The sequence below is a fragment of the Euleptes europaea genome, chromosome 12 (genome assembly GCF_029931775.1).
Source record: "Euleptes europaea isolate rEulEur1 chromosome 12, rEulEur1.hap1, whole genome shotgun sequence".
Lineage (NCBI taxonomy): Eukaryota > Metazoa > Chordata > Lepidosauria > Squamata > Sphaerodactylidae > Euleptes > Euleptes europaea.
Genome location: NC_079323.1, coordinates 29,572,669 through 30,726,101, shown reverse-complemented (window position 1 = coordinate 30,726,101; position 1,153,433 = coordinate 29,572,669). Strand labels below are relative to the sequence as shown.

General features: G+C 43.5%; 2 protein-coding genes, 2 non-coding genes and 1 pseudogene across 5 annotated transcripts; 3 read left to right on the top strand and 2 right to left on the bottom strand.

Moving 5' to 3' along the window:
* Positions 1-104,856: 104,856 nt before the first annotated feature.
* Positions 104,857-186,215, top strand: GAP43 (growth associated protein 43). Its single transcript, XM_056858522.1, has 3 exons — positions 104,857-104,955; positions 142,078-142,690; positions 185,464-186,215. Exons 1-3 carry the CDS (start codon positions 104,926-104,928, stop codon positions 185,550-185,552), a joined length of 732 nt encoding a protein of 243 aa, XP_056714500.1. The 5' UTR covers positions 104,857-104,925; the 3' UTR covers positions 185,553-186,215.
* On the top strand, positions 145,130-145,201 carry LOC130485699 (U2 spliceosomal RNA; annotated as a pseudogene).
* Positions 186,216-216,102: 29,887 nt separating the features above from the next.
* Positions 216,103-794,270, bottom strand: LSAMP (limbic system associated membrane protein). 2 transcript variants are annotated; one of them, XM_056858454.1, is made up of 8 exons: positions 794,107-794,270; positions 513,163-513,395; positions 427,874-427,999; positions 272,244-272,378; positions 264,667-264,787; positions 262,669-262,817; positions 252,366-252,401; positions 216,103-216,549 (listed from the first exon to the last, which is right to left on the bottom strand). In XM_056858454.1, the coding sequence occupies exons 1-8, from the start codon at positions 794,259-794,261 to the stop codon at positions 216,452-216,454; spliced, it is 1,053 nt and encodes a 350-aa protein (XP_056714432.1). In that variant the 5' UTR covers positions 794,262-794,270; the 3' UTR covers positions 216,103-216,451. The 2 variants fall into 2 exon arrangements, with proteins under 2 accessions (XP_056714432.1, XP_056714433.1); XM_056858455.1 differs by lacking the exon at positions 252,366-252,401.
* Positions 775,010-775,081, top strand: TRNAL-GAG (transfer RNA leucine (anticodon GAG)). Its single transcript has one exon. It is a non-coding gene; the product is annotated as a tRNA-Leu (tRNA).
* A 268,139-nt stretch (positions 794,271-1,062,409) lies between the features above and the next one.
* On the bottom strand, positions 1,062,410-1,062,481 carry TRNAG-GCC (transfer RNA glycine (anticodon GCC)). The gene has a single exon. It is a non-coding gene; the product is annotated as a tRNA-Gly (tRNA).
* Positions 1,062,482-1,153,433: the final 90,952 nt, after the last annotated feature.

The window sequence follows — 1,153,433 nt, the reverse complement described above, 5'->3', positions numbered from 1 at the left end:
TGTGTTGTAACCTTATTAAAGGTGGTAGGTAGTATAGGTAGACTATAGCTATCAAAGGATTATTAAAACCTGAGAACAGACATCTGATATCCAGCAAGGCAAGTCTGCAGCCACTAGAGGGTATAATATTAATGATGATTTTGTAAGAAATTGTTTAAGGAGAGATCTAATCATATTTTGGTTTTTTAAGAGTTAGGTTACAAACATAACATGACAGAGTTATTGTTATGTTCCAATAGGTATCCCAAAGGATGTGAACTATAAGTTCACTGGGGTATAAATACCATCATTAAAGGTAAAGGTAAAGGTCGCCTGTGCAAGCACCAGGTCATTCCTGACCCATGGGGTGACGTCACATCCTGACGTTTACTAGGCAGACTTTGTTATGAGGTGGTTTGCCAATGCCTTCCCCAGTCATCTTCCCTTTACCCCCAGCATCATTATACATCATCAAATACATCATTAGTGATGCTTTAATTTCAAAAGTTAGGGATGATAACGGAATGATGAAGGCAATGGAGAAGTAGGTGGTGGCCTGACTTGAAAAAAATGTAAACTATTCCTTATAAAATAGAAGTAAAATTATTTTGGAATTTTATTGAATGCATTATCACCCATTACAGCTGATCATCTTCAAAATGAAAAAAAAAACTCAAGGCATTGGGCTATATAAAGGAACTTAAGTAAGAAGGATCATAATTATATGTTGTGAACCTGAAAATTAAGAAGGCCATGCAGTTATTTATATATACAAAATAATCTTGTGTGTTACAGGAATGATAGATATGAACTGAATTTGTTAAGGAAAGTAAAGAAAATTCTAATATGTGGAGTTGGGTTAATATGGAAAAACTGAGCAAGACAAACAAGTAAGGAAACACAACTCCAGAAAATGTAGGTGGCCAAATTTGCAGATGACACCAAATGATTTAGGGTGGTAAATAGACTGTGAAGAGCTCTAAAAGGATCTCTTCAAACTGGAGGAATAGGCATTAAAATGGCTCAATCTTAAAATAGCCTTCCTCCAATCTAAGGAGACTTCCTCCAAATTAAGTGGTTCTTCCATTGGAGTAAGCCACTTAAATTGGAGGAAGTCTCCTTAGGCTGGAGGAAGGCTATCTTAAGATTGGTTGGATCCACCCTACTTCCTATTTATCGTGAGAAGTCTGGTCCAGGCATGAGCACAGCAGTCTCCTCCTTGCTTCTATGTGAAGAGGCAGCCACCAGTGAGGAGGTTGTAGTGGCTGCTGTAATCACACCTAGACCATCCTCTTTGCATTGAGGAGCTGGGAGCCATGACACAGTTGCAAGAGCTGCTGTCATCTTCCTTCAGCAGCTGCTATCTCAGTGCTCCACATTCAGGCATTACATTTGACCTGGCAGAATTACAAAGTTGGGACAAAAATAATGTGTCACATGATGTGAGCTGGAAGTGACACATCACATGAAAGTGTGCCTTTTCCCAGGTCCATTGAACTTCCTTAACTGTATCGTAAAGAACTATCACAAATCAGACACCGCAGATGTGATTAAGATCCAGGTCCTTTGGAGAGGGACATGTCTTATTTTTAATCAATAACATGGGCCAGTTTTAAAAATTTGAAGAGGGTGAAAATCACCTGTGTTCATTCCTAGAATTGTATATTCTGTCAGTATCCAGATTTCTTATGGAAATTCTAGGGGGAAAACCAATCAATTGGCACAGAAAAGCAACATTCAGATTTAAAGATCCTGTATCCAATCATGCACTCATGGAAGGCACACAGAGCTTTCCATGTTGCTTTGTTTTGGCAGCCCTTTCAAATACCTGGAAAGATCATTCATGTGGTGGCAGAAACACACAGGACAGCCATGAGGGTTGGGTCATGTGGTGGTGAGGAAAGAGAAGAGGGTTAAATCAGTTCCTTTTCTCATCAGCAGAGCTATGTTTACAGAAGACTGATTTCACCTCTTTCTCTTTTCTCACTGCAGCAGTTCAACCCATGCAGTTATACCTCTGTGTAGGTTCCATAACCACAGGAACAACCTTCCCAGAACTTGGAAGAAGCTACAAGGAAGGAGAGGAGCTCAGGAAAATCAGCTTTCAGAGTACACATGGTTGGACACAAGCCACTATGCAATGGATTGCACCTATTCCAACTATAATATTCAGGCTTACCTGTTCTCTTTAGCATTCACCTTGATTTCGTCAAGAAAAAAGTACTGATGGACTCAAGACTCATCAATGGTAATCTTGAAAGGCCAGACTTCAAAACAATAGCCCAACAAACATCTGGCTCAAATATGACAGCAAAACACATATGGCTATGAAACATTTATGAAAAGCAACTTAATGAAAACCACAGAAGCTTCAAGGCACAATCCAGCCAGCATCACATTCTGTAACACCCCATGGATTTCAGAGGGTGTGTAAATCTCTCCCGTTGCACTCAGTAGGATTGACAGTCACCACATGCTCACACTGTGCAATATGGGGAAGAAGCCATTTTTCTACACACAGCATATCAAGACAACTAGTCAGAAGAATGAACTGTAGACATTTTAAGGAATCTCTGCTCAGAAACCCCGAAAGCCACGAGTCAGGTGACTATGGTAAGCTCACTGAACTCCTACAAAATACTTCAGTTCATCATGACGCAACTCATTACTGAGGGAAACCACCAGGCTGCAGCAAGACTCATGTCTACCTCTAGCACTCGCTTGCTGTGCACTCCTTGCTGTGCTTTCTTTGTCTCTTTATGTAACCTTATGGACTGTTACTTTGTTTTTGGACCTTATGGCTATGCTATGGACTTCAGTATGAATTAATTGAAGACATCTTTAAAAGCCACAAGATCACTTTGAAATTAGGGCCACAGCAATGGTGGAAAGGGCATGGTCATAGACTGGCCCTTTAGTAAGCCTGTATATTATACTCTGAATGGGTCCAATCCACTGCATACTAGCTTGTGTCCAGCCATGTGTACTCTGAATGCTGATTTTCCTGAGACCCTGGAGAGCTGCTGCCGGTCTGTGTAGACAATACTGACTTTGATAGACCAAGGGTCTGATTCAGTATAAGGCAGCTTCATGTGTTCATGGATCTGCATGTGGACATTAGTTAATGAAATAACTAAACAAAAAGCCATTTTCGTTATCATCAATACTGTAATGCATTTGATTGTAACAATTGTGACTATGGATAACCTTCAGAAATCTCTGGGATGTTTTTTGGTGCCTTGACGTTTTCTTCCAATAGTTGTCAGCAGAAGGGGCAGCGAGGGGAGAGAGTGGCTCAATAGATAATTTAAATGATGGGTTCCTTCCGACCAGAAGAGTAAGCTGATGTCCCTGCTGAAGAGGATTGTAGTGAAAGGTCATTCTGTGTACAGCATTTTGCTAATCATTACCATTTCAGGGCTTTAGGAAAGGATTCTTGCTTCTGTATAAGTTAGCAGTGAGACATCACAAAATCACAAAATCTCACAAGGTTGGAAGACACCACAAGGGCCATCCAGTCCAACTAGGGTTGCCAACTGCCAGGTAGTAGCAGGAGATCTCCTGCTATTACAACTCATCTCCAGCCGATAGAGATCAGTTCACCTGGAGAAAATGGCTGCTTTGGCAATTGGACTCTATGGCATTGAAATCCCTCCCCCCCACAAACCCCGCCCTCCTTAGACTCCACCCCTAAAAAACCCCACCGGTTGCCAAGAGGGACATGGCAATCCTAAGTCCAACCCCCTGCCATGCAGGATCCCACAATCAAAGCACTCTCGACAGATGGCCATGCAACCTCTGCTTAAAGACCTCCAAAGACGGGGACTCCCCCCCTCCGAGGCAAGGCATTATTCCACCCTCGAACCGCCCTCACCGTCAGAAAGTTCTTCCTAATGTTTAGGTGGAATCACTTTTCTCTTAGTTTAATTCCATTACTCCGTGTCCTAGTCTCTGAAGCAACAGAGAACAAGCTAGTTCCCTCATTAACATGGAATCCCTTCAAATATTTAAACATGGCTATCATGTCACCCCTTAACCTTCTCTTCTCCAGACTAAACAAACCCAACTCTCCTCATAAGGCATAGATTCCAGACCTTTGACCATTCTGGTCACCCTCCTTTGGACACGCTCCTACTTGTCAACATCCTTCTTAAATTGTGGAGCCCAAAACTGGACACAGTATTCCAAGTGAGGTCTGACCAGTGCAGAATACAGTGGTAGTATTACTTCCCTTGATCTAGAAACAATATTTTTTTTGATGCAGCCCAGAATTGCATTGGCCTTCTTAGCCACCATATCACACTGTTGACTCATATTCAGTTTGTGGTCCACTAAGTTTGTCTACCAGTGAAGGTACTTTCTATGGAAGATTGTGTGTCCGCTTTATGGATTCTTCTGTCATATAATTTGCTTTTATTAATTGCAGGATGGTGTAGTAAGCTGTGTGTCCTTATTTAAATAGTGTTTTATTTTCCCTTCCTCATTAAGAACCAGTTTGAGTATACAAGACAAAAATGAATGGGGGTAATTGCAAAAGTAATGATGAGAGAGATCCTACAGAAAAGCTCAGGACAGAGCAGGGGGAGGAGATTTTCCCTGCCTTCCCTTTCTCCCAGTAGCTTACTCTTGATAGCAGAATCATAGAAACAAAGAGTTGGAAGGGATCTCCAGGGTCACCTAGTCCAACCCCCTGCACAATGCAGGAAATTTACAACTACCCCTGTCTCCAGACCCAGTTATCCCTGCTCCATGCCCAGAAGATGGCAAAAACAATCTGAAGATTTTGGTTTATCTGAGTTTTGTTGCTGTTATTGATGACGTTTTCCCATTTCTTTTACATACTCTGCCATTGATGGGGGGAAAATGGAAACTATATTAACTTTAATGAGGAAAGTTTGTCAACAGGCAATATAAACTGGTGCTTTCTTCGCTTGGGAGAAATGAAATTGAAACGGGGAAAACTGAATAAAACCAGATAGCTTTTGTTAACCCAGTCTCACTCCAAAGTATTTTAATGGAAGAAATTGCCAGAGAAGAACCAAATTTGCCTTTATGGGATGGCATTCTAGAGCCTTAGTCTCCAGTCCATGGGCCATGCTTTCCCCTGTGCCAGTAAAAGTGGGACTCTTAATGCCGCTGTAGATGTTTTTTACTTGGAAACAAACAGATTAATTTTGAACCTCATGGCTCTATTTTGGGGAATTCCCAAAACGAAAAAAAAGTATTGATTACAAAACCCACTTTTAGTACTAAGAATTTTACCACAAAGAATATTATTCATGGTGTTTATTCTAATAAATGATTAATTTTCAAATCCCCAAATATGTAAACATACTGTCTTACAACATGGCCTCTCCCATGCACCATATATTTCCCTGTATCTAGCAAATGTCTACAGTGTAAGCAACATTTTGTTCCTAATGTTGCTTATACTATCAGTATTTTGTGTTTTCCTGTAGTTTTGACTACAGGAATTGTCAGTATACTTTAAACTGGAGGGATTTTTCCAGAAAACATCTCAAAGAGCAGGCATACTCTTAACATTGAGGAAGCTTGTAGATAATAATCCCACAACCCATGTCCTGGTTCCCAGTTTTACACAGCCTAATCCAACTCCACCAGTAATATGTAATTCAATGGAGCAGATCAGACGGAAACAATGACATAAATTAGTTAGGGCAATATTAGCTCATGTACAGTGCTGAAGCTTACTTCATTGAAGACACAATGAGCAGGAGAGCCATGTATAATATGCATATTTCTATTTATTCAATCATGGTATAATTAATATGTTGCAGATTGATACCAGGATGTGGCTGGGGGACATGTTGTTCTTCCTCTGTTACACCATGTGCACAATTTCCAGAATGAGACTAGAACTGGCAGTTCTTGTAATGTTTTGGAGATGATCTCCAGCTAATTGAGATCCCAGTTTCCTCTTATTATGGTCCAGCAATGAAAATGTTTCCTCACAAATGCATGTGCTGCCAAAAAGGGAAGACAGCTTAGAGCGTATTGCCCCATGTAAATGCGTGGTAGTTTGTCCAGACCTTGGCAAAAGTCCATCGGTAGTATTTCTGTGCATGTTTATCTTCAACAACTTGCAAGCAGTTGAGGTTTGATTTAGCACCATCTGTGTATGTAGTTCCCTATCCTCAGGTGACACATCAAATTACAGATGGTTTAAAAAAAATCAAATGAGGGAAAAATGTTTGTCCTATTCCTACTACAGTTTCTGAAAAGGAGCCATGGCTTAGCCCTTGCATGCGTTTCATTTTAAAATTCTGGAGGTACTGAAAATTGTAAAACACTCATGGTAAGCCATCTGGATTACTCAAGAGCCTTTGTAATACAACAGTTGCAGCCACAGTCCAATGTAGAGGTAAGCACAACAAACTAACTGCATTCCTAAGGAGAGTTAAAAAGGTAAAGGTCCCCTGTACAAGCACCAGGTCATTCCTGACCCATGGGGTGACATCACATCCCAACGTTTACTAGGCAGACTTTGTTTACAGGGTGGTTTGCCAGTGCCTTCCCCAATCATCTTCCCTTTACCCCCAGCAAGCTGGGTACTCATTTGACCGACCTCGGAAGGATGGAAGGCTGAGTCAACCTTGAGCCTGCTACCTGAAACTGTCTTCTGTTGGGATCAAACTCAGGTCGTGAGCAGAGCTTGGACTGCAGTACTGCAGCTTACCACTCTGCGCCACGGGGCTCCTTGAAATGAATGGGCTTAGACTGGAGTAACTCTCCTTAGGAATGCACCGTAGGCCCACTCTGTCAACCTCAAAATTATGCTAACCTCTCATGGATGCCGAGACCTCTTCCTTGTTATGAAAACCTTATATTTTGTTGTTCTTCATTTTTTTAACTCTCCCTGAGTATTCCTACCAGTTCTTACTACCAGCTCCAGTGAATGTCCGCCAGTACTTTAGAGCTTTTGGATTACATAGCAGTGTTAGACAAGTGCTGAAAGGGGAGAAAGCTACACGTGCATGGTCTAATTCATTTTTTAAAGGCTGATAATACTTCCAGGGGCATTATCAACAATTACTAGAATAATGCAATAACTCATATCATGAAGATCGGAAGCTTGACCGGAAGACGGCATTATATCCCATGCTTATACATAGGATTCTTGGGCATGCCAACTGCTTGTGGGCAGTTGGGAGGCTTTGGCTTGTAAAATCTCTAGTATGTTGGGCACAGACTTTCTAGGAAAGTCTTCAAGCTACATCAAGAAGCCATTGTACCCTTAGAAGATACCCTTCCCACATTCTAGGTTGGATCCGGCTGGAAAAACAGCAGTTTCACTGGCAGAATGACTCTTCCACTGATGGAGGAATAGAAGGTGATTTTCACCAATTCCCCCTTCCATCTGCAGACCCTCACTTTGCCAACAGTATTATTGCGGGTTCTTTGTCCCTCAGGAGCAGTATTTTGTTGGGCTAAATGGGCTAAAGTAAGGATGGGGAAGTGGAAAGTCCCATTCTGCCAACTTTACTGCACTGGTGGTAGTTTGAAGCCAGCCCTGTGTTCCCAGCATGTACTCAGTACACCACAATGTAGTCACTGAACTTCAGCATGGAGAACAAAATCTTAGTTCGGAAACCTGGAAGCTGTCTACCCATCTGTAGACCTTTGCTACATTTCAAAAGGTTATTATGTTCTTAAAATGCAAGGTAGGAGGTGGCTAGCAAAAGCCAAAGTCATGCTCTGATTCAAATCTGGGTAACCGAGAACGTCATCCGAATTTTAAATAAATGCAGAAAACAGATCTCTCTCATTGGGGGTCTCCCATATCCCAAATTTGCTATCATGCACTGAATTGTAAAACTCCATCAGGCTAATACATCAGGACTGAAATATTGTATGATTATTTTTAATGTTTTGTATTTTATACCTGATTTGGGGATAATAGTTTTTTTTTATTTTAATTTACTAATTGGATGCTGAAGGTTGGTTTTTATATGCCGATTTTCTCTACCTTTTAGGGAGAATCAAACAGGCTTGCAATCTCCTTCCCTTCCTCTCCCCACAACTGACACCTCGTGAGGTAGGTGGGGTTGAGAGAACTCTAAGAGAACTGTGACCAGCCCAAGGCCACCCAGCTGGCTTCATGTGCAGGAGAGGGGAAAACTAATCCAGTTCACTAGATTAGAGTCCAAAGCTCTTAACCACTATACCACGAATCTAGACATGAGAAAAGTTCAGCACTCCTTTTTAAAACACTGTCCCCTAGGGCTGTTGAAAAAAAAATTCGGTATAGTTCAGATTCGGCAGAATTCGGCCCGTCTCGATTCGGGATATGCTGAAGTCCGAACTCCCACGATTCAGGGGAAAATTCGGCCGAATAAAGTCATTAAAAAGGCACTCACACCTTTCTGCGGCTCCAGGGGGGCATTTTTGGGGGTAGAGGTCTCAAACTTTCAGGGTAGCTTGAGGGGACGCTTCTTGCAAGAACCCCCAAGTTTTGTAAAGATTGGGTCAGGGGGTCCCAAGGTATGGGGCCTGGAAGAGGTTGCCCCCCCCAAATCGCCCACAGTGACGATTTGCCGCTTGGATTTGCCGCTCTCTAGATGCATAGGATCGGCTGATCCCATTCATCCCAATAGGGAAAAGGGGGGACCCATATCTCTGGACCCCCTGATCCCATCTTTACAAAACTTGGGGGTTCTTGCAAGAAGCCTCATCTGAAGCTACACTGAAAGTTTGGGGGCTGCACCCCCAAAAATGCGCCCCCTGCAGCCACGGAAAGGAGCGAATGTGCACACGCCCCCCCCACAGGGATTTCTCTCTCACACAAACAGATACTCTCTCTTTCTCTCCCCGGGCCACGCAGCAGCTGGGCTCACGTGCTCAATCGCGACTGATTGGCCAGAAAAAGACCCTGCTTGGCCACCGATTGGCCGCGGCAGAATGCTGCTTACTAACTGACAGTTATGCTGCTGTGCCGAACCCCAAATTTGCTGAATTTATTCGCCAAACACCCCAAACTCGCCGAATTCGGATCCCTGGTTTCCAGCCTTTTTTGAGTTCAGTTCCATCCGAACTAAAAACCGCTGAATCGGGGGAAATTCAGCTGTTTTTCGGTTCGGGCCGAACCGAATCGACAGCCCTACTGTCCCCCCCAACCCGAAATATAATTTTTGCCATCCTGTGGCTACTCTCATGTTGCTTCTAACAATGTCTGGTTAGAGCACATCTCATGGTTGCCTGCCACACTAGCACAAATGACATCATTTGGGGGTGTTGCTAACATCATATATGACTTTTGATCCATCCTTCTCTGAAGTGACACCTCAGTTGTGGAAGTCCTGCTTGTCGAAGTCCTGGTTGGTTTTCTCTTTGAAGATGTATTGCTTGCATAGGCTGGATTCTTTTTCGGTGTTAGACTGATGAATTTTATCTGCTGGTTTTCTATCTTCATCTAGTAGATATTATTAGCTCGTACTTCACTTCTGCTGTAATTAAAAACTACTTCTATTGTTGTTTGTTTTATAAGTTGTGAATTACTTGATTCATTTGTAGTTGTTGCCTACATATTTCATTCCTGCGCTTCATTTCAGCTGCGTTAGAGCTATACGGTGATACAGAAATGATTTAAATAAATAAATAAAAATGATGGGGGCAGAGATTGCATTTATAACCCGAGGCAGTGTGGGAGCAGGTTTGGAATGTTGCCAACCATGCCTTTAAGCTTAAAGCTGACTTACTGAGTCAGACCATTGGTCAATCCATCAATATCAGTATTATCTACTCTAATGGGCAGTATCTCTCCAGGGTCTAAGGAGAAGGTCTTTCACATCACTTGCTGCGTGATCCTTTTAACTGGAGATTCCAGGGACTGAACTTGGGACCTTCTGCATACGTAGCAGATTTTCTACCACTGATCAATGGCCTGTTGCTATCTGAGCCATCTCTTTGTGAGTCCGTGATTTTTGAGATGTTCTATACTAGTACCTGAAAGTGGTTGGTCTCTTGTATAATTAACGGATACATTTAACTTCTATCTTTTTGAATAAAGTATTTCCAACATTAAGTTTAGAATATGACTAGATTAGACCCAGATGAGATCCCTCACTGTATTGCTCAATATTGTACTGGACTGGCAACTTTCTAAGGCATTTTGAATAAATAGGTGCTATTTGCCACCATGCTTCAGCAGCTCATGTGCTCACGATGGGGTAGAGATCAGTGACAGAATAGCCAGTTCTGCATCTGGTATATCCTAATGTGCCAGTGGCCATCTCTTTGCCAGAAGATGGATGTTTGCACTCAGAGTACCTCTCCAGAGAGCTAATGGCCGACATGGCGTTATTACCAGCTTGCAATGAGCTCCATTTTTTTATGATGGTAATTTGTTACACCGGTTTGCCACATACCCGCTGCTTCCTTGTTAATCCAATAATCTATATGAGAAAAGTAATTTTACATTCCTCCTTCCCATCTGCTGCCCATCACCCAATCTATATCTTAACTATCAGTGATTTATTAATGGCATCTGCATTAAGCACATCTCCGCTTCACTGGCGTCCCCTCCTACCCCTCCCTCCCTTTCAGACATGCTCCTTGGCTAGGTTTAGAGAGCATTATCAGCAAGGAGATAAAAAAACAACAGTGAAATCAAATGTGCTCCTGTGATTCATTCAGATAATTCACAGACAGGAAGTGGAGCGGAGGGGGGAGGGAATCTACTAGCCTGTCTGGAGAACAGTGCCCCCTAAACACTATACGAAACCTCTCCCGCTCACTACATAGCCAATTATTATTGCCAACTAAGGCTGCTTTAATTAATGTTAAAACGGAAGCATATCATTCTAATGTTAGAGGTGGGTTTTGTTCTTCCGCCTCAAGAGAAAATCTACCCACTGTAAAGAAGAATACCAAGAAAACAATTTAGTGCATGAGTAATCAAAAGAACCATGGAGGAAGCTGCCTATTTAGAGGGCTATTGAATGAGGAGTCACCAAACCTCAAGTGTTCTAGATTTTCTAAAGCATCACCTCTTGGGGAACCTAGGGAGCAATTCTAAGCACCTCTACTCAGAAGTAAGTCCTATGTTATTTAGTTGGGCTTATTCCCAGGAAAGGGTCCTTAGGTTTGCAATCCTAGTGAACCTGCTCTTAGCAAGTCACAGTAATAAATTAGGAAAACGGATGTAGCTTTGATAGGAAAGAAATGAAAACTGTTTTACGAAGACTGATGCAATAGTTTAAGAATCATGTCTGTGAAAAGAAGGAAGCTAAGTGGGATCAGTACTTGGAACGGAGACCTCCAAGGTAGATCTCTGCAGAGGAAGGCAATGGCAATCCACCTCTGCCAATCACTTGCCTTGAAAACCTCACCATGGGTCACTATAAGTCAGCTGAGACTTGATGGTATTTTACACCCCTACACACACACACACACACACACACACACACACACACACACACACACATATGAGCTGTATTCCATACAGCTTGGGCTTCAGAAACAAATGCAACTAATTCCTTTGTCTTAATTTTTTCATACCTATTCTGTGGGGACGTGCTCTGCACTGAGTTGACATTTTCATTAACCCCTGCCACCATACTACACAATCTCTTTCATGATTAAGGATTTCAGACCCCATCAAGTGTTTGTTTGTGTGTGTGTGTGTATTGGCCTCTCGTGTTCATCACTTAACATAGATCTGTACTGAACTTCGTTTGTAATTTTATTACCCGTTCTTCTAGTTGGGAGAAATTATTTTGGAGCTCTTCACAGTCTGCTTGGATCTTCATTGTCCTAAACAGTCACCTTTGCCGTCTCATGTGCATGTCTTTATCGTTTGTACCAGGCATAGATTTTGGAAGCACTTTATCAATAATACGTATTTATGAGCATATTCTTTAATCGTAGCTCCAGTCCTGGGGTGCAAAACCTGTTCTTTGCTAGCTTACGTGCCCAAGCATCATACAGTAGACTCTGTATCTTAGCAGTGTACATTGTACAAAGGCTGTTCAGCATCCACACAGACTCAAGCCTCTCTCATTGCATTCCTTGGAATGATGGCATAGGAAAAGTTCCATTTTAAAAGTCAGCATTTCATTGGCTGAAAGGAGGAGCTTGACTGGTGCCTGGTATCTGATGGGTAGGGGGGAGGACTTATGATGGATGGCCTGTCCTAACTGGGAATACCACACTATGTGAGAGAGCTCATTTGGCATATCTTGCAGAAGAAAGATTTCATTAATGGCTTCTAAGGAAACACAAGTGGAATTCAAGAGAGTAATTTGTGCACAAAATTGCCAGGGAAGAGACGGGATAACCTCTTGACATTTGTGCTTTTGTCAACCTCTCCAGGTACATTTTAAAAAAAATATGGAGAATGATATGAACTCACAAGCAGTCTTTCATTTGAACCCTGCTTGAGTTTTCTTCAGAAAAAAAATGTAGAAAAGGAGCGTTTTGCCAGTGGAAAAACTGAGCAATAGTTCATCATGTTAAAGATGAAACAATCTAGCCTAGTCTCTAGCAGTTCTGGCTTAATGAATTATCAGTGACATTTTTTTAATGTATGTTTTATATAATATCTCTACCTTATTAATTATTGAAAATTATTACTGCTTATTATTTTTTAGTTTTTTTAGTTTTTAAGATTAACCATTTGTGCCTTTCTATTCTACGGTTGGTATATTGAGTAATGAATATGAATTATTCCATTTTTCATTGAGTATTAATTGGATGTTCTTCTCTCTTGCCCTTTATTCTTTTATAAATCTCCCTTTCCAAAGAGAATCCCAATAATTTGTTTCTCTCCTCTTGATCTCATGGTCTTATCAACATTTCTTTACAAAACATGCTAACTCTTCCAGATCTACCCATCTAAATGCACGGGGTGTGTGTGTGTCTTATGTGAAGTGTAAAGTTATGATCATTTCATATGGCCCTCAGATTAAATTTGTGATATTGCACATCACTAAATACAGCAAAAGTAATACATGGGTGATGTCATTTCCCCCCTGTGTTTTAGATGCAGAGGTAAGAAGTGTTCTTCAAACCGCACCTCTCTGAACTACATGGAGTGACTTGAGCTGTGATGTAATTCTACGCTGCTGAAGTACATGTGTGAATACCATAGTTATGTGGCAAGGCCAGTTGTGGGGATTTTTCCCAACTAGTCTTTGCCTGACAAAGAGGAAATATAACAATCTGGCAGGAAAGACTCGTGTAATCACTTCTACTCTTCATGGCCTGAGAGCTGCGTGACTACCATATGAACCTATGCACCAACCTTCTTGTAGTGTTTTTTCAGAAGTTAGCATGCTCCTTTACTACCCACTTGAGAGCTTTTCCTGTTATTGATTCCACCTTTCAGAATGGACTTCTCCATCACTCCTGGCTTTCAGAAGGCATGCGAGGCCAAAGTATTTGACAGACCATTTGCTAAAGGTTTGAGTTTTGATGGTTTTTGAGGACTTTATTTTTGTAGGCAAATCCTGTTGGTGTATTCAATTGTATGTTGTTAGACCTTGTTTGACTTATACAACCAGCAACTGGATGTGCAACTGCTTTGCTCAAAAGCAGAGGGAAGGGTGGCAGCCCTTTATCACACTGTTCTCTTTGATCACCTAGACATTATTGAAACAAAGAGATTTAGCAGTGAGGATGCCCTGGAGCCAGATTTGTGCTTCATTATCCATCAGCTGTGGGATAAGCTTCCTTAAGAATGAACCAGCAGTAGTTAGAGGTGTCTTTCGCTGCCCACTGTATTAATCAAGTTGGGTTAGAAGGTGAAGTGCTGACCAGTCACTTCTGTGGGTAAAATTTAGGAATGAATGGATTTACCCTGTTCTGTACTTTATTGTTCTCAAATTTCTATCAAGTAGTTTAACAAGAATTTCTAATATGAATTCTGGAATCGGAGCAAGCCAAGTCTGTCAAAGCTTCCAGTACCTTTTATTTATTTGCATGTTTCTCCTCCCACATCAACAATATGCAGAGGCACATTGATAAAACATTGCAAAAAGAGCAGTATTGAACACATGAAGCTGACTTATACTGAATCAGACCCTTGGTCCATCAAAATCAGTATTGGTTCTTTCAGTGTCATGAACATAAAAGAACATGAAAGATACTGCAGACTTGGCCAACCTGAGAAATCAGCAGTGGCTGAATATGGACTGACCCAAACAGGACACAGGGTCTTATTCCAAGACACTGAAAGACTGGACAATTCTACCAACTATTTTGTCAGATTGCACAGAGAAGCCATTGAAATTCATAAACATCAGCACAACTTTAACAGAAAAGAAGAGAGTTTAAGAATGAATAAGGCTTGGCTTCCTGTCATGAAAACCTCCAGACTAACAAAGACTACAGTCCACAATAGCCATGGATTCCACATGTTAACAGATCACTTCAGGATACAATGGTTCCATATTAACATACCACACCCTCATTAGCACATTATCTTGATACTTACAGGACAATGATTAGCACGTTACCTTTGATACTTTTTGCAGGACAATGACTCAGCTCAAACCCAACCCCTTTCTGACTATATATTACTCTCCTACACACTTGACACTGAGAGACACTGTCCTTCAGTGTTACTCCTCTGAAGATGCCTGCCACAGCTGCTGGTGAAACGTCAGGAAAGAATACCAAGACCACGGTCACACAGCCCGGATAACCTACAAGAACCAATGAACTCTGATCGTGAAAGCCTTCGACAATAAAATCAGTATTGTCTACTCAGACTGGCAGTGGCTCTCCAGGGTCTCAGGAAGAAGCCTTTCACATCACCTACTCACCTAGTTCTTTAACTGGAGATGCCGGGGATTGATCCTGGGACTTTCTGCATGCTAAGCAGATGCTCTACCACTGAGCCACAGCCCCTCCCCATATTGATGGACCATACATACGAGTACATCAAGGTTCTTTTTGTGTGGTGTTTTACAAATGTGTACATGCATGCAGTTGTGTGCATTGTTAAAATACTGACCAAAAAAGAATCTTAATTCAACCATATCTATACAAGGATACCAAGTCGGGGATTTTTGGTCTGTTTATTTCAACATGCATATGTGTATTGTTAACACAGGGAGGGGGAGATGCAAATGAATTGAAGGTACTGATACCCTCCATGCAGCAGATCCTGCCAAGATTCAGAGCTCAGCAGCTGCATCCTCCTATCCCAGATTTCTGCTCAAACCCACCTTCCACTTCAGGAGACCCATGGATATTGTGGGGTTTGGAATGTGAATGGATCCAATAGGAGATTCCCAGTTCTGAGCAGCTGCAAGAGTGAGGTGGGAAGGCCACTCTAGTGAAATTTTCTCCAACTGTGTTTAGGTTGATTTTTTTTTAAATTAGAAACTGCTGAAACAATATCTTCTTCTTCTTAAATATATGATAGGTCCTGAAGCACAACTTGCATAATACGCATGATGGTTAAAATATGTGCAGACAAGTCAATCTGACAAAAATACAATAACAAATGTAGGACTTCACCTGGAGACAGGGGACTGGGTTTTACCAGTGATTGTAGAACTGGCTTTGTTTATTATTCGGATGTTATTCATTCACTTTTCTATAGCACTTAATATAAGGCCAGTCCAGATCCCTTTCAGACTAGTGTCTAGAATCTATTTGAAAATGGGTCGGGACTAGAAAACATGGAATTCCAGTTTTATTTTGGAATTTTGTGGCAACTGGAGAAAAATGTGCTTGCTGCCACTTGTATCTCTCAGAGAAGGAAGCATATATGGCATTTCTTTGCTTTGCCAAGAAGATGAGACCACCATCAATAACTGTTTTGTCGACAATGGAATCTTCAGACACCCCATGTTACTTTGTGTTATCCTGCCTCAGCAACTGATTAGCATGCTGCTTTTTTTATTCTCCAATATGCCTTTTCCCAAGACCCCTCTCAGCACTTTATTATATCTCATGATCTCATTGGATCACGATCCCTCTCTCACATTAGCATTAGTCATTTAGCAGAAACACTGAGTGCAGTTTGAATAATCCTAGTAATCATTTCCCCCTGTCCTGCTCATATGTCATTCCTCTTCCCTCCCCAACTCTAATTCTCTCTGTCCTTCATACACACAAAAACACACTATAAAGGATGCATACTATTATGATTCTCCCATTGGACCATTACCATCTGCTGCCTCTTGTACCTGGATTTTGTGTAACTGTAAATTTCTTTTACTTCCTGAGGTATTCAGTGTGCCATTAAAGTTATCAGAGTGCCATTGACACCATTGAGTTTTTCACTTCCTTGGTATGGGACATTCAAATTGCCCTAACATGATGGTTTTGGGATTAGAATCATAGAATCGGAAGGGACCACCAGGGTCATCTAGTCCAACCCCCTTCACAATGCAGGAAATTCAAAACTACCTTTCCCCCACACCCCCAGTGACCCCTACTCCATGCCCAGAAGATGGCCAAGTTGCCCTCCCTCTCATAATCTGCTTAAGGTCATAGAATCAGCATTGCTAACAGATGGCCATCTAACCTCTTCTTAAAAACCTCCAGGGAAGGAGAGCTTACCACCTCCCGAGGAAGCCTGTTCTACTGAGGAACCGCTCGAACTGTTAGAAAATTCTTCCTAATGTCTAGACGGAAACTCTTTTGATTTAATTTCAACCCATTGGTTCTGGTCCAACTTTCTGGGGCAACAGAAAATAACTCGGCACCGTCCTCTATATGACAGCCCTTCGAGTACTTGAAGATGGTTATCATATCCCCTCTCAGTCGTCTCCTCTTCAGGCTAAACATACCCAACTCCTTCAACCTTTCCTCATAGCACTTGGTCTCCAGACCTCTCACCATCTTTGTTGCCCTCCTCTGGTCATTAATATCCTTTTCTCAGATAGGATACTTGGTATCTTTTGTAGTTGTATGGAAGTCAGAAAATCAAGAAGCACTCTCCCTATTACTGCATCGTTTTGCCTCAGAATATCAAGTTGCCTCAGAATATCAAGCCATTTAAAAATAGTTATTTTTGTTTCTTGTAATGTTTTGCAAATATCCAAACAAATTACTTGAAAGCATTCCCCCCCCCATTGGTTCATAATTAATTAAGCCTGTGTTGAGAAAGATGGAAATGAATGCAAAAGAACCTTTAGCCTGGACTTCACATTGTGTATAAGGCAGAGTTAGGGCCAAACTACACATTTGGGTTTTTAACAAGTTAGGTTTGGGTTCCTTGGAGCCAACTCGGGTTCCCCACAGCCACATAGCACTGCAGTGAATGGCTTAAAAAAAATAAGGGAGAGGCCAAACAAACTCAGAACGCCACCACAGGCAGAGGAAAGGCTCCTGCCTCCTCCCCAAGCCATTTTTCAGTGCAGGAATAGTGCTGGGAGTGGGAGTTATTTCTCCATTTTTGCTGCCCTATGTGCAGTATTCTGTGAATGGGAAGCAGCAAAAATGGGGAAATAACTCCACCCAGTGCTGTTTCTGCACAAGAAAGTGACTGGAGTGGGGAGGCAGATGCCCTTCCTCCTCCCATGGTGACATCCCAAACCTGTTTGGGCTCTCCTTTATTTTTCAAAAGCCATTCCCTGCAGCTGCTGTGTGGCTGCGGGGAACCTGAGTTGGGTCCGAGAAACCCGGATCCAACTTCTTCAAAATCCACGTGTGCGGTTTGGCCCTTATAAAACAAATACATTGAAAAAGGGTACACTGGGAATGATACTAGCAACTGGATTAAAGCATAGGAGGCTAGATTTACATTAAACACAGAAAATGTAAGAAGAGCAGCTTCTCACAGAGATCATCATGACACCTTTTTTGGCATAGGTTTTTAAGGAAAGAATGAATAAGCAGTTGATAGTGAATACTTCAGATATGATAGCCAGTTTGGGGGATCTAAGGTGGATGTATATATTCAGTGATCTATGGTACCCTTTCAGCCTGTGCCGGCGTAGGCCAAGGGCTGGGCGGTGCCCGCAGTCCTCAGACGTGCGGGGGTTATCTAGCCCCTTTCGGAGCAGGCAACGAAGATTCTGTTATCTCTCAAGGTCAGTATCCAGAGGCGTTGTCAAAACAGGCAAGAGTCAATGGCCGGAAAGATCAATCATAGCAGTAGCAAGAAGGCAAGGAAATTGCACGGTTGCTTCCGCAAAGTGAAAGTGTGCCTGCACTGCCTTTATCAGTCAGTGTACTTCCAAGCTAGGCTTCATCCTGCAACGACTCAGCACCAGTTCTCTGTCTGCTTAGGCTTTCCAGGTGAGCACTCCTTCGCCTACCCTGCAAAACTATATGCTGGCGAGTCCTGATATGCCTATCAGGTTCAGGTGAGCTTGGAGGGCTGCCATTCTCAGCTTCCACTGCAGGGGTTGGGGGACGAGTAGCTTCTGTCTGCCGTTGTTCCATCTCTCTGCCTAGCTGTGGTTCCTGCTGAGTTGTTTCAGGCTCCTGTACTACTGACTGCAATGGAGGTACTGAAGGCCCAGAGACAACCTGTTCCTCCACTTCAGCTTCAGAGTCCTCTGGGTCCTCAGCTCCGAAGGCAGGGCCCATGACACAGCCTTATAATTCTGTTATTCTAGCTGTGCTTATCATTGAAAGGCTGCTAGTGTGATGGAGTTCCACAGTCATGCAATGCCGCTGATCTTGATTGAACAGCAAGAAGCAGGAAACCTAGTGATGGCTGAGGATTCCCTCTTTTCACATCTTGCCAAACCCCAGAAACCGTGCAACTGGAGAACCTGAATACAGCTGAGCATGCATTATATTCTGACAGCTGAATAAATATATGTTTTGCCTTTATCTCTCACAAGTCTTACCTCTTATTTTCTTGGCTTATCTGTCACATTACACCATTGTAATTTTCTTTGGTCGCTTTGGTTCATGTTCATTGTCCTCTAGCTGTTTCAATAACTGTCAAATGGGCTGGAAGAAATGCAGCAGAAAGATGTCACACTGTGCTGCATCCTTCTTCCATAACCCAATACAATAGCATACTCGTTTATCAGAAATGTCAAGATCTGTAACTCCCAGTCCTACAAATTTCGCTGTACATTGACCATGGGAACACATTGGTGGAACCAAGAAAAAAAGAATTCATATTCTCCTTCCGTTTCCTGAATCTTTTGGGAGAGCCGATTATTTAAATGTTCCATATCCAAGTAGCACATGAACACATGTGTCATGTGTATACGAAGAATTAAAAGCTGTATTCTGAACACAGAACAGATGATCTGCCAGTTTCCTTGCGTGAGACTTTGACCACAATTGTCTCATTTTTAAAAATGTGCACACTTAGCAGCAGCAGGTTTCAAGGGATGAGTAAATGGAACTTACCTCAAACACCCAGTGCTCTGCCATTCTCCAAGACTTGCCAGTAATCAGATCAGAGATGTGATCTCCTCCATATCCCTGGGGCAATGATAAAGGATAGTGCTTACTCGTCTCCCCCTCCTCAACATGAACCCACTTTTCCTTTCCCTGATGTTGGTGCCTCGGTACTTGCTGACCCCTTTAAAGCAATGTGGCTACCCTTTCCACCTCTTCTCAAATAGAATTGTAAATTGGAAGATGTCTTGGAGGGAGGCAAATCATCCATTTCTTGTCTGTATCCCTGCTCTCTCTCCTGAGACCTCAAGGAAATACAGCTGAGCCAGCCTTTTATTTACAAGCACCTCTGATCAGATTTAACTCCATGGTTAATAAGGGTTTGGTCAGTTGGTCCCATCTGCTCTGTTTGATCATGATGGGGCAGCTACAAGAAAAATGCAAGTTGATCAGCATAACTACTACACTTACTGCCTCCATTTTCACCTATCTGTCGATGAGAAGCAATGACTGTTCCAATTGTTTCAACAGTAGGATCTCAGGGCAAACATGAATAAAACAACCTAATAATTTCAGAGCAGAAGGCATTTCAGGAGAACTTGTGAAATACTCAAGATTGTGATGGTAAGAATAATTCTATGCTAATAGAGAGAACACTCTCGTGTTTTTAAAAAACATCACGTATGTTAATAAAAGTACTGCTTTGCATATATTTTGAGATTTTCATCATTTTTAAAAAGACAAGGATGTTTTCAGAACATAACCTCGAATTATTCTGTAGGAATCTGACGAACACGAGCATAAACCTCAGAGAGTCCCATGTGCTCATATCACTGCTTGGAATGGCTGATTCCCCATGACTGTGCAAGGTTGTCGGGTCAGAGGAAGAAGGTCAGATCATGTCATAGATAATTGAAGAATATACAAATGAAAGAAGAACTTTTGGCCTTTTTTGGTATGGCTTCTATTAGGGTTTGATCTCCTCATTTATTTATTTATTTTCCTCTTCTCGCTCCTTGTTTGCCCTTTGCCCTTCTCAGAAGCAAACTCCTGCCTTTTCCAATCCCATGGGGTGAGGTCTCAAAAGAAGGATGCCCCTCAACAAAGTCTATGCCTGACCTCTTCCTTTTGTGGCAATCACATTGATTTGCACACTCATATTACATTTCGGCAGCTTTGGCCTTAATTGCTGCTTTCAGGACCACAACACACAGAAACCCAAATATGCCCATTTACACATGCTTAGTTTCACTGGACACAGATTCTGGTTTCTAAAACCTTCTGTTTGCCTTAAATAAAAATGGGTCAAACTATATATGGAATGGAAAATCATGGAAATCTGGATTTATGAATAATCTTTTATGTGCTTTAACCACTATTTGAAGGTAGAACATTGCATAAGTAGGCAATTCCTAATGGGTGGAACCAAATTATTTTATTTATTTCATTTATAGCCTACCTTTCTTGCTGAGACTCAAGATGGATTACAAAGTTTTAAAAAACAATTCAGTCATGCAGCAAGGACTGCCAATAAACAATGCAATAGGACTCAAATACCAACAAAAACTGCCTAATTTGCGACCAGTGCCATAATGCAGAAAGTGGGCTGCAATGGTAGAAGACAAAATAGTAAAAGGAAAGTGGTACATATGATAAACATCACCATAGACTACCATCCTATACTCTGATGTGTGAAAGCTACAACTCCCCTTGGGCTTTGGAAAATACTTGTGTGAAGTATTACCAATCCAAACAGATCAGCCATTAACATATAAACACCAAATGATAAGATTTTTTGAAAAATAGACTGCATTTATGACTGGTTACTGGTTTACAACTGGAATGACTGCTTTTCTCTCTCTTTATTTAAACAGTTGGCTGTAGAGAGGTACACAGTGATGACAGCTTTCTGTCTGTGGGGTGGGGGAAAATACAAATCCATTTTATTTTATTTACTTCATTTATTGCCCACCATGGCAAAAATGTGCATGCAAGAAATGCTGCCAAGTGCACCGTACTGTTATGTTTGAATACATTAGAAAAGCAATCTGCTGAACATGCTCATTTTGCTCATGGATAGCCCATCAAAAATCAGCATCTTGCTCATGACTCTTCTTCTTCTTCCTCCTCCTCCTCCTCCTATTCTTCTTCTTCTTCCTCTTCTTCTTCTCCTCCTCCTCCGCCTCCTCCACATTCTATATAAAGTTTGTGAGTTATTTATTGTAGTTCTAACCTACCCCTTCTCCAAAAAGCCCAGGACAATGTACGGGTCAATGTTTGCTGCCCTCCCTCCCTTTTATCTTCGTAATAATCTTGTGACATAGGTTAGGATGAGAGAGTGATTGAGAGAGGGGATTTAAGGTCAGATCTCCTAGTCAATACTCTAACGAACCACTGCCCCCTGCACTGAAACTGCTCCTGAGGTAGCAGTGCTCGAGACAGGTGAGTGGGCGAGGGGGAGAGGGAGCCTCTGCCACCCCTCTCCACTGCTGCACCCAGGGAGGGAGATGGGCAGTCAGGTGGGGAGGAGGGCAGCCAAGCAAATTCCCCGTCTCGGTAGTTGAGGGGAGGGTGGAGTGGCAAGCTGCCTGACAAGAGGTTGACCAGCAGGGGGGGATGAGATTCCCCCACGGCTCCCCACTTGTTCCTTATAATACTGTTATGTTAGGGGAGGGGCTGTGGCTCAATGGTACAGCATCTACTTGGCATGCAGAAGGTTCCAGGTTCAATCCCCGGCGTCGCCAGCTAAAAGGACCAGTAAGCAATATGAAAGACTTCTACCTGAGACCCTGGAGAGCCACTGTCAGTCTGCATGGACAAAACTGACTTTGAGGGACCAATGGTCTGATTCAGAATAAAGCATGTACTTCATGTGTTCTTGATGTCTCTCCATAACATCTCAGAAGCAAGGAATGCACACATCATCTGCTAGTGCTGTGTTGAATATTTACATGTTTGGCTGCTGGGCTGGAAAACAAAACAATTCACTGAGAAAGATCACCCTTTTTTGAGAAACCAATTTTCATGTCAACATTTTTTGGTCTCCATTTAATGCAACACTTCCCATGGTAGGGTCAGTTTTCCATCCACTGCTGACATCTAATCATGAAAATCATCTGTCCAAGAACTAACATGAGTGTATGCAATGTAACAAGGCTAGAAGTAGGAAACGTGACGTCGCATGGTGGTGCATTACTTCATTACGTCAATAAATGCAATCCAGTGGGTCTATGCAGCCAATGGTAAGATGCAGTAAATGTTGTTTGCTGATGTTTTATGTCATTATGAGCACCAGCACATAAATCCTGTGGGTTGAGGCAGCAAATGGTGCACTGTTTGCCCTGCCGTGTTGTACTGTCATTATGTAATAACATCATTGATGTGTTGCCCATATTATTCAAAATGCAGGCACACACAGATGAACAGTTCAGTCTGACTGCTGAACAAATCCCCAAATTTGGATGACAGGATGAGTACATTTGGTTCAGATCTAATAGTATTTCACCAGTCAGCATTTCAAATGGAGCTGTGAATGAGGGTGCATATTGCAGCATGCCGAAACTGTGAAGCCTGATGAATATATGCTTCTCACATAATTGAACCATGTTCCTTTCCCTTTCAGCGTGCCTCACTGTTAGTGAAACCTTACAATATACTCTAGATTCTTTCCACTCTCTTCCATGACTGCTTTGACTGCTTATTATCTCTGCCCATGGGAACAGTCTGTGCATGATATTATGCGAGGGGATTATTATTTTTTTCTTTCTCTGTGCATTTCCCTCCCATTTTGTTCACTAAAGGGTTTTGAAAGTGAAGCAGAAATCATTTTTTCAGTATTTGACTTTATACCTAAACGGGGATCTTATGGGTATTTTACAGCTTCGTGAATAGTCCTGTAGTAAAGAAATGGGATTTGTAGCTGAAGTCACTGTAAGTTTAACAGCATGGTAATATACATTGCTTTCAACCAGTCGGAGAGTTTCATTGGCTGGAGTGGAGATGTGTATTGAGCTGATGCCTTTTTAACAGCCAAATTATCCTGGCACTGTTGTTGCCTTGTTTGTACCAATCTAGCTCAAACTAGGGATTGCTCTAGAGGCAAGGAAGGGAAAGAGGTGACAGCAACATTTGTAGAAGAAGTCAGCTTTTATACTCCATTTTTCTCTGCCTTTAAGGAGTCTCAAAGCAGCTTACAAATGCCTTCCTTTCCCCTCCCCACAACAGACATCTTGCAAGGTAGGTGGGGCTGAGAGAGTTCGGAGAGAACTGTGACTAGCCCAAGGTCACCCAGCAGGCTTCATGTGTAGGAGTGGGGAAACAAACCCAGTTCACCAGATTAGAGTCTGCTGCTCTTAAACGCTACACCATGCTGTAAATATGCAGAAGCCTGTAGGGCGATATTATATCAGTCAACTGACTAGATCAGAGGGGTTCAAGACTCCCAGAGCCCCTGATAAGGGAGAGAGATGAACAAGTTGCCCTGCAGATTTTCCAAGAAGCAGTACCAATCTTATCAGTCATCTTTCATATTTTTTTGCCCTGCCCTTTCTCCAAGAAGCTCAAGGCTGGATACATTAGTCTTGCCTCTTCCTTGCAATCCTCGCAACAGCCCTATGAGGTAGGTTAGATTGAGAGAAAATGGCTGGCCCAAGGTCACTCAGTGAGCTTCACCACTGAATGGGGATTTGAACCCAGGTCCTGGTAGCCCTAGACTAACACCCTCACCAATACAGGCTTTCATCTTTGTTTCAAGCTACTCTACACTGCTTTAAAGGCCTTCAGCTACCATCAGACTGAGCAATGCCAAGAATTAGTGCTTGTGTGTGTTAGTTTCAATTACAGTTAAGAGTAAAGCTTTGTAAGGTGGTTGCAAAATTTCTAGAGAAAGGGAAGCCATTTAGAAAGCGTGGCCCTGTCAGCACTAATGTGAACTCTGAACAAAGTGCACAAATGGCTGTGTTTTTATGTAGCCATGTTGTATGGGCTTGATACCTTTTTGGTAGTGATGCAGACTTATAAGAAGTGTAGTGAGCAGGATGCATAGAGGTGTGTGTGTGCATGTGCTGCAGTGCACTTAGTTACCATGAGTGATGAACACAAGTCAGATAGAAAGATGCTCCTCTGTGTCATGCAAATCCTGCACTTGGTATATGTTGGTACTCCTACTCCCTCTCCAAGCAGCTTTCCAGTGTGTTGTAGTGGTTAAGAGCGGTGGTTTGGAGCGGTGGACTCTGATCTGGAGAACCAGGTTTGATTCCCCACTCCTCCACATGAGCTGCGGATACTAATCTGGTGAACTGGGTTGGTTTCCCCACATGAAGCCAGCTGGGTGACCTTGGGCTAGACACTTTCAGCCCCACTTACCTCACAGGGTGTCTGTTGTGGGGAGGGGAAGGGAAGCTGGTTTGATTCTTCCTTAAGTGGTAGAGAAAGTCGGCATATAAAAACCAACTCTTCTTCTTCCTCCTCCCTGTTTTTACGTTCCTCTAGGACACCTTCACGTCATCTGCAGAACGACCTCCTCTGTTTCACACCGGCTTTCCTTGCCTGCAGCTTTGAAGGGAAAATTAACACAGGCAAAAACACAAACCACAAAGGTGTTGAACCGAACCTGGGAAGGTCTGCCACAGAAGAAGCTGCAAGGTGTCTGAACCTGCCAAGGCTGTCTCGGGAGGAGGGGAGCGGGGTGGGACAGTATTGAGCATTGGCGCCACAGTGCCAGGAGGGAATTGCACACACTTTAATTAGGAGACGCCTTTGGCATCTCATCGGAGACTCGGAGGGCTGGGGGAGCATGGAGCATTTCTTGTGAGGAAAGGAAGCGACGAACTTAGTCTGTCTGGGTAGCATACCTGCTTATGCCCTGTCTGTATTCCATAGAAATAGAACTGTACTCAGAGCAAAGCTTTCTTGAGGGATGGAGGAGGAAGGAAAGCGAGGACAGTGACTTTTCTGTGGGTTCAGATCTGGTATAGGCATAGCTGTTGAAATCCACCTTCTCCTTGGAATTTCATACTAATATGTGGGAGGTACTCTATTGAACCCGTGGAACAGGGATATAGCCTTAGATCTAATGCTACTGTTCCATCGCCTTCTGCCTTACATGAATCCAGTGTTGTTATGAACACACAGAGACACTTTTCCCCGTTTCCCATTATGTGCCTCAGCTGAGTGCGCCTGTTTGCCTGCCTGTTGGTTTTCCCATGAGACTAAAAAGCTGAGGTGTTTGATAAAGAGAAGGTTCTTTGAAAATCTTTCTTTTTGCTCTGCAGATGGGGTCACCAAACCCTTTATGGCCTGGTTCATACACTTGCCAAGGTACCATCTTCATCACTCCTCCTGACATGGACCAATTTACAGGTTACAAAGCCCTCGTGTTTGTTGTGTGATGACATGAGTAATTTAAATCAGGCATCCAGTGGGAGTTTTTGTGCCTCCTATACTAGCCTTTTTCTCCCCATGGCCAAGGTGCAAAGGCAGGAGGAGCAGCTGCAGCCTTCCCCTTTGCATGGTTTCCCTCCCTCCTTTTCCCCTCCCCACCCCTGAAAGTGCTGTTATTGGCTCCATTTGTGAAATCACATTACTCACATGGTTGCACATCACTTTTACAATGCAGCCAATAACAGTTTCACAGGAACTATCAAGGAAGAGAAAACAGCACAGAGGGTAAGGCTGCAGCCACTTTGGTCTCTGTGCCCCAGTTGTGAGGAGAAAAAGGGCAGTATGAACCTAGGAGGCACAAAACTCCCAAAGTCCTTGTGCCATCCCTCAACAAACACCAGGGCTCGGTAATGTGTAAATTGGGCCAAATTCAACAAACACATACCATAATGTGTAGCCATTAAAATCTTGGATGCTGAATGAAAGCTGGTAACCAGACATGTACAAGTACTATCGTTAGTAGTAATGACTGTATTGCTGAAAGGTCTGTTAACTGTATAAGCGATGGTTCCGGGTTAGCTGGGAGCCTCATTTGCCGGCCGGACCGGGAGAAATGAAAGTCAAGCGGGCGGAGGCCCGTGTGAGGACGGGAAGGTGGAAGCACGAGGCTGCCTCGTGCTGGGGCCATGTGAGCCAGGAGGCTCCGTTTAGGGTGCGTGTGGGTTGGGCTTGGGGCGGGGGCTCGGAGGCAGAGGTGCGCACTCTGATCCTCCCCCCCTTCCCTGGCAAGCAGAGCGCCGGGGCGGAGGCTCAGTCCGTCGTTGGCTTTGTCCCACCCATCCCACTTTAAGTTCCAGATAATGGTGGTTCCTTCGTCACAGCTTAGGTGGTCGGGCATGAGAGCAGGAATCAGTTTGCTGGGGAAAGTGGCTTGCATGCCCCTTTCCTCAGGACAGGGGACCCCAAAAAGGGGTTTGGGGGTAAGAGGCAAAATAGGTTAGGACCAGATTGATGGTCAGGTAGCCTATTCTCTAAGTGGTGTGGGGAAGACGAGTGGTGAACGTTCTGGTCTTTTCCCCATATAGCACCGTCCCTTCCCCGCTGTGGGTGGGTTAATACATCCTGCCGCATTGGGGTTGGCTGATGTATCTGATTCTGCCCCCATGCTGTGCCAAAGCTATTGTAGCTGTTGCCATTAAGCTGTGGCCGCTTATTTTCCAAATAAAGTTAATTCATTCTCATTCCAAAAGTTATAGTATCAATGTTTATAAATGTTAATAAAAGTTTAAAGGTTAATAATGGTGTCTTAGTAATTTTGACTGAAGGGTTCTCCAGACTGGTCCTGGGTTGGCAATAAAGATGATGATTATCCTGATATTGTAACATGTCAAATGTATGCTGTGTATGGAGGCTAACACTTATATAAGCACAGCCCATGCCATTTTCCTCCCCTTCTTGGAGGAGTTGACTATGATGTGCAGGTTTACAGGCCTCTGTCACATTCATTAAGTTAGGGTTGTATCCACACATTGTTAGTTATACCACTATTATTGACTTTTAGCATTCATTTGCAACTGGATTTTCCTGTGTGGATCAGACAATCCAGGGAGTGAATTATTGGTATAGCTGCACAACGATAATATATTTCCCAGCAATGTGCTGCTGATGCAGCCCATGTACAGAATCAAGGGCAGAGGCCTTTGTCTACTTCGGCACGTGAAGAGGATTGCTGGCCAGGTAAGTGCCTGAACTGATCCTGGGTATCAGCTCACATGGAAACGAATCAGTGGTTGGAGCCAGTCTTGATGATCCTTCAGCCCTTGCTGAGTCCAAGTTAAAAAATAGTTGCCAACCCCATTCAGCTCCCTGTCTAGCACTGGTAAATCAGGCATTTCTTAGAGTGAGCTGGAAGAAATTGTACTTAAACCACCTTTCATGTCATGGCAGTTAGAGAGGCACTGTATCTCACTCTCCAGCTACCTTCTTAATTGAAAATCAGATCTCATCAAGCTTCTAGTCAGAATGCTCACCATCCTTTGCATCATTTCCCAACTCCCCTGTGGTCCAAAATCGTAGCTTCAGCACATTCACAGAATGCTTTCCTCTCCTACTAGAATCCCAAGTAGTAAAAAAAAGGAAAAGCCATTAGTAAAGGATAATGATGCTTATGGTCTCACATATCTGTGCAGGTTAACTCATGTGGTGGCTTGTGCACAGATGTGTAGGATTTGCCACTGGATTGTCCAACTTTTTATAACTTTGGCATCACCAGAGAAGCGGACTCTCATTTTGATTAAGGATGCTTGAACACCTGCCAGTTTGGCGCATGTGTCCTTTGCGAGTTGTGAACAGGGAGACGATTTTGCGATAACCATTTGTCTGATCTTCGAGCATGACTATTTGGCAGGTTGCTTCATGCTGTTCCTTCCTAACACTGAAACACAGCACAACTGACTTTTTGCACATGCTCACACAGCTGGATTAACTTCTGTTCCCCCCTCATAGCTGCACCACTGCTCCCCTGAGCAGGGAAGTGTTTAAATAAAAAATCAATACATCAATCAGAAATCATATAAATCAATCAAAAATAAGCACTGTTTTAAAGCGAAATCCTCCTCTTATGTGTCTGCATTAAGTAGTTATTAGCATATGAAGGGAAAGGGGAGAAGGAAGAGCAGCAAGAAGGAGAGGTAGACTTATTGGGGAAAGAGGGGCAGGTGGGTTGGGGGGATCAACATTATCCAAAGGGGTTCATGTAACTAGAATTCTCAGTTTTAGGAATTATGCAGTCTTGATGGCATGGCAAGTATCTATTTTGACTGTTCTCCAACAGGAGGTAAATTAATAGGCATTCTGTGAAGTCAGGTTCCATAGATATTTCTCCACCATAAGGAGTCTCAAAGCGGCTTACAATCATCTTCCCTTCCCCTCCCCACAACAAGCACCTTGTGAGGTAGGTGGGCTGAGAGAGTTCGGAAAGAACTATGACTGGCCCAAGATCACCTAGCAGGCTTCATGTGGAGGAGTGGGGGATAAAACCTGGTTCTCCAGATTAAAGTCCGTCACTCTTAACCACTACACCACAGTGGAATTTTGTTTCTTTATTCCTTTTTCTAATAACCCTGTACAATGTGGTGTGAAGCGACCACAGTGATGTTCCCAGCAATATTTCATCTTTATTTTCTGTTCCCAATCCTAAAAGGTACTGGCTTTAAAAGAATGCTTTTGTCTGGAATATATAGATTATATTTTAATCTGTACATGATAATTTACAAGTAAAGGCTAACATTTTCTGAGCAGGGGTCAAATCCATGCACTGTTGAAATGTTGGCAATAAGCAACCTGCCTCTTTTTAAAAAATCACCAACACCAACACATTTTAAGGACTTGTACTCCTCAACGCGAGGTCTCATTTGATGCTCTGAGATAACAGATCGAAAGCACATTATTGCATCTCTCTGAGGACTATTGTGCCTTTGATGCGGAAATTAAAAATCACAATGGCCTAAAAGGGTATCTTCAGGCAGTCAGCATGCAATAAAGTAGGGGTTGTTAGAGGTGTCTTTTCTATTGTTCCTTTTGCTGCAGTAAATGAAGAGGACATCTAGTCCAGACCCCTCGTGCGAAGCAGGACCACCCACCCACCTGATCTCTACGCAGGTCAGCTCATGAAATTTAGGCCATAACGTGCCACCTATAGAGAGAATGTCAAGGTGGCTGGTGACTTATTGGGACTGATTTCTGTTGATATAAAACATTTATTCATGAAATCCAGCTAATTCTTTATTGCCTCAAAAAGAGAAGGCACCAGTTTTCGTCTTTATAAACAACAATATTGGTTACAAATATAAATATGTTTCAGCCACTACAAATAGATAGTGGCCTCATCATAGAACACAGAGGAAGGTGCCAAATACTGAGTCAAACCATTGGTCTGTCAAGGTCAGTATTGTCTTCTCTGACTGGCAGCAGCTACCCAGAATATCAGGCAGAGAGCCTTCTTATTACCTGCTACCTGATCCTTTTAAAAGGAGATGCCAGGGACTGAACCTTCTGCAAGCAAAGTAGATTCCCTGCCAACTGAGCCATAGCTCCCATTTTGTAGTTCAAATACACAGTCTCCCATGCATAACTAGTAACTTCAAAATGTGGCCAGGGATCTGCATTTGCATTCACACCCTGCACTGTCACACACAATGCTTTGCATCTGGATGGATAGCAACGCTTGGATGTAGGTTGGATGTATAACGCCCAGTCTGCATAGATGTTACCCAATTCAGCAAGGAAAACTTCATGTGGGAGCCTGCTTGTGGAATCCTGGTGGAACACTTCTACTGTTTGAAAGGTTATAGACTGATGTAATGACTCCAAGCCCCCAAATCTCTATTTGGTCCCTGTGCATGTTCGAAGAACACACTAACAGTGACCTTGTAGTAGTTAAGCACATGTGGGTCTGATTGGTGCCTGGATGGGAGACTAACTAAACTGGGAACTTCATTCATTCCACTATGAACTCATTGGAAGGAACTCAATGGAAGCAACTCTTCTCCCCCAAAAAATGGCAGATTGTCTTTGGACTCAAAAGGGAATGAGGTTTCATTACCTCAGAGGGATATGGGAGAATTTTGTGATTCTTAAGAGCTAAATTAGATGAGATGTTGGAGTTTGGTAATCAGATCTTGCTTCCTTTCTATTTTATCGCAAAAGCATTTCTCTCTCCCTCTCATGGACAACCATACCCTATGGGGCAGCCAGAGAAATTTTCCAGGAACCCACACTGGGGTGTGTGCGGAGTGGACAGCCAGTAGGGGTGAAAGTAGGGGTGGTAGCAAATACAGTAAGTCTAAACAGAAACTTAGGGCTGTTTATCTTAGAAAGGTGGCGGCTAAGGGGAGACATGATAGAGGTCTATAAAATTATGCATGGTTTGGAGAGAGTGGACAGGGAGAAGTTTTTCTCCCTCTCCCATAATACTAGGATGCGAGGTCATCTGTTGAAGCTAGAGGGTGATAGATTCAAAACAGATAAAAGGAAGTATTTTTTCACACAACACATAGTTAAATTGTGGAACTCCCTGCCCCAAAATGTGGTGATGGGTTCCAACTTGGAAGGCTTTAAGAGGGGAGTGGACATTTTCATGGAGGAGAGGGCTATCCATGGCTACTAGCCATGATGAATACCTATTCTCTCCAGAATCAGAGGAGCATGCCTATTATATTAGGTGCTATGGAACACAGGCAGGAGGGTGCTGCTGTAGTTTTCTTGTTTGTGGGCTTCCTAGAAGCACCTGATTGGCCACTGTGTGAACAGATGGCTGGACTTGATGGGCCTTGGTCTGATCCAGCAGGGCCTTTCTTATGTTCATAAACTACTATAGGGACATGCATTGTGAAAATTGGGCTCTTTATTCTTACTCAGAACGGGTTGGATGGGAATAAAGGAGTGTGAGGGGGCCCATCCTTGACTTTTGTCCAGGATCCCAGGATCCCAAAGACTGCCCCTGCTTGCTCTCTCTGTATGTGTGCACGTATGTCCACTCCAGCACCAGCTCTTAAAAACCTTTCCCTCTGTGCCATTCTCCCCATTTCCTCCCTGAAGCTATTCAATACAAGAGCAAACAGGAACCTCTATATTTCTCCTATTGTGATAAACAGCAGCTTCAAAGAAAACCACTTAAATTGAAAAATAGTATATGTGGACAATGTTAGCTTCCCCTTGTTTTGGTCATGATCAAATTCAGGTCACTCTGCAGCTGCTTTTAAAATAAATTTTGAAAAGTGGGAGACTGAATCATGACTTACAGCAACTTTTCTAGTTCGGCCCTCATCAGACCTCTTTTGAGTTCCCTCTGAATTCCTTATAAGAAGGAACTTCCACAGTCATCTTGAATTTTAGTTGTAGTGAAATTCAAAGGAAACTCTTTTCCTGTGTGTATTCCCCCAAGATAGTGTACAAGTTTTCTTTTTTTGGGGTGGGGGGTGGGGGGGAAGACGAAGAGATCAGATAGAAGTAGTCAGCATTACAGAATGCTTGCCTACATGTAAGCCTCTGTAGGCTAGGGTCATTGATGGCTGAATCACACCTGAACACACACAAAGCTCCCTTATACTGAATCAGATCATTGGTCCATCAAGGTCATGTATTGTCTACTCAGGTTGGGAGTGGCTCTCCAGGGTCTTAGGTGGAGGTCTTTCATATCACCAGCCATCTGATCTTTTTGGCTGGAGATACTGGGGATTTGTGAGGACCCCAATCCCTCCTCCAGCCAAGACCCCTTTGACAATAGGGTTCTCATCTCATTTTGGGCTTAGTTGTTTTAATAGGCACCCCCTTTTACTGTCTAAATTATAGGGGATCTGAAACTTGGGGAGTCTCATAAAGGCACTTGGGTTCAGCCATGACATTGGACATTTCCAGGAATGAAGAAGAAGAGAAGAAGAAGAGTTGGTTTTTTATATGCCGACTTTCTTTACCGCTTAAGGGAGACTCAAACCGGCTTACAATCACCTTCCCTTCCCCTCCCCACAACAGCACCCTATAAGGTAGGTGAGGCTGAGAGAGTGTGACTTGCCCAAGGTCACCCAGCTGGCTTCATGTGGAGGAGTGGGGAAACCAACCCGATTCACCAGATTAGTGACCGTCGCTCATGTGGAGGAGTGGGGAATCAAACCCGGTTCTCCATATCAGAGTCCACCACTCCAAACCACCACTCTTAACCACTACACCACGCTGGCTCTCAAGAGGGTGTTGCTGTAAGGAAAGAAGAACAAGTGCAATCTCCCCCAGTTCTCAATAACAAAAGTCTGTTAACACTGGAACCATCACTCAATATTCTGACATACCCCAGAGGTGTCTGCCCAGCTCAAGCAGTTAGTCATTTCATTAACCAAACCAACTCCTCTGTCTTGTTTTTTTACTCAATCAAGAAGGGCATTCAAGTCATTAATTTGCCCTCCATCCTGTTTCAGGGGTTATTTTGCCTTACCCAAACTTCTGTGTCCATGCAGATTGGGCTCACTTCAACCTAATTAATGTTAACCCTGTTGCCTCATCCAGGCTCACAACCTTGCACAATTGACATTAAACGCTCAATGGTCTTACATTGAAATGATGTTATTGTAGTCAAACTCTGTGTGAATTTCGGTTCTACACATAGACTTTTTTTTTGCATGCATGATAAAACCATAGATACAGGTCACAATCTGGCACAAAGCTAAGTGTGCTGAAATTCCATTTATGTAAAGGTGTTTGCCTAAATCTGGGTCAGTTTGTAACTATAGTAAATAATACTTCTAATAACAGCTATATCAGGTCGCAGAAGATAAAGAGAACCAATTTATTGCTGTGTGACTTTTCATAGACAAATGCCTACTGATGTCCTAGCAAAGTAATTACTGCATTTTCACTCAAGCACAGCCTGGGGGTGAATTTTAAGACATGTTGGAAGCAGAACTGGCTAATCAGCTTTACTGACTGACAGTTTAAGGCACCAAAATAAATAAGGAAGAGTCCTTAATTTATTCAAACTAGTTGATTCGTCTTTACTTACTGACATCAACCAGAAACTGGACTTTTTATTCTGTAATAATCTCATCTTGTGCTGCAGTTTCACTGAACAATTGTTCCGAGGTAAAGTATCTGCAAATCATTGTCAAGCTTTGCTCTGGCCAAATATTTGGAAAAAAATGCCTTGGGGAATTTCCCCTCTACCACCTATGCATGGCATCCATTGTATATGCACATACCTTTTTGTGGGAACTGAAATAAATGTGCATGTTAATAACACCCAACAAAACTGATTTCCAGTGAATATTTGGTGAAGTAAAGAGATCTTGATAGTATAAATCGCAAGGCCTACTGTTGTCAGGAGACCCCAGAATGCAGTTTTGAAAGGCAGTAGATTTTATTACTCAGGGAAGAAGGATACGCCCTTTTTTCTGTCCCCAATTCCCTTTTTTTCATTAGCCTCTGGATGCCAACCTCTGAATAACTCCTAAAGTAAAGAGCACATCAATATTGCAGGAGTTTCCAATACTAAAAGCTGATAAAGTTTATTGCACTTATAAAATAAATAGAAGGAAATGCTTTGGGTTTCCTATTTATAGACCTCCAGGGAGGTCTCAGGTATGATTTATTGCTTCAATTTTTACAATGTTATTCTCTAACTTACACACTCTTGTGCAGATACATACAAACTTCTATATATCTTTTTTCTCCCACACTCTATTACCTTTTCCTTTTTGCCTTCATAGTCGATGTGGTTCTCTCCCACAAACACAACCATCATTTGCATCTTAATACCTTTTCCAGTCTATAAGTTTGTCATCTTCCAAAGTATACAGTGACCTCATCGCTCACTGAAGTCAGCAAATCTTGAGAGCGCTCAAGCAGACATGGAAAGTACTCAGTGATACTTCATTCAAAGGTAAAGATTTGCTAACGTTTTCCTTGGTCAGTCAATCAATTCATCATCCTTGTCCTTTGAGTCCTTCCATTGGTTCTACCTGATGCATTATGCAGAAATGGAATTTTGTGTCCAATTTCGGGGTTGTGCACAACTATGCCCTGTCCTTCATCTCTGATCATAACTTCTGTGGTGCTATCAGTCATGCAAGACTTGATCTTCCTCCATTTTCTATTTTCACATCTTGTCAACCTACTGTCCCCTTCATTGTTTTGAACCAACAGCTTTTGTTGAGTCTTCCTTCGTCATTCACAACAAATAAATCCTTTCCTTTTATTTCAGGCTCATCTGACCAGAGGTCTTGAGCACAATGTGCATAGGATAAAATACTTTTAACATTATAGATTATTAAAATGTACAACAGAAGTGACTTTAAATTCTTAAAATGCTTGAAAGACATTAAAATTAAAATCACAATAACCAAAAATTGAGTTACTTTATAAGCAAAACAGTAACTACAATAATAATAATAATAATATCACTAATTAACAATAGTTTAACCTTGTTGTGCCTTTAAGGAAACTACTGTTCAGATATTTCATGACACATTTGGTTATTTCTGGGTCAACATCACCCAGCAGAAATGGGACCACCCAACAGTCAGCAGAAAGATGATGTCTTGATAAAATAGATCACAGAATAACAGAAGGTGATCCGTTGTCACAATTGCCCCTGATGCACAGACACATAGCCTATCTGGAAATGGGATTTATCAAACCGACCGCTCAGTTCAGCTGTTGGAAGGACATTCAGCCTGGCGAGCATAAAAACTCGCCAATGGCTGGGAGTTGTGAGGAATTTTAAATATGAAGGGAGGGTGGTAGGTGGAGAAATTCCTAGAGCAGCAGTGGAGCACACTCGCCTTGCCCTACTCAGTGTACTCACTCGATCAAGGTCTGCTAAATAAATAAATACAAGCAAATATCAATTTTTTTTGTTCTGAAACACTAAATTGTGGGATTTGTATTATCTGCTAATTATTGTATGTAACAGGTGACAAATGTCAGGGGTGGTGGTGGTATAGCCATGTTAGCTTTCTGCAGTGAAAAAAAATACCAAGGAGTTTTGTAGCAGCTTAAAGGCTCTTCACACACTATAGCATAAGCTATTGTACAGCACAGTGTACTTTGTCATATGCACTAATAATAGATATACATCACTGCCAACAAGAATACTAATTTGAAAAATCCAGGATTATCTTGCCTTGGGAGAAAATGCAAGGGATATGAGGAAGGAGTATAGCGGTGCATATTAAAAATATTATTTTTTTCTCTCGGTGGGTGAAATGCCTGAAAATTTCAGCAAGCATTATTTCAGGAAGGAGAGGAAGCTGATGATATACCATCCTGGGGGCAATTGACATATTATTTCTAGGGATGCTTGAACGCCTGCATGTTTGGCTCATGTCTTGTGTGCCAGTGGTGCACAAGGAGGCAATTTTTCAATGGAGTGCTCATCTGTTTGTCATCCGGTTCATGGATGTTTGGCAGGTTGCTTCACTGCATTTCTTCTTACTAGTGCACTACAGCACAATCAGCCTTTCGCACATGTACGTTCTCACACAACCCAGTTGAATTCTGCTACTCCACTTGGCCTGCAATTATTTAAATCAATCAATCAACAAACATATAAATCAGTCATAAATAAATTCTGTATTTTAAAAATGTAAAAGTAGAAAACAAAGCAGAATCCAACACTGTTGGAACATTTGGGCTAGGAGAGTGAAGTGAAGCAGGAGAGCAACTCATAGAATTTTGTGAAGATTGCAAGTTGCTCACTGTGAACACATGTTTCAGACAACCAAACAGATGATTATATACATGGACGTCACATGATGGCCAGCACAAAAATCAAATAAATTATGTAAACAGAAGAAGAAGATGGAGAAGCTGTATTCTCTCTGCTAAAACTAGACCAGAAGCTGCTTGTGGTACAGAACCAATTGGCAATATCAAAAATTTGAATAAAGCTGAAGAAAAACACCAAAACATTCGTAGTGCCAAAACACAATCTAAACAACATTCCTGAAGAGTTCAAAGACTATGTAAAGAACAGATTTGAATTACAAACAAGGAAGAATGTGCAGCCAAAAGTCCTGCAGCCGAAAGAAACGAAAAGCCTTGATGGAACTCTTAAAATTGCTAATGATAGATGAAAAGCAACAGTAAAAGGTGACAGCAATAGAACTAGATGTCTAAATGCAGCATTACAGTGATTTCTATGCAGACAAAGAGAACTATTATAATAACCAGTGTAAAGAAATAGAAAAGAACAACAACAAAAAAGGAAGAACAGGAAATCTATTCCACAAGATTCAAGAAATCAAAGGGAAATTTAAAGCTCGGTTAGGCATATAAGTGGGTTCTAGACCAAATCAAGCCTGAACTCTTCCTAGAAGTGGCTAAACTGAGGCTATTGTACTTTGGTCACATTATGAGAAAACAAGAGTCACTGGAAAAGACAATAATGCTAGGAAAAGTAGAAAGCAGCAGGAAAAGAGGAACACCCAACACGAGATGGATTGACTTAATAAAAGAAGCCACGACCCTCAGTTTGCAAGACCTGGGCAAGGCTGTTAATTATAGGATGTTTTGAAGGTCATTGATTCATAGGGTCGTTATATGTTGGAGGTGACTTGATGGCATTGAACACACACACACACACACACACATTTTTTTAAAAAATCCTACCATTTGGTGTTCACCTAAATACTCCTTAGTAACCTTTCAGCTTTTCACGCTTGCATAGTTTTGAAATAAAAATTATGCAAACCTGTTCAGAAGGCTTTTGAGCTGCTTTATATGAAACTGAACAGACCAATTGATTGATTCACATCTGGTCATCAGTCGAACAAGGGAAGTTCAATTGTTGAACATGTTCAACGTAAAATTTGCAGCATACTAATTATTTCAAAGTAATTTGGAAGCTAGCCATAAAATATGAAGTAGTAATAGTCCTCAAGTTTCAAGAAACAGCAATAGAGGCTTGGACAGGGTATCAAATCAGGTGGAAGACACCCACTCAATCCGCCTTGCCTTATGTGGATTATATTATTCACTTGCAGCTCCCTGGAAATGTGCCATGGGGAAACAGCTAGGGGTGTGCTTATTGATATGCAGAACTGAAAGTAGTCTCCGTTTAAACAAACCCAAAAAGCTGAAATATGAAAAAAGGTGGATATTTTTGGCTTTTTTCTAGCTTTTCAGCTCCTCCCACCCGGCATCATGGACCCTTTCTCTTTAACTTTTAAAGGGAATAGTTCCATGTTAGTCAATGGGGGGGATATTTTTCAAGGTAGAGGCTCCAAATTTTCAGTGTAGCTGCTGGTGCATCTTTTTACAAGAACCCCCAAGTTTGATTAAATTTGGGTCTGGGGGTCCAATTTTATGGGCATTCATTTTTCCTCCATTTGGGGGCCCATAAAATTTGACTCCCTGACCCAATTTTCACCAAACGTGGGGGTTCATTTAAAGAGAGTCACCTGCAGCTATGCTGCAAATTTGGTGCCTCTACCTTGAAAAATAGCTCCCCCAGAGCTCTGAAAAGAATCTTCATGGACTAACATTGAGCCATCCCCTTTAACTTTTAAAGGGAACAGCTACATTATACCCCATGGAGACTCTTTCCAGGGCTCTGGGGGTGGGACTGTTTTTTAAGGTAAAAACATCAAATTTTCCAAGTAGCTGCTAGTGCCTCTCCTTACAAGAAGTCCCAAGTTGGGTTAAGTTTGGGTTAGGGGGTCCAGTTTTATGAGGTCCCATTTTTCTTCCATTGGAAACAATGGAGGATGGATGGGGGCACCCTCTTTGGAGGCCCATAAAATTGAACCCCCTCATCCAATCTTCACCAAACTCGGTGGTTCTTCTAAGGAGAGTCACCTAAAGCTACACTGAAAATTTGGTGCTTCCACCTTAAGAACAGCCCCCTCCTGAGCCCCAGAAAGTTTCCCCATAAGGTACAATTAACCCCAAAATTTCTGGATATGTGAAAAAAGCTGGGGGAAAACCATATCGGTATGGGGATTTGGCTTTTTTCAGATTTTCTGAAAAAAATTGGGTCTGTTAAACTTGAATCTGAAAAATACTGGGGGGAAATTGGCACACAACCCTAGAAACAACTACCATGCCACCTTGGCTTTTCATTGTCTTCTGTATTTGTAAGCCCATCAAGCTACATTCTCTTAACTCCTTCCTCTTTCTTCATGCTTACATATACAAAAAACCCAGATGTATCGAGTAGAGGCATCCTCATCTGTGGATGTATATGTTGCTGTCAGTTGGATAGAAGCAGAATTGCTTAGTTCTAGCAGTACAGTTTCTAATTTGCTAATTAATGTGAAAGCCCACGACAATTTCTGAAGAGACTCACTCCTGTTTATCTGGCAGAAATTCGTACAATGACTTCTGTTATTTCTTCACTCTGCCTGTATTACCTTCTGGCCTGTTCACTGAGCACCAAGAATTATATATATGTGAGCTTACAGCAGACATTCTGTCTTCCCTCCAGTTTTGCAGAAAATCCAGCTGTCAATTAAAATTATATCTGGGTATTAGTTCATTCGATATTACTGATTTCTTGTTTTCAATAATGGCACTGGATGTATATGTGCATTTTTATTCCATTTGCACTGCATCATGGTTTTGTAGTCTGAAGTCTACATAAGCAGTTCTTGCATAAGATTTTTATGCATGTAAGAAGTCTGAACAAGTGATTCTTTTTTTTGACAGTAAAAAGAAAGTGTTTATTAAAATTTTAAGTGACAATAGATTTATATATATATATATACACACACATGAATATTGACACATGGTGTCAACTTCGTCCAAGAGTTAAAGTATTTATTTCATAAAGTATGGAGTTTATAAAGTATGGAGTTCCAAAGTTTTGGCTCCACATCTGATAAGGTACTTTCTTGGGTTGCTACCTATCCAGCCTCAGATGGGGCAGGCACCTGAAACAGGGCCTCTGAAGATGACCTGAGTGGATGGGTAGGTTTATATGTGAGTAGGCAGTCCTTTAGATATGCTGGCCCCAGGCCACACAGGGCATTAAAGGTTAATGCTAGCACATTGAATTGGGCCTGGAAGCAAATTGGGAGCCAGTGTAGATGGAACAAGCTTGGAGTCATACGGTCCCTACCATCCACTTCAGTCAACATTCTGACCACAGCATTCAGTACCAACTGTAGCGTCAGGACAATCTTCAAGGGCAGTCCCACATAAAGCACATTGCAACCATCTAATTTAGGTGTTACCTGGGCATGCACCACAGTGGCAAGAACTTTCCTGCCCAGGAAGGACCGAAGCTAGTGAAAGGCACCCCTGGCCACCACTGCTATCTGTTTATCTAACAGGAGGCCCAGGTCCAGTAACACCCCCAAAGCTACGAACCTGCTCCTTTAGGGGGCGTGTAACCCTATCCAGAACATAAGATACCCCATTTTCTACGCCAGCCATTTCCCCCACCAGTAGCACCTCTGTTTTATTATGATTACGTTTCAGCTTGTTAGTCCTCATCCATCCCCAAACTGCCTCAAGGCATTTGTCCACAGTTTCGTCCCTGGGATCTGCTGGAAGTGTGTCAAATGCGTATAACATACCTGTTTAAGGGCGAAAACGCATGGTTGCTTTAGCTTCCTTTATTCCCTGCTTCAGCCAGGATTCAGCCAGGATTGAACGCATGTGTTTCACCGAACATGTGTTCGATCCTGGCTGAAACAGGGACTAAAGGAGGCTAAAGCGACCATGCATTTTCGCCCTAAATAAAAGTGCCTTGTCTGAAGGTCCTAATTTTTTACTTGTCATTGCAGGGGGCCATTCAGTAATAATTATTGCTTACTTGGTAGGTGGTAGATTAAAGATTAAGAATCACTGCTGTTGACTGTAATAAAAAATTAAGATGACTTGTCACAAAAAGGTTGAAATACAAGACACTGCTTGATGGTGTGGTACCAGTGTTTACAATACTGTGAGAATTCAAATGGATCAATACGTGATCATTTTTGTTTATTTTCCTTAAATAGGTCATTTGGACCTGGATGTAAGGGGATTCGAAGATTTCTCATTCCCTCTTGCACCCTCCTGTTGTGGGAGATTCTACAGGCAAAGGTGTACGAGATAACCCCCAGCAGGAGAACATGTAAATCACTTCAGAGCCCTACCAGATACTTGTTGTTACAGAAACTACAGCCAGTGTAATTTCCCTGCCTTTCCTCTTTGGGTAGGGAAGTGTCTGCCTGACAGGGCTTCAGTTCTTTCTGTCAGAAGCTGTGGCCCTGAGGCTGGCTTTCTGACCTCGCCACAGTTGGAAGGAACACCAAGCCGCTGCTCAGCTCATGCTAAATGCTCTCATGCAGGAAGAGAGAATATTCCAGGGTCTTAGGATGTGCAGTTAAGGGGAAAACTGCACTTGTCTATACTGTGTGTCTATACTATAATGAGCAAAGGCTGAGGGATTGCAGTGAGAAGGAAGCTGACATCCCAGCGGTGTATAGAATTCAAGAGTTATACAACGATGTTAACACTTGATAGTCCTGGCAATGTTTCCCTCCTACATTTGATATTCCTCATTCTTTTGTGAGATCAGCTTCCACTAATTTGAAACATCACTTACAGGTTCCTCAGATAAATTCATTTCTTCTCTTGGCAGTCTACTAGTTCGAGCTCTGTGTTTGTTAAAAGAAAAGTATTTCTCTCTCTCTGTGGAATCACTTTAATAAAATCTCTCTCATCCATGGGATGCTGCATTTTGAGACACAGAGAGAAGGGCTGCATGTGTTGTAGTGTGTGTGCATGTGTGTATGTGTGTGGGGGGGTGTTTCCTAGGAATATTTGTCAGTGATAATAATCCTGATCCGTTCTGATGATATTACATCTTGAATTATACTCATGAGAAAATGGGATTTGATTTTGAAAATCCTGCTGCACAAACGGGCAAGAAGACCCAGAAGGGAAGACTATTGGAGGGGGCGGGGAAGATGATGGTGTAGAAAGGCACTGAAGCCAGCCTCTCTTCCTTTCTCAGGTTTGCAAGCGCTGGCAAGCTGTGTAGATACAGAACTGATAATGATGTGCGACGGGGGCCAAGTATAAACTGTGGGGATGCTGTGCACAGAGAACAGCTCTTCAATTCTACCAGCTGAAACACTGCCAATCTCCTTCTTGCCTCCAAGTATGTTCGCAACAACAAAAAGAGATAAAGTTCAGAGTCTCATTTCATCTCAATGGGGATTTTATTACTAAAGTGCCAAGGATAAGAAAAGACCAATTTGTAGTTTTATTGATTTGAGTAAAGGTCAGGGGCAGATGCGTAGGTCAGAGCGTTTCCTCTAAATAGGCATGGGACCAATGCAGTACTCCAGCTACTTTCTACTATGGAAAATTACAGTGGGAGGCAGGGTGTAGGAGGAAAAAGCATTACGAGGTTGTTCAAATGAGGAAAGGATCAGGATTGTTTGGGATTTGGGGTTAGAAATCTAATGAAGATGCTGAGCAAAATTATATTAAAATTGGAGACCATGTGGCTTTAGTAGGGGGAAGGGTTGAGACAAAGTTGGGGGAAGGGTTGGAAGCACAGCATCTGCAGCCTTACTCAATGCCTCAGGCATATCAGGGTACAGATAAAGTAGCTATGTATGATCTGGCGACCACAACAGCCCTTGTTCACTCAGTTAACACAACAGCATGGCATTTTCATAGCACTAGGGATGGGCCTTGGCTCAGTGGTAGAGCATCTGCTTCACATGTTGAAGGGCCAAAATTCGGTCCCTGGGACAGTGGTTAGAGTGTTGGGAGACCCAGGCTTGAATTTCCCACTCTGCCATGTGAGCCTACTGGGTGACCTTGGGCTAGTTATATACTTTCAGCCTCATTACCTCAGAGGGTGGTTGTGAGGACAGAATGGAGGAGAGGGGACCAATGTAAGCCACTTTGGATCCCATTGGGGAGAAAGGTGGGATATAAATGAAGTGAAATAAATTAATGACAAGGATCACGTAGTAAGTGATGTAAATGACCTTTACCAGGAGAGCCGCTGCCAGATCCAGCAGAGCAGATAACACTATCCTTGATAGACCAATGGTCTGACTCAGTATGAGGTAACTTCATATAGGAGTACAGAGTGTTATACAATGTCAGCAAATGACTCTAGTTATATTCTTAGTTCTGTCAGGAAAAAGAGGCTCTTACTATGGCTATCTCTTTTAATCAGCCATACTTTGTGCAGATCAATTACATGCATCTTCTTATAAAGATAATCTGTGTTCTTGGCAATCTTGTTTTCACATTGAATCCCATACATAATAATAATGTTTTAAATGTGGGTGTGACACTGAAAAATAATGGAAGAATGGTAAGAAATATATCTAATATGGGGAGAAGATTTGCAAACTCTTGAGCTGTTTCTGGAGTTGGGTCAAATGTAAGTGTTGCGTATGAGAAATATATGTGAATTGCATTTCTCATATCTTCAAATCCTTTTTACAGATGAGTAAAACAGCCATGTCTTGCTATCCCAGATATTGACCCTTAGTCATCATAAAGCAAATTGTGCTCACTTCCTAGAAGGAGTAAGTCTAAAGAAAAAAAGAAAGGGAGTCCTTTCTCCAGTATGCTATGAATTTCTATAGAGAACATAATAGGTTACCGTAAATATCTATATCACAACATCTATAGCAACTGTATCCCTCTTGGGTTATTTATGGGTCTTTTGGCTACATTTACAGTTTCTGTTTTGTTTACTAATATCTGTTACTAATATTTCAGAACTCATGAAATATTGTATTACATTTCAGAGACTTAGGTAAATCTTGGAAATAATTCAGTCTGCAACACAGTTCAGTATAGTAAGTCTCCAGATTTTGGGGTTGGAGCTAGGGCTGTCGATTCGGTTCATCCTAAACTGAAAAACAGCCGAATTTTCCCCGATTCGGCGGTTTCTACTTCAGATAGAACCGAAGTAAAAAAAGGTGGGAAAACGATGAGCTGAACTCAGTGAGTTCGGGCGGATGCCGAATAAATTCATGCAAATTCGGTGCCCCCGAAGGAGCATTCTTCCGCGGCCAATCGGTGGCCAAGCTGGGTCTTCTTCTGGCCAATCAGTTGCGGGCCGGGTGAGTGCGTGAGCCCGGCCACTGCGCGGCCCGGAGAGAGAAAGAAAGAGCGTCTGTGTGTGTGTGAGAGAGAGATCCCCGTGGGGGGTGTGCACATTTTTTTTGTCGGCTTGTCTTTCAGTCAGACCCCCGGGCCGGGGTAATGGTACGGCCCAACTGCCGAGGCAGCCAGACCCCCGGGCCGGGGTAATGGTATGGCCCAACTGCCGAGACCCTTCTTGCAAGAACCCCCCATCTTGCAAGACCCCATATCTCGGGACCCCCTGACCCAATCTTTACAAAACTTGGGTGTTCTTGCAAGAAGGGTCTCAGCAGTTGGGCAGTACCATTACCTTGGCCCGGGGATCTGGCTGCCTCGGCAGTTGGGAGAAGGCCATTGTGGTTGCCTTGGCAGTTGGGCTGTACCATTACCCCGGCCCTGGGGTCTGGTTGCCTCAGCAGTTGGGCCTTACCATTACCCCGGCCCAGAGGTCTGGTTGTCTCGGCAGTTGGGCCGTACCATTACCCCGGCCTGGGTAATGGTGATAATACCCAATACTAGGAGCCCAACTCAAGACACAGTCACTTCAAGAGTTCAAACACTGTGCAAATTATTTCACTTAATCTAGGAGGCTAAGGGCCAAGGAACAGAGTGAGTGAGAGCATTTGTCATGCCCTCCCCCGTGGCTGCGTCTGAGGCCTCGGATGCAGAACAGGAGCAGTTGGCCATCCCATCGGCAGCTGACCCTCCTGGGAATGCGGCTAATGAGCCTTCTGAACCAGATGCTGAATTAAAGGGGCCATCAGACGCTTCTACGTCCAGCCAGGCCAAGGAATTCCAGTCTCCCTTCGAGGCCCAACTGTTAGAGCCAGCCAGAGACTCGGAAGAAGAATCCTCCCCCCCGGTTCACCAAAGACAGAAACTCCGAACTCTGCTGAGTGAAAGAAGACATTCGGCACAGCTGCAGGGCCGGAGAGGCATTTCAGCTGTAGAGAATGACAGTGAGTGATGACAGGACCAACCTCACTCTGATAGCTGGCCAGATTTAAGGAGCAGCGAAGATCAGCCTTGGCGTGGAAGCAACTTACTGAATTCCAGTTTCAGCCAAGCGCCACACTGTTTGCTATCTTGTTTGAGAACGATCTTGGACTGTTTAAAGATGATGCATACAGCCTTGCCTGTGACCCAGACCTTGGACTGATTAACGACGACTCTTGTTGCCTAGCCTGTGATACGTAAGAGACCCCGGGCTGATTTCTGGACTGCTTCTTAGACTTTGCCTTACCCCTGCTGACCCCAGTTGTTCTGTGCAGCCACCAGGCTGCAGAAGCCTTGGCTTCTGTACCCTTCACCACTTCCTGCCATGCCTGCTCTCATCTCCCTCTGCACCGTGCTGCAGTAGCAGCCTCGCCAGCTTGCCTGGCCAGTACAGAGTTAGGGATGGCTACCAATTCAGGTCTAACTGATGGTCCGATTCCCAACACTGACATTCTTGAAACACATGTAATCTAGAAAAGAAACTTGGAAGAGGCATGTCTTATTGTTGTCCAAAGTCAGGTAGAGCGGAAGAAACACATAATGTGCATCAATGCAGGAATCTTCTGCAGCAACATTTAAATTTTTTTTTCAAATGAAGGAGCACTTGGGAGATGTACGGGCATTCCAGGCAATGGTGGACAAGTTCCAGAGTTCCCCCAAGAAGGAAATGGGAAGAGGAGTGGGCATGGGAAAGTGCAAAGGGGGGTGTTGGAAGGAAGGGGAGTTGACCCGAGTGCTGAAACACGCACCAGCAAGTACTCAGAATTGCTGTGATTCTTTATTTACTCTCAGGACAAAACTGGGATTGAAAAACCAGGGGAAGTTTCACAATGGAACTAGTCGGACCCACAGGCTGGAGATGATCATGCATTATGACAACGGAGATTCGTGACATTCGTGGGAGAACTGCAAGACAAAACAGCCATGTGTTAACTTATCACCCTGTGTCTTCTCTGAATTCCTTATCACAGCCTGAAAAGGATTCTCAGGGCTTTTAGTTCTTTATCTCTGGTGCTGAACAGAATGTTATCTCTGATTGTCATTCCACTGTATGAAAATTCAGTTTGTTTGCCAGCTTTCTCCGTTTTCAGATTTTAGGGATTTCTCGAGCATCACTTGGAAGTGGCACCACTTCCGGGTTCTTACAGTTTCTCCACTGCATAAGCAGGCAAATGAGCCTGAAGCCACTGGCCAGCTGGCCAGAGTGGTAGCACTCAGCTTGGGAATGCCCCTGGTGCCTACTGCCCTCTGGCACCCTAGGCAATAGCTTAGGGCTGTCTAGGGGGTGGGCTGCCACTGAGACAAACAGCAAACAGTTTCATAAACAGTATTCATAATCACTTACTCCCAAACTGTGTTGCTCGCCCTTTATTTAATTAAGTTGGAAATAATTAAGTTCACCCCATCTTCTTAAGCCTTACTCTTCTTATTTAAAAAAGTGATCCAAAAGTTCTTTAGTTTTATTTCTGCAGATGAATTATATGTTTATTAAAAATGCTCGCAAAGGCAGCGCAGCAATTATGGTTGCTTTGTTTTTCTTTAATCACACATTTGAATATTCTGTTGTTTGTATCATATGCAATATCTGTGATTGGTCCCTGGAAAAGGATAGGGGGAGCTAAATTACCAATAGAACTGAGAACATTTGCAAACAGATGAGGAGTGGTAAAATTGGCTCTTAAAGATTTACATTTCTCAGGAGCATTGCACTTTGAGATAATTAGTGATTTTTTCATATCAGTATATGAATGCCTGGAAATCACAAATGTGTGAATCACTCTGTCAAAGTCATGAATTTCCTGATCAGCCAAAGGCAAGAGTGTCATCTACAGCAGCTCAGTAGCAGTTTGTCTGACAAGGACCAATCAGGAGACTTCTATCAATTTGAGTTCAGACCTTCGGTCAAAATGGTGGTCTTAGAGGACAGAGTCTAACAATGGCAATTTTCACAAAAACTGTGTGAATACAAGCTTCAGTGTCTGAATGTGTATTTCCGATATGCATATTGCATCTATTACATTATCAAGTGCTTTAGCAAGAGGCATTGATTGAGGGCATTTGCATTTATTTAGTATAGTAAAAGCATATCACAAGCAGAACAAATAGAATGCAAGAGGTTTCTATGGAGCTGACAGCTATAATGCCTGACATTTTTCAGCTGAGACACTTTTGAGATGTGTCTGCCTAATGGCCATGCCTATTAGATTGCATGAAATCTTATAATTAACTAATGGCACTGAGTGGTAGACATTTGCAGAGTGACATCAGGCAGCAGCAACAAAGGCAATATCCAAGTTTCTGTGCATTAGGGGATGATCCAGTGGTCAAATTCTGGGAAATCACAATACAAGACTAGAGTGATTCAGAAAGCTGTGGGAGGATGGAGCAGCAGCTTTTGGCAGGAGCAAGAAGTGACTCCCAATATTCCCACAGTCCTCAATGTCTGATATTCAGGGGCTAGTTTAATTTTGCTCCACGAAATTAGCCCTACTGCTGACTGCTTCCGTTTAAGGTAAATAATGTTGTTCATTAGTTCAGGAGGAGGGAGAAGCAATAGCTTACAAAGGAAATAAAATAGAAAACTTAAAGGTCTCTTGGCTGCTCTTTTGCCCTGAGAGTGGTTTGCCATTGCCTGCTTCTGTAGAGCAACACTGGATTTCCTTGGTGGTCTCCCATCCAATTCTACAACATTCGCAGACAATCCTACAAGCCATCAGGAAATCTACAAGGAATTTTCTAGCATTGTAGCAGCTGCAAAGGTGAATTTTAATAACAGATTTTTACAGTTCTGTAAGATGGAGACAACCCTGTGTTTTCTTACTTCTCCAGATAAAATCAAATTTGACGAACTTGATCTTTCCTGCCTACACTGATTAAATTTAGAAAATATGGAAATGGAGCTAATAGAATTTCAAGAAAGCTCTACCTGGAAAAATAAATTCTATGACCTGCGTGAAACACTTGAGAAGATAGAAGGGATGACAAAGGAGAGCACAGTTAATTCTGAAAATGAAATCATTAAAGTGTGGAATTCTCTGCCAAATAATTTTAAGTCAATGAAAGCACTTGGGATTGCTTGCCTTACTTTGTTTGGATTATCTTATGCTTGTGAGCAGCTGTTTTCAGCTTTGAATTATATCAAATCTGACACCAGAAACAGGCTAACAGATGACATGAGTGCTGCATGTGTTGCTCTCAAACTTACAAAGTATGAGCCAAGGGTAGACAAATTATTAGCATGCACACAACAGCAAAAATCACATTAATTGTTCAAAAAATTTGACGATGTCCTCAAAGATGTCACAAAAATGGTGAATTACATAATGGCTCGTGCTCTGAATTGTCGACAGTTTTAAGCACTTCTTGAGGAGGTTCAGGCACAGTATAATTGTTTACTTATGTACAATAATGTCCGGTGGCTGAGCAGAGGATGAGTCCTGGAGAGATGCATGCCAAATGCAAACTTTTACCTTTCAATAAAAAGATGTTTGTATCATTGAAAGCTCTGTTATTGTGTTTTTCTTTTAACGCAAAATATGTGAATGTATAAGTTGTTTTTTCTAAACTAAATCCTCAGTATTCAGGTTAAATTGCCGTATTGGCACTTGGCGATAAATAAGTGGGTTTTGGGTTGCAGTTTGGGCACTCGGTCTCTAAAAGGTTCGCCATCACTGCCCTATAGCATCAATAATCCATTGCATTTGAACATCTGAAAAGCTATTGCTGCAGAAATGGGCTATCTGTACAAGTCTTAACAGATTTTTTTATTGGACTAAAATGGGCTGTGTAGAATGGCTCTGAAAGCCAGAAATTCTCTGTCAAATTTCTGGCCTCTGCTTAATCCAAGGAAAAACATTTAGGGGTGTAGGTGTTGTCTCGTTAAATACAAAACCTGGATTGGGAAGCAAAAAGTCAGGGAACCAAAGCACTTTGGTGCCTAAAAGCCATGAAGGGCTGTGGCACACCAACAAGTAGGGTTACCCGCTCCGGGTTGGAAAATACTTGGAGATTTTGGGGGTGGACCCTGAGGAAGGTGGAGTTTGGAGAGAGGAGGGACTTCAATGCCACAGAGTCCAATTCCCAAAGCAACCATTTTCTCCAGGAAAACTGATTTCTATCACCTGGAGATCATTTGTAATTGCCGGAGATCTCCAGCCACCACCTGGAGGTTGGCAACCCTACCAGCAAGTATACTGGAATTTAATCAAAAGAGGGATACAAACAAATTTACTGCTAAGTAGCTCTTTACAGTAAGGGGCATGGATTGGATTTGTGTTAACAATGTATAACCTCTCCGAAGGCAAAAGTAAATGCATCTATCAGTGAAGACAGAAAAGATTGCTCAGTAATGAAGATGGTTGGACGAAAATTTATTTCCTTTATCTGCTACATTATCTGCTACTTAATAGGCTCTCCTGATATCTAACTCACTATAGGTGCTAATGTCTTGCATCCTGTAACAGATGTTAATCTGCTATATCTCTCTAACTTCCTACTGTATCTGCTTATTTAACCTGCTCTACGTTTTCCATTTTGCCTAACTAGAAACCATTGGGAGAGTGTCTCTGATCTGAGTTTACTGATTACAATCTAGACTGGATCATATTTTGAATCATTCTCTCCCCACCTTTCTTTTTTTTCTTTTTTTAAAAAAAACGGATGTACACCTCACACATCTGATGAAGTGAGCTCTGATTTATGAAACTTCTTTCTGGAATATGTTTTTTTAGTCTTTAAGGTGCCACTGGACTCTTGTTTCATTCTGGGACTACCGACAAACATGGCTACCCACATGTAATTAGCTAGATCTGTTAGGGACAAAAGTCAGTGTGATACAGGAGCCAGTGTGGTGCAGTGGCAGAGGTGATAGGATTGGACAAAAGAAGACCTGACGTTGAATAGTCACTCAGTTATGACTGATCCTATCTCTCGTACTACTTCACAGGCTTGTTGAGAAGATAAATTGGGGGAAGGTTGCAGGAAAAAAACACAAATACATTCTGAACTCTGTGGAGAAGGGTAGGTAAAAATACATTGGGCGAAAACGCACGGTCGCTTTAGCCTCCTTTATTCCCTGTTTCAGCCAGGATTCAGCCAGGATCGAACACATGTGTTTTCGCCGAATGTGCATTCGATCATGGCTGATTCCTGGCTGAAACGGAATAAACGACCATGCGTTTTTGACCATTGTCTGGGTGGGTGTCCATTTTCATCTGAAGCTCATCTGATCTGAGGTCCCAGTCTGTAACTCTAACCACTACATCACACTGCCTTTGTTAGGCTGGCAGCTGCTGAATACTAGCAAGCAGCTAGGCCTGGGTAAGTCAAGCAATTCAGGTGGTATCATTTCCTGGTGGTATCTACCAGGCGTGGCTGCAATGAGTCCTCCCATAAAAGCCAAAAGAGCCCTCTCCCCTGCCTTTTTTCTGACAGAAACCAAGCAGATATGAAGCCTGCAATGCTGGCCAAACTGTTGTGGTTGCCTAGCAACAGCCCTGAGGGCCACTGAGGGCTATAGGAGCTCCATTTATCATTTTTGTTTTTAAACTGCCCAATGTATTTTTTTAGATTTCAGATTTTTCTGCAAACCTGAGGCAGTTTTCAGTTTTGCCAAAAGAGCCGTCTTATCTGTTCACCTCTTCAGTCTCATATACAAGTGGGAACCTGCAAAGACTTGCTGGAGGCATCTCATGTCCCCTTCCCCCACTATTTCTTCTTTCCCTTTCCTGAAAACCCCCACAGCCTCTCCCCTTTTCCTACTTCCTTCCCAAAGCCAACCTACTTTTGTCTGACCCTCTGTCTTTGGCTTTCCCTCCCCCACACCACAGCGTCTGCCTAGGAAAACGATGGCTTTTAATTCATGGCTGTTTCCCTCGCGGTCACCCCTCCAACGACTTTGGGTCTTTGTTTTGATTATGCATGCCATTTCCGACCGTCAGAGGTTGTCTCGCTCTTCCCCTGCGCTTCCCTGTGATTTGCCCATGTTTCCAAATTTGAAATAAAGCAGTTCCCTGAAAAACCAGGCAAAACGCGGGGAAACGCAGGGGGAGAGTGAGGTGACCTCTGACAGTCAGAAGTGGCATGCATAATCAAAAGAAAGACCCAAAGTTGTCAGAGGGGTGACTGGGAGGGAAACAGCCATGCATAAAAGGCCTGTGTCCCAGTTGTGTAGTGCTGGCCACTGGGCCAGGCCCACTTGCATGGTAGGGAACCCTCAAGGACTTATGGGGGGTATCTCACTTTCCTCTGTATCAGCCTCCCTGTGCTATTTCCTCTTTCCCTCCTTCTGGTGACCCCTATATTGTCTCCTCTTTGCCTGCCACATTCTCTCCTTCTTAGCCATTCACCAACCTACCTTTTCTCTGCCTCCCATTTTCAGCTATATTTATTATTTATTTACTTCATTTATACTCCACCTTTTTCTACAATGGGGACCAAAGCAGCTTACACTGTTATCCTCGCCTCATTTTTATACTCACAACACCCTTGTGAAGTAGGTTAGGCTGAAATTATATGACTGGCCCCCAAAACACCCAGTGAGCTTCCACAGCAAGATGGGGATTTGAACCTGGGTCTTGTAGACCCTACTCTGAAGCTCTAACCACTGCACCACACTGGCTTTCATAAGGTGGCTGATGCTTACAAGCAGCCAGGCCTCGTTGGATCATGAAAGCCAAACAGCTCTCAAAAAGATGAACAGCCCTGGAAAGGGCCCTGCCCCTCCCCCTGCCTTTTACTCACAGAAACCAAGCCTAGAATGCTATAGTTGCATAACAACAGCCGCTGAGGGAATCCGTTTTTTAAAGCTACAGGTGCTCCTTTTTATCATTTTGGGTTTTTTAAACCCTCACTGTAATTTTAAATAGTTCACATTTTTTCCTGCAAACCTGGGCCTCTTTTCAGGTTTGTAGAAAGATCTGTCTTGCCTGTTCCCAGCGCCAGTCACCGGATTCAAATATCCGCAGATTTGGCTGGCTTCACTATTAGTATACTGATGATGAGAATATTGCATTGCTTTTTAAATTTTGTAATTAGCCTGGAGATAGGTGGACTATAAATACATGTATTTATAAACAAATAAGAAAAAGGAGACAGTCCAATTATTACAACATTATCATCACAGAATTTAGCTCAACATTCTCAGATTATGAGTTGGACACCCAAACTGGGTTGTGACTCTCACAAGTGGGATGCAAGGCCAGGAGGGAGGAGGTGGGGAAAAGGGTGCTTGGAGAAGAGGCTCTTGGAAACCCGATGGGAAATCTCTGGTTGCTTCTGTGTAATGTGTGAAACGGTCATATTAATAAAGGTTCAACTTGAAAAATAAAATATAAACTTCTTCAACGTTGACTGATATGGCGTTCTTGCCTTTTATATTGAAAAAGGGGTGGGGAAGTAGTATGGTGCTACTTTGAAAGTGAGTCCTGAAAACAAGAATAATGAGTTTAGAGTGCATCCCACTTCAAAGAGCTTGAAACCACTCATTCCTGAAAGGGGGGCAGTTGGGCAGCAGCCAGGAGCGGCGCAGTCACTTTTCTTCCACAGAAGCTTCCTGAGAGCTGCAAGAAAAATATCCGTAATTTTTAAATGGAAAAAAGGGAAAATGCCCCCATTGGGTTTAGCAAGGCTATGTTTCCAAAAACGGTAGCATAGCCACACCGCAGCTTGAGAGGGTGTTCCTGGGGCGAAAGGAGCTTGGAAGCTGACCTTGGAACGATCCGGGAATGCCCCCCCTCCCACCGGTGTAGGCTTTCCCTTCTGGGAATTCCCTGACAGCGTGGCTAAGCTGGCAGTGGGAGCTGGTGCAGCTCCATGGCTCAAGGATGCTGGAGTGTTTGCCCCTTTGCTGGCATACCTATACCAGCGTGGGGTCACACTGACTCCTAAGCTGATTCCCCTCTCCCCATTCAGCATTGCAGCCTTAGTCTACGTGCAGGTGACGACAAAGCCATATGTTGGATAACTGGAACATTTGTATTGGACTTGAGGTGAGTTCTTAGCAGCCAGGTACTCAGCATTCCCACTTCTACAATACCCTCTTTTGGAAAGTGAACTTTAGAGAGAGTACTGAAGGCCACACTAGATGTTAAGAGTGGAGAAGGGTTAATCACCTGGCATTATGGCCTCAACATGAATCCAACATGGCTATTCTTAAACTTTTGAAAAAGAATGCACAAGATCCTTGTCACTTATCTCCTTGGGCACATCTAATCGGACCCTAACCCTGAGTAGCCACTTTGCTCTCCATGGGCAATGAAAGGAAATATGCCTTAAACTGCAAACAGCTTGATTGGGCGGGGAATGGCAATATCGTGACTATTAAAGAGCTGGCTTTTTTTGTAACTGTTTCAGGACCAGAAACCCATGGAGGAAGCCCTCAAAATAGTGCAGAGGTGGGACCAAATGCATCCCAAAGGAGGTGTGGGTGGCCAGGTCACTAGGATGGCACGAAAGGCACTCAGAGCTTTAGCATGGGGGTGGGAAGAGCACTGAGGCCACGGAGAGGTTGTCTACTGTGCTGTACTGGATAGACCAAATCCGGCACAAGGCTGGGTAGAACTGCACAGCATACACTGAATATGAAAAATGGCTGGCGTATCTTTGACAGCAGTGCCCTAGAAGGAGATCCCATGAAACGAATAAGGGTGAGAGAAACTGTGTGCAAGGTGAATATCAAAACTCTTTTGGTCAGGAGACAAAAGGGCCTCCACCCTTTCCCTGAAGAACGGTTGGGTGCCGCTCAGCCACTCCTTTATTTCCCTTGTGCACCAACCTTTCATCTTTAACTTCAGCAGTGTCTCTGCAGGGGTAGCAAACAGCTCCTCTTCTGCAAGGTCTCCTGCCCTTTCGCTGCTGCGGCTGCTGCCTCACTGCCAATGACTTTTATCTGTGATTTCTTGGCATCCTCAGCACAGCAGCCAGCTGCTTGGGTTATGGTTTCCATGGCGATTCTTGCATGATGTAAAGGTGCTGCTGGTGGAAGCTGTGGGAGGAAGCCATGAGAGGTGGGAAGTGCTCTCTGCATGTGAATGAAGAGAAGTGGGTGAGGGTTGAGAAGGAGGAGATAAGGAAAGAGAGACGGAGAAGGAGGCTCTGGAAGCTCTCTGAGTGCTTTGTCAGAAATACTACCTCTTATTTAGGCCCCGCACATCCAAGAATAAAATCCAAGGAGGAGGAGGAGGAAGAGCTTTTACACATTTAAATACACACGGCACATCTTATTGCAGGGTGTCATGATAACCAGATTATATCTGGATGCTTCAAGTCTTCTCTAACCTGATTACAGATAATATCCTTGTCTCTGAGCCCAAATTGCAAATGTGTGAAACAAGATCAGGCAAACGTCAGAGGGCACCATGAAGTATTTGAGCTTGTAACCATTTCAGATACATCATCATCATCATAATTATAGTATTATTATTGTTGTTGCTGTTACCACATACAAGTGGTAATAAAGTAATGTTAAATGAAACCATGCCCCAACATAGGGGAAACAACACAGACAGCAGCAAGGGTAACAGGAAATAATGAGCACAAATGCTGCTATATGTTGTTGTTGATGCTGGCACAATAAAAGGGTAGGGTTGCCAGGTCCCTCTTTGCCACTGGTGGGAGATTTTTGGGGCGGAGCCTGAGGAGGGTGGGGTTTGGGGAGGGGAGGGACTTCAATGCCATTTGACAATGCAGGCCAATGATCTTTCTCGGCTGGAGATCAGTTGTAATAGCAGATCTCCAGCTAGTACCTGGAGGTTAAAAAGGTAAAGGTCCCCTGTGCAAGCACCGGGTCATTTCTGACCCATGGGGTGATGTCACATCCCGATGTTTACTAGGCAGACTTTGTTTACGGGGTGGTTTGCCGGTGCCTTCCCCAGTCATCTTCCCTTTACCCCCAGCAAGCTGGGTACTCATTTTACCAATCTCGGAAGGTTGGAAGGCTGAGTCAACCTTGAGCCGGCTACCTGAAACCGACTTCTGTCGGGATCGAACTCAGGTCATGAGCAGAGCTTTTGACTGCAGTACTGCAGTTTACCACTCTGCGGCACAGGGCTCCTGGAAGTTGGCAACCCTAATAAATGGACATGGTGCTTTTGGGTGGATAAGACCACAGATCCTTGCTCTGAGGCATTTACAATCTAAATTTTGAATGTGGGAGATAGCAAAGGGGGAGAAGGCAGAGGCAGGGAATAAAAGGGGGGAAAGAATATGCGCTCATTTCAAACACAGGTACATAGGCTCCATTTCAGAAAGGAAGTAGTGGTTGTTGTTTTTTTAAAACAAAAAAGTTCATGGAAGAAGGAGGTTTTGAGGAACAATTTGAAAAAATATGAGAGATGTGGAATCATGAACATGTACAGTTCTGGGTATAAAAAGCAGCAAAGGAGAAAGGGCGATGTCGGAGGGAGCAGAAAATTTTCAGATAACTGTGAACAGTGGAAACAGAGGTGCAAAGGTCATAGCAAGGATGTATCAGGTATTGACAGTGAAGAGATAAGGTGAAGGTCATTGAAGCCTTGAAGCTAAAAAAAAGGAGTTTTTGCTGGATCTGGGAGCAGGCAGGAAGCCCATGTAGGAATTTCAGGAGAGCTGTCAAATGGCCAAAGCAACAATGGAGTGGAATGGTTTTGGCAGCAGACTGTGAGATAGAGATGAGAAAGCCAAAGTATGACAGCGGAAGACCAGAGAGGAAGAGGTTGTAGTAGTCAAGACACAAGATGACCAGAGCATGAACTCCCTTTTTTTTTTGGTGGGGAGAGGGTAGAGAGGAAGGGCCAAACTTGTTCAGTGCTCTAAAGGGAGAAGTGACATAACCTAGCAACAGACTGGATATGAGGAGCCAAAGAGAGATAAATGAAAAATAAAGCCAAGGCTTTGTAGCTGTTTTACAGGGTGGATAGTGAATTGTTGATGGATATGGAGAGCTTATGAAGAAAGGAAAGCTTGGAAAGCAAGATGGGAAGGTGGGTCTAGGAAGAATGTTCAAGTGTAGAACACCTCTGTGTACCTATGAGTATCAACTGTATCATCTGTATGTACCTATGAGATGTCCAACTGGGCATAAAATTGGGCATTGTGAATAAGGCTGAATGCCAGTTGCATTTTTGTGGGGTTTGCATCATCACTGCAAATTAAAACATTTTGGAACTCCACCTATTTTTGATTTTTTAAACAATTCTGACTATTCTTAATCCTTATTCAAATTGCCTACATCCCTTGATCTTACCTGTTCCACTTTGTGGTATCTGTCCTGGCTCTAGATAGACTGCTGCAGCATAACCTGTCCATATCTAACTCTGTCACTCTGGTGATACCCTGAGCTTTGTGATGCAAGAGAGTAACTGTGCAAATCAACAAATACTTTTGTTGTAATTTCTAGGACTCAGACTGGAACTATTTTTAGTAATACCAGAATGAAGAAAAGCAATCTAGAGTCCAAAAAAATTCAACACAATACCAAAATATTCACCAGAATGATGAATAAGAGGTTGTCACAATAAAGATGAAAAGCTATGGAAGCAAGATCAAAGGTAGCTCCTGCCCCTTCATGAAGTGAACATCATGACTTCAATCAGACATCAGAGCTATGACATTTAAGGGCAAGAGGAGATAGCACTGAGACACAAAGCAGAGACTGGGAAGAGAGCAAGGAAGCTAGATTCAAGGATGAGAGAAACATGGCAAGAACTCAGTTACTATTACACAACAGAGAAACACCTAAAACCTAAGTAGAAACTACCAGGCTCATGGTTGATTACAGAGGCAAACAGGAGACTGACAATGCATCCCTAAGCAGTGTTATATCCTTCTAAACCCATTGACTTCAAGGTTGTAGCTTCTGTGAAACCTGGAACTAAAATGGAGATGTCCTCAGCTGTTCAGGTTATGAGTCACACTGGGTATGGACTCCAACAACACAAGTTGTAATTTAGCAGCTGGTCCCAGAGACAGGGACCAATACTTGTCGAATTTTATATACTTATAAACACAACTCTTTCTCTCATCTCTATTTCAGGTTTAATCTGAACCTGGAAGCGTAAGAAAATACAATCAGAGCAGTAGGAGCCTGTTATGTAGCACTAAGATCGTACCCATCTGCAGTGACTTAATTTATTTTAGGTACAGCCCAAAAAGTATCTTGTATGTGCATTGGAGTGCATGGATTTTTGAATCCAAGTATTGAACTTCAGTGCAGGCATACTAAAACTAATGGAGAGCAACATGGTTATTGGGGATATTAACAGTTATCGTCTTTTGCACACAAACCAGAGCCGATAAACAAAACCCCTTTCCAATGAAAACTCTACAGAGGATAGGGTAGATCTGGGGGGCAATCATACCTGCTGGTTGCCATTCTCCTTACATTACCCAAAGGCCTAAACACAGCCTATATGGCACAAGCTGTACACATGCAGGAAGTGTACATATAATCTCTTTTTTCACTGTCAAATCACAGCTGATTTATGGTGACGCCATAGGGTGTTCAAGGCAAGAGACATTCAAAGTAGTTTGCCATCGCCTGCCTCCACGTCATGACCCCGGTATTCCCTGGAGGTCTCCCATCCAAATACTAGCCAGGGCTGACCCTGCTTAGCTTCTGAGATCTGACGAGATCAGGCTAGCCTGGGGCATACAAGTCAGGATACACACAAGCTAACCTTGCAGAAGTGCAGGGTCAGTATTGCACAGTATATGCAAGTGCAAGTAGGCCCACTTTGAATGGAATGGGTATTGATATCCTCTTTTGAGCTTCTAGAGCCTTCTATCAGCCATGCTCTAGAAATCTCTCATCTGGATTATTGTACTGCTCTCTGTGTAGAAGCTTCCGATACAGAGTGCGGCACCCCCATACTTATGCTTAGGCCGGGGAGAGTGGGGTAGAAATGTAACAAAATAAATAAATAAAGGTGTGAATTCTCAAAAACACATGAAGCTGCCTTATACGGAGTCAGCAGCCCCTCACTCTGTCAAGCACTGTATCATCTACTCTGACTGGCTGCGACTCTGCAGGGTTCCAGGTGCAGTTCTTTTACATCAACTACTACCTGATCTGTTTGAACTCCAGATGGTAGGGACTGAACCTGGGATCTTTTACATGAAAAATTCTACCACTGAGATATGGTCTCTCCCATATGAATCATATTTCCCTTGTTTTGTAAGATCGTTATTGAGTGTTTATTCTATTAAAATTATTATTTATCACCTATCTACAAACATGTGTCCAAGGTAGTTCATAACAGTATGAATTCAACTGCTAAACCAATCAATAAAAGAAAATACAAAAAACAACCAATACTGATCTCTACAGCCCTACAAGGTTTGGGTCCTACCGACTGATGTGAATGTCATCCCCTATGAACCTTTCAAGGCTTGCCAGGTTCCCACTTGTGGTGCATGTGGGGGGATCTTCTGCTACTACTCAGGTAGGCAGCAGGAGAAAATTAGTGTGAAAATGGGGGTGACAGGCAGAATTTGTACATGCTGATGTCACTCCCTGTGACCCAGAAGTGACATCAGCACATTGCTGGGGGCACTCTACATAGGGTTGCCAGGTCCCTCTTTGCCACTGGTGGGAGGTTTTGGGGTGGAGCCTGAGGAGGGTGGGGTTTGGGGAGGGGAGGGACTTCAATGCCCTAGAATCCGATTACCAAAGCGGCCATTTTCTCCAGGTGAACTGATCTCTATTGCCTGGAGATCAGTTGTAATAGCAAGAGATCGCCAGCTATTACGTGGAGGTTGGCAACCCTAACTCTACAGCATCCCCAATGATGCACTGATGTCACTTCTGGGAGCATGGGAAGTGATGCCAGTGCATCATTTGTGATGTCATTATCTCACCAGCAAGACCCCTACCTGCCAAGTCTCCCAGCAGTTGCCAGCCTTGTGCCAGCAACCCTAAACCTTTCAGATCTTCTGGTGAGGTCCCTGCTCTGTTGCTCTAAGCTGCCTTGAATTTATACTTTAGAGAGAGGCAGAAAAGAAATATAATAATAATTACAATTGTTGAACATGAAAAGTTGGATGAAGACCAATGGCTCTTCTTTGTGAGCCTGGATAAATTTGACCTCAACTGTGTGCCTTCTTAGCTGTTTAAGGACACAAATGAACACACATGCAACACACACACACACTGGCTCATCTTTCTTTTGAATGGGTCTAAATTACTCAATTGCTCATTTCCTGTCTATGTGGATAATTTATTTGGTCACAACAAACACTGTAATTTGAAGCGCAGTATACATCGTATCAAAACTGATCAATCAATCATTGATCAGTTTCTGTTTAGGAAACATAGTGAAAAAATCATTTCAGAGTAAAATTGATTAATTTTGAGAGCAATTAAATGTAAGGGATGGGCTTTACTGTGTGCCGGCTTCAGTGGCTGCCTTATTTATTCTGAGTAGCAAGGAGCAACATAAGCACACAAAATCTTCTATATATGATCTGACCTAGAGTGTCTCATTCGTTAAAACACAGATACGAACTTCTCTGGAGAGAAGGGGGTGGGAAATAGAGAGAGACTCAAAGAGAGAGCATTAGAAGGAAGGAAAGCATACAGTATTGTGACAGTGCTTCAGAGAGGTCTTTTCTGAGAAGCTGTAGTACATCAGCTTAACTCCCCATCAATTTTAGAACTGCCTGGATTTCTATTCAAAGGTGGAGAAAGTCTTCTAGGTGATCATTTCACTAGGTGATCTATCTAGGTTAGAAATCTTCATCAGATATATGAAAGCCTAAACAAGACAAAGTGCACAGAAAATCTTCAGTATGTAAACCAATAGTAAAAACTGGTTGTTGTTTGAGAAACTTTTTGAGCTGTTGTTGAAAGCAAGGTTTGATCCCCCAAGGAAGTATTTTGACACGAAGCGCGTGGGGATCATCAAATAAATACTGTTTACATATTGAAGATGTTTTATGCACCTTCTGTTTCGTCTTGTTTTCACCTTTTCTGGTGCAGCAGCCCGTCTGTGCAGCTCTTCAATATGAAAGCCTAGACAGATGACAGCTACCTCTGAGCGGCTGGGCATTTTGTGGGAAAGACCCACTGACAGAATGCAGGCACATGTACTACGACACACACTCACACACCCAAAAAGCAGTTTGGAGTGGGTAATTGTGAACTGAAAAACAACACGAGGAAAAAGTTAAACAGCCTGTCTTCCTTTGGTTCAGGTGAAACCTGTCCATGCTGCTTTGGGTAGTAGGAAAAAATATAGAGAAAAGCATCGTGGAACCCCGTGGTAATCGGAACCTGCACTGAGAAGCTCCAGATGGTGGACAGCCCATGCTGATTGACTATTTCAGGAAAACTTGTCTGATTCATCCTATCTCACAGCATGCCAGATCTTTTCTGTTGACTGCCCATTTGTCTGACTAAAACTGCACTGTAAATGAAAGTGAAATGACTAGGTCAAGATTGATTTTGATTTCCAATTCTGTAACGGCTCATGAAAAAGAGAGTATTAGTTCAGCTAAGTGCAGGTTGCATGTTTTAAACATGTTCTTTTACACATGCATGCTCAATCATTGAGGCAGATCATGTTCCTGATAGGAGAATGCAGTTTTTGACAGACCATCAGATTGAGTGCACCCTATAATATTTTGCTATGCCTGAGTGACAGATCAGGTAGAAGAGCCTAGACACATAAGGCTGGCACAAATTCATATTACATAGTTCTCCATCCCTAAACTGAAGAAAGAGGTAATGCCCAACATTACCATTCTTGAGTCATATGCCATTGCTCCTCCCAAGTATGTCACTCAGGCCAAGCCTATAGGATAGACTCATTCACAGTAACCAGACACCAAACTCATAGCATGATGAAATCAGATATCATAATTGGTTCTACCTTATCCAGAGAGTGCAGTGCAGGCACATTTTTTGCTTACCCACAAAAGCCACCAAGAGTAAACACACCAGACACACATAATGGGGACTAGAACTATTATGTATGCATAGGTTACACAGGAGGCTGGAGACAGAGTTCCAACAGCAACCGCTTTACTCAGTAAAAAGGGAAGAGGAAGAACTAAGCTAACTGCAAAACACCCCAACTTATATACCGTATTTTTCGCTCCATAGGACGCACCGCTCCATAAGACGCACCTAGTTTTTAGAGGAGGAAAACAAGAAAAAATCTTGTTTTCCTCCTCTAAAAACGCGGGCAGGGAGCGGGCGCGCGGGCGCGCCAAGCGCTCAGAGTGGGCGGGGAGGAGGCGGGCGGGCGCTCCAAGAGCTCAGAGCAGCTGGGAGGAGCCGGGCGGGAGAGGCGCGCCAAGCGCTCAGAGCGGGCGGGGAGGAGGCGAGCAAGCGCACAGAGCGGGCTGGGCGGGCGCACAGAGCCGGCTGGGCGCGCTGGAACGGCGCGAGGCAGCTTTCCCCGGCTGCCTCCCAGCGCGCCCAGCCGGCTCTGTGCGCACATTCGCTCTATAAGACGCACCCACATTTCCCCTCACTTTTGAGAAGGAAAAAAGTGCGTCTTATGGAGCGAAAAATACGGTAGTTCCCAACCACCCGGAGCCACCACCCCTAGTCCGTGGTTGAACGGCCAAAGCCCACCGTCCAATAGGAAGAACAGACAATGGAGCCTGGAGCAGAGCCTCAAGCTCAACACAGTTCAGCACAGCTGAGTTCAACAGCAGCAGTTCAATAGTTCAGCATAGTCCTTGCACCAACTAAATACATTACAGGAATTGTACCTGCTGACCCTGCTCCTGGATGTTTTTGCGTAAAACCAAATGACTGCAGTGCGGGTAATGCATGCAAGTGGGAATTCTGCAAAAACCAATAATACAAAACCAGTGTAGGGCTTGCAGGCTATATATGCAGATGTTTGGGAAAGGGCCAGCAGGTGTGATTCCACTTCTCTATCTATATGTAGAGCTTTTTAATGCCCAAACAGAGTTCAAAATCATTTCCTTCAAAAGTCACTCATGAGTGCTTATTCTGGAGCACGTCCACCAAGGGACAGGCTGCCAAAAATGCAAGCATCTCTGTGCTTTCTTCCCTTTTATACCATAAGGTCTAGGAGCACTCAAGACACGAGGCAACATCATCAGATTGTCATTGATTGCTTGCAGAAATCTCACAACAAGATGACACTGCATCAAGTGAAAAATACTCCTGGATGTTACGGCAAGGAGAAGAGAGACTCATCGCATGAGAACCATTTTTAACAGCAACCTGGTGGCCAAGCTCTTCATGAATATAGAATAATGTTGCATATTCTAATATGGGGCAGGACGTTAACATGATTTAGCACTTCTTCTGGGGCTTCTGACACAATGTATGAAGAAGAACTTGAGAGGTGGATCTGTGGTACAAAGGCCCATGATAATTGGACAAAATGCCCAGTTCACTGAAGGTTAGTGTTAGTTGACATTCTGGAAATAGCTCATGCAGTATCTGTAAATAGAAAGAAATTCCTGGTGAGGACAAGAAGGAAGTCCACCACTTGCTTCACAGAGAGGTGGTAGCTTCATCTTCTTCTTTCCCAGGTTGTTTTGTTGTGCAATCTGTTTTCTTTACAACATTACTTCCAACACCGAATGGCTTCTATTTGCTTCTTTACCTATTGAGATCACAGTGGATTATATCAGTTATAAACATAAAATAAGTCCTTTATGGACCTACATCTGAATAGCCTGATCAGTGGAACTGAAGGGCTTGGTTAAGTCAGATTAATATCTGAAATGCTAAGGTGTATCCAAGGCAAATAGCGCATAAATTCCCATAGGAGTTGTTACTACTGCAGGTGTGCCTCTTCACAGAATTTTAATATACTGAAACAGATGCCTCATTCTTGTCTAACAGATATTGGCTTGGTTCTTGTAAGTTATGTGTAACCGTGTAACCGTGGTATTGGTATTTTCTTTCCTGACGTTTCGTCAGCAGCTGTGGCAGGCATCTTCAGAGGAGTAACACTGAAGGACAGTGTCTCTCAGTGTCAAGTGTGTAGGAAGAGTAATATATAGTCAGAAGGGGGTTGGGTTTGAGCTGAGTCATTGTCCTGCAAAGTATTAAAGGTAATGTGCAAATCATTGTCCTGTAAGTATCAAGATAATGTGCTAATGAGGGTGTGGTATGTTAATGTGGAACCATTGTATCCTGAAGTGATCTGTTAACATGTGGAATCCAAAGCTAATCCGCATGGTTATTGTGGACTGTAGTCTTTGTTAATCTGGAGATTTTCAGGACAGGAAGCCAAGCCTTATTCATTCTTAAACTCTCTTCTTTCGTGTTAAAGTTGTGCTGATGTTTATGAATTTCAATGGCTTCTCTGTGCAATCTGACAAAATAGTTGGTAGAATTGTCCAGTATTTCAGTGTCTTGGAATAAGACCCTGTGTCCTGTTTGGGTCAGTCCATGTTCAGCCACTGCTGATTTCTCAGGTTGGCCAAGTCTGCAGTATCTGCACTATCTCTCAGAACTCTCTCAGCCCACACGGAGGCAAGCAATGGCAAACCACCTTCCAACATCTCTTGCCTTGAAAACCCTATGGGGTTGCCATAAGTCAGCTGTGACTTGACAGCACTTTCCACCACCACCATTATGTTCAGGGAAACCACATCATTATCTCCTAGAATTCACTTTCAAGAATGTAAACAGAGGGTCCCTCTATGTCGAAGGCAATGACTGGAAACACATCAGCAGCTGGTTGATATACCTCTATAAAGAGAAGCTTATGCTGTTCCTCCTGCCTCGCTTTAAGTACTTTCTCAAGAAGGTCAAGAGTTAGTGTCTTCAGTCAGTCAGTCAGTCAGTCAGTCAGTCAGTCAGTTTATTGAAATGGTCCATGACCAGTCAAAATATCCGTCACATGTACAGAAGATAAAAATATTAAGTTTAGGCGGAATATAAAGTAATCCAAAACACGTAAACAGCTAAGAATAAATTATAAACATTATATAGGTCTTATACATGATTGGCCAATTAAAATCCATGCATAATTTACACTGTGATAAAAAAGTCTCAATGTTTAGCAGACTGCGGGGAACCTGGTTTGTGAGTGACTTACGTTTGGTAATTGCAATGAACAAATTTTTTGCTACCGAACGTGAAACCCCCATATTCTTGTCTTCCAACAGACATCTCAAGAAAAAGCTCTCAGACCGGTGTAAGGAATTTCCGGCTAAGGTAAAACGCTGTAATAAAGGTTCGATTAACCATTTTCTCTCAGCAACATACAAAGCACAGTAAAATAAAACATGAGGGACTGTCTCTACAGAATCCTTTGAGCAGGGACAAAGTCTCATAGACCGGGGAGTTCGTTGGAATCTACCGTAAAGTAACGAGGAGGGAAAGGCATCAATTCTTGCCCTTGAAAGTGTCTTCAGATTCTGCAAAAACCAACAAAAATGTTCATATAAAGATGACCAAAACTAGCTTCAGTCTTAATATTTCAGATAGATCAGGTGGTGGATTGGACTTCCTGTCAGACAAAGGGTATTGGGAAAGGAGAAAGAAGATCTTTAAATTATGTATTAAAATTTAAGGTAACAGAGATACTCAGTCTCTTTTCCTTTCCTTGTTTCTGTTCCATTTTTCTCTCCAATTACCCTGCCCCAAAGACACCCCTGCAACTTGCCTTTCTCCATCTGTTCTCCTTAATTCTGCACCTTCCTTCTGCACATCTCAGCTAATCTCTCAGTCCGTAATAAATAAGGGTTGCATGCAACAGAATTTCTCATGATATTAAAGGGCAGCTTGTTGCCTTTCATACTGAACCTTGCTGCTGACCTTGATTTTCACAGTAGGGGAGTTATGCAGAATGATAGATGTGGCTGCCACCACCTAGCGGGGTGGGGTGGGAAATCTTGTGGCTTACAAGGAGACATTTAGATTGTCACCAGCAGTAACAGTAAGGGACAGTGTGTAGCTCCCATCATCGCTGCCATCCGCACGCCACTTTCACTTGGCACCCAGCCTGCTTTTAATGGAATGTGACCCACATTTGGGAATGAGCTCATCTGTAATCCACTTAAATCGGGTTATATGAGCAAGACTCTGATGCCTAAAGCTGCTATCATTCCCCCCCCCCCAGTATTGTAGTTGGAAGGAGGAAATCTGATGTGTTGTCACTTACCACATTTTCTTGCTCCTTGGGAAAAGAAGATGTGGAGCTTCAAAATAATCTCTGAAGAAGAACTTTAGTTTAGAACTATCTAGCATTTTGTGCATGATTGTCTTTTGTAGCAATTAAATGACATTTTGTTTTCAATTAGGTACAAATGGTCAAGAGTAGAATATCAAGGAATTTTCATGACATCAATTATCAGTTAACACTTGGTGATGAGTATGCTTTGGAGTGGTCGTGGAATAATATTTCACCAGACTTCATTTCTGTTCACACAGATTTTTTTTTGGATTATTGATATTTTGGCTATGGCTGGCTATGGTGATGGATTCTACACCACCTTGAATACTAACATGGGCGGGAGAGGAAGCATGGTAGAAATGTTTTACATAAAATTGTATAAGTACTGACTCGTAAGAACATAGCAAGAGCCCTGATGGATCAGGCCAGTGGCCCATCTAGTCCATCATCTTCTTTTACACAATGGCTAGCCAGTTACTCCAGAATGCCAACAACAGAGCATAGAGGAAGAGGCCTTCCTCTGATGTTGCCTCCTGGCATTGGTGTTCAGTGGTTTACTGCCTCCAAATGTGGAGTTCCCTTTAGTCACCATGGCTAGTAGCCAGTAGGGTTGTGCAAACAAACAAACAAACAAAAAAAAAACGTACATTTTGGGTTTGGGTTTATTGGCCTGATTTTTTTTTGGTAAACCCAGAATAAGCTGGATACCCATACAGGTAAATTTGTATTTTAGTGTTTTTTCTGGGTTTACCAAACTTTTTGGGCCCATTATAGTCTATGGGGATATTTTCTGAAGCTCCTGTAGAGGCATTTTTGGAGTTAGAGTCCCCATATTTGCCACGTAGCTGCAAGGGACTCTCCTTAGGCGGACAGTAAAGTTTGGTGAACGTTGGGACAGGGGATCAATTTTATGGGCCCACAAAGGGGTCACGCCCCATCATCCAGGCATTTGTGAGCTGAGCTGTCCATCAGTTTTCAGGTTCAGAAGTTCAGCATTGCCGAGGACTGGCAGAAAGAGCTGATTGGCAGGCTGGCACCTCAAAATCTGGGGGCTCCCTTCGTATCTGGGGTGCATAGCATGATGTCCATGCAAATTAGCTTCTACACTGAGGTAAAAGGCTTAAATGCAAGAAAAATAAGGTATGGAAAACCTTTCCTTTGGTGGCAAATGACATCCTGTGAACAGTCCTTTATTGTAGTCATCAAAAATCTGACTTCAAGAGATAGTCACAGCATGGGGAAATGAAGCCTCTATTTGGGGCGACCTTCAGTTTCAGAGCAGGTTTTTTTTTGGAGGGGGGGTGATATCGGAGCCAGCTGAAATCATGACTAAGACAACTCTTGTGAAGGAGATTGCTCATCCGCGTGGGTGAGGAGTCTTCTTCAAAAGCCCAATGAGTAGCTGTAGAAGTGGTCGTTTTTTAGTTGGAGGGTATATCACTCCGGATGGGACTGCTGAGCCCAGTCTTTTAAACAACCCTTATGCTTGATCCAAATTAACCCACTGAATGGTGATGGACAGATGGTTGTGTGGTTGGTTGGTCAGACCATGTTGGCTTTGATTACACAATCCCTTGGGGCCCTAACAAAACCAGTAAAAAAAGATAGAAAAATGGGAGAAAGCACTGAGCTGTGCATCTGAGCAAAGGCGAATAGCCGAACCTGAAAAAGCCGAATAATTATTTGGTTTTTCCGGGAATCACCTATTCGGCTTGGGGCAGATCCCCAGGTTTTGGCGTTTGGTAAACCTGAAACCCAAAAATTACTGAAACGGCTAATTTGGATTTATTTTTGGTTCGGGTATGCACAACCCTAGTTGCCAGTGATAGACCTATTCTCCATGAATATGTTTAATCCCTTTTGAAAGCCGCTATGCCTGTGACTATCACTACATTTTCTGTTAGCGAATTCCACATTTTAACCACTCACTGAATAAAGAAGTATTTCCTTTAGTCACTGAGTTCTAGTATTTTGCGAGAGGGAGAAAAAGTTATCTCTGACCACTCTTTCTACCCCATACATAATTTTATAAACTTCTATCATGTTTTCCCCTTAGTCATTTGTTTTATAAACTGAAAAATGCCAGACCCTCTTTTGTATTTTTTTCCAGCTCTGCAATGCCCTTTTTGAGATATGGTGACCATCACTTCACATAGTATTCCAAATGAAGACATACTATATATCTATACAGGGGCTTTGGCTGTCTTATTTTCAATCCCTTTCCTAATAATCCTTAGCATACCTTTTGCATTTTCAATCCCTTTCCTAATAATCCTTAGCATACATTTTGCATTTTGAAGTACTGCAGCACATTGGATTGACATTTTCATTGATTTATCCACTACCCGAAAGTCTCTTTCCCTCTCACTCTCAGCAAGTTCAGATCCCATTAGCATGTACTTAAAGTTGGGATTTATTCTTCCAATGTGCATCACCTTAAACCTATATTGAACTTCATTTGCCACATTGTTACCCACTCACTCAATCTGTGGAGATCCTCCTGAGCTCTTAATAGTCATGCTCAGTTATCATTGTCCTGAATAATTTTCTGCCGTATGCAAACTTGGCCACTACAATGCTAACCCTCAGTTACAGTTCATTAATGCACAAATTAATAGCACTTGCCCCAATATTGATCCTTGTGGGATCCCACTGCTTACTTCCCTCTGAGAGAACTGCCTATTTATTTCTACTATCTGCTTCCTTTAATTTAACCAATTTTTAACCCTTAAGAGGATCTGTTCTTTTATCTCATGAAACCTAAGCTTACTCAGGAGTCTTGGGTGAAGTACCTTGTCAAAAACCTTTTGAAATTGCAAGTATCTATGTATCTATGTCTACTGGATCACTGCTATCTATATGTTTGTTCACTTTTTCAAGGAACTCCAAAAAGTTAATGAGCTAGAACTTCCCTTTGAAGAAGCCATGCTGCCTCAGCCAGTTGGGTTCTTTTGCTCTGTGTGTGACTGGATGTTGGGACTGTTATATACACGGCCTGATTCAGATTCTGAAATGAGAAGATCCTTTACAGCACAGGAAATAGATGAGAACCTTATGTTGCAACTTGATATATTTTTATGCCATGCATTGGTGGGCATTTTGTGTAGCAGCAGACAAACAGACATATATCCCTTATTCTAAGTGGAGGGGGAAGTTTTCAGCAAATTTGTGGATGATTTCCAAAGCAGTGAACAGGATGAAATCCATTCCATAAATAAAATAGGTAACAGTGGTATCATGAGCTATATAGATGAAGTAAGGCAATGTAAACCCACTTTCTTCTAGAATATTAGGAGTGGTTTCCTTCTTCCCAATCTATGAACACTTAAACTTGGAGGTAAAAAGCCTTACACAAAAGGGCTCTTCTAAAAACTATTACTGTGGAGTCTTTGTACAAATATGTGCTTTTCTTCCTCATTTATCCTCGCCATCCCTCAATAAACACTGATTCCCTACATGTGGAAAAATATACACATCATCAGAATTCCCGCCCTGAAGCAGACCTTATTGCTATAAAGTGTGGAGATATAAATGTTGACTAAGTTGATTGAGGTTTTCTGCCAACGTCTGCATTTGGTTAGACATTCATCAGCATTTTACCCCTGACTGGATCTGTAAAGTCAGCATGCAGTCAAACCTAGGGTTTATTTGGCCATTCCCAGAGGTGAGTCGGTGCAGCTACAGGTGCTGAATGAGTTTCCTGACAACTAGCACAGCATCCCCCCAATTGCTCAATGCCACGATCCAAGCCCAGCCACCAAACAAAGCCAAGAGCCACACATTTCATTCTGGAAATACCAGGGTGAGTTTCATGTAGATGAGTCAAAACCTGCTTTCTCAGTTTCCCAGGCACTATTATTTTACTTCCCCACATGAAGCACCCCTCATGAAATCCCAATTCCAATCACCTTTGAAAAATCCTGTGGAAAAGTCTATTGGTTAAATTCCTCTTATTGGTTGTTCAACTCTCATATTTTCATAGCACAAATGTGGTTTATTACTTGGCTCCTATATCTATTAAACATGCTGCTCTAGAATGTGATGGAAGGTATTAGTTTGTTTTTTTGAAAACATATTACAGCCATCAGAGATGGCGTTAGATGGAAGGTCAAAAACTTTGCAAACGACTGGTATCCACCATTCTAAGTTAGACTTAAAGTCTTTGGTAGGAGTGCCATCTTTTCCAGATGTTTTATTGTTTGATAACAAGGCTATCAACTCTTTTACATCCATACCTGAGACAGGGGGTCATAAATCAGAGTTAAGAGTGTCAAGACGTTGAGGTCCCTCAATTTCTTGGATTGTATTATTTCTTTTGAGTTCAGGCCTAGAAGCCTAAGAATTCTGCATTGTTGGGATTTTAGACCAGCAAAATAAGTTTCCTTTTGAAAACTGCTTCTGTAGAGGGAGTAAGGTAAGCCTCAGCTGGTGCTCGGTAAAGCCTTCTCTCCCCTTTCTGGAATGCAAGGCCGTGCATTGCCATAGTAACAGATCGGTCAGCCATCATGACAATGTCCAGGTGCAGGTAGTTCTGTAAGCTTCCTGACCTGAACACCTCTTAGTGAGTCAGCATTTCTGACCAAGCGATTAATTACCAGCTAATTGCTTTCGTTTTCTCAATTGGCTTCTATGAGCTCATCCTTTTGAGAAAACGGATATAAGGACAAACCAGCTCTAAGCAAACTATGCACACTTTGGGGTACAGCTGGAGAGCTGTGCTGGCGGCATCACAACCCATTTGATTTTGGCCCTTGAGGGGGAATCTCTGGTCAAGCTGACCTGCTTGGAGAAAACTTTGGACAACCTTTTGAAACTTTTGAATGCTGGAAGCATCTTTGGAACTTGGTAACTATAAATCTGATGCAAGAAACCTTTGCCAATCCTTTTGAACCAAAAGGCTTTTGAATGTACTAGTTAGCTATGCTAAATAGTTTATTATTTTCTTGCTTGAAACTTCATGAACCTTTTCTTTCCTGTAAACCAGCCTGAATCTTATAATAAATTGTTAGCCTTTAAATGGATTGTGTCTTTTGATTTTGGGATTCCAAGCCTAAATTCTAAGTGCCTTGTTTGAGTGTAAAAACCACCTACCAAAAGCACCTAAGACATTTTAGGAGTGTAATCTTTCCCTGGCAGGCCTCTACCTTGCAGGGTAAGCGTTGCACTTAACCTTTGAAGCTTGGCAGGGGTTACTCTGGACCCCGTGCCTGGAGGCTTAACTTTTGGTCCAGAGTTGGTGGCAGCTACTGATTAAACTTGGGGTGAAAGCCTGGAGTTTAATGTTTTGTCCCTTTTGGGAAACTTTTGACCAAACTAAAGCAGCTCCAGCTGGTGGAGGCTGGTTGGAGCTCTTTGACAAAGAGAATCGCTAGAAGGTTTCAAACAAGGCCCCCGAAGAGCCATGCTGACCTGGAATATAGATAGAAAAAGTTGTTCCTACTTTGAATTAGAAACATCAGATAATAACAAATTATTGCACTAAGGCAGCTCTTATTAATTACCTTTGTGAACTTATTTGTTGTTTTTTAATTATAAAGTCAAGTCTATGCATGACTATAAAGACCTCTGACTGATGATCTTTTCTAATTAATTTGTTTAATTTATTTAATCAAAACTATAACAAAGAGCTCTAATTCAAAGTATGCTTCCTTAATATGTGCAGTGATTTTTTTAAATTACCTTTTTACATTACTTTTTTTTTACATTAGCAGGAAATGATGCAACAAGCAGTATGTGTGCTTCCACATAATTCTCGAAGAAATTCATGCAAAAATCTCCATTCCACCTTTCCAACTGTAGACATGTAAGAGAAATGGTTTTTACAAAAAAAATATTAGTCAAACAAAGCTATTATCGGAGAACAAATGAAATCGCTGGGACTGGTGAGAATGAAACATTGTTGCAATGTTTATAATTTACAGTAGCTCACTAGGATCAATTACCTCAAAGTTTTACCTGGTAGATTTCTGGAGAGAAAACAATTAAATGGCTGCCCTTGCATCACAAAGCACTGATATCATTGACTTTCTGATTTCTGGAGCTATAGCAGTGTGCTATTTATATTGCTGAGAAAATAAGAATCTCTCTCAGGCAGCTTGTTCAACCTCTGTTCACCAGAACAAAGGCAAACTGAACAATACTTAGGTAAGAGTTACTTAGAAAGCAAGAAGATGTTCTTCAATCGGTGTACAATTAATCAATGTAGAAGAACAGATTCCCCACTTTTTTCTGCACAAGGATGATTGAGTTCACTGAAATCAGAATATGTCAGAGTTCTCCCCTACTCTAATTTTTAGAGGGGAAGTAGCTTTCTCTGTGAATAATCAAGGCACCATAGGAAAGGAGTGGAGAAAGACCTACACTTCTAATATTTACATGGACAAAGAATTCAAGAATGGACATTTCTGTCTTCCTCTTTATGTCTATGAGTGAGAACACTTATTAGACAATAGTTTTTCTCCTGCCTTCTACTTCCGCATTGTCTGTATTGCCTTCCAATTTTTATTATCTTAGAGAATATTTATAGGAACAAAACTGCTTGAACGCTAACTGTAGTTCACGGGCCCCCAACCTGGTTGAACTCACTTTTGGAATTTTCAGAACAGGTAAATGGGTGCTACAACAAAATTGCTGTCATGAGACTGGGTCCAATCACAAAATGTTGAGAGGTTCTAAGCCAAGCATCCTTGTATAAGGAAGGCAGTTGTTTTCAAAAAGGATGTCTACTGAGATCTTTGGAAACACCTTCTAACTCCAAGAAAGAGGAGGAAAGCCAGAATTGACTCTGAGCTTAAGAAACAAATGGGCACCAGGAAAATATCACTGGTTGCTATGGTGCCCACAAGCACAAGGTTGGAGACCACCACTCCATAGAGCCTACATCTACCAGAATGAATAACGATCTAATTTTAGAGCTAAAAACGTTTTTTCCTGCAGTGAATATATATTTACTCTCAAACAAACAATATACATATTCCAAATATTTCTGTTCAGCTTCAGGTAAGGGAGAATTCATGTTGTTTCTTTTTTGTAGTTATGATAACAAAAAAGGAGAGAACAGTTACATGAAAATCAAACAGAAAGCATAAGGAAATGGATAAGAGCGTGGATGAAAATATGTAATATGGCCCCGTCACAGTGATAAGAAGCTTCCCTTGAATACTCAATGCAAAAACCTCCATAGGTCAATCTCATTAGAGATAACAATGGAGGAGCTAAAGGTATCCAGCTGGAAATCCACCTAGAATGTGGATCTTTGTGCATCAGTGATGAAAAATAAGTTCTGGAGATAGGTGAGAGAGATGGTGCTGATATTGGAACACATGCAAAATATTTCAGCCGTAATATCTGTTTGTCTAACTTTAATACACATACCTGCCTTTGGGCATGAAGATACATTTGCTTTTTGTAGGATATGTCTGAATGGCCAAAGTCTGGATACTGGTATGAAGAGTCATTACAACCATCTGAATGTAGATACTGTGATAAGTTGCCAACTTCCAAAGGTTACAGAAATCATCTGGAGAAAATCTTTGTACGGCAAACGTTCTGCTGGGAATTCTTCCGTGAGCAGAAATGAAGGCGATAACTTAAATTGTACAACTACTGTGCTTGGTCATTAGCGACATTGGTACAACCACAATGCATTTATTCAAATGCTTTGATGCATTGCAGTGAAGTGGCAGAATCACTTCTTTAGTCATTCTTTCTTTTAAAGCAATTTTTGGGACATCTCCTGGTTCCTTTGCAGATAATCTTCTGATATCATACTTTCAAGTGTTTCAGGAAATAGAACAAAAAAAGGCACTTTCTAAATTTAGGTTGCTTTCCACTGATTTAGCTAGACACTTCAAAAGGAAGTGACCAGATACTTCTCTCATCATTCTTCATGAGCAGGAAGAAATTATGTCACGTGGATCCAGGAAGCATAAAGAAAAATATAATAAACCAGGGATTTGCAAGAGATATGTCCTATTTCAGAGCAGATGTCTTAAACTGTAATTGTTCACACTATATTAATGTAGATTGTGACAATCCTAGAGCAACAGCTGTAAAGATGTTTTACCCTCTCTTTTTTGACTGTGTTTAAGCTCCTAGATATATTTGCACAGGAGTGAAGTAAGACCATAAGAAGAGCTTGCTGGATCAGACCAGCAGTTCATCTACTTCACCACACTGTTTCACATAGTGAAATGCTGAGGATGCTGAGGCCCTTACCTAATGCTGCCTCCCAGCACTGGTATTCACAGGTTTCCTGCCTCTGGAGGATCCCTTCAGTCACCATGGCTAGTAGCCATTGACAAACCTCTCTTCCATGAATCTAACTCCCTTTTAAAGCTATCTAGGCCAGGGTGTTTCCATTCCTTTTATTTTTCACACTGCAGTTCCCACAAGCATCCTCAACTGGGTAGCTGATTTTGATTTTCTGAGGACAGCCAGCATGGTGTAGTGGTTAAGAGCGGTGGACTTTAGTCTGGAGAACTGGGTTTGATTCCTCACTCCTCCACATGAGTGGTGGATTCTAATCTGGTGAACTGGGTTGGTTTTCCCACTCCTACGCATGAAGCCAGCTGGGTGACCTTGGGCTAGTTATAGTTCTCTCTGAACTCTCTCAGCCACACCTACCTCACAAGGTGTCTGTTGTGGGAAGAGGAAGGGAAGGAGATTGTAAACTGGCTTGATTCTTCTTAAAAGATAGAGAAAGTTGGCATATAAAAACCAACTCTTATTATTGTTGTTGTTGTTGTCACAGATGCATGGATGGATGGACAGATGCCTCCTTTTGTTATTTTAGTTGACTGACTAGTTGAGACTAAGTAGAGTATGTTTTAAAATTCCCAGTCCCTAACTCTTTTTACTAACCTATAATCAAACTGAAAATGGTAAAGGTAAAGGTAGTTCCCTGTGCAAGCACCGGGTCATTACTGACCCATAGAGTTACATCACATCACATTTACTATGGGTAGCCATGTTAGTCTGTTTGCAGTAGTAGAAAAGAGCAAGAGTCCATTTACTAGGCAGACTATGCTTATGGGGGCCTTTGGTTTGCCATTGCCTTCCACAGTCATCTACATTTTACACCCAGCAAGCTAGGTACTCATTTTACTAGCCTCGGAAGGATGGCAGGCTGAGTCAACCTTGAGCCGGCTACCTGAAATTGACTTGTCGGCATCGAACTCAGGTCATGAGCAGAGCTTTGACTGCAGTACTTCAGCTTACCACTCTGTGCCACAGGGCTACAAACCTATTTTTTTTTTACTTACAAAATGTATATCCTGCCTTTCTGCCCTAATCAGAACCACTAAAATTAAAAACATTCATAATAAAAACACATCTTAAAAACAATTAAAATCAAACAAAATCACATTGTTAAAACACATTAAACTTCCTTGTTGTCTACAATACATTCTTAACTCATAATTCTTCATTGTTTATTATAAAAATGTTGTCTGAAGAATACATAACTGTCCCCTTTTCCCTGTTTCTTACAGTGCCATTTGAAGCATAGTTATAACCTTCTACGTCCATTGAAATCAATGAGCTCAGAAAGGTGTATATGGTTAGGATGGCACTGTCAAGGAGGTAGAATGTTGTTTAGACAGAGGAGGAATACTGAAAGAACCAACATTAATGCTCCCCTTCAAAATAAGAATGTTCAAGAGCATTCATAAGGAGAGAACTGCAAGTTTTGTTACTGGGTATGGATATAGGTATGGGAGATATGTCCATGAAGATGAATTTCTTATAAATGGCAGTTACAGATTACAACGATAACAATGGAGGAACAGAGAAAATTGTTAAAAGAACAGGAAATAAGAAAAGGAAAAGAATGTCTTCAATGACTGTTTGCTCCAGTCCAGAATACTACCTGGAAACATTAGCTCTATTTGTATGCTTGTATAATTAGCTCTTGACATTTAAAAACACAGAGGAGTGAAGTGCCTTAAAGTCCATTAGCTGCAGAGTTCAGGCATATAGAAATGCCAAACTGAGATCTTCCAGTCTTCAGTAGTTAACAAGGTGGCCATAACTCTGTGCTGTGACATGAAGTAGTAAAATCTAAAAAAAACTTCAAAATTAAGAAACACATGTTACTTTGAAATACAGTAAATGTCAGTATAAAGAATCCATGCATATTTTGTGACAGGACCATGAAATGAAATCATATACTTTTCCAAATAATGGCTTATTTAAATGTTTTAATGTTATCTATCATGTGAGATCATTGAATAGCTTATGGGACTATCCACTTATTCCTCTGTTCTTTTTCCTACTAGTGCTTTTTTTTACTACCCACAAATAATTTTTAATTGGCTAACCTAGAGCTATTTGTAACACCTTACAACACCTGTAACTGGTGACGTGTAAGTGAAATACAGTAGGGTCTGATACCCGGCTGGTAATGCTGTTTGTGTGATAAATGTGGAGGCATGTGGCCCTACTGATGTGTACAATATATCACACGAAAAAGGTGCATGTAGGACCAACTTGCCTGATTCTTCCCCCTAAAACAGGTGGAATAGCTCTTAAATCAGCATTATGCAACATATACCTTCATATGGATCAGCCACCTTACACCTCACTAAATATGACCTGGTTAAGTGGGATCTGCTCCTCTACTTTGTAAGGAAAATCCCTGGCCTGGCTAAGATATAAACCTAGCCTGTGTTATTTCTGTGAACTATCTTGTCTCCTTATGACATGTAGTCATCACTTATGTACATAAATGCAGTCAGGTGACGACAAATTTATGATGACCTCAGCAAGGGGCTTTCAAGGCAAGTGAAAAACATAGGTGGTTTGCCATTGCCTTCTGCTGCAGGTTCTTTTTTTTGGTAGTCTCCTATCCAAGCACTGACCCTGCTTAGCGTCAGAGATCTCACAAGAGCAGGCTATACCATGCCTCTTCCATAGTCATCACTTAGAAGATGATAATTCATATAAAAGGAAAGGGAAATTACAACACTATCTTCAAATGGCACCAGCCTACAGATTAGCATTCAGAATTGCTTATGTGTGTCAATTTTGCCTTAAGAAGAGATGGGACCCAACCATATACATTTTTCTCCTTTGCATTTTCTGGAGTAAAACAGAGCTTATTATATATCTCACAGAAAATAGCAGTATAACTGTGCATTATTATCTCCTTATATATTCTGATGCATCATTTAAATGTTTGACAATGGTAACAATAAATCCTGCATTTCATTTGAGTCTCTTGCTATTTCTCATCTGATAAATACTTGTTAACAGCACACTTCAAGGTAGTTTTAATACGAAGCTTAAAACTGTTACTTAACATATGTTCTGCTTCTACAGAGATTGTTTTTTACCCTTCCATTTCTGAATACTAAAGCATGCTGATGAACTCTGTACACTCACAACTGGATTCACATGGATAAAATACACACTGTGTTAAGTACCTCTAAAGGGTATAACCATAAATATGTACTCCATTGTTCTTGCTTCCCCTTCTTACACTGACAAATCAAAAATAGAAATGGAGATACGGAGGGTTTTTGTCAATAACTAGGCTACAGTACAGAAGTGTCTATTGTTATGCTCACAACAGGTACCATTTAAAGAATTTGATTTGTCTCCTCCTTTTATGTTTGTTTAATGGAAACTGAGCCTGAGCTTGCTAAAGTGATCATCCCATGGCACAATTGTGGACATAAACAATCCACAACAATTGAACTTGGAGAACAAAGTGTTATTTGCCATGACAGGGATCCCTAAAGTGAAGGTTTTAAGCAGAAATCAATTATGCAGTGGCAGAAAGAAAGGGGAAAAAAGAGATGTGCATGAAGGTGTGTTCCACAACTGTTTCTACTTGAAGAATGAAATCTGATGGTCCATTTTTATAGGACGTGTTAGAATTTGGTCCAAGCTGTCTTGTACAGCAAGTGTCAATATTGTCATTTCTGCTAGAGACAGTTTTTGGAACTGCTACTGATTGGATATTGAATAGTTTCTTGGGGATACAACATGGATGTTCAAAACATGTCAGGAAGTCCATTTGTTAATCTCCCAATTGGCTTTATCTTTTCTCCATCCTACTGCAGTGTGTCTGAATGGGCATTTCTTGAAAACTCCAATAAAATCGCCAGACAGTAGTCATTCTATTCTTCTTTCCCAGAAATCAGGTTATGTGAATATTTTGTGGGTGTGTTTGAGATTTGTATGCAGTTGTTGCTGTTGTTGCTATTCTGTTTGGCAAATGAATAGAAAGGCTATCAATTAAGTAACTTAATAAATACGAAAAATCCTTTAGAAATGTAATCTTTGCTCCCATATGCAAAGCATACTCTGTTAGTAACTGGCTGGAATGCATTCCTTCCTACAAATAAGTATACCTACGTATACCCATGGCATATATGCATACAAACACACGGTACTCCAGAGGATTCCCAATGCCTAGCTTTGATGGCTGGTTCTTTCTTTTTAACAGCTATGTGGCAGAAAGACATCTGACAGGGGCAGCTTCTCTCCTGTCACAGCAGCACATCTCCACCGTCCAGTGTGTGATGTCAAGCTTTTCCTTCTCTGGAAAATGTTACAGATTACAGAAGCTTTATTTGGTTCAGGAACTGGCCATCTTGCATCAACAATATTTTCAGAGTTTAATAGCATTGGTTCTGAATGTTTCTGGTTACGCGATTGTAGACGACGCTAGAAGTATAGCTGTACACAAATATAGCCATTATGTTATATTCTCCCACAAGAAGGCTGTATCATTCCACAGAATGTGTACCACAGAGTTGTTCAGGAGGGCATTTTATGATAAAGGGGAAAGGATTGTAGTTTATTGCACTGTTAATTGTAGGTATTTTCCTGTTTTACTGTATTGTTTTCTTATTTGTGTAATCCCATTTTTGCATTGTTTATGGCATGTCCCATACTGTGTTTATGGCATTGCTTGAAAATGTTGTAATCTGCCTGAGTCTCAGAAAGAAAGGCAGACTATAAATAAAGTGAGCAACTAAATAAAATGAATATGGTACATCTGTGTGAAATTTCTATGGCTTGTATGCTAAATGCCCTATCTGTTGATGATCGCCACTTCTGCACAAGGAAGAGAGAGTAACATTTTGCTGATTCCCGCTTTTCACAGTATTCCCCTCCCACTTTGACCCCCGTGATGTTCCTGAGGATCCACTGACACAAGAGGGCACAATCTCAGGGGCCCCAAACGCTGCACTAGGAGATAGAAAAGTCACTATTTATGCAGCCTTTGTTGCCTATGCTGCAAAGGATCCAAGCCTATATATTTTTTTTCAGGTGGGTCGCTGTGTTGGTCTGTGGTAGAAGAACAAGATCTGAGCTCTATAGCACCTTGATGATCAACAAGATTTCCAAGGTATAAGCTTTTGAAAGTCAAGGAGTACAAGAAGAAGTATTCGATAAAGGGGGTTCAGTGGGGGTCGACGCCACATTGTGGGATGGTGCTAGAAAGCAGCTCCCTCCATCCCTCAGGGGTCTGGGTCAAACTCTTGAGCTCGGCCCTTTCGGACGAACCACCACCAACACACCTGTCACCCCGCAGACATGGTTCCTTTGTTGTGTAAAAACAGCTCATAGGGAAGCTGTGGCTCAGTGGTAGAGCCTCTGCTTGGAGTGCAGAAGGTCCCAGGTTCAATCCCCAGCATCTCCAGTTCAAGAGACTAGGCAAGTAGGTGATGTGAAAGACCCCTGCCTGAGACCCTGGAGAGCCGCTGCTGGTCTGAGTAGACAATACTGACTTTGATGGACTAAGAGTCTCATTCAGTAGACGGCAGCTTCATGTGTACATGTGTTCATGTGATTCTTGAAAGCTTATACCCTGAAAATCTTGTTGGTCTTTAAGGTGCTACTGGACTTGAAGTCTACTTATATGTATGTGGGAGATGACTGCATAGTATGCTAAAAAGGGTACAACTCACATGAAAAAGACCACTGTAGTGGGGGATATAGACATGTGCTTGTGTCATGAGAGAAGTGTGAATTAGGCTGGATTAAGTAACTTTGACAGTTAATGCATTTGACAGTTAAAGCAGAAAGGTCAAGATAAGATTACATTTAGTGAGATCTGCAGGGCTATAAGAAGGAGAGTTTTAAAATGCTTTCGAGTTACACTTCTAAAAGGCTTTCATACAAGGGATATTTATAGTCATTGATATTTATAGACATAAATATATACTAGCTGCACTGACTGAGTTTATAATTCTATCAGCCAGCAATTAGAAGATTCAATTTGTATCACTTTATGAATTGAAACCTGTACTTCTTGACCCACTGGATTAAAACCTAACTGTTGTAAGGACGCTTTCTCACTAATGGACATTCTTCTCTTTTCCTGGCACTATATAAACAGTCTGCATTTGCTTATTGTACGGCACTGTTGGTACACTAAACACAGCGACTGTAAGGGCCCATTCCTGAAAAATGGGCCCAAAGCCCTTAGGAGGCCGACTACAGCCTCCGCCGGCGCAGGGGCTCACACCACCGGTGCTCGGTAGACGCACACTGGTGTTAGTGGCCCCAGCGCCGTTGTGCAGGGCCAGGCACCGCTCCCCGACCGTTGCCGCCGATCACTGGCCTCCTGCCACTTGCACAGGCTGCGGCGGCACCCCGGAAGGTGTTCTGGCACCCCGGGAGGCGTTCCCGGGCCGTTCCAGCGCCGGACGCGGGGCAGGCCTGACATTAGTTGGCCTCCTGAGCACTTTCGGCTCGGGAATGCCCCTTTTTATTTTTGTAAAATAAAACCCTATGAGGGTTGCACGGGTTTTTGGCGCCAGGCAACGCCGCCAGATTGCCTCCTAACCCCAGCGGTGGCATTCCTTTCAGGAATGCCCTGTAAGAACCTGATGCAAACCAGTTCAAAAGGCAATCACAGATGTCTGGCACAAATCATACAGACTGGGGGATTGACTTGCATCTGATCAACACCTTTGTTCATGGCAAAATGTGCAGCACCCCTACCATGAAATCTCTCCCATTGCTGTTTCTCAGCAAGTGGTATTCATTTTCAGACCACCTCTGATGTTTCTTTTAGGCAGCAGAATTGATAGGATAAGCCTTGATAAATATATCCTGTGTGAATTTGTCTGATACCTTTTTTAAAAGTCAGCAATGCTAGTGGTCACCACTGCATCCTGTGGTAGTTAATTCCACAAATTAATCATCCATTATGTGAAGAAATACTTCCTTCCTCTGTCCTGAATCTATTATTCAGCAATTTAATATAGTGATAGTAAGTTCAAATATTATGGGAGAGGTGGAAAATAATTTCTATACACTTCCTCCATACATAGATTTATAAACCTTTATCACACCTTCACTTATTAGCCTAGATTCAAGTTCAGTAGTATCTTAGAGACTAGCAAGATTTTCAGGGTATGAGCTTTTGACACCATCGCCATCATCCTTCCTTTATTGACAGTCAAAGCTTCCTTTGCTCTGATAAAGCGAGCCTTGACTCTTGAAAGCTCATACTCCAAAAATCTTGTTGGTATCTAAGGTGCTACTAGACTTGAATCTAGCTGTTCTACTGCAGACCAATATGGCTACCCACTGAAAAAATCCCACAGGGAAGACCCAACCTATTGCTCTGATAGCAAACGGGCCTGCCCAAACCTCCCGGACTGGACCTGGCAGCCGGCTATGCAGGCACTTGACTACTGTGCTGGCCGTGCGCCCACCCCAAACGATACAGGACGGTTGCTGCGCGCTCCGTTGTAACGGACTCGGCCGCTCCTGCGAGCGCCGTGCAGCTAGCAGCTAGGAAGCAGATGCAGGGGCAGCCTCCGGTGGACCTGAGAGAAGCCATGTTCCTGTATAACCTCTGTTCCAGCCGCAGCCATGTTATGAGAAGCAGACAGACACATAGTCAGTGCCAAACACCCCCCCTCTTGCAACATCCACAGCTTAATGGGCCGTCAACAGCGATCCTGATATCAAGATGAGTCGTTCCTCCTGCTATGCAGCAGCGATCCCAGGATGTTTGCATAGATCACACCCTTTGTTCCAAAATGCTAATCTGGTCAGCAGAGAATTTCCAGTTCCTCATGGGTTGCAAAAGCCATCGGAATCAGAATAGATTTCCAAATTCTCACTACCCCACCCCGGTAGCCACAGCTTAATCCTTTTGTCACCTTTTGTCACCTGGGAACCTAGGAGGGGTGAAACCCCTCTCCCAGCCCCCAGAAAAACAGTATATCTGGGGTGCCCCCAGCCCATTATGTCACCTTAGGTCTTTCCTGGCACCTTTGCCGTTACTCTGTTTGTTTGGTTTTGCACAGTCTTACCTCGCTCCCTCCTGCCTTGCTGGACAAGTCTACGGGAACCCCTGCCCCCATCTCGGCTTTAACTTTCAATCTGTCTTAGTCTACTTGAACTTGGACAACACCTCGTCTGGAAGGTAAATATACTCCCACCAACGACCTCCTGCAACGTTGGCATCTGTGCTTGTACTACTCTCTTTGAATATTCCTAGGCTTCTCTGTATGTGTGTATGCATCATTGATTTGAATGAGAAAGACATAAACACTATTTAATTCGGAATCCTGTGTCTGTCTTTATTCAAGGTCTCATTAAACGGATTCTGGTATAGCTGAGTGCGACCCCGCTTTATAAATACATAGTTACCGATTGCTCAGCTAATTTCCCCATATTGACGGAGCAATTCGGCTAACAGCTCATTTTGAGTACTCTTTTCAAACTCCATGGTACTTTCTTGATATGAAATAATCAGAACTGTAAGCAATAATTCAGTAATAAATCACCAATGTAGCCATGCTGTAAATTTATATAAAAGCATTACAATGCAGGCTATTATATCAGTTTTCTGATTAACCTGGGGAAGGGGCTGTCAACACGGGCGTGAGATGTCTCTAGTATGTTCCTGTTACTCTATGCTGATGCCCTATCTTCAGAGAAAATTAGTGTGTGTGTGTGTGTGTGGGAGGGGCTATACAGCTTTAAGGAAAAAGAGAACCCACCAAAAATGGTTGGGAGGGGCTGTGGCTCAGTGGTAGAGCCTCTGCTTGGCATGCAGAAGGTCCCAGGTTCAATCCCCGGCATCTCCAGTTAAAGGGACTAGGCAAGTAGGTGATGAATAAAGACCTTGCTGAATAAAGACCTTGCATTCATGGCTCATTACCAATGCTGATTTCTCCACACCCATCTCTCCCCTGGACATCACAGACTCTTCTGCATACCACACCTAATCCCATCATGCCTGCTATTCACATTTACATACTGTTAACATTTACATACTAATTCTTGTCTGAATTCACTCTCCTCTACTTAAAGACAGATGGATTCACATTCTAGCTGTATCTGAAGAAGTGAGCTGTGGCTCACGAAAGCTCATACCCTACCAGAAAATATTTTTGTTAGTCTTTAAGGTGCTACTGGACTCTTGCCCTTTTCTACTACTGCAGACAGACTAACACGGCTACCCACTGTGAATCACCTCCACTTAATCACTTGCCTTGAAAGCCCCTTGCTGGGATCACCATAGGTCCACTATGACTTGATGGCACTTTACACACACATACACAAGGAAAGTGAGCATAGCAATATCATTAGACTATATGAAAAAACCAATCACATCCACCAATCAGAGTAGCATCCCACTGATACCATGGCTTGCGTTCTAATGGCTTGTTTGTTTAATATTGCGGCTTTTAATTGTAAGCCACCTTGAGCAGGACTGTGGAGAGGCAGCATAGAAATATTCTAACTAAAGACATAAACAAATGGCGGTCATGTACAAAAGAATCCAATTCACACTGCAATGCTGGCACACCTCCATGATATTACCATGTATCATACACAGGGTGGGCATCAGCATACCCTGAGGTGAGGCCGCTGCCAGGTTCCGGGGCTTCTGGCAGCGGCCACTGCCTCCTCTGCTTCCCAGCCACCCTTCCCCCACCTGCTTGCTTCCATGCTTCCAGTTGTACAAAATGCCCAGCAACGTCAAGGAACAGGCATGTGTGTGATGCAGGCATTTGTAAATGCAGATGGTGAGAGGGATTGTCAGGGGGTGGGGGAAGGATGCACAGGCATGTGGGCCAGCGGTGGAAAGGGAGGCATGAGGGGGGCTGGTAGTAGGCAGAGGAGAGAAGGTGGGACTTGGGCACTCACTGCTCTGGGACCCCCAAAATCTGGAACCAGCCCTGATCATACACATACAAAACTGATCATGGAAGACAGAACCATATTACAGCACTGAGGGTATGTTGGAATTCAAACCACCATCAGGGCAGTGTGACAGAGCAGGTGTCAAGGGGGCAGCAATCGTTTCTGGCTCTGCGTTGCATTCAGTGAGAATATTTTAGCTATCTGTTTGTACAGGTGCTACATTGCATCACCATTGGTGGTGGGACTAAGATCTGAGAAAGCTAACAATATCTACCAAACCCCTCTCCTCCTGACCACACTTCCAAAGTTGTCCAAATGTTGCCCCTATGCCAAGCAAAGCTATGCTGGCCTTATAATTGTGTAATTTCCTGGCAATGTTATTATGGAGCCACTCAAGTATTCAGAGAATGGATCACCATGGCCAGATGATCATGCTTGTCAAGGAACAGCTCTAGCTGGTTATGTCAGTTGAACCTGATAAAAGGTACTACATGTCATGGAGGAGACCTGAGTCTCCAATCATAGGCCTGAATCCAGCAATATCCCCAAATTATGAACCTGTTATTTCAGGGAGAGTGCAGCCTTTTCCAAGGCAGGTTGACACCTCACTCTTGAAGCAGCTGTGTCATTGACAAACAGGAATTCAGTGCACTGATCTTAAGCTTATTGACCTTCATCCTTATTGACCTCCCAACCCGCCCTGAGCCCGGGGAGCTAGAAATAATAAATAAATCCATCATGTTACCAACTGCAGGCATCTGTTCAGGACATCCACAGACTCACCTGACTCAGTTGTTAAGCAGACGTAGAGCTGGGTGTTATCTGTATATTGGTGGTGTGTGTGTGTGTGTGTGTGTGTGTGTTAAGTGCCATCAAGTTGCTTCCGACTCATGGCGACCCTATGAATGAAAGTCCTCCAAAATGTCCTATCTTTGACAGCCTTGCTCAGATCTTGCAAATTGAAGGCTGTGGCTTCCTTTATTGAGTCAATCCATCTCTTGTTGGGTCTTCCTCTTTTCCTGCTACCCTCAACTTTTCCTAGCATGACTATCTTTTCCAGTGACTCTTGTCGTCTCATGACGTGACCAAAATACGATAGCCTCAGTTTAGTCATTTTAGCTTCTACGGTCAGTTCAGGCTTGATTTGATCTATAACCCACTGATTTGTTTTTTGGGCAGTCCACGGAATCCGTAACACTCTCCTCCAACACCACATTTCAAAGGAATCTATTTTCTTCCTATCAGCTTTCTTCACTGTCCAGCTTTCACACCCATACATAGTAATAGGGAATACGACGGTGGTACACTCTCCAAATCCCCTGATTATCTCTCCCACTAGTTTCATGTAGATGTTAAACAACATGGGGGACAATATGGGTCCCTGCAGGACCCCATAGCATAAATGCCATGGGGCTGATCACCAGTCCCCCAACACCATCTTCTGGAATTTGCTGGTAAGAGCAGAGCCACTGAAGCACTGTGCGATCCTAGTCCCAACCCAGCTAGCTGCTCCAAAAGGATATCATGGTTAATGGTACTGAAAGCACCTGAGAGGTCCAGGAGAATCAACAGGGATGAACTCCCCTAATCAAAATATCTATTTCCTTTTACAGAATTGGAAATGCGGAAGAGGCCATCAGAGTTCCTGAGGCCTCAGTCAAATGTGTTGCTTCTTTGGTGGATGAAGCCCTTTCTGTGGGAAAATATGTACATAAATTATAGAATCATAGAGTTGGAAGGGACAACCATGGTCACTTAGTCCAACCCCCTGCACAATGCAGGAAATTCACAACTACTTCCCCCCCACACACCCCAGTGACCTCTACTCCATGCCCAGAAGATGGCCAAGATGCCCTCCCTCTCAGGATCTGCCTAAGGTCATAGAATCAGCATTACTGACAGATGGCCATCTAGCCTCTGCTTAAAAACTTCCAGGTAGGGCTGTCAATTCGGTTCGGTCCGAACTGAAAATCAACCGAATTTCCCCTGATTCGGTGATTTTCTGTTCGGACGGATCCGAACTCAAAACTGGCGGGCAACCGGGGGGGCCGAATTCAGCAAGTTCAGGAGTTCGCGAATAAATTCGGCAAATTCGGCCCCCCTTCAGGGGAGCCCGCTGAAAGGCGCGGGCTGCCCTTTAAACTGATCTGAGCCTCCCAGCTGGGAAGCGCAGGTCAGTTTAAAGGGCAGCCCGCCCCCCTTCAGCGGGCTCCGCTGGAGAGGCGCGGGCTGTCATTTAAACTCATTTGTGCCTCCCGGCCGGGAGGCCCAGATGAGTTCAGCGGGCTCCGCTGAAGGGGGGCGGGCTGCCCTTTAAACTCATCTGAGCCTCCCAGCTGGGAGGCGCAGATGAGTTTAAAGGGCAGCCGGCCCCCCTTCAGCGGGCTCCGCTGGAGAGGCGCGGGCTGCCCTTTAAACTGACCTGCGCCTCCCAGCTGGGAGGCTCAGATCAGTTTAAAGGGCAGCCCGAGCCTCTCCAGCGGAGCCCGCTGAAGGGGGGCGGGCTGCCTTTTAAACTGATCTGCGCCTCCCAGCTGGGAGGCTCAGATCAGTTTAAAGGGCCCCCGCGCGCCTTCAGGGAATCCCTCTGAAGGCGCGCTGGGGCCGAATTTTCCCCCGAACTCCGGATCCCCCCGAATTACCGGGGATCCGATGTGGGGGAGTTCGGACTTCGACACGTACCGAACCCACAAGGGTCAAATTCGGCCGAATCCGAACTGTACCGAATTTTTTTTTTTTTGACAGCCCTACTTCCAGGGAAGGAAAGCTCACCACCTCCCGAAGAAGCCTGTTCTACTGAGGAACCGCTCTGTTATAAAGTTCTTCCAAATGTTTAGATGGAAACTCTTTTCATCTAATTTCAACCGGTTGGTTCTGGTCTGACCTTCTGGGGCAACAGAAAACAACTCAGCACCATCCTCTATATGACAGCCCTTCAAGTACTTGAAGACGGTTATCATATCCCCTCTCTCAGTCGTCTCCTCTCCAGGCTAAAAATATCCAGTTCCTTCAACCTTTCCTCATAGGACTTGGTGTCCAGACCCCTCAAATACTGTGGAAGAGGATTTGTACATTGGTATGATCAAATGTACCCTCCTAATAAAACCTATTCTGTGTGATTTACATAGCCACATACCTTTATGTATCCTATGCCTACCCACCTTCTTAACACAAGCAGATCTCTAATTCTGCCTGAGAAAAACCTCCTCCCGCTTTTACCACCCTCTCCTCAATTCAGGAAAGTTTTGTTTTCACTGATGTCTCGCGTTTGTGCCTTGGCAGACAGAGAATGGCAGGAAGATAGTGACGTGAGCAGACAGAATAACCAGGGAATAATACAGAACTGGTTGAGAATCTGTAATTAGAAACCCAATTTCCGTTTCCTTCCCAGGCACTTAAAAAAAATCCCTTTCAGGGGTTTCTTGAATGCTTCAAAATGGAATGTCATTGAGATTTTGCATCTCCTGTTTCCTAGGCAACAGGTTGGTGATGCTTCACCTAGAAATATGCTGGGTCTCCGTGGAGATGCTGGCGTGGGTGTGCTATGGCAATCACAATGGGCACATAGCTTTGCCAGTCCCTCTTCTCTGAATGCATTAGAGGAGAAATAAGAAGTGATTTTTTTTTTAAGCTAGATAGGTGTTAATTAATTTGATTTATTCTCATCATGCTTACCATCAAGACACTGGGTCTTCAGGTCTCAGACCTCAACAATTACATCAGTGCATAATAATAATGATAATACTTGGTACTTATAGAGTGCTTTAGCATATTTGAAACCCTTCACATAATATCAGTAATTCTCACAGTGGCCCTGTAAAGCAGATCAATATTCTTACCCCTTTTTGGGTGGGTGGGCTGAGACTGAGGTGCATTGGATAGACCTGGGCCATCTAGGGAGATTATGGCAGGCAGGAATCTTGAACTGGGAATTCCTGGTTCTTCATTGTACCATGCAAACTTTCCACACAGTAACACAACCAAATTTTGATGGCATAGGTTACTTCAATAAGAGGTTTCAAGAAGGCAAGACTAAAGCTTCAATATAGTTGGCACTTCCCACATCATGTGCACATTAAAAAACAACAACCAGTAGATCCAGGATTTAGCAGTGGAGCTTGTTTCAGATGTGAGAAGTAAGTCTTAGAACATCTAGGGGATTTCCTACAGTGACACTAATGCCAAGACATCATTCCCAAGACATCAACCATAGATTATTGGAATCATAGATTATGCCCAGCATTTTGTCTTCAGTCTTATCTTCAGTCTTATCTGAATTCAGATTCAAGCCACATATCGCATGCCAGAAATGTAGGTTTCCCTGTAAACATGCAGACCATCCTCACTTTGTTCTTCTTCTCACGGAGAGAAACGTTTAAGCAAGAATGACAAATATCAGCAGAACAATTTGAATGGGTCACTTTAGCAAAACAGCCCACAATGGAAGGCTCACAAAATATGATTTTGGTTATTCCCCATAAAGGTTTATCTTTTTTTTTTTTTTTAACTTGCTCTGGTTTATTTATTTTCATTCTCTTTCTTTAGGTACAAGACACATATAACATGCTTTTGATGGTGCTGATTCCACAATAATGCTCAAAAGTGACGGTATTTTTTAGAAGAAAAAAAAACCTTGTCACTCTAGGTGTTACATGTTTACATTTGGGCTGGATCTGTGATTCTGGGACCTTCAGCCCTGTTTACTTCGGTTTGCAGTGCTGGTGAGCACCAAATAATGGTAGCATCTAGGAGTTTTCTTCATACGTTTCCTAAGCAACAGTTTCTTTAGTTGTTGGATGGACCTGGTTAGTGTCATTCAGTACTTTGACAGAGTGATCCATTCATAGAGCGATCCATCATAACGTATTATATTCATCTCTGTGTTGTGTTGATCATATTCAAGGTGCTGGCTTTTATACATTGTACCTCAATAGCTTAAACTTAATATACTTACCCTACAAAAATAAGGCCTATGAATCATACCTTTTGCATGCTAGCATCGAACTGTAAGGATACGATAACCTCTATCTTTCTTTATATGCATTTATATATAAATGTATATCTGTCTGTCAACCCAACATGGCTTTTGAAAGCCTCTAACATTCCAAATAGCAAAATACAACTGCAAAACCAGAAAACATTAAAATGATATGTGTAAAGCAAAAGTAAATCATGTGTACACAGAAACATCAAAGTGCCTTATACTAAATCAGTGGGAGGTGATTTATCAAAGTGAGTATTGTCTACTCTGACTGGCAGCAGTTCTCCTGGGTCTCACCTCCTACCTGGCCCTTTTAACAGATTTTAGGACATTTTGCATGCAAAGCAAATGTTCTACCATATCACACACACACAAAGAATAAAATAGCTACTAGGTCATTTGCCTTACAGCTCCCAAACAATCATTTTCTGTCCTGGGTCTTTGAAATGCTAGGCCCTTTCTGATCCACTTCCTTCCCAGCCCAATGTTGCAAATCTTTTTAAATCCATCATTTTGCGCCAACCTCCTGATCATCCCTAAAAAACCCAACACGCTATAAAATAATGAGTTGGCCTGCCATGAATACACTGGTGAATGAAAATCTTGTTTGTTCGATTAAGGCAAAACAAGCTTATGCTCGGCTGTAAAAATGGTCCCCAGAGGCAAGCATCATAAATTAAGCACAAATCATGAACTATGATGTACAAACAACACACACACACACCAGTCTTTATGCAGTGAGGAAGCTCTAGCCAGTTTCATTTCATCACCAACCAAGATATCTTATGCCACAATGATAATTTCAATCTAATATTTATAAGGCACGGTTTGCATTGCAGGGCACTAATGATTCAGTAATTTGCCCTTTCAGATAAATATTGTGCAAATATTTCCACAACTGTTCTTTTGCCTTCTCACAGCCTTCTTCAACATCTCTTTCATTTCTTGCTTAAGACTTTGGAAACACTCTATTCTGGAAGGCACAGCGGACATCATCTGATCTAGAAGAAGAAGAAGAAGAAGAAGAAGAAGAGTTGGTTTTTATATGCCGACTTTCTCTACCAGTTAAGGGAGACTCAAACCGGCTTACAATCACCTTCCCTTCCCCTCCCCACAACAGACACCCTGTGAGGCAGGTGGGGGCTGAGAGAGCTCTAAGAGACTAGTCCAAGGTCACCCAGCTGGCTTCATGTGTAGGAATGGGGAAACAAATCCAGTACATCAGATTAGCCTCCGCCGCTCATGTGGAGGAGTGGGGAATCAAACCTGGTTCTCCAGATCAGACTCCACTGCTCCAAACCACTGCTCTTAACCACTACACCCTGCAGCTGCCCTCTAGAATGAGATGCAGTAAAGCACGGAAGATACCAACCAGGGACATGAGAGAGCTGGGAAGGAAATTTCATTTTCTTTTTAGTGGGAGAAGATTTGGAACAGCTGGGGAGATGTAGTGGAATGACAAGCAGCATCCTTAGATTTGATAAAAGGAAAATGAGAAAGTCCTTTGGCTATGCAGTTAGGGTTGTAGGCCCTCTTTGGCCACAGGGCATTGGGGAGGAGAGGATTGCCAGCTTCAGATTTGGGGATGAAGCCTGGGGAGGACAGGGACCTCAGTGGGTTGCAATGCCATAGAGTCCACCCTCAGAAGCATCCATTTTCTCCAGGGGAAAAGATCTTTGTAGTCTGGAGATGAGCTGTATTTCCAGCGGATCCCCAGGTCCCACCTGGCATTCCTATATACAGTGCCCGCTGCAAGGAAAGGGATGTGATCCATAGTTCCTCTACACCACAGAATGTTTAACTTTTAGAGAATATTATCCACAGAAGTTCCTTTTACTCTGAAATATTAAAAGAAAATGAGAAGCAAGTAGGAAGAACTTCCTGTCAATGAAGGAGAGAAGCCCAAGAAGTCAAATCCTTAATTCGAAGGAAGGGAAAATATGACTGACTGTACTGTGCAAGAAAGCTGTCAAAGGAAAATTAAATGATGAGCTTGCTTAGGAGATGCACAGTTTCTGAACAAGCCCAGAGATCTGTAGATATGAAAGCAACAACTCTCCAAGGAAGATATCGGAGGCCAAGGACTGTGCTTTTCAATGCTCAGACAGCTTAGTATACATTCTGTGGGATGGGATCAAGGTTGTTTTCTTGTCTGATGGAAAAAGATACACAAAGTAAAGGAGCTTTTTAAAGACTGACACTCCCCATTGCTAACTCTGTGAGATCCTGACAGGTGACACTATCACTCCAGACTTGACATAATAGCAGGGTCCACTGCTGAAGAGCAGCAGTGAGCACTGAGGAATTGGTTGGGAAGACATTACTTTAAGCCATTCAGAAGGAATAAGGGCAGACTAGCATTGTGATGGAGAAGACTGGAAAAGGCTGCACTATGAGAGAGAGTATGAGTAATGACACCACTTGCCAATTAAGGTCCTACTTGCTGCGTAGTCACTACATCAGATGAGAATAGGAAGCCCCAGAAAGCAAGTCATTTACTGTAATGGGACCCATAATGTTGAACCTCCTTCTGGAAACTCTTCCTAATTTCCAGAAAGAAGGCAAAGCATTTCTTTATCAGATAGAATTTTAATTGTCAACTTCTGTTTGGGTCATGGTTTTTTTTTGTCTGTTTGTTTGGGGGAGCAGATTGAACGGTGTTTTTAAATTTGTTTTTGTTTTATATGTTTGACAGTGCTAATATTGTTCAAAATCTTACAAAGGCAGCAAAAAATATCTTAATCAAATGTATAATTTATGAGGTGATTAGGCAGCAGTTAATTTATATTACATTTTAAAAGTATTAAAATATGTTTCTTCCCCTCACCCTTTGCCTTAGATTGTACTTGATGAAAATGCATTTAATACATATAAATATTTTTATATGGGCCAACGTTTAAGGGGCTTAAACGTTACTTAAAAAACAACAACACCTGACGTGGGTTTTTCGTATTGAAATTATGTTTAAAGGCCCTGGAAATAAATAAATGTTTTTATCACTTATCTCAGAGCTGCTCATGATTATTTTGTAAAAGAAACATCTGATAAAACAGATTTTCTTTCTGCATTATGTTTCCCCTATCATGTCACTTAATTGAGAAAGAATGGAATTGAAGGACAAAGATCCTCAATATCTTGACAATTAAATATGATAATATGATGCAATGTGCAAACTCTGAGGACTCAGGTATCTTTTGGTATCTTTCAGCATTCAATGCAAATTCATACATTTATCTTCCTTTGGTTCAGGCTTCTATATACTGTAGTTGCCCCATGTTTTCTGGTGAGGCCCCTTGCCATACCAGGACACCAGAAGCACACATATTCCTCTTTCCTAAATTCTCCAGAATTTCAGAGAATTTGGAGGATTCTCTCATGTCTCTCTGAGCTTTGGAGACTGCCAACATTTCTGCTTATTATGAAGTTGAATGTGATATGATACCAAACATTCATCCTCCCCAGAGATCTGTAGCATGCTTAAATTACTTGAGGCAGGGGAGGTCTCTCATCTTCACTGAGCTTTGTGGAACTAGTGTTACAGGGCAAACCTAAGCAGAGTTACATCCTTCTAAACCCAATGAGTTCAATGTATTTAGAAAGATGTAACTCTGTTTAGGATGATATTATTACTGCTTCTGCCAGCTCCATAACCCCGTATGGCATGAATCTGCCCAACCCGTTCTCTGAGCCTTCTCTGGGACAGAGATGGGGTAGGTCTTTTATATTTTCTGGGCTTTAGAGCAGCACATTACTTATTAAGTGGTATCAGTAGAAAGTTTTTCCCTGGATGTTACCATGAGATAGAGATTAATTGTATTCCAGATTATGACTTGGTTTGGCACATTTTCAGAATATACCAGTGAATGCTAATAATCATATTTAGATGTCTGTCTACATTGATTAGAATTTTCAGAATTCACAATGTTGTGTAGTATTGTCAACATTCAGCAAAATTTGGACATTCATTGGAATATAATGCACAGAGATATAAAATAGTGATGGGGTTCCAAATGAAATGTTGAAAAATATTAAATGATTATAAAGGTCTGGTCATCTCTTTCTGAAGCTTAGAGCCTTGTACCTCTATCACATTGAAATTTAGAGTCTTATGAAAAATAAAAGACCTCTGGCGGTTTTAAAGGATTAACAAATACATTACATGTTGTTATCCAATCTTTTCATGCTTACTGAATATTTTGAGTTTGGGGTGAGTTGTACTGAATTTCTTAATTCAATATAAAATAGAACTAGGATGCTTCTGCCAGAATTTGAGTTTATTATTAAAATGACACAATAATGCTATCACAATAATTTGCTTTTCCTCTGACCTAATTTAATTTGATTACAAAATACAAGATCAGAAGGAGAAACCCAGCGATTGAGCAGCTGCAAGCACAATATAAAGAACTACTGAGATGTGGACAGGTTTTCCCCCTCTAGTCCTTTATCTACCATCCCTCCCCCATGCACCTGTCTTATATATGTCACACAACAGCGGAATGAAAGAAACAGATTAAAGGACTAGATGGGGCTGGACTAGATGACACTGGAGGTATCTTCCAACTCTATGTTTCTATGATTCTATGAACAGAGTAGGTGAATAGATAGAAGTTGTACTTGAAAATATATATACAAGGAGAAATCTCCAGGTTGAGTCCATTTGGCAGCAGTTCCCAGGCAATAGTCTTTCTCTGTTTTGCTAGGGACTGAGTTTCAGACCTTGTGGAGAAATGCAAATCACCTTGGGTTACATTGCACACACAGTTTTGGGGCTACAAAACTACCAGATTCATTCCAGGAAGTTTCTCTATCAGTACAAGGACTGGAACCAGGAGGGCAGTTTATCGCTTTCAAGCACTCCCAGCCCACTGAATGCTCTCACAAGCACCCAGCGCATACACAAATGTTTCTAGCCAGCACAGAAAGATCAAGGGGACATCTAACACCCTGGTAGGGATGTGACATCTAGAAGGTGACAGAGATTTGAGGATGCCAAAGGCTAGATTACATGTCTTCTTGGGAAGGACAGGAAGAGAAGAACTGACCCTCAGTGGGTGGGCAGAGACATGAGGGGAATGAGGTCCATTTTTCAGGGTCCTTTTTGGGGTGATTTCATCTGGGAATAACTTAGAGGAAGGAGCTCTAGCACCTGGGCTCCATCTTGATGGCCACCATTACCATGTGAAGCTAACAAAGGGGCAGGTAGCCTGGACAAAGACTCAAGGTAATGGATGACGTAGCATGCTGTAACTTTAAGAGTAAAGCACCCGCACTAGAATAACAACAGTCAGGGTATGTTCAGCCAAGGGACAGAGAATTGTATAAATGCACCTTCACTTTATAACCTTGCTTGATCCCCTGCTGTGGACATTTTTAAAAAATTAATTTCTTATTATTTTGAATGCTGGAAGTTTGTTCTCCATAACAATGATAAGCCCCACATGAACACTAGGGTTGCCAGGTCCCTCTTTGCCACCAGCGGGAGGTTTCTGGGGCAGAGCCTGAGGAGGGCGGGGTTTGGGGAGGGGAGGGACTTCAATGCCATAGAGTCCAGTTGCCAAAGCGGCCATTTCCTCCAGGCGATCTGATCTCTATCGGCTGGAGGTCAGTTGTAATAGTAGGAAATCTCCAACTAGTACCTGGAGGTTGGCAACCCTAGTGAACACACTACTAAAAAGGCGCCAGGGGAAGGGAGCTGGTGGGCCAATAGACTGCTAGATCTTACTGGACAAGTGCAGTAAGCCGTCTCTCCAAAAGCTAGCCAGAGCGAAAGCAGGAGAGGCAGGAACTAGGCGGAGCCTGCAAACAGCGATGTGGATGGAGTGCTGGCCTTTCTAGTGGGAAACACTCTAATCAACCACATGGCAGGAGCATAAATACCCAGAGGGAAGTAAGGAACACCCTGGGAAGTTGGGTGGGCTCAAGAGAGCGGTGTCCCTCTTAGTGGGGACTCTAATCAATCAGCTGGTGGTAGTATAAATACACAGAGAGAAGCAAGGAACAGCTCCGAGATTCAGGTGGGCTCAGGAGAGCAGTGCACCATTGGGTGGAGACCAGTGATGGCCACTGAGTGTCGCGACCTCTCAGAGTGCCTCAAGTGGAATGGTGCTCACAGATCAGCGGGACGTTCTGTGACAGACCTTACAGATGCAACACTGGCACTCCACCACCGAGCTATGGCTGCCTGTCCTTCTCATTTTAAAGCTTCCGCATCTGATGCACAGCATCTTTGTTGTATCATTAAATTAGCATTTCTTTTTATTACTGTGTGATCTTGAATGCAGACGATCCTACTGTCATACAAATGTACAAAGGAACTCCTCTGGGAACAATTACTGGAATTCTCCTCTAGAAATGGCTGTAGAGCTATTAGAAGAATAAAGTAAAAAAAACCATTTGAGAGGCTGCTTTAATTCCTAAGTTGCTTCCTTAGCTAAAACAGAAAAAAAAATCTGAATATAACATCCTCTCAAAAGAACAGAACTGTGACAAGTGTGATGACTTTTGAACTGGTTGTTTTATTGTTAAAAGGTATTGAAATTATGTCAGTGCCCTTGAAAACCCAATTTTTTGTCTTTCAAATGTAATGAAAGAACAAGAAACATGGGCTTTGTTTAGCAAAACCAAAGGGGAGGTGGAAGGGTTAAATATTTTCTCTCCTTCCTGCACCACCTCTACCAGAATTGTGTCACAATTTACATTTTATATATTGACAGGAATCTGTAATCTTCAGCCAGTCTGCTTGTGTCTTGAAATTATCTGATGAAGTTTTTAAAAATGACACATTCCCTTTGAGCAAGACTGTGGGACCTTCAAGAGCCCAATCACATAATTTAGAATATAAATACTTTAACTCTGCACTGATTAAATCATTCATTGTTATAATAACTCTATGCAATATGTTTTTTGTTATAATAACTCTATGAGATATAATCTCTCTATGGGATAGCCAAATGGTATTATAAACAATCAGGTGATGGAATAACAGACATTGTCTCTTGAGAAAAACAAAAAAAAAGCGATATGACTTATTAATTACTATTACAACACCTTTGAAGAAGAAGACGGAGAAGAGTAGGTTTTTATGCCCTGCTTTTCTCTACCTTGAGGATTCTCAAAGCGGCTTATAATTACATTCCCTTCCTTTCCCCACAACAGGCACCTTGTGAGGTAGGTGGGACTGAGACAGTTCTGAGAGAACTGTGACTGGCCCAAGGTTGCCCAGCAGGCTTCATGTGGAGCAATGGGGAATCAAACTGGGTTCTGCAGATTAGAGCCCGCTGCTCTTAACCACTACACCATGCTGGCTCTCACAAAAAAGACAGGGTCCTGCCTCAAAGCATTTATAATGTGAGATTCAGCAGAAGAGAAATAAGCATATGCTGAGTCAGCCCACTGGCTCATTGAGTTAAGTGTTACCTACTCAGAATTCAAAGACTCTCTAGGACAGTGGTACTCACTCTGTAGTTTGTGGAGAGCCATATTTGCAATTACAATCAGCAAAGAGCCACATGAACTAATGTGCGCCCTGTGTGCCACCCCAACAAAGACACAGACACAATAACATAAGATGGTTTTAATTCCATTTTTGCATATCAGGGAGACTCACAGCTTATCCATTCCCCAACCCCTCTGGTGGCAGCTGTTTTCAGGTGAGAACCACCTGCCAACTATCAGCTTCACCAGACAATAGCCCCTCTTCTGGAGAGAAGTTGGAAGCAGTGATAAGCGGGGAAAGCATTTTTGTTCATTTGAGTTATAGATGTCATATGTCTGGGGACAGAAGTGCTATGAAAGAAAATAGATTTGGAGAAGAGATTTGAAGAAAGTAGAAGAGGTGACATGACACAGTTGTTTGAGAGAAGCATTTTAAAGTTTACACAAAGCTATACATTTTACGGAACATTATGCTCATCAAATAACAACCTTCTGGAGATCCCCAGCCCAAGAGACATCTAGCTGTCCTCAACCAGGACTAGAGCTTTTTCGTCTCTGGCCTGGTGGAACTGTCTGTCAACTGAGAACTGGGTAGGGTTGCCAACCTCCAGGTACTAGCTGGAGATCTCCTGCTATTATAACTGATCTCCAGCTGAGAGAGATCAGTTCACCTGGAGGAAATGGCCGCTTTGGAAATTGGCCTCTATGGCATTGAAGTCCCTCCCTTCCCCAAACAACGCCCTCCTCAAGCTCCGCCCCAAAACCTGCCGCCGGTGGCGAAGAAGGACCTGGCAACCCTAGACCCAGGTCCTGCGGGACTTAGCTCAGTTCCGCGGGGCCTGTAAGAAAGAGATGTTCCACCAGGCCTATGGTTGACCAGCCTCCTTGCACTCTCTGTGCCATCTGCCTATATCTCACATTCTCTGTATTGATCAATCTCCACCTTTCCATCTGGCTATGACGCCCCAATACCAAGATCAAAGGAGTAGTCGTATTATTTTATTTAATTTTGAATTGTTAAAATGTACTATTGATTTTAATGTTACTTATTTATTGTGTGATGTTGTATTTTAACTGATGTAAGCCACCATGGCGCAGAGTGGTAAGCTGCAGTACTGCAGTCCAAAGCTCTGCTCACGACCTGAGTTCGATCCCTACAGAAGTTGGTTTCAGGCAGCCGGCTCAAGGTTGACTCAGCCATCCATCCTTCCGAGGTCGGTCAAATGAGTACCCAGCTTGCTGGGGGTAAAGGGAAGATGACTGGGGAAGGCACTGGCAAACCACCCCACAAACAAAGTCTGCCTAGAAAATGTTGGGATGTGACATCACCCCATGTGTCAAGAATGACCCGGTGCTTGCACAGGGGACCTTTACCTTTTTAAGCCACCTTAAGCCTGACTTTGGTTGGGAAAGGACAACTTAAAAAGCTAATAAATAATAACAACAATAGTATTGAGTAAATCAGTAATTTCATTTGTCCATCCTGAATCTATTGCCCAACTTCATTGGCTGTCCCCAAATTCTAGTATTATGGGAGAAATAGAAAATGTCATTGGTACCTCCTTTCTTCACCACATGAATAATTTTATAGATGTCTGCCATGTGTTCTCTTGGACATTTCTCCCCTCTTTTTCTGTCCCCCCCCCGCTCCAGACTCTTTAGCTTCTCCTCATTGGAAATGTGCTCCACCCTCTTTATCATCTTGGTTGGTCCTTAGGCAGGAGGAGCTTCCTTTAGCCTTAGATAAATGTCACTGTATTTACAAAGGCTGCTATGTTTGTAGTGCTTATATCTCTGTTATGCATATAGTTGTCAGGTGATAAATGATAAAATATGTTACTTTGAAACGCAAACTATCTCGGATATTTTTCTTGAAGCAATTTCATAGATGCTTGACAAGCCACAAGGGACGCTGTCATTTCTTGACTTGAACCATTCCCAAATCTCTACTTGGGAGAAAGTAGGAAAGAGATTTTGCTGAGTCACACCAGGGAGGCCCCTTGTTCTCCCCTGTGTTTTATAACTTTGTGGAGGAGTATAATTGTGCACAGAGTGGAAGGAAAGATAAGTTAATCCGATTAATGGGACACAGTTGGGCAACACCTGGAATACCAGATAATGTTTTCTTGATGAAAAAAAAATGAAGACAGCTTGTGGATCTTAATGGAGTATTTTACAGAAAAATCCTAAACCCCAGACTCCAGAGTACAGTGATGAAATGGCAAGTCAATGTTCTATGTTCTCTCAGCAAAGAACAAATATTTTCAAAAAGAATCAACTCTATGAAGCTGAGAGCACAGCAATTGGACTGGAATCCATAGAGACATTGCTCACAACCACCAATCATGAAGCACCATGGTGCCAGAGCCCCCATTCCAGCCACATATGCAAGCAATCATCCAACACACACCTTTTTGGAATTGTCCTTCTGCCACTTACCCACATAACACAACAAAGGAAGGAGCAAAGGAAGCCCATCATCCTCAACTGTATGAGGACTGTGGTGTGGTGTAATGGTTAGGCATGTTGCACTAGTATCTGGGAGACCCACATTACAATTTCCACTCATATCATGGAAGCTCACTGGGTGACCTTGAGCCAGAAACACTCTCTCAGCCTAACCAACCTCCCAGAGTTGTTGTTGTGAGGATAAAATGGAGGCAAGTCGAGCAATGTTCCCAATGCGTTGAAAGATGGGGTGGTGGTGGTAAAAAATAATTAAATAAATAAAGTGTGCTCAGTAGAAGACCTGAAACTAGTACTCTCCTGGGAGCTCCATAGATGGCAGCTTAAATCTCCTCTGGAAATTACATCCCCCTTTGAGAGGTGGGCATACAGGGAAGGAAGCCTGGACAGCCCAGCCGTATCAACCAGACACCTCCATGGCTCACTTGAAAGAGAAAACTTCCACAGAAAGTCCAGGGCCACTCCTACATAAGGTTTCAAGTCACAGTGGGGGGGAAATCATGCCCCAAGAAGGAGCTTTATAGAAGGCAAAACAAACCCAGGAGCTGGGACACTAACAAGAGAACGTACAGCAAAACGGTCTAGATGGCATTCCTATAATCTCCTCACTAGGGGGAAATGTTCATGGAATAAACAGGAGTTTCCCTGAGACAGATGCTGGGGAAAAGGCAAAACTTACTTTTGTCCAGTAACAAGCCTATCAGAAGCAAAAGAGGAAAAGGAGGCATGACCAGTACATACACCATCCTCACATACGCCATAGCATTCCTCTTACCACACAGCCCCCTAGGAATATAGGAATAATATACATTATGGAGGGATCTGGATTCCTTCATTGTCTATGGTATGAAAACCAGTCACACCTGGGGCATGAATGACTGCAGAGAAAGGCAGAGAACAACACAGGCTTAGCATGCCTGAAGGAGGGTTGCCAGCACTCAGCCAGCAACCCCTTGGAGACTGGTCGGTGTTGGACTGACCTTAATGGTGGTTCTGCAATGCCCACAATCAGCTGCATAGCTGGAAGGGACATCACAGCATTGTGGGATGCCATGTAGCCCCCCACCCCCATTTTCTCCTTGCTGTTCCACCGAGTGCTGGTCGGGACCGGGAAGTGCTGGCAGGGGTTCTCCCACCAGTAGCGGCCAAATGGCAACCCTAGCCTGAAGTTCCTGGTTGAAGCATGTGGTTGGTTACCAGACAGCCCTTCAAAGACTCCCAAGCACAATTGAGGCATCAAATGAACGATGCTGCCAGTTGTCCTGCTAGAGCAAGGCTCTTGTGCCGTTGAAAGCTGCACTGTCAGATAATATAGCAGACTCACTGGCAGAGCTGTCCCTATTACTGCATGTTCATAACAGGAGAAGCAGTGCTGATTAAACAACTATCTGTTAAGCAGCTTGCTATGATGCAGGAACCAAGCTAGAAAACAGAGTGGGCAGTCACATAACAGAACAAGTAGAGGCATAGTGGTGATGGCATCTTGGCTTATATTGTAGGTTCAGCAGGTGGTTGACACTACACTGTAAATGATGTCCATCCTGGCCTCTACTCTTTTTGGAATTGTGCCTGCAAGAAACCAAGAGAGACACTAGGACAAAGATGTTCTACAGTAGTAACAAAACTTCATGTGGGCCCAGAACACTCTGATGTGAGCTATGGACTTAAGAGTAGGGTTGCCAGGTCCCTCTTCACCATCGGCGGGAGGTTTTTGGGGAGGAGCCAGAGGAGGGTGAGGTTTGGGAGGGGAGGAACTTCAATGCCATAGAGTCCAGTTGACAAAGCGGCCATTTTCTCCAGGTGAACTGATTTCTATTGGGTGGAGATCAGTTGTAATAGCAGGAGATCTCCAGATGGTAACTGGAGGTTGGCAACCCTCCTTAAGAGACTGGTACCACCCAGATGCTCTTTCGGTTCCTGTACCTCTGTTTCAGTTCCTGTATCCTTGGTGGTCACCCCTTTGTAGGATTCACTAGCTGGGGGACATAATGTGGCCATTGTCATATTAAGGCAACTGCATAAGAAATCCGTCTGCAGTTTTTGTGGTGCTCCCTGGGACTCTGATCCTGCGAGGCCAAAGGGCCATGATTACTTTGCCAGCAGTAGCAATGGCTGGAGCAGCTGTCAGTCACTCACAAATGTGGTTGTTTTGCCCATTTGTATGTGGGACTACAGTAGCATGACATTACATATGGCCATAAATAAGAGGGGTGCAAGTACACTCCCAGAAACAGTACCTGGGCCATAAAATTCATAATGGAGAAAAAATTCTGGAGGCCTCACTTCAAAAAGGATGTGGACCTTTTTGAATCGAGCGGGTGCAGAAGAGAGCGACAAGGATGATCAGGGGCCTGGAGACCAAGCCGTACAAGGAAAGGCTGAGGGAGTTGGGGATGTTTAGTCTGGAGAACAGGAGGCTGAGGGGGTACATGATTGCTCTTTTTAAGCATTTGAAAGGTTGTCACTTAGAGGAGGGTAGGGAGCTGTTCCTGTTGGCAGCAGAGGATAGGACTTGCCATAAATTGCGGGAGGAAAGGTACTGGCTGGATATTAGGAAAACATTTTTTACAGTAAGAGTTGTTCAACAGTGGAATCAGCTACCTAGGAAGGTGGTGAGCTCCTCCTCACCGGCAGTCTTTAAGCAGAGGCTGGACAAGCATTTGTCAGGTATGCTCTAAGCTGATCCTGCATTAAGCAGGGGGTTGGACTAGATGGCCTGCACGGCCCCCTCCAGCTCTATGATTCTAATTAAAAATTTCACCTTAGTTAAAAAACAACAACTCTTCTAGCCTTGCCCAGACCAGATCTCAGAGAGAAACAAGCAGATACTGCAGAAGAGGCAGGCGCTTGAGAAGTAGCTTTCTGTTCCTTCAATAACTAGCACCAAGCTCAGAAGAGCCAGTGAGTTGCTCTGCTGTCCTTCGGCCTTAACTTCTGCCAGCAGCTCCATCCTAGTTCCACAAATAGATCAGGTCTGGGCAAGGAATAGAGTCCAGGCTGTTTCCATTTAGCCTTGCTGAAGCCACGAGCTCAGCAGTGCCCATTCTTGCTAGTCTCCCTTGCCCAGGTGGGTATGAGCTTGAAACATTTTCTTAGTGGCTTTTCACATGACCTTCTGTGTAACATATATTCATTGCAATGAAGGGGGGTGATTTTAGTCCACATGAAAAGCCTACCTCACATTGAACACTGATTAAACATAGTCACAAAAAGAAGAAGACGTCTGGTAAAATGGATGTAGATGAAACAACAGACCTAATGAAACATTATGAGGTTAACAGATTTCATGTTGTTACATTTTCATGGAATTGCTGTAAAGCAGATGCAGCAATGCTGAGAAGGACTGTATTGTGACTGATAAACTTGGGGCTTTTAACACCAAAGAACTTGGTAAGGATGAAGGGAACATGTTAGAGTAAGAATCAGAGCAGTGAAAGTTCAGGTATGTTTACAATTGCAGATATGGAATCATGTAGAAATGTACCCAGAAGATAAACCGTGATGAGTTTGTACCAGAATTTACGTCATTCAGCAAATGTATTATCTTTTTTTTATTTCTAATGTTACCCTTTAATCTATTAAAAAACCCCCACAGATTTCATAAAAACTCTAATGAAAGTATATGCTTATGGACTATTATATTTGTCATAAAAAGGTTGCCGTTTCTGCTTGTGCTCTTCAGTCATCTCATAGTGTAGCAAATTTATTATCTTAACCCATGTCGTAAAAATCACTAAAAGGGAAACATACAGGTGTTTAACAAGACTACAGCTGGCAGACGCATTCAGTCACCCATTTGAACTAGATGTACAAGACCAATGTCATCTGTGTCATGTGAAAGGAGGTTCAAGTTAGCTGAACTCTTTAAGTCATGTCTGCGTTCAACATATCTCAGGCCTGATTTTGCTAGCAATTGAAAGACACCGTGTAGAGCACTAGACTTCAGCTAAGTATGCATTTGCAAACATGAAAGCCCGGAGAAGAAGGGAAAGGGCATTCTAGCTTGTAATTTAATATAGTGATGGCTAAACTAAAATTTTGCAAAAACAATAATATTTCTATACATTGGAGGGGGGGAAGCCCCACGGAGGAGCAAGGAATGAGCCATTTTCTCCTTTTGCCTTCCCGCCCCCATGAAGACTTCTTCATTCTGCTTCTGCAGTTCCCCTGCATCAGAGGAACCACATTTCAGGGGCTTTTTGAGCTGCAGTTGGAGGGCGAGGTAAGGAAGGTCTGCCACACTGACAGAAATCCCCAACCATCAGTCAGAATGTTCTGCAGGATCCAAACCATTGTCATTATTTCCACAGTAATTTTTAGGGGTGGTGGGAAGTGCCATCAAGTCACAGCTGACTTATGACGACCCTTTAGGGTTTTCAAGACAAGAGACATTCAGAGGTGGTTTTTTATTGCCTGCCTCCATGTAGGCTGAGAGAGTTCTGGGAGAACTGTGACTGGCCCATTTCTCCAGAAACAAACATTAACAATGCGGTCCTAAGCAGAGTAACACCCATCTGGGTCACCATAAGTCGACTGTGAGTTGGTGGCCCCCCAAAAACAAAATGGTCAACAACCATTTTTTATTTTATTTATTTTTGTTTATTTTTCTCCTGCCACCGCTCACAGTGGCAGCAGAAAATGGCAACGGCGGGCAAGGTATCCCCTGCTCCCATTAGGGGGCTGGGCATGGTGGGAAGGTGCAAGGGAGTTTTTGTTTTTCACTTACACTGATTTCAATGGGAATTTGTATACCTCTTTAGGGTTTTTTTTCTGGTGTACTAGTTCACTGGCAGTGGGGATGGTATGTGGTCTGAGGTCCTAGAATCCCAACTAAACCACACTCCTCCCCAGCCTGCTCCCAGAGCTACCCATTTCTGGGTTCGCTGCACTGCTGCTAGATTTATGCCACCTTAGTATCAATGAGCACTGTGCTAGCATATCTCCAGATATGTTTGCTTATCTCCATGTTACGCCAGCATAGTTGCTATCCTTGGCACTTTACAGACCAGCCTTACAGACTTGTGTTGTTAATCAAACAGTGTGCTTTCCCCCTTTATTTAAAAACCAGTGGCAGAAATGTCAAGACTTAGGAAATAAGGGACTTGAAGACAGGAAATGCTGAAATGTTTAAAACTTTTAAATATACTGTATCAATTATTATTTTAGAAACTGATGTTCATTGGCAGGAGGTAGTAAGGATACAAATGGGAAAAGACTATAAACAGAAATTAAAATAGAAAACAAGAGAATTTTTGCTTTTGTAACTTGTAGGGGTGAATTTGATCCTTGGAGTTTATCTATGCCAACTTATACCAGCTTTATACTAAATAACCATCTTGGTTCCCCCTATTGAAAAAAGAGGTTATGGGAATTGTAGTTTTGTTAAAGCGGTGAGCATTCTACTTGAGTTCCCTAACACCCTTCCAAAGACTACCGTTCCCAGTGTTTTATAAATGAGTATGGCTTTCAGACCAGCCTAAGCATAGTTACACCTTTCTAAGCCCATTGACTTCAATGGGCTCAAAAGGATATAACTGATTAGGAAAGCACTGTTAAGTTTAATTGTATAGTGTAGATGCATTCTCTGATTAAAGCAGCTGGCCACAATCCAAAAGATTGTTAAGCATGCTTTAACTCATTGATTTCAAAGATCTTAAATTACTTCAACTGTATATTGGACTCTAGTTACAGCTGGAGTTAACCATCTTCAATTCACAGGTGACATGGTGTCCAATTCAGTTAAGAAGGATGGAGTAGGTAAATGAGACAATCTTGATGATGAATACTGATGAATTATTGGATGAGTTCCATTTCAGTAATTCTGTAGTGGCTCAGATCCTGGTGTTTCCTGGCTGCCTACCTCCATGAATTTTCACATTTTCAGACTCTTAGTCACTCTGCAAAAATTCTCAGAAGTCACACATAGGTGTGCATGGTGATCATTCTTCTGTATGTCTCACTGATAATTGTACACAGCATGTGTAGTAAATATTTCCATGGATGCTTGCATGTAGATTCCTGTGTACAGACAGATGCGTAGGTGTATACCCACAAGCTTCTCAATATGCAAACATTGGCCCATTTAGTTTTACACAAATATTTTTTGGCGAGGAATATTTGTGGTGGGGGGAACAAATGATTTTAAATGTGTATGCAATATTATTGCCCATCAGCTTTATAAGAACACCATGAGTTTTGCTCGCAATGTACTTTTTGCATATGCCCATGGGGGAGGGGAGACAGCAGCAGACATTTCTTTCTCCCCTCTCTCAAGACCGCTGTTGGGTTTCACTCGGCAAGTTAGCCATTTCCAGCGGCTGGCATCACATGCGCTCCTTGTGCGCCTTCAGAACCCACCAACTTGCTTTCTTCACATAAATCTCTGCTGAGGTGGTCGGGTGCTTTCTCCTTTCTTTCACCGCTCTGGTGGGAAAAAAAGAAAAAAAACAAGAAACAGCAAAAACCAAACTAAGTCCGTTGACGCATGAGAGGTTTTGCCTTGTATTTGCCGCTCTCTAGATCCACATTTCCTCCATCCAAATTCTTAAAACTCAAAAATGAGCCCCCAGGCCGAGTTGTGAGAATCCAGAGGAGGAAAATGTGCATGTAGAGAGCAGCAAACCCAAGGCAGAAACCTCCCCTGCCTAAATGGCCTCAAAGAAACACAGCTGCTTTCTGACTAACCCTCCCTTGCCCCCACCCCTGACCAATCTGCGGCGTGTGTGTCCCCCTGCAATCTCTGTACAGTGGGAAAGTCGCCGGGTAATTGGGTCCAGATTGGATACGTTTAAATATTCATGAGGCTGGCCGAGGACGGCGAGGGGGGGGGGTTGCCTCCGTAGTGGTGGGGAGGCAAAAGTCCCTCCCCTCTCCAAACTCCAAATAGTGATGAATAGGCTAATCGTATGTAAATCATATGTAATCACATGTAGGGGTTCCCTGAGACATGACTCTTATTTCAAGGGTCCAAAGGGAGGGAAACGCTGGTCTAGAGCTATCCTCCATCCCATAGTGCCCTCTCCGCTACATCTAATGCAGCAGGAGCTGGCCACCCCCATCACCCACTTCTTTCTACTCTGACCAGCCCTCCCTTGCCCCCCACCCCTGAACAATCTGCGGCGTGTGTGTGTGTGTGTGTGTGTGTGTGTCCCCGCAATCTCTGTACAGTGGGAAAGTCGCCGGGGTAATTGGGTCCAGATTGGATGCGCTTAAATATTCATGAGGCTGGCCGAGGGGGTGGTTGCCTCCGTAGTGGTGGGGAGGCAGGGGGGCGGGGAAGGGACTCGTCCCTGGGAGCTGCCAGTGAGCAATTCTGGGAAAGGGAGAGGGGGCGCCTGGGGGATGAGGGATCGCGGCGGACCTGCCAGTCGCTGCTGACTGCCCTGGCGTGGGGGTGGGCGTGTGGCGTGGCGCGGGGTGGGGTGTGCGCGCGCCAGCGAGAGAGAGAGAGAGAGAGAGAGAGAGGGAGGGGAGGGAGCGGAGAGGGTGGGGGGAGAGATAAGAGAGAGGGAGAGAGAGGAGGGGGGAAAAAGGAGAGAGGAGAAGGAAGGAAGGGACGACAAGGAAGAAAGGGACTGTACAACCATGCTGTGCTGTATGAGAAGAACAAAACAGGTAGAGGCGGCGATTTGATACTTTTCTTTCCGCCGAGGCATTCCTGGGCTCCTGGATGGGGCTGGGGGGCGTTGAGGGAGAGATGTGCAGGGGGCGGGCGGAGGCTTTCCGCCCCTTTGAAGCCGGGGTGTCTTTCGCAATTGTTGTGTGTGTGTGAAGCATCTTGAAAGCTCGCATCGCACCCATTCCCTGAATGCGGGATTTTTTTTGGGGGGGGGGGCGGGTTGCCTGTAGAGTCTGGTTGGGGAAGCCTGAGAAAGAGGGGTGGGGGATGCCCTCTCCCTTTCAGGCAGACCCCTCTGGGCGGGGGACCTGTAGGAAGATGCGTTGGATAGGGTTTTCTGCCTTGGATCTGGAGGGTGTGGATGGGAAGAGGAGGAGGGCGAGGCAGGCTCAGATGTGTGGTTCTGTGGGGAGAGGAGCTATGCTTTCTGTATGTCCCCCCCCCCCATAGACTGAGCGACGCTAGACCGACATAAGGATGTTTTCTGTCTGTGGTTTCTTGCTTTGATCGAGATTGAAGCGCATGGGCTTCCCGACGGCTGGGATGATGGGCGATATTTCCTTCTCTTTAGTGCAACTTGAAGGCATCGATCATTTTCTTGTCTTTTCTTTTAAGGGGTGACAGGGGCAGTTAATGGGATGGAAAATAAATTAGCTACTAAGGGAGATGGGGTGGGTGGGGGCATGGGGGTTCCCTCTTCAGTAATCCCTTCCCTACCAGGGGCACTTGGACAACTGAGCACCAGCTGGTGAAGAGACAGAGGACCACGCCTCTGTTAGCTGTGAGCTCCGATGGGGTGGGAGAGCTGAGAACAGCATGAACTTGGTGGAAAACCAGTTAATATCTTATCGTCTCATATGGGTTTGGGATTTCCCCCCCCCCCCATAACAGTGAGCATGGAGAGGTGGAAAAGACACCTCATTTCCAGCTATTAGGGAAAAAGACGAGAAATATAGAAATGAACAAGATAGCCTCCTGCCCCTCCCCCCATCACACCTTCATGTTAAACTGATTCCCTTGGAGAGCATTGCAGATCCTTCTTGGTGGTTTATCTGATTTCTTCTGGATTTACTCCAGATGTATTCAAGCCAGGGCAAGATTTTGGCCTTTGAAGTCTATAAAAGGTTTCTGGATATGTGTAGGTTGAATACCTGTTTTCAATGCAAACTACATAGATTGCTTGCAATGCAGATGGATGCCTGCTTCCTTCCAGTGTATATATCCCAGCAAACCAGCATGCAGAATTCTTAAAAATCAACTCTGCTGAGAGCTGCAGTGGTTTCACCAGTTCCTTTAGGATACTGTAGTGTTTAATACCGACATGTAAAAGGCATTTTGTGAGCAATGTTGTTCCTAAGCTAAGAGATGGTGGTGTAGACTGCAAAGGGTGGGGTTGAGGAATGGGAACCCCCCCCCAGTTGCCTTAGCATTTCTTTTCACCTAGTGCATGTTTTAGATGTTCCCCCATTTCTGATACACTGACTATCAAAACCTGAAGGGAGGGAGACCTGGAACATGTTGCAGCCAGCAGAGCACATTTGGTTGGCATATGTGAGATAAAAAGGGAGGGAGGGAATGAGGAGAAAAGCAGACAGAAAAGCAAAAATAAAAATAAAAAGAACAACATAGCAGCAAGTGGAAAGGGCTTAGTAAATTTTTCAAACAAGGTAGCAGACTCTGGAGACATATGAAATGATAGGCTGTGGGAGCCATTTTCACCAGCTGAGCTGCAGAACACATGGCCAGAACCCTGCCCACTTCACTCCTTACAAGCTTATATCATTTTCTGTTGTTACCTTTTCCCAGTTTTGATGTGTGCATTTATAAACTGTTGGCAGATAGATCCTTAAAAAGCCATGCACTGGCTTGGTCACCGGCCACACCCCTTTCCACACCCGTGTGGCTAAATCTTCATAGACTCAGGCATACATCCGGCATATACCCCTGTGGGTACATTATCAGAGAATCAAGCCTACAGCCAGCAATTCTGCACATTTAAATATCCACTTCTGTACACAGTTTGATGCACATACTTTCTCAGACACAAAGAGACACACCCATACACATATGTACTCCTTCATATCCAGCCATATACATATTCATTCATGCAATCCTAACTGCGTACGGGTGCACACTTGTGCAAAGCTGTATCAAGACACACCCACACCTCTATACATCCCCATTCAGGCTCTTGCATTTGTAAAGCATTCGCACACATGCACAAATTACACTTACAAGATAATACTGGTACATAAAAAAAGTTTGGAAACCAGACCCAGCACTATTTCTTACAAGCTTTTACTGGGAAAAGAAAGGGGAATCTTCCCTGCTTGCATTCTCCTCCTTATCCTTACAACCATAATAGTAGCAGGGCTAACAAATGACCATGATCTGAAGAGGGTGTTTCAAAAATATAGGCAGGTTTTCTCATTACCTGGGCAGTTCCTCTTTGTATTTTTGCCTGCAGAAGAACAAATAGCAGAAATTCTGGAGTCTAATGTTTTAGGTAATATGTATGTGTGCGTCTCCTTTGGTCATGTGTTCATGTGTCTCTCTGCATCCAAAGTCATATACATGGCATCCTAGAAGGATGGATAATGAAAAACATGAAACTTATTAATGGTAAAAGCATAAATGTCTTTTTACCATGCAGTTCTCCCCCCCATCTGCAAATATGTGTTTAAATTGCATCTATAAATGCAATTTCAATGCATGAAATAAAATGTAATACTCTGCTGGCCTTGCTGAAGAGCAACCCAGATTTTTGACACCTCTGTAGCCATTAAAATTCATCATTAAAATGCTGACAATATGCCAAGTGAAAAGTAAAAGCCGAACTTTGGGAACATTTTGGACATCCAACCCCTGTACTTTGTGCTTGGAAATCTACTCTAGACATATCTCATAAAAGAATAGCTATGCAACTCCTGTATTGCACATTACATTGGAACAGATAGTATGTGTGTGTATGTGAGATAGAGTGTTCTAGGTTTGCCCACTTGTAGGAGAGATGATCCTATTCTCAGTCTGGGATCTCCTGATTAAATGCACTATTGCTGGAGAGAAAGAGAGGTTTTGAACCCTGCCACACCCATGAAATCAAAAGAAGGGGAGGAGGTGGAGAAAGAGAGCCTGCATTTCTTTCCTCCTCCACACGAGCAGCATAGATAAGCAGAATTGTATCTATAGAGATGCTATTTAATGCAAGTGGAGAGGAAAGCAAGTGTTAGGGGACCATTCTGGCAATTACCAGCCAGATAGTGCCCTGCCTTTTAACACCAGGAGGCAGAAAGGTGGAGAGGAAAATGGAAAGAAAGAGAAGAGTAAGCACTGTTTGATGATACTTTATTGCTTCTGGGTATCTCAGTCCTCATTGGAAAATATCTTAATTATGCTATATAATGCAGAGACTGCAAACTTGCACAGTGTTTTTATATCTTTAAAAGCTGGGGCAGGGAGGGGAGGGAGCAGGAGTGGAAATATTTTCCTTCTTGTGGGAAAAAAAAGCATCTGAGTCTGATTTCCTCACAATAAAGTCAGCTGAGCTGTATCAATTGGCACCAGCTGTGATCACACCCGAGTTTGTCTTTTAAGGGTGACATGTCATGTGGCTTTTTCAAAACTTTGAATTTCAGCCCAAGACTGTCTGTGGTTCAAGGTTTTTGAGGGCTTTGCACTCCTTGGATACTGTCTGCACAGATTTCTCTTCAATCAAGTCTCTACAGCAGGGAAATGTCCACTTTCAGCTCTTGCCTCACCATTTTTTCCATAAATCACTTAGCGTAACCCACCTCCCCATTGTATATATAAGCTTCCCAAGAGGCTTAACTGAAAGCAGTTCTTCCATAAAAGCAAACAGAACCATAATGGTTAGTGGAAGATGCCATTTTCTGTTAGCCAGCGAAACTTTCTTATCAGTTTTGAAAATTGCAGGGGGGGAGAGGGAGCATCCTCAAAGTGTTGAGGGATTCTCGGGAAACTAGAATCAAAAGCAGGTGTGACATTTCCTCAGCTGAGGAAGTATTTGTGAGTGCACAAGAAGCAGTCTTTCAACTGAGGAGAATGGAAGGTTTTCCTCTGCCAGTGTAAGGTTTTTCAGAACTGAGAAGTCCCCCTTGCTCTTCTTTAGAGTGAAAATATGGGCCAATACCGCACAAAGAGAATGTGTACAAACTGAGGCTACCCTCCCATCACCATGTAAAGATGCAACGGTGATGTGATTGCCTTTGGGACAGTGATCACAGAGGATGAGCTCAGTGTACATTCTCTTGGCTGCATCTTATATTGTCAGGTCATCTTTCCCACCCACACCAGATTTGTGGAACATGACGACTTCTGTCATCTTCGTTGGCTGTGACAGTCACAGTTTTTCCCATAATCTTTGCTGCAGGAGACAGGACTACAGTGGTTAAACACCACTGGTCACACACTTTCAGGCTGTCTACACATTCTGTGTGCTGAAGGGTGTGGATGACCCGAAGACTCTTCCTTGTCCATTCTTTAAAACAAAAATGTGTGTATATAAATTATTGTTGTTTTCAATCCAGCAGCGGGCTTGTGTGGTAACCAGCAGGTACCATGTGTTTCACATTGTGCAGATGTTTGCAGCCTGGGTACTTTCCCTGCCCCATGGTGTGATGTTTATACACAAATAAGGGGTTTGTTTTTGTACCACACCATGGAGGCATAAATTATCAAAAGGTGGATTCCCCTCCACCCAGCCTCCCTTGATCTGTGAATTTATCACCTGCAGGCTCCCATGCTGCTATGGGATAGTTTGTGTCAGCAGATAGTGATGAATGGGTTCACATTCCTTCAGGGTGGACAGTTTTTCAAACCAGGCATTTGCATATCTGCCTGACTCCTGATAATGGAGGCCTAATTTTCAGAACTGGAGTAACTCTCAGATACATTGATTGTGTGTATGGAGAGATAGGAAGAGTAGAGATATGTTGTGTTTTCTTTGAAGTTACTTGGCACTGTAGAGTTCTGACATAAGGGCCTTTCAATGCTTTGGAGGAAAAAAGAGAGAGAATTCTTTAATATAAGAAATGTCTCTTAAATAAGGCAAGAAGGCAGAGAATTTGTTCATACCTTATTTCTGAAGCCATCCCATCACATGGGTCACTTGGTTTGCAGGATTACTTCCCAAGAGAGTACCATTGTCCCTGTGGAAACTGGCACAACTATTTCTGGGCAACCAAGATGACCCATAGTATGTGGTACTTCCTTATCTTACTGCTATAATGTGACTCCCAACAATGTAGGATCAATTTTGTGGGCGCAGCCAGTGTGTGAAGTGAGCCTAACAGTGCAATCCTAAACAGAGCTACATCGTTCCAAGCACATTGACTTGAATGCACTCAGAGGGATGTAATTCTGTTTGGGATTGCACTTTAACCAGCTTACTGTGGCATGACTTCCCAAGGGTAACAATCAGAGGAAGCAGACTGTAGCCATATTTGGAGGACCATCAAAGCATGAATAGTAAAACAGTTGCTGGAGCTCTGAATTAGATATCTCACGACCTGAATTCTTTGTGTGAAAGCCATGTTTTACAGTAGTGTTTGGTAAACAACTTAAAGAGGTACAGAGAAATGCAACGGAAGAATATGAGCCTTTTTCCATATAAGGAGAAAAAGCTGGAGAGTTTTCAGACTAGGTCATAGTGAATCTCCCTGAGTCAAGATGCTATAAGAAAGCAAAGCAAAATGACTAAATTTTTTTTTTTTTAAAACTAGTATGGAACATTCAGAATTTCTTCATCTGGTCGATACGGTGCACAGAAGTAAAAAGAATCTGAAAAATGCCACTTATCATCCACCTGAACTTTAACTAAGGGCTCCTTGAGCGGTATACCTACCTGTTCACATGGGAGACATTTCTCCATAGTGCTATCTCCTGTTGGTTGAGGCATGTGTGTATATACTACAGCAGTGTGAGTTAGGATTGCCATCTTCCAGGTACTAGCTGGAGATTGCTATTACAACTGACCTCCAGCCAATAGAGATCAGTTCACCTGGAGAAAAGGGCCGCCTTGGCCATTGGACTCTATGGTATTGAAGTCCCTCCCCTTCCCATACCCGGCCCTCCTTAGGGGCCCTCTGCCCCAAGAACCTCCCTCTGGTGGCAAAGAGGGACCCCGCAACCTTAGTGTGAGTGGGCCTGAAATGTGAGTCTGTTCTATCTGATTGCTTCCTTCAAGATGAGGAATATAGTGATCAGGGTAGGAAAGGCACACTTCACTGGTCAGTGTGTTTACAGGATTTGCACACATGTTGTAGCCGTATGGTATAGTGCTACAGGGAAGCTGCCACAGAGCTATGTAGATGTATGTGTTTCTGATTTTCCCCCCCAGCAAAAAAAAAAAAAGTTCACCCAGCAATACATAATGTTTTTCACAGTTTAGGTAGAAGAAGAAAAAGGTTAGGAGCTGGGCCATAAGGACAAGAAGGGAGACTTCAAAGAAAGTCGAGATTTAAAGTTGCCCAAATACTAATCAGAGTTGCCAGTTACCAGAAAGTAGAAATAATCTGCACTGGCCCACAGTGGTAGAGGCTAGCAAGTTGGCTTCCCTCCCCTTTAGGCTCTGAATCTCTCTGTGGAGTCCTGCCTTAACCTTCTGGAATCCATGATGATAATTGCATATATATTGGTGTGTGGTGTTAGTTAAACAGAGTAGGAAACAGTTTTGTAGTTTCACATAATTCTAGAAGTGGAAGGCACATGATTCCTTTGCTACAGGTTTTCAACAAGCAGTTCTTTTGTGATTGTGTCATTCCCACATAGCCCACAGTCACATGAGATTGTACCACAGGAAACCAGCTGCCATGCTATTGCTGTATATAGGAGTCGCCAAGTCTTATTTGCTTGTTTATTTATTTATACATATATACTTACATACAGTACATTTCTCCCCAATGGGGATCCACAATTGCTTACAACGTTCTCCCCTTCTCCTTTTTATCCCCACAACAATCCTTTGAAGCCCGTTCAGCTGAGAGAGTGTGACTGGCCCGAAGTTATCCAAAGATAGGGTTGCCAACCTCCAGGTACTATCTGGAGATCTCCTGCTATTACAACTGATCTCCAGCCGATAGAGATCAGTTCCCCTGGAGGAAATGGCCGCTTTGGCAATTGGACTCTATGGCATTGAAGTCCCTCCCCAAACCCCGTCCTCCTCAGGCTCCGCCCCAAAAACCTCCGCCGGTGGTGAAGAGGGACCTGGCAACCCCATCTAAAAAGCATCTACGACATAGTGGGGATTTGTACTTGGTCCTCCTAGATCCTAACCTTGACACTCTAACCATTTTGTCATACTGGCTCTCAGTATAACTGGTTGGTGGGTTTCATTGCCATTGGATATAATTGCTGATCATATTCCTGAATTCACAAAGGACTAGCTACGTTTGTGCAAGTTTGGAATGTCGGTGGCTTATAGAATGAAGATAGACAGAATATCTGTCTTGTCCCTGAGGGAGTTCATAAACCTCTCTTTACCTAGAAAACTCTGTTTCCACTTTTAGACTGCACTTTAAGTAGGCTGAATAGAGGACAGTCAACTAGATGAATCATTTGTAATCACTAGAGGTGAAATTAGTATCAGAGAGCCAGATCAACATTTACCTCCTCTTGGCTTCCAACTGAGAACATCTCTTCCTGCATGCTGCTATCTGTGTCAATGAGTACTACCTCTCATTGGTAGTACATTCACATGGGCATCCTGAGTTTTAATTTGCTTCAAATTTATATAACTGTTTTTGAATTTTCAGGTGAAATGTCAGAAATGTTTCTACAGTGGGTCTTTTGTGAAGGGGGAAAAGCCCACAATTTTGCTACCTAGTAATTTACTAAAACATTAATTACTGCATATAATAAACTGTCTGACAAGTGGCATCTTTGCAAGGTACAGGAGGAGGAATAGGCAGAGTTGAGTCCTAGTCCTGTATGGGACCTAATAGGAGGGGGCTTTTCACTCCGTAGCATCTCTGTTGATGGGGCTTGGTACCCTTCTCTGCTCGAGAACTTCCTGCCAGCTGTTTGCAAGGCAATTTTCCACTTTGTTAGACTTTGTCTTTGTAGACAGTTTCTCTCCTTCCTCTTGCCATTATGCAGACAATTCATCCTTTTCATTCATGGTAATGCAACATCCCTGTGGGGAAGCACACCCATTTGCTTATGTGGAAAAATAACATTAGGAAAATATTGATTTAACTGTCTTTAGTGCAATAAAGGTTTTGTTCTTTTTGAATAAGTGAATAGCACCATCTCCTCCTGCTCTTCATTTCCTCCTGCGTGCCCATCTGTTCTGCTTCCTATTTTTTTTCCCTTGTATATGATTCACTGTTTTAGATGATTTATCCCTCTGGGTAGTCTATGCCCATACTTCTTAGTCATTTGGTCCTTGTCTTCATCGGTCCTGTTTTCTTCTGTTTCTCATGTGGCTTGCCTCTGAAATGACATACATAGATCAAATTTTGTCATAGTGTCTTGGATGATTTTTTTCCCTAGCTTGTATAAATTTGTGCCCACAAGCTTGGAGGAATAATTTATGTCATCTGTAGGTGACACTAGGACCATCAGGAATCATTCTGGGGTAGGGCGTGGCTCAGTGATAGAGAATATAACTTGAATGTAGAAGGCCCCAGGTTCAGTCCCTGACATCTCCAGTTTAAAAGGATCAGGTAGGAGGTAATGTCGAAGGTCTCTTCCTCAGAGTCTGGAGAGTCGCTGCCAGGCAGAGTAGACAATACTGACCTTGACAGACAAATGGTTTTGACTCAGTAAAGGCTTCTCTGTGTGTGTACATTTACATGTATAAAGAGTTGCCAGTCCCTTGGTGGGGGCAAGTGATCCTCTGCCCCAGCTTTCATTTCCTGCTGTTGCAGGAGAAAAATGGCCGTTTGGTCTATGGCAATGACATCACTTTTGGGAAAACTTGGAAGTGACATCATACCTCTCTTGGAATCACCTAGAAAAAATGGCTGTTGGGCCTATGATATGACATCACTTCTGGGAAAATCTCCGAAGTGATGCCATGCCTCTTTAAAAATTGCCAGAAACTCTGTGGTAAAACCTAGATAGGGCTGACATTACTTCCAGAGTTCCCCCTCCCTCCAGGTTTCCTGCTGTTTGCCAGGTCAGGCCTGGTAACCTTCCATGTATACAAAAGGGGAATGCCTTAGCTTCAGTGCTTGTTTGTTGGCTCTCAACGCAACTGGTGCCCATTGAGTGAAATAGAATGTTGACTAGATAGACTACTGGTCTGATGCAGCAGGGCTCTTGTGTTATGACCAAGCCCCAAGAGGTTAGAAATAGTTCAGGTAGCCGGCTCAAGGTTGACTCAGCCTTCCATCCTTCCAAGGTAGGTAAAATGAGTACCCAGCTTGCTGGGGGTAAAGGAAAGATGACTGGGAAAGGCACCGGCAAACCACCCCGTAAACAAAGTCTGCCTAGTAAACGTCGGGATGTGACGTCACCCCATGGGTCAGGAATGACCTGGTGCTTGCACAGGGGACCTTTACGTTTTTACCTTTAGGAGTGACTAGCTGGATCTGGATGAAGACAGAAGAATGACTATCTACAAATGGACAACCATGTTTTATGGATCCACGTAGACCATTATTCTGGGCCTGACCAGGTCACAAGTACATTGTAATGGCAATAGCTGTCCAGTGATATTAATCATCAGCATCTGCTAATAAGAGAGAACGTGGTCATCTCTAAATATGGTAGTTGCAGTATGCGTATTATGGCTTGTACCATCAATTGACCTCTTCTCCATGTACTTATTTTATCTTTTAAAGCAATAATGTCCCTTGAAAATGAGTTCCATAGGTTAATTATATGCCGAACAAAGAAGTGATTTCTTTTGTTTGACTTACATTTGCTGCAGATGGCCTTGGACCTTTTTTATTTTGAAATTATTGTTCCTTATTTACTCTCCTCACACCAATCATGTTTTTCTAAAACCTCTGCCTTGCCCTCTCTCAGTCATCATTTTTCAAGTCCTCCACATTTCTTTGATCATTTTCTTGCATTTTTAATATCTTCTTCAGTGCGACAATAATTTTTTTTCTGAGATGGGGTGAGCAGGAGTACACCTAGTACTCAAAATGTGGATATCGAACTGCATCGTCTTATTTTTCATTTCATTTCTTAATAATTATGTTACAAAGTATTTTCTACTATCTCTTTATGGACTGCACTAACATCAGTCAAACTGGTTATCTGTAGACATTTCAGAGTCAGTGAATGCTCTTAAGCCATCCTTGTATTGTCTGGATGTGACTTTTGGTGCAACTGGCTCCTGATCATTGATGCCTTCCAGATTGACCCTGATCCCTGCTGTCCCCGCTGCCCCTTTATTTTTGGAGGGTGTTTTTTCTCTTCTAGTCTGTGCATCCAGCAGGCCAGTGATGTTCTGATATGGTTCAGTCCTGGGAGGATGAAGCTACATCATTTTTTAAAAACAAACAAACATTGGTTAATATAATTGGTCGCATCCTGAAAACATAAGAACTGCCTTGCTGGAGCAAAGGGCATATTGTACTGTGTTCTATTTCCAAGCAGATGCCCTTGGGAAGCTAGGCAATATAGCACAAGATAGAGAACCTTTGGTATTGGGTCCTGCTCATTTTGATGGCTGTTTGACTCCCCACAGCAAACCTGCCATATGTCTTGAGTTTATTGGACAATCAGAGTAGACTTGCCCTGACCTGGATGGCCCAGGCTAGCCTGATCTCGTCAGATCTCAGAAGCTAAGCAGGGTCAGCCCTGGTTAGTATTTGGATGGGAGACCACCAAGGAATACCAGGCTTCTGTGCAGAGGAAGGCACTGGCAAACCACCTCTCTGTTAGTCTCTTGCCATGAAAACCCCAAAAAGGGGTCGCCATAAGTCAGCTGCGACTTGACAGCACTTTACACACACACACACAGAGTAGACTTAGGTCATTTATGCATGTCCGCTTTAACCTCCTTTATTCCCTGTTTCAGATAGGATCAAATTTTTCAGTATGCACGCTATCTAGGGTTGTCAAGTGCCCTGTGGTGGCGGGTAAAATCCCGCCAATCCACCGGGCCAGCCAGCGATGGCCGGCGGGCACTGCAGGCATGCACCCGCACATGCGTCACTTTCGATTTGTGTTGCCAATTCTCAAACCAAGGAAACACAAAATGGGAGAGGGAACCTTGAGTGGGCCACCTGTGGTAACACATATATTTCCATTACCAAGTGGAAACTCTAGAATGCTGTATTGCTCTGTTTGGGAGCTTTCCAGGAATAAACCCGAAAGTGACGCACACACTCTGGGAATCTCGGAGAAAACTGTGGAAACCATAGAGTTCTGCCCAAGGTTATTTGAGCATCCACGTCGCTTCTGGGTAAACCCAGAAGTGACGTAGGCATGTTGTGTGGCGTGCGCGTTGCGGGCATGTTGCGTGGGGTGCGCATTGCGTCAGGTGCACGTGTGCACTGCGCTCTACAGCCATAGCCCCAGAAAGCTCCCGCCGGTGGAGCTACGGGGCCTGGCAAGCCTAATGCTATCTCATTCCTTGGAAGCTCAACGCTGTTTTGATGCAAAACGAACCCGGCTTTTCCCATTACTCTTCTGGCCCTAATTAAACTGTTGATCCTGGCTCATTCTGGAGTCACAGAGCGTGCATATTGCATTAGGGGGAAACACAGAAGATTGGCTTCTCTCACAGCCAGTCACAAAGCAGTGTGTAAAGAGGCGGGGATTCAAGTGCTTCCTGCTACCTCGTAGCTCTTTATGAGCAAAAGAAAGGCTTTTTAAAAATGAGGCTTGGATTTCTCCCCCCTTCTTTCTGATTGCTCCATTTTTTGTTTTTTGTTCTTATAAAAGGCTTTTTTATGCGGCAGTTGGGTTTGGGGGGAAGGAAATCTTCTCTCACAGTAAGCCAATTACAGAGCAGCATTTAAAGGGGTGGGACTTGATTTGAGCTTGGGAGACTGCTTTTCTTTATTCCTGGTTCGATTAGCACACAGTTTCGTCCCTGATCATTCAAGCCAATGCATACAGTTTCCCCCAGCCCGGGTTACTTTAATTTGCAATGAACCCAGGTCCAAGCAGGGAGATCCAGCCTGTGCATAAGAAGAAGAGTTGGTTTTTATATGCCGACTTTCTCTACCAGTTAAGGGAGACTCAAACCGGCTTACAATCACCTTCCCTTCCCCTCCCCACAACAGACACCCTGTGAGGTAGGTGAAGCTGAGAGAGTGTGACTTGCTCAAGGTCACCCAGCTGGCTTCGTGTGTAGGAGCGGGGAAACAAATCCAGTTCACCAGATTAGCCTCCGCTGCTCATGTGGAGTGGGGAATCAAACCCGGTTCTCCAGATCAGACTCCACCGCTCCAAACCACCGCTCTTAACCACTACACCATGCTGGCTCCCTTAGAAGTCATATTGGCCCCCTTAGAAGTCATAAAAGACCTTAGAAGACATATTGACTCTTCAGTCATAATTGTCACATCTTGGCTATGCTTATAGCTCATTGTATTAAAAACTGTGAAAGCTACATGGAACTACAAGTTAGCTTTTGTATACCTTTCAAAGTTTCTGACCTTTCCTCTGCCTCTGCAAACACGACCTTAGCTGATCTGAAGAGCCTAGCAAATTGTATTGTAAATGGACTGGGACTCTCCAGCACTGATGTCTGTGGGGGCGACAAAGTTCCTAACATGATTAAGGCAGCTGGGAGCCATAATGGGATGTCAGACAATGGTATGGGCTTTCCTCATTCAACCCAAGCCTCATATGAAAACAAATCACATTACTTGCCCAGCTCCTTAGGCCTCCAGGGTGACCTGGGACCATGGAATCTTGTTCCCCATGTCATTCCCCCACAATTGTAGTGGCCTAGGAGGAGCCCCGTTAAGCAGAGTGGTAAGCTGCAGTACTGCAGTCAAAGCTCTGCTCACAACCTGAGTTTAATCCCAACAGAAGTCGGTTTCAGGCAGCCGGCTCAAGACTGACTCAGCCTTTCATCCTTCCAAGGTCTGAAAAATGAGTACCCAGCCTGCTGGGGGCAAAGTGTAGACAACTGGGGAAGCACCCCGTAAACATAGTCTGCCTAGTAAACATCGTGATGTGACGTCAGTAATGACCCGGTGCTTGGGTCAGTAATTACCCGGTGCTTGCACAGGGGACTACCTTTGCCTTTTAGGAGGATTGCATTCTTCTCTTGAATTTTGACTTTCAGGCTGTATAGCTGAAGTGTCCTGAGAACAGAAGACCGGCCTTCCCTATACTCCTGGAAAGCTCCCAAACAGAGCAATAGAGCATTCTAGAGTTTCCACTTGGTAATGGAAATATATGTGTTACCACAGGTGGCCCACTCAAGGTTCCCTCTCCCATTTTGTGTTTCCTGGGTCTGAGAATTGGCAACACAAATCGAATCTAAGGCCATTACACTCTGCTATTTGTTATCATCAGCTGATAATCAAGGGACGCTAATATATATTATAGCACTCATAATGGAAAAAATTAGTCTCCATTCAATTGAAGCAAATTGAAAGTAGTGAAAATTGTTATTGTCTGCAGTGCTCCCTGTATTTATTAATATTTATTTGCTTATATTTATAGCCCCGCCCTAATTAATTTGGCATTTGGACAAAATCATCTCTCTACAGTGTGCATTCATCCACTCGCATTTCTAGCATTCTGAGCTGCTTGGCTGTCCCATAATTAATTTGGCATTTGGACAAAATCATCTTTCTACAGTGTGCATTCATCCACTCGCATTTCTAGCATTCTGAGCTGCTTGGCTGTCCCATAGTCTTAACTGTTCAGAAAGGCTTTGGTCCTTAAAGTTCACTAAGAGAAGAAGCTGTTGTGATTCCTTGTGTCTAGGGGTAAGGGTAAACCAGAGAGAGAAAAGGAGAGGCACAGATCTTCCTTTGACCAAAGTATGAATTCTCTGATTGGCCCCTACTATAGTAGGGAACATCTTCTAGTAGTTAGCCTGGGCGTGATTGTACTTTACCAGTCATAGACAGAGATGTGGTCTTAACTGAGTCTTTTGAGCACATAATTTATATTAACAGAAGACACAAAGCAGGGGCTATTCATGCATCACCCAACTTGCTGCTACTGTGGTCTCCAAGAAATTGCATGTGAACAGTCTGAATCTAAATATTGTCAAAGGCTTTCACGGTCAGAGTTCATTGGTTCTTGTAGGTTATCCGGGTTGTGTAACCGTGGTCTTGGAATTTTCTTTCCTGACGTTTCGCCAGCAACTGTGGCAGGCATCTTCAGAGTAGTAACACTGAAGGACAGTGTCTGCCAGGAAAGAAAATTCCAAGACCACAGTTACACAACCCAGTCTGAATCTAAATTGAGAATCCCCCCCTACAGAAAACCAAGTTACTCCAATGATATTAAACAGGGATTGCTTATACAATAAGGGATAACAAACACTTGTTTCAGGATTGTTAGCATTCCTCCACCCAAGATACACAAAGAAACTTAGAATATTTGCTAAGATCCCTTTTCTCAGGAGACTGTGTGTTGGGAGTAAATTCTGAAATTGTTTCTGTTTACTTGACATGCAGATTTTTCTGTGCCTAATCACAAATTCTGAAAGAGATGCAGGGATACCTACAACACACCACTATTTAAATGCCTAAGCAAATAAAAAAATGATTGGGGCTTGTTGCATTGAGTAGGGCTGCCAGCCTCTTGCTATGGCAAGATGCTTCTAGCCAATTTCCTCTGGTGCCTGCTTCCTCTTCAAGTGGCAGCGGGAGAAAAGTATTTTAAAAACCTGCTGATGTTGTCCGCCCTGGTACGTCACTTCTGGGTCCAACCTGGAAGTGACAATGAGTAGCTGTAGGAGTTGCTGGAAACTCAGACAATGAGTTTACCATGGAGGAGATTCTGAAGATTCCTAGAGATATCCACTGTCACTTCTGGGTTGTACCCAGAAGTAACACAGTGATGTTGGTGACATTGCTGATGTCACCCTCCCATATTCCCACCCCTAGCCTTCCCATTTGCTGCCAGGCTTGGCCTGGCAACCCACTGGGTTGTTGTACAATGGTAAAAAGAGGATGTTTCTCGAAAGCTCATCATACAACATGTCATTTGGTTACGTCTAGAGGTATGATCTTGACAAAATGAAAAGTCCTTATAATCAAGCACTGTGCCAACTTAATATTCCTTATTTGTTACCATTATTTCAAAGGACAATATTACCTCTTCCACCAAATATTACTTTCTAAATTTTGTTGTGTTGGCCTAATGCCTATTACACATTTTCCCTATCTTAATCTGCCATCATACGGTGTATCCATACAGAGGGAAGGAAAATTAATGATTTCTTCATATTACTGCTGCCCTGATGAGTATCTGGTGTTATGTCTTAAGGATTTGTTTGGCATTTGTTGGGCACTTAGTGAAGGGAGCTTCGCAGACAACATACCACCATGATAGAAATGTCACCTTGTCTGTGAAGGCCCCACTCCCCAAAAAAGGCCTTTTAGAGGTCTTAATTGTCTACCAGTCTCTTCAGCATCTTTGTCATGTTATTGGGTAGGCTGTGCAGTCAGACATGGAGACTACCAGAATTTTTCTAAGCATATGAATCATCCTGATCCAGATGCTGGATCATTGCTGACATTTACTTTTTTAAAAGTTGTTTTAAAGCTGGAACTACATATTAAATGTATGGGTGCAACAGAAAATGGCAATTACCAGATTCCTTATTGTGACAAAGAAGGATGATAGTGGAAGATAAACACAGGGTGTCTCTACACACTTAAAATCAGCTTCCTATCTGAATAGTTCCAGTAACAAATAGTACATATAAGCCTTCCTTGCTCTACTGAAAGGAACTATTCTGATCACAGTGGGGTTTACAATTATTGGAACAAGGAGTTATTAATTATATCAATAGCCAGCAATTGCTATACACTTCTTGGTTGGGGCGGCAATTTCAGGAGTATTCCATCCCCTCTCTATTTATCCTTTACAATGACCCTTTGGTTAGAGTGGAAGGAACACAATAAAATCTGGGCTGAATTAAGACATGTCGAATCCCTAAATCATGTCAGGTATAAGAGGCCACATAGCATTACTCCTGATAGTAATTTTATGTAAGTAGAGGCCCCTCATAATCTGAAGGCTTAAGATGTAGTTTACTTAGTTTGTAGCTCTAAAGTAGACAAATACTAGTTTTGTTCATTACAAATCTGTTTCTGAAATGAGTGGACTCCAGTGACATATTATCACTCCTCCCATAATAGGTAAAGAGGGTAGCAAGCAAGCAGATGGGCTGGCTACCAAAGCAGTCAGAGGGTAGAACTGGGTCCATACAGAAAAGGTAGGTGTGGGTGTGACACCCTTGAGGAATGCAGGAACATTTTGGATTTTTTAAAGTTAAATCCTTGCTCCCTCCCAAGCCCACAAAAACTTGCAGAGGCTACTGGCAGCCCTCATGTTCTTACTAATGTTGGCAGGGAAGATCAGTCTGCAGGTACAAACCTTTACCCAACCAGGGCTGGAAACTGGGTCAAAGCCAGGGGCCTAAATGTGGGAATGTGAGGATGTGCATCCCTCAGCACAAACCCTTTGAGTCTTCCACCTATATGATTCTTTTTCTTGGAGAGAGCTTCCATGGGAGTGGAAGGACTTGGCATTGGAGGGCATGCTCCCTCTAAAGCCAGTCCTCTTTCCCTCCTCCGGCTTTCCCTCTTTAGTCCAGCACAAGAGTTCATCATGGTGTCAGAGGACAAAGGGCAGAAGAAGCAAGCTTCACTCCTCTTTTGGCCCCAATACCATTACACAGGATTGAGTGCCTTAATATCTTGGATGGATGAGGCTCACCACATTCAGCCTCTCTGACAAGCCCCAGAATTCCTTTGGGTTTGAAGAATTAACACCAATCTCACAGGCACTCTAGGACCCTCAAAGCTACCACTGGGCTGGACAGCTACCACCGCAACCCCTCTGCTTGGCTGGGGAAGTGTTCAGCTTGAGTAGAAGGGGCTCCTGTGGATCATTGTGGGGGGTAGAGTTCATGGATAGTTGCTGTGAACTCTGAGACTTCCACCATCACAGCCTTGTGCCAGACACTTTCTGGCTGAACTAGAGGAAATGCAGCAGCAATAGCTATGTTTGACCTGCTGCATAGAATGGAACCTGTGGAAAATTATCACAGCCCCTCTGCTAGATTCAGGCACTTTTGGGCCAGAGCTGATGAACTGCAACTTCAGCCGTTGTCCGGGAGCCAAATCCAAAGAATCAAACCCTTGGACACGTCATGCAGCCTCCTCTGCTTGAGCTGGCTGCTTCCCTGCTGAACAAAAGGTCTGAAACAGCAGCTTTGTTTTGGCCTTCCCACTCTTTTTTCCATTTTGCAAATTTTATGATTTCCTCCACTTGGGAAAGGGCTGTAGCTCAATGGTAGAAAAAGAGTTGGTTTTTATATGTCGACTTTCTCTACCACTTAAGAATAATCAAACCGGCTTACAATCACCTTCCCTTCCCCTCCCCACAACAGACACCCTGTGAGGTAGGTGGGGCTGAGAGTGTGTGACTAGCCCAAGATCATTCAGCTGGCTTCATGTGGAGAAGTGAGGATACAAAGCCAGTTCACCAGATTAGCCTCCGCCGCTCATGTGGAGGAGTGGGGACTCAAACCCGGTTCTCCACATCAGAGTCCGCCTCCTTGACATGCAGAAGTTCCTAGTTCAATCCCTGGAGTCTCTAATTAAAGGATCAGTTAGGAGGTGATGTGAAATACCTCTGCCGGAGACCTTGGACAGCTGCTGCCAGTCAGATCTTTTTGACCTTGATAGACCTAGGGTCTGTTTCAGTACAAGGCAGCATCATGTGTCCTTATTCCTAGAAAGCCTACATATCCTATAATAGTCATCTTTTTTTCTTTTCTTTTTTTTGTAAACCATGACATATACGTAGAGGCAGAACCCGAATATTTCACACAAATTCGCCCATTTTATCTCTAAACACCTCTTAAATTTGTGAAGCAAGTGAGGAAGAACAAGGCTGGGTAGTTGGCATCTGTCTTTTTGTCATGAGCTGGAACAAACCTCAGAGTACAGACTGCTTAAACATTGTGGTACGGATCCATCTGTAGTAATGAATCTGTTGTTTTCAGAATACCCCAATGAATGCTTCAGTCTACCTAAAGTCAGTAATCCAACAAAATTTGATTGCATATCTGCCAACATTTCAAAGTAGGTACACTCTCTCACACATGCTTTAAATTATTTGAGAATGAAGCCTGACAAGTGGGTGGCATAGCCCAACCCCAAAAATGTTTCTTAAAGCTTCCCTAAAGGATATGAGAATCTTATCGTAGAAATGTACCCCTCCCATACCCGTAGAAGCATATTTTTAAACATTTAGATAACATGTGCAAATTGAGCTACCATATAAGGCGGATTTGTCCTGATTCAATCCTCTGTATACACTAGCAAATTTATTGGATATATTATTTAAGAAAGAAATATTGTATACTACCACCCAAATAACCCTCCTCCTCATTTTTCAGATAAGTGAAAACTTTAGCACTCTCCCAAAACTCTGTTAAGTAGATATATTCAACAGGACATAGCTGAAAGATGGGTTATATCTTCACCATTATCATCAAAGCATTTTACAAGTTTTTAGTATTGATCAAAGTAGAAAAGGGCAATAAAGACAGCATGCTAAGACAACATTTCAGTACACATTAAAACCATATAAATTGGAGCATTATTTTGCTCTTTTAAAGTTTGCTGTGTGATTTTTTTGGTAAACATCCTCCATTGGATGGCTGTTTTTATGATTTGCTTCTGTTTCCTAGTAACTAATCCAAATACATTTCCTGTATCTTTAAAAGCGGTCTATCTTGTCACACTGCCGAAGAGCAATTACTTCCCATTTTCTCTGATGGAAAATCTCCATCATCTTGATTCTTCAAAGCTTGCCAATCATTATTGTTCCTAATTCCCTTGTGTACATTTTGATTTGGGACCAAAGGACTTTGTGCTTTCTCCTTATAGAGCCTTTCACCCTGCTTTTGATTGAGAGGTAGAAAACTCATATGTGGGAGTTGTATTTGGTTCTTGGACTAGCATTTGATATATAAATGTGGGAAGCTGGCATGTGTATGAGATGCCAAGAAAGCTGTCACAAAAGGAAAAGTGGAGTGGAGAACTCTGTTTACCTCTCATAGGCAAACCTGAATACAAGCAACTTTTCCATCTCTCACCTCTTTTCTGAAATGATATTTTTCATGGTTTTCATTTCTGTTCTTTGATTTTTATTTTTGTTCTTGATGATTTAAAAAAATATATATCCAAATGCAAAGGATCTGCTGATACAGGAGATTTTATGGAATTTCCTGCATTTACTACTACCAATTAACATTGCTGCTGGTAACAATTTCACAATTTGTTTCTTCTCTGGCCATATGTTCCCCACTTCCTGTTGCCTTTTAATACACTACTCTGTTTATTTTGAACAACATGGCTAATTACTCTTGTTGTAAGCGTCATGTGTCTTATTAGCCCTTTATGCTGGGGTGATCATTCATTTCTGTACAGCAAGGGTGGCTTCAGTAATCAAAACTAGATCACTGAAAAAAGATTAAGAAAAGGTGGGGAGAGCCACAATTAAACTGGCACAGAGACATAAATCCTAACTGAGGATATGAGAATCATGGCTACATGAAGATATGCAATAAACAGAACCTAGAAAAATGTTCAGTATCTTCCTAGGACATAACCTGAAGAGCCTTAATGGATGAGACCAAAGGTCCATCTAGTCCAGCATCCTGTTTCCAACAATTACAAGAAGACAGGTGATTCTGGGAAGCCTCACAAAATGCTGCTGGTTGTCTTCTCCCTTGCATCCTGTACTCAGAGGTACCCAATGTCTGAACACTGAGCTTACATTCATCTATCATGGCTGATAGTGATTGCCAGGCATATCTTCCATGAATGTGTCTAATTACCTGTCTCTATAAATGGGTCTGTTTTGATAGTGGATTCCATCCATTAATTGTGTGAAGAATTACTGTCCTTCCAATCAGTTCCACAGAGTGACCCTAAAACTGAGGGGAAAAAATCTTTCTATCCACTTTCTACAATGCATAGAATGCATAATTTTGTAAATCTTTATCATATTCCTTTTGGCTGTCTTTCCTCCCTAAACTCCCTAAACTAAAAAGCCCCATGAGCTTTCCTCATTTGGCTCGAACTTTTCTGCACCATTTCCAGTTCCACAATTATCCTCTTTGAGTCGGAGTAACCAGTATACAGAAACCTGAATAGGCCAACCTAGCCTGAGCTCCATGGTTAGTACTTGAATGGGAGACTACCAAGGAAGACCAGGCTTGCTATGCAGAGGAGGGCAATGACAAACCACCTCTGTTCATCTCTTGCCTGGATATGGTTGCCAACCTCCAGGTACTAGCTGGACATCTCCTGCTATTACAACTGATCTACAGCCAGTAGAGATCAGTTCTCCTGGATAAAATGGCTGCTTTGGCAATTGGACACTATGGCATTGAAGTTCCTCCCCTCCCTAAACCTTGCCCTCCTCAGGCTCCACCCTAGAAATCTCCCGCTGGTTGCGAAGAGGGACCTGGCAACCCTATGCCTAGACCATCCAATGGATGGAGTCATTTGTGCCTTGTCAGTACATTCTTTTTAACCAGTACACAGTACCGGTAATCTAAATACTGCTGTATGATACCATTATATTAAAATATATTAGAATTCAGGGCTCTCTTGTTTTCAGTCTCTTTGCTTATAACTCCTGATATGGAGCATAGCTCCCTTAATACGGCAACACACAGGGGATGATTTTATTAAATATTCACCATTACTTGAAGATCCTTTTCTTAGCTAGTCACTGCCATTCAGAACTCAGCAGTGACTATGTGAAGTTAGGATTCCTTTACCTCATGCTCAAAGATTTACACTTGCTTACACCAAACCTCATTTGCTATTCTGTTACCCATTCACTCAGTCTGGAGAGATGTTTTTTAGGATACTTTGCACTATGTTTCAGGTTTCATCATCTTAAATAGTTTGATGTTGCCCACAAACTTGGCTACAGCTGCTCACTGTTGACTCCAGATAATTTGTATTTAAATTTGCTTTCTGTTCTTTAATGAGTTACTGATTTATAACAGGACCTCTCCTCTTATCCCAAGGATGCTCCGCTGTCTAATAGTCCAACCACATCCCTGGCTGGTTTCCCACTTGCAATGTATTGAAAGAAATATTTATTGAAGAAGAGAGAAAGAGAAACCTACAACCCACAGGGAGGCAATATAAACCAGATGATGCAAACAGGTGTCTGGAATTAGAGATGGTACATTAAGAATTAAAGCCATGAAGAAATGTTGAATTAATGCCATTAAAGACAAATTTTAAATAAGGAATTCCCTCACTGACTCACCTCCCATATTCCAAGAGTGCTCTGCACTTGCCAACATCTGCTGATCCCAATGGTGGTTGGAGGGAGCTACTTGGCTGCTGTGATTACTGCTTTGTGCTAGAGCTGCTATACTGGCCTGATACTGCACTGTGGGCACTCATGGATAGGGTTGCCAGATCTCCACCACAGGTGGGAGGTTTTTGGGATGGAGCCTGAGGAGGCGGGGTTTGGGGAGGAGAGGGACTTCAAGAGTCCAATTGCCAAAGCGGTCATTGTCTCCAGGTGAACTGATATCTGTTGGCTGGAGATCAGTTGTAATAGCAGGAACCCTCTAGCTAGTATCTGGAACTTGGCAACCCTACTCATGGAGCATCTACTGTGCTTGTGAGGGCTTTGGTGCATTTTTTTTTCCTGCCCAAAGCTCTTTGTCTATTAACATCTGCATGACAGGCAGAAATTTAATAGTTGCACTTTCCCCAGCATGAAATAGTTCTAAATGCATGTGTATCATGGTTTCTGACATGTGAAAAAATGGATATCTTTAAATGCACTTTTGCACCTGGTTTCTAAATAGAGGGCCTAGCAGAAAGGTTGACTTACAGTCATGTTTCAATACTCTTATGCTTTATAACGCCTAAGGCTATCCAGTAGGTTTTATAGATAAGCAGGGTTTTGAACCTGATTGTGTCCCTTATCCAGTGTCAGCACACTAGACCCAGCCAAGCTAATGAAGTGAATTTCTAGAGGCTCCTCTGTTGAAAGTTATGAAGAGGTTGAGTAAGCGTTAAGGGATGAATGAGATATATTAATGGATTTTCTAAAGAGAGAGTACTTTAAATCAGATAATCCATGAAGTTTGTTCCAGATGTTCAGTGGACTCAGTTGCCTTTTACTGTACTATTGACTGAACTGGACCTTAGGCAGAGCTCTGTCTTCTTTTCGCAGAAGGAAATTAAAATTTCTGGAAATACTGTTTGCTGCTGTTTTGATGGGGTATGTAAACCATCAAGAATGGGCCAGTGATATAACTTCAGTCATATAGTAGCGTCACCTGGCACCCAAACTCTGTATCGTCTGCTAGTAGAAATTTGAGATAAAGATGGTCTTATATTCAGCCCTGTTCACACTAATGGCATCTGCACATGACATCAAGTGCTACAATTTTTTATTTATTTTTTTATTTTTAAATTTTTGTGACCTTCAAACAGAAAAGAAATAAAAATATAAGAATGGTGGCGAGTCTACAGATAAGCATCTATAAAAGGTTTCCAAATATCTAAAAAAAGTCCATGTGCAATGTTCATGTACATTCCATACATTCAAAAGTTGATAAGGTTGTAAAGTCCTCAATCCATTGGATTATGGGAGGTGGACATTTATCTCTCCATTGTTGTAATATAAGTCTTATAGCAACAGTAAGAACATGGAAGGCCTGTTTTCATTGACCGTAAATTTTGGCTGTTGAGAATCTTAAACTACAACCAAATGTAAGAAGTCTGTTTAGTCAATTTGCTGTAACAGCAACATTTCCTATAGAATCTATACAGTTTACTGATAAACACACCCATCATGTCCTAAACCACAGTATAGGTGGTCTCTCTCTTTTGCCTACATATATTGGTTGTTGCTGGACCTAGGCCAATCAGCATCTAACAGATGCGTTCTGGAGATGAAGATATGGTCAAATGACTTGAGGTGAAATCTGGAGGGGAAGCCATGGAATCTGGAGCGGAAGGCAGGGGCACCCCAAAGTCTGTAGTCAGAGATGAAGCGTGAGGCTGGAATATTGTGTAAAATGGCGAGGTCCCTAGTTCAAGCTGCAACTTAACACTTTTCTTCACAAGTCTTTTGGTAAGTATAGGCAGGCCCCAGGATTTTTTAAGAGGCTATTGAGTCTCAGTGATGAGCAAGAGTCATCATCCCATTTTTAAGGTGTTGCAGCTAGAATATAATGGATAGCACCAGAGGCTGACTGGCTGACAAATGCAAGACCCAAAGTCCATTGGGGATGGTCAGGGTGCCATTGTCCCTTTGTACAGGGTACCCAGAAAGGTGACAGTGTAAATTCTTGTGCTGACTGTCCAGCACTGAGCAAGAGAACTCATTCTCCTTCTCCAAGTCCTGTGTGCATTCTGGAAGTCTTGGTAGAGAGAGGGGGATGTTCTCATTTTATGTGGGGTTTCCAAGAAAGTAACAGGCACATACAAGAGACTTGCATTGTTCTGGAGTTCCTGGGTGCCCAACAACATGCATGATTGTATTTTCCAGGAATCCACTGGGAAGCATAAAGACGTGCACTTGAAGGGGTGGGAAGAAAGAGATGACCACTTGGTTCAGAGATGAGTGGATGATTGCTAGGAGTAATTGTGGAAGCAGTCCTTCATTTTACATGACGTATTTTCTGCACTCACCCTCGGCTGAAGTCTTGCCAAAATTGAGAAGTCATCCTTTCTGGTAGAGTCCATTCGTCTTCTCACCTCCACGCTTCCTACCTCCAGCCGTGCCAATATCGGCTGTGCAACTCACAATTTCTGCTTACTTGTACTATGTGTCTGGGAACTTGGTAAAATGGACCACATTGAGGGGCACACTGGGACATTAGACTACCCCAGGAACAAACTGAGCCAAGAGTTTTTGGCAGATCTGGAGGGGCTGCTCTTCTTGAACACAGTCTGTGAGAGCATGGGGTGTTGTCCTCTTGTTGTTTGGGTCTGAGCCAAGTGATCGTACTACTGGGCTAAGACCTGGGAGATAGTGCAGAAGGCAGTGGGTGAGCCTATAGCCATCAGCACTGCCACCAGCTGGGTCTGAACAAGGAACCCCTGTAACTTTGCCAGCAGAGCTGGAGCTTGCCTTTCATCTGGCCACAGATACCCATCAGGGCAGCAACCCAGCAGTTTCTTCAGCCTTGTCTTTGCACTGACCAGAACTAGCTGTGTCCCAACTATGTTCTCATACTCTGGCTGGCCTCCTTTCCCATGAAACTCTGAGGGCTTGCCTCCAAAGGACATGTTCAGATTTTACGTGTGCTTATTTCAATACAGTTGAAGCCAGATGTTTTACCATCAGGAATGTTGGTTCTTTCTGGGTTTGGGAGCATATGTTTTGCCCCAGTGCTCTCCTGCCCCTATTCCACCCCCCCATGAATGAATTGACTATGAACTGTGCTTCACTATGTCTGTGCCACTCTATTAATGCATTCTAGATCCTATCCACACACAATCTGACTTGTCAGCCTTCTGATATATGATAACTAAAGAATTTAAAAATATTTTTCATAGCAAATGCTGAAAATTAAGGCTGTCGTACTTTGGACATATGAGAAGACAAGAGTCACTGGAAAAGACAATCATGCTAGGAAAAGTTGAAGGCAGCAGGAAAAGAGGAAGACCAAAAAAGAGATGGATTGACTCTATATAGGAAGCCACAGCCTTCAATTTGCAAGATCTGAGCAAGGCTGTCAAAGATAGGACATTTTGGAGGTCTTTCATTCATAGGGTCGCGATGAGTCGGAAGCGACTTGACCGCACTTAACACACACACACAAGTGAACAAAGAATACATTTGGCACTTTTTGAAACAAACAAAATAGTAATACGTTAAACAGTACCCTGTTCTGTATTTCTCCTGTTTTCTGATATCAGATTATGACAAAATGTTTTATTCTAGGTTTAAATAAATGTTCTCTTGCCCTGATTTTGGGTCATATCCACTGTGGATGATTTCAAACACATTTTGTGACATGAAAGGAACAAGACAAAAGCCTCTGTGTTTTGTTCTCCGTGGTGTACGCTGCCTCTTCCTTCTCCACAGCACAGCTAAAGGCCACAGATACACCTCCTGGCTGGCTGGGCAGGTTGGTCCTTCAGACTATTGTCTGGACTGGAATGGAGAAAGGAAGGAAGCTTTCCCTGAAGCAGCCACATATTAACACATCAGCATCCAAATCAATATTCTCCTTGACAAGGCTAATTCCACAGAGGCATACTGCCGCCAGCCATGCTAGAAGGGAAAACCCTGCCAGTCTGGGGAAAATGCTGATGTGGAGGGTCCCTGGGACCAGGGCAGTGCCGGGACCACTAAAGGCTGGGGCTCAGGAATCATTGTCAAGGCGCATTGTGTGCAAGGAAAGAGAAGAGCTGCGCCTTGAATTACAGAATAAATGGCCTTTTCTGGATAGGCAGATTTGTATAAGGTTCCCTGTTAAACTCTCCCTCTGTTTCAGCATCCCTTTTCTCTGCACGGCTCTGTCTCTCCATCCATTAGGCAGTCTGTCTCTTTTGCTATCTCTTTCCATTTTGCCTTTTGGGCTTTCATTCCCTCCCCCCCACCCTTCTTTAGATCCTCCCCTACCCCTCCTTGTCCTTTCGTTCTTTACCTTTTGACTTCTTGACTCCAGCTTCGCTTGGGGGTGGCTTCCGAAGGAAGGGGGGTAGAAGGGCGTGGCCCCCGCTTGCCACTTTCCCTGCAGGAAAAGGGAAACTTCTCCTTGCAAACCGTGGCGACGGCAGCGGCTGCTGCAGAGCCAGGAGGGAGGAACCAGCTGCACTGGCTGAACCCAGCAGCTAGCTGTTTCCCAGCCGCTGGGAATTCATCCGCCTCCCCTTTCTCTAATTGCTTGGGATGTTTGTTTGATTTTAACAAACCCGTAAACACCACCTCAGAAGTTAATTGCTCCTATTTCCAGAGACACAAATAAATAAAAAAGAAATAACACACAAAATAGATGCTTTGCTGCGCTCAGCACCCTTCTGTTCATTAGACTAAGTGAACTCAGAGCAGTCGCAGAGGCAGCTCTTTGCCTGCAAGGCAAATCAGAGTTTGAGGTTAAAGCATCTTGATAAGAGACCGTGGGGGCCTGATCCTCTTCTCTTGGATTCTTGGCTCCAGATTCCTACTTAGGTAAGCATCCGGCAAAAATCATTGCTTTTATCATGCTAACCGCTCAGATTTTCTGCGTTCCAGACAGTAAACCTTCAAATGATATCATCAAAAAGTTCAAAAATCTGCTATCCAAATAAACTGATGCAGATATCTATGTTTGCAAACATGTAATTGTCTTGGTGATGAGAGAATCACTCACTGAGACAATGCAGGCGTAAACAGGAGGGAAAGAAAGAGAGGGAATGCACAAAGCACAATAGGAAGCCATGCCAAAGCCAGATGCCTCTGAGATAGCCAGGCTGAAATTCACTGAATATCTGGAATATTTACTCATCTCCAAATTACATTATAAACTATCGGAGTGGCAGGCATTCTGCTTAATGCTGCAATCTGATTGTGCTAGTGGGAAATGGAGCAGGTCACTGATGGCTCTTTTTGACTTTTTGAATATTCTCTGACCATAGTTAACAACAACCACTGTGGTGTAAAGGAATCCTGCTACTTGCTGCAGAAAGGTTCAGAGGGAAGCGCTCTCTTCTAACCTGGTGCCTTCACACCATTTAGCTGGGTTAAGCAGAACTGGTCTCAGTGCTAAATTGCTTCCTCACATCAGAAGGCGTGAAAGGGTTTTTCCCCCCCTCCTGCCTGGTGTGACCACGTTCTGCTACTTCAATAGATGCCCTTGGCAAAATATCTCTTCTATTTTTCAGTCATTATATCTCAGCAGTCTGTGGTTTTAGGCATTAGCCTTTTCCTTCTGTCCTTACATTCGGGCTACCGAAGGAGTATGGGAGAATCTATGGGTTCAAAACTCTTAGTAGTTTTAGGCAAATATTCTTACCCCAGGCCAGTTGTGGAATATATTCAGTTTCATATGTGTGTATCTGAGTAGACAGAATGATGAGAAGGACAAATGGGTGGCTGGCATATCTTCCACCCTGCCTGTCAGGAGAGGTAATTCCAGCATTTGTCAGGTAGAGGGGCTTCATCCAGATGGCAGAAGAAAAAGAGGCACTGGAGCAGAAAGCCCACCCCCTCAGGAAACCAACCAACCAAAATACACAAAACGAGAGGGAAAGGAGACCACAAACTGGTGCTAAGAAATGAACATTCATTATGATATGCAGGATGCCAGCTGCATTTTGAAAATGGCCTTCTTTGGAGCCAAAAGGGCCTTGCTCTGTCTTACTCTGAGAACAGCAGCCAAAATCATTAACTCTGAGAATGTTCCATCTGTCCAGATGGCACCTTCTTTTCTCAACTGTTCTCAACAGGAATTGGGAATGGCATGGCAGCTCCTTCAGTTACTTTGCCTGTGCTGAGACTGTTCTGCCCCAGGCATGCAAACGTTTGTAAACTGCATATTGTATTTATTGTATAACTGACCTCTGCCTGAGAGGATATGTTTCATTTGCCATTTAGCAGTGTGAGGTTTTCTCTTATTTTTTTACCGCTTTTGCCCTGGTTCTAGAACAAGAACCAGCGTGGTGTAGTGGTTAAGAGCGGTGGTTTGGAGTGGTGAACTCTGATCTGGAGAACCCACTCTTCCACATGAGCGGCGGAGGCTAATCTGGTGAACCATGTTGGTTTCCCCACTCCTACACATGAAGCCAGCTGGGTGACCTTGGGCTAGTCACACTCTCTCAGCTCCACCTATCTCACAGGGTGTCTGTTGTTGGGAGGGGAAGGGAAGGTGATTGTAAGCTGTTTTGATTCTTCATTAAGTGGTAGAGAAAGTCAGCCTATAAAAACAACTCTTCTTCTTCTGAAGATTGTCTGTTGATTCTGTACCCTGCCTATAAGTGTGTTAGTGCCACTGTCTGGTGCTTTTATGCAGTACATCCACATCTTAATAGTCAGTTTTTCTGTCTTTCCATATCACTCATTGCAGTGTACACAGATTTTATGTCTCAAGCCACTGAGCTACAACATGTGCCCTTCTCCTGTACCATCCCATGGGGGGAGGTCTAGGGCAAGCTCCAGATAGTGCCCATCATTCATCCTGAATGATGGCACCTATTCCCATACTGCCTGGTGAGATGGTGCACAGACCATAGAGGCACCACTTGCCTCTTCAGCCCCTTCTCAACCTGGCATCTCCTCTTATGTCACCCCAGCCAGGTGCACAATGGGCTGCAGAGGCAGCGGCAAACACCTAAGAGGAAATGACATCAGCAAGCTATTCCTGTTGCTTCTTCTCAAGTCCCTACCCTTGGCCAATTTGACACTCTAGGCATCTGAAAGGCTTGCTTGGCCGGAATGGACCGGCCATGTTCAAGTGATTTTCACCAAGAGCTGTTATTCCTGTGTTGGTTTTCAAAGCATTTGTAATCACTTTCCAAACAATGAGCAAGACATGGGAAGTTGTGGCTAAAACCAAGGCAGGGGTGGCAGTTCTGCTATGCTGCCTGCATTCCTTGGCCTGTGTGCTGATGGTGCAACTCTGCCTGCTTTTTTCCACTCACCAAATCGTTCTCTGGGCTTGCTGTTTAATGCTGACTGCGTTCTGGAGGTACCGAGTGTCTGCTTCTGTCTGCTCTGAAAGTGACAGATTTGCCTGTAAAACTGGAATCCTCTCTTGTAGCAGTCTGAAATTTGTCATGGGGTTGTCTTTGGGAAAGGAGTATAACCCCTGTGAATGTCATCACAATTGGACGAGAAACAAAGAAAGTTAACAACTACGAAAGTGTTTCCTGTTCAAACCCATTGAAAATGAACGGACGCACAAACAAATCAGAAGGAAAGACATTTTGGAAACAAAAACCCAATTTGTAGAGCCCTCGTTGAAAATGACATAGTGGGTGATTGCTTCACTGTTCTCTCTGTGGTTGGAAAAAAGGGTGCCCAGCCTGAACTTGTACTTCTACTCCTCCCTCCAGGGGGTGAGGTTAGCACTTCTTCAATGTTGCAGAAGGGATAATTCTATCCCAATCATTGCTGGGACATTAGTAGGGTTGCCAGGTCCCTCTTTACAACGGGTGGGAGCTTTTTGGGGTGGAGCCTGAGGAGGGCGGGGTTTAGGGAGGGGAGGGACTTCAATGCCATTTAGCAATTGTCATTTTCTCCAGGTGAACTCTATCGGCTGGAGATTAATTGTAATAGCAGGAGATCTCCTGCTACTACCTGGAGGTTGGCAACCCTAGACATTAGGTGTCATTGTGTGTTTAGTGTTACCATACTTAACCAAAAGGAGGACAGCTCTGAATGTAAGGTGATCTTCCCAAAACGAGATATACACCCACTTTTTAAATTATCACACATAACTAGCTTGTATGTGAATGTAAGATGTCCCCTTTTTGCTTGATGGAAAAAAAGAGTCTTCCTTTCATGTAAATAGAGTTGTTTGTGGGGGAAATGGCGCTGTTTGCTTTGCTGTCTCTATCTGTAGTTCCTGCTACTGAAGCACATTGGCTCTGCACTAGCCACAAAAAGAAGGGAGACCATGCTCTACTGCCCTATCCATACATAATGCAACACAATGCAGAGGATGGAAGTCGGCTTCACGGCTTCACTCGCTGTGATGTAAAGTGGACGGTGAGGTACACCTGGAAACAGATAATTTTGATCAAAGAATCAAGTGGAGCCAAATTATGAGAAACAATTCATGAATTGAACTGACTGCTGAAGTTAGTGGGTATAAATACCTTCCTTTTGGCAGAGGTACCTGGAAGTGGGCTAGGAGGCAGCTGCTTCCTCCCACTATAGGATAGATAGGACTCTAGGGAACCTACAAGATGATGGCATCTTTGTTCTGAAAAAAGTTAGATCAATGGTGAGCTTCTCTCTCAGGGCTCAGAAATGGAATTACAGAATTAACCATCTTAGTATTTCAAACTCCTAAAATCATATAATAATATTAAAGTTGCAAGAGTCTTCTTAAAATGTCTTTTTTAAAAGAGCTCTCAAATAAATTATAATTTTTAAACAAAAGCTCATTATTTTGTAAACCTGACTTAAATGATTTCTGAGTTTAGCAGTCCCCTGCTGTACCAAACTGGCCATTTATATAACATAGTTGTGCCCCATTTCTTATGAATCATTGCTCTATTTTCATGCAGAGCAGGACCAACTTTTCCTGAATTAGCACATGCAACTTATTGAGGCCAGCAATGATAATATAAATTCCATAGAACTCCAAAGGACCAGCAGAATTCTCTGGGGAAATTATTTGGGAGAATGTGTGGGGCGCTGGGAAGCTTGAACTTATTAGGCACCAGTCTTCATTTCTTCAGTTAGTTCTCCTAATCTTTGGGAACTTACCCAATTCATCTCTCTTCCAGGGGTGGCTAGGTGGGCATCATGACCGGTAACCCAGAAGCAGTGTACTGCGCCGGTTGCTGATATCATCAAGTTATGCAAGGTGGTGCTGGTGAATAAACAATTGCCTCCATATTAGGGTTGCCAGCCTCCAGGTGTGACCTGGAATTCTCCCAGAATTACAATTCCTCTCCAGTCTACAGAAATTAGTTCCACTGGAGAAAGGGCAGCTTTGTAGGGTGGATTCTATGGCATCACATCCCTGCTTAGATCCCTCCCCTCCTCAAACTCCACCTTCTCCAGGCTTTCCACATAAATGTTCAGTAATTTCCCAGCCTGAAGTTTATTACTGACCTAGAGCTAGAGTGCAGTAGCTCCTTAGAGACCAACAAGTTGTTTATGGTATAGGTTTCCAAGCATCAAAGCTGCCTTCACAGAGAGGTTTGACTTTCGAAAGCTTATACTATGAAACCTTCTTGGTCTCTAAAACGCTACTGAACTTGAATCGGCTCTTCTTCTGCAGACCAAAATGGCTACCCTCTGAAACCATTACTCCCCTAGTTCACCCCCACCCAAATAAAATCTACAAGTAAGGGACCACTGAGCTTCTTCCACTTTGGTCTCTACTCAGTAGCAGCAGCTAATTCCTACTTATAGCTGCTCCTAATCAGCTTCCAGTAGTATTGGTTAGAATTCTATTTATATTTGACTAGTTGAGTTTGACCTGCATGGCCCAGGCTAGCCCAGTCTTGTCAGATCTTGGAAGCTAAGTAGGGTTGACCCTGGTTAGTACTTGGATGGGAGACCACCAAGGAATTCCAGGAGTTGCTACACAGAGGCAGGCCAGTAGCAATCCACCTCTGTTATGTTGATCTCTTGCCTTGAAAACCTACAGGGTTTCCATAACTCAGCTGCAACTTGATAGTACTTTCCACCATGAGTCGAGTTAGAATGTGGATGTGCAATGGACTGTTACCAAGAGGAAGACCAATATGTATAGATAGATGAAAAGGGGAGAGCCAGGATGGTGTAGTGGTTAAACTAGGATCTGGGAGACCCAGGTTCTAATCCCTATTTCACAATGGAAGCTCATTGGATGATCTTAGGGCAGTCACACACAGGGAGTTACCTTACAGGGAGAGGAGAACAAAGGAGGAGAGAAGAATGATGTGAGTTACTTTGGATCCCCATTGGAGAGAAAGATGATGATGATAAAAAATAAAATGGCATTTGCTCATATGTAAAGGGCCTGGACAGAGCTTGAGTTCTGTATAAGGTTTGTTTGGAAAGAGTTAAATCAGTTTAGTGCTTGAAAGTGGCTTATTTTTTAACAACATAGAGGTTGTCAGTACAGACTGCAGATCAGTTTTATCCAGTCTTAAAAGATATTCTCTGATAAACCTTTGTTCTTTGCTTTGAATTCACTAGAAGGCGACAAAGAGAAAGGTCATATTACATGAGAATAAATGAGGGGAAAAGGGCACAGGGGGATTTTGGCAACAAGCAACCAAATGTATTTGGCCAAATGTTTTTAAGGGGGTAAGAAGCGTTTGGAACTGGAGTTTCTGACAATATGAAAAAATGAGAGTGGATTTACACCATCAGTGTGGAGAAATCATGGGTGACATGTATTCAAGTGGAGAGCCAAAAGCCTGCCAAACATCAAACCAGCTAAAAGGGAGGATAGCATTCCCATGAAGATCTATACATGGAGCCGCTACATAGGATGCTGGGGAATGAACATGGCCTTAAGATTTTGCTGTGTTTCTCCAGATGAATCACAGCATGAATTAGGGCAGCTTTGACATTGTGGTGGCTCCTAGTGGACACCCAGCCATTTCCTGATCTCACAGGATGTGACGGCACAGGAAGTCTTGGGTACGGCATTTGGCTAGTGGGTCAAACGAATTCCCTCAGAAAAGGACAACTTTGCTGAATATATAAAAAGCTAACAGTGAAGGATTGCTTCCGGTCAGCAGTTTATGTACATTCACATAAAGTCAGTGTAATGAAATGTAATGAAAATACTGGATTTGCGCAACCTATTGTAAAGGGTATTGAGTCATTATGGACTCACGCTTTTTCATTTCTCATTTTCAAGAAAGTATATTTGCAAATAATTATAAGCTTTAGGATCTTCTACACATCCGGATGTTTCCTGAGTTTTTAATAAACAAAATTCATTTGTACCCTGACTTCTCTCCAATGGGCACCCAAAGCAGTGTTCCCTTCTCCTCCATTTTAACCTTTGCATTGAATTAAACAGTAGTCAGTGGCAAGTCTTTAAGGTGCTGAAGGATGTCTGTTTACTTTTGCTGCAACAGACCAATGCAGCTACCCCTTTGGAATTACTGATAGAAGTCACTAAAGCTATTCTCAGAAAATCATTATGTACTTCATTGACACTCTGCCTGTCTCCCCTATGGGGACCGAATGTGACTCACAACATTCTCCCATTTCATCCTCATTAGGTTAGGCTGAGTGTGTGACTGGCCCAAGGTCACACAGCCAGCTTCCATGGTAGAGTGGGGATTCAACCCTGGTAATCTCAGATGTACTACTACCGCACTGACTTTTGTGGGAGGCTAAATCTCATTCTGCTCCTCCCCTTGCTGCCTGCTCTGGTTCTCTTTGTCCTTTGGCTTCTGGTTCCCCCTTCCCTTGACTCTGGCTCACTTTTTGCCCCTTGCCATCTTGCCTCTGTCAGTTCAGCATTCTTTAGGGTGGCCAACCTCCAGGTACTAGCTGGAGATCTCCTGCTATTACAACTGATCTCCAGCCGATGGAGATCAGTTCACCTGGTGAAAATGGCCGCTTGGGCCATTGGACTCTATGGCATTGAAGTCCCTCCCCTCCCCAAACCCCACCCTCCTCAGGCTCTGCCCCAAAAACCTCCCACTGGTGGTGAAGAGGGAGCTGGCAACCCTAGCGTGCTTCCTTTGTCTCCTTCCAGTGGACACCACTGCAGTCAGCTCTTGTGGATGTGTTTGGGTTGCAATTGTAGCCTCAATTGCTGCCCAAATGTCAGCACTATTTTTGTTGCAATATCTACACATGTGCAGATGTTGCAGTCAATCTGGGTTTTTATAATCTCCAAACTTTTTTTTTAGTGAGCTTTTTCTGAAAACCTGGAAGTTTGCCTGGACTTCTAGAACCATAAATATTACTTGTGGCTGGCCTTGTTGCGCCGATTTGCCTATCTGCACTGGGCCAGCCCTTGGCTGGTAGCTCTAAGGATATGAAATATAATCATGAATGCAGTGTGATCCTAAGCATTTTCACTCAGACGCAACGCCCCCACCCCCCCGCACATTCATTGGAGCTTATTTTCCCGTAACTGTAGAGTTGCAGCCTTAGGCTACAAAAAGAATGAAAAAACATCCTTTTGATCTAAACCCCCTTTGAAGTAAAATTATCTTAGAAACAAGACCTGCAAAATAACAAACAAGAATCAACATTGATAAAAATGCTGCCATCATAATGATGATGTAAGGAAAGATCAGAGCTTTTTCTGCATGGGGATCTTTCCCTGTGTGGCACATCATGCCCTCACTTTATCTGACAGTTTCCACGTGATGCTTGAAGCTCCCCGGGGCTTTCCCTTTTAAGTTGGACTTAAAGGGTAAACAGCGCACTGATTGCAGGCAGAAGCTTTGTGTGAAAGCTCTGCCTGCAGCCAGTCAAGGAGGGGCGAAGCTTAGCTCCGCCTTCAGACTGGCAATGTGCCCTTCCTGCATTCCTCCCATTTTAGCCCTTTAACAGGGTGTTTTAAAAAGCAACTCAGCTGAGGTTCAGTTGTGAACCATGACTCAGTTGTTTGGAGTGGGGGGGGGGGCTGGTAAGATTGTTATCTGGTCAGTCCTTCTGCACCAATGCGATGAGTAGAAAGGAAGTGAGCAGGAGTGGTGCCAGCAGTGAGTGGCATGTGGACAGGATATGTGAATGCCATCACTGTGTCCCTCAATGCCACTCTCTACTGCTTGCACAATCCAGGTACTGTGGCACTTAAATTTTTTATTGCAGTGCCTGGTTTTGGATTTTTAAATTTTTTTTTACAAACAGTTTTAGACCGTAGCCATGTTGGTCTGCAGCAGAACAGATAGATTTGGGTCTGGTAGCACCTTAGACCCCAACAAGAGTTTCAGGGTGTAAGCTTTTGAGAATAAGGTTGCCAGCTCTGGGTAGGGAAATACCTGGAGATTTTGGGTGTGATACCTGAGGAGGGTGGGGTTTGGGGAGGGGAGGGACTTCAATGGGGTATAATTCCATAGAGGCTACCATTCAAAGTGACCATTTTCTCCAGGGGAACTGATCTCTGTAGTCTGTAGATCAGCTGTAATCCCAGGAGATCTCCAGCCACCACCCTATCTGAGAGTCAAAGCTCCCTTCAAAACACCTGTCTGAAGAAGGGAGCTTTAAGACTCGGAAGCTTACACCCTGGAACTCTTGTTGTCTCTAAGTGCCACAGGACTCAAATCTAACAGTTTTTACAAATGCAAACCCTTCATAAACTATAGTCTCTTCACTTGGCTGCTGCTGCTCCCAAAAGCTCTTGTACTCCTCCCTAGCCATAACTGGAGGGACTTCGCTACCTTTGAAAATATCTACCCCATCCTGAATGTTAGGGATAAAGTAGATAATCATGGAATGAAAAGGCATAATGTAACATTTGTTGTTGCACTATAGTACCTAAAAGCTTGATTCAGAGCTCCAGCCAGTGAAATTTGCCTTGACTCGTCACCCTTATGGCAATCTCATTAAAACCTAAGCATCCTTTGGCTGAATTTTTAATGGCCAGGTTTTTGATGTTTTGTTAATTTTAATTATTTTTATAATATTTTCATTTGTGAGCTGCATAGAGCAGATCTCTGGAAAGGTAGCATATACATTTTCTAAGTAAATAACGCACAAAACATCTCTGAAAATAGTGGGCACAATCCAGCCAAAGTTAAATGCCTTTCAAAAAACCCATTGCTTGTAATGTGCCTACTTCTTCCACTGAAATCAACAAGTGTGAAAAGTATTTATCTCTGGCACCAACCTCCTCTAACCACCCCAGAAGCTTAGTATTAAGCATCTATGAAGGGTAGTGCTGCACTTTTGAATATGAATTTTTGAGGCAGAAACTTTCACATAAGCCACCAGTAAGAAAACTTTGTTTTGTTTTGTCAAGTGGCTTCCAACTTATGGTAACTCTATGAATTAATGACCTCTACAATGTCCTATTGTTAACAAAATCCTCCTGAAATGTTAGTATGAGAGAGAATAAAATGTGCCTCTATATCTTTGTGGAAGACTCATACACTGCCAAACTACTAGAAGTAAATGTGTGTCATAACACTTCCCACATTATGTTTCAACTGGATTTCTGGTGGGGTAGTGAGATGCAAAAACACTTCTTTGTGGTCTAAATCTAATGGATAAAGCAGCCAACAATTCAAAGGATTTGGGGATAACTCAGGGCTGCTCACATGCTCAGTGGCTGCACACTACAGGCCCAAGATTTATGCCTGCTCAAGACGTGATCTGCAAGCATGTGATGCCTCTCATATACACCTTGCTTATGGACATTGATTGTCCTGATTGAACCCTGAAACACTGGATAGGTGTATCTGCAGTGGTTGCTGAGAGCCTTTGCTGTTAATGTATGGAAAGAGGCAACGTAAGCCTGTAGCTCCTAGGACTTCCGGGTCAGAGACGAACGGCGGCGGTAAGCGCGATCAGCGCTCCAGTGGAGGGCTAAGGGGGGGGAATCCAACTCTCCCCCCCCCTGTTTCGGGAAGCACCCCTCGGTGGAAGAGGGGGTGCGGAGAAGGCGGCTGCAGGCGCGCCGTCTTAGTAGCTGTCCTTACCGAAAAATCGGCGGGGACAGCTCGGACGTGCTGTAGCTGAGATTCACTGTGTATTCCTGACCGGAATGCTTGCGCCAGGCTTAGGGTTGCATGGCCAAAAAAAGGGGGCGTTCCCGAGCCGTACGGGCTCAGGAGGCCACCTAATGGCAGCCCTGGCCCCCTGCCGGCTCCGTGACGCCCTGGGAATGCCTCCCAGGACGTCGCCACAGCCTTTGCCGGTGTCTGGATGCCAGCGGCAAGCTCTGTCGGCGTTTGGGCCCGGCTCTACCGTGGCCGGTAACCGGTGGCCGGCCCTGCACGCCAGCACTGAGGCCACAAACATCGGCGTGCACTACCCGGACGCCAAAGCTGTGGGCCCTTGCACTGGTGTAGGCCTTCGCCAGCCTCCAAAGGCCTTTGGTGCAGGCTGCCAGCGCATCTCAGGAATGTGCTGTCAATAGCATTGTTTGTATGTAATTGAATATATATGTATATATTCAATATGGAGTGGAAGTAACATGTTGGACTTGTATAGTTCAAAATAGCATGTTTGCATACTTGTGAATGCTGATCAGCTACATCTAAAAATGAAAAAGAATGCCCGATTTAGTTTCTGGATGCTCACATGTTCTATAAAATACTTGCCTAGTCACCCTAGCTAGCTTTCACTGGATGTTTTCTAGCCCAAGAGATTACTAATTAATTTTTCTCCCTTCTTGTTTTTCTCAACAGGTTGAAAAAAATGATGACATTGACCAAAAGATCGAACAAGATGGCATCAAACCAGAAGATAAAGCTCACAAGGCAGCCACCAAAATTCAGGCTAGCTTCCGTGGACACATAACAAGGAAAAAGCTTAAGGGGGAGAAGAAGGGAGATGCCCAAACTATTGATGGTGAAGCTGGCGAGAAGAAGGAAGAAGTCCTCGCTAATGGTGTGGCCGATGGCAAAGCTGCTATTAAAGACGTGGCTCCGTCTGAGAAGGCCCAGCCTGCAGAAGGCAACAAAGAGGGAGGCACCCCAGCAGAGGAAAAGCACGGGGAAGCCACAGCTGACACTGGTTCAGAACAACCTGCCCCAAAAGCCACAACTCCCGCTGCCCCGTCAGAGGAAAAACCCTCCCCTGCTGCCACTGAAACGGAAAGTGCCACTAAAGCTTCCACTGATAATTCACCATCCTCGAAGGCTGATGAAACCCCAGTCAAGGAGGAACCTAAACAAGCCGATGTGCCTGCCACTGTCACCACTGCCGTTAGCCCCACTGCTGCAGAGGATGCTACTGCCAAGGCAACAGCGCAACCCCAAACAGACACAGCAGAGAGTAGCCAAACCGAAGAGAAGACAGGTATGCTAGCCACACGAAGGAAAGCTGACCTCGTGCTAGAACTAGTGTGGCGAGGTGGTCTAGTATGGTCATGATTACTACATTAGGAACTGTTTATGGGAATAGGGTTGATCCTCGTTACCTCTTATCACTCTCTGTCTCCAGCTAATTCCCCCCAATTTAAGTGGAGACTGCCTGCTCAGGGTTAACAAAGGTGGGAATAATTTTCAGCACAGGCACACAGCAGGCAGCCATCTGTCCTCAGTGGGGCATTTGGGTCAGCGTCTGGATACAATTTCCATAGGTTTGCAGTGGGAAGAGATGTTTCCCACACCATGATACACTTCTTCACTATCCCTCCCCACCCAAACCCTACCACATTTTTATCAAGATACAGGGAAGATATTATGCTCTGTTTCACTCAAAATGCAAAGTTTATTTTGAGACACAGAGAGAGAGAGAGACTCAAAATATTACTTTTTTCTTTGTCCAGAGAATTTATTAAAAAGCCTGTCCACCTGTTGTGTGTCAAAATACATCCCTAAACGGCAGATTACTAGCTGGGGAATGGAGCTGTCCATGAGAATACAGAGGCTGGCTTTAGACAACTGCATAACCTGTGGGGGGAGGGAAATGCCATACAGTGTGGCACGGTGGTGGTATGGAGGTCAATTGGACTTTTACCATAAAAAGGCAGTTTGGTGAGATAGTAGGTTTTAGTGTGCGGTAACATGAAAAAGGAAATAAATAATTAAAACAACCACGGGAAGTCTTAGGAAGAATCTGCAGCAAACCCTAAAACTGGTAGTAGTTATTCACCCTCCCCAGGGAACCCAGAGAACTGTTGCCTGTGTGGTGTGGTGGTGCTGCAGGCATCTTTAAAATACAATACTTCAGAACAATTTTTTTTTTTTACAATGTGGAAAGGCAGGAGAGCCATGACAGTCAAATTGGTATAAAACCGTTACAGAGTTGTCGTATAGATAGCGCTAAGACTTGTTGAAGGCTTTCACGGTCAGAGTTCATTGGTTCTTGTAGGTTATCTGGGCTGTGTAACCGTGGTCTTGGTATTTTCTTTCCTGACGTTTCGCCAGCAGCTGTGGCAGGCATCTTCACATTATTAGCACATTATCTTGATACTTACAGGACAATGATTAGCACATTACCTTTGATACTTTTTGCAGGACAATGATTCAGCTCAACCCAACCCTTTTCTGACTATATATTACTCTTCCTACACACTTGGCACTGAGAGACACTTTCCTTCAGTGTTACTCCTCTGAAGATGCCTGCCACAGCTGCTGGCGAAACGTCAGGAAAGAAAATACCAAGACCATGGTTACACAGCCCGGATTACCTACAAGAATCAAAGCACTAAGACTGTTCAGCATATGATAGAAGTAGGCTTTTCTTTTATAAATATCTGTTTGACCTGGATTTGGGTGTGGGAGAAGAATCACTCATATCAGAAAGCAATAATCCAGCACTAAAAGATCAAGTAGGGAAGAGCAGCCAAACTAAAAATCTATTTATTCTCCTTGGGTCATGCTGTTTCTTGGCTTAACTCCAAATGACTTGAATGGAGACCAGCCAAAGATGACTTCAAGTCACAGTCTCTGCCAAATGGATCTGTAAATCTCATGAGAAAGCTGTGTCTCCTTTACCCTAAAACTACTAATCAAGAACTTAGAGTGGGATGAGCCAAATACGCAAGGACATATAGGTTGTATGATATATCATGTATAAATACATAAGCTCCATTATTCTAGTTGTCAAGAGTTATTTATTTTGAGCAGACTTTTCCTGGTGTGTGCAAGAGAAGGCAAGGGAGAAAAGATGCTTGGGGCATTTGCAATAGAAAGACATGTCAAAACTGGCTGAAAAACCCATTCATCCCCTCAAAGTCCCATTTAGCTCAGTGGAAGTATTCCAGACCATATGGATGGTAGAACGTGGCCTATAAAGAGACATTGAGTTCAGGTTGCCCATCCCAACTATGTCAAGTCTTACATGACACTGCTGATTTCTCATTGCTGCAAGTGGCCAAAACAGGCATGTTCTGCAGTAATTACATTACATCCTATAAAAGGCTGCCCTGATATGTGCCTGCCTGTATAAGACTATATAAAAGCTCACTAGCATGAACCATATAATGGTATATTAAAGTCACTCGCTGCATAGTGACCAAAAGCCTTGAGAATGGTTATTTTTTTCCTGAAGTGAAACTTAAAAGCAAACTTGGAGAGTCTTACTTAGGTAAAATATCTCTTCCAAGAGACAATTCTGTTACTGAAATGTCTCAGGCAAGCTTTGTGTAGCTCCACTGAGCTCTCTGTATTATTCAGCAATCTCCTCCTGCACTGCAAATGCTTTGAACCTTATACATGTCAGTCTGAGAAGATCAGGCGCCAGTTCCCATAGCTGACTCAGCTGATTAACGCTACTATGCATCTTGCATTTATCGCTTCTCGGCCTTTTGGCTAAGATCAAGTGTAGTATCTAATATATGCCAACATTTTTCAACGAACATTCAGGATGAAATGAGATGCCTTTTTTTACCCTGGTAAAGCTGGAGGAAGAACAGTACAAAAAGTGGCAGGACGGATTAAAACATAAATTTTTTGTAGAATAATAATGGGAAATTGATTAAGCAGATCAGCCTATTAGTAGAAAAAACACTTTATGTGCCTGAATAAGAAGTGGAGCTAGAAACCTGCCATGGCCTCATGGCTGGAAATCTAGATCCCTATGCTCATTTATCCACATCTGGCTAGTGAAGAATGGGTTAACTTACTGAAGCTCTCTTCCACACAATTCCATAAAGCTTGTTTCCATCCCATTCTAGTTTTCAACTGGTGGCAGCTGTCAGTGTTTCCTTTGCTTTCCTCCACACAACCTACCTCATTTTCCCTTTCCATGACTGAGTCCTCTTCATTGTATGTGGGTACAGTCTGCTCCTCAAAAAATTGCTTTGCAAGTGGTTGAAGTTTCCTTTGTTAGTTACAAGGGGTGGTGGAAGATGGATACATTTACAGGATTGATGGTTCTAGGTTCTTTCAGGACCCACAGGCTGACACTTTCTTACCGCAGTGTTCCATAGTAATCATTAAATTGGTAGAACTGTTGTAATCATTACAATAAATGACCCCCCACAAAAAAACTTACATCATTATAAAACAGGAGAATATTTAAATAGCACTAGTTCGTTGTGACCATGAGAATGACAACCATGAGGAGAAAACAAAAAGTCTGTGAGAAGAAGAGGCCATTCCGTTGTACTCTGAACAAGTGAATGTATATCACAAGGGAAGTGGCTGTGGCTAAGTGCTACAGAACTTTCTTTGCATGCCGAAGGTCCAGAGATCAAGCCCTTTCATGTCTAACTAATTAATTTTACATAGCAATGTGTTGGGAAACATCTTTCTTTGTCTGAGATTCTGGTGAGCCCCTACCACTCACTGTAGACAATATTGAGCAATAGATGGTCCTTATATTGAGCGACAAACTCCTTCTTATATGTTCAGCTGTCGCAACTTCATAAAGAGAGGGAAAGTACCCTTATCAGGAAGGACACTGATTTGGAATCTGAATGGTAGAATTGGGTTTTCCTGGGAATTTCCCATTGTAGAAAAGTTTAAGTCTTACTTTAAAATGATGGATATTATTTCAGTGAGCAAAGTATGGCCCAAGAACTGATGATGGAAGGCTTCCAGAAAAATAAATAAATACAATTGGCTACCAGCCAGTATCACTGATTGGCTAATTTCCGAGGCATACTTGGCTCCTGCAAAGAGTAAATGCAGGTCAGCCTTCACTTCTGCTGTGCTGTACACCGGAGTTACCATATATTTTATTGTAGTTATTGCCTCAGTCTTTTAATCCAAGGACATGATCTCATGGGTGACATTGACAGTGCATGAGATCAGTGTTTGGGAGAATCATTGTGTCATCTGAGAAAGGAATGGAATGAAGGGACTATCCTCTGCAGTGGCTGCTGGTTTTTTTTGGTGAAGATGATATGAGACAGAATTTGGGTTTGTGCATTCTCTTCAGTTTTTACATTTTTTATTTTAAAATGGATACTTTATTCTTGTAGACAACTAGAAATGAAACCATTCTCTACTATACTGAGAACAAAAATGCATAAGAGTTCGAAAACTCCACTGGAATGGATATGGAAAGTGTGTTACACATTCCCACATCAATGGGAATACTACCCAATGTGTGTGTGTAAAGTGCTGTCAAGTCGCAGCCGACTTATGGCGACCCCTTTTGGGGGGTTTTCATGGCAAGAGACTAACAGAGGTGGTTTGCCAGTGCCTTCTTCTGCACAGCAACCCTGGCATTCCTTGGTGGTCTCCCATCCAAATACTAACCAGGGCTGATCCTGCTTAGCTTCTGAGATCTGACGAGATCAGGCTAGCCTGGGCCATCCAGGTCAGGACCCAATAGCTGTCCATAAAAGACATGAACATATATATTGCATCTGTTTTTGGTATGCTAATGGTATCCATTTCAAACTTATAGCCGATATGCTTGAATTTCTATGAAGACCTGCAAAACTGGGTTGATCTGAGACCATTGTGAAAATGGGGGGGGGGGAGATGGACATCATGAACAATACAAAATTGCCTTAGGCAAGACATTCCTGTAGTCATACTCTGCTGGATAGATACTACATTAGTACTAACATTGGTGTAACACAGTTTAAAACCTGAGCATTTTCACTAGCAAACAATAGCTGTAGAAACAAAAGTTAATGTATCCAACTGACATTTTTCACACCATCCTTTGCAAAGATGCTACCACCCGCTGATCATGATTGTGTTCATATATGACAGCCAAACACATCAGTATACAGTGAAGACCAGATGATCTCTTGATCTGCTGGATATAATCTGACCTGGCACATGTATATCTTCCATACATAGTGCACGAGCAGGCAGGCAATAGTACAGCCATGCATCTCAGTGCTCCATGCAGATAGGGATCTGAATCTCCCCGACAGCACAAAGACATGTTATTTTGCCAGAAAACAGTCGCAACCAAACAGGGGATGATGGAGCACCATTCCAATCAATTTACCCACCCTTTCAGTAGAAAGGAGAAATGGCATTGACTCCCCAAATGAAGGGTTCTAGACCAGCTATAGAAATAATGCTTCTTAAAAAAGTAAACATTAATTAGCATACTCCAAGCAAAAGAGAAACAAGGGATTTGCAAAGGAGAGAGCCTCCTGCTCTAGGAGAAGCAGAACCCGCAGCAGGAAATGCACAGGGGCTGCCTGACAGTTTAGAGAGAAAGAACACTACAGTGAAAATGGCAGGTTTGAATCCCACCATGGGAAGATGTCGAAGCTTGACTTTTTATCATTCTGTCAGCCATAGTAATTCTACACTGTAACTCCTTAACTAATCTGACATACACAGGAGAGCACAAAAAATAGACTCACGGGTGTTTGTAGTATCCCAGGGGTCCAGCTCATGAGCCCTTTCTCTTCATCTGTCCTCCCAGTCCTATGCATGGTACCTAATGAGCACAACCACATATAAACCGGGACCCATGTGTGATTGTAGACCAGTGGAAAAATACAGGCTTAATATACAAGCCATCCCTAGGGGTATGCATTTGGTAAAGCTCAACTATGGGGGGAAATTGCTTTTTAAACTGTAGCTGGTAATCACAATCCCGAAAAAGCCGAAAAATTCAGATTTTTTCCAGGATCATTTCGAGATCGCCTACTTCAGCACATATGTGCTCAACTCCGAGATGCTTTAAAGTTTAACTCCCGCCATCCTTCTGCTACAGTTTAGCCTATAGGGAATTTTTCAGGGGCTCTGGGAGGGCCTGTTTTAAGGTAGAAACACCAAATTTTTAGCATAGCTCCTGGTGGCTCTCCTTAGAAGAACCTCCCAAGTTTGGTAAAGATTGGATCAGAGTGTCCAATCTTAAGGGCCCCCACTTTTCCTTCATTGGAAACAATGGACTCGGAGGATGTATGGGGGCTCCCTCTTCCTCACCACATCAAGCCAACATCAATACTTGATTTCCTATCATATCAGGAATAACTGAGTGGGAGTAGGAGAGGAAGACTCAGGCAGGCATTGAGTTGTGGAGACTTCCTCCCCTTATACATGCAAGATCATGTCTAAGATATCCAGCCCTGATGGGATATTCTGGTGGGGGTACCCATTGCTCCTGACGAGGTGTGTGTGCGCCATCGGGAAGAGAGTTGAGTTGATCATCCATGGGGTTTTTTCTACTTGCTAACCATCGGAACAGACATGAACTGAAACAGGAACAGTTTTTATCGAACAAGGTAAGTTGTGGAGTGATTCCTGCTAATAACACATAATAACAGGAGTACCATTTGTTTCAGTTACATGATAAATGCCAGCTTTCCCCATCAATGCACACTTGCTGCTTATTGCTGCATCTATTACACAACTATATTGCATACACCCTAGAAAGGCACAGGAGATCAGACAGCAAGCCTTTAGAGGCACAGTTAACTTCCCATTCATTGTTGTGGTTGCTTTGTGCTTTGCTGGCCTCTATAGTGAGGGATATCCTTGCCTCTATGAGTGAGTGAGCAATGACTAAAGAAATAGCTCAAGCAGGCGGTACTTGTAATTGGTGTTTTGTCTGAGTAATTGACAATGGGTGCCACCAGCTTAGTGCTCGTCCAAACAGTGATTGTGTCCATGGCTGCTTACATTTGATGATTCACCTGTTGTGGGTGATAATATGATTGTTAGAGTAGGGGACCCACAAGTACGTGCAGAGACCATCTAATTTTCCATTTCCCCTCTATTTCCTCTTTTTTCTTCCCTAAAAGCCTCCATAGTCTTTCCCCTTTTCCTGCTTCTTTCTCTCCTTCCAACCCACCAGCTATACTACCTTTATCTTCCCCCCTGTATTTAGCTTTTCTTCTATCTTTCTTCCTGGCAAACCTACCTGGAAAAATTATGTTGCTATGTGTCTGCTGCAGCACTGTATCCAGTTGTGTGGTGGGGAACCCACAAGGACTTCTGGTGGGGGATCTCACCCTGTATCTACCTTCTAACACTATTTCCTCTCTCCTTTTTCATGGAAGCTCTGATATTCTCACCTTCCCCTGTTTTTTTCTCTCCTTCCCACCAAACAACCATCCTGCCTTTTATCTGCCCCTCATCTTCAGCTATGTTTACTATCTATTTACTTCATTTAAACCCCATCTCCACAATGGGGGCCCAAAGCAACTTACATAATTCTCCTTTCATCCATTTCATCCTCACAACAACCTTGTTAGGTAGGGTTAGACTGAGAATGTGTGAGTGGCCCAAGGTAACTCAGTGACCACCATGGCAGAATAAACTTGTGTCTCCCAGTTTCTAGTCCGAAACTCTAACCACTACACCACATTGATTTGTGTGGGGTGGCTGCTCTTGAACAGTACTGAGCATCTGAGCCTGGGTCAGTTATGGAACTCAAGTGGTATCAAGCCACCTGGTGGTTGCTGGTTGGCCTGGCTCTGAAGAGTCCTTCCTTGAAGGCCAAACCAGCCTTGGAGAGGGCCTGCCCCCTTTCCCCACCTTTTACTGACAGAAACCAAGTGTTCGACTGGCAATATTGTTGTGGAAGCCTAGGATAGCCACAGAGGGCATTTGTTTCTTAAACTTACAGGTGCTGCTTCTATTGTTGGGGGGGTTGTCCCCCCCAGTGTTTTTATTTCTTTAGATTTCATATTTTCCTCCAAATCAGGGGTATTTTTCAGTTTTCTAGAAAAATCTGTCTCTTTGTGGTTCCATTCTCTGGATTTAAGTATCCACATATGTGGCCATGTTGAGAATTAGATACATTGATGACCATTGCGTCTGAGTTCATTTGTACCTGTTGTGAGCAAATTCAGTATTCATTTCTGTTTCATTTGCATTTATCCCAAGATCTGTGCACAGATTTATATTAAGAGAGCAAACACTGGCTCCCTGAGTCAGCAGTGAGTAGAATAACTGTAATATGTCATCTAGATATGCACTGAATTTTCTTTTTCAGTAGCTCTCTAGAATTGGCTGAATGTGCAGCAACATTTTAAATCAATGTAGCATAAATCTTGTCTTGTTGAAATCTGGTTTGATTAAATATTTGTTTATTAATTCATTAAACATCTTTATATCCTACCTTTCCACCCCAAGACTGAAGGTGTCTTACAATATACCAGAGCAAAAAGCACAGTAAAATACGTCACATGTAGAATATGCAAGACAATTGCAGTTAGGGCCACCATGATACCAATTGGCAGAAACTCACTGTAAATGCCATAAGAGCCATATAAAGGGTTGGATCCAGACTAAATTGTCTATGTCCACTGATTCCCCCTCATATTATTGCAAAGTGGTGTTTATGGAGATCAGAGGGCTGCTGTGGGAGGGGAGAGGCAGGCAAATTCCATTTTGCTGATAGAAAATTTAGTCTGGATCCAACCTACAGATAGAGCTCAAACATGTCATGTAACTCTCTTATTCTACATAAAGAGGCTGTCACTTTCATACTTCTAGGTCAGCTCAGTCGTTTTAGGTAAAATGACTAAACTGAGGCTATCATATTTTGGTCACATTATGAGAAGGCAGGAGTCACTAGAAAAGATGGTCATGCTAGGAAAAGTTGAGAGCAGCAGGAAAAGAGGAAGATCCAACAAGAGATGGATTGACTCAATAAAGGAAGCCACAGCCCTCAATTTACAAGACCTGAGCAAGGCTGTCAAAGATAGGACATTTTTGAGGACATTGATTCATATGGTCACCATGAGTCGGAAGCGACTTGACGGCACTTAACACACACACACAGGTCAGCTCACACTTATTGTGAACAACTCACTGTTTACTTTCCGACTAGCTTGTGAGGTCAAACAGACCAAGCACCGTGTAATGCTAAAAACAGTGAACTGTTCTCGCTCCTGCATACTTGGTCAACAGCTTGACCAATATCTAGGTAGACATTATTTTAGAATTTCCTCATGAAAACATGAATCTTAATTGCAAACCCATGGGGGATGCCAGCTTCAAGCACTTAAGCAACTACAAGACACATTTTTATATCAGCTGTAGCATACCTACACTGTGTTGTGTTGTTTTAGTTGGTCTTAATAAATGCACCATATTTTCCTGAAAGGAAGATGATCCTGAATATAAGACAGCCCCCTAAAAAAAGGTTATACATATACTGTCATGTATATGAAGATTTAAGATGGACCTCCTCTTTTTCTTGGTGGAACATGTGCTGTTACATTGTTGTTGGCTGATCGAACATAATAAATGTCGCTGTTGTTGGCACATGAGGGGGAAACTAGTCTTCCTTTTAGGTAAATATGGCATTACATGATCTTTGATTTTGGATTTTAATATGGACCAACAACACAATCCTAAGGCCGCGCCACCTCCTGAGCAGCTTTCTGGCCCTGCACCGCAAGCCAAAAATGTAATTTATTGAAAACTCCATGAAACTTCTCCATTCAGTTTCACAGGGCTGCACCACCACTTTTTCAGGCACAAGTTTGCGCTGGCAAAAGAGGGAATTCTTGGGGTGAAAGGGCTCAGGGAACTGACTAAAGTCAGCCCCTCCCCTGGGAACACCCCCTTTGGCACCGGCACGAGCCCTTGTGCCAGGGAAATGCTGTCGTGTTGGCTGTGCTGGCTCCTGTGCCTCACACTGCCGTGCTGCTCCCCAGTACCGGCATAAGTGGCCCTGCAGCAGCATAAGTGCCCATTTGGACAGCACGCCACCATAGGGGTTACACTGCCTCCAAACCCCTTTCGTCCCCCCTTCAGGATTGCACTACAAGACTACTATCTATTTCTTTTGTATACTACAGCTATCTCCTCTAAGATTGATTGGCTTGATCCAAATTGTCAGGAGCAAGGGAGTCTTGGAACTCCTTAAAGCAAAGTGGGAATTAGCTGGCTCTTGGTATGACTCTTCCTTCTGCCTTTACTAAAGAAGATCTGAAAAGCATTTCCTGCATTGGTTTTCAGCTCCTGCATCCTAAGCTGTGCCCTGCGCTGTTCCAGGTCCTGAAACTGGTTTGGCTCCTGGCTGAATAGTCATACTGTAAGGACAGCTAGATCTCTTCCAAGGAAGGAGAGAGGATAACTGATTGCTCATGTAATTGCTCAAAAGCTGACTTATCCTTTAATATGTATGTTCTTTGTAAAGCTGCTTTTCCCTTGAATATAATAAATCAACAAAACTAGATCAATTTACCTCTTCTAAATGGTTTGTTGCTTGGTTAACCTGTTGAGATGGCCCTTTCCATTGTCTCCTCCACTGTCACTCCTACTTTGTGGAATGGGCTCCCTTAGGAGATGAGAGGGATGCCATCTTCAGAAATTTTTCGGAGGTGCTGCAAGGCCATTTAATTTCCAGGGATTTTAATGAATTATGAACTTCAGGTATCTCTGGAGTGTGGAGGGGGTTATTTGGGGGATTTATTGTGTTGCTTTTATAACAAATTTTTAAATTATGATTTATCAGCTACCTTGAGCCATGAGGAAATATTTAAATAAATAAATACATGGGGGGAGTCTGAAGAACTTGTAAAGTTGCAAATCGGCAATGTAGGCAAAGCTCTCGAAACTGAACTAACTAGTACTGCATATATTATTGAAAAAACTTTGTTGTTTAACAGATAGAGACATTTTCTGAGTTATAGTGTATTTTGATATTAACAACACAACTAAAGTAATTGGTGCTGTTCTGATTCCTGAATCCTGGTGGTACAGGGTGAAGACAAATCTCCAAAGGCTTCCTAGTTCCATAACAGAGGTATATGTTTGGTTATGAATAGTGAACAAGGTTTAGAATCCGTATATAAAGCAGGAAATTCAAACAATTGTTTTATTGTCTTGTAAGGGGATCTATATGAGAGAACTGAAAAAGAATACTCCCATATAACTCAAGCAAGCCAGCGGTGCCACATGATTTAAGGGACATAAAATCCCCCTGAGGTTGCTAGCCAATCTGACCTCAAATTTCTGATCCAGTTCTGTAGACCAAAGCTTGCTAAACTGTGGGTCGCAACCCCATATGGGGTCACATAACTGAATGTGGGGGTCGCAAAAAAATTGGCAAAAATAAACAAGCACATCCATCTCATTAGTATGCAAATGTTCTTTTGTCTTTAATGAATGGTAAAATTATATGTATACCAAATAATTGATTTAAAATAAATTTCTTTATGATTTATTATCAGTAAATGTTTAATTTGTATACCTATTTTATATACCTATATACCTGGGGTCCCGTAAAAATTTATCGGGCGAAAAGGGGTTGCGAGTGGAAAAAGTTTAAGAAGCCCTGCTGTAGACTGTAAGGCAGCATAGTTTTGTACCTTCTTCCATTTTTCTCCATCTACTAAAAGAAACTTTCAGAATACTTTTAGGAAATATGTAGAGAACTTGGATTTGGGTGTAATCACCACAGTGTGCAATCTTTTGGTAGTCTGAATCTGCACACTTTAAAGAATGTTTGGTACTTTGTGATTACACCAGTGCCTATCTCAGATAGTTCCTCTGTAAGCCATTTTGGGGGTGGGGCAGGATTCTTTGGTGCAGTTTCACTGAAAGCCAGTGAATGCAGTATAACCAGAGCAGCAATAATTGAGACCTAAAATTTATATTTCCCAGAAATGTCAAGAATCCGGTTGGCTTTTTTGGATCAAAGCAGAGGTGATATAACCTGAATGATCGAAGACTTGGTCAAAGGGGGAGGGAAGAACAGGCCTCGTATTTTCTATCTCCACAAGGGAAAGATATGACTAAAAATGGTCACTCCAAGTAAAACTCCACTTTACCTATTTTTTTTTAGTTTCATATTCTGTGAAATCATCATAACTCCCCTATTTGTGTCCAGTAACAAGACTGCCATTTAAGTGTCCTCATGTGCCTGTGCTAGTTACCCAGGTAGGAGACACCTGGCAACACTGAGCTAAGGCAAACTGCATGCTGATATAAACTGAGCCATGTGGCTCTTAAAGGCGCAGAATTAACTTTTTGGAACAGATGCTGGCAATGTGAAGCAGAAGTGGTAGCAAATTGTTCAGAATTGACTGCCCATTGTGTGCAGTATACCAATGGCTATGTTGTGTGCAGCAGTTACAGAATCCCTTAATACCAGGATCTAATAGGCTGAACATTTCAAATGAACACCATGAGCTCCTATAGTGTCTGTTGGGATTTTGTGCTCAAAGGAGCAAATCCAAGAGAATGGTCAAGGCTATGCAGTCTGTACTTCATAATGAGAGTTTCATAACTGCAGCATATTTCAAGGCAGAAAACTCCACAACAGGACATTCCTCAAGTACATAGTTTGGAGGACATTGATCTCTTTAAGTATTTGAAGGGCTGTCACTTAGAGGAGGGCAGGGAGCTGTTCCTGTTGGCAGCAGAGGAGAGGACTCACAATAATGGGTTTAAATTGCAGACGAAGAGGTACCGGCTGGATATTAGGAAAAAAGTTTTTACAGTAACAGTTGTTTGACAGTGGAATCAGCTACCTAGGGAGGTGGTAAGCTCCCCCTCACTGGCAGTCTTTAAGCAGAGGCTGGACAAGCACTTGTCAGGGATGCTGTAGGCTAGTCCTGCATTAAGCAGGGGTTGGACTAGATGGCCTATATGGCCCCTTCCAACTCTGTGATTCTATGATTCTGTGACATTCAGGCAGACTAAAAACATCTGGTTTGTGCATCATTCCACAAATACTTTATTTCTGAAAATAACTGCAATCCTAAGCAGAGGTAAACCCTTTGAAGCCCATTCACTTTACAAAACCAACCAACAACCCAAAGAGTGGCTGATGATTCTACCAAACATTTGCCAGAGCTCCATAACTTTTGAAATGATTATGTCATCCACAATGGGCCAGTGTAAAGGGGCAATCGTAAACATTGGGGTTTGTATAATAAAACAGAAATCAAGTGGCATCTTTCAGACTAACCAAGTTTGTTCCATCCTAAACTTTCTGTTCTTCTGGTGCATATGAAATGAAAATTTCACACACAAAAATTACACAAACCAAAATTTCTGGGAGAAAAATGGGGAAAGGGGAGGAAATTTTGTGGCAGAGGGAGAGAGAAGCCAGGTGTAAATCATTCAGGCGTGAGTCTCTGGTTGTTACACTTAAGGGACAATGAGAGGTCACAGTTTCCAGCATCCCATGGGGTTCAATTACAGATGGATAAGGCTAGTATGCTAAATACTGAAGCTGTGGATGCATTATTTACACTAATTCTAAGGACTGGTTTATTAACTAAGGGTTTATTTTTTGTTTTTTTAAAATAAAAATGAGATGCTGTGTACACTATTCAATTAATAGGAAATTTACACTAACTTAGAAAACTCAAGAATGTTCTCAGTACGTGGTAGCCTATATTGTCTCAATCTATAACAGGAACAGCTGAAGATAGGTGGTATCTGATAAGAACTCTCCAGGTAGAAGAATTCCAGTGGTGTAACTGTGAGATATAAACTTTATATGGAAACTATAAAGAAGACGAAAACTAAGGAATGAAAGAAGACAGGGGGGCTGTTCTGTGAATACTATCATGAATACTGTTGAAAGCCATGCAAATATTTCTCTTCCCCTTGCAAAATAAGATTTACATGGTTAATTTTTGGAGAAAAACATGGTGTTATTTCTGTCTGCCTTCCCCTTGTTTCTTTTAAATTATGCATGTAAAAATGTTTTGGCTCAAAGTACAGAGAACAGGCTTCTTAGTTCTAATGAACCATCTTGCCTAATGTTCCATGTGCAAGAGGCCGGATGGTGTTAGGCACTTCACAGAAAATGGCTATGGCTATGAAGTTACCCAAGCCATTCTGCAGTTCATGTTGCGTGAGAGACACACTCAGCACTGTGCCTACAAAGAAATACCAAAAGAACACTCTTTCATTTCTTATACCATGCTTAAAGTAAATGTATGCAACAGTCTGAGCAGTATACCTGCCAAGTGTACTCCAGCATGGTAGATGCACATGCAAAGCCACCGTAAGGAACTTTGCACAAGAGAGGGGGGAAAGAGTGAACTCCTTTAAGGTAGTGCTAAACTAGTGCTAGCCACATTAGGACAAATATTACAGTATTCTACCCCATACACAACGGGATGGGGGTGGTCAGCTTTGGAAGAGGAGGAAGAGCAATGCTTAGTCTCATGTTTTGTGTGCATGTAAATAATGTAGGTACATTTTGGTACAGGAGAAAGTTACTGCGCAAACTTGGGGGGGAGTAAATAGTGAGAAACAGTTATGAAATAGCAGAAGCAATGCTAATCGGAGGTGGAGGGGACCCTTACTTGGGCTTTTTAATTTAAGAGGACTAGATAAATGCTAAAGGGAGCTCTTTCTCTCTAGACACAAGGGAAATCCATAGGAAAATGTGTTCTAAAAATTCAGTTCCACATGTAGAAACACAAGGGGTAGGGGATGAAGAAAGACTGTGCCCTGGCCACAATTGATATTAGGATATTAGGCTATAGGTACCCACAATAGAACAGGACTTACAGCCGCCACAGGCCCCCAGCCAAAGATTCTCTTTGCCACAATCACCTAGAGCCAGCCTAGACATCATATACCAGTAAATCACATTATTTGTACAACTCCATGGATTCTCAGGGTGACCATCACTCCTAAAATGTTGTCCCCTAATCAACCCTTCCTCAATTCAGTATTCAGTAGAAGCAGTTGCTGTGAAAGGAGGGGATGCTAGTCAGCAATAGCTGGGGTTGCCAGGTCCCTCTTCGCCATCGGCAGGAGGTTTTGGGGGTGGAGCCTGAGGAGGGTGGGGTGTGGGGAGGGGAGGGACTTCAATGCCATAGAGTCCAATTGCCAAAGCGGCCATTTTTTCCAGGTGAACCGATCTGTATCAGCTGGAGATCAGTTGTAATAGTAGGAGATCTTCTGCTATTACGTGGAGGTTGGCAACCCTAGCAATAGCCATCTGCATAGTTTGTACTCAGAAGTTACAGTTTTTCTACAATCAGCATAAAGGCTTTACAATGGTGCAAATGCTAATCTATTGTTACAAAACTAAGCTGGTAGACCGTTAAGGGGGAACAGACTTGCTAATTGTTCATGGAAATGGTACGTTAGGTGTGTGATTAGAGTATGTTTAGCTCCTCCCACTTGCTGCTGGGTAAAATAAGAGTTGTGCTCATGGTTTGGCCAGGGCATATCAAGGAAAAGGCAATGGTTGTATCTTATGGGTACTGAGCTGTTAAAGAGACTGAAGGGGTTTTTCTGTGACTAAGATTGCCAACAGGACTGGTAAAACTTGTCCTGTCTCTTTTAACAGAGACTTCTTAATATACGGAAATGAGCAGGTGAAACTTGTCATTGCATGGAGGTAAATAGTATCATCTGGTAAACAACATCCTTTTAAACTTCTCTTAAAGGGACAGGGCATTTTTGGCAACCCTAACTGTGATTTGGCAGCCCTGTTCAGGAAAAAATGTACCACAGAGAGTAGGGATAGATTTGATTAATTACCCTCATCTTGAAATAGTTTTTGTAGAGTCCAAGCTAACATTTTACATTACTTTCATACAGAATGGTTACATTACTTGTCAGTGGTCAACTTTTTTTCCCAGCAGGACTTCTGTGCCATTTAAGAGATTCAGCAGATTTATTATAAAGAATTAGACAATAGATACAAAGAGAGCAACAATGATAATAAAGAGACAGAGGAGGGGAGAGGGAAAGTCAAAGATATATATGTTAGTTATGATAAGAAAAAGTTTTGTATACTGTTTAATTTGTTAATGGATATTTGTAAGTGAATATGAACAAATTTGGAAAAAAATATATTAAAAAAAGAGATTCAGCAGATGAAGCTTTTTACATGATAAGAAGACTTCCACCTGCAGATTTTCCATTTTCCATGCAGCTGTGAAAGACACTGTAGCCTTGCAAGAAAAATAAGCAAAGTGACAATCTTATTAAAAAAGAAACCATAAAACTTTTCAGTAACATCTGTATGGAAGGCTTGCCACCAGAGCCTCTTTGGATATACTTCTTTTCCCCCACCAGCTCTTAGTTGGCCAGAACTAATTACATGCACCTGTTAGCATGACTCAGGAGTAATTACTATAAAGTTTTCACACCTGAGCTTCTATGACTCAGCACAGGAGCTCTGAATTCCCTCACTGGGCTTTGGGGCATAGCAATTAATATCTTCTGCAAGTGAATGTGTAAGACCATGCAATATTAGCAAATGACAGTATTAAGTAAAGTCAATGAAGTTAAGAGTAAGACCATGGTAAGTATTACCATTGTGCCACACTATACATGGATTTGTTTACAGAGCTTAATCTTTGTCCAGGTTCAATGCTGAAACCAATTGTTCACCTCAGGCTGCTTCTATACAATACAAGGTATAACAAGAGGCAAGTTTATAATGTGAGAACAATACCTTTGTCTCATCACTATCAAGTAATCTAATTTGCACATCTAAGAGGAGTCACAGGACATAACTTGTGATCATGCAATGTAAGCTCCATTGTAAGTTGAGTTACCAAGTCACAACTTGGTAATGTACAATGTATCTTTCAATCCCTGGATGAATGAAGAAAAAGATTCAACAGCCGTGGCTTCGCCCACTCTTTCCTTCATCAGTCCTGTTACTCATCATCTCCTTCTCCACTTCTGTACCCTTCCAGAAATTTTGTTAGTCTTTAAGGGGCTACTGGACTCTGCTGAATCTGTAGCTGAAAAAATGCCACTGGCACAAACAGTGGTCTGCATCTATCCCTTGTCCTCTATCCCCTATAAGGTTTAGACTGGAAGAACTTTCCATTAAGAGGTGAGCTTTTCTATCTGCTCTGCCCTACCCCTTTGAATAATCATATATTAATGTTCACATCAATATGTACGCATAACACAATTCCTAGACTGTCTTACTATCTAAATAATCTTATAACTATCTTATGGATAGTTAGACAGTCTAGGTGTTATGTTATATGTACATACTGGTGTGAACATTAATATATGATTATTTCTTGGAGCCAGTGTGCTGTTATTTTGTATAGCAATTTTGTGGTTTCAGCATAGGTTTTTGTTGTTTTCGATAACTGCCCTAGCCCTTGCCTGTTCAATCACTTGGAGGGAGCTGTAGTCCCAGATAAAGAGACTAGGCAGTAGGTGATGTGAAAGACCTCTACCTGAGACCCTGGAGAGCTGCTGCCGGTCTGAGTAGACAATACTAACTTTGATGGGCCAAGTATAAGGCAGCTTCATGTATTCAGGTTTGTGTGTGTGTGTGAAGAGCAGCCTCACTGTCTGTGCACTGATTATATCAGAAATATACATCAGAAACTGTTTTCAAATGTACATACATTATTGGAGCAATAACACCAGTGGTCATCTTGTTCATTGTCTGGTCAGGATAGTAGGTTGGATCCAGACTAAATTGGCAGTTTTCATTGATTACTCCTTCCTACTACTCACCTCATTCCTCAGCACGCACGCACACAGCCATGTGCTCAGGAACAGCATTTCACGGAGATCAGCAGCTGCAGTGGGAGGGGGAGGAAAGAAAGTTATGTTCCACTGATGGAAAATGTAGTCTAGATCCCCACCTTTGGTTTTAAAAATAAGCTATTAATTAAAACACAGTTATTTCTTATTGCTTTTCAATAGGTTTTAACATTAGTTTTTGGTGAATGGATGCTCACATCACAAACCCTTTTACCATCACCTCGGCTAACTGTCTTAACAGTGACGTTGCAGCTTTCACAAGCGACCAGGATTTCAGTGTTTGTTTGCATTTACTGGATGAGCAAATAAAGGAATGGCTGAATGAGAAGATGGGAGATCTGTGATGGGACCACCAGTGGGGTGTAGTAATTAAGAGCGGTGGACTTTTATCTGGTGAACTTTGTTTTCCCCACTCCTCCACATGAAGCCAGCTGGGTGACCTTGGGCTGGTCACAGTTCTTTCTGAACTATCTCAGCCTCTCCTACCTCACAAGGTGTCTGTTGTGGGGAGAGGAAGGGAAGGAGATGGTAAGTCGGTTTGATTCTCCTTAAAAGGTAGAGAAAGTCGGCATATAAAAACCAAGTCTTCTTCTTCTTTTGATTCTTAAATGCTGGTAGTGTTCTTGGGAGGGTTATGTTTGGATTGGGAGGCACAGGGCTGGGCAGTTTTTTCAAAGCCTTTTCTTCTTGTGCTGTTTTCCCAAACTGCCACTTCCCAGTCACTGTTTTAAGGAGGAATTTTACAGGTATCTGAACTAAGTCCTGAGTGGCTGTATGAGTATATTTGAAAATGGATCTCTCATAATCACCTCTGGTTTGGCCTTAACAGCAGATCTAATTCTTAAAGTATGTCACTTTTCTTTAAGGTACTCCCACACAGCATAAAGTGGCAAAAGAAAACATATTTACGCTTTCATTTTCACACTGTGTTTTATGGCAAAAGATAAATTGCCCTGAGAAAAAGAGATGAAGTAACTGATTTTTTTTTTTAAAAGCTCAGGAATTCTGTTATCCTCCTACCAATTGCTGCTAATTGGGTCAAGAAAGATCCTCATTGTATTACAGGACATGCCCTCATAATACCAAGACATTTACCAAGAAATCTGTAGACATGCTAACAAACTTTATTTTTATTTGATTTATTTACAAAATGTGTATCTCCTTTCTGCCCTTACAAGGGCCACTAATGCAGCTAAGAATTTAAAACATACATGATAAAATTATATTTTAAGCCATTAAAATAACCCCCCAAAGCACACATCATTAGAAAAATTAAACATATATGAAACATAAAAACTGCAATTAAAACATTGTTTAGCTAGTAGGGATCACTGACGGAATGCCAAACGAAACAAAAAAAAAATCTCCATCTGCTGGCAGAAGATGGCAACAGAAGGGGACAGATGGATCTCACTGGGGAGAGTTCCAGAGATTTGGTGCCACAACTGAGAAGGCCCTCTCCTGGGTTCCCACTTACCTAATCTCAGAAGGTGTGGGTACCTGATGCAGGGCCTCCAAAGACGACCGTAGTGGTCAGGCAGGTTCATAAAAGAGTAGGAGGTTCTTCAGGTACCTTGGTCCCAAACCATATAGGGTTTTGAAGGTCAAGAGCAGAACCTTGAATTGTGCCTGGAAACAAATTGGGAGCAAGTATAGATGGGCAACCCACTCCAATCACTGTCCTGGTGGGAGCATTCTGTATCAACTGAAGTTTCCAAACACTTCTCAAAGGAAGCCCCACATACAGCACATTGCAGTAATCTATTGTAGAGGTAGCCAGGACGTGCACTGCAGTGGCCAGATCTTTTCTGCCCAGGAAAAAGCCACAGCTGGCTTACCAGTCAAAACTGGTAAAAAGAGCTCCTTGCATGAACATCTTTGCTTTTGTGTGCGGAGCTCGTGCACTCCGATGCAAGGCACAGCTCAGCCTCTCTCTTCCCAGAGTGGAGCTGCTGGTTGGCTGTGGCTTCTCCTGAAGTCTTTTCCAGCTGGTAGGTCTTGGCTGGAGATGCCTTGCCGTGCCAGGAACAACATGACCCACTCATGAGTCAGTTGGCAGTACTGGCTGTGAAAGTCTGGAAGCTCCTTTCAAGCTGCTGATAGGCCTATCAGCTGGGGCAGTGATAGATTCCAGACTCACCTCCTCAGTTGTACATGTGGGTGGGAAGCTCTACCACATTCCTTCCAGTCCCACTTCCCCACCTAGAATGAAAAGTGGTATTTCAAAACAGCACTATAGGAAGCAGCATCATAGGAGGTATTTATATATTTGTAGTGTTGTTGTTTTTTTGTCTTACTGCTTTTATGCTTCTAATATTCTCCTTGTCAATTTAACATTTGTTTTGCTTTGCTGTTGATAATCTTTAGGCAAGACTTCCATTTTTAAAGGGAGATTTCTTGCTTTTTATGTCTTCTTTGACTTTGCTTGATAAACATGTTGGCGTCCTTTGATATTCGGGTTGGGAAATACCAGCATGGTGTACTGGTTAAGAGCGGTGGTTTGGAGCGGTGGACTCTGATCTGGAGAACCGGGTTTGATTCTCCACTCCTCTACATGAGCAGCAGAGGCTAATCTGGTGAACTGGATTTCTTTTCCCACTCCTCCACGTGAAGCCAGCTGGGTGGCCTTGGGCAAGTCACTCTCACTCAGCCTCACCCACCTCACAGGGTGTCTGTTGTGAGGAGTGGAAGGGAAGGTGATTGTAAGTTGGTTTGAGTCTCCCTTGAGTGGTAGAGAAAGTCGGCATATAAAAACCAACTTTTCTTCTTCTACCTGTTCTAATCTGTACTATACACGAAACTTTCATTATTGTGGATTTAAATAATTTCCTGAAGGGATCTGATATTGCCAAATCTTTCACCTTTTGTTTGATTAATGCCTTCTTTTTTTAGAAGTTTCCTCTTCTAAACTCCAGCATGGTCATGTTGGACTTTTTGTGCAGCCTTGCATTCATGTAAATGCTGCACTGTGTCTTTTGGTGCAACAACACTTACATTGTACTCCAGGTCCTGAGAACTATTTAGGACCAAATCCAGATTATCCCCCTTTCTAATCCCTCCATGACCAAGTGCTCCAAGTCTCAATCATTTCTGGCATCTAGGAGTTTTATCTCTTCACCCAAACACATATTTACTGAATCAATATGAGAGTAGTTATGTCAGTTATTATCACACAGCTTTTCCCCACTGATTACCTTCCTTATGCCTTTTCATTTTAGGATCAGCTTCAAAGAGAAGCAGACAGTATTACTTCCCCATATTCAGGCCTAGTATTTCCACCCATAGAGATTCTATGGTGAAGCCTATTTCTTTATAATGTTTTCTTATTTATTGGACGTTGTGCTTTGCTTCTCCAAGTGCCCTTTCCCCCCAATGTCCCTTCTCTTTTCCGGATAACTGTAATGGCACACCCTCATTTTCAAGTTTCAACCTGTCCCAAGATTATCTAGACCAGTTAACTTCTCATTACTTCTGCATCAGTTATCTGAAATTGGCAAGGCACTTATACACATGTGGGCAGTTGTTTACATGCTACACATGTCACATGTTAGAGCCAGCATGGTGTAGTGGTCAGGAGGAGTACAATCTGGAGAACTGGGTTTGATTCCCTGCTCCTCCACATGAGCAGCAGACTCTAATCTGGGGAACCGGGTTGGTTTCCCTACACATGAAGCCTGCTGGGTGACCTTGGGCTAATCACAGTTATCTCCGAACTCTCTCAGCCTCACCTATCTCTCAAGGTATCTGTTGTGGGGAGAGGAAGGGAAGGTGGTTATAAGCCAGTTTGAGTCTCCGTAAAGGTTGAGAAAATCGAGGTATACAAACCAGTTCTTCTCTAAATGAGTTGGAGACAACCGATGTTTCTTCTGGTGAAAAATAAACTTCCTGAAACTTATTTTACAGTGCAACCCTAGGCAGAGAGTTGCATGCTTGGTGTCAATGAATTTAGAAGCATGTAGTTCTATACAGGATTGCACTGTCAGTCCTATTGTAAATTGTACATACTTAAATGGACTTGCTCCTGATTTACACTGAGGTGAAAGGAGGCACATCCCACTACTATATAACCCTGCATGGTGGTCTCTGTACCATTTGGGTGTGTGCATAACATTGCTTGGTTGGCTTGTTGGCATGTTGTGCAATCTGTTAACCAACAGCTTTGAAGTACGAGTTATCATGGCTGCAAGAATTGTAATAGCTAAAGTTTGGAAGCAAGTGAATAAACCTTCAATTCGTGACTGGAGAGGGAAACTATGGATGTATATGAGGATGGCCAAATTAACAGAATTCCTACATAGAAAAGATATGGAAGAATTCAAAAAAACTTGGGCAAAGGCCATCACATATTGGGACAAACTGGCAAAAATGGATTTTACTATTTTAGTTAGTGAGTTATAGAAACAAATGTATTTACTTTTATATTATTATTAATAACAACTTTTAAAACTATTTAGACACTTCTGCGGAAGTCAGGTGAAGGGTCACTTTTTAAGGTGGGTGGAGGGTCAAAAGGGTATTTTGGCTTTGTTGAACTTTATAACTTTGTATAATTATAATTGATACTTTTTTGTGTTTTCTTTTTATTTTTTGTTATTATTGTATTTGTTTGTTTCGTTTTATATTATAAAAATAAAAAATATATAAAAAAAGAAGTACGAGTTATCATGAAGTTCATGAATCAGATGTTCCTGTGCAACCTTATGAGATAGCTATTGAGTCAGGGAATAGCAACAGTGCCCTCTGCTGTTTGGCACACCAAACAATGGCGGCAACTGGGCTTTACTACACATGTGGGCTCATTTGATAATTAAGGAGCGGCAACCAATTGCTGTATCCATTCAGACATTCTAGAGCTCTCATGCCAAGACTGAATGTGTTAGTCAAGTAATTGAATTTTTATGTACAGAGCCTGTGTGCTAATTAAAATAAGGCAGCAATGGAAAGACTGCTGCCGCTTATGGCTATTTGTTTGGCACACTATTCAGACAAATTCAGGGTATGGAAATTCCCTCCTGTAAATTATAAATTTTGAGATGTAGGGTTTTTTTTCTTGATATATACAGTTCACCCAGGTTTTAATTAAGCTCAGAATTATTTATGGTCAGGCTTGTCAGCTAGTTCTGCAGTAAGGACTTTGGTGCCAGGTGTCTCTACTGCTTATGTTACTTTGAGAAATTAGAGCTAGTGCCGTGCTAGGTTTCTCCCACATTAAACTTTAATTTACAACAACATAAAAATCTGGATCCAGGAAGCTCCCATTCAGGGTTTCCGAGTGAATGAGAGAGGCCAATCGCGTAGCTCTGTGCATAAGCTGTGTTTGTGTAGATGATCAGAAGAGAATGGTAAGACAAAAGATAATGAGCTGTATTAAAGATGTATTGCTAATGTTTACCAAATAAAATTAAGTACCCTTATATAATTGGTAAGGAAAACAAGCATTAGAAGTTCCCCACTTCATTTGTTTTTTTACAATAATTCACTTCATAGATTTGCAAGGTTGGAAGGGACCATATAATCTAACCCCTTGCTCAATGCAGAAAATTGGAGGCTGCAGCATCCCAGACAGATGGTTCTCCAGCCTCTGTTTGAAGGGCCTTTTGTACATAGCTGCTTCACTCGCCGTCACCCCTCTGACGACTTCGGGTCTTTGTTTTGATTATGCATGCCGTTTCCCACCAACAGAGGTTACCTCGCTCTCCCCCGGTGTTTCCCCGAATTTTGCCAGCGTTTTTAAATTTGAGATAAAACAGGTTCCCTGAAAACCCAGGCAAAGCGTGGAAAAATGCAGGGGGAGAGCCAGGCGACCTCTGACGGTGGGAAACGGCATGGGTAATCAAAACGAAGACCCGAAGTCAGAGGGGTGACTGTGAGGGAAACAGCCATTCATAAAAGGCCAAGACCTTCAGCAAGGTGAAGCCCACCCTGTTCCTTAGGGAACTGGTTCATCATCGGTATTTCCCTATGATGGGAAATAGCATGCGGGGGGGGGGGGGAGGTAACTCCCCAAACCAGCATATCTCACACCTGTTTTTAAGGAAAGTTGAAGACAATGAGACAACCCCATCACTGAACTCTCATATCTTGGCTCATCTGATCTTAGGTTTTTCTGTTTGTCTCTCTTTCATGAGTGTTACTGTTGTAGCAAAATGGAAAAAACTGGTTGTGTTGCAGTTTGCGGGAGGAGCCAGGAATTAGGCCAGGACATTAGGCCACTCTCTTTTTCTCTTCTCTTGGTCCTGAGCAGAGCAAGAGAAAGCAGGGGCTAAGAGAGCTCTGTAAACAAGTTATTCAAATAAAGTTGAGAGTTTGTCCAAAGACAGAAGAGCTTTTTATGAAGATAGAAAGAACCTATTTGGTGTGGGAGGGGGGACAATTTACAATGCACACAAATATTTGAAAGAGGATGCCATGGCAGAAACTGCATGATGTGTGGGGGGTGGGGGGAGGTAAGTGTGCCATTTGCCTGTGTTCCCCCGTCCCCCAAAATAGTGCTTGTGGTTACAGTGGTACAAGTTTAAAATGTTTCTCTTGTCTGCCTCTGTGGCCATTGGGGTGATTGGCAATTAATGCCAACAGGAAAAGTCCCAGTGGGGCGATGGCCTGAGGGGGCCATCCTGTGCTGGGGCCACCTGGCCCTAGGGTTGCCAACCTCCAGGTGGCAGCTGGCGATCTCCCGCTATTACAACTGATCTCCAGGCGACAAAGATCAGTTCACCTGGAGAAAATGGCCACTTTGGCAATTGGACTCTATTGAATTGAAGTCTCTGCCCTCTCTAAACCCTGCCCTCCTCAGGCTTCACCCCCAAAATCTCTAGGTATTTCCCACCCCAGACCTAGCAACCCTACCTGGCCCCAAGTAAGGGGCAGTCTGATCCCTGTGTGGGGTGGGTGTGAGTCACTATGAGCTGGCACCTTCAGCCCCCCACACACCATGGAGAAGGAGGGGCCTAACTGAGCACTGCATAGCAAAGAAATACAGAGTTGATTGGGCAGGTTCTTTCTCCCTCCCTCCTTCCCCCTCCTCCCTCTCTCCCTCCTTTGGGGGGAATGAGGCCCTTTTCTAGGGCCATTTTTTCCCTTCTAGTCTACCTCTGGTGGTAGTGCTGCTGACCATTGGGGTATGTGCATATGTGCAAGTACAGCATTTGCCATTGTTTCTGCCTTCCCCATCTGGAACACTGCCGGCTCTGTTTTAGGGTGTGCTCAAAAATATTGTTTGCCCCGCCGCTGAGCAGGTGCAGCAAGGGAGAGAAGAGTAAGAAAACAGGGTCACTGTGCTCATATGGAATCAGCTGCATGCCCCCCATCTAATGACTGATTATTAACACCACTTTGGAAAGACACAATCCTCCTGGGTGACAACTTATATTTGTAACTGTGCTGATTTGTAAATGTCCCTGTTGGTTACAGAGCTGCAGAGTCATTCTCTTCTCCCTTTCCTCCTTTCTTTTGACTTTAGTCTAGTCAGACACCAGAATCATCAGATCCAAAGGCTCACAAAGGTTATCAATTTTCATTAATTGTTCAATTCAGTCTCTATGTAATAACTAACGTCCAGAATGAGATGTTTTTAGTTCAGGTTTTGTTCAGTTAAAATATGAATACATATCCCTATGAGACAGAAGTCACAGGAGATGGTCAGTGAACTGTGCAGGCCCTGAAGGCTCCACTATGAAGCCAATCCTCTCTCTATGTTCTGTGGGGCTTACCCTGAAATAAATGTGTGTAACTTTGCAGTCCCAGAATCTTTCAGCATGATCCTAAAAAATGCTAATTTGGAAATAAGTGCCACCCAGTTTGAATGGTCTGGAACCCACATAGTCTAGGTGTAAACAATTATTATTTTCTTATTGCTGTGGTTGTGATTTCATCTTTGATGAGATACTCTAGAATTGTTGCATTTGTTGTCACCTAGGTCATTTCTCCACAAGGCAGGTTAAGAAATACCTAGTGGTTGCATCCGTGGCTCAGTTCAGATGTCACATGAAGCCACATGGTTTTATTGGACCAATTATGACTAGTGTGGTCATCTGAATGGGGGGGTCATTATGCTAACTATGGTGCATCAAGCAGGGATCTGAAACTGTGAATTGGATCCAGTGATGTTTAAGCAGAAAGCAAAATGCACTTAGTGCAGCTTTGTTTGCTGCAGCAACACATAGTACTTTAATATGTTTTTAATAACATGCATATGGAACAATGGAATGTACAACAGATGGTTTACACGATTTCATTTCATTTGGTTTTGAAATTGTATCTGAAGCAATACCTTATGTTATGACTTGCACATCGGGAAAAGATACAGTAGATCACATGAAGCTGCCCCGCACTGAATCAGACCCCCGGTCCATCAAAGTCTACACTGTCCACTCAAACCTGCAGTGGCTCTCCAGGGTCTCATGCCAGCCTTTTGAGGCATTTGGAAGCAGAAACAGGTATCAGGGGATGTTTCTTGGGCTGGTTTAATTTCTTCAACATGGACTGGACTCAAAGGGTTGCTGTTGGGGACCAGCTGTCTTAAATGTGGGAACTGTCTTTGGGAGTTCCACAGGGTACATTTTATTCAATCTCTGCGTAAACCCTTTAGAAGAAATCATTCGTATCTTTGGAGCTGGATGTCATTAATATGCTGATGACACCCAGCTCTTTGTGTGTGGGAGGGCATGGCTCAGTGGTAGAGCATCTGCTTGCCATGCAAAAGGTCCCAGGTTCAATCCCTGGCATCTCTAGTTAAAGGGACTAAGCAAGTAGGTGATGTGAAAGACTCCTGCCTGAGACCCGGGAGAGCCGCTGCCAGTCTGAGTAGACAGTACTGACTTCGATGGACCAAGGGTCTGATTCAGTATAAGGCAGCTTCATGTGTTTATGTGTTCATCTCTGTGTTAAGTGCCGTCAAGTTGCTTCCGACCTATGGCAACTCTAATAATTAATGACCTCCAAATAGGGTTGCCAACCTCCATGTGGTGGCTGGAGATCTTCTACTGTTACAACTGGTCTCCAGACGACAGAGATCTGTTCACCTGGAGAAAATGAACACTTTGGAAGGTGGACTCGATGGAATTATACCCCATTGAAGTCCCTCCCTTCCCCCAACCCTGCTCTCCTCAGGCTCCACCCCCAAAATCTCCAGGTATTTCCCAACCTAGAGCTGGCAAACCTACCTCCAAAATATCCTATCATTAACAGCCTAGCTCAGGCCTTGAAGGCAGTGGCTTCCTTGATTGAATCAATCCATATCATGTTGGGTGTTCCTCTTTTCCTGCTGCCTTCAACTTTTGCTAGCATTATTGTCTTTTTCTGTGACTGTTGTCTTCTCATAATGTGACCAAAGCTTTATATCTCACAATCCAAATCCCCTGATAATGCAGTAGAGGTCCTGACCCAATGCCCGACTGCTGTGGTTAAATTGCTGAATGTGAACAAACTGAACCTGAACCCAGACATGACAGAAGTGATGCTGGTTAGGACTGCAGAGATATTGAAAGACAATTTGCTGCCCATTTTTGATAGGGTTCAGCTGACTCTTGCTGACTCAGTTAAGGGTCCAGAGATTATACTGGATTCAACATTGCTGTTGGAGAAACAAGTTAATGCAAAAACAAACAAACAAATTACTTTCTTCCAACTGAGTCTAGTCCAGAAGATGGCCCCCTACTTTGAGATGGCCTATCTGGCTACTTGAATCCACACCATGGTAATATTGCGATTAGACCACTGTAATGCACTCTACAGAAGTCTCCCCTTGAAGTCAACTCAGAAATTCTAGTCGGTACAGAATGCCACAGCTAGGTTATTATCAGGAGCTAAGCAGAGAAGGCATATTACTCTCACTCTGCTGTCACTCCTTTACCTGCCCAGCAGTTACCAGACTCAATTCAAGATATTGTCTATATAAAGCTCTTCATAGCCTTCGTTCCTCATATCTGTGGGGCTGCCTCCCTCACTATACTCTGCCTTGATAACTTCACACATTGGAGCAGGGCCTTCTGCAGTTTCCACCCGGCAATCGAGCAAAATCAAGTACTGCCCATGCATGTGTATTCTCTGTTGTGGCCCCTATCTTGTGGAATGGTTTGCTGAGAAGGTTAGGAAGGCTCCCACCATCCTGGCATTTCACATACTAGGCAAAACTGTATTATTCAGGAGGGCATTTTTACTCAGGTAATTAGGGATGTATTGTAATGAAACATTTCAGAAATATGCTTTGATAAAGGTATGGGGGGGGGCTGATCTGGATGGGCTAGCCTGATCTCAACGGATCTCAGATGCTAAGGAGGGTTGGTCCTGGTTGGTACTTGGATGGGAGACCACCAAAGAATACCAGGGTTGTTATACAGAGGAAGGCAATGGCAAACCACCTCTGTTTTTCTCTTGCCTTGAAAACCCTACCGGGTTGCCTTAAGTCAGCTGAAACTTGATGGGACTTTACACAAAAAGGTATAAGGACTATTGCTGTAAGTATGTAATTTCTGCATTGTATAATGTGTCATTGTGTAATGCTTAACGTTTATTTCAGCTTCATTTTTCTCTATTTTTAGATTTCTGCTTATTGTCAGATTTCTGAAATCCAAACCTTATTGCTTTGTTATTGGATAGCCCATCCTGTTGACTATTGGCTGGAGAGCAGTTGTAATAGCAGGAGGTCTCCAGCTACTATCTGGAGGTTGGCAACCCGAGCTAAGGGTGATCTTTGCCTTTCTATCCCAAACAGCAAACTCCAGTCTGATTCACAAAAGATGAAACAGAACAATCCTTCCTGAACTATACCATTCCAGGCTGCATTTGACTCACAATCTCTATAAAAAGTAGGGATCTCAAGCATCCATCTTGCTACCTTAACTGCTTACACCGCACTCTCAAAGCACCTTCCAGAATACTCCAAAGGGCTGGGGAAAAATGATCTGTGCAGAGCACAACCACATTGGGTAGCAATAGCTTTTTGAAACTCATGTAAAGCATCTCCTTACCAGCTGCCAGATGTCATCCCACAGCTGGAAACATATCCAGGCCTACATAGTCCAGCTGTTCAATGTGCAAAATACTTCACAGCTGTGGTGGTTAGAAATCCATACTTGGCAGCCAAAATCATGCAGGTGCTTCTACTGAAGGAGTTTCTATTCCCCATCCCCAACCTCCAAGGCATATATAAGAGAAAGGTTATTCTGAATCAGATATCCTTCTCAGTAGAGTTCACATCTCCTGTGTGCTGTTTTCGACACTCTCGGTTACATAGTAAGCCAACTATTGTGAGTCACTTACCGTGCAATTTTATGTATTCAGTATCGAATCCCACTTTATTCCGTAGGATTTAATCCCAGATGAGTGTGCATAAAGTGATAGAACTCCCCCCGGATCACTGGATTAGGAAAAAAAGGTGTTGTTGATACAGGACGATCACAGTATCCTGTTTTTAAGGTTGTGCATTACTAGCATATGGCATTAGATGGGAACTGTGCAAGTTGCTAGCAACATTTACAAACAGTACAAAAATGTGCTGGTGTACACATGGCCAAGCCAAGCCACACCTCAAGACTGCATTAGAACAGCATTCAAACTAGAATTCACATGCTTGGGGAACAAAGCTTGATTTTTTAATTTGTTTTTGTTTTTTACAATTACTTCATTGAAGAATGGTGGTGTCCCCCCCGCCCAAACCCACATTGGGACTTTTCAGTATTTTGTTCCATTTTGCTCCCCCTCCGTTCCTTTTATGAATATGGAAAATTACTGGTTATCAGTTCTTTTGCCTTTATACCAAAATACCTTTATGTCTTCAAGTCGGTTAGTTAGCTTCATCCTGTACACAAAAACAGAAACCTTTTGTGGAGGTCTGGAAAAATATTTTTAAACCTTTACTAAAACAAAACAAAACAAAAAACTAGGTTTTTTGTTTTGTTTTGTTTTAGTAAAGGTTTAAAAATATTTTTCCAGACCTCCACAAAAGGTTTCTGTTTTTGTGTACAGGATGAAGCTAACTAACCGACTTGAAGACATAAAGGTATTTTGGTATAAAGGCAAAAGAACTGATAACCAGTAATTTTCCATATTCATAAAAGGAACGGAGGGGGAGCAAAATGGAACAAAATACTGAAAAGTCCCAATGTGGGTTTGGGCGGGGGGGACACCACCATTCTTCAATGAAGTAATTGTAAAAAACAAAAACAAATTAAAAAATCAAGCTTTGTTCCCCAAGCATGTGAATTCTAGTTTGAATGCTGTTCTAATGCAGTCTTGAGGTGTGGCTTGGCTTGGCCATGTGTACACCAGCACATTTTTGTACTGTTTGTAAATGTTGCTAGCAACTTGCACAGTTCCCATCTAATGCCATATGCTAGTAATGCACAACCTTAAAAACAGGATACTGTGATCGTCCTGTATCAACAGCACCTTTTTTTCCTAATCCAGTGATCCGGGGGGAGTTCTATCACTTTATGCACACTCATCTGGGATTAAATCCTACGGAATAAAGTGGGATTCGATACTGAATACATAAAATTGCACGGTAAGTGACTCACAATAGTTGGTTTACTATGTAACCGAGAGTTACTATGTAACCGAGAGTGTCGAAAACAGCACACAGGATATCTGATTCAGAATAACCTTTCTCTTATATATGCTCAATTGGTCAGACTGAGGCTAACAGCCCAATCCAGAAAGGGGGGACAGATGTGTGGTGTCTGGGAGGCAAAAAGAGACAATCAAAAATGAAAAAAAAAAACGGAAAGGGGGGAAATCCCCCATTGCCTACCACAGGGCTGCGCCACTGGAAAAGGTGGTGCAGCCCTGCTGCTGCTCAAGGGGGCATTCCTGGGGCAAAAGGGCTATGAAAGCTGCCTAAAGGGAAATCCCTACTGGCAAGGCTGTGCTGGCGGCAGTGCCTGGCGGCGTCCAGACATCAGCGTGTTTGCGCCCACACCAGCGTAGGTGCCACCTTTTTCATGATAAAGTGGCACCTACGCTGGCATGGGGTCACACCGGCTCCAAAGGCCCCTCAGCTCCCCTTCAGGAATGGGCTGTTAGGCAAAAGCCATCCAACTGATATGAATACTCTTGTTATTTTTTTTCTTTTTCATGGAATGATCCTAGCCATTCATACTTTTATAGAATCCACTTATGTTTATTATTTCATTTGCTTATATACTGTCTTAATAAAACATCTTATTAGTCTACATAAATATATGAACTTGCCATGGGAACCTGGCTGATAAGCTACATCATTGTAGGAGACTCTGCATCGTAGGCTCCTCCCATCAGAGATAAGAAGAGTGGTTACCAAAAACAAGGTCTTTTCTGTTGTGGCTTCTTGATTATGGAATTCACTCCTCATAAATCTGTGCCTGGCACCAAATTCAGCAACCATGCAATGCCAGGTCAAGACCATCCTGTTTCCACAGGCATTTTGGAAGTGTTTTATAGCAATTTATTGGGTGTTCTTTTTTTTACCATCTTATTATCTCTATCCACTCTCTCAATGATCTGTTTAGATTGAAGAGCTGTGCTGGTGTATGACTGTTTTTAATAAAGATTGATTGATTGAGCTGTTTAAATTTATTGATGGCTCCATCTTTAACATTTTAACTTGTAGTTGCTGGTATTTTACTGTGCAGTCCTAAGCAGAGTTATACCCTTCTAAACATTGAATTCAGTGAACTTAGAAGGGTGGACTTAAAAATCCTATTAAGGATTTAAGTCAATCAGCTTAGAAGGGTGTAATGTTTAGGATTGCACTATAACTCTCACTTTTAGTTTTGTTTTGCTATTTTATTAATTTTATTGTGAATTTTATGGGGGTTTGGTAATTTTTATGTTTGGAAGTCACATTGGAAATTTTTTTTTCTCTGCTGGATAAAATATATTAAACAAATAAAAGAAGGAATGCAAGACAGAAGGAAGAAAGCATGGAAGAAAGGAGGACAAAAGTATTTAAAACTGACTGACTCTGGCTTTCCCCAGAAAACGAATGCAATTGTAATGGGGTTAAACTTTAAAAGTTTTGCACATTGTAAGTGGAAATGGACTGGTACGCAAGCTAAGCAAGGTTCCTCAGTGCTGATTCTTTTTTTAGTCAATGGTGTTTTTTATGCTCGAAGAATACCCACAGCTTTGGTCAACAGCAAGATTTGCTGGAAGGAAAACTCAGAGAATGTTGAGAATGCTGGAAGGAAAACTCAGCGAATGCAGTCATCTTGTTTGTGGCTTCCTAGAGACACCTGGTTGGCCTCTGTGCGAACAGACTGCTGGACTCGATGGACCTTGGTCTGATCCAGCAGGGCCTTTCTTATGTTCTTAATGAGATTAAATACTCATTCTGCCACAAACTACCACCATATTCACCATAGTGAAGGGCACCCCACCCTCTCACACACTCCTCTTTCCTCTACATTGACAACTGGTAGACCAGCTGGTACTGTTTAAAGGAGGCAATACCGTGGTCTTCCTAACTTTGAATCTTGTGTGGAAGTGGACTTGTACAGGACACCTGAAAGATTCAGTCGGCCCATGCTGCCCTTCTTCATCCCATCCCACAGTACTGCATGTTCTCACTTAACAGCTGACTTCACTAAAACAAGTGCACTGATGAAATACCCCGTCAGGATGTTAGAAGTGTTGCCAGCTAAGCAGTGTGTCATTTTTCTCAGAAGTTGGAGTGCCAGTAGAGAAGGAGAGAGGGGCATCCATCAGGGGGGGGGGGCTCTTCCCTCAGAACAGCACTCAATGCACCTGACAGTCTGCCGTCCCCTCCCTGGGGTGTTCCTTTCCATACAATTAAGGTGTCTGTGATGATGGAGGAAGCTCTGATGTACTGAATGAGCACTCAGGGGGAGAGAGGATGGGGGAGGGAAACAGCAGGAATGAGCAGCGAGGCATGTCCCAGATGTCCGCTCAAATCCCAGAGCTGCCTCTGTAGCGGAAGGCGGCTGTGGAGAGAAATGGGTGGCTCTGGCTTTCCCCTGTTACCAGTAAGTAAACACAGTTGTAATAGGGTTACGCCTTCGTATTCACAAAGAGCATCTCAATTTCTCTCCCTCCCCCCCCCCAATTTCTCTGGAGAGACATTACCGCTCTTGCCCATCAGCCAAAGTTGGAGTGTTTCCATGGCAACCAGGCAGCTGGTGTCTAGACGCCGAGAGATGCCTTGCAATGGAGCAGAGATTCTAGCTCCCCTTAACAACCTCTTGCATATGAAAGCTCACTCCCTTGGTTGCCTCCCTCATGGCACATGATGGCCATTTATTCATGGAAGGTTTTGCATTGGATTTGTCACTCTATAGATGCACATTTCCCCCATCTGAATTCTCAAAACTCTGCATGGCGGCTTATTGTTGAGTTTTGAGAATATGGATGGGGGGAAATTGAATCTAAAGAGTGGCAAATCCAATGCAAAACCTTCCATGAATAAATGGCTGATGTGTGTGTGTGTGGGGGGGAGCCTTTCCACAGGCTGTAGGTAGATGAAAGCAGGGAGAAGAAGCCCAAACTGAGCTTCCATCTATTCATGAAGAAGGTTGGAGCAGGAGCTTGCCTAGGTGGATTTGTAGAGCGCATAACTGGGTCAGAAAACAGCAAGCATCTCTTGGGACCAGTACAATGAACTGCCCCACCCACATAGTCCATTAATTGGAAGGAAAGATGCACTTGAAAGGCGCATTTTAACAGGAGGAAAATGAAGCATCTTGGCTAGCACGCATGTTTTAGTACACACGCTTACCATCATTTGCATTACTTCATTATAAAATGTTGGGTACCTAAACTGCTATTAGTCAACAAGATACATTTACTCTGTGGTAAACCAACTGTATAATTCAATTTGTTACCTTCAAATTTGGGAGAAAAGCAAATCGTGAATTTGTCACAAGTTCTCCCAAGTTTGGGAGAAAAAATGGTTCCAACCATGATTAATGCATGCTTCTCTTTAAAAATAGTTTTAAATATATCTTTGCAATGAGAAGAGCTAGAATTCTCAGGTTTGTGACAGGAACCTACAAATAATATTTGCCTGTTTTTACTGTGCTGGTCTATGACCGTAACAATAAAACTAACTAACTTTGCCTGTTTTTGCATTGGAAGTGCAATGATATATGGAGTCATATGCATTCCAAATGCTTGCCCAATGAAGCACGTATGGTGACAATATTTGAGGTGTCTGTTGGGTAGAGGCAAACAGTCCCAACAATGGCTTATGTTCATTGGCAATAATGAATGGCTATTCATAGACAGCATCATGGAATTTCTTCACCCCAACCACAATGGCCAGAGCCTCCATATTGATCTGGGAATAATTCTATTATGTTTGAGTCATTTTGTTGATTCAACTGCAATTCAGGTCAGCCCCAAAACCATACAGAAAAGCATCATGTGTGAGAATTAGAGGCTTTTGTTCATCATAATGAACAGTACACTCTCAAATGACAACATTAGACACCTAGAGTACTGTTCAGTTTTGGGCACCACAATTTAAGAAAGATGTAGACTATCTGGACCGTGTCCAGAGGAGGGCAACAAAGATGGTGAGGGGTCTGGAGACCAAGTCCGATGAAGAAAGGTTGAAGGAGCTGGGTATGTTTAGCCTGAAGAGGAGAAGGTTGAAGGAGTTGGGTATGTTTAGCCTGAAGAGGAGAAGACTGAGAGGGGATATGATAACCATCTTCAAGTACTTGAAGGGCTGTCATGATGGTGCCGAGTTTTCTGTTACCCCAGAAGGTCGGACCAGAACCAATGTGTTAAAATTAAATCAAAAGAGTTTTCATCTAGACATTAGGAAGAATTTTCTAACAATTAGAGTGGTTCCTCAGTGGAACCGGCTTCCTTGGGAGATGGTAAGTGCTCCTTCCCTGGAGGTTTTTAAGAAGAGGCTAGAAGGCCATCTGTCAGCAATGCTGATTCTATGACCTTAGGCAATTCATGAGAAGGAGGGCATTTTGGCCATCATTAGTGTTTGGCTTTTGTGGCCCTTTCTTGTATGCCCAAGGTAGTGCCAATCACCATTTGGCATCAGGAAGCAATTTTCCTCCAGGCCAGATTAGCCAGGGATCCTGGAGGGTTGTTGTTTTTTTGGCCATCTTCTGGGTGTGGAGTAGGGGGGTCACTGGGGGTGTGGGAGGGAGGTAGTTGTGAATTTCCTGCAATGTGCAGGGGTTGGACTAGATGTTCTTGGTGATCCCTTCCAACTCTATGATTCTACTGATGTTTTGGTGTGTGTACACACACACACAAACATACACACAGAGAATGTGTTGCAGCTGCTTTGCAGGTACAAAGTTAACATCATTTCTGCTATACTCCTGAAAGTGGCTAGTTTCACCATTTCTGCTATACTCCTGAAAGTGGCTAGTTTCACCTTCACCTGGCTCACTCAGTATGTTCCATCTGGTTACAAAAGCAGCCCTGTGCATCTCTAAACTAGCATGGCCATCATTTGTGGGGCTGTCCATGAATTTAAACAGCACTGGAGGCACTTGTTTGGGTCTCTGGGTCTCTGATTCTGCACAGCAACTGTTAGGTTTGGGAGGGGTGCTGTTGTGCTGCATCATATAAATAGACACAGGTTGTGTATCAGATTTCTGGTCAGCTGGCCTCACAGCAAGGTGGACGTCTTGTCAAATGCACTTGGTGGGTGGCTTGCGGCTGCTTCCTTGATGGACAGTGCTTCTTCCTGTGCATTTTGAAATGGGAGCAGCTTTTTATTTTCAAACAGGGACTTCTGCAGGGCTTCATCATTCAAACCACAGAACAAGTAATTATGCAACATCTTCAGGTTTGGGGAATTGCACTGCTGTGCCAGGTGCTGTAATTCAGCAAGATACATAGAAAGACTTTATGATGGGCCCTGGTTATATTTGTAGAAGGCATTATGTTTTTCTATCATTTCTTATATCAATCTTAGTATTTCACAGAATGGGCAAAACAGAAATGTATGGGAAGGCATGTTTATAATAGGGATTAGTACTGTAGTATGTAGGAATGGCTTGAAAGGATGCTTTTATAAGAGAACAGGATGGTAGTCTATCATAATGCTTATTGTGTGTATCACTTTCCATCTTTACAATACACTTTCTGCATTAATGTGTCATGGCTTAGGCAGTTTTGTTTGCTTCAATACATCTAATACTCAGTGTGGCCACACCTGTGGATGCCTAAATCTGGAGAAACTTGATAAAAGCTCCAGGTTTGCAGAAAAACCTGAAATCTTAAAAAAAAAAAAAATCTAAACTCCCCCCCCCCCATAACAGAAGCAGCACCTATAACTTTCAGAATGGATTCCCTCGATGGCTGTTAGGAAACCACAGCAGCGCGCCATTCAAGCTTTGGTTTATGTCAGTAAAAAGCAGGAAGAGAATGCAAGGCCCTTTCCAGAACTGCTTTGGCCTTTCAAGGAAGACTCATCAGGGCCAGGGCCACCAGCAACTACCAGGAGATTTGTTGTGACCTGAATTGCGAGTCACCCAGGACAGGTTGCTTGCTACCGATCAACAGTTTCAGATTAGGATCTGGGAGATCCAGGTTTGGGTTCCCTCTCTGCCATGGAAACTCATTGGGTGACCCTGGACCAGTCACGGACTCTAACCTACCTCTTAGGATTGTGAGGATAAAATGGAGGAGGGGACAATAATGTAAGTCACTTTGGGTACTCATTGTGGAGAATGGTGGGGCATAAACAAAATTAACAAATAATAAATATACCTGAAGATAGGGGGCAGATAAAAAGTAGGCTGGTTTTGTGGGTGGGAAGGAGAGAAGGAATCATAGAAAGGTGAGGGTATGGGACCTGCCAGGAAGAAGGAAAGAGGAAATAGTGTGAGGAGAGGGATACAGGAGAAAGTGAAGCCCCCTCAAATCTTCAAGGGTTTCCCACTGCAAAACTGGGTCTTGGCCAGACTGGAGAGTAGCACTGCACAACATGGTTGTGCTGGGGAGAACCTGCCAGGGAAAGGCAAGGAAAAAAAGCTAAAGAATAGGGGGCCAGATAAAGGTAGGTTGGCAGATAGATGGGAAGGAGAGAAGGAAGCAGGAAATCAGGAGAGGCTATGGGGGGTTTCTTGGAAGGAATAGAGGAAATAGTGGGGTAGCGAAAACAAGATGCTCCCTGGAAGTCGTTGCAGGTCCCCTTGTTTGGTTTTTTTCTAATTCTATAACAATTACATTGTTTATTGGATGTCTTATGCTGTCTGATTGAATTGTTTTCTATATTTTGTAAAAAAGGATTTTGTAAGATAGTCACGATATCTCCATAAGGACTGTTATCAAATTTAGCTGGTGTGAGCAGAGGCTAGGCTAGGTCAAAGGTGGTTGCCACACAGACACTGAATAATATTTATTTATTTACTTCATTTATACCCCATCTTTCTCCCCAATGGGGACCCAAAGTGTCCTACATCATTCTTCTGTCCTCCATTATATCTTCACAACAATCCTGTAAGGTAGGTTAAATATTTCCTGTGGGGATCTGAAATGCTATTGACTGCTAAGTAAGCTCCAGTCTAGCTGAATAATTTTCACACTTGCTGGGGCACGCAGGTTAAATTCTTCACCACTGAGTAGCCTTATGTCTCAGGTTTGGTTCACTGAACTAAAGTACTCTGAAGTGATTTCCAATGAAGCCCAAGACACTGCTTAGGTCAAGCTCTTGTACCTTGTGTATTTTCTAGTCCACAAAGAATTTTTCTATGTGCTTCAGAAGGCTCCCATACTTTTCACCAGAGTTACATATTAAGAAGAGCAGAGACAGTCTGGTCATTAAGTCTGTCTTAGGGGAAAGACCCGGAGGGATGAGGGCTTGGAGGGCTGCCCCCATGCTGAGGCTTTCCTGATGTCGGAGCAGTAGGGTTACCAGGTGGTGGCTGGAGATTTCCCGCTATTACAACTGATCTGCAGGTGACAGAGATCAGTTCACCTGGAGAAAATGGCTGCTTTGGCTATTGGACTCTATGTCATTGAAGTCCCTCCCCTCTCCAAACCCTCCCCTCCACAGGCTCCACCCCCAAAATTTCCAAGTATTTCTAGGGTTGCCTACCTCCAGGTGGTGGCTGGAGATCTTCCGCTATTACAATTGATCTCCAGGCGACAGAGATCAGTTCACCTGGAGAAAACGGCCCCTTTGGCAATTGAACCCATGGCATTGAAATCCCTCTCCTCTCCAAACCCTGACCTCCTCAGCCTTCACCCCCTAAATCTCCTGGTATTTCCCAACCCAGAGCTGGCAACCCTATGGAGCAGCCCACACAAAGCAGGTGGGCATCACCACTGCCATGACCTGGTGGACCCTGCCAAGCTGGCGAGAGCTGCTGCCACAGGCCACTGGTCCCTGTGTTGCAGGAGCCAATGGCCCCGATCTATGTGAGGCAGATGCAATCTGCCTGCCCTGCTTTTCAGGAGCCAGCAGCGCCATGCTGTGCAAGGAAGACATGAGCTGCCAGCACAAGCTGGTGGCCTCTGCCTTGCAGAAGCCAGTGGGAGCTTCTTCCATTGCAACCTGGCTGCTCCCTCTTAGCACCATGAGGATGGGAGCAAGCTGGGCAGAAGCTGTAGCAGCCTGTCCCTTCCTTCCCCCTTCTGTTGGGGTGTGTGTGTGAACCCTAGTCTTCCTATTCCCTGTTCCATTAGGAGTGAGGCTCTTTCCAGGGCCGTTTTTGCCTCCCAGTCTGCCCTGATGACAAGGAAGCCACAGAAAAGGTACATAACCATCTGGTAACTTTATTATAACTGTAAAAGGAACATTGGGAGGGAACCTTGACCCGAATTGCCTGCTAGTAGGATCCAAACTGAACTGGAAGTGGAAAATGAAACTTCTGTTCCTAAGAAGCTGAATTCTAGCAGCTTCTAGTACATAGCAAGCTAGTAGGACTAATCTGCTACAAACTATATTTTCATCTTTTTACACCAAAGTATTTCCTGTTTGCCCTTCAGATTCGGTAACGGCAGCTTTTACATCAAAACAAGATGTGCTTGTATGAGAATTAATCAGTGACTGTAGTCCACGGCTCTGGTGCCCCCGAATGCAGGGCGACCATGTTCAAAATCATATCTAGATCCTAGATTGGGTATACAGTGAATCATAAGAATAACACTCTTACCAAAGCAGATTTAGATTGGTCACAATGAAAAGAATAGGACCACTTGGCGAAAAAAAGAGAAAAGAATTGGTGCAGAATTTGTTAAGTAGAAAAACTTGCGCATGAATTAGGGTTGCTGACCCCCAGGTGGTGGCTGGAGATCTTTCGCTATTACAACTGATCTCCAGGTGATAGAAATCAGTTCCCGTGGAGAAAATGGCTGCTTAGGCAACTGGACTCTATGGCATTGAAGTCCCTCCCCTCTCGAAACCCTGCCCGCCTCAGACTCCACCCCCCAAAACTCCAGATATTTCCCAACCCAGACCTGGCAACCCTAGCATGAATAGATTTTGAGGACCAGAATACCCGAAATAATGTTTCTGCCCCCTTCCTTGCTAAGCTGAAGCTCTGCTCCAGGTGTACTGTTCTGAGACATGAAGTCTCTAGTGGTGAAGAGTAAGTCTTTTTCTAAAGTGCTCTGCCTGGGAAGACTTGCTTGGTCACTTCACTAAGCTCATTGAGGAAGGCCATAAAAACTCTTCCTATTATTCCATCTGGGGAGTTGCGCTGTTGCTACTAAGGCTGTCGATTCGGCAAATTCCTGGTTGAGCACCCTCCTCTATACGACAGCCCTTCAGGGCTCTTATATAGAGGAGGGTGCCGAACCAGAAATTTGCCGAATTTGCTGAATCGACAGCCTTAGTTGCTACTTCTCTGATTTGCTATATCACATTTTTTTTTTAATTTTGGTAATGATTACTTTGATGTCTGCTGCTTTTTGGAGTTGTATGTGTTTTACTTGTGAGTTATGTTAGCTACCCAGGGGCCTTTTGGGCTGAGGTCAGAGCAGATGGTAAATGTTTTCTAGTAGGAATAAATATTAAAGAGAGACCTGTTTTATCTTGCTCCAGAGGGTGGTTTTGGCCATCATTCTTTCTCTTGTGATAGGTTATCTTTGCTAGTACCTCTGACCTTGGTGCAGCCTTGTTAAATGAATGCTCACCTAATGCTTAAAGTGTGGAATACATCACTTTTCTACCCAATGGGAACCCAAAATGGCTTATAACATTTGTCTCCTCCTTCATTCTTATCCTCATAACAACACTGAGAGATAAGGTTAGGCTGAGAGGGAGAGAGAGAGAGAGAGAGTAGCTGGCAAGTCACCCAGTGAGCTTCCATGGAAGAGTGGAGATTCAAGCTTGCACCTTCCAGATCCTAGTCCAACACTTTGTCCTCTATACCACACTGGCTGTGAGCAGAATTTAGATTATGTTTGGAAAATGCAGTCGTATCACTTGATCCTAAACACATATGCTCGTGATACTGTGTGTGTAAAGTGCTATCAAGTTGCAGCTGCAGGTTTTCAAGGCAAGTGATTAAGCAGAGGTGGTTTGCCATTGCCTTCCCCTGCAAAGTCCTCCTTGGTGGTCTCCCATCCCTGCTTGGCTACCCAGATCTGACAAGATAGAGCTGTATTATACCATTCTACATCCCATTCATGATTTTACACAAGCCTAAACATTGTTAGAAATAAAAAGTTAAAAACACACATTTACAGAATGTTTCACACTCCAAAAGGCCATGCAGAAATAAATGCTGTGCTATACTGTCTTAAGTGACTCTAATACAATGAGATACCACAAAGGTCAAGGTGGATATACGCCAGTCAAATGGCTGATGCGATGAATGTCAGGGGAACTAGATGGTTGTTTTTGAGTGAGCACTGTCAGCTATAAATATGAGAACCGTGAAGGACTAATCTCCTGGGGCTGTTGTAAAGAATCTGGAGAGCTGATATGATTTATTTTTACTGGCACTGTGGTTGATCATTTAAAGATCCCACAAAAGTACCAACAAAAACAACAAGCCCACAAAAATAAAGCCCAAAGCCACCAACCACAAGAAAAGATCAGTGGCAATGTGCTGTTGTCTGCTCCAGTTTAATTAATCTTGGCAAGTCAAAGGGAGCTCGGCCAATCCCAAGAGACGGCTTTTACTCGGAAATCCACTCAACCTAATTTCACCAATGTAGGGCAGGAGAAGGACTTGGAGCAGAGCCTACAAGCCATTAGTACACAGCGTAGGTGAAGGCAGCTGGGAATGCTCTCCTCTCTCAGAACTGCTACCCCTCCTGCTTCCCTCTGCTTTATAGCAATCAGGGTTGTATTTATTCATAATATTCATTCATTTACTGATAAAACCTGTATGTGTACCATCCTTGGCCTTTCAAGGAAACACATAGTGAAGTTGGTGTTTGTAGAGAAAGGGGTTGTTGATTATGTTTTAACTACATCTGTATTTTGATGCAGAGGATTTCTCATTGATTTCAAGAATAAAGAAGAACATTGGTGCTAGAAATAGGGTTGCCAACTCTGGCTTGGGAAATTCCTGGAGATTTGTGGGTGGAGCCTGAGGAGGACAGAGTTTGGGGGAAAGGGAACTCAGTGGGTGTGTGAGTCCATAGAATTGACCCTCCAAAACTGCCATTTCCTCCAGGGGAACTGGTATCTGTCAGTTGTAATTCTAGGGGAACTCCAGGCCCCAACTAGAGGATGGCAGTCCTAGCCAGAACGTCCCAGCACGAGAAACATAAAAACATACAGCTGGAAGGTACCTCAAGGATCATCTAGTCCAACCCACTGCACAATGCAGGAAATAAAGAGCTACCTCCTGCCCACTGCCCCTGTGACCACTGCTCTATGCTCAGAGGAAGGCAAAACGCCTCCAGCATCCTTGGGCCAATCTGGCCTGGAGGAAAATTCCTTCCTGACCCTGAAGTGGCAATTGGCATTACTCTGGGTGCACAAGAAAGTGCCATAAGAGCTGAGCACTGGCTCATCCCTCCTTGCCCTCCCTCTATGGTTGCCAATCTCCAGGTGGTGCCTGGAAATTTCCTGATATTACAACTGATCTCCAGCCAATAGAGATCAGTTCACCTGGAGAAAATGGCTGCTTTGGCAATTGGGCTCTATGGCATTGAAGTCCCTCCCCTCCCCAAACCCCGCCCCCTCAGGCTCCGCCCCCAAACTCCTGCCCATGGCGAAGAGGGACCTGGCAATCCTACCTCCCTCTTATGATTTGCCTAAATTCATAGTGAGTCATAGAATCAGCATTACTGTCCGATGGCCATCTAGCCTCTGCTTAAAAACCTCCAAAGAAGGAGAGCCCATCACCTCCTGAGGAAGCCTGTTCTGCCAAGGAACTGCTCTAACTAGATCCTAATTTACTCTAGAGGGGAATAAACGTCTTTTCATCAGTCAAGGAGGGTCTTTGGTTTAGTTGGCATGTAAGAGTCAACCAACATTTTTGACCTTGCTAGAAACTGGGAATGTATAAGGAAACAGAAGTGGGTCTTCCAATTATTTGTATTTTACTGTGCTCACAGGAGAGGAAGCAAGTCTGATGGGAATATGTGGCCAGCCATCTTGTAATTCATTCAAACTTATTCCACAGCCACCAATTGGGAATCACCATTATTAGGCTATTATTTGAAATCCTGTAGGCCAGTACCATCTCTTTATAATATATTGCTTACAATATAGAATTCCTGTGGGTTTTGAACTAAAACACAAGGAATGTAGTTGATTAAAATTCCTATATTCCAGGTGACCTAGCATGAATGAATTCAACAAACAAAAAGGAAAGAATTTCCCAAAGGATATTATATTACATTAATAGAGCTGTACATTGAAGCAAAACAAGAAATAACCCTTTGCAGAGACATGATAAGAATATATCAGGGCTTCTTGGACTGATTTCATATATCTTTGCTCTTCTGACTGGATTCTTGTTTAACCCAGACCACATTCTGGTGTGTGTTACCTCAACTGTGCCAGTTGTTCCTTCCCCCACTAGATAATGCCAGAGTTAGTCATTCAATTTTAGTATGTAGTGTATCTAGTGCTTTTTGCCACATTTCCCCACATCCGCACACATCAGACATGCTAGTATACAGTTTAATTGTGTTTAGTGAACTCATTTATTCTTTGCCCCATATTCACAATTGTACTAAATTCCATTAGGATCCCTATGTCCAAAAGCTGGCGAGGCACAGACTGGTGGGCTCAGGAAGTAGGAGGAGAGCACCATGCTAAGTTCCCAAGATGAAGAAAAGCAACACATTTTTGGAGCCTAGAAACAGGAGCCAGGCACTTTGTGATTGTAATATGGTCATCCCGCTCTCCTAATGAAACTAGACTTGTTCCGTGCATGCCCTTAACGGCTGTGTGTTTGTGCCTCTTAGATGCTGTAGAAGAAACCAAACCTTCTGAAAGTGCCCAGCAGGAAGAAGCAAAAGAAGATGAGAGCAAGGCGGACCAAGAAAATGCCTGAACACTAAGAAATGACTCCCCGTTGCCCCTCCCTCCCTCCTCTTCCCCGTACCTTCCCTCCCTTCCTTGTTCCCATCTGACCTGCTCCCACTCACACCTGTGAGTCTGTCTGTCCCCTTTGTCCTCTCCTCCCTCCCAGAACCCTTTTTCTCTCTGTGTGGCAAACATTTAAAGAAAAAAAAAAAGCAGGAAAAATCCCAGTCAAACAGTGTGGCTTAAACATTTTGTTTCTTGGTGTTGTTATGGCGAGTTTTTTGGTAATGATGATCCAATCATTTTGGGAAAATTCTTGCACTGTATCAGAATTCTTTGGTCTGCGCGTGCGTGTGTTTGTCTGCCCGCCACGAATGCGCGCTCTCTCTTTCTCTCTCTTTCCCTCTCTCTCTCTCTGTTCCAAGTGTGTGTGCAATGTTACGTTCATCTGAGGAGTCCAAACCCATTGAGTGAGTTAAGAAAAAGAAAAGAACAAACATTTTTTCTTTTCTCCCTTTTTCAATGTGATGATGGAATGAACTAAAGGAGACAAACAAACAAAGAAAAACAGAATGAAAATACAACCCCAGTTTGTTTTAAAAAATAAAGCAAATGTGCCAATTAGCGTTACTTGTGACTCCTGGCTCCTTTTTCAAACTGAAGAATGATAATAAAGGAGAATAATTATAATGATATCATTGTGATTGATTTCTGTAACACTTCAGAGTCCATCAAGGTCTGTGTGTTGCATATAAAGATGGAAGAGGGTGGTTATGTTCTGAATTTCAGCCAAGTGCCAATTGTCATGTGGCACTTTTGAATCTGAAGCCCATCCTTATGTCTGCAGTTGTTTTGTTATAGGACTGGTCACAGTAGTGCTATTTTCCCGTGCATTTGCAAAACCCAAAATCTTACTATATGTAGAACGATAAAAAATACTTCATTCCAGTGCTGCCATTTGTACATCCCAGTATACATGTTTTATGCACAAATCTGATCATCTTCCATCTATGAAAACTGAAGACATCCAGGAAGGCATGGCATAACCAAACTTGGCTAGAGTCTTATTTCTCAAATTCTCCTGCTGCAGTTAATATTTGGTAATCACATCTTCTTTTCAGTGGTAAGAGAATAACTGTGCAATGCTAACCACATTAAGGAAGAAGTTAAGTTCTCCAATATTTTAGTGGTACTTACCTAAGTGGTATTTTAGGGTCTTTACTTGCAGGTGAGTATGTTGAAGATTGCAGCATAACTGGGTACAGATTTGGGGACAACTAGGATTTTGCAAACCAACTGATCATTCGAAACAGAAACTGCTGAAAAGCCTGGCACTATGGCCAACAGAATAATCAGAGGAATTTCTATATTATAGCTTCACAGTTTAGTCCTCTATAAAATAGCTAGACTGTCATCGCAGAAAGTTGTCCTTTCCCACCCTTGATTATAAGATTTTCCATTTTATTTACAGTTTGTTAATTAATATATATGTTTCTTTTACTTTAACCAACCATTCCTCTATCTTTGGAGTTGTTTTTTGTTTCCAATGTCTGGCAAAAGTTATTCTGGCAGCAGTTATCATGTGTAACCCCATACATCATTTATCTTTAGTTAGGTTAGGGGCTAAATTTAACAAAAGTATCTTAGGTTTACATGGAATATCAATCTCCATTCCAACAGACAGATATTTCACGATTTCAGTCCAGAACGTTATAGCTCTTTCACACTTCCACCACATATGAATGAAGTCTGCTTGTTTTTTATCGCTGTAGGAAAATCAGTCTTATCCAGAAAGGTGTTCAGTATTTCTTGAAACAGCTCGAGGCTAGGTATTGAAAAATATGCCTTTGAAGCGCTACCTTCCTGTTTTCTGTCTGAGCTGTATAATGTAAGCCTACAGGATTTCTCATCTTGTGGTTGCCAGGAGTTTGACACAAATGTCAAGGGATAGATAGTTCTACAGCTTCCTTGCAGTTTCCCTGTACATTTTCTCTAAAGGTGGAATAAGCAAAGGATTGCTGTTACACAGCAGATTTTACTGATGACCTTCACACCAATATAAATATTGTGCTGATCTCCCTCTCCTAATCCTTAGCTGACCTGGCCTTATTATTTATGACTGCAGGTTCAAAATATATAACCATCAATTTATCGCTGGCCGCTTTGGCAGGGCCCTGTGGGCATCAACTTCTTCCATTGGGTCAACTACTGATTTTACGAGTTGCCATCTTTGATTCTACTTTCAATTTTCAGCCCTTAATGTGTCCCAGTCTTGACAAGAACCTCATCATAAGTGATTTGGAAAACAGAAAAAATGTGAAATAAAGGATTTGGGGAGACAGCCTACAATATGCATCAAAATTGTTTTAACTTTTATATTTGTAACCTGGGTCTCCCTATACTGTGTCTGACATTGAAAGAGTATTTGGCTTAGGCTTTTATGGTAGCTCTTAAAATGAAATTACAATGGACAAAGGATGAATGAAGGGATGGAAACATCCATTCAACACTATGCTACTATTTAAAAAATAATATCTTTGGAAGCTGACAAATACTATAGCAGCTACTGTCTCCCCTTCCCGTAGCTATACAGCACCCTCCACTGACAGCATGATGTATATCATGAAAAGAGAGGAACATTTTGCTTGGGCAATTGGGATGGCAAGAAGAAAGCAACACAAAGGGTTAGTGAACAAACAGTTGGGCAAAGCTGTGGACCTATATGGAACAATATCCTGGCTCAGCTCAGGTAATAGCACATTCTCAATTCTAACAGAAACACATGACTTCTACAGTAAGCAACTGATGAAAAATGACCGCTGTGAATGGGCGAAAATGCATGGTCGCTTTGTGTGTGTAAAGTGCCATCAAGTTGCAGCTGACTTATGGTGACCCCTTTTGGGGTTTTCATGGCAAAAGACTAACAGAGGTGGTTTGCCAGTGCCTGCACAGCAACCCTGGTATTCCTTGGTGGTCTCCCATCCAAATACTAACCAGCGCCGACCCTGCTTAGCTTCTGAGATCTGATGAGATCAGGCTAGCCTGGGCCATCCAGGTCAGGGCATGGTCACTTTAGCCTCCTTTATTCCCTTTTTCAGCCAGGATTCAGCCAGGATCGAACGCATGTGTTCCGCCGAACATGCGTTCGATCCTGGCTGAATCCTGGCTGAAACAGGGAATAAAGGAGGCTAAAGCGACTATGCGTTTTCGCCCATAGATTTCTTGCTGTATCCCAGTTATGCACTGGTTAGCTTTAGTTCAGAAGTGAAGGATTTTACATTCCCACCTTAATCCTCTTTGCTGGTGCTAGTGGACTGTCCAATTTCTATCTGCATAAAGTATCTGATGACTACTGTTTTAAAATCCTAGAACTGCCTGTTTTACTGGGACCAAAACCATTCGTTTGAGAAAGCTACCCACCCACATACCGGTATCTAGCTGAAGATCACCAGTGTCCCTGAACAATGACTCCGTGCAGCATTTTACACTTTCTCTGGTGTTCAGTCTGACTAGGAGGGCCAGCCTTCTTCATCTGATGAGACCTGACAGGCACTATAGCCCAGGGCAGGTATAGCTGTCTGGGTCTGCTGTTCTCTTTATTAGTTGTGAGAGCAAACAGTTTAATTGTATTACTGGAAAACCGTTTTTAAGGCCCCTTCTGTAAAAGAGCTCTTAAGATGCTCATAAATCCTCCAAGCGGCGCCCTTTCACTGCCCTGATTAATGTCACCAGATCATCTGGCAGCCTTTTTTTTAAAAAAAACCCTGGCTTCTAAGAAGGCCTGGAAACAAGAGCTTTGGTGCCCTAGTAACATTGTACAAAATCACACTTGATATGAAAGGAGAGAGAACAACTAGGGTACAACACCCAAAACAAGGCTGTAGGTAACTGTTAAAGGTTACCTTTGAATGGGTTGCTAGAGAAAGGACTCGGAGTACCAAAAAAAGAAAAAGAAAAGAGGCAGGGGAGAGGCACTGCAAAAGGCGTATTTCTTTGCAAGCAGTGGGCGTGTGTTGAATGAGTATGGTAGGCTGACATAGACATGACACCTGTAATTCAAACTGACTACATGAATTTGACAAAGAGAGGCACTGTTTATCCCACTCCTATTTTAGAAAATAATTAGAGACTTGGATTTTATCTGAGCTATACACTTGGTCTAGACGAGGGGTGAGGGAGACTTAGGATGGAACGATGTTTTGCCTCCACTGTGTGTATTCAAAATAGAGTTATCTAGGGCTAGGAAGACTCAATCTCTAGCAGAAAAGTGGTGGGCAGGAGGAAGATGCTTAACCTTTGCCACTTAACTCTAATGCTTACCCTCAGCTTCCTCCAGTCTAGGTTTCCGGTCCACATCTGTGACTGAAGTATCAGACTGGCAGAGCAATCCTCAAGGGGGGGGGGAAATGCCCTTAGGAGCCAGCGTTTGCGCTGGCTAAACTGGCACTAACGCCGGCACAGGGCCAGTTACACCAGTGTCAGGGACAGCTCAGCAGTGCCATGCTCGAGCACCAGTGGTGCCTTGCTGGCAGTGTTTCTCTGGTGCAAGGGCTGACGCCGACACCAAAGGGAGCGTTCACAGAGGCGGGTCTGACTTTAGTCAACTCCTTAGCATGGTGTAGTGGTTAAGAGTGGTGGTTTGGAGCGGTGGACTCTGATTCGGAGAACTGGGTTTGACTCCCCATTCCTCCACATGAGCGGCGGAGGCTAATCTGGTGAACTGGATTTGTTTCCCCACTCCTACACATGAAGCCAGCTGGGTGACCTTGGGCAAGTTACAGCCCCGTTACAGCTCTCTCAGCCCCACCTGCCTCACAGGGTGTCTGTTGTGAGGAGGGGAAGGGAAGGTGATTGAAAGCTGGTTTGATTCTCCCTTAAGTGGTAGAGAAAGTTGGCATATAAAAACCAACTCCTCCTCCTCCTCCTTCTTCCCCCCCCCCCCTCACCCTAGGAATACCACCTTTTGCAGCTATGAACTTGCACCTGCAAAAACCATGGTGCAGCTCCATGTAACTCAATGGGGCCGTTACACAGGTTTTTTGGGGGAAAAACATTCCCCCCTTCTACACTGGGCTACCAAGCTGCTCAGGAGGCCGCCCCCCCCTTTCAGGATATTGCTATAAGCATCATCCTAAGGGAAAAGTATGTCTGCAGAGTGGGTGAATGAAGGAAAACACCACCTCTCACCTTTGACTGGATAATTCTGATGTTCTGGGATATTCATGACTATTCTAACAAATCCCCTGCCATGGAAGCTTGCTTGGTGACCTTGGGCCAGTCACACACTCCCTGCCTAACATATCTCACAGGGTTGTTGTGAGGCGAAAAGGGAAATGAGGAGAACGATGTAAGCTGCTTTGGGTCCTCACTGGGGAGAAAGACGGGGTAAAAGAGCAAATAGATAGATAGATAGATAGATAGATAGATAGATAGATAGATAGATAGATAGATAGATAGATAGATAGATAGACAGATAAAGACCTGCTACAGAGGTGGTGTAAAATAGTTTAGTATAATAACCACAGTGGACTTCAGATAATAACTTGAATATTTTATTTATTTAAGTTATTTACATTCCGTCTTTCTCACTGAGACTCCACACGGATTACACAGTGTAAGTCAGTGCAATCAATAGGATGAGACATCTAATAAGTGATGTAGTAGGACCAGAATTACAGAAATCTGAAACAAAAGTATTAGAGATGGTTTGTTAAACAATGCAGGAAGTTGGATTACATAAGGAGAAAACAATGTTGTGGGATTAAAACAATACATCACACAGTACTTTTCTCCACTGTCCTGTTCCCTTTACCAAAGCATCTTCCTGAACCATTCTGTTATAGCCCCATTATCTTTATAAAAAATGCCCTCCTGAACAATTCTGTTTTACATAGATGGCAGCATGACAGAAGCGTGGGAGCCCTTTTCATTCCAAGTTGTTTTACAGGCTTGCTGTCTGAATGATCTTCCCTCTTCTCTCAAACATTGTAGTCATATGATGGGGCCCAGAAGCTTTCAAAACAGGTCCTTTATCAACTGGCATTGCTTTGGAATACTCACACTGGCTCAAAAACTAACACGGGCCTTCATACGGCAACCTGACTTTAACACATAGCTAGAAGATTTTGGTTATCGCTGGTGTTCAGATCTGTAGTTTTCAAATGTAATTTCCCACTCTGAAATGGGATGGGAGAGAAATAAAAAAGGGCTGCTGGGCAAATGGCATGACGACACTTCCAAGGAAAATCCAGAAATGACGTCACGCCTCTCCAGGAATTGCCATAATGGCATGTGGTCACTTCCAGGTTTTCCCAGAAGCAACATCACACCATCCCCACCAGCTGCCACCTATGTCCCTGCCCACCAATGTCCCTAGGGCTGCCAACTTCCAGGTACTAGCTGGAGATCTCCTGCTACTACAACTGATCTGCAGCCAATAGAGATCAGTTCACCTGGAGAAAATGGCCCCTTTGGCAATTGGACTCTATGGCCATGAAGTCCCTCCCCTCCCCAAACCCCACCCTCCTCAGGCTCTGACCCAAAAACCTCCTGCTGGTGGCGAAGAGGGACCTGGCAATCCTGGGTGTCCCACAGATTGCCAGGCCATGCATGGCAACCCTACATCTACTAGATGTTCCTGTTTTATGTGTTTAGAAGTGAATAGACTCCAGCATAGGCAATTAACGAGTAGATTGATAATATGTGCTCGTTGTTTTAGTTAACACAGCTGTGTGAATCTCAGTGTAGTCATGTGGCTTCCATAGGGCTGCCATCTCCAGGTGGGGCCAGGAGATCACCTGGAATTACAAGTGTTCTCCAGGCTTCGGTGATCGGTTCCCCTGGAGAAAATGGCTGCTTTGGAGGGGGACGACTCTACGGCGGCTCATCCTTGCTGTGGTCTCTCCCATCCCATCACTGTTTGCCAAGCAGTAAACTACGTCGTGTAAGAAAGTGCAGCATTTATTTTAAAAGCTTCATCGCCCCAAACATCATTATCAAGCTCTTATTTAAGTTTTAAAAATGTATAAATTACTAGTGGATAGTCCCAAGGTTATTCTAAATAGTTTAACCCTCATCAGTTTAGTTTTCTTGAGAAAGACTGCAACAGAATAAACAAAGAACCTGAGGGTTTATATTATAAAAAAACACCACTCCTCTTCGTTTGTCTACAAAACTATTAATACTAGAGTAACTTGGAGAAAACAGCGCCATCTAGTGAATAATCAACAAACCTGCTCTAAGATTTTGGAGGCCATCTTCAACCCTGCTGAAGATGAAACCAGCCTCTGTTTCGCTACCAAAAATAATACAAATTGCAGGAAACACAGCCGGTCTTCTGCATTTATAACTTAGCGCAGCACACACTATATATCTTGAAAGCTTGCATACTTCTAAACAAAGAGCAGCTGATCTTGTTAAAAAACAACCACAACCACAATCCCTTATTTATTCTGTGCATAAACTGTGTGCAAATAATAAGCTGATTTTGCTGGCATGAAAGTTAGGAACGCTGGTTGCCCTTTGGAAGATTAATTCAAATGCCTCTTAACAGCTGTACACTAGAGGAACATTTTGAAGATCCAAATCACATTTGTCAAAAGAAATGGCTCACCTGTAGGGTTGCCAGGTCCTTCTTCGCTACCGGCAGGATATTTTGGGGGCGGAGCTTGAGGAGGGCGGGGTTTGGGAAGGGACTTCAATGCCATAGAGTCCAATTGCCAAAGCGGCCATTTTCTCCGGGTGAACTGATCTCTATCGGCTGGAGATCAGTTGTAATAGCAGGACATCGCCAGCTAGTACCTGGAGGTTGGCAACTTTACTCACCTGTGTTACCAAATACTTTCAGATATTAAATTGAAGGCACTTTACTCACCCCACCATTTTGCTTTTATTCTGCTTGGCATAAACAAGCAAATATAAATGATAAAGCAAGTCGAAGGGAAATAGTGAGGGGATCAGTGTTCGGGCACAGGTTCCCTTGTCTGCCAAAAGGTCCTTCACTATATTTGCAACCAACAAGCAATTACAGCCATTTATGTTTTTGTCTTCATCCAGCACAAATTTTAGATCAGAGTTGATTCCATGTTCTCCATCTCCAGGGTCTGCCCCTAAAAGCTCTCTGGGGTACCCTAAATACACCCGCTTGTGTAATCAGCCACTGGTTATACAAACAGGAGTGGAGATAAAAAATAATGCAATGGCTGCATCTCAAGGCCACGAGCCAGCAAAAATAAACCATAAAGTCTTGTTGACATCAGTGGGGCTAGATAATCATGGCTGAATTCCGTTTCATTGTTTCCAAGGGGACTGACCTGCAACTAACTCTTTGCTCGATTATACCCTAACTCTTCACAGTAGAACTTGGAGCATTTATCAATTCAATTTGTAGATTAGATTTGTAAATATTTATACTTATTCATTTAGATATTTATACCCAGGTTTGCTCCCCAATGAAGACCCAAAGCAGCTTACAACACAGTTCTTTGCAACTAAAGCCCTGTGAGGAAGGTTAAGCAAGAGAGAGAAGGAGTCATTGGACCATGGACAACTAGCGAGCTTCCATGATCGTTTATGCATGGGTACTTTCACTCACGTTCACACACCCCTCCGTCAGACTCGGTTGTTCCTTGGAGTTATGCATTAGTTTCCCCTCCATTACTGATGACCTCGCTGCAAGGCTCACAAATCCAGGACCTTCCTGTTCCTCTGTTAACCCGATTCTTCCCTCTCCCCTGAGCTCAGCACAGGTGAAATCTCCATGCATAAGGCAAAGTGTGGGACCCGGAAGCTTGGTTTCTCTCACACCAAGCAGACAGCTAATTACAAAGCAGCATGTCAAGCGGCAGGGATTCAAATACTTCCTGCTTCCTCTGAGTTCTCTCTGAGCAGAAGGCTTTCAAAAACAAGGCTTTGGTTTCCCCCCTCGTTCCTTTCAAATAGTTCGGTTTTTTATTTTTGTCCTTAAAATGCTTTTTTTATGTGGCAATTGGGTTTCCCCGGGGTGGGGGGAGGAATGTTTTTCTCACTACAGCCAATTACGAAGCAGCATTTCAAGGGGCGGGGATTCAAATGCTTCCTGATTTGAGCTTGGGGGCTACTGGAGCAGAGACTCCCAACAGGAAAGTGTGGGTCCAGCGAGCCACGAACCTCAGGTAGAACACCCATATATAAACAACCCTTGACAGAGTGGGGATTTAAACTTGGGTTGTTTAGATTCTTGTCTCACAATCTAATGTGTATTGGCTCTGCTTGAGCACGATCCTTAACAAACTTCTTGTGGTGGAAAGTGCCATCAAGTCACAGCTGACTTATGGTGACCCTGTAGGGTTTTCCAGGCAAGAGAGGTTTGGAGGTGGTTTGCCATTGCCTGCCTCCACATGGGCTGAGAGAGTTCTGAGAGAACTGTGACCTGCCCATGGTCACCCAGCAGTCTTCATGTGAAGAGGTGGGTAATTGAACTCGGTTCTCAAGGTTAGAGTCCGCTGCTCTTAACCACCACACCGTGCTGGCTTTCAGATCAGACTTCTTAGGAACACTTTAAACTGCATGTTACACACAGTTGTGTGTTCCTTTTGGGTTGGTTCTACTAAGAGGCCAATTGAAGCAGTGGAACTTTTTACCCGGGAAAGGATTGGACCCTAGCTGCTCTTCTTAATGCATGAAAAGGATTTTCAGCAGATCAGACGCTGTTAAGGAATCCAGGCTGCTTGGCGCTTCAAACCAGCACTTTGAATTGCACCACTAACAAAATGGAATGGGGACTGTTGCAGCTTGTTAAATACTGGTCCTTTTGGCTCACTCTTTACTTACAAGGGGACCGAGAAATTCTGAACTAGCTGAGGTTTCTAAGTTCACTTCCCAACTGGAAGACATTATATAGTCTAGCCTGAAGGCTATCAAATGGTGTAACACAGACTAGGGTTGCCACCAGCGGGGGATAGGGGGCAGGGTGGAAATTACTGGAAATTTTGGGACAGAGCTTGGGGGCCCCCAGTGGGGTGAAATGCCCTAGAGTCCACCCTCCAAAGCATTCATTTTCTCCAGGGTAACTGATCTTTGGAGATGAGCTGTAATTCTGGGAGATCGCCAGGACCCACCTGGAGTAGGGTTGCCGGGTCCCTCTTTGCCAACGGTGCAAGGTTTTTGGGACAGAGCCTGAGGAGGACGGGGTTTGGGGAGGGGCATCAATGCCGTAGAGTCCAATTGCCAAAGCGGCCATTATCTCCAGGTGAACTGATCTCTATCGGCTGGAGATCAGTTGTAATAGCAGGAGATCTCCAGCTAGTACCTGGAGGTTGGCAACCCTAACCTGGAGGCTGGCATCCCCTATCACATACGCCCCTCCCCCTTCTCCCAAGATGCTTAGTCAGCATATTAGTTTCACATATCAAGGCAGAAAAACAGAAAATGTGTAGACTGGTGGAGGTTCATTTGATGTCACTGGTAAGCATATCAGTGTGTGAGTATGTGTATGTATTTTGGAAAAGAAGCTTGGTTTGCTAATGCAGAGGGCGGACTGGTCTATTCAGTCATTAGGCAGCAGCTTGGGCTGTTTGCAGACTTAGCCTCTGTGGTCCTTCTTGGTGGAGAGGCCATTAATAAGGCTTTCTAGCCTGTCACTTCATGCTGAATCCTTTGAAAGCGATGCCCCTGTGGGCCCATTAGAGGGAGGAACTCTGTCTGCTAAAACATAAGAGTCTGGCAAGGGGCTGCCTACTTGCTTGTCATAAAGCTACTTCCCTAGCTCTTCTTCACTGACTATCTGGGAAAAGGCATCCTGGTAAAGCTGGGTGGGAGGATATTTTGTGGCAGACAGTGGGGGAGGGCAACAAGAGCCCCGCATTGAGCAGTGAGGAAAGGGGAGAGAAAGCTCATTCTTGGTGTGGGGAATGCTGTTTTAATTTTCCTGGGAGGCGGGAGAGAATGCAGCTTGAATTAAGGACTGCGATTCAAATGGAATGCCCTAACAAAGAGGATGGATGACATTTACAGCCCATTCCTGAGCTGAGGCGTATGGGGACAGCGGGGAAGAGGCGCAGCGGCACCTCCTCCTAAGCCGTTTCCCCAACGCCGTTAAACAAAAAAAAAGCCGTTTTGCGGCTTTTTTTTTGTTTAACTGGGCTTTTCACCCCATTGAAAACAGTGAGGCTGCGCCTGCTAAATAGCAGGCGCAGCAATGCTGTTCCGGCTGCCGGCGCAAGTGGCTGAAAGTGGTGAGGAAGCCGACCAAGCAGCAGCTTCTCCCCCCGGCCTGCCCCCGGCCCGCATCCCTGCTCCGGCGTGGCCTCTCCACACCATTGCCGGCACCATGGAGAGGCCGCGCTGGCGGAGGGGGGAGATGTGGTCCCGCAGCACTCGGCTGCCACTGGGACTGGCCTCGCTGCTGGCGTGAATGCGTGTAAACGCGTGATTACACGCATTTATGCCAGCGGCAAGGTCACGCCGCCTCCTATCAACTTTCAGCCCTATTCTCAGGAATGAACTGTTAGGCTCAAATCAATGTCAGGAAAAGTTTCTGGGTGAATGAATAGAGAAAGCAATTTGCTACGTGGCACAGAATGGCAAGCTGCAGTACTGCAGTCAAAGCTCTGCTCACGACCAAGTTCGATCCCAACAGAAGTCAGTTTCAGGTAGCTGGCTCAAGGTTGACTCTGCCGTCCATCCTTCTAAGGTTGGTAAAATGAGCCCCCAGCTTGCTGGGGGTAAAATGTAGACGACTGGGGAAGACAATGGCAAACCACCCCGTAAACATAGTCTGCCTAGTAAACATTGTGATATGATGTCACCCTATGGGTCAGTAATGACCTGGTGCTTGCACAGGGGAATACCTTTACCTTTAACGTAACACAATGTGCCTATAATCATTCTATAAGCCAACTTTTCGCCCTGTGCTGAGGAATTTTTATCTATGTCTACTCAAAACTCTAGGGCAACAGAGGAGTCATAAAATTCTCCTCATCCCTTGCCAGAGCAATATACATACAAGGTTTGCAAATGGGATACTTACATCTTGTGATAACTCAGTAAGAAGCCAGTTGGAAAATGTCCTCCGAACTGAAATTTCAGAAATGGATGGAGTTTTAGTAAAGGGGAGCTATTTTAGATTTTTAACAAAGTTCCCATGTGTGCTTACCTCGGAGAAGGATTCATTGAACTGTGTAGCACTTATTTTGAAGAAACTGTACAGGATTATGCTGCAGAACAGTGAATATGTCGAATGTTCGCAAATTCATCAACATCTTGAATTCTAGGTCAGTTATCAGTACAAAGAACTGAGTGTGGTAGAATTCTGGCAATCCATTGGCTGATGTCTTATCGTTCGCTGTCCTGACATTTTCTTAACTCCACTGGAGCTTGTCTAATCATCCAGCCTCCAACTCCATTTATATGGGATTTTATGGAGACTTTTGCCTTTGAAATATTCATGGGGCTTTAGTGGTGTGGTTCATGCTCCCCCCTCCCCCTGTCTTAATAGCATGTCTGAGATTGGAAGAGAAGAAACTCTGCTGGCAGCTGGCTGAACGGGAGGTTCTCTACCCTGCGCTTGCTGATTCAACCCCCCAGAACTGACAGGAGCCCAGTAAAGGGGGCTGAAATGGCGTAAGGGAAGCGTGTGTCTGAATATTTTCCACCAATTACCAGATTAAACCCATGTAAAAGAGTGGTTTGCCATAGTGCAACAGCAAGTAAACACTTTATGTAAGCCGCTTGCATGAGATGCATGTTCTAATAGTGTCTGTTGCCCATTATAATACAGTTTTGAAAATCCGACCTCTAAAATGGCATGCTTCCAGTCATTTAGAAAGTATGTGCTGTGTTTATGGTAAATTCTCTGCACATGGACTATTTTGGTTGGTGTCACAAACACTGAAGTGCGCAATGTTGTAATTTTTCAGGTTGGAAAGAGAACATGTATTTATTCCCCAGCTAGATGTTTTTGGAAGACACACCCCAGTCTTAAGTACAACTTTAGTGCCTCATCACTGCTCTTAGGGTTGCCAACCTACCAGGTAGTAGCTGGATATCACCTGCTATTACAACTGATCTCCAGCCGATAGAGATCAGTTCACCTGGAGAAAATGGCCGCTTGGGAAATTGGACTCTATGGCATTGAAGTCCATCCCCTCCCCAAACTCCGCCCTCCTCAGGCTCTGCCCCAAAAACCTCTCACTGGTGGCGAAGAGGGACCTGGCAACCCTAACAGCTCTACGCAGGTCTGAGGACTGTCATGAGAATAAAACGAAACAAGAACATTGGTCTGTTTTGTGTGTTGGAAAATGTCACCTATGTAAACTACGTGCACCCACTTTTTCCTTGGAAAGTAAGATCTGTGAACATGTCTTACGTGGTGTGTGTCTGTGCTGATCTCCTGTTATATCCTCCCACTTTGTGTAATCATCAGAAAACAACAGTTTGTTCCTTTAAAAAAGTTCAGATTGCATACATAAGAAATAACAGCTGTATGTTATTTTAAACGTATGCTTGAGCTGGAAAGTTTCATTGTGCTTCTTGAACACACACACCTAGGGGGGAGAATGTTTGTGCAAGAGGTTGTTCTAAAATTTGCAGTATATTCATGGAAATCATTATTGACATGCCCCAAATCATCCTAATTAGCAGGTATTCATTGCCACCCACGTGCTCTGCCAACGCAGCTCTGCACAGCATGACAGTGAATGAATCTGCAGGTTTTCAGCCTGTTGCTATTGAACTCGGATAATCAAACATTCACAGCCTATATTTCCCCCCAAAAAAGGAGTAGACTTTTAAAGAGGAGGAATCTTGACAATAGAAATGAAGGAGGATGGCTGTAGGAGTATGGACATCAACTGCATCCTCAGATTCCCTCTCTGAGCAGCAGCAGTGTCTGGAAATCCAGATGCCTTTGTCTCCAACAAGGATAGAAACCACATTTATACAAAACACTGAGAATTGATTGCACGCTCTTTCCAAAATCCAAGTTATTATGTAAGTAGTCACTGGCAGGGCCAGTTCCAAGATTTGGGGGCCCTTGAGTGGAGAGTGTCTAGGACACCCTGCCTTCCTCTTCCCATCGCTGTGTATGATCCCGTCCCATCCAAACCTTCTCCAGCAGTGCTGGACAGCATGTGCAACCAGAAGCATGGGTAGTGGAGCGCTACCAAGCAAGTGTTGGGGGAAGTGCATACAGGGGTGGTTGGTAGCAGTGGGCCTTCCACCAAAAGTCCTGGATCCCAGCAGCTGGAGACTGCAGAATGTACTCATACTGGCCCTGGTCCTTTGTGAGTTGCAGATGTGGAAATCAAATGAAGGATGCTATGATTTCAGTTTGCTGTATCGATGCATCCCAAAAGGCAGTTCTGAAATTAATGTACCAGAGAAATACGTGTATTGGGCTCTGAATATCATCCTGGTTTACTTTTTGCTTATCGTAGTCAAGGCTGTTTGATCACCTGCTGGGTTGACTCATGTCCTATTCATGATAATGTAAACATTAAACACTGTATGGCTGTATCCTAACAGATCAAATGTGTGTGTGTGGAGATTACTGTGGACCCACAATTACTTACTGCTTTGACACAGTACTGACACACGTCATAATGCTTGTCATCCCCTTCAATTGTTGAAAGACACATTTTTAAAAAGAAAATAATAACCTTTGACATTTTGAGATGAGACTTACTACTTGTGTGTCTCTGTGTACCCTACAGCATAACTCAGTGTTGATTCTTGGCTGCTGAACTTTCCAGATTCAAATCAATTCCAGATTCAAATCAATTTGTGCATGTGAACATTTTCATTAGCTTAACGGGAACTACAGTTCCTCTTCAGTACCAACCTGATTTTTTTAAGAAGCAGCAGCGTTGGTTTTTATACCGCATTTTTCTCTACCAAAAGGAGTCTCAAAGCTGCTTGCACTCACCTTCTCTCCTTCCCCACAACAGGCACCTTGTGAGGTAGGTGAGGCTGAGAGAGTTCTGAGAAAACTTTGACTAGCCCAAGGTCATCCAGTAGTCTGCACGTGGAGGAGTGGGGAATCCAATCTGGTTCTCCAGATTAGAGGTTGCCACTTATGTGGAGGAGTGGGGAATCAAACCCAGTCCTTCTAGAGTCCGCTGTTCCAAACCACTACACCTCGCTGGCTCTCAAAAACTTTCTTACCACTAACAGCTGCAACTCAGGCTTTGTTGCCATATACTATTCCTGATATACATTGCTGACATTGAAAACTAAAAGGAAAGGAAGCCAAATTGTCCTGATCAGAGATAAATTTGTGCATGAGTGTTCTTACACTGCTTTATGGGAATCGTAGTAATATTGATGGGAATGACTACTTCTTTTCCTGGACAACTTCTTACATCATGACAAAGAGCACAAAAACACTGGACAACGATAACGAGCCACTCCACCAAAGGGAATCTATTCATGTGAAAATCAGGAATTCAGTCAAGGTAAGCTGAGCTGGTGATTTCACATTGGGGGGGGGGGCTCAGTGGTAGGGCATCTGTTTGGCATGCAGAAGGTCCCAGGTTCAATCCCTGGCATCTCCAGTTAGAGAGTCTGGCAGTAGGTGATGTGAAAGGCCTCATGGGGGCTTTTAATTTCTTTAAAATCATCAGTTCAATAACATTATATCAATATAACATTATACCAGTATGTGTACCAGTTCTCTGAATTCCCAGCTTTAATTAAAAATAAAAGTAAGTATCTATCCCCTTCCATTGTAGAGCTATAAAGGAAAAGGCATAGCTCCACAACTGAAGGAGCTGGATATTTATTTTAAAAAGAAAAGAAGAAAGCTGGGAATTCAGGCATCCTGGAACAGATATTGCTGTACTGTTATATTGATATAACACTATTCAATCGATTATTTCTTTTAAAAACTAAATGTCTCCTGGGCCAAGGGAGGAAATAGCTGCTGTGACCGCCAACTCTTACAGGAGTCCAGGAGCCCACCAGCCCACACACCATTTGCTGCCTCCAGTGCCGGTGGAAGGGAGAATCCTCCAGCAGGGACAATGCTAGCTTGGTAAGACCAAAGCAGGTTTGATCCTTTACCTTTTAAAATTTAAAGGATCATGAGTGGCGGCCAAGTCTATCTGACCATCAGCGGTTAGTAGGCATCTTTCGTCCTAAGAGAAGAGAGACATCAACTACCAGCTGTTTCCTGGCCTGGCCTGGCTTCCTCTCTCCTTCCTTCCCCACTCCTGCACCTCCCTGATGAATTATTATTGTTATTGTTATTGTTATTGGAGTGTTTTGAGTCATTTGGAGTGTTCCTTAGCCAGCATGAAATAGTGAATTCTGGGTATAATTTCAGCATGGGTATACTAAATGCACATCCCTACAGTGGGTTGGATCCAGACTGAACTGGCAATTTCTACTGAGTCCCCCTTTCTGCTCTGGAGCCCCCCTACCCCCACCCCACATAATTCTTCTGAGTCCCCTATCCTCCAGGAGCAGCATTTTGTGCTGATCAGTGTGCTGCAGTGGGAAGAGGGAACAGGAAATTTAATCTGGGAAATTTAATCTGGATCCAACCCAATGGCAATGCACAGGATTTTAAATCATGAACTATTTCTTTGCCTTCCCCCATCCCTTCTTTTCAGTTCCAAAATATACATAGGATGTATGGTGTAGCCTTATTTAGTTAGCTCATTATCAGAGATGTGACAGACAGAAGTGAATATGAGAAGGAAGGAAATCAGTAAGTACAAATGCAATGAACGTGTAGGCAGGAATGGGTTTCTTGGGCGATAAAGTATCATTGCTTTGGAATTAATCTCCTGAGCTTTCCCTGCCCTCTTGTTCTAACTCAGTGCCTCCTGAAATGCATTTCCATTTGTCTGTATTGTGTTAATTTCCCTTCCTCTGTCTCATCCCAGTGATCATTAGGGTCATAAAGTGCCCCCTCTGTATTCTTCCCTGTGGCACTCTCCTTGCTATGTCTTGATTTGTTAACTCGGCTATCATTCATCTGAAATCAGAGACTGGGACTTTGACCTGGCTCTGTGTGTCTAAGTGATCCAGTGTGCCAGGAGGGCAAGGTGGGGAGTAATTGCAGGGCACCCAGGTCCTGACCTCTGGTTAATGTCCATTCCAAACATTTGCATCCCAACCGGTTCCAGCTATCCACGTTTTGAAAAGTGATGTCAATCAACTAGGATGCTCAAGACTCCCTCGAGTTGGCATGCCGCTTCATGTGTTCTGTAGTGGTATACGACGATAGAATCCAGGTACAAGGCACACACAAAGATGTACATAACTCAACTGACTTTGCCGCACAATAACAGGCAGCCAAATCTACAAACAGAACCTTTTGAAAAGCTTTATGTAGGTGAAATGAAAACGATACCTCTGGTGGTCTATTCATAGGGCGAAAATGCATGGTCGCTTTAGGCCAATTATGCATGCTCACTTTACCCTTCTTTATTCCCCGTTTCAGCCAGGATCAAAGCAACCTGGGTTGGGGAAAACTGTATGCATTGGCTTGAATAATCAGGGAATAAACTGTGTGCAAATCGGAGGCATGAATACAGAAAAGCAGTCTCCCAAGTTCAAATCAAGTCCCACCCCTTTAATTGTGATTGGCTCACCTCGTGAGAGAACATATCCTTCCCCCCAGTCCCAACTGCCGCATAAAAAAGCATTTTAAGAACAAAAAACAAAACAAAAAATGGAGCCATTTGAAAGGGGGGGGTGCGAAATTCAAGCCTTGTTTTAAAAAAGCCTTTCTTTCTCCCAGAAAGAGCTCCCAGGAAGCAGGAAGCACTTAAATCCCTGCCTCTTTACACACTTCTTCTTGATTGGCTGTGAGAGAAGCCAGTCTTTGCTGCTTCCCCTGTATGGCTATCAGCAAACAGAACATGCTATGAGCTAGGAAAGACCGTTTGACTGGGGCAAGAAGAGGAATGGGAAAAGCCGAGTTCGTTTAAGGTCGAAACGGGGTTGAGCCAAAAAGGAATGCGGTAACATGCATTTTCAAAAACTTGATCTGGGCTGAAACAGGGCATGAAGGAGGCTAAACTGACCATGCATAACCGACCTTAGCCTCCTTTATTCCCTGATTCAGCCAGGATCGAACCCATGTTCAGCGAATCAGGGAATAAAGTAAGCTAAAGTGACCATGCATTTTCGCCCATAGGTTCAGTTGACAGTGTAGTTATCCAGCGATGAACACGCATGTGTGAAGTAGCCCTAAGAGTTATTAGACCTGTATATTTTGGAGACAGTAAGATTTCCCCACCCCTTTCCATTTGTCTCTGTTAAGGGACACAGTGAGAAAAGGAGCAGGCAGACGATAAAGTAAAATCATATTTTTCTAACATACTGTGGATTGGAAACTGACATAAGGTTGAGAAATACTGCAGAAAGGTGTGATTTTTTTTTTTTTTTGCAAATGGTTGTGATGGATATTAATAATCTACCACGTTATCCTGTGGGCTCACAGAAGACGCAGCACTACATTCCTTCCTGGCATTTAGAACTACAGAAGAGTATCCAGTTTTATGTCATCGCAGCAACAGAAAGATTGATTCCATTTGGGGGTGAAATGGGGACTTGATGGATTAGTTTCACACAGTGGACGTAGTCTAGAGACAGGAACATCTCATTGCCCAGAGAGAAACAGGATTTAAATACTTGTATGAACAATTTATGCCAATGGTAATGGGATTTGGGGGTGCCATTTTTTGGACTGTGACCATACAGTGCCTGGCTTCCCTCTCTTTAAAAACAAATAAAGTGAAACATAATCAAACAAGATATGAAGCCAAGAGTTCTCTTTAGTATACGACAGAAAGGCCCGTGGATTTATTTATTTATTGGGAGACTTCAGTGCATAAGATTTTCATTCCTAGGGTTTCCAGGTCCCTCTTCACCACCGGCGGGAGGTTTTTAGGGCAGAGCCAGAGGAAGGCGGAGTTTGGGGAGGGGAGGGACTTCAATGCCATTGAGTCCAATGGCCAAAGCGGCCATTTTCTCCTGGTGAACTAATCTCTATCGGCTGGAGATCAGTTGTAATAGCAGGAGATCTCCAGCCGCTACCTGGAGGTTGACAACCCTATTCATTCCTATGTCATATGAGCCATCTCATATGCCACACGAATCCATCATTTGTCCCCCACACCTGTGCTGATTTGACTCTAGAGCCCCTGTCCTGACCTCATTTACTTATTTTGCCATGCATATTCAGGCCTATATAGTGTAAATAGAGAGAGCCGGCATGGTGTGGTGGTGAATGAGCGGTGGACTCTAATCTGGAGAACTGGGTTTGATTCCCCACTCCTCTGCATGAAGCCTGCTGGGTGACCTCGGGCCAAGCCCAGTTCGCTCAGAACTCTCTCAGCCCATGTGGAGGCAGACAATGACAAACCACCTCCGAACATCTCTTGCCTTGAAAACCCTTCGGGGTTGCCATGAGTCAGCTGTGACTTGACGGCAAAATCACACACACATAGTGTAAATAATGGCCACTGCATGCAAATGCAGGCCATACAGAATTTGACATGGCTGAAGGACCCTGTGGCGAAGAGTGGTAAGCTGCAGTACTGCAGTCCAAGCTCTGCTCACGACCTGAGTTCGATGCCAACGGAAGTTGGTTTCAGGTAGCCGGCTCAACGTTGACTCAGCCTTCCATCCTTCCGAGGTCGGTAAAATGAGTACCCAGCTTGCTGGGGGTAAAGGGAAGATGACTGGGGAAGGCACTGGCAAACCACCCCACAAACAAAGTCTGCCTAGTAAATGTGCCGTCACCTCATGGGTCAGGAATGACCTGGCACTTGCACAGGGGACCTTTACCTTTAGTCCAGGGCTGGCATTTATATACACTTTTGCAAATCCTGATGTGCTAGGGTCAGTTAATCTGTTCCTACTTTCCTCCCAGGGTAATTCAGTTCAAACCTTAAAGAAGAAGAAGAGTTGGTTTTTATATGCCGACTTTCTCTACCACTTAAGGCAGAATCAAACTGGCTTACAATCCCCTGGCTTCCCTTCCCCTTGCTGCAACAGACACCCTGTAAGGTAGGTGGGGCTGAGAGAACTCTAAGGGAGCCATGACTGGCCCAAGGTCACCCAGCTGGCTTCATGTGTAGGAGTGGGGAAACCAACTCAGTTCACCAGATTAGCGTCCGCTGCTCATGTGGAAGAATGGGGAATCGAACCCGGTTCTCCAGATCAGAGTCCACCGCTCCAAACCACCGCTCTTAACCACTACACAACACTGGCTTAAAGGATGGAGGCATGACAAGCCTCCAGCTTTCGGCATATTATTCTGTCTTGCTTAGGCCTGCAACTGAAAAAAGGAAAGAATGGGACCCTGGAAGCTGATCTAGGAATCTGTCCACGTAGATCTCAGCACCTCCATGACACTGTGCAGCTTGCATGATATAGATGATCTTGGCAGAGTCATCTTGTCCATTAAAGAAAAGGCAAAACACATCCCTTTATTTCTGCAAATATTTTATCTTGGCTGCATGGCTGCATCACACATTTGGGGCACTTATTTTTTTAAAAAATTCAATATGCCCTTTTTGGGAACTAAACACAACAATTGTTGCTTATTATATGTATGTTATAATTGCTAGATATCATGTGCAGATTGTGATTCCCAGTAGGCTTGACTAACCACCATGTTCCCCATTCAAAACTCAAAGATGCCCCTTCACCCAATATTTTCCCGTTGTCTTTCTTTCTTTCCTCTGGAACATCCAAAGCAACCACTACTGGTGATTGAAATCAGAATGATGGGTGCTGTGTAGTTGAGTTGCGCCTAGCAATAAGATCGTCATTTTCTGTAGGTGGAAGCATCTCCGGATTGGGTCCAACATCTGCCAGTTTCCAACAGTTGCTGCGTGTGTTTTGGGAGGGAGGTCTCTGGTGCTGTGGGAAGTAGCTTTTGCTCCCCCTTCCTTTTGGCCTTGAGGCCACATTTTAGCCAATCCAGCACTGCACTGGATACCTTCATGCCCACCGTGAATGGCAGAATGATTCGAGCTTATAAAACCGTTCTGGAGTTTGGATACAATGAAAACATAATGGAGCGGCTCCACTCAACCTTGTGTGTTTCTGGGTTCTTGGCTTTCTTTGAGAAGACTTGGGGTGGGGGAGGGGGTTCTTCCTGTGCCCAACGATTGGCCAATAATCCCACTTATTGTTGCTGTTTGCAGCCCATTTTCTTGAGTTACTTGGACCTGTTGGTTCTGCATAGGATGTTTTATGCAGTACTTTCTACATGTGTTCTGTGTAGATTGGCTTGTGGGACACTGGCAGGTGAATCCTTCCTTTGGCAGAGCCTAGCGTTTTGTTCCCTTCTGAGTTTATGGTTTGGTTTGGTAGTTTCGCTGCAGTCTGACGAGAATAAGGCTTCATGACATTGCTACAGGAGAGGGTTCAGGGACAAATCCTAGCAGCCACAATTCTAATCAATAAAAACAGTTTAGACAATGCACCGATTTACCATCCCCTTTCCCTCCCCCCGTCATTTTGTGATGCATCCCAAGGATGTAGACAGGACAAGAAACGAAGACTCGGCTCTTCCTTTTCATGTTTATTTCATTTTTGTTTTTTGTGGATTTTTGTTGTTTTTTTAGACCACAGAAGAGCAGAGCATTCATAGATGTAAATAAACAGAGACACAAAAAACAGAAGTTAAATACACTGAGAAAAGAAAAAAAGGAAACAAAAAAGCTTTTTGTCATTTTTTTTTTTTTACACACACACACTGCGCTTTAAAAATTTTCTTCCACAGAGCTAGTTTTTGAAAAAACCGACAAGGAAAAAAAAATAGAATGGCCACGTTCTCATTTCGTTAAAGAGAAGTTCAGATCATGTCTACGGTGCTGGGGAAAAATATATATAAAGATATAGATATATATATATTTATATGTATATAACACTGTTAATGAGGAGAATTCTATCTGCCCAGCAGTGCAGCAAGAAGAGACTGGATATCCTCTCAAAGACCCGGAAGAAAAATTTGGCTGCAGCTGGGGAAATCCAAAGGCCGGGGAACTGTGGGAGACAACGTGGCCCTCCTCTCCCCCCACCCCCTTGTTCTGCATAACCCTTTTCTTGTTAGCAGGAGCGTACCACAAGTCACAAAGCGTATGACTTTTAATTATACATTTAGTTTTAAAAGCACGTCGAGCAAGTATGTGTCAAGTTGTGGGTGTGGTGCGGGACAGGGAAAGGGGAGTGGGGTATAAAAGGGATAATTTAGGAAGCCGGTAGACGACTTTGTGGTGGCATTTATGTCTGTTTGTGTGTGTTTTTTTTTATATATATATATATCCATGTGACCAAAATGAGGATCGAATGAGATGCCCCCAGAGAAGGAAAACGCTCCCATTGGAGAGACTTTCTGTGAAAGGTAGGTGATCATGCTTCAAGTGTAGCATTATGCTTCATGTACACACATATAATCCATTGAGGTACAAGGAATTTTAAAAAGCTACCAAAGGTAGAGAACCCATAGCAATAAGTGTCTTCATAGACACCCCCCCCCCGACTCTCACACAAGTCTTTGGTCACTTTCACAAGAGACACTTCTAAAAAAAATAAATACCTTTTTTTGAATTTCCCACATTTCCATGACAAAACCACATTGAGCCACATTTGGAATGTTTCGATGTAGAACGGTTTTGTGCATTTATTTTTACAGATGCATTTCCAAGGGAAATTTATTTTTACAGCTACATTTGAATTTTAAATGGCTGTTTGTTGCAACGCACACCATATCATCAGATTTGGGGGGGGGCATGCATTCTCAATGTCACTTGTGAAAGCTCCCTGTGTGGTACTTAAAAGTATGGTACATAGTTAAGATATTCAATGTCAAGTGGAGGAATTAAGAAAAAAGGTTCTGCATTGCCAACAGGGTCACCAGCTTCCAGGTGGTGGGTGGAGATCTCCCGCTATGACAACTGATTTCCAGGGGACAGAGATCAGTTCACCTGGAGAAAATGGCGGCTTTGGAAGGTGGACTCTATGGCATTATACCTCATTGAAGTCCCGCCCATCCCCAAACCAAGCCCTCCTCAGGTTCCACCCCCAAAATCTCCGGGTATTTCCTAACCCAGAGCTGGGAACCCTAGTTGCCAAGGTCTTGACTTTATACAAAACTGGTTTCTGAGCCTTGGTCTGAATCTAATCATTCCTAGGCCTTACTTGGTCCTCTCCACTGGCTAAAATATTCTCAAGGTAGGGAGGCAGATGCATCTCAGTAATTTCATTAATTTACTAAGCTTAACATATACAGCAGTAACTGAGTAATTAGAGATACCACACATTCCCATCAAAATCTCTGTGTCCTCGGTAGATTTGGATCTTTAAATGGGCAGCTATTTGCAGCCTGTCTGTGGTACACATTCCTCCTTTGCAAAAGGCAAACTTTTCTGGTCTGAGAATAGAAGGTACATTGATATGAACACAACAACATGGGTACTATTCTATTCAAATTCTTCCCCTTCACTTGCAATGATTACAGTCTTGCATAGTTATTTCTCCCCTTTTAAACAGCCAGATACTTCACCAATATTGTATGCTCTGGGCTCACCACACCTTCCTTCCTGATCATTCTGAGAAGGTCTTGTGAAGAACTCCTTTCCATGACTCAAGAATGGAATAACAGGTTCCCCTTCAATAGGGAAACAGAAAGTATCCTTCTCTTACATCCTGCACTGAGCACCCTCGAAATTTACTTCCACAGAACATTTTTTAAGCTGTTTGTTTGTTGTAATCTCAAGAGGAATGAAGATGTCAACTGTGGATCACTGGGTTTTGGACTGATAAAGTGGATTGTACTTGCATGTGTATAGAAGAAATTACTTTCTGTCCATTCATCCAGATTTTTTTCATGAGAAGATGTAAAGAAATTACATGGAGGCCTCCTTTGGTGTGGCTGACAGCAAAGGTAGTTCAGCCTGTTCTTTTAATTAAATGTCCATCAATCTCCTGAAACAGCTGGTACAGCTGAAATGCTATCTGTAGGCTTGAAATGATCTTTATGGGAAAAAATGCCGAATGAAAGGCATAATCTTAACATCACTAACCAAACTCCTTTTCCCTTCGCTGGAGTCATGAGGACTGTACCCTTGGCTTTCAAAAATGGTGTCATTTAATAGGATCAAATATGCACACAATGTGTTCACATCATGCTTCTACTTCTGATCTATGGACCCCAAAGCTGTGTGCAGAAAAACAAGCTGTTAAGGTACATAGAGACTCCTCACACCTACCTCCCCAGTAATTTACAGGCATATGTAGCAGAAAAACAAGCTGTTAAGGTACATAGAGACTCCTCACACCTACCTCCCCAGTAATTTACAGGCATATGTAGCCATACCATTTACTGCACAGCAAGACACATACAAATGATGATGCAATGCAGTCATGTCTAGAGTTTATATGTTCCAAGGTTGGAGTGGGGCCGAGGCTCAGTGGTACAGCCTCTGCTTGGCATGCAGAAGGTGCCAGGTTCAATCCCTGGCATATCCAGTTAAAAGGATCAGTTAGGAGGTGATGTGAAAGACCTCTGCCTGAGACCCTGGAGAGCTACTGCCAGTCTGAGTAGACAATGCTGATTTTGATAGACCGATGGTTTGATTCAGTGTAAGGCAGCTTCATGTGTTTATGAAAGTATGTGGCTTTCTCCATGCCCTCTTGGTACCCTGTGTAAGAGGGATGCCTTTCCCTCCCCTCCAGCCCCAAGTCATTTGAAAAAGGTTATAAATCTGCTAGCAAGTAAGGGGTCATCTTCAGATCTAAGTGTTTCTTCCCCTGCATGTACATTACTGGACATTTCATGTCACTCTCATATATTTACAAACTTGTAGAAGAAATACAATTTTTTTTGTATTTTTGTTTTTATAACACTAAATGTTAAACTTCCATCAATCAAACACGATTACACCTACAGTCTTGAGGAACTGGTGTCCTGTTCTGAATCACCACTCAGGCACGGTGACAGGCTGAAGCTTTTTAGGGCTGTGAGGGGAAAAGGGAAACGGGAAGACAAAGACAGCATGAGAGGAAAGAGTGGAACTACTATAAGAAACACCTTCACATGAATATCCCCAGAGGGTACCATAAAGTCACTCATTCATTTTGACTCCAGGGACATCTTAAGAAGGTCCTAAGCCAACTCTGAGACTTACTGGCCTCAGTGATAAACAAAATGTTCAACAGCCAGTGAGAACTGAGGGCAGTCAACACCTCTCAGGAAGCACAAAGACAACATCAGACTCTGTAGAGTGTGGCAGAAAACGACATGATTATTCGTCCAAACCAAGTACTACCCATAGTTCTCTTATTAAACCAACATTGCTAAAAACTTTAAAAAAATGTAGCTCACATGCAATATTAAAGTGCCTCAGTATACCTCCCCATTATACAGAGGAGAAGCTTGGGCATAGAATAAAGAGTCGACAAAGGTCCCATCATGAGTCAGTGGCAGAGGATCGGGGAAATTTGATTCACAACCATTAAGTCTGACACAGTTTTGTCCTGTTTCCTGCTTCAGCCCATCTTGTCCTCTCTAAGAAAAAACCCTGTTTTTGACAATTTTTTTGTTATTTTACAAGCGTACTTTAAAAAACATAATTTTTGACTCTTCTTTCTTCCAAAAAACACATTGCTCTCAGTAGCACAGTGTTTATCAGCAGCCCTACAGTAACAAAACATGGCATTCAGTCCAACACTTTAAAACGACTCTATTACTGCAATGCTAAAGAGTACAAATGACGTTGGCAAAGAACAATGTTAGTGATGGGACTGACTGCATGAGAGGGAAAAGATGAACGTAGTTTTAGCTCCTTTCCTGACATATCAAAAATGCTACTGAATATGGATGCTTACATCCTGAAAGACTCAGCCCAAATCTGTGAGGCATGAATGCTCAGAAGAATAACCAAGGGAGAAACTTGACTTTGTTCCCACAGAAGATGTATGGCTTATGGTGGTCACCAAGTCACATACAGACATAAAGGTCATTCACTCATCATGGTTTTCAGTCAGTACTTTCATGTTTTTCTTTATGCAGATACCTGGTGGAAGTATTGATGTACTATCTAGTTGTCACTGAACAGTGATTCTTTCACTGCGGTGTACTTAGTGTTTACTTCTATAGTAGCTGGCCAGTCCTGGAAACCTCCCAGTTTTAAGCTGCTTTTCACTTCTACCTTTTTAGATGGAACTTCTCTCCAGTGATGGCTCCTACTCCATTTTGGGGTGCTCTTTGATGTCATTGAATTGGGGAGGGGGAAAGAGTTGCCTTCGCCTGCTCACTTACCAGCTCACTCTGCCTGAGGTTGGCCTCGGGTTGTTGAGTCCACCAAGATTAAGGGCTGAGAATCTTATGCAGAGTCCACGAATCTCTCTAGCACTAATTGCTTTTGGGCCTCATAATTCTACTCTGTAATTATTAGGTTGCTTTATGCCTAGGGGGTCTTATACTCCTTTGAGTTTTATACCTAGGAAAAAAGAGCTGTTCCCCTGAGAGCCTATTTACACATCAAGAGGGGGAAATTCCCATAGAGTTTTTGCCAGGTAAAATGATCATGAATATAAATTTCATGTTTCAATATTCTGGAAAATACTAATGGTAACATGGTCTTACTGCATAGGGCTCTTTCAGAAGGTCACTTTACAATGTTCAAAGTGAAGGGGAAAAGTGATCTCACAGCAACTTTTCCATCTCCAATATGATCATATGAATTAGCTACTAGGGATGAGGAAGTGGAATTTGTAACTCAGGGCCAGTATCAAGTTCCAGTAGCTAACAAATACACACATGCTCACATCTCTTCTCTCACACACATACACATTCTCTCAGTCTTGTTGGGTAATGTTCAGACAACACTCCTCCTCAAACTGGCGTCCCTTCAAATTTCTAGACACAATCCCAAAATGCACATAGAATTTTATCTTAGGGCAGTTAAGGGATGATGCATCTGATGCAAAGTGATATGAACAAGATAGTCCTCAGGGGAAGGAAGGGAAGGCACATATCTCTTGGTGAGGCCAGGATTGTCCTGGACTCCTATGTGGAGGAGCCAATCAAGGATAAGGCAAGAAAATAGCCTTTGAAGTTCAACATGCTTTCCATCTCTCCTGAGAGGACCAAGATGAGGAAGAAAGGCAAGTGGAAAAGGAGGAGGTTTTATAGGGGTATTTTAAACTTTTTTTCTCATGGCAGTTGCCTTTTTTGTGAATGGTACCCCTCACACAAAAAGGGTAAGAACCTGAAAGTATTGATCCTTTCGTTACAAATGAACCCTGCGTTTTTGAGAGGCACCTAACAGATGGGAAGAAAAGGCAGAAATGCTTAACCATCTAGGAGAGTAAGATTGTGATCCCCACAGAGTCTCTTAATTGGTGACTACCGAAAAGAGGCTCTGGCCCTAACCTAGCCAGGATGGAAATTGTGACAGACCCGAAACAAAAAGAGAAGTTGCCCTCCATCCTGCCCTCCATTCGAGGAACAGCTGAGCTCCAGCACAAATGTAAGCAGAGTCACACCCTTCTTCAGTCCCTTTAAGTCGATGGGTTTAAAAGGGTAAAACTCTGCTTAGGATTGCACTATTCCTCCATTTATGTTTCTAGTTTAAGATATGAGGAAGACAAAATGATAGGAGCTCAACATCTTAACACTGACATGTTTGAGCAGAACGAGATTTGGGAGGTATATCCATTTCAGATCTCAGATCAAGGTTTGGGAGATCAACAGCCTTTTATGCTCTTATCAAGGCACACAATGTTTGTGTATGGGAAATATTTTGTAGATTTCTCTCTTTTATCCCTTAACACTCCAGCAGAACTCACATTGTGGCATCCCACAGAGTTGCACATCCTCTCCTCCCTGTAGTCTTTCACACCCCGTTGCTTCTCAGTGCTGCTTGCCTGCCTCTATAGAATACTGTCTAACAGTCAATTGTAAGCCCTGGGAGGATGGCACAGGGAAGCCTGGCTAGTTGCTTAATTGACTGCCCACGTCTGTTCAAAACTGCAGACTTCGGCAGAAATAAATCGCCAGAGCAGCAGAAATGGGATGCTGCCGTGATGTTGATCAAGGTGAGAGCCAGCTTGCTGTGGGCAGGCATGCAGCTGCAGAGAGCGCTTCGCAAAAGGGATGATCCTCATTAGAGCAAAAGGAAGGGTTTAATGCACACACATACACAGACACACTTTGTTCCTGCATTTCCAGGCATGAAATCATCCCTTTGGCTAATGTGGGTAGCGTATTACAGGAAAGCCCCGCCCACCTACCACTTCTACTATCCAAAGGCAGATTTCCATTGTAAATTTGGAAGGGATGAGAAGGGGATTTTTGCTGATTAGCTGTTCAGTGGAATGAAAGCCACCAATACAGTGCCAGCCAGTTTAGGCACGGATGTTCCTTAGTGGCCCCTTCACATAGCATCCTTTGCAGATGAGGTTCCAACAGTTCCCTGAGGAGAACATAGTAGACATGCCAATCCAAGTGTCATTTTCTGAACCCATGCAATTTAATTGCACTTGTGAATTTAGCCAAGTTGGTAGCAAAATTCTGGTATTAATTTTTTTTAACCATTTAAAAACCCCACTTGTCCCTGAAGGGCTCAAGGCAGAGTCATCTCTGGAACTGACACAGTCATCAAGTCACATTAGATGTATCTGGCTTCTCTTCTCACTGTAGTATTATAGCAGGAAAAGTTCTGCCTTGTTTCTTAAAACAGAGGCAGACATTGAGGACTTTTTGGTTGGTAACACTAATTTATTCCACTTGCCCTATCTAAGATTTTCAGTATTACATAAGGGAGTTAAATTAACACATTTAGATTCACATGTACAATTTTTGTGTGTGTAATAAACCAGGTTGCTTCAGTTGGCCACAGACTCGTTTAGTGACCTATCCTAAAACAAATTTAACTTTCCCCTCGTTTTCATCTTGGTATGATCGTGTGTCAAATCATAGTCTTGTACTTGGATTCCACCCACAACAGGACTGCTAACAGCAAAACATACTAAGAAAAGTTAACACTGTGAAACAGATAAGTGAGATACCACTGTATTCATGACACTTCCTTTAGTATAATCATAAGAGGGTTTCCAACCCCTCTTCCCTGTTATGAACTGCAAGGTGTTAGGTACCGAGAGACTGAAAAAAAGCCATCTCCTTATCAAAGGACGAAAAGTACTGTTCCTTTGGAAAACTAGTTAGGCTCAGGGGTCAGAGTGGTCAGAGTGGATCCCAGTCAGCACAAATGGAGAAAGATCCTTCATATAAGGATGCACCTTGGTGCTGTCCTTTGGCACTATTTGCTCCTCCAGCTGTGCCCGATAAAACTATCCTATCAAGGCTAAGGTTCTCCTACCAGAAGTGGACCCTGTGCATTACTGTTCAAGCACAGAAAACATGCTCACCATGCAAGTGAAGAAAAGCTAGATGGTTTCAGAATCGAGAGACACCAACTAAGATATGAGCAGCCAAGCTATTATATACTGTAAGTTCACCTAGCTGAACCTCATCGTTTGTGGCGCAGAATTCTGATCTGGCCCATCTTCAGACCATGGTGGACTCCTTTCTGGAATTTTCCTTTGTTCCCCAGGGAAACCCCTATTTGCTAACATGCTCCAGCCCATCCTTACACAAAAGTATACCCTGACGATACCCTGGGTCTCCTGGACTTTATTCTGAGCTTCCTGGATTCTATTTAATCCCTACTTCCTTCAGAGTCTTGACTCCAGAGCGACTCTGTTCCCTGCACAGAATCTGCCTGGCCCTTGCTGAGTCATTCCTGCAGATCTTGCCATTACTTTGTCCAAGAGGCTGAGTGTTAAGCGGAATGGGTCTGGACGATGAGCGCTTCCGCTAAGGAATGCTCACTAACAATTTGGGCAAACCACCAGGAGTAACAGCTGCAGTCTCTTTCTGAGATCAGTTTCATTCTAAGCTGCAGTGCCCACCCCCCAGGCACTCACAGAACCCCCTTTAGGCTTCACTATCACCCTACATTCTGACTGGTTTGATGTTCTACTTGGACACGGGCAAATTGAGTACTGGGGACAATGTATGTGTTCCACCTGCATGATATCCAGTTGAAGTGGGTTGGGGAACAGGAGAAGGCTTCTCAAAAGAGGGCTTCCAAGAAGAAGGAATAGTAGTAGTAGTCATGGCAAAATCGTGCCAGGGGAACTATTGTTCATCTCCTCCTCTTCCTGCTTTCACATCCAAGCACCTCTCAACCTCATGTACAATGCAAGACATTATCTACAGCATAATTAGCTTATGTACACAGGAACTGTTCCCTTTACATGCGTTTGAGACACTCACACACATACGCACAAGAGAAAAAGAGATAGAGGGAGAGGAAAGGCTTGGCAAGAACAAGAGGGTAGGTGAGTTAAATTGGTATCTTTTAGCCAAATCAAAGTATTATGGGCCAACAGCATCAAGGGCTATAAGGGAGCAGTGGAGTTTCTTCATGGGACACCAGTATGCTGGAGAGATCTGCATCACTGTTTGCCAGAAATCGGAAAAGGCGAAGTATCCTTCTAAGACCAAGCCAATCAAAAGGTTGTGGCTACCGACACCAAAGCAAAGGCTGTCTCGTTCAATGAGGGAATGAGGAGAAGAAAAGTGATTTCACTGTTGATATTTCTTTTTACAGCATCTCAGCATCCTTGGCAGGCTCCAGCGTCTGTAGAGTGATCCGTCTGGCCTTCCGTACTCCTAGGTGATCGGTGACTTGACAGTTTGTGATAATAAATGTTGTTGGTTCTTCTTTGTTGCAAATTTCCCCCTTTTGTTGCGCCTCACGCAAAAGTTGTGAACGAAACTGTCCTTTCCCCCTTCTCTCTCTTGCTCTGTCTCCTGTATGACACATTTTTGTTTGTTTGTTTTGCTTTGTGTGTTGTTCTTGTTGTTGCTGGGTTTTTTAATTTTTTCCCTTTATTAAAATTTGGATGTTATTAACATTTGCTGAGGAGGCAGAGCAGGGATGCCGCCAACAGCCACAGTGGTACGGCCAGACACATTGATCCACTGCCTGCAATCCCTGTACCGGGTCCTATGGGATGAGAGAAGGAAGAAAAAGAAAAGCAGAGAGAAAATTTACATACATGAAGTGGGAGCATACAGAGAAATAACCATACTCCTTAACAGCATTTTCCCTTGTACATCTTGTGCCTCCACAAGGCGAAGTTCCCCCTGGAGATGTCTGGATTACAGAATGGTACTTCATGTGTTGTGCAGTTCTTTATTGTTTTTTTTTAACTCCATCATACCACCATATAACAAAAGTTTGACCATGACAGATTGAGCCTGCTTTTTGCCTGCCTACCTATCTACCAGTCACATATTGCCCTTCCAAGGGCTCTTCTGCACTCTCATTTTCATCGCTTGTGTGCCCCTATTGCTTCAGATTTTTTTCTTTTCTGTTAGGCTTACCAGGTCCCCCCTCTCCTCTGGTGGGAGGTTTTTGGGGTGGAGGTAAGGTGAAATTGCGCGCACACCCACGCGGCCGCAATCACGGCATTTCAGGTTTACACCCGGAAGTGCTGCATTGCAAGGGGCCTTTACCACTCAAACTGGGAGTTTGAGTGGTAAAAGGCCCATTATGATGCGGCACTTCCAGGTGTAAAATGCATCTCAAGGGGCTGTTTACAATGTGCATGCATGCGTTGCCCGCCAACCCTCAGCTGGTCGGCAGGCAGCCGGGTGGATTGGCAGGGATCTGTCCGTCAACACTTGGCAATCCAATTTTCTGCACATTTTTTGCTCTCTCTGGTGGTTTCTTTGATATTATATCACTGCATCTCCGGCATATTTCCCTGCTGGGCAACCCACATATACCTTAACAAAAAAGCAATAATGTATTGTACATTTTCGATCGAATGGTTTAACACTTTCCTTGATAGAAATCACTCCACATTGCAATGTGATTAGATCCAGTGTGTGTGTAGGGGAAGTACAGGCATCCATATTAAACCTGTCCTTTCCCACTTCCACACTTATAGTTCAGGGCAGAGGTGGGTGATTTCTATCAGGAAAACAGCACAGGGAAAAGTGTTACCCACCAACTCCAGCTCTGCAGCACTGATCTATATTGGATGGCTGCTTTTCACCAATGGAATGCACACAGAGGAGGTAATCGTGAACCACCAGCATACTTTAGCTATAACTTATTCTGTCTGAGTAACACAGAAAAGGTTGCTCACTTTCCAGCTGCATTGATTTCAATGAAGGGGGAAAACACCTGCTTAAATACCTTTAACTGAAATCAGAAAAACTTTGAAATTATTAACTTTGGCTGGAGAGTGCCTCTATTCAACCACCGTACTCACTAGAATTACCTGCTGGTTTAAGGCCTGATTAATTTTTTTAATGCATAACATAGAGGACGTTTTTGCAGTGATTCGGTGAAGGTTCTGAGGCTAGGAGAGTTTCACATTTGTAGATCAACCGACCAACGTGTATAAGGTAGTCTTTCACTACGAAGGATCTAAATTGTTTCCAGGTTTTGCGGTCCAAATTTATACAGCCCATAGAATAATCATAGTTTGGTGTTAATACTACACACCTCACTAACCAAGAGAGTGAACTATCTGTTAAATGAGAGTGTTTGGATGGAGTATTCTCCGACTGACAGCAGGACCCAAGGGGATGGGATGGCACAGAAAGGAGAATCTTTTGACATGATCATTTGGGTATAATGAGAAGATGTATGATGGTTCATCTGTTATGTTCTGGTGCTCTTCAGAGAATTCCAGCACAATCCTTAGCAGAGTTACACCCTTCTAAGCCCATTTCCTTCAATGGACTTAAAAAGGTAAAGGTCCCCCGTGCAAGCACCAGGTCATTCCTGACCCATGTCACATCCCGACGTTTACTAGACAGATTTTTGTTTACGGAGTGGTTTGCCAGTGCCTTCCCCAGTTGTCTTCCCTTTACCCCTAGCAAGCTGGGTACTCTTTTTACCAACCTCGGAAGGATGGAAGGCTGAGTCGACCTCGAGCCGGCTACCTGAAACCGACTTCTGTTGGGATCGAACTCAGGTCGTGAGCAGAGCTTTTGACTGCAGTACTGCAGCTTACCACTCTTAGTCAATGGACTTAGAAGGGTCTAATTGCCCAGGACTTGTATTCCTCTGCCCTGATTACAGTCACGCATCATGCAAAGGCTGACTATATCATTTCCCCCCTACGTTTGCATATTGTCTTTGTGAGCACTTTGCTCTTATCTAGGTGGGCATATTTCTGCTGCTAGCAATCTCCATTCATTCATTTCTTTGATGACCTTATATGCATCCTCAACCATTGATGTGCAACTGATGCACAAATGATATTGAAAAAAGTGGGGGTGGGATTCGGAGCAAAAAAAAAGGTGTGTTAAAGAAAGGTTGTGGGTTCGATTCACATTGGGTGGGGAAAAAAAATTGACTTTGGGCATTCTGGAGCCGAAGCAGCAGGCATGATAAATTCAATAGCATCCTTAGTAAGACCATGGAGAAGCTTCCAGCCTGTTCTTCTTTATCCCTGGTCCTTATTCCTCGCCAGAGAGCCCTGCCAGGAAAAAAACAGCACTAGCTCTGCGTGACCTGTCTTTTCATCCCCCCCCCTCCCCACGGACGCAGCATGGTCCACCTGTTTCCTCTCCCTCCGCGTGGTGGCCCTTGAATGCCGCGGCTCGTTATAGTTCTGCAGGTTGAAGAGCGTCTGCCTACAGCTAGACTCTGGCTCCTTGGGGGCTGATTCATCACAGCACTCTAATCAATAAAACATGGAACCAATCAGCAAATGCCTGCAGTCCCAGGAGTGGCTACGTAATTATTTATTTGGTAATTGGGAGGGGCAGCGATTTCAGCGTAGCGTTTATGGCCCTGCAGCGCAAAGCCTATGGAGAGGAGCAACAGGAATGCCAGAAAAGCTTTGATTTTCACAAGGGTGGGGAATGGCAGGAGCTCACCGCTGCAGCAACAAATAATACAGAGTCGCCACAGGAATGTTAAGTGCGAACACGATGGATGCCCTTTCACTCAGCCTCTGGTTTAAAAGCTCTCCTGGCTTGCAGCAATCTCTAGGCAGAAGTTCTGTTTAGGTAGTGGCAGCTTCCAGCCAACCATGCATTCTGCGTTCTGTGAATATGGTAGAACCCCTTCTTTCAAAACTACCTAGCTGGATGGGGAAATGCAAATGGGTGCTGTAGACTTCCCTTCCCCAATCCAGTTGTCAGAGCTATGCACACACAGCCCTGGCTGGACAAATGATAATGATAACGAGTGGATCAGGTATGTGGGAGAGGGGCTAGGGGGCTGGGTTGGCATGATCAGATTTGGACCAAGGGCACAGGATATGCAATTCTTTTCAATCCCTTTTAGAATAAAACTAAGTAAATTGCACCCCATTTTACACACACTTCCAATAACTCATATACCATGTGAATAAAGCTGTACAGTATATGTAGGGGCAGAGCCTGAGGAGGGCAGAGTTTGGGGAGGGGAGGGACTTCAATGCCATAGAGTCCAATTTCCAAAGCGGCCATTTTCTCCAGGTAGGGTTGCCAACTTCCAGGTAATGGAAATCAAACTGCAAAAACTAGTGCCCAAGATAGGAGGTCATGCAGAAAAACGGCACTTATGGCAAAAAAGCACAGAACTACTAAAGGCTTAACCGTGAAATTCAATATAATATAAACACATACATGCAAACAACAAAATTGACAACAATGTCCATTGAAGACATAAATGAATAGATAAAGTCCAAGAATGCCAAGAATAAGATAGGTTTCCGGTATTTATTCCTATTTTGCGTTAGGACTCAATACCAGAAACCTATCTTATTCTTGGCATTCTTGGACTTTATCTATTCCTTTATGTCTTCAATGGACATTGTTGTCAATTTTTGTGCTTGCATGTATATGTTTATATTGAATGTCATGGTTAAGCCTTTAGTAGTTCTGTGCTTTTTTTGCCATAAGTGCCGTTTTTCTGCATAACCTCCAGGTAATAGCTGGAGATCTCCTGCTGTTACAACTGATCACCAGCAGATACAGATGGGTTCACCTGGAGAAAATGGCCGCTTTTGTAATTGGACTCTATGGTATTGAAGTCCCTCCCCTCCCCAAACCCCACCCTCTTCAGGCTCCACCCAAAAAACCTCCTGCCGGTGGCGAAGAGGGACCTGGCAACCCTATCTCCAGGTGAACTGAGCTCTATCAGTTGGAGATCAGTTGTAATAGCAGGAGATCTCCAGCTAGTATCTGGAGGTTGGCAACCCTAAGTAGATGACTGGAGACTACTGCATAAGTATATTACTGGAGATTTCAGAGAGGCGGCCATATTTTATGCAGCTGAAACATTAAAGCAGTTTTTCCTGTCTTAAACATTAAGGTTGTTGCGCCATAAGCTTCCATGAGATAAAACCTACTTTATCGGATGAAGGATTAATTTTGACTTCCCTACCTATTCCAAGGACTCAGGACAAATTGTATCCCACCCCACCCCCAATTGTCCCTTAATTGTAGCTGTACACAGGAGGTCAGACTGAGATGTAATCTTTACACAGAATCATCCTACCTCTCCCCTGTACCTTTGCTGCCACTGTATGAATGGAAATGTGAGTAGGCAGGCCAAAGAGGGAAGGCAGGGGAAGTTACGATAGATGGGAGGGGAATGGGTAAGTGGTCAGCTGAAGAGAAAATGGGGCAGGCAGGTGAGGGGGAGGAAAGGAAACGCTGGGTGAATAGGGAGAGTTGGAAGTTGGGAGGAAGGAGGGAAAGCTCAGTCATTCATAGGAGAAAGCAGGGTGCATCAGGGGTGAAGGAATGGAGTTCTATTATTTACGTATTTAAAATATTTCTATGCTGTCTTTCCACCCTATTCAGGGTTCTCAAGGTTAGGGCTGTTGAAAAATTTTTTTTGGTATAGTTCGGATTTGGCCGAATTCAGCCCGTCTGGATTCGGGATATGCCGAAGTCCGAACTCCCCCGCTTCGGGTCCGTGCAATTCGGCGCGAATTCAAAGTAGGGAAAAAAAATCGGCCGAATAAAGCCATTAAAAACACAACCGCGCCTTTCCGCGGCTCTGGGGGGCATTTTGGGGGGTAGAGGTCCCAAACTTTCAGTGAAGCTTCAAAGGACCCTTCTTGCAAGTCCCCCTAAGTTTTGTAAAGATTGGGTCAGGGGGGGCTGAGATATGGGCCCCGAAAGGGGTCCCCCCACCCTTAATGTGCATGTCTGAGCAGAGCTTGCCGCCCATGCACAAAGCTCCCAGCCCCGACAAACAGCTGAGCTGTGGGGAGCAAGGGCGGGGCAGGTGCAAAGATGTTTGCAAAGCAACACAACTGCAAAGCAACACAACTGCAAAGCAACACAACCATGCAAAGCAACACATTTGCAACCATGCAAAGCAACACCTGACACCTGGGAGTTTGCAAACCATGGAAAGGGACAGAGGCAGCTAGCTATGCATAATGAGCAGGAGGGGGTGGAATTTCCCCTTTTGCATCGGACTCGAGTCACCATTTGAAAACCAGTTTTGAGCCAGCATCAAAATAGACCTAACCGATCTTATGATGGACACACAACTGAAGCCTCCCCTCAAACCAGGGAGAGAGAGACTCTAGGGGGCACACACACCAGGCAGAATGGGCAAAAGCCCCCTTTGGCTTCCTCCCCCACCCACAGAAACTGCTCCCTCCCCACATACACACAGACTCTGCTTCCCCCCCCACACACACACACAGGAGAAAAATTATAGATTAAAGCCCCCAAAGGGGTCTTACTGTGGCTGTCTTCTGTTCCATCAGGAGGGGCTGGGAGGACTGGGTAATCCAATACGATTCTATTTAAGCACGGGAGGTTTTGCCTTGGATTTGCCGCTCTGGAGATGCATACAGGATCGGGTGATCCATTCATCCCAATAGGAATAAGGGAAAAGCCCATATCTCGGGACCCCCTGACCCAATGTTTACAAAACTTGGGGGGTCTCTTAAGAAGGCTCGCCTGAAGCTATGCTGAAAGTTTGGGGGCTGCACCCCCAAAAATGCGCCCCCTGCAGCCACAGAAAGAGAAAAGGGGGGAGCCCATATTTCTGCCCCCACTGAACCCATCTTTACAAAACTTGGGGGGTCTCTTAAGAAGGCTCGTCTAAAGCTGCCCTAAAAGTTTGGGGTCTCTACCCCCAAAAATGCGCCCCCTGCAGCCATGGAAAGGAGCGAATGCACCCCCACGAGGATTTCTCTCTCTTTCTCTCCCTGGCCGGGCCGCGCAGCAGCTGATTCCTCCAGTACTCAATGCTGACTGATTGGCCAGAAAAAGACCCAGCTTGGCCACCGATTGGCCGGGGGAGAATGCTGCTTACTGACAGTTATGCTGCTGCGCTCCGAATTTGCTGAATTTATTCGTGAACTCCCGAACTCGCTGAATTCGGCTCCCCCATTTTCCCGCCATTTTTGAGTTCGGTTTGTCCCGAACTAAAAACCGCCGAATCAGGAGAAATTCGGCTGTTTTTCGGTTTGGGCCGAACCGAATCGACAGCCCTACTCAAGGTGGCAGACATGGTGGCGGGGTTCTCAAGGTGGCAGATAAACACACATGAGCAGGGAAGAAAAAGGAGAGGTTGTTTTTTTTATCCTGCTTTTCTCTACCTTTAAGGAGTCTCAAAGCAGCTTACAATTGCCTCCCCTTCCCTCCCTCCCCCACAACAGACACCTTGTGAGGTAGGTGGGGCTGAGATAGTTCTGAGAGGACTGTGACTAGCCCAAGATCACCCAGCAGGCTTCATGTGGAGGAGCAGGGAATCATACCTGGTTCTCCAGATTAGAGTCCACCACTCTTAACCACTATACCATGCTGGCTCTCAGAAGAGCTAATAAGAGTTTGTGGGGGGATATCGAATGAAACCAAAGAGTGTTCACCCGCTGGTGGAAGACAACAATAAAAGGAGACTGACGAACCTCCCCGGGGAAGGAGTTCCAAAGTTTTGGTGCCATGACCAATTAGGCCTTTTCTAGCATTGTCCCCCATCTAGCCTCAGATGGCTGGGGCACCTGAAGCAGGGACTCTGAATATGACTGGAGTGGCTGGGTCGTTGATATGGGAGAATCCTTGCAGTTCTCTCTCTTGTTTTATATAACTTCCAAATGCTATCCCATGACTGGAAGCTAAGGAGCCAATAGCTCCTTTCATTAATTAACTGATTGATTGATTAATATAATGCTGCCAAAATCTATGTCAATAACAACCTAGATCCTACGTTACACTTTAGCATATGTTTACAGCACTATATTGTTACGTTTTGTATTGATAGACTTAGGCATTGAGTGCCAAAGGAGCAATTGTACAGGATCGCTCTGAAGGAACGCTGAGCACCTACTGGTCAATTTCATCTAAAAACGCAATCATATGCGACTGATGAAAGCGTCTTGAAAAGGGTTAACAACCAGACTTCCCTTTTCGTGTTCTGCAAATGTGCTGATATTGATCATGATCCTCTGCATTTCACTACAGGAGTGCTGTGAACAATTGCCATTTAAGATTCTATGGGCTTTATCGTTGATGACATGCTCCTTATGGTATATCCATCACGTTGGATGTTGCTTTGTATTTAAACCCTAAACATTGGCTCATTTTGTTAATAATTCCTAGTCATGGTTGGTTCATGTTATTGTTGAGCTGTTTGGGTCCTTTGGCTTTATTAATAGAGTCTACCTTTTGTACTACCATTCATTTGGCCACTCTGCTGTTTGTATTTTTTTGCTTATCCTACATATTTTTTGTTTTTTTAATTAAAATCTATAGAGTGGCAGAACCCATGGTGGAACTTGTCCATCTACCTTCAGAAGTTAATATAGAATTACATGTCTGTTTTTACCAACATTCTACTATTTATAGTGTTATTGAAAAGCAGCCGCCAGGCCACTTTTTGCTGATATGTTATGTGAAAACACGTGGATAAAAATAGACAACCATGTTTCTCATATGCCTCTCTCTGCATGATAGCATGCAACATGGCCTTTAGTCTCCAGATTTCAGTGTGCCCATTTCCCTCTCTTTGGTTTTTTTTTAATTTAAAATTTATACACCGCTTTTCATTTGTGTCTCAAGGTAGCCACCCTACAAATACACATTTAAAACCATACACAGTGCAATAAAACCCCAAAGACACCCCACTAAATTTCTACATATGACAACCTGTTAAAAGCACTAGCACATAAAATTGCTGAGGTGGCAACTCTGCATCTGGGCTCTACCACTTCAGACTTCAGGTGGAGGTCCCGACAAGATGGCCAAGAATAGACTAATGCCATTTGCAACCTCAATAGAAGCACCATATCCAAGTCACTGGAAATAATAGTTCCCTTCTGTTCCACACTAGTCAGACCTCATCTGGAGTGCTCTGTCCATTTCTGGGTAGTGCACTTTAAGAAGGATGCAATGGGTTTAGAGGAAGGCAATGACAATGGCCAAGGATCTGAAAAACAAGGAAAAGTTGAAGAAACCGAATATTTCAGAAGAAGAATTGGTGGGGGGGAGGTTGGGGAGGGACATGACAGCCCTGTGCAGATACCTGAAGGGCTGTCACATGAAAGAAGACAAAAATGTCTTCTCTGAAGCTCCAGAGGTAAAAGGTAAAGGTAGTCCCCTGTGCAAGTATCGGGTCATTCCTGACCCATGGGGTGACGTCACATCCCAACGTTTACTAGGCAGACTATGTTTACGGGGTGCTTTGCCATTGCCTTCCCCAGTCGTCTTCCCTTAACCCTCAGCAAGCTGGGTACTCATTATACCGACCTCGGAAGGATGGAAGGCTGAGTCAGCCTTGAGCCAGCTACCTGGAACCAACTTCTGTTGGGATTGAACTCAGATTATGAGCAGAGCTTGGACTGCAGTACTGCAATTTACCACTCTGTGCCACAGGGTTCCAGAGGGCAAGACTAGATATGATGGGTTTGAGACTCAGGAGAGAACATTTTAGTTGAACATTAGGACAACTTCCTAATCATAAGCACACTTCAGTGATTAATCCAATTACTTAAGAGAGGGAAGGATCTCCCTCGCTACCTGCCCTTTAAGTGGAGGCTGAATAACCATCTGTTGGATGTGCTTTAAGTTTGAACTAGATGGCACAATTCAAAGCGCTGGTTCTTGCAGAGACATTGGCTAGGAGAAAAGAGCCAAGAATGGAGACAGAGAATAAAGAACGTGTAGGGGAGTGGGGCCTGGGGTTAAGAAAAGAAAGAGATATGCACAGGAAGATTCATTTTTACTTTTCTAGGACTTGATTTGGCAGGGGGACTAGGAAGGAAGGGAAAAGCGAAGTTGAGTGCTAGACCTGTGGGTTAAGATGGAGAAGGAAAGAGTTGATCTGGAAGTTAGGATCATGCAGGAAAAGAAGATGGGCAACCAAAACACTATGGTGGGACGCCTGAAGTTCCATTGAGCCACCAGGGTCAGTATTTGTCTTCTGTGAGCAACAGAGGCAATAGAGGGGGGTCACCCAAAGAACCTTTTTCCTTTAGCAGGAGATTTCAGGGATTTAACATGGAGCATTCTGCAGGCAAAGCATGTGCCATATCCTTGAGCCTCTGCAGTTCCCATTGGATTCACTGATGGTAGTGTGATGTGTGCAGATGCTTGTGTAGATTTCTGCAGACAGAATACTGGCTACAGAATAGCCAATAGCGAACAGGATGTAAGACAGAATATTGACTACCGGCATTTGTTTTATACTATTAGTGATATTTATGAAGTGAAGAGTGAGATATGGTCAGTGTGTGAGATCACAAAGAGGATGTTGCAGACTTTGGTGCCACCTGCTGTTCACTGTTCCCCATTGCAGCAACTCCAATAAGAGTAGGGGGAAATCCAGTCGACATTATAAGACGGATGTTGAGATGGGACACAAATACTTGCTGCAGCTTTTGCCTTTCCTAGATGTGATGTGAAGAAGTTATGGACAGATTCACTTCCTGGCCTCCAGACCTTTATGAAGCATAGATCGTCCCTGTGTCTGCTAATGCCAACAACCAAGCCCTCCCGTTAGTTTGTTCTAACCCACTTCTGCCCAAACATAAAGCACACCAAATTTCTCCATAGCCTAACAGGCCAGCCTAGCCTGATCTCATTAGATCTTGGAAGCTAATCAGGATTGCCCACAGTTCGTATTTGGATGGGAGACCACCAGGAAGACTGGGGTTACTATGCTAAGGGAGGCAATGGTTAAACCACCTCTGCTCATCTCTTGCCTTGAAAGCCCCATTGCCCTGGGATCACCGTGACTCAGTTGTGACTCGATGGCACACAATTATTAGTTTCCTCATTCATCTCTGGCAATTCCCTTCCAAGACTGCCTGGCTGCAATCCCACTTTAAGACATTTCATATGACAAATACTGGTTTAAAGGTATTTATATTTTGCTGAATGAACACTTCAGAAAGAAAGTATTTGACAAAATCAAAAAATACAACTAGGAAGGAAAGGCTGAAGACAGTAACTGGGCATATTTAATTTAATGAATGTGCCAATATTTATTTACTTTAATTATATGACATCTTTCTCCTCAATGGGGACCCAAGGCAGATCCCCACTGTTCCCCGCTCCTCCATTTTATCCTCACAACAACGTTGAGGTAGGCTAGGCTGAGATAGATAGATAGATAGATAGATAGATAGATAGATAGATAGATAGATAGATAGATAGATAGATAGATAGATGATCTTTATTACGGTCAATGACCAGCACATGTTAGGCTGAGAAGATTAGACTGGCCCAAGGTCATCATCCAGTGGACTTCCATGGCACAATGGTGATTTGAACCATGGTCTCTCAGATTCTATTCGGGCGCTCTAACCACTACACAACATTGTCTGTCTCTCAATATAAGACAGGGATGTTAAGTAAACATTAGGAAAGACGGCATAACGTGCATGTCCTAAACAAATGAAAAAGACGAGGAGATTGTAGAAATAAAAATCCAGTTTCATTTCAATGGAAAACTGAGAATTGGTGCCATGGCTTAGTGGTCACATGTAAAAGACAGAGTGGCAGCTAAAGATGAAACTAGATCTGATGGTGACTGACCCATTTGTTTAAACTCAGACCTGACCAAGCCATGCAGTAAGCTTGTGTGGTTTTTTCAGAGATGCTAAGCCCTCCCTGCATCTCCTGCTTACCCCCCAGATTTTTTTTTCTGCTGCTGAGCCGTGATACCAGAAGCCTGGGTGGGGGGGAACCCTATATATTATGGAGAATGAGCTATGATTGGGTAACCAACAGATGTGAGGGGGGCACTTAAGCACTCCTTTCCATGTGCTCCTTTCACTTCACTAACTGAAACATTACCATTTTATGCATGATGGCAGCAGACCCTGGTTTAAGTAAATGGAACTGCTGCGACTGTGTTCCCCAATTCAAAGAGGGAAGCCCCTGTTCAGATCTTTCCTGCTTACTATCAACACAATCTTGAGCAGAGTTACACCCTTTTAAGTCCATTTGACTGAGAAGTGTAAATCTGTATAAGATTGCATTGTACATAACCTCAGGCAAGCCATTCTCTGTCTCAATCCCCACACTCATCTGCGATAGGGAAAAACCCTAGCGGAATTGTTTATGGAATTAACACAGATATGGCTTATAAGATCAGAAGGAGGGCCCCAGTGGATCAGACCAGTGGTCTATCTAGTACAGCATCCTGCATCACAAAATGGCCAGGTAGTTGCACCGGAGGCCAACAAATTAGACCCAGAGCCCAGATAAGCCCAGCCACTGGTGGAAGCAGGATGCTCACGTAAGGTTGCCAACCTCCAGGTACCAGCTGGAGATCTCCTGCTATTACAACTTATCTCCAGCCGATAGAGATCAGTTCGCCTGGAGAAAATGGCCGCTTTGGCAATTGGACTCTATAGCATTGAAGCCCCTCCCCAAACCCCGCCCTCCTCAGGCTCCAACCCAAAAACCTCCCACCAATGGCAAAGAGGGACCTGGCAACCCTATGCTCACGGTAGACTCTTATGTGTGAACACCTGTTACACATTTCTCAGTATTTCATTTGTTTGCAGAAACCCGAGCACCGCATCCCAAATGCAACATGCGTCACAATTTGTAAAATGAAAGGCATGAATTCAAGGTTAAGAAAACAAAGCAAAATCTCCCATCTCATATTAGCGGCAAATTCACCTTAAAAAAAATTCCTGACATAAGAAGTCTGGCAAAGGCAAGAACAGATCCGTAAGTGAGAATGAAGCAAAATGCCAACAGGAAGAAGCTACAATTCTCCAGAGGCAGCGGGGTGTTGATTAGGGAATCTGCAGGCAGAAAGTACGAGGCACTAGACAAAATGTCTTGCAAACAGAAACAGTTTTGTTTTTCAAAGAAGTGGAGGAGGAAAGTGGCCTGCGAAAAGTGTTAGTAGTTTGGCTCTTAAAGCTGATTTATATTTGCCTACATACAACACTTGGGGTGAAGATGATGATTTGTACAATATTGGGAGTGGCTTATTTCCGTTTCTTAAAAAGCACATAGCCTATGCTGAGTAAATCAGTGTTACTTTAATCGCCTTTCTTCCAATCTTCCTGCATAATTGGCTAGCTGCTGCCATCTAGCGGCACAGCTGTGCTAGGACTTCGTGGTTTAAAGAAATACATTCTCTTTTACCACTAGGTGGTATATTAACGCAAACAAGGAAGGAATGTATTGGCAATTAAGTGCTAATATGCTAATAGTTTCACCAGGTAGAGAGGATGGTGATCTCTTAGCCCGTTAGGATTCTCTGTCTCTATAATCTAATTAACAAATGTCACTTCTTTGCAATGCCATTTAATTCCCTTTAAATAGCTGGCCTTTTCTCTTGCTCATTCTCAAAGCCTCATTCGTATGACTTCCCAAAACTGCCCTTGTTTTCATTTCAGTCTGATGCTTCCATGAGCTCAGACTGAATGTGTGCATAGTGCTCTAGAATGGTTTCCCAGCATTGCCTGTTGTAAGCAACCTAGGCGTGTGGTGTTACTGCCAGCAGTAAACACCATAAAACAGAACAGCAGCTGCATCAGGCACACACTGGCAGCATTCTGGCATCATGCACAAATCACAGTTTCATGTGACATCCAAATGCTTTAATGGCCTGAAGAATCTTGCATACAGACAGGGATTCTAGACCAGTCTTCAAACGTGGTTTAGAAGCAACAGTCCAGGACTTATCTGGGGCTACATTTTTGGCCTGGGGCCAGGAGCAAGCAGAGTGAGGTCTTCTCACTGGCCCCAAGCCAGAAGTATGGGGCTTGGGGGGTGGAGTCCCTGCAGCAGCCTGGGCCAGCCAATCACCTCTTTCCTGGGCTGGCCAGGGAGGGGGAAGAGCTCCAGGCAGAAGTGGAGTTTAGAGGTTCCACTCTGGTCCGCTTTAGCTAGGCTGCTGCTGGGGTCTTACCCCCAGTTGACTCCAGCTCTCCCTCTCACCCACCCTCAGATCTCGGTTGTTATGGGTTGCATTTTAGTCTGCTTTGTTGTTGTTTTTCACTGCATTTTTGTCACAGCTTGGTTGGGTAGTTTGGGCACTGGGACTAGGGTTGCCAGCTCCAGGTTGGCAAATACCTGGAGATTTTGTGGGTGGAGCCTGGGGTGGCTGGAGTTTGGGGAGGGGAGGGACTTCAGTGGGGCGTAATGCCATACAGTCCACCTTCCACAGCGGCCATTTTCTCCAGGTGAACTAATCTCTGTTGCCTGGAGGTCAGCTGTAATCCCTGGAGATCTTCAGCCACCACCTGGAGGTTGGCAACCCTAATTGGGATGGATCCATGGAGGGGGAGGCTGTGCCTGTGCGCCCACCTCTCCCGTTTAGGGGACTGCCTTAAAGGATCTTGTGGGTAGAGGCATTCAACGGCATGCCCAGCTTGGGGGATGTTGGCTGGCTCTCACCACCAGGTAGCCAGGGAACCAAGCACTGGCTTGTGCCCATGTGGATCACGGGTCTTGCCAATCCACAGTTTCCCCCCAAGAGGCAGGCTGGGGGGACAGGATAATATTGGGCAGCGGGCAGGTCACCCGATGCAGGATCCGTACCCATGATGCACCAACGCTCCTGCAATTGTATTCAAGAAAAGCTGAGGCCTGTTTTTCCCCAGCTTGTGTTGCTGTTCTTCCTCCTTGTCCTCTCTCCCTCCCTCACCCCTGAATCTGCAATCCTGGTTTGTAGGAAGTCTTTCGACTCAGTGGGTCGGTTCAGAAGAGAGTGATCATGATTTCTGTGACAATATTCAATGAACTTCAACTGTATTGAATATTCAATGTCTTCAACTGTAGCAATCAGACGGAAGCCAATCACTGAATACGTTTGGATCAGCATCAAATGGACCAAATGCCTGTCAAATGGGTTTGCACCAGGTGTTTGCAAAACCGCACATGCACAAAAATGCTGTGAATCCAACCAGATCAGTAGTTTTAACTGTCATTAAGGACTACTTTGATGACCACTGAAGGGCTTTTTAAAAAACAAATGCAGCATTTATTTACAATTGATTTATAAGATTGGTGACTTACTTTGTCGACTATTTAAACAATTGCCTTCTGAGAGGAACAACAGCATGGCAAGGTAGAACCATTCAGCTGTGAGAACTCGTATGTGCAAAACACACACTTGTGCTGCACCGGAGAACAACGACATCTCAACCCTTGATTATTGAAAGGGTTTTCCCATTGATCTCATCCACCCATGGATGCAACTTGATTCTTGTTCTTATGGGTTGTTTATGCGTAGGTACTTTCACTCATGTTCACCCCCGATCTGTCTTGGTTGTTCCTTGGAGATATGCATGCATTTCCCCTCCATTAGAGATGTCCTCACTGCTAGCCCTCACAAATCCTGGACCTTCCCGTTCCTCTGTTAATCCGATTCTTTCCTCTCCCCTGAGCTCAGCCCAGGTGAAATCTCTGTGCAAAAGGCAAAGTGTGGGACACGCAAGCTTCGTTTGGCTCACAGCCAATTACAAAGCAGCATGTTCACAGGCGGGGATTCAAATGCTTCCTGGGAGCTCTTTCTGAGCAGAAGAAAGGCTTTTTAAAATCGAGGCTTGGATTTCTCCTCCTCCTTCTTTTCAAATTACTCCGTTTTTTGTTTTATGTTCTTAAAATGCTTTTTTATGTGGCAATTGGTTTGGGGGGGGAGAACTTTTCTCTCACTGCAGCCAATTACGAAGCAGCAATTCAAGGGGCGGGAATTCAAATATTTCCTAATTTGTGCCTTGAGATTGCTGGTGCATCGACTCCCAACAGGAAAGCGTGGGTCCAGCAAGCAACAAACCTCAGGTAAAACTCCCATGCATAAACGACCATGGTTATTATGGGAACCTGCACATTCCTAAGGCCTTGTTCCAATCACATGAGGTCAAGAAATTGTGAGGGACCAAGAAATGCTATGAATGAAGGACCCATGTGCCGCTTTTTCTTTATTGACGGAGTTCAATCTCACAGAGGAGGTATTTATCTGAGGACCCTGAATTGGGTGGAAAGGAAGCATAGGAATGTTTTAATTAGTTAATTAATTAATTGTCGAAATCCAGTGGTCTGAGAGAATGAAACAGGAGTTTGATGAGGAAATGAGAATGTCAGAGTAAGCCTCTGCCTTTAGTGCCAAGGAAGACTGAGAAAACTCAGGAGATCTGGGCCTCGTGGTGGTTGTAAGCCAAAAGATACTCCTGGCTACTGTGTTGCCTGGCACAGCTGAATGACGGGGCAGGCATATGGAAAGGGAAAACAGCTATCGAAGCAGAAGCAACAGTGCAAAATGAAGGGATACATTTAGTCCCCTTTCCTCTCTGCTTGTGGCCTGGACAGCCTGAGGTTTTTATACTTGGCAGCTCCTTAGAGGGAAATCGTTTTTCTAGTCTATTGTCTCTCTTTTTTTTGGTCAGAATTTCTGGAGATGAAATCTTTATTATCAGCGAGGCTTAAAAGGGAGGGATACTGTTAATTCCATTTTCAAGGTCATACTTTCAAAGTTATTAATTTTTTTTCCAAGGCTCGCTGCTCAGTTCCAAGGCTTTAGGGATTTGCAGCCGGTACTTAGTTGGTTACACTTCAGGATCTCCCCCCCCCCTTTGTCTCATGGCTTCAGGGGAAAAAAAAACACCTTTGATTTTGTTGCAGAGGCTCATAGCATAGGTGTACCATGTTGTCAATGTAAGTTAACAATGCTGTTTATTTCTAAGAAAGTAATTTTCACAGGGCTTCTGCCAGCACTTTTAAAATTAGAGTAATGGCTGAGGCTGTTCTGGGCAAACAAGAAATAGCTTCCTTCAGGTTGTACAGATTCTGAACTGATTGTTGCAGAAACAACTTGCAACTATGCTATGGTAGCACGATACCTAAAAACTGAGGCTGGTTCCACAAGAGCCATTCTGCAGCCTTCACGATTGTTCACTCAGTTTTTATGGAACTGCTAGATAATGCTGTGGTTAACTTGTTGCATTTCAGTACTTTCTGTGCTGCTTTAAAGACATAATTTGTTGCACTATTCTACTTAAAATGGAACTGATGTGCCACACTGTCCTGTGTAGTCTGTCAACATGCTATTGAGGCTTTTAAACTCACACATTTTTGAGGATGCTCAAATAGCCGCCAGTTCAGCCAACATCCTGTTCACCAGTCATGAACAAGAAGCCAATATTTCAGCGATCAGTTTGACTGTTTGTCAACCAGTTTGTGACTATTTAACAGGCTGCTTCACTGCATTCCTTCCTAAAAGTGCTGTGCAACACAACTGGCTTTATCTATAGCCATAAACACCATTTCCCCTTCTGTGCCACTGGAAGGCTTTTTTTGCAAATGGGCAATTGCTATTGTGATGTCACATTCTAACAATATGTTGCCATGATTGTTGAAATCCCAGCTTTCATTTTTTTAAAAAGTAATTCCAGCCCCTTCCATTGTGGAGTTATAAGGGGAAAGGTGTAGGTTAGAGATTTACTTTTTTTTAAAATGAAAGCTGAGACTTTGGCAATAGTGGCAATGCATCAGTAGCATCTTGGATCACAATAGCACCTTCAGACGTTTTCCAGTGGCATGGCAGGGGAGAAAATGCAGGAGAAATGGTGGGTCATTTTATGGATGCAGCCATGGATCATTAAATAAGTCATAAATAAATGCTGTTCTTTTTTTCTTTTTTTTAAAACACACCCTACCCTTCAAAGTTCATCTAAATAATTCTTAGGTAATGGTTGTTAATCTGCTTAGATAAGCAGCACTTTGCACATGAACAATTTTGAAGAAGCCTAATGCAAAACTGCTTGGCAGGCATTCATGTCATTGACTGCCAGTTGACAAGACAGGGTGATCAGCTCACATTTGATCATCTAATTTGAACACGTTAAATTTGACTGTTCAACACAAAATTTCACAGCATCCCTATACATTTCATAAATAAATGCATTAAATAATACTATATGCCCATAAATGGCTGCTACATTGCTGCTTCAATTAACGTTAAATGTAATGGGCCTCAGCAATATGGGTGGTGGATTTTAACCACATTTTCCAGCGGAAAAGGGAAGGAATGGTTTTTGCCAACCCCCCTCCCAACGTAGGCTCTCACTTCACCTCCCATGCTATTCCCTGGGGGAGCATTGACATCACTAGAGCCTTATTTCAGGGAGCACAGTAGGATGTGGTGAGATTGGTTAGGTAGGAAAATCTGCTCATGAGATAACGGCTTTGCTCACACTAGATAAGATCCAATGCATGATTACTTCCAAGGCCAACATTCGCTTGTCCTGGTACAAACAAATACTGATCTGAGAAATAATCAAGGTTTCTATGCTCAATAATCAAGGTCTCTATGCTCAAGGTCTCCCTCAATGATCTCTATGCTGAAGGTTTAGCAGCCATGTCACTCCCACACTGCTGAAGCTAGTACATGCATCAGTATGGTAGTGGAAAGCGCCATAAAGTCACAGTTCACTTATGATAATTCCATATGGTTTTCAAGGCAAGAGACATTCAGAGTTGGTTTGCCATTGCCTGCCTCAGTGTAGCAACCCTGGGCTTCCTTGGTGGTCTCCCATCCAAGTACTAACCAGCGTCAACCCTGCTTAGCTTCAGAGATCTGATGAGATCGGGCTAGCTTGTGCCATCCAGGTCAGGCCATGCATCAGTATAGGCTTGTGTTTATCGAAATTGGTACATAGTGTCTGAATTATTCATGCAAGAGAATGAAGTGGTCAAATGGAGTGCACCACATTAGACTACAAGGTGGAGGATCACATTTTTGAATAGTCCCATATATATTTTTAAAAAACCTCCCACAAATAGAAAACCAACTCAGCAAAAAAAAGGACATGTGAACTTTCTCCCTGCTGTGCTAATTTTCTATTTGTATGGAGTTTTTTTTTTAATGCAACCAAGCATTTAGAACTGGAATCCACTACCAGTAGGCGGCAATTATGCAGTCTGTTCTACCACCTCTGTGTAGATTTTTTAGCCTCAAGAGAAAATGTGGGCACTCTTGCTCAGAGAAAAACACTGGAAGAATTCCAAATAGAGTCAGATTTTAGACTAGACCATCCACAGTTCTATTGCAGGATATTGCACAGCCCTAGTTTCTCTATGCCTTTTCCAAACAGGTTCCCTATACTTTATTCCATTAATCTAAAGGTTCAAGGTTCTGGTGCTTATCTTCAAAGCCCTAAATGGTCTTATTGGTGGTCCCTGGCCCCTGGGCTGTCCAACTGTCCTCAACCAGGGCCAGGGCCTTTTCGGCTCTGGTCCCAGCCTGGTGGAACTCTCTGTTGAATGAGACCCGGGCCCTGAGGGACCTAACTCAGTTGCGCAGGGCCTTTAAGTCGGAGATGTTCTGCCATGGAATATGGACAAGGCAGCAACGGTTAATTGTTCAGCTTGGCCTCCCTTAGCCCTCATCCCTATTTCCACTCCTTGAAGGATGTTACCACCTTAGATCGTTGGTCCTGTGCCTACAACTGTGATGGGCTCTCCTCACCTGAGGAATTATTTGTTACGGTAAGTGAAATTAGGTGTCCTTCTGTACATTGTATGTTTTAACCCTATCGTTTTAATCACTGTATGGTATATACTGTTGGAAGCCGAACTTGGGTTGGGAAGGGACAGGGTATAAATTGAATGAAATAAATAAAATGAATAATAAACAAAGGAATGTTTAGCCTACAGGATTAGGAAGAACACAAATTTCTTCCAAATTTCACCCAAGAGTGAGGGGTGGAGGGAATAAAACCAACCAACCCTAGAAATCCACTCTCAATGGCACAACACTGACATCCCACTGGTAGAAGTAAACAACTGGAGATATAGGTAGTCCATTAAAGCGTCCTGCACCAGGCAAAGACTACGATGTGTTCCTGCTAATTAGTTATCCAATGGCCCACACAGAGAGACTGACAGAGCGTACTTCTGTTTTTCTCTTTTGTGATTGCCGCTGCATCTCCCCATCACACTGTGTTTCGGTTACTTGACCTATTGTGGGTGGCATTCTGTAAGTTTCTTTTGATGAAAATTGTCTCGGTGCCGCTTCTCTCTTGCATTAAGTTCCCAGTGCCTTCGCTCAAAGAAGCATGACAAAGCTTTAAGACTGATGAAATCCCTCCACTCTGCACTGTGCCTCTTCCTTGAGTAGGAGGACATTTTCAAGCAGCGGTGAGACTGCTTTAACGTCTCTCAAGGGTAAGGCAGGGCTCACTGTGACTTCAGGATAAGTAATCTCAAAGTGAAGTGTTTCCTCACCGAAGACGTTTAACACACATTTCTCTAGTGCTCTGAAATACTGAGCTCAGTGAACTCTATAACCTTGCTATTAAGGACTGGCATACAGTGAAACCGTACATGAGCTCCAACTTTGGTGTTAGTTTTTCTCTCGCTCTCGCTCTAGATGGTTCAAAAACTTTTAATAAGTTAGTAGCAACTCAGGGCAAAAGAAGACACAATGTGGAAGATACAGGAGGGGAACAGAACTCTTTTATACTTCAAAACATTTTGATTGGGGAAACGTGGCTGGGGATGGTTAATTCTTTCCTCTTGCACCATTTTCTTGTTTGAAATGTCTTTTTCTGAAGCTCCTTTTCAATTGAGGATGACACAGGGAGGCAAAACAGAAAAAAATTGGCAAAATGGTTTCAAACTTCTCTACTTCCATTGGCGTTTGTGGGCTAGGGTTGCCAGCTCTGGGTTGAGAAGCACCTGGAGATTGGGGGGGGGGGTGGAGCCAGAGAAGGGCATGGTTTGGGAGGGGAGGGACTTCGATGCCATAGAGTCCAATTGCCAAAGCAGCCATTTTCTCCAGGTGAACTGATTTCTATCGGCTGGAGGTCAGTTGTAATAGCAGGAGATCTCCAGCTAGTACCTGGAGGTTGGCAACCCTATGGTGGGACCTGGAGAGAGAGCACTCAATGGCCTCCAACTCCCTACTGTGGTCCTCCCCAAACCCCATAGTGTGGCAACCCCCCTCCAGGGGACTCACCTCTGGATGCAAGGAAGCACCACTCCTCAATCATGCTTCCCTCTGCATGCCTGCTTGCCTCTCTCCATCACTCACAGTGAATTCCTATGAATTCTTGAAACTGCTGAGCCTCACTTCTGACTAAACATGTAGAGGAACGTGCTGTTGCTTGCCCCGTGCCTGCCTGCCTGCCTCTCCTGTCCACTTGCCTGTCCAGCTGGTGAATCACCTCCTTGTCCCAAGTCATCCACATGACTGCTTACTAGCCCAGCCGTTCACTCATTCTTTGAGATGTGGCGCCACCAAGCCCTACTTGCGACCACTGCTCACTCAGCACTCCTGCTCACTTGCTCAGGCGGCGGCAGCAGCAGTAGCGGACCTTGCAGGGAGCTGTGGGCCCTGGATGCCACTCCACTACAAGGGATGCAGATACTGGCTTGGGCTATGTGAAAGTAGCTCTGCAGGGTAGGGTTGCCAACTTCCAGGTAGTCTGGCAGTATCTGTATGTAGTAAGCACCTCCGATCTTTTGGAGAAAGGCTGATGAAGCCTCTAGTGGCGAAAACGCGCATAACAATCTGGAAAGCGTTCCTATTTCCCTTTCTGGCTGTGAAGACTTCGGTTGAAGCCATTTCAACTCTATCTATAGCCTCTTTGGCAAATTGAAAGATGTTACTGCAAAGTGAACTTTCACTCTTTGAATTGTATTATCTTGTGAACAGAAGCACGACTCTTTGGCTTTGTACATAGTGAATTATATGTGTTTGTGTTGTCGTCACCTTCAACTGTATGTAGTCACTTTGGTGGTATTCACTATTGTCACCTTGTCTTGTCATGTTAATATAATTTTTTTGCAATTGTTCTTTGAGCCTTGTGCTATTTTTTTGCCAGACCATACTGTTATAGCATAGGTGCTTTTTTTCTCCCCAACTTCCAGGTAGTGGCTGGAGAGCTCCTGTTATTACAATTCATCCCCAGGCGACAGAGATCAGTTCCCCTGGAGAAAATGGCCACTTTGGAAAATTGGACTCTATGGCATTGAAGTCCCTCCCCTCTCCAAGCCCCGCCCTCAGACTCCACCCCCAAAATCTCCAGGAATTTCCCAACCCAGAGCTGGCAACCCTACTGCAGTGCCTTATAACCTGAAGTCTGGCTGAAAGGACTACTTACGAGCACACAAAAGAAAACAATGATTCAATTTATTTGAAAATCCAGTCCTAGTTACAGAACTGAGTCATTTGGAAAATGTATTATAGAAGACCTGGCTTCAAATGTATGGGTCTAATCTGTTAAGGGATTTTATCCTACTTTAATTGATAAAATGATGCACAAGTCGCTTCATACCTACACATGTATGGGCAAAACTATATATTTTAAGAAATACGAGTCTGCTGCAGAAAATACAGTCCCACCCTTCTCCCCCAATGTGTAGCTTACATCGTGTCCAAGTATTTCCTGTTCTCAAGCCACCCTATAGACTACCATGGGCAGCTGTAGGGAAATGATGTGTGACCAGAGTGATGTGAAAACGCAAATAGAGATGGAGTACATGTTACAGACAGATCACGATGGGTAGCCATGTTAATGTCAATAGCAGTAGAAAAGAGCAAGAGTCCAGTTAGGGTTGCCAGGTCCCTCTTCGCCACTGGCAGGAGGTTTTTGGGGTGGAGCCTGAGGAGGGCGGGGTCTGGGGAGGGGATGGACTTCGATGCCAGAGTCCAATTGCCAAAGTGGCCATTTTCTCCAGTTGAACTGATCTCTATCGGCTGGAGATCAGTTGTAATAGCAGGCGATCTCCAGCTGATACCTGGAGGTTGGCAACCCTAAGTCCAGTAGCACCTTAAACCCTAACAAAATTTCTGGCAGGTTATGAGCTTTCGTGGAGCTCTTACATTAAGTGAGCTGTGGCTCATGAAAGCTCATACACCATGCCAGAAATTTCGTTAGTCTTTAAGGTGCTACTGGACTCTTGCTCTTTTTTTAATGTTACAGACAGGATTGGCAACTCTGGCTTGCGAAATCCCTGGAGATTTGGGAGATGGGTTCTAGGGAAGCTTGGGAAGAGGAGGCAGCTGAGTGGGGTGTGTGATGCCACAGCATCTGCCCTCCATACCTGCCGTTTCCTCCAGTGGAGTTGATCTTTCAATGCTGGAAATCAGCTGTAGTCCTGGGGAAACTCCAGACTCCACCTGGAAGTCAGCAACTCTAGACAGAGCAGGAAGAAGGAGGCAGGGCTACCTCCTACAGCAGCAGCCCTGTGCTCCTTCTAATACACAGTTGTACCTTCTACCTGTAAAAGCTCCTCCTCCTGCCCTATATTTTCCTATTTGAGGCCATGCACCCTACCTTTCCATAAGCAGAGGAGAATATCATTGGTGGTGTTAGAAAGTCCCCCTTATCTTTTGCTCCCAGGGAAGCCCATGTATTTGGAACCCATCACAAACAAACAAACAAACCAATAATAAAGCCCTCTGCTTTTGCTCCAGACCAATTTGTTTAGAAAGGACTTCTTCCTTCTTGCTGTTTTTGTTGCTAGCAAGCCTGCTCAGACAGCAGTATTAATCATGCAAGTGTAGCCATGTGGAATATGCTTTATCAATGAGAAGGCAGGTACCGAACGGCAACCAGTTCACCAATGGACTCAGCCCAGTGCCTGGGTCGAGAAGATAAACTGGATATTTCCAGAATGACTTTACCATCCCAGGTTAGTGAATGGAAACACTGTTTGTCTGGGAAAATAACCAAACGGGAAGGCAATTTGTTAGGCAAATTCCTTGATGGTCTGTGAGGTGTAGAAATGGCAGAAGTGAAGGTGGTTGCTCTTTGGCTGCTATTGTCTTGGAGAGGATTTTTTTTTTTAATTCAAGGATTTTTTTAAAAAAGAAAAAGGACAGCTGTTTTCCCCCTTCCCACCTATTGCCATATCTTTCCATTTCATTTTAGCATTTCATAACAGAGCTACATGTGGGAACCCACAAGAACTTGCGGGAGGCCTCTCATTTCCCCTTCCGGCTATTTCCTCTTTCCCCTTCCTGAATGCCCCCATAGTCTCTCCCTTTTTCCTGCTTCCTTCTCTCCTTCTAGACTTGCCAACCTCCAGGTGGAGCTTGGAGATCTCCTGGAATCACAACAGATTTCCCAGCTATAGAGATCAGTTCCCCCTTAGGGTGGCCAGCTGTGTGTGTGTGTGTGTGTGTAAAGTAGGGCTGTCAAAAAAAAAATTCGGTACAGTTCGGATTCGGCCGAATTTGACCCTTGTGGGTTCGGTACGGGCCGAAGTCCGAACTCCCCCGCTTCGGATCCCCGGTAATTCGGGGGGATCCGGAGTTCGGGGGAAAATTCGGCCCCAGCGCGCCTTCAGAGGGATTCCCTGAAGGCGCGCGGGGGCCCTTTAAACTGATCTGAGCCTCCCAGCTGGGAGGCTCAGATCAGTTTAAAGGGCAGCCCGCCCCCCTTCAGCGGGCTCCGCTGAAGAGGCTCGGGCTGCCCTTTAAACTGATCTGAGCCTCCCAGCTGGGAGGTGCAGGTCAGTTTAAAGGGCAGCCCGCGCCTCTCCAGCGGAGCCCGCTGAAGGGGGGCGGGCTGCCCTTTAAACTGACCTGCGCCTCCCAGCTGGGAGGCTCAGATCAGTTTAAAGGGCAGCCCGCGCCTTTCAGCGGGCTCCCCTGAAGGGGGGCCGAATTTGCCGAATTTATTCGCGAACTCCCGAACTCGCTGAATTCGCCCCCCCCCGGTTGCCCGCCAGTTTTGAGTTCGGATCCGTCCGAACAGAAAATCACCGAATCAGGGGAAATTCGGTTGATTTTCAGTTCGGACCGAACCGAATTGACAGCCCTAGTGTAAAGTGCTGTCAAGTCGCAGCCGACTTATGGCGACCCCTTTTGGGGTTTTCATGGCAAGAGACTAACAGAGGTGGTTTGCCAGTGCCTTCCTCTGCACAGCAACCCTGGTATTCCTTGGTGGTCTCCCATCCAAATACTAACCAGGGCTGACCCTGCCTAGCTTCTGAGATCTGACGAGATCAGGCTAGCCTGGGCCATCCAGATCAGGGCAGGTGGCCAGCTACACGTTGGGAAATTCCTGGAGATTTGGAAGTGGAGCCTTGGAAGGCAATGGGGGAGGGAAGCAACCTCAATAGGGTATAATGCCATAGAGTCTCCCCTCCAAAGGAGCCATTTTCTCCAGAGGAACTGATCTCTGTTAATTGTAATTCCGGGTGATCTCCACCCCCCACCTTGAGGTTGGCAAACTTAGTTACCCTAGAATAAATGGCTGCTTTAGGGGTGTGGAGTCTATGGCATTATAACCCTCAGAGGTCCCTCCCCCCTCAAACCCCACCCTCTCCATGCTCTACCCCCAAATCTCTAGGTATTTCAGTTCTTGTAGGTTATCCGGGCTGTGTGACCGTGGTCTTGGTATTTTCTTTCCTGCCAGCAGCTGTGGCAGGCATCTTCAGAGGACTAACACTGAACGACAGTGTCTCTCAGTGTCAAAGTGTGTTGGAAGAGTAATATATATAGTCAGAAGGGAGTTGGATTTGAGCTGAGTCATTGTCCTGCAATGTGTCCTCTAGGTATTTCCTTACATAGAGTTGGCAACCCTATCTCCTCCTCACCACTCAACTGCCAAACTACCTTTATCTGCCCCTCTTTCCCTTTCCTGGCAGCCTATATCTAGGAAAACTATGGCCCAGTTGTGTGGTTCTGGCTACTGGGCCAGGCCCACATGCATTGTAGGGAACCCTCAAGGAATTGTGAGGTGATACCTCACTTTCCTCTATATCAGGGGTGGGGAACCTTTTTTTTGCCAAGGGCCATTTCGATATTTATAATATCATTCGGGGGCCGCACAAAATTATCAGCTTAAAAATTAGAGCACTATATTTAATTAATTAAACTTGAATTTAATTAAACATAGAATGGCCACAATGCAGACCTTCTCATATCAAAAGATATACATGCATACAAATCCAATAACCATACACTAACATCCTATATGTGCAAATCTAAATGTCCTATACAAGGTTTGTACTGCAATGAAACAATCCATATGAAGTCCCAATGTGGCTGCAGCCTAAGATTGAGACCATTTCAATATGCACACAGTGTCAAGTCCAAAGATTTTTCCATCGGGTCAAGCAGGGGGGGAAGGGGGGAGATGGCAGCATGAGTTTCGGGTGCCCCAGCAGGGTTGTGGCCAGGGGATCGCCCCGCCACATGGGTCACAGGCGAGCTGGGAGGGGAAGGAAGGTTCGGGGATGGCATGGCCAGAGAGCCTGCTTTACCTGTTGGCCTCGGGGGAGAGTGAGGGGTTCAAGCCGCGGCGCGGTCAGCGTGTAGGCCAGCGATGGGGGAGGCGGCGGCACGCGCTTCAGGCGCCTCAGCAAATTCAGGCCGTGGTGCGGCCAGTGCGCAACTGGCGAGGGGGGAGGCGGCGGCAGGCGCTTCGGGCGCCCCAGCAAATTCAGGCCGGGGCGCAGCCAGCGCGCAACGGGCGAGGGGGGAGATGGCAGCAGGCGCTTCGGTCAGCCCAGCAAATTCAGGCCGTGGTGCGGCCAGCATGCAACCGGTGAGGGGGAGGCGGCGGCACGCGCTTCGGGCGCCCCAGCAAATTCAGGCCAGGGCGCGGCCAGCGCGCAACTGGAGAGGGGGGAGACGGCGGCAGGCGCTTGGGGCAGCCCAGCAAATTCAGGCCGGGGCACGGCCAGCGCGCAACCAGCGAGGGGGGAGGAGGCGGCACGCGCTTTGGGCGCCCCAGCAAATTCAAGCCGCAGTTTGGGATTGCGGCCGGGGGATTGCCCCGCCGCACGGGTCACAGGCGAGCTTGGAGAGGGAGGAAGGATCAAGGACTGCATGGCCGGAGAGCCCGCGAGAGTGGGGGGGGGGTGCATAGGAGTCCACTGAGCTGGTGGAGGGGCGCAGTGCGGCCAGTGGCAGGCCGGCAAGGGGGGAGATGGCGGCACGAGGTTCGGGCGCCCCAGGACCTTCAGGCAGTTGGGCTGCCGAGAGAACCAGCCCGGCCAGGCACATGTTTTGTCTGTCTCTCTAGGAACAGGAAGCAGGGAACAGGAAGCGGGGAGACTTGAGAGAAACTCCCCCGTCTTGAGTTTTGTGCGCCTGCGCTCCCGCCTGCCAGCAAAACCGAAGTGCCGAGCGGAGGGCCTGGCTAGCAACAGCTATCTCCCTAGAGCTCCCGGCCTTGGCAGGCGGGCCGCGTAAAATGATCTCGCGGGCCGGAGGTTCCCCACCCCTGCTCTATATCACCCTCCCTGTACTATTTCTCTTTCTCTCCCCCAGCAACCCTCATATCCTCTGCCCTTTCTCTACTTCATTCTGTCCTTCTCAGCCTTTCACCAACCTACTTTTTTCTGCCTCCCAACTTCAGCTATATTTATTTTATTTATTTACTTCATTTATGTCCCACCTTTCTCCAGCATGCTGTAGTGGTTAAGAGTTGTGGTTTGGAGTGGTGGACTCTAATCTGGAGAACTGGGTTTGATTCCCCACTCCTCCACATGAGCGGCGGATGCTAATCTCATGAACTGGGCTAGTTTCCCCACTCCTACACATGAAGCCAGCTGGGTGACCTTGGACTAGTCACAGCTCTGTTAGAGCTCTCTCAGCCCCACCTACCTCACAGGATGTCTGTTGTGGGGAGGGGAAGGGAAGGTGATTGTAAGTCGCTTTGAGTCTCCCTTAAGTGGTAAAGAAAGTTGACATATAAAAACCAACTATTCTTCACAGTGAGTACTGAAGCAGCTTACATCATTCTCCTCTCCTCCTTTTTATCTGCACAATACCCCTGTGAGGTAGGTTAGGCTGAAAGTATGTGACTGGTCCAAAATAACCCAGTGACCTTCCGCAGCAAGATGGGCATTCAAACTTGGGTCTCCCAGACCCTACTGTGAAGCTCTAACTGCTATATCACACTGGCTTTCATAGGGTAGCTGCTGTTGAACAGTAGCAAGCAGCCAGGCCTAGTTGAGTCATGGAAGTTGGGTGGTATTAAGTCACCCAGAGGTTGCTTCCAGGCCTAGGGATGTCAGTCTCCAGGTGATATCTGGAGATCTACCAGAATTACAACTGAACTCCAGACGACAGAGATCTGCTCCCTTTAAGAAAACAGCTGCTTTATAGGGTGGACTCTATGGCATTGTACTCTGCTGATACCTCTTACCTCCCCAAACCATTCCCTCCTCAGACACTACCACAGAATTTCTAGGAATGTCCCATCCTGGAGCTGAAAACCCTAGGCAGGCCTGGTCCTAATGATTCCTCCTTCAAAGGCCAAAACAGGCCTGGAAAGGGACACCCCCCGCCCCCGTCTTTTACTGATAGAACCAAGCCTTGGAATGCTGTGGTTGCCTAGCAACAGCCACTGAGGGAATCTGTTGTTTAAAGTGACATGCACTCCTTTTATCATTTTGGGCTTTTTTTAGATTTCACATTTTTCTGCAAACCTGGGGCTCTTTTCAAGTTTGTCTTGCCTGTTCACAGCTCCAGTCACCAGATTTAATTATCCAAAGATTTGGCCAACTTCGGTGCTAGAATATAAAATGATTATGTGAAAGGGAACACAGTGAGGAGAGAGGAGAGAGAAAGAAAGAGAAGTTGGCTCTTTGAGAAACTTCTTGATTCTGTTTATTTAGGTATTTATCTAGAAGAAGAAGAAGAAGAATTCAGTTCAAACCTTAATTCAGTTCAAACCTTAAAGAAGAAGAGTTGGTTTTTATATGCCGACTTTCTCTACCACTTAAGGCAGAATCAAACTGGCTTACAATCACCTTTCCCTTCCCCTCCCCACAACAGACACCCTGTGAGGTGGGTGAGGCTGAGAGAGCTGTGACTTGCCCAAGGTCACCCAGCTGGCTTCGTGTGTAGGAGTGGGGAAACAAATCTAGTTCACCAGATCAGCCTCTGCCACTCATGTGGAGGAGTGGGGAATCAAACCCGGTTCTCCAGATCAGACTCCACTGCTCCAAACCACCGCTCTTAACCACTACACCACGCTGGCTCTCCCAAACTGAATGTTCCTTTCCAATGTGGAGTATATGTGGAGGGTGTCTCTCTATATATATACTACTTAAGGATTTGTGCAAATTTATGGACATCGTCCCTGACGTGGATAGCCCAGGCTGGCCTGATCTCATCAGTTCTTCCAAGCTAAGCAGGGTTGACCCTAATTGGTATTTGGATGGGAGATGACGAAAAATGTCCAGGGTCCCTAAAAAGAGGCAGGCAATGGCAAACCACCTCTGTTGGTTTATTGCCTTGAAAACCCAATGGGATCGCCATAAGTCAGCTGTGACTTGATCGTAAAAAAATTGACATTAAGTACTTTACGTTGATTAATATCATTTATTTGTATGTGTGTGGGGAGATTACTGCACTCAGTCAACAATGTCTTGTCATCTGGGTGGTACTGAGCTCACCTTGCTCTGCCTGGGATTATCCTGTGTCATCATTTTAAGTGCCCGATGAGACGGGTTACACCAAAGCTCCTTGGAAGAAGAACAGGAAAGAAATTGTGCGACAGCCTACAGAATAGACTTTGACTGGCAGAAGATAGCCCAGTGAGCTTCATTTCTGAATGGGTTTACTCAGTCAAAGTCCAGACATGCTCCATCCATTACACCACACCGGCTTGCCGATGTGACAAAGATGTATTTTGTGTGGGCAAGCCTATAAATGAAAAAACATAAATGGGCATGTCATTTTTTAGGGCAGTGATTAGACTGTCATACCAGCACTATAGAGACCCAGGTTCAAATCTCCACTCTGATATGAAGTTCAGAAGGGTACTTTGGGTCAGTGACTGACCCTCAACCTAATTTACCATACAGGGTTTTTGAGAGAATAAAACACAGGAGGAAAGAATCTTGTATATTATCCTGAGTCCTTTGAGGGTGGTTTGTTTAACTGACTTATAGATTCCACCCAAACCTTTGATACCCACTGGTGAATCAGATTTTAATATATCCTCTATATATTTCAGCTAATCTGTAGTTTATCAAAATCTGCCAGGCCTGGACATTCTCAAAGGCCTTTATGGTCTAGATTACTCTGTAGGTCTTTAGAGAGCTTTTCTTGTCACTCTGCTGGACTCATTCTCCCTCCTTCCTTATGGCAACACCCTGCTCACAATGCCTGGGTCACCTGAGTCCTTCACCACAAGCAAAAATTACAGACTATTTACTGCTGGTGCACAGATACTCAGAAACTAGATATCATTAGAAATAGGAGAAATGACACCCAGGATTTAATGGCCAAATATGTGCTTTACTCCCTAATCTTATCTATATCTACAGACATATACAGAATGTCTCTCATTCTACATTTGTGAACAGAGTTCTGCTTGTGTAAATCAGCACAAATGAACCATCTGCCACGAGCAAAGAATTTGTGTATGTGTGTATCTGTGTGCGGGTGGCAGGGAGGTCATGACACATAGCATAATTGTTGGCCAGGTGAAACATGTATTCGGGAAAAAATGGGTTTAAGGTAGTAAAGAGTTATAAGCTGTACAAAGAAAGGATGAGCTAAACCAAGAGACTTTTTATAGTGTCAATCCTGCTGCTCGCTGGTTCCTCCTGTTTCTTTGCACTTTCTGGAAGCTACACAAATGTTCCGTTGCACTTTAGCTGGGACAGCATAATACTAATATGTACCACAGAGTACATTTCAGGGTGCATTTTGGAATCAGGAGGAAGGAAATTGCCCTTCTATGCATGGAATTAATATGGGATCCAACCCTGTGACTTGATTTCCAGCCAGTGAAGTGTGTAGATGCATACAGTGGTATACGTCTTGGCCCCACTGCATATGACGGATGCATCTGGGCAAGATACACTGTGCATCAATATGTAACAGAATGGTCCTTCTTCATCCATTAATTTTTCCATCTCCTTTTTGGGTTGAGTTTACTGAGTCCAAAATGTCTGAACCAAACTTGTAAACTGTTCTTTAAATTCTTCTGCTTTTAAACAAAGTGCTATGGAAAATTTGCCATAACAAGACAATGGTTACCAGCATGTCCCCCTGGGTTTTCATTTACTATCAATTTTCTTCTTTAGATGTCTTTAGACATAGTGGAAATACCACGTTTGTTTTCATGGCCAAATATGTGCTTTACTCCCTAGATTCGTCTATACCTACAGACATATATGGAATGTCTTTCACTGTATTATGCTTATGAGCAGTTTTATAAACTGACTCTAAATATGCCTTTTGAGACCTAGCACTTTTCAAAGGAAAAGCAGTACATCTGACATGTAATTTGGTCCTTTCATGAGATATCCTGTTTCCTGCAGACACAAAGTCAACTGTGAATAGTTCAACTGTTGAAGAAACAAAGGAAAAGCAGGCTGGAACAAGTGGTTCCATTCACAGAGGTAGGCTTGACCAACAGAAATCCTTGTTAAGAATGCAACATCATTAAAAAGAGTGCTCATCTTTCTGGACTACTGGCTCCAAATGATCAATCACACTTTGTCCCAATCTCCCCACCAGTCCCTTCCCCCCAGTGAAGGTGTTAGTACAAGCTATGATGACTATATCTAAGAGAAGACTAGCTACAATCTACAGTCAATGCAGGGTCATTCTCCAATCAGTGTCTTCTTTATGGAAAGGAAACTATTATTCTCCCCCTCCCCATCTACCACCTTCATTTACTTGGACTCACTCATTTTGTCTATATGTCTCATTCAGGAAAACAGTGATTATCTCATTTTAAATGCAGTCCTACCACAATTCTGCTGCTGCCTCTATAGAAATGAAAGGGGGCCTAAGTAGCTACTGACCTTCATCTGTAAGCCAGAGGTCCATTCTGTATGCTAGGGACAGAGGAGACTATGTCAGGGACAGATGCCAGGGACAGAAAGGTTAGTCAGTGTGGATGAACTCTCAAAGGGTCGGTAGGACTACAGTAAGTAAATGGGACGTCATTCAAGAGCAGAGCTGGCTTTCATTGCAATAGAAAAGAGCAAGAGTCCAGTCGCCCCTTAAGGACTAACAGCATTTCTGGCAGGGTATGAGCTTTTGTGAGTCACAGCTCACTTCTTCAGATATAAATAGCTTTGATTGGTTGGTTGAACCTAGTTAATTCTTTGATAGTGATATGTAGTATTTATTAAAGTATGACACCTGTCTCTTGGCCCCAGTGCAATGCAGGTTTAAAACATGCCCTGCCATCACTGCAGGTGCATGTACCTGGGGCATTTGGGGATAATTCAAAGCTATTTGTGCTCATTCAGTCCTTACAAGGTTAACAGTGCTTTTACATGGAACACACTCACCCATACTCATTGGCCCCTTAAGGCCTGGGGCCTCCTTGTTTGGGGCGATGCCTTCCCAGGACTCAGAAACCGGAATGTTAGAAATCTCATGTAGAAGTACCCTAAATCTTATAGCCCATGGGGAAAACACAAAGGAAGCAATTCTAAGAAGGTCAACTCAGAAATAAGTCTCATTTTATCCAATGGAATTTATTCCTGTGAAAGTGTTCTTAGGCAGACTCTAAGGAACCCCTTAACACTGCGATCTACAAAACTCTCAGTAACCTTATTACTAGGGCTGTGCATATTGGGTTACCAAACCGAAAATAAACCCGAAAAAAGGCATTTCGGCTTCTTCCAGATTTATTTTCGGCCAAATATTGAAACACAGAATCAAGCCTAAGCTGGACAGCTAATCACCGACAAAGCTGAATAGGTATGCGGCTTTTTTCGGCTTTTGCTTTCCCAAGGCTTTTTGCTGTGGGATTTTTTTTTTAAGGAACTCGGGGGGGGATTTTTTGAGGTAGAGTTTTACAATGGTTTCCTATGGAGAATGGGGGCAACCCCTTCGGGGACCCATAAAATTGGACCACCTGTCCAAAACTTTACCAAACTTTGGGGTTCATGCAAGGAGAGTCCCTTGCAGCTACCATGAAAATTTTGTAACTCTACCTCAAAAAATGCCCCCACATGAGCTTTGAAAAAAATTTCTATAGAATATAATGGGCCCGAATTTGCCAAAATACCCATTTACTGGTATAGGTATTCAGCTTATTTCGGGGTTTCTCTAAAAAAAATTGGGTCCATTTAACCTGAATGCGAAATTAATTGAAAAAATGCATAGCTCTATTTATTGCTATAAAAACATTTTCCATGGCTAATACTGTGACCTCAGTAGCAAGCACCCCAAGGAAACATAGTGATGGCATATTTTTGTTAGTCTTTAAGGTGCTACTGGACTCTTGCCCTTTTCTAATAGTGATGGCATGTACATATTATTTTAACTAGAGTTGCTAGCAGGCCTGGAGAAAAATGTCCTGTTCCTTTAACAGAGGCTTAATGTGTCGAAGTGGAAAGTTGAAGCTTTATATGGCACAGAGGTAAATAATAACACCTGGTAAATGACATCCCATTAAGCCTCTGTTACAGAGAGCGAATATTTTTCTCCAGGTCTGTTGGCAATTCTAATTTTAACATCTCAATAGCCCATCTTTTTTTAGCTCCGGTGCCCTTATTATGTTAACTTTTTAATGGTGACACTGGAATATAATAAAGAAGAACGTATTTTGGGAATAATACACTGAGGATATTGAGCCCCGTGGTGCAGAATGGTAAACTGCAGTCCAAGCTCTGCTCACGACCTGAGTTCAATCCCAATGGAAGTTTGCTTCAGGTAGCCAGCTCAAGGTTGACTCAGCCTTCCATCCTTCCGAGGTCGGTAAAATGAGTACCCAGCTTGCTGGGGGTAAAGGGAAGATGACTGGGGAAGGCACTGGCAAACCACCCCATAAACAAAGTCTTCCTAGCAAACATTGGGTTGTGACTTCACCCCATGGGTCAGGAATGACCTGGTGGTTGCACAGGGGACTACCTTTACCTTTTTTACACTGAGGATACTGGCCTTTAATAGCAAGTAAACCAGAAATTCTCAGAAATGATGTCATGGTTTTAATATCCAGGCAGTTCACTAATAAACTTTTCTGTAATTCCTCAGTGGTTAGAATCTGTAGATTCATATTTTAGAGAAGTAAACAACAAACCTTTCACCACAGGCCTTAGAGATCAAGGATTACACAACCAGGATTTCAGAGAATGCCACTGATGGCTGTGAATAGAAACCATGTCTATGCAGTTAAAGGATATGGTAAAATTTTTCCCCAAGGCTCTATCAAAGGTGAATTGCAAAGGCAGAGCAAACAGTTAGTAAAGCACCAATACCTGTGCTAATTGTCCATGGCAAAGAAACTGCTGGAAGCATTTGGCACAGCAATAAGGTTTGACATATTAAAATGGCGTTTTTGCTCAGTGAATTCCTCGCAGTCGCTCTGGATGCACTGAAGGAAGGCTGGGATGCAGCTTCACAAATATGTGACTCAAAATCATGGAAAATTAACCAAAGGATGGAATACTTCACAGTCCATATCCTACTGACAGGTTATAAATATCAGACGAAGAACCAAGCAAACCATGGGCAGAGAGGCCAAAGTTCTACATTTGTAGATGCAAATATATTTCTTGGCACTATTGTTGATAGTTTGAGCAACCAGTAAAGAAATCTTCACTTAGTATGTTCCAGTCCATGGAAAGTTATTCATGATTTCGCCTGATTGAAACCAAATGGTCTTCAGTTACAGTGTCATCCTAAACAGATTGACACCCTCCTGTCCACTGAAGCACATAGGATGGCACTCTTAAGGCTCATCTACTTGTCCCATCAGTTTCAATGGAAGTGAAGCACAAATAATTTTCCCTGGACATTTGCATATTTGCTGTATAATTTATCTGGAAAAAACCAAACACCGATCCATGACACATTTGTTTAAATTTACATTTCCTTACATGTGGTGGATTTTTTAAAAAAGAGACATGAGCTATGAATTTCAGTGTAAACCTTTGTCTTGAATAAAACTACAATTCAAATGTTGTTTATTTGATTTTTATCCCACTTTATCTCATGAGCTCAATAAATAATTTAGAACTGCCAAACTTAAACCCAAAGCAACCCTTTAAAATGTTATTTTGTATCTGTGTACATTTTCATTTCTACTTCATATGATAATCATCTTTAATTGGATTTATTTTTCTAATTCTAGTCTCCCAACGGCCTACTTTATTGCCTTCCTTGAATGTTATTTGCCAATAACTGCTCAGGGTTTATTTTATTAGTAGCTTGATTTTGCATGTGCTTTCCTTTAATTGTATTTGTTGATTTGCCTTCATTTTAACCAGTTGTAGCCTCTGGTTGAAACCACATTTCAGCCTTTTAGAGGCTTTGTTATTAAAGCAAGTGAGCATCTTTGGAACAAACACCTGGAAACCCGGAACCAATATTTGATTCTGAATCAGCTGTGTTACATCAGTGATCAATTTCTATCACTGAGCCATATTTCCAAAACCAACCAGTGGTAATGGAAGAAAAAATGCAAAATGATACCTGGAAGCGTAAAATAGCGTAAAAAAAGTCTTCATACAATCTTTAGATCACTTCCTGCTTTAAGTAGACCAACATTTATGGATTCCTCTGCAAGGGGATATAGGCCCTAATTGTCTTGCTTAATAAGTCATTTTTGTCACTGTGTTGTATGCTAGTATTTGTCTTTGGTATCAGCTTGTTCTGTTGACCATTGAATCCCCAAATCAAGGCTGTACTGTATATGAAAACACATTCCCCTTCATATTAAACTTGTTGCATTGGAAGCACTCCAATATTAAAATAACCCACAAGTGGGAGTTCTGTGTTATCCTTTCAAAAAGCACAATGTTCTAGCACATGTGCTACAGGGAAGTTAAATAAACAGCTCAGCTGTTGGAGTCACCAAGGTCGACTGCTTTGAGATTAGTGACCTTTACTCTGAATTTTCTGGTATGGACAAGTGGAGAGATTGTACATCTTCATACAGCATATACTGATAAAATACTGTGATCTCTCTGCATTGTCTGCAGCTTGCAATGGTCATGATTAGAAAGAGATCTTCTTAGCTGTGTAGGGAGCCACTGTGCAATTCACATGGGACTCCCAACGGTCTATCATTCAAGGCAAGCCCTGGTTAGCTTCAGTAGCCCCATGCCAATCACTTGGCCCATGTCAGGCTGATTTAGAAGCTGTTTCCCTGATGCATTCATCTTTCCCTATAGAACTGTTAGATGAAGGAGGCAAGAAGAAAAGAAGAGCCCAGAATGCTCTGAGTTACTTCAGACTGAAGATGACATGCTGCTAAAACCAGTGGTTTGAGAAACAATTCAGTTTGTCAGCACTGGAGTGGGTAAATAAGGACCAAAACAATCAGAAGGTAGATGTGTGTGTGGGGGGGGGGTCGGTGTGGGGGGGTCTTCTTTTTAAACTGTGTCTAAACTGTTTTCTCTTCCCTGGTTCATCTTACTTATTAAATTGATGGAGAATGACCCAGCTCAAAAAAGCTACCGTGACATAAAGCATATACTGACCTGAAAAAGGATTGGGGAGTGTGGGCAATATTTTCTCTAAGGAGTGAGAAAAAGAACAGAACAAGACAATAAGCAACATGCAATTGTTACATCCACAAGCAGCTGTTACAAACCTGAAGGGTCTCCCGACCTGAAATTGCTTTGATTCTAAAGAATGTTTTTTTTTAATCCCAGTGCAGCTAAGTGGGTGAAGCCACATATTGGAACGGGGAGGTGAAGAACCATCTGGAGGAGTCACAGCTGAATAAACAGCATACAGAATGTAAAGGGAAACACACAGCCTGCAGTAGACTGACTGTGCTTGAAGAGCATGACCCAGCTTCCAAGTACCAACATATCAATATCTTCCTGTCTAGTGTTTGGCTGTTTCTTTTGCCCGGTTTGTTTTCCAATGGAATTTGCATTACACATTGATGCTGATGTTGAGCTGGAACCAGCAAACAAAATTTGACATGCTTTTACATACAATCTGAATGCCCCCCCTCCCAAAAATGCCCCCCCCATCATAGCCTTCTTTGTAAAAAGTGAATTTTCTGGAACTCTAACAAGTTGTAATGTTTGCTGAAGGTTAAGAAGCGCAAAGGACTCACTTTTAAATCTTGTTGCCATACGACACTATTAAGCAATATTGTATTTTTGTAGTTCTTGTAGCAGGAACTCCTAAAACAACAGGGGCTTTCAAAACAGTAACCAATGTATATTTTACTCACCACTTTGCAGCTGTTTCCATTTAACTTCCATAGTAGGAAAGAATTTAGTTAGGCTGCAAACTTCCAAAAAAGTACAGCTGAAGTGTTAGTTATATGAATGCCATACCGATGTACAATTCCAGGATGGCTTGACATCCCTTCTCACAAGTTAGCTGGAAGCACTTAACTTTCAATGCCCCATTATTACAGACAAGGAAACTGGGGTAAGGAGAAAGGGTATGCAGGTTAAAAATGATCATTTGTCTCATATTGGGAAGATGGGAAGGGCATGCTGCTTATCATAATAATTAAATATCGGGAATACTGTTATCATATCAGAAAGCCAGAGAGCTGAGACTTGGTGCCTAAAATGTTAAAGGACATTATTTTCTTTTGGGGATAGACCTGGCTTCTGGACTGGGGAGGCCATTCTCTTTGATGCTATTTCCCTAACAAATAATATCAGAACCGAGAATCATGTCAGAGAGTGAGAGAGCAGTGATGTCATATATTGCTGACCTGACCCAATACTCTAAATATCAGGCATCCTATTGGGTCAGCAATATCCAGCTGCACACCTCTAGTAGGGAGAGAATTCAACAAAAATTTCAGAGAGAATGCAGGATGACAGCAGTCTGGATTCTCAAGCAGCTTGCTTCCTTCCATGTGCCATAATTCTGAATGATATGTCAGTTTAACTGTAGGGTTACCAACTTTGGCTTGGAAAATTTCCTGGAGTTTGGGGGCAGTGCCTGAGGAGGTTGAGGAGCAAAACAAGGATCAGATGCCCTAATTTTCACCTTCTGAAGCTGCTATTTCCTCCAGAGGAACTCCAGGCCCCAACTCGAGAGGTATATAAAGACTTGGTACATATATCTGATATTAACACCATAAACTTAAGTAAATGTGTATGTACTACATTAGAAACCACAGGCTGCATTCAGGTGTCATGACACAAACCTCCAATCAGTTTGGTTGCTGTACCAGCACATGCCTGTGACTCCTTCCAGCTGACTCCTCTTCTAGCACTTGATCTTCTCGCACTCCTCTTCTAGCACTGGATCAAGTTCCAGTTCACCAGAACATCCGAGGAGGGAGATGGGAGGTGTGAGAGGTCACCTAAGCACAACCACACACTAGGCTCATGCTCGACTGGAGTTTAACTGTTGCTTGTTTCAACAGAACCCTAAAGTCTAAAAAGTAACTTTGCTTGCAGATTTAATATATGTCAGATCCCCGAGCTGAGCATGTGGGACCTGCATGAAACTCATCACAGGTTAAAACATTTCTCAGCAGATCTTTCAGGGCACCAGTCAATCATTATTTGCTTATACACATCTTCAGCCGCCAACTGTGCTACACTCCTTAACTTAGAGCACTCCATGCTTTTATAACCTGACTTGTCGGAAACCCTGCAAACCAATCAGGATGCAGCAGGTCAAGTACATCCCTGTGAGTAATGACAGTTCTTCTTGCACTAACTGCCTTAATGGGAGTGTTTGAAGTCACAGCAGGCACTAGAAGATATTGTCTCCTTGCTTTGGAAAAATCCACAGCTAGGCTAGAACTTAGTGTTTATAAAGCAATGGGGGCCTATTGTTCCAAGAAAACAGTCAGCCGCAGTGACAGGACCTCCTTGTTATTTAGTGCGCTTAAATAACTTAAGCCCATTACCTTTCTCTCGCACAGTTGGTGAGGCACTTCTTCGCAAGCAGTTATGCTAAAGCATTCTGGCCTCATTACCACATTGCTTTGTATGAAACTGCAGTACCTGCTCCCTGCCTGCTGCGCAACACCCTTCTTATTCCACCCCATTTCTGCCCTATTAGTTCTACCTTGTCTCGTTACTCTCCTTGATACTATAGCTCTGTGTGAAACATTTTAAGGCAGGCATGGAATGAAAAGGAGGCGAGCCACAGGTCTGCCTAACGTCCCATTCGTTGCATCCTTAGTCCCCACGTTACAACTGCTTCCAAGTCAAGTCTTCTTTAAATTCTTCCCTGTGGCCTCTGTCCCTACAAGGGCAATATGCAGCATGAGAACTGGGAATTTTTTCTCCACAACATCATTGGAGGTTGAAGCTGGAGGATAAGAGACAATGGCTTTTTTGCCACAAGTGGTACTGCAGATAATGTTGCTCAGTCCACCCAATGGTCTGTTTCATACGAGTGACTTGCCAAGTAAAGCTGCTCTGTAGATTGATTTAAGGAGCATGCACCAGGACGTTGATTTCTTCTATGCTGGCTATTTATGGCATTTATATAGCATCTCTAGTCAAGAAAGGCTTTTGAAAGGGATCTTAAAACAGTGTTTTTTAACTTTTCTAGACCAGGACCCACTGAGCGTTAGGACCCAGTGATCTACAAGCATGCAATGGGAAGTCATGTGACAGGAAGAGGCAAGATAGGACCTTTTTGGTGTCAAAGCCAAGACTGTAGGCAAAAGACCAAAAGAGCCCAGGGCAGGAAACAGAAGCCAAACCCAGGAGGTATACTGTAGTGAGGCAAAAGACAAGGATCAGAGCTATGGAGGAATCTTCTTCACCATGGTGTGACCTCACCTCTCTATTTTGCTGTTTCCTCTCTGTATAGCATCCTTGCTGTCTACTCATGGGCATCAGTAGCAGGTTCTTCCCAAAGGCAGCCCAAAATGGTGGATCTAGAGGGGATTGCAACCCAGCAGGGAGGGTTACTCTTATGTGTTGAAGATCACTGCCTTAAACAGTTGCATTTAAAATCAAACAAGCCTAGTCTGGAATGGACATCATTCGCTCACTTGGTTTTTATGGAAGTTCTTGCTAAGGTGTTGTATTCTAGTATTTGGGCACATGTGTGTATTTTTTTGGATCTGGTTTGTGGTGACTTTTCATTTACTTTAAAATGTAGCTGCAGTACCAGTTTCTCCGTTGTGCTATTGGGGCTCATCAGGGGTACTGATAATTTTGCTTCTCATCTTGTTCTTTAGCTACTTCTGGTTCTGAACTAATGGCTTTCAGTTATTTTCTGTTCACTTACTATGGCTGCAGCATTACACATTTTTCCTTTTCTTTTTGCAGCCAAAGTACTTTCTCCTTAATTGCCTTTTTATTTCTGCAATTGTCCTTTTATAAAATTATGGTCATGAAAAATAAAAGAAAAACATTAATGAACAATTGCTTTAGCTATAATAAAAACACACACTAATTAAAGCATAAATGTCAACTCCCACCCCAGAAAAGAAAGGACATTTCAGCAATTTGCAATCACGAGGAACAAGAAATAGCTAGCCAAGCTGAGAAGCAAAAGCTGGTATAAAACTCCACTGAATTGTCTTCCTCAAAAGAAAACAAATTATAAAGATTGCCCTGGATTTCTTGCTTGTTTTGAATATTAGTGACAGACGCAACATTGTAGGATTCTGTACCGTATCAGAAAGTATTTAGCCATAAGAAAAAAATCTTACCAAAAAAAAAAAAAAAAAAAAGAATGGTCAGAAATCTTCTGCATCCATACTCAGGATTTTTTAAATTCCCAAATATCTGTTGTATTCTCCATTTTTCTGTTCTATAGTAGGGATTTGTGAAATTCATACTTGCTGGTCTCCCCTCCCAGTGTCCTGACCCCCCCTCCTCGGGCTGGACTCAGGAGCAGATTTCTCAGATGATGACCAGGGAGGACCAGAGAGCATTCTGGGAGAAGACCAGGAGACTCAGGGGACACCCAACACCACTCCAGATCAAGGGCTTCTTCCAGACCCATTGCCCCTGCATCCTGAGGCCTCAATCGAAGGACCTAACCCATCCAGGGCAGCCAGGCCAATGTCTTGTAGGGCCATTTCCTGGACAACCAGGCCCACAAGTTCTCCCCCTACCTGGTGGAAGCAACAGAAGAGGTGGGCTCATGGGGAAGCAAAGCAATGATTAAGAAGCGCCAGGCTGGCAGCCTGCACCCCAGCTACTAAGACACATCACTGCCTAACTGGACGTAGTGCTTTGCAGGACCAGAGCTCAACCAAGTCCTGGCCAGATGAAGCCCAGGAACAGGTGGGGCTTCTTGCCCTCCTTAAGCCCTGGGCTAAGAAGGGGGCCTTGTTGTTTCCGCCACTTTGTATGGCTAGCTTGCTTCAGGGATTACACAACTTCAGGGATTACACAACTAAAGATGTTATAGCCTAATACTTTATAACATTCATATTTTATACAGGTGAGACAGTGAAGCCAGGTTTTAACATATAAGAAGTAAAGAAATTTACAGGGAGCTTCACTGTACTAGAAGGTAATCTGACTTTGGGGTTGTATAAATGAATCTGTTTAAAAATAATTTTTGACCTTATGTACATAGAGAATATACTAACGATTCCTCCTCCCTGCTTTCCTTTTTCTAGGGCTTTTAGATATTTCTTACTGCCCATTATGATATGATTATATTATTAGGATGTGTGATAAGTTATAATTTTATACTGACCACTGAGGAAGGCCTTTCCAGGCCGAAACGCGTCTGGTCCTTTTTGGATCTCATATTGGTCAATGAAAGAATGTACATCGCAGTTGTTCATGTTTGTATTTAGTGAATGTGTAAGTTTTTGTCTCTACTAAGAGTTTTATGCTTTTAATCTATATGTGCACCTTATTAAAATGTATATATTTGTAATTTTAGCACTTTTCAGCTCAACCTCTTTGGTTTGTAATCAGCATTTTGGTTGAGTTCCATCAGGTCCCCCCCTTTTTGGGTGTTTTTTCTGCTTCCATGCTACCCATGACTGAACCAAGTCCCTGAATCTGCTTCAAGCCATTGCTATCTGAGTGAGAAACACGCCCCCCCATCACAATTGATTGCACGATTATTATGGGTTAGTCCGTTTCAAGATTCAGTGGAAATGCTCTATGTTCTCCCCGAACGCCCCCCAGATCTCTATCCATTGATACCACTAAAGAGAACAAAATTTGATCAATTAACCTACTACTGGTCATCAAATGACTAACAGAATTATATATATTAACCACACACGTTTGCGGCCAAGGCTTTACAAGGTGACAGAAATCTGTCTAAAGCAAATGCTCTCTTTCAAGTTGCATTTAGAGGAGCTGCCTCCGATGCGGTGATCACTATGTTTCTATAGTGATGATAGCATTTGGGTATTTCTGATCGATTTCGGAGCATTGTCCACCTCCTACAGTTTGTTATTACTCCTGTTGCTATATGTTCTGTCTCTTTTCCCTCTCCTGCCTAGCTCAGTTTCATTCCTGGGGATAAATCCTCCTGTCCTAAAAGACACTAGGAATTTCAGGTATAAATCTCAGTGGAAGCCAGACACTTTCAGCTGCTTTGGGCCTGGCTGCTTATGTATAAAAGTGTCCATAGTCTTAGAGCGTCATGGACTATTAAGGCCCACCTCTGCCCTTTTCACAACACATCTGGGATCACTGGTCACTTGTTTTGTTCCTTTCCTAAACTGTATTTTCAACCAATCTGCAGGACCGAATAAGCCCCGCTTCCTCCTTTTCTCTCTCTTTTCCTTACTTGCTATGGGCAAAGCCACAAACATTTCATTTTGTCCTTATTCTGCAGTTTCAATCTCAGCCACTGTCATTTTTCAACCACCACAGAACCTTCTGGCATTGGCACTCCATCTGCCTCTCAAAGGGGAGGATAGCTTTGAACAAATTTGTTCTCTATTAAAAAGCATTAAAAAAAAGTTTCCTCCGATGCCTCAATCCTTTTGATTCCAGAAAAGAAAACCACTCGAAGTGTGTGTGTGTGTGTGGGGGGGGGGGGGGGGGTTCGCATCTCGTGCTCTGGTCTGTTCTTGGATGTGAAGCCAAGTAGGCTTGGAGGGGCGTTTCAGACTGCCATGTGCTTCTTTATGCTTCTTTCGAAAGCTAATGATGGCCAATTATAAACTACCAGACTTCAAATTACAGAGTTCTTTAACCCAGGACTGATAAGTTTCTTTTGGTCTCCTTGGCTATTTGGATAATCTGCTCAGTTCTTCCACCTTATCTGAAAGTTGAGAAGTGTTCATCTATAATCATAAGGGGCTGCCACTTTATTTTTTTCCACAGATATTCCCATTATGTACCTAGTTAATTGGATGTTGGTGTTAAGAAAAATTAAAGACCTCTTCATATTTTTATTTTTAGAGCGGGTAAGCATATTACGCTGGTAGGGCTGCCAGCCTCTAGGTGGTAGCTGGAGATCTCTTGGGATTATAACTGAACTCCAGGTGACAGAGATCAGTTCACCTGGAGAAAATGGCCACTTTGAAAGGTGGACTCTATGGCATTATACTCCATTGAAGTCCCTCCCCTCCCCAAACCCTGCCCTCCTCAGGTTCCACCCTCAAAAACTCCAAGTTTTTCCCAACCTGGAGCTGGCAACCCTATACACTGGCATGAAGTAAGCAGGGAATGCAGATTCCTTATGCTTCCTCTTCATTGTCACCATGTCCAGGGCAGATATTTTTGAGTTTCTCCTAGTGGGAAATGTTCTAACTGGCCCAGTATTGGGAGCCTGAGTACCTCCTTAATTACAGAGAATGGAGATGTGGGAGAGGAAATTGGGACTACTTGAACCAGCAGAATAAGAACTGGGCTGAGCATCCGCCCCTCACCTTTTTGCAGGTATTAGGAGACGGGGGTTGGCCCTTGGTTGGCCATGCTGCCAGATCCAGCACCAACCCAGGACATCCTTATGGCTTGCTACATGCTTCAAGGGTATACCAGGGACCTTTCTACATTTTTTATTTTTGTGTGCACCCTTCATTTGGATGGGAGCATAGCAGGGTGAAAAAAAATTAAATACCTAAATAAACAAACTTTCCAATGCAAAGAAAAGCAATCACAAGGCACTTGGTTTCCTGCTCTGCTCACATCCCCAAGTTGCTCTCAGTGGCACAGCTTTTATTGGCTCTGAATAGCAGGCATCATTATGAGTACAGTAGGCTTTCATACTTTGTCTATCCCAGGGCAGTGATCTCTACAGGCCCCAGTGGACTACATGTAGAGTTGCCAGCTCCAAGTTGGTAAATGCCTGGAGATTTTTAGGGCAGAGCCAGAGGAGGGCGGGGTTTGGGGAGGGGAGGGACTTCAATGCTATAGAGTCCAATTGCCAAAGCTGCCATTTTCTCCAGATGAATTGATCTCTGTCAGCTGGAGATCAGTTGTAATAGCAAGAGCTCTCCAGCTAGTACCTGGAGGTTGGCAACCCTTACTACATCCATGCACACTCCAAGTGGTTTTATTTGCAGTTTCTTGTTCAACAGCTGCCTGTGACAATCTCCCATACCCCTGTTAGAACTCCCTCAAGTTTAGAGCATAGCTTACACTGCGGTAAGAGGAACAATAGAATAGGAAACATTGAACAAATCCAGAAATGGTCACACTACTGTTTAGATGGGCCACAATAAAACAATTATACCCTGGCCAAAATCTAAAATTTTTAAAATGTAAAATGGAGTACTCAGTGACACTGAAGACCACACAATACCACAAAATACAAACAGATTCCTATATATGTCTCTTTATCCCTCAGGTATCCCTCTATCTGCCACTGGTTTTCTGTATAAAATTGGGCTTGTTCCTCTCAAGGTTCTTACTTCAGCTTATCCACTTGTACAACTATATTGACAACATTCATCCGTCTCCTAGTCATTTACGAGTTTTATATTCTTCACTTGCTGTAGCTTCTGAGATCATCAGAGATGGTGGGTAGTAGACTCATTCAAACTATAAGTGTTGCTAAATTTGACCTCAGGGATATTTCATTTCAATAAAGACCTTATAATGAAACTACTGCTAGAAAAAGAAATATTCCCTATATATTCCCAAGAGAAATTACAGATTGCTCTAGCGTTCAAATTTTATTATAGAGAAGAAAACCTTGAATATAAAGATCTGGTCTGAAGGTCTGATGGGGAAGCGTAGAAATTCTTGTTTTTAAAAGGTGCTGTTTAGATAAGGAATTTAGTTGAGAAAGGTGCTGTTTAGTTAAGCAATTTCAAAATCAGTTTAATCAAAGAATGTAGAGAAGGGCATTTTCAGAAAATATTTAAAAAGCTTGCAAAGTCTAGCAAATGGAAAAATTTTTGGCTGGTTTCTCAGCCTCATTATTTCCCCCCAAAAGTTATGTTGGAAGATACACACTTGAACCTAATGGGATACTATGCCATTTGTTAGCGTTTTCAGTCTGATCTCTAATCAGCTAGCCGCCCTTTCTGCAAAACAAATTAACACTCGGATTTAAGACTATTTATTATCTTTCTATAGAACAGATTTATTTTAAATGTGCAATGACGCAAAGCTAGACCGAGGGCCACTTCAAACACCGTAAGCTGCCTTGAGAGTTGTATGCCGAAAGGTTGGAGTATAAATTCCCTAAAGGAAATAAAGGACTACATTTCCTACTCAGATAACCATTTTTTGGTGGAGAAAAATACAATCAGCTATAGTTAGCACAGGCTTCCTGCCTTTTTCATTTGCGTTATATTTAGCACTATCTCTTTCCACAGCCCCTGCAACATGCTAGGTCCTTTCAAATCCTTGCAAGCCTTTTTACTCATTCTGTTTTGGGTCTCAGTCCCCTCTGCTTTCTCCCCTCTTCACCCCTTCCTCTCTTTGCCTCGGTTTTTATTTCTTTCTTAACATTTGCAAAGCTACATCGTACCGAATGACCAACCACCACACCCCCCTTTAATGTCTTGGCTGCCTCAGAACAGTTTCAGTATCAATATTCTGTTTTAAAATAGTGATGATTTTTTCCCATCCTCTTGAACCCCTGCTTCTTTGAAGAACAAGGGCAGAGCAAAACACTGGTCATTTATGCAGGGGAAATTTGCGTTTGGTTTGCTGCACAGTTTTCTGCTCCGAATTCTCAAACATCATATGCATGAGAGCCCCCCTGCTGCAATTCCAGGAGTACCTTGTGATTACTTAGGCATCCCCAGTTGATCACGGAGTTTCTGAGTCCCTCCCCCTGAAAACGCAGCCTTGTTGCACTTTACCTGGAGGGGGCGGGTCAGCTCTTAAAGGGGCTGGGTGTGCTTTTGCTGGGCGTTCCTCCCCACCTTTCTTCAACAGCTCCCTTTTGGAAGCTGCCTTCCAACCTTTGCAGCCTCTCTTCGGTGTCTTCCTGCACATTTCATGATGGTTTAACTCCCTCTTTTGTGCTTTGCTTTGAGGGAAGAGGTTGGATGGGAGGGACAGACACGTGGGAGGGAGAAGCCAAAATGGGCGTGGGGAGAGAAACCCGAAGTTAAGAGATATGGATGGAAATGGGGCGAATTCGTGTCGCTCTTCCCTCGAAGCAGTATTTAAATTTGTTCTAAAACAGGATCCTAGAACTGTGGGGGAAGAACGAGGCCACAGCGAAGTCACATCTGAAGGTTGGTAAAATCATGAATAATGCAAAGGAAGCCTCGAAGCAGTTTAGCAGGGACTGAAAAGTAAATACCCCTGCATAAATGGCCACTTTGTTCTGTCACGGTTTAGGTTTGGCTTCAAAGTATAAGCATACATGTGCCTTGTGTAATGTCGGTGACTTGTAGACACCGAGTGCCGGGCCCTAACCACCTCCAGGACATATTGCATACATTTCTGTGAAACCGACTTGCTGCAACCCTTTCTCCTTTGTCATACTTACTGTAAAGAAATAGGCTAGCATTTGTGATTCCCAGTTTGTTGGTAGCCACGCAAGTGTAGTTGCCGTAATGTTCCTCAGTGACATTGGCCACCGTCAGGTAGGACTGGCTCCCTGTGCTTCTGATCTCCAGGCCATTGGCATTATTTATCCTGAGGAACCAAGGAAAATAATTGACAGGTACCGGGACAACGTGAAATGACTCACTTTTTCCAATAAGAGAGGAAGACGGGAAAACACAGATTGGGAGGCAGATCGACAGAGATGGTGTGAGCAGGGATCCAAGACGTACAGGAAATAAGAAAAAAATATGACCGTAATAAAAACGACAAAGAAAGGGAGAAAACAAGAGACTATGTGCATAATAATAAACATGATTATTTAGCCTGATTTTTTATTTCCTTTCTGGTACTTTGTTATCTAAATTAGATTGCAAGCCCATTGGGCAGGACCTTTCGTTTTATGCGTTTTGCACAGTGCTGAGCTTTTTTAGGAGCTTCACAAATAATAAATATTATGATTAAATTAGAATGGAGACAATAAAAGCTGTGATGAAAGAAAAAAAATGACAGAGAAGGCAAACAAGAAATTAAAAAAAAAAACGAGACGGTGTGGGGGGGAAGCTTCACCATGGAGTCAGTATGTTTCTTGCATGGGGATGTACTTGACTGAGGTTCAGCCTGGATGCCTGCCTAGGAGATGTCTATTTGACCTCTGACTCTGGACATATCTTGCACGGAACGATACATTCTGTCTCTTCAGTGTGTTTTCTTTGCAAAGTAGGGCTGGTAAAACACCATTTCCTGCAGAAAAGTGGTAGGCAGCAGCAGCGCATTGAACACTTCTGTGTGACCCACTCATTTCCCTTTATACATTTCCCCCCTCATACATCACAAACCTGTGATTCTGTTGCAAAAAGCTACCAACGGGCAGGAGTCCGAGGGGGGAAAGCAAAAGATGAAAGAAGGACTAATTTTCCTATGTTCTCCTGCATTCACACATGAAGCTGCCTTATCCTGAGGCCAAGCCACTGCTCTTCCAAAGTATATATTGTCTAGTTTGATTGGCAGTGGCTCTCCAGGGCATCAAGTAGAGGTATTTCACATCACTTTCTACCTGACACTTTTTAAAAAAAAATTGTGATGATGAGGGTTGAACCTAGGACCTTCTGCATGCAAAGCAGATTCTGTAGCCCTGAGCCACAGCCCACATTTCTGCATAGAAATGGAGCACTCCTGTATTCACTCTGGAAAGAAGATCTGGTCCCTGGATTCTTATAATAATCAGTTCTACCCTTCTATAGAAGAAAGGGTTCAGTGAACGAACAGTAGATCCAAAATACCTTAAGAACATAAGAACATCAGAAAAGCCATGCTGGATCAAACCAAGGTCCATCAAGTACAGACGTCTGTTCACACAGTGGCCAACCAGGTGCCTCTAGGAAGCCCACAAACAAGACAACTGCAGCAGCATTATCCTGCCTGTGTTCCAAAGCACCTAATATCATAGGCATGCTCATCTGATCCTGGAGAGAATAGGTATGCATCATGACTACTATCCATTTTGACTAGTAGCCATGGATAGCCCTCTCCTCCATGAACATGTCCACCCCCCTCTTAAAGCCTTCCAAGTTGGCAACCAGCACCACATCCTGGGGCAGGGAGTTCCACAATTTAACTATGGATTGTACCAGTGCTCAGTTCTACATGACATAACCAAACATAAAGCTCTTGAAATAAGCACCACTAGGGGCGGTATGAATTTGGTTTTGAAAAATCACTGATATTGACAAAATAGGAAGCCCTCGTCAAAGGAGGGGCGGAGTCTATGAGCACCACATTTGTGAACGAAACAAAACTGGGACACTGAAAGCAAGCATTTTTCCTTTTTTTAGTGCAAGATGCAGAACAATAATCTTTTTAAAAAAGAGAGAGCAAGGGGCTCAGGGGTTTTTAGGAGACATCAAAGGCAGCTGAAAAAAAAGATGTTAAATATAATTACCTGGTGTCATCTCTATACCACTCAAAATCAGGCGTAGGCACAGCAGAGGCTGCACACTTGAGTGAAACTTGTCGCCCTGTAGCAGATTCATTGCTCTTGGATTCCGTAATGGTGGGAGGGTCTGCGTGAGAGAAACACTCACTCATGTTACTGCCGTCCACACATTAAAAAGGAAGGTGTCTATTTGCAGCTAGGTTGGGGAGGGGGTAAAGATGCCATTTACAGCGCTAAGCTAATTAGAGGTACACCCTTCTGGGCCCATTGGCTTCAATGGACCTAGAGGGGTATAACTCTGCTTAAGATGGAACCGTGAGTGTGGTAGATATCAAGGCTTATCTGGATTTTAATATAAAATGGAAAGGCTCCTTTGTATGGAAGAAGGTTGTCAAGAAATGCCAATGGTGAAAAGAGAAAATTAGCATCTGTGAACCACCAACTCACTCTTAAAATACCGTTTTTAACTCGTTATTTCTACTTTCTGCATTGCTGAAATCAGGAAACTGGGTAAGACATGACATAACGCAGAGAACATATGTGCAAGAAATGCTTGGAAGAAAATGGTCAAACATTTCAGTAGCTTCCTGACTTTTTTTTTTTTAACATTTAGAGGACAGGATTCATATTATTTTACACAAATAAACAATAAATTCTAGTACCTATCTTGCAGTTCACAGGATACCTTACTGCTCAAATATGCTTATTCCCATACTAGCAGCAGGCTGAACATAGCTGGAACTGACCAGACTGGACAAAGCAGCACATCCAGCAAAACCTCAGAAGGAAACCTTCCATGCTGTTCTCAATCACCACCCAAGTGACAGCATGAACGCATGAAGCATGAACACATGAAGCATGAACACATGAAGCTGCTTTACATTGAATCAGACCCTTGGTCCATTGAGGTCAGTTCTGTCTACTCAGACTGCCAGCGGCTCTCCAGGGTTTTAAGTAGAGGTGATTCACATCAACTACCACCTGATCGTTTAACTGGAGATGTGGGGTGATTTAGACCACTAGTTTGAGTGGTAAAGGGTCACTGCGGCTCCTTGCAAGGTGGCACGCACACGCGCACGCACACGCGATCTCAATAGAGACCTCCCGCCGAAGGTGAGTGGGGACCTGGCAACCCTCCTCTATCCCCAAAATATCCCGGTATTTCCCAACCTGGAGCTGGCAACTACAACCAGTTCACAGAGTGTTATGAAGGAAAAGTATAAAGCAACTGCGGAAACACTGGGAGGAAGCTGGAGAGAGGAAGGTTGATGAGATGGGTCACTTCCTTGCCCTTCCTGGGACTGCAACTGAACATGGGTTAGTGGTGTGGTATACCAAACCTTTTCTCAACAGTCATCCTTGCCATCCTGACAACTGGAACCCACAGGTCTTTGATGGAGAGCACTTGTCACATCACACAAATGCTAATGCAGAAAACCTCCAGGCACCTTTATACCACTGAACTTCTGGTCTACCACCAAAGTGATAAAATAGGTGTCCAAAGGCATAGAAAGCCTCTCATGAAGACATGGCTTAAGACAGCATTTGGGTGATTTCCCTCTTCCAGCTATCAATAGTAATGTTGGCATTTATGTACATATTTGACAATTTAGGGCCCCATGGGTGCCCTGGCTTTAGAGAGTTAGCAGAAATAAACACTTTTATGAATTGAAGAGGAAAAGGAGTAATACGCTGGGAGAAAAGGCCACATTTATGCAACTTTCTCTGTGTACTGACATTTGCATAATGGTAAGGGGAATATAATGCGACCTATCCAAGAAGTAATATTGTATTTCAAAAACTGGACCTTGCTATAAAACATTCACTTAAAAACGAGAGTTAAAGATAAATAAGGCAAACAGAAGAGGAAAGGGAGTAATCTACTTGGAGAAAAGGTCACATTTATACAACTTTATTTCTCTGTATACTCATATTTTCATAATGGTAAGGGGTATATAATGTGACCATTCCAAGTAGTAAATATTGTATTTAAAAAATCGGACCTCTGTATAAAATATTCACTTAAAAACGAGAGTTATAAGATAAATAAGGCAAACACAAGGAGAGGTTGTTTTTTTTAAGCCTCCCTGTGTGAATGTTCTTTCCTTTGGCAGTAAATCTCTTTGCCATCTGCAGCGAGACAAACCATTTCCGCTCCATTGGACCCAACACATGAGATGAGTCATGAAAAGAACAAATACCTTTCTACAGACCTGAAAGCTACACCACCAGGCCTAGTGATAGCTTTGTATTCCTGCTCCCTGCCAAGGCACTGGCTCACTCACTTCGAGCTGCATTCTTCATGTTAGCCACACTTCATGCCACATTAAGAGAGAATTTCTAGACAGGCCCATGGCCAGATCCTTTGGCTGTAATTCTCATTGGTCATCTTTCTATCTAAGAAACTCCAGGCCAAGTACAGGCACTTAAAATCAGTAATTCCCCTCCAGTGAGAAGATACTGCAGTCAAAGTTGCAGCAGCCTGACTTTGTCTGAAGAGGCCTATCTATCTCTGAACCAGTTATTTATCTAGCTGTTATTTCCCCCACACAGTGTTTCGAGGAGGAAGAAAGGATAGAAGAACAAAACCCTATTTACTTGAATGGAAGATAAATAGGGTTGCCAGGTCCCTCTTCGCTACTGGCAGGAGGTTTTTGGGGCAGAGCCTGAGGAGGGTTGGGTTTGGGGAGGGACTTCAATGCCATAGAGTCCAGTTGCCAAAGCAGCCATTTTCTCCAGGTGAACTGATCTCTGTTGGCTGGAGATCAGTTATAATAGCAGAAGATCTCCAGCTAGTATCTGGAGGTTGGCAACCCTAAAGATAAACCTGATAGGGTTGCCAATTCTGGGTTAAGAAATACCTGGAGATTTGGGGTGAAGCCTGGGGAGGGTGAGGTTTGGAGAAGAACCTCAGCAGAGTACAGTGCCACAGAGGCCACCCTCCAAAGCAGCTGCCTTCATTAGTGGAACTGACTTCTGTAAGCTGGGGATCAGTTGTAATTCCAGGAGATCTCCATGTTCTACCTGGACATTGACAACCCTAATAAGAAAGGTCATATACAAAAATTACTGTGCCTTGTACAGGAATTTAAGATGCCCCTGTTTTTCTTGAAGGTATATAGGGGAAAAAAATAAGACTTCCTTTCAAGAAAATAAACAAGCTGGGGGACCTGCAAGGACATGTGGGGGGGTTCTCCTTTCCCCTTTCCCCATTATTTTCTCTGTCTCTTCTCTGAAAGTAGGGTTGCCAACCTCCAGGTACTAGCTGGAGATCTCCAGCCTATAGAGATCAGTTCCCCTGGAGAAAATGGTGGCTCTGGCAATTGGACTCTATGGCATTGAAGTCCCTCCCCTCATTGAAGTCCCTCCCCTCCCCTCCTCAGTCTCCACTCCCAAAATCTCCAAGTATTTCCCAACCCGGAGCTATCTGAAAGCCTCTATAAACTCTCCCCTTTTCTTGATTCTTTCTCTCCTTACCACCAACCAGCCAACCTATGTTCTTCAGCTTTCCCTTCTTCCCTCCTGCTGGCAGCCTTTCTCTGGGAAAATTCGGCACAGTTCCATATGGTGGTCCAGTTGTATGTGGAAATAACATTGCCACCCATTGCCACCCATCCCGTTGTTCAGCTAGAATGCTATAGCTTTGTCTTTGATTGCTCTCTCTCTTGTTCAGTATTTTCACTCTGTCACCACATCACATTTTTTTATGTCTACAATTCTCTGAAAAGGCGTCTTCATCACGACTTCCTTGGTGTAAACAATGGTTCATTTTCCAGTTATCTCTTGCCTTGACCACTACACCCTGCTCTACTCTGGCCTACAGCTGTCACACTTCACTTTCTGCCTCCAAAATAATTAATGTCACTTGGACCATGAAATGTCTTTCCTTTAATCCCTAGACCGGTTTCCTCTCCTCTCCTGGATCCCTCAGAAAAGGTTTGTCCTCACCTTCAAAACCTTCTATGGCTTTGCACTCTTTATCTCTCTCTCTGGTTCACTATACTGATACTTCCTTTTGTCTGTGGCTTTTGTTTCTCCAGCTCCATTATCCTCTGTCACCTTCAAGTCTTCCTGAACAGCTCTGTCCTCTGGTCCTCATCAATCCACTTCCGTAGAACTCCCTCCTTTATGATTCTGCTACTCCCTGTTCCTTCAAATATCTCCTCAAAATGCACCTCTTCCATGAAGCTATTGGCAAATGACCTATTAATTTTCAGTCTCAGTTGAAATTGCTTAACCTCATATAACTGAACACATAATCTCCCACTGTCCCTTTTACCTACATCTTGTAAAATACAATGATATATAAATAGGGTTGCCAACTCCAGGTAGGAAAATGCCTGGAGATATTGGAGTGGAGCCTGAGGAGGGCAGGGTTTGCGGAAAGGAGAGACTTCAATGGGGTATAATGCCATAGAATCCACCTTGCAAAGTGGCCCATTTTGTCCAGGTGAAGTGATCTCTGTTGCCAGGAGATCAGTTGCAATAGTGGGAGATCTCCAGCCACTGCCTGGAGGTTGGCAACCCATAAACAATAAAAGCAAAACATGAATAAGAATAGGAGAAAGTCAAGACTGGATAAAGACACAAGTGCCAACAACTGAAAGCAGGAACTCAAGTGTAGGAATGCTCCCGTGTTCGTCCAGAGGAGACACCCCCATTTTGTTCCTGTCATTCTCAGCTGTTGTCCTCTTTTGGGCCACGGCAGCCTTCCTTGTCAACATGTGGCAAATATGTGACTAAAAGCCGATAGTGACAATAAATGCAGATTTATAAGCCACAGAGAATTCTGATTTCTGCAGCCACCAATTGTTACTCTTTGAATCAGGCCCAAGATTTAAAAAGAATGGATACACACCTAAAGTGGCTGTCAAAGCTCATAACTTTTACAAGACTCATCACTCAAATCCAGTAAGTTGTGTCTGTGCTTACACACACACAAACGCACAAAAAGGTCCCTCATGGAAAAATCAAGAATGAGCTAAGGTATACTGCTCAACCTATTATGCAAATATTATGGGATCTAGCAGTTTTGATCTTGGGAATAAGGCTGTACTCCCTGTGGCTTTCATCTCACCTACAATGGAAGGGTAAATATGTTTTGCCTACACACAGGTTGGGCTTTTAAAGAATGGTCTCATTAGGCAGAGGCCATTTAAAGGGAAAGGGCACTTCATCTCTCAAACCACTGGCAAAACCAGGACCATTAGGAGAAAATGGGGCATATATTTGCATAGAGATGTGATCATTCAGAAGACTGCAATCACAATTACAATTTTTTGTGCCTTTATTTTAACAAAATTAGCTGCTATCCCATATGGGAAAATAGCACTGATTGCATTAAAACAATGCAAACGCCATTCAAGAATGTTCCACTATAATGATTCAGTGAAGTGCCATTTTCTTGTGTAGATAAAGATCCAGACTTTTAATTGGACAGAGCCATGCTCGCAGATATAAACTGCAGCTAGTTAAGCAAGGCACCTGTCGCTGGAATGTTGAAAAATGGGATTTGGGACTGAAGACAGTACCAAGATGCTTGCTTCACTGCGTCCTATATGGACATCCATCGTGCGGCAGGGGCTGGGTAACTTGCATGTTTCGTTTTGCACATGAGGAAGAAGATATTCCAAAAATGGTGGTGACAGAAATTACTGGCAGGTTAATACCATTCTAAAGCAATGGGATGTGCTAAGAGAGAAACTAACTCCAGATATTTCCCCAATGATTCCTTTTTAAGGAATCTCTTAGCTGAGAACCCAGAATTCCAATTACCACATAGAATAAAGATAGATAAACAGAATGAACGTAATTATTGGATTAGAAATAATAATTTAGAACCTTTATGTAAAATTATAGATAAAAAGACATTAATATTACATTTTTAGAATATTTTTTTAAAAAAATATTGGAATAACCTAAAAGAAAATGACATATCTGAAATTAGAGATAAATCAGAGTTTGAGAAGCTGATGTTACAAGAAAAAACTTCAACTTCAAAAATATTTACAATTATACTTAAAGATAAATTAAATCAAACAACGGGATATCGGGATAAATGGAACACTTACTTAGACAGAGTGTTAAGTGACCAAGAATGGGAACACATTTTCACAAAGGGATTAGATTTTACAGTCAGTATGCAAATGAGAGAAAATCTAATAAAGATGGTATATATGTGGTTTATAACCCCACTTAAGTAAAATCCATAAATCAGAAAACGACAGCTGTTGGTACTGTGATAGAAAACAAGCAGATTTTATACACATGTGGTGGAAATGTGAGAGAGCTGTATCATTTTGGTCTGAAATAGTGAAATGTCTAACGAATGGAGGTTGATATTCCATGAAAACCCGAGATATTCTTGTTAAATCTCGTACCTAATCTAGCTAAAGATCAACTTTGTATGGCGTTACATATGATAACTGTGCCTATAACAACCTTTGCCAGACACTGGAAACAAAAATCAACTCCAAAGGTAGAGGAATGGCTGGTTAAAGTTAAAGAAATATATGTTTTAATTAAGCTAACAGCATATCAGAAAAACAGAGATGCAATAAGATTGGATGCGGTATGGTCACATACAATAAGTAAAATAGAGAATTTCATAAATAAGGGCGGGAAAGAAGAATGCGTTGTGCTCAGTCAGGACGTAATGATGAATATGAAAACAGAAATAAGCTGTAGCATGGGAGACTTTATCTTATTTTATTATGTGTGTGTACACACACACACTATATATATATATATATATATATATATATATATATATATATATATATATATATAGTGTGTGTGTGTATATATATGTATGTATGTATGTGTATGTGTGTGTGTGTGTATATATATATATATATAGTATTTTAAATTACAAAGACTCAGTAATTCTGCTTTTTTTAGTTGTTATTGTCATTGTTTTTTTTCTTTCTAATAAAATTTTAAAAAAAATTACTGGCAGGATAGCCAACATTTATTTTATTTTTTAAATGAACATCTTGATTTTTGTGAGATCCTTGGCCTTGCTCAGTCTGTCATAGATTGGTAAGTGAAGCCTACTAAGGCTGCTGCTAACTTTAGCAAAAGACATGCCTCATATAGTCAAGGATGACGTGAGGTTTGTCTATTTATTTAGTGGATTAATTGCTTTACAACCTGTACCTACTCCTGTTGTAACCTTAACGTAAACACAGTTTCCCATTTCACAGCTAAGGAACTGAAATGATGGGCTAGATCCTGGGAAACCATTTTGCTAACATTGGTGCTTTTCTTTATCTCAGGGTGCCTTCCCCTGATGCAAGAGGAAGAATCTCTTGCGTCAGAGTGTGGCTCTTCCACCCATAAGATGCAGCCCAATGAGATGGCCACAAAGCAAGCTCATGGCTCACCAGAGATTGCATATCAGATTGTCCAATCTTTGCCCACCATGCTGGCTTTTTAAAGAAAACAACAGGCAAATCAGTCATCAAACCTGTTCTCAATCAGCAATGATGGGTTTTTGCTTTCTTGCTAATACTATGGGTATAATTGGGGGGGGGACTAAGCTTTCCTTTCCCCCTTGCTGATCTCGTAAGAAAGATACTCACAATTCACAGTGACTCGGACTTGTTTGACATCTGCTGTGGCAACTTCATTTGCCGCTTTGCACTCGTACTTGCCCGATTGCTCTCGCGTTATTCCCAGGATCTCCAAGAACTCTTCATCACCTTCAAATTCTCTAGCTAGGAGGAGATAAAGATACAATCCAGTTAGTTGTGTGCAAAAAAACCAATTCAGTTGGTTCAGATGACGTTGCATTGCGCAGCATGTCTGAGCGTTTGTGCATGGAGAAGCTGTAAAACAAAGAGTTCTGTAGAATAGTTGATGGTCTCAATAACTAGGACAGATGAGTGACACAGAGCCTTTTCTTCACGTTACGTGTGAAGGATATAGTTCAAGCATAATACATATAATTACCTCAATAGGCCAGTGTGGCAATAAAATAAGCAGAGGGCCCTTCATATAGTGTTGGGTTTCCCCTCCTGAACTGGTTTCCTTTTAGAAAGAGCATGAAAGATTTCTGATGGCTTTGTAATAATCTATTTACAGATGTGGAGACTGACCAGACTTTTAAGTGCGAGAGCAGACAGAACGAGTGTCTGTTGTTGTCAAGCCCAACCAAGAAGTAACTGCTGCATGTAACTGTGGCACAACATCTGACATTACGGCTTGCAAACAGGAGTAACATAATATGTGCACAAGTCTTGCATTTGGACACATACAGGCTGTGTTATATTTACAAAGACAGCTTTCTGGTACAAAATGGGGCCAGCCAATATTTTTTGAAGAGAATTAACATGCCTAACGCTAAGAGTTTTCTTCAGGAGAGTAATTTTTATCAGAAGACAGACCAGTTCTCTGGACCTACGAATTATATTGCAAGTTCTGAGAGAGTCGTGGCTGTATAAAAATATGCTCAAATTCTATGATAAAATGTGGTGTTTGGATTTGGCGTATCTACTTTCCATGTCATTTGCACTAAGCTACAGGCTTAGAGAGCTACAAGACGGGGACTTGTGAGGGCTTGTGGGAGACAAGGTCCATCCTTCCTTTGGTTTGCTTTCAAACCTGTTATCTTGTCTCCACTTGACAGTATTCCTTCTGCTCCTATTCCACTCCAGTCTTTCCTGTTACCCAAGTCATCCATCATCCCAATCGTTTTTTGTCCCTATGCCCTTTCCCAACTACCTGCCCAGTTTTTCCTTTGCCTAGCCACTTGCTTCACCCACTTTTCCCTCATCAGCTTTCCTTCCCCCCACACACACTTTTTCTTGTCATAGACCTTTTTTGGTAGTAGAGTACCAAGGGTCCCTCAAGTGGTTTTTGCTCATGATGTCTGTGCATGTGCAGATGTCCCTTTGAATGATGGTTTTTAGTCCCTCCCTTAAAAAAAAAAAACTTTAGTCCCTCCCTTAAAAAAAAAAAAACCTGCCCCACAAACTAGGTTTTTTTTTTTGCAGGTTTGCAGAGGGAGTGATACTTGGATATATGATGTACATGTATGGGGCAAGATGTATATGTGGCCCAAATGTCTTCAAAGTTTCCTTTGCAGCTGCTTCCACCACTGAATGAGGCCATCAATTTCAGATTAAAAATAAGCCTGCTCATTCAACAATGTGAGCAGAAACAAAAAAGGACATTAAAAAGATCTACAAAATGTGTCCTACAAAAGTCATAAAGCAAAGGTAGTTGTCCCACATCATTAAAAAAAAAAAAAAAAAAAAAAGGCCACACTAACAACCTTGCATTTCTTGGTTTTGCACAGCAAACTTCTGTCCACTTGATGCAGCAATTTCAGTAAGACAAATCTAGATCTCCATATGTGGCTGTAGCCAAAAACAGAGATTTAGATGCTTCCTATTCAATGAATGCAGGCATTAGCAGACAATGCCTCAATGGTAGTATCAGCAATACCCATCCTTAAAAGCTTCTGTTCCCCTTGGATTCCCTACAGTGGTGCTGCTGTCTCTGAAATTTCTATTCAATTTATTGGCATGGGTGTTCTGTGGCATACGAGCCAAAAACCATTAGCCAGCTCAAACTAGCAGAGTGTAGCAGAGGATGAATGAATGGTCCTAGCCAAAAGGGGGATTTTGAAAATGACTAATCTTTGACCAGAATATTGTCATTTCTATCAGGCAATTTAAAACAACAACCTCAAAATCAATGAGAACAGTTCTGAACAGTGCCCGTTTATAGCAAAAGGGTCCTTTTCATTTTTGAGGTGGGCAACAGCAGCCAAAAACCCGAAGAAATATTTCTGGATTTGAAGGGTCCTCAAAGCACATCGTCTGATCTTCTTCCAAACCAGTGATGGATTATATATTGGCTGGCATTTCCATTTCCAAGAGCTGCCAGGATTGATGCAAAGAAAAAACAAACAGGCATCTGGATATTGCCTCCACTTTGTGGCGGCAGAGTAGTTTACTATGCAAAGGGATAAAGTCACTGTCCAAGTATAGTGTAGGAATTACTGTGATGAATTGCTGGAGAAATCATGAAAAAGGAGTTCTCTGGTAAGACAGGCAGAATCCTTCAGCTGGTACTCTGAGGGTGGCTTCAGACATCTGTAGTGGGAAGAGCAAGTGGGCTGCGTTTCCTCTTCCGTCACTTGTTTTGCATGTCCAAGCTGAGCAAGTGCATCTCTCTGCATGGTGAGATCTGTATGCAGCGCATGAGACATCACAGTGGAAAGATGTGCACGCTTAGCTTTGGATGCCTTAGCTTTGGATGCTAGAAAGCAAATGTGGGAAGAGAAGTGCCCAAAGCCTTTCATTATATATATATCAAAGCCCTGTGGTAGCTCCAGATTCAAAGTAAACACCGGGAATGAGTGAATGGCTACTGGGGAAATGTAATAAACAACAGAACAATGGCCTCTGTGTACTTTTGAGAGCTTCACATGCTGTATCATAGTAATCATGTCAAGTATTTCACATGAAGAAGAAGAATTGGTTTTTATATGCCGAACTTTCTCCACCACTTAAGGGAGACTCAAACCGGCTTACAATCACCTTCCCTTCCCCTCCCCACAACAGACACCCTGTGAGGTAGGTGGGACTGAGAGAGCTCTAACAGAGCTGTAACTTGTCCAAGGTCACCCAGCTGGCTTCGTGTTTAGGAGTGGGAAAACAAATCCAGTTCACCAGATTAGCCTCCGCCGCTCATGTGGAGGAGTGGGGAATCAAACTCAGTTCTCCAGATCAGACTCCACCACTCCAAACCACTGCTCTTAAGCACTACACCACGCTGCCACATTAACTCAGTAATCCCTCAGCAACCCTATAACGTAGGTCCCTGAGCACAACTGAGATGGGATAGCTTACCCAAGGTTTTGAGTTCAAAAGAGATGCAATATTTGAACTGGGGATTTGCTGGTGCAAAGGTTAGAGCCCATTCCTGAAGGGAGGGGCGAAGCTCCTTAGGAGCCAGCATGACCTCGCACTGGCATAGGTGCCACCTTATCACAGAATAAGGTGGCACTTATGCCGGCATGGGGGCAAACATGCCAGTGTCCGGGAACCGCTGCCCCCTGCTGCCAGCGCAGCCGTGCCAGCAGGGCTTTCCCAGAAGGGAAAGCCCACATGGGCAAGGGGAGACATTCCAAGCCCTTTTGCCCTGGAAACACCCCCTTGAGTGGTTGCAGGGCTGGGCCACCTTTTTCGGTGGTGCAGCCTTGCTGCTTGCTATGGGGCATTCCCCCCCTTTTAATATTAAATGTTTTAAAAAGGGCTTTTTTGCCTCTGCAGCATCTGGGAAGCCTCAGAGGTGGCGGCACGGCTGCACCCCGCCCGGCCACCATAGATCCACCCCACCTTCGGAAACGGGCCGCCCGTCTATTATGGTTCAATCCTATGCAGATTTATTCCAGTCTAAGTCCATGAATTTTGGCTGGGGTGAGTAACTCTGCATATGATTGCAGTGTTAGCCATCATATGACTCTAGCTTTCTAGCTTATTCACTTTCTTTGTAATCATACTATTCGTACTAGGGTTCATTCAAGCTAAAACACATTCTAGCTCCCACAGCGGCTGTTGAAATGCATAGATGCCCAAGAGGATCTTGCAACAACAATACTCCCCATTGTGTCAAATATAAAGGAAAGCACCTGTGAGCGTGATTCCTTGCCTTTCACGAAGCCACTTGCTATCTTGGATTCTCAGTGGTGTAGACATTCCCAGACAATGGTGTGATCGCGATTGCTAGAAAGGTCATCTTCCCATCTCCCGAGCCACTGAACACCCACTCCCACAGAAAAAGAACATCAGGCACGCACAGACACATGACACATTCTCCCACCACTGTTCTCCAAAACAGAATTTCATAGCTCTGTCCAGGCCTTCCTGTACCATATTCAGTTCTGGGATTTGGGAATCATTAGAACAGGGTTTGAGGGGGGGGGGGTGTTCTTAGGCCTCAATGATTCATGTAGTGCTGACTTTGATTCCCTCGAGTGCTGCTGCTTGTTGTTCCTACCATACTTCTATTTCTAAAGCGCTTGCCGTGTGTCCTGAGTTGTACAAACATAGAATTTAAAACTGTGCTTCAAAGTGGTTCAAAAGCTAAGACGGAAAGGGTAGGCAGTCAGAAGAAGAGGGACGTGGGGAGAGATTGGAAGTAAAATACATTTATAATTTTAGTAAACCAGCATTTATTCAGGGGGCGACAGCTTTGATCTATACTCTGAATACCGTCATGAACAAACAATTCAGACTGAGCCCTTTTTTCAGCAATGTCTGCTAACAGCAGAATTATTTTTTATTTTGAAATTCGCCAAAGTGTGGTGCCATATCACAGTAATAAGGAACAAACAGTCACAGTTGGGCATTGTACCTAGACTTCTTCGCAGAGATTCAGTGTTATTTGCACCAATTCTCTTCAGAAGGCAGATAACGTGGCTCTTGCTAGCTCCTCTCTAAACGTCTAAAAGTGGTCGGAGGCTATCTTTGAGGAAGAGGGAAATGAATGGTAAGAAGAACAGAGTCTGTCTGCAGGGAGGCATTAAATTGTCAAGCTCAGGAAAAAGAACCAGCAGGGAGTTTGTTTGTTGCTATCTGTTTTATAGCAGCAAAGGGAGATGGAAGAAGGTGGACATTTTGGACAATTCCCAGAGAAAGTCTCTTAGGTTTACATTATTTTACAAGCAAGTTGGGAGTACCAGCTGCTTGCTGGCATTCTCCATTGTTACAGCTCAAGATGGCTTCCCCACTGTGCATTCTCCAAATGTTTTCTTAGTTTAGTTTTATGTCTCCCAAGTGATGGGTGTTCCTTCACCATAGTCCTAAGGCAAGACAGTCCAGCATACAAATACAGCTGACCTTTACAAAATTGACCTTTTCTTCGTGACATCTCATAAATCCTGGTTATACCACTTTGCCAGTCCCTCTCACTTTGGGGATTATACTCTTCAGAGACTCCTAGATTGATAGCGATCACAGGCGCCCTTGGGTGTTGCAAAGTCAAGCCATACTTTTGCCATCTTGGTCAGCATAAAGCATCTTGCTGTGGAGGCTGAAGAAACACAGCAGCGAGGTGTTGGGCTGAACGATTAACAGCACAATGCTATGCAGAGTTACACCATTCTAAGTCAATGGAAGTCAATGGGCTTAGGGTTTAGAAGGGTGTAAAACTCTGTTTAGGATTGCTCTGTAAATCTACCATTTGAGCAAGAGTGCCAGGTGACTGCACTTGGTGGTAACTTTCAACAGAAAGGATGAAAACTACATGATAATCTGGTGGTGAAAAGTGCCATCAAACCATCAAAAGTGCCATCAAGCTAAAGTCAGCCCCTTAGGGTCATTGTCTGCCTCTGCATAGCAACCCTGGGCTTTCTCAGTTGTCTCCTGTCCAAGTGCTAACCAGGGTCAACCCTGTTTAACTTCTGATCTCTGATGAGATCAGGCTAGCGTGGGCCATCCAGGACAGGGTGCATATTAATGTAGGTGCAATTAAACAATATCCCACTTGAAGTAGTCCATACTGAGGGCACATTCAGAGGGCATTTATTTTGGAGAATGTATTTGAGGCACTGCAGTACACATACTGGTCCTCTAGCAGTATCCCACACTGCTAGGGTTACCAACTCCATGCTGGGAAATTTCTGGGGATCTGGCAACAGAGCCTGGGGAGGCTCTGAGATCAGCTGTAATTCTGGGAGAATTCCAAACCCCATCTGTCAGTTGGCAACTCTGAAGATGATCCGCCTTAAAGGAAGGTTATATACAAAACATTATGTATGTACATATGTAACTTGTATGGGGATTTAAGATATCCCTCTCTTTTTCTCAAAGGCATACGTGCAGAAAAAAACCAAGTCTTGCTTTCAAGCAAATAGAGTAAATAGATGGCAACGCTGTGTGTGTGTGTTAAGTGTCGTTAAGTCACATCCATCTCATGGTGACTCTATGAAACAATGACCTCCAAAACATCCTATCTTTAACAGCCTTGCTCAGGTCTTGCAAATTGAGGGCTGTGGCTTCCTTTATAGAGTCAATCCATCTCTTTTTGGGTCTTCCTCTTTTCCTGCTGCCCTCAACTTTTCCTAGCATGACTGTCTTTTACAGTGACTCTTGTCTTCTCATAATGGGACAAAAGTACAATAGCGTCCATTTAGTCATTTTAGCTTCTGGGGTCAGTTCAGGCTTGATTTGATCGATAACTAGGGTTGCCAACTGCCAGGTAGTAGCAGGAGATCTCCTGCTAATTCAACTGATCTCCAGCCGATAGAGATCAGATCACCTGGAGAAAAATGGCCGCTTTGGCAATTGAACTCTATGGCATTGAAGTCCCTCCCCTCCCCAAACCTCGCCCTCTTCAGGCTCTGCCCCCAAAATCTCCCGCCGGTTGATAAGAGGAACCTGGCAACCCTATCTATAACCCACTGATTTGGTTTTTTGGCCATCCAGGGTATCTGTAACACTCTCCTCCAACACCACATTTCAAAGGAATCTACTTTCTTCCTATCAGCTTTCTTCATTGTCCAGCTTTCACACCCATACATAGTAATAGGGAATATGATGGCATGAATTAACTTGATCTTGGTTGCCGGTGACACATCCTTACAACTTAAGAATCTTTTCTAGCTCCTTCATGGCTGCCCTTCCCAGTCTCAATCTCCTTTTGATTTCTTGGCTGCAGTCTCCCTTTTGGTTGATGATGGAGGCAAGGAATAGAAAGTCTTGAACAGTTTCAGTTTCCTCATTGTCAACATTAAAGTTCAGTAATTCTCCTGTAGTCATTACTTTTGTCTTCTTGATGTTCGGCTGTAGTCCTGCTTTGGCACTTTCTCCTTTGACTTTTCAGCAGTAATCGTTTCAAGTCTTCACTATTTTCTGCCAGTAATGTAGTATCATCGGCATATCTCAAATTGTTAATTTTCCTCCCCCCAATTTTCACCCCACCTTCATCTAAATCTAATCCAGCTTTCCTAATGATATGTTCTGTAGGGCTGTCGATTCAGTTCGCCCCGAACTGAAAAACAGCCGAATTTCCCCCGATTCGGCGGTTTTTCGGTTCAGATTGAACCAAACTCAAAAAAGGGGGGGGAAAACAGGGAACCGAATTTGGCGAGTTCAGGATGTTCCCGAATAAATTCGGTGAATTCGGGCCCTTTAAACAGAAGGCGCGCGGGGGGCCCTTTAAATAGATCTGTGCCTCCCGGCTTGACAACCCACAGCCCCTCTTCCCGGGAGTCCCGGGAAGAGGGCCGGGTTTTTTTTTTTTTAGAGCCCTCTGCCCTGCCTGTGCAGACAGCGCAGAGGGGCTTGCCAACCCATCCCCCCTCTCCCCGGGAATCCCGGGAAGAGGGGCGGGGGTCTTTAAACCCCTCTGCCCTGCCTGCGCAGACAGCGCAGAGGGGCTTGACAACCCATCCCCCCTCTTCCCGGGAGTCCCGGGAAGTGGGGCGGGGGTCTTTAAACCCCTCTGCCCCCCCACGCAGATCTATTCCAACCCCCCCCCGCGCGCCTTCAGGGGACTCCCCTGAAGGCGCGCGGGGGAGCGTGGAATAGATATGTGCCTCCCGGCCGGCACAAATCTGTTCTACCTCCCCCCCCCCCCCGCGCCTTCAGGGAAGCCCCCTGAAGGCGCGCGGGGGGCCCGAATTTTCCCCTGAACTCCGGATCTCGCCCGAATTTCAGGGATCCGAAGCGGGGGAGTTCGGACTTCAGCAGTGCCCAAATCAAAACGGGCTGAATTTTGCCGAATCCGAACTATACCGAATTTTGTGGCAATCCTACCACACAGTTAATAAGATTCAGCAAAGGACCAAGAAAGTCACTACATGAGAATCCTGAGAGAAAAGGTAACTGTTTTTTTTACCAGCAATATATAATGCATTCCAGTTTGTGGATTACAGTTTGAACTCTGTCCTCGTCACATGCCCTGGAAGTCAAATATGCATAGTATATACATACACACTTCACTTTCTTATGTCACTTGGAGCCTTTCTTAATACACACAAAAACACAAACAACTTGCACTTTTTTAACAGACACATCCACTTCGTCGAAAGACTCAAAAATATCTGCAAATACTTCCACAGAGAAGAGCTGCACAATTCACAGTAACACGCAGTCTTGAACCAGTCTATTTGCATAGTTCCCTGCACTTTTCCTTAAGAGCCAACTCACAAGCGCCATGTGGGTCAGCTACATTCTTTTCTGCAATGTTTAAAGAATATTTTGATATCTGAAAACACTTAGAATACATACCATTAGCCAGTGCTCTGGATTTATATTGACTGCTTTAGACACACAACTGCTCCAGGGTGGAAACATGTGAACCTATCCTTTGCTTTAACATGTGAGGCATCACTGAATCTAAGATATTATACATGCACATAAATAAATGCCCTAGTGAATGTGCCCAGTGACGGAAAATGTGATATTAATGCATGCTTTTTATCACTTATGCCTGTCCCTACAAGGTACTGATCTTTCAAAGTGCTAAGTAAACACAGCTTGTTATCAAAGTAATCCCTTAACTTCAAATTAAAGATGAGCAATCTACAGGTAGTATCCTTATCTGCAGGTAATGATAAGAGAATCGACCACAGATAGAAGAGCCATTTCATGTTCACTTCAATCAAATGCGTCAAGGAGACATATAACCATGCCCCCTCCCCTCACACCTACAAACACAATGCTCCCCTCTTTTTCACACACATGATGCTTTTCTCAGGCACACTGCTCTTCCTTTCTCTCTCTTTCTTATACACAGATGTAATGCCCTCTCTCTCACGTACAGTCGTACACTATGCTTTGTCCTGTCTGCTTGTTGTGTACTTAAACTAAGATAAAGTTCAGCCGCACCTAATGATACGGTTATGTATGAAAAAGAGGGGGGAAATAGCAGAATTCCCGCTGCTTTGTTTGTTTTCTTCAAAATCCTTTTGTAGATGTGGGGCCAAGGGCTCTGGGACCATGATGGGCACCCTCTGCCTAAAACGCGATGCAAAGGGATGAAAAGATTGCCAATCCAAAGATGCTATTTGAAGTTTGCTGCGGCAGCCAACAATGCTGCATAGAGGGTGCTTTTTTTTGTTTTGTTTTGTTCTCTCTGCACTTTTCATGTACAGTCTAAGGTCTTGCTCACCTAACTCTGTTCTCAGCTCGCCACCTTGCATTCCCCGAGATGCTACTTCAGAACAACAAAAATAGCAAAGGGACTCTTTGACATCATTTTCTTGTTTTACCTCCAGCTGGGGATTTCCCCCTCCCACATTTGCATTCTTTGAAGCTTTCGCTGATCAGTCTTTTCTTCTTCACCCACCACAGATTTCCAGGAGCTTGGCATTTTTAAAAAATCTGTCCCTCAGTTGAAGAGACTTGTTTTATATTACAGGGGATGGGGAATCTGCATGTGAGGGAGAGATCAGTAGAGAGTGGCAGATGGTAAATGAACAAAAGGGTGGAACATGCTGGAAGGTAACAGGGAGCTGGGAAACTGGGAAACAAGGAAGGAGGCTGGGAAGCTAGGAAACAAGAGGGGAATCAGGGAAGCCAGAAAAAAACAAAACAAAGAAAGGTGGAGGTAACAGACTGGAGGAAAGAAGAAACAAGGGCAAGTTGCTGGGTGCCATAGCATAGTTACACCTCTGCTTATGGTGAAATACAAGAGTAACAAAAACATGGGCTTTTATGTATCCTCAGTTTCCTCACATCTAACTTCCTGTTTCTTCGGGAAGGGGTCAGTTCTGCATGTGTTTTGTTCCCTCTGATGGTCGATTTGACATCACAAAGCGTTAAATGAAGCGTTTCTCCCTGTAGTTTAAATCAGCAGCTTTTTTGTGCTTGATAAAAACTGGTGTTACATCGAATTGACCACTAGAGGGACCAAAACGCAGGCAGAACTGAATCCCCCCCTCAAGAAATAGATGCCAGGAAACGGAGAATGCATAAAAAGCCCCCTGACCCACTACTTGAGCTAAGCAGATTCAGTTTTGTCTCTCCTTAACATACACCCACAACAAACAAGCAGGGATGACATATGGATTTTTGGTCCCACAACCAAATGAATTCATTGAGCCATGCTATGGAGAAGCTACCTCCCACCTTCCTCCCCCCGCCCACACACACACTGTGAGGAACTGCCACCACCATTGCCCAACTCCCCCTGCATTACTTGAGCTGTGGCTTGTCGTGGTGCCACACCTCCCAACAAGAGCAGACTAGGACTCAACAACAAGCCTGGAAAATAGGGTTGTCATGTACTCACCCACAGCTCCGTTGCTTGCCACTGCTCTGGTGACCGGCAGAAGAAAAATAAAGCAAAAAAAGCTCTTGGTGCAATGGCATCACATCACTTCCAGGGGAAAAAAAACAGAAGTGATACCGTGCCACTCTAGGAACCACTGGAAACTCTATGGTAAAACCACACATGACCTGTACACCAGTTTTGGCCCTCAGGTGCTTCCTGATGGTTGTTCCCCCACTCAGGGTGGCCCATATGGGCCTGGGGATCTTCTGGAATTACAACCGATCTCCAGACTACAGTGATCAGTTCCCTTGAGGAAATGACAGCTTTGGAGAGTGGACTCTAATGCAATATACCTAGGGTTGCCATCCTCCAGGTACTTAACAATAGATACGTGTGCTGTAATAAACACTAGTTAAGTAAAACCACAGCACCTAGCTCAAGGAAAATAATGTTTACTATGTGGTAAGTAATTCAAGGTACAGTCAAATCAAAAATCAAAAATTATTCTGGATATATTTGATTTTTGATTTGACTGTACCTTGAATTACTTACCACATAGTAAACATTATTTTCCTTGAGCTAGGTGCTGTGGTTTTACTTAACCTCCAGGTACTAGCTGGAGATCTCCTGCTATTACAACTGATCTCTAGCCAACAGAGATCAGTTCACCTGAAGAAAATGGCTGCTTTGGCAATTGGACTCTATGGCATTGAAATCTCTCCCTTCCCCAAACCCCACCCTCCTCAGGCTCCACCCCAAAAACCTCCCGCCAATGGCGAAGAGGGAACTAGCAACCCTAATATACCACACTGAGTTTCCTCCCCTCCCCAAACTCTGCCCTCCCTAGACTTTAAGTCCACCCAACCCAGGGTTGGCAACTGTAGTGTCCCACCTGGTGTTGACCAAAGCACAGATGTTTTCCATTATAATCCCCACATTGAGGAATGGACTCTCTGAAGAGTGGAATGGATTTTCCCTTCTTGGAGAGCTTCAGGACTTGTTTGTTGGCCTGGGCTTTCTATAGGGTATGAACAACAGGCATCTTTTTTTGGGGGGGGGATGTGTGGGGGGTATTTGTTTTCAAGCTGTAATGCTTTAATAGCTACTTGTAAGCCATCTTGAGCCAAAGGAAAAGGTGTGTAGGAATATTTTAATCAACAAATAAACAAACCTTCAGGTAGAAGCCAGTTCCAGGACTCATCCATAGCCAATACTATATAGGTAGGATTAGGATGGAGATAGATGAGGTTTTGCAGATTTTACAGGGTGTATGTGTATGTCATGTGCATCCATTCAATGGTGCAGAAATACAGATGTATGTGTAAAGTGCAGCTGACTTATGGTGACTCAGCAAGGGGCTTTCAAGGCAAGTGAGAAGCAGAGGTGGCTTGCCATTACCTTCCTCTGCAGAATCTTCCTTGGTGGTCTCCTTTCCAAGTATCAATACTGCTTAGCTTCCAAGGTCCTATGAAATCGGGCTATACCATGCTGCCTTCCCTCCTGGTTATACAGATAAGTTGTACATATGCTAGGCCCAGTTGGGCAACCAGACCTGGTAGGGTGGGGACATGAGGGGAGAGCAGATGTCAGCAACAGCATGATGTCACTTGCTGGGAAACCCAAGAGTGACAACATGCTTGTCCAGGAATCACCAGAAATTCTATAGTAAAACCATAGAGTTTTCATCAAAGAAGGAGAAGAGTTGGTTTTTATATGCCAATTTTCTCTATGTTTTTAAAGGAGAATCAAACCTGCTTATAATCTCTTTCCTATCCTCTTCCCACAACAGACACCTTGTGAGGTAGGTGAGGCTGAGAGAGCTCTATGAGAACTGTGACTAGCCCAAGGTCACCCAGCTGGCTTCATGTGCAGAACTGGGGAAACCAACTTGGTTCACCAGATTAGAGTCTGCCACTCATGCGGAGGAGTGGAAAATCAAACCCGGTTCTCTAGATTAGAGTCTACCACTCTTAACCACTATACCATGCTGGCTCTCCTAGAGAATCCTAGAGATGACTGATATCTTTTCTGGGTTTCTCAGAACTGATGTCACCCTGTCACAAGTGGTGATTATATATATATTATATATATATTTCTCCTGCCATCCATTGAGTGCTGCAGGGCACATGGCAAGCTATTATATAGCTTGATATGCCAAAGAAGATTGTACTTAGATGTGATATATCTAGATACAAAGAGATAGTTGAGAAGGCCTAGTAGAAGGCCTATTTATCAAACAAAGATTCATGACTGGGTTTGAGAAGACAGTTTTTAAGGCCAAAATACCAATATTTTATATTTCAGCATTTTTATTATTTTTATTTCAATACTGTAATGTGATCTGGTCCTTCAGGAACAGAGTGGGGTACAAATCCCAATTCACAAATGAAAGGAAAACAGTTTCCAAGAAGAATCAATTGCCCTGGGCAAAAGATGAAGCAGGGCGAAATTGTCACTGTCCTATTGAAGCAATAAAACAGCAGGGTATGTGTAGTGTAAGCCATCCTTGTTCCACCCATGCTACTGGAGTTTTAGTCCTTACAAGCCCTTTTCAAAATGTAAAATTTGATCAAGGAAGGGATTTTGAAGGGGGAAGATCACACCCACTCTCTCTCTTCTCATCCTCCACATGCTGATCTCCTACATACCTACAAACTGTACCGCAGAGCCAATCATTGCACCAAAGACTGTGGTTGTAGTCATGCTCCTCTTCCCTGGGAGGGGCTGTGGCTCAGTGGTAGAGCATCTGCTTGGCATGCAGAAGGTCCCAGGTTCAATCCCGGCATCTCCAGTTAAAGGGACAAGGCAAGTAGGTGATGGGAAAGACCTCTGCCTGAGACCCTGGAGAGCTGCTGCCAATCTGAGTAGACAATACTGACTTTGATGGACCAAGGGTCTGATTAAGTATAAGGCAGCTTCATGTGTTCATGTGCTCCACATGTTGATTCTACCTGCTTCTTGAAGGTCTGAAAGGAGCTGCGTTAAACCAGCCAGGAATCAGAGAATTTAGGTCTGCCAAGAGAATCCAATCTAGATGTGAGACAAAACCCCAGCACATTTCTTGCTGCTCATTCAAGACTCCTATTTATTGGCTACCATACCAGTTTCCCTACACCTACAGCAGCTGACCCCAAGTTTTAAGACCTGGATTCCAGGCTTCCTGTGCAACAGTTTCTAGCTGGCCATCTCTGCATTCTGTTCAGTTTATTACATTGGTCAAAGGAATTTATAAATGTACCCAAGGCTCTGAGTTAATTCAAAGAGATCTAAAATGGGAAGTATGGACAGCTTTTTCTTGTGTGCTTTGAAACTTCTTAGAATTAAAATACTCAATTCAGGTAAAGAATCAGATGTTTCCCCCCACTCCTAAAGTTATGGAAACTGGCCTTGTTTTGAGAGATTGTTATTGAGGCTTATCGGTTTCTTAGTTCTGCTAAGCTCCATAGCGCCCCCTCTTGGTGAAACCACCACTTGCTAAGTAGGATGGGAATGCAGCAGGTGTTCCCTTTTAAAGGAGGAGGGAAGGGAATCAATTGGTGTTTGTCACTGGCTGTGTTCAGCACAATAGTGAAGCAGAGCCTAAGAGTTGCTTGGGGCAGAGGGTTTTATTGTTTGCCGTGCAAGCACTTGAAAGGCAATTAAAGCCGAACAGCCAGCCAGCCTTCCTATTCTCCTGTGACTCTAGGAACAAAACGTTTGCTCTTGCTGAACCTTATCCATATGCCATAGCACGAGGAATGCAGATAGGAACAAGGTTTAGAAAATGAGATGGAGAAGAGATGAAGCCCATGGGGAGAACCACCTTCCCTCTTTAATTGTCAATAGATGAATGAACGTTATGTGCCAGGAACGTAGGCTGGCAACAAGCTCCGACATGTGTCCCTTTTAGTAGTTTTAAAGTTTGAAAAACTTTTTTTTTTAATGTAGAGGGAGGAAAACACACTAAAGCTCCCATTAAGTCATGCAAGAATGTCCATGGGTGGGTCGATCTGGATCCCAACAGCATGGTGGCCCTTAATGGACAGCGACTTACACTGTATAATAAAGCACACAAAGGTTGTTTATGCATGGGGGTTTTACCTGAGGTTCGTTGCTTGCTGGACCCACACTTTTCTGTTGCGGATTCACCAGCAGTCTCCAAGCTCAAACCAACAAGCATTTGAGTCCCCACCCCTTGAAACACTGTTTTGTGATTGGCTGTAGTGCTTACTGTGAGAGAAACAGCCAGTTCCCCTCTCCCCCTCTCCCGTGGAAACTCAAGTGTCGTGTTAAAAAGCATTTTAAAAACAAAAACAAAATGGAGATTGCTAAAAGGAATGGGGGGGGGAGGGAAAACCCAAGCCTCGTTTCTAAAATCCTTTCTCGTGTGAGTCTGCTCAGAAAGAACTCTGAGAAAGCAGGAAGCATTTGAATCCCCGATCCTAGACACGCTGCAGTGCTTTCTGTGAGAGTAATGTCGTCGTCGTCCCCCCCCCCCACACACACACACAAGCTTCCGTGTCCCATGCTTTGGCTTTTGCATAGAGATTTCAACCAGGCTTAACGTAGGAGAGTTTGAAGAATTGGAATTTCACAGCAACGGGAAGAACCGGGAAAGGCAAGGGCTGGGCGTGCCATCTCTAATGGACGGGAAACTCATGCATAACTCCAAGGAGCAACCGAGTCAGACCGGGGGTGAACGTGAAAGTACTCATGCATAAACGACCAAAGACACTGAAAGATGAAGTTAGCAATATATTGATACAGATATAGATATGTGATTTTTCCCCCTTTTAACAATGTGCTTTTTAACTTTGAGGTAGAGGCAGCAGCAGCCAATTTTTTGTAGTGGGGGAGAACTGTGAGAAAACAGCATATAACTGCATATGCAGCCAAATGTTTCCACCATTGGACACACCCAAACTGTTTGGATGCAGATAAATGGTCCACTGGATGTTTGGCTCCTGTGTTCACTGTGCACGAGTAGGACACAAGCTGAACTGGTGTGTAGCTGAGCACCCCCTGCTCCCCAAAAGAAATCCACAAGCTTGTGAAAGAAAGAAAAAATGAGGGCATTGAGGGGAAGGTCTGTGGCTTAACATTAGAGCATGAACTATGCATGCAGAAATTCCCCTGGCCAGTTCCCCCTGGCACCTCTACATAAAGGGATCAGGCCATGCGAAAGACCTCTGACTGAGACCATGGAGAGCTGCTAACAGTCACAGTAGATAATACCACCCTTGATAGCCCAATGGTCTCCCTTAGCCTAAGGCAGCTTCATGTGTTCATTTATGTGACACCTGTTACATCCAAAGAAATGTTTGCAGTTTTTTAAACCTGTCACTATTTGTCTGGCGAGGCAACATTTTACATTTAGATTTGATGAGGAAACTGTGGATTGCAACATTTGATAGTCTCCCCAGTTGAATACACTGCTGTTCAGAAAAAGTGCGCAGGTCCAAGATGGAGCAAAAAAGCAAAACAATGGCGGGGGGGGGGACTAGGGAGGGGGCTTTCTGCAGAGCTGAATACCCGAGCATTTGAGAAGAAAGCAAGAGAGCGCAAGAAGAAAATTATAAAGCGAAAGGTGATGCTGAGCATACTAGCAGGCTGATTAAGAGAAATAAATGGGAGAAAGAGAGTAAAGGCGATAAAAAGGAGCAATGGAAAAAAAATAGAAGTCCAGGGAGAGATAAAGCAAAGAGAAGTGAAGCAGGGAAAATAAATCAAATAAGTGATTCCAAAGACTGACAGAGAAAAAAAAGTTGTGCCTAGAGAGACTCGTGTGTCTCTACTGAGCAGATAAACACCCTGTTCTGCCATGCACTACTTATCAGCGTTGTTGAATACACAAACCAGTGGCATCCCAGAAGAACTGTTCAAAATATTTTTGCTCACACCAGTATTCTCCTTGTAAGTCGGAGAGTTGGGATTTTGTTCGGGGCTTTGTCAGTATGTGCCCAGGAGAGGCGGAGAATTTGTTACAATACCTTTGCTGGGCCATACCTGGGGGAGCAGTGGGATTTATGGAAGTGCCTTTGTTGCATGGTCCCCGTGAGGGTATGGCAATGCTGTACACTGTACACAGACCAAGTCAGATGAATGCACCAGTAGCGCAAAGCGAGCACTGCTGAGCATGCCATCTTCCTCCCTATTATGGCATCATTTCCCATCGGGAAATGTAGAAACTATGGCAGAGGCAAAAAAATAAAGAGCTGAAAAGGAGACAAGGAGTGGACTTAGCCTCGCTTAAGCATGTCCCTTTGGTAATGAAGAACGTTGGGGGGGGGGAATCCCAATTGTTTATGGATGTAGAAGCTAATATGAACATCCGTAGACACAGGCCAGCAATAAAAGAAACAACTGAGGCTTTTGGTACTGACATTACAACAAATGCCTACATGACTGGTTCTCCTCCATCTGGCACGGAAGGGGATTCAGATAACTCAGAGCCATTTATAAGTAAAGCATGAAATCTTGAAAGCAGAGGAGACAGGTACAGAGAGGGTTCAGTATCCATTCCCCAATGCTGCTGCTTCACTCAGAATTATCCCCTCCCCTCACACCACATGCAGGCAAGTGCCAAGAAGATTCAGTGTGGTCGGTGTTTGACGACTCTGAAGATCCTTTGTATAGTCCTTTATTCAATCAAGGCCTTATTTCAGAAATGGTAGAGAAAGGGGAAGGGAAGTCGGTCAGGGCAGAGTGGGAGTGAAGGGATAGGGATGCCAACCTCCAGGTGGTTAGCAAAAACAAAACAAAGGCACCTCCGTGCCTATACCTTGGTGGTTTGGAAATTAGCACGGGTAAAAGGTACACAAATGCACAGAGCCAGCTAGCAAAATGCAAATATTAATAGGTGCTAGAAAAGAGAGACAAACAGTGTGAAGCAAATATTCCTAACAACTGTGACTAAACAATTTACAATATATACATGGAATTAGTAATATTACAGGCAAAAAAGTCCTCTTCTTAAATATTTCAAAGATGATCCATTCCAATGGCATAAGTTATTCTCAGGTATAAATCCAACAGGTATAGATCCAAAATTTATAGATCAAAAGATGGGGGACGGCCGTTTCACCTTGGTTTCTTCAGCCCCACATTATCTCATCCATACAATGGTAATTCAAAGCCTAGCAAAGTCCATAAAGGTTCAATATTGAGCCACAGCAATGTCCACAAGTTCCCAAATGGGATACTAATGAAGTCCCTCCCCTCCCCAAAGCCTGCCCTCCTCAGGCTCCACCCCCAAAATCTCCACTTATTTCCCAACCTGGAGCTGGCAACCCTATACCCCACTGAAGTCCTTGTCCTCTCCAGGCTCTATCCCCCAGTCTCCAGGAGCTTCTTAACCTGGATCTGGAAACTCTACCCCACCCCAACTCCTGATGGTAAGACAAGAAGGGATCTGGCCACCCTAGGAATAGGGTTGCCAGGTCCTTCTTGGCAACTGGTGGGAGGTTTTAGGGGCAGAGCGTGAGGAGAGCGGGGTTTGGGGAGGGGAGGGACTTCAATGCCATGGAGTCCAATTGCCAAAGTGGCCATTTTCTCCAGGTGAATTGATCTCTTTCGGCTGGAGATCAGTTGTAATAGCAGGAGATCTCCAGCTAGTACCTGGAGGTTGGCGACCCTACCTAGGAAGGGAAGATAAGCCTGTGTGGGTAACTTTTTCCAGCTTTCCCCGTGATTGTTCAGATGAGAGAAAAGAGACAGGATAGCCTCGGGAGAAGCAGCCTTTACTGCCATGTGACTAATGGTACCATAAGACCGAGGACACTAGAGAAAACAACACAGTAATTCTCTTACTCCCTGTTCTGCAGCCTACGGAGGGAGGGAAGGAGGCACTTTCAGTCCCTGAAATCAGGCATGCTTGGAAGGTGGGTGGAGATGCTGCCAGCAGGCCAGGAGGCCAGTGGGCCAAAGCTTAATAGGAAAACAGCAGTGATTTGTCTCCACCACGATTTATGTTTCAAGCACATGACAGGCTGTCAGTGGAAGAGAGAACTGCTAAATTTACTGCCTTCCAGATCCCTGCCACAGTCATACACTTGACAAGTCACTTCATTTAAAGAGGCTGTGTTTGACGGGGCCTCCCTCCCCGTGCCTGATTCTTAAACACAAAACAACAAACATGCATCCAGGGTGGTTTTTAATACAAGGTCTCCGGGGCTCAGCTAATCTTTGTGTGAGTGTCTGAGGGTCATTTGCTAAGACCTTTCTGTACAACGATTCACTTCAGGGTCCTGCAATTGTAGTTTCTGGATCGAGGGTGCAAATGGGAGAGTCAGATAATCGGGAGCCATTTATAAGTAAAGCATGAAATCCGGATAGCAGAGAAGGCAGGTACAGAGAAGCTTTGCTGGGGAGGGTGGGATATAAGATTAATAAAATAAATAAAATAATAAACATGACAGGGCAATTTTTAAGAAACTGTGACTGGGTGTCCATTACCAATCTGTAATGCCCCACCTTTCCCTAGATATACGCCACCTGGGGTTGCCAGGTCCCTCTTCGCCACTGGCGGGAGGTTTTTGGGGCGGAGCCTGAGGAGGGTGGGGTTTGGGGAGGGGAGGGACTTCAATGCCATAGAGTCCAATTGCCAAAGCGGCCATTTTCTCCAGGTGAACTGATCTCTATCAGTTGGAGATCAATTGTAATAGCAAGAGAGCTCCAGTTAGTACCTGGAGGTTGGCAACCACAATGCCACTGTGAGTTCAAACTTCTTCTGTGCATGCAAAGAGTCTCCTCTATCAGGTCTATGTGGAGTAAGCGCCCCCTCACAAGAAAGAAAAAGTACAATTTAAGGAGTCTCGTATCAATTGTTACTCTACTGACCACTGGATTCATTTTTTCCTCTTGCCATCATTTATCCAAGATCCCAGCAGAAGCAGTATTTGGATTGGCAAATCCATCATGTAAATCCTTGGGCTATGTACATGTGTATGTTGTGGGTCCTGCATGTAGCCACTTCAGCACACCTGTATATTTTTTTTCTGTCCCTGTGATGGTTTTTTGGACACACCATTCCTCCTGTACTTCAGTGAATAATCACAACCATACCCATCCCAATTCATGGATCATGTTCACCAACTGCAAAAGTCCCCACGAATAAACCATTCTTCTGGTCTCCTCCACCAGCTGTGCCTCATTTTAGCACACACTCTCCCTAGGCGGTCCAACACTCTGCTCGTCAAATGCATATGCGCAAGAGTCATCAGCAATCACAAGTCCTGGGTGCAGAGAGAAAAACCGCTATCTGGAGGTTTGTTTCATTTAGGCATCTGATGCTCTAAGGTAATTTATTTGATGAAATGTATCCTTTATGGCTATCTGATCTCAGTGAATAACGAAAAAGGCTGTCAGGACTCATGCCTCAGAGCATCGTTTCTGCACTAGCTACCTCTTTGCTCCTTCTTCACATCATGGGATGTAGCATGGTATGATTTTTGGTGCTATGTTTTCAGACTTTTCTCTGGTGCTAATGGTATTCTCTGCTAGTGAGCAGGTCCCCTGAAGAGGTGGCAGAAAATATTCTAAATAAACACTACAAAGATGATGCTTGGTGAATAGGGCCTGCCCGGGGAGTGGGGAAGGGGGATTAATAACAGCTTTCCTTTCTTATCCTAACTGTGTCTCTCGCCTTTTCATTAAAATGTTCAACAACTTATCCACACCCCACAACTGTACCTTCAAATATCTAGGTCACATTATGGCATGAATGGGGGCATGCGTGCTGATGTCAGACATGTACTAAATGCTCTTGAGGAGAAAGGAAAATGGTGTTGAAGATCAGCTCAAACCTAGGGAAAAAGTTTGGTCTGCATGTCAACCCTCTCCCTCATCTATTTTTGCAGATGTTGGTGTGCTGGCAAACAAGGGGGTGGGGAAGAGATGGGGGCTGTGCTAGGATTCATCATGCATGATTCATCCAGATAGCAGTCCGTCAGGGAGCTCCATATCAATCCTAGGAATAGTATTATTAAGCCTTTGGCTGATGAAGCTACCTTCGTAGCGAAAACGCTGGAATACGTCCGGAGCCGCGTTACCACCATCGGTTTCTCCGTCGCCTGAAGATACATTGTAATTGTAATTGACTAGAATATAACTTCATGTCCTACATGAACTTTTCGGCACACAATATCAGCTCCCTGTAGCTGATTCTTCTTTCTTTTTTGTTACGTTGTTACTTCCCAGCTTTGTAACCTCGGTTGCTTAGGCTTGTTACATAGCTTTGACTTGTTGTATATAAGCTTCATTGTAATATAGTTACAGCTGCGGCTGTTTTTCTGTTTGCTATCCATTGTCTCTTTCATTTTTGCCTGCTACTGTTTGATTGCACCAACCTCCAGGTGGTGGCTGGAGATCTCCCAGAATTACAACTGATCTTCAGGTGACAGTGATCAGTTCACCTGGAGATAATGGCTGCTTTGGAAGGTGGACTCTATGGCATTATACCCCATTGAAGTCCCCCCCCTTTCACAATTCCCATAAGGCTCTGCTCCCCGAATAATCGAACTTGTGAGTGGGTTTTGAGTTTTCCTTTCCCCGGTTTGCTTCTGTACTTGGAATTTTGGCACTTTTAAAAATTTGTCGTCGTCCCCCCCTCCAATTTGCCTTTGTGTGGGCCTGTCAAGTGTTTCTCTGTTTTCTTCTCTTTTGTGTACTTTTGTAGGAGGGGATTTACTGTGTGGGCAGCCCTCTCTTTTTCAGGTATCAGGGTGTACTCTGCCAGCTTTTAACCTTTCCTTTTAATCTTTAAACGAACATAGGAAGGATAGCATGGTATTTTTCCCTATAGAAGCAATGGAGACAGTGAGAGGGGCCACCTTCTTCAGGGATCTGTCAGTCTAGAACTAGGGTTGTGCCTATCGATAAACCTGAACCGAAAATAAACCCGAAATTAGCCGTTTCAGCAATATTTGAGTTTTGGTTTTACTGAATGCCAAAACCTGGGGATCTCCCTGAAGCCGAATAGGCAATTCCTGAAAAAGCCAAATAAATATTCGGCTTTTTCGGGTTCAGCTATTCTCCTGTGCTCAGATGCCCGGCTCTGTGCTTTCTCCCATTTTTCTATCTTTTTTGGACTGGTTTTTGTTAGGTATATTGAGATAGCTCTTGAGATAGCTGTCGTGTAATTGGAGCCAACTTGGTCTGACCAACCATTTAGTGGATTGATATGGATCAAGCATAAGTTTTTTTTTTAAACGACGGGGCTCACCAAGTCCTGTCCGGAGGGATATACCCTCCCACTAAAAAGAACTGGCTTCAACAGCTGCTCACACCAACAGGCTTCCGAAGGAGACACCCTCACCCGCATGAATGAGCAATCTCCTTCAGACAGCCCCTGTGGTCGAGATTTCAGCTGGCTCTGATATCACTCCCCCCCTTAAAACCTGCTCTGAAACCGAAGGTCGCCCCAAGTAGAGGCTTTGTTTCCCTGCATTGTGACTATCTCTTGAAATAAGATTTTTGATGATCACAATAAAGGACTGTTCACAGGAAGTCATTTGCCACCAAAATAAATGTTTTCTGTGCCTTATTTTTCTTGCATTTAATCCGTTTTCTTCAGTTTGGAAGCTAATTTGCATGGACATCATGCTATGTGCTCCAGATACGAAGGCAGCCCCCAGACTTTGAGGCCCCAGCCTGCCAATCAGCTCTTTCCACCAGTTATCGGCAACACTGAACTTCTCAACCTGAAAACCGGTTGACAGCTTGGCTCGCAAGTGCCTAGAGGATGGGGGCAACCCTTTTGCAGGCCGATAAAACTGGACCCCCTGTCCCAAAGTTCACCAAACTTCATTGACCACCTAAGGAGCGTCCCTTGGAGCCACCCTGCAAATTTGGGCACTCTACTTCCAAAAATGCCCCCACAGGAGCTTCAAAAAAATCCCCAGAGTATAATTGATCTTAATTTTTTGGTAAACCTGGTAATAAGCTGAATACTGATATTTATCGGTATGGGTATTCGGCTTATTCCGGGTTTACTGAAAAAAAATGGGCCCAATAAACCCGAACCCAAAATTTACTGATTTCTTTTTTGCACAACCATATCTAGAAACCTTTGTACAATTCCTGTGATTTTTTTTTTTTTTTTACTGTAGTGGAAGGATTAGTTTTAGTGCAAGATTGGTACCATTAGTTTTTTTTAAAATCCGCCCTAGAATCCTGGATTTATTATCTCATAGGAAATAATAACCCCGAAGTTTTGGAATTTAAAAAACAAAATCTAGAATGGAGTTCCAGCGCACTAACAAGACACCTGAAAATCGGAGACTAAGGGAAAATTGCCCTCCCAATTCAGGATCCAGATTTTTCCCCCTGTTGCATGCTGCTAAAATTCACTTCATACATGCTCGAGGACATTTTCTATATTTTGCTGATTCTATGGATGGGCCTGGTTCTAAAAGGTTCTGCAGCTAAGCCTTGGCACAAACTGATACTTAAATGGTCAGTTTAGTCATCTCTTTGGTCCTTCCAGCCCACATGGTAGCTTTCTTTCCTTGTCTTCCAGGTTTCCAGAAGACCTGTACCTCTTTATTTTCAGCATGTGTAAGTTCTTGATGGTGAAGTAAAGCACATTTCACATTTCTTCTTTACCATTTCATTCATGCCCCAGCACTGAAAACTGATCCTATGCCTAAGTACAGATGGACCCTATCTTTTTGCTTCCTTTCTCCCCCAAAATGTGAGGATATCTTTTTCTTGAAAAGCAAACATCAACTACACAGGAGGAAGCCAATTTGGTTCTGGGCCACAGCTCAGGTGGAGAAAAGTTAACCTTTCCCCTTCACACACCATTTCCCCAAATTAAATAACCACCCTGTAGCTGCTATTTGTCCCACAGGGGAAACATACTCATACCCCCATGGAGCTTAACAATTTTAAAAAGGAATCATTTAGACCAGTGTTGTCGAACTCATTTGTTACGTGGACCGGATATGACATAAATGCCATTTTGTCGGGCTGGGCCATGCCTTGCCAGCCCGGGTGGCTTGCGGGCCGGATAAGAGCTCCCCAGGGCCTGGATCCGGCACGTGGGCCATGTTAGACCCTGGCTTCTTTATTTGCAGTTCAGATAGTTATATGATCTTCTAACCCATGGCCACCTTCAGCCAGAATACTGGGCAACGTGGACTGTGGTTGTGATGACTCAGGGTGCAACTAGACAAGACGGGCACCCCCAAGTTCATTCCAGGGACACACCACCATTGCGGGGGACCAATTCTGGTTGGAACCACCGCGCCACAGGGGGTAGGAGGGAATCCTCCTCCCCCCATGCTGTTTTCTGACCTGAAATCGTGCTGGAGGGTGTTAGTGCAATGCAGGGTAAAGTTATTCCTGGGTGGGAGCTCAATCTCTAACATGGTGGTGCGTCCCTGGGGAAAACCTGAGGATACCCATTTCATCTAGTTTGGCCTTCATTACTCTTCTTTTCTATGGTGTTTCCAGAGAAGATTCTTGCAGTAGGTGAACCACAGAATGGACTTAGACAGTATTCCCACTGTTGCTATTTTGACATTTCCAGAATAGGAAATAGAAGACAGAGGCTAGATGGCCAACTGACAGCAGTGCTGGTTATGTGAACTTAGGCAGATCATGAGAAGGAGGGCAGGAAAGGATGAATCAGTGCTTGGCTCTTGTGGCCCTTTCTTACATGCTCAGGTTAATGCCGACTGCCACTTTGGGGTCAGGAAGGAATTTTCCTCCAGCCTAGATTGACCAGGGACCCTGGAGGTTTTTTGCCTTCCTCTGGGCATAGAGCAGGGTGACTAGAGAGTTGGGAGAAGGCCGTTGTGAATTTCACTCATTGTGCAGGTTGGACTAGATGATCCTTGATGTACCTTCCAGCTCTATGTTTTTATAAGGTCCATACAGAATCCTCCAGTGCAATAGTTTCCTCTTCAGTGGGAATAACTCCCCTTCTTCCTGCTGGCGGCTGCAATGAGTGGCAGTAGCCAGAATTTCAGATGTGTCTTTGTGTTCTAACATTTGACCAGAAAGTCAAGGCTGTTGCAGTTAAACACTTCTTTTATTGGGAAAGTGGCCTAAATTACAACTCTCAGCTGCACGTCAAACACCAAAATGAGTAAAAACCACTGCTCCCCTTCCCCCAATCCCTTATTTTCTTATTTCTGAGTTGCTGTCAAAACTGCTGGCCTTGTGCTTCAGGGGAGTCCAAAATCCAAATGGGATGCTGGGTTTGATTAAAAACAACTTTCTGGCTTAGAGGTTATGCCAATATCCTGGTGGGATTTTATGCCATAAATCTCAGCAGTTTGTAGCTTCACACAGAGGCGGAGAGGGAGGTATTATATATATTAAAAGTGGCAAATTTACCAACAGTTTATATCTTTTCCTTTACTTTGTAGAGTAGTTTCTCAGGCATTTTTAAAAAATAAATAAATGCAGCCTTGCTTATATGGGGAGCCAGGGGAAGGAGTGAGTGAGAAAGATAAGAGCATGAAACAGAGTAGGAAACTCGAAGAAGGAAAAGGAAAACAATGCAAAAGTAAGAAAAGAGGGGGGAACAAAAGAGAAAGAAAGCATGAAATGGAGAGGGAATAGAAAGAAAGAAAACGATGAAGAAAGCAAGCCAAGAAAGTAGGCCACAAGAGACGGAGAAAGACGTCAGCACAAACAGCAGTGCTGGTAGGAAATAAACACAATAATAAGTAAACATAGCTGGGTCCTGATCCTTCCAAATTTCTCAGTATGAAAAGTACACTGCGTGTAGCAACTCTGGGCAATGAAAAGTAACTCTCACGGAGTTTATTGGGGCTTGTTTCCAAGTAAATGTGCAGAGGACACTTAATGGGGCATAAGCCCCATTTAACTCAGTAGGACTTCAGCGTAATCAACTCACAGGATGGGGGTGAATGGCTACAATCGTAAGCATGCTCTCAGCCTGATCCGAATCATGTTTTCTTGGTTCGTTGATTTCAGCAGTCCTCACTGAACTGTAGCAGTGTGGCAGTGGTCCTCACTATATAGGGTATCTGCAATATCCCAGCCACTTTCAGGCCTATTCAACTGCTTCCCAGCCATGGAATGGTGGGAACTGTTGATCCATAAAAGGGCTAAGGATCTCTAACAAAATAATCACCATCCTCATAGTTAGGGCTGTTGATTCGGTTCGGCCCGAACTGAAAATCAGCCGAATTTCCCTTGATTTGGTGGTTTTTAGTTCGGGAGGAACCGAACTCAAAACTGGCGGGCAACCAGGGGGGCCGAATTCAGCGAGTTCGGGAGTTCGGGAGTTCGCGAATAAATCCGGCAAATTCGGGGCCGTCAGTAAGCAGCATAACCGTCAGTAAGCAGCATTCTCCTCCCCCGGCCAATCGGTGGCCAAGCTGGGTCTTCTTCTGGCCAATCAGTCAGGATTGAGTACTGGAGGAATCAGCTGATGTGCGGCCCGGCCAGGGAGAGAGAGAGAGAGAGAGAGCGAAATCCTCGTGTGTGTGTGGGGTGTGTGCTTGTGCACATTTGCTCCTTTCTGTGGCTGCAGGGGGCGTATTTTTTGGGGTACAGACAAAACTTTCAGTGGAGCTTCAGATGAAGCTTCTTAAGATACCCCCCAAGTTTTGTAAACATTGGGTCAGGGGGTCCCGAGATATGGGCTCCCCCTTTTTCTTTCCATGGCTGCAGGGGGTGCATTTTTTGGGGTACAGACCCCAAACTTTCAGTGGCGCTTCAGATGAAGCTTCTTAAGATACCCCCCAAGTTTTGTAAACATTGGGTCAGGGGGTCTTGAGATATGGGCTCTCCCCCTTTTCCCTCCCCCCTTTTCCATTTATGTGGCTGCAGGGGACGCTTTTTTGGGGATATAGCCCCCAAACTTTCAGCATAGCTTCAGACAATTATTCTTAAGATACCACCCACGTTTTGTAAAGATGGGTTCAGTGGGGGCAGAAATATCGCCTCCCCCCCTTTTCTCTTTCCGTGGCTGCAGGGAGCGCATTTTTTGGGGTGCAGATCCCAAACTTTGAGCGGAGTTTCAGACCAGTGTTCTTAAGAGACCACCCAAGTTTTGTGAACATTGGGTCAGGGGGTCCCGAGATATGGGCTTTCCCCTTTCCCCTTTTCCCTATTGGGATGAATGGATCAGCCGATCCTGTGTGCATCTTCTCCAGAGCAAAACGTCCCGTGCCTAATTGGAATCATCTTGGATTACAAGTCCTCCCCAGCCCCTCCTGATGGAACAGAAGACAGCCACAGTAAGACCCCTTTGGGGGCTTTAATCTATAATTTTTCTCCTGTGTATGTGTGAGTGTGTGGGGGGGGAAAGCAGAGTCTGTGTGTGTGTGGGGAGGGAGCAGTTTCTGTGGGTGGGGGGGAAGCCAAAGGGGGCTTTCGTCGGTTCTGCCTGGGGTGTGTGTTCCCCCTCGAGTCTCTCGCTCCCTGGTTTGAAAGGGGAGTTTCAGTTGTGTGTCTTCTGGTTTTCCCTGTTGCAAAGGTGTTGTTTTACAAGGTTGTGTTGCTTTTCAAACTGTTGTCGGGGCTGGGAGCTTTGTGAGTGGGCGGCAAGCTCTGCTGAGAGATGCACATTAAGGATGGGGGGGACCCCTTTCAGGGCCCATATCTCAGCCCCCCCTGACCCAATCTTTACAAAACTTGGGGAGTCTTTCAATAAACGTCCTTTGAAGCTCTGCTGAAAGTTTGGGACCTCTAACCCAAAAATGTCCCCCCTAGAGCCGCGGAAAGGCGCGATTGTGTTTTTAATGGCTTTATTCGGCCGAATTTTTTTTCCGAACTTTGAATTCCCGCCGAATTGAACGGATCCGAAGTGGGGGAGTTCGGACTTCGGCATATCCCGAATCTAAATGGGCCGAATTCGGCTGAATCCGAACTATACCGAATTTTTTTAAATTCAACAGCCCTACTCATAGAATCATAGAGCTGGAAGGGACCACCAGGGCCATCAAGTCCAACCCCCTGCACAATGCAGGAATTTCACAACTACCTCCCCCCTCCACACCCCTAGTGACCAGAAAATGGCCAAGATGCCCTCCCTCTCATCATCTGCCTAAGGTCACAGAATCAGCATTGCTGACAGATGACCATCTAACCTCTTCTTAAAAACCTCCAGGGAAGGAGAGCTTACCACCTCATGAAGTTATAATGCCCAGGTTTGGGGGAAGTGTGAGTTCAACTAGACTCAAATCAGTTTAATTTGTTGCGTAACAGCGCAATCCTATACCCCATTCCAAACTCTTCACTGGACTTCAGTAGACAGCACTACAAATGTATTTCTGGGTAGGTTTCAGTGGGATTTGCTTCCAAGGAAAGAGAAATTGTACTGTTGATAGGGTTGCCAACTCTGGTTTGGAAAATTCCTGGAGATTTGGGGGGGGGTTCTTGGGGAGGGTGGGGGCAGGGAGCTCAAGGGGATGAGATGCCCTACAGCAGGGGTGTCAAACATAAGGCCCGAGGGCCGGATCTGGCCCCTTGGGAGCTCTTATCCAGCCCACAAGCCAGCTGAGGCAGCCACTGCCCCCACTTCAAACTGGGCTGGCGAAGCAGGCCCAGCCCGACCAAGTGACAGTTATGTCATATCCAGCCCTCGTAACAATTGAGTTCGACACCCCTGCTCTACAGTTTGCCCTCCAAAGATGTCACTTCCTTCAGGGAAACTGATCTTTGGAAGTCAGTGGTAATTCCAGGAATTAAGGTTGGCAACTCTAGTTTCTGGGGTAATCCTTTAATAAGGATTAAGACTTATTGATGGAAGATTTAAAAGCTGTTTAGGTTTAAACTGCTACCGAGATATAACCTCATCAAAACTAATGCACATGACAATGAGTCGGGGAGTTATGCTGGAGAAAGGATGTTTAACTCCTTGCCCCATGCTATTTTCTTGTCCTAAATCCCCCCCCTCCAAAAAATCCCCCAAAGGGACCCAAGCTTTAGCTGCAGGACAGGGATTTGGCTCAAGGAAGCGACATGGCAGAAAGGGTTAAATGGCGCCTTCCTCCCTGTGCAGCTGCCTTGCCCTGATTCATGGCTACTCTGCAGCTTTTAATAAAAAAGTGGATGATATCATCTTGGATATCTCCTGCATTCCTGCCTTTTTCTGCCCCAACTTCCACAAAACAAGAACATCATCAATCTACTTTTATGGCTTTTCCCCATGTAAAGAATTGCTACTGTCCTGGAACTGATTTGTCTTGGAATTAGAAAGAGGACGCAAAGAAGATCTAATACTTGATTTCACCTGTTCTTGAACAACGTTTGAGAATTCTTGGACTGATTTTTTTTGAGAGACGGAGGAAGAGAGGAGATCAGCAGACACCCAGCCCTGAAATAGCATCCCAGCACAGCAGGAATCCCACCATCCTAGCTTTCCATCCATCCCTGTCTAAACTCCCATGCCTTCCTCTTAAGTTTTGCCTTCCAGGCTCTTGCTGAGTAGAAGTCTTGGTTCTCACAGAGGTGACAGAATGACTGTCAGGACGCCCGAGACAGATAGGATCACAGTGGGGGAGCTCTACAATTGGCCTGTTGTTGGCCTGTTTGCAGTTCCACTGCTCACACTCACAAATCTGTTCTGGCAGGTAAAGGCAAGTGTATAAACTCTCCCACGTCAAGCTGTCATGCAGTTGAGCAGGGCCAGCCAATAAGTAAGAAGAAGGGCCTCTGGCACTGTAGGAATCTGCTTGCGTTGGGAATTGCAACTAACCCAAACAGCATGGGGCAATGGGTTACGAATTAAACACAAAACAACACCTGAGACTCCTATCCTGTGCTTTAGACCCAAGGTACCTAACCATTCTTCCCCCCTGAGGTCTCTGAATGTGTCAGTGAGTGGTAAGTTTTCTTTAAGAGTCACATCATATGTACATATGACATCGAAGAGAACAATCCTCCTGATCCTTCTGAACCACTTCTTTAGAAAGTTGAAGATTCTTTACAAAGTTGAAGATCTTTACAAATTTGAAGATGTTTTTGTCACTCCTGTAGCACGCCTTTTGGGCTCACTTTTCTGCATGTTTGCCTGGTGCCACAAGCTACGCTGATACCCGTGGGCCATAACCACAGGATTTGCTGAGCTTTGAACACAGGTGTATTGCCTTTAGTTGATCCATGCAGCTGTTTGGTGACATACTCTGTGCTTCCCATAATACTTCCAGAAAAAGGCATTGGCTGTTTGGCAGATCTAGAGCAAAAAACCAGAATTTTGCGGTTGAACTTCTTACATAACCAAATTAGTGCTGAACACTGAAATCCTACTATCAGAAGCAAAATTCCAATCTTCCAGCAGCAATCTATTGTTTTATACATTAGGATAAATGTGTTTGCTTTAAAGTACGGCATGAACATTTACAACAGGGATGTATGTATGTATGGATGGATGGATATGGATTAAGATTAGAGGAACTGCATGGTTCCCTATAGGCAATGCCACTGGAGTGGGGGGATGCTCACCCACAGAACAGCTCTGACCATGCTTTGTGCACCTCAACCTGACAGAAGTAGAGTGTAATTCCCTGCCATACTGCTTGTATTAAGCAAAGTGTGGTAAATGCTTTATGAGCAAATATTTGCCTCCAATTTATCCATTCTCTCTCTCTCTCTCTCTCTCTCTCTCTCTCTCTCTCCCCCCCCCCCGTTCTAAACTTTTAGTTCTTTTGTCTGAATTGAGAAGGAAATGGGGCATCTTGTAGGTTTACCTTTAATAATTGAATGATGAAAATTCAACAGGAAAAGCTTTTTTCCCATCGTAGAGATGCAATGATGTTTCCATCATTGTAATTTTCCTGTTGAATTTTCCTACGGAAGGTACAAGAAACTCAGCAGAACTCCCACTTTCTTCTTTTCCCTAAGTGGAAGTGCAGTGAGTTTTTGGACTTCCATCCTCACTTCTATTTTATGGCTTCTGGATTTCCGCTTAAATTTGAATTCAAAAAATTCAAGTTGCCACATTCCAGCTCTATGATATGATTTGATAAAAAAGGCACATGGTTGGTGTAATCTCTGTCCATCAATGAAACAAACCATGCAGTTTGACAATTGTGGTATAAATATGGGTGGAGCAGTCCTGTTTGTGAGAATGCTTCTCTTCTGGATGAATGAGTGGGAATAACGATGTGATACCTTTGAGCTTACTGCTTTTCCAGTATTCTCTACTAATCAGATTTACTCAACATGAGATGTACTTTTCAGCACTGTCAGGCTGAAGACAAATGTTAACACTCAAAATTTCAGCCCCATCTTCTCTCTCTCACTTCCCCTGCATAATAGATTGTCCTCCTCATATCATTTATGTTGGATGTTTCTCCTTTTCACATCATATGTTGCTTCTCTTGGGAAATAAGGAAAGAGGACGTTCACTGAAGGGAACTGGATCTTTCCCCACCTTCCTCTTCCTGCTAATTCTCCTGAAACTTCTGACGATGAAGACACTCAAAAGCAAAATGACCTGGAGGACTTGTGCCAGCGGATGAAAAAAAGACAGTCCCTCATAGAAGATTTCATAGAATCATAGAGTTGGAAGGGACCACCAGAGTCATCTAGTCCAACCCCCTGCACAATGCAGGAAATTCACAACTACCTCCCCCCCACACATCCCAGTGACCCCTACTCCATGCACAGAAGATGGCCAAGATGGCCTCCCTCTCATGATCTGCCTAAGGTCATAGAATCAGCATTGCTGACAGATGGCCATCTAGCATCTGCTTAAAAAGTTTCAGGGAAGGAGCGATTACCACCTCCTGAAGAAGCCTGTTCCACTGAGGAGCTTCTCTAACTGTTAGAAAGTTCTTCCTGATGTTTAGACGGAGACTCTTTTGATTTAATTTCAACCCACTGGTTCTGGTCCAACCTTCTGGGGCAACAGAAAACAACTCTGCACCATCCTCTATATGACAGCCCTTCAAGTACTTGAAGAATCAGAGAATCAGCACTGCTGACAGATAGCCCTCTGTGTGTGTGTGTGTGTGTGTGTGTGTGTGTGTGTGTTAAGTGCCGTCAAGTCGCTTCCGACTCATGGCCATCTAGCCGCTGCTTAACAACTTCCAGGGAAGGAGAGCTCGCTACCTCCTGAGGAAGCCTGTTCCACTAAGAAACCGCTCTAGCTGTTAGAAAGTTCTGTAGTTTTCTGACCCATGGCACGTTCTGCTTGCAAGCCTCTCCCGAACTGTGGAGAAGAGTTTTGGGGAAACCGGCACACTACTTGAAGAAGGGAAAGGTGGGGAAAGATCTTTTCCGCCTGTACCCTGTGTGAACTCTTTTGGTGGACCCAATCCACTTATTTTAGAAACTCAATGCACATGTTGCACACAGCGCAATAACAATAAGAAACCGTTTTGGGGCACCATAAAGATTAACAGATCTACAGGTATTCATGGGTAAACTTATTACACTGTAGTATGAGTCCATAATTTATATGGTTGACATAAGTCAGAAGTGACCTGACGGCACTTTCTCTCTCTCTCTCTCTCTCTCTCTCTCTCTCTCTCTCTCTCTCTCTCACACACACACACACACACACACACACACACACACACACACACGAGTCCATACGGTCTACCAACCGTTGGCGAGAACTGCAGAGTACTGTGGCATAAGTGGTGGACTTCCTCCAGTCAACAGAGGAAAGAAGAATCTGCCGTTTTTCCAGGGACACCAGCCATGTCCCCAGGTTTTTACTACAGGGAGCTGCTAGGCAGATATGCACTCGTGTGAGTGCTTTGAAAGGCAATGGTATTACTTTACTCATCCTTATACTGGAGTTTTTCATCAGAGCTAGACTGAGATGAATAGCTGAGCACTTCTCCAAAAGAAACATGGCCCAAGGCATTTCTTTGGCTTGTACAAAAGCGCTGACCGTGTACCTGTACATTACACAACTCTCTGGGTCCCTTCAGCAGGGAAAAGCAATTAAACAAAATCACACATATACTTTCAACATCAGAAAGAAAAGAGAGACACATGTAGACCCCAGCTGTTTCAATTTAAGAAGCCAGCAATTGTATTTCAAAGGGAGTGTGCAAGTTTTGCCCTTCGACTGAGTTATTAACCAGAATTCACAATAAATCTTTCTCCAATCATAACGCCGCTTTATTCATGTCTAAATTGAGCCAAAAGATTAAATTGTAACCCTCCCACCCCCACTAATATGACATCCTGAACATCTAAGGCTGAAATCCTTTGCACACTTTCTTGGGAGAAAACACCCCTGAACATGGCGGTGCGTTTAACTGAGAAAGCATAGGATGCAAGATTTTTTTCTTTTAAAAAAATTAATACCATGCCCTTCTGCCTTTATCAGGGCCACCAAGGTGGCTAACAGATCAAGAGCACACATAATAAAACCACATCTTGAAAACCAATAAAACTCATCGTTAATACAAAGCACATTGTTAAAAGCAAAAACACATTGTTAAAACAATTAAAACCAGAGCTAAAACACACACACAAAACATACAAACAACAATTAAGACATTGGGCAGGAAGGCGGGATCCTTAAGGGAATGCCAAATGAAACAAAAGAGTCTTCACCTGCTGGCAGAAAAAAGCAACAGAAGGAGACAGACAAATCTCCCTGAAGAGACAGTTCTAGAGTTTTGGTGCCACGGCTGAGAAGTCTCTCTCCTGGGTTGCCGCCCATTTAATCTCAGAAGGTGGGGAGCACCCAAATCAGGACCTCAGAAGATGACCGCAGTGGTAATAGAATCATAGAGTTGGAAGGGACCACCAGGGTCATATAGTCCAACCTCCTGCACAATGCAGGAAATTCCAAACTACCTCCCCCATCCCCAGGTAAGGTCATAAGGGAGTAAGCAATCCTTTAGGTATACTGGTCCCAATCCACATAGGGCTTTAAAGGTCAACACCAGCACCTTGAATTGTGCCCAGTAACAAACTGGCAGCCAGTGTCGATTGGCCAAGACTACAGTGCTATGGTCCCTATGACCTAACTCCAACCAACCCCCTGGCTGTAGCATTCTGCCCCAACTGAAGTTTCCAAACATTTTTCAAGAGTGGCAGTAATCTAACCTAGATGTAACCAGGGCATGCACCCCAGCGGCCTGATCTTTTCTGCTCCACCATCACATGCTTTCTTTTCTCTTCCCCTCACTATCTTTCATATAGGCTGTGCCCAGACAGCAGCTCTCCAAGCTCACAGATGGACACTTCACTGCACAAACAGGAGACAAGGAGCATCTCAATCAAAAAAACACCACAACAACAGAGGATCTCTCCTGCATTCAGTGGAGCGAGTTGACAACTCATAATGTAAAGACTGCACGGGCCTTGCAATCATCCCCAAAAACTGCTTTAAGTGGCAGGCCAAAATGTCTAGTATGGTATAATTGTGCAAGGGGTACTGGAAGCACTAAAACAAACAAACAAACAAACATATAAATAAATAAGACCCCAGTTTATGCAGTAGCCATGTGGAAGTGTTATTTTTTTTTTAATTGCTTCCCCCCACAAAGGACCTGAAGTGGCTTAAAACACTATTCCCTCCACCCCCATTTTATCTTCCCAGTGACAACCTGTCACATAGACTAGCAGGTGGCTGTTCCAAGGTCACCCAGAAAACTTCCATGGCCGGGTGGGGATTTGCACTTGGCTCTCCACCGTGGTGTAGTGGTTAAGAGCAGTGGACTCTAATCTGGTGAACTGGGTTAGTTTCCCCACTCCTCCACATGAAGCCAGCTGGGTGGCCTTGGGCTAGTCACAGTTCTCTTAGAACTCTCTCGGCCTCACCTACTTCACAAGGTGTCTGTTGTTGGGAGAGGAAGGGAAGGCGATTGTAAGCCAGTTTGGTTCTCCTTTTAAAAGGTAGAGAAAATGGGCATATTAAAACCAACTCTTCTTCTTCCAAGATCCTAATCTGATACTCTAAGGACGCCGCCATGTTGGACTTTATTCTGCTTTTAAAAAATATACACTGTTGTTCTCTTTCATCTGTTCTTTATCTTTCCATTCTCTCTCTTACCTATTTCCTTCCACCACAGTAGAACACCCTGTCTTTTTATTAAGCTTTAACTCACTTGAAATATTTTTGTTTTGTTTTTTAAAAAACAAGCTTGATTAGGACGCTGGGAACTGAAGGAGAAGTTGACATCTCACCTGGTGTATAATTTGCTGTTCATCAAAATCACCCTGCAAACAGTGCTGTAACATCTAAGTGTCACCAACATAGAGGCATACAGGGAAAATAAAAGATATGCTAGATCCCTTGAGCAAAGGGAAAATATGTGTGAGTAAAGTGCCAGCAAGCGCAGCTGATTTATGACGACCCTTTATGGAGTTTTCAAGACAAGAGACTAACAGAGGTGGTTTGCCAGTGCCTTCCTCTGCACAGCAACCATGGTATTCCCTGGTGGTCTCCCATCTAAATACTAACCAGGGCCAACCCTGCCTAGCTTCCAAGATCTGACGAGATTGGGCTATACTATGCTGCCTTCCCTCCCTAAAAGGAAAATTCAAGAACACAATTTTCAAACCACTTGGGACCAATAGTTTATCACCTTGGTATACCCTATTCAGCTTGGTGAAACTCATGCCTGATGACGTGAATTAGTACTGCACGGCTCGTATCTTGGCATCTCTTGGGTTGTGGTCCTAAGCATATCAATTTGAATGACAATCACATCATTCACAGTGTAAATTTAACTGTAAACACAAACATGGTAAGGGTTAGGCTGTCAGTCTTCCTTCTTTTTTTTTATTGGCTATATGCCATGACTGCTGTTATATTTAAGAAATTGACAGCTATAGACAATCATTCAAATCCTGGTGGGCCTCAACAAATGCTAGTGATGGTGATTTCAGCACTTTTGCATTCCCCAGGGACCTAGTTGGTATCCCACTCGGCACTGTGGCAAGGGCAGCACCAAGGAAGAAGTCAGGATTAAACCAGGAAGCCAACATTGATACATTATATGAAACTACAGTTAAGAGTAACATGGTTAATATACCAACTTCAAACTACAGTTTTAGACTCTGGTTTGACAACCCTAGTTGACCATAATTAGTGGACATTGGGATGATCTCACTCACAATAGTTAGTATAAGTAAACTGCAGTTTTCTGTGGCCCTGACTTAGATAGCCCAGGCTAGCCTGATCCCGTCAGATCTCAGAAGCTAAGCAGGATTGATGCTGGCAAGTATTTGGATGGGAGACCTCCAAGGAATACCAGGGTTGTGACGCAAAGGCAGGCTAATGGCAAACCACATCTGCACGTCTCTTGCCTTGAAAACCCCTCCAGGGGTTGCCATAAGTCAGATAAGACTTGATGGGGAAAAAAGTTTTCTGAAACATCTATACCAAATCTGTGATAGTGACTCATTATTTTAAAAAGGAGTTGACTTTCCTTTTCACATCAGAAGTAAGCTTTTAAAACTATTCTCTCTGCTGCCTCATGTTATTATCTCCTGTTCTCTGCCATCAGGCAGAATGGCATATGGTAAGAATGGTTAGTTCTAACTCACCATAATTGTTATTGTAAGGAACATTTTCTCATTAAACATTTATAAATAGCACTTGCTTTCTTGATTTACTAATATCGTAGAGGGGGGGGAATTGCCAGATTTGGGCAAAGTGCTTCTTTCCTGCTTTAAAACCCTTTAATTCAGCAGTTGTGAACTGATGGCATGGAAAGAAAACCTTACTCCAACTGGAACCGGGCTGTCAACACCCTTGCTAGCAAAAACACCATGTGAGACTTGTCAGGGAGTGCCAGCCGCACTTCGTTACATTCCAGAAACAAATGGATGTGGGGGGAAAAACACTGAAATGTGTTCACATAAGATAAATTATTTATCTTGGATTTATGGGTTTCATTGTCAACTTAGCTCTCAGATACATTGGCATATTTTATACGCTGACAGACTGCTTCAAACTAAAGAGGTTGGCTTTTCCTCCCTCGCCCCCCAATCCCTTCTATAAACATTTACCTTAATAGGATGGAAATGACATGGAAGAACAGCAGTAGAATTAAATTCTAACAGTTCACCAAAGCACCCAAGAGACGTGCTGCTTCGTAAGGAAATTCATTTGCTTTACAGAGGTGGGTTATTTATTATTATTGTTTAACCAGTCATGATATAAGAATAAATAACTGTCCTGGTGGATCAAGCCAAGCCCTCCCCAAACCACAATCTAATATACATAAAAGACACTAATTTTGTGCTTGGCGTTTTCATTCAGTTATCTTAGTTTTATTAGCTTTTTATATAACTTTTTTGAGTTAATAAAACTAAATCTGCTTTCTCATATCTACTATTTCTAGGGTCCCTAATTTGCTAGATATGCTCTTTCCCCCTACTGTACTGTCTTTTTGGTACCATTTGTCTAATGGCTCTGTATAATTTCTAAAACATGGTTCCCCGTGGCCACTGACCTTTTCTGGCGCCCACCAAGTGTTTTTTGGAAATGGATGGGGCCGGGTAGGGCTTTTGCCCAGCAAGGCTTCTGATTGGCTATTGGAGATCTGATTGGCCATGCAGATTTTTTTAAAATGTTGCTTTGGCAGCAGCTGCCACCACAGCACAAGGATCTCCCCTGTGTTACTGGAGAAGCTGTGGCAATCATTTTGTGGCTGGTTCCACCTCCTGCGGCAGCCATTTTATGACAGCCATTTTATTGCTGCACCCACCATGTGTGTGTGTTAAGTGCTGTCAAGTCGCTTCTGACTCATGGCGGCCCTATGAATCAATGTCCTCCAAAACATCCTATCTTTAACAGCCTTGCTCAGGTCTTGCAAACTGAGGGCTGTGGCTTCCTTTATAGTGTCAATCCATCTCTTGTTGGGTCTACCTCTTTTCCTGCTGCCCTCAACTTTTCCTAGCATGACTGTCTTTTCCAGTGACTCTTTGTCTTCTTATAATGTGACCAAAGTATGTTAGCCTCAGTTTAGTCACCCACCATGCCATGTCAGAATTCCAAAAGTGCCCGCAGGCTCAAAAAGGTTGGACCCCTGTTCTAGAAGAACATTTAGTGGACACAAGTGGTCTCAAGCAGTTTACTACCTTCTGGTATATTTCTGCTTCATTACTTTCACTGTCTATCTCTTGGTTTTCCAGATTTAGCACTGCTTTAACTAGAAGTAGTGGTCCAATTTCCAAGCCCAACTTGATGGACCATTTAAGGCTAACCACCATTGATAGATCTCCCCTGTGAATTTGTTCAGTCTTTTTTAAATCTGATGGCTATCACTACATATATGGAGATGCTACTGCCTTATTCCAAGGTAACACACTGGTCCATCAAGATCTATATTGTCTGCTCAGATTGGCAGTGGTTTTCCAGTGTCTCAGGCAGAGGCCTTTCACATCACCTAGAAGCTGATCCTTTTAACTTTTAAGATCTGCCTCTCAAGCTTTGCCCTCTGTGACCCCCCCCCCTTCAGTGGTGAGGTGGGTGACTAGAGAAAGGGAATTATCTGTATTGGCACCTTCCCTTTGGAACACCCTCCCCCTTGAGGCTCACCTGTCCCCTACTTTACTTTCTTTAGGCAGCAGGCTAAATATATCTTTCTGAACAGGCTTTTAATTAGGTTTTTTTTTTAATCTTATCGGCTTTTTAATGGTCTGCTTCTGCTTTATGGACAGTTTTTATGCTGCTTTATGTACGATGGCTTGTGTTTTAAAATTGAGGTTTTAAACTATAAGCTGCCTCAAGCAGGACTCTGAAGAGGCTGCATAGAAATATTCTAAATAAATAAACTAGTGATGCTAAGTACTGAACCTGGGTCCTTTTGCATGCAGAGCAGATGCTGTGCACCAGGCACTTCATCTACACTATGCCTTGCACTAAGGGAGAAGCTAAGAGGTAACTGTCTTGTGCCTGGATTATGTTATCTACATTTCTATGAATGTACACATATGGAAATGGAGAGGCCCAGCACAGAGAGATATTGTGCATGGACAACATATACCATGTAGAGAAAAGCTGACATCCCAACAAAAGCCTTTCCGGGTCACCCCTAGTTTGCATTACAGACAGTCCCGATTCTATGAAATTCACCAGCCTGCACAAGTCCACCAGTGGAAGCTACTCAACTGAAAGTTTCCACCTTACTTCTTTTCTCTACATTAATAAAAAAACATTTTTTGCCGTTAAGTCACATCTGACTTATGGCGACCCCTGGTGGGGTTTTCAAGGCAAGAGACGTTCAAAGGTGGTTTGCCATTGTCTCCATGTCACGACTCTGGTATTCCTTGGAGGTTTCCCATCTAAATACTTGCCAGCATTGACCCTGCTTAGCTTCTGAGATCTGACGAGATCAGTCTAGCCTGGGTTATCCTGATCAGGGCTGTATTGTTGATACTGGCATTTAAACGTGTGGCATTTCATATATCTCATCCCTAACTTTAGCCATGTGTGATACATACATTACTTGTTGTAAATTGTTTTAATACTTCAGTGTGCAAAATTTAAGCAACCAAAACAAATTCTCTTTTTATACAAGGGCTGCAGAAAAGGTTTTCTCCCTGTCCCTCACCAGTAAAGAGTATTCATCTTTCTGCTTTGATTGCTGTTTGCCACATCACAGCTTAAGAAACGAGCTCAGAGGTGAGAGGGCCGTTGAGTCGCTTTGTTCTGAAATAAGAAATCGTAGTTTGAAATAAGGGACAATGGGGCAACCCAGAGTTGAAGGGAAAGCCTATGCGGTTTTAGAGACTAGCAATCCTTTCTTGTGAATGAAGCTGTGTGTTCAAATAGCAAATAAAAATAAACCCTCAGGTCAACAAAGGAAGAGTGGACTTCAGCTCATCCCTCTACAAAGTCATTGTGCATTTACTTTTATTGGTGTACATCCAATATTAGCATATGAATCTGCTGAAAAAGCAGCTCCTTTTAAGGGCAGGCAAAGATTTCACTCAATCTTGACAAGAGCATCTGCCTCTCTGTTCTCTAATTCCAGTGAACATCCAAGCCTCAGAAACACAGTTGAACAAAATTTAATGCATATCCAGGATCTGCTCTTACCTAAGTGAAAATAGGGGGAACATGTGCAATCTGAAATTTTGATGGAGGCAGGGGCTGTCTGAAATACAGCTCACCTAGTTGCTCTTGGGGGGTAGAGGGAATGGTTTTAAGCCCATTTTTAATCAGAGTCTGAAGATGATCATTCCTTAAATTTCTGGGTCAATAATAAAGACTTAAACATTCCAAAGTAGATGTAAACTCAATATGGCATCAAAAAACATCATGTCACATCATACCGACGCAACTTAGCACGGAGAACACAGCTCACTAGGCTTCTGTTGACGTGTGCCAAATGCTTCTCTCTCTCTCACAGGCACAGATTTTACCACTACAGGCAGGGCAGACAGGAGGTGCATTAAGCCTCTGGTGGCAACTGCCACACATGGCTGCGCTCTGCTCAACAAACAGTGCGAACCATCCAACTGCCTGTGCCTGATCAAATGCAAACCAGTGCATACATGTCTCTCTGAAAGCAACCTGGTGACCCAGGTCTTCCCAACCTGGCTGACCAGCATCATTATAGGGTTGCCAGCTCTAGGTTGGGAATTACCGGAAGATTTTGGGGGTGGAGCCTGAGGAGGGTGGGGTTTGGAGAGGGGAGGGTCTTCAATGCCATAGAGCCCAATGGCCAAAGTGGCCATTTTCTCAGGGTGAACTGACCTCCATCTGCTGGAGATCAGTTGTAATAGCAGGAGATATCCAGCTACTACCTGGAGGTTGGCAACCCTAGTTCTACAGGGTTTTTCTGTATGAAGAAGGATAAAGTCCTCTGATCTCTCATCTGCAGTTTGGTGGAACAGTGATGCATAGGCTTTTTGGCCTCCGTGAAAACTAGCCCTAAATATTTCATTACACGAAGCTTTTCCCATCCCAAACACACGAGAAGCTGCAACAGGCTGAATTTTCCTTTTGGTGCTGATCACAATCCATATTCATTACTTGATAGCAGCAGCCATGACTGTGTGAAGGAGCCATCACAAGGTAGACAGGTTAGACAAAGCTTTCAAGTATTCTCCAAGCATTTGCACATGGAATCAGTTTACACATTCAGTTGCAAGCCACTGAAGCAATCGCTGTCCTCACAATGAAACCCACCAGGCCACAGATACTTTACTCACAAATCTTTTCTGCATTTAAACATTACAAAGAAAAGCCTTTTCAGTAACTCTGTTTGCAGCTGGCTGTCATGAATCTCAAAGGTTCTTCAAGATCTTTTCATTGCTTTCATGACAAGTAAATGTAGGTGACAAAAGGCGGAGGGAGGGAGCGAGAGAGGAAGAGGAGAAATGTACCCAGAAAGAGTTAACACTCTGCTAGGCTCCAGTAGAATGGGCTTTATATATAACTTGCCACACATTTTTACAAGTCTCAATCTACTGTCACATTCTGAAATTATTATTGCTGACTGCCGAGATAATTGTGCATTAATATAGGTTTTTGTCCTTGAGAAAATCAGGTTGCCTCCCCTCTACCGTCTCCCAGGATAGCTGCATTGCTGTTGAAATTCTTTCTATGCTTTCTCGGGGATACAAAGACCCGCTCTTAGTGGAAACACACAAACACACCCGACCCATCAACCTGGACTTTGTTCACATGGGCATGTTAATTAAATTATTAACTACTGAGCACGTTTCACAGGATCCCTTATGGGGGCTGAGCGAGAAAGCAGCAACAACCAGCTAGGAGGCTGAACAAATTGGTTAGGTGACAACCCCGACATTACATTTATTCTTTATTTGAAATATTTACAAGCCTATCTTCCTTCCAAGCATCTTACAACCAAGGCACATGGGGTGGATCCTTGTTTACCTGTTCTTGCTGTTATTCCTCACTTTGGATCTCAAACTTTGGAAAATTTTAGGGTCAAACTAAATCAGGAGATTTGTGCAAATGGGGATGTATTTTTTTATTTGGAAGGCTTCTATGCTACCTCTCTGGGGAACCAGTCCGAGGTGGTTTACAAAATAAAAGATTTTATATATTTAAAAATAAAATAAATACGTAACAGCGGACTGAAAATGCTAACAGAATCTATACTTGGAAGGGCAAACTCAGATCAGGTCTGCAGGAGGAAACATTGGGGAGTACTCCCCCCTCATTTGTTTTTGCTGCTTGAACCCAACAACCTATATACTACTAGTCCTATACAGGAAAAAACACAAATAAGTCTAAATAAATAAAGTACATAAGTGTGTAGATGTGGATGGGAGAGAGGGAGGTTAGATCTCCCGGAATAACAACTGATTTCCAGACTACAGAGGTCAGTTTCCCCAGAGGGGAGGCTGCTTTGGAGGGTGGACTGTGAGGCATTATACCCCACTGAGGCCCCATCTCTCGCCAAACTCCACCTTTCCCAGGCCCCATTCCCAAATCTCCAGGAATTTCCCATATTGGAGTTGGCAACCCTACAGAGAGAGACCATTTCAATTGGTGAAACCACATGAGCAAAATTCCCTCTCCTCTCTTTGGCTCTGACCTAAACTGGGGCCTAGTGCTATTTCTGTCATCCAGTCATGACTTACCCAGCATCTTATCTACTTTGACCGTTCAACATCATCTTGTCCAAGATTCAGAACAACTTTTCAATAAACACAGCTCTAGTGAATGTATATATCTTCAATGTACCTATGACTACAAACCCATTCAATATCTCCATAAAGGGACCATTATGCACGGTTGATGTAAAGGAGCAGTTGTAGCTCAGTGGTTGAGCTTGTGCCTTGTATGCAGACAATCCCAGATTCAATCCTGGGCTTCTGCATTTAAACTACCAGACAATACGAAAGACTCCTCCCCGATTTCAAATTTTACATAAGTTTTAGACATGACCGAATCTGGGGTTCAGAACAACCTTACAATAAAAATGACGGCTTTAGTGAATATCTGTCTTGATGAATAATTTGATGAATATCTCTCTGTCTTTTATGGCCATGAAGAGCAAAACACTTTCCTCTTTCTACAACACAATGAAAATGATGCAAAGAACTGCAGAATGCCATAAAACTAGAACAAACTTTCAGCCATAAGACTTGACTATCATAATACTATAAGCCCTGGAAACAGTCAGAACATGTCTAGGGGGTTGAATAAGCCGCAGATCTATATCCAAATGTGCTTGCTAACAGTTTTGAAAAGGATCACAAGAATTTAGTATACATACCAGTTTATGTGACATTTATAAGCAGAAGCTCAATAATCTGGCCAGCTTTGTTTCACTGGTAGAAGATATCTATCAATTCCCTGGTGAGAGTTTATTCCTCAGAGCTTATGCATTTTATTGAATGTACTCTTCTCCACGCAGATCAATAGCTCATTGCTGCATATGGAACTTCTTTTAAAGGCATTCATTATTAAATTATCCACAGTAAAGCCAGGATATCCCCAAGTGCTGTTCACAATATTTTACTTCTTGAGTAAATTGAGACAGAAGCCTCAAGGTTTTTTGTTTTGTTTTAAAGAATTACCTTGCAAAATAGCTTTGATTTCACTGCATCGGTTTCTAACATTTCTTTGTATTGAATATGCTTACTAAAGCCTGCCTTACTAATCACCACTTGTTGAAAAATAAGAACGCACCCTACATTCACTTAATCGGCAATGAGCTGAAAAACAGAAAGATCTGTAAAAAGTACTTTATTTAAAAGATTTTTAAATGATTTTTAGCACAGCGGCAGCCTGTTCTCCCATGCCATGTAAACTAGGTGGAGTCAGCATTGTTCCCCAGATCTACTATGTATTTGTTTTATTTTAAATATTTACATTCTGAGGTGGCTGACACAGAGAATCATTAAAATAAATATTAGGAGAGAGAGAGAGAGACAGAGTATAAAACATAAACAATTTAAGCAACCACACGCAATAAAAACAGACAGGATCATTCATACCATAAAACCAAGCAATAAAAATCTACAACCAGTAATATTAAAAACGAAACAATAAAACGAGGGGTGGGGAGAGCTAAATATTAATGAGTGGAATGTGCACAAATACAAAATCAGCAAAGTGCCAAGGATTTTTTAAAAACTTAACACACAAAGCACCTGGGAAATTGCTGAGAGAGCGAGCAAAATTGAGGAGTCACTATAGAAGAACTATTGAGTCTGACCATCAGCTACCTTGCCTCTGAAGGCATATATACATACTGTGGGACCTCTGTCAGAGATATTTACAAGATGGACAGGTTTGTAGGGGAGCAGGAATATCCTAGTCTCAGACCATTTAGGGCTTTAAAAACAAGAACCAGAACTTTGAATTGTTCTCAGAAACTAATTGGTTGGAACTGTAGATTCTTTTAAAACCTTTGTTTATGACTAGCCTGCCATAACCTTACTGCTTCATTTTACATCAACTGAAGCTTCTGAAAGTCTTCAGAGGTAGTCCCAAATATGTATCGTTTATAGGTAACTGGTGCTTTAATTTGCAGGGACAACCACTTAAAATATTCACTTAGTAGCAGTTGTGGCAATCTGCCACAGGCTAGCTTTCACGAGTCTTCTACTGTTTTCAGCGGGTCTTATCCATAAGACCTTCAGAAAGTACTGAGGCCAACTGGGCATCTGCTACCCTTATTTATGTTACGTTGATCAGCACGGCACAATTTCAGTAAGTGCCTAAGTTAAGTGACATAATTCTAATTAAATTCCCATAATTCTCTGTCTGATCAATCACCTCTTAATTCTTTTGAAAAGTTTTGTTAGGACCAACTTGTTTTAAACAATTTCACCCACACAAACGTTTTAAAAAATGTTAAATAATGACTTTTCAACCAGCCACATATTGCCTCTTGTGAGATGGGTTATTGGGGGAAGGGGTAGGATTTTCTAATTTAGATGTTATTACTTTGCATCCATCACTCCCTGCAAAAAATATTGTACCATTTGGAACAGAGTTGTTGTATATACTGATGCTGCACAAGACTGAATAAAATCTTTCTCATACTCCTACACTGGTATTGACTTTCTAGGGGCTAACCAAGAAAAAAAGCCCATTAGAGCCCAACAAAATGACGTGGGTACTCAGAATGATATGTTTTGGGTACACAAGACCAACTTGAAGCATCTGATGAACCTGACTTAATCAACACCTATATTGGGTGATGTATCTTCTGAGGCCTAGCCACTAACTCTTAGTCTACCCAGTTACATGCTATTTATTTGTTAAAAATATAAATTATTATTTCTATCTCAAACATTTTATCCAGAAATGCCTACAGTTTTTCTGCCACAACTTGCTCAATTACCATGCCCCCAAATAGGACACTGGACAGTGGTTGATAATCGCCCACATCTCTCTAGGTTTGCCAGGTCCCCCTGGCAACTGGTGGGGGACAGGGGGTAGGGTTGCCAGATCCAGGTTGGGAAACTCCTGGAGATTTGGGGACAGAGACTGGAGAAGGACAGGGACCTGGGGTACAATGCCATACAATCCACGATCCACAGCATCCATTTTCTCCAGGGGAACTGAACTACGTAGTCTGGAGATGAGCTGTAATTCCGGGGGATCCTCAGGTCCAATCTGGAGGCTGGCATCCCTATATCCCTCTGATCCAAAGATGGCTTCTTAAGAAGGGGTCTAATCATAGCTTTCCAGCTGTGAAGGAAATAGACCTTGAAAGAAGAACAGATTAATAATCTTCCCAACGTAAGTTTTCACTTCCTCCTGGTATGATTTTAATAGCCAAGATGGGCAAGGATCCATGACCACAAGCACTTTGTCAACTAGGGGTGTGTGTTTGACTTTGCTGAACCAAAAAAATCCGAAAAATATCTTTTAGGCATTTTCAGCTTCTTTTCAGCTGAAAAAAATTGACCTCTTTAAACAGAAGCCCCAAAAAGCCGAATCCGGAAAAGTCACTGATGCTTCCACTACAGGATCGGCCCTCAAACAGGCACCTGAATCAGATGAGCAAAATTGTCAGAGCTAATCTTCAAGTCAGAGTCAAGCTCTAAACCTCACCAAATAGTTTCGGTGGATGAGATTCACCTGATGCAATCGTAGTGGAAAAGAACGCCTCTTTTTTTGCTATCACAGTCAACTAACTCACAGCTCTTCAAATGGACTCCGCAGAGTGTTCTGTTTGATTCAGCTGGCGTTTTCTCCTAAGAGTGCTCAAGCTGTCTCACCAAATTCAATAAAGAGCAGGAGCTAGCCTAGTTTCTCTGCAGAATAGAGTGAGGAGCATTTCGTTTCTTGGATGGTGCCAACCAAGAATCCGTGGAAGGGAGTTCCATAAGCGGAGGCAGGGTAGGGCACCAACAAAGAGAAGGAAGAAGACAGAAAGGGATAAGGGGAGTTTCTGTTTTGTTGTCGGCACCAGAGCAGAAGAGTGGTGAGCATCCATCATAGTGTTTTCATTTTTTAAAGTCCCGGTAGAAACTGACGAGGAGTTTCCCCAAGAACTGCACAGGAAAAGAAAGCTAGAGAAAGGGGAACCACAGTAAACCATTGGATCAGAAATGCTTTGGACAGTACCACATCTGAATTTGCAGATGCTTTGGAAAGCAGAAGCTGCTCCCTTAAAGGTGTCTTTAAAGGGAAAATGGCCAAATGAGGTATGAAGGTTCAAATTGCTTGTGGGGAGGGAGGAGAAGAGGGAGGAGCTATGCAGGGACAATACGTTTGCTACAACCAATTGCTTGGTTACAAAAAGCCACCTGCACCATTTCAGCCAGACTTTGATATTTGTGATGGTGTTGCTGCTTCTGAAATAGTATATATGTTGGATCAAGGATGTGAATTGTTGTTAATCCAGAAAGAAACCCTGAACCAGAGCTGCTGTTTCCTGAGCAGCTCCCCTTCTTCTCCCTACAGTTTAATTACGTTCTTCTTTCACTTCAAATGCTTCCTCTTTCTAATTCAGCAACTGTGTCATCCTTTAGCTTTGCTCTTCCCATGGCGATATTCTTTTATCCTAATCCTGCCCTGTTGCTTCTCATTTAGGGATGCAGGCTTAACACAGTGGGCAAGGGCATGGCAGAGAGTGTCTTGAGAAATGGAAAGGGGAGGAGGGCAGGCCAGCTGCTGGACCTGGAAGAGCAAAAGGGCAGAAATGCCACCACGAGGCTGTGGCAAGCTGGAGCAAAGATGGGCGTACTGCAAACCCAAGCACACACAAACACACTAAACGGTAGTGATGGTATGTGTATGAGACGGAATCCCAGCATGTTTAGAATGAAATTTAAAATTATAAATCCTGTCAAATGGACACGTGTGGGGTATTATGGGGTTGTATGCAAGTCTAGTGGCAGAGTCAGCATCTGGGGAGACACCCCCTCAAACTGGGTATGAATAAACACGTTTAGAATAATCCATAAATTACTCATGAACCTTCCCATTGATTCAGAACTGAAGGAGCTTTTTGGGGAGCGTAAATTATGCATTTTAGTACAGGACAACAAAAAGCACAGTTCTGCAACTTTCTTAATACCACAAGGACTTATGAAATTGTGAAATCTGCCTTTTTTCTTCTCTAGTGCACTGCACATCTCCCTATAGAGTCCATGTTATTGTTACATACTTACAATAAGCAGGTCATGTGATTAAATAAGAAGGGCATGTGATTGGGGGGGTAAGGGAATGGGGGCAGCGACAATGAACGATGGACACTTCAAACAACCAGTGCCAGCCGAAGCCAACTGAGGTAAATGGGCTTAAAAGTCTGTAACTTGGCACTGTTTAGCTATTACATCAACAAGAGTCTGTATTTTGATTTAGGTGTGGTACAATTGCATTTATTACAGGGGACTGGGGAACAGCCAACATTTGAGAACCAGTGCTGAAATCTGGATAAATGGGAATGGTATTGTTGTGAGGTCACAATGATGCAGGGCCACTTAATTATCCAGTGAATCTGTGCATCGGGACTTAACAGAAGTTCTTTCAATTTCCATACACACTTTATATTCCTGTCTCAGCACCTGAGGCATTTGCTGCAGCCTACACAATTCACAGGAAGCCAACGATATGACATAGTTAGTGTGTGCTTGGAGACAAAGACAATGCCCAGCAAATAGAATGAGAGAAGCGGCAGAGAGGAAGAAGGAAAGAGAGAAAAGAAGGCAGGCGGGCAATGAAGGGACAGTTCACACTAATGTGCTGAAGAAACAGAAAGCTTCGTAGATAAAGGAATAGTAGTTCGTTCGGTACTACGTATTGCAGGAAGAGGGCGTTCTTCCCTCGCATGAAAACTCAAGGGCACCAGCTGATACTTCTGTTAAGTGTTTCTCCTCTGCAAGCCAGTAGATAAAAACCCAGCCCGTTGCTGTATCGGGATTGAGGCTTGTACAACATTTCCTGATTTAGCTGCTACCCCTTCCCTGCAGGGGCTAAGCAAAGAAGGGAGGCAGAGGGATGGGGTGGGGGAGCGGAAAAGGGGAGCCCTGAGCTGGAAAGCAAACTCATTTGAAATGGTAAATGCTGTTTGTTTCCAGCACACTAAGAGGCAAGAGAACAATCATCTCAGAAGGAGAAGGAGACTTGTTTTGTCTGCTATTTAATTGGCCGCTACAAGGCAGTCATGGGCTTGGCGCGAAAGGCTCGTGTGAATAGAAAGGTCCCACCACGTTGGTGGTTGACAACTCTGTCTCAACCATGGGGAGCATACCGGATGAAGGCAAGACCCTGCTGAGGATGTTTGTGTGCAATACTCGTCATGCTGGGCTGGCTGAAATAACCATCCTTCTGCCTAAAGGCTGACCAAGAGGAAGACCTGAGTGGATTAACCTTTCCTCAGAGTGCTGGTCCATCAAAGACAGTGAAGCTAATCCAGGCACACCCTAGCAATGTTCACAGTGCATAGGACAACTAAGAGCAGAAAATACTATTCACTCTCAGAAGTTGTGCATGTTCTTGCTGATCTCCAAAATTTTTAGTTTAGTTGCAAATGCAGACAATGGGGTACCACCCTAAGCATTTATGCTATTGATATAAACTTTCAAACTCTCCCTCAAAGCACAAAGACTTTCTCTCAGTTCTGCTTCCCTCCTGGTCCTGTTTGCCTGTAGATAAGAACAGATTCACAAGGTCATCTTTAGACAGCGTGGGCCTGTTGGCTGAGCATACCTACACTGAGTTTTGGTCTTGGCAAATGTCATATGACTGGTTCCTCTTGCCCCAAACACCACTCAGAATCTGCCAACTCAGAAACTGTCTTATTGCACCTTTAATTGTAAGCTCTTTGGTTTCTGAACAGGTATACATGCATGAGTTTAACCTGTGGCATGAGATTAAAGATATATTATATACATGTGAGCCCTGTTCACAAGTAACAATGAATGTGCATGCAATCCATGTACAGTGTACATGTGAGTTTTCATTGTATATGTGTACACAGGCACAGCTCAATGTCTGATTCACATTTGTCTAGGTACCACTTCCTGGTTTCACTTGTAAAATGGATGTGGGGTTGGCCTTTTCTTATAAACAGATATACTCAGGCATATGCAGGATGTATAAATGCTCACTGTAACATATGAACAGGGCTTTATTGTCCCTGAATTCCATGACCTTTCTTAGTATTTTTTGGCTCACCCTGAGTTGAGTGTGTGTGTGACGAAGATTCTGTATGAAATTTGCTGGAGGAATGGATTTGAGTTGATCTCAGCAGGGCTTCACTGCTGAGCTGAGCACGGATGTCATTGAATAGACTCCTGGTTGGGTCTCTGGTGGAAGAGAGAGGCACAGGGAACACATATTGGCTGTGAGACTTCCCACAGCTTTGGACCGTCTCAGAATTTACACCACAGAATGTTTGCAAAGTTAAGTCTGAATGTTACATCTCACTAATCTTGCCCTGGATCAGTCTAGAAACTGAGCGATTTAGGGTCAATTCAAACATTCACTGACAGAAGCAGTGCAGGCTGATCCAGGGTAATTGTGCTGGTCTCTACCACTTGGAGGACTGATTGGGGATTTCTGACAGTGCCCTGTAGGCGAAAGAAGCATTCTTGTAAATGCAAGCTCTTTAAAAGCTTCCTGTGGCAAAATCTCACCAAGGCAGCAGGCTGTACAGGATGAAAGCGGATCCACCTGTTGCTTTTCCCTCCCTCCTCCCCCTCCAGGGCTGTCAGACTCATTGCACTGAAACATGAGGGCCTCTGACTGAAATAAAAATTGAGGATGCAGCAGGGGGCTGACAGGCAGGTGGAAGGGGGGAAAAAACCACAGATGTGAAGGCAATGGGGTGTGAGGGCTGCGTTTGACCTGCAATATATCTAACAACAAAAATCAATCCACCTACTGTAGCAATCTATTCTGTCATTCTCCCACTTCCCACCCATGGTCGGCCTCACCGCCGTGCTGGCTTGTTGTTGCCTTGACCAGTCTGTCTCTCTCTCTCCCCCTCTCTCTCAGCCTCTCTTATCTGCTTCTCCATCCCCCCAGCTCTGGGTTTGTCCTACTTTTATCAGTCCCTCCACCCCTCAACTGTATCTTGCCCTCCATCTTTCAATTGTACCTGCCTCCCTCTTGTATTGATCCATTCCTCCATCTCTTTGCATTGATCCGTTCCCCCTATCCTTCTCCCACAGTGGTTCGCTACCCTTGCAGCCGGTCCACGGTGACTATCTGGTTTGTCTGCCTGCCTACGTCCTCTCCCCCCTCCAGTTCTCCCCCGCCCCACATCAATATGTGTGAGTAATAATGAGCTGCCAGCCCTGTTTCGGAGGCCTCGTGAAGGCAGGAGCTGCCCTATGCCTGAGATGTGCTCTCGCTTTCTCACCTTGCCAGCTGGGGCCTCGTTTATCTGTGGATGCGGATGCTTTTAGTGTGTATTATTAAGAAGGCTGAGAAACCAATCATCCTGCAAAAGGCAAGGCGGAGAAACCATTAGGAACACAAGGGCACTTCGCTAATGATTACCTGAGACTTGCCCAGGGCTGGCAGCCGGGAAGTGGGTTGATGATTGCGTCCCAAGGCCCCTCAGTGTCTTACATGAGGATTTTTCGAATACTTCCCTGCTTCTGGACTTTTACAGGAAAATAAAACATTAAGTCAATGGCTCAACTAAGACACTTAAAAAAAACCCATGTTCAGTAGACTTTGCGAAGCTGAAATTCTTCAGCACCCATTGCCAGGTCTCATATCCTCTTGAGCGGCCCTACCCCCTCTTGATTATTATTACATTGGTCTGTTGTATCTCCTTGGCTGCAGGTCTTATCTGCATGAAATGTTTTTGAGGGGCCCCTCTTTATTGTTTTTGGAGGAGCTCTGTGGTGCAGAGTGGTAAGCTGCAGTACTGCAGTCCAAGCTCTGCTCGCAACCTGAGTTCGATCCCGATGGAAGTCGGTTTCAGGTAGCTGGCTCAAGGTTGACTCAGCCTTCCATCCTTCCGAGGTCGGTAAAATGAGCACCCAGCTTGCTGGGGGTAAAGGGAAGATGACTGGGGAAGGCACTGGCAAACCACCCCATAAACAAAGTCTGCCTAGTAAACGTTGGGATGTGACGTCACCCCATGGGTCAGGAATGACCTGGTGCTTGCACAGGGGACCTTTACCTTTATCTTACTCTTTATTGTTTACTCCCAGGTGTGCATTTTATCCTTATTATGCACTGGCCTGTAACCATCAATACTGGAAACTAGAGTGTATGTTAATTGCAGGCAGCTGTGGGCCAACCCAGTCCACGGATTGGCAACAATGACGCAGGGTCCTCCTTTGCTGCTCTCTTCTCACTGATATGGAGGGTTACCAACCTCCAGGTACTAGCTTGAGATCTCCTGCTATTACAACTGACCTCCAGCCGATAGAGATCAGTTCCCCTGGAGAAAATGGCTGCTTTGGCAACTGGACTCTATGGCATTGAAGTCCCTCCCCTCCCCAAATCCTGCCCTCCTCAAGCTCCGCCACCAAAATCTCCAGGTATTTCCCAACCTGGCACTGGCATCCTTACTGATATGCATGTTATTTCTCCAGCTTCAAATGACAACAGCCAGAACAAGAGCACAAGGTGGGCCCAGGTATCATAGGACATATTGATGGGTACAGATGATCATACAACACTTGTTAGTGTACCATATGTACATGGAACTACTTAGTATAAATGTTATCTAGTCCCTTACACACACACACTTCATTTACATTATATGGGGAAAGCATATGGGTTCCAACTACACGGTAGCTATATTCACATACATTCCTGACCGCAATAGGGATGGGGCTCATTCTGTGTTCATGTTTGTATGCATATGAGACAGAGAGACAGAGAGAAAGACAGAGAGAGAGAGAGAGAGAGAGAGAGAGAGAGAATGATCAGGGCCTCTATTTCATCCTTTCAAAGATCTCAAAAAGAGTATTCTGCCTGCATATGTCAGACTTCAGCTGTTTCTACCAATGGAATTTTCCAGAACTCTGGGCACAAGTTGCAAAAGCGAGTGGAATTTTACTTCACCTCAGGTACAGATATATGGTAAATGTCACAAAATGGTTGTCTGTATCCACCCATTTTGTCACTCAATGAGTGATGGACAAGCTTGTCTGCTCAGTTTGGAATTGGGTTTCTAAAAGAGCCAAGGGGTTATACTAGATCCAGCATTGTTGGAAATGCTTTCCTCCCGTTCAGTCTAGCCTGGAAAATTGGCCCCATACCTTAATACGGCTGATTTGGCCACCTGGATCCACATCATGGTAACATTGAGACTAGACTACTGTAATGCACTCATCACAGGCCTCTTCTCCAAGTCAATTTGGAGACTCCAGTAGGTACAGAATGCCACAGTTTAGTTATTATCAGGAGCTAGGCAGGACGTGCATATTACCCCCATTGCAGAATCACTCTATTGGTGGTCCATCAGTTACTAGCTCAATTCAAGGTTTTGGCTATCAGCTGCAAAGCCCTTCATGGCCTTTGTTTCTCATATATGTGGGACCCCCACTCCCCTATGCTCTGCCATGACAGCTTCTCTTATCTGAGCAAGGCCTTCTGCAGGTGCCAACTTGTAAAATGGACGAAATCAACACTGCCCTTACACATATTTCCGTCTTATTTAATGGCCTGCATTACAAAGTTAGGAAGGCTTCTGTTTTCCTGGCATTCCGCAAACTATACAAAGCTAGGTTGCTCAGGAGGGCTTTTATGAACAGGCAATAAGGCTGTACTGTAATTTAACAGTTCAGAAAGTTGTGCTGGTAAAGGGATAGGGACTGGGGACTATACTACTGTGATCTATCGGTTCATAAGTCTGCTCTTACTATGCCATTCCTGTACAGTTTAACCAGTCGTGTTTAAATGCTTGTCCTTTGTTATCAGGAATGGTAGCCATGTTAGTCTGTAGCAGTAGAAAAGAGCAAGAGTCCAGTAGCACCTTAAAGACTAACAACATTCCTGGCAAGGTATGAGCTTTCGTGAGTCACAGCTCAGTTCTTCAGATACGCTTCTTCAGATACACTTACCGTAACTGAAGAAGTGAGCTGTGACTCACGAAGAGCCACTGAAGTTCATTTATCAACAGTGAAATCTTATGTACACTTACATGGGAGTAAGCCCCACAGAATATCATGGGGCTTGCTTCTGAGTACACCTGATTAGGATTGTGCTGCATGTCAGGTTGATACAATTTTCAGCGGCATCACTGCTCTCAATGTAATCTATATCAAATTACCCTTGTTTTATTCCCCAGCCCTACATCTATTTGGGCAACTCTCTCTGTATCTCATTTTACAAAACTTCTATACCATTACACCACAATTATTTAGAGCATCTTCAAAGTATCTTTGACTTACCTTGCACATCAGCTGCACTAATTTACATTTTCTGTGATGAATATGACCTAAATTCCCACTGGGAGCTCAGGAGTTAATATTTCAGCATGACTAGGCAACTGCTTAGAGATTAAGCTTTCAAAACAGCTTTGAATTCTCCTGTTAAAATTTGCTTGAAATATCATGACAAGCTTTATTTATCTTATTAAGTACACTACATTAACCTTGCAAATATGGTAATATGGACAAAAGTGCTTTCTTGACAAATTTCTAGAATAGGAAATTAACTACATTCATTAAAGTATCCTTAATTATTGGTGATTCCTAGAAATGCTCTGAAAAGTAAATACTCCTCTCCACATGGGACAAAAGCAGAGGCACCTGTGTATGGAACGCTTTGTCTGGTACTGTTGCTGAGCAATGCATTCACATTCCAAAACACATCCAGAGAAAGTACATGTCGCCATGTTGAATAGGAGCAGGTTGCAAAAAGGACTAACCAAAGGGCAATGTACATGGACACACAACTATGGTTCTAGGACATAAGACAGTCATAACTGTGCCAGTTTGAATACAAAATTATTTTAACTCCAAAACGTTATTCTTTAAATCCAGGCCTGATCTTAAGGGACATGAGAGGCCCATGCTCAGCCCCTTTGGGTGACTAGGGTTGCCACCCTCCAGGTACTACCTGGAGATCTCCTGCTATTACAATGATCTCCAGCTGATAGAGATCAGTTCACCTGGAGAAAATGGCCACTTTGGCAATTGGGCTCTATGGCATTGAAGTTCCTTCCCTCCCTCAATCTCACCTTCCTCAGGCTCCACCCCCCAAACCTTCTGCCGGTAGTGAAGAGGGACCTGGCAGCCCTAAGGGGGACTCCATAGCCAGGGTTTCCAGCTGGTCAGTTTTCCACTGACATGACCAACTCTTTTCCCTATCAGCCCATTATCAAATGAGAACTCTTCCTTATAATGTAAAGAATAGGAGAAATAGGCTTCATTAATTCCTTTCTTAAGTATTGCTTCCTTCATGTGTAGGCTTGCCAGGTTCCCCTTCACTACTGGTGGGAGCTTCATTGTGGTGGGGCTGGGGTGTGTGCGATTGGCACAGTAACATCACTTCCGGGGTAAACCCAGAAGTGACAGGGGTGCTCTAGCACAGTCCTCCAAAACCTCTATGGAAACCATAGAGGTTTTGGAGGAATGTGCTACACTGTCCCTGTCACTTCCAGGCTTACCCTGGAAGTAACATTAATTGCCCCCTTTTTCAGCTGGCCTGCTTCTGTCCGCTGGCCAACTGAGGGGCGGAGGGGAAGCCCCCTTAATTGGCGAGCAATTGCCCACCATTGCCTGATATCTGGCAACCCTATTCATGAGGTCAGATTGGAGGGGAGAGGGTGGGCTGTGCTTTGGTGGAAGAGCCTCTGTTTTGCCTGCAGAAGGTCACAGGTTCAGTTCCCCGCACCTCCAGTTAAAAGGACTGGGCAGTTGGTGATGAGAGCGGCTGCCCGTCTGAGTAGACAATACTGACCTTGATGGAGTGATGATCTGATTCATTATAAAGCAGCTTCATGTGTGAGATTCTCCTTCAATCTCATCCTAAGTGATCCATGTCACTCTGATCTTGAGGAACACCTGTGGTGACAGCTGGTGAAAATTACAGTCTTTGTTCCTGCTGCTGACTCAGATTTTCCTCACTCCCTTACCCTCCCTCCTACCTTATCTTTGCAGCAACTATTTGGTGATTGAGCCTTGTTCCTGGGTGAGCAGTCTTTGCCTCTTGTCAAATCCGTGGTTTTAAGAGTTGGCAACCCTATCCATAAGCCTTTGCAGAAATTCTAAGATATGACAGAATTATCCTATACAGAGTTAGTCCGGTCTAAGACTGTTTCAATGGACTTGCAGTGGTGTAACTCTGCATAGGTTTGCATTGTGAATGTGTTTTTGGGGGAGGGGGAATGGGATTGTACATGGCAGCAAACAGTGTACATTTGAATACAATCTATGTGCATACAGATCCCCCTACACACAACTGGGAACTCTGTCTTCACACAGAATTCTGGATGGCATGTATGTTATAATGAATGTCCACAGTGTCAGTCCTGCTCTCTCTATTAAGGTTGCCAGGTCCCTCTTCGCAACTGGTGGGAGATTTTGGGGGCGGAGCCTAAAGAGGGCAGGGTTGGGGGAGGGGAGGGACTTCAATGCCATAGAGTTCAATTGCCAAAGAGGCCATTTTTCTCCAGGTGATCTGACCTCTATCGGCTGGAGATCAGTTGAATTAGCAGGAGATCTCCTGCTACTACCTGGCAGTTGGCAACCCTACTGTCTATCCACTTAGAACAACTAAAAAATTATCTTCTGTTTTTCTTTACACATAAAGAATGCTGCATAGAAATGTAACCACACTGTACTTGAAGATGGGTTCCCATAGGTTTTACTGAGAAATTTCACCATATGGGCAGAAATCCTTATATCTTTCTGAGGCTACTTGTTCTTATAAAGGTGCCCAAATGCAATAAAAAAGACAATCAATTGAAACACTAATTTTAAATCACCAAAATATGTTAGTTTTGGGGCTGCTTTATCACACGGCCACACATGCACAATAACTAGTAGCCATACAAAAGTTACATGGATTACTCAAATTCCAGTGAGTTCTCCTTATAAAAGGTGATCAGGTTACACAAACCCCCATTAACTGTCTTCTTTCCTGTCTAATTCTTAAATCTCCTGCAGTGAAAATCTCCTGCAGGATCCTGTTTCTCATGCTGGGGGGGGGGGAGGTGCACCCTAAACTAGACCAATGCTCTGTAGCATTATGGAGAGTGAGTGAGCCATGAAATCCAGGCTTTAAAAGGAATCAAGTCTGAGGAGCTAGACTGTAACACTCTTGGCACTGACAAACGGGAGCATCTTGGACATCTTCTGGTCACTGGGGTTGTGGGGGGGGAGGTAGTTGTGAATTTCCTGCATTGTGCAGGGGGTTGGACTTGATGACCCTGGTGGACCCTTCAAACTCTATGATTCTATGATTGTACCCTACAGCAAGAATCCAGCACTTGGTGGGACAGAGGATTATTCTGAAGTAATCAAAATCTATTTGTTCATTCTGTCCTGTATGGGTACAATCTTGTTTAATTGCTATGACAACTACAATATTCATAAAAACAACCATCTGGAGATATAATACTGCTATTTCTGAGATGCACTGATGTGGAAAGAGCAATAACACATATCGTTTAAAACATTATAAATAAGCCGACCATTAAAACAAATTCCTACTTCTCTCTGACTATAAATTAAAATTGCAGGATGGAATTGCACAATCAAAGAAGTCTGTGTGTAACCCACCATCACGCTTGGTGCCTAGAGAGGTGTCTGTCCAGAGGCAGCCTTTAGCTCAATATCTCTGCCATACAGAACCCTCACTGGTGCGTAAAGCCCATTCACTAGCTGTTTTGTCCAGCAATGTTCCGGGTTATCTCCTTTCACCTTGCTTGTTGACTGGTATTTTGCCTTCTGGCACAGCATGAATTACATTTCCAACCCTTGCACACTATATGAGTTGGGGTACCTACAAGAATGAGATGTGGCTAAATGAACGAGCTGTCATCCGGGAGCTCCCCACTTCAAATTTCCCTTGCACACACTAACAGCATAGGGTTGCCAACTTCTAGGTAGTAGCTGGAGATCTCCCACTATTACAACTGATCTCCAGCTGATAGAGATCAGTTCACCCGGAGAAAATGGCCACTTTGGGAACTGGACTCTATGGCATTGAAGTCCCTCCCCTCCCCAAACCACGCCCTCCTCAGGCTCCACCCCCAAACCTCCCGCCAGTGGCGAAGAGGGACCTGGCAAGCCTGTAACAGCAGAACCCAAAAAAGAGCTGCACCCTTCTAAGCTTATTGACTTCAGTGGGCTAAGAAGAGTGTAACTTCTGCTTAGTATTGCACTGTAGGTAATCTCCAGCCAGGCACTTACTCTCTCAGTCCTCCTCTGCAAAATGATGGAAAATACTGGCTTGCCTTGTTGCAAGAAAGTAATGTATGTGAAGCAATTGGAACACTGAACATATTATATAAAATCTAAGTATTATTGTTTATAGTATAAATTGTATTCATAATATCTATACACCATTTTGTGATATCAAACTGTCTCTAGCTGCAAAGGCAACATTTAGTTCAGGTTCACAAGCCCTTGAATTGACCTGCAACCAACAATTTTGGCACAATTTATCACTTCAGCATTGCTATATGTGGAACAAAACTGCAAAGCAATACAGCTTGTTAAGATTTTGCGGTTTGTTCTTACCTAGCTGATCTCTACACAGCCTTAAGACCTTTTATTGTATTAGTCAATTCTTAAGATGGGAGATACCCATTAGGCCAATGTATTTTTTATCCTAAAACTGATAAAATCATCTCAGCCAAGCTGTACAAGATCTTATCACATGCCACAGTGGGAGAGGTGTCAAAGAGGGCTCGACAGAATAGCATCAAACAGTATAGTGTTGTATACAGACCACATAAATACTTGATGTTATGCAGTAGGGTACTATATCCAGCAGGGCTGTCTTAGATCAGGGTAGTATATTCTGAACACTCACTGTAGAGATCTTAAAGAAAGACCTTTGAAAAAACTCTTGGGGTTATTTCAAAAGTGCTTACACAAACTACTGCACATGACGGCAGCTATACACCACAGCAGCTCCAGCCTACTTTATATGGCATATGAAATCATAGAGGAAAATGAAATTTTGTAGCTATATGCAACCATAGGATGTAAAAGAAGTGGGACTTCCGGGTCGGAGGGGAAACCCCGCGAACCGCGCGACAGCTCGCGTGACGGCTTGAAGCGGCCGGGGGCTAGGAAAACGGCCCCCAACCATCTGGCAAGCGGCACCCCTCGGCGTAAGAGGGGATGCTCGATCGGGCGCCGGCTGGCTGCCTGTCATTAAAGCGATCGCCGCCAAGAAATCGGCGCGGGTCGCTCTGACGGGTGCAGCTGAGAAGCGGGCGCCATCTTTACAAGCAGCCGGGAAATGCGAAGGAGAATCTCCGATTTAAACAGCATGTTTTTAATTTACAACGTTATAATCACTAAAGACAAAACTGAGGTGTCTCACAGTTCACTGTAATAGAGCAAAGCATCTGAAGTGACTATAACTTCATTAACTGTTTCTGAAAGTAACTTGGCTTTTTGCCAACCTTCTAACATCTGTGACGCAGTTTAAAAAAATTTTCAGCCAGTGAGTGAAATATCAGCGTACTCAAATACAGAAAAACAACTGGCATGAAACATTAATATTAATTAAGTTCACATGAGACTTTTCTCTCTGAGGTCAAGTTGGAACTGAAAAGTTTTTTATCTTTAACTAATATCCCAAAAGTGATTATTTAAACAAGAAACATTACCCCCCCCTCTCTGTGGATTAGAAACGTATTGTTTTTCAGCCTCCCAGGATCAATGGGAGAAAAAAAAGAGAAGCACGCCAGGGAATTCCTCAAAGATTCTAAACACCTCCAAGTGCAGCAAATATCTCAACAACACAGAGCTTCTGTTTCCAACATAACAACAATATCAGCCATCTCACCTTCTGCAGGCACATCTGTTGCTGCAAAGATGCCACCCAAAGCAAAACCAGAAGTGACACTCAACTCCTTGCATGAACTTCTAACTAAGACATATCAGGAGGTCGCAGAAATGAAGCAGGAACTGAGTCAAAATACAGCTGCAATCTCCCAAAACTCAAAGACCATAGCACAAAATACAGTGGCAATAACAGCTTTGCAAGATTCAATCACCTCTATGAATGTGAGACAAGACAAGATGGAGACTAAGCTTTTAAAAACTGTACAGGAGAACAAGGATCACAAAAAGAGGATGGATACTGTGGAAATGTCACTGGAAGCATCCCATGAGAGAGATGAAAAACAAGAGGATCAAATGGCAATGACTGAAGATAATTTGGTAATTCAATCTGGGACTTGCTAAGGGTGAAGGTACACATGAACTTTCCCCCAGGCAACTAAGCCTTTTCCAGAATATTAAAAAAAATAAATCTGGATTGACACACTTCAGAATCAAGCACTCCCAAAAGCTTTGGTAAATACATCTGATAAACAGGTAAATATGTGTTTGCTCTTCCATCCTAGATGAAGGCTAGGGTTCTACAGAATAACTAACAGGAAGCAGAGCAAAGCCTGACAATAAGGAAGAAACAACATTATTCCTTATATCTTATATACAAATGTCAGAGCACACATTCACACTGCTGCTGAGTGGGTCTTGACATGCCTGAACTTTTTGTCTTTAATGTACACCAAAGGCCAGGGGGTGGACTGACCATTTAACTTACAGGGAAATGTCCTGGTGGACCACTTTTCAAGGTGCCCATTGAAGAGCAGGAGATGGCCAAGACCCAACAACTCTGCCCAAGCCTCTGGGGCCCCAACCCCTCATCAACCATGGCAGTTTGGGTCAGCTCACCATTTGTCTCCTCCTGCACTGCTTCCAGTTTGAGGGGTGGTGCAGTTGGTGAGTTGATGCCCATTGCTGGACCCACCGAGCTGAGTGGTCCTGAAGTCCTGGCTTGCAGAACAGCAAGGGCCACTAGGTCTTACTAACCCCAGGGCTATTTTCACTTCCCAATCTGCTCCTAGCAAAGATTTTCATTTATGGCATGTTACAAGGCAATACTTTAGTCAAAGAACAGCGTGAGAATTGGAAAGCCTATATTCACAATGGTCAAATTTGACTGCATACATCTAAGAAGGTATAATGAAATAAGCTTCTTGCTCCAAATAATTGGATACGATGTATTTTTAATATGTTCATTACCCATACAGTGTTATAGGATTTTTTTTGTACTCTACTTTCAGAACTATTGTACTGAAATGAAGATTCTAAATTTTTAAGTAAGCAAATGAGTATGCTGATAGCTAGAAGAATGCCATTTTGCCAAGATTTCATTCTCATATGCTCTGTATGTGCGCGGGGATTCTCGGAGATTAACATTTGAAGCAGCGAAGTGCAATGACTGGGAAGGACCCTCCTGCCAGTGCAGTGGTGCCATCTGTATAGGCTGGCGAAGGAAAGGAGGTGTTCATTGATACCAAAATAAAAAAATAAAAAGCCAACCAGGAAAAGCAACAATGGTTGTCCACTAAGAATGTGTGAGAGACATAAGTAGGATACATGAAACTGACACCCAAACACGAAGTGCCACCATTTTATTCTAAGGGTGCATCCACTTCAGGTATTTTTCCTAGGATAGTTTCACCATGCCAAAAGAAGGACCACAGCCTTGCTCTCAGAGTATATTCATATAGGCTCTCTCATGAGACTAGGGGCGAAAATGCACGGTCGCTTTAGCCTCCTTTATTCCCTGTTTCAGCCAGGATTCAGCCAGGATCAAACTCACGCGTTTCACCGAACGTGTGTTCGATCTTGGCTGAATCCTGGCTGAAACAGGGAATAAAGGAGGCTAAAGGGACCGTGCGTTTTAGCCCTAGGAATGCTGCAAAAAGCAGATTCCTAATTGCTCATAAGGCTTTCTCTGATGTTTGGCCGAATGAGTGGATCTCGGGGTTTAGGACCATCAGATTCAACCCCCCCCCTCTCCGTACATGCTTTAGTATGTATGCATGTCCCTTGGTAGTTGCAAGTAGTGATGTTTAGAAATGAAGTGGCATATATACAGGCATTTGCAAACTAGCTGTAAAAGTAGTCAGGTGACAACTAAAGAGCAGTTGACAGACTATATAGAAACAAGAGCCAGCATGGTACAGTGGTCAGACCGTCGGACTAAGATCTGGGAAACCCAGGTTTGAATCTTTGCCATGGGAGCTTGCTGGGTGACCGTTGCCCAGTCACTTTCTCTCAGTCTAACCTACTCCACAGGGTTGTTATTGTGAGGATGAAGTGGAAGAGAGCAGAATGATGTAAGCCACTCTGGGTTCCCATTAGTGAAAAAGGCAGGGTATAAATAAAAAACAAAAATATTACTAGATATACAGATAACACAGATAATGACTTGAAATTCATGCTGAGGAAGGGATATCTGAGTGCTATACATTAATATGTGAAATAGATTTTTATTTGGTCATTTTGACTGAACTTTTTCCTTTTACAGTTGGCTAACCGAGAACCCTTCGTATTGTTCAGCAGGAGGCTCAGGAGGCCTCTGGTGGATCCTGAATCTCTAGTTACTTCTTGTAACCATAATTGTGACTTCTAGGACACAATAGCTATGTACTTGGAGATGATGCTATCTTGTTGTTTTAGAAACGGTGCTCTGTTAGTGATCATGGTAAGTTAATGTGAATCTTTATCATGTATCTCTTTCATGGTGGGACATTTAAAGTTCCCCACTCATTCTGCTATCTAAACATCCATTTGTGTACCTTCAAATGAAGCACAAGTACTGCTATTGTTGTTGAAAGAACAAATACATTTTTAAAGCATTTATATATTTCTACTAATGCCCTACGGGAATGAATTTGACTAGCCAAAGGAAGGCAGAGAGGTTGGAATCCGGGAAGATTAGAAAGCGCTCTTCTTGGAACTAAAGAATTGACTCTTCAATTTAAAGGTGGGGGGGGGGTGCAGAAGACCTCTTAAAGAAAACCTGCATAATATAGTCATCATTACCAAGAACAAGGGGGGAAAGAGCGTGACAGGAGCTGCAGCGTGAGCTTGGGGGAGAAATTAAAGAAAAAAGAAGAGGGGAAAGAATTTGATGAATAAAATATTAAGATCATCCATTTTTTATGCCAAAGCATGGAACATTCTGGCCTGCTGTTTCCTTTTGGTTTAACGTGTTAACTGGTGCGGTTTCCCTGTGAGAGCCCTCAGCTTGCAATAATTGTGCCAGGCACTTCATTGCATGCAAGAGCTTGTTGGCTAGTTAAGGCTAGTGAACAGGAGAGGGCAGGAGGGAACAAACCCTCAGTGGCCTCGAATCATTAGGCGGGGGGGAAAACACATGAACAAAAAGTTAGACAAAGTAGATGGGAAAAGTGACTCCCAAGTAAAGAGATGCAAAAGTAATTGTGCCAGGCACTTCATTGCATGCGAGAGCTTGTTGGCTAGTTAAGGCAAGCGAACAGGAGAGGGCAGGAGGGAACAAACCCTCAGCGGCCTCGAGAGGCAGAATCATTAGGCAGAAAAAAAACACACACAAAGAAAAAGTTAGACAAAGTAGACAGAGAAAGTGACTCCCAGGTACAGAGATGCAATAGTAAGGGACAGCAAGAAACGCTGTGGATGGTAAATATGTATGTTCTGTGTGACTATAAGGCATTCCTGATAGACACAGACAATAGGAAGTAGATCAGAGATGACCCACAATACACAGGAAAGGCTGTGGTCTCGATTACCTATTTCTTTCGGATCTTTGCTCCAGGTTCTTGGAAATAATTTCACACCCCTGCCATTACTATTACTAGTTGATAGCTACAGTGCCACCCTTCTAAGCTCATTAATGGATTTAGAAGGGTATAATTCTGCTTAGTATGGGACTGTTATGTAGTTGTTTTTCTCCCGTTAGGATACCCAGTATATACCTAACCTGAGCTGCCTTTCATTTGTTTCATCTGTTGTCCTCGTTCCCTTCCCTTGAGTGCCCATACAGAGGTATCTGAGCACAGAGTGACACATGACATTCCATATAAATTTCTCTCGTCTTCCAGTTTTGATAAAAAAGACAACGCTATAAATCCTGAGTGACACCTAACATTGGCCGATGTAAAGTGTGTGTGTGAATATTTTAGTCTTACTCAATGGGAATGGCGGCCTGTTGTCAGATGAAACCTGGGCAGGGACCAAGAAAATCAATCCATCATCTCTCCTGCACCTCCCATTGTCGGAATGGCAGTGCTTGCTAACCATACGCTTCAACTATGACCTGTGAATTGGATCAAAGACTGACGATCATGCCATATAGTATAAAGACTTTTCATCAGGTCTGCAAAAGAGTTCACTTCTTATTTAAAATGGTTGAGGACATGCATTTTCATCAAGCCATTCCCCTTATGACAAACATGGCCACTTTTTAAAGCGATATTGAAAAGGTTAAACTAAAGTAAAAGGAGGGGTTAGGGAGGCGCGATTGGGGGCAGAGATCAGCGTCATCTACGTGATGATGTCACCTCCAGTTTGTCAGGGCAGCCCCAACTGGGGTGCCAGAGAAAAAAAGCAGCCCCAGATGACCACCTGAACGAGGGAAGCAATGAAAGTAAAACAGGCTGTCAAGTGGCGTCCCGTCCTCCTGCCTTGCGCCGAACAGCTGATTGGGAAAAACAGCTGATGAGCGGTTTGGACATAAATGTTGCTTGGTCGGCAGGGTTCCAGGTCCCTCTTCGCCACTGGCGGGAGGTTTTGGGGGCAGAGCCTGAGGAGGACAGGGTTTGGCGAGGGAGGGCCTTCAATGCCATACAGTCCAATTGCCAAAGCGGCCATTTTCTCCAGGTGAACTGATCTCTGTTGGCTGGAGATCAGTTGTAATAGTGGGCGTTCTCCTGCCACCACCTGGAGGTTGGCAACTCTATGGTCAGGCCGGGCCATGCCTTGCCAGCCCAGATTTTGAAGGGGGTGGTGGCGGCCTCACAAGGTGGATATGAACTCTCAAGGGGCTGAATCCAGCCCATAGGCCCTATGTTTGACACTCCTTCTCTAAAGTTTCAAGCTACAATCCTTTGCTAGTCCCTGTATCTAAGAGAGGCCACTTTTTACCAGGATTAGTTCTGTTCTGACCTTACAGATCCCTGTCTTTGGCTCAGGGAGGCACAGCTGCCCTTAAGTTTCCAGTGGAACTGCAGGTGTGAATGATGCATGGTGAAAAGGTAAAAACCCGTGTAGAGAGCTTTTGGAAGAGGCTGGCAGAGCCTCCTTCTTCAGAGGTCACTGAGTAAAGCAGATCAGGTTGGAATATCCTGCATTTTCAGAGGAAGCAGCTTCTACTGAGTCTGTGCATACTGTAGCATCTAAAATTACACTTCAGTTTTACTAATATAAAGACAACTATGTGGGGTTTTTTTTAAATTACACCTTACAAAAGACCCATTTGTTCCAGTTAATGCTGGAGAGAGGATCTGAATTACTTCCGTCTTTTATATTTTTCAAAGAGAGTCTTGCCATTGTTTCTCCATCCCAGTGCAACCTGACATCCTTTTTACACCTAGCATGGCTTAACTTAATTAAGTCTGCATAACACTTCCTGTGCTCCATCTGAAGGTGATTGAAATCTGCAGACAGAAAAGCTTTTCGATCGCGCACAACATCTCTCTCCTCCCTATTCCTTTTTGTTTTACTTGACACCCAGCTTAACTGAGAGTTCTATAGAAGTCAAAAGCGTGCTGTTAAGTCATGAAATTTTGGTGGGTCCTAATAAGAGACTTTGCCCTACTGCTGTTTTTGGATTTTTGCTATACACCTGAAATCTCTCAGTACTGAAACACAGTTTCCTCTTCCTTTTAAACCTTAATGGCCTTTGCATTGTGCTCATATCAGGAGTTATCGCAAGGCCCAGAAGATAACCAACATAATGTTAATTATATAGTTACCATTCATGACTTCTTAATAAGCTCTTCATATGCAACTGATTTAGCAAAAGCAAATCTATCTGTGAGCCATAAGCTCCCAAGCAAATGAAACAGCAAGTTGGAGGCTCTCACGTAACAGGGTCTCCCGAGGGGCAGTCAAGATCTGATAGTAGTAATTGTCAGAAGGTGTGCAGCATGCTCCCTTTCTCATGTTGCAATGGAAGAGGCTTCCCACAGCTAAGGAACGACACTTTGACAACAGCAGATATTTGATGGTTGGTAAAGGTACACAACAGACTGAAGGGGGGGAGGGAATGAATGCAGCTGAACATTTCAATATTACTGAAAAAACTTCAGTTCCAATTTAATCTTAGACCTGGTGATGGATGTATTAGAAAAATGTAGATTTATAAGACTAGATAAAGATTAAATGAGCTTGGAAAATGAGTGGTTAATACACACCATAACAGTAACACAAACACAAAAAGAGATATAGATAAGTTAGCCAACTAAATTGTTCCTTGATTGGCACGTTTTTTTTCTTAATTAATCGCTTTTGACTGACAAGCTAAGAAAGATTTATTTGTCCCAAACCTTGAGCTACTAGAAAACTGAAGACACAAGAGTTCATAAGAATCTAGTAATTAAGAGATGGAGGACTTTACACATCAAGACAAGAAGGGATGTTGAAACCACTGCTGGTCCGTTAATCGACACAGTCTGGATTCTACAAAGCTCACAGCAATATCAAACATTCAAAGGAATGGCTACCCAAAACCAAAGAGAGCCTGTGATTAGAACACTGCATAATTATTATACTTGAAGAATATGAATATTCAGTTTCATTAACCAGAAAAGCACTGGACACCTTGTTAGCAGCAAAAGGAAAAAACAAAGCTTAGAGTCTTGGTCTTTTATCTATCCCGCACATGAAGCACCAATGAGTAATGAGATTGTCAACTCCCTGGGGGCAGGGTCATCTATGCTGATAGGGTAATATTAATAACTAATGACCTGCCTTAATATACACATTTAAAAACAGACTAGGACACACTGATGAGGAAATCTCACAGCCACACTTTGAACCCTTTTACAAGTGGGCACAATGGTCTCGATTGTTAGCACAGTCCAAGACGTCACAGTAATTTCCTTACCAACCTTCATTACAACATTCACATTGCCAGTGGGAGCTTTAAATCTCTAAACTGGGATGGTGTTTTTTCTAAAGCCTGTCAGGACTTTAAAGAAAAGCCAGTTGCTTCCGTGACTCTTTTCACCTTGTAGTCCCTTGCTGCAGAAGGAATGCATAATCCCCCTTGAGGATGCCTACGATAACTAGTCTAGTGGCAATTTTGCTTTGGGGATGGGAAATAGAATTCTGTGAAAGAGCTGCTGAGCTCTCTTCTGCATGTGGCCCCTGAAGAATACCCTCTGGCATTTTGCAGAAGAAAATACCCTTGCCTCTTCTAACATCCAGGGCCAAAACGTCTCTGAGACCAGTACGAAGTTGTCATGCCTCCCATGCCATACATATAATCTCATGAATCATGAACCTTTCTTTTAAAAAACCAATTTTATTTCTGACGTGACATCAAGGGATAATGGCAACTGACTTGCAGCCCCCAACTCATGTCCTGTCTGGCAAAATATCCCTCCTTCCCAATTTCCCTCCTTCCCAATTTCGAGCTCTGATCAATCTGCCTAAGCAATCAGGTCCACCCTTATAAAATACTGAAAACTTTCCCCACCTGCTGGAGGCTGCATTAATTTACATCACAATGACTAATGATGCAAGTGATTTTAAAACAGAGTAAGGAAAGTGACCAGTATTTTTTTAAAGACAAGAATAATTAACTGAATGTTAAATCTCACAATGGGTCTGGTGGTACCAATACAGTAACCACAACTCACATTCAGTAGGGTTGCCAATAGCAGGAGATTTCCTGCTATTACAAATAATCTGGCCGCTTTGGCAATTAGACTCTATGGCATTGAAGTCCCTCCCCCTCCCCAAACCCCACCCTCCTCAGGCTCTACCCTAAGAACCTCCTGCCGGTTGCGAAGAGAGACCTAGAAACCCTACATATTCAGTAATAGTATGTATCTTGATATGAGGTTAAGGTGTTTCTGTGTGTGCATCAACATGCATACATTTTCATGAACATGCATTAAAGTTACATCCACCCAACAATCAGATGTGCACCATAATCCTAAATATGTTCAGTAGCTTTTTTCCTCTAATTAGCTGTTTAGGATTGCAGCAATTACTTCTACAGACTGGGGAGAGGTTGTTAGAATCAGGAAAACTGCAATGCACATCTCTCCAAAATGAAAAAATCAGGGCCATGTTTTACCATGGACATATTCCAGAAAAAAATACAGACTGTCCCTGATATTTAGAGACAATTGGAACATATGTGAAGGCAAGATAAATTGCCTCAATGAAAGAGATTGTTTCAACTGTCCCCCTAAGAGCTAACATCATACCTTATGGACTTCTTTAGCTGCAGCCCTCTTTCCTTCAAGGCCAGATACACAGGCAACCTTCATATATAAAGTTATAGCCCTGTCCGTCAAAGAGTTCTGAACCCCCCTCCTCTCTCTACCAGCCCCAGGGAGAGTATATTGAATATGACTCCTCGAAACACATAACCACTTTCCCCATAAATTAAGTCCTTATCTTTTGTTTTTTAGAGTAAATAGCCTCCATTTTTAATGCTACCATAATATACAGACATTCCCAGAAACTAGGTTTGCACCCAGATCTGAACTGTCTGAAAGTACTCTTAATTGGCCACTGCACTGCAATACCAGTCAATTTCTGTCATACTGGATGGGTTAGTAAGAGATCATTTATATGTACTGCAAGCGTGGTAAGATACATAGCAGCAAATGATTCCCAGATATAGCAAGCCTGTGCAAAATGCCCTGTAAGTGCAGCATCTAACAAACATCATTTGTCATTCATATTGTTCTCCCCATACAGAATTAGATATCATTGATTTAGGATTTATTACATTATATCATTTCTCTGTAAAGACTACACGCAAATCAAGTGTGCTTTGTGAACACATTCAACCAGTAAAGGACTCTGCCTGCATAAAGAAGAGTGATCACTTCATGGCACTTTAGGGTTGCCAGGTCCCTCTTCACCAGCTGCAGGAGGTTTTGGGGGCAGAGCCCGAGGAGGATGGGGTTTGGGGAGGGGCGGCACTTCAATGCCATGGAGTCCAATTGCCAAATCGGCCATTTTTTCCAGGTGAAGTGATCTCTATTGGCTGGAGATCCATTGTAATAGCAGGAGATCTCCAGCTAATACTGGGAGGTTGGCAATCCTATGGCTCGTGCGCGCGCGCGCACACACACACACATATATAAATTGTTTGGCTTAGATCCCTATTTCTGGAATCTTTTCAAGTTCCTCAACTATCAGAACACGGTTTTATCACAGGGGACAGTGGCCAAGATGTACAAAAAATTACAGCCTTTACTAGCCTGCCCATATTGAGAAGGATCATATCTGTATTATAACAGCAAATTCCAGGAAATAGATCTGTAGAACGAGAGAGGAATCAGGGATTACAAAGGAATAGCAAGCACTCTCACATATTTCATGCTTCCTCAGCTTTCAGTCACAGTATATGAGGCCTTCTACAATAGATCAAAAAATTAGAAAGCCTGCAGGTGATTAAAGAAGCCTCATCGCTTACTCCCATCCTTCAACCCAGCAGCAAGCAGATGCCACTGCTTCTCCAGGCAGTCGACGGTCTAGCTGCCTCAGCCTAGCCAGGAACAGTGTGGGATGAATTTATTTATGTGGGATGCAGTGAAGAGTTCTGTGTTTTTCCCCAAGTTATCTCCACCTCCAGTTTAAACTAACACTGACTTCCCCCGCCACTAGGGTTGCCAACCTCCAGGAGGTAGCTGGAGATCTCCCGATATCACAACTGATTTCCAGGTGACAGAGATCAATACACATGGAGAAAGTGGCTGCTTTGGTAGGTTGTCGCTATGGGATTATACCCCACTGAAGTCCCTCCCCTCCCCCCAACCCCACCCTCCTCAGGCTCCACCCCCAAAATCTCCAGTTATTTCCCAACCTGGTGCTTGCACAACAGGGACAAAGAAGTGTGGCACAACAGGGACAAAGAAAAAAGGGCAAGTGGCCAATGATGAACTACATGAGAGTTCCATGTTGGAGGTGGGGCTTGGAAATTCTTCAGGATTAGAACCTGCACTGGGGCTGGGCCTTCTCAGGCCCCCTGGAACACTGGGCAGTAACACTTTTTTACTTCCATTCTCTAGTGGTGTATAGGGTTGCCAACCTCCAGGTGGTGGATGGAGGTCTCCTGCTATTACAACTAATCTCCAGGCAACAGTGATCAGTTCACCTGGAGAAAATGGCCGCTTTGTAAGGTTGTCTCTTTGGCGTTTCCCCCATCGAAGCCCCTCCCCTCCTCAAACCCCACCCTCCTCAGGCTCCACCCCCTTAGTGATGCATTTAATGGGTATGAAAAAAACCCTTTATGCCTCTAACAGTGGACTTCAACACCACCTTTTAACTTCCCCAAACTAGATTTTCCAGGCTTGCGCTGATCTGTGTGACCCTTCCTTGCTATGGAAAACTGGCAACAAAAACAGAAGAAATAACCCAGACATCTCAGAACCGAGACTGAGAGAAGTGAAAGAAAGAAGTAAACAGCCTAGTAAACTCTATTTAGTCTCTCTCGCTCTTGCTCCCTTTTCATAGGAACCCTCTCTTTCTTCTTCCCCTGTTCAGCTGCTGCTGTCCTGCTTCAAGTGAATTGCTTTCTCTCTCCTCTCAAAGAAAAGAGCTTGCCCCCCCTCCCCCAGCAAGAATGCAGATGATAATTTGGCATTGTCCAGGACCATTATGCTGTCAGCTCTCAAAAGAAAATAGGCCTTGTAAAAATCCTGTAGTCAGACAAAGCTGAGCGAGCACTTCACGAAGGCTTGTACTTCAGCCTGCTAATAACCTTTCCTGAACAATGGCAAACATGGAAATCTCCACCGCCGAACATGAGAAACCTGTGCAAACTTCACCTCCACTTAATCACAACTCTTGTTCCAACTTCAGCTCTTCACAGAATGGGATGAAATTCCTCATCTAGCTACTTCCTTGGTATCTAAACCGATAGCGGCAAATAGAGGTGTCTGCTTCAACAAGACAGTCCTTGGGCTGGCAAAATATTGCCTTGGTCCAAGAGATAAAGACACTTTTTGTTTGCTGGAATCGGCCCTTTGTTTGAGGGTAGGGTCTGGGGGGGGGAAACTCCTCTGGGAGGGCATAAGAAAAAAAGATATTTCTTATGAATTCCTGGTGCTGTAACATGGTATTATACATAGAGATATGCCAGGTAACGATTTTTAAAATCTTAATTGCTATATTTGAACTGGGAGAGCCTCATGCTTTTTCTATCCGAGGGGGGAGCATTTTGTTGTAGGGCAGACCTCACAATGTAGCAGTTAAAGTAACATTCCACACATGGAGTGTGTTTATTGACATGCCTAAAAAGGAGAGCAAAGCCTTCAAAATAATGTCCCCACTCCTTTTCTCTATGAAAAGAACCAATGCAGTGCATTCTGGTCTTGACAACTGACGAAAAGAAGATTTATTGTTGAATATTTGGGAGGGAGCGTTTCTACCTCATATCGATAGCAGAAGTACTTAGGATTTCATTCACTTTCATGAGGAAGGCTGAGGCAGGAGGAGGCAACAGTGTTCCTCCCACGCTTAGGCAGCTCATCTATTGGCCCATTATTTATGATTGGAGAGCTTTGCTTCAACCCAGAAGTCAGTGGTATGGTATCAAGTGGCAACATCGACCTGCTACCTAAGTAATGATTGCACTCAGCATGAACATGTACAGAGCAAGTCCTTGGTGAGAAAGAGGAACTCATGCAGGGATGAGGCCTGTCTCTAGACAAACTGGCTCCTCTCACATAGCCTGTGTCTCCTTGAAGTAGGGTTGCTAGGTCCCCCCCTCACCACCAGCAGGAGCTTCTTGGAGGTGGGGCTGCGGGTAGTTTACCCTGGAAGCACCAGCATCATGCAGGATGCTCTAGCACTGTCCTCCAAAAACTTAATGGAAACCAAAGAGCTTTGGGGGGAGAATCCTAGATCATTCCCACCATAACTGGGCAAATGGGAAGCCTACCTTGAAGGTAACATATAGCATTCACTGAAGAATGTTATAATTCAACACTATCATGTGTCCCACTTCTACAATTGCGAATGTAAGAGATGTTGTCTCCCTTCAGATATTTGAGGTGTTAACACAGAAAATGTGGCCCCATTGGCAGCCAGTGGTATTCTTATCCACTTGCAGCCCATTCCTGAGCTGAAAGGGCAAAAGACCATAGGAGGCGAGGAAGGGTCTGAGCTGGTGTCCGGGCCTCCTGTGCCGGCACCTGAGCCACTTACACCGCCCAGAGTGGCATGGACGCCAGTGTTGAGACGTGCATGCCATCCTCTCGGTGCTGCTGTGGCAGCACGGCCCAGAGATGGCGGCACAGCTTCGCACTGGCATCCTGACAGCGCACTTCCATGTGCCGTCCTATGGGGAGGGGGGCGTTCCCAGGCTGTTCCAAGGGAGGAACTGCTTTTAGGCGGCTTCCTAAGCCCTTTCAACCCAGGAACGCCCCCTTTGCCTTTACCTCGAATACGCCACCTTTTTAGGTGGTGCATCCCAGTGGAACCCAATAGAGCGGTTCCACAGGCCTCAAAGGTAAGGGAGGGATTTTGCCTTCATGGGGGGGGGGGCGCTGCCTCTAGACACCAGTGCAGCCCATTCCCTCAGGAACGGTGCAGCCCATTCCTTCCCTATGCTTTCATATTATTGCTATTCAGATGTGGTGGGAGAGATACCGTCACCAGCGAACTCGCAGCATTTCTGATTTGTGCTGGCTGGTGCCTCATGCTAGACAACCATCTCTTATCTTTCAAATTGCAATGAGAACTGAATAACTGCCAATGAAAAATTATCTTGCAATAAATTTCTTCGTGCTCCAGGCAACAATCCTGTGCCCAGTTACCCATGAGTAAGATGACTAAATATAGCGAGACTTCCAAGTAAATGTGCATACAAGCAGACTTCCTAGGGCCACAGATAAAGATGTAAAATTTGTGGAAATTTTGACCCAACGGAAAAGAACATTTCCCCCCATTTTTCCTCCTGGGAAAAATGTAAATTTGGGGGTGGGGAATGAAATATATGCAATGTTTCTTTCCTATCAAACCAAAACTACTTTGACTGATTGAACAACATAAAATGCATCATTTATAACTCAGTTAGCATATAAAATGGTATTATTTGGGCACAAAGTCTCACAGAGTCACAATATGTAAAACTGCCAGCATGTTTAGAGATTGGGAAAAATGGAAAAACATTGGAAAAACTGAGAAAATTCTCAGACTTTCATGCTGTACATTGCTTTCTTAGACAATATTTCATAGGTTTTTCTCAGTATTCCTTGAAATTTCCATTGGAAATAGTTTAGATGGTGCACTTGAAAGTGAAAAGGCAAAATTCAAAGCGCTCACTATATATAAAATATACAAGAGGTAAAAACGACAACACAGGATTAACAAACACCCAGGAAGCAGAGAGTTTTAAGGAATGTTCTGCATGCTGTGTTGATACCTGTCTAATCCACTTCAAACAGAGGAGAATGCAAAATATGATTTTTAGAAATAAATATTTTAATCCATGTATTATTTTCAAAAGGGAACAACAGAAAGGAATGCAGGGTGAGGCCAAGTTCCCAGCACCCGAGTTCCCTGGAGATCGTGTATGAGTCTCACTACCACAACGACTGTTCCTTTCTCTTCACTTTGTTATCCCTAGCCAGAAGAAGAAGAAGAGTTGTTTTTTATATGCCGATTTTCTCTACCTTTTAAGGCGAATCAAACCGGTTTGTAATCTCCTTCCCTTCCTCTCCCCACAACAGACACCCTGTGAAGTAGGTGAGGCTGAGGGAGCTCAAAGAGAAGTGAGACTAGACCGAGGTCACCCAGCTGGCTTCATGTCTAGGAGTGGGGAAACCAACCCAGTTCACCAGATTAGCGTCCACAGCTCATGTGGAGGAGTGGGGAATCAAACCCGGTTCTCCAGATCAGAGTCCACCACTCTTAACAACTACACCACGCTGGCAATCCTGCAGATGGCAGGGGAAAAAAAATCTGTTGGCTGTGATGGCGTAATGTTACTTATAGGAGAAACCTGGAAGTAATCAGCAACCATGTAGCAGCACCACCAGGAGACAGATTTATCTCAAGGACTGTTGGGTTACTGACCCATATTGGTATTGGAAGCACCAGCTACTCTGTCCAGCCCTTGCCCTGTGCATGAGGATCCTCTCCCTAGGGTTCTGCTTTCGGCTCCTTCCTGGGCAGGGTAAGGTCAGTTGCTCAGCTTCATCCTCCCCTGTTCCTGTAGCACTATAAGAACTGCCAGGGAAAGGACTGAGACCTTTCCTTCCTTTTATTACGAAGAGACAATTAAGTGGTAGGGTGACAGAGAATGTTTTCAGTTGCAATTTATGGATTTTTTTGGGTATGTAAATTGCTTTGAGTAATGCAAAGCATAGTAAGATATTGGAATAAATAATAACAACAGTTTGGAAGAACAGGCAAAGTTAAGTTCATTAAGTGACAGACAATTCAGAAGCAGACTTTTACTGCATTAGGTCCTTTGGAATGAATGAGCACTAAAGATTTTACAACAGGAATATAATATACAGGTTGAGCAGGCAGAAAACACATTTAAGCGTAAGCAGGAAGTGTGGGTTTGGGACTTACTCCGAGCCCTGTTTTCCGGCTCCATGCTTGGGGGGTGGGCTGGAGGAGTTTGGGGAGGGGGCAAGGCAGCTTATGCCAGCTAGATGGTGGTGTGGCTGGTCAGCCCCAGCCAGCCTGTGTGCCTACTTTACCCATGCTGCAGATCCCAATAAGGGATTTTGGGGGAGGCCTTACGGGGAGATGCCCAGATTGGGGGTTGTCAGGGCGGCCTCCCTCCAAGTGGCAGGGGAATCACTCAGTGGCTCAAGTCCAAGTGGTGTCTAGCCTTCTCCACACACACACACACCCATTTGGCACTGGGTCAGCAACTAGTAACCCTGATACAGCACTGGCACTCCCAAAGTCTTCTACCAGCCAGCCTAAAATCCTATAATTTCTTTCTCTGTCTGCTCAAAACACTTCCTTTTCATGGCTCTTAACCCACATCCTAGGAAACGAATCATCCTAAGAGCAAAAAAATCAGTGGTCTTGATTGCCCATTAATTTAATTTAAAAATTGTTGATCATCATCCAAGCCATGCCACAGTGATCAGGAAGTCATGTATACCATGGCAGCATGGCAACAGTACCATCTAGGGTTGTCATATCCTGCCTCATATGGCACTGCCCACTGGCACTCGAGTGGATGGGGGTGGGGGAATCTTCTTGCTGTGATAGCATAATGTTACTTCTTGGGAATAACCTGGAAATGACATCATGGGTCTCTAGGAATTGCTGGAAGCTCTGTGGTAAAACTGCTGGTGCCTAGAGAGGCGTGACATCACTTCCAGGGTTTTCCTGAAAGTGACATCATGCCATTGCTGATACCCCCCCCCCCAATCTCCACCCCTCTGGTCTCCTGCTGTCAACCCTACTACCCATTATCAGGCTAGGACTAATTATAGAGTGCAACAGCCTTTTTACAGCTGCATGAAGACATAAATTCACTAGATTCACTAGAAATTCACTAGATGCAACTTGTCTAGCATTAACATCTCTTGGTTTTTTTTTTAAGTTACCTGCAGTTTTTCTGCCTTGCAGGTCATCTGTTAAATGCAAGAATCCAAGCAGAAAAAAAATGCTCTAGCCTGACTCCTAACTGTGTGAACAAAAGGACTGTTCAAGTGCTTTACAAGATAATGATAATTTATTACACTTTTAAAAATACACACACACATCATGAATTAGGGGATCCGGCAAGACAGCTTTACTTTCTACCTCAGTCCCACGGAATATTAACTGAACTGAGATAACTCAACTGAATATTAACTCAACAGCCAGAGCAATCCTAAAGAGTTACACCTATTCAAGCCCACTGAAGTCAATAGCCTTAGAAAGGAGCACCTCAGTTTAGGATGGCACTGAGATGTTCCAGTTTAGGATGGCACTGAGAGAAGACTGCCATTTTTTTCTACTCTTGTTTCTGCTGTTAAGCAGAGTCTTGCAACCAGAATGTTAGCAGGAAAAGCCTGCTAAGACAGGAAGAACCTGTAAGACAGGAAGAACCTTCACCTGCTACATTTCTGCCTATCAATGCTGCTGTGAAAGACATTACCTGTACGACAGGAAGAACCTTCACATGCTACATTTCTGCCTATCATGCTGCTGTGAAAACTACTAGTAAATACCCCATAAAAAGGGTCACCTGGACAAGAGACAAAGAGGCTTTTCGATACTAGCTCTACCTTGAAATTAATTTGAATTTCTATTGCAGGACCAGAAAAGCCAAACAGAACCCATTTTCTTATTAGGATTCTCTGCCATCTTGCTCCACCTAGTGGGAAAGGGAGTCTTTAAAGCAGCCCAGAGCACAGTATACACAAGATACTGAGCACGTGGAAAATCACCTGGGTAAGATCTTCCTATTCACCAGCTGTCACATTTAAATCAGGACAAAGTTCAACATTCTGATTAGTATCCAGACTGGCTTTCACAAAGGGAAAAATAAGAGAGATTAAAAAGATTTGCTGAAAGTTTTCTAGTTTCATTGTGATTTATCTTGGGAGACAGCAGCAAACAGGATGCAAACTTTATTTAGGGAGCAATCTTAAGCAGGTCTCCTAGGGTTGCCAGGTCCCTCTTCACCACCGGTGGGAGGTTTTGGAGGTGGAGCCTGAGGAGGGCAGGGTTTGGGGAGGAGAGCGACTTCAATGTCATAGAGTCCAATTGCCAAAGCAGCCATTATCTACAGGTGAACTGATCTCTATCGGCTGGAGATCAGTTGTAATAGCAAGAGATCTCCAGCTACTACCTAAAGGTTGGTAACCCTAAGGTCTCCTCAAAAATAAGTCTCATGTTATTAAGTATGGCTTATTTCCAGGAAGGTGTCCTTAGGTCTCAACCCTTAGACATGTATATACATTCTTATCCACTGGATGCCATCTCTTTAAACAAGCCAAAGGGTATTCACTAATAACGTTGCTGTAAGTTTGTCAGCCTCCAGGTGGGGCTTGGAGATCTCCCAGAATTACAACTGATATCCAGGGAAATCAGTTCCCCTGGAGAAAATGGCTGCTTTGAAAAGTGAATTATATGGCATTATATCCTGCAGAGGTCCTTCTCCTCCCCAAACACCACCCTCTTGAAGGTTCTACCCCCAAATCTCCAGAAATTTACCAACATTGAGCAAGCAACCCTAGCTGTGAGGAAGCCTGGGCATTGTAAAAGGATTCAATAGATTCTTTAAAAAGAATTGTATTTCCAAGGTTATTTCAGGGAAAACATGACAATTTACACCCACTTTTTTTAAAAAAAGGTTTGTATATAGCATCAATGCATCTAGAAAGAGACTCAAGAAACCTAGGTTCACTGTCGCAATGTTGCTGATGGCATATGAGCACACACAAAATTCTCTTGCAGGGAATTTTAGCAGCTGGAATGAGCATCTCCGGTCCAGCAGTGGGTTATAGAGTGGGTCGCAGGGAATATTCTAATCCCTGCCACTGAGTGCTGCTGAAGTGGGGGGGGGGCAGTTCCTTGACTAGCAGGATCAGAAGGCAATGATGGAGTTTCTGGAGCATGGGTGCAGTACCATGTAGCAGTGACCCGAGTTGCTCCATTGCTTCCTCTAGAGAGACCTCCTACCTTCCCTTTCCATTGCCCACCAGCCCACTAAGGACCGGCAGGGACAAAATATTCAAAACACCATCACTTCTGGTCTTGCCATGGAGGTTTGTCTGAATCCTAGAGGACTGGATTGATGTCACACCAGTGACATGATGTCACTTCTGGGTATTCACTGGAAGTGATGTCATGCCGTTGTTGCAATGTCACACCCTTGTCTGTACATCCTCCCTGTCCTGCTGCTAAATGGCTGGCCCCTAGCTCCCCCCAACACCCACCAGTAAGGATGCTGCTTTTCTCTCCCCTTTCAGTGGTACTGAGTAGTAAGGGTTGGGATATCCCCTGCAATCCATCCATGAACCAATTCTTGCTCAGTTCTCCGAAAGAAAATCTCAGCATGAACAAGTGTCCCTTCAATCTAGAAATGTGAAAATGATAATAAAGTGCAAAGTATTTTTAAATAGCTAAGTAACCACAACAGGTTGCATGCATTTATCATCAAGAAGAATAGATTCCAGATCAGAGGATGTGATTCCAAGCAGATATAAACCTCAGCACCTATCATGTTGTTAATTAAACACTGTCATCAAAAAAGTACATTTAGAATTTCGTGCAAAAGCAGTTACCATTCAAGATGTCAATTAGTACTTAGGGTCTAACTCATTGCTTTTCCCCAGCTGTTAAAGAGAATGCCTAAAAGTAAGCACAGCCTCACCCAGAAGCAGGCAGATTGGCCTGAAGAGTAGAATGAGTTGCACCAATTTAAATCAGATGAGGATCTGGCTTGATTTATTAGACTTCGAAATCTCATAGGTTTCATCTACATCCTTTTGTGTGACTGCATGTCTGTGCGCAGTTTATATGTGTGTGTATGTGTGTGTGAATACAGACAGACTGCACAGACATATGGTTTATTGGAATTTTATGGGTTGCAAAATCTGTGATAACGGGAGGAAATCTATCATCTGGTTAGAATATACATCTGCAACAAGAATACTAGCAAAGAGATTGGAACAGATAATCTGCAAGGAAAAGGTATATTATTGATAAAGGTAAAGGTCCCCTGTGCAAGTATCTGGTCATTCTTGACTCATGGGTTGATGTCACATCCCAACATTTTCTAGGCAGACTTTGTTTATGGGGTGGTTTGCCAGTGCCTTCCCCAGTTATCTTCCCTTTACCCCCAGCAAGCTGGGTACTCATTTTACTGACCTCGGAAGGATGGAAGGCTGAGTCAACCTTGAGTTGGCTACCTGAAACCAACTTCCGTTGGGATCGAACTCAGGTCGTGAGCAAAGCTTTGGACTGCAATACTGCAGCTTACCACTCTGCGCCATGGGGCTCCTTTATTATATTATTATATTATTGGGAAAATGTTCTGTCCCTTTAACATAGGTTTAGTGAGATGTGATGTCATGTGCCTCTATTAAAGGGACAGCACATATTTTCTCAGGTCTGTTTCACCACTCCATCCTATCATTGTCTCTCAATCCAAATATGAAGAGTTAGGCAAAGTCAAGTTTGCAGATGATAGCAAGTTATTTAGGGTGGTTAAAACAAAAATGGACTGTGAAGAGCTCCAAAAAGATCTCTCCAAATTGGAGAAGTGGGCCTTAAAATGGCAAATGTGATTCAATATTAGCAAGTGTAAAGTGATGCCCATTGGGGCATAAAATTCCAACTTCACATATACACTGATGTGATCTGTGCTGGCAGTGACAGATCAAGAAAGAGATCTTGGGGTGGTAGTGGATAGCTTGCTGAAGATGTCAACCCAGTGTGCGGCTGCTGTGAAAAAGGCAAATTCCATGCTGGCCATAATTAGAAAAGGAATAGAAAATAAAAGTGCTGCTATCATACTGCCATTGTACAAATATATGGTGAGTTCTTCTGCTTTTAATAGATGCATGGAAGGTAGAAATTCAACAGGTGACATTGGTATCCTTTTCACAGCATCTCCATACTGGAAAAAAACATATATGCCTGTCATACAGGCAACATTGCTAGCCTGTTAAAGTCACATCAGAAGAATGTGATAAACATAAATGTAATGTCATAACATAAGAACATAAGAAAAGCCATGCTGGATTAGATCAAGGCCCATCAAGTCCAGTAGTCGGTTCACACAGTGGCCAACCAGGTGCCTCTACGAAGCCCACAAGCAAGACGACTGCAGCAGCATTATCCTGCCTGTGTTCCACAGTACCTAATGTAATAGGCATGCTCCTCTGATCCTGGAGAGAATAGGTATGCATCGTGACTAGTATTCATTTTGACTAGTAGCCATGGATAGCCCTATCCTCCTTGAACATGTTCACTCCCCTCTTAAAGCCTTTCAAGTTGGCAGCCATCACCACATCCTGGGGCAGGGAATTCTACAATTTAACTATGTGTAGTGTGTGTATATATATACACACACCCTACTTCCCACCTAGTTCTACATAACTTCACAGTTACTACTTGCAGCACTTTCCCATATTCTATACCTGGTTGCCACCTTGCTGATAAGCAGTGTTGCAGTGGGTAGGTGGCCCACAGTTATGCTGAATCCAAAGATACCCAGCCATTGCCACTCCAAAGCAATGCCCCTAGTAAGAAGTCTCATATTTATAGATATCACCACTAGAGTTGTCAAGTGCCAGGTGGTGGTGGGCAAACCCCTGCCAATCCACCTGGCTGCCCGCCGACCAACTGAAGGTCGGCGGGCAATGCCTGCATGCGCGCCTGCCCGAGGCGCCATGGCACTTCTGGTTGTAAACTGGAAGCGCTGCATCGCAAGGGGCCATTTACCACTCAAACTCCCAGTTTGAGTGGTAAAGGAAGGGCCTGTTGTGATGCAGCACTTCCAGGTATAAACCAGAAGTGCCGCGATCACGTCGGCGTGGCCGCACACGTGTGCGATCTCACTCACCATCCGAAAAGCTTCCCACCGGAGCAGAGGAGGGACCTGGTAAGCCTAGCTAAAGATAAGAACTCCAACCCAGGACTTGTGCATAATCACTCAGGTCATAGCGCCAATTTGCAATGCTCTGCCTCCTTTACCCAGCCTATAGAGATGTGGTGAAAACAATGTCCTGGAACAAAGACTTCTGCCCCCCCCCCCAATACCATAAACAAACTATAGGAGCCCTTTCTTTTCCTTCCAGCAGGACTTGCAATAAGGGGAGGAGGTTTTTGCAGGTATGTGTGGGCATGAGGATGTGTGGATGCAGAGAAAAGGCAACTTGACAGATATATCTCTTAGGTGCTACGCCACACACATTCTTCTCTCCCTCTTGAAGCTGCATAATACTAAAAGAGACCAGCAGTCTATCAAGGTTAGTATTGTCTGTTCCAGCTGGCAGCACCTCTCCAGGGTCTCAGGTAGAAGTCTTTCACATCTATCTGATCCTTTTAGCTGGAGAGGCCGGGGACTGAACCTGGGACCTTCTGCACACAAAGCAGATGATCGACCCCTGAGCCACAGCCCTTCTGCACATAGACACGTAGCTACACAAATTCCAGTACATTTCCCTAGCTTTGACTTCATCACATTGAGCAATCACTACTGCAAAGTTGAAAAAACTTTGTTCACTCACTGTATGATATAAGGAAAAATACCACATTTGTGTCTTCCTAACATCCAAAGAAAATTCTCCCATTAACTGTCAGTTTAGGTGCCCTTTAGATTTATCTATGAGAAGCTTCCACATGGCTGGAACAATGCTTAAATAACCAAACTATGTGAGTAGGGGCCAATCACGTGAGCTTTTCCTGATTTTACTTTTTAGAAAGCGAGATTAGTTAAATAAAGTGCTCCAAGTGGGACACAACTTTTTTCTCCTCCTCTTCTTACTTGTCAGTCTGAAAATTGAAGAGGGTTATGCCATTTAATAGAGGGCATATATTTCCTTATCTTCATTTTGCACAAAAAAAGTCTCAACTCTCTGGCATTTAAAATATCCTACATAGTACAAAGTTAATAACCATCCAGGATGGCATATGATGGTCTTTTCCACTTTCCAAGTCCCATTCAAGAGGATCAAGCAGTAAAGTTTAACCTTGTTTCAAACTTCATCACCCGTCAGAGCTTAGAGAGTTCTTTCACAATCCCATGTCTTAATGTGATGCCTGATTGTAAGGATCCAAGACAATGGAGAAGTCTAGTAGCTGAGCAGCTGTGCAGGAAGGATGAAGTAATGGTGGAGCAAAGACACACCAGGTGGTCAGTAGTGCCTCACCGTACCTTGGGAGGAGCTGACTATAGTTGTCTACACACTTGTGAAATGCTTGGTATTCTGTTGTCATCCAGCATCCAAAAAACAAATCTACATCCACATCCCTGCTCGTACAAGGACTCAACCAGTAACCCTAAGAATGTGCGGCTGTCCTTGACAACAGCCAGGGATTTTCTGGACACCCAGGATGTGGTGATGGCTGCCAGCTTGGAGGGCTTTAAGAGGGGAGTGGACATATTCAGGGAGGAGAGGGGCATTCATGGCTGTTAGTTAGAATGGATATTAGTCATGCTGCATACCTATTCTCTCTAGTATCAGAAGAGCATGCCTATTATTTTGGGTGCGGTGGAACACAGGCAGGATGGTGCTGCTGCACTCGTCTTGTTAGTGGCTTCCTAGAGGCACCTGGTTGGCCACTGTGTGAACCGACTGCTGGACTTGATGGGCCTTGGTCTGATCCAGCAGGGCCTTTCTTATGTTCTTATGGCTCCGGCCTGGTGGAATGCTCTGCCTGGTAACATCAGGGCCCTGCGGGACCTAAAAGAGTTCCGCAAGGCCTGTAAAACAGAGCTTTTCCACCAGGCCTACAACTGAGGACAGCAGCTGATATAATCTTTACTGGCCTCCCCCCACCCACCCACTTTCCCTCCCTTCTGAATATGGGAACGATATAGATTGAAGGGGTGCCACCTATACTGCGCTTACAGTATATTTGGGAATTAGTGTGCCATCATGTGTGTGTGTGGGGGGGGGGGGGGTGTTAGAATTTTATTGTTTGATTTTACTAATGATTTTATGTATCATCGAATGTTATTCTATTTTTTTAAATGATGTTACCCGCCCTGAGCTGACTTGCTGGGGAGGGAGGGCTACAAGTCTGAAAATAAACAAACAAATACATCTTTATGCTAAAGTTATTGAGCACTATATATTATCTTATGTCCTAAGGCTGGTGCAAGAATGCATTTAGCCACCTTTGGGACAATTCAGTATGCATTTAAAGATAGTTCTTGATACTCTCCTTCTTGGAAGTTCTAACAGTTTGGGGTGTACCAATGAAATGCTAAATAAATTGTCCTTGTTGCTTGCAAAAGCTATTTTGCGAACTTTAAAATATAATTACTCATAGACGTTGATTTGTCCTGTGGAGACTGGCATTTACTTTTAGATACTGGTTTTTATCCTACCACTCTGCTCAGTGGAATGCAGAACCTTCCTCCAGTGAAAGCACCTTCCATGGGCATAAAAACCTCTTCCTGCAAAGGAAAAGCCTCTTCCCAAAGGAAGATTCTTTTCACCAGCAGGGAGCTGAGTGGACTGGCAGAACATCATTTTGCAGTTACTTTGAAACCCCCAGCCTTCCATAATTGTCCTAATTGCCTTGGAATTAAAATAAAGGCTTAGGTGATGACCACCTAACCACAAGTCACATCAAAAGACGGGAGACTTCGTTTAGATCTGGGCAGTTTAAGCAACTAATGAGACATGTTCTCATGGTAACACTACAGTTCTTACAGTAACAAAACTATTTGGAGACCCATGAAATCTTTAAGCTCAGCATGTAAATTGAGAATACGGCCATCCATATGCAGGAAGACTCCTTCTGATCTTTAATTACAGCCAACTCATGGTGTCATATGCTGAAGGCGCAGATATCTCAACATTTTTTCTACAATTTCCCCCACTTTGCATTAGGCATTCAGTAAAGATTATTATTACCACAAAATGTGCTCTTTCAAAAATCATGTTGCTCGTATATCGTCCACCCTATGATCACTAACTGCCTTGGGAAAAAAACTTTTAAAAATGAAGCTTGATATGATATTTACATGACAAGCCTCATTTTGTCACAGATGGCACGACAGTAGTGACGTACAGTGGATTGTTCCCTTTACTAATCAAAATCCTCTTATCCAGTAAAACCGAGGGATGGTACAAATTTTGCAGCAAATATGTTTGACAGTCAAACATACCATGTTCAGCTGTGGCAATCAGACACAAGCCAATCATGGGGTCTATTCAATTCGGCACTGAGTGACTCGAATACCTGCCATGCAGGTTTGCATAAGGGTTGTGCACATGAAAATGCTGCTGATCCAGATTGACAGCCATTGGCTTAGATTAGCATTGAACAGTACTTTTTTTTTAAAGGCATTTGTTTATTACTGATTGATATGATTTGCAACTGATTTATCTGTCTATATAAACAATTGCCTGCTGAGCAAAGAAATGGTGCAGAAGGATGGGCGGGGGGGACAGAATTCCATTGGGCTACGTAAGAACTCACATGTGTAAAACTGTGTGCTGTATTGTACTGCTGAAGTTGAAGCAACCGTCTGAACAGCCATGAATGGGTCAATGAACAGATACATAGTTCATCGAAAAATCAACTCTGTGTTTGTGACTGGCAAACTGGATATGAGCCAATCTGGTCTGAGTACCCCTCGTAAAATTTGGCTGCAGTCTTTCTTCCCTCCACACTTACAAAATAGCTGCTCTGAGGGAGAGAGCACGGATATAAAAATGATAAATAAAAATGGCATTTGCAGCTAGTGACCTCTTCTTAATCTGGGTTGGCACCTCTCCTCCTGCCACAACCTTAATTCCAGAAGATAATTTTAACTGTTTATTCATTGTTTTCATTCCCCATTCTGAACCTTCAAAGCAAAGAGACCAGCTAGGCCTAGGTCTTTCTTTTGTGGGAAAAGTCCTACTTCTACTTCCTCTACCAGTGTCTACAGCCCAAATGGAGAAAACCCAGTTCTCTATATGGTTCCTGAGGGCCATTTTGAATTGGACTCTTGTTCATTCTCTTGTAGGGATTCAAGAATGTACAGTGGTAACTTTGGGCAAAGGTCTGTTAGGATGTTGACATTGCCCCAGGTATAAGGAAATTTTTAAAGAAATTAGCAAAGTTTGTGAAGTAATTTATATTTGGCTAGAAAGTTTTAAAGAACTGGATGAAGTAGTGAACTGGATTTCTGCCCCCACTCCTGAGGTACTTTATATTTGGCTGGAAAGTTCCCTATACCTGTGTATATTGTTGTTTCTGAGGTAGCTGGGACTCATGAGATGTGGCCAGAGATATTGTCGAAGGCTTTGACGGTCAGAGTTCATTGGTTCTTGTAGGTTATCTGGGCTGTGTAACCGTGATCTTGGTATTTTCTTTCCTGACGTTTCGCCAGCAGCTGTGGCAGGCATCTTCAGAGGAGTAACACTGAAGGTTTCTGAGACACTGTCCTTCAGTGTTACTCCTCTGAAGATGCCTGCCACAGCTGCTGGCGAAACGTCAGGAAAGAAAATACCAAGACCATGTGGCCAGAGACTCTGATTGAAAGGAGGAAGTATCTGGCCAAATCAAGACAAGGGGGGAGGGGGCAGCTGGATGACTAAGGAGAGATCCTACCTATGGACACCACATAGGTGGATGTAGACATAGTAAACTAAGCCACACACCGTTGGAGAACTGAAAGCACTGCCCACTACCCAGCCAAGCACATAGCCACAGAAATGCTTGTTGGAAAGATCTGATCTGGGTGGGCTTGGGGGCACTTGAAAAGAGGTGCCCTCCTAAAGTCCACTAAACTAGCTAAAGAGGTCCAGGTCTATCACAAGAGATAGTGAGCTAGACACTCCCTGTCCCCTCTTAATTTACGCACGGATTGTGCTCCCTTTACCACCAATAGACCATGATGATTCAAATATTGATATAAATACTCTTACCTCATTTCTGTTTATTTGCATACTGCAAAAGTTATGTTTTTTATTATTGATAGTATTGAAATAAACATTTGATGGATGAGTGTTCAGTCATTCATGCTGTGTTACCAATAACTAACTCGTACATGATGTTGCTCTTGAGGTTTGTTTATTCAGTTTATTTTAGTGGGCATTTATTGCCACATTGGTACCAAAGAATGAGAGACATAAATACAAATGGTACCACAGACTGTGGTAGATGTAGAAGCAGCATGGACTTGTTCGTGCGTATGATATGGGATTGTCCAATCATCTAGGGTTTCCGGACAGAAGTCTGTGTACAAATAAAATTAATAGTAGAATACTGGGATTCATTGGTTTCAGTGGAAATGGCTCTAAATTTTTAGATAAAAATGCCTCATTAGGATATGTCCCAACTGTATGGAATGTTAATATTGGGCATAAACATTGGGTTGTATAAGCAATACTGGTCAAAAAGCGGATATTGCAGTTTGGAAAAGCAAGCATTCTCTATCTATATACAGCAAGCAGAATATGTAACTATTTTAGCTACCTCTGAATTAGGATATTATCACAGGCTATTGTGGCTGACATGTATTCAGAGTTTTGGACTACTTATACAGAAACATTCGTATGGTTAGTTTTCATAACTCAAGAACACAAATACAATATGTGTAACAATCTGAAGTTATGTAAGATCGTTTTGTGTTCTCGGTATTTTATATTATTTTATTAATTTAGTTTAATATATTATTTTCTTACTTTATTTTTGTTTGAGCTGTTCTAGTACTGTAAAAATATTTTAGTATTTTAAAAAATAAAGGAAAGCAAGCAAGCAGGAGTATTACTACGCAATCCTAATGGGAGGCGCGAAAGGGGATAGTGTGACTCTGCCACCAGCAATAGTGCCACTTGTGCCAGCTAAGTGGGTAGTAACGCTGGTGGTGGGGCACTTATGTGGAGAGACCAGTGAGGTGCCATTGTTAAGAGCGGTGGTTTGGAGCAGTGGACTGATCTGGAGAACCGGGTTTGATTCCCCCACTCCTCCACGTGAGCGGCGGAGGCTAATCTGGTGAACTGGATTCCTGCCCCCACTCCTACACATGAAACCAGAAGGGTGACTGCTAGTCACACTCTCTTAGCCTCACCTGCTTCACAGGGTGTCTGTTGTGGGGAGGGGAAAGGAAGGTGATTGTAAACCGGTTTGGTTCTTCCTTAAATGGTAGAGAAAGGCGGCATATAAAAACCAACTCTTCCTCTTCTTCTACTTATGCCTGCACGAGCTACGTATGCCGGTGAAGCATTGCAGGCAGCATTTCGCTGGTGCAAGGCTTTGTGCCTGAATGAAAGGGGTGTTCCATTTCGGCCCAGGATTGCCCCTTTTTTCCAGGCACCAAGTTACACTTGCAAAAAGGCAAGCATAGCCCCGTGAAACTCAATGGAGGAGTTTCATGGGGCTTGGGGGGATTTCATTTTAGCTTCTGCACAGCTGTAAGCCTCTCAGGAGGCGGCTCAGCTATTCTGTCCCTGAGCCTATCGTAAGTACCCCCCCGTTAGAATTGGACTGTCCAATTAAACTAAGACAGCCATCTTTACCCAACATCTCAAAGCATGGAATGGCTGAATCTATTTAATTCCCCAAATGTACTTAAATACCAAATCTGTACATTTTTCTTTTTCTTTGTTTGAACTTACTCTGTATCATATGAACTATATGTTAAAGGAAATAAAAAAATAGAAATAAAAATAGTGAATCTGATAGATTCTTATGAATCTCTTTGCATTGGTCTTTCTTGGGTTTCTAAGCCAACTAGAGATAAGAACATAAGAACATAAGAACATGTGGTCTCAATGCTCTGCAAAGAGTAGGTTTATGTGGGACAATGTTCAATCCACATATGTGATTGTCACGAATGATAAGGGGTTAGAATCATAGAATCATACTTAATTTATATTATAAAAACCAATAAAATTTTCAAAAAAAAAAAAAAGAATCATAGAATCATACTTCCACACATGTTGAATAATGCACTTTCAATCCGGTTTCAATGCACTTTGAAGCTGGATTTTACTGTGCGGAATGGCAAAATCAACTTGCAAACTGTCGTTAAAGTGCATTGAAAGTGGATTGAAGGTGTATTATCCAGCATGTGCCGAAGTGAGAGTCCAACCCCCTGCACAGTGCCGGAAATTCACAACTACCTCCCCCCCACACCCCCAGTGTCCCATACTTCATGCCCAGAAGGTTATAGCTCAGTGGCAGAGTATCAGGTTTGCATGTCAAAGGTCCCATGGTCAGTCCCTGAAACCTCCTGTTGACAGGACTCGGAGATTAGTTGTTGGGAAAGACCTTTTGCAGGAGTACGTGAATTGCACTGCCTAGGGAGGATCAGGGAAAATATAACATGTAGTTAAGACGTATGAAGAAACAAAGTTGGCTACATATGAAAAGGCCTTAGAAGATTTTTCTGTTGTACTGCGATAAAAATCAAGCAGACTTTATACATATGTGGTGGAAGTGTGAGAGAGCTATAACGTTCTGGACTGAAATAGTGAAATACCTATCCGTTGGACTAGAGATTGACATCCCATGTAAACCTGAGATACTCTTGTTAAATTTAGTTCCAAACCTAACTAAAGATAAACAATGTATGGGGTTACACATGATAACTGCTGCTAGAATGAGTTTTGCCAGACACTGGAAACAAAAAACGATTCCAAAGATAGAGGAATGGTTGGTTAAAGTTAAAGAAATATATGTTTTAATTAAGTTAACAACGCATCAGAAAAATGGTGATACAATAAAATGGAAAATCTTATAATTAAGGGTGAGAAAGGACAATGGGCAGTGATGATAGTCTAGTTATTTTACAAAGGCCTAAACCGTGTATTCGAAGTGGTAGTATGAATGAGGATATTGGAATAAGTTGTAATATAGAAATTCTGTTAAATGTTTAAGTTTACACATATTTTAAATTATGAAGATTGTTGTATGTTTTTTGATGTTGTTTATTTAAAAACAAGAAGAAAATTTTTCCGTTAAAGTCAGGTTTTATGTCTAGTTTTAATGTGGTTCCCAACCAGAAATGAAGTCTTATGAGCTTTCTGTCATTTTTTGTATCACCTTGTAGCAAAGCATCTTGTATGACTGCTATAATGAATTTTTACCAATAATGACTTATCACTGCCTGATATTGTCACTATGAGTTTAATGATTAAACCAGAATGGTTTATTAAAATCTGGAAAATGAGTTTAATGATTGAGCTAACATATTATGTACACGCTCAAAGCATTTTGAATTTCAGGGTGAATCAATTCTATGAACGCTGATCTGTATTTCTAATGTACTGGAACTCTGAATTCCAAGATGGAATCTGCTTACATGTATTCTTTGGTATGTTATAACTGATAATATAAAATTGATTTATAAAATTGATTTGTTTTAGAAGAGCTTTTATTCTTTATTCAGCAAAGATTATATTTTGTTCAAAAAGAAAAGAACATATAGATGACCGGAGCTGCCAGTTGCAAACCATGAAAAAGAAAACCTTGTAAACCTTCAACTGTCGTGTGAAAGCCATGAATTCCAATAGAATTTTTTTAAAGCTGTTCACATGAAAATTAGGTTTTGGCCATTTCTGCAGCTACCAAGCTATAAAAAAGAAAACAGAGGAACTCCTGCAGAAAGGGAAGGAGACGCTTAGAGAAACAATGTTAATTAGAACCTTTGCATATAGACACAAAGCAAAACAATTTTCTTTAAACCTTCAGAGCCATTAAACTATTTCTTTTTTTAAGCCATCATCATTAAATTTGTCTATCCTCTTCTAAATCCATCTCAATCAGTGCTGGCAATTTCCTCTAAATTAATACACCAAACCACCCTCCTGCTGAGGGAAACGGTTTTGCTTTGCAGATAGGCTGTGCTGCAGAATGCATAAAGATAGCTGCAGTCTCACCCCATCTTTAACATGGTTCTGATGGAAGACTGCATTCATTGGAACAAAAATATTTTTCACCACCTCAGAAGTAACAAAAACACCAGCGTTACTCTTTGTTATTTGGGTAGTACAATAACCAACAACTCCCCCATATCTAGGTTGCCTTTACCTTCTGAAAATAGCAGTGGACCACTAAAACATTTGGGACCCATCAACAGATTATGTCAACCTGGTGAGTAGGAGTGTGTTCTATAAACGTTCATTATTGTTTCAGATCCGGATTGACAGTAGGGCACCTGCTTCGTTATCCTGAATTTTCAGGGTGTTCGGCCTGGTTCAGGATTCCTATTTAGGGGTTGGGTTTTTTTGTACCAAATTTTTCCGGGTTCCAGAAGAGCTGTTTGGCAGTGCCTGGTCTATAGAGCAGGTTGCCCATAGGAAATAATAGCCCATCCACCATTTTCTTGCAATTGAGCCAAGCTCTGCCTCTCTGCTTGTCCCGCCAAGCCTTGTGGGGCTTGAGGAGCTGGCTGGCTGGCCTGCCCACTATTTTTGGCAGTCAGGGCTGGCTCTGCTGCTTCTGATTGGTGGGGACTAGAGATGGAGGGGAAATACTGAAATGCGGCCCTGGAGCCACTAAAGAAATGATATAGTTGAGTCCAGGGCCCAGCCAGTTCAGTCCTCTTTCATTTTAAATCTTAAAGGGGCAAGGGGGTGACTATAAGCTGTCAACTCACCTGTAAAGCAGTTCTGGTCCCTTTAAATTTTAAACGGTTATTATTTGCTATGAGATTAGACTTGGCCCCAGTGTATAATAGGAAATAATAACTATTTAAATTGTAAAGGGACCAGGCACCATCAAACTGCTGTTCCCAAGCCAGCTTCCTCTTTTCTCTCTCCCCAGCCCAACACCTGAAACACTCCCAATATTCTAAGAAATTAATTACTGTTATTCCTGGAATTTGGGGAGTGTTTTGAATCGCTTCAGGTACACTATAACTAACTTGAAAAAGTGATTTTCAGGTTTATTGTTGGCTTGGGTCTACCTGAATGCACACCCCTATTTGTGAGTGTGTAATAAAACATCCAGCAACTGTTGTTATGGAAAATGCAACCAGAAAGCTAATGAGAGTTCATTGCCAAGTCAGAGATTAGAACTTGTGCCACTCTTGAACAAAAACAAAAATCTGTGAGCCATTTTGCCTCACCTATAGTTGCAAATGTGTCTTGTTGGCTTCTTTAGGGAGACCCCCTGGAAACTGCTGCAACAGACCTAAATTCGCTCACCTATACCTTAGTCATTTATCTTGAAAGGGATCCCACAATGCCCTATTCACACAAAGTGGGATGCGGACAGGCATGTACATTAGCCTGAACTCCTTGGAGGAAAGGCAGGAGAAAAATATGATACAGATAGAACCTTAGGATCTGTTCCAGTTCTTGATTTACTTAGGGGGAGGGGTCTGGTTTCATGCAAAAATAGGGTAGATTTGGTAGTGCTACATGTACATTTCAAACAATATTCCGCATTGATAGAGCCACAACTTTCAACTGAAATTTGTTTAATAATGACATTTAGGGGCCTTATTAGGTCAATGAAGAAAAAGAAAACAAACAATCTGAAAGAATAGTTTATGATGAGGAAATGCTGTAGACCAGTACGTTGTAGCTACTCCTTACTCAATGGAATCACAAAGTAATGCTCATGATGCTGTCCATTAGACCAGTGGTCTTCAGCCTTTCCAGCCCTGGGACCCACCAAGCTGCAAGCACATGATATCGGAGTTACATGACAAGAAGAGGGGGAGTCAGAGCTATGGCTGCGTCAGCATCAAGACCTGTAAGCAGCTGACCCAGAAGGGCAGGGAAATAGAAAATACATGCTGAGCATCAAAAGGTACACCACACTGAGGAACAAGCCGAGGTAAGAGGCACAGGAGGATCCTACCCTCTGCTAAGTACCCATGTCTTCATGTCTTCATGTTTTATTGGTCTCTCAGCATGCAAGGGAAAACAGGAGCTGTGCCACCCTTGCTGTCCATGCATGCGCAGTAGCAAGAAGTCCTTCGAAAATGCAGCCAAAAATATGGTGGCGTTCTAGGGTCTCAGGATTCAGCATGTGGGGTTCTGTGACTTACTAGGCAGTCCTGACCCATGGGAAGAAGACTGCATGAGGAAAATCACCCTGTTGCAGAAATAAATGCTAAGCTTCTCCTGAAGGAGGAATTTTACCCAATGCACAAGAAGCTACCACATGCAAACTGTTGCCCAGTACTTCCTGAGCTTCCTTTTCCCATTCTAACATCTCATTGTGATAAACTTGCCAATTAGGGCTGATTATCAAGTGTATGTTGTTTTCTGTTGTGTACAATCGCACCCCACTTGACTGTCAACTAAAGTCACCCAAAACTTTCAACATTTTTGTTCAACATAGAACTCTATGGATTCCTTCACCTTCCTTTTTTCTAAGAGTTAGCTACATTGGCCTTGGTCTGATCCAGCAGGGCCTTTCTTATGTACATTGTGTTAAATTCACGACCTTGAATGACTTTGACATTTTCATTCACAAACCTTGATGGAAATATTGGTGTTCCAAGCACCAACCTCTCATCTTAGCTAAACAAAACCATCTCACGAATAGACAGGAGGAGGAGGACCGAAGGAGCCATTCTCATCGAACACAGTTAAGCTCATCATAAATTAATGTCTTTTGTTCTCCAGAAAATTAATCACGGAATCCTTTTTGTTGTTGTTGTTGTTTTTCAGGGCTTGCTGTTTACTCTGTTAGGAATAATTCAGACACCCCTGAACACAGTAGGCAGGCAAAACTATTAGGAGGGGGTCTTGATTCACAGCAGCTAGTTATGCCACAGCGCTGACAAAGCCACAGCTCAGTCAGAATGATCCCCTCATGCAATTCACAGATCACAGCCTGCCTGAACTTCTGTCTCCTGCTCCTGTTCTACTCAATCCTATCACGCCTCCAAACCATTACTCACCTGTGACTGTCACAGTAAATCTGTGCCCCAGCGTACGGTGAAGGACAGCCAGGATGACACCGTTTCTTAAGCAAAGAAACATTAGCTGTAGTACAGTTCTTGGTTTTACCGTAGGAATACTTAAGCCTGCTCTGTTCGCCGACATGTTCAATTCCAGAGCTGTGTAGTCAGCAGGAAGATACCTGGCTGATTTACAGCTTGCTTGGCCTGCCAGCTCTTAACAGCACTAAGATAAATACTGCAGGCAACAGCTAAAGGATGGCAGCAACTATCACAAGCTGTTTGTAGCAGATGCACAAGGTTTGTATTGCTTCGGTTCTACCACTAGTAAAGAATATTTGAAGCCATGTGTTGTATCCTATTCTGGGGCCCTATGGCTTTCTGATCAGACAGAATTCAAATTCAGAGATAAGCTCAGACCTCACCTCTTTAAGTCTCCATGACTTCAATGGCCCCCTGCCCACTTATGTTCTGTTCAGGCTCTGAGATTGTGCAGAATGTAAGAAAAACCAGCCCTGACAAGGATGGCCCAGGCTTGCCTGACCTTGTCAGATCTCAGAAGCTAAGAAGGGTTGGCCCTGGTTAGTATTTGGATGGGAGGCCACCAAGGAATTCTAGGGTTGCTATGCAGTTGGGCAATGGCAAACCACCTCTCCTAGCCTTTTGCCTTGAAAACCCTATGGAATCACTGTAAGTTGGCTGCGATTTGATGGCACTTTACACATATGCACTAGAAGAACCATAGAATTATAGAGTTGGAAAGGGGCCATGCAGGCCATCTAGTCCAAACCCCTGCTCAATGCAGGATCAGCCTAATGCCTGACAAGTGTTTGTCCAGCTGCTGCCTAAACACTGCCAGTGAGGGGGGGGGGGCTCACCACCAGCCTAGGTACCCGATTCCACTGTTGAACAACTCTTACTGTAAAAAAATTCCCCCTAATATATAGCCGGTACCTTTCCACCATTGTGGAGTACCCTATCCTCTGCTGCCAACAAGAACAGCTCCCTGGATGACATCATGAGTCCACCTACACACTTGATCTTAGCCAAAAGTCCACCTAGCCATGTATCCTCTGTCCCACCACAACCAGCTAGATGCTTCTGGGAAAGCCATATTAAGCATGAAGGAAACAGCCTTCCTGTACTGTTGCCAGCCTGGTATTCAGTGACATACTGTTTCTGAACTTGGAGGTACCATTTAGCCATCATGGCTGAAGTTGATAGACCTAGCCTACAAAACAGTGGTAAAAGATCTTGCTATGGTGGTGCATGCCCTGGTAATATCTAGATTACTGCAATGTGCTCTACGTGGGGCTGCCCTTGAAAACTGTCTGGAAGCTACAGTTGGTACACAATGCTGCTGCCAGAGTGTTGACTAGAGTGGGTTGTAGGGGCCATATCACTCCAGTCTTGTTCGATCTACACTGGCTCCTAGTTTGCTTCCGGGGGCACTTCATGGTGCTGCTATTGACCCTTAAAGCCTTATATAGCTTGAGGCCAGCATACCCTAAGGACTGCCTACTCCAATATGAACATACCTGACCATCCATACATCTTTGGAGGCCCTGCTTTGGGTACTCCTGCCTTCTGATATTAGATGGATGACAACCTGAGAAAGGGCCTTCTCAGTAATGCAACTCTGGAACTCCCTCCCTGAGATTTGTCCATCTCCCTCTACTGTTGTCTTCTTCAGTGGGTGAAGACCTTTTGTTTTGTTTTGATTGACATTGCCTTACTAACTCTTATTAGCCCTCCTCTTTGTTTCCGTGTTTATATGAGTTCGTGTTTCTATGTTTTATATAAATAAGATGCTGTTTTAATGTTTTAAATGCTTTAATGTTTGCTGCCTTGGGTCCCCTGAGTTGGCTGGAAAAGCGGCAAAGAAAATTTTAAATAAATAAAATATTATATTTGAAAGGTCTATTCCTCTTGAAAGCAATTTAAACTAGTAGCCATCTCCCAAAGATGTGGTGAAAGTTCTCCTTGCAATTTTTGAGCTTTGAAAAGGGAGAGAAGGAGTGCACAAGATTTTGTGAAACAAGGCCCCCACTCATTTTTTGCTGCTACTGCTGCCTATTCACCTGGGCCTGGTGGTAATGCAGATCATGCTCCCACAAGATGCCAGAGTGGGACATGAAGCGTTATTGCCTCAGATACCATCACACAGCCAAAATCCACTGGCTACAGCAAGTAATCAGCAAACCAATTCATGGTGAAGTGAAGAAGCAACATCTGGATCTTTTTTAAAAATTAAAAAGGCACCCAGCAACATGGGGGAGTGTGATTGCTGCTGGCAATAACTTGGAAAATAATTCATCTCTGACTGCGACTGTTCATAGCCAAAATTGTCATCAACAATGGCATTTGCAAACTGGATGTTGTTGGCTCTCCAGAGTTACTGGTTGGCCACTGTGTGAGACAGGAGGCTGGACCAGATGGACCACTGGTCTGGTCCAGCAAGGCTCTTCTTATGTTCCTATGTTTGTCAGTCTATGTGCCTAATAATTCTATCTTTGATTACAGTTTCCACTAATTTGCTTTGTGATGTCCTTCTCGAGACATCATGACCAAAACTGTACACAGTATTCCAAATGAGGCTGCACCATCAATCTATTCAGGGGCCGTTTTCTTTTTCAGTCCCTTTCCTAATAATCCTTAACATAGTTTGCCTTTTTCACTGCTGCAGCACACTGGCTTGAAACTTTCATTGACCTATCTACTACGACCCCAAGATCTTTTCCCCTTTCAGTCTTAGCAAATTCAGACCCCTTTAGCATATACTTGAAGTTGAGATTTTTTGTCCCAGTGTGCATCACCTTACACTCACAAACACTGAACTTCATTTGCCACATTGTCACCACTCACCCTATTTGTGGAGATCCTCCTGGACCTCTTCACAGTTATCCTTGGTTTTCACCATCCTGAATAATTGTGTGTCATCTACAGACATGACTCATCTCTAGTTCCAGATCAAAGTCTGCTGAGGGAAAATCAGCATGGCTTCTGCGAAAGGAAATTCTGCCTTACCAACCTTTGGGAGTTCTCTGAGAAAGTGAACAAGCAGGTAGATAACACTGACCCGGTTGACATTATATACTTGGTTTTCAATACACTTTTGACAATGTACCTTACCAAAGACTGTTGCATAAACTTAGTAGTCATTGGATAAGAGGAAGGTTTTGAAGTTGTATATTAATTTGCCTACCATCTCAGTTTTGTATGGGAAGAATTCCGTTTTCTTTTTTTAGATTTCTTTTTTTTTTTTTTTTTTTTTTTTTGCAGTCTGGCAAAGTGTGCTGGCAAAGAATACCATACCAGGGAGCTGAATTGCATAGACTTTGGTATAATTCATGAATAAGCCCCGAATGATTTTGTTTCAGGAGACTGCTCCAAGGATATTCATATATTCAGTACTTTTCCATGTAACAGATTTTTGTTTACTCTTGGGAATTACATGGAATCTGAAATTAACTGAACTGGAACTGTATGCCAATGCTCACTCCCAATTTGGTGAAAATCTACTTCACATTATCCATCTATATCAGGGGTGGGGAACCTTTTTTTCGCCAAGGGCCATTTGGATATTTATAACATCATTTGCGGGCCATATGAAATTATCAACTTAAAAATTAGCTGACCAAGCCCCAAGCAGGCAGCTGCCCCAAATTACCCTCCCATGCGGGAAAGCAGGCAGGCATCCAACCAGTGGCACACTCGCCCACCTGGTGGCACAGGATGGTCTGTTGCACCAGCCGGGCATAGCCATCCAGCCACACGCCGGAGTTGCTCCTGCCCCGCATGGTCAGGGCCGGATTCTACAGCCGGCTCCTGCTACCTCCACCTGCAGGGGTGAAATGAGGACACACTGGCTAAGAACTCCCCCCCCCCCGCACATTCTGGCCCTGCCCCCTTTAACCCCTCCGTTGTTGCCACTTCCGCCCCCAGCTCTCTTTTAGTACAGAGGGAATACATTTCTCCACGGCCCGGGTGGGAAATGGTTAACACAGTTTCTTGGGTGGTCCTAGCAGTTCCATAGCCAATGACTCTTCTGCAAGGGGGGGAAAAGGTTCCTTTTCTCAGCAAAACAAACTCACACCTGCCTTGAATAGAGGTTATTCCTGTCTGCTGGAGGGGGGCAGATCGCCAGTCTTAGATCCTTCTGAGCTAGAGATCTGCCAGGACCCACGAAGGGCCAGACCAAATGATTTCGTGGGCCTTATATGGTCCCCGGGCCTGACGCTCCCCACCTCTGGTCTATATCCAAAGAACTGATTTTTTAGAATGGGATAATAAACTGGATTTTCTTTTCATACTGAATATCCTTTTGGGGGGGGGCTAGTGTGATTCCAGCTTCGTTTTGAATATATTTTTGTCATTTTTCTTGCTCAATACTTGTCATTCATCTCCCACATATTAAGTCAGTGATGATCATTTTCTCAAACACGCAGCAGGGCAAGAAAATCTTTCAAGCAAGGAAAGAAAATATTGCCATTTTTATTGTAAAAAAGTACTTTGTGGTTAAAACAGAATATGTATTTTATCAGAAGGTCCAGATTTTATGTGCTGTAAAAATGTGGATGTGTCATAGCTGTGGCTGACACTCGTCAGAGAAAAAAATGTACAGAGTGCATGTGGCACACAGGACTATTGTTAGAACCTGAAGGCAAGGTGACCATTAAAAGAAATTGTTCTGCTTCAAAGGTCTCCTGGAACAACGCTGTCTCTCTTGGTGTCCTGTCTCTCCAGCAGCTTTCGATGTCATGGTGAGTCTTTGATTCTTGACTCTTTTAATTCTCACACTGTGACTCACTCAACTTAAAGAAAACTCTCAGCGTTTTCTCTCCCCCCCACCCCCAAAGGCACTGAGCTCATTGTGCAGAGATTAAAATGTTTTGCTGCTAGTGTTTTTTTGTTGCTGTTTTTCCATCCTCCCAATATTAGGGATGGCTGTATTGTAGTCACATCCAACGAAATCCTGTGCAGTGCTTTTCTCTTGTATTAATGTTATTCCTGTGCTACATGGTCTTTCTACACAATTATTTGGTCTTCATGCATTCACAGTCTTGTGGGAAAATTGAAGCAAATGGCAATTCAAAAGCAGTGGATATCTTCTTGGGTACATGTGGATGGCCCAGTCTAGCCCGATCTTGCCAGATCTTAGAAGCTAAGCAGGGTTGGCCCTGGTTAGTACTTGGCTGGGAGATCACCAAGGAAGTCCAGGGTTGCTATGCAGAGGGAAGGCATTAGCAAACCACCTCTGCTTGTCTCCTGCCTTTGAAACCCTATGGGGTCATCATAAATTGGCTGCAGCTTGACAACATTTTCCACCACCACTTCTGGATGTATTAAAGTTCAGTGTTAACACTGGATGAACAATATAGTTTTAAGTCTTCATACGTGTGGAAATGAGTAACATCAAGTCACACAGCATGTTTCCACAGGCAAGAACGATGTCTGAATTCGGAGGACACAGCAAATGGTAAAACACTTTTCTCTGATCTAAGTTTTTTATTCAATATATATTTTCATTATTTATGGTATGTGGAATGTGAACTTGTTGGAAGAAGGGAAAATGACCAAATCTTTCCCACAACCACCAAGAGGAGATCAGCTATCTCCTAGGCAAATTAGCTCCTACCAAGATAATCACTGTCTTTATCTGGGATTAAGCAATCACCTAGCTCACTCCCTTCTAGGTTTTTTTTTAAAAGGCACTACAGTACTAAAGTGTGCTGATTTGGGGGCTATTATTTGGTGTGCAGGGGAGATGTATGACAATAAAAGAGCTCCCAGTGGGTTGCACTTTTGGAGAGGTAAATTCAAAGGATAGGGAACCTACAGCACAGTCCTATACAGAGTTACACCCTTCTAAATCCATTGAAGTCAATGGGTTTAGAAGGGTGTAATTCAGTTTGGGATTGCACTGATAGTGTTATCACACTGAAATGATCTTAAAAACCTCCCAGTTAGCAATCAAAATGCAGGCTAGAAGAGGCCTGAGAATTTGATCAAGGCTAGCTTTCACCCATCCAGACCTCTGAACAACAACCTAGTGCCGTATCTGTATTTTTCCTGTGCATCTGAATATTATGTACAAAAGCAGATCTTTTACCTGCATTGGGGCACTTCTATCACCCCCACCCTCCTTTATCAGCCCTCTTCACTTAAGGCAAGAGTGACTAAAAAACCTGCCAGGTCCCTTCACAAGAAGCTTATGAAATCTTCACAGTGTTAATTTTGTCATATTTATTGTCTTCACTTGATGAGTTCAAACAAATGAAGAAGTGGGTGAGTAACTGAGGGGGGAAATCAACAACTTAAAGTGATGGCTTAGAAGCAAGATGTGCTGCGTTACAACAACGTGAAGGACTGTTTTCATTTTGCAGATGAGCAAAAATCATGATGTGTCAACAATAACAAAAGGATTTATTATGGCCTGGGCAAGGTTTGATAAAGGGCATGGTCTAGAAATGGCATAGTATATGAACACATCTGTTATAAAGTCCTCTGCAATCTTAAGATTAAAAGAGCAAGTCTACATGTTAGACATCTGTTGAAAACACCTTGACTGCCTCCCTGCTCCATGATCAACCGCAATGTGATCACAACCACTCAACCACAAGCTCCAATAACCCAGCATTTACTGGTCGGCGTAAACTGGGGTTTCAAACTAAGTTTTGTAATAATAAAAACAATTACATGCTGTCAAGTTGCAACCCGTTCAGTTTAATTCTCTAGAATGGCAATCCTTCATGGGGTTTTTAATGCAAGAGATGAGCAGAGGCGATTTGCCATTGCAGTCCTCTGCAGAGCAACCCCGGTCTTCCTTTGTAGTCTCCCACTCAAGAGAGCCATCATGGTATAGTGGTTAACAGCAGTGGTTTGGAGCAGTGGAGTCTTATCTGGAGAACCAGGTTTGATTTCCCACTCCTCCACATGAGTGGGGGATGCTAATCTGGTGAACTGGATTAGTTCCCCCTCTCCCACACATGAAGCCAGCTGGGCGACCTTGGGCTAGTCACAGCTCTTAGAGTTCTCTCAGCCCCACCTACCTAACAGGGTGTCTGTTGTGGGGAGGGGAAGGTGATTGTAAGCTTAAGTGGTAGAGAAAGTTGGCATATAAAAACTAACTCTTCTTCTTCTTCTTAGTAATCATGGCCGACCCAGCTTAGCTTCCAAGCTCTGACCAGTTTAGCTTTGTTAATCACAGTTTCACCTAAGTTTGGCTTGTTGTGACATGTAAATTGACAAGCCAATTTGTTATGTAGTGTTGCTCCTTGGATTTATTTGAACCCAGACATGGGAGATAGTCCTTCCTAATGGGAGGTATAAAAAAGGCAAGATGGTGAAAATGCATTTCAAATTCTTTTACCTCAATTTTCTTTAAAAAGGGGTGGAGTTGAAAGAAAGCTGCTTGAAATTGGAGTTCAAAGACAATGGTACAAGTACAAACATAGAAGTAAAGTTAACAAGCAAAACTGGACAAGTACAGATAGTCAAAGGTATTGCTTCTACGTACTCTCAAAGGGTCTCCTCAGAGGGCAGGTGTCTCCCTGACATTCACAGGATAGATGTCATTGCCATAAAGTCCTGAACTGCTAACAAATGTATGACCATCCCTAAGGTCAAGGAAGTATATTGTGGAGCTCTACAGAAGCTGTTGTTGTTATTTCGCCTATTCACAGCTCTTTGCTCACAGAAGAACACCATTTGGAGCCATTGAAAAGGATTAAGAATAAGGGGTCAATTGCAAGGCGTGAATCAGATGGTCTTGAGAACGAATGAGTCACCTTATGTGCTCTTCTTAGAGGAAAATCTAAGGACTTATGTAACTATAGCAGAACATTGGTAAAGTTAACATGACCAAGGTGTTCTTTTAGTGAAAAAAATACTTTCTTTGCAGCCTTCAGTTGCTGTGTTCAGCCTTGTTTTTCAGTAGCTCAGGAAGAACATCAGAGGGACCCGAAACTTGGTGATACAAGAACTTTTGCAAAATAGTATCTTCCCACTTGGGACACTTTTATTTGGATCAATTCAAACGAGATCTTCAGCTACATTAAGGGCCTTCTAAAGCGCAGAAGAACTACAGATGCAGATGGTGCCCTGGGTCTGTCTGTCTGTCTGTCTGTCTGTCTGTCTCTCCCTCTCTCCCTCTCCCTCTCCCTCTCCCTCTCTCTCTCTCTCTCTCTCTCCCTCTCCCTCTCCCTCTCCCTCTCTCTCTCTCTCTCTCTCTCTCACACACACACACACTCACACACACACACACACACACACACACAAATGAACTCACACACATTGCACTGCTGGAGAGTTAAAACCCTAACTACCCCAATACCCCAAGAGCAAAATTCAGTTGATTTCTCTAGAATTGATTAATGCCTCGGGTGCTTTTATTTTACAAGGGTAAAGCCTGTCTTTGGGGACATTATTTACTAATGTTCTGGCCACAGTGTCCTAAAAAGGGGGGGTGACCTGAAGAGCCACTTTGCTATGCTTTTTAACCAAAAAAGGACAAACATGGAAGGATTTCACCCCAGAACACAGGTAATTGTGTGCTTAAAAATATAAATTGTGGTTGTAGTCATACATTTGAAAATGTGTTAAATATTGCAGGGGAGAGGGTTTTGCTTGGGGAATTCTTTAGTGTAAATCACCCCATCTGAACGCCAAGTGCCAACCCTGCACGAGTCATCAGTTCTTGGTGGTTGTCAAGATGCAATGGGACTTTGTCCCTTTCTTTGTCAGAGAGCCCCCACTTAGTCTGAGAAGCTAACAAGATCCATTGATTACAAAGAAGAGTGAACAGACCAAGACATGACAGATACCAGCAAGCCACATATCTCCTTTTAGAACCACCCATCTTTGCCCAGAGAGCACATACCCCAAAGAGCCACTTACATGCCTGAAATTTTACTCCTGGATTCCATTCATGCTGTCACCAAACATACAAACACAGTGATATCTCCAATACGGTAAGTTGACTAGCATGCTGAGACGGCAATGCAGATATTGCACTGGAATTCTTCCTTCTAGGCTTGGATTGTGTGCCAGATTAAATACCCCTGATTTTAGCTTTCCACCCATTACTGGTCATTGGCCTCAATCATTCAGGGTAGGGTTGCCAACATCCAGGTACTAGCTGGAGATCTCCTGCTATTACAACTGATTTCCAGCCAACAGAGATAGTTTCCCCTGGAGAAAATGGCTGCTTGGGAAATTGGACTCTATGGCATTGAAGTCCCTCCCCTCCCCAAACCCCACCCTCCTCAGGTTCTGCCCTCAAAACCTCCTGCCAGTAGAGAAGAGGGACCTGACAACCCTAGGGTAGGGGCAGTTCTGCCTCCTGGGGCATTCTGCAGGAGGCTCCTTTTTCTCCTGGAATGTCTCCCTGGCATCTGGTATATCTCCAATATTGAGATACAAATATTTAGAATGGGGAAAAAAGTCTTCAATGTTAGCTGATGTGAGATTCTTGCATTTTATGCTGGGGAGAGAAAATTATTTTGCATGTAAGTCCTAAAAGGTAAAGTAAATTTAGAAGCAGGTCCCGCTTCAAAAAAGTTTGAAATGGACTGCACTAATGTAAAACTGAATCTGACCTCTTGACTTCTGAATTCTTTGAAAAGTGTTTGAATGTATTTTGGGTTCTATATGAAAGAAATCAATAACATAAAAGCCATAAAGCCTAGAAAGGAATGCCAGAATGCAGCATTAGAAGTGTACCTTTCACTAAGTTTATTTTTCCAAAACAAGTATCTCTGGAACATTTTCTCCTATCATTGGTTTACGGACAATTATTGGTCAAAATACAGATATCTGGCATTTATTTTGCCCTAATGGGGTTAAGGAAAGTCAGCTGGAGGATGCACTTTTGGTTGTGAAAATGGTGTTAAGTCCTCCTTTCCTCCTTTCCAGCTGATTTGATTCTCTCTTAAGTGGGAGAGAAAAGTTGGCGTATAAAAACCAACTCTTCTTCTTCCTACTCTTCCTACCCTCTGCCAAGCTTTTATCTGTTGTGGTTAAAGTGTCAGACTAGGATCTGGGAAACCCAGGTTCCAGTCCCCACTCTGCCAATGGAAACTTGCTGGGTGAACTTGGGCCAGTCACACCCTCAGCCTCGACCCTGGCAAGTATTTGGATGGAAGACCTCCAAAGAATACCAGGGGCCTGACGCAGAGGCAGCAATGGCAAACCACCTCTGAACATCTCTTGCCTTGAAAAACCTACGGGGTTGCCGTAAGTCAGCTGTGACTTGACAGCCCTCCCCCCAAAAGGCACAGAACGTGAATCTTGCCCAGCTGATAGTCGCAGTGTACCGTTTCTGACCTGGCCACATTGATTTCTGGTTAAGCCGAGTGAGGTGCAGTATCAATGCCTGCCCCCTATGGGGCGTTCCTGGACTTCCAACTACCTTATGCTGATTTTAAGTTTATTTTGTTGCTTTTTATTATTGGAACCGTTTTAGTGTTGTGTTAACGTGCTATGGTATGGCTACTTATTTTTAAAGAATATTAATACTTTATTACTTCTGGTCTAAATTTTATCTTTTTATTGTATTGTATTGTACTGGGAGTTGTTTCAAAAGACAATTTTAATACATCGATAACAATATCAACTGCATGGAGTAAACTGATAAGACTTGAACTTATTCTGCCCAAAATTGGTTTTGTTCATGCCTGGGACAGCACAAACTGAAGTGTTTGTTCAAGTGTTTATATGTAAAGGGATTTTGTATATGGTTCTTATGGTTTTTTTCCCTATTGAAGATACAGTAATTTTCAAAAATCCATCTTCACTGGCATTGTAACTCCTGTTGACCCCATGGTTTTTGGTGTTAACTTATAAGCATATTACATATCTAGATACTGCCTTTCATCTATTCTATGACACTGCTGGTAATTATTAACATACAATGAATACTTATTTGCTGCCAACTACATGCTATCAATTCTCATTGGTTGTTTGCTCAAGAGCATGAAGGTCACGGAATTGTTTTGTGTTCAGTCAATATTTTCCCATGTGCTCCTGCTGCCCTGTTTTTTGGAAAGATTTATCTCATTGAAAACCAAATCCTTATATCAGAATGCCAACCGTGAGCCTAGCTAGCAGCAACTAGATGTGTTCGTCTCTTTGCCTTGGAACTCATATTAGCATTCCCATCCTTCTTAAAGCCCACAAGATCTTATTAAATAAACATTGTGGGATATAAAAAGCAGAGTCAATGGACAATGAATACAATTATTATGAAAGTTGGGCAAATACGGCAAAGCAATGCCTGAATTTTTGAGCAAATTTGGTTTTGTCCCTCTCCTAATCCATTCCACAAATTTTCTCAGATGTTTCCTGGCAGGAATATCCCTGGAAAGTGTACAAAAGAGTGCTTCGGGATTTGTGTGTCTTGACTTCAAAATGGATTCCTAAAAACTATGTTAATTCAAAAAGAACTCAGTGTATGACCATGTGACCAATCCAGCAGTGCAGTCCTATGCAGAGTTATGCCCAATGGACTCTGCATAGGACTGCACTAGAAATCAGTTAAATTAAGATAGTTTCAGAGGGAAGCCATGCTGGTCTGCAGTAGAACAGCTAGATCCGAGTCCAATAGCACCTTAGAGACCAGCAAGACTTTGGGGGTGTCAGCTTTTGAGAGTCAAAGCTCCCTTTGTCAGAGATCGCCATTCCAACACATATCTGATGATGGGAGCTTTTCCTCTCAAAAGCTTTTACCCCCCAAATATTATTGGTCTCCAAGGTGCTACTGGGCTCAGTTCAATGAGTAATGTATCATGAATTATCAGCAGAAAACATTTCACTAAATTTCAAATAAAGACCAAGTGCCAAAAGGACTCATCACCATTTCCAAGCAGAAAATTGATACCAACTTTCTCATTTAGAAAATACTTTTCTAGTTTGATTTGTAATCATTATACTTACTTTGGTTTTTTTTTTTCCAAAATGTATTCCTTAATGCTAAATTAAATTATATACTTTTTATTTGCGAAGTCATGGAAAGTCATGCAAAGGGAAGTTATGGAAAGGGAAGCATCCAGAGATCACTCCTGTGGCTACAGAGGAAAGGGAATGTTCCCTCACAGAATTTGTTTTCTGAATTTGTTTTGCCTTCTGAAATATGGATGCCTTTAGAAGGAGAGATGCTTTATCTGTCAGCCCAGGCTCAAATGCTATTACAGCATTTACAAGCTATGCTTTCCTATCCAGTATTTTTTCTTCATAACCATTTTGGAATGAGCAATTGGAATCCTCCTTGCTGAAGAATTTTCTCACTAAAGTACCCATTTGGGCAGGAAAATGGCAATACTAGGGACAGAAGAGAACTGAGACTTACCTAGGTTATCCACTGCCATAACTCTGCTCTATGAATACTATGCTTCTGCTGTCATTTTCACTCTACAGTACCAGATTCCACAGAAGTCTACAGACACCAAGAAACCACTTGAAAGACATTTTGGTGACTATCATAGTTTTGGGATGAGGGGACTGAGGAACAGCAGGGTCAAACAACTAACTGAAATAAAAAGATTTAGAGAATATGAAAACAGGGATTGAAAAGTTAATCCTGCATCTCAAAGAAAAGACGCGTCAACATCTTTGAGTTATGGAATAAGTACCATTATATGTACTGCTGCTTTGTAGAAACACCTTCAGTGGCAAGCTGTTTCTGTTGGAGGAAATTAGCTACATTTCATAAACTGCTATTCCACAACTTTTTTTCCTATTTCGCCTAAGGGGGAAACAAATTATGGAGAGAAACTTAACCACTTTTCTTTTCTTTCTTTCTTTTTTTTGGAAAGGGATAAAAATACAAAGCCAGAAAATCCAGATGATCTCATAATTGGTTATTGATGAGTGCCCCAGGCAGCCGTGATTGTCCAGATAGAAAATTCTCTTTATAGCACAAGATGTCTGCATTGATCTGCTCTACCAACATAGAGAAACATCATTCCAACATAGGGCCTAGGAAAACAGGTAATTACCCAGACAACACTGGGCAAGGAAGCTACTGATACACCAGGTTGACGGAATGCACAACTCAATTGTTTCTTTTATATATCAAGATGAGTTAGAAATTATAACACCCATTCTATCCTTCTTGTTCATGAGACCATATGACAACTACCTCATGGCATGGTAAGGTCTCACCTCAGGTTAAACATTTTGTTTATAAGAAGAAAACAAAACTGCTAAAAAGAGCAAATTTATAGCTGAAAGGGATTTTGTAGCAGTGGAGAGCCAGAAGCCATCAGGAGCTCAGTGTCTCAAAACCTCTTTCTTCATGCTCCTCTGAAGAACTTAATGGAAGGTGGTGGCCTCTTTTCTTTCTCCTCAGAGTGTTCCATCTTGTCTCCTTTTTTATTTTTCACTTTCGGCATTCATGTCTCTCTATGCTATTGTGTGTTTATTTCTCTAAGTTTGAAGGTTGCTCTATGTATTACGTTTGTTAACAGTTAAGTGCAAAGGGTTTTACTTGTACCTGCTTTATGTCAGGCAGGTACAAATGTTTATGTGAGGCAGAAATATACATTGAACATATACACTGAACAACTAGAATTGACCTGCCCTGCTTACATAGAAAGACCTGTGATTGCTGGCGATGCAATGTGTGAAGCATCTCTGAGTGATGGTTCCCACCTTATCATAGAGAATACTAGTGTATATTATCTGTATTATAATGGTTATAAATATGAAGTATAAGAAGGGTGATGTATTGAATTCCCTGCTAAAAACTGTAGGAAAGCATCATTGTATGGATATCATGGTGTCTAAAAGTAACGTGTAGATCTGACTTTAGATCTAGTTTACCAGCCTTTACCTGTAAACCATCAAGAACCATGAAATTCCACAGCCCATGGTTCTATAAGGAATGCAGGATTAGGGAAAAAACGCATACAAATTAAACACCAAAGATTCAGGAAATGCCATAATCTTCTATCACTTTGGGATCTTCTCCAATCAAAAAAATAAAATAAAATCATGATCTGTAGGAAGAAATGTGAAGCAATTTATAATGGGTGGAGCACTTTAATAAATGTCTCAAGGACTACTAATTCCCCAAAACTTTGGCATTAATTTCCTCCTCCCAGTGCATTGACAAATTAATCACTTTCTGTATGCTTCCAACGATGTGGGAATAATATTTCTCGGCATTATGTGCCTCCAGTGGTCGAGTGAACTTTGCTCTGGAACAGCCTGAGAATTTACCATTTTGGCCAGAAATAATAAGTTAAGGAAATCATCGGGGATGAAAACAGGTAGAGCACCTGGATTGGATCTAGTTTCACTCCAGTTTTTCCTGGTAAATCTTGACTGGTGGTGCGATATATTAGCACCCATCTTTACTGTAATCAACCAGACATGTCTAATCCCAAATATATGGCAAAGGGCAATATTTGTCCCTATCCATAAGAAAGGGGACAAAAATGACCTGAGTAACTATTGGCCTATTAGTCTACTGTCTGTATTGGGGAAAATATATGCCTCTGTCCTATTATGTCACTCGATTAGATTTCCCCAGAGAACATTATTGGTCCAGAGCAGGCAGGCTTCATTAAAGGACCATCAACTGTTATGTTACTATAGCACCTGGTTAAGAAATATAGGGCCATTAGAAGGCCTTTATGTGGCCTTGGAAGATCTGCAAACAGCCTTTGATTCAGCCCAAGGAAGCACCTATGGGAAAAACTAGGGCAGACCACATTCGATTGGAGACTCTTGTGGCTACTGCAAAGGCTCTATGAACTCTCGGCTGCCCAGGTTCGCTGTAGTTCTGAAGGGCACCTGTCCGATTCCTTTTCTTTGCAGAAGGGAGTAGGACAGGGATGTCTGTTGGCTCCCATTTTGTTCAATCTTTATATCCACAACAAGGCCCTTAGACTAAATAACCAACAGTTCCATCCTCCTGTATTGGCACAAACTCCTATTTCAATCCTACTGTATTCTGATGGCACATGGTCACTTTCTAGAACTCCAGTGGGTCTACGCCAACTTCTGAGTTCCTTCGCAGATAACTGCTGCTCAGAAAGCCTGATTATTAACTACTGTAAATCTAAAGTGATGCAGTTTTCTAGGTCCTCATGTCAACAGAGATATCTTTGGCATGTTAACGGTAATCCTATTGAACAGGTCACCCAGTTCAAATATCCTGGGGTTTATTTTCAGTCCAATATGCGCTGGACAACCCATATTAGTAATGCACGGACCAAAGCACTTACTGCCATAAAGGCAATAATCTGTTTTTTCTATTCTAAAGATGGTCAATACATCCCTGCTATCACTGTATTTAAAAGCAAAGTAGGATCACAGTTCTTGTACGGTGCATCTTTGTGGGTTGAAGCTTCTGGAGAATCTACTGATTTCCTTTTGAACTATTTTCTCTGTAAAATTACCAGTGCTCATAATTGTATTGCCGGAGTTTCATTGCATGCTGAACTGGGTCTTAGCTCCCTTGAAGCTCGGATTTGGGCCACAGCCATTAGATTCCGGGTTAAGGTTTATTTCTCCAAAAAGTCGAATGGATACTTACATCTACTTCAAGCTGATTCCTATCAGAGCTCATGGAGTAAACTGGTTGAACGCCGTATCCAGTTTTTAGGAATAACAATTTCTGATTGAAAAGATTGTGAGCTGCTTGCAAAAACTAGATTTTAGAAGTACTACAATAAGAGCACGTAGAGTATGTTTACCTTTATACATAGGTTTAAATCTGCCGCAGTTTCTTCCCATGTATTTCAATTTCCTGACAGTCTCACAATACAGACGACTATTCATGTTGGCTAGGTTAAATGCTATTCCATCAGGGGAGCTAATGGGTCATTTAAATAAGGTACCATACTCTGAATGAGGATGTCAGTGTAGTTCTGGCCGAATAGATACTCTTCAGCATTCTTTATTCAGTTGAGCCCTGCTCAATGAGGCTAGAAACACATGGATAAAACCTTTTATCCAGGGCCCTGTGTGCAAATTGGATAATCTGAGGGTCCTTTTAGCAGGGGTGGATTTTAGTACTACATTGGCAGTTGCCAAATTTCCTTCCCTGTCAATTAAAATTAAAAAAAAAATAATTCTTTTATTGGTTATCTAGATATCTATTTATATACAAATATAAAAATATATAGTTCCTTTTTCTTCAGTTTCAGTGTGACACTGTTCAAGGCCAAACTGGCTACATGAGCAGTATCAAAGTAAATAAGATCTAGTTTAGTCACCATGATTTATACCTTCACCAGGAAAGACATGAAGAGTAAGTGCCTGGTAATTTTGGGACCTTTTGGCCACGTCAGGAGGGAGGGAAGGCGGGAGAGAAGGCCACGCCAGGAGGGAGGGAAGGCAGGAGGGGAGGCGTGGAGAGCGCGGCTGCTCCTTCCAGCCAGGACAGGAGGCGGACCGGAGCCTCAACGGCACAGCTGCCCAAGCGGAGAGATGGAGCCTGCCGGAGGAGGAGGAGAAGAGTCCAGGTGCGGCTCCTAGAGAAGATGTAGCCAAGGCTGAAGAAGCCCTCTAGCGGCGGGCAAAAACGTTTAAATTTAATTCAGAAAACGTTCCTTGAACCACTCCCTTTTCTGGCGGTGAAGACTTCTCTATGAAGCCAAGTCTACTTACCTTAGCCGTCAAGGCAAGAAGAAGATACCATTTTCATTTGCACTATTCAGCTTATGAACTTTGATTAGAACTTTGCTAAAAGATTGTGAAAAAGAATACTTTGTTGTCTATTTGTATATATTGTTTTGTTTACACTTTTGGGTGTTAGTACACAATCACATGTTTTGTATAATATAGTGCTTTGATATTGAATTGTATTGAGCTTTGTGATGTTCATTCTCGCTAGTACCTGGAGGTTGGCAACCTTACTCCCCGAGTAGTTGCCAGGTCCCTCTTTGCCACCAGCGGGAGGTTTTTGGGGTGGAGACTGAGGAGGGCAAGGTTTGGGAGGGGACTTCAATGCCATAGAGTCCAATTGCCAAAACATTTTCTCCAGGTGAACTGATCTCTATTGGCTGGCGATCAGTTGTAATAGTAGTAGATCTCCAGCTAGTACCTGGAGGGTTGGCAACCCTATCTCCAAGCTCCCACCAGTTGCCAGGCATAATCCTAGTTATGATCACTGTTGCATTTTGATTTGTTCAACTTGGTTGTTGTGAGAAAATGCTGAGAATAAAATGAACGAAGGAATACTAATTTGGGAAGTAATGCTGAGGTTTATCCTCTTTGGAACGGGGACTGTTAATTTGTCTGTCACATCATTTTACACACCCAACTAAGGCCCTGTCAGCAGCTCCTGTGGCCAGTATTCTGACTGGGCGAGAAGAGGGGTTGAGAGGTACACGTTATCTCTGAAAGCAGGAGGCACATGACACGATAGGACTAGCAATAATATTGATTTGAAACCTGTACAAGCCCCAGGAGCCTGACCTGAGTCAGCAGTGCCAGCTGCCTGCAATTTAGGTGCCTCAGTCTGGTTGTAGAACTTGTAGCTAGGGATGAGTGAACATTCCCTATTTCATTTCCTCAACACACACACACACACACATTTATTTATATTTTTGCTAACGGTTTCAGTACTCCACTTTCTGATCTTGATTTGATAGTGTACTTTGTATTATATTTGCATGTTGCATGGTTTTTGCATAGGGTTGCCAGGTCCCTTGTGGCAACCGGCGGGAGGTTTTTGGGGCGGAATCCAAGGAAGGTGGGGTTTGGGGAGGGGCTTCAATGCCATAGAGTCCAATTGCCAAAGCGGCCATTTTCTCCAGGGGAACTGATCTCTATCGGCTGGAGATCAGTTGGAATAGCAGGAGATTACCAGCTATTACCTGGAGGTTGGCAACCCTATTTTTGCACGCAATGCGTATGGTATCTGTAAGTATAAACATGTCATTTTTATGTATAATATATGTATAGTGATGATTTATTGGCACTCAAATAGTGTTGGAAGTCTGTACATTTTACACATTTTGGGTAATGAAACAGAAAATAAAAGAAACAGGTTTGATTCAGATAAGGGAGAAGCAAAATTGAAATGAGGATTTCTGAATCAAAATAGCAGGGGTAAGAATTTCAAAATCATATCCAGTTATACCAGTTCAGTTGAGTATCAATATCTGATCTGTAGACCTATAGATTGATATGAGTATAGTCAAATGAAAAGTCATTTTCTTCTCTCTGTGTTCACTGGTTTCTTTTGAAAAAATCTCCTCCAATTCCTCCTTGGTGAATTCCACCTTCTCCATTACCCCATTCCTCCTCTGCCTTCTGCTTCTCCCTCTTCATTTTCCCCTGTGCATTTTTTGCTTTCTTTATGGTACTACAGGTAATGGGTGTATCTATATTGCTTTTTTGCCCTTACTCCTCACTTTCCCCTCTTCTCTCTACCCTTTTCTTTTTATGTGAGTCAGGCTTGTCATTCCCTGCATATTTCACTGATGCTGCTGCATTTTTTTTTTTTTAAACCGCATCCCCTTTTGGCTGCTTAGCTGGCTGTCAATTCTCCTGGCTTTGCTTCACGCGGCCAGTTCCTCATTATCTCTGCTCAATGTCTCAACCTGTCATTTGCAACTAAGGTTATTGTTATTATTTTCCACTCCAGGAAAACAGCATCAACAAAGTCCTCTGGACAGTGGGAAGAAAAACGGTAGGGGTTCAAAGGGCGAAATGGAAGGGGCAACCAGGGAAGAAGCATCCGCATTTCACCACAGACCAGGTTGAAAAAAAAATGAGAACTGTATAGGAAAGGATATAAAACTATGGCACCCTTGTTAAATTCCTCACAGGCACAGCATGAAAGATTCTCAGTGCTCCAGATCAAGACTAACTTTAGAGGAACACGTCTCCCTCGGCTTCCTGACATTTTTGGTCTGGCAGAAATTCCTTTCAATTAATACCCTCGTGGAAGAATCCCATTACCATGCCAGAAATCTTGCATGCAGGAGGTGGTTGAGAGAACAATGAGAGAAACAAGTAAATGGCGGCTTGAAAATACAACAGAGTCAGAAAATTAAGGGACGATGATGTCACAGCTTCCAAATTGGTGAGCGTAGGATTTCGGTGGGGTTCCTTTGATAGCCTCCCGCACTGATTTCCAGGAACAGACATGTCTCTTTGAAATTAAAAGGGAAGCTGTGGCTTTTAGTACAAAGGGGTTCAATTCGCAATGCCAGTTGAGTAAGAGGCGGAATAAGTGCCATCTCTGTAAATGGGATGTTAGGAGGAATACATTTACGATTTTTCCAAGAGGCTTGAATCAGTGGCATTACTCTCTATGACAGTGATGGCGAACCTTTTACAGACTGAGTGCCCAAACTGCAACCCCAAACCCACTTATTTATTGCAAAGTGCCAACACTTTGTGCAGGAAAGGAAGTGGGAGCTTTGAACTGCTCCGCGTGGCAGCGCAGCGCTGTTCAAAGCCCCTGCCACCCAGCTAGGCGGCGGGGAGTGCAGGGAGGGGGTGGGGGTTTTGAACCACTCAGCGCAGCAGCGCGGCGTGGTTCGGCGTGGTGCAAAGCCCCAGTCGCCCAGCTGGGCGGCAGGGAGTGCAGCAAAGGGGGCGGGAGCTTTGAACCGCTCCGCATGGCAGCGCGACGCGGTTCAAAGCCCCCGCTGCCCAGCTGGGCGGCGGGGAGTGCAGGGAAGGGGGCGGGAGCCGCGTGTACCAGCAGAGAGGGCTACGCGTGCCGGAGTCGGCACGCGTGCCATAGGTTCGCCAACACGGCTCTATGAGCTTCCGAATATTTCGTTCTTTCTTAATTGCTTTTAGGATAGTACAAGTGGGGTATCACAAGGAATTCTCAGGGGATTTCATTTTCCTGTCCCCCACCACTCCCTCTTTCCCTTCACTACAGGTCCCCATAGCTTCACCAGTTTTTGCTTCCTCCGCCCTTTCCCACTAGGGTTGCCAGGTCCCTCTTCACCACCGGCGGGAGGTTTGGGGGCGGAGCCTGAGGAAGGCAGGGTTTGGGGAGGGGAGGGACTTCAATGCCATAGAGTCCAATTGCCAAATCAGCCATGAAATGTTGGGAGCAGCTGATAATCAGTTAAATGGGCGGGGGGACAAGCGAGAGAAGGGAAATAGGCCGGGTCAAGGCTCAACTGTTATAGAATCCTGGAGGGTGAGTTTTCTGGCTGAGAATTCCCAACTATCTGCTCCCATTTCCCTGCAACTCCTAACAGGTCCCCATCAGGTGACTGGATAGGGCTGCCAGCTCCAGATTGGGAAATACCTGGACATTTTGGGGACAGAGCCTGAAGAGGGTGGGGTTTGGAGAGGGGAGGGACTTCAATGCCATAGAGTCCAATTGCCAAATCAGCCATTTTCTCCAGGTGAACTGATCTCTATTGGCTGCAGATCAGTTGTAATAGCAGGATATCTCCAGCTACTGCCAGGAGGTTGGCAACCCTACTTGTGGGGTGGTCAGTTAAGGTGCTGAAAAAAAATAGGATCAGTATAAAGAATAGGTTTGCCAACTATGGATTGGGAAATTCCTGGAGATTTGAGAATGGAATTTGAGGAGGGCAGGGTTTGTGGAGAGGAGGGACCTCAGGGGAAAAATGCCACCCTCCAAGCAGCTGTTTTCTTCAGGGGGAGTGTTCTCTGTAGCCAGGAGATCAGCTTTGCAATCTTAAACTGAGTTACATTATTCTACGTCTATTGCACGGCTTTGACCTTCCTATCATATGATCAGCCTGTGAGGATGGATTCACACTAAATGGCTCACTGTTGAACATTGCCAGTTTAAATTTTCTAAAGGGCTAATCCAGTTCCTAGTTAATCAACAAATAAATATGTAGGATCATATTATATAGATACTATAAATAATAACCAGGCCACTGACACACAAGGTGATTTTTCTACTTACTCAGGCATGCAGAAATATATGACTTTATGGAGGAATCAAAAGAAAAGAAATTAGAAACCTAAACGGCCAGTAGTGTCTGGGAGGCTCCATGTTTGAATCCCCATTCTGCCGTGGAAGCTTGCTGGGTGACTTTGGGCCAGTCACACACTCTCAGCCTAACCTCCGTCACAGGGTTGTTGTGAGAATAAAGTGGAAAAGATGAGAAGGATGTAAGCCACTTTGGGTCCCCATTTGGTAGAGAGGTGGGATATAACTGAAATAAATAAATGGTAAGTACTGAGTATGCTTCGGGAGGCATGAAATGTTGGGAGCAGCTGATAATCAGTTAAATGGGGGGGGGGGAACAAGCGAGAGAAGGGAAATAGGCCGGGTCAAGGCTCAACTGTTATAGAATCCTGGAGGGTGAGTTTTCTGGCTGAGAATTCCCAACTATCTGCTCCCATTTCCCTGCAACTCCTAACAGGTCCCCATCAGGTGACTGGATAGGGCTGCCAGCTCCGGATTGGGAAATACCTGGACATTTTGGGGACAGAGCCTGAAGAGGGTGGAGTTTGGAGAGGGGAGGGACTTCAATGCCATAGAGTCCAATTGCCAAAGCGGCCATTTTCTCCAGGTGAACTGATCTCTATCGGCTGGAGATCAGTTGTAATGGCAGGAGATCAACTAGTACCTGGAGGTTGGCAACCCTACTGATACCCACATGAACTGACCACCCCACAAGTAGGGTTTCCAACCTCCAGGCGCTTCAGACACAAAAATCACCTGCGCTGTACAGTTTAGCAGATAAATAAGAACCAGCACACAGCTCAAATTTGCAAAAAGTATCAAACAATATATTCAATTATACACAATACAGTGACTACAACAGTGAGGTGCAAGCAAGAAAAAACAGCATACAAAAAAGTACAAGGACAACAAACACAAAAACAGGGATTGACAATGTCTCCAAAAACCTCCAGGTACTGGCTGGTGAACGTCTGCTATTACGACTGATCTCCAGACAATAGAGATCAGTTCACCTGGGGAAAATGGCTGCTTTGGCAATTGGACTCTATGGAATTGAAGTCCTTCCCCTCCCCAAACCTTGCCTTACTCAGGCTCCACCCTGGTGGTGAAGAGGGACCTCCAACCCTCCCCACAAGGTACCTTTTTGTTTTATTTGAGAAAATATAATATTAAACTTCATATAGTATTTCACATGCTCCGGTAAATTAAAGCATTTTCTCAAATTTTTATGGATTCTATTATTTTAATATTGCCCTAAAAACTTTCCTGTAATATTAGAAATGCTTTGTTTAAAAATCCAGGTGCACCAATTGTATCAGAGTCCAGACTAAACACGCCAGCTGCATTGTGGTTAAGAGCAGCAAACCCATGAGGATTTTTTAAAAGTTGCTGCAGCCTTTCAGACTTTTCAAAATTAATGAGAACAATAACCTTATTCCCATCACATTTCAGCTGAAAGACATTGCTCAGTGCCAAAAAACTCAGCAAGTTTAAAGGAAATTACAATTCATAGGTGAAACTTTGGTAAGCGCTATAAAACCATTATAAAAGAAATTAGGTTAACCTTTTGACCTATCATGGATTCCCAAGCATTTTGATGAGACTCCATAACTTTTCAGTAAGAAAAAAAAAACAGTGTATGAATGAGTTGAGTATGTGTAATTCAATATACTTTGGCAAAGCCAGACTTGTATTAGTGAATAAATGAAAAGACTTCTAGCAGGAAGCAAAAAATTCATGCATGCCAAAATGCAACATTAGAAATTCCATTGGGCTACATCCCTTTTTTCTGATGCCCATTTTTATAACTTGAACATTTAAAATTCTATATTCTTTGCTTACTAGTCAAGTATAAAATATTATTCTATACTTCAGCAAATATTTTAAAATAACAATAATGCTTTTGCAAATTTAGGCATTTTGAATTTCAAATTAAAACAACAAAACATATACAACCTACACAAAACTAATAACCTATCAACAAGTGTATAAACAATATTAACCAACATTTTCTCTGCTAAGAATGCCTAAATAGATGTGTGTTGCCAATTTCAGAAATAATATTTTTTCAGAAAGGCATAGATTTTTGGCAGTTCCAACATATATAAATAGAAGCAGCTTTATAACAGCCATCTCTTCAGCATCTAACTTCTGTATTTCAATAGATTTTTCTAAAGTTGTGTTGAGTGAAGTAGCAAGAATGAATTACAATTATGAAATAATTTTATAATTATTTTCTTTTGAATTGATACACTGAGATGAAGTAGGAACATTTGCAAATATTTTTGAGCCGGCGTGAATGCCCCCCATGCCAGCATAAGTGCCTCTTATCCCAGGATAAATGGGCACTTACGTCAGCACGGGGTCATGCTGGCTCCTATGCCGATTCGACCCCCCTTTCAGGATTGTGCCAATTTGCCCACCCCCCCTTCAGGATTGTGCTCAAAATCTCACATGCAATTTATATCAAGTGTGCACCATTTTCAATATCGTGAAACTTCCACGATGCCAGATTTGATCAACATTGTGTCGGGCAGAGCAACCTGGGGGAGGGGGGTAGATCTGCAGTGGCTGGGAGCGGCGCAGCCACGCCGCCTCTTCAGAGGCTTCCCAGCTGCCGAAAAGAAATGTAAACCCTGTAAATAATTTTTAAAATAGGAAAATGTCCCCAATGACTACAGTGAGGCTGCGCCACCAAAGAAGGTGGTGGAGCAATGTCGCTGTGCGAGGGGGCATTTCCAGAGCGAAAAGGGTTAGGAAGCTGCCTAAAGGCAGGATGCTGGTGCGGGGACTTGCGTCACTGCAATGCTGCCAGGAGGCAGCACCGGTGCCCGAGACCCAAACCACTGTGTCATGTCCTGTCACCGGTGTGGATGCCACCTGTGATGGCATAAGTGGGAGGTAACGCCATCTTCCAAGGAGCTTCAGCACCCCCCTCAGGATTGCAGCCTCAGTCTCAATAAAACTTCCTGATTATACCTGAGGGATAACACACCTGCTTGACCCTGGGCTTAATCAGCAACATGGCTTTGTTTTCCAAGCTCAGTTGCAAGCTGAAGCCGGTGGTGACCGCCAATGATTCAGCAATCCAGCCAATGGGCAAAAAAGCCTTTCTTTCTCTTTCTCCTGGCCTCCCCTTCCAGTGTTCCTCAGATGCTGTTTTTGCAGCACCTACAATGAGCATGGGGCATCCAGGGAAATACATTTCACAAGGTGTCTAATGAGCGAAGCATCATGTGAATTTTTCATAGCACAGCCCCTCATCCCCCGCCTCTTGTTCTGCTAATAACAATCTTCTGGTGGTCGCCGGCCCAGAGTGTCCAGCTGGCCTCAACCAGGGCCAGGGCTTTCTCTGCCCTGGCCCCTGCCTGGTGGAATGCCTTTCTGGTGAGATCAGGGCCCTGTGGGACTTAAGGGAATTCTGCAGGGCCTGCAAGACTGAGCTATTCCGCCAGGCCTATGGCTGAGGTCAGCTAAGGCTTTTACTATAAACACTATAAACACTGGCCTACCAACCCCCCCTTTTTTCTATTTATTTGTTAGTTATTGGGGGGTGGTGCTGATTGATTATTTTACAGCAGTTTTATGTCACATCAAGCATACCAAATGAGACTGATATTTCATAGCTTGAATTTATGGGGCAAATTAAGAACGCTTTTAAATGATTGAGATACGTTTTAGATAAGTTGTGTGCTGCCCTGAGCCCAGCTTTGCCGGGGAGGGCAGGATATAAATTTAATAAAATAAATACATTTTTGGGGGGTTGCAGGCTGTCATGGGAGAGGAAGATAAGAAAATTGCACTCCATGAGTACATATCCTTCCATTGTTTCAATACTCTATGGAATATAAGCCATAATTTGGGGTTTTTTAAATAACATATTAGTTTAGAAACTTATTTATAATCTCTTCACTCTGGGTTTTTTGTTTGTTTATTCTGGATCCCTTCACATACATAAGGGAATTTTTTCTATTATCTAAGTAAAGTACCTTGCCAATGGCAACTTTTACTGCCTTTCTCAAAAAAAACTTGATTAAGTAAACTATTTTTAGTATCAAATATTTTCATTAAGTTGAATTTTCTATTGTAAGCTATTTCTGATTTATGACAAAGTATTAAAAATGTAAGCAATTTATTTGATTATTTCCAAGGGTATTTCCATCTTGAATTGCCTTCGGAACATGAGTTCTAGCCTGAGCCAGAAAACTGAGCACTGTGCGTAGTGGATGCAGATATAGCTATATCACAATGCTCAGATAAGCCCACTGAACATTTTGGACCTTTCTGTTCATATGGATACCGATATACCTCTATAGACACTAATCATGTTGCTACATTTCCCAATAGCGTTGCCAACTCTGAGCTGGGAAATTACTGGAGATTTTTGGAGGCGGAGTCTGGGGAGGGTTGGGTTTGGGGAGGAAAGAGCCCTCATTGGGGTATAATGCCATAGAGGTTGCCCTCCGAAGCAGCCATTTGCTCCAGTGGAACTGATCTCTGTAGTCTGTAGATCAGTTATAATTCTGGGAACTGATCTCTGTAGTGTGGGGATCAGCTGTAATTCCAGGAGATGTCTAGGCATCACCTGGAGGTTGGCAATGCTAGTCCCAACAAATACTGTATCAGGATTATTCAATTTAAGGGAGAGCTATCAACCAATGTTATAGTATAGCCAAGAGGCAACAGTCTATCACCTTGATGGAATAAAAGGCAATAGCCTATCATAAAAGTGCCTAGGTTCTAGTTAGTCAGTGATACTTGAAATTACAGCTTTATTGAAATCCTTAGTCTGTTGTCAAATTCACTGAGTGTTCCATGGCACTTACTGTTTTCATTCTGAAGTAATGACCATTCCATTGTCTTGTAATTGCTATATTCCCTTTTGTACTTAACAAACTTTTTTGGAGTGCTAAACTGCTAAAAAAACACCTTAAATTTTTCCAGATTAAAAAACTAAGTGAATTAAGAGGTTATGTGCCTTGAAGAATCCAAACGCTGGGATGTGATGTGACACCACATTAAAATTCATGTACATTCAAGTGAAAAAGAAATGAGAATAACCTGTGAAAACATACAGGGAACCAAGCAAAATCAGGCTCTGCATTAGATTTTTCCCCCTTTGAAAATATGTTGCTCTGGACCAGACAAATGGAATTAGTAAGAAAATTTCCCCTGTTGAGAAATTTACCTTTCCATGGTGGATTCATACTGGGAACACTTTTAAATATTAAGCACACTAGAGCAATTATAACTAATTCACACACAAAGCCTTAATCAGGCATTTAAAAAAGAGTAAATGTGTACCCTACATCGTATTTGCAAACAGTGGAGAAAATTGTTATAGACAAACCTTGATTGCCAACCCTTTTCTTTAAAACAAAAAGTGGCATGGTAAGTGGATTTATTTCCTGGATTACTTTCAGCTGACTAGCATGTCACTCAACCAAAGGTTGATGAAAGGAATTCAATCAGTTTTTGCATAGAGTCATACAGTTGGAAGGGGCCATACAGGCCATTTAGTCCAACCCCCTGCTCCATGCAAGATCAGTCAAGATTATCCCTGATAAGTGTTTGTCCAGCTGCTGCTTAAAGACAGCCACTGGGGGGGAGCTCACCATCTCCCTAGGTAACCAATTCCACTGTTGAACAACTCTTACTGTAAATCCCCCCCCCCCCAATATCCAGCCGGAACCTTTCCACCCACAATTTAAACCCATTATTGCAAGTCCTATCCTCTGCTGCCAACAGGAACAGCTCCCTGCCCTCCCCTAAGTGACAGCCCTTAAGATATTTAAAGAGAGCAATCATGTCCCCCCTCTACCTCCTCTTCTCCAGACTAAACATTCCCAAGTCCCTCAGCCTTTCTTCGTAGTGCTTGGACCCCAGGCCCCTGACCATCCTCGTCACTCTCCTCTGCACCCCCTCCATTCTGTCCACATCCTTTTTGAAGTGAGGCTTCTTCTTACTGTACACAATGCTGTACACAATACTCCAGGTGTGGCCTGACCAATGCAGTGTACAGCAGGACTATGATATCTTGTGATGTTGATGTTATGCCTCTGTTGATACACCCCAAGATCGCATTAGCCTCTTTTGTCACTGCATCACACTGGCTGCTCATATTTAATTTACGGTCCACCTGTACCCCACAAGATCCTGTTCACACATACTGCTACCCAGAAGTGTATCCCCCATCCAGTATGTGTGTTCCTCATTTTTGTTATCCAGATGCAGAATTTGGCACTTATCCTCGTTGATTTGCATCTTGTTCACATCCACCCACTTTTCCAGTGTGTTCAGATGTTTAATTCTATCTCTACCTTCTGATGTATTCACTGTTCCTCCCAAACTGGTGTCACCTGCAAACTTAATGAGTAGTCCCTCCACCCCCTTGTCCAGATAATTTATAGAGATATTAATACTGGGCCTAGAATTGAGTCCTGTGGCACTCCACTGGACACATCCCTCCATTCAAATGAAATGCCACTTACAACTACTCTTTGAGTGCAGTTCTCCAACCAGTTCCCTATCCACCTAACTACCTTTAGAACACCACACCCACTCAGGTTGTCCCATGCTTATACACCATGATTTGCCGACTTCTTGATTGGCTGAGTGATGGCATCTGGGAGGGCACGAATCCAACTTAATGCAAAGATGGAATGGGGTAAAATCAGGAATTGCAAAGAAGAGGAAAACATAAAATGAGAGAAGATGAGAAGCCATCCAAAGAATATACACTGTTCCACATATTCAAGAAGCAGGGCTGTCGAGAGCTCCCAGAGAAAGACTCCCACGCCCCCAGGCACCTACCAGTTCCAAACCAAAAAGCTTATTGTTTCCAGGGGGCTCTATGGCAGTGATGGCGAACCTTTTAGAGACCGAGTGCCCAAACTGCAACCAAAAACCCACTTATTTATCGCCGAGTGCCAATGCGGCAATTTAACCTGAATACCACCCCCAGAGGGGGCCCAGAGGGAGAGGCTAGGGTTGCCAAGTTCCTCTTCGCCATGAGTGGGAGGTTTTTGGGGTGGCGCCTGAGGAGGGCGGGGTTTGGGGAAGGACTTCAGTGCCATAGAGTCCAATTGCCAAAGTGGCAATTTTTTCCAGGGGAACTGATCTCTATTGGTTGGAGATCACCTGTAATAGCAGATCTCCAGCTAGTACCTGGAGATTGGCAACTAGTTCCTTAGTGTTTTCTCTCTACATATCAAGACAAATGGAAAGGTGTTTGGAGGATAGCTTGTGGGCACTTCAAAGGTGGAATAGGACTGTACGCCCCTCCGCCCGCACAGACCCAGAGGGTGCCGGAGAAGCCGCTGGAGGGAAAGAAGGAAGGAAGGAAGGAAAGAAGGGAAGGGAGGGGGAAAAGGAAGGAAGGGAGGGAGAGAAAGAAAAAGAGAGAGAAAGGGAGAAAGAAATGGAGCAAGGGAGAGAAAGAAAAGGACAGAGGGAGACAGAAAAAAAAGAGGCAATTTATGCATGGGAGGTTTTGCCTTGGATTTGCCACTCGGTGGGGCGCGGCGGCAGGCTTGTGAGAGGCGAGCAGGGTGGGGCAGAGGGCGCCTCCTTCGCACCCACCGACCAGCCATGCCCCTCCGCCCGCACAGGCCCAGAGGGCGCCGGAGAAGCCGCCGGCCATGCCGAGTGTGAGCGCTCTGCTTCTGTTCCCCGCTCTCCCACCCGCCTGGCTGGCCGCGCACGCTCCAGCGGCGGCAATGGCGGCAGCTTCTGTGGGAGAGTCCGGGGGCCACCGCCAATCATGTCGGAGGTTCCCCACCCCTGGGCTACAGCCTCCCCCATCCGGGGTGGGGCAGAGCCGGAAAGACCAGTGGCTTGGAGGAACCGTGCGTGCCGGCAGAAAGGGCTACGCGTGCCGGAAGTGGCACCCGTGCCATAGGTTCGCCAACACGGCTCTATGGAGTCTACAGAACCCTTGGTTTTGTCTGTCTACCCCCCTTTCTTGGCAATTCTACCAAGGAGTTAGGGATAATGAAAACACCACTGCATCTCTAAGGACATTTCAGTGTAAAATAAAACCTGGGAATTTGGCCTGACTCAAAAGCATGTCCAACAAATACCTGGAAACAGAAATGTGGGAGGAGGGCCTCTCTGCAGTCTAGGAAACCTACAACCCCCTTAAGACTTTTCACAATTCAGGACTGCTTCCTTTTCTAACCAGGTTTTAAAACTGACCCCAGGTGAATGACATGGTGTTCCAGATAAAAGAAAACGAAAAAGAGAGAGGTGGAGAACCTTACAAAAAAAGGAACTGACCTCTGTCTTTGGATTTAACCACCCTGTATCTGGTTGAAGAAAAAAGTCTGTGCGTTTTGGCTGTACTTCATAAGTGCCTGTTCCTTTTGTCATTGTGATTACCTCTAGCCTGGATTGGCAAAGTAGGGACCAGAATTTTGCACACATGCACAAAAAAGTATGGATTGCTGCTGGCTCTTATGCTTCATTTGTCTGCATAATTACAGAGGGAATAATTACAGGGTTACGGACTGATTAGTGATATGCATTCGGGTTCAGCTCACTTTGTTTCTTATGATTTTTGCTTGAATTATTTAATATAGTTATGCTGTGTTGTTTGTGCATTCAGGTGACATTTACATTGGTTTTAATGAGGCACATGTTCTCAACAAGCCAACTGGAATAACTGTAGTCTTGGTGACCGTAGCTTTCACAGGAAGGATCATCCCCCTCCAACTTCAGACAGATAGGGGCAAGGGTTTCCATTTCAAAGGCCATTGAAGTTCTCCCTTGCAGTGCAGTTACAGAAAAGGGGATAATTTTTTAATCACCCTTTTGAGAATAATGAACAGGGTGAACCTGAGCTAGTTGTTTTCTGAATGTGCATTTCTGACACAAACTACTGTAGGCAAAATGAAGAGTATTATTGGCCGTGTTCGCAAAAAACACAAGCTTTCATACCTCTTCTGTTCTTCCTTCAACAAGCACACCAAGCCTTAACACCTCTTCATTTCTTATTAAAGGTGGATAAAGCAAAGGTATGTGCTCTTCTGTGGACTGCCAAAAAAACAAATCAGTGGGTTATAGATCAAATCAAGCCTGAACTGACCCTAGAAACTAAAATGACTAAGCTGAGGCTATCGTATTTTGGTCACGTCATGAGATGACAAGAGTCACTGGAAAAGACAGTCATGCTAGGAAAAGTTTGAGGGCAGCAGGAAAAGAGGCAGACCCAACAAGAGGTGGATTGACTCCATAAAGGAAGCCACAGCCTTCAATTTGCAAGATCTGAGCAAGGCTGTCAAAGATAGGACATTTTGGAGGACTTTCATTCATAGGGTCACCATGAGTCGGAAGCGACTTGACGGCACTTAACACACACATGTGCTCTTCCTAAAGAGGATTAGGCTCTCCAGTTCCACAAATGTCCCTTCAGGACACTCTCAGCTCAACCCCCACTTAAAGAAAGGGCTTCTGGCCACCTGCCAAAGGTGTCTACTCCTATTTCTATACAAGAAGGAGAGTTGGTTTTAAAGAGTCTACCTTTAAAGAGTCTCAGAGCTGGAGAACTGGATTTGGTTCTCCACTCCTCAAAATGAAGCCTGCTGGGTGACCTTGGGCTAGTCACGATTCTCTCTGAACTTGCTCAGTCCCACCTACCTCACAAGGTGTCTGCTCTCCAGATTAGAGTCCACCGCTCTTAACCATTACACCATGGTGGCTCTCAAAATAATTCAGCCTTCAGGACAACCAACCTTGCTTCTTCAAGTGCAAGTGTACCATGAAGACACAAAGAGCTTGTAAGATTTTATGGGATGGTATGAAAAGTTCAGTGATGGGGCACATGTTCTTCATAACTAAGGCCCTTGGTTTGATCCCCTTCATTTGCAGTTAAGTGCTACCTGTATCTCTGCCTGAGATTGCAAAGAGCTGCTGCAGGTTGGAGTAGATGGACCTGGACTGAATGGATCAATTCTCTAATTCAGTATAAGGCAGCTTCATATATTCATATTGGGGGGGGGGGAAGTAAGGGAACTCTGTGATAATGTCACTAAATTTGATTTGGGAAAGCACAGTCAGGAAATTGACTAAAGACATAAAATGTAACCACTGTACTGAAGATAAGAAAGTGGGTCTGGATTAGGGTTGCCAGCTCTGGGTTGGGAAATACCTGGAGATTTTGGGGGCGGAGCCTGAGGAGGGCAGGGTTTGGGGAGGGGAGGGACTTCAATGCCATAGAGTCCATTGGCCAAAGCAGCCATTTTCTCCAGGTGAACTGATCTCTATCGGCTGGAGATCAGTTGTAATAGCAGGAGATCTCCAGCTAGTACCTAGAGGATGGCAAACCTAGTCTGGATGGAAGACTGCCTAGGTTATAATGTGATTAATAAACAGTTGTGTTTTAACAGTTCAGGAACACATACTCTGGAATTCCTTACCCCCTTCTCACCATTTATTCATTCACTAATCCTAAATAGCATTTAGAGAAGTACTACAAAACAGATGTAAATGTGTGGCAATGAAGTTCCCATCTATGGAAAGATGGTCTATCCTTGAGAATGCTTCTTGCGCCGATTAAGAACAAATACCTAGAAGGAATGGTTGATTTGAGGTTTTTTTTTGTGAGAATAAAACTGGAGAAGAGAACTCTGTATAGATTGTCCCGAGCTATTTGGAAGAAAGGCAGGGTAAACATGTGATAAGGGGTCAACTGTTTTTGTGAAGCGTGAAGGGTACACTACGTGAGATATAGCAGTTCCTTGGTCAAGATTTTCTGATTGTCTGTTCTTCAAAATCCAAAGCAGTTGCAGGAGAGCCTTCTCCAGATTTTCAATATGGTCTTAAAAGGGAAAGAGGAAATCAAAATTAAAAGAAGCCCTGCTCTAGTGCCATTTACCCACAGCTCCTTTGATTTTTTTTTTTTTTTAAATTAGAGGACATGGGAGAACCTGATTCAGGACCCATGACATGCCATCTTCGGCCCTGAATAATACAACTTCTGCTTTTTAAACATCCTGGCATCTTTTCTTCCTTGACATAGCAAGCAGCCCAGAGATGAAAATACCCTCGTACTCAAGCCGTATTTTTCATAATTATGCATCTTCAGGGCTTCATAACGACCAATTTAATCACTTTTGCTGTTTAGAGGGCCATAACAGCCAATCACGATAATGGCTTTGGTATTTGGTAGGAACCATTTAATGCCCAAGAGCTCTTGTTCTGAGCCACTTGATGCCACTTAAGTTTGATAGACAGCCTCTCATTAGTACAAGTTGCAAAACCTCCTGCACAAAGCTCATTCCTTTAAAACAAACTCCATTCATTGATCCCAGAAACCTCTGAGGAAATCATTAGCCTAGCATGTGTGCATGTGATCAACAGCCAATCAGGGCTTGATTCCCACTGATATCCCATGCATTTATTTTCTATCGTCACATCAGTTTACTTCTGATAAACGTTTCTTGGAATTCAGAGGGGGAAAACACCTCCTCATCTGGTTTCTGACTCCATTCAGAGAGCCACTGTGGTGTAGTGGTTAAGAGGGTCGGACTAGTATCTGGGAGACCCAGGTTCAAATCCTTACTCATGCCATGGAAGCTTGCTGGATGACCTTGGGCCAGTCATACTCTCTCAGCCTAGCCTATCTCACAGGGCTGTTGGGAGGATAAAATGGTAGAGAGGAAAATGATATAAGCTGCTCTGGGTCCCCATTGGGGAGAAAGGTGGGGTATAAATGAATAAAAAAAAACCTAATAAATAAAAATAATAATTTGTATATTACACACTATATCCTTCTTATAAAATATTATTTGAAATATTCCACACTGACAGTTTTCCCTCATTGCCTAAGCACTCAAGTATGCTTTGAACTAGCATAACGGGAGCCATATTATCTGCCCCCTCCTTCCCAAGGTGAATATGAGTTCTAATATTTTTGCTATCTGCTTTGAGGAGTGAGAAGCACCAAAACATTTATGATAAATAAATATATGTAGATAAGCTTGTGAATACCAGTAATTATAATGCTGAGCAGTTGTATAATACCCCAGAGTTTTTGAAGTAAAGCACATACACGGTCTCAGTAATTCTAACAACAGTCTGGTAAAAGAGATCAGTATTGTTTTATTTGAATTATAGTTGGGTAACTAAGGTGAAACTTTGTTTTCACAAAATGTTGAGTGAGTTCTGAGGCAACATGAAACTCCAAACTCCCTAGATCACCAGTCAGCTGCTATACTATACCCACTATTTTATCTTAACCACTGCCTTTTTTCCTATCTGCTTTTAGGGTCGTTTGGTTATATTTGTTTTTTTGTTTTGAATTCTCAGTTTTCACTGTGATATATGAATAATTTTGAACCAGTTTAGTTTTATTAGGCTATTATTCATTTTGAACTTTGTAGGAAGCGGTGTCTGGATTAAAAAAACATTTTAAGCATGTTTTGAATAAGCTAAACCTATTTATTATTTGAAACCTATTTATCATTTGGGATTTGTTTCTGCAGTTGTAAACAACTGGTATTGTAGTGTTTCTGAAGTGGTGGTCAGCTTTGCAAGGGCACTCCAGGAGGGACTACGTGTCCTCTGAAGAACAGCTTACAGTTCTATATGCCCAGTTAGGGTCACCAACCTCCAGGTGGTGGCATGAGATCTCCTGCTAGTACAACTGATCTCCAGGCGATAGAGATCGTTTCACCTGGAGAAAATGGCCACTTTGGAAGGTGGACTCTAGGGCATTATAACTCACTGAAGTCCCTTCCCTCCCCAAATTCTGCCATCCTCAGGTCCCATCCCCAAAAATCTCCAGGTATTTCCCAACCAGGAGCTACCAACCCTATGCCCAGTAGCCCTGTAGCTGGAATCAGAGTGCTAGGTTAGATGTTCTTTAGTCAGATCCAGAAAGGTAGCTGTGTAGTCTCAGGTGTACATGCCATTTTGGTATGTGCTAGGTAGTAGTTAACCACAAACCAAAGCACAACATCACAAAGTATGTCTTGTAGTGGCTAAGGGGCTGAACAGATCCATGTCCATTCAGCTATGAAGCCTAGCAGATGCCCTGGGTCCAGTCATTCTCTCTCGGTGTATCCTACCTCACACAGTTACTATGAGAGTAAAATGGGAGAGGGCCTTCTATGTAGCCCTGAGCTACTCAGTGGAAGGCAGGTTAAGAGTGTGATAAGATAATGTGCAAATAACTTTGAGGAGCAGCATGCCATGTTAAAAGCCATTGCTCATGCCTTGGCTGTAGCCTCCACTTAAAAAAAAAAAAAATCTGACTCTTGAGGATGAAGCCTTGATTGTTTCTCAAAGAATAGAATAAAAGAGAACATTATTCAAAAAGCTATATGATCTGCATTATCACACCTTACCTTAATGCAACATCAGGTGGAGAATTTGATACTTTAGACGTTTGCCTGGCTCTGTTAGCCTCCAAAACCTTAGCAACAACTTAAAATGGAAGCACATTCTTTTGTTCCTGTCCCTCGATAAATTAACACGCTTGGGGGAGGGGGGAAGAGAAATTCTTTTGCCTGATAATTAAGAAGTGCCTTTGATGTCAGCTGCTCACTAATCTTCCCCCCTCCCCATCCCTTAATTCCCTTTGCCTGCTTCAGCTGGCTGTCTCCTTATCCGGGTTGCTTGCATGTTTCAGCAAAGCATGTTCATGTCACCTGCTGCGTCTCTCTAGCTGTGATCTGCCTACTCTCCTTTTCTGAATTTCAAGCACTGGAGCCTGGTGTTGGTCTTTTTCCCCCCTGTAAAAATGGGTGTAGCCATAATACATAAGATGCCCCAAATCCAAGTTGGGACCTCTGTTCAAACCGACAATCGAGCTGTTCTTATCTCCACATATTTCCAAAGGTTACAGAAGGTCAAAATAACAAGGTTTTGATTCAATTCAATTAAAATAAAAGTATGTGGTTTTAGGATGTGTGTGGGACAGGGTTGGCAGGTCCCTCTTCGCAACCGGCAGGAGATTTTGGGGGCGGAGCCTGAAGAGGCGAGGTTTGGGGAGGGGAGGGACTTCAATGCCAAAGAGTTCAATTGCCAAAACAGCTATTTTTCTCCAGGTGATCAGATCTCTATCGGCTGGAGATCAGTTGAATTAGCAGGAGATCTCCTGCTACTACCTGGCAGTTCATAACCCTAGTGTGGGAGTTTTGTTAATCAGTGTCATCAGCCACTACACTCCCACCTAGGGTTGCCAACCTCCAGGTACTGGCTGAAGATCTGCTATTACAACTGATCTCCAGCCGATAAGAGACCAGTTCCCCTGGAGAAAATGGCTGCTTGGCCCATTGGACCCTATGGCATTGAGGTCCCTTCCCTCCCCAAACCCCACTCTCCTCAGGCTCCTCCCCTAAAACCTCCCGCTGGTGGCGAAGAGGGACCTGGCAACCCTACTCCAACCATCATGATGAAACTAGACACACAATATAGAGCTGAGAGGGGTTTCTTACCTCCCCCCCTCAGTGGTTTCATTGCTCCTGCGCATGCACCACCAAGAGGAGACCATAATGATCATAAAACCTTAGACACTTCAGGCAATTATGTGCTTCCATTTCATATTATCTGTCTCCATGCTGTGACTATTTTAATAGATCCCTGAAAACTAAGTACTAGTGTTTAGATATGGGATTTTATTGATATATTTTATTTTGAGGACTTTTCGATTGTCTGATATTGTTTTATTACAATTTATGTAGCTCTTGGTTAGATGTTCTACTTTTGGTCAAATGACCGTAAAATAAAGATTGATTGATTGAACAACCAGTGGAAACCCCTTCCAGAATGTTGCTTATTTTAAAAAGTGAGCAAATCATCATTACGAGTATATGGGATGCATGAGGGAAAACAGACCTTGTGACCAGGGTAAGGGCCACTTTTCAAACAAACGTGTTATTTTTGAAGATCGCAGGACCCCTGTTTTGTTTTGTTTTCTTTCTTGGCTACCCTGATCAGCTGCAGATATCATTTTCCTGTCTTTTCGGTTGTTTCAGACCTGGATCTTTTGCACCCCATCCACTCAGAGTCAGATGTAATAGTTTTAGTCCTCTAGCTTTAATGATAATATATACTGAATCTCATTACCTTGCTAGTAATGTAAAGATTTGGTTTTGCTATAATTGGTTTTTTGTAGTTTTTTTGCTATAATTGTACCTATAGTTATGTCCTCTACCTAGATATCTGTGTAACCAATCATATTGGAAAAGGGCTGTTTCAAAGAATTCTGAACTCTGTCCTGGGCCCTGTGTTGTTCAACATCCTTATAAATGGTTTGGATGAAGGAACAGAGGGGATGCTTATTAAATTTGCAGTTGGTACTAAATTGGGAGGGATAGCAAATATAGTAGAAGACAGAGCCAGGATACAGGATTATCTTGACAGGCTAGAGAACTAGGCTAAAACTAATAAAATGCATTTCAACGGAGATAAATGTAAAGTTCTGCATTTAGGTAGGAAAAATCAAATGCATAATTACAGGATGGGGGAGACTTGTCTTAGTAGTAGTGTGTGCAAAAAGGATCTTGGGGTCTTAGTAGACCAAACACTGAATATGAGTCAGCAGTGTGACACGGTAGCTAAAAAGGCAAATGCAATCTTGGGCTGTATCAACAGAAGTATAGTGTCCAGATCACAAGAAGTGATGGTATCTCTTTACTCTGCTCTAGTTAGACCTCACCTAGAGTATTGTGTTCAGTTTTGGGCACCACAATTTAAGAAAGATGTAGACAAGCTGGAACATGTCTAGAGGAGGGCAACAAAGATGGTGTGGGGCCTGGAGACCAAGTCCTATGAGGAAAAGTTGAAGGAGCTTGGTATGTTTAGCCTGAAGAGGAGAAGACTGAGGGGGGATATGATAACCATCTTCAATTACTTGAAGAACTGTCATATAGAGGATGGTGCCAAGTTGTTTTCTGTTACCCCAGAAGGTTTGCTACCTCCGGGAAGGTTGTTAACGTACATCCCTAGAGTGTAAAAAACTTTATAAATGCAACTGAGGAAGGAGGCATGAAACAGGATCACATTGGAAGCTTGTATGTGGTAACACAACCAAACCCAGAGATAGTCAGTTCCACGATTAGACCTGGCACTGGAACAAACAGCTGGACCCTGAAAATGGCACAGGATAGAAGGGAGGAAAGGCTGAAGCTCCTTCTGCCACTGTGCCATATTCTGCAGCTGATTTGGCCTCCTGCAACCATTTTAAGGCAAGTCCCAGTCAGACATGTAACAGGAGTCTCTTGTAATGAGGGCCCTAGGTGTCCTGGGAGATCCCTGAATTCCCTTCCCACTTACAGAGCTCAAGTACTTTTTGAAAGCCTGACCTGTGCCTTTAATCAATATATGGAAGCTTGGCTTTCCCCTCTGTTGTAAGAGACAGCAGGAAGCCTCCTGGAGATTTAAACACAGGTGATGCACCTATTTGCCTTAGGGCATGTGTCTTCTGAGTCCTATAGCTGAAGAATGAAAGAGTGTGGGAGCAAATTAAAGGGTTGTTTTAATGTTTTACAGTATTGTAGAAAGTGCAAATCTCTTTATTAAATCAAGAAGTTCTTAATATTGTCGAAGGCTTTCACGGTCAGAGTTCATTCGTTCTTGTAGATTATCCGGGCTGTGTGACCGTGGTCTTGGTATTTTCTTTCCTGATGTTTCGCCAGCAGCTGTGGCAGGCATCTTCAGAGGAGTAACACTGAAGGACTCCTCTGAAGATGCCTGCCACAGCTGCTGGCGAAACATCAGGAAAGAAAATACCAAGACCACGGTCACACAGCCCGGATAACCTACAAGAACCAAGAAGTTCTTGTTTGTACAGTATGATCTTATGCACATTTACTCAGAAGTAAGCTCTACTGTATTAAATGTAGCTTACTCTCAAGTATGGGGTTATAGTTTACTAAACCTAGTTTAGAGAGCCAGTGTGGTGTACTGGTCAAGAGTGGCAGACTCCAATCTGGAGATCCAGTTTTGATTCTCCACTCCTCCACATGAAGCCTGCTGGGTGACCTTGGGCCGGTCATGGTTCTCTCAGAACTCTCTCAGCCCACTCAGAGGCAGGCAATGCCAAACCACCTCCACACATCTCTTGAAAACCCTATGGGGTTGCCTAAGTTAGCTGTGACTTGACTGCGCGCGCGCACACACACACACACCTAGTTTACAGGCAGACTATGTTCTGGGCAAGTTGGAAGGCTAGACTTCTTTTCTTATTTTTCCTCCAACTTGCTGGGAGGCTCTACCTGCCAACCTCTGAATGTACTCCTTTTAATTCTCTCCTCTGTCACCACAGTAGGGTGAAGGGGCTGGGATGATATAGTGCCAATGGTGCAACATAATTTCCAGCAAAACCCCAGAAGTGACATCATCAAGCAGCAAAAAATGCCCATAAAGTCTGGCTGTTTTTCCTGCCGCCATTCCCACAAGTCTGGCCAGGACAAGTGGGCAGACACGTGGAGCCGGCAGCAGGCCCTAGGATTATCACATCATGCTGTTCTCCCTTCATATTCCATCCCAAGCAGCTGCTGTGTTAGAATGTGTATCCAGCACTAGATCTGTCTCAATACAGCACTCGGCATATACCTCTCTAGATAAGGCTAAGGGGATGTTCTGAAATCATCCACAGGCATTGGGATAAAGCTTTGTTATCAGCTCATGCATCTGCCTTACCCGCCTCTCTTTGGCTCCTGTCCCAGGATGAAAACTCAGGACAAGAAATTGATTTTGTGAAATGCCCAGAAAAAACAAGTCTTGAAAAGGGACAAGTCCTGCCTCCGGGACGCTTTTACCTTTCCTGACTTGCCTCCCATGACTCTCATCAATAGCAGAATAATTGAAATCACTCATGATCAATAGATTCGCCTTTCCAAGGTCTCCATTACCTGAACTAACAATAGCTGGAGTGTACTTATCCACATCACTGCGGTCAAACCTCCCTTTTATCACTCTTACGACTTCTCCCTAGTTCAAATGAAAGAGGCAAACCTGTGAAGAGAGCATACCCATTCAGATAGGTGACAGGATAAAATGCTCCTCCATATAACAAAAAAAAAAAAATCTCCCCACGTCAAAAATTAAGTATCAGGAACAAGGGCTCTAGCCTAGCCTTTTCCCTAATGCAGTGGTTCCCAAAGTGGGCAGTACCACCCCTGGGAGGAGGTGGGATTACCTAGGCGGGCACTAAGAGGCAAGGGGCAGCGGGGGGGGGGCATAGAGGTGGGTTGTGTTGTTTACTAATTTACAATAGATCAAGCTATGGCACTATGCTATCAGAATTTTTTTCCAGACTTTGAAGAGCTGGTACCACTGGATCAAGTTCATCAGTTTTGTTGAATAAATTTCAACTAAAAAGTTTTAATTTGATTTTGAAAAGATGTACAATTGTTACTGTTTTGAAATTTTATTATTATCTTTTTAGTGAGTCATGCAAACCTCTATTTTGAATAATGCCTTTTATAGGATAGTATAGGGGGCGCTGGGGTTGAGTTTGTGGAACCAAGGGGGCGGTGGCCCGAAAGGTTTGGGAAACACTGCCCTAACGTGTGGAGGATTTTTTTTTTTTTTGTAGGGAGGCATCATCGGTCATGTGAGCAGCCACTTGCATTCGGAATGGGTACAGACCAGGCACAAATGTACCTCCTCAGTAGGAGGCAGTCTTTTAGAATAGCAGGACTCATGCTAGTTCTAGAGTTGAACTGCACCCAAAGAAGCAGTGGTTCTTGCTGGGTTTTGGAGAAACTGTGGGGAATCTAGCAGAGAGTAAAGAGAGTCCTCTAATTTTTTTTTAAAACCATGCTGAGTTTGAGAAAGGGTGAAATAACGAAGTATCCCCCTGCTCTTATCAGTACATTTGATCAATGAAAATCAATAATGAAAACAAAGGACACCCTCTCCAAATAAAACCTCAGTCCTGAAATACTAATAAAAACTTCGTCATAAATCCTGGAGAATAAAGGATGGGAAAAATGAAATGGGAGGAGGAGGAGAAGAAATGAGAGGCCATCACGTATAATCACTCTCAATCCTTTCTTTAAATCTCACCTCTCCAGTGAGTAGAAATTTACTGTTCTCCAGGGTCATTCGCTCTTACCACTGTCAGTGAAGAAGAACAATATTGATGTACTTTTATGTTGTGAATAAAGTAAACTTTGACAAAACGTGTCCCAGGCTCTGGCTGGAAGGTTCATGAAACAACAGTCAAGTAGGTATGCCTGGATGGGACACCACAAGGAAGTCCTGAATTAGCCCCCTTGCAGAAGGACCCAAGTTCAATCTCTGGCATTTCCAGTTAAAGAATCTGGCAGTAGGGGATGTGAAAGACCTCTGCCTGAGACCCTGGAGAGCTGTTGCCAGTCTGAGTAGACAATACTACACTTAATGGACCAAGGGTCTGATTCAGTATAAGGCAGCTTCAAGTGGAAGGAGACAAGGCAGGATGTAAATGTTTGTTTTAAATGGACATATGTCACTTACACAGAGTCAGAACAGTGGCCCACATAGCTCACTGTTATCTACTCCTTGGGTTGCCAGCCTTGTTGAACTTGTGGGCACCTCAGGAATTTCAAAATCAGATAATGGAAGTCACAACAAAATGGCTGTCATGGGGACACTAGGCGGTTCCACAAAATGCTCATAGGTTCCAAGCAATTTATTTATTCTAAAAATTGCATTCCACCTTTCCACCCAAGGCAGCAAACTGTTAAAAAGAAGAGTGAATAAGGAACCAACAGATGAAACAGAAAAGTCTTTACTTGCTGGCGGAACACAATGGTAGGGGAGGGGAACAGACTTGTCTCCTTGGGGAGGGAAACTCCATAGTTTTGGTGCCATGACCGAGAAGGCCCTGTCTTGGATTGCCACCTGGCTAGCCTCAGACAATACACTCTTTCCAAATGGGTGCTCCCTGCAGAAACAAAGGTGATGCCTCCTGGATTTTTATAAAGTATCCACAGGCAACGTATTGGGGACCACTGGTTCACTCTGATTGTCAGTGGCTCTACTACTGAGATGTGGTAGAGATTTTAGGGACTGGAACTAAATCCATTTGTATGCAACAATACTAAGTGCTCTACCACTGAGCAGGCACTTCTTCTGCAGCCTTCCCAGACACGTCATCTGCAGCCTAACTGACTTGCTTGACTCGTTTCACTCTATCACCTGCACAAGTACCTTTTGCCCGCACTACCCACCTTCTGTATGTGATGCACAGAGTTGTTGTGATATTGATTTCTCCTACTTTTTGACATGGACAGCTACATCAGATTTTCACACATTATAACTAGGGTTGCCAATCTCCGGGTACTAACTAGAGATCTCCTGCTATTACAACTAATCTCCAGCCGATAGAGATCAGTTCACCTGGAGAAAATGGCCGCTTTGGCCATTGGACTCTATGGCACTGAAGTCCCTCCCCTCCCCAAACCCCGCCCTCCTCTGGCTCTGCCCCAAAAACCACCTGCCGGTGGCGAAGAGGGACCTGCCAACCCTAATTATAACACAAAACTATTTTTGTATGTATAATATGTTTACATTCTATGCTTTCTAGGTGTGACCTCTTGAATTGTTTGCACATTTGGGGTCTGCAGATACTCATTTCTTCAGCCTGTCTTGAGGAACTATTTCTGAACAAGCTAGAATAGTTGAGTCATGTTTTTGCCCCATGAAAAATGGTTGTGCAAATGAGCCCTGAACCAGGCAGGTAATGAAGGTGTTCTGACCAAGGTCTTGGCAACAGAAACGAAAGTGGAGTTCATGTCTCCAGGCTCCTACTTCCTGCTCCTATGTGACAAATAAAGTTCTATTTCTCATTAGTTTCATATACTAGACTGTAGCATCATGGAATGAGGGCATATTTAAGAGCACTGTTTACAGGGGGGATTGGGAAGACTGTGAGTCATAAATCAGAACACTGCCACAGTGCTCCAATAGGAAGGGAATTAATCTTTCCGTCCTTCCCCTCTTTCTCTGCACCTCAGAGACTTCAGAGTCCAGCTCAATTATTTCTGAATCCTGTATGTGTTCAACAAAAAGAGTCTCCCACTAGCATGTTTCCTAGCCAGCCCTGGATCTAGTAGGCAAACGCCAAGCTGCTTTACAACTGAGTGTGGCAGATAGTGATGGATAGTGACTGGAGGAACCAGAGGCTGGCAAGCTTTTAGGGGTGCTCGTGACACTTGCCAGGTACCTTTAGGAAGACATTCAGTATGGCACCTACCAGGACAAAGCTGTCACAGCCTTGCCTGGCCCCCAGGAAGGAAAAAAAATACAAGGCAAGAATCAGCCCCTGCTTTGATACAGGGAGAACTAATCAGAGACTCAGGAGGAGGAAAATGAAATAAAAATGAAATGAAATAAAAAAAGATCTCTTTTTCTTCTTTTTTTAAAATGTGCCCGGAGCTGCTACCCTAAACTTTCTCTTCTTATTACTACAGCTCATCTTCCCTCTTCCTGCTGTGAAAGAAAAGCCTGCTAGGTTGAAGTAAAAGAAAGTACGTGTTAATACTATGAAAAATGCAACCTCTTTGCTTCTGTAAGAAATTGAAATATGCTTAAATTGAAGCTGTTAGCTACTGTGAAGCTGTGTTTTCCTTTTTTTTTAATTTGCACCCTTCTCCTTTATACAGCAGGATATTAAAACTGAATGTTTTTATGTGCTATATAACAAACCTTGGCCATAACAGAGAATACTGACTCAGAATCCCTTTCCTTGAACACACACACACACACACACACACACACACACACACACACACACAAACTTAAGGGGTTACTCCTTGCCATGGATAATTTATGAGCCCTTAGAATTGCTACGGCTAGCAAGAAGAAGGAGATGCCATCTTAACCACAGCAGTGTAAAGAATCCCTCACCAGAGCACATCTCTCAGTTTATTATGGAAAAATACTCTTTGCAGAACTCTATCCTGTATGCTGAAATAATTCCAGATCAGCGTGGGAGTATCTAGTGCCAGGGTATTTTTCGCACTAGTATAGGGAGTCCTCCTGGACAGGATTTCATGGCTAGAGAGCCCTTCAATCTGCATGTAGTGGGAGGAGGAGAAAGTATTCAGGGGAGGTATCGAAAGCAGGAGAGGACGAGTAATTGCTTGAGCAGGAGGCCTCAGCATTCTCAGAGCACAGAGGTGAGAAAATTAATCTGGAAAGAAGCATGGGAGTATACTCAGCATTAGCTAGCCTCTATCTGAAGTCTAAAGTCTTTCACTGTAAATATGATTTTGGGGAGTAATTACTAGATCTGCTTGCTTTCTGCATTTTTTTAATCTCCTCTAAGACCCTACAATACAACTTGATATGATAAACTTGATATGATAAAATCCCAGTACAGATGGTGCATAACATCCCCCAGGAGAGCTCATCCTCAAGGATTCAGCAGTTCATTTGGAAACTGATCAGTGAATATCTGGATGTCTGACTCTTATTTAAAAAAAAAAACCTCTTGGAGGCATCATTCCTTCCAGTTATATCAATACAACAATAGTTATGAAACTAGCTCTTAAAAACAGATGGTCACAGAGATAAAGTTATATGTTTGGCTCAACTCCCCCCCCCCCCGTTTCTATAGCTTTAGCGTAAAAATATCTGTTTCTCATCTCAAAATAACATAGCACATATAAGAAATTCATACATGTTTTGCATACCCTTGCTCAACTTGCATGCTGTGTCTTAAACCTAATATTTCATTTTTGTTCTTTCATAATCTGTGTATGATGAACAAGAGAGGGTATATATATGGAAAGATAACCAGAGACTAGGGTTTTCAATCTCCAGGTGGGGCCTGGAGATCTCCTAGAATTACAATTGGTCTCCAGACTACAAAGATCAGTTCCCCTGGAGAAAATAGCTGCTTTGGAGGATGGACTCCATGTAGGGTTGCCATACCCTGTGGGCATGGGATCCCATGCTTTGGGCTCCCTTCCCCGGTGCCATTCAGCTGCCCGGGGGACGAGTCTTACTAGCGTCGAACTGAGGCCTTGTGCCCATGTCATTGTTGACACGTTGACGTCACTTTTGGCGCTCACCGGAAGTGATGTTATCACATAGCTGATGACATGGGGAGGCTCTGTTATTTGGGCAGAAACTCTACGGTAAAAACAGCTTCCACCATGGAGTTTTTCCCAAATACCAGCGCATCCCCACACTGTCTACAATGTGATGACATCCTGAGCTCACTGGAAGTTACGTTGACACGAAGCTCATAATGTGGGAGCTAGGCCTCAGTTCAACACTGGCAAATTCCCTCACTGACCAACCCACGCTCTTCCTCCAGTTGCCAGGACTACCTGGCAACCCTAACTCCACATCATTATACCCTGTTAAGGTTCCTCTGCTCCCCAAAGCCAGCCCTCCCCAGGCTCCACCCCAAAATCTCCAGGAATTTCCCAACTTGGAGATGGCAACCTTACCAGAGACCATGAGAAAGAGGTAGAGATATAGGATGCATGAACTCAGTCACTCCTTAACACAAAAGCCTTTTGCACGTACCTCTTAAGTTCTTAATTCTTAAATCTTTAACCAAGATGGCTAGAGGTTTTTTTTTTTACATAATAGTAAAAAAAAAAAAAAAAAAGAATTCATATCAGGTACCCTAGACTATATGAAACTTTTTATTGTGCATCATATCTATATACGCTTCCCCATGAAATGCTGTATAAACTATAAAAGTTGTGCCTGTAAAAAGTGGAACAACTGGGATTTTATGTCCTTTGAACAGGGAAATATACTGTTTGTTTCCAAATAGTGCATTTCTCATGATCAGAGACCATAAATTCCCAGAAACGGTATATACAAAACAAGCATGCAAGTTTTTCCCCCATTACACAATCCTGAAAGCAACGGGCTTAACTTTACATCATGGAGGGCCAACAGTTCAGTGGTAGCATAGATGACTTACATGTCTCGGGCATTTATATGTCCTTAGCATTTCCAGATACAGGATCTAAGGTAGCAGTTGTTGGTAAAGATTTCTCTGCCTGAAATACTGGAAAGAGTACACCGTGCTAGGCAAAATGGGCCAGTGGTCTGACTAGGGTTGCCAACTGCCAGGTAGTTGCAACTAACAAACAGCACGAGGCTCACTAATATAAAGCACGTCGCTTTTACTGACTACAATAACAACTTAAACAATGAACAAATAACAAATGAACAAATAAACTGAGTCCCAACGGGACGAAATCACCCAAGTCCAAGGTGGTAAGTCTGTGGTAATGGAGGTTGCGTCCCTTTGGGACTCAGTTTATTTGTTCATTTTTTATTTGTTTATTGTTTAAGTTGTTATTGTAGTCAGTAAAAGCAACGTGCTTTATATTAGTGAGCCTCATGCTGTTTGTTAGTTGCAATTACGTAGTTTTCCAGCATAGATTTGTTGTCTTCCCAGATTATCTATAACTATGGCTCAAAAACTTTCTTTATTCAGTTATACAAGTTCTGAGAAAGATAGAATATTCAAAATGTTACCAAAGAGACAGACCAGTACTAAAGTACAAAATAAAGACATGTCCAAAGTGTGCAATGCCATGAAAAAAAGTATTAGAGCGGAGTCCCACACTGTAACTTTATCTGAATATATAGATAATGACATAATTCCCAGGGGACTAAGAGTACAGAAACCGCCAGCTCTATACAAGAATGATAAATAATTTAACGAAAAATGGATGTCTATCCTTAACAAATGTTCCGTGGATTTAATGACTCTAGTGATTGAACGTTCCCTTAAGGAACTAGAAACCTCTAGAGAAGAAGCCGAGAAATTTAAGAATGAAGTCTACCTTATCTGAGGAGGTATTTGAAGCCCAAAATAATCAACTTGAAACTGACTTAGCCAAGTATGCATCAGACATTGAGGCGTATAAGAACAGGAAATTTTTAAGGGATCAGGAGGATTATTCCCGCAATAAGGTATACTTTTGGCATGGTCAGGGTAATACAAGGTGTGGTTTTAAAGACAGAGGTACAGATAGAGGTTCTGATTCCGAAGCTTCTTCTGTTGAGCGGGGTAATTCGAGCATATCCAGCGGAGGTTCCTATGGCTCCTCTTATCACCTTCGTCCTGCCCAACAGGATTTTTCTGACGCCCCCCCCCCACAACCAGAGGGCCCCCCGTCGGAAACAACAAGCACCAATTTAATAGTGAATTTATCATCAAAAGTACTTTCCTCAGAGGAAGAACGCATTTTAAATTTAGGTTTAGGCTTTGTACTGACTCCAAGGTACTCAGCCTTTCAAGCTAGAGTCGATCTGTTTAAATTCTTCAGAACAATTACATTGAAAGAATTTTTCCGTGGACAGTCTAGTGCCATACGCAACTTCCAACCCAAGTCAACATTTGTCCCCAAGAATCCCAGCCGTTTCATTAACACTTATCAATCGCTGGTACTTAGAGACATAGATAAACTTGAAAAACGTAGAGCATGGAAACACACTAGCAAATCTAATTTATCACAGACTGAAATAGCCGTAATTAAATCCCTCGCAGATGATCCCTCCATTACGGTGAAACCCGCGGATAAAGGTGGGGCTATCGTCACTCTGGACTCTGTTCAGTATGAACAAGAGAATCAAAGACAGCTCTCAAACGCCAAATATTACAAGAGAATTCAATGTGATCCCACTCATCGGGTTTCTAATATAATCAAAGCAGCATTGTATGAGGAATTAGCTTTAAACTATATTGACAAAGGTACATTTGATTTTTTGTTGAAAAGATTTCCCCAAGTTCCTATTTTCTATTCCCTTCCCAAGATTCATAAAACCCTCATCAATCCTCCCGGGAGACCAATCATTTCAGCCATAGGTAGCTTACTGGAACAGATCTCTAAATATATTGAACATTTTCTCCAACCAATGAGCAAGTTGACCCCATCTTACATTAAGGACACGGGTGATTTCATACATAAAGTAGAGCAATTAAACATTCCTGCCAAAGCAGTTTTTGCTTCCCTTGATGTGCCGGCATTGTATATCAACATCCCATTAGAGGAAGCCAGAAGCATTATTAAAGACAGACTCGATTCCAGAATAGATTTGCATCCACCCACGCATGTTTTGATAAGTCTCGTTGACATTCTGTTTGAGCATAACTTCTTTAGGTATAAAGATGACTTTTTTGTACAAGTGCAAGGAGTTGCTATGGGCGCGGCTTGTGCCCCGTCCATAGCCAATCTCTATATGATTTTTTTTTGAGGAATCATTCTTACTTAACAGTTCGTTCTTCTAATCTCATGTTCTTACTTATTTTAGATTTATTGATGATCTTTTTCTTTTGATTGACTCTGCCGCTTCTTTCCAAGAATTAATAATATGGATCAACACATTGGATACTCATCTCAACTTTACGGGTCATTGCGATCCAAATTCTATTGCATTCCTGGATGTAACGGTCTTTAGGACCACGGGGAACACCATTGCAGTAAAACCATACTACAAACCAACAGATGTGGGAGCCGGTTTACATTTTGGCTCACATCACCTTTACATCTGAAATTGAATCTTCCATTTAGCCAATTTTTAAGGCTGAAACGAAATTCTACCTTTGACAAGTATTACACCTCTGCCTCGTGTAACATAGAGCAGAAGTTAAACAATAGAGGTTTTAGTCACCAGGTGATTCAGAGAGTAAAGAAGAGGGCTGCCGAGAAAGTTAGGAAAGATCTTTTTGCGCAAAATAAAGGCAGCACTGCTTTAAGCCCCAGGATCTATTCTTCCTTAGAATATAACCATCTGACTGAGGACATTAAGAGAATTGTCAAACGTCATTGGCACTTACTCCGGGATGTTCCTGGTTGCCAACAGTTGCCACTTTTTGGCTTAAGAAAAACTACCTCTTTCAGCAATTATTTGATTAAAACAGATCATCCACAAAGGAAGCCTGCTACCTCTGCTATAGGACATCACAGATGTGGTGCATGCTCCGTCTGCGCACTTAGCTTGCCGGTTAAGGAAATTTGCTCTACTGCTTTCAATTTCAAATATCAGCTAAAATTTTTTAGTAATTGTTTATCATCCAATGTCGTTTATGCCCCTTCCTGTCCATGTTCATTACTTTATATCGGTTCAACATCCAGACAATTAAAATTAAGGATCGGTGAGAATAGAGTGCGCGTCTGCGCAAAAATATTGGATGCCCCTTTAACAGGGCATTTTTTTGGAGAAAGAACATTCCGCTGATGACATCAGGTTCTTTGTCTTGTGGAAATACAAACAACAACCATATCAATTACAAGATATAAACAAAATACTTCACAGACATGAAATGAAAATATTTTTATTCAAAACACTGGCCCCTGCTGGCCTGAACAATGAATTTGATCTGGCGTGCTTCCTGTAACTTTAAGACCAAGATAATTTCACACAGCTGGTCTTTGGTTACCACTTGCATTTAACTAGCAGATGTACAATTGGCAGATAACCTCTCTAGGATTGAGAACCCGTATGGGTCATGAACACGTGCAGTGGTAAGAGATAATATTCTGGTTATTATGATCATTATTTTTATTATCATATATTGTGATAAGTATTGTATATATGAATGTGTATGTTATTGCAGAGGCTTGCATGCCCAATAATACATACATTGAGGAGACTGACTGAAGAAGCAATTTGCGAAACGACCGTCAATCTAGAGGGGTCGTCTCCCTTTCCTTTTGTCTTCTGGTTCCGTTGGCGCCTCCGCAAGTGCTGCGCAAGTTTGCCTTGATTTTTCGTTTGGGGGGAAGCAACCCATATTGTTTGGATTTACAAGTGTGTGGGGTGACGCAACCTCCATCTAAAGGACTTACCATTTTGGATCACGAGGTGACGCAACCTCCATTACCACGGACTTACCACCTTGGACTTGGGTGATTTCGTCCCATTGGGACTCAGTTTATTTGTTCATTTGTTATTTGTTTATTGTTTAAGTTGTTATTGTAGTCAGTAAAAGCAACGTGCTTTATATTAGTGAACCTCGTGCTGTTTGTTAGTTGCAATTACGTAGTTTTCCAGCATAGGTTTAACTGCCAGGTAGTAGCAGGAGATCTCCTGCTAATTCAACTGATCTGCAGCCAATAGAGATCAGATCACCTGGAGAAAAATGGCCGCTTTGGCCATTGGACTCTATGGCGTTGAAGTCCTACCCCTCCCCAAACCCCGCCCTCCTCAGGCTCCGCCCCAAAAATCTCCCGCTGGTGGCAAAGAGGGACCTGGCAACCCTAGGTCTGACCCTGTATAAGAATACTTTGTACGAATATTGTGGGGCACAGGATGTTTTAAGATTCACGCAGATTATTCAAATTTCATCAGGCACCAAAAGCAGCTGATCAGACTCAAGATCACTGAAGAAAAGGTTGAGATAACTCTTATTAGGTTTGAAAGACAGAAGGCTAAGGGACATGACTGAATGGCCAGTAAAGAAAGTATTTAAGTAAGTCTAAGGCCATTTATACATGGGAGGTTTTGCCTTGGATTTTCCGCTCTCTAGATGCACAGTTCCCCATCCAAATTCTCAAAGCTCTGCGTGGGGGCTTATTTTTGAGTTTTGAGAATGTGGATGGGAAAAACGTGCATCTAGAGAGTGGCAAATCTAAGACAAAACCTCCCAATGCATAAATGGTCTAACTCTACAATAGCCCATGGCATTGTGTGCTTTCATGTAAATGGAAACAAATGTGTTACAGAAGTTACTATACAAAAAATAAGGATGCCACTAGAAACATTTTAATGAAATCATGAATAAATTAATTCCTAGGGTTGCCAACCTCTGGTTGGGGCCTGGAGATCTCCCAAAATTACAACTCATCTCCAGCCTACAGAGATGTAGGGTTGCTGGGCCCCCGCCAGGAGCAGGAAATCCCCTGCTCTGGGACTCCACCTCCTGACCTAGCTAATCTACTCTGGGCCACACAGTTATGTCTAGAAACCTTGTTCAGGAACAAAAATGAATTAAAAGGATCTAGAGTCTTTATCCATAATCATCATACCCAAATTCAAAACTGGTTTTTTGGTTCAAATTCTAATAGTGGAGAACTCACTTCCATCCCATAAAAGATTATTAAGAAACACACCCTCATCAGAGCATATCTCCAGTGGACTTAAAACAATCTTTTGGCATTCTCCTGAGCATCAAGCATAACTTTATGCTAGAAGGAATGGAAAAGGCAATTTAAATAGCCACCAGCATTTGAGGAAAGGCAGTATTATTTTTTGCACTGTTGCAAAGAGCACAGACACACGTCAGAAAGACACACGTCCCTATATCAACTGAGTAACAGACGAGTGCATTGCACTTTATTGGTTTTTCTCTATAGTTACTGCCAAATTTTTGCCTAAATTAAAATCAGAGGAGAATTTAGGGTCTCTTGCTCTGACAACACATCACCAGTAATTTCAACAAAAGTCAATTTCTTTCATAAATGTAATTCTTTATAGATGTGGATTGTACATCAATGCTAATTTTGGAGAGGGAAAATTAAGTATTTAGAAAAGCCTAACACTAGTTTGGAGTGGATAAAAAAAAGTTAAAGAATTGGTGGAAAGAATGATCGCCCTCCTTTCAGCAGCAAAAGAAAAAGCAATAACGCTTCCTGCCAGCTTCATCCCAGTGAGATGCCTAATCAAAGTGTCATCCTGAGTTTTGTACGGGCCAGACCTCAAATGGTGCGCCAAACTCAAACGAGATAAGTAGAACAGAATTCTTTTCTTGCAGAAGAGGGACCATTTCCCTTTGCTTTTGGAGACGAATCATGACCTGCCAAAATCTATCCTATAGCCTGGCCTGAGTAGGAAGGGTGTTCTTCCATGTTAGAACAGACTCTGATGTTTCTTCGATTTAATTCCAAATGGAATGAAGGAGGAAAAAAATGCTGTGAACAAAACATCAAGCAAACCTACAGTCACCGTGACCTCTCTCCAGAACATTAAGCTCCTTGCGATGCTGACTGTACCAAAGCAAAGCACAAACATTTCACACATCTCTTTTTACCAAATCTTTTGTGTTAAAATGTAGGTTTCCTTGATGGCTACCAATCTCCAGGCAGGACCTGGAGTTCTCCTAGAACTACAACTGGTCTTCAGAATACAGAAATCGGTTCTCCTGGAGGAAATGGCATCTACTAAGGGTGGACTCTATGGCAACATGTCCCCGCCCGATCTCCCTCCCCTCCCTAAAGTTCTCTCCAGCCACCCTCCCAAGTCTCCAGGAATTTCCCAAGCCAGAGTTGGCAATCCTAATTTCCTTCTAGATTTATAGTGACATAAAGAAACTAAGAACGTTCTGGAGTTCCTTCTCCATTAAACCTTCTTCCACTTTCTGCAGAACTATCTACACTTTCACCACCCTTGAGATAAACTGGTTACTTTCCAAATGGCAAGGTTTGCTGCTGCCGTCATAAAGCTAAAGATGACAATGAAGCACGCTGATCTAAGCATGGCTGACCTGCACATCAACTACTCCACTCTGAGTCATTAGCCATTTGGATTGTAAAATGGTTTTATTTTGAGATATTTTAAATTATCATTACATATTTGAGTTTTTCCTATGAAAATGTGTGGTAATTTCCTTTTTATCTTGATGGAAGCATCGTTGCTATGGCTTGTTCACTGATGCAAACAGACTGACTTTCACCACCACTGCAAACACTTTCTCATCCCAAACATGCAAACACAGGGATGGTTTGGGTATCACCACATCAGAAGAACACGCGCTCTTCCCTGTGGCAGCATTTCATTCAGAAATAGTAACGTGCAAACACATTATAACGTGCCTATTTACCAAAGTGTGTGTGATGTCTAACAACCAGCACCAATGGCTTCTTGGGAAGCACAGAGCTTATTTATTTATGTAGAATAATGCACACATTTGAGAAAATGCACACAGAGTAACACCTGATTTGTTTAAAATATTATGCAACCCACCCCTCCAGCCACCCAACTCTTACCCTGACTTTATTTTATTTAATTAAAACATTTTCATGCTGCCTTTCCACCCGACTTGAAGTCCCCAAGGCAGCAAATAATCAAAAACATTTTTTAAAAAATAAACACGTATGTATAAAAGAGTGAACAATTAAACCAAACACATCGAAACTTAGTGATGGTACACCAGACAAATCAGAGAAGTCTTCACCCAGTGGTGGAAGACAATGATAGAGAGGCACAGATGAATCTTCCTGTAGAGGGAATTCCATAATTTTGGGCTTGAATTGGATTTGGAAGCAAATTGGGAGCCAGTGTAGGTGGAACAAGACTGGAGTGATATGGTCCCTGTGACCCACTCCAGTCAACATTCTGGCCACATCTCTCTGAACCCATTGTAGCCTCTGTACACTTTTCAAAGAAAGTATCCCAGACAGCACAGTGCTGTGATCTAATCTAGATGGAAACAGGGCATGCACCACAGTGACAAGATCTTTCTTGCCCAGGAAAGGCACTCCTGGTCACCACCACCACTTGCTTATCCAACAGGAAGCCTGGGTCCATTAGCATCCCCAAGCTATGAATCTGCTCCTTTAGGGGGGTACAACTCCATCCAGCTCAAGAAACACCTCAATTTCTGGGTTAATCCTTCTACCCACCAGTAGCACCTCCACTTTGTCAGGATTACGTGATGTTATGTTAGTCACTTACAGACTCCTTTTACCCCAGGAACTCCCCTTCTTGCTGCGGCATTGCTAAGCCACAAAAATAGTTGGCATAGCCCCATTAAGTGCTATAGGGGATATCTCTAGCTGACGTGTATCCCCACCCCCCAGAATGGGCTGTGTTTTAATGTTTCTGCTTCTGCATGAAATGACCTAAGGAAAGAGATTTTCATCAAAAATATTGAACCTGGCCTACACTCCAATAAGAATATTGCCAATGCTGTGTAGGGTCACACAGACAATTCTGCATATTGTCATGGAGAGTTTATTACCATCAGTGTAGCGAATGCTCAAATATGACCCTTAATTCTCTTAGGCAGAACACTTTGATTTGCCAGGCTTTACTTTTTTCAAGCAACCAGATACACCCTCTGCTCTACATGCTTTATATATAGCCTTTCTGTTCTTTTAAAAACAATCCAATGAACCAGCAGTCTTGGACATAAGCAGTCTCTCCATTTCCATCCTCACATAAAAATCACTGCTGCCAGAAATTTAGCCACAGCCAAAGTAATACCAGGATTGGTATCAGCTAGCAGGGAATACATAGAAACAAGGGGGGAATCGGAAACTTGCCACTGGCTGTATCTCAAAGGAGCTACCAACACATAGTCAAATAAAACATGAGATATAGTTTCAATCATCCCAGACCCACATGCACATAATCTGTCTGAGTGGGACAGTTCTCAGAATCTACCCACCAAAACAGCAGAGGGGAAAGCATTTAGCCTGACCAAAAGAAAAGCCCTCTGATATGAGCCCTACCAAGAGCTGACTGACAGTCTAATGCCTTCAGTGCTCTGTCTAAAGGACAGTCTAGCAGCCTGTGGACCAACAGACAAGAGGAATGAAAGGGACAGCCCTAAAAAGGGAAGTTTAGATTCCAGATTGGAACACCAATGTGAAACATAAAGATCTGACCATATGAGAGAAGTAAAACTACTAAGATCCTCAGAAAACAAGACCTTCAAATAAAAGTGAAACGTTGGCTTCTAAGCTTGACATTCCACTGATTCCAAGCCCAGTTCCAATTGGAAAACCACAGAGGCAACACAACGAGGAACTCCACAAAAAGCTGACCAATAGAGCTATCAACCCCAGTGATCCAAGGCCACCCCACATATAAACTGAGACAGCACTTCACCCCTAAAGACTTGAATTGCAGCAGAAACATACTGAGCCCCAGCAGAGAGGAGGGGGGAGTGACAAACAGCCACTGAAGAACTGGACACTGAAAGAAGAGTACACTCTTTGAGAGCTTTCCATGAGACAGAAGCTTGAAAAAGAATACCAGGATGAAACTGGGACATCTGCTCAATTGGCTGATTATGCAACTTCCAGGTCAGTTGTTTGGGCTGAAAGATCTCAGAAAGACCAGAACTTTAGATTTTTCATAATTTATTACCAAGCCTTCTCCAGTGCAATAATTCTGAAATATCATTAGCAATCTACACAGACCCACCGGTGACTTGCATAGATAGATTATGTTATCTGCATAAAGTAACAAGGGGACCTGACTGGTAGCTAGAACAGGGGCATGGGAATCCACTGCTTCTAAGATCCCTGCAAGATCATTAATATAGAGATTTACTAGGAAAGTAGCCAACAAGGTAACCCTGCATTACTGCCCTGGACAGTCAGTTTTCCCCTGAAGACCACAATGAAAACAAGCAGTGTGCTTATTATAGAATTGGTGAATTCAACTGCAAAAGTCTGTGATTGATGGAAGATGCATAAAGGTTGACCCACAGATGTTCTCTAGATATAGAGCCAAATGTGGCTTTTAAGTTTATCGTGGCTAAACAAAGCACACCCTTTGGGTGGGCTATATGCTTCCAGGTAGAGAAGAATCAAGCAACGATTCAGCCAATACCCTCTTCAGAATCCAGCCTGCTCTCCCCAAAACACCCCCAGTCTGCAGCCATGAAACCAGTTTCAAGCATAAATGACATGTAAAGTTCCCCAACAGAGGAAAGCAAGGTAATGGGGCTGTGCTTCATATATACCGTGCATGTGAGCTTTTCACATTAATTACTCATGCTGCTGAGGGTGCATGTCTGAATTCCGGCATTTATCTGAGCATACAATACATTCATTAGCACATTTTCTCACATCATTTTTAAATCTAATCAGTGAGCATGGTGACTTTGTGACAATGTATAACTATACAAGCAGGTTTTTACCACGTCCAGTTGCCTCATACAGAAGCAGCCCTCTGTGTACAGGTAAAGGACCCCAGCACGAGAAGTGCTTGGATAAGTGACAAAACTGAGACATGCCAGAGCATTCATCTCACTACACCTAGTAATTCATCTCACTACACCTAGTAATTCAAGAAAGCACTTGGGGAGCTAATTAGGGTAAACGCTGAACATGTGTCAGCGCAGTCCTTAGAAACAAAAAGTAGAGGACTTGTTAGGGTAATGTGAGAGAGCTGTAGTGCCCACATGTGCAAATTGGAAATAAAGGTGCTAGCTAATATGTGAAGGAACACCATCTGTTACACTGTATTCACGCTTCACCTTTCAGAAAAAGGCAAGTCTCATAGAACAGGTACACGGTTTAGCAATAATCTGGCGCCTATGTTTGTTAAGCACCCTGTTTGTCTGCTTTGTTTCCATAACTTTTAGAGTGATAAATTTGCATCTCAGTTCATCCTCCCAGCCAACCAGAAAAACTATGATGACATTTTGTAAGGGTCGCATAACAACAGCAGTGGTCTTGCTCTGTCTATCTTACTACTGTCTTCTCTGACAGGCAGCTGCTTTCCAGGGGTCTCTGGTCGGTCTCACATCACCTAATCCCTTTCACTTGAGTTATCAGGGACTTAACTTGGGACCTTGTGCATGCAAAACAGAAGATCTACCACTGAACCACATCCCCAAGACTCTGCAAAACTTACCCTTGGGTGACAACTCTTTCAGGAAAGACAGTCTTGGATTCCAAATGAGGTGATTTCCCACTCAAGACTGAGGTATGAATCAAGAAGTCACTGGTCTGAATCCTGCCTCATTTATGAACATGGCGGCCTAAGGCAAATCAATTTCTCACAGACTTGGCTGAGTAATGCTCACCTACTTCATAGGGCTGTTTTAAACAAAATATGGGGAGCATTTGAAACACTCAAACATACTAATAAAAATTCTAAGTATTATTGCTGTGAACCAATATGCAGCTGCAGTTACCCAGTTTGAACAGGACTGGAGATACCTTGGCGGAAATCCTCCCTCAAGCCCTGAAGCTCTTTGGGTGTAATGGGACACTAGTCCTAATAAACAAAGGTTTCCAAGTGTTAAGAAGAATGTTATTTTACTATACATCACACACTACAGACCAGTAAAATGGCTGCCTGTTCACCTACTTCATAGAGGGACCATGGCTCAGTGGTAGAGCATCTGCTTGGCATGCAGAAAGTCCCAGCTTCAATCCCTGGCATCTCCAGTTAAAGGGACTAGGCAAGTAGGTGATGTGAAAGACCCCTGCCTGAGACCCTGGAAAGCTGCTGCCGCTCTGAGAAGCCAATACTGACTTTGATGGACCAAGGGTCTGATTCAGTATAAGGCAGCTTCATGTGTTCATGAGGCCGAGGGGGAGCAGCAGCCCTCAAGCACCACACTCTGAAAAACCTACCTTCAAGGTAGGACCAAAATCATGGCAGAACAGTGCCTCTTTTCCTCATCTGCAACCCCTCAGTAAACCAAGGAGCTACCTGAGCTTTTAGATCTTAGAGAGGGCACCTGAGAGCAACTGTGTCACTTGCCCGGGGCATTTCCTCACGGTTAAGATAGTAATCAACTGTCTGACAGAAGATTCCCTGAGCACGCAGGTAGGGATGCTCATCCGAGTTTTACAATCCACTAGCCCTGGATTTTATCTCCCTATCTCTTCAATCTATATGCAGAACATATAATTAGGAAAGCTGGATTAGATTTAGATGAAGGTGGAGTGAAAATTGGAGGGAGGAACATTAATAATTTGAGATATGCCAATGACACTACATTATTGGCAGAAAATAGTGAAGATTTGAAATGACTACTGCTGACAGTTAAAAGAGAAAGTGCCAAAGCAGGACGACAGCTGAACATCAAGAAAACAAAAGTAATGACTACAGGAGAATTATACAACTTTAAAGTTGACAGTGAGGAAATTGAAATTGTTCAAGACTTTCTATTCCTTGGCTCCACCATCAACCAAAAGGGAGACTGCAGCCAAGAAATCAGAAGGAGATTGAGACTGGGAAGGGCAGCCATGAAAGAGCTAGAAAAGATTTTGAAGTGTAAGGATGTGTCACTGGCCACCAAGACTAGATTAATTCATGCCATCGTATTCCCTATTACTATGTATGGGTGTGAAAGCTGGACAGTGAAGAAAGCTGATAGGAAGAAAATAGATTCCTTTGAAGTAGTGTTGGAGGAGAGTGTTACGGATACCGTGGACTGCAAAAAAAAAAAAAAAATCAGTGGGTTATAGATCAAATCAAGCCTGAATTGACCCTAGAAGCTAAAATCACTAAGCTGAGGCTATCGTATTTTGGTCACATCATGAGACGACAAGTGTCATTGGAAAATACTGTCATGCTAGGAAAAGTTGAGGGCAGCAGGAAAAGAGGAAGACCCAACAAGAGATGGACTGACTCAATAAAGAAAGCCACAGCCCTCAATTTGCAAGATCTGAGCAAGGCTGTCAAAGATAGGACATTTTGGAGGACATTGATTCATACGGGGCCTTACCGCACTCAGCCTTCTAGGGGATTTTTAAAAGTTGGACGTTATATAATAAATAGTTTCCGATGTGTTCCCTACTGCACTCTTCTACTTCAGCACGGCTGGCTGGGATGGGGGGGCAGGAGGGCTTCTTGCCGGACTCCTGGGGCCTGCCGCCGCACCAAGAAGCGCCCCAAAGAAGGGCGGCTGGCTGGGCTGGGCTGGGGGGGGTGAGGGCTTCTCGCCGGACTCGCGGGTCCTGCTGCCGCGCCGAGAAGCGCCCCGGGTCATTACACGGGGCACATGGGAAAAGTGGGAGTAGACCCCATTATTAGTGACGTCACTTAAATGGAGCAAACCAATACACCGCTTGTAAAGGGTTTTTGGATACCACGCCCAATAAACGGTTGGAAGATGTCTTCACAGCTGAAGGGGCCAAAGTAAGTGCGAACACCATTTTTTAAAACACTTTCAAACTCTTAATAAATCAGTGGGAAAACATTGAAAGTGCGAACAGATTTGTTTACAACATTTCCAAACTCTTAATACATTGCTGGAAATACAAAGTGCGGTAAGCCCCAGGGTCACCATGAGTCGAAAGCGACTTGACGGCATTTAACACACACACAGCCCTGGATTTAAAAACAGAGGACAATGCCTGCACCCAGAAAGCTGGGCTGTTTTTCTCCCTGCTTGCTCATCTCAGATCTGTTTACTGTACGGGAGTGGCAGAGCCGCCATGAAGAGCAAATCAGGGCTGATGTCATCCTGAGAAATGGCATTTCAGCTTTCATTACCAGAATACCTCCAAGAATTAAAGCTGACTTACATTGATATTTGCCATCTGAATTATTAAAGCACTTCTCATAACCTCCTTCCCCCTCCCCTTTTCCCCAGGCTTCACTGCAATAGTCGACAGCAACTGTGACAATTTAACTATCTCACCAGGGAGAAAACAGGCTTGCCATAGGCAGCTCTTGGGTTTGGGACCTGGTGGCTGGCGGGAGGAAGAAATATGAGATGTGATTTCTGCATATGTAGTCAATCAGAAGGCAAGGGGATAAAGCAAACCACTGCTTTTAATAAGAATATGTTTTTTTAAAAAAAACTTTATCCCATCTATCTTTCAGCTGAGGACTCCATAAAGGCATCATTAGTGCAGAAGTGAAGCAACCAGGGGCCTCCCCACAGTCAAGTTTTGAAGAGTGGTTCGAAATTTGGAAAGCGAAAATAGATCTGCAAAGTGATCAAGAGGCTATTTAATTTTTTTGCAAATGATGCGCGTATGCCATAGTGCACATAGGGCTGTGACTTGTTTCAGACTCCTGTCTCCCAAGACTCCAAATGCCTGGAGAAAGCGGAGTGTATTTCCTCCCCAAAAACTAGGGTTCTAAATCCTAGTTTAATCATGGGTTACAATCCCACTTCATAGGGAGATAAGAACTAGGATTTGTCCAGCCACCTTCATTTAGATATTACAGAAAATGTTTGATTCAATGGTATCCAAACCTAGAAAGCCTTCAGCTGTGCTCCACACAGAGGTGAGAAGAAGTATGGCAATAATCTGAGTTGGTGCTTTTTGCACACAAATTTGTTCGCGATTAGGGTTGTCAGGTCCCTCTTCACCACCAGTGGGAGGTTTTTGGGGCGGAGCCTGAGGAGGGCGCAGTTTAGGGAGGTGAGGAACTTCAATGCTATAGAGTCCAATTGCCAAAGCAGCCATTTTCCCCAGGTGAACTGGTCTCAGTCAGCTGGAGATCAGTTGTAAATAGCAGGAGATTTCCTGCTACTACCTGGAGGTTGGAGAGAATAAAGGCTCAGTGCTGTATAGATAATGGAAAAGATCCAAACAGCACTACAAAATAATTTTAACCAGAAATAAGTTTATCTAAGTGCAAAAGTGCAAAAAAGTGAAACTATATACAAAGGAAACACAAACAGCAATATCTATACAGTATGCAAAACAGTCCAGCAAAATATGCAATATGACAGAAAAATTTGTTCAATGAGTCACTTAGGAACAATGTCACTGTCCATGGGAGACTTTCCTGTGCTTCAAAGTAGCTGGACACGAGATGTCAAAAAGAGGACCACAACAAGGAGGTGCCAAGAGGAGGTGTCCGGACGTGTCGTCTAGATCCTACACACGTTTCACACGTGGCTTCATCAGCTAAGCATATCAGAAAGATTTATAATAATCATATCAATTTCAAAAAGGACCGAAGGAATTTCTATCAAGCTTTGGAGACCTTGATAGAAATTCCTTCGGTCCTTTTTGACATCTCGTGTCCAGCTACTTTGAAGCACAGGAAAGTCTCCCATGGACAGTGACATTGTTCCTAAGTGACTCATTGAACTAATTTTTCTGTCATATTGCATATTTTGCTGGACTGTTTTGCATACTGTATAGATATTGCTGTTTGTGTTTCCTTTGTATACAGTTTCACTTTTTTGCACTTTTGCACTTAGATAAACTTATTTCTGGTTAAAATTATTTTGTAGTGCTGTTTGGATCTTTTCCACTACCTGGAGGTTGGCAACCCTTTTCATGATGCCTGAATGCAATTCAGGATGGTTGGTTCATGCTTCCTCAGTGGGAGCTAATTTATCAGGGTTGCCAACTCCAGCTTGCAAAATTCCTGGAGATCTGGGGGTAGAGCTGGGGGAGGCTCCTCAGCAGCGTATAATGCTAAAGCTGCCATTTTCTCCAGGAGTACTGATCTCTGTAAACTGGAGAGCAGTTGTAATCCCAGGAGATCTCCAGGTCCCACCTGGAGACTGGGAACCCTAAATTAGTTGGAGATGATCTCTCAATAGATGGGGATGTCTCCAGGTGTTTTTGAGTTATTTATCCATCAGGGCCTGCAAAAGATAACACCCATACAGCCTGATAGTCCTGACCAAGCAACTTCCCACTGCTCCAGAAAGCACAGAACACAGAGGATCGATAACGGGGCTTTCCTCATGTACATGTTCACAGCATGGAACATCTATCCAGTTCCTCATACATAACAGTGTTCAGTGCGTGATGTTGGATGATTTCCCTGATAACATCAAAGGAAACGGCTAGCTGGTAATGAAGACTAATTTTCCAATAAGCAGGAAGATCAAATGTTCAATAGGATGCCCCTCATAGCAAAATTTTGGTCTTGTAAGTTAGCAGATTGTAATATACAACTTAATTATGGGGGGGGGGGAATAGGTTATATTTCCAACACACTCCAGCAGCTGGCACGTTTATACCTAATACTGACAAAAACAGAAGGGAACAGCCAGGCATTTCAGAATTCAGTGGAGGAAACATTCTCTCTTCCTGGCTCTGTTCACATTTCTCTTACCGGCTCCATTCCCTCCTTCCGCCCCTGATTCTTCTTGGCATGTTCTCCTCTCTCGCTTATCGTGGTGCTATTTGTACTGGGCATAGGACAACGCCACAAAACACAGTACAATATATTTTTTTGACTATCATTATTATTAGTAGTAGTATTTATACGATTAATATAGGACAGAGAAGTACCTAGACCGTTTTAGATGCCTCTCTAAGCTGCATGACAGTGAAGAGCTGTAGTGTTAGGACAGGCAGGCACGCAAGTGGTGCAGTTCTTTCTTTCATACAGAGTCAGTGACAAGGAAAACTATACCCGTGGAATGACTGCATATCAGGCAACTGTAAAAGGCACATGAACCAGAAACCCTGCTTAACAAAATCCTATGGATAAATGGGAAGATCTGTCTCACAATTTAACATTCTACTCTGATTTAAGGATGATGGGACTGAAGTTAATCTCTACCTTTTCAGTTCAGGGATAGGGGGAGAGGGGGGAAATCGACAGAGAAGGGGGAGATAACGAGAGAGGGCTAAGATTGTCAGGGGAGAAATAGAGGAGGGGTGATTGATGGAGAAGGGGGTAAGATTGTCAGAAAGAAAGGGGGTAAGATTGTCAGAGAAGGGGAGGGGGAGAAAGAGGGGGTGGAAGATTGTTTGAGAAGGAGGGAGAAGGAAAGAAACAAAGGCGGGGGGAAGTTTCTTGCAGGTCCCTACTTGTATTATATATCTTCCAACGACTGACCACATACTTCATGCACCTGACACAGCGGGCTCCAGTCCACAACAGTTCTTGCTATAATGAAATGTTCATATTTAAGGTGCCACAAGACTTTTCTGGCTTTGCAGCAACAGGCTAACATGGCTTTCACTTTGGAAACTGTCACCTCTGAAGTGTAGTTTTCAGCCTATTCCTGAGGCTGGTGGCTGAATTGCCTTAGGAGGCAGCATAACCTCTTATGTCAGCGTCAGTGCCACTTGCGCCGTGCAAACTGGCACAAACGCCGGGGCAACTTACACTGGCACCTCTGGACTGTGAATGGCATAGCAGCACTCAGATACTAGTGCCCCCCCCCCCCGCCAGAGTTCTCCCAGCACAAGTCCCCACGCCGGTGTCCCGGGAGGCATTCCCAGGGCATTCCAAGGGGCAGAGCTGCCTTTAGGCAGTTTCCAAACGCTTTCACCCCGGGAACGCCTCTCAGGAAGCCTTTTTGGTGGCGCAGGCCCGCTTTTCCCTAGGGGAAGGAAAAAGCTTTTTTCCTGATTTTCATATCAGAAAAAAAGGCTTTTTTCCCTCCACAGTGGCAGGGAAGCCTCTGAGGAGGCTTCTCAGCTGCGCCATCCCGGCTGCCACAGGTTGCCCCCACCCCCAGGAACGGGCTGTTTGTGTTTCTGCATTTTGGGTCCATAGTAGAACACTGGCGAGTTCAGATTTAATCAGCAGCTGACGATGATCACCGACAGTGGAAGCATGTAGGGATTGGAACCGACACCAACATAAGTTAAATTTCACTGTTCTTTTTTCACCCTTTTGAAAAATTATTACTTTCTAGCTAAATCTTAACAGGATGTAAATAAGCCTGGAAATTATACCCTTTAGAAACCAAAGGAAATTTTTGGTCAGTCGTGGATCAGATACATTTTACACTTGTCAATGTACCATAACAAAATTAGACCTTAGTGGAAATAAATTTTAATGGCGATCATAACTATGACAGGGTTGAACAAAATTCATTTTCGGTAGCACCTTAAAGACCAATGAAATTTTCTAGTGTATAAGCTTTTGTGAGTCAAAGCTCAATTTGTCAGAAGAAAGCCTATGGAAGCCTTGGACAATTTTGTTGATTTTTAAGGCGCTAACGGACCCAAATTTTGTTGTATTACTATAGAAACCATGATAGTGTTATGAATAACCTGAAGACCCAGAAGTAATTTTATTGAGGAGGATCCAATACTTAATTTGAAAAGACCAATATAATCTAGTACCGCATTTACTGGTTGCTCAAGATTCAGTAATATCACTTTACGGGAGGACTCAAATGTTTGAGGACCAGATTTTTATGGAGGAAAAAAAACTGCTAAAAGTTAGGGATGAATACAAAGAGACCTGTTTAAAATAAGATGGTGGTTCTCTGTTAACTTGTTCATGAATACAGTGTCATGAATATAGGAGCACAGATACAGAATTTTAGATTTGTGCTAATGGTATCTTGTTGTGGGACTTTGGGAACAATTCAAAGCAGGTCTACTCAGACTTTAGACCCATTTTATTCAGTGGGGCTTGCTCCCAGCCACACTGCTTTGTGCATTTTGGTTGGAGCAATACAAGACCAACAGCCAGGGGCTGTTTGGACCTACAGCCTTAAGGGGCTGTGGCCAAGCATTCCTTTTGCATGCAGAAAATCCCAGGTTCAATCCCCAGCATCTCGTTTCTTTTAAAAAAATATTAGGTAGTACATAATGTGACACCCTGCCAGCCAGAGCAGACAATGCTGACTTTGCTAGACCAATGGTCTGACTCAGTATAAGGTGGCTTCATGTGTTCTATGTTTTCGGACTGTTTCATGGGTTGTTGTTAATTCTTCTCTCCCATTGTTTTGCTTATTTCTCAGTGTGATTTTTCTATGAGCAATTCTTTATGAAACATTCAGACACAGGGAAGGCAACAACATCCACAAAGCCTGGACCAACATGTTTAGCATTGGATAACCTACTGTTGTTGCATAAACACAGAACACAGTTACAGTTTGGTAGCAGGTCAAGGACTGCATGGTGAGCCAATAGACAGTGAATTCTGTTTCACACGTTCAGTTATAAAACTGAGGTTGTTTTTGCAGAAGGACGAGTGAAACGGCTCTTACTGTGTGGATAGCTTCAGCATCAACCTTTCAGATTGCCATGTTGATAACTTGTAAGCAGGCCTTTTCCATCTAATATAAACTTATAGCAATAAAAAAGCCAGAAGGTTATTTCCTTTCTGAAGTGACTGCTCTATGGATCAGGCTAATGACAGTACCCTTTTCAAGGCAACCAAACATTAAAGTACCAAAGCAGTGATTAAACGGTCAATGGGCCAGTCTGCTTTCTCACTCAATGAGTCCTTTCTAGCAACTTCCTTTATGTCACCCAACCAGAGCGGGGGGAAAAACTACTTCTTTTTTTAAAGGAACTATCTGAAGAAATCATCTATAGTGACTTAAGGGTGTAGGTAGGAAGTGACTATTGGCACTATACAGGAAGCCAATGTTGTGGTTTTGAAAAGTTCACCTTGAACTTGTTATTAGAAGAGCAAGGCCTTTTCTCTTTGTCTGCTACTAGTGATGGGTGACCAAAATGGCTGACTGTTAGATGACAATAGACGCTAAACTGCAAGCAGAAAGTCCAGATGTTGAGAGAATGTCTGGCACGCTCTGATACACAGAAATATCCAGTACTTTGTCCAGCCAATGACTAGATAGTTTCTGGCTCTTTTGTGCCCTGAAAACAGGAAAGTAAGGAACAACTTGAAGCAGTTAAGCAACAGGGTGGTTCATGCCACACACCAAAGCTTCATACCTGTAGGGGTGAGGTGTCTCCAGGTGATGACAGGTTCAGGGCGTCCATTTGCCATACACACCAGGGTCACATTACTGCCTTCATTCACAGTGATATCTGAAGAGATATTGGAGATCTTTGGTGGAACTGTGAAAACAAAAAGATTGGACAACTTTTAGCTCAAGTCTGCCAAGTTTTGTTTCATTTTTTTGGGGTGTTCTATCACTAGCATACCAGCACCCCAATTCCACCTGATATGCATGGCTGGAATTTTTTGTGTACATTTTCCATCCATGAACAGAACCCTGATTAGTGATAATGTGTGTATGCGTGTAATGAAACTGTATACACATGGCAAAACACACATGCTGATCTATTCACATATAACGGTGATCATGTATACCACTTTATCCATGGCTGGTGGACCAAAACTGAATGTCTAAAATGGGCTTTTAAAAGAATGTGGTGACGGTACTACCATCAAAGACATACAGAAGTCTTAGAGTTAAGACACCTGTTCTGTGTTCTGTTTGGTCCCTGTGGCACCTACCAAGCTTTTCAGAAAGTGAGTGAGGCCACTGTAATCAGGGCTTGTTACTGGCTGCCCTTATTCAAATGAAAGGATTTCCCACTGGGGGATCAGCAAGACTGATAAGCTTTGGGCTTTCCTTAGTTGGTGTGTGGTTCCATATCCCCTTCAGGCTTTCCTTTTCCCAGGAGATGTGAGAAGAGGTATTTCATTTGGCTCTACCTCCTGTGGCAGAACATATTGGGTTGTGCTCACCAACCTCTCTCAAAACTCCAAAGGTGCCTACAGACCACCAAAAAAAGTCCAGGGTTGCTACGCAGAGGCAGGCCATGGCAAGCGACCTCTGACCGTCTCTTGCCTTAATAACCCTACAGGGTTGCCATAAATCAGCTGCAACTTGATGGCACTTTCCACCACCACCACCAAAAAAGTGGCAGGAATGAGGGATTTTGGAGAAGGGGACAGTAGGGACAGAAAAGATTGAATGCCACCATCTCATCTAGAAATTGCCTATCCCACTACATAAGCTGCTCAGCTTTATAAGGCCATGGGTCTGCAGCCAGAATACTAAGTTTATATATATATACACATATACATCTGTGTATTACATTTTTATCTTGCCCTTCCTTCAAGGGATTCCAGGTGGTATACCCTCTTCTGTTTAAACCTTACAACAATGCTGTGAAGTAGGTTAGATTGAGAAAGAATAACTGGCCCTGGTTGAGCTTTGTGGCTGAGTGGGTCACTCTAGTCCTAGAATACTCTCTGTAGGTAATTGCACCCAAGTATGTGATAGCGCCATTGGTCAGAGGGTTTTAACTATACACACACACACACACACACATCCTACAGTTTCAGTTTCTGGTTAAGGTCGCAGTGTCTTGTCTGGCATGACAACAAATTGAATTTGCTGTGAAATCCCCCCAACAAGGCGTATTTTTGCTCCAGAATCTGAGCTTTCACTTCAAAGAGTCCTTGTGATTCCATAAATAATCCTGAAAATGTGAACTGAGTGCAAACCAATGCAGCGTGGCATGCCAATACTATATTTAACTTCGGCAGTACAGCTGAGTAAAGAAAATGTATGCAATATTTGCTTGGCTCTTTGGATTTTGTCAGAGCCATGAGTCAGCTTCCAAAGCACTGAGCAGCACTCCTGAGAACACAGGAAATAAAATGGCTTTGATTCATTCACTATGAAGCTGAAAATAACCACAAGTTTGAATCATCAAGCAGCAACATTTCAGACGAGTCTCGTGATCCAATCCATTTGGTAGTGGCCTGATCTTTCCACCCATTATTTCCAACCACAGAAGGGAAGTTACTGAATATTTGGGGGTGGAGCCTGGGGTGGGTAGAGTTTGAGAAGGACAGGAAGCTCAGAAGTGATGTGATCCTGTAGAGTCTACCCTCTGACACTGCCATTTTCTCTAAGGGAACTTAACTCTGTGGTGTGACTGGGCCAAAATAGTGGGGCCAGGACTTGAATCTGGGTATCTCCAGTCTTACTCTGAAACTCTAGCCCCTACACCATACTTGTTTTGAAGATCTCCGGTAGAAGGAGCACTAGAAAGCAAAAACTTATACAGCACAAGCAGAGGGCATCTAAACTTGGATTTAAGCAAGAAGGTCATTGCATTTTCAGATGACACTAGATCATTTATGATGGTGAACTCCCAAGTAGACTACGGAGTGCTCCAAAAGGATCTCTCAAAACTAGACATGAGAAACAAAATGCAGAATAAATAAGATGGTGGAATGAAGTTACTTTCATTCACTTCTTGTGAGCTTTGCTGGCTGGCCACAGCTGGAAACATAGCTGGTCACAGCGGCTTGTGGTCTGGTCTAGGAGGGCTTTTTTTAAACAATTGCCTTGATAATCCCAAATTCTGTTATTCAGCAAATCACTGAAGTTAACATCTTTTATCACATTGAATTTGTGATGGTGAAGCCTCCAGCACTGATCTGCAGAGCTGATCATGATCAGTATTCACACTTCCAATATACATGTGGGAAGGGAACATTGTCAGTTTGCCTGGCCTTAAATCTTTACCCTGGGCAGGCTGAAGCTGGTTAAAAAGCAGGAAAAATATGAGTTTATTTCAGTCAAGCTTGCTAATGGAAGGGTGCAGGATAGGTAATGTACTAGGAGGAAGGACAGATAAAGAGTGAGAGTTGAGATAAAGTAACGAGAAAAAGGAAATTGTGGCCAGAACAGAGTGGGAACTCAGGAGAAACTTCACAGTAGTCAAGACCAGAAAAAAGCTGTGCATATTTTGAGGAACAGAGAAGTGAGAGGGAGGGAAGAGTGTTAGAAAGGCTGGGTGGCTAAAACCGGAGGAGCAAAATAGGTACTGGTGACCATGGAAACAACAGAGGGGAAGCCATACAGCTGAATAAAGGAAAATAGTAAGACTAGAGGCAAAACTGGAGAGTGGGTCTGGGTCTGTGCAGCATAGGCAGGAAGGAAATTGAGAAGAAAGGAAGCTTTGGAATTCTCCTTATGAGCTGGATCAGAGGATGGCTGTGCTCTAAGTCAAAGCTTCTTAAACTGTGGGTCATGACCCCATATGGGGTCACATAACTGAATGTAGGGCCCCCCGAAAAATTTGGCAACAGTAAATGGTAAAATTATATGTACACCAATGAATTGTTTTAAAATAAATTTCTTTATGATTTATTATCAATAAATTTTGTATTTACTATTTTATATACCTATACAGAGCCCCGTGGCACAGAGTGGTAAGCTGCAGTACTGCAGTCAAAAGCTCTGCTCACGACCTGAGTTCAATCATGACAGAAGTCGGTTTCAGGTAGCCAGCTCGAGGTTTATTCAGCCTTCCATCATTCCGAGGTCGGTAACATGAATACCCAGCTTGCTGGGGGTAAAGTATAGACGACTGGGGAAGGCACTGGCAAACCACCCCGTAAACACAGTCTGCCTAGTATATGTCGGGATGTGACGTCACCCCATGGGTCAGGAATGACCCGGTGCTTGCACAGGGGACCTTTACCTTTATACCTATATACCTGGGGTCATGTAAAAATTTCATGGGCAAAAAGGGGTTGTGAGTGGAATTTTTTTAAGAAGCCCGGCTTTAAGTATAGACCTTCATAGGAACATTCTGCCAGTCCTAGTTGCTACTGTCACTCCTGGGAAATGTAAAAAGGGCAATAAATGATGGCACTAGTGGTACCGGCTGGACATTAGGAAAACATTTTTTACAGCGTGAGTAGTTCAGCTGTGGAATTGGCTGCCTAGGGAGGTGGTGAGCTCCCCCTCTCTGGCAGTCTTCAAGGAGCAGCTGGATGAACACTTGTCAGGGATGCTCTAGGCTGGAGAACAAAAAAAGGGGGGGGGGACTCAACCAAATATGTAGAGAGAGCCTCAAAGGTTGAGCTACAGACTATACACTGTAACAAAATAATTACATTTATTGCAAGGTGTACTCTATATAATTGTTAAAAATACACAGGGCCTGGAATGCAGGCTACATATAAAAATATCAGTTATACAATTCTTATACACAGTTGGAATACAATCAATGTAAATGACCAACGCTACACTGGATGCATTTCAGCCTGAATAGGCTTTCCTCAGTAGTCATAAATTTCTATTTATGACCCCCGAGGAAGGCCTATTCAGGCCGAAATGCATCCGGTCTAGCATTGGTCATTTACATTGATTGTATATCAACTGCCCATAAGAATTTTATAACTGATATTTTAATATATGCTCTAGGCTGATCCTGCATTGAGCAGGGGGTTGGATTAGATGGCCTGAACGGTCCCTTCCAACTCTCTGATTCTATGAGTGATCTGGGTTTCATAGAACTGGTAATTAGAAAGGAGAATTTGCTGTTGCGGCATGAATCAGATAGAGTCCATTCATCATATTTTATTGGAGTGTGAAATGTTAGTCGATTTACACACCAAACTTTTAATGCCGTTAATTGTAAACAGGAATTCTTTTCCTCATTCCCTTTTTAGATTCCTAATGAATGGTTATGATCCAGAAATTACAGAAACAGTAGCCATGTTTTTTGAAGTACGCCTCAATGATTAAGATCAAATCAAAAATACAATAGCTGATATCATCATTTGTCTGTTTTAGATACCTGTTTTATATGTATTCCAAATTCATCTTATTTCGGCATGCTCCATTTTATCTATGTCTATTGATATTTTATTATCTGATTAACCATGGAATGTCCTGAATGACTGGCTATGCCAATAAAGGTTTTTGAAGTTGAATTTGAACTGGTAATTCTGTTGCTGCAGGCTTCTGATACACTGTTGTATTGCTAAGGGCATGGCTTGGGATCTTCTACCTTAATTACCAAATCAAGGGAGCCACTGGAGATCCTCTCATATTTTACCATTCCTATGTCAAGGCCACTAAAGACCACTTGTGTGCTCTCTCTGCGGTGGCTGTAACGCTTTAAAGCCACTTTTCATATAGTTTGACTCAACCCGATCTCTGTGCCAAGACAACACAGTCCTAATGTCTGTTGGCTTCCACACAGAGAGTTTTGCCATATGGAGTCCCACCATGCTTTTTACCCGCCTCTGCATAGAAACTGTGACACTTGAATAAACCCCGAGAGATTAAGAAGCAGCTTGAGCCTCCCCTGGGCAGGTATGCCATTTTTAAAAAAAATGTCTTGTACCTCAGGCTGAATGGCCCTGAATGCCTCAGGCTTATAAATGTCTGTCCAGCTGGCACCCTTACAGGCCTCCTAGGGAAGCTTGCCTCATTTTGGGAACAGAAGGCCTGTGTGCTGAAAGCAACAGTCTTTGCATACATTGGGGAGTTAAAACAAATTTGAATTTCACATGTTCAAAATTTGGAGTTGTCCTTCACTCTGAATCCTTTTGGACAGGCTGGCAGGGCACAAATAGCATTCAGACGCGTTTAATTTTGAAGGTGACAAGTCACTGTATTTTTTCTTTACGCATAGGTGTCAGCAGCTTAATTTGCAACAGTGGTGCCCGTCACTCTCTTGTATGCAACTTTTTAGGACAGTCTTAAATTGGGAGGCCTTAAAAGCTGTACACAGAGGAATGGTGAGCATCGAGGCACAGTGCAGAGAGAGTGTCAGGTGTGGACAGGTGGGTTTGTGGAGCACGGGGCAATACTGTGACACCAGTTGAGTCAAAACACAGAGCCTGGCAGCCCAAAATGAGATGTGCTGACATAAGGCAGTGGCATTCTGCAGATTGCCAAGAGCCACATTTCCATTTACCATCAACCAAAAGACTGACATTTACTTGCACCCCAAACATGAGGCCTGCAACTCTGGGAGGCTTGCAGCTTACCCCGTTTCTCTGGCAGCAACTGTTTCAAAGTGGAAACCAACTGCTAAGCACAGTCCCCACCAGGCGAGGGCCTTGCCCACATTCCAAGGGTTACCAACCTCCAGGTACTAGTTGGAGATCTCCCGTTATTACAACTGATCTCTAGCCGATAGAGATCAGTTCACCTGGAAAAAAAATGACTGCTTTGGCAGTTGGACTCTATGTCATTGAAGGCCCTCCCCTCCCTAAACCCCGCCTTCCTCAAGCTCTGCCCCAAAAACCTCCTGCCGGTGGCGAAGAGGGACCTGGCAACCGTACACATTCTTAAAACATGGGGCAGGTGCCATATTAAGGAACAATACACAGAAGAGTCACTGGTCAGGGGAGAGGCCGTGGCTCAAAGGTAGAGCATCTGCTTGGCATGCAGAAGGTCCCAGTTTCAATCCCCAGCATTTCCAGCTAAAGGCACTAGGCAAGTAGTTGATGTGAAAGACCTCTGCCTGAGACCCTGGAGATCTGCTGTCGGTCTGAGTAGACAATACTAACTTTGATGGACCAAGGGTCTGATTCAGTATAAGGCAGCTTCGTGTGTTCATGTGTGTTCATGGTGGTGTGTGAAAGAGTCACATGTGGTTCCTGAACCACTGAGTATAAGTGACATGAGGCAATAACCTATTAAATGTGCTTACAAGCCCCCTGAAGCCAGAACAGCTTACTAAAACAGGATTAGACAATTTGGTTCCTTCAGAGGTGTGGTTCACTGAAACACTAACAATACAATTGTACAATTTCACACATTTGCAAATATGGACAGTGCAGTTTATAGTTCTGTAGATTCAGCCCAATTAGGATCGCCAGCCCTGGGTTGGGAAATAACTGGAGATTTTGGGGGTGGATTCTGAGGAGGGCAGGGTTTGGAGAAGGGAAGGACTTCAGTGCCATAGAATTCAATTGCCAAACCGGCCATTTTCTCCAGCGGAACTGATCTCTGTCACCTGGAGATCAGTTGCAATAGTGGGAGATCCCCAGCCACCACCTGGAGGCTAGGACATTAGCACAGGAGCAATGTTAGTTAACAAAAGTGCAAAATTATTTATAATCTACTTAGTAATACACAAACACATCATAGTGAACATATACAGACATGACCTACAATATGACAAACAATTAAAGTGACAAGTGTACTATAAAGTCAAAAGGATTCAAAAATGTCTCTTGTAAGTTCCTTGAAATGAGATATCATGTAGTCTTGTAGAAGCCAAGGTCTTGATGAGGATACATCATCACTGCTACACTATGTATCCTTACCGTGAATGGGACGTGTGATGTAACCTACAACTTGTTGATGAATATGTAGAAATATAAGACCATTGATTGAAGGACTGATGAAGAATTATTAATTAAGAATTTGAAACAGCCGTATCCTCATCAAGACCTTGGCTTCTACAAGACTACATGATATCTCATTTCAAGGAACTTACTGTACTCTTTCAAGAGACATTTTTGAATCCTTTTGACTTTATAGTACACTTGTCACTTTAATTGTTTGTCATATTGTAGGTCATGTCTGTATATGTTCACTATGATGTGTTTGTGTATTACTAAGTAGATTATAAATAATTTTGCACTTTTGTTAACTAACATTGCTCCTGTGCTAATTTCCTAATCTCCTTGATACTAGTACAGTGGTGTCTATTTTTCCCCCACCACCTGGAGGCTGGCAACCCTAAGGCCAGTGTCAACACAACCTAAGATCAAAGTACCATCGGTTAGAAGTAGAGGTGGATTAGCAATTATGGCCAGCGGTGGACTAATGGTCTCCCCCCCACCTGGGCCAGGCCAGCCAGGCCAATGGCAAAAACAGCCCACAGAAGGGAGGGAGCCCCCTGCCCACCCAAGCCCCACATGGGGAAGGAGGCACCCAGCTCGCCTAAGTCCCACATGGGGGAAAGTGGCACTTAACCCACCTGAGCCCCATGCAGTGCTTGAAAAAAGGCAACCAGCTGGCTGGGCGGGCAGGCAGGCTGCCTTTTCCTCCCTCCCTCCCTCCTATATGAGGGTGGAGCTAAGGCAGGCCAAGAGGGTAGGGTCCTTTCCTGCTCCCAGTCTCTATTCCCAGAGAAAGTAGAACTGAAGAAAAGATCAGGTACCCGAAGGACTAGATGATTTCACAACTTTCCCCCCTCTGTTTATTTCAGGCCACATGCCCTAGTGCAAAAAATAGTCCTCTGGGTTGGTCATTAATAGGGTTGCCAGGTCCCGCTTTGCCACCAGCAGGAGGTTTGGGGGGGGCGGAGCCTGAGGGGGTGGGTTTTGGGGAGGGGCTTCAATGCCATGGAGTCCAATTGCCAAAGCGGCCATTTTCTCCAGGTGAACTGATCTCTATCAGCTGGAGATCAGTTGTAATAACAGGAGATTTCCAACTAGTACATGGAGGTTGGCAACCCTAGTCATTAACAATATTTGGTTTCATTGGGGGGGAGGGCCAGAATGGGACTGGAAAGCTGAACCGTGGGCTCTCCATGGGCTTGGAACTGAGCCGAGGACTACAGTTCAAGGTGCTACAAGTCCATCACCCGGGCGCTCTGGAAAGCGGAAGACAACTTGTCTCTCTATATCATATCTAGCCCTGGTGATTTTCAAGCTCTGCTTTTCGTGACAGAACAGCTCCCGGTGATGCAAATGATAAAAAAGAATGAGACATGAAAATATACGAAAATCCCCCAGTGCAATCAGTGTTGCACTCAAGAAGAAAGCGAGTGATTTGTTTCCACAAAACATTAGCGTGTCCCTTAAGCACCGACTGCACTTGTTACAAAGGGGGGGGGGACATCTTCAAAAACACATGCAGCCATAGCAGCTGCTCTAAGACACATACCCTTGTTATCGACAGCGGCTGTCATCTCTGAGAGGGTCTCTTGACACTTCCTGATTTAACACGACTCTGGTAGCTACAAAAAGGGCTTCTAAATCCTCCACCGCAAGATCAATTTGCCAAAACCTTTTGATCCCTTGGATCTTTGGGCGTAAATGCCAAGCACCTGAGTTAAAGGAGCACCACCTCTCTGCCTCCCGTCGCTTTGCTTCTCATCCCCATCGCACTGCTCTTCGCACTCTGCCCTGTCACCCAGGGGGCAGGATGGGAAATTTATAGGGGATTCCCCCGGCAGGCTGCTTCCTTGGAGGGCTGCTGATGATAACCAGGAGCAAGCCGAGCCAAGCCCCGGCAATTCTGACAGCACCTTAGGGGCTACTTGGCATGGGGCCCTTCCACGGTAATGACAGTATCCACTCAGCAATTGCATTCTGCTGCAGTGCTGCTCACCAAAGGATGAGCCAGCGCCTATAGGGGAAACTGCAGGGCTGATCAGCTTGGCTGCCAGGTCCCTCTTCACCACCGGTGGGAGGTTTTTGGGTGGAGCCTGAGGAAGAAGGCGTTTGGGGAGGCGAGAGACTGCAATACCATAGAGTCCAATTGCCAAATCGGCCATTTTCTCCAGGGAACTGATCTCTATCGGCTGGAGATCAGCCGTAATAGCAGGAGATCTCCAGCTAGTACCTGGTGGTTGGCAACCCAATTGGCTTGCCCCGGGCCACTTTCAGTTCCCACTTCCCTGCCTGTCTTCCTTTAAAACGGGGTAAGACAGATTTCTGGAGGTGAGGCCCACCAATGGCTATTAGCCACGATCAGTTAAGGGAGCCTCCACGTATAGAGGCAGCAAACCTCTGAATATCTGTGCTAGGAGGCAGCATCAGGAGAAGTCCTCAGCCTCTGTGCCCTCTTTGTTTGGCAACTTCTTGGCTGTTGTCTGAATCAGGTTACTGGACTGCATGGACCACTGGCTGATCCAGCAGGCCGTATTTGTGTTCCTATCCAAGGAAATTCATCTGCTCTCAATCCTTCTTGGTTCATCTCTGTTACTGGTGCTTCGGGATGTCAGCTTCTTGTTCCAGTGGCAAAGTGAAAAATGGAAGGAAAGGGAAAAGCAAGGGTAACAGCAGGTGAGCATCTATTTTAATACCAGAGCATTTTACAATGGTTCTACTGACAGGGCCCTTTGGTCAGAAATATTTCACTCATTTTCAAGAAAGGGTTGGGCTGATCTGCGCATGTCTCCGCTGGAAACAACAGCACCCAGGGGGCTACTTGCTTATGTGAATGACGGTGGAATCCGAAGCAGAGTTCCGCCATTCAAAATCCATTGAAGTCCACGAACATAGAAGGGTGTAACTCTGTTTTGGACTGCACTGTGAGTCACTGCAGATTATACATTACCAAACTGAATTTTCCTATCAACTCATGTCAGCCCAGAAACAGTGGTTTTCAGCTGAGCGATTTCACACATTCTGTTCTGAGTCATCAAGTAATGCAGGCACCTGTGAGCCAGCTCTTCCTCTTCCAGAAATCAACACCCCTTCCCATTCAGCGATTTTCACCTTGTTTCCCCCCACACACACACACACATACATGATGGTTTTTGGGACACCCACCACCTGCTTTCACCTTTTACACCTGCCACTCTGGCTGGGGGAAAGGAATCAGGTGGACCTTTGTAGTCCTCCCCTATAAGGGCAAGCCATTAAAACCTCCATCTGAAAAAGGAGTTTATAGCCATGAAAGCCTCTGCGGGAGCTTCCCAATTAAGCCTTGAGAGTTGTAATTTCCTTGTCCCTGGCTTCTAATTAGCAGCATTTTGCAACAAATACAAAGAAACTAATCAGCCCCCAGGTGAAGATTAAAGGTGTGGGGGGAGGTATTGCTGGCCATCATATACAGGTATACACCTTGAGCGTTTTTTTCCGGAGCTGACACCTTGCCTGCTACAATTAGCAGTCCCTTCCTAGGGCAACTAATTGGCAGCAAATTGGCCTCATTAGTCATTGTTAAGTTAAAGTGAATGAGAGGAGTGTGAGGAAGGAGGAGAAGGGGATTTAAAGAGGGGGGCTGAACTGGTAAATAGGACTGAGTGGCTAATTTCCCTCTTCTCCTCTATGCCGCAGGCTAATCACTGCTCTTTACACCTATAACAAGAAGCAGCGTGATGCCGCTTCTGTCCACATGGGTAACAATCTAAGCAAACTCTCCATCCCTGTGGGGGCAACGCATGCAAATGTCCCTGAATCACTCTGAAGATGCAAAGTGCTACGCAAGCATTCAATTTAATTTTGCATGAATGCTTTTTGTGCTTTTTGCGGGGGGGGGGGGGGGTTAAAATCTGCTCACAAGAGTGGCAGGCATCAGAGGTCAACACAGTTAGTTTCTAAATCCAGGTTTTCAAGAAATTCATCATAATAAACATCACTCACAAGTTTTATCACAACAAGGCTTACTGACTACCCCCCCCTTGTTTGTTTTTAATTGCTGGTTTTATAGATGTGTACAACTTTTTAAAGTTGATTATTAATGGCTTTTTAATTGTCTTGCCTTAAGGATTTCAATCGGGCAGAAAAGAGGCATGCAAATGTTAAATAAATGCCTAGGATCTCACTTGCCCTATTTTTTTTCCATTCTTCTTCAAAGAAAAGGAAGGAGGAGGAGAAGAAGAAGAGGAGGAGGAGGAGGAGTTGGTTTATATATGTCGACTTTCACTACCACTTAAGGAAGAATCAAACTGGCTTACAATCACCTTCCCTTCCCCTCCCCACAACAGACACCCTGTGAGACAGGTGGGGCTGAGAGAGTTTGCAGAGAACAGTGACTGGCCGAAGGACACCCAACAGGCTTCATGTGTAGGAGTGGGGAATCAAACCCGGTTCTCCAGATTAGAGTCCACCGCTTCAAACTACCACTCTAAACCACTACACCATGCTGTCTCTCAAGCATGGGAACAAAGGCAAGATTCAGGACCGAAAAAAGAAAGTACTTCTTCACAAGACAGATTAATAATTTATGGAATTCACTGCCACAGATGGCTTTACAAGAGAATGGATTATAGGTCTATGAATATTTGGAATGACTGCTAACTTGAATGACCATCTCTTTGAAGCAGTGCATCCCTGAACACCAGTTATTAGCGGGGGGGGGGGATAGTGAGGAAAGGGCATCACCTCCAGGCCCTGCTTGTGGGCTCCCAGCAACATTTGGTTGGTCCCTGTAAGAAACTGCATGCTGGATTAGACAGACCTTTACTTTCATCCAGCAGAGTCTTCCTTACATTTGTTAAGGAACAATTTTCCAATTCTAGTACAAAGAGTTAAGCAGAGATACTGAAGATCATAGGCAACCATAGAAACATGGTGAGACAGCTGGGTTGACGATAAACAAGCACCAGTTTTAGTAATTACTCTAATGTTGAACTGAATCTTTGTTGACTGCTGAAAAGCAGCAAAATGTGTCGCTTGATCAACATGGAGTCAATGCATGCATGATAAATGCAGATTAAAACAGAGAGAGACAAACAGCTTCCTACAGCAGTCTCGCCTGACCTTTGGAACTGTGCCCACTTAAAGTTGTGGCTAACTGACCTGTATGAATGTCTGTGTTGTCAAGTCATAACTGACTTATGGCAACCCCAGCAAGGGGCTTTCAAAACAAGTGAGAAGCAGAGGTGGTTTGCCATTGGCTTCCTCTGTAGAGTTTTCCTTGGTGGTGCCCCATCCAAGTACCAACTCTGCTTAACTTCCCAGATCTGATGGGATGGGCTCTACCATGCTGCCCTCCCCACACCTGACCTGTAAGAAACTCCTTACATTTTGACAGTCCTGAATCCATTGTACGTAGGGTCGCCAACCTCTAGGTAGTAGCTGGAGATCTCCTGCTATTACAACTGATCTCCAGCCGATAAGAGATCAGTTCACCTGGAGAAAATGGCCACTTTGGCAATTGAACTCCATGACATTGAAGTCCCTCCCCTCCCCAAACCCCACCCTCCTCAAGCTCCATCCCAAAAACCTCCTGCTGGTGGCTAAGAGGGACCTGGCAACCCTTCAAACAGGGAAATAGCAGTTGTCTCAGACTGGGCCAGCAACATCGGGGAAAGGGATAACTGATACTATCTTATATCATGATCCCAAGCTCAAATAGGGAATAGCAAGGCTGTGGTTTACAAAGGGGAAAATGATGTGAACACCTAATCTCCCAGTGTCTCATGTACTGAAGCTTCATTCTCTGTTCTTCCACCACCTATTTCTCTCTCTCCCACCCCTGCGATTGCAACAGGATGAAACTAGCAAAAGAACTAGTAAATGCATCTCACTGGCAGATTGCACTGAAGTTTCAGGGTGGGAAGTTCAGAGGGGAGAAAAATGCATTTGCATTTAAAAGAACAAATTTTATGGCAGGTGCTTTGCTTGCCTCAGTGACAACTTATACTTAAGTGATCAACAATTACAGGTATATATTAGCGATGTCGCCAATGATCATAATTCCCTGGCTCAGAATACAAATTTCGGCAACTCACAATTGTTGCCTGAAATCTAAGGTGAGCATTATGCCCCAGAGAGCTCCAGTTTGTATTTTAATCAGTGCATAAGAGGAAAAAAGGTGCTGTGTTATGCTTTCCTTTCTCCCAAACCTACCAGGAAGCAGGGTTAGAATGGTGTAAGGATGCTCAAACCTGAAAGGGCAGCCAATTGATGGACTGTTTGCAACCTGTTTGTCTATGTTCTCAGGAACAGGCTACTTGCAGCCTTCAGAAGCTGACTCCCAACAGATGATGGATCAGTTGAAAATCAACTTCTGATCACACGCTGGGGAAATTTGGCTGTGTACCTGGCAAAGTCTTGGTGGGTGGGGAATCAGGAACTGACTGCCAGCTGATCAGCTGGAAGCTGGTTCTTCTGATCTTTCATCCAGCAAGATTTGTTGACTCCCAGCCTTGCTGAAATGCAGGGAGTTTAGGGGAGGGGTGATCACAAGCCCAGCTGAGTTTGCTTCACTTTCCCCCACCCCACCTTTTCAGATTTTGGCAGAGCTGTAACTGGGTGGGGGGCCTCTGTGTCGGGTAGAAGCCCTTCAAGTACTTGAAGATGGTTATCATATCACATCTCAGTTATCTCCTCTCCAGGCTGAACATACCAAGCTCCTTCAACCTTTCCTCATGGGACTTGGTTTCCAGACCCCTCACCATCTTCGTTGCCTTCCTCTGGACACGTTCCAGCTTGTCTATATCCTTCTTAAATTGTGGTGCCCAAAACTGAACACAATACTCTAGGTGAGCGGTCTAACCAGAGCAGAGTAAAGCGATAGTACAACTTCACATTATCTGAATACTATACTTCTGTTGATACAGCCCAAAATTGCATTTGCCTTTTTAGCTACCGCATCACACTGCTGACTCATGTTCAGTATATGGTTTATTAAGACCCCTAGATCCTTTTCCCACATATTACTGCCAAGAAAAGTCTCCTCCATCCTATAATTATGCATTTGATTTTTCCTTCTTAAATGCAGAACTTTACATTTATCTCCATTGAAATTTATTTTATTGGTTTTAGCCCAGTTTTCCAGCTTGCAAAGATCATCCTGTATTCTGGCTCTGTCTTCTACAATATTTACTACCCCTCCTTTTTTTGTATCATCTGCAGATTTAATAAGCATCCTTCTATTCCTTCATCCAAATCATTTATAAAGATGCTGAGCAACACAGGTCCCAGGACAGATCCCTGAGGTACACAACTTGTCACTCCTCTCCAAGAAGATGAGGAACCATTAACAAGCACTCTTTGGGTGCGATCTGTCAACCAGTTACAGATCCATCTAACAGTAATAGGATCCAAATCACTTTTTACCAACTTGTCAACAAGAATATCATGTGGCACCTTATCAAAGGCCTTACTGAAATCAAGATAAACTATGTCTACAGCATTCCCCTGATCCAGCAAGGTAGTGACTTTCTCAAAAAAATAAAAATAAATAAATAAAAGGAGAGAGAAAAGGTTATTCTTGAGAAACCTGTGCTGACTCTTAGTAATCACAGCCATCCTTTCTAAATGTCCAAGGACTGACTGTTTGATAATTTGCCCTAAAACGTTTCTAAAACCATTAGCGGGGTTAAACTGGGATTATTAAGCATGATTTACATAAATGTACTTTGTTATGACATATGAATAGAGAAATCCCAGTGTATACAGTAGACCATTCCTCTTAGCCTCCTTACAAAGAAAGATTCAAAGATCAGCAAAAAAAATCCTTGCTGCTCTAACTGCATGTTTATTTATTTATTATTTGTTTGGGAAATTTATATACATCTCCAGAGTCCTGAGGTAGTTTACGAGTAAAAAAAGCATAATAATCATTAAAACATCATAGATTATCAATATAAAAACAGAGCACACCTTAAAACTAAAGCCATTAAAATAGAATAAATCAACCACAGAACCCCGCCCCCATAAAACAGATCTCAGACCAGAAGTTGACCATGAAATAGCTAAAAAGATAAAACTTCTGAATTATAAACTGGGTAAAAAAGAACTGTTTTGGTCTGACACCTAAAAGACTTGATCATAGGTACCACATGAGCCCCACGGACATTCCAAAAAGATGCAGTGTGTGCGTGGTATGCATCTATCATTAAGATTGTAGCTTAGAGGTAGAGTCCATGTTCTTTGTGCCAGTTCTCAATTCCATTCCCTGGCCTGTCCAGTTAAAATGTAGTGGCCGGAATGGGAATTTTTTTACATGAGAACTTGGATAGTTTCTACCAGTTGGAATAGACAGTACTGGGTTATATGGACCAATGATCTGGCTCATATATAGCAGTTATATATGTTCACTGAAATCTGTGTTGTGAAAGCTGCACATGTGGAGTCATGCTATATGTTTGAGACAAAAAATGACAGCGTGCTGGAAGGCATATTTTATGAAGAAATGGTAACAAACAAATGCACTTGATAAATATATAAGCATTCATGGAAATGAAGCACATTCCTGCTTGAGTGAGGAGGTTCAGATCTACCCATCCTCAGCCATAAAAGAACTAGTGAACAACAACAACAACAAAAGCTATGAAAAACAGACAGGAATGTTAAAACGTATTTGTGCTGAAACAAGGAAGCAGTTGGTCAAAGTATAACATAAGGTATAGTCTTGAAAGATCTGGCTTAAAATACAAAATTAAAAACAAAAAATGTGTACAACGAAGGAAAGCGAGGTACTTTTAATAGCAATAATCTCTGGACATTTTTAGCCTACAAATTTGGTACCAGCTAGAGCTTTCTGATTAATATACTTAAGGAGGCATGCTGTGAATAGTGCATGGCATTATTCTTACTGCGTGCTTAAATTATACAAAAAAAGTGTTTACTCTACTAAATCCAGAGGATTAACCCCTAGGATACTGACTAATCCAAAAGGGTAAACAGTTTTTAAAAGTGTAACCATACGTATAGGGATGGCATTTATGTTTAAAGTGGGCATTTGTGATGGGGTGCTGTGGGAAATCCTAACACAAAGCCATAGATGGAAACCTTTTAAGGCCAAGGGTTTTAGCTAAACCGTCTACTTTGCCTCCTTTCACTATTACATATATACTGGATTTCAGTAATTTGAGAGATCACATCCATTTACTATTTGAGAGAAATGTCTACATTTTCTGCCATCTTCATCTAAATGTGAAATTTTGTCTGTGGGTACTTGTATTACCCTTCTGCCTTTGGTATCAGTTTATATATTTTTCTGACTCTTCTGTTTTGTTGTAGGGCTGTAATGTATTCGCATGTTTTTAGATGTTTTCACAATACAGCAGTGACTGATCATATTATATGCAGCTGCTGAGACCATTTTATCTTTTTAACCTAGGTCTTCTCATATTTTCATTGATATGTGTTTTACTAATTGGGCTGTGAACTGCCTCAGGCATTTTTAAACCAGAAGTGCAGGATATACATATTTTAAATAAATACATAAGTTCATCTCAGCCAAGCCCTGCATTTACAGTGCAATCATATGCAGAGTTATTCCCATCTAAACCTAATGAAGTCATTAGATATAGAGTAGATCAGATTGCACTGCCAGCTAGGTAATATTGCACAAATGCCCATTATTTTTTAAAAAGTTCCTCAACTTAGAGAACACAAGCACATGTTAGAGACTGTGAAGACTCTCAATAGGATGGTGGAGATTCATGTTATGAGCAGTTCTAAAAATTATGGCCAGCAAAGGGAACAAAACATTACCAAGGCTGTTTTCCCCAGCAGGATATTGGTGGAGGCCTGGTGGCAAGTGTAATGCCTACTCCAGCTCTGAACTAAGGGTTTGAAACCTTGTATAAAACCCAAAAGACATCCTAAACTTGTATGTTTGTAAAGTGCTGTCAAGTCACAGCTAACTTATCAACCCAGTAGGGGATTCAAGGCAAGAGACTTACAGAGGTGGTTTGACATTGCCTTCCTCTGCGTAGTGACCCTAGTATTCCCTGGTGGTCTCCCATCCAAGTACTAGCCAGGACCAATCCAGCTTAGCTTCTGAGATCTGAAAAGATCAGGCTAGTCTGGGTCATCCAGGTCAGGGCATCCTAAACTTACTGGGGACAAACTTTTACAGCCTTTAGGGGAATGAATTCCGTGAGCTCTTAAGTCAACAAAAATGTTTTCTGTGGATGCCGATTGTTTCTTTCCATGAACAGGAGCAGGAAGTAGAAAGTTGTTCTAGTTGTTACTTATTTCGAAAGGGCTATCATACTTGGGCCACATGATGAGAAGATAAGAGTCACTGGAAAAGATGATAATGCTAGGAAAAGTTGAAGGCAGTAGGAAAAGAGGAAGACCCAACATGAGGTGGGTTGACTCAATAAATGAAGCCACAACCTTCAGTTTGTAAGACCAGAGCAATAGGGTTGACATAAGTTGGAAGATACTTGACTGTGCATAACAGACACACATGGCTCTGTGGCAGATTTATGCCCAGTTTAAGCTCCTGGCAAGTCCAGTTAATGGATGCCGGTGTGAGGAAACCCTTTCTCTATCTGTGAGAGACACTGCCTGTCAGAATACAGAATACTAAACTAGACCACTGATTTATCATGGCTCAAGGCAGGTTCAAATGCACATATATAAGATATGTATATGGGGTGTCTTTCCAAGGATAAACAGCAGCTGGCTAAAAACCCAAAGGAGAAAAGTGCAAAAGAAAACCAGGATTTTCCAGTTATGGAAGTGGGGAACGGGAAAGAAGTTTTTCCTGCTCAGTTTCTTATGGTTCACCATACATATGGTACCAAAAGAGGGATAGTCTTGATGAAATCTTCTAGTGATTTGCAGCCTGAATGTGCCTCATTTATAAATGAGGCGCATTCAGGCTGCAAGCCGCAATATTCCCACATGATATTGTTATGTGTACCAATAATTGCCATAATTATGGACAAAGCAGATTCCGAATAGCCATTTTTGTACTCCAGGCACAAATGGGATACTCACCAAATGCTTCACCATTGTCTCAACTGATTACAGTCTGATTACATTTGATATTGGATGGCAGATAAAAAAGCCAGATGATGCAAAGTTCGGGTACTTTAGTGTACAGAAGTGACCCATAAAACTCTTGAAATCACATCTGAAGGGCAAGAGTCACACACAATTCAAATGCATGGCAACTGGTTTGTGGGAGACTTATCTGGAGTACTGTAGCTTAAGCTTGCAAAGACAGGATCATAATTTTGCAACACTGTCTCACAGTTATACTCATGTGATCAAGTTGCAACATTTCCATGATATATATATTTAAAACATGATAACCCTTATTAGACTCAAGAAGCAGGGGACCTGCAAGGACTTGCTGGAGGCATCTCATTGTCCCTTCTCCCGCTATTTCCCCTCACCCTTCCCTGACAGCCCCCATAGACTATTCCCTTTTCCTGCTTCCTTCTCTCCTTCCCACCCAGCAGAAAACCTACCTTCATCTGCCCCTCCATCCTCAGCCTTCCTTCCTGGTTGACTCATGCAAGTCATGTGGTAGCAAGTCACCTGGTGATTGCTGCTGGACCTGGACCCAATGAGTCTTTCCTCAAAGGCCAAAACAACCCTGGAAAGAGCCCTGCCAAGCAAGGCCACTGAGGGCATCCGTTTTTTAAAGCTACAGGTGCTCTTTTATTATCTTGGGGAGGTGGTTAACCCCCTAATGTATTTTGTTTTTTATATTTAAGATGTTTCTGCAAACCTGTGGCTTTTCTCATGTTTGTAGAAAGATCTGTGTTCTCTGTCCATGGCCCCAGTCTCTGGTTTTAAGTATTCACAGATGAGACCACGATGAGGATTAGATACATTGATTATAAGCAATGTTGGAGTAAACGCATAAACACTTGAATTTTTCTTATACTGATTCACACCACAGGTCTATTGAGGTTAATATTGTCTATTCTGACTAGCAATGGATCTTATGTAGAGACCTTTATATCACTTACTATCTGATGCTTTTAACAGGAGATGCTGAGGATTTAACCTGGGAGCTTCTACATATAAAGCAGACGCTCTACCACTGAACTACAGTCTATCCCCAAAAAGCACATTCATAGATCTAAATGTTACAACCCAAGAGTTATCTCCTTCATTCACATATCCACAAGTTGCATCCCCAGTTATCACCAGATAACTATATTCACAGATCTAGAGGTTACAATCCTGCCAACACCCTTTTATGTTTGTAAATGCAGAGATCACAACGTCAGTGTTTATATCCAAGGACTGCAGAGATCACAACGTCAGTGTTTATATCCAAGGACTTCTATGTTTATATCCAAGGACTGCAGCCTCAGTATTATTATATTTAGCAAAAGGGAAGACTAGTGGAAACAGGGTGAATAAAAATAAATGATTTTAAAATCGATTTTTAAAAATTTAAATTGGATTTGTTTTGATAAAAAGGTTTTCGAGGAAAAATATATCTCAAGATAGTTTTCTATATAAGATACAAAGGTTATTCATCATGAAATAAAGACTTGTTTTTAATTATGTAGCATGAGGCTGTATATTCATACAATTTGGGCAATTTTTCTATCTAGAATATATTATCACAGATGCTTGGTTTGCAGTTCTCAAAACTGAGAATTTGTGTCTGCAGAGATATAATGCCTCTTCTTCACAGCAATAATGTTATAAATAAACATATAGAGTTGAGAAAAAGACCTTAATCCCACTTCTCCTTTGCAAATCTATGTACACAGAATCAACCCCATACCTCTTAAGTGCTAAATTTCAAGAAGTTCAATGAATAGAAGATTGATTGGAATGGAATAGTTCTGCACAAGGCGCTAAGTGTGAGGAGGGTGGGGCAAGCAGTAAAAATGATGGGGAAACCTTTTGAGCAGAATTCTCCACAAGTGTTGGGATCTTTGTGTGTATAGCCCAATGTTTATCATATTATTCTATCCCTGGAGGAGAAAATCTATAACGGCCGCAGACCATAAAAGAGACCCAGTTTGGGAATATTTTAATGAAGTTCCTCTATCTGTGGGTAAGGCAGGCTTGTGTGCAAAATGCAAACACTGCAACAAAGAAAAGCAAAGCATGGTGGCCTGAATGAAACAACATCATGAGAAGTGCTGTTTATGTAGAAAACCATGATTTAAATATAGTCTTACTGACTAGTGATTTAAATCAAATCCACCCTGAGTGGAAATGAATAGCTTTCATATGTTTAGAAATAAAAACAGGAAAACAGAAATGCAGTTTAGTTCTGCTTACTGAAAAAAGTAGATGTGGACTCTGCAAAATGAGAAGCACAATTGCTCACACTTGGGAGAAAAACAAACATACATAATAGTCCTGATTGTTTATTCTTTTGCTTCACTAACTCCTTCTGGGAACTGACTATGCAGGCAGGGAAAGAATAGCATGAAGCAATGTAGGAGTGAAATGAGTAAGGTTTTGTGAATAATGGCAAATAGTGACAGCCAGGTATAATGGCTGTATGAAATAATGTTTTTGCATTCAACTTCGAGGGGGGGAGTCTTTAACTTTCACAGTCTTGCATCTGTGCAGCAGGTGGAATTGATTCCCAGTGTCTTGGAAGGCTGGCTAAGGTACTTAAATGACTGTGGAGGTGGGGACACTACATCTCCCATAAAGCAGAGTGGTGCAAAAGTAGTGAAAGGTCTGCAAGAGAGAGAAATTAAGACTCCCATTGGGCCATGTGAAAATCTGCATGCTTTAAATACTGCTGGGTACACTCTACTGTACTCTTTGGATATGCAGAAAGTAACCTGCCGAACAGGCTCGAAAAGCTCATCAACAGCTGAACTGTTTGACAAAAAACTGGCTTCCTTTTCTCAACTGGTGAGCAGTATATAAGCCAAACCAGCAGGTACTTGAGCTTACTTCACCGAGAGAAGCCCTTCATTGCAGAGCACTGGTGAACTCACAGCAGGAAATGTTTACTGTTAGAAATATTCTAGGTTCAGGTATGATGCTGTTTGAGGAAGAAAAACTCCAGAAACAAGAGTTGCCTTAGCCTGGTCTGTAGCAATTTGGATGTTCCATTCTTAGGCCAATCCTTCATAACCCTTGCTAAGATTTACTGCTCATCTGACACACCATTGTTAAAAAGACTCTTATTTTGGTTCAGTTGTATGCAGTGGCACCTTGGGGTCTTAGACTTGCCACCACTTTACTGAAAGCATCAGCAAGTGAGAAAGATGTGATTCGTAGCTTTAGCATCACAGTGGAGCCTTCCAAGGAGTTCCAAGTTTTATCAGTTCCATGTATCTATGCTTCTTGAATACTCTGGTGACCTATATCCCTCTTGGTTTCACGTAGCAAAAGACAAACTAGATTCATGCCTATTCTTCTTACAGAACTCAGTTCAGCTTTCTCTGAAGTCAACAGGAGACTTTGCTGTGAATTTCAGGATGAATAACTTCAGCCATTTATTTTGCACATGTTTAATACTATCATCTCCCTCAAGGCACAAGACACAAATCAAACCATCAGATGCACTTGGCTAGCTCCCAATGACTTATGTTTCATAGTACCTCAGGATTTCAGGAGACAGTTAAGAAAGGAAAATCCACATGTAGGAAAAGTAGAAACTCGATTAAGAAGGTAGAATATTGTATAGATTGACAAACTGAATGGAGCAAAACCAATACATCAATCGCAAGGCTAAAGCTTTGCGAATGTACCAAAGGGAACTGTGATAGCAGTGGTGGAAGAACATCAGTTTTCATTTTTCCCCTTTCCTGGTTACTATACAGAAACCATACTCTTTGTGTCTGTTAATAGTAGGCACTGTGCAATTCTGCTAACCAGAACTTGAAGCACATAATATGTGACGTACTGCCACTTCAGGAGCAGAAATTTTCTCCACAGAAGTTGCTTGCTGCTGAAATTCACTAAAAGTTTAATTCATAGCAATCTGCAGTCGTATCAAAGTGGCATAGTGCTCAGAAATTACAGGCAGATTTACTTTAATATGCTTTGGTTTAATCAAATCCACTGTTCATTCATCAAGTGGGCAACCCATTATTTTCAGCAGCACCACAATGATTATTCTCTATTCTCTCAGTATCATTATTACCCTTTGTGCTAAACCAGTTGTAATCTCATTGGGTAACTTCTGATTGTGAAATTTATTCCTAATTTCACTTGAATGATTGTTTATGCTACTTTAATACTATAGCTACCATGATGCAGTGCAAACTCAAAATACACGCTTATACACAAGCCTGATATGGTGTTTCTAAAGCTTTACTGCTAAGAAAACAATGATACGTTTTGATGCAGAATGCATTCCTTACATCCATTATGGAAGTCTCATTAGAATGAGTAGAATCAGTTGAGTTTTAATTTATGGTATAAATTTTTCTAGGAAAACCATAGCTGATCTGAATGTAGTGTTGCCAGCTTCCAGGTGGGGCCTAGATATCTCTCAGAATTACAACTGATACCTTGAATGTAAAGATCTACAACGATCTGTTACCCTTGAGAAAATGGAGGGTTGATTCTATGGCATTATATACCACGGAGGTCCCTCCCCATGCCTCACTCTCCCCAGGCTCCACCCCCAAATCCCCAGGAATTTTCCCATCCAGAGTTGGCAACTCTACATGAAAGGGAAGAATCACTTTTCAGGAAAAAAACAAACCAACCTGTAGCTGCCCTTTTGTGGTTTTCAGGGATTTCATTAAAGAGAAACATTAGGTCACAAAGCCTGATGGGGATTGGTGGTCTGATTGGGAATTACACCATCCAGCCAAATATGAATGGCTGTGCAGTGTTTAATATTACCCTGTTCAATACATGATGTCTAGCCTCCTGAGATCACCCATGCGATTAAATAAGGAAGGAAATGGTTCAGTAATCTGAAAGAAAAAAATGATACTGAAGTAGCAGGAGAGAAAGGGAATGATGGTGGTAGACATCAGTGAAAAGGCTTGGGAAAAAATTAGCCTCAACAGTATAATCCTAGGCACGGTTATTCCAGTCTAAATCCATAGAAAACAATGGACTAAGGGTTGTCCTGTAAGGATATTTGGGGAAAACATTTCAGTTTCCGTCTCACAAAGTTCTGGTTTTTGGTCTGAAAACCAAAATGGCAAAGATCTAGTGCAGCTGTAAAGTCAACATAATATCAGCAATGTCATTTCCCTAGTGAGTTTTGCATGTCATGAAAGAACTAATTAAAACCAGCAAAATGTACCACGTTAAAGGTCCATGCAAAAAACTATAGTAAGTTAGTTCAATGTTGTTAATGTATTAATTATTATATAATTTATTAGTGGATCCTAAAGCAGTACTCTTGGGATATTTAAAGGTTAGAGTTGAGGAGACAGTTGATGAATTTATTCTGAATTTAATTATGGCTGTTCAAATGTATAAATGGATATTATCAATTTTTGTCCCTAGTATAATATCTTTTCAACCAATAAAATCTGAAAAAGCTAGTAAAATGCTGATTTCTACAACTGTTTGTATAGTGGGCAAGGTAGGTTTATCTCTTTTTTCTTGGTATTGGTGGCGATTAATACTTTGCTTTCACACTTGGGTACTGTCAAGCATCAAGACACTGTGTTAGTCATGGTATCTGATGCTTCTTACCATACATCCAGCAGGAAGTATATTATGGTTTGTATATTTTTTGGTTTCTAGCAGAGCCATGCCTGGCTAGGATATGGGAAACTCTTGCCTAAAATGAAAAACTATGATTAAGAACCATCTGGCATTGCTGACTTTAATGTATCTATGTTGAGACTGATCCCAAAGATGGGTAGTTGGGTCAGTGGGTACATTCTACATGCTCCAACTGCTTCTATTTACCAGGACCCGTCTGTTTTTCTCTGGCATGGCAACTATCAATTGTCCTTATTTTGTCCCTTTTATACATTTGGGAGGACATTTTGGTGATATTTTAAAAATTCTGTTTATGCAGTCAGGGAAGTAAACGGTTCTTTTGACCTCCATTTTATGCTTACGAACACACTTTAAGATAGGTTAGGTTGAAAGAGTGCACATGGCCCAAGATCATCCAATGACCTGCATGGTGGAGTGGGAAACTGAACTTAATTTCCCCCCAATATAATGCTGTAAAGGTAAAGGTCCCCTGTGCAAGCACCGGGTCATTCCTGACCCATGGGGTGACGTCACAGCCCAACGTTTTCTAGGCAGACTTTGTTTACGCGGTGGTTTGCCAGTGCCTTCCCCAGTCAACTTCCCTTTACCCCCAGCATTTTACCGACCTCGGAAGGATGAAAGGCTGAGTCAACCTTGAGCTGGCTACCTGAAACCAACTTCCGTTGGGATCGAACTCAGGTCGTGAGCAGAGCTTGGACTGCAGTACTGCAGCTTACCACTCTGCGCCACGGGGCTCCTGCTGTACCACACTATATTTGTACACTCCATCCCTCTTCCCACATTAACTGCCTATTGCTGAACTGCATAGCAGCTCCATAACAAATACATCCAGACAAAGTTCCGAACTCTGGGTTGAGAAATTTCTGGAGATTTGGGGGTGGAGTTTGGGGAGGAACTTCAGTGGGTATAATGCCATAAAGTCCACCTTCCAAAGCAGGCCCCAGCTGGTGGTTGGTAATCCTATGTTCAGATGTACAGTAGGATTGTACATTCTATTAAATACTCTTACATTTTAAAACGACTTAACTCACAGAGAGTTCATAAGTGAGAAATACATTTAAAAGAAATTAATGAATTATAAGGAAACTGCTGGGACCATTTTATGAACACACCTGCTTCAGAAGTTTTTTAACACACTTTTGCTTCAGGACAGCAATTAAAAACCATGGAAAAGAACCTTCAGCAATCTGTAACAGTATGTATATTGGGGGACAAGGAAATGCTTAGCCATCAATCCTTGGAGTGAGAATAACAGGATTACAAATAGGCACGAAACCAATGTTTAAAAGCACTGTTCAATCTGAATACCCCAATTTTTATTTAATTTCTCCCTTATAAGTATTGAACCCTAGAGTCTTTAATTTTGCACCAGTTTCTCCTTGCCAAATTCTTCCCTTTAAAATCAATGTATTTTTCAATGTTATTTTTTTTCATCAGTTGCATATAAGTAGAATATACACCCTGGTCTATGGGAAGGATGTATCAACTTGTTAGCCAGCTGCAGCCTTTCCTAGGTGGAAAAGATCTGGTCATTGTGGTGCATGCCCTGGATACATCTGGATGAGATTACTGCAATGTGCTCTACATAGGGCTGCTCTTGAGAAGTATTCAAAAACTTCATTTGGTACAGAATGCTGCCACCATGATGTTGACTATAGTGGGTCATATGGACCATATCACTCCTGTCTTGGCCTATTTATGCTGGCTCCCAGTCTGTTTCCAGGCGCAATTCAAGGTTGTGGTACTGACCTTTAAATGCCTATATGGTTTGAGACCAACATACCTGAAGGACCGCCTACTCCCTTATGAACTTGCCCAACCACTATGGTCATATTCAGAAGCGGCTTTGGGTGCCCCCACCTTCTGAAATTCAACAGGTGACAACACAGGAGATGGCCTTCTCGGTTGTGGCACCAAAACTGGAACTTTCTCCCTAGGGCGACCTCTTCTGTTGCCATTGTTTGCCAGTGGATGAGGACTTCTTTGTTTTGTTTGGCATTCCCTCAAAATCTTTATGATTTTTCCAACTCTGATAAGCAAACACATTCTTTTTATAAGATTTGGTCTCTGGTTATTCTGGAAATGGCTACCCTACCCACATTAATTTACTAACTAGATTTCTGCTACCATGTGAAATACAGCAGGAAATGGGAGAGTTGGACGAACTGTAACAATACATTAAAAAATCATGATGTTCATGCATATATGGACCAAGTTGTAGTTATTTTTATTTCCTATCGTGCTACACCACGATTTGAGCCTGCAGGGAGAAATGAACTCCATTAGATTAGCTTGTTTATGTGATAAATTGGTGAGCATAACAGGATATGTAAAAAAAAAAAACAGAGCTTTGAATAATACAGGTGTTTCTGTACACATGTGTGAAACACTTGAAGACCCAAGGCAAGGTATTTATTTTTGTTTCCACAGGATGGAAATGAAGGCTGCTGAACTCTAGGATTTTAACCAGAGGAACAGGAAGCCCAGCCATTAGAAAGAGGCTTCATTTTTTTCTGTTAGGAGGAAGACCATATTAAATGAGATCCTGCTGGAGGTGAGGAAGATGACACAGTGCGTGGAATCAGACCATGTGACACTATGTTGAAGCAGTTTCAACGTTATGGCTGGTTATGGAATCACATATACATACTTCAATTTAAGGGTGTCCAAGACATTGGAGTACTTTGACCTCTGCTGATTCACCTCTCATTCTCCTAAGGTCACATAGTAAATGTAAATCAAACGGCCTAAGACAGTTGGAAGGCAGACATTCATTCCCAAGCCCTGAGAAAGAACGGAGGCATCAGATGTGCGCTGTACAGACCAATTGCCTTTCCCCCTCTGGTGAGCAGCATGACTGACGTCTGTGTTTGTCAGCAGAGACAGCTTGTCTTGAATTTGAGATAGCTAACTATCACTTGGGGAGACTATTAGAGGCAGAGGATGAAAGGGGGAAAACCTACAGAGAGGTAGGGGAAGAAGGAAGATGAAGGAAGAAGGTAAGGAAGAAAAAGATAGATCAAGTTTTATATAACAACTTCTTAAACTTGGGAAATATTATTGATAATAAATTCACCAACAGTGAGAATCAACAGAAACTCCTTGAACGGACTAGAGTCCAATAAGGAGCCAATAAATGGGTTACAATATCTGAGAGGAACAGCTAGATTTGAGTCCAGAAGCACCTTAGAGACCAACAAGATTTTCGAGTTATAACCTTTCAAGGGTCAAAGCTCCCTTTGTCAGACACCACAAAGATCTGGTGAAGGAAGCTTTGACTCTTGAAAGCTTATCCACCCCCCCCCCCAATCTTGTTGGTCTCTAAGTTGTTATTGGGCTCTGATCTAGCTGTTTCTACTTCAGACCAACATGGCTACCCTCTGAAAATATCTGAGAAGAACATCCCCCAAACTGCAAGCATAGTGCTATTGTTTCCCTGTTATTTAATATATGAGGATTCTTATCAGGGATACTTGAACACCCACTGGTTCTTCGATGATCGGTCTGTTTGTGGCTGTTTAGCATGTTGCTTCATTGTATTTCTTCATAACCAAGCAGTATAGCATCAGCAGCCTTGTAAGGGCAGAAAGGCGGGATACAAATTTTGAAAATAAATAAAACCAAGCTTTCTGAACATGTGTGTTTTCACACAGCCCAATTGTATTCTACTATCCCATGTCCTTGTAACTGCTCCGCTCAGCAGACAATTGCTTAAACAGACAAAACAGTCACAAATAAATGCTGTTTTAATAAAAGCCCTTGGTGTTCATCTAAATAGTCCCTTAGTGATAATAATGGCTGTCAATCAGTTTGAATCAGCGGTATCTTTGTGCATGTGCAATTTTGCAAAAACCCCATGCAAACTTGTTGGGTGGCAGTTTGTGGCTATTCAGCATGAACAGAAGAGGCTGGGTGATCAGCTCATTTTTGACCAACACCTTTCAACATGGATAACCTCAACTGTTGAACATGTTTATGGCACAATTCCTTAATTCTTCAATAATTATAAAACAACCATTTCTGAACGTTGTATGAAATATGAAATAAGTAATAGCATCTATAATCTTCAGAAGTGCCATATATGTTAATATGTTGATGCCACGTGCACATTCCTGACCACTATACACTTTCTCACACAAACACACATTATATGGACATGCACATTGTGTTCATATGTTTGCCTTCCCCTTGTTAGTTCCTCATATCAATCACACAAATAAATATCCCTGATACTTACATTCAGGGAAGACAACTAGTGGCAACATAGATCACTTCAAGAGAAATTTGGAGAGCTTCAGGGAATGTTTGCAATGATATCAAGATTGTTGCAATGATATAAACCTTGTCAGCTTTGTCTGGTGCCCTTTCTAGGGAAGGAAACGGTCTGACCAATAACCAAATTTCACAATGAGGAAATATGCTCTGGCTACGCTTATTTCATTTTTTCTCCTTGGGATGTCACTTTCATTAATGGTTTTAGATGAGAATACAGAAAATAAGGTCCCCTAGACAGCAATCCTAAGCAGGTCTACTTAGAATCCTACAGTTCTATTCAATGAGGGTTACTCCCAGGAAAATGTTCTTAGGGTGGCAATGTTAGCCTATTGCTTTCAAGCATGAAAAACTGTAGAGACCTGTGTTCTGTCTACTAAGATTTTTCTTAGTCTACTAAGGATTTTTCTCACTCGGCCACCCATCATGGGATAATAAAAAGCTCCAGTCCCAAAACAACAACAACAACTAACTACTCAAGGTTTAATCCCAATAAAATCAACAGGACATACATTTCATTTTTAAAGTAGTGATATATAAATATCACAGATGAATAAATTAAACATAAATGAGCTTGTCCTGTAGATTTTGATTTAAGTATGACTAACTTTCTATGGATTGCAGCCACACTGTTAATATCAGTCACATAGTTTGGGTGACACTGAAAAATATCACAAATTTTACATCACACCAATATCCAGCTTGACATTCTGACAAAATGGCTGCTTTGATTTTCACTAACTGGAAGACAGAAAGGAATGCTCAGGATTTAGTTTCTGCCCGAATGACTGAAGCTGAATTTCAGATTTTCAATGGCCAATACATTCAAATATGCATATTTTTCAGAGTAAATGCCCATTCAGATTTGATTTAGGAAAATACAAACAAACAAACATGAGTCATAAATATTATGTCTAATCACTGTAATTTTCCACTAAGTTTTAATTCTCATGGGAAAGTGTGTCTTGTGGTTCTTCATATCGCTCTCACAGGGTACACTGTTTATTTCAGGATATTTAACAAAGGAAATGGGATCAGAAATTAGTTGGCCCAAAGTATGCCATTACTTTGCCTCGTGCTCTTGATCAAGATTATTGTTATCAATTGGAAAGTTGAGTGGACTAATGTTGTCAGACATGGTTAAATTATTTCCAGCTCCATTATGCTCTATAAAAGATTATTGTGCACAATGTATGTCATCCAACATGTAAAGTCTGCATGTTCTTATGTGTGTGTAAAGTGCTGTCAAGTCGCAGCTGACTTATGGCAACCCTAGCAAGGGGCTTTCAAGGCAATTAAGACGCAGAGGTGGTTTGTTATTGCCTTCCTATTTACAGTTTTCCTTGGAGGTCTCTTTTCCAAGAACTGATCCTGCTTAGCTTCCAAGATCTTATGAGACTGGGCTATACCATGATACCTTCCCTCCCTTCTACGCATCCTTAGATGACAAGAGATAACTGAGAGAGCTCTTGTATATATATGAGATTTGCATAGAAATGTCACAGGCTGTATCTCTGGCACTACATTGCCTTTCATGCCAACTGAAGACATATTTCATGCAACTGATGCTCTAGGCTCATATTATAATAGAATATAAAGACAACAGGTGGTCTTTGGTGGCACCAAATGACTTTTGTTTGAAGTCAATGAGTTTACTGTTTATGATGACACTAGTAAAATCCTGCCTCCTAGATTGCTGGTGCCTAAGATACACAAGGGTTCCACGGATTTTTTTAAAGCCCTTGACAGTGTTCTTGTACTCCCTCTGCCAATGATAGCAATCTAACGAAATCAGTAAGAAGCCGTGGGAGGCAAATCCATCTATAATGGCAGTCAACCTGGTGCTATATGACATCAAAGCATGGCTACAAAACAATTTTCAGTTAAATGAATATATACTGGCATAAAATATAAGACTGGGTTAATGTTCTAGAGGGCTTTCATCAAGAAGGAGGAAATCACTAAGTAGTCAGTGTGCACGTTAAAAAATGAAAGAGAGGTGACATTCAAGATGATTTTTAAACAACTGGGAAGCCAAACTGCTGGTTAAAAATACCACAGCCTTTAGCAAGGAAAATAAAGAATGAAGTGAGGTGGGCAATCAGGAAATGATAGTGATTTAGTAAATATAATTATTGATATAATGCAGGCAAGGAAATGTTTCGGGGGGAAAACTCCAAGTCTCTACAAATCATCAGCTAATGGATTAAATGCATCCAAGGGTGAGAAGGAAATTAGCTGATCAATTCATTCAACAACTGCTAATTATATATGACAAGTTAGGGAGAAATGGGGAGGAAGTGCAGGATGGGAAGAAAGCAAATACTCTACAACTCTTTCTTGCACTTTGAAGGGAACACAGGCTCAAGCTCCCCCGTCTCTTTCAAAAAGGTGACATAGCTGCTTCAAAGCCACTAAGTTTTTAATGATGTATATAGCATATTTTGAATGACACAGAGCATTTCCCCTTCCAAGGTGCTGTGCTATTTAAAGTGTTATATGATTTGGTTCCACTATTAGCCTTTGAAACTATATTTGGGATCCTTTAATGTCTACTCTTTGGTGTCCACAGAGCACGCACAGAGGTGCTCTATGGGCCAGTATCTCCCCACCCTCCAGTCATGCTAATCTACGGTTGAAAATCTCCAGGAAATAACTGGAGATCTCCTCCTATTACAACTGATCTCCAGCCAATAGAGATCAGATCACCTGGAGAAAATGGCCGCTTTGGCCATTGAAGTCTATAGCATTGAAGTCCCTCCCCAAACCCTGCCCTCCTCAGGCTCTGCCCCAAAATCCTCCCGCCGGTGTTGAAGAGGGACCTGGAAACCCTATGCTAATCTCATACCTGAATTATTGTGGCAGCCAAGAGTCAATTTGCACCACTGTATGAGTGATTGCTATCTGGAAAACTGGAGGGTATGATCACACATGCACGTTCTGAGGTATGCATGTAGGCTCCGTGCAAATGGGATGCTTTAATATGTGAAGGCTTAGAGTGGAGCTAGTGGATTCAATACCAGATAAATACATGACTCCTTCCTGCATAGACATTACCTGGCTGGGTCCATAGGCCATTTTCACATGGAAAGGAAACATGTCATTGATAACATAGCGAATCAGACAATCACATAGTAAACATGGTACTCTAATTAGCCTAGAGAAAGGAATGGTACATGGGCTCAACAGCACACTTAGAATAGTTGTTAATCCAGACCTGTTTCTATTATCCTAAGGGCAACATCATAGATTTCTTTTCTTTGTATACAGAGAAAATCATGTATGAAAATGTGTTTTTATCTGTTATAAAGATCAGTTTGGCGTGCAGAATCAGGCATTCGCTGCATGGATTAATAGGCCTGTGCAGCTGTTTTTTCTGGTATCTTTCGGGTTTGGGTTTAATAAAACCGGAAATTTTTGAAAAAGCCGAAAAGCCAAATATAAGGGATTCTGCTTTTTGAATAATTTAAAATTTTGGGGATTTATTAAACATGAACCCGAAAAGATACATGACTCAGAGCTGAGCCCTGGGCTCCGTACAGCCCAGCATTCAGTTCAGCGCTGCTGGGGGGTTCAGATCCACGCTGCTTGTCGGCTCTGGCAGGCAGCGCGAATCTGATCTCTCCAGGGTTCAGTTCGGCGCTGCTTGCTGGCTCCCTGGGCAGACAATGCGGATCTGATCTCCCCGGGGATCAGATCTGCACTGCCTGCCACCTCCTGCCCGGGGTTCATATCAGTGCTGCTTGCTGGCTCCATTGTAGGGTTGCCAGGGTCCCTCTTTGCCACTGGCGGGAGCCTGAGGAGGGCCTGTGAGGATGAAATGCTTTGTGTCCCCATTGTAGAGAAAAGGGGTCCCCTTTCTTGTGGGTCCCCTGCTTGTAAATTGTGCATTCTCCGATATGGCCAAGTGCCTCTGTAGCTTCCATGTACCCTAGGGTTGCCAACCTGTGATTACAACTGATCTCCAGCCGACAGAGATCAGTAAAAATGGAGAAAATGGCCACTTTGGCAATTGGACTCTAGGGCATTGAAGTCCCTCCCCAAACCCCGCCCTCCTTAAGCTTCACCACAAAAACCTCCTGCTGGTTGCAAAGAGGGACCTGGCAACCCTATGGCCACATGATTATGTCACAAGTTTCTTAGCCTTATACCCAAGAAGAATTGCGGCAGTAATGTATTACCCTTAACTGATAGAGATGTGCTGTTACAGCCTCCTGAGGAGTCAAGTCTCAGCCAACTTATGCCAACCTGTGGGGTTTTCAAGGCAAGAGACAAACAGAGGTGGTTTGCCATTGCCTGCCTCTGCATTGCAACCCTGGATTTCCTTAGTGGTCTCCCATCCATGTACTGACTAAGCAAGGGCTGAGCTTGCTTATCTTCCATGATCTAACAAGATCTGGCTATCCTGGCTAGGGCAGGATTATACAGTGACATATTTCTTGGGACCCTTTTGAACATCTACATCAGCAATTGCCCAGTTGAGAAAACTAGGGTACTTTGAGACAGAGCTCAAGAAACATATTCAAAGAAGTAAAAATTCCATCAGGTCCAAAGTACCCAATCATGGAGGGTGTTGTGTGTCCGTGCTGTGTCTCTGCATGATTTATAGCACAATTCTAAACACGGTTAGACCCTTCTAAGCCCACTGACATCAGTGGACTTCAACTCTGATACACAGGGTTGCCAGGTCCCTCTTTGCCACCAGCAGGAGGCTTTTGAGGCAGAGCCTGAGGAGGGCGGGGTTTGGGAAGGGGAGGGACTTCAATGCCATAGAGTCCAGTTGCCAAAGCGGCCATTTTCTCCAGGTGAACAGATCTCTATCGGCTGGATATCAGTTATAATAGCAGGAGATCTTCTGCTATTACCTGGAGGTTGGCAACCCTACTCCACCAGCAGGCAGCACGGATCTGATCCCCCCCCCCCATGGCACTGCTTGCTGGTTCCTGCCTCTTTGAAGAGGTGGGAGCTGGTAGGCAGTGCAGATTGGATTCCCTGGGGCAGGGGTCGGCAAACTCATTAGTCAAAAGAGCCAAATATCAACAGTACAACAATTGAGATTTCTTTTGAGAGCCAAATTTCTTAAACTTAAACTATATAGGTAGGTACACTGTTTATTAACTTAATAAACTTTAATTAAAGTTTTAAGTCTTAATTAAACTATAGGTACACTGAATAAAATTTGATATCATACTTAATTGTGATCTTATTTATCGATAAAAATTAAATTGTAAGTCGCTGTCATATCCCCCTCCCCGTCCGGAGTCCTCGTCTGGAGGCCTGGTCTACCGCCATAAAAGCCTATTGGTAGACCTGGCCTCCAGCTGAGTCCCATTGGGAGGCCATTGGCTTTCTTGGCAGTAGACCTGGCCTCCTCCATAGAAGCCAATTGGTAGACCTGGCCTCTGAAGGGGGACTTTTTCCCCTCCTCGGAGTCCAGGTGTACCACCAAGAAAGCCTGTGGGTAGGCATGGCCTCCGAATGGGACTCCGCCGGAGTCCAGGTCTACCAAAGGAAGCCTGCCCCAGCCATCAGCTGATAGGTGGGTGGGCGGGCCAGGAACCACCGAGCAGCCCGCCCAGCAATCGCGGCTACAGGGGAGGGGAGGCTTTAGCCTCCCAACCATTGAGGGCAAGGGAAAGGGGGACCCGGCCATTCTCCATGGCGGCAGGGGGGGGAGAGACAGCGCGCCCGCTCTCCTGCTCTCTCGTGCTCTCACTCTCTCTCTCAGGCGTGCCGGCTCCGCAGCCCGGCTGCCGGCACGAGTGGGCGCAAGAGCAGGGGCTCTGAACCAAGTTCGGAGAGCCGCACTCAACGGGCCAAAGAACTGCATGCGGCTTGGGAGCCGCCGTTTGCCAACCCCTGCCCTGGGGCCTCTGAGAAATCTGAGGACTTTGCCGAGGCCCTGCGCTGGGGATCTGAGTGGGATCACCGTGCCTGGCCACTGTGAAGTCTGGGGAGGTAAGTAACTACAGAGGGAAGAAGGGAGGTAGGAGGGAAATGGCGGCAGAGCCAAAGCGGCCACGAATAATGCAAAAAAATTACAACGTTATTCAGGATCCACTTTTTCAGCTCCCTTTTATTGCCACCGTGGTTTTTTTTAACTGGTTAACCCCCCCCCCCCCGCCGCCTCAAAAAAGTATTTTTGGTTTTTTTTCTGGTTTGGCTTTAGGTGAATGCACACTGCTATGTATTAATCACCCCACCTATGAAGCTGTGATGGAAAGAATACTTACACTGCCTTTAAAGGAATGCAATATTATTTACTGTTTTATGGAGGAGCATCCATATGAATAACCTGCATCCATATGAATAACCAGGAAAGAAATTCTAAGCAGGCCTACTCAGAACTCTACTTAGGTCTATTGAATGGGCTTACTCCCAGGAATGTTTCCTTGGGGTTGCGCTGCATTCCTACTAATGACTCGGTCTTGGCCTCTAGCTTTGTTCAAACTTTGGATCAACAAAATTAAATTGGGAGTTCAGTCCTATGTCACCTTTACAGAGGTTAACATCCTATCAGGAACCTTAGTAAGGGGCAGAAGCTTAAAACTATGTGATTTACAGTAAATTGCAAAAAATCCCATCTTGTTTTTACATATTTCATGTATCATTAAAAACCTTATCAGCAGCAAATGTTAAATCCAAAGATCACAGAATGGCACAAAAGAAAATTCAGTTTACCACCCAGCCACTCTTCAGGCAGAATTATTGTTTATATGTTTGTATTCAAAAGATAAATTCAGTCTAAAATGGAACAGACAAGATTCCCTAAATCGCAGCCATATTTGAAACAGCCAAATTCATGTTCAGCTAATGTCTTTAAAGTTAGACTGTAACCTTTTAGGATTAGGAACTACCTCAAACTGGAAGAGCTACCAGAAATTGATGCTATATAATCCATAATACTTGTTAAATTCTTTCCTTGTCCCTTTGATGGGATGAAGGGCCTTTTCCTGAATAAAGCTACATCCTGGCCTCACAGGTACTTTTGGATAATTGAGTCTTTCAGTGTTTAATGTCTTGAGTCCTAGAAGTAAGATTCAAGATGAATTTGTGATGGCCTGTATTAATAAATATATTCTGCAAAAATATTAAATTACTAATTCAAGATTGTTTTCCTCTCCCTTTTTCCTACTCATTAGCTAAACCAAATGTCCACATGCACACTGATTTCATCTGATGTTTTGGCACCAAAATCTATTCAGTTTTTTTTTAGCACGACAATAACATATGAGTCAAGTTGCCTTGAGGCAGCTTATGCTTGTATTAGTTAACATCTTAAGTTCTCATGACACAAATGGTCAAGCCCGGTGTGTTGAATGCACGTCACCATATGCTCTATCTGAACTGAATTACATAAAATGTTATATTATCTACTATGACACTATGAGGTTTTGATTAGAAATGTAATTCAAACCAGCGGTGTGACGGCATCTGTTCCTCTTGATTGAAAGCTAATGACAGAACCACAATAAGGGACTTATTGAATTTGTTGTGTCTGAATATTTTGTGCCTAAGCTTCTTACTTTGATACTGCAAGAGCTCCAAGTGTGTGCATGGGGAGGGGGAAATTAGGGTTGCCAGGTCCCTCTTTGCAACTGGTGGGAGGCTTTTGAGGTGGAGCCTAAGGAGGGTAGAGTTTCAGGAGGGGAGGGACTTCAATTCCATAGAGTCCAATTGCCAAAGCAGCCATTTTCTCCAGGTTAACTGATCTCTATCGGCTGGAGATCAATTGTAATAGCAGGTTGGCAACCCTAGGGGACAGAGGCACTTGGCCATATCGGAGAATGCACAATTTACAAGCAGGGGACCCACAAGAAAGGGGACCCCTTTTCTCTACAATGAGGACACAAAGCATTTCATCCTCACAACAAGCCTGTGAGGTAGGTGAGGCTGAGTAGGTGAGACTGGCCCGTGACAGAGTGGAGATTCAAGATCCTATTCTGAAACAGTCACCACTACATCAAACTGGCTTTCATGGGTTTGCTGCTGCTGAACAATGATGGGCAGCTGGGCCTGGGTGATTCATGGAAGTCAGGTAGTATCAAGTCACCTGGCAGTTGCCACTGGCCCTGGCGAGATCTCCCTCAAAGGCCAAAACAGCCCTGGAAAGAGCTCTGCCTACTCCCTCACCTTATCAATAGGGTTGCCAGGTCCCTCTTCGCCACCAATGGGAGATTTTTGGGGTGGAGCCTGAGGAGGGTGGGGTTTGGGGAAGGACTTCAATGCCATAGACTCCAATTGCCAAAGCGGCCATTTTCTCCAGGTGAACTGATCTCTATCGGATGGAGATCAGCTGTAATAGATCTCCAGCTACTACATGGAGGATGGCAACCCTACTTGTCAATACTGTGTGACTGCCTGTTGACAGCCACTGAGGGCATTTATTTCTTAAAGTTACAGGTGCTGCTTCCATTATTTGTGGGAGGGGTAAAAGATTTCAGATTTTTCTGCACACCTGTTTTTTCATGTTTTTTTCATTTCATGTTTGTAGAAAGATCGTCTGTTCATGGCTCCAGTCTCCTGATTTAAGTACACACAGATTTGGCCACATTGCAAATTAAATATATTGGTTATATATTCATCCATTTCAACTTAGTGCAGAAAACAATCTTTAAATACTAGCATATAAAAGATAACCATAAGAATGTTACAACATAGCTATATAGTTTATACAATGTGTGTATAAGAGAAAAAGTATCTAATAAAAACACATTACTAAAATATATTGCTACAATAAACCCTTACATACCCCACTTCAACGTGACCACACAAGAAAACCTTATAACATCTCTAGGAGATTCTAAAGTTCTGGTTTTGTCTTCTTCCAGCATGGGCCAGTGCCAAACAATTCCTTTATCTGATATTCTTATGTCATGCCAGAATGCAATAGTGCTAAAATATTACACTGTTAAACAAAACCGTTCATCCTATGGAAGAATCCTTGTGAGGGGAGGAGGGGGAACCTCACTGCTCTAATAATGCTATGCATCAACTAAGGTTTGAGCCATTGCCATGTTTTAGAATACTAAGGTTGCAATTGTGGAAAGGGGAGGCAAAGCTCCTTAGGAGCAGGTGTGACCCCACACCAGCATAAGTGCCCTTTTAACCTGGGATAAGGGACACTTATACCATCATGGGTGGCATCCCCACGGGCACTGGGATGCCATGCAGTAGAGAGAGGCTTGGGTGGCAGTGCTGCCTCCTGGCAGTGTTCCACTGGCACAAGTCCCCATGGCAGTGTCCTGGGAGGCATTTGCAAAACGTTCCTGGGGGGGCGGGGCTGCCTGTAGGCAGCTTCCTAACCCTGTTTGCTCTGGGAACCCTCCCTCGTGCTGCAGCGGTGCAGCCTCGCTGCAGTCAATGGGAGCATTTTCTTTTTTTTATTTTAAAGATGTTTTATATTTCTTTTCAGCGGCTGGTTATTACATATATTATTTCAGTAATGTCAACACCACCCCTAGAATATTGGTAGGGTTGCCAGGTCACCTGCTATGGTGGGACAGGTCCTGCCAGCAGCCCTCTCTTACTGCTGCCACTGCTTTGGGTGGTGGGAGCATTTTTTAAAAAATTGCCGGCATTGTGCACAGCGTGATGTTACTTGAGTTTCTGGTGATTCCTAGAGCAGCAGGACGCCACTTCAGGTTCCCTCCAGAAGTCATGTCATACCACTCACGATGCCCCCCATGTCCCTGCCCCCATCTCTCGCCAGCTGCCAGCCATTGGCTGGCAACCCTAAATATAGGTCAGTTCCCACATTGCAGCAGGGAGAACAGTGGCTTGCCTATAGCAACCTGAAGTGAGAATTAAACAAGCAGGCATGTCAGATCACATGCTAACCCAGCTTTCTATACACACAGGAGAAGGTCTAATTACATTCGTAATGTGTACCCAGTGTTTATAAGGGGCAGAGCAACACACTCCGCGAGTTTCTTTTAGCGTGGATAACTTCTGTATTTTCAAAGGCCAGTTTATCCAATAAGCAACACTAAGGCCAAGAGTAAATTTTGCCATAGAAGGTGACCTGCCTAAGGGGCATGTGGCTGTATCATAAGGCTGATGCCACCTACCAGCAAGAGCTTCACTGTTACATAAGCAACCCCCTCATCTATGATATAATGGGTTGGATCCAGATTGGCAATTTCCAGTGACTCCCTGTTTCTGTTACTGACCCCTCCCCACACGTTATTCCTCACTATCCCCTATCCACCGGGAGGATTTCATGGAGATTAGTGGCTGCAATGGGAGGGGGAGGCAGGAAATGTCTGTTTCACTGATGAAAAATTTAGTCTGGATCCATCCCAACATTAAAGCTGTGGTATCTCAATTTTTCAGAATGTGTGTGTGTGTCTGGCGGGGGGGGGGGGATTCTTATTATGAGTGTAACTAGGGTTGCCAGGTGAGTGTTTTTGGAGAGCAATTGCCTACCAATCCACCCAGCTGGACCGGAGCGGTGGCCGCGTGAGTGTTAAATCACCCGCGGCGATGCGGCGCTTCCGGAAGTGATGTCATCGCGTACGCTCAGCCACGCATGCGGCCACCCCTGCCCCGCCCCCTAAAACCTCCTGCCGATCGAGAGGGGGGACCTGGCAACCCTAAATGCAACTGATGGGCAAAGTTACTACCAATCCTTGGTTAAAAATTGCTGGGCCTGTCTGGAGAGAGAGAAGTTTGCTTTCTGATAGAAAACCATCGGTTAAATTCATGAAACAGACCAGATCAGCACTTTTAAGCAGGCACAAGCTGAAAGAATGTACAGACACGCCCTAAAACTGGGACTACCAGTCTAGACAGACTTGCCATCATCTGCTGGAGCAATCTCTCTCTCTCTCTGCATGTAAAAAGGAGCCTGTATGTAGAGAGTTAATGATTTTTTTTTTACAGTTGATAATCCTTCTCTAGTGTTTTTGAAATGTTCTGCACATCCTTCACAAAACCGCAGGTTGTAATTACAAGTAATCAGTGATGGCAACTGTATTCACCTGTGCTTATCTTTCATTTCTGTTCCTCTGAGGTATTTTCCTTGCTTTATATGAGAAAGAAACAAATAAAAAGACTATACACAAGAGGAAAGGACTGACAAATACTGAAGAGCCTAATATATGAGGAGAGATTAAAAGAAGTACATTCATCGCCTCCATTTATTGCATTCGCCATTTCTTATACTGGCGCACACCAATTTACCTGAGTCTCTCCAGAATGTGTGGGAATTCCTTCAAGAACATGCACACCCTTATGCACTGGGTCCTTTATACTGGCTTGGATTCTGGGTGCTAACCATAGGATCAAGTTATTGTTGCACAGGCCCAGCACGCATTCAGTGGACATAGAAGGGAGCAACTCTGCTTGGGATGGCAGTGAAGACCCTACATTTGTAATGTATAGTTTTATTTAATAGGCAAGGTAGGTATGGATATTTCCCATGAGAGGATTACACATGATACTCCTGCAGTGCGTTGGCTGTACAAATGAACTCTTAGCATAAGCTCCAATTATACCAGTAGTACTACCTGTTTTTTCTTTATAAGTGCTGATGTGTACTGAATTAAATACAAATTAAATACAAACACTGGGGCTACCCTATCAGTTGCAGATTTGCAGCTAAAACAATATTGTCTTGACTTGCTTGAAAACTAGATTCCAGTTGAGGCAATAAAAATGTACCATTTACAAAATACCACATGAACTTCTGCTTTCTGATTTGCAAGTTAGGATATTTTGAAGTTAACATTTCAAACATTCTTTGACCAGAAATATGCCACCAGGCCCCATGGCATTGGTTCACTCGATCAATAATTAAAGGGTAAAGTAAAAGTAGTCCCCTGTGCAAACACCAGGTCATTCCTGACCCGTGGGGTGATGTCACATCCTGACGTTTACTAGGCAGACTATGTTTACGGGGTGGTTTGCCAGTGCCTTCCCCAGTCATCTATACTTTACCCCCAGCAAGCTGGGTTTTACTGACCTCGGAAGGATGGAAGGTTGAGTCAACCTTGAGCTGGCTACCTGAAACCAACTTCCGTTGGGATTGAACTCAGGTCGTGAGCAAGTTCAGTAGCCCTTAGAGACCTTCCCACCCACCCACCCCAGGATATAAATTTTTGTCAGTCAAAGCTCAGTTTATCAGCTTTGATGAAGGTCTGAATAATGAAAGCTTATACTGTGGGGGGAAATGTTGGTCTTGAAGGTGATACTGGACTCAAATTTTGTTCTTCTATTACAGACTAACATGGCTACCTACCTGAAACGACAATGAAAAGGATTTTCAGGGTATGGGCTTTTGAGAGTCAAACCCCACTTCTCTGTACCTGACAAAGGGAGCATTAACTCTTGAAAGCTCATACCCCCAAAATCTTGTTGGTCTCTAAGGTGCTATTGGACTCAAATCTAGCTGTTCTACTACAGACCAACATGGCTACCCTCTGAAATTATAATGAATAACTGTACCCGTTTTCTTTTGGTAGACATTCAAGTATATGTTTCCAGTTTATTCACAGGAGTTGTTTATTTGGGGGGATTTCACTTCTAGTGTCCTTTTGTCAGATAGGTCTCTTGTGGACCTTTTAGCCAACTGTAGCCATTTTAAAATGAATTTAACAACTATATACATCACTGCGTCTTGACCTGGAAGACATGCTATTAGGACTGTGATCATCATCTAACTAGTTATAGCAGGTAAGACGTCACACTTCACAAGCTCCATGAAAAGTTAATGTTTGGGAATAATTTTTTAGGGAGGTTCTCATTTTATCTTTCACACTTGTTGATGTATACACATCCTGAGAAGCTTGACATCATATACAAGGTGTGAGCTGTGGGTCATGTTTTAATACACATGGATTAAATGTTCCTATACAAAGCCACACATAATAAAAGGGTTTTCCACATTTTTTTTGCCTTGTATTACATAATGGAGATGTCAGGATGTATATTATATAATAATTTTATTTATGACCACTGAGGAAGGCCTAGATAAAGCCGAAATGCATCTGGTCTTAGTTTGGTCATTGTATAGATATACATCAACTGTGAATGTGTTGTATGTTAATGCTTATTGTTTTTAGTTAGCCTGCACTGTAGGCCCTGTGTTTTTAATACAATTGTGCACTATAATAATAAAACAGATATACTTGTTGATATCGTGCTTAGCTCAACCCCTTTGGTTAAGTTATCAGGGTCAACATAGAGTAGTATGGTCAGGCTCCCAGAACTCCAAACCCTGGGACTTAGGAAACAATGTCTGGTGATGGGATCTGGTGGTGCGATACTGAATGGCAGTTCCAACGACAATCCTTCCACACACTGCCAGGAATTGTACCACACAGTATCTGTGAATACATGTACTCACAATCACATAGCTTTGAAAAAAAAGACTACTCGGGATCTACCAAAAAAAAAAAAAATTAAAAACATCATGGAGATTATTCACTAAATAAACTTTTAACTGAAGGGCTTCATTTATAATTGCTGGTTTATGGCTTGTGTGTAGTTTCATTACTATGTTATGCTGTTGAATACTGTTTTTAGGCTGGTTTTATGTCTGTAGAGGGAGGAAAGTCGGCGTGGTATAGCCCAATCTCATCAGTTATCAGAAGCTAAGCAGGGTCGGTACTTGGAAGGGAGACCTCCAAGGAAGACTTTGCAGAGTAAGGCAATGGCAAACTACCTCTATTTCTCACTTGCCTTGAAAGCCCTTTGCTGGGGTTGCCATAAGTCAGCTGTGACGCAACGACACTTTATACACTCATGCACATATGTCTGTAGAGGGTTCTTTGCTTAGTTTATTGCTGATTTCAATACTGGCAGTTTTTATACGTATGATTTTATGGTTTTATTAATGTAATGGTTTTATTGGTTCTTGTAGGTTATCCGGGCTGTGTGACCATGGTCTTGGTATTTTCTTTCCTGACGTTTCGCCAGCAGCTGTGGCAGGCATCTTCAGAGGAGTAACACTGAACAACAGTGTCTCTCCTTCAGTGTTACTCCTCTGAAGATGCCTACCACAGCTGCTGGCGAAACATCAGGAAAGAAAATACCAAGACCACGGTCACACAGCCCGGATAACCTACAAGAACCAACAAACTCTGACCGTTAAATCCTTCGACAATGTAATGGTTTTACCTTGTGAGCCGCCCTGAGCAGCTTCTAGAAAGGCAGAAGGTAAACATTCTGAATAAAACAAGTAAATAATAATATGTTGCTGAGCTGTTAATGTCAGATTATTGTCTCCAGTCTCCGAGTACAGCAGCAAGGATACAGCTATCAAATATATTGGCTAGCGGACAGCCTAAGATTTCAACATGCTGCCCTCCCTAAGTCTGAAAACCTGTCTCAGGGCCAAAGTCTGCAATACTTACAACCCTAATATACAGCCATTTCAAATTACTATTGTAAAGCAGAAATACCAAAAATAAAAATAAAAGGACATCCAAATTTGGATTCTGTTCACACACATGGAAATGATGCTAAAGTTCACATATTAATCATTATATCCCTGGGCAATTAAAAAGGAAATACTCTAGATTGTTTTCATTATTTTCCATTTACAAATGAGAAACTGATGCAAGCAGAATTGACCTGCCAAGGTTACTTATGATTCAGATGTACTGAATGCAACATGTGTTGGGCTAATGTACAGTCTTTGACCATGGTTCCACTTCCATCCCCACTTCATGTTCTTATGTTATTGCGACAATTCTGCAAATACCCTTGGGAAATAATGAATACAAAATTCAAATCTGATTCCTTAAGTTTAGTATCAAATGTGTGCATTTTGTATCACATTGTGTGCATTTTGTATCAAATTGTGTGCATTTTGTATCAAATTGTGTGCATTTTGTAATTTTATCCTGAAATAACATTTTGCTCTCTGGTTTTCAATAGTCAAGTCACAGTGAAAGATAGTTTGGCATATGCTATTTCTGTCTAGTTCTCACTGAGGTGGTAAACCTGTATCTGCACTAGCATTGCCAACCTCCAGGTACTAGCTGGAGATCTCCCGCTATTACAACTGATCTCCAGCCGATAGAGATCAGCTCGCCTGGAGAAAATGGCCACTTTGGTAATTGGACTCTATGGCATTGATATAGGAGTTTGGGTGGTATAGACACCACAAACAGTTGTGGGGGGGATCACAAGATCAAATGCTCATCTAAAAATATTTCTATACAGCAAGCTGGATAGCAGGGAGAATGTTCTATGATAGTTTCCAATGCACAGAGAATTATTCTGCAGTGGGACAATCATATGTGCTCTCTGAAGTGGTGCAGCCCAGAGCTCTTTGTTGTGCTATTTCTTATGGGTTTAATTTGGGATTGAAAGTGGAAGAAAGATATCTTGAAACCGGTTGCATGTGTCAAATGGACATTTGCGTTACAAACATGGGAAATGCAACAGCAAAAAATTAGTGTTGTGTGAAAAAGCCCTAATAGAATGCCACCTGGGAACAGATGACACCGGACAAGTGACAATCATTTCAGACTCTCCTTCTGCTCCAGTAATGAGTCTCAGCTGTCTTCTCTTACTTCAGCATCATGAGCCTGACGTTGAAATGACCTGCTGGTTGCAGCTTGCCAAGAGGAGTCGAGCCCACAGTACTGAACGCAGCTTATTAAAGTAACAACAATAAATTGGCTACAGTGGGACTGGCAGGTGTGCTTCCTCACCTGAAGGCAGCTTGGCAATTTGTTTTGAGTGACCAGTCTTTCTGGACGAAGTTCACTTTTCAATTGCTTCCCTTCTGCTCTCGACATTCATCCCTAGTGTACTGCACCAGCCCCTTGCAGACATGCTGAGCTCTGGGCTACAGCTATTTTTTCCACTGCATCGGGGGGAAAAAACCTTTTTCTCTTCTCTTCCTACTGTTCTGTACTTTATCATCACAGAAGTGAAGAAAGCTAAATCCCGATCTCTTGTAAACATTAAAGCTGATAACGAAAATTGAGAAGGGGCTGGGTGGAGGGAGATAGATGAAAATTAGATGCAATTCTGCATGAACAATTTCCGTCCCACACGGATGCACACAAAATGACAACCGAGGCTGTACCTTCCAAACCATCTCTGGGAGCATTTCATATCTCAGTGGACAGGGAACAGACACTTGAGAGATCTCTCCCTCCAGAAATGAGCCTGCCGTGGACTTTGCAAAATCCCAGAGGCCTATCAAATTGATGACATTTGGCTTGGAAAGCTGTGCAAACAGTGCAGGCTTCTACTGCTTGTCAAAGGCTTGGCTCCAGTGATCTCTGAGGACCGTGGGCAACTGACCAATTTTGCACAGGTATCTCTAATCCAAAGGAGCAACACACTGTCACTCTGCTGAGCTGGTACAGAATATCATGAAGAAAAGTATCCTCTCTTGCCCAGGTCAGGGATGGACTGTTCACAATGCCATGACACGGTGGTGTCAGTTAATCTGGAAATGTCTGCATCTCCAACAGAAGTAGTAAGGGGTCTGTATGGCCATTGACACAAGCCAAATTTATTTATTTATTTATTTAGGGTTAGCCTGATCTTGTCAGATCTCAGAAGCTAAGCAGGGTTGGCCCTGGCTAGTACTTGGATGGGAGGCCACCAAGAAATACTTGGGCTATTATGCAGAGGCAGACAATGACAAACCACCTGTTAGGCTCTTGCCTTCAAAACCCCACCATGGGTCGCCATAAGTCAACTGCGACTTGATGCCACTTTTAACACAGAGAAGATAGTTCCACATCACCTTTACTAATGTAAAAGTTGGAATGATGCGACTGAGGGGATATAATAACAATTTAATAAACAAAATTAATTTGGGGAAAAGTGGAAGGAAGAGATCAAGGGGATTTATAAAACACACAAGATATGATTTCTGAGACAAAGTTTCACTGAACACATATGAAAAGTAAAGCAAAAACGGGTCAGATTTGAGCACCCATGAACTGCAGAAGTGGATCTTTCCCACTTTCCCCTTCCCTCAAAAGTTCTCTGAATGCTCCCCTATCAAATTGCTGGTGAGTATCTGGGGACCTCAAAAACATGACCTGGAGATGGGCGGGTCAAAAAGAAGAGGAAATTAGATGAAATTGACCCATTCACTGTTTTGTGAATGCAGCAAGTTTCAGTAATGGAGCAAAAAAATTGCACCAAGGTATTGGTGGTGGGAGGAAGATGTCATCAAGTTCTGCCTTCTTAATGCACCCGCTCCATGCATGAAGTTCCCCAATCTTCAGCAGTGGCTTTATTTATTTATTTATTAATCTTATATCCTGCCCTCCCCAGCAAAGCCAGGCTCAGAGAGATTCAAGAGGATGGAGAACATTTTGCTGACGTCCTGTTCATGGGGTATTGAATCCAAATATTGTTTCTTTTCATCCATTTATGATTTTATATAAAAATAAACCAATCTCTCACTTTTGGAGAAGAGAGAAATTAAACTATCAAATATTGAACACACAGTTGTGCAGGAAAACTTCCAGCAAGGCTGGTGGAGGAACACAGCCAGAACATTCTGCCTCTCATGTCTTCTATTGATATTAAAAAGAAATTCATATTTGTTCCAGTACTGCTTGTGATGAAACTGTGATCAATAAGGCAGAAACTTTATCTATAATTTTTTTAAAAAGTTAACAGCCCATTCCTGAGAACTGAGCCGGAAGTTTTGTGGAGGCGGTGTGACCTCGCCGCCAGCGTAAGTGCGTGTAAACGTGTGTTTACACACACATACGCTGGTGGCGAGGCCAGTCCCACCGGCAGCAGAGCACCGCAGGACCGCGCCTCCGCCAGGGCGGCCTCTCCGTGTCGCTGGCAACGGCATGGAGAGGCTGCGCCAGCGCAGAGGGGCGTTCTGGGGGTGGGGCGGGGGGAGGAACCGCCGGCTAGGCGGCTCCTTATCCCCTTTCAGCCACTTGCACCGGCGGCCACAACGGCGGTGCTGCGCCTGCTATTCAATGGGGCTTTTGGCACAGACACACTGGTTGATCAACCTGGCACCCTTAAAATCATAGAATCATAGAATTGGAAGGGACCACCGAGGTCATCTAGTCCAACCCCCTGCACAATGCAGGACATTCACAACTACCTCCCCTCACATCCCCAGTGACCCCAACCCTCCCCCCACCATGCAGGATCTACAATCAAAGCACTCCCGACAGATGGCCATCTAGCCTCTGCTTAAAGACCTCCAAAGACGGGGACTCCACCACCCTCCAAGGCAGCACATTCAAATCAAAATGGTAAAAGGCAACCCTTCCATATACACAGATTATAATCCATAATAATGATATGTGAAACTGTGGTGTGCTTGCTTTTGTACAAGTGCTAACAGAATATATGCTGATGGTACAACCTTGTACATTGAACCTAAGTAGTAGTGCTGGATTTACTAGTGAGTTATTCTGGGTGCATCACCAATCTGCTTGGAAGGATACAGCCCAAGAAACTGAAGTAGTTTTATTTTTTCAAGTAATGTGTATGAAACTGAAGGTTAGGCCTTGAAGGCACCAGGATGGCTATAAAGGTTGTTTTCTACAGATGGAAGGCCACTTCCGCCATCAGAAGAGGGCTTTCCTGCCTCTCTCCCACCTGCTGAAGCCTACCAAGATCCCTGAAATTCTGCTCCTAGGAGACAGGAGATCCTCAGGAAGACACATGAGTTGAATTGAGAATCTGCAGTGAAGGGGAAATGGGCAAAGAATGTATTTTGGAATATTTACATATGCATAATGAGATATCTTGGGGATGGGACTCAAGTCTAAACACGAAATTCATTTATGTTTTATATACATATAGTCTGAAGTTAGTTTTATACAATATTTTTTCATATTTTTGTGCATGTGGGGCATCATGGGGAACCTGCCATTGGCACAACCTGCCTGCACATGTGCCATTTGATGACCCTTTGTGGGAGCTCAATTCTTTTTGGGTTTTGGAGTATTTTGAATATCGTAATTCCAGATAAGGGATACTCAACCTGTTGTACATTTTGCAGCTACAAGTAGCCCACCATAGTCTTCTGACAATTGCAGGCAGTGACTGGGATTTGGGAATGTACAGAGTTGCTATTAATTATTGATCCTGAACCTGATAGACTGCTGCTTGGCTTGTGAGGCTGTTGTAGGATGATTACCTGCTGCTAGTGGACCCAAACCCTGATTCTCTTTGCAAGGGGTAATGTCACAGTGGCTCTCTGCGGCTGATTGCATGGTGTGTTCCGCCAACGCATAACAAAATAGAAGGAAGAGAACAATCTTAAATGTATTATTTTTAACTTTCCTTTTTGCCTGCCAATTTGAAAGCTAAGCATATGTGCCAGCAAACAGCATTCAAGTAGTTCGCAGTTTATTAAAGTCATTAGTAGGGAAGAGAGAATGAATGGTAGTTGGAGAAGAGGGATTAGGAAGAGCTCCCCCTTTTTCTTGCCAAGGTTAGGAAATAGAAAAGACAATTGGCTGAAATGTAGACATTTTTCAGTAAGGATGGCCAATATTTCACTATTTTACAAAAGCATACAATGCTTTTTCTCTTGTCCCACCTGAGTGCAAAGGCTTTTCAAGACTTTCATCTGTTGTGAGTGGACCACTTTGGCATGGGCTGCAGACCTGAAGCCACTTGAGCATCCTCGAAGCTTTCATTAGGATGTTAGACGAGCATCCAGCAAGTAAAGATTTTAGTGCAAAGGATGCAGCTGTTTGGTATCCTGCCCTGCAGTTTGCCCTCTATCAGCATGGTTTATTTTCTCTCCCCGAATGAAGGACATTATATTTATTAGCACCCGGCTTGCCCTCTTTGCCCACAGCCACTGCTGTTCTGATCTTCCCAATTCACTTTCCAATTAAGTACTCAGCTCCTGAGAAACGGCACAGCGGGGAGCTTCTTGGTCTCTTCCTGTCCAAGTTTGGCTGGCCAAAATAGCCGCTGGAACTTTCTAGCTGTTCCCTAAGTACGGTATTATAAATTGGAAACTGTGCTGTGCTGAAAGGATAGGCACTTCATCGCAGTTAAAATAGCAGCTCCCCAGGATCCAGATTGACAACTGCTTTCCCAAAAGGTTAAGTCTGAGCCTTAAGACTTTATGTTATCAGCGGGGCTCGGAATAGTTTGCAAAAGCCTGAAAGATATCTCGTATTCCACTTTGGAAAATATAACAATTTACTTGGGATGCACAGGTACGTGAATATTTGGAGTCGTTTTGCAGGCTAAGCACAGCGGGCTTATGACACAGGCAGATTTATAAGGTCAAATATTTTACATAGTTTAGACAAAGAATAAAGACAACAATCATTCTAAAGTCAGGAGGAATAAGGGTTTCCAAGCCTTTTCCACAGCAGGGATAGTTTCTTTGTAGAGGATGCAATGAGGAAGACGGGCCAAGTTGGCTAAAACGTTTTGCCTGTCTATAACACTCAAAGAATTGCAATCCTTCCTGTTTTTAGGTAAAGGTGGCAAAGGTCACTAAAGTAACAGTTAGTTAAGAGGAAGGAACAAAAGAAGTGAGCAGGGAACGGGAAACTGTATGGGTTGACAGAAGAGTTTTTCCTTTTAAAAAGTCGTCCTTGTTAACCAAAAGGATAAAAAGTAGGCTGAATTCTCTCCGAAATAACAAAAATAAATGTTGGTCTGCATCTGTTTAGTGGGACCCTTTAGCTTTAATGCCCCCCAACAACAAGTGTCAGTCACAGGTAGGGTTGCCAACCTCCAGGTGGTGGCTGGAGATCTCCTGGGATTACAACTGATCTCCAGGCAACAGAGATCAATGCATCTGGAGAAAATGGCTGCTTTGAAAGGTAGACTCTATGGCATTATACCCTATTGAAGTCCCTCCCCTCCCCAAACCATCCCCTTCTTAGGCCCCACCCCAAGATCTCCAGGTATTTCCCAACCTGGGGCTGGCAACCCTACTCATGGGTAACCTCCTGGACAACTTGTACCTCCTTCAGCTGAATGTTAACAGTCCTGGAGCCAGCTTACCATCATGACTACAGGCAATCGGTTTTCATTACAGAGGCAGCAAACTTTGCAATGACCACTTTTCATAGGCAAACAGACCATGTTTGACAGCTGCAATCACCCATGAGTCAAATGTCCAATCTGTTTGCCAGTCTGTCATTTGCCTTGAATGGCTTTTGACCAGCTCTGCAGCTGTTGAACAGCTTTATTACCTCACTGCCTCCATTTTCAATGCTAGATTCCCATGATGGATTCTAAGGCATGTCTTTCCTCCCTCCATGTTATGTATCAAAACTGGGCAAAGGGGATGTAAGGATCTCTGGCGTGCAGACAAGAGGTAGAAATGGAAGGGAGGAGAGGGAGTGCGCCAAACCAGTCAAGCAAACTAAGAAAGCTCTTGGAAAGAGCCTAAAGCATTGCTATCCCTAGAAATTTGTTACTGACTGTGACAGGGAAAGAAGTGGCGAAGAGTCTATAATCTAGTTAGCAGCAACTGAATAAGACCTGGCAAAGTTTACTTCGCCTCTCCTCCCAGATACTTAAGGCCTGGGCATGCCCAGAGGTGAAAGCCAAAAGGCAAGAGCCAAAGGTGTCGTGAGTCAGCCTGAACTCTCCTTGGAGGAGGAGGAAGGCGTGGCAGAACAGGGGTCTGCACCCATGGCAGACTTACCAGAGCGGCTGGACCTTAGCCCTGAGCCAGGGAAGACAGATCTGAGCTCTGAGCCAGCGAAGATAGTGGACACAGAAGAAGGCTGTTCATATTGGCAGGGAGCAAAGAAACAGAGCAGCTTATCACCTCCAGAATTTCCCAGGCCAGTTGACCGGCAAAGACTAAAGGTTCGGCTCAGCTTACAGGAAAGGCGCCGAAGCGCAAGATTAGTAGCTCAGGGTCGTGTTTACAAGAATTGACACCAGCGAGTGATGCAAAACAGCTGGCCTTGGAAGAGAGCTACAATGAAGGGCAATAAAGGCTGGGCTGTAAACTAGGTCCTTTGTGGGAACAACGCTGTTGCTAACCATCAGCTACTCGAGCCGGGATTCCTCGTGACGACGTGCTACTGGGAAGCTCTGTGTGTAGTCTTTCCCTGTTTGGGTGTCAGATTCCAGCTCCTGCAACTGCATTTCCGAGGGACCTGGGAGCCCTAGCCAAGACCTTGGAGATAAGGAACTCATACTGGAGAGTGACCTTGTTCCTTTGTTTAGAGTGCTGATCTTGCATCTGCACTCGTGCAGCTCCGCACTACTGGGAAGAGTAAAACCAGCGACAGGCTCTGCTCCACCCAGTACCTCCGTTGCTGGGAGGGGAGTCAGAGGCCAAGCACCACAGCCTGGTCCCTGCCCATACACAACAAAAGGGCTCTTGTCCTTTGGTTTTCAGCCTAAAGTTCATAGCCAAGAACTGGATAGGAGATATAGCAAGGTGATGAGAGAGGAGGAGGGGGAGAAAAGACCTGCTCTTCACCCAGAAGCCTTCCCCCTTTTCCTGTTTGTTTCTGTTGTAACTGTCAGAATAACAAGGCTGTCACATTAGTATGTAAACCGACAGGTCTCAATCTAGATCTGAACCATCTGGGTTGGAAAGTACTTGGGAAAGTCCCTGACTGAGGTCATACTGTAAACCAGCTAGAACCTGATTAGGCCAAGCTGATGCAAGGTCCTGCAAGAGGTGGCATGACTAAGCACCTCACCTGATTGATGGTTAGGACTCAGGAACTGTATATATGTGTGGATCCCTGCAACTGTTGTGTGGGAGATTATTTAGTGGAAGAAGAACGTGAGTGGAGTTGTTGTAAACTATCACTGTAAATAAATCAAGCACTGCTTTTACGTAGCAAGGTCTCTGGTGGTTTCCTGGAACGTCTGACCAATCCGCTAAGCTCCTGTGACAGGGTTATGGGCCCAGACCGCTACGCCGCACAGGTTTAAGTGTGGTGGTAGCTGTGCAGAGTCCAGGAGTCCAGAGGCTACAAAAGCAGTGAGGGTCTGAGTGGAGAAAATGGCTCAGTCTCTCATTCCGGTAGAGAAGCTAACTGCTGAGAATTACCACGTATGGTCAATGAGATTGGAGCAGTATCTCAAACGTGAATCTCTGTGGGATGCAGTGGAAGCAGCAGCGGCCCCTGCTAATCAAGTTGAAAGGGACCGTGACCAGAAGGCTTTGGCTAATATCATACTGTCTGCTGATGATAGCCAACTAACATATGTTGCTGGAAAAGCAAGCGTGAAGGATGCGTGGGAGGCTTTGAAGGCCGTGCACCTACGCACTTCAGCCGGGACTATCCTCTCGTTAACGAGGAGGCTGTATAAGTGCCATAAATCGTCCCAGACGCCAGCAATAGAGCACCTCAGAACTCTAACAGATTTATTGAGGCAGTTAGAGCTGAGAGGGAAAACATACTCTCAGGAAGACCGAGTGTACTTAATGCTTGGATCATTGGATGAGGGTTACCTCCCGCGACCAATCCGCTAAGCTCTAGCGACGTGATTTTGTACTAAAAGCCACTTTGTGTCTCCAATGGGGACAAAAGTGGGATATCAATAAATAAATAAAGACCACTGAACAAGGACCCAATTTCATTAGTGAGCTTTTTGACACAAAAGACCCTTAGAACTTTTTTTTTACCACTATATCCAAATTTACCTATAATTAACATGTAATTATATTACCCAAAATGCATGTCCATATGTGGGGCAGCAAGTCATTATTGGTCTTCCAGGCTGAATAGTGCCAAAGAAATAACTGGCTTTGCATATTTCTCCAGTCATGGGATGTTTCCATGCAGGTTATTTGCCCTGGGTTCAGTGGTTTTGGGAAGTGGGTTTTTTACCTGCTTCCCCGCAGCATAGCGGTGTATTCATGCACCTCCCGGGGTTCGCCAATCTTCTCTTTCTTCTTTTCAAAACCTGCTTTGCTGAGAGGTTTTGGGAAAGATTGCAGCAGAGCCTGGAATGTCTGTTGTGTGTGTGGGAAAGTTTGGATTTTCCATTTTCCCTGTCCTGCCCCTGCCCCAGCTGTAGCCATTTCCTCCCCCACCACCAAAGGGCCTTTTTTGTTTTTAACTGGCAACTGAGCATCTTTATAACTTTCTGTGTACCAGTTTCTTTGAATCTCCAGAGATCATTTTGTTAAAAAGTTAGTTTCTACCTATTTTGGTTTTAGAGCTATAGGGGGAAAGGTTAGGGTTGCCAACTTCCAGGTAGTGGCAGAAGATCTCCCACAATTACAATGGATCTCCAGCTGACAGAGATCAGTCCCCCAGGAGAAAATGGCTGCTTTGGCAATTGGACGCTATGGCATTTAAGTCCCTTTCCTCCCCAAACACCACCCTCCTCAAGCTCCACCCCAAAAACCTCCCACCGGTGGTGAAGAGGGACCTGGCAACCCTAGGAAAGGTGTGTCTCTGCAACAAAAGAGGGTACCAATTTACTTAAAAAAATAAAGCTGTGAATTCAAAGAACCTGACATAACAACCCGTGTATCATTATAACAATAGTCAATTGCCACTTTTAACAAAACTGAAAAAGGCCTCGTGGGGGGGGGAGTGGGAGGTGGTGGTGGCCACAGCCAGGAGACTAGGGCAGAAAAACTATGGGGAAACTTGCCACGTGGAAGCCTTGTTGCCACTGCATTGCACTGGCAGCTGTAGCATCAGTGGGGAAACTATACAAACCCGTCCTCATGTGGAAGAGCTATGATCCTGACACGTGTGAAAAGGAATTCACTCTTGTGCTCAATGGCCCATTCATCTTTTCCTGGACCTTTCAAAGGCAACCTGTTATAGCTAGCACAGCTGAGTTATTCCAATCCAATAGTTTTAGTCTTCTGACATTTGTGCGTGTGTGGGTGTATGTATATATTTTACTACCGTATGCATTGTGTTGAACCTTGGCTCCCCTTCTAATAGCTGCTGATGACCCACTGACACACTACAACCTAGCTTCCATAGGCAACTCTTAGCACAGTTTGAGGGCTGCACTAGATGACAAGTTCTGTAACTGTTGCTTAGAAAATTAATTTCTCTATGCTAAAGCTTCCACCCCAGAGGCTCTTGCTGTGTATATGTCTGCAAGAAGGAAGAACATGCTGTGACCAAGTGTCTTTTCTGGTTGTATCTACATAATGATCAAGTCACTTGCCTACCTTGAATCTTGTATTATGAGGCCTGCCCTCCATCTCAGGTCATTTTTTGGTCTCCCTATGAATTCTTTCTGATATGCTCTTATCCTGCTTTCAAGTGTGACTGCTGGGGCCGAACACAGTTTTGCAGCTGTGAGCTCACAAGTGCAATCTGCAGAAGCAATACATTTTCTGCTTGCTGCCCTCCTGTCCTATATACCCAATCTTCATATTAACCCTATTTGCCATGTAATTGGAGCTCCTGTGGAGGACACTCTCAACAATAATCCCTGGCTGTTTTCCAAACCGCCACTTCTGAAACATAAAGCTAACCCCTAACCTCTGATCACAAAGAGATTATTTCAGTTCCTGAACTGGTGATATAAATCCTGCAAGTAAAAAAAAAAAAAAACCCAAATTCTAGACTCAAGAGCTAAGAAATATTGAAATGTACAGAAACAGATGTGATTTTCTAATTTTAAAAACAAATATTTTTGCCACGTGAAGAATACCATCTGATTTAAGTACACACCAAATGTAAGCCCTTGGCCCACAGAACCAGAAATCACCACAAAGTCTTATAGAGTCCAAACAGATGGCTTTTACTGATCAAATAGGCATACAGTGCAAACGAATAAAATGACAGCTATGAAAGGCTCACTAGCTGGGAGATATTATAAGGCAGGAAAGGCGGGAGATTACACGCAGGAATACAGTTTCCCAGGAGCTGAGTTCCCAGGCTTAGGCATGCGACCTTGGGGGGCAGACAATACAGCACAGAGACAGAGGCAATAACGAAACCGAGATAGCAGCCTGACATTCTGCTCCCCTCAAGGCCCCCTCCCAGTTCGCAAGGGGGCTGGCCTGTCCGGGTAAGCAATGTGAAAGGCGTCGACGAGGTCGGGGGCGGAGACATCCCGTGCGCGCACCCATTCGTCATAGGCAGGGGGAAAATGTTTCCAACGAACTAGATATTGGAGAGTGCCATGGTGAATACGGGAGTCAAGGATCTTGGAGACTTCGAAGTGTTCTTCCCCCCCCACCATGATGGGCTGCGCAGGCGGTGGGTCCGGATGCCACCGTGGAGAAGCAACATGGGGTTTGAGGAGGCTTATGTGGAAAACAGGATGCACACGCCTCAAGGATTTGGGGAGAGCCAGTTCCACTGTGACAGGGTTTATGACCAGCGTAATGGGGAAAGGGCCAATGAATTTGGCGCTGAGTTTATGGCACGGTTGGGTGGAACGGAGGTTTTTGGTGGAAAGGTAAACCAAAGCACCCACTTGCAGATCACCCCCGGGGGAGCGATGTTTGTCAGCTTGCGCTTTGTATTTACGTTTGGCCCGGTCGAGGTTGCTAACGAGCCAGGGCCAAGTGGTACGGAGGGCGTGTGCCCAGGAGGCAATGTCGGGGTTCCCCTCCCCCTCTACATCATCTGTAGGAACGATGGGACTGAAATCTTGTCCATACACAGCAAAAAACGGGCTAAAACCTGTGGATTGATGCATGGCATTATTGTAGGCATATTCTGCTAAAGGTAACAGTTCCACCCAGTTATCCTGGTGGTAGTTAACATAACAACGCAAATAACATTCAAGTACAGCATTGACACGTTCAGTTTGACCATCAGTTTGAGGATGGTATGCACTAGATAATCCCTGTTCCACCCCCACCAACTTGAGGAAAGCTTTCCAAAACTTAGAAACGAAACCACTTCCGCGGTCACAAATTATTTTACGCGGAAACGAATGTAAACGAAATATATGCGTCACGAAGAGGCGGGCCAGTTTCTGAGCAGAGGGGATCCCTGCACATGGAATCAAATGTATTTGCTTAGAAAACAAATCAGTAACAACCCACAACACAGTTTTACCCCCACTGAGAGGGAGATCAGTCATGAAGTCCATAGCAATCACTTCCCAAGGTCTGCTGGGCGTTTCAAGAGGTTGTAGCAGTCCCGGGGGTTTGCCCTGCGATCGTTTCGCAGCGGCACAAACGGGACAGCTGCGGATGAAGGAGTCAATGTCGGAACGCATTCCCCCCCACCAGAACTGTCTGCGCAATAAGTGAAGGGTCTTCAGAAACCCAAAGTGCCCAGCTGTTTTGGCTCCATGAGCTAAATGTAAAACGTCCTTCCGGAGAGCTTTGGGTACATACAATTTTGAGTCTTTGTACCAGGACCCCCCTTGTTCCAAAACACCAGGAGGTAGGGTATGAGCGGAACGTTCTAAAAGGCACTGGTCCCGAAGGACAGTTAAAAAGGATTCGGAGATGGGGATTTTGGAGGGAGCCCCCCCGTCGGTCCTGGAGATCTGAGGAATAGTTATAGGGTTAGTGCTTACGTGCGGCGGCGCGCAGACTGCAGGCGGCTGAGCGGTCGGAGGGGTAGGAGGGGCGGGAACTCCGGTCTGTTGCGGTGGCGGCTGGGCAGCCGGTTGGGCTGGCGGAGCTTGCGAGTCAGGGAAGGTGTGTTGATGCTGGGATCGGGTTTGCACAGCCAGCATAGGTAGGGCCCCACGTTGCATAGGGGTGAACAGAGAGTTGGTAGGTCTTTCGAGTTTTACCGGATATTGTGGTAAACGGGAGAGGGCATCCGCGAGAACGTTCTGCTTCCCAGGGACGTGCTTCAGGGTGAAACGGAACTGAGCAAAGAACTCCGCCCACCGTTGTTGTTTCGCCGATAGCTTATGGAACCCCGTGAGGGCAGCTAGATTTTTGTGATCGGTCCAAACTTCAAAGGGTACTTTAGACCCTTCCAAGAATTGCCGCCATAAAGTCAGTGCATGATGAACTGCAGAGGCCTCTTTCTCCCAGATGGGCCAGTTTAATTGAGCGTGCGCAAATTTTTTTGAAAAGTAAGCGCAAGGGTGAAGAAGACCGTCCGGTCCTTGCTGGAGGAGAGCCCCTCCCATGGCTACATCGGAAGCATCGACTTGCACAATGAACATTTGATTTGGGTCTGGGTGCCGTAGCACCGGCTCCGAAGTGAAGAGGCGTTTGAGGGCCAGAAAGGCGGCTTGGCATTGCTCAGTCCATAGGATTTTTGCGGAGGGCAAGGCAGCCGAGCTTACTTTTCCCTTAGTTTTCAGTAGGTCCGTAATGGGTAGAGCCACTTGGGCGAAGTTAGGGATGAATCCTCGATAGAAGTTTGCAAATCCCAGAAATTGCTGTACTTGCTTACGGTTGGTGGGGGGAGTCCAATCGAGGACGGCTTGGACTTTGGCGGGGTCCATGCGAAGACCTTGGTGGGAGATGATGTATCCCAAAAACGTGAGTTTGCTTTGGTGAAATTCACACTTAGCTAGTTTAGCGAACAGTTGATGGTTACGCAGGCGTTGTAGAACTTCCCTGACCAGAGTCACATGCTCGTCCATAGTTTTCGAATAAATGAGAATGTCATCTAAGTAGACCACCACCCCACGATATAGAAGGTCATGTAGGATTTCATTGATGAGTTGCATGAAGACCCCCGGGGCCCCTTTTAATCCGAACGGCATTACAAGGAATTCATACATTCCGAAACAGCTAGAGAAGGCAGTGAGGTGTTCATCTCCTTCGCGGATACGGACTCGGTAGTAGGCTTCCACCAAGTCTAATTTAGAGAACACACGGCCTTCCTGTAATTGTCCCAAAATATCCGATATTAATGGGATAGGATAGGCGTTGGTCTGGGTAACCGCATTGAGCTTTCTGAAGTCAATGCACAGGCGAAGGTCGCCCTCTTTTTTCCGGACGAAAAACGCGGGGGCCGAGTTTGGGGCATTCGAAGGGCGAATGAACCCTCTGGCGAGGTTTTTGTCCAAAAAGTCCCGGAGGACAGTGCGCTCGGAAGCGCTCATAGGGTAAATCTTACTTTTGGTTAATGTGCAGTCCTTTACTACTTCAATCGCACAGTCTGAGGCCCGGTGGGGGGGTAAGGCATCACATTCCCTAAGGTCGAAGACATCTTCAAAGTCCCGGTATACAGCGGGTAGAGCCGGTGGTACTGGGGCAGTAGAGGTTAACGCTGGAACGGGCGGAAATGGCAGAGCAAAGTTTTGCCGATGCTGGTCGCAGGTGGGACTAGCGAAAGAGATAGTGTTTGTTTCCCAATCAATATTGGGACTATGTCCTTTAATCCAGTTAATTCCCAAGACCACTTCAAATCGGATAGGGGCTATAGTGAAGTCTATTTGTTCCCAGTGGGAACCAATTCCCATTGCCACCCCTATGGTGCGATGATCAACTGGACCCCCCTGGAATTGGCTCCCGTCCATTTGAGCAAATTGGACGGGGGCGGGTAAAGCCTCTGAGTCGGCTCTGAGTGCAGCAAACGTGGCTTCGCTTATGAGAGTGCGACAGCAACCGGAGTCAATTAGTGCTTTGACGGGGATTTGTGGACCTCCGTTAAGTTGTTGTAAAACTGCATCTACGTAGACGGTGGAGTCCACTTCTTTGATTTTGGTAGGAGCATTCGGTTTGATAGGAAGATCCTGAGAGGTCTGTGGAGATGCTCCATTCACCACAGACCGGAGCCGTTTTTTGACAAGTCGAGGGGAGATTCCAGGTTTAAGGCTGGAGAAATCCAAGGATTTTCCTCATCTGAAGAGGGAAAGCTGTCCCCCAATGGGGCACTTGTAATCCGAGACCCGGCGGGGTCGTTGGAAGCAGGCAGGGAGGCTGGGTCCCCGGCATGGAGTGCAGAGGGTGTGGGCCTTCCCGGAGCTGCGCTGCGGGTGGCCGCGGTGCCTCTGCGTGGTGGACGACCTCGGGCGCGGGTTGTCGTGCTGGGACGAAATAATTCCTGGCGGCGTGGGCAAACGGCTGCAAAGTGGCCCATTTCTCCGCATGTAAGACAGGCACCCCTCTGAAATCGGGCTTCACGTTCCTGGAGCGGACGTGGGGGATTTCGTGGGACGAGCAGTGGTGCCTTGGGTTGAGGCTTTTGGGTGCCCTTCTCCTTGTGCTTTTGACGGACGAGAGAAATAAAGCGGCGGCGGCTTTCCACTTCCTCGGCTAATAGGATCCAGCCTTCGAGGGTATCGGGATCGCCCCGCATGTAAGACCAGTTCAGAATGTCAGGATGCAAGGCTTCCCTGAAATGATGGATTAGGGTGGTCTCGGGCCAACCTACAATTTTACTTGCTAGTCGCTGAAATTCATCGGCAAATTCCCGAACTGTAGCAGAGCCTTGTTTTAATTGTAAGAGTTCCGTTTTGGCTCTTTCTCCCAGGAAGGGGTCCTCAAACCTCCTTCTCAGGGCAGTCATGAAGTTGTTGAGGGAACGAATCGCACGAGAGCGGGTGTCAAACTGGAGGACCATCCAGTCAGCCGCTTTGCCTGTCAGGAGGGAAGCTACGTACCGCACCCGGCTATCTTCCGTGGGGAAAAGTTGACCTTGTTCTCGCATATAACTGTCCACTTGATGCAAGAAACAAGGCAAAGTCTCAAGAGATCCGTCATACGTAGTCCTCAATTTGAGTTGCTTCCAAGGACCGGGCGCGGGCTGACCCGGTTGCACGGGTGGTCCGGGCGGAGGAGCAACAGGAGCTCCAGGAGGTAAGGGTGGAGCAGGCACATTAGCGGGTGGTTGTACGGGTACCCCCTGACCCGGTATCGGAACGGGCTGTCTCTGAGCTATCAGGGTTTGTTGTAATTGCCTGTTCTCGTGAAGCATAAGTTCCATTACTTCTTGGAGTTGATCAACACGGTCGGAGAGCTCCCGATTCTGGGCTCGTAAAAGATGAACCTCCTCACTTGGGCCACCAGTAAGATGAGGCTTACTGGTTCGGAAGCTCGTGGCCCATTGAGAGCTATCCCCATATAAATCCTCGTCTTCAGACTCATCTGAGTCTCGACGTCGGTCAGCCAAACGGCGTGCGCGTTGGGTCGCACGCGACGGGACAAACGCCGGGGAAAAAGTTAGACCTGATAGTCCCAGTACATAGTCCTTGGGGCGCGTGTCCACGTTCGCCTGATTCCTTGCTGCAGCCGCCCTGGCTGCTTCCGCCGCCTCTCTCTCTCTTGTGACCCTAGCCGCTTCGGCGGCTTGCTGATCCGCAAGAACTTTGGCGTTCTCAAGTCTTAGGGCAGCCTCTGCCGTAATGCGCGGCAAAAGTTCTGTCTCGAGGAGCAAGAGTATGGGGTCAGGTTCCCCGCCCAGCAGAGGTTGTACTCGAACCGCCAGTGCGGATGCCTCGGCTCCAAACGTCGGGGTCAAAACTTGAGCCAAGGTGGCTACCGGGGTGTCCTTTGTACATTCCACAAGGAGAAGAGCGGTGCTAATAGCGACTCGCTTGGCCTCAGCCTGGCAGCTGGCCGCATCCGGGATCAGGGAAAAACCCTCCGGCGGGGCTCCCGCCATGGTAGAAAGAGTTTGTCGAGAAATAAGATTATCCAAAAGTCCAGTTAATATTTGTAAATCCTCAGTCGCCAATCGGGCATCGTCCAGTAATTGATCCAAGTCCTGAAGATCTAAACGAGCATCAGTATCCTCCGATGTTAACATCCAGAGACGTCCTGTAAGAGATTGCCACTGCGCGTGTACCAGTCCCCTCAAGCGGCAAACCTCTCGGTTCGTCCGGAAAAGTTCAGCGATTAAGTCCTGTAACAGAGTAGGGTCCTCTGAGAAGGGCTCCAGGGTAGTAGATCACCTGGAGAGCTGCACAACTCCCATCCAAGTGGCAGGCGAACCCCCCCTGGGCTCCAGCCTGGCTAGGAGAACGGTGAAGATGTGATAGCTGTCATAATGTAAGCCCTTGGCCCACAGAACCAGAAATCACCACAAAGTCTTATAGAGTCCAAACAGATGGCTTTTACTGATCAAATAGGCATACAGTGCAAACGAATAAAATGACAGCTATGAAAGGCTCACTAGCTGGGAGATATTATAAGGCAGGAAAGGCGGGAGATTACACGCAGGAATACAGTTTCCCAGGAGCTGAGTTCCCAGGCTTAGGCATGCGACCTTGGGGGGCAGACAATACAGCACAGAGACAGAGGCAATAACGAAACCGAGATAGCAGCCTGACACCAAATCTCTTAGTCTGCTCCTTTCCCACTCATAATGCAAAATCTAATGTGAATCTGGATGGACAGATTCCTGTGTCTAGAGGTGGAGGCAGTTGAAGTGGGTGAACCAACAGAAAGCTTAAGCCAGGCAAAATAGGAATGCCTTAGTTTGGGGTAAAATGGACCTGGGAATACGTGTTCAACCTGCTCTGGATGAGTTCTACACCCTACCCCACCCTGCCAAAACAGCAACCTTGTTGTCTGGGAGTGCCTCTGTACTCCCGTTTGAGCATGGATACTTTGAACATGAAGAATTGTCAGGAGCAGGCCATGAAGATAGTTCATGGTTGTGCTCCGTTCCACATTTCCTGGATTATTAATCCAGTAACTGTAGAACTCTCCTTGCCAAAGTCTCTACGGAGAATTCATCCTGTGTTCCATGTCAGTCTCTTAAAACCATACATTCCTTCCCAAAGATGGCATCCTGAACCACAACCCGAAGTGCCTGAAATGGTGGGAGGGAAAGAACATTTTGAAGTGGCTAAGATAATTAGATTCCCGCTTTCTCTATGGTGCCCTTCAATACCTAGTTCGCTGGAAACATTTTGGTCCCGCCCAAGATGAGTGGGTGCGTGCCCATGACGTATCTGCCCCCCGTCTGGTGCAAGAATTCCATTCCACCTACCCTCACAAACTCTCGGTGGAAGGGTGAAGGGGGGTCTTTAGGGGGGCAGAATGTCAGGAGCAGGCCATGAAGACAGTTCATGGTTGTGCTCCCAGGTGTTGTTTTGCAGTTCTCTCCAAGGCCAGTCCGTGCCCGGTGTTTAGACTTCATAGAGTCCTTCATAGATTCCTTTAGTTGTGGGAATTGCCAAATACTCCTTCCTGCCACTGGGAGGGGGGTTGCCTAGGGTTACTGCTTATATCCTTTTGCTTTTCCATATATGCCATGTGCCTTGCCTTAGCCCCTTACCAGTATCATTCTGAATACGGCTTCTGTAACCTGTCGAATCTAATCAATAAAACTGCTTTCGTGGACTTGCCATCTTCTGGAATCTGTTTATGGGTTTGCCGCAGGACTAGACCTTACAAGAATATACATTTAGATGGTACAAAATATGGCAGTCAAAATGCTAGTAATGACTTACTCCTGTGAGAATGTAACAACTATTGTGTATTAACTTCTCCAGGGGTGTTTCCAGTATTAGTACAAGTGTTGCCTTTAAAACCGTAAATGTTGGGGTTCCAAATAGGATTACCAACTATGGGTTGGGAAGTTCATGGAGATTTGGGGGTAGAGCCTGGGGAGGGCAGTGCTTGGGGAGGGGAGGGACATTAGCGGGGTATAATGTCATACAGTCCTCCTCCAAAGGTGTCATTTTCTCCAGGGGAACCAATCTTTGAAGCCTAGAGACCAGTTGGAATTCCAGGAGATCTCCAGCCACCACCTGGAAGTTAAGACCATAAACAGCACCAGCTCTTAAATACTGAAAATAATAATTCCACAATTAAAGCATAAAACATGGAACCCTCACTTCATTCAAATAGAAAAAAGATACAAAGATACATAGGTTGCTTCACCAAATATTACAATCCTATTAAACTCATACAAAAATAATTAATTAACAGGTTACTTCACCAGGTCTGATTTGACCAATAAGTATGTGTGAGTCCAGGTACAGTTCTTAAAGGTGAAAATTCAAAAGGTCAGAAGTCCTTGTAATAAAGTAAATCAAATGCAAAGTCCATTAGGAGAATTCCAATTCAATTCAAAGGGAGAATTCCATCATGCAAACTGTGCAATTCAATAGGAGAATTCCATTGTACACACAAACAAAACCCCACCTCCGGATTTGTGCACGTTTCGCCAACAATGCTTCTTCAGTTGATATAAATTTTCTTAGGGTCCATAGACCTCTTTATCTAGTTGGAAGTTGGCAACCCTGCATCCAAAGTATCTGAAGGAAACTAATTACATTCTTAAAATTGACTACTAGATTGAAAGCAAATGTCTGTTTATTTAAAACTTTTTGTAAATGAAATCTTGAAATGTACCTTATTAAAAAAGAAAGCTGAGACCCATAGGACACTGCACTATGGTGCAAGATACACTTTGGTTAAGACTTGTATGCTGTGAATGCAGCTAGGAAACAATCCCCAGGATGCAAGTTTTCATTAGTGCAAATGAAATGAGTCAAATTTAGTGAGTGATATTGGTATCCCTTTAAATTATTCTAGCAGCAGCTACAGGTCTAGTGTGATGACTGTCAAGTATTCAGGTGTTAAACACAGGCTTGAAATGCAGCTAATTCCTAATTGCAAAGTAATAATTTGAGGGCAAAGGGAGCGACACAAACTAAAAGTGAGAACCATGTGTGGGAGGAATCCAAATCATAATCCTGTTATCTTCATACTTTGTGGCAACACCAGTGAGAACTGAAATAAGCAGCAAAGAAGGTTGCTTGGGGTAGAGTCTTGTCATTAAAGAAGATGTGACAAAGAAAGATGATGAATGGTTACCCCTTTTACTTCTATTTCAAACCATGCTATGAGTGACCTTAGGCTTCTTGCTGAGTGTAATGTATCTCCTGCATTACCACTCCAGTACCCTACTGAATGCACTCTTTGCATTAGATTTCACCATTCTCTTTGCCACTATCATGATGAAATTGTTGCAGTGGGTGCCCTGTAGATAGTACTATATCACCAATGATCAGAGAACAACAATTTGGGCAGATAGGGAGTTTGGCTATACTCCTTGCTTTCAGCAATATTTCTAGCATATGCAGGGTTTTATTGTCCCCCTTTGTGAAGTGATCCCCACCCAGAAATTTTCCCTGCCTTATTGACTATTCTCAACTGACTTGCTTTTGGTGCATTTGTTTGGATAATTCCTGTTTCCTCCCATTTAGCACACAGGAAAAAGCATTAGTAACACTCTTGATTTTAAATGAACACTATTAATATCCGCCTCTGCAAAGGACTGTGGGATAATTTTGATAAATGTGGCTCAGAAGCTGATCTGACAACAAGCTAGCGCAAAGTCTGTGCGTTCGTAGCCCACTGCTGCTTCTACAAAGGGTGCGGGATAGAGGTGGAATGAAACATGGAGGTGGGATGACAAGCAGGGGGATATAGGTTGAAGAAGGCTGAATGATTCTGCACAAAACACATGCTTCTTCAGATTACTCTAAAATGCCTGAAGGGATTAGGAATATCAGCAAAGAGTTTTTAAAAATGGGATGCAGCTTGCAAAATGCACAGTAATGCAATGAGGGTTTACAGCAGAGATGCTAAAACATTACTTTCCACATTGCTTTTAAAACACAAGGGTATACTCTCCCAAGTATATTCATATCTTGATACATATACAAATATTACCCTGAGACTATGGGCAATTCTTACTTATTATAAAGCTATGCAAGCTCTAGAGTTAATTCTGGAAGCTCCCTATATGTTTACTTTTTTCAAAAGTAGATATGTGCAGTGTCTTCCAAACATTACATATTTAATTATCTTGAAAAAGTAGTGTGGGAACTGGTCTTGAGTGAGAGAATGCAGAAATAAGAATGGTTTGGATGCAGAATTAAGAGCAGTAAACAAAGAGAAGACGTGGCCTGATGGTTAGGATTGACCAGATGCCCCAATTGACCTCAGTTCAGTCATCTTCCACTTTCTCCTTTACAAAATGGACTCAGAAATAGGAGGCTCTCAGATAATATGGGCCTGAAGACCATAAAGATTAAAAGCATTATTTGTTGAAGTCAACAACCAATTCCTGAGGAAGGTCAATATGGGTGGTATTTTCTGTGATGGAGATGGACAGCTTACCAGCACTGATAAATATAACAGAAACATTATGGCCTGGTACACTTATGCAGTTTGAAAATTTAGTTCTAGATAATGCTGCAGTCCTGGTGTGGGGAGAGCTCCTTAGGAGCCAGTGTGACCTTGTGCCGGTGAAAGTGCTCATTTAACCCAGAATAAGGGGCACTTACACCATCACGGGTGGCATCCACGCTGGCGCCAGGATGTGATGCAGTGGCACCAGGCTTGGGTGCTGGCGCTGCTTCCTGGCAGTGTTCCAGTGGCGCAAGTCCCCGTGCTGACATCCTGGGAGGTGTTCCTGAGGTATTCCTGGGGGCAGAGAAAGAGCTTCCTAACCCTTTCACCCCAGTAATCACTCCTTGCGCTGCAGCTTTGCTATGCCACCTTTTTTGGTAGTGCAGCCTTGCTGTAGTTAATGGGGACATTTTCCTTTTTTATTTTTTAAAGGGTTTGTATTTCTTTTTGGTGGCTGGGAAGTCTCTGACGAGGCGGCATGGTTGTGCGCTCCTGGCTGCCATAGATCTATCCCCCCCCCAAGGGTTGTGCTGACCATAATGTAATTTTCACATGCACAATTATGTGTGTGCATGATTTTGTTGGGCATATTTTTAATAACTATATTGTATTGTGGATTATCACAGAACTTTTCAACTTCTCTGTACAGCCATGAATGCTAGAGACTTATAATTCAGCATGACAGCTGAAATGCTCAGGTTTTTAACAAGTGTCTGTAGGCCACATATAAATGCCTCAGAGGCTGCATGTGGCCTATGGGACGTTTATTGCCCACCAGCATGCCAAAAGAAGAAAGCCATAGACCTGGAGTTGTGTATTTTTAGGCTGATTCAGCAAAGCATGAAAGTCAACGGAGACTTCAAATACAAATGTAAAGCTCTTCACATCAGTGACAACCACCCATGTGGTTAAAGCTGATTTTGGGCTTGGGTGCCTTTCCGAACTGGGAACTAAGAAACTAAAGATGCACTGTAGAAACAAGGGAACAAGATGGAGTGCAAAGATTTTTAGTGCAAGAAGTGCCAAATTGTGATTATTTGTTTAAAGGGGTCTGCAAACTGCGGCTCCCGAGCCGCATGCGGCTCTTTGGCCCATTGAGTGCGGCTCTCCGAACTTGGTCTTGCGGCGGCAGCCAGGCTGCGGAACCGGCGCGCCTGAGAGCGAGCGCGCACGCGTGAGAGAGAGCACAGAGAGCAGGCGAGCGGGCGCGCTGTCTCTCCCCCCCCCCGTGGAGAATGGTAGGGTCCCCCTTTCCCTTGCCCTCAATGGTTGGGAGGCTAAAGCCTCCCCTCCCCTCTAGCCGCACGATTGCTGGGCGGGCGGCTCGGCGGTTCCTGTCCCCCCGCCCATCAGCTGTTGGGCAGGGCGGGCTTCCTTTGGTAGACCCATTGTGAGGCCATGTCTACCCACTGGCTTTCTTGGCGGTAGACCTGGACTCCGAGGAGGGGAAAAAGTCCCCCTTCAGAGGCCAGGTCTACCAATTGGCTTCTATGGGTCTCCAGAGGCCAGGTCTACTGCCAAGAAAGCCAATGGATAGACCTGGCCTCCCAATGGCACTCAGCCGGAGGCCAAGTCTACCAATAGGCTTTTATGGCGGTAGACCAGGACTCCAGACGAGGACTCCGGACGGGGAGGGGGAAATGGCAGGGACTTACAATTTAATTTTTACCAATAAATAAGATCACTATTAAGTATGATATCAAGTTTTATTCAGTGTACCTATAGTTTAATTAAGACTTAAAACTTTAATTAAAGTTTATTAAGTTAATAAACAGTGTACTGTTTAGTGTACTATATAGTTTAAGTTTAAGAAATTTGGCTCTCAAAAGAAATCTCAATCGTTATACTGTTGATATTTGGCTCTTTTGACTAATGAGTTTGCCGACCCCTGGTCTATACCAACTGTTTGTCTTGGGATCTATGTCCAATATTATAATGGGAATAGCTGGTGCAATCTGTTGGCCATCTAAATTGGTGGCATCCGTGCTTAGGGATCCACTTCTGGGTTCTGTTACTGGAAAGTCACTTTACAAGAAGTGGTAACCTTCCCACAATGTTCGTCACCACGTGCACAAAGATAAATGAACAAATGAGCAATCTGAAATCCAAGAAAACACTGCAACTTCAACCTCTGACCTGTAAAGTGCATCTCTAGACCAAACTGCAGGTTACAGAATAGATCCACCTCCTAAACATCTTGTTTTTATTGGGCGGGCGCTGCTGACTCGACTGGCACAGCAGCAGTGGGTGGGGAGTCATGTTTTCCTGCCTTTACCATCTAAACCCCCAGAAGGGGACCAGTTAAACATCCCTTCCTCATGCTGTATTTTTGATCAAGCACACAGAGAGATAGAGAGCCTGGCAGTTATTGTGAGATTACAAACGTAAAGTATAGACTTGCACTGGAACGTTCTTCTGGAAGAGAGTGTAGCTGCCTCACGGTCACCATTGTGCTGCTGCTGCCGTTTGCCTGCAGCTGTTGGAGCTGTCTCCATCTGGTAGAGAGATCAGAATCCATTAAGTAAGGAGGAGGATTGTTTGGAACAGGAGTTCACGGGAGCAGGCAAGCCCAAGCTGGAATCGCACAATCCTACCTTTATGTGCGTGTGTGTATACCACCACTAAACACACACACACACACACACAATCTTCCACAGCCTATTGAGCAACTGTTTCTGCACAACAACTCAGCTCTAATTGATCTGGACACCACAGCTAATTTTCCCTCAGACATCTGTTAACACACATTAGTGTATGTCATTAAGGAGGGAAGCACAGATTAAATGGAAGGGGCAGAGCTCAGAGGCCTTGTGTTTTGGGAGGTGAGAACAGGCAGGGGAATGACAGCAGGGAGGAGATGTTTGTGCAATAATGTGCTGTCTGGGGAGTAGAGAAGGGGGGGCTCAGATAAGGTTAGATGCTCCTGTGTAGCATCTAATCTGTTTGGCTAATATGCTTCTGGAAGAAGCACTCGTCACTTCCAGATGTACCAGAGCATGTAACAGCACTGAGAACTCCACAAACAATGAGCAAAAACAGCTAGTTATTAAGGAAACCTGGAGCAAACTGGAGCAAACTCCACTTCTTTTTCTGCCTCTTCTCTTCGATTTCTTTCAGTCATTATTGGTGGTCTCAGAGGTGATAAGGAGAAGCATTTTATAGTAGAAGTTTTAAGTGTTTAAAGCATTTCATACATGCAATGTTCTCAAGACAATCCGTACAATAGGCTTATGAGGTAAGCGAGTACAATTGCAAATGGGAATAGAGTCAGGATGAGAAAGAAGTATTTTTTAGTGAGCACAGGGCAGAGGTGGAATTTAAAATAGTGACTTCCTATTACAGTTCTCAACCCTGCCTCAGAAAACGCCAGGAGATTTTCGGGATGGTACCTGGGGAGGGTGGAGTTTGGGGAGGATGTGATGTCACTTCCAGGTGACACTCTAGGAAATTCACTGTGGAAGTCATTTTTCCCCACTCAATTCCTTGGTGAAAGGAAAATGGAACTGGGGGTGGGTGAATCCCTGCCCCAGGTAGATAAATGGGAGGCCTATTTCCCACATTGCCCTGACCTGGATGGCCCAGGCTAGCCTGATCTCGTCAGATCTCAGAAGCTAAGCAGGGTCAGCCCTGGTTAGTATTTGGATGGGAGACCATCAAGGAATACCAGGGTTGCTGTGCAGAGGAAGGCACTGGCAAACCACCTCTGTTTAGTCTCTTGCCATGAAAACCCCAAAAAGGGGACACCATAAGTAGGCTGCAACTTGAAGGCACTTTACACACACATACATTTCCCACATTCACAGTGGAATCCTAAGAACACTTTCCTGATAGTTAGCCCCATTGAATGGCCCTGAGTAGAATTCTGTGTAAGGCTGCTTAGAATGGCTCTCAATCTACTATTCTAAGAGTAAGACGTGGCTCAGCGGCATATGTCCATCACTAAATCACTGATCTTGTCTAAAATATTTAATTTACCCTTTCCACAAAAATTGGGGTGCTCAAGACAGCTTTCAATTACAGCGCAAAGTCAAAAATACTTCCATAATAATGCACACTTCTTAAATAGCATTTAGCCAATATAGGCTTCCTTGTAGTAGAATCTCTATAGTAAATTATGCCCAGAGAAGGATATCTTTACCTGACTTCAAAACACTGGAGGGAGGGGGGGTGTTCAATGGACTCAGAAGCTTCAGTCGGATTAAGTGCCTTTTTGTTTGTTTGGTTTGATTGCTTTTCTGTTTTCTGGTCTGTTTTATTAATATTAATATTAATTCTTGGTTTTCATTGATATTTTTTCTTATAATTGTGGGTTTCATTGTAAGCCACCCCAAAAAAAATAGTACTGGGCAGGGAGGATGCTGTAAAAGTTTTTAAAATATCAATAAATAAAATTGGTTTCCCATTTCTCTTGTTGATCTCAAAATGAAGTCTGATGAGCAGGGCCACCAAGGAAGTTTCTCCCTGGGAATCTCAGCTAAACCAGAAATCAGTTCCATTCAGAAAGACCTTGAGCATGGAAGCAAGTATATATTCAGTTATTTGTATCTGTTTGGCTGACCTATATTCCTTGGGCTTGAAGACTGAAGTGCCTTGCTAACAATCACAAGAAAGCTCTCTGTCACCTGAGCCTAATTTTCATTCAATTCCCTTTCTCATATGGGCATTGATTTGGATGGGCGACAGAATCTGATCAACAAGCCTTGTCAGACTAATTTTTGCTTGCTTAGCATGAGATTACAGTGTGTGTTTGATGCTGTGTCCTGCACTTCTTATGTTTAAGGGAGTCCAATTCCTCCCCCCCCAAAAAAAATTAATGTAGAAATTAAAACTGTTGTTCGCCCTTCTTCACTAATGCTGTGTTTATGAACTTCACAGACATCCACTTCTGCGCTTCTATAAAACAGCTGGATGCAAGTTATGAATAAATGCTTGGAGCATTGCAGCAGGGGTTAAAGATTAGACCAAAATCCATCTGCAATAATTCCCTATTAAATATGCACAGTTCAGCAAATGGAGAATAGATTTCAGCTGAACTCAGAGTGGCAGTAACCAAGCATAATTTGCCCATCTCATGGCTGCTGAGTAGCCTATAAGCAAAAGCACAGGAGTTCCAAAGATGTTTACCGTACATTTTTTAAGAATTCAAAACCTCTCTGTGATACAGCACTATCCACTTGCTTGCTGAAGCAACCAGGATTAAAATGTTCATTAAGTCCAGTGCTGAATCTTGCTTGTGGCAACATGAAGAGGGCCTGCAATTTCCCTTGATGCTAGATCTGAGTAAACCTAAGTGATGTTCTCTCGGTGTGATACCACAAAGGGGCTTCTGTGCCATTCATCTCAATAGTTTCTTAGGGTCTTATCGTAAGATTAACCCATTCGTTCTCACCTTTTTAGAAAGACAGAAAGTTCAGTAACATTGACTCCCATTTCCAAAATAAAAACAACTTCCATCAGATCAGAAGAGGGAACTGGCAACCCTAAATAAACCATTTAATATGACCTCCAGTGCTGTTTTTTCCACCATACTGAGAACATGCAGCAGACACCATTGCTCAATGTTAGGGTTGCCAATACCAGTATAGAAATTCCTGGAGATTAGGGGTGATGTCTGGAGAAAGTGAAGCTTAGTGAGGGAAGGGAACTCAGAGAGGATGTGATGCCAGAGAGTCCTCCCTCCAAAAATGCCATTTCCTTCAGGGTAAACTGATCTATGTAGTTTAAAGATCAGCTGTAATTCACCACGCCTCACCTTGAGATTGGCAAGCCTACTAAGTGCAGAGGCAGCAGCTGTGACAGATAACAGCACAAGATTTGAAACTGGCTTATCTATGTATGTGAATAGATGTCAGTTGTATTCATTCAGAACACAACAGAAGCTGCTGCTTCTGTTTGTTCTGTTCATACTAGAAACTAGAACCATCATTCTTAAAGAAACACTGATAAACTTAATAGGATTTGAGCCTGAAGGTAAACTAGAGCTCCTCCAGATTTAGCCCCAGGTTCTGTTGTCAGCTGCAGGTCTTATTCCTAGAAAATCAATTATAATGGAGTGCCTCAGAACATATACCGAGTAACCTCCTTTCTCAAGTTAGCAATCAAAGCCAAGCTTCTCCCATCTGGGATTAAGGGGAAGGGGCTTCCAGGTTAGAGGGAACAGACTCCACGAATAATGGGGCCTGATACCACATTATTTAGATATTAACTGCTTCCAAACTATATACATAATTGTGAGCATCTAGAGATGCTTGCACAGGTTCAGCAGAACAAAACGTTTTTCACAGAAACTCTGTATTTCACTCTAAAACATTCTAGTTTTGATTGACTGGATTATACTTTCTTTCACAAGTAAAATTTCTTCCTGCATTGTTATTTGTAAAGACCCTTCTCATGATAGAAGAAGAAGAAGAGTTGGTTTTTATATGCTGACTTTCTCTACCTTTTAAGGAGAGTCAACCCGTCATACAATCTCCTTCCCACAACAAACACCTTGTGAGGTAGGTGGGACTGAGAGAGTTCAGAAAGAACTGTGACTAGCCCCAGATCACCCAGCTGGCTTCATGTGTAGGAGTAGGGAAACCAACCTGGTTCACCAGATTAGGGCCTGCTGCTCATGTGGAGGAGTGGGGAATCAAACCTGGTTCTCCAGATTACAGTCCACTGCTCTTAACCACTACACCACGCTGGCTCTCAGTAGTACCAACTTCAGTTCTACAGTGAAAAAGGTTCTACAATGTAGGCATTCCACGTCCTCTTGCAAAGGTACTATACTCACACAACGACCTACCACTTCGAGTTGTCAACATTATTATATGATACCTCAAACAGGTCTTTGGAGAGGTGGCATATGAACTTTCTAAAATAAATTATTAATTGTTATATTGCCACGATGAAAATGTCTAATTACATGATAATTTCTTCCTGGTGAATGGATAAAATAGGGAATACCACACAAACAGTCCCTAGACTCCAAAGAGCTCAGAAGAGAAAGGAACATCAAGCCCAGATCGTAAAAGGAGAGAAGATAAAGGAGAATTGTAATGAAACTGAATGAAACAAGCTCTGAAAAGCCATGGGAAAACCTTGATATGAAACTGAACTGTGTAGATTTAAACAACAAAAACAACAACAAGAAAAGTGATTGTCTCTGCTTCAAAAGTGATGAGAAAAATCATCACGAGAGGGATAAAATGCTCAGTAAGAATGTTCCCAAAATATTTATCCCCCATTAAACAAGCAAAAAAAATTACAGTTTCACTAAGTAGGAGTTATAAGGCATCATGGCTCAGTAGCACAGAGGACTTGGGAGAATGTCCATACATTATCAGAGCAAAGAAGTTTGTTGTAGGGTATGATCCACCTCGGAACCTATTTCACATCTCATTGGGTAGCTGAATGAGATCTGATTTGTACACGTTCTCTTGTTTTTCTCCCTCAGTGTCCTGAGATGATTGTTTTTGAAGGCAGGCACCGATTCGTTAAAAGAAGATAAGAAACATGAAGACCTATTTTGGTCCTTTGCTATTCATAACACTGATCTTCATCTATGAAGAATGCTGACTGGGAACCTCTGTAAAGCATATCATTTCAAAATATATGGTCCTTCTGAACTAACCTACAGGGCTTTAAAAAGTACAGCAAGTCACTGCATGTAATCTTCCTCCAGGTGGCACATTCAGTGGCTTTTAGTTAGTAACCCACCACATCTTCCCTACCTGTCAGCTATGAGGCCAATTATTTGTTTCCCTTACATCACCTCTTGTGTAAGAGATGGTAACTTCTTGACAGACAGGACAGATGCTTCAGCTTGCAACTGAATGGCTAGAAGCCAAATGCACATGAAGTATTGTCTGGATGATTACAGGCTCAACAGTGCAATCATGGCTATTGTGTGAAAGTGGTCCTAATCAGGGATGTACAGTCATGGGTCTGCAGATATTATTGACAGAAGTCAGCACCTTTAACTTCTGGAAAAGAAGACTGAAGAGAGGGCTGTGATACTGATCTTCAACTACAGAGTTAAAGGTTTCTGGGGAGCCAAAACCACTCTTTCCTGGAGCTAAGAAGAAGAGCTTCTGTTTCAGGATGCAGAACAGTAAGTTTATGTTGTCTTGGATAAATTGGCGAAAAGTTCCATCATCTCGCCTTTGAGAGGCCATGAAACCCAAGTGCTTGGGTTAACTCCTTGTTCTACCTGTTTGTATTTAACATGGGGTTTTCCTTACTGCCATTATTTTGCTGACCTTCATTACATTTAACTGCACAGAACTCACAGACAGTACCCACCTGGGAAGCCGAACATGGTTTTTGTGCTCACGGTTGCCAAGAGATCATTAAGCCCACTGTGGTGAGTGTCGATATGAGAGTTCTGAATGACATGATGCTTTATCAAGCCTTGTCTATAGAATCTGGACACACAGCACTCACTAAATGAGCATGGGCAGTTGGAATGGAGGTTGATATTCCATGTAAACCCGAGATATTCTTGTTAAATCTGGTACCTAATCTAGCTAAAGATCAACTTTGTATGGTGTTACATATGATAACTGTGGCTAGAACAACCTTTGCCAGTCACTGGAAACAAAAATCGACTCCAAAGATAGAGGAATGGCTGGTTAAAGTTAAAGAAATATATGTTTTAATTAAGCTAACAGCATATCAGAAAAACAGAGATTGGATGCGGTATGGTCACATACAATAAGTAAAATAGAGAATTTCATAAATAAGGGCAGGAAAGAGGAATGTGTTGCGCTCAGTCAGGACGTAATGATGAATATGAAGACATAGAAATAAGCTGTAGCATGGGAGACTTGATCTTATTTATTATGTATATATATATATTGTATTTTAAATTATGAAGACTGTCAGTAACTCTGCTTTTTTTAGTTGTTATTGTCATTGGGTTTTTTCTAATAATTTTTTTTTTAAAAAAGAGCATGGGCAGGCGAGAAGACTGCTATGACTTACATTAACTTCTATTACACAGCGGTGCTGTAGAAGTTATTTATGTACAGTGTCAAGGGAGAGGGTGAGAACAAAGGACCCCACCAGCCTGCAAGACCTTATACATTCCCACAGGAGATGCTGTGGGCCAGAGGCTGCTGAACATCAATGCTGTGCATTGAGGACTTGCAGTCGGAATGTGTTAACTGACACTCCTGGGAAGCATTGTGTTTTGGATGAAACGAGGTGATATGAAAGCCCTATGAATAGTGTTTGAGATGTGATAGCTAATTCAAACATGTTGAAGTTATCAAAAGATGAGCACTCAAGGGGGGACTAGCCCTTTGCCTCTCTTTTTCTTACATCATACTAATGCTAAAAAAAAAACAAGTATAGAAGAGACTGGTGGGTATCTCCTGCAGAAACCATTTGAGAGCCTTTGTCCAAGGGAGAATTGTCTGCGACCACCCCCTATTTAGCCCAAGGACAGTCACAACTATTCTTTCCACGAGGGAGGCAATGCAAAGAAGCAGTTCCCTACTGACCCAGTACGGGGGCGAAGTACTCTACTGTTGAACTTAATGTGGGAGTAAGCAAACTAAGGTAGAAAAAGTAACTGAACGTGTATTTTGACAGCAGACCATCACAGTCATTCTGGACACCTGTCTGAGAAGGGAACAATTACAGCGATGACATATGAGAATCTTCTGTGGGTTTTAATGAGAGAGTGACAAGTTTCCCTTGGGTCACTGGCAATCTAAAAATATGACTTGTTCGCACTCAGAGAAGTGTAAATAGAGGTATGCTGGAGTAAGTGAAAAAGGCTATTAAATGTAGCTGAAGGAAGAAGGTGTGATTCTCATAGATGTTTCAGAGCTGGAATCGTTCGAGGACCTAAACAGTTGCGTCACTTACACACCAGCTCTAAACTGATTGTAAAACAACCATCGACTGTACAGTAACTTATTTCGAAATGAAACTCTGCATATCTGGAAATGACAGCAGCTAACAAAGCAGTCGCAAAGAAAGCAGCTTCCCTCCCACTTCTGCTCAATGGTACTGGAAACAGAGCATAGAAGTTAAGAGGATGAACAGTGAATCAGTTTAAATGTTGCCTGTGCCATGAACTCATGAGGTAGCCTGAAGCAAGCCATAATTTCTCAGCCTCCACAGCCTTCTTTTCTGCAGTATTAGGATAATATCTATGTATCTTTTACATTTTCTTCCTGTAATTCCCCTAAGGAGCTCAGGGAGACATAGCACAGATCTCCACTCATCACAACAGCACTTAGAGACAGAGGAGGCTCAGAGAAGGAGACAGAAATATGACTGGCTCAGGGTTAACCAGTGGGCTTCAAATTAGGTCTCCCCGAACCTAGTCCACCAGTCTAACCATTGCAAGACACTGCCTTGTTATGTGTTTATATCCTGCCTGTATTCCTTCACAGAAATCAAAGTAGTGTAAGCAGGGTTCCCAGGAGGTCTCACCCCCAGTGACTGATTCAGACCCAGCAAGGCTGTTATATCATGTGCCCTCCAACCATTCCCTGAGATAATAGGATACGGCTAGGTTGGCTAGAATACTAATCGACCTTACAGGGTTGCTGTAACGACTCCAGCAATTTCAAAATACCTAAAAATACTACAAACTCTCTAAAAATGCTATCATAAAAGGCATACTTATTCTAATGTTTGAGAGCCAGCATGGTGTAATGGTTAAAGTGTCGGATTAGGATCTGGGAAACCCAGGTTCAAATCCCCACTCTGCCATGGAAACTTGCTGGCAGACCTTGGGCCAGTCACACACTCTCAGCCTCGACCCTGGCAAGCATTTGGATGGGAGACCTCCAAGGAATACCGGGGGCATGACGCAGAGGCAGGCAATGGCAAACCACCTCTTAACATCTCTTTCCTTGAAAAAATACGGGTTGCCATAAGGCAACTGTGACGTGATGGCAAAAAATAAAAAATCTAATGTTTAAAGTTCTCAGAATCTTAACTATAACCCCTGTGCTTCACTGAAGAATATAGCTGCTTATAACAGGATAGGATTTATACTTCTGCTGATACTACTAATCATTTATATTGTGCATTCCTAGTAATCATTACAACAACCCTTCAGTGTAGGTCAATATTGCAGGTAGCTAAAGCAGAGAGAGTAGATGCTTTTCTGCAGGCATAATGCATTCATGCTTGACAAAGGAATCTGAACTAGGAATTTCCTTGTTCATAATTAATTTCACAAAACCATAGAATTCCCAATTGGTACAAGTTTTATGAATCTGCCCTGGGTTCCCATTTTATCGTCACCCAAATTACTCTAAATAATGCAAAACAGAGTTGTCTCCCCCCCTCCATTTCGCTACTTGCTCCTTCTGAATGGTATAGGTTGCAATGCTACACCATAAATTCTGGGGGGAGGAAGTCTGGAAGTCATACAATCTACTGTGGAGCACAGAAAAATACCATCTGTCTCGTCTCCTGTGTTTTCGCTTCACTTTCTGCCTATCTATCTTCTGAAAACTGAGTCACCTAGCTATATAATAAAACTGGAAATATTCTAGCACTATATTCGAATGTGCTTACTTCTTCCAAAAACAATCCTCACGAGATCTTACAAAAACATAGAGTTTGAAGGGAATCATCTACTTTAAATTCCCTGCTCCAGAAAAACAGAAACTTCTATTGGCAAATGCTTTTTCCAAACCTTTCAAGAGCAACTGTTTCTAGGGACAGAAAACAACACCTTAAAGTGAACTGTGGCATAAGCTCTCAAAGGCCAAACCTACTTCTCAGGGCAAGAAGGATACTGAGAATGCAATCTAATTGGATAGCAGCAGTAGTGCTGGTAGAAGCCAAATGGGCTCCACCAAGTTATCTGTCCTACAGAAGTTCTCTTGGCAGCTAACTGTTGGTTCAAAAGTCCAGTATAACAAATAAAAATACAGTAATTACTGCCAATACTAGGAAGATACTCTACTGTGGGACAGGAGGGTGGACAGGAGGAAATTAAGTAGACCCCTTAGGAAATATTGGTTCTTGTAGGTTATCCAGGCTGTGTGACCGTGGTCTTGGTATTTTCTTTCCTGACGTTTCGCCAGCAGCTGTGGCAGGCATCTTCAGAGGAGTATCACTGAAGGACAGTGTCTCTATTGCCCTTAGGAAATACTTTGACTCTCTTTCGGCAAAAACTGACCTTCTGTTAATATTGATATGGAATGAAGCCATAGCTGCTAAGTGTACCCTGATGGAGGAGGATAAAAGCCATCCGTGAACTAAGTGCAGAAGATAATCAAATATCAACCAAGGGACAGAATGTGGGGTGTTATGGTTTACTAAATTCAGTGAGACAGCTGAATAAATGAAGCTGCCTTCTACTGAGTCAGATCAAGATCTATCAAGGACAGTATTGTCTACTCTGACTGGCAACAGCTCTTTGGGATCTCAGGCAGAGATCTTGCACATGGCCTCCTATGTGATCCTTTGAACTGTAGATGACAGAGACTGAACCTCGAACGTTCTGCATGCAAAACAGATACTCTACCAGAGCCCTCTCATAAGTGTGCTTAGTGCTTAAGCCTTAACTTCGCTTTCCTGATTTGCATTTAATTATACAATGACGTGGTTGTAAGATATAAGCTATGTGCTGCCTTTGGAATTAATATCTAAATAAGCAGACTTCAGGTATATGAAGAAGCATCTGTACAGTAGTGAAGATCAGCTGTCATTGTGAGTAAAATACTCCAGACATTTGGCATACATGAATTTACAAATACCCACTGGTGGCTGCCAGGTTGTTAGCTGGAAGAAGATTGACCAAGCTTCTTACAGCCCTCATTCATCCTAATGCAGTTGATAAAAATGCATCAAGTCAATGAAGTGAACTGTGCAGGGGGCTGGACTAGATTACACATGGGGTCCCTTCTGCCTCTGTGTTTCTAAGTAAAATTCAATTGGATGAAAATAGAGGCAAGCTGATTGTTCAACTACAAACATAGGAGGATTCTGGAGATGGTAAAGAAACTGTGTTAATAATAATAGTGGAAGCTAACTTCTTGCAGTCACAAAACGTTATAAAGCAAGTTGAATGCCAGACTTCAGCATCTGCGAGTATTAATGGATATGGGGGGGAATGGTGTGTCAATGATCATTCAGATGGGCATGGCCATTGTTGTCTATTGATATGATGAATTCAAGCAGATTATTTTAGTGGGAAGCCAAGGGAATTTTGAATAAATTATCGAGTGCCCTAACCATTTACCTCTCCACCCATCTACAGATCACAGAACTAATTATTTTACATCTATGGTATCCATATGAATTTAATTGCTGCAGAACTTAATGAGAGTAGACTAATACTTTCTGAAAAGTACACAGGGACATACATACACACTGATTTCAGAATGAGTTGGCATCTAACTATAACATTCTGAGAAGTAAATAAGAACATAGCAACCCAGAATGAACAATCACTAGAACAACACTGAATATCTTGACGGAGTAAACAACCCCTTAGCAGTTTTCAGAATATATGCCTTTACATTCATGCAGCCATAAAGGATATAAAATAAAATATATGTTGCATATAAATGAAAGCATTAGAAAAGATCAATGTAAGTACAAGAGATGAAAAAGCGCTGTTCTGCACTTAAAGATCAATTAAGGAATGATGGCTCACCAAATCTAGAGAGGAAAAGAAAATAAGCAACGAGTTTAAATTACAGGAAGATAATTTTTGAACATGGGGAAGGAATACAGTTCAGCAATATAATAAGCTGCCCGGATAGAGACGGCAGAACCTTGCCTTTTATAAGTTTTTGAAGAAACTCTAATGTCATTGGTGGGTTGCAGGTGACCAAGGGAAGAGATAAACTTGAGTACCTAAGGATCAGGGGTCAGAATCATTTAGAAAAGGGCCGTCCAAACATTATGTCGCTTACTGTCTCAGGTATAAGCTGAGACATTGGTACTATTCAGTGGAGGACAAGAATGTAACAAGCCAGACAGGAAAACTGGACAGTTGCCCAGAATATGCCAGGAAGCACTTATAGTCAGGACAGCTATAAGAAAGACCCAATGGTCCGTCTGGGGAATGGGAGCTTTGCTGCAACCTGAGGAGGAGATGCTGTTACTGTCTTTTTCTTAACTACAAAGAGTCCTAGCACACAGATTAGAAATTCAACTAGTTCAACTCCCAGCTGTCTTGGACAAATAAACAGTTACAGGAACTTCAGGTAAGGAGCAGCTTATTTTTAGAGAAAGAGTTGAATAGTAGGTGACTTGTGGTATCAAGGGCTCTCTTTCTCTATGCTGTTTCCTCTAAAGGTCAGCAATGGAACTGAGAACTATCACTGCAAACATCATCATCCTTGGTTTGAAAGTATTGACTTTGATTTGGCAGTTTTGACGAACATGGTGTCTCAGAGACTGAGCTACAAACCACAAAGCCCGTTTCAAATCTTACCTTTGTCATAAATTCTGTAACCAACCTTAGATGGCCTACCTTCTCATCAGCCTCTTCCCCATTAAGGATACAATAACACTTGCCCACCCTCTAGGGCTCTTGTAGCAATGACTGAGGTAAAGTATATGAAGCACTCTGGAACATTTTAAAAGTGCAATATAAATGCTAGGGATTATATTGATACTTGAGTTTGTCTGATACTGCTTTTGATTTAATTAAATGTGAATTCCTTTCCCTAGAATTAACAGCCATTGGCTATTCGTCTACCATTTCACACTTTAAAAAAGGTGGAAATAAAGATTAACTCTTCTTGACACTATAAAGAGAAAAGTTGCCACATCTCTCACATAATTCACCGATCTACTTGGTAGCAGATAATGCAGTATCTGCTTCTCAGAAAGTGTCATTAGCTGTTTTATCCAGTGAGTGATACATTTATTAGTGCAATATTATTTTGTGAACAAGCTAAAACAATGTTAATTGCTTTACTATTTAGAAAGCTGTACATTGGCTAGAACACTGATTCATCCCACTAGGGCCAGCGGATGTCCCACAGTGTCACCCAACCAGTATTGCATAACAGATCTCTAGGAAAAATCCAGATTTGCAACAAGAGAGAAGGCATTGATCTGGTTGTTATTTTTAGCATAGTCATATTTTTTTCCTCACAAAAGAAGCCCTGAATATCCCCAGGGATACATACATACAGATGACTGTGAAGCAGGTAATCACATATATAGCCAGAACTAGTACCTGTGATTCTGGTGGCTGGAAAAGGTATAACTATAATCCTCATGGGAGTAGGAGAGTTATTGCCAGCTGAAGATGTAATTGCCTGTCTTTACACATGATGTTTGTCAACATTACAACCTGCCCAATGCAGAACAAATTACTGACTGGGTGAATTAGCTTGTGGTTGATTTCCTGTAGGTCCAAACCTCGACTATTTTTTTTTTATAAAACCATGAAACTGTGTGATTTTGTAATTCTTCCACATATGGTTGGCTTATAGAGAGTCAAGGGCATATGGCCTCCAAATGGTAGGGTTGCCAGATCCAGGTTGGGAAATACCTGGAGATTTTTGGGGTGGAGCCTGAGTAGGGCGGGGTTTGGGAAGGGGAGGGACTTAGAGTCCAATTGCATTAGAGTCCAATTGCCAAAGTGGCCGTTTTTCTCCAGGTGAACTTATCTCTATCGGCTGGAGATCAGTTGTAATAGCAGGAGATATCTAGCTATTACCTGGAGGTTGGCAACCCTAGCAAATGGAGATGGCGGGTTAGCACCTCTTGGAGGTGGTGGGGAATAATCTTTTTCGCTGATGGTAATTTTATCTTTGCAATTAGAAGAGCAGCCTTCACAAAAGACTGCATTCACGTGTCTTCAAAGGGAACTTTGATCGTGAAAAGCTTCCATAGGCCAGCGCTGCTGCAGCTGAGGTGCCGCTAAAAGCCTCCTGGAATCCTCCCATTTCAAGTCCTTTTCCCTTTCATGCCATTTAATTCCTAGCATATCTTGTGCTGCCAATTATTGTTTTCTTTTAATAAAGCTGTGAATGAATCTGTCGAAGCAGAGAACTAGGAGTGCCAGGCAGTGAAGAACACAGCGAAGCTTTGCACATATTCTAATTGACTGAGGGCTAATTTATGTTTATCCCATGTTAGCTGCAACTATCACATGTTAGTTTGGCTGTGTGAAAGTGTTACTGCAAATTAGCAGTCAAGGATACAGCTTTCTTATCAGTGCAAACAGACACAAAAAATTTTAGGGATAGACTTAAGACATTGTAAATTCTACCTGAGTAAATCATGTGAGTTGGCTCTAATGTGCCTCTCAATATGACTGCAGTCATGACAACTCTATGTGTGTGAAACGTATGAAGTTGACTCATATCAAGTCAGACCATTGGTTTATCAAGGTCAATATTGTCTGTTCTAACTGACAGCAGCTCTCCAAGGTCTCAGTTAGAAGTCCTTCATATCACCTATTACCTGATCCTTTTAACTGGAGATGCCGGGGATTGAACCTGGGACCTTCTGCATGCCAAGCAGATGCTCTACCACTGAGTTCCTAACACATTTAGCTATGTTGCTTTGTCCTTGGAGATTTACACAGAACAAGCCATCTTAAATATCTGTATTCTGATTTTCCTAAATTTGTTCAAAAGAATAAAAAAAATGGATGAAATGGTCTAGCAGTACTTCGGGCATCATATACACATTCCAAAATTGTACCAAGTCTCCTGTGATATATTTCACCAGTTCTCAAGAGAACTTCATAAGCTTCCGATCAAATTTCTAGGCAAAATTCAGCACACTGGTTCTTACCTTTAAAATCCTGTATGACTTCATTTGGTACAAAATTCTGTATCAAGGCTCCCCTCTGGGGTCAGCGGCTCAGAGCATATAACTGCAGTGCTGTGTCAATGGTACTGGTTACTTATCTGCTTTGAGCTCTATTCAAAGTGCCGGTTATTACCTTTAAAGCCTTTTTATGACTTAAGGCCCTTGTATTTATTGAACCTCATCTTGCAGTACACTCCTATGCACTCGCTGAGTCCTCCAGACAGCCTTCTTCTTATGTTGCCTCCCTTAGGACTATCTATAGTTACAGTTCAGTTCCAGACAACTTCCACGGTGAGTGTACCAGAGAGGTTTTTTGGAGAGAAACTTCATTTACTATATTTAGGATGGCATGTAAGACAGTTTTATTCCTGAGAGCCTTTAGCTGCATTTTAATAAAATCTGCATTTTTTAAAAAAATAATCTAATTTTAGCATTTTAATAAATATAATTATTTTTTAAATACTGTATAGTTTCCAGCTCAACGTTTGAGACTCCCTGTCCCATTAGGGGTGCAAGGCATGGCCTGACAACCAGTGGGAAATGGGGGAAGTATGAATATGCTGTGGGTTTTATATGTGATTGTGACTGGCATCCCTGATGTGATGATGCAACTTCTGGTGTGACCTGGAACTGATGCCATCGTGTCGGAGCAACACTCTAGTTTTTGCCCAAAACTCTATGGTTAAACCACAGAGTTTGGAGTAAATGCTAAAGCGCCATTCAACGCAATGATATAATTTCTGGGTCATGATGGAAGTTGTGTCATCACTCCGGGGATGCCAATCACACACCCCTTTGGCCACCATTTCCATCCCACCACCTAGTTGAGTGGCAGTGGGCAGTGCTGTCAAGGGGCAACAAGTCTCCTCCACCAATGGGAAAAAGGGCAACCCTGTGTCTCCTCTATGAAACTTCCTCCTACTTATGTTTACTTGAAACCTTCTCTTTTCATTTTCAGGTGCCAGGTGAAGATTAATTCTATTTTCCCAGGCCTTCCCAATAGGTAAAGTTATATTGTTTGTTTTCAATTTGCCCTCAATTTTTTTCAAGATCCTGCTGTTTTTTTATTGCCTTCTGCTGATTGCTCATGTAGTTTTATTGCATTTTAGGTAACGGTTTAAGATTATTTGAACTTTAAGCATAAATTTGTTTTCTACAACACCTTGGGGATGGTTTTGTTGAGAGCAGCCACAAAACTGCTTAAGTAAATAAAAACATTGAAGTTATCTCATGAAGTGGACATCAGTCATTTACATTTCAAAAGCTGTAAGAGAATGGCATTATCCATATGGCATGAGCCATCTCTCAGAATAGCGTTATGTGGATTGGTCAGTTTAGACAACCTGCTATGTTAAAGGCAGGAACCTTTCACATGCTCATGCTTGGCCCTCATTCAGATATCTGTGACAGCACAGATAAATCAGCACATTTGAAACCTATTCCTCTACATACACTGAAGCTAGAAAAATATAATTGGGGCTAGCCCCAAGCGTTTTTGTGTGTGTGTGTGTGTGTGTTTAATCTGTTTTCCTTGGTGGATTAAATCTCACCTACTTTTCTCATCTTTTACTGAGCTGCATAATAGCAGCACATTAAAATAATATTTCCTCATTTGTAATGTCTGTCACTTCTTTACTTCATCCTTGACGTGCCCTGCACAGCTAGCAGAGATCAGAAGGCCATTGATAATGTGTCCTAGAATGCAGGAAATTTTAGCAGCTATTTCTATGCGCCTGTTTGTAAAAGTGTAGACAGTAACTGTTTTATCAAGGAATACATAATTGAGGCATGTGGCCCTGGAGTTTGGCACTGCATGTGATTGCTTAGCTGACCACTTTTGTTACGCCAGTCCTGTATGGGAAAGTACTCTTGGAAGACATTTAATTACTAAACGGTGGAGACAGACACTTTCTCTTTGGGGTGATTGAAGAAAAAGTAACTTATTAAGGCTGCAGCTCTAAGAACACTTTCTTGTGAGTAAGTCCCATTGAATAAAACTGGACTTAATTCCAAACAGAACTACTCTCTATATTTTTAGGGCTACTCCTTAAAACTCTAAGAGCACCCAGAACCCAGTCATTCATATTAGTATACATATGTGATATACTGGAAAATTGCATACGTTATGCTGATAAAATGCATATAACATGTAAGCAAGTATGCATTAAAATACATATTTTTCAGCTTTTTACAAAACAAACAAAAGTTTGTAGGTAAAATTTATTCTACCCCTCATGCAATCACAGTGGGATAAAACTACGAATCCAGACTCAAATCCTTCTTGGAGCAAAATTCAACTGCATCCCCACCAAATAGGTTATCCATTGTTTCTGCTTGTCCAGGACATTGTTGCTCCTCCTCCTTATTCAGCTATCTTGATTATAATGACTCTAGTAGTCTTTCTGATAGATAACAATTACTTCAATGTGTCCAAATTAATATCCCAAACTGATTTAGATACTCAGGAAGCTATGCAGTGTGCTATCACTCTCTAAGATCTTTACTGGCTACCTACGAAAATTCTGAATGCATGGACAACATGGACTTGAATGGCAGTAGCTTTCCAGCTTGTGTGATACTGGAAAATAGACATTCTCTGACTTTCTTTATACATTATGGTATCTGTATTTTCAACACAGAGATCATTTTTGTGTAGAAAGCATGATCTGTGAAGAGGCCATAAGTGGTCTGAGAGGAGAGGATCACTTGAATACGTTTAGGCCCAAGAAATAAATAAGCCGTAGCCTCCTATGGCCCCATACAGTCTGAGCATCTACATTTTCCCTCTTTGTAAATTCTGCAGGAGAATGAACAAGGCAGGGGTATCTGTTGGAGGAAGCCTGCAGTAGTTCCTGACTTCTTTCTGTATTAAACCCATGGTTAAAAAAAAAGGAAAGGCCTTTTCCAGTTATAAGAAAATAAGAAAAGACATGCTGGATCAGACAAAGCCCATCAAGTCCAACAGTCTGTTCACACAGTGACCAACCAGGTGCCTCTAGGAAGCCCACAAGCAAGATGACTGCAGCTGCATTAGCCTGACTATGTGCAACAGCACCTAGCATAATAGGCATGCTCCTCTGATACTGTAGAGAATAGGTATGTAGCATGAGTAGCATTCATTTTTACTAATAGTCACAGCAGACCACAAAGTATTCATCCTATATTTATTTATTCGCTCTGGCCTGGATGGCCCAGGGTGTTATTTTATGTCAGCAACTCGTTGTTCTAGCCTATTACTGTCTACTCTGATTGGCAGTGGTTCTCCATGTCATCAAGGTTGGGATGGGGGCTGCGGTTCAGTGCTAGAGCATCTGCTTTGCTTGCAGAAGGCCCTAGTTCCATCTCCAGTTCAAGGGCTCAGGTGGTAGGTCATTATGAAGGCATCCTGAAGAGATCCTGAAGAGCCACTGCTGGTCAGAACAGGCAATACTGACCTAGACAGACCAAAAGTCGAACTGCATAGAAGGCAGCTTCATATGAACCAAGGTCTCTTCCAGTCCTGCTACCTATGATCATTTAACTGGAGATGCTAGGGATTGAACTTTGGATCTTCTGCTTGCTAAGCTTGTGCTCAACCACTGAACTGTGCTCCTGGCCCAGTCTGACTACAAGCCTGTGAATTTTGGCTGTTACTCCAGGGACTTGGCTGAGGCAGCGGAGACAGCTTCTGATCTTGAGCTTTGTTTCTTTTGTGTGGAGGAAAGCTGTTTCCAGGTGATTTGGCACGGAGGATGTAAGTAGATTGTGCATTCAGTGACTTGTCTCAAATGACTAAAGTTCAGGATAAGTGTTATTTTTACACTTGACATTTTAAAATGAAATAAATAAATTAATGAGTTCATTGCATTAAAGAAATATAGTTAAACTGCCTCGCTTCAGTAATTATCCAAAAACTGCTGTCGTTTGTACTAGTCACATCTGACTAATCAAGGACACTGAGAAGAAAATTAGTGATCAATATACGCTGTGGAAGAAAGAAGGAGATCTGCATCACCACTGCAAATCAACACTGAGTCCTCAACGACAGCTGATCAGGAGATAAAAATACATCGCTATTTTTCCATTTGAGATCTGTGCTGAACAAAACCCAGCTTCAATAAACAAATACATTTAGAGCTTATCTGGAAGTCTTATGTGGAGCATATCTGGAGTCCTAAAACTGCTTTTCAAAATCCCAATAAAATATTGTTTACAATGTTTTGTGTTCTGTGGAATTTCGGAGGAAAAACACAGTTTGATGGATATCTCCAGTGCCTGAGGGAGTGTAGTTCCATACTGTAAATGCAAGCCTACTTCTTGACTTATGAAGAGAAACAATCTGCAACAAGCTAGATTTGCTCTGCAGTTAAGGATTTCCACCATAGACCAGATAAATAACTTCCTTGGATCAGTGCTCTTTTGATACCATCCATTCAGATGCTATACGTAAGTTTATAACCGTGCAGTCTTAGACCCTTCTAAGGGCATGACAGGCATGACAGCTAGGTATATCCCATATTGTTAATTTGTACTACCTGCATCAGAAAAACCTCATAGAACCTCTGGCGAAGATCTGCAAACTCTGCCCCCCTTCCAGAAGCCATTTCTTACCTTGAACAATCAAATAAACCTGGGAAGTCTTGGGATGATGCAGCGTTTGCACTGAGCATGTATACGATCCCTCATCATAGATATCTACTTTCTGGATTCGAAGGCTGTATTCCAGAGGAGTGCGTTTCTCAAGCTCTACCCGGGGGTCCAGGGACCACTTGTCTTGACCAGCAAAAATGATGCCTGAGCGATTTAACCAGGCTACCTTGGAGCTTTTGTCTTCTATGAAACACCTGCATGAGACGAGAAAGAAGAGTTTGGCTTAGTTTTGGTAACACACTCCACATCTGCAAACTTTTCCTGAAGCTGCCATGACCCAGGTTGCCATCTTTTTATGTACATAGCTTTTAAATATGTATATATATTTCCACTACCAGCTGTTATTATTCCTATGTCACAGGCATGGAACTGAATTTGCTATCCATGCATCACATTGCCAGAAATGTATGTTTTGAAGGGATTATGTGATTGGAACTCCTGATGTACAATGGAGCTCTAAAAGGCGGTAGTTGTGGGTGCTGGAATTAGAGTGGTATTGAGAAACCGGGTTTTAACTCTCGTTTCTGATTGAAAATGCTACCTCATGGGCCATTTTAATCCCTGGCATGGGAAATTTGATCTTGTATGTTTTAAATTGCTAGCTGCCTCGGTGGTCCTTGTAAGAGCAGAAAGGCAGAATATAATTAAAAAACAACAACAACAGGAACAATGCAGGTATCTTTGTTCTTTGTTCTTTGCCAGGACTTTAAAGCAGTCTGGGAAAGAGTGAACATTTCCGGTTGGTGAAGGTCATAGGTAGGAAGGAGTTAAGTCCCTCTTCCCCAACCCAATGGTCCCAGCTGGGTTGCCAGGTTCCTCTTCGCCACCAGCGGGAGGTTTTCGGGGTGGAGCCTGAGGAGGGCAGGGTTTGGGGAGGGGAGGGACTTCAATGCCATAGAGTCCAATGGCCAAAGCAGCCATTTTCTCCAGGGGAACTGATCTCTATCAGCTGGAGATCAGTTGTAATAGCAGGAGATCTTCAGCTAGTACCTGGTGGTTGGCAACCCTAGTCCCAATCCATATGAGGCTCTTTCGCAGGGTAGCTACATTATCATGTGCAATTTGGCAGTTAGCTAGGCTGTGCCATGCCACTCTCAGGTAGTTATGTCATTGCCTACACAAGAGTTTGGCAAGGCTAAAAAGATTATACTCTATTACCCTTCAAATAGTCCCCATTTCCATACCTTACAATGATCTGCACTGCCCCTATTCCCCCACCCCACTTGGAAGGAGATCCAAGCCAGCTTTTCACATCTTCTATAACTATTCTCCTGCCTACAATCCTCATTCTGAAACTGCCCATGTTATGTATATACAGTAGAACAATATTTAGGTTTCCTCCTTACGTGTACCCAAAGGCAGGATAAACAGCAGGCTTAAAATATTCCTATCCCCTTCCAGTCAGTGAAATGAGAGGTCAGGGTTACAAACTGTATTTTTTTAAAAAAATATACTGTGCATCTGTTACACTGTGCATCTGCTCTCCAGGACTGGCTACCACAAGCTCTTTTTGGCATCACAAATGTGTTCTGTCTGCATATTTTCCCAGTTCTAGACAGCTTTTAACCTTTTGTGCAAACGAGACAGTGCTTGCCCCTGAGCCCACATCATAGCCGCATCCAGAGCCTCAGTACAGGAATTATGCTCAGATTTCACCAACCCCATACAGCTTGCTTAATATCCTCAGCAAACCAGGTGACCCATAGGTGAGAGGAGGGAGGGGAGGGATGGAAGCAGCATGCGCGCGCACACACAGACACAGTATGGTCTGCCACCTGGCAGGTCCTCAGTTGCAACAGCTGTCAGGAGCAGTGGGGTGTCGTCTAGCAGAAGGACAGACTGACAGCCCTCCCAGGCTACATTAGTCATTCGGTCTCTTTATGCGAAAGCATAATGCAAAAAAAAAAAAAGTAAAAAAGAAAGCTTTATGCAAAAGCATAAAGAAGCTTGCACAGTCAAACCCAGCCTAAATCCAAAGGATGAAACCAATCAAAGTGGATATGGACGTAATATAATTTTCTTTTCTTCCAGGTTAATTAAACCAGAATAACTGCTGCTTGATGAGTATATACCTGTTATTATTATCTCACAGTTCTGTATCATGCCTTCTTATAGGAATAAGCAGACAGCACAGATTATAGTTCAATCATTTGACACTGCCCACCTCACAATATGCAGAAAAATATTTTTTAATAAACAAACAATACATCAAGAAATTCAATAGATTCCCAACACACTTTTACAAACAGATTTTAAAGTTGGTTCATCCACAAATGGCAACAGTCTTCTCCTCTAGCAGCTTCTCTACTGAACTATTGCCAGTTTCCCTGTGTATTTATATGTTGTCAGACAGGGCTTAATCTCATACTGATATTGAAAGGTTGTTCAAAGTTACTGAATTTATAGCATACTGTATCCCTGTAATTTTTTTTTTTACAAAAGATTGTGTACATATTTATGATATGAACAACATGAAATGACTGAATTATAACCTCACTGTTATATACCCGTTTAAGTATTTTCAGGGGTTGGTCTCCATGGTTTTATGTTTCTGATGGCCTCCAAGTGGCTGGTATCATATGGAAGTCCTAAAGTGAGATCAAGCTGGTTCAGTCTTACAGGACTTCTGTAAGACCTGTTGAAAACTAGAGATAGACAAACACAATACCCTCCAACCATTATATTTTATCATGCTTCAATTTTTTTCTTTCCTATTTTGTCTCTAGAGGGCCTTACCTGAAGCCCTTGGCTTCTTCCCTGATCAAGGTTATTTGTAACCAACAGAGACTGATCCTTTATCTTGTTATTTTCCTTCTAAAGAACAGCAGATTCAACCAGGTGGCTATTAAGGTCCAAGTCTATAACAACTATTTTTGTTTTAATTTTGTTTGCTCTGTAACTGATGAAGAGCTTCACAACCTAGTTCTAAAATGAGTTTTTAGTATTTTCAATGATGAACCGAATATGAAGAGACATTTCAGTTGCTTCTATATTTCTCCGTCTATTTAACAAAATAAAAGCTTCTGGTCTCCAGGGCTGTGTCACTCTCTCTCATCTTTTGCAGCTCTGTTCACATAGGTGTACTTTTACAGAAGAAGAATGAAGATTGGAGTTTAAAGATAAGAAAACAGTTTGACACTACAGTTTCAAACAGGTTTTTTGGGGGAGAAAGTAAGACATTTACAGAGCTCTGTAGACCTCAGGATGCTGGTTGGATCCAAATGTTAAGATCGCAGATCATAATTTTTAGTAACATTCTCTTGACCTACCTATCCTTCTGAGTTCACCACCCAACAAGCCTACACCTATATTGTTCTACATCTATATTGATCTCCCCAGAGTGACACTCTGATCCCTACATCACATTGGTTCCTGTGCTGCTGGACAAACCAGAAAGGTGTCCTCACCTTGAACTGACTTGTCTCAGGTACATACCATAGCCATACCATAGTCAGCATTCCCCATGGTAACTTCATAAGACTTAGTGCTGCAGAGCCACATGGAAAATTGGTCATTTTCTACAAAGGAAAGCTGACCTTATTACACACTTGCTATTTCACATAAATGGGTGTGGGGGGTACACAAGGCCCAAGTAAGTTGGATTCAGAGAGTGCTTGCAAAGATTTCATTAATTTCAGTCAACATCCTGCTGCATTGTGTCCTAAATGAATGGGTTTGTGAGGCTCTTTTTAAAAGGTAAAAAATCAGTGAACAGATGTGAAAATTTCATCCTCATAAACTACTGTAACACTTGACCTTATGATCACACCTTAATCAAGATTTATATAATGATAATCAGATGGGGTAATAAGTGTTAATTCAATATTAACAGGGTATTAACTTGCAATTTACACGGTACTCAGACAGCCACTGCATAGCATCCATCAAATATTATGAAGCTATGAATGTTTGTTAATAATCAATGAACATAATCATAATCAAAGCTGAACAATGCAATTGCCAACCTAATTGAAGGCTACTGGATAGCCCAGGGGTCGGCAAACTCATTAGTCAAAAGAGCCAAATATCAACAGTACAACGATGGAGATTTCTTTTGAGAGCCAAATTTCTTACACTTAAACTATATAGGTAGGTACACTGTTTATTAACTTAATAAACTTTAATTAAAGTTCTAAGTCTTAATTAAACTATAGGTACACTGAATAAAACTTGATATCATACTTAATAGTGATCTTATTTATTGATAAAAATTAAATTGTAAGTCCCTGTCATTTCCCCCTCCTCGTCTGGAGTCCTCGTCTGGAGGCCTGGTCTACCACCATAAAAGCCTATTGGTAGACCTGGCCTCCTGCTGAGTCGCATTGGGAGGCCAGGTCTACCCATTGGCTTTCTTGGCAGTAGACCTGGCCTCCAGAGGCCCATAGAAGCCAATTGGTGGACCTGGCCTCTGAAGGGGGACTTTTTCCCCTCCTCGGAGTCCAGGTTACTGCCAAGAAAGCCAGTGGGTAGACATGGCCTCCCAATGGGACTCAGCCGGAGGCCAGGTCTACCAAAGGCAGCCTGCCCCGCCCAATAGCTGATAGGCGGGCGGGGGGGAGGAACTGCCGAGCCGCCTGCCCAGCAATCGCACGGCTAGAGGGGAGGGGAGGCTTTAGCCTCCCAACCATTGAGGGCCAGGGAAAGGGGGACCTGGCCATTCTCCATGGCGGGGGGGGGGGGGGCGGAGAGCGCGCCTGCTTGCCTGCTCTCTCTCTCTCTCTCTCTCTGTCTCTCTAAGGCGCCCGGCTGCCGGCACGAGCGGGCGCGAGAGCAGGGGCTCCGAACCAAGTTCGGAGAGCCACACTCAACGGGCCAAAGAGCCGCATGCGGCTCGGGAGCCACAGTTTGCAGACCCCTGGCCTAGAGAAAGGAATGGTACATGGGCTCAACAGCACACTTAGAATAGTTGTTAATCCAGACCTGTTTCTGTTATCCTAAGGGCAACATCATAGATTTCTTTCCTTTGTATACAGAGAAAATCATGTACGAAAATGTGTTTTTATCTGTTATAAAGATCAGTTTGGCGTATAGAATCAGGCATTCACTGCATGGATTAATAGGCCTGTGCAGCTGTTTTTTCTGGTATTTTTCAGGTTTGGGTTTAATAAAACCGGAAATTTTTGAAAAAGGCGAAAAGCCAAATATAAGGGATTCTGCTTTTAGAATAATTTAAAATTTTGGGGGTTTATTAAACCTGAACACAAAAAGATACATGACTCAGAGCTGAGCCCTGGGCTCCATACAGCCCAGCATTCAGTTCAGCGCTGCTGGGGGGTTCAGATCCATGCTGCTTGTCAGCTCTGGCAGGCAGCGCGAATCTGATCTCTCCAGGGTTCAGTTTGGCGCTGCTTGCTGGCTCCCTGGGCAGACAATGCGGATCTGATCTCCCCGGGGATCAGATCTGCACTGCCTGCCACCTCCTGCCTGGGGTTCATATCAGTGCTGCTTGCTGGCTCCCATTGTAGAGAAAAGGGGTCCCCTTTCTTGTGGGTCCCCTGCTTGTAAATTGTGCATTCTCCGATATGGCCAAGTGCCTGTGTAGCTTCCATGTCCCCTAGGGTTGCCAACCTGCTATTACAACTGATCTCCAGCCGATAGAGATCAGTAAACCTGGAGAAAATGGCCACTTTGGCAATTGGACTCTAGGGCATTGAAGTCCCTCCCCAAACCCCGCCCTCCTTAAGCTCCACCACAAAAACCTCCCGCTGGTTGCAAAGAGGGACCTGGCAACCCTATGGCCACATGATTATGTCACAAGTTTCTTAGCCTTATACCCAAGAAGAATTGCGGCAGTAATGTATTACCCTTAACTGATAGAGATGTGCTGTTACAGCCTCCTGAGGAGTCAAGTCTCAGCCAACTTATGCCAACCTGTGGGGTTTTCAAGGCAAGAGACAAACAGAGGTGGTTTGCCATTGCCTGCCTCTGCATTGCAACCCTGGATTTCCTTGGTAGTCTACCATCCATGTACTGACTAAGCAAGGGCTGAGCTTGCTTATCTTCCACGATCTAACAAGATCTGGGTTATCCTGGCTAGGGCAGGATTATACGGTGACGTATTTCTTGAGACCCTTTTGAACATCTACATCAGCAATTACCCAGTTGAGAAAACTAGGGTACTTTGAGACAGAGCTCAAGAAACATATTCAAGAAGTAAAAATTCCATCAGGTCCAAAGTACCCAATCATGGAGGGGGCTGTGTCTGTCCGTGCTGTGTCTCTGCATGATTTATAGCACAATTCTAAACACGGTTAGACCCTTCTAAGCCCACTGACATCAGTGGACTTCAACTCTGATACACAGGGTTGCCAGGTCCCTCTTTGCCACCAGCAGGAGGCTTTTGAGGCAGAGCCTGAGGAGGGCGGGGTTTGGGAAGGGGAGGGACTTCAATGCCATAGAGTCCAGTTGCCAAAGCGTCCATTTTCTCCAGGTGAAGTGATCTCTATCGGCTGGAGATCAGTTATAATAGCAGGAGATCTTCTGCTATTACCTGGAGGTTGGGGGAGAAAATAGACACCACTGTACTAGTATCGGGAGATTAGGAAGTCAGTACAGGAGCGAAAAACACATATAGGTGTAAAGACTGTTTATATGCTACTGTGTCTAATATAATACACACTCATAAATACACAAGGTGAACAACACATACCAAGCACAAACATACAAAACCATCTCAGGGATGGTGGTAACAGCAGCAGGCAGCACGGATCTGAGCCCCCCCCCCCCACATGGCACTGCTTGCTGGTTCCTGCCTCTTTGAAGAGGTGGGAGCTGGTAGGCAGTTCAGATTGGATTCCCTGGGCCATAACAGACTAATTTTTCCCTGGTCAAATGTATTTTATATGAACAGCCGTACAGTGTAATCTTATATTTGCCTAGTTGAGAGCGGTTTACTCCTAGGGAATTATACATAGGGTCACATCCCTAGGTTCCCCCAAGTCTGCAGAAACATCTGTTGGGGGTCAGTGTGCCCCCTATCTGTGGATTTAGCTATCAGCAGGTAGGGGGCAAACTTGGGAATTAGATATATAGATTGGTCTCAGTTTTAGACAGCCAGAGCAATCCCCAAGGGGGAGGGGCGAATGGCCTCAGGAGGCCGTGTGTCCCCTGCACCAGCATTAGTGCCACTTGCACTGGCTAAACTGCCACAAACGCCCATGCGGGGCCTCTTATGCTGGTGCTGGGGAGCTGCGCAGCAACACCACGCATGGGGGACATTCCTGGGGCGCTCCCTAAGTGAAAGTCAGCTCCCTAAGCCCTTTCACCCTGGGAACACCCCCTTTTGCTGGCGCAGACTTGCACTGGCAAAAAAGGGAGGTGCAACTCCGTGGAATTGTATGGAGCAGTTTTACTGAGTTTTCAGTAAAATAACATTTTCAGCTTGCTGCTCCCGGCAGCAGACCGATTAGGAGGCGGCCTGCCTGCACCGTCCCTAGGCAAACCTCTACTAACCCCCCTCCCAGGATTGCGCTGTAATGGTGCCATCCTAAGCAGAGTTACACCTATCTCAACCCAATGGTCTTAGAAGGGAGCTTAGGATGGAATCATGTATCCAATTACAAAAGGAGAAGCAGAAATAAATATGAGATTTATAACTGTCATGTCTATATGGTCTGTAACCCACTGCTGGTACTAATGTTAGGAAAGAGTAATCTGTTGGGTTCCGGTTATGAACAATTGAGAGAGCCCCTTAACTAAACAGGCTTTGTAAAAATGCAAACCATAGAATTGTCTCTATCTCATCCAGTCTTGTCCCAAGCCCAGCCCAAGCTTATCATATATATTTTTCCCTTCAGAATGTTTGGGATTTTGCACTTTTTACTCTTCTGCATTTTCTCCCATAGAGATGCTTGTACAGAGCATATTAATTTCTCCGTGTGATGTACCAGCAGCAGTTCCATGTTGTTTCTATTGTTCCAGACAGTTTTTTTTTTCATCCACCTGTACTTTTTCCCCAATCCCTGCCTTTGGCAAACAGATGTGTGTCCTGTCAAAGAGAATCATTTGGCTGGAAATCATGACAAGCTATGAAAACCAACTTAATTGCCAGTAGCAGTAGCAGCAAGGTTCGACTGGTAGCTTTCCATAACAGAGATGAGGGATGAGGCTTTGTTTGCAGGCCCTCCATGATCAGAACATCTTCTTTTGACTATGAAAAAAGGGCACTTGAATCTATGGTAGAGCCTCAATATTCCAAGTAGGAAGACCTTCTGCTAGGTTGATTCCAACTTCTTTAAGCACCCCTTGAAATTCCCTCAGGTTCTTGATCTGACTGCGATCAAATTTAGGTGGGAATCAGCGACAGCGTAGATAGTGCAGAAGTATAATTTAAGAAATTTCATGAAACTTTTGTAGCTTGGAAGAAAGTGATCCAAATTATTTCTAACAGTCTCAAAATAAATATTCCGGCAAATCCTGAGACCATTTTACAAAATGATATACCAGATATACAAAAAGACCTTCGAGACATATTCCTTCATATGATAACAACAGCTAGAATTAACTTTGCAAGATATTGGAAAGGAAACAAATTTCCCAATATAAATAACTGGATAGGTAAGATTAAACAAATTTATGTATTAATTAAACTGGCTTATTGTAAAAATGATAATCTAGATGATGTCTGGATCCCAATAATCTCCAGAATGGAAAAAACTTTCAAAAATCTAGAACGTGGAGAGGAAGATGAGTAATGGTTTTGCTGGCTTTAATATGCGTAGCTGAGTTTGTTATTTATTATTATTATTATTGCTATTGCTATTATCACTATTGCTATTACTACTACTACTTTTATCTGTAATGGTATGTAATTTTGATTGATTTTTTTGTTTTTCTTTCCCCCAATTTTATGTATGTAACTTTATGTATGTAATAAAGTATTTAAATTAAAAAAGAAACTTTTGTAGCTTCTCCCCCAAATTCCTATAATGCTTTGCCTGAGCATGAACCTCCCAATTAGTTTTGAATTTGACTTTACTTGAGATTAGAAGGCAGCTCCTAGTTCCAAGCAATAATAAAACGGTGGTAGACTTACGACAGCTGCCATGTGAAGACTGTTTTAAATCCCTGCATGCCGCTGCTGACATCTTATGCTAAATGGCCTATGTGGAGTGTTTCATCATGTGACAACAATTTAAAGAAGCTTCCCAGCGGAGACTGTGGTTTATACTTGCACTGTAGTTTACAGTGCTTTTGGGTGACCTCCTATGCATTGTGACAATATGTTTCGACCAGCCTTATTTGATTAAAGCATACCCTCCAGCATTTCACAGACGAAAGCAGGTACGCTTGATTCATTATGAGAACCAGAATAACAATAAATGAATGAATATTTCATTATTCCTATTTCACGATTCAGTACAGCAAGCTCACCAACCAACCAGAAGGCACATTTTCACAAAATTACACATGCACAACACATACACCACAGTTTACTTTCAAAATGCCCCCCCCCCCCAAATTTCAAAGTTTGGTTCATGCTAGCAAAGTCGTGAAAGCCAGTTTAGTTAAACCAACTTTGTAGGTACAGCTATCAAGTACATTCCACAAGTAGGTAATAATGCAATTATTCGATATGCAATAGATTATGATACTCAGTGCAAAACTGGTCCTGTACCTAATAAATAGGTGCAGCTGGAAGCTATGCTTCACAATGGTGTGTTTTTGAAACACTCCAGGTCTCCGCAAACAGTACACAGGAATGAAATTTAAAAAGCATTTTAAATTAAATGACTTTGAATTGAGCCGAGTGCAGTCTTCTCCGGCCCGAGCTGCCTCCTCCTGAGAGTGGCGCAACTTGCAAAGGCCTCCACGCAAAGCCTGCCTTCCCTGAAGGATCACAACACCACAAGTGCCGACGAGCCAACTGTAATCTTGCCATTTCACAAGCATTTGCAGGATTCCGCTAACAACCTCCCTTGCCACCCATCCGAACCCCCTGCTACTTCCAGTGCCGGTAGCAAAATGGCAGAAAAGGAAATAAAATGGGATCAAATGCTGCTTGTTCAATGCAAAACACTGACTCCCAGTAGCAAGCATAAACAAGCTAGGCACAGTCTCTAATGTGTTGTAAAGTGTGATGCTGGAAAGAAAATGCTGTTGTTCGACACCATACAGATTCGGGAGGGGAAAACAGGTGCGATACAACATCACAAGCAAAGCGTACAAAGATGGTATCAAGGCTCCTTATTCTGTTCATCTTTCTCCTGCCAAGCAATCAAATGGAGAACGGCATCGTTGAAAGGAAAGAATTGCTAGGATGCAGAAGTCACCTTTAAGCTGCTTTTTATTACATTATATGTTGATGCAGGAAGCTATAATTATGCTGTGCACAGGCTCCTGTGGGTTTGAGGTTAGTCTGAAAGATCCCCCTGATACATAATTCTTATTTTGTTTGAGAGTCATCTGACAATACTATTGTTGTGGAAAGTCTGAGCAAAGTATACCTCTGGGAGGAAAAGAGGGACAGGAGGTATAATCTGAGACCTAGAAGATCCTACAAGCCTTTAATACAGTCTGTGCCAAGAATAATTTCTCTGGGCTGAGCATAAACAAGCAATATACCCACTCTGTCCTGATAGCATCCCATGCATATAATGCCATTAATAAGAAATACATTAGTTTAATGTTCCCCTTCTGCCTTCACGGTAACTATGATGCAGTTTTGTGGAGGACTCTCTGCTGGAGCTTAAAAAAAAGGAGCTCTGGAACATGTTGTTACTAAGTTGCTTGACATTCACAGTATACAAATAGCACATGGGAAATCTAAGCTGGGCAGCCCATTCCTAAGGGGGGTGTATTTTCATGGCAGCTGGGAGTGGCACCCCCACACCTCCTCTTCAGAGGCTTCCCAGCTGCTGTGGAGGTAAAAAATGAGGGGAAATGAGGGGAAAAAGGAAAAAGGAAAGACGCCTCATTGAGAACAGCAAGGCTACGACACCCAAAAAGGTGTTGTAGCTACAACACTGTGTGAGGGGGCATTCCTGGGGCTAATGGCCCTAGCAAGCTGCCCAAAGGCAGCTCTGGCTCAAGGAATGCACCCCCCTCTGCCGGCGCGGACTTTCCCTTCTGGGAAATCACTGCTGGCGTGGCTGTGCTGGCGATGGTGGTGGGGGCAGTTCCTGGACACTGCCGTGTTTGCCCCTGCACAGGCGTAGGTGCCACCTTATTCCATGATAAGGTGGCGCGAATGCTAGCAGGGTATAATGCTGCAGAGTCCACACTCCAAAGCAACCATTTTCTCCAGGTGGTACTGATATCTGCAGTCTGGGAATCAGTTGTTATTCCACCTGGAGGCCAGCAACACTAAACAGGGAGGAGGCTGTAATTTTGGAGAGAGAGGCACTTAAGAAATTTCAAGGGAAGCAAAAAATAATCCGTTGAATTTTCTGTGAGAGCCAGTGTGTTGTAGTGGTTAAAGTGTCAGATTAGGACCTGGGAAACCCAGCTTTAAATCCCCACTCATGCCATGGAAGCTTGCTGGGTGACCTTGGGTCAGTCACACACTCTCAGCCCTGCCCTAGCAAGTGTTTGGATGGGAGACCTCCAAGGAATACCAGGGTTGTGATGTAGAGAAGGCATTGGCATAAACTGGTCTTAGCCCAGTTTAAGCCCCAGGCATCAGAGGAATGTTGGGGGGGGAGCTTTGACCCCCTTCTCATTTGCAGAGCTGAGGTGAGCAGGTAAGCAGTCTGCCAGAGATTGTTGGACTGAGCATGGGATGTGACAACTCTTTCATTATACTACAGCTCCCAGGTAACTTATCCAACTGGGAAATGGGTGAATCTATTCAGCCCTCCGTCCATATTCATCCTACTGTAACATAGCTTCTTAGGCTCTAATTATTTCTGTTGAGCTCAGGGGTCATTTTTTTAATTGTTGTAACCCGCCCTGAGCCCGGCTTGCTGGGGGAGGGCGGGCTAAAAATATGATAAATAAATATGAATCATTAGGTGCTCCTAGGTATGACCAACACCAATTGCTGCAACACTTGTTCCAGCTGCTGCATTTATGGAAATTGCTAACAACCACATCCATGGCTAGGTTGTCTGCATTTTATTTTTTTCTACTTTAAAAAACAACCACCACCTCTACATGCATTTTATACATAAGTTGTACTGATTTGGGACTAATGTCTCAAACTAACAGTCATAAATCATTACAGTATTAAATCATTAAAATATATGTAAAAATATTAAAGAAATATGTTTCTTAATGACAATATTCAAAACAGGTGAATACAAAATGAAGGAAAATACCTGTTTTTCAGAGTCATCCTAAGAAGTGCTACGCCCTTCCAAGACCATTGAAGTCAGTGGTCTTAAAGGGTGTAACTCTGCTTAGGATTGCATTGTTAATCATGTTTCTTCCGCTTGGCACAATGCAGAAATGAAAAGAGGTATTTAATTTCAAATTATAATCAGTGATCTGTGAAACCGTCCCTATTCAAATGGCAGGAACCTTTCTGCCTGCGTTTCCCCTTATTTCTGTCAGCAAGACATATGCTCAAAGCCGGCTTCTCTGTGTGATGAGGTGTATTTACCAGTGAGAAACCGTCTGTCTAGGAATCGAGCATCTCATTCCGACGTGGTCCCACGGGAGTGCCACAAACACTTCAAGTTCTTATGCTAGGCAGATAGTTTGGCTGCCTGGTCTGCTGCAGTGCACATAACATCTTGATTCAGGTCATTTTCTGGCCTGCAAATATTCTCACACGAGCTTCAATCAGGGCCCTGCTCACAGAGTGAGCAGCAAAGAGAGTGGCGGTGATGATGCGGTCTCTCTGAAAACAGTATAAATTCTTTCCACTTTTAGATCAGCGGAGAATTCTTCAGCTTCCCTTTCAGTGCAACCAGGCAGTTTTTGATTTTGACACAGAATGATTTAGGGGAGGAATGCTGATCAGCAGCTGGCCACATCAGCTGCATGGACTATCTGGCCAAAAACAGACTCTACTTTGCCTTTGCTGTTTCTCTTTGTGATGAACCCCTCAAATCTAGCATAGTAGTTGCATGTGGGACAGGAAAAAAATGAATTGCTGCACCCTTGCACTTGTTTGAATCTGAGCACTACAGCACTAGAGACGTTTCAAGGTTCAATTCTGTGACATCAAGGAAGGACCTGTTTCATTCATACCATCACTGCAAGATTCTTATCTCCCCCAGGGGGTTCTTGAACTATGTAATGCTATGCCATTACCTCCTTGAGGAACGCAATTAACTGCACAAGAGTGGCCAAATACTTCTAAGATCAAGAAAGATGAACTATTTGTGATGATATCAGTGACAGAGGACTCAGTACATGACAGAGGACTTGGTATAATCAAACTAATTTGAACAAGTAAGCCATATAAACAATATTAACAATAAAAATTACATTCCTTCTTCTTCCTAAATGACAATGAAGAATGCATGAATGTGATTTACCCACCAAGCATTTTTTGGGGGGGTACACTGTGTTCTACCACAGTGATAGATTGTCTAATCCAGCAGAATGCTGTTGTACAGTTGGGCAGTTTTCAACTAGGGACTTAATGGTCTTGTGGCATTCCACCCCCCCACAAAGTAATGTGCATTGTTCCAGTTATTTCCGGTGTGAAATGCAGAATGAATGTTCAATAATTCCTTCTACTGTGGGCCAGCAGTGCCTGTGAGACAGATTTTAACCCCAGCCCCAGTCATTTTATGAACTAAATGCGCTGATCACTTATTGGCATGCAATAGGTACCACTTTACCCTTGTCTTGGGATTCTAAGGCATATGAATCATAGGTTGGTTGGTTTGGGGTAAGGGGTCTGGCACATGGGGCAGACCCACTTTACACTCCAACACTGTGATAAACAGCAGACAGATAGTACTAAATTTCACTCACACGCATCCTGGGATGGGAGTGGTGGGGAACAGAAATACAAATTTAGATATCATAGTGTGATTGTGACATCAGCAGCCATATGGCTGGACTTAAAAGGTCTTCATTAACAGCGCTTGACACAGAATGAATCACAGAAATTAGGACTGGAAAGGTCTAGCCGGCATCCTTTGGATTTTCCTGTGCTCATTCTGGATTGTATTGGGGAGAGGGTGGGGGGTGCTCATACCTAGAAACAACTGAATATATGTGTGTATATTTTTTTTTCAATGGACAGACATATTTGGAAGCCATAGTTCATAGTGCTCTGGAAATACAGTACAGATGACAAAATAAACATGCTATCTTCACACATGAAAATGTTTTCCCTTTTTGGGGAGGCAGTCCTCACAATGGAAAAGAAGGGAAATGAAGGTGTAACATTTTAGAAAGTTTCAAAGAGTAGCCATGTTGGTCTGCAGTAGAACAGCTAGATTCAAGTCCAGTAGCACCTTAGAGAACAACAAGATTTTTGAGGTGTAAGCTTTCGAGAGTCAAAGTTCCCTTCATCAGATATGAATCGGAATAGAGATCTCTGAGTCCTTACATCTCAGCCAGAAGGTGGGAGGGATATTGCGAAGAAGGAACTCAGGATGCAGAGGTACAATGAACATTGTAATCAACTTGATTACAGCAGAGGGAAATGCTTGGGAAAGAAAATCAGCATCTATAGTGAGATAATAATCCTATGTCCCTATTCAGCCCTGGGGGAGTCCATTGTTTTGAATTTGTTAATGAACTCAAGTTCAACAATATTATGTTATAATCTCCCCTTGAAGTTTCTCTGTTTCAGGACTGCTACTCTTAGATCAGCAATGGAATGGCTTGGAAGATTAAAATGTTCTCCCACTGGTTTTTGAGTGTTGTGGTTTTTAATATCAGATATATGTCCATTTATTCTTTTGCGTAGGGAATGACTTGTTTGTCCGATGTAGAGAGTAGAAGGGCATTGCTGACATTTGATGGCATATATAATGTTGGAAGAAGAAGAAAAAATGTACTTGAGATGGTATGGCTGCTGTTGCTAGGTCTAGTGATTAAGTTGTCAGAGTGAATATGGGGGCAGAGTTGGCATCTTAGTTTGTTGCAGGACCTGGTCCCAGAGTCCTTGTCCATGTTAGAAAGGGCATTGTTGGGGGTGAGAAGTTGATTAAGGTTAGAAGGTTGTCTGTGGGCAAGAAAAGGTTTTCCTCCCAATGCCTATGAAAGAGGAGTATTATTGTCCAGCATATGTTGTAGGTCATTAATGATGCATTGAACTGGTTTCAGCTATGAGCTGTGTGTGACCTCCAGTGGTATATTCTGTTGTTGTTTTGCTTGGCCCTATCTTGCAGCAGGTTATCCCTTGGTATCATTATGGATTTGTTGATTTGTTTCCTTACTATATCAGGAGGGTATTGTAATTCCAAAAATGTCTGTTGTAGGTGTTGCAGGTGAGAATCTCTATCTGAGGGATCAGAACAGATGAAGCTGTAGCGTAGAGCTTGGCTGTAGACAATGGATCATTTGGTGTGTTTAGGATGGTGACTGGAGTCATGTAGATATCTTTGTCAATCAGTAGATTTCTGGTATAAGATGGTTTTTGTGCGTCCATTATGTATTTGTACAGTTGTGTCTAGAAAATATATTTCTTGTTTGGATTGATTTATGGTCAGGTTGATGGTGAGGAAGAAGCTGCTGAAGGCTTGGTTCTTTTTCTTGTGTCCAAATTATGAAAATATCAATAAATCTAAGGTTCAAGAGGGGTGTTAATGGATGGGATATGAGGAAGTGCTGTTCCAGGTCAGTCATGAAAATGCTGGCATATTGTGGTACCATGCGGGCAGTTCAGATATTTCTCTAACAAGCTTGCTTCCTGCCAGCACCCCCTTGAATCCTGCCCTTTTTAATTAACAAAATGTGTCCTTTTGGGACTGGGGAGAGCTTTCTGGCTGGTAGCAATGTCCTTGCAGACCGTAACTTCAACTACTGGAATGTCATCAGGCATCTCGGTGGTGGAAAAACTAATAGTTTTCTTCATAGATATGTTGCAAATGTGAATGAGGTCATGCATATGTATCTGGGGATAGCATCAGGAACCCCATACTTACCAAAGGCAAAGAGGAACCCCATACTTAGAGCAGCTGGCCTGGCAATGGCATTTGCACAGCAGAATTCAGCCCCACCCCATTGGTCATCTAAGGATGCCAGTCTCTAGGTGGTGGCTGGAGATCTCCTGGAATTACAACTGGTCTCCAGATTACAGAAATCAGTTCCTCTGGAGAAAATGGTGGCTTTGGGAGGTGGTCTATGGCATTATCCCCCACTGAGGTCCCTCCCCAAACCCAGCTCTTCCTAGGCTCCACCCCCAACATCTCCAGGAATTTCCCAACACAGAGCTGGCAACACTATGGTCAACACAGTAGGTTAGTCTGCGTTTCAGGTGGTAGGCCCGTCAAAGCAGGGCCTGCCCACTGTGGCTTTTCCAACCCAGCAGGGTTGAGCAAGACAGGACCAGCCACCACATGGGATGGCTCTGAGACTTAATCTACCAGCACCAGCTGGCTGCAGGAGAGGTAGAGAAGCCATTTAAAGGAAGTGGAGGGCAAAGCTGGAGGCCTGCCTGGTCCAGTCGCACCCAATTGATAAAAGCTCTTGCCAATCAACCCAAGAAGGTGGGGCATTCCTCAGTGAGGCAGGAAGAGAAAGGGGTGGGCATATCTCAGGGACTCTCCTCATAAGGGCCAGAGACTCAGGCCTGGGAGGATAGGTTAGCTAACTGGCTACAGGGGAGGGCTACAGAAAGAGAGAACAAAGAACTAGAATATTGTTAACCCTTTCCCCGCTCTAGTCTGAGACCTCCAAGAGGGGCTCTGGAGGGTGTGTGTTGGTCCTGCCCAACACTGACAGTGTGACAGACTCTCACAACAGGTAAATCTGAACTCCTAAGACCCACTGCACACCCAGTGGGACTTGCATCCAAAGAAACACATTTATTTGCTGCACAAGGTTTCTCTTAAAAAAAAAAAAAAAAGGCTTGTTCTGAAAATTCATGCCTTCTGAATCTCAAATTGCAGCCCCAATCCTGCGTGGAGGCTGTCTCATTATTTTGAAGGGCTAGACATAAATGGTACCCTCATTGAAGAACGGAGGAGAGGGAGAGATTTGGCTGGAACTCCTACATGCCTGCTAATTATCAAGCCTGCAGAGGCAATCTGAAACATTCTGTTCTGTATCAGAGAATTACAGCACCTGGAGCCCTTAAACCCAGATAAAAAAGTAAGATGACTATCAGGCCGGTGGAAGAAAACGGCAATAGATCACAGTGAATGAGGGGGAAGCAAAGATATCAAGGCACCCCTGATGCAGCTACTGGAGAATTAGCTAAAGTCAAAGATTAGTAATGCAAAGAGAAACTCTGAAAGAGGTTGGGAAGAAAGGAAAGAAAATGAGGGCAAGACAGAAACACTGAGCAGATGAGGAAGTGGTAGAGACCGACAGCAGGAGAGTGGAAAAAAGCAACAAAGAAAAACAGAGAGAGAACACTAAAAGGAACTTCAAAGCTTCCTGCCCAAATATCATTCTGCAAACACAGGAGTGATCAATTGGGGGGGGGGGAGAATCTGTGAAGCAAGGCACAGAATCTGAAATTAACTCATTAGGGATGGTATTAAACCCGCTAGCATATTTACCGTACCGTACAGATCGATTTTAAGGATGCATAAACCTGTACATTTTCAGTTCTTTTGTGGTGGGGGTTTAAAGATCCTTCCTTTCCCCCAAAATCCAGATGTGGGTGATCCCTGGACAATTCATGTCATTGAGAAAACATCAGCCAAGCTGACCATTCCATTCTGAGTAGGGTTGCCAACCTCCAGGTAGTAGCAGGAGACCTCCTGCTATTTCAACTGATCTCCAGCCAATAGAGTTCAGTTTACCTGGAGAAAATGGCCGCTTTGGCGATTGGACTCTATGGCATTGAAGTCCCTCCCCTCCCGAAACCCTGCCCTCCTCAGGCTCTGCCCCAAAAAGCTCCTGCTGGTGGTGAAAAGGGACCTGGCAACCCTAATTCTGAGTCATTAGCCTAACAAGCCACTTAACATTTGCAGCAATACTATGATAGACCAAAATGGATCTTTGGGTGGAGGGAGCACAATCAGGAGGAGACCATGATGGCATCCCAGGTCTCAAGGGAAAAAATACAACAAATAAACATTTTTTTAAAAGACAACAAGAAAACAGACGACATAATATGCTTCTAGTTGAACTTTGATGTATTCAACAGATGCTGATCTATCTCACAATTTGAAACATCCTAGTTCAAGCTGAACCCTTTAATTTATTTAACATCCCTGGCGGCTTTCTCTTGCAGGCAGAGTTAGGGCTGTATCAAAGGAGACTTTTTCTGTACATAATCTCTGTGTAGGAATAAGCAGGTATACAATAAGTATTTCACGTATGAAACGTGGCAGGTACATTCAAGTAACTATGAGGATGTGGATTGATAACCATTATGCACGTTAACTGCTGTGGTTGTTTGTAGGCTGTCTGTCTTTATACAGCACCCCTGGATGCAGAAAGTCTGAGTGCCAGTAGTGGATGTAAACATCAATTGTCTTTGTGGAAAGGCAGTCTGTACTGAAGAGGATACTGTTGCTTCTTTGTGGATGCCGGTTGGATGCTGGATATGGAGAAGATATGTGTTCTGGGCTCATGTTGGCCATCACTGTGTATGGATTTGTGTCATCAACTGAATAATATGGAGGTGTCATGGGTGGGCAATACATTGACCAGTGACTAGTGGCAGGGATACAGGGGACACTCCGAGTGTGGCTGTCGGTGTTGCTACACTGGCAACATTCTTGTGGTGTTGTCTAGGTGCAGGTCCGTCTTAAAGCATGGGTATGCTGGGCAGTTGCCCCACGAGCACAGGCACCCCATGCTAATCTACGTACATTGTGACTTGTTACTAACAATAATGTTAATATTAATGTTAATTTGGGTTTGGACTAAGAATAAATACTGAAGTATAATGTAAGAAAGGACTTGTTCATTATGGAAGCACCAATAAATTTGATCAGCCATTTACAATTTTATTCCTGTGAGTGGTTGTGTAGGTAGGGGGCCCAGTGCACTGCTTTGCCCGGGGGGCTATAATACTGTTAAGATGGCCCTGTCTAGGTGGTTGAACAAAGGATTGCAGAAATGTCACCCTAGCGATCCGGTGTAGTAGTGGTACCTGACATAGTAGGATCGTCCTGCTATAGAGTTGCCAGGTCCCTCTTTGCCACTGGCAGGAGGTTTTTGGGAGTGGAGCCTGAGGAGGGCGGGATTTGGGGAGGGACTTCAATGTCATAGAGTTCAGTTGCCAAAGCGGCCATTTTCTCCAGGTGAACTGATCTCTATCAGCTGGAGATCAGTTGTCATAGCAGGAGATCTCCAGCTATTCCCTGGAGGTTGGCAACCCTATCCTGCTGGCCTATCTTAGGTGTCAGTCCTAAGCAAGCTAATTAACTGAATTCAGTCAAATTCACTTCTGAATTAAAATGCATAGGATGGGGCCTTGACCATTAGATGAAAGTATGAGTTACAAATAGCTGAAATAAGTTAAATGGTTTTTATTTGACTGTTAAAACAACACCTGGGAATTTCCCTTTGGCAGTAACAATTGTGGTATTTGCTAAATGTAATTTGACTTTTAAATTGTTTTGACTCTTGCAGCTCTGCTGGTGGTGGCAAAGGTGGGTGGAGTATTATAGATGACATGGCAGTTAAAAAATACAAGCACCCACCATTGTTCCCAATGGTAATGGAGCTCTGGTGACAGAAATGCCAGAAATTGTGGAGGGAAGGTCTAGCGCTTAAAAACCCTTTCAGACGCTTACCTCCCCCCACCCAACACACACACAAAATACACACTTGGGTCCTCATATGATGCTCCCACTTGAAAGCTTAGCACAGCTTCTGAGGAAGACAAACACATACACACAGTCATTTCCATATCTAAGGCCAGCTCTGAAATACCATCAGCAAATGTTGCTCTCAGAGAAAGGGACCAAGTGGCAGATTTGCTCTCAGCTGTTCTGCTTTCATTCATTTTAAGTATAATGATCATCGCACAAATAATAATAATAATATCCAGAACACCTCCTTTCAGTTTAGGTGCCTCATTTCTGGAAAGAAACAGGCAGGTTGGAGATCATTTATTTGTTAGTTCAGAGGTGAAAAATGAAAGGTGTATGAAGCAGCTGTGAGGGATTGATTTAATAGGAAGGTTTAAGATGGTTATGTCTGTGGCGAAGCAAAACATCAAGGGACCATACTAATAGTCAATCTGAGGATTATGAAGGAAGGAGAAGGAAAGTGCATAAAAATAAAAGTCTAAGCATATAAAGCCAGCGTGGGCCAGTGGTTAAGAGAGGCGGACTCTAATCTGGATTCCCCACTTTTCCATCTGAAGCCTGCTGGGTGACCTAGAACTTGCTCAGCCCACACATTGAGTCACTTGGAGGTTTTGCCCAGAAGTGACATCATGACTCTGAACGTCTCTTGCCTTGAAAACCCTATGGGGTCACCATAAGTCAGCTGTGACTTGACGGCCCAAACACAGAGACAAGCATATAGAGGTCTAAGTATAACAAGGGTGTTTTGAAAGCAGATGGATTCATTCTTACCCAAGGAGAACTGCTTGACACTATGTAGGTTTGCCAGGCATAGCATGGCAACCTGTGAGAAACTGGCAATGGCATGAGGTCACTTTTGGAAAAACCTGGAAGTGATACCACCCTTCTCTAGGAATCACTAGAAATACTATGGTAAAACCATAGAGTCACTTGGAGGTTTTGTCCAGAAGTGACAGCATGCTGTCAGCTTGACAGCCATTTTTTAAACATTTCTCTCTCTGTGGGGAACTAGCAACCCTGCTGGATGTGGAATTATCCCTAGCGAAGTGAAGGAGGAGCCATTTACAGAGCAATCCTAAATAGATTTACTCACAATTTTAGGAATTACTCCTAGAAAGGTCTGTGGAGGTCTACAGAAAATGATTCTGGATATTTAAAATCAATGTGTGATTTTCAGTTCCAACCCCTATCTTGTGATTATCCCTTCGGCTCCTTGTCCCACATTCCCACAGGTACACCAGCAAACTAGTTGTTTTGTTCTCTTTGTCACTCAGAGCATGTTGTCTTTGCTGTCTCTTTTCATTGAGAGGTTTAACACCAGCCTTCCTCCACCCTTTTGGGGGGGTGGTCTTTTTCTACTTGATTCCCTCTACTTTTTACCGCTCCCTGTTCCTTAAAAAAATGTGTATTTGTTTAAAAAATGAGAAAAATATGAGAAAAAAGCTCCACCATTTTCATTCATTTTGAAATGATTGTTTAAAAAAAAAAGGAATCAAACTGAATGAACTACTCTTGTTTGTTTTTTGTTTCTGTTGGTTTCAATGGTAAATACAAACCCAGATGTAACACATCTTGGTTTTCTGAATGAAATTGTCAGGGGCTGTGCTCTCAGTGCAAAGAATCAAGCCTGCTGCGGTTCAGACAGGTAGGAAAAACAGCTCCAGTGTTGTAGGAAATTACAGTCCAGCCTCATTTCCAATTGTAATGTCCATTTTGCATACAATTTGGATGAAATTCCTGGGAATTGTAACTCTTGTGCAATGGATCATCCTGCCCAATTTCAGAGGGGTGGGAGGAAGGATCCCACTTTTATAAGCAACGAAAGGGAAGGCTTGTGCATCTTTAAAAAATGAATGTTGTAATAGCTAGAGCGTTACTTATCCAGTTATAATGAATTGTAGGGAGAATTTGCATCCATAAGGAGAGATTATCACATAAACAGGAAGCATTCAGTCAGTCATCACAGCAGAACATATTTTGTTTTTATTTCTAGTATGTATGAACAGAGAGAGGAAGGCAGAGTGAGAAAACATAAAGAGATGTTAGATATATACAAACTAAACATTCAACTGATCAATAGGTTTGCCAGCTCCGGGTTGGGAAATACCTGGAGATTTTTGGGGTGAAACCTAAGGAGGGTGGGGTTTGGGGAGGGGAGGGACTTCAACGCCATAGAGTCCAATTGCCAAAGTGGCCATTTTCTCCAGGTGAACTGATCTCTATCGGCTGGAGATCAGTTGTAATAGCAGGAGATCCAGCTACTACCTGGAGGTTGGCAACCATACTGATCAACCAAAACTTTTTTAAAAAATCTGTTATTTGTTTTGCTTTAAATCATCTAAAAAGCTGGGATGATGTTTCTTATGTCTGAAATTTACAGGCAGGATCCCACAGGTCAGGGGTACAATCCCTGATGAATTTATCCATAGTATAGATGGAAATACATATCCTATTGAAACCAATGGGAAATTGGTATCTGAAGAAGTGAGCTGTGGCTTACGAAAGCTTATACCCTGCCAGAACTTTTGTTAGTCTTTAAGGTGCCACTGGACTCTTGCTCTTTTCTAATGGAAAATTAAAATAAGTAAATGTAAAAATGAAGGAAATGAAAAACAAATGACATTTTGGAAATGAAAACATCACATAAAATTGTGATCACCTACTTCTCTCTGTCCTCTACTTGGGCCTCATTTCTGCCTATAGTTTTCCCATTTCCTTTAGTTTCCTGCCCCCTTTTTCCATTAGCATCACAATCCTACCTTGTGGGTGCTCTTTCTACTCTGCTCACTAACCTATGCCCCCCCCTTATAGCTCCTCTGTCCCTCAGTCATCTCTGAAGTTTCTCATATGCAGAGTTTTTGATTGTCAAGTTTCTGTAACTGATCCTTCTCTTTCAGCAGTTGGAACATTTATAAATATTTCATATCTTCACATCAGCAGTTCAGCGACTTGGAGGAGGGGCTCATGAATAACAGGGAGCCAGTGGGAGGGGGGGGGAGTTTGAAACCAGTTCTGTGTGTGAGTGTTGTGATAAACACTAGCAAATTCTACAAAGTCACATGAAGGCAAAGCAAATTTGCACTAACTGTTAGCACAGAGAGGTGACTGCATATATTGCCTAGCTATTTCACTTTGGAAAATGATGGCTTGGATATTCCTGTCCTACTCTAACTGGTTTATTTTATTTTATTTTAGCAAGGAAGCTGTACAACCAGAGATTCTATGGCATTTATATCAGTAGCAAACTGTGGTAAACTTTTCTTTTCCACTCCCCCACAAGCATCTTTGAGTGTTCCACACGTCACGGATGTGTCGCCTCTGTCCACTGCCGGCTGCGTAAGGGAATTATTTGAAAAGGGCTTGAGGCAGGCATGGGGAGAGAAAAGGCTGGGAATGAGGTCTCTTGGGAGCTTTGATCTGAACTCGCCTTCATCCCTGCACCCACAACGAGCCTTTCCAAAGGAAGAGAGAGTCATAAATAAATAAGCAGACGAGGAAAAAAAAGAAACGGCAGGGCGTGTTTGATGGAGGGGCTGGCTTGTTGTTGGTTTTTTGTTGTCAGCAGGAAAAGTTAGGGCCTGATTTATGACTGATGTCGAGGGGGGAGGAAGCCAAGGCTGGAGGGGTCAATTGATCCCTCAGAGGGGGGACATGGTTTGCACCTGTTTCTGCTACTAGGTCTCCCTGCCTTCTTAGTAAAAACACTCTGCCGTATTGCAAAGTGCAGCTTTTATTAAAGGCTTTCATTTTTGACTGTCAATAGAGCTTACAAGGTATACTCAAATTCAGTGCTGGGACTGATTCCTCCCCCCCCCCCCCCGCAATACTGATGCTTTGTCAAAATGGTAGAAGCTGAGGTCCTACTTGAAGGATACAACCAGAAAGCTAAGTGGGGGAAAGCCTTGATGGTGGGTAGGGTTGCCAGATCCCTCTTCGCCACCGGCAGGAGCTATTGGGGGCAGAACCTGAAGAGGGCAGGGTTTGGAGAGGGGAAGGACTTAAATGCCATAGAGTCTAATTGCTAAAGCAGCCTTTTTCTCCAGGTGCACTGATCACTATTAGCTGGAGATCAGTTGTAATAGCAGGAAATCTCCAGCTGCCACCTGGAGGTTGGCAACCCTAATGGTGGGACCTGTATGGTTAGAAGTGAACCATGAAGTCAGGGTAGCCTCCTCTTCCTTTCCACCTGGGTTGATTTTTAATAGACAGTAATCTTTTTGTATTTCTGATCCACACTGCTATGACCTCCAGAAGATTTTTTAAAAGACACATTCTTTTAAAAAGCCTTCTCAGCTCCCCCGGTGGCATAAAAAGCAGTGATATAATGGGTTCCCACACACTCCCTTCTCCCTTGACAGTGGTTTAGCACCACATGGATTCAAAGACCTTTTATCTCTCTGCTGTATTTAACCGTTGTAATTAAAATAAATTGATTTCCCAACCAATTAGTTATCAAATATCTGTAACTGCTTTTAAGCTCTGGCGTTATTGTATCATCTCAGAGGTCCCTGTGAGCCAGGTCAACTGGCTGTCTCTTTACCTGAACAACTGCTGCTATTAGGTTACTCTCAGGTAAAAAGAGCCTGAGGTGTGAAATATGCTAGCAGGATGGGAAAGGGAGAGAAGATAATTGAGGCTGCTGCATTCCTAGAATATTAATAAGTATGTTCTGCTGGCTTCGTGAGTAACCAGTGGGCAATGCCAGCTCGATACCACCTGTTACACAAGGTACAAGAACCAAATATAGTCATTTGCAAATGACAGCATGCATACCATTCCAAGATGAAGACTGATATAATGCTAAAAATAGATGGGAATAGTGACAGAAGACTCTGGGTCATCGCGTAATTAGCTTATCAACAACAGACATTACAGCTGTATGTATGAATAAGCAATATGGAGAAGAAACATGCCCCCAAAAGACAATGGCTTCATTCCAGAGTTCACAGCAGGCTGCTATATATGCATTTCTCTGAGCTGAACGGTTCCCATGCATGCGATCTTCAGTTTCAGTGCTCTTCATAGTTCCTTATCATATGACTGTAGCTCAGTTGTGGTGACAGTTCCAACCAATTTAGTCTACAATTGACATCCGAATAATTGTGGTTAAAGACATATATGGAGTATGTGACACCAACTCTATCTCTGTGATGTAGCTACGGTACTATCATGCTCAGAGTCATACCCTGTCCCTACTCTAAGATAATGTCAATCTCACATTATCTATATCCTGTATGGCAGATTAGATCCAGACCTAATGCTGCCATTAATTTTGTGGATGTGCAGGGACTTCCTTGTAGGTCTCCCTAAACAATGCTAGTTCTCTATCTACTATACCACCACACAGGATCTGTAGAAGTGCCATCTTCTTTGAGCGAGATACTTGCAGTTCCCATCTATGCATTAGCAATACCTCTTTATTTTAGCAGCTATAAACTCTCATCTGTGATTTCAATTAGACTGTTTCAGATGAGATTGAAGATAATGCATCTCGTGATTTTTCATGCTTCTCCTTTGCAGAGACTGAGGCAAAGTCATTTCCAGGCCAAAAACATGGCCTCTTCTTGATTGATGAGGCTAATAAAGAGGCTTTATTGTGATATAAATAGCCTTAAAAATGTCCCACAGAGTCAATATCAGTGCTTGATGGCCTCATGCATGCAAGGTCCTTGTCTTAAGTAGCACTAAAGCTTAATGAGTTATGCTTCAGAGGAGTTTTCTGTTAGCTTTGGGTATTGATTTTGGGAACTACAAAATGGCAGAACACGGCTGAGATACTCATAGTTGGGGGAAACTAAATGCTTTAATGGTGCTTCCATTCCCTCCTTTTTCTCTTGCATTGTAGTGGGAGGAGCTTGCACATAGTCACTGGAGATGGGAGAAATGAGAAGACAAGTTCTGGTTCTGCCATGGTCACCTGCCTTGTTCAGACCACCCAACAGAAGCAGTGGACTGGTTAAGCTGTTTGAGGCTGGAAGACCTAAATGTAGGGCAGCTCACAGTTCTCATAGAAGTAATTAGGATGCCTCCTGCTTTCAGAAGAATTAGATGTACCTGGGCTCTGTGGTGAATATCTGAAACATGGTGGAAGCAGCTGCTATGACCAACCTCTACGTCCCCCAATTTCACCATTGACATCTCCAGTAGATGCTTATTGTGATAGTAACATATGGCTGAAAATGGACTATATAACATATGAGAACATGATGGATAAACAAGGGAATATTAAAACTTGGGAAAAATCAAAGGAGAAGGAAAGACTATCTCATGGTTTTTATGTCATCAAATGGCTATAAAATTGAGAGAACTAATAAAAAAGAAGGTGGGTGTTTAAAAAAGAAGATGACTTTTGAACAATTAATCATGGGACATTTAAGACATTTACTAGGGAAAATTTATAGACTATTACAATATGATACCAAAACAGAGCAAGTTAAAGACTGTATGACAAAATGTATGCATACATTTGGAGAAAATATACATATGAGTAAATGGCAGAATCTTTGGACTATAGAAATAAAGTTCATTGAATGCCAAGTATTAAGAGAAAACTGGTATAAAATGATTTTTAGATGGAACATCCCGTCTAAAGATATAGCAAAAGCCAACAAAGATTATAATGGGAAATGCAGGAAATTTGATAATACAGATGCAGCACTTTATCATATGTGGTGGACATGTAAGAAAGCAAGGAAATTTTGGATAATGATACAGGATGAAATGCAAAAGATTTTAAAAATTAAGTTTGTGATGGACTCAAAAAGTATGTTATTAAATATTTTACCAAGCAATATTTCAAAAACACATAATGAACTATTTAAGTATATGGTGGCGGCGGGAAGAGTAGTAGATGCAGCAAAATGGAAAGCATAGAAATACCCAGATTTAGAGGAATGCATTAACAAAATAACAGAATACGCAACTATGGCAAAATTGACATCTTTTATACGTAATAGGCCAATTACAGAATTTCAGGGATAATGATTTTTTTAAAAAATTATATAGCTAGAAATTTGGAACAGAACTGAATCAAATTTAGATAAAATAAAAGAGCTTTAGGTAATAAGCAAACAATAGATGTGCTAACTGATATGGAACAATATGTTATAAACAAAGAGTAATGTAATTTAATGAGGTTGACAACAGAATTGCAGTTTTGAATGGCAAGCTTCATATATATTGTTATTAGGGTTGCCAACCTCCAGGTACTGGCTGGAGATCTCCTGCCATTACAACTGCTCTCCAGCTGATAGAGATCAGTTCCCCTGGAGAAAATGGCCGTTTTGGCAATTGGGCTCTATGGCATTGAAGTCCCTCCCCTCCCCAAACCCCGCCCTCTTCAGGCTCCACCCCAAAAACCTCCCGCCGATAGCGAAGAGGGACCTGGCAGCCCTAATTGTTATATTGAGTTTATGTTTTAATGTTTGCGGTTGTTTGTTTGTGTTAAAATAAAATAAAACCGAGGTGTTCTCTGCCTTGCTATTTTTATGAGACAAATAACTGTTCCCCCCCCTTTATGTTTGGTTTCCTCTCTCTCATACATACCTCATGTTTTTTATAGGTGTGCTTTGCCTTGGGGAAAGGGTGTGTCCTCCCCTAGCCACCCTGAGCACATGCTGCTTATTTTAACCCTCAGAGATTTGTGTTGATTCATGTGCCTTTCCTGCATATGTTTGTGTAGCACATACAGTCTCCATTTAGCTATTTCTTAAGATTTTCTGAGGGAGCATGGGCCTATATTCCTTCATAATGCCCATAAATGGTCTATGCAGTAAACAGGGAGGTAGCTATCCTAATTTAGGGACAACGAGAAACTTCATACTGAGTTCCCTTAAAGATTGAGTCTTTTGGAAAGGCCAAGATTCAGAAGAATGGCTTCTCTTTCTGACTCCCAATATTCCTTCCCTAAATCAAGCACATTCATCGCTGTTATTTTGCACCTCATCCTGTTAATCACCACACAGAAAAGTTGGCAAAGGATCACAAGAAACACATTAACGCCTGACTGCTGATGCCAGAATTATCTCAGTCTCTCTTCTGAAACAACAGTGGAGCTTGTCTGGGAGAGAGAAGGATGGAGCAAGGCCCTGTTCCAGGTGGTCTCTGATTTTTTTTTCCTCCAGCAGAATGTGATTTTGCTTCTTTTCAATTAATGTGTAGTAGAAGTTCCCATGTAGGAGGGGTCTTGAACCCTTGACAGTTAAATACTAAGACACAAATCTCTTTCGTTGATTTCAGAAAGGTTTCCTTGTGGTTTCCATGAACGTTTCTGTCAATAAAATGTGAATAAGATTGCAGCCTTAAAGTCTAATCCTAATATAATCAGAAGTAAATCTTGTCCATTATAATGATTAATTTCCAAACAAACATGCATGCTATTGCAGCCTTAAGCATCTCAGACATCTCCCAGCACCTTGCAAAAATACTCAGTTGAAGAGTATTACTAAGACTACAAAACTCATATATCAGTAGGGTTGCCAACCTCCAGGTACTAGCTGGAGATCTCCTGCTATTACAACTGATCTCCAGCTGATAGAGATCAGTTCACCTGGAGAAAATGGCCGCTTTGGCAATTGGACTCTATGGTATTGAAGTCCCTCCCCTCCCCAAACCCCGCCCTCCTCAGGCTCCACTTCAAAAACCTCCTGCTGGTGGCAAAGAGGGACCTGGCAACCCAATGTATCAGAGTTGAAGTCCACTGATGTCAGTGGGCTTAGAAGGGTCTAACTGTGTTTAGAATTGTGCTATAAATCATGCAGACACAGCACGGACAGACACAGCCCCCTCCATGATTGGGTACTTTGGACCTGATGGAATTTTTACTTCTTGAATTTGTTTCTTGAGCTCTGTCCCAAAGTACCCTAGTTTTCTCAAATGGGCAATTGCTGATTTAGATGTTCAAAAGGGTCCCAATACATCACCGTATAATCCTGCCCTGGCCAGGATAACCCAAATCTTGTTAGATTGTGGAAGATAAGCAAGCTCAGCCCTTGCTTAGTCAGTACATGGATGGGAGACCACAAGGATATCCAGGGTTGCAATGCAGAGGCAGGCAATGGCCCATGCTCCCTCAGAAAACCTCTGTTTGTCTCTTGCCTTGAAAACCCGACAGGTTGGCATAAGTTGGCTGAGACTTGACTCCTCAGAAGGCTGTAACAGCACATCTCTATCAGTTAAGGGTAATACATTACTGCCGCAATTCTTCTTGGGTATAAGGCTAAGAAACTTGTGACATAATCATGTGGCCATAGGGTTGCCAGGTCCCTCTTTGCAACCAGCAGGAGGTTTTTGTGGTGGAGCTTAAGGAGGGCGGGGTTTGGGGAGGGACTTCAATGCCCTAGAGTCTAATTGCCAAAGTGGCCATTTTCTCCAGGTTAATGATCTCTATCGGCTGGAGATCAGTTGTAATAGCAGGAGATCTCCAGCTAGCACCTGGTGGTTGGCAACCCTATGTGACCAACAGACCAATTCTCTCAGATTTCTAAGTGCTGCCATGAGAAGACAACATTGCAGTCTTTGGTTTAGACAGAAAACAGGAACATATTGCTGTGAGGTGAGTCCATCACAGTCTTTGGCTCTGGGGTTAGTTACCTGTTTCTTGGGCATTGGTTAAATAAGCACATCAAAAAGAGTGCTTGTGTTTCTGTGGGAAGATCTTCCTAGCACTGGTTGCTAGCTTTGTTCTGAGACTGTTTGCCAGAAGAAGACAACAAGAGGAAATAACAAGAGCGGGGAAAACATGCTTGACATTTTAAACGATTTCAAAATTGAGACCGTCTGTGAGAAAGGCAGGGTGAACAAGATGTATAGGCAGCCAGTGGAAACATCTGAAGGCAGCCATTTCAGCTACATCTGTGTCATTAGGTCATTTGTGACTTATGACCCAGTCATCTCACTGAAAATCCTGGAGATGTTTCTCTTTATGCTTGTTTCAGTGTGCGCAGGGAACGAACAAACCTTTCTGATTGCTTAAGGTGCGTGAATGCTAAATCATATAAGTCTTAAAGAAAAGATTCCTGAGTAGAATCCTTCTGGATTTCTTCATTGAAAACACTCTTCAGAAGTAACACAGGATTGAATGTCCCCAGAAGAGAAGTATGTCAGCATCACAGGATAGAATATCCATAGGGGATATCAGGCTAGTGCTCTGTTATACTATTTAATTCGATTAAGGGGTACACACTTTTCTGGAGCCACTCTCTGTATGTTACCTGTTTATACAGTTGTAGACTCAGAGAGGCTATGCTTTTATTTAACAAATAATGAAAATTTCTGGAAGATCAGTAGGGTTGCCAACCTTCAGGTACCAGCTAGAGATCTCCTGCTATTACAGCTGATCTCCAGCCAATAGAGATTAGTTCACCTGGAGAAAATGGCCGTTTTGGCAATTGGACTCTATGGTATTGAAGTCCCTCCCCTCCTCAGGCTCCACTTCAAAAACCTCCTGCTGGTGGCAAAGAGGGACCTGGCAACCCTAAAGGTCGGGGCATATCATGTATCCCTGTCATGTAAATGTTACCTTTACAAAAGTAAAAGCAAGAGGAAGCCTGGAAATCAAAAGCACACCTGCACGCAGCTCTAACGGTGATAGCGGAGGTACCATGTCTCAGTGGCAGAGCATCTGCTTTGTGTGTAGAAGGTCACAAGTTCAATCCCTGGCATCTCTATTTAAAAAGGATCAGGTAGGAGGTGATGTGGTAAAGACCTCTACCTAAGGTTGCTCCAGAGCTGCTGCTGCACTTGGTCAGAGAAAACAATACGGACCTTGATAGACCATTGGCCTGACTCACTAGAAGGCAGCTTGATGAGTTCAACATGCACATGCAAAAGGGTGGAAGCAACTGAGAACTCTCAATGAAAAGCAAGATTTGTTGGTGAGCATTTACAGAATTTACACATAATTTACAACCAATTATGTTTCACCCACCACTGTACTCAATTTGTCTAAGCGTGGAATTTTTCAATATTTGATAAATAATTGAATAGCCTCTCTAAGGAGATCTCCAGCTAGTACCTGGAGGCTGGCAAACCTATGGGTGACCTTGGGCCAGTCACAGTTCTCTCAGAACTCTCTCAGCCCCACCTATCTCACAAGGTGCCTGTTATGGGGAGGGCAAGGGAAGGCAATTGCAAGCCGCTTTGAGACTCCTTACAGGAGAGAAAAGTAAGGTATATAAACCAAATCTTCTACATATGCTCACAACATTTTTCATTTCATTAGCAGGAGTCCTGTTAGAACATAAAGGCTAACTTTTCAGGTACACTAGGCAGATCCTTAATTGGCAGACAAATATATACAGAATGGGCTGCGTTGCCAACCTCCAGGTACTGTCTGGAGAAAATATGCACAAGTACTACAGGGATAATTATGGAAGTGGACCCTGAAAGCACATGGTAGCTTGCAAAACCCTATTGAGCACCATGGGACTTACTTCTGAGTAACTATGTCGTGAATCAGGTTACACTAGATGTGTTTAATTGAGGTGATGGTGAGTCAGAATGAGACATTCTGTGCTTTGCATTTGACGTATACATTACCATCTTAGGGGAGTCTAAAATTGCCTATCTGCACCACTAATTAAACAGGTAATTTAAAAAAGAAAAAATAATAATTCTATTATAGTATGAGATGGCTAATAGGCCAAGAAGAGACACGATGAAAGTCCATAACAATCATAAGCATGCACTTCCTAACTGACATAGAGTTTAGAAGGACTGCTGTGAAGAAATAAAACAGGAAATGAAGCAGATTTGCAGGGCTGGATTGATTCTATTTATTTAATCCTACTGTGGGTCACTGTGGGTCGAGGTGATAGCTGCTCTTCTCTTGGGAATGGGGAATCCTAGCTAATTTGCATGTTTAAAACTACTTGACAGATTCAGCTTTAGTTGAGGGGCAAAAATGTGTGAATTCTATAGTTTTTCTCCATTATTAAGCAGGTCAGTTTCTGGATTCCATTTTTCATATGTTATGGGAGACTTCCTAGGGTTCCTCTCTCTGCGGGGCATGTGCCACATTTTGCCCATTGAAGGCTGGGCCTCTGCTTGGGCCTCTGTGAGACACTGTAGTAAAAGCAACACTAATGTTCTCAAAATTATGAAGACACCTTTTGAAAAAAAAAATCCTTTGACAGTGACTCCTACTCCCTGACTTCCGGAGGGAGTGTGAATCTCACAGGCGACCTGCTGTGTGAAAAAGCATCTTCTTTCAAATGAGCTAAATTAAGCTACCATTAGCATCTCATGGTGACCTCTTGTTCTAGTACCATGGGACAATATGCAAAGGAAGGCCTGATCTCCTTCCACAGTCTCCTTTGTTATTCTGAATAGTGTACGTAGTGCCCTTCAGCATTCTCGATTTCAAAGGCTAACAATCCAGTGCCCCAACCCAGATTATTCCCCTAGTTGGGTGGTGCCACAAGATTTCCGTTTCCATAATATCAGCTTTTGCCTTTTTTTTTAAGATGATCAAAATGAGTCACTAAGTTATGGCAGAGATTGTACGACTGTGGCAGACCTAGAAAAAGCACCTAGTAACCCTAAATGCCAGTTCAGCCCTTCAGATTGATTGGGAGAAGATAAGGGAAACAGGCATGGCTGGTTACTGCAGGATTTCAACAGAGTGGAGACAGTGGTTTGGATCCAACTGAGTGTTTCCACAGGTGCAAAGATTTCAGTTTGGCTAGTACAACTTTCTGCTTTTCCCCATCCTGATATAACCCCCCCCCCCAAAGTCCCTTTAAAAGCCGTTCCCATCCCTCAGGAACAGCACTTGGAGATGTAGCAGGAAGAGGGAGGCAAGCAAGTCATACTCCATAGGCAGAAATTCTTCCATCCGTGGAAATGATCAGCTGGATCCAAGCCACTGAGTCTAATACTTCCACTGTCACTAATAAATTTATCTCTGTGTGTGTGCCATCAAATCACAGCTGACTTATGGTGACCCAGAAGGGTTTTCAAGTCAACATATGTTCAGAGGTGGTTTGCCATTGCCTGCCTCTGCATCACCACCCTGGTATTCCTTGGTGGTTCCCCATCAAGTACTAACCAGGGCCGACCCTGCTTAGCTTCTGAGATCTGACGAGTTCAGGCTAGCCTGGAGCTATCCAGGTCAGGGCACTGCTAATACATACCACCAAGCTTTCTTAAAGGGGTGGTGATGGTGGTTTGCAATTTTGGATGTTAACAACAATACCAGCAAGGACAAATTACAGCTGCCTCTTTGTTTTTGTTATTATTCCCAGTGATCTTTATGATGCACTTGTCCCACAAAGGAAAGAGAAGGGTTCAGGATGTGGGAGAATGAATCATTCCTACAGTCGCAGTTCCACCAGCATGTCCAGGATCTGAGCAGCACCAGGGCTATTCTTAGCTGCCAATGGACTGCTATAGGGCAAGGTAGGCAAACACAAGATGTTGGTACAATAACCAGGAGCAGCCACCATTTAACCCCTCTTCCTGCTCTGTGGCAGTCATGTTTGTTCCCTCCATTTCCTTTCTTTTAGTGTTTGGTTCAAGTCCATCAGTCTCTCCTTTGTTGGGATCTAGGAGTTGAAGCAAAACATTTGACTTTTTTTCTTCTTCTGCCCCTGCCATTGGAACAACTTAATTTAGCACTGCTACATATTAAAGGGAAAAGAATGAGGGGGAAATCTTTCTTCCTAAATAGCAAAGCACCAGATGATAGAATAAGACAAACAATACACCGCTTACATGGAATCACAAATGTCATTCCCTAGATAATTGCTGGAAAGAAAGACTTTAAATGCTTTTTTAAAAAACGCAGAACTTTGCCTGTGAAAACTGGAAAGGTTCCCTGTCAGTTTTATTATCTCCTACCACCTGCCTTCTCCTGATTCTGCTTCAGTTCTCTAAACCAGACAGCTAAATGCCAGTATGATGACTATCAAAAATAAGTTACGGGTGTTTGTTTTTGTTAATGAATGTGAACCTATCATTTAATTTTTTCCCCATTAGTTAATACATAAATGCACAACCCTAACAATCAAGAGTTTTTAAAAGAACTGACAGCGAGGTTACAGAGGCATCGCTTTCAATATCATGAGTATGTGTGTATTTGGCAAAACATCTTTTGCAGGTTTTGGAAAGAACCCAGTCACAAAAGTGGAATAAGGATGCACTTTAACAAAGAGTGATCCATTCCGTTCTTGGCTGCGGGGGGAATCACCTTTCTCCAGCCTGCATTTCATCCTCATTATTCTGGTTAGTTACAAAAGACTTCAGTTCCCTGCAGGCTATGCCCCATCTCTCCCCTACCATAGGGGACATACCAGTACTTCTATAGGGGAAGCAAGTACTGTTAAATAGACCCCTAAATCAAGAGTTACTTCCTACCTCATAGGCACCAAAACAAGCTGCTCTAAAAAGCCGTCATTTATGATGTCAGTAAATTGCCTCTCCAAATCATGCCCAGATGTGCAATTGAAAGCTCAGTCACCTTGTCTTTTTATTCCTGCCTGCAATGCCTCATGCATGCCTATGTCATTCTGTACACAATAAATCACGCACGAGTACATTAAATGCACCCATTATTATTATTAATTATTATTATGGCATCTGCAGATTTAACTGCTTCCATAATCTTTGCAGCATGCTAAAACCCACATTGCGTTTCTGTCGGATATGCACGGCACAGAGATTGTCGTCAGCTCCTCAAGGCAAAGACCTTTACCAAAGCCCCTCCCAGGACATACCGTTAGCTCTTCAGGAATAATATGCCAGCACTACCATAACTCATGCCATTAGCAAGGATCAAAACAGCTTGTCTGGACAGGATGCTTCGCTTATATGTGTGCTGCACTGCGAATACTAACAAGGCCGGCGCTAGGAAAAATATAGGAGAGGGCAGCCAAGTTGTGGAGGCAGGATCTGGCAAAGTTACGGAACTAAAGTCAAAAAGGGTGTCGAGGGCACAGCATCCAAAAAGCACGCTGACATAAAGATCTTACATCCGAACACACCCAAGTGCTGCCATCTGCTGTGAGTCAAACTGTAACATGGTAGAGGGAGCCAAGGTTAGCAGTGAACAGTGGACCTTTTCAACCTCCCTGCCTGTATTATCCTCCCCTATACCATCTTTTCGATGGTTTGGGGCAGAAACTCATGAACACAAACTGTGAATGTAGCTTATTTTTATGCCTTTCAAAACGTGTAGAATTCTTAAAGCCCAGAGCGGCGGTATTGAATGCTCCAGTAGGTATTTGCAGGTGAATTGACAATATGTAGCTCCGAGTGTTCAAATGCTGTATTGATTGATGTCTTTGTAAAGAAACCTACAAAAAGGGGGGAGGGACCTGACAGAATGCTTGTGTAGACTGAAGACTCTCTCAAGCAACCCGTTTAAATAGCAAATATCCAGGGATGGCTAGGACAGACAGATATTCTTCAGAGGGGCTTTATCCCATTATCATAAGCTGATCTGCGTGAAACAATTAGCAATCAGTCATAATCAAACGGCAGGCTAGGCTTTAGAGAACGACAAAACCTAGGATTAAAAGAAAACAGGCTTCTAATTTGTGACATGACAGTTCCCATGAAAAAAAATGGGAGTTCGTACAATTGGTAAATGCCATGTTTAAAAAACATAAAAAGGAGGGTGATGATCAGAAACAGGGCTTTTTCAGCAGTGGCACCTCGCCTAGGAAACGCCCTTCACCTTGAGGTTTATCTAATGCCCACTCTACTATCTTTTAGGAATCATGCTAAAACATTTATTTTTACGCAAGCTTTTAATTAAGGGCCTAATGGTTTAAATTCATTTGTAGAGCCTGCATCGAAAGAGGAGCAACCGTCCACCCTCTATTTAAATGGGGAAATTTTCTGTTTTTCACCGGGGAGAACTATGCACAGTGAAGGCACTTCCCTGGAACAGCTTTTAAACAAAAACAAGCAAGGACAGATATATGCACATATGCAGCTCTGCAAAACAAATAAACTGTATAGGATATGCCCTCATTTCCAGTAAAACACTGTCCATATTTTTAAAAGCATTGAATTTATGAATTAGGAATTATGCACACTTAAACCACTTCTCGGTGCACAATTATACTGGTATCTGAAGTGACAAGTAAAATAACATGCAAAAATTGATGTAAACAAACAAAAACAAAAACCTTGGAAAATCCTACCCTCATCAATCAGTGTTCTGAACACATGATGCCATTGTTTGCAGAAATATTTGAAAATAATTGGGAAGCTTTTCATTTTCCTAGTCAAGACCAGACTCAAGACACAGAGCCAAAATACATGAGAAACTGAACACATCTACTTTTCCCTTGCATTTTTAAACAAAATGTAGTTGTAGAGCATAAAATCTATCTCAGCACAAGGAAAAGGGCTTCATTCCTCCATCCCCTTCAGCGATCAATTTTTCCACTGCTTTTTCCCCTGTGGGGAAGTTATGATGGGAAAATTTTATTCAGCTTGGTTTAGAATCAGTTCAATAATTATGAACTTTCATAATTTTAACATTTGGGTGGGGGGATAATTGTTTCCTGACACTTCTTGACTTATCCCTATTCAGCAAGTTATACATGTAGAAGAGAAGGGCACACATGTACAGGCCATAATGGGGAGGGGCTATGGCTCAATTTGTAAAGCATCTGCTTGGCATGCAGAAGGCCCCAGGTTCTATCCCTGGCATCTCCAGTTAAAGGGACGAGACAAGTAGGTGATGTGACCCTGGCCTGAGACCCTGGAGAGCTGCTATCAGTCTGAGTAGACAATACTGACATTAATGGACCAAGGGCCTGATTCAGTATAAGGCAGCTTCATGTGTTCAATGCAAACTCTGGTGGAGATGGCTACCTGGGAGGACTCACATAACACATTTGACCAAGTGCCCAAGTCTAGATGGGAACAGGGTGAGTGGTGAAATTGCACCTCCATTCCAATCTTCCTGATCTTGAGTCTGTTTGAGTTTTCTGAAGATGACCCCCCAATTATGGCTTTGGTCATCCAGAGTGATATACCGGTACCACAGATGCTGGAGAACCTGCCAATAGGTCACATAGCAGCACAGTTTTGCTTTACTTAATGATACTGCTCATACAGCCAATGATACTGCTCATACAGAATAGTGTCACACTAAGACTAAAAATAGCAGCATAGCAAGGCATGCAAATATGGGTCCTTTAAAGAGACAACCCTTATTCTTAAATGGGACTGGATCTTCAGAGCTTGCTCTGATTTATAAAACTTTAGTCTTTATCAGGCCTTCACTGGAGCAAACTGTCACCCTTAGAGCTGTTTCATTCCCTGCAACTGTAGTTCCCAGGGTAGAGATCTGTTTGGAAATTCATCTCAGAAGCTAAGCAGGGTCAGCCCTGGTTAGTATTTGAATGAGACACGAAATACTATGCAGAGGCAGGCAATATCTTGTCTCGAAAACCCTATGGGGTCATCATAAGTCGGTTGCAACTTGATGGTACTTTCCATCACCATCATATGCCCGTAAGGTGATCACTTAAGCTGCTGGTACACCAAAACATGTTAGCTGCTCTGTAGTTCAAAAACAACAAAATTGAGATATGGAGTTCCTCACGCGGAGGTACTGGTGTTCACATCTACGAAGTTCAGAGTAGGACTTGGATGCAAAAAGTGGGAACAAAGAAAGAGATAGAAATAAGAGAGTTACAAAACCCATTCCTCTCAAGTTTGATTTAGAAAATCTATTGATTTTTGCTTGATTTTCCTGCTGGGTAGAGTCAGCCCTTCACCCAGCAGCAGAAAAGTGACACAATATGGTGGCCCATGATTGGTGGTGTGCGCTCTAAACTGCATAGTGCAAAGGCACTGCCATGCTCTACTGATGATATGACTGTCCATCCATCTACCAAATAGATGGCTTTGCAGTTCATATAGTTTCAACGTGAGAGTAAGGGATTTAACAAGAAATAGCTTTTGTACAGTTGTCTTAAAAATCTTGTCTGCTAAATGTGCATGTGCAAAACCTTGAAGAATGCCATTTTACAGAGACAGAAGACATTGTTGCCTTGTACTGAGTCAGACCATGGGCCTATCAAGGTCAGTATTGTCTGCTCTGACTGCATCATTGTCTGTTTTGACTGGCAGCAGCTCTCCATCTCTCAGGTCTTTCAAATTCTTTTAGCTGGGGATGTCAGACATTGAATCTGAGACCTTCTAAATGTAAAACAGGGGTGTCAAACATAAGTCCCATGGGCTGGATCCGTCCCCTTGAGAGCCCTTATGCAGCCCGCCAGCCAAGACAGCCACCCACCCCTACTCTCCATCTGGGCTGGGTGAGGCACGGCACGGCCCGACCAAGTGACCATTACCGTATTTTTCGCTCTATAACACGCCCTTTTCTCCTCCTCAAAAGTGAGAGGAAATGTCAGTGTGTGTTATAGAGCGAATGCAGTAGCAGCAGGGCGCGGAGCCGGGCCACCCCGGGAGCCAGCTGGGACACCGCCAGCCAACTGGGGGCAGGAGGCCCCTCTCAGCCACCCAGTGCAGCGCAGAGCAAATTAAAGACCCACCGCCCCCCTTCCCGGGACTCCCGGGAAGGAGGGCGGTGGGTGTTTAAACTCCTCTGCGCTGCCTGGGCAGGCAGCCGCAGAGCAAATTAAACACCCACCGCCCTCCTTCCCGAACCCACCCAACAGCTGAGCCTGGGGACTGGGAAGCGCGCGGGGGGGGGGGTTGCGGAGGTTAAACTGCGCTGCCTGCCCAGGGGAAAGAGAAGGAAAAAGGAGGAAAAAGAAGAAAAAATATATTTTTATATATTCTTCTTTTTCCTCCGCTAAAAACGAGGTGTGTCTTATGGTCAGGTGCGTGTTATAGAGCGAAAAATACGGTATGTCATATCCAGCCCTCGTAACAATTGAGTTCAACACCCTGCTCTAATACTTAGCCACACTAACATTTGTTTTGAGGGAAATGCCAACTGACTCATACTACACCTCATATTTGGGGCCACTGGGATTAAGTGTGCCAAACTCCATGCTGGATTGTGGAGTTTAAATATTTTAGGAAGCCTACAGGAAAGTTTAGAGTGTGTTCATTTCCCCCCCTTTGTTTGTGCAATGCTTATATCTCAATGAAGACCCTGAGCATTCAGAAATTCTAAAATAACCCCCCCCCCAAAAAAAAACACATACACACAATTTATCTCTTGACGTTTCTGAGGGATGCCAGAAATTCTGAGCAAAATTGAAATAATGAAGTTACGATTAAGTCCAAATTGAACTATATTTTCTACATCAGTAATGTGGAAATGTTCTGTAATTAAACTAACTTGTTAAACATAAATATAATTCCTTCAGTTTTTATTTCTACAGCAGTAGCAAATATCAGTTGTTGTAGCTTCAGACAAGGCAATTGGTTTTGTCACTTTGAAAATAAGGGGAAATAAAATGTTCAAAATGGAAAGTATCAATATTGTTTTAAACTAAAAGGGTGGTTATACCTTTGGGCTCAGAAAGAGTGAATAAACAGAGCTTCTTTGACATTGTTATGGCTACATAGCAGAAATTCATTCTTTTTTCCTAGAGAAAAGGCTCTGAAAATAAATGCGGTATAATGGCTCTAACTTGTGCTGGGTTATGCATGCATAAGTCTTACTGATTTCAGTAGGACTCTCTTGTAAGACTGCATGCCATTAGCACGAACGATCAACAAAACACTGAGTCTATATCCAAAAGGCAAAACTACTGTGAATATTTTGTATCCTCTATAATAAAATGTCCCATACTTCTATGAATCTTCCGGTCTGCTTCCTTCTCCTGACTTGCTTTGTCAGTGCGAGCAGCATGGATGCCATCTGAAAGAAGATGTGGAATCCCACAAACTTTCTTCCCAATCACCCTTTTCTTATAGGAACACCTTAGGAGAACCACTCAAAACAGCCAAGCAGGCCAACAAATATGGGACATGGGTGCGAAACGATATAATGGCTAGTGAGGTCAAAAAAAGATCTGCTTCCTCCCAAATGTTTGTCTGCCAAGCAGCAAACCACATCTGTAGACTGAGGCAAAGAGATGCTTGGGTTCACCTGTGCTCTGAGAGCAGACATGACCATCGGGTCCAGCGGTCTTGGTGTGATCCAGTCTCCCAACACACTGTTTTTTTAATTTATTCCAAATGGCAGCTAGTGACACTGGAACTTCCCAGGCTTTGTAGCATTTGGATAAACCTCTTTAACCCTACTTGAATTGCTTCATAAAAATGACTCCGGGCACTACTCAGTCTCCCCAAGCCACAACCCCTACCCTTCTCAGGAGGGAAGGCTAACCAGCAGTATCTCTCTCTCTGTGTGTGTATGTGTATGGGAGTGACATTTTAAATCAGTTTTGGGAGGCCAAGCAAACTACAATTCCTATTAACCTTAGCAGTACATCATGGTGGACAAGTTTCATACGAGTACTTGGCAGAAAAAGTTGTCTCCTGTTTAAAGAATCACTCCTGCAGCTGTTTGAAAGCCAGTGTGGTATAGCGGTTAAGAGTGGTAGTTTGGAGTGGTGGACTCTGATCTGAAGAACTAGGTTTGATTCCCCACTCCTCCACATGAGCTGTGGAGGCTAATCTGGTGAACAGGGTTGGTTTCCCCACTCCTACACATAAGGAGAGTTGGGTGACCTTGGGCTAGTCACAGCTCTCTCAGCCCCATCTACCTCATAGGGTGTCTGTTGTGGGGAGGGAAAGGTGATTGTAAGCCGGTCTGATTCTTCCTTAAGTGGTAGAGAAAGTTGGCATATAAAAACCAACTCTTCTTCTTTATCCCCCCTTTTAGAAAGGTAAGTAGAAGGAGATGTTGGAAAAGTGTGTTGGGTTGAATCCAAACTAAACTGGCCATTAGATTTCCCTCCTCTTGCAGAACACCCCCTATGTCATTCCCAGCATCCCCTATGCCCAGGAGTAGCCTTTTGTAGAGATGAGTGGATTGCCAAGGGAGTGGGGAGACAGGAAAGTTTCATTCCATTGGTGGACAATTTAGTTTGAATCCAACCTGGTTACTGGTATGGAGGGGGCAGGCACTTGTGTGTGTGTGTGTGTATAGTTTGCAAGTTTCTCCTTCAAACACTCGAAAATGCCTAACCTCTTTGTGTGTGTTTTGACTGTTTGAGGGGATGCTTGTAAAAATGAAAGCAGTTTCAGTTCAAGCATGGGGTTGTTCACCCATCACCAAGGATAAACCTCTTGCTATGGCCATTTATTCATGGCCTGCATGGCCTCATGGTCGCCCCGTTGACTACTTCAGGGCTTTGCTCTGATTATGCTTGCATTTTCCAACCAGCAGAGGTTGCCTTGCTCTCCCCGTGCATTTCCACATGTTTTGCCCGCATTTTCTGGATTCATGTTCATCCAGCATCCAGAAAATGTGGGTGAAATGCACGGAAGCATGTGGGGAGAGCGAGGTGACCTCTGATGGTTGGAAAATGCAAGCATAATCAAAGCAAAGCCCCAAAGTAGTCAGCGGGCTGACTGCGAGGAAACAGCCATGCATAAATGGCCTATGTCTCCAGCTCTCAACAAGGATCCTTTTCTTCACTCTCCTTATAACTTTCCTTCTTTAAACTCTCTGTAGCACTCTTCTTCTCCTTCATCCATTTGCTATCAGCTTGTTGGGAGATGGTGTCCTCATGTATGATAAGTGATTGAAGAGAGAAAGCTGAGTGATCCGTCTGATAGATGCTGGCCTGTGATTTTCCCTGGACCCATTAGGGACGGGTAGCAGGACACTGCAATATGGTGGATACCATATCAAGTGAAGAGAGCTGACCATCTTCTAAAGGAATCCTCTTGCACACGGTATGTGCCACAGGAGAAATAATGTCAATGCAGGTTTGTATGAGGTCTTGTACAACTTTGATCCATTCTGCTCCTTGGTGATGGATGTGTGTGGGAAGAACAAAGGGCAAATGTTGTCCTTTATTTACCAGAAGCCCTTGCTCTCTCAACCTGCATGCTACAACATTGCCATACCTCTTCCAGTAGGATTCTGGTATATATTGAAGGTACTGTGGAACGGAAGAGTTTCGTCAAGCAGCAATTCCATCAGTCTCCCCACAGGCAGTTTGGCTGCAGTTCATCCATTTGACCTCCTCTCAAAGCCTTATGACATGCCTGGACTTGTTTCTGTACTACAGGCAGGAAAGTCAAATGTGTTTGTGACCAGACAACAAAACTCAGTAAGCTGCTTCATAAAGCTCTTCCTCTGACAGGGCTTTCTAACACAGATTGATATAATTTTATGGTTATTTTATGATTGTTTTTTCTCAATTTGGTTTTTCAGATATGGCTTATTGGTAAAGCAGCCCACTACAGGGTTGTCAGGTCCCTCTTTGCAACCGGCGGGAGGTTTTTGAGGTAGAGCCTGAGGAGGGTGGGGTTTGGAGAGGGGAGGGACTTCAATGCCATAGAGTCCAGTTGTCAAAGCGGCCATTTTCTCCTGGTGAACTGATCTCTATCAACTGGAAATCAGTTGTAATAGCAGGAAATCCCCAGGTAGTACCTGGAGGTTGGCAAGCCTAGCCCACCATAATATCAGAGGATCCTTTTTCTTGTGGCATCAGAGAATTGGAATGTGGGTACAGTGGTTTTATACTGCAGAGCTGAGGAAATGACTTGGGGACTCTGGGGGAACGGGTTTTATACTTAGGTCTTCTTTACTAATTTAAAATTTCACTTGAACCATATATGTAACTGCTGTGATATCCAGTTATGAAATCCTTGGAAGTCTAGTATTTAAGTGGCCAACAAAGAATCCTCAGACTCATTTCAAAACCACTGAGCTCTGTGCCTTGCCTCAGCCCTCCTATAATTTGTGGTTTGGCTCACTCTCTTGAAATATCTGAATTGGCTTACTGAACAATTCCTTACCTATATGCTGCTCTGGTATTGTACAATTTGTTTACTGCAGCATTGGGGCACCAAAATCTGGATGTTGTGTGAATGAAGACATTTTGGCACAGACGTTAGAGTGGCATATACCAGCTCTCCTTTATTTGCAAAGTGTGTAACAGGAAAAAACCCTTTGGGCTCCCCATCCCACAAAAACATCTGTGGCAAAGACCAAAGGTCTTGGCATGAGACAGACAAGGAGGAATTTGAGATTTCAGATGTTAAATACAGTACCAATGCCTGTTTTACGTCGTGGCCAAGAGTATGAGGGACCTTTCTGATGCTTCTGAAAGAGAACCTTGGGCATTTTCTAACTACCTTTTTCTGGGTGAGTGCAGATTCCTACTGATCTTTCTGAAAGCGGAACTACACTAACTCCATTTTCTTTCCCATTTACACATCACTGGGTCCAACTGTATATGAGAGCAGCACACTGGGGGTGGGGATTAACTATCTGAATAAAACCAAAAAGAAAACACTGGAAAACAGGTGAAATGGCTTGACCAAAAAAGGAAGCCAGTGACAAAGAAGAAGGAGAAGGAGGAGAAGAAGAAGAGCTGGTTTTTATATGCCGACTTTCTCTCCCACTTAAGGAAGAATCAAACCAGCTTACTAACACCTTCCCTTCCCCTCCCCACAACAGACACCCTGTTAGGTAGCTGGAGCTGAGAGAGCTGTGACTAGCCAAGGTCACCCAGCTGGCTTCATGTGTAGGTGTGGGGAAACAAATCCAGTTCACCAGATTAGTGTGTCCGCTGCTCATGTGGAGGAATGGGGAATCAAACCCGGTTCTCCAGATAAGGGTCCACTGCTCCAAACCACCTCTCTTAACCACTACACCACGCTGGCTCAACCACTGACCAGAACTTTGGAGGAGGTCAAAAGTTCTGGGGTGAGGAAGGGTAAGATTGGGATGAAAAGGTAGCAAATGAATGCTCAGGGGCATGGAATAAGAAAACTGGGAACAGCAGCTGTATGCAAACACTTTGCTTTATCCGAACTCAAGACAAACAGATTGTGCTTGCACAGACAGTCCCAAAGAGGTACCCCCCAGCATGGTAGACTATCATTAAATGAGCCTGCCCCCTCCCTTCCCGAGCTTGCACTTGCCCAGTGTTCTTCAGGGGACAGAAGAAGCAGCTCTTCAGCTGTTCGCCGCCATCTGTGTTTCAGCTGCCAATGACGAGGCCCCCTCCCCGAATACCGGGAAAGCAGCAGAAGACGGCAGCGGTTTTCCTTCTTACTGCTGCTCTCCCCCTCTTGTTTTAAATCAATAGTTTATGACATGTACAAGGGGAAACTGTAAATTTAATTTTGTCCCCTGCAGTGTGATTCATATCTTGTTTGCTGGGAACATAATGAATATGTTTGCCCTCCAGACCCCCTGCCCAGTAGAGCAATTGAAGGATAAAGAAAGAGAAAATAGCAAAGTGCAATTAAGGAGGTGGATTAATGCGGGATTAATCAGCGGCTCAGCTAAAGATAGCATTGTGCCATTTGTGTATGTGTGTAAGGCAGGGAGATACGGGGACAACATTCCCCCGAGGGAGCAAGAGAGGAAATCAGCTACTTTCCCTTTTCCGTGCTCAGGATTAGGATGATTCAAGATGGAGATGGGCAGGCACCTGAAGATGACTGGACCGTGGCCCAGTTTCTCCCTTGCAGATCTCCAAGAAGCAAACGGGGCAGATTATTGCATTTGCCAGCCTTTCTGAACATCTGAAAAACTGGAGAGGGGAGCAGGAGCGAAAACAGAACCAGAGGGGCTGTCCTTTGAGCCTGACAGTTGCAGCCAGCAATTTCTGTCCATAATGAGTTGGACTAAAGCTATAACTTGACACCAAACGTTGGCCTCTGCTCTCAGCGTCAGGGCCAAAAGCTTCCAAACTCCTGTTTCAGAGACGATAAAGCCATTGTAAGTGACTCCAAACCAATGTTTTTAGTTTACATTAGCTTTTAAAAACAATTGTAATAATCTTTTCCTTTGGGGATGTCTTTTTTCTGCTGTCACCCTTGGTTAAGAGTGGTGGTTTGGTGCAGTGGATTCTGATCTGGAGAACCAGGTTTGATTCCTCACTCCTCCACAGGAGCAGCGGAGGCTAATATGGTGAACTGGATTTGTTTCCCCACTCCTACACATGAAGCCAGCTGGGTGACCTTGGGCTAGTCACAGCTCTCTTAGAGCTCTTTCAGCCCCACCCACCTCACAGGGTGTCTGTTGTGGGGAGGGGAAGGGAAGGTGATTGTAAACTGGTTTGAGTCTCCTTTAAATGGTAGAGAAAGTCGGCATCTAAAAACTAACTCTTCTTCTTCTCCTCCTCCTCCTCCTCAGAACTGCTGGATTTAGAGAATCATATCCCATAATGCAAAACTGCTCCTTATCTGGTGCTGTATACATTAAGCTAACAAGGAAATCTCCTGGGGAAAGTGGGAAAGTGATAATGAACTTCCAGTAAGGACTAAATTATTAGGATAGATACTCCAAATGTACCAGGGATCATCTCTATTTTCAAGTGTTTGCTCCTAATAGGGCATTGGCATTGCTCAATCTCTATTTTGCCTTTGGTGGAATCTTTTTTTTTTAATTGTTAGTGCAAGTAGAACTACCCTATCCATACAGACATATTACTGAATGTGTCTTGGGTTTTAGCTGTTCCATATGAATTATAAGCCTGCTCCACTGTGAGATTAAAAATTCTATTACACATTCCAAAATTATTAAACAAGGGAACGGTTGTAATCAATTTACAAATATGCCCTGTCGAAGATGCCTGGGTAGCTATTGCAGAATAAATGAATGAAGAATATATGGGCTGGAGAAAGGCCTTCAGCAATATTCTGCAGTAGGAGAGGAAGTGCAAACAGAATGAATCTTGGGATGTTATCAATCCATTTGTAGGTCTACATGTATGTGGTATAAATATGTGGGAGGGAATGTTAGAACCTCATTTGTGGCATATCCTCAGAGAAATGAACTACTTCTGCTATATTAACAGCAAGAGAGAGGAAATGTGGGAAGATGGCTGCTATCTGTTTAAGAACTAAGCTGATCTTCTTTTTCCTTTCTTTGCAGATACTTAAAAGATTGGGCATGGCCAGAGGCCACTGAAGGGTCTCCCCTGAGATCCCAGTAGATTTCACACCAGTCCAGGATATTTAGTCTACCCCTGTTTACCTACACTGTACTTGGTTAATTTAAATTGTATTTGCATTTTTGTAAGGTGCTCTGTGTGCCCATTGGGGGAAACATAGAGCTGGAAGGTACCCCAAGGGTCATCTAATCCATCCCAGTGCACAATGCAGAAAATTCACAGGTACCTTTCCCCACCACACACACAGACACTCCCAGTGACCCCTGCTCTATTCCCAGAGGAAGGCAAAACCCTTCAAGATCCCTGGACCAATCTGGCCTGGAGTAAATATTCCTTCCTGACCCCAAAGTGGCAATTGGCATTATCCTGGGCATATAAGAAAGGGCCACAAGAGCAAAAAAATACAGGAAAGAAATGTCCTAAACAAATGAACAAACAAATAAATGCAAATAATAACCAGGGCCCACTTTGCTTAGCTTTCTTTTTTTTTGCCATCAACCTGCAGTCAACTTATGGCAACCCCATAGGGTTTTTAAGGCAAGAGACATTGAGAGGTAGTTTGCCATTGCCTGCCTCAGTGTTGTGATTCTGGACTTCCTTGGTGGTTTCCCATCCAAATACTATGTATTCTGCATCCAAATCCTACTGTGAACTTCCAAGATGTGAACACCACTAACTCCACTTGAGGGACACCATATCTCATTTTTGCTGTTTTTGACCTAAATCCCAGAAGTGACAGGCCACGCCGGCATCGGGGGGTGGGGCGGGCATTGCTGGGGTGTTCCAAGGGGCAAAGCTGACATTCATTAGCTTCTTAGCCCCTTTTGCCCTGGGAACGTGCTCTTGAGCAGCAGTGGGGTTGTGCCACCTTTTTCATTGGCATAGCCTTGCTGTTCACTATGGGGGCATTTCCCTCTTTTTTCATTCCCCTCAGGAATGGGATCTAAGCAAGAACAAAACACAAAGAAAGAGTTACATGATAATTTTGGCATTTGCAGTGAAGTGTTGATGGCAAGCACACACACACACGGAACATCAGTGTAAGATCAGAATATGTGATGTTTTGTTGGAGTAGTAGGACAATGCAGCCAATGTTGTGTAGTAGTAATCATAGTAGTAGTTGTAGTAGTAGTAGTAGAAGAAGAAGAAGAGTGGGGAAACAAATCCAGTTCACCAGATTAGTGTCTGCCGCTCATATGGAGGAGTGGGGAATCAAACCCAGTTCTCCAGATCAGTCCACTGCTTCAAACCACTGCTCTTAACCACTACACCGCACAGTTAGATAATTGGACCAGGACTGGGGAGACCTTTTCTATGAAGCTCAACAGGTGTCCTTGGGCTACTCCCTTTTCCTCACTTGAACCTACCTTATAAACTTGTTGTAAGGATAACAATGAAATACCACAATCCTTGTTTTCCTAGCAGGAAGAGTAGGATAAAGATATGATAAACAGAATACCTCCTTGGTTCTTGTAGGTTATCCGGGCTGTGTAACCGTGGTCTTGGAATTTTCTTTCCTGACGTTTCGCCAGCAACTGTGGCAGGCATCTTCAGAGTAGTAACACTGAAGGACAGTGTCTCTCAGTGTCAAGGGTGTAGGAAGAGTAATATATAGTCAGAAAGGGGTTGGGTTTGAGCTGAGTATTGTCCTGCAAAAGTATTGTCCTGTAATTGTCAAGATAATGTGCTAATGAGGGTATGGTATGTTAATATGGAACCATTGTATCCTGAAGTGATCTGTTAATGTGTGTAATCCAAAGCTAATCTGTATGGCTATTGTTGAATGTTGTCTTTGTCTGGAGGTTTTTCAGGGCAGGAAGCCAAGCCTTATTCATTCTTAAACTCTCCTCTTTTCTGTTAAAGTTGTGCTGATGTTTATGAATTTCAATGGCTTCTCTGTGCAATCTGACAAAATAGTTGGTAGAATTGTCCAGTCTTTCAGTGTCTTGGAATAAGACCCTGTGTCCTGTTTGTGTCAGTCCATGTTCAGCCACTGCTGATTTCTCAGGTTGGCCAAGTCTGCAGTATCTTTCATGTTCTTTTATCCTTGTTTGTATGCTGCGTTTTGTGGTCCCGATGTAAACTTCTCCACAGCTGCAAGGTATACGATATACTCCTGCAGTATATACCCCCTCACCTCTGCAGGAGTATATCGTATACCTTGCAGCTGTGGAGAAGTTTACATCGGGACCACAAAACGCAGCATACAAACAAGGATAAAAGAACATGAAAGATACTGCAGACTTGGCCAACCTGAGAAATCAGCAGTGGCTGAACATGGACTGACACAAACAGGACACAGGGTCTTATTCCAAGACACTGAAAGACTGGACAATTCTACCAACTATTTTGTCAGATTGCACAGAGAAGCCATTGAAATTCATAAACATCAGCACAACTTTAACAGAAAAGAGGAGAGTTTAAGAATGAATAAGGCTTGGCTTCCTGCCCTGAAAAACCTCCAGACAAAGACAACATTCAACAATAGCCATACAGATTAGCTTTGGATTACACACATTAACAGATCACTTCAGGATACAATGGTTCCATATTAACATACCATACCCTCATTAGCACATTATCTTGACAATTACAGGACAATACTTTTGCAGGACAATACTCAGCTCAAACCCAACCCCTTTCTGACTATATATTACTCTTCCTACACCCTTGACACTGAGAGACACTGTCCTTCAGTGTTACTACTCTGAAGATGCCTGCCACAGTTGCTGGCGAAACGTCAGGAAAGAAAATTCCAAGACCACGGTTACACAGCCCGGATAACCTACAAGAACCAATGAACTCTGACCGTGAAAGCCTTCGACAATATTTAGAATACCTCCTAATTATTTAAAACATAGATAAACCCACTTTTCTCTCAGACCCCTTGGATCCACTGTGGGTAACAACAATAAAACAGTATAAAAATATAAGGTTTTAAAAACAAAATTCAAACAACTGTAAGAAAACTTTAAAATCCAAAGCTTGCCTTTTCTGAACTGATATTGCTATTATTGTTCTGAATTCACCTTTTGCTTGAAAAACTCTGTTTTGCAATAGGCTTTCAATAGGCCCTGCAGTCCCAATAGATGTTCTTAGATGGATACAATATGATTTTTACCTGTGGCTCTAAACTGGGTTTAATAGGACCTTTACATGTCAGGTCTGCTTGACTGCACTGCACAGAAAGAGGAGAGGAAGTCCAGACAAAAAAGGCTTTACAAATAAAACAAAACCAAATGACTGCAAATACCCATTTCCCTCTTTTCTCAAAAGATGACAACCATAACTGATGTGAGATAGATTTGACATCTACTTCCTCCCTTACCACCACCTATTTTCTTTCAAACACCTTTCAATATGTTGAGGTTTGAAGGCAGCATGCATGATAGATTGGGCTCACAAAACCCAGTGGGCATAGATGTACACACTAATATTTCCTGGACTCTGCATAAAGATGAGTGGATTTCTACAGCTCCATCACAGTTGAGATGCCTTCTCTCTTTGTTCCTTTTCCATTTTCTCTGACAGTCTTCCATTTCATTTTGCAGAAATTTGAGAATCAGAACAAAGCAGTAAAGACAGAACGGTCCTCCTCATTTCCCTAGTGAGTGTGGAGATCATGGACACTGGGAAGAGGGTGTTGTTGTTATTCTAATGGGTATAAACTATCACGTTTCCATGACAGGAAAAGCAGGCCCAGGGTTTTCCAAGGTTCCTGGTAACTGCCAGACACAGGCATCAAGGAAAACAATTCATGGAGTTCTCTGGGCATGCTTTTCCTTGATTCAGCGGTCATTGGGAAAGCACACAAAAGGCTTCAAAGGGCTTTCTAATGTGTTATTTGAAATTATATCATATTAGAGAATCTTAATGGAGCTCTCTAATGTGGTATTATTTTAATAACAGACTTATTTGAAAACCAGAACTGTGCACTGACATGACCTAATTTCCCCCCTTAGATACCACAATCTCCATGGACACTGTAGGAGAACCGGGAGTGGGTAGTACAGACTCCTGCTTGACTGTTCGGAACTTCTACAGACAGGGTTTCAATCTATTGTACGGTATGATGCAGGAGGGTAACCAAGATGTTATTCCAGAAACTTTGTTCAGATTTTACAACTGTCCCTATTCCAAACCTTAATCCAATGCATCACAATTAAAGGCCCAGCACTTTACAGTGCATTCACTTGATACTGAAGGGTCTCTACCGAACATACCACAGCCATGTTTTTATTCCTTACCATTAGTGCATACAAATTAGCATGTGCTGCTAAAGGGCAGTTCTAGGAACTATAGGTATATGCTTAGTCTTTGCACTTCCCATATCCTCAACCAGCCCTCTTACTTTACTTGGAAGAAGCAAGCTGCAAGTATCGGCATAGACCTTCCATTCATCATGCTTATCACATATCAAGTTTAATTTGATACCCAAATAAGCAGCTAGTCCTGTTGTAACTGTAATGAGACTGTTTCTGCCCAGATAATACACTTCCTTCTGTTTAGTATAAAATTAGTGTTTTCTATTTTCAGCTTTTATTTTTTCTGCAGTCTGCAGATTTCTCTCTCTTTAGTGTTGTATATATTTGCAATTTTTGCGTTCAGAAATCTACGGCATTTATATTTTAAATTTTCAAAATATGCCAAATAGTACAGTTTTATATGCTTAGTTATACACAATGCCATTTATGTTCTAAAAGCAACCAGTTTTTACTTCATTTATACCCTGCTTTTCTCCCCAGGAAAGTAAGTATTGCACCTATTTCAGTTTCCCCCAGTTGCTTAAAAATCTCCAGAAATTGTAAAATCTCTGAAATTTGGCAAAAGCATTTCTTAGGCAAGGGGTACAGTCCCTTGAAATTTACTACCAAATGACTAGAACAAAAAAAAAGTTGCATCCCAAAAAAAAGCCAGTAGTAATAACTAAACTTTTTATACTACAAAACACATAACGCCAGTTATAAAGAATGAAAAGCTAGTTTTTACAAAGCTAAAACCAAAAACGACAGAATACACATGAAGCAGCCTTATAGTGAATCAGACCCCTGATCCATTAAAGTCAGTATTGTCTACTCAGACCGGCAGCGGCTCTCCATGGTCTCAGGCAGAGGTTTTTCAAGTCACCTACTTGCCTAGTCTCTTTAACTGGAGATGCCAGGGATTGAACCTGGGACTTTCTGCATGCCAAGCAGATGCTCTACCACTGAGCTAGAGCCCTTCAATATTCAATGCATATTCCTAGCTGAACTAGCTATAAGGTTGAAAACATGTGTTAGGCTTAAGGAGGAACTGGGGGAGATTAGTTTAGAATTAGAAGTGGCTAGAACACTCCACAATGATGCTTAAATCAATTTTCTATTTCCAAAATGTCTAAACGGAAAGAAAAACTTACAAAAATGTATAAATACCATTTTAAAATGTCTGTCTTTTACTTTGCGTTAACAACATTCAGAATGGCACAGTGTGGATGACTGAGAGTGATCCCAGGCAGGTCTACTGGGAAGGGGGCTTACACTCATGGGGCTTACACCCAGAAAAGTGTCCCTAGGATTGCAGCCAGAGTGTTTATAATGTCATCTATGGAAATGCACTAAGTGGCAAAGAGTCTTCCCCACATGGAGACCGTGGGAGGGGGAGGAATTCCCCGCTTGCCTGGTGCCCTCCCATTGGTCTGTCCACAGACACCATACAATTACATGGTGCAATTACATGCAGGAGAGTTTTGCAGATTGTCCTTATAAGACAATCTATCTCTTGCTCTTTTTTTTGGGGGGGGGGGGATAGCTGAACACTTTGATTAAACATCTTTTGGACTTCAGTGTCCCATACTTTTCTGCTGTGACAGTTTAATTTCGAGGCTCAGAACTTTTCTGAATCAGAAAATGCCAGTTTTGTGCATCGTCACAGGTAAAAATCAAAGCATTCCCATTTATTTCCAAGAGCAAGTTAGCTGTCTGAGGCCTTTTTTTCTCTTTATTTTTTATTAGTTCTCCCAAGATTATTTCTCAGTATTGAAGACAGCAAAAGCTGCAGTATATAAATTCCTACTGTCTACAGTGGAGGCACTTTCTACAGCACTCAGTAATTAAATAATAAAAAATCATTACAGGCCTTTCATTTACAAAGCATCACTGCATTCTGAGAGATTTTGAAATTGTCTTACAGGTTTTATATAAAAGAATTCACACTCCACTAGCGTTCAGCTGTCTTTGGAAGATGGAACGTGGTAGCATTTTATAATATCGACCAACACAGTACAGTACAAAGCAAGTGAAAAGAGTTATCTAATGGAAGTTAAAGGCATATTTGCTGCATGTATGAGTCACACAAGAAAGTGTGTAGTGTAGACTTGTAATGGCCAAGCAGTAGGGTTGCCAAGTCCCTCTTCGCCACTGGTGGGTGGTTTTTGGGGTGGAGCCTGAGGAGGGTGGGGTTTGAAAAGGGGAGGGACTTCAATGCCATAGAATCCAATTGCCAAAGCAGCCATTTTCTCCAGGTGAACTGATCCCTATTGGCTGGAAATCAGTTGTAATAGCAGGAGATCTCCAGCAACTACCTGGAGGTTGGCAACCCTACCAAGCAGCAAAGCTATGAGTCAGGGAACCCCACATTTTACAAGTCATTTGAGCAATGAACTCAATACATGGCACTGGGTTGGACCAAAGAAAGCTTTAGTAGAGCAATGTCATCACACCTCTCTGTCTTCTGCAGACCACCATGTCATCTGAAAAGTTGGTCCTGGAGGTTAGGGGACCCTCAGGAGCAATGTTGGATATGGTGTGACATGATCAGAAGCTAAAGGTGGCTTTTTTTCCATCTCCGCTGGGTCCAGTAGTTGGTGCCTGACCTCTCAGGGCCCGACCTAGCTACAGTGATCCAAGTGACAGTCACCTCTAGGCTGGATTACTGTAACTCGCTCTATGTAGGGCTGCCTTTGAGACTGATCCAGACTTCAGTGTCATAGAGTCCAATTGCCAAAGCAGCCATTTTCTCCAGGTGAACTGATCTCTATTGGCTGGAGATCAGTTGTAATAGCAGGAGATCTCTGGCTAGAACCTGGAGGTCGGCAACCCTACAGTAAGCCCCCTTGGACAGACCTGGTTAAGGTTCTCAGTTGTTAGGCTTAGGCTCCCTGTTGCCTGATTAGTGCTAGAGACAGAACTGAATGACTGTTGCTGGCTTGTGCATTCCCTTCAGCTTCTGGATGTAACCGCAAGGTTCTTTTGGCACCGAGCATGGCCTAACCCAAGAAGGTCTGTCCCACACCTCCCCCTGTGAAAAACCTACTGGACCTGGGCCGTACCTGTGTTACAAATCTTCAACCATTTTCATAATCATTCCAATTCCTAATAGAAGCCCGGGATCATTATTTGATAGATAAGAGCTATACTTAACATATTCATTTGTAAAGGCAGAATTCTTAAGAGCACAAAAAACTATTGTGAAAACGTTACCTTACATACTTTACTTTACTAGCTGAATCTCACACACACACACACCAAACTGGTATCACTATCCACAGAATAAGCTAAATATGATACACATTAAATATTATTACCAGCAGGATACAACCAGCAGAAACAAACAGTAAAAACTGAGTGTTGGAAGAAAACAGTGTTCATCTAGGAAGGAAATGGGCCCTTCCCCCACCTTTCCCCCCCATTACTCTTGGTAATCAATGTGGGGGGCTCAACTTTGGCTTTGGGGCACTGGTGTACAATGGACTCCAAGAGAGCAATACAACACATTCAATTCGTCAGGTGTTTTAACCAAGCAGATTTAAAAGCAGTAACTAACATTACTCTCCCATGAGTCTATTGTGACAAGACATATTTGAAGGATAGGAAGTGGCTAAAGAGCTGCACGGCAAAATGAAAAATGGATGAATCCTCGAGAGGCTAGAGGGGAGCAGGTGAGTAGTATTCTATCACTGGCTTGATGTCAGCCTATTAGACTGGGTCACACTTGGAAAGAAGAGTATGTATGGCTCCAAGTTAAAGACAAGCACCTCATGCCAAGGGAAAGTGTAGTTGACAGATTAGGGATCAGCAAGATTTCATAGGGCAGGGAGGAGGGAGGTGGAGAGGTTCTTTAGCCTTTGCCAATAATGTAGTAATGGCTGGAACCTTTTATCTGTTGAGGTTCCCACAATAAGTGGCTTTACTTATTTGCCTTCATTTACTCTGCCATGCTGTTATCTGTTATCATTCTGCCAAATATTGTAAGGAAATTTACTATACAACAAATATTAATATGTGGCAAAATGTAAAGCTGACCAATAGGGGTTTTTTTGGTGGGGGGGGGGAGGTTCACAAATGTTGTCAGTGATACTTCTTCCCAGAGGATAATATAGAGGAGTGGAGAATTATGTAAAAAGCTCTGGGTTCTCAACTGGGACGAAAGGTGTGGGGGGGGGGGGAGAAGAAGAAGAAGAGTTGGTTGTTATATGCTGACTTTCTCTACCTTTTAAGGAGAATCAAACTAGCTTACAATCTCCTTCCCTTCCCCTCCCCACAACAGACACCCTGTGAGGTAGGTGGGGCTGAAAGAGTTTGGAGAACTCTGACTAGCCCAAGGTCACCCAGCTGGCTTCATGTGTAGGAGTGGGGAAACCAACCCGGTTCATCAGATTACAGTCCACCATTCATGCGGAGGAGTGGGGAATCAAACTTGGTTCTCCAGATTAGAGTCCACCGCTCTTAACCACTACACCACGCTGGGTCAGTGACATGGAGAGGCATAATCTCTGATGGACTGAGATCACTGGGACAGAAGAAAGGCATGGCCAAAATAAAAAATGACAACCCAGCAGCAGGGGTAAGGGAAAAAAATGCTGTGACGACATGTCGACAAGACATAGTTTGAGGTGAGGGAGTCAAATTACTACCCAAAATAACCTTAAAAAGGCTTGAGATAAGAAATTTGACCCAACTTCATGAAACAATCATGCATATCATCCCTTTGTGTTAAAGGAGCAAGATCCAGCAGGTAAATGACAAAATGTGATGTTGGGACATATCATATGCAACAGTAAAGTTCATCACACTGTGCACTGCTGTATGCAAAATAGAAGACCTGAGGTGATGAGTGGGTTTAGGGCAATGCCCCCCCACGCACACACACACACTCACTGCTGTTCCACACCATCTTATATCTGCTGTCAGCATCCACACTGGAATCCCACAAAGCACATGTGAAATTATACTCAGGAACCCCTTCGGCGATTTTAAAATGAAGCCAACTTCCCAAAAGCTGGCAAAGAACTGGAAACAAAATATATAGTTTGAACCATCTGCTGGTACAACTTGCGACCCTCCAAGCTGAACACAGCCCACCAGAAATGCTCTGTGGTTTGCTGGGGGCTCGATAAACCTCTTGGTGTCACAGGCTGCTTAAGACAGCAACAATAGCAGTCATCAAACATCTGGCAGGCCACGTTATATGCAGCTAGTCGGCAGAATTCAGCTCAGTGAGTCACACGTTATGCAGGTCTGAATGAATCACCTGGGGTTTTCTGGAACCAGCGATTTATGGCATGATTTTCTAAAACAAGACAGTATCTGGACAAGAATAGATTTCCAGCAACAGCAGCACTAATTTAAAAAGAACACTATCTAATGGCTTCAGGAAGAGAAAAGCCAAGTTTTTGAGTTCCTCCTAAAACGTAGGCATGAAAGAAAGACGTTGAATATTTGGAGAAAAGACAAGGGGCTAGTGCTTATTTTTAGTTTTTCTCCTATTTTTGTGCTCTCCTTTATCCAGATCATAGGTCTGGTCATAAATCTTCAATACTCCTGGAGACCTCAACTTTCAAAATGTACTGAATCACGACTCTATGTCAATAGCAGTGCAATCATACCCAGTTACAAGTTCCCTTCTCAAGCTACTGAAGTCTCAGAAGGGTGTAACTGCTTAGGATAGCAACTTCCTTCAAATGTGGCAGCTCAGAGCCTTCAAATGTGGTGACAGAACTTGATTCCTTTTGGAAGAGATAATTGGACAGAGCAATGTAGATGACAGCTCAGCTTCAAATGGGAGAGCAAAATCTGTGACCAGGGGAGACGATATAAGGCTTTAACCTTCAGATAAGACAGAGCGCCCTTCCAGAATAAAGCCTTCTGATGGGATGCCTCTGAGAGAACTCTTCAGTCTCTCCCTCCCCATCTCCCTCCTCATCCACTGGCCGTCACAGTCCTTGGGATTTTATTAAACCAGTTTTTAATCTCTTTACACTGCATGTAAAAAGCTCTGCACCCGGATGCCTCCAACAAATGAGCAAGCTCCCGAGCTTTTACTAGTTAATAAAAGCACTCTTCTGGCAGCAGCCTGTTCTCATTGTTCCCTGCAGCATGACCTCTACGGATGGCTCAGAGCTCCCGAGCATCTCCTTAAGCTTTCTTTTGTACAATGGAAAGGGAACAAGAAGGGATGTTAGCATCAATTCTGTCTGCTCCCATGGTCTGTGAATGAGAGGCACAGGCAAGCCACTCCCATTAATGGTGACGACCACCCACGTTTTTGCTCCTTGGACCACTGGTAAGGCAAACAGTACTGCATACAACCACTCAGTGCAAATATGTGCAGTCTGGATGATGAGTATGCACTCATCATGGTGTAGTGGCTAAGAGCAGTAGTTTGGAGCAGTGAACTCTAATCTAGAGAAATGGGTTTGAAGTGGATAAGAATGAACTTGGTTTATTATTAGATTAACCTACTGTCTTCCTTGTGCAGGACTGAAGACTTCTCGGTTTAGGTAATGTTTAACTTTTTGTAATATTTGTATTTGGATGTTTCAACAAATTAGAATTTGTTTGCAGGACACATATCAGGCTTTTAAACTCACATTAAACCCTGGTTTAGAATATTGGGTTGTGGGCAAGAAAGAAACCCTGGTTAGTTACAGCACCTGAATTTTGATGTCACAACAAACTGAGGACAGATCCAAGTCTTCAGTAACAGCTCTGTGCATCAGACCCAGCAGCTGGGGGAGGTTAAGCTTACAAGTATGATCCTTCCCTTGCCCCTTAAAGTGGATTCATCCTCATTACAAGATGTTCATGACATCTAAATATAGTACTGGACATGATTTCAAGAGAGAAATAGGATGGGAGGGAGAGGAGTAAGTAGAAATGTGTACATCTGCCTATATCCTGTGGCTATTTGTAAATAAATGTTAGTTTATGCCTGAGATATATGAGATAATTTTGTTATGAGGAGGATGAGGTAGAAAAATGGCCAAGAAGTGACATGATATTGTTTTAAATAAATGGGAAAGACTATGGTCAAAAGACCTGAAAGGAATAAATGCCCAGTCAGTTCGAGAAAATATCTATAAAATGATGTATAGATGGCATTTAACACCCAAGAAAATTGCAAGGATTTACAAAATGATGTCCCCTAAATGTTGGAAATGTAATAAGGAAGTTGGTTCTTTTTACCATATGTGGTGGACCTGTGACAAAGCCAAAGATTTTTGGGATATGATTTATAACGAACTAAGACTGATACTACAAAAAAATATACCCAAAATACCAGAAATGATGCTATTAAGTATGATACCTGATGACTTGTCAACGCAAAGAAATTTCTTGATTTATGCTACAACAGCTGCAAGACTGCTTTATGCAACAAAATGGAAAGGGGCAGATATTCCCGGGAAAAAAGACTGGACTATGAAAATGTTTGAACTGGTGGAAATGGCAAAACTTACAGCTAGCTTAAATCAAAAAGACAATGTTCAATTTATGGGGGAATGGAAGGCTTGGATGAAATATTGTGAATATGAATTAAAACTGGGAAAAATGGAAGAATATCTTTTAATCTGATCTAGATGACACTTTTGATATTAAGAGTTATAACCATTTATATCAATAGAGTATGTTATATGAAAGTTAAATGAATTTTAAATGGGTTTAAGAACAATTAAGATCAGAACATATCACGTTGGGATAAAAATACTTTATTAAGAGGCGGACAGAAATGATGGGGAAGTCAAAGAAATTTCCCTTGTTTTTTCTTTCTCTTTGAAATGTTTATATGTTTTTGATTGTTATGGAAAATTTCTATTATAAAAACCAATAAAAAATTTTTTTAAAAAAAGAAAAATGGCCAAGACGTAAAACCCTGAGTGCTGTACCTTGTGTTCCCAAAGCCCCCCAAACAACTATCTTTCATAGAATCACAGCAAAAGAAAAAGAAAAAGAAAAGAAAAAAGATGACAACTATAACTCAGGTCACATTTATTACACAGCAAGACACAGTGTCCATGTTGAACTACCCCAGATTTAAAGCTCATTATCCATTAACATTGTACTCTTCTGTTCATAAGAATTTCCGTCTACACATTAGGAAGAATTTTCTAACCGTTAGAGCGGTTCCTCAGTGGAACAGGCTTCCTCTGGAGGTGGTAGGCTCTCCTTCCCTGGAGGTTTTTAAGAAGAGGTTAGATGGCCATCTGTCAGCAATGCTGATTCTATGAACCTAGGCAGTTCATGAGAGGGAGGGCATCTTGGCCACCTTCTGGGCATGGAGTAGGGGTCACTGGGGGTGGAGGGGGTAGTTTGGAATTTCCTGCTTTGTGCTGGGGGTTGGACTAGATGACCCTGGTGGTCCCTTCCAACTCTATGATTCTATAAAAATCAAAGCTTTTTCAAGGAAAAAATAACCACTTCTTTTGTTTGTTTGCACGACATCAGCCGCTTCCTGTTGACCTGGCCCCAATGTCAGCAGATAGAGAAACTGAGCTGCTGTGCTAGACTTCTAAGGTTCAGGATTTCATGTGCAGAGAGCTACACATGTAGCCCGAGTGGTATCCGACTAGCTGAGCTGTGCCCACATGTGGCTCTTCATGTCCCCTCCCCCCAACTTTTTGATGTAATGCTGTTTGCAGCCAAACGGAATGCCAAATAGAATACACCTCTTCTGTAATGGAGAGCCAGTATGGTGGAGTTGATACCAGGAGAGCTGGGTCAAAATCTGCCATGAAGGTCACTGGGTGACTTTGGTCCAGTCATTATCTTTTGGCCTGGGCTACTTCATAGGGATGTTGTGGAGATACCCTGAGTATGCTACCCTGAGCTCCTCAGAGGTAGAGTAGGATAAAAAAAATCTAAAAGTAATTTAAAAAATGTTTTCTGCTGTATGATGTTTCTTGCATGAAGACACAAAACGACGGAGCCACCTTTCTTTATTCCCGAAAACTATTAAGTAAATTGAGGGTGAAGAAGGCAAGGTTTGATGCTCCAAAATGTGAAAACTTTGAATGCAATCCAGAATCTTAGAACTAAACTGCCACCCCAACCTTTCTCTAAGTAGCTCTCTACTACGATTTTGTCCTTAAAAAGCTATAATTTTGGAGGTCATGCTAACCTCATTACATTGCTGTTGGTAGCTGAGGCAACAGCTGCATAACATGTGTGAGCCCAGGAGGGTGGGGAAAAAAGGCAATCATCTTCCTTGTGATTCCTGCTATAATTATGGCAGAGGAAACCATGAGGTCCTCTCCTTGGCAGCAGTTTGGGCAGCTGCTAAGAAATTCAGAACAATGCTGAGAAATTGTCTCATCAATATTGCCTTTTAACTCATCACATGCCACGTAAAAATTCAGACATTACCTATTATACCTCTCAGGTTGGGGGCAATGTGCATACAGTTCTCACCACAACACGTCTAGGTCATAGAAAATAATCGTCCTGTAGCGTCCTGAAAAGACTAACACCCCCCAATTTAAAACTGACAGCTGAGTTCTAGGTTTAGTGCTACTGAACATAAACTAACTATACTGTGGACCTTTGATATGCCAATGGGGTAGGGTTGCCAACCTCCAGGTGATAGCTGGAGATCTTCTGCTATTACAACTGATCTCCAGGTGACAGAGATCAGTTCACCTGGAAAAAAAGACCCTCTCCTCTCCAAATCCCACCGTCCTCAGGCTCCACCCCAAAAACCTCCCACCAGTGGTGAAGAGGGACCTGGCAACCCTACAATGGGGTGTGCATACACATGATTTTTTTCTGAGGAGTTTGTCAGTACAGCAAAGTGGGAAGTCTAGTGGGGAGAGACAACTCAACTGGCTTCCTCTTCCATCTAGTCCCACAGAGGTGCTGCTGACTCCACAGTTCAAACACCTTGTCGCTCAGATACATACTGAGCTGCTCTTGGATGCCCTCACCCAGCCTAAATTCTGGCTTGCCTTCCCTGTCTGTGTCTTGGCTCGAATATCGAATAGTGTCACCAGACTGTGAGCCCCGACAGCATCCTGCATCAAGAGCACAAACAGGCAGCTCAGATGCCTTACAGCAATAGATTTAGTACTGAAATATACTTAGCTACAGCTATGGTTAAGTGGAACTGGATTACATGGTTTCTTTTGGCTGGAAACAAGAAGCTGTGCAGGCAACCAAGCAAAATGGTTTCACGGGTTTTGCCCAAATGTAGGGCCAAACCAGACATTGGGAAAACAGAGGTGCATTTTTAATGCATCTATTTGATTTGCAGTGAAAGCAAGAAGGCAGATCTTACAAAAAAAGAGAGCATGTGGGATAGGGGTACTGAGCCTTGCTCCCTGGCACAATCTCCTTCCCCTCAGTCCATCAGAAGGAAGACCAGCCACATCCTCCAATTTATCTGTGAACAGGGCAGAATCATGATGAAGGGATCAATCACATCTAGTTTGGCTCACCACATCCTCAAACCAATGCAGCACTTTGTTTTCTGAAACAATCATTACAGTTACGGCTCATTCAGAAGTAGGTGCTTGGAGAGTCCAATGTTCAGTGATATGACCCAATAAAATGTTCTGATTTTGCCAATAGTCTCACCTGCGTTATACAACATCTACATGTGCCCCCATGCACAGCTAGTCCGGAGTTTCAGGCTGGAATGTCACCAGTACACTGATGACACCCAGCTTTTCCTGTTGATGAATGGCCAGTCAGATACCAGCCTAGACAGATGCTTTTAGGCCATGATGAAATGGTTGAGACAGAGCCGACTGAAATTAAATCCATCCAAGAGGGAGGTCCTGTGGCTGGGTCCGAGCAGGTTGGTGACAATGTGCTAGCTCCTGGCTCTTGATGGTGTGCAGTTGACACCTGCATTCACCGTCAAGAGCCTGGGTGTGATTCTGGATTCCTCCTTGACTATGGAGGCTCAGGTCACAGCCGTAGCCAAGGTGGCCTTTTACCACCTCCACCAGGTGAGGCAGCTGGTCCCACACCTCTCCCACCCTGACCTAGCCACAGTAATCCATGTGGTGGTCACCTCCAGGCAAGACTACTGTAACTCGCTCTACGTGGGGCTGCCCTTGAGACTGCTCCGGAAACTCCAGCTGATCCAGAATGCAGCAAGGGTCCTTATAGAACCGCACTGAGAGCCCCTATACAACCGACAAATTGTCAAAATTAGCTTCAAATTGTCAAAATTAGCTTATTGGAAGAAGCCTATACTCCACTGCAATATACCCAATATAGATATACAAAACAGCACCACACGCACAAAAAAGTTTTTTGGTGTGGAATATTTTTCTCCCTGCAGAGTGCAACTGTGATCCCACATAAGACAAAAACAAGAACTTATTACCAGTATATTAATTATTACAATTATTTTTATTATTTTTATTTCTACTTCTTTTAGTCCAAGCATTTTAAAAATTCAGCTCTGTGGGGAGGGGGAGAACCTGTATTCCAATATGATTAATTCCACTCCAGTAAACATTTTCAATAATACAGAACTAGTAAGTCCAGGGGAGAAAATTAGCAGAAGAGGATTTCAGAAGCATCCCTAACTCTAATGAATGGCTTGCCAAACAGAGCTGCTGTGATTGTATGATACAGGAGTCAGTACTGATTATGTTTGCCAAACTAGACAAGAGGGCAACAGTATTTTTTTTTTAATTAATGATCTGCAAACTTGTCCTTTGGCTAAATTATTCTATAATTGCAATTTGTACGTGGAATCCCTGAAACACACACAAAAATGTTCACATTTTACCCAGGATTCTAAAAGAAAATATATTGTCCATGCGCACTCTAGCATTGCTTCTTGATAACTGTAGTTCATATGAGAGGAAGGCATTGTGTTGCCTAGGTGACTGTCTGATGCTCTGCAGATGTGTCCTAGGCAATTGTCACAACACCTGCTCCACAACAGTGAACTGCCATTGAGCTGGCTTGACCAGACAGAAAGGGCAGGGGAAGGGTTCTTCTTCTTGGGAGTGTCTGTGGGTTATTGAATTTAGCAGCAATGGAGACAAGTGGGGTTTTTATTTTTATTTTTTAGTATTTCAATGAGGAAAAAAGATCTATCCACTCACTGGGATTATAATATAAGTGCATCGATTTTGGGGGAAAATATACAGAAAACAATATACACTTTATATTAATGACTAACACATAGTATGAGTGTTTTTACCCTAAAAGTAATATAATTACAAGCAGATGTTTCTATTAGAGGTCCCTCTGGTTAGTATTGTGCATGTATTTTTAAGCAGTGAATAGTGTATGCAGTTTCTTTTTGGTGTAAACCATTGAAACAGGACAAATACCAGATTTCTGTTGGGTGTGTGAGAAGGGGGAAATTGCTGTGAAAGCAAGATATGTATCATTTGTAAACTTGCATGTGTAAATACGTGTACTATTTGGTACTGTACTGTAATGGACAGCTGCATTTTAAAGCATTGTCCCATTCCTAGAATCCCCATGATTGACAGGGAGGTCAAATAGAATTCTGAGAGTGGCAGTTAAAACTCTTTGACAGTTGAGAACTGACAGTTGACTGAGATAGAAGTTAACAGACAGAGCTTGAAAACAACTGTGTGAGCAGTAAGCTGTCTGGTGGAGGATTCTCCTTAGGAGTGAAAAGGAACACTTTTTGGATCAGGACAGGGTCATAACCAGTTATATAGGGAAAATAACTCTAAGATTTATAGAGTGATTCCTAAGAGTTTAATGGGAATAGCTCTTTTAAAACGAGTGATCCCAGGTCAGTTTAACGTGTTAATGTTCTGAACTCCTCCAACTAAAGAACCACTGTGTAAAAGAAAGAAGCTTAAGTTTAAGAAAGTGGAAAAGAGCTTAAGTTTAAGAAACAAACCAGTGACTGCCAAGAGAAATTATTCTCAGTAGAAAAACATTTAAAAACGTGTAGGTGAATCATCTTGATACATTTGGAAGTACAACATATCTCTTGAACGTAACCATCTCAAATTCCTCAAGTCTGTTATTCTGTTACAAACCATATTCATGTTATGAAGAATGGCTAACCTGACTTTCAAATTCCACAAAAAAGACAAACAAAACTATTTTAAAGTTGTATTTCAAAAAGCCTGTTTTATTATTCAAAATGTCCTTCCATCATATACACATTATATCATTGAGACTCTTTTAGGTAGCATGAGTTTGTGTGTTTAATACATTCACTATTTGTTTACTGTGTGATGCTCATTAGCATTTCAACATCTTGCTTCAACACCTGGATCAAAACCCCTCTGAACTGCCATCACAATCAGACCTGTTTTGGCTGTAGCACCTCAATTAGGCCAGGAGAAACTACAGGGGGACAGAGGAAAAAGTGAGGCGAAAGCAGGAACGCTGAGGAAGTGCAGGCAGGCTTTCGAAAACACAAATGTTTGGGGAGAAATTGGCTCCCGTGCAAAAAGTGTGGGAAAAGGCAAAAACTCCCGTAGAGTTGATGTGGTGTAGCGGTTAGAGTGTCGGACTAGGATCTGGGATGACTGGGTTTGAATCCCTCCCTCAACCATGGAAGCTTGCCAGGTGACTTTGGGCCTGTCACAAAAACCCAACCTCCCCTGACCTGAATGGCCAAGGCTAGCCTGATTTCAACAGATCTCAGAAGCTAAGCAGGGTCTGTCCTGGATAGTAGTTGGATGGGAGACTACCAAGGAATACCAGGGTCACTATGCAGAGGAAGGCATTGGCAAACCACCTCAGTCTCGTGCATTGAAAACCCTATTGGGTTGCCATAAGTTGGCTGCAACTTGACAGCACTTTACACACTCACAACCTAGCCCCACAAGGTTTGCTGTTGTGAGGATTAACTGGGGGAACAGATATGAAAAGCCACTTTGGGTCCCTGATCAGGGAGAAAAACAGCAAAAAATAAAATTAAAAGTTTACTCAATTATCTTTTACTGTTAGCAGGATTTCTCAAGTTTAAAAAGTGTGAGATAAGACAATTGTGAGTGAGTTGTAGGAGCCAGCATGACTGAGTTGTAGGAGCCAGCATGTAGTTGTGGTTAAGAGCGGTGGTTTGGAGCGGTGGAGTCTGATCTGGAGAACCGGGTTTGATTCCCCTCTCCTCCACATGAGCGGCAGAGGCTAATCTGGTGAACTGGATTTGTTTCCCCACTCCTCCACAAGAAGCCAGCTGGGTGACCTTGGGCAAGTTACAGCTCTGTTAGAGTTCTCTCAGCCTCACCTGCCTCACAGGGTGTCTGTGTGGGGAGGGGAAGGGAAGGTGATTGTAAGCCGGTTTGAGTCTCCTTTAAGTGGTAGAGAAAGTCGGCATATAAAAACCAACTCTTCTTCTTCTTCTTCTTCTTCTGCGTACAGTTTCATCCTTCCCTTTTATTTTTTCTTTGCAGTCCCTCTTCTTCCCAATTTTGACTTGCTGTTGAGGCAAATTGCCCAGATACATCCACTTCTAGCATTTTTGAACTGCCACCCTGAATTGGGAGGGATTGTGTCAAAAGAAACAACAACACCCTACTATACAAGAGAGTATAAATATCTTGCCAGGGTGGGCTGGACTCTCCTCTCCTGCTCTTCAAATCTGGCCAGCTGCTAGCTCAGGTTTAAAACCACAGATGAATAGAACAAGCATTCTGGAATGAGAACCCTCCTTTTTTTAACAATTGTTCCGCTTTTTATTAAGAATGCAAAGGTGGCACTTGAGTTGGCTGAAGAGCGTTTGCTAAGCAAATGTTCAATGCATTTTAGAAGAAGAGTGGCAAAATAGTTACCAGCATAATACTAAACAGTTACACCCTTCCTAGCCAATTATCTTAAATGGGCTTAGAAAGGTTTAACTCTGCTTAGCATTGCACAGTAGAGATTAATATGTAGGAAACGCTGATTATTGGAACATGGCATTTTCCTCCCTCCTTCCTTTGGAGCAGAGACCTTTATGCACTTTTATACATATATTTATTTTAAAAACAACAACAACAACTGGGGGCTTATGGAAGTGTTGAACTTAACTGGCTTGCGGTCATCAGAATCTCCGAGCACTCCTGCAGCCGTGCCAATCCATGAAAACTGGTTCTGCATCTTGTTAAATTATTGAATCTCTCATGAGTTACTAAGTGGTGCATACATATGCTTGCACTACAGTAGTTGTAATGCAAGCTACTGGAGGAGGAAAGAAGTCAACCCTTAGGACCTAAGGGGTGGGAAGGCAGCATGGTATAGCCCGATCTCGTCAGATCTGGAAAGCTGAGCAGGGCCTGCGTTTGGATGGGAGACCACAGATGAAGACTGTGCAGAGGCAGGTAATGACAAACCACCTCTTCTTCTCACTTGCCTTGAAAGTTCCTTGCTGGGTTGCCATATGTCAGTTGTGACTTGACAACACATTAGAATCACAGAGTTGGAAGGGGCTATACAAGCCATCTAGTCCAACCCCCTGCTTAATGCAGGATCAGCCTAGAGCATATGTAGGATGATGATGAAGTAATTCACAACCTAGAGCATATTCAGGATGATGATGAAGAAATTCACATGCCAGACATCATGAATTCCAATTAAAACTAGGTTCCAAATTCGGTAACCTAGATGGAAAACTCCCTCTAATGGTGTGGACTCTAGTCAGTAAAGCCTCATGCCACAAAAAGTGGTTAGTCTTCACATGCCAAAGATTTCCTTGTTCTCGAATAATTTGCCATCCTTCATTATTTTGCAACAAAATGGCCAGAGTACTGAATTACTGCTTAAATCCATACTGTTCCACGTTTGGAGGATTTGAATCAGCAAACCTAATCTGCATAATATTGGTATAGTTTACAAGGTATGTATTTGAGGGCAGGAGCGGGGACAAGGAAGAGATCAGACTTAAACATTCAAAGGACAAATTATCAAAAGTTAATAAATGAATCACAGCTTAAAATAAAGCCTGACTCTTTATAAATAAGTAACTTCAGTCAGACTGACCAGACAATATTGTTCCAGTATCATAGTGGGGTCAGACTTCACAGCTGTCTGCTAAAAATAATGGCTGGCTACAAACTCCAACCATAATCTGCGGACTCTAGCTCGAAATCCAAAAACAAGAAAAGGAGTAGAAGAAGGTTCTCCTTTCAAATGGATCTTCTATGGAAATTTGAATTAAATTGTTCAAGGTGGGAGCGGAGAAGTTTCTGTAGAAGATCCCCAGACGAAGCAAATTGCAAAATGCGTAGGGATCTAGAAGAGCTAAATAAACTCACAACCTTGCACCTTGCTCTCCTTGGTCTCCTGCCCGCTGGTGTGGCCTTATTTTTCTCCTGTCTCCTTTCAACTACCATTCACCATGCAGGACAGGATATAACTGTATGCTTTTATTTTAGTTCTCTGCTTGGTCCATCTTGAAGATAAAATATCCTTGAGGCAACTGTGCTTTGTCCTGAAGATAATACATAGCTACGTTGGAAATTCCACAAAGCCTTTGACAGTCTTTCCCAATATATCGCATACAGAAGAATGGCTTCTCCTTTCACAGCCCCTTATTTGCACCAACAGTAGAAGGTAACATTGAAATGGAAGACTTCTTGAGTTCTTCTTTTGTTTTCTTTTTCTTTTGATAAGAGAGTAATGATCTTGTTCTGGAAACAAATCAAAGACTGCAGTGACTGCAGGAAATGTCAGCTCTTTTAATTTAATTTTATTTATTTATATATTTATTTGCCAGGTTTCTTTAATCCTTGGAGTTTAAAGGCACCCAAGGAAAAAAAAAAAGCATCGTGCGAGAAAATGAATAGCATGTGACTCTATCAAAGACGAAGACCAAAGCTTCATTTGCCGGGGGAGAAGTAGGGGTGTTTGTGAGTATTGGTGGAACCTCGTTAGAAGACACATTAAGGCAACCCAGCTGACAGACTGAAGCATTTATGTAAGGGAGATAAAACTCTACAAATCTTTTCATCTTTTACCTATTTTTCCCTTAATTAGCAGCTCTTTTTATGACCCCCCCCTTCCTCTCCACACGTACATCTTCCCATTTGTTTCTTTCTGCTGGGAAGATGTTTGTCAGCAAGCCAACAAAAATTCACTGGAAGACAGACCATGGAGCCTCACCCTGATTTAGGGGTTTATTCTCTTTGCTGAAAGTAAATTAAATTACAGCCCTTTTTAGAAATTATAAACATATGCAACATGGATTCTGGGGAAGGGAAATGAGATCAGGGCAGCAAGCTCTGCCCAAGAACCAAGCATGTTCATTGGAACTTAGGTATAGAGCTGCAGATTTATGATTCTCTCCACATGTTCAGGGACTCTTCTTTCTCCTTGATTATTTTCCTGTGCCATGTAGAGCCTTTAATTTTGTACCTGCAAGGCCCACTGGTCTCTTGGTGGAAAATAAGCTCCCAGGTAGGGTTGAAACAAACATGCAGAAATGAATGAAGCTAGCATAGGCATTATCTGGCTTAGCACACCTCACTATTTCTACTTAAAACGAAGTCCTCACCCCACTTTTAGCCCAGATCAGGATCCTGTCACTAGGGAGGCCCACATATAAACACAAAGTTCTCTCCACTTCCTCAAATCCATGCCTAATTTTATAAACCCCCGTCATGTCCGCCCCCCCCCACATATGATTTCATTTCTTTCTCCAAAGCTGAAGATAAACAGTGAAATCTGGGCACAATTTCCAAAATTCAGCTATGCAGACTTTGAATGGGAACTAATGTGGCTTCTTATCCACCATGCTCACTCTAGATCTGGATACACATCTGCACCTTCTTGAGCCAGTGTTCCCATATAGAACCTGCCTTAACAAGCAACTCTCAATGAGGCAGGGTACTACTGCAGGATCACTGAGCACAAACATAATTAATGAAACCATGCAAATGTGAAATCAGCATACTTATCTCAGGGAGCATACCTACCTGAAAAGAACGTACCTATCTCAGGGAGAAATACCTCTCTCAGAGGCTTGGTTATACAGACAATATCTAGCAGACCGGCCACATGAAACTAAGCACAAAGCATAGTTGTGGATGCTCAATCTATGTTCAGATTTCTACCATTGTGGACAAATCCTTATAGGAAGATTCAGTTTCTAGATCACTATCATTTAGAGGGAGCATCACATATACAATCCTTTCACAGGAATACATCCTCTGCAGCATCAGAATGTGCATGCATGCACGCACATTCACTGCCTCTGTAGTATGAAAAAGCTGAAACCATTGATACAAAGTGGTAAATTAGCCTTGCCGTGTTTATTCCCATTATGCAGGTACATACTCCTTGTTTATCTCCCCCCAGGAACAAGCTGTGAAAAGTGTTAGTGTCGGGGAAAATAATAATAATAATATATATAAAAAACCCCTAAGTGTTGACTCTACATTTTCTGGGGTCTGGTAAATTCTGTGGAGCGTGGCACTCTATCACTTTTCTCAGTGGGGTATAATTACTCATAACTTGAAGGTTTTATCTCCTGGCTGCCTCTAGTAAAAAGAAGAGAAAAAAGGCAAATCTTGCATATAAGATATAAGATTGTTTAATTAAATATCACATTTAATTGTTCTAGCCTTGGGCTGCATAGTTGCAGACTTCCAGGCATTTCTCCCCAAATGGGTATTGTTGGAACAGAAGATGCCTAGGAGGCAACTGTGTAGTTAGTGCCTCTCTAGCACTGCCACAGACTAACCCCAAAACACTGTTTTACTGCCTAGAAGTGCTGGGCATGCAGTTTTGTTCATTTGGCAGGTTCTGGATTCTGCTTCTCATTCCTTACTACACTTCCTCCCATGATGTTGTAATGTGGCTTGTACCACCTAGTCGGCATTTATATTCATAGTTCAGTGGTTTTCTATATTTTCTTGCTCCTTGCTCCTTTAGGAGGGGAAACTAGACCTCTTGATGAAAATCCTGCTCTGCCCCTCTCTTGTGCCTTCCATTCAAAGCTCCTGGAACACTTTACACGCATTCATAATTTAAAGTTCCTCTGCCTCCCTCTGTGAGATAGACCATTTTTTGTTATTTTTGTAGGGTAATCAGCAGTCCCTTCCAAGGTTGATAAATCCAAGCTAGGAAGCCCTTAGCTTTCAATTGCACATGAATATAGGCACAGACACAATCACAAGTCAGGACAACCTAGCCAGTGTGGTGTAGTGGTTAACAGAGTTGGACAAGTATCTAGAAGACCCAGTTTCAAACCCCCCATGGAAGCTCCCTGGGTGACCTTGGGCCAGTCATACTCTTTCAGCCTAATGTACCTCGCAGGGTTATTGTGAGGATAAAATGGAGGAGAGGAGAATGATGTAAGCTGCTTTGCGGGGTAGAAATGAATTAAATAAATATTTTAAGGAACTACACCACTGACCCCACTGTGGACTTTGTGGGAATATCTGGCCTCATGTGAGGCCTGTCCCAAAACACCATAATTCTCAGCTACCCTCCCACCCTACCCCACTGCTCGGGGCTCAGACTTGCATGTCAGAATTGGCCAAGACCCAGTGGGCTCCGCTGTTTAAAACCGTACTTTCCATTTCCCCAGAGAATTAGGAACTCCTCTCCCATCCAAGTTGAGATCTCCTCTTTGGTACAAGCTGCCACCAGCAAAGGGTCTTTTGATCTTGGCCCCTTTTGCAAGCCAGAAATCTCTATGTGTTTTTGTGAGTAGGAAAAAGAGGATTTGTGTTTATGCTCCCCCCATCTCTCTTGGTATCTTTCTGCCAGCATTGTCCTTTTCAGCAGTGTCACCGCTAGTCAACCTAACTCAGTGGTCTTAAACAGTATGAGTAGGATTTCTCCTCAAGCAGTCCTTAATAAACTGAACCTCCAAAGAACCTGGGTGTACTTGTCTCCTAGAAAGTGCCAATATTTAGGAAGCTATCTGTGTGTGTAAAGTGCAGTCAAGTCGCAGCTGACTTATGGTGACCCCTTTTTGGGGTTTTCATGGCAAGAGACTAACAGAGGTGGTTTGCCAGTGCCTTCCTCTGCACAGCAACCCTGGTATTCCTTGGTGGTCTCCCATCCAAATACTAACCAGGGCTGACCCTGCTTAGTTTCTGAGATCTGAAGAGATCAGGCTAACCTGGGCCATCCAGGTCAGGGCAGGAAGCTATCTATAGACAATTAAAATATTATATAGTATATTTCAAAGAGAATCAAAAGGTAAATTGCTAACTAATCTTTATTTCCAAAGAATCTCTACATCTCCTTTCTTGGGAATGGGTCCCAAGGGCACAGCCTCAGATATGACTCTTGACACAGAATTTCCACCCAGGGCAAGATATTTATGGACTTCCCTGCACCCTGGGAATTCCTTCTAGGAGCCAACCACAATTTGGGGCGCAACTTCAAAGTTTTCCTCCAAACCAACCCCTGAGCAATCACTGCAAAATATGGATTAAAGGAGTTTAGTTTGCCGAAGGGGAAACCAGTAATAATCCATCAAAGTACTGTGTCAGTTAAACCAAATGGTTAAACTGAGACTGGGATTTCGTTTTCCTTCCCAGCTCAATCGATCATCATACACCTTTCCGTCTCTTCCTAGAATGAAACTTTTAAGATTTAATTGCCCCATTTCAGCAGAGAAGCTGGAATTTACATTTATCCTTTTCTAACCGGGACTGAGAAGGATCTATAATTTTTCCTGCTGGGAAGCAGGATCAGATGCCTTTGAATGCCCAGGGAAACTGAAACATAACATGAATTCAAAGAGGGTGTATTATTTACTAGATTGCTGCAACAAGGTGATGCTTGTCCCTGCCGGTATATACTATGGATCCTTGGCTGGGACTGTTATCACCCAACTTGTCTTCAGTGTACTCAGTCTCCAATCACTTCTCTCCTTCCCCTCCCTGGGTGTGAATGGACAGGGAAACAGTATGTATTGATAAGGAGTCCAGTGGGGATCACTTAAGGTGTGAAGAAAAGCCGTGGTATAAATATTTTATTAGAATCATAGAATCATAGAGTTGGAAGGGACCACCAGGGTCATCAAGTCCAACCCCCTGCACAATGCAGGAAATTCACAACTACCTCCCCCCTCCACACCCCTAGTGACCAGAAGATGGCCAAGATGCCCTCCCTCTCATCATCTGCCTCAGGTCACAGAATCAGCATTGCTGACAGATGGCCATCTAAGTGGATGCCAATCCTGCAAAATTACCTATGCAAACTTCACCTACAGTTCTTAGAGTAATTTGCATTGTGCACATCTACCAGGTTGATTTGGTTTATCAACGCTGATTTTAGTGTGTCGTTAAGGTGTTGTTGGTTTTTTTTAAAGTTAAAGCCTTCATTTTGAGGATGAAGCTGCAGCCCTGTTGCAGGGTGGATGACAACCACGGCTTCTTTTTCCATTCTTTTCACCTTACACCATCCTCTGCATCGTAATTATGCTGCCTTGTTCCACCTTAAACAATTTCTAGTTCTTTTCAGTGTTTACCCTTCAAATCCTTGCAGTCCCTGGTGATGTGCGGTTGTTACATGGGGAAGATCTGGCAGGCATACAGAAAATGGGAAATGCTTTGCAGGGAAATAACAAAATGCAACTCTTGTAAAATAAATAGGAGGCAAAAAAAAAAAATCCAACAATCCAGCAGAAACAACAACAAAACCCTTGAGGGATTGAAATCTGAGCCACTCTCTTCCCAGTGTGCTCATCTAATCTCGCTGATGCTAGTTTAAACTCACACAGGAGTGGGTCCTGAGGAACATTAAGCACGTCGGAAGAGATGGAGAGTGCCCATGATTCCCAATGAACTGAGACAGTAGAAGCTCTTTTAAAAGGCAGCGCTCAGTCTCTTGCAGGATCTGGCCTTGTGTGCCTGGCTTACCCCAATGGGAGGAAAAAAGCAATTTCATGCTGAATTTTAAAGTGTTTTTTTTAAAAAAAAAAACAAGTCTACCTGTTTGGCAGCTGCCATTCAAGTCACGATCAGATCTGGCCTTTTGTGAAAATGCAAGCTCATTAAAACAGCTTTTAGAATGTCCAGAACGTCTCTGAAGAGAGATGGAAGGGGGCGCAGCGGACTGGGAGGAGAGGGAGGACTGAAACAAATGTTCAGCTGGCAGAAGGGAAAAGCCTCCAGTCAAAAGTGCAGCCTCTTTAATATGAAATCCACACGGAGCAACCACTAAATCAAACCAGGATGGGTGAAAAGAGGGGCCGGGGTATCCAAAATAGCCAACTGGAGGAAATCAACACATAGCAAATACTACAGGCTCACTCTTCTTTCTTAATTTGTAAACCCAGGAACAAAAATCAGTATTGGGGGATGGCAACTAAAGCTCCATGTTTGACTCCTTCCAGACCTACTGGGTACTAAAACAGAAGGGGGTGGTGGAGGACAGGGATAGGAGATCACAAAATCTTGCAATCTTGATTTCTAAATGGGCATGCAAAAAAGATCCGACGGAATGGGTCATGCATCGTTTTAGAAACGTGGCTAAAATTATTGCATATCAAAAACAAAGTTAATCATATTAGGAAATCAATCCGATAGTCATCTCCACTGATTGCCATTTGTGGGGGGAAACTCACCACACACCAGTTGGGATGAAAGTACAGCTAGATCACACACACACACCCAAATTGCTAATAAACAGCTGGCTTGCTTTGCACACTGGGGAAGGGATAAGATAGGCAGAGCCCAGCTGTCTCCTGTCTATCAGATACTGGCAGCTGTATTAAGGAACTCACATGCCCTACAGGGAACAGAGGGAAAAGCTTTGCTTTTACTAGCTGGCAGGCAGGTAGGGCTATGGAGCATGAAAAAGAAAGATGGGGCACAGAAATCAAATGTGGCTGTCACTATACACAGCAATGTAAGCAGAAAGCCAGCACACAAATAGCCCCAGATAACAGTGCAGGCACCCACCCAGTACAGGTTGAACTGTGATTTTTTTTTTTAAAAAACCCTCCTCATGGCAATGAAATAGTACACTAATCAACAAAATGATCAGTTAGGACAACCCAGTTGGTCGAGGTCCCTGTTGTGCACATATCTGAGTCATTATCCCCTTGCAGCCAGGAAAAAATCAAATTAGACAACAAGGCCCAAACACAGCCTAGCAGATCAGAATGTTTTCAGAGGCTTCCTTATTGTGCCACCTACCTGCTCTAGGCCTAACCAGGCACCTGCTGGAGAGGGGCACAGGAACGGAGTGAAGCACAAGAGCAGGCACTTCTGTGCTGCCAGGGACAAAATGGCAATCGCTAGGCACCCATATTGGGATAGCTCCAAACAGGCCGAGAGGACAAGATTAGGCCTCCTTCATGAGTCCCTCAGGTCACTGCCAGGTGCAAACCTCACACAATAGGAAAGATACTACCTCCTCTGCATTTGTATTCATGCTCTCCTTGCAACAGGAATGTTAATCACACTGGAGTTTGGAAACAATCAGACTCCCTGCAGACTCCCAGAGCCTCTCTCCTCAGGGCCAGAGGGCTGGGTAATCTCATCAACACACCCATGATTTACCATCTGTCTCTTCCTGGGAACAGGTCTTAGAATATCTGTCTACATCTAAAAATCTATGGCAGATTCTTATCCATACCTAATCAAAACTACTAGGCTCTCACACCTTCCCTCTTCTCCTGTCCTTTCTCACCCAAGTGATTAATTTAATCAAGAAACAATCAACCTTGGTCCACTCTCAATGACCACCACTGGTAGTATAGTCACCCTGCTCCAGTGCAGAAATTGGGTATAAATATAGCCACCATTTGCTATGGCTCCTTGCACTTTGTTTTGGATCCAAACGCTGTGTACCACACTTTGCTGTGCAGCTTCTTGTCAAGAGACACTGGTCATTGATTGCTCCAAACAGCTGCTCCCCCAGATGTTGTCCTTCTCCTCTGACAGGTAGCTATACAACTTCCCTCTATACCTTTTACTATAGATCTTGTGTGTGAGTATGCTCTTATATTTTGTTTTGTGTGCACTTGTACCCATTTCAAACCCTTTCGACAAAACTGCTTCCTTTTGATACAAATGTTTCTTTATTAAAAGCTTTTTCCACTGATTTGCTCATCCCTCATACACATTGGGAAAGATTCAGCATGAAACCCTCTTGAAGTGCTATAAGTATCTCCTTAGCTAAATTCCCCTCTAAAACCAGGAGACTCCCTCTAATTCCCTTAACACCCTGATTGTAGAAAACTATTTTGCCTGGATTAGGGGCTCTTCTAGTATTACCAAATGGGATGTGGTTCAAGTCATATCTTCATTGGTAAATTTCTGACTGCACATCTCTAGTTTCCTATAGAGAATCTGCCTGTTTCTTCAGAATGCTGAGAGTCTCATTTTGTATTTAATGTGGTTGCAAAAATGAACATGAAGACAGCGATTCTGTCTTGCATTTCATGAAACCTGGCCCATGAACACCTTCCTATCATCTGATAATTCTTGAGAATCTGAAACCCTGCCTATATTCTTGAAACGGGACAATCAACAGATGACAGGGAAGCAGGAAGGAACATGCTGTCAGACCCGACTCCTGGAGATACAGAAATACATAACAGCTTTCCTATGCCTGGTCTACATAAGCAGTATATGAGAGTTCTGTGCTACTCTACAGAATGGTGGAGATTGCATGTCTGAACACATGGGGGAGGGGGGAATCCCCACACATAGAATAGTATGCCAAGGATAAGGCTAGGCTAGAATCCTTCTTTCCCTCATCTGTTTTTCTGTGTGCAAAGTCTGAACCCTCATCTGTAGTGTGAAATGGTGCAGTTGAGGAATACTTTATCACCCCCATCTGCTATTTGTGCAGAACAGTCCTTTGTGTGATGTGGAAGCTGACATTCCTCTAATTGGCCACACAGCCTCCTGTAAGGATCTTAGATCAGACCATCCTACAACTGGGAACATTTCTGGTTCTGCATGCTTCTGCTTCATAACTCCAGTTTTGCCTATAATTCCTGTGTCTTATGGATAGGCAACTGACAGCTCAGGGGCTCAATCTGCTCCCCAGCAGAGCTATCTAAAGTAGACCCTTGCCCTTCACAGGTCATCCATTCAAGGTATCACCGCAAATAAAGAAATCCATGGATACTGGGAGGCAGGGGTCTGCTGCCACCCAGTAGCAAAACAACCAGAGTTCCATCAAAATGTAATAATGATCATGATGGCATGATGAGAATAAAAACCAGATCAGTAGTGCATCAGATGACTGGACCACAGATGGTAAGGGTCTACTGTATTCCACTTCTTAGTATGCTCCTTGGCAGCTTACTCCCAACTAACAGATAATGCTAGAAAAGGCAGTTTAACAGCCTACAGCAGCGCAATTTTTGGCAGACAATCCTCCTTATCAATTACCTCAGCAAGTAACTCCCAGACATATGCACAAGGCTCACGATCAACCTCTCTGGCATAAACAGCAACACCTAATCTGACTGAGTTCACCCTGTATGCTCTCTGAAGGTTACCTGTAGTTTAGTTTAGGAAATGGATGGAGTATCTGAGAGGTGAGCTGACAGAGCCTGTGCTCTGGGAAGGAGATTGTTAAGGATCCTGGCCCTTATGTTTCCTCATACAGTAGTGAATCAATATGCAGCCTCTGAGCCAGGGTTGCTGCAACTTCAACCCTGGGTCAATTCAAAATGTGTGTGTATGCGTGTGTGTTAAGTGCTCTCAAGTTTCTTCCGACTTATGGAGAGCCTATGAATTAATGACCTCCCAAATGTCCTATCATTAACAGCCTTTCTCAGGTCTTGCAAACTGAGGCCTGTGACTTCTTTGATTGAGTCAATCCATGTTGGGTCTTCCTCTTTTCCTGCTGTCTTCCACTTCTCCTAACATTTTTTGTTTTTCCCTTGAGTCCTATCTTCTCATACTGTAACTTTTCAAAATAGGACTTGTTTAAAAACAGCTTCCAACCAAGATTATGTCTTGGATCCTAAGGCACTTTTTGGTCAGCAAGGCAACAACTCCTCTGATCTTTTCTGTCAGCTGATGAGGGGGAGAGATTTCTGTTTATTGTCCCCATACAAACTGCTAAGGTTGCCAAACTTCAGGTGGGGCCTGGAGACCTCCTAGAATTTCAACTGATCTCCAGACGACAGAAATCAGTTCACCTGGAGGAAATGGCTGCTCTGGTGGGCGCACTCTATGGCATTATAACCTTCTGAGCTCCCTCCTCTCCCTAAACCCTGCCCTCCCCAGGCTACTCTCCCAAAATCTCCAGGAATTTCTCAACCTAGAGTTGGCAACCCTACAAACTACTCCCTCCCAGTTTGTTCCTAACACTGCTCTTCAGCTGCACTGACCCACAGGAACACAACTGGGGGAGCCACAGAACACTGCAACAATATGGTGGTAGTCCAGGAAGTTGTCTTCCTCTAGGGCACTGGTTCCCAACCAGGGGTCCAAGGACCCCCAGGGGTCCCCGGGAACTAAATTAAGGTCCGCGAAACAAAGTTATAAACCCATAATAAATTAATATTTTCAATTAAAAAGTTCTCTATTATAAAAAAATATATTCAAATATTGTTCTAAGTTTAATGTTTAACTAACAGTTATGGTTAAAGTTTATTTTCAAATTCTCAGAATTTTTATTTTGAACCTTGGGGTCCCTGCACCGAACAAAAAAGTCCTAGTGGTCCCTGGTCAAAAAAAGGTTGGGAACCACTGCTCTAGGGCGACTCCACTCATTCTGGTAAGAACCCAGGCCTATATGCTTGCCTGGTCTGAATTGTCAACCATAGAATAAACTACCCTGGTCACATCCAGATCTAGGGTTCCCAGATGCCTAGTAATGGCAGGCAATTAATGGGCCTGCCTGCTGACCCTCAGCTGGCTGGCAGACGGAAGCAGGCCAGTTGAAGGGGGGATCCGTGAGCAGGGGGCGTGCGCCGTGAAAACATTGCTTCCAGATTTACCCTGGAATATAGGGGAAGCTCTAACACATTCCTCCAAAAACTCTATGATTTCCATCATGGAAAATGCGTCACAGATCACACCCCAGCCCCACCACAATGAAGCTCCCGCTGGTGGTGAGGAGGCACGTTGCAACCCTATCCAGATCCCAGCCTCAGATCAGCCCCGGCAAAGTTTTTGCAAGGCTACTAGAAAAAGGAGTCCCTGGCCTAGCTAAATTCCTAATGCACACATGTGTGTTTTCCTCCTTCTCCCTTTCTCTCATTGCCTTTTGTTTTTAGGTAAATATGCAACCAAAGTCTTATGTGTAAAGCAGCCCATGTTCCCTCTGCTTTGTCAAGCTCTTCAAGGGAAACATTATCGCCTTAATTGCTTAATTCCAATTTGCATAATACGGCAGGCTGACAGCCTCCAAAACCAGGATGCAAAGGGAAGATTAGCAAGCTATGGATGCACACTGCCAGGCTTTTGCATTTGGGATAGCAGAACCGGGGAGCAGTCCTTGGATCAGCAACTCTATTGGCTTACCCACCCTGCCTTCTTCCCGCTTCCATATTCTGTCAATAAAATGGTTTTCCAGGTTTTGGTTCCCAAACAGTATAGCTATGAATTCAATAAGATTAGTACGTGGCATTTTGAGTGCCCTCTAGTGCTGCTACTTATACTGTTTTGGAACTGGAGCATGTGACTACTGCCGCTTAAAGACTCTCTTGATCAATGATGTGAGGGTATCCCATTTTGGATACATCTTGAACCTAAGTCAGCAAGAAGGTCTAAATTGACATTGATGTTGTCACATTCACTCACCGTTTTCATTTGGCGGATATTCTAATCGTGACACTTGGTAAAAGGTTAACCTCAAATTCTTAAAGGACAGAGAAGTCCAAGTGGGTTCCGATCTCAACAAGACAGACCAGCAGGTGCTCAGAGTACTACAGAACTTTGGAAGACATAACTTAAATTGTGTCTGTAAAATGCACTTAAACAAGCACAGGGTTATTCTGCTTTCCACAGATAGCTCACGATGGGTAGCCATCAGTAGAAAAGAGCAAGAGTCCAGTAGCACCTTAAGGACTAACAAAATTTCTGGCTGGGCATGAGCTTTCATGAGCCACAGCTCTCTTCTTCAGAAAGCTCATACCCTGCCAGAAATGTTGTTAGTCTTTAAGGTGCTACTGGACACCTGCTCTTTTCTGTTTTCCACAGCCAGCAAAATGTTTTGTTCTTCTCCATAGCATCAAGAAGAAAAATACAGAGCCCACAAAGGGCTGCTATTTGAGCAGAAGAATGTGCAGAGAACGTGCTGAAATAAACAAGCATCACTGACATACTGTAACCCAGGGGTGCCCAACCTTTCTGAGGCTGGGGGCACCTTTGCAATTTTGACACAGGGCGGTGGGCGCAACCACAAAATGGCTGCCGCAGGAGGTGGAGCAACCTCCACGCCCTGGAGGAAGTCCATGTGCAGAGGAAAAGAGTACTACTTAACAAAAATACACTGGAAAAGAAGACTGAGGGGGATAATACAATGAACACTGTGGTAGCCGCTGTTGCCGAGGAATGTTATTTTTATCTACACAGCCAATCAGATCTCCAGTGGCCGACGAGAAGCCACGCTGGGCAAGTACCCCATCTGGACCTACCCACTTTCCGAAAACCAGGTAAGGTGTCAGTGGGTACCACAGTGTCCACAGGCACCACATTGGGGACCCCTACTCTAACCCCACCAGATGCCACAAACCTCCAGACCATCATTCTTGATCCCCAAACCCCACAACCTTCCTCTTTCTGCACATCTGGCTCAGCAAGGGAGCCATGCAGAATGCTGGGGTGGGAGGAGACCTCCCCTTTCGACTCTCTTTTGCATGATCAGGTGAATGTCTCGATCAAGCAGGAAAAGTGCTCCAAGTGCATGGCAAGAACTCTATAAAGTCAACTTCCTTTCTCGATGGCCTGTTCATAGAGGAAGCCCTGGGAGACAGATGCCTGCACAACCAAACATCCCTGAAGAATTAAAGTTGGAGACAACATATAAACTCCTTACGAATGTGATAAGGACTGGAAACAAAGCATGAGCGCCTAAAACGATTTCTGTAAAATAACTGATTGGGATCGTAACGAAGCAGAATAAAGCTGAGGAAAGACATGTTCCCGGAGGCAGGATTTTGCTTCTTCTTGACACAGTCTGTTGAAGAGCTGTGATACAGCCAGAGGCTATTTCCAGTCTCGTACACCTGGGAAAAAATGAGTTGTGTAGCTTGTCTGATAAAGAGGGTTCAAAGATGCAGAAACGTGCATGGTAGCAGTCACTGAGGACAAGAACGCAGAGAGGTCTGAAAACACCCAAAGGTGTTTGACTTCAGCAGAGGAATGAGGAGCAGAGCAGAGGAAGAACACCAAGTGCCCAAAGGGGTCCAGGTTGGCATCAGGGAAATTGGCAGCCGCAAAGTGGGCTTTGGAGCTACTAATGAAATTCATCCTGCAGTTCAGAATGAAAAAGAAAGGGCACAGAAATCAAACGTGGCTAAGTCACGATATATACAGCTGCGTAAGCAGAAAGCTTTTAAGAAAATACAGAGAGCCCCAGAGGAGGAGGAGGAGGAGGAACAGGAAAAGGATGAATATGAGCAAAAGCAAATCAGAAGGATAATGTGAAGAGTCGAAAAAAAGAGACTGTGGATGTCAAAACTGGAAGATTATGCCAGATCACAGCAAAGGGATTTTCCTATTATAGGCACAGGAAGCAGAAAGTAAAATTGGTCCCTGAGAAACTCTTGTGTAGATATGGGGACCATCGTTTAGCCTCACTGTGAAATATGCAATTTATTCTTCTATCAGCCAAGGGAAGGGAGGAAAAAAGAGAGCTTTCTCTTGCCTGTTGGCTTTCACAGCTTGATATTTGGGACAACTTAGGACTTACCCAGCATGGTGTAGTGGTTAAGAGCGGTGGACTTTAATCTGGGGAACCGGGTTTGATTCCCCACTCCTCCATATGAGTGGTGGACTAATCTGGTGAACTGGGTTGTTTTCCCCACTCCTACACATGAAGCCAGCTGGGTGACCTTGGGCTAGTCACAGTTCTCTCTAAACTTTCAGCCCCACCTACCTCACAAGGTGTCTGTTGTGAGGAGAGGAAGGGAAGGAGGTTGTAAGCCGGTTTGATTCACCTTAAAAGGCAGAGGTCTTTCACATCACCTACTTTACTAGTCCCTTTAACTGGAGATGCCGGGGATTGAACCTGGGACCTTCTGCCTGCCAAGCAGATGCTCTACAAAGTGAGCCACTGCCCCTCCCTGAGCCACAGCCCCTTCTTTGACTTTTCCTCTTAATGGTAATACTTTGAAATTTCCACTGGTGGCCCACCGGTTGCCATAAAGCATACTGCTACTTAGGCCAGTGTGGTGTATTTTAAAGCCTCCATTCCAATCAGAGGCCTTCCAGATCAGCTCCTATTAATTTCCAATGTATATATTGCAATTTTTTTAAAAATGTATAAAAAAACACAGTCCAAACTAGGCTCCGATGCCCCTCAAGCACTGGGAAGAGTCCACGCACACACAAGAGCTTCTACGCAACCCGCTGCTTTATGGAGGGCGAGCTACTCTCTAACCCCCTCATAGCAGCATCGAGGCTCCACAGCAGCTTTTAACCTACCAGAGGTGAATACTGCACACAACAACAGCATGCATGGCACAACAGTCACTGATTCATTTCTACAAAGTTGCACCGGGAATTAATATAGCGTGGGGGGGGGGGGGGAGGAAATTGCTTCTCCAAAAACTGCTGCCCTAGGCAGTAGTCTAGTTTGCTTATAGCAAAAGCAGCCTCTGCCCTCATATATCATCCGATTTGCAATCTGCCTACAGCATAGGAGGACTGCCCTCTACTGGGTCATGACAGATCTCTCATAGAGCAGAGTCAAAGGAACTTGCTTGGGGAAGGGAGAAGCTTTAAGCTTCAGGCTCCCCCCCACTCCCACTTGCACCTGCGGTGCAACCTCCCAGAGCTCTGCTTCCTAGCTTCCCCTCACTACCCCCACCAGGCAAAGATGCTGACTCCGCTACAAGAACATGTGCTGGGCTGTAATCACTTGCAGTGAAAAATGCTCCATCTTTGGCAAGAGACTCCAGGACTACTTTGCCTACCTAAATCTGCAGCCTCTCCGCCAGCCCCTCCTCCCCTTGCTTTCATATTCAATAGGGTGCAATCAGTTTTCAGCTCTTTAACCTTATTTTGAGTGCTCTTCTTTTTAACAATTTGCTATCCCTCCCCCACAAAGCACTCGAAGGGGAAAGAAACAGACACATTTTAATTAAATTTTGTTCCACTTCCCCCCTTTTTTTCATTTGCATACGTAGTTCCTGGAACAAATAAATAGAAGAAACATGGAGCAAAACTCAAAAGGTGGCAGAGAAAAATGCATACTGGGGGGTAAGTAAGCAGTTCAGCACTTTGAGCCCCATTATAAATAAGGCTATGAGCCGAAGGGCCACAGTTAATTTTCATCTTTTAGGTGCATATAATTAACATAATTTTCATACCCCTTTCTCCCCCCCCCCCCCCCCCCCGGAGTATGACAAATGGCAGATGACAGCTGGTGGGCACGTTGCACTCTGTCTACAACATGCCTGTTTTGAAACGGTTACCTCCTAATGTTGAAAATTTGATACAGTCCTCAAATAACTTGATATATAGCAACTCATAAATCATGAGTGTTGGGGAAACACAATTTATTTGGGCTGTTTTTTCCTTGTCTGCTTGTTTCAAATACTTCAGTGTTTTGTTTTGTTTTTAATTTTCCAACCTCTCTCTTCAACCATGCATATCCCTTAATAAATGAAAAATATACTAATTTTATAATAAACACACATATATAGAAAGTAGTCCAAAGGAGATGTCATTTATGGAGGAGGGGAGGAGAAAAATCCTTTGATATGCTCAGCCAAAGACCTTTCTTAAAGATATATTAATTTAAAATTTCCTGACTTATTTTGTATTAAGATAGCATAGAAGAAGGAAGAGGAGGAGGAGTTCGTTTTTATATGCCAGCTTTCTCTTACCACTTAAGGAAGAATCAAACTGGCTTGCGATCACCTTCCCTTCCCCTCTCCACAACAGACACCCTGTGAGGTAGGTGGGGCAGAGAGAGCTCTAAGAGAGCTGTGACTAGCCCAAGGTCACCCAGCTGGCTTCATGTGTAGGAGTGGGAAAACCAACCCGGTTCACCAGATTAGCATCCACCACTCATGTGGAGGAGTGAGGAATCAAACCCGGTTCTCGAGATTAGAGTCCACCGCTTCAAACTACTGATGTTAACCACTGCATCACGCTGGCTCTCTTTACACGTAACTGTTTGATCTTCCAACTCATAATGCCTCCAAAATTTAACCTGTAAATACTAGAAAAAGTTTTGATATTCTGCTTCCTAACGAGACTAGGTTTTTCCAGTGCAAAGGGAACTGTTGACATACAAACCACAGAATTAGGTACAAATTCAATGTAAAACAGTAATTTCTACCCATGGTTAGACTACAGGAGTTAAGATAGTAAGCCATGGGTCAGAGAGAAAGACAGGGAATGTTCTTGGAAGCTTGACTCTCTTGACTTTCTCTGCCATTTGGTCTTTGAAAGACAAGGTAGCATGGGGAAAGAAGGTTGCCTGAAAGAGATCAGCTCCTGTGTGCTCCTCCCTAATTTTCCTCCCTGCTTAAAAATATCTTTGAAAAGCAAAAAGCAGGAAAAGGCCCAGGAGAGGGACTGAGAGAAGAAGCCCCCTTTCATGATCTCCCCACTGAATATTGGTCTGTGGACAAGATTAGCTGCTGTGGAGGGCTGTAAGTCCTGCTATGCTGGGCTGTAAGCCCTGCTATGCTGTAAGATCCTCTAGTATAGACTGAAAGTATGCAAATAGCAGCAAAATGGGAGTATCTAACAGGATACCCACACAAGATGATATACCCCAATAGACAGTGTGTTGTATTGATTAGAGTGTTGGACTAGAACTGGGGTAATCGAGGTTCAAATCCCCATTCCAACATGGAAGGAGGGTTGCCATCTCCAGGTTGGGAAATAGAGCCTGGGGAGAGATTTGGGAGTAGAGCCTGGGGGGAGAAGGTGTTGGGGAGGGGAGGGACTTCAATGAGGTATAATGCCATAGAGTCCACCCTCCAAAGCTGCCATTTTGTCCAGGGGTACTGATCTCTGTAGTCTGGAGATCAGTTGTCATTCTGGGAGATGAAGGTTAGTAACCCTACATGGAAGTCTCTGGGTGACCTTGGGATAGTCAGTCTCTCTTTCCCAAAATAAACACCCTTCCTTACAAGTAGAAATAGATTCTGTTTCATCTGTGGGGAAAATTAAGGGGAAAAACCTGCTGACAGTCTTTTTTCCCTCTTGTAACGTAGAGGTGACCTCTTTTAACAACCCGCGCTTTTGTAAAGTTTCAAGAGATAACACTGCAAATGTTTGAATTAAACGGGAACTAATAATTGAAATTAGGTTTCCCCCCTGCCATATAGCACACTGTCTCAGCTTCCTCAAACCACTGTTGAACAGTTTTCTTAGAATATATCTAGGATATCTCCACAGGGGTAGCCAACTTACTCTCTTGCAGCAAAAACAAACAGGAGCTTCATGGCCCTGTAGTGCTTGCATTTCATGGTTATACCCTGCTGTAAACTTTTTTCTACATACCACATGTGTCCAAGTGTGGTGAGGCTCTAATCAGGGTAAGCCCTGGTTAGTACTTGGACATGAGACCATTGAGGCAGTCCAGGGTTGCTACTCAGAGGCAGGCAATGGCAAACCACCTCGGTTCATCTCTTTGCTTGAAAACCCTATGGAAGGGGTGTCAAACATAAGGCTCAGGGGCCAGAGTGTTATGGTTTTAGGCAAGTTTGTATCTTAAGTAAAAAAATAAAGTAAAAATAATATCATTATTGGCTTTTCCTGTGTGTTCTATAGTTTGTTTCTCCGGTACCTGCCATTAAATTTAATGGTACACATGGCCCCGCCCGACCAAGTGACGTCTATGTCATGACCAACCCTTGTAACAAATGTGTTCGACCCTCCTGCCCCATGGGGTCATCATAAGCCCGCTGCAACACAACAGCACTTTCAACCACATTATTATCCCCATATTGCAGATGAAGAGCTGAGAGGGGACTTGCCAAAGGCCATGCAGGCAGTTCAAGGCAGAATTGAGATTCGAACCAGGGAAGTCTTGATTAATGCCTCAGTTACTGAACAACACCAGTGATCACAGACAGAGGCTTTCTGCAAGAAGTCTGGCTTCAGGTCACCACTGTTCTTTGCCTCTGAGCTACCCTTTTGCTCCTCAAGTATGCTATCCCTTAAACCTCTTAGAAAGTTCCTTTCTGCAGTATGGGAATCTCCAGCTCACCATCCGTATGCTAGGGATCCCTGGTTGTCAGCTCAGCTACCCCCCCACCCCCCAAAATACAAAACCCTGCAATGGTCTGCTTTTGAACTTCTAAGAGAGGCTTGATAGGAAAGCAAGAGCAGGTGGCACTTTGCATGTTATGGAGATAAGCACTATCACCTGCTCACCGCTGCAGATCAAACAGCAACAAAGGGAAAGAAAGGGATGGCTCAAAATAGGCCTACTTTTCGCTGATTGACAGCCTGGTTTGGTTTGTTTGGGCATGGAGACATTTCCTCACTGCACTAGTCACTGCATTGGTAGGTGGGAGTATAGAAGAAGAGTTGGTTTTCATATGCCGACTTTCTCGACCACTTAAGGAAGACTCAAACCGGCTTACAGTCTCCTTCCCTTCCCCTCCCCACAACAGACCCCCTGTGAGGTAGGAGGGACTGAGAGAGCTGTGACTAGCCCAAGGTCACCCAGCTGGCTTCGTGTGTAGGAGTGGGGAAACAAATCCAGTTCACCAGATTAGCCTCCGCCGCTCATCTGGAGGAGTGGGGAATCAAACCCGGTTCTCCAGATCAGAGTCCACAGCTCCAAACCACCGCTCTTAACTATTACACCACGCTGGCTCTCAGGATGTTGTTTAGCACCAATGGTGCCTAAATATGTAAGGGCAGCCCTTGAATCAGGTGAGTTGCTACAATTCTCCACAGAGCTTTGAAAACATTTAGCAGATTAAATGTTGGGTCTAATATTTGCCCAGAGCCACTTTGACAAGGAACTGCAGATGAGCATACCTGATCAATAGAGATAACAATAAGTTTTGTTTCTCAAGTGGCCTTTGATTGTTAAGATTTTTAAATGTTCTTTGTTAAGACAGAACTTTGCTTTCATCCCCAATATAGCAAATTCCCCAAAGCATATTTTTGACCCCTTTATTCTCTGTGGGTATAACTGAGCCACAGAACACATTTTGCTTCCCTGCAATCTCTTTATCTTTTCTGGCTGTGCCCTTTACTAGCTCTCCCTTGGGCTTCTTTCTCCTGGTACTTAAAGAATTTATTATTATTGATTTATTATTTCAGGCTGTTTGTTCTTTGAATTCCTTCTTAATTTCCATTGACGTCTTACCTGCCAAAGTTTATGTTACATTCCATTAGCCTCTCTTGCACTGAATATTCAAATTTAAAGGAGTCTTTCTTCAGCTTAATAAACCCATGTGTCTACCAGGGCTGGCTTTTTCACCTCTTTCTTTCTTCCTTTTTTCCTTTTTGCTCTAGGCTGTTACATTTTAAATCAGGGGCCTGATGCTACCTCCTGTGATTTTAATAAGGTATTTTAAACGCAGCCTTCCTGCTGATATTGTTTTCCAATTTTCTAACATTTCCCCCCTTCCAGATGGTTTTTCAACTAACTTGGGAGATCAATCATGTTCACATGAGCCCAGGCACATGTACAGGGACTGTAATAGCTCCCAGTAGACCCCTCCCCAATTTGTCCCTCTTCTAGCACATGTGCTGGACCACTGCTAGCAATCAAAAGGGAAGTCTGTTCAAGCATCTCCATTTGACCCTCCCTCTCAGTCTCAGAGAAAGCAGAGATGACTCTCTCTTTTGGTTCTTTTTTGTTGTGAGACTTTTAAATACATTCACTGTAGTTGCCGGTTTCCCAATTCATTGTGTATGTAGCCCTGTTCACATGTTGCAATGTGTGCACATATACTCTACCTGTAAATGCATTAATCTGCTTGGGGGGAAAAGAGAAGAAGAGTTGTTTTTTATATGCTGACTTTCTCTATCACTTAAGGAAGAATCAAACCGGCTTACAATCACTTTCCCTTCCTCTCCCCACAACAGACACCCTATGAGGTAGGTGAGGCTGAGAGAGTGTGACTAGCCCAAGGTCACCCAGCTGGCTTCATGTGTAGGAGTGAGGAATCAAACCCGGTTCTCCAGAGCAGACTCCACCGCTCCAAACCCCCACTCTTAACCACTACACCACACCAATGTCAATGTGCATTAATTTTACAAATTAAAACAGGGACCAGTAACAGAATATATATGTAGTTTCAATCACATGTTCAGCTGTACATGCGTTGAATGTGATCTGAGAATTATTCAGTGCATGTACAAAGAAAAATCAAGTGCACGCTGTACACAGACTGTACACGCATTCACTGCAACTTGTGAACAGCGTTTATATTAGAACATTTTTACAATTAAATCTAAAGCAGAAATCACATTTAAATGATGAAAATTATTATGAATTTCATTAGTATGGTTATGTGGGGGCGGGGGGAGATGACTGTCGTTTCACCCAATCAGAAAGATCCCATATCAGAAACTGGGATCTGTGAATGGAAACATGCAATTGCAAGACATTCCTAGGTGCAAGTTTCTTAAGCAACACAGGGTCAATGAATAGGATAGAGGTTCATACTAATCTACGCAAGGATGAATTGTACACAGTGTTGTACAACAATATCAGTATATTTTTTGCTATTGTTATCCATGCAAATGGATTTTTTTAGTTAGCCAAGCACAGTAACCTCCTCCCAATATATAAAAAAGCCAACCTCTCATACTTTGCAGACTGATCAAAATATTTTATAAATATTTATTTGCATCCTGCTTGTCTCCTTAGGTTCAAGGAAGCTAATAATGCAACGGTAATTAGCAAGGACACAAAAATAACATGACAATCCATTGTTAAGATAAAGGACAATGCACAGATTAAAAACCAAATCTGCCCAATAATTTACCCTACATCAAATAGCCTCTGAAATAATATTGTTTTACAGGCTTTCCTAAATGCAGCAAGTGAAGGTGTCCTCTGCACCCATTCTGATAGGTAGGGTTACCAACTTGATGGTGGGGCCTAGAGTTCTCCTAGAATTACAACTGATCTCCAGACTACAGAGATCAGTTCCCCTGGAGAAAGTGGCTGCTTTGGAGGGTGGACTGTATGGCATCTCATCCCAGCAGAGGAGGCTTAGTTGGAATGGAGTCCTTGGATTGGGGATGGGACAGGGTAGATGAAGATTTCAATTTTGGTTGTTTGTCTTGGTGTTTGTGTTTGTGACACACCTTCTTTGGTGGTGGTTCTTAGGAGCTGCATTCAGGGGACCTGGGAGCAGAACCGATAGTCTTCCATGATTTTGCATTGGACCTGGGGTACTCGGGTTCGGTCAGAGCTTTAGGAACCAAGGATGTTTGGATCCATCTGCAGGCAACAGAACGTGGTATAACACTTGGGTTTTTCTCGTGAGCAGTGCCAGACTTGTCCAAGAATGCTGCTTTTAAGTGGGAAGCTCTACTGTGCCTAGCTTTTGGGGTGAACTGGTGACAGACAGCGCAGCACAAGATGTTGTGCTCTTTGCCAAGGCATATAAGGCATTCATCATGGTCATCAGTGTGGGGAAATTTGGACCCACAGAACCTGCATTTTTTGGAGAGCGCTTTCTATGTGCTTTCTATGCTTTCTGGGCTCTATGGAGGCAAGGGTTTGATATAGGAAGGCAGTGTCATGAGTCAGCCTGCTGAGGCTTCCTCGGAGGAAGAGGACCTAGAAGCAGCAAACAATGGAAGGGAGGAACCACAGCAGGCACAGATGGATGAATGTTCCCTGAGCCTACAACCATCCAGGGCAGGGGACTCACCTGCGTCCAACAGCAGCCCTCCACAGCCTTTGGAGCAGTGATATTAAAGGGGCAAATAATTCCTACTTGAGCATAGTTGGAGTGCTAGGTTGCAAGCACAACTAAGAGCACTGCCGGCTGACAGCAATGAAAATAATGAGCCTCCTCCCAAGGAGTGCCGAGTCAGAGGAACCAGCAACAGCTTGTTCCTCCTAGGCTTATTTAAGCAGACGCTTGCATCAGGCGGGTGTGGGATCAACTTCTGTTACCACTCTGTGCCCACTGTGACATTGCTTGTTTCTGAACCCTGTGTGCTGCTGGCTCTGAACCTTGACTCTTCTCTTGGACTATGTTCTGTTACTTTGACCTGGACTCTATAGATCACCCAGCTTTGACCTTGGACTGCTGCTGACCATGCTCATCCGCCTCTGGCCCTGAGACACGACAGGTAGTTGCTGGCAGTAAGAGGCTGTTGAAATGGAGTTTTGATGGAGGAACCTCTCTCTGAAGTGGCAGAGAAAAAACTGAGAGAAGGGTGCTTCACCTCCTCTATATCACACTGGAAAAGGTGGGGAAGCAGGATGGAGCACCAGTGTGCATTTTTGAGCTTCAAACAACTCTCTGCAGCAGGCCTGTGCAGTAGCCATGTGCAATGCTGGCCTTCCATCATCAGTTCATCAATGGTTATGAGTCTCTCTTTTCATGTCATAGAAGGGATAAACCTTCTGATAACTTTTATCATTTCCCCCATCCCTTTCTCTACCACTCTGTTTTCTTCCTTACTCCTTTTTCTCTCTTCTCATTGCTTCCTACATCTACCTACATTCACTATCAGACTTCTACATGTAAAGTACAGAACTGGGGACATGATGTGAAGCTTGAGTGTCCTATAAAGAGAAACCAACCCCCAAAATGGATTCCGGCACATTAAAATGTAAATTTACAAGAAAGGCTAAGGAGGAATTTGAAGAGCATACTGCTAAAGACATAAAAACTAATAATCTGAGCTTCAAGTACATTAGAAATGGGTAGCTGGTCAGAAAGGCAGTGGCAGCCAGGAGATGAGAAAGGTGCAGCGGAAGCCCTCGAAGAAAGAGAAATTACGAAGAATTAAATTAATTCTTTCTGCCTTCCTGGCAGAAGGGCTTATATTATCATAGAAAGTTCTCAGGAAAAAAGTTAACTTTCTATGCTTGGTAGTAAAAAAGGCAAACAGGGTTTAGGAAAATAGTTGGGAATACAACAAATAGATTTATAATGTCATTATATGCCTCTATTATTGTTCACATAGGTACTAGTTTGGCTCCTTTGCAGGCCAACACTGTAGAGATGGAGAAGGTGCAGAAGACAATTGGAGCCGACTCACCTTATTCAACATTTCTCTTTAAAAAGCCAGTGTAAATAGATGCATTGAATGTTTCTGCTCTCCATTCACCTATTCGATTATAAAAACACACCATGTAGCCCTTCGTATAAATAATTATTGTGGGGGGCATGTGATAGAGGCTTATAAAAATATGAGAATTTTTATTTATTTCAGACAATTGTATCCCATCCTTCATCCAAGGAGCATAAAGCGGTATACATCATTCTCCCCTCTTCCATTTTACCCTCACAACAATCCTTTGAGGTAGTTTTGGTTGAGAGAGTGGCTGCTCCAAGGTCACCCAGCAAGCTTCCAAGGCAGAGTGGGGATTCAGACATGGGTATCCTGGATCCTAGTCCATCATTCTATTCACTACATGATTCTGACAGTGTGAACATATTCTGCTCTTCTAAAATATGAGAATTTGGTAAGAAACAGGTGAAAACGAGAAGCAGAACCCTGAACTGCACACAGAGGGCACTCAAAAGATGTGGACTTTTCCACTCCAAAGCAGCATCCTTTGATTCCTGAAAATATTTCGCTAGGTGCTGGAGAATCTTGTGGATGCGATACATGAGATATGGGAGACTGCAGCGAGCTTTTCCAACCACCAGAGCCTTCCCCTTTCCCCCACTCATTCTTGCTCAGTGCTGCTTTGCCCTGGTCCCAGGAAAATAGAAGAAGAGTTTGTTTTTATATGCCACCTTTCTCTACCACTTAAGGAAGAATCAAACCGGCTTACAATCACCTTCCCTACCCCTCCCCACAACAGACACCCTGTGAGGTAGGTGGGGCTGAGAGAGCTCTAAGAGAGCTGTGACTAGCCCAAAGTCACCCAGCTGGCTTCATGTGTAGGAGTGGGAAAACCAACCCTGTTCATCAGATTAGCATCTGCTGCTCATGTGGAGGAGTGGAGAATCGAACCCGGTTCTCCAGATTAGAGTCAACTGCTCCAAACCACTGCTCTTAACCAATACACCACACTGGCTCTCAAATAGCATGTGGGATGCCAGAAAACCCAGTATTTCCAGTCCTCAATGAATGCTTCTTAACGTCAGAGGTAACTGCATTCAGATTAATTACCCTTCCAAGGTTAACATCAGAGGTAACTGCATTCAGATTAGTTACCCTTCCAAGGGTAACAAAGAGGCATTGCTCAGATTCATTACTCGTCCCTGCAAAAAAGGGCTCTGTTTCAAACTCTGAAGTAGGACCGTGTTCCGATCTGAATAGGAATATGGACCTGGCTTCTACTGAGACCCATATGATCTTGTCATCCTTGCCTTTCATGTCCACAGAGCTTGCTGAATCACAGATGTATGTCTCCTGAACCTCCATGGAGAGACTGATCTTAATTACTCACCCTCCCGGACTCTCTGCCCCTACAGGCAGACATTGAAGATGCCCACTTCACATGCAGGGCTTTGCCTCCAAATGTCACATGCGTTCGGCAGCCTTCCGCTGCGTTTTGTTTGAGAATTCTCCGGCTTCCTCACCAAAGAAAGGCTCCTCCATTGTAAAGCTGTTAAATGAAAACCTTTGCAGCTGTCACAGCCGCTCACTGCCTCAGTGCCTGCGAACACCACTTGGCTCTCATGCGTTGATGCATTTACGGTACTGGTAATTAATGCCGTTAGCTTTGTAATTAAAAAAAACACAACTTTTTTGCCTTTATACTTGGGGTGATAACGCTGCAAGTAAAAATTAATTAAAATGAGATGAATTGCCTTCAGTTGAATGAAATGGAAAGGGAGGCAGAAGAACTGAAGTTGGGGGTGGGGAGGAAAGGCACCGGGCCTTGCTAATGAAGCAAAATGATGCTGTCAGCTTTGGGGAGATTCTCCCTCTGCTTTCCTTTCCTCTCTTCTGTAGGGCCACACTGTAACGGAGCCCAAAAGCATTGTCTGACTGACATACAGACATGGTGAGGCCTAGCTGGTCATCGCTTTGGCCACAGCTGACCATGCCAGATGTAAATATAACCACCCATGTTTGTTGAAACCACCCCCTTCTTCTTCTGCTTTCCCTTTACCTGACTATGTGAGGTAATGGGCTGTGAAATTGGCTTTTCTATTATTATTAATTAGATATGATGTTGGCTTTCTGGTTTTCCTATCTGAGGCAGGAAACGGGGCTAATTGTTTAAAAACGGGCAGAGACCTCAAAGACTCCACACGTCGTGCAGAGGAGGTTCATTGTGAGCAAATTATTGGCTATTTGAGCGAAATCTCAGCGGGAGCCCGATGTGTGACAATGTTCTCCTTGCTGCTTAACCCGCAGTCCTGACCCTGACATTCCCTGCGCTCTTACGCTTGGCATTTTGCCTCAGCAAACTAGGGTGAATCCCGAGGCAAACTGGAAGAATTGTCATTGAGAATCGAGGTTGGCTGGAGGAAGTACATAGCAACAGGGAGAGGCAGCCAGCACCAGAAGCCCAGATGAATCCAAGCAGCAGAAATGTTTTTGCACGGCTAGGATCAGACTACAAAACCTCAATAACGTCAACGACAGAATGAATGAAACCACTAACATGTTGCTAACTCTGTGAACTTTGGATGTTGTGTTTTTTTGACAGTCATGTAACCCAACCCATCTCTGACATACACTATGGATTGTGATGCTGTGCTATATTTTGTAAAGCATGAAAGTTCTGGGAGCCATCTTGCTTTCAATTCATGAAGGTCATTTATGCATGGTTGCTTTACCCTCCTTTATTCCCTGTTTCAGCCAGGATCAAATTTTTCTATATGCACATTACCTCATTCCTTGGAGGCACAATGCTGTTTCAATGCAAAACGAGCCCAGCTTTTCCAATTCCTCTTCTGGCCCAAATTAAACCGTTCATCCTGGCTCATTCTGGAGTCACAGAGCATGCATACCCCATTCTTGGGTTGAGCTTTGCCCCACCCTTTTCTAAACCCCTCTTCAAGACAGCATGCAGATAGCCAAACAGGGGAAGCACGGAAGAGTAGCTTCTCTCACAGCCAATCATGAAGCAGTGTGTAAAGAGGCAGGGATTCAAGTGCTTCCTGTTACCTCGGAGCTCTTTCTGAGCAAAAGATTGCTCCTTTTTTTGTTTTTTGGTCTTAAAATGCTTTTTTATGCAGCAGTTGGATCTGGGGGGAAGGAAATCTTCCCTCAGGGTGAGTACTGCGGAGTCAGCAAATTACAGAGCAGCATTTAAAGGGGTGGGACTTTATTTGAACTTGGGAGACTACTTTTCTGTATTCATGCCTCCATTAGCACACAGTTTCGTCCCTGATCATTCCAGCCAATGCATAGAGTGTCCCCCAACCCGGGTTACTTTGATCCTGGCAGAAATGGGGAATAAAGGAGGTTAAAGCGACCATGCATAAATTACCGAAGTGTACTTTAGCTCACCAGATGACATGCCATCAGCTTTTCCTGTATCTCTAGCACTAGCAGTGCTCTATTTTACCCTTCTACCATTGTGGCATTCATGTGGGTGGGGTTACTTCTGTAGCTTCTGACTAGAAGACAGTGTTAACACAAGGGTTGCCAGGTCCCCCTTGCCCACCGGTGGGGTATGGGGGTTAGGGCTACCAGATCCATGTTGGGAAACTCCTGGAGATTTAGGGATGGAGACTGGGGAGGACAGGGACCTCAGTGGGGTACAATGCCACAGAGTCTACCCTTCAAAACATCCATTTTCTCCAGGGGAACTGATCTCTCTAGTCTGGTGATGACTTGTAATTCCAGGGGATCCCCAGGTCCCACCTGGAGGCTGGCATCTCTAGTTAATGCTACATGGCCTCGAATGTTGACATAGGGTTGCCAGGTCCGTCCCCCCCCCCCCGAATGGCAGGAGGTTTTAGGGGCTGGGGCAGCTGAGTGCATGCGCAGCTGCATGCACGCGATGACATTTGGAAGTGATATTGCGCGGCCGCACGCACACATTATCGCCGCTCCAGAGCGGCTGGGTGGATTGGAGGGCAATTGCCCACCAAAACCACTCACCTGGCAACCCTATGTTGACATGTACATTGACCTGTACATGGACTAAGATCTATCAGTGTTCTTGGCTGTTTAGATCAGGACTTCTTAAACTTTTTCCACTCGCGACCCCTTTTCGCCTGAGAAATTTTTACGTGACCCCGGGTATATAGGTATATAAAATAGGTATACAAATCAAACATTTACTGATAATAAATCATAAAGAAATTTATTTTAAAACAATTCTTTGGTATACATACAATTTTACCATTTATTAAAGATGAAAGCAAATTTGCCTACTAATGAGATGGATGTGCTTGTTTTGCGAGCCCAACATTCAGTTACGCGACCCCATACGGGGTCACGACCCACAGTTTAAGAAGCTTTGGTTTAGATCCCATCCTGTTATCAGTAGTGTGTTTCAACACACAACACATACTCTAGGCCAGGTCTCAGATGACTTTTTAAAATATCGGCATAACAGTACGGAAGTCTGTAGAAGCCTTGCTTTACAATACCATGTGAAAAAGGAGGCGGACCAGGCTCTTGCCTGAGGCATAAACCCTGTTCTACAGCTTGTCTTTGTACAGTGCTGGTGATCAAAGATAAAGCTCTGAGAAAGAGGATCAAGAAGGAATAATACTGATCATGCATCCACATGGGAAAGTGGAAGAATGCATCATGAGTCTGAGTTGAAACGGTGCTGGGGCGACTCCTGGGCAGCTTTTTTCCACCTCCTTCACAGAGAAATACATATGGAAGAATGTTAAAGTCGGACGAGAATGAAAAAGCATGTGGATTTTTAAAAGAACGACCAGTAACTGGATGTTGTAAACGTGTCCTTAAAAAAAACAAAAAAACAAGTAAATGTGTTTTGTGCATAGCATTTCCAAATGTGAAACTTCCACACGTATAGTTCTTTGAAGCCAAAAAACAGAAAGCTACATTCGAATCAGTCCAGAGTGTGTGCCCCACTGAAGCTACTGAAAAGATGGGGTGGATCCTCCAAGGAGCCTTCCTTCAACTTACCTAGCTCTTCCTCCAACAGAAAAAGTCTCCTTAAGCTGGAGGAAGGCTTCAAACTTTGCTCAGTATGGGATGGGCTAGGATCTACCTCAATAACATAGTACTTCACCCTCTGTATGGACACATGAACACACATGACGTTGCCTTATACTGAATCAGACCCTTGGTCCAGTCAGTATTGTCTACTCAGACCGGCAGCGGATCTCCAGTCTCAGGCTGGGGTCCTTCCCATCACCTACTTTCCTGGTTCCTTTAACTGGAGATGCCAGGGGTTGAACCTGGGACCTTCTGCATATCAAGTAGATGCTCTGCCACTGAGCCACAGCCCCTCCCCACTGGATGACTCCTCGTCCAAAGGCCTCAACCATTTCCTTGATTTGTGGGACCTACTTCAATTAACACTGAAGCGTGACAAGAATGGGTGTTTCAAACCTCCTGGTACCACCAAGCAACTCTAGGATTACAAAATCCAGCCAGTTCTTTCTGCCTCTTGCATCAGCCTTAGTAATAAAGATTCCACAGATGGATCATAGTTGGCACTTTTACTGCTGATGCATGAAGTAAAACTGACTCCGGCTCATTCCCCTTAGCTGTGTCAGCTCCTGCAGGGCTCAGCATAAGGAACTGTGACTTGAAGCAGTACATACTGTGACCAAATCCTTGCTCCAGCTTCCATCCCCCTTCTCAAATGAAGAGATATGCAAGGACTGGTTCACTAATCATTTCCCCAGTTTGCAGCAGGAACTACAACTCACTTCGTTTGCTGGCCTTGGTACACGAGTCATGCTGGAGATGTGAGTGCAGAAAGGCCGTACAGCGGTTGTACGTGACTGTTGGGGACAGCATTGTGTGCAGAAGGGATCGGGCATCTCCTGTTAAAGGACCTTAGACAGAAGGTGTTGGAGGCCTCTGGGGAGCTGCTACTAGCCAGAGTAGGCATTACTGAGCTAGGTAGACTGATGCTCTAACTTGGGATTAGGCAGTTTTATGTGTTCCTTGCCATCTAAGAGACCCTGTAGGGAAAAGCTTAGCACAGTGCTACTCAACAAGAAATATTATATTTGCAAATAAATGTATTAATTAGAATAAGCAAATTAGTTCAAGGTTTGTTTGTTTTTTTTCCCTGCCAAGAGAGGCACAACCCTTCCCTGAGATATAATGCTGACTAGGGTTGCCAGGTCCCTCCCCTGAGATATAGTGCTGACTAGGGTTGCCAGGTCCCTCTTTGCAACCGCCGGGAGGTTTTTGGGGCAGATCCTGAGGAGGGCAGGGTTTGGGGAGGGACTTCAATGCCATAGGGTCCAATGGCCAAAGCGGCCATTTTCTCCAGATGAACTGATCTCTGTTGGCTGGAGGTCAGTTGTAATAGCAGATCTCCAGCTAGTACCTGGAGGTTGGCAACCCTAGCACTGACCCATGATAACATGCAATGTATCTAGAGCTGGGGATAAAGACCTTCCATCTCCCATCAACCTGGACTGTGAAAACACTACTGAATGGGCAGAGATCATTCTGCACTGCTTTCAGGCCACCAATGGCATCCAGAACTCTCTCGTTAAAGATTACAATGAGCAGCAGTGTTTGTCTGTAGCAGTAGAAAAGAGCTTTTGTGAGTCACAGCTCACTTCTTCAGATATGCAAGAAATGTATCTGAAAGCTCATACCCTGCCAGAAACGTTGTTAGTCTTTAAGGAGCTACTAGACTCTCGCTCTTTTCTACTCTTAGTATAGGGGCATTGCAAGGGTCGGGGTGGGGGGTGGGAAATGTCTTCAATTTCATCTACAATGTATACTGCCTGGTTGCAGTTTAAGGCTGAATCTATTAAACACAGAGGAGACAGATTTTGCTGATGGTAGACATGCTGCACAGTACGGTCCCATTTCATAGGTGAATTAAAGATGCTATTTTAAGAAAATGCAAGCACTTGTGCAAAAAAATAAAGTTTAAGATCTTCAATCATGTGCTGAGCATTAAGTATTCTGTATTTCAAAAATGGAATCTGTCTGAACTCTGTACGTGCCCCTCCAACCAGGTATGAGCTGGAGAGGTCAAGAGCAGTATTTTTCCTTGCGTAATGAACAACATTGATTAGTAAACAAAGTGTTCATTGTGAAACACAGCTACACCAGCACTGAACTCAAACTGGGCCCAGTGCTTACAATGACAAGTCACATGGTTCCCTTCTTTTGAGGAGATGTTAGCTTTAGGATCTATAAGGAGATGTTAGCATCATGATAGATTTTAGGATCTGTCTGTGCAACAAATGGCTGGACGGCTTCCAGGTTCTCCTTCTTTCTGGATACATCCTAGGAAAACTGGTACAGTCTGCACCAAATTTCAATTGATGTTCCACTTCTGCATTTCGTTACGGTACCAGTGCAATCCTAATCAAAGAATATCCTTCTAAATCCATTGACTTCAATGGGATTGTGTGTGTGTGCATAGTGCCGCCAAGTTGAAGCCGACTTACGGCAACCCCTTTTGGGGTTTTCATGGCAAGAGACTAACAGAGGTGGTTTGCCAGTGCCTTCCTCTGCACAGCAACCCTGGTATTCCTTGGTGGTCTCCCATCCAAATACTAACCAGGGCTGACCCTGCTTAGCTTCTGAGATCTGAGGCTAGCCTGGGCCATCCAGGTCAAGGTTCAATGGGATTAGAAAGTTGTAAATCTGTTCAGGGGTGCTTTGTGAAGTGAGTTCCTCTTTGAACAATGTTTCCAGCAACAGAACATTGGGTCTCCTTGCTGAAAAGGTTTACCACCAGTAGGTATAAAGGTAAAGGTCCCCTGTGCAAGCACCAGGTCATTCCTGACCCATGGGGAGATGTCACATCCCGGCGTTTTCTAGGCAGACTCTGTTTGTGGGGTGGTTTGCCAGTGCCTTCCCCAGCCCTACCTACCTCACAGGGTGTCTGTTGTGGGGAGGGGAAGGGAAGGTGATTGTAAGCCGGTTTGAGTCTCCCTTAAGTGCTAGAGAAAGTCGGCATATAAAAACCAACTCTTCTTTTTCTTCTTTTATTCTCAAAGGGACTGTGAAGAAACCTGGTACATGTGATTCATAAATGCATTATGTGCCTACACGTTCTGAAATCTCAGCTACTGTTGCATCAATTTTTTGTAAGTCTGATTTTTTATCTGAGCATTGTCATTTTGGCAAGAGGCAGGGGCTGTCAGCTAGGGCTGTTGGGGGAATTTTTTTGGGAAAATTCAGGTTTGGGTTTAATTGGCCTTTTCCCCCGGAAAAACATGAATGCCGAATCCCCCTATACCGGTAAAGGTGGGAATTCGGCTTTAAATTCAGGATTCCCAAAATATTCGCCATTTAAACTCATTAAACCCATTTTGCAGCTTTCCGTGGCTCCTGGGGGGGCATCTTTGCAGGTAGAGGTCCCAAATTTTCAGAGTGGCTTGAAGGGACTCTCTGTGCAAGAACCCCAAAGTTTGGTAAAGATTGGGTCAGGGGGTCCAATGTTATGGGGTCTGGAAGGGGTTGCCCCCTTCCTCCATTTAACCAATACAAACGGTTTTTAATGCATTCCTATGGAGAAAGGGGGGCGACCCTTTCCAGACCTCATAACATCGGACCCCCTGACCCAATCTTTACCAAACTTGGGGGTTCTTGCAAGGAGAGTCCCTTCTAGCTACCCTGAAAATTTGGAACCTCTACCTGCAAAAATGCCTTCACAGGAGCCACGGAAAAAAGTTCCTGATAAAGCCAAATTTTCGGGAATGGCAAATTTGGCTCTGCCAACCTCGCGGATTTTGCTGATTCGGTAAACCCAAACCAGAAATTTACCGAAATGGCATTTATTCGGTATTTTTTCGGTTTGCTTTTTACCGAATCAACAGCCCTACTGTCAGCATAAAAATATTGCTCATGTTTCCACACATTCTTTTGTCAGCATTTACAGTCATACTATCTGCAGTTGGCTAATGCTTCGCTACTTTTTCCCACGTCCAAGGGCTTCTTTATTGCATCATCCTAGCTGACTAGGAATCATGGGCTGAACATTTAGCTATTCTAGCACCACACATAGTCATGAGATATGACTAGGTGCCAAAGCAGAAAACAAACTCTTCCACTGCTCTCACTTTGAAAGGGAGGGAAGAGTCAATGCATCTCCATGGCCCAGGCAATCTCCTGACTTGCTTTGCTGTGCTGCCAATTTCACTGCCTGCCAGTGCTATGCATCTTGCATTTTTACCCTGATACATCTCTATTTATTATATTCATTTAAAACATTTATAAAACTGCCTTTCTACCAGGCAACTGGGACCTAAGGTTAGTAACAGATTAAACACCATATAAATCAGAGACCTGCATAATTAAGAATGACTAATTGGAGCAGAATAGGGATGCAGATGCACATCCAAATTACACCCCACTGAGATTATCCACTCACATGCAGATGCTAATCCATAGCCAGATGCACATCTGGATACATATATTGCCCCGCCACACTAAACTTTTTCCACCACCCACCATGCATAGCTCCGTCCTCATTCTTCCCCAACTGGTCAACAATATTTCACTGGATCAATACAAGGGAGTTGCCACAGCAACAGGGACATGTTCTCACTTCTATCCTCATCAGCCACTATTTTGTAAATTGTTGAACACCCCCTTTTTTGGGGGAAAGGACTGTGACAAATTGCTGGGAAAAGGAGACATTTGTGGGGGGATGTATTCGTCTCACCTTACTGGGCAGAGCAGAGGAGGTATCTAGGCTGGGCACCCTAATGTGTGCCACGAGAGATTTGAAGACAAGGGCTTTTCTGTTAGTGAAAGAGGGAGGCCACCGAAAGGTTATGCCATGAATCATGGGACAAATGTGCCCTCAAGAGACTCTTTCAGACATCACAAGAACACATGAAGCTGCCTTATACTGAATCAGACCCTTGGTCCATCAAAGTCAGTATCATCTACTCAGACCAGCAGCGGCTCTCCAGGGTCTCAGGCTGGGGTCCTTCCCATCACCTACTTTCCTGGGTCCTTTAACTGGAGATGCTGGGGATTGAACCTGGGACCTTCTGCATGCCAAGCAGATGCTCTACAAACTGAGCCACAGCCCCTCCTCAGCCCCTCATAGCAGAAATACAAAAAATAGAGGCACAAGGCATTCACGCATCCACCTTTTCTGTTTTACAGTAACATTGGTAACTGTGCTGAAAATGCCTTTGGTGACTGCATTGTTGCCCACAAAGCAACTGGGGTGGGGCCTACAAAAGGAAAGAGCAAAATAAACCAAACAGCAAAGGGAAAATGCCCAAAATAGAAGCCTGGAGGACAGGGGAGAATCGAGGCCTCCACAGATGAGTGCTTTTAATTAGGAAGAGGGCTGAACGGCAAGGAGCTTATGCTAATGGGAAGCCTATTTTAATCAGCTTATTATTTTTTTTAAAAAAGCAGCATTTTGTAACAGTCAAAACATGGTCTGAAAAATGGTAATTATCAGTAATGTGTTAACAGGGAGGGGGTGTCTCTGTGGGCTGAAATTAACGAGGTTCCTGTTTGACAGCAGCACAAACTATACAGGACATGGAAGCTACCAGGCAGGATGGCTCAGCCAGTATGTTGGCAACCAACAGTTTAGACATGGCCAGCAATGTGCACAGTTTCTCCAAGCCCTGAACCTCTACGTTCCTTCGATTAATTCTTCTTTGATGTAATGTTTTTCCTTATCCTTTTGTTGTAAACTGGGCTGAGCTGGGCTGGGCTGGTTATTGGTTGAACATGTTCAGCACATAGGGTTGCCAGGTCCCTCTTCGCTGTCGGTGGGGAGTTTTTGGGGTGGAGCCTGAAGAGGGTGGGGTTTGGGGAGGGGAGGGACTTCAATGCCATAGAGTCCAATTGCCAAAGCAGCCATTTTCTCCAGGTGAACTGATCTCTATTGGCTGGAGATCAGTTGTAATAGCAGGAGATCGCCTGATAGTACCTGGAGGTTGGCAACCTTATCAGCACAGTATCTCTATTAATTGGCTCCTACACTCACCCTCCCAAAGAGGCTCTTCATCACCAGCCAAAGGTAACAGGGCAAAGCAATCAGTACTTGCGCCTCCAGTCTTCCATTCCAGTGATCCCAATAAGGCTGCAAACACTTGGGCTCTTTATAGGCTGTTTGCCAACAAGACATGCAAAATGGTTTGAGTGCTGCCTGCCGAGGGTCCATTTTCCAATATGGGGGTATACCACACCTCTGGTTTGAGAAATAATAAGAGTTCTGAATGCGGTGGAAAGTGCCATCCAGCTGCAGCTGGCTTATGGTAACCCCGTAGGGTTTTCAAGGCAAGAGACAAATAGAGGTGGTTTGGCATTGTCTATCTCTGCGTAGCAACCCTAGAATGCCTTGGTGGTCTCCTATCCAAGCACTAAGCTGACCCTGCTTGGCTTCTGAAATTTGAGGAGATCAAGCTAACCTGGGCTATCCAGGTCAGGGCAAGAGTTCTGAATACCCTCAAGGAAATTTCAACCTATGGTTCCTCCTTCTGTTCTCTTTTTTTATCACCTCCATGTTCAGCGAGCGGCAGGGTACCCAAAGCCCTAATCACTACCTCACTCTAGCAAGTTCAGAGAGAGCCAGGCCAACTGAACAGGAAATAGGATTATACAGCCGACACGACTGAGTAGAGCCGGTGCCAGTTTACACAGTCCTGCTTTGCTTTTAAAAAGTACGCCAAGCATACAGTGCCATCTGCTCCTATAAGGGCTGCCATCCACATATTTTCTTTCTTTGTAACATGTGGCATAAAGACCCCCGACTGAACATCAATTTCAGAGCTTCCCAGAAGATAAAATCATGAGGGTATATTTAATCTGTTGGGTAAGGCAGTGCATGATGGGGGAGGCAGAAGTGGGAAGAGAGAGAAGAGACAGAAGGAGAATGGCGTGCAGAAGGAATGAACGGCTGGATTTTCTAAGTGTGAACACACTTTGTAGGTGGCAGCTGACAGGCACTAAAATATCAGAACCTGAGCTTAAAACTTAAGAACGTCTAGTTTTGCACCAGTTCAGGCCAATTATCTGGACCGAAAGTCTTGTTCATAGATAGTCCCAGCATGTACACTTAACATACTGAACCTCAGGAGACTCTTCTCCATCAAGCGTAGAAACATCAATGTGAAAGGAGGCCCAGACGTGTGAACACCAAGAAAAGCAGGATTATCTGCCACAGAAAAGGAGGGGACAGGCTGCTTGCAGAGGCATTTATACAAACAGTTCATGCTGCAGATTCCTGTGAGGCGAAGAGGACATCTGCATTACATTGTCTGTAAAATACTGGAGTTGTCTGTGTAGAATACTTTGGAATATTAAAGAATGGAAAATTGTGCTTGGTTGTTTAGAGAGATGGTGGGAAGGTTTATATCATTCACTGATCCTTCTTCAGCAAAAAATTAACTGTTATCCCTCAAGCCAGAAACAAATATGGGCATACCCAGCATATCCTTATCCTCACACAGAGTGTTTTTCTTCCCATCCAGGAATGTCATAAATAGGGTTGCCAACCTCCAGGTGGCACCTGGAGATCTCCTGCTATTACAATTAATCTTTAGACAACCAAGATCAGTTCCCCTGGGGTAAAATGGCAGCTCTGGAGGATGGACCTTATGGCAGTATACCCTGCTGAAGCCCCTCCCCTTCCCAAATCCTGCCCTCCCCAGACTCAACCTCCAAAATCTCCAGGTATTTCCCAACCAAGACCTGGCAACCCTAGTCATAAACCAGAAAGACTACCTAGAGGGATGATAACTCCTCCCAGTGTAATTCCAGAACCGTATTGAGATGTGTTGAACAATGTTTGTAGCTGTCTTTCGGAGATACTTTCTCACAAACTGGCAGCCTTCAGAGGTTTACGAAAATGTTCCCTAGAACTAGCCACTCTGCTGCATGGTTCTGGGTCCCATCTGTAGGATGGAAAAGTGGGTGGGAGGAACACAACATTCCGGTCAGAGAGTGTTGGTGTCAGGTATGGAGACTTGAAAGAAAATATCATGGAAATACAATAGTTGTCAGAACAAACAGGTATCTGTAAGGTAATATGGAAGTGAAAAAAAACAGGAAAGAGAGTATTTAGAAGTAGAAGAAGAGTTGGTATTTATATGCTGACTTTCTCTACCTTTTAAGGAGAATCAAACCAGCTTACAATCGCCTTCCTTTCTCCCCCACCCCCCTAAACAACAGACACTTTGTGAGGTAGGTGGGGCTGAGAGAGTTCGGAGTAAACTGTGACTAGCCCAAGGTCACCCAGTAGGCTTCATGTGTAGGAGTGGGGAAACCAATCCGGTTCACCAGATTAGAGTCGCCACTCATGTGGAGTGGGGAATCAAACCCGGTTCTCCAGATCAGACTCCACCGCTCTTAACCACTGCATCAAGCTAGCTCTCAGTGTGGCAAGATCATATGGAAGAAACTTCAGCGAAGGTGGTCAATAAGCTGCAACTTACTAGTATGCTTACAGAAATGAAGCCTAAATGTATGCAACATAATTCAACAAATATTAGTCCCCTCCGTCATCTCCATCTTCTCATCTCTCTGTAGCCTCTCCCATACCACACTTTACATTGCAAGCCCTCAAGGCAGATATCCACTACTTTGTTACCCTAATGCAATGATATGATACCAGCTTTTCTCTCACAGCAAGCTAAATGGCTAAACTACTAACCACAGGATCCTTGCAGAATTCGGTTTTGGGGGAAAACGCAGGCAAAAAAAGCCCTGTGAGGGCTCATAAAGTCCTACATTGATTTGGATTAGTATCTACTTGCAAATAAACACCAAGACTAAAGGGATAAATTTCGTAGCATTTGATTCAACCAGCTTTTCTGCTGATAAAAACAGATGGTGAAGTCCTCTTTGACCATGAAAAAGGCTATTTGGAGTACCATAGGACCTGAATGTACAAAAGCCACAACAGATGTGGGGGTATAATAAGAAGAGTAGTTGAGCAATGTCCTGACCTGGATGGCCTAGGCTAGCCCGATCTCGTCAGATCTTGGAAGCTAAGCAGGTCAACCCTGGCTAGTATTTTGATGGGAGACCACCAAGGATTACCAGAGTCGCTATGCACTTCTTAGGCTCTTGCCTTGAAACCCCTACTGGGTCACCATGAGTTGGTTCCGACTTTACACTTTGCGCACACACAGTTAAACAATACTGAGTGAAAAAGTTGCTGGATCTAACCCTTAGTCCATTCATTGCTCTCCTACCTATCTACCTTCCTACCTACTTACCTATCTATCAATCACCTTCCTATCTATCTATCTATCTATCTATCTATCTATCTATCTATCTATCTATCTATCTATCTATCTATCTATCTGATTGTTTTCTATCTCATGTGTAAGCTCCAGTCAAGGATTTAACTCACTGCCTGCCAAGCACTCTGGTCACTGCCTCTACAGGGAAGAACTAGTAGCTTCAGCGATAATAAATGTGGGCGTTGATGGTAAATTGTCACTTCAGAGCTTATTCGCTCTGCTCTCACTTCATCTACAAACTTGCTGTTGTTTGAGGCAATTGCTGAAACTCAGTAAGCATAGCTGCCGTTATCTATCAACTCCTCCATCTGAGTAAGCCGAGGCTGCTGTTTGCTAAAAACCATTATAACTTAAAGCCCATCTCCTATTCTTCTTCTTCTGAAGTGTTTGGCCCTTGCTGAGAAATGACCAGCTGTAGGCAGCTTAAACAGGCCAATGTTCATTAAACGTCTTACTCAACCCTGAACCTCATGAATTGTTTAATGTACAATGCAGACAAAAGCCTTATTTCTTCATGTGTCAGTTCTTGTTAAGCGCCTCCCTGCCCCTCTTGCTACTGTCAGTAAACAGGATTAATAAGCCCTATGCTTAGACATGCTGTGCCCACATAGGGTTCTCACACAAGCAAAAGGAACAGTATGCATCACGCAAATGTAGACAGTGTGCAGAAGCAAGTATGCTTCTAACGTGGCCTAGGAAATTATCCCTTGTGTGGACCACAGGACAGCAAGCACATGGAAAAGATGCATAGAAACCAATGTAATACTGATTTACAGAAGAACACACACAACTCGCAATACAGCTAATGACCATGTTCAGGACTGATTTTCACAAGCACTTCCGCTCAGATTTATCCAGATTTGGGGTACTTGAACATGGCAATTCTAAAACCAATCTGTGGATTTGTATCTCTGCAAACTCATTCATAGGTAATGAGGTATAAAACCAATCAGAGCAGTCATGAAAACCAATCTTATATTCTGCCCCTCAACCAGGACTGAAATAATTAATAAAATAAACCAAGTACTGCTAGCACATTCTTTAAAAAACAATTGTTAAAAAAAAAAAAACTTACTAAGGCAAATTTCACAGGATAAGCCTAAAGTAGTTGTTACATTTTCCAGATTTGGTTGGTAATCTTATTTTTTTAAAAAACTCCACAAGGAAAGCCCATATGCTATATTTCTCTACGGTAAAGATGGCAATTGGCAACCAAACACAGACATCTTTAAGGCTGCATCTGTTGACAGGAGCAGGGAACGAATGTTCACAGGATCACATTAAAATTTAAGAGCTATGGGTCTAGGAGGCTTCTTCTCCAATTCAAACATGACTCTTTTACCATCTGCAGCATTCACCATATTCAGGAGTGCATGAAAAACACAGAATTCTTATTGTAAAAACAGCTTAAGCTTACAGCATTATTATACTGCAACGGAAGGTAAATCTGTGTCATGAAACAAAACAAAACAGAGAACTAGTAAGGACCACTAAATGTACAAGCTGTTGTGAATGGCAACACCTCAGATAGGCATCACAAATTAGGCACTGTGAGCATTCAGTAGCTACAAGCACAATCACAGTGGCATAACTACGCTATCTGTACAATGGGGGGGTTTCATGCAAGATTGCTTCATGGGTAACCTGCTTCTCTTAACCTGCTTGTTTTAGAATCATAGAAGCATAGAGTTGGAAGGGACCACCAGGGTCACCTAGTCCAACCCCCTGCATAATGCAGGGAATTCACAACTACCTCCCCCCCACACCCCCAGTGACCCCTACTCCATGTCCAGAAGATGGCCAAGATGCCCTCCCTCTCATGTACTGCCTAATTTCATAGAATCAGCATTGCTGACAGATGGCCATCTAGCCTCTTCTTAAAAACTTCCAGGGAAGGAGAGCTCACCACCTCCCGAGGAAGCCTGTTCTACTGAGGAACCACTCTAACTGTTAGAAAATTCTTCCTAATGTCTAGATGGAAACTCTTCTGATATAATTTTAACCCATTGGTTCTGGTCCAACCTTCTGGGGCAACACCTTCCTACGAGGCAATCAGGGTGACTTATATGGGTCTCCTCCCCTCTATTTCATTTTTACCACAATCCAGTGAGGTAGGCCTGGCTCTATGAGGATAATTGCCCAAGGCCACTCAGCCAGGTGGCTGTTTAGGGGATTTAAACTTGGATCACCCCAATTCAAGTCTTTCTAACCCTGACATAGGGTTGCCAGGTCTCTCTTCGCCACCGGCGGGAGGTTTTTGGGGTGGAGCCTGAGGAGGGTAGGGTTTGGGAAGAGGAGGGACTTCAATGCCATAGAGTCCAATTGCTCAAAGTGGCCATTTTCTCCAGGTGAAGTGATCTCTATTGGCTGGAGATCAGTTGTAATAGCAGCAGATCTCCAGCTAGTACCTGGAGGCTGGCAACTTTACCCTGACAGCACCATTGACTCTCCTAAGGGAGAATGTGATAAGAGTGAAGAGGGTTAAGTCGCCTGAACATAAGACAAGCAGGTTGCTTGCTGTGCTGAAGGACAGCCCTTAGAAAGGTTCTCATCGTTTCCAGCAGTAAAGACTGTGGGACAACCTCCAATGCAAATCATGCTGCGGACTTGAAAAATTCTGACCAGCTGGTGGAATTAAGTTACTCCTCCATCTAGCAAAGAGAGAATGCACAGTGGGTGGTTAAAAAAATAACAACAAAACACCTCCTAGTAAATGGAATTTAAAGAGGCATCCACATAACTGCTTTCCAAACTGAAGGGTGAGGGTTTTTCTGTAAAGGGGTGAGGGTTTTTCTGTAAAGAAAAGACAATCAACCCCATCACTTCCCCCAGTCATAACAGGAGTATTTTTCACATGAAAGAAAAGTCATGCAAAGTGTTATCTTATGGATGTTTTGAACTCTGTTCACAGAGTTTGGTCTGATGAACACATAAAATCCTGACCCTTCAAAAACCCAAAGAGAACCTCCAGCTTCACTAGCTATTGGGACTTGATTTATAGAGACTGAACCAAAATGACAAAAAGGTTTTCTTGGTTCTCATTTAAGGGAAAAGTACAAGCTGCTGCCTGGGTAACAACCCATAGTCTAACAGAGAATGGATTCTCTGAAATGTGTTAGTGGTATAGTTTAGAGCAAGTGCTTTTTTGTCCTTTGATTGTAACTACTGGGCATATTGCAACTGGTCTTTTATTGCGGCATTTCCAGTATGACTGGAATTGTAACAACCTGCATCATTAAATGATCAACATAACACCAGTTATATATGCTGCAGTAATTGCTGCAATGTAGAAATTTCACCGATTGGACCAATACAGAGTCATCCAGTCATGAAAGGGAAAGGAGGCTATCTGATTCAACGGAGCAAATTGTGGCTTTTACAATATAATACTGCAGTCAAAATTTGTTTTGGACAAAAAGGAAGGGAAAGGAGGTTTTTAGAGTACTGGCACAACTGAGAAGGAAAATAGCCTTAGTCTCAGGATTACCCCAAATAAATTCATGCCTCAAATAACTGTTTAAAGCAAACAAATACCATTTTACCAAAAAGAGACAGAATGAGAGGGGTGGGGGGAATAAGTACACAAGAAGAGCTGTGCAGCATCAAACAAACATGGCCATCCAGATATACCCCAAAGGTACACAGCAGGAGTGCAAGCATTCCCAATCCTGTTGCCCCCCCCCAACCACCAGCATTCAAAGGTATACTGCTTCTGAACATTGAAGCCCCTTTTAGCCATCATTAATTGACGCATCCTCCAAAATCTGTCTAGTCTCCTTTCATTTAAGCTAATAAAAACAGAAATATTTTCATAAAATGTTATATGAAAAAGATGATTTTTGATACACACACTTGGAATGGAATAAATACATGAAACAAGTGGATTTAGTATCACAATCAAAATGGGAAGTCAGATTTCCTGTGAAATTCATTTCTGGTCAGCAGGTAGGCAGAGCTGGATAATATTTTTGGCCCAAGTTCCAAAATTAACCTGTGTGCCAACAAACAAAAGGCAGGAGGAGGGGGTTGTACTTGACCAGACAGTGAGAGCAAGCTGAGCACCAGAAGATCTACCAGAGCCTTCAGGGTTGGTCTAAGACCTGGCTGGCAGCTGCACAAAGATCCAGGAGGTAATTTTGGTAAGCGCACATGAAGCTGCCTTCTACTGAATCAGACCCTTGGTCCATCAAAGTCAGTATTGTCTACTCAGACCGACAGCGGCTCTCCAGGGTCTCAGGTAGAGGTCTTTCACGTCACCTACTTGCCTACTTCCTTTAACTGGAGATGCCAGGGATTGAACCTGGGACTTTCTGCATGCCAAAAAGATGCTCTACCACTGAGCCACAGCCCCACCCCTAAGTTACATGCATCACCTTCACATACACCGCTGGCGTTGAGGCCTTGGCCTTAGTTGCTTGGGTGAAGAACCAGCTCTGAGTACCAACTGCCAAGCAAGCAAAATGGTCCATGGTCACTGTTCAGCATGCATGCAGGTGTTGCCTACTGCTGACACAGGATATTACCATGGAGCCATATTTCAGTCATAAGAAGGAAGGTGTGCAAAAAGCCAGTGAGTTGGTGCTGAGGGCTATCTCTCCCTTGTCTCACTGGCAACTCTAGGGGAGATATCCAGCGCCCATCAGTTAATTATCAGATCAGGCCTGAGAACAGTCCTAATCTACCAGCATTTTCAGTCAATCTTTGTTTTTACAGTTTTTGTGATCAGCCTTCTTGTGTCGTCTCACTTTTGCACTTATTCTAAAAGGCTACTATTGTACTTGATTTTGGTTGTTGAACTTATATTCCTGAAAGAGGTAGATCCTCAGCTCCTCTCTTGATGGGACTGTAACAGTTTGATCTGCCCTGACTTCCAAGCTGGAGGAGGGGTTAACAGTTCCCTGTCTGCACTTTTACCTGTGGAACTGCCACCAGTAATGAGCAAGACACCGAGAAGGAACATAATGCTAATGGGGAAGATTTATTTATTTGTTTGTTTTTCAAATGTTTAGCCTGCCCTCAATCCCCAACTGAGGCAGGGCTCAGGGCGGGTTACAATTGGTTGAAATAGCAAAGCAAGTTTACATTAGATACAGTCATTTCTAGCTGCCTTTGTCCTCTAGAAAGAGTACTTTACAAATGGGGGGGGGATATCCACTGCTAGAAAAGACTGGTGAGGTCTCAGGATCCAAAACTTGCAAAATTCATGTTCTGCTGCATAGTCACATAACTCCAGATTTTTAATATGCACATCGTTCACCTCCATGATTTCTCAAACAGAAGCCATGCTTTGCTGTTCAGCTGTGCCCAGAAGATACAGCCACTGTTCAGCTATAGGGTTTTCAACTTCAAATCCAAGGCTTAAATGGCAAATCAAAGCCTTTGACCAAATCTGTAGCAAAACTGGAAAAAAAATTATACCAGCCCAAGAACCATAAAATCTAATTCGACCCTCTGTAATCACTATGTCTGCAAATAACCCCTTTCCATCTCAGCCATAGGAACAAGAGAAGTCCCCAAACTGCAAGCATTTTTGTGGGATGTGACTATTGGTATGTGCAGCATGCATCTTTATTGTTGTTCTTCTTTCTTTTATTAAAGCGTTTGCCTTGCACCTACTTAAACATGGAGAAAGGAATTGAGTTGAGTATTTGTGTATGTTCGGCATGCAGGAAGAATAATGTATAAGCACCCTCTTTCAATAACTCACATGACCGGTGCAAAGCAAGACAGGGGCTGTTTTGCTGAGGCTTGCACTGTAAGGATGGAAATTTTTCGCTTGTTATTTTTATATTTGCCATCAGACACTGCCACGCTCCATCAACCTGAGAAGCTTAAACGCCAAAAGTTGGAAAGGAGGAAAGAAATCCATCCAGCGTCTGAATGTGTTTTGACGGCTGCATAAGCATAAATGCTGGATAGAATTCAGCTGCAAAACTGTTTGTTTTACCTGTCTCTAGGTCTGAGAGGAGAGCAGAGACAACAAACTAATTACCATTGGAAATAGCATAGAGTAGTTTGAGGAAATATATGGATTTAGACCTTTGGAAGATATTCCTGGGAGATTCAAGTTCATATTTCTACTTAGGTATGAAGCCCTTGGCCTTGAGCAAGCTGCTAATCGACCTTACTCCCTTAATATATTCTGCAGTATAAATTAGGGTAAATTTAAAATAAACAAGGAGTTATAAAGCATTTTGTTGATTGAAAATGTCCTACAGGAATGATAATTAGTAATGAAATTATCACAGCAACTTAAAACTATCCCAATACATTAGGATTTCATAGATTCAGCTAGATACTGTCATGGTAATGGAATAACATCAGTATTACTTTTCTTACTGACTGTAAACATTATAAAAAGATTAAAGGACAATGGGCACATTAATTTCAGAATAGGATATGGGTGTTGGGTAGGGCTGCCAACCTCCAGGTTGCTATTATAATTGATCTCCAGGTGACAGAGATCAGTTTCCCTGGAGAAAATGACTGCTTTGAAGGGTGGACTCTATGGCATTGTATCCTGTAGGTCCCTCCCCTCCCCAAACCCTGCCCTCCCTACTAGGCCAAGGAAGCTTGCTGGGTGACATTGGTCTAGTCAATCTCTCTCAGCCTAACCTACCTCTCTCAAGGTTGTTGTCATCAGGATAAAATGGCGGAGGGGAGAACAATGTTATAAGCCGCTTTGGATCCCCATTGGAGATAAAAGTAGGGTATAAATATCTAAATAAACTGAGTGTAGCAAACACAGATTTCCCACCTGCTACTACACTGACTACTACAACAGCAGACAATTATGGCTATCAAGTATACCTCTATGCTACACGTTTGCAAGCATTCTCACTCTACATGTTTAAGTGTGTATCTTTAAAATATTGAATGTCTATACTTCAAAATGTAAAGTGTGAGCCTACACTCTTGGTAGGGCAGTTATTACACCACCTGACACCCTGACAGAAGGTTGCCTTTAGCAGTTTAACATTGCTAATAATAAAAAGGAATGGTTGTTGATATTCTTCCATGTAGGAGTTAGGGCAGGACAAGATATTATGAGAAACATAAGGTTTCCACTGTAAACAGTAGCCATTTATCTTCTCTTCTTTTTCCTCGTGTAACATCAAAGGATACTCAATGCATCACAGTGAGAACTCCCCACTCCCATACTAATTCATTCGTTGCTCATTGTGGAAATGAATCAAACCTTCACTTATAGTGATCCCATGTCATGGGACGAGTTTCGGAGAAGCTGCCATTTTTAGCGGCAGCTCTGTGTCATTTGTAACATATCGTTCCACTCTTACTTGGAGAGAAAATGTAACAGTATGAGTAAATTATGTATAAAACACCGTTCTCTGGGTTATATGTCTGGCCCTAGACCACCAAAGCTTCCGCTAGAATAAATCTGACAGTTTTTAAGTGGCCACAGGTCTCTTCGTAATTTTGCTGCAACAAACTACGACTCTTCTGCAAATTAACACCGCATACATCTCATTAGTTATCTCATAATTCCCAATACGTACTGCAGTTGGTTATATTTATATACTCTCAACAGGAGCTAACAATTCTGACAGTATACCACTGGTTTTATAACTCCTGTCAAGAAATGGTTCTGTATATGAGGCAGTCTGTTTGCATTTGTCACAATGCCCTGAGACTCCTAGATAATAAAAATACTGAAAAAATCTCAGAGCAATAGACAAATGTGATTATTTATGCACAAATCTCTTGACCACTGGCTACTGGAAAGCAGTGCAGGATGAAAGACAAGGAAAGAATGTGACATCTCAGCAGAGCATAGCAAAGGTTCTTAAAGGGTGAAGTAAGGACAGGCAGGAAACCCAGTCGGCTCCTTCTCATTTGCTGATTGCACCGCTGGGGGCATTTCTCTCTATCACTCGTTGGGAGCTCAGGTGGTTCATTCCAGTTTGGAGATGACTGGGATTTTTTAAAAAAATCGTAAGACTCTTCCCCCTAATATTCTTGAATAGGGCCTAACAGTTCTGATTTCCCTCGTGCCTTCTGCTTTGGATTCAGCAGGGGGTTCTTAAATAAAGGTTTCATTGAAGAAAAATAAAGAAAATATTTGACCCCCAAAAAGTGAAAGTAGAATGAAGAATGAAAGAAGGTTTTGGAATGCAGTAATACAAAACAAAACAAGAGAGACAGGATATTGTCGAAGGCTTTCACGGTCAGAGTTCATTGGTTCTCGTAGGTTATCCGAGCTGTGTAACCGTGGTCTTGGTATTTTCTTTCCTGACGTTTCGCCAGCAGCTGTGGCCGGCATCTTCAGAGGAGTAACACTGAAGGACAGTGTCATCTTCAGTGTTACTCCTCTGAAGATGCCTGCCACAGCTGCTGGCGAAACGTCAGGAAAGAAAATACCAAGACCATGGTTACACAGCCCGGATAACCTACAAGAACCAAAGAGAGACAGGGATTGGGAGCAGAGGTGATAAAGGGCTTTTTTGCTATGGTGCAAGTTGCCTTTGTCCTTTACCGTGTCTTTAGGTTGTCCATATTATTGGATGGCTGGAAGTCATGGATAAACCTCTTTCAATGTCTTCTAGATGGATCAATGTCTCTATTTTTCTCCTTCTGACCAATATAATATTGCCAAGACTGGAACACCTTTGACCTTCTGGTCCCTTTTGAGGTCATGTTTAGGGTTCTAGATATGTAACAAGAAATGGACCCAATAGTTTGACAATCTTGTTGGCCTGCATCCTACCATTTCCCCAAGCACAGTTTGAAGCCTTCCTCCAGCCTAAGGAGTGTTCCTCCAACTTTTGGCTTCTCCAACAGAAGAGCTGCTTAACCCATTAAACTGGACCTCAGACACAAGTAAAATAGGTTAATGAACAATGATTTTTAAAGCAATAAATCAGCAGCTGTCCTAAGAGACTCCCAACTTTTCAAATTCAAAATTGCAGTTCTTGTTCTGTAAACACAAGAGCTAAAATGGACTGCACTCCTGCTTAAAAACACAAAGATAGTGGCAATAAATAATCGAATGACAGCAGGAACTGAGGCTTTAAGCAAATTACCACAAGGATCACAGAATGTGCTAAGCTTCCAGGAGAAATCAATGGGATTTATTTCCACATAATATGTTTAGAATCCGGGGCCAGAGTCACACAATATCATTCAGACCTTTTCACTGTGGTCTATCTTCAACCGTATTTATAAGGGCTATGTACTTACGCAATATCCCATCCCAAGAAATGTAATAACTTAAAAAAAATATCCCCAAAGCAGTTGCTATAATAACTAGTCCACTTCTGTTTCATGTGTATATTGCAGATTCCCTTGAGCAGCTTTCTTTATTACAAAATCATAAATTGCACAGACAACTAGACCGTGATGCCCTCAAGGTTGGACTGCAGTGGTCCTCACAAGTGCAAGCTACACTGGAGATGGGCAAGCTCTCCCAACTCCTTCCTGCCCCTTTATCTACTTCTGTAACTATCATGCATTCTGAGAATCACATTTTTCAGAATGTATGGGGGGGGGGGAGGAAGAGGTGGAGGAAGAAAACTGATGGAGAAATTATGTTGCAAGTAAGTATTTTTGTTCTCCCCTTGGCCTTTTCCTGCTGCCATCAACAGGACAGATAAACTGGGGTGAAATGAACAAGGGGAGGGGGATTCTTCTCTGGCTTGTCACCAAAACTAGAACCACAAAGGGAGGCCCTTATGGGGATAAAATTACCTAGACACCACTGGAAGCATTTTTGTAATACTCAAAAATATTCCTTGGGTACTTGTGACGGCTCAAAAGGTCAATCACAAAATGCATGCCATCCAGTGCCATACCTCCCTGCCAGTCTTCCATTCCTCAGCTTTACTTTTTAAGCAGTGTAATCCTGAGTAGAATTCAAAAAATACTTACCTGCCTCCTCAAAATGAGTTGGAAGCCTACGAAATTACAGTTCCCATTGACTCACCCAACTGAGTACATTGTAGCATGCACCATTCACTGGCTACCTGCCAGCCTACGGGATGGTGAATGCTGCCAACTGCACAGGGGCAAATACATGTGAAACTTTGCTTGTTTTAATTTGCAAATGAACCATTAACAAAAGCATGTGAGGTGTTCAGCTTGGCAGAAAACAGACAATGCAAATAGGGTGCATTTGATTTCGAACCCTTTTTTAAATAGTTCAACAGCATTGCTGAGAATTAGCTGATCATGCATTCTATTCACTGTCCTGAGACAGGACCCTACACTTAAAGCATCCCTGGGAGATGACTGCATGACATTGGCATGGTTCATTCATATATGTTTATCACTGGATGATATGGTTGCCAGCCCTTGTAGGGTTGCCAACTGCCAGGTAGCAGCAGGAGAGGTCCTGCTAATTCAACATCTCCAGCCGATACAGATCAGATCACCTGGAGAAAAATGGCCGCTTTGGCAACTGAACTCTATGGCATTGAAGTCCCTCCCCTCCCCAAACCTCGCCCTCCTCAGGCTCCACCCCAAAAATATCCTGCCGGTGGTGAAGAGGGACCTGGCAACTCTAAGCCCTTGGTAGGCAATCCTGGGAACATTGAGGGGGCCCGACACTTCTGAGACATCACTTCCTGTTCCAAACCAGAAAGTTACAGTGCTCTAGGAATTTCAATGTTTTTGAAATTCCTAGAGCATCATGACATTAATTTCCTGATTGAAAACAGGAAGTGGAGCCCAGGTACTGATCTACGCCCTTCCCATTTCTACCCTGCTGCTGCACTGAGGGCAGGCGACGAAGAGCATTGTTTCCTGCTAGAACCAGGAAGTGGCAACCCTACTTGATGACTTCAATACCAGTGCCATCCTAAACAGAATTATACCTGTCTAAGTCGAACGGAGTCACTGGGCTTTGAAGTGTGTAATCTGGTTTAGGACTGGACTGTACCAAATCCCCTAGATTTACCTGTAACTTTTGTGATTACAGGCATTTTAAACAAACATTTCAAGGTACCTCTGACACAAACCCTACAAACACACACAGGCAACTAAGAAATAAGAACTTTCTTTTCAGGTTCAGGAGGAGTTACTCTCAATCCTAAAACTGTCCACACTGCCATGAAGGGAGCTTTGACTCTCAAAAGCTTACACCCTGAAACTGTTATTTACCTAGTTATTTACCTCTGTGCCATTGAAAGCTTCAACTGCCCATTTCCACACATTAAGCCTTTGTTAAAGGAACATTTTTTCTCCAGTCAGTCCAGTTGGCAACCCTAGATCCAACCCTGGGCCACAACTTGTATGCTGTAAAAGTCAATCTTTTTTAAAGTGCTTGATTTTAAAAAGCACAATATTCAATATTGTACAATGAATGAGGAAAGAAACCTCTTCTACAATACTACAGAACCAGTCCAAAAATGCACACTAAATATATTTCAAGACACCTAAACAAAACCCTGGCTATCTTGCCAGCACACCGACCATAAGTGCCATTATGATTTAAATAAAGAATAAAGAAAAAGAGAAGAACAAAACAGAAAAGAAAAGAAATGGAAGGAAAAAGAGTAATAGCCTGACAGATCAAACTCTGAAACTTTCCAGTCTAAACAATACCTATACTGATAGGTCACATTTATAATACCCAAAACTGATTATAACCTACCGCTGTTGTGTATTTTACAGAGAAAACATGCAATTTATTCACATCCGTGCAATTCATAAATTCTGCTGCTCAAGTGAATTTTGTTCTCAGGAACAGGTTCCTGCGTACAAAAAGTGATGTATGTAGTCCGCACCCTAATTATTTTCTCTTTCACACACACGGACAGAGGTTGGTTAGCCCTCAGAGAGGTGCCTGGCATACCAATTTGTGCTTAGCTGAGTTTCCACTGCAATCCACCTTTTAAAAAAAATTAAACTTTCCTGTGTGGAACATTTCCAATCAGTAAAAAAGACTGGCACAAACAAACGAGCAAACAAACAAGCAACCCGCCCCACCGAAGCTGCGTCAGCAACTCTCCATCCCTGAAAATTGTAAACCAGAATAGCCACACAAAAACCAGTTACCCTCCCGAAATGGTTGCATTGGACTGTTCGCTGGTTCAGGCTGCTCACTAGGCACTCCTCTGTTTATCCGATCTAATGCAATAAAATGCGTAATTAATTTCTAAACGCTTCTGTTGAGCGGTGCAATTTGTCAAGTCGAGTTGTTAATAGAATTAAGCTTTTTTTTATCAGCGATTAGCAAAAGAAGGTAAAAAAAATTAATTACAGAATTGTATGCCTCTCTGCTTCAAAGCCAGGTTTGGGATTAAACGTTTGATAAAGGTTCCTTGGCACATTATAAAACATTTAGCAAAATCCACTCACCCTCCCTAGTACTTTCTCAAAATTATCTCTGCTCACAAAAAAATGGGTGTAGCAGAAGCATCTGAGTGCGTTCATAGATTTGCTTTAAAGCTGGACTTTGCTTTCTTTCGTGGGTAGAACCTAGCAGGCTTTCCACACATCATGTTTCAGCTACAGTGAGTCCACATATCACATTATATGTACGGGAAGCCATTTCTATATCTTGTCTTTCCACAGCACATCGGTTTTCCTGATCTCTTGGGAGAATTTTCTACTCTACCAATTGTTTCCTCCATGAATATCTGGCATGCGTTTGGAAACTTTCTGTATGTTTATTGATTGACTTGGAAAAAATTGATTCTCCCCTCCGGAAACCTGCCCAAGGCAGTTTAAAAAACAACAACAAAAATAAAAAACAAGATTAAAAGGTATTAATTAAAACCCAGCATTCAAAAACCCAGCCCAGCATAAAAACACAGACCACAAAACACATCACTGTCAACTTAAAATAACAGTTTATAGAGTAAAATAATATTTTTTAAAACCCTTACTTAAAAACCTGGGTGAACAAAACTGTTTTGACCTGGCACCTAAAAGAAAGCAATGTAGGCACCAGGCGAGCCTCAAGGGGAAGGCCATTCCATGGGCGAGGTGCTGCTACTGAAAAAGCCCTGTCGCTGGTTGCTGCCTGCGTCACCTCTGAAGGCAGGGACACAGAGGCATGTGTGTTTCCCTTTTCGGACTACGTGGCAACCTTGCGTACTGGGAGGATCACAAGTAGTGCATGCTGCTGATATATGCAGGTGGTGAGATCCCAGTTAGCATGACTGTAATGCCTCAAAATGTTTTTACTGCTCTTCCATCCCCACTTCCATTGAACATTTAGTCCACCCTACTTGATGTCTTCACTCCTTGACAAACTGAACAAGATACGAGAAGGCAACTGATTGCTTGATGACTCCAGTCTTCTTTAGTGAATGAGCCCAAGAAGAAACCTCCTTCATTGCAGCTGTCTCAGGGATGGTCCAGATGTTGCTTTTGCTCTTTTCTTCAACAAAGAAAGTGGTCTTCTCACATAATCGGTTTAATTTGAACCTAGATCTTAATATTTCAGTCCTAGAAATGGTCATTATCTGTAAATTATCACTCTGAGCTTCAAATATCATGTAAGTAGCTAAGCTGAGATCTGTGCACTTTTCACCTACACAGTATATTGCTTGTGACTGAAAGTAATATGTGAATTTGCTCCAATAATTCCATAATATTAATTGTGGTGCTAAACGACTACCACACCCTCTGGCTGCCATACCAGGAGAAGAGCATGAAAGAGCAGAACTCCTTAATCAAAGATTACTTAACCTATTAGCAAGATGTAGCTATATACGTTATCATGCATTTATTAGCAGGATACCTGGAGGAAGTCGCTGTAGATCATTGTGCTTTACAAAGGGATGAAATACTAATGAGAACTGCTCTTGGGGATCAATTTCTTAAAACAGCTCCTCTTTCAAAGCTTCGTAGCCACAATCTACTGCTAACCCACTCCCAAGAGGCCAGCCAACAGTTCAGAACTGGTAGGACCATTTATTTAGCTCTGATGATCATACTACCAAAGTAATAGCAGCAGGCACAATAGCGGGGAAAACAATTCTAACACTAACAATAGCACTGTTATGCATACACCCCTTAGTATGCATAACAGTTAGGCTCAGTGTCTGGGGCATGATCCAGCCCAAGTTAAGCATGTTATAGCTTTCCTTAAGCATGTGCCTGAGTCTCACCCAGCTGAAATGACAGGAAGTAAAATTTTAAAAGTTTAATTTTAGTTGAATTATCCCCTGTAACAAGACCTTTCCTGATGTTACAACCATGCATATTGGGAGCTCACCAGCTGTGTGTAATGGGAGCACATGCTACCCATGATTCTCCCAGCATATCCAATAGCCTTGTGTGAATAAGGGCAATGTGCATACCTACCATGTAGGTACAGTCTTTGCATACATGAACAAGAACCCCGAAAAAAAGCAGTGGAAAGTTCACACATACCGAGGCTTGACTCACGTGGTAAATATCTGTGTTGCCCCTGTTCATTCAACACGGCCACTGTGCGTATTGGAAGAATCAAGGGTAGCATGAATTCTCTTTATGTGCAGTTGATGGACTTATGGGGCACATGACTGTACTGTCTGAAAAGTGCTAGACTTTGTAGTCCACCCTTACTGTCCATTTACTCAGAATCCCACTGAATTCAGTAGAACATATCTGTAGGATATGCACAGGATTAGTCTTGGGACCCCTATGCCGGAGTAAGTGCCACTTGTGCCAGCTAAGTGGGCACTGATTAGGGTTGCCAACCGCCAGGTACTGGAAAATGGACACCACTGCGCATGTATCACTGGGACTTAGAAGTCAGCACAGGAGTGAATGTTATAACAAGGTGCAAAAAGTGTATTAAATGCTACACAAATATACAATGAACTATACTATCACAATCTACTACTAATGCTATATCTATCCTAAACTAGTGTACAAACAAATTTACTTAATCCATTGCAATAAAGTCTATAGAATACAGAGTTAATGGTAGGAAGGATCGTTGTGAATGAAAATAAGAAGAACAATAAGTTACATCAGCATTGAACTTTACCAGTGTGGATATTATTAACTTCCTTACCTGTGTGGATACCATTAACTCTGTATTGTATAGACTTTATTGCAATGGATTAAGTAAATTTGTTTGTACACTAGTTTAGGATAGATATAGCATTAGTAGTAGATTGTGATAGTATAGCTCATTGTATATTTGTGTAGCATTTAATACACTTTTTGTACCTTGTTATAACATTCGCTCCTGTGCTGATTTCCAAACCTCCAGGTACTAGCTGGAGATCTCCCACTATTACAACTGATCTCCAGCCAATAGAGATCAGTTCACCTGGAGAAAATGGCCGTTTTGGCCATTGGACTCTATGGCATTGAAGCCCCTCTCCCAAACCCCGCCCTCCTCAGGCTCCACCCCAAAAACCTCCCACGGGTGGCAAAGAGGGACCTGGCAACCCTAGCACTGATGCCAATGCAAGGGTACTTACACTGGCGTAGGGGTGCTGTGTGGCAGTGCGAGTCTTGTGTGTTGCCACAGTGTGGCAGCACAAGTCTTGTGTGCTGGCACTGCCTCCCCGGCAGTGCTTTTCCGGTGTGAGTGCATTTCCAGGGCAGAGCATTTCCACAGGGGCATTTACAGGGCAGAGCAGCCTTTAGCCACCTTCCAAAGCCCTTCCCCTCCCTTCCCCGCCCGGGAACATGCCATTTTGCAGGCATAGAGTTACGCCTGCAAAATAGGTGGCGTAGCCTCGTGAAACTCAATGGGAGAGTTTCATAAGGATTTGTAAAAACTGTATTTTTAAATTTTATTTACGGCTGGGGAAGCCTCTCGGGAGGCAGTGCGGCTGCGCCGTCCCCGGCCATCCCCAAACTACCCCCCCTTTTCAGGATTGGGTTGCCTGACTTGTTGGTGCTGACAGGACAGTTGCACACTCCTCTCTCAGGCAGCTGGGAGGGGTGCCGGAGAAGGTAATTGATTGTGGCGGTTTCATGTTCTTACAAGTCCTGCTGGCACCAACATAACTTCGAGGAGGAAGGAAGACCCACACTCCCACAGTCTCCTCCATGCATTATTTTCAGCAGGAGATGAGAGATGACTTCATTTCCTGTTGGGATCAGATAGGCCAGAAGTGGGTTGTGGGTTGTCCCCAGCAGCTGCCTAACCGTGCCAACTTTGGACGCTGGCTCTAATACTGCAACAGTTCCCATAAGTAGAAGGGCTCTTTTAGTAGATTGTTGGACATTCTGACAGAAAATGGGAAAATATACTGCCTCAGGTATGGGAACTTAACGTGAATTCCAAATCTGAATGTACAATCATATTTTTTGTATAGTATGACCAATGTTATGTATGTGCTAAAATCAACTTAAGGAAATGGTGTCATTTTCACTTGGTGTTGTCCCAACTGTTTCTCTTGTCTAATTTTCAAGCGAGGTGCTCCACAAAGTTTCCTAAGATGCCACATTCTCCCCTTTGAAGCATTCTGGAAAATGCCTCTTCCTCCTTGCTAATATATCCTTCAAACACATGCAGGTGGTTATAATTCATGTCCTGTCTTAAGTTACCATTTAGCCAACCTAGACATATTTAGTTCCTTTAATCTTCTTCCCTAATAAGTCAATCCCTTGAGCCCTTTAATCATCCTTGTTGCTGTTCTCTGAATTCCCTCCAATTCATCTGCATCTGTCCACTGTGAAGGTGCCCAGAAGGGGGGGAAAAAGGATTAGAGTTCTAACTCTACTAAGGCTGCATAGTGATATATCCTTTCCCCCATGACACAAGGCATCTGTACATACAGCCCATCCAATCCCTCAAAGCCTTGCAGGAATATTTTGATGAACTTCAGCCATCTCCCATTTTTTGCAACAGTTTTGTTGTACAGTAATAGACATGATACACACTTATAAACTATTAGTGGAGCCCCGTGGCACAGAGTGGTAAGCTGCAGTACTGCAGTCCAAGCTCTGCTCACGACCTGGGTTCGATCCCAAAGGAAGTTGGTTTCAGGCAGCCGGCTCAAGGTTGACTCAGCCTTCCATCCTTCCGAGGTCAGTAAAATGAGTACCCAGCTTGCTGGGAGTAAAGGGAAGATGACTGGGGAAGGCACTGGCAAACCACCCCGTAAACAAAGTCTGCCTAGTAAACGTCGGGATGTGATGTCACCCCATGGGTCAGGAATGACCCGGTGCTTGCACAGGGGACCCTTACATTTTACCTTTACGCTACCAATAGTTTAGAGACACTCGTCTCTAAATGAACAAAGGAATGTGTTTCATATGAACCCAAGGCATGATCCCTACTGTCCAGCTAATGACTACTCTGTGAGGATAGGTAAAGCTGAGAGCGTATGACTGGCTCAGACTGTTCCACAGTAAAGGGACAATGCTTGCGAAAGCTTTGCTGTTTGTAAATACAAAGCATTGCTGACAAGAATAGGTGGGCAGATCTATGAAGGAGAGCAGAGTTTATACCAGGAGAGGCATATGGATCCCAGGCTGTGAAGGGCGTTAGAGGTACTTGGCAGAGGCTTCAATTGAACCCAGAATCAAATTGGGAGCAGGTATACAGGTATGATGTGATCCCACTGGCTCACCACAGAAGCAGGACAGCTACAATTTGTATAAACCTGCAGCTTCCCAAGTTGCTTTCAAGGGCAGTAGCACACAGAGTGTAATCTAGAAGTGAAGTTACTGCAGCATGCATGAATATAGGCAGATTAGTCAAATATAGAAGGGCGGTTGCTTTCTTGACCAGGGGTAACTGGGAAAAAGTACTTTTTTGCTATAGCCTGAATTTGTTTAAGGAAAACATGGCTGTGCCTTTAATCAGATTTTCCAGAGATTGTGGTACAGCACAAGGCATAAACCATGACCCTTCCCAAATGGTCACATTTAGGATTCCCTTAGTACCATACATTTGTGACTAACAACACAGCTGTACTTCAAACTCAGCCATGTTGCTAGACACTTTGTTGACAGTGCGGCAAACAGCCTTCTGAAGACACTTGTAATGACACTAGTGTTAGATGTCTCTTTTTGTTTTTGTTCTTCATCCCCTGAATTTTTAAACTTACAACTCCTTTGCAAGTATAAATAGTAAAAGGCTGTTCTGGGAAAACATCGGTGGGAGGGAAGGTGGTATGGTATAGCCCAATCTTGTCAGGTCTCGTAAAGCTAAGCAGGGCCAATAGTTGGAAGGGAGACCAGCAAGGAAGACTCTGCAGGAAGGCAATGGCACACCACCTCTGCTTCTCACTTGCCTTGGAAGCCTCATGCTGGGGTTGCCATAAATCAGCTGCAACTTGACAGCACTTTACACACACAAATGAAAATATCTATAGGATTATTATGGGCCTGATAATGGAAATGTGAGACTTCTGTCTCATGTCACACATACTAAGAAAGTGAGGTCCTGGGGAGCAATTTTATTTTTTTTCTGTGATAGAAAACTAGGCTTTGGTGGTGGTGGGGGAATCGGGCAGATCACTGGCACCTTGAAAACTGTTTATTCCAGCACAAGCTTAAACTGAGAGTCATAGCTTACTTCATCAGACACATTAATTGTTCACCCATTATTCAGAAGTGTTTGTACTAAAAGCAAGCAATGGAAGAGTAGGGGGGACAGGAAACATGTTATGAAGAAAGGCCAATTTAAAAATATTTAATTATTTTGATTAAGTGAGCTCTGACTCACAAAAGCTTATGCCAGAATAAATGTAGTTAGTGTTTAATGTACCACTGGATTCCTCTCTAATTTTGCTGCAGCCAAATCACACAGCTGCCCCTCTGGAATTGGTGCATTGTGCTTCTGATATTTATGAATTTGATTTCACAAAATCATTTCGATACACTCCCGCACCTCGCACTAGAAGGCTATTTCCCCAGATCATGTGAGTAACTTTCTCTTGAATCCTTTCATAGAGATTGCTTTAAGCAAGCCATTAATTCATCTGTGTGCTAGTAGCCTGTTTTTAAGTGAGAAACTGGACACCAAGTGGCTTTGAACTATTGAAAATACAAATATAAATTAAAAATACTATGAATTGTATAGGGCAGCAGTTGTGACAGTGTATTGTTAGTGAATTCTGGGTCTAGGTGTGATGGAAGATGCCTGACTGTGGAAGAACTGTCTCTGCCTTGGGAATGTCTAAAGCAGAAAGAGGGAGCCTTCAGATGGAGCCGCTACACATTGTGCTAGGGATGAGAGTTATTTTTTCAAGCTTCTTGGTTTGATTCAAATATCCTAATCTGGGTTTCACTTCTCCCTTATGAGAACACATGTGTCTTTAATTTTGAACTTTTTTTTTTTACTTTCCCCATACTTAGAAATGCATAAACCTCTCAACTTTGGGTATAAATGGTATAAAATTGTGTATAAATGGTATAAAAGTGATGTGTAAATGACACATGTAGGAGCCCCGTGGCGCAGAGTGATAAGCTGCAGTACTGCAGTCCAAAGCTTTGCTCACGACCTGAGTTCGATCCCGACGGAAGTTGGTTTCAGGTAGCCGGCTCAAGGTTGACTCAGCCTTCCATCCTTCCGAGGTCGGTAAAATGAGCACCCAGCTTGATGGGGGTAAAGGGAAGATGATTGGGGAAGGCACTGGCAAACCAACCCATAAACAAAGTCTGCCTAGAAAATGTTGGGATGTGTCATCACCCCATGGGTCAAGAATGACCCAGTGCTTGCACAGGGGACCTTTACCTTTTTAAACATATATGGCGTAGCATACTGCAAAAATTGCATTAAAAAAGCAAAAGAATAACCAATGGTAGCAATGAAAATGATGTAGACCAGAATGAATGACAATAACAACAAATTGAACAAAAATAATAATAATTGCTCAGTAATAATTAATTAATAATTAATTAATAATTAAAAACTGCTCAGTCCACTTGCGGCACATGAACTTGTACATTTGACAGCACTGCAACCAGAACTGAGCCCATGTTTAGCTGTGACTGGGCAGCAAGCTTCTATACTGATGCAGGACCGACAGAGTCTTATAAATAGTCTATGGTGAGCATTTTTGGTCCCATTGTAAGACATACACGCACCACAAATAACAGCTAGCCTGTACTGACAGCAAAGCCAGGAAAAAAACAGAAATGGAGAGCTGCCCAGATAGTGTGGCATTTGTGGTGTGGGCATTGCCACTTTGCTAACCTCAGAATTATCAAACCACCAGAAGACTGATAAGCACATGTTGCCAATTACTTTTACGATGCTTTCACATGCAATTACCCAATGATTATCATCCCCTGAAACTCCTGGCAGTCACAGTTCAATTAAAAAGACTTTCCCTCAGTCTGGATTTTGACCATTTTTACTGGAGAATGAATTTTGATATAAAAAATATGTCATTGCATTTGAAACTTCTGCTAATTTGGATTTTAATCCTAATGCACTCTTTCTTTGCTGACAAAAACACCGTCCCTTGTACCAGTATACCAAAAGCCCGGGTAACCTTTTATTCCCACACCTTTTGTGGCTGGCCATGTATGTCAACACAGAGTTCATGTTTCATGGATCATGCATAACCTTTACAAAGCCGGTTTGCATATTAAATAGGCTGTAAAGCAAGAGAGCTGAGAGTGCGCGTCTGTCCTTTGTATTTATTACACAGGGTACAGAGGTTACACCATGTAGAGGTATATTTACGGAGTGATGCCATTTTCAAACTACCATTGTTTAGCATGGAATGAGAGACCACAGCATTTATATGATTGTTTTTCTCACTGTCTCTTCTAAGTGGCAATACTGTAGTAGCTTAGGAACTGTGTAAGTAACAGCAGACTAGGCAGTCCCAAGTATTTACCCGGGAACACATGTATGTGTCCATATGTAGAGGACTTTTGACATGTGACAGGCCTGACACAGGGACCAATTTGGGTAACAAACCTGTGTTGACTTTGCTGCCAGGTTCTACGGTGACTGCCTGGAATCTATCTTTTTCTGTTCCAATACCTATCTCTTAAGAAGGAGGAGAGAAAAATAGACAGCAGTCTGATTTCCTTGCCTCCCCGAATTCTATTTCATGATAATTTGGAAATAAGCAGCTCCACTGGAGTGAGCCATCTGAGACAGAATTTCATGTGTGTTAAGGACTTTGTTCCTGTGATCACTGACTCCTTAAAGAAGACAATGAGCTTTTTTCCTTGGGAAAGGAGAGAATGGAGAGCTTTGTAGACCTCTTATCAGGCAGAATAGAATCATCATAAAGCAAACCATTATCCCGTCTGCCTCCATCCTTTCTATATGTTCTGCTTCTCTTGATTCTGTTGGCTGATAAGATCCGATGTCACCATGCCACTGTGGCTCTTGCACCGGAGACAGTTGCCCATGCAAATCTCCTCTGGTTGTCATGGGCTCAGCTGCTCTGATGTCACAACTACAGCTGTTCTGGTGTCACAGAGGGCCTTTCCACAGGTGGGCCAACCAGCTGGCTACTATGAGAAATCTTACAGTGCATTCCTGAGAGGAATGCCTGCACTGGTCATTGGAGGCAACGCACAGTTAAAAATCTGTGCAACCGGGAGATATGCCACCTAAAAAGGTGGCATATCTTGCCAAAAAAAAGGGGGTGTTCCCAGCCCGAAAGGGCTTAAGAGGCCCCCTAACGGTGGCTCCTCCCCCAGCCTGTCACCAGAAAGCCCCGGGAATGCCTCCCGGTATGCTGGAACGCCCCAGGAACGCCTCCCAGGATGCTGGTGCGGGCTTTGACAGCATCTGGACACAGGCAGAAAGCTCCATTGGTGTCCTGGGGTGGTGCTGCTGCGGCAGCAGCCAGCGACCGGAGTCTGGGCCTTCTCACCAGTGTTCGGGCCACTAATGCCAGCGTAAGTTGCCTGGACGCCAATGCGGGGGGCCCAGACGCCGTCGCAGCGCCTTCCTTAGAGCTCAGGAACGCGCTGTTAGTTCTGAATTTCAAAATCCATGGATAGCTTTGGTTTAAATGAAAGTGTGCAGGAAGCACAAACAATACCTTCTTGCAGCCACTATATAAAGAGATTGCTGGTCATTTTCCCCCGCAAACCGACACCTCTTGCTACTTATAAGGCAGGACAATCAGAATGAAATTAATATTTCTGTTTCAGAACCTGCTGCAGTGACATCTGCTGAATGAGAGAGCTTATTAATATCAACAGCAGCTACGGACCCAAAACAAAAGCTGGAAGTAGCTACCGTAAAAGCTTCAGCATATGGCATCGACTCTGTAGCCTAGAAACGAGGAAGTGCCTGAGGAAGACGGTGTGGAGTAACCCAGATGTGGAAGACAGACAAATAATTGTGGCTCAGTGTTACATGAAATCCCCCGTCCATTGTTAATAGTACTGAGAGGATAGTGTTACCCCAGGTAGGCAGCATACGATCAAAGTCCAAGCGCCAAATTAGAGAATGGACCAGATTTCTTTGAAGCAGACATTGAATGATTTATGCATAACTTGGGAAAATGGGCAATTTCCCTCTGGGTTTTAAGGAACTCACTGAATAGACTCTCCCAGGATGGCCATCTGTGTCTGTGTCGTCTCCTAAAGGGAACATTCGTCCACCACATTTTAAGGCTCCTCTTGGCTTGATTTCCTGATCAGTAATTGGGGAGCTATTAAACACAGCCAACTTTGAATAGATTCCAGGGAAACAGTGCTTGCTGAGTTCGTTATGAAATTGCATTTGATTTTATATCCTAACAAACTTGCATCTGCCTCTTTCATGATACTGTAATGCTACAAATCTGCACATGTGCCAGGATGCGCAAGGTTCACAGAATCACCATCTGTTTCCCAATCACTAGCAGCTCAGTGATCTGCACGCTGAAAATAACACAGCAGTTTAGCGACGAGCTTCACACTGTATTCCCACCTCTGCTTTGCCAGGACTATATTCACCTTTCCACCCTGACTGCGTACTCAGTGGGGATATGTGGCATACAGTCCACACTGTGATGCTGCCATTTTCTCCAGGGAAACTGATCTCTGTAGTCTGGAGACCTGTTGTAATTCTAGAACGCCAGGCCCCACCTGGAGGTTGGCACCCTATCATGGAACTTTCAGCATCATGCCTAGTTTGGCCTTAACTTATTACAAACACTGCTTGAAGTCTTCTGATCAGCATTTTCTAGCACAATGAAAGCATATTTGACACCCTCCTTCCTTCAGTCTTTCCCTCTCTTTCGAGATTATGCATGTCAGCTGTCAATCTAGGCAAAGTTTGACCTCACCCTTGGCCTTCCAGGATTTGAGAACGTGTACGTGTTTCATTTCAGGGGAGCCTTCTATTACCCTTTGAGGATTCGAGGGAGTAAATCTGAAATACATGCCGAGGGGAAAGTGCCTAACAAAAATATTCTCCTCCCCTCCCTTAGAGAGTTTGAATGTTGCTTGCTGCTTCTCTCCAGGGTCACAATTACTTGGAATGTTAAAACAACCTCAACCATCCCTCCCTGAACAACTCCCACCCTTCCGCTCTGTGAGGAGAAGAAAATTGTAGAGAAACGCTACTTAATTATCACACCACGTAACTAATTAAAAGCAGAACGCTTGTGTGTGGTATGCTAATGGGGCATTAGAGATCCAGCATGCTCTGGTAAGGAGACACGGGCCCCCTCTTCTCCCCTTCACCTCACTGCAGGGGCTTCAGGCTGACAGCTAGCCACGATGAGATGGGAATTTATTATCCTGCATTTCCGTTCAGAACTTTTACAAGAGGCCACAGAGGTCAAGCAACTTCATTGACGCAGGGGGAGAAGAAAACACCTGGGCAGGAACCATGAGAGCGAAGGATGCTTTACTGCAGAAAGTTACAAGCTGCATCTATTTCACAATACTGTATAAAGGAAGATTTCATAATACCGTATAAAGCAAGATTGTTTCTTCCTTAAATATCTGACGGGAAATACAAAACTCTCCGGATCAAGGTCAACTATTAATTTCCAAAGTGAGACGTGTGAAGCTGAAACATGCATGCATATCATGACCTCTGTCCTGGAAATTCTTCTTCAAAATTCTAGATGTCTGTAGACTTGACATCAAAATAAGCAAGATGCAGGGGCGGGGGGGGGGGGGGATCAGGTCAAATGGAGTATATGAATAAATCCAAACCCCCTTGCAACAATTTTAACATCCATACTGGTTTTTTTCAGGGCTTCTGATATCTGCATTATTACAACTGTTACACTATTTCACACCAAACCACTCCAATTTTTGCAGCAGTTTAACCCTTTCACACCAAAATATCTCCTGTGCTATCTCCAGATCCTGAGAGATGGCCTCTTGTACCAATGTCAAAAACTAATATACAAGAATAGCTTAATGTTTTGAAAGTCTAACACCTTCAAGCAAAATATGGATCTTTGAGAGGGACAAAGTTTCTACGTTGTTTAATTTTGCAATTCTAAACAGAGGCCTTTTATACACGGGTTGTTTCCATGGCGATTACCCCCCCACACACACACACACACAATTACTTTGGGGCTTTGTTTTCATAACATACATCTTTTCCAACCTTTAGAAGTCATTTCTCTCTCTCCGTGTTTTTCCCATGTTTTCTGGATGCCACCAGAAACAGCATCCAGAAAACATGGGGGGAAAGCAGGGAGAGAGTGAAGTAACTTCTAAAGGTTGGAAAAGACGTGCATAATAAAACGATGCCCAGAAGTAGTTGGGGTTGATCACCAACCCATGATAAAAGGCCAGAGTTACACCCTTCTAAGTCCAATGGACTTAGAAGAATGTAACTCTGTTCAGGATTGCACTACCTGTAATGCCATCCAACCGCAAATGAAATCCCACATGTGGCACCTCTTGGTAATCTAAATTATGTCAAACAGTTGAAAAGCAGTGATCTATACCAGTGCATACAAGAGTGGGTGGATTCTGAAATAGATTTTTCTGCAAAAATCCATTGCTTGGAATTGGGAAAATTAAATTTGATAACAGAATAGAAGTTCTCTTCCTTTCTGGACTCAGATGGCTTAGCCCGGCTGATTCATACTACAGTAACCTTTGAGGCTAGACTATTATAATGTACTCTGCACAAGCCTGCCTTTTAAGACAACATGGAAACTTCATTGTCTTGTTTTAGCCAATCAGACACAAAGAGTTTTCTCGAGAGGGATGGAGATAGCCGTTTGAGACCTGCATGGTTGAGTGCCAGAAGGTTCAGTTTTGTTTCCTGTGCTGTATTTATGTCAGACTGCAAAATGAGATCCTCTGGAACTTTAGGATACAGTTGAACAATATGCATTGCTGATGACACCTGTATTTCATATGTGGCCATTTCAATTCTGAGCCAGTTCTTTAAGGGCATGGTCAGGTAGCTAAAAATATGAATCCAGACAAGACAGAGGTGAGGAAGACTGATGATCTACTGGTTTTGGATGAAGTGATTTTTCTGTATAACAGGGTAAAGGCTTAGGGATAATTATGGACCCAGCCCTTCTGAGGGAAATGAAGGCAGGGCCTTCTATCAGCTTCATTGGGTTTGTCCTTTTTAGACTCAGTTTCTGTTGCCACACAGCTCCATGCTTTTGTAACCCTATGATCAGACTAATAACACACTCTACATATACATTGTGTTGCTCTTGAAGATTGGTTCTAATGTAGCATCTTCGTTATTATCATAGTAGACAGGAGCCCCGTGGCGCAGAGTGGTAAGCTGCAGTACTGCAGTCCAAGCTCTGCTCACGACCTGAGTTCCCTCCCAACAGAAGTTGGTTTCAGGAAGCTGGCTCAAGGTTGACTCAGCCTTCCATCCTTCCGAGGTCAGTAAAATGAGGACCCAGCTTGCTGGGGGTAAAGGGAAGATGACTGGGGAAGGCACCGGCAAACCACCGCATAAATACAGTCTGCCTAGTAAACGTCGGGATGTTACATCACCTCATGGGTCAGGAATGACCTGGTGTTTGCACAGGGGACCTTTACCTTTACCTTTAGTAGACAGACGCATACCTCAGAGATTTTAAACCAATTTCAGTGGCCACTAGTTTTTTTTTTTCCCTCAGTTCAATTCAAACTTAAAACCCTTGACTGCCTGGGACCTACATGTCTGAAAGATCTCTCTCTTGCCATACATCCCAGTGTGCACATTACACTCCCAGTGTGCACAAAATACCCCATTCATGAGAATCCCTCCTATGTCTGCCACTCTGTGGAGTAGGCTGAGGAAAGTAAGGTGGGCGGGAAGTTAATGTTAAAATAAATAAAAGGTGCTGGTTTTTACATTCAAAGCCCTTAACAACATGGAGCTGACATACTTGAAGCACAGCAGTTATTTGTATGAAGCTGTTCATCAGCTCCTACCATATCAGTGGTTTCTTCTGATTGTTCCCTCCTGAAAACAATTAAGAATGTCCATGGTACATTCTAAGGCTTTCACTGGTGAACTCCCCACACTGTGAAACAGCTTCTCTGAGAGTATCAGAAAGATCTCCACCCTGATGACTTTTAGAGAGAAGTTTGAGTAAACAGCCCTGGCCTGGCAATCTGTGGGAGACCCGAGGGGGGACATGCAGAGCAGGCATCAGCGATGGGGTGACATCACTTCTAGGAAAAACCCGGAAATGACATCATGTCTTTCTAGGAATTGCCAGAAACTCTATGGTAAAACCACAGAGTTTTCAGCTATTCCTTTGGAGGACTGACCAGTCCTCTCTAGAAAATGCCAGAAACTCTGTGGCAAAACCACAGCGTTTTTAGCAATTCCTCGAGAGGACTGATGTCACTTTTGGGGGGAGGGTTGCAAACTATGTCACATTTTTAAAAAATTCTCCTGCTGAGGAAAAGAGCTGGTGACGGAGGGGAGCTGGTACCCCTACATTTGAAACAAAAAAAGTGTTTTTTTTCAGAGGTGATTAGGAGCATTTTGGTAATGTTTTTAAAAAACTGTAGCTTTCTGTGTCCTTAGATTTATTTCTGTTATGGTTTTGTCATGTATGTTGACTTCTTTGGGTCCCTTTTTATGGAAGAAAAGCAAGTTATAAGTGTTTTAATTAAAGACATACTCACAGCTTGAAAAGTGGGCACTGGTTGTAATCAAGGGTAGAAAAGAAAATTATTGATAATAATTCACATGTATATACCAATTTTCAATATTCAGTATACTGTACGCTCTTGCCCTTGTTTTATATTCTGTTTTATATCCTGTAATTCATACCTTGAGTCTCAGCGAGAAAGGTAGGCTATAACTAAAGTAAATTAAAATAAATTACAAATTATTGTCTGGGTTTCAGGAATAAACCAACGTACTGTAACTAGATGCGGAGGCTTTGCCCTGGAGAAGTTGGTGAACTCAAATTAAAAGCTGGAGGAGGGGATAATGAAGCTCAGTTTGAGAACAGACTTCAGTGTGTCCCGATTTATGAATGTCTGACTATAGTAATGTAGTGTATAGTGACTAGAACTAATAACAATTTACTACCTCTCACCCTAAAACACACTTATCCCATATACCATGCAGCAATCCCAACCACATGGCAGAATTTTACCCAGAACTGAAGCCCATGTCAAATGTACTGATATACACACCTCGGCTGAGTTGCTTAGCTATTGCATTTTTGGAAAAATCTAGGCCATTGCCCCATAGTCTTGTAGCTATGAAAGTAAGCCCAGGGGACATACAAATGCAGTGGAATCAGCAGCCTGTGTTATAAAGCACTCCGTACTGAACACATCTAGAATAAAAGAATAGAGGTCTTAAGGACAGAGGAGTCTGTTGTTAAGCTCCTTTAGAACAGACCTGTCTCTGTGATATATTTTACTAGGTATGCAGAATGAGCCCTTGATGGCGCCTGATACACAGACAACATATATAGAACTGAAAGCACCAAACATAGGCAGTATATTTCCTTTCCAATGCACATTATGCATTTTGCTTTCTAGACTTCGCAATCTCCTGGATCAGGACCATGTTCAAACAATACTTTTTGAATGTGACTTAATATTACCTAAGGAGAGTTTGAAATCTGTTCATAGCAAAAATATACATAATCTCAATCAGCCTTCTGATATTGTGTTTAAAGTTCATTCTCACCACGAAAAACACATGTGGATAAAATTTCCTGCAAGAATTTCCCACACACACTTATGCATGGGATATGCAAGCATATGTATTTGGAGTGGCTCTCGGCCTTAGGGTTGCAAGGTCACTCTTCACTACCGGTGGGAGGTTTTTGGGGCGGAGCCTGAGGAGGGCAGGATTTGGGGAGGGGAAGGACTTCAATGCCATAGAGTCCAATTGCCATTTTCTCCAGATGAACTGATCTCTATCAGCTGGAGATCAATTGTAATAGTAGGAGATCTCCACCTAGTACTTGGCGGTTGGCAACCCTACTTGGCCTCAAGCAGAATTACAAGTCAAGAAAATAGCAAAGGTCCTGCTTAGGGTTGTGCATATCGGTATACCCGAACCAAAAATAAACCTGAAATTAGCCATTTCGGCACTATTTGGGTTTTGGGTAGACTGAATACCAAAACCTGGGAATCTGCCTGAAGCCGAATAGGAAATTCCCGAAAAAGCCAAAGAGATATTCAGCTTTTTTTAGTTCGGCTATTTGCCTTTGCTCAGATGCACAGCTCTGTGTTTTTTCCCATTTTTTCTATCTTTGACTGGTTTTGATAGGGCCCTGTATGGGTCGTGTAATCGAAGCCAACTTGGTCTGGCCAACCATCACCATTCAGTGGGTTAATCTGGATCAAGCATAAGGGTTATTTAAAAGACTGGGCTCACCCAGTCCCATCTGGATATACCCTCACAAGAGCTGCCTTGGTCATCATGACTTTGGCTGGCTCTGATATCACCCCCCACGAAAACCCCTGAAAACCTTCTCTCAAACCGCAATGTGACCATCTCTTGAAATCCGATTTTGTTGACTATAATAAAGGACTGTTCACAGGATGCCATTTGTCACCAAACGAAATGTTTTCCGTGCCTTATTTTTCTTGCATTTAAACCATTTCCCTCAGTTTGGAAGCTAATTTGCATGGACATCATGCTATGCGCCCCAGATATGAAGGGAGCTCCCAGACTTTGAGGTGCCACGCTGCCAATCAGCTCTTTTCGCTAGTCCTCAGCAACACTGAGCTTCTGCACTTGAAAACCGATGGACAGCTCGGCTTGCAAACACCTAAAGGATGGGATGACCCCTTTGTGAGCCCAGAAAATTGGACTCCCTGTCCCAATATCACCAAACTTCGGTGTCTATCTAAGGAGAGATCCTTGCAGCTATGCTACAAATTTGGTGCCTCTACCTCTAAAAATGCCCCCACAGGAGCTTCAAAAATAATCCCCATAGACTGTAATGGACTTAATTTGTTTTTTTGTAAACCAGGAAATAAAGCCAAAAAAACCCCTTTACTGGTATGTTTATTTGGCTTAGTCCAGATTTACCAAACAAAATTGGACCCAATAAACATGAACCCGAAATGTACATGTGTTTTTTTTTTGCTCAGCCCTAGTCCTGTTGATCCGATGCAATAGCAGCAGCAGCAGCAGAACTAGAGATGTACAAGGTAAGGACCCTCTCAGGGGAAGCTTAATCCAAGCATACCATTTGTTCTCTCCCTAAAGCCACACAATTATTTTGAGGCAAACAAGAAACATAGAAGCTTCCTTTCCATGAGCTCTGCAAACTAAATTACCAAATTAAAATTACCCAACCCAACAAAATGATCGTATATCATTGATTGTTAACACAGGAGAAACTCCATTAACAATTAGCTATTATTACTAGGAATTCATACTAGCTTGTTGGTATAAGCCATTTGTACAGTAACTCAAATGAGCAGTGTCTTATATAACATCTGCTTTAGAAACAAGACTTTTATTATAGTTCCAAATGCAAGAACCTAGTTTACTACTTTCCCCCCTGCACGATTCCTTATTACTATTTAGCCAATAGCTTATTATAATAGTCTCAATACTTAGGTATGATAAGGAAAGAACTTGTTGATTTGAGTGCATTGGGAAATATTTTAAATGTGCAGATAATCAGGCAATGGAACAACTGAAATACTATTCAGAGATACATGGGAGATGCACTTTACACTCTCTGTGAATTCAGGTAATGGGGCTCTACTGCATTTCTTAGAGGGAAGAAAGAGAATAAAAGTTCCTGCAGAAACAAACACATGAAAGACTGAAAGTAATGTTTTTCATCTCGGAATAGAAGGTGTTAGCCTGTTTCCTTCTCGTACATATTTTTTTAGCTTACTGTTTTTTCTGAGAATATCTCAGATGGTACTTTCGTCATCATTGAGAAAGGTCATTATTCTACAGAGATGGATGTGGTGGTCTCTCTTATTTTACCCAAAGGTGACTATTGTGTATATTGTGAGATGATTAAACAAGTAGGGGAATCTTATTATTACCACTGGCGTCTGACGAGTGCTTGTGGGACAAAAAACCAGGGCTGGCTCCAGGTTCTGGGAGCCCTGAACAAAGGACCCTCTATGGCCCCCAATACTTCCTTACATGCTCGTTCAACCTACCTAGAGGAAGGAACATAATGTGATTCTCTATGCGCCTTTAAGCCTCAATGGCTGAAAAACTGCAAGGAGTATAAAAGAATCAGACTTCAATCCGTCCAGTTTCTTGCTGGGAAAGAAATATGGGGGAGGCAGTGGAGCATAAGCCCTATCCGGTGCCAGATTTACCAAAGGCTTGGCAGGCTGAAGCCTAGGGCCTCAAAATGTAGCAGGCCTCCAGCCAACGGGTATAATATTTTTGAAACTGTCATAGGCCTTTCTATTTTGGAAAGTTACAGTGCTATCACTGAGACCCTCAGTCATTTGTACTCTGATGTTAATGAGAAAGGTGACGCCAGGCTTCAAGCGAACAATCTTTTGCAGAACTGGAATTTGTGTTTATGCTGCATTTTTGGAACCGTGCGCTTGGTCATTTCCCAACAGTCTTCCATCTTCCTCTAGCCGTGAGGATGCAGGATTGGGAGGAGCCTCACAAGTGGAATAGCCCAGGGCCGCTTTTCATCTAAATCCAGCACTGGCCCCATCAGTGCTGGAACTTGGGAAGTTACGCTGTGCTCCCTCCAACGTTCCTGCTGGAAGAAACACTTGGAGAAGGCAGCTACTCCAAGTACCCTTCCAGCAGGAAATTCAATGTCAAGGTCCCTTCAGACTGAAAAGGTGCTGAGAAGCAGCGGAATGTAGTTTTCTCCTGCAAAAGTTCGCCAGCTGTGCTCCCCAGAGGCTCCTGTGATATTGCAGGGGCTCTTGGGGGAATCTCCCAATCCCTGTCAGAATAGATAGCCCATGAATATCTGGCTTGCAGTGTGTTTTCTGCAGGCCCATGCCTATCTATGCCAGACCTTGATGGCTACCTGTCAGGTCCTTACCCAGGGTCACATCCTGGAACTGATTCCTCATAGGGAAAGAAGACCATATGACTCACATCTCGGAGGAGGACCAGAAGAATGCTCAGGATCAGCCAGGGTCACCAATAGGTTTAGGGGAATCCCTAGATGCAGAAAGCATGGCAGAGGAACCTGGAGCAGAAACCCACTGGAGTGTTCAGAGGACATTGTGGGCTGGTATTCCCTCAGCCACTCAGGGCCAGGCTCCACGCCAGCAAGCCTCTGCCTCCCATTCCCTTCCTAATCACCAAGATGTAAGAGATTGGAAATCAGATTAAATATAGAAGAATGGAAAAACAAATTGGCAGAATACACTGTGATGGCAAAACTAACTAATTTAGTAAACAAAAGACCCAGGGAAGAATTTTCTTTAAATTGGAGGCTTTATTATGCTTATGTGAAAACAGTAAAAGTCACAAGGAGTTGAAAATGGCTAATATCAAAATTTACTGTTTAATGCATTCTTGTTTAGTTTAATAGAAATATAGAATAAATGTATCACATTTTAGAGCAGTGGTTCCCAACCTTTTTTTGACCAGGGACCACTAGGACTTTTTTGTTCGGTGCAGGGACCCCAAGGTTCAAAATAAAAATTCTGAGAATTTGAAAATAAACTTTAATTATAACTGTTAGTTAAACATTAAACTTAAAATAATATTTGAATATATATTTTTATAATAGAGAACTTTTAATTGAAAATGTTAATTTATTATGGGGTTATAACTTTGTTTCGCGGACCTTAATTTAGTTCTTGCGGACCCCTGGGGTCCACGGACCCCTGGTTGGGAACCAGTGTTTTAGAGTGTATATTTCCACCCAGTGTGTGTGTGTGTGTGTGTGTGCATCTTTTTAATTCTCCTTAATAACTGAACAGTAGATATAATATTTATGAAGAACTACTGTAATACGCTATTTCCCCCCATCCCTTTTCTTTTACGTTTACCCCTTTATTCCTTTAAAATAATTAAAATAAATTTTAAAAAAGACTGTCAGAGATAGCAGGTTTATGAAAAACAGCCCTGCACAGGAGGAGCACAGCATTCAGAGATTGTGCTATAAATAAATAAATTTTATTTGCGGCTAATATGCCAGATAAAACAGATAAGAGCCTGTGCTTATGTCACTGAACGTCTCTACTGCCCGATTCTTAGCTCTTTATAGAAGACCTGTTCCTACTCCAATTTTCCGCAGACATGGGACATAGCATAACCCTGCAATAATCTCCAATTCAAAGACAAAGAATAGGATAGCACAGTGAAGACTAAGGAACAAAATTTTCTACAAAATCATAGCAATTTTGTATCATTCCAACCGACATGACTTTTCTCAAAAAATTCTAGGATTGGGTGAGATGCTACACATTTCATTTACAGACCGTCCCCATTGAACTACAACTCCAGGAAAGCCTGAGTGCTTGTTAAAGCAGTCTTATGTCTGTCAGATGGCTATTGTTCACTTTAGTGTATACTGACTAGAGCAAGGGTGTTAAACATATGGCCCATGGGCCAGATCCGGCCCATGAGAGCACTTATCCGGCCTGTGAGCCAGACGAGTCAGCCATCCTCCCCAGTCCCGATATGGGCTGGCGAGGCAAGGCCTGGCTCGATCAAGTGACATTTATGTCATATCCGGCCCTCGTAACAAATGTGTCCACTGCCCGTGGACTAGAGTATCCATCTGCACTCCTGCAAAAGGTGTTTTCAGTTTGTCAATAATAAGGGCCTTCAACACTTCTTAGAGAGACTGGAAGTAACAGAGTGCTTCACATAATACATCTAGCACACCATGTAGTGTTGCCAACATCCAGGTGGGGCTTGGAGTTCTCCTAGCATTACAACTGATCTCCAGACTACAGAGTTCCCCTGGAGGAAACAGCAGCTTCAAAGGGTGGACTCTATGGCATTACATCCCCTCTGAGCTCTTTTTCCTGCCTAGGCTTTGACCCCCGAACTCCAAGAGTTTCCTAACCCAGAGCTGACAACCCTAAATAAGTGAATCCTGGATCAAGAGCTTTAAATTCTCCCTTTGTAAACAGGGAATGTGATCTGGCACAGGTCTTCCAAAATGGCTTTAATACTAAGACACCAGTTTGATTTCTGGCAGGAGAAGAAGTTAAGTTTTTTATTAGCATAACAAGGGAACAAGCCTGCATGCTAGCATGGTGCAAACAGTTTCCAAGATACCTGTAGGGAAATGTAACAGGGAAAGCATTCATAACAACCATTAGCCAACTCATGCTTTGCATCCACACAGGTATGTTATTCTCGCAGGCTTCCCTGCCTCTCTTAGTACAGCACTATAGGTAAATGATGGAGCACAGTCTTCCAAACCTGGCTGACGTTTGCTTAGTGGAACCCTCTGGGTGTGAGCTATTCAGTTTAATTCAGTGAGTGATTATCAGCATGACAAGCCACAAAGACATCAGCATGACATGCTAACACAGAAGAGAAAGACAGGCACCACTGGAATTTGGGGGCTGCGGAAAAACAAGATTGATTGTGTGTGTGTATAAATTTAAAAAAACAAACATAAATTTTAACAGGTGTGCACAGGACCCACTCAGGAGGGGCCACCTTTATGGGTAGGGTTGCTAGGTCCCTCTTCACAACCGGCAGGAGGTTTTTGGATTGGAGCCTGAGAAGAGCGGGGTTTGGGGAAGGACTGCAATACCATAGAGTCCAATTGCCAAAGTGGCCATTTTCTCCAGGTGAGCTGATCTCTATCGGCTGGAGATCCGTTGTAATAGCAGGAGATCTCCAGCTTGTACCTGGAGGTTGGCAACCCTATTTATGGGTCTACCTGTTCAGCTTGCCAAAGCAATGGCACCAGCAGGGGATAGCATGGGGCTTCCATAAACCAAGAAAACACAACAACAACCCAGACCTCACCACTCTGAAACAGAAGCTGCCCCATTTAGCATCTCTCCCCCACCCCTGCCTCCATGTTTGACAACAAGCCCTTGCTTCCTTGTTTCTACTTAATTACCCTTTGAATAAGGTTTTTTTTTTGTCATTTCCTTCTAACTAGCAGCTGGGGTAAAAACATTAATTACATTCAGCAAATTGCTAAAGCAATACTCTGTCAGAGGCTAATGCGCTGGGGTCTCATGCTGCCCTGCTGTGCATGCCCCTTGGGGAATCCCAGTCAAAGCAAGCTTTGCTTGTTTCCCCCCTTATGCTCCTCTGTGTAATCTGTCAGCTTTTCTTTCTTTACCCTGTCCACTGTATTATTTAAGTCAAGATGTATCTTCATTATTGCTTTCTCTGTTCCACCAGCCATCATCCTCAGACGTGAGGTTGCAGAGATGGGGTACGGGAAACGTCCATTCAAAGGCATCCATGGTTTGCGTGGACTCGTACGTATTATGATCATTAGACAGAAGGATGCACACCCCAGGGCATCCTGAAATTAGGTAGCTGATTTGCTCTTGTATCTCGCTCTGGGCTAGGATATTGTCGTCAGATACTGTACACAAAAAACAGAATTTCAGCTACAAGGCTTCCCTTGAAAGAAACACTACATACTGCATGAAGAAGAGAGGGTTTGCGTTTTTTTTTCTTTGTGAACCCAACGCTTCAAAGAGCATGGAGAAGCACAATGAACATCTTTTGGAGTGGCTCCAAAACTCCAGCGCTAATTTAGCCAGGAGTTCAAGGTGATATAACTAGAAGCCAACTGACATGGGGTAGCTACGCATTTTTTAAAAAAAGATAAATGAATGCTCCAACCTTGCAGCATAGATATTAATTAAACAGGATTTCACCCCAGAGGTGGAGGCATTTGTGTAATTAATGGAACCATCTGCAATTGTGGAGGTAGTATTGCAAAGCACTTAGAAATCCTTTGAGATACAAATGTGAGATGGGAATGATGATGGAGGCGGCAGCAGTAGCAGATCCTCTAATGATGAGTTTTGTCTCCAAAGGTACCATCGATGGTACAAGAGAGGACATCTTGGTAACCTTCATTATTTAGACTATCTGTTTAAAGTCATGCTCCTTATCTCGTTAGGATTACATAAAGAACGGGGGTTTTCAGTTCCTTTCGGGATCCGTTTTGCAAGGGAGGGCAGTAATAGATGGTTTGACAGCTACTAACTAGGTTCATGTGCTGATATTATTATCCTCATCTGCTTTTAACAGAGCTTCCAAAAATTGTGAGGTCCTATTTAAAATTAAAAATAAAACATGGCCTGCCCACTGGTTTACAATATAAAGGCAAAAACATGTAATATAAAGGTAACAATGCCTTAGGGAACAAAAGAAAGGGAAATCAAAGGGAAGGATTGTTAGGCAGGAAAAGTTGATAGATGACAGCAGACACATAAAGATACGTGAGTGGGTTGTTGACATTCAGGCCACAGAATAGATAAAGTAATAGCAAAAATACAATAGGTGTAAGCGTATCTCCTAACTGTTGGTTTAATTGTGATTTGATCCTTTGTGGTAAATCAGGCTCTCAAAGCAGTGGAAAAAAAGACCATTCTCTTTTCTCAAAAAGCGATTTACCTATCTTATTATGTAAGTTGTCTAAGCCAACATAAGTATGGGCATTCCCAAGGAAGGTATGGCTGGAGAGCTGATATGTGTCCGTTGTTGGATATAAAGATGTAGCTGAAGGCGATGTGGAATTTGCCTTTTCAACTGGAGTTAAGAAGCTTTGGCTTGGATCCTATGGCATTGTTCCCCTTGTGATTCTCGTTCCTTGCTGAGGAGGCTTTCCTCCACTGTGGTGCTAACTTATTCTGCCACTGGGACTTTCGTGGGCATAAGAGCTACTTGAAATGCAACGATCTTTCACACATGGAAGTGCTGGCAGCAGAGAAATTGAGTACTGCAGCAGGGAAAGCCCCCCATCCCACCCCCCAGTGGCTGAAGAGAATCAAGAGGAAAACCATGTCATAGAATACAAGCTCATGTCTCTGGCTATAACAACAAGATAAAGCTACAGTCAGGCACTTCTGTTACCAATCTGCCGAAGTGTTTGTTTTCTTCCCTTTCTAACCACATTTTTAGAAGGCCGAAGCTACCCTATTTCTAGAGAAGGATGGTCAATGGAAATCAGACCACAAACCAAAATGGCATATTCCACAATCATATCGTAGGGTATGCACCTTCCTGGGTACAATTTCAAAGGGTAGCCATGCTGGTTTGCAGTGGAACAGCTAGATTCAAGTCCAGCAGCACCTTTAGAGTATGAATCCAGGTAAAATGGAAGTCGTAAAATAAAAAATGGAACATTTAAACACTGCAGTCCTGGGAGTGGGTGAACTGAAATGAACTAGATTAGGACATTTTCAGTCAGAAATGTATGAAGTGTGTTTTACTCAGGGAATGACAATCACAGAAAAAAATAGAGTTGCTGTAATAGTGAGGTGAGATGCAGTACAAGCAGTCAGGGGCTATAATGTAACGGCTGACTGAATAATATCAAGGAGGCTTGAGGGAAAGCCTATCAACATAACCATCATTCACATTTACACTCCAACTACAGATGCTGATGAGGAAGAAATTGAAAGCTTTTATGCAAGAGTCCAAGAAAAAATTGATCACACACCTGAAGAAAAGGTAACTTTAGGGAAACAAAGCAGAATCAATGATGTTGGCAGATTTGGGCTAGCAGCACGAAATGAAGAAAAACAGAATTCTTTGAAGACAACAATTTGTTCATTGTGAACACATTTCAGGCAACCAGACAACTGTAAAAGTAGAGATCACCGGACAGCCAATATAGAAATTAAATAAAGTACATAATTGGAAGCAGAAGATGCTAAAATAAAACCAGGAGCTGATTGCGGTACAGACCTGACGAAGGGAGTTTTGACTGTTGAAAGCTCATACCCCGTAAATCTTGTTGGTCTCTAAGATGCTACTGGACTCGAATCTAGCTGTCCTGGCTACCGGACACTCACATTCGGTTCTGGACGGGAAGGATGCAACAACCTTAGTCCCCTCCATTTATTTCACCCCCAAATCATCAGATCACAGGTCTTTCCGAAGCCGCCGACTGTCACAACAACTTGAGCGGCAGCAGCAGCAGTGGGCCCCATGCCACCAGCAGCATCCGTGGCCTTCCAGCGGCTGACAAGGACTAATTAGGAAATGAAACATTAGTTAAGTCGCTCTCAATTAGGGCCAGGATAACGTTTTCCTGGCAGCACTGGGGCGCTTTAACTGCTGGTCCCAGGATGACTGTGAGCACATCAGACTTGCTGAAGGAGCTTTAATGTTTAACATATGTTGGGAGGATTACAGAAAACCTTTCAGCTGTGACATTTCTGTGTGCTCCCTGCTTTTTCTATCCCCTGCAGCAAACAGTGGAATGGTGAGAGCTACAGCTCAAGAAAGATGCTCAAAGCAATTGCCAACAAAGGGGTGGGGGTGGGGAAGCCTGCATTTTAATGCCCGCTTGTGACAAACAGCAATCTCTTTCCCCAACAAAAACCAACGAGGAGGTGAAGAGTTCCTCTGGTTTTAAAGTATCCGAGAACCTCATACCAAGGCCAATTTCAGATAGTTTTCCAGTTACCAAAGCATAACAAAATGGGGAGGTCAAAAGGGAGGTGAGCTTGGAATTTCAACAAATAAAAACCAGATGTAGCTAAGCTTTCGATGGGAACCTCAAAGGGAAAGAAAGCAATAAGCAAAAACCTAATCCCCACCAAATTACAAAATGAAAGAACAAAATCTTTAAAAAGCTACTTTTTTGCCTTAGAGAATTTTATTTTGGGAAGGATATATGAGTTAAGAAAATATTAGAGAAAAAAGTTGCGTATTTTACAGAGAGACTTTTCACATAGCCCAACAGCTTGTGGGGAAACGTGATAGCATAAATAAGATCACATTGGAAAAGAAGCTTTGGATTCTGGGCTCCTTGGGAGTGTTGGAAGTAGAAAAAAGAAGGATTGCGGAAAGAAGAAGGATTGAGGGAGGAGGCTGAGGCACTGAAGAGGCCGTATTAATTCAGTGTCCTTTGATTTGACCCCATTCCATACATCAATAATGGGTTTGGCAGGGTATGGAAAATGTAGACTGAGTTGCAAATTAAATGAGTGTAACAAAGATGATACATTGCCACAAGCCAGGCTTGCCCCACTCAGCCCTCTATGTGGGTAAGCATAATACTCTAGTTAGGGTATTGCTGAAGACCCCCTCCATCCAGCTTTCAACTGAGAAGAAGAAGAAGAGAAGAGTTGGTTTTTATACAGTGCTTTTCTTTACCTTAAGGAGTCTCAAAGTGGCTTACAATCGCCTTCCCTTCCCACAACCTTGTGATGTAGGTGGGGCTAAGAGAGTACTGAGAGAACTGTGACTAGCCCAAGGTCACCCTGCAGGTTTCATGTGGAGGAGTGGGGAATCAAACTCGGTTCACCAAATTAGAGTCAACCGCTCCTGTGCAGGAGTGGGGATCAAACCCAGTTCTCCAGATAAGAGTCTACGACTCTTAACCACTATACCACGTTGGCTCTCTGGCACCACAATTTGTCTATTAATCAAGCAAATGAAGTCAGCAGAAGTCCTTCTACTAATTCCAGTGGATCAGGCTTTCCACATATAATATAGGCCTTACTGAGTCAATCCAATGCACATCTAGAAGAGCATAAGAATATAAGAAGAGCCCTGCTGAATCGGACCCAGTAGTCCATCTAGTGTAACATCCTGTATCACACAGTGATACAGTTACCCTGGAGGACCAACAAACAGGTACAGAGGCCAAGGTCCTCCCCTGATGTTTCCTTCTAGTGCTAGTAGTCAGAAAATTAGTAGTACAGTAACTGTCCAAAAGTGAATATCTTTAGTTGAATTTTAAAACCACTGTAATAAGTGCAATAAATCTGCTTAGCCACTTTTGAAATGAGGATGCTAGATTAGATGGACTCTTGGTTTGACCTAGGACTTCTCATTTTATAGCCATCTTGAGAACTTTGTTAAGAGGGACAATATAAATGCATTAAATAAAATAAACAAAGAAAACAGGATGCTATGGGTCGAACCAGACATGATGCTAAAGGTTCTATGAATAAAAGTCTCAACTTTTTAAAATTCCACTTTCAGGCACATGGGAGTCCAATTCTGGGTGAGATCATGGTACAAGCCTTGCTCTCATGTTGTTGTTCTGATCTTGGATTGCAAACTCTTCAGGAAATTCCTGAAGATTTGAGGGCACTGCCTGGAGATGGCATTGGGGAGCAGATGGAGTTCAGAGGAGACATGATACCAGAGAATCTGCTGTCTAAAGTTGCCAATGCCTCCGAAGGAACTGATCTCTCTTGCCTGGAGATCTGTTGTAATTCTAGGAGAACTCCAGGCCCTACATGAAGGTTGGTAACCCTATTCTGCTCTGAAATAGTTGGCTATGAGTAGCTGTTACATTTGGCAGATGTAGTAAATACTGGCTCCCTGAGTCTGTTTCAGATCAGGAAATAGCATGGGGGAAAGGCGTAACACACAAACCCTTCTCCTAACACCATTGTCCCACACAGAATCAGGCCTCCACATGTCTGAAATTAGGGTGACCTCCCAGCCTCCATCTCTGATGCCCACCAGCCCAACAAAGGGCTTCTGGGGTAATTAAAAAAAACCAAAAAAACGGCATTGCACTGACACTAAAAAACCAAAAGAGACATCACATCACCAGCATACCCCCAGCGTGATGCTCTAGGATTCAGGCAAAACTCTATGGTTTTACTGCAGAGTTTTGTCAGAATCCAAGAGTGTTGGACTGAACTCACACCAGCAACCTCACTTCCATGTATTCACTGAAAGTGACGTCATGCCAATTTCCCCCATCTGGGTTGGGAAATACCTGGGGATTTTGGGATACAGCCTGGGAAGGGTGGGGTATGGGGAGGGGCATCAACAGCATATAATGACATAGAAATCATACTCCAAGGGTGAAAACGCATGGTCGTTTTATCCTCCTTTAATCCCTGTTTCAGCCAGGATTCATCCAGGATCTAACGCATGCGTTTCGCCTAATGTGCATTCGATCCTGGCTAAAACAGGGATTAAAGGAGGATAAAGCGACCATGCATTTTTGACCCAAAGCAGCCATTTTCTTAAATCATCTGGGGGTCAACTGTAATGGTGAGACATCTCTAGGTGCCACCTGGATATTGGCAACCCTACCCTTTCCCTGTACCACCCCCTTTCCTGTTGGAATCAGTTGGCAACCTATCTGAAACAGAAGTTTAAAAAAACCGGAAGATCCATGCATCAAACTTACAGCAGCTCATCTGGATTAGCTTCAAGACAGAACTTCAGGCCTTGTTGATCACTTCTAAATTTTGAAACCGACTATATAGTGGGAGAGAATAAACAGACAGCTGATATGTGTGTAAACAAACCTAGAATACACACATTTTCATGTGTTCATTTGCCTCAAGTCTCTTCCAGCTGTCTTTTGTTGGTTGTCACAAAGCTTAGGATGATGGAGTCCAGGTGGGGCCTGCAGTTCCCTCCAAATTGCAACTGACCTCAGGACTACAGAGATCAAATACCCTGGAGAAAATGGCAGTTTTGAAGGACATCTTTATGGCAGAGTTTCCCAAACTTTTTGAGTCATGGAGCACTTTTCAGGAGATAAATTCGTCACTAATTTTCACCTAGCACCTAGATACTAAACCGAATGACAGTAGCATTTTTCTTTCCAATCTCTTCATGGAGCACTAGGAAATGTTTCGCGGAGCACCAAGTGCTCCTTGGAGCACAGTTTGGGAACCTCTGCTCTATGGCAACATATCCCCACTGAGTTCCCTCCCCAGACACCCCCTCTCCAAATCTCAAGGAATTTTCAAAGCTGGAGTAGGAAACTCTATAGGATGTGCTAATTTGTAAATAGGCATAGATATTTCTACATTCCATGAATGAAGATAGAGGTCTGAGCAATGCTTCCCCCAGCCAGGTGCCATCTCCAGGTCATGTGGGTGCTTGGGCAGGCTGGGCACTACCTCCCCCAGGCACAGTGTTGCTTCTTCTGGGCCAGGAAGCACTTGGGAAGGCCAGTTACGGCCTCCCCCACATAGGCCCTATTGCCACTGGACAGGCCCAGCCCACCAGGAGAAGTCCTGGTGGACATAATGGCCAATCCACCCCTGCATCTCTAGATAACAGAATTTCCTTTCAAGGGTGCCAGAAAACATTTTGAGTGCTAGAAAACCATGTAGTTCAAGTTTTTGAAAAGCTCCAAACCATTACTTATAGATAGGGTTGCCAACCTCCAGGTAATAGCTGGAGATCTCCTGCTATTACAACTGATCTCCAGCCGATAAAGTCACCTGGAGAAAATGGCTGCTTTGGCAATTGGACTTCATGGCATTGAAGTATCTCCCCTCCCCAAACCCCGCCCTCCTCAGGCTCTACCCCAAAACCCTCCCACCGGTGGCGAAGAGAGACCTGACAACCCTACTTATAGAGGTGGATCCTGGTTTGGAAATCATCTATTTTCTCTGTATATTTAGCCTGTCCCTACAAGAACACGTGTTATATGGGGAGATACACAGATGTCAAATAAAATTGGACAGGACTGCACTGGTCGCATTGAACAGCAATGTTCTAACAGACTAATCTTTCTTGAGAAGGCTGAGACATTGTGATGGGATATTTAAATAAATATTTAAAGAAATTCACCCCATAATAAAATATCTAGCACTCCTAGTGTACAATCTGGCTATAAGAGTCGGACGGTGAATGCATAATCCAGTAGTGTTAACAAGGTTCTTGGTTACAGAAATAAATTAAACAAAGACAGGGTTTTGAAACTCTACACCCCCACCCTTTAAAAACACTCCCTTAAGAATGACTGAAAGACTGAAAAACTCCCTTTCTGCTATCTTTGCAACTACTGTCCTGATCTCATCTGGATTTAAGAACAGCTTTTCATTCTCCTTCTTTATTTGGTTGTCTGTAAGTGAAGACTGATTTAACTGCACACGCAAGACTCCTTTTTTCCAATAAGGACTGCAACTTCTAGTAGCAAGAGTCTTGGTCACATAAATTACTTCTTCTACTGCAAAATTCCAGTTCATTTTGGAGTAATCTCAGACACAATTTTTTTAAAAAATTTGTCTTCCGTTACCTATCCATTCAAAGTCTATCCTGTAGACAGAGTGAAAAGATCACACTAGCTTCCAGACTATTACATTTCACATGATAATGGGGAATCCTATTACATTTCCTCATGTTCTGACCCACTGTTTTAAATATTAGATTTATAGAGTTAGCAAGGGATTTAAAAGTGACTGGCTATAAACACTCGTTGAAAGGAAGCATGATTCTAAGGTGGATGTTTAGATTTTTATCTTTAAAAGAAAACGCTCTCATATGGACTGACAGAGCATTTTTTTAAAATAAAAATAAAAGTCCTATCCAAAGGTTAACTATTTTTATTTCCCAAGATTACTAGATACCAATCCATCACTGTAGGCAGTTTCAACTACAGCCATTTATTCAAACAAATAAATTGGTTTTAGTCGAAGCATGGCTAATGGGAACTGTAAATTAGCTTGCTGAAGAGCAGCCGCAAAGCCTGCCAGATGGGACACCAGGAGAGAAATGAACATGTGTGTCATCATGTACGGAAATCGCATCAGGAGACCGGCTGCAGTTGCAGAGAGATAAAACATGTCTATAACGGTCTGAATACACTATCTTCCACTGGAACACATTTCTAGAGAATGTCTATTAGTGGTTCTTGTAGGTTATCCGGGCTGTGTGACCGTGGTCTTGGTATTTTCTTTCCTGACGTTTCGCCAGCAGCTGTGGCAAGCATCTTCAGAGGAGTAACACTGAAGGACAGTGTCTCACTGTCCTTCAGTGTTACTCCTCTGAAGATGCCTGCCACAGCTGCTGGCGAAACGTCAGGAAAGAAAATACCAAGACCACAGTCACACAGCCCGGATAACCTACAAGAACCAATGAACTCTGACCATGAAAGCCTTCGACAATATTTTGTCTATTAGTGCTTTCATATTCTGAATTGTTAACCTTGTGCAAAAGGATTAAGGGAAGGTTTGGGGATGGTGAACCTATTTATCCATTTGTGCTGATCAGTTCTGAACTGTCAGCACTTCAAAAAACTCATGGGAAGAAAGCGGATCCTGCAGGTACCATATCATCACGGTTAAATCCAGCAACACATTTTGCATGGAACCCTAAGCATCTGATGGGTATCAGTAGAAAGAAAATCAGAAGTTATGGCATCTTAAGAGGTTACTAGAAGGAAAGCAATATGGGAAGATCAGAAATGTTAGGAGCATACTGGTCAAGACAGCTGGAAGAGACTTGAGGCAAATAAACACATGAAGCTGCCTTCTACTGAATCAGACCCTTGGTCCATCAAAGTCAGTACTGTCTACTCAAACCGGCAGCGGCTCTCCAGGGTCTCAGGCAGGGGTCTTTCACATCACTTACCTGCCTAGTCCCTTTAACTGGAGATGCCAGGGATTGAACCTGGGACCTTCTGCATGCCAAGCAGAGGCTCTAACACTGAGCCACAGCCCCTCCCCTGTATTTTCATTTATTGTATTTCAACAGAAAACTATTTATAAATTAGATAAGTTAAATAAAATAGACTTGTAGCCTCATAATACAGATGAAGTTGAGCTTACATTACTGAGTCTACATTACGCTACTTTGATGGTGGGGTATGAGTGTTCTGTTTCAGACAGCAAGACACTGTACAGCAATGTTGTTGTTCAGAAGGATGGCAAGTGTAGAAGAGTTCTACAGTTCTCTTATGGTTGCTTAATCCTATACTGCCAGCATAACACAGCGTCTCCTCCTTATGGAAGAACAAACACAGGTCCTTAAATAAAGGAAATCAAACCGGGTGGGTGGAAGAATTTCTGCACTCATTGCATAGATGTCCCAACCTCTTCCCAGGGGATTTCTTCTACTTCAGACTTGGAGTACATGAAGCCGTCTTCTAGACATGCCTTTTGGAGCAGAGTAATTTCCCCAACAGAACAAAGAGAGGAGAAGTTGGTTTTAGGAGTCAGATAAACAGATAAGAGCCGGTGCGGTGTAGTGGTCTAGTATCTGTGACAAATGTTAGACTAGTATCTGGGAGACCCAGGTTAGAATCCCCACTCATGCCATGGAAGCTCACTGAGTGACCTTGAGCCAGTCACACTCTCTCAGCCTAACCTACATCACAGGGTTGTTGTGAGGATAAAATTAAGGAGAGAAGAATGATGTAAACCACTTGAGGTCCCCATTGGGGAGAAAGGTGGGGTACCCTATGACTTGTATAGTGTGTCAGTTATAAGATTAATGAAAAGAAGGTGGTGATGTAGACATAATGGAGGGAGAAAGGCTGGAGCAAGAAAAAAAGAAGTGAGAACCAGTGGGAATCAAAGTGAGAAGGGAAATCAAATTCTGCTACCTTGACAATGCTGTTCCCTTGTGGGTCCCCTCTACTATAAATACAGAACTGGAAAAGGTAGAAGAGTTTCATAATGAGTGCTTTCAAGAGATCTGGTATTTTATGTCTGGATGGATGTTATGATACATTAACGACTGACAGCCAAAACTATTTTTTAAAGATACCTGTTTGGAAGTGATCTGAAGCTAGCTTCATGCCACATGAAAAGAGAAAGAGAAGGAAGGAGATAAGGAAAAACAGATGCTAATGGGAACATGCAAGAAACTAATAAGGAATTATCATCTAATAACACTCTAATTTAACAACAAGCATCAGATAAGACTTCCTCTGAACTTTGGGTGATTTGTAACTGATTAATGCCAAGTTTAGTGCCCTTATCTATTTCCATGTTATTCAATGTAACAATGGATATATCATTGTAGAAGCAAATATATCCAATATTATTCTGAATCCTATTAACTATTAGCCTAAATTACATCTGATGGCAGTGAGTTCCATTGCTACATAATTATGCATTGTGTAAAAGTCACACAGTTGTATGTTTGTAATTTCTGATTTAATTGATTGTTCCTTTTTTCCGTTCTGCTAAGAGAAATGGTAAACAGAAGCTGCTGATTGACCTTCTTGATTCTATTCATTATTTTCACACCTTCTATCACGTCTTCGCTTATTTGCCTGTGCTGAAGCAAATGTGACTAATCTTTTTAATCTCTCGCTATGAGGTTGCCTTTTAACTACTCTAATCATCCCTGTTGTCCTTCTCTAGTCTTACTGTCTATCCTTTGGGAGATGGCAGTGACCAGAATATAATGCGGTGCGTAAAATATGTTTCTCATTCCATTATGCAAGTATTGCTTCTTTCCTCTGTACCCCCTACTTCATTTCTCCATGCTATTTCTTTTATTTTCTGGGTGCATGTATATAAATGAATGAAGAAAGCAGGCATGGGGAAAGCTCTGAATTACAGCTGCTGACCTGCAGCATGGGTACCGCACGGCACAGCCAAAAAGGTCATGGGCTAACTAAATGGTACTGCTCATTCTGCATTGATGCCTGCTTCCCGGCTCTGCAGTCAGGAGGTAAAACCATACCAAGGCACAGTGGTTGCCTATGTACTGCAGCTGTACTGTGTGAGGGATCTTGAATACAGAACCCTGACAATCAAGGCCCAGTGCCTTACTTCCTGTGCCAATGCAGCTGTTAACCAAAGCCTGTAGAAAGCTCTATCCTGCAAGTGATTGCTGAAGCCTGGGCTAGTCCAGCAGAAGCATGTGACCAGGAAAGCCTATCAGAGCACCACTGGAGCTATGCAAATTCTGCCTCTCTGAGTTGGGTCCTGAGTCCAAGCAAATTATCTACAGCTGAAGGATTGAGCTTTAATATGCCTGCTTCCTTGGAATGGTTACTGATGGGTGTCGCATCCTCTGGGGCTTTGTGGATAGTGGTGGCAAATACGCTTCTGGAATAACTCAGGCTTATCTGATGGAATCAGGGGATGAGAACTGAAGTTAAAATTCCAGGAAGGAAGGGATAGGTATACGATGAATGATAAGCAAGGAACGAAACGGACTCCCAGACCCAATTTCACCATTTTGGCTAAACTGTCAACCGCCCTTGATGTGTTTATTATTACTGGCCTCTTGTCTTGTAAAACACCTATAATCCAGACTTTTGAAGTGATTGGTTATGAGTTAGCTTGGCTGGAAACTTTGAACTGATATCTACAAATCTGATTGGCCCAAGAAAGGCATTCAGGCTAATGAAATGTCTGCATGGGGTTTTTTAGCCAGTTCCATATGACTTCAGTTTTCACCCTGATTTCTACATGCATTTTTTGTGCCTTTAGTTTTTATTTTGAGTTTTTATTCCCCCCCCCCACATTTCCCCCCATTTCTCTTGAAAATACTTTTACCCCAGAACTTATTATGGAAGCTTTATCCTTGTGCGTAATGTTTCTGTTAGTTTTATTTATCCCGCCAGATCCACCCACCTCCAGACCACTTTTCCATGATTGGACTGTCATGGTCAAACCACTTCCTTCTCAACATTCTGAATATAAGTGATATATTTATTTTAATGGCACTAAAATATTGATATATTGCTGGAGCTTTGTAACAATAGGCTTAGGAGGTTCTCTGAATTCCCAGATTCTTTTTTAAAAGAGTCTAGCCCTTTCCCTAGTGAAGATATGCCTTTTTCCTGTATCTCCACAAAGAAAGGGGTTAGAGACTTTTAAAAAATGAAAGCTGGGAACGCCAAAAACCTCCTAAGTCTATTGTTACAATGTGTGTGTTAAGTGCCGTCAAGTCGCAGCCGACGACTAACAGAGGTGGCTTGCCAGTGCCTTCCTCTGCACAGCAACCCTGGACTTCCTTGGTGGTCTCCCATCCAAATACTAACCAGGGCTGACCCTGCTTAGCTTCTGAGATCTGACGAGATCAGGCTAGCCTGGGCCATCCAGGTCAGGGCCTATTGTTACAATACTCCAGTGATATATATTTTAGCAACTTTTTGAAAAGAAAAAAAAAGAAGGTTCTGGGATGCCTCCGTTGACACCACTGATGGTGAAAGCACCCTCTTTGGAAAATCCTCATTACTGAAGGCATGTCCAGAAGAAAATAAACTGACTCCACAACTGTGAACATGCGCAGGGAGGGCAGACATGTGGAACAAACGTGCCCACACTAATTCCAATGCCTGTGGATCAACTCCCCCAGAAAATCAGGAGTCGGTAGAGCGTGTGGAAAAGCCCTGGATCTGACAGTCTGTGACAAGACTTTCCATCTTGATCCATTCCCAGGAAGAGGAAAGTAGATGTTCATGTAAATGTACATTCTTGGTAGTATACTTGATTCCTATCCTGGACTTGGACCATACCTCTTCCTCCTAGTTCTATAGTTGCAGCTTTCTGCCCTGTTTTAGTTTCAGCCTTACAACCAACTCTTGATCACTGCAAAGAATGGAATGACAAGGTCCCGCTTCGCCGCTGGTGGGAGGGTTTTAGGGCAGAGCCTGAGGTGGGCAGGGTTTTGGGGAGGGGAGGGACTTCAATGCCATAGAGTCCAAGTGCCCAAACTGCCATTGTCTCCAGGTGAACTGATCTCTATCGGCTGGAGATCAGTTGTAATAGCAGATCTCCAGATACAACCTGGAAGTTGGCAACCCTAGGAATGACAGTATTTTGCATTGTGGGATATTTGCTAAAAAAGACTGGTCAGCAGTGTATCAAATTAGCAAAAATGTATTCTTGCATGTCCTGCTGTACCTCAGACATTGAATCTTTTTGTGTTTTGCTTGTGTTTTTTTTTTAAAGACCATCATATAGCCACAGAAAGACTTTGAAGCCTAATTGATTTCAGAGGGAGAGACTGAAATGCCACTGAAATCAATAGGGTTTTAAAGTGTGTAGCTTTGGCTGCATTGTGTCTAAACAGTTTTAGGGATGCAGCCTTTCCTTTCATTGTAAAGACCGCCCCCACCCCCATACAAGCTACTTCAGTTACTACAATGCACTTCACTTACAGTCATATGTTCAGGGCACCCAAATTTATGATCCACTATCAGTAAGAAGTAGAGTGCTGACTGAACGTCACAGTAGGTTTCAAAAGTACATTTTAAAAAATACAATAAATGTTTCTCTTGCACAACTTTCAAATATGTGTGCACTTCAGGTGTTTCGTTTTTTTTAAAAAAGACTGGTTAACAAAAACTGATAACCAAAATGGTTTGATTTCCTGTAGGGAAAAAATATACCCATCCTGACAAGCTTTAGCTTCATTTGTCAAAACGTGCTTGGTTTGGGGTTGTGCGGTTTTTTTCTCCTGAAAATGGAAATATTTTTATCAGGACAGAAAATCGTTCATTTTTTTTAATATGGAAAAATAATTCTTAAAAAAAAGAAAACTCTTTTCATAAGAAAACTTTTGACAGACTTAACATTGATGTGGCTCTGTAGGTAGCAATGTACTTAGAAAGAAGCAGTAATATTTAGGAGCCTGGAAAGAGACTCAATCTAGAGGTTGGGTGATCAGATGAAAGAGCTAGTCCTGTCTGCATTTAGGGACATTACAGTGCATTCCTAAGGAGAGTTACTCCAGTCTAAGCCCATTGAAATGAATGGAGTAACTCTCCTTAGGAATGCACTGTTAGGCAGGTTCAATATTTTGCTCATAATGCCAAATTCCCATAAAACTAAACAACTCTGTCCTATGATCATAGAATGTGTCTTAGCTTACTCTGCTCACAAGCACCTAGATAAACTATAGATCTGTCATTCTAAGGTTTCTGTTCCCAGCCATGCCTTTCCTGCGCTCAGGTAAAAGGCAAATGTGACCGACAGGCTAAAAGGTAAAGGTACCCTGTGCAAGCACCAGGTCATTCCTGACCCATGGGGTTACGTCACATCCCGACATTTCCAAGGCAGACTTTGTTTACAGGGTGGTTTGCCAGTGCCTTCCCCAGTCATCTTTTCTTTACCCCCAGCAAGCTTTGTACTCATTTCACCGACCTCAGAAGGATGGAAGGCTGAGTCAACCTTGGGCTGGCTGCCTGAAACCAACTTCCGTTGGGATCAAACTCAGGTTGTGAGTAGAGCTTGGACTGCAGCACTGCAGCTTACCACTCTGTGCCACGGGGCTAGGCAGGCAGCGCAGAGCAGTTTAAATACCCCCCCGCCCGGCTTCCAGGGAGTCCCTGGAAGCCGGGGGGGGGGGTCTTGAAAGTTCTCCACGCTGCCATCCCAGGCAGCGCAGAGGAGTTTAAAGACCCCCCCGCCGGGCCTCCAGGGACCCCCCGCCGGGGACTCCCTGGAAGCCTGGCTGGGGGGTCTTGAAAGTGCTCTGAGCTGCCTGGGATGGCAGCGCGGAGGAGTTTAAAGACCCCCCCCCCGCCGGGCTTCCAGGGAGTCCCTAGAAGCCGGGCGGGGGGGTCTTTAAACTGCTCTGTGCTGCCTGAGATGGCAGTGCGGAGGAGTTTAACCTCTCCCCAGCGCTTCCAGGTCCCGAGGCTCAGTTTCCATCCCAGGCAGTGCAGAGCACTTTCAAGACCCCCCCCCCCGGCCCGGCTTCCAGGGAGTCCCTAGAAGCCGGGAGGGTCCCGGGTCCCCGCCCAACAGCTGAGCCTCGGACCGGGAAAGGGGGGGAGGTAAAACTGTTCTGCGCTGCAGCGCAGAGCAGTTTAAAGACCCCCGCCCGTCTTGTAGGGACTCCCTGGAAACCGAACGGGGGTCTTTAACATTTTTAACATTTGTGGACTTGCAGGCCAGTATTCTCCAGGATTTTCTGTCCTACATATCCCCATGAAATCATTTTGTTTGTTTTAAAACTGCTTGCCACCTCTTCAGAGACATCTTTGAGGTGGCTCTCAAGATAGAGTCATGAAAACAGCATAAAGTCAGTAAATTAACAAGCCACTAAAAACCCAGCCATAATAATGATTTAAAAAGTCAGTGAAACCCGTGCTTTCCCACGATTTCACTTATCCCATTCCTTTCAGTGGGGATTTAAAAGGAATGGCTTTTGGTGGAATACGTCAAGTGAATATTAAGAGAACGTTGGCACAAAACTGCCTTTTGGTAGCTGAAAGACATAAGCCTTTACATGCAAGCTTCGCTGGAAGAAATGTTCAAGTGGGTAGCAGCAGGAACATTGCTGTAGGATTTATGTGTCCACTCCACCCATAAGGTTGAACTCTGAACTGCAACAGTTTGCCCAGAACCATTTCCGTGAGCAATCTGCAGGACAAGGAGGAGACCACAGAGTGAATCATTCATGTCTGTAAGCAAAGGGAAAGAGAGAGGCAGAGAGACCAAATCAATCTAATAAATACTGATGATTATTTCTGTCAGAACAGGAAAACTTCACCAGAAACAACACACATGGGAAGAGGAATATAGCATAAGCCTCTGGAACGTCCGTGAGTTATCTTTAAAAGAAGTAAATGAATCTCTGCAACAATCATGGATAACTGATCGATAACCAGTAAAAGGCCTAAAAGGTAAAGGGAGTCCCCTGTGCAAGCACTAGGTCATCACTGACTAGGATTGCCAGGTCCCTCTTTGCCATCGACGGGAGGTTTTTGGGGTAGAGCCTGAGGAGGGAGGGGTTTGGAGAGGGGCTTCAATGCCATAGAATCGAATTGCCAAAGCAGCCATTTTCTCCAGGAGAACAGATCTCTATCAGATGGAGATCAGTGGTAATAGAATGAGATCTCCAGCTACTACCTGGAGGTTGGCAACCCTATTACTGATGTATGGGGTGACATCACATCCCAAAGTTTACTAGGCAGACTGTACTTACAGGGTGGTTTGCCATTGCCTTCTCCAGTCGTCTACACTTTACCCCCAGCAAGCTTAAGTAAGGTAAAGGTATCCTGTGCAAGCACCGGGTGCAAGTATCCTGTGCAAGCACCTGACCCATGGGGTGACGTCACATCCCGATGTTTCCAAGGCAGACTTTGTTTATGGGGTGGTTTGCCAGTGCCTTCCCCAGTCATCTTCCCTTTACCCCCAGCAAGCTGGGTACTCATTTTACCGACCTTGGAAGGATGGAAGGCTGAGTCAACCTTGAGCCGGCTAACTGAAACCAACTTCCGTTGGGATCGAACTCAGGTCGTGAGCAGAGCTTGGACTGCAGTACTGCAGCTTTACCACTCTGCGCCACGGAGCTTTACTGACCTTGGAAGGATGGCAGGTTGAGTCAACCTTGAGCCACTGGTAGCTAAAGTTTCAAGGATATTGCCCCAGAAATTGGCTCAGGTGTTATGAGTTTTTCTATGTGTATATCCTTGTATAGAACTACCAATCTACTAAAGCCTGCTAATTCCTCTTCTAAATGCTGCTATACAGAGCTATATAGGAATACAGAATGGAGTAGAATCTACATCAGTTCCTGGTACCAAAGAAAAGACTGTACCTTCCCCCAGCTTGTTGTCATGTAGCCAGTTACCACCTAGAGACTAGGACAGATCAGTTTCAGAACTTAATTTGAGATTGGACAGCCAGCACCAAGTACCGTAGTCTTTTTCAAAAGTCAGTGCTGGGAAATGGAGCTAATTTTCTCTGTGCGTTCAAATGACCTAAAGGAGAGAATCCATTTCTGAGAATGTGCCTCTGCCTCACCATTTAAGGAATTGTTTAATTACCAAAAAAAGTTTCTAGAATATCAAGTGAAAATGGATGTCCTACTAGCAAATTACAATTGAAAAAAAGTATTCCTTATCTTCTTCGGGTCCAGCTCCTCTGATGCACTTCACACGGAACAGCACCTGCCTACTGACTGAAAACATTATTTTTTTTGCTGAATCACAGGCCTCCTTCAAAAATTGCAAATTGTTTTGAAACAAAGGCTCGCTAGTTCAGGCAAATATGAGCCACAGAATCTCCTTTAAAATAAATACTCTTTCTCTTCAAATGTGCAAGGTCATCCCTGGGGAGTTGGGAGTGGCTGTACATGCATTCCCCTATAGGTTCATGTTGTGGGTGTCTCATTATTAAAGTTACCTCAGGAACATCTGAAGTAATACAGCTTTCTGGTAGTGGAACCCCAACATGGTTACTTATGGACACCGTGAATCCATGCTGAAAAGGCTATGCGGCCCATCACTTCAAAGAGGTTGCGAGAATCAACATTATGCTCTTATCAAGGTTCCTGGACAGAAGCTTCTCTGAGGCTAACACATTACAGAGCACCTTTTCCTTGAAGCAAATGTGCCTTCCCATGCCCTGAAAGCTGCCAGCATGCCTTGGAATATCAATGAGAGAAGTAGTCAAGCAGCCATTTAGCTGTAGCTCTCCTGGGGACAACACAACCTATTGATTTCAGGGTTTAAAAAGACAAAAAAAGCCGTATGGATGTTCCAAGGGCTTTCGTCCACTCCTAATAATAGCTGAAAGAGCTGGGATACTTTTCCAACATCCTGAAAAAAACTGAGCAGTGAACACACACGGAAAGTCAAACTAGAGAAAGCTTTAAATGGATTTTGAAATGGTCTTGTGCAGAGGAAATAAAAGCACTGAGGTCAAGGTGCCAAGTACCATGGGGTGTTTAGGCCAAAGGTCCAGAGGCTACAAAACTAACTTAATTATCTAGCAATTAACACAATAGGAACATTAGAAGGCACAGAACAAAAGGGCTGAGAAATGGGAAGACAGAAAGCAAGGGGCCAGGTGGCTTTTCCCCCCTTAATAGCTGTACTGAATGCGGTTACATGAAGCCAACTATGTGTGGGAGATGTGCTCCTAAACCTTTTAGAGGAAAAGATGAATTGTAGAGGCTTGAAAGCTTAAAACTCACTAGGAATGGAAGGTCAATGCTCAGCGGTGTTTTGACATGCATGCAGCAGCACGCGATCGTCTGCACAGCTCTGCACACAGCCTTACCATGTACAAAGGACCTTGTTCTTAGCTTATCAAGTCAGACTCCTCCCGGTAGAGCCAGTTCACATGTTTGATCATTCAGCTGGTTTTATCAATAATCACTTGATAACTTCAGATGTGTATATTAAGTTGCGCTGTGGACAAAGACTGTCTCTGTATTTATTTCTGAATATTAATACTCTTCTTGCACCAGCATCCATGGGTATCTGCTGGGAAATCACCTAGCACAGTGGGAGACCAGCTAAGAGCCCTGGCATGGGTTGGCAGTTACCTATCATATGCTAGGCAGAAAAATGCAAAACTATTTACTATTATTATAAGCTACCTTGAACTACGAGGAAAGGCAGGATACAAATATTTCAATACATTCATTAATAAGTTTTTTTAAAAAAAGAATACTGTAGGCTTTATTAAGGTGTCAGACTGTTGCCAGAATTCATGTGGTAATCCTCCTGTTGGCTTCTGGTCACTGAATTAAAATCCCTAGTAGATTTTAATCTCAAAATCAGCGCAACACAAAGCAGTGCGACCTGTAGTAAAAATATTACATATCGCAGCCTCAGTAAATGGAATCAGTCCACTCATTTCAATCATCTACCCAAATACTGTCTGCTCTGGTTAGCCGTGGGTCTTTTAAGGTCTCAGGCCTTCACTTGAAGCTGCCTTTTACTGAGTCAGGCCACTGATGCATCTTGTTCAATGTTGTCTACCTTTACTGGCAGCAGTTCCCCAGGGCCTGAGGCACAGAAAGGTCTTCCCCAACATCTGCTGCTGCAATCCTTTAAACAGAAATGTCAAGGATAAAATTTGGGACCACCTGTTATGCAGAGCATGAGCCATATCACCAAGTCATGCACCTTCCCCCCTAGATCCAAGATCATTTTAACAGGCGATGCCAAGGACTAAATATTGAACCTTTGGAGCTATGGTACTGTGCTCTGCTACAGAGCCCTGGTATTACAGACAAGACTAGATGAGGGCGAGGGTGTGAGTCCATGGAGCACTTTATAAAAAAGATACTGGTTCTCCAAATTCTATTGAAGGTATCTTATTTGGAAACTAGTTCCTTTGTCAAATCACAGAGATTTAGAGAATATTGATAGGGATGTCAGTGCTCAACCTTCTGCACAAGTTTTTGGATGCAACCACATACACTTCCATTGATCTTCACAGACAGCACAAGGATGTGAAACTCCAGGGCACCTAACAAAGAACACAGCTGTTCAGCACACACGTCTCTCTGCAGGTTGGACTTCAGATGCTGTATTAATCCTCAGGCCTTCTTGGGGAATGAAAGTCCTTGACACAGGCATGAATGTGACTGGCAAAGATCCCATTATTATAAAGCAGCCTACCAACAGCTACCCTGCTCTCTCACATATGCATATCTAAGCTCACTCTCTGCATTTTTCTAAGGTCACTGCTCCATAATTCAGTAACTTCCCTCCCCCCTTCTCAGATCCAAAAATAGCATTACTTCAAGTGGACAATATCTACCCACCTTGAACGAAAATGGGCTAATGTGCTTCTAAAGAGGCCAGAAGAGGGGTGAAGGGGCACAGGTCTCAAGATCAGCACTTCTCTCTTGGCCCCATTCTCTTTCTGCCACCCCCTCAGTTTCCCAGGGCTGTACTGCAATGTGTGTTGTGTGTGTTAAGTGCCGTCAAGTTGCTTGCAACTCATGGCAACCCTATGAATCAATTTCCTCCAAAACATCCTGTCTTTAACAGGTCTTGCAAACTGAGGGTTGTGGATTCCTTTATAGAGTCAACCCATCTCTTGTTGGGTCTTCCTCTTTTCCTGCTGCCTTCAACTTTTCCTAACATGATTGTCGTTTCCAGTGACTCCTGACTTCTCATAATGTGACCAAAATACCATAGCCTCAATTTAGTCACCGCAGTTAGTCATTGTCTTGCTCCAGCAGCTCCCAAGTCCCCTCTGCAGCCTCCCACTCAGTGGTCTGAGTGATCTAAGTCCTTTTGCCCCCTTGGTTCGCATGGGAGGTTTCGAAATCCTCAGCTGTTGGTACTGCATCCACTATATCCACCCAATCCCCTCAACCATATTGTCAGAATAAGGCACTTTTCTCAGCTGTTCTTGCTGAGATGCACCCTATCTCCAAATAAGGTGCATACTGGTACCAGCTACAATTGCCACCAAATTAGCCTAACACAAAGTCTGAAGCAAATTTACACAGCTCTTCTCAGGCAAAAATATCGGTGGAATTTTAAGAACAGTTATGGGAATTTTGATTCTCAGGGTGAGAGAGAGTATCAAGATCTATCAACATGCCAGCCCTCAGGCAGACTATAGTTGTGCCTGCAGTAACCTGTTCTCTCTTGAACTTGTTACCAAAGAAGGGACTTATGCCAACCTTCTCATTAAGTTGTATTATGTTTAATTTTTTGCATTTGTTTGAGTGGCAAGGAAAAAAAATTTCAGATGGCCATGTACTAAGCCTCTGAAGTAGGCTAAGTTGGAAAAAAGTTGCTCAGTCCAGGCACTTACCAGTTGACAAGAGGTTTACTTTCCAATCATGCACCTAATGTATGATAAAGGTACTTCACATAGGGTTGCCAACCTCCAGGTACTAGCTAGAGATCTGCTATTACAACTGATCTCCAGCCAATAGAGATCAGTTCCCCTGCAGAAAATGGCCACTTTGGCAATTGGACTCTATGGCATTGAAGTTCCTCCCCTCCCCAAACTCCACCCTCCCCAGGTTTCACCCCAAAAACCTCCTGCCAGTGGCGAAAAGGGATCTGGCAATCCTAACTTCACAAGAAGGACAGTAGGTGTGGCTAGGCCAGGAATGTCATTGTCAAACTCAATTGTTATGAGGGCCAGATATGACATAAATGTCACTTAGTGGGGCCGGGCCATGCCTCACCAATCCAGATTGAGAGTGGGGTGGTGGTGGCTGCCTCGGCTGGCTCATGAGCTGGGTTAGAGCTCTCAAGGGGCTGGATCCACCCCTGGGCTAGGCAATTCTTTCCTGCTTAATAAAAGGGGTGGGCAAAGATAGCTTAGGTATCAGCTAAAACAAAGGGCCCATTTTCACACGCACACCTAATTAGGTTATTTTCAGATGTTACCTGGTCCACGCTCTATCTCGCTGAAAATGGGGAAAGCTCTAAGGAGGCTCATTTGCCTCTCTTAAACTGGCAGCAAAGAGACAAAACTCAATGACATGGGAAGCCCCATTAAGAACAAAAGAAAGGCCATGCTGGATTAGACCAAGGCCCATCAAGTCCAGCAGTCTGTTCACACAGTGACCAACCCAGGTGCCTCTAGGAAGCCCACAAGCAAGACGACTGCAGCAGCATTGTCCTGCCTGTTTTCCAAAGCACCTAATAGGCATGCTCATCTGATCCTGGAGAGAATAGGTATGCATCATGACTAGCATCCATTTTTACTAGTAGCTATGAATAGCCATGTCCACTCCCCTCTTAAAGAATTCCAAGTTGGTAGCCATCACCACATCCTGTGGCAGGGAGTTCCACAATTTAACTATGCTATATTCATTCTTCTCTTTCTCTTGGCAAGTAATGGATTAATAAGGGATACCTGAGCCATTCCTCCCACATTTGCCTGGTAAATAATTGAACCACAAACACCTTCCATTTTAGACTGCACTGTGCTTTTCTTTTCTTTTTCAAAGCAAATTAGCAGTACCATATAGGTGCCTTGAAAACTGGGGATGAATCACCAGGGAATGAAATGTCTAACCTTTTCCTCTGTGCTGCTTTTGTGATTTAAGTAGCCCCTCTGAAGCTGTAGTTAGCTCCACTTGTACTTTTTTTCTCTCTTTCAATGGAATTAACTGCAACTTCAGTGGGGTTATTTAAATTAGGGAAGAGGCATGGGAGACAAAGTTAAAGTGTTTTTCCCCAGTCATTCACCCTTTAAGGCTGCCATGTAGGAGGAATGCTATTCCCCCCCACAAAAAAAAACTACAAGAGATTCTAATCCCAGTTATCCTGTATCATATGTATTATAGTGACTACAGAGCCAAATTTGTGTCCCTTCATCCAAAGTCAACATTTTACCCTCTGTTAGCTCCTCAAATGACCTGCTGAGGTATTTCACCTTATGAGGTGGTGAACTAACTAGACCAGAAGCTGTTGTCAAGGACATATTTCAAAAAGAGGGAGAATGCTTGAAACAGCAGGCTATAATCAATCTGCTCAGTCAAACAGAGCTACTGGCAGGGATGGTTCTTGCTGCTTTATGTATCCATGAGCAGGTTTAATGACCAGTATGCACCCTAGCATCCTATCACAAGTGGCAGGCTCCCCCCCCCCTTTTTTTTGAGGAGGTAGGAGATGTTTCTAGTACGATGCCTGTCCAGGTGATACATACCACAATGTGGGGAGAAGAAGCACCTCTTTAATAAGGTACCTCCTCTCTGACAGAACATCCACAGAAAGTCCTAATAGTGGGAACCATTCAGGCTGTATGAAGTATTCCTAGAGCACCTCTGCTGTGGGTACGTGTTGACGCTCTCTTGGTAGTCTCGGACAGCCAGCATGGTGTAATGGTGACGGTGTCAAGACTAGGATCTTGGAGACTTGGGTTTGAATCCCCTCTCTGTCATGGATGCTCACCGGGCAGCCTTGGGCTAGGGTTGTCAGATCTGGGTTGGAGATTTTAGGGGTGGAGTCTGGGGAGGGTGGGGTTTGGGGAGGGACTTCCGCAGGGTACAAAGCCATAAAGTCCACCCTCCAAAGCAGCCATTTTCTCCAGGGGAACTGATCTCTATTGTCTGGAGATCAGTTGTAGTATCAGGAGATCTCCAGGCCCCACCTGGAGACTGGCAACCCTGCCATGGGCCAGTCATTGTTCTCTCAGCCTAACCTACCTCACAGGTAGGGTTGCCAGGTCCTTCTTCACCACCGGAGGGAGGTTTTCGGGGCGGAGCCTGATGAGGGTGTGGTTTGGAGAGGGGAGGGACTTCAATGCCATAAAGTCCAATTGCCAAAGTGGCCATTTTATCCAGGTGAACTGAGCTCTATCAGCTGGAGATCAGTTGTAATAGCAGGAGATCTCCAGGTAGTATCTGGAGGCTGGCAACCCTACTCACAGGGTTGTTATTGAGGATAAAATGGAGAAAGGGAGAATGCCACTTTGGGTCCCCACTGAAAAAATGAGAGGGTATAAATAAATAAATGTACAGCCTCACTGATATGTGAAATAGACTCTCAGTATCCCTATTTGTGCCCTTAATGTGCTTTTCTTAATTAGGTACTCAGTTTTAAAACCATAAACACGGACCTAATGACTACTAGGGCTGCTGAAAGGACAGAGGGCCGGGGTCACGTAGCCAGGCAAGGCACAGTTTAAATCTGGCTGCCCCCTTAGCCACTTCTCAAGTGAGTGCGTTGAGGCCTGACAGCCCAGCAAAATGACCCAGTTCTTGCAGACTCAGACAGAAAGGCTCCACTTAGGCCCTAGGAAAGTGTCTCTAATAAGGCAATTCGTTAGCTGTGTCGGCTGGGCCCCTCTCTGCTATCCTTCATTCCTTCTCTCCCTCCCTCAAGCTAGTCATTAATGCAGCAGGAACAGAGGAAAATGAAGCCGTTGGGCTTGGTATATATTATGGCGCTCTGCATTGTGAGTATAAGGCCATTATTTAGACACCCGAGTCTCCAGTGTGTTTTGATCACACCAGTTCAGCAGGATGCAGAGGGAGAGGTGGCTAATGGGCTTGGAAACCAGAATACATGTGTGCACTTTCATGAAGATGCCTTTGTCTTTCACGCACATCAGGGCGTGCATGCATGCATACACACGCACATTTACTTAAAGGAACTAATTTATAGTCTTAGAGATGCTCTTAGTTTGGGCCTTCTTCTGGATGTTCAGGTGTTGGTTGCTTTTATTCCTTTCAGCAGCTGCTGTAGAAAATGTACTAGCTATTGTTTGCATGCTGTTATTTGACTAATGAAAGTAAGAAGAAGAAGAAGAAGAACAACAACAACAATTGGTTTTTATATGCCGACTTTCTCTATCACTTAAGGCAGAATCAAATCAGCTTACATTCACCTTCCCTTCCTGTCCCCACCACAGACACCCTGTGAGGTAGGTGGGGCTGAGAGTGCTCTAAGAGTTATGACTAGCCCAAGGTCACCTAGCTGGTGTCATGTGTAGGAGTGGGGAAACGAATCCAGTTCATCAGATTAGCCTCTGCCGCTCATGTGGAGGAGTGGCAAATCGAACCCGGTTCTCCGGATCAGAGTCCACCGCTCCAAACCACTCCTCTTAACCACTACACCACACTGGAAATTAACTGTGCCTGGGGCTATCCTTCAAGAGAATCTGAAAAGTGCTGCTGGTCCGGCGTGTGGCAATATGACTTCTAACATCACTGGCTGTCGTTAGTATCCTGGCTAAGCTCAAATATTGATTTTTGAATTATGGTTTGAATCTTAGATCTCGGAGGGAGTATCATCTTCCGTTCATGCTTCTCCATTTTTTTGCAGGTACCATCAGTGCCAGAAGTGAGATTAGTTAAGACCAAGAGGCCTTTCTTGGTTGTTAGGCTTTTGAAATGTATTCAGAAGAGTTGTAAAGACATTTACATTTAAGGCCAAAATATATATTATTTAAATAATCATGATAATATCCAGAAAGAACCTTGAGAAATCCAAACAAAACAGCTGTAGGGGACCAGTTCACATTGGGGCCGCAATGCTACGCAAGGGGAAGGTAACCCCCCCACCCTTGTGCTATTTTCCTGGTCAAAATGATGCCCAACGTGGGAATGACCCAAATAGAAAGAGACAAGAAAAGTGGGGTGGCTATGTTATTTCCTTACTATGTTTTTTATATGCCCTCACCTGGATAGCCCATGCTAGCCTGATCTTGTCAGATCTTAGAAGTTAAGCAGAGTCGATCCTGGCAAGTATTTGGATGGGAGACCTCCAAGGAATACCAAGGTCATGATGTGGAGGCAGGCCACAGCAAACTACCTCTGAAGGTCTCTTACCTTGAAAACACTGCCAGGAGTCACCATAAGTCAGATGTGACTTGATGGCAAAAAAAATTTTTTAAAGTTATATAGACCACCTACTCAATATATACCTTTGTATGATAGGATCACTCACCTTCAGAAAATGGCATACTATTTCCTTTGCTAGGGTGGACATCCAGAAGATACTTTACTGATCTGACCAGGAAAAAAACCCTGTTATGCTTAATAACCAGTCTGAAAAGCCATTTCAATCCAGGCTTTGCAGGACACTCCCCAAGACATGCTTGACTCTAACAATCTCCACCCAGAATCCAACAGGATCTGCCTTGGATCCTCCCCACCCGACCTATCAGAGTCTGCCCTGGTTTGGGCATCAAGGCTGCACTCTGAACCCCCAGGGTCTGCCATATTTCTGAGATGGACTCATTGAGCTTCTTTGATTATGACTGCCTTAGCTCTGTGATCCCCACAGAAGCCTTGTCTATGAGCTGTTTGAAATCACCCTTTATTCTTAAACCTAGCTACGATTTGTTCCAACTGATCACCAAGGCTCCATACTCGGTTAGGTCACAACTAGCTTCTTTTTGTCCAGCCATAAAGACTTTCCCATTTCAGTTTTTTTTTAAGAGCTTTGTTGCTCCAATTCTGCCCTGCAGAACATCCTAAAATGCTCAAATTGCCCTAAAATCTCATTTTAGACTGTAAGATCCTCTGGGCAGGGACTAGTCTTCTTGTACTTGCCAGGCATGTATAAGATGGCAAACAGAGGTTTTTGTTTTTTGTTATGAAAAAAGCACTGGTGCTAAATATTGACCTGCATTGGTCATCCTTTGCTTCTCAACAGCGATGCCCATCTTCCGTATCAGATCCCTTTTCTTTGTTGCTTGCAGCCACATGACCAGACTTTAATTTATTCACTTATCATCTCTATTGAACTACAAAGCTACTTTATAAGCATTTGAGAGACAGTTTCCAAGATTATGGGTAAAATAAAGTTGTGTGGCAAAATGCTCTAGGGAAGCATCGAACTAGCTCTCATGAAGGATGGGAAAAATTACCTCACATATCAATGTACGCTAAGCCAAGGAAAGTGCAGACTGATAAATCCCTTTTATCGTTGGCTCTAGCAAGAGGAGATGGAGGATTTTTAAAGTCTGGCCATTCTCTACAGTGTCAAACCCAAGGGCGACATTTGAAATTCTCTGGTGACAGGGGAAGACAGAGACGGAGAGCTGTGGCCATGTGTTATCAACCCAGAGGACATGACTGAAGTCAGAAAGACAAAAGATCAAAATGCCGGTGGAGCTCCCTAAATAATTCAAAGGGAAACAAATGCCTTGCAAAACTGTCCAAAAGCAACACTAGGCATAAATGGTTGGACTGGAACTATGAGACCATCACAGTTTATGCTGCCTGCAAGAGACCACAGAACTTTCTGTCCTTCCTTAGTGTGGAATCTCCATCTGGAAGCTGGTACCCAAATGCTATTCCAATGTTTCCAAGATGCCCCTTGTAATTCAGGCAGCTATTCTGTGGGTTTTGCCTCACAAATACAGAAGAACTAAATTCATTGGTTCTTGTAGGTTATCCGGGCTGTGTGACCGTGGTCTTGGTATTTTCTTTCCTGACGTTTCGCCAGCAGCTGTGGCAGGCATCTTCAGAGGAGTAACACTGAATGAGAGATGTTACTCCTCTGAAGATGCCTGCCACAGCTGCTGGCAAAACGTCAGGAAAGAAAATACCAAGACCACGGTCACACAGACCGGATAACCTACAAGAACCAATGAACTCTGATCGTGAAAGCCTTTGACAATATTTCGAACTAAATTCAGTTCCTCCTGTACGTACCCCAATAAGATCGATTTGCAGCATCACAGGGTAATTTTATCACCAGCAGTAGAAGTGTGCTTGTATACAATGTTGTTTCCCTCTCAGCTAATCAGCATCCACTGTGTACCACTGTTATAGCTGGCTCATTTTTTCGGGTGAATTTGGTTTTCACAGCCTTTTGTCCTTGTTAGCTTTGTAAAAAGGAAAAAAAGGCACTGCTCTAGAAAGGGATTTGGACTCTGTTCTGTCTGATTCATTAACTAGAGAATTGTTAATTAAATTCTAGTTATTGATCAGGCAGGAGCAGGAAAGAACCCAGCTTGACTCTGAGACGTCATGGTAGCTTTGTGACTCTAGCAGCTGTGCCTTCTTGTAAACTGATCAAATATCTTTGGAGTCGCAGTTTGACAATAAATATAGGCTAGACTCCAGGATAGCAGTTTTACAGTCTATTTCCCCCCAGGAAAGTATTTCAGAGATAAAATTACCAAAGTCTCCTAGGGGTGGTGGCTGTGTTTTTTTTACCCTCCAGCGTCAATGCTACGTGCCCCTTTAACAATCTCCCTCCACTTAACATCTTGCCAGATGACTATCAGATATTACAGTTGCAGTCCTACAGATATTTTCCTGAGAGAAAGCACCACTGAATGAACTGGGACTTCAGAGTAGACCTGTTAAGGGTTGCTTCCTATCAGTGCAACCTTATGTAGAGTTACATCTTTCTAAATCTATTGAAGCCATTGACTTTTTTTCTGTTTAGGATTACACTGTGCTATAGCTATATAGATTACTTGATTATAAAATCTACTAGGGTCTTTCAATTTTAAGATGCCTATATATTTTGGCGAACAAAACATAATCTGTTGAGAATGGTGTTAAATCTGTTGCTGTGAGTATATGCACTGCAACTTAATGGAAACATATTGACAACCCCATAGTCTTGGAATATGGGAGACAGCATATTTGACTAAACTAACATACTATAAACAATATTCTTTGGAGAATTGTGACCTGTTATTATACAAACCCCTTTGTTAATTATAACATTTATACAATTAATAAACTTATTTATTTAAAAATGTGTTGCCTCCAGGAAAACTGGTTAGCCACTCTGTAAAACTAGATGGACCACTCGTTTGATCCATCAGGGATGTTCTTCTGTTCTAAATCTAATGTAATAGTTCTCTGAAGATGACGTTATGGGATATAAAGTATTAATAACAATGTATTAAGTATTTATCTACCAAAATATCCCTTTCTGGGTTTGAAAAGAAAACAGGGTCAGGAATATCACATAAACAGCAGAGCCAGTTGTGATGCAGTGCACAGATTGGTCACAAAATTGGTCACAAGATTTGTACATTGAGGGAATAAGCTTGCACCTGCTGGCTCTAAAGCAGCTGCAACCCCCCCACCCCCAACACGCTTTCTTCCAGCTCCGTAAGAGTAGGAATTTGGTCAAGACTTTCAAATTTCAAAGAGGCTCATACATTGACAAGATAATTCTTTCTTGGGGCCATTTCTGTGCTCACTTCCAAAAGTGTCTCCTTAGAAGTTCAAGTCAGTTCAATTTACTTGCTTAAGACCACGGGTCATTCCAAAGCGATGTTCCACAACAATATAACAATGAGCATAGATTTTGTACGAGTGACCAAGCATAAACCTTTGTACATCAAGCAAATTACAACCATTCTGTTTATGCACCAGAATTGCAACAGTTGGTCTAATAAACTTAAATTAGATGAACATCTCTACAAGAATTGGTAATAGGAAGCACACCTAGTAACGCACAGTGAAAAACATACACACAGCCACACAGGTATCAGATGTGTGTATGCATTTATGTCTGCACTGAAAAAAGGTGAGTGAGCATATCCTCGTCTATCTTGTGGGGAGGAGGCCTGGAACTGCATTTCATTTGGGGAGGGACTGTGGCTCAGTGGTAGAGCATCTGCTTGGCATGCAGAAGGTCCCAGGTTCAATCCCTGGCATCTCCAATTAAAGGGACTAGGCAAGTAGGTGATGTGAAAGACCTCTGTCTGAGACCTGGAGAGCCGCTGCTGGTCTGAGTAGACAATACTGACTTTGATGGACCAAGGGTCTGATTCAGTAGAAGGCAGCTTCATGTGTGTTAATAGGCTACATCAGTGAGCCTAAACCCATATAATCTAGACAATCTCCTTCCCCATTTGTGCACAATACTGGATTTGGCCTCATAAGCCAATCAAAGCAAATCTGGATCTGCCTTTTCCTCTCAACTGCAGCACAAACTGGTACATGTTAAATCTCTCTTACACAAAATACTCCTACCATGTGAGTAAGGCAATAGGTGGACCAGGGAACTCAAATTCTGATACCATCCACCCTTTAGATGCTATCCTTTCCCTTGATCTGCTTCCCTTCCTTCCATTCTTATTCCCCTCCATATTAAGTGTTCTTCCTCAACCAAATTACAACATGCAATGGAGGATAGGGTTGCATTCTGCAGATTTCCTGTTTGTGCAGTCTGACAGAAAAAATATTCCTTCCTTTTATCAGTGAGTGAACTGAGAAAAAAGGGGGAAGTTGGAAAAAGCATTTATTTTAACCCTTCAGATAAGAAAAGGAGAATCTCAGCTCATATGGAACTTTCTGCTTCTCTTTTCTCAGATGCACAGCCAAGAACATCTTAAGGTCAGGCTGTAAATCATGTAAAACATCTTTATCTACTCAAAACTGTTCTGCTCCTTATTCCTCCCCCTCCACCCTTCACCCAAACGGCAAGGACTTTGGAGAGCATTACTTTCTAATATAGTATGACTGGAGGTGGGGGCATTTTTATAAGCTCACCTAAACACCTAGATTAGGAGATCTACAAAGGAAGAATGCCAAACTGAAGAATTGTTACAGCTGAAAAAATGTATGGCAAAGTCATACCTCTGATTTCGATTGCTGTTGGCAATGTGTATGTCTGATGAGAAGAATTAAAACAATGGGGCAAAGACTCGAGAGAGGCACAGTATCAACCAAGAAGGATATTAACTTAGGGTCACTGGAAATTTCCTGCAGGTGAAAGTCTTTCTGGTCATGAAGCACAGCTTTCCTGCCCCTAAGGCAGGGTACCTCCCAGAGAAAGGATTCATAGGGCACTTTGCATTGCCACAGGAGGGAGAAGGTGAAAAAGCTGCACTCCGCAAGCAGAAATCCTTCTACCCATGGAAAACTCTGGTGGACCTAAGTCATAATCTTCATCTCCATACTTCTATTGAAACATGACCTCAACACTCTGGTGTGGCCTGCTAACTTGCTATCTCCTCTGCCAAATAAGAGGTATATATTTGAAGTTCACTGGTTAGGTAGGTTTGATAGCCCGCCAATGAAAGGTTTGGGTAATAACTTTCCTTTAAGTAAGGGTAGGTAATTTGGAATGTTGTGTTCGTTTGCAGTCCAGACCAGTTGTTATTTTATTTTTATTTTTTTACATTAATGCATGGTGTCTGGTTTGGCCATAAGATAAACAGATGAGACCTACAGTTTCATGACATTGTGCCCTCAGAGGTTCAGAAGGTTGTGACATGTGATAGGGCTGTTTTGGTGGTGGCACTAAGATTGTGGAGATATGCCTAGTACTTTCTCTTCTGGTATTTAGGCAGCTGGTGAACGCTTTCCTATTATAGAACAATCCAGGCAAAACTGAATAAAGACTGCCTGGTGATGTCTGATGTTTTTACTTGCTGGGGTGTTTTAATGTACTCGTGTTTGGCTTAACCTTTTGCTGGCTCGTTGTGTATTCATTGTTGATTCATTGTGTATTCATTGTTGTTTGTACACATTGTTTTAATTTGGGCTGGTCAGATGACTAATTTTTGTATCCAGCAATGGTTGCTTTCTGTTGCTCCCTGTATAGCAGAAACCATATTGGCTATGACTGAATAAAGAGTTCATTATTCATTTAATTCCTTATTTGAAGTCACGATACTGGTATTTTAAAGCTCGCCTAAGAGTGTGGTGGCCACCCATCCAAACCCCTTTACAAGATAACATTCCACTTTGATCCTGTCACATACGGTTGGGAGGGGGAAAGATCTTCACAGAGCGAGAAAATTAGCTGTATGATTTGACTTTTAGCCGCAGCCAATGGACGTCCAGCCACATAAAGAAAGATGTTATAGTAGTGTTAAGCTACACTGATGCAGCTTCACATTCACTTAAGCGGCTGAAGGTCAACAACTTTTTAAAAATGTTTTCAAAGCATGACTGTAAAAGTGCCAGCGCCTTTTTATCATGGTATCACCATATCCCACTCAGATGAATCATTTATTGTGACACATGTACAATCATGAGATCAATGAAAGACCAATTTGCACAAGCCTTCATCAGGTTGTTGACAAAAAAAGTTAGTTGGCTTTGTAAAGGATTTGGATGTTGAACTAGTTTAGAGGATGGATCTGGTATCAAGGCACACAAGTATACTCCTACATTATTATACACTTGGCATGTAAGCTCACCAGAGGGTGCAACAAGTCAAGCTAATCACAGCCCCTACCCAGTCATCCAATTCATCCTTTTAAACCCTTTTAATAGGAGGCAAAACACCTTACTATGTTTGCGTAGCTGGTTCAATGGCAAACTGTATTTCCTAGATCAGGGGTCCCCAACTTTTTTGAGCCTACAACCACCTTTGGCATTCTGACACGGGGGGTGGGCACAGTCCACAAAAATGCCATAAAGTGGCTGCTGCAGGAAGCAGTGCCAGCCACAAAATGGCTGCCACTGCTCACCTCTGGTCACAAAGTGACTTTGTTTGCGGGGTGGTTTGCCAGAGCCTTCCCTAGTCATACAAACTACAAAGTGAAGATCCTTGTGTTGTGGTGGCAGCTGCTGCCAAAGCAACATGTTTTTTTAAAAATCTGCACAGCCAACCAAATATCCAATGGACAACCAGAAGCCTTGCTGGGTGAAAGCCCCACCCACTTTCTAAAAACACTTGGTGGGTGCCTGGAAAAGTGTTGGTGGGCACCCCGGCACCCGCGGACACCACGTTGAGTACCCTTGTCCTAGATACTTCTCAAAGTACTTACTAGGTGAGCTAATGTACTCTCAGCATTTTGGAACAAGTATAGAAATGCAAGTCCATATATCCTGCACATATACAGTTATACATGTCATGTTCGCAAACATAAGCACATCACATACAAATCCTGTGTGTGTGTGTGTGTGTGTGTGTGTGTGTGAGAGAGAGAGAGAGAGAGAGAGAGAGAGAGAGAGAGAGAGAGAGAGAGAGAGAGAGAGAGAGAGAGAGAGAGAGAGAGAGAGAGAGAGAGAGAGAGAGAGAGAGAGAGAGAAATAAGCCGTCCTTGAACATCTGTGTCAGTGCAGGACAAGACAAGCCAGAACTCTAGTTGAACTGACCTACTTTTACATTCTGTCCTTGGCTCAAATGTGGATGTAGCCGGACAGGAGGGATGTCGATAGACTCTGTCAATAAACCGAAGCAAGGATCTCGGCTGCTCTCATCTAACACAGTTTAATTTTTAATCCAGCAAAACAGCAACAAGGACATGGGCGGCAGAGATTCGACAGCCGAGCAAATTGGTCAGGATGGAGTGGATTGATCTATCTGGGAGAAATGAAGACACTGCAGAAACGCTGGTTTATGAGCAGGGATGGCATTTGGCTTCCCTTTACTTTGGCCAAGTAAAAGAGGAGCGCAGTTTAAAGCAAGGGCGTTACTGAATTTCAGCTGCTGCATTATGAAACAAGCCAAGCATCCAACAGCCTTTCCATCACATGGAGACTCCTGCCCATTGTTTTGTTGTTTAGAATGACAGAATCCACATCAGGCAGAGCCAATGTCTTTAAGAGACCAAAGATGCATTTCTAAGGCCCAGAGCATCAGACTGCTAGCACAGGGCCTGAACTGAGGGGTGGAGCCTGTTTAGTGCCATTAGCAGACAGCTAAGATGATGGATGTTGCCAGTGTTGGAGTCCATTTGTGAACAACCCATGTTTTCTTGTAGCTGTGCCTGATGTCATCCATCTCTCTAGCTATCCCTCCTCCACTCCAGCCTCTCCACTTTCCTTCATTTTTCCTCCGCCTTTTGGTGCTTGTTTAAACATTATGTTACCTGCTTGCCCTTTCTCTTCACTGGTCACCACCACTTGATCCCTTTCTTCTTCCCTCTCTCCCTTCTCCAGCATTCTCTGGAATTGTACTTTAATAATTCAGAAAGCAAACACCCTCCACGATCTCTCTGCCTCTCTTCAGGGGACCATTGTTCTCTCCATTCTGTCCTGCCAATCCAGATGCCTATCTGATATTTCCATTTGACGTCTCATTACTGTCTCAACCCAGTTATGTCCAACTTCTAATTTTTTCTTCCCAAGCTTCCCATATCCATTGACAACATCACCAGCCTCATACAAAACATCCTTAAAGACTTTATCTCTCTTTTTTATTTGTTCATGTCCACTTCTCCCTTTACAACACTCCAAAATTGCAACCTCCTGTTTCCCTCCCCTCTAACAATAAAGAAAACAGAACTTCATGCTCCGGTTATCTTTCACTTTGACTGCCAGTCTTCCATTACTGTGTTTCAAACCTCTCACCTCTAGCACTCTGCCACCAAAACCGTGCATCTCTCTTGTAGTTCTTCTAACCATGTGAGGTTCTTCTATAAATTCCCGCGCTGGCTTCCCAGAACAAGCTGTTTGTTCCGGATTAAATTGCTTATCTTTAAAATTCTCCATAGCCTTGTCCCCCCATGTCTCTCCACTCTCATATTCTGATACATCCTCCCTTGGCTATTAATTTTGTTCTGCAAGCTCCTCCATCCTTAACTGCCTTGTGTTGCTTTCTCCCTTTTTTTCCTTTGCTGTACCCTCTGACCATGAGCTGTCTCCCAGAACCCTTCTGTCAATGCTACCACTCTCAGTTCCTCTAAATCCTTCCTCAGGATCTATTTATTTTATTTATTTCTAATGCCAATAAAGGCTTTTGACTTTATTTATTTATATCCCGCCTTTCTCCCCAGTGGGGACTCAAAGCAACTGACATCGTTTTCCTCTCCTCAGTTTTATCATCACAACAACCCTGTGAGGTAGATTAGGCTGAGAGTGTATGACAGACCCAAGGTCACCCAGCAAGCTTCCATGACATGAATAGTAATGTCTTACTAATATATAATTGACATGAGTACTACATTGATAGGTATACTTTGCCCTGACCTGGATAGCCTGATCTCATCAGATCTCAAAAACTAAGAAGAAGAAGAGTCGGGTTTTATACCCTACTTTTCTCTACTGTAAGGAGTCTCAAAGGAGTTTACAATTGCCTCCCCCTCCACACACACACACAGCAGGCACTTTGTGAGGTAGGTGGGGCTGACAGATACTGGCCCTAGATCACCCAGCAGGCTTCAGGTGGAGGAGCAGGGAATCAAACCTGTTTCTCCAGATTAGAGTTTGCCACTCTTAACCACTTTACCATGCTGGCTCTCAAAGCAGAGTCGACCTCTGTTCAGCGTCTTTTATCCTTGTGGTACATCTTTTTTCCATTTTATATCTGACGTACTTTACCATGCTGGTTCATATTATCTTATGATCCTTTACGTCTGCCAACTGCTTGATGTTTCTCAGAAGCTTGGCTCCACAACTTCCCTGGATTATAGGCCATTTTTCTTCAGCAAATTTTCACCTTACTTGTCTCCAATTTATTGAGATATTTATAAATTTCAGTCTTACTTTCCAAAATGTCAATACTCCTTCCCAGCCTTGTGTGCTGCATTTGAAAGACTGAAATACAGTCACTTCAACCAAGTTAGAGGTGAAAATCACAACCCAGATTCTGATCTCTGCTGAATTCTGCTTGTTGCCACATGTCGGTGTGAAAATTATCAGGCATTTCTTAAGTGTGACATTGTGTGAACCATCCAGCAGATTGGCCACAATCGCATGTCGGTGTGAAAATTAACAGGCATTTCTTAAGTGTGACATTGTGTGAACCATCCAACAGATTGGCCACAAGTCTTGCTATAATTTTGAACTGCATAGGAATGCAGCAATCCTGGAATGCTACGAATGCTCCATCACCCACCATCTCAGCTCATGGTCTGTCCACCGGTTGTTACCAGCACAATCGGAAATGCAACAAATTGCATCTATTCCATTGTATTTTAAAAAAGAGGATGAAGGCAGCATAGTATAGCCCGATCTCGTCAGATCTCGAAAGCTGAGCAGAGTTGGTACTAGGGTGAGAGACAGCGAAGCAAGGCCCTACAGTGGAGAGCAATGGCAAACCACCTCTGCTTCTCACTTACCTTAAGCCCCTTGCTGGGGTCGCATAAGTCAATTTATTTTATTTTATTTTTGCTCTTATATCTCGCCCTCCCCAGCAAATAAATAATACATGACAGCATTTATGTGTGTATTAAAAAAGATGAATGCACAAGCATGATCACAGATTGCTACTTTTCTACAACTTTTTCAGTCGGATGCAGCCACCACCTGCCTTTCTGCTGTTTGCCATATCTTCTGAGTGCACAAAATATTAACACTTGACAGCTAGTGTATTGGGTCTTCCTGCGTCCCTTATTGCCGCCTAACTCTGTGATCTTTAATGTTAAAGGCAAGCGATTTGTCTGGCTTTAGATCAATACACACGTACATGTTCTTGCACTCCCTCATGGAAATGGTACGTTTTTTCCTGACACCTCTCCCCAAATTTTGCTGTTAAAGCTTGTTTGACTAATTGAATGATTTTATTATTACGGCAATAGCCAGACAATGTTTGACTAATTGAACTTGTTTGACTAATAAAAGAGGCATCTTAGGGCTGTGCGACTTGGTTTTTCTTTTCGTTAATATCATGCCAAAGTGGCATGATGCTTGTTAACTGGAAATGCCAGTGAACTTTTCAGATCAATAATTTGCTCACACTCGCATTGCCTTATAGAAGTTGTTGTCATTTTTCATGGGAAAAACTATCATTTCCTAGACAACTGTATTACTCTCATTTGGCTTCATAACAAAAAAAAAACCCTGCTCTGAATGGCTTCTGGCACAGGCTCATGTCCTGTAACGTATAAAACAACTCGTTCAGGAAAGACTCTAGAAGCAGCAACTGTACAGATACAGACATGGCATTCAATTAGAACTTAGAACAAAAACATTGAGGAAATCCAGTGAGAAGACTGGAAATGAACAGTCGAATCATGGTAAGTCTGAATGTCAGTTTCAACATTCTGAACAGCTCTGCTCTCATCCACTAGAAAAGTTACTTTATGAAGGTTAAGGAAAAATCTTTTGACAAATCTTGACAAATGCATGTTAGTTACTTTTAAAATAAATATTGAAATAAAGTCAAGGGCATCAACTTAATAAAGATATAGTATATGCCCAACAGCAGCGCTCTAATTCTACATTCATGAATTTTTTTGAGATAAATACCAACGGTTGAGTGATTATTTGAAGGGGACAAAATTAAGTACATTACAGAAGAATGTTTGCAAGCATCAGACTACCAGAATACATCTGAACTGAATTAAGCGGGCAGCAACAGGAAGAGTCTTCAGCCTTTATATCCTGCTTAAAGGTCTTCAGGGGCATCTGACTCATCTCTGCAGGGAACAAGATCCTTGACTAGGTGGAATATTGGCCTGATGCAGTAGGATGTAGTAGAAGTATGTTCTTACAACATACAGTATACTGGGATACAAAGGTCTGTACACATAATGCTCTGTATGTGCCACAACATTTCTGAATCACCACCACCACCACCCCTGAGGTCCTGAAAGGCTATATCTAAAGGGACCTTCCACAGTAGGACTGGATGGAGCTTAAGGGATGAAGCCAAAAGGGAAGACTGGATACATCACCATCACCAGACCTATACATACATCTAGTCACATAGAAATGTTTTCTGCCCACATACAAGGTCCTTTGAATCCTAGTCTTGCTGGTTAGGGTTTTTTTTAAAAAATGGGGGCGCATTCAGAGATATACTCTATGAAGTAGTACAGCTTGTAAGGAGTAGGACCTCTCCTCCCGCTAAGGGGTGACACGAAGGCACAGGAGCCAAAGACTGGCATGTAAGCAAGACAGTGCTCCACACAAAACGGATGCCTCTCAGAGTTTTGGAATCTATCTTGTGTGTCAAACTTGGGCAGGAAGGAGGTGGGCAGCTGTATCTTCCCCCTGGCCATAGGGAGTGCCTGGCTGGACAATGAGGCTAGCTAATCTCCACTGTGTCACCCTGAGGTGATTCAAACAGTGCTCTGAGCAGATCATTATTTACCGTATCGGCAACCATCCCAGCAATTAATCAGTATTCAGGAGAACAGCCCAGGCATTCTCTTGGGTACTGATGGCTCATCAAACCTCCCCAATCTTTTTGTGCCCCGGTAAAGCAATCAATTCTTTGTCTCTGGCTTTCCTGGCAGCTTACCTCATACCGCCTTAGGACCCATTTTGGGGTATAAATATTGATCCTTTGGCCATTCACAGTGTATGTGTGTCTTGGATCCATGCATGCACCCCCACTTGCATGAGGGCTCTTCCTTGCTCCCGGGAACGCTGGCCATTTTCCTCTTCCATGCTACTTTCCCTGGACAGCTCTTCAAGACAGGTAACTATTGCCCATCTCTAAACCCTACCCAACTTCCACCCTTTTTCTGTTACACAGCTCTTGTATGCCTTGTATGTATATGTTCATTGTCTGAGATATGTTTCGTGTTCCACTATTTTTATTCTTAAATAAAAACCCATTTAATTGTACAACTGCCTGCTCATTTAAGAGTTTTCACCCAGGATTATCCTGGTATACATAGGTTATCGATCCCAGCTACCCCCTCTCACTCTGTCTCCCCAGCTAATTCCCCCAATTAAAGTGGAGACTGTCTATTTAGGGTCACAGTATGGCCCAGCAAAAACTATAGCAAGTGACTGTTGTGATAATATTTTGTCCTGCAGTTATTGTGTCTGTGAAATACCTTTCAGGAGCTCAGGCTGTTATTCAGTGCTATACAAAGTGTAATGGAACCCGGTGTGCTATTAACAGCACCAAACCTTGAGGTATTTCAATATTTCACCGTAATAATGAGATTAATCTAACATTCTTTAGGAAATATATTTCTGAAACCTAAGTGGGTCAATTTTTAACAGTTTTGGATACTGTTCCTTATTCAAGTTTCACAGAACGCCTCTGAATCTGAAATGTCTCCATGCTGACATGTAATATTTCAGTTATACAGTTTCTTTACCTCTTCCTTAGCTGTGAAAAATTGGTAGAAATTAATTTATCACTGCACAGATGGAAACAAATTAGCAGAAACTACACTGAAAGTCAAGGATTGCCAACAGAATTTGAATTCACTGAGTTCACTAAACAGGGAACACATGCTTCATCCATTAGACTAAGCAATCTTTGCTTCCTGTCTAGAAGAAATTACAGGTGTTAAATTAGTCACAGGAGGACTCCCCTATTGTTCCATCATTGCAAGAGAAACATTGGAAATTACAAGGCCTAAATTAAGATTCCAGAATAGAGCATAAAAGACCTAATTTTGTTCTCAATTATCTGGTGAGCCCATTCTTTATAGGGGTGTTACTTTACTCAAGTCTAATTTGGAAGAAAAGGGATTCTTCCATATAGGTCTTAGAAAGGTTAAACAAACATGCCCTCTGATTCATACCCAGAGTGCTGTTCTTCATAAATATTACACTGAACTACACTACAATTTGTAAGGGCAAAAAGGTGCCTAGGCTCAGGAGGCACTCAGAAATCACAATTTTTGGTCACAGAATGGGAGCCATTTGCTGAATCACATGCTCAGTTCTATGATGGGATTGCCTACAGTAAAAAGTTCAACCGCAACCCACCTAAGAAACTGCATTGTTCCTATGTCCCCCACCGATATCTAAGGCCAATCAAAAGTGTCTTCTAAGCAGTACCATCCATGTTCAAGTTTGAGTAACAAGACCTTTGGGTAGGAAAGACCTTTCCCCCAAATGTTTGGTATATGGTATTGCTAAAAGAGTATAATCTTGATTTGTCAAAGATTTATTGGTGACTGCATCACAAGATTTGGAAATCCTGCACCCTAGAGACACCACAAGAAAAATGCCTGAGTATTCTGAAATATTTTAAATTCACGCCAGGATAAAACATTTACAGGAGTACATCTGAGACCTTCAGTGAAGTTAATGGAGCTCCATGTGTAAATTTGCATCAGGAAGATGCATTTCATCAGGCTCAAGGACTCTTTATTCTGGAGCCAACCTGTAGGTACAGAAAAATGCACACTTATTGGAAATCCATGTTTTGATGCTGAACCTCAGGGCCCTGTTTGAGGATGCATGAAGTCAGAATCCACACTGCACTAAACCTTAGGGATCCTGAACTCTGCATCTTGAGATGATGATGATTTGAAGCTCCCATGAACCTGCCTGAAAGTGGAGGACACTCAGCTCTTGCCAGGATTGTCTCCGCTTATTATGGCTTTGCCTTGAACAAAGGAAGTTATTTAACTATTTTCATTAAAGGCAGTGTATTTTTGGGATGATAAAGATAATTAAGTACCAAGAGCATAGTGATCCATTTGACACAGCGAATAAAAGATATGAAGGATTTCTAATAAAAACAGAACCCCCATAGGGACTTGAATTCACTGTCTGCCTTTGCAGCCTAAGCAAAGTGCTGTGTTCACTAGGCTAATACTTTCTGTTTGTTCGCCACGGCTGGAATTTATAACTGTGATTTTGGCAGCACACACTGGGTATCCCTGTTGTTCTCTCAGAGCAAAAGAAATATATTGTTTCTCGGAGGGTCTATGAGAAAAATTTGTTTTTATGAAAACAAATGCAATTGCCGTAAAGTTCCAAAACGTGTTCTCTTATTTGTTCCATGATTTACAGTGCATGTTAATTTGTTCCATGTTTCTTTTACATTAATAAAAACGTGAAAATAGAAGGGACATGGTGGCTTGGCCCCTCTCCCCCAGAAATCCACATCTTTGTGAGCAAACCAGGAAGGATCTGAATGCCAGATAAGACTAAACTGAGTAGATCTGTGCAAGTCCACTCCAAATAATAAAGTCTCCATGCTCCTTATGGCCAGTGGGCTCCTTGATTGCTTCGGTTTCCCATCAAACATACTGCTGCGAAGATGGAGACAATGGTAATTCTGTTGAATATGGAACAACTACTCGCTCTCCCAAATGCTACTGTAAATCAAATCATGCAAACCTTTGGAACTTCATGTGCCTGACATAAATTATGCCTCTTTTCACATTATAGAATTCTTATTTGTATGCCTAGCAAAGCATGTACACACACACCTGACTTGTATACCCAAATTTTTGATGAGGGGATGGACAGAAACAAATCTTTGCAATAAGCTCTCTTTACTGTTAGTATTTAATTAAGAGAATTAAGCAATTAAGAAAATTAAGACAACAATGACCTCTAAAAACTACTGAATTTGTCTCATTACAGGCCACATCTCCAGCCACATCTGATTATTCAGAGCCGGCCGCGCACCTGGCCGCCTCCCTCTGGCCGGGAGGGGCCTTGCGAAGGCCCCCGCCGGCCGCGGCGCCGCTGGCCGCGCGCCTGCCCGCCTTCCTCTGGCCGGGAGGGGCCGGCCTGCGCAGGCAGGAGGCCCCCGCCGGCCGCGCCGCCGCCGACCACGCGCCTGGGCGCCTTCCTCCGGCCGGCAGGGGCCTCCTGCCAGCCCAGGAAGGCTGCACCGCCGCCGCCGCCGATTCGCCGCCTCTTCAGGTAAGTAGGGGGTTCAGGGGCTCTTCCCCCTCCCCCCCTTGGATGGCACTGGGGTCGGGGTGGGTTGGGGTGGGTTGGGAGAGCCCGGAGGCCGACGGGAGGGTGACCTGGGGCAGGGGCCCTGCGCTCTAAAATGGCGGCCGCCATTTTAGAGCGCAGCATTGCCGGTAAAGGGAATTTCTTATTGACCCTCGGCTTATACGCGGGTCAATAAGAAATTCGCTTTTCTGGCCTCAAATTTGGGGGGTCGGCTTATACTCGGGTCGGCTTTACCCGAGTATATACGGTATTTCACAAGTGTAGAACAGATAGCCTTCTGGATTTATATCGTATGAACTTGCTGCACAGATGTCATAGTTCAAACTGTAAGGAAGGAAGTGATTTCATAGGTGACAAACAGCACCTTGAATTGACCCGATAGGATACAGAAAACCAGTGAATGCTATTTTGGAACATTAGTGAAATATTTTCCAAATAATCTACCCCCGTTTACCTGCCATAATTATGATGTGACTGCAACCCAAGGCTTATTAGAGGACACTCCCAGAAGAGCGTTTTAAGCAGAATTAGGATTGCCAACATGCCTGGGGAAGAATGCCCTGTCCATTTTACAGAGGGTTTAATACGTGGAAACAGGTAGCTGAAGCTTTTCCTGGTACAGAGATAAATAACATCACCTGGTAAACAACATCCTATTCTATTAAGTTTGTATTTCTAATCCAGGCAGCTGGAAACCTTAAGCAGAACTAAGTGGCATATTACTCAAAACACTGACATTTGACTGCTGATTCCCTCAGTATTGATATTGATTCAGACTCCAGGTAGAGTCAATTCTCATTAAAAAATTTGAATGTGCACCTAATCTCCACGTTATCAATGCATGGGAAAATATGCACAATACACAAGCTACGATCTTCAAAGTACTCACTTTGCAATAGTCCCATTAACTCTATGAGGCTACCTTGGAATGAGTGGATTATAGATTGTGAGGCTGCATGTTCCTGAATACTGGTTATTGGGTTCAACTCATGGAGGATCTTGGAAACCCAGGTTTGAACCCTTGCGCTGGCATGGAAGCTTGCTGGGGGACCAGGCCAAGGATTTTTGACATCCTAAACAAATAACTTCACCAGCCCCATACTGCATGGAAACTGAAACCTGACTTCCCCCCACACTATGGGAACCTGACCCTGCACCCTCTACAGAGGAAGAAGGAGCAGGCTCACTAACATGGTGTAGCGGTTAAGAGCGGTGGACTCTGATCTGGAGAACCACGTTTGATTCTCCACTCCTCCACATGAGCGGTGGAGGCTAATCTGGTGAACTGAATTTGTTTCCCCATGCCTACACATGAAGCCAGCTGGGTGACCTTGGGCTAGTCGCAGCTCTCTTAGAGCTCTCTCAACCTCACCTACCTCACAGGGTGTCTGTTATGGGGAGGGGAAGGGGATTGTAAGCCAGTTTGAATCTTCCTTAAGTGGTAGAGAGAGTCAGCATATAAAAACCGACTTTTCTTCTTCTTCACCACAGGCCTGCTCAGGGCTGCCATTTGCTGTGGAAGGCCCCCAAACCACAGGCAGGTGGGGTAGCAACAAAGCTAGTTTTGGTGACCCTCCACCTCTTGCACTCTGGGAAATTGCCTAGGTGTGCCTAACAGATGAGACCAGCCCTGCTGGATGACCTTGGCCCAGGCACACTTCTCTCAGCCTAACCTACCTAACATGGTTGCTGTGAGGATAAAACGGAAGAGAGGAGAAGGATGTGAACTGCTTTGGGGCCCCAATGAGCAGACAGGTACAAAAGGAGGCAAAATGAAGTAAATATAAGAGCACTGCTGCCCAAGCTAATGTGTCTTTAGAAGCATTTGGCTGACCATTCTTAGAAACAGGACATTGCACTGGATGGAGACAGTCTAATCCAGGAGGGCTCCTCTTGTGCTCTTTCAAAGAAGCTGTAACTGTCTCTAAGGCCTTACTGCATGAGACAACATCATTGTATAGCGGTGTAAATATTTTTTTCACTCATCCACATGTTAAATCTATTCTGCAATTCACTTTCATGTTTTCCAGACTCTTACTTGCTGATGCTCAGCAACCTTTCCAGATCTAAAGTACACAGGATTTGCCAAATGCAAGACACCAAGGGACCTGTCATTAAAAGGGCTATTTAGTACGTCTATAATGCACTATGGACTTGCATTGTGGTTTGACTTCTTGGATTTGTATTGCAGGCTAATTTGGTTTGGCTTTTATAGTCGTGGCTGTCTGCTGTGCAAGTCTGATTTTATTGTGTCTATTTTTATTGCCTAGTGTTGCAAGCCGCCGTGGGGTTTGGAAGGGCTAGGAAGAATTTTTAAACAAATCAACCAAATAACTAGAACAACAACAAAAAAAACCTTGATGTTGCACAAATACATCTTTGCACGTATGACACTCTTTCTGTGCATTAATTATGGCTTGAAGCTGAAATTAAATGAGCAACAGAAAGGACAATCCTTGCTAACCTAGAGTTGCTTAGCTACACATCCAGTATGACACTAACATAAATGAACTGTTATAATAGAACATCACTGATATGAGATGCTTTCTGATCTTTGTATAGGATAGCTATAATTATGGTTACGAAAAGGGGACGGGAACTGTAATGTTATAATAATCTAACAATGGGGGAAATTGCTAGGGAAAATCATGCATTCATGCAGGTCACAAAACAAGCAAACATACAATACCATCCAGAAAGTACATAAACATAAGTGTATCTGTGTGCACATACATAGTGGTTGAGAGGGCAATCCTAAGCAGAGTTACACCTTTTTAAATCCTGGCCTCTACCATTAACTAAGTGAGCTTAGGAAAACCTAATGGCCCATATGATATATGGGCATTATAACGTTCACCTAAATACTCATCTTGTAGGGATTACAAGATAGTATTTGTGAAGAACTGTGAAGACTAGAGGGAGCAATTCTAAACAGGTCTACTCAGAAAGAGCCTTGGTTTCACTTACCGTGAAGGCTTCTTCTGCTCGTAGGTAAGAAGAGCGTCTTCAGTCTGGGGTTATTTTCCTTTATTTGCTAGGGAAGGCAGGAATCAACAAAATTTGTAGGCCTTCCGGTTCTCTAGGGGAAATGACCCCCTCCCTTCGGAAAGCCTCAGTAGTTGAAAAGCTTAAAAAATGCCAATAAGTAATAAGCCCTATAATTTAACAAACAATTCTTGCCCCTAATAGATGAGGAACACAGGGACGGAAAAAACAACTGGTAACGAGAAACATTCATTCAACGTTAACATGGAAAACACGTCTCACATAAGACACCCTCCCGTAGCAGTCGCTACCTCTTTTCCTTTTTTTTTTTTTTTAAACGTATAACTAGGGAGGGGAAGATGCCCTTCTTACCTATGAGCAGAAGAAGCCTTCACGGTAAGTGAAACCAAGGCTCTTTCTCGCTCTAGGTAAGAAGGGCGTCTTCAGTCTGGGACTTACCAGAGCTATTTGTGAACTTGGGTGGGAATTAGGTCTCCTGTACAGTCTGAAGAACTCCCAGTCCAAAGGCGCATGCCTCTCTGGAAAAGGAGTCCACTTTGTAATGTTTGGTAAACGTTGACAAGGAAGACCAAGTAGCCGCATTACATATTTGCTGCAAAGAAACCTTGTGTCTAAATGCCACTGTGGTGGCCGCACTCCTGACCGAGTGTGCTGTGATGCCAGGTGGAGTTCTCACTCCGGAAGTCTTATAGGCCTGGGCAATACAGGCCTTAATGGTGCTACTAATAGCTGCCCGAGACATGGCGCCTCCCTTATTGGGAGCCGTCAAGGTAATGAAGAGACGCTCTGACCTTCTAATATGTTGGGTTTTTCTGATGTAAATGCGCAAGGCCCTTTTTACATCTAGAGAGTGCCATTCTCTCTCCTTCTGATTAGAAGGATTCGGGAAGAAGGTAGGAAGAACGACCTCCTGTTCAAGGTGAAAGCGAGTCTGAATCTTTGGAATGAAAGAAGGATCAGTATGGAGAATCACTCTATTCTTGCGAAATATGCAAAGATCTGGTCTGACTGAGAGTGCTCCAAGTTCTGAAACCCTTCTGGCTGAAGTGACTGCGGTAAGAAACAAAGTTTTCATGCGGAGCCACTTAAGGTCAACTTTCCTAAGAGGTTCAAACGGTGGTTTGGTCAAGGCTAGCAGAACCGAACGCAGATTCCAAGAAGGGAATCTATGAACCACCGGAGGGGATGTCAATTTAACCCCTCTGAGGAAGGCACAGATGTGAGGATGCTTTGTTAGGGGGTACCGACCTATACGAGGTACCAGCGTGGCTATCGCGGCCAATTGTCGTCGTAGTGTGGAGACTTTAAGACCGAGCTTATGTCCGTCTTTGAGGAAAGATAAGACGTCAGGCACCCTCGGTTTTAGCGGATTCTTGGAGTTGCGGTGACACCAAGTGGCGAACACCTTCCAGGTAGCTCCGTATATCCTTTGTGTGGCCGGTCTTCTGCTGGCTAAGATGGTATCTACGATGTCGGCACTGTACCCCTGATCTAAGAGGCCTCGACTCTCAAGTGCCAAACGGTTAGTCGATACCACCCGGGATCCGGGTGACAAATTGGCCCTTGGAGCAGAAGGTCCTGTCTGACTGGAAGTTGCCAGGGAGGCTGAATGGATAGCTGTTGTAATACCGGATACCAAGGCCTCCTTGGCCAGTCCGGAGCTATCAACAGTACTGTGGTCCGTAGGCTCCGAATGCGCCGGAGCACCCTGGGAATGAGAGGAAGAGGTGGGAATGCGTAAAGCAGTCCGCTCGGCCACGGGGATAGGAGAGCATCCGTCCCTTCCGCTCCGGCCTGGTGGTATCTGGAATAGAACCTTTTGAGCTGGGAGTTGGCTGGAGTCGCGAAAAGGTCTACTTGTGGGACGCCAAACCTGTTGACCATCTGATTGAATACCTCTGGGTGTAAGGCCCACTCGGCTTCGTCGAGGCATTGTCTGCTGAGCCAATCGGCCTGGACATCCTGCACCCCTCTGATGTGCTCCGCTGATATTGAGGTTAGATGGATCTTGGTTCATTCCAGTATCTTGGAGGCTTGCTTGTGGAGTGACGACGACCTGGATCCCCCCTGCTTGTTTATATGAGCCTTTGCGGCTATGTTGTCTGTTCTGATGAGGAGATGAGTCCCCTGTAATTGGGGACCGAAGTGCAGAAGGGCATTCCATATAGCAGTAATCTCTAAGAAGTTTATGCTCTTCTTCTGCTGATGGAGATCCCAGACTCCGTGCTGGTTGGTCTTGGAGAGTTGCTCCCCATCCCGTTAGACTTGCGTCTGTGAACAACTGAGTAGGTGTTCCGTGGATGTACTGAAGACCCCGAGATAGGTTGGACGGGAGCATCCACCAAGTCAGGCTCGCTCGGGCAGAGTCCGAGAGTATCAGTAATTTGTTCCGTTTCTTGGCAATGTCCTTCTGGAACGGTTGGAGGAACCACTGTAATGGCCTTGCCCTGAAGCGAGCCCATGGTACCGATGGGATGCACGACACCATGTGTCCCTGGAGCTTGGCAAGCGTCATAAGTCGGGATGTCTGAGTAGAAGCCACCTGTTTGGCTAGTGACGAGATGGATTCCACCTTGTCTTTCGTGAGAATGAGGGAGTTGGTTGTAGTGTCTATGACTACACCGAGATGGGTCAGTGTCTGAGAAGGGACCAGCTGACTTTTGTCCCAATTGATCAGGAAGCCATGGTCTTGTAGGATCCTGATCACAATGTTGGTGTGAATCCGACTGAGTTCCCGAGAAGGAGAACAGATGAGCATGTCGTCCAGGTACGGGTGTACCTGGACTCCCTGTTTGCGGGCTTGTACCATGAGGATCACCAATATCTTGGTGAATACCCTCGGAGCGGAAGTTAGGCCGAAAGGTAGTGCCCGAAACTGATAATGGTCCTCCTGGCAGGAGAAGCGAAGGAACTTCCTGTGGGTCGGATGGATGGGGACGTGGAGATACACTTCGGTGAGGTCCACCGAGGTAAGGAAGGCTCAAGGTGTTAAGGTCTCCGTGATGGACTTCAGAGTTTCCATCCTGAACTTCCTGTAGATGACAAATTTGTTCACCCACTTGAGATTCAGGATGGCTCTCCAGTCCCCATTTTTCTTTGGAACCGTGAAAAACACGGAATAAACCCCCAAGGAGCGCTCGGAGAACTCTACGGGTTCTATGGCCCGGATGTCTAACAGATGTTGGATCGCTTCCCTTGTGCGGAGCAATTTTTCTTTGCCTAGATGTAGTTTGGAGATGAATCTTGCAGGTGGGGTTCTGCGAAACTCGAGTAGGTAGCCTTGAGCTATGATGGAGGATACCCAGTGATCCGCATGTGATGCCTGCCAAGTCTCCGCAAAGCGGGAGAGGAGGCCCCCCACTGGGTCGATCATGGAGTCATTGTTTGGGTTGTTGAGGTCCATACCCAGACCTGTCGGAGGGCTGGGAAGAACGTGGGGATCTGGAAAAACGACCTCCCCTCCGAAAGGAACCCCTGAAGGAGTTCCAGGAACCCTTTCGTTGATCGCCCCTAAATCTCTGGAGTGTGTGGGAGGAACGAAAGGAACGCGAGTAGGGTCTTTGCTCCCGCTTGTAGCTCTTGGGGAGAGCCTTTTTCTTGTCCCTTGTTTCAACTAAGATAGGGTCTAGTTGATCGCCAAAGAGTCTGTTTCCCTGATACGGGAATCCCATCAGGTCAGCCTTGGAATGGTGGTCCACCTGCCAAGGTCGAAGCCAAAGGGCTCTCCTAGTTGCCAACTAGGTGGCAATGGCTCTGGCAGAAAAGGAAAGAGTGTCTAACGAAGAATCTGCTAAGAAGGTGACCGCTTTTAGGATTCTGGACACTCCCTCCTGGGCTTTCTTATTTCCTTTAGGAATGATCTGTTGAAGTTTGCGTGTCCATACAATGGCTGCTCTGGACACTAACGCTGAAGTGACCGAGGCACTGACAGCTAGAGCAGAGGCTTCGTGTGTTCTCTTGAGAGAGATCTCAGCTTTCCTGTCTAGAGGATCTCTAATAGACCCCTTACCATCTCTGGCCACAACATCATTGGAGTGTAACGCACACACAGGTGCTTCCACTATCGGGGGCTGAAGTAATTGGGCCGTGGCAGGGGCCAGGTCATAAAATTTATTTGCAATGGCAGGGGTCTGCCTGCCTGCTAAAGGTTTTTCCCATTCAGCAGTAATGAGAGAGGTAAAATAGTCAGGGACTGGAATGACCCGAGTGGGGTTGGCATGTCTGTGAAAAAATTCCTTGGAACCCTTAAGCTTGTCTGGAGCTTGTGGGTCCTGCGGCTCTGATAAATCCAAGGCCTCTAAGGTCTTAATCAAGAGTGATGGGAAATCCTCCTGAGGGAAAAGCCTAAGCTGTTTCTCCTCTGGTTTAGGTATATCCTCCTCAGTGGAGGAATCATTCTCTTCTCCGTTCTCGTCATCAGAAGAGTCTGGAGAGGATTGGGTCTGCATTACCACCGACCCCCTGGGTTGGTGAGGGGTGCTAGAAGCAGCCTTCTCAGCCCTAGGCATAGCCTGAATGTGCTGAGTGCTAGACCCTTCTAAAGGATCCTGGTAGTCCTCTGGGTCTCTGATTGAGGGGGTGGGGGTCCGCTGGGCCGCTTGTAGGCCATCTACAAAGACGCTTCTTAAGAGCTCTGTGAGCTCCGCTCTTAATGCAGCCATCCCCCCTGACTCCAAACCCCCCGCGAGCGTCTGTACCTTACCGGTAGAAGTCGGTTGTGCAGCCGAAGAGATGCCTGGAGCTCCATCACCGCTTAGGGGAACATGGCTAGCAGCCGCGGCGGTCAGCAGGGGCTTTTCCACGCCTGATGGGTCCGTGGAGCACTCGGCCACCCGCGGGGTCCTTGGTGCCGGGCTAGCAGCCTCGGCGGGCGTCCGGCTAGCAGCCGCGCCTAACTTAACCCTCTCCGCCACCGATGTGGTGGCGGGTATGAGCGGCGGTTGGCTAGCAGCCTCGCCGGTCTTCTTGCGTTTTCCTGAAGAGGGAAACTTCTTATCCCCTTTCTCTGAAGGGTTAAGTTTCCTTTTCTTTTTTGGATCGGGGCCTTTTTGGGACTTAGAGGAGTCCCCGCGGCTCTGATCCGCCGCTACCAGGAGGCCCGGGTCCAAATCCACAGACGAAATGAATTCGTCCTGGTGGGTAGCCGCCATCTTTTTTTTTTTTCAGGCGGGAAAAAATTAATCCAAAATCCCCCCCCTCCCCGGGGCCCGAAGACAAAGAAAACAACCGGGGGAAAAGACACGGAGGTAAGGGGAAGGAAAAGGAGCAGAAAGGTAAAGTAAGGGAAAGAATTTTCACCAAATTTAGAAAAAACGGCGGAGAACCGCCGGCAACCTGCTTCCCTGACAAAAGGCAGGAAACAAAACTGAGGCTTTCCGAAGGGAGGGGGTCATTTCCCCTAGAGAACCGGAAGGCCTACAAATTTTGTTGATTCCTGCCTTCCCTAGCAAATAAAGGAAAATAACCCCAGACTGAAGACGCCCTTCTTACCTAGAGCGAGAAGGCCCGTGCTATTTAATGGGGCTTGTGCCCAGTACCCTGAGAACTGTAGCCTGAGAGACTCAAACTTGGAGTCTTGACCTGGAGTAGGCAATGTACTATTTGTCTATCACATGCAGTCCAGTCCTGTAATTCCTAAATTATGACTTTAAAAAAAATAAGTTTCATGCAGAAAGCCATGTGACAAGGTGATGGGGGAGACAAAAACAAAGGATTTATCTCACTCAGTCTTACCCACTACCCCCATCTCCCCTGGCATTTGTACATGAAGATCTCATGATCTCCTGCATAACTTTTTTTGGTGGTCAATGAATGGAAGCTCCTCATAGGTGCAATATCATATCCATATTTTGAGTGATGCTTTCAGAATACATATATTGTACAAGATGGACAACGTGTATACTATGGGTACTTTCAAAACAATAGCAACATGCATGATTACTTACAATTCACAGTCTGAGCCTGTGCATAAGTTTACTTAGAAAGAGGTCTTGCTAAATTCCATGGGATTTACTCCCAAGTAAATGTGTGCAGGATTGCTGTTTTGGATACGTGAAATGGTAGTATGCCTTGACATATTCTACTTCTCTGATATAGTTCTGGTGCATCACATGTAATAACAAAAGAGGGGGGAGAATTCCTGATGGAACTCAACCAAAACACTGATTGCAAACCAAAGAGGTTGAACTGAAAAAAGTTAAAATTACAAATATATAAATTTTAATAAGGTGCACATGTAGATTAAAAGCATAAAATTCCTAGTAAAGGCAAAAACGTACACATTCAGTATATACAAATATAAACAACTGTGATGTACAATCTTTCTTTGACCAATATGAGATCCAAAAAGGTCCTTTTTATATTTAAATCATAATTTGCATTTATGCAACATGATTTATGCATTTTCTTGTTGGAGATTCCGATACTGGGAACTATGAGTGTGGAGTGAGCGTGTGCGTGTGTGCACATCCTGCATATAAAAGCCTGCTGTTCCTACTGCTTCCCTCTGGATCCAAACTTTTAAAGGTCAGCCGGCTCTCTTCAAGCTTAATTCCTTTCTTGCTGCTACTGTTCAGAAGTAAATGTTCGCTTTTTATTAAAAATCAAAAGCAGAGGTGCTTGTAATCCTCCTGACTCCGGACTTCTAATATAAATGGAAAGCTTAGTTCATAGCACTACCAGCTAAAATCTGAAGAAATCAGTCTTGTATTAGTAGCAGAGATAGGAGTGTGTGTGTGTGTTTGTATTTACGCACGTTCACACACACACACATTTAAATCTTATTTTGTGTTTCTTTTCCAGGATTTTAAATGTTTTTGTGAAACTGCACATGGAAGTTGAGCTTGTGTCAAGGCCAGCAAGGTCTTGCTGAAGTCGTATGCATAATCCCACCTCTTTGCAGTATTTATTTATGGTGAGGAATTGGCAGTTTTTAGAATATGACATCAGAAGTACTTTACGGAACACATTAATGAACCAGTTTCATTTGTATTCATTGTATATATAAGTCACCAGCAGGGCAGTTAAAAATGGCAGGAAGGGGGGGGGTACCAGATCCTAGCTAGGGTTGCCAACCTCCAGGTATTAGCTGGAGATTTCCTGCTTTTACAACTGATCTCCAGGCGATAGAGATCAGTTCACCTGGAGAAAATGGCTGCTTTGGCAATTGGACTCTATGGCATTGAAGTCCCTCCCCAAACCCTGCCCTCTTTAGGCTCCGCCCCCAAAACCTCCTGCCGGTGGCAAAGAGGGACCTGGCAACCCTAATACCAGCCCAGCCCATCATGCATATGCCAGCCTTCAAATAAATACCTCTTCAAATAATTCTCATATCCAGCTGCAAAGATATTACAAATCAGATGTAAAGAATCCAAATAACTCTTATTAACCAGGAGTGCCGTTATTCATTAATGTATCTGCATTGATGGTCTTGTAATTCATAACGCTGCGTGTAAGTAAAGCAAATTTTGAAACTGTTTCTGCACTGCACCAATAAATCAATAAAATAAGCTGCTGACTGCTCTGAAGTAGAAAGAAGTCTCACGAGAGCTAGAGAAAAGAATAGAAAATCAGATGTTTGGAGTCTAGGTGGGGAACAAACGTGTTCAGATGGAAATGGTTTGGCAAACTCCAGAATATAAGACAAACCGAACAGAATACCAAAGTAGCTGTAGTCCTGGAGAATACAGTGTGTGGGTGCATTATGCAATCCAAACATTTGCAATTTACTCAGAAGTAAAAGTCCATTGTGGTCCATGGGGCTTTCTCCTAGGTCAGTGGCATTCCTATGCAGTTATGCCAAAAGCCATTGATTTCAGATTAAGACTTTCCATGGTCCTGCCCAGCAAGTCAGAAACTAATTTAGAGGAGGGGCAATGCTATATATATATATATTGCTGCTATTATAATTTTAAAAGGAAAAAGATGTGTCTGCTAAAAATGCATGTTGTTTTTTTCTATTTGAAATGCTGGTAACATGGCAGGATGGAAGACTGGTTTCAATTAGCAAAATGGAGCAGAGGTTAAAGAGTTAAACCCCTCTCTTTCCTGGCACACATTGGGGCTGCACAAGACTGCAGATGAATGGAGAATCTAGGACATTCATCACATTTGTTTTTACCCTTGGAGTACACTCACAGTCCTGATGATCCAAAAGCTCAGCCAAAAGCAGAACAGAATAGGCCAGGAAAGGACTTCCAGGTGCAAACTCAGAAGCCAGCAGCCCAGGCCATCTCCGAAATCAGCCAGAGGCTCAGAGCTGTCCCCTGAGACAATGAACTGCCATCGCCAACTGATCTGGACTCATATTTACCCCCAGTCTCACTTGCTTGTGGCCCAAGAAACCGCAAAGCAATGAAGAAGGGTTAGGCTCCAAGCTTAGGGTTGTGAACCTCAGGTTGGGAAATTCTAAGAGATTCTGGGGCAGAGCTCAAGGAAGGAAGACTTTGAGGAGGGAGCTCAGAGTGAAGGTGATACCCTCTGAAGCTGCCATTTCTTCCAGGGGAACTGATCTCTATAGTCTGAGGATCCGTTCTAATTCCAGAACACCAGGCCCCAACTGAAGGTTGATAACCCTAACCAAGGGACTGTAAGATGTCTCAAAACTAAGCAGAGGGACTTGGTGGAGACATTAGGGCTTGCATGAGAATATAAGGACTCAGTTTGGCTGTGGTAGTTAGATTAAGTTGTTTGGTTTTGGAGGTGGCTGAGATTCTGATGCCTGGGCCTTGGTAGGGTTGCCAGCTCTAGGTTGGGGTATTTGCGGAGATTTGGGAGCAGAGCCCAAGAAAGGTAGAGTTTGAAGAGGGGAGGAAGCACAGCAGGGATGTGATGCCTTCACCCTAGGAAGCTGTGTTTTTCTTCAAGGGAACCGATGTCCATAGCTCAGATACCAGTTATAATGCCAAGAGAGCTCCAGGGCCCACCTGTAGGTTGATAACTCTAGTGCCTTACTTATCCTGCAACCTGTTGCTTTCTTTTTCGACTTCTCCACTATCCTTTCCTGCAGTTGTGCATTTGTTGGTCTCCACTGCCTGCCCCCTTCAGCCTGTCTTGTACAATTCTGGCTTGACCCCAATGGACTTTGCCTCCTCTCTCCAATACAGGACATAATAAATAACCTTTAGTTCACTGCTTGGAATAAGCAATGCTGAAAATGTGAGCAAAACCAACAGTTGATCCAATTGTCAATTTATACCAGTTCCCTCTTCCCACTGCAGACGCTATTCATCCTGTTCTTCTGGGTCCCCTATTTCCCAGGAACAGTACCTAGTAGAGATCAGTGGCCTGTAATGAGACGGGGGAAAGCAGGAAAGTTCCATTCTGCTGGTGGCAAATTTAATCTGGACCCAACCTGACATTTCCCAGATATTATGATGGATTTCTCCTTCTAGAGAAGCATTATGCTGTCACTCTCGCTAGTCACAGTTTTCTCCAAACTCTCAGCCCCACCTACCTCACAAGGTGTCTGTTATGGGGAGAGGAAGGGAAGGAGATTGTAAGCCGGTTTGATTCTCCTTAAAAGGTAGAAGTCGGCATATGAAAACCAACTCTTCTTCTCCAAATCACGTCCTGCTGAAGGTGTCTTTCTTTTATGGAAGTAACTTGCACATCAGAGTTTAGAGTTGTACGTAAGTCCTCATTTCTGGCAAACATCTGCATCCAAGGCACTGTTCTGCCCAAAAGGGGGCAGAGTGACCAGATACAAACAACCTGTTAACTCCTTGAGCGGTGGTTTGGAGCTGTGGACTCTAATCTGGAGAACCGGGTTCGATTCCCCACTCCTCCACATGAGCGGCAGATGCTAATCTGGTGAACCGGGCTGGTTTCCCCAGTCATACACATGAAGCCAGCTGGGTGACCTTGGGCTAGTCACAGCTCTGACAGAGCTCTCTCAGCCCCACCTACCTCACAAGGTGTCGACTGTGGGGAGGAGAAGGGAAGGTGATTGTAAGCAGGTTTGATTCTTCCTTATGTGGCAGAGAAAGTCAGTATATAAAAAACTCTTCTTCTTTTGTGGAAGGCCACTGGCTCCTTGAATAAATTGCAAAAAAATGACAGTCAGGTAGCCACACCTAGCAGTTAGATTCTTTCTAGCCTGTTCACAAAAAAAAAACCCACATTTACTTTGAAGTAAGTTTCATTTATTCCAGTGATGCTAACTTTCAGGCAAGCATGCTTGGGATTTCAGTTTTCTAAGTCCCACGGTGAGAGTGAAGAGCTCTAGGATTTAAAAGTGTACAGCTTTAGCTGGACTGGATCCAAAGCTTCCTGCTACGTGAACAGCCTAAATGCAGTTCTGCGCCAGTCTGTGTCCTTCATCTTCTCTTAAATTGTTTCTCGGTCACCTGGGAATTTTCTTGAAGCCACATAAATCTCCATACAGATAGTTAAAAGTTGTTGCTCTGCTTTTTAGACTGTGATTTTAGGTGTGTGCGTTATCTGGGGGTGGGGGCGGAGAATTAAATGTTTCAAACCTTGGAAACCGGGACACAATCACAGGTTGTCAATTTTCTGGGCCCCAAGGCTGCTAGATGGAATATGTGTCCTACTGTAGGTCACACAGGATGCTTCACAACCAAGGCCGTAGCTGGGGGGGGGGGAGGAGAGGAGGGCAGCCGCTGCCCCTGTAACATGCAGAGAGGGCAGCAGAACTGCCTCTCCTACAGGAGGAGCAGGCCGGGTAGGAGGGGCAGTTCTGCCACCCTCTCTTCAGGCCACAAGGGTGGTGGCTGCCCTCCTTGTGCCCCCCCCCCCCACCGTTACGGTCCTGATCACAACAGTACTCTGCTGATGTCAAAGCCACCCATGCAAAAAAACAACCAAACAAATCCAAGAACAAAAAAAAAAAAAAAACCAGGACAAGCACATAATCCTTCATCAGATGGTTAGAAACTCCAGCCTGATGCTTTTATAACTGGGGACGAAGAAGTCGTGCCTATCCTCACTTAGCAAAACTGTGGGCTGATTCGTATTTTATGTGTGGCATATTTGTTTGCTACATGTTTGCAACACTAACCTTCACATATGGAGGGGAAAACACATTGTTATAAATGCAAAGGAACACGCTGCAGACCCACTAAAGGAACATGCTCTTGCCCTCCAAGCTTTTTCAAACATACATTTCTGCATCATATTTTAAGGCACTGACCACTGTAAACCCCACTGTGCATGTCACAGATAGACGTACGTGTAAAGTGTGGACTGGCCCTGTGTTGGCAGAGGCCTCAACTTTTCCCTCAAATTGTGAACTTTATGCATTTTGCACTTAAACATTCACCTATGCTAGAATGGAGGCAAGGCACCCGTACTCTTTAATTAGGTCAGCCAGCATTCAAGCATATAGATGGATAATGCTTCTTCCAATAATGTACGAAGTGTTCAGGGGTCTTATTAGAATCATAGCACTGTGACAACGTATTATTCTGGCTGTAGTGGTTGAGACAGCTCTTTGTAGCTCTCTGAGAGGATGTGATCACAAACCTGACAGGGCATCACACTGGTACTGAATCGGACTATTAATTTAAGCCTCTCCCAAAATGGCACCCAATAAAATTCTCCCCTTCAACTTGATGCGCTTTCGCTTGCTTTGCAGCATTTCTCCCCCCGTCCTTCTCCCTAGTCCCACGCACCTGCAACCTACGTGCAAACAAGCCTTGGCAGCTAACCATGCAGAATTCATTTCCGTTCTCGCTGCCAACCTTTCCTCTCCTCCGAGCTGGCCCATGAAAGAGTAGCGTGCCCTGGCATTAGCTACACCATTTAGGATTTTACACTCAATTAATTCCCCTCTTAATGGCTTTTCCACCTCCTACCCCTCAATAGGCTATCAAGAGTTGGGTTTTATTTTTAACTCGCCTTCTTCGCGGAAGGCTCTCAGCATCCCGCATCCTGTCCATTGCCCTTTTTGGCTCCTTTTCAGCTTCACCAGCACGGCTGGAGTGCAATCTATTAAGTGGGGGTGAACGGCGCCACTTCGACGGCCAGCCCTTTCTCTCATGCTTAAGGCTTGCGCACCACAGTGGGGTGAGCTGACCTGTCACAACCTATCAATTGTTTTATACATGCCACCTCTGGACGAGGGAGCCCATGCTGTCGTTCCAACTCTGCCTTGTTCTGAAACTGTCCTGTTCTGCTCTGTACCCTTAAAATCCTCTCGGAATACAGGGAACATATGCATTCTGCATTTAATTGATTTTAAGGGAACTGGAATTTTAATAGTACAATTTGACCCCAGAAAGCATACTGGTGACAAATCACAGACAACTAGTTAGTTAATGGTAATTTACCACACTGTGCGCATGTAGGTAGATGGCAATCTATAACGTTATACAAAGTGGCTGATAAGTCATCGGTAAACTTCAACCCACATGGGGATAATTTTATCATACATCTGTACCTGATCACAACTCAGGGTAGCAAAGGAGTGGGCTTCTTATCAGGAAAATACAGACATACAGTTTACCAAGTGGTTCCATGCCACCTGTGGATCTTAATCCTTAGCTGGTTTCTACATCGAGATGGGGAGAGAACAGTATTGCATACACTGTCTCCCTTTATGCACACTGGAACACATCCACTGGACAACTCATCCACCCCACAGTACAGACAATAAGGATTGATAAGTCTTTCCTCTTAAAATTCAGTGTAGCAACATGTTAACCATCCCATTATCTGCAGTTTAAAACAGTGTGTTGCAGACTGATCATCATAATACTACTTCTTCCCCCTCCTGATTCATCTTAGACCCAAACTCAATTGTTACAAGGGCCAGATATGACATAATTGTCACTTGATCAGGCCAGGCCAGGCCACGCTAGGCCAATTCTAGGGTGGGGGAGGTGGCTTCCTCAGCTACCTCTCAGGCCGGATAAGGGCTCTCAAGGGGCCAGATCCGGCCTATGGGCCTTATGTTTGACACCCGTCTGAGACAATGCCTGAGTTTGTAAATGGCTTCTACTCTGTAATACCACTGCATTCTGCACTGCTATGGTGACAGTGTACATAGGAGTGAGCTACAGCTCCGTAATGAACATAAGAACATGAGAACATAAGAAAGGCCCTGCTGGATCAGACCAAGGCCCATCAATTCCAGCAGTCTGTTCACACAGTGGCCAACCAGGTGCCTCTAGGAAGCCACAAACAAGACGACTGCAGCAGCACCATCCTGCCTGTGTTCCACCGCACCCAAAATAATAGGCATGCTCCTCTGATACTAGAGGGAATAGGTATGCAGCATTACTAGTATCCATTCTAACTAATAGCCATGAATACTCCTTTCCTTCATGAATATGGCCACTCCCCTCTTAAAGCCCTCCAAGCTGGCAGCCATCACCACATCCTGGGGCAGGGAGTTCCACAATTTAACTATGCGTTGTATGAAAAAATACTTCCTTTTATCTGTTTTGAATCTCTCACACTCCAGCTTTAGCAGATGACCCTGCGTTCTAGTATTATGGGAGAGGGAGAAAATGCCTCCAGATAATTTCCAGTCGTTCGGGTAATGCGCCCCTTGTTCCTGTACCTGGTTCCAGGGGAGAATTTGGAACAGATCAGTAAACAGTAAGGGCTCCCATTTGCAGGCACTTGCCTCAAATGATAAAAAGACAACCATCTATGTGGATTCACCAAATAGTGATCGATTTTTAGTATAGTTCCCTAGGTTGGCATTATCAAATCTTACCTGCTCTTGCTTAGTGAATAATGCAAGATATGAATCCCTATTTAATGGTACTGGCAAGAGACACTGAGCAAACTGGACAATGCTTTGCCTAAGTTGTCATGGCATGTTGTGACAGAAAGCAATAAGAGCCTTGTGCGACTGCAATCCTCCGCCACCGCACCAATAACTCAGTTGCTGCGGCGCCTGGTTCTGCAGTGGTACCATTGACAAGTCGCTAACTATCCGCTTCTTTCAGTTAGTGTTTAGAAGGATCTAGGACTTGTCTATCTGACAGTGCTATCTGGAAACCTGATGGATTAACCTTGGGTTGGATCTATCCAGATCAATATGTTCCTTAACAGAGCTGGAAACAAAGTGATCCATCTTACAGACGAATTCTAAACGCATGGCCATAGCCACTTGTCAACTTATCATTAAATATCCCTTAGGGCTCTCTTCCCCCACAATGAGCTTGAAAGTCAGCTCCGAGTAAACATTCCCAAAGTGTGTGTCCTCACACATACACACACTATAAATGCACTAATAAGATTTCTATCCTGCCCTTTCCCCATGGCTGCTGGCCAGTTACAGCATTAAAAAAGCATGAAAATAAGTCTAAAAGATACACTCTATAAAACAAATGTTTTAGCTACATTCAAGTCTCACTAAAACTTCCGCAGTACCAGGTTACAAATGACTACCATAAATCAGTCTTTAGAAACATTCTGCAGAAATCCTCATGTTCAGATTTTCATCTGTTTCCGGGGAAAGGAAATGTAATCATAGCGAAGAAGCCTTAAAGAACACGCTGTGTAGGCACATGCCATATATTAATGTATGAGCCAAGAGGACACTCTTAGTTATCATAGAAGTATGTATACAGCCCCGTTGGGGAAGCAGGACAGTTTCAGATATCCCAGTACCATATGGAGTCCATTTATAATCTCACTTTGTGGCAGCTGCACCAACATGGGAAGCCACTCTACACTAACTGGCTACATGCTGAAGCTAAACTTGCTGCATCTGAGAGACCATATTTGCTCAGCAACAATATATTACATTTGAGTGTTGGGAAAATGTGATCTCCTCCTCCCAAAAAGAAGCACTTCCTTAAGGGTAGATGTCTGCATCCTGAACAAGAAAAGGACAATAAGAGTGCACCATAAACTGATCATCCAGAAAGGTCCATACAAAAAAAAGCCATTTATAGAGACTGAAAAACTCTTAACAGAAGACCACAGCAATGGGTGGCTCAAGGTCGTGACCCCTGGTGGTGTTTTCAAGGCAAGAGACGTTTAGAGGTGGTTTTACTTGCCTGCCTCTGCGTCATGCCCCTGGTATTCCTTGGAAGTCTCCCATTAAGTTACTTGCCAGGGTTGACCCTGCTTAGCTTCTGAGATCTCATGAGATCAGCCTAGCCTGGGCCATTCTGGTCAGCCATATTACTAAAGACAACTATGTAAATACTAACCAAGAGGCAGTGAAATATTTGGACTTTCTTGTGGTGCTTCCCTACAGTGGTTGAAAGAGCAAGAGAGATCAACCATTCCCTATTTTAATGGCAGATTGTGGGGAAATAGTTTCTCAACAAAATAAACATTCCATCCTTGGTTACAAGAACCTACATTCGTTTAGCTCCAGCTTAATGGAATCTGTGCAGTATGTTTTCTGTATGCGTGGGTGAGAGAGGTGTCACTTAAGGGTGTTGAGGGATTCAATTTTATGTAACAAGACAGCTTTCTCGGTGTTATTCTCACTCTTATTCACCGTAGTTTTCTTAAAATGTATTCTACACAGACAAGTTTGTTCTCTATTGTGCTTGAAAACATCCAAAGGAAGAAATTTGATGCAGGAGAAACTGGTGGCAGGATGCAACAGGGAATTCTATACATAGATATCTTTCTTTCATATAGCAATGCTTGAGTGGCACAGCATAGACAAGATGATATTTTGTTACCTTTGAAGACATAATTCACAATTTTCCAATAGAAGTCTAAAAAAATAAAGCGATAAAGTGCATTGGTCTATTCATAAAATGTCGGTATATTAACATTTAGAAACATCAAAACTTTGACAGGATAGAACCAGAGGGCCAACCAAAATGTTACAAAACAGTCAGCTAGATCTGTAGAATTCTTCTTCAGGTTGGATGTTATGTTAAACAAACACTGCAAGGAGGGCATTTTCAGGCATGGGAGAAATGCCCCAGTGTAGGCCATAGTGTAATTTCAGAAATGCAGAAAATGTAATTTCCTAATTAAAATAGAAAAAAATATATTTCACGATACATGTATCGTGAAATATATTTTTTTCTATTTTAATTAGGAAATTACATTTTCTGCATTTCTGAAATTACACTATGGCCTACACTGGGGCATTTCTCCCATGCCTGAAAATGCCCTCCTTGCAGTATTGTATGTAGGTGTGGGATGAGATCACAGTATGCATGTGGGAAGAGAAAGCCTGGATTACAAGTTTGCACTGAGCCAAACAGTGACAGCCTCAGCAAATGGGCAACTGGGGCAGCGGCACTAGACCCCACATGGGAGGGGGGGGCAACCAACCACAGCCCTGCTGAGCAGCACGCTGTCCCAGAACATTAATCTGATATTTATCTTGTTACAGAATCCTCTTACTTTCATATGGCAGGGATATGGGATTGCCTCACCCGAGCAAGGCTGTTAATGAGAGGACAATTTTGGAGGTCATTAATTCACAGAGTCACCATAAGTGGGCTACCAATCCACTACTGGGCAGTCCTAATGGGAGTTTTTAAATCTAAATTGTGAGCTTTTATGTATTTTTAAAATTTCTGATTTATTTATATTGTTGTATTTATTGATTTAAGACTTTCTATTCCTTGGCTCCACCATCAACCAAAAGGGAGACTGCAGCCAAGAAATCAGAACAAGATTGAGACTGAGAAGGGCAGCCATGAAGGAGCTAGAAAATATTTTGAAGTGTAAGGATTTGTCACTGGCCACCAAGACCTGATTAATTCATGCCATCGTATTCCCTATTACTATGTATGGGCGTGAAAGCTGGATAGTGAAGAAAGCTGATAGGAAGAAAATAGATTCCTTTGAAATGTGGTGTTGGAGGAGAGTGTTACGGATTCCGTGGACTGCCAAAAAAACAAATCAGTGGGTTATAGATCAAATCAAACCTGAACTGACCCTAGAAGCTAAAATTACTAAACTGAGGCTATCGTATTTTGGTCACGTCATGAGACGACAAGAGTCACTGGAAAAGACAGTCATGCTAGGAAAAGTTGAGGGCAGCAGGAAAATAGGAGGACCAAACAAGAGATGGATTGACTCAATAAAGGAAACCACAGCCTTCAATTTGCAAGATCTGAGCAAGGCTGTCAAAGACAGGACATTTTGGAGGACTTTCATTCATAGGGTCGCCATGAGTCGGAAGCGACTTGACAGCACTTAACACACACACAGATTTATTGATTGATATTATGATATTGTTATTTTTTTTATAACTGTTATGTTTTAAGCTGCCTTGAGTTCCGCAAGGGAGAAAAGTGTTAATAAATGTTTTAAATAAATAAATAAGTTGGAAACGACTTGATGGCACATAACACACTTAGCAACCTGTAGGTGGGAGCAGGCGTTGTGGAATTACAACTTGTCTCCAAGCTACAGAGATCATCCCCCTGGGGAAAATGGCTGCTTTGGCGAATGGAAGCTCCTTCGTCTCCCCATACCTTGCCCTCCCAAGGATCCACCCCCAAATCTCCAGGAATCTCCTGGAGTTGGTTACCTTACAGGGATAAAAACACGAATGCAAACTGTGTATCAAAGTCATTAGATGGGTAACAAATGCAATCAAATTAAGGCATTCAAGCACTGAACAAATGGAGTGAGTCCTGAAGATGCTCTGCACATGGGGTACCTTTTATTCTAGGGAAGGCCCTGGTCATAAACGCAGACATGCTACAGCCAGCAAATCTAGAGATTGTCCCTGAAAGTGACTGTAGCCCCAAACATGATTTGGTGATTCTTGGCTTCAATAGTGACTTGGATGCAACTTGAAACTCCGCTCAGACTGTGTTCTCTTTGGATCTACAGATCTGGTTCAATAACTTGTAGAATCCTGTTGAAGGATAAGAGGAAAGAAAGCTTTAGTGTCAGCTTTGTGCGTTTGTTTTAGATACTGGATGCTGTTACTCGCAACTGCATGACTTCATCATAGGACTCATGATATTTGGCTTTATACAGAGCCATAAATTTAAGTCTGTGCAACATTCTGTTGTGGCTGCTTACTAAAGCTTGAGAAACTAAATGTAAAAAGGAGTGTATCATAAGGAAAAATACATGCTGACATTTAATTGTTCAAAATTACTTTTTTAACTCCTAGGTTCTCAAACCTTTCACTTGGAAAAGCTATTGAAATTCCTGCATCAAGCACAGAGGGACCATGCAATGGAGGAGGAAATTATGAAAGAGATTAAAAACAAACAAGGATTTTAATAACACCAGTATTCTAAATGCTGAAAGGGAAGCGAATAATGCTACACGATCTGGCAACAGCCTTCTTGAAGCTGTTACTCAGGCTCACGTGTGACTTCAGCAAACAGTTTGTTCTCTTGCGGCTCTCAAGGGCAATAATGAATCCAATGGAAGCAAAACCACCCCACATAGCACAAAGTGGTGTCCTTCAGAAACAGCCCAGTGTTGGTGGTTTTGAAACTGACCATCACCTCACTGTGTTAGACGCCAATGTGTTCTCCTCCCACCCTCTCTGTCTACTAGGGTTGCCAGGCCCCTCTTCACCACCAGCGGGAGATTTTCGGGGCAGAACCTGAGGAGGGCGGGGTTTGGAGAGGGGAGGGACTTCAGTGCCATAGAGCCCAATTGCCCAGTGCCATAGAGCCCATTTTCTCCAGGGGAACTGATCTCTATTGGCTGGAGATCAGTTGTAATAGCAGGAGATCTCCAGCTAGTACCTGGAGGTTGGCAACCCTACTGTCTACATACAAACAACATCCATCAGTTTCGCCCCAACAAGGGCAGGAAGTGATCACAAAAAGGTAAAAAAAGGAGCACAGCTCATTTACACAATCCCAACATGCAGCCTTGCAAAAAAACATTAACAGCAAATTGTCGGACATTTGAATTTTGCTGTGTAATAGTAAATCATTGCATATACTACTAGTATTACTAGTGCTAGTAGTACTACTACTGTTATTATGGCTGCTGCTGCTGCTCCTACTATACAAATAACAACAACAACAATAAAAGTAATGATAATACTATTGGGTTGGATCCTATGACAGCCTTATTTTAAGTTGGATCCTATTACTCATTTCTGCTAGGTCATTCTACATAGGATATAGACTACATAGAGAATGGTTTTTTTTCCTGATGGAGAAAGGCTTTCTCTGTTGGAGGAAGACTTTGTCGAAAGAAGTCACAGGAACTAACATCGTGGAAGGGGGCCGTAGGATTAATAAGAACATAAGAAGACTGAAGGTTCATTTAGTATAGCAAACTGTTTCATACAGCAGGGAACCAGTTGCCCTGGGCAGCAAACAAGAGGGACGATGCCAAGGCCTTCCCCAGCACTGTTATTAATAGGCTTTCTGCTTCTGAATATGGAGGTTCCTTTTATTCACCATGGCTAGTAGCTGTTGATGGACTGACTCCTTTTGAAAGTCTTTTGAGGTATGTCAGGTTGAGAGGCTATAATGGTCCCAAGGTCACCCAGTGTGCTTCTATAGCAGAGCCGTGATTCAACTATCCTAGTCTGACACTCCAGCCACTATACCACCTGCTCTCAATATTACAATATTGGCCATTGTATTTCCTTTCCTGATAATCCTCATAATAGACTTTTTCTTTTCATTGAACTATTCAGACCCCATCAGTATATATTTCAAGTTAGGATTTTTTGTTCCAATGTGCATTGCCTAAATAAGGGGTGGGGAACCTTTTTTCCGCCAAGGGCCATTTGGATATTTACAACATCACTCGCGGGCCATAAAAAATTATCAACTTAAAAATTAGCCAACCAAGCCTCAAGCAGGCAGCTGCCCCAGATGACCCCCACCCCCCAGCATGGGCAAGCAGGCAGGCATCGAACCAGTGGTGCATTTAAGAGAACACTGTCTATTGCAGACAGAAGTGAAATTTCCCTCTTCCCCTTTTTTCCTTTTTCCTATAAACACAATAAAGCATTAAAATTTTAAAAATAAATAAATAAAAAAGAACCAGTGGCGCACTCACCCACCTGGTGGCACAGAATGGCCTGTTGCACCAGCCGGGCATAGCCGTCCAGCTGCACGCCGGAGTTGCTCCTGCTCCGCATAGTCAGGGCCGGATTCTACAGCCGGCTCCTGCTACTCCACCGGCAGGGATGAAATGAGGACACACTGGCTAAGAACTCCCCCCCCCGAACGTGCATTCTGGCCCTGCCTCCATTGTCACCACTTCCACCCCCAGCCCTCTTGTAGTACAGAGGGAATACGTTTCTCCACGGCCTGGGTGGGAAAGGGTTAAAACAGTTTCTTGGGCGGTCCTAGCAGCTCCATAGCTAATGACTCTTCTACAAGAGGGAAAAAAGGTTCCTTTTCTCAGCAAAACAAACTCACATCCGCCTTGAATAGAGGTGTCAAGGAGGTCCGGCCTGCCCTCCAGCAAACCGGTTCCTCCTTGGGTCAAAAGTTGCCAAACTCCCCACTGGGCTTCAGGACTCTCCCTAAAGCACAATGCGGGTAGACTCTGCTACCTTGTCGAGGAGACTCGGTCTGCTCTCCAGCAGGCCGATTCCTCTGTAGTTCAAAGTCACCAAATATTTTCCTAGGAAAACCCAAATTCCTTACTGTGCCCCAGGATTCCCCCTTTGAGCGCAGTACAGGTATATCGCCCCCAGCTCTCAATTCCAAAAGGCTGGCTTTCCCAGGGATGAGCTGAGAGCTACTCTTCCCCAGCCAGTTTCCCAAAAGTAAAAACAAGCAAAAACCGTCCCTGCAGAGTAGAGCTTCTGCCAGGGGAGGCTTATTGCCACAAATCACTAGGGTAGGTGGTTTCTCACACACACACACTCAGGAACTTGGATTTAGCCCTGAGACCCAAAAAAGGTTTCTCAGACTTCAATATAAAGTCTATAAGTTTATTTAATAAAATGTGCTCGTTACAGAAAGGAAATTGTTTGTGAGGCAGATAGCATAAAAACAAGAAATCTTAGCAATCTCTAACTTCACAGTAGTTCTTTAAGTTTCAGGCAAAATAGGCAAAGTTTCCAAGAGAGTAACAAATGCAAGGTTTTAGTTGATTTATAGTTACCAAGAACCAGGTTTTGGTCCTAACACGCAGAGCGTCAGTCCTTCCTGGTTGCCAAAAGATGATGATCGCTTGGAGACATGACCAGCATGTCTCCCTCCCAAGCTTCATGATTTTGATTAGAACAGAGTTCATATTTATCTCTCCCATCTCATTGGGTGATGGCCATTCCGCCCAATGAGATGTTGGGGACGCAATAAACTTCTAAGATATTTGGCATGACACCTCTAGCCTTTTGAAGTTACAGATGTATTTGCATCTCTGCAGCAATACAAAACATCTGGGCTCCTTCAAGCTTTTGAGATGTCAGGCTTCTAACAGGATTGTCACCAAAAGAACAGATAGCTGATTTACAATAGGAAGGCTTTGAAATGGAGGTGCTTTGAAGTGGAGGTAGCAATGCCTCCGGTCTCCACACCTTTCCCCCCCCCCCCCGAAGTGAAGTGGCTTCCCATGGGAAATGGGAATGGTTTCTCACAGGAATGGTTTGTGAGAGATCTGGTCATCAGCTCCCAGTTTGATATCAAGACATTGAAGACATAGAAGGCCACAGAATGAACCAAATTTGGTGATCAGAAGAAGAGCAAGGTTGCTTTTCTTTACAAGAGGCTATTCCTGTCCACGGGAGGGGGCGGATCGCCAGTCTTAGATCCTTCTGAGCTAGAGATCCGCCAGGACCCCGAAGGGCCAGACCAAATGATTTCACGGGCCTTAAACAGCCCCCAAGCCTGACGTTCCCCGCCCCTGGCCTAAATTGAACTTAATTTGCCATTCTGTTGCCCACTCACCCAGTTTAGAGAGATCCTCCTGGAGCCCTTCAGTCAGCCGTGGTTTGCACCTTCCTGAATAATCTAGTATCATCCACAAACTTAGCCACTATTCAAAATTCTACCCCAATTCAAAATTCAACCTACTAATTCTGTCTGTTTTAATTTGGACATTCATAATTATAAATCTAACACAATGGTATTCTCTAAAGGATCTCTCTGGTCATAGGAATAAGAAGAGAAAATTAAGAGAAAGGTTGAAGATAAAGCACCAATCAGTTTGTACCACAATTTTTTGATTAATCAGTGTACTAGTGAGTGGTCCTTTTATGCTCATTATTTTGTGTTTGTGTATGCATGGACACTCATGATTTTTTTTAAATTTGTGTGTGTATATCTATTGATCTATCCACACACACACACACACACACAATTATGTACTATTTCATCTTTCCAAATGTCACTCCAACAAAATCAACTCTAAAACAATATTAATGAAACTAAACTGTTCCACTGTAGATTTGATACTGCCTCAATAGTACAGAAAGGAAAAGAAAGGTTTCGCTTTTTAAGAAGCAAAATGTTAGCTGTTGGATTCTCTAAGGATCTGTACCACTCTGTTTCATATAGTCCTTAATGATGCATGAAAGGGTAAAGATTGCAGACAAAAAGTTTGCAAATGGTTCACATTTCCAATTATTCCTTTGAAGTTCTGTCACTAAATCTATCTTCATAGCTTGGTGCTTTTCAAACTATGAACTGTGGGGGAGAGCATACTGTCAGAGTTTTGCCTTTGTTTACATAGCCCTTTTTACCCATCTATTCTTTCCTCTGCTTGCTTCTTCTATTACAGAATTTCTTTGCCAGCCTCAGACCAAAATTCTGATCAATGCTTAATACTATGTGGCCACTGATCGTCCGGCCCCAGTCCTGGGCTCTGCAATGTTCTTCTCTTGCCTCTTCATGCCTTAGCTGTCTTTTTGATATCCTCTTGTGACTGAGGATTAACTGATTTAAGACTGTATTTGTTTTCTGCTCTTCTAGCTTGACCCTGGCTGATCCCCTTGACATTCACAACTCTTAGCAGCTCATCTATCTGCTCAGATCAGTCTCAACTGAATTGCTTTTTGCCATGCTTGTTTGCAGGGTGTGTGACAATTAATAATGAAGTGAGCATCCTTTCACTTTTTCTGAATGCTCAAAATGATTTTCTGGCAAATGTTTGTGTGTCTGTGTGAGCACGCTTTTTCATTGCTTTCCTGTGGGTGATTCAGACCCCCTCCCTTTCTGTCCACCCACCTGACAGAAAACATAATCAACTTACAAGAGGGTCTCAACTTGGTAGTCTTCAGGGTGAAGGGGTGTGGTGGAGGAAGCTGCATGGCTTATCTGTCTAGCATTCCAGTCTTGCCCTTGTTGTTTATTTTGCTACCAACATTGAAAATGCCGATAATTGATTGTTCTAAATGGGATTGCAAATACTTTGCACATGCTCACATTTGCTGCTTGGGAACTGTAGTTCAATTCAGACATTTCTTGAGCATTCGCCAACATGAAGAATGCCACCAGCTAATTAATGCTGTCTAATGCATTGGCAGAAAAACATGTTGCTGTTCTAAATTATACTTGACCTGCACATAATGATCCTGAGGCAGCAAAAATTGTAAGCATGTATCAACAGTGGCCAGCCACCATTCTAACACCACCACTACATAGTCATACAACTATTCAAAATACTGCTTATTTGAAATTGTGAAGAAATCATCAAAGTGATCATAGCAGGTGCTTAGCTCAAGGAAATGGTAAGCTCAACTTCTGAATGCCTTATTTGCAAAAAAACTGACTCATTCCTGGTCACAGTATAATACAGATCATTAGCCCAAAGCTTCTACATTTACCGTATATACCCGTGTATAAGCCGACCCGCGTATAAGCCGAGGTGCCTAATTTCTCCCCCCAAATGGGGAAAAATTAGGCACCCGCGTATAAGCCGAGGGTCGGCTTATAACCCCTCCCCCCAACGCAGGCTTACCTCAATCCAGGTGCGCAGGCCAGCGCCGGCCGGCAGGGTCCTCGCTGTGCCCGGCAGGGGCGGCGCCGGGGCCTCCAGAGGCCTCTGGAGGCCCTTCCAGGCCGGCGCCGGCTGGCAGCAGGTTCGCTCCGCCCGGCAGGGGCGGCGCCGGGGCCTCCAGAGGCCTCTGGAGGCCCTTCCAGGCCGGCGCCGGCCGGCAGCAGCCTCGTTCCCCCCCCTGCAGGGGCGGCGCCGGGGCCTCCAGAGGCCTCTGGAGGCCCTTCCAGGCCGGCCGGCAGCAGGCTCGCTCCACCCGGCAGGGGCGGCGCCGGGGCCTCCAGAGGCTTCTGGAGGCCCTTCCAGGGCGCTCCTGGCCGGGGGAAGCCACGCGGGCACGGCAACAATGGCGGCGGAGGCGGCGATGGCGGCGGCGGTAAGTTCCCCCCTCCCCCCTCCCTCCTCTCTCCCTCCCTCCCCCCTCCCCTACCGTATTGACCCGCGTATAAGCCGAGGCCGGCTTTTTCAGCCCTTTTTTTGGGCTGAAAAACTCGGCTTATACGCGAGTATATACGGTATATGGGTCAGAACCTCATTATAAAGGATACCTGTACCCATGTTGCCTATATAGTTTCATACCAATCTTTCAACAAGACTATACAAATTCAAAAACTTGTGTGATAAGTGGAACCAGAAGAGGCACCTGTCAAAAAAGGCAAACAAGAAAGGGAATAAGTGGTATATTAAGCTAATATGCAAAAGAATGGGTGGGATCAAGCAATTTATCTGCAGACAGAACTGATATATGTAGATTTTTTGGTAACATTTTGTGGATTAGGAGGTTGCAATGAGGAGGGGAAAGCAAATGGCCATTCCACCCTCTGCTGTTAGCACCGCTCTGCATGTGGAAGAGGGGGAAGGCTATTTTACTTCAGTCTTCCAACCCACATATTTGAATTCTTTGTACTTTATTCCATTCACATGAGCCCTGTGCTGTTTCTCATTTACTTAACCTCCAGGTGGTGACTGGAGATCTCCCGCTATTACAACTGATCTCCAGGCAACAGAGATCAGTTCCTCTGGAGAAAATGGTCGCTTTGGCAACTGGACTCTATGACATTGAAGTTCCTCCCCTCTCCAAACCCCACCCTCCTCAGGCTCCACCCCCAAAATCTCCAATCCTAATGAGATCAAGTATGCTCAGAGTGCAAAGGTTTCCTAGAGAGGTTGCTCTAGGATGCCACCTCTGGCAGATGTGGCAGAATCCTAGACATAATGTTTATGCCCAGTGATATATTGGTAGAGGAGACCAAGTGGGTATTTGGGGAGAACAAAAAATGAAGAGTGGTGGCCATGACTTAGAGTCCCGTATTAAAAACACTTTTTTGGGAGCAAGTCCCATCAAATAAACTTACACCCTATAATTCCCATTGAGTAGGATTCTGAGTAGACCTTGTTAGGATTGCTCTCTTAGTCTACTGGCAACAAGCTGCAAAACACAAGGCTGATACTGAAAGAGCAGGTCATTAGGAGTACAAAAGAAGCAATTATGGAACACAAGGCCTGCCAAGGGGTACCACGTTCCTGATTCAACTTTAAGCTCAGCCATTAACTCACTGGGTAGTCTCTCTATCAGTATCAACTCTGAACCACCTGCACCTGTCTGTAGTTTCAGAATATCTGCCTACCTTGTATTGCTGTAATGGAAAAGAGTAGGAGTCCAGTAGCACCTTAAAGACTAACCAAATTTCTGGCAGGGTATGAGCTTTCGTGAGTCACAGCTCACTTCTTCAAATACAGCTAAAATGTAATTGCATCTATCCTTAAGTAGAGATATTGCTGTAATAATTAGTGATATATGTGTGTAAAAATGTTCTGAATGCTCAGAAAGACAATACAAGGGTTGAGAAGGGGGCTGCCTGCTGCCTGTGTGCCATCAAAATAGGGGTTTGCCACAGAGCGGTAAGAGTACGATTCCTTTCAGGGCAAAGTGTTCCATAGGGAAAGCTCACCTCAGGATGGTCGCCAACTCTGATTGAAAGTGCCCACCATGCGGGGCTGTTTGTGTGTAGCCCCCCCTTCCATGCCAGCGTCCAATCTCGCCACTCTGAGAGGAGGCCGATAACATCTTCTCCTTTGTTTTGGAAATGCTGAGTGAGTACAGCTCACTGAGCTAACAACGTCTAAAAGGGTCAGAACACAACCAGGAAGGCGTTTAGAGAAGCGAGGCCAATGCTGAATCTTCGTCTTCTGCAACAAACGCTTCCCCAGAAAAGAGGCCAAGTGGATCACTGGCCCAAATCCAACCACTTCCACAGAGTGAACGCAGGGGGAGAAATGTCACTCCACTACATTCTCTCCATTGATCCATTCCGCAGAAGTTGTTTGCATCCTTGTCACCCTGGTTTGTTAGTGAAAAAACAGCAACTGGAACAGGCTCTCTGGTTATTGCCAAGCTATATTCAGATGAATTTAACCAGCATGCAGCAGGACTAAAATCTGTATTTCATTCCAGATACCAGCAGTTTGATTTTTTTTTGAAAGGTAGAGCTGCACAATGTCAAATTAAAAGTACACTGCAGCCTGAAGGAAGGAGCTTGTTCTCATGATGTGGGCTGAGTCAGCACAGAAAATAATTATTGTTAATAGTCATTGCATTGATACCTCCTTCCTTCACAAAAAAAACCCTACAAAAAAAAAAAAAAAAAGAGGCAGCTCAGAAGTATCATGGAAGAATCCTTGCTTTGCTCATTTTAAAGAGAAGAAAAAGGTTTGGATTTCACTAATAATACAGCAAAAATCTAGGGTTCGGATCCAAAATGTTTTCTTTGGAGGGTCAAACTTTTGATGGATATTTATTAGTCATAGGATTGTCAGGTCCCTCTTCGCCACTGGCGGGAGGTTTTTGGGGCTGAGCCTGAGGAGGGCGGGGTTTGGGGAGGGGAGGGACTTCAAGGCCATACAGTCCAATTGCCCAAGCGGCCATTTTCTCCAGGTGAACTAATTTCCATCGGCTGGAGATCAGTTGTAATAGGAGATCTCCAACTAGTACCTAGAGGTTGGCAACCCTAAGTAGCCAAGAAAAAACACACAATCTTGACCTCAGTGAGCTTAAATTTTCTGTAGTCTCAAGATGTGATAAATAGCACAGTAGTCACAAAGAGCAACTGCATAAACAATTTCTTGCCAGGCAGTGTTGTTTACAGGTTAAATTCTGGACTAGAAGTAGGGAGAACTGGGTTCCCCACTCTGCCATGAAGCTCACTGGCTAGCCTTGGGCTAGTCATTCTCTCACTCCCTACCACACAGAGGTTGTTGCAAGAATAAAATGGAGGAGGGAAGAGCCCTGAACACCACGCTGAGTACCTTGGTGGGATCAAAATGCCATTGTATACCAATTACCATTGTCCAATTGCCACCTCCGACATGTTCCCCGCTTAAAGCGGCCTGCTTGACATTTGCTTGAGCTTATTCTATCTATCTCAGTAGTGGATCCCATTGTGTGAAATGGGCTCCCTGAGTAAGTGACAAAAGGAACTATCTTGAGAAGTATTAAGGTGATGTGAGTCCATTTTATTTGTGAGGGTTATTAAATATAATAACGTCCATGCTTGATCAGACCAAGGTCCATCAAATCCAGCAGTCTATTCACACAGTGGCCAACCAGGTGCCTCTAGGAAGCCCACAAACAAGACAACTGCAGCAGCGTTATCCTGCCTGTTTTCCACAGCACCTAATATGAAAGGCATGCTCCTCTGATCCTGGAGAGATCAGATAAATATTTATTTATTTAAATTTATAATCCGCCCTCCCCAATCTAGACCAGGCTCAGGGAGACTCACATTAACTCACATATTAACAGGAACAAGCTCCAGACTTCGGCAAATGGGGGCACAACATATTTTGTGTGGTTGTTGTTGTTTTTAATGTAATTGTTAATTATTTCGAACCAGAAGAGAATGATGGAGATAATATTTTAATCAACAGGTACATAAATTGGTAAAAAGTAATAGATTATTAATCTAATGGTTTAAAAGTATATGATTTATTTTCCCAACAAAAAGATTACACATGGATTTTAGTTCAATTAAAAATATACTGCCATCCTAAGTAGTTATACTATTGAAATCCCCTTGACTTTAAAGGATTTAGAAGAATAGATTTCTGTTTAGGATTGCACTGTTAATTTACTTTGATGTCAGTGTTTCTGTTGCTTGTTAGGCAGTTATCTCTAGTTTTACAGCGATCTGGACTCCTTTTATCATCGCATCAGAAAAATGCAGCCAAAAACAACAAGGAGAGAAAACTGGCATTTAAAATTGGATTGATTAAAACTATGGGATGGTTAGTTTCTTTGCTAGTAGACTGAGAATAACATTAGTGTAAAAATGCATTTTTGCATAAACCCAGTGTACAAATGCAGCCCCTTTTCTCTTCCATGAAATCCATTAAATTGTTCAATTTAAACTTTTGTTCATATGGCACATTCAAATGGTTGCAATTTTATTTATTTATTTTATTTATAGCCCACCTTTCTCACTTGGACTAAAGGCAGATTACACAGAGTGAGTCAATGTAATCAACAGGATACGACATTCATAAACAATACAATAGGATTAGGGTGGTAGAACCAATCCAAAATCTAAAAACAGAACTGAAGCAAAGCATAAGTATTAACGTAACATATCAAATGATGCAAAAATTATATAGTGGGATCCCAGTTTCAGCAAGCAAAACACAGTAGTATAGACCATAGTCCCTAATAATTTATCCAAGTAACTTTGAGATTCATTTAGTATGGTGATAACTCTATTGCCCAAGCAAAATCTAACATAGGAAGACCTATATGTAACACTAAGTGTGAATCACAATAAACACTCTTGTGAACTGATGTAAAGAATCAAGTTCATTTACAATGCAGGTAGTACATCAACTACTAACTTCTCAAATACAACTGGAACGATAGGTATTCACCACAAGGTGACCAAAGCAAGTCCATGAATTGAAGGCACTCCGCAGAAGATGCTGGGAGGAAGATGGTCTTCTAGAAGCAATATGTTTCGTGGTTAACTTATTCAGTTTCAATTGCCTTTTCTTGTGTACTGCATCAGTCCTTAATAACCCATAGCTTACAATCAGCATTCAAAATATGGTTTTGGTTTTTTTTTTTAATATGCCTACTTTCTCTGCCACTTAAGGGAGAATCAAACCGGCTTACAATCGACTTCCCCTCCCCTCCCCACGACAGACACCCTGTGAGGTAGGTGGGACTGAGACAGTTCACCAGATTAGCCTCCACCGCTGATGTGGAGGAGTGGGGAATCAAACCTGTTTCTCCAAATAAGAGTCCACCACTCCAAACCACCACTCTTAACCACTACACCTTTCACAAAGTTCCAACAATGGATACTAACAGCTCATTTACATAAGGTGGGGGTGACAACGGAGAAGGTGAAGGTACGGGCAGCTGTTGATTTTGCCCATTTACAGGCTGGCACCTGCAGAAGACCTTGCTCAGATGAGTGAATCTGTCATGGCAGTGCATGAGGGAGAGGCAGTCTCCCAGATATGAGGGTCCAAGACCATGAAGGGCTTTGGATGTATGTGATGGCCAATACCTTAAATTGAACCCAGCAACTGATGAGCAGCCAGCAGAGTGCCTGTAGAATAGGAGTAATATGCACGCTCTTGTCTAGCTCCTGATACTAGCCGAGCTACGGCATTCTGCACCAATCGGAGTTTCTAATTGCTTTTGAGGGGAGACCAAGGTACTGTGTATTACAGTAGTAAAGTCTCAGTGTTACCATGGCGTGGATCCAGGTGGCCAGATCTGCCATATCAAGGTAAGGGGCCATTTTGGGGGCTAGGTTGAGTTGAGAGAAAGCCTTTTTTGCTGCTGCATTAACTTGCTTCTCCAGCAATAATGTTGGGTTCAGTATAACCCCAAGGCTGTTAACCAAGTCAGCAAAGGTCAGCTGAATTTCATCAAAACAGGGGAGCACAATGTCCTTTAAGATTTCTGCCTTCCCTACCAGTATTACCCCTGTGTTTTCAGGGTTTAGTTTCAATTTGTTTGATTTTGGTCAATATACCACAGCAGCCAGGCAGTGATTTAGGATCTCTACCACATCACCAGGAGACTTGGATAACGATTCATAGTGCTGGGTATCATCCACATACTTGTGACAACCAACCCCAAAACTACGGATGATTTGTCCTAAGGGCTTTATATAGAGATTAAAAGGCATAGGGGATAGAACTGCGCCCTGTGGATCTCCGCAGGTTAGGTCCCACATTGATGATAACGGAGTTCCAGCAGCAACCTTTTGAGCAATTTTAAGTAATAAGTAATCTTACATTTCAATCCGTTCAACTAAGAGGGGTTACTAATAATTGTCTTTAGGATTTCAATTCTATTCTTGTGACAGATTTTTATGATTAAAGTTCATCCAATATTCCCAACTGATGAAGGATAGTAAATAAAAGTATTTTCATGTACTGGAACATGCTTGCATCTAATGAATGGAGCTTTGACTCTTGAAAGCTTACACCCCCAAAATCTGTTGGTCTCTAAGATGCTACTGGACTCGAATGTAGCTGGAACATGCTGTCATTTGAGACAGAATTCTTGTCTTTCCGTATCCTCTCCACAAATCTTCCCACCATTTTTTATACCATTTTCTCGCCCTATCTGGTGAGTTCCAGCTCATATTAAAAGAGAGATGGGACCTTCTGTGATCTTGCATTGAGACATCTCACAGCTTTGGAGTGCCTCAGGAGCATATCACAACTGTGCGCTTACTCTTTCCCCAAGCCTGCAACGTAGGAGAAGCATGAGGGCTCATATTTTACCTTATATCAGCCTCAAAGGCATTCCAGTGTGCCATCCTGAGAACACTTTCCTGAGAGGAAACGTCACTGAATAAAGCTGAGTGTGATACTAAGTTGTCCTGCTTAGGATTGTACTGTAAGACTTCTAAATCTCAGCATAATGTCAAAGACATTACTCCACGTCACAAATAGGACAGGGTCAGTGACAAGCACTAATTTCAACTGGCTGCTAAAGCTCAGGCAAAGTCTGGAACATGGCTGATTTCTCTCCCACTGCATTTTGCACTTGCATTTATTTATATATATCCTACTTTTTCCCCAGCTGGGACGCAAAGCTGCTTTTAGAATATCATTCGCCCCTCCTCCATTCTCTCAAAACAACAACCCTGTGAGGTAGGCCTGTGATGGGCCCAAAGTCATCCAGTGAGCTTCCATGGAAGAAGTGGGGATTCAAACCCAGGCTGCCCAGAAGCTTATTCCACCACTCTAACCTTTACACCACACTGGCTCACAATGCCCACCAGGAGTTAATTTTATAGTTGTGACAAACCTGTGGGCTGTATCAATTTAAAATTCCTTACACAGATGAATCTGTATACATTTAAAAATGCTTCTTGGGACCTGATAGAAACTGCCTCTTAGAATCCAGGCTTAGCACTATGCTTTACAAATACAGATATCCAGGAGGATAACTGCTGACATCTTTAGACCCCTATTGCTAATTGTGCTTTCCTGCCCGGAAATCTTGCATTTGTATTCAGAAATTTTGTTGGTGTATTCAGTATATCTAAAAAGTTTGACAGAAGCCTTGTGGTCTTTTAGCTCTCTCTCTCTCTCGCTCTGTGTGTGTGTGTGTGTGTGTGCGCATGTGTGTGTGTGTGTATATATATATATATATAGCATTGGTTACTGAATGTCTTATTTTGTTGATTGTACTGACTCACTGATTTAGATTTATTACAGTCCTTAGATCAAACATAACATTTTTGCAGTTACATTGCCTTACCCATCCTGCAGTATAAAAAATACATTTTGGTTAAAACACTATATCAAAATATTGCTCTCTTTAAAATGGTTAAAAACTGGTCAACAATATAAATGTAAACAATCAATACTGACTCACTATGCGTAATCTGCCTTGATTCCCTGTGAGAAAGGCAGACTATACATAATGTGTGTATGCATGCATGCGTGTGTGCGCGTGTGTATATACGTCCATCCCGAGACTACATTTCAAAAGACATTCCTATAGTTTCTTTAGGCCAAGATGGCAAAAGTTGGTTGGTGTAAGAAACCTGGATAAACATAAGCGCTAGGGTCACTTGTGTTCTGAAATCCAAATATTTTTGGCAACGTTAACTTTTGAGAAGTAGTTGTTACTAAATTTCAAATACTTTGGAGCAAATCAAGAGAAATACCTGCATCTAGGAAAGAGAAGAACCCTACGCAGATGGAAGATTTACAGTGCAATTCTAAACAGAGCTACACCATTCAAAGTCTCACTGTAGGGTAACACCCGAGGATCAACTACAAACAGGATGTGAAACCTTTTGAAATGGGTTTGTACAGTGAGGTTTACATTGGGCTCACTAAATATACTGAACTCACCCCCAGCTTGCTGCTGAGAATCACCATGTTGTGCATCTGGACACTACCAGATAAGATGTTCAGCAATCCCCACGGTCTCGACTACTGCTTGACATCTCAGCACTGTCCTCTACTGATTGCTGAACTGGTCCATAATCTATGGTGTTTCGGACAGGACGAATAAATTTCTGTATGAAAACTGAAGCAGGTGATCTCTGAAGTACATATTTCAGTGTGTGTGTGTGCGCGCGCACACACACACACACACGTGCACACACACATGACCAGATCAGGTCATCTGTGAGGAGGTACTCTTCACCTGTGGACATACAGTTCGATCCTACAGTGCCTTCCTAAGAAGAGTTACACCCTTCTGTGCGCACTGAAGTCAATGGTCTTAGAAGGGTATAACTCTAGCTTAGGATGGCGCTGCCTACGACTTCAATAAATTCTGCCGTGAAATCCTGCTTTGCTAAATCTCCCTTCATCATTTCCACTATGCCTATTAATCACTTTGCCTCCGGAATTTTCTGTTTCAGAGATGGCACAAAAAAGGCTGCCACATTCAGATCTAGAAGTGGCAGTATTTCAGCGCTGAGTAAAGTGGTTTGGGAACCACTAGGATGAGAAGCACTACATAAATATCAGCTGTTATTAATATTTTGGTCGGTAAGTGAACTAACTCTACAGCTATATTTTCACCTTGGGGTTTTCCAGTACTGATACATCAATGCTTGGGACACTGTATAAAAACGGAGTGAAAAACGGAGTCTTATATGGTACAGCTGGGCATTTGCGTATGTTTTTACACGCAGATACATCATCCCTGCTCTGCCTTCCCTACAAAAAAACAGCAGCTTCCCAGCTTCACGGAGCTCTGACAAGGAGTTAAAAATGCAAGACGGCCCCACCACTTTTGATTTAATGCAGGTGGGGAAAGGGAGAGTTTTCCAAAGCACGGCACTCACCAGAGCACCACATATTACTTCTTTCCTCTGTGCTCTCCACGCTCCCCAAAAGCTGTGCTAGGAAATTAAATCCAACCAATAAAGGCAGCCCCAACAATAAGATTAAAACTGGAATGCTTTTGTGACAGACCAATTAATTTGGGGGAGAATTTTCAGGCGAGCATGCGTACACATGCATGATTGATGAAATTAAAGGCAAGGTTCCCCCCATTTCATGTGGCAATTTGAAATTATGCACCAGAAATCTTGGCTTAATGCAAAAGGAACGGTAGATTTATGTGCTCAAAATGGCAGCGGGCTAGAGAAACTCTTGCAGGCTGAAATAACTCAGGCATCAGCACAGAGAGGTGTCCTTGTACTTGAGCTTCCTCAGCTGCTTGGCTGCTGTCCTAATCTAAACATACTTATTTGCAAGTATGTCCTATAGGAGATTCCGTCATGTCAGGATGTTGCTGTACAGCTGAAATGAGCCTTAAATTCACACACAGCATGTTTGCTGAAATTTGAATGTCACTGCTATGAGTGACCATACTCAAGGGGTCACTCTATGTTTATATATTTTTTATTTTGAAATGCTTTTACCCCACCTTTCTTCTGCAAAACAGGGCCTAAGGTGGCTTGCAATAAAAGTAAACAGGTACAGCAGAACAAAAAAGGCTCACATAACATCATAGGTGAGATAGATCACAGTTCTCTCCAATAGGCAGTGATTCTTTCAGTGTCTCCGGTTCAGAGGAGAGTGGGGCTGAGCAGTGGGTCTCCCCTCAGCCCTAGGTGGAACTCTCTCCTCCACTATATACACACTATATACACAGGCACTGCTGCCCCTCAGCCTCCATGGGCAAGTGGTCACCAGTCAGGCCTCCTCTCAGAACTTCTCCAGCCTAACTTTTAATATCCACAAGTGGGATTAGGTCAACCATTTACCTTTTCAAGGGAAGGTGATAGAGATTGTGGTGGCGGAGCAGCTCCAGGTCTTCCTGGATGACACATCTGACCTTGACCCATTTCAATATGTTTTCAGGCCTGGGTTCGGTAATCTTTAGTTGCACTGGTGGACAACCTTTGTTTAAAGTTGGACAGGGGACAATCTTCCCTTTTGATACTGTTGGACCTCTCGGCAATCTTGGACACAGCTGACCACTCCATTATTATCCACCGGCTTGGATATGGTGTTAAGGACATAGTTTTTCACTGGTTTCACTCTTTTCTGTCTGACCAGACACAAAGAGTCTTCACTGGAGCTGCAGAATCAACTGGGGGGGGGGATTTATCTTCTGGAGTGCCTGGTTCTGAACTGGTGCTTTGAGGTTGAGGCCAACTAGTTAAGAAAGAACAGGCTGAAGCTGAATCCAGACAAAACAGAGGTAATGCTGGTCAGGAAGGCTGATATTCTAGAGGGACCGAATCCACTTGTCCTAGATGGAGAGACTTTGGCTTTTTAAGGGCAGGTTAAGACCTTGGGGGTGCTCATGGATCCTACCGTGCTCTTTGAAAAGAAGGTTGGCATGTTGGCCAGGAACACTTTCTATCCACTGCATCTGATTCACCAACTGTCTCATTACCTAGACTCAGACCATCTGGCTACGCTGATCCTTGCCTCTGTAACCTCACAGTTGGATTACTACAACAAACTTGATGTGGGGCTGCCCTTGAAGACAGTCTGGAAACTACAACTGGTCCAAAATGTAGCAGTCTGACTGTTGTCAGGGGCTGGTCACTGGGAACACATGGTACCCATTTTGAAACAGCTTCATTGGCTGCCAGTCTGTTTTCAAGTTCAATTCAAGATGCTGGTTAGGACCTTTAAAGCCCTTCATGACCTGGGACCCACATAATTGAAGGACTATCTTCCTTCCATATGTCCCTGTATACCCATTGTGGTTATCAAGTAGCCATCTTCTGGCTATCCCACTACTTAAAGTGGTCCATCTGGCATTGACCAAAACCCGGGCCTTTTTCCATCATTGTTCCTGCTCCATGAAATGGGCTCCCTGAAGAGGTGAGGGGGCCCCTTCCTTGGAGACCTTCAGGAGGTGCTGCAAGGCCTGCTTATTTGCCAGGGCTTTTGAGGGGGGTTGAATGGCAGGCATCTTTTAAAGTGAAAAAAGGGAGAGATTTGGGGTTTGCTATTATATTTTGGTTTTAACTGAGAAGCGCAAAACGCTACACAGTCACAAAAGAATCAACAAGTAGCTTATTTAAGAGAACTTAGGAAATGGACAAGGAGCAGAAAGGTTGGGACTAGTAGTCACCTTGGACCACGCTCCATCTCCCTCCATGTCAGACTCTTGCCGATTTCTGTTGCCAATTTGCCCTGACAATAATTACCTGGAGTTCCCTGACAGATCATTACAAGAACATTAGCAGGGTATTAGAAAGAATTGCCCATTTTTCACACATTGATTACATGCCATTGCTGGCTCATTAGCTTATCAGCCTTTAATAGTCGCATTCTAACTAGCAGATCCTTCCTTTAGTTAGCTTCCAAACATACTTAACTGGAAACAAGCACACACACTCCTAAGGCAACGAGAGTACCCAACTACTTACCTCTTGCTCGGGAAAGACCTCATTAATATGTTGCCTGCAGTCGTGCAGTAAGGCAATGGTTATGCACATGAACAAGTTCAGCTCCTTTGCCTGAACATGGGATATTTAACAGAGCATTGGGTCCACTTGCTTTGTCTCCAACAACACCAACTACAAATGAACTATTGCTGTGGCCGAGGAAGCACAAACTGCAGGCCTCAATCCAGTGACATTATTTAAATTGAGTGCATAGGTGAGTAGCTTAAAAACCATTTGGGGTTGATCAGGGAGGGCACTCGTGTCCCCAGAATTATTCTGCTGATCCCTTTCAATAGGAGACCCAGTTGAGTTTGAAATGTGTGTATTTCAAGTTCAAGAGAAGGGAAAGGGAGCCCAGGTCAGCAGGATTATTTCCATTTCAAAAGCCAATTGTTGTATTGTGCCTCCGGAAGCAAGAACAGGGTGAAGCAACAAAAAGTGACTTTGGTGGAAGAGTCTTCACCCCCTGCTTTCCTTATGCACATCCACCACCTGCCCAGCTACACCGACAACAAATTTTCATTTGAGTCCTATATTTGAAAAGGTAATGCAATCCTCTTAACCTCATTATGCAACTGATTGTGCCCGCCTAATCCAGCAAAGCCTAGCACAGTTCCTGTGATCAGGAGGTTCTATTCTTTCTCCCTGCTTCTCATTTTAAAGCTGTACTTCAAAGCAGGCTGGAATATAAGAGGTGAATTATTGAGGCATTGCAAGCTGAGCACTCAGCAGGGATGGTGAGATTATAGGACAGTCGAAGGTACCAGTCCTGCTAAAGAAATGGGGTCAAAATGCAAACAGACAGTCCTTTGGCCACAGCAAAATAAACAACTTGGAGCAGGGGAAGAAGAGATGCGCAAAAGCAGAGATTCATTTCTTTTAGTGTCCTCTGTAAAGGGATAAATGTTGACATGAGAGAAGAAGCAGGACAGTTCGACGGAGATCCTAGTTTACATGCTGGAACAACAAGTGATGAAGCTAGGGCTGTAAAAGCCTCATTAAAGGAGTTGGGTGGGGGAGATAGGACCTTGTTCAGGCATTCATGTAGGGACAAATGAATATGTAGAGGGCAGAGTTAGGACTATGCCCAGTAGCCCTGCCCCCAACTTCCACTTGTCAAAGGTATGAAGTCCGCATGTATGTATCTGAAAGTATAAACAATTCAAACCCGTCCATGGATTGGACATACCAGAGCCTATACCCAATTGGGTGTGTGCAGGCATGCTCCATGCAAATACAAACTTTGAACTAGTGGTGGATACCTGGTCACTCCTCTTCATGTTTTTATCAAATGCCTGATTAAGGCCAGCGAGTTGCAGATTTGGGTTCAAACTACCCACATGAACACATGAAGTTGTCTTATACTGAATCAGACCCTTGGTCCATCAAAGTCAGTACTGTCTATTCAGACTGGCAGCAGCTCTCCAGGGTCTCAGGTAGAGGTCTTTCACATCACCTACTTGCCTAGTCCCTTTAACTGGAGATGCTGGGGATTGAACCTGGGACCTTCTGCATGCCAAGCAGATGCTCTACCCCTGAGCCACAGCCTCTTCCCATAGTATACCATAGTATAAGAGTCTCCTGGGCCATAGGAACACACAGATACAGTCAGGAACTAAAAGTCCTGCATGCAGAAGTAAACGATATAGTGTGCATATGTTCTTGGGGGAGGCAGTAATAAAACTGGCTGCATGACTTGAAACAGGAATGGGTTCCAAGGAAAGGGCTGACCCAGTTTCCTAGCAGCCAGGTTTGGGTCTCATCAATACTGTGTTAGTCTGAGAAATAGTTATCTGCCGGTTTCTGGTAGGACAAAAACAATCAGATGCTCCTGAACTTTTACTTGATCCCTTTTAGCTAAAAACAACTGAGAATCAGCTTCTTACCGAAGGAAAGCCATGCTTCACAGAACAGGATACAGAAATAATGTACCAGGGCAATGTTCCCACTCTCTCCCCCTGTGCTCAGCCAATCAGGTGGAATGCAAAGGAAGGCTTTTAATTTTCGGCATTTCTTCTCTCCCCAGGTACCTCTCTTTGGAAATACCTGACCACAAAGCCTCTTGGGGAAAAAAGGAGGATTGGAACACACAGGGTGTCTTTGGAAAAGGTCCCCAATGAGTCTTGGCAAAGAGTGTTCTTCCAATCAACACTGATGAGTACAGGGGCAGCATTGCTGACAGGTCTAAGCACAGTGTGGTTTCTGGCTATAAAACAAGCTGACAGCAAGAGCTTTGTGGGAGGAAAAGGCTTAGCAAGGTAGTAAGGACACAGGAAGGCGACAGACAGATGGACCTCAACATGCAGCATGAGATGGGACAAGTGGCGCGGGGGACCAGGAAAGAAACAGGGCAATGGCTCAGAGAGGCACCAGCAGCCACAAAGCTGCGAGTTCTAATCATAGCCCATAAATAGCTGGGGGTGGGGTGGGGAGCATGGGGGCTGATATTCCAGTCTTGGGCCAAGGCAATTTGCCTGTTAACTGGCAGTCACTGTAATCCACTCTGTGAACAGATGGCACGGAGAGAAAGATATAAAAGCTACAAATAAGCCCTCTCCAGTAGTCATCCCCCAAACTACCACACTTCCAACAGAGAAGAGTCTGATGCAAGAATCGAGAAAAACATTTGCCTGTCTGCTGTTTTCCTGGATGGGAAAAAAAATTCAATAACAACAACGTCTGGATGCATAAACAAACTGTGAAAGGAACTTAATAGTAACATTTCTGGTCTTCTGGGTGAGCCTTAAATCAGAGTCCTGAATTGTCATAGAATTCTGAACCAGCCCTTTAAGCAATTCGAGTAATTTAGCCAGCCTTTTAAGTAATTCAAATTAAGTCCACCAGGCACAGTTATCAACACAGAATGCTTTCTGAAAGTACCACCTCTTCCCAGTAATTCTAAACTGGCTCTTATGTATGTGTGTGTGGGCATGCAAAGCTCTTCTCCAGGAGTGCATGCGTGTTCTCATACCAGGCTTTGGGACTTTGTAGCCCATAGTTAGGGGCAGGCACAGCACTGAGTTCATCAAACATGGAACTCAAGGCTACCTTGAGTTCACTGAAGATGGAATTCACCTATTTCCTAATTTGTAAACTGCCAGATAGGAGAGCCGGAAATTGGGAGCAGGGTATTGTTCTGTAAATTGCATACACTCCAATGTTAGTGCTTGAAATATTCTCAATTTAAAGTGTGACCAGAAAAGAAAAATATGGGGAGAGTGGGGGGAGAGAAAAGGAATCCAGAGAAGCCCTGCGGGTGGGATCTAGCCCATGCCACTTCTCCGGCATCCAGAGAAGCAGCATGGGCTGGATATCAGCCAGATCTAAAGCAATTCTTGGGAGCCCAGAGAATCGGGGTGGTGCGGAATTGCTTTAGATCTGTGGTGTGGGCCTTCTCTGGCCCCGGAGAAGGCCCGCAGCACAGATCTACCGCAATTCCACACCACCCCAATTCTCTGGGCTCTCAAGAATTGTGGCAGTGTGTAATTGATTTAATGGCAGATAAGTAAGGGAAAGTTGCTAGGAAAAGTTGAAGGCAGCAGGAAAAGAGGAAGACCCAACAAGAGATGGATTGACTCTATAAAGGAAGCCACGGCCCTCAATTTGCAAGATCTGAGCAAGGTTGTTAAGGATAGGACACTTTAGAGGACATTGATTCATAAGGTCGCCATGAGTCAGAGACGACTTAACACACACACAACACAAGTAAGGGGGAGGGGGAAAATGGTGGCGGGGCCAAAGTGGCCCAAATATTATTATCTTTTTGCATTATTCGGAATCCACTTATTTGGCTGCCTTTATTGAACACATATGAACACATGAAGTTGCCTTCTACTGAATCAGACCCTTGGTCCATCAAAGTCAGTATTGTCTACTCAGACTGGCAGCGGCTCTCCAGGGTCTCAGGCAGGGGTCTATTCACATCACCTACCTGCCTAGTTCCTTTAACTGGAGATGCCACTGGGGACTGAACCTGGGACCTTCTGCATACCAAGCAGAGGCTCTGCCACTGAGCAACAGCCCCTCTCCATGGCTCTCCAGGGTCTCAGGCAGGGGTCTTTCCCATCACCTACTTGCCTAGTCCCTTTTTCCATACCTGTAACCCCTGCCCCCGAAAAATACCTTTTCCAGTATTTTTCGGGGGGGTCATTCGGTAAAGCCGATATGCACACCCCCACCCGATCGTCCTTGTTGCGCCCCTCTGCACTCACTCCATTCTGTCCACATCTTTTTTGAAGTGAGCCCTCCAGAACTGCACACAGTATTCCAGGTGTCACCTTCCTGGATCTAAGTCATGAATAACAATTCTGAGAAGACCTGGATTGTTTCTGTAGTCTAGTAATGTAGCATTGTATACTTACCTTTGTGTTCCCCTTCTAATTGCTATAGGAATTTGATCCGTACATGCTGTTTTTTCGCAGTTCCCTTACATCTTATCTGCAATATCTGGTAAAAGTTTAACCCTAGATCCTTACATCCGGCTAACTTCACCAATCTTTCCCCATAAGACCCCTTTGCAATCCTATCATTAAACTCCAAACACAGCTGTAGAATTTCTTCATTTTAATGTTGGCCATTTATTTGAAAATGAGGTGCTCTGAAAAATGATACTCTTCCCAAACAAATGTTTCCTGTTTAAACTAAATGTCAGGCCTGCTGGAAGCAAAACACATTCAGTTGAAGGTTCAGACAGGCTGTTTAGGTTAGGTTTATTTGACAATTGCCAGGTGTGATGGTACAAGACTACACAATGGTATCATCTATGTCTTTTTGTATGTCAGATCATTGCATATGGGACTCTGGGGCCACTCTGTCTCAGTGGAAGATAACCTTCTCTGTGTGACCAAACTACTCAATTTTCTTGGGTTTGTGTTTCACTGAAGGCCAATGGGTATCAGTGCTACAGCACCAGCATACAAGGATGCGTGTGTAAAAATTTTTATTGCGTATGATGTGATATAAATTTCTCCTGCTTTCTGCACATGCCATAGTATTTCGCTTAGAACCAAAAACCTATGTTTGGACCCACAGGATTCTGAAATTGACAAATAGTTCTGCTTACCAGGAGCTTCACCCAATCACTTTCAAACAGTGGATTCAAATGTGTGTGTGTGTGGAAGGGAGGTAGAATTGGGCAGTTTAACTGCTGGCCAACTGACAGAGTTGAGAGTTGTTGGATTTTGGTGGGAGAAGGGTTAGGAAGTCTACTGGTTAGGCAGGGAGTCCACTAGGGATTTCAGGTATTCGGCATATAGGCTGCATTTCAGGTATTCGGAATATAGTGCTGTTCCTGTCAAAAATAGTTAAAAAGGGGAAATCTATCTGCTCTTTGTTATAAAGGTTTGGGTGCTGTTGCTGTCAAAAACAGTGAAATGTTAAACACCTTTCTAGTCTACGTTATGTCCGAAATTAGTCAATTAAGAAATTTGCTTTGTTATGCTATCTCAGGCCCTAGATTTCCAGTAACTTTATTACTGTAATGCCGAGAAGGCTGGAGAAAAGGAAAACAACAACAACAACCAAGTCATACATACCACTGAAATAAACCTGTTTCTTAGTTATTTTAATCAATTCTACTGTGTGGTTCCTTCAAGCCAATAATCTTCTCATACTAGATCAAGTGAATGCCGGGTAGCACAATGAGTCCAGGTACTGCCCTCATTGAGGACTAGAAGACTAAACAGTCCCAAAAGAAACTTTTGAAAAAACATAACCTACAAACAGTGTTTAAACCCACCAAGAAAATACAACAGATGCTACGATCAGCAAAAGACAAAAGAGACCCCCTCACCTCTGCAGGAGTATACCGTATACCTTGCAGTTGTGGACAAGTTTACATCGGGACCACAAAACGCAGCAAACAGACAAGGATAAAAGAACATGAAAGATACTGCAGACTTGGCCAACCTGAGAAATCAGCAGTGGCTGAACATGGACTAACACAAACAGGACACAGGGTCTTATTCCAAGACACTGAAAGACTGGACAATTCTACCAACTATTTGTCAGATTACACAGAGAAGCCATTGAAATTCATAAACATCAGCACAACTTTAACAGAAAAGAAGAGAGTTTAAGAATGAATAAGGCTTGGCTTCCTATCCTGAAAACCTCCAGACTAACAAAGACTACAGTCCACAATAGCCATGCAGATTAGCTTTGGATTTCACACATTAACAGATCACTTCAGGATACAATGGTTCCATATTAACATACCACACCCTCATTAGCACATGATCTTGATACTTACAGGACAATGATTAGCACATTACCTTTGATACTTTTTGCAGGACAATGATTCAGCTCAAACCCAACCCCTTTCTGACTATATATTACTCTCCTACACACTTGACACTGAGAGACACTGTCCTTCAGTGTTACTCCTCTGAAGATGCCTGCCACAGCTGCTGGCGAAACGTCAGGAAAGAAAATACCAAGACCACAGTCACACAGCCCGGATAACCTACAAGAACCAATGAACTCTGACCGTGAAAGCCTTCGACAATATTTTTAGTCCCAAAAGCTTCAAATATAAAAGTATAAAAGGAAAAAAAAATATTTAAGGTACGTCACTAGTTTCTGTTTGGAGATGCAGTGTCATCACAGAGACATCACAACCGGTTGGTTTTAAACAAGGCAAAACATGATTTTTCATACTATCTAAAGAATTTAGAGTATAGAATGTTTCTTTTTGTTCTTTTCACATTCTTTCATTCTATCTGTTCACAGCTTTTATTGTTTCCCCCCCGGGCGTCATTTTCCCCATTTTAGTATTTGGCACCATCTTCAGCTGCGCGAGAATTTCTGCATATATGTTTTTCTAACAGTAGCCTCACAAAAATATTTGTAGAGACTGGGCATGGTAGGATGAAGATGCCAATCAGGGTTGCCAGATGGGTGGTTTCGGTGGGCAATTGCCCACCAATCCACCGGGCTGCTCCAGAATGGGGATCACACGCACAGCCGTGAACAACATGATCACATCATTTTTGGGTTTCGGGGTTTGATTGCTAAAGCAGCCGTGGTGCAGCACTTCCGGGGGTAAACCTGGAAATGACATCATCACATTGTGCATGGCTGCATGTGCGATAGCTCCAGCCCCGCCCCCCAACCCCTCCCGCCGATAGTGAGGGGGGACCTGGCAACCTTAATGCCAATTCCTTTTATTGTTACCTCTTTGTCTACCTGAATTCTTCCTATAGACACATCTTTAGCCCAGTTTCCTTTTTTATCTTGCATTTTCCTCATTTCTATGGTCTCCCACATCTCAGCAGGAACTCTTTTACCCAATAATCTAAGCCCCTATTCAGAGCAAAGGGATCTATCACTCGTTTTTTGTGCACATCATACAAAATGGTATTTAACACTTAATAACAAACAAAATTGATCATTATCTTCCTCTCTTCTTACCACTAAGTAAATGGTCACTATATATCCAAATACTATATATTCCAAATACTATATATGGTCACTATATATTCAAAGTGATAAGTTTCAGATCTCTAGTATCTGAAGTTGGACAAAAGAAAATCAAAGCAATTCAGGTACACATATACCCACAAAGACAAGAAAAAGTGTATTAGGATAAGAACCAGCCACACATTAATCTAGGAAAGCTGTATCCCTTTCCCTGCTCAGGTGTATGGAAATTAGTTTCAATTTCCTGAAAACAGGACACAAGTTTTTCTGAACATTTCACAACTCTGGCAAAACCACGATGTCATACACACACGTCACATCAGAACTTACTGATACAAGATAGGTAGATAGGATTTCCATTGCTGATGTTTTGGGCCTCTGAGAAACTGCTTGAAACTCAAACCTACAGAAATTCTCATTCTGTCCTATGCAGTGACAGAGCAAAGTAGCAAATCTTGCTATTATGATTGTCATGAACAATGAAAATCTCCCATCCAGAAAGATGACACAAGGATGGCTATTTCATTTTGCCCACAATCAACACAGCACTGTTGTATTCTTGAGTCAAGTGTACTAAAACAGCAAGAAGAATTACAATATAATTTAATAACCATTTGCCCACTTCATTTTATTGCTGGTTACATGCAAGAATGGTTTTCTGTGTAAAACTGTCAGTTCTGAAGCATAATTATGTGTAGTATATATAGATCAGGGGTTCTCAAACTAAAATAGGGGGCCTTTCCAAATGCAGCATTTTGGGCCATAGATCACTGGGATTCAATCACTGAGAATACATATGATGAGCATACAAGTTAAGAATCTTTTAAATTGACCCAACTGAACTTTGCATGGCTGAGTGCTGTTAGTGTGTCCAGTGGCTCATTTTCATCATCTTTAATATATGAGTAGAACCAGTGATAGATTATATCCTAAAATCTCTCAGACAACCCTACCAATCACTTTCCAAAATGTATTCATTTTATGAAAACTCTACAACATATGCAGGAAGCTATCATTTCTTCTATGACAATTTCAGAAATGACTAATATTTGTGGAATATTTCTTACAGTACAATCCTAAAGAGAGTTACTCCAGTCTAAGCCCATTCATTTCAATAGGTGTAGACTAGAGTAACTCTGCATAGTATTGCACTGTTAGTTACTTAGTTATTAGCTACTTCTCCATAAAACAGCTTGATAATTCAAAACAAAATAAAAAAATTAAAATCAGAATATCAATAATAAAAACTATCACAAAAAGCACAGTAAGAGACAAGTGCAAAGAAAAAAACTAGCATTGAATGTACATTAAGACAATCATCCAATAAAACAAGAACAAAAATAATACATGTGTAAACATCGTAGCATTTTGGACATGGCCCCAAATCTATGTATCTCCACCATATCACTCGTCATTTCTTGGTGGGGAGGCTGTGGCTCAGTGGTAGAGCCTCTGTTTGGCATGCAGAAGGTCCCAGGTTCAATCCCCGGCATCTCCAGTTAAAGGGACTAGGCAAGTAGGTGATGTGAAAGACCTCTACCTGAGACCCTGGAGAGCTGCTGCCGGTCTGAGTAGACAATGCTGACTTGGATGGACCAAGGGTCTGATTCAGTAGAAGGTAGCTTCATGTGTTCATGTGTTGTGAATCAAAAGGCTTGAGGAACTAAAGGGTCCTTCAGCTGTGGAATTCCCTTCCTATAGTGACTCACCAAAGCCTGTCTTCTGGGCATCTTCCAAAAACATGCAAGCACCCTTTATACAGAATGGACTTTGTTGACTAGAGATAGGAAAGATAAGGTAGAATGGGATCTCATCAGTGTTAAGTTTGGATTTATGCTTAACATGAGGTTCCTTATTCTGAACTAGTGGGTTATAGTTAGAAGTAAAACTAGTCACTTAAATAGATGGCTGCCCCTCATGCCGTTGTACAGGTTTTTCATCAAATTTATGGGGGGGGGGTCACAAACACCCCCATGACATTTATTACTCAAATGATTTTTGGAACATCCCTGTTGATCCAGGACTTCTTCACACAAAGTTGTTATGATTACCATTAACCAGAACTGGAAACCCAGGATTTGAATCTGAGTTCAAGTCTAATGAAGTGGGGTACCTTGGTGAGCCTTACCAACAGCTCATGTCACTGCCAAGGAAGTACTTGTCCATGTTTAATGGGATACTCAGCAATGAGTCCAGGCCCAGACAATAAAATCTGGGGGGGAGGGGAATAAGGAACCCTGAAACTCCAAGTTTTGGTATGTACGCCTTCGAGTCAGAGAAGGCAAGCCACCTTTACAATGGCTGGAGAGAAGCATGAGAGGAACACAGCTGTAGGATCCAAGCCTTGGACTATTTAATGATGTTGAGTTAATTATTTCCTTGCAGAATATTGTTTGAAAAAATAAACATCTGTTAAACGTTTTGCTTTTATGTTAGCCTATGCCACATCCATATTTCTGCCCTATAAAACCAGTCTCTCTCACTCTCCTGCTTTAATCATTTCCCCTTTTCCCATCCATCTATGTTCTCCCAAGCTTGGAACCTATGGTACTCCACAGTCACGCATACATTAATTCTGCTGCCAGAAAATAAAATAAAGACCTCAAGGGCTATGAATTACCTGTCCTGTTTTAATAATTAAAGATGAATACACAGCCAAGGCAGCTTAGGCATTCATCTAAATGTTCACATAATATCAGAAATGTCTTTCATAGCCCCTAGTGAAATATATCAATGTGTTTCCCACCCATGCAAGTTATCCTCAGCCTGCCCTGGGACTGGTGTGCAGCAGCCATTCAGATTTGCTGACCCGGATTTGATCACGATGACATATTTAGCTTGCTGGAAGGGCTTGATAGCCTGATAATTCATGACTTAAAGTAGAAGAAAAGCAGCTTATTATTACATGCAAATAGAACAAAATGAAGTCTGGCTGTAGGGGTGCAGATAGAAATTATACAAAGCCCATAAGCTACTCTGGAGATCTTAACTACTGGAGGGAACATAGCCTGGGATGCTGTACATAAGCTGCAAGTAGTCATAAATCCTTGCTTTCGATGGGCTCTGACCAATACTATATTCCAAAATACATATGGACCTGTACTGGAAACAAAGGGTCAACTGCCCCATAATTTTTTTGTCTTAAAAGCATATATTGAAAAGTACTGTGTAGGAATAAATATCAACATGATTAAATAAATATCAACATGCAGCAAAGAACACAAGTGAAAAGTGAGTCTCCTGCCTGTGGATCTTTCCTGAAAAATCCACGTGGGCTTTGCATTCTTATACGGACATCTCCTCAGGTGTTTTCCTCCATGGGTATCCTTCCGTGGAAGGAAAAATGTAACACAAGAATCAGCCTAGCAGCACAGCTGAATAGGCAAGAGTGACTAGGAGCAAGGTGACAAGAACTGGAACACTGTGAAGTGTCCTGAGATGCTCTTTTATTTATAGCACAGGATCAGCAGAGGAATTTCTCAGGATTCACAAGTTCCGACGCTGCTTGTTCTAGTTCCCTTTTCCTCATACCCCTAGCAACACATTTCCCACCTTCCCTTTAATGCTCACTTTGGCCATTTATGCTTGGTAATTAGCAGTGCGTTCCAGGCTGAAGTGCCCCACATATTTTTTTGAGTTTTTCACACTGAACCGTCATTCAAGAAGTGACTGCGAAGCCGGCGCATACCTGCTTTGCATTTCTTAAGAGCCCCTTTAACGCAACCTTTTGTGTTTTCTCTGCCCCCGCCTCGAAGAATCCCCTCAAGGAAGCATGCAAAATCACAGCCACACATTAGCTATGCAAACAGTGGTTGCAAATGGAAGGAACGAAGGAGCAGGCAAGTGGGGGGCCGTGGAATTTCTCCTTTTGCATCGGGATTGTGAATAGGCATTTTAAAGGTCGCATTTAAAAAAAGAGCTTTGAGCAAGCATCAAAATTGACCCTGTATAAATGGCTATTGAATTGATTCATTTGGTCATGTATCTCCTGCTTTTCATTGCCATGCATTCCAATTAAATCGGCATATTCTAAGAAGCAGTCCTCTTATGATCAGTGCCCGAGTGATCCTACCAAGGAAAGCAGAAAGGTATCGACAGAAATAAGCATGATTTTATTCATTAAATCATGCAGAAGACTGGCCAGTTAATTCTGCTGGTTATAATGGCTCAACTGAGGCTATCGTACTTTGGTCACATCCTGCTGCCTTCAACTTTCACTGGAAAAGACAATAATGCTAGGGAAAGTTGAAGACAGCAGGAAAAGAGAAAGACCCAACATGAGATGGATTGACTCTATAAAAGAAGCCACAGCCCTCAGTTTGCAAGACCCAAGCAAGGCTGCTAATGATAGGACATTTTGGAGGACATTGATACATAGGGTCATCATGAGTCAGAAGCCACTAGACGGCACTTAACACACACACATATCCTTTCAGAAGCCAGCAACCTGTCTGAAAAATACAACCTTCTTTCCCCAATCTTCAGTATTTGAGTACTCTGCACTTGTATTTTCAATTTATTGTCACCAACACCAGACTTCATTTTCTCACTTTCCTTTGCCTCTTTCTTTTACGCTTTCCCCTTTTTAAAAATTCTGACCTCTAATCCTATCTTAACCTTTTAATCCTCTCTGTGACTCCCCTTCTCCTCCCCACCCCGATCCTCACATCACTCTTTCGCCTGACACAACGACTGGTACAACAGAACAGAAAAGATATTCGCTTAAGTATTACCATAAAGATTAGTCAACAAATGCTACAGTTCCCTTCTTTTCTTCATTCTCTGTTTTGTCTTAAAAATATATTCTACCCTCAAAAACAACAAAGCTGTTTAATCCTGGGGGGGGGAGAGAAAAGGAGGAGGAATAGCATGGTTAAAAAGTAATAAAAGGAAAGAAAATGTTTGGGGGAAAATATTATTTTTTAACAGTCCGAGAGCTTTGCAAAGTTATTTCTGCCTTCACATAAAAGAACAGCGCAGATGAGGCACAGAAAGGTGAAATGACTTCCACACAGCCCAGAGCACACCAAGGAAGAGCCACTCAGTTCCTGTACCAGGGTCTAGACCCAGATACATACTCATCTATCAGACTGGCATGGGAGACACAAGACTGATTCATGGCAGCCATTTGCAGAAAAGGAAATAGAAGTCATAAACCATCAACAATAAATGACGACCTAAATGCAGAAGACCAACAAAGAGGCCACACTAGAAGGAAGGCTGCTGCTGAACCAATAGCCAGAGGAAATGGGCTAAGAAGCAGTATTAAAAAAAGGATATGAAATGGAACTAGAGAAGACAGAGCAGTGGTGTTGGATTGAACTGGAAGTATAAGAAGTAGAAAAGATAATTCCTCGTTCCCCAGAAGTTCTTGCAGTGCACAATGACAGTCTATGGAGTTAAAGGTGGACAATGAACCAGAACCAAGATGATTCCATTGTATAGGCAAAGCTGTCTCTATGCAGTTCTAATTATTCTTTATGGCTTGCTGTGGTAGCCTTTGAAATGATAAGATGGCACCAGCATGAATAGGGCTGTTGCCAGTACCATGAAAAAGAAAAATACACTACTTTGTTAGATGAGTCCTTTCTCTGTACTAAGCAGAAGGTTCAGTCCCCACTCTCAAGTGATCCCAGAACAATATGTCCCACAGTCCAAAGATGTAGGGTCTCAGGAAATAAATGTTTTTCTGGAGTGCCTTCAGAAAGGTTAAAGCAACATCTTCAAAAATGGCTTGCTAGCAAATTATACCGCCAGAACTATCACTCCCTCCACAACCCTCTTTGTCACCTCTGTGTTGGCAAGGTAATACACCTTTAAGAGACAGTTTTGTCCCAGGGTCTGTTGATTTTCAATCCCAATATAAAGACACAATACTTCAACCTTACCGATCACTGAATGAGCAACTAAATTAGCAGAGGTTAAGGAGGCAGACCCTTCACCTTTTCATCAACATAGTACCTTAGTTGCTGAACTTTTTTGGTTGCTGGGATTTTTTTAATGCTGAGTTCATAGCTTTTCCAGTGGTGCCAAAGGTGGGGGGAAAGCACTGCACTGGCAGTAAGCAGAACTGACTAGAACTACCCTGTTTATCAGTCATAGGATGCTGCTTTGGTTTATGCGACTTGCTATTTGCAGTCCTGCAACTAAAATAGATGCATCGGATCAGGCTGCCGGTGATGGTATAACCCATTGACTTTGCAGCCTAATCTATCATCTCTGACAACCTGGAGATAATCAAGGGCTGACCATCTGCAAAGTAGGCATTTGGGTCACAGCCCAGAAGCTACTTACTCACTAGTAATCCCATTGTATGTGGTGGAACTGTATTCTGTGGCTGATATATGGATTATAGGCGAAGTTTTATTATCCACTAGGGCTTTCCCATTAAAGAAAAAATTAAACAGGCTGAAACTGGAGAGCAGACAGACCCTAGAGCTTTCTTTCAGAACTTAGTATGCTGTCTGGTCTGCACAAAAACTGTGTTCACGCATCAGAAAACACTGCTAACAAACAAGAAAAACCCGAGGTTATCTTAAATTTTTCATTTTTTAAAATATTTAAGTGACAGTTCATTAAATTATTAAAACAGATAATTTCTCCTGGGCTGAATGATAAAATATGTTTATTTATTGTGGAATTTTCTTACAAGAACTTTTGGATTCAACTATAAGCAAGGCTTTTTTGTGGTGGTACTCACCAATACTGAGTACTAGCACCTTTTGGGGGGCTTTCTCAAATACACAGGGAGGATTGGTGGAAATCCATGCAACCTTATATATGAGTACTGGCACCTTTTAAAAATAAGAAGAATGGTCAAAGCTAACCCAAATACTACTTGTCACTATTTCAGCATTAGAAAGAAACCACAATTTACAAATTGTTTCTCATTGTTCACTAGAAACTATCAGCAGTCAGAGGTTTAGGAGAGGGGTGGATATGCATTTGATATTGACTGATTTTCAGTGCATTCCTGAGGAGGGGGGAGAACCGCGGCAACCAGGACGGTGCAGCTGAGAAGCCTCCTTTCCAAAAGAAAAGAGGGGGGGAAAGCCTTTCCATAGGGGAAAGCGGGCCTGCACCACCTCAAAAGGCGTTACTGGGGCGAAAGGGGTTTGGAAGCTACCTAAAGGCAGCTCTGCCCCCTAGAACGCCTTGGGAACACCTCCTGGGATGCCGGCATGGGGAATTGTGCTGGGAGAACACTGGCGGGAGGCAGCACTAGTGTTAGAGGGCTGCGCTGCCACCATAATCCATGGGGGCCAGTGTAAAAGCTCCAACACCAGTGTCTGCACCAGTTTGCACAGCACAAGTAAGTGGCACAGATGCCGGTTCACGTGGGCTCCTAAGAGCATCCCCTTCAGGAATGCACTGTTTGTCAAAGGACAGTCTGAAAAAGTACAATATCTCCATTCCTTTTGTAACCTTTTGTATAATGTTTTTATGCCAATAAAGGGATGATGAGTACAATATCACACCCTATCTTCCTGCACTTGAATTAAGTAAGAAATAGTTGGGATCTTGAATGATCCTTCATGATTGAAATTTAGTGCAGGATCAGACATCTGTTGCAGAAATGGAACCATCATTCCTTTACAGAAAATAGTACATGGTGTCCATCATAATCTGAAAGGGTCTATGAAGCTTCCCAATCCCAAGTCATTTACTGTACTGTATTTAATGATAATTTAATGATAACCGAAGTTAAATCTATCTTGCATTATTTTATCCTGCCTTTCCCCCAGCAAGCTCAGAACGGCCTCTTCTCTTTTTTAGCTTCACATAAACCCTGAGAGGTAGGCTAGGCTGAAAGAGAGTGACTGGTTCAAAGTCACCCAAAAAGCTACATGGCCAAGACAGGATATGAACCCTGTTCTCTTGGCTCTAATCCAGTACTCTAACCACTACACCACGCCTGCTCTTTTTCATGAAAGTTAATTCTACACTAAAATAGCCGTACTCATCTGATAATATTTAAGGGGGAGTGGCCTCCTCATTCACACACTGGAATTATCCAGCAGATGACTGAAACCTGTGCCATTCTGACAGGAAACAGATGCTCAAAAGCAAGCAATGAAACCGGGTTTGCAAATATATTTGTTAATTACGGTAACTGTAACATACAAATGATACATGATACAAGTTCTTTCTGTTGCAAAGTAAGTTCTATTAATCAATCATTCCAACGTTCAGGCAGGCATCGTAAGCTTTTCGGACAATGAGCAAAAGGAGTTGCTGAAACGGAGTCTTAGTTCTGTACGCTGAACACATAAAAAGTTACCTATGTACAAGACCCAATCAGTTCACTGGCACACCTCATATTACCAGCATCATCACACTCAAAATCTCCCCATCACTATTCTCATCCTCCTCAGCAGAACTTTCACACCTATCAGTGCCAGCTCTATAAAGAATGCTCTCACATTCTCTCACTAGAGAATGTCATCCTAGAGTTCAATTAATACACCTGAAATATAAATATTTTAAAAATTATTCCAGCTCTCTCAAGACCACATCAGGTCTGGAATCTTTGCTCTTTGAGATCTCTTCAAAATACATTATTTCCATGGCAATTGTCAGGGTCTTGTTGGTGCAGAGTGAAATGTATCCAAGAAATAAATCCTTCAGATGACCCAGCAACCAGTAGCCCAGATTCTATGGGCACATATCATTTGAGAATGCCCTAGGCTTTGGATACGAAATCCTCCAAATGTGTTAAAGAGATGATCAAACTGAGGAGTTTCTGATGCTTGTATAATCAAGGCAGCTTTTGCAATCACAAAATCATGTATGTGACCATTATGTTTGATCACACTCGGTGGTAACGTGCTATGTAGTTTTCATTATTTCCACCACTATAGGTGCTGGAAAGACCTGAATAAATGTCCCTGCTGTTCCTACAGTCAAGCACTTTAGTCTGCTGCCAAAGACAGGCAGCTGGCTACGAATGTCCTTTAATAGTCTATTTCTTTTGAAGGATTTTGTATGAGACCCTAAATGTCTCCGAATGTACCTCTCTGATCTCATGGCACAGTGTAGTCTTCTTTTCATTTTGGTTCTGCTTTGGCTGATATTTTTCATCTTGTCTCTGGTATTTAAGAACCTGCAACAGTGAACACCCCTGTGCAAAAAAAATCAGTGTTCTAGATTCTGGTGAGCATGGCGAAAACCATGCACAGAGCTTCATATTCTCTTTGAAATGCTTTCTTTCACATGGGATTATTTTTTGTGTCTTGAAGAAGTAGTAGCAGTAGTGTTGGTTTTTATATGCCAACTTTCTCTACCACTTAAGGAAGAATCAAACCAGTTTACAATCACCTTCCCTCCCCCTCCCCACAACAGACACCCTGTGAGGTAGGTGAGGCTGAAAGAGTGTGACTTGCCCAAGGTCACCCAGCTGGCTTCATGTGGAGGAGTGGTGAACCAAATCCAGTTCAGCAAAGTAGCCTCCGCTGCTCATGTGTAGGGGTGGGGAATCAAACTCAGTTCTCCAGATCAGAGTCCACCGCTCCAAACCACTGTTCTTAACCATTACACCACACTGGCTCTCCACTTGCTTATTCATAGATTCAAGAGCAGAAAATATATCCCTGTTTAAAAAACAGTCCTTGGTAAAGACAACATACTCTGCTGTTATCTCATCTGATGAGAAGATACCAGTGGCAGACTGGCCCCAACGTTTGTTAACATGTGCCATAGCAAACCCTGAGGACTCAAGTGTGAAGTTTTGAAGTGCAAAGTTACAGACAGGTGCTGTGCTTTGAGAAGAGTAGTTTCCACGCATTTGTCAAAAGATATACAGATGAGAGAGAAACAGCAAGGCACAGGGCCCCACTTAACCTTGCCTGTCTTCCTCAATTGCAAACCAAGTTTTTGATGTTTCTGTCCTCCTGTTGAGAGACTGTCACTGCATGCATTTCTGAAGAAATTTTCCATCACATCTTCTGTGATGCAAAATGATTTGGCGCGGTTTTACATGGCAAGGCATGCTCTAAAAAATGGAGGCCAGCTCAACATTCCAGGCCAGGTTTTGTGAGTTTCTGCTGAATGAAATGTAGCCGGTGGCCACCAGAATTCTTTAGAAGCTGCACCACGATTTTGGAATGCTATCCCCATAAAGGTTTGCCTGGTGCCCCACCAAATAGCCTACAAGTGTCTGGCATTTTGTTATTACTTCTTAAACCGCTCTTGCTGAGTTTTTAGGAAGTGATTTTATGGTTCTCTCTCCTGACATCTTGCATTTCAGCTTTTATTGCTGCCTTGCTGCTTTTATCTACTGCTCATTGTTTACCGTAATCCCCCCCCCTGTGTGCACATTGTCTTATTTACTGTTGTCTTTCTAATATGGTAATTTCGTCATAAATAGCTCTGAGCTTGATCTAACATGAAACCGCTAATAATTAAATTAGTGCTGAATAAGTACATTGAAAAGCTACTGGCTTATTTTATCGAAGTCCATCTTGAAACAGAAAGCCACACCTGTATGTGCAAATTGAACAAAAGGCTACTGTGTTCTGATACGGTGTGGGGAAAATTTGGAGACACAGAAGTGGATCCAGCAATCCACTCATGCAAAGATTGTGGGCCTTCTGGCTTTTCCCTCCCTCCAGCAGCCATTTCTGATCCCAGGAAAGTTGATCCCCAGGATCATGGGACCCATGTGGAGTAATAGCCATGAGGATTGATGGGCTACATTGAATAAAGATATATGGTAAAATCACTCGCTCTTCTACCAGCAGAAATGGCTGCTAAGGGAGGGGACAGCAAGAAAGATCTGCATGCATCAGAGTGTTCCACTGACAGGTTACTGCATCCAACCAACAATGGCATAGTTTTCCATCATGTACCTTATGAGGAAAGCAAAGCACTGATTGCAGATCCAGGGCTAGGTTACGAAGGCTACGGACACAACTGAGACCACTCAAAGGTAAGTACAACATAACTTTATATTTTCAGAATTTTGATTAAATGATTTTCTTAGTGTGGTATAAATTTTGGCCACAACTCTTAACATTTCAAATATTGTAACAAACAGCTTATGAGACATTGGCGTATTTGCATATGGGCCGAATCTTAACGTCAGCCGCCCGCTGCTGGCTGAAGTTACCTGCTCCCAGTGGTCCCACTGGGAGCGCTTGGAACAGCAGTGTTTTTGGCCCACCTGGGCGTGTGCCGCTTGGTGTTGCCCCTGCTGCTTAGGAAGTGGCCTTCTACGCTCCTCACCCCGCCTGATCCTCATGGCCTGCCACTTCCTAGTCCCTTATTGGGACCCAAATTTCGATATAAGGGGGCTTGCAGGCTGCCTTATCCAAAGAGATTCGACCCAAATGCCTCCTTCCACCAAAGAGCAGGTGGATTGGGGGGGACATAAGCCCCCCACCAGCCCCAACGCCTCATAGCTGCAACCACTCAGCCAAACCCCTCCGAACACTGAATAACCATAAATCATTTCCCTACTCCGACAGATGTACCCCATCCCTCCTGAAGAGGGCTGCCTGTATGAAGGAAATGTCCCAGGGAGGAAAAATGTTCCCTCCCAAAGTGATAACCGTCCGACCTATGGCCGCAGAGGCCTTCTTCCTGGCCAAATCAACTTTCGAAGGACGAAACGCTCCCCTCGAAACCCTCCGTTCCAACATTTCTGACCAAAAAAATTAACATTCTGGGGAATAGTTCAGCTAGTCTTCGAAAGTCCGCTGGGCCGTCTCGGATAAGTTCTTCCCTTTCCGTTGAGTCAGATTGTTCTCGCCCAGATGGACAACCAGCGCGTCCGGTGTGCCATGCAGCTGGACCTCCAACAGTAACATAGGGAGCAATGCCGCCCAACGCATGCTTCCGTTTCCCCTCCAGAATAAGCGGACAGCGTGCTCAAGACCCAAATGTCTGTCCCATCCTGACGCAGCTGCGTACTTGCCAGCCCAGCGCACAATACTGTGGCCTACCAGCCAAACCCGCTTTTTGGTCATCGCTGAAACTCAAAAAACAGTATGTTAATACGAACTGGTGTGCGGCCTGATGTAGCCTCGGAAAGCCTCTGAACGCCATCTCCCGATGCCCTGAATTTGGTCATCAGTCAGCCCATATTCAGCCACCGTGGTTGCAGCCCCTATGCGAAAGGAGTGGGTTGCAAATTCCAGGGGGGGCAAGCCCAACATGTCCAAACCCCGCCACAGCACCCGCACAAAGTGAAAGCGTGTCCGATAGGCACCATCCCTGTGTACGAACAGAGGCCCAGCCTGCAGAGGCCTCCACCTTAAATAGTCCCTCATGGTGGACACCGGGCACGGGACTTGTCCCCATGCCCTGTTAACCCGTACCCGGGCCCCATTCCCCTCCTGATCCGTCTTGGAGTACTGTATGGTCACCACCATATGTTCATAATGCACCTTCACATCTTTCAACCTTAGGGCTCTGTTAGACCGGTCCCTCACCGAACCGGGCACAAGTTCGCTAACCCTCAAGGCCCCATAAAATGCCAACATGAAAGCTGAGGTGAACAGCAACACTTCATAATTGGACCAGCAGATATGCTCGAGCATCCCCAGCACCCCCGTCAGGTCGGATATTCTGATCAGCCTCCGCCAATCCTTAGCCGCAGGGCACCCTTTTTTCCAACCCTAAATGGCTCTCCTGGCCAAGAAGCGATCGGGATGGCCATGTGCCTTGCTGAAGAAAGACACGGCGGCAGCATGTACTCCTATGGTTCGTGCCACAAACCCCCTTTCCCACAAACTAGCCATGTATTGCAGAGCTATGCTATCCGGGACTGGCCAGCAATCGGGGTCCCCCTATGCCGAAGAAAAGGCCAAGAATTTCTTGGCCGCAGAAACATAGGCCCGGAATGTGGCGGGAGCCACTGACATATAAACACCTTGAATTATAGTTCTCTCCCAAGGTCCCACAATTCCACGGGAAACTCTTCTGGTGATGGGTCCGCCTCTGGTGCCAATGCCCGGAACCTGTCCTGCTGGAGGCGAGATAGGGAGTCCGCAATGGTGTTATCAATGCCAGGAACATGTCGGGCCGTAAATACAATGTTGGTAAACAGACAGGTTAATACGAATTTCCTTACCAATCGCATGACCCAGCATGATTTTGACGTCTGGCGATTAATGACCTGAACCACGGCCTGGTTATCACACCAGAACCTGATGCGCTTGTTTCAGAAGTGGTCCTGCCATATGACCACGGCCACCACGATAGGAAACAGTTCCAAAAAAGTAAGGTCCTGCAACATGCCCATGTCCACCCAGTGGCCTGGCCACGCCTGGGCACACCACTTCCCCTGGAAGTATAGTCCGAACCCCACCCTACCAGAGGCGTCTGAATGGACTTGGAGTTCCTGACCTATAGCAGATGAATCCTGCCACAGTGACACCCCATTGTAACCTTCCAAAAATTGGAGCCACATCCAAGCATCTTCCTTCATTTCCCTCGTCACCCTGACCCTATGGTGAGGAGCCCTGATGCCCGCAGTGGCCCGACTCAAGCGCAAGCAAAAGGCCCGGCCCGGGGCGACGACCTTACAGGCAAAGTTAAGGTGTCCAATCACACTCTGCAGCTTCCTCAGAGTGCATTTCCTTTTTTTTAAGAGGAGGGATAACAAGGTCTGCAAAGCAAGTAATTTTTCTTTAGGTAGGCAAGAAGTCCCTTGCAATCAATTTCTATACCCAAGTAAGTCAATACACAGCTTGGGCCCTCGGTTTTCTCCCAAGCTAGTGGAACTCCCAGCTCGCGTGTCACTTCCACAAAGGCCAGTAAAGCCTTCTGGCATGCCTGGGAACCAGCCGGACCCAACATGAGGAAGTCATCAAGATAGTGCATTATATGCTGGCACCCGCACCTGCACTTGGCTGCCCATTCCAAAAAGGTACTAAATGCCTCAAAGGCGGCACATGACACCCCATGGGCATCGCCTTGTCGACATACCAAGACCCTTGAAACTTTAAACCTAGCAGACAGAAATCTGCCGGGCAAACTGGCAAAAAGCGAAAGGCCGATTGTATGTCACATTTTGCCAGCAGGGCGCCACGCCCGCAAGCCTGTACCATAGACACTGCCTTGTCAAAAGATTGGTATTTCACCGAGCATAGCTCTGGAGGGATGCCATCGTTCACAGAGTCCCCTCGGGGGTATGAGTGGTGGATAAGTCGAAACTCGCCCTTTGCCTTTTTTGGCACCACCCCCAAAGGCGAGACCCTCAAATTGAGCAGAGGAGGAGTCTGAAATGGGCTAGCCATCCGGCCTGCCCTGCATTCTTTGGCGATCTTGCTAGCGACCACCTCAGGTAATTCCAGGGAGGACTTCAAGTTGCCTGCCGTTCTAGGCGTGCGTGGAGCAAAAAATGGGATCCGAAATCCTCTTTCAAACCCTTCCCAAATGTACCTGGCTGCCCCCTTTTCAGGATATTGTGCTAGCAGAGTAGCTAGTACCTGGAGTTGAATGGGTGTGCAAGCCAGGGATAGAAGGTCGCGCCCTGGAATGTGCACCGCCGCCCGCCAATATTCATCCCCTATTTCCCCAGAATCATTACCAGAAGTTCGCTCACCATCAGAGCTGGTGTCCTTATGGCGCCGCGCTGCACGCCCCGAGGGTCCCTTTTTCCTAGATGCTCCCGCCTTCCGAGTTGTGCGACGTTTCTTTCAAGGAAGACTGGTTGAGCTTGATAAAGACGACGATCTTCTCCGCCTGCCACGGCAGCAGGTCCTCTTACATGCACCAGGCGCGTGTGATTTGTCAGGGTCTGACACTTGTTACTGTCCTGCCCGAGCCCAACTCTTCCACTTGTTGTGCGAGTTGACACACCACCAAAGAAAGCCCCCGCAGGGTATCCATTCCCCATTCGGGAACCCCACTTGTCCCCTCTCCTGGATCCTCCCTGCCAGCCACCTCTTGTTGCCGCCCTGGGGTCACCGCCGCCCCTTGCCCTGAGGAAGCCTGGGTCACAGGCCTGGCAACACCACCTGCACTTTTGTGGCGGCGGGCAGCAAGATGCTCCCAGGACCGGCGAGCGGCCCCCGTTTGGCCCCTGGTGCGAGGAGCAGAGCCCTGCCCCTTGGTGACTGCCTTCTTCCCGGATGGCATGTCCGCGCTGCCTCTCTCTCCCTCCCCAACAAGAGGTCTCCAACCTGCTGCAGTGCACCCCGTTTGGCTGCCCCTGACCATAAGCACCGAAGTCGCTCAGCAGAGGCCCCCAGGGAACGCTCAAACTGCCCCCCTTAGTTCACGGGATGTTCAGCCGTTTCTCCGGCGCCTCCGTCTCCTGCCGCAGACCATTTTTCTCCGTGCTCCCGCCTCTACCGTCAGATCCGCGGAGCCCGCCATCCCTTCGCCTACCACGATGTTTAGGCGAAGCTGTTGTTGCCCCTCTCCAGCTCCCTTTTTATGCCTTGGGGGGGCGAGTGAGCCCTCCCAATTCCCCCCCTTCCCGTTCTGCCACAGATCTTCCCCCCAACCGGCCAGAGACAATCTCCTGGCCAATCGGGTTAGGGGGGGCCTTCCCCACGCCCTCAAGCTTCTCAGCCACGTGCAGCCCAATCAGCAGGCCTGCACCTGACCGGAGAGGGTGGGAAGCTGAACTTCCGATGCCCCTCCACTTGCGTCCGGCCCGGATGTCGCAATCTTGGCTACAGGTAAGTCCTGTAACCTTCTTTTATATAAAAAGCCTGTGCAAGTATGTTTTAGGGGAAAGCTTCCCTAAAACAATATCAGAATTTATTTGTATAGGTTAGGATGCATTTTTTCATAATCACGAGCCAACTGATTCCAGCGTGTACCAAATGACACAAAAAGTTCAGTGGTACCTTAAAGTCTAACAACTTTTATTTCAGTGACATAAGCAGAATGTTTTGGGAGGCAGTCTGAAGGTACTCAGTTTGAGCAAACCTCCACTAACAGATCACTGGCAGATAACTTCATTCCTAAATGATCATATGAATCTGCTTTATAGGACTCATGCTTCTTAAACACATGTACAAATCTGTTTTAATTATTTGAAAGAATATGTACCTTATCAGAAAGGCATAACTATCACAGGCTCTTAGAGTACACGCCTAAGCAGGTCTATTCAAAATTCTACTCAGGTGTAAATAATGGGACGTACTCTTAGGAAGTGTTCTTAAGAATGCACTGTTAGCCTACCAAGTTAGACCAAACAATTCTCCTAAGCATTTAAGCTGCAGAGTTTTGCAACTTCGTATGAAGTATTGAATCATTATTATTTTTAAAATAATGTTTGATCTCTGACCTAAAATAATGGATGTCCTCTTGGAAGGAAAAAAAAAATGTTGGCAACTGGAAATGGTCGCCTGATTGAATTGGCTGAACTACTTCAAAGGTGCTTCCCTTTTCCTTATCATCTAATTACTCAGAATTAACGTATACATAGCCGATGCTACTGGAGACAAGGCAGGTTAGAGAGGCAGTCAAGCCTATTGAGTTAATAATTAATTACCAGGCATTTTCAATCGCAAGCCATTAACCACTTACCCTTTAAAATGGTAATAAATAGTGTGGACGTGTCTAATTAAGGGCCCTGTAAAATATTTTGGAGTGCTGAAGCCACAGCGAGAAAGAAAGAATGTTTGTAAAGAAACAGCCTGTTATTTGAGAGAGAGCATTTATAGCAAGGAGACAATGTTATTATGAAAGCCAGTTTCAATGAAACAGAATTGCTCATTAAACCAAAGATAAGGAAGGTGCATCAGAGATTATTTAATATGCAACTAAGCCATTCTTGATGGATTTTTAGCCAGCTGCCATTGAAGGACTTCTGCAATTTCTATCAGTATTTTGCAAGTATAAAATGGGTTACTGGTTACAGTGGGGCAAAGCAAGACGTGAGGGATGGTGTACAGAGGGACAATTTTTAAAAGCCTCAAAAACTGTGACATGCTTAGTGAATGCCCATTTTATCTGTCATCGTTCTGTCTAAAATCACTTTAGAAGGGCAGTGGGGTGAGGAATGATGGCAATAAGTAAATACATTCATAGGGCAGAATTGGCTGTCTATGAGAACAAGCTTGGTACAGTGGTTCCAGGGTAAGACTAGGATCTGGGAGAAACAGGTTCAGATCCTCACTCTGCAGTGGAAGCTTGCTAGGTTATCTTGATATTCTCATCCAAACCTACCCTGCAGGGTTGTTCTGAGGATAAAATGGAGATGATAACAATGTTAAGTTGCTTTGGGTACACACTGGGGAAGAAGGGAGGGTATAAATGAAAAACATAAATAATGTGTAGAAGTGAGAAGCTGAAGCATTCCTCAGCATGCTGTTACCTTACCTGGTAAATAAGGCCCCATCAATCCTCTATTAAAGGGAAAGGACCTTTTTTCTTCAGGGTTGTTGGGTACACATTGGGGAAGAAGAGACAGTATAAAAGAAAAACATAAATAAATAAGCCTATTCGGGTCTTCTCAGAAGTAAGTTTCATTTTATTAAATGAGGCTTACTCCCAGGAAAGTGGTGGTAGGATTGTAGACCATAACACTTTCCCCCAAACAAAATTACAGACATTGGTTCTTAGGTAATGGTGGGCCATGTCATCCCTTGACAGATGGGAGGGAATGCATGTGGTAATTTTTCAAAAGTCCATAATCATTTGAATATTGCTGTGGGATAAGACAACACCCCTGGAGAAAATAGGTCCTTTCCCTTTAATAGAGGATTGATGGGGTGTTATTTACCAGGTAAGGTAAGGTAAGAGCACAGCATGCTGAGAAAAACTTCAACTTCTCACTTCAGCACATTAAGCCTCTATTAAAGGGGCAGAACATTTTCTCCAAGCCAACTGACACCCCTACCATGGGATGTTCATGCAAAGCATAGGAAGAATGGATTGTAAACCATACCAGATGGAGAAAAGACACTTAAGGAAGGCATGGAAAATGAAGATGGGGGAGATAAGGGGATTTTAGCATTGTCTGGAATTGATTTTGGGAAGACTCCTGTAAAAAAAGTCGCATAAAGAGGGAAATTCCGACAGGTGCTGTTTCTCTAGTCAGTATTTAACATTACAATGGGGGAAATTCCCTCTTCTACGCTACTCTTAAAAATATACAAGTCTTCTCAGGGTCCAAATTGGTACTGGCTTGATTTTTTATGGCTGTTTTAATGGAGTTGGCCTGTGTTTTGACGCATGTGTTTTAACAGTTGTCTTATTTTAATGGTTAATTGTTGTATTAGCTGTCAGTCTCCTGGAGCAGGTGGCATATAACTTTTCTAAAGAAACAAATACATCTCACGGTGCAGCAGAACTCAAGGAACCCCATGCAAGAAATGAAGGGTTGAATTTCACCTCTTGGCTTGAATTAACTTGCCAAATCATTGGCTGCAGGTCTCCGGTTTATTTAAACATTACAACAAATATTGTACAGGATAACTTAAATTTTTTTTTTTTTAGCTTCGCACCACGTTTCATGGTGATATCCTATGCAATTCGCTTTGGCGGGATGCCAATGGCACAGCTGGGAGCGCAGCATGTAACCTTGCGCAGCCGATGACTTTATGCGGACAGCACGTGTCATTTCCTGTAACGATACCTCAGTTCCCACACCTGTAAAATGAAGATAATGAATGTGGACAAACTGACAGGATGACTAGGCGAAGGCAATTCGATAATATTTGTAAAGCACTCTGCTGGAAAGCTGTTTCAATAAAAATGTCCAATATATGCTAATAAACATAAGCATCACCGCCATTCCAAAATAGCTAGCTGCCTACAATAGGTTAATATTTTAATTTGCTTAACAATGTTTTTTCTTTTTTTAGTTTCACTAAATTAAACCACAAGCCTGCAATATACGGTACAGCAGAATACACAATCTGTAATTCCTGTAAGGACCTTGGTGCTGGCAAAAGCACTCAGTAACTCAATAAATTAGAATAATAAAAGTAACGATGAAAGCTCAGGGCAGGAGAGGACAAGCCGGGGAAAAACCCAGGCATAGGTGGACCGTGCAGCACTTGGAACACTGGAAGAACACAGAGTCCAAGCCTCCACTAAATTAAGTGCTTTGAACTGCAGTCGCTGGCAGCCACCGGTGCAGGCAATCAATATGCAACCCCCAAAAAGTCCGGTGGCCCTGCACAGATTTCACACAAGTAACTATAATTCTTGTGTAACTACTTGTATCCCTGGGATTCAGCTAGGGACATCTTTGTCTGACACGCACACTGCAGGACTTCTAGCCTCCAATCCCAAAATGTGTGACCGTATACTGAAGCAAGCTGGAGACCCAAGAGTACATGAGCTACCCGGAATTAGATTTGCTGTACAGCTCAGGGCTTCCTTCAATGAAAATGGCAACTGGCCTGAGCCAGGAATGTAGAGGGAACATCACCTGCCCAGAGGCATACACGTGGTAATCTAAGCGCAGAGTTGGTCCAAGGAAGGATTAGACCTGTCATAGGACTCTCATCTGCTCCGATACACTGTATGTATCATTCCTGGTGCAGTAAATCAAACTGGCTGGGGGAGCAAGCATCCAATTCTAAAAAAGAACATTAGTCTCTTTTAGGAATGATTCCTTCTTGGGGATTTTAACCTATGTTGAACTACAGCAAGGACTTGCATTCTTTTTTTAGATATATTTATTTTCTTTAAGGTGAATCCTTGCTTTCTGAGACATCGTTATTTTCTCTAAGGAGAATTTTATAGCTCAGCTAAGATTGATGCTTTATGAGTAAGGGAGAATGTGTGTGTGTGTATATATATATATATATATATATATATATATATATATATATATATATATATATATATATATATATATATATATATATATATATATATATATATGACTGAAATCAGTGCTCTTACACAAAAGTACACATCTGTACCAATCCCAAATTACTTCCTGAATAATACTATCAAGACCAGTACTCATAGCTTTTCACTCAGACAATGCCTCTTGGCTTGAGTGTACTACCTTCTATACTATTTTGAACAGCCTCTGCTAATTCAATTTGGGAGCTATGTCAAGAGGAGCTGGATCAGCAGATCACAAGGGTATGCCCATATGCCAAGGTCCCATGATATGCTCATATCACATGATCCCAGTTTAGGGCTATAGTTGAAAATGTGGGTTGTGACTAGAGGTGTGCATTTGGTAACTTTTTGGTATTTTTGGTTTTTAAAAAAACCGTTTAAAAATGGCAGCAATAAAGGGAGCCAAAAGAGCAGATCCCAAATAATGCCTTTTTTTTCCAGCATAATTTGGGCCGCTTTGGCCCTACCACCATTTCTCCCCTTCCCTCTTCCTTCCCCCTCTACTTGTCTGCTGGCTGACTCAGATCCACGCCACCTGTCTTCTCTGGACTGTGGAGAAGGCTGGTAGCATGGATCTGAAACAAATTCACACCGCCCTCCTTCTACCGACTCCAGAGAAGAGGGGCAGCTTGGATCTGAAATAAGTCCATGCCATCCTCCTTCTCTGGACTCTGGAAAAGGCCAGCAGTGGGGATCTGAAACCATGCTGCCCTCCTTCTCCAGACTCTGGAGAAGGCCAGAGGCATACATCTGTTTCAGATCAATGCCCCTACTTCGGCAAAGGGGCCGGCGTGGATCTGAAACAAATCCATGCTGCCCTCCTTCTCCAAAGAGAGGCGGCACAGATCTGAAACAAAGCAGCATGGATAGGAAGGCGGGGGCATTCTGATCCCCACTGTCTGTGGGCTCTGTGGAGTCGGAAACCTCAGGCAGCGGGGACAGGAATACCCCTGCCTTCCTATTTCGGCAGAGATGCTAAAATGAAGGCTGGGCTTGCTCACAGTTTAGCATCCCCTCCATGTGGTATTTTTCGGGTTTGAGCTGACTAGCAGAGCATGGAGGCCGAAGTCTCTGAGCATTGTTACTCCCACATACTGATAGTCAAAGGTTTACTGTTTCTGAATGTTCAAGTTCTATTAAATTACTATGGCTAACAGCCAATGATGGACCTATCCTCCATTAATTTGTCTAGCCCCATTTTAAAGCCATCTAAGTTAGAGGCCATAAGAGCAGCCCTCCAAGATCAGACTAATGGCCATGGAAGCACTTTCAGGAGCTTTCCACATAGGGGCCATAATGTGAAAAGCATCCATTCTTCTGAGGGCCCTGGCCCCTCTGATATTCTGACATACTATGTATTATCTTAGAATGTTTGTTTCCCTATTCTGGGTCTTTTAATAGGCCCAGTAGAAAATGCTTCTTTCCCAACATAACATAGACTACACTCCCAGCTGCGGTTAAAACTAAAAATATCGATAACCTGTCTAGTGTGAGAAGCAGAGTGCTGACAATTTTTATATCACTGAAGATTTTAAGTTATGGGATTAGCCATACAGCAAGAAAGTAGCTAAATCTGTACATGTGGCTGCACTTCTGTGATTACAGAAGAGAATATGACAAATGGGTCAGGAAGATTCAGCATAAGACTGTGTACATCAGTTCAGTCTTGTTACTAACCCTGGAATTTGTGTAGGGCCACCTCAGAGCTGAGCTAGGCTACTTCTATCATACTCTTGGAGGAGGAAGAATAGGTGAATAAATTTGGTGTTCTGGTGGAAGGAATAAACAGCATTTAGAATTTTATTTCTGTTTAGAAGTGAATTTTCTCTACCTTCAAGAAAATCTTCATCCGGTCTTTGCAGGACTGGAAGGAAACATGTCTTTTCTTTGCAACTCGGTGGAATGTGCAGAGGCGAGGGAAGAGGTGTTTCATGAGCTTTACTTTGGATCAAAAGAGCTGGGAAACTTGAGGCAGAGAGGAAGGGGAGTTATGAGGCAATGAGGAAAGAATTCTTTTTTGGAAGGAAAAAAAAGCAATAATGAACCCTGCTTGAGTTGCACAGATGGTTTCTCTTTATTTCTGTTTTTGTCTGTAAAGCACATGCAAATCCCTCTGCATATTCCTCTGGAGGCACCTTCCTGTCAGAATCAGGGCTGGAGCTCATATATTTGGAATGAAGCAGGGGATTCCGCAGCAAGTTCATAACACAGAGAGACCATTATGTGGGAAACGGAAAATCTATACGGGTAGCACACTGCAAATGTGTGTGCGTGCCTGTACATAGCTATGCACATGTGCCCACATGTATACAACGCCTTGTTTTCTGCAAGCAGGCCATTTCTCATGCAGCACTGAGACAGACAGTAGGATCAACCCATCCCAGGCTTGCTATTTATTTGTTTGTTGTGTTTTTATCCTTGTTTTTCTCCAAGGAACTCTGGGTGACATATGTGTTTCTCCCCACCTCTGGTTTAGCCTTTCCATCAACAGTCTCAGTTTCTTTGCCTTTATATTTTGCCTGAAAACAATGGTGTGCCCTTTGTGCACCAGCCCCACCCAGGCAGCACTTCAGGGAATGTCAGTTTTCCCTAGAACTAGCACACACTGGCAGCCCGAGCCTCTGTCCCAGAGTCACTTTTCTCAGCTGAACAGAAAGGAGGGCAAGCATGAACTAAAACTCTCTCCACAGCATAAATGGGACATGTTATGTGGGAACATCTGATCCTAGGAATCCATGCCTACAGTTTTCTTCATGAGATTTAACAATGCAACCTGAGGCAGAGAATATGATCCCAGGTCCCAGCTGTCATGCACTAGGGTCCAATTTAGCTAATATGACTCCCCTTGCATCATCCCCTTGAGCACCACCCGATTTCTCCCTCTCCCAAGCTAGGAACCAGAGCTGTTCTATCCTCACTGGCCTCTTCCCTCCAAGCCCTTCAAAGGCCCTAGCCAGGCCTGGGACATGCCCGGAGGCCTTTCTCTACCCATAAACCCTATGGGGGTGTTGCCAAGCCTGTGAGGGACCAAGAGAGCCTTCTGAGCAATTCTGGCCCCATTACTCCCATTCTCTATTCCCAAGGGGGTGCTTCCCAACAGCTGACTGCCAGACAGCTGGCTGTCAAAGGGCCAGCTGTCAGTGGGTGCCTGACGCTTAAAGGGCCAGCAGTCATTGATCAGCTGGCTGGTGTGAGGATCTTTACCAGGTACATCTGGGATATTCTGGGCCTGGTGGATGCCAGATCTGACCATGTGGGGGGCAAGAAGGAGGGGCCTGGTGTTGTCTCTCCCACCCCCAACACAGAGTAACTCCATTGGTTTCAATGGGTTTAGACTGGAGTAAGTGTGAACAGCATTGCACTGTGTCAGCTGCTAGGTTGTTAGTCAGCCACGGAGCTAGAAACAACTGCTGCTGCCAGGCAAAGTTCCAGGCTGATATGAAAGTCCCCCAGGTTAAAGGAAATCAATGGGTAGAGTCATCCAGTTGCCAAAGAACACATCACACCTGATGTCATGACCAAACCACAAGAAGCACTTATACAGCTGAAGGAGAACTGCTGAGTTTGGGAGGCTGCTAGCACCAGTTGCCATGGACTAGGCCCTGGTCTCACCACGAAGCCAAACGTCTCAGTCAGGAGTCCCTTCACCCAAAGGCCTCTTATTCAGGACTCCATCTGGTGGCACTCCTTGAAACAGATGATCTCGAAGAGCCATCACGGGCCCATAATCTCTAAACCCTGCTTGCCAATGGTGACAACACATATGCAGGAATTGCTAGAAAGGCGAAGTGCTGGCGCCCAAACACAGAGCTTAACCCCTTAAGACATTCTCATCCACTCAGAAAGGGAGAAAGTCTTAGGGAACTAGTCTGGCCGGAGTTAGGCACACCTTATCGTTCAAGTGTCAAACACACCCTCCCCCCCCCACACACACACACAATTTCTACTGTGAAGCTTTTCACGTGTCAGGAAATAAAAGTTTATGTGGAAGGAGAGATAAGGTCTATACTTGGCCACCCACACTGAACAGTGCCCTCAAGGGCTCATCTTGGACCCAAATGGTGACTGCCTAAATCCAGGAAGCAACACTGGACACAAAACCAAGCCCCATCACCTTTTCCCACAGCGACAGCCCCAGCAGCACTGTAAGTTCTTCAGGAACCCCTTTTGGTTGCTTGGGCAGAGAATCAGCCCTGTGTGCCAAGCATAATAGTCCGGTGTGCTGCCATTTGAACAAAGGGTGGAGGTTGCCTAATATCCTTATTATAAGGCATAACCATGACAAGGCAAGGGGGGATTATGATTTCTGCTCCTTGTGACCTATCCATGGTGCTGAAGCTCTTGTTTCTGACTACCCTTGTTTCTGTTATGTTAAATTGTGGGTTATTCTTGCTAGAAAACTGACCTATCCCAATTGTCGTTTGCTGTGCCAGGATTAGGATTACCATATGCTGAGATTTGAAGGTTACCAGCTCCATACTTAGTGGCTCCTGGCCATAAGAATGTCTATATCCATTTCAGGTGCCTCTTATTACTCTAATAGAAGTGCCACACATGTGAGGTCCAAGTGGCACCAGTTGGCTCGAAGTGATGTGACACTAATTTTTTTTTTACAGCAACATATTTACAACAGTCCTGTATCAGGAAATGCCACCTAAACAAAATATACACAAGGCAAGGGATGAAGATTTATGAGTGGGCAGCTGTGTCCTTCCCTACTGAAGCTGTGAAGCATGGAAAATGCTTTGAAACTTGGCGCGGTATGCAGGAGGTCACCCCCACTTTTGGAAGAAACAAGATAAATCAGAGAAAGGCAACATGTGACAAGAAATTGACTTTGGCTCCAGACATGGCCCGCCTGCACTCCAGAGCCTGGTAATATTCAGTTTGATTATCTCTCACTTGCCAAAAATGAAGTTTCTCTCTGTGCTTAAAAATCTCTAGGATGAGCCAGGAAGGAATTGATCTGCTGGACTGACATGCTGACAAGAAAACAGAAGTCAAAAGACAGGATGAAAAAAGACATACAGAGATGCAAAAGACACAGAACATGGTGTTGCTTCTACCCAGGTTCACACCCAGCTATAAGTATTTTTAACACAGAAAATATTATGGTGATGTGGTCTTGATCTATTCTTCAGTAAAGCATCTCTTTACACCTTCCAGATATACAGTTCCTCCACCATCCAAATTTTACAGCTTTGAACTGGTTGGTTAGCCAGTGTGGTGTAGTGATTAAGAGCGGTGTTTTGGAGCAGTGGACTCTGATCTGGAGAACCGGGTTTGATTCCCCACTCCTCCACATGAAGCCAGCTGGGTGACCTTGGGCAAGTTACAGCTCTGTTAGAGATCTCTCAGCCCCACCTACCTCACATGTAAGCTGGTTTGAGACTCCTTTCAGTAGAGAAAAGCTGAGTATAAAAACCAGTTCTTCTTCTTCGTCCTTCTTTGATAGTCCAGTCAACCAAAAAGGACCAACACAGCTGAAGTTCCAAGAACCATCATGACTGCATGGAAAGTGACTCATTGCAGTATAAAGGTTTCCTTCTGATTGCAAGGCCTGCTGGTCCCCCAAGCCACTCTCATTAGATATGCTTGTTTGCAGTTGTCAAATCTAATTGTAAGGGCTCCAAATCCATTTAGTTGTTTTGTTGTTCTTGAAAGCTTTTCTTGTTTTCTGTCTAAACTGTAGCTTTCTCCATCTCTGAAGATCACCTGCCATCCCTCCCAGTAAGTCTGTGGTTGGTAACAACATTACTTTGGTCTGCTGCTGTTTAATTCCCCCCGGGACTCACATTATACCTACCCCATAGCTGTTTCTAATTCTAAACCTAACTCATCCTGGATGATATCCCTATAGCAGAGATAAAAGAGATACCATTTTGTTTCATTCTTCAGGCAAAAAAGCCACGTTAAGGAGACATTATACTGGTACACGGTGATGTCATAAATTGAAATGAACACGCAAAGACCAAAATAAATCATGAAATGCAAAAACAAAAACTTTACTGTATGTGAAGTCTGTCCTGGTTCTTCACATATCATAAAGCTGTTTGATACGAAGATTTAGAGATGAACAAAGCCTCCTTTTTTTTTGCATTCCAGAAATTTTTGGCAGAGTCTGGAATTTAATGAAACTTCTGCTGTACTACTGACCTCAGCAGTGCTGCTACAGCCATGGTTGCTTGAGTGGAGATCTGGCCCCAGCAGCCAAGCCCCAGCAGCCAAGCTCCGAAGTGCCAGTGTTGGCATGCTTACCAGGGGTTGTCTATCGCTGCTGTTTCCAGAACTTACCCAGAACTTGCCAGAATGTGGCAGGTCCCAGTTCTACTCTGAACATTGTGTGTGTGTGTAAAGTGCCAACAAGTCGCAGCCAACTTATGGCGACCCCTTATGGGATTTTCAAGGCAAGAGAGTAACAGAGGTAGTTTGCCAGTGCCTTCCTCTGTATAGCAACCCTGGACTTCCTTGGTGGTCTCCCACCGAAATGCTAACCAGGGCTGACCCTTCTTAGCTTCTGAAATCTGACGAGATCAGGCTAGCCTGGGCCATCCAGGTCAGGGACACTCTGAACATTATCCCACCCCAAATTCTGGTTGTAGTGGAATTTGCCACACTGCCAACTTGAAAACACTCTCAGAGAAGTTAGGAATGTTACATAGCTAGGTTTGTAATATGGAAGACTGTCATTCCCACTGGGACACCAGAACAAAGAGGTTAGATACAAGTTCTGGATTGTAAGACCTGCTGAGCGCAGTGGGAGGTGGAAGCCTTGAATTTTACTGCCAGCTCAAACCAAGGTCTTGATGGCTCACTTGCACAAGGTAAGGACTAGATGCACACCCACTCAAGCCTTCATGCCAGTTCTGTTCCTGCTGACCACCCACAGGGATGTCTCTCTCTTTCTCACCCACTCAGGATGAGGGATGGGAAAGGATGTAAAATATGGTGGATGTGGACAGTGCCGTCAAATCACAGCTGACTTATGGTGACCCCATAGGGTTTTCAAGGCAAGAGAAGTACAAAGATTGTTTGCAGCTCCCTGCCTCTGCGTGGACTGAGAGGATTCTGAGAGAACTGTGATTGGCCCAAGGTCATGTGGAGGAGTGGGGAATCGAACCCGGTTCTCCAGATTAGAGTCCACCACTCTTAACCACTACACCACTACAACATGTCCTGTCTTAGGAGATGATGGTTGATGAACTGGGAAGTATTTAATGAGCTTGTGTTTGCTAGTACTCTTGCATCGCTGCTACAGGACATTATTAAAACACTGCCAGCCATAGGTGGAGAGGAAGGTAATGTGTTATTTTGCATAGGAAGTACAAGAAATCAACCTGCAGGAGGAGAAAAAAAGAAATACCATTAAAGGCCAGGGAATTTATCTGACTCAGGACTTCATATGGGCCTTAATTTCAAGGGTGGTGGAAACACACAAATTCCCAGTTATTGGACATCTTATACATCGGCAAAGTGTCTGAGTAAATAAGCACAAAGGGACAGGTCAATAAAGGTATCAACTGGAAATAATTTCTCTTATTCTGGTAGCAAGGTCAACCCCAGCAGGACCAACAACTACTACTTTAAGGCACAGTTCTTTTTTAATCTTTAGGTCAACCTTCTCCTTCCATGCAAGGTCAATAAAAATCAACGAGGATTGCAAGAGGACACTCTAGTGTGCTTGCCCAGTTCCTACAGCAGAAATATTTTTGCAGTGGATGCCTTGTTTCCTTCGCACATAGAAGCGGAAACTGAAGCAACCAGCTGTCAGAGAAGCATCTTGCATTGCGCAGACCACAGCTGCTCCCGCTCCCTGTTTCTGTATTCCTCCTCTCGCACAGAATGAGGCTGTCTCCATCCCTTTCTCTTAACTACTACTGAATCCTGCATTTATATGTCAGCGGCTAAACCCCAGTTACTTGAATTAAGAAGCTGATGGCTTCAGCACTGAAGGAGGTAAAGCCCTTCTGTCATTATAATGCAGAGATCAGTCCCAGCATGTTGTAGGACTCAGCAACACACTAAACCAAAATAACTTCTTCTGATACAACATGCACAGTTATTTCAGATCCAATGGTGATTACAGAAGGTGATGATTAATGTCATTGTATTAATTAAGCTGGTAAGGAATTGTCTTAAGTTCATATTTTATTAATGGGCACCCTTATTATACCACTAGGCAGGCTTGAACCAAAAATACCTCAGGGTGTGAATTAATACAATTGTGACTCTAACTTTTGTAGACTCATTAGTTCCTTTTGTCAGAAAGATACCTATGTGCCAGCATTCGACACAAAGTGGCTGAATAATCCACCCCAGCAAAGTTATCTTCTAGCAAGGTGTGCAAGGATGTTTGATCTTGCCACTCTGAGCCTCTGAAGAAGGATATGACTGGGTGGGGTTGATAATCTCACCCCTCTCCAACACTCAACTATGATACTGGTTCCCAAAGAAAGATGTAGAATATTGGACTACCTTCCCCTATGACTGTAACAAACTCTCAGCCTCTTTTTTCCCCATCTTGGTACTTAGTAGGCCTGTAGGTATGAAGGAGAAAGAAAAGACATTATGAAGGCATCTCATTGCATCCCTATCAGAAAAAAGGTATCTACCTATCATGCTTCTACCTACCTTTTACTCACTGGTCTCACACCTTGATTAAAGCCAGGTATACATAGGCATTAAGTCAAGCAGAGAAAACAAAGTCATCTTTAGGGGACACAGGGAGGGGGGACACTGCCAACTAAGCAACCATCCTCTCTGCCTTGAATAAACTGAAGAACAGAGAAGCTACACTATATAGAGAAGGAGACATTAGATGCAAATGCATGTAACCACCCTCCTCCCATTTTGCTTGAAAAGAGATGCCTTGAGATGAATGATTTGGAGAAGAGGTAGTCCAGGGGGATGGGTGTTTCTGCTATGAAATCACATACTGCTGGTTTCTCCACTTCCTCTGTCTATCAAGACAAACAACACATTTTAGGTCTGCTTACTAAGTGTGTGTGTGTAAAGTGCCTTCAAGTTGCAGCCGACTTATGGCGACCCCTTTTTTGGGGTTTTCATGGCAAGAGACTAACAGAGGTGGTTTGCCAGTGCCTTCCTCTGCACAGCAACCCTGGTATTTCTTGGTGGTCTCCCATCCAAATACTAACCAGGGCTGACCCTGCTTAGCTTCTGAGATCTGACGAGATCAGGCTAGCCTGGGCCATCCAAGTCAGGGTGCCTACTAAGAATGGGTGAACAGATTCCTTATTTTCTCATGCAAAAGTGTGTTCATATGCGCTGCGAACAGCACAAGGTAAAAAGGAGTCAAATGTCATCAGTGTGGCTGATGCCTCTTGGGGGTGATAGCAGGGCTGGCATCAGCTTACCCTGAGACAGCTGCCAGGGGGCATAGCTTCTGGTGGGGCCCACTGCCACTGACCCACCTGTTCACATGCCTCCACTGCTGCCCACCTGCTTGCTTGCAAGAATGGCCATCCATGTTCCCAGGTGAGCATTGTCAGTGAAAGGGCATGTGGGTGGTGCAGACATCTGTGATCATGAGCAGTGAGGGCTGACAAGGGGGTGGGGAAGGACACACAGGAGCATCGATGGACAGGTGGGAAGGAAGGCATGATAGGAGGGCTGGTGGTGGGCAGAGGACAGGAATGGACCCCTCGCTACTCTCTAGAAGAGTTGGTTTTTATATGCCGACTTTCTCTACCACTTAAGGAAGAATCAAGCCGGCTTACAATCACCTTCCCTTCCCCTCCCCACAACAGACACCCTGTGAGGTAGGTGCGGCTGAGAGAGTGTGAATAGCCCAAGGTCACCCAGCTGGCTTCATGTGTAGGAGTGGGGAAACAAATCCAGTTCACCGGATTAGCTTCCACTGCTCATGTGGAGGAGTGGTGAATCAAACCCGGTTCTCCAGATCAGAGTCCATAAATTATTGTAATTATCTACATTTGGGCAAAATTTGGGCACCTTATACTGCTCTGATACATTATGTATTGAGCATCATTACCCTCAGAAGTTCTTCTGGCTCTAGGAACATAAAAATGTGTTCCTGCACATGCACAGCCAGCATTCAGGTTGACCAAGCCGTTTTGCAGGCACTCACACAAAAAGTTCTGTAATGTTCACCATTTACTCTCAATGAAACTTCCATAGAAATGATCATTGATCACTGTGAAACTATGTGAATTACAATACCAGCTGCATTGTAGGCAGGTGGCCCAGAAGTTCTTCACTGTTAAAACATCTTATTCTTGATGAAACTCTTTTTGATGGCTATAAACTATAGAACAAGACCACCTCTCCTTGGGGAACATCTTCCAGTTAGATCAGTTATCTTGATTATTTCTGGCAAATTTCTGGCTGCCTTCACCCACCTAGATTTAAAAGTCCATCTTGTTCCTGGAAATATTTGTTTTGACAGGGGTAGGGGGTGGCTGAATTTCCAAGGGGTTCTTAGCCATGGTGGGCATTAGGAACAATGTTTCTGAGGGGAGAATATAAAACACATGCATGTATCACTTTCAGCATGCAAGGATGCACCAACATTAATAGGTGTGTGTGTGTTGAGGGGAATCTCACAATAGACCCATTTCCCTCAAAAATTTTATCATGACATCTTATAAACATTGAAACGATTTCAGATCATGTTTCTGCCACTAGAAACACATTAGGGTTTTTCCCCCCTACAGGCTCTTTCCAAACAATGTGAACTTCTTCATGCAACAGGGGGAAAAAAATCTTGCCAGAGCTCCCAGATACATACCGAGAATGTGTGTGTCTGTGCGTGTTTTTCCTTTGCTTACAGTACAAATTAGTGACTCCTTCATTCCCCTTTAGGGAAATATTTAAGCTATGGTTAGAAGGTGCATTAGACATTAAGACAGAACCTGCCAGGAACAACCATCAGCCAGTGTGGACATGCAGAAACAAAGCAAAGGGGAGGGAACATAATATTTTATGACAGATATGCAGATTAGCGTGGCAACTTGTAGCAATTCTAATTTACTCTGCAGTTAAAGCCACAAAAACTAAATAAAAAACACAAGGCCTCATTCAGATAACCTTCCTTGTTCCAGAAAGCAGCTTCTTAAGAATTAGCATAGAAAAGAAAACGATTAAGGCAGAGAATCTAAACAGCCTTTTCAACAGAATAAGGGCTGACCTGAAATTTAGAAGAAGGACCAAAGCATTTTGCTGAGAAAGGATAGCAGGCTGATCCGGTATGTGCTTAATTATCTGAGAACTTAAAAGCTACTTCGTTCTTAATTTGCAATGTGTATATTCATACGAAATGACAAGCAGTTTTTTTTTTTTTTTAATATCCTCACATGGTTGCCAAAAGTAGAGTTGATGGCGAGGGTCACAGCTTTCTCAACCTGCTGCTAGAATAACAGGTCACCAAAGAGCAGAGGGCAGCAGGAAAAGAGGAAGACCCAACAAGAGATGGATTGACTCAATAAAGGAAGCCACAGCCTTCAATTTGCAAAATCTGAGCAAGGCTGTCAAAGATAGGACATTTTGGAGGACTTTCATTCATAGGGTCGCCATGAGTCGGAAGCGACTTGACAGCACTTAACACACACAAAAGAGCAGAGCAAGTTTGGGGCATTTTTACATGGCTAACAGCTCCAAACCAAAGTGAAAGAGGGCGGAAGATGGCATGTCTCCTCTTCATATTAAAATGGCATGCTCATGAGATTTCTGAAGGAGATACAAAGAGAGAGGCGGGACACATTTCTTTCAGACCTTCTCCTGTCACCTTCCCTTCCCTACAACAGGCACTCTGTGAGGTAGGTGGGGCTGAGAGAGCTGTGACTAGACCAAGGTCACCCAGATGGCTCCATGTGTAGGAGTGGGGAAACAAATCCAGTTCACCAGATCAGAGTCTGCCACTCCAAACTACTGCTCTTAACTAGTACACCTCAGAGACTTCAACCCTTCCTGAGACTTCCACCTGCTGCTCTATGACGATCAGCAGATGTCATCATGTTGCATGTCTGACAGTACAGGACTGCACTATTAGTCTCTTGCGCTTTGAGAAATGGGGTAGGCCTAGCTGAATAAAACTAGTGTTAAGCAGAGGGGTATGCAGTCACCAATACAGCAGAAAGCCAGTTGGCTGTAGTTCTGCATTTTTATTAGAGAGAGAGGACCTCACTAGGAGTCCCATTGATCTCTATTCCTGATTGAGATTTATCCAGCAGAGGTGTGTGAATAATTTGGCACTGCATAATCAATTCAGTGAATTGTGTTCCTTCTAGAATTTAACAATGCTCGTGGGCAGCTGGCCAGTTCCTTGGACTGATTCAATATCTGAGTGCTCTCAGTGTATTGTTGGAAGAGGAAATTCCCCCCCCCCATTAAACAATGGCAACACATTCGCTGTGATCATGGGATGTTCAACATTCTAGTTCCATTGGCTAGTTTTGTTTGCTTGTATTTGGGGTCACCACCTGGTCTATTATCAACAGGCTTGACTTTTTGGGGGCATCCACGCCCCACTTTAAGCTCAATCTTAAAGCTAATCTGCAGCCAATTGCAATTTTACATATAGACGGCTGGTGACTTTTTTTGTTTTTGTTTTTTGTTTTGCTTTGCTTTTAGAAAAGATGGGAACTACAATCTCGTTTGGTTCATCACAGTCTTCCATTTCCTGATTGGCCAAGTGCAACACCTCTTACCGGGCTCTGCTCTGAAATCTACTGAAGCCTGTAGAAATACATCGATTGCCTGGAAGGGGACTGGAACGAAGATCAGAGACATAATCAAGAAGAAGGTGCTAAGAGAGTCCCTGGAGCTGTGACTCCATCAGGGAGCAGAAACAAATAAGGGCTTTCAAATTATTAACCTTCCTTTCTCTGGGGGCTCCCAGGCACTGCCTGAGGCACCGTTCCTATTAAAATCAGGCTACCAGAACACTGGCTTGGGTACAGGGTTGGGAAGGTAATTTCCTCTTGTCACATTCACATAAAATAATTGTGTGTGCAATCCAAGTTGAGATCAGAGCCACATCTTGTTCATTTAATTGCCTTCACTTGCAGGGCCACCGGGGTAAGGGAACTATCGCCCGCTGCCATGCCAAGCAAACTGCGTGTGCCATTTTTTTTTAAAAAAAAAAGTCACACAGCCTGTCTTGTGTCAGTGCCAGTCGTTGACAAAGTATTTACATTTGTTTTGTATGCATGCATTTGTGTGCGTGAATGTGTGTGCGTGGTGCCAGCTGCAGCAGACACAGTCAGATTGTTTACTCATCTATTGATCGTTTTAAAAATGTGATTTCCATGAACATTAGTCAAGTTAAAAATTCAGTTGCTCAATTATTCTGATGCAGGGGGAAAAAAAGAAGCCGATAAGTAGAAGCATACAAAAGAAACACAGCTGCAACTAAAGTGAGTTCATTTTTATATTGGAGCAAATATTCATGGAACATATTTTTGTGTGTGTGGAAATTGTCCCATTCTAATAACAGACCCTGTGCTATGGCAAATAAAACCGAATAGTGGTAATCCAGAGTAGTGAGTCCTGCATTCCTCCTAGCTATGGTAGTCTCTGTTATTATACACTAGCAAAACATCCATCATTATGATGAGAAGAAGATAGGTGGAGGAAAATCTTGCATATTACATAGACATCCAAAGTGCATATGTGCGTACACTGCATCATGAAAGAACAGCAACCATTCACTGATATCAATGGGTATCCACAATGTACAGACGAAACTTGCGTTCTGCTTTTTGTGGCTCCAGTGTCTAGGGAAGAGGAGTCAGGATTTGCCCTCTCTCAATTGTGTCCCAGGCTACAGCCCATTTACAGTGTCTCAGAGAATTCAACGAAGACCACTGAGGACCAAGCCAGTCCACAAAATCACACAAGGTTAGAAGAGACCACAAGGGCCATCCAGTCCAACCCCCTGCCATGCAGGATCCCACAATCAAAGCACTCCCGACAGTCTAATCTGCATTGTTCCACAATGGGTTAGAGTTTTTAGGGAGATGAGTGGAATCTTGGGAATTTTGAACACATCACACTTTATTTATTTAAATTACATATATTGTTTTTCACAAAGTTCATAATGGTTTACAAGTAGGGTTGCCAGGTCCCTCTTTACCACTGGCGGGAGGTTTTTGGGGTGGAGCCTGAGGAGGGCAGGGTTTGGGGAGGGGAGGGACTTCTATGCTATAGACTCCAATAGCCAAAGTGGCCATTTTCCTTAGGTGAACTGATCTCTATTGGCTGGAGATCAGTTGTAATAGCAGGAGAGGTCGGCAACTCTATTTACAAGAGTTACAGAAAAACTATCAAAATCCAAATGAAATATTAAATATACACCACACAACAATGCTCAAAATGCATTAATACAGGCCACAACTAATATAAAAGAATAATCACAACATAGCAACTAGCCAGACAAGAGATGTCTTCAAGGGTTGCCCCACCATTGCATTACAGTGGTCAAGACTGGAAATTACGGAAGCATGGATCAGCACAAGTTTAGAAATGCCCAGAAGGAAACAAGAGCCCACACTACAGATGAAAGAAAGCATTCCTAGTGACAGTTCCAACCTGCTTTTCAAAAAGAAAGCCTGCGAACACTCCTATGCTCTTCACTTGATCACACTGTGTAGCCATTATCCTAATTATCTCAAGAAATAATGCCCTCCAGGACACTGGCTTTCCCTACCAGCATCACCTCCAACTTTCCTGAATTCGATTTCAATCTATTTATTCTCCACCACTGTACCACAGCTTTTAGACAGTGCCTAGGATTGTTCTGCCACCACAAGCTTGAACATCTAACCCCCAATGTGATTATAGGTCACCAGTCTAAAATTGATCAGATCTCCCTTATCCAAGTCAGAATGCTTTTAGTCGTGTATTTATCACTGCTCCTTTCAACACCCAAGGTAAATTATGACTCTTCTAATAAGGCACTGAAAATTCTGGCCAGTAGACCTCTCTGTTCTTGACTTCACCAGCCAAGGATATAATTTGCGTGTGGGGGGTCTCATAACCTAAGCAATCTGTTGACTCTGTGAAGAATGGGCAACAGAGCTCAGTGAGGGGGGGAAGCATGGAGTTTCAGGCCCATTTCCTACAACCCCAAAAGGACAAGGTTTCCCAAAAACAACTCTGTCAGTGGTGCCTGATCCACCAACCTGCTCACTGTGTCTTTCCCCCCTTCCCTGCCCTCCCACCTGATATTTGTGCTTGCTCGTTCTTCCCTTACCTTGACTGTTTGCTTCATTTGCTCTCTCTTTCCTCTCTGGCTCTCCTTTTTCCTCTCTTCCTATTCCCTTTACCTTCTCCCCTTATCCTTCACAGCCCCTACATCATCTCCTCCTCCTCTTCTCTTTCCTATCCCCTATTTCTTCTGCTGTGGGGGGCTGCACAACTTAAAACTGTGGTCCCTTAACCCTCTATATGAGCCACATTATAGCGCTGGCATGATGTTTTATTCCTTCTCACATCCATAATACTTTTAATATATAAAGTGCTTTATGAAGTTTATTACATTTTTTCTCCCAGCAAGCCCTTATGAAACAGCCAAGGGTGCGCGAGAAAGAGAACAACTTGCCTGGGGCTACACAGTGAGTTTTATGACTTGGGAAAGATTTGTAAGTAGGTCTTCTGCACCCAAACCCCACCCATGATATGTACAGCTACAGCTCATTTTTATATAATGGAAGCATTTTAAGTTCTGCCGATGCAGAAGATAAAACTGAAAGGAAATAAGAGAAGACTCGGTTTGAAGTTGCCTTAAAATAAGTTATAGCTTCTGCCTACCTTGAGATATTGCCCTCTTTGATGCCTGCTTCCTGTCGCTTCCCACCCACCCCTTCCACAGTTTTCATTTGTTTCTTTCCCTGCATTTCAGATACATGAAGGGAGAAAAACTGCTACAGTTCACCAGGGAGGCTCAGCTGAAGCCCCAAAGACAGGAGCTGTTTGAGCTGCTGCTTCTTTCTCCATAAATACAGCTGAGACTATGACTGGGTAATTGGCTAAGTGCCTGTCAGCTTAATAACGGAGAGGGAGAGTTGTACTTACTATTCAAAGCCATGGAAGCTTCCTGCCAGTGGATTTCAACATGGGTTTTGTTTCGCTAGGCTAGCAAAGAGAGCAAGTGGACACAGGGTTCCGAGGAGCTGTCTCCCCTGGCTCTAGTCTTACACACAGCAAATGGCATGGAAAAAACACAGCAGGAAACAAGCAACGTAGAAGAGAATAGAATTCACGCTGGCCTTATGCACTCATCTATCACAGTTCATGCCAGCCAGGCAATCCTAGAGCCATGTTTGCTTCCAAAACTTTAGGTTGCACTAGCAGCTAGGAAAAGTGGGCAGCTGCCAAGTAGGGATGCATACAGAAATTATATTCAGGTTCAGCTCAGTTTGCTAGCTAAAAATGGGGAGGGGGTATCATTGTCAGTGCCACCCTAAGCCAAAGTTACACCCTTCTAAGCCCAATGACTTCAGTGGACTTAGAAGGGTATCTCTGTTTAGGACTGTCACATATGGAGGGCTGCTAATCAATTCAGCAGCCATTTCCATTCCATTCAAAGGGAATTTTATTATTATTATTTATAACATTTCTATGCTGACTTTCCACCCAAATAGGGATTCCAAGGCAGCGAACATCGGGACATTAAAACATTTGAGCATTAAAATAGTATTTAAAATAAAATATAAAGAATTCAATAAAACATATAAACATACAAACGCACAGTATGAAAGGCAGGGAGGAGAGCCAATAAGAGTTCGTCGTCCTTCAGGGGCCTCTTGCAGATGCCTGGCCTCAGGATGGCTAAGTAAGCTGTCACCAGGACAAGGGTTTTCTCTGTTGGGGCCCCTACTTTAGAGAGGGGCTGTGGCTCAGTGGTAGAGCATCTGCTTGAGATGCAGAAGGTCCCAGGTTCAATCCCCAGCATCTCCAGTTAAAGGGACTAGGCAAGTAGGTGATGTGAAAGACCTCTGCCTGAGACCCTGGAGAGCCGCTGCCAGTCTGAGTAGACAATACTGACTTTGATGGACCAAGGGTCTGATTCAGTATAAGGCAGCTTCATGTGTACACTGTAGAGTGCACTCTCAGATGACATCCATGCCCTGCCAGATTTGTTTAGTTTCTGCATGGCATTTAAGGCTGAATTGTTTAGGTTGGCCTTTGGGATGTAATCCAGAAGTCTGGGGCGTTTTACTAGTGGGATTGTGCCAGCTACATATTTTAATAGTTTAATGTTTTAATATTAATACTTTATATTCGTTAGCTGCTTTTATGTTGTTTTAACTCACTTATACTATTTTGATATTGCAAGTCACTGCAAGACCCTTTGGGTGAGCAGAAATTAAAAAATAAATCAAAAAATTAAAAAAAAATTGGAAGTACGCCAAACAAAACAAAAAAATTGTTCACCCACTGGTGGAAGACAACATCAAAGCAAGAGCGGGAGGGAGTTCCAGAATTTGGCTCCATGACCGAGAAGGTCCTTTCTTGAGTTGCCACCCATATAGCCTCAGATGGCACCCAAAGAAGGGCCTCTGAAGATGATCTGAGAGGAAGGGGAGGTTCATATGGGTGACGATGGCCCTTAAGGAATTCTGGCCTCAAGCCGTATAGGACTTTAAAGGTCAACAGAAACACTCATTGGCCTTTAAAGCTGTACAGAGCCTCAAAAATCAAAATTCCCATGTGTTATCCCCATTACACTGTATCGCTCACCCAAAGGAGCCTCCCCAAATTTCAGCTAGATGCCCACCATTCTAGGCATAAAAGGCACAAACTCTTCCCCTCATCCCTGCCATCTAATTGTGATGAAATTAGCAAGGACTGCAGCCCTCACCCAAAGGATCTTCTTGCCAAACTGTAGACAGAGAGGGGTAAGGGTTCTCATTTTACAGGGCATAAAAAATTTCCCTCGCAGAATAGGCACACAAAGGAATGGGTGTTCTCCCCTCCCCCTTATAGTCCTGCACAGTTACTGAGATTCTGGTGCAAGCAGAGGAGGGGGTATTTTTAAAAACAGAAACAGCATGAGCCACTAAATCCTGCACATGCGCTCACCAACTCTGCACTAGCTGCATTTATTTCAGCACTAGCTGCATTTATTTTTCTTGCAGTCCCCGCCCCCTAATTTAACATGTTGCATGCTATCCTTCGAGGAGCCAGTGTTCTGTTTTTGCAGCAATGACCAAATCATTCCCACCCCCACTGCACAGAATAGGTAGATGGGTCCCTCATATGCTGTGTGTATTCTTTTTGCTGTTAGTGGGTGGGAGCCCAATGCCTTCAGCTCTGTAAAGTGGGTGGGCTGCCCATTGTACAAGCTCCCCACCCAAGCAGCACAACAACCCCTTTCTGCCTTACAGTTAATAGAATAAAAACCTGGCCACTTACTCTTCAGACCCAAAATAAGGTGGATTGACTATGGGGGTTACCGCACTTTGTATTCCCAGCGATGTATTAAGAGTTTGAAAATGTTATAAAAACATCGCTTTAAAAGGGTTTTTGGATACCACGGCTAATAAATGGTTGGAAGACGTCTTCACAGCTAAAGGGGCCAAACAAAGTGCGAACAGTATTTTTTATAACGTTTCCAAAATCTTAATACATCGCTGGGAATACAAGTGCGGTAACCCCCAGAGTCGCCATGACTCGGAACCGACTTGACAGCACTTAACACACACACACAACACAGCATGCCTGTCCATTGTAACTCTGATGAAACGCTCCCACCCTCTACTGCCCCTCCAACTTGCCATTCCAGGAAAACATATTCAATATCGCATGGGGCACGGGGAACGGAATGAAAAATGCAGTTGCAGAAGGAATTGGCCAATCCGCTAGGTCCAAAACTCAAAGGAAAGTTTATTTTCATCAGTCACCCTTCCAAGGTTAATGAACCAAGTGTGATCAGCTTGAATGTGATTAGTTATTATTTCAGTTTGCATCCCTAATAGCATCTTTAAATATATGAAGATGGAGACTTCCATGCTGATAATACTTTGGGGGTAGGGGGAGTTTACCAAATGCATATTCCCCCATCATCATAGCTTGTGGAGGGGAAGAATCTGCCCAGTGCTTAGTCAGCTGTTAGAAGCACAACCATGCTCTTTGGATCAGAATTGGAACTGAAGCCCTCCTTTCCACTAAAGAGGAAATACAATTCAGATGCCAGCTTAAACTAAGCTAATGTGAGACCAATCAATAGAGTACAAAGATTCTCTAATGCTTTTTAGGTACCTCTGCATAACTATATTAATTTTAACATCATCCAAGCAGGGAAACATATGGTACTTTGCTGCAGATTGAAATGTATGCTCAGACTCAGGGGAACAGGCTGAACAAACCCAATCTGACACTTCTCATCCTCTGTTTTCTTTAACATAAGTTATAGATTTGGTATTATAATAGTGCACATATTTCAATCAATGCAACCTTCTTTTGTTCTTTTCCCACTGAAGCTTCACCTGTGATTTGTTAACCCATCTACTCTGGCCCACGAATGTATACAGTCTGTGCTGATGTTAACATTATTATCTGCATATATTCCAAATTCTAGGCAGGTACAGTTTGCAACCTTCCCTCCAAATGAAAAATATATTTTACAAGTTTCACCCTTGCCAGGGCTATATATTTCCCAATGTCCTCTCTCTCTCTCTAGGTGCATACATTTAAAATTTCAGTATTGTATTAACAGTATACTAGGTATCAGCAAAAATATAATGTGATCTACAGTAAAATCTCTCATACTTTTATTCTTTGCAGTTTGCACACACCATCTACAAATTTGCAGGTCCAAGGAACGCAAGATGTTGCAGCTGTTTTACATGACAATACAGAGTGCTTATTTGTTTATTTGTTTTGGATGATTTGTATATTGCTTCTCAGCTATTAGCTCTCTCACACTGCATTCACAAAAGATACATCCTGAGGGTGGCTTCACACATGCAGATTTAGTTATGGTGTCAGGAGGGAAAATTGTAAGTAGGTTACTGTTTCTTAACTGTTTGGGTCTTCTTCTAAAGAAGACTTGAGGCACCTTCCTCTGTCTCTGATTCCCCTGCTCTTTTCATCCTGAAACCAACAGAACAGTAAGTCCCTGAAGGGGCTCAGGATGGGGCTGTGGCATTGCTGCTCCCAACTTGGGAGGCTTTAAGAGGGGAGTGGACATGTTCATGAAAGAGAGGAGTATTAATGGCTACTAGTAAAAATGGATACTAGTCATGATGCATACCTATTCTCTCCAGGATCAGAGGAACATGCCCAAATATATTAGGTGCTGTGAAATACAGGCAGGATGGTGGTGCTGCAGTTGTCTTGTTTGTGGGCTTCCTAGAGGCACCTGGTTAGGGCCTAGAGGCACGCTGTGTGAACAGACTGCTGGACTTGATGGGCCTTGGTCTGATCCCAGCATGGCCTTTCTTATGTTCTTCCCCGCTGCGGAAGAAGACCTGGCACTCCCTGTTGAGACCCACCCAGATTCACTCAGACTCTACAGATTCCACTTCCAGCTTATACCAAATGCCCGTATGTCAAAAGCCCAGTTTAAAATGTTATTGAGCAACATTTAATAGTAACTAAAACATAAGACGTAATGGAAAGGGGAGAAGTGCCAGGAGCAGCATTATCTGACTTTGGCTCTCTTTGGATGACAGAACACGGGAAACGTGCATGTAATGTTTGCTTTGTTTAGCTTAGAACACAGGTGGAGACAAACAGACGCTGCTAGAAGCAGGGCTTTTTCATGAAGGCACTCACTGGTACTGAGTACTAGCACCTTTTTTTAGGACTCTTCCAAGACTTGACCTCATGCACCAGACTGCCCCACTCAGCAAGAGAAAGGGGGAGCGGACCCTCAGAGACAGCCTAGTGAGGATATGTGCAGTGGCGGACCTACATTTTTGGGAACCTGAAGTTTGAACTGTTAAGGGGGGCCCTTCGCAACCAGCAACAATAGGGCAACTTCCAACAAGGTCCAAAGGGCCTTGCTGCCCTTGCAAGGACCTCAAAGCCCAAATGGTGGAGAACAGGGGTGGGGAGTCCTTGAAAATGGGCCATACAGTAACAAGGTCTGGGCAACCTTCTTCAATGGGTTTCTTCTATGGCAAATATATTGGTTCATTCTCTAATAGAGGTCATCAGAGGGGGCTCGTTAGGATAATGCGGTGAAAATCTGATTTTTGGTGTTAAAATGCACACGCGAGACGAGCACAGCCTGAATTCAGATGTCTTTTTATGGTTCCGATTGGCTCTAGGCTAAGGACTGAGCTACAGAACTATTAAGCCATGCACCAACTGTAGTGGAAACTGCGGAACACCATTGTAATTATGAGGAGGTAGATGGTGATCAATACAGCCCTTCCCCATGTGAGAGCAATCTCAGGGCATTAGGGAGTTAACTTCCACACAGCACTGTAAATAATGAGCACCTGGTGGTGGGGAAATAAATCTGGCTTTGCTCTCTGCTGGGAGAGAGAGGGCTCCAGACAAGAAGCAGCAGCTCGGGTTTCCAAAGAGAAGAATCACCTGCAGAAGGAGGATGAACTGCCGGACAGGACGAAGCGGCTTGCTTGCCTCCCAGAGACAACTTCTCATCCTATTGAGATTATTGGACTGGGTAAAGGGCTATTCTCTGTTAATAAAGCTGCATACCTTTTTCTCCCTAATAATTGCCTGTTGGAATTCATTTTTGAACCATGGGTAATACACCAATGAATGATTTGAGGTTCCAGATACCCAAATGTAGGCTATGAATAGATTCTGGCGAGCTCAGCGAGTCCATACAGCTGGGGTTCGGGCGCTGCAAGCCCCCAGAAAATTTTGAAATTTGACCAATGATAGGGACATTTTGAGGCCATACGAAATAGCTATTAGAGCATATTCTAAGGTCAATATTAAGTACTTCAACCCACTGACTTATGATTCTTTCACTAAAATAGCCCTATTTTAATAACACTTTTAAACAACTACATCAATTTTGGTGAAAAATTCACTCATTAAAAAAAAATGCTTCAGGGCCCCTCCTGCATTAGGGACCCTGAAGCTTAAGCTTCATTCGTTTCATAGTAGATCCGCCACTGGATATGCGGGAGTGGGGAGAGAGAATTAGTAGAAATCATCACAGCCCTGTATATGAGTAATGGCATTTTCTTTTGTTTTTTTGTTTTTACAAAAAGCACACGGGCTATAGGGCAGAAGTTATTCTAACCCATATCAAATGCCCAGAAAGAAAGACCTGGTACTGCCAAGGTTCTTCACCTTCAATAGCATCATGGCTTGTGCCCAACCTGCTTCTCTCTCCTTCTCCATCCCCCAAAATTGTTTCTATACATATGTGGACATATATAAGCACATACACAACTGCCTCATACCTGGGAAAACCAGGTTTGGGGCCCCTTCCCCCCTGGCAGAGGTCTTACCAGCTGCAAAATGAGGCCTACACCTGGTCACCATTGGTGTATTGATGTTGTGGGAGATGCCCTGGTAATTAGGTAAAATTCTCTGGTAAAACAGCTTCTATCATAGTTTTTGCCCACATACCAGAGCATCTCCCATGTCATCAGTGGTCATCTTCTGGAAGTGACGTCAATGCGACAATGGCAACAAGGCCTAGGCCTCAATTTGGGGCTGGTAAGACCCCATACCCACCCCTCCCCCACTGGTTGCCAGGTGGTACCTGGCAACCCTACTCATAACAGCAATTGGGATTTTTCTCCAGACTCTGATAGGTACCTGAACAAAGCTAACATCTCCTAACATTTAATGACTCTAGAGGAATACTAGCTTTCTTTTGTCATAAACCCAGATTCTAGCCTCTTTTTTTTGGTTGAACCATTCACAATAACCAGAAAACACTCAAAAACATGGCTGCTTTATGCCTATGTGTCTCTTTCCCTATGTTTTGCCAAAATCATGACCTGCTTCACATATAACACTTTCAGATGTACATCTAAGATATTTTAAGTGCACATCTAAAAATATAAAATGCTAATACAGCAAACACGTATAAAATGCAAGTATACTTCTCAGGGAGCCATGATTTGTTGCTATTCCACATTGTGAGTATATTAACTAACAACCTAGGTTTGTTTGTGTGTGCTGTGTGAAAAAAACCCAGAATTTAGACTGCATTTTGTATAGGTCAACAGTAGACATCATTAATAGATGCACTGCCTCCAGCTCACCTGGTACATATCCATCTTCTTCAGCTGGACTACATGATGTTCAATCACACATGCATCCCTACTGCTAACAGGCTGCAATGTGCTATGACTAGAATCAGCTGCATGAATGTATCCACACCACGGTAGGGCCTGTTCCATAGTTGCATTTTGAGAGCAGACTAAACAGCAGAGTAATGATCTGACTTTCAAGCTCCACCATTCTATTCAGATAACAATTTTTTTTTCTTCCACTGTCAAGCCAGTATATTTAAGCAGCTTTATAGCTTCAACATCTAATTCACTCAGCCTTTAATAAAATGCACTTTACCACATTCCCTGTCATAAACTGTATGGTAACAAAAACTATAATCTTTGCAGCTCTTGCTTTTCCTTTATTTGGATTGTGCAGGACACAAACTTTGTTTTAATGGGTTACTCTTTCTGATTGAAAAAGCTTTATCAAAATGAATAGCCCAAAAATTATCAATAAAATATTTTAAGGCCAAAACCACTGCACTGATGCTGTTACTGGAAATATAATTCCAGTCTTCCTTACCCTTTGGGCTGAAATGTCCACTAAAGGACTTCTGTCTCAGGAAGAAGGAGAGGAGCTGTGACTCAGTGGTAGTACATCTGCTTGGCTTGCAGAAGCTCCCAGGTTCAATCCCTGGCATTTCCAGTTAACAGGACTAGGCAAGTAGGTGATGTGAAAGACCTCTACATTGAGACCCTGGAGAGCCGCTGTCGGTCTGAGTAGATAATACTGACTTTGATGGACCAAGGGTCTGATTCAGTATAAGACAGCTTCATGTGTTCATGGGTTCAGACCCCTCAGATGACATAAACCCACCAGTATCAATTTACCATAAACCAGACCACTACAATGAGCCATAAACATAAAACAAAAAACTACAAATATAGTCAGAGCCAACAGCTCTACAGTCATTTTAAAAGTGTATGAATGTATATAATCTATTGATTAAAATAAAACTTTTTAAAAACCTTATTTTCCCCTAAACATTTCTATTGTTTTCTGATAACTGAACACAAATTAAAGGTTAAATGAAACCTCAAGAAGTTAACACCCTGAATCTTATCGCCCTGATTCTCATCCCTAGAAATATCTAAATCATATTCTTCCTGACATTTTTAATATTTGTTAAAATAGAAGCTGGTGATTTATTCATATATATCACTGATTTTGCTCTTTACTTTGATAGTCCCTCTGGATTTTAAACTCATACAGGTTAAGCACAAAGCAGTGACTTAAGGCCTTACATTTGGCGCTGGTTCTCTTAGAAACAAATACTCTTCTGACAGTCACTAGCAATGGAATTCTAAGGAGAGTTATAGTGAAGTCAATGAGATTAGAAGTATCTAACTAATTTCTCCACAATCCTGCTTTGCCCATCATGGGCAACAGGGCATGGAGGTTCTGCATATTCAAGATAGTAGTAGTAGTAAGAATCGAAACTAAGACCAACTTGCTATTCATCTATCTTCTCACTTCCACCATTTACTTGTCAATCAAAAATGGCAAAGTCTCCTAAACCACCACAAACTACTCTTGCAAGAGTGGGAAGGGGCAAGAGTGGGAAGAGGTAAGGAGCTCAACTCAATGCATCTTTTTTTCTTCCAAAACCATTCTGCTTGCCAGACACCTGCTGTGTCCTTCTCTGGTTTTCCTCAGGAGACAACAAGCCGTGCAGGCATTCCCCACACATAGCTCATTCTTGCTCCCATCCCAAAGAAACAGTGCCTGGTTCACCAAAAACACTAATGGGAGGAGCTATCTACATCCTGGTGAGTTGCTGCATGAAAGCTACCTCTACACCACGTTTTATGTATTTATCTCCAACTACTCTGATTTTTATCCTACAACTGCTGCAGGAGTTCAAGGTGACACTCATGAGGCTAAGAGAGAAAGAGACTGTGATTAGCTCAAACTCACTCAGTGAGCTTCATGACTATAACCTCTACCCCATCTGCTTCTTATATATATATTTTTAAAAAATCTTAGCTATCAATAAATCTGTCCTTTTCTAGCCAAGTGTCAATGTAGTTCCGTAAGTAAAGAAACCCATCTAATATGGTCTCACTGGGTCATTTTCTTTTGGCATGCCGCTCTCTCTCCAGCTATAAACTGAAAAGGAACAAGGAGCAAAGAAGGCAAAAGATCTCAAAGCATAACAATGCTGCATAATGATAAATAATCATGAGTGGACTGCACACTGAAAAAGAGCTTGGTGACTTCACTGAAATGAATCATACCAGTGCATGGGACAAAAATAAGTAACCGGCATTTTAAGATTGGTCATAAGCAATTTGAGGCAGTGCCCCAACACAAGAAGCTGCCTTCTAATGAGTCAAACCATTAGCTCAGCATTGTCTACCCTGATTGGCAGCTCTCCAGGGTCACAGATCATGGTCTTTCACATCACCTACTTCCTAATGCCTTTAACTGGAGATGCTGGGGATTGAAGCTGGAATCTTCTGCATGCAAACCAGATTACCACTGAACCACATCTCCTGCCCAGAGGAAAGCTCAAAGAGATTTAACACTTGTCTCAGACTTGGAAGGGCTGGTTTCTAAAAGCAATGTATGAGTGTTTTACATACAATGCAGTTAACCGGAACTCCTCCGGTACTGGAGACGGAACTTCTAAATGGCTTCACTAATGCTAGTTGCAAGAGGATTGAGAATTCTGTACAATTTTTTTTCAATGGCTAATAAGGTGGACATGAACAACAACATACCAAAGAAAGAGGGGGTCTATCCCTTTTGTGGCTAGTTTCTAAGCAAGGCCACTAAGAAACTGTGCCTCGTCATTTGATGGCAAGACCCCAGAAAAACATGGGCCTTTGTGAAAAACTACAGCGATTCCTCTTTCTTTCTGCCTACTAAAAGAAAAACAATGTACCTGGTTGTGTACAGGTTTTTAGCTCCTGTGGCAGTTGTAGTAAGTACATGTCAGATCAGACTAGTCAAGGAACAGCAGGGAAGAAGAACAGGAACAATGTGGAATTAGTTTTGTTAGGGAAAGATGAAACTGTAGAGGTACTGCATGCAAGTCAAGATCCACCACACAGGCAGCCCATTCCTGAGCAGAAGGGCTGCACCTGTGACTGGAGGTTTCGCCCCTCACTGAGGCCAAAACCTTCCCCTTCTCCCAAAAGCCCATGCAACCGATCCATAGGGTTGCATGGGGATACGCCATTTGAAAAGGTGGTGTATCACAGGAAAAAGGAAAGGGGGTGTTACTGGGCTGAAAGGACTTTGGCCTTTTACTAGAACGCCCCCTGGCCCTGTGCCAGAATGCCCCAGGAATGCCCCCGGGAGGACAGCACACAGAAGTGCGCTGTCCAGACACCGGTGCAAGGCTGTGCTGGCGTCCCTGAGTGGTGCTGCCGCGGCAATATCAAGAGGTTGGAATCCGGGACCCCGCACCAGCATCCGTGCCACCCTGGACAGCATAAGTGGCACGGGCACCAGCACAGGGGGCCCGAACGCTGGCACACCCCCTTCCTGACCTCCTAAGGATTTTTGTTCTTTTGGGTCTGGAATGGGCTGAAAGGGCACAAAGCATTCTGCCTCAAGATCAGTCCCTATAAAGAGACTTCTGCCCAGTCAGTTTTGGAACGGAGATGTGCTACTCACAGCGCTTTTAAATGACTGGTTATATGCAAGAACACTGCATGGTCCCACACATTACTGAGCAAAGGCATTTTCAGAACAGTAATATTTTCTGGTTCTTGTAGGTTATCCGGGCTGTGTAACCGTGGTCTTGGAATTTTCTTTCCTGACGTTTCGCCAGCAACTGTGGCAGGCATCTTCAGAGTAGTAACACTGAAGGACAGTGTCTCTCAGTGTCAAGGGTGTAGAAAGAGTAATATATAGTCAGAAAGGGGTTGGGTTTGAGCTGAGTATTGTCCTGCAAAAGTATTGTCCTGTAAGTATCAAGATAATGTGCTAATGAGGGTATGGTATGTTAATATGGAACCATTGTATCCTGAAGTGATCTGTTAATGTGTGTAATCCAAACCTAATTACACACATTAACAGATCACTTCAGGATACAATGGTTCCATATTAACATACCATACCCTCATTAGCACATTATCTTGATACTTACAGGACAATACTTTTGCAGGACAATACTCAGCTCAAACCCAACCCCTTTCTGACTATATATTACTCTTTCTACACCCTTGACACTGAGAGACACTGTCCTTCAGTGTTACTACTCTGAAGATGCCTGCCACAGTTGCTGGCGAAACGTCAGGAAAGAAAATTCCAAGACCACGGTTACACAGCCCGGATAACCTACAAGAACCAATGAACTCTGACCGTGAAAGCCTTCGACAGTAATATTTTCCTTTGAAATGTGGTGTTGGAGGAGAGTGTTACGGATACCGTGGACTGCCAAAAAAACAAATCAGTGGGTTCTAGATCAAATCAAGCCTGAACTGACCCTAGAAGCTAAAATGACTAAACTGAGGCTGTCGTATTTTGGCCACATTATGAGAAGACAAGAGTCACTGGAAAAGACAGTCATGCTAGGAAAAGTTAAGGGCAGCAGGAAAAGAGGAAGACCCAACAAGAGATGGACTGACTCAATAAAGGAAGCCACAGCCTTCAATTTGCAAGATCTGAGCAAGGCTGTCAAAGATAGGACATTTTGGAAGACTTTCATTCATAGGGTCGCCATGAGTCGGAAGCGACTTGACGGCACTTAACACACACACAATATTTTCTACATAACTTATTGGTTTTATTCTAATTATTATTATTATTTTATTTTTAACCAAGGTTAAAAACTGGACTCATAACTCTTAATACAGTTTCTTGCATTTTGCCCTCACTCATCCTAGAGATTTGACATTCAATACCAGTTTGTGGTTTTATCAAATCACTACATTCCTTTGTGTACCACTGCAAAGAAAAGACTGTATATGAGGAAGACAGGGTAAAAATCACACCTGTCCCCATTTGTCTGTAACCACCTGCAGAAGAAAGTATCTGGTGGTATACAGGGCCTACATTCCTCTCAGCATGCCTGCAATTAGGATTTAAAGAAACACAAAAATATTTGTGAATCAAATGTTTCCTTTGATATGATTCACATTTGAATTCACACACCTGAGAATATTAACATCAAGTTCAGCTTTGACAAATATCATGATTGGTTCAGTTGCCTCAACCTTTGTCAGTTTAGTCAGAGTTTCTTGTGTCCTAGAGTTAACTATTTCATTTAAAAACCACACTAACTTAACATGTGAGTAGGGTATATTTGCAGTTGCAAATGCCAGTCAGTATACCGGTACTACTCTAGCAAATACCAGTACTACTCTAGATTTCATTCGTGATCAGCACCACTTGCGAATTAAATTACTACTGGATGGCCCAGCCGTAGTTTACAGCTGATTCCCCTGAGATGCTGGAAGGAGGCAGTGCAGACATTTCTGGAATTGAGTATAACTCAAAAAATAATAATAGTTAGATGGAAAGCCTTCTTCAAAGGCAGACTTCTCCAGGTTCCCTTTGGGCCACTTCATAGCTTACTTCTATTATGTGAAGAGAAAGGTGGATTATAAATGTTAGTATACAAACAACAACTAGGAAAAGAACAGGTCCCTCACTTGTTTTTGTCTTTGAAAACAAAACAGCACTATTTCTGTACACAATACACTTTCATAACTGATGCAATGGCCATGGATTTTCATATGTAACTACAAAACATAATATGGATGTAATGGATTCAAAAGTAAAAGCCATAGCATACATACTCAGAGAATATTCACAACTGGTGCAATAGGAATGCATTTGATACTTCTGAATACCTTGGCATAAAACATCTTACGTTGTGTTTCTATCTGAAGAAGTGAACTGTGACCCTGCCAGAAATTTTGTTAGTCTTTAAGGCACTACGGAACTCTTGCTTTTTTCTGTTGTTTCTCTCAGTGTAAGGAAACACTGGAATTGAAATTTCAAAGGGGAATCTAAAACTAACAGCTTCTGATGTGAACACAAGTCAGGTGTCCTATTTCCTAGTTTGTCAAAGCAAACAAATCTGAATTTTATTGGCGGATTTGATGAGTGTCATTGTTTCAGTTATAACTTTACAAGGTCACAAATATTCATGAACTTCAATACTGCAGATTGCATATTCATGAACTTTCCTGTGCTGACAAACCTGGAGACTGTCTCTGTGAACTTAGTATGCAAAATGCACAAACGGAACACAAACTCAAATTCATTTATTGAAAATTAATGATTATTAGATTAATGCATACCTCATACGGAATAACATTACTCTAGCTGGATGGGCAAAATCACTAGTGGGTGTCCTTATAACCATGTGTTAGGCCATGGACTAGCAGAATACCCATCTTTGAAACTACAAACATGAGCCTGCTAAGAGCATACAAATGGTCTGGAGTTCCTCCATGAGTTTAAAATTATTAAATTATTGATATATGGAGTTAGTTTCTGCCTTCAACAATGGCACAGCCTATAACCCCAATGGTTAGTACAGCTCCGAGTAAAACAGTAGAACAACATTTTGCTCTTTATGTTCTGAATTCTACTGACCATGGGGAGAGTTTTCAGATTATCAGTGCTGCAGTTTTCAGATTATCAGTGCTGCAGTGACAGACCAAGAAAGGGATCTTGGGGTGGTAGTGGATAGCTCGATGAAGATATCAACCCATGTGTGGCTGCTGTGAAAAAGGCAAATTCCATGCTGCTATCATACTGTCCTTGTACAAATCAATGGTGAGACCACACTTGGAATACTGTGTACAGTTCTGGTCACCACACTTTAAAAAGGATACTGCAGAGCTTGAGAAGGTGCAGAAAAGAGCAACCGAAATGATCAGGGGACTAGAGCAACTGCCCTATGGGGAGCGGTTAAAACGCTTAGGGCTGTTTAGCTTGGAAAGAAGGCAGTTAAGGGGAGACATGATAGAGGTCTATAAAATTACGCATGGTATGGAGAGAGTGGACAGGGAGGAACTTTTCTCCCTCTCTCATAATACTAGAATGTGGGGTCATCTGCTGAAGCTGGAGGGTGAGAGATTCAAAACAGATAAAAGGAAGTATTTCTTCACACAATACATAGAACTGTGGAACTCCCTGCCCCAGGATGTGGTGATGGCTGCCAACTTTTAAGGCTTTAAGAGGGGAGTGGACATGTTCAGGGAGGAGAGGGCTATTCATGGCTACTAGTAAACATGGATACTAGTCATGATGCATACCTATTCTCTCCAGGATCAGAGGAGCATGCCTATTATAGTAGGTGCTTTAGAACACAGGTAGGGTAATGCTGCTGCAGCTGCCTTGTTTGTGGGCTTCCTAGAGGCACATGGTGTGAACAGACATCTGGACTTGATGGACCTTGGTCTAATTCAGCATGGCCTTTCATGTGTTCTTATGAAGGACGTGGCAAGCAAGACCCGGAATTTGCATTCTGACCCAATACTCCAATTAAATAAGGGAAGATGACCAAAAGTGTCTTCTGCTGTAATGTGAGATTTAATTTAAATAATTGTATGCTATCATCCAAGCTTTTACAAAACGATGTTTTGGAGAAGATACTGATCTCTATCCTCAGATGCTCAGAATCCATGCAAGGTACTCTAGGAACAGCAACTGACCATTCTGCCCTGAAGCACACACCTAGTGCATATCTGAACAGTTCTGACTGCAGGACACAAGTTACCAGCAAAACATCCTCCCTCTGTCCCTAGAACCTGCAAGCAGATGGGCATGCAAATAGAATTCCCCTACCCTGCTTCAGATTTTCTCAGATGTCTTGCACAAGGTAAAACCAGTGGTTCTGTTGAATTTCCAGAGGCCCTGAAATATGCTAATTTCATCACCATATGGAGTTCGCCATGCATGAGATCAACTCTGGCCCCCATGAATTCAGTCAGAATATCTACTGCTTCAGCTATGCACTTGCAGATTTATGGTTCTTTGGAAAGCCAAACGGTAGCAGTTTCTTCCACCTTGTCCCAAAACCCAGGCATGCAGCTTAGTCATTTTCTGTACCCCAATCACACTTAAAAACTGCTTAGATGAGTCTCAGACCCAAGACATGGCATCTCTAGAAGACCTATCAAATCCAACGATGACTGTTTTCTTTCACATAACGAATAAAAAGACTAAATGACTGGCTATTCCTCAAATCAATAAGCCAGCCATATCTTTTTCATTAGCTTGGATCAAGTATTACCTAAGGGAACATTCATATATAAGATACCTACACTTCCATCTGGGCCCTATAAATCCAGAAAACTGTGGAAAGGTCATGCTAACAGAGCCCCGTTCAAGTGGTTCATCTGGGTAGAATGAGCCCACCTCTGCTTCCTCTTCCATTGCCATGTCTTCAAAGGTCCATTTGCACAGAGCTTATATGTAGATACCTGAATGTGTGTAGAATTCATCACATGCTCTCCATTATCCAGGATATGGACAGTGCATACAGGAGCCAACATTAATTTGGATGCACTCTATGACTATGTCCCTAGAGGGCATGAAGGGCAGGGTCAGTAAACACAACCCTAAATTCCTTTTATGCATTCATTTCTATTCAGATAAATGCCCAAACAGTGCTACAGGGAAGCCACAACATTGACCTATAGTCATCTCTTTAGCTGTGCAGATGGCCAAGAGAATTGTGCTGCAGGAGCCTCCCAGCACTTGTGGTCTTCAGGGCTCGCATCCTTGAAATAATTGTCTTGAGTGAGCACATTTATGTGCAACATGCACAGAAACTCCTGACAAAGATAGATCAATCCTGAATCAAAGGCTCGCCTGGGGCAAATTTACAAAGCATGCAGGTCCTTTTGTGTTTGTGCTGCTGAAACTCTCCTTGATGCAGCTGGCTCTTCAGTTGTTCATGTTTTTGTCTTTAAAAAAAAATCCTGACTTGAAAGTTTGCATACTCTTTGCCCAACTGAAGTTAGTAAAATAAGCACACCCCCTCCCCTCCATGGCACCTCTTTCCTCTGTGCTCCAAATGCAACCATGTATGCCAATACATTTATTTAAAAAATTGCCAAGCAGTGCACATTCCTATCCCTCACTCAAAAGCATGGAAATGTGTTTGTGAACATTCTATGTTGCCTCCATGCTGGCTACACACGTCCTTTACTGCCAATGCATTTTGAACACCGAGTATCTCTAGATAAACTCCAAAGCTTCAAGGTTAAGTGGGAAATAGAAATCCAATGACCCCTCACTGGGTAAGTGAGCTTAATGACTTTGCTGCTGCCATAGGTACACAGTGGAGCTGAGCATACTTCCTTCTGTGCTATGCAGAAAAGCGGGAGACCAGTGGAATTATATACCATGCACTTTAAAATGGAAGCAGATAAGTACTGCCAGAAAGGGTTAACGAAACTACCAATCCCCTGAGGGCAGAAGGACAAGGCAGAGGACTCTGAGTCAGAGGCAACGGCACCCACCGTTAGGTGCTTGTAGTTCTGCTGACGCTTTCTATCACAAAGCAGATAAATTACTCCGTAAATCCTATTACTCCATGTGGATAAACCTTACATGCAAGTTAACAAGTCTGGAGAGCTGGGGAAATGGATTCTGCTGAAAGGATATGCCAGGATCAGAACACATCCAGCTCACAGGAACTCAAGAGGAGCAAAAAGGTACACATTTCTCTTTAGCCTTGCCTACTGGAATCTCCCTGCACCAAAATAAGCATATATAGGAAGTAAAGATAATACAGCATATTCTGTCTTTCTGCTCCCAGCATCTTTAAAATAATGAAACCCTGAAAGAAAAGAGTGTCCCCCCCATAATGCTACGGGGAGTTCTTCTTTCATCTTTCCCTCCCCCCAATAATAAGAATACACCTACAATTATTAAACAGAGAGACAGAGGAAACAGCATTGAGGGCTCAAAAGCTCATAGTAGCATCTATTAGCTACCAAGACTAATTCCTGAGGAAGAGAATGAAAAACTTTGCTGCTGTCATTAGCTTCGCCAAGGAACTGCTCCCTGGGCATTTGAGGGTTGTGCACCATCAGCTCTTTGCATAGATTACACACTTATTTTAAATCACGCCCAATAGTTTTATTGCCATAATATGTAGAATGCATGCATGAGCGTGCACAGAGAGAGGGAGAGCAGTTTCGTTAGCAGGACAGCTACGCTAGGTTAAATTGCGCAGATTATGATGATATAACTTATTTGAATGAAATGGGGAGAGTTCATGCCAGACCCAAAGTGTGCTGGAAAGGTTTGCGTTTTGTTTTGTGGAAGTGGCACACCTTCTTCAGGTGTGCCACTTCCACAACTGGCTGCCTAAATCACTCACACACACACACACACACACACAGGCATGCTCTCTCTATATAGGCATGCTTCTTCTTCAAGTCTCAGCCAAGGCAACCAGATGAGCAGAGGAGTAGCCCAAACACGAGATACCACCATTGTATCCCAACGAAAACAAACCATATGCAGTTCAAAGTATCCAAAGATTCTCATATCAGAATTCTGTCATCAAAGGGTTTGCTGTTTTGTGCAGGACCCAGATGAAGGGTGTGGAGATTCACTTGACCATAACCCAAATCTCAGAAGAACACAATGTCCGGAAGGGAGAAAAACATTTCCAGGAGTCACTAGTGATTGGTCCTTTAACTACAAAATGTGGTAGGAGGGGTTATTCTCCAAGCCCCCCTCTCCCCTTGCTGTTTTATGTGGTGGCTTGATTATTTATTTGCTCATTTGAATACATTATTTATCTGCTGTTTTATATATGTCTGCAACTGTTCAGAGTGGCTCACAACAGACCAACATTAAAATTACAGTAATAAAAAATAACCCTCGATTTTAAAAAAAAGAGAAAACAGCCCCGATCTTCACCGAAAAGACCAGACAAGCCTTTTCTATGCATGCCCACTTCACTAAAGGGCAAGAAAGTCACACACTCGCCAGTTGGCACATTCTTATCCAAAGTGATACAGATGGGGGCGCGTGGGCAATTATTTGATTTCCCTGTCCAAGAAAGGCTTAATTCCAAACCACTCCTGGGATACTATTTAACAGCAACAGTACTATTAGCCACCATCGGGAGCTAGTCAAAAGCATTAACCCTGTTTGCTCCGTGTGTGTGTGTGTGTGTGTGTACAGGGCCGGTGCTACCATGAGACGAACTAGGCGGTCACCTAGGGCGCAGACCTCAGAGGGGCACAGAACTGGCCTGAGGGGCACAGTTTTTAAACAAATTAGTTTCTTGGGGGGGGGGAACGCAACTGGCAATTAATATCTTTTTAATTTTAACATCAGTACCACAACAGTGCTATGGAACAGAATTAGAATCATAGAGTTGGAAGAGATCCCCCAGGATCATCTAGTCCAACCCCCTGCACAATGCAGGAAATTCACAACTACCTCCCCCGCCCCATACACACACACACCCAGTGACCAGAAGATGGCCAAGGTGCCTTCCCTCTCATCTGCTTAAGGTCATGTGTGTGTGTGTAAAGTGCCTTCAAGTTGCAGCCGACTTATGGCGACCCCTTTTTGGGGGGGTTTCATGGCAAGAGACTAACAGAGAGGTGGTTTGCCAGCGCCTTCCTCTGCACAGCAACCCTGGACTTCCTTGGCGGTCTCCTATCCAAATACTAACCGGGGCTTAAGGCCATAGGATTAATTATAACCTCTTAGAAAACGTTGGGTGCTTTTCTTTTTTTCCTACCAGACATCTGTTCCCCCACCTCCCCAAAACTGGTTAACAATGGGGGGGGCACAAGTAGTTCGCCTTGCCCAGGGCGCAAAAATGACTGGCCCCGGCCCCTGCGTGGGTATGGATCTCATGAAGAAGCCACCCAGTTAACAAGAGAAAAGGGCAAGAGTCCAGTAGCACCTTAAAGACTAACAAGAATATTTTCTGGCAGGGTATGAGCTTTCGTGAGCCACAGCTCACTTCTTCAGATACAGCTAGAATGTGAATCCATGTGTCTTTAAGTAGAGAAGAGTGAATTCAGACAAGCATTAGTCTGTAAATGTGAACAGTATGGAAATGTGAATAGCAGGTGTGATGGGATTAGGTGTGGTGTGGAATGCCAGGCGTGATGGGATTAGGGGTGGGACGCAGAAGAGTCTGTGATGTCCAGGGGAGAGACGGGTGTGGAGAAACCAGCATTGGCCGTGAGCCATGAATGCAAGGTCTTGATTCAACCCAGGTCAATGCATTGACTTTACTCTACGAGGACCAACGAACTCTGACCGTGAAAGCCTTCGACAATATTTTGCATTGACTTTAGTTTGAATATCAACCGCAATCCAGCAGTTTCTCTTTCCAATCTCCCTTCGAAATCCCTTTGTAAGAGAACTGCTACTCTTAAATCTGCAACAGAACGTCCTGGAGGGTTGAAATGTTCTCCCGCTGGTTTTTTGAATATTGTGGTTTCTGAGGCCAGACTTACGTCCATTTAATCTTTTGTCTAAGAGACCGACCTGTGGCTCACGAAAGTTCCCACCCTGCCAGAAAATATTCTTGTCCGTCTTTAAGGTGCTGCTGGACTGTGGCCCCTTCCCTACTGCTGCAGACAGGCTAACACGGCGACCCGCTGCGAGTTAACAAGAGAGCATTTGAAAGCCGAGCATCGGCGCGTTCAGGCACTCACTGACAGCGGTTTGGGTCGGCTTGCCGAACCAGGACGCGTTTCCCACAAACCCCCCCCCCCCACCAAACGGCCCCGCAGCGCCCCGAGTTCGACCCCCGGGCCCGGCGACGCGGAGAGAGAAGGAAAGTTTGGGCGGTCGCCCCCTACCTGAGGATGGCCGTGTCCCCCTGCCTCACCGTGATGTTGTCGGTGCCTCGGTTATAATCCACGCTGCGGACCGGCAGCCCTGTGGGGAGAAGGCAGAGCAATCTCAGTAGGACCAGCGGGAACTGTCGGCGGTCGGGCTGCGCCCTGCCCACCATGGCTGGAGTTGCGAAGGGCGGACTTTTTTTTTTTCCTTCCCCCCCCCTGCCCCTCGCGCGCTCTCTCGGTCGGGGCGGAGGGACACCCGGGGAGGCGGGGGAGGGGGGCAGGAGAGAGGGGTGGTGCGGCCAACGGGCGTGGGGGGCGACGCACGACTCCGGCGTCCGGAAGAGCGGGCTGGAGAGATCGCTCCGCTCCTCGCGCGGCCCGGCTCTGCGCTCCTCTTCGCTCTGCGTCCCCCTTTCGGCGCCTTGCGCGGGAGCCGAAAGGAAAGTCTCTGTTTGGTGCCCCCTTTTCTTCTTTACCCCCCCCAAAAAGTGCCCCTCAAAATCGACACGAAGGAAGCCGGGGAGGATCCGTCCAAAAAGCCAAGCTGGGGACGGGCGCCAGATCTTTAGGATCGAAATAATAACATCGACGGAAAGAAGCCAAGCGAGCGGGCCGGGAGGGCTGCAAAAGGGCGAGCGGGCCCCCCCTCCCCTGAGGCGAGGGGATGGCACTTTCCCGGCCGGCCTCCCTCTCCTCCCGGGCGCGCGTGGGATGCTCCTGCTCGGGCGAGCGGCTGAGCCGTCTCTGAGCGCGCGCGCCTCCCTCCCGAACCCACTTTCCCAGGCGGGGCGAGAGGAAGAGAGAGGGGAGGGGGAGCGAGCGGCTCCCTGGCCAAGCCGGCGCTCGGCTCCGGCCGAGGGGAGGGGGCCGCTCCCCCCCCCCTCGGCCTGACGCGGGGGTGGGCCGCTCCTCTCGCGCCGACTCCCACCCCCGCCCCGCGCCGCTGCCCCCTGCCGGCCCGCCCTGATCAAAGCCCGAGGCAGCTTTGGGTTGCCACGACAACAGCTCCGTTGGAGGCCTGGCCGAGCCCCTCCAGGCAGAGGGCCTGCAGGAGGGAGGGAGGCCCAGGGGACTGGGGGAGCAGGGCAGGGAGAGGCTGGCCGAGGGCCTCGATAAAGGGGCCCGACGGGGAGACCCAGACAGGAAAACAAACAAACACCCAAGGCCATTTATGCAAGGGAGGTTTTGCTTGGGATTTGCCGCTCTCTACATGCACCTTTTCCCTATCCAAATTCATGCCAGCGTATTCCCTATTACTGTGTATGGGTGTGAAAGCTGGACAGTGAAGAAAGCTGATAGGAAGAAAATAGATTCCTTTGAAAGGTGGTGTTGGAGGAGAGTGTTGCGGATACCGTGGACTGCCAAAAAACCAAATCAGTGGGTTCTAGATCAAATCAAGCCTGAACTGACCCTAGAAGCTAAAATGACTAAACTGAGGCTGTCGTACTTTGGTCACGTCATGAGACGACAAGAGTCACTGGAAAAGACAGCCGTGCTAGGAAAAGGGGAGGGCAGCAGGAAAAGAGGAAGACCCAACAAGAGATGGATGGACTCGATAAAGGTTGAGGGCAGCAGGAAAAGAGGAAGACCCAACAAGAGATGGATGGACTCCATAAAGGAAGCCAAGGCCTTCAGTTTGCAAGATCTGAACAAGGCTGTCAAAGATAGGACATTTTGGAGGACTTTCATTCATAGGGTCGCCATGAGTCAGAAGCGACTTGACGGCACTTAACACACACACACAACACAAATTCTCAAAACTCTGCATGGGGGCTTATTGTTGAGTTTTGGGAGTATGGAGGGGGGAAGTGGGCATCTAGAGAGCGGCACAGCCAAGGTTAAACCTCCCCTGCATAAATGGCCCAAGAGAAGGAAAGGAAAGGGGGCTCGGGGTAAGGATGGACCATGGGTCTGATTCAGTATAAGGCAGCTTCATGTGTTCATGCTGGATCAGACCAAGGCCCATCAAGTCCAGCAGTCTTGTCCACACAGTGGCCAGCCAGGTGCCTCTAGGAAGCCCCCAAACAAGATGACTGCAGCAGCACAATCTTGCCTGGGTAGAAGAGTTGGCTTTTATATGCCGACTTTCTCCAACACTTAAGGAAGAATCAAACTGGGCTTACAGTCACCTTCCCCTCCCCACAACAGACACCTTGGAAGTGAGATGGGGCTGATGAGAGCTCTAAGAGAGCTGTGACTAGCCCAAGGTCACCCAGCTGGCTTCAGGTGTAGGAGTGGGAAACCAACCCAGTTCACCAGATTAGCGTCTGCCACTCATATGGAAGAGTGGGGGATCAAACCTGGTTCTCCAGATCAGAGTGCACATTTAGGTAATCAACCTTCACATAATGGTGGGGGTGGAATGTGTTTTCTCCAGGGGAACTGATCTCTACCATCTGGAGAGCAGCTGGAGATCGGCAACCCTAGCTGCTGGTATCTACATACGAGGCTACTCTTCCATTCAGAGCAAGTGGGTTGTGTGAAGCCTTTACAGGAGCAGGCAGTTTTGTACGCTACCCCAGCCTAGTGTGGTTCGCAGCCTAACTGTCATGTCTGTTTGTGGTGGATGAATCAGACAAGTGGCTTGCCATGAGAAAAGCCCTGCCGCAAGCCAAAAGACCGTGCCCAGCCTGAGCTCAAGATGGCCTTACTCCTGACCACCATGCATCATTGGGACTTGTGTGCATGAAAAGCCCCTTTGGCCTTTTATGCAGGGACGTTACCCCGCAGTCACCCCTGCCAACTGCTTTGGGTCTTCCTTTGGATTATGCATGCCTTTTCTACCCTTCAGAGGTTGCCTCGCTCTCCCTGCGCGTTTTGCCCTCATTCCCCAGATTCTGGCTAAAGCAGCATCTGGAAAATGTGCAGGGAGAGCGAGGCGACCTCTGATGGGCGGAAAAGGCATGCATAATCCAAATGAAGCCCCAAAGCAGTCGAGGGGATGACCACAGGGAAATGTGCCTGCATAAAAGGCCATCATGTAAACCCAATCATGTATAGTCTGTGCTCTGGGAAAATGCAGGGTAAAGATTGTGCAATGCAGTGTCTTGATGGCCATGCCTTAGATTCTACAAAGACTTGAGCATGTAGTAGTCAGGATTGGGGTATGTGGCAGTGCATATGACCCATTCTCCCTTTTACCTAAATGAATGAAACTAGCCCTTAACATGCACCATTTTCTTCACCTGCAAGAACAGAATTTCCAACACAGGCACTATGTCCTATCCCAAGCTTTCTACACAGTAGGCAGAATTAGATGGTGGATTGAGAACAGAATTCTAGACTGGACCTTCAGATTAGAGCATAAGAACATAAGAAAAGTCATGCTGGATCAGACCAAAGCCCATGAAGTTCAGCAGTTTGTTCACACAGTGGCTAACCAGCTGTAGGAGAGGAGTCACATTTTGTCATCTTTGGGGTAAAAAGCTCCTTGTGTGCTGTAAACTAGTACATAAAATCACACAACACACTTTCCTGGTGTATTGGTTTACTTCATGCAGGCAACTTTTGAGGTAGGAGAGCATTCAAAGGTATGACCCCCCAACCTACAATCCAAAGTGGTACAGTCCAGAACCTACCAACTATTGCATTGACAGCTATCACCAAAGCCCCAAACTGTCTGCAGTCTCCTAGTTCATATTGTGTGTCCCTTGTGTGAGCAGACCATTCCCATGCAAGGTGGCTAACAGGCCTGGGGCTGTTTCTTAATGTGAACAAATGGACCACTGATATTTTTTTAGACATGGAAGTAAATACCATTTCATTAAGCCTTTGTTAAAGGGACAGAACGTTTTCTCTTAGGCCTTTTGGCAACCCTTATTCTCATGTGTGACAAAAGATGCTAAAGCAACAGAAACTAACACCTGAACTCAGAATTCACACTCTTACAACTTACACCCTACTGAATCCCTCTCTTCTGTTGCATCCAAAACTGTGCCACCTCTTTTTCCTTACTGTTCGTTTTCGGACCCCCATCTCTGACTTCAATGTGCTCTGTTAAGATTCATCTGTAAACTGTCACCAATAGATATCAGAAGCCTTTTCTGAAATGAAACCCCTATGTTATCTATGCATTGTATGTTGTAATACCTTTAAAGTTAAAACAAAAAACCTCAACCATCTAAAAACTGAGTAAAGAGGAGAAAGGACAGCAAAAAGAGCAGGGAGGATTTGATCATCAGCAGTTTGCCAGAGAAGCATGAAATCGTTAGCCTCTTTGATGAAAAGGGGAACATTCTTCTTGGCAATTAGCTCAAATATTTCTTCCTCTTGTACTTTCCTTTCCCAGCTAAAACAATCCCTGCTGCACCCTCAGACTCGCCCTTCCTCGCTCTCTCAGTCTCCGCTCTCTTTTCTGTGCCCCCAGATCTGCGAGGGTCTAATTGGAGTGGAGACAATGATGGCATTGAGTGGCCCGCAGTGTGAATGCTCAGTTTGTCTTCCCCCAAATGCCATCACTGCCAGCTGAGCCCCGCGCCCTTACAGCGGCTTTGCTGACTTGACCCAAAGAGGCTACTACGCGGAGCGGCTCACGCACCGTTGGCATCACTGCACAAGGAAGACGCTTAATTAGGCAAGATGCCTGTGATGATGGCTCAATCAGTGTTTGATATCTTCCTTTCCTGACATACGTGAAGATTAGGACGGGGGTTTAAGAGGAAACCAGAGTCCAGAATCAGGATAGGACCAGCATGAGCAATTGTCAAGTGGAAAGAATAAATGAGAAGAAGGTAGATTTTTAGGTTAAAGAGCCTAAAGGGCTAGATTTGGAATTGGCTTGTGATTGATGGATTGTCACTGCTAATTGTACCCAATAAAAGGAAACCTGTGTGTTACTTATTTTTACGTAGAATTAAAAATCCAATATGTTGTGTTTAGGAAATTGTAACGTTTAGTTCCGTCATTGCTCTGGCATGCTTCTCTATCCCACACTTTCTGTAAAGAACTCACATTCTCACAACAGTCCTTTAAAGTGGTTTAGGCTTAGAGAGAGTGACTGGCCCAAGGTCATCCTATGAACCTGGCTCTCTATAGTCCCAGAGACTGGGAAGGGCAGCCATGAAGGAGCTAGAAAAGATTCTTACATGTAAGGATGTGTCACTAGCAACCAAGGTCAAGTTAATTCATGCCATAGTATTTCCTATTACTATGTATGGGTGTGAAAGTTGGACAATGAAGAAAGCTGACAGGAAGAAAGATTCATTTGAAATGTGGTGTTGGAAGAGGATCCTATGGATACCGTGGACCACCCCAAAACAAAAAACACCCCAAATCAGTGGGTTCTAGATCAAATCAAGCCTGACTAAACTGAGGCTATTGTACTTTGGTCATATTATGAGAAGACAAGAGTCACTGGAAAAGACAGTAAGTTGAAGGCAGCAGAAAAAGAGGAATAACACATATGAAATGGATTGATTCAATAAAGGAAGCCATGGCCCTCAGTTTGCAAGACCTGAACAAAGCTGTTAACAATAGGACATTTTGGAGGACATTGATTCATAGGGTCGCCATGAGTTGGAAGTGACTTGACGGCACTTAACACCCGCACTCTGTAGTCCCAGTCTGTCCAAATAGGTAAGGCAATGGCTGTGAACCCACATTAGTTGCACATACCAATTGATGGCCCGGATAGTGATGCACATCCACAATCTAATAAAAAAGACAGATGTAGCTAGTTCATTAGGACCCAGATAAGCTGAGCAGTGTGAATGCAAATGCATATCTAGATGAGCATCTCTATCAACATGCAAATCTCCCTTGGTGGAGTGCGATGAATATATTTTATTGCAATGGTATCTTCTCGGCATAGAAGTGGGAAAGCTTATGATCTGCAAAGGTCTTCTTTTCTCTGGCCAAATGAAAAGGTTAATACCTAAAGACACATGGCAAACATTTTAAATTCCTTCAGCTGAACAGTGGCTGCTACCAATTATACACACTGTACCCCAGTAGAATTATATATGTGGAACTCTCAAAATCCGGTTTTTGAAATCTGAACTTTGAGATGATGATTTCCACACAGAGAATTCTAAACCAGAATATTTTACTGTGCATTGTGTGCGTGTTAAGTGCTGTCAAGCCTCTTCTGACTTATGGCGACCCTATGAATCAATGTCCTCCAAAATGTATCATTAACAGCCCTGCTCAGGTCCTGCAGACTGAGGGTCATGGCTTCCTATAGAGTCAATCCATCTCATGTTGGGTCTTCCTCTTTTCCTACTGCTTACTGTGAATTAGTCTCCAATTTAAAAAAAAAACTGTTTCCTGGACACTGTAAAACTGGAATCAAGTTTTTGGGTATTGAATACATACATGTATACCCCAGCACCCCCAAATTTAGCATTAACACTATCCTGATAACATCAGTTGCACAATGCTGTAGACGCTCTCTGCTTTCTTTCATGCAAATCCAGCGCCCAACCTGAACATGCACATTATTCAATGTCTGAAATCACAGTGATTTTTTGTTCCTTCTAATTTGCAATACTGCTGTCCTAGATATTAGTCCTAGAAGGACTTGAGATGAACTGTTCGTGTTGGCGATCCCTGTGTATTGATATGCAATTTTTATAATGAAGCTTTCTCCTCTCTTGTCCCACATGACCTTGACAAGGACACTATTGTGATGAAACTAAAAGCTGGAATGAGGCGTGCTACTGTTAAAAGTTGAATGCAATCTGAAACACCCTGCTATATCCATGCAGCTTCGTATACCTCTTCCCACAGCATCACATGAGCAATTCATTTACAGTTAATAAGAGTTATTATATGTTAATTAAATACCAGTGGAGTAAAGAAAGCATATTTGTCGGAGATTAGCAATTATGCAATACGAGTAGCATCTGCTATGCAACTGCTAAAGCTGGCTAAATATTTCCTTATCTCAGACTATTTACTTAGGAAGCAGTTACTATCCTGTTAAATCTAAATTTAATGCCTAGTTAAATATATTTAGGGTGCATTTCTTGGAAAATGGCATCTTTTTTTTTTTATAAGAAGAATAAGAGACGGCTTTGCAAGATGAGATAAGGCAATAAATGCTTTCCACAGGTTCTAACTATTGCGTGCCAGATGGAAATACAAATGGCACGAAACTTCCTCTCCTCTCAGCGGAAGGCAAAAAACCCTACTCTCTCACAAAATCATTCCCAGAAGCCATTTGATCACTCCCCACACCCTGCTCAAAAAAAAGAAGTGAGAAATCTGCAGGAGTAGTTGAAGTGGGATAAAGAAGTGTAAAAAAGAAGCAACTTCCTTGAATTGGAAAAACAAACAGCAAGAACAGCTCTTAGAAGCACTTAAGGGCAAGAGTTGTGTTTTTCTCTACTTTTTAGAGCCTGGCATGGCTCCAATGTCCTTCAGTTTTAAGATAACCCCATCATTTTAATTCCAGTGAGAGTCATCATAACCACATTTCCTTTTCCCATCTCTTGGGATTTTTTTTTTGACCCATTTATCCCCTTCTTGTTTAGCTCCCTGATTGAATCTATTGCAGTGTTGTGCCATTTCTCTCTTCCCAGAGCAACCCACATCTTCTTCCTCAATACACACTGTCAGAATCTGGCATTCTTCCTTTTCTGTTCTTTCCCTCAGCTTTTGAAACTGTCTTCTGTGGTGTCCCCACTGCTACAAGGGTTATCTCTCATGTTCACTACACTGGCCCAGGTGAATTTCTTCACTGGCTATTCTTCAGCACATCCGATACAAGTTTCTTGTCCATATATCTTCTCACTCTCTGTACACCTGGCCAGAAGGTTTACTCGCAGATGTGAGGGAACTCTCATTTGCCCATCCATTCAGTCTTCACTTTTATATCCTACATTTGTGTCAAGAAATTTGTTGTGGTATGAATACTCCCACCCCCACCCCCAATAACACTATGAGGCCGAGAAAAAGTCACTGACCTGAGTTCACAAAATGAACTTCTTGGCCCAAGTGGAGATTCAAATGCTACTTGTTCCTAATGCAACACTCTATAATGTATACCACAATGTCTTCCATTCCTACCAATTACTTTCCTCATTCTCTTTGTTTCAAGAATATCTACACCTGTCTTGCTCATCTCTGAAGTCTTGTTATGTTTTCCTGCAAAACTTAGTTTGTACCCATCCTTACCCATCTTATTATACTATAACTCACATCACTGATTCTGACTGGCAGCATTCATACAACTCAGCACAGAATCTGACCTCTAGCGCACAATTCAGTAACTTGAGAAAGGATCCTGAAAATCTTAACATATTGTTTCTAACCCTCCTGGTTCTAATACGAATACATGCTGGCAAATTAGAAAACAAAAAGGATAAAAATTCATCGGTGTCAGGAAAAAGTGGCATATTAATTCAGCGGAATATTAATTCAGAGCCAGCATGGTGTAGTGGTTAAGAGCAGTGGTTTGGAGCAGTGGACTCTGATCTGGAGAACCGGGTTTGATTCCCCGCTCCTCCGCATGAGTGGTGGGCACTAACCTGATGAACTGGTTTTGTTTCCCCACTCCTCCACACGAAGCCAGCTGGGTAATCTTGGGCTAGTCACAGCTCTCTTAGAGCTCTCTCAGCTCCACCTACCTCACAGGTGATTGTAAGCCGCTTTGAGACTCCTTAAAGGTAGAGAAAGTCAGCATATAAAAACCAACTCTTCTTCTTCTAAATGTAAATCACCAGTTATGTGTTTTTGTGAATTTCAGAGGTATGCTCCTTTCACCACCCTTGTTCAAAGACTCAGAAGAGGAACGACACAAAATAAAATTCCACCAAAACTTAGATTATTATATGCACAAAATATCCCATAGTGACCTATCATTTCATTTATTCAAGGAAGTCTACACAGTTCATAGGCTTTTAGACAAAATAACATAACAATAGTGACTTATCCTTAACCTTCAAATGCCGTCCCAGATCAGAAGATCTTACAAGTAAAGTGGATTGGTGTTTATTAACCTTCGCAATTGCAGTGTGACATATTTCAGATTACACTGTCTCATGTACCAAGGGTTAACTCCTGAGCTTCAGAGCTGGCAATTTGCAAGTCACAACCAGCACCTTCGGTGGTGCCCCTGAAGCTTTACTAAGCCCATGAAGATCTTGGTGCACATGTGTAATTTGTTTCCAGCATCTAACTTCTAATAGGATGAGACTTTAGGAACATTACCGTGAATTGTCCTTGACCTGGGCACATATTATATAAAATAAGCAGCTGGAAACTCTGTCAGTGCAATCCCAAACACAGTTACGTCCTTCTGAGTCCATTGAAGTCAATGGTTTTGGACAGGTATACCTCTGCTGAGGATTGCAGTGCCAGTCACTTATTCTTTCTCACCAACTCTCCAGACAGGCATATATATCATAGTGCTGCAAAGAGTTCTCACATGCTGGTAAAATGTAACATTTCACAAGTCTATTCAAAATTGCAAAGGCTGGCTCTCCCTAACAATCACCAATGGACCCCCAAAGACTATTTTGATATTGACTATTAGTAACGGATGAAGAAGCTGCAATACTTTGCCAAAATGAAATGGACTATATATTCATTTGCCCCTGTAAAATGTGTATTTCTGAATGAAAAAGAGGCACAGGGCTGGAGAACTGAGCATTTCCCTTGGTGCACCCATTATAGCGGTTTCCGCAGAGCTCTCTAAGGTGTCTGATGAGCCAAGAAAATGATTCTTAGGATTTTTTAAAAATGGTATCAGTAGAAAGTGAACTGTCAAAAAGCCTTAAGTATGACAGTCTGATAGATGAATTTGTACATAAAATATTGGTGAGGTCCTGCTGAAACTATGACCTACCTCAATTTCAGAGACTGCAAAAGCTCACAGCCGTTCTACAGTTTGAGACAGTGTTTATTATTATTTTTTTTAAAAAAATACATTTATAAGATGAACTGATTTTCAAGGAGACAAACAGGACACTCGTACAAGCTTTTGTTTTGTTGGGGAAGGGAAGTGAGAAGGAAAGCAAGCAAGCAAAAGAAATTTTTTTTTTAAAAAAAGCTAGAAATGAAGAGAGGGAAATAGAAACAGCTAGCCATTCTTCAGCAGTTTGACTGTACTTTTGTGTTTTTTTGTTACCAGTTATTTTGTTCTTTCCATTCCTCCCCCCCCCCCCATGTTTTGTGTTATCGGCTTCATCTTCCATTTGCAGTCCTTTCCTTTCACACACAGAGATGATTCGGGTGATAATTTCCCCCCACTCATTTTTCACCTAGTAAACCAAGGAGATGCTGTGCTGACACATGGTGAGTCTTTTGGACGTGTCTCCTAATTATTATCTCTACACATCCTAAAAATAAAAGTTCCAAGAAAGTGGGTTCAACCAGAGAATGAGGAGTTGTGCTCTGGAGACACATGGCAACCCTCACTGACTGGAGTCATCATATAGCAAAGTTAATGGACTTTGAATAAGTTAAATATACAAGACCAGACTGGCTTTATCATTAAACCGTTAACCTGTAGGAACATGACAAGAAGACAGGATAGCAGAAAGGTTAGTGATTTTGTGCTACTGAATTTTTTGCTTCTGCTAGGGTTGCCAGATCCCTCTTCTCCACCGGTGGGAGGTTTTTGGGGCAGACCCTGAGGAGGGCAGGGTTTGGGGAGGGGAGGGACTTCAATGCCATTGAGCCCAATTACCAAAGCGGCCATTATCTCCAGGGGAACTGATCTCTATCGGCTGGAGGTCAGTTGTAGTATCAGGAGATCTCCAGCTACTACCTGGAGGTTGGCCACCCTAGCTTCTGCTAACGTGTGAGGTTGCTGCAGTGAGATCCATCAGCTCCCATAATCATTTGGTGCTCATGGACCTTTGTGAGTACTAAGTTCACACAGCAGAAATAGTAGCAAAGGTGTAGTGGTTAAGAGTGGTAGTTTGGAGCGGTGGACTCTAATCTGGAGAACCGGGTTTGATTCCCCACTCCTCCACATGAGCGGCGGAGGCTAATCTGGTGAACCGGGTTGGTTTCCCCACTCCTACACATGAAGCCAGCTGGGTGACCTTCGGCTAGTCACAGCTCTCTTAGAGTTCTCTCAGCCCGCCTACCTCACAGGAAGGGAAGGTGATTGTAAGACTCTTTGAGACCCCTTAAAGGTAGAGAAAAGCGGCATATAAAAACCAACTTTTCTTCTCCACTTTTCATAACATCCACAACAGCTGTCTCACATTGAAATTTCAACTATTTAACTCTTCCTTTCCTCCATCAATATACGTCCTCCATATCCTAATATAATTCATCACTCACCTATGGTGTAGGAATTCAAATCTGTCCACCCCAAAATACACAATGTAATCAATACATACTGCATCTCAAGTGTTAACCTCAGGTGATAGATGTAAATCTACTAGAGTTGCCAACCTCCACTTACCAGCTGGAGATCTCCTGCTATTACAACTGATCTCCAGCCGATAGAGATCAGTTCACCTGGAGAAAATGGTTGCTTTGGCAATTGGACTATGGCATTGAAGTGCCTCCCCTCCCCAAACCCCGCCCTCTTCGGGCTCCGCCCCCAAAACCTCCCACCAGTGGCGAAGAGGGACCTGGCAACCCTAAAATCTACTCATGGGTACAAAGAGAAGGTGGGGGAGAGGCACAGAAGGTATTACAAAGTAAGGCCAGAATGTCAAGCAATAAAGGTAAAGGTATGTTATAAGCAGGACACATATGGAAACAAGATCCAACCAAAAGAGTAAAGGAAGCCACCAGAATGAGTGTGGACCACTCCCAGCTGATGATGAATTGGCAAAACAGGCTAAATAGTGTACATAACCCTCTAATGAAGGACTATTTCTCTCTGTAGTGAGCTAGTTCTATTATGACCAAGGCTGATTATGTTAAATTCGCATGTGAAGTTTCATGCTGGAATTTCCCTTTGAAACTTTTGTGAAAATATAGCAACTTTTAAGCCGGTTATTGAATGTTTAAATAAAAGACAATATAGCAATAGCTCAAATTCTCATGTTTCTTAAGCACTCTTTCATCAGATTTTGAATGGCTTTAACATTAGTGAAAGCAAGAATGATCCTTTGCCAATAATAGAAGTGAGCACATAATGAGTTTCTTCTTCTTCGAGCTTTGCCAAAAAGCCTCTCCATCTTGCGACATATGCTAAATATATATGAAATTATACAAATATTAATTAATTACAACCTTAGTCATTATCCCCAGATTCTGCCAGTTCTCCTCACACCAGGTGATAAGTATGTGTATACACACACACCCGTGCACGCACACACACAGGATGCTGTGATTGTTTTCAAGGTCATTTTGGGTTGTCGCTAACCAAAATCCACACTTTCACTTCAGATTACATTTAATGAGCAGGAAAAAAATCGAATATTACTTGCTATAGAATTCCATATATTCTCTTGAGCTAAAGAATGTAGGAACTGGCCTGCTGAATAAACTAAAGGGTCTCTCTAGCCTAGCATTCTGTTTCCAGCAGCAAGAGTCAACCTGATGCCTGAATTAATATGTTCTTGCTGTCAATCATGAAGTCTGCTCAGCATTGTTTACTAGTTGTTTACCTCGAGGTGAAACCATATGAAGAAAGACCTTCCACAATACCCCCCTTCCCTTTTTATTTGCTTCACATCAGGTTTATCCCCTTAGTCATGTAAACTCGTCTAAGACCGAAGAGAGGAAAAGGTTTATTATTTTAGGACAAGCAACTGTACAACTATCTCTCTCCACAGCTAGCACAGGGGAAAAGTAACAGCAAAATGGAACTCTACTGAAAGAACTGAGGAGAGACAATGGGATAGAAAGATGGGACATACCATTTCAGGTCTATAAGACACTGATTAAACTCACAGCAAATAAAAAGTTTACTATCTTCTGTTGGACTATGGCTGCTGAACACAGTGATTACAAAACCACCTTGGCAGCAACCCTCTACACTATTTGTCAGAAATAAGTCCCATGATCTCAATAGGAGTCACAGATGACTGCAGACCATAATTCCATCCCCTGGCATCAAGAGAAGAAATTCAAAAGCAATATATCTTAGTTCTTTTGGCCTTCTGGGTGGGGTTGCCATATTTCCTTCTTGTAAACATGTGCCTTCAACAGTTGCACGGCAGGCAGTAATTCAGCAAGTGCAGTTTCTCTCAGCAGAAAGTTGTGTGAATGTTCGTAACAACCCCATTCTTCTTTTTTGATTGTGTTCAAATTTTCTTTTAGAAATAGGATAGTTAAAAATGTTGATTGCAAAAAGCAAAGACTGAGACTCCCAGCAAAGAAGGATACACTGGTGTGTGTGGCAGGGAGGCAGAGATGTAAGTAACTGTAATCAGTAACTGTGAGGGAGGAAAACACACTGGATGGGAAGAAATATAAGGTAACAGTTTCTGTGTTCCAATATGGACCAAATTGTATTCCACAAGAGGTAACCAACTAGAATGTTCTAAATATTAAACCACAGTCACAGTGCAATCCTAAACAGAGTTACATCATCTAAGCCAGTGGTTCCCAAAGTGGGCATTACCACCCCCTGGGGGGCGGTGGGATTGCCTAGGGGGGCACTAAGAGGCAAGGGGGCAGCAGGGGGGGCACTAGAGGTGGGACCCTTCAGCTGTGTTCTTCACTCATTTACAATAGATCAAGCTATGGCACCATGCTGGCAAAATTGGTGGATTCCCCACCCCACCCCCAGACTTTGAAGAGCTGGTACCACCGGATCAAGTTCATCAGTTTTGCTGAATAAATTTCAACTAAAAAGTTTTAATCTGATTTTCAATAATGTGCAATTAATTGTTACTGTTTTGAAATTTTTATTGTTATTATCTTCTTTAGTGCATCATGCAAACCCGTATTTTGAACAATGCTTTTTATAGGATAGGGTAGGGGGGCTCTGGGGTTGAGTTTGTGGATCCAAGGGGGTGGTGGCCTGAAAAGTTTGGGAACCACTGGTCTAAGCCTAAAGATTTCAGACAAAGGAAGGTGTTATGCTGTTTAGAATTGCACTGTCGGTTCTGGAAGACCAGGGATGCACGCCACCACATCAGGAAAACGTAATACTGCTAACTTGCTTAGAGAACAACTTTTATAAATGCTATCATGGAGTATGTTCGTATCCCAAGCCAAAGTACAATCTATTTTGTGGTAGAATATGTTCAACAAAAGACTCCTGTTTGAGGTGGCAGAAGACACTGTTTCATAATACAAAAAAGGCCCAGAGCCTGAAAACACACATTCACAATTTGTATTTGCTAATGTTTTTATTTGGGGTATTTCTGCTGTCCCAAGATCATATGTCTCTGTGCTGAGGTAAATGCTCAACAGGTTATCAGCAGGTCATCAGTTTGTCAGAATGGGCTATATCTGCCAAAGAAGGGCAACCAGGTGGAAATTCTCCCCCAACAATGATAGTAAGATAGTTATAAAGAGTCCCTGAGATTTGGTGAACTTTGGGACAGGGGGTCCAATTTTATGGGCACACAAAGGGGTCATCCCCATCCTCCAGGCCTTTGCGAGTCGAGCTGCCCATCGGTTTTCAGGTTCAGAAGTTCAGCGTTGCCGAGGACTGGCAGAAAAAGCCGATTGACAGGCTGATGCCTCAAAGTCTGGGGGCTCCCCTCATATCTGGGGTGCATAGCATGATGTCCATGCAAATTACCTTCTAAACTGAAGAAAATGCAAGAAAAATAAGGCACAGAAAATTTTTATTTTGGTGGCAAATGACACCCTGTGAATAGTCCTTTATTATAGTCATAAAAAATTGGATTTCAAGAGATGGTCATGGTGCGGGGAAACAAAACCTCTACTCGGGGCAACCTTCAGTTTCAGAGCAGGCTTTCGGGGGGGGTGGTTATATCAGATCCAGCCGAAGACAACGGGGGCTGTCTGAAAGAGATTGCTCATCCACACGGGTGAGGGAGTCTCCTTTGTAAGCCTGGTGGTGTCAGCAGCTGTTGAAGCTGGTTCTTTTTAGTTGGAGGGTATATCCCTCAGGACGGGACTTGATGAGCCCCATCTTTTAAAAAACCCTCATGCTTGATCCAGATCAACCCACCGAAAGGTTGGTCAGACCAAGTTGGCTCTGACCCCAACCTCAAAAGGGCCTCAACTATGGGGCTCTAACAAAACCAGTCAAAAAAAAAGAAAGAAAAATGGGAGAAAGCACAGAGCTGTGTCTCTGAGCAAAGGCGAATAGTCGAACCCATCAAGCTGAATATGTATTCAGCTTTTTTGGGAATCACCTATTCGGCTTTAGGCAGACCCCCAGGGTTTGGTGTTCAGTAAACTCAAAGCCCGAAAATTACCGAAATGGCTAATTTGGGTTTATTTTCAATTCGGGTTTATCGATATGCACAACCCTAATGCACACAAAGATCACCTGGATTTGCTTTGACCATCAGTGCTGATAGTTTAGTATTCAGTCCACTGCTCAAGATCATATGACATGCACCTTCCAACATTTCACATACTTGCAACCACCCCATTTTTATACCAAGTGTCAGTGAGCCTCACAACCTCTATTATTACACAATGCTGAACAGTGCTATGTATTGTACTAATTTACTATGAAATAAATAGTCAGTCCTCCTGCAGAAGAAGAGTTGGTTTTTATATGCTGACTTTCTCTACCTTTTAAAGAGAATCAAACCAGCTTACAATCCCCTTCCCCTCCACACAACAGACACCTTGTAAGGTAGGTGGGCTGAGAGAGTTTGGAGAGAACTGTGACTAGCTCAAGGTCACCCAGCTGGCTTCATGTGTAGGAGTGGGGAACCCAACCCGGTTCACCAGATTAGAGTCCTCCGCTCATGTGGAGGAGTGAGGAATCAAATCTGGTTTTCCAGATTAGAGTCCACTGCTCCTAACCCACTACACCATGCTGTCAAAGGTTATTTATTAAATATAAGAACATAAGAAAGGCCATGCTGGATCAGACCAAGGCCCATCAAGTCCAGCAGTCTGTTCACACAGTGGCCAACCAGGTGCCTCCAGGAAGCCCACAAACAAGATGACCGCAAGCATCCTGCCTGTGTTCCACAGCATTTAATAGATTTGGCATGCTCCTCTGATCCTGGAGAGAACAGATATGCATCATGACTAGGTTAAGTTAAAGATCCACTTTAAAATGTCTTACAATATTTCAACAAAAATTAAAAATATATTTGACCAACTGCACTATGCAAAGTGAACAACGAGCACCTGTATTTATAGTAACATTACATTTAAGAGCTAGATTGAAATGCAGCAAGTTTTTGGAAGTATGAACTTTTCAGAGTCAAAGCTCCCTTCATTACATAGTTTGTTATTATGTGACAAAGGGAGCTTTGACTCTCAAAAGCTCATACTCCCAAAATCTTGTTGGCCTCTAAGGTGATACTGCACTTGAATCTAGCTCGTCTACAGCAGAGCAACAGAGATACCCTGTATTTAAACTTACTTCTACCCTACTTTTCTTCCCAACAGATCCACAAAGTGGATAACAAGTATGCCCAAATATACAGTTGTGTCATGCAGGGATGAGAATTGCTATAAAGGTAAAGGTAGTCCCCTGTGCAAGTACCAGGCAATTACTGACCCATGGGGTGTGTGATGTCACATCCCAACATTTTCTATGCAGACTGTGTTTATGGAGTGGTTTGCCATTGCCTTCCCTACACTTTACTCCCAGCAAGCTGGGTACTCATTTTACCGACCTTGGAAGGATAGAAGGCTGGGTCAATCTTAAGCCACCTATCTGAAACCAACTTCCATCAGGATCGAATTCAGGATGTGAACAGAGCTTGGACTGCAGTACTGCAGCTTGCCACTGTGTCCCACAGGGCTCCTGAGAATTGCTACATCCAAGTATTAATAATGGTATATGAGTACTGTCCTTTGCTTCTAGTCACCCCATTTAAAGGAAAGCAGAGGTGATGAATCTCTCAGAAACAGTGATTACCCCTGGATCTAGGCCATTTGGGAAGGCCCAAACATACCCTTAGTAGTCTCAAGAGAAATCAAATCTTGTTCTTTCTGAGAAGCAGTTAACGTAGAGTTTGATTTTTCCTGAAACAAGTTATGGGTCTTGAATATTTGTATGACAGGCTGAAATATGTTTCCTGACCAAATGCAAACATGTTCCTGTATCTTTGGTAGTCATGCAGAAGAGGGAATTCTATCTGAAGAAGCCACTGTATATCAAACTCTTCTTCCTACTGAAAACTACAGGATCTTGTTCTACATTGTATAGTAACCTGAGAAATCCAGCATCTGCAACTTTGCTTAGCATGAAGACATGGAAGTAGGAAAATCTGCCCTTCTTAATGGTCACGGAGCTGTTAAAGGCACATAACTCTAATTAAGGACCAGGATGAATGATGTCTATTGGAATAGTTCTGAAGGTAGTACAGGAAAATATACTTGTGCCTTGTCTATGTGTGGTCTCAAGTGGGTCTGGAAATCATTATCCCACCTGATTCGATCAATACTTGAAACAGATTGACCAGTTCTTTATTGAAAGTTCTTTATTGAAAGTTCTCATTCTGCAATAAGAGCCACCCAATTACCCTCCTGGATAGTTCGAGAGAAGAGCTCCAGGTCATCATAAAGATCCTAGAACATGTCACAGAGGGACACACTCTCCATGTCGAGAGGGAAAAATAAATTTATTTAAGAGTCATAGTAGAATGATCTTAAACTGATGTGTCATGACTTATTCTGCTACCATCTTTTTTTAGAAAAAGAAACCATTGCCAACTGCCCAGGGGGGGGGGGAACCTGGAATGATCTGCTTCAGCCACAGACAGCAGCTTGATGTGGAGAAATCAGAAAGCAAGGCATCCTAGGCAAGCCTAGAGACAAACAGCCCAACTAAGGTGGCCTAATGAACTCCCTGTCAACTTTAAAATGAATGGAGATGGTAAGAGACAGAAAGAAAAATAACTACAATTCATTGTAAAAACAAGTCCCTTAAAAGTAGGGCCCATATTGCATGCTGAGGTAAAAAAATATCTAGAAGGGTTGAAGAAGACCACTGCCGTAGCATATTAGGGCAAGATGTCCCATCAGCTGGAGTAAAAGAATCAGCTGAAGCTGTGTTACATGCACCTCCTGACTGGATTCACTCTTACAGCTTCATTAACTTCATAATTGCAATCTATCCAATAAAGATATCTATCTTCCTATATTCTTAAAACCATCCATCTCTCCATGCATCTGTCCAAACACATGGCTTGCTTTATGAGAAGAGGGGAAAAAAAACTCATCTCAACTTAAAGCTCACAAAAGAGTCTGTTGGCTTTTCAGATGATACAAACAACTTGCCCAGCATGGCAGAGAGCTAAAGTATAAATTTCAACACCCGCTCCAAGGTCATCCAGTTAAGAAAGAGGCCTTTGGGAAAGTTGGGCAGGGAAATGTTTATGTTCTTTTCTATGACTGCTCTTTTCTTCTTCTCGAGAGTAACTTCATCACCTATCAAGAGAAAGGTATTCCTATCTGCATGTCATGTTTTCGGTGAGAGTTTGCGACTTTTAAAACCATAAGATACTACTCCATGAAATAGGCATCATTACATCAAATTGCTTGCATTTCATTATAGGGCCACAATCCCTTCTTTACAAAGAAATGGCTTCTGCCTCCCAGTCACCTGTCTTTGCCCTGGAACTGTAAAGCCTGCCACATGGCAGCATAAGTATACTCAGCCACAAGGGAAGGAGTTGAAGAAGCAGGATTCTCTATAGTTAATTGCCCCCATTCGGATTACAATATGCCACCAGCAGAGAATCAAAATGCACCATGCCAGTGATGCCTGCATGATGCAAATTAGAACGGCCCTAGCAAGCAGCACTGTGTGTGTAAAGTGCCGTCAAGTCACAGCCGACTTATGGTGACCCCTTTGGGGGTTTTCATGGCAAGAGAATAACAGAGGTGGTTTGCCAGTGCCTTCCTCTGCACAGCAACCCTGGTATTCCTTGGTGGTCTCCCATCCAAATACTAACCAGGGCTGACCTCGCTTAGCTTCTGAGATCTGACGAAATCAGGCTAGCCTGGGCCATCTACGTGTTATTAGTGAAGGTAAGGTGGCTAGCAAGTCGAGTCCTTTTTCTTTGGCTCTGAATCCTTAGAAGAAGGAGGCCATTCAAAGTGGAGTTCAGTGGAGCTTACCAGACAGCAGAGATGTAGTTTACCATTTCTCCACACAGGGCATCATCCTTCCTAATGGGTGACTAATATTAGTGGAAGTGAGGTCCAGTGTGGTGTAGTGGGTTAAGAGCGGTGGTTTGGAACGGTGGACTCTGATCTGGAGAACCGGGTTTGATTCCTCACTCCTCCACATGAGCGGTGGAGGCTAATCTGGTGAACTGGATTTGTTTCCCCACCCCTACACACAAAGCCAGCTGGGTGACCTTGGGCTAGTCACACTCTCTCAGTCCCACCTACCTCACAGGGTGTCTGTTGTGGAGAGGGGGAGGGAAGGTGATTGTAAGCCAGTTTGATTCTCCCTTAAGTGGTAGAGAAAGTCGGCATATAAAAAACAACTCTTCTTCTTCTTGTACTCAAAAGTGGACTATATGGCAAAACTGCTCCATTTCAAACTTCTGCCGAGGAAACCTTATACATGTAAACCTGGAGATCAGGAAGGAAGGTTCTTGTGGAGATTCTTCCTTGTATGCTAGTGTTCTGTGTACATGGATCCTTATTTGTGAGGAAGCATTCAAAGAGGCGATGGACCCATCCCTCACCTGCATTCTGGAATGTTCACTACAAGAACAGTTTTACCGCTTGTTCTGGTTTTGTGTTGACCAGCCCTGAGGCTAGGGATGGCAGGATTCCCCAGTTCTTGCTGGATCAATTTCCCATCAGAGTTGCAGGAACTCCCAGTAGTGTAATTCTGGGAATAAAGAGAGAACAGTACACCCCTTCCCCTCAGCCAAGTGTTTCCTCTCCATTTACCCCCAATACTCTGATCTCTCCTGAGAATGCTCAATTACTGGAAAAGTGTGCCCATCCTTCAGTAAAGTTCCCTGGTGGGTGCTTAGCACAGAAGGGGAAAAGTAATTTTTAGGTTCCTGGATGCACGTTTGGGAAATCCAGATGTCTCCAGAACAACACATCCAAGGATTCAGAAAAATACGAAAACATGAATTTAGTGTTTTTCTAGTGTGCTATCAAAAAGTAGCATTATGTTAGAGAATCATAATGATGAGCCCCAAGGTGCAATCTGTTGGCATACTCATTGGATCACAGATTGGGTACAACAGAATTACCAGTCTGTTGGGGAGGGGGGGGGTCGTTTAACTGTGAAATTCAATCCCTATCTGAAACTGTCCCTGAAAGCCAAACCATACATAATGGGAGCATTGTTTGTTTGTTAATTTGTTACAGCCAATGGTCAGCATAAGATGGGACCATTCACATGGGAAGTGTGTGTGAGGAGATTTTTTTTTCAGAAGATAAAGAAGACAAGTTGGTTTTTATACCCAACTTTTCACTACCATAAGGAGTCTCAAAGTGACTTACAATCACCTCTCCCCCTACGACAGACACCTTGTGAGGTAGGTGGGACTGAGAGAGTTCAGAGAGAAATGTGACTAGCCAAGGTCATCCAGCAGCCTTCATGTGGAGGAGTGGGGAATCAGACCCGGCTCTCTAGATTAGAGTCCACTGCTTATGTGGAGGAGAGGGGAATCAAACCCGGTTCTCCAGATTAGAATCGGTCACTCTTAACCACTATACTATGCTGGCTCTCAAGTATGTGGTTGAGGGGCCTTCCCTCTCCCCCTTTTCACACCTGCATGGTGCTTAAAACATTTGCCCCTTAAACCAAGCATGACTTTGAAGTGTGCTGGGTTGGGAGCACAGCAGATTGGTGTGAGGTTTAGCTCCACTTCCTTACATGCTTTGTTTTCTGCAAAAAGAGACCCCCTTTCTCATGTCAACAAATACGTGTAGATGACCCTGCCACATCTAGCTTGGTGTTAAACCTACCTATTTCATTTTTTAAAAATAATCCTAACTTTCCTCCAAGGAGCTCAGAGTGGCATACATGGTTCATCCCACTTCCATTCCATTCTCACAATAATGCTGTGAAATAGAATAGGCTAGACAGCAAAGTGGGGATTTGAACCCAGGTCTCCGCAGTCTTTGCCCAATGCTGTTACCACCACACCAGCTCTCTGGCTTGCACCAATTCTGAAACTCGGTGCCGTCACTGTGCTGGTCAAGAGCAAACTAGACACCTGTATAGCCATCTTTGTATTATGTTCTACATAATCTCTTTTCCTGACACAGATGTTAATAACGGTATCAAGAAAAGTAATCTGAGCCGGCGCTGAAAAGAATTACTCAGATATCTGAATTGATCAAAGTCTGAATTGAACAAAATTTGCATAGCTAAAATTTTGGATGCTGAACTAGTTTATCTGGCACCCAAATGTCAAGTTCCAGCAGCTCTCGCCTCATTCACATTGTCATTCATTTCTTATGTTCCTTTGAAGTCTTATAAGTGGCTGATTGATGAACGCCAGTTGCACAATGAAGGGGGAGCAACAAAACAGCTGAAATTCCAAATGCCGAAAATGAGTCAGTGCTAAATTTTTTGGCAAACTTTCCAAAGGTCAGTAATTTGAATCCAGATGCTTATTAAAGCACAACATATACTCCAAGTTCAGTGTGTGAATTTGAAGTGGACAATTTATTTCTCCCTTGAACAGAACCAGTGAAAGTCTGAGTAGCGACTTTCTGCAGTTTATTTTCCACTTCCTTCTGGATGGCAAGATGGGCTCGCCTCATCCAGTGCTGATGTTTTACAGCAGGATTGCCTCTTCAGTCCAATGGCTTGGGAAATCATACCATACACCTGTGAAGATGAAGATGTGCTGGGAAACAATATGGGGAGAGACAAGAATTGTACTCGGTCAGGAAACACTAGGGTGGATCCCACCCCTATCCTATCACTCCACTGAGCAAAGTTTATTTATGTATTTATTAAAATATTTATACCCTACTTTTCCTTTTGGCTCAAATTTGAAGCTTTCCTCCAATCTTAGGAGGCATCCTTCCAACTGAACCCTTCCTTCAATTGAGTTCCTTAAGTTGGAGGAAGTCCCTTTAGGCTGGAGGAAAGCTACTTGGAGGATGGTTAGATGCACCCCGCTGGGAGCAAGCCAAGGCCTAGCAGCACTGCTAGTGCCCCAAGGCCTCACCCAGCAAAAGGAGGTGATGGTGGGCATAGGGTTGCCAGGTTTGGAGAGGGGAGGGACTTCAATGCCATAGAATCCAATTGCCAAAGCAGTAGAGTTGCCAACCTCCAGGTAGATGCTGGAGATCTCCTGCTATTACAACTGATCTCCAGCCGATAGAGATCAGTTCAACTGGAGAAAATGGCCGCTTTGGCCATTGGACTCTATGGCATTGAAGTCCCTCCCCTCCCCAAACCTCACCCTCCTCAGGCTCCACCCCAAAAACCTCCTGCCGGTGGCGAAGAGGGACCTGGCAACCCTACAAAGCAGCCATTTTCTCCAGGTGAACTGATCTCTATCGGCTGGAGATAAGTGGTAATAGCAGGAGATCTCCCTAGGTGGGCATAAGCAATGACATCACTGTCTTCCATGTTGCCATGTTGTCCCATGACACTGCAAATGCCTCAGGGGCTCATCTTCATTGTTTGGGCAGAGACCCAACTTGCATGGCCTGGTATGGGGCTGTTGGGTACATGCGTCTCTCTTTTTGATATCTTCTGAGTTGTAGTGAGGACAGGACTACAGAAAATATTATAGATCTGCTGCATCTAAAAATGTGCATTTCTCGGTCTTGACTCCATACCTTTAGCTGCCACTGGCAGAAGCATGGAACATCATATCATAAGAGCCACAGGTAAACTGAACTAGCCATTACATGAACACATGAAGCTGCTTGCTACTGCATCAGACTTTTAGACTAGCAAGGTCAGTATTGTCTAATTTGACTGGCAGCAGCTCTTCAGGGTCACAGGCTGAGATCTTTCACATCACTTAATATTTGATACTCTTGACTAGACATGCTGGGGATTGGATTTAAGACAATTCAAAGCAGACAATCTACCAGGATCAGTTTTGGAATACAGGCAGGATAATGCTGCTGAAGTCGTCTTGTTTGTGGGCTTCCTAGAAGGCACCTGGTTGGCCACTGTGTGAACAAACTGCTGGACTTGCTGGACCTTGGTCTGATCCAACATGGCCTTTCTTATGTTCTTATGTACTACTGAGCCATAGCCTTACTCTCAAAGAGGGAGAAAAAGCTCAACGAGAGGCTGGTATTCTTGGCAGAAGCCCCTTGTCCTTTACAATATGTAGTTCACTCCGAGCTACCATGAGTACAGTACTCTGGCCTGACAGGAAAGATGCATAAACTTTAGAGAAATATGGGAGACAGGTAGGATTAGGTCTCATGTTTTAGCATAATAGAACCACTTCAGAAGATTGAGATCCCTGTTTGGGCAGTTTTCTCACATAGCTACGACTACTTACATTCCACGCAACACTTCCAAGCGCCTGGTGATATGAAAAAGCTCCTTTAGAAAAAAGGCTATGGAGAAAAGGTGACAATAAAGTCATTTTAGGGAGTCCTGGTGCAGCTGGCTGCTCTCTACTTATTGTTGGAGCCTGCGTTGTTTAGCTCCTCTCCCCGGGTGCCAGTTGTTATGTTTATTAAGACAGAACCTCCCTTTATTGCTTGCATCCCCACGGTTTATATCTCTCCAAATTATCTTAGTAGCGTGCTTTTCTCTCTCTCTGGGGTTTACTGCCTTTCTAATTGCCGTTCTACCAACCCTTCTCACCAGGGTTGAAGGGCCACACAAGGGGCATGTCTACAATTATTGTTTACTGCGGGTCAGGGGCGGTTCGAAGCATATGCTTTCCTTGCCTGCACTGCAGCAGACATCCGATCAGCCTCTGACAGATGGGTAAACCAATTTAGGTATTTTATAATGCGGGGTTACTATACTGGAAAGCTGTGCAGAAAAGGGGGAAATGTCACTGTTTTAACTAACCACAACATAAAGAGGTATGTGGACAGAAAGTCTGGAAATACACATCACCTCTATTATTCTCTTCAGCTCTTCCAGAGGAGGGAGTCCTCTTGATAGCACATTGCACAATTTCACAAACTCAGAGCATTTTCACACATGCTACCGCTCTCAAAAGTGCTTTTGAATCTCTCCTTGTGATATTTGTTCACACATGTAAATTACTTTTTCAAGCAGTTTTGAATGCTCTGGGAATTCAGTTTTTTATTTTAATTTGATTGAGGGCTAAGTAGGAAGGTAACTTTACAATCCTGTTTCAATCTTCATGTGCATTTGAACAGATGTGCTCCCCTGAAATGAATTATCGGTCTTCCGTCCACTATTTCTGCCATAGGGGTTACAAACAGTAAAACCAGACATCTCTTGCGCTACCTGGAGAATCACAGTGACATTTAAAGCTAGAAATGCCTTCACTTGTGTATGAATGAAAGGCATGTGAATTAGAGTGGTCGAAATGTTCTGGGTTACAGTTAAAACAATTTCCAAAGGCTATCCAAAATGTACTTAGTTTCCAGGATCAGAAGGTGAATGCAAGTGGACCAGTGACATTTGTGACCCATAAGTGTGCAAATGTAGACGTTTAAAGGTGGTGCTTCATAAAGCATACCAAGCTACCTCAGTGGTCCACCTAACTCAGTCTATTCTGACTGGGAGTAGTTTTCCTAGATCTCAGGCAGAACTGTGTCTTTCCCATACCTGATACCTGAGTGCTCGAACAAACAAAAAGATGATCATGCTTCTTGTTTCATCCATAAAACACATATTGCAGGCTTCTGTGACCTTGGTTTGCCTTGGGGCTGTATAGGAAAGGAGTGGGTTTTAACCCTTCAACCAACATTTGCTTTAACTGTTTGAAACCAGACTCCCTGCTTTTCCATTGGCATATTAAAGAAAAAAAAATGTGTCTGTTAAAAGGACACATCTTTTCAAATGATGATATCAAAGCAGAGAGCCTAGTTTTGAATAGCAACATTGAGCAGAGCCTGAAGGGTTACCCTTTGGGTCTGAGGCAAATTGAAGCGCAACAGCCATGTTATAGTTTAAGGGACTCCCAGTGTCAACTTTGTCTCAGCTGTTTGACAAGCTCATTAACTTACAACTTGATAACCTTTTGTTCCCTAGACTCCAGTCCATCTGCCCAGCATGAAACAATAAATAAAAGAAATGCCCCTGATTATGTGGGGAGTGTCTTTTCCTCTTTCTGCACAGTACCCCTAGTTCAGTGCAATATACCAGAAGTAGGCTGATTCCACATGGGGACTTTTCTCTACTTGGAAAGTAGGACGCTTTTGCATTAAAGGGGTATGGACACATTATATTGTGTTCATTATAGAATCATAAAATTATAGAGTTGGAAGGGGTCCTACAGGCCATCTAGTCCAACCCCCTGCTTAACGCAGGAGCAGCTTAGAGCATCCCTGACAAGTATTTGTCTAACCTCTGCTTAAAGACTGCCAGTGAGGGGGAGCTCACCACCTCCCAGGGTAGCTGATTCCACTGTTGAACAACTCTTACTGTAAAATTATTTTCCTAATTTCCAGCTGGTACCTTTCTGCCCACAATTTAAACCCATTATTGCGAGTAGTGTCCTCTGCTGCCAACAGGAACAGCTCTCTGCCCTCCTCTAAGTGACAGCCCTTCAAATACTTAAAGAGAGCAATCCTGTCCCCCCTCAGCCTCCTCTTCTCCAGACTAAACATTCCCAAGTCCCTCAGCCTTTCCTTGTAGGGCTTGGTCTCCAGGCCCCTGATCCTCGTCGCTCTCCTCTGCACCCCCCCCCCCCATTCTGTCCACATCCTTTTTGAAGTGAGCCTCCAGAACGGCACACAATACTCCAGGTGCGGCCTGACCAATGCAGTGTACAGCAGAACTATGACATCTTCCGATTTGGATATTATGGCTTTATTGATGCACCCCAAGGTCGCATTCTGAGTGCATTTTTCTTTTAAGCCAGATTTTTTTAAAAATCCCTTGTTTTTCTCCAGCTCAAAAGGGTATGGAGTTAGGGCAAAGGTCTGCTTTTGTGGGGGGAGCAGCAGTGGCAAGTGGTGAAGGTGTGGGTATGGATGCCCGTCCCACCCTTTCCTGCACTGCTTGCTGCTGCTGCCATGGCAAAGGTGCACCTTCACTAGGGTTGCCCACCTCTAGTGGTGTCTGGATATCTCCCACTGTTACAACTGATCTCCAGATGACAGAGATCAGTCCTCCTGGAGAAAATGGCCGCTTTGGAAGATGGACTCTATGGCATTATACCCCATTGAAGTCCCTCCCCTCCCCAAACCCCACCCTCCTCAGGCGCCACTCCCCAAATCTCCAGGTATTTCCCAACATGGAGCTGACAACCCTACGTTCACACCCTTGTCTGGAAACAACCATAGTCTCAAATTACAACAACAGTCCTAAGAGTGCCAGCACCATTCATTTTAGCAATGAAGCATTAAGAGACGTTATGAACCCCTAGAATGATAAAACCTGGAAACAACAGCTACGAAAAAAACAAGATCAAATAACTCAGCTGCATGTGGATATAGGATGTAATTCTTGCACAGGAAGTGCTAAGGAACACCTAGCTAGATAAGAAAGCAAATTAAATGCAGTGAATGAACACTGCAGTAAACAACAGCAGGGCAACCGGTGTTGTAGTTATTCCTTAAATCATCCTAAATTAACCATTCCATTTACTTAAAGAAAGAGGTGCTCTGGGCCAATTTCCTATCAACTAAAGGCAATTGCTCCTTCACCGACCTGGAATGGCTAATCAATTGTTCTTGGCCAGTCTGTGGAATCAGCCTAGAGCAACTCCATGTAGAGTAAACTTGGCCTGATTTAGAGATTGCCAGAAGCATAATACTAAAACACAGACCCATGAACAGAGAACGATGTCATATTTTGTATTTGGCAGGTTAAAGAAAACTACAGTAAGCTCACACACAATCAACATGAGGCAAAACCTTAGCAGGCAGAACCTCCCCCCCCCCCCACACAAACACACACTTGTCACAAAATATAGCGGGGGAGGGATTCAAATGCATTTTTATCTGTAGCCAACTATTTAAATCCAAATCCCAAACAAATCAGAAGCAGTCTTAGCTGCATGTAGTCCATTACTCTCTTCCGTAGTGAATAGGGTTGCCAGGTCCCTCTTTGCCACCGGCAGGAGGTTTTGGGGGCGGAGCCTGAGGAGTGCAGGGTTTGGGGAGAGACTTTCAATGCCATAGAGTCCAATTGCCAAAGTGGCCATTTTCTTCAGGTGAACTGATCTGTATCGGCTGGAGATCAGATGTAATAGCAGGAGATCTCCAGTTAGTACCTGGAGATTGGCAACCCTAGCCTCAGCCCAGAAACCTGGGCTGCTCATTTTTTCTTTCCCAGCCAAGCAACACTGCAAGGGTGTAATGCAGCTTAGAAGGAAAAAGGAGTGGGAAATGGTGCACTGGGGACATGGTGAGGTGCCCCATGCAATTTTGAAACCAGAATGTAGCTTTTCCCCATACAAAGACACAGGCCCACAGCCAATCCCCCCTTGGAACTGGAGAAAAACAGGTTATGCTTTTCTTTGAGTCCATGAGTCCATGAACTCTATGAGCCATCCTCAGAATGAGCACAAAGTTGTGTGGATGTTTCCTTTTGATCCTGGGGCATCCTGCTTTCCATGTAGACAGATGGTGAAGTGATCATTGATAAGAACAGGGAAGTCACCTTTATAGAAAAGTTTGTGGTTAGTTTGGAAAGTCCAGAGGCCATCAGAAATAGCTTATGCTAGATCAGCAATAAGATATGACCATTTTGGGGATAAGGGTGGGTGGCTAGAGTTACAAAATGATGTCAATGTAAGCAATGACCATATATGTATTGTAGAACGGTCGAAAAGACTAACTTTGGTTAACTAGCCAATGGAAAACTAAAGAGGGACGGCGCTTCGGGCTTGTAGAATTATAAAAGGGGGACCGACCCTCTGAAATGTTGAGTGTGTGCTTAGACCCACCTAGGACCACTCCCTTTTACTTGATCAAATAAAAGCTTCAACAGAAATCTCTCTCGTCTGGACTCTTCTCTATCTTCAGGTAATTATGATATGTAAGAGGGTAAGAGTGTTGTAAGTCTCTGACAACAAGCCAGGGGTTGGAAAACCTGGGTATGTCTCGGAGGGAGGGGGGTTGATCCCGCAGGTGGAAGGCGGCCATGCGTTTGCAAAATGGAGAATCGCTACATTTGGAGGAAACCCGGAGGACAAAGCGGCCATGCGTTTTCGGCCTTTGTCTGGCTGGATTCTGGCCAACATGTATGTTGCATTTTGATATACAAAACTGAGAAGCTTAAAAGCCCAAACTATTTGGGAGTCTCCCCCCTCTCCCCATGATCAGAGGCTCTTGCCTTGTTACATTACAGTCTATCTTTCTATACATTTTTATCATGCCCTTCATCAAGGAGCTTAGGGAAGCTTCTGCCTTCCTTCACCACATTCTCACAACAAAAATCCAATGAGGTAGATTAGGCCAAGAGAAAGTGCTTGGCCCAAGGTAACTTTCCCCCCCATCATTTATACCTTACTTTTCTCCCAATAGGAACCCAGAAGGCTGACATCATTCCCCTGTCCTTCCATGCTGCTTCATTGATTGACGTCTCCCACCGAAGCTTCTATTAAGCTCTGAAGGTAGAAAAAGGCACATACAGATACTGCACCCTCTCCTTGTAGGGAAAATAACTCAGCCAAGATGGGGATTTAGATCAGGGAAACAGCAGCAGCAGAGGGAGAGTTGGTTTTTATACCCCGCTTTTCTCTTGTAGCCATCACGCTCCATCTTTTAAACTGCTCAAGTGATTTGTCAGTTGTAAACAATGGGATAGACACGCCCGACGATGGGTGCCTGTCTGCCTTCCTTCCAGACATCCTGTTCTAAAACTCTCCTGCAAAAAGGCATTTTGAAAAAATGAGATTTTCCTTTCTCCCATTACTCCCAGAGTTCATTTAGGCCAGAATCTACACAGAGGGGAGGTCTTGGTTAACTCTGGTTTGAGTGCTAAACTAATATTATTCAGTTCACTTGGACTGGAGGCCCACAAGGCCCAAGTCCGGCATAGAGGAAATCATGCTTAAACCCATTCTCCTTCAAGCACTCCTAAGTGTGTGCTTGATTGTGGCTGGCATGCTCCCTAATTTGAACACAAAAAAAGAAGTTAACAGCACATTAATAAAGCATGCAAGGGGAATTCCATGTCCCAGTGCATAATGCATAGCTAAATGCTGTGGCCATTAGTACTATCAAACAAAAGATCAGCACCACAGGATAAGCTGGAGCGCACGGCTGCTAATGGAATGGGTGCAGAAGCTTGTAAGGAACTGCTCAGAGAATGGCCTGGGCCAATAGTGACTGTAAATTTTATTCCAGGTCTACGTATTCTATGGGGAGGAAATAGCCTTCAAGTGAAAAATGATTGCAGATGTGTCAGATTTGAGAATTTCTTTATCATCTATACACTGAATGATGGTCGCACAGCATGACACCGGTACTGACCATGAGTTATGACTGACCTTCCATTATTGATAAATGATAATCAATTCTATACATATGGGACAACATGCTCAACCTAAACAGGCAGCCAGCAGGCACATCTATACACCTGTGTCATAGTAATGTGCTAGAACACTGTCACCTTGTGGTTGTTTGGAGACATTAAATGCAGCAAGCAGAGACTATCTTGCGTGTGCTGGGCAAGAATAAACCATTTCAGCATCTTGTGTGTGTAAAGTGCCTTCAAATAGCAGCCGACTTATGGCGACCCCTTTTAGGATTTTCATGGCAAGAGACTAACAGAGGTGGTTTGCCAGTGCCTTCCTCTGCACAGCAACCCTGGTATTCCTCTTGGTGGTCTCCCATCCAAATACTAACCAGGGCTGACCCTGCTTAGCTTTTGAGATCTGACAAGATCACGCTAGCCTGGGCCACAGATCATGGACCTTCTCAGAGTGTGATATTCAAAGCAACAGGGGACTGCGATTTTAGTACAGCTAAACCAAGCAGCGAACCAGCCTCAGCCACACACTTCAAAGGGTTAAAAGGCTCCTGACAGTTCTGCAACTGATGTCACAAAAGAAAATGTGAAGAATGCTGTAGGAAAAATAGGTGGGTGGGTAGAGTAGATTTAGCAAATGCATAAGAGAAAAGAAAAAGAAAAAGTCTCTTGCGCTTCAAAATCCTATCAGTGTTGCCTGCAGGGTCCATTTCACTGAATAGTGCTGAGTCTTTCTAATACGTATTCCCACACTTGCAATGTAGGGTGAAATTTGGGCCTTGAGAACTATGCTGGGAAGAAAGTTGACACAATTCTGGCATCATTTTTCAGCGCTAACTCTGGTTAGCAGGGAGCAGAGTGAAAGGAGATACTGTGTGGCACTGAGTGAAAAGCTAATGGACGTTAATTAACCACCAATTGACAAAGGACATATTTGCTGCATTTCAACAGCTCTGCAAATAGATATAAAACCACGTTACACATGTTTAAACCTTAATAAATACATTTGCAGTCTTCTGGCAGCCTACGTTGATATTCTGCCTGCCCCTTCCCCTTCGTGTTAATTCCAATGGAACACATTTGGTTGCAAAAAAAAAAAGTTATTTCACATTAATTAAACATGTGTTCATTACAGAAAACAAATAGGCTGATGTTAAATGACCATTTCCGTCAATAGCAATTTCGCATATGGTAGTTAAAGGGCCGCTTTGGAATCTAAGACAAAGAAGCTCCACCCGCCCTTGTGAATATGTTTGCTCTTCGGCCAAAAGAATCCAAACTGTTGCTCTTTGGATCTCTTGATGTTCAGAAGTATTTTAACAAACACTTCACTGAGCGGGAACATAAGGGATAGCCATGGTATATTGAACCAGCCAAGTTCTTTTATCTGTAGTTGATGGCACAAGAAAAATGATGTTTCAGACACAGTTACCAAAAGCCAGTGCTGGAATTTGGATGAGCAGATTGTGGAAGGCCAGTTTAAGGGCAGAATTTCAGAAGTGACAAAAAGAGATGTTAAGGTGTGTACTGTCACTTTGATGACATCATCCCCTTCTCAAAGCTCTGACTTCTTGGTGGTTTCTGCAGAAGTGCCCGTGGAATCCTTCTCCTTCCTAGTTAATTGTGAAGCCTGTTCTACCTGGCCACCCACATCTCCCCCCGCCCCCTTAGGACAGCACTATCAAGGCCTTTTAATGTGCCATGAAAGGAAGTTGGAAGGTCTGACATCAGTGGATTAATTGATGTACCTTTCATACAGGGTAGCGTATCGTTGTGTGTTCTCTTTCTTGCTCTGATTTTTTTTTTAAAGCTTTGATTGTTTAGGCATTTCTTTAGAGACTGGCCTGATTCTTTTGTTGTGTTTTGTTTTGGAGAGGCTTCCAAAGTTATATAGACTGGATATACACCCGAACCTTTCATACATACAAAGTGCCTACAGTAAACATTCATAGAGGGGAAGAACACACTTCATTAGAAGGTCTATATAAAGCATACTCTGTATGGATATGAGGATGCATGCCTGTCACCCTGCCTTTTTTGGGTTTCCATCTCTGCCAAGAAAGCCCTATGCATGTACACTCTGTAAAGACCTTCCAGCAAACATGCACAGGTCATGGCAGAGCACACTGCCACAATTTTGGTCCCCCTATATATTCATTGATTGTACTTGTGGGGGGGGATTTAAAATACATATTATGGCATTTTAAGCAATAACTCTTTTCTGTGATATTCTTTTTTGGAGATTATGAGAAGCCATGTTAGGTTCTGGTAACACATCAGCTGACCAGAATGCAACCTTTTCTGGAAACTAGGCCTACAAGAGCTGAGGCTAAGTTTTCAGACTGAGACATACGTTGTTCTGAAATGTCTATGCAATCCATTTGCACCTAGCCCTTTAATTATGAAGCAGTACAGTTTCATAGTTTTGGCATACAGAGTTCTATGAGAACATTGTAAATTCTATTAGCATTACTTCTCCTCTGGCTTGCAGTGAGCAATTTCACACTGGGAGAATAGATATTCCCTGATTCTCCAAATCAAAACTGATCACCAACACTAGTTTTGCACATTCTAGCAATTATAGGGATTTTGCCTACAGCAGAGAGCAGACTTGGGGCTTCTGGAAGCTACTTTATTGTTGTAATGAGCTGTGGGAGCTAGCAGGCAAAAAATGGTGGCTTTGTAGGTAGAGCCAGTCACCAACTTAGAGTTCCCAACAACGCCTCAGCAAATTCCAGGAGAGTTTGGGGGAGGTGCCTGCGAAGGGAGGAGCCTGCGAGTTCTTCCAAGTGAGACTCTAGACTTTACCATAGACACTAGGAGAAATTCCTAGGGTGTCAGTATGTGGAGGCCATTTTTTTCTCTTGCTCTTCAGTTTCTTGGGGTGGGAAATTGGGTCTGGTGGCTGGTAATTCCCCACCCTGTATAGGAAAATGGACGGCTGTGATGGATGGTTTTTAATTCCACCCTCAAGGTCTCACGGCTAATTCCTGCCTATGGGGGGAGTATGCTAATTCCAAGTGATATTAACCAATGGGAGGTTGTGGAACCACTGATAGAGGGGGGAGAAGGGTTTTGGAGGGACAGAAAGGTGGTCTACACCTTAGATAGGGCTGGGCAAGTGAAGATATGAAGAGTTACAGAGAAGAGGATTTAATTGGGAAAGAATAGGTTTTATGTATCCTGGGTTAAACAAGGTGGCTATCTCAGGGAGAGAAGGTTAGGCTTTAGGTATTGGATCATGGTATGATCCAGAACTGGCCTGCTGAGGTCATACATAAAAGTCAGAGAAAAATTAATTCAGACTATTTATTTATTGATTTTCCATCATGGAATTTAAGGCAGCCTACACAGAATAATCAGGAGGTTTACTATCTTACCGTACTTGGCTTTAGCAAGGTGCATTCTGTACCTTCTAATCATATCCTGGTATCTGTTCAAGGTCAATGAACAAGGTGTGCTTGGCTTTGATTTTGATTAGTTACTTTCTGTATGAACAGTCCTACTAGACATTATATAAGAGCTCAGAAAAGCTTATTGTGTAATTCAAATTTTCTGTTTTTAGTACAATGTTTACCCTCATGACCCAGACCTAGACCAGGCTAACCCGATCTTGTCAGATCTCAGAAGCTGAGCAGGGTCAGCCCTGGTTAGTATTTGGAATTCCATGGTCTATACACAGAGGCAGGCAATGGCAAATCACCTCTGTTAATCTCTTGCCTTGAAAATCCTATGGGGTTGCTATAAGTCAGCTGCAACTTGATGGCACTTTGCTCTTACTCACGCTCATAACTAGTCTGACTCTAAGCCAAGAGAATCCTTTAATTGTGTTAAGTATTGTCTTTTGTCTTCCTTGTGGGGCTGCACCAGCCGACCATGGCCCAGTGCTGACTCAGTGCTCTGATGGTTTTCCCTCCAACCTGGTCTGTGATGCCCAGTGATGATGTCATTACAGAGTGCCATTGAACTGGAAGAAGACATTAGGACAAACCTTGGAGACTGGCCAACTGGTGGAGCCTTTTTTTAAAAAAAGATTCTTCATAACCAGCACTTGGCCAGGAGAAGGAGAGGATAAGATAAGCCTTGACCCCTCAGTCAGAGAGAAGGCAACTCAGGATAACCAAGGCAGGACACCCAGGGCAGCCAAACAGGATTGCTGTGACCCCTCCCCGACATAAGGTTGGAGGAAAAGGAATGAAGGAAGCAGGTAAAGGTGCAACTTAGAAGCATAGAGACATAGAAACATAGAGTTGGAAGGGACCTCCAGGATCATCTAGGACAACTCCCTGCACAATGCAGGAAATTCACAACTACCTCCCCCCACAAACTCCCAGTGACCCCTACTCCATGCCCAGAAGATGGCAAAAAAAAAAAAAAAAAAAAACCCTCCAAGATTCCTGGGCAACCTGGCTTGGAGGAAAATTGCTTCCTGCTCCCAAAGTGTCGATCTGCATTATTCTGGGCATGTAAGAAAGGGCCATGAAAGCCAAGCACTGGCACAACCCTTCCTGCCCTCCCCCTCATGATCTGCCTACATTCACCAAATGAGCATTTCTGTCAGATAGTCATCTAGCCTCTGCTTAAAAACCTCCAAAAAAAGGAGAGCCCACCACCTCGCAAGGAAGCTTGTTCTACTGAGGAACCACTGTGTCAGAAAGTTCTTCCTAATGTTTCGCTGAAAAGGTTTGCACTTAAAGGCCCTTGCCTAGTTAAAGAGACCTGCATTTGGTTTGTCCTCTAACATATGAGTAACTACAGTGGAGATATAAAACCATGAAATATAAACCTTCTGTCAAAAATTGTTCTGCCAGTGTTGGTATGGGTGTCGGTATTAGGACATCTGATAGACAATGACTGCTTACACTGCTGCTTACATTGTGACCCCCTGCCCCCATTTTGATAGCCTGTGCAAATGATATTAATAAAATTATCATGAATTTTAGTGTACTTTATTGGGCACTATAGAACTCTGTCTGTGAAGGAGCCCAAAGTAACTAACAAGCCCTTAGCACTGTGTTGCCGAACCAATGGCACGCGTGCCGAACTTGGCACGCCGAGCCCTCTCTGTGGGCACGCGCGGGTAAGTTGAGCAGCTGTCGCGTCTGCCTTTCCTGGACTCCCCGCCGCCCAGCTTAGGGGCTTTGAACAAACATTAATTGTTCAAAAGCATGCCAAATGCAAACTTTTACCTTTCAATAAAAAGTTTTTTGTATCATTGAAAGCTCTGTTATTGTGTTTTTCTTTTAAGGCAAAAGATGTTAATATATGTGTTGTTTTTTTTAAACTAAAACCTCAGTAAAGGTAAAGGTCCCCTGTGCAAGCACCGGGTCATTCCTGACCGATGGGGTGACGTCACATCCCGACGTTTCCAAGGCAGACTGTTTGCGGGGTGGTTTGCCAGTGCCTTCCCCAGTCATCTTCCCTTTACCCCCAGCAAGCTGGGTACTCACTTCACCGGTTTTGGGTTGCAGTTTGGGCACTCGGTCTCTAAAAGGTTTGCCATCACTGCCTTAGCATCTCTCTGTCTAAAGAAATAGGGTAACTTAATTAAGTCTTTGTATCCCACTTTACAAAAGGCGTCTCAAGAGGTAGGGTAGTTTATAGAACAGGCCTAAGTCATTATGCTTGTAACATTATGATTTAATAGTGTTACACAAACAACAGCCTAATACAGACTATAATATATGTTATAGCCTACAACTGTGTATTTTTGATTACAACCTCCAGTTACTAGCTGTTGATCTCCTGCTATTATAACTGATCTCCAGCCGATATAGATTAGTTCATCTGCAGAAAATGGCTGCTTTGGCCATTGGACTCTACGTCATTGAAGTCCCTCCCCTTCCAGACCCTGCCCTCCCCAGACCCTGCCCTCCTCAGGCTCTGCCCCCCAAACCTCCTGCCAGTGGCATAGAGGGACCTGACAACCCTACTTAGTAAAGTGTGAAATGGAGGGATAAAAACACACACCTGCAATAGCATACATATTTACCATTTGTCCATGCACTTCCATAAAGCTTCCACTCCCATTTCCCTTCAGCCCATCTCACCAAACTCCTCCCACCATTAACTGCTACCAGGTCTTTGACGAAATCTTGGCACTAAAATCAGCCAATCAAGGCAGAGCTCAGTGTCAGTCTAGCTCACTACAATAAAAGGCAGGAAACATCAGTCTCAGAGGCCTGACAGAACAGTGGGTGTTGTTATTTCTTCCCTAGGATTTGAAGAGTTTGACCACTGGAACATACTTAGCATGGGTTGGATGGGAATCAGCCTGCTAAAAATCCATAACTCAGAAAGGAATTTAAGCATTTCAAAGGCCTTTTGTCCTATTCTTTCCCAGCACAGTCTTTATTTTACTCAACTGCAACAGGCTTCTGGAAAAAAACATGTTCATGTGGGGTGTTAGCATGAAATGCTTGACCAATGAGATGTGTTCTGGTGTTGCTTTCTTTATACTTTTTAATGCACTGGATCCTTTCCCTCCTTGTTTTCTGTTACCTCTCCTATTGTTGGCAATGTCAGGCCATGCCTTATCTTTCCTGAAGTGAGTTAATCTGGCAGTTGTCCTTACCTACTTGGGTGATAAAGGACCTGGATTAACAGAGCGTGGCTTCTCGCTGGTTTCTAATGCCTGCAGCTTGGTCTTTAGTGATCTGTCCTATTTCCCATAGCTTCTGTAGCATTGTAGGAAACACACAGTAAAACGCTACAGGGGCCAACAATTTTTTTCTGCTAAGCATGGCTTCTTTTGAACAGATGAAGGCTCTCACTTTGCCTGCTTCCACATGGAGGTTTCTCTGCTTTGACGTCCAATCTGGTGTGCTTCCCCCTCCCCAGAGTATCCACACAAATCATGTTCTCATTACACTTCACTTGCTCTTTCCCTGTTTCCTGACTCTCTCTCTCTCCCCCCCCCCCAAATCTGCTTTGCTACAACCTTTTTGGGAGGGGTGCAGGTCAAGCATGTTATCATGCTGGATGCACATTTTCGAAGATCCCACCCACTTTGGCTCCCTTTGTCTTTTCTATCAGCTTTTTGAGCCACCCTTTCTTCCATTGTACCGCCACAAGGCAATTGCTATAGTGCTATGCCATTTTTTATGCTTCCGGAAACCCTGCTGCTGATACACAAAGGAAAAATGAAAAAAATATGTGGCTGATAGAGGAAAGTGAATAGGAAGGACTTCTGTGGATGCTCCATTGCTCAGATGCATGCCTCTAAATTTGCAGCAGGAATTAGTATATAATGGATAATCATTGCCATGTGAATGCAATGTTAGTTGGACAGAAGTCTATGGATTGCTAGAGGGTTGCCACCAGCAGGAGATGTTTTGGTGTGGAGCCTGAGGAGGGCGAAGTTTGGGGAGGGGAGGGACTTCAATGCCTTAGAGTCCAATTGCCAAGCCGGCCATTTTCTCCAGGTGAATTGATCTCTATCGGCTGGAGATCAGTTGTAATAGCAGGAGATCTCCAGCTAGTACCTGGAGATTGACAACTCTATACCGACTTGATGTCTGCATAAAATGAGTGGTGATATATGTTGACACCTGACTGTTCCACTGGGAGTCCTTCTTTAGTTCTGATTAACGGTGCTTGCTGCATGCTAATTATTTGCAGTACCCTTCATCATTTAGACAGGTGCTCTTTGGAGTATACCTTCTAGCTATCTGGGCCTAGGCATCAGAGCTAGACTCAACTGTTTGATAAGGTACCATAAGACTGTTCAGACTCCAGCCCAATCATAAAGCGGAAGGAACATGGACACCAGAGAAATACAAAGAATAATTTCTATTCCATTTTTTAAACGGTTTGTCATATAGCATTGAGAGATGGGTAATTCTGACAGCCATTTAACTAATGGGTAAATCAATGACAATGACAAGTGAATTTCTGAGGCTACTGAAGTAAGTGTACGTTATTCACACTGGCTTTGTGAGTCACACACAGACCACTAATGTGTATCGGTGACAGGATGCCAGACTTGGACCAAGACACTAGAAAACATGCCATATGAAGTATCTCACAGCACAAAGGATCATCTTCCTCAAAGTTTTTTACAGTCTATGACCATAGGATTATGATTTCCTTCTGTTTAACTTGGGTGGCACCTTTCATTTAGGAGATTAAAGAACTGACTCCAACTCGGAAGAGGTTCTTGCAGATCTCTAGGTTTGCCAGGTCCCTCTTCCCCACCAGCGGGAGGTTTTTGGGGCGGAGCCTGAGGAGGGCGGGGTTTGGGGACTTCAATGCCATAGAGTTCAATTGCCAAAGCGGCCATTTTCTCCAGGTGAACTGATCTCTATTGGCTGGAGATCAGTTGTAATAGCAAGAAATCACCATATAGTACCTGGAGGGTGGCAATCCTCCAGAACTCTAAAGCTAATTGTTAATGGCTTGAAAGCTGGATTTGTAGACCTTCAGAGTTCAGTTTCAACATGAGTCAATAGACAAATATGTTAAAGAATTAATTTATGACTAGTAACAATGGCTGAATACTGGTTTTCTTCCTCTCTCTGGGAGTGCTGTGAACTCTAAATTTTCTCGATCATGGCCTAGCAGTCAAGGAAGAAACTGTTGGCTAAAGTTACACTGGCCGATGTTTTGAAATCCAGCCCTCTCACAATAGCTGTGATAATTCTGACAGCATCGAGGTACAGAGGAGGTTCTGTTCAGACCCCCTTGGGAATCATACTGTCAGTAACACATCATTTTCCTGGCCTGTTTAAAATGCCTTCCCTAGAGAAGCCTGTTTGCAGCTGCCAGGAGACACGTGGGATGGGATGATGTCTCAGGGAGTTGCACATAATTAGCATTTCAGGTTGTGCTGTTTGCTTCCTTTCAGCCATTATCCTGTGCTGAAAAGGGTCAGGCCTTACAGAACTTCCCCAGGTGCCAATAAATTCACAAACACAACCCTCATATTTTCTCTTTCCTTTGCCAGCGATGGCAGAGTTGATGGTCTGGCACTTCTTCGATACAAGGATGTTCTTAATATTTTAGGGAAGTGGGACGACGGCTCCTTTTGTGTTGTCCGACACAAACTACTCGGCATCGAGTCGCATTTAAACAAAAGCCAGGACCAGACTGGCAGACTGTGGTAGGTGTATGCACAATGCTGAAGCAGGCATCTTGGTCTGCCCCAGGAAATGTGGAATTTATCCAGGTATCAAGCTGCTAGACTTCAATGTTCACTTTTTAAAAGTATGTTATAGGAGGGAAGGAGGCATGATATCATTGGAATTGGGTAAGGGGGTCTCTACCTCCAAAGAATTGGTTCCTTTCAGCCATTATCCTGTGCTGAAAAAGGTCAGGCCTTACAGAACTTCCTCAGGTGCCAATAAATTCACAAACACAATCCTCATATTTTCTCTTTCAGTTGCCAGGGATGGCAGAGTTGATGGTCTGGCACTTCTTCGATACAAGGATGTTCTTAATATTTTAGGGAAGTGGCCAGCATGGTGTAATGGTTAAGAACAGTGGTTTGGAGCAGTGGAGTCTGATCTGGAGAACCGGGTTTGATTTCCCACTCCTCCACGTGAGTGGCAGATGCTAATCTGGTGAACGGGATTTGTTTCCCCACTCCTACACACATAGCCAGCTGGGTGACCTTGAGCAAGTCACATTCTCTCAGCTTCACCTACCTCACAGGGTGTCTGTTGTGGGGAGGGGAAGGGAAGGTGATTGTAAGCCGGTTTGAGTCTCCCATAAGTGGTAGAGAAAGTCAGCATATAAAAACCAACTCTTCTTCTTCTTCTTCCTCATCTTCTTCTTCCTCATCTTCTTCTTCTTCTATAACCTACTTCACACAGTTTTTGCTAGGATACAACAGAGGAGGAGAGAACCATGTTTTAAGACACTTTGAGTTCCCATTGGAGAGCCCAGCAGATGATAAACAAACAAACAAATAAAGGCTCAGTCCATTTTCTTCATCTTTTAGCATAGGGAATCTCCCTTCCAAATATCCTCTTGCTTAGGTGGCACATGGAAGCCACATTCCCAATTCCCAATTCAGGAGTCCTTTGGCTTGCTCCAGCAGTTAACCTGCATTCGCACTATCACACCTCTTCAAGTGGTTTGTGCTTTCCTGGATTGTTGTAGCTGCTGCAGTTGACCTAAGTTGTAACATACGATCACTACGCTGTTGAAAGCTTTGTCAGTTCCTCCAATTCCTCCTTTGTTAGGGCCTGCTTTATAGTATTAATTGTAGATGTAATTGTAGCCCGATTCTTCCTCTGTCCCAACAATTCCCTTGCAGTTCATTAATGTCTGTGCTTTAACTGCTACAGAGCTTTTCCACGTCGCCAGCTGAGATTTAATACCAAACAAGGTTATGAAATAATGACTTAATAGCAAACGTGTGGTAATTTATATATCGGAATTAAAGATTAAACCTTAATCTTAATTAAATCTTGGGAAAGTTCAGCCAAGCTACCCAAATTATAAAAAATAAAAAAGATATATTGATTATTTAAGAAATTGAAATAACATTTAATAAATATGGGAGTGAGCCATTAAGGGAATGGGGAGATCAGAGAAAGTACTAAATGGTGATTAAAAGAAGATAAATATTTATTAAATGTTTGCTGTGATTTATTAAACTACGATGGGCTAAACAAATGTAATTTGATATCTGGATCATATCTCATTCTGATACAGCCTTCATTAAATCTGAAGGCTTGGCTTTAAATGGGTATCATATGTTCCCTTCAGTCCTTAATCTCTTTGAAATATCAGTTTGATGATGCTGCAGACACTGAAAGTCACAGAGACTGAAGCTTCCTGAGTATCAATGAGGCAGCATTGGTTTGCAGGTAGAGAGTAAACTTTCCCCTCTCTTGTTCTCACTATCTCTTATGGGGTGGGTCTTTTCCACACCTCCCATTCTGCTCAGCTCACAAACCACTCCAAAGCCCCCATATAAATTCTGCACCTATGGATTTCTGCTGTGTAAAAGTACTGTCCTGTCATGCCCTCCCAAGGTTGCCAATTTTGTTGATTAGCTGTTTTGCCTGGCATACTGCAACTCAGCAGGTGAAGGGGCTTTCCTTATCAGTTGATCTCCATGCCAGAATGCTGCACCTGTTAGATTCCAGACTGCCAGGCTGCTCAAGGCACACCACCAAGGACAAATGAAAATGGGCAGCTCTGCTTGCCCATTTCTGACCTATGTGTCTCATAGAAGTAGCCATAGTGACAGGCAGATATTGCTCATCAAAATCCACACTAAAACCTGTCATTTCCAGGTTTAAAAGAAATGTCACAGCCACAGTCCCTTTGCCAGGAAATCAAGGAAAAGTTGCCATATTTTGGAGCTGTATCCAGGATTAAGCCAGGATACCTAAATTCAGACATCACATGGAACCATGGTTAAGATGAACTTCAATTAATATACCAACTTCTGATCCTGGCTTAACAGATTCTAACCAGCCATGGTTAGTGGAATGGCTTGCATTCAGACAATCTCACGGATCACAGTTACGGGAGTAACAGTGCTATGCTACACAGAGTTACTCCAGTCTAGCCCCATTAAAATTAATGAGCTGAGAATGGAGTAGCTCTACATAGGATTGCACAGTTAAATTGTAGTTTCAAACTGTGTCTGAGCTCAGCCTGTACAAGATTTCAGTGCCTCCTTGTTGCATTTATGGTAAAAATTCAAAATATACTATACCCTGAGACAAATCAATGAGGTGCCAAGCCTCTGCTTCACCACTGCCATTAGTTCACCAAAAACAGATTTAGCTCCCCCTCAGCAGTGTCTTGAGTACACCCTTTCCTTCCTTCCAATTAATGTAGGGTTGCCAGCTCCGGGTTGGGAAATACCTAGAGATTTTGGGGGTGGAGCCTGAAGAGGGCAGAGTTTGGAGAGTGGAAGGACTTCAATCAGGTACAATGCCATTGAGTCCACCTTCCAAAGCAGCCATTTTCTCCAGGTGAACTAATCTCTGTCCCCTGGAGATCAGTTGTAATCCTAGGAGAACTCCACCCACCACCTGGAGGTTGGCAACCCTAAATAAATGAAGGACTGCCATGCACTCCTAGAGGGTGGGGAATTAAGCAGTGAATTAGAAGACCCTGCTGAAGGGGGGGCACAACCTGTCCACATGTAGGGTTGCCAGCCTCCAGGTGGTGTCTGGAGATCTCCTGCTATTACAGCTGATCTCCAGCTGATAGAGATCAGTTCACCTGGAGAAAATGGCCGATTTGGCAATTGGACTCTATGGCATTTAAGTCCCTCCCCAAACCCTGCCCTCCTCAGGCTCCGCCCCCAAAATTTCCCACCGGTGGCAAAGAGGGACCTGGCAACCCTATCCACTTGCCTGATAGTGGGTAGCCCAGCATCCACTGGCAAGGACCTTAGGGAGGACAATATAGGACCTATTGGGATCACTGCAATATCCGTATGTTCCCTTCTTGCATATTCTGTTCATCATAATACAGGACATTTCACTGGTTAATAATTTCCAGGCTCCTCCATCCCCCCCCCCACACACACACAATGATCTAGCTAAGGCCAGAACTGTTGTGAGCAGACAAGGAGAACGAGGATGAAAGATAGGGATCTTCATATTAATTCAATATTGTATCAGCAGTATGCTGAAGCAGAGACCTGCTCCCCCCACCCCCAGAAATCGTCTTTCCCTAGCCAATCAAAACCCAAGTAATTGCATTTGGGCTAATGCAACATTAAGGCTGAAATGTTAATCACACAGTTGTCAATAAATTCATGGTTAAAGAAAGAAAAAGCCTTTTTAAAGGCAAGCAACCTTATCTTCGGGCCTTTGGAGATGAAGATCACCAATATGAAAACGGTGAGAAGTGCTCCCATATATTATGCACATTTTAAATGAAGGGAGAAAGGAGCTGCTTAAGCCTGTTTACACATTGCCTCCCTAGAAAGAGCAATGGAGAAGGAACATGGTTCCTTCTCCAGCTATTCTGTTGAACGGCCTGATTTAGCCAATTGTATATGATATAATCAAGCCTGAACTGAACCTAGAAGCTAAAATGACTAAACTGAGGCTATCACATTTTGGTCACATTATGAGAAGACAAGAGTCACTAGAAAAGACAGTCATGCTAGGAAAAGTTGAGGGCAGCAGGAAAAGAGGAAGATCCAACAAGAGATGGATTGACTCAATAAAGGAAGCCACAGCCCTCAGTTTGCAAGATCTGAGCAAGGCTGTCAAAAATAGGACATTTTGGAGGACATTGATTCATAGGGTCGCCATGAGTTGGAAGCAACTTGACGGCACTTAACACACACACATATGACTGATGCCTGACTTGGATGGTCCAGGCTAGCCTGATCTTGTCGGATCTCAGAAGCTAAGTGGAGCGGTGGAGTGGAGTCTGATCTGAAGAACCGGGTTTGATTCCCCACTCCTCCACATGAGCTGCAGAGGCTAATGTGGTGAACTGGACTTGTTTCCCCATTCCTACACACAAAGCCAGCTGAGTGACCTTGGGCAAGTCATTCTCTCTCAGCCTCACCTACCTCACAGAGTGTCTGTTATGGGGAGGTGAAGGGAAGGTGATTGTAAGCTGGGTTGATTCTCCCTTAAGTGGCAGAGAAAGTCGGCATATAAAAACCAACTCTTCTTCCTCTTCTTCTTCTAAGTGGGTCAGCCCTGGTTAGTACTAGGATGGGAGACCTCCCAGGAATACCAGGGTTGCTATGGAGAGGAAAGCAATGGCAAACCACCTCTGTTGCCTTGAAAACCCTACTGGGTTGTCGTAAGTTGGCTGCGACTTAACGGCACTTTACACACCTACTCTTATGGATGGCAGATTTAGCCCCGCTTTGGGCTGGGAAAAGGAGTCTCTTGTGTAGAGTTATTTCCGAAAATTAAATGGTACTGATTATTATGATCTGCAGCTAGAGTGACAATTAATTTGCTTCCAGGTCTCCAACTTCTCGGATCACACTTCTTCCTCGACAGTGTGTCCTACTTTCTGGCAGGAGCTCTGTAATCAGGCAGGAGAGAGCGTAATGGGTAATGGAAGAATCCGTCACTTAGGGGAAAGATTTCAGAGCACATTGTTGCTGCAACACTGTTGTGCTAGCCCCCTTTTCCAATTTAATGTCGCTGTTTCCCTTTCTGTTTTAAAGAAAAGCAGAGGGAAGACAGGGTTAGAATGGCTTTTCAGCTCTTTGCCTCCAATGGGAGAAGAAAAATAAAAGGTCAGAACATCGCAGGGTTGAAAATAATAAGTAGAAACAGGTATGCCTCCTTTGGTCAGACATCTCTTGCACCTTGTTAAGTGTGGGATGACTGGGCTATGCCAAAGGCCTTGAGGAACCCGTTATTTAACATGGTCGACATGATCACGTGGTCAAACGTAGGCCTGTGCCGAGAGCAGTTTTTAGCCTTACTGAAAATACAGAATTTATCTAGCAAAACTGCATATCTTAGAACAGGTAGGAAACGATCAGATGTTTTGCAAACCCCAAAATGCAGCACAGACAGTCCAACTAACTAGGGGTACTACTGGGGGCATATCTACACTATAAAGCTGTATCATTTAATCCAAACTGAACAGTCATTGCTTCCTCAAAAGAAGAAGAGTGGGTTTTTATATCCTGATTTTCTCTACTTTTAAGGAGTCTCAAAGTGGCTTACAATCGCCTTCCCTTCCCCTCCCTACAACAGACAGCTTGTGAGGTAGTGGGGCTGAGAGAGTTCTGAGAGAACTGTGACTAGCCCAAGGTCACTCAACAGGCTGCATGTGGAAGAGTGGGGGATTGAACCCAGTTCTCCAGATTAGAGTTTGCTGCTCTTAAACACTACACCACGCTGGCTCTAAGGAGGGTGCAATTCCCTGCTACAGATCCTTAGCCTCTGTTGCAGTTCTTATGATTCCCTAGGCAAGTGAATACCCATTAAAACCATTTAAGTGTGCAGCCTTTTACTTCATCCTATGCACCCATCCTCCTCTGCTTTTCACGAGGTGTCTCTCATGCAGTCCACAAAGCCCCTCCAACAGACCCGACCCTCTTTCTCTCCCTGTTCTCCTCCAATGCAATTGCTCTTATAACTTTCTCTGAGCTCTTCCCAGTAGCTGTCGGAGCCCCGTTACTAACCATCAACACACTGAACACCAGGGTATTCATGCTTCATGGATATGTGTCTTCAGCATATTATTCCGTGTAAGCATTCAACATCTTTCATATACATGCAGCTCAGAACCACTGCAAACTCTGAGCCATCTGTTCTTTAACATGGTATAATTCCTCTATTTCGTATGCTCGTTGCTGAGGGCTGGATCCCTGGGTTTCATTTATTGGGTCACATTATATATTGAAACCATAAAATAGCCTTGGTAGTCTTCTATTAATATCATGCTGCTAGGGCAGTTTTCTGACTATATCTGTAAGTCTTCTAGACTTCTGTAGGCAATGCTGAGAGTCCTTGGAGAGAAAGAGTACATCAGAAAATCTGTGGCTTCAAAAGACCCGAGGGTTCCTATGCCGGGTATAGCTACAGTCTCCTCTGAAAGACAAAGAAGGCCAACCCCCCCCCCCCCTTTGTCCCCTATTATGTTGCTTTGTCAAAATGAAAATGCTTCTTTTTTGGAAATGTCTGGTTCTCAAACAGATGGATGGATTTTCTTTCAAATTAACCCTCGAACATAAAAGCATAAGAAGAGCCCCGCTGGCTCAGACCAGTCCATCTAGCCAAACGTCATGTTTCGTAGCGTGGCTAACCAGTTGCCCTGGAGGGCCAATGAGCAGGGCACACAGGCCAAGATCTTTCCCATATTTGCCTCTTAGCCTAGGCATTCAAGGGGTTCCTGCCTCTGAATCTGGAGGCTGTAAGCCTTCCCGAATTCTGTGGGCAGCGCTGAACAGTCCTCGGGGAGAAAGAGCCCATCAAGAAAATCTGCGGCTGGTTTGAAAACAAGCATGTGAAATACTAGCCCTCCAGGCAATTGTTTCAGAAAGATGTACGCCTCTGAATGAGGAGGGCTGTGGTGCGTCATGAAAGCGCTAAGCTGAACCAGAATCCTCATGAACAATGCTAGCAAATAAGTATGATATGCCACTCATTCCCCCCACCCCCACCCCGTCACCAGCTGCGGCCAGCGCCACGCACAGGATGGCAACCCAACGAAGACAGAAGAACGGAATGATCAGGATTACTTGGGACAAATTCATTTTGGCAAGAAGTAAAGAGGCGATCATGCTGCACCGCAGAACATTTCTCCTTGGGGCGCTTGAACCTGATTTGGGGCCTGTAAGCAAGCCTATGAGGGCTGTAATGAGAAAGCATTTCTTTAAATAGCACCAGCTATTGGGTAGATATTGTCAAAGAAGAAGAGAGAAAGTTCTTGCCCCCAAGCTCCAGCAAGCTGGGCAGAAGTGCCTAGCATATTTCTAAGCATTATCTTTAATGAAAGTCATAAAGTTGTGAAGGGACTTTCCATTCCTAAACCCCGTTTTCTCTCCAGTGATGGAGTGAAGAGAGGAGCAAGGCTGAATATAGACTGAGGACCTAATCACATGGGCTGTTTTTTCTTCCAGCTAATACCTAATTATTTGTATTATGATGAGATGTCTGAGAATTCACTATCTTGGAACTCCTTTGACACCTTCACACATATTTGGGCCAGAGACAGGGGGCAGCATATCTAGCTGGTCAGAGGGGCTATGAACCCGGCCAGGGCTATCGATCTAACTAGTGTGGCTGTTTCAATGATCTTGTTTTGTTGCAGAAAAAGTTTAAACTTGTCCATTGCAATTCCCTTGGGAGATCTTTCCCCCACTCTGTTCTTCCCTCCAGCACCTTCTTCTACTCCTCCCCCTTTCAGAACAAGGAGGAGGATACAGGCTGTGCTCTAGTGCAACCCCTCCGTTGGGCACAGATGTCTTCACTGATGGAGTGGAAACGCTTCACTGGCCCATATTCTGGCGTCTGCAGGAGTGATTCCGAATGAGGGCTGCTGCCATTATGTGAATAAGCCATGCATGATCCCTAGGTACATTATCAGGCCCCTTGTGGAACATTTTTAGCAATGATGAAATGTTATTGTTGTCAGTGTCAGACACTCGGTCTTTATCAGTCTCCCTTGTGACAGGCCTCGTTATTCAGGCAAGTCTTGGGACATCTTCAAGGGGAGATCTTCTGACCAAGGTCAAATGGACTGTGGGTTCCTTTCCACTCCTTCGCTTAGTCACCCCTTCCTTTTTATTACTTTCAGGAACTTATCTGTGAGATGGCAAAACGGTCCCCACATAGTGTTGCCAGGTCCCTCTTCACCACTGGCAGGAGGTTTTGGGGGCAGAGCCTGAGGAGGGCAGGGTTTTGGGAGGGGAGGGACTTCAATGTCATAGAGTCCAATTGCCAAAGTGGCCATTTTCTCCAGGTGAATTGATCTCCATCAGCCTGAAATCATGTCAACATATGTCAAAGTTATGCCTAGTCTGCAGTTTGCTAAACAGATCATACTGATCAGAGTGACAGCTAAGTCATGTGATGATGCTGGTCTGATCCAGTTTGTACAGCCAGGAATGGGGATTTCCAGAATGACTCATCTCAGGTGAACTGTGATTGGTCATGAATGTGTATATAAGTCTGTATAGTGAATGTAAGTTACCTCTTGCTGAAATATATATGCTGGCGGAGCATGCTGATGCTCAGAGCTGTGAATGTTAACAGCCAAAGGACTCTGTGTAGATATTGTAAATAAACTGTACATAGCAGAACTGCGTGGTGTGAAGTTGCTACCAGGTAAACTCCTGAAGTCCAGACAAGCTGTGCGCGACAGTAATAGCAGGAGATCTCCAGCTACTACCTGGAAGCTGGCAACCCTATCCCCACTGGAGTCGTGGGATGAGGCCTAGAACTGATGGGAATCTATATTATCGCTATGTCTCTACACAGATGTGTTTAAGAAAGTGAAGGTGAGGGCTACCTGGTTTGGGGGCTTGCCAGAGTGGTTTTCTGAGCCCACTGCAAGTTGCACAAGGATTGTGGATAAAAAGGACAGTGCCACTCTATTTCAGGCAAGACAGAGCAGTGGTGTGGTTGGGAGGAACATTTAGCCGTTTGCTAGATTTTGCTAGAGTGTGAGCCCTGACAAATGCCCAGCCTCTGGAGCTTGCCCCTTTAGGTGGGGACAGATGGTGAGAGGAAGCTATATTACTATCATAATTTATTAATTATTAAACCACTGACAGTAGTTTGAGCAAAGCAAATTAATAAAATTTTATTAATCAAGTGGTTCTCTATCTTGCTCTAAAAACCAAAACAAAACAAAGACATAAAGTTAAAGAAAAGAGAATTAGGAGGGAAAATCTGAAGAGAGGCCGTATCCTTTCCTGGAGTCCTTTAAAATGCACCATAATTCAAAATGCTGTCTCATACACCAGGAGAACAGTAGCTACGTTCCTAATTAGAATACTTGTACTCTGTTCAGCAAGAATAAGAGGGTCTTTATCATTAAGTTATGGCAGATATCGGGGGAAGAAAAACCAGTGTCCACCTACATTATTATAATATGTTGTCCTTCTATCTGGGCAGCAGACCTCATGTTCTCAGGCGGAATCTCATCAAAGCACTGGCCAGACCAGAACTTCCGCAACTTTATGATGGTTTCTATGGGCGAAAACGCATGGTCATTTTATCCTCCTTTAATCCCTGTTTCAACCAGGATCCAACGCATGCATTTCGCCTAATGTGCGTTCGATCCTGGCTAAAACAGGGATTAAAGGAGGATAAAGCGACCGTGCGTTTTCGCCCTTTGTCTCTGGGGCAGTTCGTGGGAAAGAAATGTGTGAGTTCTACACGACTTCCATACCTTTCAGCCCGGCTCTAATGCTTTCGAAATATATTTCCTTTTCCCATGAAATGCAATTCTTAACATTCCAAAGATTGGAACTTGGGAGACTTAAATGCACTTGGTGGGCGGGTGGCTACTGATTACATTGAGGTCCTGCTGGGCTAATTTGCTTTCTTCATTAAATGCGCTCAAGCCATGAAATGCAGGAGTTCAGTCTCTTGTCAGACTGTTGTGTGAGGGTGCTGGGAGAGATGCGGTTGCTGCCATATTTTTGTGACTATCGTCATAACTTAGAGCACAAGAAGAAGAGGCCGTGTGAGGGCTTCTCGGTATGCCCACGTGCTGAATTTCCATGGCACTGTACCACTTCATCACTGATCAACAGTGCAACCGTTCAACACACTCCCAAAATTTTCCCTCAGCCTCCATTCCATCCTTTTCAAGATAGCATGATTTGCTACCCACCAATAGGGTAGTATGGGGGAGCAGGTACACTTTACCAAGGAGTCCAAGGTTTGGGGTACCCCAGTCTAGGTTACAAGCTCCTTGTCATGATATGGTTTATTTATGTCATTTCAGAAATCAAATAGACTATTTTATTTCTTTAATACATTTTATCCTACCCCTTTCTCTAAGATGCTCAGATTGGTGTGAACTGTTCTCTCCTCCTTTTTATCTTCACAACAACCCTGTGAGGAAGTTGTGCTGAGAAAGAATGACTAGCCCAAGGTTACCCAGCAAGCTTCATGGAAGCATGGGGATTCGGTCATGGCTGGGTCGGCCAGATCACAGTCCAGTATTCTGACCACTATTTAACACTAGCTCTTAAGAACCACATTGGTTCTTGCATGACTTAGAAGATCGTACATATGTAGGGTTGCCAACCTCCAGGTACTAGCTGGAGACCTCCTGCTATTACAACTGATCTCCAGCCGATAGAGTTCAGTTCCCCTGGAGAAAATGGCCACTTTGGCAATTGGACTCTATGACATTGAAGTCCCTCCCCTCCCCAAACCCCGCCCTGCTCAGGCTCCACCCCAAAATCTCCAGGTATTCCCCAACCCGGAGCTGGCAACCCTATACATATGGAATGGGATCAAAGGGCCCAGAGAGATCATATCTCTGCCACACCCAGATAAATTATATTTGGGACAGGCTTTTAATGATTACAAACATGACTACACTACACTCTGGTATGCTACATAAAACCACTTGGAAGATATAGAGTAGCTGCAACTGATCCTCTTATTATTTCGGTGGCAGTAGAACTGTGGCCTGACACCACCCACTACTTATGTGGAAATTCTTCAAACACTAGCATGTCAGAGCAGAACTGTATTTTTAACACAATGGAAGAGAGTGAGAAATCATATTCATTTCCCCTTTTGCAGCTCCCCTCCCCTCCCTTCTGTTCCTGCTGGCCCCACCACTTATTGCTGCAGCTGCCTTCGCCCAGCCCTAACCCTTGAGCAGCTGAGCTTTAGAATTCGACCATCAGTCAGAATTCACATTTCCAGAAGGGGAGAGAGAGAGAGCTGTTGCCCTTTTGGAAAGGCACCGCTCAACTGCTTTGAGCAAAGGAAGATGGAATGGAGTCAGCAGGTGGGCTAAAGTTTCATTGGAGCGCAATTTCTTTTAACAACAGTCCCGTTATTAGGCTACTTGCTATTTCCGTGAAGCCCATAAAGGAGTTCTGGTTGAGATATTCTAAGTTGGAATGGCTTTGTTGTATGATAGCCAAGATAAATTTTGTTGGGGAGGAATCCAGGTGAATAATGAGGCAATGTGGCCTTTTTCCAGGGACAAAGGAGAGATGACTCGATTGCACAGCCAGCTCTCCCTTTCCGAATTGGCAGAAGCTGAATTAAAAATTGGAGGTGGGCCACATAGACCTAGACAGACCTCTCTCACGGCCTCTGTGGAAATTAAGAATGGGAAAACCACCCCCGTCCCAAGAAATCATGTATTTTTAAAAGGGTTTCCCTCAAATTTCCTCATAATTCACTTGAAGAGGACCCGTCAAATGTATTTCAAACATCACTTTAAGAATTTTTTTTTTAATTACAGCTGTAATGGAAGGTTTATTCTAAGGAGGAGGAGGGATTATACAGAGAAACGTTTATCATTATATGAATGTAAGATTAACTTTCTCTTAGATCTTTAGGGTTGCCAGGTCCCTCTTCACCACCAGAGGGAGGTTTTTGGGGCAGAGCCTGAGGAGAGCGGGGTTTGGGGAGGGGAAGGGCTTCAATGCCATGGAGTCCAATTTCCAAAGTGGCCATTTTCTCCAGGTGAACTGATCTCTGTCGGCTGGAGATCAGTTGTAATAGCAGGAGGTCTCCAGCTAGTATCTGGAGGTTGGCAACCCTATAGACCTTATTAGTTTTTGAGGTACCACAATACTCATTTATTGTTATAGATTTTAGTGATTCTTAATGCTGGAACATGTTAGCCAGGTTTGCTTTTTCTCCTTTATTAAGTAATTTGAAAAGGTCTGCTCGTTATTGGTGCTTCTTAGCAAATTTTACCTCCTACTTTGGAGAGTTTTCTTGGCCTGTTCATCACATATGTTAGTGATCTTTCAATTCTCTGGTGGTTGAATGGGGAGATGTCACTGTTAAGCTCCCAGGTTGGAGATATGAAAAGGAATAGAAATGGCTTTGTGCCACTTAATAGCATCTGCTTGGGGAGGGCGACGGGGTTATAGAACACATTAGAGGAAAGAAGGGGACTATAATACCACTGCATTAAATGGATACACCCCCCTTTTCTTCTACATATGCATTTACTGAGTTTAACAGCATCCGGGCAGGGAAAGAAAGCACCTCCTCTTGAGCTACAAAACAAGGCGAAGACTGTGACATGGCTGAATGACAATGAAGGAGTTCCAACCAATCCATTTACCTGCTGACGAATGACTTAATTTCCAATTAAGCTGTAGGGTGCTTTCCGAGTGATTTAATGATAGAGTGTTAAACAGGATGATCATTACTTCGACCACTGTAAATTCCATCCTCTTATTGCCTTGCTTGGATCTTTGGTAGAAGGAAAAGCTAACAAGAACACCCTACCTATGGCTATGCTTTGGCCTGAGGCAGCAAAGGATGTTGGTATGAAGGGAGGTGAGTCAAGACAGCAAAGACATCAACACAGTATCCCCTTTCGTTTTTTTAAAAAAAGTGTTGTAGTTTCAGCAAAATAAACCAGGGATTGCCTATTGCCATCTCATTTTTAAGTTTAGAATTAAATGGACTTTAGTTTTAAAGAAAGGGCTCAGGACTTTAGCACTATCTCATTCTTGGTATATTGTGTGTGTGTGAATTTATAGCAAGTAAGTCACTGCCACGCTACCTCTAGCATCCATTATTCAATCCATATGCTCCTTCCAAAATGCTTGGTTACTTATTTATTTACTTACTTTATTTATAGTATATTTTTTTCTCACTGAGATTCAAGGTGGATTACGCAGTGTCAGTCAATGCAATCAATACAGGATTACAGCAATCTTGAACAAGGCATAAAGTATTAAACAGGATAGGATTAAACAATGCAGAAAATGGTATCACGTAAGTATAAAAACAAATCAGAGGAAGTAGGATAATATATACAGCAAAAAAAGAAACATACTATACACAGTAGTATAGTTCACGGTCCTGCTCCCTCTATAAAAGTTCCTTCCTGAACCAATTTGGTGTATCATAGCCTTATTACCTTTATAAAAATGCCCTTTTGAACAATTCTGTTTTACATTGTTTGCAGAAAGGCAAAAGTGTGGAAGCCTTCCTGACCACCTCAGGCAGTCCATCCTTAACGTGGAGGTCATAACTGAGAATGCACATGTACAGTCATTTGTTAATCTTGCCCATTGGTGGGTGGCACCTGTAGAAAGCCCTGCTCATATGAGCAAAGCTGTTGTGGTGGAGCATAGCAGGAGAGGTGGTTTTGTGGATATGAGGACCTAAGGCCATGCAGGGCTTTATATGTGACAGTCAGTACCTTGAATTGAACCCTGTAACTGATGGGCAACCAGTGTAGAGTGTGTGTGATATGCATGCTCCAGCTAGCTCCCAATGATAACCGAGCTGCAGCATTCTGCACCAACTGGAGTTTCCAACTTGATTTCAAGAGCAGAGCCATGTACAGTGTATTACAGTAGTCTAGTCTTGATGTTACTGTGGCATGGATCCAGGTGTCTAGATCTGCTGAGTCAAGGTAGAGGGATATCTTCTGGGATAAAGTTGGGAGAGAGCATTTTTTGCAGCTGCATTAACTTGCATCTGCAGTAGTAATGCTGGATCCAGTATAACCCCTAGCCTATTAGATGAGTCAGAAAGGGTCAACTGAACCCAATCAAAGGTGGGAAACACAATGTCCTTCAAGACTTCAGCCTTCCCAACCAGCATTACCTCTGACTTGTCAGGATTCAGTTTCAATTCATTCACTCTTTGCCATTTGACTGCAGCGGTCAATAAGCAGCTCAAGACTTCTACTGCATCACCAGAAGATATGGATAGACAGATACAGAGCTGGGTATCATCAGTGAATAGAAGACATCCAAATACCAAACTATGAATGATTTCTCCTAAGGGTTTTACACAGAGATTAAATAGCATTGGAGATAGACCCACACCCTGATGAACTCCACAGGACAAATCCCACGCTTATGACAACTAGTCTTCAGTGGCAACTCTTTGAGTCGGGTCTATAAGAAATGATCTAAACCACTCCAGAGCTTCTCCCCTGATATCTACTTCTCCCTCCAACCATCTTAACAAGATAGTATGGTCCACTGTATCAAAGGCTGCAGAAAGATTCAGTAAGAGCAATAAAGAAGCACGGTCTTTTTCTATATTCAGACTAGGATCATCAACTAAGGCTACAGTGCAGTCTCCATCCCACAGCCTGGTCTGAGACCAGACCAAATAAGGTACAGACCAGATGAGTTGTCCAAGAAGATCTGGAGTTGATCTGCCACTGCCCTCTCAATCACCTTGTCTCCATTGTGTATAGTCACAGGCCTGAGATGGTAAACCTTTATCTGTAAGAGGAAATCACATACCATTGTGTGCTTCCAATTTTTTTTCCTTTTAAAATATCCTACTTTAATTCCAGCAGGGTCTTCCTGCAGTCTCATTACTGGAATGCATTTCACAAAGCAGCCCATTTCTTCCTTGTTCCAGATGCAGGGGGCATCCTGCATTTTGGAATCATCACATCCAAACAGGGCCTCATTTCCCTAGACAACTCTCTTTGTGCACCTTTGCTACAATGAACAATTTCTAACTGCCATCACAGTACCCATGATGTATCTTAATTCTAGAGGTTTCAGTGCTCCTGGCTTTTCCTTTAACAAATGTTTCAACTACTACCTACGTTTACAAATGATGCATTTTCTTCAAACGTTATGCCATGGAATTGATTAGAAATGTGATAAAGCCGAGAGGATGTAAACCTCATTATACCGTAGTTGCTGTTAACGCTAATGTAAACCACATTATTTCCCCAAATATTACTGTATATTACTTTATCATGTATATTACTTTAAACTTAGGGACTCTCTGCTACAAAACTAGCAAGAATATATTGTTTTTCTTTCCTTACCCAGTTCTTTATGATCTTTGTTCTTTCCAGGTGTCTTCCATTCCCATGTTCAGAAAAATGATTGCGTAGAATACTTTCTCCCCAGATGTACTTTCCCCCCAGATATACAGCAAAAGATCATCCAGAAACCCCATACACATGAGACATGAGATTTATGAAAGTGCTCATTTGTGAAATAAGCAAAGCATGAAACGTCCCATACTCTTCCCTTAATTTGTGAATTAAGCGAATCTCCTCTCCTATTCATAAAATCAGCACTGCCTCTGCCTGAGTCATGAAAGTGACAGTGTCTCTACACAATTCATGAAAGAGGCGGTGCCTGGCCCAGTTCATAAATTAAGCAAAGTTGCCTAGCATATAGTCAGTGATAAATAAATGTGTAGCAGTCTCTGCATAATTCACAAAAGACTTCAAGGCTCTGCTATGACGCTGAGGAGGAATAATTTTCCACAGCATAGATTTTATTAAGATGATAGAAAAGAACAGCAATTAATATTCCGGAGTGACTGAAAGGTTGTATTACATCATGAACATACATGTTCACGGCTTTGGCAATTGGACTCTATGGCATTGAAGTCCCTCCCCTCCCCAAACCCCGTCATCCTCAGGCTCCACCCCAAAAACCTTCTGTCAGTCGCAAAGAGGGACCTGGCAGCTGGCAACCCTATACATATTCAATAATGATATTGATACTGGAAAAAAAAAGTTGTATCTATTTTTCCATAGCTTTTGATAGCTTTTGGCTACCTGTTGAGAATATTCCAAGGTCAAGTACAAGTGCATTGTAGAAATATATGCTGTGCTTCTGACATAATTGTCCAGAAATATCATTTTGTTACATGTACACTAACTCCAGTGCAGCCACTGAGCTCTGCTGCCTGCAAAAAACATCCTCCTTCACTTTCTCTGGAGTCCTAGGGTTGCCAACAGGCTTGGAGGTACCCTGTCCCTTTAACAAGAGTTAACAAGGTACCCTGTCCCCTGGTAAATAACACCCCAATAAGCCTCTGTTAAAGGGTCAGGGCAATTTTCTCAAGGCCAGTTGTCAACCCTGCTCTGTAAATCGGGTTGCCAACCTCCAGGTACTAGCTGGAGATCTCCTGGTATTACAACTGATCTCCAGCTGATAGAGATCAGTTCACCTGGAGAAAACGGCTGCTTTGGCATTTGGACGCCTCCCCAAACCCTGACCTCCTCAGGCTCCGCCCCAAAAATCTCCCGCCCATGGCGAAGAGGGACCTGGCAACCCTAAAATCTACTCATGGGTACTCATGGGTACAAAGAGAAGGCGGGGGAGAGGCACAGAAGGTATTACAAAGTAAGGCCAGAATATTGTCGAAGGCTTTCACGGTCAGAGTTCATTGGTTCTTGTAGGTTATCCGGGCTGTGTAACCGTGGTCTTGGAATTTTCTTTCCTGACGTTTCGCCAGCAACTGTGGCAGGCATCTTCAGAGTAGTAACACTGAAGGACAGTGTCTCTCAGTGTCAAGGGTGTAGGAAGAGTAATATATAGTCAGAAAGGGGTTGGGTTTGAGCTGAGTATTGTCCTGCAAAAGTATTGTCCTGTAAGTATCAAGATAATGTGCTAATGAGGGTATGGTATGTTAATATGGAACCAATGTATCCTGAAGTGATCTGTTAATGTGTGTAATCCAAAGCTAATCTGTATGGCTATTGTTGAATGCTGTCTTTGTCTGGAGGTTTTTCAGGGCAGGAAGCCAAGCCTTATTCATTCTTAAACTCTCCTCTTTTCTGTTAAAGTTGTGCTGATGTTTATGAATTTCAATGGCTTCTCTGTGCAATCTGACAAAATAGTTGGTAGAATTGTCCAGTCTTTCAGTGTCTTGGAATAAGACCCTGTGTCCTGTTTGTGTCAGTCCATGTTCAGCCACTGCTGATTTCTCAGGTTGGCCAAGTCTGCAGTATCTTTCATGTTCTTTTATCCTTGTTTGTATGCTGCGTTTTGTGGTCCCGATGTAAACTTCTCCACAGCTGCAAGGTATACGATATACTCCTGCAGAGGTGAGGGGGTCTCTTTTGTCTTTTGCTGATCGTAGCATTTGTTGTATTTTCTTGGTGAGGAGAGACCCCCTCACCTCTGCAGGAGTATATCGTATACCTTGCAGCTGTGGAGAAGTTTACATCGGGACCACAAAACGCAGCATACAAACAAGGATAAAAGAACATGAAAGATACTGCAGACTTGGCCAACCTGAGAAATCAGCAGTGGCTGAACATGGACTGACACAAACAGGACACAGGGTCTTATTCCAAGACACTGAAAGACTGGACAATTCTACCAACCATTTTGTCAGATTGCACAGAGAAGCCATTGAAATTCATAAACATCAGCACAACTTTAACAGAAAAGAGGAGAGTTTAAGAATGAATAAGGCTTGGCTTCCTGCCCTGAAAAACCTCCAGACAAAGACAGCATTCAACAATAGCCATACAGATTAGCTTTGGATTACACACATTAACAGATCACTTCAGGATACATTGGTTCCATATTAACATACCATACCCTCATTAGCACATTATCTTGATACTTACAGGACAATACTTTTGCAGGACAATACTCAGCTCAAACCCAACCCCTTTCTGACTATATATTACTCTTCCTACACCCTTGACACTGAGAGACACTGTCCTTCAGTGTTACTACTCTGAAGATGCCTGCCACAGTTGCTGGCGAAACGTCAGGAAAGAAAATTCCAAGACCACGGTTACACAGCCCGGATAACCTACAAGAACCAATAAGGCCAGAATGTCAAGCAATAAAGGTAAAGGTATGTTATAAGCAGGACACATATGGAAACAAGAGCCAACCAAAAGAGTAAAGGAGGCCACCAGAATGAGTGTGGACCACTCCTAGCTGATGATGAATTGGCAAAACAGGCTAAATAGTGTACATAAACCTCTAATGAAGGACTATTTCTCTCTGTAGTGAGCTAGTTCTATTATGACCAAGGGTGATTATGTTAAATTTGCATGTGAACCCCGCCCTCCTCAGGCTCCACCCCCAAAACCTCCCACCAGTGGCGAAGAGGGACCTGGCAACCCTATCTGTAAATACAAAAGAAGACGCACGCTGTGCTTCCACCTCCATTGAAGTGAGTGGGGAAGGCCATTAGCAAAGGGCACGCACACGGGCGCTGAAGTGAAAACATCAGAAAGCACTCATACGAGACCGGGTGTGGGAGGCGCAGTCATTGTATTTAAAGCAAGCACTGTAGACATTGTAAAGGCATACAACAAGCTTCCTTGTTATCCATAACAGTCAAGCAATCAAACGAACGCATGGATCAGGGGTGTCTAACTCATTTGTTACGAGGGTTGGATATAACATAAATGTCATTCGTCGGGCTGGGCCAGGTGTACCATAAAATTTAGTGCCAGGTACCAGAGAGACAAACTTTATAGAAGCAGGGCCGGTGCCAGTCATTTTTGCGCCCTAGGCAAGGCTAACTACTTGTGCCGCCCCCATTGCTAACCAATTTTCAAAAACAGATGTCTTGTAGAAAAAAATAAAAGCACAAAACTTTTTATAAGACATAATTAATTATATTCCATAGCACTGTTGTGGTACTTACCTTAAAATAAAATATATATATATAAATTGTCAGTTGAATTTTTTTCAAGAAACCAATATTTTTAAAACTGTGCCCCTCAGGCCAGTTCTGCACCCCTCTGAGGTCTGCACCCTAGGCAACCGCCTAGTTTGCCTAATGGTAGTACCGGCCCTGAACAGAAGACACAGGCAAAGCCAATTAATGATATTATTTTTTACTCTATTTTTTACTTAAGATACCAACAAAATAACACTCTTACAGCATTTTATTTTATTTAATAGTCTTTGTTGACACCTCTGGACTGGGCAGGTGGCTGCCTTGGCTGGCGAGCCAGCAGTGACTGGGAGGCTGGCTGCCTCGGCTGGCTTGTGGGCCAGACAAGAGCTCTCAAGGGGCTGGATCCAGCCCGCGGCCCTTATGTTTGACACCCCTGGCATAGATTCTCCTCCTCCCATACTGGCTGAACAAAGCTGAGCCCTTGCTAAGCCAGGTCTCCTTAGGAGACACCTTGAGCCGCTTATTGCCCTGGAACCGTTTGAAAACAAAATCTCGAAGGAGGTGTCTAAATATATCCTCTTCAGGAATAAATGAAATTGTATCGGGGATCAAATTAGTCCCATACATCCCAATTCAACATTGGAAATAGGGGAGGGGGAAATCACAGGAGTGAATGAGGGAGAGAGAAGCTGAAGCAAGATAAAAGGGGGAAATGAAAGGTTGGGGGAGGGACCGGGACTCCTCCTGCCGAGCCGACCCAGACCCAGAGCTTTGAATAATGCATGTCCCATAAATCTAAGCGTCCCTGCTTGCCACATTTTAGAACCACGAACAAAAATAATAGCTACTGTCCACACTTATCACCAATAATAAATTGCAGGGCTCCTGTGCGTGGCAGCGATTAATGCAAAACGCAACCCAAAACACATAACTAAATAAATAGATAGTTTGACTTTCCTGGGGGTTATCATTTTCTTTCTCCGAGCCTCCCTCTGGCTCTCCCCTTCCTTTTCTTGGGAAAAAAGTCTCTGGGATAAAACTCCAGCACTGCATTTTACCTCGGGTAGAAAGGCCAAAGCAGAAGAAAATCCTAGACACGCACGTGGTGGCCACTTTAAATCTAGTTCTACCGAGGCTCCAGCTTGTGATTCACGTGCAATGGGTGGGAGGTAAAGGACAGGGCAGCTTGCATGCCTGTCCAACCTCACCTACATTTGGGCTGCAATCCTATGCACAGTTACTAGGGAGTAAGCATCATTAACCTAGATGGGGTTTACTTCTGAGTGTACATTGTTAGGATGGCGATGTTGTAGTTCTCGTACAGTGCCAGTCAAGCACATGTCCTCTTATGTTGGTAGGGTTGTCAATCTCCAACCTCCCGCTATTATAACTGATCTCCAGCTGACATAGATCTGTTCACCTGGAGAAAATGGCCGTTTTGGCAATTGGACTCTATGGCATTGAAGTCCCTCCCCTCCCCAAACCCCACCCTGCTCAGGCTCCACCCCAAAAATCTCCAGGTATTTCACAACCTGGAGCTGACAACACTATATGTGGGCCACCCAGCTGACATGCATTGACAGATTTGGTGCCTTTCTCAAAGGAGTAGGACGAAGAACTGGGGTGTTTTTTGTAGCTCGATGCAGGCAAGGTGGCCGCTCAAGGCAGGATTCTTAACATGAACTTTTATTCTTCTGTCCCTCTTACAGCCCCTTCTCTATTTTCTCTTCCATCTTTCCTTCATTGTTTCCTCTCTGCTTTCCCCTTCAGTAAAGAGGGAGCTCGTCTGCCCAGCAGCCAACAACGGTCTCTCTAATGGGGGACATTTTTAAATTTCAGCCATGAAACAACTTACAAAACAGCTATCAAAACACTGTTGCCCTCAGCTGTGGGACCTGGCCTTAGCAGCCTTTCTCATCCAGTGGTGCTGCCACATCTCCAGAAGCGATTTTAACAAAAGGAAAATCTGTTACTTCCTGACACTGAACAGATACTTCTACAGCCTGGTTGCCAAGCACATGTGTCTATTTTAGGTTCTATGAATTATTAGCTGAATAAGAACAATATCTTTTTATGTTCCCAAACTTTTGCTTATTTTTATCAGCATTTCCCATAACTAAATAAGCTGTCTCTTATCTCCTTTAAGCACTTTATCATGCTCATAGTAACTACCGGGAGATCAGGATACTTTAAATATAATGCGGGCAAAAGTGCCACAGGGACTGTTGGATGCACAACCAGGCAGGTAGATGGAGTTTTTGAATGAACCTCCTCTCCTCTTTTTTAAAAGCCACAATGTTTCCTAATTTCAAAGCATGATCTTATTCTTTACCTGCAAGCTGATATGTCACAGTTGAAAAGCCAAATTTTGCACACACAAAAATCTCAAGTGAAGAAAATCAGTGCTCCAGGCGGAGTGGTGCAACCACTGCACCTAGAGTTGCCAACCTCCAGGTGGTAGTTGGCAATCTGGGATTGCAATTGATCTCCAGGTGACAAAGATCAGTTCACTTGGAGAAAATGGTCACTTTGGAATGGAGATTCTATGGAATGGCATTACACCCCACTCAAGTCCCTCCCTAAACCCTCCCCTCCTCAGGCTCCACCCCCAAACTCTCCAGGTATTTCCCAGCACGGAGATGGTTAGATGCTGATCTCCACTGACAGGCAGGTTGATATGGAAAAAGCTGGTGTGTTATTTCTCCCTAACCAAAGAAGTATGGGAAGAATGATGTCTGGGATTTAAATCTCTCACACTATGTAATAACTATGAATTCCCTGCGCAATGAAGCAAAAAATCTGGGGCAACCCCTTTCAAAACCTTTGAGTGCCATTATCTTCTTTCCCTGCTATCATCTGGGAAACCAGCACCTGAAAACTAATGTCAGCTTCAATTCACTCTCAGAAACAATAGCTTTTGTACCATCTTCTTGCAACATGTTCAATTTTTTTTCCAGGCCAATTTCATGCAGATTTTGATTGTCATGGTGTGCAAAAATACCTTGCTAGGGTTTTGATTCAGTCAGTTCTTCTAAAGGGAGAACAGTTTGATAGGTGGTTGCTTGATTCTCCCGTGTATAACCTCTAGAAAGGAAATTTCAAATGAGTGCAGTAGAAGAAAGAGTAACAGCAAATGGATATATGGAGGGGTGGATATATCCTGCTGTTCTATTTTATCATAAGCGTATATAATAAATTGCATGTTATATTTATACAGTTACTTACACTATTATTTTATACATCATATATTTCTTCCTCTGTTTGCACAGATTCTTACCTTCTCAGCTATTTAGAATTTTAGGTCCCAGGTTGTTTAAAAAAATAACCTGGATTGGATCCCACTTAGATCTAGGGTTGCCAGATCTGGTCAGGCAACCAACAGGCAACCAGGGGAGGGCATGGAAAGGTGGCTGAAATAACCTGGAAGGTATAGCATGCCTCTCTAGGAATAATCCAAAACTCTATAGTTCTATCATAGAGTTTCTGGCAATTCCTAGAGAGGCATGACATCACTTTTGGGTTTTTCCTGGCAGTGATATCATGTCACTGATGTCATGTAATTTTTTTCTCTTGCAGGCCACTGCAGTGCCTATGGGCATATGGCAAGCCTACCTAGATCCCACAAGCCCTAACCCCCCCCCCCAACCAAATGCTGCTCCTGGGGGACAGGGGACCCCCAGGAATAGCTTGGGAGGAATCTGAGGTCTCTAACAGTAGGAAGAATCAATGAAAATACCCTCCCCCTTACATGTGAAAATCTAGCCAGGATCCAGGTTTTTTTTATGGTAGTTAAGTGGTTGAATAATTTATTCTCTTGCTGGTTTTAATCTTCTAAAGGTTGTTTTTAATTTTTTTAATTTTAAAAAAAGTTGTAAGCTGCCTTGTGAACTACAATTAGTAACAAGTGGGACATCAACATTCCCAACCAGTCAATCAGTCTTCACTTCCTGATAATATCAGCTCCTTTCTCCTATACTTTAGGGGTTAGAAATAGTTTATCCTCTGAAAATTCAAAAAATAAGCTTCACTTCCAACATTGACTCCTTCTGGCAACTTTCTCCTTATTGGAACAGTTAAATTAAAGAGACAGAACTAAAAAGGTCACAAAAATGCTAGTAAGACAACAGTGAAAATGTCACAATTATGCTGCCTAGAGGGAATCATACACATCAAGTACTTGGTGTATTATAATCTCAGGATGCCTAAAAGACCACATGGGTGGTATTGTCAATCCTGCTTGTTAGAAGTAGGCGTATCCTGTGTGTCTGGTCTAACTAAATAAGGAATACAGGCCTTGGGATTCAACAGAAGCAAATCTTCAGGATACATTAGTGTCAGGCTCAGATAACAGGCCTCTGCAGGGGCAGCTCTGTTGCCACTTGCACATGGTGCTGTGCATGATAGCCTTATAAAGAGCTTGCTGTGATGGTCTCATTTGGGAAAGAAAGATGTACTGAGAAAAGAATCAGCGTCAGAGAAGAAAAGATACTAAATCCACTCTGGCCTTTACTGTTCCTGTTTATTATGATTTGTGTGTGTGTAAAGTACCGTTGCATCCAACTTACGATGACCCCGTATGGGGATTTCAAGGCAAGAGACTAACAGAGGTGGTTTGCCGGTGCCTTGCTCTGTATAGCAAACCTGGTATTCCTGGGTGGTCTCCCATCCTAATACTAACCAGCTGTATTACCCATGGTTAGGTAAGGAAATGATTCCAACAGGCAAGTGTTGGGGGAAAACAAAGTACGCAGTTTTATTAAACAAAAAAATGCACCCTTTTACCCAGGCTAAGTAATCTTTTAACAAAAAATACCCTTTATCCAGGCTGAATCCGAAATAAGGATGGGAAGTTGTCTCCTGGGAGGCAAGCAAGCCGCTTCTTCTCTGGCAGCCGTCCTGGTGCTCCAGACGCCCTCCTCTTGGCTGGCTGGCTTATCTGAAGCCCTCCCCTTCTTTTAACAGAGAGTGAAAACTAACCTTTTCCCCCATCACCAGGTGCTCATCATTTACAGTGCTGTGTGAAAGTTAACTCCCTAATGACCTGAGATTGCTCTCACATGGGGAAGGGCTGCATTGACCACCATCTACCTCCTCGTAGTACAATGGTCTTCCGCAGTTTCCACTACACCAGGGCTGACCCTGCTTAGCTTCCAAGATCTGATGAGATTGGGCTATGCCATGCTGCCTTCCCTCCAAGATTAAGAAGGAGGAGGATTGGCCACTTGTTCCCTTAGAACCCTTTTATGCCACTGGCCGCCAATATTCCCCCCCCCCCAAAGCTTATGAGCTTCTTCCTGGCAGTCTGCAACACACCGCAGTTTGACTTCCAAATGGTGAGATGCAAGATTTCCATGTCATGGCAATGAATAAAAAAGGCTTAGATACACAGATGCCAAATCTCATCACGTTAGACTTAAATTCAGGGATCAAATGAAAGGCTTATTCTATGGAGCTGATAGGTAAAAGTCATTGTCCATTTTTAGTTCATTCAAATGAAGCTGAGAACTGGACCATAGAATACATAGAAGAAGAAACAAGACAGTGGTTCTTGTAGGTTATCCGGGCTGTGTAACCGTGGTCTTGGAATTTTCTTTCCTGACGTTTCGCCAGCAACTGTGGCAGGCATCTTCAGAGTAGTAACACTGAAGGACAGTGTCTCTCAGTGTTACTACTCTGAAGATGCCTGCCACAGTTGCTGGCGAAACGTCAGGAAAGAAAATTCCAAGACCACGGTTACACAGCCCGGATAACCTACAAGAACCAATGAACTCTGACCGTGAAAGCCTTCGACAAACAAGACAGTGTTTCTGACTTCACCTCTATGACCACAGAGGCTCAAACAATCTGTCCATTATTGTTGAGAATTCTTGGAGAACAAGTGAGGTGCCAGAAAATTGGGGGTGGGCAAATGTTTTCCCCATCTTCAAGAAGGGGAAAAAGGAGGATCCAGGTAACTACCGACCCATCAGCTTGGCATCTTTACCTGGAAAAGTTTTAGAACAAATTATCAAACAGTCAGTTCTTGAGCATTTAGAAAGAATTGCTGTGATTACTAAGCGCCAGCATGGGTTTCTCAAGAAAAAGTAATGTCAGAATAACCTTATCTCTTTTTTTGAGAAAGTTACTACTTTGCTGGACCAGGGGAATGCTGTAGACATAGTTTATCTTGATTTCAGTAGGAGTTTGATAAGGTTCCACATGATATTCTTGTTGACAAGTTGGTAAAATGTAGTTTGGATCCTATTACTGTGTTAGGTAGATTTGTAACTGGTTGACAGATCACACCCAAAGATGGTTCCTCATCCTCTTGGAGAGACTGACAAGTGGAGTGCCTCAGGGATGTGTCCTGGGATCTGTGTTGTTCAACATCTTTACAAATGATTTGGATGAAGGAATGGAGGGGATGCTTATTAAATTTGCAGATGATACTAAATTGGAGGGGGTAGCAAATACAGTAGAAGACAGAGAGGCTTATTGCACCTAGTCTGGGAAACATCTCTCAAACCCTTTAAAAACGTTACATTCTTTCCCCCACGCACCACAGACCTCCCGTTTCAGCTTGGAAATGCTTTGGAAGCGGCAGACATCTTTTTCCCCCGAAAACGCCTATACCACGATGTATTTCCTTATGTCGTTTCAAAACTGGCAAGCCAAGGGGTGCGTGCAATTACAAACACTATTCTGTTCTCCTATCCTCTTTTCACAACACCCAATGAAAAGCCTTTCTCCTCCCACCACCTTCCGCCTCCCCTCCCGTTTGCATCCACCAATCTTTACTGCTACTAACTCCCCCCCCCCATAAGTGCTTGTGCAGAGGAGGGCGAGGGCTGGGAAAGTAGCAAAATTGCTGCGAGCGGCAGAGGGGGGAGGGGGGACAGCACAGAGAAACTGAGGAACAGAGAAAGCACCCGCCCGCATGTGCGCACATGCACACACGCACACACACACACACACACAAGTCAGGGCTCTCCCCTGTTTCTGTCTTTCTCCCGCTCCTCCCAGCGATAAAATGCAACATCATTGCACCAACGCCCACAAAGACGGCAGCTCTGTGATCAGCTCTGTGCAAGGAAAGGCTCATTTTGATTTATTTGGGGGGGGGGGAATGCCTGCATTGGTTGTGATTAGGGTTTCCCTGCCGTGAGCCCATTGCCCTATGTCTGGATGCATTGACGATACTGCGCAGGCGCAATGACATGACGAGAGGGGGGGTGGAGGGGAACCCAAGCGACGTCACGATTAGGCGTTGCTCCTCCACGCCTCTTTATCTCTTGGAAGCGCTGTTTCATTGGAGGTGTGCTCGGAAGGCTAACGTTTCAGAGATGTCTCAGAAATGTTAGAACAGGCAGAAGTGCGGGGGGGGGGGATAGCAAATCGCCTCGAGCACGATCGCTCTTTAGGTGTTTTCCACATGTTTCCCAGACATGGTGCGATAATGCCCAGAGTCAGAATACAGGATGATCTTGACAAGCTGGAAAACTGGGCTAAAACCAGATGTATCAAAAGAAGCATAGTGTCCAGATCACACCAAGTGATGGTATAGCTTTACTTTGCTCTGGTTAGATCTCACCTAGAGTACTGTGTTCAGTTTTGGGCACCACAATATAAGAAGGATGTAGACAAGGTGGAATGTGTCTAGAGGAGGGCAACAAAGATGGTGAGAGGTCTAGAGACCAAGTCCTATGAGGAAAGGTTGAAGAAGTTTGGCACGTTTTGCCTGGAGAGGAGACGACTGAGAGGTGATATGATAACCATCCTCAAGTACTTGAAGGGCTGTCATATAGAGGATGGTGCTGAGTTGATTTCTGTTGCCCCAGAAGGTCAGACCAGAACCAACAAATTGAGATTAAATAAAAATAGTTTTTGACTAAACATTAGGAAGACTTTCCTGACAGAGCAGTGTCTTAGTGGAAGAGGTGCCCTCAGGGGGTGATGGGCTCTCCTTCTTTGGTGGTTTTTAAGCAGAGGCTAGATGGTCATCTGTCAGCAATGCTGATTCTGTGAATGTAGGCAGATCATGGGAGGGAGGTCAGGAAGGCTCTTGTGGCCCTTTCTTAAATGCCCAGGGTAATGCCTATCACCCCTTTGTGGTCTGGGAGCAATTGTCCTCCAGCCCAAATTGGCCAGGGATCCTGGAAGGTTTTTTTTTTTTTTTTTTTTGCTGTTTTCTGGACAGAGGTCACTGGGGGTGTATGTGTGGGGGAGGTAGTTGAGAATTTCCTGTATTGTACAGGGGTTGGACTAGATGACCTTGGAAGTCCCTTCCAACTCTATGTTTCAATGGTTCTATGATTTACTGGCAAATATACTTCTATAGAATCAACAGAAGTGGGAAGGAAGGGTGAATTCACAATTTAGAGCCAAAGTATATATGATAATATCAGGCAGACCCTATGTTCACTCTGTTCTTCACCTAGGCACTGTATGATAGGATGGATGAAGAAGAACACAACATGAGCCAAGACCTTCTTCTGAACATTATTTTCTACCTGAAATGTAGGTTTGCCAACCCCCAGGTACTAGCTAGAGATCTGCTATTACAAGTGATCTCCAGCCAATAGAGATCCGTTCCCCTGGAGAAAATGGCTGCTTTGGCAATTGGACTCTATGGCATTGAAGTACCTCCTCTCCCAAAACCCCACCCTCCTCAGGCTCCACCCCAATAACCTCCCGCTGGTGGCGAAGAAGGACCACCTGGCAACCCTACTGAAATGTGATACATGGGTGCAGGAAAGGTCATTTCTCCCAAGCTTAATTTGTTCCTTACAGGGAGGCTAAACTAAATGCTTTGTCCCTTTCCACTGTTCATATGCTCATGCCTTTTCTTATCCCATTTCCTGTGCATGGACCCCCCCCCCCTTCAATTTGGTTAATTTGGCTCTAACTCATCCTTGTTATTTTACTAGTCCAGCATCAAGAAAGGCAGTATCACAGTTTGAAAAACACTAGGAAAGTGGAATGCCTCAGGCTGAATTTTAAAGTTGATTCTTGCAAAGGAGAAACCCACTGTGTTTTGATTAAAGTCTTCTTTTAGGGTGGTAATGGGAGGAGAGTGATATTCCTTTCCTGCAAAGGGAATTCTTTTAGGTGCCTTTTTCTGAAAGCATCTCTGGTCTTACCTCTATTCTTGAGGTTGGTCCTGTTTTGGCCATCTGGGCAAGGACAATTTGGCCCCATTGCTGGCATTAAATAAATGTGAAAAAGAGTGGCAGTTGTAACACTGAGGGTTAAGTATTCATGGATCTTAATAAATGTGTATTCATTGTTCTGCAGGAGAACCAACAGCTTGGAGCTAAATTATGAACACAAATGTCCTCAATCTTCAAAAGCTTTATTTCACTGGCCAGCATGAACTAAACAACATAGTTCTATCTCTTTAAGAGTTCTTTTCTCCATTACCCTATATTTCTCTGCTGTAAGCATAAATTAGCTGAGTATGTTTGTCCCAGACTATAATTTTTTAAAAACAAAATTAATATTGGGAGTGAGAGTGGTGTATGGTTAGAGTGTTGAAGTTAGGGTTGCCAGCACCCTCTTCACCACCAGCGGGAGGTTTTTGGGGTGGAGCCTGAGGAGGACAGGGTTTGGGGAGGGGAGGGACTTCAATGCCATAGACTCCAAATGCCAAAGCAGCCATTTTCTCCAGGGGAACTGATCTCTATCAGCTGGAGATCTGTTGTAACAGCAGGAGATCTCCACCTAGTACCTGGAGGTTGGCAACCCTAGTTGAAGTAGATCAGGGACGCCTGGGTTCAAATCTCCACTCTGCCATGAAGCTTGCTGGATAACCTTGGGCTAGTCACTCTCCCACAGCTGAGCCTATCTTATATGATTGTTGGGGTGGGCAGCACCATATCTCCCATCCACTGATTTCAGGCAGAGACTGATGGGCTTCAGATCTAAAAAACTGCATTTATTTTATTTTTTTAATCCACAAAGCACCTGGCAGTTTTCTGGAGCACTATCACTTTAAGCCATCATCCAACACTCCTTTTTAAGGAAAAATGTTAAAAACATCCTGCAGTTTCCAGAATCACTTACAGGGCCATCCTAAGCAGAGTTATGTCTTTCTAAGCCAATGGGCTTCAATGGATTGAGAAGATCTATTTAAGATGACACTGGACATCATGCAGATTTCTCCTCTTTTAAGACTGTATATTAGGAAAGAGTAGATTAGCAGTCATTTGGCTCTCCAAAAATGACTGTCTAAAAACCCCAGGTCAAAGTCATTTCTTAAGTGATCCTATTTTCCACATTTCCAGCAAGAGGACCACTATAAAGCAGATGAATATTTAATCTTGTGCCCTTTCCTAAACCATTTCTTTAAACCATAAAACAGGGATTATCTCACAGGCTCGAAACATTATTAGATAATATCTACAAAGTACTTTGAATGTGTAAATCACCCTACAAATGCTGAGCAAGATCAGGATTTTAACGGAAGCCTTGTGAGGATGGCAGTTTGGATGATGGCAATTCTTTAGAAAAAGGTAAGGATAAAATGTACTAAATAAATAAATTTGGGCCATTCGTATCCTCCCCTTAAGTTCTCACTTCTTGGGGGGGGGGGAAGCTTTGCCTCTAATTGGCAAGCACACTAATGCAACTGCTAAACAGTGAGAGGCATGTCTGGAATCCCAAGGACAGAGCTCTGAAAATGTTGCCAAAGTGCCAGAAGAGGAATGATGTACTATTTATAATGGGAATGATGAGAAATACCTCTTGTGGCCCTGAACAAATAAATCCATAGGCTGAAACTCAACGGCTCAATCTGCAGTTCTGCACAAGCAGTCTTTCCCTATACAGAAAATGGAGATGGAAAATCACAGGGATGTTAAGAACCCATAACAGCAACATGACTGAATCAAATAAAGGGTCAATTTACCCCAATGTTTTGTTTTTGACGATAAGCAGTACCGACTTGTGTGGTCTCAAACATGGACCCACTGAAGTGGGTCCTGCCCAAGCATTTTCCCCTGTGCATACAAGGCAACCTTCATATAAGACTCCACCCCAAAATCTCCAGGTATTTCCCAACCCACAGGTTGGGCAAGAAGAATTCGCTACTCGGGCAGCCCATTCCTGAGGGGTGGTGGTGGTTAGGCAGTGACCGGAGGCGGCACAGCCATGCCACCTCCACTGCAGGATCCACCACCACCCCCGCTGAAGCCAAAAGGCTACCCTTACTTGCAAGCCCCATAGAACTGCCCCATAGCGTTCCACGGGGCTACGCCACCTAAAAAGTGGCGTAACCTGCAGTACGGGCAAAGGGGGTTGTTCCCAGCCTGAAAGGGTTAGGAAAGTTCCTAAGGGTAGCTTTTCCCCCAGTACCGCCTCAGGAACACCTCCCAGAATGCCAGCGTGGGGAAATACGCCAGGAGAATGCTGGGGGGAGGCTGCACTGGCACTCGAGCCCTGAGTAGCGGCATGCATCCTGGGGCCGGCATGTGTGCCACCTGGGACAGAATAGTGCCCATTATCCTGGGTTAAATGGGCACTTATGCCGGCTTGGGGTCACGCCAGCTCCTATGGAGCTTTGCTCTCCCCACTCAGGAATGCGTGCTTAGAGGCCAATCAGGCTAGAAATCTTTTATTATCATTTTTATTAAAGTACCTTTAATTGTATCTCTTCAGTGCCTCTACTGCTCTTTCCCTTTGATTTTGTGTGCAGTCATTTCCTAATTGTTGCTCTGCCGTCCATCTTCATCTTTCCTCTGAGTCACTAAGGTATTCTTCCTGCCTGCTTTCCTAACTTCGTTACTTAGTTCCACGTACACTGCACCTGTCTGCCCGTTCGTCCATCTGTCTGTCTCCTCCCAGGTTTCCCAAGGGAATAAAAAAAAAAACCTTGACCATCCTGCTCTTTGCCCCCCTGCTAACCCTGGGGAAATGGCTAGAAGGAGGAGGAGATGTCTGATTCATTCCCCCAGTAGCTACTCTGTCATTATAGGATAAAAATTGTCACTATTATCAATGGAAGTTTTACCAGAGATAAAGCTCTTCCAGACATGTTCTCTGGAGTGAAACCTTATGCTTGTACAGAGTCCCACTGGGGTCAGCACTACCGAAAATACTGGTACTTTTGTTCCTAATTGGATCCCTGCAAAGGGGAAACCTGAATATAGCAGCTTGAAGGCCTGAAGCTTAAAGCACGAGTCAAGCAATTATAGGTATTTCTCTCCTAGGATTTTTCTTCGCCTCAAATCCCTTTGGAAACTGGCTGCCTCCTTTCGTCTACACAGCTGAATAGTCTATTACAGCAGTTCTCAAACTTCAGCAGCCTGACAACCCTCATTTTGATTTAAAAATTCCATAGACCCCACCCCCTTCCTCTCCTGCCTCATTGGCATATGCCAGTCACCAGACCTCTTCTCAAAGTATTTGCAGCAAGGTATGCCTGTCCCATGAAGACTTCTATCCTCTTGTGTCCTGAAAACAGGTCAGTGAGATCTAGGGTCGCCAGCTCTGGGTTGGGAAATGCTTGGAGATTTTGGGGTGGAGCATGAGGAGAGCAGGATTTGGAGAGGGGAGGAACTCCAATGCCATAGAGTCCAATTGTCAAAGCGGGGGTTTTATCCAGGTGAACTGATCTCTATTGGCTGGAGATCAGTTGTAATAGCAGAAGATCTCCAGCTACCACTGGGAGGTTGGCAACCCTAGTGAGATCCCTACCAGAGATACTTTTCTCTTTTGTCTATTGAAGCAGAGTGGAATCTCACTATGCCGAAACCCTTGGCACTCCAAAATAGAATGAAATCTGGTCAGGTTTACACCAGAAATATGCCAGAGATAATCATGATGATTACATTGGGATGATACCTATTTGTCACCACTCATCCAATCAGAGTTGTTAGGTCTGTTATTAGACCTCAGCAACTAAGCCGTAAATTTTTCTGGCTGTTCCTCTGAGTTCATCTGGCAACTAGATGATTGAGTGTGGTACCAGTTCTATGAGCTCCTGCCCCTCAAAAGAGGGGGAAGAAGATGTTGTCCCATTCTCCTAAGGGGAGAGACCCTACACTATTGCTCTAGGCAAGCGAGAGGGCTCATATTTCATGTTAGTTGGATAAATGGGAGAAGGATTCACCGGCTGTCCTTAAAAAGGAATGCAGACCCTGAAGTACCCTTATACACCATGAGGGGTCCCTGTACTCCATTGAGGGAAATCCCAGTCTGTGGGATAATAGACTGACAGAAGTATACTGTAGGGAGAAGCTGGCCATGGGGGAAGATAGCCTTCAGAAGTTCAGGGCAAGAGAGCTATTTGCATAATGGTAGTTGCACACAGGCATGGGAACTACATAGTGAATAATGCTGGCCCAGATGGAAGGAATCCTTCTTAAAGGCTGTTTTGCAGATGCCAAAACCTGTAGTAGTTGTATCACAGGGCGCAGTCAGATGTGGGTTTTTTCTTCCTACCATATGTACCCCATCCTGGAGTTTGTCATATGAAGCTGCCTTTTGCTGAATCATACCATCAAAGTCCATCAAAGTCAGTACTGTCTACTCAGACCGGCTGCAGCTCTCTACAATCTCAGGCTGAGGTCTTTGATGTCATCTATCTGTCCATTCCCTTTAACTGGAGATGCCTGGGATTGAACCTGGGACCTTCTGCATGCCAAGCAGATGCTCTACAGGACTCAGAAATTAGGATTATGGCTATAACATGGTGCTTGGTATTCACTGGGGACCCTGGGGAGTTGACAAACAATATCACCAATTAGATGGCAGTTGCAGGTACAAAGGCCTACCTGGTGGTCTCGTAGGGCTGTTGGAAACTGCATCCTAACATGCCTAAAATCAGCCACCAGCCAAAGAGAGGGCCAACTCCAAGCTTCAAGCATCACATCTGGGCAGTGCTTTCCTGAGACGCAGCAGATAGTCCTAAGGCTTTTATAAGGGGCCTTACAGTCCATCCAGTCTTCTCCACAGAATTACATTAGATTTATTTAAGATCAAGCATAAATAAAGCAAATAAATTATGTACAGCTGTTTTGGAGAATAATCTAATCATATGTGGCAGGCTTGGTGTCAGCTGGTCTCACGATATACATGGATCTGGCTTGGTCTCTAGCAGAGATCTACGCTTTCTTCAGTTGCATGTAAGCCCAATTTAATGCACCTCTCTTTTCCCAAGTATGAAGGGATGAAATTTATCAAAATAATTTGCTCCTCTGTGATGGTAAGCCATTTAGCTTTTCTGCTTTGTATATTCTGATCAATAGCTCAATAGCATCTACTGTGAGCAGACAGAGACAGAGAGCAAGCAGGAGAGTACAAATGTGTGTAATTTTAGCTTTTGCTCCAAAAAAATATCAAACCATGGAGCAGAACCCAGATTTTTCTCATGCCTTCACAGGGAAAACTGCCAACCAAGAGACCTGTGACCAGGGTCTTCAAGACAATAATACAAGTTGGTTTTTGTGAGCTGTGCTTTCTGTCAGGTCCCTTGAAACATACAATGGTGACACCAAAGGAGTCTGAACAATAGTGAGATCCGGTATACACTTATTTGGATAGTGTGGGGCTTGCAACTGAGGGGAGCATTCCTAGTGGGACTGGGCTGCCAGAAGTGCCCAAATCTTAATTTTTAAAAAGAAATGTTTAATTTCTGTTTAATAAAATGACTTGCATCCATTTTCTTTATTCTGTTCTTTGTTCTGCCTTTCCCCCCACTTATTTCTTTCCAAACTGGTGTGAAATCCTCACAAATTCCCCTTCTTCAAGGAATCCTCCCTGCTGTTCAGGTCCCCCCTTTTAAGGCCATTCCAATTCTTATGTACCGAGAGCAGCGGCAGACATATGGCAACCCAACAAAGCAGATAGCAGACACTCATTTATGTCTCAGGTTGGAAGGTCTGGGAAGGCAGGTTCAATTTATTTTTATACACAGTGTTTGGTAAAAGAGAGTGACATTTTGCCCCCTCCCACACATGCTGTGCTCAAGTATATGAAGAACACTAAATAGGCTCTGATACTGGAAAAGACCTGAGTGGGAGAAAAATGCTACCAGCAGCCCTGGAGTGCAGAGAGGTAAGGTATGGGAGAGAATGAAGTTTAACTCCCTTTCCTTGCATGTTCAACTATTTGTTTCAAATAGGGCGCCCATTCCTCATTTGCTGACTGCTTATATGCCAGCATGTGCATGCAAGCAAATCACTGTCCCTACCAGGAGAAGCCAAAACTAGTAACCGAGCTAATTACCATCAGAGCCTCTCCATGACTCACCATGCAAACCATACTTTGGAAAGACAGGCTTATTAGTGCAATCTTCTTTGGTGGCAAGATGCATCACTCCCTGGACTGATAAATGTCATTGATATGCCTTCAGAGTCATTCTTTCCAGACCACTCCTTTTCTTCTGACATTCTTTATCTCTAAATCAGTGTGGTATAGTGGTGCAGTGGTTAAGAGCGGTGGACTCTGATCTGGAGAACCGGGTTTGATTCCCCACTCCTCCACATGAGCCACAGAGGCTAATCTGGTGAACTGGATTTGTTTCCCCACTCCTACATACATGAAGCCAGCTGGGTGACCTGGGGCTAGTCACAGCTCTCTCAGCCCCACCTACCTCACAGGGTGTCTGTTGTGGGGAGGGGAAGGTGACTGTAAGCCGGTTTGATTCTGCCTTAAGCGGTAGAGAAAGTCGGCATATAAAAACCAACTCTTCTTCTTTTAAATGAGACAACAAGGCACCAAAATAACACAGAGATCTATCCATTTTTTAAAATACTACCCCTAGTCATGAATTGTCTACTGTAGATTGTTTATAGTAACAGTATTAAAGGGAGTTTCAGAGGGTAGCCATGTTGGCCTCTAGTAGAACAGCTAGATTTGAGTCCAGTAGTACCTTATAGACCAACCAGATTTTCGGGGTATGAGCTCTGGAGAGTCAAAGTTCACACCCCATAAAGATTGTTGGTCTCTAAATTGCTACTGGAGTTGAATCTAGAATTAGAGAGTAGAAGGTTCAAGTTTCGATTAGTTTCCATGTTGACTGCACATCCTTATTCCTGATCATTCCCTACCAATGTAATAATCTTCTTATGCCTCCTTTTTTCTCCCTGACTCTTCCCAGGAGAGAGCTTATAAAGTTTCTAAATTTTGCCTGCAGGCAAGCAGGATGCAAAAGCGGCTAAGTCTTAGTAACTTTGCCTGTTTGAGGGAGGAGGGTTTTATTCTTCTTTGTCCCCCTTTCAATTTATGTATGTTACATTATGTATATGTGTCTCTCTGTGTGTATTTAACCATTTGTTAATTTTCTGGAGCTGATTTTGTATCGAAATAAATGATGATGATAATCTTTTAGTACTGAAGAAATCACACCCAATACTCAGGGTTGCCAACCTCCAGGTGGTGGCTTGAGATCTCTTGGGATTACAACTGATCACCAGATGACAGAGATCAGTTTATGTGGAGAAAATGGCTGCTTTGGAAGGTAGACTCTATGGCATTATACCCCGTTGAAGTTCCCCACTCCCCAAACCCTGTCTTTCTCAGTCTCCACCCCCAAAATCTCAAGATATTTCCCAACCCACAGAATTGATATGTTCAACTGTAACAAAATTGATTTTTCCACTCTAATCCCAGTGGTGAGATTACTGAAGAGCAGTGCCTTTCAGAAATATATTTCCATAAAGAAAACACAATAGCTTGCTGGACTTCTAGTTATGAAAAGAAAACAGAGAGGAGGAGTCCTCCAAATTCAAAGAACTGTTTTTATTATGGCTGTTTTATGATAAAGCACATTTGCATATATGAAGCAGTCAACAAATGTCATTGCTCAATTAATTAGTATATCTCTTTGATTTCTTGTTCAGGGTTTTAATCAATTCAATTTTTGCAGCACCTTCTCTGTTTTAAACGTGTTCAGTATAGAGTGCTTAGTTCAGAAAACATAACCTTGCTCGCTGTACTTTCTAGGAAGGACAAGATAAGCCCTTGCTGGGTAAAACATTCAGCATTGAGTGTCTCCTGATAATCACTAGGGTTTTTTTTTGTGCTTAGGAAATTTCCCCCTGAAGCATTGGCTTTCACTGTATAATTCTTCAGGCTAAGGGCGGAGGCTCAATTATAGTTCCCCAGTCTTCCCGTAACTCCATCATTACCTGATTCTTATAGACTCTAACTGGAAATACTACTGAAGGCCATATGCAGCTAGATTTTATAAACGTTACACAGCTTACCTTGTGTTGAATCGCAGGTAATAAGAAAAAAATATCACATCAACCACATCAAATGATCACGAAGCCTGGAATCCACTGAAGCCATAGAACTGGGGCTCAAGGCTCCAGTTCCCTAAAGGGCTGGCTACACATCTATAGGGTTCTGCAGGGACTCAAAGTCAAAGTCTCAAGTAGAACACAAGTTCTTAATTGAAAATCTTGAGCTCCAGATCATATTAACTAGAGTTGGAACACCTATCCTACCTGGCACCTGCTTTACTATCGTTTAAGTGTTAGGCCTAAACCAATTTTAATTAGGGGATTTATCTTACCAGCTTTTTAATTATTCTGTTCTATAGATAATTTTTATGCAGTTTATATCCAACAGCTTGTTTTAAATGGTTTTTTTACATTATTACATTGCTTTAATTGTGTGCCGCATAGAAATATCCTGAATAAATACATACATAAAATAATGTGCATGTATGATTCAGACCTATGATTCATACATTGTAGAGTTTCTGGGTTCTAGGGCCATCAACAGTCACTATTGGCCCACAGGCAAAGATTCCCTCTGTGTCCACTCATGTCACTCACACCCAGCCTAAGCATCATATAAAAACATATACCATGGTGTGTTTGGTTTCATGGGTCCCTCCCCATGGTGGTTCAGATCCCCAGAATTTTGTCCCCCTTATCCTACCCATCTCAGCAGCAATGGCAAAAATGATACAGCCGACTACATACATAAGTGCCATCAAGTTGAAAGGGGCTTTCAAGGCAAGCGAGAAGCAGAGATGGTTGGCCATTGCCTTCCTCTGCAGTACCACTCCTGCTTAGTTTCCAAGGTCTGATCAGATTGGGCTATACCATGCCAACTACTAACTTCCTTCAAAAAGCAACGCAGGTAATATTGGCTTGTAGCAGTTTCATTAGCCACTTACTATGCAAGGGAAGGGGAATGCACACTCACAAACTGATTTTTTTTTTTTTGACAGAAGGCACCCAGGCACCCACCTAGCAAGCACTTGCTATTTTGTGCCATGCTTTGCAGTTCTGCAGGTGCAGTACTTCCAATTCAAGGACATCCTAAATGTTTTCCTTTTCTTCTGTTCTCTCTCACCTGAATCTTGTGAGTCCTATTTTTTCCACAGGATATACAGAGCTTCTGTCAAATCAGTTACATTGTCAAAAAAGGGGTTTTGTTCCTGAGATGTAAACAACAACTTTTGTGTATCAGCAGTCCAGGAAGATGCTTCATTTATTGCTGTTAGCAGCACTTTTTATACTAAATAAAGATCATTTTATTTTGGAGATGAATCACATGGAACATGCTCATTAAAGCAAAGTTTAGATTATGGATGAGCCATACCTTCTTTTTCTTTTTTTAAAGCAGGCCCTAAATTATTTTGCAAAGGATTAGGATACGCCTGACAAATTATTTTACTGTTGACTCTTACTTCATAAAACATTGGGGAATTAAGTACCCAAAAGGTCAAGAAAAAAAAGAAAGAAATGTACAAGGCCAAAAGTTATACAATTAAAAGTTGAACAGTATGTCAGTGCACAATGTCTATATAAATTTATTACATGTTACGACCTGAGTTCGATCCCAACAGAAGTCGGTTTCAGATAGCCAGCTCAAGGTTGACTCAGCCTTCCATCCTTCCGAGGTTGGTGAAATGAGTACCCAGCTTGGTGGGGGTAAAGGGAAGATGACTGGGGAAGGCACTGGCAAACCACCCTGCAAACAAAGTCTGCCTTGGAAACGTCGGGATGTGACATCACCCCATGAGTCAGGAATGACCCAGTGCTTGCACAAGGGAGCTTTACCTTTTTAAAATCTAATCACACATATAACATATATACAGCCCTGCAAAAGCGTACCAAATAACTATACTCATAAAACACAATTAGACATAGAATCATGCAATCAAATTCAGACCATACACGTTTCGGCCTTACTGCCTTCTTCAGTGGTCTAAACAATCATCACTCCAGACGACAAAATATACATCAAATTACTAAAAATCTTTGTAATTATATGTGTGTTGTGTTTGGAGGAACACAATATATAATACTGCAAAACCTCTCCCTCTGTTTAAGGCTTCCTTACAAACGAAAATTACAGCCATAAATAAAACGTCAACACCTCACAAGTCACAAAGTAGTCTTAAAGTCTGGAGTATCCTTCCATTGGAGAACTTCCCATCTAGTGGCAATTCTTCAGGTAAAGTTGAGACTGTATACCTAACTAAATATAATCCTCCAACTAATCAAGTTTTGTGTCACCTATTTGCTACTGGCTGATTCCCAACAGAAATGCATAGTCTATACTGCAAATCATTCTTTAACTGGTTTTCCACTTTCTTCATGTGGGAAGCACATTAAAATTGCTTTTTTTGAAAGTTTCAACATTATGTTTTCACGTTTCTGTTTTCATCACCACTCTGTGTCACCACTATGCTTTTATTTAACTTCATCCATCCATCCATTTTGTTGCATGACTAATTAGCCTGCACATTCTCCCTGCTCCAACTAGACTTCCAGCTACCTAATTAAGTATTTACCTATTTTAGTTAACCGCAAACAAGGAATATATCATGATATATTATAAGCGTTACACATGCTCATCTTACACCATGTATCCATCCACATTTGTTCCATTCCAGACAATGTATACATATGAAGTCACTGAAGTGCAGACTTTCCCTGGCACATCCAAATTTGTCTTGATATATGCCCTTTGTCATAATCCAGGGAACTGTCCCTAAAGTAGATTATGCCTTTTCCATCCAAATAACTTATCAACATCATCACTAGGCATCAAAACACTACCCAGTCAAGTCTGTAGTCTAAAGTTAGCAGAAGTTCTGTGCTCCCTGAATTTCCTAATGCATCTTCTGGCAAGGGGGCAGAGAGGGGGAATGAGAGGTTTTGCATTTTAATTCAGAATGAGTGCCTTGTGCTATACATGTTGTAAAAGCATATGAGATATAACCGACCTGCCTACTATATCATCTATTTCATTTCATTCCATTTATTAAATTTATACCCCGCCCTCCCCTGGCAACACTGGGATCAGGGCGGCTTAGTACAAATATATGGTACCAGAATTATTTTGTTCCTCCTAGAATGTGGATGCTATGTGCTTTAAGTCTGTTGATTCACTTTACATCTTGCCTAAGTGAGTGTATGATTTTCAGCGCAATCCTAAGGAGTGGTAGTGGTTCAGAAGTGCCCGAGGGCAGTGTAGCCACGTTGCCCCCTGAGCGGCTTCCTGGCCTGAAAAAGGGAGGCAAAAAAGTGACTTTAACAAAAAAACCATGAAACTCCTCCATAGGGTTTCATAGAGCTATGCCTTCCTTTCTGCAGACGTAACTCGGCACCAGCTAAAGGGGGCATTCCAGGGCCTAAAGAACTTTGGCAGCCGACTAAAGCCACCTCTGCCCCTGGGAACCCTTCCTTTGGTGCCAGGGAAATGCTGCCAAGGAGGCAGCGCTGGTGGCCAAGCCTCGCACTGCCGCGCTGCCCCCTAGACCAGGAGTAGGTGGCCTCATGCTGGCGTTAGTGCCAGTTTAGCAGACGCAAGTGGCACTAATGCTAGCGTTGAGGTCACGTTGGTTCCTAAGCCGGTTCGCCCCCCCCCCAATTAGGATTGGGCTCTTGATGTTCTAACTAATTTGATCTCACCTGCCACTAATGCCCTGTTCCTCTCCTCCAAATTAATGGAAAGGTGTATGGTAATCTCGTAAGAGAGTGGAGTAATTAGCAATTGGAAGTTGGCAGAGTTGAAATTCAGAACCCTACTTAAATACCTCCTCTATAATACAAACGAAACCTTCTATTGTTTAACATAATAGGCGGAGGCTGCCTAAAAACTAGAGCAAGAAGGCACTCATTTAATTGGCCTTACTGCATGGCCTCCTGGTCAGCATAAAGACTCTCTCTCTCATGGATATTTCATCCTGCTTTCATGCCTCTTTGATTGATCTTGCTTCTATCAGTAACCAACAGGGATTTATTGAAATGTACCATGATTCAAAAAAATACCCCTCTTTATCAAGGAACTCATGCACACTACTAGGGGGTAGAATACTGACATGCATAGATCATGAGGGTTAAATGAAACCCTGACGCAAAGTCCTGTTGCAATGCAGCAGGAGTTCATCTCGTTCTTGAAAATTATTGACTACAGGAGCCTTTATTTAGGCATCCCATTTCGGTGCTTAGCACTAGGGGTGTGCCTAAAGTGCACGGAACTGTTGTAACACCATCATCAGTCACACAGTTCCAAGGGCTATTGCCAGCTGATGCAATTTAGAGCAGCAATCAGCCTACTACAGCATATAGCAGGGGTGTCAAACTCATTTGTTACGAGGGCCGGATATAACATAAATGTCACTCGGTTGGGCCGGGCCATGCCTCGCCGGCCCAGATCAGGACTGGGGGTGTGTGGCTGCCTTGGCTGGCTCGTGGGCTGGATAAGAGATCTCAAGGGGCCATATGTTTGACACCCCTGGCATATAGTGACCTAGAGTTAGTATGGGAAATCTAGTATCTACTTGCAACCCATAAATCTACTTGCAATCCATAAATTGCAAGTAGGTATGGTGCTGTTTCTTTGGAGCCCTACAGAGTAAGCCTACATAAATATTAGTCGCTTCAGTAGCCTTGGATTGGAGTAACTTTGCACAGGCTTGTTTTCTGTTGTCCCAGAAGGTCGGACCAGAACCAACGGGTTGAAATTAAATCAAAATAGTTTCTAGACATTAGGAAGAATTTTCAAACAGTTAGAGCAGTTCCTCAGTGGAACAGGCTTCCTCGGGAGGTGGTAAGCTCCCCTTTCCTGGAGGTTTTTAAGCAGAGGCTAGATGGCCATCTGTCAGCAATGCTGATTCTGTGACCTTAGGCAGTTCACGAGAGGCAGTTCAAGAGAGGGAGGCCATCTTGGCCATCTTCTGGGCATGGAGTAGGGGTCACTGGGGGCGTGGGGGGGAGGTAGTTGTGAAGATCCTGCATTGTGCAGGGGGTTGGACTAGATGACCCTGGTGGTACCTTCCAACTCTATGATTCTATGATTACCAGTTATTCAAGACAATGTTTAGCAGGATCGTCTTGTTATGATAGCCACTACTATACTCCCAACTCTGTTTAGATGGTTCAACATGTAGAATATTTAATTCTGATTTCCTTAAAAATCACATGCACTAGCTGAAGTTTCTTCTGATTAGAAAGAAGCTTTAAAAAAGTTTTGAAGTGATTACCATGGATTTTATTTGCAAAGACACCAGAAGACTCCATCACTTTCTCCTCTGAAGAAATCTTGCCCTGTAAAGGAAGCCTTCAACTTCCACTGCTTTGGGAATTAGGGAGTAAAATGTATAATTGGGGAGCAAAGCATCAATCTATTTCCTTCTCTGATCTCCTACAGATAGCATGCATAGCTAGGAATGTCATCCTTTATGTTTGGTTTGTAAATTAGGAAATGGAAAGAGAGAAGTTAATTGTCCTTGCTCAATCCACAGCCTAAAAAAAATTCTATGGCAGAATGGAATGATTCTTGGTTACCACCAGCTGGGGCCAACTCAAAGTGGCCGCATGAATCGAGAGCTCAGTAGGAAGAACAGAAATACCATCTGTCTCCATCAACTTCCTACATGGGCAGGCATCTCAGACAAATAGAAAAAATGGTAGCCAAATCATGCAGATCAGGATGAAGGAAATCAATTTGCCATGTAAGCTGGCCAGATCTCTGAATTTAAAATTGCAACTATGCAAGAGGAATATAAGGAATGAACTGTGAGAACAAAACTGAAGGCACAGGACATCCCTTCTCCCATCCCCTTCCAAAAAAGTAGCAAGAAACCAAATAATACCATTGATAAACAGCTATTTTATCGTGCCAACGTAACTATTGTGCCAAACTGTATTGACAGTAATATATATGAAATGAGTACGAAAAGTGACAAAAACACCACAAAATAATGGCACATCATACTTCATGGCACCCCAAGTCCGGGGGAGAAGAGGGGAGCCTGGGGGCAGCCCAGAAGGAGGCAGCAGCTCAACAGCTGAGAGGGGGGAAAGGCATGTCCAGGCTTGCAAAGGTAACTGAGGGTCTGTCATGAAGGATGACTGCCAGCACTAATCTTCTCTGGAGGTAAAGTCAGAGGGTATCAGGAACTGGGGGTGGGCAGGTTGGGATGAACAAAAGGCCACAGAAGGAGGAAGGGGGGGTAGAGAAAGAATTATCTGGATGGAACAGGCAGGCAGCTAGGAAGAAGGGCAATTAGCAAGGCCTGGGGGCTGTGCAGTCTAAATGGACCAGACCCTCCCTGAAGAAGAGGAGTTGTTTTTTATACCTTGTTTTTCTCTATCTTTATGGAGTCTCAAAGCAGCTTCCCTCTCCCCCCCCCCCACATACACATAACTGGCATCTTGTGAGGTAGATGGGGCTGAGAGAGTTCTGAGAGAACTGTGACTGGCCCAAGGTCACTCAACAGGCTTCATGCAGAGGAGTGGGGAATCAAACCTGGTTCTCCAGATTAGAGTCTACTGCTCTTAACCACTACACCACGCTGGCTCTCCCTGGCTCTCCCTGGACCAGAGAGTTGGCATTTCTGGTTGGGAATATGGCAGGCTGTGACACCTAGCTATTGCAGGGCTTAATCTTGTAGGAAGGATGCAGTGGCTGGAGGCAGCAGCTAGAGGACCCACGCCTGGGAACAGACATGTAACCTTGGTTGAGGCTGGTGGATGTGGTGATTGGTAGGTTGCCCCTCATGGTTGTAATGTGTTCACCTTGGGAGTTCACTGTTGATTAATGCATTATGCCAGAATCTCAGCATTCCTTGGATTGTCATTGGTGAGGCTGGTGGAGGATGGGATACCATGAACAATCAGGAGATAGAGGAAATCCCATTTCCCCACTCCTCACTGGTTCTGTGGGCTTCTCCCCACCCCCATCTTGGCCTTCAGCTCTACTATTGTCACCTCTAGCCTGCCTCCCCCACTTGAGATTTATTTACAAGATATTCATTAAGAATATTAAGAAATGTCTTGGGCCTTTGAGTAACTGTAAACGTAAGTTGAATTGTAGACACTGATATATTTATATGTGATTATATATAATACGTTCATATATCTAATCACACCAGAAGGATTCACATCAGGCATTCTTAGGATTACACTGCCCACCCAATGATGTGAAGGAACAGATTGACAAGGCCAGACTAGTACCCAGAAATAGCCTATTAGGAGAGATTCCCACCGAGACAACTCCACTAGTTGTCACCCACATCTCCCTGCTCTAACTAGTCCATGACATCATCAGTTATCTACAGCCCAATCTGAACTATGATAGTTCTCTTTCACAGTGTAGGAAATGTTTGCAAGTAGATCTTCTCTCTGTGATCAGGAACATTAAAAAAACAGCACGTGTACATGACTTACATAGCAACTTTTTTTGTTTATTCTAAACAACTACATGTTTGCATGTAGATCTTCTCTCTGTGATCAGGAACATTAAAGAAACAGCACGTGTACATGACTTATATAGCAATATGGGTGCCTATGACATGTATACTTGCTGCACCATACATCCTCTATTTCAGGGCCCTTTGATCCGATTGTTGCAATGTTTTTTCTTCCTAAACGTGTGTGTTTGTGTGTGTCTGCCTAGTGAGAACCCACAATATGCATCTGTGCCTCTAGCCACAAACCCTTATGATAGAACAAACACAAGTTTGTCTTTAAAGTGCCACAAGACCCGTCTATTTTAGTTCCATCCTGCATGTATTTGTGTGCATCTTCAGTTCTGTGGTTTGTCTTTTGCATTCATCTAATGGAGATCATTATCAGTGTTGTTTGTTTTTCCTACTTGCACCGTGACAATGCAATGTTGCTGTTTTTGCTATTAGGGTTATTGGCTTCCTAGTATGCTATGGAGGGGTTGATTTCCCCCTACCTATGAATGCTGACAACCTGGTTTCTTTTTGAGATATCAGACACGATCTATGCAATAAAACAGTAGCAATCAAGAAGTTGTTGAACTGAAGGGATAAAATCCCCGTGATATAAGCTGGCTAAGAATCGGCGAGCTACCAGTCTTCAGAACAGCTGTAAAGAAAATAGAATTCAAAATTGAATGAATCAACAACTGATGGAGAAGAATTTGCTGGCCTACAGTTGCAAAAACATTATTCTAATCAGACACGTGCTACCATAAAGAAAAAGTGTCTGCTGAATTGAATATGGTCTCTTTTCAAAGATTCAGGTGCAAATAGCAGGATTTCATTACTTCTCGAGTATTAAAAACAAACAGTGAGCCAACCTTTAGTTCAAGATACTTTAGTTTGTTTGGGAGTTTCAAGAATATAATTTCCAGTTTAAATGTGCTGCTGCTGAATAAATAATATGAATTTTGCATCACAGAACCAGTTTTCACTAATAACACCCCCCATCTTTTTTTTTTTTTTTTGCAGATTCCTATTTAGTTACACCTGAGAAGCAACCTCTAAATTCTCTTCGAATTCACTTCAAACAAAACCTGGTTTAAACTCAAAGGATCTCCTCCAATCACTTTTTCCAATTTTATTGGAACTACGATGGAGTCCACTAAGCCTATGAGGATGTTTTGACAGAGGAGGAAAATTTTTCTGCCAATGGCATTTTAGGCAAAATGGAGAGCTTTAGGATGACCCCAATATTCTTGTTCATCCCCCTTTTAGCTCTAATATACTTTCTCTACCACTTAAGGCAGAATCAAACCAGCTTACAATCACCTTCCCCTCCCCACAACAGACACCCTGTGAGGTAGGCGGGGCTGAGAGAGCTGCGACTAGCCCAAGGTCAACCAGCTGGTTTCTTGTGTAGGAGTGGGAACCAAATCCAGTTCACCAAATTAGCCTCCGCCACTCATGTGGAGGAGTGGGGAATCAAACCTGGTTCTCCAGATAAGAGTCCACTCCAAACCACCACTCTTAACCATTACATCACGCTGACTCCCTAGTTTCCATCTAGTTTCTAATTCCTAAACTATCTGCCTCATCTATACATTCTCCATATCTTGTTAATGAAAAATGGAAGGAGCAACCTGAGAAGGCAAGAGCAATGGAGATCACTAGTGAAATATGTATGCCCAAGCAGCTCATTTTGTTCAGACCTTCAGAAATTATTGTTAGAGAGCACTTGCCAATGAAAGCATCTATAGAATCCACTTTGAAACATCTCTTCTGTATAATACACTTAGGGGTTTTTGTAAAAAAACAAACCCACAAAACCTTTGTCATAGCTGTAATAGATCTATGAGCTTCTACTCCATCCCTTTCAGCATTCATAAAACTAGCTTCTGCTTTCAGCACCAAGGACAGCACCACCAAGGCATTTGTCCTGAGGACATCAAAAATGAAAGATCTGGTCTATCTTATTAGTATGATCCAACACCACCCACTCTTTCCCAAACACCTGAACTACGCATAACTTTTATCTCACAATAGGGAAGGTTTTCCCAGTTGGGTAATGTAGCAGTTAATTTGGAGCTTTAGAAACATCCCTCAAAAGGGCAAGTCTATGAATATCTTTGCAATGAAAGCTAGCTATGTGTTTTAGGGGGGCATGAATGCATTGAAACAGAATGCATGGTTCACCCTAAGAAGAGCAGCAGGGACATGCCCGAGAACAGAAGGATATAGTCAATTTAAGGCTGAGAAAATGACAGAAAGGAAAGTCCTTGAAGTGTGCAAGGAGATAAAATGTAAAGACAGATTGAAACCAAAATTTTTTCCAATGTGGAGTGGTATGCACAATGGCTTTTTATTATACAGTGTAATATTTATGCTATTATGCTGGACTGGAAGGTAGTGGTAGTTGAAATTCTTTGCTATTGTCTGTAGGTATATGCATTTGAGTGTCAGAGTGTGTGAAGGAGAACGGGAAAGTGTATTTGCTTTACTTCTTTTTCAGTGTTCTTTTTGTCTGCCAAGTGAAAGGTTCCCTGCACAGATGCCAAGAAAATGATTAATTGATTTTGCTGTCAAAGGCAGAGAGCGTTGTATGAATGGCGTACATGTGGGGGGAATGTTTTGGAGAAAACTTTGAGTTTTGGTCTCTGATAACCTGTCTTAAGAAGCACAACAAATGCAGGGGAAAGAAGGAAGAGAAACACAAATAAAGCCAAGATGCCAGGAACAAAAGTCATCCTGGGAAAAGCCGAGTCTGCCTTGACCTTTGCAGGCCTTCCAGGCTCAAATGAAAGCACAAAAGCTGGGAGAAGCTTTAAAAGGGCCAGCATTGTCAAGCAAAACCACCTCTGACTGATCGTATTTCTGTGGTCTCTATTGCTACAAGCTGTTTCTTCTACACTTCACCCATTGGCTATATTCTAGCATAGGTGCCCAGGGCTGGAGCTCCATTATATCCCCTGCAGCACTGACCCAGATTTTCTTGAACAGCCTCACACTCTTCAATCTATTTTTCAGTATCTCATCCTAAATGTCTTTATTTCGGGGTCTTGTGGCCTGTATTGATCAGCACATCAGTCTTCCATATGAAGGCCTATACCTATGATAAAGACATTTGTTAGAAAACCAAAGTGCGGTAATGATACTGTAGAGAGTAAAGGAAGTTATCATCAATAAGAGGCCAGATATAAATATCTTTAAAACATGCCCATTATAAATGGCAGGGGTTAAAATAAATAACTGTTTATTCACACAACGGTTTCAAATCCATGGCGGAAGCTCAAAAGGCTATTTTCAGGGTGATGTGGCAGAATCCTTTCTGGGATGAGTTTCATGTGTGCTATTGGCATGCACACAGACTAGCCACGCCCTGTCTTCAGGACCACATGATAACCTAGGCTGAAAATGTTGTGATGATGCACCGAAGGTGTATACCTATTTGATTTTATTCCCACGCTTCCTCCAAGGAACTCAGGGCAGAATATACAGCTCTCTCATTCCTCATTTTGGTCACACAACAACTGTGAGAGGTAGGTTAAGCTCAGAGGGAGGGAGGGGCCCACACTTACCTAGGTCGTTTATGCATGGGAGTTTTACTTGAGGTTAGTGGCTCGCTGGACCCACACTTTCCTGTTGGGAGTCTATGCACCAGCAGTCTCCAAGCTCAAATCAAGAAGTATTTTAATCCTCGCCCCTTGAAATGCTGCTTTGTAATTGGCTGTAGTGAGAGAAAAGTTCCCTCCCCCCAAAAAAAACCCCAATTGCTGCATAAAAAAGCATGTAAAGAGCATTTTTAAACCGGAAATGAAAGGAAGTGGGGGAGAAACCGAAGCCTCATGTTTAAAGCCTTCTGCTCAGAAAGAACTCAGAGGAAGCAGGAAGTATTTGAATCCCCACCTCTTGACACACTGCTTTGCAATTGGCTGTGAGAGAAACCAAGCTTCTGTGTCCTGCGCTTTGCCATATGCATGGGGATTTCAAGTGGGCTGAGCTCAGGGGAGATGGAAGAATCGGGTTAATAAAGGGATGGGAAGTTCCAGGATTTGTGAGGGCTGGCAGCGAGGTCATCTTTAATGGAGGGAAAACTCATGCATAACTCCAAGGAACAACCGAGACAGATTGGGGGTGAACATGAGTGAAAGTACCCATGCATAAATGACTCTAGTAAGCTTTATGGCCTCTATATCACACTGGCATCCCCCCCCCCAGTGAAGTTTGTCGTGTTCGTATTCAACTTTGTAGTGCTACAACAAACAAGGGAAGTATCCTGAGAAACACCACGTTTGCCTTTTGGCAGAGAAGCTCTACACTGGCACCCAGATTCGTGGTTTGCAGATGTCAAAGGCTGGGTTATCAGCAACTGTTGCCATGTGGATGGGTGAAATAGCAGCTAGTCAAACAGATGGACTAAGCCTCTTTGAATGTGGACTGAGATCAGTAGGGCATTAGGAGCAAATCTTGTTCCATTTCCGAGCTTCCATGTAGACACACCATGAGTTTATTGTTATCCTTACAGAGCTTTCTCTTTTAAAATTGTGAGCTGGGCAGAGAATTTTCCAGTACCCATGTAATCACCCAAAGAAAAACTGGATACAAAATGCAAATTATTACAGAACAACTATCATCCAGTGTAATATTACTGATCCTTTTCTTTTATATATTCAACACCATGGCTTGGCAGAAAGAGAAAAAATGCCACAGTTTGGGAACATGAAAAGAGCACATGAAATCTTTTGGAACTGCAATTACTATATTAACATCTGTAGCTCTCACAATGTTTATCCAGGTCGATGGATTTATACCAGAAGACAGATGGAGTGGGGACATAATCGGAACATCACATTTAATGTATTATATGTTGCATTTCTAAAACATAACAGGTACAGGCACCAAATATATGTTTTCAGTCATCTTGTAGAATCACAGAGTTGGATCCTATCACTCCCTTCCACCAAGTCTTCCCGCATCACACAAAGGCTTTGTTCAAAGGGGGGAAAAGACTTTTCTCCATCAGAGGAAGTCTTTCTCTGTTGAGGGAAGACTTAGCAGAAGAGAGTCATGGGGGGTTGCAAGTCCTCCATGAGCTACTTCTTTAGTACCTTTTATTGGTTTTTAATATCAATTTTTAGAAAAAAGTGACATTGTCACATTCCTTATCAGGTTTGGCTATTCCAAGGACCAAAAACAAACAAACAAACAAACAAACACACAAACAAACAAAAACTCTGTTCAAGAAACATTGGACCTAATTCTGAATTAGCCTTGTTTGCTTCTGTGATGTTTGGCTATTCCAAGGACCAAAATCAAACAAACAAAAAAACCTGTTCAAGAAACATAGGGCCTAATTCTGAATTAGCCTTGTTTGCCTCTGTGAGGTCAGACAGCCAAATCTCACTGGCTACAATATGAAGTCACTATTATGTTGAAGAGGAATCACAACTTGTATACTACATGTGAGGGAGAGGGAAAAGACAGCCTAACTATGTGCCAAAGTAGGCCACCGTCTCTCTTCCGTGCCTTGCGTGGAAAAAAGAATTAAAGCCCTCCCTGTCATCCACATGGGCATATTTCATTTCATGAAGCACATTTAATGAAAAACACTCCATTTTAGCTTTGCCCGAATTGGTCATGTGAATGCACTGAATGCTTTAGGCTGAGTACTATAATCTTCACTGTTTGCTGTAGCTAATTTGAAGAACACGAATCTGCATTTGTACATACTCGTCTCCTGCTATGCCTCTGTCACACACCCCCTTCTCTTGTGTTTTCTTTCCTGCTGTAGAAATGAAGATTATAAGCTCCTCAGGGCAGAGACCTTAAAATAGGTCCATGCTGATAGGGGAAAACATAAGCATTAAACAATGGATAACCAATTATTGCAGCATTTGGGTGCTCCATTACTGTAGAGCATTCAATTTTTTTTTTTTTAAAAAATCAAGCTACTACATTCCCTAATGGAAACACGTCTTCCTCCCTGAAAAGCTTTATGAAAATATCAGAGTGGATAATTCTCCTTTGGGGAAGAAAAAGTATAAAAAGAAAGGAAGCCACTGCCTCTGCTCTCATTGAAGTTGAGGCATCCAAATATTTGCACTTGAAAGTCTTCAGGCACCTTTGAAGTAAAAAGTGAAAGATCTTCAGGCTGTCTGGAGGAAATGGCTTTGAGGACCCCAGTTAGGTGACTCCTAAAATAACACCCCTTAGCCCTGACGGCTTGCTTACTATTCTGTACACACGATTGACTAACCAATTAACTTTCCCCATTGTTATTAAAATCCAATAAGGCACACCATGGTAATTTTTCACCACAGAATCCTGTAAGTTTGGATCTAATTCGATATTACACGATATCATCCGTGTGACATTTTTTAGATGAAAGTGACCTCGTGTGGTGACATTTTCCCTCATTCTACATGAAGTGATTACGGTCCTCTGAAGGGCCTCTCAGACGGCACAATCATTTGCTAATCGAATGCATCCTGAAAACAGCAGAAAAATGCTTTCCAGGATGTGGCAACATGAACATTAGAGCCCTTCTGGCTCAGACCATCTAGTCCAGCATCCTGTTTCACCCCTTCCAGCTCAGACCATCTAATTCAGCATCCTGTTTCACCCAGCAACCAACCAATGGCCCAGAAGGGCCAACAAACAACAACAAAGAGTGGGCAAGGCCACAAATATTAAAAAGAACAGTCATTGGGTCCTGACTCCTCTACCTCAGAAATGTTTACTTAATGAATGGGTTGAAATTAAATCAAAAGATTTTCTGTGTAGACATTAGGAAGAATTTTCTAACAGAGTGGTTCCTCAGTGGAACAGGCTTCCTTGGGAGGTGGTAAGCTCTCCTTCCCTGAGGTTTTTAAGAAGAGGTTAGATGGCCATCTGTCAGCAATGCTGATTCTATGACCTTAAGCAGATGATGAGAGGGAGGGCATCTTGGCCATCTTCTGGGCATGGAGTAGGGGTCACAAGGTGTGTGGGGGAGAGGTAATTGTGAATTTCCTGCATTGTGCAGGAGGTTGGACTAGATGACCCTGGTGGTCCCTTCCAACTCTATGATGATTCTATGAACCATTCAAAATCTGTACATGGCTCATTCTCCCCCCCCCCCATATTTCTTCAGGCCTGATTCTTTAGCTGAGGCTGGCAACCAAAAAGAACTTATGTGTACAAATTTGCATAAGTATCTCGTTGAAGGCAGGCCCCACTACCCATGCAAAACAGACATGTACAACATTAGCATTCCAGAGATCTGCAGCCAGGTGCGTATTGCAGTAGTGTGCTCATGCTGCAGACTTACAGGGCAATCCCAGGGAGAGCTACTCCAGTCTAAGCCCATTCATTTCAATGGTCTTACCGGAGTAACTCTCCTTAGGATTGCACTGTTAATCACTTTGCATGGACAATGTCCCAGTTTAAACAAGGTGTCAGGTATGTGCAAATTTGCGTGTGTCATTCTTCCTGCCCACCAGTATCACATTTAAATCGAGCCTCAGTTGCATCGAAAGGTAGGCTTGAAATTCTGAAATCTGTGTCTTGGGTCTATTTCTAGAACATAACCTGACCCTTGGCGTACATCAGATATCCATTCCTCGTCCGCCTCCAGCAGCAACAGTGGAGGTAGCAACATGTTGCAGTCTCATTCCGGGAAATCCACCTGGGGTTGTTTTCCTTAGCAATAACACCAGATGTGGCTGGGGGTGGTGGTGGAGGACGGATTTGTTTTCTTTTCATTCCATCAATAAGCAACCTTTTCGAAAAGGAATGCCATCCAATCTTACCTGTGGCTGCAGAACAATGCTATTTTAGTCCAAATTGTGGATGGGGGAGAGAAACCCTTTGGAACTGAAAAAGAAGAAAAATCAGGATTGATGGCTTTTAATAAGCAGATTACCTTTCTGTGGGAACTAGATCTGGCATTCAGAGAGGTGATGTGCTTGGGTGTGCTTGATAAGTGCCGGGAGCTTCAGAATAGATTGGGAATTATTTCTCATCACGGGGAGGTCAGAATTATCAAAGTGAATCATACATTAGTCTCTCACAAACAGTAATCTGCCTCCAGCACCAACTAATATCTGGTTTTCCCCTGCATCGACACCGATGCTACACAATATTCTAACTGAAGGAAAGGGAATGGGGGAGAGATTGGGGAGGGGCCGTGGTTCTGTGGTAGAGCATCTGCTTGACATGCAGAAGGTCCCAGGTTCAATCCCCGACAGCTCCACTTAAGGGACTAGGCAAATAGGTGATATGAAGGACCTCCACCTGAGACCCTGGAGAGCCGCTGCCTGTCTGAGTAGACAATACTGACTTTGATGGACCTTTATGGTCTGATTCAGTATAAGGAAGCTTCATGTGTTCATGAGAGTCCTTCCTGGCCCCACTGTGGCTATCCTCAAGCCCAGAAGCTCGTGGTCTGATTGCTTGCATCGAATTTGGCGCACTCTGTAAGCCACAAGTGCTTTTGAAGAGCCATAAAATGATCAGAGCCCCTTTTTAAAAGCCCAATGAGACTGTTTGATTCTCTGACCTCCTGTGGTAGGGCAAATTCCACAGGTTCTCTGAACACTGCAGGAAGAAGCATTAATGTATCGGCAGGTATAACCCACAGTCTGTTTTGCGGAGACCAGCTGTGCCAGATAAATAAATCACCTGCGGTCATTTATGTGCAAATAACACGTGCCAAGGGGCCTTTTGGAAGGGAAGCCTTCGATCTGTGTTCGGAACAACAGAGCAGTAACGGGGAGCAACGAAAGACGCGCCCGCTCCTTCTCGCTCGCTCCCCTCCGACTGTGCTTTTGTCACGCTGCACTTTTTGCCATGTCGAGTTTAAAGCCGGGAAGTGGCATTTTGCATTAAGTAGATGGCTGGCGCGGAGGAGAAAGCGCCACAAAGTGCACTTAACAAAACCCGCCGTGGTATGGGGAGGTTAAAACCAGAGCTGAAGTGAACGAGGCTCATTTCCTCATCAGCAGTGAATTCCCCTGACAGGTCCCATTAAGAAGCCAACAAGGTCTAGGCCCCCATTTCCCACAGGATCTCCACGGCGCAGCTATTACATAAAGCACATTGCCTTTCATTGGGAACGGGCTGATTAATGTAAGTACACCACTTAGGTGACAAGGAGAACTAGAGCAAGAGAAGGTTGGGCAATCCTTGGTCTGTTTTGATGCCTTCCTCCCTCTGCCTGTGCTGCAGCTACCGAGGACCCAGTTTCAGAGGGAACGGCTTGGCCTCAACCTCTCTGATTCTTTTCTGAAGCTCCTAGCATGGTGTTTTCTTCTTCTGTGTATCCTACCATCATGACGCAGACTTGTGTCACTGTTGCTTCACAGTGATGAGATACAAACAATCACCTGGGTGCTGAGATGTTCTCTCTTTCATCCACTGGGAGCTTGGCAGCCCTCCAGTCCAAGGAGATCAAGGCAGCATAGATGTGGGCTGGCTGATTTTATCCACCACCCCGTGAGGGAGGCTAGCCTGTGAGGCTGGGACTAGCCAAAGAGGAGGAGGAGGAGGAGGAGGAAGAAGAAGAAGCGTTGGTTTTTATACCCCGATTTTCTCTACCACTTAAGGGAGACTCAAACTGGCTTACAATGACCTTCCCACAACAGACACCCTATGACGTAGGTGAAGCTGAGAGAATGTGACTTGCTCAAGGTCACCCAGCTGGCTATATGTGTAGTGGTGGGGAATCCAACCCAGTTCTCCAGATTAGACACCACTGCTCCAAACCACCGCTCTTAACCACTGCACCACGCTGGCTTAGTGATGGCTTAGCGAACAACTGGACATGGGTTTTACTAGTTTGAGTCCAACATTCCTTCCTCTTGATTGAACTGACACTTTTGGATTACTCGGACATTCTTTACCTCTTTGGCCTCTTGCTTTTCCTTCTTGAGCTGTACACATTGTACCAACATAGGCTCTTCAATATACATAGGGGAACAGGAATGAGTGCACTGCACATACATGTTGTGTGTGCTCATCTTGTGGTGATCATGAATAGGTAAGGTCAGGATGCTTGTTTTTTCTCCTTACCATCATGTGTTCTTCCCACCTGGAATGTGCTGTTTGAAGAGGTATAGTGTGGGGATTTGGAATAGGGTTGTCAACTGCCAGGTAGTTGACAACTGATCTCCAGCCAATAGAGGTCAGATCACCTGGAGAAAAATGGCCACTTTGGCAATTGAACTCTATGGCATTGAAGCCCCTCCCCTCCCCAAACTCTGCCCTCTTCAGGCTCCACCCCCAAAATCTCCCGCCAGTTGCAAAGAGGGACCTGGCAACCCTAATTTGGAAGGATGGCATCTGGAGAAAATGGCCGCTTTGGCAATTCAACTCTATGGCATTGAAGTCCCTCCCCCCCCCCAAAAAAACCTTCCGCCGGTGGTGAAGAGGGACCTGGCAACCCTACCTGTGCCTGACTCCATCTCATGATCTAGGGTTTCCGGGTTCCTCTTTGCCATCGGCAGGAGTTTTTTGGGGTGGGGCCTGAGGAGGGCCGGATTTGGGGACTTCAATGCCATAGAGTCCCATATCCCTCTTGAAACTGAAAGTCATCATGATATTAATTTCCCTTCAGTAACTTGCCTAGGCCCAGAAGCCTGAACCAAAATTTAAAAGGCCAAGAAACAGATAGGCAAAGCCAGTTTCTTGACAATATGTGTATTGCTTATTCTTTACTAAAGGGGAAAGCTTTGGGAAACTATTCCTCCTAACTGCCCTGCCTATCCCTGGGAGGGGAACATGAGACTATGTCTCACCCCCGCGCAGAAAGGTTTTGCCCCTGAGTCAGTGGGATTATTAGGGTAAATGTGTGTTGTACACAGGAATACCAATCCTAACAATCCTGATTAATGCATACCTGGGCTCAGTTTTCTGGCTGAATAAGGTCTCTGTCAACCAAATATATGCTGAGTCACCCTGTCTCCTCTCTTTCTCTCCCCTATTTTTTGCGACCTCCAGGAAATGGGAAGTTAAAGATAGCACAGGGGACAGAAACTAAAAGCAAAGTGCAGGTGCAGACAGGGCAGCACCACCAAAAATAGCATTTCACGGTGGCCTATTCAGTTCTTACCAAAAGTTGAAGGTAATTTCATTCAGATTAGTTACCTTTCTGAAGTGAATGAATGAGGGCATGCTCGGATTGGATTTTTGATTAGCTACATTCTCAGTGTGCATTCATGCTTCCGGGAATTCAGCTGGAGCCCAGCTCCTTGAACCCCTGTATCTGTTTGGAAAAACAAGGGTTTTCTTGGTTCTAAAAAGCTTTCTGAACATTTGTATCCATTTTGCAATAGCAAAGAAAATAATGCCCATGGAGTGACATTGTCCTTGTTCCGTTCTTGTTCCAAGCCATTATAAATAAAGGCTTTTGCTTCACAAAACAGATTTCCATTGATCAATCCTGTTGAAGCCATTCATGATAATGTTAGTTTTGTCAACACAGCTAAAATTATTCTGTTGTGGGTGGGGATAATTTATTTTTGGCAATATTACTCTAGCCGCACAGTCAAATGATGGATCACTTATTCTAGGTTGAGAAAGGGCAATGGCCAATCAGTATGGGTTAAGGACAGCACTAAGGAAAGCCTCTAGAAAATAACTTGGGTTTTGAATCTTGCTCTGAAGGAGCTTTAATGGAGATTTTCCTTGCTCTGACTAGTCCCTGCCTTTCTCATCCCTACTTGTCTTCCCTTTCCTGTCAGAAGAGAGAAGAGTTGGTTTTCATATGCCGACTTTCTCTACCACTTAAGGCAGAATCAAATCGGCTTACAATCACCTTCCCTTCCCCTCCCCACAACAGACACCCTGTGAGGTAGGTGGGGCTGAGGGAGTTCAGAGTGAACTGTGGCTAGCCCAAGGTCACCCAGCTGGCTTCATGTGTAGGAGTGGGGAAACCAACCCAGTTCACCAGATTAGCCTCCGCCGCTCATGTGGAGGAGTGGGGAATCGAACCTGGTTCTCCAGATCAGAGTCCACCGCTCCAAACCACCACTCTCAACCATTATACCATATCAGCTCTCATTTTGGCCGTACAACAAGTTGACACAATGGGGACCTTAATTAGGCCAAAAGGCAGCATAAGTATGTTTTAAATAAATAAAATATGTAAACAAATCACCTCCACGTGACCCTTGCAGATTCTAGAACTCACACTATTGCTGACTTTTGTCATCCATTCTTGATTATCTGAGCCTTGTTCTTATATCCTGGCCATGCAAGAGTTGCTGTCTGCTTCTCTCTCTCTCTCTCTGACAGCCTGTCTTACTAACCAACAATCTAACCAACAATCACTAACCAACAAACCTTTGGTTGGGTGCTTCAGCTTCAGCTCAAACCTCCTATAAGAGCATCAGGTATCTGCAGTGTGAGATGCTTACGGAGAAATTCTGTTGGAACCTGCTTCCACATAAAAGCCACCATCATAGAATCATAGAGTTGGAAGGGGCCATGCAGGCCATCTAGTCCAACCCCCTGCTTAATGCAGGATCAGTCTAGAGCAAGTGTTTGCCCAGCCTCTGCTTAAAGACTGCCAGTGAGGGGGAGCTTACCACCTCCCTAGGTAGCTGATTCCACTGTTGAACAACTGTTACTGTAAAAAATCCCCCCCAATATCTAGCCGGTACCTTTCCACCTGCAATTTAAACTCATTATTGTGAGTCCTATCCTCTGCTGTCATCAGGAACAGCTCCCTGCCCTCCTCTAAGTGACAGCCCTTCACATACTTAAAAAGAGCAATCAAGAGGATCATCCAGGAGGATCATCATGGAAAGAGAAACTTTAGGTAAATATTAAATGATAATGATAGAAATATGAAGTCTGAATTCATGATCTAACATTAAGGGTTCAAAAAACATCCATATTGTTGGCAAAGGCTGCTGAAAGTAACTACAGTCCTCAGACAGATTACTCTGAGTCTCCCACTATCACCCGGATCCAACCCAAACAAATCATACAACTTGCTATTGGCATGAATAGCCTAAGAACTGATTATCTGTAAATGTAAAATGTAAAAGTAAAGGTCCCGTGTGCAAGCACCGGGTCATTCCTGACCCATGGGGTGACATCACATCCTGACGTTAACTAGGCAGACTTTGTTTACAGGGTGGTTTGCCAGTGCCTTCCCCAGTCATCTTCCCTTTACCCCCAGCAAGCTGGGTACTCATTTCACCAACCTCGGAAGGATGGAAGGCTGAGTCAACCTTGAGCCGGCTACCTAAAACCGACTTCCGTCGGGATCGAACTCAGGTCGTGAGCAGAGCTTTTGACTGCAGTACTGCAGTTTACCACTCTGCACCAGAGGGGCTCCTAAAATCTGTAAATGCACCATACATTTTTTTCTGCATCCATTTTCCCTTCCTCCAAGAAACTCAGTGGAGTGTTCGTGGTCCTACCTTTTATCATCACAAAACCTACAATGGAAGCCAAGCTCAGAAGTAAATGGTTATCACAAGTCACATGTATCCCAATGAATGTATAACCAGCAACATAACAGCAGCAGTTGCCTCCAAGATGACAGGGTGTGTGGAATTTTGCCCCCTTGGCCCTCTCATCTCTGTGGCTCTGATTATTGGACAGGATTTCCTCCTCCAGATATGATAATTGTAGGTTAGTTAAACGATGGTGTAAATAGGCTCATAGACTCATAAAGTTGGAAGGTACCACCTGGGTCATTTTGTTCAACCCCGTGCACAATGCAGGAAATTAACAACTACCTCTCCCCCCCACACCCCCAGTGACCTTTGTGCCATGCTCAGAAGATGGCTAAAACCCCTCCAGGATCCATGGCCAATCTGGCATGGGGGGAAATTTCTTCCGGACCCCAAAGTGGCGATCGGGATTACCCTTGGCATGTAAGAAAGGGCCACAAGAGCCAAACATGGACACAATCCTTCCTGCCCTCCCTCTCACGATCTGCCTAAGTTCACAGAATCCACATTGCTGTCAGTGGGCCATCTAGCCTCTGCTTAAAAACCTCCAAAGAAGGACAGCCCACTACATCCTGAGGAAGCCTGTTCCACTGAGGAATTGCTCAGTAAAGAATAATGCTGTGCATTATTATAGATTTTGATGGCTTCAAGAAAAACAGTTGCAAGGAAAGGGAGAATAAGGAATATACCAAGTCAACGGGAATGGGCGGCCAAACTATGGAAGACCTGTCAGTGTCACCCTAAGCAAAGTTACACCCTTCTAAATCCATGGAGTCAATGTGCATGCAAGGGTACAACTCTGTTTAGGATTGCACTGTTCATCCAGGAGGAAACAAACTTATGTATGCACATCAAGGAAGTTAAATGACATGACAGTTATTGGGAATTTGGTGATCTTTTCTACTAACTTGATATGAAACAAAACTATCCAGATCATGTTTTATTATTTTTTTTTGTAACCATATGAATAATGCACACACACACATCTCTTTCACATAATCACATAATCAAATGCATTTAAAAAGTAGATGGTTCAAAAACTTGCTCCTTCCAATTTATACTAACTTTGCCAGAGGGGCAGAACTATACATTACAAACCTCATTTGCAATCATGTAATCATGCACCCTGTTCAACAATGAGCTACAGAGCAAGAATATTTAATGAATGTGCAGAAGAAAAATGGTAATTTATGGATAATTCACCTAGGCAAAGGAATAGATGATTTGTTAAGTAATGAATAGGAAAAAAACAATAATTTCTTGACTCTATGGCTTTCAGCATTGATGTCCAAGCACAGTATAGACCCTGCTGCAATAAGTAGCTTCGGCTCATCAAGGATGAGATCTGCTCTCAGAACGCAAGGTCAGCATGCTCCCGCATTGAGGGGGATTTCCTGCAGCTAATCAGGATCCTTAAAAAAATGCTTCCTAGAAGGAGTAAACCTCAATTTGCGCCAAGAGCTCTCCTTTCTCATTTGCGGAATTGTGGCCATTTACACTTGATCCAAACAGAGCCAGCAATTAGCTGCAGTTGGTAAACTTTGCTGGGAGCCCCGATCGAGGTGAAGGTGCCCATTTCTCTCCTTATATACATATCAGAGAAACAATTTTGACAGTTTCTGTCCCAGGAAGTTCCATTTCTCACCAATTAGAGCAGATAATGAGAAGGCACAACTCGCTGAAACACACAGTTCCTTGACCCGAGAACAGGCAAGCTTGATTCCAATGGAAGATGTTCTGCAAAAAGATGTGGATATTGACTGAATGAGCACAGACAGAGAGATGACAAATGGGCCAAGAAGAGAATAAGTGGAATGCCCTTTTGCTGTCTGCCAGGCAGCAGTCCAGCATTGCTCTTCCTGGAATTGAGGACTTCTTTAGATGCTGAGGATATTGAGCACTAGCCAAACTTTTGCGATATTGATTCTGGTGCGATCTTAAATTTATTTACTTCTACTGCAATTTATATATAATTCTACTAAGTTCCAAGAGCGTGACAGACAATGCATGACCCGGAATGGAAGAACTTGCTTACCATTTTCTAAGAAAACATAACCACAAGGTGAACACTCCATGCAGTTCTTCCATGGACTGACAAAAGGAAGTACGACTTCACACAATTTGTATTTAATGTACAGAATACATTATCACAGGAGGAGATAGCAGGAAGATGTAATGATGATATATAGCTTTAAAAATAGAAGTGGGCAGCTCCATGGAGGATGTATTTACTAATGCCAGAGGGGGCGGAAAACATGCATGGTCTCCTGAGCTCCCTTGAGAAAGGGTGGGAAAAGAGATGATAGCTAGGCTGATAGGTTGATTGGTAGGTAGTGGCTATTAGCTATGAAATATAAGCACAGTCTCTAGATCTGGAGATATATCTGGAGACCACATACTGAATTCCAGAACTTGAAGGGCGAGCTGGTATATTTCTACCAGGTTGCCTGGTACTGGAGACAGCATTCAAGATAGACCTTTGACCTGACCCACCTTAGGCGGTTCTCTTTTGTCATTTATTTAATAAACTTACATACCTGGCAAAATAGACGCCACCATGTGAAATCAATGAACAGAAATGGCATCTTTTTCATGGCCGATTATGTGTTTTATGTGGTACTGGGAGTATTGTAAGAGCAAGCAAACTGAAAAGAATTATAGAGGTTTACTCACCTGGGGGGTTACCGCATTGTGTATTCCCAGCGATGTATTAAGAGTTCGAAAATGTTATAAAAAATATTGTTCGCACTTTGTTTGGCCCCTTTAGCTGTGACGACGTCTTCCAACCATTTATAAGCTGTGGCATCCAAAAACCCTTTTAAAGCGATGTTTTTTATAACATTTTCAAACTCTTTATACATCGCTGGGAATACTAATGTGGTAACCCCCCTGGTAGAAATAGTCAACCCACCTTAAGGAAGATTTTTTTCCCTCCGTTGTATAAAATGGGGCTAGGAGGAAATTATGCAAAGTGTGGCACTTTCTGCAGTAATCTGCATGTTTCACTGGAACATTCCCCAGCGTACACAGTGCAGGCTTGCCATGTTAATGCATTATGCCTAGCATTTTGACAAAGGTAGCCATCTTACAAGAATGTACTAAGAGAGGCATAAGTAGCATATGATGTGAATTAGAGGTAGATTCTCCAGTGATGGACTCTGCCCAGCTAGCCAGATAAATGTGGCCCATCCTACCAAGTCAGTCTCACAGACAATATTACATTGTTATTTCATCAAGTTTAGGTCATTGCATTGAAAGTCCTACAAAAAATATTTTTTTTAAAACTATCCAGAAGTAATTTGCTTAGCAGAAAATGAAATGGAAGACAGGGAGCAATTTTTAAATCAATACATCAAAATGAAAGAGAAGGGAAGAAATTATGTGCGGACTTGTCCTAGGGACTAAAACTTGCACCTTTCCCTTTCTAATAACAAAAGGACTGGAAGACTCAGCTGAGCTGCTGTCTCACAGACCACAATTCATTATTCATTGAAATGCTTCATCCATTTTGCATCAGACTACAAACTGTGCAGAGTGCAGAGGTATAAATTATGATGCAGCCGGCTTAATGGAGCTAGGGTGAGCATTCCAGGCACTTTTCTCACTGGAGTTCCCTCCTTTTGCTCCCTTGAAGCCTGTTTATTCTGGATCCAAAGTCATCCTCATGAGTCATTCGCTGCAACAGATGGCAGAGGAACTAAGCCATCCACCAGGGTTGAAAAGGAAGAAACAAAATAGCAAATCTGCACACCAAAGAACTTGCCGTTATTTACTCCCAAGGTTGCAAATAAAGGCCTCTATGACTCTGCTCCTCACACCAGCTGCATCTATGTGCAGCCTTGTGTGTAGGGTTGGCAGGTCCCTCTTTGCCAACTTTTGGGCGGAGCCTGAGGAAGGCGGGGTTTGGGGAAGGGAGAAACTTCAATGCCATAGAGTCCAATGGCCAAAGCGGGGATGGGGAAAATGTGCATCTAGAGAGCAGCAAATCCAAGGCAAAACCTCCCATGCGTAAATGGCCAAGGTAAGGGAGAAGCAGAGGTGGTTTGTCATTGTCTTCCTCTGCAGAGGCTTCCTTGAGGCCCCCATACCAGTACCAACCCTGCTTTGCTTCCAAGTTCTGATGAGATCAGGCTGTACCATGCCACCTTCCCTCCCAGCCAATGGCTTAAATAAGTGCTTTATAAGTGAATTAAAATTATTTTTTATCAATATCAGAAGTGAACTAATCAATATTAGAAACTATTTAATGATAGCCATTTTGGGAGCTCTCTGCTTCTGAATAGCAGGTGCTGGGGGCAAATATCAAAAGATGGTGGTCTCCATCATTCTCAGCTTTGGAAATCATTTCAAAGGCATCTGGTGGAGACTATGTGGGACACTGGTAAAACTTCATGAGTCAATGCTCATATTCTTGGGTTCACTGTTTTAGCACAGAGTGGTTCAACACCAGCACAATAAGATCATCTCATTGTTAGGCAGTGAGATCTTCTTTGACAGCAGTTGCTAAACATTCTATTGTAATTTTTCGACGAATGTATCAAATTTCTTGTTAGTTTCTGGGACAGCATAGTACCCAAAGATGCTTCTGAGGTCGATTAAAAACCCTTGTTAAGGTTACTGAACATTATCACGTACCTGTCTAAGGTACACACTACTTGTCTAAGATCACATTAAAAAAATTATGATCTGCCTTTACATCTATCCATTTTCAAATGATGCAAACAACCATGTTTGAAGAACATTATACCCAGTTGCCCAGTGTCTATGTATTTGTCGAGGCAGAGAACCTGAAAATCTGAGCCATTATTTGCTGGTCTGCCCATTATACCTTGTAAAAAGGTAAAGGTCCCCCTGTGTAAGCACCGGGTCATTCCTGACCCATGGGGTGACGTCACATCCCGACGTTTTCTGGCAGACTTTTGTTTGTGGGGTGGTTTGCCAGTGCCTTCCCCAGTCATCTTCCCTTTACCCCCAACAAGCTGGGTACTCGTTTTACTGACCTCAGAAGGATGGAGGGCTGAGTCAACCTTGAGCTGGCTACCTGAAACCAACTTCCGTTAGGATCGAACTCAGGTTGTGAGCAGATCTTGGACTGCAGTACTGCAGCTTACCACTCTGCACCATGGGGCTCCTATTATACCTTGTACCAAGGCAAAAAACAACAACAACTTTTGATACAATTCTGGCCAATTTAGGCCAATGCACTGATGGAGAAAGTTTTCTTTCTCCTTGCAGATGCAGAGCCAGTGGTCTCTCATAAGGTTGTTCTTTTTGCTTTAGCTGCAAAGAAAATCCAGGCCAGGTTGGCCCTATGCAATAAAACTGAATAGAATTGAACTGCAAATATCATTTACATGAGGTTGATGTGAACAAGTATAATTCCTTCTGAATTTAGCAGCTTTTGCATATTGTTTTAGCAAATTTGCTATAGAGACACTCTCAACCTGGGTGTTGTTTTCAGTAATTTTGGCTATTTTAAACATGCCCATTAATATGCTTCACTTTATTTATCTGACTCCTTCTGGCTGGAGCACGGTGAATGTGTGAAGTTCATCTGGAACTATTTCTCACAGTACATATGGTGTACCTACCCAGTCTTGGGGGCTCCAATTTTGATTAATGCTTCACAGAAAGGTTTAACAGTATCCTTTGAAATGGGAGATGTGCAGTTCAATCCTATGCAGTCATTCCAGTCTAAGAACACTGAAATCAACGGGCTTAGATTGCAGTAGTACCTCTGCATAGGTTTGCAATGTGAATGTCGTATCTGGTCATGAAAGGACATCCCAGCAATATACAAATCTAACACTGTTTTGTTGGATCATGTGTTTATATAACTGAGTGCTGAATGTTTGATTTTATCTTTCTAGTATGAAAGACAGAACATAAACTGGACCATGCTTCCCATCACTTTGCAATTCTCTCTTACACCCATCTGTACTGTGAAAGAGATGATACAAATGTCTCTCTCAAGGGGCATAGGAGAGAAACTGCTGCACAAGTGCACATAACCTGAATATGTTACTGTTACTGAACCTCAGACTTGAGCAGATTGTGGACTAGACTGATTGTTTAGGGGAAAAATATTGTCCAGATATAGTTAGTGATCAGGAATAGAGAATAACTGGTACTTAGCATTTGGGTTGTATTAATCTACCCACTGATTTCTCTTAGAAGCCATAATTATTCCTGTGTCCAGCTCCTTTGATTCTATAAAGCAGATCTCACTACTACCACTTTATTGTGATTCTCACGACAGCTGGTGTTTTCCTTAAAGCACCAGCTGTTTCAATCCTTTCACTACATGAGATTTTTCTTTTAAAAAATATGTGTTCTTAATATTCCAGTATTGAAGGGAAGGGGGAAAAACAATTTCACATGAACGGAAACGAGTTAACAAATAACAGGATCTCATTGTTGCTGTAAGGAACATTACACTTAGGTTTTGTTTTTTTAAAAACATTCCCATGCTTACCACGATAGTGCAACAACTTAAATTTTGCACAGTCAAATTAAATCACTGGGTAATGTCAAGACTTAATTCAAAATTCTGATTTTTACCTTTACGACTCTGAATAGCCTTCTATTGTGTGTATAAAGTGCCGTCAAGTCGCACTTGACCCCTTTTTTGGGGTTTTCATGGCAAGAGACTAACAGAGGTGGTTTGCCAGTGCCTTCCTCTGCACAGCAACCCTGGAATTCCTTGGTGGTCTCCCATCCAAATACTAACCAGGGCTGACCCTGCTTAGCTTCTGAGATCTGACGAGATCAGGCTAGCCTGGGCCATCCAGGTCAGGGAAGCCTTCTATTAGGAAGTGCATACTCCCTTTGCAGCCTTTTATTATCTGCTCATGACCTATACCAGAGGCAGAGTTTCAGCTCAATCAAGTACATTGTGAGCATGGGCCAACATGATGAAAGCCCCTCCCCAAAAGCACGCACCAATCCAGCATGTACACTCAAAATCTGAAGTTCATTTTAACTTATGCAGTGCCTTCTCATATTGATTCTGGGGCATGCGCAAGCCCAGAGAGGTAGTAAACTATGAGCATGAACCTACAACTGTAGGGTTGCCAACTCAAGGATGATAAATTCCTGGATATTTTGGCAGTAGAGCCTGAAGAGTGTGGTTTTAGGGAGGGGTGAGACCTTGGTTGACTATAATGCCATAGAGTCCATCCTCCAAAGTAGCCATTTTCTCCTGGGACCTGTTCCGTTCTCTGTATTCTGGAGATCTGTTGTAATTCCGGGGTGGGTGGGTTACAGGCCCCTCCTGGAGGTTGGCAACCCTATACAACAGCTACCCCAGCCAGTTGCCATGCTGTATGCTGCCACTATTTACACAGAAAACTATTTGAAATTCTGCTCAGTGGGCATTGCAAACAAGGTAAGCTCCATTTTCACAGTTCTGATTCACAAAAATCAAATCATCCCTGGTCTAGAGTTAGGGCTGCTCTGATTATTCATCTGTTTCTGTTTCATGAACAAAAAATATATATGTTTTCAAAGAAGTCGAAACATTTATCTTTGATTACTATGTGTTTGTCCCTTGACTGGCTGCTGATTTTGTTCTTCTTCCTGTAGGATACACAGTGAGTGTGATGACATTGTGACAGTACCCCAGCAATCAGATTTGGATGTATAATGATAAAGCCAACTGTGACTGGGGACAACGTTTCCTTTGACAGCATTGCAGTCACTCTGAATGGGGAAGCACCTCTGTCATTCAGCAGCACCCCTTCCCTCAAAATTGCCAAAGGAAGATGTTGCCAAAAGCTTTCATGAAAAGCTAAGTAAAAAAAATTCATACGGAATCATATAACAATCTGCTTTATACAATGTTTCTGCAGCAATTTTCCCCAATAAAATAACAGTGTCAAAGACACTTCATACCTAAGAAGAAGAAGATCAAAACAAAGGTGCATCTCATCCAGCATCCTGTTGCTGTTAATGGCCAACCAGGTGTCCCCATAAAGCTGGCATGGATACCAAAGCCCTGTTCTATAATTTGCCTCCTCCCCCAACCACTGGTATCCACAGGCCTTTAACATGGATAACCCATTTAGCCCTCCTAACAGCCACTGGTGGACCTGCTCTTCTTGTATGTGTGTGTGTGTGTGTGTGTGTGTGTGTGTGTGTGTGTGTGTGTGTGAAGTGCCATCAAGTTGCTTCTGACTCATGGCGACCCTATGAATCAATGTCCTCCAAAATGCCCTATCCTTGACAGCCTTGCTCAGGTCTTGCAAACTGAGGGCTGTGGCTTCCTTTATTGAGTCAACCCATCTCTTGTTGGGTCTTCCTCTTTTCCTGCTGCCCTCAACTTTTCCTAGCATGACCGTCTTTTCTAGTGACTCTTGTCTTCTTATAATGTGACCAAAATACGATAGCCTCAGCTTAGTCATTTTAGCTTCTAGGGTCAGTTCAGGCTTGATTTGATCTATAACCCACTGATTTGTTTTTTGGGCAGTCCATGGTATCCGTAACACTCTCCTCCAACATCACATTTCCAAGGAGTCTACTTTGTTCCTGTCACCTTTCTTCATTGTCCAGCTTTCACACCCATACATAGTAATAGGGAATACGATTACGAGTCTAACTCCCTTCATGTGTCTAACTCCCTTCAAAAGCTTCAAGATCAAGCAGCCATCACTACAAGTACCATGTGAAGAAATACTTTGTCCTGAATCTACTGCCCATCAGCCTCCTTGGTGCCTCAAGTTTATTAATTTAGAATATGTCCGTGCATGTTCTTCATGCTCCATGCATGTTTGGGGAGGGGCTCTGGCTCAGAGCAGCTGCTTGGCATGCATAAGCTCCCAGGTTCAATCCCCGGCATCTCCAGTTAAAGGGACTAGGCGAGTAGGTGATGTGAAAGACCTCTGCCTGAGTCCCTGGAGATTCGCTGCTGGTTTGAGTAGACAATACTGACTTTGATGGTCTGATTCAGTATATGGCAGCTTCATGTGTTTATGTCCATTACAGTGCATAATTTTATAAACCTCTACCTTGTTCACTCATAGATGTTTTTTTCAAAACTGAAAAGCCACAATCTCTTCAGACTTCCCTGTTAGGAAAGTTGCTTCATCCATCATTTGGGTGACTCTTTTCTGCATCTTTTCCAGCTCTAGGCTATCCTTTTCAGATGAGGCTACCATAACTGTATACAGTATTCCAAATGTACCTACACAACAGACCTATACAAGGGCATTATGATACTGATTTGTTTTCAGGTCTTTTTCCTAATAAATATCATTGATATAGTCAACATCACCCTAAGATCTCTTTCCTGATAAGTCACTGCCTGTTCCAACCCCAACACTGTACAAGTAAAGTGTATAAGAGCAAAGTCTGGGGAATAGGAAATGCAAGCGCTTTAATATATCTCATTTTGTGGAGATGTTCAGTCTGTCCTCTAAATGGGAAATAGTCCTTCTTCTAATAAAGGAAGATACGAATGTTCTGTTTCAGAGAAGAGAGAAGGTGTGGGGACAGAAAATACAAGGTATTGGTGCTCCCTACTCCTAATATCTAAGTCATGCCTGCTTTTCAGAGCAAACACTCTCTGCCTAAGGCAACATGAATCTCCTGTGTCTATCACTGTCTTCTTTCCAGTATGGTGCCATTCATTCCATCCACTCTGAAATCCCACCCCCAAATATCCAAACATTCTAGCCACATTCTTTAGTGTTATATCTCTCAGGAGAATTCAGAGCAGTCTGCATTATATTTTATTTATTGCATTGTACAATGCAGTAAATGATTTAAAGATTGTTTTCCCTACATACAACACTATGAGTTATATTACTTAGAGGATAATTGCCGATTAATTAATAAGTAAAGGCAGCCTTGGTTGTTAGAAATTGTTTTAGATTGCTTCCATTTGGGCTCCCGAGGGGTGTACGTTCATCAAGAGACCATGGAACGAGGGCAAGAATATTAATATACTTAGAATACTTTCCATTTTCTATTTACTCTAGTTTTCAGGATGAACTGCTTTATATTCCCACTATTCATTACCCTGGAAATGCACATTCTCACCATCATTTTACAATGAAGACAACAAATTATGGAATGTAGAAGTCATTTCTGTAGCAACAGGTGATGAGTTGCTTTTAAAAGCAACAAGCCTTGCAGAGATTCATAGGGGGTTTTGATTCCTTCATTCCTAATTTAGGCTTTTAATGGGAAAGATTTCCAGTCTCGAGATCTGGAGACATCTAGACAAATTAAAAATATGCAGGGAGGGGGAAGTATTTAAGGTGACCTCTTTGAATCTGTACCCAGCTTTGTTAGCCGAAATGCTCTTTGAATGGGGAAGTAGCTGAGCAGATCGGTAACTTTAATATTTATATAGCGAGATCAACCTATGTATACCAGAGACCATTAACTGTGACCTTAAGAATAAAGACAGACAAGGGATTTCCGAATTAAGAGCATTTATGTTGTTCCAAGCATTCAGTGGTGCAACACAAACATACAGAGATAAGAATTCAAAAGGTAGTAGAATACAGACAGATGCCCATTTGGCAGGGATCGTTGGTGGGGAATATTTACCGTTCTTGAAAAGGAGTTGTCCAAGTTCCAGTAGACTAAGATAGCAGAAAATAAGAGCAAAGGCGGGGGCAAGGGGTTCCCGTAGACTCGGCCAGCGAGGCAGGGGGGAGTGTGGTCAAGCTGCGCAAAACCAGATCAACAGAGTAACGGCAAGTATGCCAGGAAAGACCTAAGGTAACATTATGGGAGTGGGCTACCCCAGATACACTGTTTCTCTGGGGGCGGGGGGATAGGATTACCCCTTCCAGGTTCCCAGGTGACAAAAGGTGACAAAAGGATTAATCTTCGGCTGCTGGGGTGGGGTAGTGAGAATTTAGGCATCTATTCTAATTCCAGTGACTTGCACAACCGGGAAGATCTGGGAGCTTCTGGTATGATTGGCTTAACGACTTTACACAATAGTCCAACTTTGCAATGTCCAGAGGCTTGCTTCTAGGCAGGGGCTGGCAGGATGACACATTGCTGATAACAGGATCGCTGCTGATGGCCCCTTAAACTGCTGATGTTGCAATGGGAGGGGGGGTGAAGGAGCAGGATACGTGACTCTCTCGCTTCCACGAAATGGCTGCGGCTTGTACGGGGATCCATTCTACCAAAATGGAATCGCTTTGGTTCACTGGGGAAGTTGACCTGGCCTCTGCTACTGAATAGGATGACCTGGCCTCTGTTCCTCAACTGCCGGCTGCTCGGGATGCATAAGAGCGGTTCGTGTCAGTTTCACTGGCGTGCGCGCTAGCCTTCCCTGTAACGTTTAGGGCAGGCGCGCAGCTGGAACACGTAGACTGTTGCGGGTGCCAGACCAGATTGGCGACCCGTATGCTTACAGCTTGCTTGGGGTAAAGCGTAGACGACTGGGGAAGGCAATAGCAAACCACCACTAAGCAAACAGTCTGCTTAGTAAAAGTCGGAATGTGACATCACCCCATGGGTCAATAATGACCTGGTGCTTGCACAGGGGACTACCTTTACGTTTGAATCTCTTATCTGAGCCAGTATCTCAAAAATGGTGCAATTAATCAAAACTAATTTCCATCAGACCGGAATGCATCTAACTTTTCCTCAGTTATATCCAGGTAGAGCTCAGCACTTGGGACTAATGAACAGTAGGGAGATCCAGGTGGCTCTGGTTGTTCTGATCTTCCTGCTGCTACAGACTGCCCCATCAACACTTCAGTTCAGCAACTGCACAGAAAGAAATTTATCTTTCCATCTAGCCTTCCTCCTCCTCCTGCAAAGTTTGAAAGGGATGGGCCTCGGAGGGGGAAAGCGGTGTATTTTTCTTGAGGCTAGCATTTGATTGTGGGAGGAGTCCCAAAAAAAGAGGAAAAAGAAACTTTCTTCTCCATTTCAAGGCAGAATGGAGAAGGGAGAACATTTTTGACTCTAATTGCTTTCTACGTTTCTGATGAGTTGGGAAGTGTTTCCTGTTCACCAGGCATTTCCCACCCTGAGATCTCCCAATGCAAAGCCCCCACCCCATGCCTGACTGACTCCTCTCTTGATTTGCAGTAATTAGGAGCTTCACAGCCTGCCCAGCAGTAAATTTCAGCTTGCTGAATCCTCCCTTAGAGCCCAGCCACCATTTGTAGGGTATTATCATGGTTGACATTTGTTTATTTACAGGTGTCACACAGGGGTCCCAGATGGTACAGCCACATTGTATTTCCTCGTGGCACCTTTTCCCATTCTTTCCATTGCCTCACATGCTTAGTCCTTAATAACAAAAAAAGATTGTAATGTGAGCATCTGCTTTATATGCAGCCAAATTACTTAATAAACAAGATTTGCAAGCTTGTCAAAACTGAAACAGCAAGAATATCTTTAAACCTTCTCCCTTTACATTCTTTAATGTGGTAGCTAGGAGGACAAGTCTTCCTTAACTGTTTAACAAACAGCCATTCTACCCGGGGAAAGCATCATTGACTCTGACATAGTACAAACTTGTTAATATAGTAATCTATCCCCCCACAGCCCTCTTACCCCCCCCCAAAGGGGGGGAGATGCCATCTTATACATCTTATGAGGCAAGCAGGAAATGATTCTACATTGTCTCTGAATTGACATAAATAGATTTTGGCATGTTAATGGACACACAACTCAACCTAGACACCTCTGGTCCCTCAAGCAGAGTATACCCATAACCTCTGGACCCTGGTTCTACTTCTCAAAACAGTAATGGCAATTAAAATGGCAATTTTCCTCAATTTATTTAGTAATGGCAATTTTCCTCAATTTATGAGGAAAGGTTGAAGGAGTTGGGTATGTTTAGCCTGAAGAGGAGAAGACTGAGAGGGGATATGATAACCATGTTCAAGTACTTGAGGGGCTGTCATATTGAGGATGGTGCCGAGTTGTTTTCTGTTGCCCAAGAAGGTCAGACCAGAACCAACGGGTTGAAATTAAATCAAAAGAGTTTCCGTCTAGACATTAGGAAGAATTTTCTAACAGTTAAGAGCGGTTCCTCAGTGGAACAGGCTTCCTCGGGAGGTGATAAGCTCTCCTTCCCTGGAGGTTTTTAAGAAGAGGTTAGATGGCCATCTGTCAGCAATGCTGATTCTGTGACCTTAGGCAGATGATGAGAGGGAGGGCATCTTGGCCATCTTCTGGTCACTAGGTGTGTGGTGGGGCAGGTAGTTGTGAATTTCCTGCATTGTGCAGGGGGTTGGACTTGATGACCCTGGTGGTCCCTTCCAACTCTATGATTCTAAAATAAATGCATTGTTCCATTGTTTAAGTCATTTTGGGAGTTCTAAAAAACAGTAAATAACTGTTAACAATTGATGCATGTGCCCTGTATATGTTTAATGTATGAACTGATTATCATTCACCGTAACCTCAAAATGTCCTGGCCAACTCTTCGTTTTTAAAGAACTTATCTAGATCTCATATTCTCCCTGGCCAAACAGTGGCGATGAATGCTTCCTTAGAGATTGATTTGAAGCCTGGATCATGAGCAGTTAAGGTATTTAGTAGAACCCTTTATTTATTCTCCCTTCCAAGAATATGAGAAAACAGATGAAGCACAACTTGTACATTTTGTGACGATTTTCACAGCCTGTCCATCCTGGACATATTTTTCCACATTCGAGATGTTTGCTTCCTGAGAGTTGTGGCCACTAAGATGTCCTATGTAGAAAGCTGAATTATAATCTTTCCTATACTGATTTTTTCTCTCACTTGTTCCTCTTACTACGTCTCTTGGTTGCTAGAGAAAGTAAAAGTGAGAACCCTTGTATTTCTTCAGGGGCTCTGATATCTGCCTCCAGTCTTTGCCCCATAGTTGCGTAAACGTTTACCATGCACCTGCGGAAATCTCTCCCTTTGCTATTACAATATTTTAAAACTCACCTATTAGGCTTGTGGGTTCATGTGTCTGGGAGAAGACACATAATGCTTCATCTGGGCTCTTCTCAACCATTCCTTAGCCATCGCATTTCTTTTGTGCTACATTTTTGAGCTTGTCTGTTAGTGTAAATTGGTTGTACCTTTTCTCTGAGGTGGAAAAAAGAATGTTCAGATCTCCAAGCCTCTCACTTGAACGAAGGCCAGAAAACGACAGCAAACCTTTCACCGAACCTGGTGAGCAGCATGAAGAAAAAGAGGACTCCCATTGGCAGCTGCAAAATGTCCATCAAAACATAGTGTCTAAGCCCTCCTCTTCCAACACTCTTTTTGAAAACTGTGAGGGACAAGAACCTGATTGAGGGAAAGGTTCTCTCTGTTAGGGTTGCATGCATGTGATGCTCCACATATATGCAAAACAGTGTACTACCATTATTTTTACCAATGTGTTTCTACGGAATAAAGGAAAGACAGCCCTGGGGAATCGCTTTTCATTCCTACATGATATTCAAATTTGTTGATTAACTGAAAGCTGTGGTGTTCCTCTCAGCATGTTTGCTTGTCTGTCTTTGCGATGGAGAACTCCACATAAAGAAAAAAATCCCACTCGTCAACAGGCAAAACTGTTCTAAATCTTACGCTGTGCTAGTTTGGACAATTACAAAAGCACTACAGATAACACCGAGGTTGGAGGTGTCTATGGCAATGAATCATCCGAGGCAGAGTTTCAGCTCATTTATTCTCCCTAGGTTGTGCCTGCTGGTGGAGGTGCCACACGTTTGCTGACACGGCAGACTATTTCTATCTGCTGTTTGCCAGCTGAGAGATACCGGAGGGGAAATGCTGGGATCTGCAACTTCTTTTAAAAGCTGACTGCTCCTCCACGGGGTATAACAATGGCACCGGAGGGAAGTCGGAGGCAGACGCTGCTGCGAACTCGCATGCTTGGGCTGCAAGGGTAAAAATCCAGCTCAGAAGCAAGGCCATGGTACGATGCCCTGTACCATACCTCAGGCTTGCCCCTGTGCTTCCTTCTGCTTCCCCATTTCGCAAAACACAATTGACGTGGATTCCCCAGGAATTCACCTCTGTGAATGGATTAGTCCAGAGAATGCAGGAAGACCACTGGGTAACTCTGCAAATCAGAGGTCAGAACTGTCAGAGACAGCCATCTTCTTACAGCTGCAACTGATTGTGCATGTCGAGTAGGCATTTCTTGCTTTTGAAAGGGTGACTTGTGATTCACTTGAATACACACACAGTGTCCAGCCATGTATATCCAACCATGTATAGGCTTTGCAGAGTGGGACTTCCTGCTTTCTTTCTGTTGCAGTAGTCTGCTGAGTGTTCAGGGAGTGGGGAGGCAGGTAATGGAACATCACTGATAGCTAGGGTGGCCAGCTCCAGATTGGGAAATACCTGAAGATTATGGGGGTGGGTGGAGCCTGAAGAGGATGGGGTTTGGGGAGGAGAAGGACTTCAATGCCACAGAGTCCAATTGCCAAAGCATCGGTTGTAATAGCGAGAGATCTCCAGTCACTACCTGGAGGTTGGGAAATTCCTGGAGATTTGGGTGCAGTACCTGTAAAGGGCAGACTTTGGGGAGGGGAGGGAGCTCAGCAGGGATGCGATGGCCTTCGGGTTGCCAACCTCCAGGTACTAGCTGGAGATCCCCTGCTATTACAACTGACCTCCAGCCGATAGAGATCAGTTCACCTGGAGAAAATGGCTGCTTTGGAAATTGGACTCTATGGCATTGAAGTCCCTCCCCTTCCCAAAACCCGCCCTCCTCAGGCTCTGCCCCAAAAACCTCCCGCCAGTGGCAAAGAGGGACCTGGCAATCCTAGGTGTCCTAGAGTGTGCCTTCTAAAGCTGCCATTTTCTCCAGGTCTCTGATGCCTGGAATTAATTTGTAACTCCAAGAGAACTCCTAACCCCTCCTTGATGTTGGTAACCCTAACCATCAGGAATAGTATAGGAGGAACCTGCATAAGGGGTGGGGGAGATATCTTTGTAACTGTGTTGTTGAATTCATGCCATTATATCTATGTCTATTTGTAACATTTTGTTTTATTTTAAGAGGCCAAATGGCTCGTTTGAACCTCATACATACACACACACACACAAATGCTGTTCACATCCTCTCCCCAGATCTGCCAGTTTATGTAACTTAATATTTTTCTTTTGCCAGTACATCATGGACACAATACCAACAGTAATGTAATTAGTTACGATAATATATGCGGCAATGATCTTGCTCTTGTAGCTTAGCCAGTCAGTGATCACTCCTGCTGAACAAAGTGTCATAATTTCTAAAAATAAAACCAGTGAACAAGTAGGTGATAATCTCAAGTTTGATCATTACATTTGTGCCATTGATCTGGGACAATATCGTACACACATTTTAATGTGAAGTGACAAGGTGGTGGTGGAGAATAACGCATGTGTTAGCAGTAGGATGATGTTCCAAGAAGTATAAGAGCTGCTGCAACTTTCTCCTTTTCCCAGTCTTCTTCTTGATGCAATGAAAAGTTCACTCCTGAATTCCAAAATCAGAGGAGAACGCCAGAGACTAGAATCAGGTAGAGTTTAGGAGCAGATAGACTTGGAAATGTAAACACGGAAGTATCCTTGAAGCATTAACTCTAGTAGGCCTAGCCTTGAAGTTCCTTTTGCAATGGACCAGATAAGGGTCGGGTTGGATAATCTTCTGTTGCTGTTTTCCACCACTAGCTGAAGATTTTTTGGCATTTCCTCAATGATCCCTCCTTCCTAACCAATGTTTTAATGTTTTGTATGTATTTTAGCTTTTTTTAAAACTCTTTTAAAAGTTGTTTCAATGATGTATGCTTGGAAGAGGTTAATTTTAATGGTTTTAGAAGGATTGCAATTCCATTAGTCGCTGCATCCACTAACCCAGGGAGGGCTTTTGGATCTCACATAAACAGAAGGAGTATTGCTGTTTCCCTGCCCACTTTTAATCCTTTTCTCTGAGAGATTAAAGGTCTTTCTGTCTCTTGCTCAGCTACTGCAAATATGTGAAAGTGTTCAAGTGCCAGCTTTGCATGCCCTGTAATACTGCCTGCCCTTTGGTGGTGCCAAATGCCTCTCCATGTCTGCCTTCCACCTCCCACGGTCCACTCTCTTACACTGCCTGATTTCTTATAAGGCTCCATGCCATATTACCATACTTGGGGGGCTGAAATACCTCCCTTTGCTTTTTTTCCCTTTAATGCTGGCTGCCTTCTTGGGGCGCCAAATTTTCCCTGTTCCTACCATTCCCCTCTGCCTGCTTTACAGGATTGCCTGTGCATATTCTGCAAGTGAAATGTTAATTACCTATACGTTGGGGGAGGGTGTCTTTCTGATAGATGTCTGAAATCTAGCTGGGAAAATCCCTTGGTGAAGGGCACAGTTTTGAACAATTTCATCCCCATTGGATGGAGGTAATAAAAGGAGCAAGAAATATGCCTTTAATTGCTTGTAAAATGGCGATGCCTTTTCATTTCCGCGGGAAATTTGGCAGCAGAGTCTCATGGGTGATGGGATACAGTTTTTGAAAATGTCATCTCAGTTGGATGGACAATAAAAGTGTTACCACTGCAAATGCATTTCCAGTTGAAGCTCAGAGAAATGAATAAAGGACAGATTATAGAAAGCAAGCAGGTGTAATAATAACTATAAAGAAAACTAACATTTTAAAAGAAAAAAAGAAAAATAAATGAGTAACATTTTGCTGCACACCCCTAGAGTTTGTTTTGTTTTGCTTGAGCTCACTGTATCATCTAGCAACCCCCTCCCCAAGCTTTAGACCACAGGTGATTCTGCATCAAGACCTCCTATATTACTGGACAACTCAGATCTACACACCGAATGGCTATTGTTATAAATGAAATGGGTCTATATTATGGTTATGCACATCAAATAGAAATCTCTTTGCTATACAAAAGGTGCTTGTTTGATTTATGCAAACAGTATCAGAATACATGGATCCCCCCTCTCCGTTTAACCTTGAAAATAACAGGTTTTTGAAGCTTGCTGAAGCCTTGCTCCCAATGGATCTCTCTCCCCATCTGCTTATATCTGCTTATACCACTTATAAGAAATGTGTTTTCTTCCCCACAAGCAGGAGCAGGCCATAGGAATTCCTTCCCACAAAAAAAGGGAGCTGCCACCGGCTGAAAACGAACGCAGCAGCCACCAGCCTGACGCTAGTGGATTAAGCTTGAGAAAGGGAGAAGGGAGGGGAGGTGCAGTGGGGAGTCAAAGAGCTGGGACTTTTCCATTGGGGATCTGGAGGCAGCTGACATGCACAGGTTCACTTCTGCAGTTTATGGCGACTGAGATTTTATTCACAATGTACCCTTTAGGGCACTCTCATCTAGAAAGGTCATGTTATTGTATGTACCTATACAATATAGGAATGGAAAGAAAGGGGGAGAAAAAGCAATTGTATTCCTTTCTTGCTAGACCTGATGGGAACAACCATTTCTATTATGCCAATGATGTAAACAAATATCCCTTTATGTATTTAAAAGCTACTTTGATAAATGCATTTATATTTAATTCTATCAACTTTTTAAAAAGAATTTGCAGCCTGGATACTGCCTGTGAGAAAGATATATTTTACTTTACCTCTTATGAACAGACATACCACAATGTATTATTTCCACTATGTAAAGCAAAACACGGCAGAATCAGTGTTCTTTCTCTTTCACAAAGGAAATCCTAAAATTGCCCAATAAACCTTTCTCCATGACTGTGCTGGTTTTATAGAGCCTGCTTCTCACATTGAGTCCATTGCTTCTTTTCCTAACTCAGTAGAGAGTTTCATATGCAAAAAACATAGAAGCATTTGGGACTATCACATTGGTCTACTCAGAAGTAAGTGCCATTTTCTTCAACAGGACTTTCTCTGTGTTCTTAGGATTCCTGCCAATACTTGGTAAGTCCAAGCATGTAAGGAACAGAAAATATGTATTTTTATTGAGAACTTAATTGATTTCCAGGGGAAAATGGAAGGGAAGAAACCCTTCAGATATTCAAGTTCAGAATAATTTCCAAAAAACACTTTTAGGGCATTAATTGATTTCTTATACAGCTCAACTGCTAGTACAACAAAAAGATATCATGCAAAATACATGATCATAACCCTTAGGTACATTTTACCTTACAGCACTATCAGCTCTTGTGCAGACTTTTCTATGGCATGATTCATATATTATTACTTTGGAGATGTTGTTGACTATTGTAAAGCCAATTCCCAGGGTTTTCCCCCTATACTGCATCAGTAATGGATGGGTGATTGGTAGGGATGTGCATTCAAACTAAACAAAATCGAATCTGAACCTTGTTTTCTAACCTCAGAATGGTAACTAATCCAAATGAAATTCTCTTCAGGGTTCAATAAGGAACTGAATATGCCCCATTCAAACATTATATTTTGTGTTAGCACAATGTCTGTGGCTGCACCCTTAGGATTGCCAGCTCTAGGCTGGGAAATACTTGGAGGTTTGGTGGGCGGAGCCTGAAGAAGGTGGGGTTTGGAGAGGGAAGGGATTTCAATGGGGTATAATGCCATAGAATCCACCTTCCATTTTCTCCAGGTGAACTGATCTCTATCACCTGGAGACCAGTTGTAATAGTGGGAGATCTCCAGCTACCACCTGGAGGTTGGCAACCCTATGCACACTGCTTTCACTTTCCATTTCCCTTTGCAGCTTTCACTTTCCATTTCCTTGGGGCAGCAAATAGGTAACTGAGGGGGCCACAAGATGAGAAAGTGGTACATGCCAGATGGGAACCACCCAACTAGAACAGGCCTATAGCAAACAGGCCTATTAGCATCACCCTAATTATTGTTCCTATACACAGCAAGCATTTTTCCCAATCGTTGCACTAACCTCAGGGGCCTGGGAGGGCATTATCTGGAGCAGCACATATGTTAAGCAAAGCTTTTTGGGGAGGAGGAAGAGACAGAGACCCACGGTTCCTTTTCAGTAATATGCAGCCCACTTGCCTGGCAGTGGCGAAAAGAGGCAAACCCTATTTTCTCTGCCGTAGCTCTCCACATCGAATACTTGAATGTTTGATGCTTTTTCAACTTATCAGATTGTCTGCACGTGAGAATGTTAACTGCCTCCAGAGTAGGTAGGCTTTCTCCGGTCTGCTTAAATAAGGGCAAGAGGTACAATCCCTGAACATTTCATCTCAATTATTGGAGGGCGGGGGGTGTTGCTGGAAGAACTGTATTTCCCATTGAAACCAATAGGTATGTCAGCCAAATATAATAATTCTGAATATGCCGTAACAAGATTAAAGGATCAGAACAAAGCTTTTAAGCAATAAAACGAACCACATATCACTTCCATGCACATCACTAGATCATGTAGGTAGCCTTACTCACAGGGGTACTTTCCACACCATCCCCCCTCCCCTCCTCAGTGTTTTAGGAAATATGACACGATCCAAATGTCTATACATTATTAATTTGTCTGGGAGCCAGCCATGACCATGGAGCAGCATCTTTGCCATAACACAGTAATATATGAATCAATCATCTTTCTTGATAGGCTCAGCTATTGCAACCACCATTCCTTTCAGAGAGGTGTCCTGTATCTTCCCTCGTAGCTTTGAGTCCTATTGAAAATTCTGTTTGAGGAAACCTGTGGGTTCCCCACAGGCAAATTTCTTAAGTTTTTCTGCTGCTGCGTTCCCTGCTGGAGATTATTGGAGCATGGAGCATAATATAGAGATGTCAAGAGGAAACTAACCTACAAAGCAAGTTAGGTAAGCAAAAAACGAAAACCTGATGCTGACCACAGAGGGCTGACCACAGGGCAACCGAGCCTGCAATAATATTTTTTCCTCTGTTTTTGTAATAATTATTTGATGAGAAAAAGAACTGAAGCTAGCTCCAAACACCTTCTGCACAGAACACATAATTTGCACCTTAAAAGAGGGATTCTGTCTGTTCAGGTTATTCTGAGCTTTAATTATCCTTATGAAAAGCAAGGCTGAATTCCCCTAAGGGGTTGGTCCCTTTCTAACTTACTGCTTTTAACTCAGAGATAAGGCAAACAAGAAAGACTAATTTAAAACTCTTAATTTTTTTTATTTTGCACATCTGGGTAAGATTCCACTTGTCTGTTGTTTACTGTGGCCAATACTTACTGTATGGTAGAAAGGGATGCTGAGCAAGAAGCCTCATTTTCTGCTGTATGGAAAACGTAAGTAAAACCTGTCTGAATGCAGACATGCAGAAAAGCTCAATTCAATTCAAAACCTTTATTGGCATAGGGAGTCATTCAGGACATTCCATGGTTAATCAGATAATAAAATATCAACAGACATAGATAAAATAGAGTATGGCGAAATAAGGTGAATTTGGAATACATATAAAACAGGTATCTAAAATAGACAAAGCAGAAAACCTCTAAATACTGGACTTATATGTGACAATCACAGAAGATGAGTGAAGGTGTTGTTTTTAATCATGATGGAGTCTCCCCCCCCCCCCCCAGATTTAAAGCAATGGACTGAATAAGAGGGCAATTGAGAAAACAGAGAGGAATTAATACAGGGTATGCTGGAAATACACAGGGCAAAACTCCCACAAAAACGAAGCCAGCTGGGAAAACAGTGCGGTTCCCTAATGTGACTAGGGTTGTCAGCAACTGGTGGGAGACTTCGGAGGGCAGAGACAATGAAATTGGTCACTTCCAACAGGAGCCCAGAAGTGACATCACCATTTCACTATAGTCTCAGGTGAATCCTAGAGTCACCTTGCCCTTGACATCACTTCTGGGTTCATGCTGGAAGTGCATGACAGCCATAGCACAATGCCAGTCCCCTCCCCCCCCCACATTTTGCTCTTGGAGCTCCATGGAGCAGCAGTGAGATCCCAGGGCTGTGGAGTGGGGGGGGGGGAATCTCTTGCCAAACCTGAAGACCAGACACCCTTAAACACGACTATCCTGCTAGACTCCTAACTCGACTTCAATACCTGATCCTTTTTAGGTCAATCTCACCCTCTCCTTTGACAGGCTGCTATCAAAGGTAGGGTTGCCAACTCCAGCTTGGGAAATTCCTGGAGATTTTGGGTGGTACCTGGGCTGAGCAGGGTTTGCGAAGGGGCAGGACCTTAGCTGGCTATAATGCTTTGAAGTCCACCCTCCACAGCAACCATTTCCCCCCCAGGGGAACAGACCTCTGTAGTCAGGAGATCAGTTGTAATTTTGGGAGTCTCTAGGCCCTATGGGGAGGTTGGCAATCCATCTTTGATAGCAGCATATCAAACTGATGCCAGTCCTCTCTAGTAATTGCTACAAACTCTGTGTTTTTTTCCAGTGATTCTTGAGGGACTGGCATCACTTCCAGTTTTTTTCTCTAGAAGTGATGTCATGCTGTCGCTGACAGCAGCTCCCATGTCCACCCCCTGAATCCTGTCAGTTGTCAGGCACAGACTGGCAACCCTATCTCTTGCACAGCCTCCAGCAGCAGAAGAATTGGTTTTTATATGCCAATGTTCTCTACCTTTTAAGGAGAATCAAACCATCTTACAATCGCCTTCCCTTCCTCTTCCCCACAACAGACACCCTGTGAGGTAGGTGGGGCTGAGAAAGCTCTAAGAGAGCTGTGACTAGCCCAAGGTCACCCAGCTGGCCTTACATCTAGGAGTGGGGAAACCAACCCGGTTCACCAGATTTAGAGTCTACCGCTCATGTGGAGGAGTGGGAAATCAAACCAGGTTCTCCAGATTAGAGTCCACTGCTCTTAACCATGACACCACTCTGGCTCTCATGCACAGATCTTAAAATGCTTTTAACAGTCAAATTCCCCACAACACAGAATCACAACTTGAACCAATATAGAACCAACCCAAAACACTAAGATATGGAAAAGCACCACCCACTCCTAGGGTTGGTTATATAAAATGCCCAGAAATATCAACACAAATAAGAGCTTCTTTCCTCTCTGTGAGCTCTCAGACAAGAGTGGGGGAAAGAAGACGAGAAGAACAAATAGGCATGAGACAGATGGAGAATGACAGAGAAGGAATGAGTTTTAATTAATATTTTATCACAATTGTCTTTAATAAATGTGTTTTCTTTTCAGACAGAGTTATCAAGATATTGCAAGTAATCACAGATCCTCTCCACTAATTTTAGTTCAAATGGAAACCCATCACAAAAGGCTTACAGAATTTGTCACATGGCTTCAGCACCAGCACAGCACAGACACTATTATGTCTTGGGCAGCTTCCCCATTGAAAGTTCTCAGGTCCTGCAACATCATCACCAAAACTGCAAGAATGTTCCACAGAATAGTCCACTATTCTTGTTCTTGGTTCAACTGTCATCATTCCATATTTCACACCCATTTTTGGGGTGAAGGCAGTGTGACAGAAACCCTATAACCTTACCAGGGCTCAATCGTGCTAACTAGAGCTTCTGGGATCTTGGACATTTGGAGTTACATTAGAATGACCCATTCATTTCCATTCCACACCACATTGCACCATCCTGCCAGACTTCATCCCCTTTGAACTAAGAACAATCCAGTTTGGGGCAGACCGCCTATTTGTCATGAAAGTTCAGAGCCATTACTAGACGCTTGATGGATGTTGGACTATATTTCATACGGCTCTGATTGGTAACAGTAGCCTCTGACATCAGAGATGGGGGCTTTGCATGCTATTTGCTACATCAGTTTATCATTTGAAAAAGGAGGCTGGCTTTGGCCCAATCCATTGACCATAAATATCTGGACATTTTGGATTTTCCCTTGTCTTCAGGATTTTCCCTTGTCTGAGTCCACTGGAAGTTGGGAAGGGGCTAAGGACTCCTCCAGCTTCTTGATACTGCAAGGACTTTGCACGTGCTCTGAGGAACCTGCTACAGCCTAGGTAATGTGTGTTTATTTTAGTTAATTCAACAATATTGCTTTTCATTTGAACATCTCTGTGCTGTGTGGTCTGTGCCTTTCCACCACTTTTTTGAATCCAACCAGCCTCCCTCCGCCTTTTATAATAAACCTTTTCATAAGGACATTTTTTTGGCTTCACTTGTGTGTGTGTGTGTGTGTTAAGTGCTGTCAAGTTGCTTCCGACTCATGGCGACCCCATGAATCAAAGTCCTCCAATTTATTACTTAGTCCAATTTATTTCTCTGGGATATTTCTCTTAATCTCTTTCCATGTGCTAGCCTGCGTGGGTGCTACATATCTGCTTCTGAAGGATTCTCCAGGATTTCTACTCTGTCACTTGGTTGTTGATCTAGAGCTGAGCTGGAAGAGTACCTTCACAGTGGGTCAGTCTAGATCTACTCAGGTGGTCTTGAGTGGTAGCAGCTGGTTACCAGGGTATTTCTCAGTCTCTCTTTCTCCTTTTGCCCCTGGTTGTTGCCCTTGCAGAAGCATACGGCACATGCTCAAACCTTCTGTGACACGGTCATACTTATAGTTCTTGTTTTTTCTACAAAATGATTCACCAACCAACAGAACTGTGTCCCAATGATCCCCTCAGTGGCTGTGCTTAAATCTTTGTCTGGAGGTCCTTAAACTATGTCAGGGACAGCAAACGGTTTGTAAATAAGCATTAGGAGAGTAACATGTAGGGAAGTTGTTAGGTGTGAAGGGGCCCTGGGGTGTATTCCTTTACCGAAGGCTAAAAATAAGAACAGGCCAATTTCCAGACAGAATCAAGAAAACCACTGAAAGCAAGTAATGAAATGCCTGGGAAGATGACATTTTTTAAGAAAAGATTAAACTGTTCAGGAGAAACTCAAAGTTAAATTGTTCCATCCATCTACATGAAACTGTAAGTTTGGCTGGGTCATTTGACTAAGTTGTGCAGGTTACTGAGGTGTAGCTGCATTATGGAAATTAATCAGCAGATGTCACAGTGAGCTACTTAACATTTTCTGGAAGCAGTAATTATTTCTTGGGGTTTTATATAGGTAAGAAGATAGACTGGCACTCAGTAGTTGGTGGTACAAAGGCCATAGTTATTACATAGCAGAATGTTATGTGATACAGATAAATAGTATAAAATCTTTTTCTAGTCTATCTGAAGAGCTCAGTACATATTGTGGCTTGTCTCATTTTATCCAAATAACAACCCTGAGAAGCAGTGATGCACAGTGCCATCCTAAACAGAGTGACAGCCTTCTAAGCTAGGCTGTCCATTCACTTACCCAGGGTGGGGAATTACCAGCCACCAGCCTCAATTTCCTGCCCCTAAGGAACTGAAGAGTGGGAGACAAATGGCCTCCACATAGTGCTGCTCTAGGAATGTCCTTTAGTCTCTATGGGGAAAAACACAGAGACTAGGGGAGACAGCCTAAACAGCAACACCTGGAAATGATTCTAGAATTTACAACGTTTCATAATTCTTGAATATCATGAAAGTGAATTGAATTGTACAATTGTGTAATTCACGCTTTGATATTAAATATTTTGACAGAAAGATTCAGATCCACATTTCGATAGTGAAATGTCATTCAGATTCAAATTCAAAGGGGGGGAATCTGAAACTCATCTTGTGAGATTGAAGAAGGTGCTTCCTAATTGGCCAACAAAGGGTGCAAAATTTACTAAACCACATGCTATATTGCAAATTGGCTGTGTCAAATGCAGGTGGCTACTCTTAGTCAGCTCACAGATTCAGTAATGATGGTACCAAAATGCATAATTCTGTATACAGAAAACAGAACCTTTATTGGCATCCACAGCAACAAAACAAACAAGGCAAAGCAGCTAGACATGGGTCCAAAAAACGAACGAATACACTGCTCATCAGCAAATTTTATAATGAACAACTAAATGAGGGTTCCCCTCCTTCATTCTCCCTCCTTTAGGACCTTGGCCAGGAACTCTGCTATCTGAGTGGTAACTTCGAAGCTTTTGTCATCCAATAAATGGGCTATGTTTCCAGTAGTCATTGCAGTATTAAATTGTGGAAGAGAATTAATCAAGCTGCATCGAAAAGTGGACAGTACAAGAGAATATGATGTATTGTGTCAGGTTCTTTACATTGACACCTACAACATCTTGCTTCGCATGGTATTCCCTTGTATCTACCACTAACAACAGCTGAAGGGAATATATTAAATCTGGCCAACAAAAATGCTCTACGGTGAGAGGGTATAGTTAAGTTAGAAAAATACTGGGCCATAGAGTTTATTTGATAAGAAAGGCCTAAAAAACGAGGGGAGCAAATACCTTCAGCACCGGCTTTTATTATTTGGGAATCACTGTCCCATATCCTTTTTTGGATTGTCCTAAAATATATATAATTCACTGGAATTGGACAAGGAATCAAGATCAATCCCGAGTGAACTGATCCTATTTAAGATAAGCCGAGACCACCTAGAAACAGTTGAGTCAGTATGTAAAGCTGCCAATAAACTATTTGGGGGGCATCAAAAATAAGAGCGTAACCAGTATTTGATAGTAGTGATCCAAGCACCAGATTCTATCGTGTGCAGTCCCAGCTCAGCGCACAGAGAAAGATAGCAAACAGAGTTTGTGACGCCAAGGATGCGTCTCAAATAAACTGCCCTGAGATGCTCCACTTCTTTATTAAAACCCTGGATCCAAACTGGGATTCCGTACAAAAGTTGTGAGATCACAGTGGCTTGGAAAATCTGTAAGGCGGCCGGAACAAAATGGTTACCCTTCTTATAATAGAAACGAGTTATTGCAGCCATCTTATTTTTTGCTAAGGTAAGGGACTGATTATGGTGTGCAATCTATTTTAAATTATAATGAAAAGAGACCCCCAAATATTTAAACGTTTTCACTTGTTCGATTTCTCTTCCCTCAATTTTCCAAACTGATTGCTTCCAAGTCTTAGAAAAGATCAGAATCTTGGTCTTATCAAAATTAATAGATAGGGAATTCTGTTTACAAAATAGGATAAAGAAGCTAACAAACGTTTAAGACCCATCTTTGAAAGGGATAGGACTGCTGCGTCATCCACATATAACAGAATAGGGACTTTCTCAGAGCTTAGCTTAGGTGCATGACCATCAGTATTAGCCAAAAAAGCAGGGAGAAATTCTGTATACACTTTAGTACAGCTCATAATGCTCAGCTGTATTAGAAAGCATGCATAATTTTGCCAGAACTTCTCTGGCTTGAAATGTCACACAAGATTCTGTGCTTGTCCAATCATGCATCGAAATCAAGTTTGGTAGGTGCATGCACAAAACATCTTTATTTTTACCTCTTTACTCTGGATGAAACTTTCATTGAACTTTATAAGCAGATGTGAAATGTAATCCATATACTGTGGTCTAAATCCATTGATTTCAATGGTCGGAGACTGGAGGATTCCTGTGTAAATCACACAGTCAAGAAGTCTATTATTCAGTCTATATCTTTTCAATTTGGGTCGCTTCTCTTGATTATTTGTTGCCAAAGTTTTATGGCTGTTGTCCCCTCATCCAGATCTAAAACACCCCCCTTTTCCAGATACCGAGGTGTTAGGGTTGCCAACCTCCAGGTGAGGCCTGGAGTACTTCTGATATTACAAATGATCGCCAGACTACAGCGATCAGTTCCCCTGGAAGAAATGGCAGCTTCAGAAGGTGGAGTCCATGGCATCACATCCCCACTGAGCTCCCTTCCCAAGCTCCGCCTTTCCCCAAGCTCTGCCTCCAAATCTCCAGGAATTTCCCAATCTGAAGTTGGCAACCTTAGCACATTGATTGTTTGTGTGTGTGTCTGGGGTGAATTTCTGAATGGCTTTCCATAGGCTACAGGACAAATCAAACTGCACCATAATTCCTAGGAGCTATAAGCAGGGTCGGTCCTGACTAGTATTTGGATGGGAGAACCCCAAGGAAGTCAAGGATTGCTACGCAGAGGCAGTCAAGGGCAAACCACCTCCGAACATCTCTTGCCTTGAAAACCCTATGAGGTGACCCTCAGTCAGTTATGACTTAATGGCAAAAACAAAACAACCAAAAAACCAGAATACACCAGACACCATTCGCATGCATGTGCCAACATCACAAGCCGGCAGAGGACTCTCAGAAAAGAGGTGAGCTTTCTATAAATACTCAAGAAGAAAGCTTGTATATACTGAGCCAATCTCCAACCAAGATCCAGTGAAAGACTTGCCAGCATATGTTAGCTGTCAAATAATGTCAAAAACTGATTACTAACTGTCTCTGTCAAGTCTTGAACTTATGACCTGACAAATGGGATTCACCATTTGCAGAAAGGAACTGCAAACCACAACAGCTGAGGAAGCCTCTTTGACCCAATATGCCACAGTGGTTTACTACTAGATCCCTACATAGGCTTGATATCAGGCTTGGTCTGAGCGACTAAAACATCAGCTCTTGTTCTCCCAAGACTGCCGTTGCCATTCTCCCCCTCTCCTTTTGCACCACCCTTCCCTCAGCTGCAGAAGAACCGGGCCTGACAATACAGCATTGTACAGTGTTGATTGTATGTCAGCCATCAGCCGCCGTCCTGCGTTATCTGTGTCAAATAGTCAACCATTAGTGCATGTTGGCTGCCAGATGCAGTCAAAACTTCTGGGTGAACATCAAATATTTGCATATTGTGTTAATTTCCCAAAGAATACACACTATCAAAAACAGAAGAGAAGTGTTTTAAGAGAATTCTTGGGGCCAGTTAATTTCAGTTCTTGTTCAGGCCACATTTGATACTTCTCCAGTAGTCTGAAGGATGAAAGACAAGCGCTTCACCATCATCTCCACCATCAACAGTCTGAGCAATTTACAGTGCTGTCCTAAGCAGAGTTACACCCTTCTAAGTCCCCTGAAGCCAATGGGCTTAGAAGGATGTAACTCTACTGAGGAAGCCACTGTTGGTTGCTTTCTTTGTTTCCATTATTTGTCTCTGACACTTGAAGAGAAAACAAAATTATGGATCTCATTTGGATCATGCCATCTCAATAGGAGGCAAGAAACATCATTTCTATCATGCTCCAGTGCACTGCCCAACCCAGAAGGAAGAGAATAGCGGGTAATGACAAAATCGTTTTGTCTTTCTTTTTTGGACAGGGACAAGGGACAGGGAGATCCCAGCTTTGAGAGAACTGGCACTCATTGCACTTAATAGTCCAGTGTAGTCGAGAAGCATCCATAATAGGTAATTTCATTGAGGCAACTTCTCCCTTAGTTTCTTACCAGCTTTGCTTTTTTGTTCTTTTTCTTTTTAAAAATAATAATAATAATTGGACACCAAATCTTAGTACTGAAAGGATGATAGAATATAGCTTGAAACATGGAAAGGAGATCCCGCCTCTCTTCCCATACCTAAATTGCATCCCTATTTATAAATATTAAAAACTGTATGCCACAAAATGGAAGATACAGTACTCTGCTGTTTAGTGCCATCAATGGAAACTGTATGCATTATGTGACAGAATGCTAGAAGCACAAAGAAAGGCTCCTGGGCCAAAGAATGCCCAATATAAAATCCAAACCGTAAGGGAGGCAATGAATGGAGTAGAATCACGGTTAACAAATAATGGAGAGGGAGCAGGGATGGGAAAGTTAAGCTAACAAGGATTATGTGGACAAATCCAGTTACATTCAAGTGAAAGAAGCTGCTGGTTTGACCTACGATGCTTTTTGCATACTTCCACTGCTCCTTGGTGGTCACAATTTGCAACAAAAAGGTCTTAGTTGACAGGAGCATCTCATTCTTATGTGTGTGTGCATGTTTAGCACATCTCATTGCTGTTTCACCTTTGCAGTCGCAGTGAATTTATGCCCACTTTTTATTTGGCAAGACAGAAAGGATCAGGAGAAAGAAGAGTACAAAAAATAAGAGAGAATAATTCCTAAATAATAATGCCAGTCTTTCTACAGGGACATGCATGGTTCCTCTCCCCCTCCCCGTTTTCCTGCAAAATGGGATTAAGTTGAGCTACAGCATCTGCCGTCAGCTCAAATTCCCCATCTCCCAAAATGGGTACTTGTAATTAAAAGCTTAGCTCACCTTATCCCTCCAGTTTCCCAGGTGAAAACTCAAAGCTTGCATTTAATTGCATATATATGTATGAATGTATTTAAAATGGAAGACTGGCAAAAGGGTAAAATGATGGGCAGAAAGATTTTTGATACATATTTTCAGACAAAGAGGATACGAGAGTTGGAGATGGAAGAGGGTGTTTTTTCCCTCCATTTCTCATCAGGCTTTGATTTGCATAAATTGATTGGCTGATGTCTCTTTTCTGTTTACATTGGACTTCCTTAAGCTCAAACCCCATTTATCTAAAACAAATGGCACCCATGTATTAAGGGGTGATAAACCCGAAGGTGCATTGTTAAATACTTGCTAAGCATGTCTTTTCACCAGGGACACCTGGGAAAATTAGACTTTGAGGTTCCATTCAAGGTGATAACATTTTGTCTGACTGTATTAGCAAGTTTTTAAAAGGTAAGTAAAGAAAAAGCTGCCAACAGGGCATGCACATTGCACATAAGTTTTCTATAATGGTGAATCTAGCATGGCACCATCTTGGAAGCATTTGGGCGTTAGATGAATGCCCAGTGTCATTTAGAAAGAGTTTCTCTGCCACTGCCAAAAAAGGCCCACCAGTTACGGAGGATAGGGGCAAAAGAGGAGACTGACATGAAGAGGTAACTTCAGGGGCACAGGAGGGAGTACAGAAGAAATTAATGTGGGAGGTCCACAGCTCATGTGGGCTGTAGTGCTCAGACAGAGTCTTACTTGGCCATGAATTATACTGTCCAGGATGGGGCACATCTCTAGTAAGCAACGAAAATGACTGCAAATCCCTGTTTTTCAGTGTTTATCATTTCAATACTATATTCAGTCTCATGTCAACCCCATAATGCTGAGCACTTTACAAATATAATTTTATATAAGTATAGTAATTACTTTTCTGAAGTTCATATCCTCCTCTTCTGAGATGTGGACCTACCAACAACGGAAGACTTACAGTGCAATCCTGAGCAGAGTTGCATCCTTCTAAATCTAGAGATTTCAATTTTGAAGGGTGTAACTCTGTTTAGAACTGGACTGTAAAGCAACTAAAAGATGAATCCATTAGAACTGTTTCCATTGGCTTGGTTGGATCCTGCCTGTTAAAACAATGGGGAAATTTCTACAGTCACAGCTGTACCTTCAGAGCAAAAGAAACAGAAATGTTGACTTGGCTGCAACCACTCCAAGTCAGTCTGGCATGCTTCAGAATTACAACCCTGTGCATGTGTATTATTTCTTAAACACTTCGCCCTTCTAAAAGGCCTGCTATTCCCTCACCTGTGAAAGAGATCCAAACCAATTACATATATTTCATTATGATTTGCTCACCAGAACAAGACTGTCAGAAGAGAACAGGGGGAAACACAATGTCCAGTTGAATCTACTTGACTCAGAATGAACATAAGACATTTCATTAGCTCATATAAGCAAAGGAATATTAATGAACGTGGGTGATGTGACCATCTTACGGATGTTCATTTTTTTTTAACTAACACCAATGACATTATTGAGAATAGGAAGCTGCTATCTACAAACTCTTTCCAAAGTGCAAAGATCTTTATCTTATTACAATTTTTGGCTCAACAAGAACAAGATGAACCAATCCCTGGAAGGGATGCTGAACTGCTTCAGATCCCAGTGAAACCAACCAACGGGAGGTGTGAACTCTTAGCACATATTCAGGGTAGACAGGGTATCCAAAAGCTTCAGATTAATGTAGGTTTGGAATCCTAAAAAGAGAAAAAACCTTGCTGACGAGGCACCTTTCTTTTATGTACTACTGATTCAACTGGTCCCAGACTGTTCACAGCACACTTAAGCTATGTAAAGAAGCCCAATCTATTTGCCTTGAGTGCAGAGTGCAGTGAACCTCCAATTCTTTTGCCACCACTCATAGGACTCAAGAGGGAAAGGAAGTGGGCAGACAGCAAAAGCCAGCTTTGGTTTGCCAGAACCCTAGAAGGGATTCCACATCAAAGAGCCTGAATGCAGAGAAGATCAAGCCTTCCCTGTTTTAAAGGGATTTAGATGTTCGATATGAATTCTCTTTGATAAAAGAATAAAGTGCTTCTGTCCCAGCAGAAAGAAGCATCTCTTAGGCTTCCACCACTGGTGATGCTGCCCAACAGCCCAGTAAATCAGCACTGCACGGTAGCACAATCCTCTCTCTGCTCCTGAGCTAAGTCTCTACTCTCACTAACAGTCTAAGGATTTCCTTCTCTGATCATTACCTGTGCTGCAGCAGTGACTTCAGCGCATCATGGTATAAGTTTATGTAAAAAGTGTTACTGCTATTTTGACAGGTAATCAACAGTACAAAACAAACTCAGCCTATACTTATGTTTTGTAATAACAATTGGAAGAGCCCCGTGGCGCAGAGTGGTAAGCTGCAGTACTGCAGTCCAAGCTCTACTCACGACCTGAGTTCGATCGCAACGGAAGTTGGTTTCAGGTAGCCGGCTGAAGGTTGACTCAGCCTTCCATCCTTCCGAGGTCGGTAAAAATGAGTATTCAGCTTGCTGGGGGTAAAGGGAAGATGACTGGGGAAGGCACTGGCAAACCACCCCGTAAACAAAGTCTGCCTAGTAAAGGTTAGGATGTAACGTCACCCCATGGGTCAGGAATGACCCGGTGCTTGCACAGGGGACCTTTACCTTTTTAAATAACAACTGAGTGATCAGTTAAGGGCTCATTCCTGAGTTTCAGGGCCAATTGGGCTTAGGAGTCGGCGTGACCCCGCCGCCAACATAAGTGCCTCTTATTCCGTGATAAGAGGCACTTACGCTGTCAGGGAGGGCAGTTCCGCTGACGCCTGAGTGCTGCGGAGCTGCATGCTGCTCCCCTGGTGGCGCAGTCTCTCCCGGACATAAATCCCAGAAGAGACATGAGTCATCGGCATGGGGGGGGGGGTTCCCGGGGCATTCCCGGGGGCAGAGCTGATATTATTCAGCTTCCCAGCCCCTCCAGGCCGAAAATGCCCCCCCCCAGAAACAGCATTGCTGGCACAGCCTCGCTGTTCACAATGGGGGAAAATGCCCCAATTTTTATTTTTTAAATTAAAAGAGGCTTTTTGGAGGCCGGGGAACCTCTTTGGAGGCGCCGCTATAGCGCCTCAGCCACGCTGTGGCCAGCAGCCGAAAGGCTGAGGAATGGGCTGCCCGAATCTTGGGCTTGAGTTGAATCTTGTTCCCAATTAATCTTGTCCCATGAGTCTGCTTTGCATGTACAACTCATTCAAGAAATTCTCCCTTGTGGCTCAACACAAGGTCTGTGAGATCCCCTGATCTTTTGCAGTTAAGGAGACGGGCAAGAAAAGACGAGATTCTTTCCCGTTAGCATTTGTATTGTCTTCAGGCTTACAACCATCGTGCTATCCTTTTCTTATTTCTCCCCAAATGTGCTTTTATTAAAAATTGTAGAATGTATTCATGTGGTAATCTAAGTACCTAATCAATTAATACATTGATGATCCATTGACTATAATGTCCTTGACTGACTGCCTACTTCCACTTGAGCCACAAAAAGAGGAGTTCTTTCCCCAAAACTGTAACAAGTAGAAGCTAACGATGTTTCTTCCAGGCTGATTCAGTTCGCAAGTCTCAGCATGGGTCTTCTTGAAGTTTGCTATAACTATAACTAGGCAGGTTGCAAATCTTGTTCTTTATTTTGCAGGTGATTCTGAATTTTTTTCTGCTGTCAATGTTGCAGTGGAAATTGACTTTGGAGGGGATTTACTTCTATCCAGAGATGTGGGAGGGAGTTAAGGTGGCATGACCTCATCAAATATTGGAAGCTAAGCTGGGTTGGTACTTGGTAGGGAGACCACCAAGGAAGATTCTGCAGAGGAAGGCAATGGCAAACTACCTCTGCTTCTCACTTGCCTTGAAAGCCCCTTGCTGGGGTCGCCATAAATCGGCTGCGACTTGTCAGCACTTTACACACACACAGGGATGTGGGAACAAAACTGTATTAATCACTCAAACGAGCTTGTAGAATCTACATTCTATACACCTGCCAGCCTCCCATGTGATCATCTGTAGGAACTTGCAGGGCAGCTTGCCGTCTCATGATCCTGCAGAAATGTGGGGCGCATATCACACACATATATGTCTCACTTGATTAATACAAGGTTACGAGTGGCTTTCTTTTTGCATGACACAACGTGTACTGGGCACAGTTGGTGATCAAAATTTGTAGATGGCCTGAAAACTGAAGCAGCAGTTTATCGGACTTCTCTAATTATAAAACAGTGGCTCTCACCTCCCCTTCTTAGTTCCCAAAGAAAATGGAAGAATATTGTCGAAGGCTTTCACGGTCAGAGTTCATTGGTTCTTGTAGGTTATCCAGGCTGTGTGACCGTGGTCTTGGTATTTTCTTTCCTGACGTTTCGCCAGCAGCTGTGGCTGGCATCTTCAGAGGAGTAACACTGAAGGACAGTGTCTCTCAGTGTCAAGTGTGTAGGAAGAGTAATATATAGTCAGAAAGGGGGGGTTGAGCTGAATCATTGTCCTGCAAAAAGTATCAAAGGTAACGTGCTAATCATTGTCCTGTAAGTATCAAGAAAATGTGCTAATGAGGGTGTGGTATGTTAATATGGAACCATTGTATCCTGAAGTGATCTGTTAATGTGTGAAATCCAAAGATAATCCGCATGGCTATTGTGGACTGTAGTCTTCGTTAGTCTGGAGGTTTTCAGGACAGGAAGCCAAGCCTTATTCATTCTTAAACTCTCTTCTTTTCTGTTAAAGTTGTGCTGATGTTTATGAATTTCAATGGCTACTCAGTGCAATCTGACAAAATAGTTGGTAGAATTGTCCAGTCCAGAAAAATTAATGGACTTTCTAAACCATCTTAATAATATCCATCCAAACATTCAGTTTACCATGGAAAAGGAAATTGAGGGTAAACTCCCATTTCTTGATACCCTTGTCATCCGTAAAACAAACTTTCAGTTAGGTCACAAGGTCTACCGGAAACCAACTCACACAGATCGCTACTTACACAAAAACTCCAACCACCACCCCCGACAGAAAAGAGGAATAATCAAAACATTAATGGACCGTGCAAGACGGATCTGTGAACCACAGTTTCTCAAGGAAGAAATTAATCATCTAAATTATGCACTGCTAGCAAACGGCTATTCTAGAAATGAAATCATAAGGGCCATTAAACCAAACAAAAATCAGAAAGCTCAGGAAAAACAGTCTCCCATAGGAAAGGTATTCTTGCTATTTATTAAAGGAGTCACTGATAGGATGGAGAAACGTTTGAAAAAACTTAACCTACAAACGGTGTTTAAACCCACCAAGAAAATACAACAGATGCTACGATCAGCAAAAGACAAGAGACCCCCTCACCTCTGCAAGAGTATATCGTATACCTTGCAGCTGTGGACAAGTTTACATCGGGACCACAAAACGCAGCATACAAACAAGGATAAAAGAACATGAAAGATACTGCAGACTTGGCCAACCTGAGAAATCAGCAGTGGCTGAACATGGACTGACACAAACAGGACACAGGGTCTTATTCCAAGACACTGAAAGACTGGACAATTCTACCAACTATTTTGTCAAATTGCACCAAGAAGCCATTGAAATTCATAAACATCAGCACAACTTTAACAGGAAAGAAGAGAGTTTAAGAATGAATAAGGCTTGGCTTCTTGTCCTGAAAACCTCCAGACTAACAAAGACTACAGTCCACAATAGCCATGCGGATTAGCTTTGGATTTCACACATTAACAGATCACTTCAGGATACAATGGTTCCATATTAACATACCACACCCTCATTAGCACATTATCTTGATACCTACAGGACAATGATTAGCACGTTACCTTTGATACTTTTTGCAGGACAATGATTCAGCTCAACCCCCCCCCCCCTTCTGACTATATATTACTCTTCCTACACACTTGACACTGAGAGACACTGTCCTTCAGTGTTACTCCTCTGAAGATGCCAGCCACAGCTGCTGGCGAAACGTCAGGAAAGAAAATACCAAGACCACGGTCACACAGCCCGGATAACCTACAAGAACCAAAAAATGGAAGAAGTTGAAAGCAGAAAGTTGAATGCTTCCCAGCGTGCATGGATGCACTTGTGGATCTAACTACAGAGTATAACCGTGGCCCAAATCCCTTGTTCCCTTCACATTCAGGCCTGGGTGATGAGATACGGCTATCAGGGAAAACAAGTCCCTCTGGCTGTCATTTCAATCTAAAAAAAAATAGTAAGAGCATCTTTGGCATATTTCCCTATCTAAAGCAGGGGAGGCCACTTGCCTAATCAACTGCAGGCAGCAGCTCCTGTGACTTTTATCAACACAACCACACACTTTTTCAATTCGTATTTTTTTTCAAAACAAGTGAAAAAAGGGTGAAAGTGACTGTATCATTTTCAAAGACATTTTCTTTCTTTCTTTTTTTTTCTTTTTCTTTTTTTCTTTTTTACAAAAACACATTAAAGCATTTTCTTTTTTAAAGTTTGGTCTCAGGATGCAGGAGAGAAAGATAATGGGGAAAAAAGATTTAATGAGGATGAGAGCGAGAGTGGAGGAATGTTTCTTAATCTCCCTGTGCCGTTCAGGAAAATCAGTGAGGATGGGGATACAAGAGGTAATTATCAGAGTTGGCTGAAGAACAAACAGTGCAGGTGAAACAAATAATACAGAAGACTGAAAAATTCAGATGCATTTGCATTAGCCTTGGCCAACTTTGCATAAAAGGGGAGGAATTAAAAGTTAGTCTAAATGAGTTCCCAGTCCTTCTTGTTTCTAAGCAGGTGTCGTGGTGCAGGCACGGAGCGAGGGCTGGAAGCTGAAGGCCTCCATGCCCAATCCTATGCATGCTTACTTGGAAGTTAGTGCCTCCAAGCCAAGTATATATACATAGGAAGACTGCAGTGGTACATGGCTGAGTAGGTAAGACGAGGAGGAACCTTGAACTTCTCAGAGGAAGGGCAGGCTACAAGGGAATCGATGACCAATTCATGCATTACTAAGTTATATATTCTGAATCTATTCCAGTAATGACTACCTTACAGTGCCGGATTTACGTATAAGCTAAACAAGCTATAGCTTAGGGCCCCACTCTCTTGGGAGCCCCCCCCCACAAAGATTTAAAGAAAAAAAAAACTGGATGTACATTTCCAAAATATAAGATAAAAAAAACAAATAAAATAAAACCTACATACAGCAACAGTGTTAATTGTATTTCAGTTCAACAATTACTTTGATAAAATACATATTTTGTTATGTGCAAATGGCTTTAGATACCTATTAGGTCCATAAATTACCATATAGCATATATTCAACACAAAAAACAGCTACAATTTGTTGTTGACAAAGGACAGCTGGACATATAAAGGGCCCCATTACCTTCAATAGCTTGGGGCCTCATCAAACCTAAATCCGGCCCTGCTACCTTACCTATATGGTTGCCAACCTCCAGGTACTAGCTAGAGATCTCCTGCTATTACAACTGATCTCCAGCTGACAGAGATCAGTTCATCTGGAGAAAATGGCCGCTTTGGCAATTAGACTCTATGGCATTGAAGTCCCTCCCCTCCCCAAACCCCGCCCTCCTCAGGCTCTGCCCCACAAACCTCCTGCCTGTGGCAAAGAGGGACCTGGCAACCCTACTTACCTATGATGGCTGTCACTGTAGGATTGCGCCTGGGAGCTCTTTGAAGAAGGCAAGCCTGAGTGTGGTCTCTGCTACTCATTCATCATTATTAATATATATATATATTTTCTTGCCTTCCTACCATATGTGGCCATCAATGCAGCTTAACAGAAGTATGGCAAACTAGCAACATGGTCACAGCTGGTGGGCAGATGTTTCAATTTTCCTTCCCCAGTTCATAAAGCCTGTCTGCGTTGCTCTGGCTGTTGTTCCTCCTCCAGGGTATGGTGGCAATCAATAAAAACACCCCTCCTTCCATGAATAGGTTGCCAGTTTTATATTCAGCAGCCAGATATCATCAGTCAGTGAAGTGACAGGTCCTCTTCCTCTGTGCAGGCACAACTAGGGTTGCCAACTCTGACTTGGGAAATTCCTGGAGATTTTGGGGGCAGGGCCTGGGAAGGGTGAGTTTTGTGGATGGGAGGGAGCTCAGCAGGGATGTGATGACATAGAGTTCATCCTCTTTAGCCACTCTAGGTGTTCTGTTTCTTCTAAACTGTATAGTACAGTATATCCCAGAGTCCACCTTGCCAAATCTGCCAGTTTCTCCAGGAGAACTGCCCTCTGCAGTCTGGAGATCAGCTGAAATTACAGAAGAACTCCAGGCCCCACCAGGAAGTTGGTAATCCTAATAGAGACCCTAGCAGCTTCCTTCCCTCCATTTGATGGCCTCAGTGGAAAGATGGACAGACGGTATGCTGGCTCCATAGAGGGCTGCCAACCTCCAGGCAGGGCCTGGAAATCGCCCAGAACTACAACTGATCTCCAGTCTACAGAGATCAGTTTCCCTGGAGAAAATAGCTGTTTTGGAGGGTGAATTCTATGGCATTATACCCTGCTGAGGTCCCTCCCCTCCCCAAACTCCATCCTCCCCAGGCTCCACCCCGAAACCTCCAGGAACTCCCCAACCAACCCAACAAGATGCTTATGCTCCTCCCAGGTGTCATGCTCGCAAAGTATGCATAGTATCTTGAACCCTCTTCCTCTCCTTGAACAAAGGTGCATGTGTAAACTCACCCTATGCATATTTACGGGGGGCAGGGGGAGTAGATCATAACACAATGTTTTTCCAAGGCACAAATTCCTTAAAGGAAGTCATCAAAGGGAGGTGGGAATTTTTCAGTCTTGTTGTATTCAGTTTTCTGTGGACAAAGTTTGTACATTTCTAAAATGTCTAGACCTATAGTTGCTCACAACTTGGAGGGGAAAAAATGTCCTGCCACTTGTCATTTCCAAATATGAAGCCTCTGTTAAAGATGCAAGACATTTCCCCCAGGGAAATATTTTTTTTATTATTATTTCAAACATGACAAACATAACAACACATTCACACAACATTATACTAAACACTTCAAAATCATACGTGTGGCACTTTATCCCTAACTTTACTAAAGCAAAATCTTCCTTTACATCCATATAAGCAAAAATACTACATTCTATAATATTTCCCTCCAGGTTTTTGCAACCCATCTGGAACGCTTTTGCATTAAAAAAAATACAAAGCAGTTATATAAACAGAACCTTAAAAACCCCACTCAAACAATCTAAAACAACAGCCACATATTTTAAAAATCTAACAGAAGCTGGAGAATTACAATGAAAGTATTTAAAAGTTTTTTACTTGCTGCTAAAACCTCCCTAAAAGGAAGTTTAGTAGGCTCTTTGTACTGAGCATTTCAACAATGTAATGCCACTACGGGAAATGGACCTAGACTGAGCAGTAAGGGGTGGGGTCATGAATAGTGGTAGAACATCAGCTTGCAGAAGGTCCAAGTTTCACTCCTTGGCCTCTCCAGTTAAAAAGCTCAGGTTGTAGGTGATGTGAAACACCTCTACCTGAGACCCTGGAGAGCCACAGTCAGTCAGAGTAAACAATGCTGACCTTTATAAATGAGTGGATTGATTCAATCGTCAATTTTCAATTGTTTTGTAGACTTTGTTGGAGAAAGCTGGCCTGAGTTCTTCCTCTGTTTTCTTTTCCGTCTCAGACACGGGCTCAGGGTTTACAACCACAACAAAGGTAAGTCCAGCTGGAGTACAGGAAATTAATTATCTGGGACTGCCAGAGATAATCAGCAGCCTTTCCAATTAAAATTAAACTAAAATGAGATAAAATAAATGCTAAATCTCTAAAATTCTGGCAGGAGAACATGACCCAGCAGCTTGCTGGTCCCCATCTTTGGATCCTCCCCCGGGCCCACAACCAGTGGTTTGATTTAATGTATGGCACATGTTCACACCTGGACTAGAAACTCACACAATCCTAGGGTTCAGAGCTTTATATGGGTGGGGGTCTTCTCACAGATAGACTGGCTCACAGGTATAGAACATTTGAGGCGCACAGGGATATAAGATGAGATAGTTCTAAATTGGCCCGGATCTGTGCTTGTGAACATGAAGGAAGATACAAAGTTATGTGTACATCTCTGGTAGATGGTGAGCTGCAAGTGCCTTATAATTGGCTCCAAATTTGTTATACTACTTCTCAGCCTTGTAGGGGACACAGTGACCCTTAGTTCACTCACATCTGCAGAGCACTTTTGAGATGCTCTCATGTTATGGGCTGTAAAGCACTCGGAGTGTTATTTGTTGCTAGTCAATTCCCCGGCCGACGCTTTCCCATCTCTCTCTTCCAAAGATACCATAAGCTTCTCCCCTTTGTGAGAGTTTTATTTTATTTTTTAATTTCCAGACAAGTGAGCCGGATAAGAGTCAGGAGGAACTGAGTTATGAGGAAAGATTAAAAACACGAGATACATACAGTTTAGTTAAATGATGGACACGATAACTCTCCACAAGGATCTTTTTATACTTCTCGAAGCACGTAACACCGGGCTTTATTTTATTTATAATTTGTTTTTATTTGCACACAGCAGGAGAGATACTAAACTCACCGTAAATGTGACACCGAGACGGAGCACCGCAGAGCTGCTGAAGTTACATGGGGGTTAACATGAGGCGGTTAAACTGCTGTGCTAGGAACGCTGCCCCGGTGAGGAAATAATAACAGCCTCAGAATTGGCTCATAAGCCCGGCGGATGCACCGATTCCTTCCTAGCCTTGGATCTGCAAACAGCGACGTGCAAGGGGGGGGAGAGGGAGGAAGGGAGCAGGCGGCAATCACACACAAGTCGGGGACTTTAAATTCCAAGCCAGTTAGCAGCCTTGACAGCTGGAGAAGCCTCATCACAGAAACACCTGCAATGCCTCATTGATCAGTAGTTGAGCAAAGGAAAGAGGAGAAGTAATAATAGGACATTAAGCCAGCATGTGCCCAATGTGCGGCCCAGTAGGATACAGGAGCAGCAGGGCAAATGGAAAGGGGGAGATTAATGCTAGACGAAAGGGAATGGGGCTGGAGGCTCTGTGAAGAAGGATCTGCTTCCTTACTTTTTTTTTTTTAATGTTTTAAACCCATTTTTTTTCAAGGCAGGTCTCAGAAGCATTTAAAAAGATTATAATTTTTAAAAAAATAATAAAAAGAAGCCATTTGTTGAAATGAATTAAATACTGTTCCAAAAGTAACCCAACAGCAAGGCAGATAAGGAAGGTCTTCCCCAGCCTCCGTCCCTTGCTCCAGAGAGGCAACCAAACATGGCAGCTTGGAGCTCACTACTGTCATGGTCGTGTACAGGCGGTAGGGTTGCCAACCTCCAGGTACTAGCTAGAGATCTCCTGCTATTACAACTGATCTCCAGGCAATCTCCTGCCCCAGGATGTGGTGATGGCTGCCAACTTGGAAGGCTTTAAGAGGGGAGTGATCATGTTATTGGAGGAGAGGGGTATTCATGGCTACAAGTTAAAATGAATACTAGTCATGATGCATACCTATTCTCTCCATGATCAGAGGAGCATGCTGAATATTTTAGGTGCTGTGGAACACAGGCAGGATGGTGCTGCTGCAGTTGTTTTGTTTGTGGGCTTCCTAGAGGCACCTGGTTAGCCACTGTGTGAACAGACTGCTGGACTTGATGAGCCTTGGTCTGATCCAGCATGGCTTTTCTTATAGATCAGTTCCCCTGGAGAAAATGGCTGCTTTGGCAATTGGACTCTATGGCATTGAAGTCCCTCCCCTCCCCAAACCCCGCCCTCCTCGGGCTCCACCCCAAAAACCTCATGCCAGTGGGGAAGAAGGACCTGGCAACCCTAATGGGCGGGCCTCCCAGCATGGGGCCTGGGCAGCTGCTTTAGATGCCAAGTGGCTAAGACTTTCACCCGAATCCATACTTTGTACTCTTTAGGAAATCCTCTGTATGCAAATATTTCCTCAACAGATTGAGTATGATATAGAATGCACTATTCTTGAGGTGCTTACAGAAGTTAGGAGCACATCACTGATTTATCTTGCTCAAATAAATAGGCCAAATGAAGCAGGTCTTTCCACTGTCCCAGTTCCCTGGCTACTGCTGAAGACTGTCAACTCCACTGACCAATATAAAAATATTCAAACAGTTAAAACCTGACAACAGCTTTGCTTCTCCCCCCACCTATACATAGCCCCCACCTATAAATGAACTGTACAGGTATGAAGAGGGAGCTCCTTAGCCTCAGGATCCATCAGTTGTCTCCAAAACAACCCTCCTTGTAATCCTATACAACTGTCAGGTATACCTGGAAAGAAGGGAAGCTCATTACTTTGGCCTTCTTCTCCCTGTGTAAACAATAAACGTTTCTGTTCTAAGTTCTTAGAACCACACATGTGTCCTTACCCTACTCAGCAACAATGTCTCTGAGGTATAGGGTTTCCTTCAGGATGAGGCTGGCAGCTGGCGGGCAAAATGGATAATTGCATGGCAAATGGAATTTTACGGCACATTGGAGATGGAAATATCACCTTTAACAAGCATGGACAGCCCCCAATGGACTATAAAATTCATTTGGTGACTGAGATAATTCAAAGCGCCAAGTGACACAGCGGTAGAGGCTGAGACATATCGATTTAAACTTGTAGACTTCCATGATGTCCAGCAGAAAGGGACAAAGCACCCAGTTTGCACATGGGCACATAAGGCCCCTGCAGGCATTCAGTGCAGCTCAACCTAGCTAGAAAAAAAAGTATAGAGTCCTGGTCTGACACCAAGTATTTGGGCAGGGGCATTAACCTGGGGCTTTCCTGCAAGGCATGGGATTCTGTTGCCAGTTAATCTGTTCCCTCTACTCGTGCCAACTTTTTTATTTCTGTTCCAGGACCCCGGATGTGAGGTCTGATATGCAGACCTGTGGTTGTTATGTGGAAACAAATGCATGGCAGGAAGCAAAGGAGGCCTTTTAATTTGTGGCACCCATCCTCTGGAACCTTCGGAGTGATTCCAAGATCCTTCCCATTATACTCATTCATTCCTCATATAAAGATTTTCTATTTCTCCCAGATGTTTCACTGACTTTTGTTAAGTCCTTATGATTGCACTTCTGCTTCTATGTTCTTATGTTATGTGGTCTGCTCTTTTTGTGTGTGTGTGTGCTCGGGTTTCGTAATATTTTTTTTACGTATGTCATGCTGAGCACTGTTTTAATTAGAAAAACAACTCACATATTAGAGAGGGATGCATGCCCTTTCCTTGGCTTCTCCTCCATCTTTGTACAAACAGCTTTTGTACCAGCCTGCAGCTGTTTAAGCCTAACTGACTGTATAAAGAGATTGAAGTAGTGGGCCTTATAAGTCCCCTCATTAGTAGAAAGGCATCATGCCACTAGCATAGGCTTTGATGTGGGGGGGGGGGGGAAATCACTGTGTCATTTTAGTTTTGGAATCCATGGACAAAACGGTACATATCCCCATCTGCTCATATGGTCATGTTAACCATCTTATTAAACATATTTTCTATTCACTGTGCTAGATAAATAATGGGCTCTACTCTGTTCTCAATGACACCTTTGGAACCCACCTGAAACAATAGCTTCACACTGTTCAGGTGTAACTGAGGGCAGATTATGGCCAATTTTGCACTTATTCGGCTTTTATTGATGCCATAAATTCACTTGACCTTCATCCACTCTGTCCCCACTGAGGTTATTTCCCAAACAGAAAACTGCTCAGAAGTGTTTTCTCTTGGAACAGTTCCCCAGACACCTTCACACCAAGAAAGAGGTTTGATAGCTACTAACAACCAGGAAAAAAAAAACCCATGCTGATACAAAAGGACTCTATCATAGGTATCTGCAGCTCTCTGTCTTGAAATATTTTTAAAAATCCCACTCTGGGGAAAGAAGGTGGTATTTGTGGCTTCCTCAGAGGCGCATCTGTTTCTGCTGCTATGAGGAACCAGCAAAGTGGAACTGTTTTTTTTAGAATCCACAGATCCCATTGCTGCAAGTTAACTGCCTATATGTGAAAGTCTCCGGATACTGCATTTCATCATTATTTTTGTCATAGTTCCAAGATGGAACTTGCGGTTCATGTTATACCTGTCCCTCAGCTAAAAGATGGTGCACCTCACAAAGAACTCTCATAAGCCAGACAGATAACTGGGATGAGGGATGAAACAGAGGGCACGTGCCAGTGTGCACATGTTCAAAACCAAGAAAAACCTAAGAGCATAAGGCCCATCCTGCTGGATCATCACATCAGAAGTCTATTTGGTCTGGCACTAGTTTCCCCAGCAGACGCTGCTGAAAAGCTTGGAAACGCTGTGTGAAGAAGATAGCCTTCTCTTGTTGTTTGAATTGAACCAACATTGGCTAATTAGAATTACACTACCCCTGAACATGGAGGATCCAAGAGAAGGTACTATGTATTAGGAAAAAAGAGGGTTGGGACAGAATCCTTCAATTCCACTTGCTGCCTCTTGCAAAATGGCTGCTTTAGAGGGGTCATAGATGAAGGAATTGCTATGATTGCATGTGACCAGCCCTTGTATATTTATTTATTTATACTTATATTTTATATATTACATTTCTATTATTTCTTTATTATTTATAGCCTGCAGGTCCTCAAGGAGGCTTACAAAGGCAACACTAGGTTGCTGAGACAATTAAAAAAAAACATGAAAACCCAACAGCATACCTAATAGCCTCCAATCTTTGTCCAATCTTTTTTTTTGAATAATTATTTCATTGAAAATTTCAAGGGGAAAAACATATAACATAACATTCTCATTCATTCCCATACATACAATGTATTCAGTCTTCCAGGGGGTTCATTTTAAAGTTATCTTTTTATATCTTACAAACAATTTATTTAATTTAAAATATTGTCGAAGGCTTTATTTATTTAATTAATCATCTTTTCTAAGTCCATTACCAATATTTCCATTACCCTAACAGAGCTATTTATCGATACAATACTTATAACAATTCATTTATCTAATTTATAATAGTAGTCAGTTCTTAATGTTATCTATTTCTACCATCAGTATTGTCCAATCTTTTATTGCATCTGCCAAGGAAGCTTAAACAGAAGGTTCTCTGAAATAGGACACTTGTATATGTCCTATGAAGAAGAAGAAATGAAGGTGCTCTCTGCACTTGTTTGGGCAGACCATTCTAGAGTAACGGCCCTTGCCCAAGCTGAAGAGAAGCTAATTGACTTGAGAGAGGAGAGAAAGGAGGCAACAGCCCGAGAAACATAATTGGTAGCCATGCATGTTTCCAGCTTAAACACTACTTCCGCCAAACAAATATGGGCTGTGAAAAGCTGCATGTTGAACAATGGCAATGGGATTGCATGTGCAAACCAACTCATAATTCATTCATGTGGAGGCAGGATTTTAAACCAACATGTCTAGCACAAAAAGCAGGAACATTTATTTGCTCCAAGTAGAAGCCTATGTGTCCAATTTTTGGTGATTTTTCTACAAACAACCCCCCCCTCCCTCCTCATATGCCACATTCCATCTCCCCTAGAATTCCCACTGTGAAACACAGAGCTGCATATAATACATTCAAACACTCATAGGGTGTGTTCAAGTATTTGTGAATTGCTCTGCACAAAGCTGTCCTGGAGATCCAGCAGTATGGAGGAGCCAGTGTTGTGTAGTGCTTAGAGCACTGGACTAATATCTGGTACTCTCAGGTTTGAATACCTACTTGGCTATGGAAGATTACTGGGTTACCTTGGGCCAGTTACTCTCCCTCAGGCTAAATATCTTCACAGGTTTGTTGCCAAGAGCATAAAAAAAGGAGGAGGGGAGAACAATGTTGTAAGATGTATTGGATCCCCCATCAGAGAGAGAGAGAGAAAAAAACAGGGTAGAAACGCCTACATAAATAAGGATGTGAAGTCTGACTAACTATATCCACAACATCTTGGCAGCAAATCGTACAAATGTTTGTGTAAAGTGCCGTCAAGTCACAGGCAATGTATGGTGATGAACAGACGTGGGTTACCATTGCCTGTTTCTGCACAGCAACCCTGGACTTCCTTGGTGGTTTCCCATCCAAGTACTAACCACAGCCAACCATGCTTAACTTCCAAGATCTGCCAAGATCAGGCTAGCCTGGACCATCCAGATCAGGACAATCATACAAATGTGGCCATGCGCATTTCAGCTGCACCTTCCACACTTCAGCAAATTGCTGCCCAGAAGCGGCAGCTGTATCTATGGACCTAACATGTCTGGTATTACTTCCTCCACGTAGCTGCATCTTTGGGGCTGTGCTTGGACCACTCCAGTGCAGCAATGCACAGTTGTCTGAAATGCCCCTTCAATGGTAGAATTAGGACAGTTGAAGTCCATGGGGCTTAGAAGAAGAGGATAACCTTGTATAAGGGTCCACTGTTAGCAACTCTTTCAACCAGTACTCATTTTGTGCTCAAAGAGACAAGGCAAACATGAACTCATAACACCACTTTATTCTGCCTGATTTTGCCCTCTAGCATTGACAAACACAACGAGGGGGAAAAGTCAGCATTTTCACTTCCTACAGAAGTTTGCACAGAAGCAAACTTCACATCCAATCTCTTCCCCCACACTTCACCCTCACCACTAGTCTATAATAACATGCTTACATAACTATTAATGAGTGGCTTTAAGGAATGGCATCTCATTGCTTAGGTGAGAAATCTGTCATTTTTTTTATACCATGTTTGGAGAAAAGCGAGTGGCACAGAATTTTATCCCCAGTCCCCATCCCACATGTCAAGAGAGGAAACAAACAGAAGGGAGATGGGCTCTTGCATAACTTGTGGGAAGACATTATTGATAATATGTTTATCTTGTCTACTGGAGACACCTGTTATGCGATCGGAAGGGTTCCAAGGGGTCAAATATGATTTTGTGCCAGTAAAAACAACCACAGCTCTCCTGCCTCCTGTCCCCTGAGGGCCAGAGAGGAAGGCGAAGAGGATTAGCACTGATATTTCACAACACATTCTTATTAAATTCAGATTCCTTTTGTCAAGAGGAAAAAGAAGGAGAAATGAGTGATTGGTTTTCGACAGATAAAGGACTCGCAAGCTGCAAGAGGGGAGGAGAGTCACGGAGAGGAAACTCATGAATGGGAATACAAAGGGCCAAACGTTCTCAAGGGAACCTGGGAAAAATACTAACCAATTTTCTAACTGACTTGGTAGTGTCTGTGTGAAGTAGAGATGACAGGAGAGGGTCAGGATTCCTCTTGGGAGTTATCAGGCACATTGAGATATGCTTATATTAAAATCAAAGCTCAACAATGTGGACTGAATATGGAGGATATTTTTTTTCTTTCTCATAGTGGAACTTTTGGAAATATTCCACAGCATAAATAGTCAGACTCTAAGCTTAAAGCCAGGACCACAGCTTCCACCCACCGCAATAGGTTACGTGTACAGAACCTAATTCAAATTACCTTGACCTGGAAATTTCTGATTGACTTCAGTAGCATTCCCAAGAAAGTGTCCTTGGGATATGGTTGCCAGCTCTGGGATGGGAAATACCTGGAGATTTTGGAGATGAAGCCTGAGGAAAGCAGGGTTGGAGGGGGGAGTGACTTCAATATGGTATAATACCATAGAGTCTACCTTCCAAAGCAGCCATTTCCTCCAGGTGAACTAATCTCTATTACCTGGAGATCAGTTGTAATCCCAGGAGATCGCCAGCTACCACCTGGAGGTTGGCAACCCTACCTTGGGATCTTAAACGTAAGAGGAAAAGGCAGATGGAGGTTACAGTTAAGAGTTTTCAGGCCTGGGATATGAAATTCCTGGTGATTTGGGGGTTGGAGACTGGAGAGGCTGAAGTTTGGGGATGGGAGAGACCTCAACAGGGTATAATGCCAAAGAGTCCAGTTTCCAAAGCAGCCATTTTCTCCAGGAGGGCTGATCTGTGTTGTCTAGAGACCAGTTGATTATTCTTGGATATCTCCAGCCACTGCCTGGAGGTTGGCAACCCTAGTTACAGTAGATCACAATCTGAATCCCTGACACCCAAGTATGTGAGAATGTGTGTATATCACATCATTTATGTTGGAGCACCTTTCATATGAGGAAAGGCTGAAGATTCTGGGACTTTGCAGTTTAGAAAAGAGATGACTAAGAGGGGACATGATAGAGGTTTACAAAATTATGCACTGGGTAGAGGGACTGGAATGGTATAGTACAATGCAGTCTTGTCAGATCATGGAAACTAAGCTGGGTTGGTACTTGGAAGGGAGGCCTCCAAGGAAGTCTCTGCAGAGGAAGGCAACAGCAAACCACCTCTGCTTACTCACTTGCCTTGAAAACCCCACCATCACTATAAGTTGCCTGCAACTTGGCGGCACTTTCCACATGAATACTGGAAAGAGAACTTCTTCTCACTCTCCCAAAATACTAGAACTCAAGGGCATCCAATGATGTTGACAGGAAGAAGATTTAGGGTGGATAAAAGGAAATCCTTAACAAGTAATTAAAATGTGGACTTTGCTGTCAGAGGATGTAGTGATGGTCGCAGGCATAGATGGCTTTAAAAAGGGACTGGAAAGCTGCATGGATGATAGATCTATCAGCAGCTACTAGCCATGGTGACTAAAGGGAACCTCAGAATACCACTGCCAGGAGGCAACATTAGGGGAAGGTCTCAGCTTCTAAGCCCTTGTGTTAGCCCTTCAGAGTAACTGGTTGACGTGAGACAGGATGATGGACTTTAGTGCTGTCCTTGTGGTGGTCAAACCTAACGAATTACATGTAAAGTTGATAATGGAACCCTTGACTAACATAGTTGGTCTTCCATTCTTATCTTTGGGTTGGAATCACTTGTATGACCTTACAAATACTGTCCTATTATGATATCCTTAAGTCCACTTAAATATAATTATCAGATGTATGCCTGTCTGAGCCTCCAGCTCTTGGTTGCTTGGAACTTCTGCTATGCACAAGTCCTGATGTACAAATACCAGAAAATGCAGTATTTCTAGGATATATACACCAGTGGCAACTGTTATGGTTGGCTTCTCCTCTCCTCAGGGGAAAACCATCTTCAGGTTCCTGGCCCTTGGAGTGCCCACTGAAATTAGGTGGGTATTAAAAGGGGGCTCTTAGGTCAATGGTACAGCACACACAGTTTCTAAGTGTGTGTGTAGGAGGATAAAATTTATTGGGATCAGATATTTCTGTGGAGCCCAGCATGGGCTACGAGCTCATTACCGTATCTTCTATCCATGACATCTTAGAAACGATATAGTGTTTTTTTTTTTTTTTTGCTTTCATGACTTATGAAATTGTATGTATACAATTGATTGAGAAGGGGAGGGTTGTTACCAGCTTGTATCTTTGACTTCTGCTGCTTCATTAGAATGCCTGAAGTGACTCTGTCTAGAGTATAAAATGTTTGCTGGTTAGTAACTTTTGATCCACTCTCTACTAGTGATGCAGCCTTCTCATCAAAGCCTGGAACCTTTGCAGACACTTATTTTCACAGATGCCCAAGTTTTTCTCCTGAATTTTTTGGCCGTTTTCCAGTTCTTTCAACCATATGTGAGCCGAAATGATGTTTTCAATTAAATAATGCCAGGTTTTTTTTTCCTTTTTGCTCTGCCACCATATCCCTTCTTTGAGGTCCATTAGTACCCCATGCCTACTTTGCTTCCTTTGTTGCAGGAAGAGAAAGCATACAGAACAAACACAGCAGAAACCTTTTGGTTGTAAGGGGTTTGAGGGCATTTATTATTTACATCTCATAGGGTTTTAATTAGAGCTGAGAGACTCATCCATTCTGAATAATTTATTTGATTAATTTTGCTGCTTCTTCATGTCAGAAATTCTCCACAAGCAGCTCGTGAGTCTGTGAAATTTATTTGGCATTTGAAACTGTTTGCAGAACAGTCTCTGTAAATAATTCTTGGGTTTGCAGCTCGTTCTCTACATTGTCTGCAGTCTGTGGGCAGCGGTGAGCTTTCAAAACTGAGTCATCTTGGTCGCTTCTTCTTTTGTTGTTTATAGGTGACGGTGCTTATTATCCAGAGTAAGTTTTCATTTGGCAAGGTTTAAGGGCTACTTTTTCAGGAGGGCATTTTGCTCCCATCAAATATTGTCCTGTACTTTCATCAGCCGTGCTGATCCTCTGAACTTGTTATGTGTGTGATCTTGTTCACAGGGGCAATAACTCATGGACAGGACACAAAAGAAGGTTAACATCGTTTCACTTAATAGTCTTCTAGTTCTCACTTGCTCAGCTACACCTTTTGCTCAGCTTAAGTGCCTCTGTTCTTTGCTCTGCTCAAGTGGAATTGGATTATCTGACAGGGAAGCCTTTATCTGTCTAAATAATGTTTCTTTCTCAAAGTTCGTCTTCTCAAAGCACCTCTGGAGAAAGTTTGCTTGGAAAGCAAATTCACACGATTTTTTATGATTTTTCTGGTAGAAGAGAAAGAATGACTGCATTGAGTCTCAGAAGAGGGACACACTTTTGACTGGCACCTCTAGTGACTTGAAAGACCAGAGTGCTATTGGAAAGACTAATACATATGTCCTTCACTGGTTCACCTTCCTGTTCAGTTGCTTCTCCCTCACACCCCATCTACATCTACAATGTGTAGTTCCGTGAGTCAGGGAGGGACCCACCTTTTTGCTTACATTGTTTGTAAAATGCCCTATTTATTATCATTTAAACAAAACTATATTAGCACTATGAACATGACTAATAATTGCACTGGTCACGAATTACCTAAGGTTGCATTTGCATTTCTGAGGCAATTTTTGAAAGTTCATAGGTGCTCTTGCAGCAGATGCCGTGGCAAGCTGGGCCCAGATCCAAGCACCTTCCTTAGAGAGCCAGCGTGGTGCAGTGGTTAAGAGCGGTGTTTCCCCACTCCTCCACATGAAGCCTGCTGGGTGACCTTGGGCTAGTCACAGTTCTCTCTGAACTCTCTCAGCCCCACCTACCTCACAAGGTGTCTGTTGTGGGGAAGGGAAGGTGATTGTAAGCCACTATGAGACTCCATAAAGGTAGAGAAAAGCAGGATATAAAAGCCAACTCCTCCTCCTCCTTCCTCTTCTTCTTCAGGGCTTTTACTGCTATTGCCCCCAAAACTTTGGAATGCCCTTCCAGATGGCTATGGAGCTCCTCCCCTCATGTGTCTTTCAAGGAAGAATATAAGGCATTTTTCCAGGGAACATTTTCAAACTGATTGTCAGGTTGTATTATTCTGTTGCCATATTAAGCAAAGTGTTGTTGTATGTGTCCTTGAAATGAGGAAAAATGGGGCTAAAATGAGAGAAAAGGATGATGGGCTATGATGCGATGGGCTACAACAAAGGAGAAGAAAACTCTGTTGAAACTATCATTTTAAAGTGCCTATTTCAGTCCTTACTTAATAATATCCTAAAAGCTTGCACAGACATGTAAGCAGCATCCTATACCTGAGGGTAACTGAAGGCCTTTTTTTTTTTTTTTGCATTAGGTGCAGATTTGGAGGCTCATGCTTTCTTGCATCCCAGAGAATTATGAAAAAGGCAAATGTAATTAATTAAAATCCGTTGGGTGTTATGTCTTAACTCATATTAAGTATTAATAGAGTTTGCATACATATACAATATTAATGGACTCTAGGAAATCTCACATGGAGATGAGTATTTAATGCTGGTGGACTACTTCTTGGCAAAGGGACCAATAAGGCATTCGTCATTTGGTACACCTCCTTGACTTTTGTCCAGTTTGAATGAAGGATGGGTTGACCCTCCATGTCTAATGCGATTTTTGTGAGCTCGTATGAAGTTATTTGATTGATGAATTACATTCGATCGATTGAGTAATTATATTTGGTTGATGCAGTTACTCCAAAGTCCCCTGACAAATTAGGCACCTCTAAACCATTCTTCAGATATAACCCTTTCTATCAAATGTTTGCCATTGATTATGCTTTGCAGAAATTAGTTTTCAAAGGTTTCCCCAGGCATTCAGCTAATAGCAATCACACCATTTGTGTGTGTGTGGGGTGGGTGGGTGGGTGGAGGAATTTGTATGATTATTTCCCTATAATGAACTGTACAGAATACTTACCTCACAATGACTTTTGCATACTATTGCATATGGGTGATTAGTGTCCTGTTCGACTACCCTGAGTGCAGCTATTTCTACTAATTGTTTGGGAGACTCTTGCACAGAGATCTTTGTTTGGGACAATTCTATAATGTTCCCCTCGATTGTTTATTTCCTGAGATACAATCCTGTTTGTCTCTCATACAACCATTTGCAATCTGCTTCCTAACTTATTTAGGGTGTCAGCAGATCTTTAACTCATTGTTAAACAAGAACTCTGACTATTATGGGGGGACAGAATGTTTTGTATTTAAAATATACATTTTTTTTGCTGTTAGTTTGTTCCTGTTTTAGACAGGATACTTTGTTACTATGCCTTAAAATCACAAGTAGGGAGCACAGTCAATACCCCTTACCTGCTTAATGCTCCCCAGCATCTGACAATCAGATGAACCTGATGAACAATCTGAACCAGGAAAACCTATTCAGCTATTATAACTATCAATAGACATATTCTCCATAAACTCTGACCATTTCTCTTTCAATAAGAGCATAAGAACATATTCAACCTCTTAAGGGAAGAAAATATCTTCTCTCTCTAGAGTCACAATTATTGTGACAGAAGGCCTTGGGAGAAAGCTCAAAGCATTAACTGTGCCTGTCCATCATGGCATTGTTTCAAAGAGTCTATGCATCATACACTTTAAATTTCTTTATTTACCAGAGGCAGTCCTTATTTTCCAGAACCTGTTCCTGTTAAATCATTGTCCCCAGTTTGACATTGTTTTTTCATTTGGGGGATGTCTCTTGTAATGCTGATAGGGTGACTTGCTAGCACTGTCATTCTTCAGGGCTCAGCTCCTTTCTCATGGCCTCTAGATGTTCAAATGTGGTATTGGTAGATGCATCTATAATCTTTAGAGCACATGCATGCACATGAACCATAAGGTGCCCTGAAGCACATAACCTTCTTTTTCACTCACTTCAGCAGCATATACATTGATTACATATTATGGAACATCTGGGTTGGCTCCAGCCAGCTTTTTTCACTCTATCTCACTCAATTTCCCTCATCACAGCCCTTGTCCTTCTTGGCTTTGTCCACGCAGGTCCCATCATAGCATTTTTATTGGTCAAAAGGGGCCAATAAATAGGCATGTCCCTATTTTCATCTGCAAAATGTCAGCGTGTATGCATGTATATTTCTAGATTCAAGGAATGTATTCAAGATTATGTGTGCCCACACAGACATTAGTCTTTGTCAGTTAAGTGAGAGGTATTGTTACCTTCATTAAATATCTGCAACAATCCACTGTGCAGCATGCTATAATATTTTAATCAGTAAATTAATCAATATGTTAGTTAAGTGCAAAATAATTAATCTACTAAAATCCTTAAACCAGCTAACAACTGTAACTGTCAGTATATATTAGCACTAGATAGGATTTTGAGAATTCTCCAAGTATTAAGCTTCAATAAACTTTCATTATTAACAGACAATGGGACCTGTGCAGATGCATTATTAATAATCTCTTGGCTTGCAAGAGCATTGTGATATTTTCATATGAGGAAAGTAATTCTTTTATATCAAACAGTATTATTTCAAAGGCATAATTGCGTAATTGGGGTCAGTAATCGCTTGGTCATTCCCAGAGCAGAAAATCTTGCAGGGTAAAAGATTTATTGTCCTGACAATAGAGAGCAAATTTTAATATTTCTGAAAAATTGAGGTCTATTAATCCTGGCAAGTGTTACTCTGAAACACAAGGAAATGATAAAACTTTGATCTAATTTTCCCTTTGAAGGAGAATTGAAGGAAGGAGAATCTTAACTCCATGTAGCCTGGAACTGACTATAGCTTGAGTCTGATAGACAAAACAACTGCTAAAGAGGACCACTGTAGCCTTAAGATTCCATATCACTTCTCTGAACAAGCTCTAGTTAAATGAATGGGAATTTCACTATTACAGCTGTGCTGTTTCTCTTCCATTTATAGCAATGTACTGTAAAGAAAAACAGATGAAGGTAACAAGTTCTATGACTCATGAAAAAGCTATTCCCCAATGGAGAGTCATTTTACACGCCATGAACAAAATGAAAACCCGTAATTTCCTTTACAAAATGTTCCTATACGATCTTAAATACATACACGGCTAGCAAGCTACCCAGCTGCCAAAATACATCAGTTCAAAAGAACAGAAGTGTCTCAAAAAGAAAAATACACAAGAAATGTAGTTGGTTGGGCATACAGATGCCACTGGTTTCCAGCTTTGGTGGACACTGGTAATAAATGTGCAGTTCTAAATGTTATAATTCCACAGTGAATCTGTATTAACTCCACAGTAACTGCACTAGGCAAGCAGAGAGCTTTCCTGAATCAATGTGACATGATGGTGTCATCACGATATCTTAAGACTACAAAGGCCCCCTGAACCAACATACTGTTATTATAACCGAAGGCTACGTTGCAGTCAGAACTCTCTGAATCTATAAGAACCTGCTGTGTTCTGCTAAGCTTTAAGGCAGAAATGGTGCCTCTAGATTGTTTGAAAGGCTGGGGGAGGGTTTGGAAGATACTTCATTTAAAATATGTCTGCTTAATGTTTTCTGAAGTGGAGCCTGTTGGCTCTGCCAAGCACTAGGAGAACTTTACATACAAGATACAGCAGTCTATAATTATTATTGTTCTAAAACAACATTTCTCAAACTGGCACCCAGAGACTCTTGTGTGTCCACAAAGATACTCCAATGGGCCTCAATCCATTGTGAGAACAGAGGGGGAAATCTTTTATTGCCATTTGCCTAATGTGAAAACAGACACACACACACACACACACACACACACACACACAGTTGTCTAAGACTGGAGGCAGGGACTCAGCCTTGGAGAAAAGGGGACACAACCAGCTTTCAAAGGGCAGGAGCTAATAGAATTGCTTGTTCCTGCAGTAGTCTAGTTTTCTGATCACCTCAGATCACTAGCCCTAAAATACATTGATTAGTTGCTGCGATCCAATAACTCAGCCCTAGGAACTTCAATTAGTCAAGTGGAACCACGGAGGAACAGTACTAATATAGTCATTATATGTACTTCAGGTATAAAACTGTTTTTCACTCTTCTCCCCCACCCCTTCAATGCAAAGGATTTCACCATAGACAGAAAGGTACCACTGTGTATACATGGACAACAATAGCCAATGGCATTCGCTACTGAATATCCCAAGTCCAGGTTTTGTGCAAAGCTAGTCTTTTTTCTATATCTGTGAGAAGGTCTGAACATTTTTCCAGACCTGCCCATCCTGATCACTGGCTTTTAGCTAAAACTTATTAACCAATAAGGAAATTTCTGGCTGTTTCTAGCGCAAAGTCCATTCAAGTCTAGGGGCTGGATCCAGCACAAAATTTGCACTGGAAGTAGAGCCCTTGTGCAAGGAGAAACACAAGAACAAGATCATGGCAGCCGCTTGAGTTAACTCAAACTTACTGTATCCCTACTTGTGTTTACATTCACACAAGATCTTGCATGACCAATTTCTTGGCATTATAATATATACGGAAGGATGTGCTATGTGCTGCACAAGATCTTGTGCAAGCAGAACTGTGCTAACTCCATTTATGTTTATACTTGCACATCGCTGGATCCAAGCCAAAAAGCAGGATTGGTTAAAACTTGAGTCAGGGCCTTTCGAGTTTGGACCTACAGAGCCAGTGTGGTATAGTGATTAAGAGTGGTGGTTTGGAGTGGCAGACTCTTATCTGGAGAACCGGGTTTGATTCCCCTCTCCTCCACATGAGCAGCAGAGGCTAATCTGGTGAACTGGATTTGTTTCCCCACTCCTACACACAAAGCCAGCTGGATGACCTTGGGCAAGTTACAGCTCCGTTAGAGCTCTCTTAGCCCCACCTACCTCATAGGGTGTCTGTTGTGGGGAGGGGAAGGGAAGGTGATTGTAAGCCGGTTTGAGTCTCCCTTAAGTGGCAGAGAAAGTCAGCATATAGAAACCAACTCTTCTTCTTTTTCTTCTATGTAGGCCATAAATACACAATGCAAATGTTTAACTCAAACTTGCATTTCCAGATTATTTGAAGATACTGCCAAGGCCATGTAGCACTTGTGAGTGGTGCATTGTAGGATTCTATTGTTTTTAGTACGTTTGTTGTCTTGACATCTGCTCCTTTTAGGGCTGTTATATTAGAACCTTGTGACTCTACACATTATATTGTTCTGGTGCACATGAGCTATTCTGTGAATCCAGGTATATTTCCATTTCCATTATCTTTCCACATTTTCTTTCTACCTTTAAAAAATCACTGAAGAAACCCTCATATTTGTGCGTGCCTTTCTGTATTTTCTGTATTATCATAGTGGTGGCTGCTAGAGCTAAATTTGTACAATTGTACAACTAATAGTCAAACCATAATATCAAAGCTACAACCTTTCCATTTTGAACCAGGGAGAGCTGGTGAAAGGCCACAGTTCTGCTACTTTTTAAAGGATTTTGTCCCACATGCATTTCTGAAGCATAGTTCAACTAATCTAATATGATAGTTTACCACCATGGGAGCACTGATATGCATGCACTGGTCCCCAGGGTCTCCCTCATTTATTTCACTGGAGAAAGCAGATTGAGCTCACACATGGAAGCAGCAAACCCATACATATGTTCTGCTCCCTGATGTGAATGACTTCTGTGTGCACATTAAGGTAAGGGCTAGAGAACATCTTACAATCACCATGGGAATGCTGGCAAAAATAGAGTGGCACCAAGTGTTCTCTTAATTTTGATATCGACTTCTAATGTAGCACATTCAATGCATCCAAACAGATTGCTAAAATAATACTTGCCTAACATTCATGTTGTTTTAGTGCTGTTTGGCACCCTTTTCTCTATCAGATTGCTTTTGCTTCTTGGCACCAATTCCTTTCTTCTTTTTTGTTGTTACAGCCTTGGCATTGTACATAGATACATTGTAGTTCCCATCTTTGGCAGGAGCTGTTGTTTGGTACTGCCCCCGTGTCCAAATGGGAAGATATCAGGCGATTGGGCAGGCTGAACCAATTAACTGGACTAAATAATGGGGCTGTGCATACTTTTTGCTGCTGAGCCAGTTAACTGGACTAAATAATGGGGCTGTGCATACTTTTGCATCAGCCTTTGCTGGAAGAGCTGCTCAACCCACCTTCTCTTTAAGTACAATATGGGATTATCACTTTGGGAGAAAGAAGGAACTGAGGAGGCTCTAATGTGATGCCTGGTGAGGGAACCCTCTCAATGCTGAACCATCATGTTGCTTGGCTTAAGGGGGGTGGTTTGATGGGAAGAATTTCTTGGTACAGTTCGGTGGCAGGCAAGGATAAGCGAAGAAAGGCTATATTATCACTTTAAGCTTGGAGCCAGGGTGGGTCTGTCCATATGCAGGTGAACCAGTTGTGACATAGTTAATAACATCCTAAGGGCCTCTACAGCCCTGCTGAAATGGAAGTAGTGGGGGCAAAGGAAGCCACAGAATCCAAGGGCAAAGAAAGAAAATGTCACTTAGGAAAAAAACAGTACCAGAACCACATGAATGTGTTTGTAGAGTCACAGAAAATGGGAAACATTTTTCAAGAGTTACGAAAAAGAGTATAGAACAAAGCAAGTGATTTCAGCTCAACCTATGCCAAAAATATTCTCCTTTTGGAGAGTGATCCCCCTTTTGGCTATGAAGATTGTTCATTTCATTTATACCTACCTTTCTTCTACTAAGGCAATGTATTAAGGGTTCTCAAGAAGTATCCTGTCTAGGCATCAATGAGATCCACATTTACTTAGCTTAAGCAGGCTGGCTGCATCATATGCCATCCAACCATGCCTGGAGACACCACTTACCACACAGATCACTGTCATCATGCACTCTCTGTATATTTGTTCTGTCTTCTTGTACCATAAGGCCTTGGCTTTCACCGTGTGGTTATCCACATGGTAACTAGTTCTAAACATTATGACCTGGCTGGGTACCACTTCCCATGGGAAGGTATTTTAAAAGGCACTCCCATGGTAATACTACATGGGTTCCAGTTCTAAACTGAAATGCTATTCAAAGCTATTCTAACATTTTTAGCTTGATAATACTTTGTCATGGAGCTCCGTGGGACAGAGTGGTAAGCTGCAGTACTGCAGTCAAAAGCTCTGCTCACAACCTGAGTTCGATCCCGACGGAAGTTGGTTTCAGGTAGCCGGCTCAAGGTTGACTCAGCCTTCCAGCCTTCCGAGGTCGGTAAAATGAGTACCTAGCTTGCTGGGGGTAAAGGGAAGATGACTGGGGAAGGCACTGGCAAACCACCCTGTAAAAACAAAGTCTGCCTAGTAAACATCGGGATGTGACATCACCCCATGGGTCAGGAACGACCAGGTGCTTGCACAGAGGACCTTTATCTTTAATACTTTGTCAGGTCGTTGGTCATATCCTTCTGTTCAGCACTAAGCCACAGGGAATAAGTACTGTTGATGACACCTAAGTTTTTTCAAGTGTCAGACTCCCCCCCCCATCTTTTGTTCACCTTTAAAGCCTTTTAATATGTGCTTCACACAGATAACGTCAAGATCAGATCAGCCAGACACCAAAATGTTTTCTTCTTTCCTTTGAGTATTGCCCTTCTGCAATGTCTGGATGACAATATTCATTCTTGCAGAGGTGATGGATTTTAAGTCTAATATGTACTCACTCATCTTAGGTCGAGGTGAGAATTTTATCCCAAACATAGAGATGTTCCCAGTGAGACACACAGCATTATTTATGGCACTGAAAGTTCTAGCACTTAGGGTTTAGAAGTCAGGGTCTTAAAAAATATAAAATTCTACCTGCTAAGCAAACAACAACTGATCTTCATCACGGCGATTACATTAATGAAATGGATGCAATTAAAAATACATAAAGGCAGGGACCACAGAAAATCCTGCAACAATTTAATTTGGCCATCTTGTGTATACTGCCCGTTGTTCTGGCTAAGTGGGGGTAGTAAGACATGACAGCATATTAAGGTGCTTTTGCTGCCAGGGGAAAAGTGTAGCTTATGTATAACAGACACCACAGCATGAGCCTGGAAGTATGCATATTTTAATTAAAACACTTCTGCATTCATTTTATTAATTTAGCCATAATTCAGAATCCCATCTATAATTTTGGAAAGACACAGTTTAGTTTTCAGTAGTTGCCTATTCACAGCATTTAAATTAAAGTTGTGTGCATCTTTCTCATGGGTGATTCATGTATACATTTATTGTGCTTGATCAGGCGAGATGTTCTGCCTGTGTTTTGTTTTTTGATCCATGATGGATGTTTTTTTCCATAAAGTCACATGGTGTGGTAGTGAATCTGTGAATTCAACCTAAGTAATCAGCTGTAAACTAGATGTTGATGGTATATTCATTGAAATATTTCCTACAATGTCCATCATTCAAACTTGTTGTTCAACCTTTCAAAAGCATCTGTGAGGGAAGAAATATCTGGCTATAGAGCTCTCTGTCATGTACATTGGTATATTTAAATAAACAGGAGAGACCAGGGCCTTTATGCATGAGTTGTTTCCATTGGATATGCTGCTCTCTTGATGTACAGTATTTTCAATCGAACTCTCAAATCACTCTGCACAAGGGTCTGAAACTGACCAATGCTCACTGTGAAACTGACCAAATAAGCAGCCTCTTAGTATTCCAACTTTAAGGGGAGGGGTTGGATGAGGGGAAAAGACAAGTGGGAAGGAGAAGCAAGAATGGGCGTGGGAGAAAAAATCTGAATTGACAAGTATGCACAGGACCAGCTTTTGATTTGGGATCAAACTCGGGCTAAAACAGCATCCAGCAATACGGAGAAATTGCGAGGGGAGAGTGAGGTGACATAAAGGTAGGAGAAAATGTACATAATGAAAACAAAGCCCCAAAGTAGTCAGGGAGTGAGTGCAACAGAAAGAGCCCATGCATAAAAGGCCCAGGAGTGCTAATGATAAAAAAGTAAGAAGGATAAGAGTCTGCTCCAATTACACTGGTGGAATCAGTTGTTTTTCTTGGCCTTTGTTGGTATAACGAAAAATGTAAGCACCACCTTATGGATTTAGTTCTAGGCAATGGAGACGGGGATGGTGAGGGTGGAGGCAAGCGTGAGTCTGGCATCTATGTTAATGTGGCTTAAAATGATCACCAACCCAATGGGATTTTCCGCCCTGATTCTAAAGGACAACTTTAAATCATCACGGCTTCAGGCAGTCTTTAGGAGGATGGTTAGAATAGGACTGGACCCACAGGTTGTGTCTCAGATGGGATATGAACAGGCTAAAAGTTTAATTAAACAGACGATATGGGACATAGAAAGACAGGGATGTGGGGAGGTGCCCGGCCTTCATATCAACAGAGAATAATAGGTATAAAGTAGTCCCAGCATCCTATTTGTTTCAGTTGGAAGGAGGAAGCCGTAGGAGAGCATTTACCTTAGCACGAGTCCAGGCTCTCCCTTCGGCTATGTTGGAAGGCCATTTTAAGAAGATTCCAGTATCAGAGAGACTCTGCCCCTGTGGGTCAGGGGATCTGGAATCAGTGGCACATGTTTTATTTGGTTGTCCCTGGTATAATGAGGCCCGCGTCAAGCTCATTTTCCCCCTAATAAAAGGTGTCACAGGGGTTCCGGAAGCAGATTTATTGCCAATGTTGTTATTGGGGGAAGACAAGCAGGTTACATCCTCCACATCCAGGTTCTGTGCAGTAGCGCTTAAGATTCACCAATTTAAGGGTATTCCTAAGGAGTGCAAGGATTAATCTTAAAAGGGCATACATTGTTTTTGTATTTATGTATTTAGACTATGTGGGACTGAATTTCCCAGAAAGAGGGAATTTGCCGTAACAGCATATAGTATGTATATGAGTATATTTGCCCGTTGATATAATGGTATGTATTTTTCTGCCAAGGCTGTAATAAAGTTGTTTGTTTGTAAGTTCTAGGCAAAGACCACGCACTGATGGAGGGCTGCATAGTGTTATAAATGAACAAACATACACTATATATATATAAAACCATTTCTTCTGATTGGATAAATATGGAGATATCTCACTGGGACTCACTGAGAGCCTCTTGCCAGATGGAGGTTCAGTTATGCTGAAGAAGACATGTGCCTGTGCTATCAGGGGATTAGCCTATGCTCTCAAGGGATCATGCACCCACTCCATCATAGCTTCCAATAATGTCTGCTTTCAACATAAACAGACTGCACATTCATCAGCCAAATACTTATGTAAATATTTGTTCCTATGTCTGTCTTTCCCTTGTGAACCTTTTTACCTATTCAGGAGGTAAATGTATTTTTAGAAAACTGAGAGGCAGGGAAAAGTAATAGGCTGTATTTGGAGAACTTGAGTCAACTCAAACAACAAAGTGGCTCATACCCCTCATGCCTAGAAAGGTTTTCAACAAGCAGCAAAGGTTGCCATGAGTTACAGTCTATCCAAGGACAATGATTGTTAAATGCAATATGACTGGAATTGGATAGTCATGATAGACCTGGCTTTCTGTCAGAAATGGAGACCCTCTTCCATTTACCCCAAGTATACATACATGGCAAAGGTTGAACTAAATATATTAATTAAATTATAATCTATAGGCTGAAGGCAGCTAACATTTATTATACTGTAGGAGGAAGAGAAGAGGCTGCTATGTCCTAGTTGGCTGCATAAGGATACCTCTCTTATCTCTCTCTATATATATGATTGTTATGATAGCATATGAGAAGTGGAGGTGGAGGAGAGGTCAGTGGATGTCAGAAAGGACGATGGCTAGCCTGTATCCACCTTGCCTCAAGTGGAAATGACATAATCCAAGGACAAGAACAAGACCAGTATTAGTAAAAATAGAACTTTCTTTATGCAAGGGCTTCCCTACACTAGACCAAATGTATATACACATTCTCTCATTCTAATGAGCATATTACTAGGATCCAATAAACACAATCACCATACTATTTTGAGTTACTTAGGATCAGATCATTCTACTGGAAAACAGTGATCTTTGCCATGCGGCTGTTAAAGGATCATTTCAGTTGGCCAAACATCAAAAAGATCACCATTATATTGTCAACTTGATTTTCAAAGACACAATATGAAAGAGGCCTTGTCCATTAATCTATGGCATATGTGTGTGTGTGTACAATATTCAATACAGAATTACAAATCATCTCTCTGCAATAGTTCTTATGACTGAACTATATGTGGTATGTAATTGTGTACTGTAAAGTTTGTCTCTGACTTGATTCAACAAGCAAAATGACAATGCACTTTGGAGCAGAAAGCTTTCTACTAAGAATCATCCCCCAAGTTCCAATATGTTTTCTATTGTGGTGCAAAAAAGCACCATTGGGTGATTTTAGTAGAAAAAAATGGGATGAGGGAAAAGGGATAAGAACGCTGCTGTGCTAGTTCTCTTTAATTTGCAGTCTTTCTGACTGAAACAAACATAAAGCACTGGTGAAAAACTGTACATGACTGAACATCATGCATGTTTTTTGTTCTTAGATTCCATCGCAATCTACCATCATGCTCTAGTAGACCAACAGTAGACCAACACATGAAGATGCCACCTACTGGGTTAGATCACAGAATCAAGGTAATGATGGTCTACTCTGACTGGTGGCAGCTCTCCAGGATTTCAGGTAGAAGGCTTTTAATATACCTAGTACTATCAGATGCTTTTAAGTGGTTATGAAGAGGGAATAAAACAGAGAACATCTTCATGCAAAGCAAATGTTCTTCCACTGAGCCAAAGCCCCGCTCTGGAGTATAACAAGGCATCTGTGAGAAGTTGCTCCATTTATTTAAGTATTCATAAAATTGAGAACCAATGTGGTGTAGTGGTTAAAAGTGTTGGACTAGAATCTGGGAGACCCAGGTTTGAATCTCCACTCATGCCATTAAAGCTTGCTGTGTGACTTGAGGCCAGTCAGACTCTCTCAGCTCATAGGATTATTGTGAGACAAAGAAGAGTTGGTTTTTATACCCCAATTTTCTCTACCTTTTAAGGAGACTCACCGTGCATTCCTAACCGGAATGCCTGTGCCGGTCTTAGGAGGCAATGCAGCGGTGCTGCCTCATAAGGAGGTTTCGGCCCAGCCGAAACCTCCGCCCGGTGCAAAAAATCCGTGCAACCCTCATAGAGTTGCATGGGAGACACACCACCTAAAAGGTGGCGTATCTCGGGGGGGGGGGAAGGGGAGGTTCCCAAGCCGTAACAGCTCAGGAGGCAGCCTAACGGTGGCCCCACCCCCCCAGCCGGCACATTGACACCCCGGGAACGCCTCCCGGGACGCCAACGCAGCCTTTGCCGACTTCTGGGCCTGGTGCTGTCATGCCAGCGGCCGGTGGCCGGCCCTGCATGCCGGTGCTGGGGCCACAAATGCTGGCGTGCACTGCCTGGATGCCAGCACTGTGGGCCCTTGCGCCGGCTTATGCTTTGCCGGCCTCCAAAGGCCTTTGGTGAGGGCCACCGGCACTAGGACTGTTGAATTAAAAAAAATTCAGTATAGTTCGGATTCGGCTGAATTCAGCCCATTTAGATTCGGGATATGCCAAAGTCCGAACTCCCCCACTTCGGGTCCGTTCAATTCGGCGGGAATTCAAAGTTCGGAAAAAAATTCGGCCGAATAAAGCCATTAAAAACACAATCGCGCCTTTCCGCGGCTCTGGGGGGGTATTTTTGGGGTTAGAGGTCCCAAACATTCGGCGCATCTCTCAGCAGAGCTTGCCGCCCACGCACAAAGCTCCCAGCCCCGACAACAGCTGAGAAATTTGCAAAACAACTGCAAAACAACACAACCTTGTTAAAAAACACCTTTGCAACACACAACTGAAACCTCCCCCCTCAAACCAGGGAGCGAGAGACTCGAGGGGGAACACACACCCCAGGCAGAACCGACGAAAGCCCCCTTTGGCTTCCCCCCCACCCACAGAAACTGCTCCCTCCCCCCACACACACAGACTCTGCTTTCCCCCCCCACACACACACACATACACAGGAGAAAAATTATAGATTAAAGCCCCCAAAGGGGTCTTACTGTAGCTGTCTTCTGTTCCATCAGGAGGGGCTGAAGAGGACTTGTAATCCAAGATGATTCCAATTAGGCACGGAACGTTTTGCTCTGGAGAAGATGCACAGGATCGGCTGATCCATTCATCCCAACAGGGAAAAGGGGAATGGGGAAAGGGGAATGGGGAAAGGGGAAATGGGAAAGGGGAAAGCCCATATCTCGGGACCCCCTGACCCAATGTTCACAAAACTTGGGGGGTATCTTAAGAACACTGGTCTGAAACTCCTCTCAAAGTTTGGGATCTGCACCCCCAAAAATGCGCCCCCTGCAGCCATGGAAAGAGAAAGGGGGGGAGGCTATATTTCTGCCCCCACTGAACCCATCTTTACAAAACTTGGGTAGTATCTTAAGAATAATTGTCTGAAGCTATGCTAAAAGTTTTGGGGCTATATCCCCAAAAAAGCGCCCCCTGCATCCACATAAATGGAAAAAGGGGGGAGGGAAAAGGGGGAGAGCCCATATCTCGAGACCCCCTGACCCAATGTTTACAAAACTTGGGGGGTATCTTAAGAAGCTTCATCTGAATCTCCACTGAAAGTTTGGGGTCTGTACCCCCAAAAATGCACCCCCTGCAGCCATGGAAAGAAAAAGGGGGGAGCCCATATCTCGGGACCCCCTGACCCATTGTTTACAAAACTTGGGGGGTATCTTAAGAAGCTTCATCTGAAGCTCCAGTGAAAGTTTTGTGTCTGTACCCCAAAAAATACGCCCCCTGCAGCCACAGAAAGGAGCGAATGTGCATAAGCACCCCCCCACACACACACGAGGATTTCGCTCTCTCTCTCTCTCTCCCTGGCCGGGCCGCACATCAGCTGATTCCTCCAGTACTCAATCCTGACTGATTGGCCAGAAGAAGACCCAGCTTGGCCACCGATTGGCCGGGGGAGGAGAATGCTGCTTACTGACGGTTATGCTGCTTACTGACGGCCCCGAATTTGCCGAATTTATTCGCGAACTCCCGAACTCGCTGAATTCAACCCCCCGGTTGCCCGCCAGTTTTGAGTACGGTTCCTCCCGAACTAAAAACCACCGAATCAGGGGGAATTCGGCTGATTTTCAGTTCGGGCCGAACCAAATCAACAGCCCTAACCGGCACATCTCAGGAATGCGCTGTCAAAGTGGCTTACAATTGCCTTCCCTTCTTCTCGCTGCAACACCTTGTGAGGTAGGTGGGGCTGAGAGAGTTCAGAGAGAACTGTGAATAGCCCAAGATCACCCAGCAGACTTCATGTGGAGGAGTGGGGAAACCAACTTGGTTCTCCAGATTAGAGTCTGCCGCTCTTAAACACTAACCCACGCTGGATAAAATGGAGGAGAAGATAATGTTGGGTAAGCAGCTTTGTGTCCCCATTGGGGAGAAAGGCAGGGTACAAATGAAGTAAATAAATAAATGCTGTAAAATGTTGAACACAGGGTTGGGCGCCACAGATGAAAGAGCTAATCTGTGCAAATAAGAACAAGCTCACCTCTCATTGGCTCAGTGGTTCAATGAAACAAAGTAAAAAGGCTGCAACCAGAAAGTCTAATGGGGAGGCCCAAAGCCAGAATCAGATTCAGACTTTATTCCTTGGGGTCCCTTAGTATATCCCTCACTGCCATATAAATGAACAGTTGACACTAATTCATGGTAGGGCAGGGACTAGTACACTTGATAAAAGCAATGTCATGAGAGCAGAACCTATACACTCGAGACATCGGATTGCATGGCCTCCAATGAGTGGAAGGCCACACTGAAGTATAATAGGACACCTTCCCTCACAGGATTACCAAGCCTCTGTCTTTAATCCCTAGGAGATTTCTTGGGCAGAGCCTGGAGAAGGTTGCATCTGACCCAGAAGTGACAGTACTTCAGGATGATGCTCTAGGGAAACCCCCCCCCCCAATCTATATGGTAAAAACAAGGCATCTTGATCCGATGCTTTTTCTCCCGCTGCAAACATCAGTGACAGCAGGAAGGCAAGTGCATAGGTCAACCTACTCCCCCACATTCTGCCTTTTCTTCTTTGTCCTAAGGATGGACATTTTGCTAATTTTAGTACTTCTTTAACTCATCCTTATTTGAAGCATTGTGCTACAGCATACTTTCCATTACCTGAATCCTAATGTTCTTGTTTGAGTACCATTTCTTTGAGCTCAGTTTCTTTTCTCAGTCTTCATTTCACCTTCACTTAATCAATTTGCATGGTGCAAAATGGACTAAAGTTGCAAGAAAATAAAGATTAAAGTACTATTCATCATTAAGGAATAGTAATGTGGAAACACTATTTTGGGTTTTGTTTTTTGTTTTTTTAAAAAGAAAGGCTGCACCCCAAACTGGAAAATGTGCATGTTCCACTTAATATCAGCAACTTCTAACTGTGTCTTTAAGAGAGGGATAGAAGAGACATCTGTGCTGTCAACAACAAGATCAAAGGAGTTAGATCATCAAACTGCTAAAGGAAATGTCTAAATTAAGAAGGCAAAAAGAGGAGGAAGGAGATGATAAAGTGTGAGGCAGAGAAAAACCAGAATAGACTGCGAGGCAGAAAGAGGGAGGTATGACCAGCCACAGACAAAATGCAGTAAAAGGCAGTAGATTTACAACCCACCTGGTCACACAAGTCTCTTGCAGGTCTGATAAGAGAATAAACCTGTCACGGGTACAGACTGCCTATGAACTCAGGCTCTTGCGGGAAAGATCCTCCCAAAGAGCAGCAAGTAAAACTCCAATGAGTTATCTTCGGAGGGGTCTCCTGTTGCTACTCCACAGTTATGAATGATAAAGACAAAATTGGGAACTCGCAAGCGCACAGCGGGAGCCTCATAAAAAAAAGCAAGTGCAGAAACGGCTGTAACAGTCAAGGGCTGAAAAAGGAGGCTGAAAAAGACCACTTTACCCAAGGACGTCATGGACTCTGCTGAACATGTTTTACGCAAAGGGAAATTTGCTGCAATACCTATGGAAGAATCACACCCATGATTAGGGTTGCCAGGTCCCTCTTTGCTATCGGCAGGAGATTTTGGGGGGCTGAGCCTGAGGAGGGCGGTGTTTGGGGAGGGGAGGGACTTCAATGCCATAGAGTCCAATTTTATCCATTTTATCCAGGTGAACTAATCTCAATCGGCTGTAGATCAGTTGTAATAGCAGGAGATCTCCAGCTGGTACCTGGGGGATGGCAACTCTGCCCGTGGTACAAGAACAGAGGCAAGAAGTAACTGCATCCCCACCGAACCCCAACAGTAATTTATTTTTACAGAGCATAGATTTTGGTGAATTTAGCAAGTTTACAGGAACAATACAAGTATTTCTATTTTTCTATACTTCTATTTTTGTCATTCTTATTATTACCCTGATACTCCAGCCATGGGTACCTTCCTCCCCAACTTGAGGTGTCAGGTTCCTCTCCCCCAGTCCACAACTTAAAGCACGCTAATGCAAGATGACTAAGAAAAACCTGGACTTGTTTGATTGAAACGTGACATCTGCCTGATTCTTGTGTTTACTGCCACCACATGGAAGCTGCTGTAAACTGTCTCAGGAAAACTCTTCAAATTTCTAACATTCTGGTTGAAAGATCTCTAACGGGTCTAAATACTTTCCTTCATCCCATGTCGTCTCCCTTATTTCTCTAATAAGTTACAATACATTATTTCTGCAAGTTACCCGCAGCCTGGCCCATTTCCTTGCTTTTAGCATATCACCACGGTCTCTTCACAGGCATGAAAACCAATTCTCCTTGCTTTCTGTTGAGGGATACAGAAAACTTGAATTAGAAATGCACTGAAGCTAGCATATTCAAAGAGGGGAGAAAGAGGAGGGTACTTTTTACTGTGAGAGCCTAATACAATAATTAACAACCATCTAGAGGTTTGGAAAAATGAGATCTAACACCATTATTACCAATCAAAATAAAGAGAAACGATTGCATGCCTTGTGCCTCCCTGAAGAACCCTTTCTCAGCCAATCTGAAAGAATCCAAAAATACTGTTTTAAAAGGAAGAGCCAGGTTATAAGATTTGCTTGCTCCTTGCCTCTGGTTGGTAGGGAGCCCAGCCTCCCAGCATACCCCCCCCCAAAAAAAAACCAAAGCATCTTCCCTTTTTGGAAAAAGGAGGTGTGGCATAAGCAGCACCTGAACCACTGGAGGTGGGAGCTGAAATTCTCATGTTAGTCAATGCACATACGGCATTTATCTGTACATGCATTTAGCCAAGTACCAGTCCCAGGTTTCATTTTTAAAGTGAACACACGTTGGTTCTTTCTTAAAAACAGATGCATGCATGTACAGGCAGGATGTACATGCATTCACTGTAACATATGAATAGAGCTTCTGCCAAACCAAAAAGCAGAAATGTCCCTAATTTGAGGTACAAGTAGATGAAATTCTAGAAATCTATGACTAGATCTGCACAGACTTGGCTCAGCACTGCAGTCCCAATTCTCTCTCTCTCACACACACACTCACTCACTCTCTCTCTCACACACATACCTGCTAATGAAAACAATTTAGAAGTCCAGAGATCTGAACCTGGATTTCACGCACCTCATCTAGTGATGACCATGAACCCAACCTGACTAAATGGCACCTTCCAGGAGCTTGTTACATTAATTGCACTGATTTAATGTGTTCACTAATTTCAATTTAAAGTCCATCTATCATATTCTACCACCACCCACCACCCAAGATGAAAACAAGAACAAATAAAGGCCATGATTTACCAGGAAAAAAAATTATCAGAAAACAGAGACCTTTCCTGGAAAAAAATAAGGACAATTGGAGTGGATGCCCTGGTATCAATACCGATTTCTTTTGTAGTGCTACAATCATCTGCAAAACCTGTTCGCCAGAGAAAACTATAGGATGTGTATGCACGCCACAGGCAACAACACCTCTATCATTCCACCTTGAACATTTTTTTTAAAATGTCATCTGTCTCAGCCCTACAGTGAGAGGTCCAGTATTTGCATATCTGTATATCAGGTTTGTAACAATATGATGAAACAGACACTGCGATTTGGTTCTTCCTCTACTGCAGGTACTTGATGAGAAGTTGAAGGTGAAAAACGCACTTCTGTGCAATGCATTGCATATTTAAGCAGTAGAAGTTGCTCTAGCATGAAAATATTGAATTAAATCACTATGGCTTTCTTTTTTAAAGACAGAATTAGAGATTTGCTGAATTTGAACAACTTTATCACAAGCTAAACGAGGAAAGAACATCAGTGACTGATGTTTGACACATGCAACGGGTACTTTTGTCATGGACAAAAGGAATATAGGACAGGACAAGGAATATAGGGGAACGGTTGCTGGTCTTGACTAAAAAAATCATGAAGGATGCTTCTCCAGGCCAGTATCAGAGCTGGCCTAGTGTCTTAGCTAAGCAATGAGACATACTCAATAGGCAGTCCAGAGAACCAGAATAGCCTCGGAGATGGGTAAAGAACAAAGGAGTAACTAATACTGCCTTTAGTAGAGTAAACATAGCTAGGTCCCTCTTCGCCACTGGCGGGAGGATTTTGGGAAGGAGCCTGAGGAGGGTGGGGTTTGAGGAGAGGAGGGACTCCAATTGCCAAAGCGGCCATTTGCCAAAGAGTCCAATTGCCAAAGTGGCCATTTTCTCCAGGTGAACTGATCTCCATCGGCTGGAGATCAGTTGTAATAGCAAGAGATCTCCAGCTAGTACCTGGAGGTTGGCAACCCTAAAATAGTACAATTAATATCAACAGCTATAATATGTCTGAGTTCAGGTTCGAGAAATGTCTGAGAACAGCAAGAACGGCCAATTAAATATAAAGTGAAAATATAGCTCAAAGGTGGGCATATTGGTTGAGGGTCGGCAGACAGCCATATGCATGAGAAACTTGTAATCCCTATTTTGATATACTTTGTTGTGATAAAAACAGTGAGAATGAACACAGCTTTTCTATATTTTAAGAATATCCTTGAGTATAGATAACTTTGTATGGTGTTTGAAGATATATGATAATTAGCTAAGAACATGAGCCCTGTCAGGTGGGACAGCTAGCTATTGCTGAATGATGATTTTGAAAACCTATAAATATGGGAACTGATCTGGAACATCTCTTTCGACAATTTTTCTTGCATGTAACCTGCATACCTTTGGTAAGAAATCATTAATGGGCTCAATTAATTATTATCCTTAAACTGTTTAGGTCAAATCAAGGGATGTTATTATATTATTTAAGCTAGTCAGTGTTAAAAGTGTAAATAATTATGTTTTAATAAAAGATAAAATGGATGAAAAGTGGTCTGGTAATTTTTCTCCTTGTGCATACCCAACATGAACCAAAAATGTTGTTGATGTGTAACTCTTGTCAGGATATCTATGATCTGATATAGGAAAGTTAAATTCAATAAAAATGCAATAACAAAATCTACTAAAAACATAAAGAGAATAGATCACGATGGGTAGCTGCGTTAGTCTGACTGTAGCAGTAGAGCTGTGACTCACGAAAGCTCATACCCTACCAGAAGTATTGTTAGTCTTTAAGGAGTTACTGGACTCTTGCTCTTTTCTACTATATAAAAAGAACAATAGAGGTTACATACTTCACTCTTGCTGTCTTTTCATGGATGGTGATCCTATACAGTGTTTTCCAAAATGTAGACATGCACAGAGTGTATCTGTATGAGAATGTTTATGTACCATATGTATGATAGAGAGAACAGCTAAATATCAAAGTGTGTGTACGAAAGAAAGTATGAAAACAGAAAGTTGTCTTATACTGAGTCAAACCATTGGTCTACCAAGATCCGAACTGTCTACTCTGACTGGCAGCGGCTCTCCAGGGTTTCAGATACAGGTTTTTCACATCATCTCCAACCTGATCCTTTTAACTGGAGATGGCAGGGACTGAACCTGGGACCTTACATATTCAAATGCTCTACAACTGAACCTTTGCCCCTCCCATGAAAATGCAAGTATATGACAGCTTGTGCAAGAGAAAACATGCAATTGTGAATAACTATGTAAATGAGGTAGCATGAATGTATGTAGGAATTTGTTCACCTTCTGTTGTGTAGGTCGTAAGTTAACTGCAGCTTGGACTTACAAGAGGCACACAGTGCCAACAGCTGATCATCTTCTGTATCTTCCATTCTTTGGTCCATGCCTGTTCACAGCAAGGCTGCACAGAAAGAAAGAGGGATGCAAACTCCCAGAGACTGCTGTGCAATCAGCCTCAATAAGCATCACTAAGTAAATTGCAAAGGAGGAGAAAGCAGTCTAATTGAGAGATTCTGACTGAAAGGGAAGCTGATGGCAACTGCTGGAGTGTTTGGCCAAATGGATTTTTAGATGAACTTGTGCAGGAGGGAGCTGATGGGATGGGAGGGCTGGGAGGTAAATGCACTTGACAGGAATACATGAGCTTTGAAGTAGCTTTTGCTCAAGCAAATCCCCGACTTTCTGCTTTGAGAGCCAGTGTATGCATAAAGCATTGGCTTTGCAAGACAGGGGTTCAAGTTTCAGTTTAGCGTCCAATTGTAACTTCTTCCCCTGAAACGGTCATCATTTTATTTACCTATGAAATGCAAATAAAACCTGGATCCCCCCCCACAAAGGTTGTGCAGTAAACTTGTTGCATTTGTTATCCTGCCTGCAAAGAAGGTTTTAAAAATGATTCAAAAGAAATGGTGCTCGGGAATTGTTGCTGTTCCTGATATCGAGGAGCTAATAGTGCAACAACAGGCAATGAGGCGGTTGCTGCATGGAGTGGCCAGATGTGCTCTTTAGGAAGCAAATTTCTTCTCTTGTGAGCTGTTTATGCATCTGCCTGTACTGACTAGATCCAGAGGGGCTTAACCAGCAACCACGGAAGAATAAGGCAAGCACACTTTGCAATACCATTCCTCCCCCAGACCCTCCAGCACTAAGGGAAAAAAATGCATCTGCAATGTACAAAACCTGCCTCTACCACCCCTCTTATTTCCAATCGCAAGCATCAAATGGAAAAGAGGGCTGTTGTGAGGTTGCTTGGAAAGATAGGATTGCAAATCACTCCCTTTGTCCTTCAAGCCTCAAAGGCACAGCACGCTGCCAATTACCTTTGCTTTAGGAAACCATGAATTCACACTGGCATATGCAGATTTTCGTATAAGCACACAGCATTTGATGTTCATCTATAACTATACTCATTTTGTGCACTCATACACATGCCCATATCCTTTTGAACAGATACCTAATATAGTCTAAGAATACCCATTGGCAACTCAGGAAAAAAACCAAGTATGGTGTCAACACAGAGACAGCGGTGTAAGAACCGGTAGTTTTGAAGTAGTAGTAGTACAAAACTGTTAATGTAGAGGGAGGCTTACCAAAATCCTGAATTGCCATCTCACCAGGCCAGGCTGCCCTGAGAGACTGTTAGCCCCTGGGCTGGAACTACTCCAGATTTACACATTACGTTTACTACAAGAACATGGAAACAACATTCTTAGAGCGGACAGGTTTAATGGCAGAATGCATTGCACCACTTGAGATGTGGAGCGTGGGTTCTAGCATTGAACATTCTTTCATTGTACATATCCTCCATACAAATAATAATAACAACAACAATAATAATAAGCTAGTGCACCAGGGAGAATGGTTCTATTTTCTGGGCAGATTTTTAGTTTCCAGAGAGTTTTTCACATATTACATTACATTACATTTATTGTTACGGCCATTGGCCAGCACAAGTTTTTCACATATGGAAATATACTAAAACGTGATCCTCCATAGTCCTCCACTTGTAGTCTGAAGAAGTTTAATCCAGGCTGCCATGTTATGCCTCTCCTAAAGCATTTCCAGTTTGTGTGAACCATGCCAAACAGAGAGATGTTTGTATCCTACCACTTCACTCTGAAGTTTGAAGCCTACGTTCCTTTCAGCCATTTCCATCGCAGGGAGGCTCCAGAGAAAAGCTTCAAACTTCGCTGAGTGGAGCGGTAGGATATAAGCTGTTGACTCCAATTCCTACCACAGAAGTCACTGCCGCTTTCGCTCTAGGCTTGCCAACCTCCAGGTACTAGCTGGAGATCTCCTGCTATTACAATGATCTCCAGTCGATAGAGAACAGTTCACCTGGAGAAAATGGTTGCTTTGGTTACTGGACTCTATGGCATTGAAGTTCCTCCCCTCCCCAAACCCTGCCCTCCTCAGGCTCCGCCCCAAAAACCTCCTGCCAGTGGTGAAGAAGGTCCTGGTAACCCTATTTAGCTCCAATGGATCTCATATTACCATTAATAGTAATTCCATACTCCTGTCATGTTATGGTAATTTCTATACCAGCATCTGGTGACTATACTGAGTAAAGTAAAAGAAGGTAGACTTGGTGGCCTTGCAGAGGATGCCAGTGCTAGAGGAGTGTATGAAAGGTTAGGTAGTGCTAACACCCCATCTGGTCAGCCAGATCTATGGATGAGAAGAAGAGAACTGCATGAAAAACTGGTAGAAACCCACACAGGTGGAAATAAGAGGAAGGGAAAGACAGAAGTAGTTGCAGGTTACAGAGAAGGTGTCACTGGATAAAATCTCTACACCCAGGACCATGCAGTCCAGCACAGCAGATAGAGATAAGCAACCACCTCCAATACTTTCCAGGAGAAAAGCACTGGATCATGCAGGTGTATGAGAGTTTATGTGAAGCTAAACATGCCATGGTGGGATACTGTATAAGGAAGTGGGTATACAGAAAGGAAACAGCTATATTATAATGTAATGATTAAGGAATGTGCTTTATTAAAGGGAATGAGATTCTGGACTATACTACTATGTGTAGTATGCATTTTCTACTTACGGAAGACCATTTTCTGAACTGTCTAACATATCATGCCTAATACGGATGTTGCTTCAGATTTGTATCATTGTAGTCCTATTACACTGCTTATTAGACGTCTCACTCTACTGATTGCACTGACTTACACTGTGTTATCTGTCTTGAGTCTCAGTGGAAAAGGTTTGCCAGATCGTTTCAGCAAAAATAAATAAATGATATAAATAAATAAATGATAAAAATGTGTCAACCAAACACACACACACAAGCAGGAGACACACTTGCAGGGAGCATCTTACCCCTATTATTTATTCTTTCCCTACCCTGAAATCCCCCATAGCCTCTTCTTTATTCCTGCTTCCTTATCTCCTTCCCATCCAACCTACCTTTATATGTCCCCCTCCATCTTTAGCTTTCTGCCCTTCCCCCTCCTGGCAGCCCCTATCTAGGAAAACTATGGCACAGTTATGCAGTGGTTAACTAACGACCTGCGGGGGGCACCTTTCCCCATACTATTTCCTCTTCCCTTCTTCCTGGCAAGCCCCAATTCCTTAAATTCCCTGTTTTATTCTCTCCTTCCCACCTACCAAGCAACCTACCTTTTATCTGCCACTCATCTTCAGATACATTTATTATTTCTCAACAATGGGGACCCAAAGCAATGTGCATCATTTTCCAATCCTCCATTTTATCTTCACAATAACCCTGTGAGGTAGGTTAGACTAATAGCGAGAGCCAGCGTGGTGTAGTGGTTAAGAGTAGTGGTTTTGAGCGGTGGAGTCTGATCTGGAGAACCGGGTTTGATTCCCCACTCCTCCACATGAGTGTTGGAGGCTAATCTGGTGAACTGGATTTGTTTCCCCACTCCTACACACGAAGCCAGCTGGGTGACCTTGGGCAAGTCATGCTCTCTCGGCCTCACCCACCTCACAGGGTGTCTGTCATGGGGAGGGGAAGGGAAGGTGATTGTAAGCCAGTTTGATTCTGCCTTAAGTGGTAGAGAAAGTCAGCATATAAAAACCAACTCTTCTTCTTCTTCTTCTAGCCTGCCCAAGGTCACCAGGCAAACTTTCATGAAAGTGGTACAGTCCAGTCCCAGTTTTACGATATCTGTGAGAACTAGGCCAGAGAGTCCTCTGGTATCTTAATGCCTGACAAATGTAGCTAGAAATGTATAAATGTACAAAGTCTAACATTTCTAACATCAAGATTATATTTAACATAATACAATGCAATTCTAGGCAGTTACCGCAGTCTAAGCCCATTGCACTCAATGAAATAATTACAAAGGAGTACATCTGCATAGGATTATAGAGATAGTCTAGCAAATGATATTTTATACTGTACAAAAGGGACATAATAAGAGACACAATCCAGCCAAAGACAAGCATTTTAAAGGCTATGATATTAGCAAGTAAAGCAATTATTGCTCTGGGATAGAAGGACAAAAGCAAATGGACTGTAGAAATCTGGCACAATTATTTGTTTGAATTTATACAGTCGGATATAGTCGAGAGGTTGCGCCAGAAGACTACATGGGAAGATAAGAATACAGAAATCAGGAGGAGATGGAAGACCTACCTAGAGTGGATATCAACAGAAGGAAGAAAAGATATTCAGTGGAAGATTCAGTCTTTGTGCCCGTGGCTGGGACTAAAAGATTAAAAACTACAAGGAGATGGAGTGGGGGAAGGAAGGGGGGTGGAAGGGGTTAAAAGGAAATGTGTAATGTATGGTATAAAAACAATGTATGTTGCATAAGTAACATATATCATAAACCTGTATAAAAAGAATAATAATAAAAAAAGACAAGCATTTTAAAAATCCCCATTGTCCTGCAAGGGAAACAGCACACACTTAACTCTCCCACGGAAATCACTGGGAGAACTATCTCAGAATCCCTACCGTGTTTACTCAGATGTAAGCCTTAATGAGCTCAATAGCATCTACTTGCATGACCTGGGTGGCCCAGGCTAGCCTGATCTTGTCAGATCTCAGAAGCTATGCAGGGTCAGCCCTTATTAGTATTTGGATGGGAGACCACCAAGGAATGCCAGGGCTGCTGTGCAGAGGAAGGCACTGGCAAACCACCTCTGTTAGTCTCTTGCCAAGAAACCCCCCCAAAAAAGGGGTCGCCATATGTTGGCTGCGACTTGACGGCACTTTACACACACACACAAATGTTTACTTGCATAGTCTTGCATCCGTAATAGCAATAAAGTGCCACAGTCAACAGGGCTGCACAAAATATAAGAACACAAGGCAAGATTTAAGCCCAGCAGCACCTTAAAGGACAACAAGCTTTCCAGGGTATAAATGTGCAAGATTCAAAGTTCCCTAACACTCAAAAGCTTATACCCTGGAAAATTTTGTTGGTCTTTTAAGGTGTGGCTGCACTCAACTATTGCTCTTCTACTGCAGACCAACATGGCTACTCACCTGAAATGCTCTTAATGCAAGGCAGACACTCTGTCCACGTAGCACCCTCTGAGGGACTTGCTGCCTCCAACCCCTCCAGCCTTTTCCCCAGCATGCCCCCCCACCCAAGATCTCTTTTTCGCTTTCCTTTAGAAGGTTCAGTCCTGACACCATCTACTCCCACAGTCGGCTGAAACCAACACGGGAAGCCAACTGGTCGGTCGCTAAAGCCTCTACCTTCCCAGCTTTCTTCAGTTGAGAAATAGGATTTCTCTGGGAGTATCCTGCCCAGCTGCTGAGGGGTGCACTTGGGTCTTTTCAAAACTTGCTGGCTAACTGTAAAATAGGAGCCAGCATGGTGTGGTGATTAAGAGTAGTGGACTCTGATGCGGAGAAACAGGTTCGATTCCCCACTCCTCTACGTGAAGCCTGCTGGGTGACCTTGGGCCAGTCATAGTTCTCTCAGAACTCTCTCAGCCCACGCAAAGGCAGGCAATGGCAAACCACCTGTGAATGTCTCTTGCCTTGAAAACTTTACGGGGTCACCATAAGTCAGCTGTGACTCGACGGCAGACATACAACTATAAATAAGGTAACGATAAATAATGTAAGTAAGTAAATAAATAAATAAATCCCAAGGTCAGTACAGATGACATACTGGATGTTCCATCTGAGCATTTAAATGAGATTTTCCTGCACCAGAGTATAATTTCCACCCAGTTGTGCCAAATCAGAAGCATGGAATCCAATGCCACTTTTTTAAAAAAACATTAGCACAAAGAACACGCATACATGGGTAAGAATGGGTTTGAATGTTTCACAGGCTTTTTCTTTTTGGCTTACCCTTCAAATAACTGGCTTAGCCCTGTTGTTTTGATGCAGTCAGATATTTGTTATACACGGCGAGTGTGGAAACCCACCAAATCCTTTCCTATAGACCCACAATGGAATGAGCAGTCCAACCTCTCTATGAAACCGCACACATGTTTACAAAGCTCATCCTACTAAATATGCACAGTTGTATCAATGAGGAAATTGCAAGAAGCAGCCTAGTCAGTAAATTACCCAGCAGCCGGCACTCTGAATGCCTACCTCATATGCTCTGTTTTACCTTCTGGAATTGTGAGCTAGCCATGTAATGAAAATGAGCCATTAGATGCAACTGCTTTGTGATAACAAGGCAGCAGAGTTTAAACTGGCAGCGGAAAACAGATTCTAACACCTGAGGACAAGATAACAAAGAAGGCAATTTGCATGGAATGTTGGTGTTATTTTACCTATAAGGTAGGAAAGCAAAGCAGTAGCTTTCCTAGTTAATCAGATGAAGTGCAATACAGACAGAAATTTTTGAATCTGCACACCAAAGAGCAGATCTTCATCCATCTAGATCCCTTAATGCATGGACTCAGGCTGGAGTTGGATGAAATATTCATAGTCAAGATCCTACCTATCAAGTTGTGCTAACTCATCATTTCCCTATTCTTGGGGTCAATTTTTGATTAAATTATAGAGGTATACAGCTATAAAATAGAATGAACTGTTTAAATTAAAATAGAATGAACTGTTCAAATTATAGAGGTATACAGCTATAAAACAGAATGAGCTGTTCCACCCACCAGATTCAAATTAGAAGCCATATCACACACACTGTCCAAGAAAATGAATGATGCTCAAGTGAGTGAATTCTAGGGGTCAAAACATCACGATTAACTCATTAACATTACTTAGACTGATCCTCATGTGAAGCTCCACATTTGAAATTACATGTCCTTAGATAGCAGTCAAGAGAAAAGGAATACTGGGAAAATGAGTGCTTGTTTTAGAAAACAAGACGGGAGCTCCAGGATTCAAAATGGCTGGCAGCACAATCCTCATCCCTTTAGAAGTCTTAGAAGGGTATAACTCCACTTCGGATTGCTGTGAAAGCCATTTCCATTAATTCTACAAGTATGGGAAAGGACTGGAAACATTCACTACCAATAAAAATATTCTACAGTAGGGTAGTTGGAATTTTTTTTTGGTAAAATTCAGATTCGGCAAAATTTGGCCTGTTTTGATACAGGAAATGCCGTAGTCTGAACTCCCCCAATTCGGATCCGTGGAATTTGGTGTGAGATTCGAAGTTCGGGAAAAAATTCGGCCATTTAAAGTCATTAAAAACACATTCGCGCCTTTCCGTGGCTCTGGGGGGGCATTTTTGGAGGTAGAGGTCCCAAAATTTCAGCGTAGCTTGAGGGGACCCTTCTTACAAGAACCCCCATGTTTTGTGAAGATTGGGTCACGGGGTCTGAAATTATGGGGCCCGGAAGGGGTCCCCCCATCCTTAATGTGCATCTTTATTCCATTCCCTCATTGGAATAAAGCCATAAAGGTCCCCCCTCTCAAACCAGTATGGCTCGGCCCCAAACGGGAAAAAAACCAAGGAGGAGGCATGGGTGCCGAGCGGTGCCAGGGAGAGACTCAAGCAAGCCGCACCGTTGCACTCAACCCCAGGCTAGGGGCAAAAAACAAAAGCAGAGCACAGCACACACTCCCGCAGAGGCGAGCGGGCACATCCCCCAGGCAGAACGGGTGAAATCCCCCCCTCAAACCAGTACGGCTCGGCTAAACCCCAAACAGGAAAAAAACCAAGGAGGAGGAGGCGCGGCCCGGGTGCCGAGCGGAGAGAGACTCGCTACCTGCTGCACAGACTCAACTTTAAACTTCAAAACTTTAAAAGAAGAACACACACTCCCGCAGAGGCGAGTGGGCACACACCCTCTGCAGAACGGGCGAAGCCCCCCCTCAAACAAGTATGGCTCGGCTCAACCCCAAAAGGGGAAAAAACCAAGGAGGAGGCACGGCCCAGGTGCCGAGCAGAGAGAGACTTGCTAGCCGCCGCACAGACTCAACTTTGAACTTTAAAACTTTTAAAGCAGAACACACACTCCCACAAAGGCAAGCGGGCACACACCACTCGGCAGAATGGGCGAAAGCCCCCTTTGGCTCCCCCCACCCACAGAAACTGATCCCCCCCCACACAGACTCTGCTTCCCCCCCCACACACAGAGAAAAAACCCCAAAATCAAACTGTGTAGATGTCTTCCAGCAGGAGCACGGAGAAATAAATCCAATGCTATTCCGGTAAGCACCAGCAGCTCGGCCCAGTCAGGAATCGGATCTCTCAGCAGCACCGGCACCAGATTGGAAAGCAATGAATACAGTCGGGATGGGAGGGGAGGGATGGGAGTTTTTATACTCTTCTCCTGGCCATTTCAAAAGTGAGAATCCCTGCTCTGATTGGCCAGGAGAAGACCCAGCTTGGCCACCATTGGCCGCGGGAGAAGGCTGCTTACTAACTGACGGTTATGCTGCTAATTCTGAGCCCCCGAATTTGCCAAATTTATTCGGCGAGCCCCGAACTCGCCGAATTCGGATCGTTTTCCTGCCTTTTTTTAATTAGGTTCCATCCAAACTGAAAACCGCCGAAACGGGGGAAATTTGGCTGTTTTTCGGTTCGGAACAAACCGAATCGACAGCCCTATTCTACAGATGCTCAGAGACACTTTCCTACCTTAAACTTGTTAGATAAAGCTAATGCAGCTCATGATGTCTTGATCCTTGATACTGAAAACAGAGCTGGGTGAGCTCATGTGAAGAGAAGCTTTGAAGTTTATGCAGTTTCGTTGTAATCTCTGTAAAGGCTAAGAGCCAACCAGACTTGATTTGAAAGTATTGGACTTTTGTGGTTCTAAACCACCCCACCAGGCACTTTGAACACATAAGCTGTTTTATGTTGAATCAGACTATTGGCCCATCAAGGTGAATGTTACCTACACTGACTGGCAGTAGCTCTCTGGGATCCATCACAACACCTGCTACTTGATTCTGTTAACTGTAGGTTCCAAGGATGCAATCTGGGACATTCTCCATGCCAAGCAGATGGTCTACTGTTGAGCCACACCCATACTATGATGATGGGTAAAAACGTTGCTAGGGGACAAGGTGATTAATTCTTTCTTTCCATGCTTCTTCCATGTCCCATAAGATATTGTTCTTGAGGGTGGATAAGTGGAAGTGGAAATTGGCAAAGGTCTGTTTTGTGAACTCTGCTGCATTTGCCCTTCTTTGAATCTGAGACAGCAACTCATAGGTACTGATGACTGCAAGAATTAAGAACACATATTGGTGGTGACCTGATGCTTGATCTATTTAGACTGTAGAGGACAGTATGGACGTTGCTAAAAGAACAGGAAGTGAAAATGTCTGCATAGGAAAAGTAGAACAGTCATGGAATGAGTGAGGTCTGCAGAAATTAAGCTCTCTATAATATCTTAGACTATCAGAGAACGTGAAAGGCTGTATGATCCCCCATGTCGTTACAGGAAATTTGCCGTGTAATTGGCTGTGTGTTGGAGTTAAAGGGATAGTAATCAGATAATTACTAACTGCTGAAAGGGATTTGTTCAAGGGCTTAACACAGATGGTTAAGGCCATTCCCCAGGGTGTTCATGGGCCATGAGGTAGATAAAAGGTAAAATTCATATAAACATACCTGCTGTCATCGCCTACACAGTACATCCTGAATCATGTGTATTTTAAAGGACAAAGACATCTAAAGATGAATAATATTTCCTTCCCCTCTTCCCACATCTAACACATAAAAAGCAATCTTGAATCAATATACACTATGATGCACTCACAAGTCCTCTGAAGCTATTACATTCTCTTTTGTTCACTGCAACTGGCAACCCACTACTGTGGGTATCAGGATCATCATGCAGGTCCCTCCAGTGAACCCAATCTGATTATGAACCCAAAGCAAGGAAGAGGATAGGTATATTACGGACACCATTCAGCTACTACAGTAGCCAGCCTTCTAATCTACAGCACAGTCATCATTAGATTTAAGTTAATTTGTTTTTGATTATATGGCCCATGTAAGAGAATCTACACAACTGTATTTCAGAAAGGTTGCCAACATTTTTTTTTACTGGCCCTTCTCCTTTCCCATAACCTGCAAAAATTTAGCAGATTAATCATTTTACATAATAGAAATAAGGTTACACAAAAAGTTTACTTTCTCCCTGTCAGGAGCACAGCCCGTAAAATAAGTTAGCATTCATAACTGTCATATGCCACATTCATGCCACATGCGTGTATGTGCATGTGTTATAAAGATACATTTTTTGTTTGAAAATCTGTCATTGGGTTACATTTGGAGTGTTTCAGCTAATGATTCCTACCTAACCTTGTTTCAAAGGCCTTTTTCTGTAGTTGTCCCATCTGGGCATTTGTCAGAGGGAACATATCCAATCATCACTAGTGTTTTTCATGGCACATATGCCAGGTGCTTCTTTCGAGAGAGGTTCTGCTCTCTCAAGCTACAAGGGACTGAAGTTTTCACATTTCTTAATGAATCCCCCCCCCTCTCTTCAGTTAGGCATAAAGGTTAGGATGAAGAATTATTCACAGTTATTTCAGATGAAGCTGTAGGTTTGTCCTGACCTTTCTTGCTTATTTATAGTATGTTTTCATGGGACCAACCATTTGAAGCGCCCACTGTTTGACATGTCTGTATTCTAATTTCTTCTACTGCTGCATGTTTTGCCAAGGCAAAGGAAACCAAGTATCTTTCCGGCCCATCTGAAGACAGCTTGCATAAAGCTTTATGAACAGACTTCCTAATTTCCTACTCTCGTCTGGAGAAAGGACTTAACCAAAACAATCAAATCCAGATTGACCTTTATGGTTTGATTTAGATCTGATCTCTTTTTGGCCATCTCTTCTCTGTAGAAAGCCAAATTAAATCCTCAGATCTGGAAACCTTCTTGATGTTCAGCAAAGATTAGTGTGTTTTTTGTCGCACTCACCAGCCTAAATTCTGGCCTCACTGAGATGCAGGCTGATGTCATTCATCCACAATAAGCCCACTTTTTTGTTAGTATGGATGACTTCTGACTCAAGGACATTGCTAGCATCACACTTTCACCATATAACAAAAGATACAGGATAAGGAACTAGAGAAATGATCCCAACTAAGAATATAAGAGGAGTTACTCAGGGGGCCATTTCAACCAGCACACTTCCCCCCACAGTCACTAACCAGATGCCCCACCCTCCAGGAAGGCTACAATCTGATCAAGAAGGCAATTTCCTTGTGCAAAGATTACCCCCAGCAACGGATACAATATCCTCAATAATAAAGGCTTATTTAGGCCTGACAGCTAACAACCATGGCTAGACATAACCTCCATGACTTTGTCAAGTCCAATTTTAAAATTGCCTATGCTAGATGCCATTTCTACATCCTATAGTAATGAAATCCATCCATTATATGTGGTGTGAAAACATACTTTTATTAGTCCATCCTGAATGTATTGCCAACAATTTCACTGGATGACTCTTGAATTCTAATATTGTAATAGAGGGAGAACCAGTTCTATCTACTTTATCAATACCATGCATAATCTATACATTTCTATCCAGTCAATACTTAGTCAAATTTTTTCTACATTAAACAGTTCCAAAACATTTAGCCTGCGTACATGGAGTAGAGACTTTGACTGAGTCATCCAACAAAACCCTGAGATCTTTTCCTGGTTGGTCACCTCCAGTTCAGATGTTATCAAGGTATACAAGAAATTAGATCTGCTTTTCAGTGTTTGTGACAAGTAAGATAAGGTATTGTTATCGTGTTAATAACCTGGAATCTGCAGTAAACAGAGAGGTAGCAAAGTTTTCAGATAACCAAAGTGAACTGCAAAGTTTGGAAAGGATCTCTTCAAACTGAACGAGAGGACAACGGCATGGCAAAGTTCAGTGTAAGTAAATGTATAGTGATGCATATTGGGACAAAATTCTTAATACTCTGTAATGTTGGAAAAGCCACCAAGGAATACTTGCACACTCAAACAAATAAAAATTAAACTGGCATAGTACCACTGACTTGTTATATCTATATATTGTCCACCCCAAAAATGTGCACAGTGAGATCAACCAAACTGAACACAAGATGTGGAACCGGCAGGACTAGAAAGACCCAAATCACAAAGGGTCACAACAATGTAACTTCTTTTATATATTAAGATGATTATAAAGTAGAGTTGCACCATTAGTTCTGTCATTAACTGTAACAGCTGTGCAAGTAAAAAGAAATTTGAGTTTCTGAAGACTTCCGTTTTTCTCTCAACATATCTTTAAGGTACAGTTTTAAAATCTGTACTCTTGTGATCCTCCTTTTATTACTATTGCATGCTTCACAAGTGAGATGACATTTTTACTGTCACCCCATATATGCCCAAGTCCATTTGCTGATTGCAAAAGGGAAGCATTTTTCAAGCACATAAATATTGGCCGCAGCTGGTGAGCTAAACGTTCCTGAATAACATCAGATGAAAATGTGCAGCTGCCAGACATTCAAAAAGGCATACAACAAAATGTGGGAGAAAGTCTGTGCAGCTAAGAATTACCATGTTTCCAGGAATTATCTGGCTGAACTCCTTGCTTCTTCATCTGTAGTAGATTCGCTGACACTTGTAAAGTACCATATTTTTTTTAAAAAAGGCAATATTTTAACAAACATAAATGACTATGGAACTTTAGTGCTATGTGCCATCTCTGATAGAGTCAAGTTCTCACTATTGAGAACTTTAGTGCTATGTGCCATCTCTGATAGAATCAAGAGCTACAATTAATTTTTACCTGAAATGGAATGGGAATAGGGTGGGTGTGTATGTCAAAATCATGTTAATGTGGAATCGAGGCTCAAAACTGAGTGGGAACTGTGCTTAAATGTGATATACTGCATCTTCATGTGGGATGTATTTGAAAAACACCAGCATAAGGAAAACCAATCATGCTGGATTCTCACAATATTGTGAGTGAGAACTAATAATTAGTTAGGCAGTCTTAATACTACAGACCCCGTTGTTGTAGCAGGGCTGTGAGCAAAAGGGAACCACTATTTTTCCAGCATTACTTTTTTCAGATATCCACGAGCTCAATGTGGGCTCCCTGGTGCTGCCTTTCCAAAAAGCCTGAAAATTACAGGTGGTTCAGAATATACCCCATCAGGTTGTTTATCTAGAAATGCTATATGGAGCACATAAATCCAATTTTAAAACAACTTCCATAACACCCAGATGATTTCTGAGCCAATTCAAAGTGCTGGGGTTTGTTTGTTACCATTAAAATTCTAACTGTGTAGAAACCTATCTATATAATTAGGTCACCTACAGAGGATACATAGTCTCCCTTTGCCTGGGACGTGGTGGATGGATTATGTGTCTTAGAATATGTACCTTAAATAAATAAATAGCTGTAAGTGAAATATGCATACCCCAACATATCTGGGGCTTGTAACTCATTTGGTGGAGGAAAGATGGAGTCTGGCTTCTAGCAACCTTCAAACCCAGCTCGCCTCTTGTTTTTTATTTTTCCTCTTATCAGCTCTTTTTAGCTCTATTTTTTGTAACTTGTTTGACAAACTGGTAACAATGGACGTAAGGCATTGCAGATGGAACAGGCTAAAAGTGAGAAGGGCAAACAGATTTAAATTAGAAATCCATTTCTTGGACTAGGAAATGGTTTCAAGATAAAATTACTCTTAGGTTTTCCACACATTCTATAAACATCCAACATTTACAGTTTTCTCTATGTTACTTGTGTTTGGCTGTTGGGTTATTCAGACTGCAAATGTAAATATAAAGAATAAGAACCTACCCTTGCAAACTTTGGTTCCATTGTGTACCATTTTCTGCAGTTCCTGTCACTGTTGCTGCAACCTTGTGGAGTAAGCAAGAAACACCCCCACATTTATAGAAGTAGTTCTTTTGATGGTGGCACAGATGAATAATCCAGTACCTAAGATGGAAGCAGCAGGACCTACAGAAACAAAGTGCCGTCGTAGCTGAGTGCAATGCAATGAATATAAAATGACACTAAGCCTTTTTTAGGTCAAGGGTTTGTGTGCATGTGTGTGTTTCTAATATCTAAAGATTGTGCTTCAATTATTGCTCAAAGCTGTGTTCTCAGCGCTAATAGATTGCATATTATCATTGGTATACAAAAGTTATTCACAATCACATCCGATTATATATGATAAGGTATTTTCATAAATAAAACAGGACTTACCTGTCTTCCCCCTTCTCATTGCAGCCCACTTACCTCCCAAAAATCCTGCTCCTAACGGACAGCATAACAGCCTGAATAGCCCTGACTAGCCTGAGCTTCTCAGAGCCTGGAAGCTAAGCATGGTCAGCCATGTTTAGCACCTGGATGGGAGACCACTGAGGAAGACCAGGATTGCTATGCAGAGGAAGGCAATGGCAAACCACCTCTGAACATCTTTTGCTTTGAAAACCCCATTGGGGTTGCCTTAAATTAGTTGCGACTTGGCAGCATTTAATTATGATAAGGGACAGGACTGGAGACCTCCCAGGAATTACCTAAAGGGCATAAAGCATGTGGAGAGGGACTGTTGAAACGGTGCCATCCTAAGCAGGTCTATGCAAAATTCTACTCAGGTCTATTCAGTGGTGGCCTACTCTCAGGAAAGTATTCTTAGGAATAAACTGTGTCCTCAAATTATTTGTCATATTGTAGTCCAACTTTCCTTCTAGGAATTTAGGGCGGGAGACACAGTTATCCTTTTTATTTCCACAACAACAGGGCTTTTAAGTTGACAAGGAGTGACTTGCCTAATTTTAAAATGTTTACGTTCTACTTTTCTATAAAGCTCAAAGTAGCTTAAATCACATAAAACAGTTGAAAGTATACATTAAAAACAATAAACATATCCATACCATTAGACCATCACAAAGCCAAATTCAAACAAAACATGGAAACATAACAAGCCATTGGCCAACAAGACCAAATAGAAGGGAGGGGTGGGAACAGTTTCATATATAACACAGACCCTTGAAGAAAGGGTCCTAAAGGCTACAAGGAAGGTGCTCTCTAGGCAGGCGATTCATCAGAGATGGAGCTAGGGTTGCCAACCTCCAGGTACTAGCTGGAGATCTGCTATTACAACTGATCTCCAGCCAATAGAGATCAGTTCACCTGGAGAAAAATGGCCGCTTTGGCAATTGGACTCTATGGCATTGAAGTCCCTCCCCTCCCCAAAACCCGCCCTCCTCAGGCTCCGCCCCAAAAACCTCCCGCCAGTTACGAAGAGGGACCTAGCAACCCTAGCTGGATCCATGATAGAAAAGGCTAGACATTGCCTTGCAGATCATTCAGAATGAAGGGACAAATAATAAAACCACTTAAAGAAGGCAGTTGGTGCATGTGTTTGTACAGGGAGAGATGGATACGTGGGCCTTAGATCATGGAAGGCTTTAAAGATAAGAACAAGCATTTTGAGCCCAGAAGCATATAGGCAAGTAGCTCAGCTGGTCTACAACCAATGGTAAGTGTTCATTGAGCCAGCATGGCGGACTCTAATCTGGAGAACCGGGTTTGATTCCCCACTCCTCCACATGAAGCTGGGTGACCCTGGGCCAGTCACAGTTCTCTCAGAACTCTCTCAGCCCATGCGAAGGCAGGCAATGGCAAACCACCTCCTAACGTCTCTTGCCTTGAAAACCCTACAGGGTCACCATAAATCAGCTGTGACTTGGTGGCATTTTCCATCACCACAAGTGTTCATAGTGACATACCCAATGAGGTGAAAGTCAGCTGCATTTTGTGCTAGTTGTGTTGGTGAGCTTCTTGTTCAAGCATAACACCCAACTCACTACACTGTACTTTTTCACATTACAGGTTTGTCAGGAAAATGTGGCTGATGTTGTTTTCTGAGAAGTGGTATAAGCTCCCTGTTGCTCATGGACAGTATTCAATAATTCTATTACTGCATTTCTAATAATTTGCACATTTAGAAGGACATGTCAGCTTTGATTTCACAACATCGAGACTGGCCTATGGCTGCATGTTTCTATGACACTGCATTTCTCTTTTCTGTCTCCATGTAGGATTTACTGGCTATCTAATGCCAAGCAAATGCATCCTTCTTTTTAGATTTTAAATGGAGTAAATTCCAAGCCTCACATGATGTTTATATAAGATAGCTTGGGGTCGATTTTACACACATAAAAGTCAGGAAATTTAAGAACGGATGGCTCCCTCAGCAACCTTAACTCACCCAAGTTGCACATATCTAATAAGGCAGAGTTAACAGCATACACATGAATATAAAATACTACTCCAGCAAATCTCAGCCATCACATTACATTAATATTGATTTGTTTCATTTAATAATAGATTGTCCCATCATTGCTTTCGAGAGAGAACAAGCTGCTTATTAAACCAGTACTTTAATATTAGGGCATCATTCTAACACCCTCCCCCCTCTCCCTCCCAGCATATTTTATTAACATTTGCTATTTTAGAGATGAGACACGGTTTCTCTGTTGGAGGAAACTGGCAATGTGCTCAGGTGGAATTTAGTCACCAATTTAACAGTATCTCAGAAATAGCAGTTAGAGCATTTTTAATTAAAAATGTGAAATCTAAGTGGGATGACAGACAAAAAAGACACAAACATTATCTCTGCAAAAGAAGGCTTTGATAACAGATAATGAAATTCCCTCCTTCTTGCTCTCTTTTTTGAGGCCAGAGCCTCAAGGGATGTAAACTGGTCCAGATTCAAGCAGGCAGCCGGCGAACATTAACGTGCTTCTTCTAGACTATCCCTGAACATTATTCAGAAGCTTTGGCCGGCACATGGAGCATCTTCTTAGATTTCCATACAAAAAATGGGAGTTAAAAAGATTTACCTCCGAGGTAAAGGTTATCTGATTTGGGGCCTCTATGAACCACCCCAAGAAAAGGTTGAAATCTCTTTCTCTCAGGCATGTTTCACTTAACAACAAAGACTGGAAGAAGCTTTGCTTTCCTCGCAGAAGTCCCCACAACTGGAGTGTCAAGTCACTTGGCAAACTGACCAGTGCCTTGATTCTTCAAGTACCTTACTTCCCTGTGAAGAAAGCAACATATGAAACACCAGCCACACACCTGTATCTATCATCCATGTACACTGATCACAAAATGCCCACAGCTATGTGCAAGCAAGACCTGGATCCGAAGCTCTCTTTACTCTGAGCAGGTTCCCTACTAGTGTTGCCAACCTCCAGGTACAAGCTGGAGATCTCTTGCTATTACAACTGATCTCCAGCCAATAGAGATCAGCTCACCTGGAGAAAAGGGCCGCTTTAGCCATTGGACTCTATGCATTGAAGCCCCACCCCTCCCCAAACACCTCCTGCCAGTGGCGAAGAAGGACCTGCAACCCTATTCCCTACTCTTTTTCATCCTTGTCTCTTGCTTGTTTTGCTACTTTCACACAGCCCAAATAATGCACTTTCAATCCACTTTCAATGCACTTCGAAGATAGATTTGACTGTATGAACTGGCAAAATCCACGTGCAAACGATTGTTAAGGTGCATTGAAAGTGGATTGAAAGTGCATTATTTGGGCTGTGTGAAAGTGCGTGTCAACTTTGGGGTGTGTGTGATGGATTTTGGTTTCCAAGAATGTATCCTTTTTTTCCCTTGCAAAATAATGGTCATGGACTTTCAGCACAATGAAATCTAATGTTCTGAACTCTTCCAAAACTGCGTTCTCAATAGAACAGATCAGCAGCAAACCGGCCCCCACCCCCACGAGCACCACACTGCTTATGATGCTTGAGAGGGTAGACGGGAGAGGCACACGCTGCAGCACACAGTTAACCAAAAGCTCCACCAGAAATGAACAGTAACAGTTTCATTAACCAAGGGAGGCTTTTCTCTTCTGACAATTTACAAATTAATCATCACAGGGAGAAATAGCATTTCCCCCTCCTCCTCCACCCCAAATACAAATATTGTGTTCGTTTCTTCCGAACCCCCCCTCCCGTCCTCGCCCTGCAGTTGGTGCATGTGTTTGTACTTTGCAGCTCATCATTTAAATTAACTTGCTGAGCGCCGAGTCCCCGGATGGTCGGAGGCACTATCTGGTCCATCGGAGGAGCCGGGCCTGCTCACGTGGCCGCTCTCATTAGCGAGCGGCGCCGCCGCAGCTGTGCTGCCTTTGATAAGCCCGGCTCCCTTCTCACAAGTACACCGCCAAGCAATTAAAACAGCAAAGGGGGCCTTCCCCCCGCCCCCTCCTCCCTTCCCCCTTCCTTCTCCTAACTTGAATAAAAAATGATTTGATAAATTATTCTTTTCAGAGCTGAACACTCAGGGAAAAGGAAAGGTGGGGGGTAAGGAGTGGAGAGAGCCACAGGAAAGGGGAAAAATGCATTCTTCGGGATTTTATTTTTCTCATGAATTCCCAGCTCCCTAGCAATCAGGCCAAAGCTTGGGGCCTAGGGGCAAGGTCTGGGGCTGAGCTAAGGATAGGGTTGCCAACCTCCAGTTGGTGGCTGGAGATCTCCTGCTATTACAACTGATCTCCAGGTGACAGAGATCAGTTGGCCTGGAGATAGGGTTGCCAGGTCCCTCTTCGCCACCGGTGGGAGGTTTCGGGGGCAGAGCCTGAGGAGGCTCCCTCCTTATGCTCCACCCTTAAAATCTCCAGGTATTTCCCCTCCCTCTTTATGCTCCACCCTTAAAATCTCCAGGTATTTCCCCTCCCTCCTTATGCTCCACCCTTAAAATCTCCAGGTGTTTCCCAACCTGGAGCTAGCAACCCTAACTGAGGATATCATCCACTGGGGCCTGCTTTGCCAGTCAAGAAGCTGGCATTAGGAAGCACAGATCAACCTTAGGTGTTGGCAGTCTGACTCAAGGATACATATTCAAGAGCCCTTCAGTTAACATGGACTGGTTGTCAGTAAACAAGTGTTTGGTGGGGGGAGCGCATGCTGTCCCATTGTGAGGAATAAGCCATCTGTCCATCACACCATTCCTCCAAGAGGCCTTCAGTGGAATCTAAGCAGAGGTGCTTCCTTCTCAGGCTTGTAGTGTCACACTGTTCACTCCTATTTCACTGACACAACAATACCTGGCTTTCCCCAGTCAACGGCTCTCTCACCTGTCACCTCACTTGCCATCTTTGCATCCTGCAAAACTGTGCATCTGCTGCTTCTCTTTGTGAGTCTAGCAGATTTACAGTGTTTGCTAGAGTTCTGCCTGCTAAGGGGGTTTGTTTCAGTTGGGAGGCTGGAGCCCTCCCAGGCCAGCAGATCTGCTCCGTAACTCAATTTTAGTTCAGCCATTGCTGCCCAGAATATTGGGGTAAGCTTGTTCCCTTTTTAAAAACAAGAGTCGTGGCAATTAACATAACCAAGTGATTCCACTCCAGATCTAACACATTATTTTCCCAGTTCCGAAAATAGTCGAGAGTGGGGGTAGCAACCAAGGGCTGTCCAAACAAGGCTGTCCCCTAACAGATGATGGCAGAAGCCCTTCTGGGTGGGACAGTGTTTTTTTAAAGTTTCCCAGAAAGGGAAATGCTAAACAATGACTCCCCCAGAGAAGAGCTATCAACTGAGATGGCAGTAATGCAAAGTGAATTATTTTTTTCCAGTCATCAAACTCCCCTTGGCCAGTTAAATCTCTGCACTAGTCTGTCTTATCTACATAGTGTGAGCCAAAAAAAAAAAAAAAAATCACATAGGGTTTTATCTTGTCCTTGGCTGAAATCTATGCTCTTTCTACTCCACAGAAGTTAGAAGGGAAGAAGTTAGAAATTAGAAGGGAATTTTCCAAGAAATAATTCATTGCTTCCATTCCCCTATTTAGAACTTTAGCAAGAAGATACCCGCTAGGCCCAGTAATTTCTTTAGTGGAAGAAGTTGTGTTCCCTTCTCCTGTCACAGTGTCTCTAGCCTAACAAGACAGAATCCTGTCTTCCTGGGATTGGTTTCTGATTTAGTGATGTGTACTGTTCGCCGTTGGATGGCTAGGGTTTTATCTCCCCCACCCCCGCTATTACTCCAGATCAGAGGTTCCCAACGTGGTGCGTCTGGGCACCATGGCACCTGCAGAACTTTTCCTGGTGCCAACCAAGTGTTTTTAAAAGTGGGTGGGACCAAGTGGCGATCAGACTCTATGGCACTGATTAGACTCTATGGTTTCCACCCAGCAAGGCTTCTGATTGGCCTTTGAAGATTTGATTGGCTGTGCAGATTTTTGCTTTCACAGCAGCTGCCACCATAGTACAAGGACCTTCACTGTATGACTAAAGGTAAACTGCAGCAGCCGTTTTATGGCTGCCGTCACTTCCAGTGGCAGCCATTTTGTGTCTGTGCTTGCCATAGAAATGGCAATCCAAAGATGCCCGGAGGATCAAATCCAAAGGTGCCCGGAGGATCAAAAACATTAGGTACTCCTGCTCCAGATAGACAGGAAGTTTTAAAGCACCTAACGAAGCACTTTCCACTTCCCTGGAAAAGTTCCCTCCACCAATATATGTAGCAAATAGGGTTGCCTATTCCAGGTACTAGCTGGAGATTTCCTGCTATTACAACTGATCTTTAGCTGAAAGAGATCGTTTAACTTGGAGAAAATGGCCACTTTGGCAATTGGATGCTATGGCGTTGAAGTCGCTCCCTTCCCCAAACCCCGCCCTCCTCAGGCTCTAACCCAAAAACCTCCCACCAGTGGGGAAGAAGGACCTGGCAACCCTAGTAGTAGAGTCTGAGGTAGTTGGGATTCTTGGGATGTTGCTAGAGGCTCTGATTGATATGTGGGAGCATTTGACCTAAACCAAACACATTGGGGTGGGGGCAAGACAGGTAGCTAGCTGGCTAAAAAGTGATCTAATGTGGAGTCATAACATAGGTGGTTCTGGATAAAGTTAAAACAAACAAACTATGCAGAGCCAGAGACTTGACTGCATTCTTCCAGCCACAGAGCTTGAAGGTTGAGAAACTCAGGTTGGAGACCATGAAGACCTTTGAAAAAATATAAGGGGTCCCACTTTGACACTTCTAAATCAGTAGCTGGGGGGCTATCCCAAGAAGTATGGAGTCAGGCCAAGCCTCCTGTAATCTGAGAACTATAAGCATGAGATTGGTACTTTGGTGAGCAGGAACCAAAGAAGTGAGCTTAAGGTTGCCAGGTCCCTCTTTGCCACCAGCAGGAGGTTTTTGGGGTGGAGCCTGAGGAAGGCGGGGTTTGGGGATGGGAGGGACTTCAATGCCATAGAGTCTAATCGCCAAAGCAGCCATTTTCTCCAGGGGAACTGAACTCCATTGGCTGGAGATCAGTTGTAATAGCAGGAGATCGCCAGCTACTATCTGGAGGTTGGCAACCCTAGGTGAGCTATTTAAGGGAAAAGAGGCTGAGATCACATTAGGGTTGCCAGCTCCAGGGCAAGTACCTGGAGAGTTTGGGGGTGGAGCCTGAGGATGGCAGGGTTTGGGGAAGGGAGGGACTTCAGTGGGGCATAATGTCATAGAGTCCACCTTCCAAAGCAGCTGTTTTCTTCAGGTGAACAGTTCTCTTTGCCTGGTGAGCAGTTATAACAACAGCAAATCTCCAGCCTCCACTTGGAGGTTGGCTACCCAAGGTCACATAGTGTTTAGAAAATGTACAGCTGTTGTGACAAAGTGAAGAAGTGGGACTGCAACTGATTGTGATTCATAAATTAGTTCAAGAAGACTACACTGACGCTAGGAAAAGGATCACAAAAAAGATTCTTCCTGGAGCCCAGAATAAAAATAGAAATGCCTTGAGGCAAAGAATAGAAAAGAGAATGACACATTAGGGAACAGAGGACTAAACAAGAGGGCTAAATAACGGGGAAGAGTAGAAGATTATATACATAGCAGGATGGAGTCTGTACATGTAGGGGTTGATAGGAGAGTATCTACATTATTCAAATTACCCCACCTTTCATACTTCAATAACACCATTCTGAAGTCCCGGGACAAATCATGTAATACGATTCTACACGTTGCTTCACATCTAAATTAGGTTGAGTTGGATCCCACTGAGCCCCTGTCAGCTGCTTCTCTTACCCACCCACCTGGCACTTGTTAGATCTTTCTGTGTCAAACCCATCATCCTTCCCACATCACTTCCACTGAAAACAAGTGGTGCATACATGTGCAGGATGATTAAAATAGCCCTAACATAAAGAGAGAGCAGGAAGACTTAAGGGACCTCAAGGGAGAGATGATGGGGTGGAACACATGTGGTGGGGCAAAGAAAGCAAAGCAAAGGACATGGGTGTGGACATGAGGCAGCACATGCCCTCCCTATCCTTAGCCTTAGGTCCCGAATATAAATGTCAGCTCAAATATACTGGGCTCCAATGCACAGCCTTAACAGAGAATTAGATGGCAAAGTTTTAAGATATATATATATCCCATGCATTTACATTGGATCAGTTTTACATCTTGATTCCTAAGTGGAGCCTTTTGGAAAGGGCAAGCTACAAATCATATGCATTTTTTTTTAAAGTAGCATGCCGCAAAGTGAGATTTCTAGCAATGGTGCATGGCAATCCTTGTGCGGAAGGTTGGAAAATGGCAACTGTGCCTTTCCTCTTGGAGGATATTTCTCATGCAGAGAGAGTGCAACCCTCCAATGTGTCTTCCAGTCAGTGACACCCAGGGAATGTTTTATGGATGAGGCTTCATCACCTGTTGGCACAGGGAGTAGAAGGCACAGCAGCCAATGATGGATGGCTCCTAAAAATCTGCACTGTGTCCTCTGCGTCTCCGCCATCCCTCATTATCATGCATCATTTCAATCGCATCCTATTGCCGATGCTTGGACACTCCCTGTTTCCAACCCCTGTGTAGGCTGATGATCTTCCTCCTTGTACCCTGCACAACTTCCAAGACATTCTTATCCTACCTTTTAAAGAATCCCTTTAATTAAAAAAAATACAAAGAGTAGACATCAAAATATGTGACTTTCTAGGAAAATGTATACCAAAACTTGCAGGTAGACAGACTGGTCTAATAAGGGACGCCTACCCCTCACCCCAATGCAATAGTAGTATAATATAATACTTTTTTATTACAAGTACCTACAACATAGTAAAGAAGCCTTTGAGTTAACCACAATTCTGTTTTCAAACTGGAAATGGAGCAAAAAGCGAAGCTGGAAAAGGGGAAAGATGTCGAAGGGCTGATAAAATGCTCTAGTCTGCTGTTGGTCCTAGAATTAAGGGGAGGTGGTGTTATGTAGGCAATTATTTACTTAAAATACTTATACCATGCCTTTACACTAAAGGTGTTCTAAGTGAGTAGAAGAAAATATCTTAAAACAATATAAGTACAACCATCCAATAAAAAAAGAAAAGAAAAGAGAACAAAATGGTTGCAAACAAGACAACGTACTACTCCATCCAAATGGTTCATCTAATTAAACAGTTCTTAATTTGCTACTGGAAGTATGGAAGTATGGGTGGCCAGTGCATATCTCTAGGGAGGAGATTCCATAGTTGGGGTACTACCCCTGAAAAGTCCCTGTTTATTACCTATCTAATGTCTGGTGACAGAGACACCTGAAGCAGAGCTACCAATAAAGACCACAGCAAGCAAGTTCTTCAGAAAAGGAAGTTCTTCAGAAACCTTTGTTAAAGGTCAATACTTTTCTTTAAGACTATTCAAACAATGCAATCTTAACAGAGTGACACCCTTCCAAACCCATCAGTGGCGTTAGAAGTAACTATGTTTAGGATTACACGATAAATGCCATCAACTACAGAACATGCTTTACAGGTTGATATTTCAGTTTGTGGCCAGAAACAGACTGGGATTCAGGACAGAATGTTGGCTCAGTGTGTGGCAGTGGTAAAAAATAACAACTGGGATTATTAGGAAAGGGAAAATAAAGCGGTCAAATTTATACTGTACCTTCTACAGAACTGTGGTGTGGCTTCATTTGGAATACAGCGTATACAGTTCTGATTGACATATCTCAAAAAGGATATTGCAGTCCTGGGAAAAGTACAGAGGAGGGCACCTAAGACGATAAAGGGGTTGGAGCACTTTTCCTATGAGGAAAGGCTGAAGAGTCTGGGAACCTCCATATTCAGAGGCAGGAGATATCTGAAACCCAGTGCTAAGAGGCAATATTGGGGAGGACCTTAGCCTTTTATGCCCTGTTTGTTGCCCCACCAGGGCAACTGGTTGGCAATTGTGTGAAACAGGAATCTGGACTAGATAGACTACAGGCCTGACCCAGCAGGAATTTTCTTATGTTCTCATGTTAACCATACATATAATGGGTCTTGCTGAAGTCTTACTTAAACTCTGGAATAGGGAGGGGTTATGGTTTAACCTTGTTGATTCTCCAGGGCCTCTTGATGGTTTTGAATACTACTGATCAAAGCATCCTTCTGGATTACCTTCCTAAGTTGGGACCTGGAAGCACCACATTTCAATTGTTTCCACCCTTATGCTGGGAGGTAATTGCATGAGTAGGGTTGCCAACCTCCAGGTAATAGCTGGTGATCTCCTGCTATTACAACTGATCTCCAGCCGATAGAAATCAGTTCACCTGGAGAAAATTGGACTCTATGGCACTGAAGTCCTTCCACTCCCAAAACCCTGCCCTCCTCAGGCTCCACTCCAAAAACCTCCCACCGGTGGTGAAGAGGGACCTAGCAACCCTATGCATTAGCTGGTGCTGAGAGACCTTTGCAACATTTGTTATTATGAGGATACTGCAGAGTTCCAAAATGCTGGGAGAAGTCATTCAGTGATCTGGTGCCACCAATATTTTGAGAACACCTTGCTTCACTTCTTTTCATTGATGCTTGTGGCAATCACTACATATGCTGCCAGTGAATTTCCCAATGTAATTACTCCCTGAGTAAAGAAGTATTTCCTTGTGCCATCTACCTATATCTGTCAGCCTCATCAGGTACCCCCGAGATCTAGTATTATGGGAGAGGAAGAAAAAGCTTCCTCTATCCACATTCCCCACCCCACCTTCGCTTTTTTTTTTAATTGATAAAATCACTAGATGCCTTAATATTTATGAAACTGGGCATTTTTCCTGATTGAATCCCCAGACATAGAAGTATAGCTATTTTATGGTGTCATACTATGCTGCAGAAGAATGAGAAACTTTGGATGAAAGTGTTCTATACTCAGAGCATATTGACATATCAAGAATAAGAAAATGGGAATGCTCTTTATATGTACTTTTAAGAGGCACTAAAGATCGTATTGCAAATTTACATTGGTTGCTGGAACATACGAAAATTTCAGAAGAAAATGAGCTTGTGTTTCATAGATTACATCAAAGATTTTGACCGTGTAGATCATGAAAAGCTATGGCTGGTTGTACAAGAAATGGATGTGCCACAGTGTCTGCTTGTTTTGATGGGCAACCTATACTCTTGACAAGAGGCTACTGTTAGGACAAAATAGGAAGAAACAGAATGGTTTCCAACTGACAAAAGTGTCAGACAAGGATGTATTTTGTCTCCCTATCTCTTAAATCTATATGCAGAACACATCATAAGGAAAACTGGATTAGATTTAGATGAAGTTGGGGTGAAAATTGGTGGAAGGAACATTAACAGATATGCAGATGACACCATGCTGCTGGTAGAAAACAGTGAAGACTTGAAATGACTACTGGTGAAGGTTAAAGCAGAAAGTGTTAAAGCAAGATTACAGCTGAGCATCAAGAAGACAAAAATAAAGACTACTGAGGAATTGCACAACTTTAAGGCAGGGCCATTTGGATGTTTCCTTGCCACTTCATCATTAACCTCCCTTCTGGCTAGACAATATGTTTGTGGGAAGGATCTATGTAGTTGGCTCCACCCACACAATTTTCAACTTCCAAATGTTAAGAATGGTGATTGATGTGAGAAGATGCAAGGGAAGTATTTCCTCTGTCTGTTTGTGTAGCAATGTATGAAAGGACTGAGAATCTCTGGGGAAAATCAAAGACAGTTTTCAGTCAAATGGGAAGGAATCTTTGGCCTATGAAGGCTAGAGACAACCGACCAGGAGTGATAGCTGTATCAGAGATGGCCAACTGTCTCCAGAATCAGTTAGTCAATTGATATTTTCCTAGGATTGACAATAGAAGAGAAAGAGAAGTCCAAAGGAAAAGAGACCCCGAAACAGAGGCAGGCCTTGCCTCTGGTTCCTTTACAGTGTAATCTCTGTGGCTCTTGGCAGCCTAATTTTCCTAGGTCCCTTGACAGGAACCATTTGATAGCCAGAGACATCTTGCTGTCAGGAAGAATATTGTAGAGATTCAGCTCCATTTTCTCTTTCATTTCATCATTTCACTCCTGGTTATAACTAAAAGCTGGGCAAATAGTGCATAATGAATCATTCATTAGATTAATTTCTTAAATTTATTCTCCCTTCCAAATCATTAGGGCCCCGGCGCAGCAAACCCCACTGAGTCTGGTGAGGCAAAGCCATGTGCTTAGCATTAGGCTTGTGGTGACTTTCTCTCCCCCTTCTCCTTCTGGTGGATTTGCCTGACTTGATGAATATTTGCTCGGAAGGAATATAAATTCTTGATCTGTGGTTTGTTTGTCAGCCAGACAGTTGCAATTATTTGGCCTGGATTTGATTGGATATCAAGGTCACATGCTAGTTTGGAATGTATTTTCCACAACCCAATGGGTTTAACTCTTGCAATCAATTTTCTTCTGGTAATGCTCAGATTTTTTTAAAAAATAAATTATACGAAGAGGCTCTGTTAGCCACACTGTGTATTAAAGAAAATCAGACATATGTTTATAGGATTCCCGCCCCCATAAATTAAATGCAGGGCTCCTAATTCAGTCAAGTACCCTTCAAAATCTTCTAAAATAATTATCCAGGTCAAGTTACTGTCTCAATCCAAGACTCTCTAAACACTCCAAGCACAATCTGCTCAGTTTTTCAGTGTATTATTAACTAGCAAAATGCCTGTTGTCATTTAGGATAAGGTGCCTGTGGAGAAGGAGGACATGTTATGCAAGGATTCTTGGAGAGGTACTACACCAAGACATGATGAAGCCTGAACAGGATACTTGTCAATGAGGGGAAAAGGGTTTCAGAGATGGAAGGCAGGTTGTAACTTCACCACAACAGTACCTTCAAATCAGTCCTGCCCTTTCCCTGGGAAGCAAATGGCACATATATGGCACACTGAATGGCACTACAGAGTAGAAATGTTTCCTGTTCCTAGTGACCCATGTCTAGAGTAGCTCTGTGCAGATGACCTATCCACATGTTAACTGACTTCGTTGGGGGGAGAGGGAGCATGAGGACTCTGGCCGCATCTCTACCTCCAGGACCTCGCTGAGTCATCTGCATGGAGAGGACACATGGAGGAACTGTCTGTTCCCTGCGATGAGCGGCACTGCTTTATGAATGTTGCAGATCATGGGGAAGGAGCATATGGGACTTGAGCAGAAAGCTTAGCTGCTACGCTTCAGTGATGCCACCAAAGTCTGTAAATCCTAGGCTCAAAATACAACAACACCAACAACACAACCACCACCACCATTTTATTTATATGCTGCCCTTTTAGGGTTGCCAGGTCCTTCTTCACCACCAGCGGGAGGTTTTGGGGCAGAGCCTGAGGAGGGTGGGGTTTGGGGAGGGGAGGGACTTCAATGCCATAGAGTCAACTTGCCAAAGCTGCCATTTTCTCCAGGTGAACTGATCTCTATTAGCTGGAGATCAGTTGTAATAGCAGGAGATCGCCTGCTACTACCTGGAGGTTGGCAACCCTATGCCCTCCCCCTGCCAAAGCAGGGCTCAGGGCAGTTTACAACAAGATAAAAACATCATCAGTACAATAATAATGTAAAACATAAAACACAAGGAATTAATACATTAAAATAAAGAATTTATAACATTTCAAATATGGCAGTCACTAGTCAGTCTCACCCCCTCCCCCAGCTGTTGAGATATTAAATCAAGGTCCAACAGCATGGGAGAAAAGTCAAAATCCAGATGGGGCAAACAGAAAAAAATTGAGGTTGAAGGGGGAGAGATCTGGGAGAATAGGGTTGCCAGGTCCCTCTTCTCAACCGGCGGGAGATTTTGGGGGCGGAGCCTGAAGTGGGTGGGGTTTGGGGAGGGACTTCAATGCCCTAGAGTTCAATTGCCAAAGCGGCCATTTTTCTCCAGGTGATCTGATCTCTATCTGCTGGAGATCAGTTGAATTAGCGGGAGATCTCCTGCTACTACCCAGCAGTTGGCAACCCTATGGGAGAAGGAGGCAAGCAGGAGGGAAGCGCTAGAATCCAGGCCCTTTGTGGGACTCCAGATGTGCCTTTGCAAGGGGTAATTTGTGTTTGCAAGTCCATGGAGGGACAAACAAGCACCACAGGATCTGGAGAACAAGCAAGGCTTAAGCACCCTCCGACCTTCCAAGGCTTCTGCATCCTAAATTGCCTGTTCCTGAAGCTGATTTAAAAACAAAACAAAAAAGAGTTGCCATTGGGGCTTAGTTTAGGGTTACTAGGTCCCTCTTTGCCACCGGTGGGAGGTTTTTGGGGCGGAGCCTGAGGAGGGCAGGGTTTGGGGGAGGGGAGTGCCATAGAGTCCGATTGCCAAAGTGGCCATTTTTGCCATGTGAACTGATCTCTATTGGCCGGAGATCAGTTGTAATAGCGGGAGATCTCCAGCTACTACCTGGAGGTTGGCCTGGAGAGAATGAAGGCTCAGTGCTGTATAGATGATGGAAAAGATCCAAACAGCACTACAAGGTAATATCAACACGAGATAAATTTATAAAGGTGCAGGTAAGTGCAAGGAGTGAACATATGTACAAAAATTAAGGGAAACACAATCAGGTTTTTTTTTAAACAATTAGCATAAATAGTCCAGCAAGATATGCAATATGACAAAATAAATTGTCCAATGGCTCACATAAAAACAATATAGCTGTCCATGAAAGACTTTCCTGTACTTCTCGGTAGCTGGACACAAAATGTCAAAAATGAGGACCACAGCGAGGAGGTGCCAGAAGAGGTGATTGTGTTTCCCTTAATTTTTGTACATATGTTCACTCCTTGCACTTACCTGCACCTTTATAAATTTATCTCGTGTTGATATTACCTTGTAGTGCTGTTTGGATCTTTTCCACTACCTGGAGGTTGGCAGCCCTAGCTTAGTTAAACATTTGGAAGCTAGTACTTTGTTATATTTATGACTCCACCTTTCTTCCCTGATGGCAGTTATGGCAATATAAACCAGCCCTGACCAGGCCAAGGCCTGCTGAGCTTTGACTCACAGAATCATAGAGTTGGAAGGGGCCATACAGGCCATCTAGTCCAACCCCCTGCTTAATGGAGGATCAGCCTAGAGCATTCCTGACAAGTGTTTGTCCAGCCTCTGCTACAGTTCTCCTACATCAGTTGTTTGCTGCTACATGGATTCTGCCGAACAGATTATTTACTTATATACAGCATTTTCCATTTGCTTTTCTCCAAAAAGGACTCAAAGCAGGTTGCAAAGTAGTTTAAAATTACAATAAGAACAAAGACAAAAAAACTCAACAGTACTGAGAACCTTAGAGAACTCAGGTTCACATCATTTGAGCAGCAGATGCATTGTCTGTTTCTTTTCTCAGCATGGGACTGACCATCTTTGGAAAAACAGATATTTATGCCCAGCTCAGCACAAGTTCATTGAAACAATTGTGGATATCTTGATTTTAACAACTGGGCAAACTTTTTGGCCTGAATTGATTCTCCTTTTCGAGCACAACAAGATTTGATGGCATTAATTAAATATCCAGGTGTGCTGATCCCACCTTTTCAACACAAAACTTTTGTGCCATTATGCAGCCGGCTGCTCCTTTTCCTTTTAAAAACTGGGCTTGACTTCTTACCATCTGTGATTTCTGCACTCCCTCTGCTGGGTTGTATCTCTTTGTGCAGCTCAACTCATTAAATAGTTCCATAAGGCCTTAAGAGACACATGGGCACTGGAGATAGGCAGGCTCTCTCCGCACCAGTGGCTTATTTCACATTAATTTCTAATTAATGTAAATTGAAGGTGCATCTTCCCTGTCCATCAGCAGGAAAACACAGCCAAGAATAGATGTAGCCACCGAATCCCTGTGCTAAAATTGCCCAGAATGAACAAAGCAGTCTACAATATTCGTTCATGGTTTACCCTCCACTTCCAACAGCTGTGATAATAAATACAATTATTATACATTACAACGAAACGTACCAGCAAAAATCCTACCCTGATTCTGGTCACCAGAGATTCATGCACAGTGCCACTTATTTCTTTGTTCTGTCCTTCATCATACTCCTCCCCCTTTTCTCTGCATAGTTTTTGTTGGTTGCTTTGTTTAAATATTTGTAGCCTTCTCTTGCCATAAAAATGCATATAAGAGCTGTGCTCAAATATCCTCCCCAAAGGAACATCCTTGATTTAAAAAAAGTACTTTGAATGTATCTTTTAAAATGTATATCGGGGAGGGGGCAGAACTGGAGGGAAAGAAGGAATAGCCAGGCCTATTGATTGCTAAACTTCCCTAGTCCTCTCTAACATGCTGTCTAGTTAGTACAGTGGCCTGCATCCTTCTCAGATCCAGGAGATATACCGCACACGGAACCCAAAGAACTCCAAGCCTGTGACAGGAAGTTAGGTGGCATCTAGGCTTGCCAGCTCCGGGTACAGACATTCCTGGACATTTGGTGGTGGAGCCTGGGGAAGGGAGGGTTTGGGGAGGGGAGGGGAGGGACCTTGTGGGGTATAATGCCATAGAGTCCACCCTACAAAGCAGCCATTTTATTCAAGGGACCTGATCTTTTTAGTCTGAAGATCAGTTGTAATTCCAAGAGATTTTCATGCACCACCTGGAAGTTGGCAACCCTACAGTGGCATCACAGACAAATGACGTCAGAGCAATGTGATGGAAAGATGAGCTGGAATTATGAGCTCACTTGTGCCAAGGCTAACACTGTGGGCATCAGACCATGAGAGCTGGGGAAAGGAAATGTAAGATGAGCCACCAGGAGGAGTTCCATAGTGAAGGACAAGTCAATGGTCAGAGCCCTGGAGTAATCCTCTCCATTTTGATGTCCTGCTGCTCTTCTTGGCATTGGTGCAAAGAAGAGGAAGAGTTGGTTTTTATACCCCAATTTTCTCTACCTTTTTAAGGAGACTCAAACTGGTTTCCCTTCCTCTCCCCACAACAGGCACCCTGTGAAGTAGGTGGGGCCGAGAAAGTTCGGAGAGAACCATGACTAGCCCAAGGTCAGCAGGCTTCATGTAGAGGAATTTGGTTCACCAGATTAGAGTCTTCCACTCATGTTGAAGAGTGGGGAATCAAACCTGGTTCTCCAGATTAGAGTCCGCCACTCTTAACCACTGCACCATGCTGGCTCACACTGGCATGATATTACACCTGTACTTTGGCATCTTCACTGGCTACCTATTTCTTTCTGGGTGCAACTCAATGTGCTAGTTAGATTTGAGTCCGTAGCACCTTAGAGACCAAAAAGAATTTTTTTTGGGGGGGAGGGGTATAAGCTTTTGAGAGACAAAACTCCCTTTGTCAGATAGGAGAGAGCTTTGACTCTCGAAAGCATATACCCCAATAACCTTGTTGGTTTTTAAGGTGCCGCTGGACTCAAATTTTGCTGTTCTACTGCAGACCTTTGAAACTATCAATATGTTATTCGTTACCTTTAAAGGCTTTATGGCCTGGAACCCACACACTAATGGGCTGCCCTTCCCCATATGATCCAGTGCACCAATTAAGGTAATGTGGTGCCCCATTTTTATGGGCTTGTCTCTTTGGAAGGTCCAGCCATCCACCGCCTGGACATGCTCACAGCCTGGGCATCCACAGCCTGGGCATGCTCACAGCCACATTCAGTGGCTGTGCCCACTTTTTGGGATAGCATTCCGGATATGGTACACAAAGGTCTTATGCTCTCTTTCTCTCTCTACTGTACAATGTGCAATGTGTTTTATTTTTTTATTTTAATTTATTCAATTTGTACCCTGTCTTCCCCTGGTGAGGCTGGGCTCAGGGAGGCTTCCAACCTACTAGAATCCATCAGTCATATACAGTCAATAATAATAAAGTCACATTTAGTGAAATAAAATAAGTTCAAGTAAACCTAGGACTTCAGTCCTTCATTCCATAAAAAAATATGTTGTCCAGTAAGATTACAAGAGGGACAAAAATGGGAGACCCAAAAATGAATGACGGGGCCATAGTTATTCGTTTGTTGTGGGTCCAGCAAGGGAAAGAGTCCAGCAAGGAAAAAGGGGAGGGAGGCCAGTTTATGTATGGACCATTGCTGTCCTCAACCATAGGCTTGGCAGAACATCTCCATCTTACAAGTGCAGGGCCCGGGTCTTATTAGACAGAGAGTTCCACCAGGCTGGGCCCAGAGCCGAAAAAGCCCTGGCCCTGGTTGAGGTCAGCTGGATGACTCTGGGGCCAGGGACCACTAGGACGTTGTTTCCCTTGGAGTGTAATGCCCTCTGGGGGATATACTAGGATAGTAGGGTTGCCAGGTCCCTCTTCCCTACTGGTGGGAGCTTTTTAGGGTGGGGCTGGGGGTGGTGATCATGCACGCATGGCCACAGTGTAATTGCGCCACTGCAGCTGTGCACATGCTGCAACACAGGAATGAAGACTTCCCTGTTTAGCCTGGATAACCGGGCATTTGGTAAGCCTATGGGAGAGTCAGGCGCACAGATACAATGGTCCCAGACCGTTTAGGGCTTGTAAATCTACTTCTATGAAGGAAGAAAAACGAGATATGAATAAATGAATGAGGCCACTTTGACAAACGTGAAAATGTGCCCCCCCTCTTGCTGCCTTAACTTTGTCTGAAGGGAGGTGGGAATGGAGGTTTTATAGAGCATTTAAATCCATTTATGAATTGCATTTGAATTGCTGTTCATTATTTCAAATCTTGCCACTTTTTCGTGGATTAGGTGAACAAAAGGGCCTTCCAGGAGATATGAGCATATATGAATGGTGAGGTACCTTCATCATTCCTCAATTGTTGGTACGTCTGGATATTTTCTAAATCCAGAAATCTAGCTCATGGTTTGCCTTGGAAACTGTTTTGGCTGGGCTCAATTTTACACTCCCGATCCCTCACATCAAAACTGCCGGGGTGTTGCAGCATGTCCAGATGCCACAATGTTGTGGCATGCTGACAGTCCTATGCTACTCTGGTACATGGCATATGCTACTCTGGTACAAGCAAGGTGTTCAGGACTGTAGCAAGTGTGCTGGGATGGAACACTGCTTTGTATTCAGAGACAAAATGAGTTTCCTGGCATCCATCTTGTTTGTGCCAAGCTTCAGAGCCGACTGGGCAAGTTCAGGCTTGTTTATCTGTTTCTCCTTGGAAGAACATCTGGAGTTCCTTGGAGACAAAGGAACAAAAGATAGACTTCTTTAGCATTTTCTAGCTCTCTCCTGCAGCAGACAGAGCCCACCTTTCTAAATCTCCTCAGGAACAGAACACCATTCAGAGAATCAGGATGTACACAATCTCATCATGTTGCTAGCCAGGCCCTCTAACTCACCCTGGCAGATAGTTTCCCAGACCTTGCCTTCATCTCCAACTCTATAGCCAATGCTCAGGGGTACTTAGCCAAGAGTACCTAGGTATTGTTTCTGATCCACCTCATCTGTTCTGTTCTCCTTCCTACTCCTAATCCAATATAGAGCAATCAAACCTTTTGTTTACTGGCAATGACAAGCCATTTCCAGACATTGCCAGATGCAGTAAGAACAAGGCTCCAACTCCTCTCTTGGGTATAAATATATCCCCATTTGCCATAGCAAATGGCTAGCATTTTCCCTTGGATGCAAAACATGAGCCCTGCACTAGCATGTGCAGTTCTTCTTCTCTTTCCCTTCTTGCAGCTGCTATTTTGGACCTCGTTCCTCTGAAAGGTAAATATACTTCCCCCTGGGAACCTCTAATCCTTGTGTCCACCTCCTCCTACATTTATTTTCCTAGTTCTTGTATGTATCAGGTTTTGTGTGTGTTTTTCTGTGCGTGTGATTAAAAAGTTATTTTTGCAATAAAAATCAATTAATTGTTAAAATAAATCTCTTATTAAGAGTTTTTCACTGGGATTTGACCTCTGTATACAAAGGGTAAAAGGTCCTGGTTATCCCTACTTCTTGCAAAATATAGTCTCCCCAGCTAATTCCCCAACCAAAAGGGGAGACTATCTAATTAGGGTAACAACAATAGGTATTTTTTCAGTATTCTCTGCATGCACACGTGTATACCTGGACACATAAACTCCAAATGCTGATGCAGGAGTATTTCAATTAACAGATATACTCAGGATATAGAATATTAATCCACTTAACTATAAAAAAAACAGCTATACCCTCATAGATTTTTGTACCACAGCAGTCTAGCTCATTCCTTCATTCACGTGATGCAGGGATTCATGCATTGCTACTGTAAACTCAGCATAATTGTACTATCAAAAGACTGGCTATTTTCAATAGTGTGTAGGGTTATTATAGCAAGCTGCCCATGTGCAATAAATTATGTGTAGTAATTCCACAGCCACCGAGTGTAACAAGGCAAGAACTATCTTGGTGCCAAGGCAAGGCCACAAGCTAAAGACACCATTTAGTTTTGAATGTGTCACTTGTGAATGTTGTTAATGTGAACTTGGGGGAAATGGCCATTTCTAAATTGAATGTATGCTTTTGCCAATGTACATTCGATTTAAAAATGGCTTTCTTCCACTTTCTCTCACACATTATCAACATTCACAACATGTACATTCTAGTCAATGTAGCTTTTTCATTCAATTTATGGGCACAGGAAATGCAGAAACTAATTTAAGCAGCACTTGAGAAAGTGGCTGAAGGCTCTTGGAGTGAGAGAATGTTTTGTGAAGAGCGCTGCAGCCCGAGCTGATGTATGTTTATTTGGAAGTAAATCCCACTGAGTTCAATGGGGCTTATTCCCAAGTAAGTGTACACAGGACTGCGGCTTTAGATGCACTGCTGAAAACATGCCCAGCTTGATAAGGAAAGAGAAATGGGCACTGTTATGAGGCTAAGAATGACTGTGACAAAAGGCTACGTTTTCACTTAGTCCTCCGATCAACACTCCCTTACTGTGTCCAGTGTTCCTGCTTCGAGATGCCAAACCTCGGAGTTACATACACGGACTGGACCTAATGTACTATCTAGATCAACTGTCCGCGCTGTGTAAAGAACACTGAACAGATTCCTTTCCTGGAACAAAATGAGATGCCTGCCATTTCAGGTCCTTCATTCCTTGGATTAAATGGTTTAATTGGTTTTGCTGTCATTGGGCTCAGGAGGCGTGTGTACCAAAGGAACAAGGGTCCAAGGCAACTCTGTCCAGCCTGTAGCGATTGGTGTTGAGTGTGTTGGAATATAGCAATGTCTTGTGTACAAAGAAAAAGAATTAGATCCTGCAGGGGGCAGCAAGCATTAGCTGGGCAGGTAGGGTTGCCAGGTCCACCTTTGCCACCGGTGGGAGGTTTTTGGGGTGCAGCCTGAGGAGGGCAGGGTTTGGGGAGGGGAGGGACTTCAATGCCATAGAGTCCAATTGCCAAAGCGGCCCTTTTCTTCAGGTGAACTGATCTCGATCGGCTGGAGATCAGTTGTAATAGCAGGAGATCGCCAGCTAGTACCTGGAGGTTGGCAACCCTATAGACAGTAGGGCTGTCAAAAAAAAAATTCGGTACAGTTCGGATTCGGCCGAATTTGGCCCTTGTGGGTTCGGTACGTGCTGAAGTCCGAACTCCCCCACTTCGGATCTGTTCAATTCGGCGGGAATTCAAAGTTCGGAAAAAAAATTCGGCCGAATAAAGCCATTAAAAACACAACCGCGCCTTTCCGCGGCTCTGGGGGGGGGCATTTTTGGGCTTAGAGGTCCCAAACTTTCAGCAGAGCTTCAAAGGACGTATATTGAAAGATTCCCCGAGTTTTGTAAAGATTGGGTCAGGGGGGGCTGAGATATGGGCCCTGAAAGGGGTCCCCCCCACCCTTAATGTGTATCTCAGCAGAGCTTGCCGCCCAGGCACAAAGCTCCCGCCCGACAAACAGCTGATGAGAGCAAGGGCGGGGCAGGTGCTAAGAACTTTGCAAAGCAACACAACTGAAAAGCAACACCTTTGCAAACATGCAAAGGGCGGGGCAGGTGTGAAGAATTTTGCAAAACAATACAACTGCAAAGCAACACAAGCACGCAATGCAACACCTTTGCAACAGTGCAAAGCAACACCTGACACCTGGGAGTTTGCAAACCATGGAAAGGGACAGAGGCAGCTAGCTAAGCATAATGAGCAGGAGGGGCTGGAATTTCTCCTTTTGCATTGGACTTGGGACCAGGCAGATGCATTCTTTAAGTCACCATTTGAAAACCAGTTTTGAGCAAGCATCAAAATAACCTAACTGATCTTATGAATGAGGAAAAACCTGACGAATAAAAATGAAGCCCCCCCTCAAACCAGGGAGAGAGAGACTGGAGGGGGAACACACACCCCAGGCAGAACCGGCAAAAGCCCCCTTTGGCTCCCCCCCCCACCCACAGAAACTGCTCCCTCCCCACACACACACACAGACTCTGCTTTCCCCCCCCCACACACACACAGAAAAGAAAAATTATAGATTAAAGCCCCCAAAGGGGTCTTACTGTGGCTGTCTTCTGTTCCAGCAGGAGGGGCTGGGAGGCTGGGTAATCCAATATGATTCCATTTGTATCCAATATAAGATCCATATGTATGCATCTCTCGAGGGTGATCCATTCATCCCAATAGGGAAAAGGGGAAAGCCCATATCTCGGGGGGGCCTGACCCAATGTTTACAAAACTTGGGTGGTCTCTTAAAAAGCCTTGACTGAAGCTCCGCTGAAAGTCTGGGGTCGGCACACCCAAAAATGCGCCCCCTGCAGCCACGGAAAGAGAAAAGGGGGGGGAGCCTATATTTCAGCCCCCACTGAACCCATCTTTACAAAACTTGGGTGGTCTCTTAAGAGGGATTCTCTGAAGCTATGATAAAAGTTTGGGGGCTGAACCCCCAAAAAAGCGCCCCCTGCAGCCACGAAAATGGAAAAGGGGGGAGAGGAAAAAGGGGTGGAGCCCATATCTCGGAACCCCCTGACCCAATGTTTACAAAACTTGGGGGGTATCTTAAGAAGCCTTGTCTGATGCTCCGCTGAAAGTTTGGGGTCGGCACACCCAAAAATGCGCCCTCTGCAGCCATGGAAAGAAAAAGGGGGGAGCCCATATCTCGGGACCCCCTGACCCAATGTTTACAAAACTTGGGTGGTCTCTTAAGAAAACCTGTCTGAATATCCCCTGAAAGTTTGGGGTCGGTACCCCAAAAAATGCGCCCCCTGCAGCCACGGAAAGGAGCGAATGTGCACAAGCACCTCCTCACACACACATGAGGATTTCCCTCTCTCTCTCTCTTTCCCCGGCCGGCCGCACATCAGCTGATTCCTCCAGTACTCAATCCTGATTGATTGGCCAGAAGAAGACCCAGCTTGGCCACCGATTGGCCGGGGGAGGAGAATGCTGCTTACTGAAGGTTATGCTGCTTACTGAAGGCCCCGAATTGGCCGAATTTATTCGCGAACTCCCGAACTCGCTGAATTCGGCCCCCCCCCCGGTTGCCTGCCAGTTTTGAGTTCGGTTCCTCCCGAACTAAAAACCGCCGAATCAAGGGAAATTCGGCTGATTTTCAGTTCGGGCCGAACCGAATTGACAGCCCTAATAGACAGGACTGTAGGGGGAGTACCTTCTTTCTCAAAGGGGCTTCTCCTTCTGTATGCAGAATGCTTGTCTTAGGCTTTTTGTCTAGAACAGTCTAGAACTATCTCTCATCTTGCAAGTCAGTTAGTAGGGTTGCCAGCTCCAGGTTGGGAAATACCTGGAGATTTTTGGGGTGGAGCCTGAGGAGGGAGGGGTTTGGGGACAGGAGGGACTTCAGTGCCATAGAGTCCAATTGCCAAAGCAGCCATTTTCTCTAGTGAACTGATTTCTGTCAGCTGGAGATCAGTAGTAATAGCAGGAGATCTCCAGCTAGTACCTGGAGGTTGGCAACCCTAGCAGTTAGGTTTATCTGGTCTTTTTCCCATCTAGTTTGCTAGTTGCTAAATGAAGCTTTTGTTAGTCTTTAATCAGTTCAGTGCCCTGACTCCTGCATAGGCACTCTGACAAAGGAGTAAAGGGGAGCCATCTACAGATGACCAAAAAAGACAATAAGAACTAAACTACATGTTAAGTTTTTTGGCGAGTCGTGTCTGGATTTCCCTGGCCCAACTCGTGTTCCCTGCAGTCACACAGCAGCTGCAGGGATTTAGGATTGCCAACTCTGGGCTGGGAAATTCCTTGAGATTTGTGAGAGGAGTAGGGTTGCCAGGTCCCTCTTTGCCACCAACAGGAAGATTTTGGGGAAGAGCCTGAGGTGGACAGGGTTTGAGGAGGGGAGGGACTTCAATGCCATTGAATCCAATTGCCAATTTTCTCCAGGTGAGCTGATCTCTATTGGCTGGAGATCATTTGTAACAGCAGGAGATCTCCAGCTAGTACCGGGAGGTTGGCAACCCTAGGGAGGAGCCTTGGGCAAGTAGAGTTTGAGGAGGGAAGGGAGCTCAGCCAGGATGGGATGCTACAGAGCCCATTCTCTGAAGCCAGCATTTTCTCCAGAAAAACTGATCTCTGTAGTCTGGAGATCAACTGTAATTCTGAGAGAACTCTAGACCCCACCTAGAGGTTGGCAACCCTAGGAAGGAATGTCATTTTAAATATCAGAAGGGACCCATTTCTGCTTGGAGCTGTGGTGTGCCATTGGGCGGACTTCTGCCTCCCTCTCTCGCCCAGCAGGGATTCATTTACATAATTTTGGAGCAGCACATGGAACACTCTGAGCGTGGCAAACATCCACAGCACCAAAGCTGGATAAAGCACTCCCTTCAGGGGTCTGTCTCTGCTTCTCAAAGCAGTGTGACGGGGAGACAGGATGCCTTCCTCCAGCCACGCCACAGGTCCAAGGGGGAAAGGGCTCCCTCTGAGCTATAAAATTATATTCTTTGCAGCTGCAGCGTGACTTCTCTGTGGGTCAGGAAGCCCGAGACACAATCCACCAAAAACATATTGTCTAGTTGGCCCTAACAGCCCTCAAAAAAGAGGACAAAAGTTGTACAAAGTGTGCATGTTCAAATGTATATTAATAGATGCAATTTACACATAATTAGCCACCTAAAGAACAATTACCCGGGAACACGTGAAGCTGCTTTATACTGAATCAGACCCTCGGTTTATCAAAGTCAGTATTGTCTACTCAGATTGGCAGCATCTCTCCAGGGTCTCAGGCTGAGGTCTTTCACATCACCTACCTACCTAGTCCCTTTTATCTGGAGATGCCGGGGATTGAACCTGGGACCTTCTGCACACCAAGCAGATGCTCTACCACTGAGCCACAGCTTGTGGTGGGGGGGAAGGGCTAGGCTGCTGTGACAATCAAAAGGTAAAAAGGGAAGTGGACTCCCCCACAGTGAGTGTAGCATCGTATCTTAGCAAGTCAATCTGATGCCAAAGACAAAAGTCCTCCTTAGCCTAGAGCTGGGTGGGAATATGACAGCAATAGAGAAACAGCAATGCAATTTTCCTCACCAACAATCCTTGAAGCTCTTGGGGTGGGGTGGGGGGAACTGAAGACCAGCTGACAATATCAATCTTGGAGCACCCGGCAGAGCTCAGCTCCTTGAATGATAGCCCTTTGACTCAAAAGTTTACAAAATGAACGCAGCCATGACTCAACATGACATCCCACTGCGGCATCCCATTGCAACATCCCATTGCGGCAGCTCCCTGCATTGCTCCTCCTTTTTTGCCCATATAAGGGCAGTGCCTCCTGGCTGCTGGCCTGTTCTTGCCTGGCGATGGCAAATCCTGCCCACCCTCCCTCTGTGTATTGTTTAAATTGCTTTTCTTTTTGTCACGGCTTGGGCGGGTTTTGGCATTGAGATGGATCCAATTTGGGGGAAATGCGCCAACTTGCCTGTCTTCCCCCATTTGGGGACCCCCAAAAGGGGTCTTGGGATGGAGTACATCCTCAATGCCCAGCTCGGGGGTTTTGATGGCTCCAATCCCAGGTGGCATAGGTGGAGCCATCTATACACCACTCTGGTTGCTACCCCAACAGGCGGGTTGGGGTCGGCTTATCAGTCTATCGGATGACAGGTTGGTCATTTGATGTTTTGGATCTGCTTCCCTATGCCTCTTCTCATCTGGAGGGAGATTTTGGGGACGGAGCCAGAAGAGGGCAGGGTTTGGAGATTGCCAAAGTGGCCATTTTTCTCCAGGTGAACTGATCTCTATCGGCTGGAGATCAGTTGAATTAGCAGGAGATCTCCTACTACTACCTGGCAGTTGGCAACCCTATTGAAGAGGTCTCTGGTGGAACCTGAACAGCCACTGAACAAAACTGTGCTCCAGCATCTCCTCTACAAGAGCAGTGAGCAGCGATACCCTATTTTAGGGTTTCTTTGGGTGGACAAAGGAAACCGTTTACCAAGTAGTAAGTAACCACAGTGCGTTTAACCACTTGGTACACTTGTTGTTGGTTATCTTGCGATCATATCACCCGTTTGTTTCTCTAGATTTTTGACCAGGGGACAAAGCGTGGTAAGATTTTGTGCACTATTTAGCAGAATAATTAGTTTGCCAGTTTACCAAGTGGCTCTAGCCACACCATGGTAAATTACTTCTTGGGAAGCAGTTATTAAAATAAACCTACTGTCTGCTGTTGGAAGCAAACTCTGTGCCAGCTTTTTTTAAAGGAAGGAAACATCAGCTAGCAGAGGACAACATCAGTGTGAACTGTGCACAATGGTTTCAGGTATCTGAAGAGTGATTATAAAAGGGAACGGATACATACTGAGAGATGTAAGCATAGTAGGAGTATACCAGTGTTGGAAGCCCTTAACCATGCCCTAACTTTGTGATATTGTCTATATTATAGAGTCGGATGGGGCCTTAGGAATATACTGTGGACCATAGTACATGTTCTTAGTTTTTGCTGTCATTACACATACATGCAAATGGGGAAAAGATCATCTTAATGAATGTCCAGCATTCTCCAAAAGCCTTGGCTTCCATGTGAAGCACAAGGAAGTTTGCAATACAGCCCTACCTGCTGATGCAAATCTGAAAGGAAACAAAGATATCGAACAATTTACATTATCTAATTTTATTTGAAATTAATGTATATGTGCTAATGAATCAATAGGTCCTAGGGAAAAAAGATGCAAAAAACATCAAATGTGGTTAGTTGATCTTTAAAATGTTTGCCTTGAAGTTTGTGGCAAAGGTTTACTATGTAAGCATAGTATGAGTATATCAGTGTTGGAAGCCCTTAACCATGTGATAGTGTGATATTGTCTATATTATAAAGAGTTGGATGGGGCCTTAGGAGTATCCTCCGCAGTCAGTTCAAAAACGAAGCATAAAAGCTTTTCAAAATTAAAAATAAAAGTGCTACGATTCTAAATGTCTAAAATGCACTCGAAGTTTCACATCAGCTGTCCTTGTTACCCTACCATTGTCAACCATGATTTTTTCTTGCTTTAAACCTACCATGCCCACTGTTCCCAGAAAATGAATCCTTTGGCTGGCTGGCATGTTCTCAGCACCTCATGTAACAACTAAAAGGAAGCGAAAAGCAAACATTGGAAGGATGTCATTTGTGTCCTTGAAGAGGCAGGTGCACGTCTCAGCTGCAAATTGAGCCATGCAGCCAAAATTTATACCTGTGATTTCATCTCTGGTGTCCTTTGGTAATGAGTACAGCTCAGTCCAGAGGCAGACATATTCACTCCAACCTAATGTTCCTTATTTTCTGATTACAGCGTGCTGTATAGCAATTATCTCTTTGGCCAGCAGATGGCAGAAGAGTCTCATTTTTGATCTCATGCTTTTTTAAAAAGCGTGCTCAGTGCTATAGAAGTGAAGGCTTGGACACACGATCCACTTATATGTGGACTCAGTGGATATGTGGTACATCTATAAGTGAGGAGGAAAGAGCTTTAGGGTAGGCCCAGTGTATATGCCACCTCATTTGAAACAGTTGATGAATATGAGGAATTCACTTCCAGAGGATGTAGTGATATAACCACTAACATTGATGGCTTCATAAGGGGATTAGACAGACAGATGGAGGACAGATCTATCAAGGGGTACTAGACACACTGACTAAAAAGAACATACATACTCATAAACAGCAAAACAATGAATACCAGTGCCAGGAGGCAACATCAGGGTAAGGTAGGGTTGCCAACCTCCAGGTACTAGCTGGAGATCTCCTGCTATTACAACTGATCTCCAGCCAATAGAGATCACCTGGAGAAAATGGCCGCTTTGGCAATTGGACTCTATGGCATTGAAGTCCCTCCCCAAACCCCGCCCTCCTCAGGCTCTGCCCAAATATCTTCCGGTGTTTCCCAACCCAGAGCTGGCAACCAAGTCTTCTTCTGGACAATCAGAGCAGGGATTCTCCCTTTTGAATTGGCCAGGAGAAGACTATTAAAACTCCCCGAGTCCCTCCCGTCCCGTCCCCTCCCGTCCCCTCCCAAGTTCATTTCCTTCCATTTTGGTGGTGCTGCTCCTGAGAGATCCTGAGCTGCTTACTGGAATAGAATTGGATTTACTTCTCCTCCCTGCTCCTGCTGGAAGACATCCACACAGTTTGATTTTTGGGGTTTTTCTCTATACCTTTTCTCCTGTGTGTGTGTGTGTGGGGGGGAAGCAGATTTTGTGTGTGTGTGTGCGGGGGAAACAGTTTCTGTGGTTGGGAGGGAAGCCAAAGGGGGCTGTTGCCTGTTCTGCCGGGGGGGGGGTGCCCGCTCCCCTCTGCGGGAGTGTGTGTTCTGCCTTTTTCTGCCCGTTGCCACCCTCGCCTGGAGTTGAGTCAGTGCGGCGGTGTGGCATGAGTGTCCCTCCGCTCGGCACCCGCGCCTCCTCCTTTTCCTTGGATCATTTGTTTGGGGTTGAGCCGAGAGCTGTACTGGTTTGAGGGGGGGGGCTTTGCCTGTTCTGCCGGGGGGGGGGGGGTTGCCCGCTTGCCTCTGCGGGAGTGTGCATTCTGCCTTTTTTGCCCGTTGCCACCCTCGCCTGGAGTTGAGTCAGTGCGGTGGTGCGGCATGAGTCTCCCTCCGCTCGGCACCCGCTCCTCCTCCTTAGTTCATTTGTTTGGGGTTGAGCTGAGCCGTACTGGTTTGAGGGGGGTTGTTCTGCTGGGGGGGCTTGATTACCTCTGTGGAGTGTGATTTGGGGGGATTACCTGTCCTAGGGGGTGTGATTGCCTCTTTGCGAGTGAAATCTATCAATCCTGAAGATACGGAATTTGCCCAGGTTGCACTTACGCTAGTAGCGTTATAACATGCACTTTGGCGGTGTTGAAATGAAAAGATACATACGTTACCCATGCTAGTTACGCTGTTTACTTATGCTTTGAGTGGGATGCACTTTCAGCGTGGTTACATTGGCTCTTAGAAGCCATGGACTGGCTTCTACTGTGTGTGTGTGTGTGGGGGGGGAGCCAAAGGGAGGGTGACCTGTCCTGGGGGGGCTTGATCTCCTCTTTGTGAGTGTGATTGTTGCTATGGAAAATTTGAATCCAGCAGCATGAAATCTATCATTCCTGAAGTTACGCAATTTGCGCAGGTCGCATTACACTAGTAGCCTTATAAGATGCACGTTGGCTGTGTTGAAATGAAAAGATACATTACCCATGCTAGTTACGTTGTTTACTTACGCTTTGAGTGTTGTTGGATGCACTTCCAGCGTAGTTACATCGGCTCTTAGAAGCCAAAGACTGGCTTCTACTGTGTGTGTGTGTGTGTGTGGGAAGCCAAAGGGGGGGGTGACCTGTCCTGGTGTGGGGGGGGGGCTTGATCTCCTCTTTGTGAGAGTGATTGTTGCTGTTTTCACTGGTTGCCACCTTCGCCTGGAGGTCAGTGTGGGTCAGTGAGTCTCTCTCTGGCTGCCCCAGAAACAATGGGAGGTTTTGCCTTGGATTTGCCGCTCTCTGATGCACATTAAGGATTGCCAGCTCCTCTTCATTCCAATGGGCGGAGGGGGGACCCCTTCCAGACCCCATAACTCGAGGGCCCCTGACCCAATCTGCACCAAACCTGGGGGTTCTTGCAAGAAGGGTCCCCTCAAGCTACAGTGAAAGTTTGGGATCTCTAACTCAAAAAATGCCGGCCCTGGAGCTGCGGAAAGCCGTGAATGTGCTTAAATGGCATTATTCGGCCAAATTTATTTGTGAACGAAGAATTTCATGCCGAATTCTACGGATCTGAATAGGGGGAGTTCAGACTTCAGCATTTTCCGAATAAAAATGGGCCGAATTTTGCTGAATCCGAATTTTACCGAATTTTTTTCAATAGCCCTATATCGTAGCCCTATATCGTAGTATCCAATAAACAATGGATGATTCTGCTTTAAAATAGAAATGGGTTGGATTCATGCAACCAAGAGCCACACAGTAGCTTGTTGCTGAAAGGTTTGTGCCTGTAATTGCGCGGGAAGTTTGCTCTTTGTAGTTTCTGATTAGTTTGTGTACTAATATAATATAGTACACACACACACACACCAACAGCTCAAAAATCTAAAGCAGCAGATAATATCAGGCTTAATATGGTCTGAAAGTGAGACTACCCCACACCAAGAACATAGGCACAGGCATGTGTATTAAGCTTTGACTAGTCAGCTACCACAATACTCTCAGCTCTCTGAATCTACCTCGGCATGTAACACAAAAGAAATTAGCTGTAAGTGCGTGGGAGAAAATGACATGCCTTGTATATAAATCTGTGACCTTGCTTGGAGCTTCTCTGTGATGGAAGGTTTTGAATTTGCCAAGCAAACATTGTAATATTCTCATTTTCTCTTTGATTTGTGTGTGGGTTGGATTCATAAACAGCTGCTCTGTACTATTAAATCTTTTACAGACAGTTGTTACTTGTTCACATCCATCATATTCCGAAATGAGGTCTTTGCTCATTATGAACAGTTTGGCTGGGCTGTGCCACGGGCTGTTTGGGTATTGGCTAACCATCATTTAGAGTGGCAGCCCTTTTCAGCGCAAATGCTTCACTGGGCCTTTCAAAGAGTGACCTTGGAGTCTCCTTGAAAGACAAAAGATACTACAATAAACAGTCACCAAGGCTGTCGTTAGTGTACGCAAACATGCATGCACAAGTATGTCTCAGACGTCTTGGATTTTATAAAACTGTTCTGTTTCAGGACACATTGATTGCTGTTGAACACATGTGATCACATGAAGCTGCCTTCTACTGAATCAGACCCTTGGTCCATCAAAGTCAGTATTGTCTACTCAGACCGGCAGCAGCTCTCCAGGGTCTCAGGCAGAGGTCTTTCACATCACCTTACCTGCCTAGTCCCTTTAACGGGAGAAGCTGGGGATTGAACCTGGGACCTTCTGAATTCCAAGCAGATCCTCTGCCACTGAGCCATAGCCCCTTCTTGTTATAATACCCCACCTTTCTGCCCAATGGGGACCCAAAGCAGCTTACATCATTATAATCTCCTCCATTTTATCCTCACAACAACACCGTGAGGTAGGTTTGGGCTGAGAGCATTTGGCTGGACCAAGGTCACCCATTAAGCTTCTATGACAGATTGAAAATTCCAGGCTGGGTCTCTCAGATCCTAGTCCACACTCTAACCACTATGCACACTGGCTCTCTCACACACAGATCATCACCTAGAGCTGGTCATATACTTGGTAGGCAAGTATGCAGGGGAGGGCCTGTGGCTCAGTGGTAGAGCATCTGCTTGGCATTCAGAAGGTCCCAGGTTCAATCCCCGGCATCTCCACTTTAAGGGACTAAGCAAGTACGTGATGTGAAAGATTTCTGCCTGAGACCCTGGAGAGCCGCTGCCAATCTGAGTAGACAATACTGACTTTGATGGACCAAGGGTCTGATTCAGTATAAGGCAGTTTCACGTGTTCATAATGCTGCCTCTAGTAGTTAATAGAATGAAGCTATCAAGGACCCCCTTTGGAATAACGGCACTACCTCACTTCTGGGGAATTGTCATGAGTCCTAGAGTAGAGTGATGTCTCTTCTGGGTTTTTCCTGAAATTGACATTACGCTGTCGCGCTGATAGTGTCCTCATGCTCGCTCCCCAAATCTCGCCGGTTGCCACCAGCTAGCAACCCTTGCCAACAGTGCTGTTACAGAACATCAACCTTGTTCCAGCATAAATGATTTGGGCTGAAATACACACCCCCTACTTCCTACTACTGTAGTTAATGAAAGAAATTAAAGGAAAATAAAGGAACTTCTGCAACTTGTTCTCAGTGGTAGAGCATCTGCTTGGCATGCAGAAGGTCCCAGGTTCGATCCCCGGAATCTCAAGTTAAAGGACTAGGCAAGCAGGTGATGTGAAAGACCTCAGCCTGAGACCCTGGAGAGCGGCTGCCAGTCTGAGTAGACAATACTGACTTTGATGGACCAAGGGTCTGATTCAGTATAAGGCAGCTTCCTGTGTTCATGGCAGAGATTCTGGGGTTCTGCTGTGTGCAGCCTATTGCTTTGCACCAAGAACAGTAAATCAGAATAAAGAAATAACCATTAAAATTTCTGTATTTGTGATTTATTTATTAGAAAAAATGTATGCCACCTCTCCCGGAACCTTCCCAAGGTGGCTTACAAAATAAAAGTAATAAAAAAACAAACTATTAAAAGATACTCAACACTCAGCATTAAAAACCCAGCCCAGCATAAAAACATAAAAACATTACTTTAATCAGAGCACACACCCCTATCTTACTCCATTCTCTGACCCCCTTCTAATTTTCAGACTCAGACTAATTTCACATTGCAGGGGCCAAGTCCAATGTCACATATGTTGTGGTCATTAAAATTTACCTTGAAGGTGTAGATGGCCATGAATGGGCAGGTGTTTGCAATAACAATTGACTTTGGTGAAAGTCTTTGAGAGGGAACATAACATGAGAACATAAGAAAGGCCACGCTGGATCAAACCAAGGTCCATCAAATTCAGTAGTCCATTCACACAGTGGCCAACCAGGGGCCTCTAGGAAGCCCACAAACAAGACGTCTGCAGCAGCATCCTGCCTGTGTTCCACAGCACCTAATATAATAGGCATACTCCTCTGATACTAGAGAGAAGGAAAGTCATGGGCGATAAATGGCTTGTGTTACCCCACACTGGGACATTTAAAGAGAGACTGGCAAAGGATTGCATGAGACTCATAGGGGTGAATGTTGGGAACTCATTCTGGGCTCCTTTTCTGTAGAGATAAGCAACAGGGGACAGCATTCTCATCATGCCCTGCTTGTGAGTTTCAAGGACATATTTGGCTGGCCAATATTGTAGTTAGAGTTCTAGACCTCACAGACCTTGTGAGAGCAATCCTAAGCAGGTCTACTCAGAATCCTACTCAAGTCTATTCAATGAGGGTTACTTTGAGGAAAGCATTCCTAGGAACACGCTGTTAGTCTGATCCGGCCATACAATTCTTATTTTCTTATCTTCAGGAGGTACCCAGCTAGCTGAAAACAGAAGCTCCCAGCCCGCAAAGGAAGGTTGTATCTGCTGCTCCATAGAGAGATGCTCTGTGGTGACCTTTCTCATTAACGGGGATAAAAGTCACATCACAGGGCTAAGCTGCACAGAACGTGTTTTCAGTTTCTCTGACAGCGGCTTCTGATTCCAGAGGGGCAGGAAAAGAGATGTCCTTGAATCAGGAGCTTTATCTCGGAGATTAACAAAAGAAGAAAAAGGAGGAAAAAAAGACTATAAAAATAATTCTCAAATTTACCTTTCCCCCTCCCGCACAAGTTGGCTGACAGTAAACTCTCTTCTGCATTTTTGCGACTAGCTGCTCTCTAGAGAAAGATTATCTAGTGATTCGACTGAAAGATACATGGGCTTCTTCCATACAGTGAGGATTCTCTACCTTGCTTTGAACACATGAAGCTGCCTTATACTGAATCAGACCCTTGGTCTATCAAAGTCAGTATTGTCTATTCAGACTGGCAGCAGCTCTCCAGGGTCTCAAGCAGAGGTCTTTCACATCACCTAATGCCTGATCCTTTAACTGGAAATGCTGGGGATTGAACCTGGGACCTTCTGCATGCCAAGCAGATGCTCTACTACTGAGCCACAGCCCCTCCCCTCATTTCAACAGAGAGTGTAGAGGCCCGCACATTGGCAAGCAGAGAAACCTTTTGTGTGGAAGCAGCCATGGTTATGACTTTCAAGTCATAGTTCAAGTGGGACAAAGAACAAAAAAATAAGAACATGAGAAACCTGTTGGATTAGAACAGCGGTCCATTTAGACCAGCATCCTGTGTTTCACAGTGGCCAACCAGTTACCAACTAATAGAGCACAGAAGCCAAGGCCTTCCTCTAATGTGGACTCCTAGCACTGGTATTCGGGTTTTGCTGCCTCTGTATATGAATGTTCCCCTTTGTCCCCTAATAGCCACTGATTGACCTATCTTCCACGAATCTATTTGATCCCTTTTAAAGCCATCAGTTCTATTTAGCATCACTATATTCTCTGGCAGTGAATCACTAATTGAGCAAAAAATATTTTGTACATCCTGAATCTATTGCCCATCAACTTCAATGGATATTAGATAGATACTACTCAAGTTCGTTGGTTACCTTGACTCTTTAGTATTTCAAAAAGAAACTAAACAAAAAACCCTCTAAACATCTACTTTCACACTGAGATCCTCAGTCAAAGCCCAGATATTTATCTATGTTGAAAAAAACTGGATTTCAGGAATGAAACCAAAAGATAGCTAGCTACAAGCCACCTTTAGAAAGAAGGCCTGTAGTTCAAATCCTATAGCTTCTTATGGATTTCACAGATAAGAATATTCTGTTACTGATTTTAAAAGTGCACATTCTTCTTTACAGATAAGTGTTCTGAACAGGTAACACACTGAAGACACATTTTTTAAAAATAACACTAACTAGATGCACAAATGGGTGCTCCATTAATCCAGTTGCATATTCCCCGCACAACAGTTATTCAGTTTTGGATTACATAGTTTAGAGAGAAGCTGGAGAACATAATACACAACTGAGACAATTATATAAAATGGTTTGCCTGCAGAACACTGCAATTAGACATGCCACGGTTACATCTACACTAGATTACTGCAATGTAGTCTATGTGGGGCTGCCCTTGAAAAGTGTTTGGAAACTTCACTTGGTGTGACATGCTGCAACCAGGATGTTACAACAACAACAAACTCCCCCTGCAAAGTCAAGGGCCTATCAAAAATTAACAGTGTAATTAGGATAAAGCCACGTCTCATTGATGATAGCCAAGGCAATTGGACTCTATGGCATTGAAGTCCTCCCCAAACCTCGCCCTCCTCATGCTCTGCCCCAAAAATCTCCAGGTATTTCCCAACCCAGAGCTAGCAACCCTACTGCTAATGCCTGCTGTTTTCCTCCATTCTGTGGCCTTAAACCCCACCCCACTTCCACCCTTTTGAAGGGGGAGAGGAAAAGGAGCAAACTTGTTTGCAAAAGCATGCTACACTAGTTACAATGGCTGATGAGAACTGGAAAATCCATAAATGCAAATTCAGTAAGGGTGAACCCATAACAATGGCTATAAATTAATGTCACTTTGTTTGATAATAATAAAAGATATTATTGATGGTAATAAATCTAAAATATGAAAGTTCTAGATGTGCAGCATGCTTCAAAACTGGATTTAAGTTGTATTCCAGATGATGGTATATGGCTGGTCCTATGAAGCTGTGGTTCAATATGCCCCCACAATAATCTAGCTGTTCTAGATTATTTAACGTGTTCTAGAATTATAGTTCAGTTCCACACACCAAATGAATCAATTATAGTTCAAAGTTTGCCTTCAGAATCCAACTATATACTCAACCAAATGTCAGTTTGTGACCCATTTTAATAAAACGCCTTATCGATGAATTTTTCAAGGAGGAAAGACCAAACATTCTAGGCCATAAATCCAGCATGTCAAGACATACATGCAGCATTTTCCTTAGATTCTTTTCTGCTTATATTATTCTAATGGCCTAATGGCCTTGGATCCCATTTTCCATAGTAACTCTCCCCTAGAAAATGCAAGACTGAATTATTCTATATGATCCCAGGCATTTCTACTTAACATAGATTCCTATATTCTGGACAACCAAGATGACTTGGTAACGAGAGAAGGAGAAGGTTTAATTTGGCTGACAGCAACATTCAATAGAGAACTAAGGGATTGGAGATATGAAAGCTAGTATAAATCATAGATCATAGAATCATCACAGACTTGGAAGGGACCACCAGGGTCATCTAGTGCAACCCCCTGCACAATGCAGGGAATTCACAGCTACCTTCCCCCCCACACCCCCAGTGACCCTTACTCCATGCCCAGAAGATGCCCAAGATGCCCTCCCTCTCATCATCTGCTTAAGGTCATAGAATCAGCATTGCTGACAGATAGCCATCTGGTATAGTACTAAAACACTGGGAGTCCCCAGTCCAAATTCTTACTCAGCCATTAAGCTTCTTCTGTTGTTGAGAGCCAGTGTGTTGTAATGGTCACAATATCAGACTAGGATTTGGGAGACCCAGGTTGGAATTCCCACTTGTATGTGTGTGTAAAGTGCCTTCAAGTCGCAGGCGACTTATGGCGACCCCTTTTGGGGTTTATAACACTCAATCTAATGTATCTCAGAGGGTTGATATGAGGATAAAATGGAAGGAGGAAAATGCTGTAAGTTGCTTTGGATCCCCATTGGGGAGAAAGGGGGGAATAAATCAAGTAAATAAATAATTTTTAAAAACTGCCTCACAGGGATATTGTAAGAATGAAAAGGAGGACAGAAAATGCCACCAGGGTACCTATGAGAAAAGACAGGATAGACAGATGTCTGCTCTAAGGCAAACTAGGAGCTAGGAAGCAGAGGGTGAGATGAAGACAACCTTCAGCTTTAAATGAAAAAAAGACAGTGGGCCTTTGATGGTAAAATGTGCAGAATGGTAAGGGTATCTTTTGAAACTCTGATACAAAATAACTATCCAGATCTTTTGCCTGAAGGCTTGTTGTAATCAATAGCTTTGTACAAGATTGATTTACTCATTAGTGTGTGAATACACTTTTCCAGTGTATGACACCAACCTTAGTTTCTATCATTCTGTGTGTCACTCTTAGGCAGAGCAAGAGAATAGCTTAAGGCAAAAAATTCCACAGAATTAAAAAATATATATATTTAAAAATCTAGCTAATGATACATTAACTAAAGTGTGTGTGTGTTTTTTTTTTAAAAAAAACTTGTAACATGAATAGAAATGTGGTCTTTCCATTCTTTGTAATCTTGGACACAATTTATACAAGCCTGGAATCTGGAGTTAAATTACTGATCAATCGGCAGCTATGGAGAAAATCATTGACTTTTGGCAATGGTTGCATCTATAACACTGTTAGATTTTTTACTAGCTTTCATTTCTTGATTTTTCCCTTCAGATCCCCAGTTCAGATTTCTCTCTTCCTGTAATAGGGAGGCTGTTAAGATAATGATATATGTGCATGTGTGTGCTGCAGGGGGACTATTCATTTGTTGACCACAGTCCACAGAACTTTCCTCCGGTAGCACATCATTGTCAAGAAAAAGGCATTTGTGACCCTAAAGTCAAGGCAGGTTTTTGTCCCAGGCCCTTCAAAATCAAGTGGCACACTGAGAAGGACTGGTAATTGTCCAGCCAATAAGGAAGGCAGTTAGAAGGCCTTTATAAAGGTGTGTAGCCTCTCCCACACAACCATTTGCTATATGCTGCTGACTGACCCATACTCCTAAGAAGTATTATAGATTAATACACCACAGAAAGCCAGTGTGGTGTAGTGATTAGGAACAGTGGTCTCTAATCTGGAGAACCGGGTTTGATTCCCCACTCCTCCCCAGCTGGGTGACCTTTGGCTAGTCACAGTTCTCTCTGAACTCTCTCAGCTTCACCGACCTCACAAGGTGTCTGATGCTGGGAGAGAAAGGAAGGAGACCGTAAACTGGTTTGATTCTCCTTTTTTAAAAAAGGTAGGGGAAGTCAGCATATAAAAACCAACTCCTCCAGCTCCTCCTCTTCCTCTGGTCCCTTTGGAGTCAGGCAGGAATTTTGGGGGTCCTTTGTTGGCTTTTTAGGGGATCCTTTTTCATTTGTTGCTTCCAGGATGTGGGATAAATGGGCTTGGGCTTGGACTACTTCGGCAACAATGAGTGATGGCAGGAATAGGGCAGATTACTTAATGAGTGTGTATGTGTGCTGCCAAGTTGCAGCCAACTTATGGCAATCCCAGCAAGGGGCTTTCAAGGCAAGAGAAGAGCAGAGGTGCCATCCAGTGCCATCCGCTGCAGACTCTTCCTTGGTGGTCTCCCTTCTAAGTACTGACTCTGCTTAGCTTCTGAGATCAGTCAATACCATGCCACCTTCCCTTCCCTGATTGCTTAATATAGGAAGGGTGAATTGGTGAGTAACCTCAGTAGGGTTGCCAGGTCCCTCTTCACCACTGGTGAGAGGTTTTTGGAGCAGAACCTGAGGAAGGCGGGGTTTGGGGAGGGGAGGGACTTCAGTGCCATAGAGTCCAATGGCCAAAGCGGCCATTTTCTCCAGGGGAACTGATCTCTATCGGCTGGAGATCAGTCGTAATAGCAGGAGATCTCCAGCTAGTACCTGGAGGTTGGCAACCCTAAACCTGAGGCTTCCCATGATGAAGGGCTGTTTCTCTAACAGTCCATCATTCATTGTACGGTGTGGTGGGGGCAGTGGGATAGAATGCCCTTGGTGCTGAGCAGCACCAACCACGTTCTTAGGTATCTGTGTGGCACGTTGCTGGCCACGTTTAGAGCCAAGGTGGAGCTGCCCAAATGACAGTAGCCACTGGTGCCTGGTGCATCCTGCTCCTAAATGTTAATAAGCTTCTGACATAGAGCAGCTGTTTAAATCAGGGATGGGGAATCTTTTTCGTGCCAAGGGCCATTTGCATATTCATAACATCATTCGGGGGGCATACCGGGCATAGACTGCACGCCCCTCCGCCCGCACAGATCCAGAGGGCGCCGGAGAAGCTGCTGGAGGGAGGAAAAGAAGGAAGGAAGGAAAGAAGGAAAGGGGCGGAGAAAGGGAAGGGAGGAAGGGAGGGAGGGAGAGAGAGAGAGAGAGAGATAAAGAAAGAAAGAAAGAAAGTGAGGGAGAGAAAGAAAGAAAAATAGGGAAAGAAAAGGAGGGAGGGAGACAGAGAAAGAAAGGCCATTTATGCATGGGAGGTTTTGCCTTGGATTTGCCACTCTCCAGATGTACATTTTCCCCATCCGGATTCTCAAAACTCTGCATGGGGACTTACTGATGAGTTTTGAGAATTTGGATGGGGAAAATGTGCATCTACAGAGGGCAAATCCAAGGCAAAACCTCCCATGCATGAATGGCCAGAGACAGGAAAGCCTTCCCGCTTCTCTCTCTCTCTCTCTCTCTCTCTCTCTCTCTCTCTCTCTCTCTCTCTCTCTCTCTCTCTCTCTCTCTCTCTCTCTCTCTCTCTCTCTCTCACACACACACACACACACACACACACACACACACACACACACACACACACACACACCACCTCCCTCAGCCTGCAGCAGAGAAGGGGCACGCGCGCGCAGAACAGCCCGCAGTGCACGGGCGCAGGGAGACCCTTCCCTGCCCACGGAGGCTCGGTGTCCTGCCCCGCTGACAGATGCCCCAGCCCAGCCAGGCCTGCCGCCAGTGAGGGAAGGGAAGGAGGCGCCCCAGAGCCTCCGTGCTCTGGAGTCTCCGCCTGACTTCCTGCCCCGCGGATCGCCAGCCACTAGCCCTGCTGCCGCGCCCTTCACCTGTGGACGGGGCTGGGCCCCGCCGCCTCCCACGTGCCCGGGGTGAGCAGCAGCAGCAGGAGGAGGATTCCCCGCTTGGCTGGGCCTCGCCGCCACTGCCTCCACCCACCCCTTTCAGAGCTTCGGCGGAAAGGAGGCCCGTCTGGCGTGGAGGGAAGGAGGGAGGGAGCCCAGCCTAGCTCAGCGCCCCTCTCTGCCTGCCTGCCTGGCTTGCCAAGGCCCCTAAGCTCCCTGCCGGGGGGGAATCTCCCACCCGGCCTGCCTGCCTGCCCCGAGGGGGGATGCGGCGGTGGGGCATGGTGGCAACAGGCTTGTGAAAGGCGAGCAGGGTGGGGCAGAGGGCGCCTCCTTCGCGCCCACCCACCAGCCACGCTCCTCCGCCCACACAGGCCCAGAGGGCGCTGGAGAAGTCGCTGGCCATGCTGAGTGTGGGCGCTTGGCTTCTGTTCCCCATTCCCCGCTCTCCCACCTGCCTGCCCGGCGGCCGGCCGGCCGGCCACGCACGCTCCAGCGGCAGCAATGGCAGCGGCTTCTGCGGGAGAGACCGGGGGCCACCGCCAATGATGCCGCAGGCCGTATACGACCCGCGGGCCGGAGGTTCCCCACCCCTGGTTTAAACAAATTAGTTGAATTCAAATGTGAATTCAGTTGGTGAGGTGATGGGGAATAAAAAACATTTCCCATAGTCAATTACTGTCTGAATGGTGTTTGTAGGAATGCTGCAGAGGTGCCTACAGGATGGAGCCTATGTAGGGTTGCCAACTGCCAGGTAGTTCTCCTGCTAATTCAACTGATCTCCAGCCGATAGAGATCAGATCACCTGGAGAAAAATGGCCGCTTTGGCAATTGGCCTCTATGGCATTGAAGTCCCTCCCCTCACCAAACCCTGCCCTCCTTAGGCTCCGCCCCAAAAATCTCCCGCTGGTGGCGAAGAGGGACCTGGCAACCCTAAGACTATGAGGGCCCTGGCCAGAAACACAATGGCTCCTTCTTGTCCAGTATCATTTTGTGGCCGTTCAAAGTGTTTTTTCCCCTCCATTCATATAAAAATCAAGCCCCAAACACCATGTGCAGCCTTCATGGGACAGCTCATGCAGCCCTGTCACCTAGGGTTGCCAACCTCCAGGTGGTTGGCTGGAGATCTCCTGGGATTACAACTGATTTCCAGGTGACAGAGAGCAGTTCACCTGGGGAAAATGGCTGCTTCAGAAGGTGTACTCTGTGGCATTATACCCCACTGAAGTCCCTCCCCACCCCAAACCCCGCCCTCCTCAGGCTCCACCTGCAATACTCCAGGTATTTCCCAACTCAGAGCTGGCAACCCTACAGTCACCACCCAAACTGTGCAAGGCCAATCCCTGTGTAGCAGGGCCTTTCAGAAATCACCATCCCCATTCTCAGATGCTGCCCTCTTTCTCTCAGTAGCAGTATCGGCTGCTGTTGCTTAATTATGCTGCCAGTGTTGGGATTTCCTAGCCTGACCTGAGGTGAGTCTAATCCTGCTGTTTGGAGAAACATGCAGCCTATTGGAGTTGACCTGGTTGCCATATTGGATGGCTACAGCTTGAAAGGAGCTTTAACCACATGGGGAGCTACTGGTCTGTCAGCTTCAGACATCACCTCACCAAATGTTACCATGCTACCCTCTTTGGCTTCCACGTTCTTATGTCTAGATCTTATGGTCTTCCCCAGAAAAGGGAAAGTGAAGATTGGAGAGAACATACCATATCGAAATAACTTATCAGGAGCCATGTGGATCCCAAAGTAAGATAAAATAAAATAAAAAGAACATAATCCAGATAATACCTTTTTAGGAGCAACCAAATAATCTATACCGTTTGAGCTTCCGAGCTCGCCAGAACTCTTCATAAAGCTAGATGTTGCAAAAAATAAATAATAAAAAAAAAAATTCAAAAATCATATTGTTATGAGGTAAATTTCTTGTGTCTATTCACAGCCACTTGTTGTAACATAGTGCTGGCAGATTGGCTGTTATACCTGCTTCTATATATGCTTTGGAGGTGAAGTGCTGGATCATAGCAGCAAATGCACCTCGAAGGAAATTAGCTGTGCCCAATTAGCACTATCCAATTATAACCAATGGGATTTCAGTGCACTGCTAACAGCTTAAATCCTATTGATTTCAGTGGGATTTAGGCTTTTCTCCAGCTGCATAGTCTTCACTCTCCACCATGCTTTTCAGTGCATGTCTGTTCAGACTAGATTTCCCTTCTTCTTTCAGCTTTCTGTCTCCAGGTTCAGACATGAAAATCTAGTCATATGCAGTTCTTCCTTTGCTCATTCATTTACCTGTTTCTTGTGTCCTCGCTGACTAAGGGCAAAAACGCATGGTCACTTTAGACTCCTTTATTCCCTTTTTCAGCCAGGATTGAGCACACGTTCGGTGAAAACACATGTGTTCAATCCTGGCTGAATCCTGGCTGAAACAGGGAATAAAGGAGGCTAAAGCGACCATGCATTTTCGCCCTAAGTCTCCCTTGATCCAGTGCCTACAGATACTCTGCTCCGTTAAACCTCTTTTCATTCTTCCAAGTATAACAAATGAAAGCTGTCCCAAGTACCATGTTTTCTTCCACTTTGTTGCCAAGATGGGACTCATCTGCCACCACTGCTTGCTCAGTTGGGACTCGGTGCTACAAAGATATCTTTCCCCAGATGCCTTCATTCCATGTGTAACTCCTATCTGTCTAATTTAACTGCCAGTTCCTTTCTCCCCGCCATCTACAATACTGATGAAAACATGGCAGAGTCTATAAAGTATAATTTAGTATCACAACATTGTAGTTCTTATCTATGCTATATAGATTGGCCTTCCAGAACCAGGAAGCGTCTAAGCGACCAGGGAGAGAAGTTTGTCATGATACAGCCCTCTTCCCAGTCACTGTCTAGCAACTAGTACTGCTCCTGTTCAACATATAAACAAAATGATCTTTATGATAATGGGGGTATAACATAGAGGAAGGGACCCTGTTAGGGGTGCCAACTCCAGGTTGGGAAATACCTGGAGATTTTGCAGGCAGAGCCTGAGGAGGGTGGGGGTTGGGGAGAGGAGGGACTTCAATGCCATAGAGTACAATTGCCAAAGCGGCCGTTTTCTCCAGGGGAACTGATCTCTATCGACTGGAGATCACTTGTAATAGCAAGAGATCTCCAGCTAGTACCTGGAGGTTGGCAACCCTACCTAACCTTGCACCACTGATAGAAATGCCTCCACATTTCTCCCCTGGATTTTAGATTTTGGAATTACTTGCCCTTGTTTCTGCCTTTTATTTTTGTTTGTTATTAATTTCTAACTTTTGAGCAGAGCCCTGCAAATGCATGGTTTGCCACAGCTGTCATTTCCTTCAATTACTTTGTGTCTATTTCCCTCTTCTGCATTACCAGTTCCCATGTTTACATCAATAAAACACTGCAAAAAATAAATAAATCTAGATGCGATTGCATGTACAGTTATATCAAGTTTTGTTTTTAGTGGTTGTTGTCATTGTTAATTACAGAATTAAAGTTCCTATCAGTGTTTCACTGCACACATTTTGAAGAGGATGGCGGTTATTTGGGATTTCATTGCATTTTGTATAGTTTAAGTTTGGATTTTTAAACCTATTCTGCATTACCAGTTCCCATGTTTACATCAATAAAACACTGCAAAAAAACCTAGATGTGTGCATCTATGTGTATACCACATCCGAGTTGTTTTTTCCCCATAGGATTTATCAAAGTGTACGTGGGCATCAGTTGCCCAGAAGGGAAGAAAAGATGCCAATGTTCTGAGAACCAATGTTGTGCAGTAGTTAGTGTGGCACACGAAGTCTTGGGGAAAAGGGGGATTCAAACCTCCCCTCAGACATGAAACCGTACTCTATCCTGCTCGGTGACCAGGGCAAAGGGCCTTTAATCTTCTCAGTTGTGTCCAGATAGCAGACATTTTTAACTTTGTCCCATATAATGCAGTGGAAACAACTGCATAAGAATCAAACCCATTCTTGCCTGCATAATCATGCCTGGCTTTCTGTATGTATGTATGTATGTATGTATGTATGTATGTATGTATGTATATATGTATGTATGTATTTATTTATTTATTTATTTATTTATTTTTCGGGGGTCCCGCGTGAGAGTGATGGAACTCTGGAAACTAGCTGACAGATGGAATTGCACTAATCTGGAGAAAAGTGATTAGTTGTAAAGAAGTTGCTCAGAAGAACTAAGAATAGTTGTCATTCAATATGTTAGAGATTTAATTGATCTTTTCAAGCAATAGCAGAATTTATTTCAATGATTTCTAGAGCAGCTGATGTCTTTGGAATGCACATTGTATTGGGAGATGCCTATAAATTATGTCCTATAGTAGAAGAAACGTAGTAAACTTTCAGAGGAGCCATTTCATCATTGCATTAATCCAGCTATACTTCAGTACTAAATCAGGGCCAGTGGTGTAAAATGGGGTGACATTTATAGTCCAGAAAGACTATTAAACTTACTTTTGCAATCTTTGAATTAAAATTATGCTACTATTGCAGCAGTACAATATCTTTAAAAAACTGTAATAACTCTGTAGTAAGATTTTTGTAGTCCTATTGTGTGGGAACAACCCTTCGACTGTGTTAGTACATTGCTACTTTATTGCTATAGCTAAATTTCTTTTTATTACCATCCGGTCGCCAGACTTACTAATTCTTCATGACACTAAGCTTTCCCTGGAATAAAGAACAGAGGGATGCTTACTACATTCTCCCAACTTGAATTTCTCCCTGAGTTTTGAGATTCCAAATAATCTTGTTGGTAGAGTAAAATATCACATTAGTGATGCACCAGCCTTTTATTTTTGATGTCCAGACTTCCTTCAGACTACTGTAGATGTGTAGTCTGCAGCAGCTTGCAGTTATCTTTTTTTCTTACAAGATAACAGATGCACAAAACCCATATGCAATCACAGTGCAACAGACATATCCCACAACTATCATGGTATCGTGCTGAGATTCCTTTTGTGTGTGGCGTGCTAATCAATTGTGCATGTGTGCTCATACATGGCAGTGCTGGGGAGGGGAGGGTACAAATCTAATATATAAATGAAATAAATAAAATATAAGGGGGAAAAGATGAAACGGCACGTGAACTAATTCTTTAATTTATTCTATGAATAGGTAAAGGTAGTCCCCTGTGCAAGTACCGGGTCATTACTGATCCATGGGGTGGCATCACATCACAGCGTTTACTAGGCAGACTTTGTTTAAGGGGTGATTTGCCATTGCCTTCCCCAGTCCATGACACTTCACCCCCAGCAAGCCAGGTACTCATTTTACCAACCTTGGAAGGATGGAAGGCTAAGTCAACCTTGAGCCAACTACCTGAAACCGACTTCCATCGGGATCGAACTCAGGTTGTGAGCAGAGCTTTGACTGCAATACTGCAGTTAACCACTCTGTGCCATGGGGCTCCTCATTCTATGAATAAATAAGCAAATTCTTCTCACACAGTGGCTTTTGGAAGAAATCTGTCCCATTACCAAACAACTCTATGCAAGGAGCTCAACTTGTAGACTATTTCGTTACCATGGATTTCAGGGACATCAGGAGTTCTATGCTGATCCATGCACCGCTACTCCAGAACCAGTATTTGGTAAAAGTCAGCCTGTCAGACTAAAGCTCGGAGATCCTTGAAGCTCACTGAGTCAACCTGGGCTAGCCATTCTATACCAGCCTAATTTTACAGGGTTGTTGCAAGGACAGAGGAGGAAATAACTAAGTATACCATCCTGAACTTCTTGGAGAAAGGATGGAATAAAAATAGATAGCTGCCACACAAATATGGTTCAGGTCTTTCTCTGCATGAAGATGATTTTCCCCCATTAAAAAATCATTTGGATAGATGTCAATAAAAGAAGAACTCAATTTTCAATATTTGGGAAGTATTTTTAGAAATTTATAATAGCCATTGCCACTGCAAGTCTTTTTTAATCCATTCTGTTTCATTACAATTCATCTTATAGTATTGTCTAACATCATTGTCAGGTTTTATTATTATTAACAGCCAATTCCTGACCCTTCAGCGGCCAAGGACGGCGTGGCTGAGGCGCTGCTGTGGTGCCTCCAAAACTGTTCCCCAGATGCCAAAAGGCTTTTAAAAGCCTTTTAAATGTTTTGTATTTGAAAATGGGGGCATTTTGCCCCATTGAAAATATCGACGCTGTGCCAGCAAAAAGCTGGCGCAGCAATGCTGTTATTGAAGATGGCATACTCGGGGCGAAAGGGGTCATGAAGCTGCCTACTGGCAGCTCCACCCCCCAGCATGCCCTGGGAATGCCCCTGGGATGCCAGCACAGGGCTTTACGCTTGTGGGACGCTGACTGGAGGCCAAGCCGGTGTCCCTGGGCTGCACTGCAACGAGGCCAGCATGAGCAGCCCAATGCCGGCATCCCTGCTTCCTGGGGCAGTGCAAGTGGCCCGGGCGCTGGCGCAAGCAGCCCGGACACCAGCGCGGGCCCTTGCACTTTTCTTGAGCTCTTTCCTACCAAGAGCTCTAGAATGACCTGTAAGTCATGTATAGGGTATCTTATGATGTATGCTAAGATTATAACGATAATCACTATTCAGTGCTCATTATTGTATCATGATTTACTGTTCATAACTGCTATCATTTATTGTTTATCATATAATTGTCCATATACACACACTCTTTCTTTTCTTTGTCTTCTGATATAATTTTGATATGTCCCTTTGCCTTAAGATATACATTTTTTTGCCATTAAAAATGGCTCCATTGCTCTGTCTCTTCTGCTGGGCCATACTGTGCCCTCCTCCATGTGTTTATTGCTGATCTGCTCCTGGCCAGCAAAGTTCTTGTTCCCCTCCCTACATTTTTGTTTAGGTGTGTTTGTAAATGCATTGTTGGGTGGGCAGGTGGGATATCTTCTGGGACTTTGTTTTCATTGTAAATGAGCAAGGGGAGGCTACTGTGGCATAGGAACTTTATACACCGATCCATCCAAATTCCAAGAGGAGTGATGGCAATAAATAAAGCAATGTAAACAATAAAAATCATTTGAAAAACAAAAACAAAACACTTTGAATTCTGTTGATCTGTTGGCATGTTTTTCATCTAAGTGTTCATGCCTCCCTCCTAGAAGCTGTGCATCACAGGAACATAGAGGTAGGCCAACAGATATTCCTGAAAAAATCCAAGGCCAGAGACTCTTACTTTTTGTATTCAGAGAGTAATTTTGCCATGGAGAGTGATGGAAGAATAGAACGAGTTCTTCGTTTTATCTCATCTTTTCCCCATGGTAACAATGATTTAAAAAAATTACAACATTTCAGAATATGTAATGAATATATGTGTATCTAGTTCCTGGCTGCTACTAGAACTTCCCAGCTTCTCCTGATCAAGATGTATAAATGAGGGGAAAAAACTACCACATCCTAACATTCTGTTCTAGGCTTACCCAAGTTTGGAGAGCTGGCATATATTATAAGGTAAGTATCCTATTCCATTTTATGAGAATATTCAGTTTTAATAATCTTCTAGCAGTCAGTATGTATTGGGTTACATCAGCACAAAATTTTAGTTTCCTTGATGACTTGGGAGCATTCTAAAAACTGAAGAGAACAAGTGTTTCTCTGTGTTATTTTTCTCTCTCTCATGCATATGTTGCCTTCTATCTTCTGATGGGGTATTGGCATTTCCATGCTGTGATGAATTTTTTTTTAAAGTACAAAACTTACAACAGACCATCTTCTAATCATTAGATCCCAATGATGAAATATCATCCAACCATCTTGGGCTATTAACCAGTAATATGCTTAACAAAGGAATAGTCCTTGCAGCTGAGTGGCCTAAAATTATCCTAACCTTTTGAGAATGTATATCTCCATCCCAGTTCTTGCAAATGACTACTTTGAATCCCCAGTTTTGTGAAAGAGGAGTTCTAATATTACAGAGCCCAAGACTTCTGCTTTGGCAGGAGAACTCCAGCCCCCTGCCAGTTCTGCCTGCTGCCAAAAATGCTGGGGAGAAATGGGGAGCATGATTGGCATCAGGCTGATTCCACCATGTCACTTCTGGCATGACTCAGAAGTGACATAATTGTGTCAGGTGACACTCTAGTATTCTCCCAAACACTCTACAGTTAAACCATGGGGTTTGGAGTGAATGCTAGAGTGGAGTCCTTATTCAATGGCAATACTTCTGGATTACACTGGAAGTGATGTCACCAGTGAAGCCCTCCCCCTGTCTCACTTGGGCTGGCAGCCCTAGCTAACATCTAATTTTTAGATTCCCCCCTTACTAATTTGGGTCTTAGATTACATGTTCTGAAATCTCACGATTCTACTAACTTAATATCCCCATCTGTTGGTCAGGCCCAAGAATCATATAAATATATTTCTTAGGCATTCCACTGTTCAGTTTTGCCCAAACCCAAAAGAAGAACCTGCCCTCAAGAACTGAAATATTTATTTTATTTTTTAACATCAAAATAGCCAAATCTTTCACCTCACTTCTCATGGTGAAACAAGGCCACATAGGCGGAATGAGAGAAGAATACATTGTTCTTTGATTTTAAGAAGGGTGAACCAGCAAAATATTGTGGAGCATTACTGTGCCATTAACAGGGTTACCCTCAGCAGAACAGCTAGATTTGAGTCCAGTAGCATGTTTTATGTATGTATTTATTTAATTTCTGTTTCTACTTATACCAGTGTGGTGTAATGGTGAAGAGCGGTGGACTCTAATCTGGAGAACCAGGTTTGATTCCTCACTCCTCCACATGAGTGGTGGACTCTAATCTGGTGAACCGGGTTGGTTTCCCCACTCCTACACACAAAGCCAGATGGGTAACCTTGGGCTAGTCACAGTTCTCTGAGAGCTCCCTCAGCCTCACCTATCTCCCACAGTGGGGAGAAGAAGGGAAAGAGATTGTAAGATGGTTTGATTCGTCCTAAAAGGTAGAGAAAATTGGCATATAAAAAACAAATCTTCTTCTTCTTCTACCTCGCTTTCAATCCACCGGCCAATTCTGGACTCAAGGTGTTTCGAGACCAATAAGATTTTTGCGGTATGAGTTTTCAAAAGTCAAAGCTCCCTTGACTCTCAGAAGCTTGTACCCTGAAAATCTTGTTGGTTTCTAAGGTGCTACTGGACTCAAATTTAGATGTTCTGCCACAGACCAACACGGCTACCCCCTGAAAGTACCCTTAGCAGAGTTATCAGGCTGGTAACCAGAGCCAGCAGTTTCTGGGCACATGAAGATTGATTCACATGATCTTGTGTGTACTAGGACCTAGAGATACACAGACCCCCAGAGAATTTATGCTAATCTTATTAAAATTATTTGAGCTTTCCATGACTCTAGCACCTAAATAGGACCACCTAGTTTCACCTTCACATTAGACATTTGGTGGCATCTCACATGTAAGCCAGCATGGTGTAGTGGTTAAGAGTAGTGGACTCTAATCTGGAGAACTGGGTTTGATTCCCCAGTCCTACAAATGAGCAGTGGACTAATCTGGTCAACCGGGTTGGTTTCTTTTGTCAGTCTGTGGAAGTTGTTGAGTTTAAGAGGGTATAATTCTGCTTAAAATGGCACTGTTAGTCAGTAATGGTAAGTCAGTAATGATGATTCAGCCTCACAGACATACCGTATACTTTCAGGCCTTGCTCTCTTTTTATGCTTCGCAGGAAAAAAAAGAATGATTAAGAAAACACACACACATACTATGGTGAAAGACTATTTCCTGGTTAAAGGTTAATTCTTGATTTAATTTGTTTCCAAGGTACTGGAGATTTAAGGGAGACAGGCTGATTATGGAAAGGATTAGAGGGGCTCTGGATCTCTGAAAAGAATGATTATCAAGATAAAATGTATGCACATGTGAAATTGTGTGGCTCATCCTGAAAATGTATCTGTTTGATTTTTCTTGTAATCTTCTTCGTGCTTCAACAATATTCTCTAATCCGTCCGCTCCAGACCGGCTACACCTCATTCCACACCTCCCTCTTTCATTATTCAGATTAATATGGGAAAAATCCAAGATGAGTAGGGAAGGGGTAAAGAAGAACTGAGAAGAGCTGACTTCTGGATGCTAACTTGCAGAGAAGTGACTGGGCAACATTGAAGGAGAACATACTTCAATATAAATTCATTACATTTAAATTAAATTTAAAGTCTATGTAAATGATTGACTTAGTTACTGATATGCAGGCTGGAGAAAGAGCATGAAATATGGGTGTACAAATATAGGCCCTCACATTTCATAGGCAAAACCTTTCTGCCCTCATCTTAGATTGAAACAAAAATACTAAGAACCTTTTATCTTCCAAACAACATATCAGAATTGCTTTAAATATTATGATATAAAGGTACTTCTGTGGGAAAAAATAGCATATAGATCATAAAGTGACAGCTTTAGGGGGCATTTAGAAGAAGAAGAGTTGGTTTTTATACCCTGATTTTCTCTACCTTTAAGGAGTTTCAAACCGGCTTACAAATGCCTTCCCTTCCTATCCCTACAACAGACACCTTGTGAGGTAAGTGGAGCTGAGAGAGTTCAGAGAGAACTGTGACTAGCCCAAGGTCACCCAGCAGGCTTCATGTGTGGGAGTGGAGAAACCAACCCGGTTGACCAGATTAGAGTCTGCTGCTCATTTGTAGAACTGGGGAATCAAACCCAGTTCTCCAGATTAGAGTCCACTGCTCTTAACCACTACACCACGCTGGCTTACATGTGAGATGCCACCAAATGTCTAATGTGAAGGTGAAACTAGGTGGTCCTATTTAGGTGCTAGAGTCATGGAAAGCTCAAATAATTTTAATAAGATTAGCATAAATTCTCTGGGGGTCTGTGTATCTCTAGGTCCTAGTACACACAAGATCATGTGAATCAATCTTCATGTGCCCAGAAACTGCTGGCTCTGGTTACCAGCCTGATAACTCTGCTAAGGGTACTTTCAGGGGGTAGCCGTGTTGGTCTGATTAGGACTGTTTCCTGAAGGAGCACATGAACTATCATGGCATACAGAGAAGACTCCAGAAGCTACCAGCTTCCAACAGTTGCTTGACCAGTCAGGGAGCCTAGTTCCAGCCATCTCAACTGTGCAGCCACCACCACTACTTCGTCCTCCTCAGCAGCACCTATCTAGCATTTTGGATACAAGAGAGGATACAATTACTTCTGTGTTTCTCCTGTTGGGTAACCAAAGTCAGCCACTGCTAAGGAGGATAAGGAGGCTAGCCACTGCAAGAGAACTTCTAAAGGATCTGGAATTGGTCTGGTTGTTTCTGGCAGCTATCAGAGCTGGGAGTTTCAAGGTTAGTTCTCAGGGTCCCCATTGAACAAACCATCTTTGAATCAATGATCAATCACATCATTGATAAACACATTCTGAATCTTAAATTATTTCAATGGGAATTCCTAAAAGAACATTAAAAAAACATTTGATCAATGCTTCCTGTTGTGGCTACTATGATCATTTTATATATTTTATTTACAGAAATGTGTTAAAATGTTTAAAAATGCTCATTTCAGCACCTCTGGATCACTGTATTATTTCTTGAAAATGATGCTGTAATTTGTTAGAAATACAGAAGGAAAGATACCGAAAACATTCTCACTTTGACTCATCCATTCCCTACCGGCTAGTCGTGGGGGGTCAGTTAGAATATTTTGTTTACTTGTTTCTAGTACATTACATCAAAATTGCAATCTTGCTGTTAAGCAGCTGTGTTTTGAAAGGGTTTTTTTCCTCCTCGTCTCTCACCTGGTGGGTGGGAGGTGAGTGTGTCTGCTTAGCCAGAAGAATTTGGATAACATGACTCATGGTGGACTTACAGGGCAAATGATTCCCAATAAATAAACGTTGAGCTGGCTGAGAAACTAGAAGTGTCATCCTAAGGTAAGTTACATTAATGGGCTTAGGAGGGTGTAACTCTTCTTAGGACTGTGCTGTCAAGTATGCACTGGCCATCAACCTGTATTCAAATAGCCAAATAAACCACAGTTCATTCGTGATGAACTCCCTTCCCCTTTCCTTCTCTTGTCCTGGTATATGAAGTTTTCAACCCAACTTGGTGTGAGGTCCAAATGTAGCTGCTTTAATAAATTCATATTCTGTTTGTAAACCAGGGCTGCATTCACACATTGCTAAATAGTGCACTATAGTTGTGCTACAGCAGTCATTTGCAACTGGATTATCTTGTCCACACTAAAAAAATCTACTTGCAAATGATTGCTGTAGCACAACTATCCAGTGATGTGTGGATGCTGCACTGGAGTAAGTTATACTTTGGCATCCCAGTTGTGGCAAGAAACCAACGTCGGTTTGTTAAATTTGGACATCATAAGAGAAAGTTGGCCACTGTGTGAACAGACTGCTGGACTTGATGGACCTTGGTCTGATCCAGCATGGCTTTTCTTATGTTTTTAAGGAGTTCATGAGTCCAAGGATTTCAGCCTTGTTTGGCTTATGAACCAATTGTGGTTCATTCATGCTGTCTACATGCATTGAAACAGTGCTATCAAATGTTGAAGCCAATTTTACATACTAATACGTTATACTTAAAAAGTTAAGATGAGTCCTGCCGGATGAGTTCAAGGTCCCATGGAGACCAGCTTCTTGTTTCCAACAGTGGCCAGCAAATGCCTCTAGGCAGGGAGTGAAGTTGTTCCTCCATCTCTCTCCCTAATGACTGATGCTCAGAGGCAGACTACTTTTGAGCATGGTGGTCTCATTTAACCATCATAGCTAATGGCCACTGCTATATCTCATCTGTCATGAATCTATCTAATCCCCTTTTAAAGCCATCTAAGATAGTGGTCATCAGTACCACTTGCTAAGGAATTACCATAAGAAAGGAAGCTACAGCTCCCTCCTTATTTTCCTAAATGGGATTTTAGAAATGCTACCCAGATGTAGCTGTAGTGGCACCTACAGATAGCATAACATCTCTTTCTTAGGGCACCATTGGGTTGTGTCCCTGCTCTTTCAGGAGAGAAAAGCAGCCCCGAGAACCTTGAGCATATTATGTGAGCCAGCACTAGGAGAGAGCATTTAGGATAATATCTTTAGGACCATATGAGAAAATTACCTTTCTAAATAAAATCATTGCTTAATATCCTCTTATTGCTCAGACTTCAAAAAAAAAAAAAAAAGATATTAACCTGCAAGCATAAGTTAATATTTAATGGCAAGAAAATGAGTGAGAGATTCTTGAAGGTGTATTTTTTTTGTTTTACTTTCATCAGAAAGTTATGAATACTTGAAGACAGAAATTGTTTCTGATGTGGCTATATTTGCAATTCTGAAGGCTTTCCCTATGTCATGTTCATCGATCTGCTAACTGAACCACTAACGTCTTTTATGCATGGGAGTTTTACCTGGGGTTCGATGGTCTCTTGACGCACACTTTTCTGTCTCAAATTCTACAAATGCTATGCATGTTGTTTTTCATCCTGGAGAAAGTCCTGGGGTTTTCAGAGTAAAGCAGCAAAAAATAGGAAGTATCTGAGTCCCCACCCCTTTAAAATGCTGCTTTGTAATTGGCTGTAGTGCTTACTGTGAGAAAAATGTCACCCCCTCTTTTCTCCCACGCTCTCCCAAGTGCCGTTTTAAAACCTGTTTTACAAAACAGAGCTCAGTCAGGGGGGGGGGAGAAACTAAAGCACCATTATAAAACATATTTTTATGTGAGATAAATGTCTACTCAGAAAGAAATCCTGGTGGGAAACAAACAAAAAAACCCCAGCAAAAAATCAGGAAGCATCTGAGTCCCCACCCCTTAAAACGCTGCTTTGTAATTGGCTTTGTAATTGTGAGAAAAATGTCGCCCCCCACCCCCCAGCTCCACTCTCCTGCACTTTGGATTATGCATGGAGATGAGGACAATTTGACCCAGGCTGATCACAGGGGAGATCGAAGAATCAGGTTATAACAGTGTTGGAAAGACCCGGAATTTGCGAGGGCTGGACACAAGTTCATCTCTGAGGGACAGAAAACTCATGCATAACTCCAAGGAACAACTGAGTCAGTCCAGGGGAGAACCTATGCACAAAGGACCTAAGTGAACGTGATCAAAACATGGATGTGAATGGCAGAGTCTTATGTTCTGCTGGGATCGTTGCTGAACACCACCACCACCACCACCATGTGAGCTGGTCGTCTGAACACCATCTAGTGTAGAAGCACTTCCATCACAGTACCAGGGTCTTCTACTATACTTTAGACCCATTTTGGAAATAGTGGTTGCATTCCCAGAAGCTCCAACAAAGAAAGAAAGAGAAGTCTTACAGCCCCTGTTGCAGGGCACATTTGGAGTACATTGTGGAATCTATTCTAGAGTTTTGGTGGAGAGAGGAATTTTGGAGTGCGTTACATAATCTGGAGAAGTTTAATTAGGAATCACTCTGCTTTCTACCAGAACTATTTTCAGTGAAACCCAGAAATTAATAACATGTGGCAATATGCAGTTCCTCTCTAACTTTCAAAAGAATGGATACTGGATTAGATGCATTATTGCTCATACAATCCCCCCCCCCCACGCACACTCTTTGAAGGCTTCAGAAATATTTCTATAAATCCCAAACTTAAGTCTTCTTTATTTATTTTATTATACTTACCGTTACCAGCTTCAGAATTCCAGGTCTCTATTTGCTAATAACCATTCCTTCCCAATCACAGTCATTCAAAGAAGCATTGTGAATCTGTAGCTTGATTCAGACACATACATTGGTAGGATAGAGAAGCTGGCCACACCATTATATAATAACTTGCATGTGTGAATTCATAAACCACAGACAGAGTTTCATATCACCTCAGAAGAAATCACTTCCTATGATCCGGCCCTGTAGCCTGATGGATCTGACTGGTTTTCAGATGGCATTAGGGGATTTTCCTACTGATATGGTTGGTGCTCCTGCTGATGCCATGGTTGACCTCTGGAATGAGGACATAGCCCAGACAATTGACAGGATCACTCTCTTGGGTCTAGGAGCTTGGGCAGACCCTTTGTTTACTGAGGGGCTTCATTTACTGAGAGGCTACAGATGATGAAAAGCTAGAGCAGAAGGGGAGAAAGACTCAGGAAAAACCTGACAAGACCTAGGCTGGAGCTCATTGTAAAGCCTACTCCATGGAAGTGAAGAAAGAATATTTCTCTGCCACCATTGCATCTTCCCAGTGTTAGACCTGCAGAGCCCTTTCAAGTGGTCACCAGACTGTTGGGCTCAGGCCTAAGCACTCTCTGAGGATAAAGTCTTTTGCATCCATTCCAACCTGGACTCGACATCATAAGTGATAGGATCGAATGGTCCCAGGGTGCAGATTTGTCCAGTCTTGTTCCATCTTCACTGGCTCCCAGTCTGCTTCCAGGCTCAATATAGGTGCTGGTATTGACCTTTAAAACCCTATGTAGCTCGGGACCAGCATACCTGAAAGATCACCTTTTCCCATATGAATTCAGTCATCCTTTGGAGGCCCTGCTTCAGATGCCCTGCGAAAGGGCTTTCTTGGTCATGGCATTGAAACTTTGGAACTCCTTCCCCAGGGAGATCATCTCTCTTCCTCTGTCATTGTCTTCTGCTAGTGGGTGAAGACTTCTTTGTTTTGTTTGGCATACCCACAGTAATTGTTATTGGCTCTTCTCCCTGGTTTTGTTGTTGTTGTGTTTGTGTGTTTATATGTTTTCATTGGGTTATTTTATATATACTTTATTTAAATGCTCTTTTAGTGTTGAAATGCTTTAATGTTTTGATATTTGCTACCTTTGGGACTCCATTTGGTGGAAAGCAGCACATAAATGTTTTAAACAAAAAAATAAAAGTCAGTACCTGGAAATAGCTGCGAGTCATCAAGTGAGAAGAAACTGAGCCATGTACATGCATTTGTGGAACATCCCTTATGCAAGATTTTCTTTCAGCCTCTGTTCTCCTATTGTAAAATGGTATTATAATGGCCTACTTCATAAGGTCAGAGTGAGGATGAAATAACATTCCTGAGCAAAACTTCCTCTAACAAAAAAGTGGTATATAAATAGAAATAATAACAATTCTACCATGCACCAAATTTAGACTGCCATCAAAAGTCTCAAGATGCTTGTTTAACAAGTATATTAGAATCGAGCCTCTGAGTCTCTTTACAAGCATCTCTTCCTCATTTGGACTACCAAGCACAGCATCCGGAACCATAAAACAGATGAGTTGAACACTCTCAACACTGCACCTAGGGTTGCCAGCTCCAGGTTGGGAAATACCTGGATATTTTGGGGATGGAGCCTGAAGAGGGTGGGGTTTGGGTGGGAAAGGACTTCAATGGGATATAGTGCCATAGAGCCTACCTGCCAAAGTGGCCAATTTCTCCAGGTGAACTGATCTCTGTCACCTGGAGATCAGTTGTAATAGCGGGGTGATCTCCAGCCACCACTTGGAGGTTGGCAACCCTAACTGTGTCACACTCAATTTCTTCAAGAAATGTCAAAGCTGTCTGGATGAGACTACTGAAATTTCTCTAGGGGCTTTCCAAAGCATATCCCTAATTACTCAGGTATCTGTCCACAAATTGCATGGAGAAAAGTGTTGATTTAGTGAAAATGTGTTGGAAAGACTCCTTCAGACATATATTATTTGTCTCCATTAATGGGAGAAAAAGCAGTAAAAATTAAGCATGAAGAATGAGTACACTGGAAAATTTAACAGCCTGCATTGACTAGCTACTGAAATTTGCTGCCCCACATGATTTGTAACTAATCACAGCAGGCAGACATTCAGCTTGCACTCTCAATATTAATAACATTTTTCTTCTGAGTCATCATTAAGCCAAAGCAGATTCATTGGCCATCAGCGCTGCCTTCCCCCCTGCTGCCAATATCACTGAGTACATCACCTACCGTCCAGCTGTTTGCCATGACATTTACTGGTGGGATCAATCTGGGATGATAGGTTTTCAAATTGCAAACTAAAATCCTTGTAATTCAAGTGTAACTCGTTCTTTACTCTCTCTCTTGCTCCTAATTACACAAATGCATTCATGTGATATTGATATTAGACTTTGCCTGTGAATTGATGTCCTTTTTTTATACATCTCACTCAAGAACGGCCATGTGAGGCAACTGGAGTTTCTCTGTCTGTTGCTTTTGAGGCTTCTGATTGGTTTCATCTTTCCTGGCCACAGTCTTTTTTGTTTTAGTACTGCACAACTTCCAACATTCCTTTCCCATGAGTGTACACTTTTACACCTTTTCCCCACATGCTGTGCCTTGTTCTCTTCTGATTTTGACCTTTGTCTCAAACTATATTTAAATAAGATCTTTAAGTAACAGCATTCGAACAACAACAACATAATCACATAAATGTCACATATATCTAGCATCATGGTTAAAAAGGTTCATACCACCAGGATAGTGGAAGGGCCGTGGATCAGTGGCAGAGTGTCTGCTTTGCATTCAGAAGGTCCAAGACTCAATCCCCAGTACCTCCAGTTATGATAGGAGGTAATGTGAAAGATATGTATCTGAGATTCAGGAAAGCTACTGACAGTCTGAGTAGACAATACTCACCTTGATGGAACAACGGTCTGATTCCGTATAAGGCAGCTTCATGCGTTCATGTGATACATTCTGAAGGCCCACAATGACACAGCAACCTTGCTGAATCTAGGCAGCAATGTTGATCGATCACTGTTGTACAAATAATACATTTGTAGGGGCCATCAGGAGCCCCGTGGCGCAGAGTGGTAAGCTGCAGTACTGCAGTCCAAGCTCTGCTCAAGACCTGAGTTTGATCCCGACGGAAGTTGGTTTCAGGTAGCCGGCTCAAGGTTGACTCAGCCTTCCATCCTTCTGAGGTCGGTAAAATGAGTACCCAGCTTGCTGGGGGTAAAGTGTAGATGACTGGGGAAGGCAATGGCAAACCACCCTGTAAACAAAGTCTGCCTAGTAAACGTCAGGATGTGACGTCACCCCATGGATCAGGAATGACCCGGTGCTTGCACAGGGGACCTTTACTTTTACCTAGGGGCCATCATCTCATGGTTTTAAGAGCATTTGAACATGCCTAACATGCATTGGCAAATCCTTTCTGTGCCTGCAACACTGGTAGAGTTGCCAACCTCCAGGGGGTAGTAAACACCAAAACAGCAGAATACGGCTAACAACGTAGTTTATCCACAATAAAAAGATTATAGAATCCATTGTACATATAGTGCAAGGGCAAATAGTATCCAAAGCATTCACAATTGCCACGAAAAGGAATCATTTACAGTCCTAGAAAATTGACTAGGAAAGTGTCCTTTTCTCCAAGAGGTAAAGTAACTTGTCAACATATGTCCGGTTTCCGTTCTGTTTCGGCTTGAAACAGCCTTCCTCAGGGGCCACTATATGAATAAAATAATAACGCAATGCAGTATAATGGCATAAACATGAAAGAAAAACAAGAACAATACATCATAATATATAAAGCATACTTACACGCGTTTCATACTTGGCGTTTCAAAATCAAGTCAATATCCACACTATCACAGAGTGGATATCAACTTGATTTTGAAACGCCAAGAATGTAAATATATTCATTTTTTTTAAACTTTACACCCTAAAGGATTGAACACAGCACTAGATTTGGCATGTTATTTGTAAGAAGTTGTTAAAATTAATGGTTAAAAACATGTGTAATCATGATGTTCATACTACAGTATAATGTGTTATGTAGGCTCTGTACCTTTAATTGATGTCATCTGAAGAGTATCTTGCACTCATGTGACTAAACCTTAAATATGCTATGTCAGCAAGGGTACTTTGCCAACACGCAAGCAACGTTAGTAACAGCTAGCGTGTAAGTATGCTTTATATATTATGATGTATTGTTCTTGTTTTGCTTTCATGTTTATGCCGTTATACTGCATTGAGCTGTACCTAGGGTTGCCAGCCTCAGGTTGGGCCTGGCAATCCCCCAGAATTACAACTGATCTCCAGAATACACAAATGTTTTCCTTGGAGAAAATGGCTGTTTTGGAGGGTGGACTCTTTGGCATTATATGCCACTGAGCTCACTCGTCACTCCAGCCAGCATGGTGTAGTGGTTAAGAGCGGTGGTTTGGAGTGGTGGACTCTAAACTGGAGAACCGGGTTTGATTCCCCACTCCTCCACATGAGCGGCGGATCCTAATCTGGTGAACTGGGTTGGTTTCGCCACTCCTACACATGAAGCCAGCTGGATGACCTTGGGCTATTCACAGCTCTTAGAGCTTACTCAGCCCCATCTACCTCACAGGATATCTGTTGTGGGGAGGGAAAGGGATGGTGATTGTAAGCCAGTTCTTCCTTAAGTGATAAAGTTGGCATATAAAAACCAACTCTTCTTCTTCCATTCCCAAATCTCTAGAAATTTTATAGCCTCGAATTGGCAACCCTAGCTGAACCTCTTGACAGATGAGAAATGATTTGATATAGAAACACTAATTACACACAAAGGCCTTCTTACATTCATGCCTACACCTGAGTCAGGCCTGACTAGAGTAATCCAGAAGAAAATTCATTTTCTCATGAGATTGAAAGAAGTCACCTCATGTTGACTTTCCCACCTAAAATATCATTATGTGAGTCATCCTCCCCTCATACAATACTCTCTGATACATGGAGATAGATCCTGATGGGTAGCCATGTCAGTCTGTCACTAACAGTAGAAAAGAGCAAGAGTCCACTGGCACCTTAAAGAGCAACAACATTTGTGGCAGGGTATGAGCTTTCGTGAGTCACAGCTCACTTCTTCATATACAGCTAGAACGTGATTTTATCTATCTTTAAGTAGAGATGAGTGAATTACAGTGCATTCCTAAAGAGAGTTACTCCAGTCTAATCCCATTCATTTCCATGGGTTTAGACTGGAGTAACTCTCCTTAGGAATGCACTGTTAGACACACAATGACAATGTAAATGTCAAAAGCAAGTAAATGACATTAGCAGGCATGACTGGATTAGGTGTGATATGCACAGCGGTAGTAGGCATGGAGAAATTAGCATTGGTAATGAGGCAGGAATCCCAGATCTCTATTAAATCCAGGAGAAAGCATATTCTTAAACTTCATTATTAGTTGTAATTCAGCAGTCTCTCTTTCTAATCTCCCTTTGAAATGCTAATATCATTTACATTTACATTGCCATTGTGTGTCTAATTCACTTGTCTCAATTTAAGGATAGATGGAAACACAATCCAGCTGTATCTGAAGAAGTGAGCTGTGGCTCATGAAAGCTCATACCTTGCCACAAATTCTGTTAGTCTCTGATACATGCACACACTTCTTTTCTTTCCCATACTTCTCAGACATAATTTGCCATTAGTAACTGTAACCCCTAACAGTGCAATCCTAAACAATATCCCCTTTTTTCTTCTCGATGATGTCCTAAGAAATAATGCACACATAGAGTCTTCAGTATGATACGAAGACATGGAGTCTTCAGGTGATGGTTTCTAGAGTTCAGCTGCTGGTTTTCATAGCCATGGTGGTAACAATGTGCTGGGAAAATTCATAATTGTTTATCTGCTACATCTTAAGTCGTGCCCACCCCCATACAGCTCTCTGAACAATCTGGTACAAACTTCATCGGCCATAAGACCTTGCCGTAGTATCAAGTCTTCATTGTGTGTTTTTTATTTTAAAAATGCTATAAAACATTGAGGTTATGAACAATTAACTAAATTAGAATTGTCACAGTACCAAATAAAATGCCTTTTGTGATTCATACTCATGGGCCCTTTTATGTCCTTTCAATTGCTTGCTAGTTCACAAAATTCTCAATGAGTGTCACAGTCATTCATGTGAATTAGTTGGATTCTCTCATATTCATCATGTGTAATGACCTTTATTGCTCTGTTGCTACGATGCACATGAATGAAGCGCAGAGCTCTGTTTAAAAACTGTTACGTGTTTCCTTGCCACCTCTTTGGAAAAGAACAACTGACCCAACATGACTGCCAGCCTATTTTTTTTTGTACCCCAGTCCATATAAACCAGTGTTCTGTCCCTTAAAATAACAACTTTTGGCATCACTTGCTGGTCTGAAAATGTTGTTACCATTTTGGTCATCATCATCGTTGTTGTTGTTGTTATTAGATTTCTACCCTGATCTCTTCCCGGCCAAAGCCAATTCCTAGATGTCAACAGATACCGGGCCAGTGTCAAGTTTAAGCCCCAGCACCAGATGCATTTTCAAATGAGCACTGATTGCCAAGCAAAGTGCTCCAGACTCTCTGCTACAAGACACAATCCGTGAGTACGAAACAAGCAGCGATACGAAAAAAATCAGAAAAGAACCAGAAAAAGGATGACACAAGGAAACGGCTGTCTGCTTCGAAGCCTTGTGCTAAAGGGGAACCAATTTGTGCTGATGAGCTCGCTTTGCGGCAACTGACAGCATGACCCTGGCTCCAATCTGCCATTTATGACTCTGGGATTTCTCCAGCCGCTTCCTTATTAACCAAAGATGGAGTCCACTTAAAACACAGCACCCGAGTAGAGAAAGTCCCCAAGTAAAAAACTACAGGAAGCAGATGAGCTGCTATCTCCTGTGTCCGTGAAAGGAGAGGAACAGAACGCTCGGTTTTATTTATAAACTTCCCCCTAGCCTCTGCTTTGCTCATTTTGCAGAGACTGAGGGTCTGCAATCTGCGGAGGCGGAACAGTTCCTACTTAGATTCTCCCTGGAGATAGAATAGTGATAAAGTAGTGTGGTAGAGCAGAAGCTTTGCCTTTCTCACTACCTACAGAGCAGGCACGCTCAACTTCCTGCGGAGATGCTCCTTTTTCATGAGGAACATTCTAACTGCACACAGAATCTTTCATGAAGGCGGGGTAGAGAAGGAGCAAGAGCATCACGGGAGAAAAAACCACAACCTTGTTTTGAAGCTGAATGGCAGAGTGACCCAACTAAACATGCTGACCATGCAGTGTAAAACAGAAAGATATTTTAGAGGTGAGCACTGAAATTTGTAAAACAGTCAGTTGCCGACTCTAATTAATGATCACAACGAAAAAAATCATTTAAAAAAACTGCCTATGATTTGTTTTCATAGTGTCCCTTTAATAGCGCTGGTGCCATCATGAGAAAGGAAATTAATGAGATCAAATCTCCTGGTTGTATTGAAAGACACTGATTTGCTTCTGGCACCAGTCTCACTTTTGATTTAGTTTAGTTGTGATCTTTCTATTTGAGTTATTTATATTGTATTATTTCTAAATATGATAATGAGACCATGGATGCTACTAAAAAGTATTTGTAGAAGGTCTGTGGGCAATTTTCTTTGTTAGGTATCAGGCTCATTAATTAACACAGGATTGCAATTTCAAGGGCTTGAGTTTCTCAGCAACACTGAGAACTGGGTTCAACTAGCTCATTTCTGACAATAATTTATTCAAGCAAGGGAAAAAAAATATTCCTGTTGACCACCAAAGTATACTAAGCTTTAAATCAGGATCGTTTTACAAGGCAGGACACTCTTTTGCCGGGAAGCAGAATAAAAGGGTTTGGGTGGAGGGAGGGATGATGACATAAACTCACATACTTATTTAGGTTGACCACATGAAGATTATCTCCCAAATAAAGTCACGTGTGAACTCACCATCATTTCATTCTTCTTAAATGTCCATCGACAACATAATTTAGCATTAAAAAGATGTAGGCTGAAGAGTTACCTTGTATTGCTGAAGCACTTCATTTAGCAACTTTATATGAATAAAGTGGGCACTTACCTAAAAGATGAGAAAGAAAAAAATGGTCAGTGTTTATTGAAATTGTATATTGGTATGCAAAGGGCTCTACAACCTTTCTCTGAGGTATTTGTCCTAACATCCTTGAGTTCAGGCAGGTGGATAGACAGTGGCTCCCTCAGCAAATGGAAATATGATTCAGGTTCAAATCTATCACAGATTCAGTCCTCATCACCATAATATTTCTACACCACTAAGAAACCCTTTGAAAGTCAAGTTACAGGTTCAGCAGCCCTAAGAAAAGGATTTGTTGCTTATGTTTACCACTTCAGATTATAGGTGGGAGATGATGTATTTGCTTGCCTTTTCCTGTTCTTTCCCCTTCATATCATTCCTCATCGGCTTTGCAAGAACTTACCTGATTGTTAGTCAACTGCCCTGCTCTGGGCACCCTGACACTGGATCCAGGCTAAATTGATCCCCTGTGCCCCATGATTTGGGTTGCCAGCCTTTAGGTACTAGCTGAAGATCTCCTGCTATTACAACAGATCTCCAGCCAATGGAGAAAATGGCCCTTTGACAATTGGATTCTATGGTATTGAAGTCCCTCCCCTCCACAGTCCTGCCCTCCTCAGGCTCTGCCCCCCAAATCTCCAGGCATTTCCCAACCTGGAGCTGGTAACCCTACCCATGATCAGCAGTTAGCAGAGATCTGTGGTTGCAGTAGGAGGGGGAGACAGAAAAATTTAGTTGTGATCCAACCACCTATATTCTGTGGTCAGGCTGGTAGCTATCAGGGATTGGGCTTTCTCTGTGATGGAGCCTGATTGGTGAAATTCCTCCCCGTCACACACCCATGACTTGATATGTGTTTTAATATATTTGAGTGCCATATAAAAACTGTATTTTTCCATATTTATTAATTACAGTTTTATCACACCCCAAGGAAGTCAGGATGCCATACATACTTTTCCACAATCCCATGAAGTAGAGAGAGTGACTGGCCCAAAGGAACCTAACCAGTTTACATGGCAAAGCTGGGGTTTCAGCCTGGATCCTCCAGGCAATAACAGCTACAGTACGCTGGCTCTACCACCAAGTAACCCAATGCACATGTAGGGTTGCCAGGTCCCTCATTGCCACTGGTGGGAGGTTTTTGGGGCGGAGCCTGAGGAGGGCGGGGTTTGGGGAGGGGTGGGACTTCAATACCGTAGAGTCCAATTGTCAGAGTGGCCATTTTCTCCAGGTGAACTGATCTCTATTGGCTGGAGATCGGTTGTAATAACAGGAGATCGCAGCTAGTACATGGAGTCTGGGAACCCTATGCACATGGTTGTATTGAAAGCAACTGATATGCTTCTGGTGCCGGTCTCTTTTCTATTTAGTTTAGTTGTAATCTCCCTGTTTGCATTATTTACATTGTATTGTTTCTAACTTTATTTAAGCCCCACCTAAAGAACCATCGGTTAGTAGCAGAGGTAAAACAAAATATTTTAAATAAAGCAATGACTACGTAAATGTGGGGTGCAATTTTCATACGCAGAGGGACAAGCATTGGCAAGGCATCCTGGGAAATCCTGCTGTACTAGAAGAGACTGAAGTGTCATTGGGTGTATAATGAGATCTGTTGGCTTTAGTCAGATGCCTGGGAGATGTCTGAACGCTCCAGTCGCCTGTCTTCCATCTGTTTCTTCCATTCCTGTTTATGAAACAGCGTGGAAAAATTCCCTTCCAAATCTCCCCCAGCTGCAGTGCGTTTGCAGTTTGAGACCACGGTGCTTATTTTATGCACCAACTAATTCGAGACTTTTAGTGAGGAACTCTCTGTAAAAAACAGAAGGAACAAAACTAAGAGGAACCTGCAAATGAATTCTCTCTGTGCAACATGTGTGTACAGTCCCATTAGCAGCCGCACAGCAGGCAATCGATTAGGGAGGAAAAAATGGCTTTTTTTATGGTAATGGATTTTGAGACTCCTGGTGATAATTTATTTACTTGGAATTTTGCAGAGCTGGCTCGTGCGCTGATGAAAGCCTTCGGAACGGGCTTGTTTGAAAATGAGCCCCCAAGAAGGGGAAGGGAAAAAAAGCAGCGGTGTTGCTTATTTTGTAGAAATATTGTTATTAAATCATTTGAAACGTATTGATAAAATGTGCTCGAGAGCTACACCGCTGTAATTTATAATACAAATTACACCACTATTGACAAATGGCAATTTAATCCGGCGATTAACTTTAACTATGTGAATTCTTTGGCTGCCTTGAAAAAAAAAATAACCAGAGAGAAACAAAAAAACAAAAACAAAAAAGGAACAGTGCCATTATGTACGGGGCGAAGAGGCGTGTTTCCTGCTGTGCACCCCAACAACCACAATAATACTGATGACCTTGCTCTTAGTTTGTTTCATAGGGAGCGCGCAAACTGAAATTAACCTAACCAACCATTTTACAACCTTTAAAGCAGAGATAGGCCTTGGATACACAAACAGGGCTGCCTGTAGTCAGAATACTAGCGAAGGCGTTTGCGTGGGCTGGTGTGCGTGCGTGTGCTTGTGTGCGAGGCTCCGTGACAATGTGCCTTTTCTTTCAGAATACACATGCTTCGTTTCTATCAACTTCAAGGATCCGTTCCTCACTAAAGGCTCTCTTTTTTGTTCCTGGGCTTTCTTCTTGTGCTTCGCCCCCTTCTTCTTTGCTCTCTTCTGTTATATTTGGGCCTCTTCTGTTATATTTGGTTCCCCCCCTTTTGTGGCTTTCTTTCCCCGCGGCTTTCATCCCATCTGCCCTGCCTCCCTGGACATGTGAAATAACCTTCCCTTCCCCGTCCATCAAGCTGTCCTTCATTTGGTAGAATTTAAAAATAATGAGCTCATAATATGAAGCCCCCTTGTAACACTCCTTTTTATTGCTAATTAATCCCAACATTATTCCATTTGTTATTCAAATGAGGTGTGTTCAAGGCCTTGGTACACGGGGGGTCACCATACATCACACTAGGCAGCTATAGCTCAATCCCACTGTTTGGTGTGTGTGCTGAAGCTGACTGCTTCAACTCGCTATTTTGTCTCGATGAAATGGTCCTACTTGCTAAACTGACAGCTAGACCGGTTCTTCAGTGGAACAGGCCTCCTCGGGAGGTGGGGGGCTCTCTTTCTGTGGAGGTTTTTAAGCAAGGCTCATTCTGTGAACTTAGGCAGATCATGAGAGGGAGGGCAGGAAGAGATGAGTCACTGCTTGGCTCTCCTGGCCCTTTCTTACATGCCCAGGGTATAGGGTTGCCAACCTCCAGGTACTCTAATGAATTGTTACTTATGCTGCATAAACATGAGTTTAGTATAACATCAGCACAGGCTCAAACTCAATCATATAAAATATTTACTGAAACAAGTTAAATCCACAGTCATATGCAGACCATACCTATAAAGAAACCCACACAGGAAATAATTACAACCGGTTACCTCACCGGAATATTACAGTCTCAAAAAAACAGTCCCCGAATCCAAATGTAAGGATGTGGTTTCCAAAGTTCCCAAGATGCATGAACAAATCCAAATCGAGGTGGATTCTTCACCAATTCCAAAGAAATATTCAACTGTTTCATTTTCACAAATATCCAGCGCTCGAAGTTCCAGAGCAAAAATAAAAGGCACGGCGAAATTCCAAGGTTTCAACTCCAAACCTCAAAGAGTTCCAATATAAATATCAAAACGACACTTCCGGATACGTGTTCGTTTCGCTCACACGCTTCATCAGTTGTTATTATATCGATAGCTTCATATAAATTTTTATGGGGTCAACGACCTCTGAAGAAATAAATATACATGTAAAGCCCGACAATCATAGATGCTAACATTAATAATTCATCAATTAATAATCCAAAAGTATAACACACTATGCATGGAACCCTTAAGGGGTGATAATTCCATTCAACTGTGAGGGTGAAGTGGTTTTTGATTTAAGTTCTATTTTTTGGATACTCTACACCAGACTTCAGGGGAAGTGAGACACTAGTCAGGTCTGCTGGACCACAAGGGTAAGTTCCAACCTTGGAATTTCGCCGTGCCTTTTATTTTTGCTCTGGAACTTCGAGCGCTGGATATTTGTGAAAACGAAACAGTTGAATATTTCTTTGGAATTGGTGAAGAATCCACCTCGATTTGGATTTGTTCATGCATCTTGGGAACTTTGGAAACCACATCCTTACATTTGGATTCGGGGACTGTTTTTTTGAGACTGTAATATTCTGGTGAGGTAACCGGTTGTAATTATTTCCTGTGTGGGTTTCTTTATAGGTATGGTCTGTATATGACTGTGGATTTAACTTGTTTCAGTAAACATTATATATGATTGAGTTTGAGCCTGTGCTGATGTTATACTAACCTCCAGGTACTAGCTGGAGATCTCTTGCTATTACAACTGATCTCCAGCTAATAGAGATCAGTTCACCTGGAGAAAATGGCCCATTTGGCCACTGGACTCTATGGCATTGAAGTCCTTCTCCTCCCCAAACCCTGCCCTCCTCAGGCTCCACCCCAAAAACCTCCCACCAGTGATGAAGAGAGACCTGGCAACCCTGCCAGGGTAATGCCGATCGCTACTTTTGGGTCAGGAAGGAACTTCCCTCCAGGCCAGATTGGCCCGGGGATGCTAGAGGGTTCCCCCCTTCCTCTGGGCATAGAGCAAGGTTCACTGGGGGAGTCAGGGGGGAGGTAGTTGTGAATTACCTGTTTTGTGCATGGGGTTGGACTAGATGACCCTTCCAACTCTATGTTTCTATCTTTTTATGCTGAAATTGTTGTATTTTTTGTAAACAGGGATAAGTACAGATGTGCTAGTTTGCAGCAACAAAATAAAACAGGAATCCTGTGACACCGTAGAGTGTGGCTCGTGTATCTGATGAAGTATGCTCTTTCTCATGAAAACTGGAATGAATTCTGTGAGTGCCTCAGGTGTCACTGGATTCACCTGTAAATTGGTGCATCGTTTATACAAATATACAATGCCTTGGTTCTGTCTGGAGACCAGCAATCAAAGGGCACACAGAGTACATGGGGAGGAAAAGAAGAATTACATGGTTATGTAGGCAATGCATATGCTGCCTTCCCTCACTCCTACACTATAATTTCCATGAGGCAGTGCGAGAATGCACCGGAAAGGAAAGGAAAAGAAGCAACACAGCTACCTAGGCAACATATTGCCTTCCCCTGTATCTGCACTATAGTGATTCCCAAAACACAAATTCCTGCACAAATAGAAAAGTGAACTAACGTGGAATTTTTGGTAAGCAAGCAATCTTGTTTTTGAGCCTTTGTAGGTGTCACTTCATAACTGGTGACCCAATTCCAATCCAAAGCAGAAAGTTCACCCACCACCATAGAGAACAACAAGGATCTTATTCATTACAACATCTCTCATCTGTTTTTTTTCTTGTCAAGACTCTCATCGGATTCCAAAAAACAAAAGCCAACAAGCCTTACAGTAAGAATGGTAAAATTTGGGCTAACGTTAAAACAACAATATCCTGTCTTCAGTGAAATGCCCTCCTAAAAACTTCTTCCTTGCATTTTCCACAAAACTATGGCAGTGTAGAAGACCACCTGAACACTCAGGCGTGGGCAGCCACCAGTCTTACTCACTTGCTGAATGGTACCTTCCAAATATATCTTTGTAGTCTATGTACAATTTACAGTAGAAACTCATTGCATTTGAGGAAGTGGCATAGAGAGAGAAAAAGGCTTCCATACAACACTGGCTTGAAAAGGCCGAGCAAGACCAGCATGGCTTGATGGATATTCCTGTATGGTTGCAGTGCAGACGCTCCTGCTGGTATATCAGGACACACACTTTAGTACCATTTGGGTGTTGGTGGGTGTCAACATGAACATTACACATGAAGTACTCATTCTATGAATACTAAACAGCCAAAATGTACAATGTGTTGTCCTGCAAATAGCACAGTGATCCCCCCAAACACACAGTGGAAAGCCCTGGATAGCCCAGATGAGCCTTATCTCATCAGATCCTGCCCAGAGTATTCAGATCTTTGTGAATTCAATCAGCAAATATCACAGCCTTATTTGGGGTCAACTCTTTAGCCTATTGTAGTTTCCAGATGACCCACACAATTGTTAAAGATGAATTGATATTTCTGCTAGACTGCCACTTTTATAACCCTTTCGGTGTTATAATCTGCCCAGTGAAAATCCCCTTTTCTCTCAGACTTTGGCATGAGTGACAGAATCCTCCAACCCACAGGCAAATAAACATTACAGTTTCCCCTACATCTGGAGTACTAGAAAGCATCCCTTGGTGCTCAAAAGCATTGACATGAACAAGGATAATACACTGAAAAGGAAGCGTTTGGTCCAGAAGCACATTCTTGTCCCTTGGAGGAAATGTAAATCTGCATTGGTCAAAAGTATGTAACCTAGTGGCCTTTATTAAGCCCCCTTGGCCCAATGCCAAGGGGGCAGCATGACTCAGTTCAGAAATTACACAAAACGATGGTTTAATTGGGGAGGGAAGGTGGCATGGTATAGCCCGATCTCGTCAGATCTTGGAAGCTAAGCAGGATTGGTACTTGGATGGGAGATCACCAAGGAAGATTCTGCAGAGGAAGGCCATGACAAACCACCTTTGCTTCTCACTTGCCTTGAAAGCCCCTTGCTGGGTTGCCATAAGCTGGTTGTGACTTGACAGTGTTTATGTACACCCATATGGCTTAATTGAACTAACTATGGTTAGTGTGATGGTCTGAATGCATTTTTAGAATTCATCAAAACAGGATCACAAGTCAGAACTGAAGCTTAACCATAGTTTGTCATTGCTTTGCATGATGTCTGAATACAGGCATCCTGAACTAATCTTGGTTTGTTCTCTGCTGATACCCTTCTGGCAACAGAGACAAGGAAATGAAACCAGTATCTGAATCTGTGTGTGAGCTGAATTCTTGTTTCACAAATTGCACATAAACAATATGAATCATGGTTTTGCATTGTGTCTGAATCAAGCCTGTGATTAGCTCAGAAAAAAAGAGAAACAATATCAAACATAACTGCAAGAGACCTAAACAACCTGGCTTTAGAGCCAACTATAGCCTACTTCAGGGAAGGAGGGCAATCATGCTATATTTGCCTACCAAACTTGATAAGGATTCAGATATGAATCTCATCCATGGTGGTTCTACCTAATTTTCTATTTTGTTTCTCCCTTGTGCAAATCATGCCCACACAAGTCTATTTTGGTATCTGACAAAGTAAGTTGTAACTCTCAAAAACTTATACCCTGGAAATTTTTGTTGGTCTTTAAAGGTCCTACTGGACTCAGATTTTGAGTCTGTTTTGGAAAAAAAAAATGTTTCTTCACACTCAGTTTCACCCATTAAGTGTTAACATTTTTAGCAGCATCTTTGACATGTAAATGGCACATATAAACGGCATAAAATGATGAACACATTATGTAAAAATGCATTAAAATGGTGCAAAAGAAACAAATGAATTTAAGATTCCAATAACAAAAATGGGTGAAATAAAGTTCAGAAAACCAAAATGAAGCAAAAAGGGGACTGTTAATTCATGTACCTTATAACTGAAATCACCTCAGTGCTCCTTAATGACTCTCACACAACTGAGAAAAAACTTTTCCTTGAGGTGTGGATGAGCATGCTACATGCCCAACATGCTACGAGAAACATTGAGACCTTTTCCTAGCATTCTAGGTACAGAGGCCACATCTCTAATGAAGCAGACCACATATCTAATGAGCATGCTACATGCCCTAGATGCTACAAGAAACACTGAGACCTTTTCCTAGCATTCCAGATACATAGGCCACATTTCTAATGAAGCAGAAGTCCTGTGGCACCTTAAAGACTAATAACATCTGTGTCAGCATGAGCTTTTCTGAGTTGGAGCTCTAATGGTCTAGAAATCAAGAGGTAATAATTCCAAGAATAATCAATGGTAGTTCTGCTACTTGCCCTGACCTGGAGAACTCAGGCTAGCCTGATCTTGTCAGATTGTGGCTGCTAAGCAGGGTCAGTTCAGGTTAAAACTCGGATAGGAGACCACCATGGAAGTCAAGGGTGGCTACACTGAGCCAGGCAATGGCAAACCACCTCTGAATGTCTCTTGCCTTGAAAACCATGTGGGGTAGCCATAAATCAGCTGTGACTTGATAGGAAAAACAAAGTTTTGCAGCCGAAAGAAGCAATGTTGGCTCACACATGCGCCAGGCTTTGGCTACGTTTGAGCCAGATGTTCTGTTCTAGACTGATGTGAAACATCCTTAGCAGCAACCCCTTTTAATGTTCCCATAATGATAAAACACAATTGCCAGGAATAAACAGGAGGTGTCTTCCGTCTACTGCAGGATGTTTGCGCTGCCCCGACACATTGCAAACCCACTGAAGAGCCACTATCCCAAACTTTCCCCAACAATATCTGCTGTACCCCTTGACTTTTCCTGGGGATTCGCTTTCTGGATACTGACCGGGCCCATCGCTGATGAGCTCGAGAGCCTGTCGGCAAAAGCACAGCTTGGGCTTGGATGGCGTGGCTGCGTTTGTAATGCAATCAAGATAATGACTTCAGAAGGGAGGAGGATCATAATCAGCAGAGACAGATGAATTCCCAAGATAAAAAACATTGTGTTTTCATGCAGATGTCCCTCTTAATGAAGAATGAGGAAAGAGCAAAGCAGAAAGCATTTGTGATGGCAGCGGAATGGTTTTTAAATGGAACTATTTCTGAGTTTTCCACGGGGTGTTGAGAAAGTGAATGGAAATACCCTAGACACTGCCTGGATCCAACCAAGCCTCACTTTCTGTTAAAACGGCCATATGTAGCATATATATCTCCCTTATCTGTTCTGAAATTTAGAGGCTTAGTAGAAATTGCAGAAGATAATATAAAATATGCAGGAAACATCCTGGACTCCCTCCAGGCATAGGCTGAGCTCAGTGTCTATGAAAATATTATGCAAATAAAGAAATGTGTTTTCTTTTGGGCGAGCCATTTAACAGGAGCTTTCAGCACCTTGGAAGCCTGAAGAGAAGGAGAGCAAGTAATGATAAATGCAATTTATTTACGAGAAAATTGTAGGCAGCTGATGCAAGGTGTTCATGCTGTGTGGCTGGGAATTTCAAGACTAACTGAGCACCCTTTTTCTTCCAGTGCAGTGCAAACCCATCCAGCAAGCTGGCTGCTCTGGGGCACTTTGCATCATTGGGTGGAAAAGGCCTGTATTTGTGTCACTGCAAATTGGTTAAAAAAGTAGCAGCTGAATTTTAGAAAGGCTTAAAATTGGGCAGCAGATTTAGCATTCTGGTTGGGCAATGTGCAGGCTCCGCTCGAGGGCATGAAGGCTGAATGAGACACAGAAGCCTCTAGAGTCCCTAGCATATGCTAATGATATCATTGGGATGTTGCAAGGCTTAGAGACCTCTTGGAAGACATAATGGACTTTGGAAAAACAAATTGGATGGCCAGCAGATGGTCCAGCAAAGACTCCATTAGTAAAATGTCAGTAACATCCAGATGTGGAAACACTTCTGCAGCAAAAATATTTGGAGCAAGTACTATAAGATGCCCTGAACAGGATGGCCAAATCTCATTAAAGCTCAGAAGCTAAGCAGGATCAGCCCTGATTTGAGTGGGAGACCACCAAGGAAGTCCAGGGTTGCTTCTCAGAGACAGGCGGCAAACCACCTCTGAATGTCTCTTGCCTTGAAAACCCTACAGGGTCATCATAAGTCACCTGCGACTTGACAGCACTTTCCACCACAACTTTAAGACACTTTCCATTCTGCTTTTGCATATAGTGTGCCCCTTTAATAAATAACACACAGAGGAGCACTTAATATTACCAGAGTCACCAATGCAATTTTGGGTATATATGAAAGAACTGAGTTTTTTGACAGCAAGGATTGTATCAAAGTTCACGCAGTAAAAAGGAAGGAAGGCATTTCTTCTTCAAGGCTTCCTCAAAAGCCAACTTCACCTTTTAAGGAACTGAGGGATCAACCTGCATGGTAGCTACAGCCATTTCATTGCCTAGCTGTCCTTCCTGGCCAGTTTTTAATTGGCCAGTAGATAGCAATGATGCTGTGGCTTGGGGTGCCAAGTCAGCAGGAGGCACCAGTGGGGAGGACACCTATGCCTGTGAATTCCAACTAGCACTGAGCAAAAGCAGCCCCAGGGCCACACACTACTTCCTCCCCACTCATCCTGTACTGGCTTCAACAGGTTGCAATTTAAATGTTCTTTGCGAGGGCCCATTGCAAGCAATCATGGGAAACTGAGTTTTCCCACCACAACTCTTGGGTATGGATGCAGCCATTACAGACTGTGAAAAAAAAGTACTTTTAAAATTATCCGGGTGTGTGTGTGTCATTTTTCGAGGTAGAGTCACCAAATTTGCAGCGTAGCTGCAAGGGACTCTTCTTGCATGAACCCCAAAGTTTGCTAAAGTTTGGGACAGGGGTAGCCCACATTCTCCATAGAAAAACTTTGTAAACTTTACCATGCATTTCTATGGAGAGGATGACCCCTTCTGGACCCCATAAAGTTGGACCCCCTGACTCAATCTTAACCAAACTATTTGACTTTGGGTAGATCCCCAGGTTTTGGTATTTGGTAAAACTAAAACCCAAATATTGCCAAAATGGCTCATTTCGGGTTTATTTTCAGTTCGGGTATATCGATATGTGCAACCCTAGTGTTTGGCTTTTCTAGGCCTCCCCACTCCATTGGGAGTGTAAGGAGCAACAGTGCATCTTATAGGTGTTCCTCGAGTGAAACAGGAGGAACATCTGCCAAACATGACACAGCATTTACGTCTTGATGTTGGGAAGGACATGTTGGGTTTCTGCAAAACTCCAGGATGGTGCAGCCCAAGAACCTTCCATTGACCATTGCTATTGTAAATTAATTAGATACCGAATTTTCCTTTGCTCCTGCCCCACAATATAATCTCACTCTTAAGAACATTATGCCATTCTTCTCCGCCTCCAGAGTGGTCACTTTTAATAAAGTGGATGATTTAAAAATCGTGATATGAATCAAACTAAGGTGTCAAACTGGTTACTGATTTCTGTAGATTAAAAAAAACCCATTGTACGGTATATATGGTATATATTATTACTATTACCCAAGAAAACTTAGTGTCTCAATTAAAGAGGCCCTAATCCTTTTAAATTTGCTGTGAGTGAAATCATTACTTACAGGGGTGACAAATGAATTGCTAATCACGTAATTACTTTACTACAGAGTCCCTAGTATAAAAATGGCTTGACATCTAAATGAAGTCTAATAAAATTTTAATTTAATAGATGACTTTATCTCCAATAATTATTTACTTAAAAATAGAATTAGTTGAAAATACCACATTAGTTTTAACAATGCCTTATAAAGTAAGTGTGCCATTGGAAATTAATTTACAAGGTTGCACATTTTGTGAAATAATGAGACATCATTATATGGGACTTGAGCCACAGTGATCTCTAAGGAGTTTATGATTTGTAGGTCAGTGGTATAAAGCAACCATTTAAACAAATCCAAACATTTCTAGGGTGTCATTTGAAAGCACAGGTCTCTAATCCCAGGAAATTCTGCAAATTAAATCTCTGGATTCAGTGCTAAGCACCTTGGCGTTTCATTGATTTAAATAGGAGAGTTAGGCATATGCTTGAATCTCTCCCGCTGCAATCAATGAGACTACAAAATACTGAACTTTCACCGGATCATGCCTACTTTGTCGTTCTGTCCATGGAAGTCTGTATTGAGTGTGCATTTGCATATCTGTGGGAAGTTCCAGTATGAACTATACTTGTGGGAGTTTCCAGGATGTCAGATTAGGATGTGAGTGTGAAGTTCCATCAAGTCACAGCCGATTTATGGCTACCCCAGCAAAGGGCTTTCAAGGCAAGTGAGAAGCAGAGGTGGTTTGCCATTGCCTTCCCCTGCAGAGTCTTTCGTGGAGGTCTCCCTTCCAAGTAGTGACCCTGCTTTGCTGCCGAGATCTGACAAGGTGGGCTATACCACGCTGCCTTCCCTTCCCATGCTAGGACAGGGAGACCGGCATTCAAATCCCCACTCAGCTGTGAAGCTCACTGTCACTGTCTCAAGTTAGGTGTGAGGATAAAATGGGGCATGAAGAACCATGAACACTGTTCCTTGGAGGAAGGGAGGGCAAAAATGTCTAGATAAGCAGATAGATGCTGCTTCCCATGAACCACTTTGATAATCTTTTTGGTTGAAAAGCAGTTTCCACATTTTGTGAAGAAATAAATTCAGAGCTAAACTAGAAGACTCAGACAACTCCTCCAGATCCCAATAATTAAAAGTGATGATGTAATGAGGATGTAACAAAACCACATGAAAACATGGGGCTGTCCAGATTGCACTGCCCTTTCCAGTCCCAAGATTTCTTCTACCTGTAGAAAAGATAAGTAGGGGATGAAGAAAGAAGCTGTTCTTCTTACATTCCAACTCTATACACTAACCTAGCCATTACTGGATATTGTAGCAATATTTAAAAATAGACCAGGAAGCATAAATAAATCATAGTGGGTTGTATCCAAAGTCCTTCGACAGGAGTGGCACTCACACAATGGGATTTGCCCACCCGCCCTGTCTGCTACAGCTCACTGCATACACAAATCCCCTCCCCTGCAGTTCAAGAGATCCCAGAAATGGCTCTGGGAATGAAGGGTGGTCCGCAGTGGGACAGGAAAATTGGCAAATACTCCCCTTCTCCACTAGCTGAAGTGCTTTCCATTGGCAGGAAACGAGCATTGGACCCAAATCAATATGCTTTATATTCATCACTGTCTTCCATGCAGCATATGTTGGAGAGAAAACTGGGACCATGAAAATTAGGTCGCTTCCAAACAGTGCTCTTACTCTACACCCCCACCCCACCTGAACTACAGAAGCTTTTTCCTTTTTGGGAGGGGATTCTGAACGACATCATAATACAAGCCCAGCTTTCAACACACTGGCAATCTGTGGCTAGTTTCCCTTTGATTATACACTGATAAATGTACAATAAATGCACTGTGTAATTCTCATGTTACACTCAACACATGTACAGCTGCATGTGTGACTGAAATCCCATTTTTGTCAGGTACTTGTCCCTGGTTTCATTTGTAAATTGAACACACACTGACTGTTTCTTACATACAGGTGTATGCACATACATGCAGGTTGCACGTCCATTCACTTTAAAAGGTGAAGAGGCCTCCAGCTGCCATCTTCCACTCTGCAGTTTTCCAAAGTTGCTTCGATAAACCTTTTCTTAAAGATCATACTGAAATTGGTTTGAGGAAAGTGCGGATGGGAAGTTGTGGGATTTCCACACCTTTAGGGGAAGAGAAGGAGAGAATGCTGAGAGCCAGTGTGGTATAGTGGAGCGTTAGACTAGAATCAGAGAAGCTCAGGTTCAAATCCCCACTCTGCTACGGAAGCTTGCTGGATGATCTTGGGCCCAGTCAAACACTCCCGGCCTAATCTACCTCACAGGGTTGTGAGGATAAAAGGGAGGAGAGGAGAATGGTTCCCGCTGAGGAGAATGGTGGGGTATACATGAAGTAAATAAGCAATAAATAGAGCGGAGGGCTTGGGGGAGGCAGATAAAAGAAAAGGTTGGCTGGTGAGTGGGAAGGAGATAGGGAAGCAGGGAAAGGGGACAGGGTTTGGGATCTGCCGGCAGAAGAGAAAGAGGTAATAACATCGGGAAAGGGATAGAGGTGGAAAAGAAGTGACTCCCACATGTCCTTGTGAATTCCCTACTTATACTAATTAATCTTTGCCCATCCTGCCATTACTGATGTTCTAGTACTGTGCTATGTGCTTGTAAGCATGTCAGAGTATTTCAGTCACGAGGAACATGTCAGTCAAAACACTTTTGTACTCTGATACTGTCCAACTGTCTTTCAGTCATAGAGTTCACATCTGGAGATGATTAACTTTGAAAAAAACCATACGACGCTTTCCATCATAGGGAAAATAAATCTCATGATGTCAATAGATAGCAAGGCAAGATAACTAAAACCAGAGACATTTCCTGCAACAAAAGAGGTCTCCTTCTATCAACTGGCCTCCGAATTTCCTTCTATCTCCTCCATCATTAACTGAACAAATATGTGCTGAAGAAAGAGGGAATGGGAACCATCAAGTTCAATAATGAGGTCAGAATGTTTGTCAGCAGAAAAGAAAGGGAAAGCAAACTTTGTGGCTTGGTGACTCTTAAAACATCTCTTATCCTGGAAAAAAACAACCCACTCTGGTGATGGACATTACTGAGAACAGGGTATTATGCAAACATGCCAGTCCTTCTTTCCCTTGTCAGCTATATCTGCTGCTGTCAGCCAACTACACTCTCCATTTGTGTATTTAATTATTCTTTCCTATGTGAGCCATTTCTGTATATTAGATTTCACTGCATTGATTTCCGACTTTTCAGCCCACTTCTCCAATCCATCAAATGGAGACTCCAGCCTGAACCAATCCTCCAAAGCATTGGTGTTCATTCCCAGCTACGCGTTAGTCATGAATTTGATTAGCGTGCTCCCCACTCCATTCTCCAAGCTGTTAATGAAAATATTGAAAAGTGTTTGATCTAGATAAAGCCCATGTGGGTTTCCAAATCAACCCTATGCACTTTTACATGAAACCATTAATAAGAACGATCAGCATACTTTAATTGTTCAATTAAATAAGTGGAAAAACAATACCTGGCCAATAATTTAGTTGGCCAGTTTGATAGAATCTGAATGTCAAAGAAGCAGGATCTCCCATAATAAGAGTGGCCCTTTTCTTCTACATGTATGCCCCAACACCCCCCCCCCGGTTCTCTATTATGCTATGATGTTAGCATAGGCTCAGAAGTACACTCCAAGGCTAGAGACTGGCAACACTACATTACAGTTGTCAAGCTAGAGAGCTACTCAACATGTTGCAAGGATAGTGAAAACCACCTTGGTATCAGGGATAGCAACCAACCACCAGTGGACTGGGTCAAGGGTTGCCAACCCCCAGGTGGTAGCTGGAGATCTCCTGTTATTATCTCTATCTCCAGCTGATAGAGATCAGGTCACTTGGAGAAAATGGCTGCTTTGGCAACTGCACTCTATGGCATTGAAGTCCCTCCCCTCTCTAAACCCTGTCCTCCTCTGGCTCCACCACCACCCCAATCTCCAGGTATTTCCCAACCGGGAGCTGGCAACCCTAATTGGGTCCTCTGTACCCAGAAGCAACATTTTGGGAGACATTTGGATCTGTAGTGTGTGTGTGTGAGTATGTGAATGTGTGTGTGAGGAGAAAGTTGAACTCTGTGGGTAGAAATCATTTTGTCCTTGGAAATGCTCTTGTGGGTTCAAGCTGGTGTATGGAAGCTGAAAGTCTTTCCCTCCTGGAGATCCCCTGGATTTTCAGCTCATCTCCAGACTACAGGGATCCATTCCCCTGGAGAAAATGGATGCTTTGGAGGGTAGACTCTATGGCATTGCGCCCCACTGAGTTCCCTGTCCTCCCCAGGCTCCATCCCCTAAATCTCTAGGAGTTTCCCAACCTGGAGCTGGCAACCCTACACCATCACCCCCTGCCGGTGGGCAGGGAGGACCTGGCAACCCTACAGGCAGAATGACCTGGCCTCACTAAAGGTAAAGGTAGCCCCCTGTGCAAGCACTGGGTCAAGTTACTAAGGCACAATGGTAGTTCTACTTATCAGAAAATGGCACACTGCTTTAGGGCCAGAAGTTAGTACAAGTCAAAAAGTTAAACTAAATGTTACAGACAGTGACTCTAACTATAAAAAAACATGGTGGTGGGGTGGGGTTTTTGTATTGTGAACCTCTGCAGGGACGAAATGGTTAAACCTCATCACCACATGGCCTTGATCTGAATTGCTACGCCGCAGAGCTGTAACTTAAATTTAAAAAACTGGGAAGATTTCATTATGGATCATCAAGTATTTTATCTGTTTTAGTATTAATCGTTGATGGGAAATTTTCCCATCCCCAGGAAGGCATTACAACAGCTTTTTAAAAAGGGTTAATTTAGGAGAGCTGGCAAACAGCCAGTTTCTCCAGGGAAACTTATGTGTGTAGCCTGGAGATCAGTTGTAATTCCAGGAGATCTCCAGGCCTCACCTGGAGGTTTATTCATTTATTTGTTTGTTTGGGTGAAAATGTATGGTTGCTTTAGCCTCCTTTATTCCCTGTTTCAGCCAGTATTTAGCCAGGATCGAACGCATGCATTTCGCCAAATGTATGTTTGATATGGGTTGAATCCTGGCTGAAACAGGGAATAAAGGAGGCTAAAGCGACCATGCGTTTTCACCCTTTGTTTGATTTTTATCCCACTCTTTCCAAACAAATCGGGCTCAGAGCGGCTAACAACATTTTACGCCATTAACTAAAACAACCCGCTCCCCCCCACTATAACCAATATAAACTATAACCAAGGCTGCCCGGTTAAAAATGCTAGTTTGCAGCATTGAGAATCGCCAGATCTAAACACCGCATTTAAATGTCAGGACTTTCTACCCGTTTGCACTCATGAAATGTTTACCATTTGTCTGGGGGATACATATACTGCCTCCTTCCTGCTCGTCCTTCTTGTGCTCTTCTCCTCGCCCCCGTTGCATCCCCAGGGAAGCCTGTAGCCCCAAGTTTAATACAGCCAGCATAGAAGGCTGGACCTGTGTGAGCTGGATGCTAGTACATCATCCATCCTGATCACTGGGTTCTTATGTAATTCCACTGTGAGGAACTCAGCTGGATTCATCATCTGCTTTTAAGGCTCCCCATGCAGAATTCTTGATTGGGTTGACATTCAAGTGGTTCGGTTTTATTACAGCAGAGAGCAGGGGAATACCTACTATTTCTCACACAAGCACTATAGGTTTCAAACAACGCACAGCAACAATATTCACACGTGAAAACGTCGGCATAGGGATGACGAGCGACGTGACTTACATTTCTATAAGAACCTAAAGCAGGAATTGCCATCTTTTCTGGAAAAAAGTCCCCGCAGAATCGGGTGAATACATTTAGCCATTAAACAGCTGCCAATTAGTTTAAGGTGCAGAAAAAGTGTACTATAGCTGCTATTGGATACTATCAAAACACAGCAAAATGATATGCAGTATTCATGTCCTTATCCCTTTGAAAAAGGGAAAGTTATTTTGTATTTGCGTGCCTGTTGGTCTCTGATTCTCCGTAATTATTCTTAGATGCAGCTTGTGAACAGCCAGGAAGCTTTCCTAAGCACCGTCTGGCTAGCTTAGTTCTCATGACTTTAAATTCTCAGCGACATATTCTCTATCTGTTCTTGATTTAGGGATGAGCAGTGTATCTCCCCATATAAATTTGTTTCTGTTCTTGCCTGCCCTCATTTTTATTTATTATTTCTAAACCTAGTCGGCCAGTACATGTTCCAGATGAGTAGGCAAGCTTGTGAAATTCCGGGTAGCGAGGTGGCAGACACATTGTAACAATTTATATTCTGAATTTAAAAATTGAGAATTATACTTTGACTTCCCTTTTTTATTGGACTTACATAAGTAGAATAAAGTGCCGCTGTGTTCAGAAGTTACCAAGGGTGTTTCTCTATTACTTCACTACAGTCTTTTCTCTCCAAAGGAATAGCAAGAGTCTATTTCCTCCTCTTTCACTGTCTGCATATTGGAAGACACTACCATTGTTTGCCCCCTTCAGAATCTCTTCTGCTTCATACTCTGTTCTATGCTGAGAAGTAGAATTCTTCCTCATCTTCCCCACAGAAAATGTGTCTTCAGACAACTTGAAAGGACTTTCCCTACTCTACATCAGCACCTTTCATTATAAGATACTCGGCACTCGTTCGCTTTCATTTCATACTGCTCCATTTCCATGACTTGTCACCATCATAAATTACCTACTTTACATGGATTTTCTGGTTGCAAGATTCTTGTAACCATGTCATGGAATTTGTCAAGTTTCTCATGAAGCAGGAGCAGAAGAGGAGTTGGTTTTTATATGCCAACTTTCTCTACCTTTTTACAGGAGAATCAAACCGGTTTACAATCTCCTTCCCTTCCTCTCCCCACAACAGACACCTTGTGAGGGAGGTGGGGCTGAAAGAGTTTGGAGAGAACTGTGACTAGCCCAAGGTCACCCAGCTGGCTTCATGTGTAGGAGTGAGGAAACCAGCCTGGTTCATCAGATTAGAGTCCACCCACCACTCATGTGGAGGAGTGAGGAATCAAAGCTGGTTCTCCAGGTTAGAATTCATGCTGGCTCTGATACAGAGTTATAATGGGCAACTGAAGAACCTGCAGGAGGGATTCCATTATTTCTTAGCCCTATGACCTTGATTCTAAGAAGAAATTAACACCGTTCTCTAATTTGGTTCTTGTTTATATTTTTCCACACTTTCCCTAATGTATGCATGTTGTACAGTACATATATGCATGTTGTATAGTACATATATGCATGTTGTATAGTACATATATGCAATTATATGGTATATAAATACACAGTTTGCATTGTTTAATAATACAAATATACTGCTGCTATACTTATGTACATATAAGGATGACCCACATGCACATTCTTTGAGAAAAATTCAGTGCAATGAAACATTAAATAATGTGAAAATCAGGAATTATAGGTTCAGTCCACAAAGCAAAGAAGCCAAACCAAAACTGGGATTTTCAGGTCAAAATAGAAGGGATGAGAAATTTGAAATCTTCCTCACTATCATCATAGCCACATGACATTGTCACTGTTCTAACTTCTTAAGGAAAGGGGATACATCTGGACCCTCTAATAAAATCTATTGTTTGAACCTGAATACTTCCCCAACAGTGGAGAACTACAGAGTCGCTGTCTGGGCAGGAAGTAGGAGGGGAGTGTGCTAAACTCAGTGATTCAAATAGTCAAAGAGATTTTTAGATGCTTGGCTTCTCATTCGAGTTTAGATATTTTTTTTTAAAAAAAGCAGTATTGCTTTTTCAATAATTTCTTTGTTGTTTTAACTTGAAAGAATGCAGTAGACAGTTTAGGTCAATTTAAAAAAAAGAGTTTTCTGCAGAGAATTAAACAGTTCTCTTTCAGTGCGAGTGCCAAGAGTAATTTTCTGGTTATTGATCTCTTTCAAATGGAATTTGTGTGTGATATTGCCCTTCTCCCTCCCTGCCTCATCACCTCTGCACAATGGGTCTCCGCAAGGATTGATATCTCAGAGCTATTCAGTGGTTAAAAGGTTTCTGTTCAACCTGAATGGCCTGAGCTGAAATCCCCAATGACTGTGGATGCTGCTCCTCAAATAACAATGATGATTCCATTTTACAGCTGGAAAACTGAGGCTGAAGCAGTTTGATGGGTGATTTAAGCTCAGGCCATCAGTATAGCTCTCCTTAATGTTCTGACATGGGTCCCATCTATCTATAGCAGTTTTATCTAGGGATGCCAGCCTCCAAGTGGGACCTGGGGATCTCCTGGAATTACAGCTCATCTCCAGACTACAGAGATCAGTTCCCCTGGAGAAAACGGATGCTTAGGAGGGTGAACTCTATGGCATTGTACCCCACTGAGGTCTCTGTCCTCCCCAGGATCTACCTCCAAATCTCTAGGAGTTTCCCAACTTGGAGCTGGCAACCCTATCCCCCATCTCCCTACCAGTGGCTGGGGGTCCCTGGCAATCCTAGTTTTATCCCATCCTTCTCCTAAGCAGAGGAGTGTATGTAATTCTTCCTCCCTCCATTTTATCCTCACAACCATGGAAAATAGATTAGACTGAGAAAGAGTCACTGGCCCACACATTGAATTCAGTGGGTTCAGAAGGGTGTAACTCTGCTTATGATGGCACTCTTAAAGAGCTTCATTTCTCAGAAGAGATCTGACCCAGGGTCCCCAAGTCCTATTTGAACAACTGTCACTAGGACAATGCACAGACTCCCATTTGTTCCAACGGGGCTTGTGCAGGATAACTTCCTCAAGATTGTGACTATGGTGGTTATCTACTGGCATTGCTTGCCCTGGCAGCCAGCGTGGTGTAGAAGAGTTGGTTTATATATGCCGACTTTCTCTACCACTTAAGGGAGAATCAAACTGGCTTACAATCACATTCTCTTCCCCTCCCCACAACAGACTCCCTGTGTGGTTGGTGGGGCTGAGAGAGCTATTAATGGAACTGTGACTGGCCCAAGGTCACCCAGCTGGCTTCGTGTGTAGGAGTGGGGAAACAAACCCAGTTCACCAGATTAGCCTCCGCTGCTCATGTGGAGGAGTGGGGAATCAAAGCTGTTTCTCCAGATCAGAGTCCACCGCTCCAAACCACTGCTCTTAACCACTACACCGCACTGGCTCTCACATCACACTGGCTCTCGGGGTTAAGAGCACTGGTTTGGAGTGGTGGACTCTAATCTGGAGAACTGGGTTTGATTCCCCACTCCTCCACATGAAGCCAGCTGGGTGACCTTGGGCTAGTCACAGATCTTTAGCGCTCTCTCAGTCTCACCTACCTCACAGGGTGTCTGTTGGGTGGAGGGGACGGGAAGATGTTTGTAACCTGGTTTGATTCTTCCTTAAGTGGTAGAGAAAGTCTTCTTCTTCTTCTTCTTCTTCTTCTTCTTCTTCTTCTTCTTCTTCTTCTTCTTCTTCTTCTTCTTCTTTGGATCAGGCATGAAATCTGATGTAAACAGCAGTGATGGATGACAGGCAAAATACTCAGTTTTTCCAGTGCTCTTATTCTTCACTATGTAGGTAAGCAATGGCTACGACTAGGGATAAGCAAAGACATACAAGAGTGCTTTTAATTTTAAATTGGGAGCCAAGCTCTGGGAAATGTTTCATAGATGGGTGGTTTCCCCTCCACATTTTCATTACAGTTTTTTGCCTCAGAATGAATGTATTCATTCAGAATATAATGTTTTGCTTTACTAGCTTTATACACACCTCATTTTGCCTGGCAGAGATTCTCTTCACTTAGCCCAATGTTGTGACCTTGCCTATTAATGATAGGGTTAAGTCTGCAAAGAAGGCTTATGGCATGTGGATACTCAGAAGCACAGTGGAAAACGTATTTGTAGATATTATTTGGAAAACTATGCAAGCATAATTATTTCAGCTCCTTTAAACAACATCATAGGTGAATAGACCTTCGAGTTAATGTATTTGTTCAGCTTGGTAATCTACAGAACACAAATATCTCCAAAGGGTTTTAACCCAGAAAGAAGTCTTAGCCTCAGAAGTGGCTATACAGATGTTAATTGGTACAATTAATCAGTTAGCGCACTGAACACCAATCAAAGCAATGGTTGTCATTAATTAGAAACATGCTGCAAGAGGTTTGCAAACTAAAGAAACCAAAACTAGAAATGCTCTGATCATAAACATGTAGTTATGGAATTCTGTAAGTGTGTGTACACATGCCCATACCCACTGAACTCTTCCTGTAATCTAAGAATATTTTGAGGAAAGTTTGCTGGTAGGCTAGGCTAACTTTGCCATTTGTTTGCTGGCAACAGGCAATCCCCTATCCTCAATTCTGTACCCTTGATCATTGGAGGAGCAGGAGAAAAAATGGAGGGGAGGGGGAATAACATCGACCCAACCAGAGGGGAGGTGATCCTGGGCTTAATACTCTGTGGTGCTGCCAGCGATTTAGTGAGGGATGTGGATGTAGTTGAGCCCATTGGCAATAGTGACCACAATGGTATCAAATTTAATTTATATGTGTGTGGGAAAGTGCCTGGGAAATCTCACACAATAGCCTTTGACTTGTAAAGAGGGCACTTCTCTAAAATGAGAAACCTGGTAAAAAGGAAGCTGAAAAGAACAGTTAGGAGGGTTAAATCTCTGGAAAGTGTTTGGGGGTTACTCAAGTCCACAATACTAGAGGCTCAGCTAGAGTGTATACCACAAGTCATGAAAGGTGGTATTAAGTCCTAGAGGTCACCTTCACCATGGCTAACGGATAAGGTGAAGGAAGCTGTTAGAGAAAAAAAGGCTTCCTTCAGAAACTGGAAGGATTGCCCAAACGGGGCAAACAAAAACAAACACAAACTTGCACAAAGGAAATGCAAACAAACAATTAGAGATGCAAAAAAGATTTTGAGGGACATATCGTTAAACACATCAAGACCAACAATAAGAAATTATTTAAGTGCATTAGGAGTAGGAAACCAGCTAGGGAAGCGGTTGGACCATTGAATGACAACGGGAGTAAAGGAACAATAAGGGAGGATAAAGCAATTGCTGAGAAACTGTCTTCGCTGTTGAAGATACAGGGCAGATTCCTTCTCCTGAGCAGAGGTTTTGAGGAGAATGAGGAACTGGGGCAAATAGGGGTAACAAGGCAGGAAGTCCTAGAATGTCTGACAAACTGCAAACTAACAAGTCACAGGGACCAGACGGTATTCATCCTAGAGATCTTCAAGAACTCCAATGGGAAATTGCTGAACTTTTAACATTGATATGTAACATGTCCCTTAAATCAGCCTCTGTACTAGAGGACTGGAGAATTGCCAAAGTAATATGCATTTATAAAAAAAAGGTTCCGGGGGTGGGGGGGAGGAACTTATAGGCCAGTTAGCTTAACATCTGTTTCAGGTAAATTGATGGAAAGCATTATTAAAGATAGAATTGTCAAGCATATAGAAGGGCAAGCCCTTCTGAGCAAAACCCAACATAGCTTCTGTAAAGGTAGGTCCTGTCTCACTAATCTTTTAGAGTTTTTTGAAAGTGTCATTAAGCATGTGGGCAGGAATGAGCCTGTGGACATTGTGTATTTGGATTTCCAAAAGGTTTTTGATGAAGTCCCCCACCAAAGACTGCTAAGCAAATTTCATAGTCATGGGAGAAGAGGACAAGTCCTCTTATGAACTGAGAGCTGGCTGAAAAATAAGAAGCAGAGAGTAGGAATCAATGGTCAGTTCTCATAATGGAGGGATGTGAGCAGTTTGGTCCCTCAGGGACCAATGCTTTTCAACCTGTTCATCAGTGACCTGGAGTTGGGGGTGAACAACAAGGCCAAGTTTGCAGATGACACCAAATTATTTAGGGTGGTTAAAACAAAATCGGACTGTGAACAGCTCCAAAAGGATCTCTTCAAACTGGAGGGATGGACATTAAAATGACAAATGAGATTAAACGTAAGCAAGTGTAAAGTGATGCATATTGGGGCAAAAAATCCCAACTTCACATATACACTGATGGGATCTGTGCTGGCAGTGACAGACCAAGAAAGGGATCTTAGGGTGGTAGTGGATAGCTCGATGAAGATGTCAACCCAGTGTGTGGCTGCTGTGAAAAAGGCAAATTCCATGCTGCCCATAATTAGACACGGATTAGAGAATAAAACTGCCGCTATCATAATGCCCTTGTACAAATCTATGGTGAGACCACACTTGGAATACTGCTGTCGTATGGAAAGAATGGACAGATCTAAGACTGGCGATCCACTCAAAAGCAAGTCACTCCACGTGGCAGACACTCGGAGCCGTCTCTGGTTGTGCCTCATGGCTAAATATTTGACCAAATATAGCAGGCTAATTTTTAAGTTGATAATTTTGTATGGCCTGCAAATGCAGGATCAGCCTAGAGCAGGGGTGGGGAACGTCAGGCCCGGGGGCTGTATAAGGCTCGCGAAATCATTTCGTCTGGCCCTTCATGGGTCCTGACAGATCTCTAGCTCAGAAGGACTAGAACACGGGGTCATCTGCTGATGCTGGAGGGTGAGATATTCAAAACAGATAAAAGGAAGTATTTCTTCACACAACACATAGTTAAATTGTGGAACTCCCTGCCCCAGGATGTGGTGATGGCTGCCAATTTGGAAGGGAAGGAGATTGTAAGCCGCTTTGCCAATTGGCAAAGGTACCCTGCCCTCTGCCTCTCTTTTTCTTGCATTCAGAGGTCACTCCGAAATGGAGAGGAATCCTTTCAGCATAAGAAGGTTTAAGGACACTTTCCTCACAAAATCTCTTCTGCCCTGGTGGTAAAGGGAGTCCCAGGTCTGGAACAGGTATCCTTCATTGGTCATGAGCCTGGAGTTGATTTTTCATTAGCATTGACTCAGGAGCAGCTCAAGACCATTTGGCAGGTTGCTTTTCATGTATTCAGACAATACAGTGCAATCAACAGCATGTCATACTGCAAAGCTGTTCAGCATACTCTTGAGGCCAAATAGTGGTAAGGTAAGGAGATCTGAGGCTCGGCTCATGAATAATCACAGCTGTCAAAAGAGGATGCTCACTTGCTGAGCATGTTTGCTAAAAAATAAAATAAAAATGCAGCATCCCTTGTTGGAAACGTTGGAAACCAATGGTTTATGCAGCACTGCCTTTTGTGCAAGACGTAAGGCATGATTGCTTATCCCACACAGAATCATAGAGTTGGAAGGGTCCTAGAGGCCATCTAGTCCAATCCCCACTTAATGCAGGATCAGCCTAGAGCAGGGGTGGGGAACGTCAGGCCCGGGGGCTGTATAAGGCTCGCGAAATCATTTCGTCTGGCCCTTCGTGGGTCCTGACAGATCTCTAGCTCAGAAGGATCTAAGACTGGCGATCCGCTCAAAAGCAAGTCACTCCACGTGGCAGACACTTGGAGCCGTCTCTGGTTGTGCCTCATGGCTAAATATTTGACCAAATATAGCAGGCTAATTTTTAAGTTGATAATTTTGTATGGCCTGCAAATGATGTTATAAATATCCAAATGGCCCTTGGCAGAAAAAAGGTTCCCCACCCCTGGCCTAGAGCATCCCTGCAAGTGTTTGTCCAGCCTCTGCTTAAAGACTGCCACTGAGGGGGAGCGCACCACCTCCCTAGGTAGCTGATTCCACTCTTATTGTAAAATTTCCCCCCCAAATATCTAGCCAGTACCTTTCAGCCCGCAATTTAAACCCATTATTGAACAAATGTGAACACATGAAGCTGCCTTATACTGAATCAGACCCTTGGTTCATCAAAGTCAGTATTGTCTACTCAGACCAGCAGCAGCTCCCCAGGGTCTCAGGCAGAGGTCTTTCACATTGCCTACTTGCCTAGTCCCTTTAACTGGAGATGCCAGGGATTGAACCTGGGACCTTCTGCATGGCAAGCAGATGCTCTACCACTGAGCCATGCCCCCCTCCCCTAATGATCATTCTTTTAAAATATCATGCGTTAAAAAAAAAGAAATTAAATGAGGTAATATGATACCCTCCACTTGAAAGTGACCTGGGTCTTGAACAAAGTGATCCATGTATAATTGATTCTTTAACACATGTTGGTGTTGGGCAGCTTTAGCTAAGTTTGGCTGCTGCAGGGCATATTATCAACTCCCCCCCCCCAGTATACATAAGAGGCTGAGAAGAAAAGAGTGGCCTGTTAAAGCAGGAATGTGATGGGCTCCTTCAAGGTATATAACTCTTGTGATCCAGGGATGGCAATGGCAAAAAGATAGAATAGGGACTTTGCAAGGTATTGCTTTCCCTGGCCTAGATTAATGCAGCCATTCATCTTAAACCATGAACCAAAGAATAATATTCTACTGCTTCTATAAAAGAATCTTAATTGGTTGCAAGCCCCATTTCTCATTGTTTAGTGCTGCAGCCACAAGTAAAATAATCCATGATCACGGCCTGGCTTATAACTTTATGCTGCTTTTTTGGCGTTGGCAGCTACAGACGTCCTAGATGATGGAAATCCACTTTGTGGCTATTATTTCAGACCAAGGAAAAACGCGGATATAGCCTCTGGCAAGCCCTCCTCATATCTACCCATTACTGAAGGCAACAACCTCGTGGGATGAGCAGAAGGATCCATAGTGATGTTCATCTTCGGTGTTTATTAAAAATAATCATTCTTTGGTTTCTTTAATGAATGGCTGGCATTATTAAAGTTGGAACTGTAGTCTGAACCGGTTCCAAGGAGCACAGTCTGCCCAGCAATGAGCTGAGATAAATAAAGATCTATCTCTGTGCCACGAGGATTCCCAATGAAAAAAATGATGAGGGGAAAGATAGAGTGCTCATGCAAAATGAGCTGTGCAATTTACAACCATCGGATTGCTGAACTGCTGCTTCCAGATCCTTTGTAATGACATCTATTTATTTCCCTGAGCTGTAATTTACTATTTAGCACACATCACCCCTGTCTTATGCGATTGTGTTCTTCTGAATGGCCTTGATTTACTGCACTTGACTTTCTGTTTGTAATGATTTATTAATACATTTTTTATCATTCTCCTCGTGTGATAGATTTCATTGTACGTCACAGGAAGGATTTTCAGAACATTGGGTAGTGGCCTCTCACAGAAAGACAGATGATGGAAGATTGCACAACTGGAACTGGTCCTAGTCTCCTAGCTGGGTGAATACCTGAACCTATCTTTTGCTTTCTGAGTCACAGGTCCAGGCTGGGCTTCCTTAGGAAGGAAAATGCTGAAAATGACAGTGCCGGACATGATGAGGGCAGATCTCTGGATGTGTGTCAGAACTGTTGCAACATTGCCAGAATGACTTGTGGATAATATCTATCAAGGAAAAAAAAAAAGCTTCCCTTGTTTATACTTGTCAAAGAAGCCAGTTGGAATCTCATACTGCTGTTTATTTCCATATTTGAATCAAGGGATTTCTGTTGACAATTACGATTCAGGATTGCCTGCGGGGAAGCACTTGTTTTGTTAGGCTCACACAGACACACATGAATTCATGAAGATGCCTTATACTTAATCAGACCCTTGGTTCATCAAAGTCAGTATTGTCTACTCTGACCGGCAGCGGCTTTCCAGGGTCTCAGTCTTTCCCATCACCTACTTGCCTAGTCCCTTTAACTGGAGATGCCAGGGATTGAACCTAGGACCTTCTGCATGCAAAGCCACAGCCCCTCCCTCACTTTGCAATTCCTTGCCCTGGTTAAATGGAGCAGAAGCTGCATCAGTAGGTGAGGCACCCACACTTCTAGAATATCCACATTTCTCTGAATGTTTTAAAACATCAGAGGTAATTGCATTTTGAACTAGATACTCTTCTGAGCTTAACAAACACAGTGTGCTTTGGATAGATTTTCACTACTTACATTCCAAATGCTTATCTGTTTCCCCAAGTTCCTGAGGACTAAGGCCTCATGCCAGTAAGTACAGAAAGAAGGCAACCCCTAGACATCTAAACATGGTCTTGGCATAAACCAACTCAAGTGATTTATGTCTATTATTTCCTCTTTCAGACAGAATATGTGAACTGGGACACCAGGTTCTCATTGGTTACCATTTTGAGCATTCATTTACATTTATGGCAACAGCATCTGATGGATGTAAAACTCAAGACAGTCAAAGCAGAGAGGATTTAGTCATTCATAAAAGAGAGAAAAGCATTCCTGAAATGTATGAAGAGATTTCTATTGTGGCCAACCTGTGCTACTCAGGTATGTGTAGTCCGGTCTTTCTTTGGTAAAGTATGTATAGAAATCCCTGTGATCCCTCTGCAAATGTAGAATGCTAGAAGGATGACACCATATTCATACTAAGAGCTTTTTGGACAACAGAGCTTCACTCAATGGTGGACAGAAATATAAAGGCCACCCACTGATGTGCTTAGAGAATACAAAAGTTTTCATTGTCTACAGTAACGATAATGCAGAATTGTAGACTATAGCGTGAGTCTTCCTTGCAGTCTGATGCTATTTCCATGGAAATAAGTACTCTGCTATCTGCGATACAATCTGACAATCAACTCTCTATTGGACTCAGGCAATGAACTAGGTAAGAGATAGATTTATATTAGACAAGGGTCCAGGCTCAAAAATCGTTTGATTCAAACTTCCATAAAATGAGATAGTTGCTAGGAGTTGGAGCCATTTCAGTTCAAATGCCAATTATCTTTAATAATTAGGGCAGCAAAGAAACCTTAAAAGGATCTGAAAGCTGGGCATTAAAGCGGATAGAGTGTGTTAAGAAATCATATTTGACAGAGATTGGAATTATTGAGAGATGCGGATTTATGTAAAGCTATAATCACTTTGCAATTAAGATTAGAACCGAAAACGGATTTCCCTTCTTTGTAACATGCTCGACTGGCAACAGCTAACAACCCCCTATGGAGATGCAGCCATTAACATGCAAATGATCTCCCTTCTGACCAAGGTATTTGCTAGGGGAGGGTTGACATCTATGCAGATTTCAAAGGAGCTTTTGAAATAAGGAACTGTAGGGTAAGGAGAGGAAGGAGAAGGAGAGGAAGGAGGGAGAGTTGGGGGAAACAATCTGTTTACACAGAAGAAAGAGAGTTGGAGTTAATATAATATAAAAGCGGAAGACCCAATTATTGTGTCAGGGATGAAAAGGAGGCGACAACATTGGATTTGGACAAACCCTCATTGTCAACATGCAAAAGACAAGTCTTCAGGGCTAGAATGTTAACGCAGAAGGTTCACATTTGTATGCCAAAGACTTTTGCTAGTGTAGAAGCGAAAGAGAAAAGGGGAGACGGTGTGCTTTATTGGATTTTCCACAAGGCAGCCACATGTATGGAGTGTGAACAACAATGGCCTGTTTTGAAAATCTCCATGATTACAGTTATCTTTTGGCTTGGCAATTCCGTAGATGGAAGAGCTGACCTCAGTGGCCCCTTGTCATTGTTCCCCCACCCTCAATTTCAACAAGGTTGTTGTGAGGATAAAATGGAGGAGAGGACAATGATAAAAACTGCTTTGGGTCCCCATTGGGGAGAAAGGTGGGGGGGGTATAAAGGAATTAATTAAATAAATACATTTGGATGTCCTCTATATTCTTCAAAAAATGAAAATACTGCATTCCTTATTATGATCCCCAGCATTTCTATAATGTGTGCCAAAATTCAACTGCAAAACTCTTTTGTTATTTTTCCTTGTGCTGAGTCAACAGATTCCACATCTCAGATATGGATCTCAGTGTCCTGCTGGATTTGCCAAAGGTCTGGCCTGACCCTCTGATGATGTCACAGCCACCCGAGGAATCACACGATGGCCCACTGCTTCCTCTCCAAACACCGATTCCTTTTAATGGGATTGGTGTTTTCTCCAGTTGGTCAAATATTTGCAGTAGGTGAAGACATATCTGCAAAACCGCAAAGGTGTAACAGAAAGTTTAAATTGGAGACCTTTTGCACTATTGTTATTTGGCTGCACACTGTTGTGGGAAAAACACAGGAGAGCCCAGAATCAAGCAAACAGTGCTCTCCTTTCCCCAACTATTGAAAAATTCTGGGCAACTTTTAAATGATCTTCTTTTTTCTTTGAAACAGAGAGTGGTGAGAACATAGGTGTTTTTTTAAAAAAAAAAAATTACAAAAGTAACAAGGGTGCCGAAGCAAAGTACACAGGCCATGTTGGATTCACAGCCACATCAGTCCACTGCTGCAAACACTAAAAATCCCAAACGGCTTCTTTCCACTTCATTTCTTTCCTGCATAATCTGCCACACTAAATTGTGACAAACCACTTGAGCTCTCTCACCCTTCCTGCTGAGATGATTCCTTGCATTTCCAGTAGGATCCTAAACCTAAATTAAATTGATTTGGAAGGGTATAACTCTGGTGTCCTAAACACAACAGAGTTGGAAGAATCATAGAATGGAATCATAATCATACAATTGGGAGAGACCTCCAGCGTCATCTAGTCCAACCCCCTGCTCAATGCAGGAAATTCACAACTACCTGCCCCACACACCCTCAGTGACCCTTACCACACACCAAGAAGATGGGGAGTGGTGGAGTCATGGCAAATGGCATCATGCCAATACCACAATGTCATTTCTGGCATGAACCCAGAAGCAGTCACCACATGGGGACAATGTTCTAGGATTCAACCAAATCACAGGGTTTGGGTGAATTCTAGAGCACCACACCAATGTGGTGATGTCAATTCCAGCTTCACGCCAGAAGGGATGTCACGATGTTGGCATGATGCAAATATCCTTCCCATTGTGTGCCATTGAGCAGCAAAGGGAGCATTGGGGCCCAAGGAAGGCCTCCCACTATAGCAGGGAACCTGGCAAAGTTGGTAGTAAGCATTGCCTGCTGGGAGATGCAGTATGGTAGGGCAGGGAACAGGAAACAGAATGGAGGAGATCTGGCCTGGGCCTATGCTGACTTACTCTGTGATGAGTAGGGTTGCCAGGTCCCTCTTCACCACTGGTGGGAGGTTTTTGGGGTGGAGACTGAGGAGGGTGGGGTTTGGGGAGGGACTTCTATGCCATAGAGTCCAATTGACAAAGCGGCCATTTTCTCCAGGTGAACTGATCTCTATCGTCTGGAGATCAGTTGTAATAGCAGGAGATCTCCTGCTACTACCTGGAGGTTGGCAACCCTAGTGATGAGGCAATTGTTATGCGGTGTAAGAATTACAGCAAACCTTTTTGGAAATTAAATTGTACTCAGTTGCTTGAAACAACATTAATTTTGCTTCGGATGGTATTACAAGTCTATTAGTCTGTGTCCAATTGGAGGCCCGTCACAAAACAGTACCATTAGACTTCGAGCACCATTGTCTGAATCAGCTCAACGCTGCTGAGTAAGAGACATCAGATAAAAGACCAGCATGGAATGATGCAAGGATGGAGTGATGTAAAGGACTGATCTCTGGGTGAACATTCCCACCATTTTTCGGTGAATGGATTACTTAGTGCATGTTTGTTTCTTACAAGGTGAAGGGGCTATCTAGATAGGAAAAAGTAATTCTATAAACCCTGACCTTTCATTTAAGATTATTCTCTCTCAATTTGGCCAGACAGCTTTATTTAATGTCTCTTTAGTCTTGAGATGCCCTTGGCAAGTTCGCTGAAGCTTGTTCTCTAAAAATACAATCTACCCAATTGAGCACTAAAGAGAAACAAGAGAGTAGGACAAAAATTACCTGCTCTAAGACAAGCAGTGAGGCATCCAGAGATGTGTGTGTGTGTGTGTGTGTGTGTGTGTGGTGCTAAAAATAATAGGGATCACTGATCATTGCAACAAAATGGAGATAAATTCAAATCAACTTTTTAATATTTAGTCATGATGCATTTTTTAAATGTATTAATGTTTAAAGACTTTATTCAACTAATAATACTGTTTTTGCTTACTGTATAAGTGAGAATCAGTGCCCTGGGATGGTGGCAAGAAAATACTGATCAGCAAATTCTTCTTGGTTCGCTTCGAAATTGGTTTGGCATTTTTTAGCTTTGTTGGTGAGTGTTTGGAAAAAGTTCATCCATTTCCCAAGTGTTTCCTTCTGGTTTGCAATCGTGGTACACTCCTATTTACTGGGAACTGACATTTGGTTTCACCTGCCCTACATCCTTCTCATTGTACCAGCTATGCCAGAGAACCACTTGGAAATTCAACCTCTCTCCAAAGAAAGACACCTGGGAATAAGAAGCACTTTAGATGGGGGGGGGGGCAGGAGAAGAGCAACATAAATGTTTGGTTTGCAAGAAATGACTGCCTATTAATTGACTTGATTCAACAGAGAACACAGTTAACAAGAGAAAGGCTGCTTTTTTCAAGTGATCTGGTCATGTAGTTGGTTACAATCATTAACATGAGTTTCAACTAGTGTAAGATGCCATCATTAAGTAACTTCTGCACATCTGCCTACAAAGCCACCAGCATGGGGTGCCAGATCTGCTGATTGCATGTGTGGAACCTCCTTCAATATTCTGACCCAGGGAAGACCTTTTGGGGGATTCATTTGCAATATAGCCAAACATTAACATTAACACAAGTAATTACAAATTTTGGCACCATTAGCCAGACAAAGAGAAATGACTGGTTGCTGACTTGTGTTTGTGAATGCTTAGGAGACTGCAGAGTTTACTCCCTGACAGGAGGCAAAATATGCCATCTGGTAAAGACTGGTGTAAGGCATTAGATCTAGAAGAAGAGTTGGTTTCTAAACCCCACTTTTCTCTACCAAAAGGAGTCTCAAAGCAGCTTACAATCACCTTCCCTCCCCCGCCCCACAACAGGCACCTTGTGAGGTAGGTGGGGCTGACAGAATTCTGTGAGAACAGTGACTAGCCCAAGGTCACTCAGCTGGCTGCATGTGGAGGAGTGGGAAATCAAACCTGGTTCTCCACCACTCATGTGGAGGAGTGGGGGATCAACTCTGCTGCTCTTAATCACAACACTACACTCAAATCAGATTGGCCCAGCACTCAAATCAGATTGGTCCATGAATCAGGTGAGGAATGGCAAGGAGAGGAGGGGGGAAATGACCCTTTGCACAACTGTCAGAAGACGGGGAGAAATCTAACAGCTTTTGTGTTCTTCCAAGTAACCAGGATTTGGGACTTAAGCCAGTGATTTACAGATCTGGACAGGTTGTTCACATGACCTTTGCCACTTTTCCCTCATTCAAATCTGGCCATGTTGATTTCTCCTTGGCTCCATCTCTCAGCTCAGGCATGTAATTCTAACTTGACTCCATCCCTGAGCAACCTGATTCCCTACTATGCCACTCCTTATCCAACAAATACTGCCAGTTCTTTACGGTTGCCAGGTGGGTGGTTTTGGTGGGCAATTGCCCACCAATCCTCCCAGTTACTCGGGAGTGGCGGCCGCATGCGTGGGCAGTCGTGCACACACAATAACCTCACTTCCAGAAAACCTCACGGTTTTACTTCCAGAAACGCCATGTTGCCACAGCTGCTTTAGCACTTTGAGTGTTAAATCGGCCAAGGCAATGTGGCGTTTCTGGAAGTAAAACAGGAAGTGATGTCATTTTTTGTGTGCGCCCATGCACGCATGCCGCCGCCCCAGCCCTGCCCCCGAAACCTCCCTTGATTGGGAGGGGGGACCGGGCAACCCTACAGTTCTGGCTCTGACCAACCAGGCCCTGGCTGCTCCGGTTGTTTGTTTGTTTATTTATTGCACTTTTACCCCACACCCCCAGCCCGAAGGTCGGGCTCATGGTGGCTCTGTTCTGTTCTGCTCCGTGTTTGCGCTCTGCATACCAGTACTTTTCAAACCAGGAGTTAGCACCACTCAGCATGAACAAAGTCCCTATGGAAAGAACTTTAAAAAAAAATCAAAGAATTGTGGTGTCTCAAACTTTAATTTTCATTAATTGCAGTACCATTGCAGCTTAGGCAATAAGTAGCTGTCAAATATCTTGATTTCTTCCCTTTCCCATGAGGTTAAAGAAAAAGGTATTCAAAACAGGACACATTGCTGCTATCGTAAACCTTTTTTTTTTGCAGTCTTCCCAGACTTGCGAGCTTTTGATGAAACTTTAAGGAAGGGCTCTTTCGCTCCACACAAGTACAGTACATTTCAGCCACAAGTTTCAGCTTGAAGGAAGTTACAAGGCTGCTACTGACCCCCTGTAAATGAAAGCAGATGCAGGGACTGAATTCCAGTTTTGGCTCGAAAAGCTGCTTGTAATGGTGTGATCGACTGACATCTCACCATCGAACATGCACTGATATGTTGCCCATTCTACCAAAAAGTTAGATCAAAGCTTATTTCCCCCCTACTTGGTAAATTCCCTGAAGAGTCAGTTGAGTTTTTGGCAAAGAAGCTCCTATTAGGAGAAGACCCTCAGCTTATGCTCCAAACTGCCAAGTTCTGCGCTGTTGCTATTAAAATACACAGAGCTTTATTCGAAAATGATTGTTAGAATATTTTACAATTTTATCAATTTTAAGATGATAATTTTAACCAGGGGTTGTTTTTGTTGACCTTACACCTTTATATGTACAGGCAGTCTACGATTCTGCGGTGCAAAACTATTGTGTCTGGATATTTTGATGTGTTGGCACATGATTGGTCAGTCAACTGTATTAATGAATTTGACTGACATGTCTCTAATTCTGAGTTTGAATGAACTACTGCTCCCCGAAGCTCCCCTTGTTTGAGACGAAGCCTCCCAGCCACTATCAAGTTTCCAGAGCTGTGAAAATTCCACTCCTTTTCAGTTTGTAACATACTTTGGATTTTCATTAGTCACAGCTCACAAGGTATAAATGGTAACAGCAGTGTTGACGTACAAGGAATGTTTGCCAAATGAGTCTAAATAGCACATCTGGAACTTACACTACTAGCTCCTGTACTCAGGCAGTTTATTTAAAGTGACAGGAATCTGTCACTTTCCTGCTCCACTTTATAGCCTGCTTAACGGACCTTTGTTAGGTCCATCAGAATTGGTTTCCAAAACTTTCCTTCACTTCTGATGATGATTGACAATTGATCATATCTCCAAAAGTCTGTTAAACAAACAAACAAACTTGACATCTTATGAAGAAACGCCAGTTTTTGAACCAGACTTTGTTCACTGTGCTGTTAACAATGGTTTGATCTGCAGGAATTAGCAGGTGAATCGTTTCATAGCACTGAGATCAACATGACTTGTTAACTGCTCCAAATCAGGATGATGTTAAAACCCTGAGAACAAGCCAAAACAGGGATCCCCCCCCCCATTCCTGGTCAATTGCTAACCTTAGGCTGGATTTGCAGGAAGAAGAAGAAGAGTTGGTTTTTATATGCCAACTTTCTCTACCACTTAAGGGAGAATCAAACCAGTTTACAGTCACTTTCCCTTCCCCTCCCCACAACAGACATCCTGTCAGGTAGGTGGGGCTGAGAGAGCTATGACTAGCCCAAGGTGACCCAGGTGGCTTCATGTGTAGGAGTGGGGAAACCAACCTGGTTCACCAGATTAGCATCTGTCACTCATGTGGAGGAGTGGAGAATCAAATCCAGTTCTCAAAATTAGAGTCCACCGCTCCAAACCACCTCTCTTAACCACTACACCATGCTGGCTCTCAAGGGATGGGGGAAGGCTCTAACCTATAAAGGAAAAGAGTGGTAATGCAAGCAGAAAACTAAGAGAAGAGTGTAAGCTGGTGCCTGCTGAAGCCTTTAGAACTTGGTCAAATGCAAGCTTTTAGAGCAATGGCTTGTTTATATTTACAGGTATACATTAGGGGCATCTATAGAAAAAATGCAAGTTACAGATTAGGTGAAATGAGGTAGTGAGATGGATAGAAATGCTTTTTGTATCCCCTAATCTGTATTTGTTTGATGGTTTGTGCCTGGTAGATACCAGCAAGTCTGTAAAATGGACCTTGGAAGAAGGGATGAGCAGCCTACACTGAGGATTGGAGTAATTTTGTATCTTAGCAAAACAGATTGATAAACAGCATTCACTTTGCCAGAGTGCACTCTGTTAGGGGAGGTCGGGTGAAGAATGGGTGGCTTTTTATTCGAAACATACTTCATTCCATGCTCACTTCCACCAAAGTTTGTAGGCTCCTTTCCTTTCAGTCTCTGCCTAAATGATCAGAAACCTTTTTTTCCATAATAGAGGTCACGGTAGCCAAGGAAATGTCTCCTTCCAGAGAAATGGTGTTTCAGATAGTGTCAATATGAGGAAAGAAAACCCATTCACTTTATGCTCAATTTAACCTTGGAACTAATGAGAGGCAGAAAGAAATCTTATAAACAAGAGGCCGTGGAGCTTAGTAAATGGAGAAACGGCGTATGCGAGGTTCCAAGACTCATATGGCAAGCAGGAAACAGAGAAGTGGACTAACAAGGAAGGAAAAAGATTGACTCTTGAAGAAACATGCTACATTTTAATTATATTTTAAAAGCATTCACAATTAAGTTCTTAGTGGAAGTTGCAAAGGAGGCATAAATCTGTTTAGCAGCTCTCAGGTGGGGAAACAGGCAGATAACAGAGATCTGGAAGGGGGCGTCAATAAAATTTAACTTCAGCTGGGGTTCAGCTGCCAATTTGATTAAGGAGATGGTTCAAGGGATGTGAAAGAGGAGGAAAATATCTTTGAACACACACAGTCTACAGCACATTTCTGTCAGTCCTAAGGAACCACAATTGGCCCTCACAGGCAGCTAGGCATTAGGATATTTGAGCCAGTCAGAGGAAGGGTTGACAATTGGCAAAGGGAGAAAAGGCTTCTTTTCTCATGCTGTTAGCAGCTGTTTGGGCTATAGAAATCAGCAGGTAAAGCTTTTCACAGCATGGAGATAAGCATTATCGCCATGTAAATATCTGCAAGCAATGTTGCTGCTAAAGTTCGGGGAGGTAGAACTAGCTAAAAAGTTGGCACTATTAGCTATGTTTCCAAGCAGGTAGTCTTGAGCAGAGGATGACTTTCATATTGGGTTGTGTATATCGATATACCCGAACTGAAAATAAACCCGAAATTAGCCATTTTGGCAATATTCGGGTTTTGGGTTGACCGAATACCAAACCTGGGAATCTCCCCGAAGCTGAACAGGCAATGCTTGGCTACTTTGCTCAGATACACAGCTCTGTGTTTTCTCCCCCTTTTTTGTTAGGTTTTGTTAGGGCCCCATAGTTGAGGCTCACCCAGTCCCGTCTGGATATTCCCTCCAACTAAAAAGAACCGGCTTCGACAGCTGCTCACACACCAGCCTTCCAAAGGAGACTTCCTCACCCTAGTGGATGAGCAGTCTCCTTCAGAACAGCCCCCATGGTCAAGACTTCGGCTGATTCCAATATCACAACCTCCCCCCATGAAAACCTGATTTCAAAAAGAAGGTCATCCTGAGTATTGGCTTCGTTTCCCCACACTGTGACCAACTCTTGAAATCAGACTTTTGATGACCATAATAAAGGACTGTTCACAGGATGTCATTTGCCAGCAAAATAAAAGTTTTGCATGCCTTATTTTTCTTACATTTAAGCCTTTTTCTCAGTTTAGAAGCTAATTTGCATAGACATGGTTACTGTGTTAGACTAAGATCTGGAAGGTCTGGGTTCATATCCCCACTCTGTGAAAGGAAAAAAGGAGGGGAATAAGGAGGGGTACCCAGCTTTCATATCCCCACTCTGCTATAGAAGCTTGCTGGCTGACCTTGGGCCAGCCAAATACTCTCAGTCTAATCTGTCTCACAGGACTGTTGTGAGGATAAAATGGAGGAGAAGCGAATGATGTAAGCCACTTTGGGTTCACACTGGGGAAGAAAAAAAAGGGGGAAATCTAAATAAATAACAACCCTGAATCTGTAGATTAATTTTTGGAGCGAGCGGGAATGATTGGTTTTATAGAAGGAAGTGTGTAAAGTGTAACATGCAAAGTGTTTTCTTCCACTGAATCCTTAGGCACAGCCACGGAGATATTCAACAGCCAGTTTGTATGACAAACCAAATCTAATTTTGCATTAACTAGAGTTATTCAAGTACTGCAATGTGAGTATGGACTCAGGGGATATCAGAGGAGGTCACACCCAAAAAAGTGGGCCTCTCATTCCATGGCTGTGCAGCCTTTTGTCAGTTCTCTCTCCCCCCCTCCTCCCCGCTCTCACTCTCAGGACCCATAGCTCACACAAGTAGAACTCTCGAGCGAGCTGCAAAATGTACACGCTAAGTCCAATTCATAATGTATGAACTGGCCCTAGACCCAAAGGACACACTAACAGAACAGAGGGGGGAAAAGACACATGAAAGCTCAGACAAGATGTTCAGGAGAGTTTTAAACTTTTCATGATGGATGGAGGTACAGAAACAACACAGGAGGCTCTTGTTGATATCTACGCCTCCTGGTATCTTTAATGACACTCTCAGCTCGTCTGACTTTCCCTGCAGCCCATTCCCCAAAAGAGCAAGTCTCAGAATTTTACAGAGCCCATGAAGCAGCTGAAGAAGAAGAAAACTGACGGCTGTTATGGTCTAATTTCAGAAATCCTTGAGGCTTTGGGAAGAACGGCTGGTGTGAGACCTTACAGATTATGAGATTTATCCTTGAAACCAGCAAGCTCACCTGGATCATGGTATTTACTTTCCTTTCCCTAGCAGAAATCCCGTCACTATACTGGCTGAGCACAAAGAGTCTGTCCCCTGTTGACACTCTCTTAAGTAGGAAATGGTGGGAACTCAACGAAAGTGCTTTGATTGGGTAGAAAAACCACTTACAAAAAGCTTGCTCCTTGCTTCGGCCTCTTTCCACATCAGTGAACAGAAGCAGGCAACCCACTGGGGGTCCCTGAAATCTCGAATGAAAGGCAGAGAAAAATGGGAGAGGACTCCTTTTAGTAGGGATGCCAACCTCCAGGTGGTAGCTGGAGATCTCCTGCTATTACAACTGATCTCCAGCGGATAGAAATCAGTTCCCCTGGAGAAAATGGCCGCTTTGGCAATTGAACTCTATGGCATTGAAGTCCCTCCCCTCCCCAAACCCCACCCTCCTCAGGCTCCACCCCAAAAACCTCCCGCTGGTGGCGAAGAGGAACCTGGCAACCCTACCTTTTAGGTGCATTGCTGATAGGGGGCAAGCGACTGGGACAAGCATGGAGAACCGTGCCCATCCCCCCCCTTCTCTTGTGTCCATTGGCAGCAGGAGAAAATCTGAAGCTGAAGTTTTGTTTGTATTGTTGTCAGGAGAAATCTGAGCCTTAGGCTATTTTGTAGGGCCGAGTCCAATTTATTTAACACAGTTCGCTCCCTCTGCCTTTGTTCAAAACGAAGGATACTCGGGCAAGCAGGCATCAGTCTGGACAGGCCACAATTTGTTTTAGGTTTTCTTGAGAACACTTATGGCAAACGAAGCCCCAAGCTGTGTGTGTGTGTGCGTGCGTGCGTGCGCGCGTGCTTTGAACAACTAAGTTGTAGCTTAACATATTTAATTTCCCTGGGAGTATGTCTTCTGCAGATACCTTTCTTGCCAAGCAAACCTATTTAATTACTCCCTTCGAAGCCCACTGAAATTGCTGGAGTAACTCTGTATAGGATTGCAGGATCAGTTTACTTGTGGTACACTGGAACCTAGACCATGTGGGAAGCTGATCTGTGGGGAAGGAGGTGGTTCTTGTTTTTCCAGCAGCAGTTTGGTCTAGGTGTTCTGTTGATTCATTCTCACTCTTCCCCTACTGTGGCTCTGAAAAATCTATAAGTATCCTGAGAGCAGGTCTGCAAGAAGACCAAAATGAGCAGAATGGGTGTCCTGAATGATAAAGTGATGGACATCTAGCACCTTGGCCACAGAGTGAAGATTTCATGTGTGGAAAGTTTGAAAAGGGAATGACATCTGGCCATATGTTCATCCGATCCCCTCTGCCTCCCCTGAGCACCTTCCCTACTGCTCTTAAAATTGTCCAAGCCCTGGGGGGCAAATAACCTATTAGGTTTCTCAGCATTCCTCTGTGGGATTCACATATGTGTAGTTCATTAGGCCATACTGCCTGACAGCATGTACCCAGAGAACCCCAGTGTCTCATTGAAATGGCTCGGGGTGGAATGTTCTGAGGGAGTGAGTTCTTCAACCCCTCATCAACAGACTCCAGGAGGGCTCTATTTGCCCCTCCGCACAGATGGCTTTCATGTAAAGCATTAGCACAGTCTTCATGACTTTGGAATTGATGACATTGGTGAGGAGCATGTAGGCCTCATCAGCAACTGGTGTAACTCCTTCCATCCCATATGCAGAAAGAAGGCCACAGCTTTGGTTAATTAAACCCTAACAATATCCTGGAGGTTCAGTCCCATTTTACCAATGAGAGATGTGGCTCTGAATCTTCTCTGAATGACTGATGGGCAATTTAAGGCAAAGAATTCCCAAACATTCTCATCTCCAAAGTCTGGGAGCTGACTTATGACAATGTTTTCTGGGGACATCTTAAAATCTTCCTCCTAGTAAGGAGGGAGTGACTTGTCAATGGCTGATCCCAAAATGCAGTGGATGGAGCTACCGTTATGACATTGTAAAGAAATGGGCCTGGTGTCTTTGAACCATTACAAACATGAAATGCATCCAGTGGAGTTTGGAACAGTATCACCAACCTCTGCCTGGCTTCCACTTCAAAAACATGAAGCCTTTCAGATTAAATACTGGATGGGGTTCTAAATTGTAAAGAATTTGAACAGGATTGATTTATGCTACATCTTATCTGAAATGGTAGCCCAGTTGGAAATTCTGTTTGTTGAAAAGCTGTTGAATTTCAATGATATTCTCTACTGGGTACAACAGTCAGATATGCTACTAAATGTTTGCAAGCCCCCATATTTCAACTTGACAACCCCCCATGTTTTGATTTTGTTTCAGCTGTGCAAATGCAACTGGTGAGTCTTTCTCTTCATGCCATGTTCAGTTTCCTCATGTCATTCCCAGTAAAATTAACACATTTTCATGGTTATTGCTGTGCATTATTGCTGTATATAAGTGACATAAAAATGATGTACAATGCTGTGAAAATGGCGTAAAAATTAATTGGGTGGAATGAAAAGGTGCACGGCAACAACATACGGAAGGAAAAAGAATAGAAAGAGTGCATATTCATACATCCCTAGCAATAGCCCATTGGTTACTGAAAACCAAAGGCAGCTGATGCTATCTACAGAACCAAGTAATGAGATTGATCCTTGAAGAACAAGCAGAACTCTAACAGAAAGGGGCTGTGCTTGCAAAGCCAAGTGCAAATCACACCCCATTGAAGCCTCTGCCAATTCTCTCGTTGACTTTAATGCTTCTTCTGAATTGCCCTCCAAAATTGTACTTGGGTATCTTATGCCTCTTGAATGTCAATCAATGTTAGGCACTGAAGAATGATGCTTGCCCTTCTCTTTTGTTTGAAGGTCTTACACTGCAGCCATAAACACGCTTACTCAGAAGTGAGGCCCATTGATTTCTGTGAAATTTATGTCCAACGACGTTTGCTTAAGATTCCAGCCTAAAGCAGTTTAAATAACCCTACTTAAAAACTCATAAGTTCAAGTAGGGGACTGAAGATCCAGTTCTTGCAGCTTGGTTCGATGAGGCTGCTGAGGTTCAGGCTGCTCAGGCTGCTAGACAATGAAGAGTTCAAAGTGGCATAACTGGATTTGTTTCACCATGAAATAATTTTCTGGAAGCCACCGGTTTTCAAAAGTATGCTAGCTGCCCTTGAAGATATATTCACCATGTGTCACACCCTCAACCATGTGTCACATCTTCATTTGATCCTTTTTAGATGCATGGTGTCAAGGCTGCAAAGTAGGGGTGTTTGAACACCCACTGGTAGGGCTGTCAATTCGGTTCGGCCTGAACTGAAAATCAGCCGAATTTCCCTGATTCAGTGGTTTTTAGTTCGGGAGGAACCGAATTCAAAACTGGCGGGCAACCGGAGGGGGGCGAATTCAGCGAGTTCGGGAGTTCGCGAATAAATTCGGCAAATTCGGCCATCAGTAAGCAGCATAACCGCCAGTAAGCAGCATTCTCCTCCCCCGGCCAATCGGTGAGCAAGCTGGGTCTTCTTCTGGCCAATCAGTCAGGATTGAGTACTGGAGGAATCAGCTGATGTGCGGCCCGGCCAGGGAGAGAGAGAGAGCGAAATCCTCGTGTGTGTGTGTGGGCTGCTTGTGCACATTTGCTCCTTTCTGTGGCTGCAGGGGGCGTATTTTTGGGGGTACAGACACAAAACTTTTAGTGGAGCTTCAGATGAAGCTTCTTAAGATACCCCCCAAGTTTTGTAAACATTGGGTCAGGGGGTCCCGAGATATGGGCTCCCCCCTTTTTCTTTCCATGGCTGCAGGGGGTGTATTTTGGGGGGTACAAACCCCAAACTTTTAGTGGAGCTTCAGATGAAGCTTCTTAAGATACCCCCCAAGTTTTGTAAACATTGGGTCAGGGGGTCTCGAGATATGGGCTCCACCCCTTTTCCCTCCCCCCTTTTTCCATTTATGTGGCTGCAGGGGGCACTTTTTTGGGGATATAGCCCCCAAACTTTTAGCATAGTTTCAGACAGTTATTCTTAAGATACCACCCAAGTTTTGTAAAGATGGGTTCAGTGGGGGCAGAAATATCGCCTCCCCCCCTTTTCTCTTTCCGTGGCTGCAGGGGGCGCATTTTTTGGGGTACAGATCCCAAACTTTCAGCGGAGTTTCAGACCAGTGTTCTTAAGAGACCACCCAAGTTTTGTGAACGTTGGGTCAGGGGGTCCCGAGATATGGGCTTTCCCCTTTCCCCTTTTCCCTATTGGGATGAATGGATCAGCGAGCCGATCCTGTGTGCATCTTCTCCAGAGCAAAACGTCCCGTGCCTAATTGGAATCATCTTGGATTACAAGTCCTCCCCAGCCCCTCCTGATGGAACAGAAGACAGCCACAGTAAGACCCCTTTGGGGGCTTTAATCTATAACTTTTCTCCTGTGTATGTGTGTGTGTGGGGGGGAAAGCAGAGTCTATGTGTGTGTGGGGAGGGAACAGTTTTTGTGGGTGGGGGGGAAGCCAAAGGGGGCTGTTGTCGGTTCTGCCTGGGGTGTGTGTTCCCCCTCGAGTCTCTCGCTCCCTGGTTTGAGGGGGGAGGTTTCAGTTGTGTGTCTTCTGGTTTTTCCCTGTTGCAAAGGTGTTGTTTTACAAGGTTGAGTTGCTTTGCAAACTGTTGTCGGGGCTGGGAGCTTTGTGCGTGGGCGGCAAGCTCTGCTGAGAGATGCACATTAAGGATGGGAGGACCCCTTTCAGGGCCCATATCTCAGCCCCCCCTGACCCAATCTTTACAAAACTTGGGGAGTCTTTCAATAAACGTCCTTTGAAGCTCTGCTGAGAGTTTGGGACCTCTAACCCCAAAAATGCCCCCCCAGAGCCGCAGAAAGGCGCGATTGTGTTTTTAATGGCCTTATTCGGCTGAATTTTTTTTCCGAACTTTGAATTCCCGCTGAATTGAACGGATCCGAAGTGGGGGAGTTCGGACTTCGGCACATCCCGAATCTAAACGGGCCGAATTCGGCCGAATCCGAACTATACCAAAATTTTTTAAAATTCAACAGGAATGACCTGGTGCTTGCACAGGGGACCTTTACCTTTTTATACAGATCACAAGAAAGTTAATTGATATAACTGAACTCGTTAACTGGATCTACCTCGCTCTAGAAATAATGGGTGTGGTGGAACTTCCCAAAATTTTTTGGAATTTTTTAGCAGTGGAGGTACATCTCTGCCATCTGTGAGTGATCCAAGCTGATCACTGCTTCCATCCACTGTTGCAGGTATGTAAGCCTGGGTGTGGCCAGAGACATGAGCTTCTTGGTGTGAGTTGAAGGCTCTTGGATTCATAGCCTGTGGACCTGAGTGAGCTTGGATTAGCGGATCCAGTCCCAGCCCAGGATGTTGGATATTTTTGTTTGTTTGAATTAAATATTTTGTGTTTCTTGGAAAGCTGCTTTGTGTCCCACCACCCTTTACATTTTGGAAAAAGATTTTGAACTTCAAAATGAGACTGCAATGACCGGTGTCAGCAGAGCACATCCCATTCCAGGACACCAGGAATAAGCAAATGTTTTCTAAGGAATTGGATCTGGAAGATTTTTTTAAAAATTATTTTATATATTGGGGGTATAGAAAGAAAAAGGGGGAGGAGGGACAAGTAAGAAAAAAACATATTTCATCTTCCAAGCCTTAACGTGATTTATTTTAAAAAGGAATGATAAGAATATTATCAGATATGCTGTCATTGATCCTAAATCCTTGGATAGATCTGGAAGAAATTTTAAGAGGGGTGTGATCCTGCCTCCAGTAATAAAAGAATAACTGAAGGAAAGTTTTTGAAGGTGGAAGACCTTTACTTTTCTTCTGTAGATCAATGTGAAAAACATGTGGCTAAATTGATCCATGCTAGAGAGAAGAGTTACACTCATTTTGATGCTCGGAAGACATGTTCTCCACTTGCCCTGGGCCTGTTATCTAAGGGTGATCTTCCTTCCTATACAGATTCTCTGGTTAGTCCAAAGTTATATAGAATATTTATGCATTCAAGATTTAATTGCCCTTTTTCAATGGTTTTGCTGGGCCATATGCTAAAGATACCTTTTTCAGACTGGCTGTGTCCCTGCCCTCTTCAGTCAATGGAGTCCTTGGCACATATCCTTTTGCATTGTCTTTACGTATACCAATTTAGGCTAAAATGGATTATACCATGTTTTAACAAATGGTCCACATCTTCTCAAGTAACGTTGGAGCAAAAGGTTCAGTTCCTCTTAGAGGACTCTGACCCTCAACGTACCTAATTTGTTGCTCGTTTTTTGGGGGCTGCAGAGAAGAGACGGTGTTTTTAGTGATGGGTCTTATGTACGTTTTATGGTTTTATTGTTCAAGACCTTGGTCTAAGAATGGGGGAAAGAAAGAAGGAAGGAAGGGTATTACCCTGGTTAACATAATAGGACAGTAGTTGACAGCACAGTCTGAAATAGCCACCCCACTGAAGAGGAATCTTGGAGCAACAGTCCCACCATGCCATATAGATGATACACCATTATTTGAGGTTTACTTTGCTGGTCCAAGCCCAACATGATACTCAGTGTAGCAGACTGGTCATGATACATATTAGTCCTAAACAAAACAAAACTAATATGGTTATTTTTTAATTATTTTTTTAATGTGGCAGCCCAAAACATCTTGTGTGCCTGATCTTTGCAGCCTGGACACTGTATGTTAACACATCACCCTTGGTCCATCAAAGTCAGTATTGTCTATTCAGACCGGCAAAGGCTCTCCAGGGTCTCATGCAAAGGTCTTTCAGATCACCTACTTGCCTAGTCCCTTTAACTGGAGATGCCAGGGATTGAACCTGGTACCTTCTGCATGCCAAGCAGATGCTCAACCACTGAGCCACAGCCCCTCCCCATATTGGACTAGGACTAGGGAGATCCAGGGTCAAACTCCCACTCAGCCATGAAAGGTTGGGTGAGGTTGGCCCAGTCACTCTCTTTAACCTAACCTACATCTAGGGCTGTTGATTCGGTTCGGCCCGAACTGAAAATCAGCCGAATTTCCCTTGATTCGGTGGTTTTTAGTTCGGAACGAACCAAACTCAAAAATGGTGGGCAACCCGGGGGGGCCGAATTCAGCGAGTTCGGGAGTTCACGAATAAATCCGGCCAATTCGGGGCCGTCAGTAAGCAGCATAACCTTCAGTAAGCAGCATTCTCCTCCCCCGGCCAATCGGTGGTCAAGCTGGGTCTTCTTCTAGCCAATCAGTCAGGATTGAGTACTGGAGGAATCAGCTGATGTGCGGCCCCGCCGGGGAAAGAGAGAGAGAGAGGGAAATCCTCGTGTGTGTGTGCGGGGGTGCTTGTGCACATTTGCTCCTTTCCGTGGCTGCAGGGGGCGCATTTTTTGGGGTACAAACCCCAAACTTTCAGGGGATATTCAGACAAGCCTTCTTAAGAGACCACCCAAGTTTTGTAAACATTGGGTCAGGGGGTCCCGAGATATGGGCTCCCCCCTTTTTCTTTCCATGGCTGCAGGGGGCGCATTTTTGGGTGTGCCGACCCCAAACTTTCAGCGGAGCATCAGACAAGGCTTCTTAAGAGACCCCCCAAGTTTTGTAAACATTGGGTCAGGGGGTCCCGAGATATGGGCTCCACCCCTTTTTCCTCTCCCCCTATTCCATTTCCGTGGCTGCAGGGGGCGCTTTTTTGGGGGTGCAGCCCCCAAACTTTTATCATAGCTTCAGACAATCCTTCTTAAGAGACCACCCAAGTTTTGTAAAGATGGGTTCAGTGGGGGCAGAAATATCGGTTCCCCCCTTTTCTCTTTCCGTGGCTGCAGGGGGCGCATTTTTGGGTGTGCCGACCCCAAACTTTCAGCGGAGCTTCAGACAAGGCTTCTTAAGAGACCACCCAAGTTTTGTAAACATTGGGTCAGGGCCCCCCGAGATATGGGCTTTCCCCTTTTCCCTATTGGGATGAATGGATCACCCTCGAGAGATGCATACATATGGATCTCATATTGGATACAAATGGAATCATATTGGATTACCCAACCTCCCAGCCCCTCCTTATGGAACAGAAGACAGCCACAGTAAGACCCCTTTGGGGGCTTTAATCTATATTTTTCTCTTTTCTGTGTGTGTGTGGGGGAAAGCAGAGTCTGTGTGTGTGTGGGGAGGGAGCAGTTTCTGTGGGTGGGGGGGGAAGCCAAAGGGGACTTTTGCCGGTTCTGCCTGGGGTGTGTGTTCCCCCTCCAGTCTCTCTCTCCCTGGTTTGAGGGGGGGCTTCATTTTTATGTCTTCAGGTTTTCCCTCATTCATAAGATCAGTTAGGTTATTTTGATGCTTGCTCAAAACTGGTTTTCAAATGGTGACTTAAAGAATGCATCTGCCTGGTCCCAAGTCCAATGCAAAAGGAGAAATTCCACCCCCTCCTGCTCAATATGCATAGCTAGCTGCCTCTGTCCCTTTCCATGGTTTGCAAACTCCCAGGTGTCAGGTGTTGCTTTGCACTGTTGCAAAGGTGTTGCATTGTGTGCTTGTGTTGCTTTGCAGTTGTATTGTTTTGCAAAATTCTTCACACCTGCCCCGCCCATTGCATGTTTGCAAAGGTGTTGCTTTGCAGTTGTGTTGCTTTGCGAAGTTCTTAGCACCTGCCCCGCCCTTGCACTCATCAGCTGTTTGTCGGGGCTGGGAGCTTTGTGCCTGGGCGGCAAGCTCTGCTCAGAGATGCACATTAAGGGTGGGAGACCCCTTTCGGGGCCCATATCTCAGCCCCCCCCTGACCCAATCTGTACAAAACTTGGGGGGTCTGGCAAGAAGGGTCCTTTGAACCTCCTCTGAAAGTTTGGGACCTCTACCCCCAAAAATGCCCCCCCAGAGCCGCGGAAAGGCGCGGTTGTGTTTTTAATGGCTTTATTCGGCCGAATTTTTCCCCCGAACTTTGAATTCCCGCCGAATTACACAGACCCGAAGTGGGGGAGTTTGGACTTCGGCATATCCCGAATCTAAACGGGCTGAATTCAGCCGAATCCGAACTATACCGAATTTTTAAAAATTCAACAGCCCTACCTACATCATTGGGTTGTTGCCAGGGCAGAATGGAGGATGGGAAACCAATGTCTGTTGCCCTGAGCTTTCTGGAGGAAGGGGAAGATAAAAATGTGATAGAAACACAGAAGTGATCCATGGAACATTTATCCATGCACAGTGAGATCATCTTGAGATGGTTCCTATTTTTCTGTTTAGAAGGACACATATGGAAAACATCATCCAAATACAGAACTAATGTGGATTTTGCAGGACTGGGGGGAAGCCATGTTTCCTACATATAATTTTTCCTAGAAAAACAGCACCAAAGATCCCCCATGAAAGAAAATGCTAACGTCGGAACAGTCACTATATTCTTTCTGTAAAGCAGAGATAATAGACTTTCTTTCCTTACTCAGATGATGAAAGGATAAATACATTTGAGACTGTAAAGTGCTTGCAGATGCTATGGTAACGGAAGGCTGACTAAATTCCTTATGCAGATTTTGCATTTCACCAACCAAGTCCGCAATCTGAAAACCATTTATTTGCAAATAGCCCTACTGGAACGATCGAGAGAACTATCAAGGCAGTCTAGTCAACGAAGTTTCAGTCTATGATCACATCTAATCCTACATGGGTTGCCAAATGCTAAGTAATGGCGGGCAATTGCCTGCCAATTAAGGGGACTGCCCACCACCACTCAGCTGGCCAGTGGGAAGAAGCAGGCCAGCTGAAGTGGGGGTGATTAACTCACTTCTGTGTTTACCCTGGAAATGATGGGAATGCTCTAGTACACTCCTCTAAAAACTCTATGGTTTCCATAGAGTTTTTGGAGGAATGTGCTAGAGTGTCCCCGTCACTTCTGGGTTCACCCCGGAAATGACGTTATTGCACTGGTCACCCCCCCTGCCCCACCACAATGAAGCTCCCACCGGTGGCAAGGGGGGACCTGGCAACCCTAAGAAGACATAAAGTTGCAGAAAATCACACTTGGTACAGCCCTTTCTGGACTGTCCCTCTTCAGGAAAGGAATCACATATATGAATTACCTAAGTAAATTCCTCCAAATTTTGAATATCGTGGAGAATAGTTTTGGCCAAGTCTGTGCCTTGACACGGTAGCTTTCCGTATAAAAGGAGGGGCTTTTAATATAGGGGAACATTCAAACCTTGAATTCCCCCCCCCCCCCGAAGTAAGAATTGGTTCAGTCTAGCAAGGAATAATATGTGCAATTTCTGCTCATACTGATTATCCCTTTGCACTGACTCAAACAGGGCATATAGAGATCTGTCTCACCCAGTATGCCATATCCTATGGTGAATGTTCCATATCTAGCCTCCAGAGGGCTGCAGGTTCACTAGCTCAGTGAAGCAGGGGCACACAAATAAACAAGGTATCTGCTTAATAAAAACTGCCAATTTCCCCTGAATTGTGTCTCTTCAGAATCAGCAGATTCAGGGAATCATTGATCCTTATATCTCTCCTATGCATGCATCGCCCTGTGTGCACATAATTAGCATGTCCAGGTGAATGCTGGCACACACATGTTCTGTGCTTTCAGAATCCCATGAGGTCTATACCACACGCCTCCTTAGTTGAATTGGCTTAACTTTATGTGTGTGTGTGTGTGTGTGTGTAAAGTGACATCAAGTCGCAGCCGACTTATATAGGGTTTTCAACCTCCAGGTAGTAGCTGGAGATCTCCTGCTATAACAACTGATCTCCAGCCGATCGAGATCAGTTCACCAGGAGAAAATGGTCGCTTTGGCAATTGGACTCTATGGCACTGAAGTCCCTCCCCAAACCCCGCCCCAAACCCCTCCCCTCCTGCCAGTGGCAAAGAGGGACCTGGCAACCCTAGACTTATAGAAACCCCTGGTGGGGCTTTCAAGGGAAGTGATTAAGCAGAAGTGGTTTGCCATTGCCTTCCTCTGCAGAGTCATCCTTGGAGGTCTCCCTTCAAAGTACCAACCTTGTAGTAAAATGGATAGAAAAGAGTTAACTGGAACCTGATTATGGGTTGGAGGAAAACTCCACCCCCTGGAGTGTTCTTTCCCCCCTTGCTTTTAGTTTTCAGTGTTCATCTGAATTTAGTCACAAGGAAGAAGTTGTGTTACATTCATTACCACAGTGAGATCACAAAAGACCCTGCTTAGCTTCCGAGATCTGATGAGACTGGGCCATAGCATGCTGCCTTCCCTCCCTTGATAAAGGGGTAGAGAAGTGTAATAAAGAAGTACAAGCTGCAGAAGTGGCTACAGCTAGGCGATTGGGCCAAGATCCAGACCCATCCGAAGATCTCCCACCAGCAGCATTTTATATTGAAATTTTAACTGTCACCCACCCGTGCTGAATTTCAATTGCTGAATCACTTCGGGAGTCAATTTTCGGATTAAAAACAGGACAGACACATTATTAGTCAATTTACTGCACCTTGGTCACTTCCTCACCTCCCGGTACTACCTGCAGAGCCCCAAACAGATTGCTAATGCCACAGAGACTGGGCTACTCCTGGTTTCTATTTAATGCCAGTGTATCAGTGACATTAAGTACATGTTAGAAGTTAGATTTGAAAAATATTTTACTTTTTCACTCTCACGGCAGGGGCAGGTAACATAACAGCAGTTTCACAAATGGTCACAGCGAGTTCGCTTTGCATTGATTCATAGGAAACACACTAGTATTATAGCACCAGCGAAATGTCTTGTGTGGGGAACCACTGGGAGACACGATGACCCCTTTGCATAGCATTATGCAAATTGCTGGCGTTTGCGCTGCAGAATGTCAGGCTCTTTATGTCCTCTTTGCTACCACAAAATCTGACCAATAACTGCACACAAAAGCCTTTACATTTCCACAACTTTACAACTATCACCAATGACAATAGAATAAGGAGCAGGCAGGCACTGAAGGAAAGCAAAAACAACTCTGTGAGAATTGAAAGGAGTGAAGCTCAACCAGACAAAGCTGAAAGAGTCATTTCCTGCCACCAGCTTTTGTTAAGATGACCACCTTTCTCTGGAGAGGGAAGCTATTCCACTAGTAGCTATGCATCCGGCAGAAATTAATAGTGAATTCTGACCAGGTCTTCATCAGCCTGCCTGGCAAAAACGCGTTTTACACCAGTAGAGCGTTCTCATTTTTGCCTGACAAGTCTTTCTACAAAGTATCCTTGCGGAATGACCATCCATGCCAAAGAAATTGGCTACAGTGAGAGTTAGAAGAATTATCCACTTTTAAGGACTGTTCTTTGGTTTGTGCTGCTTGGGACTATGTATTAGCATTTGGAGTTCCATGAACCAATTGAAATTATTTGCTTATATTTGGTTGCTGATTGTATTTTGTCTATGTGGTGGGGGTGATGCTTGACATGTTTGTCTTTTCATGTGTATTTGTATATATGTTTTTTGCCACCTTTGCACTGGGTATAATAGATTTTGTCAATAATTGTGGTTGTTTTTGAGTGCGGAGTTGAAATACTGCTTTTTTTTGTGCCAGCTAAAACTTTACAGTATTGTTGTGCTTTTGATAACAATCTACAGGTGGTGGCTGGAGATCTCCTGTTATTACAACTGATCTCCAGGTGACAAGGCATCAGTTTACCTGGAGAAAATGGCCTCTTTGGAAGGAGGAGGAGGAGGAAGAAGAAGAGTTTGTTTTTATATGCCGGCTTTATCACTTAAGGAAGAATCAAACCGGCTTACAATCACTTTCCTTTCCCTCCCCACAACAGACACCCTGTGAGGTAGGTGGGGCTGAGAGAGCTCTAAGAGAGCTGTGACTAGCCCAAGGTCACCCAGCAGGCTTCATGTGTAGGAGTAGGGAAACAAATCCAGTTCACCTGATTAGCCTCCGCTGCTCACATGGAGGAGTGGGGAATCAAACGTGGTTCTCCAGATTAGAATCCACCGCTCCAAACCATCACTCTTAACCACTACACCACACTGGTTCTCAGTGGCATTATATCCCATCGAAGTCCCTCCCCTCTCCAAACCCCACCTTCCTTAGGCTCCACTCCCAATATCTCCAGGTATTTCCCAGCCTGCAGCTGGCAACCCTATATACAGAACCTGACTTCCTTCTCCTGCCCACTCTCTTCTCCCTAACAGCCATGTTTCTAGAAGCTCCAGACTTCTCTCTCTATCCAGTAATGTAACTTCTTCAACAAATGCTTCAGCATTCTTTGACTGGGGATACCTCATGGCATTTTTCTTTATGGACATCAAGGTCTCTCTCACATCTTAGTAGAAAAGAGCAAGAGTCCAGTAGCACCTTAAAGACTAACAAAAATATTTTCTGGCAGGGTATGAGCTTTCGTGAGCCACAGCTCACTTCTTCAGATACAGTAGATACAGCTCACTGAAGAAGTGAGCTGTGGCTCATGAAAGCTCATACCCTGCCAGAAAATATTTTTTGTTAGTCTTTAAAGTGCTACTGGACTCTTGCTCTTTTCTACTACTGCAGACAGACTAACACGGCTACTCACTGTGAATTATCTCACATCTTAGTCAGAGATGGGGCCACCATTCTCAATGCTGCTCCCTCTCCATGTTTGTTGCCCTGACCTTATATATATATCATGCATACTGGGCTAAAGAGGCTGTCAACTGCATCAGGCCAGATGGCTAAGGTTGCCAGGTTCTGCAACTGGCAGGCAATTGCTCGCTAATCCAGTAGCCTGCTTGGAGTGGTGGCTGCGTGCTCACGACCACCCATCCCCACCTCCAAAAACCTCCTGCCGGTGGAGAGGGAATCATAGAATCATAGAATTGGAAGGGACAACTAGGGTCATCTAGTCCAACCCCCAGCATAATGCAGGAAATTCACAACTCACTCCCCACACCCCCAGTGACCCCTACTCCATGCCCAGAAGATGGCCCAGAGATGTCCCTCTCATGATCTACCTGCCTAAGGTCATAGAATCAGCATTGCTGACAGATGGCCATCTAGCCTCTGCTTAAAAACCTCCAGGGAAGAAGAGCTTACCACCTCCTGAGGAAGCCTGTTCCACTGAGGAGCTACTCTTACTGTTAGAAAATTCTTCCTAACGTCTAGATGGAAACTCTTTTTCCTGGAAACCCTACAGATGGTGTGTACCATTGTGAAACAGGCACAGAACTGATTTGCACATGCACAGCTTGCCAAACACTTCTGAAACCTTTGCAGTAGTGCAACATGAGAGGGCTGATTTGTCAAATGCTTGTGTGGCAATTCATCAGTCCCGCTGCTGGACTCACTCTAGCCCCAACCACATACCAGGCCTGTTTGGACATAGGAATCGCACTTCCTTATCAATGCCTTGTCAACAAAGTAAATAGTTGTGTGGGTGACATTCTGCTGAAATGACATTTTCAAGCGTGATGAGTGGAATATTGGGGGGGGGGGAGGCTGGGTTCAAACTGCAATAATTAAAAGCAAAACACCAAAGCACAAGTTGAAGGAGAGCAAGGCAGAGCAGGAAAAAAGCTGAAAATCAAACCAATAAATGCTATGGAGGTAATCAATGCCCCTGGTTCCTGAAGCTTTCATGCGAAAGACCAGGCAGGTGTGTTATTGATAGAACGACACAAATGGAAGTCTTCTGTTCTCTCTCTCTCCTCCAGATACCATGGGTTAGCCAATTTCACTCATCTACAGAGATGCAAAAATCAAAGCCTGGAGACATTTTATGCCTTAAACGAGAGCCACATTTTCTCTCTCTCTGTATAGTACATATTGGGTTTGACTGTTTCCAATTGTGTGAATACCGGTGCTAATTTTATGCTGTCATTGAATTGTATACATATTGTTTGTAATTTTGGTTCTAAACATTTTAATCCTTCGAGCTCTTGATGCAGCCTAATGCCTATGCATATTTTTTTGTTATTATCGTTCACATAAAAGCTAAAAAGGAGCCATAAGTCTTAACACTTAAACCTAAGAAACATGGCATAATTACAGGTTTTGCATTATTTTTTTGCTCCTTAATGGTTCTCAAACCAGAAGATAAATACAAACTAAATCTGAGAATATGATTTTTTTCAAAGGTAGAAATGCACATTACCAATAAGTGGTTGGAAATATAGTAAGGGAGAAGCGTTTTCTAGGAAGGAGCAGCTGTTGACCAGGAAGAGCATAACTCTTTCCCACCTTCTAATTGCAACCTTACAAAATGCCACCATCTTTAGAAATCTTGGTCTCCAGCTGGGCTCAAAAACAAGATAGTAATAGTAAGAGATCTCCAGTCACCACCTGGAGGGTGGAAACACTAGCTCTACCTCTTTCTCATCCACACTGTCACATTTGATCCTGCCCTTCCTATGAGGAGCTCACAGTAGTGAATATCATTTTCTCCTCCTCCTCTATTTTATCTTTGTATCATTTGTTGGTCACACGGAAGAGTAGGGTTGCTAACCTCCAGGTACTAGCTGGAGATCTCCTGCTTTTACAACTGATCTCCAGCCGATAGAGATACGTTCTGCTGGAGAAAATGGTCATGTTGGCAATTGGACTCTATGTCAGTGAAGACTGCCCTCCCCTCCCCAAACCCCGCCCTCCACAGGCTCTGCCCCAAAAACCTCCCGCCGGTGGCGAAGAGGGACCTGGCAACCCTACTGAAGAGAGAGCATGACAGGTCCACAGTGACCCAGTGAGCTAAATGGCTGAGAAAAGACCAAAACCCAGGTCTCCTTAGTTCTAGCCTGACATTCAAATCACGACACCAACCCTAGTTCTCATTGGCTAGATTGGCAACTATGGGATTTGGAATACTCGTCTGCTGAGATCACATGGACTTTCATCCAAAAACAAGCTTGTCTCGTGAAACGTTCATGTTGGAAATATGTTCCAGGCAACCTTTCCCTCCCGTCTAATTTTCTGCAAAGATACCTGTCTATCTTTGTTTCTGAAGACTTGTATAGTAAGGTGTTTGATACATACAGCTAAACTGCATGCTTTAGTGCTTTCTTTCTAACCAGAAAAATGACACTGAAGAAAAGGCAGAAAGCTCAGTTTTGTCATGTGAACATCACACGACTCAAGCAGCCTTACAACTGGCGCCATCATTTTTAATACCTCAATTTACCCTGGAATCCTTTGATAAATAGGATTCCAGTAACTACTTCTGTCACTACAAAGGCTCATGTAAAGCTCTTTCTCTGATTCATTTATTGTTATTACTAATAAGGATGCTCTGTGTATTGACAAAGCCGGGACAGTTTGCAAAGCGAGAGCCCCTTAATAAAAAAAAGGCCTGTGTACTTCAGAATCATCAACATTCTTTGTATTTCCTTGCAAAAGTAACTGAATTAAGTCTCTACCCATCAGAGAAATCATGCAGCAAGGTCCTGATACTTAACACATTATTTTCTCTATGGATACAAAAGACACAGCAATCAACATATAATTAACCCAGGGTACTTGTTGCTAGAGGATACCATAGAGGAGAATAGCTAAATAAGATCCGGGAAAGGATTAGGCTTTATATGAACTGCATCTGCAGCTACTTTAGATGGGATAAAGCCATGGGGCTTATTAGCCTCCCCATATTTAGAAGAAATTAAGTATCTCCCAAAGAAATGATGTATTATTGACCCTGTTGCAAAACTGGAAAGAAAGACAACTTTTCCATTCAATTTGCAGAGGGCATAGTTCAAAACTTGTAGCACCCCCCATTTTTTTGGGGGGATGGTATGTGATATTAACAGATTTGAGGTCAATAGAGCAAGCAGGATGGGCTTTGACATGGTACCGCTATTCCCACCCACCCCTTCTGCATGATTCCACAATTCCTTTGCTCAGTGATTTTGCTTCACAACAATCAGATGCACACTGTCATCGGCATTCAAGTGTAAACACACTATTGTGTCCAAGAAATGTGCGGGTCCTGGGAAATACAGAATTGGAACAGTGGTAGTAGTAGTGATTTAGAGTGGTTTTTCGATTATAGCCTAAAGGTAAACAATGAGAAAACACTATTATTCTTCATGCTGTCTCTGGAGTGACATCAGAGAATATGACCTCCTCCCCAGCTCTCATTTGCAAGTTTCTTCCAATATTTTCTTTTAAAATCACATACAGCACACACACACACCCCACACCCCGGGAAAACATGCAGTTTGGTGCCTGAACACCAAAATGTTTCCACAGATTTTGGCCTGCCACATTCTACACAGGTTTTAATGAGCTTTTCATCTTTACTATTTAAAAACAACAACACACACACACAAAGAAAAGGCCGCTCATTTTGAATCTTGAATCTACCACTTGTCTTTGCACACAAAGGGAGGCATGCCTAAAGAAACATTGAAAAGGACAATCCTAAGCAGACATTGGCAGACTTAGAAGGGTGTGACTTCGCTTTGGATGGCAATATGAATTGCTAATAGCTATCCTCACACAGTGATGTCATGTCAACTTAAATTACGTATGTTAGAATTTTCACCCTCTGAGAGGTGAAATGTACCAACTAATACTAAAGAAGAGATATCGTATGAACATGTGCTGAGAGCTTTTCCTTGAGGGAATCACAACCCATACAGATGATCGCTGTTTTGGTGAACATGATCCAGGCCGACAACGAACCATGAGTCAGAAGTAGACTTTGGGTCCCATCTATCCTCTTTTCTCCTGCTCAGTCTAGAAACCGAGGAATTAAGACATAAAGTTACTGATCGTAGTGTAGGAAGGAAAGAAAGGTAGGAGAATGTGGGACTTTTGGAGACACTGATGCTCTAAGTCCACCATTTTAGGCCCCAGGGTAAGTCATCCAACTTTTTGACAAATTCTCCCAGGGTTGCCAGGCCCCTCTTTGCCACCAGTGGGAGGTTTTTGGGGTGGAGCCTGAAGAGGGAAGGGTTTGGGGTGGGAAGGGACTTCAATGCCATAGAGTCCAATTGCCAAAGCGGCCATTTTCTCCAGGTGAACTGATCTCTATCGGCTGGAGATCAGCTGTAATAGAAGGAGATCTCCAGCTAGTACCTGTAGGTTGGCAACCCTAAATTCTCCCCATTTCTGACTATTCTATTCTGCCATTTGATGAATCTCTTAACTAAAGTTTTGTTGGGTCTGCTTGTTTTATTTTATTATCTTATTTTAAGATTGCTTAGAATGCTTTGTTTTTACTGCTTTTTCATTCTGCTGTTCTTAGTATTGCTGTTTGGTTTGAGACTTGTCTTGAATTTTTTTTAAAAAATATTGTAAACCACTCTGGAAATGTTACCTATGCCCCACTCCCCAGTTTATTTCCACTAAATAAATAGTGTGCTGAGAAAGCATTCACAGAGCAGAGATTTAAGGGGTGTGTGTGAATGTGGAACAGGGACATTACATTAAGCATGTTTGTATGTGATTGATGGAAAGGCTGATGGATGTAGCTGAAGGACAGGGAGGGGCTGTGGCTCAGTGGAAGAGCCTCTGCTTGGCATGCAGAAGGCCTCAGGTTCAATCCCCGGCATCTCCAGTTAAAGAGTCTGGCCGTAGGTGATGTGAAAGACCTCAGGCTGAGACCCTGGAGAGCTGCTGCCAGTCTGAGAAGACAATTGACTTTGATGAACGAAGGGTCACCTTCATGGGTTCATGTCTGTTGTCCCATAAATGTGAGACAAATGTTACTCTTGCACTCCAGTGAATGAAAAGGCTGAGCCACTCTCAGTAAACACCAGAGCACATTGCATATTAAAATGGTAATGATTACTATTACTACCCCAGCTACTATGAGTACTTTATTATTATTTAATTCCATGTATCAATACATCCATACTTGGGTGATCTGCACCCCATTTTCTCTGCTAGGATCCTAGATTATTTCTAGATGCTCCAAAAATTACAAATCTCCTTGGCATATTGGTCTCTGTAGCCTTATGTTGGCCTTCTGCTTCGGTCCATGGGTTCCCGTATTCATTAGTCAGCTACAGGTGACTTTGCAGAAGAGGGACAGGTGTAGCTACACAAGTGTATGTCCAGATGCACAAGCAGCTTCTCCATCCTGTCCCTTCTGAGCTGGGTAAAGATGTTCAGAGTGTTTAGCACAACATGCTGTGATGATGATGTAAAGGGAGGGGGGGGGAGAGTCCTTCACGTGCAAATCTAATTAATAGCAAGCAAACTCGCTCCAAGGCAGGGGATGTGCCGAAGGAATTCATTTAAAAGCTAGTAGGGCTTAGTCATTGCCACAAGGTGGCAGCACGCAGTCATGCTAACATTTCCCCTGCATGAGCTTTGTGGAGGTATTTGGTCATTTTTAATAGCCTGTAAATTTGACACTAGCAGAAGTGAGGTTCTGTTAGCTCAGGATTGTTGATAGCCATAACAGAGTGTGGATCAGAAATGCAAAAGATGGGACTGACCCTGCCAAAAGGACTTCCATGCAGCTTCTTCAGTATCTTAAAGGGACAAATGCAGTAAACAAATAGCTTTTAATTCACAGCTTTTGATTCAGTAAGAAGAGCCAGGCCTGATCTCCGCAAAGGGCTTTGGCATTATTAACTAGCGGCATGCCCCTTAACCCCATCTTCCTGCAGGTAGCTAATGTCCTCTTTGTTCTGTGCAGCAAGCCAGATCTAAATTCATTGCAAGACTACATGACCCTCTGGTGCAACAAAATGAAATGCCAAGAGCCGATCCAGGTGCTCTTTAAAAAAAAAAAAAAAACAACCAATGGCTTTATGGAATAATGAAGCATACAGGTGGCGGAGAATTCCCTCTGTTATTTATTTTTGGCATTATGTTCCATTCATGTCATGTTTTCTTGTATTTTCAGGGCAAGTCGGATATGGTATCGACAGCACACTTGGGGGCTTGAGGCTGAACCATATTTGGATGCCCTCAAACTGATATTTCGTATGCTTAGCTTTAGCAGCACCGAGGACTGATCTACACAGTGCTAGAAGCAGGGATGCTTCCCACTGTTTTCTCCCTGGAATACACCATCCGAGCCAAGTCAATCATTCATGCCATTCACAGTGCCCCCCAAAGCAAAGAAGAAGACGACACTTACATACCTGCTTCTCTCTGCCACAGATCAGCCCATATAACATCTACTCATATGTCAATCTTCTGAGAATAGCCCCTCAAGCAGACCTTTGAAAGAGCCAGGTCACTTTTACCTTAACCCGTTGCCTTACCCAGAAATCTGTAGAACACCTCACTCTGTTCCATAGGCTGTGCTGGCCACCTCTTGGATGATGCTCCAGCTGTTTCCAGATGGGGGTGGGAAAACACATTCCTGGCATGGCAACAGCAGCAGCATATAGGACTACCAGGATTCCCACTCCTGTGGGTGACATCCCACCAGCAGCCAACATCCCCAGCCACCACTTGGTAGGGCAACAGGGAAAAATTGGGGGAGACATAGGGTTGCCAGGTCCTTCTTCGCAACTGGTGGGAGGTTTTTGGGGCAGAGCCTGAGGAGGGCAGGGTTTGGGGGAGGAGAGGGGCTTCAATGCCGTAGAGCCCAATTGCCAAAGCGGCCATTTTCTCCAGGTGAACTGATCTCTATTGGCTGGAGATCAGTTGTAATAGCAGGAGATCTCCAACTAGTACCTGGAAGTTGGCAACCCTAGGGAGATATCACCTCGACATGATGATGTCACTTCTGGGCTGGCACAGGAAGTGATGTTGTGGTATCAGAACAATTCCAATTTACTTGTCCACACCCCCAAAAGCTTCCACCAATTGCCTGTGCAGGGCTGGCAACAAGCAGCAAGTGGTGCAGAAACAGGTAGGAAGAGCACCCTCATGACCAGATCCTGTACCACTTGCTCTGACCTAGGGCTGCCAGCTCTGGGTTGGGAAATACCTGGAGATTTTTTGGGGGGAGTCTTGGGATTGGGTTTGGGGAGGGGAGGGACTTCGATGGGGTATAATGCCATAGAGTCCACCTTCTAAATTGGCCATTTTTTCCAGGCGAAATGATCTGTCGCCTGGAGATCAGTTGTAATCCCAGGAGATCTCCAGCCACCACCTGCAGGTGGGCGACCCTATGCTGACTCCATCCCCTGCTTCTCCCTGTCATGCCTGTGCATTGCACATGGGCTACCATAGAGCACAACTCTTCCTTTCAGACACATCAAAGGATTTTTGGTAGAGCAATGATGGTTTTATGCAATCCTCAGATTGAAAGTCAGACCTGGTTTAGACTGATTGCGGAACTAATCCCAAACAGTGTCAACCATTGGGGATGGAAATCAGCTTCTACAGCCTCTTTCAGTTAGAGAGGAATGCCATAAAAAGAACACTTTGTCAGATCGAGTCCCCCCACCCCTATCATAGCAGAACTTGTTTGAGCTGTGTTTTAAACATGCACCACACATCGGGATGCTGTGAAATAACAAACACTGGGTTAGAATTTAAACATTGTGAACTTTATGACATCTCTGTGACAAATATTCTTAAACCTTTATGGACAACTGAAAATGTAAGCAAACAACTGAAGATATCTCAACCCTGAAGCCTCTTTTACGCAGACCCTTTCTCTGACATTCTCATACTTTTCTCACTAATGTTTTGGATTCCAGAAGGCCTTTGAGGACGTGTTAGGATTTCCCCCCCTAATCTTCCAGGGCATTCTGTTACTGATCTTAAAACCACTATTCTCCTTCAAAAAAAACTTCAAAGCAGGGATGCAAAGGGAAATTGCTGAATTAACATTTATCAAGAAGTTCAGCAGTATCTCTCAGACAGGATTTAACAGGGACCTGTCATTTCTGAACCACTATAGGTGCATATCTTGTCCCTTATGGATGTTGATTATTACAGCTATGCCTCTGTAACTTCCTATTGCATCTGCTTATCTCCTTTCATCCTGAACGAGGTTTCACATTTTTATTATCTAATAGCACTTGAAGAGGCACATTCTGCTCCACTCTTTCGATTTGATCTTGTTTTGAACAGCCGTTTTTTTGGACCTGAAAAAGTGAGCTCCGACTCACAAGAATTTATGGTGGAATAACTTTTCAGAGTCTTTAAGGTAGCCCAGGACTCCTGAATGTTTTTTACTGCTTTTCCTTTTCAGTGCATAGCTATTTTACTGCTAGGTTTTTTTGCTGCTTTTTAATATGATGCTTTACCTTTTTGATATGCTGTCGGACCTGGCTAGTATTTGTATGGGAGACCTCCAAGGAATACTAGGGTCATGACGTGAAGGCAGGCACTGGCAAACCACCTCTGAATGTCTCTTGCCTTGAAAACCCTACGGAGTCGCCATAAGTCAGCTGTGACTTGACGGCAAGAAAAATGGGCTTTTACAGTTTTCAGTTCTATGGGAATTGTAAAGTATTTTTATATGTGGTTTTATTTGTTGTGAACTGCCTTGGGTGCCTCAAGTGAGCACAAAGGCAGCAATATAAATACACTAAGCTACTGTCCCGAAGAAAGGAAATTGGGTTGAATCGAACGGAAGACTACAAGGGTTGCCTTGCTGGATCAGAGCAGGAAGCAGGGACTTTTTTATCCAATAGTATATCTCCAGCTGTGATATTGTATAGATTTCTCTCCCCCCCCCCTCCCCCAACAAACCAAGGCATGTTGATGGCTGTTACTTGAAATCTGCCATGAACAGTAGTCCCTATCCTGGCAACCCCCAGGACAAATTTGGGGGCCACTGCCTGGTGCACTGGTGTTGCGCCAGCAAACTGCCATCACTTCTGGTAAAACCTGGATGTGATGTCTTTAGATGTGCTAGCATTTACCAAATCTCAATGCTATCCACGATGTCCCTTCTGGTTTTTACCAGAAGTAATATAAACTTGTGGGTGCAATGTCAGAGCCCTAGGCCCTGCCCCCAAATTTTTCCTGGGGATTGCCAACTGCAGCCCGGCCAGAAGTGACATCTTTAGACATTCTGGCATTTATAAAAACTCTTATGGATTTACCACAGGGTTTTTGTAAATGCTGGAACATCCATTATGTCACTTCTGGTTTTTATCAGAAATGATACTAATGCTCCACAATTTCTAGAGAACTATGACATCACTTCTGGGTTTCCCCCAGAAATGACATCACAGTGTCACCCAACGGTTCTCACTCATGTCCCCACCTGTCCAGACTCTTGTTGGTTTCAGGCTGCTAGCTAGGAACTGTACCATGGGTTTAACAAGTATGGGGACCCTGATCTAGAACACTTTATGTTTACTGCCTCTGAATAGGGAGACCCTTTTTTATAAATCTTTCCTAATGGATTGAATTGTCCTCTGTGATTTTATCAAGTCACTGCTTGTCACTTCATAGACTCCCAAATCTGCAACACATTTGTAACATTCTTTTTTTTAAATGGCAATTCTTCGGAGTATTATTCGGCGATATGTCTAAACTCACACATAATTTCCAGGTTAATAAATTGAACATTCCCCCTTTTTTTCCTCTGAGTCATCACTCCAGATTGTCAAAACACAACATCAGCAACAAGCTGTTCATATATTTAAACTTTTTCTTTGCAAACATGGAGGCATACTTCATGCCATTTCGTTAATGGAAGAAGATTGTGTAGCGTTTGCAAATGCACCTTGTTTGGAATATACAGAATGGTTGGCCCTAAATATGCCAGAGTTGTGTGTGATGGGATCTGATATTTCCCTAGAGCTCATAGATTTCCCCAAGAGTTCTGCTTTCCAAGCTACATGTCCCCCTGAGACTTCGTTGCTATTCTAAGAATGATTATTCCAACCTACATTGGCAGAAGACAGAGTCAGAGATTGTGATGTTATTAAAATAGGGTTAAGAGCCCATTTTGGGATCATAAAAAGGGAGAAATGTGAGAGCCAGGGGAGTGCAGTGGTCATACTAAGCCTGAGGACATTTTCTTTCTTTCTTTCTTTCTTTCTTTCTTTCTTTCTTTCTTTCTTTCTTTCTTTCTTTCTTTCTTTCTTTCTTTCTTTCTTTCTCTCTTTCTCTCTTTCTCTCTTTCTCTCTTTCTCTCTTTCTCTCTTTCTCTCTTTCTCTCTTTCTTTTTCTCTTTCTCTCTCTCTCTCTCCCCCCCCCTTAGGATACTGTAGGAAAACCATGTATGAGCTCTAGGCAATAAGAGTGAAATGAAAAAATGATGGAAAGATAGAGAAAAATTCCTCTTGGAAAAAGTGTCACACACACCATTTTATAAGTGGGAAAAAACTGCCGGGAAAATGAAAATGAATTAAGATTATACCCCCCTCCAATCTCCATTCAAGCCTGTAAATTGGAACGGAACACAGAAACCACTTCGCAGTATACTTTACAGACATCCTGTTGCCGAATGGCTGGTTCCATAACAAAATGCCCTGGAAGATGCTACCAATTTTGGAATGAATTAATTTGGTATCATATTCCCAGGCAACCCTAAGGTTAAACATGTGGCTTTGCCAGCTTAATTGTGTTTTGTTTTTGTTTTTTACAAAATTTGTATCTTGTTTTTTTGACCTTACAAGGGATACCACGGTGGCTAACAATTTAAAAATACATGATAAAATTACATTATAAAACCATTAAAATTAATACCTCCCAAACATACAACATTACAACAATTTTAAAAAGAATGCCAACTAAATCAAAAAGACTTCACCTGCCGGCAGAAGACAGCAACAGAAGGAAACAGGAGTATCTCCATGGGGAGATATTTCCAAAGCATTGGTGCCATGACTGAGAAGGCCCTCTCCCAGTTTGCCATCCACCTAATCTCAAAAGATGGGGACATCTGAAGCAGAGCCTCCGAAGATAAATATAGCAGTCTGGCAGGTTCATAAGGAAATAGACAGTTCTTCAGGTATGTTGGTCCCAAACTATATGAGGCTTTAACTGTCACATGAACACATGAAGCTGCCTTATACTGAATCAGACTTTTGGTCCATCAAAGTCAATATTGGTTCTTGTAGGTTATCCGGGCTGTGTGACCGTGGTCTTGGAATTTTCTTTCCTGACGTTTCGCCAGCAACTGTGGCAGGCATCTTCAGAGTAGTAACACTGAAGGACAGTGTTACTACTTCAGTGTTACTACTCTGAAGATGCCTGCCACAGTTGCTGGCGAAACGTCAGGAAAGAAAATTCCAAGACCACGGTTACACAGCCCGGATAACCTACAAGAACCAATGAACTCTGACCGTGAAAGCCTTCGACAAAGTCAATATTGTCTACTCAGAATGGCAGTGGCTCTCCAGGGTCTCAGGCAGGGGTTTTTCACATCAACTACTTGCCAAGTCCCTTTTAACTGGAGATGCAGAGGTTGAGCCTGGGACCTTCTGCATGCCAAGCAGAGCCTTTACTGAGCCACAGCCCCTGTCAGCCACAGCACATTGAATTGTGCCTGGATACAAATTGGAAGCCAGTGTATATGGGCCAAGACTTCAGTCAGCATCCTGGCTGCAGTGTTCTGTACCAACTGAAGTTTCCAAACACTTTTCAAGGGCAGCCCCACAAAGAGTGCAATGTAGTAATCTAATCTAGCTGTAACTAGAGCATGCACAACAGTGGCCAGAGCTTTTCTGCCCAGGAAAGGCTGCAGCTGGCTAACCAGTCAAAGCTGATAAAAAGGCAGTTTCCACGAGTGGAATTCCATAGTTTTGTCCCTCCTGATAACAAGTATGGATACAACTGAAGATTTGCTCTCTGATATCACTCCCTCCTACTGAAAGAGTCTGAGTGATTGCTAGTCACATTCATGGGTTCAACTGGCCTCCCCCCCCCCCCCCCACAGCAATTTCTCCTCCTCCTCCTCCGGCAACTCTTGTTGTGGCAGGTCATTGGCCAGGATAAATTATTTGGGCGAGGGGATGAAAAGGAAAAGGGAGAAAGCTGCCCAGGTAGAATTCTCCCCTCATTATTGTATTGAGGGAGAGGGGTAGGCATCTCATTAGTGGTTGGACTCTGAAACCTAACCAGACTACAAATGGATTCCCATTACTGTCCCATTCTGTCCAGTCCCTTACCGAGAACCTCTGCTAAATGCCAAAGCTTGAAGAGCCAAGTCTGTATCCAAAAGGTCTCTCTCTACTTTTCCAATCAGTATTCTCTCAGGGAGAAAACACACACACAAAGGGAAGCACGGAAAATCAACAGAGAAGGTGTACTAGCCCCAAATTGCATCCTGGGCACATTTGGTTGTTTTTATTTCTGAAGTGTGTTTAGTGGTGGAGACGTATTGTACATTAACAAGAGTCGTCGGGGACCCTAATGAGCACCTAATGTGCCCCATACTTCAAGGTTTTTTCCAAAGAAGCCAGTAGCTTAGCAACGAAAGTGAATCCTTGATAAGAATAATCAGTATTTGTGTTGCAGCTTCAGGCATCACTCCTCTTTATTCCACTCCAGGAAAGCCGGTGCCAATGGCAGCAAGGAAGGGGTTCTGTTTAAACCTATGATCCTATTCAGGGTTGGGGAGGGGGGGAGCGGTAACGACGTGGAGGGAGCATTTAGCCCGATGCCTTGGAGTGCATCATCGCAGCCAATTGATACTGCTGGAAAGGATCTGTTGCATGGTTACAAAGAGAGCGAAGAGTCAGAGAGAGTGTAAGGTCTGCTACAGTCAGAGGGGGTTGTGAGAAAGGATGGTTTCCCTGGGGAGAGTAGACTGGGGAAAAAACAAACAGAAGCAGAGCTCAGTCTAAGGCTTGCCTATGCTGCTCATTTAAACAGTTAATAAGCATGTTCCTCCCCACATAGAGATTAGGCAGGCTGGCTCTCATCAAGGTACTCCTGCTATTACAGCTGATAGAGATCAGTTCACCTGGAGAAAATGGCCACTTGGGCAATTGGACTCTATGGCATTGAAGTCCCTCCCCTCCCCAAACCCCACTCTCAGGCTCTGCCCAAAAAACCTTCCACTGTGGCCATGTTGAGCTTGGAGCAAGGGTACACATGAACACATGAAGCTTATACTGAATCAGATCCATGGTCCATCACAGTCAGTATTGTCTACTCAGACTGGCAGTGGCTCTCCAGGGTCTCAGGCATAGGTCTTTCACATCACCTTTTGCTATATACTTTAATTGGAGATGCCAGGGATTGAACCTGGGACCTTCTGCATACCAAGCAGATGTTCTCCCATTGAGCCTGGCCCTTCTCAGGTAGGTTGCTGAAATGCTGGTAAACCCCAGGAATCCCTTTTTGGGAACCTGCACAATGGAGGGGGAGAGGGATGAGTTTGTCTTTCCACAGTACAAGATGGAACAAGTACATCCATGTTTAACCCATGCATTTTGTCTGGTGGCATCACTTTAAACATGGTTAGAAATAAGAACCATTGCTTAACAGGGCCTTACTGATTGCAGCCTGAACTTCAACATTTTCCTTTCAAGCTACCACATTTCTAACCTGCCCTTTCTCCAAGGAGCTCTGGGTTCTTTTCTCCTCCCTTTCCTAGGAACTGCAGTTTTGTGAGAGGAGTAGGGATTTCTAAGCGAGACCTCACAGCACATTCAATTCCCAGTATATTTGGGGAAGGCTGTGATTCATATCAATTCTGTGACTGGTTTCGTTTTGCAGTGTGGCCTGTGAGAGTGCCTAAGGTTTGGAAAGCAGCTGCTTCTGATCTCAGGCGATGGTTTAAAAAAAAATCTGGGCTTCTTTGAGCTGCTGGTTCCCATCTAGGAGGAGGGAGCAGCTCTGTCTGAACAAATCTCCTCAATAAGCAGAAGGTGGCATCTGTGTTCTAATGGCCGCTTTCTGGCATCATGATTTCAGTTGACGCAAGGTGAAAGAAGTTATTGCAAAATGCATCAAGTTGGCAGCATCGCCTGGACAGTTTTCCAAAGCAGAGACCGATCTTGCAATGCCTTCCAAAATTATCCGTCATCATCAATTGTAATCCATTGACAAAAGGAGACAAACTACTTTGATATTGTGACTTGTACCAGGAATGTACATCACTGACAATGATAAGTTGAGGCTCAGTTTCTAAGGAGATCTGAACCCATCCTAAAGGATCATTAGACTCCAAACGCTCCCACAATTTTCTTAAGCTTCTTCAAGTGCCTCCTTCCACCAGAGGTTTATTTTAAGACCACTGGCAAGTATTCTAGCAACAAGCCTTTAAATGCACAGTGAGGGTGCTTTTCAACCTGCTCATCAGTGACCTGGAGCTAGGGGTGAACAGTGAGATGGCCAAGTTTGCAGATGATACCAAATTATTTAGGGTGGTTGAAACAAAAGCAGACTGTGAAGAGCTCCAAAAGGATCTCTCCAAACTGGAGGAGTGGGCATTCAAATGGAAAATTAGATTCAATGTGATCAAGTGTAAAGTGATGCATATTGGGGCAAAAAATCCCAACTTCACATATACACTGATGGGATTTGTGCTGGCAGCGACAGACCAAGAAAGGGATCTTGGGGTAGTAGTGGATCACTCAATGAAGATATCAATCCAGTGTTCGGCTTATGCGAAAAAGGCAAATTCTATGCTGGGCATAATTAGACAAGGAATAGAGAATAAAACTGCTGCGATCATCCTGCCCTTGTACAAATCTATGGTGAGACCACACTTCAATGGTGCACACTTCAACTCAAGGGCACAGTCTTCTAATGCTGTTGAAATTGATATCACTTTGCATTAGTTGCCTATAAATAGAATAAAATGGTGTGCAAGGTATGAAATTTGTTTTACATACCATAAACATGGTATACAAATCCATAAATACACACCCCAAAATGGCCAATTGCCAAAGGAAAACAGTAGGGCAGAAATGTTTTTTTCTGACCATGCATGAAAATTAAAAGAAATGAAAAAACCCAACAACTGTACATCCCTACTTATAACAATTTACTTTGATATTTATACCCCACTTCTCTCCCCAATGGGAACCTAAAGTGGCTTACAGCATCTTACTCCGCTCCTCCATTTTATCTTCACAACATTTTATCCTCACAGGGGGAAGGGTCATAGCTAGGGCTGCAAGCTCCAAGTTGAGAAGTACCTGGAGATTTTGGGGGTGGAACCTAAGGAGGGTGGGGTTTGGGGAGGGGAGGGGCTTAAATGGGGTATAAATCCATAGAGTCCACCTTTCAAAGTGGCCATTTTCTCCAGGTGAATTGATCTCTGTCACCTGGAGATCAGTTGTAATAATGGGAGATCTCCTGCCACTACTTGGAGGTTGGCAACCCTAGCCATAGCTCAATGGTAGATCATGTGCTTGGAATGCAGACGGTCCCAGGTTCAATCTCCAGTATCTCCTGTTTAAAAGATTAGGTGATATGAAAGACCTTTGCCTGAGACCCTGGACAGCCACTGTCAATCTAAGTAAAAAATTCTGACTGTGATAGACTAAGGGTCTGATTCTGTATAAGGCACCTTCATATGGCCATATGTCATGAGCTCTCCCTCTCTCTCTCTCTCTCTCAAGACCAAGGCAAGGTTAAATTGTGGAACTTACTGTCCCAGGATGTGCTGATGGCTGCCAACTTGGAAGGCTTTAAGAGGGGAGTGGACATGTTCATGGAGGAGAGGGGTATTCATGGCTACTAGTAAAAATGGATACAAGTAATGATTAGGGTTGCCAGGTCCCTCTTTGCCACTGGCATTAGGTTTTTTTGGGCAGAGCCTGACGAGGGTGGGGTTTGGGAGGGGAAGGATTTCAATGCTATAGAGTCCAATTGCCAAAGCGGCCATTTTCTCCAGGTGAAGTGTTCTCTGCTGGCTGGAAATCAGTTGTAATAGTAGGAGGTCTCCAGCTAGTACCTGGAGGTTGGCAACCCTAGTCATAATGCATACCAATTCTCTCCAGGATCAGAGGAGCATGCCTATTCTATTAGGTGCAGTGGAATACAGGCAGGATGCTGCTGCAGGCACCTTGTTTGTGGGCTTCCTAGAGGCACCTGGTTGGCCACTGTGTGAACAAACTGCTGGGCTTGATGGACCTTGATCTGATCCATCATGGCCTTTCTTATGTTCTAAGGTTTGAACTCAGGGCTTCCTATGCTTCAATATGCCTACTGATAGCTGCTTTCCATCTGCTACTCTGCTGTAAATGATGTCGGGAACATCTGGTAAGTTTTGTTTATTCCAGGTTAAGATGAGGACCTCAAGATAGAACATCTTCTCCCTTGGCAATCATTGTAACTTACCTGTTCCCCCTCTAGTTAGCTTCACACAGTGTATAAGTGAGGTCTTAGATGCTCATGGCCTATTCTAAACTCTTTCTAAGGGAAATGACCAAAAAACAAAACAAACCGCAGTCCTAAAGGGGAATTCTCAGATGGGCTTTCATTGTTCTGTGGCAAAGGGAAAAAACATTTTGGTTCTGTGATAGTTATTTTAAAAAGGAAGAACATGAAAAGAGGAGGTCTAGGTGGAGAAATTGAACCTGATTGGTCCTTAACACATCTGTAGATCAGATTACTCTAGACCAGGGAATGGTTAAAAAGGAGCATCTAAAGTTGCTGCTCCCATGAAACACGCAAAGAGAACGTAGATTCCTGTCCTGCCTCCTCCCCACAAAATGTCAGATCCAATCCTGAAACCATCTCCCAAATAAAATTTGTCTACAAAGCCCCCAGTGGGTGCAATTTTAGTATGGGAATGACTAGGGTTGCCAGGTCCCTCTTTGCCACAGGTGGGAGGTTTTGGGGGCAGAGCCTGAGTAGGGCTGGGTTTGGGAGGGGTGGGACTTCAATGCCATAGAGTCCAATTGTCCAAGCGGCCATTTTCTCCAGGTGAACTGTTCTCTATTAGCTGCAGATCAGTTGTAATAGCTGGAGATCTCTAGCTAGTACCTGGAGGTTGGCAACCCTAGGAATAACCAAGGCCTGGGTGTGGGGGGAGGGGAGAACAGGCTCACTGTATGGTTCAAGCTTCTCCCCCCTCTGCCAAGATTTCATTCCAGAGAGCATTCTTGAGACAAGAGGGGCCGTTTTCCGATGTGCTGCTCCGTGCCTAAGTGGCACGAATGCTTTTCCACCCATTGGTTAATTAGAATTACCTGCTACACTTGGATGTATATTTTCAGTCCCCTGGTTCTTAGCAAAGGAAACAAAATCTATTTGGGCTTCCCAGGGCTGACCCTTTAATTGAACGAACATGGGTTTTTTTGTGTGTGGCTGGTTTTTGTTTTTAAATAAGCAATATTGTACTTGCAGGTTTTTAATTTCCCACATGGCAAAACATTTCTGACTATATCCAAATCCCAGCCATCTCAGCTATAGAAACCGCAACTCCGTGCATTCCCCCCCTCCTGCCCCTCCTCTCCCTTTATACAGTATCCCTTGGCGGTTGTCCTTTTGCTGCGAGATCATCTTGATTTGGCTAACACTAATCCTGTTATTAAAGCCATTATTAAAGTTATAGAGACAAGAGATTGCGGAACAGTTATTTACCGAGGAGGAGATTGATACATGAAGTGCTGGATATTTATCCTCAGCTTATACATTTCGATTCTCCTGATTAGCCTAACAGTATTTTTTTTAATTAATAATTTTCATAGAATCATAGAGTTGGAAGGGGCCATATAGGCCATCTAGTCCAACCCCCTGCTCAATGCAGGATCAGCCTAGAGCATCCCTGACAAGTGCTTGTCCAGCCTCTGCTTAAAGACTGCCAGTGAGGGGGAGCTCACCACCTCCCCAGGTAGCTGATTCCACTGTCGAACAACTCTTACTGTAAAAAACTTTTTCCTAATATCCAGCCGGTACCCCTCCGTCTGCAATTTAAACTCATTATTGTGAGTCCTATCCTCTGCTGCCAACAGGAACAGCTCCCTGCCCTCCTCTAAGTGACAGCCCTTCAAATACTTCAAGAGAGCAATCAGGTCCCCCCTCAACCTCCTCTTCTCCAGACTAAACATGTCCAGGCCCCTCAGCCTTTCCTCGTAGGGCTTGGTCTCCAGGCCCCTGATCATCCTTGTTGCTCTCCTCTTTTATTTAAAACAAACTGTTCATTGAACATATTCCATTTTAACTTGAGCATCTATCAAGCAATATTTAAACAAAGGTGTCCACCAGTCAGCACATGTATTACTTTCCCCCCAGTTTCTCTTTTTCCCCTCCTCTTTCTGTTCTTTTGCAGATCCACAGACTTGTACATTTTTGTTTTTTTTTAGGGTTCACCTACATTCAAGAAGTCCAAATTCTTTTGCCTGAATTTTGTTGTTAGAGTTCTGTTATGATCTAGAGAACTGTTGCTAGCTAGACAACAGAAATATTAATACTTTTGCAACTGATTTTAATGTGTCCTGGTATATAAATTGCATCAGCAAAGCTTGTGGGTGGCAGCCAGTTATTTAGAGCATAGAACATCCCAAGCTGACTGCACAGTATTTTCCTTTGAACCAAACATTTCAGAACTATACAGTCCCTACTGCCTGAAGCTCTTATGACAAGTACTTTCCTTTAAACCAGGGGTGGGGAACCTTTTTCCTGCCGAGGGCCATTTGCTCATTTATAACATCATTCGGGGGGCCATAACCAGGTGTATATCTCCCGGCGCGGGGGGGAGAGGCTAGGGTTGCCAGGTCTCCAGCCACCACCTGGAGGTTGGCAACCACAGGGGAGGCCACACAGAGAGGACCTGGAGGGCACCCCCGCTCCCCCCTCCCTCCCCCCTCCCAGGCGGGAGGGCAGCCAGCGGTGGGCCCCGAGCAAATGAGGCACCAGGGGGCGCAGCCCACAGCCGATCCTCAGGGAAGGAAGGGAGGAAGGAAGGAAAACAGAGAAATGGAGGTGGAGAAAAGGACGGAAGGAGACAAAGAAAGAGACGAGGGAGAGAGGGGGAGAAAGGAGAAATTGTGACAGAAAAAGAGAGAAAATCCTTCCACACACACACCCGCACACGCCGGCCCCTCGCAACTGGGCCCCAGGCTCCCCGCCTCCCACAACACACACACACACGGCAGCACACGCAACCCCACGCAACTGGGTCCCAGCCTCCACGCCCCCCCCCGAGTCCACAAAAGGCGCTCCAAGCCCGATTGGCTCCCGCGCGCATGTTCCGCCGCCCGGAGCCACCGGCCTCTCCCCCCCCGCCCCTTGATAGGCGGCGAGAGGGGCTTACAGTGTGCCGCGGTGTTCCTGCATGCCGCGACTGTAGGGGGCAGCCTTGGGGGTAGCGTCCCTCCCCCTCCCCTCTCCTCTCGCCGACCAACAGTCGACAAGAGGAGGTCCAAAGGGCGCCACGGCCCCAGGAACGTCCTCGGGGAGGGCCGCACTGTGCTGCACCTCTGTGGCTGGGCCCTGGAGCTCCCGAGGGCCACTGAAAATGTCCTCGGGGGCCGTATATGGCCCTCGGCCGGATGTTCCCCATCCCTGCTTTAAACCAAACATTTCCCATTTGTTGAATTCCTGTAGCCAAGTGTGCAGTCCTGAAGGGGGTGGGGCTGGAGCTGCACAGGAACTGACAGGACCCCTACGCCAGCGTCTCTGCAACTTGCACCGGTCCCCCTGGATGCCGGTGGCAGCACGGCACTCGAGTGCTGACACTGCCTCCTGCTAGCGTTGTCCCAGCATATCTCCCCATGCTGGCATCCTGGGAGGCTTTCCCAGGGCATTTCTTGGGGCAGAGCTGCCTTCAGGCAGCTTCCTAATCCCTTCTGGCCCAGGAACACCCTTTCGTGCTGCAGCATTGCTACGCCAGCTGTTTTGGTGGCATAACCCCGTTAAGTGCTATGGGGGATTTTAGCAGATTTTCTTTTTAAAGTTTATTTCTCTGCGCCACTCCCAGCCACTGTATACCCCCCACCCACAAAACTGGCTGCTCAAGCTCTTAGCATCTTTTTTTTTTTTTTTGCTGTCAAGTCACAGCTGACTTATGGTGACCCTGTAGGGTTTTCAAGGCAAGAGATGTTGGGAGGTGGTTTGCCATTGCCTACTTCCGCATCATGATCTTTGTATTCCTTGGAGGCCTCCCATCCAAATACTTGCCATTGTCAATCCTGCTTTGCTTCTGAGATCTGACAACATCAGGCTTGCCTGCGCTATCCAGATTGGGGCACTTATCATCTGCTTTTCAAATATTTAGTAAATGCTGGCCAGTCATCAGCATGGCAAAAGAATGAGCAGCCTGCAAACTGCATGTTAGAAAAAAGACAATTAACCACCAACCACAAGCAACAATGCTGATGTCTACTTTTTCTATTCAAGTTTGTGTGTAAAACTGGAAACATTTGGCAGCTGCAATTTCCTCCCTCGGTTTAAACAGAAGCTGCAGTTTCATTCCTCCCCTTTAAACAACCTGGTTGAACCAGGAAAAGTGAGCAATTCTTCTACATTCCTAGTTCTGTGGACACATGGGTTTTAGTGAGGTGAAATCTGGATGGCTTTTGTAGACTTCGGGGCGCCATCTCCACGCACCTAGGGTCAGAAATACTCCATAGGGACAATGAAAAGGCTAAGTAGAAATCAAGATTGAAGGTAGATGAGGCCACGTGATGATTACAGCCAAGGATCCATTTCTCATCTGTGCTGTATGCCAGTCTGGCAGAACATTCAGCCCCTGAGATGCAGAAAGAAACTTCAAATTTCCAGAGGCTAAGCACAACTTAAAGACAGTTCTGCATAAAAGAACCCCTCATTTTGTTACAATTTCAGAGAGAGCAGGAAGCCTTGCTTACATCCTGAATTAATGACCAAGTCTGCTCAGGACTGCACATGAATCAGTTTTAGAGGGACACTGTCATGGAGGCCAAAGGAACTGTGGTAAGCCACACTATCTAAAAAGCAAACATAATTCATTTTAACTTGCTTCCTACTTTTGATTCGGAATAAAGTCCTGCAGGGTGAGCCCAGGGAGTTCTCCAGAGCAATGGTAGAAGTTTACCAATGTAAAAGCTCCATATGTGCAACAGAGAAAACATGGATCTCTGCATCAAAGCATGTGGAAGAGGTTTTACGATGTTTCCTGATAACATTTGAATGTTGATCAGAAGAAACCTTTCATTTATTAACGATAGATTTTTTATTTATTTTTTTGGTTTTTTTTAAACCTAATTAATTTAAAAACTTAGCAGGATAAACTACAAGGGACTTTTTATTATTTATTTTGAGTCTGGCATTCCAAATACAGCATGAGGAGGACCATTTTACTATTGCTGCTCCAAGTAGGGTTGACAGCCTCCACATGGTAGCTGGAGATCTCCTGCTATTACAACTGATCTCCAGCCGATAGAGATCAGTTCACCTGGAGAAAACAGCAGCGCTGACAATTGGCCTATATGGCATTGAAGTCCCTCTCCTCTCCAAACCCCGCCCTCCTCAGACTCTGACCCCCAAAATCTCCAGATATTTCCCAACCTGGAGCTGGCAACCCTAGTTCCAAGAGAAAACTTTGCATTTCCCTGTAGGCAGAAAGTTCTACATCTAAACAAGGATCTATTAGTAGTAACTGCAGTTAAGCACACTATGAAGACAGGTGGTCACAACTCTTTGGTAAATTGTGCAAAAGCATCGTGTGCACAAACCTTGTGAGGATTTTGACATGTGAAGAGGGGTGCCTGAGAGACTGAGAGGGAAGCGTGAAGAAGAAATGGACTTAGATTTGCTACCACATTTTACTTACGATCTCCCCTCCTTCTACTCCTGGGCATCATAAACATTGCTAGGGCAGTATTCGAGGGACCACAGAAGTTGGGAAATCTCTCCCCCACACTATTTAATGTTCAGCTTAATGGCAGCCCCCGACCCTGGAGGTGATATTTCCTAGGGATCCCCTTGTTGGATGCTGCCAAAACAAAAGACAAGGGCCAGGAGTCAAGAAGGTTGGAGGGGGGACATGGGATGATGGGAGGAGGTACGTGGAGGGTTGCAGGAGGTTCTGGAAACACATGAACACATTAAACTGCCTTATACTGAATCAGACCCTTGTTCTATCAAAGTCAGTATTGTCTACTCAGACCGACAGCCACTCTCCAATGACTCAGGCAGGGGTCTTTCACATCACCTACTTGCCTGGTCCCTTGAACTGGAGATGCCGGGGATTGAACCTGGGACCTTCCGCATGCCAAGCAGATGCTCTACCACTGAGCCACAGCCCCTCCCAGTGGCATTCCCAAATGAGAATATTGGGAGCCCAGAGCTGGAAGAAAATTAAGATCATGGTTTATTTATTGGCAAAAAAAGTACTGAGCCCCATTCCGAATCATGCCCAGTGGGTTTCACTCATTGTTGCAAACTTCTGCTCAGAATCAGGAACAGGCATGGACCTCTCATGCAGCTGTCTTATTTTTCTATGGAACAGTATACGTATATGCAACAGTTTTAAGAGGCATTTGAAGAAAAGGCAATGTGGGGCCTTAACAGATTTGTACATATTTTTTTTTCCCTGGAGTGCTTTGCAATAGATCAGCTGTGTCTTTTAATTTCTTTTTGAGTGCAACCGATTTCATTGCTATTACAGTCCTGCCTGGTGTTATTGATGGATTGTTTATTAAGTGACCTTCTCTTCAAGGTGTAGGTTTTAATAATTTTGTCTACTACACCATATACCATACATTATAGACAAAAAAAAATTCCCCCTCTCAGGACAGATATATCTCTATGTAGCAATTTATTACTGTGGGACTTCACAAGCTGTTTGTCAGAGCAATATCCACATGGAACTGTATTAGCTTGATATTTTTATGGCAACTGGTATGACTGGTATAGGAGCACGGCTAATTTGTATCTCTGGAGCAGCATCTCGCTAAATGAATTCTGAAGACGTTCAGATATTTCTTCACTTTGTATATTTAGTGTGTCTTGTGTTTTTAAAAAAGAAAGAATTCTCAAAAGGTTTCTATAACCTAAGTTATTGTGCATAGCATTTAAACCTTCTTATGTTAAAGAAAAAATCCTAAAGTATAAGGATATGTTGCTGGCAACCAAGATCAAGATAAAAGCAAGAGTCCAGTAGCACCTTAAAAAGGTAAAGGTAAAGGTCCCCTGTGCAAGCACCTAGTCATTCCTGACCCATGGGGTGACGTCACATCCCGACGTTTGCGGGGTGGTTTGCCAGTGCCTTCCCCAGTCATCTTCCCTTTACCCCCAGCAAGCTGGGTACTCATTTCACCGACCTCGGAAGGATGGAAGGCTGAGTCAACCTTGAGCTGGCTACCTGAAACCAACTTCCGTTGGGATCGAACTCAGGTCGTGAGCAGAGCTTTTGACTGCAGTACTGCAGCTTAACACTCTGCGCCACGGGGCTCCTTAAAGACTAACAAAATTTCTAGCAGGGTATGGGTTTTCATGAGCCACAGCTCACTTCTTAAGATACAGCTGGGCATTGTCCTTAACTTTCCTCTGGCTTACAATATTCATTTCTTCTAATGGAGAGTTTTAGACTACCTATTATAGGATTTCAAGAGAGAAAATACTTTTTGCATAAGAGGCATATAGATACCAAGCATATGAATGCCCCGATCCTATAGCCTTACGACTATATGATTAAAAAGGTAGAAACTGAAATAATTTAAAGGTACAGTGTTTGGAGTGGTATCAAAGGTGTTCAGGATACTTTACTGCCCCAAGAAGTGTAAGTCTGGGAGGTGAAGATGGGTACAAGTCTCATCTACAGCCTCATCTCAGCTCCCTGCTGCTGCCAGAGGTGCTGCCAGCATCTTTGGAACCTGCCTTTGGGCCCAGGTGGTGGTGGCATATGTCTGGTAGGCAACAATGGGTGATTGGAATACCTGTCACCTCCTCCCAGGCTACCACTGGCCAGGATTAAAAAGAGCTCAGCTATGCACTTGGGGAGATATGACATTGACATGGGTCTGGGGGATGACAGTAGGCAAAGACGTTCCCAGCTGGTCATTGGTTGGGGACAGGATGAAGTCCACTGGTGCGTTGATGGTCTTGGGGTTTGTGGAATCCCAATAGGTTGTTTGGGCACTTGAGCGGTGTACTGGCCCTGAAGAAGGACAAATGGAAGAAGTTCACAGAAGACAATGGTCTCTTCCTGCCCTAGCAGCTCCACAAAGAGACCAAACACTATCTGAAGAGGGTCAAGGGATGGTCATGAAAAGTTTCAGCTCTGCCCATGTACAAGAATGATGGAGAGATTGTTGCCTGATTTCCCATCCTCAGTGCTGCCTCGTGTGCCGCAGTGCAGTCTTTGTCTCCTCACCCTCAACAGAGGGTTTTGGAGTGTACGGGAGGATTGCTGGAGGAAGGGAAGCTCCTCCTGGGCAAGCTCTGTCTGCATGCAAATCCACAGGAGTCCACTGTATGAGCTGTTTTAGACATTACCATGGAATTATACTATATAGGACCTTGCATAAATGGACAGCGGCCATTACAGGGATATGACAACACTAAGCACAATTCCATCTGTTTCAGCGGAACTAGAAATCCATTGTCACTGCTGCACACTTATATCCACTATATCTAAGTATTAGCTTAATAGCACCAAAGCCTGTTTCCCACACAAAATACCAGCCGCTGTCTCTGTTTCCGTTAGCATAATTGCAGGTTTGGCACCGGTTCTCAGAATATATACCTTCACCTAAATTTTCGGTTGTGAATTACTTGCTTATGAAGCTATGTTTTATTTCTCTCACCCCATGTTAGTTCTACTTCCAGCCTTAGATGCATAGGGGAGGGATCACTGTTTTTCTGTAGTCAGCCAATTATCTCAATCCAGTGTTAGCTGGAGTTGTGCAGAAAACTATATTCAGATTTTGTACATTTTTATTATAGGTAACCCATGTGCTCTAGATTCGTCACTCTGCTCTTTATTCAAATCTCCATTAGTTTCAAAGGGAAACACATTTCTGGCTGCAACATTTGTGTTTTCCACCCTACTGAAATACAGTCCTCAGCGACTGTGCCATTCTTCAAACATGGTATCTTCTCTGCCAAACTTCAGACAGGTGAGAACAAGTGTAATTACAAGTCAAAGATGCAAAAATATGTATTTTTTCTGTTCTCTCTCTCTGTGTGTGTGTGTGTGCGCGCGCGCTTGTGCCTGAATGTTCAAATTGTTCTGCTTCATCCCCCCTTTGAGATTCTTTCTCCAAAAACCGAGTCATCATAAAATCATAGAGCTGGAAAGGATCTAATAGGCTATCTAGTTCAACTCCCTATTCAGGGCAGAAAATCCAAACCTAGACCATCCCTGATTGACGGATGGTCAGCCTTAGTATTTATTCAATGTTGTATCTTTTTGTTAAATGTTTACAAATCTTGTCTACTTCCCAGCATTCTGAATGAGGTGACACTATGCTCTGTTTCTGTTTCCCATCCAATGGTAAACTGGGAGGAATCTTCATCCCTCCTTTGGAAGTCAACGGAACTTAAAAGGATCTTTCTTCTCTTCTCATCTTAATGCTAGTTGATATTACTTTATGCAATCTGAAGTTTCCCCCGTCAGCCACAATTAATGCATTCATGCTATTCATCTCTTGTTCTTTTAAAAAGAAACCTGTCTTTTTTTTTTTTTTTTTTTTTTTTTTTTACAAATAAACTATGCTCAGTTCCCAGCTGCTTGAATAGCTTCTGGTATTGAGTGACCTTTATTTTCCAGGCACAGTCATCAAACATTTTAAATTTATCATCATGATCTGATAAAGTTTGTATTAATCAGCAGCAAGGCTTGGTAAATTTTGGGTTCGGGTTTATTGGGCCTGATTTTTTTTTTTTGTAAACCCGGAATACCATACCAGTAAATATAGGTATTTGGCTTATTTTCGGGTGTACAAAAAAAACCCCAGGCCTATTATAGTCTATGGGGATTTTTTTCTGAAGCTCCTGTGGGGGCATTTTTGGAGGTAGAGTCACCAAATTTGCAATGTGGCTGCAAGGGACTCTCCTTAGATGGTCACCAAAGTTTGGTGAACTTTGGGACAGGGGGTCCAATTTTATGGGCTAGCAAATGGGTCGCCCCAATCCTCCAGGCATTTGCGAGCTGAGCTGTCCATCGGTTTTCAGGTTCAGAAGTTCAGCGTTGCCAAGGACTGGCGGAAAGAGCTGATTGGCAGGCTGGTGCCTCAAAGTCTGGGGGCTCCATTTGTATCTGGGGTGCATAGCATGATGTCCATGCAAATTAGTTTCCAAACTGAGGAAAAAGGCTTAAATGCAAGCCAAATAAGGCATGGAACACATTTCTTTTGGTGACAAATGACATCCTGTGAATAGTCCTTTATTATAGTAATCAAAAATCTGATTTCAAGAGATGGTCACGGTGTGGGGAAATGAAACCATTACTCTCAGTTTGAGAGCAGGTTTTCGAGAGGGGTGATATCGGAGCCAGACGAAGTCTTGACCACTGGGGCTGTTCTGAAGGAGACTGCTCATCCAGTCGGATGAGGAAGTCTCCTTCATAAGCCTGGTGGTGTGAGCAGTTGTTGAAGCCAGTTCTTTTTAGTTTGAGGGTATATCCCTCCGGATGAGACTTGGTGAGCCCTGACTTTAAAAACAAACAAACAAAAAACCTTATGCTTGTTGCAGATTAATCCACTGAAGATGGTTGGTCAGACCAAGTTGGTTCCAATTACACAACCCATAGTCGGGGCCCGAATAAAACTAGTCAAAAGATAGAAAAGAGCCATGCATCTGAGCAAAGGCAAATAGCCGAACCAGAAAAAGCTGAATAATTATTCGGCTTTTTCAGGAATTGCCTATTTAGCTTTGGGGAGATTCCCAGGTTTTGGTATTCGGTCAACCAAAAACGTGAATATTGCTGAAACGGCTACTTTTGGGTATATTTTCGGTTTGGGTATATCTTTATGCACAATCCTATCAGCAGTTTTAGTTTGTGGGCAATTGGCAGGCTGAATAATTTCTCTTTCACCAACAGTTTTGCATTGCAAAATGACAGCTAAAAAACAAAACAGGATACTTTGTGTTTTAAAACAGGTGGCATTGCAATGCTGAGGTTATATAAATCAATGCCATTGTCTATTCCTACATTGCTCACTTCCCAATATTTGAATTTCATATATAACCTCATTTCTAAAACTACCAAAGATCACAAAAGGAGATTTGGCCTTTTGAGCCAGCGAGGGAAGGCAAACTAAATTGGCTATTACTATAACAAGAGCCCTGACCTGGATGGCCCAGGTTAGCCCAATCTCATCAGATTTCAGAAGCAAAGCAGGGTCGGCCCTGGTTAGTACTTGGATGGGAGACCACCAACGAATACTAGGGTTGTTATGCAGAGGAAGGCAATGGTAAACCACCTCTGTTAGTCTCTTGCCTTGAAAATCCTACTGGGTTGCCATAAGTCAATTGCGACTTTACAAAACTTTACATTCACATAGTAACAACAACAAATATTCAGTGGTAGACTGTCTCCAGGACACAAAAGAAATAAAAACAGTGAAGGAACATTAACACAAAACAGATGTTAGAATAAGCAATCCATTTTAAATGTTGTGGAAGACATCCATTTTCCTCTGGACTTACATTCTGGAGTTGAACATGTTCAGTGGTGGAGGATCCATTCCACAGTGTAAAAGAACTCATTTGAAGTGACATGTTTCAAATCATGCCATCAACCTTTTTTTCCTAATGTTTCTAAACATTGCTTGGCCTACCCAAAGAAGAAGTCCCACAAGATCATTTGGCTTTAGAAGAGGATTAAGGTCCACCATTAAGGTCCATCATAGGTCAGATTATAGGTCAGTCATAGCAACGATGGCTGAATTTATCATATTAGAGATCTTATATCTATCTCCGAGTGCCTCTTGTTGGGGGGAGGATATCAGATACTCCTGCTGAGGAATCTGTTCAGCTACTGTGGAAAACAGGACGCTGAAGCAAATGAAGCCCTCGTTTGATCCAACAAGGCTATTTATACATTCTTATCTATATGCAACAATGAGCACTGCAATTCTGTGTAGGTTCTAAAGTTCTTGTCACAACTTTGTCATAAAAAATGTGCTTTCAAGTTCTCAGTAGTTTTAAACTTCAATAGCAGCGAAGAAAACAAAAGCTAAATGGTCACAGATAGACTCTTTCCTGCTGCAAGAGGCTAATTGCAAATTTTCCATGGATGTTAAATGGGAACAAGGTTGAGTGTGTATTGTAATTTATTTATCAATCTTTTTTACATGCAATCAGACAAATACAAGCCATTAGGTGATGTTGTCTGGTGTTTCACTTCATCTGTGGTTGTTTTCACATAAATGAGATTTTCATCCCTTTAACTATGGAAAGGCACCTGTTCCCTGTCTCTTCAGAACTGGGCTCATATCAAGTGAATAGTTTGGCAATGTTATTGGCCAAACGGCTTGGCTTTCATAGTTTGATTCTCAGTTCTGGGCTAAGGATTCCTTGCATGGCCTCCCCTCCTCTCTCCTTCCTTACTTTGTGGTGGTATGGCTTCTGATGTGGGGTGGGAGCAATAATTAGCCTGCTATCTAGCGAGAAGTGGCGTGATAGAGTCTCTTTCTCTCAAATCCATTTCCTTTCAGCCTTCCTCACTCTTTACTTCCTTCTTGAATACCTCAGACCAGTGCACTGACTAGTGAAATGTACTTTACAAGGGTGCATGACATTCTGGGAGGAGAAGGAGGCTGGGGGTGGGGGGAGAAAGCCATGGGCTTGCTAATCAAGGCCACCAACCTCACCATCAACAGTCATCACCACACTACAAGAAGGTGAAGAGGGAGGGAGGAGGAAAGAGCTGTTCTTCTCTTGCAGAAATACACAGTCTGAGGCAGAAAAGAATTTGAGGTTGAAATGCTCACCTTTTTAATACTGATCGTGTATGTGTAAAGTGTATGTGTAAAGTGCCATCAAGACACAGCCAATTTATGGCAACCCAGTAGGGTTTTCAAGGCAAGAAACTCACAGAGGTGGTTTGCCATTGCCTGCCTTTGCACAGCCACCCTGGACCTCCTTGGTGGTCTCCCATCCAAGTACCCACCAGGGTCGACCTTGCTTAGCTTCTGAGGTCTGACAAGATCTGGCTAACCTGGGCTACAAGACATCAAAGCTCACATTCCTAGTACAAGGAATATAAGTTTAACATTTAAATGCCTCCGTAGTTTAAGATACACAACTCTTGCTTTTTCATATATCATAAAGTCATCACATGTAAAGACTCTTGAGTTCTAAGCGCTAGAAAGCCACACTGATAATTTAAGAATACTTCCCTTTTCCTTCAGCTACTTCAAACAATACTTTTTGTACTATGGTATGGTTGCTGTGCATTAGTACTTACGCCACGGGTCTCATTTTGCAGGTATGCATTTTTAAACACTTGTATCTCCAACACACACATTCACTCATTTCCTTGTTGAAGTAGATTATAAAGAGGCAAGCATTTAGAAGTACATGCCTATGCAATTCAATATTAAATGAGACATGAAGTGCATGTATTTTGTACTCAGGGATCATACTTGTGCAAAAAAAAAAAAAAAAAAAAAGGATAGTTTGAAGTGACCCTTATAATTATTGCAAATCCATAATATTTAAAAGGGCTCAATTGAAACTTAAGTGCTCTATATGGATCAGGGGATCCAATACTTTTTTTTTTTTTGGTGAATACTTGCCTTCCAAAATTAATCCATATTGATTCCATTCATATTGCTGCCATAACGTAGCCATTGTGTGTGTGTTAAGTGCTGTCAAGTCGCTTCCGACTCATGGCAACCCTATGAATCAACTTCAACTTAGTCATTAGGTTTAGCTAATGGGAATAAGAAATTACCAGGATTCATAATAGAATCTGTCTGCATAGGAACTTTCTGAGGACTATGGACATCAAAATGGGCATGGTTGGTGGGTGATGAAGCAATGGCTTCTGGGTCACTCACGGCTAAAGCCCCAAGGCATTGTCTAAACCCCTTTCTCGTCTGGTTTTGAATCCCTTTCCCCCCTTCCTCCCAATTCCCTTCTGCCTTTCTCTTTCTTTCTTCTCTCTTGTTGCTCCTTCCCATTCATTCCTTCCCAGTCATTAATACCTCTGGTTCCAGCAATGATTCAGCACAGGCAGCTTGTTTCTGGTGTAATCCTGTTTGCCACAGCTGTACTCCTTGCCTGATCCAAAGCAACATCACTCACATGCCAGCTAGTCATTAAAAGGAAGGCATTGGTGATAGCACTTACTGATATGCATACTCACTATGTTGTCTGAAAGGCTAGCACATAGATTTTCAGTTTGAGTATACACAAGCCATAACCATGGTTTCATACAATGTATACAGAGGCTGTATGTTCATGCATGTTGTCCCTTTCAGACAACATGACAGCTGCACGTATCAGGAATGCTGCAGGTAGTGCATAATGCTGATATGCACATGTGATCATAACATCTGAAGGGGGCTCTAGGAACTGTCCAGAGTTACCCAGCATGACCACCACATCTCAATGGCCTAAAAATGGTATCCACAATACAGAAACAGATATCTTTTGACAGCTAATCAAAAAGACACAAATGGCCATAAAACGTGTTTTATGCAGAGGGGGTTGCAAATGTTTGTATATGTGTTTCCTTTTTAATGCCAGTGAGTGCTTGTCAGAGAAATAATGTGTATGGGGAAACTGCAATCTACAAAGTGTAACAGAAGGATAAACATTCTGGCTAAAAATGATGCCCGAATTATTTGCTTGGCACTGTGAAACAGACAGAAGTTGCCATGCGTTAAGGGAAACTTCTAAGTAAGTCCTGCTTTCAGCTACATCTCCTGCATCTTTAATAAAAATGGACATGGGGGTACGTGTGCTGTTTATACTAATGCCAGCCTCTTTTCACATGCATGGGACAGTGCAATCCTAGGCCCATTTACTCCAATCTAAGCCTTTCAAATCAATGGACGTTTATGCTTGGTAATTAGCAGCGCGTTCCAGGATTAAGTGCCCCGCATATATATTTTTACATTACTTCACACTGAACCATCATTCCTGATGTCTCTGCAAAGCTGGCACATACCTGCTTTGCATTTCTTAAGAGCCCCTTTAACGCGACGTTTTATATTTGCTCCACCCCCACATCAAAGCATTCACTAAAGGAACCATGAAGAATCACAGCGGCTTAGCTATGCAAACGACCATCACTAATGGCTATGCAAACGAAGGAACGAAGGAGCAGGCGAGGGGGTGTGTGAAATTTATTTGACTTTCTCCTCTTGCATTGGGACCGTGAATAGTCATTTTAAAGGTCGGATTTTAAAAAGGAGCTTTGAGCGAGCATCAAAACCGACCCTGCATAAATGGCCAATGGGTTTAGGCTGGAGTAACTCTGCCTAGGATTGTCTTATGAGAGCTGAAAGAAGGGGTTTCCCTTTCTGGGTCACCATGGCTGTACTACATCTCAGTATAGAGCTTCTGGGATATGGAATCCACCATCCTGGTCTTGTGTTAACTTCGTAAGTTACAATATAATCCTAAACAGAGGTATACCCTTCCAAGCCATTGACTTCAAAGGACTTAATGGGGCACAACTCTGTTTAAGATTCCACAACCGGTTACCCAAGACCCTCAGCTCTCTCAGTCTGTTTTTAAAGAACTCAAAATAACTGCCATCTCTTTTCCTAAATATTCGATATTTATGTTGAGCCATTTAAAATATAACCAGTAAGTAAGTAAATTAATAAATACAATGGTTTATTTGGGCATAAAACTGCTCAATTCGCTGCTGAGCCATAGAGCTGCTTCAGTGTATATTTCTCATTTATTAGCTGCATGCTGCTGCCAGCTTTCCTGTGGTAACATTATATTTCCCACGGGGCTCACACACGAATTTCTGCCCAGCATTCCGGGTTTCTGTCTGTCTGTTCATTTGTTTTGTTATTCATTTATTAAGACTTTTCCCGTTTTCATGAATTTCTTTAAAACCTTTGCTCTAGCCATTTGATCCAAACAAACTGGCAACTAATACCCTATTTAGAACCAGGCCATCTCCCTTTTCAAGGGGGTTTTTGCGCTATGTTTTCATTTGTAACACCAAGATCCATAACTAAAACACCTGAATAGATGGCCTTATCCCGTCAGATTTTCTTTCCTTTTTTCTCAATGAGTGGGAAACTGAAACTAAAGAGGGAAATATTTGCTTGTAATCTGGTCGTGAAAACCCTTGCCCTTGCAAAGAAATTCCGCCCAAGGGACATCCATTAAACTAGGTTTCCAGTTCTCGTGCTTATCTTATGAACAGCCCTTCCTGGAGCATTTGTTTCTCTCCAAGGCAGTCCTAGCAAAGGGATAGACACATCAACCTATCACTCGTTTTAGTTGCATTCTGGGGATTCTGAGGAACAGAGGGAAAGTATTCACATCTTTGTGGACCATGTTTCCAGAAGCACCACATTAAAGAATAGTCAGCTGGGATTAAGCTGAAGTTGAAAGACATCACTGGGGCAGCACCACAAATGAGAAGAAAGAGGGACACATTCTTCATTCCAAAACGCAGATCCCAGTGTATTTTGGGCAATCTTCTTCAGGGGAATGCAAAGTAGCTTTAACTTGCTGTACTATGAGCTGCTGCCAGCGAGGTCCTGCAAGAATCACCTGAGGATTGTCTGGTGGGTGTATGAATGCAAATAACAAAATAGATTCCAGTCTCCAGTTTTATTTTGCTGTGACAGACTGAAATGGCTGTCAGTTTGGAATAATCAGTAACAGCAAAGTTAGGGCTGGATGCTATGGCTTCCTTCCATCAAGTTCTCTTACAACAGAGAAAGACTTAGTTCAACAAACAAATGCTTTTCTTTGCCAGAGGAAGCCTATTTGCGACAAACAAAACAAACTCTTTCTCCCCTGGAGGAACTCTTTCTTGGTTAAAGGAATACAAGTGGTAACCCGTAAGGACTTGCAGGAGGCAGCTCATTGAACCCTCCCCCATTATTTCCTCTTTTCCTTTCATGCAAGCCCCCATAGTCTCTCCCTTTTCCTACCTCCTTTTCTCCTTCCCACCCAACAGCCAACCTACATTTATCTGCCTCTTTGTCTTCAGCTTTGCCTCCGCTGCCCCCAGCAGCATTTCCCTAGGAAAACTAGGGCTCAATTGTGTGGTGATTGCCATTCACCCAGGGCCACTTGCATGGTAAGGAACCCTCAAGGAATTGTGGGGAAGCCTTTCACTTTCCCTCCCCCTAGGGTTGCCAAGTCCCTCTTCGCCACTGGTGGGAGGTTTTTGGGGTGGAGCCTCAGGAGGGTGGGGTTTGGGGAGGGGAGGGACTTCAATGTCATAGAGTCCAATTGCCAAAGTGGCCATTTTCTCCAGGTGAACTGATCTCTAGAAACTGGAGATCAGTTGAAATAGCAGGAGATCTCCTGCTACTACCTGGAGGTTGACAACCCTACCCCCCCCACTATTTCATCTTACTCTTTTCTGAAAGGCCCTATAGACTCTTTCATTTTCCTGTTTCCTTCTCTCCTTAGGATTGCTACCTCCAGGTTGGGAAACTCCCGAAGATTTGGATGTGGAGACTTGGGAGGGTGAGATTTGGGAAGGGGAGTGACTGCAGCAGGGTATAATGCATAGAATCCACCCTCCAAAGCAGTCATTTTCTCCAGGGCAATTGATCTCTGTCATCTGGAGATCAGTTGTAATTCCGGGTGATCCCCAGCTCCCACCTGGAGGTTGGAAAACCTAGTTCCCTTGGAGGAAATTGCTGTGTTGGAGGGTGAAGTCTATGGCATTATGCCCTTCTGAGGTCCCTCCCCATCTCAAATCCCACCCTCCCAGGCAGGCACCAGCCCTCAAATCTCCAGGAATTTCCCAACCTGGAGTTGGCAACCCTGTCTCCTCAGCCAACAGCTAACCTACCTCTATCTCCCCCTCTGTCTTAAGTTTTCTGTCTCCTCCCTCCCTGCAGCCTCTACCTTGGAAAACTGGTCTTTCTCCACAATGGGGACCAAAGCAACTAGGCTGTGACATGGCTGTCACTTAACAACACTTTCCACTCCAGTAACTGCAGATGACACCATGCTAGAGTTCGACCAAGGCAGCCGTGTATCAGATCAGGGAGAGAGACCAGCCTTGTTTTCAAACAGATTTTAGCATTCTTAGGGGAAGAAAAAGACTGGATGAATTGATTTTGTTAATAATTCTGGGAAAGGATACGTCTGCAAATGAATGAGTCTGATATTAACTGGCACTCAGCGGGTGGTGAGGTGAAGAATGGATTGGTATTGTTGCTGACTGTGGAAATTACTTGTACATTTAAGCCATGCCTGCCTTTCTAGTTAGGAAGGAGGGGAGAATGGCAGACCCAGTGAAGCATCCTGAAACCCATCCCCAATAAACTATCAAAGCGGTATTCCAGTGTTTAGAATCTAATCTCCCCCCGCATTTTTTTAAAAATTAGGTTTTCTGTTTGCAATAACTTCTGGCCTTTCTTTTTGTTGGCAGACTTTTTACATAGTGTATGAGAAAAGAAAGCTATTTATATATTTTTAAAAATCAAATGAAGGCTTAAAACATATTTAGGGTTGCCATCTTCCAGGTACCAGCAAGAGATCTCCTGCTATTACAACTGATCTCCAGCTGATAGAGATCAGTTCACCTGGAGAAAATGGCCACTTTGGCAATTGGATTCTATGGTATTGAAGTCCTATCCCTCCCCAAACCCTGCCCTCAAGCTCCAACCCCAAAATCTCCAGGTATTTTCCAACCCAGAGCTGGCAACCCTAAACTTATTTCTATAGCTAGTTGGACATTTAAATGACACAACTATGGTATCATACTATAATAACATGTACTATGTGATAGGTTTGTACAAATGTTAAAAACTATATTCCAGACTTTTAAAACTGCCAGTAGGTTTTTTTTAGATGTCTGCTGATTCAATAATGGACAGCTAATGGCCTTTAAACAAATAAATTAAAAAAAGCAGTTACACCCCAGTTCTGGAACTCCATACAACAACTTTTCCAACATCAGCACCGTTTCCCAGTGAACTCTGACTCTTCTAGTAGTGAGCGTTATTTGTTCAAGCAGCCAATGGGCCTTTCACTAATTATAAAACTGCCCTTCAGCTACTGAAAGCCATTTGACTCCCTCATGAGAGAATGACCAGGCATTCATGCCGAGATAAGAGTCACAGTATTTGCTTAATTCCTCAACATGGTTTGCCGCGCAGACCTTCTGTGTGGCATGCCGGATAATTCCGCCTGCCCCGAGGGAACGGCTGTGGGCCCTGTTGTCTGTTGCTTGTTTCCAGCAATCTCTGGAGGCAGCAGGGTTTCCCTCCAAAGATGGCATTTATAAAGGGCATTTCCTTTCAAATCCACCCCCCCCCCCCGTGGACCATTTCCCTTTTCCTTCCCCACCATTGCGTCAGACTGTAGGGCTGATCAAAACCATTAGGTCTCCCCTCACTTTAATGGATAGGGTTGCCAAGTGCCCGGTAGTGGCGGGTAAAATCCCGCTGATCCACCGGGCTGTCCGCTGACCAGCTGATGGCCGGCGGGCAACACATGCATGCGAGCCCACACATGCCCACGTGACGCACCTACGTCACTTCCAGGTTTACCAGGAAGCGATGTGGACACTCTAGCAACCTCCGCAGAAACTCTATAGAGTTTCGGCAGAGATTGACAGTGTCCACATTGCTTCCGAGTAAACCCGGAAGTGATGTAGGCACATCGTGCACTTGCATCGCGCAGGATGCACGCGCGCATTGCACCAGGAGCGCACACGTGACTTGCGCTGCTGAAAAGCTCCCGCAGATGGAGCGACGGACCTGGTAAGCCTACTAATGGAGAGGAATAGGCACCAATTAGCTTGCAGAGGAAGAGACACAAAGAATAGTTACATGATAATTAGGCAGTTTAATTATTTTCCTGTTGTCTCAGTGGATCTTTCACCTAGTTATTCGATAGAAATTTTATATATATATATATATGTATGTATGTATGTATTTTAATTTACTTGAAGCTAATTTGGCTGTCTCCTATCTATCCATTTATCTAGGTTATGAAAAACCTATCTCCGCACGATTGGAACCATCAGCACAGGCAGACTTCTTTTTTTACGTGGACATCTGGGGATTTTTTTTCTTTATTATTTCACTCAGCTGGTTTATTTTTTGATAGCGATATGGCACAGAGAGAGGGCTATGCATGCAAAACATGCTGGTATTTATTTTTGTGCTTACCAGGAGAAGGCTCATCTCCCTGTGGCTGAACTCACTGTATGCAAGTATATGGTCCCAAATTCCGTCTCAGATAGTAAGAGATCAATTCTAAGCACATCTACTTAGAACCCTGCTCCCATTCCAGTTGGGCTGAGAATCCTACTCAGATTCCAGAGAGCCAGCGTGGTTTAGTGGTTAAGAGAGGTGGTTTGGAGTGGTGGACTCTGATCTGGAGAACCGGGTTTGATTCCCAACTCCTCCACATGAGTGCTGGAGGCTAATCTGGTGAACTGGATTTGTTTTCCCTCTCCTACACATGAAGCATGCTGGGTGACCTTGGGCTAGTCACAGCTCTCTCAGCCCCACCTACCTCACAGGGTGTCTGTTGTGGGAGTGGAAGGGAAGGTGATTGTAAGCCGGTTTGCTTCTCCCTTACGTGGTAGAGAAAGTCGACATAAAAAACCAACTCTTCTTCTTCTTATTCGCATGAAAGTATCCCTAGGATTGCATTGAATGGATGGTAAAGACATTGGAGATGCACTACAATTTGGTGTAGACGATACAGGGTAGTTGAACCAAAGGTCAACCATTTCTTGCATTTCAGTGGAGTACAGAATTTATAAGGAACAGAGGGCTGCCAACATAATGGCAGCCCTGGTTGAATTTCCCTCCCCAGTTCTGAACATCTACATGTATCATGGCTCTGTACATTTCCCTGCCAGGCAGAGTCATGAGATACTGCAACAGGCAGTGAGGTGGAGACAGGCTGTGAAAACAGCAATCAGCAAGTTGGGGAAACCCCTGGAGATTTGTGGGGTGGAGCCTGGGGAGGACAGGGACTTCAGAGGATTACAGTGCCATAGAGTCCACCCTCCAGACATCCATTTCCTCCAGGGGAACTGATCTCTGTAGTCTGGAGATGAGCTGTAGCTCCAGGGGATCCCCAGGTCCCACCTGGAGGTTGGCATCCCTATCCTGGAAAGCTGGGGGAGGATGTAATATGCAAATCTGCAGCTCTTGCAGGTCTCTAAATCCCCGATATCTTCCACTGCTATTTGAGCTTTCCATTCTTCTCCCAGAACAGTAACTCCTTAAATTCTCTGTTTCTCTTTGCCAGGGCTGCCACCTTCGTTAGAGAGAATTCCATCTTTGATTAATTATTGAGCCCCTACCGCTGAGGCTGTTCCATTCTCCAGTTCTCATTATGGATGCCTCACAGCCTGCGTGCTCCACTGGTCCCATTGCAGGATTTGATGGATGCACCCGGGAAGTCCTGTTGCCTGCGCCGCCACCCTTGCTTTTTGCTGAATTTGTTCAGAGGGCAAGGGAATTCACTTCCGTGAGCAATGAAACACAGTCAACTATGCTATTATTATTATTATTATTATTATTATGGTACTGCAAATAACTTAAAAAATCGGATTCCTGAGCTATGTACTTTTTTTTAAAAAAAGAGAGAGAACTCTGTTGGTTTGCAGTGGAATCCACCATCCTCATCTTATCCCTCCCCCCCCCCAGCTGCTCATAATAGAAGAATACACACAGTGTACTCTAACATCATGAACTCCAACTGGGTTATTTGTTGCTTTGCTTCCTTGTTAACAGCTCACATCCATTGAGTGGAAATGTGTTTTGGTCTTTCTCCATAGAAAGCATTACAATTATCATTAAGTTAACCTTTTGCATCTTCGCTGTCTCCAATTTGGCCATTCCAAGGGTGAGGGATGTGTGTGGTCTTCCATCTCATGCAAGAGATGACACAAACACAGATGTATGAAGAGCAGACAAGCCTACAGTCAAAGCCGTTTTATGTAAAATGCATGTAGTGGAGCAAACAAGAGCAGGCGCTGTGATTCCAAAGGAAATCAGCAGGAATTTTCTTTGAAGACAAGCATGTTACTTTCAGACAAGATAAGAGAGATCACATATGCTTGCAGGGTCGGCTATTGGGAGCGAGGGACTAGTTAAATTGTTAAATTTCTGACTAGTTAAATTGTGAAACCTCGTGCCCCAGGATGAGGTGATGGCTGCCAACTTGGAAGCCTTTAAGAGGGGAGTGGACATGTTTGTGGAGGGTAGGGCTATCCATGGCTACTAATCAAAATGAATACTACTCATGATGCATACCAATTCTCTCCAGTATCAGAGGAGCATGCCTATTATATCAGTGCTGTGGAACATAGGCAAGATAACTTTGCTGCAATCGTCTTGCTTGTGGACTTCATGGAAGCACCTGGTTGACCACTGTGTGAACAGACTGCTTGACTTGATGGGCTTTGGTCTGATCCAGCATGGATTTTCTTATGTTCTTATGACTTGGGTCTATTAGGCTAGGCAAACTCAAATGCTTTATCACTGGTTGATGGTATACACATCTGTACAACATTAGAAATACATTACAAGACTTCTGTGTGAGCCAATTCCAATGGTGAAATATCCATGGTATACAACAATAAGTGACAATGGGCCTCACGATATATAAGGTTATTGCTTTATAGCACACCTTTCATATGTATTTCTGGATGTGTCTTTATAATATTTGTAACTGTGTATATGACCACTGAAGAAGGCCATACAGACCGAAATGTGTCTGGTTAATTACTGCTCATTAACAATGGTTTTTTATCTTCAACAATGTTGGAAAGTTAGTAACTATACATATCTATTCTTTTTATTGATTAGGCTTTATATAAGGCCATATGTTTTATTTCCGTGTACACTGTCTAATAAATATTATAATTTTGTTATATTTTTTAGCTCAACTTTAAGGTTCTTATGAGGCAAACTCAAACAACACTGGGAACATCACTGATGGATGCCAGCCTCTGCAATCCCTTCTGCAGCATCCCGTCTCTCTTCCATCTCCCAAGACTGTCTGGAAAGACACATCTGCCTAGTGCTTCACCCCTGAATGGAAACTGGGCTAGGACTTGGCCTTTTCCATCCAGCCAGGTGGCTCCTCTGTGGAAAGGTCTCTCTCTCTCGTCTTACTTCCCATCATCAGCGTCAAGTCCAAGCCAAGTTGGCATGCTGTCCTGATTTCAAAGGCAATCCTGTGCCAGCTCCTCCACAGTACTCTACAAATTGGCTTCCCTGCCAGCCTTCTACCCCTTGGGCACTTGGCATTAGGAATTATAGGCAATTAAAATGGTGAGTGAGCAAATTCCTGTCTTCTGCGAGCAATATCAAAAAGGTTCACAGAAAGAGACATTACTAAGGATGGTAAATGTGGAAGTCTTATTCTTTCATCCTTATCTTGAGTCAGCGGCTTAAATCTTCTCAAGGCGCACAAATCTAAACTGGATTGTTGGGAAGCCCTTCTCAAAAGTCATTCAGAGGAAAAAGAAGGAATGCCATATACCGTATTTTTCGCTCCATAACACGCACTTTTTTCCTCCTCAAAAGTGAGGGGAAATGTCTGTGCATGTTATGGAGCGAATGTGCGCACAGAGCCGGCTGGGCGTGCTGGAACGATGCGAGCCAGCTCTGTGCGCCCCGTCCCAGTGCACCTAGCCGGCTCTGTGTGCCCCGCCCGCCTCCCAGCTGGCAGCGAGCCTGCTTTCCCTGCCCGCCTCCCAGCTGGGAGCTGGGCGGGGCACACAGAGCCGGCTCGTGTCGTTCCAGCGCTCCCAGCCAGCTCTGTGCGCCCTGGGATGCACAGAGCCGGCTGGGCACGCTGGAATGATGCGAGCCGGCTTTCCCTGCCCGCCTCTCAGCTGGGAGGCGGGAGGGGCGCACAGAGCCGGCTTGCGTCATTCCAGCGCGAGCCGGCTTTCCCCGCCCCGACGGCCAGCTGTGTGTGTGTGTGTGTTATGGTCAGGTGCGTGTTATGGAGCGAAAAATACGGTACTTGAGTATGAGATAGAAATGAACTATCTACAAATGTATCCGTTTATCCTGTGCTGCCTTCAAGGAGCTCAGGGCAGCATATATAGTTGTCCCCACCTCCATTTTATCCACATAGGCTGTATTTTTTTTTAAGTGTTTCCAGATATTTTGTGGTTGAAGAATCCAGTCTTCTTACTGGAGGTGCAGTAACAAAGCAAGAAATTATGCAAAGACATACTTAAGATCCTACAGGTGCATGCTCTACACTGAAGAAAATAATTCTATATGCCCCTGATACTCAGCTTTGGATACATTATATAGAAGCAGTTAATTCTTACATCACGATAGCAAGGCAAGGTAAGGTTATCGTCTTGATTTTATAGACTCGCAGGGAATAATGGTTTGCTCAGGGCCTAGCAGAGTTATCAGTTGCAGAACAGAGAAAGAAATCAAGTTGCCATCTAACAGTCCCCCTGGGAGAGCTCGACCACCACAATGTGGCTGCTTCAGTAATGAAACAACTTCCTATTCTTTTTCACATGTACATCCCAATTTATGCTGAAGGTTAATGGAAGTGGTAGACATCCTCTGAGTCCCTTTTGGGCCTTTCGCTAGCAAAGGGACACAGCTGTATCTAAGGAACACCTGCTAAGGGGAGGTGAAGGGGATCTGTATTCAAACTGCACAACTCTGTAATTCTAATGACTCGGATTTTGCAATCCATATCTGCTTCACTTTGTCTGCTTGCGATCAGTATTCACTGTTTCCTTCACAGTCTCTCCTTGCCATCTTCATCTTCGCTTGGGTTGGGGAGACAAGGAAGGTTATTGCCCAGCATGTTTACTGTTTGCATTATTTATCCCATAGAGGACACAGACAGACAACTAGAGGAGAGCTTTAGATCAGACGTGATGTCTTCTTAGTGGGACTCCAGGGGCATTCACTGGCAGGCAGGTAGGAGAGCACAGCCAAAGAACCCTCCCAGGGGAGCCACACTTGGGAAAGGAAACCGGAGGCAATGGGGAGCTCTCTTAGCCTGTCAACGACTCAGCTTGTCTCCTCTCCACTCGCAGTAGCACGTGCATCCACACAGGAACAAACCCTCCCTTACTTCCTTCTGAATTACTGGCATTGCCATTCTGGCAGCTCAGTGTAGAAAATACACTAAAACCCTGTTAAAACGCTGGCCTGCCTTGCAAGATTGTGTAAGGCTTATTAAGATAATGCACATGAACGGCTTTGAGCACTTAGGGAAAGTGCCTTATAATGACTAAGAACCATTCACGGAAACACTACTAAGAATGTAAGGATGACAAAATGCTTTGGCATCTAGACTAATCGGGAACTCAATGTAGGCCATGTCAAGGTCCTCTGCTGCCAGGGTGAAGGAGGCCCTTCTTGTCCTAAAGTGCCTCCTCCATACAACCTGTTTTGACAGGACAGAATCTGAGCTCCTGGCAGATAGATATGGTTGGTTTCTGGCAGGGCTATATTGGACAAGCAGGTCAGTTACTACACAAAAGAATAAATGGACACAAATATGACATTTAAAAATTACCCCCCCCCCAAAAAAAAGGTGCGTGTGTAGATTTAATCTCGCCAGGGCATTCTGTTGCTGATCAAAGTTCTCAGGGAGAATCCATCATGAAATTGCTGAACTGGAATTCATTAACAAGTTTAAGACTTTTTACTGTCTCTCCGCCAATATCCAATATGCTAATACAACTGATCTCCAGCTTTGGCAACTGGACTCTATGGCATTGAAATCCTTCCCCTCCCCAAACCCCACCCTCATCAGGCTCCGCCCCAAAAATCTCCTGCTGGTGATGAAGAGGGACCTGGCAACCCTAGCCATAAGTCAGCTGTGACTTGATGACACCCACATAAAAACAGGGGAGATATAACCCAAGTGAATCAGATGATGTAAAGTCTGACTTATGAAAAGTTTTTTCTTTCTTTCTTTTTTTGCTGGTCTTTAAGTTGCCAATGGAAGTTGCCAATGGGCTCTTATTTTATTTTGCAAAACAAGCATGCATTAAAGAAGTGATGATTCCCCATACTTGAGTCACTGGTTTAATAAAAACCTCCCCTGCTGAATTTCTTCCATGCAATGCAGCTATTAATGTACAGGTCTGGATGGGGATGGGGAAGTCCCATCTGTCTCCTTATTGCTTATGAATTAGTATTATCTTATAGGGCCTTCGACTGGCAGAAGCTATACTTGAAACTAGACTTCTGTGTTTATGTTTCCAGACATCTGTGTTAGGCTGACGCATGTTTCATTCATTATAATGTGACTTAATGTGTGCATTAACTGTACTCAGCATTATAGTACTGTTGTTGTTTTTTAAAAGATCTCCCCTCACCTCTTTTTAATAGGATATATGCATAAGGCCCCACAGTGACAAAGGTTTTTTTGGGGGGATTGGCACATTCTTTGTAGCCCTTTCACTTTTGTGAAGCAAAGTCTCCCTCAATTTCTTACTGAAAATGAAATGGGGACAGTATTGCTTATACAGCGAGAGATAGCAATCAGCAGTGTGCCGAGACTGACTTATCAAGCAGATTCTTAATGCCATAAAATCAATGGGTTTAGAAATTCTATTATCCAGTCTCTGATGGAACATGCCAAACTAAAGAAACTCCTCACCCTTATTATTTTTTAAGTGTACTTAAGGATAACATTTCTTATTGTCCTGCCTTTTCCGATGCTCTTTAGAGGGCATTAAACTATGGCGCTCAGGGAGGGTACGAACAGCTGGGGTGCGGACGAGAGCCAATTAAAAGGCCTGTGATTATTTTGATTTGAGATCTGCTCATCCCAGCGGGGTCTGTTGCACTGGTTCACTTAACAAATGGGAAATGGAAGACTTCTGGAGCAACTGCATAATAAGCAGACAAGTTTCTCTGTCTCGGCAAGTAGAGTTGCCGACTGAAAAGGGGAGAAAAACAGAGTCACTTGCTCTTCTTTCTTTAGTAGCACTGCAGTTTTCAGAACTCATGGTGTGAATCTTTTCAGAACCTGGCCATGTGCCTCATCCCTTGCTAATGTCAGCAAACCAGACTGCATCAAAAGGCTAGGAGTAGGAAGTCGGGAACCAAAGTAAGCAACTCTGTTTGCGGGGCCTGGGTTGTTGATGTTTTCCTGGGCCTCTCTTGAAGTCAAAGTGAAAATCCCCCAACTTTCCAAAGCCAGGAAGGCCAAAGACAGCTATGGGAGTTCTGTCAGGAAGTTGGCAATGGAAGGAGCTGCTCAAAGGAACCTAGGGTTGCCAATCTCCAGGTACCAGATGGAAATCTCATGCTATTACAACTGATCTCCAGCCGATAGAGATCAGTTCACCTGGAAAAAATGGCTGGTTTTGCCATTGGATTCTATGGCATTGAAGTCCCTCCCCAAACACTGCCCTCCTCAGGCTCCACCCCCAAAACCTCCAGTTGCAAAGAGGGACCTGGCAACTCTAAAGGAACCTAATTATTTTATGATTTTCCCAGGAATTATAGGACACTTGGTAGGAAAAGCGCCCTGACCATGTGCACAGGTGGATACAGCCAAAGACAACAACAATGGACCAATGGATATGTTTATGTCATATTTCAGAGTTCTGCTTTAAGTTTTCAAAGACCCACCAGGAATTTCAACTTCACCACTGCAACTGAGATAAGGTACCAAATACAGGTAGCAGACTCACTAGGGAATAGAAACCAATGCCTCAAGGAAGAGGCCCTGAACCTAAGGTTGCCAGGTCCCTCTTTGTCACTGGTGGGAGGTTTTTGGGGTGGAGCCTGAGGAGGGTGGGGTTTTGGGAGGGGAGGGACTTCAATGCCATAGAGTCCAATTGCCAAAGCAGCCATTTTCTCCAGGTGAACTGATCTATGTCCGCTGGAGATCAGTTGTAATAGCAGGAGATCTCCAGCTAGTACCTGGAGGTAGGCAATCCTACCTGCACCTCCTCCACTCCATGTTTGGTTTAATGGCCCTTCTGATTTCATTTCTGGAATAGCCGTTTGCTAGCAGTGCGTGATTTAGATTATTAGTTTCCTCCTTGAGAAACTGTGGTTCACACATCCAACTTGCACGGTCCATTAATGTTTTGATTATTCCTCTTTTCTGTCAGGGGTGGTGGTTGGAGTTTTTGTGTAAGTAGCGATCTGTGTGAGTTGGTTTCCGGTAGACCTTGTGACCTAACTGAAAGTTTGTTTTACGGATGACAAGGGTATCCAGAAATGGGAGTTTACCCTCAATTTCCTTTTCCATAGTAAACTCAATGTTTGGATGGATATTAAGATGGTTTAGAAAGTCCATTAATTTTTCTTCACCATGGCTCCAAATAGTAAATGTATCATCTACGAACCTGAACCAGACTGTAGGTTTGTAAGGTGCCGATTCTAATGCTGTCTTTTCAAAATATTCCATGTAAAAGTTTGCTATTACTGGACTGAGTGGACTTCCCATAGCTACTCCATCAATCTGTTCATAAAATTCTTTATCCCATAGGAAATAACTTGTTGTCAAACAATGGTGAAATAAGGCTGTTATATCTTCTGGAAAAATCTGGTTAATCAATGAGATTGTGTCTTTTAGTGGAACCTTGGTAAAGAGGGATACAACATCAAAACTGATTAATATATCCTGTGGATAGAGTCTCAACGGACTGATTTTGTTGATGAAATGAGTTGAATCTTTGATGTAAGAAGTGGTTTTTCCAATGTGGTCCTGTAGGAGGGTGGTCAAATATCTAGCTAATTCATATGTTGGGGAACCAATGGCACTCACGATGGGTCGGAGTGGGACGGAATCCTTATGAATTTTAGGTAGTCCATATAATCGTGGTGGTTGTGCTTCTGTCTTGCATAGTTTTCTGTGTGTGTCCAGATGAAGAGTGGAATTCTTGATCAGTATGCTAGTTTTCCTGGTAATTTTGCAAGTTGGATCTCGTTTTAGTTTTTTGTATGTGGCAGGGTCCAGATGTTCCTCAATCTTCTTTTTGTATTCTTCTGTTTTCATGATCACTGTGGCATTGCCTTTGTCAGCTGGTAGAATAATGATTTCTGGATCTGCATTGAGGGTCTTGATGGTGTTTCTCTCCTTGCGTATTATATTGGTAGCAGGGGGCTTTGCTTTTCGTAGAATTCTTGCTGTCTCTCCTTTTATTTCCTCAGAATCTTCTTCAGATAGATTACAAATGGCAGCTTCTACATTTGCAATGATGTCTTCCACCGGAATTTGGGTGGGAGTGACTGCAAAGTTTCCTCCCTTGGCTAAGATGGAAGTTTCTTCAGGTGAGAGTTGTCGGTCTGTCATATTGAAGATAATCCGTTTATTGTCAAGTTTGTCAGACCCTCAATGCAGATAGGTCAGTTAGGTCACAAGGTCTACCGGAAACCAACTCACACAGATCGCTACTTACACAAAAACTTACTTACACCGTGCAAGACGGATCTGTGAACCACAGTTTCTCAAGGAGGAAACTAATCATCTAAATCACGCACTGCTAGCAAACGGCTATTCCAAAAATGAAATCAGAAGGGCCATTAAACCAAACAAAAATCAGAAAACTCAGGAAAAACAGTCTCCCATAGGAAAGGTATTCTTGCCATTTATTAAAGGAGTCACTGATAGGATGGAGAAACTTTTGAAAAAAACATAACCTACAAACAGTGTTTAAATCCACCAAGAAAATACAACAGATGCTACGATCAGCAAAAGACAAAAGAGACCCCATCACCTCTGCAGGAGTATATCGTATACCTTGCAGCTATGGACAAGTTTACATCGGGACAACAAAACGCAGCATACAAACAAGGATAAAAGAACATGAAAGATACTGCAGACTTGGCCAACCTGAGAAATCAGCAGTGGCTGAACATGGACTGACACAAACAGGACACAGGGTCTTATTCCAAGACACTGAAAGACTGGACAATTCTACCAACTATTTTGTCAGATTGCACAGAGAAGCCATTGAAATTCATAAACATCAGCACAACAGAAAAGAAGAGAGTTTAAGAATGAATAAGGCTTGACTTCCTGTTCTGAAAACCTCCAGACTAACAAAGACTGCACTCAACAATAGCCATGCAAATTAGCTTTGGATTTCACACATTAACAGATCACTTCAGGATACAATGGTTCCATATTAACATACCACACCCTCATTAGCCCATTATCTTGACACTTACAGGACAATGATTAGCACATTACCTTTGATACTTTTTGCAGGACAATGATTCAGCTCAACCCAACCCCTTTCTGAATATATATTACTCTTCCTACACACTTGACACTGAGAGACACTGTCCTTCAGTGTTACTCCTCTGAAGATGCCTGCCACAGCTGCTGGCGAAATGTCAGGAAAGAAAATACCAAGACCACGGTTAGACAGCCTGGATAACCCACAAGAACCAATGAACTCTGACCGTGAAAGCCTTCGACAGTAGGCTGTAGTGTGTGAATGGAAAAGCATTCCTCTACCCCCTAAAAAGGAAGAAGACCGGATGGAGGCTTCTTTTCCCAATCACTTAATCTCCCAGCTATAAGGATCCACTGCATCTCACCATTCCTGTATTTTCAGGCTATTTGGCAGCATTCCAAGAATCCCAGAAACAAATGTGTTGCCCACCCAGTGCCATGCAGACATCTGCTAGCAGTGGTAGTGTCCAGTGGCAGATCAGGTGTGCCTTTCCATGGGTTCATGACAGGTGAGTTTTTCCATTGCTGGCCGCATGTCAGTTGTTCAAGATCAGATGTCCATTAATTTCTCTTTCTAAATACCTGCTTTAAGATACATGTATGCATGGGTAAGGAAATGATAGGGTCCCTGTTTGTAAGTATTTTAAAAGATCTAGAACAATGAAGGAATGTTCACATGTGCCTCACAACTGACAGACGCATGTGTCATACCGCTACACTTGTCAAGGAGCCAGGATTGGCTGAGAATCCTCACCTCTTGGCCCACAGGCTGGTCCATTCTAGTGGGTATTTGATGCGTAATGTAAATATAAACAAGGCCACAATAGGCATCATTGTGTAAGTACAACAAGTGAAGAAGATTGCTGGTTGTTGGAAGACAGACCTGCAACTCAACAGGCAGTGGTTCATTTTATTTTGGCTCTGCCAATGATTCCTCCCATGTGCCTGTGTCATTCTTGACTTACTTCTTTGGCCTCCTCCATATGGGCAGTGGGATTAGCACAACCCCTTCTCCCCTTTGCAAATTGAGAGGTGCGTACGAGAAGTATTACTGTCATATGGAGAACAGATGGACTGCCGTGAGCAGATGGTTTGGAGAGGACCATGCCAATGCAATCCTACGGTATGTAATTTCTTCTTCTGAATGAGAACAATTTGATAATGGAAAGGGTCCAAAGAGGAGAATTGTTTTGACCTGATTAGCCTATCACAGTGGCACACCAGGCTATAAATTGTTCTCGGGCTGTAGGCGGCAATGAATTATGCTGGAGCACCTGATACTTTTTAGCTAGCAAAGGTGAAGCAGGGATTTGCCGACTGTGTCATTTCACTTACAATTCGGCAATCAACCAAGGAAATAGCCAGAAAAAGGACCGATCAAGATGTATATTCTATGGCTCTCTAATCAATGCACACAGAGGCAGCTTCTTCTTGCTAGCACTGATCATATATACTCTGAGTGGATAGAGCTGGCTCTCCATCCGTGAGAAATGCTTGGTGATTGTAGGTTTTTAAATTTTTTAATATCCTGCTATGCAAATAAATGCATTTCAGAAAGAGGCACGATCACAGTAAAACTTCTATATCTAGAAACACTCTCAAAGGACAGACAAGGACAATAAGTCATGAAGACAGAAGAAAGTAGGTATAAGGCAGAGAAAGATCTGAATTGTAGTACTTTCTGCAAAATGTAGGCTTAGTTAAAAAGAAAAAAAATACCCAATGTATTGCTAGGATAAATAGAAACCAAAGGTAATGTTGCAATGGTTATGTAAAGCTGGGGCCTATCAGTCACTCTCTCGCACCCTCTCATTCCCTTCCTCTAAATAGGGTTGCCAGTAGGGCTGTCAAAAAAAAAAAAATTCGGTACAGTTTGGATTCGGCCGAATTTGGCCCTTGTGGGTTCGGTACGTGCCGAAGTCCGAACTCCCCCACTTCGGATCCGTTCAATTCGGCGGGAATTCAAAGTTCGGAAAAAAAATTCGGCCGAATAAAGCCATTAAAAACACAACCGCGCCTTTCCGCGGCTCTGGGGGGGGCATTTTTGGGCTTAGAGGTCCCAAACTTTCAGCAGAGCTTCAAAGGACGTATATTGAAAGACTCCCCAAGTTTTGTAAAGATTGGGTCAGTGGGGGCTGAGATATGGGCCCTGAAAGGGGTCCCCCCCACCCTTAATGTGTATCTCTCAGCAGAGCTTGCCGCCCACGCACAAAGCTCCCGGCCCGACAAACAGCTGATGAGAGCAAGGGCGGGGCAGGTGCTAAGAACTTTGCAAAGCAACACAACTGAAAAGCAACACCTTTGCAAACATGCAAAGGGCGGGGCAGGTGTGAAGAATTTTGCAAAACAATACAACTGCAAAGCAACACAAGCACGCAATGCAACACCTTTGCAACAGTGCAAAGCAACACCTGACACCTGGGAGTTTGCATACCATGGAAAGGGACAGAGGCAGCTAGCTATGCATAATGAGCAGGAGGGGGTGGAATTTCTCCTTTTGCATTGGACTTGGGACCAGGCAGATGCATTCTTTAAGTCACCATTTGAAAACCAGTTTTGAGCAAGCATCAAAATAACCTAACTGATCTTATGAATGAGGAAAAACCTGAAGAATAAAAATGAAGCCCCCCCTCAAACCAGGGAGAGAGAGACTGCAGGGGGAACACACACCCCAGGCAGAACCGGCAAAAGCCCCCTTTGGCTTCCCCCCCCCACCCACAGAAACTGCTCCCTCCCCACACACACACACAGACTCTGCTTTTCCCCCCCCCACACACACAGAAAAGAAAAAATATAGATTAAAGCCCCCAAAGGGGTCTTACTGTGGCTGTCTTCTGTTCCAGCAGGAGGGGCTGGGAGGCTGGGTAATCCAATATGATTCTATTTGTATCCAATATAAGATCCATATGTATGCATCTCTCGAGGGTGATCCATTCATCCCAATATGGAAAAGGGGAAAGCCCATATCTCGGGGGGCCCTGACCCAATGTTTACAAAACTTGGGTGGTCTCTTAAAAAGCTTTGACTGAAGCTCCGCTGAAAGTCTGGGGTCGGCACACCCAAAAATGCGCCCCCTGCAGCCACGGAAAGAGAAAAGGGGGGGAGCCGATATTTCAGCCCCCACTGAACCCATCTTTACAAAACTTGGGTGGTCTCTTAAGAGGGATTCTCTGAAGCTATGATAAAAGTTTGGGGGCTGCACCCCCAAAAAAGCGCCCCCTGCAGCCACGAAAATGGAAAAGGGGGGAGAGGAAAAAGGGGTGGAGCCCATATCTCGGGGGGCCCTGACCCAATGTTTACAAAACTTGGGGGGTATGTTAAGAAGCCTTGTCTGATGCTCCGCTGAAAGTTTGGGGTCGGCACACCCAAAAATGCGCCCTCTGCAGCCATGGAAAGAAAAAGGGGGGGGGAGCCCATATCTCGGGACCCCCTGACCCAATGTTTACAAAACTTGGGTGGTCTCTTAAGAAAACCTGTCTGAATATCCCCTGAAAGTTTGGGGTTGGTACCCCAAAAAATGCGCCCCCTGCAGCCACGGAAAGGAGCGAATGTGCACAAGCACCCCCTCACACACACATGAGGATTTCCCTCTCTCTCTCTCTTTCCCCGGCCGGCCGCACATCAGCTGATTCCTCCAGTACTCAATCCTGACTGATTGGCCAGAAGAAGACCCAGCTTGGCCACCGATTGGCCGGGGGAGGAGAATGCTGCTTACTGAAGGCTATGCTGCTTACTGACGGCCCCGAATTGGCCGAATTTATTCGCGAACTCCCGAACTCGCTGAATTCGGCCCCCCCGGTTGCCCACCATTTTTGAGTTCGGTTCGTTCCGAACTAAAAACCACCGAATCAAGGGAAATTCGGCTGATTTTCAGTTCGGGCCGAACCGAATTGACAGCCCTAGTTGCCAGGTCCCTTTTCACCACCAGTGGGAGGTTTTTGGGGCGGAACCTGAGGAAGGCGGGTTTGGGGAGGGACTTCAATGCCATGGAGTCCAATTGCCAAAGTGGCCATTTTCTCCAGGTGAACTGATCCCTATCGGCTGGAGATCAGTTGTAATAGCAGGAGATCCCCAGCTAGTACCTGGAGGTTGGCAACCCTACCTCTAAAAGTTAAGGCAACTTCTTCTGAGGCAAATGTCCTGTCACTAAAAATGTGTGTGGGGGGCACAGCTTGATTCCTATAAACTTCCTAAAAGTTTCTCCCCCCTGTTTCGTTGCATTTTGACCATAATTTATTCTCAAGTGGTAAGCAGAACCTCATTCTTTAAAATCAACACCCTTTGCCTGTTTTGTATAACTATTCACCTGGTGGATTTGTATGTCACAGCAATCTGCCAAAAGTCCCCTTTCCTTTGAAACTTCATCTTCAAAAGTTAGTAGATGAAGAAAAAGTTATGTAGTTGGGGGCATAAAGCTGCAATTCTAAGAACACTTTCCTGGGAGTAAGCCACATTGAATATACTTGAGTAGGATTCTAAGTAGATCTCCTGAGGCTTACTCCCTAAGGGGGTGAAGCAAGGCAGGTGACCGACCCATCGCGGATTTGTATCCATACTTACTGTCGCAGCAGAAAAATGTACTTCCTCTTCAATAGTAATAGCACCACTTATTTATTTGTTTAGTAAATATATGTGCCGCCTCCCCAGAGACCTACATAAGGTAGCTCACAAAGTAAAAAGAACACAATAGAATTATGAAAGCAACCTTTAAATTGCCAATATTTAAAAACCCTAAAAATAAATCATAAAAGCAATGTTAATCAGCCTAATTATATCTATAAAACAGCCATAAGGCTAGAATTAGCCCAAAAACAGCTTCACAATAGGTCAACCCCCACCCCCATTTAAAGCCTGGGTTGAAAAAATGTTTTCGCCTGCTACTTAAAGGAAACTTAAGTAGCTGCCAAAAGAGTCTCAAGAGGGAGGGCCTTCCCAGGGCAAGTTACCACCACTGAAAAGGCCCTGTCTCTGGTTGCTTCCTAAGTCACTTTTATAAGGAGGGGTCCAGGGAGCCAGATTTTGAAAAAGCATCTTAACCAGCATGCTGGACAGATTCCCTGATGTCAGTACTGCAGATAACTCAATTCAGATGCACATTATAATTTCCTTAAATTGATGGTTTTCAATGTACAATGGAATGATTTCTGTGAGTGCCTATCCTGTGGTTAAGAGGATCACATGATGGTATCTCTGGGGTTCCTGTGGAGAACAGGACTATGAACCAGATTGATTTTTAATCCAGTCCAGCAGTGTTCCTCTCCCCCAACCCTTTCCAGCTATGAGGTTGATACACAGGTGGGTGAAAGAGCTGAAGAAAGGGAATGAAAGAGACGAAGCAAAGTTCTCAATGACTTATAAAGGAGGAAGGTTCAAGGCACAGAAGCATTTGCATTCGAGCTGCAGCTGGCTTTCCTCCTTTGTTGTCATCTGTTCCTGAAAGCCTGTCTCTTTCCATCCAGCTCCATTTCCCGGCTGTGAGGTCACAGCCCTGTCTTTATGACATTGCTGTTGGTTGGCTTATAAGTGTTTTTTGCTTTCTCAAAGTCAGGTTTGGGATGACTTCACTAGCAAGGTCAATGAGGAGCAGATGGGCTTTGAAGGAAAACAGGAGAGGGACCTTCTTGTTTAAACACAAATAGCAATGTTAATTAATTAGCTGAAGTGGCAGGAGAAATTATGAAAGACATGTCAAATTGTAAAGGACCTTTCCATTGCCTTTCCAGTGAGGCTTCCCCTCTGAGAAGAGTAGAATTAGGAACGTCTATTCAACCTGCTGGGACTGGCCAATCTTAGATTCCCCAAAATGAAAATAATGGCAAGTCCTGGTTTTTCAGACTCTGCCCAATATCTCTGCTTGATTTTTTTCACACACACTGAAGGATGCACATTCAGTCCACTAGCAATGCACTTTAGCGATCGTTTGCAAGTGGGTTTTGCCATTTCACCCAGTAAAATCCAGTTGCAAAGTACACTGGAAGTGGTTAGAAAGTGCCTTGTTCAGTATGTGTGAAAGCTGTGGCAGGAGGTCTTAGGGATGCTGGGAAAATCCCCAATGCTGGCCCACTGCTTTCAATGATAGGAAAGTTTGCCCGGGTTCTCCATAGAGAAGCATAGCAAAATTTGCAATAGAGAATCTGACTTCACTATTTCTTCTCTATGGAGGAGGATGGGGGCGACCCCTTCCAGACCCCATAAAACCGGACCCCTGGACCCAATCTTAACCAAACATGGGGGTTCAGGCAAGGAGAGGCCCATGCAGCTTGTTGCAAATTTGGGGGCTCTACCTCCCAAAATTCCCCCTAGGAACTTCACAAAAATTCCCCATAGGCATGAATGCCTGAACTTTTTCAGGTTTCCCAAAAACAAGCCGAATCCCCATATTTACCGGTATGGATATTCGGCTTTTTTCAGGTTTCCTGAAAAAAATCGGGCCCAATAAACCTGTACCCGAAATTTACCATTTTTTTTTTTGTGTGTACAAGCCTAAAAGGCACCTGGGTTCAGCCATAACACCAGAGAGGCCCGGGAAGAGGCAGCGTGTTGCTGGAATTAAAATGGATTAAGTGCAATCTTTCCCAGCTCCACAGCATGTCTTTCTAAAGAACAAAAGAGTTTTCAATTCTGAAGACACTACCCAATATCACTCTGTTTTACATCCTTTATTCCCTACATCCCCTTACCCTAAAGAATTGCTCCTTGGTACATCTCAGCAGAATATTCTGAATACTCATCAAGAGACTACTTTCATCAATAAGTCTATGTCTGACAACAATACTCATGTTGTTATTACCCAATATCCTCACACACGCGGAGGTGTCTGCCCAGCCCAAAGTTGGTGACTCAGTCAAGGAAGACACTTAAGACATTATCTTGTCCTCAACCCTAATCTCAGGAGTTACCTTTGCTCCTCCTGAGTCTTTGTGCCCATGCAGATCTGACTCACAATAGCCAAATCAAAGTAATTTTTTCCAATTTTCTCACCAAAATATCACTTTAAATCTGCCAGTATGATTCAAACTTCTTATCTTGACCCAACCCTAAATTGGAAGGGCCAAACCCAAACTGGGACCCAGGACCTTCTTCCCATAACAGAAGGACCCCAAGGCCCAGCAAACTGTTCCTCAGATCTCCAGTTCAGATCTCAGCTGGTCAGAACTCTGGTTTCCCTCTGATGACCCCTGCTGCATTCTGTAAGCATTTCTCCTTGCTTTGCTGGCTTCTCCCTCTGCTCCTTGGACCTCCACTGCATTGATCCCTGGACATCATCAGGTTTCAAACCCTCTGGTTTAAGGTTGTATGCCGTTCCCTGAAACTTCCCAATTTCTTCCTTTCTCCCACTGCATTTCTTCCCTTCTCCCTCTATCTGATAAGGTGCAATCCCTCACTGGTGTGTGTGTGAGAGAGTGCTTAGGGGAATCAGTTCTCTGGCATTTACAGCCCAATCCTAAGGGGGAGGTTGCTGCAGGGGATTCGGGGATGGCACAGCCATGCCACCTCCAAAGCAACTAGCTGCCAGGCGCAGCTAGCTGGAAATGCTATTTTTCAAAACAAACAAACCGTGAAACCACTCCATAAGGGCTGTGCCACCAATTTTGCAGGCGCAAGTTGGTGCCCGCAAAAGGAGACATTCCTGGGGCAAATGGGCTTAGGGAACACTCCTTTAGTGCCAACACAAGCCTCTGTGCTGGAACTATGCTCCCAAGGCTGCTGCATCGGATCCCAGGCAAGATGCTGCTGCGCCACTCCCCACAGCCGTCATAAGTGGTCCTGTGCCAGCATAGGTGCCACCTTAGATGGCGTAAGTGGCATCGACGCTGTTGTAGTGGTTACGCTGGCTCCTCAGCAAATTCAGCCTCCCCCTCCAGGATTGGGCTGCCTATGTAGGTTCTTCACATTTTTATTTTTTTAATATTATTTTATATACAATAAAGTTATTTGTGTGTGTTTGCAATCATTTTCTCTCTCATCCCTCATAATTTTATTTTGGGGTATCATTACTGAGCTCTACCCTGGGATACAAAGACTACAAGATCTTGTGCTAACCCTTTCCGGAACCCCTTCTATAACTAATTTCCCTCCTCGGGGACCAGTTCAGGTAACTCTTTCATTGAAACAATCTTTGTTGGATTAAATGGCATTACAGAAGGCAAAATTCATTAATTTCCATATATCCCATTTTTTTTATCCTGCCCTTCTACCGAAGAGTTCATCATTCTCTAATTAATCTTCATAACAACCTTACGAAGCAAGTTAGGTTGATGCGAGAATGACAGTTTATGCAGTGCTGTGTAACCCACAAATCAACCCACGATACAGTGAGAGAATGAAAGAAACCTGGGTGTGAAAAAAATCCAGGGGAGCCGCAATTAACAGCCAAGCAAGCAATTAACTGTTAAAAGAATAATAGCACACCGCTCGATCCAGTCAAAATCTGATTAGATAGATTTCCCAGGGAAATATACTGCTTGAGCTTAGGAAGACAAAATTGTCAACTGTTGGTCTCGCATGTGCCTCCTCTTTATTCCAGTTAAAGGGATCACCTTGCCTGCACTGCACATCTTGAAGCTTTTAAGGTACTACCATTGGGCATAATACGAAAATCAGCATGAAAGAAAACCATCTCCATTCTGTAGGATTGTTTCACCAGGTGCTTTTATTTTGAATAGAGTCCCACGGTTCATGTGTCCTGATAAGGTGTACTTAGCAGCAGTTTCTTTTTTATCAGTATTGTTAATGTGTGGCCCTGGGGTACGTTACTGCAGCTTCCTATCAAATAATTATTCACTAAATCATTCAACCAGCCACTAGGTATAGAGCAACAACAATGTTTCCAAACTATAATACCATCTTCCATTCATAATGCTCTTTTTATATCAAAGGATTCTAAACCATTTGCCAATCCCATACATGATAAAGGCTTGGTTTCCCCTGGAGCTAAAAGGAAGTCGGTTCCATTGGCAGGTGAAATGCAGCTGTCTAAATTGTGGAGCACAGACATTTGTTACAGGATGGATTCTCAAACCCTGCTTGCAAAGTATCCCTGTGATCCAGTGTTTTCAGGAGGCGGATCACAGGATCATCTGCTGTAGTCTGAACTCATAGTCAATCTATAATAGATTCTAGCTGTATCTGAAGAAGTGAGCTATGGCTCACGAAAGCTCATACCTTGCCAGAAATGTTGTTAGTCTTTAAGGTGCTACTGCTCTTTTCTACTTATAATAATAAAAGGATCTATGCTTCTGTCTATCCGTCTGTCTGTGGCATGCATAACTTGAGAAACTGAAGACAGAAGTCTCAGCATTGGATTCTGGATGATCCTGGGAGCTGCGGTGCCAAACATGAAAGGAATCAGAATATCCTGGCTCATGCAACCTCCATTAACCCCCACTCCTGCTTTTTGCATTGTAAGTGAAGGTTGACTGTGGCTAGCATAACTCATCAGAATGTAAAGCTTGGGGTTTCAAAACTGGCCATCAGCTGCAGCATGATTATGGTAGTTGCAGTGTCAAAATTAAGGGAATCAGAACATCCTGGTCTGGGTTATCTGCAGACCTCTAACCCCCCCCTCCCCCCGATATGCAGAGGAAACTAAGGTTGAAAACATGAAGCTGCCTTATACAGAATCAGACCCTTGGTCCATCAAAGTCAGTATTGTCTACTCAGACCGGCAGCAGCTCTCCAGAGTCTCAGGTAGAAATCTTTCACATCACCTACTTGCCTAGTCCCTTTAACTGGAGATGCCAGGGATTGAACCTGGGACCTTCTGCGTGCCAAGCAGATGCCATACCACTGAGCCACAGCCCCTCCCCACAGGTTGTCTATTTGTAGCAGGCATCTCTCATTTGAAAATAATGTTAGGCATGTCAACATTGGCCACTAGCATCAGGATGATTTTGGGGCTTGCAATGCCAAAAATGAAGGGAATTAGACTCTCCTGGAACTAGTTTTGTCCAGAAACCCCACCCCAACCTCCTTACATGCTCGTTGGAATCATATCTAAGTTGTCTTTTTATGTCTAGCATAATGAAGCAGAAAATAAAGCTGGGAGGCTCAAAAATGCTTCACCAGCTTCAGGATGATCAAGGTTGTTGCTGTACCAAAGGTGAAGGGAACTGAAACTTTTTTGCTCCCCATCCCCCTTCCTATTGGCAATGAAAGCTAAGGTACATAGTTTGTGGCAGACATAACTCATCAGAAAATAAAGATTTGAGAATTGCCCACCAACTTCAGAGTGATCAATGGAGTTTCAATGTCAAAAATTAAGGAAATGGGAACATTCTGGTCCAGAAAAACTCTTGCTAGGTGTCCTGAAGCCAGTTATACACTCCCAGCCAGATGAATTCCATTGGTTGTTTTGATGAAAAAAATGGAGGAGAACAATGCATGCCGCCTTGGGTCCTTATTGCAGCAAAAGCCAGGGTATAATGATGGCTATAAATCTAATTTTGGCTACAATTCACCAAAAAAGGATTAGTACTCTTGCTGTGGTTTAATCAGGTATTGCTGCCACTCTTTTCACAGGAGGCAAAACTGCTCATTCAATATTCAAGTGATCATTGACTATGATGAGCTCACGGAGGTGGGGGGGTGTCGATGAGCAGAGCACATGGTTGCCAACTTTGGGTTGGGAAAGTACTGGAGATTTGGGGGTGGAGCCTGGAGAGTGTGGAGTTTGGGGAAGGGACAGACCTCAGCAGGATATAAGGCCATAAATAAGAAACTTTGAATTGGCTTAGAAAGTCAGACCAAGAACACCCACCCCCCCAAATCCCAGATGTGGCTATATAGTGTGATGGTCATATCCTTTGTCTGTGTGAGGTCTGATTGGTTGGGATTGCTCATGTGACACATCCAGGCAGCATTATTCTCCCTGATGACATCACATAGTCAAATCTGATTAGTAATCATTGTTTCATGCTGTGCTATCGGTGTACATGGTGTTTTACAAAGATTCATAAGCAAAACATAGATAAATTCTTGCCTCCAAGGTGTTACAGCTAGTAATGCACCAGATGTTTTCCTGTGGACATTTTGAGAAGTGAGGACAGGTGAGAACAACCCGTCCTCACTTTTCATCATGGTTATTTGCACCGGTTCCTAGCAAGTTTCCCTTCTCTGCTGATGCTGATTCAGCACTATTTTGCCCTCTTCCGTTCCGTCTAGTCCATAAACCTGTAGTGCATATGACAGTTTCATGATTGTGCCAGGTTGTGTGTGTGTGGGGGCGGGAACAGCCAGGGGGTGTACTGGAAGCTGGTCTGCCTGGCTTCCTTGAGGATTCAGTTCAGGAATGGATGGCGTTTCCAGCACCCAGGTCCTCCTCCTCACCCTACAGTTTCTTTTACAGCCTGGTTCCATCTCCCTGAGCACCCGAGGAGCCTGCAGGAGAGTCTTCCTTGGTCTCTCCTGTCAGGTGTTTAAAAAGCTCCTTGCATGCCTTGCAGTCCCTCGCCTTACTCGCCTATCAGAAAGCAGCTATGCCTTTCAGGACCCCCCCCCCCCCCAAAGCCCTGACATCTAGCCTGATGTGGCTTCCATCCACCGGGCTTGCCAGGGTGAATTGCCCAGACACCCAGCTGTTTGGCTGAGCCCAGCATCATTTTGGCATGCTGCTCTCTACCAGCTGTGCCTGGCGTGGCCTTGAGCCTATGTTTCATGTTGGGCTGTGTCTCAATGGGCCAAATAGATGGATCCCCCAGTGGGCTCTTCAGATGTCTCCCTGCAGGCCATAGACATCAGGGATATGTAACTCTCAGCAATAACACTTCACAGCCAGTCATATTTGGTTATGTGCTAGTCTCATTGAGGGCAAACAATAAAGCAAAACCATGCAATCTTACTTCAGTCTAAGCACTGTGGAATAGGGTTGCCAACCTCCAGGTGCTAGCTGGAGATCTCCCACTATTACAACCGATCTCCAGCCAATAAAGATCAGTTGACCTGGAGAAAATGGCCGCTTTGGCAACTGGACTCTATGACATTGAAGTCCCTCCCTCCCCAAACCCCGCCCTCCTCAGGCTCCACCCCAAAAATCTCCAGATATTTTCCAACCCGGAGCTGGCAATCCTACTGTGGAAAGCAATGGATTTAGACTGGGTTGACTCTCCATAAGGCTGCACTGTAAATCATTAACATAAAAGCAATGTTTTCTGGACTGGTCACATGGGTGATCTCAACCAACAGAATCATCAAGTGCCCTCCCTTTTTTCTGAAATAAATAAATAAATAAATAAATAAATATATAGCGTCAAATGCTTTCAATACTCATACAGATTTTTGTGGAAAGCATTCCTGCGTCACATCAGTTCCAGCTATATCACGATCCTGCTTATGATATGATCACTGACTGGCTGGGACAATCCATCTGACGAATGCAGGAAGGAGACTGAACAAGAACCAGAGATAAAAAATGGCAGAACAGTAACTTCTAGAGAAAAGAAAGCAACCCCAAACAGGTTAAAAATAGGGATTTTAGAGGGAAACATTCTCCCTTTCTCTGCCTGAAATCTGTATTTCAACCTAGATATCACAGATTGAAAATATTCAGTGCAGGGTTAAGGCTAGTTAAGGGGCTAGAACCCAAGACCGTGCCTGCTCAGGCTGGGATCTAGCCTGATGAACCATCGCTGCTGTTTGTTATTTCCATCAACATGAGGGACTCCCGTTCCATGCCACATTTCACAGAACCTTCAAAACTGGCAGGAGTATGCCAACAAAGATAGATGTATGCCAACACGGGGACACTTCTCTCATGAGCTCCCATTTCCTTTTACTGCAAATGCCATTCCTGACATTAAAAAAGGGCAATGCGAAGTAAGTAGTGGAAGAGCGACTTTAACCTTTGCCATCTGAAAAGGTCACCCATCTTCTCATTTCCCCCATTCATTTCCCCCCCACTCAGCACCAGCCACTCTTTCACTCACTTGCCCACACAAAGGTGCACAAAACACTGCCCTGCTTTCCGAAGTTAAAAACTGCAGCCCCATCAGGTTTATGGTTATCTGAAAGTGAACTCAGCTACCCAATTATCACAGGAACTAGGGGTGAGCGCAACCTTCCAGTGTCATTAATTTGTGTCTATTGTGAGGGAGAGGAGGAGATAGAGGGGCTGAAGGAAAGGGAAAAGGGGTGGCTGAGGAAAAAAGCATCATCAGTCTTCTTCAGCAGATGAAGCTCCAGTGCTTCTTTTGTTCCATTATAACGCGGCACCCCCCACCTCATGCCTCTATCTTTCGATCTTTCTTCACAGCTCCATAGCTGAGAGAGCCCCTGCTGCGTTCCACTGGAAATCACCATCTTCTGTTAATTTCTGCTCTCGCGGCCTCCTACTGCTCCAAAATCATATTCAACTCAGAAACTCGGTGGCACACAGTGATGAATAGAGGGGCTGTTCGCTTCGTCGCTGCCAACATGAATCAATGCAAATGCATTCACTCCCTACAAGAGTCTTGATACGTATCAGAAAGGGAGTATTTCTTCCAGCCAGCATTTGGCTTCAATGTATGAGCATGCTCATTGTCAGCTATTCCAAGGATTGGGTCACAGACGTCATGGTTTGAGGACTGGAAGTATCCTAGCAAGCTACTTGGGATAGCGTGTGCTCAAGTCGCAGAGCCCTCTTCAGTAGGCAAAATCACCCCTCCGATTGGCAACCAGTATGAAGACTCTGGACGACCATGCCTGGTGTTAACACTGGAAAAATGACCGGCCTTTGTCCGGTCAACAGAGCAGTCAGGATTGCCTGTGGTGGAAACTGACAACAAAAATTAGGAGTGGACAAGGACCATTGGCTTATGCAGCAGATCCCAGAGCAGATTTGGTGGTAGCAGGAGGGTAGAGATGGAGAATGACAGTATTTGTGAGGTCTAGGGGGAGAATACCAGGGGCTTCCAGCATGTCCAGGAGGGGGAAACACAGCACAAGTGTCAGGCAGCTGACATAGTGAATCAATGCCTGCACACTGTGATCAAGTGGATGGGTGAAACTGAATTCAGGCATGATACAGGTTGGTTGTTAGGACTGATGTTCTAGAGGAGATGTGCTTTCTTGTTTTAGACAGTCTGAAAATGATAATTACCACAGCATTAAAGATCCTTGCTATTAGATCTATTGCTACTTTTTGAAAAATCATTAAAGTGTAGCTTTAAAAATCCTCCCCCCCCCCGAAGTTGCATTTAGTTAAAAATTGTCATCCCTTTTAAACTCAGCCAGTCTGACCGTGCTGCTACATGCAGCAAACATTTCAAGGTTGATGATTATTCTGCATTGGGCTGCCCTTCAAGACAACTTGGAAGCTTCGGCAAGCACAAAATGTGGACCTCTGATTGCTCATTGGGGCAGGCCAATATGGTTGTATACCATGGATACTGCAGCAGCTAAACATTTGCTTCCATGTTCAATTCAAGGTGCTCATTATTACCTTGAAAGCTTTTTATGTCCTTAAAGACCACCTCTCCTAGAATGAACCCATAGATGCTGCACTCAGATCTGCTAACCAATGAAGAAGAAGAAGAAGAAGAATTGGTTTTTATATGCCAAATTGCCAACTTTTTCTCCCACTTAAGGAAGAACCAAACAGGCTTACAATCACCTTCCCTTCCGTTCCCCACAACAGACACCCTGTAAGGTAGGTGGGGCTGAGAGAGCTCCAAGAGGGCTGTGACTAGCTCAAGGTCACCCAGCATGCTGCATGTGGAGGAGTGGGGAATTTAACCTGGTTCTCCACATTAGAGTCCACCATTCTTAATCACTATGCCACGCTGGCTCCTATTTAGCCAGATTTAGCATCACACATTCTTACACATTACGTCAGTCTTGCTACTGTCAGGGGACACTGAGGCAGGACAGGAATATAGTAAGAAGAGTTGGTTTTCTCTACCATAAGGAGTCTCAAAGTGCCTTACGATCACCTTCCCTTCCCCCCTCACAACAAACACCTTGTGAGGTAGGCGAGATTGAGAGAGTTTGGAGAGAACTGTGACTAGCCCAAGGTCACCCAGCAGGCTGCATGTGGAGGAGCGGGGAATCAAACCCAGTTCTCCAGATTAGAGTCCACCGCTCTTAACTACTACACCACACTGGCTCTCTGTCCCTTCATCTTGGGTAATCAGGTTGTCTGGGTCAGAAGCTGGACTTTGCCATTGGCTGCTCCTGTTTTGTGAAACACCCTACCTGACACTGCCCAATTTGTCCTAGCCTTTAGGAAAGCAGAGAAAGGATATAAATATTTGAAATAATAAATGAATGATAAATATGCATAACCTTGTGTCCTCTTCTGATATTTGCCTCACACTGCCTGGCACTTGAACTTCCACTAAAATATTCATGACAATAACTGTAGAGCCAGGGCCCAAACTAATTACTTACTCCACAATTCCTCCTGCCCATTAAGATTGTGGGTGAGGTTGTGGACTAGGTCCCTTTTGTTTACAAGGTGATACCCATGCAGCTGAAGGAGGAGGTCTTTTCTGCGGTAGCCTCTCAACTGTGAAGAAGCTCGTGGAGCCTGTCGTTAGAATTATTGAAGAACAAATGTTCAAATGCTCTTATTCAACAAATTTATTTTTAGTGATACACTTCAAAGATCCACAGTGCAATCCCAAGCAAAGTTACACCCTTCTGAAGTCAATGGGCTTAGAAGGCTGTAAACTCTGTTGTAAAATGAGTACCCAGTTTGCTAGGGGTAAAGTGTAGATGATTGGGGAGGGTAATCGCAAGCCACCCCGTAAATATAGTCTGCCTAGGAAGCGTCGGGATGTGACATCACCCCATGGGTCAGGAATGACCCAGTGCTTGCACAAGGGACTACCTTTACCTTTTAAAACTGTTGAGGTTTGAATTGCTAGTAACTACTGCTGTTCTGTTGTTTTGAAATATGTGCTTCATTGTGTGATTGTCATATAAGGTTTTTTTTTTAAAAGGTGTGGGTTTTATGGGGTCACATCTTTTGTATTTGCCTTGGGCTTTCCAAAAAGGAAAGATTAGATATCTATCAATCAATAAATGCACTGCCTTCTGAAGCAGGAATTCATTTATCTGGAATTCATGACCCCACACCACAAAGTTCAGGGCAACACTAAAAGGAACAGTCTTTTCCCTTGGCATGTTCCTTTCTATAATACAGATGAGAACTTAATCTACAGAGGCCGTTGAATCCATGGCTTCTCCTTGTAAACAATGTGAGACCAGGGCCGTCTTAACAGCATAGGCACCCAGGCAAAGCGGTACACCGGGGCCCTTACCTACACAACCACTCACAGGAATAAAAATGTAAATGCTGGATAAAATGAAAGATATATTTATTGATACTTCCAACAAAATCATTGTTTGGTAAAACACATGCTAAATATGCATTGTCCAATAACAAATATTTATAGTTTAGTATAGTGTGCCAGGCATGGGTCTGAGAAAGGAATGTTGTGGTTTCCCCAGGTGCAGGCCAAGGCCAGCTCCATGCCTTGTAAATAGTGGGTTTAGACTCCCAGTGTCTGGGAACTCTCCTAACGCCTCCTGACACCCCCTGACAGCTCCAAGGAGGTTGGGGGTTTGCCATGGTAACCAGATCTCCCCGATTTGCCCTTTTGCTTTTCTATATATGCTCTACGCTGTACCCATAGCTTTTACTAGTGTCCATTTGACTCCTGGCCTGTGGATTTTCTAATAAATCAAGCTTTCTTTGGACTGTTTGTCTGCTGAAGTCTGCTTAGGGGATTATCACGGGACTAGAGCTTACATAGTATTTATTTATTCACTGACAGCAACTAACAGCATACATAGATTAGCATGGGCCCCCCGTGCTTGCAGGGCCCCCGGGCAGCTGCCCAGCGTGCTCATGCGTTAAGTGAGCCCCCTGGAAAGGAAAGCTGATTTCAAACCACTGGATGCTGATCCCAAAGCTGACATGGGGCAGGAAAAGATTCGAGAACTCCTTACTCAAGAGAAATTTGGATGCAGTAGAAGGGGGGGGGGACTGCATAGCCCAGTCAATTCCTTTTTATTCTCCTGTTTTCCCTCATCCTTTAGAACTATTAACAGATTCACAACCCAAGAAGGGGCTAAGGGAGAGAGTGAGAGAGAGGAGTAGTCTGGTGAAAAGTAGAGTGACTGCCTTAAGATGGAGAGGAACAGCAGAGTCACGTTGCAGTAGGCTCAGGTCTCCTCTCTGCTGTTGCAAAATGCAGTGAGAACAATGAGGAATAAAAATCGCATCAAGGTAGTTAGCCTTTAAATGTGTTTCCTGTCTGGTGGGCTGAAGCTAAACAGTTATTGCTGCTGCAGGTTTGCCTATCTGTATGCACAAACACAGACACATAGCTATTAGCCCTGTGTGGTGTCCTTTTCTTCCCTCTTTTTGCTAAGCAATTAAGCGTTTATCAATCTCAAGGTCTGATGCAAACCTGCCACTCCACCTCCCTATCACCTTGACTCATTACCTGTGGCCATTACTCAGTAGCCACAGACTTTATGTGCATGCAAACCGCTGGATCTATTGGTCTGCTGCTGAGAAGCTACCATTAGTCATGCATTAACCAGAAGGGGAGCACCTTGGTACTCTGAAACGTGAAACAAAAAAGCAGCAGAGATCAACAAGAAGGGGCAGTAGATGAAAGCAGAAATGAAAAGGAGTCTGAGTGACATACATGACAAATGGACATACATGACAAATGGTATATATGCTTGTGTGGGTACCTGGAAGGGTTATCTTTATGTGGCCATGAATGCCTTTTCAGATCATGTACAAATGTTTCCCTGCAGGTTATACATGGATACGGAGACAGGCACTGCGAATCTGTATTGTATATCAATGGATTATTGTGTCCAAGTGTTTACAAATCATGTGTAATCTGACAGGAGTCGCCTTAGGCATTATGGTAAAATATTTAAAATGTTTCCCTTGTGGTAAGGCTATTCGATCCTGACAGAAGTCAGTTTCAGGTAGCTGGCTCAAGGTTGACTCAGCCTTCCAAGGTCAGTAAAACGAGTACCCAGCTTGCTGGGTGTAAAGTGTAGACAACTGGGGAAGGTAATGGCCAACCAGCCTGTAAACATTGTCTGCCTAGTAAACGTTGTGATGTGACATCACCCCGTGGGTCAGCGATGTCCTGAGGCTTGCACAGGGGACAACCTTTTTAAGGCTATAGACATTATTATCCTTTCCCTAAGAACAGAATACATCCAAACAGTCATGAGGTCCTAGTGCTTGCTATTAATGACATTTGTATCACACCCTTTCCCCAAGGAGTTGAGGTTTGTTTGTTTATTTAAATAATTTCCACCTCATCCTCTCAAGCCATGAGTGGCTAATAAATCAGCAAGTTGCAAACACATAACAACAAGTCACCCACTAGGAGTGTGGCGTCGTGGTTAAGTGCGGTGGTTTGGAGCAGTGGAGCGGTAGAGAACCGGGTTTGATTCCCCACTCCTTCACATAAGCGGCAGACACTAATCTGGTAATCTGGGTTGGTTTCCCCACTCCTACACATGAAGCCAGCTGGGTGACCTTGGGCTAGTCA

What these genes read in the sequence shown, in the direction of transcription:
- GAP43 (XM_056858522.1), top strand. Translation starts at nt 104,926, where the DNA reads ATGCTGTGCTGTATGAGAAGAACAAAACAG. An exon ending in GTATGAGAAGAACAAAACAG is followed by an intron (nt 104,956 to 142,077) that starts GTAGAGGCGGCG and finishes TTTTCTCAACAG; the next exon opens with GTTGAAAAAAATGATGACAT. An exon ending in CCAAACCGAAGAGAAGACAG is followed by an intron (nt 142,691 to 185,463) that starts GTATGCTAGCCA and finishes TGTGCCTCTTAG; the next exon opens with ATGCTGTAGAAGAAACCAAA.
- LSAMP (XM_056858454.1), bottom strand. Translation starts at nt 794,261, where the DNA reads ATGGTGGGCAGGGCGCAGCCCGACCGCCGACAGTTCCCGCTGGTCCTA. An exon ending in GAGACACCTCACCCCTACAG is followed by an intron (nt 272,379 to 427,873) that starts GTATGAAGCTTT and finishes ATCTCCTCCTAG; the next exon opens with CTAGAGAATTTGAAGGTGAT. An exon ending in AGTCCGAGTCACTGTGAATT is followed by an intron (nt 264,788 to 272,243) that starts GTGAGTATCTTT and finishes TCTCTCACGCAG; the next exon opens with ACCCTCCCACCATTACGGAA.